The following is a 1,126,758-nucleotide window of genomic DNA, read 5'->3' as shown; positions in this document are numbered from 1 at the left end:
TTTCAGAATAAATATGTAATGCTGTATATTACTAGAAAGTGCAGTTGTACAGATTTTAATACTCCATATTAAAATTTCCAAAGCTTACTCAATTTAATGCCCATAAATGAAATTAATAAAAATTACAGGGATCATTATTGAATGTAATGATACTTAATATATTCCTCAAAATATAAAAGGAAAATAAACAAGACTGGATCAAACATAACACATTTTGCAATAGTTAATGATTTTAATATTAACATATAAATATTTAATTGCCCATCTTTGTTTTTGATGAATGTCTTGCATCAATTTGGCATGCTATGAATTAGCTTCTCAACATCATTAATGGATATACAGTGGGGCCCCAACATACGATGGTAATTCGTTCCACAAAACCCATTGTATGTTGAAAATATTGTAAGTTGAAACCAATAATACATTGAGTCCATGTGATTCGTTCCCCAACAACACACAAAATAGGTATTTATTGTATGTTATACTTCATTTTTACATTAAAAATGAGTTTTATAAAGATTATTTAATAAATAGTTATAAAACATCTTAAAATAAAAAACAAACAAATTATCATTTACATTAGATTTGAAGTGGAGAGCTGATGAAATCAATGGTGGCATAGTGGTGGTGGGACTGTCAGGTGTCTTTTGCTGCTACTGGCGAAAACTGTCCAAAGTGGACTATTTGGGACAACTTTTTTGTAGCTTCCTGAAGTAAGAAATTACTTTGTTTTCCATTTTGCTCATCGTGAGTTCAGTGTTTTCAATGTTGGGGTGTTTTTTTACCACTTCTCTTAAGTGCTCCAAACAAGAAATGACAGTCTTCAGTTGATACTTTTTTGGGTGTCTTTTTCTTCCTCTCCAGTGTTGCTCTCCATAATTTTCTCCAACTCTTGTAGCTTCTCTGTTGTTAGCTCATGCCCATGGGTGTCAGTAAGGTCCTCCACATCCTCTTCGCCAACCTCCAGACCCATTGATTTACCAAGAGTGATAATATCATTTGTCAAGGCACCATCATCTTCAAATCCGTCAATGTTATGGATAATTAAAGGCCAGATGTTTTTCCAGGCTGAATTTAAGCACCTTGTGGAAACATCATTCCAAGAACTTACAATCAGCCTCACACAGTCCAGCATGTTGAACTTCAACTTCCAAAAATCTTTGAGGGCGACAGCATTTTCACTAGAGGTTGCTGCAAAGCAACTTGCGAACATTTTTGTGGTGTAGATTTTCTTGAAGTTTGCAATCACTTGCTGGTCCATTGGTTGAAGAAGAGAAGTGGTGTTGAGTGGCAAAAATTTGACTTGAACAAAATCAAATTGTGCCTCAAGAGATTGAACAAGTTTGGGATCATGGCCTGGCGCATTATCCAGCAGGAGCAGTGCCTTCAAAGGAAGCTTATTTTTCTAAAGATAACTCTTCACGGAAGGACAGAAAACTTCAAGCTCCCATTCATTGAAGACATATCCTGTAACCTAGGCTTGTTACTGTGCCAAAATACTCCCAGCATGCCGTTGTTGACCTTTTGTTGTTTAAATACTCTGGGGGGTGTTCGAGTGAGACACAAGCAAAGGCTTTAGCTTAAAATTTCAAGAGGCATTGGCACCCAACAGGAGAGTGAGCCTATGTTTCATAGGCTTATGCCCCGGTAAACTAGCTTCATCAGTAGTGATGTACGTTCTCTTGGGCATTTGCTTAGAGAAGAGGCCAGTTTCGTCAATGTTAAAAACTTGCTGGGGAAGATAACTCTCCTGATCACTAAACTCAATTTCAATTTTACAGAAATTTCAATAAATTCAATTTTAAAGGTCAGCTGCCTTTTTTTTTTATCAGCACTGGATGCCTCCCCATGCCTTTCAACACTTTTGATGTTTGCCCTTTTTTTGAAGTGCTCAAACCAGCCTCTTCTGGCTTTAAAGTCTTCAAAGCACATAGCACTGCCACTGGTTTATGGAGCTTTAAGTTTCTGATCGTCGTAGATCTGGAACAATCGTACAGTGATGTTCCACGCGCCACGTGTTGAACAATAACAGTGTTGATAACAAAGATTAATTGGTTGAGAACAATTGTATGAGTGATGTTCTGTGTGCTACGCGTCTGAAAATTTCTGGCCCATGTATCGTCCCATCTGTATCGGAAAGTCATCAGTACCTGCAAATATCATCAGTCCTTAAAATAAGAGATCATGTGGAAGGTATATTGGTTCCTGAGAATATTGGATGTCAGTATCATCATAAGTCGAGGCTCCACTGTAAAATATTTCCAAACTTTAACAGTTGATTCAGTAAGCTCAGTTTTAGAATGTTGTTTACATTTTGATAACTCCAATCAATTTTTTTCCAAAGATTTTCAGCAGGTTTTACACTACTTATGAATATGACTATAGATATTGATAAAGCATTTGGTACTGTACCACACATATCATTTTTGTATAAATTTGAAAGATGTGGTGTTAGGAGCAAGTCACTTCTATGGATTTAACTTCCCAGATATTGACTGGAATTTGTGGTTTGGTCACTTGCACCCTAGCAAGACTTTTGTGTTTTTATTGGATTGTTGTTTGGTACAGCAGCATCTATCGAGAGGAGAGGTAACCAGAAAGAGAAATACTCTTGATCTGATTATCAGTAGTGATTATTCATGCATTAAAAATCTGCAGATAAAGGAACCACTAGGCAGCAGTGATCAGAGTGTACTGATGTGGGATTCACTTAAAGATGTAACTACCATCAGGGGAGAAGGGACGGGATTTGCATCCGTAAATGTGACTACAGTGGTCTCAGATAGTTTTTAAATTCTATACAGTGGGACCAACTGATGTTACCAACAGCAAATTCTGAATGGGAAGCACTGGGCTTTTCATACCAACTAAGAAATACAGTTCAAGGATTAGGCCTAAATGGATATCAAGGAAATTGAGACTCTTGGCAGAGAAGAAAAATGCATGAGATGCATATAAATTATTATTGTTGTTATTTGGTTTTTAGGAGCATTAGCAACTAAGGCCATATTGCTCTGGGGATATGCAGTGGTTCCCTGATCGTTCCGCATCCTCCGTATTTGGTGGTCACGGGCTCGAATCCTGGTCTAATCAAGAAGCATGTGCTACGCACTGCTGCTCCTGCCCACCTGGCTACGGAGGCACCAACATATAAATTATCAGGTGACAAAGAAGCCTGTGGTAGATATAAGCTAATCTGTAATCAAGTCACAAAGCAGGTTAGGCAAGAAAAGGCAGATTTTTTTTTTTTTTTATGAAATCCCCAAACGAGAGATATTAGAACCTATAGTACTTAGTACTGTGCTTGGGGTTGAGAAGACGAGAGAAGATATTTGTTGACATAAATACGTATGAAGGAAGGTTGTTCCAGAAAACAGCAGTTGAATGAATAAACAAGGAAGATGAAAAGTTTGTTCTGTGAGTTTGAAGTTGGACAGTAGGGTGTTGGATGGTGGTGGCACATGTTCAGATAGTTTTGAAAGAGAGGGTGGGAATTATAGAAGCCAATTCGGAAGATCAGTGTCCATGGAAGTATCTGTAGAAAACGCATGCAGCAGAAATAGTACGTCTATGAGTCAGTGAGTGGAGAGACTCTATTAGAGATGAGTCATTAATTAACCTAAGGCCCTCTTCTGAATGGAATCTAGAGGCCTGAGAAGCTTTGGGGGAACCGCCCCAGATGTGGGAAAAATATTCCATGATAGGGTGCATTTGTGATTTGTACAGGGTGAACAGCTGTTTGAAAAGAAATGCCTAGAGCGAAAGAGAAAACCAAGTTTCTTAGATGAAGAGGAAGCAATATTTGTAATGGGCTTGTGCCAAGAGAGATTAAAAGTCAGGGTAATCTCAACTTTAAACCCTGCTTACGTTAGTTCACACCTGAGTAGTCACCCACAGTGTGCTTGTGCATGGAGGTTATACCCAAGATTACTAACAGTCCCACAATTGTGAAAGTGCAAGTAGAGGATTTGGTTGTCACATCTGGACATTGCCAAAATTGGGTCCACTTGACTTGAATGCCACCCGAATATCAGTTCCATCAGCGTTTTAGACTCCCAGATAACAAGTACAGCTTGTCTGGCATATCTGAGAGAATGTCTGACAACCTCAAGGACCAAAGATTTTGCATACTTTCCCAAAGATTATAAGAAATCTTTGGGAAAGCATGCAAAGACTTCTTAACTTATGTAAACTCTAGAAGGAAAGGGATAGATCAGATTAGTTTGCTTGACATTCGTGGTTTGACTGTTGATGATCTGCTCAGGTAGCCGACTAACTGAATGAGTATTTTGCATCTACATTCAGACATGAGGAATTCCTTAGGGAAGTGGAGGCCAGAAGCTTATCAAACTCTAATAGGTAACTAAATGATTTTGTAATAACTCAGGAAAGTGGAGGAGAAATTGTTGAAGTTAAACGTAAGGAAGGCACCTGGGGTTTACGGGATCTATCCAGTTATATTAAAGGAGGCAGCAGAGGAAGTGAGCACACCATTAGCCATGGTTATGAGGGCATCCTTGGACTTATGGGAGGTCCCCATGGACTGGAGATGTGCAAATGTATTCCCCATTCACAAAGGGGGATCGAAAGGTGACACAAGTAATTACAGACCTGTTAGTTTAACTTCTGTTCAGGGAAAATAATGGAGTCACTGGTTAAAGAAACATTGCAGGTTCATCTAGACAAGACTGCAGTTATAATTCAGACACAGCATTGGGTTTGTTAAGGGGAATTCTTGTCTGACCAATTTGATTGGATACTATGATGTGTTCACAAAGGAATTGAATGCAAAAAATAATTTTGATATTATATACTTGGATTTCAGGAAAGCTTTTGATACTGTTGCACATGAAAGACTATTGTACAAATTGGAGCAGTATTGATATTAAGAGTAAGTTGCTACATTGGATAAAAGGGTGGTTGAGTGAGAGAAGACAGAGAGTGGTAATCATGGATGCTGCCCTTTGTGGACTAATGTTATTAGTGAAGTCACTTGGGGTTCATTGTTGCTATTTTCTGTATTTATCAATGATATTGATAAGGGTATATCAGGCTTAAGGACCAAGTTTACAGGCAATACAAAGGTTGATAGGGTTGTTAATGACAGTAATGGCATTCTTCTTCTGCAACAGGATCTGGAACATTTGGGCACATGGGCTGAGAAGTGGCAACTGAAGTTTAACATTGACAAATGCAAAGTTATTCCTATGGGTAGCAGTAACTCCAGAGTAACATACCAACTGTGCAGTAATAAATTCAGGGCAGTGGAGAATGAAAAGGAACTGGGGATAATTATGCTATCAGATATGAAGTTTTCTGAGCAATGCAGACAGGCTGACAGAGCAGCTCATGGGGTTTTGTCAGTGATATAAGGAATTTTACTAGCAGGGATAAGGAGGTGATTATCCCTTTGTATAAGGTAATGTTAAAAATTAACATGTGTAAATCATGTGTACAAATTAACACATGACACAGAAGCCTATGATAGATACAAGTTGATCTGAAACCAAGTTGCCAAGGAGGTTAGGCAGGCGAAGGCAGATTACGAGAAATCTTTGGCAAGGGATGCAAAGAAAAACAGCAAAGAGTTCTTTACTTATGTAAACTCTAGAAGCAAGGGGGATGAATCAGATTGGTCCACTTGATATCAATAGGTCAACTGTTGATGATCCTGCTCAGGTAGCTAACAAACTAAATGAATATTTTGCATCGACATTCACACATGAGGAGTTATTTAGCGAGGGGAAAGCCAGTGGTGTATTCAACTCTAGCAGTAAGCTAGAGAATCTTGTAATAACTGAGAGTAAAGTGGAGGAGAAATTATTGAAGATAAACATAAGAAAGGCACCCAGGGTGGATGGGATCTATCCAGTTATATTAAAGGAGGCAGCAGAGGAAGTAAGCAAACCCTTAGCCATAATTATGAGAGCTTCCTTGGACTCAGGAGAGGTACCTACAGACTGGAGATGTGCAAATGTGACCCCAATTCACAAAGGAGGATCAAAGGCTGACACAAGACCTGTGAGTTTAACTTCTGTTCCAGGAAAATTAATGGAGGCACTAGTTAAAGAAGCACTGCAGGATCATTTAGACAAGGCTTCAGTTATAGTTCGGACACAGCATGGTTTTGTTAAGGGGAAGTCTTGCCTGACCAATTTGATTGGATACTATGATGCAGTCACAAAGGAACTGGATGCAGGGAATAACTTTGATATTATATACTTGGATCTTAGAAAGGCTTTTGATACTGTTGCACATGGAAGACTGCTGCACAGGTTGGAGCAGTGTGGCATTGGAGCAAATTGCTGCTGTGGATAAAGGGATGGCTGAGGGGGAGAAGACAGAGAGTGGTAATCAATGGACACTGCTCGTCGTGGACTAATGTTATTAGTGGAGTCCCTCAGGGCTCAGTGTTGGGTCCATTATTGTTTTCTGTATTTATAAATGATATTGATGATGGTATATCAAGCTTAATGTCCAAGCTCAATGCCCAGAGCAACGTATCAACTCTGTGGTACTACACTGACAGTGGTAGAGAATGAAAGGGACCTGCGGGTGGTTGTGCAGGCAGATATGAAGTTCTCTGAGCAGTGCAGACAGGCTGCAAGAGTAGCTCATGGTGTATTGTCAATGATATATAGGAATTTTTCTAGCAGGGATAAGGAGGTGATTATTACCTTGTATAAGGCAATGGTCAGGCCACACCTAGAGTACTGTATACAGGTCTGGAGGCCTCATTTCAAGAAGGATGTAGAGCTGCTGGAACGAGTACAGAGAAGGCCAACAAGATTAGTGAATGGAACAAAAGGGTGCTCTTACGAAGAAAGGCTTAAGTTTTGCAAATTACAGTGTCTGGAGACTAGGCACCAGCGAGGTGATCTGATAGAGGTGTATAAAGCCTTGAATGGTTTGGGCATGCTCAGTGCTGATGGGATTCTTCCTCTCGCTCAGAATAATCACCTGAGAAGGCATAAATTCAAGTTGAGGAAAGACATGTAGGATAGGCGTGCGGAAATTTGCCTTTAGCCAGCGGGTGGTCGGTTGGTGGAACAGACTTCCATCCCTTGTCGTGGAAGTTGATAGCCTAAATAAGTTTAAGGCTCAGCTGGACAGGTATTTTGAACGAACAGAGGGGTGAAGTGGAAGTGGTTTTTTTTTTTTTTTTTTTGGCTGATGCTGCATAAGCTTGCTTTCTTGCATCAAATGCCTCTACTAATGCTAATGCTAATGTTTAGGCCACAGCTTGAGCACTGCATACAGGTCTGGATTCTTCATTTTAGGAAGGATATAGAGCTGCTGGAGAGTACAGAGTAGGGCAATGAGTTTGGTGAGGAGAACAAAGGATTGCTCTTACCAAGAAAGGATTAAGCCTGCAAATTGCAGCATCTCGATACTAAGCACCTACAAGGTTATCTGATTGAGGTGTATAAGGCCTCGAATGGTTTGAGCAGGCTGAATGCTGATGGGGTTCTTTCTCTTGCTCAGATTACACGCCAGAGGGGGCATAAATTCAAATTGAGGAAAGCAAGAAATTTGCTTTTAGCCAGTGGGTGGTTGATTCAAGGAAGAACTGGACAAACTATTGGAGGGAATGAATAGTTGAAATGGGAAGTGTTAGTGTTTTTTTTTTTTTTTGGCTGATTCTGTATAAGCTTGGTTTCTTGCATCATATGCCTCTACTAATTCTAATTCTGAAGGGATGGTAAAGTGGTAGGAGACAAAAAGTTCGTATAAATGGCCATTGCTCTTTATGAAAAATTGTGTTGAGTGCTAGGTACCTTTCTGTTCATAACATTTATTCATGATACTGATGTATTTTGAGTTTGATTTCTTTGGCAGTATCTTTCAGAGTAAAATTAATTGAAGTGGATTGTTATTTGAATTAGGTATTAATCAAAATGCATCTTAATTTATTTGAATTATTCTGCTTTTCATTATCCAGGTAATTGATTGGATTATCTTCATTAATGACAAGCAGAAAAAACTCAGTATTGTTAAGAACTGACAGCATTAGACCAAGTCATATTTAGTCGAACTTTTATGGACTGTATTCAGAGAAAGTGGGTAATTAATAAGTGTAATAAAATAAAATGATAATAACAAATAATTATAATAAATAAGAAATAAAATAATCAGCAGGAAAGCAAGTTAAAAAGTACTCTGAGAGCATTTTTTAACTATTGGGAAGGTGAGTTCAAAGAACTATAATGATATAGAGATTGAAATATATTCAGGAATTTTTAACTACTTGAAATGATGATACACAGGGCTGTCACTAGGGTTCAGGGGCCTTGAGTGATAAAATTAATGTTGCCAGGGAGGTGGGGGGGGAAGAATAATAAGGATGAGTTTGTCTGAATTGAGAATCCTCTTCCCCCCCTCCCCTCTGTTAGAATCTGGGACTCTTCTCAGCTCATAGACTGAATGCACTGCACTTGCTTCTTCCCTTCCCCAACTTCCTGGTTGTACCAAGCTAATAATTTACCTTGTTAATAAACCTTGTTCTGGTTGAGTGGCATTGGTAATACTACATCAGTTCATATGAATATTATGTCTATTCCAATGCACACACTAGAATAGACTCTGAATACTACATCTATGCCAGTGTATGCATTCACAGGCTGATTTTTACGTTGTACAGGCTGAAAACTGCAGAATACATCAGGGAAACACCTACTCCTTCCTATTCAAATCAGCACTAATTATAGGCCCCAGCTGAAGAAGTCTTTAAGAACTCCTCCAGTCTCAGAAGAGATTCAAATTCAAATCTCCCAGGGGCTCACATCTGGTGAGTATGGGCTTGGCACACCCAGGGTCCTGAGCTGGATATCATCATTCTTCTCTTTCTTGGTGATTTCTCTCTCTCTCTGAGTTTTTTTTTTTTTTTTTGTCCTCGCCTTTTCCCATTATTATATGGGGTCAGCGTTTTTATTGTTTTGGCATGCAATTTTTATGGCCAGTTGCCCTTCCTGACGCCAACCCTCACCCTTTATTTGGGCTGAGGATATGCGGTGGTCATTCCCTGACCTTCCGCATTCTCCGTATTTGGTGGTCACAGGCTCGAACCCCGGTCTAATCAAGAAGCGTGTGCTATGCACTACTGCTCCTGCCCACTTGGCTACGGAGGCACCTCTCTCTCTCAGGGTAACTTGGTTATTTTTTTTGGCTGATGCAGCATAAGTCTCAGACTTCCTTGCATCATATTGCTAATAATAATAATAGTAAATGACAAGTGGTGAAATCACTGTAGTATCATGTAAGATGTGGACAAAAATAATGATATTGTTCTCTTATTTTTTCACAAGTAAGATTGATTAATAATTAATAATATTTATTAAGATTGAAAAGTGAATTATATCTAAACAAATGTTAATAGTAATATATTATTTTCAGGTAAAGTTAATAAAGAGTTTGTGATTAGTATGAATGTGTCTGCCCCCTGATTTTAGTTAATCACCACTACTACAGTTGATGCTTAAAAATAATATAAATTTAATTCTTAAGTGTATGCAATTTTTTTCAATCCATGCAATCTTTGTGCAGTTCTCTTCCCCCCCCTCCCTTCTAGAAGTTATGCAATTAGTTTCTGGTCTATACATTTGTAGAAAAGATTTATAAGGATAGATGGTATAAGTTCCTAATAATAAGTGAATGTACAACCATTTTGAGACATTCTTTGGGGAAGGGAAATGGTTTCTTTTCCATTCTAGAATTTTGGTTTGATATAAGTTAATTGAGAACAATGTAGTTACTGCTGATTCAGATAATATTTTTACACTTTGTAAAATTATACGATGTGGTTAAGTCTGTTTTATGCATTGTATATAAAATAGACTTTGACATATTGTATAATTTGATTTTATGGAACAACAATTGTTTCAATGAAGTAACCTTTGTAAGTAAGCATTCAATGCATTTAAATGATTTTAAACAAAAGTACAATATATTTATTAAACTAAGTCCTTGTTTTACAAGTGAATTTTTGTGTTAATACATTTGAAAAATTATTACCACTTTTGGTACATGCAGTGAATTTTCAACAAAAACATGCCAAACAGCTTGTATGTTGCCAGCCTTGTCTACAGTCAATAGCCTGAATCCTTGTGCATGCCAGATATCAGAGAATCAAAGGATAATGAGCTTTCAGATCATTGTCCCTGCTGATGGCAACAAATAAAAGCATTATTACTATTATTTAGGTATGGGCAGCAAAAGTTGTCATGTAGGCTTGGTCCAGCTCAAATAAAGAGACTCCTCAAAACCATTTGAGGAGTTCCTTTATTTGGGTAAAGCCTTTATTATTATTATTATTATTGCTCTTATATTATTTCTCCCTGATTGGGGGTTCCGCCTCGTGACGGGTATTGCTACCAAGTACACAGGGTGGTTGTTAGCATTAGCATTGGCACATGATGCAAGAAAGCAAGCTTATATAGCATCAGCCAAAAAAATAAATAAATAAAAAACACCCTTATTTCACCCATCCACTCGCTCCAATTGTTTGTCAAGTTCTGCCTTGAATTTATTTAAGCTATCAACTTCTACAACGACAGATGTAGAAGTTGTAGATGGACAATCAACCATCTGCTGGCTAAAGGCAAACTTCCACACATCTATCCTACAACTGTCTTTCCTCAATTTGAATTTATGTCCTCTCAGGCGATTATTCTGAGCAAGAGGAAGAATCCCATCAGAATTGAGCATGCTCAAACCATTCAAGGCTTTATACACCTCAATCAGATCACTTCGCAGGTGCCTAGTCTCTAGACACTGTAATTTGCAAAACTTAAGCCTTTCTTTTTAAGAGCAACCCTTTGTTCCATTCACTAATCTTGTTGCCCTTCTCTGTACTCGTTCCAACAGCTCTACATATCTTCTTAAAATTAGGCCTTAAAATGGTCTGATCATTGCCTTATACAAGGGGATAATCACCTCCTTATCCCTGCTAGAAAACTTCCTGTATATCATTGACAAGACACCATCAGCTACTCTTGCAGACTGTCTGCACTGCTCAGAAAACTTCATATCTGCCTGCACAATTACCCCCTGGTCCTTTTCATTCTCTACCACTGTCAGTGTGGTACCACAGAGTTGATACGTTACTCTGGGATTACTGCTTCCCATACGTAGTACTTTACATTTGTCAATTTTAAACTTCATTTGCCACCTCTCAGCCCATCTGCTCAACTTTTCTAGATCCTGTTGCAGCAGTGTACTGTCATTGTTGTCATTAACAACTCTGCCAACCTTTGTATCGTGTGCAAACTTGGACATTAAGCCTGATATACCATCATCAATATCATTTATAAATACAGAAAACAGCAATGAACCCAACACTGAACCCTGAGGGACTCCACTAATAACATTATTCCACAAAGAGCAGCGTCCATTGATTACCACTCTCTGTCTTTTCCCACTCAACCATCCCTTTATCCATAGCAGCAATTTGCCTCCAATGCCACACTGCTCCAATTTGTGCAGCAGTCTTCCATGTGCAACAGTATCAAAGGCTTTTCTAAGATCCAAATATATGATATCAAAGTTATTCTTTGCATCCAGTTCCTTTGTGACTACATCATAGTTTCCAATCAAATTAGTCAGACAAGACTTCCCCTTAACAAACCCATGCTGTGTCCGAGCTATAACTGAAGTCTTGTCTAGATGATCCTGCAGTGCTTCTTTAACCAGTGCCTCCGTTAATTTCCCTGGAACAGAAGTTAAACTAACAGGTCTGTAATTACCTGTGTCTCCCTTTGATCCTACTTTGTGGATTAGGGTCACATTTGCACATCTTCAGTCCATGGGTACCTCCCCTGAGTCCAGGGAAGCTCTCATAATTATGGTTAAGAGTTTGTTTACTTCCTTTGCCGCCACCTTTAATATAAGCGGATAGATTCTATCCACCCCAGGTGCCTTTCTTGTGTTTATCTTCAACAATTTCTCCTCCACTTTACTCTCAGTTATTACAAGATTATCTAGCTTACTGCCAGAGTTGAATACACCTCTGGCATTTCCATCCCTGAATAACTCCTCATGTGTGAATGTCGATGCAAAATATTCATTTAGTTTGTTAGCTACCTGAGCATGATCATCAACAGTTGAACCATCAATATCAAGTGGACCAATCTGATTCAAGCCCTTCCTTCTAGAGTTTACATAAGTAAAGAACTGTTTGCTGTTTTTCTTTCCATCCTTTGCCAAAGATTTCTCGTAATCTGCCTTTGCCTGCCTAACCTCCTTTGTAACTTGGTTACAGACCAGCTTACATCTATCATAGGCTTCTGTGTCACATGTTAATTTATATGTATCCCATGCATTGTTGTTATATCTGATGTTATTATTATTGTTATTAGCCATATGGTGCAAGGAAGCCGAGGCTTATGCTGTGCCAGCTGAAAAAAAAATTTCTGAATTACCCTGGAGAGAGAGAGAGAGTAAAAGTGAATCACCAAGAAAGAGAAGAATGATGATATCCAGCTCATGACCCTGGGTGTGTGAAGCCGATACCCACCAGCTGTGAGCCCTTATCCAAAGCCTTAACAAAATTTTTCATTAATCCAAGCTTTTTATGTAATGCTGAACCCTTTTTGATTCAACTGGTTAAAAAAAATATCAGGCTCAATGGCCATGTTTGCAAATGACACAAAGGTTGGCAGGGTGGTTAATGATAGTATGTTACTACAACAGAATCTAGAAAAGTTAGGCAGATGGGCTTAGAAATGGCAATTGAGGTTTAACATTGACAAATGCAAAGTACTACATATGGCAGGGGTCGGCAACCTTTTTTGATTGAAGAGCCATTTTTGATCTAATTAAAAAAAAAGACAATCTAAAGAGATGCACCTCAGCCAGGAGGAGGGAGGGAGTTTTTAAAAAATGGAATAGAGTGGGAAGGTGTTTTATTAAAAAAAAATATTTTTTGAAATATTATTTATTAATACTAAAAAAACGTAACAAACATCTGATTAGGTACGAATTAATGTGACTTTTGCGGCTGAACTTCTTGAGCAAGTCTCTCAACATCAGGCGAGTGTGCCGTAATTTTAAACATGTTGAGAGAATCAAATTGTTCAGACAGTTTCTTGATTTATTTTTAATATAGGTCATTCGAAAATATTTGCCTGCAGAAATTTGTCGAACAAAAACTGAGGGAAGTCCAAATGCAAATATTTTCAAATTTTTATACGTGTCCGGTAAGCTACGCATCCACGCATTGAACACAATTTGATCTTGCCTTTTCAGCTCATCTATTGTTGTCCATTTGTGTAGAATTGCAAGGGCAGCCTTTTGCCTCTCCAAATCCTCATTTTCAATTTTAAGGCATTTTAGTCTTGCACTCCACATGTCCTTGATTTTTAAGTCCTCTAACTGCATTTCAAATTGTGCTTGATGTGGGCTAAAAGTTAAAGAGCCACAGGTTGCCAACCCCTGACATATGGGTAACAGTAACACCAGAGTAACATACCAACTGTGTGGTACTACAATCAGGGTAGTGAAAAATTAAAATGAACTGGGTGTAATTATGCAGTTAGATATGAAGTTCTTTGGGTAATGCAGACATACTGCCAGAACAGCTGATGGGGTTTTGTCAATGATATACAGAAACTTTGCTAGCAGGGATAAGGAGGTGATTATCCTTTTGCATAATGCCATGGTTATGCTGCATCTTGAGTATCTTATACAGGTCTGGAGGCCTCACTTTAAGAAGGATGTAGATCTCCTGGAATGGGTAACCAGAAGGGCAACCAGACTGCTGAAGAGAACAAAAGGGTGCTCTTACCTAGAAAAGCTTCAGTTCTGCAAATTGCAGAGTCTCAAGACAAGGCACCTGTGGGGTGATCTGATTGAGGTATTTAAAGCCTTGAATCGGAGACTTGCTGAGCCTATACACATTAGGGGGCATAAATTCAAGTTGAGGAAGGATGGTTGCAGAATAAATGTGTTGAAGTCTGCTTTCAGCCAATGGTTGGTTGATTGTTGGAATAGATTTCCATCTGTTGTTGTGGAAATGGATACATATATTGAATAAATTCAAGGAAGAACTAGACAGATTCTTAGAGGGTACAGATGGGAGAACTGTGTAGTTTTTTCTTTTCTTTTTTTTTTTTTTTTTGGCTGCTGCTATATAAGCTTGCTTCCTTGCATCATTTTCCATTAACACTATTACCATTACTATATCCTAATCCCAACAAGCAGCATGCTTAATGGAAAAATAAGAAGAAAGAAAAGTAGAAAAGAGCAGGAAAATCAATTTTCTTTTGCCTCTGTGTCATCATATTTATTTTTGCTTTAACCTGAAAGCCAAATCCCAAAGTGATTTCAGCAATTATTTTAGTATATTGGATGTTAGATCGGCAGTTCCCAAGATTTACTGACCCACTTCAAAAATCAAAACATGTTTGTGGACCCCATTCAAAAAAGAAAACCCAGTATGAACACTGGATTTTCTAAAAAGAAAATTCAAAGTTTAATGTGTGAAACAACTCGACTTTATTTTTATTTTTATACAAATACATAATAACTTTATTTATCATCAGTTTGCTATACATAGAACGAATAATTTGAAATATGTGTACAATTATATACACTAATCGTATCAAAAATAAGTAATATTCTATGATGAAGTTCGTTGTGATTCTGTCAGTATATTTTTTAAGAAAATAAACACATATTACTTGATACCTTCTGAACGTTTCACAGACCCCCCCCCCCCCTCCCTCTGGAACTGGTCTATGGACCCCAGTTTGGGAAATGCTGTTCTAGATGTAAGACAGATTATTATTATTAGTCGTATGGTACAAGGAAGCCTGAGGCTTATGCTGCACCAGCCAAAAAAAAAAAAAAAAAAAAAAAAAAAATTCCTGTGTTACCATGAGACAGAGAGAGAGAGAGAGAGAGAAGTAGAAGGGAATCACCAAGAATGAGAAGAATGGTGATAACCAGCTCAGGACCCTGGGTTTGCCAACCCCATACTCATCTAATGAGTATGGGGTTGGCCCCTGGAGTTATGTAAATTGTTCCTTTTACAAAGTGGATTTAGATGTTTAATTAATTTAATACCATTTTTACTTTCAAAATATGCTTTCCAAGATGTTAAGATAGTATTTGCATTTATAGATTCGAGTATGTTTATAACTAATTCCAGAGCCAATATCTGAGCTCTATGCACTTTGTGGCTATATCTAGAACAGCAGAATTATTTCACTGTGGAAATGCAGTATTGCTTACATTTATTTCTTGTATATTGACTAATAACTGCCCGAAATCAACAGAGCCATATAACGAGAATGGAGCAAGCAGGGAACTTTCCCTGAGCGTAAAACGAGGGACCCAAAAAAGGCAGCCAATTCCTGCCTCGGCAGTGTTCAATCCAGAGTGTTTGCACCGGGGGGGGGGCAAACTTTGGGAAATATGTAGTATGTACAGTGATTAGCCAAAACATTATTACCATCTACCTAATATGATGTTGGTCCTCCACGTTCAGCCAAAACAGCTTGTGTCCAGTGAGCCATGGGCACTACAAGATTTCTAAATGTGTCTTGTGGTATCTGGTACCAACACATAACCAGCAGATCCTTTAACTCCTGTAAGGTCTGTGGTTGTGATGCTGCAGATCGGAGTTGCTATTCCAACAGAAACCACAGATGCTTGGTGGGATTGATGTCTGGGAAATCTGGAGGCCTGGAAATCCTCATGTTCCGTGAACCAGTCTCGAACAATCCAGGCGGTGTGGCATGGCACATTATCCTGCTGAAAGACAGCACCGCCAGAGGGGAAGACCATTGCCATGAAAAGGTATACCTCGTCAACAATGATGTTTAGGTAGGTGGTAGAAGTCACAGTGCCCGGCACATGGATGACTGGACCCAGGGTATCGCAGCAGAACATCGCCCAAAGCATGACACCATCATGGCAATGGCAGTGTTCAATCCAGAGTGTTTGCACCGGGGGGGGGGGGGGGGGGGGGGCAAACTTTGGGAAATATGTAGTATGTACAGTGATTAGCCAAAACATTATTACCATCTACCTAATATGATGTTGGTCCTCCACGTTCAGAATGGAGCAAGCAGGGAACTTTCCCTGAGCGTAAAACGAGGGACCCAAAAAAGGCAGCCAATTCCTGCCTCGGCAGTGTTCAATCCAGAGTGTTTGCACCGGGGGGGGGGGCAAACTTTGGGAAATATGTAGTATGTACAGTGATTAGCCAAAACATTATTACCATCTACCTAATATGATGTTGGTCCTCCACCTTCAGCCAAAACAGCTTGTGTCCAGTGAGCCATGGGCACTACAAGATTTCTAAATGTGTCTTGTGGTATCTGGTACCAACACATAACCAGCAGATCCTTTAACTCCTGTAAGGTCTGTGGTTGTGATGCTGCAGATCGGAGTTGCTATTCCAACAGAAACCACAGATGCTTGGTGGGATTGATGTCTGGGAAATCTGGAGGCCTGGAAATCCTCATGTTCCGTGAACCAGTCTCGAACAATCCAGGCGGTGTGGCATGGCACATTATCCTGCTGAAAGACAGCACCGCCAGAGGGGAAGACCATTGCCATGAAAAGGTATACCTCGTCAACAATGATGTTTAGGTAGGTGGTAGAAGTCACAGTGCCCGGCACATGGATGACTGGACCCAGGGTATCGCAGCAGAACATCGCCCAAAGCATGACACCATCACCACCAGCTTGTTTTCATCCCACGGTGCATCTAGGCTCCATCACTTCACCAGGTAAACAACGCACACATACCCGGCTGTCCACATGATACAACAGGAAACATGATTCATTGGACCAGATGACCTTCCAATCACTCGAGGTCCAGTTTCGATGCTTGAGTGCCCATTGTAGGTGCTGTCACTGGTGAACCGTGGTTAGCATGGGCACTCGGAGCGGCTTGCGGCTACACAGCCTCGTTTTCAGCAGCATTCAATGTACTGTGCGTTGTGACATTACTCCCTGTCACCAGCATTCCAATTACTGGCTAGTTGCGCCACAGTCGCCCTTCTGTTGCCATGTGCCATCAAGGAGAGCCTTCGCTCACCTCGAGCATCGATGAGCTGTGGTTGTCCGACACCTCGCCAGCGGTTCATGGGTTTCCCCTCCTCGAACCACTTTCGGTAGATACTAACCATGTAACTGTGAGCATCCCACCAGCCGTGCCATTTTGGATATGATATGATATGATCCAGTCGTCTGGCCATTACAACTTGGCTTTTGTCAAACTCGCCTAAGTCTGTTGCCTTTCCCACCTGAAGAAAAAGAATAACACTGATTAACGGAGCTCAGTATCGGGTGTTTTTTATACTGTATCCCGACCCGTGCACACGCCGTAGTTCACTTGCAGTTGCTTGGATTTGCATATCGACTCACTGGTCATAATGTTTTGGCTCATCGGTGTATATAAAATTTATTATTTATAGGCTGCGACCAAGTCGTCTCGGTATACAAACGAAGAATTAGTCACAAGTAGACTCTTGCTGTGAAAACAAAAAGGGAACCTGAAAACAATAATATTATGGTCTACTTAGTCTCATGTAGACCATTTGTGTGAAACACTATCAACAGTGGTTTGTGTGAAAATAATGGGAACCTAAAAACCATAAAACGAAAATGCCGACACTTGAAAGTGGCTTTTAGTTACAATTTTTGCAGCCAGAAATATTGCCCATTTTTAATTATTTTAAAATTTTCGTCTTTTGAATTTTACTGATTTATTTTTGCCGCGTACCACACTTTGGGAAACTACTTTAGTTAATGTAATTTTTTGTGTTGTGTTTATTTCACATAAATTATTGAATTCGTGTTTAATAATTGCAAAATGTGCGTACACTGATAATATGGCAACTAAAGAGTGCAGTAAGAAGAAAATTAAAATTAAACAAAACATGTGGCGCAAATTTCAACATCCGAGGTCTTGGAAAGAATATTAAAATATGCCGGGGGAATTAAGCTCACCACGGTTACCCCCCCCCCCCCCCCCGCCGTATTCAACACTGCTGCCTCAGGCGCAGAACATCTAATTACGCCTCTGAGTAATATCTTATTACTCTGTGCTCAGAGCCGTAATTAGATGGTTCTAAGCATGGGCGTCCGCAGAGGTGGGGAAAACGAGGCATTTGCCCCTCCCTGGGATCGAGTAAAAAAATTCCACAAATTATAATCGTAAAAGTGATTGAGATATGTATCTTTACACCCTCGACCATGAGACGCGGGTTGGCCGGTTTTGGCCCTTGGCGGGGTAACCGTAGAACACGTGTTTCATATACTGTATTGCAGCAATAAAACAGAGTTCCTGTTTTTGGTTCATCGACTGATATTCCGCAAACTTTACCAGAAGTTTTGGAACATTGCGACTATCGACAATAACTGTTGGTATGACATTACCTGTTACGACCTGTACCATTGAAAGAAGTTTCAGCATCTTGAGACGTGTGAAAACATGGTTAAGGTGTCCACTATCTCAGAAACTCGCCTATAAGGTTTATGTATAATTAGTGTACACAGGAAGAAACTAGAAGAGGAAGCGGTAAAGAAGAAATTTATTGAAAATGTCATCAATAGGTTTGCAAGCGATTGACGGAGAATTCAATTCTTATACGATACGAGATTATTGAAATTATTATTATCTCTATATATGAAGTTATGTAAAAAAATATAAGAAATAGAAAAGGAGAAAGAGTGACAGAACAGATTAATGCCATCAAATTTATGATTGTACATTACATCTGTCTGTATAAACAATTTTTTTAGTTAATTGTAATACCAACTAGATAAATTGGAGAATTTAGCATAAATGTATTAGGTGTGCAAACTATACTCATTAGTTCAAAGGGCCAAGTTTAGGTAACCTAAGTTGGACTTCTTTGTTATACCCTATAAATAAACATAAAATAAAATAATATAAAATAGTAAAATTAAAATGATAATATAGCTAATTATAGATATATGGATACATTGAATGGAACGTTAAGGCTAACTCCACTCAATATATCCCATCAATAATTAGCTGAAGCTATCTGTTTGCCATGTGGCAAGTGGCAAACAGAAATGAGTACAGTTTGCATCCCTAATACTTTTATGCTAAATTCTCCAGTGTATCTAGTTGGTATTCTAATTAACTAAAAAAACTGTTATATATATTAATTCTTGTTTCCTTTATATTGTAAATTTATGTACATTATGTATGTGTTTTTGTATTGATGCAATACTGTATTCTACAATCTGCTTGTTTATTTAAATAATTATTTAAAAAATTAAATAAAAATTTATTGATGTAATTATTTGTCTCCAAGCTTTGCCCCCCGCTGGAAAATTTTCTGTGGACGCCCATGGTTCTAAGTTCAGGCATGGCCCAGGTGCCAAGAGTGCCCGATTTCAGAGATTTAATTGAAACAGGCGTGATGTTACAATTCTAACTTCGTTTCTAGTTCATAGATGGCACCACCAATCATAAAAAATTATAGAGGTAGCAAATATACAGTACAGTACATGTGTTTACTTCCTCTGTAATCGCATGTACCGAAATCAAATCAATGGCGTAACAAGAGTAAATTGGCGCCATGCAAACACAAATCACGGACCCTTACCTTCCCTTATAGATAATTCTATAAGGGAAGTTATGTAAAAGAAACTCTGTTAACCCAACTCCAAAAAGTGAAGAACAAAAAAAAAAAAAAACCTCAACATATTACCCGTTATTTCTGAAAAACACCGGACATATTTTCTATTTTTTGCTTTGAAAATTTGTGTTTAGAACTTCTTTCGACGAGTTTTCAAATCATCAATTAGCTAAGACATCCATATTTTCTGCTTTGTGTTAAAAGGGCCAAGCTAGACAGTCGTTCTTGACCCATCTTATGTCTTCAATAATTTTTGATCAACTTCAGCTTTGAAAAAGTTCGTTCTGTTGTTGCCACAGTCACCGGAATATTTCAAAAAAATAATTAGTAATGAACACACTTCAGTGTAACTCGTGCTCATATCATAATACTGCACCAACACTAGTTCAACCAATTTTCTTATTTTATTCGTTTTCTCTATTTCCCCTCGAATCGTTTTGACGACAAGTATAGGCAAACTGCAATGCAGCCACCCAGGAACAGGATAAAATCTGTAGACCGGATGTTCCCTTCCAATACTATAGGTATGTTCCTCACCCTGAACATAGAGTGTAACCGATTTTACAAAGATAAGAACTACCAGACCGAAATTGTGCATAGCGTATACACCATCCTGCCAAACAACTACCAGATTGACATTGATAAAAGAAAGGTCCTAACCAATGCAGTTCATAATATGCATTTATGTAATATTGTCATATACTATATCGCTGAACTGAGATTATCCCTTAAATTTCACTCCCCTTGTGTATTAGTCATGTGACTGTTTGACTGTATATGTATTCTTCGACTATTTATCTATATTCGTGTAACATTTATATTAGATAGTATGAATCAGAGCTGTAATGCTCAATACGTTCTACGTTGATATTAATATTTGTAAAATAATAAGAGGAGTCTACCTCAGTATCGTACTTAGAACACTATAGTACGTATAGTTTACTCAATATAGTACGGAAGTGTTCTACGTATTGAGGTAAACTATCATTGATATTATTGAGGTAAACTCCTGTTATCATTTTACAAATGTAACATTTATGTATATTTAATGATTCATTCAAATAATATTCTAAAATACTTGTCTATTTAACTGAGACAATCTCTTAAATGTTACTCTCCTTGTATATTAGCAAGAAACCCCCTGGCTTCGTATGCCGTTTCCACGGTAAGGTGAACACCTCAATCTGATTTAAATAAAAAATAACAGAGGAGATAAAGATTTGGATAAATCATTCGAATATTCATTCTGTACGAAAAGATGCGTTTTGCACGATCTCTTCTTCAGTGAAATGAAAATAAGTCAGCAGTAGTTTTCAAACCCTTGAATCTGTGTTTTAATTGACTGGTTACGATGTCAATTATTCTATAAAATACATTAACTTGTAAAACAGTCCTGTAAATTTTCAAATCGATGGTCTTCTACAAGTTCGTCGTAATTTTTTTTATTATTCGTTTTCTTTCATTTTTAAAATTAGTTTTGAGTACCCTATTTTTTTGCTACAATAGTTGCTTCCTTCAAAATAAATTCGAATTCATTTCGTAGTTTTTTTAATGCGACAAAAGACATTTCTAAATGCGCTGCTTCCTGAGCAATATCTAAATTCTTTCTTTGTAGAAATTTCGACACCAAATCTGTATTCGAAAGAACCTTTTCCATTATTACAGTAATAACAACAAATTCAAAATTTTCTATATTTTTTTATTCTGATTGCTTCTGTTATCTCTCTTTTTTTTTTTTTTTTTTGTAGTATCCAAAATGATTTTGTTTAAAACTTTCAGAATATCCGTATATTGTTGTTTTATGCCTAGTAATAATGAAAGACAACCATCCAAACCGTGTTGTAGGGTTTAGCTTTTTTAAAGTAACGACTGATTCACAATATGAAGATAACAAAACCCAATGATTGATGCTATGTCCAAAAAACACATAAATGCTTTGCACAACTGCAAAATACTTTGATACATCTGAATACCATTAATTGCATCATTCACCACTAAGTTGATATTATGAGCTGCACAATGAACGTATAATGCATTTGGTTCCATTTCTTTTATGCGGACTTGTACTCCGGAATAAACTCCACTCATAGTGTTAGCTCCATCATATCCTTTGCCCCGACATTTAGAAAGATCCAAATCATTTGATTGCAGTGTGTTGAAAATAGTCGTTGTTATACCTGCAGTAGTTTGATTGGTTATGTCAGTGGTTCTCACACTATGGGCCCTTTAAAAATCAAAAAAAGTTTACGGATCCTCTTCAGAAATCAAAAAATTTTATGGACCCCCTTAGGAAATCAAAAAAAAGTTTGCGAACCCCTATATATACACTGCCCTACCATTAATATTCGGACACCCCTCCATGGATAGGGAAACAAGTCCTATGCATGCTACACGTCACAGAACCTGCTATAAATATGCACATTGGGCTTCGAACAGACAATTGCAAAAGTGGGCATGCAAGATGACACGTTCAACAGAATTACTTCAACAGTTCAACAGAATTGATCGCCTCAACAAATGCTAGACGCCGATTAACAGGTGTAAGGAGCGTGAATCCTAGACTGTACAGCAGTGGAAAACAGTCCTATGGACAGACGAGTTGAAGAGTTCGCACTCTACCAGTCTAATGGCCGTTCCTAGGTGTAGAATGTCAGGGGGAACAGTTCCTTCCTGATTGTATCCTCCCAACAATGAGGTTTGGTGAGGCAGTATCATGGTATGGGGCTCTTTCATGGTTTGGCTTTGGCCCATTAGTCGTTATCGACAAAACCATGAATGCTGTGCAATACCAGGACAACCTGGACAATTATGCGCTTCCAACATTATGGCAATACTTCGGGGAAGGCCCATACCTGAATCAGCAAGACAATGCACCATGCCATAATTCTCGGGTCATAACAGAGTAGTTTGAGGACATGGATGTGGAAAAGTTGGATTGGCCAACCAGCCAAGAGTTCTGATCTGAACCTTATCGAGCATCTTTGGGATGTATTGGATCGTCGGGTACGTGCACGTCGAGATCGCCCAAAAAATAAGGCCGAACTGGTGGCCGTGTTAAAGGCCGAGTGGAGGAACATATTAGCTGACATTTATAAAAAGCTGGTTGAGAGTATGCCGCGAAGATTAAAGGCCGTCATAAAAGCAAAAGATTTCAGCACAAAATATTAAATGACAAAGAAAATTCAGAGTTTTATGTTTAAAACAACTCAACCTTTATTCTTATTTTTAGATAAATATATGATACTAACTTTATTTATCATCACCTTGCTATATATAAAACGAATAATTTGAGCAGTTCCAGAGGGTTCGTTTCGTGGACCCCCCTGGAACTAGGATCCACGGACCCCAGTTTGGGAAATATATTATACAATTAATATATACAATTAAGAGTTATTCTTCTTCTTCTTACTAGAAAGCTTCATTCCGTATTAAGTTTTGTTCAGTAAATGTTATTGTGTATTGTGCTTAATAATATTTTCAATTTTAGGTGTATCATTATTTTATTTATTCATCCTTAATATTGAAAAGCAGTGACCCTTTTCAGGTGGTAAGTTTTCTAAAGTGAGCATTTAAAAGCAAAAGTAAGGTATTAAAAAAATAATAATAAAATCAAGTATTTTTTTAAAAAACAAAAGTTACTTTCGTAAACTTTTTTTGTACTGTAATATTTTTATAATTTTAATAAAATCGAAAAAAATAAATTACTGACATAGATTTGCTGCACATAAAAGTGTTTAGAATTTGAATTTTTTATATATAGCCTGAAAATAAAAAGCAGTAACGTGAAAATAGAAACTTCCTTTTACATATAACAGGATATGGAAAATGTAACACACTAATTTTTCTCGAATCCCTCAGTGCGGCCAGCGAAAAAAATCTAACTTTGTATATGGGCCCCTTTACGGAAAAGGCTGAACACTACTGGTCTAAACAACATTCGGGCGGCCAGTCGCGGGATTGATAAGAATGCGTTGCATTTAATTTTAAAAAAATTGCTGGTTTATTAATGAAATCCGTTAATTGTCTTGAGAAATGAATGTCTGCCAAATTTCACAGGCCCCTTTCAAGCTCAGGCCCCAATGCAGCTGCATTGGCATAGTTACGCCACTGACCGAAAGCAACTATGACATGGATTCCTACCATGGGTGTCGCAGAGCGCGACTTTAGTTAGAATGATGAAAATGAAATTTTTAATCTTGAGCTTTATGGTTAAAGTAGCAAATTATCATTGTCACTTTCCGACGCGCGCACATACTCAATGCACACGCACCCACGCAAGCACAATGCATCGATCTATGCGAAAAATGAATTCTTTTGAGATAAATACGTCTTTCATCCTAAACCAGGACGAAAGAAGCATTCATCACAATATCGTTATTTTCTGTCTGCAATTTGCATAAGGTGTTTCCAATAGCTAATTATGAGGGTTCCACTATTTGTGCTATGTCCTCTATGAGTCTGTGTGACAACTTACTGCCACTTCTTGTGAAGGCACTAAGTCTTTTTTTCTTCCATTCTGTTTCGTCTTTCTTTCACTGAATGTGTATAGTCAGCTCACACTATGCATGCTTTCTATATCCTACTTTTAAGTAGCACTGTTATCTATCTCATGTGTCTTCTGGAATTAACTATTATAGTACTTTTCATAGAATGTCCTGCCAGATTTTGGAGGAAGGTCTAAGCAGGTATATTTAGTGAAGACTCATATATCAAAAGTATATCAAAGGAGAGTCATTTCACATGAATACGGGAAAAAAAGTATGGCTTTTGTAAATATATTTCTTGTTTGATTTTAGCTGTTGTTTTTGCAACTTGGCACTTGCTGTACACTTTTGTTCTTCAAATTATGGATTTCATGACTGGAGAGCGGTAGAAAATTGTAACTTATCTTTTTTTCTGTTTTCTAGTTGACCCCACTTGACTTCCCTTTCTGTTGCTTATCAGCAGGCAATATTTAGTTGCAACCGTGGGTTAATTTAGCTGTAACTATTCAATATTTAGTTGTAACTAATTGCAGAGTGAACTGTGCTGTTTGAGAAATGCCGTACTGGTTAAAATTCTGTCCAAGTTATTTTCGGTGGGAAAACGTATAAGGTAGATTTTAAGATAATTCTCACTGGGATGGAGAAGAAACAGAAAGGTGTGGATTTAAAAAAAGTTAAATGATAAATAGTCGCTTTCGCTTTTTGCTATTAACAATTCTTAGAAAAAGTGAAATTGGTAGAAAGGACAACCGTTATGAATAAGAATAAAATTACTGGTACCATTTATTGTGTAACATTCCTAAGGAAGATAATAAATCAGTTGTATTTATTTAGTAATAGTAATCCTAGTGCAGTAAAGATCATTATTATAACGGATTTTAGAAATGAATATACAACTTGGCCTCACTGTGGCCAGCCCTGATGTAAATGGACTCCATTATAGATATTGCTACCACCTTGATCTACGTAATTTAATCTACTAATCAAAACGAAAAAATGCTAAGATTGCAAAAATAGTGTTGCTAGAAGCTTTGTTTGTATATCTACAAATCAGTGGCGTAGCTACCATGTAGGCAGGCAAGGCAATTGCCTCCGGGCCCTTTAGAGTATTTGGCTGTCTCCTCTTTTTGCAGTTTTCATTAATTAAGTAGGGGCCCGAACATGATCTTTGCCTCCGAGCCCGAAAAAGGATAGCTACGCTACTGCTACAAATATTATTTTATTTTAAAAATATTATTTTAAACATTTTATTTAAGTTTTCCTGTAATTATATTGGAGCTAGTTAACATTTGTGACATCTTTTAGTGCTGTTCAAGGACCAAAATAATCGTTCCCACACTTGTCCACGTCGTTCGATTTACAAAGCAAAGTGAAGCACCTTATCGTCATGACAACGATGTGCTCTGATCATAAAGCGTACCATAACCGCTTGGGATCTCTTGTAAGTGTTCTGCAGGCCCAGTTGGTAATGGGAAACTTTATGTCCATAGCCATAAAGAACGCACTAAATTTCTTTAATTGTTTCAGCCGACAACAACGGACCAATCCAATTTTACTTTCGCTCTTCCTTGTACTTCTTTCTCTACAACTTTGCCATCTGATAACACATTTCGGCATCTTATGTCGTTAACAGCTGAGCGAATGTAACCAGCTCCATCTTTAGAGTTCAATTACTGGAAAGCACAGGTCAATAATATTAATTAATTCGCGAAATATATGTAATTAATTAGTATTAATAGTATTAATTAATTTGCTAAATAATTAATAGCTTCTAAACTTATTATTCTTGCAAACCAAATGCTCAGAATAGGTAATTTGTGCTTCAGATTTAATTTGTTCTTCGTTCTTTCGCTGTTCATCTTTTCAGAAAGATCTATACTAGTATAGCATATAAACACGGATATTTCAATATCTAGCTATAATCCTGATTTGATTTATTACTACTTTATGAAAGTACTAAATAATGGGCTCACAACCAGATAGTTTATAACAGACGAAACAAAAAGTTATTAAATCAGTTGATAACTGCACAATATTGGTAAAAAATAAAGAGCGTTTATTTTATTATGCTGTTTTTTCAAATAGTTTTTACCTGTTTCCATTATAGTGATGTCTCTCGTATTTAGGTGAAAATTTTTTCACCTAAATACGAGAGACATCAAAACCTTCTTTCTTAGTTATTTTGCCTAGACTAGTGTTTCTTGCAGTCAGAGAGAAACCCAGTGATCTTTGGTGGGGTAGTGTATATGTATATATGCCTAATCGTTCAACAGCGGAGTTCGAATAGTGAGATCTGTGATATTGGCAGTTCATACCCTCTTTATGAATTTCTTGGGAGGTGGTTTATGGCAGCTGCTGGCAAGGCTAACTGCTGCCAGAACGTGGGTTAGTATAATATTCTCTATAAATAAAGACACAGCCCGTGCTTCTATTCCCTCCTAACCTCCCCATTCGTGTATTCATGGCTTTCAAAAGGTGAACGTTGCCTGAACGCAGCTGACACCAGTGTGTATGTTGTTTCAATGTGCCCGTTCAGTTTCAGTTTCAACATACCATCCATCATTTTCCATTTACGTGTCATTTAATTTTCCTCCTCTTAATTCCTTTGTTTTTAAAGAAATCCTTAAAAACAAAGCTAATACGAGAACGTTTTTTTTTTCTTTTTTCAAATGACATTTTCAGTCAATAACGTTCTTATAATGATCCTAAATTGATCAACTTTATGTTCGCATTATTATTTCTATTAGAAATTTTTTGTTTGTTTATATTCCCAGCTTCGTTGTTCTTTACGTTGGTTATTTTCAATAACTGATTTCTTTTTCGAGTGAAAGAAATTTCTTAAGTTATTTTCTCTTCTATTTAATAGTGGTGTGTAATCTTGACGTCGCTAACAGAATAATATACTGTTTGGCACATAAAGAAATGATCGAGGGAGAGAACAAATTATCATTTGAAGTAAATTCAATCATTCATGGTTTTTCTTGCTATTCAGCTTTAAATTGAAGAACTGTATGAGTGTATTTATTTTATACAGCGTTCTGTAGCGAAACTATAATTTCTGGGTATGGTTGTTAATGATCCCCATATCGTTAACAACTATACCCATCCAGCTGTCGCTTCCCCCCACCCCCCGTAGTTGCTAACTGGGGGATAATAGTTTCGTCACCGATAGCATTCCATGAATATTTTACCTATTTCAGATCCGAATAGTCATTTCTATTTGCATTTCTTTCTTTTTTATTGCCTCTCTCTCTCTCTCTCTCTCTCTCTCTCTCTCTAAACATGAATTTAACTATAAAACAATGCAAACCACAAATAATAATAATAAATTGTTTAAAGGATATTAAATGATTTTCCATCGCGAATTTCTTCTGTAAATTTTACATTTGCAAAATGATTTTTTATTTCATTATCATTTATAGATGATGAAATAAAAAAGACAGATTCAATAGAACAATTTTTAAATCAACTAACCCAGTGGTTCCCAACTTATTTTAATCGCATTTTAATTGCGGACAGCTGATTTCTAATATCAGGAGTGGCATCCAACTTATTTCTGTATTTTGCTTTTGTCGCAGTGTAGAGCGAAAATCCGCTTGAAGGGAGAGAGAAACATCATTCAATTTTGTGAATATACCCTCCAGATAAGCAATTTGATTAAATCACGAAACGTTTCTAAAGCGATCTGCTAATAGAAATTTGTCTTGTGTAAGAATATGGCGAGCTCTTCTCGTAATTAAAACAATCTCACAAGAACTTTGCCACGTGACAGTCATATAATTTCAGTATGTACTAGCAAAGATGTATGTTGGCTGCCAATATATCTTCACATATAATTTGGAATAATCTTGTTTTTAACGGTCGTGTTTTCACTGCTTCATCTAAAATACATTTTAAAGATGAAGGGATATTTCGAGCAACAAGTGCATGTCTATGAAGAATACAGTGACTACTCGTACATGTTTTAGCAACATTTTTAATTCGTGCTACTGCCCCTTTCACAGGTCCTATCATTGACTTCGCACCATCACTACATACATACATCGACACATTTCTCCGAAATTATTCCACGAGTCTTCATAAAATCGTGAATACATTTTAATATAATTTCTCCTGTTGTATTGGTTTGTAAATTTTCACAGAGTAACATGTTTTCTTCAATAGAATTATTGTAGTAATAACGAACGAAAACTAATAAAACTGATAGGTTTGTAACATCCGTTGTCTCGCCTAATTGTAAAGAGTACTCATCACACGACTGAAGTCTTAAAATAACTTCCTGCTCAATATCCTCAGCCATATCATGAATTCTGCATGAAACTGTATTATTTGAGAAAGAAATTTTATCAATTTGTTGACAGGATTTCTCATCGAACATACACTGAACAACATCTTTGATGCATGGTTTTATGAGAGTTTCAGAAATTGTATGCGCTTCACCTGCGAGCGCTATACGGTAGCTTACTTTGCAGGAAGCCACTGTTTTCTTTTTGTTATCCGATAGCATTTTCAACATAAAACGCTTGAGTTTTGTCAACAGACTCAAGTTTTCTTTCAAAAAACTTGACATCTTTATTTTTATATTTTGAATGGTTCGTTTCAAACTGTCTGCGCAATTTAGCTGGTGCTAACGAACTATTTGATAAGATCTTATTGCATAATATAATAACGCATCAGGGGCCTCGGGATTTCCTGTGGTCGTGAATCCGAGTAATAAATAACTCGAGTCGTATTTACGTTTTTTATGACTTAGTGATGTTTTAGTATTGACAAACAACACTTCCCTTTTCCTCGATTCGTCTGCTACACAAGTAATGCTAGTGCCTTGATCTGTATTTTCATCAGTATCCGCTTTACCAGACTTCTTGTCACTAGAAACATGTGAACGATCCACGGTATTTTAATTTAGGGTATACACAATCGTAATATTATAAATTAATATGATGCGCACTTTATTTTTATATGAAAAGTACACCAGACATCACAAAATGCTTGCAGTGCAAAACACCACTGATCTACGACTGATACGCCCGCTCGTATGCTGTATCGCTGCCCCCCAACTCACTACAGATGATTTCGCCAGGGGATATGACCCAACTAATGGTGGGATAATGCAGGTATTCGATTTATTCATCTACCGGATTTTATTTTCCAGATTTTATTACCGGATTTTATTTTCCAGAAATGCGAGCCACGCAGAGTCTGTGCGCAGATCTCCTCTCCCCATGGAATTTTTGAAACTTTATTTAAATAAATTTTTCATACATATTTTAAACTATTAATTAGAGCTCAAAAACTAATTTTATTGCGGAACCCTAGGGTTCCGCTGAACGCCAGTTGGGAACCCGTGAACTAACCTTTGCTGTGTCAACTTGATTTATTTCTTTGCAATTCTAGTAACGAAGGTTGGACCAATTACCGAAGTATAAAATTCATATTATTTAAAAATACTTTTTATTTACCCACGAACATTTCATGGTGTAATCGGCCAACTCCTGGAGATCCGCGAATTATTTTTATGTTGTAAATTATATGGTTTGCGGATTATATTCGCAAGATTTTTCTTTCTAAGTTTTGCTACTTGAATTATTTTGAAGCTTTGGTATTAAAAAATGAAAAACGACTTAATTATTAGTTAACGAAAACAGTTTAATGAGTGACTTTTAAAAAAAATACTGGGTCCATGAAGGAAAAAAATAATAACAGGGATCCTAGTGATGAAAAGGCTGAACCCTGTATAGCCGTAATTTATTTTATTAATTTAAAAGGTTTTTAAATGCTTAGTAATTTATTTCCATTACCATTTACACCGATGAGCCAAAAAATTAATGACCACCTACCTAATATGATGTTGGTCCTCCACGTGCAGCCAAAACAGCTCGTACCCGGCGAGGCATGGACGCTACAAGATGGTACCAACACGTAACCAACAGATCCTTTAACTGCTGCAAGGTCCGTGGTTGCGACGACGCAGATCGGAGTTGCTGTTCCAACACAAACCACAGATGCTCAATGGGATTAATGTCTGAGGAATTTGGAGACCAGGGTAATACCTGGAAGTCTTCCTCATGTTCCAAGAACCATTCTCGAACAATCCGGGTGGTGTGGCATGGCGCATTAGCCTGCTGAAAGACGGCATCGCCAGAGGGGAAGACCGTTGCCATAAAAGAGTGTACCTGATCAGCAGTGATGTTTAATTAAAGTGTAAAGTATAAAGTGTTCGATGTCTACAGCCCCAGGGGGTCCCCCATCTCCGCGTTGTGTACTCTGTTTGTGTATCACAGAACTCTGTGAAGGCCAGAGGTTTAAAAAAATGTAATGTGTGAGTTAGCTTGTTATTGTTGTTCTTCTGACCATTTGGCCGTTGGGTCCCTAGTGAAACCCCCCTTGTCCACACTTAACCCCTAGGAGGCAGATCAGGCAGTAGAGGGATCGCTTAAGTACTCTGGCAGACCTTGCCACTAATTTCCGAAGATTTCAGTGGCAAGGGCTTAAAAAAAAATTAAAATAAATAAATAAATAAATAAATAAAAAAATAATAATAAAAAAATAATAAAAAATAAAGTTAAATAAATAAAACAAATAATAATAAAAAATAAAGATAAATAAATAAAGGGAAAAAAGTGACAAGTTAGAGTAGGGGTGTGGCTGAAGGAGAGGAAGGCAGGTAGAAACATGGGGATGATAGGGAAGACAACTCCAACCTGGTCAGCGGGGACAAGCCCCACCAGGAGAAAATGGTAGACAGCAGAGTGCCCAGCACATGGATGACTAGACCCAGGGTATCCTAGCAGGACATCGCCCAAACAATGACACCTCCGCCACCGGCTTCATTCATCCCATGGTGCATCCAAGCCTATCACTTCCCCAGGTAAACGATGCACAAGTACCCAGCCATCCACATGGTGCAAGAGGAAACGTGATTCATCAGACCAGACGACCTTCTTCCAGTCACTCAAGGTAAAGTTTCGATGGTCGCGTGCCCATTGTAAGCGCCATCGCTGGTGAACCGTGGTTAGCTTGGACACTTGGAGCAGCCTGCGGCTACACAGCCCCATTTTCAGCAAGGTTCGACGTACTGTTGTTGTGAAAAATTACTCCCGTCACTAGCATTGCAATTACCACCGAGTTGCGCCACAGTCGCCCTTCTGTTGCAGATGCCATCTGGGAGAGCCTTCGCTTACCTCGAGTATCGATGAGCCGTGGCCTTCCAACACCTTGCAGGCAGTTCGTGGGTTCCCTCTCCTCGAACTACTTTCGGTAGGTGCTAACTACGGCTGACCGTGAGCATTCCACCAGCAGGGCCGTTTCAGATATTCTCCGACCCAGTCGTCTGGCCATTACAATTTGGCCTTTGTCAAACTCGTTTAAGTCTGAAGAACAATAGTAACGCTGATTAATGGAGCTCAGTATTATGTGTTTTTTATACCGTGTCCCGACCCGCGCACGCGCCGTAGTTCACCTGCAGTTGCTTAGATTTGCATAACGACTCGCTGGTCATAATGTTTTGTCTCTCGGTGTATTTACGTTTTCCCTATTAATAAATTTCAAAACGGCGAAAGGTAACAGCTACAAAGGTAGTCCCAAGGTAATCGTTTCTTCAACTTGCCCTACTCAATTTACAAATTGAAAATGAACCCTGTTTAGTATTAGAATGGTTATATAGATGTAAATGTCCTTTTACACTACAAGAAAAAGGCAACGGATTCAAGTGTCCTCAAGGAGGAGAGCAATTTTTTTGAGCTTTTTTACCACACAGTAGTCGAGTTAGTCGGTCTCCGGTAAGGGTGGTATAGTTATCCTCGAAAATCCTGTTTTACGGGATTTTTTATCCCGTAAAACAGGCACACCGACCTTAAAATATACTGGCACCGTAGTTTCTTTAGCACATAAACAAACAGCAAGTAATAAATGAAAATCTGCTCTAAGCAACTTAGGTTACAGTGCACTGTATATAATGTCTGTAAATTGCATACGTTTTGGCCCTCATGGGTAGCACAGTTGATAGGATTGCCGTTCTCCCCAAAAAGGGTGGAAAAGGCCTGAATTCTAATCTCGTCGATGACGGGAGTAATTTTAATGGGTCTTTTTCACAACGTGGCTGAGGCAGTCGGTTTCAGGCGAGGGTACCATGTTTTTTCTTTCGGAAACTCGGGTTTTCGTCCAGCAAACATAAAATCAACCTCAGAACATACAATTTACAGATAATATACACGAAGCAACATGACAGTTGCAGATGCTCCTAAAATTCAATAAGAACAACAGCATATGTTCTGTGGGCGATTTGCTGTTTGTTAGACCAAAAACTCTGGTATCCTCGCAGCGCCTGAGACCGACTAATTCTGGCACGTTCTGAAAAAGACCCATAAAAATTTCTCGCCTCATTGACGGGATTTGAACTGCGGTCTTTTGAGAGAGAGAGAGAGAGAGAGAGAGAGATGATGATGATGATGATGATGATGACGACGAGTGTCTCCATGTCGTTTCCGATGTCACATGATGCACCCCATTTTGCCCTTCAAGAATGAAATGCAATGCAATTGATAAATAAATCTGACCACATTGCGCGTTCTTACACTTGACCATTTCCAATAATTCTGCCATCTTGCAACTGATGATGCGGTGATATGACAGGGATGCGTTGTAAACTCGTAGTAGTTTGAGACAAATTCAAATTCAAATTATTATATTAGGACCACCGGTAATTTTTTACCTCTACCCATATACTGTATTTATTTGTCTGTAAATTGCTTGTGTTCTCTGGTCGATTTGCCTGTTTGCTGGACGATAAAAACCTCAAATTCTTGGGAGGAAACCTTGCTATCTACGCCTGAGACCGACTAACTCAGCCACAGAGTGCAAAAAGCCCATTAAAGTTCCTCGCGTCATCGACGGGATTCGAACCCGGGCCTTTTCAACCCCGGTGTGGGAAGGAAGTAGTTTGAGACATTTTCAAGATTTATACATTAATTTATATATAAGATTTATATACAATTTTAAATATATATTCTCATGTGGGAACATCTGTGTGTGTGTGTGTGTGTGTGTGTGTGTGTGTGTGTGTGTGTGTGTGTGTGTGTGTGTGTGTGTGTGTGTGTGTGTGTGTGTGTGTGTGTGTTTCCGGGTGGCTCCTAGGCTAAAAGCCCATCTCTACCTTGTCCTCTGTCTTGGTACAGGAACTCTGTATAGCGGGCCTGGAAAAAGTGTAAATGTTTGGGTGTGAGATGTTTGTGTCAGGCCACTTTTCCACCAGGGAGCAGCCAACAGCTGGGCAGCTGCTGCCTGGTGTCCAACTCTGGCACTAGGGTCAGGCCTGGCTCTATTATCACCTGTGATATGCGAATAAGCACTAAATCCCGCACCCACTGGAGGTAGTGCAATACCAGTGGGTGCCCGCAATCCCGCTCCCAGGTAGCCCACACCTGGGAGCCAGCAATCCCTCTCCCAGGTAGCCCACACCTGGGAGCCAGCAAAAAAAAAAAAAAAAATAAATAAATAAAAATAAATAATAAATAAATAAAAATAAATAATAAATAAATAAAAATAAAATAAAATAAATAAAAATAAAATAAAATAAAAATAGTTAAAATAAATGAATAATAAAATCCTTACTGGAAAAAAAAAAGAGGGAGAGAAAAAGGGAGAAAGAAGTTGAGGAGGTCACTTAATTACATCCTCTGAGAGCCAGGGATCTTTAATTACATTCTCTGAGAGCCAGGGTTAACAGAAGAAAACGTCAGTTTTCTTCTGTTAACTCTGGAACAATATCAACTAAAGTGTGTCTAAATTGTTCATATTCCGGGAAAAATAAGAGAACATGTATCCAAGTTTCGAGGTCATTACATGTACAGTATGGATCAGGTTCGAGTCCACGTTCAGAGAGCTTAGCCCGTAAGGAGCCGTGCCCCGTGAGCAGATAGGAAGTGTACATATTTGGCGTGAACCATGAGTTGATAGCTGGGGATGTTAGGTAGTCAGCCTTTTGTATATATTTCCTAGTGATGAGACCAAATCGGCATTTGGCATCTGTGTTGCCCAAATTCCAGTTAATTCACTCCAAATTCTAGACTTTTCTTGCTTTATGTTATTTGCGGGGTCGGTTGTTATTCCATACGCTGTGATCGAAAGTCCCTCTTTGAGATTGTACAACATTCCTCGATAAATTATATAAAGGTCAAGTGGCATTACTCCTCTCAAAACCTGCAAGGCATTGTTAGAAGTAGTTCTTGGAAAGCGGTGAATGGTTAGTAAGACGGATCTTTGCAAGGATATTAGCTTTGTTTTTATCTAGAGCTTGATAACATTTTGATGCCAAATGCTGGCGGCATAAGAAACTACAGGCAAAAAGATCGTCTTATAATGCAATGATAATGTCTTCCTAGTAAGACCCCATTCTTTCCTAGAGATCCTAACCACTGAGGTAGTAAACTTTCGAATTTTGTTCTTCAATTTTGAAACATGTGACTGAAAACTTAATCTGTCATCTAATGTAACTCCTAAATATTTAGTCTCAGAGACATATGGTATCTATATATTATTAAGAAGTATCCTAGGAGGTCAGTTATAGTTGAAGTGATTGCCAAAAGTCGTAAAAGTCGTCCTACTTGGTGAAATTTTTAATTTGTTTGTATTCGCCCATGTTACCAAATTGTCAATAATTGGTTGCACACACTCCTCAAGCACCTTTCTAGATCTCCCCTCGATGGCCATCATTAAGTCATCGGCATATGCAATTTTAAGTACACCTTGATGATCTCTCAAAAGTCATTTATCTAGAACTGCATTCCAGAGGAGAGGCCCCAACACCGATCCTTGAGGCAATCCTCTGGATATATGGGAACTATATGTCAGGTGCATTGCAATTACCTTTACCATACGGTCACTGAAATAAGATGTTAAGACCTTGTAGGTATAATCATCACAATTGGCAGCTCTTAAGGACTCGAGGGCGCTCTCCCACCAAAGGGAGTCGAAAGCACCCTCGAAGTCCACAAACACAGTCAAAACATACTTTGAAGTAGAATTCCAAGCATAAGTAGTTGGAACAGATATGGCCTCATCCGTAGAGTTCCCTTTTTTGAAGCCAAATTGTAGTTTAGAACAAAGTTGTTTTTCACGTGACATCTTATGGAGTCTTGTGGCTAGAAGTCTTTCAGAGTTGTCTGAGATTCGCAAGCAATGAAGTTGGTCTGTAAGCACGGGGATCAGATGTTTGTTTCCTTGACTTGTGAAGAATTTTCAGTAAAGCTACTTTCCATTGCCTTGGAAAAATACCCTCAAGGAGACATTTGTTCATAAGATTTAACAAAATTTGCTGAAACAGGTAAAAAAATTTAACAATAACACCATTCTCAATAAGGTCAATCCCAGGACATTTTTTACTGTTTAGTTTACTAACAGCAGCGCCAAGATCCAAGAGAGTAAAGGGGACGATGTCCGTAGAGGGTAAAGGGGACGATGTCCACTATATATTTCATTACTGAGTCTTATCTCCTGTTGTTCTGGTGTATCAAATTCAGGGGAGTCCAAAGGGAAAATGTTGGAGACAATAGACCTTATTATGGAAATCCAGTCACTTGTTTGCTACCCTTGCTCCATAACAATATTATACACGTCTCCTGCAACCATTTTATTTTTTGTAATGCGGTAAATTAAACTATACGGTTCCGTGTTCCCTATTTCTTTAACTAAGTTTTGCCAACAACTGCTCTTGGAACTGGCAATCTCCCTATGGTGTTTTTTCCTGAGACTGCCATAACTTTCCTGGTAAGTCTGCACATCCACAGTTGACAGATGTCTGTTTCTCTGAGGGTTCCTCCGCGCTTGAAGGATTTGTGTTCGTAAGTGTGACAGTTCAGGCGTCCACCACGGGACAAAAAGTTTCTTGGACTGTTTTCTTTTGCTTTGAGACAGGAGGCACCTTGCGTGGTCAAACTAGCATGCGAAATATGCGTTTTAAATTGTGCATTTGTAGGATTTCGTCCCATATTACTGGTCGCCTGTGTACAACGCTCACACACGCATACACTGCATCCATGGACTAAGCCTAAGCCTGCTCTCTGTACTCATGGTATTAACTGAGGAACAGTTTGAACGATGGGAGGAGCAAAATTGTCGCATCACTCTTCACATCGAGGATGTGAAGAGTGATGCGACATAGAGATTCGAGATAGATTATTATTAGGCAGATTATTAAATTAATACTGTATAAAACCATATCACATTTGATTTGTTAATACGAGAGTTGTTCATTTAAAGCAGATTTAACAAATTTTGAAAAGTTACCATTAGCCACTGCCAAATTTAGTAATCTGGGGTCACAGCGTGCACTTCTTAAAACAAAATAGAGCACAAAAATGAGACATACCTGTATTTTTGGTTTAGCAAATACTCTTCTAGTCTTCTGTAAAATGCACTAATTATTGATTAAAATCTATTTTTAATACTATTTGACGCCTCTCATCCCCCGGTCTTTTTCCGCCCGTGGAGGGGAACTTTGCCTTCATCGTATATGTACTTTGCTTGGTATGTATATCTTCGACAATAAAGATTTATTTGAAGCTTAGAACGAATGGTGCTAATGGCTGGCTACCTTCGCCGACTAGCTTTGCTTTCACCACTTTCTTGATCACTCCACGACAGCCATGTTTGGGTAGCAATCTTTATCATATACAGCCAACATTCTGTTATGAATTTATTGTGATATTTACCTTTCAATAGTCACAAAGTGATTCCTACTACCTTGATCCATTTTGGACTCATCCTTTCTTTGAAATGTGACACGAAAAATTACATATATAATAACCGTAATAAAGAGCAAATAAAATTGGTTCGTTCTCTTTTTTGCCTCGGAAGTCTAGTTCTTAGTCTTATCTTCTCTTCTTTTATTGTGTTTTGTCGTACTCTTCTGTTCCATTTCGTATGTATCTACTGCTAAGATGAGTTGTTGGGTTTTAGGATCATCAGCGACTAAGGCCATGTTGCTCCGTGTATATTGTCTGTAATTGCTTACGTTCTGAGGTCCATTTTCTGTTTGCTGGATGAAAAACCCGAGTTTCAGTTAGAAAAAACCATGCTCCCCTCGCCTGAGACTGACTAACTGAGCCACATTATGAAAAAGGCCCATAACAATCCCTCCCGTCATTTACGAGATTCGAACACAGGTCTTTTACACTCGGTGTGGGGGCAGGACGGCGATCCTCCCAACTGTGCTATTCACGAGGGCGCTAAGATGAGAATTCAAATTAGGTTGGGCTGCCAATAACCCTTTCCGGATTTCTTGGTATACTGTGGAAATGGCCCGGCTCCACGTTTTCGGACGGAAACCAGAAAAACAAAAACCAAATTATGATATTAAGGTCATCCGTAATTGATTACATATTCATATATGTATTTTGTCTGTAAATTGCATGTGTTCTCTGGTCGATTTTCCTGCTTTTCTGGACGAAAAACACCAGTTTTTTCTGGGAAAAAGCGTTGCTATCTACGCCGGAGACCGACTAACTCAGCCACGGAGTTATAAAAAGTCCATAAAAGTTCCTCATGTCATCGACGGGATTCGAACCCTGGCCTTTTCCAGCCGGTGTGGGGAGGACGGTGATGATACCTCAGACTTTATGAAAGGAAAAAGTGGGTTGTTTTTTCCACTTGCATTTCCCCCGCATGAAAATTGAATCGCATGCCATGATTTTATGGTGTTATTCTGAACTTACACTGAGTGATCACTGAATTATGACCACCTACCTAATACTCCGTAGATCCTCCTTTTGCCCTTAATACAGCAGCTATCCGACGTGGTATTGATTCAACAAGATGTCGGAAGCGTTCGAGTGGTATGGCCAACCAAGCTGTGCGTAATGCGGTCAGCAATGCAGGTATGGAGGTGATTGGTGTATCAGACGCCTGATATGCCTTTTCATAGTGTCCCACAAGTGCTCAATGGGATTGATATCGGGAGAAGTTAGGACGCCAATCGATATGCTGTGTCCCTCAAACCATTCCTGCACAACAAGTGCCCAATGGCGCGGCACATTGTCATCTTGGAAGACACCATCTCCATTCGGGAAAAAGTGTAACATAGCGGGGTGTACACAGTTAGCAAGCAGTTGACGTTAGCGGAGACCACTGATACGTTGTTCCACATGCACCAGGAGTTCAAGTTCCTGCCAGGGAAACATATCCCACAACTGCCTCCACCGGTCTGCACTTTTGATACCATGCATATTGGATGAAGAGCCTCATGTTGTTGACGCCAAATCGGTACACAACCATCCATGGTGTGGAGTAAACAACGTGACTCATCCGATCAGCACACCTTCCAGTCTTCTAATGTCCAACTTGCATGCTCTTTGCACCAGGCGAGTCTTTTACGCCGATGAACCTTGGTTAGGAGAGGATGCTGTAGGGGTCGTCTGCTGGTATAGCCTATATGTGGGAGCGTGCAACGCATAGTCATGCCTGATGTTGTTCCAGGTTGGCTCATGTTGTATTGGGTGGTCAACTCTTCAACAGTGCTGCTCCTTTTCGCCTGTATGTGTCGTCGAACCCGGCGCTCACCTATAACGTCAACCTTTCGCTGACCTTTGCAATTTTGCCGTCTGTTCGTTGTTTGACCATTTTGGCGCCAGTTCTGGTACACTTTACTTACGACGGCTCTCGAACACCCGACCAGTTCAGCTGTTTGGGAAATCGAGGCACCAGCTCGTTGAGCACCCACAATCTGTCCTCTATCAGAGTCCAATAAAACCTTCCTTTTACCCATCACGCTCGGAAGTTTACTGCCTACTGAACCACTGACACCTTATCTATGCTACACAGGTCAACTAACTCCGCACTCTCCTACCTCACGTGATCAACGGGTCGCATTCAGTTTTAATTGGAGTGGTCATTATTCAGTGATCACTGAGTGCAGATTTTATGTGCCGATTATTGGTTTTCTTGATTATTTTTCATTTTTCTCTATATGCACTCGAATTGGCTAATATTTGCGATTATATGACAGATTTTTTTAAAATTAATTTTAACTTTATTTCACTTTCATAACCACTAGATAGATAGTCTTACTGCCCTCTTTTTTTAATTTGTTCTGCAGTTAATGGCGGCTTTTGGTGTTTGTGTTTAGTAGTGTGGAATATTTCTCTCTGCTACATGGAAGTTATTGTGTTATAGAAAGAAGTAAGTTGACGTTTTGAGTATTTGATGTTATGGTTTTTATAAATAATATAAATCAATATAATTATAAATATTCGAATTTTGTAGAGGTTATACATAAATTCTAGCGGTAGTTGACAAACTGCAAACGCTTTTGAATTGGTTGTAGGCAAAATAAATATCGCAAGCTACAGTATGCAGTATTGGAATTTATTCTTATTTTGTAAATTGAATCGTTATATGATAATGTTTACGTTATAGATTTAAGTTTGCCAACCAGTCTCCGCGACTTTTTATTTGGAGTTAAAATGGCAAGCGATACTTCAACGTTCGGCGGCAATTTCGCTTATAAATTATTGAATAGTTTGGCGCTTATTTGCACCTTCGGTTCTGGATTTTCTTGAATTGGTGGCTGTTGAGGAAAACGTGCGCAACGATTGAAATGATTTTTAGCTGTATGGTATGAACAAATGAGAACAAAGCAGGTTGACTGCAACATTGACATCACAAATTACACCAAGGGCCAAAAACTTTGTACCTCACATCAACAGTACCAGGCACAATAAGGCCAGTTAACCCTAACATTGCCAAAGCCAAAGGCACATCAAGTGAGCAGAGGTAATGGGGTGAAATTCCCAGGTCACAATAGTATGACATGGACAACAAGCAAAGATTGAGACATGAACAACAACAAAGAAGAAGGGAAGGGGAAGAGAAGGAGAAAAGAGGAAGAAGGGAAGAGAAGGAAGAAGGGGAAAGGAGGGAAAGAACAAGAACAAGAACAAGAGGAAAAGGGAAAGAAAAGACTAATACCAAGGGGCATAAACAACATACCCAGTGCCCATGCTTAAGACTGCATAGGAAAAGGTACACACAAGGACATATCCTGGAGGAAAGAAAAGAGAGGGAAGAAGGAGGGAAGAAGGGAAGAAAGAAGAAGAAGGAAAATGGAAGAGAGGGGAAAAAGAAAGACAATAAGAAATGGACACTACCATGCCAGATTGCGTACCAATATGAACTGATCACATCATTCCCACTCTTGGTCAGGATTGAGCCCTGCAAGAGATGGAATAGTACATCCCTCCCACTCTTGGCCAGGACTGAGCCCTGTGAGAGATGGGGTATAGGGATATCGAAAAGTAAATGATAGTCCTTATATTATTATAGTTTAATTTATTTTATTTTAATATATTTTACTTTATTTTATTTATTTTAATTATCTTATTTTATTTTACTTTACTTTATTGTAATTGTTTTATTTATTTTATTTTACTTTACTTTATTTTAATTGTTTTATTTATTTTATTTTATTTTATTTTATTTCATATCTAAGGGGAAATAAAACCAAAAAAGTGTGCCCTGGTAATTCTGAGGGACCTTCCCTGATGCATTACCCGGCCACACAGGATTAACTTGATGGGACATCAGATGTCCAAAAACTTAACCACAGGACCGGATCAGTCCGTGTCCTCTTAAGATACAGTAGATCCTGGCTGCCTCCATGTGGCTAGGGATGGGAGTGAGGGGCTGTGACACAAACCTGCCACAGCCCCCTACTGCTAAATGCCAGGTGCCGGCTAACACACAACGCAAACACAACACTAATGCACACCTAATTACATATTTCATCTATCAGATGCATTTTTTTTTTTCTTCTCAAAATTCAAAAAACTTAAAAAATTTAAAGAAATTTTTTTTTTTTTTTTTTTTTTGTGTTAAATATATACGTGAAATTTTGATGCTCTTTTAAGTTCTTTTCTAAGCCGGCAACTTGGCAAAAAGCCTAACAAACGGCGGATATAGGGGGAACCCTGGAAGCCGCTAATAACTTACAAATACACTTTTCTGTATGGTATGAACAGTGTTGAAGCTTGGTGTGAAGTAGGGTAATGGCATATGTGGAGTAAATTAGTAGTTTATTTTAATATAGTTACCCCGAAAAAAAAAAAAAAAATTAAAACCTGTAAAGAAAGTTTATTCAAGTGTATCATTTCAAAAGTGCTGGTAAATAGTTTATTGAGATTTTGAAGATTAATTTCATCGAAAAAGTATTTTGAATTTTGATTTTCGAAAATTTATTTCATTGAACGAAGTACACAAGATAACCAAAATTTTTAACCGGGGAACAGGAGGCACTTACGTTGTTAGCTAGCGTAAAAGGTATGAAGTCCTGTAATACAATTATCACAGAACTGTGCATATCGTTGATGAGAGTAAAACTATTGCTTCACATTAAAAGAATATTAAATACACATCTTTGAATATACTGTGTTGAATTTCAAAAGTATATGATTATGAAAGATATGAGTAAATATTATTTATCAGTAAAATGATTGGTTAATTAAATTTTATAATAATAGGAACATTTGGGCCACAAAGCATACATTTAGTTTAATTTGGCTATTGGCAACGCCCTTCTCTATAATATACTACATTTTACAACTTCTGGTATTTTTGAGGATATAGCCTTGATATCCGGATACTCAGCCTTACTCGATGAAAGGCTAGGTAACTTCTCATGTGTTATCTTCATGATACCATTAATTAACTTGCTCTAGAAATTCAGCAACGTTGACGAGCAAACACTTGGTCGGGCAGATATATTCAACTTTATTGAATGACTGATGCTGTGATTTTTCTAATTTAACATTGCAAATGCTATACGAAACTAGCCCACCAAAGCAGCGCAGTGGCTAGCGGGGATGCGCTCTCGCACCGAGCGGATTTTGGCCTTGGCTGTATATACAGAGGTTAAGAGGTTACACTTAAGCTTTTCAGTCTCTATTTAAAGTAATTTCACTTTTACGTTGAGTTTCACTTTTCAGACTCTATTTGAAGTTTTTTTTCATTTGTTCTGTATCGATCAATGGGCTTGGCACACCCAGGGTTTTTTTTTTTTTTTTTTTTTTGTTAGTTGTTGGCGCATCGGCTTCTGTGGCCATAATGCACCCCCCAAAGTTTTTGCATTTTACTCTGATCCAAGCCCGAAGCGGGATTCGAACCCTCAACCTTTGGGTTAATCCCGAAAAATTCGAACAAACCACCTCACCTGCCAAACTCCTATCGGCCAATAGCCCTACTGCCGGTTGCAAGCAAACTGCTAGAAAGATTACTCTACACAAGGATAAACCAGCATTACCAGGCAGCGAAACTCACAGAGACATCGCAATACGGATTCAAGCAGGGTTCCTCTACTGTGTAGGACTTGCGTAGCCTATCGGAATCAGCAACAAACTGTAATAATAAATATCTTCTAGTCATCTCCGTTGACTTCGCCGGGGCGTTCGACACCATTTGGTGGCCGAGTGTCTTGGCAAAACTAAGGCAGGCACACGTGCCGATCAACTTATACTCCATAATTAGGTCATATCTCTCTGAGAGACGCTTAATCGTGGAAGCACCTTATGGTAGAGTGAATCATGGTGTCCGCAGGGGCCACTCCTGTGGAACATGGTTTTGGACGGGTTCTTGGCTTTGGACCTCGGCGATGTGCGCTCCCAGGCCTTTGCCGATGATTTAGTCCTCACCATTGCTGCTGATAGCAGGGGCCCAGCTAGAGAAAAAGGCCAACCACGCAATGCTGATATTGCAAAACTGGACCAGAACCCACTGCCTGACGATATCAACAACAAAGACGTCCTCCATCCTGCTAAAAGGCAAGCTTGATATACGTAGGCCGCCACAAATAAAGGTGGGATATACGTAGGCCGCCACAAATAAAGGTGGGATATACGTAGGCCACCACAATAAAACTAGTGACCCAGTTAAAATATTTAGGGGTTATACTGGATGGTAATCTTTCCTTTAAACACCATCTAACATATCAGAGCCAAAATTAAAAGAGAACCCACTGCCTGACGATATCAACAACAAAGACGTCTTCCATCCTGCTAAAAGGCAAGCTTGATATACGTAGGCCGCCACAAATAAAGGTGGGATATACGTAGGCCACCACAATAAAACTAGTGACCATCTAACACCATCTAACTTATATCAGAGCCAAAATTAAAAGATACTCTGGATTGGTGGTTAGGATCGCCAGGCGGGATTGGGGGTTAGACCAACGCACCCTATCATTGTTTTACAAAACAACATTTCTACTGATCATCACTTAAGCCTCAGCGATATGGTTTCCCAAAACAGCAACTGTAGTAAACCGACGCATCCTTGATGCAACGCAAAGAACCATTCTACTGACAGTTACACGTGTTTGTAGAACAGCCAGTACCCACGCACTGCAGGTCATGGCCGGGGCTCTCCCCCTTGACTTAGAGATCTCGCGCACGGGAATAAACTACCACATAGAGAAAGGAATACCCTGTATATACAATGGCTATACTGTGGACGTTAATGCACCACGCAAAAATGAAAAAATAAGACTGCAAAAACACCTGATGCAAGTTTGGCAGGAGCGCTGGACCAACTCAAATAAAGGAAATATCACCAGGAAATTCATTCCGAACATCGACAGGATGTACCCCAGTCCCCCAACTTGGTTTCAACCTGGCTTCTACACTACCTATTTACTGACTGGACACGGGGCCTTTAAAGCAAAGCTGACAGCGCTGGGAATTGAGGAGGATCCGAGCTGCGCCTCTGGGGAGCTTGAGTGCTGGGAGCACATTATGTACGATTGCACACATTATGAGGACCTCAGGTGCAGACTGATCACCACAATACACTATCTCCCCAAGAACCTGGAATCATATCTATTGGACTCACTAGAGGAATATAGGTCGCTAAAGGAATATGCCCAAAAACTATTTGCTAGGCGTAAAACACTGATAGCCACCAACAGAAGAAACAGATTAAAAAAAAAAAAAAGAGACAGAGCACGTGCGGAGAGGACTCAAGGAGAACCACCCTCAGGGAGCTGCTCACTACTAATAATACCTAGCAAACGGAAGAATAAGCCCACGGAGATGCGGATCTTCTCATGATTAAACAGAACCGCAGCGGACCTGACCAGTTTTCTTAGCTGTGGAGGACAAACCTGGATACTAAAACCGATGACAGAGAAGATCTCCAAGTTTTCCGCCTTGACGGAGCCATATTGGCTCGAGGCTCTGCACTCTCTTGTGCGGTGCAACCCTTTTTATTCCTACACCCGGCAAGGGGGAGGGAGGTGACGGCTCGCTGTCTCCTCTCTCCCTTGCCACACCATTCTTTCTCTCTGGTGGGGCATGGGCATGCCTCACTGAATAATTGGGGGTCACCTACCCTATCGACCCTCTTCTTCCTATTTCATCCCCCAGCCTTCACTTTCCCCTCCCAGCACTTTCTCTTGCACAGCGTATAGCCCTACACGTCCAAATTTAAAATACACCAAAAAAATTTCGCCCGACCTTTTAGGCACTTCAGAAACAGGCCTTCAGCGTCAAACCCCATAGTAGCGCTTTAATGTAACTGAACAAAGTAATGAACTTGAATGTAATTGAACTTTAATGTAACTAAAATTAATGTAATTGAACTTTAATGTAACTAAAATCAACCGCGCTCGTTCCAATTTTATTTTTGGTCCTAGCCACTAAAACCCCAGGAAAGTAAGTGGCAGGACCTGCCAGAGTACAATTGGCTCACTGGTAACACCCGGCTAGCCTCCACGTGGCGAGGTATGGGCAACGTCGGGTCCCATTAGGGGCTGGCGGCCAATAAGCCGGATAAACAATGGGCACAACATATAACACTACTCACTCACACACTTCTAAATCTCTGGCTTTGACAGGGTACTGTCACCGATACGTAGAACATTCGCGGAGATGGGAGAAATCCCAGGAGCCGCTAGACCCTCAATATACCTCATACCTTTGGGTTGCCAGGCAGGCAACACCCAGGGTCCTGAGCTGGAATACGGAGGATGCGGAAAGGTCAGGAAATGACCACCGCATATCCCTGGAGCAATATGGCCTTAGTTGCTAATGCTCCTAAAAACCAAATAACAAACAAACAATCCTGAGCTGGATATCATCATTTTTCTTTCTTGGTGAGCCCCTTCTACTCCTGAATTGTTTTTTGGCTGGTGCAGCAAAAGTCTCAGGCATCCTTGCACCATATGTCTAATTATAATATTAATTAATAAAAAAACTTGTTATTGTTAATCTTCAGTGCCTACTCATGGATCTGTGCGACAAGGTGTGATGGGCACCCGTAGCTCCGCCTATTGTTTCGCAATGATTGGTTGCTATCACTGGGATCTTCTGTTAGAGTGAATGCCGTTTTGCAAAAGGTTTCAACTGGCAGTTTATTTATTCCTTTTTTTGCGGGTTAATTCAATGGTTTTCAACTGGTGTGCCGCAAGAACATTCCAAGGGTTCCACGTAATTTGGGTTTAAGATTTTAATTACTTAAACTTATTATTTTTTAAAATTTAAATATTTATTTCATTATAAAAAGGTACATCGTATAATTGTATTATTATTATAACTATCATGTAACTTTTTTTGTTTATTGTACACACACACACAGACAGAACACAGAGATTCGGATCTAACAGGCAGAAAATTAAGTAGGGTGCCACAAAATAAAATAAATTACTTAAGAGTGTCATTATTAAAAAAAGGTTGAGACCTTTTTCTTAGTTTTTTTTAGGCGTTAATCTTTAGTGTACCCTAGTAAAAATGAAAGGGCAAGGTAAGTTTGTACGATTTTCTGGTGGTAATCAAGCTAAAACAAAAACAAACGATTCATTGCGTTTATTTCTTTGCGTATTAATCGGCTTAATCTATTAGTATCAGGGCTCCCACTCACAAATTTTAAAAAAACTTAGATTGCAACTTAAATAAACCCAAAAAAAACCTAGTTTTCATCATATAGTATAGCAACACAAATAAGATAAAACTTACCATGCAAAAATATCTTTTATTTAATTGTAATCAGAATTTTCATCCCATTCAGTTCCCTCCACATTTATTTTTTGAAGTTCTTTCATTTTTTCAAACGTTCTTCGTATCTTTTATGACAAGTTCCTTGTATGACTTCTTTTACCAATTCTGATTTAGGTTTCCAGGTATAGCAATTTTGATTAGATCTGTTTATTGCCTGTTTTGCCATTAGTCGATTTTTCACAGTTTCTGGTTTAAGTGAGTTTGTGGCTTTTGTTTTTATATGGTTTACTTGGGAGAAGATTCTTTCTATGCTTGCCAAAGAGTGAGGTAAAATAGTTAGACTGGTCATAAAGTTAGATAAAATCTCATATTTAGAATTATTAAAGCCATCTTTTATATTACGTAACAGATACCAAAACTCAGGGATGGTTTTGTAAGAGAAATCTAAATCTTGATTTAAACGAAATGATCTCCATTCATCATCTAGAAGATCTAGTTTGTCTTCAGAAACAAGGCGAGGGAACTGCATTGCTAAATGGAAAATTGAGGATGGCGAATTGGCACGATCATGTATCACTGCTGGGTCAAGAACATTGAGACTGGCAATAATTCCATCATCATTTAGAGGAAATATTTTTCTGATTTCCATACAAAGTTCAACAAGAAATTTTAAACAATCATTTTTAAACCTGCTTTCATTGTCACCAAGTGGTGTTGAATTTAATAAGCCCATAAAATGGCCTCCCAAATATATTTTATTTAGAGGCTTATGATTTATTGCATTGCTTGGATCAATTTCAACCATCTTGCACGAAGTAATGACTTCTTTTATGAAAAAACTAAGAATATTTTTATACTCAATTGAAACCATTGAATGAAGTAAGTGCAATCTGAAATGCTCAGATTGAAATTCAATATTCAGGCAGTTTATTTTCTCAGTACATATCCTAAAAACAACAACATATGCTTAGTTCCTTTGGTGATCATAGTATTGTAAATATTCACTGCACCATCGATTTTGTCAATTTTTGATTGAGACTGAAAATAAAGAACTAACGCATCCCACTGCTCACTAATAATTTTTATTACATTGCCACGGGATAACCAACGTGTTTGTGCTAATTTGGGGATTTCATGCATAACAGTATCTACAACATCTTGAATCATTTTGAACTCGTTTAATCTTTTACTACTACGTGAAAAATAACAAGAGATATCTTTTATAAATATTTCTAGATATGATGGTAGTACCTTGACTGAATGACTAGCACATAATGCAAAAGAATGGCAAACACATCCCATTATAAATACTGATGGTACATCCTTTTTTAGCAATGACTGGAACCCACTCTAAGTACCCATCATAGTGGCACAATTATCACTATCAAAGCCAACAAGATTACTTATTTGAATGTTTTTTTTTCTATGAAAAGATCTTTTACAGCTTGATAAAGCCCTTCTGAAGTACCATTTTCGACGCAAACAGTGTCAAGTAACACATCTACAACATCAAGTTTTTGAATATCAAAATATCTAACAGCTAAAACTTGCGATAAAGATAAATCTGTACTTTCATCTGTTATCATTGAAAACTTGTTGTTTCTGCATATGTTAGAAATGTATATTTTTTCAAGATAGGCTATGCCATCTTGTATAAGATAAGAGACTTTAGTCGCCTTCATCTGAACTTGTTTTGCAATATTGCTATCATGAAATTCTTTCTTACGTGCTTCTATTATGGTGATCACATTGCGCAAATGGAATATTATGCTCAGAAATGAGTGCAGCAATTGTTAACTCTGCTTTTGCTACTTCTTCATTCTCCGTAGGTTTACGTTTTGTGAAGAACGTGTCTAACGTTGAACTTGTCTTAGCAATATTTGCACTTTTTTTATGTTTAACTGTATTTTTATGTGCTAGTAACATCGATTTATGGGCATTCTTTAATTTCATTTCACAACAAATACAGTAAGACGCACCTTTTTCATTACTGTCTTCTTTCAACTGATCCTTTAATTCCGGATCTTTTAAACATTCATTTCTAAAATTTTGAGTATACCACCGTTTACTCATCTTTCTCTGTGGGGAACAAGTTTCAGACATTGTGGGCAATTTGTGGGTATGGCTAATTAGCAGTTATCTTATTTAAAATGTTCTATAAAATAAAAAATAATCACTAATCCATTAACATAAAATAGAAATAGTCACTACAATTTAAATTTATTATATCACTGTATGTAGTACACGCATAAATGTAAAAATCACACCAAATAATGCAATAATACCACGAACGATCACGAAAGACTGTGCAGTAAAGACCACCTTCCGCCTGCTCAATAGGCTGCGCATACATGTTAGTAACACGAACATGTTCATACATGAACATGTAAGCGTAATTTCGTAGTGTAGAACCCTGCGAAAACTTTGAAATCCTTTTACATTTGTAGTATTTTGTACAAGCACTTGAGATATTACAAATTATGATCAGTATTGTTAGAATATAGAATTAAGAAAATTGTAAACTGTTATTAAATGTATTAAATTTTATTGTATTTACAAGAAATAAAAATAAATTTTGACTTAAAAATTACCGAAAAAACCCAGATAATGAGATATTTTTGTGAAAAAAACCTATCAACCCAGATGACAATCAAAAAACCCAGATCTGGGTGGAAAAACCCAGGAGTGGGAGCCCTGATTAGTATACCGTAAAAAAGAAAGGCTATGTTATACGATTTATATGTTTTTTTTTTTTTTTTTTTTTAGTTTGAATCTCTCTCTCATTGAAGTCGTACAACTAACATGACCTTTTTTACTTAGTAGTTGGGTTAATATCAAACACATCCTTACACACAAAAAAAAAAAAAAAAACCGGAAATTATAGCGAATTAAACGCATTGTAAAGCAAATGAGAAATAAAAGCTGTTACCGCGGACGACACTTTGAGTAGCACTGACCAAAACGGTAGGTATTTACAACAGAAAGAATACAGTGAGCAATAGCTGGTGCAGCACAAGCCTCAGGCTTCCTTGCATTATATGGATAATAATAAGTCAGATAGATACGTAGGGATGTGCAATTCAGTACATGAATGGACAAGATAAGGATTTAAGTGACTTTGGACGTATATAAGTATCTCGGAAACTGAAACCCTTTTGGGGTTTCCCTATGAATGTGTATGGGGTGTATTGAGGTTGATTCAGTAATCAAATAACATCCAGACAACGGCGATCCTGTGGTCGGAAACAGTCGTTGATGCGAGAGACCAATGAAGCTTCGAAGACAGGCTTCATTGATCCCCCATTAATTATTACCCTTCTATCTCAGAGACTGTAATAAATTAAATGAACTTAAACTAAAATCTGATTCTCCAAAGTTATTGAATCCAACCATGGTCGTTTACGATGTACCTCAAAATACTCCAGAACAGGACTTTCGTGACGACCTCTTTAATAAAAATTTTCTAATTCCACTGTTTCCCTCGAAGAATTAACTAATGATGTTAAAATCCGTTTCAAAATGGCGGCGAAAAATAAGACTAAGTTACATTGGATCATAGAAGTCTCTCCTAAGATTAGATTACATTTCTTGGGAGCTCGAGGACGTATTTTTCTTGGCTGGGCTGCCCATATGATTAAGGATTTCTTTATAGAAACTCGTTGTTTTAAGTGTCTCCAGTTTGGACATTCGGCTAAATACTGTAGACAAAACACTGTGCCCAATTGGGTCATCATGCGAATGATTGCCCTTCATCTAACTCTCCAATTACCTGCCCGAATTGTAAGGCACGAAAGAAAAATGCCTCTCACTTTTTCAAAGACCCTCTCTGCCCAGAATTTTTACGGGCTCAGGAGCAAACGAAGATGCGTACAAATTATACTTAAGTTTATAGGATACGATTATTACCAGTATTTGTTACGTGTTTATTGTCTTCTGGCTTTATATACTGTAAATTGAATTTTGTATAGTTTTCTGTTTTGGCAGTTATTATAGTAATGTATTGTTCTTTATAACAGTATAAGTTTCACGTTATAAATAAGTACCTTGAGTTTACTTTCGGTTGTTAAGTGTCTCCAGTTTAATATAACAAAAAATTGAAAGGAAATTTCTTTAGCCTCGATTTACTGCTCTGAATTGCATATATATTTTACTGCCAGAAAATGTTCTGATAATCAAATAATAATTATCTAACACAACAAGAATTTTGTTATTTTAATTATTTGCTCTGATGTTCTGTTGTGATTTCCTCTTTAATCACAGCTAATCTTAATTGTATATATTAATGAATGTGACATTATCAATATAATTAATAATATAATAGAATAGAATCTTTAATTGCAGCAATGATAGACATACAGTTAGTCCCGTCACGGCATGGTGGTGCTAGGGGTTTACAAAACATATTTACAAAAGATACATGAGAAAAACATAAGTTACATCAGATTATTAATAAAGCACAGTTTTACATTTTCAGTTCGACGAGGATACCCTTCCTGTATTTTTTATTATTGACCACTTCTTGGAGGTCCCCGTCGATGGCTTGCAGTGAGGGCACCATTTGCTTTGGCAGGAATCTGTCGGTTAGTACTAGCCAGTTACGGTTTGCTAGCAGCTGTGCTGAAGACCGGAGATAAGGGGGAGGAATGCGCCAAGAGCAGTGATCCCAGAAGTTCGGTTCTGTAATTTTACCGGTGGCCATCTTGATGGTGAACAGCAGCCTTCTTTCTCCGATGTAGGACCGGAGCCTGCGTAGTTGAAGAGCTTCTGCTAACTATGTTGATCTGAGAGCTGGGGGAAGGTGGAGTTTGCTGTTGGCCCATTTTAGAAGCCAGAATTCGACAGAGAATATTCTTTTAATGTTGGATTCGGCGGCCGAGGACCATATCTCTGAAGCATACAGTATTGTCGGATAAAGGATTGATACGATGTATCTTTTTACCAGTTGCGGGTCGGTGGTGTGGAGCAGCTGTTGTTTGGCGACCCAGCGTAGTGAATTCAGCCTCGACTGTATGAGGTTTATGTGATCGTTGAAAGATAGTTTGGAGTCGAAAACGACCCCCAGATCTTTGTGTGTTTGAACACTTGGAACTGAGGAGCCGTTAAGCACAGGCTCCAACGTTGTTGGGTTGCCCTTTAGAGAATAAGTTATTTGTGCTGATTTTAGGGGGTTGATTTGGAGGTTGAAGGTATTGAGGTAGTCTGCCATGTCCTGCAGTTTGCTAGTGATTTGCTGAGTGATTTCGGCTGCCGACTTGGATGGCGATATTCTGGTAAGGAGCTTGACATCGTCAGCATATGTGATCCAGTTGCACTTATTGGTCACAAATGGCACCATGATTGCTGAGAAGAGAATGCCAGACAGGACCCCCCTGTCACATAATACTTTAATTATGTGCATTTTTTTTAGCAGTGTATGATTCAGTTGTTTTTAGTTGCTGTTGGAGTATGTTCAATGTTTGAATTTTTAATAATAATATAACACATTATATATTATTTTTACTGCTAAATTATGTATATATTTGATTCTGGTTGGTCGCAAGTTGTGACTAATTAATTCTCATAATGATTATGCTTATCATTGGACTTGGTTACAGCCAAAGAGGACATGGTTAGATCCATTTTACTGGCTGGAATTGTCCTGCTAACATAAATTAATTGTCTATTGAGATTTATGTTTTCAAGTTATATTTCAATAGTATTTTATTGTACAGTATCATGTAAATATGATTATTGTTTATATTTTTGCTGGTGACTACTTACTTAAACCACCTGTTGTGGTAATTAATACATTCTCTATTGTGCCTTTTACTAGCGAACTATTCCTTTGTAGTAGATGCTATTATAGTTTAAATTTTGTTTGGCGGATCGCTCCAGCTGGTGGACTATACCTTCGTTGTAGCGTTGCTGGTTGTTGCGGTCTCCTTATTGAAGTCTTCAGAAGTGTTTTTGAGTGTTTATGTTAATTGTATTGTTCACAATTTTGTATTATACCATTTAAAAATTTTCGCTCCAAATGTGAGTGATCACTTTGTAAGATCTGAAAATCTTACAAAAATAAAATAATTTTTTTGACTTCTGAAGTTAGTTTTCCTTTTTGGATTCTTGCCGTTGGGAGAAATGTTAATAGCGTCAGTTTCTATAAACAAGAATTATCCAGTAAGGATTGTAAAACTTAAAAGGTAGGAAGAACGAAAAACAGAAAATTAGCTTCACATCCGTCAAAACAGAAAACTGACGGAAAATACTATAGCAAGCCCAGCAGGTGGTACGGCGCAACAAGTTTATGAGGGGTCACGCACCGGAAACGCATATGGCAAAACGCACACACAAGCCTCTAAAAATAGACGCGATGGTCTCCAGTGACACATTTGTGGTTTGTCTGTAGTGCTATGGAGACAAGCTGTGATGACACAGAAGGAGTTGTTTTGATGCATTCGGCCTACATGAAAGAACTCAACGGATGTAAACAGGTAGGAAATAAAAAAAGGAGAGGGGTATTGTGAATCACGTGCCACAGGGCTGGCTGACCTGCCAACAAATGAAAGGATAAAAATGAATATAGGAAGGAGGAGATTGGGTAGAACACTGTGGAGAGGCGTGACAGACTGGTAAGAAAAATTTGTGGATGGAGACGGACAGGAAGAGAGTGTCAGTGAGTTGGGCAGGAAGATGAGAGTGGGTCAGTGTCAGTGAGTTGGGCAGGAAGATGAGAGTGGGTCAGTGTCAGTGAGTTGGGCAGTAAGATGAGAGTGGGTCAGTGTCAGTGAGTTGGGCAGGAAGATGAGAGTGGGTCAGTGTCAGTGAGTTGGGCAGTAAGATGAGAGTGGGTCAGTGTCAGTGAGTTGGGCAGTAAGAGGGGAGTGGGAGAGTGTCAATGAGTTGGGCAGTAAGATGAGAGGGGGTCAGTGTCAGTGAGTGGGGCAGTAAGATGAGAGTTGGAGAAGAAAAGAAAGGAATGAGTTCTTTTAGATAGAGTAGCCGGTGGAGAAAAGTGGCTAAGTTCTAATGTGTAGTGAGTATGAGGGGTAGATAAGCTTTAAGTGAACAGTTAAGTCAGTGATCTAATAAGTAGTGAGAGAGGCAGTCGAGTAAGTGGAAAGATGAAGTTGAGGTGCAGAAGTCGGTCAGACAGTCAGTCAAAAGTAGATTGAGTTTCGAAGTGAGAGATGAACACGTGCCATAGAAAAGAGGGAAAAGTTTTCAAGATCCTTAAAGTAGATGAGAAGGAGTCAACTCCATTATGAAGGAACGATATTGCCTGATATTCTGAGAGCAAGTACGCTGGAGCTGATGAAATCCGAAGCTGGACAAAAAGAGTACAGCCATTCTGATCAGATGAAATTAATGCGTCCATAAAGAAATAAAAAGGTACCCAGGAAGGAATCCAGTATCTTATATCGAACTCCCCCAGTGATTGTGAGATGCGATCCAGATAGAAAGAATCCCCTACTCGCTTAGAGAAGGATGTACCGTGAAGTCTGCCAAGTTATGTAAGTAAGTGATTAGTTTGCTTAAGCACCATCACACCGCCTATAGACACTCGATGACCAATTTATCAGAACTTTCGATTGAACACATATGTATAAGTAGTACTTTATTGTAATGAATAAGTTAGTGAATGTTATGAACTGAAGGACATTACCCAAGGCAAGTCAATATATACATATAGATAAATTTTGGAAGGGAATAGATATAAAATTTTTGATGTGATTGATACTTGTTAATATTTGGTTAAATAAGTGAATGACTAGGTATGAATTTTGGAAGGGGATAGACGGATGTCAGTAACCCCCGAATGTGCAAGTAGTTAATTGTAGAAATTTGATAGTAATAATTACCTAGATTAGAGAAGGTTGTAGGCTATAATCTGTTAGAAAACAGAGTAATGATTTATACTGAAATTAAGAGTATCGGAGCTTTATCAATTTGGAGTAGGAATTGTTTTGTAATGAAAGGAGAATGTTAATAGATTCTTTTGAAAGTCAATTGAACTCAGGAGTAAGGAAGTAGAAACATTTTGTTAGTTTAAAAGAGGAGATAGTTGTTTATGATTTATGTAAAGGAAATAGCCCTCCTTGAGTTTGCTCAATAGGCAAATTACTTTGCTCATTTACATTCTGTTATAAGAAGATGAAATGAAATCTATTTGGTCATGAGTTTAATAGATTTCTTTTGTTTGATGTATCTATGTAAAGGTGTCCAATAAACTGTATTTTTATTATACAACATTTGTGTGTCTCTTTGTTATTCTGAGAAAAAGCCTATCCAAAGGGAATTAAACTCATCAAGGAGATTTTCCCCTAGAACTTGGAATTTTCTGTAAAGAAATTGTCAGATTGCGCAAGTGGGGAGTTATTATAAAGGGGAGTTGTTAATAGGGGAAATAATAAATATAACCAAATATATAAAATAACATTATCAAAAATAAAACCCCCCCCCACAACTTTAAGTACACTAAGTTACTTCTTTTGTTGTTGTTTTAGTGCTCATCCTCTCTCTCTTGTTTTAATTTGGTAGAATTATTATTTCACTTCTTGTGGTGATAAATTATGTTTTTGTCGATCTATTTGATTATTACAATTAGTAATATCAGTTAAATTGATCGATTCTTTTATTACCTTTAATAGTATATAGTAGCTATTCTTTTGTTGTTATTTCTTGAGTGGTTGCCTGCTTTCAGAAGCTTTAATTGATTTTTCCAATCACATTTAGTTGACGTATTTTCTTTAATCACGACTATGAGTTCAGTCGTCAAAATTCTCTTTATGACTAAGTTTTAGTCGCCGTAATTCTCTTTTGTGCTTCTGAAATTGGGCTTGTTGGTTGCTTCAAGGTGATGCAATTGTACATATTATGGTTTTGTATATAACTTATTGATTTAATTTATTTACTGTAAGCATCTAATTTCTTCTGTTCTTTTCCCTACTAGCAGGGTTGATTTGGCTATCTTCCTTGCTAGTTAGGGCTCTTATCTATACTCCTCCTGTTTAGGATTTTTTTTTTGTCCCTCTAAGATTGCTCCTCCTTAGAGGGACCAGTGTTGCCAACTCTTAATAATATTTCCCGCTAGCCGCATACTCAAAATCCGCTATTTTTAGCACTTGACCCGCCAAATTTTTTTAAATTTTCATTTGTTTGTACTTTGTAGTGAATAAAAACAAACAAACAAATAGTATATACAAATAGTTATTTATTTTTCTGTTTTTAATATAAAATCAATATCTAAAAATCTAAATTAATTTCGAAATTCAATACCTCCTCATCATATGCTTCTTGTGTACTTATTTTGCGAAGCACTTCTTCAGGTAAAACATAATTTTTACAACACTTTTCAACTCTTTTGAGCCCGTATCGTACTGATAAGATTGCATTAACCATGCCAACGCTTGTGTGTTTTGTGTTTTACTAGATTTAAGTTGCTGAATATTCTTTCTACATCTGCATTGGATAATGGCAAAATTAAAATATCCAATGCAAATTGGCTAATTTCTTTAAACGGATTTTCACCGCTTGCATCTCGATATTTCGAAACTTCTTACCAAAAATTCATTGTATTGTAGATGTTTTCCATTTAACGAGAGTAATGTTTATATACTGTTGCTCAATTTTTTTCAATTTTTACTTCAGACAATTTTAAATTTTGTAATAAATTTATCAGTGGTTCTTTTTGTTGCTTTAATATATTGTTAACTGAGATTAATGATATTTTTTCTAATTCTTTTATGTTGTCCAGAAGGCGTTGGTTTAATTGTAGATACAAATCAATCAAGAAATTACGACCTCTCTCTCTTATTGCCATTTCATCTGATAAGTTTATTCATTATTAACTCATTTATTTTTCTTTCAAATTGGTAACCTAAATATGGCTTGGGTTCTAAATAATTATTAATGTCCTCTTCTATCCTTTCAATATGTGTATTTGGTAAAAACATTTTATTGGCAATCATCGACAATAGCGTGTTTAAATCGTGTAGTAATAATGTAGGATCAGCAGTATTTGTTTACTCTTTGTACTTCAGATAAGATAGGTTTTAAAAATAAAAGATAATTACTTTCATCTTTGAACATTGAATAAAGAAGTTCTGCAGTATAACATTTGTCAGTCAAACGAGTTATTTCAAAATGGGCTTTTAATTCAATATACTGTTCTAAAATTCTTGTTATAGCAACTTCAATGGATAACCACCTTGTTTGACACGAATGAACTAGACTTCTAGGGAATGTTTCGCGTGTTGCATGAGATACTGCTAATTGCAAAGAATGACATACGCATTTAATTAATATCAAGTTCGGTACATCGGACTTCAAATGTGTATAAACGCTGTTATTAACTCCAATCATAACGCTAGCATTATCTGTCCCAATGCCCACAAGATTATTTAAAGAAAGTTTAAATTTTTCCAGCGTTATTTTAATTGAATTTGAAATATTTTCAGCGTTACATTGATCTAATTCTACAAGAGCTAAGAACGTAGAAAGTCTTTTATCGAATTGCTCATCGTAATACCCAATTGCAATACCTAATAGTTTTGTCACACTAATATCGTTTGATTCATGTAGTAACAAACTATAATTTGAAAAATCATCGAGCACTGACTTCAATAAATCTTTCTGAAAGTGGGGGTGTACGATATATTTGATAATGCCGCTGCATTTTGTTCGATGAGTTTTGGCTGTTTGATCTTGGAATGCATTCTTACATAATTCACCAAGGTGGTCTATTGCCAGTATTGAAGAGTGAGCACAAACAAACAAACTTAACTTTGCTTCAGCTTCCACTGTTTGTAAATTCTTGGTGGGAAAATTTAATTTAGATTGGTTGCCTGATCTATTAGGTGAAAATGGTTCTTCTACTGACTTAATATGTTTGAAAGTTTTTAAATGACTTTTAATGTCCGAAATTTTAGCAGTAAAATCAGACTTACATCTTGCTCCAGTTGGATGTTTTGGAATCTCTACTAACCAGTCTTTGAATTGCGGAAAAGCTAACCATTCCTTCCGAAAATTTTGGGTATATTTCGTTTTGTTTTTGTCCGCCATCCCGTAAGGTAAGGCTTATGGCCAGTCCGCCTCTATCGATAGAGAAAAAAATATGAAATCGTGAAACGCTTTGAGCGAAATGAAAGACCGTGTGATATTGCACGTGCTACAGACCTAAATGAGGGAACGCCGAGAATTACAAAGAATGCAGAGAAAATAAAAACAACTTTCATAGCGGGAACAACTCAAAGTGTAATTAAAATCCATTAACACACAAAGAATTGGAAGAGATGGAATGGCTGTTATCTGTTTGGATAGAAAATCAAACAAAAAACAAGTTTGCTTACGATAAAAGCAAAAGCATTAGCAATATTTTATTACGACCTTTACGTAATAAAAAAATACGTAATAATCGTAATAAAATACGTAAGTATTTTTTTACGATTATTTATTGTGTTTGGTAATGTTTTGGTTACAAATGTGTGTTCAGTCTTGGGTGGTCGGCACCTAACCCAATTTTTCCCATAGGGCCTGTTGTTTTTATTGCACGAGGGTTTCTAGGAACACAACTATCGTGCTATACGAGGACTGACTATACTAAGATATTATTACACTGTGGTTATTAGAAATAATTATTACTTATTACTCTGTAGTTATTAGAAACGTTGAAAGAGATGTCGGTAATTCGGATCGCATTTCTTGGAAGCCAAACAAATACGACGAAGAAAAATTATCCAATGCCATTCCTTCGCGGTTTCAAAAAAAAGGCGTCATTAGAATTTTTCCCACATTTTTAGATTTGATCCAACAATTTAAAGCTATGACCCAATGATCAGGTCGTTTGACTGTGAGCGTAACTACGTAAAATTGTTGGGGTTCTCCTCAGGGAAATCCAGAATAATATAAAACCGATTCTTCGCTTTATAAAAAAAAACTATGAAATATGTTATCCCTACTATTTCAATTATGAATTATTTTTATTGTTAATTAAATAATTAATTGAACAATTAATTTAATATTTCTTAAATGAATATTTCTTAATTTAAATGTTACATTGCCAAAATACATAAAATGCTAAACATTTATACTCTTCCCGCTAAAAAATCCGCTATCCGCTATTTCATATTTTTATCCGCTAAACCTGAAGCAATTCCGCTAAATCTAGCGGGAAAACCGCTAAAATGGCAACACTGAGAGGGACTGAAGTTTCTCTACTAGTTTTATTTCTATTTATTATTGTTACTTTTCTTGTCTCTTTTCTTCAACTTTTCTCCTTTCCAAACCTTTCTTTTCTGGTTTCCACATGGTGGAAACCAATAAGTGTAATTATATAGTAGTTCCTGGAGCGCCTCCACATGGCTAGGGACGGGAGTCGGGACGCATGTAGCACTGCTCCCTGCCTCCTGTCTGCTAAGACTCCAGGGCCGGCACACACACACACACACACACACACACACACACACACACACACACACACACACACACACACACACACACACACACTTGCTGGCTATAAATAACCTACAGATGATACAGCGGTATATAGGGGTAACCCTGGAGGCCGCAATCAATACAAGAATACCTTGTCCCTTGTATCTCACTGTTACTCTGCAGAAGGGTAACAATGAGATAACAGCCCGAACCGACTAATAGGGGGACCACGTTTTTTTTTTTTTTTAATTCACACATAACCAGCACACAGCCAGCAAGGATAACCCACTTATAAGTGCGTGAGAAGAATATCATTATAACATTAAAATTATTAACATTAATGATAAAATTTAAATGAAATATCAAATCATAAAATTTCTTAAAAATACAAATGATGTTAAATTCTTCAAGTTAATATATTAAAAATTTTCTCCATGAATTCTTTAATTAGAATGAAAGGAACTGGATTTTTCTAGTATAAATGGGCGAAACTTTTAATGAATTAATTCAGTATTTAAGCAGTAGCTGTTTATAAATTTATGTAAAATGTTTAATCTAATTATGTCTTATTTTTATTAGTTGCGTTAAATTATATTTGATAAATTTAAAACATAGGTTGATCAGTGATAGGCATCTGATTATATAAGTTCATTAAGTATTTTATTTTGCTTGTATATTTTCTAATCTCAAGATATTGGTTAGTATTAGTAGTGGCAAATGATTCAAGAACGCAAGCTTATACAGTATCAGCCGAAGTGAAAAAAAAGCCAACACTTTCCATAACACCTGTTTATCCCTTCTAACAGTTTGTCTAATTCTTTCTTGAATTTATTCAAACTACCCGCCGCCTCAGTATCTGATGTCTGGTCTCCAGACGCCGTAATTTGCAAAACTGAAGCTTTTCTCAGTAAGAGCACCTTTCGCTTCCTTCACCAATCTCGTTTCATCTCTCTGCACCCGTTCCAACAGGCCCACGCCCCTTCCAAAACGGGACTTCCAGACTGTATGCATTACTCAAGATGTGGCACAACCACTGCCCTATATAGTGGGACAATCATTTCCTTATTCCTGCCGACAAAATTCCGGCATATCACTGATGAAACCCCATGAGCTGGTCTGGCCCTCCCGTCTACACTGCTCAGAGAACTTCATATCTGACTGCACAATTTCCATCTGATCTTTTTCATTCTCCACTACCCTGAGTGTGGTACCACACAGTTGGTATATAATATGGGATTACTGCTCCCCATATGAAGTACCTTGCATTTGTGAATATTAAATTTTCAATTGCCATTTCTCAGCCTAATTTGTTTAGATCTTGTTGTAGCATATCCTAATTAAGAAACCATCGTAACATCTGCAAATTTAGACATTAAGCCTGATATGCCTTCATCTAAATATAGAAAACAACAAACAGCCCAGCAAAGACCCTTGTGGGGGGACTCCGCTAGTAAAATTAACCCAAGAAGAGCAGTGCTCCTTGATAATCACTCTGTCTTTTCCCCATTCAGCTATCTCTTTATCCATAAGTCATTATGGATAAAGAGATAGTTGAAATACAGCAGTCTTTTATGTACAACAGTACCAAAAGCTTTTCTGAAATCAAAATAGATTATGTAAAAGTTATTTTTCGTATCCAGTTCATTTGTTACTGTGGTCAGACAAGATTACCCCTTAAATTCATGCTGTGACTGCAGTTCCTGTCTTGCTGGTCCTGCGTTATTTCTTTAATAAAGATTGCTAAAAAATAACTTTTTTATTTATTAGGGTAAAGTCTGTTTGTATAGCAATTAAGTCGAAACAAACAGCTGCATGTTCGCCATGGACCACACTTTAAAACCCCTATTTGAATCTGCACTGTTGCCATTCATACATGCATGACGTGGTAACCTTCATACATATTTGAATAATGCGGCACACAAGGAAATCCTTCTGTCATTCACATATGAATAACGTGGCACTCAATATAATAGTAATAATATTTGCCATATAGTGAAAAGAAGCCACAGGCTTTTTGCTGAATTGGCAAAAAAAAAAAAAAAAAAAAAAACACACAAGTAGATGAGAAAATACAAATTATGTGCTTCCCTCCTCACACAGGACTATCAAGTTGACCTTTGAATTTTGAATTTAAACTGTCAGCCTCAACTACCTGCTAGGGCGACTTGTTACAGCAATGACTCGCTAGCTAAAAGAAAACTTCCTGCTGTCTGGTCTAACCCTCGAGCCCTGTAGTTTGAATTTATGACCACTAGTTCTGGGATTCTTTGTAACAGTAAGAATTCCACCTTCATTCATTTTACTAATTTCTCTCAGAGCCTTATAAACCTCAGTCAGGTCATCTCTGAGGTTTATAAGAGCTTGGTTTCCAAGCTCTGTAGCCCACATAATCGAAGTCTTTCCTCATACGATCGTCCTTCTGCCGATCTCACCATTCGAGATGCCCGTCTTGGACTCTTTCAAGAAACTCAGTGTCAATTTTCATATGAGGAATACGTGAACATAGTGTTACAAATGTGGTCTTATAATTGCCTTATACAGTGGGATTATGACCTCTCTATCTCTACAGGATAACGTTCTATAAATCATCGATAGAACATCATGGGCTTTCCTGGCTGCCTGTTTACACTGTTCAGTAAACTTCTTATCTTCCCGCATTGTAACTTACAGATCCCTTTCCTTCTCCACTGTTTTTAATTGAACCCCACCAAGTGTATAATTTATTTGTGGGTTGCAATTTCCCAAGTGACCTATTTCTTAAGACCTTTTAGCATCATTAAAACATAGCTGCCACTTCTCTGACCACTTTGGAAGTCTGTTCAAGTCATCCTGAAGGAGTGATGCTTGGCACTGATCATTAACGACTCTGCCAATGTTTACTTCATCCTCAAATTTTGACATTATGCATTTCATCCATTCGTCGATCTCATTTATGAAAAATGAGAAACAACAGTGGTCCAAGATCCCATCCTTGAGGGACCCTACTCTTGACGTTACACCAATCAGAAGAATATCCATTAATCACTGCCTTCTGCCCTGCAGCCTCCTGTCAAACCATCTTAGAATCTTACCAGTAATCTGGTAAGATTCATTAAGTTTCAATAATATATGCTGACATAAAGGCCGCCTTCGACAGTGTGAATGTATATGCCATACTATGTCTGCTGCAACACGCCTTCCGAATAAAAGGAAACTTGCTGAAGTTCCTGCAGTCACTTCTAAATTGCCGTTCCATTTACTTCCATACAGGCAGTCTGATCCTCCAACGGCTAATCTGTACAGAAGTTCCACAGAGTGGCGTCTTATCCGGACTCCTCTTTACCACAGTGATGATCCCGTTCGGCGAGAGCAGGGACGATGTATACACGTACGCAGATGATATTAAGATGTTAACGACCATCCAACCATCCTTGTCTAATAGTGCAGCGTGTGACTAGGTCAATCATAACCTTATGGAGCTCTTCATATACTTAGATGAATTTGGCCTGGTTCTAAATCCGCAAAAGACTAATGATGGTGTATTGTATTCTCTCAAGAAATCACCAACTCTCGTACATCCAAAAATAAATGGAATGCCTATCCCAGTTGTCACCACTCATAGAGATCTGTGGGTTATTCTTGACACCAAACTTACGTTCACGTCATATATTGATTTACTTGTAAAGAGTATGAACTATCTACGTTGGACATCCAAGCAATGCCCTTTGCACGTGAGACAAGTTGCGACAACCGCACGATACATAAGAACTACGGTGTATTCGGTCATATGGTACAGTGCTGAATTGTGGGCATCTGCAACCCCTACCCATATTAAGAGAATATATGGGCTGAATTCTGGCTGCTGAAGTGGGCCAACAACAAGCACCATATCTCCCCATCAGTTAAGGACCACGCAGCTTGCAGAACAACTGAAACCACAGTGTTTGCCGGATATCATTGCCTGGAAACGACTCATAACTACAATAAAGATGATAACGGGCGTGATATCCTCAGCGTGCTTCTGGCAGATTTGTGAGTGGCACATCCCGCCATCTGCCTTAAGAGGCACCAAATTCCTGAGGATGAAAGCAAACAGACTGAAGATGGCTGATAGGTTCGTACCAGCCAGAGCGTAGGAATCAGTCTGCTGCTTATCTCAAATTGGAATTAACCTCGAAAGGCTAATAGAAGATCCGAAGTACAGAAAAAAAAACTGCGATGTGATTTGCTGAGGCTACTGTCGCCTAACAGTTGTGCGCGTTTTTGAAGTGTGTGTGTGTGTGTGTGCGCGCGCTGATTGATGTACTTTTGTGAACAAGTGTCTATAGTTTTTTCAGCAGTTGCTATACTGAGCAACTTGAACGTTAACTGTCAGGACAGAAATGCAGTGTAAATTTAATGAATCTGTATTTTCTATTTGTTTGTATAGTTTTGTATGTAAATCTCCTAGCATTTACTGTCGTGAGGGGAATTTGTCACTCACCATTGTAAGAATTTATTTAGTATGGTGGGACAAATAAAGATTATTAAGTATTAGCATTGGAATAACTGATTGTATTTGATTGGATACTATGATTTAGTGACAAAGGAACTGGATGCAAAGAATAATTTTGATATCATATGTTTGGATCTTAGAAAGGCTTTTGATACTGTTGCACATGGAAGACTGCTGCACAAATTGGAGCAGTGTGGCATTGGAGGCAAATTGCTGCTATGGATAAAGGGATGGTCGAGTGGGAGAAGACAGAGAGTGGTAATGGACACTGCTCTTCGTGAGCTAATGTTATTAGTGGAGTCCCCAGGGTTCAGTGTTGGGTCCATTGTTGTTTTCTTTATTCATTAATGATATTGATGATGGTATATCAGGCTTAATGTCCAAGTTTGCAGACGGTACAAATGTCGGCAAGGTTGTTAATGACACTAATGACAGTACGCTGCTGTAACAGGATCTAGAAAAGTTGAGCAGATGTGCTGAGAGGTGGCAACTGACGTTTAACATTGACAAATGTAAAGTACTGCATTTGGGAAGCAGTAACCCCAGAGTAACGTATCAACTGTATGGTACTACACTGACAGTGGTAGAGAGTGAAAAGGATCTGGGGGTAATTGTTCAGGCAGATATGATGAATTTTGCAGACGGTCTGCAAAAGTAGCTCATGGTGTCTTGTCAATGATATACAGGAATTTTTCTAGCAGGTATAAGGAGGTGATTATTCCCTTGTATAAGTCAATGGTCAGGCCACATCTAGAGTACTGTATACAGGCCTGGAGGCCTCATTTCAAGAAGGATATAGAGCTGCTGGAACGAGTACAGAGAAGGGCAACAAGATTAGTGAATGGAACAAAGAGGTGCTCTTACGAAGAAAGACTTAAGTTTTGCAAATTACAGTGTCTGGAGACTAGGCACCTACGAGGTGATCTGATTGAGGTGTATAAAGCCTTGAATCGTTTGAGCATGCTCAATGCTGACGAGATTCGTCCTCTTGCTCAGAATAATCGCCTGAGAGGGCATAAATTCAAATTGATGAAGGACAGTTGCAGGATGGATGTGCGGAAGTTTGCTTTTAGCCAGCGGGCGGTTGATTGCTGGAACAAACTTCCATCGAAGTTGATAGCTTAAATAGATTCAAGGCAGAGCTAGACAAACATTTGGAGCGAGTGGATGGGTGAAATGAGAACGTTTTTTTTTTTTGGCTGATGTTATATAAGCTTGCTTTCTTCCATCATGTGCCTTTGCTAATGTTAATGTTATTAATGTTAAATGTTAATGTATTTCCTTATCTTAATTAGGAAAAGTTTGGTTAATACTCGTAAAAATTAATAAAAATAGAACTTCACCAATTGTGCTTTTTGGCATTCCTTGCAGGAGGTGCAGGGCTTAGTAGGTGAAGTCCCAATCTTTATTTATTGCAATTCATTTCATTTAAAATTCATTTAAACTTCGCAGATATTTAAAGAATTAAGTTTTGGATAAAGATGCTTTTCTGAATCAGATAATTTATATCCAAGTTTACTTAACTAGAAGTTCTGCTCTAATTCCTCTTACTTATATCTTAATCAATAGGTAATTATCAATTAAGTAAACAGACTAAAAAAAAATTCAATAAAATCCTTGGTCTGAATAATCGCATAGAAAATCTTGACATTTTTATAAAAACGCGAGATAGATACAACTAAGATAAGTTGTCATTGACAGATGAGTGACCCTTGACAAACAGAGAGAGTGGATCGATTTTACTCATGTCGTGCAGTGACAATTCGTAGACACAAGGAAACCAGAAGAATCGTATGTCCAATGCTGCGCATCGAAATGCGAAAATTGTTACCCGGAATGCGTCATGAATTAATGTTTCTTGTAAGATTAATGAATGTATTTTATTAATTACATGTTTTCTTTTAATTTAACTTATTTTATCTATTTTATTAATTGACGAAAACAGTACGGTAATTCATAATGAATTGTAGGCCCAGACTGAATAGTGAATGACATATTTGGTAAATTTTAAACCATGCAATTCAAACCTTTGCCAAATTTCACAGTTTCAAGTGCGTGTGTTCTTGTATTGGGGTGGCTCCTACGCATTTTACTACCTCCACCTTTATCCTCTGTGATGGTGCAGAAACTCTGCATAGCGGGCTTGAAAAAGTGTAAGGGTATGGGTGTAAGTATTAATGTGTGTAACGTTGTTTGTCAGGCCACTTTGCCGTCAATACGTGGACAGCTGCTGCCTGGTGCCTATCCCTGGCACAAGGAGCCTGGCCTGGGTCTACTATCATCTTTTACTGGTGTCATTACCACCAGAAATTCACATCTGCCGGAGGTAGTGCAATACCGACGGATGCCAGAAAATTGTACACACAGGCTGCCCAAACCTGGATGCCAGTGTAAAAAAAAAAAAAAAAAACCCATAAAACTAGTAGTTATTCACATTTTATAGTCATAAAACTTCAAGACCAAGTCTCCAACATTTAGGAGTAACGAAGACGTATTAGTTCCCAACATACTCATGTTGAGACCACACTACTATACGTATGTACATAAAAGTTCACTAAATCATTGCAAATTTCCATGCGACGCTGAGTTCACAAGACAAGTTGTCATCTCAGTCCACATACTTAATCACCAAATAAGGTGATTAAAGTCCAAGTCATAGTTGAGGTCAGTTCTGGAAAGTCTTGTAAAGTTTTATTCTGTACTCTTAAGTCTTAATCTTAAATATTTAATCTTACGTTCTTCAAGTTATTCTTAGTAAATTTTGTAATCAAGCTGAGAACAGGAAATAGTCGACATATATACATGGCATTCCACTAAAGCCTAGCTAAGCTTTGTGCAAAATGAGTTCATAAGACAAATTGTCTCTTTAGTCCTTATGGATTCATTCATTAAGACGGTTAAAGTTCATGTCACAGTTGAGGTCTAATCTGGGAAGAATCTGTCATTCCAGTCTTCAGTCGTAAGTCTTGATTTACATTATTGATAATCTATCCATCACGTCATCAGGAACTCACGAGATTCCGGGATTTAACTTCTAAGAGAATGGAGGGATCTCATTTACAGACGTTTCGTGAGGCACTAGTTTCTATGATTTTCCACCAAGGGATTACTCACATCTTCCGAGAAGTCTACAGCTTCAAGTATCAGCTTAAAGAAAAAAAAAAAAAAAAAAAAAAGCGTCTAACAGCAACATCACACAGGATTTTATTTTGAAAGTGCTGGTGTGATTCATTGAAATTCCGCCAGCATCAAATTCTACGTGATATCATATAATTTAAATACATAATAACTGAAATAATGAAGTGAAATAAACTATGATAAAACAGCATGGTGTGTAAATGGAAAAAGAGTGTTTCGACAGCAGCTGGGCAAAAACGACAAAAATATATATATCTTATAACTGTTCGTATTGAACTAACTTTGGATTAGTGGAATATTTTACTCTGTTAATATGGCAATGGTGTGGGTTCAGTGTTCCAACTGCTAAAGGTTTTTTTTTTGGCTCCTCCGTAGCCAGGTGGGCAGGAGCAGCAGTGCGTAGCACACGCTTATTGATTAGACCGGGGTTCAAGCCCATGACCACCAAATACGGAGGATGCGGAAAGGTCAGGAAATGACCACTGCATATCCCCGGAGCAATATGGCCTTAGTTGCTAATGCTCCTAAAAATCAAATAACAACAATAACAACAGCTAAAGGTTTTTGCTACGATGTTGTGAATATATATTACTTTGATAGCTTACTGAACTCTCTTGATAATGTCGACAGTTAGCTTCATTTTGTTCATCACTCCGGTTATGACAGCTAGTCATTTCGATATCATGAAGGTGTACTGCTATGTCAGATGAGTTTGACAGCAATGTCGTTTTGCGGCAATCTATAATCATCATCTCTTTCATTAAAAGCAGCGTGTGACAGCGCCTCCCATATCATTATTACCAGTTCGCAAGTGATGAGGGACATACCTTGGGCACACAAACATAATAAAAATGTTTCCCGTTGTGATCTTGGAAATAGGTGAATTAGAATATATGTAGCATGAAGGTGCTGTATCATTCACATTTAAAGGCTAAACGTCGCTCTGATAGTAATATATCGATGTGAACCAATGTTTCAGAAAGATTGAATTTAAAAAAATAAACATTAAAAGCGCATTTTTTCTTGTTAAATAATAATGGAAAGATGAAAATTTTCATAAATAGTCAAACTAATTCACTTGTTTGTTTTATTGTACATGTAATTTATGTAATGAACCTATTTCATGGAAAACAAATGCCAAAAGACCCCCCCCCCCCGACTATAGGAATTCCTTCATTATGGAATGATAAGGTATGCAGCATGTAGAGAGTAGTCATTGCATTGTATCAAAGCATATCAAAAATATATATATTTTTTTTAATTTGAAAGAGGGGCTGATCGTTTCCTCCGAAAAGGCTCTCGAGGGATACTACAGTAGCTACGATCGCCGTTCGTTTACGTCAGTGGTTCACAATCTTTTTTTTTTTTTTTTTTCCGGCAGCGTTCCATTCCAGTCAAATTGTTTTTCCACAGCTCTTTCGAATAATCTTAACACTCAGTATGAATTCTGATGGAACCCTTAACATAATTAAATTAAAAGTAAATTACAAGGCAATAAAACAAATCATAAAACTAAACTTTTATTACAGCAAAAATTTTATATTTTGTATGTACTCTATTCATTTTTGTGTGCATTCATTTTGTATGAATTTTCATGAGTTACGCCTTTGAACCCGTGGCTCTGTTCTGATTTATTAATATGTGGTTCCGTTTGAGAAATAGATTGTTAAATAACTCCAATCAGGCTTTCAGTCTATTACCTTGCCTAGTTAGCAGCTGTAAAACAGCACCCTGACCTTTCCGCATTCGAATGTTATTATAAACAATAACATTCGAATGTTATTGTTTATAATCTTTCACAACTACCAGGTCAGAGGAGATTACAATAAATCACGAATGCTGTCTTTAACTGTATTTAGCAGTCACGTGAGCTTGAACCACGGTCTACTCAAAGAGCGTGTGCAGCTACACTCTCACTCCTGGCGGGAAAAAAAAAAACTACATCAGGCCGTATTGCAAATCTGTAATAGTACCACAGAGAGAATGTACATCAAAGAGACTTTTGACAAAGCGACATCCTCTTCAAAGAGAATGTACATCAAAATACCTTTTTGGCCTCTTTGTGGACTTAAAAGGGGCCTTTGACACCCTTTGTTGGCAAAGTGCCCTGGTGAGGTTCCGGGAGGCTGAAATCTCTTTACCTCTGTTTAACCTGTTGAAAAGTTATTTTTCTCAACGATCTCTAGTTGTTAAATGTGGAACACTTCAAGTTGTCAGGAATGTTACTAGAGGCTGTCCACAGGGGTCCATCTTGGGGCCCTTGTGTTGGAACTTAGTGTTCGATTCATGGCTGTCTAAAAGGTTTGATGCTACTTCCATGGTAGCGTATGCAGGTGACCTCACAATCCTGATCAATGGTAATTCTAGGAATTCACTAGAAGATGTTGCTAATCATGTCCTCAAAGAACTTTCGGACTGGTCAGAAATTCATATGTTACAGTTGTCTACTAGCAAAACCTCACAGATGTTGCTCACAGGCAGACTGGATAAAGGGCGCCCTCCTGTGATCAGATATAATGAACACCCAATTAAATATACTTTTACTACCAAATATCTGGGAATTATGCTAGATGACTCCTTGAGCTTCATCCCACATGCAAAATTTATCAAAGAAAAATGTAAGTCATTCCTATCCAGACTACGGCAAGTTACCAGAAAAGAGTGGGGCTTGAAGGGCCACACGTTACGTTTATATTACAATTGCATCTTCCTCTCCATCCTTGCTTATGGCGCTGGTGCTTGGGGATATAGAGCCACGAAAACAGCTATCATCAAGCAACTCCTTCAAGCACAACGGTCGGCTCTTCTCACGATGACCAGGAACTGCAGGACTACCTCAACTGTGGCACTTCAAGTTTTAACAGGAAGGTTGCCTATTCATTATGAAGTACAATACAGGTACTTGGAATATAACTTAAAAAAGGGATATTCTACTTCTCTCTTTAATATACAACTCGATTTAAATACTTCAGTTTCTACAGAGCTGAAACGTCTTCGATCCATTTTTTGTTAATAAATGACAAGATGACTGGAACACTTCTGTGCTTGGTAAGGTAACAAGAGAATTCATCCCTGTTGTCATGGAATTGAAGAAATGGGATTTCCTTTGGTTTTCCCCTGGTCTGTATGTATCATATTGACTGACCGGACATGTGAGTTTGAATAGTAAACTCTATAAATTAGGATTGTCTCCCACTCCATTATGTATTTGTGGGCTCGAGGAAGATGTTGATCACATTCTTGTGGATTTCCACCTATATAGCGATTTTAGAAATGAACTGCACTTAACCACAGGCGCCTTTTCTAATGATAATAAGGCATTGTTGATTGTAACCTTAGATGCTTTTAAGGCACTCAACTTATTTGCTTATTTCCAGAGAAGAATGGAATTTAGATAGCCTCTTACGACTGATTGACTAGTGATTGAGATGTTGGATTATGTCACATAAGAATGATTGATGGCTAGATGGAAATTTACTTGATTGTTATGCCATAGATCTCTGTTATGTCGTATCGTCAGGTAAACTTATTTCTTGACGTTTGAAAATTACTAAACTCTAGTCCGTATCATTGCTGGTTTGTTGAAGACCAACTTCGTTCTGTATTTCTTCAAAAGAATGGACCAGGAAGAGGAAATTACCTTGCTAAGTCTGGTCTGATGTGGTACATCAACTCTCTTTTTCATTCCTTCAAGAGGATAGGACCATGGAGATAACTTTAACTTGCTGATCCTGACTGGAAGTGGTTGGGATGATTTTTCCCATGATTGCGGCTTGCTGAATATCTTCGAATGCTGCTGTTTCTATGTCGGGATGGGATTTCTCAAGGAAAATTTCTCCTGAAAGATGTGTAATTTTCCACTCCCTCCCATGTCTTTAATCTACGTTCTTCTATAACTTTTGTTTCATTGGCGGATCCATCTGTTTGATCCTCCGCTTTTCTATACTTTCCTTCCCCTACCATCCCACTGTATCCAATTTTCCTTACATTCACTAAATTTGATCTATGCTGGGGTTTTACCGGTCTGGATCAGAGTAGGTGTTTTATTTTTTATTTTTTTAGAGTGTGTTTAGTGTCAAACGGCACCAGGGGTATCACCCATCTGAAGCAGAACACTGTCAATGCCAAAGGTTTAAAAGTGTATGGATCTTGTATATGTGTAGTGTCGTGTACCGTTTGCTCCTCTGGTGATTTGGCCGCTGGGCCCCTAATGGAACCCAACGTTGCCCACATTCCGCTTTTCTATACTTTCCTTCCCCTACCATCCCATACTATTCCACTGTATCCAATTTTCCTTACATTCACTAAATTTGATCTATGCTGGGGTTTTACCGGTCTGGATCAGAGTAGGTGTTTTATTTTTTATTTTTTTAGAGTGTGTTTAGTGTCAAACGGCACCAGGGGTATCACCCATCTGAAGCAGAACACTGTCAATGCCAAAGGTTTAAAAGTGTATGGATCTTGTATATGTGTAGTGTCGTGTACCGTTTGCTCCTCTGGTGATTTGGCCGCTGGGCCCCTAATGGAACCCAACGTTGCCCACATTCCGCCCTGTGGAGTCAGACCAGGTTCACGAGTATTATAGTTATTTACTCTGGCAGATTCTGCCACCTAATTTCCTGAGATTTCTGTTTACCTTTTAAAAAAAACCGCTATAGATAGGGGCCAGCCAAAAAGGAGTAATAGTTATGCGATTTGATGTCATTAAGTTTTTGGGTGTAAGGCTCAAGCAATTTAACAATGATTCGAACGGTAGTAGTTGGGGGGGGAGACAAGGCTGGGGGAAAGACAGAGATATGGGGTCCTGATATGGATCACAGTGGACATAGTGTTATTGTTATATGGTTCCCGTGGTTTCCCACAAATCCGCGTTAAGTACTTCGTTAACATTGCAAAGCCAGTCAGTGTGGGTTGTGTGTTGTTTGACTGGCCTCTTTGTTACTAGGAGGCGCGATCACCAGGAAGGAGCCTCACAGCTTCCGTCCACTGGCATGCGGAGCCGTACCAGGGAATTAAAAGACATCTGATGGGCCGTCTACACTCCTGCAGGAGCGAGAGTGGGGAGGGCCAAGGAAAGAGCAGAGAAGAGACAGGAAAGTGGAAGATAGGGAAGACAGCGGGGGATGACAGAGCGTAGGCATCTCCCCAAGCGAAAAGGAGCAGGAAGAGTGCTAGGTGCAGTTGTGGGAGGCCTTGAGGACTGTGGGTAGGGAGAAGAGAACAGATAAAGTTCAAATTAAAGGGCCCAGGATCGTAACAATGGAGAATCACGGAGCGGCGTCGGCAGGGCTGGCCGCAATTTTCAGTTTCATGACTGGAAGTTTCCGGTGCTGGGTATCAGTTTGCTGTGTGGAGGAGGTTATCCAGAAGTAGTGTTAGCGAGTTCCAGGTGAAGCCAGCGACGACGAAAGACCTCGTTGGCATAACTGGTCAGTGCACGGAAGGCATCGTTAGATTCCAATAACTTGGTTTCTGGCCGAAGTGATGTAGTTTGGAGGTCTAGGAGTAGTTGGATTCTTAGGTCTAAGTATACATTGCATGAATGCATCACTTGGTCCCAGTCTTCAGGTTCTCCGCAGGTACAGCGGGCAGCCTCGACTAGGCCGAACTCTAGAAGGCGTCTCTTGAAGGACCCGTGGCCAGTTAATAGGAAGGAAGCATAGACGTTAGGGGAGAACCAAGTGGAACGTTGTTGATGTAGGTTACCCCAGGAAGGAAAAGTTTAGTAGTTCCACCAGTTGTGGAGTTATTCCAGCGGGTTTGCCATAGGTTTATCAATTCTAGCCACACACGTTTATGTTCCTGTTTGATATCGGTATCGGTACGGGTTTGAATTGCGAGGAACTCTGCTTCCTTATTCTTCTTAATAGCATGAGAGAATCCGACAAAAGCGACGTGGAGGTTCAAGGGGAGACAGCCTGTTACTACCTGTAGGGCGGCAGTTGATGTCGTTCTACATGTGCGGGTCATTTGTAGTAGCATAAGTCGTTGAATTTGTTGAATGTGACGTTGTTCATCCACTATAGTCATTCGGTGGTACCATACTGCAGCTCCATATGTGACAATTGGTATAAATACTGCTGAATATAGAAGGCATTTAGCTGGTCCTTTAAGACTCCAGTCCTTGCGGATAAAGCGTGCTAACATAGTGATGTAATTTTTTATCTTTTCTTTGATAGCTTGGAAATGGGGGATGAAAGTTCTCCTATCGTCCAAAATTACTCCTAGGTACTTCACCGATCGGTAGTTTTTTAGTGGGCGGCTATTAAAACGTATGGTAGGAGGTCTGGAGAAGTCCAGTTTGCCTTTCAATAGGAGGGTTTTGCTCTTCTCAGTGGAGACTGAGAGTTTATTTTCCGTGGCCCATACAGACAGCGGTGGATCAGCAAAGTGATAGTAGATCCTGGCCGCCTCCACGTGGCGGAGGTGGGACGTTGTGACCAGGTGTTGGCACGTACCATCTGCTAAGCGCCAGGTACCGGCCGAAAACATAACAACGGAACACATCATAAGATTTACACACCGAACTCACTAAGTACAAATGGCCTGTTTTGGCGTAAGCTTCAACACAAGAAGTACAATAGTGGCTAATGGGGGGAAACCCTGGGGTTCGCAACAACAACAACGCATGAATATCCCCCCCCCCTGTAATAGTACCACGGATGAGGTCAGGGAGGCCAAAGCTGCTTAAGGTAAAGTATTGGCTAAGAGAGCTAAGAATGGGGTCAAGGAATTTTTCATCTATGTGAATACAATGAAGAAGAAAGCTAATCATATCGGACCCTTGTGCACTTGGTGTGGGAAAGTCTTAATTAACCCAGCTGGTCTTGCGAATGAATCGAATAGGAACTTTGCGTTGGTCTTTGCTGACGAAAGACCTTTCATGCTGAGAAGAGGCTGTGCGAATGAGGCTGAGCCATATGAAATTAGTGATGTCGTAATTACAGATGATTGTTTATTAGAAACAATCAGGGGAGATTCCTTTGGATTGAAGAAGTGCCAGTGTATTGCCAATACATAAAAGCGATTCTAAGAAAAAAAAAGTTGGTAATTACAGACCGGTTAGTCTGACTTCATTTGGTAGGAAAAATCTTAGAGACCATGATTAAGAGTGCAGTCCAAGGATAGTTAGATAAATATGGCATTCTGAAGGACACACAACATGTCTTTGTTAAGGTAAAATCCTGTTTAACTGATAAGTAGCATATTTTGACAGTTACTCATAAGCTGGATATATGGAACAATTCCGACATAGTTTATTTGGATTTTAGCAAAGCATTTGACTCTGTCCCTCTTGAGAGGTTACAATATAAGCTTGAAGAGGTTGGGATTACTGGTAAGATTCTAAGGTGGATTGCTGGGTCGCTGCAGGACAGAAGGCAGAGAGTTATGCTTAATGGATATTCCTCAGATTGGTGTAACGTCAGGAGTGGGCCCCCCTCAAGGATTGGATCTTGTGCCACTGTTGTTTCTCATTTTCATAAATGAGATCAACGAAGGGATCGAAGGAGTGATGTCAAAATTTTGCAGATGACGAAAATATTGGCAGTCTTGAATGATCAGTGCCAAGCAGCCCTCCTTCAGGATGACTTGAATAGACTTCACAAATGGTCAGAGAAGTGGCAGCTATGTTTTAATGCTGCTAAATGCAATGTCTTACACTTGGCGAACAGTAACCCCCCCCCCCCCCAACTAAATTATACCCTTGGTGGATTTAAATTAAAAAGAGTGGAGGAGGAAAGGGATATGGGAGTTACAATATGGGCCGATATGAAGTTTTCTGAATAGTGTAAACAGGCAGCCAAGAAAGCCCATGGTGTGCTGATGATGATTTATTGAACGTTATCCTGTAGAGATAGGGTGGTCATAATCCCACTGTATAAGGCAATTGTAAGACCACATTTAAAATACTGTGTTCAAGCATGGAGACCTCATCTGAAAAAAGACAGTGAGCTCCTTGAAAGGGTTCAAAAACGGGGTAACTCGAATGGTGAGATCGTCAGAAGGACGGCCGTATGAGGAAAGACTCCAATTATATGGGCTGCAGATCTTGGCAACCAGGCACCTCAGAGGTGACCTGATTGAGGTTTATAAGGCTGTGAGAGTGATTAGTAAAATGAATGAAGCTGGAATTCTCACTGTTATAAAGAATTCCAGAACTACTGGTCATAAATTCAAATTACATGGGTCGAGGTTTATATTAGATTGTAGGAAGTTTTTTTTTTTTAGCCAGCGAGTTGTTGATTGCTGGAACCAGTTGCCCCTCGCAGGTAGTTGAGGCTGGCAGTTTAAATAAATTCAAGGCTCAATTTGAAGTATATAATTTGTATTTTCTTATATACTTGTTTGTTTATTTTTGCCAGTGTATTAAAAGCCTGTTGCTTCCTTTCACTATATGGCGAATACTATTGTAAACATTTCCTAGAGTATATCAACCGTTTATTGCCTGAACTGCCACGATTTTTCAAAAGTTATAAAATATTAAATAAATATCGTCTTTTATAATGAGTCACACTTGACTGTCTCATTACGGGTGACTTGAATTTGCCTCTTATAGAATAGAAATCATGCACTAGCAATAAGCCTTGGGGATATAGATTTTTTTAGCCATATTGATGATTGTTATTTATGCCAACTTGTTAAAGTACAAGGGGCTCTACCTCGACTTGGTTCTCATTAAGGATCTAAACTGTATCCAAAATTTGACAGTGCAGGAATCATTAACGAGTAGTGACCAAAATGTCATGAGCGGGAGGGTTATAGTGGACTGAGGTATATCTTGGCCACTTAACTGGAAATGTAACTATAGGCTGTTAGATACTAGATCATTATGGGAAGTATTCAAGGCAGTTTTTCTGGAAGCTACTAATGCATTTGTTCTAGTGGAGAAGTTCCGTAAACGAAACATGCTGAAGTGGAGGACAAGAGAGGTTAAGGGTTTAATTGAGCAAAAGGAAAAAGAGTAACAGACTATTGAGAGACTGATTTAATTGAGTATTATGTAAAGAAACCACTAATGGGGTAAGATAGGCGAAAGTTGAATACGAGAGATCGCTAGTAAAGGGAGCTAAAATGGAGGCAAATGTTTTTTTCTCAAGTGAATATGAAACAAAAAATAATAATAGAAAGAAGAGAATGAATCAGATAGACCCGCTACTTTATCGACGTCGAGATCTCCTAAAATCCCAGCAGCAGCGACAGACAAGTTAAATATCCACTTTACAACGGTATCTACTTTGTAACGATTTTTCAACCGTTCGAACCACGAGGGATCAGAGATAAGGCGTCTGGATGCTGTAAATAAAGTGACATATCAATCTCGGAGAAGTCTATGGGAAAAACTACTGAAAAGCTGAACGAAGGTAAGTCCCCAGGAATGGACGGTAGACATCATGTTATACTAAAAAAAAGGGCCGCATGTGAATGCATCATCCCTTTATTTTTATATGCTTTTTTAACGAGATCTGTTGTTGCATATTAGGTTTTTCGTGATATGCGGAAGTTCATAAGCGTATAGTTACGGACCGCTGAACCATTTTGATAGCAGTGGTATCATTAATGGATGACAGCTTGGGTTCATAAAGGAGAAGTCGTCTTGCCTGACCAATCTAATTATTATGACGCTCATAAAACACTTAGATGCAAGGAACAACCTTGCTATTATTTACCCTTCTGAAATGCTATTATATAAACTGGAGCAAATTGAAATTACTGGTGAGACCGTTCGTTGGATTAAGGGCTGGCAACAGAGAGTGGTCATAAATGGACATTTTTCAGGGTGGACCAGTGTAACAAGCGGAGGTCTTCAGGGATCAGTATTGGGGCCACTTATGTTTCTCATCTTTAATGGTGGATGATGGAGTAATGGGGAAGTTGTCAATGTTTGCTGATGATTTAAAGAGAGAAAGTGTGGTTAACTACCGAAGTAGGCTATATTTCCTTCAAAATGAATTATACCAGTTTAACAAATGGTCTGAAAAATGCAACTGCATTTTAATGCTTTTAAATGTAAAGTACACCTAAGGAACAGAAATCCAGCCACTCGCGAGTATCACAGTGGATGTAATCGACAGCCTCCCCACACCTGGTGGAAAATGCTCCCTCGTTCAAATCCCATCAATGAGGTGAGGAATTTTTATGTTTTTTTTTCAACAACGTGATTGAGTGAGTCGGTTTCAGACGGTAGTTGCGTGGTTTTTCCTCTGGAAACGTGACATATCGACCACAGAATCCACGTAATTTATAGACACAGTATGCTGTTGCCTCATAGTCTTAGATGTTTTGGCGCTTAAGGCACACAGTCACTCGCTAGCGTTCAAAGAATGTAGAAATTACTTATAAGCAAAGGGGAGTGGAGATAAAAGTTGTTGAGTGAAAAAAAAAAAAAAAAAAAAAAAGATGGAGTACGATTCCGTCAGACATGAAATTTTCCGTGCAGTGCAAAAAAGTGGGTTCCAGTGTCTGTGATTATAAGACATTCACAAGTAGGGGAAGAGATGTAGTTGTCCCATTATATTGAAACGATGGTGAGAATGCATTTAGAATGTTGTGTTCAGTTTAGTAGGCCATAATTCGAAAAAGCCATCGAGATTCTCTAGAAAGGGTTCAAAGAAGGGCAGTCAGAGTGGTAACGGGTGACAGTCGATGTTCACATGGAAGTGTACTGTAACCATTTCCTTGTACAGTGGGATAAGGCAATGGTCAGGCCCAGGGCACATCTTTAGCTGTCCCATTAGCTTTCTGGCACCCTGTCTGCACTGCTCAAAGAATTTCATATCTGAATGCACATTAGCCCCAGGTCTTTTTCATTTTGCACTATCCTCAGTTAGTACAACAGAGTTGGTACCTTTCTCTGGGGTTACTGCTACCCATATGCAGTACTTTGTATTTGTCAATGTTAAACTACAGTTGCCATTTCTCGGCTCATCTGCTTAACTTTTCTAGATCTTGTTGCAGTAGCATATCGTCATTACTATCATTAACCACCCTACCAACTTTTGTATCATCTGCAAACTTGGACATTAAACCTGATATGCCTTCATCAATATCATTGATAAATATAGAGCACAACAGTGGGCCCAACACCGAACCATGCAATCTCGTGTAGATGATCTTGCATTACTTCTTTAACCATTGACTGCATTATTTTCTCTGGAACAGAAGTTAACCTAACTGGTCTGTAATTACTCGTGTCGCCCTTCGATCCCCTTTGTGAATTGAGAATACATTCCAACATCTCCGGTCCCCGGGTACCTCCCCTCAATCCAAAGGTGTTCCCATAATTATGGCTAAGGGTTTGCTTACTTCTTTCACTGCCTCTCTTAATATAATTGGATAGATCTTATCCACCACAGCCTTTCTTATGTTTAACTTTAACAGTTTCTCTTCCACTTTCCATTCAGTTATTACAAAATAATTTAACTCCCTGTTAGATTTTGATAAACCTCCGGCTTTCCCCCTTCCTGAAAGAACTTCTCATGCGTGAATATACACAAAAAAACCTATATAGTTTGTCAGCATCCTGAGCAGGATCATTAACGGTTAAACCAACGACAGCAAGTGGACCAATGTGATTCATCATATTCATTTTACTGTTAATGTAAGTAAAGAAGTCTTTGCTGTTTTCCTGAGCATGGTTTGCCAAAGATTTCTAATAAACTGTCTTCGCTTGCCTAACCTCTTTTATTTGTGGGATGCATAATTTATATTCATTCCACACATTTGTCTTCTCTTCCACAAATCTCATTAGTTCATCTGACATCCATTTAGGCCTAAATCTTGAACATTATTTCTTAGTTGGTACGAAAAGCCTAGTAGCGTCTAGGTTTAATTCCTTGAATGCTTTCCATTTAGAGTTGGCTGATAGTAAGATCATTAGTTGATCCCACTGTATAGAATTTAAAATCTGTCTGAGACCACTGCAGTCACCTTTTTTGGAAGCAATAACCCTTCCTTTTTACCCTTAGTGGCAGTTACATCTTGAAGTAATCCCACATCAATACACTTTGATCACTCCCACGTAGTGGTTCTTTTACCTGCAGTTTTTTAATGCATGAATTATCACTGCTGATAATCAAATCGAGAGTATTACTCCGTTTGGTTGCCTCTCTAAGATGCTGCTGTGAAAACAGTCATCCATTAAATACACAAAAGTCTTGTTAGTCTGTGAGTGACCAACCACAAGGTACACTCAATATCTGCATATTTAAAATTCCCATTATAAGACATTCTGATTTACTGGCCCATTTTATTTCTCTGTAATGTTGTTCATCGTACTCATCAGAGTCATTAGGCCTATAGCACACTCTTACTTTCATTTTACTTTCCCAGTGCTTATGTCATACCAAACTGACTCAACATTGCTCTGCCCACCCATATGAACTGGATGCACTGCCTTAAATGTTATGTGCTTCTTAACTAAGAGCATAAACCCTATCCCTCCTCCTATCTTGTCTGTCCTTTCTGCATAAAAGATACATTCTGCATCTTTTATATCTGAGTGACACTACGTTTCTGTTATCCCAATAGTGTCTGCATTTGATGCCTTTACCATCACTCCAAATTCATGAAATTTATTTATTGTGTTCCTTTCCTACTGCCATTTAATTGATTTTAAGTCTTTCCTAGAGTTTTCTATCACAGGTACAAAAGTTTTAATTTTTTAAATTAGGTTTTAATATATGGTATTCTTTCAGTTACTTTACTCCGTGGATTGTTCCCTCACTCAGCGTGCCCGTGTTCTTTTCGTAAAGGTGTAAATGTACAGCAGTTTTCATAGTGGACGTGTTTAGCATCAGTAAGTAGAAATGTTTAAATTTTAGTATGGCTAAGTAAAACTCTCTTGTTTTTCACCATGATTTTATGTAACAATATAATATTGCATTCATATAATTAAACAATTTTATCAGTTTGTAATTAGCAAAAAAACGATCTTTTAAAGAAAAGAGTGGTTAAATAAGCTAAACAGTGAATATTAATAGAATATGTGTAAAGTGACCAGATGTTCCGGATTATGCGGGACAGTCCAAGATTTCAGTCGTTTGCCCCGTATTGCAAACTGTCCCGGATTAGACTTGTAGCCTCCATACTTAATGGCAAACATAATGCAAATCATTTGCATCATGTTTGCCGGGAACCAGTGGTAAAACGGGAACAGCCTTTTTTCGATAGTAAATAAGCTGTGGACGTCAACAAAAAACACAGCTGACCGTAGAACGCTGAAAGCAATACTACAAGTTAGGTGCAATTTTGCTAATTCTTGTGAAGAATTTTACGAATAAATAGCAAATAAGGAAGAATTATTAAGAAAAATTCACTCAGCAGAAAAATGTATTTAATTTCTCTTGATTTTATTGTTAAAAGAAGTGTGTATTTTGATTATTATTATTATTTCTCAGAAAAAAAACTTTTTTCACTAAACAAAAATGAAAATCGATTAAAAACATGACTCCTCTAATAAGTGTCTGGCCACTTTAAATTATGTGCTAAATTTCCATTCTTTGAGTTGATTTATTATGCATTTATCATAGTTATCAGCCAGTTCATGCATGCGTCCAAGGAACGCATTGAAGCCCAATGACATGTCAAGTCCTAAACTGTGTACATAAAGTTCTATTAATTGTAAATTAACAATAAAGCTCAATTAATAATAAAGCTCTATTAATGAAGTTATTCCTAGTAAGGCCCAATTTTGTCGTCTTAGTGTGAAAGGTTATTTTTACCTGTTAAATGCTGTAGGAATATGGAAGAAAAGTTACTCCGGTAATTGTGGGGCAAAACTTTTTCCTGAGATTATCTTGTGAAGAAACTTGAGATCTAGAATGTTCATCCTGATAGGGTTAAGTTCGTAATAGTGGTAGAGCTAGATGTAATACGTATTTTCAACGATAAAACATCGGACTTCTGTTAGTAAGGTATTCAATGAATCTTTACAGGGCCGCGTTAACGCTACAGCCAAACTGGGGGCTTCACCCGAAGTGGGCATCATTTTCAGTGTAAATATTTTCTAAAGTAGTGATAAAAATTTCTAATAATAATAATAGTTTTTACGGATGCCGAAAAATATGTATGGATGAATAAAACAATACAAAGTAGACTGTCAAAATAACGGGCACCCCAAATGGCAAGTCACGCGATTACTGTATTTGTTTACTTTCGCTATTTTGAAAGTGAATTCTGTACTGATATCACGGATTATACTGCTGTTTTACATTTATTTTAAATTAAAAACCCCTTCCTATGGCTCCTAAAGTTAATAAACCACATACAGAGAAGAACAACATTAAAGCTTAGTAACAAACTTGATATAATCCAACTTATTACATTAGGGTCACCCAGAAAGTTAATTCATATACCCATGTGTATTGTGTCTGTAAATTGCGTGTGTTCTGTGGTCGATTTTCCTGTTTTGCTGGACGAAAACCCCCAATTTCTGGGGGGGGGAGGAAACCTTGCTATGTACGCCTGAGACCGACTAACTCAGCCACGGAGTGAAAAAGCCCATTAAAGTTCCTCGCGTCATCGACGGGATTCGAATCCGGGTCTTTTCCACCCGATATGGGGAGGACTGTGGCGATACCACTGCTACTAGCGCAGACTAAACTTGATATAATAAAGAAAATAGAACGGTGCGTAAGCAGAAGTTTATTAGAAGAAGAACTCTTTATTGCATACAAAACGCACATGCCGTACACAATACCCTTCACGGCTATATAACATTGGATCGTCAAAAGGTTTGTTTTTTGTGTGCAGTTAATAAAATTGCATTATTAATCCCTCCATTTCTTATTTAGCGTCATTATTTCTGAATTAAATATATTAAAAATAAAACTTTCTAATTAACGGAAAAATCGAAATAACGGCACCTTGAATTCCCGAAGGTGCCGTTATTCTGAAAGTCTACTGTAATATAATATAAATAAATATATATATACATTGGTGTTCAAAGAAAGCGCATCACCCCTTAAAATTGCAATTGTCATCCTAATAACGTAGGTATGTGGCAATATTCCTTACAAATTGCATCAGATAATATTGACACGCGTAACTGATTACGCAATATTGCATCAGCTGTTACTTTCAGCTATATAAGCACGCTCAGCAGAGTTACATTTATTCCTTGCTTGTGTCAGGATGGCGAGTTAACGTGCAATTGACGCCACGAAGAAAGAGTGCTATTGTTGCTTTACGTGAGGAAGGATGTTCTTCCCGTCATATTTGCTTATAGAGTGTCCTGTAATCAGTCGACAGTGAGTAAATTTCTTTCCAAACTCAAGAATACTGGTTCTGCTGATAGGAAAAAAGGAACCGGACGCAAACGAGTCTTCACGCCAAAACAGGACCGCGTTTTGAAGCGCTTATTGTATGCCTTAAAAACCGTAAAGCTTCTTCGTCTGAGCTGAAAGGAGAATGGGAAGAACATACAGGAGTGGTAGCAAGTGCAGTAACAGTCAGAAGATGCCTCTTCAAAAATGGACCCGTCGTCCTAAGAAGCCTCTCCTCACACAAAAAATTAAAAAGGCCGATTAATTTGGTGTAAGGAGCATGTCAAATGGACTCCCGAGCAGTGGAAGTCAGTTATTTTTTCGGATGAGAAGAAATTCAACCTGCATGGATCTGATGGGAGACAAGCGATTCGCCGTAAGCGTGGTGAAGTTGAAAAATACCATCCAGACTGTATTGTGTCTACAGTGAAATTCCCTACCAGCCAAATGATATGGGGGTGCATTTCGTATCGCGAAGTAGATCATTGCAGTTTATAAAAGGTTCCGTAAATGCCAATGAATACCTGGCTGTATTGGAAGGCAAATTGCTGCCAACCATTAGAGATCATTTCAACCTGCCAAGTAACTGCATCTTTCAGGGCAACTCTGCTCCTTATCATCGGGCGAAAAGTGTAAGTAGGCACTTCTGTAGTTACTTTAGCTTCATTTCTGCATTAGAAATTCGACAGTAATGTGTTTACATTTGTTACAGCTGCAAAAAATGGTTGGGAGAACGGTCTTGTCAATGCTTCGACGGTGTGCTGCTGTCATCAGGGCCACAGGTGGTTCAACTAAATATTAGTTTGCACCTGATGAACTTTTCATTTTGTTTTCCATTTAAAATGATAATTTGAAGCAAATATGCCCATTTTGGAATATTAATGTAACATACCATCGTGAAAAGGGTCAGAAATGTGAAATTCTTAAGTGATGCACTTAAGAATTTTCTTTTCTTCCCCGTTTCGGATTTAGCAAATTTTTCCCGCCTTTAATTGATGTAGGCTGTCGTAACTTTCTTTTGACATTTTGATGTAATTTTATTTTTCAGCTTTCTGGATGTTTCGAACTGCCATCTTTACTTTTATCTGTCATATTAATTATAATATACATATATTTACTTTTGCATCCATTGCTGCTGCTTTGCGCCCTTTGGTGCATTTGCCATACCAGTTTATTTAACTTTCTGATGTTTTATCTGTTTTTACTCTTTAATATAATCTTTTATATATATATATAATGGCCGGTGGCCTATTTCATCCTTAATCCGACCCTGCTTAGAGGTGTAAGGGTTCCACATTCAGGTCCATGGAAATGAAAGGCATTCTTTTATATAAATTTTGCTTGCTTTGTAAAAGTGCCGTCATATCCTTAGCTTGAGATGTCTTGTTGATATTATGATGTTGAAATATGTATGTTTTGTTTGTTGATGCATGGTTTTTTTTGTTCAGCAAAGAACATTGAAACAGATTTCGAGGGATTGACTTCAAAGCCGTTTTTGGTTCCCCAGGTAACAATACGATTAACTGCATGTTGAAGGATTTTACTGACAATAAGGTGCAGATACATAAAACATAAATATCTACGCCTTATTGTCACTGTCGGTATTTCCAAAGTCTAAGGGAGAAACCTTGTTGGATCCCTACACTGGGGAATAAAAGCAGAGGAGCTGATTCCCTGGAGTACAACATTGTGCCTTCTGTTACTGCTGTGACTTATAACCCAGGAATGTCGTGGATCAAGAATGCCATAATGCATTACCTTAATACTAAGCAAAAGCGAGAGACGATATCAAAAGCATGTGCCAGAGCAGTGACGTTTGCGTCGACTTGTTTCAGATATAAATTGCCAGAATACAGCCAAGTTTGTTGTGACCGATCTGCCTCGTGAAAAACTTGGCAATGAATTGTAAAGAAACGAAATAGTCAAAAGAAATGTTTCTGTACTGTTGTGTCAAATGTTTACAAGTGAGTTAAGTAGACTGATAGCTCTAATTTTCTACCTTTTACTATAGTTGGCTTCTCAACAAGTACAACCACCTGAAATGATCAGGGTAGATTCTTGTGTGCATGAAGAGTTAAAGTGGTACAGCAAAATCTAAGAGAGAGAGAGAGAGAGAGAGAGAGAGAATTAAAACATTTCTTTCCCAGCAGATGATGAAGGGAACAAGATTAGGTCCAGCAGAGAAGTCATTTTTAATTTAGATAACGCGAATTTTAGGTCATCCATGTTGATAATTGTTTTGTGAATGATATGTTTTTCCACGTAGAAGTTAGTGTTTTCCTTTAACGGAGTGTGTGCGCCGGTCATGAGAGGCGCAAAGAATTGAGCGAACCTGTCGGTCTTGTTCTGTGAGTTGATTAACGGAGTTCCCTTTTCATCTAAGAAAGCGGAAATTGGTTGACTACTTCTTGTTGATTGCGTGGCTAGATTCCTGAAAGGGTTTATTGTCTCAATAAGCAACCAGACTACGTTGAACTGGTTCAAGATATCTATTATACTTTCTTGATCAGCGCTTTAACCTCGTGTTCTGAGTTCTTTAAAATTTCCTAGTAAGTTATATTATCCTTTTTTTTTAAATCTCTTGTGATACCTTCCCTTACTCTTGATTTTATTCTGCAGTTGACGATGCATTATTGTTAGTAGTTAATGTTTAAAATATACAACAAAATGGGTGCGGATTCATTTACATGATTGATTCTGTACAGTGGTGACCAAACTATAGAGCTCAGAATCTTGTTGATACATTTCCAGTTAGCTGCCTTGAAGTTCAATCTGTCATTGTTCGCAAGACTTGCATTTCTTAAAATGGGAAGCATAATATCACAGGATGGGCTTCCTCATTAACTTTAATATTTTAAGAAGAGCAGGTCAAGTTGAACCTTGTTCGTAGCATGAATTCAACTTTTTTGACATAGTCCCCGGTCAGACACAAGGCTAAATAGTTTTATAGTCATAGCACAAGGTGCTTCGTTACCGAGATTTGCAATCTCTATATTAAAGTCACTAAAAACATATTTCTTGTTAGAACTTTTCAGTTATAGGTTCGATGTCTGAAAGAGTCGAAGACAATATTTATAAGCTCATTATCAACCGGAGAAAGAAATTACACCAGCACAAACAAGATAGACAGCCCAAGTCTTTAATTTGACATTAGTATCCTTCTGTATTTGAAAACGATCTGTACTTTAAGAAGTAGTTTGTTTGAGTAAATTATGGGTACACCATCTCCACGAGTACCTCTGGCCCTACGATAACTGGAATAATTCTGTTTCACAATTCCAGAGTCTTGAGTTCCTCTAAGGAGCCAAGTTTCGATAAGAAAATAAATGTAAAAGACCTGCATAACAAGTTTGAAAGATGACAAAAAATTGAAAGTTGACCATATTGCAGCATTTTTGGTAATAGGCGCTAAATTTTATTATCTCCGTAGAGGAACTGCGTATGTTCTGTGGTAGATTTGCTGTTTTCTGGACGAAAATCCGAGTTTCCGGGAGGTAAAAAAACGCTACCCTCGCCTGACTAACACAGCCATGCTGTGAAAAATGCCCTTAATTTCGCGCGTCATTGACGGGATTCGAACTGAGATCTTTTCCACCCGCACCCGGTGTACGGAGGAAGCGATTCTACTAATTGTGCTACTCATGAGGGCACCTGAAGAGCGCATCCTGATTGAAGTGTTTAAAGCCTTAAATGGATTGTGTAAACTAAATGTTCATGGCATCTTTATTCTTTCTCGGAAAACTTATTGGGAGAACATAAACTGGAAAAAATGGATGCTCCTGCATCCATTCTTTTACCAGTATATGGAGAGAGTAAGAAAGGGATGTAAGCGTAATTCCTAAAGATTAGTTTTTAAGAAACCCGTATATATTAACGATATTTTTAAAGCATAATATCGTGTTATAAATTTAGTCCTTTCACATAATGTATTAATTTGATCAATATGATGTGAGCGTCGGGCTGAAGAATTTTCCTATCAAAAGGTATGAGTAGATCTTTATATTTTATAAATAGTACTTAAGTAGGAAGGATTGAGCTTCATTGTTCTTATATTTTGAAGTCTTGCTTGCTTGTGTACGTAATGATATGCAGTGAAACCAGTGGATCAGTTGGATTTTCAGTTCGAATTGTTGCACCACAAAAACAGCATAAATGCTGAGGCTGTACAATTGTTAATGCCGAATAATTATTAATTGAACTAATGGTTTTCTCCCCTTGAAAAGTACAGTCTTGTGTGAATACTGGTTCAGAAAGAAATTTATAAAGAAACACTAAATCTAGACGGCTTATCCTGTACACATAGAAAATTATTTATACATAAGAACATGAGGAGTTTTGGAAAATGACTTTTTTAAAAATTTTTTTTATGATTTATTCATACAGCAACTGTGTAATAATAAAAAACAACTGCACATTTATAATCTTATTTTGAAGACAATTTCGGGATATTTAGGCCTATCTGTCAAGCTTAATGTCTTCAACTGATTCCATTGTTCAGCCATTTTTTTCGTTCAAAGTTCTTCACATTCGCGAAGATAAATTGCCTTCATCCCCATGTGCTGCGTGTTTCACTATATGGCAGAAAAGAACCTATTTTCTTTAATCCTTCTGTCTTTAACGACGATATGGATCAATAAAGAGAGACATCATGATGAGCTTTTTAACACTTTAGAAAATAGATGGCATCGTTAAAAATGACGGTTCCCCACAAATTTCGTTTTTCTTTAGATTCACAGCAGCATGTTTATAACGCTGATAACATTGCGTTAGTTGGTAAAGAACAATCGTTTTCCACATAAATGACTTTTTTCAGAAGATGAAAAGGCAACACTGGTATGATACTAAATGGTCGTTGTATTCGAAATACTCAAAAGAAACCCTACGGTATTCTGTTACGAACTTTCTTAAATCTTCGCATCCATTACGTATTCAGTTTGCGAGGCATATCGCACTAAAGTTCTAAAAAACTTAATTTATTTAAGGATAAATCAAATATACATTATTTATCGGCTTATTTTAAATGATAACTATTCTATTCTAAACATTTAAAGTAAAACCATGTTTATGTTTTCCCAATGGATTAGCTCGAAAAACAAAAAAAAATTAGGGGACTTCTTATAATGGAAAGAAGAATTAACGTCTTTCAAGAAACAATTCTGCAAGTATTCGTAGCTCACCTATTTGACAAATTAAACCAGTTTGTAATGAACAGTAAACATAAAATGTACAAACGTTCATCAACAATCTTATGGACTAAAATTCTGTGATTTTTTAGTTATCAGCGTTATAAACATGCTGCAGCGATCCTACCAACTGTCCTACCCACGAGGGCCTTGCAGACATATATGCGACGCAATATGGCCTAAGTTGCTGAAACCTGAAACCCTGCAACAACCCAATCCTCTCCACAGGTTCCTAGTTTCCAGGCGCTGAGATTTTCAGAATTGTGATAAAATTAAACTTTTGTATCCTTGACTAATCTTGTTGCCCTTTTCTACACCCGTTCCAAGAGATCCATATTCTTCCTAAAATGAGGCGTCCAGACTTGTATGCAGTAATCAAGGTGCAGCCTAACAATTGCCTTATACAATAGGATAATCACCTCCTTGGCTTTGATAGCAAAATACCTCTATATCATTGACTGAACCATATTGAGCTCTCATAGCAGCCTGTGTGCACTGTTGACAAATATTTGGGATGGTAAAAATCCTTTCTGCCAACGTGACTATCCAGTAGAGTGCACCTTCAATACCCTTGTTTTCTTGAAACCAGTTTGGTAGGGTTGACTGCCTCATTGTTTACAATAATTGTATTAATTGTGTCTGTAATTTTGTCCAGGCACGATGGGAGGGATTATATGCCTTGTGGATTAACTCAAGACCTGAATGACTCTGCAAGGCTTTTGGACGAAATTTTTATCAGCTTGGCTCCACTCGTAGGTAGGAGGAATCTGTTCTGTAGAGAGGGGATATATTAAAATAAAGGTGGTGCAAGAGTTTTTGCCGGTATTATTGAGGATACATTAAAGGTTCAGGCAAACTGCTAGTTTGGGGGGGACAAGAGTGATATAAATACGCATTTATTTGATAATATTGGTCAAAGTAACGTTTCTGAGGCAGAAACGTTTCAAATGAGCGGTTAACCAATGACAGGGATAAGCAAGCTTAAATAATTTCAGGGGGTGTGTCAGGTTAGTTAACTATACAAGAACACCAAGTCTTAATTGTTTATATAGTAATATCAGATGTGTCGTCAACAAAATGATTAAATTCGAACTGCTGGTTGGGACAAGTAACGCTGATATAACATGGCCTACGGAAACGTGGCTCACCTGTTTGACAAATTAAACCGGAAATAGAGGATGATGAGTTTCAGTACGGTATGTACAATGTACGAAAGAAGACTTCGTCACTAACAGGGTTACTCACCTGAGCCTCTGCCTGGGTGCCTCCTTCCCTTCTCAGACTAGTATTCCTTTCGTTAATACAGCTCCTTTCTCACATATGGAATCATCTCATGGGGTACTACCAGTCAAGATAACCTTGCGAGAATCAATTCAGTTGTCAATCGATGTGTTCGTTCAATTTTAGGCCTTACCTGGAATGCATCGGTGACTTCGAGATGTAAGGAAGCAAGACTCTTAAGCGTCTACCAACTGATACAAAAAGCTGAGACGGTCTTTGTCTACAATGCTTTGAAAACACCAAACTTTCCTCCACTCTTGAGATCCTTTTTTATAACAATATAAGAAGAAGAAATAACATATAATTTAAGAAATGAAGCGAACCTGAAGGTTCCGCTTTTTAGAAAAGCCATAGGTGAGAAAAATATAAAATAGAGAGGCGCAAAAACCTGGAATAATCTTCCTGAAAATATCAAAAATTCCATTTCACTAAACCGGTTCAAGAAGCTCCTAACTGAACACATCACCACTGATGTCTGATCTAAATCACCTTCCGTTCAACTCATAAACTTTGCACTCCACAATGCATACCAGTTTGGAAATTATGTAAACAAGTTGAAGGAATAGCTGTTAAAAAGTTTGTAACACTACGCAATTATTTCATCATATTTTTTTTCTTTCATGCTTATTGGAAAATTACTCACAATGTAATTATAAGTGCTGTTGTTAACCACGTGACATATGTGGTTGGTTTTTGAAGGTCTCTGTAATGAAATGTGGAAACATGTCCGATTTATTTATGATGTATCTGTTAAATACCTGTTAAATAACCTGTGTAATTTCATATCTGTTTTTATTGTTATCTTTTTTAAAGAGAACACTCCCTAAAAAGCCTCTGGCTTATGTGTTCTCCCTCCCTTCTTGCTGCTATCTCCCGACAATTGTAACACAAAATATGGATAAATAAATTATCAAATTTAGGATGCCACCCGGAAATAGGGGATGATGACTTTCAGTATGGTATGTACAATGTAATTAGGATGGATAGGGCAGATAGAAGAGGTGGTGGAGTCATGCGTCTTATCAAAAGCAGCCGGAACGCGACGAAAGTTTTCCCGGATTCAGACATATCTGCGAAACTCGCCTAAAAATCTTTCTTTCGAAGTTTGAGCCAACATACTGTAAGTAACATGCTAAACACAGCAAAAGAGCAATATTAGCAAAAAGCTACCCAACCTCAAAGAATTCAGAGGAACCAAACTTTATATTCCTCTCTGTATTAATACTAGTAGCCAAAAGTACATCCATTTCTGTTTGTGACTTGCAGAGAATGTAGGATGACTACTTTGTGTAGACCGTAGTTTATTCGTAAGACAAGGCAAACTATTCCCATTCATTTTCTCTGCAGTTGTTACTTGTTTTTTATATTCCCTTTAGGAATATACGTTGATAGTACGTAGTTTTCTCCTCCAGTCATTCATTTTTCCTTTTAATTTTATTAGTCAGCTGTACCCAAGCGTGCGGAGGTAGAATTATTACCTTTATGCAATGAACTCCTTTCCCTCTCCTGGAAAATTATATATCTATTACCGACACAACGGATATTCTTCAAATCGAGGCCAAACACTTTCCTCTCGAAAGAGATGAATGCCACGCTACTGGCTCTATTTACGTAATTGTGGAAAATAACTAAATGCACAAGGCATAATACGTTAAGAGTAAGGGTTTAATCTCTATATAATATTGGTGTGGATGCACCATAGATAACTCTTAAGAAACTATGATGGTAGTGTGGGAGGCATCATCTGCCCTGTACAAATCTCATATTGTGCAGTTCACTGGTGCTCACTGAGAATAAGTAACGTGTCATGTCTGCAATACCAGGGTACCTACCCACCCACCGATGACAGGCCAATAGCTTTGAACCGGTGCCGTCTGGGTGGTGGTACTCGCTGAGAATAAGTAATAAGCGTTACTTATTCGAGGTAGTGCAATACCATGGCAACTCGTGAAGAAAGAATATAAGATACAGAGCAAACGATGCCTCCCACACTACCATCGTAGTTTCTTAAGAGTTGTCTATGGTGTATCCACACCGGTATTATATAGTAATTGTGGAAAGTGGAGAAAGTTTAAGTGTTTGGTCTGGGAGTAAAGTGAATGGAGACTTGATTAGACGAGAGCACTGTTAGTAGCAAAAACGTACAAGTTACTGGCTATCCAAACTCAAAGGATTCAGAGGAACCAAACTTTACAGTCCAAGAAATTCCTCTCTGTATTAATACTAATCAAGGAAAGAATTTACATATGCTTTTTACTCAAAGAGAGCTCTTTACTTGTCTGTGCCAACATACTGTATTCTCAGATTTTTTTTCTTAATGCGGAAATTCAAAGAAAGAACTGCACTCAAGTGTTGCAATTTTGGTGTTTTTAATTAAACTCCATGTAGATGTTCATTGAAACTTGGAAAAAGTAGTCTTTAAAATATAGCTAGTTACTTGTCTGTGCCAACATGAAAATTGAATAATAAAAATCTTCTTCAGTGAAACGACTGTACTCTTAAGTTTTTAGGCCCGTACTCTTAAGATTTTTAGTGCAGACGGTGAGTGCCCAGATTCCCACTGCCCACAAGCTTACCTTCGGTAAGCTCCTGAACGCGCAGGCTCGCTCGTGGGGCGCGCTGAAGAGCCTCTCTGGTCCCCAGGCTTACCTTCGGTAAGCTTGTGGGCAGTCGAAGTGTGGGCACTCACCGTCTTGCACTAAAAAGCAAGTAACTAGCTGTATTTTAAAGACTATACTTTTTCCAAGTTTCAGTGAACATCTACACGGAGTTGAAGACAAAATGAATGCAGGAATAGTTTGCCTTGTCTTACGAATAAACTACAGTCTACACAAAGTAGTCATCATACATTCTCTGAAAGTCGCACAGAAATGGATGTACTTTTGACTACTACTATTAATACAGAGAGGAATGTAAACTTTGGTTCTTCTGAATTCTTTGAGGTTGGGTAGGTTTTTGCTACTAACATTGCTATTTTGCTGTGTTTAGCATGACAACGTCTCAAACTTCTAAAGAAAGGTTTTTAGGTGAGTTTCGCAGATACATACCGATGTCAGTAACCAAGTTCTATTGTAATGGTAATTCGGTTGCATGCTTGTTGCTGAAAAGTTTTTTTTTTCACTGATCACTGCTCTTACTGAGACTGATTTAAAACATGAAACGGAAGGGAAACTCGCGGTAGGAGAGTTTCCACTCAATGTTTTTTTAACGTGTTTTACCTAGTTTGAGGGTCATTCTATGAAGCCGAATTGATGATGCTATCCTCTGTGAGTAAATGAACAAATAACAGGAAAAAATATTAGGAAATGACAAGTTCTGGGGTCCGGTCTTCAACGCTTGCTGCCCTAGATTCGATGATGGGATCGTATAACCTTTGCTTGGTCGCTCTATACCTCCAAAAATGTTTTGTATAAAAAGGACACCATATGTTGTTAGCTCGAATATTTGGTTATGGCACGAATTGGCGGACATGTAAGTAGTAACTTCACATATTTATTTTTTTTAAGTGTAACTTTAAACATAATGTGTGTGACGCATGACATCTGTCATAAATACAAAGGAATATATTTCAGCCGATTGTTTTATTTAGATGGCGTTTGGTTAGTATTAATGTAGATAAGAGTTTCTTCTTTTGAATGTTTTAGACTTCCCTACCCCATACATACATTGGAATGTATAATTCTTTGAGGTTAATGTAGCTAAGTAATTGTATGTTTTTCAATAGCACCTTACCTTGGGATAATAGTCTCTATAACGTTACTCTTTTCTAATTTATAGATAACGACTGCACACATCGCGCTATTTTACGACTGGAAAAATTTTTCTAACCGCATACATATTTTGGTTCCTATAACTTGTGTATTTTGGGATAATAATAGCCTCTTAACATTGATTATTTTCGAATCACGATTATTACTATTGAAGGGAAGAATGTGTTACAAGTACACAACTTAATTTTGAAGAGCACCAATAGAACTGAAATTACCAATTACCTTGGGGTTGTAATAGTCTGCTAAAATTGATTTTTCTCTCCACAGATAATGACACGAAGGTGACTGGGTAAAACTGTGTTCTGTTGATATTAATGATAACCGTTAGGAGCAACCTCTTGGAAGATTGTAAGAGAATGTATGTTTCTAGGAGAAAAGAATGTTTCCATAAAGCCGTACCTTTTTTTTTGTTCGTTGAAAGCTGGAATTTTCATTTGGTGTGTGTGTTTTTCCTCGGATTTCAGACAGAATTAAAAGTTTCTTAAGGTCAATCTGGAGTCTATTTACAAGCTTCACTATACTCTCATTAAAAGATGAAAACAGGCAAGTTAACACCAACAAGTTCTACCTGCTGTCTATTTATAGACCTTTCTCTGGTTTCTATTTTATGTCATCTAAGGAAGTTCACGTTAAAAATACTGCATGCCAGATTGCGATTTACACATTCTTAAGATATTCAAGTCAAATTAGACTAGTTCGGCCTGTAAGAGCAAAAATTAAAGCTCCATTGGTATTTGTGATTTTTTTTTCTAAGACACATATGGCACCTCCTCTGTAGAGCTCTGATGGTTTACACAGCGGCTCCTCTGAAGACACGTACAAGTTTAGTCAATAATAAAAATTATTGCACACAAGTTAGTGTTTTAGGGGAAGGCAACGCCTAATTAAAAAGACGGTCTCTGATGCCAGAGAACAGCAATGGGAGCCTTGCTCGGGCTCGTTGGATGTTTATAGTGCATTCATGTTGGAAGAGGCTCGGGATCAATGGACATTAGTAATGCCTGCTTATCTACTGTGGTTAAAAAAACAATAGTGGTCAGTATTGGGACAATCCTGGTCAAAAACAATAATGGTCAGTATTGCGACCACTGTTGTTTTTGATTTCCTTAAATGACATCAATGAAGTGATAGAGGGCGTTATGTAAAATTTTTCAGATGATGCAAAGATTGGTAGAGTAGTTAATGATCAACGTGACTTAGTAGAGTGACTTAGTAGACTTCAGGGACCTTCAGGACCTTCAGAAAAGTGGCGGCTATGCTTTAATCCAGCAAAATTGCAAGGAATTACACCTGGGGAACAGTAATCCCAAAATAACTGATACACTTGGTGGAGTTGAACTAAAGTCAGTAGCGGAAGAAAGGGACTTGGGAGTTACGATACGGTCAGACAACAAGTTCTCCGAGCATTTGTAGACAGATTGCAAGGAAGGCCCATGGTGCCCTATCGAATATTTGCTAGTAGCCGATAAGGACGTCATAATCCCATTATATAAGGCTATTGTTAGACCATACTCTTGGAATACTGTGTTCAAGTGTGTAGACCGCACCAAAAAAAAAAAAAAAAAAAAAAAAAGACATGGAGCCTCTTTAAAGGGTCCAGAGACGGGTAACTCGGCTGGTGAGATCAACAAAAGGACGTCCTTATGAGGAAATACTTCGAATTTTTTTTTTTTTAAATCAGAATTAGATGTGCGCCCTACTCCAGAAACTTCCTACAAGCCAGGAATTTCCTTTCTAATTTCACAAGGGGAGTTACATTTACGAAATTATCTAAGTTCAACAGACAAGTAAATTAACAATATTACATACATGAATATTAGGAACACATAAACAGTCAAACATCCACATGTTTATTTAGGAAGAACTCTTCTTTTGCCCAATGTCAACCTGGTAGTTGTTTGGCAGGAGGTTTGTATACGATGGACGATGTAGGTCCGGTAGGCCTTTTTTCCTTGACCGATTTTCTTCACAAAATAAATCGGTCACAGTCTATGTCCAGGATGAGGAACATTCCTGTAGTGTTGGATGGGGACATCTGGTGTAAGGATTTTATCCTGTTCTGGGTGGCTGGATCGTAGCTTGGCTATGGCGACGGGATCTGCTGGAAGCAATATTTGGGATTTCTATTTTTTGGTGATGAGTTTTGAGAGGGTGGAGATGTTCGTTTTGATTAATCAGTTGCCAGGGGACCCACTCCAAGTTTGCCTGATATTTCTAGAGGTGGTAAACGGCTTTTCCAGGTAACGGTTTAGCCACCTCAAAATCCAGTACACGTATTCCACAGTCAGGAACCTCCTGAGATAATCAGCCGGCGCAAAAGCCCATGCAGGGGAGGCATATATGGCAATGGGGGAACATCTCTTCAGTTCCTGTTTAACACGCCACAGTGCCCTAATGATATTCTTTCTTGCCTCTGCGAGATTAGGGACAAAGGTGAGTTTATCATCCCATATCATGCTTAGGTCTTTGTGTTGCTGCACTCTCTGAAGATGCTTTTACAAGCCAACACGGATGTCAGTCTTGAGCCTTTTCATATTAAAGGACATTTGGGCGATTTTATTCGGGTTCAGGGCTACACCAATGTCTTTTAAATACGAGGCTAAATCTTCAGTTTGCCTGGAAACATCCTTTGAAATTAATTGTGAATTGCAATCATCGCCGGAGGGAATGAATATCTTCAGATTATCTGCATGTGACAGGAAATTGTCATGCAGCGACAGAAAGGGGTTAATGGCAGCGGCAAAAAAGAAATGCAGATAGGACTCCACCCTGAGGGAGTCCTCTGTTTAGGGTGTAAGTTAGGTTTGATTGTCTTGCGAAATTTGTTTGCCGGTTGGTCAGTAGAGCTTCAGTTGTATCGAGCAAAGGGTTCCTGATCAGATGGTAGTCTGCATTATTTTTAGTAGGGTTTTGACAGTCTCTCAAATGCGGAAGAGATATCCATGAAAATTACATTTATTTGATCTCCAGAGTTTAGTGAGCGTTGTATTCTTCCAAAGGTCTCAAGAAGGTTGGTGGTAGTGGTCAATCTCTCCTTAAGTGTTGAATGGAGGTATGCAGGACAATGCCTAAAGCAGTGGGTGCCGAAGTACTTTAAAAGTGCTTTTTCAAAAAATTTTAGGGTGTGACAACTTGTTTAGATGGGCCTATAATCCTTTGCAGCTGGGTATTAGCCTTTTTTTGTATAGGTTTTGTGTGGTTCCGTTTCCACATCAGCGGTGTGTTGGCGGTTTGCAGGATGTTATTATATGCTTTGGAGGAGAAGATCGATTATGTAGGGGCTAAAGATCTTAATAATAAAGAGGGAAACCCCTCGGGCCCGACGGTAGCCTTGTTTGGTAGACTGTTGATGGCCTGAGTGAGGTCAGCCCTATTGAGGGTAATAGAGGACAGTTGTTCTGTATTTTTTTTGGAACATTGCTGGCATTTACTTCAGCGCAATCTTTTCCTAGATCTTTTAAGGTGTTGACAGCTCATTCCGAAAGAGTGTGGTTGTTAACATTGTTTATTTATTTGTTCCGACTCTTATGTTTGAAGCGAGCCTGTAGTGCAGGATTCGCTTCTGAGCTTGCATCTTTGCTCTCACAAAAGCAGCCCTATTTGGTGATTTATCGTCCTATTTTCATCCGAAGGATATTTTCTAAAGGTCCTATAGGACCTCTGCTTTTTTGTGAAAAGGACTTTAAGCTCAGCTGTGAATCAGAGCTTTGTCCAATGACAGATGCTAACTTCTCTGGTTGCTCCTAGTTCATTAATTTTTTAAGGTGCACTGAAATGGAATTAATGATCTCGGTCTACAGAAGGTATGTGGATAGCGTGCCAGTCAACAGATTTCAAATGTTGTAGGATAACATCTTCAATGATAAACTTCCTGGAAAAGATAATCTTACATGTAGATTTGGTGGGGTACCTTCGCACAGATGTAGAGTATATGTTAGCCAGAAGAGATCGATCACAATAGCTGAATGGTCCGAAGAGAATATAGATTTCGAGGGATCGCTTTTAAGATCGATTATGTTGTGAAATACCAGGTCTACTTTGTGAGCTCTTCCTTCTCATAACAAATTTGTGAGGGTTGATCTGTCTGTTTGCTGGCATTTAGACTGCCTGGCGGGTTACTTGAGCTATAAAAAGTGGGGTGAGTTGTATTCTCACTCGTGATTCTGTTTCCAGTGGGGACGTGGAACCCTCTTTTTGCATGCTGAGGTCGAAGGGAAAGTTGGTTCTGAGCATAGGCTTCACTGTCTGGTAGAGGTAGAGGTTCAATTGTAGGGTCAGGTGGACGACAGTCAGAAGGCGCAGTCTGTCTTCGTAACTGAGTGATCAGCTTGGAAACTAGCCACCTTAGAGGCGAATTGATTGAGAGTTTAAGGCTCTGAGGCATTAGTAAGATGAATGAGGATGAAATTTTCACGGTTATAAATGATTCTAGAACTAGGGGCCATAAATTTAAATTATGGGGAGTGATGTTTACACTGGATTGCAGGAAGTTTTATTTTAGCCAGCGACTTATAAATTACTGGAAAACGTTACTTACATGGGTGGCAGAGGCTGACAGTTTGGGGAAATTCAAAGGTCAGCTGGATAGTGACCTACGGGAAGACGGAAATGCATAGGTTGTCTATTCCCTTTTCTGTTATTTTTTAAATTAATTGTTTATTTCTGACTTATATAATAATTTTATATAATATAATCTTGTATAATATAATAAAAATAATAATTTATTATTATTTTTTTTGTGGCCTAAGGCTTCCTTGCACCATATGGCCATTACTACACTGGTGTGCAAAACTTAAGAACCAGTCAGATTTACATCTGTAGCTTCTCATAGGAGTGGCCTAGATATGGGAAAAGCATACCAAAGGAACCTCGTAAGGTACAGAAATTATGAAGGAAACAACACCGACACAACAACGGAAACAAAACGGTACAGAGGGACTGTATTCAAAAATGGCAACATAGCACTGGCTGCCATGATACAGATGCGTCACTGCCAAAAATGGCACAAAGGGAAGAGGTTGGTCCTCAGTAGGAGATATGGTCACCCCTAATGTCGATGCAGGCTTTGCACCGCCTGTCCATGCTTACAACAGTGTTGTTGATAAGTTCTTGCGGTAACATCGTGCATTCCTCTGTCAGCGCCATCTTCAGCTAGTCAACATTTTCTTGTGGGTGTGGACGTGCCGCTAGGCGTCTCCCTAGAGCGTCCCATATGTGTTCGATGGGATTTAGATCGGCTCGGCAGAACGGGCAGGCCAATCCATACGAAAAAAGTCCTCACTTTCCAAAAGCATATCAACAGCTGCAGTGCGATGGGGTGTGGTGTTATCATTCATAAACACGAACTCGGGGCCAATGGCACCTCGGAACAGACGCACATGGGTAAGAATTACCCCAGTACAGTAGCGTGCACCAGTTACAGTACTGCCTTCCAGTATCTGGAGCTGTGTACATTAATCCAAGAGAACGCCTCGACTGCCATATCGATCCCTTTCAGTGATGTTCGCGGAGTGATACCGTGTGCCACCCTCTCGCCAGATTAGCTGACATCCAGAATCGCTGCTGAGATTGAATCTACTCTCATCAGTAAAGAGTACCTTACCCCATTGCGCTGCTGTCCAGTCCTTGCGTTCGATGCACCACTGTAAACGGTGTCTCCAATGGGCAGGTGTTAAGGGGACACAGCGTACTGGCCGCCGGGCAAACAGTCCACCTTTGTGGAGTCGCCTGGCCCAGAAAACCGCGATATCCTGTGCTCCTGTGCAGCTGGTTTGCAATGGATCTTGCTGTCTGTTGTCGGTCCCTCTTGGCCTGTAGGAGCATATAGCGGTCATCATTGGGCGTTGTTTTTCGTGGACGACCACCACTGGTCCTTTTAACAGCTGTACCTGTCATTCTGAAGGCCGAACACGCACGTGAGACGATGCTGTGGGCGATACCGAACTCTGCAGCCACACTCCTCGCACTTCGACCTTCCTCGGGCTTCCCGATTATTCGACCCCTGGTAAAGTCATCCAGATGTTTTCTAGTGGCCATTTGTCTGTAGCAGTATATGAAACCAGTCGAACGTCTGTAACAATCGTGCTCACCATTCGGTAATTTGCGCATAACTGCCGAACTGCTGCTTTTATTTGTTTATGTGAGCCCTCTCATCACGATTCAAATTTTTGCATGTGCACCAGCTTTCTACCGAACGGCCACAGTTATGCAAATCTCCACAGGCTGTTTCGTTTGATTTTGTGGTTAATACCAGTGTACATAAAAGTGGGCAATTCTAAGAGTGAAGTTGGTAACTACACACCAGTTAATTTGACTTCAGTGGTAGGAAAATCGTAGAGACCATGATTAAGAGTGCAGTCCAGAGACATTTAGATAGATATGGAATTCTGAAAGACACCTGGTTTTTTAAGGAAAAATCATGTTTTACTTACTTAGTAGGATATTTTAACGCACTCATGAGCTGAATTTTGGGAACAATTTCGATATAGTTTATTTGGATTTTAGCAAAGCATTTGACTCTGTCCCTCATGAGAGGTTACTGTATGAACTTGAACAGGATTTACTTACTGGTAAGATTCTATGAGAGATTGCTGGATGGCTGCAGGGCAGAAGGTAGGCGGTTGTGATTAATGAATATTCTTCAGATTGGTGTAACGTCAGGAGTAGGGTTCCTCAAGGATCGGTTCTTGGAGCAATGTTGTTTCTCATTTTCATAAATGAGATCGACGAAGGGAGAAGGCGTGTTGTCAAAATTTTTCAGATGACGTAAAGGTTGGCAGAGTCGATAATGATCAGTGCCAAGCAGCACTCCTTTGGGATGACTTGAAATGGCTTCAAAAATGGTCAGAGAGAGAGGCAGCTATGTTTTAATGGTGATAAATGCAAAGTTTACACTTGGAGAATAGCAACCCCCAAATAAATTATACACTTGGTGGATTTGAATTAAAACAGTGGAGGAGGAAAGGGAAACACTCCCATATATGCATATATATGGGAGTGTAGCAGGAGATTTGTTGTTTTTCACCACTACAGTTGTTTTTTTGTTGTATGCAGACAGTAGTATGCTACCAGTGTATATATATATACATAGGTGTTCAAAGAAAGTGCATCACCTAGGAATTTTACATTTCTAACCCTTTTTCGCGGTGGTATGTTACATTAATGAATTAAAAAGTAGACAGCAGTTTTTAATGTAATATATGCCAGTACATGAGATGCCAAAGATGACAGTAAAAATGGAGGGAGGGACTTATACATTTCCCTTTATTTTTGATGTAGGGGAATATATGGTAGGGAGAAATATATGATTAACCACGAATTTTCAAGGTTAAAATGAACAGTGGTAAATTTCTGTAATTCTTTTGAATTATATCAAAAAAAAAAGTATAAGTTAGGAAGAAGGCACTGGTTAGGTCGTATCTTGAGTACCGAATACGGGTCTCGAAACCTCATTTTAGGATGTGAATCTGTTGGAAACCATGCACAGAAGAGTAATAACATTGTTCAGCCACACAAAAGCGGAACCCTTACTAAAAAGACTAATGTCACCTCGCGGGTGTCTAGTTTCCAGACGCTGAATTGTAGCGAACCCAAGCACCTGGTGTTTTGAATGTGTTGAGTAAACTAAATGCTGATAAAGCATCTTTAGTCTTTCCTGGGCGACACACACAAAGGGATTTAAATTGGAAAAGGGTATATGAAGAATATATGCAAAAATTTGCTTTCACCCGCAGAAAAATTGAGAGCGTCCTTCCCTTGTTTTATTACTACTATGTTTTTAATATGTACCTGCAATGTTTTACGACATAGTAGGCTATGTCGACTAATACTAATCTGGCATTGCTGATGATTGCCCAAACCAATACAAATATTTAGTCAGGTAACTTTTTCAGACATTCTTAGCACATGGAAATTCTAATTTGACTGGTTATTTCGTTCGCTGGATGAGGAATAAAGTTCACTATCTTAAGTGCGACTGCTGTATTGTCAATTTTAGTGATTTTTTTGCCCACTTCAGTTGTTTTTCTGTTGTATGCAGACAGCAGTATGCTACCAGTGTATACATTTTACCTTTAAAAACTCTTACCACTATTAACGTAACTCATATTCATATATATATATAAATATATATCCGAAATAATTATAAAATTAAAATCAAATTAACATATGCCAGTAGTGGACGATGTGTATTTTTGTTGCCTCTAATGATAGCTTTATATTTATTTTATTTTATTTTTTTAAAGTTATTATTCAAACATATGTAAATCAGGTGGTAGTAGTGGGTTTGACGCGCTAAATCTGCACCTATACCGCTATCTATATATTTTATATATTTTCTTTTTCTGTCTATCTAGATCGTATGTATAGCTTAGCTTAATTTTCAGCACTCACCTCATAGTAATCCGCTTAGCTGGTGGAGGGTTTTACCACATACATAGTGGTTATAGGATTCTAATACTTTACAGGGATTATGGGTTTAAAATTAAGTTATATGGGCTATAAAAATTTTTTTAAGAAAGGAAAGTGCACCTTCCATGGTTGCCAAATTATATTAAATGAAGAGGAAAAAAAGAAAAGGAAAATATAAGCTAATAATCGCGCACGAGCGACTTTCGAGTTTCCTCGTCTATAGTGGAGGGGGAGGGGGGAAGAGAGCGCGCTTGTGTTATATACGGGTTGGGTTCATTTAATCTATTTAATTTAATCTATTTAATCATTTAATTTATTTAATTTGATTTAATTAGGCAACCACGGAAGGTGCACTTTCCTTTCTTAAAAATTTTTTTATAGCCCATAACTTAATTTTAAACCCATAATCCCTGTAAAGTATTAGAATCCTATAACCACTATGTATGTGGTAAAACCCTCCACCAGCTAAGCGGATTACTATGAGGTGAGTGCTGAAAATTAAGCTAAGCTATACATACGATCTAGTTATTACATTACAGCACACAAGGATTCCCTAAAAAATCAAGAGTTTTTCTGTCTATATAAGCTGGTTAAGCTTACATTATGTCGCTGGTGTGACTCTGCTCGGACCACCGCTGTGCAAATCCTCTGCATTTTTGGTTCGATCGAGGAATGGAGGTGTGGTTTGGTGTTTCGATCGGTTCACCTTTGCGACGATTTGTCTAGCGATTGAAATGCAGCGATTCCATGACCATTATTGGCCTGGTGGTCCTCCGTCGATATGGGGCATAATGGTCAGTCTATTATTTTGTTACTTTGTTTTATTTTATAGTTCGTTTAGCCCCTTTTTGGTAATATTTCACGTCTCTCGGAACTGGTACTTTACTAGGGGGATGCCGCTAAATTTCTATGTAATTGGCCTTATATTTTAAATTTTAATATGGATTTACTATTAATTGGATTTAATTGAATTTCTAAATTACTTGGAGGCTTTCGGCTACAGTTTCTCTATTGTTACTTTTACTTCCCCTCCCTGTTGATTTAATTTTTGTTAAATTTTCGCTCTGCAGCTTTGCCGTACTACTGGCATATGTTTTAATTTGATTTTAATTTTATAATTATATTGTAATTATTATTAAATATATAATTATTAAAGGTTATATCAGAGGTTCCCAACCTTTCTCGGTTCACGGCGCCCTTAGTGTTCCAGTAATTTTTTCACGGCACCCCTAGTCCAAAAGAAACACCTAACACAGTGATTTTCGACCTTTTAATATATACCTATATAATAATTTTATTCTTTATATAGAGGTACTAAATAAAGCATCAATTATAGATCACCACAAAATTAAAAAGATACAGTACAATGGATACCGTACACCTTTTTATAATGAAATAAATGTATAAATTAAAAAGTAACTTAAACCGAAATTACACGGCACCCTAAGAATGTTGTTGCAGCATCCTACTGTGCCGCGGCGACCCGGTTGTAAACCACTGGGTTATATAATGGGCATTATGTGGAGGATGTGTATTTTTGCTGCCTCTAATGATAGCTTTATATTTATTTTCTTATTTGTTTTATTTTATTTTTTTAAAGTCATTATTAAAAAAAAAAAAAAAATATATATATATATATATATATATATATATAAAAGCTAAATTAAAATAGGATATTTGCCAGTAGCATGGCAAACCAGTAGAGTGAAACAGAACTTAGCCAAATAAAATAACATAACAATAACAAAAAATATATAGGGGTGGGATAAAGAAGAAGAGAGTAGTGTTGAAGCAACGTTCCTAATTTCTATCTCTCTGTTTAATTTTTTGATTAATTAGATTATATATACAGGGTGTCTCAAAAATACAAGGCATAACTTCAGGAATGAGTTCCTCATATGTAGACAATAAAAATATTTTATATCAACATAATTCCGGAAATGCTTGGTTTCTAGTTTTGAAGGTCTGTCTGTGACACTTAACTGTTCACATCACCTTATAGTAATTGTTCAAAGTGTCCACCTTCTGCCTGAATACAGGCCTCACATCGACGGCTCATAGACTCGCGAAGACGATGCCAAATTCCTGGCATGTTTCGTGTGGGTTTTCCTCAGCCCATACATGCTGATTGTGAAAGTTTTGGATTCCGTCTCGTGTGAACTGTGCTTCATCTGTGAATATCACTAAGGCAGTAAAGTGAGGAGTTGTACCACACTGCTGCAAGAACCACTGGCAGAACATTACTTGCGCAGGGTAATCTGCTGGTGACAAGGCCTGTACCCGTTGTAGATGGTAAGAATACAGTTGGTGTTCTCGCAACACTCTCAAAATAGTCGAATGTTGAACAGTCAGTTGCATTGCTATTCTGCGTGTGCTGATTCCAGGCGTGGCATGCACAACATCCAAAATCTCCTCCTCTACTTCAGGAGTCGTAGATCTTGGTCGTCCTCTCTCGGCAGCACGAGGTGTAAAGGTTCCATGTTCACAAAGGCGGCAATGGATACCTTCAAACGTTTTCCTGTCTGGACATCTTCGTTCTGGGAACCTTTCGTGGTACAAACGACGAGCCTCCAGAGCATTGCCGTCCGCCAAACTGTACATGAAGTGCATATCCGCTTGGTCCTGATTTTAGTACATGGTCGGAATGGAAAACCACGAGATTCTGTTAATACCTTGTGATGAAGGAAATCACCTGCGGGAGATAAGACATTCCGGTTAATAACTCTTGAACCAAGCATTTCCGGAACCATGTTGATATAAAATATTTTTATTGTCTACATATGAGAAATTCATTCCTAAAGTTATGCCGTGTATTTTTGAGACACCCTGTATGTGTGTGTGTGTATATATATATATATATATATATATATATATATATATATATATATATATATATATATATATATATGTATGTATGTATGTATGTATGTATGTATGTGTGTGGGGGGGGCATGTTTTATAATTAGAAAAAGTGCTGTTTGGTTTAAAGTACTTTTGTTAAAATGATATACAGATACGTTGTTTAAATGACACTTTATTATTGTTATCAGTTCTTAGAAACATTCTTTCTGGAGTTATTTACAAAGTACAAATTTTACTTAATTCATCATTATTTTCAACATAAACAGGTCGATTATAGAGAAAATGATTTACAAATGATTTTCACATTAATACAACAAATTTCAACATGCAAGACGTCCGTTATAAAATGTTTACTGTGTGGGTTATCTTGAACACTGAAAATTGTCACCCTCATCTCATTACACTTACCAACGGTTAAAGAAGATTTACATTAAACAAAATATCCCTACAATAAATATTTTAATATCTTGAAATATCATTATCAGTATTTTTTCCATTATAACTTACTATTAGAATATCAATAACTTTGTATTATTGTGCAATGCTTAGGTAATTGTTTCTGACTAATTTTGTTAGTTTGCTAGTTTTGAAGATTATGTTCAACTTTTATGTATTTAAAGAGAGTCAGAGGGGCAGCATTCTCGACAAGCATGCCTAAGGCAATTGAATAATTGTTGCAACTTTAGTTATACAGGGGGCTCCTACTGGGGCACCCTTGTGGGTAGCACAGTTGGTAGAATCGCCGTCCTCCCCACACCGGGTGGAAAAGACTTGCGTTTGAGTCCCGTCGACGAAGTGAGTAATTTTTATGGGCCTTCTCACAACGTGCTGCGAGCATAGCATGGTTTTTTATCCCGGAAACTCAGGGTTTTCGTCCAGCGAACAGAAAATCGACAACAACACGCAATTTACTGATGCTCCTAAAATTCTACAACAGCAACAACAACCTACTGGTGGCCACCAACTTTATTTTATTGATTATCACAATATTATCCAATTTCGTAGTTCAAACTGATGTGGGACTTATGTTTTATTTAGTAAAGTTTTGAACACCTTTACATTCATTTTTTTTTTTTCTGTTCTTGTTTCGTATAGTAACATGCTGTATTGTTCTTTATAATGATAAAAATGAAATGAAATAAATAACAGAGTAGACATGTATAGTATTTTACGTAGGACGGCACCTGATCGAAAGTTCAACTCCTCCTTTGTACACTGTGATGATTACAGAGCACTGTTAACAGGCCAGAAATGTGTGTAATATTATGTTTGTGCAGTGTGTGTGTTGATGTGTTGTTTAGTTGTTTCTGACTGTTTTATCACCAGGCAGGCGATCACCTGGAAAGCCTGCCCAGTGTCCGTCTACACCACGGAGAGGTAGGCCACAACTACGCATGAACCATGGTCAACCTCAACAGTCACGCACCGAAAGTCCAAAGCGAGTTTGAAGCCATTGAAAAGAACCCCGTGCCAGCAAGCCGGCAACAGCGCGCGGACGCACACACATTCCCGGGAGACAGGACAGTGTAGAAGGCGAAGAAATAAAGAAGAGAAGAGAATAGCATAAAGTGAGGGGGGGGGGAAAGGCTTTATCCATGTCTTTGCCCACCTCTTTATGTAGTGCTGCCCAAAGTAGAACACAAAGAGAAAAGGTGTGCTGTGAAACAAAAGTAATAATGTCATCAAAAACAAGATCAGCAGGAACAAGTTCTAAATATAATTGTGTTAATCTGGAGTGGTATCAGAAGTCACTGGTTGATGACGGTATCACTGCGCAGAGGAAGGATTTAGTTGTGGAGAGTCTTGATAAATAATGAACCGGAAAATGGAGCATCGGTTAAAACCTTTGTGTGTTCTTGAAAACCAGCAAAATTTTGGACATTGCGTCGTCAGGACGACAAACGAGGCAACGGGTTGTATTTCAGTGTTTTCAGTTTGATTGCTTGCATTAACATTGAAAGGCATCCTGCGATTAAAAGCAGCATTGCAGAAGGTTTGAAGGAAATTATTGAGAGATATGAGTGTCTTCTTACATCCAGCAGACAAGTTTGGAACTGTTGCCTTAAGAGCCAGTCTTAGGTCCTCGTAAATGGAGCATACAAAAAAGGACGTGAGGAGAGTCTTCCACATCGACAGGAAACTGTATTAGAAAGTCTGAATTGGTAGAGTTTTGCGTTAAGCAATCTATGTCCAGTTAGTATATAGGTGGTAAACAGTGAGGGGTGAAAACCATTTTCTGGTGGATGATGAAAGTAGTGCAGTTACGTCAGTAACGAATTTTTTGGTAATAGCTTCCTTTTCGGAAGAATTCCATCTATTCTGCCAGGGGTTGACAAACAAATTCTAGCATCGGGTTCGTTCAATTTTGGGATCAGCCTGGGGATTGACAATGAATCCCTGAAATTCTGTAGAAATTCCTCGGGCGATGGAAAAACAAAGACCTCTAAACACAACATGCAGGTCAACTGGTATAGTGCCCGCGAGAATCTGTAGAGCTGGAGTTGATACTGTTCGGCAAACGTGAAGTAGGCCAAGGAGAAAACAATGTTGAATAGTAGATATCTTAGTTTGTACAGTTTTAAGTGCAGTACGTCTAAACCAAAGACTGGCAGCATAGGTTGTAATGGGAATTATGGCAGCATTATAAATACACTGAGTGATCACTGAATTATGACCACCTACCTAAAGGTGGTCATAATTTAGTAGGCAAAAGGGGAACCTACTTCGTAGGTTCTCCTTTTGCAAAGGAGACTTTTACTGAGGGTAAAAGGAGAACCTACTTCGTAGGTTCTCCTTTTACCCTCAGTAAAAGTAGAACCTACTTCCTTTTACCCTCAGTAAAAGTTCTCCTTTTACCCTCAGTAAAAGGAGAACCTACTTCGTAGGTTCTCCTTTTGCCCTCAGTACAGCAACTATCCAACGTGGCATTGATTCAACAAGATGTTGGAAGCGTTCAGGAGGTATGGCCAACCAAGCTGTGAGTAATGCGGTCAGCAATGCAGGTATGGAGGTGATTGGTATATCCAGACGCCTGATATGCCTTTCCATAGTGTTCCACAAGTGTTATATGGGATTGATATCGGAGGAGTTCGGAGGCCATTCGATATGCTGGAAGTCAGAACTGTGTTCCTCAAATCATTCCTGCATAAGAAGTGCCCAATGGCTCGGCACATTGTCATCTTGGAAGACACCATCGCCATTCGGAAAAAAGTACACGGGGTGTACACGGTCACCGGAGACCAGTGATACGTTGTTCCACGTGCACCAGGGGTTCAAGTTCTTGTCAGCGAAACATGCCGCACACCATACAACTGCCTCCACCGGCCTGCACTTTTGATACCATGCATGATGGATCAAGGGCCTCATGTTGTTGACGCCAAATCCGTACACGACCATTCACGGTGTGGAGTAAATAACGAGGCACATCCGACCAGCACACCTTCTTCCAGTCTTCTAACGTCCCAACTTGCATGCCTTTGCACCTGGCGAGTCTTTTATGCTGATGAACCTTGGTTAGGAGAGGATGCCCATGTTGTATTGGGTAGTTAAGTCTTCAACATTTCCCTGCCTGTTCGCCTGTATGAGTCGTCATGCCCGGCGCTCACCTCTAACGTCAAACATTTGCTGACATTTGCAGTTTTGCCGTTGTTTGACCATTTTGACACCAGTCTTGGAACACTTTAACTACGGAGGCTCTCGAACACCCCACCAGTTCAGCCGTTTGGAACATCGAGGCACCAGCTCGTCGAGCACCCACAATCTTTCCTTTATCAAAGTCCGATAAATCCTTCCTTTTACCCATCACGCTCGGAATTTTACTACCTACTGAACCACTGACACCTTATATATGCTACGTAGATCGACTAACTTCTCACTCTCATACCTCACGTGGTCAACGGGTCACTTTCAGTTTTCATAGGGGTGGTCATCATTAAGTGATCACTCAGTGTAGATGTAGGGTTTTAGTTAGTTAGTTATTTGGTTTTTAGGAGCATTATCAACTAAGGCCATATTGCTCCGGGAATATGCGGTGGTCATTCCCTGACCTTTCCGCATCCTCCGTATTTGGTGGTGACGGGCTCGAACACCGGTCTAATCAAGAAACATGTGCTACGCACTGCTGCTCCTTCCCACCTGGCTACGGAGGCGCCAGGGTTTTAGTGTTCAGTCCCCTGTCTTGTCTGGTAATTTGGAGCAGCATTGCGGTAAAATTCTTAACTTTGACGGACAGGTGTTGAATATTTCCAGTAAAGGAAAAGCGGTCGTCGATGATTACACTTAAAAATTTGGTGCTCCGGACAAGTGGAAGTGATTTTTTGTCAAGTGTTACAACTGGTGGTCTGCCATAGTCTAATTTGTGTTTAAAAATCATAATCTTCGATTTGGTTGGGGATAATTTCAGTTTGTTCTTAGAGGACCAATAGTTCAAGGAGTACTTTATTCGCATGGAGTTCTAAATCAGATCTTGAGTTTCCATTCACCAAAATGACAAGGTCATCTGCATATGCAAGTTCTTGCACATTTTGAAATTCAGTTGTTCTAAGCAGCCAATCATCAAGAGCTAGGTTCCAAATCAAGGGACCCAAAATTGATCCTTGGGGGTCAACCACGGGAGACGGACCTCTGAATATTCGTGCTTTTAGTGATGACGGTATAAGACCTAACTAAATCTTACAAAAAAAAATAGAAATATTTGTTTTGCCAAAATAAATCCAGGAATGGCGATAGAAACGGAGTATTAAGTTTAAAAATGACCGTCTGTGCAAAAATTGCTGATAATTTTATTGAGTCTACAAAAAATGTAAAGTGTTTTGAAAGAAATAGTGGACGTGTGAGCATTAAACAAAATTTCGACAACTTTACTAAATGCACCATATCATGTACAGGAAAGTTGCACATTCTTGTAATCGGCAATACAGAAATGGTTTCCTTTGAGTGACTCACTCAAATTTAATAATTTTATTTTCCGATATAAATATGAACAAACATGTTCTGTATATATTATCTACGTAATGCAGCGGTTCCCAAACTGTGCGCCGCATCGCCTTAGGACACCGCAGCAAACTCACAGGGGCGCCGCGGGATATTTTAAATTTTCGAGGGAAACACAGCGATACCCGACATCTGTCGGACACCGCGCGAACTACTACCTCGAGGCAGTACACAGTTTCAACATTACTTTTTAAGTTGTTTGTACCTAACCACTTAATAAACGGAACTGTTAGGTATTTCTTTTGGCCTTGGGGTGCCGTGAAAAAATTACTGAGACACTAGGGGCGTCGTGAACCGCGAAATTTTGAGAACCTCTGACCTAATGTATTCATTGAAGGCTTTTATTGCATTTATAGAAATAGCTAAGTTACAAATGCATGCATTTTAGAATTATTGGAGAGTGTTAACTCTCCAATAATTCTAAAATAAACTTGGCGATATACATGGAAATGGTTCGAGGCCTTCTATATCTCTCAAAGTACTTGTTGGAAAGAGTTGAGATTTTGAAATTTTTTTCTTATATTAGAAAAAATGTAAAATGTAATTATATAAAAAAATTTCTTATACTGTATTAGGAAATTATCCAATTCTAACGTCAGGTATCACGCATGCATCTGTGATAATGCCGTTAGAATTGCATAGTTTGAGTTTGTACCACCAAGTGGCATTTTGTCCTAATATGAATAAGAAAACTGGCTATCAAAAACTTTGTTACCAGTACAAGCCTGGCAGTATTGTTTTGCTGTGACCACTACTAACTCCCATAACACATTTGGCTGTTTTCACACTTGGCACAGTTAACCGGTTTCGGTGAGGGCTCCACGGCATTTTCAGCTAACTAAACAGGTAGGTCTCCCGTAAAATGCAATTCCAATGCAGTGCAGTTATGCAAATCTTATAGCGGATATTATTATTCAGTTTATTATTAAGCTTGATTTCACCCCCTGTACAGCTGGTTGGCTAGAAGGGTGTGCATAGAATTATAAGTAAAAAAAAAAACATAGATACATACTGTACATTAAAAGGACAATAGATAATGTTTGACAACCTGAAGTTGGGATAACATGTGTATATATATATATATACCTGGAATTAATTAAGTTTACAATATAAATTCAGTTTACAGTCTATTAAAAGACAGCTCAAGTCTTGAACTTCAGAGAATTTTATGCGTCTGTGAATGATATGTGATGGACTGGTAGACCGGTGACTTGATCCTGTTTGTCGAGATTCATTGGAGGTCGGTGCTGCTGTGCAATTCTTCCAGGATATCTCAAGCGTATGGCTAATATAGGAATATTACAAAATTCAACCCTTTTTTAGAGAAGTATTTTGAAAGATAAAAAGCCTCAAACTTCGGAAGTTAGCCTGTACTCATTACATTTACGAGCCTGTACCCATTTACCAGGATTTTTGGCTACATGGTCAGAATTTCCAAATTGTATTCAATGCTATATAATTTAAACAAATATATTTCAATGGTAACCAAGACTGCTATGGGACCAGTGCCTTCTGTAATGACAATACCATTATTTTCAGCACCGGACCTGTAGAAATTAGGTTATGAGAAAATCCTAGAAACATTCTGAAATTCAAGGAAATAGTGGGAAACCTTATAAATTTCTCGAATAAATAAAATTGTATAGTTGCAAACAAATATCATGAATTATCATCTATCAGTATTCTTACTAATTAACTTCATTAATTTTAAATCTAATTAGTCCAGAACTGATTTATTTCCTTTTTAATTTAAATAAAAAGACATCTTACTTAATGTCCAATAGGACAATAAAAATGGCGACGAACGCAAGGAAAAGGAGTTTTTTTAAGAAAGATTGTATATCTACGGTACTCGGTTAGTTCATGAATAATCATCTATTTAATTCTTGAATAAGCATAGAAAACTGAGGACACAGTCCAAACCATTCTCTTTAGTAAATGTACTCTAAGTAATATTTACAATATACCTCTTGAATATGGATGTGTACTGATCAGCTTACCATTTCAAAGAAAGTGGACTTCATCTTGCCTACAGATGGTTTTACTTTTCAGAACTCCTTAAGTCAGCTATAGTTCTTGGTGGATAATGCTCTCTTCTTTATCTACCCTTGTCCTGACAGCTGAGCGTTGAACATAACAGAAAGGCATTTTTTCAAATTAAAATCCGAGTTTGTAAATTTGTAGTGGACCACCTATTTTCTTAGCGTTTAAATTAAATAAATAAACTTCACGTGATAAATCATGTTTTCGAAAAGACTTCTCTTAAGTATAATTTGTTATTCGCCAATGATGGTGGCAAGTCATACCAATTTATTAATGCATTCATTATACCGGAAGAAAAACACTTCAGTCACTGTACAAAATTGATTACGGATACTTTTGACGTCTCCCTCTGTGGGTGTTAAATTGTCATTGAGTTTCCAGGTGCTGTATTGATGAGGGACGAAGTTTCCCCCCGATGAAGTGGCAGTAAGTGTTAAAAGAACAGTCTTAAGAAATGACACTACATTACAATAAATAGCTTACTTTTCTCACAAAGAGTGTTATTAACTGTGATGTAGCCACATGCTGTGAGGCAGTTCGTAGCGACGGCCTCACAACATGAAGAATCTATTCTGTGTATGAAAAAAAACTTGTTTCCGACAGATTTTTGTTTTCCAAGATCTTTCTTTATTGCCAATAAAATATAAACGTAAGTCCTGCAAGGTTATGAAATTTTGTTGAGCGACTCCTTCGTTAACAGTGGAATTCTAAGTGACACTTGTTTATAATCTTTTTCATCTCCATTGACTAAAATTGCAATACACCCATTACTGAAGGATTATAATTTTCCATGAGATCTTTCAATCGCATTTAGACCAAAATTAATTCCTTACGATTTTCCAAATAACAGTCCATTTCGGTATTGTACTGGAAATCAAGAGATGTGATGGAAAGCAAGTTTCTCGTCTCGAACGTAAGAAAAAAAAAAAAAAAAAAAACAGGTTGATACAGTGGCCAAATAGATAAACTTTTAGAGGTTTCCGCGTTGTATTTATCAGCTGATAGTTCTTGAGGGCCATTTCGCATGAATCTTATCGTTTTTCAATATTGTCAGGAAACCTTGCTGTTAAAATAAGAGGTAACGTTGCCCTCGTGACTAAAAACGGAGACTCCCAAAGATAGATAAAGACCACGGTAAATGCCTTCAACGTCTGATAAATTTTCATTTTATTGTTTTTGTGAAAGACAAAAAAACGGTTTAGGCGTTAATGAACTTTAACCTGTGAAAAAGTATAGATTTTGTGAAGCCTTTGAATGAAAAAAGCAATTTTTTGTTTTCCTGTTCTAAGACAATGAACGTGTGCCATTTCGACTCTGCAGTCTTCCTTATCACCGAACATGAAATAAAACATGAATGACAAGCCTAAACTGGAAGATAGCAATGAGGCCTAAGTAGTTAGATATTGGCACAAGGGAGAATATTTTACTTGTTATCTTCACACCAAACCTAGAAAATGAAACAGAAAAAAAAAAAAAAAAAAAAACATTACTTGTTAAAAAGAACTAGACTGATATAAAGCATCATTACTGACAAATACATGTGGGTGAATCAAATGAAGAAGAGATTTTTTTTTTTTTTTTTTACTAAGAATTGGTATACTAATAATATTTAAGGCAGAAAGCCTCAAAACTATGCAAAATGCAAACTGTGACATTTGTTAGTATATTTGCATCATTACTACATAGTTGAATTTTTTAGACAAACAAGTTTGTACATTGGCATCATTCTTGTAACATCTCATATTGTCAAATCCTTCACAACGAATTGCTCTCTTTATACTTCAAATAAGTAACGCTTTCCATTAGAGAACACTACTGTTACTTATTTTAGGTTGAGTACCACCACTCAGACAACACTGTTTCGAAGCTGTTTGGCTTCTCATCATTTAGAGGGTAGGTATCCAGAAGTATAAGGTGTGACAATCCAGTTGTGAATTATTTACACAATATGAGAGAATTGAATTGAATTTTATATTGTTTCATGCTTTCTGTCCCAAAATATTATTAGTCTAAGAAGCACACCCTTTGGCATCTCTTATATTATGTAAATAAGTCACAACTGTGTTGTCAAACTTTATACTTCTCCATACTTATTCGCTTACTAATGAGAAGCCAAATAGCTTTGAAACAGGGCTGTCTGCGTGGTGCTACTCAACTGAAAATAAGTAACATTAGTTTTCTCTAATGGGAAGCGTTAGTTATTTGAAGATAAAGGAGGGAAACTCGTTGTGAAGTTTACACAATATAAATATTACAGTAATGATGCCAGTGTACAAACTTCGGTTTGTCTAAAAACTCAACTATGTAGTAATGATACAAATGCACAAACTAATGTAATAACTTGTAATTCATTTTCAAACACTCTCCACCACAGTTTAAGCACGTATTCCATCAGTGTACCAGACTTGTTATATCCTACTCATAAAAAAGTCTTTTGGTTGCTACTTGTACTTTTGTTTGACACTTTCCTTCACTTTATCCTGCGTTTGGAATTCGCTTCGTGCTAGAACATTTTTTTTGTCTTCCAAAAACATGAAAATTGTAAGGCGACGGAACTGGACTGTGCGAAGGGTATTGGTCTCTTTCCACTATAATTTCTTGATGGTCGTTATAGAAGAAGCTTGGGAGTTGGAAAGGTAGGAAAGAATAGGAGAGAGGAGGATCAAACAGAGGAACCCTCCAGTAGTTAGAAGCTAGAAGAAATAAAGCAAGAATAAAGGAAAAAGAAGTGGACCGACTTCTCATGCCATGGGAAATAATCCGATGAAGGATCCCATCCTAGAAGCTAGGATCAGCAAGATTTCTTGATATAATTATGTCTGATCCCTTGTAGATATTTCTCCGGACACTTCCTCGGAGAAACAAGTAATTTTTTTTTTTTACCCGAATCACACTATAAACAGGTCCGCTTCTTCAGAACACCACCAAGAATTTACACTATATACAAGAACACGATCAATGTCCAGCAGGGTATATTTGGTTACAATGAGTATCCAATCATCATCAACTCCAGATAAAATTACCCCAAATTAGCAAGTCTAAGCTCCTCTGTTCTTTTATAAGCACGTGAGGCAAACATGTTCAATGCTATAAATGCTGCTTTAAATCTGATAAGCGCACGTTTATTTCCCATTGTGAGGGTATCAGAAATAAGCTGGAGTTCATGCCTGTAGTCTTGATAATATTGACAATCGAAAATAATGTGGTCAGTACTCTCTTCCTGTCTACAAAGACGAAGTGGGGTAGGAGGCAAATAATTTGCTTTTACTACTCCCGTGACCGATGAATAAAAATGTACCATGAAATCCAGGCGCAAACCACAAAGATTCTCTCTTCCTAAACTCCTTCACCGATGGTAAAAACTCTCTGGTCACGCCGCCAAATTCCGAAACTGACCAGTCTCTTTGCCATTTATCTACATAAATAGAACGAAGCTTCTCTTCTCAGATGTTAAAGAAGCGTCTAGGTCAAGTTGCACATTATCCAAAGTAACAGGTATTGATTTCTTCAGGTGATTTCTTCAGTAGCGTAGCTACCCTTTTTCGGGCCCGAAGGCAAAGAACATGTTCGGGCCCCTACTTAATTAATGAAAATTGCAAAAAGAGGAGACATCCAAAGACGCCGGGCCTCTAACGGGCCTGGGCCCGGAGGCAATTGCCTTGCTTGCCTACACGGTAGCTACGCCACTGCCTGTATTGTATTTCATAGTGCAGAGGTAATTTGCCCAATAAAACCTGCAAGCCATAGTAGAAGTGGTTCTACACCCCCGTGACATCATCAGGAGGCACACTGGGCCTGCAGAAGCTGTTTCATTATTGCAGACTTGTTGACCCTATGTCCCCACGCTCCAGCTGCACAAGCAATGATAGGTTAAAAAAACACAATTATAGTATAACCTGAGAGAATGACCTCTCAGGCCCCATTCCTGCCTGGTTACCTATCTCAATTGGAATAAGAAAAACTTAACACTTCTCTTTCACACACCTTGCAGGTAGCAGAAAACTTAAGACATCATCAAGTTGAATACCTAACTATTTTGTTAGAGCAGTATATTTAATTGTCTCTCATCTATACTTTACAAGTGGTGGACGTTCTCTATCTAATTTATCTTTTAAAAGCATCTGCGATGTTTTAGTTGTTGAAACCTGCAGTTTGTGAATTGCAGACCAAGTTGAAAGTTTTTGTAAGACGGAGTTAGCGATTTCTTCCAGATTCTTCCTTGAATTGCCGCGGACAAGGATGATAAGATCGTCTGCACTATTTCATTTTCCATTTATTTACACACACAATATACAATCTCAAGATTTATGTACATCAATTTATATACACGATTTATTTACATATATTTAAATACTCTCTGTACATATCATTAAATGGGTGTGTGTGTGTTTTTTCCTTGTTAGTTGTTGGCGCATCAGCTTCTATAGCCATAATGCACCTCCCAAAGTTTTTTTGCATTTTACTGTGATCCAAGCCCAAGGCGGGAATCGAACCCGCGACCTTTGGGTTGCCAGGCAGGCACTTTACCTACGTGTGTGTGTGTTCGTTCGTTCTTGAATCGGGATGGCTCCCAGGCATAAGCGTATCCCTACATTGATAACGTGTGATGGTGTAGAAACTCTACATAGCGGACCTGAAAAGTATATTAAAGAAAAGTGGACGTTTAAGTGTGTGTGTTATGTTGTGTGTCAGGCCACTTCACCACCAGGGAGCAGCCAACATCTGGGGAGCTGCCGCCTGGTCCAGGTTCGGGTCGACTATCACTGTATGTGCATATAGCACAAATCCTACACCCACCCGTCTGCAAGTGCAAAGTGTGTTCGTGTGTAACGGCATCTCCCATCTCCGCGTAGTATACGTTGTAATGTGAAACAGTACACTGTTGAGGCCAGATATTTAAAAGTGTGTGGGTTTTGAAAGGTGTAGTGTTGTGTATTGTTGTTCATCTGACCATTTAGCCGTTTGGTCCTTAATGGGACCAGCTGTTGCCCACACTTTGCCCCGTGGAGGCAGACCAGATACCCAGTAGTTCTATATTTTACTCTGGCAGGCCTTGCCACCTAGTTGCCGGAGAGTTCAGTGGCTAAGGCCTTATAAAAAAAAAAAAAAAAAAAAAAAACTATCATGGGGATGAACGCTAGAATTAGAAAGGCCAAAAAAAAATTGAGAACGCGATTTAATTTGGACGTAGTTAGATTTTGCAGTGTGGGGCGTACGCTGGCATATAAGTAGAGTAGAGAAGGCGACCCCAGGTGGTCAGTGAGGCAGGCCCATACCCCACCAGGCTAAAAGAGGGCGGTAGGGAGGGGAGGAGACAGAAAACGTCCCCCCCCAAGTGAATTTCTTCCCCTTTTCCAAGGTGAAAACTGCTTTCAAAGGAAAGAGATTTCAGCATGTTGAGTACATGAAAAATAACCGCCGAACTGAACTTCCTCTCTTTGGACGCCTTCGTTCACTCTTTTCTTGCGGATTGGCCTGCGGTGTAGGTGACCTGTTCATGTGCCCATATTGATCGATATTTCGGCCTGCAGTGGGTATGGAAGCACTGTTCCTAGACAGTGGATTACTGGAAAGTGTAATGCGTAATCTTGAATCAAGGTTCCAGCTGCATCATTCCAATAGACAAGTGCGTATTCGAAAGCTGGAATGTGACCAGCTGCTACTGGACTGCATGGTTAGACGAAAACAAGCCGACTGCGGTGGTATCATGCTTTTGGAGATGTTTTCATGGACCATATTGGGTCCTCTCATCCCCATTGAACATGCCCTCACTGCCCGATCCTACCTCGGCATTGTTTCGTACAAAGTTTTGCCATACATGATCATGTATCCAGATGGCTCTGGACTCTTTCAACAAGATACCCCGCGTCACAAAGCCCGCATTGTGTAGGAATGGTTCGAGGATCATGTCCAAGCATTTCGTGTGCGCCTCTGTCGCCAATTCCCCCCCCCCCCCCATAAATCCCATTGAATATTTGTGGGATTCCAGTGGAACTTAGCACACACACCAGTACCTCATTCTGTTTCTGAACTTTCATATACTGTATTGTTAATTAATATTTAAATATTAATTAATAATATATGGAAATTTTAATACTTGCTTGATTGAAGCCTGTTCTTGGAATTGAGGTTGAGAATTAGTAGTCTGAAGATGAAGGCAAGCTTCCTAATTTTCTGTTTTCAGTCAGTTGTAGATCGGATGAAAAATGTTCGAAATGTTTTCATGATTGTGCAGGATTGTTGAGTTAATTGAACCTTATTTGCAATTATACTTAGAATGAGCGAAGAATTTTGCTCAAATTTATGTAGTGAGAAGTGTTCATTTTATCCCCTTTAGCCACTTTATTTTATATACACAAGAATTTTCATTTTATTTCATTATAGAAAGTTCATTTTATCCACACAAGAAATATAATGTATTCTAACTTTTTCATAACTTGAATACCATATACACAATGTTGTCATTAAAAATCCGTAGTTAATATTATCAACACCCTTAAGGCCATCTGGCCATCTATCTTGGCAGGATAATAGAGTTTTTATTTCTTGTGTGAAAGGCTTAGGTTGATAAATTGAACAGTTATCTACCATTTATAAACACTTATATGAATAAACAAATTTGGTTTAGCATTGGACATATGAGGAAGTTAGCGTTGGAATATCAAATGACAATGTCACATCAGTAAAAAGTATTGTGTCACAGAAAATCTTCCCGTGTGCCACCAGGTGAAACACATGCAAGTGATTGCCGATCCACGGTATAGTGATATTGCTACTTTTCACTCCTTTGGAGAGGTCTTGGTTCGGATCCCGTTGGAGATGAAGAATTCCTAAAAGTTCTCTTGAATTGGGGCTGTAATTATCCTGAGGGAGAAGCATTTTCCTGTGATTTATTCTAGTTTTTTCAACTGCACGGCATAAAATTCAGCCCGTGAACACGTATCTGTACAGACGCAATACACTGCAATATGTCCTTAGTATAAATAATATCATCAAACATTAAAAAGAGTGAAATTATGCTAAATCGTATACTGAAGAATTACGCTCCGCCGAAAGATGCAGAATTCAATGACAGAGTCCAAGGGTTCAGGAGATCAGAAGAAAATTAATATATACTGTATTCTAGTCATTTGAATAGTAGTGCTGACTTGGCTCTTGAATATGGACAGATTGAGTTAATTGAACTTCAAGGTTGCCCTAATTAAAAAAAAAATAGTGAAAAATTTGTGTTGCAAATTAGATTGCATTTGAATTAGATAATCCTGTATTAAAACATTCCAAAACGAGATCCGGTTGTGCCAAAAATAACTTAATAAAACCAACAGGTTTTATTTTCCTATACAGTATTTGAAAATTATGAAAAATTATGCTAAGTTGTATGCTCAAGAATTACACCCTCAGTAATAAAGAATTCAGCAACAGATTCCACGAGTTCAGATCCGAAGAAAAGTTAGGATATATCCTAGTCATTTGGACATAGTGTTAATTTGGCTCCTGAATTGAGATAATTGGTTGTCTTAATTAAAAAACGAGCAGCGGTTCGTTTCTTTCATTCAAAGGTTTGTTACAGCTGAAGTTTGCCAGAAAGATTCCTTCTTTGGTAAAACTTACAAAACAAACACTATTTCAAGAATAAAATTTACAGAGTGGAAAACCAGATTACAGCTGACTGATTCTCACCGTCGAAGCAATTTGAGAACAGCATAATCAAAATTTTTTTACAGAGCTTGATATTCTTGTAAAAGGAACTTGGTATAAAATTCTGCATTTAATCATTGCGTTGGTGGAAAGGATTTCATTGTCAATTTGATATTGTTTTAATAGTAATAGGGGATACTGATTGAAGTTGTTTTTGCAAGTTTGCCAATGCCTGATTGAAGTGCATTTATTATATTAAGGTAAAGTGCAGCCATTATCAACCCACTGCAGGATGGAAGCTCCCTCAACAATTCATGCTGAGGGAAATGGACCATAATCTGCCACGCTGGTCCAGTGCGGGTTGGCAGATCGACCGTATTCAGCAGTCAGAGGCTTGAACCCTGGTCTACTCAAAGAGCGCGTGCTACTGCACTCCCGCTCTTGGAGAGAGAGCGAGAGAGAGAGAGAGAGCGCTTCAGTACTTGTTGAAATGTTTCCTTATGAAATCGTTGAATTAGGTTGAATGTATTAGGTAAAGTAGCTGTATATTTGTGTGACATGTGTAACGTTCCCCGAACATAGTGACTAATGCTATTGATGCCATGCTGATTAACTAGGGATATATATAGGAAGTTTCTCACCTACAATCAAAAACTTTCAAGCGTGCCTGTTTGTAAAGGAGGTGATTCTGATGATACCGGGGTTTCATCTTCCATATTGGTTGACCACACTTTCTGTTTCGGGTATTCTTTCTTCTCTACAGGTACTGTCCATTTCTGGGAAGATTGGTTTTGTTCCTTTCCATTGTTTACCGTAGCACCAAAAGTAGTCGATGGATCGTCTCGAAAGTCGTTGGCAACTGACGGTACGTAGGAACTTGGTTCTTCTGAGATGGAACTGAGGTCAGTCGGCTGGAAGGACTTCGTCGTAGAACTGGATGTTGTTGTCATAGTAACAGACGACACTACACTGTTCGATAAAGAGCCGTTCTCAGTGCATTTATATGGCTGTTTCTGAGCCGATGGAAGAGATCCTGGCATTTGTTGGAAGCGGACTTTTGCAATTGGCTGAAAAGGAAACATAAAGTTCTGTCAGGGATTTAAAATTGAATAATTGAAGCAAGCGTAATAAAGACTTAAAACTGTACATAAAAGACAAACTAATATAATCGAGTTCGTTTTTTCCTGTTCATCGAAATGTCTTTAAGTTGAACTTAATAAAGAGTTCTTCTTAAGGTTGAATTACTATTTCCTTGAAAATGGTGTCATTAAACGGATTTGTATATCCACATGTATTTCAACACGATTATGTTGTAATACGATTTTCAGATCTTGAACATGAAAACAAGACGGGTTATAAAAGTGCACTACAACAGCATTACTCATTTTTAATCTAACGCAGTACAGAAGGAAGCTAATTAGATTTTCTCTTTATGTAGAATACAGTGTAGACGATTTGGAGTGGTGAGTGGTAGAACATTGGCAAGCTGGGGTGTAAAGAGCCTAAAATGCGTTGAGAATGACATGTATAACGACACTAATTCCAGGGTTATGGCAACAATATCAGGAAATGGGAGTGTTCTGAAGGCAATTTCAAGTAGGACAAGAGTAATAACATCCAAAGATGCCCATTACGTGGGCCTGATAGCAAGAAAGCATAAGGAGAAGAGAGCTAGACAACTCGAGTTCTCTTCTCGAGTTCTCAGCGGCCACAGAAACAACAGTTTCTGAGAAAAATGTTAGAAGGTTTCAGAAAGCGAGACGCTATGTGGGACTGTCCGTCCTCCGTGACAGTATACAGTAATGGTTTCGCTACTTCTCATTCGTTCCGAGTTTGAATCCCGTCACTGAGGTTGCTTCAGTCGGGGGGAAGTCAGGAGGAGAGAGTAGGAATTTCTCTCGTGAGTTATTCTGGGTTTTTAAGCGTGCACGACATGCAAACCGGTTCGTGAACACACATTTATACAGACACAATACGCAACGGAACAATATAGTCTAAGTGATTGATGCTCCTAAAAATCAATAACAATACCGGCGAGGCATTCCATACTGTGTTCCTGTGACATCTTTCTGCAAAGACTGTATTGTCTCTTGGTTCAGACAATATAGTCTGGAACCAAGACAGGTAAACCAAAATTCTTCTTTACAGAAATAACTCGAGATTCATTTAGAGATTGACGTATTCTCAGCTGGAGAGATCGTGGAACACGCTCCTGTCCCTCTCACATATTTTTATCCTGGTTTTCAAGAATGGGACCACTGTTATGGTGGTGTCCGAGCATCACGATCTACGCACTGCCACAATTTTTTTAGAGCGGCACCTTGACTTCTCAAAGGAATGAATAGCCAGGTCTCTCTGCCTGGATCTAATTGAGCATGTTTGGACTGCTTTAGGTAGATGAAGTGGGGCACACGTTAGCCACTTTTCAGAATCATTCATGATGCTTTAAGATCTGCTTTACGGCTAGTACAATGATTACGAATCCCGTTGAGTAGGGAAGGATTTTTACGGGCTTTTTTTACATTGTGACGGGTTAGTTAGTCTGGGAAGAGGGTTGCATGGTTTTATTCCCCAGAAACTCCGGTTTTTGTCCAACAAACAAGCAGACAGACAGACCTAAGAACAATTTTCAGAGTTGCGTGCAGGAAATAAGATGTACTGGCACCCCACTGTCTTATCTGTCATGGCGGGAAAAAGACACGAGTTCGAATTCCGTCAATAATGCGAGGAATTTTTATGTGCCTTTTCACAACGTGGCTCAGTTAGTCGGTCTGAAGTGAGGGTAGCATGGTTTTTACCCCCTGAAACTCGGAGTTTTCTACCAGAAAACAGGCATATCGACCACAGAATATACAATTTACAGACATGTATACAGCCAAATATAGTGCGCCAAATAAAACTCTCTAACAACAAAATCCACAACAAATCGTTAAAATCTGCTCTTATTGAGGTGTGTGATTTATTTAATCTCATGGGCTATCATCGGGTTTGTTGGAAGAGTAACGATGATCAGACTTCTTATTAAACGCTTGCATGAATCAGAACTTAAGGGAGAGATTTACTGTGCTGGACAGTCATAATTATGACTACCCATAATTATGATTAATGAAATGGAAGCATATTTGTTTTCAAACTTAATGCAATTCATTCTTTTCTTCCACTAATGATATTTCCGCAAAATATTTTTTAGATTTCCATCGAGTATTTTAATTTCAGTGAAATTTTTACTTTATTGTTATTATTTTTTGTTGGATAAACCTTCTCTTCCACGGATATTCAGATGTGTTGTACCTGTTCAATTTATAAAAATAAGCTAAATTTATATCATATACGATTTGTTATTATGTATGTAAGTTTGATTTTAGCGCAAAAGCAACTAAGGCGGAGGGAGACGTTGGCAAATTGTATGTTTTCTGTGGTTCATTAACCAGTGCGACTGGACAAAATACCTCCAGTTTCCTGGAGAAAAACCATGCTGCCTTCTCCAGAGAACAACTAAATCAGCAAAGTTATGGAAAAGGCCTATAAAAATGACACGTCATTGTCGCGATTCGGACCCATGCCTTTTCCATTAGATGTGGAAGGACGGTAATTATATCAATTATGCTGCTAACGAAGGTATTATATCATGTGTATATGGTTAACTTTTGGACATCGTTATGTAATACTATTAAAATAAAATTGTTTAATTTAAAATTTTTAGAGGAGACAAAAATTTTATCTCATAGGGGAGTTATGTAGTAGTAGTTGTAGGATTTTAGGAGCATCAGTAACTTAGAAAATATTGCGCCGTATATAAGGTCTGTATGCGAGTGTTCCATGGTCGGTTTGCTGGACGAAAAACCTAAGTTTCCTGGAAAAAAATCATGCTACCCTTGCCTGAGACCGACTAACTCAGCCACCTTGTGAAAAAGATCATAAAAATTCCTCACGTCATTGACGGGATTCGTACTCGGGTCTTTTACACGCTGTGTGTGTAGGATAGTGATTATACCAACTGTCCTACCTATGAGAGCTAGGAAGGTGTGAGCTAAAATGCTATTACAATACCCTCATACTGAGTAGCCATTTTATTAGGTATACCGACCTGATAGCGAGTAGCACACCCTTTATCACCGTAGTTAGGTACGTGTGTGTATGTTAAGCTCCAAAGCAACTAAAGCTATTAAGCATCAGAAAATTACGTCTACAATTGAGTAGTACGTTCTTTCATCTGTTTGCTGAACGAAAACACAGTCTCATGTTTTTTTTTAACCGAGTTTCCAGGAGAAAAAGTCATGCGACCCTCGCTTGAGACTGAATGACAGCTGTGTTGTGAATAAAGCCCATACAAAAATCGTTGCTTCATTGACAGGATTCAAACTTGGGCCTTTTCGCCCAGTGTGGGAGGACGGTGGTTATATTTACTGTACTACACACGAGGGCTTTAGCTTTCAGAACAACTTTACGTTGTCGAGACATGGACTACTACAATACGTGCGAAAAAGCTTTCCACTGTAATTCCGCTTCATGTAGATGTGACTGTCCCACAATTATCTCAGATTTGATAACAGCGGATTCCTCCCGTGAACAGCTCGTTCCACTTCATTTCACAGTTGCTCATTTGGGTTGAGATCCCTGACTGAGCAGGCTAGTGAACTATGTTAAAGTCATCCTCCAAATCCTGGAACTATATTTGTGAATTATAATAGAACTAAACTGGAACCGAGCTATACTGGAACTATACCTTTTCATATGGCACATTACCCAGCTATAGTTCCCAGGGATGTCTTTCACTCATATAAATAAAGTGGTGTAGTATTAGTAATAGCCATATGGTAAAAGAGAGCCCAAGCTTTTGTTGCACTAGACAAAAAAAAAGTAACACATTTTTTAATTCAATAATAAATTAATAAAAGTACCTATGTGATTTCCTTCTCACATAGGCACCTATCCAGCTAACCTTTGAATTTTCCAAAGTTGACAGCCCCAGCCATCCTTGGAAGCAGCTTATTCAAGTATTAACAGTTCTCTGTCTAAAAGAAAACTTCCTACAATTCAGTCCTCGCAATTTCAGTTTATCGCCCATAGTTCTGGAACTATTTATAACAGTGAAAATTTCGGCTTTATCCATTTTACTTTCTCCTCTCAGAACAGTATAGATCTCAATTAAGACCTTTCTAAGGTGCCTAGCTCTCAAGCTCTTTATGATATGGACGCCTTTTCACCGATCTCACCAGGCCTCTTGGCCGTCTTTGGACCCTTTATAAAAGCTCCATGTCTCCGTATTTTACGTGCCTTCTTACAATTGCCTTGTACAATGGGACTATGATCTCCCTATCTCTGCAAGCAAATGTTCGATAAATTAACGATAAGATACCATGGCCCCTCTTTGCCGATTGTCTGCACTGCATGGAGAACTTCATGTTCGTCCATATTATAATCCCAAGATCTTTTCCTTCATATATATATAAATATTATTTTTTCCCCAATTCACCCTCACCAAGTATATAAGTTATTTTCGGATTGCTGTTCCCAAGTAAGTTCAAGTTCTTACATTTAGCTGCATTAAAACATAGTTGCCACCTCTCTGATCATCTCTGAAGCTTATCCGTGTCATCCTGAAGAACCTTGCTTGGCACTGAACATTAACTACTCTCCAGATCTTGACGTTATCTGCAAATTTTAATATCACTCCATGTTTCCCTTCGTCGATATCATTTAAGAAAATCAAGAACAACAGTGGTCCCAGTACCAATTCTTGGGTGACTCACCCAATATATTGTCCCATTATGGAGAGTTACCATTAACGAAACTGTGTGTCTCCTGGTCGGCATCATCCTGCGATTCATCTAAGGATCTTCCTGATACCGTCATGTTCTATGTTGTATAGTAATCTCACCTGTGGGACTGAGTCAGATGTTTTGCTAAAATCCAAATAATATCGAAATTATTCCTACATCCAGCTCATAAGTGACTATCAAAATAGTTAACCAGATTGGTTAAACGTGATTTTCCCTTTATAAAATTTTAATAATAATAAGCATGAACATAACACATGTTGTGTTACGTATTAAGAGTTTGAAATTTTTACACACGCTATTGATACACGTGATTCAAAAATTTGGGAATTTTGGTTAAGTAAATTGTATTGCGTTGTTTCACTCTACTTGGGAGAGAGCAGCCATATCATTTTGTTAGCCGTTTGGTATACGGTCAGGTATTAATCCTGTGGTTCCCTCTGAAATATTCTGGGCAATTCACCGTCTTAAATGGATAAACCGTCCTTTGAACTCATGTTTAAACGTCATTAGTTTCCTTGACACTAACTGAAGACAAACTGACTGCTGATTTTGGCAAGTAAGAATGATACAATAACTAAAGTAACATTTCGAATTAATATGTACTGCTTCTCATACCTGTTGGCCAGATCTCTGTCTTGCTCTTCCTTGTCCAGCCTTGTAATCTTGGTACTGAGATACTACACAGAGCACGCAGTAGACCTAAAGAAACACTTGTTTTAAAATCTTGAAATAATGACTTTTTAGAGAGTAAAGAAGAAATGATAAGTATTAAAATATTCTCATATAGCATCTGACCACTTTAATAACAAAACTTGGAACGTTGTATTTAGGTGTGATGAAGTACTAATCATTCAGTTATTCCAGCAGAGAATTAATTGGCTAATGTGGTTACTTTATTCCTCCAGGAGTCGGAGATATTCTGAACTCAAGCCTTTTCTAATTCGAATGCGAGAACGTAGTTGTGACACTACAACCCAACCAATAAATTTATTATTATTATTTTTTTTTTCATTTTATAAAACTAGTAACCGTTACTGTTTCTTACTGTCATCACTGAAGTAGACTTTTTACTTTGTCATTTGTTCTACATTTAATTTTGCTAAACTGTTCCATGCTCCTCTGCGAATGAACACTGACATTGTCTAGCGGGTTCATTCCTTTGAATTGCTCCTTGCATGACCAGAAGAGTATGCTATAAGTGGCCCGCTCATTAAAATCCTCATTTGCAAGAAACTGTTGATAACCTACGCTGACATTTTGATGTACAATGCAGTTCCTTCCTGATATTATTCCGTGCCACATTTTAGAGGTATTAAAGCTTCAGCCCTATTGAAGTTATTTTAGGAAATTTTGCTACCAGTCTTCACCAAATGGATCATTGCAGACAAAGCTCAGATTCATTATGTACTTTCACAGTGATCACTGACTACAAGGCTCCTCGCAAAAAGTCAGCGTTCGAGTGCAAAGAACTCACCATAATTTACTTGGATATAGAGGCGATGCCGCTTTCGATGCATTGAATGTCCCATCACTGTTATGGCTGTAACATTCATAATGTCACATCAAAGGAGACAGCCTGTGCTTTCTCTCTGATCTCCTAGGAAAGAGAATGTTGCAGCTGAATACAAAAGGCGGTCGCTGTGCGAGAGTAGTCACAACTGGAGTTCTCCGAAGTGCCATCCTCTCGAGATTTTTAATCATTACTTTTGTACCACTGCTAGTCCGTAATAACGAACAGATCCTCTTCTATGCAATTCATCTTAAGGTCTCTGTTCCTAATTCAAACCTCATCTTGGGCACAAACCATGTCGAAAGTAGTATATGGGTTGTGAAAAAGGATAGGTGGAACAGGACCAGGGTATGCCTGCAGGAGCAAAACTAGATTACGTTCTATAGCAGATATTTTTTAAGGGCACAAAGGTGATATCGTTGTACACATTGGAACTAATATGAAGAGTAGAAGATCTGAGGACTTATTTTAATAAGTACAGAGCAATATTAGGACAAAGTCGCAAGTTAGGATTAAATTTGAAAGTGTCTGCAATCCTGTCAAGGAGGAGGAGGTGTTGAGCGCTTGTTAATCAGTTCGGCCTTGGAGTGACTGTTCAAAGCTCATGGGGAAGAATTTTTCTGGGCGTGCTCTGTGCTTTTTAACAGGAGAGAGACTTTTTACAGGAATGGAATACACTTAAATAGAAGGGGTGCAAGAATATTCGCCGATGCTATCGGGGCAGTGTTGGGTGGGTCGAAAAATTGATAGCGTGGAAAGGGGATACAACAAGAGTCACAGGCAGAGGTTAAAGCGATTCTTCCACTGGTTATATTGGAACATGCAGCAACCTGGAAAGAAAGGTGTCGGGAATTTCAAGTGCTGTTCTGGGCTATCATGGAACAAGTAAATACATGGGTTGTTTTAGGGTAACTAGAGGTAAGAACAGGTGCAGGGTAACTAGAGTAAGAACAGGTGCATGTACACTAATGCTAAGAACGTAGATGAATTTGAAGTAGTGATTAAGTAATCAAATGCAGACATTGTGGGAGATATCGGTGAGATGGTATCACCCTGATATAAGTGATGCAGAATTTGAGTACAGAAAGTATATACAAGATAGAAGGAGGAGGAGGAGGAGTGGGTTATGCTTCTTAGTTGCCCTCGTGGGTAGCACAGTTTTTAGAATCGCCGTCCTCCCCACACTGGGCTGAAAAGACCCGAGTTTGAGTCCTGTCGATGACGTGAAGAATTTTTATGAGCCATTTACACAACGTGGCTAAGTTATTCGGTCTCAGGGGAGGGTAGCATGGTTTTTTCTCCCAGCAACTCTGGTTTTTCGTCTAGCAAACAGAAAATCGACCTCAGAACACACCCAATTTACAGACAGTATACACGGAGCAATATGGCTTTAGTTGCTAATGCTCTTAAAAAAAAACCCTACTATTGCTTCTTAGTTAAGAAGCATATTAAATCTAAGGCGGTGCATCCAGTCAACATGTGTAGCCAGCGCATTGTTTAGTCAGTTTGTTGTGACATAAGCACTGGGATAACAAAAACGAGAGTTGGAGTGTACCATAGGCCTAATGACTGTGATGACTGATGAGTATTAAAATTAGCTATACAGAGAAATAGAGCGAGACAGTAAATAAGAATGTTTTATAATGAGTAACTTTAACTTTTCAGACATTGATTGGGTCTTGTGGGTTGGTCACTCACAAGTATCAAGACCTTTGGTGGATTTATTGGGTGATTGTTTTCTGCACCAGTATGTTAGAGGGGCAACAAGAGAAAGTAGTATTTTTGATCTGGTGATTGTCAGCAGCCATTCTTGACGTATTAAGAATCTGCACACAAAAGACCCGCTAGCTGGTAGTGATCACAGTGTACTGATATGAGATTTACTTCAAGACGTAACTACTGTCAAGGGTAAAGGGAAAGGGCTTTTACTTTCGTAAATGGTTCTACAATGGCCTGAGACAGTTTTTGAATTCTGTGTAGTGGGACCAACCGATGATGTCACCAACAGAAAATTCTAAACGGGAAGCATTCACGGAAGTAAGGTGTAAGGTATATTGTTGTCATGCGGCACCAGGGATTTCCCCCATCTCCGCGTATCTTTCTTTGTGAGTGTACCAGTTTGCTAGGAATGCCAGAGGTTTAAAAGTGTGTGGGTATTGTACCTGTGTAATGTCGTGTACCGTTGTTCATGACGTGTGCATGCATTCATATGGCAGGAGCAGGGCAGTGCGTGGGATAATTAGGCCGAGACTGGGCGAAGATTATTTTTGGGCTAGATTAAATTTAGTGTGTAAGGCGTTCGCGTCGTGTACAGGTAGAGTGGGGGAGGGGAGGCAGAAGGTTGGGGAGAAAAGGCAGAAATATGGGGGAGACAGAGGAGATTCCCCCAGGTGGTCAGTGAGGCATGCCCATGCCTCACCAGAAGGAAAGGTGGGGTAGCAGGGGGGGCGGCGACTGGTCGTCTCTTCCCCCTGCCAGGGAGAGGTATTAAAGGAGAGCCAGGCTAGTGCTTGGCTCAGGCCGCCAGAACCGCTGCTATTCGTCCTTCATTCAAATTTTTTGTCTGTTTTCATGGTTGCTTGGTAGGTCATCTTTGTTGTTATGCACATTTTGGCTTCTAGCCATTATGTGGCTAATGTGCATTGAGGTTCTGTTTTCTTCTGTACAAGTCTTCAGCGAACTTTGAGAAGGCAATATATTCCTGCCTCCCGTCCAGGAGGTGTTGTTCTCTATCTCTGGGCAAAAAGGTGATCCGGGTGATGAGCTGGCAGCGGAGGAAGTAATCGGAAGCTATTGGACTTTTCATAACAGCTAAGAAATAGATGGAAGATGAAGTGATGAGTCTTGTGGCACAGAAGAAAAATGCGCGGGATGCATATAAATTATCAACTAGTTTGTAATCAAGTCACAAAGCAGGTCAGGCATATTACGAGACGTTTCTGGCAAAGAATGCAAAGAAAAGCAGCTAAGACGTCTTTACTAATATTAACAGTAAAACGAATATGTTGAATCACATTGGTCCACTTGCTGTCGTTAGTTTAACTGTTGATGATCCTGTTCAGCTTGCTGATAAACTGAATAGGTATTTTGCATTTACATTCATGTATGAGGAATTCTTTGTGGATGGGAAAGCCGAAAGGTTATGAAATTAAATGAATAAAATAACTAAATAAATGAATAACTAAATTAAATTAAAACTGAGAGGAAAGTGGAAGAGAAATTGTTGGAGCTTAACATAAAAAACGGTCTGGGTGGTTGGGATCTATCCATTTGTATTAAGAGAGGCAGCAAAGGAGGTAAGAAAACTTTTAGTCATAATAATGAGAGCATCTTTGGATTCAGGAGAGTGCTCTATGGACTGGAGATGTGCGACTGTATCCCCAATTGTCAAAGAAGTAGGATCAAAATGTGACATGAGTAATTACAGACCTGTTAGCTTAACTTCTTTTCCAGGGAAAATAATATGTCACTAGTTAAAGAAATAATGCAGGATCATCTAGACATAAATGCAATTATACTGCAGTCAGACATGGTTTTGGTAACAGACTATCTTGTCTGACCAGTGTGATTGGATACTGTGATGCAGTAATAAAGAAACGGGATGCAAACAATAATTTTGATATCATATATTTGGATTTCAAGAAAGCTTTAGATACTGTTGCATATAAAGGACTGTTGTATTAATTGGAACAGTGTGGTATTAAGAGCAAGTTACTACTCTGGATAAGGGATGGTTGTGTGGGAGAAGTCAGAGCGGTTATTAATAGATACTGCTCTTCATGGATTAACGTTATTAATGGAATCCACCAGGGTTCAGTCCTGGCCCATTTTTTTATATATTAATTAATATTGATGGAAGTATATAAGGCTTAATGTCTAAATTTGCAGATGATACAAAGGTTACTTACAGTAATCACGGTAAGCCACTGCAAAAAGATCTATTAAAAAAAAGCAGATGGGCTGAGAAATGACAGTTGAAGTTTAACATTAATTGTGCAGTAAGATATGGAGTTGTCTGAGCAGTGCAGACAAGCTTCCAGAACAGCTCATAAGGTTTCTCAATGATAACCAGTAAGACTGCTAACAGGGATGCGGAGGTGATTATTCCAATGTACAAGGCAGTGTTAGGTTCCATCTTCAGTATTGCATACTGGTCTGGAGACCTCATATTAGGAAGGATGTAGATCTGTTGGAACGGGTGAAGGGAACGAAAGGGTGGTTTTTCAAAGAAAAGCTTCGTTTCTGCAAATTTCCGCTTCTGGAGACTAGCCACCTGCGAGGTTATCTGATTGAACTTTTTAAGGCTTTGAATGGATTGAGCAAGCTCAATGCTGATGGCATTCTTCCTCTTGCTCAGACTACCCATATGGTAAGGTAAGAAGCAGCCATTATCAGTCCACTGCAGGATGGAAGACTCCTCAACAATTCATGTTGAGGGGAAATTGACAATCTGCCACGCTGGTCCAGCGCGGGTTGGCGGATCGACCATATTGAGCAGTCAGGGGGGCTTGAACCCCAGTCTACTCAAAGAGCATGTGCTACGGCACTCCCACTTGGCTAGAGGCCATTGAGGGGAAGACATAAATTCAACTTGAAGGATGGTTTTTTTTTTTTTTTTTTTTGCTGATACTTTGTTTGTTTTCTTGCATCATATGACACTACAACAAAAACAACAACAACTACTACTACCAATAATAATAATAATGGTATATTTTCTTCACTAATGTAACCAACCCTGAGAAGCTCAAGCTGATGGTGCTTTTCTTAAAGAGAAATCCTTCAATGACCACACCAACGTTAGGTACCAATTATTACATCTCAGCGTGACAGGTGTAGTATTCTATCCCTATCCGAAACTGCGGTTTAGTATTCAGCTAGATCAACTCACTTCATGAGCCATGAGGCTGTTCTGAACAACAAAACAGAATCTCGTACACAGGTATACAATTAGATAGTATGAACCAGAGCTGTAATGCTCAATGCGTTCTACGTTGATATCAATATTTGTAAAATAATAAGAGAAGTTTACCTCAATATAATACGTAGAACACTTCCGTATGATACTCTCCAGAAATTAAAACGAAAAAAAAAATCGAAAAACTTACATTAGGGTAACAAATAATTAAAAATCAATTTAACACAATAAAACTCAATTTAACACAATTAAAAATTAATTTAACGCAATTAAAAAGAAGAAAATTAATTAAAAGAATTTTAACGAAAAATTCTTTAAATTTCGTTAAAATTCTTTTAATTAATTTTCTTATTTTAATTGCGTTAAATTGTGTTAAATTGATTTTTAATTTTTTAATTATTTGTTACTCCAGTGTAAGTTTTTCGATTTTTTCGTTTTAATTTCTGGAGAGTATCATACGGAAGTGTTCTACGTACTATATTGAAGTAAACTTCTCTTATTATTTTACAAACAGGTATATAATGTATTTTGGCGGAACCCTAACGCGAGTTCAACTCCGTCTAGAAAAAATCTTTTTCCTGCTAAAAACCTGGAATCATCAAGAAATACATCAGATACATTGTTTATTGACCATTAATGTATTCTGAAGTATGGAAAGTTGCCGATTCAACGACCGCAAAGTCTGTTGCAGCATCTTAATATTAGCTACTTAAGTAGGCAAATTGGAAATACAGTCTGTCGTCTCAGAACATCACTAGCAAATGCAATAGGACTTCCAAGTCTTTCCGACCTTATTGACTCTCAGAGGCTAGTCATTACTGTGTAAGTGGTTGTGGCGTTAATCTCTGCTCCATCCACAAAGGATACCTGCTGTGGGAGACTTCCTTCCCAGCTTTGAGGGTTGTTCTAAATACACTACATTATACCTGCCTGATCGTTTCCTTCCTTTTCTAATGTTGTCTCAGGTCAGCAGCTTCGATGACGATCTCAATTTTGCGACTGAGATAAACTACAAAAATCAAGTGTTTATCTATGCAGCGTCCAGAACCAAACTAGCCAAGTCGTACTTCCCACACACTTTTAATCGTCTCAGGAACGGAACTTTGGTGTTGGCCAATTTGTAATAATATAATAAAATTCTTTATTCACAAATTTTTTTTTACAAGTATACGATTCCCGTTACAGATATCCTGAGGAATGTAACAATCTAATTGGAGACATTAATTATATTTACATACAAGCTGATAAAACAGAAAATTGCATAGAAAAACTGCAGTCATTGAGTAAAAATAAAATACATATAACATTCAGAGAATACATGAATCATAGCGAATATATCGCTTCTCCAACATAAGATTAGCTTAAATAGCTTAGAAAACTTTCTAGCTTCGTCATAAGGAACTCAAGTCCCACCTCTCGGGGTGTGGGTAGGGGAGGGAGGAAGCAGAGAACTGTTATGCATCGGATTAAAGGTGTCTAATACTTCGTAAAGGTTTAATTCCTACAGAAATTGCACATACAAGATATAATGAATATATATAATTCTCAGTCAGCCATTACAACTTTGTACTGTATTTACATGAACAGAGAGCTCAAGAAACAATGCCCTAAAAGTTCGACTAACTGCATGTTATCGATGATATTCGACACTCCCCAGCAGAAGTGCGCAACCTTTTCTGGTCAAGCAGCATCGATACAGTATTCAGTCGCTCTTTCCTTTCACTTACACTGTTTAGTTTCACCTGAAACTGACTTTAAAATTAATAATTTTTATTTCATCTTTTTATAAGGTGAATTTAGAAATAAAGTATATATTTTATGTATAGAGGAAATTATAATCCACATCATGACAATCACAGCAGGGATTTTAAAAATAGCTGGCATATGGAAGGAAGCACGGCCTAGTTTGGGAGTACTACAAATAAATTCTACATTATAGGTCATCTTGGTATTCTTAATTGTATAGATGAGCTTGCGTTCCACTTGTCATAGTATATCCATCCTCGGTATTAGTTAGCAATGTGACGCTTAAGGTAAGCAGCAGCCGTTATCAATTCACTGCAGGTTGGAAGCCTCCTCAACAATTCATGTTGAGGGAAGTGGACCATAATCTGCCATTCTGGTCCAGTGCAGGTTGGCAGATCGACTATATTTAGCAGTGAGGGTCTATTCAAAGAGTGTGTGCTACTGTACTCCCGTTCCGTTTCTTCCACCACTCGACTATGGACGCTTAGTAATACTGAATTTATTTGACAAGGTCTATATTCCTGATCAATGGCTCCCAATAACCTGGTTGTTATAAATATTTTATTTAAAGTATATGCAATTCCTTATATTTAAAATAAAATGAAAGGCTGGACTTGTACCTCGATGCAAACAAGAAAATGCCATTCCTCCATCCAGGCATGAAAATCATTCATTGACTATTTTAACTTTTGTTTTTGCTTTTCTTTTCTTTTCTTATTTTAACTGCCATGTTTTTTACTAGTAAAAATATCACCACAAAAATGCTTGTAGTGATGGAAAATAATCATGAAATTAAAATAAGAACAGAAAGAAACAGAGAAAAAGAAACTTCAGTATAGCACTATTCTCTAAATAAGGAACCAAATCTGTACTACTTACATGCAGGCCACATATGAGAAAATCCACTGCGAAGAGTATTGCAACAACTGGGTCGATTGTCTGTAAAAAATTTTTAAAAAGGTATTGAATGTATCTTTAGTGCACTCATACTCCTTTAGTTAAAAGATTATGTTGTATATTTCTCAGTAATAATATGAAGTATACTGTAACTATTTTACTACATGAAACATTTCAAATAAGTTAATATCTGTACAACAAAAGGGAAATGTTTGCAGTGCTTTTATTACGACAATTAAATGTAATCTAACTAATGTTGAGATTGTGAACACACACACACACACACACACACACACACACACACACACACACACACACACACACACACACACACACACGAGAGAGAGAGAGAGAGAGAGAGAGAGAGAGAGAGAGAGAGAGAGAGAGAGAGAGAGAGAGAGATGCAAAACAAAGAGGAATCCTGCTTTCAGAAACAAGTCCCAGTATGGGACTTTTGCCCAGATCAGGAGTGGAAAAGTGCCTACAGTCAAACACAATGGTGGTTCCATCATGAAATTGGAGGAATTTTAAGAAATGAAGACTATAAAAAGAGTCTTGAACATAATGCAATGTCATCTGGACTTTTGAGTTTTTGGGAAAAAAATGTATATTCCAACATCCGAAGCTTTAAGCCGTGCAGAGGCTTTTTAGCAACTAAGCACACGAGTATTTCAAATAATGGAGTGGTCACCCCAATCGCCTGACTTAAACCCAATGAGCTTTTATGGAATTATCTAGATGGGGTAAACAACATATGATTCCATAAGACCGTCAAGTCCGTGAAGTCTGCCCATCTTCACAAAATTCATGAGAAACTTTGCAGATCACTTGGAATAATGTTAGTCAAGACACTATTATAAAATTAATCGCTAGAATGTCTGTGTAAGGCAGTGATAAAATCTCGGGCAGGATATTTTGATGAAAACTCAATAGAGTTGTTAATATTAATCATTTAAATATTTTTTGTTGTAATTTTTCAAAGCTTAATAAAAATATCTTAAAATACTTTGTAGTGTGTTGTTTTTTATATTTAACTGTTACATTGTCATACGCTGTGATTTCAGACTTTTAGGCTGTTGTGTATGTATAGCATGTTATTTAGTTTGTATATATAGACCTAATTGTATATTATGCATCACTCCCATACCGACTTGTATATGTACTGTGTATGTAATATAAACTTACGTGGCTAGCATAGTTGGTAGAATCCCGTCCTCCACACACCGGGTGAAAAAGACTTGTTCGAATCCTGTCAATGCTGCTGGGAATTGTTATGGGCCTTTTTAATAAAGGTAGCTGAAATTAGTCGGTCTCAGGCGAGAGTAGCGTGGTTTTTACTTCCGTATACTCGAGTTTTTTGTCCAGCAGAGAATATATATATATATATATATATATATATATATATATATATTAATTTAAGCGCCTCCGTAGCCAGGTGGGAAGGAGCAGCAGTGCGTAGCACACGCTTCTTGATTAGACCGGGGTTCGAGCCCGTCACCACCAAAATACGTAGGATGCGGAAAGGTCAGGGAATGACCACCGCATATCCCGGACAATATGGCCTTAGTTGCTAATGCTCCTAACTAACAAACTATATTAATTTTATAATAGATATATGGATGAATTTTATATTCACACACACATATATATATATACACTGTATATGAATTTTATGATAGATATATGGATGAATTTTATAATAGACACCGGAACTGGAATGAGTATAAAGAATGGCAATGAGATTGGAGAGGGACAATAGGGGCGCTCTTACCAAGAAAAGCTTCAGTTCTATAAATTCACGCGTCTGGAGACTAGGCGGCTGCCTGGTGATCTAATTGAAATGTTTAAGGCTTTGAATGGATTGAGTAAGCTCAATGCTGATGGGATTCTTCTTCTTGCTCAGACTACACACATGAAGAGGCACACATTCAAATTTAGGGAGGTAAGTTGCAGAATAAATGTACAGAAGTTTTCCTTTAGCCAGCAGGTAGTTGTTTGCTGGAAGAAACATCCATCTGTTTTGTTGTGGAAGTTTATAGCTTAAATAAATTCAAGGAAGAACTGGACAAAAGCTATTAGAGGGAATGAAGAGGTGAAATGCGAGGTGTCTTTTTTTTTTTTTTTTTTTTTTGCACTGCTCTATAAGCTTGCTTTCTTTCTTGCATCATTTGCCAGTACTAATGCTAATATACGGTATATGGATAGCCTATGTTGATGTGTATGAAAAAAATAATAATAATTAATAAATAATTATTATTGAATTTCTATTCGCAAATGTGGGTTGAATCAGAATTGCATGTCGTAAATTCTGTAGTGGATTTTGGCAACAAAAGGAAACGAAAATATTTTTCGATATATTTTTTTTTTTTTTTTTTAAAGCGGCGTAGTTTTTAAGAAAAAAAAATCGTTTCATTAGGTCACTTTCGGAATCACAAAATGGATGCATAGCGAGATGATTACAATGGAATATAGTAAATAACCTAAAACGCACTCGTGGGGCAATTGGCTTGAATTCAGAAAAGACGTAAACTTTATTAAAATTTATTAAGATATTTCATGCTGTTTAAATGGATTTTAATTTTTAATTCACGTTGTTTCGTGTGAGCATGCTTTACGTTATTTTCAGTATTTCAGTGTAGTCATTTTGCATCCATTTCTCTACTGGAGATGACGTCACGAAATATCAACATAATTTTTCTTAATAACTACGTCGTTTTAGAAAAAAATTCCAAGAACATATTTTCCGTTCCTTTTTTTTTTTTTTTTTTTTTGTCAGGGATTCACTGTAGAATTTATCACAGTTCATCCCGTATACAACTTTAATCCAGAAATCACACTGAATATGGCTAAACAGAACAAAATTTAAAATAGTTGAATATATTTTGAACATTATAATAATAATGAAGAAATGAAATGCAGTACAAACTTCACCTACAGCTTCCAAGATTAAGTAGACTGCCATCACTACGTCGAGAACTGTTGTTAACGAGACAGCCACAACCCATGGTAGCAACATCAATCGATTGTCCTATCTCAAAGAAACAAATAAGTTAGCCAACACAATAAACTACTTTTGTCTAGCCTTAATTATAGAAACATTGAGGCAATAACTATACCCACTACTTGCGTCAGTCGGCAACGTATTAAACGGAACAAATTACTTTAAGCTGCCATTAAATTTTGGAACTATTTGTTTAAAATTTAAAGGATATTTCAGTAATTGATCTGTTAAGTCTAAATATAGCAAATAGCATGCATAATACCTGCTTTTTTGCTCTCCGTAATTTATAACACTTTAAGGAATATTAATTTGAATATATGGTAAAAAAGGTTACACTAAGACATGCAGTGTGAAGAACTTTGTAAATTAATCTAAGACTTATGAAAGATACCGAAATATCAGGAATTTTAAATGATATTTTTCAAACGTACTTACGTGTATCATAATGTAATTTGTGATAAGTAGTGACGCTGTCTAGGAGTAATAAAAATTTCATCCTCTTAGCTTGTAAAGATTCTATTTTATCCATGTGGGTGACTGAATGTGCATTCCATACTGAACACGTAAACTCTCAATGTGACAATACTAAAGATTTAAAAAGGTAACAGGGTTTGTCATTGGCCAAACTGGTAATTTTTAGCCTGAAACAGAGTTTAAGGACAAACCTTTCCAGAAAATTTATCGCAAGAAATCGACTCGCTTCCACCATAAACCTTTTTCACTTAATCTGTCAGTAACTAGTTCATTAATCTTCAGCGAACTGTGATTTCGTGGACAGATAATCGCCGCCGCCTTTCCCATTATCTTGAACGATTTTTGCAAATATCCGAAATAAAAAAAATCTAATCTGTCAAGTATTCTTCAATTGACTCCCAAACCTTGCAGATTACAATCCGATATACCATTTAGTACTAAGAAAAATTTTATTTAGACTGATATTCTCTCGAATTGTTAGTTACAAGAAATTTCTTCATCTGAAACTATAATCAGCCGCTTACTGTGTACCTTAATGATAGTTTATTTGTTGTCGTGGCGAGCAGCTGACAAACCAATGCTTAAAGTGCTTTCTGAAATGTCTAAGTAATTTTTGCACTAATAATTTGTAATAAACACTGGGTGATCACTGAATTTTGACGACCTACCTAATACGGTGTTGGGCCACCGTGAGCATGGATAACCGCTGCTATTCGCCTAGGCATTGACTCCACTAGATGGAGTTAACCCAAGACAAGGTTAAAGACGTACCTAGGGATCTGCAGCCTACGACTTTCTACAGTGTCGGAATAGATGACGGTTGCGTGTATGTGACGCCTCACTTCCCGTTCCAAAACATCCCACAGGTGTTCAATTGGATTAAGATCAGGCGAATTTGGAGGCTAATCAAGATGGGTGATATCTTCACCGTGTTCCTCGAACAACTCGTGCACAGTGCGGGCCCAATGACACGGCGCGTTATCTGCTTGGAAGATCTCGTTTCTGTCCTTGAAGAATTATTTCTTTTTTCTATAAAATTTGTATGGAAAATAGAAATTCTAAATTTAGTAGTAATGCAGCGTTATTAGCTTTAGATAGTCCGTGCATGCTTCGCGTGTATTGTTATGCAAGACTCGTGATGATGTCGCTTGTGTCACATGTGTGTATATATATATATATTTTTTTTAATATATATTATATTTTTATTATATAATATATATATATATTATATTTTTATTATATAATATATATATATATTATATTTTTATTATATAATATATATATATATATATTATATTTTTATTATATAATATATATATATATTATATTTTTATTATATAATATATATATATATATATTATATTTTTATTATATAATATATATATATAGTATATATATATTATATATTTATATATTATTTATATTTATATATTATATATTATTTATATAGTATGTATATATATATATAAATGAAATTGATTAATAAACAGAAAAGTTATCTCAATAAATTGGAATGTCTAAACTGTTAAAAGTAAATCAGCCAACTTAGATTTCATTAATTAATATAGAATTATCTTGTAAACTTTTTTATGTAAACTGTTTTGCTTAAAGAAAATGAGAATGATCCTTTTTAAATGGTATGTAATTACTATTTTACTGAAGTTTCCTTGAATGTAAAATGACTGTGTGCTATTTCCACCCGGCTAAAAAGATTCGATTCCTGAGACAGGTATCAACTGTTTTAAGCAGGACTGGTATATATAAGAATTTTCTTTCTCTTTTCTTTCTTTTTTTTTCATCCTGAAAGTCTGCTTTAAAATACAAATGTTACAGACACAACATGCTGATGCCTCATGGGCTTAGTTGCCAAAGCAACTAAGCCCACGAGGTGATTCGAAACTACCCGATTGAACTTTCTTTACCGAGGCGCAATGTCATTAATATACACTCAGTTAAAAAAAAATTATTCCAGGCTAAAAGCGTCGATTGATTTACCCGAGAACCAACGTCGGATTTACTCGGGCGCAGTGGTTCCAAGTTTTAAAACATTCATATAAATCCAGTGTTACTGAGGCTTGCGATTTGAAAAGGTACTCTGTCTACTTGTTAGTTAATACTGATTATTACAGCAGTTAACTCTTACGTTTGATAGACCAGGAATTGATATCTGCAGAAATAGTAGTGTAAATAGTTGGCAACAGAAACATTATTATGATTGCATTGTACTTCCCTATTGGCTTTAATATGTTGGTTAACTTTATCGGCGGTATAAATATCTGTAACATAAAATTAAGTTTAATTGTATTGTAAATAACTGATCGCATTAAGAAAAATGTAAGTATTGAATAAATTCCTGTTTATACTCCGGCCCCACCACCAGGTCAGTGGAATTTATAATAAATCATCAATGCAAACATTAATAGTATTTAACAGTCATGGGCTTGAACTGCGGTCCACTCAAAGAGCGCGTGCTATTGCATTCTCGCTCCTGACTACTCGGTTACGTCAGCCCACTAATGGCATTTATATTCCAAATTGCATTTAAAAATAAATATTAAAATAAGCTAATCGCTTCTTGTGCTTTTGAAGCACGGACTTGGCACTAGTAATCGCATCAGTTTACATCAGCTGAATAAAAATGACTTAAAGTTTGCACTTGGTTTCGTCAAATCATATCTTAATTAGTTACTTTGAAAGCTGTGTCATTACATTTGATTACATTAAATTTCATTATAAAGCAAAAAAATAAATAAATAAAAAAAAAAAGAATGCGAAAGTAGAAGAGTAAGAATACAACAACTTGATAAATATTTGTGGTACCTGTACAACGTAATGGAATAAATAATTACTAGTGTAACGCACAAAATTAAAAAGTATTTCTTTAAGCCTAGCCTCTGCTTTTACGTATTAATTAGTTATTTATTTTTCTATTAAATAATATTCACCTTAAGTGGTACTCTCCTCTCCGGAGGTATTCAAAGATGTTTGGCATAGTTATTTATACGGCTGTAAAACATTTACAACAGAGACCTAAAAGGTCACGAATGATTTACGTTAGAAACCTTATTGATCGCACACAACAATTGTTGTTCACCGGGGATTAGATGGTTGCTTTAACTTTCCCTGGTTACATCTCTTCAGTGCTTCTGGGAGTTAATCCTTTTTTCTTTCGTGGATGGGGAGTAGAAATGAGAAAAGAAACGGAATGCTTAATAGGAGTTCTGAAGGAGAAAGAGACTTCTGGTTTACAAAAGTTACTTTCACTTACAAGATCGAAGTAGGAGAAAAGAAACATTTCCAGAATGTCTTAAAACACTCATTACAAGAGATTGGAATTCCTCTTGTATGCTTTAGTTCGATTGAGAGAGGCTCGAAAGAGAAATTACGTATTCATGTTTTGGGCCAGTTGAAGGCCTGTTCACGTTTAAATTTTCCTTATAACATTTAGTTTTGTGGAATTCATAGTGTACTTCGTAACCTCTTTCTCTTCTAAACGGACTTGAATTTTAGTTTGAAAACACGAACCGAATTTTGGTGTGTGATACCTACTTAATTTCTGATGGTAAGCAGAAAATTAAATTCAATATATATATATATACTGTATATATATATTTTTTTTGATTTAACAATCGAGATTTAAAGTACGGTCTAGTGGAAAATAAACAAAGTGGCAAACTTGTTTTCACTTTAATTAGAGTAATTTTCTAATTGAGAAAGTCTCAGAGGTGTATTATACCTGTAAACTGCTTGTATTCTATAGTCAGCTGGCAAGTTTGTTGGATAAAAAAAAAAAGCCTAGTTTTCTGGTGGTGGTGGTGGTAGTAGTAGTACTAGTAATAGAGGCATGTGATGCAAGAAAGCAAGCATACATTACGTAGCATTAGCCAAAAAAAAAACAAAAAAAACAAAAAAAAAAAACCACCCAATTTCACACAACCATTGCCTCTAAAAGTTTGTCCAGTTCCTCTTTGAATTTATTTAAGCTATCAACTTCCACAACGACAGATGGAACTTTGTTCTAGCAATTAATCACCCGCTGGCAAAAGGCAAATTTCCACACATCTATTCCATCTATTCTACAACTGTCTTTCCCCAATTTGAATTTATGCCCCCTCAGGTTCGTAATCTGAGCAAGAGGAAGAATCCTATCAGAATTCAGCGTGCTCAACCCATTCAAGGCCTTATACACCTCAGTCAGATCACCTCGCAGGTGCCTAGTCTCCAGCCGCTGCAATTTGCAGAACTTAAGCCTTTCTTGGTAAGAGAACCCCTTCGTGCCCTTCTCTGTACACGCTCAAGCAACTCTACATTCTTCCTAAAATCATTGAGGCCTTCAGACCTGTACGGAGTACTCAAAGCGTGACCTGACCATTGCCTTATGCAAAGGGATAATCGCATCCTTTTCCCTGCTAGAAAAATTTCTGTATATCATTGACAATACCCCATGACCTGCTCTGGCAGCCTGTCTACATTGCTCAGAAAACTTCATATCTGACTGCACAATCACTCCCAGGTCTTTTTCATTTTCTACCACTCTAAGTGTAGAAAAATTCATCATATCTTGACGGAATTTGAACCCAGGTCTTTTTTCACACGTAGAAGGACACCGATAACTGCCACTTTGCTAACCGTGAGGGTTCTTCCTCAAGGAAACTAAAACCCTTTCTCCCCTGCCAAGGGGAATGGGATGAACACAGAGCCAGGCAAGGGTGTCCAGTTCAGATCGCTTTAAGGCGCTGAAGGTTAGCACAATCGACGAACTAGGTCAAGGCATTTTTTTCTCTCCTGGGTGTCCAGTTCAGATCGCTTTAAGGCGCTGAAGGTTAGCACAATCGACGAACCAGGTCAAGGCATTTTTTTCTCTCTCTTCTTCCTTTTATTCCTTCTTTCTAAAATACTACTTAAATTTAAAAAAAAAAAACCCAGGTTGCCAGTTGGCGTTCTCGTATTCCTGTTCGTAGAATACGAGTTGAGAGTCAGCAGTCAATCCAGTAATGTCAGGTCCATCAGATGTATTTTGTCTTCAGAATCCTGTCCAGGCGGCCAAGTCATGGCCTTGTTTTATGTCCTTAATAGAAGCATCAGGGTTTGTCTTCTTATTTGTTAGGTGGATTGACATCGCAAACTGTTTGTAGATTACAGTGGTGGCTGTATGAGTTTATATCCCACGAAGTATGAGATATCAGCTAGTTTTGTTGTTATCCTGATGTTTTCATTTCTTTCTTAGGTTTACTGGGTCTGCACGTCATAGCCGTGTGTTGGCGCTTTTCTGTGATCAGCACCCAAAGTATTGTTACCCTCTAACAACGAGGCATCTTCACCTAGTGAAGAGGTTCTGCTCAAAGTCAGAGAAGGCCTGGTATTCCTCTGCACTGTCCAAAAGATGACGCTCTTGATCTCTCTGAAGGAAGATAATTTTGGTAATGAGTTGCGAACGCAAGTCATCGTAGAGTGAGAAATCATGTATAATGTGCTGCCAGCTGTCTAGGCCGCCACACTTAGGAACTTCTTCAATGCCTAGAACACAGAGCTTGGCTTTGATTGCTCCATGTCCTGTTAAGAGGCAAGAGGCATATAATCCAGGCGAAAACTATGGGGGAGGTTTGGGGTAAACTTTGCAGATGTCCGGGATGAATCTTCTTATGATTTCACCTTTGGTTGAATAACCAAAGCAGATGGGAGTCAAGTCTTTTCTTCTCTATTTTTAGGTTGTTAGATGAATCTAGCGTGAAGCCGAGACATTCCTTAGTTGCACCCTTAGAAAGGTGTCACAGTAGCCCCAGTCACATCACCTCCAGCTCCAGGGGAAGCGGCCCCTCCAGGACTTGAAGGGCATGGGTGCTCACTGTGCTATATGCTCGAGAAAAGGATAGTAATACAGATCATTAGATGGTGCCCAGAAGTCGTCTATTAACAGTTGTTGTTGCCTTTGCATACCAGACTCTGGCCGCATATGTGATGGCCGGTATGAAGATTGCTTTATACTGTCAAAAGAGTTCGCTTGTTCAGGCCCTAGTCCCTCTGGGAGACCCTGGCAACTAGGGCAGTATAGTTCCTAATCTTGGTTCTAATAAATTTTAAATGTGACTAGAAGGAAAGATTCTTGTCAAGCATCACGCCAAGATACTTTAATTGTTCAGAGAGTTTGACAGTTTTGTTCCCAATCTTGCTCTGGGGCGGTCTGACAAGTTCCTTTAATGAGGATGGGGTTGGTTTTTGTTGTTGAAACACTAAGAAAGTGCGTTTAGTCCCAGTCTTGAAGTTGCTGCAGCGCGTTGTTTGCCAGGATCTCAAGCTGCGCCCTGGAGGTTGCAGCCATCGTCAGGATGAGGTCGTCTGCAAAAGCTTGTGATTTGACCTCTCCCAAGTCAAAGGCCAGGAAGTCATCCATTACAATGTTCCATAACAGCGGCCCAAGGACCGAGCCCTTGGGGGCACCCGCGATGAAATCTTCTGGTAAGTTGCCAAAAGGGCGTTCACTGTGATTTTTCTATTAGATAGATAAGTGTAAAGTGTGTTCGTGTCAAATGGCACCAGGGTTTCCCCACATCTCTGCATTGCTTTCATTGTGGATGTAGTACAGTTCACTGCAAAGGCCAGAGGTTTAAAAGTGTATGGATAAAGTGTTGATTGTATATGTGTAGTGTTGTGTATCGTTGTTCATCTGGCCATTTAGCCGCTGTACCCCTTCTGGGGCCCAACGTTGCCCACACTTGGCCCCGTGGAGGCAGACCAGGTATCCAGCAGTTTAAGTTTTACTCTGGCAGGTCCTGCCACCTAATTTCCTGAGATTTCACTATTATTAGTTAGATAGCTGTTCATGATGCTATATAGGTTGTTTGGTAGCTGACCTTGTCTAAGTCGGCCGAGGACGCTCGGCCACCATAGAGTGTCGAACGCCCCAACGAAGTCGACTGAGATCATCAAAAAGTATTTGTTATCCGTTTGCTGGGCTCTGGAGGTTCAGGAGGGCATCCATGGTAGAACGTCACGATCGGAATCCATATTGGTTTGGCGAGGCCAAATTTGCAGCTGTGTAATGGTTCTGTATTCTAGCGTGCAGGAGTCTCTCCATCAGTTTGCTACAGACAGAGAGGAGAGCGATGGGTCTGCATGAGTCCGGGAGTTCAGGAGACTTGGTCTGGTTTTTTATTGTAAGTTTGACATCTGCAATTTTCCATTCGTCAGGCACCTGTGCGCAGACAGAGGTGAAACAGTTGTAATAACAGATCCGGAGTAAGCTCCGCAACCTTCTTGATGATCTCTGGCTCGAGAAGGTCGGGTCCCGGGCACTTCTTCCCCTGTATTTTGGGCGGCAGCCACTTGTAGTTTTTCTACTGACAACATCCTGGGTGGAAAGCAGTATTCAGGATGTTAGATACAGATTCCTCCCAGGATGTTGTCAGTGTTCCCTGCGAGGTTCTCGTTGTTGTTACTTCTTTCCTGGGGAGGTTGTTTGTGGTGACTTTGAACACCATCCCCCAGGGGTCAGCGTTCCCAGTGACTGACACCAAACGTTCCCAGGATTCCTATTTACTTTTCCTTAATTTGTCTGTATAAGTGTTCCTGGCTTTCTTATATCTTCGTCTGAGTTCTTCAACCTCAGCCCCGGCCAATTTGGTCTTGCTCTTTGGAATTCCTTTCGTTTTGTTTAGATATCCTCATTCTTTGTAACTCCATGTTCCACCAAGGCATAGCCCCGGGTGACGGTTTCTTCCTTGTCATTGTAGTATTGAAAACTTGAGTGATAAGCTGTGTGACTTGTTTTTGGAGGCAGTTAGGATCCTGCTCCTGTCTAAGCTGTGGCAGTTGTTGATCTACGGTTTCAGTTAGTCGTCTTGAACACTTTCCAGTCGACCTTCTCTATTGCATATCTGTATTGCATTATCCTGTTAATTGGCTGTCTGTTCAGATTTCTGTTTACTGTATACGTTATGACCCGGCTGTCCGAAGTTGTCCAAGCATCTTGGATTCTCCAGTCAGTGATGTTTCCAGATATGTTTCTTGTAGCCAGGGAGACGTCAATCGTAGACTCCCAGAGCGTGTTGCAGTACGTGGGAAGGTTATTCGGCTGATTGAATATTGTAAGCGGTGAGTTTCTAAGGTAGTCTTCTAGTCTGTGGCCGTTGGCGGTGCCTCTCCGATCGGGTGTAGTACTATGCCACGCCGGGGAGCTGCAGTTGACGTCTGCACCAACAATTTTTTTTCTCCTGGGAGGGTGTTGAGAACAGATACCAGGTAGCTGCGAGTATGTCCTCCCCTGGTCTTCTATAGACGGAATTACATAAAAGGTTTCTATGGCAGTCAAGACTTGGACCCAGGCAGTGCAGAGCTGAGTACACTAATTCTTGTGGCGTTTTTCTAATGACTAGGGAGGCCCATAGTGTTTCCCCATCCACCTGAATAACTTTGTAGCTCAGGGGGTATCCCCAAACTTGTTTCATGTGAGTATAGGGCTCTTGTAATATTATAATATCTGCGTTGCTCTCATCTGCCTTCAGCCGAATCTGGTCAGCCATTGCTGGGGCCCGTTGCGCATTTATTTGCATGAATTTAAATTCGTTGATATTATACTGTTTAAAGATCTGCGTTGCTCTCATCTGCCTTCAGCCGAATCTGGTCAGCCATTGCTGGGGCCCGTTGCGCATTTATTTGCATGAATTTAAATTCGTTGATATTATACTGTTTAAAGTGCTTCCCCATAGTCCAGGGGTCGGCGACCTGCGGCTCGCGATTCTCATGTGGCTCTTTATCATGTGACTGCGGCTCTTTAACTTTTAGCCCATATGTACGACAGGCGCGGCACGCAGCGGGAGCGAGCGAGCTGCGGCGTGAATATAGCATTAGTTTCAGCGTAAGCAGCAAACACTTCTCAGTTTAGTTTGCCTGTGCATAGCGAGCATTAATAAATAATATTTCGCAATATATATATTTTTTTAATAAAACGCCATCCCACTCTATTCCATTTCTTAAAAAAACTCTCCCAGCTTGAGCTGAGGTGCGGCTCTTCGGATTCTTTTTTTCTTTCTTTTTTAATTAGGTCAAAAATGGCTCTTCACTCAAAGAAGGTTGCCGACCACTGCCATAGTCTATTCGCGACTGGTATTGACTCTTGGCTTTGGCATAGTTTGGGCACTTGCTGTCTCTTATGGAATGAGCTGCAACCATCTTGAAGCTCTTACAGTTTCATTGGCTTTGTTCGGACAATTGTTATAGTTGTGGCCCTTCTCTGAGCAGTAACCACAATTTTGGACGGTTTGACGCAAGTGTTTCGAAGTATAGCCTGCCGTACAAAAATTCAAATTATTATATTAGGGCCACCTGTAATCTCTTACATATCCCCATATATGTATTATGGCTGTAAATTGCGTGTGTTCTCTGGTCGATTTGCCTGTTTTGCTGGTCGAAAAAACCCAAGTCTCGGGCGTAGATAGCAAAGTTTTTCCCCCAGAAACTGGGGGGGGGGGAAACCTTGCTATCTACGCCCGAGACTGACTCAGTCACGGAGTGAAGAGGCTGCCGTACAGTAAGTACGCATGCCCTACAGGTCATAGTGGGAGCCCTTCCCCTGGATCTTGAAGTTATTAAGACTACCTTCATGTATTATTACGCCAGAGGAACCCCCATCACATTTGCTGGGATTGGACTGAGACCACCAAACCGCAGGTCAGCTGCTAAACGCCATTTGGCGATCTCTCTCTCTCTCTCTCTCTCTCTCTCTCTCTCTCTCTCTCTCTCTCTCTCTCTCTGTCAACCCTGAAAACGGCCAGAAAATAGAAAAAAAAAAACCAGACTACAGACTAATGCAACACCTGCAGTATACATGACAGGATAGGTGGGCAAAGTCCACCAAAGCAGAAATTACGAAGAAATTCCTTCCACATATTGACAGGGTGTACCTAAAAGCCCCCCCCCCCCATTCTTCCCAGAACTGAACACGACATTCTTAATTACAGGACACGGCTCATTCCAAGCCAAACTAATGACTTTTGGTCTGGTTGGTCAGCCCACTGTGCATATGTGAGGAGGAAGAGACGTGGAACCACCTAATGCGCCACTCAAAGAAAGAACTGAAAAACGGGGTGGAGGAACCATGATCCTGTATAAAGATGAATATCAGTCTACAAAGGAAAATCTCTCCAAATCAGATAATTTTGAAGCCACCTGTGCTACCTTTTTTAATGGGAAAATAAAATTACAAATCTGTCTTATATACCTGCCTCCTGAGCACACCAGGGATTCAAGAAATGAACTCTTTGCATGGCTTACCATTAACCTCAGTCCAGTTCTAGATATGATCCTGTTAGGAGATGTTAACATGCCAATTCCAAAACATACCGACACAAAAAGAAATATTGACTCTCTTCTTGCACAACTTAATCTGAAACAGCTGGTTACTCCAGCAACTAGAGGGAATTAACAGTTAGAAGTTGTCTATTACAATACACTTAGCATTAGATTAGCAGACAACTTGCTTCGCTTTAAGTCAAACCACAATCCCATAGCTATAGAGACCACACTCAATGTTTCTGGAACCAATCAGAGAGATGGCGGAAATTTTAACGGCATGCACAAAACAAACTATTATATTTAGGCCACCCGAGTAATTAAATTCATCTGCCGTGCTGTTAATTGCGTGTGTTCTATGGTTGATTTGTCTGTTTTGCTGGACGAAAAACCCCAGTTTCTGAGGGGGAAACCTTGCTATCTACGCCTGAGACCGACTAACTCAGCCACGGAGTGAAAAAAAGCCATTAAAGTTCCACGCGTCATCGAAGGGATTCGGACCCGGGCCTTTTCCACCCGGTGTGGGGAGGACGGTGACGATGCCACTGTGCTAACCGCGCAGACTAACGGCATGTACAGAACGACTTTTTCTTTAAAATATATCAAGCGAGACATCATCCTCAAATGACTTCGAGAATACAAATGGCAAGAACTAAACACGAAGCCGGCAGATGAAGCTCTCCAGCTACTGGCCCTAAAGCTCACAAAAATTGCCTATGAAAGAGCATCGAAGGTCATAAGGATAACCGGGAAATCCAAAAGCTGGTTTAATCCACAAATAAAATAAGTCTTTCGTAAAAAGCAAAGACTTTACAGGAAGTAGCTGAAGACAGGACATCCTAATGACTACATTCGGTACAAAAAAAAAGAGTGCTCATTTCATAAAGCTTAAAAGACAAGCACATTACGCAGCTGTATTATCAAACAGGGAAAAAGGATCGTTGGTGATAACAGAAAAAAGGGTCTTATGACTGCCTAGGTCCTTTACCGAATGATCGAAGAAGATAATTGACAACCTCCCGCGCCCAACTAATTAGCAACCGAAGGAAACAGGAAGAGAATAACTGACCTTCACAGAATCGCAGAAAAAGAAGAATATATGTCAAACTTACTAAGAAAGACACCTCTAACAGTCATCACCATTACCAAAGAAAACTTCATGAAAGCCATAAGGGAACTTCCTAATAAAGCAACTGTTGGTCCTGATAACTTCCCTGTTTTCATGGCAAAAATCAGCAGCCCTTACATTATTGAGGCGTTGCATCACGCCTTCAATGAAATCATTTAAAAAGGTACTCTTCCATGTATATCAAACAGTTACATAGTCAGGCCCATTCCCAAAATAAAGAAACCAAAAAGCGATAGACCCATTGCCATAAGTTGCACCATCTTGAAAATTTTTGAGAAGACCCTTCTCTCAGTCCTCACCCAACACTGTTTCGGGCATCGTCCTCTGCACCTATACCCCGTCTTATCTGGAAGATCAACTGTCACAAATCTCCTTGAGACCCTTTTCCGGATGCAGAAAGCTCTCAAGCTCTCAACAATAAGGAGCAGCTCGATATTATCCTCCTAGACATATCCGCAGTTTTTGACAAAATCTCGATAACGGCTCTGGAACAAAATTTATCTTTCACTTTCAAAATCTCCTGAATATTTTATGTAACGTTCTCTGAAGGAAATACTCCTCATAATCTGTAATGACGATTTTATTGCCCATTACTCCATTTCGCATGGAGTGCTACAGGGAGGCGTTCTCTCCACTTTTATTTGATGCAGCTCTGGAACCATTTTTTGCATCCCATAAAGACAACTTTACATATGACGTGAAATTCTTCGTGAAATCTAAAGATCTACAGCAAGTTAAGCAAACAAATCAACAAGCCAATAACACAATAAATGAACTGGAGCATTACTTCGATTGTATTGGACTACATTTAAACCCAAACAAATCTACCCAGGTGACAATTACAAACAAAAAGAGCAGGAACAATATCTCTATGCTGGTAAGCGGATGTGAAGTTCTAAAGGTTGAATCGCACGTAGACCTTGGCCTAAAATGGGATGAGGGACTAACATTCTCCGAGCACTTTGTTTACATCAAAGCAAAACATATGCAGTGCTCTGGGCTGCATATGTTTTTGCATATGCAGGAAGATTAGACGCACCCAGTATTGACGGCTTGTTTCACTCTCGTCGAGAAGCCACCAAGATTGCTGAAACAAGACATCTTCTTCAAAGCAACTTAAAAATCCAGGACAGTTAAATCTCTTTTTCCAGCAAACACAATAGAACTCTTCAATCAACTAAGAACTGAACCGGAAAAGCTCTGTAACGAAAAAGCCTACAGATTGAATGTCTTTGCCGACTCCTATCGTCTTGTGCAACTCTAGTGCACAGCCACTCGGTTCAAAAACTGCATTTAATTTTGATTCCTTTTAACTATATATTTTCAGTATTCTAGATGTCAAGCTAAGATGTAAAAATTTTAAATATTCTATTATGTTCAAAGATGCCAAAAATTTAAATATTCTATTATAAAATCATAATTACTCATGTATTTTCAAAATTCTGTATTCAACCTTTTAGGGTGAACGTCCCATGGACTTTGTAACCTTTTGCTCACGGGATCCGCTTCACACCTTAGAATGTAACTCACACCCTTCTAGCGCCAATGGCTGTCCCCTCAACAGAGAAATAAATTGATAATAATAATAAATTACAAACCCACCGATTTTCACAGCCCTATCTCTAACCGTTTTGACACCAGGGTCTCCTGAATAGGGAAACATATTTTATAACCACTCGGTGTATATATATATAAGTTTTAAATAACGAAGCGCTGCCTTGCAATCCTTATAAAGTCCCTCATTAAATTTTAAGGGCGCTATAAAATATTTAAGGGCAAGGCCTCATGCTACGAGGTAGAATGACTAACATGTAGGTTAGTGCAAAAGCATCATTTTAACGTAGCCATCTACCAAAGTAGTTAGATTAATTAATTAATTAAATTGGCATCGTTTTGGTTATATCTAATATTGTGATTGCCTTCACAACGAGTTGCCATGGTATTGTACTACCTCGAATAAATAACACTTCACCAGTGGAGAAGACTACTGTTATTTATTCTCAGCGGATACCACCACCCAGACGGCACCGTTTGAAATATGGTATGGGATAAAGATCTTTGTTATCCTCATACTATCCCTATTACACTTAGGAAAGCAAAAAAGATGTAGGAAGGTGATAGTAGGAGAGATAGAGGAAAGAAATGCCGTAGAAGGAAGAAAAGGGACAGTTACTCCTTCAACTCACACTACTCAAAAACGCATATATTCCTCGAATTGGCAACACTTCCCCAGTAGAGAAGATTGTTGTTACCTATTCTCGGAAACTCGTTGGCCATCAGCCTCCCCCCCCAGACGGCACCGTTTCAAAGCTTGTTGGCTTCTCTTCGGTGGGTGGGCAGGTACCCTGGTGTTGCAATAGTGACAACCCAGTTATGAAGTATAACTTCACAATATGAGAGATGCCTGATGGTGTGCAGTGATATAGACTATAAAATATTTAGGGGGCAAAGGCCTCATGCTACGAGGTAGAATGACTAACATGTAGGTTAGTGCAAAAGCATCATTTTAACGTAGCCATCTAACCTATATGTTAGTCGTTGTTGTTATTGTGGTTTTTAGGAGCATTAGCAACTAAGGCCATATTGCTCCGGGATATGCGGTGGTCATTCCCTGACCTTTCCGCATCCTCCGTATTTGGTGGTGACGGGCTCGAACCCCGGTCTAATCAAGAAGAGTGTGCTATGCACTGCTGCTCCTGCCCACCTGGCTACGGAGGCGCCTATATATATGTTAGTCATTCTACCTCGTAGCATGAGGCCTTTGCAACCTAAATATTTTATAGTCTATATCACTGCACACCATCAGGCATCTCTCATATTGTGAAGTTATACTTCATAACTGGGTTGTCACTATTGCTGCATACCATCAGGCACCTCTCATATTGTGAAGTTATACTTAATAACTGGGTTGTCACTATTGCAACACCAGGGTACCTGCCCACCCACCGAAGAGAAGCCAACAAGCTTTGAAACGGTGCCGTCTGGGTGGTGGTATCCGCTGAGAATAAATAACAGTAGTCTTCTCCACTGGTGAAGTGTTATTTATTCGAGGTAGTACAATACCATGGCAACTGGTTGTGAAGGCATTCACAATATGAGATATAACCAAAACGATGCCAATTTAATTAATTAATCTAACTACTTTGGTAGATGGCTAGGTTAAAATGATGCTTTTGCAACCTACATGTTAGTCATTTTAAGGGCACATAAATTATTTAATCTAATTTTTCGAACCAACCACTGATTTAATAGTCCTATCTATAGATGTTAACGATACGATCTGAATCCATTTTTACCATGTAATGATTTTTAAAATCAGTGTTCGATGTAAAATGCACTTTTCTTATTGGGTTTAGCCTGTGAGTGTCTAGTTATGCAACAAACAGCAATTATAAATTAATTAAAAACTTCCTTACAAAGATAACTTGCCTCCTTAGATATAAAACGTTCTGACATGTCATAATAAGATTGCTAAGTTTTATTTTTGTAACCATTACTAGGTATATAGTTTGTTGTCTAGAATATGTTAATACCGTATTCCTAAAGTTAATCACTCACCATTTTTTTTCCCTAATGGCAATAGGTACCAGCTATAGTGAGGTATACTTGACGGACATGTGCGTTTCCATTCCACAGTTTCCTCTCGCTCTCTTTTGTTTTTCTTAGTTTCCCTTCTCAGATGGAATTTTAAATAAACAGTATCAAGAGGTAAGTTATCTTTGTAAAGTCCAATTTAAAAGCATTGTTCAATGTCTTTGAAATTAGTGTTATTATTATTTTTAAATTATTTGATATAATTGTGAAGTGTGTATAGTGAAGTTAATTATATAAAATACTTTGTAGGTACGATTATACAGGGTGTCTCAAAAATATTGATACAAACGTTTAGGGGAGGTAGGTAATATCTAAAGGAATGTGAATCGCATAGGAACCCATAACCGGAAACGTCACCGTAAGTCTGTACACGGTGCTGTTCATCAGTTAGCGACAGGGAAAATTTCTGGTTTACTCATTCAAGCAGTAGTCGCCGCACGAAGAGCATGCATCGATATACGAACTGTGAGCTGCAGACATGCACCTAGTGTATGGATTAGCAGAGGGCCCACACGGTGTGCACCCCCATGCGGCACAACATTGCTTCGCAATAAATGTGTGGGCAGGTATGGTCGGTGACTGCTTAGTCGGCCCATACCTGTTACCATCCCGCATGAACTCCACTAAATATCGGATCTTTCTTGAACAAGTTCTACCAGGGTTACTTGACGATGTTCCAGCAAATGTGAGACGCAACATTTGGTTTCAACATGACGGGGCGCCTGCCCATTATGGAAGGTGTGTTCGTGACCATTTGAACAGGCGTTTTGGGCGTCGATGGATTGGCCGTGGTGGACCCGTTGCCTAGCCCCCACGCTCACCTGATTTATCGAGGATTTCTTTCTGTGAGGGAGCCCTCAAATCTAATCTATCGTGTATGAATCGCCTGTAGAGACGGAAATGGATCTCGTGGCGAGACTCGTCTGCGCTGCTGCTACTGTCAAAGAAACTCCAGGTGTGTTCGACCGTGTCCGCCAATCCATGCTGCGTCGGTGTCACGCATGCACCGCGTCTCATAGTGGAACCTTCCAGCATCTGTCGTAACATCATGAAATGCATCCATCTCGTACTCCATTGTTAATATTATGTCAAATAAATGTTTGCCACTAATTACTGTCTTGTGTCATTTCTGCTTCTTGTGCCTCTGCTACTACTTTCCCGTGACGTTTCCGGTTATGGGTTCCTATGCGATTCATATTCCTTTAGATGTTACCTACCTCCCCTAAACGTTTGTACTAATATTTTTGAGACACCCTGTTTTTTAACACAAGCATTGTGTGGTGGCTTACCTTGTTTTGCATAAAACAAAATAAAAATAAGAATAAGAGGATTTAAGAAACTATCCAAAGAAAATCTTTCAAAAATTTATTTCCGAATGAATATGGGCAGCTTCGATAATTTGTTACTGCTTGCTGGTCTGCAGATTTTTTTTCCAGAGAAGGCCAGCGCTGGTCTTCTCTCCACCTCACAGATCAACTTTTAGAAAATAAAGAATTACTTTTACAACAGACGTACCCCCGTGATAAGAACACTATGTAGCGAGCAACTGTTTCATCACCAGTGCGCATGGTTATACTGAAATATAGGATTACCAGAGGTTAAAAGAAGGACGTCAAAAAACTCGAAAATCCTTGAAAAAGAAAAGTACTTAGGGGCGTTACACACATTTCAAAAAAGTTTCTCTTTTCCCTTGCGTTTCACATACGTATATCTCAGTATTTCTCGATGATTGGAAACAGACTACAGTATAACATAGACGTAAGCAATAGCTAAGTGTGAGATTTTTTTGTTACAGTTACTTAGCTTTTAACTGTCTCCTATTAATTGTAAAGTGGTATATAGCATATCTTGACTCTTTCATAATCTTGAGTAATTATGAACGAATTCCTTCACTTTTCCAGGAAAAGCAAAGGGAAGAGGGGAAAAAAAAACTATTAATGATGTAGAAAGAAAGAAAACAAATTCAGTTTATATTAATTTCATTACATAGTTAGAAAAACTGCAATTATTTTTAAAATTTATGGTTAATAGTTTTTAATATTTTTAAAATTGCAGTGTTACTAGTTTTTTGGTGAACTCATATGCGTAAAGCACCTATTGTCTTCACCGTCCGCATCCACAAATCGACTCCAGTGGATGGATTTTCATATTTTGTATTTAACCTGAAATGTTTTATTTCGTGTTTACTTATATATATATATATATATATCACTTCGGCTATCTATGTAACATTTATTGGAACAGCTGAAGCACAAGATATTTTGTTTGTTTGTTTACTTGGGCTGAATGGGAGATGAATGAGCATTGTGGCGGATGTGCAGAAAAGAATCTCGGTTCTTATTTGATGCATATGAAGTGGTTGCTTACTAAATACAGTAGAACCCGAATAGAAATTCCCACATAAGAAGTTTTCCCCTATATTAGGCTGGTTTTTTAAGTCCCAGTTTCAACTCTATATGTAGTAATGTATTATTTTCCCGCGTAAGAAATTTCCCGGGTAAAAGATTTTCCAGCATAAAAACTTCATGATAAAGAATACAGTGTATTATTATTATGTTTTCCCACTTAAAACGTTTTTTTTAAATATACAAATTCTTTATTTTTAATATTAAAAAATATTAAACAATATGAACATTTTGGTAATTGAAGAAGTTATTGCACAGCATAATTTTAGTTCGTAGTAAACCACCGAAGTAGATGAAATGGCATCATTTTTGATATACATGTATCTCATATTGTGAATGCCTTCACGACGAGTTTCCCTGGTATTGCACTACCTCCAATAAGTAACACTTCGTAAGGGAGAAGACTAATAGTACTTATTCCGCGGATATCACTACCCAGGGATGGTGGTATCCGCCGAAAATCCACTGGCAAAGTGTTGCCTATTCGAGAATCCATTGTCGAAGCGTTGCTTATTCGAGGTAGTTCAATATCACAGCCACTCGTGAAGGCATTCACAATATGCAATATCACAAAAACGATACCATTTCACCTACTTCGGCGATTTACTATGAACTAATATGATGCTTGGCACTAACTTGTTCGATTAGTGAATTTTCTGTAGTCTTTTATATTCAGCGCTAAATCCTTTTTAGTAGAAACATTTTGATATAATGGAAGTAACATATTGCAGTCGTTTTCATATTGCCACGTTAAGTTCTGATGTTAAATTTTTCTGTTCTGAATTACTTAGTGGATTGTTACTGTGTCTTATTATCATTGTGACCTTTTAAGGTATGTTGGAACTCCAAAGGAGCTCATCCTTCCAACTTGGTAATGAGTATTTAAGGAGTTTATGAACAGAATGTTAAGCAATTAGAAATCCTGAGTTTAAAAATGTTTCCCATAGACAGAGTGAAATATTATAAATTTTGAAATAAAACTTAAAAATGATCCTTAACTTATGTATGTGTATCATTTCATTATTTGTGTTGTTAATATTTCATATCCTTAGGTCGTTTTCCCGCGTAAGAATTTCTAAACCTTCGGTCCCTTGAAAAATTTCTTATCCGGGTTCTACTGTATATAAATTGTTACTATTTGATTTGAATTAATATTTTTCACAGGAGAAATGGGAAATATGCTTTATATTTCGTTACTAGTAATATGTGATATATTTCATGTTTTATTTGTTAAAATCAAGGAGGAAATAAGTGCAGTGCATTACAAAAATGTTGACTGCTTACTACGACCCGTGTTCCGTGTTGGTATATGTTTATTTTATTAAATCATAGAAAAACCATGAAATACGTGTTGCATTTCAGTTTTTACTACAAATTCACGAAGAAATAAGTTAAGTATTGCGAAACTTTGAGTGAATATTACGTTTGTGAGATAAGTGAAGTGAAAACACTTACTTTTTTATATATTATTAGTTTAAAAAAAATAAGTAAACTGCAGCCATCATCAACTCACTGCAGGATGAAAGCTTCCTCAACAATTCATGCTGAGGGAAATGGACCATAATCTTCTACGCTGGTCCAGTGCGGGTTGGCAGATCGACCGTATTTAGTAGTCAGGGGCTTGAACCCTGGTCTACCCAAAGAGCGTGTGCTACTGCACTGCAATCCCTGACCACTCGGCTACGGAGGCAATTCAGTAATTAATTGTTAACAAGGTGATAAAGTGATTACTTATTTACTTTTTATTTTGTCACAGAAGAATAAAAAATTTAGTTAATTTTAGAAATAAAAATTGACCCCCCTGAAATGTAATGCGATGCATACATTACCTTACTTATTATTATTATTATGTATATTTTTTCCTATAATTTTTGAATAGTTAGAAATACTATCACTGAATATGGCAAATAAAGGCTTTAAGGTATACCAATCTAGATATTTTCTTGACGAACCTGTTTCCTTCATCGTTATATACTAATATGCTAATTTTGTAAACATCCTATGTTCGGTAGATGATTATTATTCTGGATGCACTTCAGTTGATGGCAAGGGATAGCCCGAGTGTCATTTACTTAATAATGGCTTATTTGAGTAAACGTAAAATGGACTGACAGCTAGTATGGAGGCAGCTCTGAGTAGCCTTGCCCACCATCCCATTATAGATAGGCTCACAAAGTTTGGTATATCCTGTATAGAAATTTTGAGTTTAAGGAGATGATCACTGAAAGAACTTTCCTACTTTCGTATCTGCTTTTCAGTCACATTTAAGAAGGCGCACTATACCTATCATTGTGGTCGGCCCTCAATGCCCTTTCTGGAAAGAAAAGCCAGGCGTATTATCGAATTTTAAAATGCCTGCCGGAAAGGAGGATGGAAGCAGAAAAGGCCAGGTGTATGTTTAGCCTGTTGAAACGAGGGTGTATATCCCATTTCATACAGGAAAGTTTTGTTGCCTGAAGAATGGAACACTTTGCACCCTTTTAGTTCCCCCCCCCCCCTCAAAAAAAGCCTTTGTGCGCGCTGTCACATAAAGTAATATGTTTCATCCAAGGAAGAAAACTGTTACTCAACTAAAGTTTCCAGTGCTCGTAGACAAATTCCTCTTCTTATCTTTTATGTACCCCGTACTATCGTTTTTTTTCCTTTACTGAGGTTACTTGTGGTGAAGTACCTCCCCATTGTGAAACTAAATAGCGAACCTAGTTTGCTGTTTTCTGTTTACAAAGTAATGCTTTGTATAGCTTTCGTAGCATGAGGCTTTTTCTTTAAATTTAATTGATTAAAATAATAATTAATATCCCAACTTACGTTGTTGGTCCACTGTTAGCAATTGCAGTAATAATGTGACCCCCTTTAGTGGTTAACTTCACCACTAACGGGCTATCTATTTTCTTATATCGGAATACTTTCCTTTCATGTTATTATTATTATTATTTATTATTATTAAAATCAGTTTATTTCCCAAGAAACCTTGTGTCACCCCGGGACGGCTCTGTGCCAGAAGGGTGCTTAGTGGGAACATAAGTTCAAAACATCCTGTATACTGAGTCAAAATGGATATGATGTCACGTTTGACCTCCAGTTCTGTGTAACAGAATCTTACATTTTTCAATAAGTCGAGTTCATCGTCCATAACACTTACTGTTGTTATTACAATATTATGAACTTTGTGTTATAGAGCTTATACATTTTTAAGTGTCTAGTGACTTCATTCAAATAACTTATATTTGAAACGTTTTATTCTGTCGAGAATTCATGGTAATTCGCATATCTCGGTATTTAAACTGCCTCCACGAGAAACATTTACCGATGAGCCCTTTGCTTTTACACGTTACCCAAAACATGGATACCTTTTTCGACCCTTATTTCACCAGTAGTTCGTTTTTAGCGTTTCAATTTCTGACATAGTTAACTTTCTGTTTTTTTTTTATATGTGAGTGACTTTCTAGTGGAGGTCACCTGGCATCTTCATATGAAACTGTGTAAATTCAGACTCTGACAGTTTCCGAGGATGTCAGCTTGCATTTTCTGAAGAAACGTCAAACACATACATTCCTATGTTGTAATTTTATATATGTACTGGGCTGAATGTTATTTTTTAATTTTAACTCGCATTAAACAAGTTTATAGTAACATACTGTCTATTACGACTTAATTTAGTAGTGAATTAGTGCCCTCTGTAATGTAGATATCTGAATTTTGTTATCCGTGAGTACGTAACTTAAGCCTAGGTTTCCACGGAAGAATATTTTCTTTACTGTGATGTAAAGATTATCAAACAGCACGATTCGCTTGCAGATACATTAAAAAAAATGTTCTCTTTATATTTCGACACGACCACAGAGGTCAGAGGAGTTAACTAAAATAATGAATCCCAATTATCAGAAAAAGCTTTCTCACTACAAAAATAAATTATATGAACAAGAAACTGCAACATTTTGTTCAAATAAGAGTTGCATTATTGATCTAAGTGTGAATTTGGAAGCATCACCAAATTGAGCCAAATCGAGTGTCAGTAGATTTGGGTCAACTTCGATGGAAAGCAATGTAAAGCGTCATAATTCGAAGCATTGGTAATTTAATTAATCGGAAAAGTGACTTCTAATCAATGTAAATTGGGCTTATATTTATATTACAGAGTATGTTTTAATCATAATTAAAAGGTACTACTTAAACACCTAGAGACTCAGAATTTCGACTTCAGCTCTCTAGTCTTAATTCAGTTTTCGATGTAAAACCTCTGACTATTGGCTGTGCAGGGTCGTATTATTGTAATGGAATAAAGGTTTATATATTATAAAATTAACAGTGAAGACAGTAATTAGGGGTTAGCATAGGGATTAGCTGCTATGAAAAATGAATTTTTGGCACAAAAACACGACGATAAGTGTTATTTGCTGTATTTATATGTGCCATTTAAATATTCAGATTTTAACTCCATTATTGAAAAGAAGCAGTGGAGGTACAATAGGATGCTCACGATAACCCTGTGGATCATGCACATTAGGATGTCCATGATATGAGTAGTAATATTTTAGGAAATGAAGTTCCAACACGAAGTCATCAGACACTAAATTATATATATACACGTTATTCACAGATATAAACTCCGAAACTTCGTTTACCGAAACACAAATATAGAGATATTTGTTCCATTAATTCAGTACTGATATAGTAAATCCTAACGATGTTAACTTATGGTTATCCTGGTAAATCCATACAATGAAAAAGTAAAGAAATGACCGTGTCAGCATGCTAAGTGGAAAAGGTCAGAGCTAGTGGCATAACATGTCATAGTGCAAGTGATGCACTAGAGCGCTGAGTTCAGAGCGGGACCCAAAAGAAAAGAGAAAAACGAGAAAGTTGCATAAAAATAAAAATGAATTGCTTTGACCAGAGCCCAAGCTCGTTATGATATGCTACTGGTCAACGCCCCCATTTTAAATTCAACCATGGAAACATTTCTCAAAGTATTGAGATAATCTTAAATTCGTATTCATGTATTAAGATTTGAAAAAAAAAAAAAATAAAAATAAATAAATAAATAAAATAAATAAAAAAAAAATAAAGTGTTTCAGAATGTGCTAAAAATCACTACAAAGACGAGTAGAATGAAATATCACGTACTTACCACACAGAGTCCCACTAACATCAGTACTGACGTGATGACACAAAGAATAGAAAATATAAGCATCACAAGGGTGAAGGCTAGAAGACCTGTAGAGAAATGGTATTTGCAACCAGTCTTAAAATTTTACGCAAGCATTTTTATCAAAATATTCTATAACACCTATTTAAAAACTGTTATTTTTAATTTTGTAAATTTTGTAAAGAAATTTACTATTTTAGTAAATTTCTTTACTATTTTAGAAACATAACTGCAAGCCTTCTTTAAACTTTCCTTATATTATTGAAACATGAGTATATTTTAAAAACCATTTATCAATTTTTGAATCCGATGAAAAATTAATATTCAGCATACCCGTACAGTTTTACAGTGCTTTGTGTTGTAACTGTTTGGGATGAATTATAGCTGCGCGCAATAGAGATTTATGTATTCTAGCTGTTCGCATCTGCATTAATCTAGTTGAATCATAGTGTGCTGCAAAAAGTGGATCAAGCTTTGAATGAAAATACAGTATGTCTTTAACTAAGTCACAATAATAATATACAATTTCATGTACATATGGTATGCAGCTCCTAATACTGAACGTAGAAGTATGGTTGGTTGGTTGTTTTAGGATTTTTTGGCGCGTTAGGTAGAAGTATGGTCATAATATAACTAACAGTAAGTAAATATATAACAATAAAAATAGTGTACAAAGTAATGTCTTAAATAAAGAGATCTTAGGTGTAAGGCCAATATGATGCTTAATTAATATCTGTATAAAGTGGTACTAGATGCTAAATAGGCTTGCGTGAAGAACAAAGAGAAAAATAGAAATGGCGCGTGAAATCACATTGCAGAAGTCCAAAGGAGAAGTGATAACTGTTTTTGGAGGATGGTAATTAATTTATCAATCTTAAAGACAGATGTCGAACTCTAGGCAAGTCCTGGTAACGTAGATGCCTGAGGAAGGACAGAGTTAATATGAAGGCAGGATAAAAGTTGGTGGATAAAATCGTAACCGCTTTTAGTACTTAATAATTGTGGTTCGATGGAAGTTGGAAAGTGATGGTCTGACCATATGATTTATAAAGAAAGTGGCATGATTTTCATGTTTTTATTCAACCAAAATGAAGTTTTGTGCTGTCAGAATAAATCATTAACTTTGAAAAGTTTCAGATCATTGTCGAACAGTTTCCACTCGATGTTGAGACTAGAATAAGGACGGACGACAAATCGTTAAGAATTAATATAAAAAGGAGGTCTAAAGTAGAACATTATGGAATGCGATGTGATACAGTAAAAGGAATCGAAGTCTCACCTTCAATAGCTGATTAATAACGATTCCAAGCACCTGCGTAAACAAATACAGACATATACCAAAGTGGAGGCACACGTGAGAAACAGAATCAAGAGATATATCGGTGGGGGGACGCACAGAGGAAATAGTGAATCAGTTTGTTTGCGTTTATCAGTATTAGTAATTTTAAATTGGGTAAACTCGGCAAGTTACAGAGAATGGTATTTTTAGGGAGAAAATCGCTCTGATGAAGGGTGATAGGGGGATGAAGGTGGCATGGAGATAGTTGAATTAATCTTTCAAAGATTTTAGCGACAATGGTGATGGGGTGTTAACTATGTGAAATTAGTTGTATCACTGTGTTTTGTGACATGTGTCTTTTAAAAGTGGAAAAATAGCAACCAGTAGTTAAAAAAAATACAGCATTTACTACAGTGCTTGGCCTTTTATTTGGACTATGAGCTAATAGTGCGTCGGACCACCGTTGGTTCGGAGGAGTAATTTTTAACAAAGTATTGAAAAGTTCAGGATGAGTATTAGCATTAACCACATAGTGCAAGGGAGCCATCGGTCTTTTCTACACTGGTAAAAAAGTAAAATAAATAACTAAAATAAAAATAAACAACAAAAATAATCAAATAAATACCTTAATAAAAATATACAATAAAAATAATAAAATAAATAACTAAATAAAAATAATAAAATAAATAATTAAATAAAAATAATAATATTAAAAATTACCAGCCAAATAAAAAAATTAATAATCAAAATTAAAATAAAAAAATAAATACATCCGTAACAAATAAAAAGAAAATAAACAACATATATGTTTTTATTTATACATGTTGACCTTTGAATTCCCCGAGTTGTCAGCTCAACTGCTACCCTTCAGGTAACTTATTTCAGTAATTAACAAAATGCTGGAAAAAAGATTACAATCCAGTCTAAAAATATTTCTTTATGGCCTCTAGTTCTGGAGTCATTTATAACAGTGAAAACTTCGTCTTCATTCATTTTAGTAAACTCTCTCAGAGCCTTATAGACCTCAGTTATCTCCTCCCCCTTCCAAGGTGCTTGGTTGCCGCGCTCTGTGGCCTATTCGAAATCTTTCCTCATACGAGTGTCCTTTTGCAGATCTTACTAAACAGGTTGCCTGTCGTCTTAGGACCTTTTTAAGAAGAATGTTGGATCATTCATCTAATAAAACTGCCCTTAATAATTTGAGTGATGTCGGCAAAGGATTGTGTTGGTGAACATGCGTTTTCGGTTCATCCCACAGATGCTCAATGGAATTGGCCAGAGCAGATGCTTGAAGCCTTCCTCGTGTTCCTCAAACCACTCTTTCACACATTTTGCGTAGTGGCGGTTGCATTGTCATCTCGAAAACATCCTATCAATAGGGGATAAATATGCATAAATGCCAGGTGTACCTGGCAGTGTTGCGTATTTGTCCGCATTGATAAGATGTTTTCGAGATGACAGTGTAACAGTACTGATCTACAACGATGTTCAGATATGCTCTGCTACCAGTGGGCAACCAGGAAACCAAAGCTGTGTTACGAAAATATATTCTAAGAGTGATTATTTAAATCTCATTATTAATCGTACTCATCTCAACATATTAACTATCATATTTTCTAAAAATTCACGTACTGGCGATATACAATAAGATGGTTCTAGTGCCTCATATAATTTCCTCCCTGCCCTCGTGGGTAGCACAGTTGATATAATCACCATCCTTCCCACACCCGATGGAAAAGACTAAGTTCGAATCCTGTCAATGACGCGCGGAATTTTTATGGGTCTTTTTTCACAACGTGGCTGAGTTAGTCGGTCTCAGGCGAAGGATAGCATGGTTTTTCTTCCAGAAACTCAGGTTTTTCATCCAGAAAACAGAAAGCCGACCTCAGAATATACGCAATTTACAGACAATATACACGGAGCAACTTGGCCTTGGTCGCCGATGCTCCTAAAACCCAACAACAACCAACAGTCACAATGCGACGAGTTAGTGGGTCTGAGGCGAGGGGCATGTTTTTCTCTCCAGGAAACTCGGGTTTTTCGTCCAGAAAACAACAAATCGACCACAGAACACAAGCAATTTGCAGACATATTATATACGGTATAATATGGTCTTAGTTGCTGATGTCCTCCTGGCTATCCTTTGCGCTCCTGTCACCATTGGCGCTGTACTTCCGGTTGATGTCCAAGATCACTAGCTTCCACGGAGTTCTCGTACTGAAGTAGTGCATTCTTTATCAGTACACTACCATGTGATGAACCCTACTGAAGTAGGGTTCATCACATGGTAGTGTACTGATACCTTGTAATATTCCTATATTAAATGTAGAGATTAATTGTCTCTGTTTGAGAACGATTACAATTGATGATCTGCTCTAGACTCCAGCACCTCTCTATGTCACGTTATGCTTTCGACTGCAGTTGTCTATTCACCGGTGTTTTCTGGGTGTTTTTCCATTCGTCAAAGACTCGAATGATAGTAGGGATTTGAACACTGTACTCGGCACATGCAGCCCTCATTTCTGCTGTAGCACCCGCTTAAACGCACACAGACTTACCGTTTTGGAAGTCCGTGAGCTTCTGCCCGTTCCCATTGCCAGTGAAATCTTCGGCTATAAAGCTTTCCCGCACGCGTCACATATCGTGTGAGCACTTTAATTTACATATTTTTTCATAGATTTTTGCATGTAGCTTCGCGGTCATTCTAATAAAGTGGCCAGGCAGTTTATATTTCTTAAAAGCGGTAGCAGAGAGAATCTGGAACAGGGAAAGTATATTGTTAAAGTGAAAGTACTGACCAGGGAAAGTACATTGAGATGAGAAATGACAGACGATTATCATCATTAATGAGAATTTAAACCAAAACAATTATTGTTAGGAAGTTGAAAATGATATTGGAAAAGGAACCGATTGAGCAGGATTGTAAAGTTTTGAAAACGCGCAAGCGAATAGATTAGCTTTTTCAGGGATGAATTGGTCAAGTACAGTATTAGCCTCATCAACAAGCATGGAAATCCAGCATTGAAATTAATCAAATCAAATCCATAGAAGTTGTTTAATTTTAATGCTAACAGAATGATAATTATTAAGTTGCAGATGACTGATTAATTTGGTTTAGCGATTCAGATAGGCAAAGTATACACCTGGAGTTAGTTCTGGTAGCTAGATACTTTTTATGTAAAATTTTCTTCCTGAATATTAAACACAAACAAACAAACTAGCTTTTAGGGACATCCAGAGGAGTTAATAGCTTTTGCAGAAGGATGAGATTTTTAACGGGATTTTAATGAGATCATTATACTGCATTCCAATATAATGACTAATTGAGGTAAAGTTATGGATTGAAATCCAATAATAACTGGATTGAAATCAATCCAGTTATTATTGGATAGAAGCTTCATAAAAATTTAATCATCATGTTGAAAAAACTGGTTTAGTACATAGCTGAAGGATATCCAAGACAATCAGAAAACAAGTGAGGCTATTACTCTTGGAGACAGCAAGTGGAATAATTTCATAAGTAAAATAGATCGAGGAGGGAAGAATGTCTGGTTGGAAATAAGTACATTTATGAAAAATATTCTGAGAAACAGTCTCGCTAATAAAGTGGGTGTTGAGTTCGGACTAAAGGCTATTGGAATAGTAAAATCACCTGCTTTGAGAGATATTATTTTAGGTTTGGAAAAAAAATATCTTAGTTTGATATACACTGGTGTGCAACATTTAAGGACCAGTCACGTTTTCCTGTAGCTTCTCATAGGAGTGGCCTGGATATAGGAAAAGCAATCCAAAGGAACCTCGTGAGGTACAGAAATGATGAAGGAAACAACACCGACACAACAACGGAAACAAAACGGTACAGGCAACATAGTACTGGCTGCCATGATACAGATGCATCACTGCCAAAGATGGAACAAAGGGAAGAGGTGGTCCTCAGTAGGAGATGTGGCCACCCCTAATGTCGATGCAGGCTTTGCACCGCCTGTCCATACTTAGAACAATGTTGTTGATAAGTTCTTGTGGTAACATCGTCCATTCCTCTGTCAGCGCCATCTTCATTGGTGAACATTTTCTGGTGGATGTGGACGTGCCGCTAGGCGTCTCCCCCCAGAGCATCCCATATGTGTTCGATGGGATTTAGATCGATCGCGGAAAACGGGCAGGCCAATCCATACGAACAATGTCAGCACTTTCCAAAAGCATGTCAACAGCTGCAGTGCGATGGGGTGTGGCGTGATCACCTATAAATACGAATTCGGGGCTAATGGCACCTCGGAACAGACGCACATGGAGAAGGATTACCTCAGTACAGTACCGTGCACCGGTTACAGTACCGCCTTCCAGTATCGAGTTGTGTACGTCCATCCAAGATAACGCTTCCCCAGACGAGAACACATCGACTGCCATATCGATCACGTTCAGTGACGTTTGCGCGGTGACACCGTATGCCAATCTCTCGCCATATTAACTGACTTCTAGAATCGCTGCTGAGACTGAATCTACTCTCATCAGTAAAGAGTACCTTAAGTAAGGATTTTGTGGTTGTAACCTTTAGAAATAGTGTTGGTCCTTAAGTTTTGCACACCAGTATAGTAGCTCAAGGGTAAGTGAGCAAATAGTTTTTTTTTTTTTTTTTTTTTTTTTTAAGGAGCATTAGCAGCTATGGCCATATTGCTCCGGGAATATGCGGTAGCCATTCCCTGACCTTCCCGCATCCTCCGTATTTGGTGGTGACAGGTTCGAACCCCGGTCTAATCAAGAAGCATGTGCTATGCACTGCTGCTCCTTCCCACCTAGCTACGGAGGCGCCGAGCAAAAAGGAAATTATAGATAAAAAACATTAATAAGCAGCTCGACTTCCTTTCAAGTCGCGATCAATACGATAGCTGGAGAATATGAGGGTGGTCGTTTACTGTTCTAAATTCAACTGGGTTCGTGAGAGCCACAATAGTAAAGGATTGCTACTAAAATAATATTATGAAATTCATTGACGGTTAACATGGAAAACAAGTGTACAGTAAAATTGTAGAAAAATTAAAAGACAATAATGAAAGGATAGCAATACAAGTTTTTAAGATAGGTATAAGTTTTAAGAATAACGTTGCACAAGTAAATTGAGAGCAAACGTTTAAGGCAAACGAGAGCAATAAACCATTAATGTGCGTGAATTGCAAAATGATCAGTTACAGCTGATCATTTTGCAAATTCAAGTTTAGTTTGCTACAAAATGCATCAATCTCATGTTGTGAAACGGGCACACATAGATATGGCTAAAGCAAAACTAAAAAAAGGCAAAAGAATTGTCAGCAAAAAAAACCTCGCGCATAAAATGACTGAGGCATCCTTTAAGGAATGGACCGAAGCCACTTTCGGAACACCCCTCAAGGAAAACCAAATTGACAGCGAAGCAAACAATAACAGGATACAAGATGTAATCAAGGGGTTTAAGGAATCTATCAATAGTAATCGGATTGTCACTAATAATGGACATCTAAAGGAAATCAGTATTAGCAGAGACAACTTAAAAAGTGCAATCAACAGCCTCCCAAATAAAGCAACAATTGGGCCAGATAATTTCCCACTATTTATGATCAAAATCTGTAGCTGTTACATCATCGATGTACTACTACACATATTCCAGAGAATTTTGATGGAGGAGAACTTCCCGAAGCTGTGGAAAAGCTATTTTGTAAAACCTATCCCCAAAATAAAAAACCCAAAATCTGCAAAAGACTTCAGACCAATCGCTATCGGATGCTCATTGCAAAAAATCTTTGAAAAAACAATCCTGCACACCATCATCGAGCATTGCTTTAAGCACAGGCCAGAATACCTGCACTCAGTACTTCCGCAGAGATCGACCATCACCAACCTCATGGGGACACTGCTAAGGATCCAGCAAGCACTAAACAGTAAGCAGCAGGTGGACGTAGTCTATTTAGATGTGGCATCCGCGTATGATAACATATCCATCCCAGCTCTCATAGTCATTCTGCGGGACTACTTCCACATTACAGGAAATGCCCTCCATTTATTAAAGAGCACTCTTTGGCGCAGACAAATTGCGGTGACAAACGAAAACATGTGCGCAACGTATGAGGTTGATAAAGGTGTCCCGCAAGGCGGAGTATTGTCTGCCACACTTTTTGCCATAGCCCTCGAACCCTTCTTAGCCCAGAACAAGAAGCACTTCATCACATACGCCGATGATATAAAATTTTTTATTACCTCAGGAGATCAGAAATCAGCTGAATACCACAACCAAGTGGCTAATACTAAAATAAAAGAACTTCAAGAGTATCTAGATTGTATCGGGCTGCAGTTGAACGAAAAAAAGACGGCACAAATGACTTTCACAAATAAAATAAAGCCAAACAAAATGGCAATATTTGTGAACGGCATCCTCGTCCAAAAGGCACAGTCACACATTGATCTTGGTCTCAAGTGGGACGAAGGCCTGACCTTCCGCCCGCACTTCGCATACATCCGTAACAAAACATACGCGGCGCTTTGGGCAACCAGGCAGGAGCTCACCGGTATTAGAGACCCCGGTCTGATGAAGCAATACATCAACAGATGTGTTACTCCTATTCCCCTATACGCGGCACAAATCTGGTCTTCAGCTCCCGAATGCAGTATCAAAGCCTTTCTAGGACTCGAATACTGGCTCTTGAGATGGCTGAACAGAATTTCAGCTAAACCTTTTACCATCTCAAGAGCTATACTATACTCCAATTTAGAGGTCACACCCTGGAGACAAACAATAACGTCAAGGAACATAATGACCCTCGCTCAACTTTTAACGGGACGACTGGACGCACCGAAAGCCCGAGAGTGGATAAAAATACCCGGCGAAAAACCAAGAAGAGTTGCAGAAAAGAAACCACAACTGAAATCGGCATTTACGCAGTTAGATAGCCTCGGAAGATTCTTTCCAGCAAACACCATCCAGCTATTCAACAACCTAAATATCAATCCTGAAAAGCTCTGCAATTGCAAATCCTACAGAAAGGAAGTTCTCAGAAACTCTTACTTGCAAATACAGATGTAATTAAGGATACAGTTCCAGCACCTTGTTCGGCCAGACACAAGCCACTGGGATTTAGGAAACCCGACCTCATCAAGAAATAGATGTCAGGATTGTCCTACCTACACAACTCTAATCCCACAGAAGAAGACGACTGCTGGAAATTTGAACTTTCAATTTTTTTTTTTTTTTTTTTTTTTTTTTTTTACTGTATCGCAGTCATTCCTGTGGTTACAAATGCCGTACGTTGTTTGGCTGTAAATATTTGTGTTTGTGTAAATACGGTGAAACTATCACTTGTGTCTGTTTAAGCAAAAGGTATGCTTCAATTGTCATGGTATTAAGTTCTTACCAGTTTACGGTAGTAAGTAATTAATAACTGAAATATTCTATATTCCAGATAATTATAAATCAGATATTATGTATTTCATGTATTTCATAACTGTAACATAGATGTATGTTTTGTAACATAGTTGTATATGTATGTTCACCCTCTAGCCTGTGGCTGTAACCGGGTGTTCTCATAAGAGAAATAAATTGATGATAATAATAATAATAATAATAACATGCCTGACTTGCCTGAATTTTGCATTTAAAATAAACAGCGCTGTTTTTAAGAAGTATATCAGTATTTATTTTTAATGTGTGCATCACCATACCTGTTTTAGAGACTGTCTCCTCTTGCTTCACAATATGTGATTGATGCATTCTGTAATAAATTTAGTTTTCTGTTAGATACTTATATAACTGAGATTAATGTTACTTATATGACTGTCATGTTACTTAAACGAGTGAGATTTATGATCTGCTACTTCTGCTTTACTGTAGGCCAACATGAATTTCGTCTTTAATTCTGAAATCCTAACATTGATTACTCGGGTTTAATACTGTATTATTTTCTAGAATTTGGCTTTGTACTTGTACATAGCCTTCCTGATTAAAAAATCACCTGATATTAGGGCCACCAAAGACCGAACGTATTAAGCCCATGTGTATTATGTATGTACATAAATTGCGTGTTCTCTGGTTGAGTTGCGTGTTTTGTTGGTAGTTTGGTACTGTAAGTACAGTAATACAGGTTTAATGATGTAAGTACATGCGTGTGTGTATACTGTGTCGGAGTGGACCCTAGGCGTACTCCCATCTCCACCTAGAACTTCTGTTTTAAACAGTAATACTGCTAAATGGGCCTGACTTGAAAGCAGTGAAGAATAGAAATCGAAAGCAAGCGAGAGAGAGAGAGAGAGAGAGAGAAATATATATACACTGTGCTGCCACTTTATTAGGTACACCCCTGCTGTGCACAGAAACGGGTTGTCCCACAACCTTGGAAGTCACATGACCACAGTTGTGGATATAAATGCAGCTCTCTGGTATCAGTTAAGCGTACAAACCGTAGAAAGAATGGGGAAAAGGAGTGATCTAACGGACTTCGAACGTGGCATGGTAGTAGGTGCAAGACGTGCTGGACAAAGCATCTCTGAAACGGCAGTTCTCCTGAACTTTTAACGCACCACAAACGGTGTATCGAGAATGGTGCAACGAACAGAAAACATCCTCTCAACGGCACTCCTGTGGAATAAAATCGCTTGTTGATGAGAGAGGTCAGAGGATTATGGCTAGAATAGTGCAAGCAAACAGACGGGCCACAATGTCGCACATCACGTCAAAATACAACCTTGGTGCGCAGAACAAAATATCGCAACGGACCACTAGACGCACTTTGTCGCGAATGGGCTACAACAGCCGACGGACACATCACGTACCTTTATTATCAATGAAGAACAAGAGACCATGCCTCCTGTGGGCAGAGCAACACCAGCACTGGACTTTCGAGGATTGGAAAACATTTGTTTCATCTGACGAGTCGAAGTTCCTGGTGCATCATGTTGATGGGAACTCAGAATGTGGCGAAAACATGAATCCATGGACCCGTCATGTCTGACGACTACTTTGCAAGGTGGTGGGGGGCAATGTTATGGTGTGGGGAATGTTTTCTTGGCACATTGGGTCCATTGACACCCATAGATTCAGGTCTGCCACATCGTACAGGCGCCTCCGTAGCCAGGTGGGAAGGAGCAGCAGTGCGTAGCACACGCTCCTTGATTGGATCGGGGTTCGAGCCCGTCACCACCAAATACAGAGGATGCGGAAAAGTCAGGGAATGACCACCGCATATCCCGGAGCAATATGGCCTTAGGTGCTAATGACGCACTCCTAAAAAAAAAAAAAACCCAAATAACAGCCACATCGTACCTAAACATTGACCAAGCTGACCAAGTGCATCCGTTCATGTTGACAGTTTATCCTCAGTCAGATGGTTACTTCCAGCAGGACAATGCGGCAGTGCACAAAGCCTGAATCACTATGGAATGGTTCCAGGAACATGACAATGACTTTTCTTTGCTGCAGTGGCCCGCTCAGTCAGCGGATCTCAATATTTTCAGCATCTTGTTCAATCCATGCCTAGACGAATTCAGGCTGTTTTGAAGGCTAAAGGAGGCTCAAGACGCTACTAGGTAGGTATACCTAATAAAGTGACAACACAGTGTGTATATATATATATATATATTTTTTTTTTTTTTTAAATTTAGTTAAATTTATTTAATTTAATTATTGAGCTTAATTTAATTCAATTTAGAAAAGGACAATAAATAAAAGTCAGCATTTCAAGGATTGTTTGCGTGTGTTGGGTGTTGTGCGTGTTAGGCCTCAGCCACCAGGGAGCAACTAACACCTGGACAGCTGCTACCTGGTGCCCTTCCCTGTATGAGGAGCCTGGCCTGGGTCTGCTGTTAAACTGTCGTGAAAGAAGCACAAATCCCGCATCCACCGGAGGTAAAAAGTGTAAAGTGTATTCGTGTCTAGCGGCACAGGAGGTTTACCCCAACTCCGCGTTGCTTTCATTGTAGGTGTAACAGTTCACTGTAAAGGCCAGAGATTTAAAAGTGTATGGATTTTGTAAGTGTAGTGTTGTGTATTGTTGTTTTTCTGGCCATTTAGCCGCTGACCCCTGCTGGGGCCCAACGTTGTTCACACTTAGCCTTGTGGAGGCAGACCAGGTACCCAGTAGTTGATATTTTACTCTGGCAGGCCCTGCCACCTAGTTTCCTGAGATTTCAGTGGCTAGGGTCTTAAAAAAAAAAAAAAAAAATTAAATTAAATAATAAAATAATCGCTGAAAAAGGTTTAAGCCGAAAGAGTTTTGCGTGCGCGGTTTGAATTTGGACATCTTTTAATTTTTAACATTGTGTGGGACATGCGCTGGTGTATAGACAGAGTAGGGGAGGGAGGCTAAAGACTGGGGGGAAAAGCCAGAAGTATGGGGACAATAGATTAGGTGTTCCCAAAGGCAGTGGGGCAGGCCCATGCCCCACCAGAGGTAGAGAAGCGGGGAGTCGCAGGGGGGGGGGACAAGAAACCGTCTCCTCCCTGCCTGGGGATTGGGAATTAAAGGTGAATAGGACTAGAGAGTCCTATTCTGACCGCCATATTGCGTAATACAAGTAGTTCCTGCATTTATGTCCATTCCGGACTTTTTGTCACTTGGTTTGTTTGTATGTACTCATCTTCGTTGGTTAGTTCCTGTGGCTGTGTCTGACCAGGTTCCTTGTCACTTTGCTATTTTCTTGATCTTTGTAGGGTCCTGTTGGGTCCTTTGATCCGTTAGTGGCCTCACTTTGGTCGGGGTTGTCTTCTTCCACGCTCATTTTGATTTCCTCTTACTCTTTGCAGTCTTGTGGGGTGGTCGATTTTCTTCGAGTATTAATTTACTTTCATTCATTGTGGATGGCAATTTCCGTTCTTCTTCGGTCGAAGACTTCTCGTGCAAATTGGCTGAAAGCCGCGTAGTCGTCTTCTGTGTCCAAGAGATGGTGGTCTTTGTTTTTTGGTATGTACTGTATTTTAGTTATTAGCACGCTTCTCTGTTCCTCATAGCACTCACAGTCGTGCATTATATGATGCCATGTTTCAGGCTCACCACAGGTGCAAGTTAGCTCCTCCGTTATACCCAGCATGTTCAATTTTGCCTTGAATGGGCCATGGCCCGTTAGTAAGTACGTTGCATTTAACCCCAGGTTAAACCACTGGGGGGGGGGGGGATTTTGGATACGTCTTGGCAACAGTGGTATGAATCTCTTCGTCACTTCGCCTTTGTTTGATGCTGTCCATCTGTCCTGCCACAGCTGTAGCAGGTGAGCCACGATTCTATGCTTTTCTGCTTTGCGGTTGTTGTTTGGTTCTAGGGTGAGTCCATAGATTGTAGTGGGTGTTCCCTTAGACAGGTGGTACATGAGCCCGCAGCGAGTCACCTCCAGGTCCAGTGGGAGGACTCCTGTCAAGACCTGGAGGGCGTGCGTGCTCACTGTTCTGCATGCACGAGAGATGGTGAGCATAATGCTACGCTGGAGGTAGTGCAATACTGGTGGGTCCAATGATAATGTAAGTACATTGATATTTATTACTTAAAGTGGTCCCAGCCTACCAATAGCAACCCCGCTGATAATGTAAGTACATTTTTTTTCCATTTATCTGTACACACAAATTATTACATTTATATACAAAAGTTACAAATATATATATATATATATATATATATATATATATATACACAATTTTATATACATTAACATTCTCGTTATACATATAAAAAATACTACAGTATATATGACCTCCTGGTGCAGAGCATTCGTGTATCCCAGAATCAAGGGTGGCTCCTAGGCAAAAGCTCATCTCCACTTAGTTCATCTGTACAGCCGTAGAACCTCTTAGAAGTTGGCTTAAAAACATGTGTGCGGTATTACACCACCGCCGATACAAGGCAGCTGCTACCTTGTGCTCTTCTCTAGGCCAGGGTTTATATTGTCTGTTTGTGCCGAATGCACAAGTCCCGCACCCATCGGAGGTAATGCAATACCGGTGGGTGCCTGTCTCGCTTCCTGAACTTGGAGCGAGTGAATAATTAAATAAAATGAAAAGTAAATCACTAGTGGAGAAAATTCCACAAATTATCCTCAGTCCACCAAGAAACAGTAATTATTATATAAAGAGATATACAGGGTGATTCACTACCAGTGCGACAAACTTGCAGGAGGTGTAGGGGGCACAAAGACGAATCGGAATCACATAGCATTGCAGGGTCCGAAATGCCTTCGTCATACGGTAGAGGACGTTGAACGGGAGGTCGCGTGAACAGAGATCCCAGGAAGTCTGCATTTGCGAACCGGTTCCCGTGGCAGTAGGATGGATGAGTATTCAAACGTTGAACTGGCCGACATGCACCTCGCGTATGGAGCTGCTGTAACGGGCGCGTCGCTCTGCGCTTGTACCAGGAACATTTCCCGCACAGGCGTGCTCCTCATCATACGATTTTCGCACGTGTGCACAGAAGGTTACGTGAGACTGGTTGTTTCACGAGAGGTACCATGAATTGAGAGCGAACGACGAGGACGCCAGACAATGAGGAGAATGTCCTACGTCTTGCAGAAGGCAGTACGAGTACTCGAGCGATAGGCTAACGATTGGGTATTTCCCAATCCACTGTATGGAGGATATTGTCAACAAACCAAATGAGTTCATACCATCTGCAATGCGTCCAATCATTGGAGCCTGCGGATTATCCACTCTGGAGGACTTTTGCTACTTGGTTTCTTCAACAGAAACGGTTCGCAAATGCTGACTTCCAGCGGGATCGCTGTTCACGCGACCTCCCGTTCAACGTCCTCTACCGCATGACGAAGGCATTTCGAACCCTGCAATGCTATGTGATTCCGATTCGTCTTTGTGCCCCCTACACCTCCTGCAAGTTTGTCGCACTGGTAGTGAATCACCCTGTATACAACACTTGTTTTAAATGTGCTCAGAGTATCAGAATTCCTGAGAATCCAGAAAACAGTATATAATTAGTTTACACACAGTAGACTATGTTTAACTACAGAAATACTCTTCAAAGAAAGACCACCTCCACATTCAATTAACAGCACTATCTAGTCTTTCCGCTAGAACTTCCAAACCTGCTGCCATTTTGTCAATAACAATTGACCTTTTTTTTTTTTTTTTTTTTTAGTAGTTGTTGGCGCATAGGCTTCTGTGGCCATAATGCACCTCCCTAGGTTTTTGCAGTACTCTGATCCAAGCCCGAGGCGGGAATCGAACCCGCGACCTTTGGGTTGCCAGGCAAGCACTTTACCCACCCGGCTAGCCCGGTCGGCAACAATTGACCTAAATCAACACAATAACAATTGACAAAAATCAACACAATAACAATTCATGTAAATCTTCCGTTCCCACATTAATCATTTGTCTTTTTGCGAAGTCCAGACATTAAATCCACTGTAGGTTGAGAGTACAATGGACAGTTGAAAAGTACATGAATTCGATAGAGACTCAATTGTATTTCCTCAGTTGGCGGACAGTAAACAGACGCAATATAAAAACTTATGAAAGGTGTGGAGATCATTAAACAGATCACAGTGTCCGTACACGGACCTGTAATGTCGGTAACCACCAGATCATTATTTAAAACAACTATTGCACTTTTTGGAGGTTTTTCAAGGGAATGAATAATTCTTGCCGAGGTTGGAACCCATAACTTTATGATAATGTAAGTACAGTAACTCGGGTTTAATACTGTATTAAACCTGAGTTTCTGGGGGGTGGGTGAATCTTACTGTTCATGGCGTGAGATTGACTAACTCAGCCACGGAGTGTAAACAGCCCATAAAAGTTCCTCCTGTCATTGACTTGATTCGAACCAGAGCCTCCTTCTCCACTACACTGGTTATAATCACTGTCTTCCCGGTGTGGAGAGGTTGGTGATTATAACCACTGTGCTACCAGCGCAGACCCCTGCCTGATTTTACTGTTGATGGCTCATCACCATCCATTTCATATTCTGTGAGGTGGTCACTGAAATTATTGTTTCAGTGATAAACTAATAATACTTATTCAACGGAACTCAGTAATATTCTTATTTAATTTTGTATGACTTTTATTGACACTACTGCCCTAAAATTTAATTTACAGCCAGGCCGTTTGAATTTAATTCGCCTATCTTGGTGACGAGATTGCTTTGGATTGGACTTCTATTGACTGAACTCTCTGTCCTTATGGTATTACGTTTCGATTTCTTTGACTGTCGATTTTGCCATTAATTTTCTTACATTTTTATTTTCTGAAAGAAGTACATTAACGTCCGTTTCGAAGTGGGTTTCTATATAGCCAGCTACAATTTTCCTTGTAAGAAGACGCTTACAAAAGGAATAGTGAACAAAGCACTATTGAAATGCACGAGTCAGCATGTCATTTGTAGCAAGCATGATGATAAATGATTTCTGGAGTACTGAAATAACCATTACACTGTTGATGTCTGTTGGATAAATGATCTACATGGCATGAAGCAGTTTTCTTCAAAAGAAACCATATACTTTCATAATGTAAAAAACACGTCTTCAAATCATTAGTGCTTTTCGAATGATATTACAATTTAGACATATAAAACATGGGATTATATTTGCAATAAATTTAACATGAACTGAACATGAAATATATCTAAATATTTAATACAGACAGATTCATTCCTTCCATTGTTTTTCTGTAATCAGAACCCTGCTTTTCTTAAGTAAAACTGTTATGCATTACCGTTCAATAAGAGTTTCTGGATTATCACAAAGCGAGGTTTTCAACTATATTATTAATACTAAAAAAATAAACGCACAAAACTACCCATTTGAATTCACTATGGAACTGCCAGTGTACATACACAATATTTTGTTCGTAGTAGGGAATGAATCACAACAGTAGTGTAAAAGGCATCGATTTAATTGAATTGTATCTCATATTGTGACTACCTTCACAACGAGTTACTATATTGCACTACCTCGAATAAGTAACTCTTCCCCAATGGAGAAGAGTATTGTTACTTATTCTTGGAAGATACCATCAGCACCCAGACGGCACCGTTTGAAAAAAAAAAATGTATGGAATAAAGCACTGTGTTATCCACATATTAGACTTAGGAAAGCAAAAAAGGCGTAGGAAAGTGATAGTAGGAGAGGAAGAAGAAGAAATATCGTCGAAAGAGGAAAGGGACAGTTATTCCTCACTAAACCACTCATAAATCCCCCGAATAGGCAACGCTTCCTCATTAGGAAAGACTGTTGTTACGTTTTGCAGTAACGTGGGCCCAACAAGACTCCCCCAGACGGCACCCTTTTGGAGTTTATTGGCTCCTCATCGTGGGGGAAGGTAACCTGGTACCATTTCAAGGCGTATTGGCTTATCCTCGGTGGGTGAGTAGGTACCCTCGTCTTGCAGTCATGCTAAACCAGTGTAGTATAATTTCACAATATGAGAGATGCCAAATGGTATGCATAGTAATAGTACTAAAAAAATAAACACACAAGGCTTAATAAACTACAAATTTGAAATTCACTTTAAAACTGCCAGCGTAGGGCCGCGTTAATGCTACAGCAAAGTCGGCCATGACTGGGGGCCTCATTTTCAGAGTAAATATTTTCTAAAGTAGTGATAAAATTTTCTAAAATTTCTAATAATAATAATAATCCAATAAAAACTAATATAAAAGCATACTTAATTATTAAGTGTTTAAATTTTATTCTTATACCTTTTTATTGTACAATAAAAAAGTTAAAAATTTCTATTAAAATTGTTTTTATTGTTACTTTATTTTCAAGTCAGAGAACATAAAACACTTTTGACCTCTTATTTTCCATTTTTATATACATGTATATATACATAACCATACAAATAAATTAGAATGAGAATTAAAATAAAAAATAAAATAATGCCAGCAGTATGGCAAGACAAGAGCAAAAATAGTCGAAATTAAACCTAAATTAAATGAAACCAAACATGGAGGGAAGAGAGGGGTAAGAAGAGTAAAAATATTGCAGCAGAAATCTCTAAAATAATTTAGAAAATCGAAATGTAAGAATAATAATTCATTGAATTTTGAAAGCCAATTAAATAGAAATTTAACGGCGCCCGCTCTGACGGGCACCAAGTCCAAATTTATGTGAAATATCACCAGCAGAGATGTAAACAAAAAAAAATTTGTTTGGTTTTATTGTAGTGGTTTACATCTCTGCTGGTGATATTTCAAATAAATTTGGATTTGGTGCCCGTCAGAGGGGTCGCCGTTAAATTTCTATTTAATTGGCTTTCAAAATTCAATGAATTTTGAATTTTTCTTACATTTAGATTTTCTAAATTATTTTAGAGAGTTTCTGCTGCAATATTTTTACTCTTGTTACCCCTCTCTTCTCTCCACGTTTGGTTTGATTTAATTTAAGTTTAATTTCGACTATTTTCGTTCTTGTCTTGCCATACTGCTGGCATTATTTTATTTTAACTCTCATTCTAATTTATTTGTATGGTTTATTTCAAGCATCATGTACAGGAATGTATGCTGTACCTTTTTATTTTTATTATGAAAGATTCCGTTTCCAACTATTTTAAACTTTATTCAAATATATGTATAATTATATATATATATAGAATCAAATTACTAAAGTGTAGAACTGTGATATTATAATTACTAAAGCATTGAACAGAGATTTTATATGATAATATTTACCACTCAGATTAATGCCATCAGCGATAGAACATAACACTCGTCGTTAAATATATGCAGTAATGAAATAATGTTAAAATGTAGAGGCCATCCTGTAGTTTAAAAAACCGATGTAATCCGTGAACCAACCGGACCCTAGGCAACAATGGTTAAACATAAATATAAATTCAATAATATATATACATAATACGCCGTCCATGGGAAATGATACTTTGTCGAGGGCTAAACCCCTACAAAATACAAAACCCATGGCTGGCTGAGCAGCGTATGACACAACTTGGAGATTTGGCATCTTAAAAGATCTGCATAGCCTTGGTCTTAGGGGGGCACTCCCCATTTTTTAGCCAATCGATCTTTCCAAGTTCGTGTGGGATCCTCACTCTCTCGTCCCTTCACCCAAGAGGAGGGAGTACCACAAGGATCAGTATTAAGTGTCACGCTTTTTGCCATCAAAGTAAATTCCATCACAGAACAACTTCCTCCAACTGTAAACAGTGCCCTCTATGTTGATGACTTTAGCATACTTTGTCAGTCCTGCAACATGAGGGTTATTGAAAGACAACTGCAGAAATCCATCGATCGCCTCAACTCCTGGGTACTTGCAAATGACTTCAGGTTCTCGCCGGAGAAGACCGTTTGCGTACACTTTTGTTGTAAGCGTAATCTTCATCCTGAACCTGAATTAAGGCTCGGACAAAATGCTATTCCAGTAGCAGCGGACACAAAATTCTTGGGACTCAGATTTTACAAAAAGCTGACCTTTCTGGATCATATCCGTCAGCTCCGCACAAAGTGCACAAGAGGCCTTAATATTCTCCGCTCGCTCTCCTCTACATCATGGGGTGCAGACCGATGCACCCTTCTATGGCTTTACCGTGCACTTGTGCGATCCAAATTAGATTATGGGTCCCAGGTATATTCTTCAGCCAGAGACAGCGCCCTTCGATGGCTGGACCCTGTCCATCATCAGGCTCTCCGTATCGCTACTGGAGCATATAGAACATCTCCTGTCCAGAGTTTATACGTCGAAGCAAACGAACCACCGTTATCGCTTCGACGTAAGCAGTTGTCTTTAAAGTACGCTTTAAAACTGAAATCCCTGCCAGACCATCCAACGTGGCCATTCGTTTTTGAGCCACGGTGGGAAAATTTGTACAATACCCTTAAGACTGCCAATCGTCCTTTTGGTATTCGTCTCCAAGAGCTACTCAAAGAACTTAATATCAAGGTAGACAAGGTTGCCCAAACACCAAAGCAACCCCTTCCACCCTGGCATGCTCATGTCCCGGCATGCGACTTATCCCTTAGAAATTGGGGAAAGTCGGACACTCTATCATCAGTCTACCTGCAGCTTTATTCAGCATACCGAGTTGAACATTCTGACTTCGCGCCAGTTTACACAGACGGTTCGAAGTCGGAATCATATGTGGGATCTGCTGCTGTCTTTACAGACAGCACTACATCGGAGCAGATTCCCTCTGAATGCAGCATATTCACTGCAGAGCTGCACGCTATAGAGTTAGCCTTGGATCAGTAAATCACATCAGTAAATGCCAATACCAACGGTTCATTTTATATTCTGACTCTCTCAGCGTGTTATAGGCTTTAATAATTGTGAGATATAATTCTCATCCAGTTCTGTCTAGCATTCAGCAGAAGATTCACTTTCTCCATGAACGTGAATATGATATCCTCTTCTGCTGAATTCCCAGCTACATTGGGATTATGGGAAACGATTTGGCTGACACCGCAGCCAAATCAGCAATTCCCAGTAATAATCGCTGCCTATCAGTCCCCTATACAGACTACAGGCAAATAATACACGAGAAAATACACTCCCAATGGCAGGATTCGTGGAATAGACAGACTGCGAATAAATTATATCATATAACGCCTGTAATTGAACCGTGGCAGTCTAGTCTGCGCAGGAATCGTAAGGAGGAAGTTGTTCTTGCCCGGACCCGCATAGGACATAGGCATTTGACACATTCTTTTTTGCTAAGGGCTGATGACCCTCCTGTGTGTGAGTCTTGTGGCACAATTTTATCAATTAGACACATTTTAATTGATTGCTTTACTGCTTTTAATCATCTGACTGAGCCTTATACACTCAGTCAGATAAAAATCTGACAATGACCATGTGTCTGCTATTTTTAGCTTTTTGAAATCAGTAAACCATTTTACTCATATTTAAAATATCTACTTTGTTATTGTTACTTGTTTACTGATATTTGTCTTTTACTGTTTATACTTGTTTTTTTATACTTTGACTTGGTGACCTAATTCTTTAGGCCACTGAAAAAAAATTTTTTTTTTTTATTTTTTAATGACCAGGTTTTGGCGCATTATAGCCTTAGTTGGTAATGCGCCAATAAAACCCAACAACAAACAAGCTGGCTGAGCTATCAGTTTCTGTTGTCATCTGCCTGTATAACTAGGACCAAAAGAAGTCCATAATGACCCGTAAGATAGGTATAAAATATAATAAAAAATAAAAAATAAAATAAAAATTATAATAGAAATAAATATAATAAAAATTAAGTAACTTAACTGTAATTTTGCAGAATACAGGCTGGATGACATCCAGCCTGTATTACGGGTCATTATGGACTTCTTTTGGTCCTAGTTATACAGGCAGATGACAACAGAAACTGATAGCTCAGCCAGCCATGGGTTTGGTATTTTGTAGGGGTTTAGCCCTCGACAAAGTCCCTTGCAAAGTATCTTTTCCCATGGACGGCGTATTATGTATATATTGTATTGAATTTATATTTATGTTTAACCATTGTTGCCTAGGGTCCGGTTGGTTCACGGATTACATCGGTTTTTTGAACTACAGGATGGCCTCTACATTTTAACATTATTTCATTACTGCACACACACACACACACACACACACACACACACACACCGGGTGGTTATAAAATAAGTTTCCCTATTCAGGAGACCCTAGTGTCAAAACGGGTGGAGTTAGCGCTGTGAAAATCGTGGGTATGGGGAAGCGATTTGTAGAAGGGGGAAAAAAGTTCAAGTTTTCGCCACCAAGGGAAAACGGCGCTGCACATATGTAAAAGTTGTCATTTACTTCAAGCCACGCTTATGCAAATGACATCTTGTTAGATAAAAGCAGAAAGGCCAACGCCACCGTCAATAACCATTATGGCTCTTACAAAAAGGGAACGTGCTCTTTTAGTAAAATTGTTCTACCAGAATAATAGCAACGCTAATGCAGCACTACGTGAATATCGGAAACTTACAAAGGTTTGCGTAAAGGACCTTTGACGTCAGTGGGGCTTCGAAAAACTAATAAAGAAATTTGAAGCCACCGACCGGGGAGTTAGGTATAATTTCAGGCAGGGGGCGATCACGTATCGGAACGGAGTTAGTGGATGAAGTGGCGGATGCAATGGTCAGAATGCGAAACGCTACCAGTCAGTAGTGCCTGCCAGATGTGTGTCAAGAGACTTGAACCTTCCTTGGTCTACTGTACGTAAAGTGCTTCGAATAATTTTACGCTGGTTCCCGTGCACAATTCACGTAGTGCAAGAACTCAAGTCTTGTGATCAGCAACAACGAATAGACTGCTCTACTCGTTGTTGCTGATCGCAACAATAATGAATAGACTTTGCTCCACGATTTCTGGAACTTGACGATACATGGGTTCGAATGATCTTGTGGTCTGAATGAGGCACATTTCACTTTTCATGGGGCCGTAAATGCACAAAACTGCCGAATATGAGGAACTTCTCTCGTCCATCTGCTCTGCATGAAAGATCATTACAAAGTCCATACGTTACAGTATGGTGTGGATTCACAGCAGAGTTTATAATCAGACCATTTTTCTTTGAAGAGGCTACACCTCATGGTCCCCTACGGTGTTACGGTAACTAGTGCACGGTACTGCATTCTTCTAAGAAAGTGGTTCCTTTCAAAAATCAAAAAAGTTTACGGATCTCTTAAAAAAAAAAAAAGTTTGCGGAACGTTTGCATAGAACGAATAATTTGACCAGTTCCAGAGGGTGGTTTCGCGATCTCCCTGGAACTGGTCTACGTACCCCCAGGGGTCCGATAACCCCAGTTTGAAAACCCTGTTCTTAGAGATCACATTATTCCCGCTCTGCAAGAAAGGCAGTGCTTGGAGATCGTAGTGTTCATGCAAGATGGTGCCCCTCCCCACGTTGGTCGACAAGTGAGAGAACTGCTCCGTTCAACATTCGGAAATAATCGTATCGTTTCTAGAGACTTTCCGCTGTTCTGGCCAGCCCGATCAGCAGATCTCATTCCTTGTGATTTCTGGCTATGAGGATATCTGAAAGACAGAGTTTACCGTGGCGGCATGCAGACGCTTGTCGATTTGAAATCAAGTATTAAACAGCATGTAGCCAACATTCCCAATGAGATGCTACGCGAAACTGTGTCGCACGCAGCCCTCCGTTTTCAGAATGTCATCTCAAGTGAAGCAAAGCGCATAGAACAATATCTGGAGATTTCTAAGTTCTGATATTAAAATCTAATCCTAAGTTAAGTATTCCATCTCATATTTACAGTGCTAATTTCTCCCCATGGTGGCGGAAATTTGAATTAATTTTTTTTTCTTCTACAAATCGCTTCCCCATATCCTAAATGATATTGCCCACCGATTTCAACATCGCTATCTCTAACCATTTTGACACTAGGGTCTCCTGAATAGGGAAACTTATTTTATAACCACCCGGTACATTTATTGTGTTTAGGTGGTCCCAATCATAGCATTCCAGCCGTATATATTGCAGATTAGCCAATAAGGCAACATAGTGAGCGACCATATAGATCAGCCACTAATGCAGTACAGAGAGTCACTACATGGGGAAAAACTCTGGAAAAAACCCTTGAACTTCCTTTGTTCAAATAAATTCCATCTTTATAAAACAAATTTCTTATTTTAAATAAGGCCACACTTATATTAACTAAGCTCTATAAGCCTTGCTGAGTCTTTCAAATCTAAAAGTTAATTCGCAAAATTTTCATCATATTTCTTTCACTTGTGTTGGTAGATTTGTAGATACAAGAACAGTTGTCCCCCCCCCCCAACATTTTTCCAGTATAATCTTATATTTCTCGACCAAGTTATCAATTTTTTTAAATTTAAAGTCATTAATATCCACCTGGATAATCTTACTTTTTTAGCACCCTTAGAACGTTCTCGTGGATAGCACAGCTGGTAGAATCGTTGACCTACCGCGCAGTCATACGTAGAAATTAAATTGAATCTTGGCTTTTGTGTCACCTCTCTTCTAATATTCTTACCTTTCTCACAGACGATTTAATGCGTAGCACAGTTAATCACCGGCCTCCCCACACCGGGTGTAAAAGACCTGAGTAAGAGTTCCGTAAATGACGCAAGGAACGTTTTAGGGATATTTTTCACAACGTGGCTAAGTTAGTGGGTCTCAGGGAGGGTATTATGGTTTTTCCTCTCGGAAACTTGGGTTTTTCGTCCAGCAAGCAGAAAATCGATCACACAATTTACAGGCAGTATACACGGGGCAATAGGCGTTAGTCGCTGATGCTCCTAAAAAACCCTAAAACTACAACAACAACAACAGCACCCTTTAAAACTGGTAGCTGGTTTAGTCACATCATTAATTTTCTCACCCGGCAGGCACTCTGTTTCTTTTCCATCTGTCTTTATTACAGAATGTATTTACAATTTATCTTACAATTGAATCTCCAACCAAGACTACTTTCGGTGGAACCAGAGCGCCGCTCGGTTTAGAATTACACTTCCATTGTTTTTCTGTAATCAGAACCCTCCTTTTCTTAATTAAATCTGTTGTGCATTACCGTTCAATAAGAGTTACTGATTTATCGCCAAAGCAAGGCTTTCAACTATATTATTAATATTAGAAAAATAAACGCACAAAACTACGCATTTGAATTCACTATGGAACTGCCAGTGTACGTACACAATATTTTGTTCATAGTAGGGAATGAACCACAACATTCCTTTTAAGGCATCAACTCCTGTTTTCTGAGGCTCATTTTCGCCTAACAGATCACCTGATTTAAGGCGATCACACTTCTTACATCTAGCACTTTCTGCGCATAAAGCAATTTTGATAATGGTTTTCTGCGCAGAAAACCATCATCATCAACTAAAGAAAGTTCCACATACATGAGACAGACAAGCGGCATACCGTTTTCGTGTTTTATTTAAACAATTTAAGTTTTAAGAATAATAAATTTGACATACTTAATGTTTCAAATAATAAATAAATTATAAAGCCCAAGATATAAGAGAAAACAGATTTAATTCCTTAAGTGCTAAGTGATACAAATATCTAGGCCTTACCCTAAATACTTTACTGATTTAGCAAATGTAATCTGGCTAAAATTTTCTACAAATTACTCACCGGCGACATTATGAACATGGAAGACACACGCTGTTAGGACGATCGTATAAAGAGTCTGAAAAAGAAATTTTTAATTAGTTTAGTTAACTAAAAGATCTCGAATAATATTATGAAATGTATGAGTAATATGCGCACGCGCACACAGAGAGAGAGAGAGAGAGAGAGAGCGCGAGCGCGATTCTTTCTCATTTATTACAGTACCAACTGAAACAGCTCCAGAATTATTTATTGTAGATGTTTAAAATTCTTCTAGGTTTCTCTCTGAAAATAAAGAGGCCGGACTTCATTTTGCAGTACAAAGTTTAAAATATTGACAAATTTCCGTATACTTGTTCCCGATTACTTATGAAGCATACTATATGACAAAAAAATATTTGTACAACAAATAGGTATTTGCAAAGGGAACTTTTAATTCAGAAGACTAATACACAGAGGGCCACCTTTTGCGCATACGAAAGCTGTACCCTCTCCCCCAACGCCGCAGCTCGGGTAGCTGTTGGTTGATATTCGTCGCCATTCCTCCTGTGAGACAGCTGCCAGAGCCGATTTTGAAGAAGGCTGTTTTGATCGCAACTCATCCGGAGTTCCAATTCGTCTCACAAGTGTTCATTGGGGTTCAGGTCTTAGTTTTAAGCCTACCAATTTAAATTTTCTCATCTTTGTCTACAGACCAGTTCTATATGACCCTCGCTTTATGACTTAAGTGTCATGCTGATAATAACAGTTATGATAGCGCATAATTGCCTGGAGCGCCAAGTTGATCGTGGACTTCATTGTTTCGGGTGCCAGCACTATTAGACCAAGTGCGAAGCAGCTACATACGATTACACTACCTCGATCAGATTTCATGGTTGAGAAGATATATTCCGACAGGAAACGTTATTCAGGCAAACTCCACACCCAAACACGACCATTAAACTAATTATTGTGTAGTGGGATGCTTAATTTCATCGCATCTCCCACTGTTCTAGAGTCTATGAATTTTTTATTTTATTATTAACAACAACAAGAAGCGGCCCCTAGCCTGAAACTGGCAAATCCGCTTATACATAAATATTATATTATATACAATGATATACATAATCAGAGTCATGTTCATTACAATGTCATAAGTAAATGAACATATGTAGCATGTCCACATAGCAAATCACATCACGCAACTAATCAGAAGTATAAATTGTGGCACAAGGTTTGTGGTTTTTTGTCTGTTTCGTCCATCTAAGAAGGACGAAAACCACAACCACTGTAGGTAGTGCTATACCAGTTGGTGCTAGCTAATCCCGTACCCACACCTTCCCAAACTGGGGTACCAGCTAAGAGAAAAAAATAAAAAAAAGGAGATGTTAGGATTTTAGCGATATCGATAGACATTGCAGGTGTTGGTTTGGTTCCTTGTTGTTGAGATGATGATAGACTAGAGAAGAGTTTCTTTCTTTTGGTGAAAACAGCAGAGGAGAATTGTTGTAGAGCTGACAACGATTGAGAATTTTCAGTCAGTGCCACTTCATTTCCTTCAGAAAAGTTGCTGACAGCAGTTCGGAGTGTAGATCTGTCGTCGTGGTACAGGTTACAGCGATGCAGAATGTGCGTCCAGGTTTCCTTAGCACCACACATGCAGAGATTAGTGTCGGACAAGCCAAATTTAAATAGTGTTGAGTTGATGGAGCCGTGCCCAGTAAGTATATATGATGTTGTTAAGCTGGAAGAAAACCATTGGCGAACACAAGAACGTTCTTGTTGAGAGGGAAGGTAACTGCAGGAACAAAAGAGCTGGTGACTTGACCTGTAGTACTGGAATCCCATCGTGATTGCCACACATTGATAAGTTCATTCCAAATTCTCCGTTTCTCGTCTTTGATGTTACCAGTTAGGTTACATGAGAACCACACACGATTTTATTAACTTTAAAAAGAAACGCGCATCTTTTCTGAAGCAAAAACGACAAGCCAACTATAGATATATAGCTAACAATATGCTCGAAGTGGCCGCTTCCAAAGCACTGCGAGAATATTCAAATGTATGAGCGCCTCTTCATAAATGGGCAGACTACTTTTGATGAGGGTTGCTTAAAGGAAGAATCTAATCGTCCCTTTTCCGTCCCCTTACGTGATTTGACTCCCATGTGTGTACACTTAATATTAAAAAGGAAAATCTGTTTAAAGTAATAAACGAGTTACCGAACAAACCTACCGTCGGGCCTGATAGATTTCCTTTGTTTATCATTGAAATAAACCGTTTTCATTGTGGATGTTCTTTTACATATCTTTAATGAAATTTTGCGAACAACTTCGGTGCCTCAAATTTGGACACATTATTGCGTGAAACCTATTCTGAAGAATTCGAGGCCTAAAACTCCGAAAGATTTTCGTCCGATCTCAGTGGGCTCTTCGCTCCTTAAAAGTTTTTGAAAAGACAATCCTAGCGCAACTTATTGAGCACTGTTTTCATCACAGACCATGTCAGCTTCACAACGTTGTCCCTGGAAGCTCTACTATCACCAATCTCCTTCAAACGCTGTTTCACATACAGGAAACTTTGAATTCTCGAACGCAGCTCGACATAATTTTTCTTGACATTAGATCTGCATATGATAGGATTTCCATCACATCTTTACTTCACATCCTGAAGAACTACTTCAGGATCTCCCATAACCTCCTCACTGTACTCAAAAAAACGACTCCTTGTTGAGCCCAAAGGTCTATCACAATCCTCTACAGTCTTCAGAGGGATTCCACAGGGTGGCGTTTTGTCAGCAGCACTATTTACAGCGTCTTTGGAACCTCTGCTAGCAAATTTACAAAACATGATATTGTACGCCGACGATCTGAAGCTCTTCATTCATTCGGATCAGCTGGAGCAAGCGCTCTCTGTCCAAAGAGCTGCAACAAAACAAATCTCTCAGATAAACACATTTCTTCAATACATTGGTCTCCAGCTAAATGACGAAAAATTTGCCCATATGACATTTGCAAAGAGAAGAATAAATCCAATGCACATCTCTATAAATGGACACCAAATTAAACTTGCCAACTCTCACAAGGACCTAGGTTTTGTCTGGAATTCGAACCTGTCTTTTCTGGAGCACTTCAGGGAAGCAAGAAACAAATCCTTCGCAGCACCTTTGGTGTACTCGACAGAAAAATTCCCCCCTTCCAATTCGAAAACACCAAACACGAGAGGTACTGTGATCTGGACTCTGCAACAGCTAAGCCAATTCACAATTGGCTTAGCTGTTTCAGAGTCCAGATTTGATTCCAACAGAATATGTAACAAAACTATCAAGGTGTAACAGAGGTATAAGTATGGATGGATAGCAGTTGTGGCCTATGTGTTTCAAAAGAGACTAGGAGGCTTGTGGTTTGTACAAGAGGTTTGTACTGTTTGAAACTTGCCTCTTGTACAAACTGTGGTTTGTACAAGAGGCAAGTTTCCTCTTTTTGGATTTTTTAAAATTGATTTTGCATTTATTATTAACTTGTTTTCGACTATTCCAAACTTTAAAGTAGGCAGAAGATTAAGCTGAAGATTTTAATTGAAGCCAATTACGATATACTTTATAGTGAACAATTAGAAATCCGAGGTTATATTTCTTCCCCTGTGTGGGACAGAACTGTATGTATAGTTTAACTTTTTAGTTTTATGAAATTCCCCCCTATTCATTCTAATTGTGGTGAGAAGGAGGAGATGTACAAAGCATAATTTTTGCAGGTGTCTTGTCAGTAATGACTTGGTACATTGTTTTTTAAGAATTGTAGTTTGCAGTTTTAATTCATAAATATATTTTTTGTTCAATACCTGGCTTCCTACCAAATCAATGAAGTGACAGTTACTATGGAAAAGGCTGTTAGAACCTACACCGATGAGCCAAAACATTATGACCACCTTCCTAATATGATGTTGGTTCTCCGTGTGCAGCCAAAACAGCTCGTACCCGGCAAGACATGGATGCTACAAGATTTCTGCATGTGTCTTGTGGCATCTGGTACCAACACAACCAGCAGATCCTTTAACTCCTGTAAGGTCCGTGGTTGAGACGCCGCAGATCAGTTGCTGTTCCAACACAAACCACAGATGCTCGATGGGATTGATGTCTGGGGAATTTGGAGGCCAGAGCAATCCTGGAAGTCTTCCCCATGTTCCACGAACCAGTCTTGAACAATCCTGGCGGTGTGGCCTGGCGCATTATCCTACTGAAAGACGGCACCACCAGAGGGGAAGACCGTTGCCATGAAAGGGTGTACCTGGTCAGCAATAATGTTTAGGTATAGGTATGTATAGCTATAGGTACGTTGAAGGTCAGACGTCTTCGGGGATTTCTCCCATCTCTGCGTATGTTCTATGTATCGAGTGACAATACTCTTTATATGCTAGAGGTTTAAATATAATGTATGGGCCATGTGGTATGTAGTTTGTTGTGCCCATTGTTCATCCGCCCTATTGGTCCCCGGGCCCCTAGTGAGACCCGGCGTTACCATACCTAGCGACGAGGATGCCGGCCGGGTGTACCAAAAGACTAATTATACTCTGGCAGGTCCTGCCACTTACTTTCCTGGGATTTCGGTGGCTAGGACCTAAAATAAAGGTTGGAGCGATCGCGGTTGATTTAGGTAAAATTGCATTTAGAAAGCGCTGCGTGGTATTTACCCTGAAAGAACTATTTCTAGAGATCCTAAAATGTCGGGCAAAATTTGATGTGATTTAAATTTGGATGGGCAGTCGCTGTACAAGAGAAAGTGTTGGGAGGGGAGGGTGAAAACTGGGGGATGAAATAGGATGAAGAGGGACCGGATAGGAAGGTAACCCCCTATTTTCAGTGGGACATGCCTATGCCCCACGAGAGTGAAAATATGGGGAAGGTGAGAAAAACTGTCCTCCCCCTCCCCAGGAAAAAAAAGAAAAAAGAAAAAAAAAAAAAAAAAGACCCTTTGACACGGAAGTGCGGTTTTGGGTGGCCAATAGGCCATATCACCTGTTGTACCTCCGCTGTAATTCAAATGGTGATGTCGTCCAGTGGTGTCACCATTGACTCAACGAACAAGGTCTTCTCCTGGCAAGCCGGGGATCTGGGGTTCTGTAATTTTTATTATCGGGCCTTTGTCGTGCAGTGAATTGGAGTTTTCTTCTGTTTACTTTCAGGAGTGGGAATTTTGGATTGGTGTTCAAACTGGGTATCACAGAGTGGGTGCTGTGGAATAGCTTCGTACATTATGATAAATTTTATTTGTGTGTCACGTTCTTCTTTGACCTCCTGCAGCCCTTCTAGTCGGGTTGCCTTTGTTTTCCTTCTGAAAAATAGATCCTGGGCATATTGACTGAGTGCTTTGTAGTCCTCTTGAGTGTCTAACAGTCTGGGTTCTTGGTTGTCTGGTATAAATTGGATTGTCGTTATTAGGCATAGTCGTAGGTCGTCATACAGATCGCAGTCAAACATTGAGTGTCTCCAGGACTCCGGAACACTTACACTTAACCTAAATATTTGATGAAGTTGGTGAATATTATAACGCGGACTGTTTAGGTAAAGTGTAAAGTGTTCATCGTCTAACGGCCCCAGGGGTTCCCCCCATCTCCGTGGTGTGTACTCTGTGAAGGCCAGAGATTTAAAAAGTGTAAGGTATATGTTTATGTTGTGTAGCGTCATGTTGTGTTGTTCCTCTGACCTTGTAGCCGTTGGGCCCCTAGAGTGTAGAGTGTAGAGTGTGTTTAGTGTCAAACGGCACCAGGGGTTTCCCCCATCTCCGCGTGCTATACATTGTGGGTGTGAAACAGAACACTGTCAATGCCAGAGGTTTAAAAGTGTATGGATTTTGTACATGTGTAGTGTCGTGTACCGTTGTTCCTCTGGTCATTTAGCCGCTGGGCCCCTAATGGGACCCAACGTTGTCCACACTCTGCCTCGTGGAGGCAGACCAGGTACACCACTATTATAGTTATTTACTCTGGCAGGTCCTGCCACCTAATTTCCTGAGATTTCAGTGGCTAGGACCTTAAAAAAAAAAAAAAAATTAAAAAAAAAAAAATAAATAAATAATAATAATAAAAAGAAATAATAATAATAAATAAAAAAATAAATAAATAAAATAAATAAAAAAAAAAAAAAAACCGTTATATAACGTTATGGGTCAGCCAAAAAGAAGTACTATTTATGCAAATAAATGTTAAGTTTTTGGGTGTAGGGCTCATGCAATTTAACAATGGTTCAGACACTAGTAATTATAATTAAAAGAGAGAGAGAGAGGGGTGGGGAGACTGAAGGCTGGGGGGAAAGACAGAAATAAGGGGTCCATAGAGAAGATGACCCCCAAATCAGTGGAGCAGGCCCATGCCCCACCAGAGGGAAGAGAGGGGGCGGCGAGGGGAGGAGGAGACCAGAAGTCACCTCCCCCTCTCGCCCGGGGTGTGGAGGCAAAGGGCCACGCAAGGGAGCGTGGCTTAAAAAAAAAAAAAAAAAAAATTTTCTATAGAGTCCCAAAGGAAGGTCTTGTATCTGGGTGAGAGCCAGCTTCGTTGAGTCCAAGGATGGTTAGTTTAGTCGTGGGACTATGGTGCCTGTTCTTGATCCCTGTAGACAGCAATAAGTGTCCTTCTTCGGGTGAACAGTTCCTGGGCGAATTTTGTCAGCTCCTTATACTCCTCTTGCGAGTCCAACAGGTTTAATTCCCTATCGCGAGGGAAGTAAGTGAGCTTTGTCATCAGGAGGCAGCGGAGATCCTCATAGTTTTCGCAGTTGTACATTATGTGAGACCATGTCTCCACTTCCCCACAGACACAGCGGGGATCGTTTACTAATTTGAAACTGTTTAGTTTGGCGTTCAGGGCCCCATGACCTGTTAAAAGGTACGTAGTGTACAGTCCAGGGTGAAACCATGATGGTGCTTTTGGGTATAATCTTCCGACATCAGGCAGAAATTTCCTCGTTATTTCCCCTTTTGTGGATTCTGACCACCTATCCTGCCAGATCTGCTGCAGGTGGGTGGCGAGTTTTGTTTTCTCTCTTTTCAGGTTTCCTGTAGGGTCAATGGAGTGGCCCAGGAAGGTGCAGGGAAGCCCTTTTGCGAGATGCTGCACCATGGCACAACGCACCACCTCGAGGTCAAGGGGGAGTGCTCCCGCCAGAACCTGCAGAGCATGTGTACTCACAGTGCAGCAGGCCCGTGAAATAGAGAGGAGTATTGTCCTCTGGATGGAATCTAGTGTCCGTCTGTTAACTGCAGTAGTTGCTTTCTGGAACCAGATGGGTGACGCGTAAGTTATGGCTGGTATAAATGTCGTTTTGTAATACAGTCCCAAGGTGTGCCTCTTTAGTCCCCAATCCCTTTTAGCTATTCTTGAGACGAGGGCAGAATATCTCCTGATTTTCTCTCGGATATGTTTCAAGTGTGGGTTGAAAGATTGGTTCCTGTCCAGTATGATTCCTAGATATTTCATCTCACTGAGTAGTTTGATAGTTGTATTTTCTACTTTAATTTGCGGTGGTCTACGGAGATTTAATGTTCCTTTCAGTAGCATTGAGTAGGTTTTTCCCGGTGAGATCTTAAGAAAATGGACCTTCATCCAGTCTTGTAGAATTTGAATTGCTTGATTTGCCTGGGTTTCCAATTGAAGTCGGTTGTCTGCGGCAGCAGTCAGTATCAGGTCATCTGCAAATGTTGGGCCCCTAGTGGGATCCCCCCCGTTGTAGGTGGTAGACGTCAGAGTGCCTGGCACATGGATGACTGGACCCTGGGTATCACAGCAGAACATCGCCCAAAGCATGACACCACCGCCACTGGCTTGTTATCGTCCCACGGTGCATCCAGGCGCCATAACTTCCCCAGGTAAACGACGCACACGTACCCGGCCGTCCACATGGTGTAACAGGAAACGTGATTCATCAGACCATATGACATTCTTCCAATCACTCTAGGTCCAGTTTCGATTCTCGCGTGCCTATTGTAGGCGCTGTTGCTGGTGAACCGTAGTTAGCATGGGCACTCGGAGCGGCCTGCGGCTATGCAGCCCCATTTTCAGCAGAGTTCGATGTACCGTGTGAAAACAATGATAGATACACATTACTCCCGTCACCAGCATTCCAATTACCGGAGAGTTGTGCCACAGTCGCCCTTCTGTTCCTACGTACCATCTGGGAGAGTCTTTGCTCACCTCGAGCATCGATGAGCTGTGGTCATCCAACACTTCGCCGGCGGTTGGTGGGTTCCCCCTCCTCGGACCACTTTCAGTAGGTACTAACCAATGCTGACTGTGAGCATCCCACCAGTCGTGCTGTTTCGGATATGCTCTGACCCAGTCGTCTGGCCATTACAATTTGCCCTCTGTCAAACTCGCTTAAGTCCGCTGCCTTTCCCATCTGAATAACAAGAGTAACACTGATTAACGGAGCTCAGTATCAGGTGTTTTTTTATACCGTGTTCCGACCCGCGCACGCGCCGCAGTCATCTGCAGTTGCTTCGAATGACTCGCTGGTCATAATGATTTGGCTCATTGGTGTATAGTGCTTAGTACTGTGCATGGGTTGGAGGTTGAGAAGACGAAAGGAGATATTTGTTGACATGAGGCTGGAACTTCTGCAGACTAATTTTCAGGAAAAACGTATGAAATAAGATTGTTCCAGAAAACAGCAGTTGAATGAATAAACGAGGAAGATGAAAAGTTGGTTTTGTGAGTTTGACGTTGGACAGTAAATGGATGTTGGCTGGTGGCTGCACGGGTTCGGACTGTTTTGAAAGAGAGAGTGGGAATTATAGAAGCCAATTCAGACAGTGCTCATGGAAGTATCTGTAGAAAATGCATGCAGCAGACACAGTACGTCTACGAGACAGAGTGGAAAGACTCTGTTAAAGATGAGTCATTAATTAACTGAATGGAATCTAGAAGCCTGAGAGAGGTTTTGGGCACCGCCCCAGATGTGGGAACAATCTTTCATGGTAGGGCGGATTTGCGATTTGTACAGATTGAACAGCTGTTTGGAAGAAAAGACGCTCAGAGCGAAAGGGAAAACCAAGTTTTTTAGATGCAGAGGAAGAAATATTTGCAATGTGCTTGTGCCAAAAGAAATTAGAAGTCAGGGTAATCCCCAAATGAGATATAAACAGGACTGAGTTTTAGAAGAATTGAAATCAATTAAGATGTCACTGCCCCACTGGAGAATTACCTGGAGATCGGCATTTAAGGAATTGGTAGCGGATATTCGAGAAGTTAAAGCTGATTGAACAGGGCGAGGTTTCTCAAACTGGAAGGTGGAATGCAATGTGCTATCATCAGCAAAACTAAGGATGGGATTTCCGATCATTCAAAGAAGGTTATTAATATACAAGAGGAAAAGAGTGGGGGAAAGAACTGAACCTTGAGAAACACCAGCATTAGTGGAGAAGTTAGAAGACAGAGATCCATCTACCATCACCCTCGTGAGCAGTCAGAGAGAAAACTGGATAACTAATTACAAAAAAACATTTGGCAAACCATAAGATGAAAGCTTGTTTAGAAGACCTTTATGCCAAACACGATCGGAAACCTTTGAGTTGTCAAGAGCAACTGCTTGTGTTTCACCATTTTTTTCATCAGAATTTGTCTATAAACGGATAACATAAACCAGAACATCACCAGTGGATCGACACTGACGAAATCTATACTGGCGATCGTTGATCAGAAAGAAGGTTTGTAGATAGTTTAAGAGTTGGCGGTTAATTGATTTATCCATTAATTTAGAAAGAGTAGATATAATTGCAATGGGACGATAATTGGATGGGAGGGATTTGTCACCGTTTTTAGGAACTGGCTGGATGTGAGTAAATTTCCAAGCAGAAGGAAAAACACCTTAGGAATAAGAAAGTGAAAAAAGGCGGCAAAGAATAGGAATTGGAACTGGCTGGTTACGGCAATAAGAAGCTAATAACTAGGTTTGTCCGAACTTGTGTGGTACCCGTGGCACTTTACGCATCGGAAATCTGGTCCTCTGCTCCTACAGCCAACCTGTGGCAGTTCTTGGGGACTGAGTATTGGCTTCTTCGATCCCTCAATAGGACTTCAGGACATCCCCTTACTATCTCTAGGGGGTATACTACATTCGCTGCATGGAATGACCCCTTGGAAACAAATCATCACCACTCGCAACCTATTTACCCTCTCCAAGCTCATTTCCCTAGCTTCGATAGCCTTGCCATCCTGACCACGAAGAACAGCAGAATGACTAACCGGCAAAGATCTTTGATCAGACCTGCCCTCAACCAAATCAGCCTTATGTTCCCAGCACACACTATTGGACTACTTAACAACCTAAATATCAACCCCGAGACGATTTGCGTTGACAAAGCCTACAGATCAAAAGTTTTTGTTGGTACCTACGCAGTCTTGCAATTTTAGATCTTTTCATTTCACCATCGCTTTACGTGGCTTCTGTGTTAGAGGATGATATGCGCCCCTTCTCCTGTTCCTGACAGGGCCTGCAGCATCTTGCCGGCATCCCCGCACTCTTCTTGTACAGACGCTGAATGTATTTAGAGTATTATGTCGAACCTAATCTGTCTTAACTTCTGTAATTAATTATTGACTTGATCTTTGTATATTTCATTTTTCCCAATATTGATATTGTATTAATTTTTATACTTGCGTTTACGCTCCTAGCATTTGATTGCTGTCAAGAGGTGGATGTAACTTTTCTTTACCTGACTAAATAAATAAATCAATAAGATGCCGAGAATCTCGCCAGGAACTCCATGCCTTAGACGATAGCATAGTCCTTTGAATATGACATGCAGGTCTAGTGGTAAGATTCCAGCAAGTACCTGCAGAGCAAGAGGACGCTGTCCTGCATGCCCGGAGCATAGCAAGCATCATAATCCGTTGAATGTAGATGAGCTTGGAACGGGATTTAACATTAACGGCTCTGTGGAACCAGACTCCGGAAGCATATGTTGTTATTGGTATGAATACTGCTTGTATAATATAGTAAGAGAGTTTTTTCCTATTTAGTCCCGAGTCCGATTTGGAAATGCGGATAATTGCTGCAGCGAACTTCTTAATCTTCGAGGCGAGGTGATTAATATGAGAGGAGAAGGTTAACCTGTCATCTAAAATTACGCCAAGATGTTTTAATTCAGGTACAAAAGTGATTTACTTACGTCTGTCTTTATATTAGGAGGTCGTCTGTAATCTAACTTGCTCTTAAAAACCATCAGTTTTTATTTTTATGGCAGATATTCGTAAGTAGTAATGATGAGAGGTGATACGGGTCCCCTGGAGGATGCGGGTCCTGACAATATGAACCGATTTTGCGGGGACGGAGGCGAGTCCGATTTGGCGGGAAATGGTATTTGGGAATAAAAAGTTTGTTTTTCTCTCAGTAGCTGTTGTTAGTTGTAATTTCATCATCGAATTTATTTTTTTAATTTATTTTTCGGGACGCGATCTGCGATCGTTATGGGTGACGAGCGGAGACGTTGCCTCACGACTCTGCGGGTTCCCCGTTAGATTTGGGTTAGATGTAAGTTTTGAATGTATTGGTTGTGACGTCATAGTGAATTTTTGTGAATAATTTTAACATTAATTTTGTGGCAATGCATTGTGGGTGTTAATTGGGAAAGTCTATTTTGGAGTGTTTATGTTGTGAGGGGCCGCCGTCGCCCAGCCGCAGCCCCTTCTGTGCAGGATGAAAAGCCATGCGGGATGGAAAACTTTTTTTTTCTTTTTTTCTGAAAGATAAATTACTTACTATTCTGTTGTTGAGACCTGAAAATAAAATTTGTATTTTTAGTTTTTCTTGACCAAAGTTTCACCCTTTTCTTGAAAAGCTGAAAATTAAAACTGTGTTTGTTTGAAGTCTTATGAAGTTTATCTTCAGTGATTATTTTTCTAAAACCTCTGTATGTACTTGATATGTAAAATATAGTGAAACTGTCTGTTTGTATCTTTGAAACTTAGTCCAATCTATTAAAAATGTTGGTAGATGACATGTACAAAATCATTTCTTCTGGAGCCCTAGTGGTTCGACGTCCGACGAAAAGCTAACTGACTGCAGTTAGCTTTTCCTTAAGATTGTAATTTTGCCGTTTTAGTTGTTAGCACAAGATGTTAATGTGGAAATTCCCAACGTTAAGTTGGACGTTTTAGCTGTCACAACAACAATAAAAGAGTATATTGGGCGACATCAAGTGTACTTGTTTAATGAAAATTACTAACTTTAACCTTGAACTTTTTCGGTTATTTTCGTTGTTACCTCAAGAATAAAACTGTATATTTTCGTATTATCAAGTGTACTTTTTAACTCCACTTAAATTTCGAAAAAAACACACATGTTACGCTTAACCATTCAGTTTTGTCAAGCTATTAAAGTGTGTATGGAAAATCGGCATGTGTTTCTTATGTGACCAACAAATAACATTGTTTTTCTCAAAAAACTTAAAATTGCCAATATTAACGTTGGCATCTGCTTCTTAACAAGTCATCAAATAACATAAACAGTTTAGCAATTAATAAAAGTATTATTCTCATGTGTGTATGTAACATTTTCAAAAAAAAGTTAAGTTATTATCGTCAACGGTTTATTTTTACACCTACATCTGTATCCTCAGTAATTATGTTTAAGAATCACAATGACTGATAAAATTTTAAAAGCAAAGTTAACTTTACTCTCATTCAGCCCTTTTTACACTTACCTGATGGGGAAATATGCAAAAATACATTCTGTATTCTCCACAATAACCACAATATCACACGAAAAACACATGACGATTTATTCTACTACATGGTCAGATTTTAGTTCTTTTTCAGTTTATTTACATGCTAACACCAGAACGCAAATTCAAAATTCAATCTGCCCGGAGATACACGCTTGGGTTGACACAGAACATACATTCTTTTCTGTTTACGTTCGAAAACATCAGCCACCCTTTTGGATGGTAACACCACAAACGATGAAAATGAACTTATTTCATGTTAACAACAGCACAAGGCTACACATTAAAGAAAACACATTTTTACACTTAGCTGTATGAAATCACAAACCATATACAACTTCAACTGACACACAGAACGCAAGTTTCTTTCGATTCCCCACTTATTCGTTTGAATTTCACAAACAAAAACACACGTGTGCACGTCTATCCTGCATTCCAAAAACAAGCACGGACGTGGCCCGATCTGAGTGTTAGTATTAAAGGCCGTTTCCGCTCTGACATCATCGGAGATTCCCAACCTGAGAACATCACGGTTTAAGAATGAAATTACTAGTTAACTTATTTTTTTGCAAGCATTAAACTCTTTAGCGGTAACCATTAACATAACAGTGTTCTCACTGAAAAAAAAAAAAAAAAGAGATGAGCACGTGCGCTTATTATTATTATTTATTTTTTTTCATTTTTTTTATCTAGGATAATATTATTTTTTCTTCTACTTATTTTGAAAACTTAACATCGAAAACATAAATATTGCGGATGTAATCATCTTCCAAGCGATTATAGTTCTGATCGGAAATTAGCGGCGAATATCAAAGCGTTAATTTCCGTCCTTCCTAATTGGCATAGCATTGACGACCAACATACATGTGAAAACGATAAAATGTCTCTTCTTCTGGAATATGTATATATATTTTCTTTGAAATTAAATAGATATTTTCTCACTGGAAAAACTATAGAGAAACTTTTTTCTTCCCCTCAGTAGTTCTCTCTGTGGAAAATCTAAAAATCCACATCACTGTCTGTATTTTGAAAGCCAGAATTAAAGCCAATGCATTCTGACGGGAAAAAAAGTACAGCGCGTGTGTTTATTTCCAAATTTACATTAACATCTGCTCGCATTTTACACAAACTTCAACTCCAACACGGTACAGGAAAAAATGAATTGGTGAGCCAATCAATAAATCAATCAATCTTCATACTCGAATTTTAAGTGAATAATCTGTTTTGAGACGCAAAAGACAGAAAATAACCACATTGACATCTTAACGACACACAAATCTACCGAAAATATAGAGAGATCCGCTTTTAAAACCCCAAATATGGCTCGATTATTCCTGGAACTAGATCCCCGGAGCTTTGACTTCGGAACTGATTCTGTCGAAATTTGGAACTACTATCAATCTGTAACTATCTCTCTGGGAATTATGAAAAATCTCTAATTTTAAACGGGTGAATTTCAGTGCTGGCGGTTCATTTAGTCTTTGTAACAAATAGACAAAGTACTTATGCCCAGTTAAACTTTAACTTACTGCTTGATCACAAACAACTTGATTTTCATAAACAATTTTCATAACAAACCATATTTCCATCCCGAAAAAAAAAATGAAGTTGTTTATTTGAAAGTTTACTTTTGAAAGAATACTTAAATTAAGCAGGTGAACATTTTCTGTTCCCTTCCCAGTCTAGAGGTTGACAGATGGGCGTATGATGTCCTGGACATTTGTGATTTAATGTACGAATAAACAAAAATGGATTTTTCAAGCATACAATTAATTTGAAAGTTTAGCAGGCACCGGCTCGTTTAGTTTCAAACGAATTGATTATCTTGAAAATGAATAGTAATTACACTGCCAAATGCAGTACGATACATTTTTCTTAGATCTTTTGAATAAAAATTTTTCTCATGTCGTTTGTAACTGAGCCGGATAGGGAAAGTTCTCCCAACCTGAACTTTGAGGGAAAATGCAGTTGAGAACCACAAACTTTGTTTAAAAATTTACGCACAAATTAAAAGAACACAACTATTTCCGTGATAACCCCCCCGTAGAATTATATCTGCATGTTTTCGCCTTGAGTTTCTCTCATAGTAAGATGAAGAAGCAAAATAGGTCAACTCCTTGGAGCTTGTGAAATCGATAATTTACGTACAAATTTTCACGACAAAAGCTATGTTTTTAGAAATCAAACGAAGAAACATCCCAGGTCATTTCAGACATAATTATCATAGGGTGTCTTTGTTGTTTTTAACAACACAGGGGAGGGGGGGGGAATCTGGAGTTTCGTACTTCGGTGTCCTGATTTAAAAGTCACTTCTTATCTGAAGCTTAATTCTAAACGAACAACTCTTACACAGTACATTGAAAATGTACAATCAGCACGATCGTGTTCACACAACGAATTTAATTCCATTTAACGGGTATATAGGTAGTCGATAAAAGTATGTTTTGTAAAGTTTGTGTCTGTGTTTCTTTATTTTTAAGGGTAAGAAGAATTGACAGAATAATACTTTTAAAGAAGAGAAACTTAACTGTTTAAAGAGATTCACAAAGTAAACTTAGACTGATTTGTCAAACTGTGGAAATTTTAAATTTCAGAAAACACTGTGACAATATGAATTTACATTCTGTCGACTGTTCTTTTGTGCAAAGTTTGTTATGGTTCCTGCTCACATGTAATTTCAAACTCAATCCATACCATTGAAATCAGAGAAAAAAGAACAAAATATGGTTCTTCTTACTTACTATGAAAGAAATTCTTTGTAGCATTATGAAATCGCATTACGATTCAAATACATAAGTGGACAGTTTGAGCCACCAGGTTCTCTCTCTCTAATTTTGTGGTCTTTAGTTGTTAGCACAAGATGTGATGTTAAAGCGGAAATTACCAGCATTTACTTAGACATTTTAGAGCTCACCACAAGAATAAAAGTTAGAACTACACATTCGCAGGTTGTTGGAGGTGTCTTAGACTCTTAAACTCTATAGTCGGGAAGGAGTTGGGGATGTTGCGGCGCTTCTTGTAGGCTTGCTTCATAACCGCGGCATCTATGGTTAATTGCTCCTTGCATCCTTTGCTCAGCCGCTTGCATCCTTTCTACTTTTCGGCCATTATGTTCTGGCTCTCCAAGTGGTCTGATATCTTATTGGTTATGCAGCTGGGCAGGATCTTGTACATTGTTGGGAGGCAGGTGACTGGCCTATATTTCGTCGGGTTTCTTGTATCTTCGTCTTTAGGCTTCAGATATGTGATTCCTTGAGTGAGAAACTTCGGGATTGTCTCTCGGCGCCTTATCATTCGGGTGAACTGCTCTGCCAGGTGCTTGTGTGTGTGCAAGTGAGCTTCTTGTACCAGTAGTTGTGGACGTTATCTATTCCTGGGTTCGCCAGTTGCGAGAGTTCTTGATCGTCTGTTTACTTCTTCCCGAATCTCCCACCCTCTCATTTCTTGTATGTCCTTGGTTTTCTTGCGTTCTAGTTCTATCCAGATGGCTCGGCTGTTATGTCTTACTTCCCTGCTCTATACGTTTCCCCAGAACTCCTCAATCGTCTTCTTCTCGGGTGGCCCGTTACGTTCTTTCTCGTCTTCTTCGAGATTCTTGTAGAAGCCTCTTTGGTCCTCATCGAATATTTGGTTGTTTATTTTCCTCTGGACTCCCTTTTTATCGGCGTAGTCTCTTACTGAGTGCAAGGAGGTTCTGCTTCAATTTGTCCAAGTACTCTCTTATTCTCTGATTTTTTGTCTCATGTTTACTGTGGACGTTGTCTCTCTTGAGGATTATTATTATTATTATCATCTGTTTATTCTCTTTCGAGACATCCATTAACAGCGTGTAGCTAGAGGGTGTGGTTACATTATTTCAGTATTTACAAGCATATTTACACGAACTTATTTACAGAATTTGGAGATGAGAAAACACGGAGCATGTGGTTAATAAATTAATTATTAAGTAGTTTTAATTAATTACTAAATAATTGATAAGATAAATATTATTATATAAATTATTAAATTAGTGTTCTTATTATATTTGTACCTGCCGGTACACATTATCAAAGATTTCTGTCCTATACATTTTGTCTGTACATATTTTCTTTGGATCTATGCTTAAATTATTAAAATACTTCACAGTGTTTGCTGGGAAGAATCTCATCTCCCCAGAGAGTCCAACTGAGTCAATTCGCACATGAGATTTGATTCTTCCCTATTTATTCTCGGTCGCATCATCCGAGGGCGAGTGATCACATTTCCAACTTTCGGCGCATCTAGTCTTTCCATTAGTAGCATTACCAGAGTTAATATGCCTCTAGTAATGATGATATACTTCCAGGGTGTGATGCCAAGATTGGCATACAAGACTTATGCAGCCGGTGCCTGGTTTCACCGAGTTGGCTTGGTCAAGATGATAGACAGATTGAGTTCCATCCAACGTACAATGCTATTGGCTATCCTTAGAGTTTGCAGAACAGTTTATACAGCAGCCATCCAGGTCATAGCTGGAACTCTTCCTCTGGATTTGTATGCCGCTTACAGAGACTAGTATTTAGAAATAAAAACAACATCCCCACTAAGTTCCTTGACATCGAGCTTGATCTTGACACCGACCCAAAAGCTGAGAAAGCCAGATGCTACAACGAGTTAGTGAACATCTGGCAGACCCGCTGGGATACATCCCAGGTTGGAGTGGTTACTAGAAGATTCCTTCCTGATGTCACCTTTACATCCTCTAATTCGGTCCAATCCTGGCTTTCCCTCACCGTGGAGACTTCCTTCATAGTTACTGGACATGGCTCTCTTAATTAAAAACTGTACCAAGTAGGCCTCTGTACGACTGACCTGTGCTACTGTGGAGCCAAGGAAAACTGGAGGCACCTTCTTTTTGACTGTATTCTGTACGAAGATCTGAGACAAGGTTTAGTGAACACAATCCCAATATCGGAAAACCAATTAGACCAGTTACTCCAAACCCCTGAACGTTTATTTGCTATTCACAACTTTGCTACGGAAGTCTTTGCTCGAAGGAGGAGATCATATAGAGTGGTCAACACCCCTGCCATTTGGCCTGAAGTGGATTAGACAATGGGTTTTTTCCTCCTTCTTCTCCTCCTTGCGTTCTGTTTGGAGTTTGCGTTCTGTTTTAAAATTATTTTTAATAAATAAAAATAATTTTTATTTATTATATATATATACAGTGAAACTTCCCTTTAACGGACAGCCACGGGGAACGAAAATGTGTCCGTTAGAGAGAAGTGTCCGCTAACAAGAAGTCTGAGGGAGAAAAAAAAAAGAAAGAAAGAAAAATCGTTAAACGTTTAATGTAAAATTAAATTAAAATATATACAGATTTTGAACAATATTTTTGTAAATAATATACAATTACATATACAAGAGATAGAGAAAAATCGTTAAACGTTTAATGTAAAATTAAATTAAATCATATACAGATTTTGCACAATATTTTTGTAAATAATATGTATACAATTGTGCTATGCATATTATGACTTTAACTTAAGAAAAATACATACAGTAATCACTTATTTTCTTCTGCACCTTCTTCCGGCTGATAATTTTGTTTTCAACATTTGTTTGGAGTGAAGAAACCATCGAAAGTCCTTCAGTATCTTCTTCAGCGGCGAAAAACATTTTTAAACGATTGATTTGTACGAGCGCTTCTTCTATTTTCATCGGTGGTTCGTCGTTAATATGTTCTTCGACAGAATGACCTCCTTCCATTTCTTCATCCTCATGAGGAACTTCTTGAAAAATATCGATGATAATGTCGTTGATATCTAGAGCACCATCTTCTGTAGTGAGGTTTGAGTCTATATCTTTGTAGCCAGGGTCACTTGTAGCTGAAGTATCGTACATTATCAATAGATGTTGAAGTTCTTGTTCTTCTTGGTGCTCCACATTGCTGTTCACAACTTCAATTTTTGCGTTTGACAAGCCAGACTTTACAAAACAGTTCACGACAGTTTGTTTTCTAATTGCGTTTACTGAAGAGGAAATCCATTGAATCGCATCTAGGATGCTGAGCTTCTTTGCAAGGTCACTCGCACATGTTACATCGTTCATGTTTGCAATGAGATGTCTTAAAACACGTTTTCTGTAGTGAAGTTTAAAATTTTTTATTATCCCTTGATCCAAGGGCTGACACTCTGCAGATGTGTTTGGTGGCAGAAAAACGATTTGAATGTTGGACAATTCAATGTGCGGGTGAGATGCAGCATTATCCATGAAAAGAATAATTTTTCTGTTTTGACGAATCATGTTTTGGTTAAAGTGACTTATCCATTCGCTCATGATATCTCGTGTAATCCACGCTTTTTTATTAGACTTCCAGTCAACATTCAAAAGATTCAACTTTATGCCCTTGAAACAACGAGGATTTTGTGGTTTTCCTATAACAAGAGGTTGTTCAAAGTATCCCAGCATATTTGTACACAATAGTACAGTCAAGCGTTCCTTAGAAATTTTTCCGCCCTGGCACTTTTCGTTTTTTAGATTCATTGTTTTTTCAGGAAGAGCTTTAAAAAACAACCCTGTGATATCGTCACAGTTGTAAATATCCTTAGCTTCAAAATCACGACATAAATCTTCCAATTTGACGGTCCACTCTGTTACAACCCCAGTATCAACAGATCCACCTTCACCACTTACGGTTTTCCAAGAAATTTTATGCCGAGTTTTGAACTTGTCTAGCCATTCCACAGAAGCTTTGAACTCATTTACTCCCATAGATTTCGCAACCTCCAAAGCCTTTTCCCTAATAATAGGCCCATTAATGGGGATTTTTTTAGCACGTGCGCGACAAAACCACTCATACGTAACATTGTCAATTTGAAGTCCAACAGTTTTCGGGAATGATTTTTGAACGTGATCATTTCCGTGTTGCCAAAATTGTTTGAGCAGTTCATTTTTTTTCTTTAGGATGTCGCTTACCTGCGTCTTCCCGATTTTGAATTTTGCAGCGAGATTGCGAACACTATTTTTTTGCCGATCATACGCATTAATGAGTTCGACTTTATCTTTTAAAGTTAAATGTTTACGAGAAGACATCGTGCACTTCACACGACACTGAACAAAACTGAAAACTGAAACTCAAAAGACGAAAGGCCGACCAAATTCACCCCGCCCCCTGCACACACCGAATTCATCAGAAGTTTTACACGTGCCTTAAAAATTCTTGAAAAAGGGTTTACAGCCGCGACGTAAACCTTGATAAAATTCAGAGAATCGGAAATAGAAAATAGATTGAGGCAATATGTGGAAGAAAAGTTCCTAGAAAAAGGGCCGTGAGCTCTCCCGCAGTTCGTTATGGGGAGATCAAATTAAGTGCTAATCTAAACGAAACAGTGCAGATTGCCTGTCCGCGTCCGTTACAGAGAAAGTCCGCTAGACAGAAGCTGAAAACACGTTAAAACCAATGGAGGTGAGTTGGGGAATTTGAAAATGTCCGTTGTAGAGAGATGTCCGTTAACGAGAGGTGTCCGTTAGGAGAAGTTTCACTGTATATTTTTTTAAAACTTATTATTTTTATTTTATTTTTTCTCAAAAATTATTTTATTTTATTTATGTTTTATTTAATTTTAATTTTTTATTATTATATTTATTTATTTTATTTTTTATTTATATATTTTTAATTAATTAATTAATTTATTTATTATTATTATTTTTAATTTTTTTAAATTTATTATTATTATTATTATTATTTTATTTTATTATTATTTTTTATTTAATTTTTTAAAATTTTATTATATTTTATTTTATTATTTTATTATTTTTTTATTCCCCCCATAATCTACACCATGGGTGTTTTTTTTTTTTTTTTTGTCTGCCCCTCTGGAATGGGCCCCAAAAGAATCCTGACCTACCTGCTGGCAACATCATGTGGGTCAGAGTCTCTTTTGAGACAGTACGCGCATTACTGGGACTGGCCCACCTTCCCGTGGTGTGGACGAGTACCCAGAATCATCTCTCCAGGTGATTGATGCTTCTGGGTAGCCAAGCGGCCAGACACAACAACAGAACACACACATAATACACGCAAATCTCCGTCACACACATATCTGGCCCATTTGTAGTGATACTGTTCTTCACAGAGATACAAGGCGGAGTTGAATAGATGTTCTAGGTGCCGCCCTTTACAAAAACACATGTCCATGGCATACAAGACTGCTGTTGAAATGGTAAACGGTTTCCCGGCGAACCTATTTAGCTATCTCAGTAGCCAGTATTCTACCCCTAAGAAGGCCTTGATGTTGTTCTTGGGGGCCGATGACCAGATAGTCGATGCGTACAACGGAATCGGTGTAACGTATTTAAGGATGTATTGAATCATAAGATGGGAGCTTCGGAGACCGGTGAGTTCTTGTCTAGTGTTCCAGAGTGTTGTGTATGTCTTTTTTCTAATGTGTTCGAAGTGAGGTATGAAGTTTAATCCTTCATCCCACTTAACGCCAAGGTGACTTAATTCTTCATCCCACTTAAGGCCAAGGTGGACAGGTGCGTGGGATTTTTGGACTCTGGTATTGTTCACAAAGATCTTAATTTCGTTTTTATTCTTTTTTTGGTGAAGGTTATTTGGGCAGTTTTCTTTTCCTTAAGTTTCAGTCCAATATAGTGTAAATATTCTTCTAGCTTCCTGATTGTCTTGTTTGCTTCCTGGGATAGATGAAGTGCAGTTTCTTGTTCTTTAGAGGTAACAAAGAATTTCAAATCGTCTGCATATGTAATGAATTGTTCACTTTGAACTAAAAATGGGGCTACTTATTGCGAAGAAGGTGGCGGACAATACGTCCCCTTGGGGTATTCCCCCTGGAGATACAGTAAGTTGCTGTTTATAATATGTTTCTGCTTTTTGGCTTATAATGCATGCAATCACTAAATATGAAACAGCAAGAGATAAACAAACGAAGAAAATAGGTTGAGAGTGTGTATAAGTGGAAGAGAGCTGGCAACACCCGCGGCTAGCACGAGGGTTACATTCCCGGCTTCACACACCGGTTAGTAAGAGCCTGAATTCGAATCCCATCAATGACGCAAGGAATTTTTATGGGCTTTTGTCACAACGTGGCTGAGTTAGTCGGTCTCAGGCAAAGATTGCATAGTTTTATTCCCGGAAATTCAGGTATTTCGTGTAACAAACCGACCGTAGAATGCACGGAATTACAACACACACACACACACACACACACACACACACACACACACACACACACACACACACACACACACACACACACACACACACACACACACACACACCTTTAGTCATTTATGCAGCAAGAATCACGTATTTGGACAATAGTGCATTATCTGTGAAACTAATTTTCTGAGTCAACATAAAATGACAGTAAACAGTGTGCTCCATTAATTGGTGATACGCCTGTTTCCGCACAGAAGTTGACACTAAGCATTCTGAACAGCTGACATTAAGCGAGACAAGGCTACCTCGTTAACAGGGATTGCTATGATACATACGCCATACCCATATTTGCATGATTATCTGTCGGATGACTCGGTAATAACCATGTCAGTGTTACTGCACAGTTAGGAGAAGACACAAGGGGCGGGGACGTCTTCGCATAAACAAACAAAAAAAAAAGTACACTTAAGATTAGCGAACGAAATGTATTATTTTCTAGCTTTTCGATTTCTCGCCATTTATTTCCGTCTTAATGTCATATGCTTATCAGATTTCTGTTTTCTTTTATATTACTTGATCTGCATAAATTTTGGTATTTCCAAAATCTGCGTGCGACTTGTAATTGTTAGATGGTAATATTTTTAAATGGAGAACGAAACTGTATTCATAATTCTTCACTTCTCTTGTTACTGCGAAGGCACAACAAAATGTGACGGGTCTAACAACGTATTCACTAAACTACTAAATGCTGTTCTGGGTGCAGACCTACCTGGTCAACAGCCGCCACTGCTGTAATTAGTGAATCTCTTCTTCACGCGTTGGATGCAACATATTTAGTTAACTGTTCTGTCTTCTACGGTATCTTTGTGGTGTCGTCCTCCCGGGTAGCACAATGTAGGTAGAACGGAATCTCCATTCTCTCCACACGCTGGAAAAAGGTCCTAGTTCTAATCCTGTCAATGTCGCGAGGAACTTCTGTGGGCTTTTCATTCTTCACTCCGTGGCTATGTTAGTCGGTCTCAGGCGAGGACAGTAACGTTTTTTCCCCCCTCCGAGAAACTTGAGTTTTTCGTTCAGAAAAACAGGCAAACAGACCGGGAACACACGCAGTTTATGGATCTTTTTCACGAGTGGATGAGGATTTTCGGGTAACCCCAATATGAGATTTTATATATACAGTATATCTTTGATCTTTCGGAGATTGAACTGATGTTTGGGAAATGAAGCTTACCGGTTATTCTGATGGACGAAGTAACACACACACACACACACACACACACACACACACACACACACACACACACACACACACACACACACACACACACACACACACACACCAGAGTAAGCTAATTCCAGGTTGTATCGGGGCGCACGGTGATAATGTTTAGCAAGAAATTCTGAATGGATAGCGCCAAGCGCACAGGAGTGTCATCATGTTGTAAGCGCTCCTGAAGTCCACTTTTCTGGCCATTTTGCAACACTTTGTTTTGTTAGCATTCCTGATTCCTCTTGGACCACACGGGACAAATTGATAATGAACAATGAGTCAAAAAATACGATAACATGATATTCACATTTGATCGCGGTTGTCTTGATTTTTAATGCCTCGGAGAGGACATAGTCATCAATTGAGAGTACTAACCCTTTGTTTCTGGATGATAGTCGTACATGCACGATTCTTCACCAGTAATTGGAAGAAATAAAGGGTTTGTCAGCAGCAGCACTTTGACGACAGTGCCGGATTAAGGCACGGGCTAGCAGAGTTCTTCCTGGGGCACCATTCTTTAAGGGGCGCCAAAATTTACAAATAATTAAAAAAAAAAAAAAAAAATTATATATATATATATATATATATATCCTTAGTAAAGGGGGGCCGCTGAAAAATCTTTCTGCCCGGGGCGCAAAAATACCTTGGTCCGTCACAGTTTTACGATGATCATGACATGCGAGAAATCGCTGCACACTGTGATCATCAGTTTAGATGCGAAATAGAAACTTGGTGCTGGAACGTATAATTCACAAATCCTGTGTTAAAATTGAACGACACGTACCATAATAAATACCAGTTTCATTAGAAGCTTCACGAATAGATGACCATCGATCTTTTCTGAACAGGTCACGAACAGTACCGTCTGAATCATTGATTTTTGAAGTTTGAAGGGCGGCCAGAGCGAGGATCGTCTTCGACTTTTTTTATTTTTTCTTTTTTTTTTTTAAAGTTTCCTAAGCACTGACAAATCTTCGAATGATACACATATTTTCTGAAAGCTGTTTTTAACATTTCATGGGTTTATGTTTCATGAGCATCTCAGAAGCGCACAGCTTACTTCAGCTATAATCTTGACAATGAGTGAATTTGTAAACAATATTATAAATATACGTACTTGTGTAAATATTGTAAATAATTGTATTCGTGCATTTTTGTATACTCTTCTTATATTGTAAATACTGTAAATAATTGTAATTTTTGCTTTTTGTGCACCCTTCTCATATTGTATATAATTGCAATTCTTGCATTTCGTACACCCTTCTAGCCGGTCGGCTGTGTATAAGGGGTGAAAGCAAACACTTGCTATTTTTAATAAATGGATTTAATAATAATAATAATAATAATAATAATAATAATAATAATAATAATGTTGCACTTTTTGCCAGTTTAAAACAAAATTTATTGCAAATTCGCTGCTCTCTAACGAGCGATTTTAAAATGCGACGAAACATAAAATATCTTCTATTTAACGCGCGCTAATTCAGACTGACTTCAGATGTACGGGTGATTCATGCGTTACTATATCTAGCTGAGCCACCGAATATCTAGCAAAAGTCGCCACTCGCTACGATGCTCTGAAAACTTTGCTTGTATGACGGGCAGGTGTGTAAAAGTGTGCGGAACTGGAATGTATGTTGAGTACTCGTGACCATGACTGCAGGGAGAAACTATCTTTTAGAAGCTCCCTCGTACCTCTGCTGACGCAATGCTGATTCTTTTTCCTAGGCGGCATGGCGTCGGATGCTGACGCTGGTTCCAACTGGTCTGGCCAGCGTGAGAATTTAGCTCATTACGACAAATACGGCGAATCCTTCCACACAGGCCAACTAGACCTATGATATTCATCCCTCCACTTCCAATGGGCCCTGCCCATTCCCTCTCTCCCATACTTTTGGCCCTTGGTACCTACCTTCATAATTCTGTGTCTGCCTCTTAACAGACCGCCCCAGCAGAGGGTCGGTTGCCCTCTATCTTGTTCTTCCCTTGTCCTTCTTATTTCCAGTGGAAATCTTCCTATTATCCACTCCTGAATGTTAAGAAGACATCCATGTCGATTGTGTTACGTCTGAAGGGAATGTGGTGTGTGATGTCAGCCTGTCAAAATATGGGAAAAATGACAGGTTTAATAATCAGAGAATAATGGCACGAGGATTCATTACCAGAAATGGTTGCATTTCCCTTTCTATATTTCCCTCAGTACTTATAGGTGTATTACATCTGTAATATATCTGTTAACCCTTGTGTAATTTGTTATTCATGCTATGAAACATGTATGATTTTCATAACATACGTTCACTTTGTTTGTTTGGGTTTTATAAATAGATGCGGACATTTGTAGATGTATATACACTACCTCCATTATCAATCCAGAGGTGCAAGAGAAATCTTGACTCGCGGGATGAGGTGATGAAATATTTCCTAAAATGTGTAACTCCTTAACTTTTGCACACCAGTGTAATGGTCTGTCATTTGAGGATAAGATAACAGGTAATATTTGACACAGACAGGCAGATGAGAAATAGAAATGACAGAAAGTATTAAATACACATAAGAAAAAGAAACAGAGAATGAGATGGACACAAACCTGTTAAAGAGATAGAAAAAATCTAAGAAAGTTAGAATTAGACAGATGATGTCAGAAGGAGCGGGTGGTTGTTACAAAGCTCCAGCAAGAAAGTCTATTGTTTGAGAACACGGTGACGGACTGGACGTTTGATTAATGTTTCACGTGGAAGTCTGCTTTCTGTTGACAAACGATACTGTCGCCGTTTCAACAGTGCATATAACGTTGACACTTTGCAAAAAAATAAAAGCGCAAGAACCGAAGAGCTCAGTGATGAAGATTAACGGTTAAATGTCTTATTTTCTGGGGTTAATGCCTGTCGACGGAAACTGAGCGTAGAAAAGCGTTTTTTTTTTGTGCTGTCTTCACTGGCTTGACGAGCATTCTTCAAGAATTCGAAGCAAAAACTTTTCCAGTTTGTTCCGCTATCTGTCAATTGATTCCTTATAAACAACGCAGATGCTACCTATATTTCCATCATAACACAGACACGGTAGTATTACAAAAACACACGTTTGGAAAGAATAATCTATTTTATTTCTAATGTGAAGGTAATGATAACGATGAATAATTGAAAAAGCAATGCGTAAAATGTAAGAGATGTTTTCTAATATGTAAGGTAAGTAACAGGAAGCGCATCGCGCACGCAAGCACACACAATAAAAATATCAATAACTAAATGTTAACTTCGCAACCTTTGAAAAGCTTATCGAAACTCCTCTCCAATACAGCTGAGTAATGCACAAATGCATCAGTCTGGGGTAGGAAGATTGTTACTGTACTGTAATATCAATTAATAAATACTCTTTATTTTACAGTTAGATAAATTTAACAATATAGTTGTACAAACCCTTCAAGAAGAAGAAGGCCAGGGATATTAATCCTAGAATTTCTAGTATGCTTCGGTAAAAGTCCGAAATAAAGTGAAATGTGTTGATGTTTTAAGCTTAATTTACAGTACTTCAGACAGGTAATGGAAATGATTCGGACTTTCACCAAAGCGAATTGGTAAAAGTCCGAATCTTTTCCATTATCTAACCGATGTACTTCATATTAAGGTCGAAATATCAACACATTTCATTTTATTTCGGACCTTTACCGCTCTGTTACAGTAAATCCCAGTATTTAAACAGTTAGCGCTGGTAAAAGCCCCATTTGATAATTGCATTTGCGAATTATTTTTCATTTTGGCTGAAGTACTGTATGCGAGTATTAGATGTGCTGAATATAGTGAATATGTTACGCAGGCAAGTTTTCGGGGTTAGGTGATATATACCCCCTTCTGCCCTTTTTAAAAACCGAAAAAGTGAATGAAACAAGCAATTATCATGCACTGTCCGATTATCGCTTTTCCGATTTATAAACAAGGGCATATGGAGGATATATTTCCTGTCCTCGAAAGACTTTTAGTAACAGTGAGAAAATATAGTGGACATAGTGTTATTGTTATGCGGTTCCCGTGGTTTCCCACAAATCCGCGTTAAGTACTCTGTTAACATAGCAAAGCCAGTCAGTGTGGGTTATGTGTGAGTAGTGTGTTGTTTGACTAGCCTCTTCGTTACTGGGAGGCGCGATCACCAGGAAGGAGCCTCCCAGCATACATCCACTGGCACGAGGAGCCGGACCAGGAAGTAAAAGACATCTGGCGGGTCGTCCACACTCCTGCAGGAGCGAGAGTGGGGAGGGCCAAGGAAAGAGCAGAGAAGAGACAGGAAAGTGGAAGACAGGCAAGATAGCGGGGGATGACAGCGTAGGCATCCTCCCAGGCGAAAAGGAGCAAGAAGAGTGCTAGGTGCAGTTGTTGGAGTCCTGGAAAAGGACTGTGAGTAGGAAGAAGAGAACAGGTAAAGTTCAAATTAAAGAGTCCAGGATCGTCACAATGGAGAATCACGGAGCGGCGTCGGCAGGGCTGGCCTAAAATTTTCAATTTCATGACTGGAAGTTTCCGGTGCTGGGTATCAACATTACAGTGAGAAAAGAGAAGAAATGATAATTTCCTGTTTAATTCGCTTTTCCAATTTTTAAATAAAGACATGAGGGGATATATCAAGATTCAAAGATCCGCCAAGGCTGTCTGTGTTACTTATTGACTGTATTAAAATACATTGAATACATTATCCAGAAAACTTTACGGGGATATCAGATATATTCCCACTGTGCCCTTGTTTCAATATCGGAAAAGTAAATGAACCATTAATGTTTAAATTATTTTGATTTTTTCCAAAGCATTATTGATAATGCCTAGAATTTGCCGGATTACTGGCTTTTAGTAACATAACACAAACGCGCTCTCTCTCTCTCTCTCTCTCTCTCTCTCTCTCTCTCTCTCTCTCTCTCTCTGACAGTTTTACGTAGCATTTCTTCTAATATATCGAAATCCTGTTTTTCAGACCTTTAAAGTAATTTGATACTCCGACCCCCAACGTTTGAAATGATGGAAACGTCTAAAAGGCGAACTTTGGCAAATACAACGTATTGTGTCCAACCGTCTGTCATCTTTACTGTGCGGGCCGTAATTCTATTTACTAAGATCCCCTATACGTAAGATAAAGAGAAAATTCCATTGCACAGCGCACACGCGTCCGTTACTGGCTGCAGTTACTTAGCGTTCATCATTACGTTTACATTTCTTCGTCATTTTTAATTAGATTTTTGTTACATTAGGGCAGTGAAGAATGTGCTGCACATTACACAGCTCACACTAATCCTATATTTCACTTTTATCTTTACCAGTAAAAAATATCAACTATCAATCAATCAGTTCTTTAAACTCAGACTTCATATTGCTACCGTTAAGAAAACTCCCTAACGATAAAGTTGGCGAGTAATGACGAAATTAATATCATTGGCAAATTTAATTGCTTTTATCGGCCTTCAAATTTGATGAGAATGCACCAGTTAAAATCAAATGCATCATCACCTCATATACTCTGCAGGTAGATGAACGATACAATATATGCAAAGGTACAGAGGAAAGCAGAACATTACCTTAATGCAGTGTTTCCTAAAATTATCTTCGTGTGCACCCTTGTAAACAAATTTATATGTAACGTACTCCTTGTCACTTATCTACTAGCACCTAAAATGCGAAACTGAAGTTTCTTCAATTTTTGCTATTGATCATATCCTATTCTTACACCTGATCAAAAAAGAATTCCATTCCGTCTGTGAACGCCAATAGTCTCTTCTCCGTGTATTGCAAATGTTTCAAAAATGTATTATTTGTCGTTAGTGAAATATTGTGTATCCTCAGAATTACGTGTAGCATACCGAAGACTACCATCGGAATGATTTTATAGCGCTACTGTTTGTACATTTTTTATCTGTGAGCGTAATCAGTAGATATCTCGAATACTTGCACGCTCAGTTCTCTTTTATCTCTCTCTCTCTCCCCCCCCCCCTTTTTTTTTTCAAACGCGAAAAATGGTCTATCTCATCTTGAAAAACAGACTTGCTCAATTAAGTTCCTTATACTGTATTTATTACCAATAGCTGAGACGCATTTTCATTTGTCGCAGGCTTTCACAAGAGAAGATAGTTTTCCTTGTAGTAATAAAAACCTCCTTAAAGATTTAGCTCAGCTTCTATTCGGTTAATTACCTCCCTATTTCCGTTGAATTTAATGCATTTCAAATGAAAGGAGATAAAATAATAAAACTAAAAATATAATTAAATAATACGTCACCTGCTAAGTCGCGCAGTACTCATAGACCAAACCACCCATAAAAGTTGAAAAAAACAAAAAATAAAAAAATAAAAAATAAAAACATAGAGAATTTAATTCAATTTATCATTATTATAACTTTTTCTCCTTATGGGATTTTTTCCAAACTTTATGACGGGTACTAGTACTAATTTCATGGGGTCGTTGGTTGTTGCCGGTTATTATTATTATTATTGTTGTTGTTCAAAGAACTCTCGGACTATCCTAGAGGTGTTGAGGATCGTGGCTTTCTGAAGTTCCATGTAAGTGTTCTTTGAACCTGAAAAGAGCCTCCATAAGAACCCAGCAATAATAGGAGACTTATTGCTGCTAAGTTCTTATGGGGACTCTTTGGCATCATACTGGTTGTTGACACGGAAATCTGGATATGCATTACTTGTTCCATATGCCGCATTTCTTTTGGCCTCCGTTTCAGATCTGTGTTCTTCCTGATCTTTTCCTCACAGATTTTCTGAAGATTGCTGGTATTGGGCACCTCTGTGCCGATCAGGTAGATAGCCATTTCCTTCTTGTCGCTGAGGGTTATGTCTAGTCTGTTGTAGGGGATTATCTTGTCCATTGTTATGGAGCGGTCTCAGTAGTGTTTGTGAGCAGGGGTCTCTGGTCCAGCCTGCGGTTTGTGATTGTAATACGGTACACTTTCTTTGATCATCTCGTATTTTTGCACTAGCTTGTGATGTGTTATCCCGGCGACCTGTACGTGTCTATGAGTGTATTTCGTCTGGGTGATCACTCTGTATCCTGCGGTGATGTGTTGGATCGTTTCAGCGGCTAGGTGGCATCGTCGACATATGTCATTTGTCACTCCGGGGTCCTTGGCGGGGTATTTCCTGGTGTTGATTACCTGGTCTTAGATGGTAAGCATAAAATCTTGGGTCCTGGAAAAAGTCTTCCGCTCGTGAGCTATGCGTTGGAAGCCACTTATCTATGTAGTCTTGATGGGGGTGGGGGCATTGTAGTATCTACCATGGCGCGCCTTCTGCCTCTGTGAATACGGTCTCCTTGTTGAGGATGCGCGGAGTGTGCCGTTTGTTTGTGTTCCTTGTGGTTTGGTAGATTGGCGCTGTGTTTTCCCGGAAGTAATACCTCAGATTCTTAATTGCCTTCTTCTGTTGTTCAGCGAGGTCTGCCAAACCATTCCCTCATTATTTCTGGGCTATGGTCAGTCTCTCCATGGCCGACTTCGTGGGGTGTTGGCAGCTCTTGGTCATCATTATCCTGGGCGATATCATGATCTCCTCCTGCTCGGTGCTGGTCCAATCTGTGACTCCGAAGAAGTATGCTGGTACTGAGACTGCTTAGGTGTTAATGGAACTGACCATGTTCCCGCCATTCACTTTGTTTTTAGCAGGCCCCATAGTCTCTGATAGTATTTCCAGTCAGGCGGGCCTTGATCTCCTTTTGTGCTAACTGTTGTTGAGCCTACATAATCCCAGTATATTTGAAGGTCTCTTCCTCTCTTATGGCTTCAGTCTCTTCACCCGTCTTCAGCTGGTTGTTTTGGAAGACTGGAGTTCCTGATGAAATCCATGGGCCTTGCAGTTGTGTGGGCCAAATTGCATCCTGATGCAGTGCTGAATTCTTTGTTAATTTGAAGTAGCTGTTGGAGTTTATTCTCAGTTTCTGCATAGAGTTTGAATTCATCCATGTATATCAGGTGACAAAGGGTGGCAGGTTCTTCTTCCTTTCTTTAAGAGCATATCCATAATTTGCTGTTGTTTAGCGTGGTGGACATCGGGTTGAGTGCTAGACAGAACCATAGTAGGCTCAGGGAATGTTCCTCTTCTGATAGCGGTTGGTCTGGTCGTGATGTTTAAGACCTTGATGGTCCCGTCTACTTCACCACGGTTGCTTCTTGTAGGTGTTATTTTTGTAGCTCTTCAGTGTCTCTATCAGCCAGATATTATTAGGTATTAGGTATTAGCTATTAGGTATGTTCGGGGTCTGACGGCACCTGGGATTTCTCCCATCTCCGCGTATGTTCTCTGTATCGGACAAGCCAGAGATTTAAAAGTGTGTGGGATATGTACTGTGTAGTTTGTTGTGCCCATTGTTCGTCCGGCCTGTTAGCCGCCGGGCCCCTAGTGAGACCGGACGTTACCAATACCTGCCACACGGAGGCCGGCCGGGTGTTACCAATATTTGTACTCTGGCTGGTCTTGCCACTTACTTTCCTGGGATTTGAGTGGCTAGGACCAAAAAAAAAAAAAAAAAAAATCGAGGTTGATATTAGTGATACTTTACAAGTTAGTATTAATATTGCGCGACGTGGGGCTGTGCGGTGAAAGTGAGTTTTAAAAACCAAATAGGTTCGGGCAAGAATTTTGATGTTCTCTTTTGATTTTGACATGTAAGGCTAAACGCTGTGCAAGACAAAAGTTTGGGGGGAGGATGAAGACTGGGGGGAAGAAATTGGAAATAAGGGGCCGACAGAGTAGATGGCCCCTGCAGGTAGTGAGGCATGCCCGAGTGCAGAGTCGAAGGCCTTGCGGAAGTCGGTATAGCAGGATACGTACAGGTTGCGGTGCTTCTTGTAGACTTGTTTCATAATCGCCATCAGTGGTTAGTTGCTCCTTGCATTCTTTGCTCATTTACTTACATCTGTACTGCTGCTCGGCCATGAAGTTCTCGCTCTCCAAATTTTGTACATTGTTGGAAGACAGATTATCAATCTGCACTTTGCTGGTTTGTGCTGCCTTTCTCCTTAGCCTTCAGATAGGTGATTTCTTGAGCCATAGACTCCGCGATTGTGCCATGTGCCTTATCATTGTGTGCAGCTGAACTTCTTGTACCGGTACTTATGGATGTTATCTGTCCATGGGGTTTGCCAGTTGGGCAACTTCCTGGGCGATTGTTGTACTTCCTCCTCCTGAATCTCCCATTTTGTCATTTCTTGTATGTCCTTGATTTTCTTCCGTTCTAGATCTATAAGGGAGCACGGCCGTTATGGCTAACTTTGCTGCTCCACAGGTTGCCCCAGAACTCCACGAGTGCTTTCTGGTCGGGGTGGTGGCGTTTTCTTCTTCCTCCTCCTCTTGTCCGATGTTTCTGTAAAATGCTGTCTAGTCTTCATCAAATATCCGGTTGTCTGTTTTCCTCTGGGCAGTCTTCCTGTATCGGTGAAGTCTCACTGAGTGCACGGCGGTTCTGCTTTAGGGCGTCCAGGTATTATTCGATCTTCTGAATATGTTTCGTGTTTGCTGTGGATGTTTTATTCCTTGATGATTGTCTTCACTTTTCTCTGCGCGGTAGCACAGTGGTATCGTCACCATTCTCCCCACACTGGGTGGAAAAGGTCTGGGTTCGAATCCCGTCGATGACACGAGGAACTTTAATGGGCTTTTTTCACTCCGTGGCTGAGTTATTGGTCTCAGGCGTAGATAGCAAGGTTTTTCTCCCCAGTAACTGGGGTTTTTTCGTCCAGCAAAACAGGCAAATCAATCATAGAGTAACCCTAAAATAATAATTTGATTTTTTTTTGTTTTCACTTTTCTGATCAGCTTCTTACTTCACTTTTCTGATCAGCTTCTTACTTCACTTTTCTGATCAGCTTCTTACTTCACTTTTCTGATCAGCTTCTTACTTCACTTACTCCGTTGTTACTGGGTCATTCGGCCTCTTCTCTCTCTTAGCTCTTCTGTAGCCTTCTTTCTGAAGCTGGTAGTTTCTTGTATTTGTGTTTTGTTTTCTGTTGGTTTGTGATTTCTCTTCCGTTCATCCTGGTGGCTGCTACAGCGTCACGTAAATGCTTTTTGGATGGCGTCTAGTGTTACTTCGTTGTAGTTGAGGTAATCCGTCATTATTCGCCGATTGAGGTGGTCTATACCTTTCCACAGGATTGTGTTGGGTCTCTGCTTCAGTATGGTGTGGGTCTTTGTGGGGTCTATTCCCTCGAATTCTGCTATGACCTTCTTCCACTCGTCTTCTATTCTGATTATCGCGAACCCGTCTGTTTCGGCTTCTGATGCTCCGGGTTGTACTGCTTGTATTTTCTGTGCCTCCTCTGGTTTTGGTTCGGTTGTATCGATATTCTTTGTTATTTGTAGTTGATCGTTGACATCCTGTTTGATTATTTCCAAGATTGCAGGAGATGTCAAGTTCTTCATAACACTGCTCCATCTCTGGTCTGCTGTTCGCTGACCTGAACAGTGTAATTAAAAAAAGTAATGATTATACTGGCCTGTCTCAGAAATATAGTTCCTGCGGGAATTCTTTTGTTTCGGGGTGCGCTCTCTCTCTCTCTCTCTCTCTCTCTCTCTCTCTCTCTGCGTTACTATGTTATGTTAAGCAGTTATTCACAACTGTAAAATACTGTACAGTTATCATTGAATTGATCTTTCGAAGTTCATTTTTTAGTTAGGAAATTGTCAATACAGATCCTTCGTCTAAAATGTAATGATTAAGAAGTCTGATTTACAATGTGTGTGTGTATTTTTTATTTTTTTACAGAGTTTTGCAGTGTAAGTATTTTTATTTCCAACGATTTTGGTACATTTTCTGATTAGATGCTTCATTCTGAGTGCATTTATTAGAAATTTTTTATTGCTATTATCACTAAGTAATTGTAATTCTAATTACAGCTGAGTTTCAAGATTTTCTATTGATTATTAGAAGTTCATCGAAGTTGTCTTTGAAGAACTCATCACATGGTCAAATAATGAATATCGCTGTTAAAAAACAGTCAGTATCAACGAAATAAACTGAATCTCAGTGTTTACATTTTGGAGTTTTATATAGGGGGACTTTGTTAATGGGACAATATTTTTGATTACCAGTGTGCATGTTAATACGATATAAAGGCCGATCTTGTGTGTGTGTGTGTGTGTGTTTACTTAACGGTAATGCAACTAAGAGTACAAAATGACTCTTTCCCCTCCTCCTTCGACCAAAAAATGTCATGATTCGTCTTTTGATGGAAGGATAGTGAATGCGAAACATGTTATCCCCCTTTTCTTTCCAGTCATCAGAGCGAAAAAGATTTTTTCTTCCTTTCCTTTCGTTTCTTTTTTCTTTTCTTTCTGTCTGTAACTCACGTTCATCCCAAGCTCCGATAGCATGGAAGTGCAACGGCCGACCTGACGAACTGATAAAGAACAGATCCGCCCACGATTCTTCGCCGAAAGCAGAAATCACCGCTTCGATTCTCAAAAGGAAGGCTTCCCTTGTGAAACCCGAGAGGCACCGGATCATTATAGTGTCTGCTGGCTTTTGCTTATGCATGAAAAATTTCTCATCCATCATCCGAAGGGACAGAATGAAGTTGATAATTTTCTTATGCATCTGCTTCCAGTCAACTTTAGCTATATATAAAGTGTGTGTCCTCATTTTTTTTTTATTTTCCCAAATCATGAGGAAAACACCGCTGTTTTATCCAATTAAATGTCAATGAGGCCTCCAGAATTTTAAAATGACAAAAATAAAATTTTATAACAAATAAAGAGACCATGTTAAAAAAAGGAGAGGCAATGATAATAGAGTTTGAATAGATTAGAAACACTTCAAAGTTTTAAAAACAATTCAACGTCACTGCGAGTTGGTAACAAGAGAGGGTATGTTCAAATACCAGATTCTGACTGTTCTTAGTTTCTGTGAACACTATGTACAAATGAGATTTTAACCATCTCTACTGCAAATATTTGGAGTTTCAGACAAGGTTTACTGGCTGCTTGTTGGGGATTGTTAAATCCCCAACAAGCAGCCAGTAAACTTCTCCAGTAAACCGGAGAAGTCCAGTTTTACTTTGTTAAAGTAAAACCGGATTCTCCGGTTTTACTTTAACAAAGAGAACTTATGCATTGTGAAAACTAGGGAAAATCAGGTGTTTCCACAGCTTATCTGCGTTGGGAAGGATGTTGAACTATGAAACTCGGGTTATGTTCATCGTGTTTCCTTCTCAGCCAAACTCATGACTTTTTATATCGAACCGATAAAATTGGGGCCGAAAATCTAATTTTGCGCTGAACTCCACATACGCAAATGGTTGGGTTTACCGCGGGAGTTAAGAAAATTGGTGAAAATGTTTTTAGGCAAAAAATACTTATTAAATTTTTAATGATCATCTTTTGGAAACCTATTGGTAGATGCGGTGAAATAATCATGTTTCGCAATTATCCGGACCAATTTTTGCTATGATACACGATGACTTAATTTACTTATGTTGATAATTTCATTTATCGCTGGTAGCCTTAATTATCTTAATGCCAATTAAGACTACCGGCAGGTGTGAGAAGTTACTCCTCATAAATAATCCAATCCCCTGGTTATTAATGAATACTAGATATTTTAATTTCGGATGTAATTTGTTCATGCCAAACCATGATCTTTTTCTTGCTCTTTTCTTATCGGAAGATAAGCAATTTGTTTTTCTTGAATCCTTTATGTCCAAGAGAATCCGTTATAAAATACTCAATGTAACTAGAAATTATTAATGTAAGTGGTGGGTAACACAGTACAAATTATTTCCTTCCTCCATCTGTTTTACTTATTCAATTGCTTACCTGCTGAATATGACCAATGGAAAGATAAATAGACATACAAATCTATTAAATTTTTAACTAATCGTTTCGAAAAGTACAGAAATGTAGTGATGTTAGAATAAACTTTCCAGCTAGACAGAGAACCCATAATTATCATTTGAATAATTAATATTGCGAACCACTAAAGTAGAGTTAATTACACAATAGATAGCGGAATGCTTAAATGAGTGCAATGAACTTCTCTGACGTCCCTGATGTAGTAAAACTGCTATTTCATAAACATGGATTAATTAACATTTCTAGAAGTCCTAAAGAACAAAGATAGTTACAAAGTTTAATTATAATGCCAAATAGGACCCAAGTGACCTGTTTCGTCTCTCTAATAAATTAAAACCCTCTTGATCTAAAATCATGTTTGCTTCCACAGTTTCAGATGGTTACATAAAAATAATCTTTTTATACTCCGGTACGTCTGCTAAGTCAGAGGATTTTAACTAATCATTTGGCAACGAATACAATCATTAAGCGTATTTATTAGTCACTTAAGCTTACTAATCTGGCGCCTCGTAGCCAGGTTGGAAGGAGCAGCAGTAGCCAGGTTGGAAGGAGCAGCAGTGCGTAGCACACGCTTCTTGATTAGACCGGGGTTCGAGCCCGTCACCACCAAATACGGAGGATGCGGAAAGGTCAGGGAATGACCAATGCATATCCCGGATCAATATGGCCTTAGTTGCTAATGCTCCAAATAAACAAACAAACAGCTTACTAATCTCAACTGAAACGCGGGCACTTCTATACTTTCGTGCTTTACAATTCGGCTACGAGTTGGGAAATGGGATCACAAGCTTTAAGTAATAACATGACTTTTATAGATATGAAATACTTTTGAATGTAACGGTGGAATAAAAAAGAATAAAAAAGAACACAAGCGCACACTATATAAGGAGTTTTGATTTATTCAAATAGTTTTGTAAAAGCAAAGGTTAAAAATAGGTTATAATAAAATTACATATCTTCAGCTGTAATGAATAAAGCTGAAGGTACAAAAAAAAGCACATTATTACTATCTGTATGATCGTTTTTTCATTTCCCGTTAGGACTTATTTCATCTTTACAGAAAATAGGGGATATAGGTTTTTATTACGGCCCGTAGTATTTTCAATTTCACTGAGTATGCTAGGCACTAGTTAATAAATAAGGCTACTACGTTTATTTTAGAGAGAGAGAGAGAGAGAGAGAGAGAATCTTCAGTATATGAACCAGTCACATCTAGTGTCGCAAAGTAATGTGATTAGACTGGTCGGCATCAATTTCCTCCCTGAAATAATTTCAACAAATTCTAACAGGAAATATGTTCAAAACCTCAGATATGTGCTTAAAAAGTTCTCATCGCCATCAATTTTGAAATATTGTAGATTAATGACTGAAAACCAAGACTGTTGGTTTAATCATCTATTCCATCTATTATTATTTTTTTTTCCCCTAGAACATTCAGGAACTTTTTATAACATTCGAGAATGTTCCTGAACGTTCTAGAATATTGTTACGTGCTGAAGAAAGGCCAGGATGTTTCTGGTAGGCTCAAAATGTTTCTAGAAACATTGTGAGCCTTCTAGAAACGTCTCTACCGGAATATATACGAGTTGGTTCCGCACCGAGCAAGCATTTTCGTTTTTAAAAAACGTGCATGAGTTTCAGAGAGCGAGTGGGGAACAAGTGTTTTAGTGAATTAGTGTTTGTAAACGAGCGTTGTGTGCATAGGTGTAAATCGTGAACTGCGTTTAAATTAGAAATAAAAATCTACAATTTCTTAATTTTGTTGTTATGTGTCACATAAACGATTGTTACTTTTTCATGGCCAATATTTCTGGGAAATCGAAACATAAAGTAGAATATCTCAATATACCTTCTGTTCTAAGGCCAGTTCCTCACGATGATACAATGCCAGTGCCAAAGCCACTAGAAATTTATGGACTTGTCTCTGATTCAGGATCGGAAAAGAAGTCTCCAGAATATGTAGAACCCAGAACGAGTACAGATCTAGACTTTTCAACTCTTGATACTGCAAAGCCGCATCTAATCACTCAGGCAGAATTGAACGATTTGGTCAGAGATTTGGACCCCTCCAAAACCAAGGCTCCATTACTAGGATCACGGCTTTAGCAGTGGAATCTTTTTGAAAAGGCTGTCTTTTTATAGGAACAGGCAATCTAGCATATGGTTTATTGTAACACTGTCCAGGAACGTCCCCGAGCAGTGGAGGATTTCATTGATTCATCCAATATCAGTTTGAAAGCAATTTAACTACATAATGGAAATAAGTATCCATCTATACCATTGCCCCATTCAGTTCACATGAAGGAAACATACGAAAACCTACAGGTTCTTTTGCAAAAAAATATGCTATCAAGAATACAAGTGAAATATCTGTGCCGACCTAAAAGTGGTAGCTTTGCCGACTGGGTTGCAAAGTGGATATACTAAATATTACTGCTTTTTATGCGAGTGTGACAGCCGAGCGAAGGATTGCCACTACAGGGTAAAAAAATGGCCAGACCGTTTAGAAACTACACCAGGACAGAAAATATAGTACATCCTCCTTTAGTGAATAAGTCAAAAATCTATTTACCTCCATACATAAAGCTGGGTTTGACAAAAATATTTGAAAGCGATGGACAAAAAAGGAGAAGGATTTTTCTCCTTTTTTTGAGGCAAACGTTTTCTCCAGTTAGTGAGGCCAAGATAAAAGAGGGAATTTTTGTGGGTCCTTAAATCAAACTGCTATTCGAAGATGAGGAAGTCACTAAAAATTAAATGCTACAGAAATAAGAGTCTGGAAGGCATTCGAAAACGTCTGCTGGAACTTTGTAGGCAGTGAGAAATCACAAAATTACAGTGAAATTGTGGATAAGTTTATTTTAGCGTACAGACAGTTGGGATGCAACATGCTGTTAAAGCTTCATTTCCTATATTCCCATTTAGACTTTTTTCTTGAAAACTTGGGAGCGGTCTCCGATGAACACGGCGAAAGGTTTCACCAAGATATTTCTCAAATGGAAAATAGATACCAAGGGAAAATGGAGTCCAAATATGTTTGTCAACTAATGTTGGAATCTTATACGGGAGACGCCAATTGACGGATTATAAAAGGCAAAAAAAAAAAAAAAAAAAAAAAAAACCGACAAAATAAGTGTTTTGCTATGAAATGAACATTTTTGTAAATATAATAAGGTTAATAGACCCATTGTTCAATATTTAGTACTGTAGGTAACATTTTCTTAAAATATATGAAATCTTTTTTACTAGAAACTTAGTTTCTAGTAAAAAAGAAATATGATTGCCATATTTGAATTCAGCAACGTCAAATCTACAAGAATCACCCTGAATTTTAACAGGGAGCAAAACTTTTTTGCCGACCCGTGTTACGGCAGAATGCATTTCATGATCACATTTTTGATGATACCTGAACGAGTTGTGTAAAGTAGCTGACACATTTATAACAATTAAACAGAGATTATGCCTGATACCCCGATATATTATCGATAAAACATGATCCGAAAACTGTTCGAAGAACAAGATGCTTTTCAAGAAGAAACTTCGGCATATAAGATGGCGTTTAAATGATTCTATTGAGGATGATAAATGCCCCAAAGTCTACTATCTTCACATGAAAAAAAATAATAATAAAAAAACGACTGTACAAAGTGTTTTGTTCAACAGGTATTCTTGTTGCAGATTATTATTATTATTATTATTATTATTATTATTATTAGCTACATGGTTCAAGGAAGCTTCAGGCTTCCTTGCACCATGTAGCTAATAATAATAATTACACCAGCCAAAAAAATTCTCGGAGAGAGAGAGAGAGAGAGAGAGAGAGAGAGAGAGAGAGAGAGAGAGAGAGAGAGTCAAAAGTAGAAGGCGATCACCAAGAAAGAGAAGAATGATGAAATGCAGCTCAGGACCCTGGGTGTGCCAAGTCCATACTCACCAGATGTGAGACCCTGGGAGGGTGATGATAAACCACAGGACACAATTTACAGACATATTATATACAGCACAATATGCCTACAACATACTGAATACCTTTAGAACTCACCTGTTTTGCATATTTCCACATCCTGTACACTTTCTTTCATTCGGAGGGGGGTGTCCCATTACTTTTGATAAGATAGAGTAGACTATGTGTACTGTGTATAATATGTACTGTACGCCGACCGGGCTAGCCGTGTGGGTAAAGTGCCTGCCTGGCAACCCAAAGGTCGCGGGTTCGAATCCCGCCTCGGGCTTGGATCAGAGTAGTGCAAAAACCTTGCGAGGTGCATTATGGCCATAGAAGCCGATGCGCCAACAACTAACAAAAAAAAAAAAAAAAAAAAAAAAAACTGTACTGTACATTACGTTCCTCGGAAACAGACGGATTTCAGGACGTTTCCTCATCTAATACCGGCGCCTCCGTAGCCAGGTGGGCAGGAGCGGCAGTGCGTAGTACACGCTTCTTGATTAGATGGGGTTCGAGCCCGTCACCACCAAATACGGAGGATGCGGAAAGGTCAGAGGAATATCGTCAGGATCGGAGCAACATTTATGGGCTTTATTCACACTATATGAGGTTGTCGCCGTCAGGCAAGGGTTGCATGCTTTTCTCTTTCGGAAACTCGAATTTTTTTTGTCAAAAAAGACAAACCAACGATCTAATTAACGCAAAAAAAAAAAAAAAAAAAAACATAGAAAGCTGTTAGTTGTATGATTTTGAGTCAGATGTATGAACATGTATACCATTTATTTTTATTGTTACAGAGATGCGAGCATCCGTATGCAGAAATTCTAAAAATGTTTGAAGGTCTCTGCACTTGAACATCTCGGTAGGTCACAATACTTTGCAAAGAATAAATAATATAATGAAACGCTCCTATACCACATGAGTAGTTCAAAGATAATTTTAAGTGTTTGTGGTTTAATTACAGTAAATCGGACACAGAGGTTACGAAACCCCTGCGAACCTATCATTAGACCAATACATGAGATGATACGAGCTCTTAATTCCTTAGTTGTCAGACTATCTGCTGCCTGATAGTTTGATAGCCTAAGAGTTAGGATTTGTTATCAGCTCATGTGTTGGCCTAATGATAAGAACTGGTGTTCACAAACGTTATTTGTGCATCAGATTTAGTGTAATTAAATCGCAAGCACATAATAAACTATCTTTGAATCAGTCATGTGGTTTAAGACTGCTTCATTATATTATTTAATGTGGATAATCACCGCGTGTCGTCATTCCCTAATTACATTAATTTTTTTAAGCTGCGTCTTTAGCTGGGCAATACTTAAAATTATTTAATTGTTTTTTATACAAAACTAGACAAACATAGTCAGTTAATTGTTTTCAGCTAATGTAAGCTGGCCGATATGTATGCTGCTTCTCTCCAACCAGCTCTTTTCTGACACTGTATTTATCCATCTAAGTTCAGCGTTATCTTATTTTTTGAATAATCTCATGATCATTTGTTATAAGCAAATCACAGTAATACTGATATAGAAGGGAAATATATATTCTGATGCAAGTACATTTGTATATATGTGATTGTGCGGTTTTTCACGCGTAAGTTGCCCCATGTAAGAACGACTCTATGCTTCACACGAACAGAACAGTGCAAATGTTACTTAAAAACTCTTTTGAAGTACAGTGATCACCTAATTCAATTAATAGTGAGTAATGTTAAATTAAAAAAATGCAGAAACATTTTTAAAATTATTAAAATAATGCATAATTGAAAAGCAATCTTATTACATTGGTGTGCAAAACTTAAGGACCAGTCAGGTTTTCACCTGTAGCTTCTCATATGGGTGGCCTGGATATAGAAAAAGCATGCCAAAGGAACTTCGTGAGGTTCAGAAATGATGAAAGACAAAAAAAAAAAAAAAAAAACACTGACACAACAACGGAAACAAAACGGTCCAGAGGGACTTTATTCAAAAATGGCAACATGGCACTGGCTGCCATGATACAGATGCATCACTGCCAAATATGGAATAAAGGGAAGAGGTGGTCCTCAGTAGAAGATATGGCCACCCCCAATGTCGATACAGGCTTTGAACCGCCTGTCCATACTTAGAACAATGTTGTTGATAAGTTCTTGCGGTAACATCGTTCATTCCTCCGTCAGCGCCATCTTCAGCTGGTGAACATTTTCTGGTGGGTGTGGACGTGCCGCTAGGCGTCTCCCTAGAGCGTCCCATATGTGTTCGATGGGATTTAGATCGGCTCGGCGGAACCGGCAGGCCAATCCATACGAACAATGTCCTCACTTTCCGAAAGCATATTAACAGCTGCAGTGCGTTGGGGTGTGGCGTTATCATCCATAAACACGAACTCGAGGCCAATGGCACCTCGGAACACACGCACATGGGGAAGCATTACCTCAGTACAGTACGTGCACCGGTTACACGTTACTGTACTGAGGTATCTGGAGGTGTGTACGTCCATCCAAGATAACGCTTCCCCAGACGAGAACACCTCGACCACCATATCGATCCCTTTCAGTGAAGTTTGTGGAGTGATACCGTGTGCTAACCTCTCGCCAGATTAGTTGACGTCCAGAATAGCTGCTGAGACTGAATCTATTCTCATCAGTAAAGAGTACCTTACCTCATTGCATTGCTGTCCAGTCCTTGTGTTCGATGCACCACTGTAAACGGTGTCTCCGATGGGCAGGTGTTAAAGGGTCAGCGTACTGGCCGTCGGGCAAACAGTCCACCTTTGTTGAGTCGCCTGGCCAAGTAAATCGCGATATCCTGCGTCCTGTGCAGCTGGTTTGCAAAGGATCCTGCTGTCTGTTGTCGGTCCCTCTTGGCCTGTAGGAGTATATAGCGGTCAACATTGGGCATTGTGTTTCGTGGACGACCACCACTGGTCCTTCGAACAGCTGTACCTGTCATTCTGAAGGCCAGCCACGCACGTGAGACGATGCTCTGGGCGATACCGAACTCTGCAGCCACACTCCTCGCACTTCGACCTTCCTCGAGCTTCCCAATTATTCGACCCCGGGTAAAGTCATCCAGATGTTGTGTACTGGCCATTTGATTGTCTGTAGCACTGTATGAAACCAATCGAACGTCTGTAACAATCCTGCTCACGATTCGGTAATTTGCATATAACTGCTGAACTGCTGCTTTTATCTGTTTATGTGAGTCCTCTCATCACGATTTAAAATTTTTGCATGTGCACCAGCTTTCTACTGAACGGCCACAGTTATATGCAAATCGCCACAGTCTGTTTCGTTTGATTTTAGGAACCTTTAGAAATAGTGTTGTTCCTTAAGTTGCACACCAGTGTATTACTTAAGTAGGGTTTCTAATAAAGAAGAGTAACAAATGTATGAATTTAGAGTATTGGGTCCTAATCCTAAATTCATACAATTAGGCTTTGGATACAATAAATTTCAGACAGTTTTAATCCCTGTTTTGCTAGATTTCGATAGCATTTATGAGGATATCTTCATTTTGTCGGCGCTGTAGTGTTTCGCCCGAGTTAACAGTTCACTTCCCTCCGATCCATAAAAATCATGGTCACGGGAAAACGGCATTAAACTGCAGATAAATACGTGACTCCAATAGTAAAGAAGTTGCAGAGTTTCCAAAAAGATGCAAAAAGAATGTCCAAGGCTCTTCACTGTGATATTGTAAACAACTTTGTGACACCAACATTCTCATGGATGCAGCTTGCTCAATATCTTAGCAACAATAACGACTGGGAAGGGGGAACAGAATAAGAATACACTCAAATGTAAAGAGACAGTGGTTTATGTAGATTGATTTTATTTTCATTTTTTATGCTAATGTCCATGAATTCATTTTACTATTCAAAAGAACGATGCTCCACGAGAACAGTTGTAATGTAATCGCGAATGAAATAATTGCGCATGGAGAAAAGCTATTCTTAAGAAACGTGTTCATGATAAACATCTTATTTGACTTAAAATATTCTCAATTTGTCCGCTTGTTTCTATTTAGGGTGTTCTTTTGTCTCCTCTTATACAAGGGAACTTTTCCTCTAAACAATTACGCAATTTCAATCGAATCACGCAACGGGATAGTAAAATCAATGTGTGCTCAACTGATTGCTCTGAAACATAGTGAAAAAGCACGTTCGATATATTTGTAAGAAATAAACCAGCCTGTACATGTTTGTAATCAGCAGAATGGAGCTGAGTGGTTATCAGGAGAGGAACACAACGGTGTGTTTCTCTTTCTTGAGCCCACTCACAAGACGTCTCATGCATGCACATCGGATCAAACACAGTGATTTGTGAAATAAATCTGCCTTCTTTGTATTTTATTGCAATAGTTGTAGACACGAGCTTTGGAAAGCTGAAAGATTAGAGAGAGAGAGAATGCGCTGCTTCAATCTGGAAAGAGCTGACTATATCCACACACTCGTGTTGTGTTGCGTCGATAAGATTCTGCATAATCAATGACAGTATAAAGAGCTGTTCGTTCGCATCACATTACAGCGCACACTTCAAGAAAGACAGTCGAATTGTATATCTTTTCTCCAAATCTAATCGTCTTGTTTTGTCTGCTAGGCACAACCCATCAGGCAAAACAAGTCTTCTTTTATTACCAAGTTATCATCTCTATTTTGTGGGAAATTCAGTACTAAAGAAACCACGAAACAAAACACGCAAATACCAAATATACTCATATTACAGCTTCTTGATTGATCGGCACAACACAGCAAGGAAGTTTTTTGTATATGCCATCAGTGTAATGCTTTATCTTGAAAAATCTCTGTTTTTTCAGTGTGCCATCAGTGTAATGCTTTATCTTGAAAAATCTCTGTTTTTTTCACGCAAGCTCCAAATGTGTTAATTTTCTCAGTTCACAACAAAATCAAAAATAATATGAGCTAAAATTTCCCTATTTCAAAAAATACAACTTTGTACTGGTATTGTTGATCGCACACGCCCTGGCTCTCTCGTCACATATTTACTGAGAAGAGGAGCAGGAGGAAGGAAATGGGAACAAATATGTGCGGAAAGGACATCTCTGTACCAAATAAAGTAAGAGCAATAATATTGATTTTTCTTAGCAGAGGAACCCAGAACTAGATCAACTTTTCCACGTTATCACCACGATGAAACTTCTTGAGTATTGACATGACTTTCCAAACTTAGGAGAAACCGTATGTTTCCGTTTCACGGCTTCACTGACTTTCAAAATATCTTGTATCAATTTATACTTATATAAATATTTTCCTGAACTTTAACTGAAAGACCCTTCTAATCCTTCCGCAAAAAATTATGCTAAACGAGTCTCTCTTTCTCCATCTCTCTTATTAATGCTTGGTAATTAAATAATTATTTCCTTTTTTATTTTTCTGTTTTCTTTTATTTTGTCTTAATTAACCGATAAATGAAAGGGACAGTCTTTTTCACTTATTTAGCTTCCCCCCCCCCCCGTTTACTTTTTTCAGTTACTTTCTCTCTTGTATCTTACAATCGTTAGAATAGAATTTTAACTTTAAAATACATTTAAATAAAATTTTATATAAAAGTGTTACTTAAATCGATTTTTAAAATTCACTTATTTTCTAATTTGTTCTCAATTTTCACTCAAATCCATTCCCACACTGCTAGGTTTCTGCCTTTTTTTAAAACTTTTCTGCTTGCTACGCGGAGACCTGTCTCCCAGTCAGTTCAGGTATAAAACTGTGCTGCGCTTCTGTCTGTCACTGCGACCCTTTAGGCAGGGGAAAAAATAAAGGAAAGTGAAACTTCATCTCATATCTTTCTATACATTTCTGTGGAGAAATTTCCAACATCGCGTGACAGATTCACTCTTAAAGCTTTTGCCAAATTCTTTGACCGTTGCTATAATAAAAGCCATTTCTATCTGGTAGAGATCTATAACATAGACTATCTAAGTTAAAAAAAACACCTTAAATAGCTTTTACAAAAAATTGAGCTTACAATATCAGAAGAAAATATGAATTATTTTTATGGTAATCGTACATATGGAAGAATGGGATGCTACTACATCACTCAAGTTTTTGGAAAGCATCGAGATTTGGGAAGCTAGCAGAAACTTGTTGACATTGGATTTGGATTTATAATTTTTAGGAAATAGATATGAAAGAAGCTTTTGGAAAGCAGGGTGGCAGATGGGATGGGATGAAATAGTGGATTGATACTGCGTGCTTCAACCGGTTTTCAAAAATCAGTGGAATTACATATGTAATAAACAGCCTAAATGTCCTAACGTAGTCTATAAAATATCTATAGAAAAAGGAAAGTAACAAAAAATGTTTGCACTTCACCCTTTATATAAAGGATGACGGTAGTTTTTAAGCAAAGGGTAATGCAAATCTGACTGCTAAATTTGAAGAGAGTCGAGAATTTTTCGAGGTTTGTGGGCGCCAACCAAGTATGCAGGGGTATTCTAATATAGGGTAGATATGAGATTTGTACAGGATTAATCGTAAATTTGAAAAACAACCCAAGAGTGAAGAGAAAAAACCTACCTTGTTTTAGATACTGTTAAATCGAGTGCCGTAAATCTGTAGCTTTAATAATCGAAGTTATTGCAAGTGGAAAAATCTGCTTGTGTTTAAAAATCTGATCTTATTTAAAATTTTTATGAGTTATTATTATTATTCAATTTATTCTTCGAGAAAAGATTAATCTTATTCAAGATAAGTGAATAAGATGGTTCTTTATTTTGATTTCAGTTCCTTGAGGGACTGAAATTAACGAAGACCCTCCTCCTCCTCCTCGTTGGAGTACAGTATAGACTGAAGATAGGCATTTAAAGAAGTGGTATACTGTACCTAGAAGTTTTTTTTATGTGGGAAATGCGAAAGGAGAGGCAGTTATATACTGTCATTAGCGAACTATAAACGGTTTTTGCAATGGAAGAAGCTCATACAGAAGGAAAAGAACGAGTAAAAGAAAAGATTTAAAGCAGTGATCTGCACTTTAACTTGAAGAATCCATAAAACCAAGTTGATCTGCTTCCGCATGTTTATATACTGCATTTATCCCGATATCATGCTATACCAAATGAAGTGCACACTCCATTTTTTGAAATAAAAATACAGTACTGTATATGAAAAAAGTTAGATAGAATCTTCTTTTTAAAAACGATCCATAGAAAGTTCCTGTTTCAGTGGGTGAATAAATAACATTATGCACTACCGATTTTCCTTTCCTCAATTTCTTATCACCGTAGCTTTTATCTTTTATTTTGTTTTTTAGTTTTTTCAGGTTAGTGGCCACGGAAATCCTAAGGAAACTATTAACTTTCAGCATTAATTTTTCTTCTTCTTCTTCTTCTTCTTCTTCTTCTTCTTCACAGATACAACTTAAATTTTTTACCGGTTAGCTAAAAAGTTCCGAGAACTTTTATAAGTAAATTAAAATTGAATGTACTAATTGTTTGTTTGTTTATTTATTTATTTACTTTTTGTCTTATTTTTATATATCTTCCGCCTGATTTCTGTGAATATTGAAACTGTTTTGGAATGCGTTTACTGATATTGATTTTAGTGCTCTCAACGTGCTGGACTTCTTCCGAAGAGCGAAAATTGTTCCTTTCACCGAAGTTTTGATACTTGGAAATAGAAAGAAGCCAGTTGAAAGCAAGTCGGAGGAGAATGTTTAATCTGAAAGAGCATTTTTTTAAATCAGAAATTGCCTATTGTGAGCTGAGGCATTGTCGTGATGCATCACCTCGTTGTTTGGCTACAATTCGCGCCGTTTCTGCAAGACCCTTTAACTTCAGAACTTGAAGGTTAAATGTCTGATTGACAGTATGTCCTTGGAGAACGAATTCTGCATGAGCAATAACTCTTTATCAAAGAAAACAAATGTTCAGCATATTATTATTATTTTTTATTTCTTTATCCATGCTTATTTCTGCCTTGGAAAGCCCACTGTTTTCTCTGATTTTTCATCTTGGAAGCAACATAAAATATTCTTATTTCATCTATGAAGTTAGGGATGAAACGTTATGTGACGTTATACGGAAAATATTGGCTTTTCTTGAATTTCGTTCAAAAGGTTGATATAAATCTGTGGTCGTCAGAGCCATTTCTCATCAGTTATGTTTTTTGGCATCATCATTGCATTGACCGTCTTCATTTCGAGATTGATAGTTAAAATTTGACGAACACTCTCTTTATCCATCTCCAGTTGTTATAACATTTTTGATATCCTTCTAGTAGTAATTCTTCAATCGGTAATGAACAAGTTCCTGCACTTTTTTTCCATATTTTCATCAGTATTTGCTATCGACAGCTGGGTCGATAATTATCGTGTATCTTTTCTCTTATCTTCAGAAAATCGTTTGCATAATTCGAAAGATCACCCCATCGACATTGCAGACTTTCCATAAAATTTTTATAATAATTTATCTTCTGTACAAGTTTTCCTCAATTTAACCAGAAATTCAGTTTACGCTATTCCGTGCCTTTTTGAGAGATTTTTACGTTCTTGAAGCAGAAACCAGTAATTAATTTAATATCATGAGACGTAAGTTAAGATTGCTGTAACGATAGATGAAGAAACATGATACAACAAAGCAATGGCAGCTCCGTTGTCATTTGCGACATCAGCATGTTTCTGTAGCGTTTCTTGAACCTTTCTGGTGACACATTTTAACTACTGTCTGGTTCCTTTTCAGATAAACTACAGTACTGTTGACTTGGTACAGTGATTTCGCGATACATGTTTGCGCTCCTAAGTGCATCGTAAAAGGCATGCGCCAGGGTGTTTAATATATATATATATAGTATATATAAAAAAAAAGGTAGGCGTAGCAGAAAAATCCTTGAAATAAATACAAGTCTTGATATTCTTATAGTGAGCAAGTAGTCTCTGAAACGTTTTGATCAGATCCCAAATTAACATTTAAAATAAGTTACTGAAAATCAATAAATTCCCAGACTTAAAGAAAAATAATCCATCGTTAATACGCACAATATTAGCTATTGCCTTCTGCAGTCGCAGTCTTTTCCCTTGCTGTAAACGATTTTATTTTTTTAATTTATAGTATATACAAAATTAAAGTAAACAAAGCTTAACTTTTTCCTACATATTTCTGCTTTCCCTTCTGTTTTTAGTGCTGCAGCGAACTGATGCTCTGAGCTATGCTCGAAGTTTTTGGAAATTCGAAAAAAAAAAAAAAAAAAATAATAATAATAATAAATAAATAAATAAATAAAAATAAATGTAAACGTATTTCCGCACAGCGAGTGCTTCTTGTTGCTTCATTGCCATTCTTTATCACAATTAAAAACACTGAACATGAAATCGCTCGACTATCCCCCCCCACTTTGCTCTCAGTTATTACAAAATCATTAAGCACCCTGTTACAATTTGAGAAACTTTTGGCATTTTCCCTTCTTAATAACTCCTCATGTGTGAATGTAGATGCAGAATACTCATTCAGTTTGTTTGCTATCTGAGCAGGATCATCAACAGTCGAACCATCGATATCAATTGGACCAATCTGATTCATACCCTTCCTTTTAGAGTTTATATAAGTAAAGAAATCCTTGCTGTTTTCTTAGCATCCTTTGACAAAGATTTCTCGTAATCTACCTTCGCTTGCCTAATCTCCTTTGTGACTTGATTACGACTAGCTTACATATTATTGAAAACATCAGCAAACACTAATTAACCCTTAGCTTGGTTCCATGAATGGTTTTTAAAATCAGATTACTATATGTATCTTTGTATCTTAGAGTAGAGATTATTTATTTAATTAGACTAATTATATTTTTTGTAAAAAATGGTCATGAGGTTGTAGATTGAAGTGGCAAGCAAGCGTATTCAAGATCTTTTCTTTAAAACAATTCGGGCTAATTAACATCCATCAAAAAGAAGTTACAAGTCGACTTTCCCAATTAAAAGGCGGAATATAATTCTAAATAATTATTGTCTTAATTATCCTAATTATTAAATCATATTAAGTTTTAATTATCCTAATTCAGGATAGAATCAGTTGTTATTGTTATTAATATATGTTTATTTCTACAAATAAACCTGCTGTTCCAAAGGGACCATCCTGGGATGGCTGTGCACCAGGAGGGTGCTATTTACATTCTGGGGTATGAGATACTACAGGCACAATGGGTTACGTATATTGAACACGTAGGTTCATCTCGAAATAATATATGCAGTTGATTAAAGCATCTGTCTCTATTCTTTTATTTTCAGCGTTGAAATTAAGAGGTAGTTAAATGAGGTAATTACGACAGAAGCACACGTGCAGGTAATTATCATTAGTTGAAATATCGATCAAAGATGGGAGCACTAGGAAGTGTCCTTCGTCTGAGAAATGTGTCAGCTTTTAAAACAGAAAAAGAAGTTTGTTCGTCCTCATTATTGAGACTGGAGAGAAGAGGTAAGAAAAGTCGATTTTGAATTCGCTGAAGAAGGTGTCTTTCTTACTTTGTCAGTGGAATGAGTGTAGTCGTTCGTGAGGAAACATTTTAAATCTGTTCCAGCTGCCGAGCACAATTCAAAGTCCTTTTCGGGTGCATTATTTAGTCTTTCCAATAGCAAGACATTATAGGAAATAATTTTGTTACATGCACAATCTCATTAACTTATATTTTAAGGTGCATTAGTAGAGGCATATGATGATGCAAGAAAGCAAGCTTGTACAGCATCATTACAAAAAAAAAAAAAAAAAAAAGCCTTCCCATTTCACCCATCCATTCGCTCCAAAAGTTTGTCCGCTTCTTCCTTAAATTTATTTAAGGTATCAACTTCCACAACGGCAGATGGAAGTTTGTTCCAGCAATCAACCACCCACTGGCTAAAGGAAAATTTCCGCGCACCTATTCTACAACTGCCTTTCCTCAATTTCAGTTTATGCCACCTCAGGTTTGTAATCTGAGCAAGAGGAAGAATCCCATCAGCATTGAGCCTGCTCAATCCATTCAAGGCATTATACACCTCAGTCAGATCTCGTCGGAGGTGCCTAGTCTCGAGACGCTGCAGTTTGTGTGCCCTGACCATTGTTTTATACAAGGGGATAATCACCTCCTTATCCCTGCTAGCAAAATTCCTGTATATCATTGACAAGACACCATGACCTACTCTGGTAGAATGTCTGCATTCCTCAGAAAACTTCATATCTGCCTGCACAATTACCCCCAAATCCCTTTCATTCTCCACTACCCTGAGTGTAACACCACCCAGTTAGTTCATTTCTCTGGGGTTACTGCTACCCATATGCAGTACTTTGCATTTGTGAACGTTAAACTTCAGTTGCCACTCTTGTGCTCAACTTTTCCAAATCCTGTTGCAGCAGCATACTGTCATTACTATTATCAATAACCCTGCCAACCTTTGTATCATCTGCAAATTTTGGCAGTAAGCTTCATATACCTTCATCAATATCATTTATAAATATAGAAAACAAGAATGGGCCCGACACCGAACCCTAGGGGACACCGCTTATAACATTAGTCCACGAAGATCAGTGTCCGTTGATTACTGCTCTCTGTCTTCTCTCACTCAACCATCTTTTTACCCATTGTAGCAATCTGCCCTTAATACCATAATGCTCCAATTTGTACAATAGTCTTACATGTGCAACAGTATCAAAAGCTTTCCTGAAATCCGAGTATATGATATCAAAAGCCATTCAAAATTTCATTAATATTGTACAAACAGAAACCCAGAATTTGTTTCTTTTTTTTTTTCCTTTTTTTTCTTTTCTTTTTTGCGTAGGGGGGGGGGGGAGATATTTTCATAAAGGCCGTTGCTTTTTTCTCTTTCGTCTGCATTACATATCCTACGGCCGCATATGCTACCTCGACTCCCAATGGACAGATTTTCATTAAATTTTATATTTGGCTCTTGTAGAAAGATTTGTCGAGCCGTGCGAGATTTCATTAAATAAAGAAAATAGAAATCCGACAATTATTATTATTATTGCTCTTATGTTATTTCTACCTGATTGGGGTTCCACCTCTTGACGGGTATTGCTACCCAGTACACTGGGTGGTTGTTAAGTCTGGTGTTACTGTTGGTCGAGGAACTCTGTGTCTATCCTACAGGTGTTCAGGATTGCGATTTTCTAGAGTTCCTTGTAGGTGTTCTCTGGGAGGCCTACTCTTGCTAGGCTGTTATGTAAGGTCTTTGGCACTATACCGGTTGCTCAATGGTCGTTACTTGTTGCATATTTCACATCTCTTTGATCTCCTGTCTTAGGTTCGTGTATTTCCTGATTTTTTCCTTATGGGTTTTTTGGAGTTTGCCAGTGTTTGGTACCGTTATGTCAATCAGATAAATAGCCTTTTCTTTCTTGTCCACAAGTGTTACACAGATAAGCCAAAAACATTATGACCACCTACCTAATAGGATGTTGGTCCTCCACGTGCAGCCTAAACAGCTCGTACCCAGCGAGGCAAGGGCACTATATGCTTTGTAAATGTATCTTGTGGTATCTGGTACCAACACGTAACCAGCAGATCCGAGTTGCTGTTCCAATACAAACCACAGATTCTAGATGGGATTGATGTCTGCAGAATTTTGGAGGCCAGGGAATTACCCGGAAGTCTTCCTCATGTTCCGCGAACTAGTCTCAAACAATCCGGGCGGTGTTGCGTGGCGCATTATCCTGCTGAAAGACGGCACCGCCAGAGGGAAAGACCGTTGCCATGAAAGGGTGTACCAGGTCAGCAATGATGTTTAGGTAAGTGTAAAGTGTATTCGTGTCAAACGGCACCAGGGGTTTCCCCCATCTCCGCGCAGTAAACATTGTCATGTGAAACAGAACACTGTTCAGGCCAGTGATTTAAAAGTGTATGGATATTGTTGGGTGTAGTGTCGTGTACTGTTGGATCCCAATTGGGGCCCAACGTTGCCCACACTTGGCCCCGTGGAGGCTAACCAGGTACACCAGTATTATAGTTATTAATTCTGGCAGACTCTGCCACCTAATTTCCTGAAGTGGTAAACGTCAGAGTGCCCAGCACATGGATGACTGACCCCAGGGTATCCCAGCAGAACATCGCCCAAAGCAGGACACCGCCACCACCGCCTTGTTCTGTCACACGGTGTATCCAGGCCCCATCACTTCCCCAGGTAAACGACGCAACGTATCCGGCCGTCCACATGGTGCAACAGGAAACGTGATTCATCTGACCAGACGACCTTTTTCCAATCACTCAAGGTCCAGTTTCGATGCTCGCGTGCCCATTGTTGTAGGCGCTGTCGCTGGTGAACCGTGGTTAGCATGGGCACTCGGAGCGGCCTGCGGCTACGCAGCCCCATTTTAAGCAGGGTTCGATGTACTGTGTGTTGTGACACATTACTCCCATCACGAGCATTCCAATTACTGCCGAGTTGTGCGACAGTCACCTTTCTGTTGCCACGCACCATCCGGGAGAGCCTTGGCTCACCTCGAGCATCGATGAGCCGTGGTCGTCCAACACCTCGCCGGCAGTTGGTGTGTTTTCCCTCCTCGGACCACTTTCGGTAGGTACTAACCACGGCTAGGCGCCTCCGTAACCAGGTGGGAAGGAGCAGCAGTGCGTAGCACACGCTTCTTAATTAGACCGGGGTTCGAGCCCATCACCACCAAATACGGGTAATGCAGAAAGGTCAGGGAATGACCAACACATATCCCGGAGCAATATGGCCTTAGTTGCTAATGCTCCTAAAAAAAAAAAAAAAAAACCAAAAATAACAAATAAATAACCACGGCTGACCTGAGCATCGCACCACCCGTGCAATTTCAGATATGCTCTGACCGCCTGCGTGGGTAGCACAGTGGTATCGTCACCGTCCTCCCCACACCAGGTGGAAAAGGCCCGGGTTCGAACCCTCGATGACGAGAGGAACTTTTAATGGACTTTTTTCACTCCGTGGCTGAGTTAGTCGGTCTCAGGCGTAGATAGCAAGGTTTTTCCCCAGAAACTAGGGTTTTTCGTCCAGAAAAACAGACAAATTGACCATAGAACATACGCAATTAAAGACATCAGATACACAGCAAGGCAGATGAATTTCATTATTCGGGTGGCCTTAAAATAATTTTTTTTTTTTTTTTGTTTTTTTAGTTTTAGGTATGCTCTGACCGTCTGTGCGTGTAGCACAGTGCTATCGTCAACGTCCTCCCCACACCGGGTGGAAAAGGCCACGGTTCGAATCCCGTCGATGACGCTTGAAACTGTAATGGGCTTTTATCACTCCGTGTCTGAGTTAGTCGGTCTCAGGCGTAGATAGCAAAGTTTTTTTTTCTGGAGAAACTGGGGTTTTCCTTCCAGGAAACAGATAAATCGACCCCAGAACACACGCAATTAACGGACATAAGACACAGCACGGCAGATCAATTTAATTATTCATCTGCTGTGCTGTGCGGGTGGCATAAATATAATAGTTAGTAGTAGGTATGCTCTGACCCCGTCGTCTTGCCATTACAATTTGGCCTTTGTCAAACTTGCTTAAGTCCGCTGCCTTTCCCTTCTAAAGAACAAGAGTTACACTGATTAACGTAGCTCAGTATGAGGTGTGTTTTTTACCGTGTCCCGACCCGCGGACGCGCCGTAGTTCACCTGCAGTTGCTTCGATTTGCATGACGACTCCTTCGTCAAAATGTTTTGGCTCATCGGTCTGTTGTGCTGGATTGTCACATCCATTGTTATGGCGCGATTCGAGTACAGCTTGTGGGTTGGGGTCTCTAGTACTGCCTAGGGTACTTACTTGTAGTGTGGTACACTTTCTTTGATCAACTGGTATTTTCTTGCTGGCTTTTGAGGTATAATCCTCGTGTTTACGAGTATACTCAGCGTGGGCGATTACCTTGCATCCCGAAGTGATGTGATGGATCGATTCTCAGGCCAAGTGTCATCGTCGACATGTGTCATCCGACTCTCCATGCTCCTTGGCGATGTATTTTCTATAGATTTTTGTGTTGATTACTTGGTCTTGGGTGGCGAGCATGAATCCCTCAGTCTCTGGGAAGAGCATCCCGCTCGTGAGCAATGCATTGGAAGCAGTTTTATCTATGTGATTTGGATGTAGGTCATTGTGTGTCTGCCATCGAGTTTCTTCTTTGCCCACCTTTCTAGCTTCGTTTGTGCCGTCTGGGTGGGAGGGGACTCCACGCTTAGGTTGAGTGGGGTATATCGCTTATCTTCCTTATGAGCAGGCAGAGTGGTGCTGTGTGTTTCTGAAAGTAATCCTTCAGGTTAGCAATCGCTGTTTTCTGTTGCTCGATGAGGTCTATCAGGCCTCCTCCTTCTTTCCGAGATATTACCAGTATCTCTGTGGCTGACTTCAGGTGGTGTTGGCGGCTCTTAGTCATCATTGTCCTTGTCTTTCTCATGATATCCTTCAGCTCAGTGTTAGTGCAATCTATACATACTCGAATCCCGAAGGAGTATGCTAGCAGTGGGACTGCATAGGTGTTTATGGTTTATATATATAATCTTTATTGTATACAAAAGTGGTATATACAATACACCCTTCACAGCAGCAATGCCAGGGGTTTTACATTGGCTAGTGGACAATAGCCTTGGGGGAAAGGGGCCTACATCGAGGTTCGGGCTCATCCTCCAGAGCCAACAATAGAATCAGTGTCAGATTATTTACAATGTATTAATAAAGATATTCATAAATATATTCATATTTATATCTGTATTTACATACCGGTGTGCAAAATTTAAGGACCAGTCAGGTTTTCACCAGTAGCTTCTCATAGGAGTGGCCTGGATATGGGAAAAGCATACTAAAGGAACCTCCTGAGGTATAGAAATGATGAAGGAAACAACACCGACACAACAACGGAAACAAAACGGTACAGGCAACATAGCACTGACTGCCATGATACAGATGCATCACTGCCAAAGATGGAACAAAGGGAAGAGGTGGTCCTCAGTAGGAGATATGGCCATCCCTAATGTCGATGCAGGCTTTGCATCGCCTGTCCGTATTTAGAACAATGTTGTTGATAAGTTCTTGCGGTAACATCGTACATTTATGATCCTTGAGATTGTCACAGACATTCTCTCAGATATGCCAGTTAAGCTGTACTTGCTACCTGGGAGTCTAAAACGCTGATGGAACTGATATTCGGGTGAATTCAAGTCAAGTGGACCTAACCTCGGCGAAGTCCGGACGGTCTGTGACAGCCAAATCCTCTGCTTGCACCTTCACGATGGTGGGACTGTTAGTAATCCTGGGTATAACCTCCATGCATAAGCACACTGTGGGTGACCACTCAGGTGTGAACCAACGTAAGCAGGGGTCGAGGTGTGTGGCGCCCATACCACATGAAGGAATGCCGCCCCTCTGTGTTACCAGGCAATACTAGGTGGTAGGGACTCTCGTCAACCGGTGCAATACCATCACTTTGCTTATTGGAGGCTTGAAGTGGTGGAACCCTTGTTTAGTCTCCAGAGCTAAGTTCCGGTCAACGCTTCCCCATCTCTTCCATCATGCAGTATGACTGATGAATTTTGAGGTTATGATGGACATCATGACGAGATCCAATCTTCCTTACATTTCTAGGGTACAACTCTAAAACGGTGTTCGCAGGCCGGCCGCTAGTTAGTACACCGGACTGAACCTATTGGTAACTCTTTAGGAGGCTTCCGGATCAGCTAGTGTATAATCTTGCTACCTCTACTCTGCCATCTTCAGTAGAACACCCCATAGTAAAACCATATTGACCTTAAAATATAAAATTCCTATCTAGAAATAGAGTTTCCAATCTTAATAAAATTAGCTTCTCAAACACTTTCCCAAAATTTGCCAGAAAGGAAATCGTTCGAAACCCCCTCGGATCAGTTATAGGCTTGCTCGGCTTCTGAATAAGCTTCAAGAGGGCTGATTTCCAAAACGAAGGAAAAATCCCCTCGAGAAAACATTTATTACACATATTCAGCATCAGGACACAATTTCAACATTCTCATAATACAATTGTTTTCTATTTCATCCAAACCAGGAGTTTTATTAACATTTAACCTGAAACCCACAGTCATTATCTCGTTGGCATTGAATAAAACTGAGGTATTATGGCCGCAGTAAGTCTTATTATCCTCCCTAACCGTTTTTTGATATTCAGTATCCTCAATGTCACAATCCGTCAAAAATACAACCGTTATCCTAATTTTTGAACAACTGAAAGCCCTATCAGAACTCAACTCTTGTCGGCAAAGTTACCTTAACTAATGAGTTATGCTGTAAAATTCTAGTATTTACATAAAGAAATCTTGCTGTTGTTAAAACTAATGGTAGTCTTTTTTTTTTTTTTTTTTTTTCTCTTTGGTAGTTGTTGGCACATCGGCTTCTGTGGCCATAGTGCACCTCCCAAGGTTTTTTGCAGTACTTTGATCCAAGCCCGAGGCGGGATTCGAACCCGCGACCTTTAGGTTGCCAGGCAGGTACTTTACCCACCCGGCTAGCCAGGTCGGCTAATGGTAGTCATGGCAGATATCAAATTCTGCTCTTCTAAAACTAGCATGTCGGTGACCTAGTAATTGTTAGAAGATAATGTATATGTGTGCTGGAAAATTGATTTTGCATTCAATTGGACTGTACGATAATAAACCGGTATATATGTATTTTTTCCAGTGTACAGTTTATGATCCGTTTCATTGATTCAGGGGAAGTGACGGCTATAGAATCGATTCTCATGATCGTTATTTTCGAGTTCTGGTTGCATGAGCTACCAAGTCATAAAAAGGAATTCTCTTTTGCTGAGGAAAGTTAAATATAATGAAGGACGGGCTAGTGACCTCCCTTATGGCATGTATATCTCATGCGGATGAATTGCAGAAATGAGAAATTTAATATTAAAAAAAAAAAGTCCATGCTCTGCTTAAAGAAAGTCTCAAAGCACATGTTCCCTCTATTAGGGGGTGGGGGGAAAGAACCTTATTCAGCATTGAATACTTTGATCTTGCCAGAGAGCTAACCATCTTGGAAATTTGCCAGATCTAAGGAGGGGAAAGCTGCTGTATCGAGATAGTTATCAGCGAAAGCTGACTACGTACCTGATAAGCGATTAATGTGGTCTTGACGGCTGCAACGTCAACAAACCGATCGGGAAAACTAACGATGCCGTATTTTATTTTTTTATCTAATTTTTGATCTGTGCGTTATAGGACAACAGGGAAAATCCGTTCACTTGTTGACTTTTCTTGCTATTGCAAGAAAAGTCTTAAATCTGGTTCATTTTTCAGATAATGATATCTCAGAACGGAATTTTTATTTCCATTCCTAATTTAGCTTAGTTGTGACGTTTTAAATGTCTAGGTACCACTGCAGCAATCTTCATTTAAGAACGTAACTGATCTTCCAAGCTGGACGAAATCAAAGTCATCAATTCCCGGTGTATGTGACAATAAAATGAATTTATCTATAGTCAAAGAAAGGACATCAGAGCACAACAACATAGGACAGTCCAGCAGTCAGCGCATAGCAGTCTACCTCCATCCCCCTCTTTTTTCTCCTATAATGAGAAGTTACACATATGCTGTAAATTTTCATTATCACAAAGCATTATTTGTGGTAGTGTCCAGACCTACAATATCTTTGAGTTTGCACCAACTTCGTCATACAACTAAATATAACTAACTTCGTCATATATTTTCAGTAACAACAGAGAACATAGTACGCAGTTCTCGATACCTAACGATAAAGTGAACTGCTGAAATCGTAAATTCTCCACGAATCACGGAGAAGGGAAGAAGAGGTCTCTAAATCGCTACAGACAAAAGCCAAGAAACACAATGTGCAGTCGTGTGACGTTGGATAGTCTCTCTCTCTCATATAAATAATCCGATTTTGTTTCATGAATTCGATATGAGAGAAACAAGCCGCGTTGTAAATATATGTGTGCTGATCTGAGAAACTGTAGCTGCTGTAAATCATGAAGCGAAACGTAGTCATCACAAGAGCAGTCAAATAAATATCATGCTACTAAGTTTATTGAAAATTATTGCTTCGTTCATAGAATGCAAGTTCTATTTATTTTGGGTCACTCTCCTCTCCCACTTGGCGCTTTCATTTCCTCGCTGACTATTTTCTTGCTTTGCTTGGTGCTTTCCGTTAATCTCTGTTTCCTTCCTTTTGTTTTACTTTTTGCGTTTCGGTGCTTTTTTTTCTATTGGAAGTCGTTCTTCGTTTTATCAAAACCTCCCTTCCCTACTTCCTAGTTTTTCTATTCATTTTGTTCCTAAACTATATTTTTTCTACATATTTAAGGTTTTTTGCTCATTTACAACTATAATTTTAGCAAATTTTCCTCTTGTTTAATACGCATATTAAAAATACTGTACAAGGGGGATTCAGAAATGGAGGTCGGTACGTTACAAAGACATTCTCTACAAAAATTCAAACATCTAGGAAGTCTAGAGACTTTTTTGTTTTTGTTTTGGATTTAAAGCACTATGATCTGTGCTTCAAATGAATCCAAAAAATTTTTAAAAAAGTTTTATTTTGTTATCATTTTTGAGAGCTCTGCATGTTCATCCTAGGAAGTCTATGCATTTCGCAATTATCAATGAAATTTCAGATTTATTATTTTCTCTTTCGACTCAAAATTCTAGGGTATATTTTCTCCATTTTCCAAAGAACCTACCCTAGGTTACTTATGAAGATAACACGCAGCTGCCATTCACTGCTTGAGCTCTGCCTGCGATATTTTCTCCTTTCGTTCAACTATATTACAGATTGTTTATACAGATTTACAGATCGCGCTGGGCAATACCCGTTCAGTGATTACACGAAGAAACCTGAAGCAAAATGGGAGATTATAGTATTCCGGACATGCAGTGTCTGCCTCGTGCCAGCTGAATACATAATTACTTGTGTTTCCTGCAGTGCCCGAATTTGTGAACACTGTATTTAGTATTCTTCAAACAAGAAACTTTTCGAACAAATTAAGAAAGTTTTTAAATGTTATACTACTTGTTTTCGTAACATATCCAAGACTAAAATTCGATCTCAACAGGAAGACCCCTACTCCTCACCATCCCAGAACGCACTCTAGCGACTTCTGAGTCAACTCCGGCATAAATGATAGTGTCCAGACCTATGTCCCGGTGTATGTGACAATTGTTTCGTTTCCTAGTCTGCTGTCCTTAGCTATGGTCGTCCAGTGTGGCTCATGTGTAGTGAATGTGCTCCTTCTTTTTGAGATATTTAATGTGTTCATTGAATATCTCAATCCCCTTATCCCCTTATGTGTAAATATGTGTTCCTAGAAGTTAAAGTTGTGGTGAGTTCATAGGTGATTTTTTTGGTTGTTGGGACCGTGGGGTTGTGGAATTATTTGCATGAGATTATATTACAAACTGACTAATTGATTTCATAGTCGTACATTGCATTGCATAGTGCTTATACATATATCACTGAAATCTCCCATAGAGATACCATTATCCCATAGACTTTGTATGGGTGATAATGGCGACTTGAAATATTCCATTTTTTGAAGTTGGTCATGGAGACGGAAAACATTTACTAGCGCCATCGCAGTATTTTGACTTAATATCATACGTTTATTAGTTTACTTAAGCTTTCTGTTGGATAACATTGTGGGCTTGTTTGGGCTATCATTTTTCAATCTTAAAGTTGGTCCTAGGGACCCCGTTATTGGTAGGTGAGGATCTTAAGAAAATACTTAATTTCAAGAATTTTTCTGGCGCCCTCGGGCTATTAGGGACCGAGATCTAGACACTGCTTTTCGAAGATTTCAGAACTTCCCTTCCACTTTCCATCCAGCTGGAAAAGTGTAAATACACACTAAACATAAACATATTGACATCTCTGTCTTTAGGGTACTAGTGAGTATCCTATTAGGATTGAGAAAACAAGTTTAGAACAAGAGGATAGACAATAGTTGTGTTTTTTTTTTTTTTACCTACACTTATCTGACATGGATATTGACATGGACCATGACCACGTTAGGACACTGACACAAGATATTGACATTGAGAATTCTTCTGGATCAGAGTCTACGGATTCATCTAAGAAAAAAAAAGGGGTGCAGGGGGAAGAAAACTCCCAAAACTCCTAGAATTACTCAAGCTCGAGGAGATAAAAACCTTGTGGTGGAGGAGAGTCCCTCTGTTTCGTTGGCTTCTGAGCCTCCGATGGCCATTGTCGAAAGTAACTCGGTTTCAGCAGAATCATCTGAAGAACTTTCTCGAACAGAGGGATTGGACCTGGGTGGGTCTTTGAATGCTTCAATTGTATATGCCACAGTTGCCAAAATCAGGAAAGCTCTGGGAGAGTTTTTATCAAAGGATTCTAGAAAGATAACTAAGTCTGCCTCTAACCGCATTCATAGTCTATGGGCGGATCTAGAGGCAGTTACCACCGCAATCTTAATTGATAAAGAACGAATTAAGACCAAAGCATCTGAATTGGAAATCAGGACAGGTCTTTTGGACAAGATGATACAGATCCAACCTGATCTACATCCTCATAAGACTTTTGCGGAAGCTGTTCGTGGTAGTTCAAAGCGAAATAGACAGACTCCTGAAATAACAGAGATTCCACTGCTGACTTCTTCAGTGGAGGTGGCGGCTTCTTCGGGCAGATCAATTGCTGGTGAAAATAGGATGGATTACGGAAGTGAGGTCTCTGATTCCGAAAACATACTGATACTTAGGTCCTCAGCCGAATCGTCCCTGGCGTCTAGTCAGGATGTCAGGAAGGCAGTTACTGAAGTGATTAAAAAAGATCACAAGGACATGAAAATCAAGGGTGTACGTCTTTTGAGGAACAAGGGTGTGTTGTTAGAGACAACAAATCCTGATGATGCCAAGAAGATCTCAAGTGCTTCTGCATTAAAAGAAGCAGGATTGTCAATGGAAAAACCCAGATTGTCCGATCCTACAGTTTTGATCTACGGTGTCCCGAAGGACTACTCAGCCGACCGGGCTAGCCGGGTGGGTAAAGTGCCTGCCTGGCAACCCAAAGGTCGCGGGTTCGAATCCCGCCTCGGGCTTGGATCAAAGTACTGCAAAAACCTTGGGAGGTGCATTATGGCCACAGAAGCCGATGCGCCAACAACTACAAAAAAAAAAAAAAAAAAAAAAAGACTACCCAAAGGAGGATTTAATTAATAAAAATTTAAAAGACTTTGGTTTTAGCCAGGAGGAAGTTAAGAGTGAGATTACATTCAGATTTAACTCTGGCACCGGAACCAGAGTGACCAATTGGGTTATTAGTTTCAGCCCACGTCTTATGGGATACGTGATTCAGAGTGACAAAATTTATCTAGGTTCAACGTCACATAGATTTCGTAAGTTTACATTTGTAAGTAAATGCTTCAGATGTCTGGGATATGGTCACTGTGCGCAGTTCTTTTCCCATAAAGCTGTATCTTGTGGCCACTGCGGGGGTGGAGGCCATGTTTTTGCTGACTGTATCCACAAGGAGGAACCACCTTAGTGCGTTAATCGTAAACGTAGAGGTAGAGATTGTAATCACTCGGTTAGGGATAATAAATGCCATGAGTATCTTAAAGCTGTTGAATTGACAGACCGAAGAACCAGACATGAATAATACAATGGTAATTGATTCAATAAGTGTTAACCTGCAATACGGCGAAATAAAAATTCTTCAAATTAATGGGCAGAGATCTCGTGCCGCGGCGGACGAGATTAGGAAAGCTGCTGATGATCTGGAGTTTGATATTGTATGCTTGCAAGAACCGTATTGCTCTTCTCAGGTAGGGGTTCAGCGTATAAAGTTATAGGATATCCAATTCCGGCAAGGATTATTGCCTCAAGTGACGATCGACCCAAGGCCTCCATAATTATCTTTAACAGTGAACTAGTAATAACAACTATCTCAAGTGAATGTTCTGCTACCACAGTTTGTATCCTGGTTTCCTCCAGGGACCAGTCGTTTTATCTGGTTTCCCAGTATTTTCCTTCCTCGGAAGATATTTCAGCCAGCCTTACACAGACTTGACAGGGTATGTAGCAGATTTTCAGCTAACAACTTATTAATTATAGCTGATCTCAACGCTAAGTCTACACTTTGGAACAGGGGCTTTTCTGATGCTGGAGGCGAGCAGTTAGTTGATCTGATCTTGGATCATAATCTCTTTGTAAAGAACTTACCTAATAAACCATATACATTCTCGACGACAAATGGTGAATCTAATATAGATGCTACTTTAACCTCCATTAATCTGGTGGATAGGGTGCAAGATTGGGATGTCAATCCGTATCTAATTAATAGTGACCATCGAGTAATCACCTTCACGGTTTTACCGGAGGATAGACAAGTAAATACAACAATAAGGGATTTAAGACGTTTTCAGATGGATAGGGTGAACTGGACCAAGTTTGGTGAATATCTGAATACATTTTTTAATGGAGATGACAAAGTAATCATTAACACCTCAACAGCAAAAGAATGTTTTTCTGGTTCAATATCATTTATATCAGGCGATGGCCTACTCGACGAAAAGAAAACAGACAAGAAGAACTTCTGTCCCATGGTGGTCTTCAGCACTAGCTGAATTGAGACAACAAACTCAACAACCACGAAAAGCATACCAAAGGAATAGGCATCTATCGGACGCAGACACTCAGGCTTTGAAAAATGATTACAGAGACCGAAAAAACTTTCCGTTGTACCATTGGTTCCTGGCAAACATAATACAAATGATTTGCATTATGTTTGCCATTAAGTATGGGGCTACATGTACAATCCGAGACTTTTTCCGGGACAGTTTGCAATGCGGGTCAAACGACTGAAATCCGCGACTGTCCCGCATAATACGGGACGTCTGGTCGCTTTAGGTATACCGTATATTTATGATTACAGAGACATAAATAAGAGTCGACTGAAAGGAATTCCATCGAAGAGTAAGGCCTCTTGCAGTTATAATTATTTTATTTTATTTATTTTTTTTTCAATTTAAATTGTGAAATCTGCTTATCATTTCCCTTTTCTCCTTCACTGAGGGCGCACGCACGAGGTTCCCCCTTCCAGCCTGTCAGGTCTCTGTACAGCCGTCATGGTTGCAGTTTCGCAATGTGCCATGGACAAAAATTCAGATATGGGCTCCCCCTCCCCAATACTTGCGATTGATATTGGCGATTAAAATTTGCATACAAATATTATTTGACGCGATCTATAAATGAGTCAAATCAAATTTCAAATGAGATTTCGATATGACGGTTGTGGCGTTTTTCTTGTGAGTGATATCTTTTTTTCACTTTTCCCCCACCCACCCTCCGAATAATCTATTCTGAAGTTAAGTGTTTTTCGAGTTACAAAAGTTACAAGTATTCCTTAATACATGTTTGAAATCTTTAATGCCTGTCATTGGTTATTAAAAAAATAATATTAAAAGAGTCGTTTGTGTCAAGAAACCGTTGATTCAAGAAAAATAAACAAAAACTTTAGGCTTTATATCATTACTAGAACCATGCAAAAAATGTTATATGTGACTGCCGCATTTCTAATTACAGAAACTCCTAAGTTGTAATTGTTGGCACAGTTTTTTTGTTTGCCTCTTCCTGTTCTTTTTGCCAAGCTATGCTTATTTTTACAACAGGACATAAAGTAGCAACCGTTTATGCTTTTAACAGCTGTCAACGTTAAGCCACGTTTAATTTCAAACTTTGTTTCAAATAACGATCGTAAATAAATGAACGCGTATGTTTGCATTAGTAAATAGTAATGTCGCCAGTTCAGTTGATTGTCTGGTGACGTCCCGATTGCTGGTCTTAATTCCTATGAAATGTGAATCTTTATGTGACTGTTTGATTTGCTGATTCAAGAAATATGCTTTGGAATATATATCAAGAAATCTCTTAAATAGGTGTTTTTTGAAAATTCGTAACAAAAGTTTTATGAAAGGTTCAGTACTAATGTACTGAACCACCTTTAATAGAAGCTGTCTCGTTAGTAATTGCCAACTCATACACAATAGTGTTTTTGGCTTAAATTTTGTTCGATTATCATTTCACCTGAAACACGAATACAGCGGTTATAGAATTATATGGTTTCATATTCAAGTTTGATAGTTTATCCTTTAGGGTAGTGATGTTTTGATAGATATCACTTTTATTGTTTTCAAAAAGAAAGTGTTATTTTTGAATAATTTTAACGACTTTTCAGTAAACTTGTGCAGTTCACTACAGAGTCGTGGAAAGGTATGCAAGCACACAACGCAAAATGACAAGAGGGAGAAATGAGAGATTTTCCCCCCTTCCCTCTAAGCGAATTTTGTACTATGCGAAAAATCGACAGAAATGTAGTTCTACTATTTCTTCTTTAAGATTGCAAAAATTAATAATAAAATTTATTATTTATTTTTAACTTGTTACTTTTGTGACTGTAAGCATACCAAGCATTCTTTTGAGGGAGTGCTGCACTAATGTTCTCAGTAGCTGCAAAACCATCATTCAGATATCCAAAATAGTGTTGTTAACTTTATATTTCAGGAAAATCAGACAAATATTGGATTCAACTATCAGCAACTTTCGGTTTTGTTTACCCATAATTTCCATTTTCACTTATCTTCGGACAAATACGATGGAAAAGTTTTGAGAAACTCAAACAGTTGCTCTTGATATTTCTAAGGCTTTTGATCTCGTTTGGCATAAATGTTTTATAAACAAGCATCTTATTTCTCGTGAAAAAAGACCCTACTGTTCCTCTACTCGTCTTCGGTGATACTCAGATTTGTAGACAAGATTACATATCTCTACTGGGAATTACCTTATCTTTTAATCTCTCCTGGCATAAGCACATCACAAATACTGTATTGCTTCCTCTGCATCCAAAAAAACTGGGTTTTCTTTTTCGCTCTCGACGCTACTTTTCTTCTAAACATTACCCACTCTGTATAAATGTCAAATCCCCCCCCCATCATCTTGGAATATTGTGATGCACCCAAACCTCTCTCAGGCTTGTCAACTCCATTCAAAAGAGGGCAGTCAGGTTAATCAATGACCCGTTTCTGTCTCATAGACGTTCAGTTTATGCTGCATGCTTTTTCTATAGATTCTTCAACGGGCACTGTTCTTCTGAATTGGTATCTGTAATCCTTCTACTCTTTGCAAACGAGTTCTTAACTACATGCTATAATCAGTTAGCATCCATTCACTATCCAGTTCCAAACTCACAGAACCATCTTTTCCTCTTCCTCGCTTAAGTAATTATTTATTTATTTACTCAATTTGAAGCGTAAAACTTTATCCCGTACAGCACTGCTTAGTAGTGAGGTAGCTAAAACAAGAAATCACATGATAACACCCTGTCTACTTCTGTTTTGTGGAACAGCCTTCTTTTCAAATATTTCCCGAAAATTATGATCTAAAGAGATTTTAGTCTAATGTCAACCAGTATCTTTTACATCCTACTTCATCTTGAGTACTTTAATGACGATGAATGTGTGAATGAATATGGTTTTCTACCTCCAAAGGAGAAACCAAAGGAGAAAATTATTGCGGTTAGTCAACATTCGGCTAGTGGTCAGGTCAGTAGCATGAAATAAATAAATAAATCTTTATTTTGAAGTAGAGTTACAGCACAATATCCCATCATGGCGACGAGCGCCAGGGATTCATATATAGCAGTTAGAGAAAAGATAAGTACGGCGTACAAATACAAAAGGCTACAAAATACAGCGAACACATACAAAATGCTACAAAATACCGATCACAAATGCAAAATAAATACAAATACTGTACCGCATAAAAACACAGAGCTAAACACAAATACAGAAAACAAATACAACTTGGCAATATATCAGGGTTCAAGGGCTTTGATAAAGTTGTGTTTGCCCTTCTTGTTACTTATTATGCTGTTGATATTGGCGTCCACACGGTTGAAGGCAGCGAGTATCTGCTTGGGAAGAAATCTCTCAGTGAGTACAAGCCTGTTGTGGTGAGCCAAGTGCTTGTACCGATCTTAGGCTTGGCTGTGGAATCCAAGAGGAATCTTCTAACGATCTCAACCGAAAAAAGAAACTCAATACTCCTCAGAGGTGCTCTTGACCCTGGTAGACCTCCACTAATCAAAATAAATGGAGTGACCATCAAACTCAAACAGCAACTAAAATATTTAGGAATAATACTAGACCGAAATTTGAACTTCACATCTCATCTCTGTTACCTCAGAACCAAAACAAGGAGGCTCTCGGCCCTGATAACCAAAATCACCAGGAGGGACTGGAGACTAAAGTAGAGGGCCCTCTCCCTTCTATACAAAGCTCTCTTCATTCCTATCCTTGCCTATGGTGCAGGCGCCTGGTATCAGAAAGCAAACACAGCAGTCAACAAGAAAAAGCTGGAGTCAATCCACCGATCCATACTATCGACAACAACTAGAGCCTACTGCATGGTGAGCACCCATGCGCTCCAGGCCCTGACGGGCTTCCTTCCCCTGGACCTAGAGATTGTGCGCTGTGGGCTGCTACACCAACATTCGAAAGGAAGAACCACAACTTATCTAGACTACACAACAGATTCACAGAAAACCAAATCCTCAGAAAATAAGACGTTAACGGAACACCTGCAATCTATCTGGCAAAATAGATGGAATCTTACCACAAAAGGGCAAGTCACCAAAAGATTTATACCCGATGTCAGCAGGGTATATCCTATCTCCCCGTCCTGGTTTTCCCCTAGCTTGCACACCACCTTCCTTCTTACGGGACACGGCTCCTTCAGAGGGAAACTCCACAAGCTGGGAATCTCCGACAACCCGAGCTGTAACTGCGGGCAGGTGGAAACCTGGGAACACCTTATCCACGACTGTGACAACTACGAGGATCTCAGATGTCAGCTATACACACGAATCAACTGCTTGCTAAGGAACCGAGAAGAAATAATATTACAAGAAGAAGATAATTACCGGGCTTTCACCGTCTTGGCCCGCGAACTCTTTGAAAGACAAAGGTCCCTGCCACATCATCACTAACCTATGAAAACACAGACATGACTATCGGAAATCACTGCAAAACTCTGAACTAGTGACTACCTGAAGTAAATACAACACATGAACGTGACGAACTGGACCTGATTTCTGGACTTGGATCTCCACCGGACTAACGCAAAGATGAAGATTTCAACTTGGACTCGGACCTCCACTGGACTGCCCTTCTAGACACTCTGCCTAGCCTGCTTTTTTACTCCTCTTTCCCTAGCAGGGGGAAAGCGACGGCCTGCTGTCTCCTCCCCCTCCTGCCACCCCTCTTTCTCCTCTGGTGGGGCATGGGCATGCCCTACTATTTCAACAGGGGTCATCTTCCCTAACGATCCCTTACTTCCAATTTCCAACCCCCAGGCTTCCGCCTTCCATCCCATCTCTTTCCCCTTACACAGCGCCTGTCCCACACATCCAAATTTAAAACATCAAAATTCATGCCCGACCTATTAGGAAATCTTATCACTTCCAGCGCATATCCCTTATAGCCCCTCTAAATAGTGTTTAATATACCATCTGTGCCCAAAAGAAAATAAGAATATATATATATATATATATATATATATATATATATATATATTTTTTTTTTTAGGTCCTAGCCACTGAAATCTCAGGAAAGTTTGGTTTTTTTAGGAGCATTAGCAACTAAGACCATATTGCTCCGGGGATCATTCCCTGACCTTTCCGCATCCTCCGTATTTGGTGGTCACGGGCTTGAACCCCGGTCTAATTAAGAAGCGTGTGCTACGCACTGCTGCTCCTGCCCACCTGGCTACGGAGGCGCCTCTCATGAAAGTAAGTGGCAGGACCTGCCAGAGCAAACTTTAAGGGAATACCTGGCTGGCCTCCACGTGGCGGAGTACGTAAACGTCATGTCCCATCAGGGGCCTGGCGGCTAACAAGCCAGATGAACAAGGGGCACAACATATTACACAACACACGATCCACACACTTTTAAACCTCTGGCCTTGACAGCGTACTGTCCTCGATACAGCCCCGCTACCATTTTGGCGGTCTGGGTGCACAGTGTTCTTATTGCTTTGATCTAGCGTTTATTATAGTGATCGTAGAGCTTTCCACAAGAGACTTCTTGTTTTACTGTGCAGTGATTACTGCTAACTGGTAGGCCTTACTTCCACGCAGTCCGGGGTGGGCGGCCAGGCGAGTCCTGGTCGGCTAAGTAGGCCTTGATCGGCGGACTTTGTCGGTCAAAAGAGATCAGTGTAGTGTGGGACTCTTGGGTACGAACATTGTGTTACCATAAACAGTTTATTTGTGTTGCAAAATGTCTAAAGAACTGACAGCAGCTCAGCCACGTGTCAAGCTAAGCCTGACTAAGTTATCTTGTGAGGAGATGGACGTTCCGGTGTGCGACGATCCAGTTTTAGACCGTGTATGTTCTATGGAAGAAGAATCTTCCAACGACTCGTCAGTTATCGAGTCGGTGCAGAGAACTACCGCGAAGCGGCTGAGAGAGGACTCCTCCGATGAGGATGGAGATCCACAGGAAAACTTCAAGCAATTGAAGGAAGTTCGCAAACAGCTCCACGATTATATGTTCAACGACTCTAACAAAGTAAATAGAGCGGCGATGTACAAAATCCTTAACATGTGGGACCAACTGGAAGCAAAGGCTATAGATGTATATGCCGAGAACCAGTCGCTCAAGGCGATGTTGAAGATGAGTCAGTCCTCAGTCAACGTAGTGCCTACTTCGTAAGCAGAAATCGTGCGAAACCAGACGAGCTTACCACCCAAGAAGGCCGAAGTGCACGCCGTGTTGATAAAGGCCAACACAGATTCTCTAAAGACCAGTGAAGATGTGAAACAAGTTGTTTTACAGACTGTAAAGCCTGTTCTTAAGAGTGTCAATGTTCGTCGTCTGAGAACCATCAAGGACACTGGAGTTGTGCTGGAAGTAGCCAGTAAAGAAGATGCTCAAAAGATTTTAAACTGTGAAACAATTAAAACAAAGGGAATGAAAACCGAGGTCCCTAAGAAGTTAGGCAAGCGCCTAATTATATACGACGTTGATCCAGATGTTGAAAAAGCTGATTTCCTATCTGAGATGTTTGAACGGAACTTCAGTTCTCTTGGGATTAACAGAGCTCAATTCCAAGCAAGTGTTGTTGTGCGGTCTATTGCAAAGGTTATAAACAAAGATACCAAAAACTGGATTATTGAGGTTCCCACAGAGTTCCGGAACATCCTGATCGAGAACGGCAGGGTGTTCCTTCACTGGTCGTCATACAAGGTTCGTGATATTTTTCTTACAGTTAAATGTTTTAAGTGCTTTGCCTTTGGGCATCAAGCAAGAAGCTGTAAAGCCAAAGCTGTATGTGGCCACTGTGCTGGTGAGGGACACTTTCAGAAGGACTGCCCCAAGAAAGCCGAGAAGCCTACCTGTGCGAACTGTTTGAAGCGCGGAGGTACTACTGACCATTCAGTGCGTAGTAGGGAATGCCCTATCTACAAAAGTTACCTAGAGGTGATAAAAAGCAAAGTTGCTTATGGAACAGCTCCATAGGCACTTACTCTGGTACAGTTCTCTTTTAGTCAGTTCTGCTGCTCAACAGACAGTGTTGGGTTCCTTCTGTCTGTCGGTCTCCCCCGATGTGTGCTGCTTTTGCAGTTCTTGGTCTCAGTTTAAGTTGTGTAAATTGTATTCCCGCATGTTAGCGGAAGTTAGTTGTGTAGCAACTGCTTGTCGTTGCAAATGTACAGTTTTGTGTATATAATAATTGATGTACATATGGTGCAAATAGTCATATAATGTAAATAGTGTCCTTAGCTGTGTATATTGTCATACATAAGTTGTAAATACATATATATGTATACAAATGTAAATATGGTGCAAAATGTTTGAGTTTTGATAATGGTTCTGATCAGAGCAATCAGGTCTTAAATAGAATTGTGTAAATAGTTAAAAAAAAAAAAAAAAATTAAAGGGTAGTAGCGACCTGCCTCCACGGGGCTAGGGATGGTAAACTTCCCTGCTGGATTCAGCAGGGAAGGCTAAATAAGTCGATTAAATAGCTAAATTGCGTTGTTGCGCTTAAGCGCCGGAAACGCTCCAATGTGTGTGTAAATATGATGATGTCCTCGATACAAAGAACATACGCGGAGATGGGGTAAATCCCTGGTGCCGTTAGACCCGAAAATACTCTATGGAATCCTCCAAGAGCAAGCGTTCCAAATATTTGGAGATGATATCTGGCCTGTGATGAGTTTGGCTGTGAACACCAGCCTCTTTTCCACGATCAGGAACTTCATCCTCGGGATGTCGAGTGCTTGTGCCATCATGCTGGTTGTGGTAGCTGGAGGTAGACGAAGTTTGTTATTTGCCCATTTCAGTAACCAGTATTCAGCGGTGTACACCTGCTTGACGTTTGTAGGTGTAGCAGAGGCCCATATTTCTGCACCATACAAAATGGCGGGGTAGACGGTGGAGGTGATGAACCTTTTAGCAGTGAGAGGATGTCGGACGTGTAGCAGCTGCTGCTTTGAGATCCACCGTAGACGAGAAAATTTGGTACTGATTTTGTTGATCTGGTTGACAAAGGACATCTTTTGGTTAAACAGAACGCCAAGGTCTGTGTGCGAGGGTACGTTTGGTATTCGTACCCCTGAGAGTGAAACGTTGAGCACTGTTGGCATGGATTTAAGGGAGAATACAAGCTGAGCAGACTTCAGTGGGTTGATTTTTAGATTGAAGTTTGCCAGGTACAATTCTAGATCCTTAAGTTGGGAATTGATCCTGTTGCTGAGCTGAACGGGGTTGTCGCCAGGGTTAATTTGAGTCAATAGTTTGAGGTCATCGGCATAGCATAGGAGACCATTCATTGAGGCAATCATGGATGGGCACGATGATAGCTGTGAACAGGACACCAGATAGGACACTCCCCTGTGGTACTACAGCAGTAATGTCGCAGGTTAGGGTGTGTTGTTGCCGATGGAGAATAAGTATTCTGTGACAGAGAAGAGATTCCAAAAAGCACAGTATATCACCGCGAATGTGAAATTTCTCCTTAATTAGGAGGAGCAAGGTCGGGATCGACACGGCATCAAAGGCTGGGCTTATGTCGAGATATATGGTTGCTAGCTCACCTCTTTGTTCGAATACTGAGAGGATGCATTCAGTGGTTGCTGCCAAGTTAGTGATTGATGATTTTCCTGCGATGGCATAGTGGATTTCAGGTGGTTTCGTCTGGAGAATTTGGTGAGTAATTGTGGGTAGCAAAGCCTTTTTAAGAGTTTTTAACAGACAAGAGGCAACTGATATGGGTCTGAACTGGCTGACGTTTGTGACAAATTGGTTTTTAGGGATGGGGTACACTCTGTACTTGTTTCATTGTGGTGGGAAATAATGATCATCGAGGCATCTGTTGTAGATCGAGAGAAGAGGATCTATGATGAATGTGCTCAAGCATTTGATCATAAATTGCGGAATTCCATCCTCCCCAAACAGTGGCTGTTGCGGGAAGGGAATTGATGGCACGTATGAGCTCCTGTTTTGTGATCTGGATAGTTCCTAGGACATCTGAAGGGTTTTCATAGTCAGGCTGGACAACTGTAGATGGGACTGTGGTTGTATTTGAAAACCTGGCGATGTATTTGAGCCATTCTTGAGGTCAAGCATATGATTGAATCCACCATGTGGGGCAGCATTAGAATGGCTTTCCTTTCATCAGAGTGAGGTTAAGATTTACTTGGATTTCAGCAGCTTTCTTTCGATTAAAGTGGGCCCTGGCGCGGGAAAAGGCGATTCTATTTTGACTGCCATTCGTAAGCTTCCATTTGTTATGTAGGACTTGTTTCTTTTTGAAGCTGTTGTTGAGGTCAGCAGTCCACCACGATCTGGAACGGGGAGCTACTGTTACTTGTTTGGTGGCAGCATAGTCGGTGATGGATTTGATCCAGTTAGACGAGAGTGTCACTGCTAGGCTGAGGTCGCAGTCAATGAGGACATCCCAAGGAATGCAGGATGCTGCTTCTACAAGAGAAAGATGTTTTTAGTGAAATTATACACACACAAAAAAAAAAATGGCACCGTTTACATTCTTGAATAACGTGTCCACTGGGAAGTTTATTCTTGACGTTCATGCACATTTTAATTATATTTTTTATAAGCTACCGCAATTCGTTCTTTCCTCTGAATACAGGATTACCGTCAACGGTTCTGACACGTTTCCTTTTGAGTTTCGCCCAAGAAATTTTGTTCGTTTACCACTTATTTGCACTGCTTACAGTTTCTCGCTGTTAGATGGCTTGTTCTTTCAGTTATTACTTTCAACCTTTTATTCTTTGTACCTGAATTAGTGCCACTTTTTTGTTTTGATGGTCAGTGAAAGGCGGCTTGGGTAAAACCAATTGGAACTTGAGAACAGTTTGGGTTTCCGAAATACATTTCTCTGAATGGTTTGAATTACTACATCTTTCCAGTCAGCAGATTTGCTGCTCAACTTTACGATAACTTAAACAGATATCTTTGGAAAAATGAACTGTCTCTGAAAAAAAATATTTCCTATTTTAGAAATGAAACTGTATTTCATTAGTCATTCATATTTAATTGAAGGAATGTGAACTTATAAAAAAATCACGTAACGACAGCTGTAGAATACTTCTTTTTGAAAACGAAGTTTACAGAACATTTTGCCAAGTAGAACTTACGGATATGTTAATTTGATGATGTTAGTTTACAACGAAAGTCATACTTGCTGAATGATCGTTAATAACTGTACAAAAATAATGTTATTTAATTTTAAATATTTGCCCTTTTATATTCAGTATAATCCTTTGATTTTATCACCCACAACTTCAGAGTGTTCACCCGACATACAAGAAAACCGAAGAATGCAGGCAAATAGTCACAATACATGTAAAATATACTGTATTTATATTGACGCTTCATGGCTTTAGATGCACTGGCATGAAACGCGCGCGCACACACTGTAGGCCTTGATTAAGAATTCCGTTTGCCCTAACTGTACACTCACAGTATTTTCTTGAAGCACACTTCACGAATCATCCATTTGTAATACAGGTGAATATCCCTGATACAGTTCAACTGAGCAGTAATTATCAGTATGCCATAATCAGACTGAATAGCAAACTGCTGTGTTTTGTGTGTGACGGCGGGGAGGATAAAACTGCATTACTCTCATATTTAGTTTCATATGAATGAATTCATTACAGAAAATATTAATATAAAAGTCATTTAGTGAAGAGACTTGCTTATTTACAAACTTAGTTGGCATAAAATGTTGGAGAATAGCATTATCAACCATTCAAATATCTCCAGAAATGTTTCTTACGCGCTACGATAATTTATTGTATCTTCGGTAAACGTTCCGTTCATTTCAATTATATTGCTAAGTCAGTTGAGTAAAATTCATAAGTTCTTTAATAGTATTTCTGGCTGCTTAGAGATAACTTTGTTTCTAAGAGAGAGTAGTTAAATTCTTCACTTTTCAAGGAAGAAGAGAGGAAGGAAGGACGGACAAGTCAGTCGTTACTTCATTTAGCAGCGGCCTATTAGGGCAAGACATTTATCAGGAGTGAGCCGGCCTATCTCAGTGCTTAGTAGCCGTTTTAATGACAGCTCATCTTTGCCGTCATTCCGCTGTCGGCCCGCTGGTTGGAGACATGATAAATTTCGCAGTCAGTAGGGATGAATGAAAGCACGAGTGAGCGGTGACGTGCCTACTGAGGCTAGTACTCCGAGCGTGAAGTTAAGACAAATGGTTTCATATTGAGGATTCGTAGGGACGAATTAGATAAACGGCACAGTGGTTCTGTGGTGGTAAAGCCAACATACAGTACATTAACTGACGTAGGTGGAAAAGGAAACTCAGGACGGGGTGGGATATCAGCACCAAGTAACTAACCGTTACAGTATGAGACGAACGTTTTAAGAAAGCAAGATAAAACGAGCAAATGGTTCATGACGAAATCCAGTAAATGGACTTAAAGATTATACAAGTATTTCTATTGCTAAAAGATTTTGTGCTTGGTAATTTATAAAATTTTATATATCATTTCCCTAATACGCTGTACTTTCAAAAGTATTAAGACACCCCTTCGAATAGCGAAGTAGTTCCAACCGGCCGTATTAAGCAGTAGCAGTTATAAAAACGTCAAGGGAGCACCATAGATAACAGTAACAAAAAAAAAAAAAAAAAAACAGGCTATACAAGCGACAGATTATACACTCACACATTTCTTGGGAGGAGGCGGGTATGTTAACCCTTTCCCAAGGCTGACTAACTTAGCCCCAATGTGAAAAGCAACCTGTAATAGTTCACGTAATTCACTGAATTAGAAAGCTAGGCTTTTTACACAGAAGAGTGGGAGGATGATGATTATAGCCATTTTACTGCCTGTAAGTAGGCTGCCGTAGCCTAGTGGTCAGGCGCGCGGGTGCATAAGTACACGTGCCTTGAGGGACCGGGGTTCAAGTCCGTGACTGCTGAATACGGTGCTGTTTCTTGTATTCTGTGTATCTTGTGAACTCCTCTGACCGTTTGGTCGTCCCGGAGTATAAACAGAAAATTTATTTTTAAGGTCGCGGGTTCGATTCCCGCCTCGGGCTTGGATCAAAGTACTGCAAAAAAACCTTGGGAGGTGCATTATGGCCACAGAAGCCTATGCGCCAACAACTATCAAAAAAAAAAAAAAAAAAAACCTCCCTGTAAGAGCATCAGTAACAGCCAGTGTAGATCTTAGTGTAATGCTGTGGAATTTCAAATCAATGTGTATGTCAAATAGTTTCGAAACTTCTATAAAGTGTAGCTGAGGTTGTGATAATTTAGAAGAACAGGAATAACACAGCAGCCAAGGAATGAATCAGCACGCTAAGGAGGCTCAAAAAAAAAAAAAAAAAAAAAATATATATATATATATATTTTTATACAATATATATATATATATATAAAGAAGAAGAAGAACTCTTTATTGCATACAAAACGCACATGCCGTACACAATACACTTCACGGCTAAAAGCTAGGGGTTATATATATATATATATATATACTGTATATACATAGTATATATGTATATTGGTATTAACAGCACCCAAGCGTACGATCATAACCGTAAGTGTTTTATATCTGTAGAAGTGTGTGTTCACGGGCCGAAAAACCCACAGTAACTCACTGGGTGAACCATACACCTCGGCCTGAGATTGGCCTAACTGCAACTTCGAATGAAGAGACTTTATAAATTTCTTCAATCATTGACTGGAATCGAACTCAGATCTCTTCATACCTAGTGGCAGACGGCGATGCACCGTGCCGCCTAAGCTGCCAAGGAGGACTACACTTACAGAGTGGGCGGGGGAAATCCACTGTGATATTCGGGCCACCCGAGAATTACCTTATCTACTCGTGTATATTATGTCTGTAAATTGCAATTCTCGGTTGGCTTGCATGTTTTACTGGATGAAAAGCAAAGGCCCAGGAATTTTGGATGAGGAGAGGAGAATCACTGTGTATTTGCTAAGCTGTAGAATGTTAATCTTATATAGCAATGCACTCATGACTGTTACATAATACTGTACCTTAAAACGTCGCGAGTCTGTGCTCTGGATTCCACACTATTTGACGTGAAAGAAAGTGTGCAGTCTTACATTCTGCGTAGGCACTCATACCGCGTCGAGCACAGTTGCGTATAACAAAACGTTGCTTATTCTTCAAATCTATTATGCAGCTCATCATAAAATGGTTTAACTTACAGCATGTAACTTAAAGCCACTTTGCAATTACCAGACAATATGTCAGAACTCGCAACTATGCTAGCATAATCTTGGATATACAATTTCCTGCCAGCTACCAGCACTTCGCCGAAACTTGAGTACTGTAGTTGTATTGTAGCGCTGCTATTGCTTGAATTAAGTGGTCAGCTTGTATTTATAAAACAGTATATTTCAGTGTGTGGGTTAAAGTGTAATGTGCAATTTTTTGTAGGTGAAAAATCTTATTTGCATACAGGAAAGTATGGTATTTGATAGTAAGGTCACATATGAATGGCATGATATTGAGGTAAGGAAGTATGACAATTACGCTAAGTACTAATTGGTGCATTCTTCTTCTGTGCATATGAGGTCTGTTCAAAAGCTGTCGAGACTGAATGAATGAAAATTAAGATATTGTACTCATATAGAGAAATGAAGTTAATCCTCTTAAAAGTAGACTCCTTCTGCACATGCTTATTCTACATTCTTGCTAGTGCTAGAATAACCTCTCGAACTTAGTTTTCGGAAAGTTAGTTAATTGTCTTATTTTTAATTGCATCATATTTTAAAATATTTTGCCTTTCAAAGGTTTTCTAAGTTTCATAACCAGACACCATTTTTTCATTACCTGTTATGATATTTTTTAGAAGTTTTAATAGGTTTTTGCGTATTAAAGCAAGTCCGAACTCCCAGGCAAGCAGTTTTATTTCTGCTCCTCTGTCGGCATTCTTGGAACGAACTTGGCTGCGACGCCTGACACGTACCATAATAAATGCCTATCTCTTCTGCCTTTTCATAGTCAATCTTCCATCATTTCGCAGTAAATTATGTACTTTAGCTAGCGATTCTTCGTTTCTGATCGTGAATAGATGTCCAGAACCTCGTTGTTTCAGACGGACATTTACCTCAGTTAAAATGACAAACCACTCAAAAATCTCCACGGCTCATTTTCATCTTATTTAAATCAGTTTGAAGTACGATTTTTCCATTAAACTGCAGAATATGCCAGTGGGTCAACTCCAAGTGCTAGTGGTGTCAATTGATTACCCTAGTCGTATTGGTATTAATAAGGTCAAATAATGAAGTAAACAGATAATGAAAGGAATTGTAATACCTGGTTGTCTTAACACTATAATAAGTTTCCTCCCAGCGTGGAGTTGGGAGGCAAATTATTGTAGTGATAGACAATCCGCTGCCCATAGGCGACCTAAATGGGATCCAATTTTCTGTTGTTCCCTGAAATATTATATTTGTGCGCCCCATAGTTCTTGTTTTACTTACGAGAGAGAGAGCGAGCGAGCAGACATTCCTCATTAATTTTATTTAATCTCTTCAGCACTTTGTACAGTCAGGTCTCCCCTTAAATATCTAATTGTCGAACTTTGCAGTTCACACCTTCTAAGCCGTCTTTATACAAAAATAAATGCATCGAATTGTACTCATCGCTAATCAGGTCGCCATTTGAACTCTTTCCAAAAGCCAAAAGTTCGTCTTTTTGAGATGTCGTCTCCAGAACAGAATACAATATTCCAAATGCGGTATAACCATTTGGAACATTGCATGGAATCTTTCTCTCTGATAGCAAAGGTTCTATAAATCATGGACAAGACATTGTGTATCATAACATCAGTCTTTTTCGTCTTGAACTACTATAACCTCCTTCCCCCGTCAGCTTATACTTGCTTGAATTATTTCTGTTTCCGGGATGCATAACCTTACATTCAGAAGCATTAAATTTTACGTGCCATTTTTCGGACCAGATATGCAACCGATTCAAGTCTTTTGGCCTGGCTTGAATTGTTAATCACTTTCGCCAACTTCAAATCATCAGAAAACTTTGACAGCTTTCTTTGGATACCCTCGTCAGTATCATTTATGAAGATTAGAAGTGTCTTTATGATTTTCACGCAAAATGACATACGCTTTGTTCTGTTTTCTTTTTTTTTTTTTTTAAGTTAGTTGTTGGCGCATCGGCTTTTGTGGCCATAATGTACCTCCCAAGGGTTTTGCAGTACTTTGATCCAAGCCCGAGACGGGATTCGAACCCGCGACCTTTGGATTGCCAGGCAGGCACTTTACCCACCCGGCCAGCCCGGTCGGCGCTTTGTTCTGTACTCTCGGACATAGTAATGTGATGCATCACAAAAGCACTCCAATTTCACTAGCTGAGAACGATCGACTGAAGCAGTTAACAGTGTAATGTGATATGAACATACACTCTAGATGTGCATTAATATGTAACGTGGCGTTCATCGAATCAGCATTCTGACACGGTGGGATTTATTGGGGATATGCATTTAGTCTTGGTACTTTTTTACCTGCTCGCTTATGAAAAAATTGAGAACACTTTTTTCCATTCATTTCAGTGGAACTTGGCAGAGTTTTTATTTTCTTTCATTCATTTTGTCGATATAACAAGAAAAGGTGTCCTAGTGTTCTGTATGATAGTCCAAAACGAGAAATATATGTGCAGCAATATACGAAATGTTTCCTCTTAAAGTAAGCTATATTGCGATGTTCTTTTAAAGTGTTCCAGAAATGCCCCTTCCCACTAAAACCGTTGGACCGCTTAGATTATATATTAAGACCTCGTTTAAACTGACTAGATTCATCACATTATTAACATTGTAATAATAATAAATCTTTTACTTCCGAAAGACTATCTATAGTATGGTCATTATTTCTCTTCGGCATCATCATCCATGGAGTTGGTCCTGTTTAGCTTCGGCTTGCATTTAGTGGTGGTTAGCGCTTATCAGCGACAACAGATGGCGCCACCATTTGCCTCGGCTATTACTTCAACTATGGGGAGGGTTGGTCCGCTAGAGCGACTTTCGCGATGCTTTTTTTATTATTATAATTTATTACTGTTATTATGCCGCTCTTCCAGCGTGATGGACACGCGTTCCCTCCCAGCAAGGTGAGACTCAAATCCAGGTCCGTCATGCTAGAAGTCCAGTGTTGTAACCACTGAGCCATCATGTCCCTTTATACGAGTAATAATAATAATAATTTTTTTATAATAATAATAAATCTTTTATTTCTGAGAGTATCTATAGTATATTCAAATTTCAAATGACTGACACAAAAACAGGATTTCTAATCGGTTAAAACTGAAATCTTCACAAGGATGCTTGTGCACTTACCTGCATATGTAAAGTAACTAACCGACTTTGTGCTTTGACTGTGAAATGTGTAAATGCTACAAAATTTAAATTTGGTGGCTATAAAGCCACCTGGACTTTCCAGGTGGTTTCCGAACTTTTCTGACATGAGGACCTTTTTAATGTCAAATAATGGTCATTTCTAATGACTTTTTTAATGTAAAAAAAAAAAAATTGCGGCTTCCCCACATGACAGTTAATTTACTTTTTTACTTTTTAATATTCGTTAATAGAAGGAATTTCACAATGACAAAAAAGCAGCTATGAAATCAGCACGGTTTTAAACGAATCTGTATTTTTATTAATTGCAACATCTACGTACACTTTAAAAATAATAATAAGCATATATGCGATATTTATTATTTATTTATGTTGGAACTAAGTAAATATCAAACTGACAAATCTTGATGTGCATATGGATTCGCGAAACTCTTTGCAGTAACTCTGTGGCCTTAAGGAGTCTGCACTCCGACAGGTTGGGAACCACTAACCTAGATTGAATAATATACAGACTGCAACAGCGTTGTCGTCTGTAGATTATTCTAAACGGTGTAAACATAACTAATAACTAAAGTGTTCTGTAGCTGGGTGGACAACATGCCGGTAGGGAGATCGTACGTTGGGTATTGGATTACACGACGCTACTGAATATGTTATTTGATGTTAACTAAAGTGGCGTCAAACTAATTACCACTCCTTCATGTTTTTCTTGAATGATTCTGACTGAATGAGTTGATGCTCTGTCTACATGACATTGAAATTACAATTCCAAGGAGTGAACGGTTCAAGTTGTAGTTTCTTCCAACACGGTATTCTCAGCGGAGCTGCTTCACTTGCTACTGTTTAGATTACTGCAAAACGGTTCCTTGTGTGACGGGCGACAGTTATGCGATGCGGTCCCATGTGCTGCAGGCACGAGCTTCGACAGCTTGTAGACAATCACTAATGGTTTAGGAGGGCTAGTACGAATAGGCCAGTTCATCCCTGGTTTCAGTGAGTGGTCTTTCAAGTCAGAGCACTCGACGAGGCCATTAGAAACGTCAACGTCTAATTAAGCATATTTGAAAAATCATGAAGATAATGCACTTGCAGTGGATCTATGTTTATCTTCTGACTGCAATTTGCTGAATTTAAAAAGAGCTTTTCCCAGGCTGGCATCATATTTAGATTGCATGAATTAACTGCAATGCAATTTTTCGCTAACTGCTCTTAGTGGAAGAGACTTGAAAGTCACATTATACGAATTGCAGATCTTCAGTGTCTTGTAATGGAGTGGGTACTGTAGAGCTTGTGTCTTATAATGGAGCGGATATTAATTAGTGGCTGTAAGTCAATAAATAAATTAAATATATATATCTCCACTATATAGCTGTAATTTGCAAGAGCAGTTTGCGCTAATTTACAAAGTTTTCTGAATAAGAGATAGCACTAAAAGAGAGAACTTTCAAAATTATAATAAACCTAATGTTATATGCTCTCAGAGAAATTATATGTTCTGAGGGCTGTCTTGTACTTTCATTTGTTTTTGGACTATCAGGATTTAAACTGTATATATAGTGCAATGGTTAATTCTCAGAGCAGAATAATTTTTTAAACAACTTGTCCTAATTCACTTGTGTGCAAACCTTAAGGACCAGTCAGGTTTTCACCTGTAGCTTCTCATAGGAGTGGCCTGAATATGGAAAAAGCATACCAAAGGAACCTCGTGAGGTACAGAAATGAAGGAAACAACACCAACACAACAACGGAAACAAAACGGTACAGAGGGACTTCTACCACTGTACTGAGGTAATCCTTCCCCATGTGCATGTGTTTCGAGGACCACCTCTTCCCTTTGTTCCATCTTTGGCTGCCATGATACAGATGCATCACTGCCAAAGACGGAACAAAGGGAAGAGGGGAGGGGGTCCTCAGTAGGAGATATGGCCACCCCTAATGTCGATGCAGGCTTTGCACCGCCTGTCTATACTTAGAAAAATGTTGATAAGTTCTTGCGGTAACATCGTACATTCCTCTGTCAGCGCCATCTTCAGCTGGTGAACATTTTCTGGTAAGTGTGGACGTGCCGCTAGGCGTCTGTCCAGTTCATGTTTATGGATGATAACGCCACACCCCATCTAACTGCAGCTGTTGATATGCTTTTGGAAAGTGAGGACATTGTTCGATGGGATTTAGATCGGCTCGGCGGAACGGCAGGCCAATCCATACGAACAAAGTCCCCACTTTCCAAGAGCATATCAACAGCTGCAGTGCGATGGGGTATGGCGTTATCATCCATTAACACGAACTCGGGGCCAATGGCACCTCGGAACAGACGCACATGGGGAAGGATTACCTCAGTACAGTAGCGTGCACCGGTTACAGTACCGCCTTCCAGTATCTCGAGTTGTGTATGATCATCCAAGATAACGCCTCCCCAGACGAGAATACCTCGACTGCCATATCAATCCCTTTCAGTGGTGTTTGCGGGGTGATACCGTGTGCCAACGTCTCGCCAGATTAGCTGACGTCCAGAATCGCTGCTGAGACTGAATCAACTCTTATCAGTAAAGAGTACTTTACCCCATTGTGCTGCTGTCCAGTCCTTGTGTTCGATGCACCACTGTAAACGGTGTCTCCAATGGGCAGGTGTTAAAGGGACACGGCGTACTGGCCGTCGGGCGAACAGTCCATCTTTGTGGAGTCGCCTGGCCAAGTAAACCGCGATATCCTGCGTCCTGTGCAGATGGTTTGCAATTGGTCCTACTGTCTGATGTCGGTCCCTCTTGGCCTGTAGGAATATATAGCGATCATCATTGGTCATTGTGTTTCGTGGACGACCACCACTTCGAACTGCTGTACCTGTCGTTCTGAAGGCCGACCACGCACGTAAGACGATGCTATGGGCGATACCGAACTCTGCAGCCACACTCCTCGCACTTCGACCTCCCTCGAGCTTCCCAATTATTCGACCCCTGGTAAAGTCAACCAGATATTGTGTACTGGCCATTTCGTTGTCTGTAATACTGTATGAAACCAATAGAACGTCTGTAACAATCGTGCTCGCCATTCTGTAATTTGTACATAACTGCTGATTTGCTGATTTTATCTGTTTATGTGAGCCTTCTCATCACGATTCAGAATTGTGCATGTGCACCAGCTTTCTACTGAACGGCCACAGGCTGTTTCGTTTGATTTTTGTGGTTGTAACCTTTAGAAATAGTGTTGGTCCTCAAGTTTTGCACACAAACAGATGTCCTCGAAAAAAGGTTAATTGGCCATTTGTTCACATGATGAGACACTACTATCACAATCTGTTTCAGGACTATGTTCCCTCATCAGATAGCAGGTGGTTTGTAGTGACATTCAGAATAAAAGATACCTTTAGCTATATTACAACCTTTGAAAACTGTGATTTTGTGTACTTCATGGCAGCTCACATCGAACAAGTTCTTTATAATTATTTTTTCTGCGTGTTGTGACTAGACACGAATTTCCATGTTAGCTGATGAGGCACCAGTTATCTCGAAATAGGCTGTTATAGGAGTCTCATCTTTTAAACAAATAGCTAATTTAACCTTTTGGCGACGTCATTTGTTTGAACGAAATAGTACAGTACTAAGGCAACCCATTACAAAGGCAGTTTATTCTGTTGTATTAAGCCATTACATTAGCTATGCAGTTTAAAGTCTAGACGACCGCAAAATCAGATGAAAGGACAAAGGTAACCCTGGAAACTTATTATAAAGAGGAAAATTCACTTTTTTTGCCCCGATTCTTAGAGAATTAACGTAAAGTAATCCGAGCCGAATTGCTTTCTTAATATTTTTGAATTGCAAAACACTGTTTTTTTTTTTTTTTTTCAATGTACCCAATTTTATAGAATTTTGGTATACAAATAGCCGGATTTAAAGAGTTTATTGTACTTAATATGTAGCAGTAAGGTTTGGATATGAAAATATTGACAGTATATTGAAACTGTTTTTATGACCAAGGTTTTTTTTTTTTTATTCGATTATATAAAAGGGGTTACATCGGAATTCTCAAATAAGCCGTATGAAATAAAAAATTATAATTCTCGCTGGTTTATCCATATAGAAAGGCAGGCAGCGGAAAAAATGAACTATTTCTACAGACGGTGGGGACATTCATCAGAAGCTTAGCTCTTTCCCATGTCTTAACCAAGTCCAACAATGGTTCGAAACTATGGACTAGATCTTCGGAAAGAAGTATGGCATTTATAAAGTAGAGAATTTCTCTCCGCACAAAACAGCAGATGGTTACTAGTCACCGCAACAGTCAATTTTTCATGTCTTATATTGCGAAAGCATTCCGATACGTCATTGACTATTTTTATCGCAGCCATCATTCTTTGACCCCAATTTGTCCTCACTTTCCATCCCACTTCCTTATTTTCTTTTAGCTTTTAGAGAAAGATGTGCAACGTAATCTTGTGTTTATGAGGAACATAAAGTTAGAAACATATAGAAACTTCCTTGACCATGTTATAAAAAGTGAACTGCGAAGTACGCAGCCACATTTCCTTTTTCACAGACAGACATTTCCGAAATTCATGTTTTTGTCATTTATTAACATGAACTTACCTAATAATTGGTATTCATCTGAACGGAACAAGACAGAAAATGAAAACATTATGTGCAGACAGAAAGAAAATGTTGAAGTAGAAATGGACGTAATCGGTTACAGGAAATAACGGAGGAGTCACAATGAAAAAAAACAAAAAAAAAAAACAAACAGAATTTGAGTTGTTGGTTTGGCAATTTCGCTGTTTTTTTTTTTTTTTTTTTTCATTTTTAGCACTTCCTAATCATTAAAGTATAAATACAATATACGGGGTTGCCTGAAGTGATGAATTTTTATTGTAGAATTTATAAAGTTTAACGAAAAACGATGATTAGGCAATGCATTATCTTGTTGCCTCCGTAGCCCAGTGTCAGGAGCGGGAATGCAGTAGCACACGCTCTTTGAGTAGACCGGGGTTCAAGCCCCTGACTGCTGAATACGGTCGATCTGCCAACCCGCACTGGACCAGCGTGGCAGATTATGGTCCATTTTCCTCAGCATGAATTGTTGAGGAGGCTTCCATCCTGCAGTGGGTTGATAATGGCTTCACTTTACTTTACTTATCTTGTTGCAGAATGACTTCTCCTTTTATCCATGAATTCTTCCTTATATCACACAGAATTTTCGTTCTACAGTTTTTCCAAATTTTCTGGATACTGCCCCTAGAATACCGGAGTCTGACGATAACTAATATGAGAAACACTTGATCTCTTCTACATGCAGTTATATTAAGTATTTTAAGCGTCAGAGTTAAGAAAGCTATGAGGCATTAGTATATTGTGTCTGTAATTGCGTGTATTCATTCTTTTTACTGTTTGCAGAACGAAACATCATGAAACCACGTCGGAGACCGACTAAGTAAGCCACGTAGTGGGGGGGGGGGGTCAACAACATACAAAAGCCCCACGCATCATTGATGGGATTCTAACTCTGGCCTTTTCCAACCGGTGTGGGAGTAAGGTGATTGTAACCACTGTGCTATCGGCGAGGGCCTCTCAAATGATGCCATGGATGCTGTCAGTGCCATCATGATCATTTTGAAGAATTGGCTTGCAGAATTCAAGAAAATGATTTGGACTGTTACGCTTGTGAATCATACAAATATATCTATGAATATTACCAATAAAATAACTATACTGTATATTATAACTATACACTATTGGAGCACTGAAATATAACCGCTATCCACAGTGTTAAATAATTAAACGTTCCAGGGCTGACGCTGTTATTATTTTTTTCTTCTTCTCATTTTTTAGGAGGGATGATTGCTGACATCTCTCTCTCTCTCTCTCTCATACAGCGTCTAGTTGGCTGTTCCAAACTTGTTACGAATGAGCTCAAGGCAGCCAACCAACTCAAGCGATGTGGTAGAAGTTTAGTGGGTTCGGCACTTGTCGCTCATTTGAAGCGGTCAAGGGCAGACTGGAGAATTTTTAAAAGCTTCTTTAGTGGGGGTGGGGACTGGATACATGCTGTAGTCACTCTATATCTAACCGAAGGAGTACGGATTTTCCTCATGAGTTGTTCCGTATTTTCCCGCCTGGATAACATGTAAATTGGCCAGTGAATGCATACAGGTGCCTTCGCGGTACCACCGTGGATTTATATCCAGTCTTCTCTACACCGGGTGGTAAATTCTTCAGTTCGAATTCCGTCGGTGATGCGTGGCCTTTTTTTTTTTTTTTTCTCTCTTCTTCACAGTGTGGCTGAGTTAGTCGGTCTAGGCGAGGGTTGGTTGTATGGCCCTTCTCTCCCCCCCCCCAGAAACTTGATTTTCCGTCCAGAAAATCGACCTTAGACTACGCGCCAATTTACAGACGCAGTATACTGAGGCCTGACAGCCTTAGCAACTTTGTTGTTTAACACACACACACACACAGGGTCACTGCGACCCTATGTGTCGCCAGTAAGCGAAATCCAATTTGCCGTTCCAAAATATTTCGATTAAAAAATAAAATAAGACGTAAATAATTATTACTAATTTATTGAAAAAGAAAAGAATTACAACATATCTCTCACATTTAAACAACAAACAAAAACAACAAAATAATTCTGAAATTCGTATGTCGCAGCGGTTAATGCCATATGAAAAGAGTGTAAATTTGAAATACAGGAACGACCATTTTAAAACGTAAGAAATATATTCATTTGAGGTTAAGACTGTTCGAATCAGCATGAAAATATGCTTATGGTAAGGAAACGTTGCATGCTTTATGGTTTGGGGAAAAATTATTTTAAAATATATTCGACATAATTATTGGAAATATTGGACATTAATTAGACATCGAAGAAGGAAGGAGAGGGATAATAGCGTCAGAATATATTCATTGACCGAGATATAATGACTACTTGTGCGAATCTAATGAATAATATATATCCATATATATACATAGACGACCTCTGGAAACCAATTGTAATCAGCATTCTGCACTAAGCGGGGCTCTACCGTAGTCACCTTTATGGAAGACCTGCAACTAGGTGGAAGGATGGGATCAGTGAACTTTTGGGTGTGACATTTTGCGATGCTGCTCGTATAGCACATAATCGATGCAGTTGGGGTGTTGGTGGCCACAACAGCTCCTCAAGGAACTATGTGACTGGAAGAAGATGTTTCCTTGCTTTAAGAGATGCGAATTTATTAATTATTTCATTTGTTTTTTGTTCCAGTTGATCACTTTCCATTGAAATTATTGCCAAATTAGAGTCTTTGTTAACACATTTTTTCATTAATTTTAATTTTGAAAAACTCCGTTCACCTGAGCCAACTGAAACTGGAAAAATTGTCAGAAAAATTGGCATTAGCATTAGTAGTGGCATATGATGCAAGAAAGCAAGCTTATACAGCATCAGCCAAAAAAAGGGAAAAAACCCATTTCCCCATTCACCTCCCCATCCGCTCCAAAAGTTTGTACAGTTCTTGCATGAATTTATTTAAGCTATCAACTTCCACAACAACAACAGATGGAAGTTTGTTCCACATTCAACCACTCGCTGGATAAATGCAAATTTCCGACAACTGTTCTACAATTGTCTTTCTTCAATTTGAATTTATGCTCTCGCAAGTGCGTAATCTGAGCAAGAGGAAGAATCTCATCAGCATTGAGCCTGCTCAATCCATTCAAGGCGTTATACTCCTCAATCAGATCATCTCGCAGGAGCCTAGTCTCCAGATGCTGCAATTTGCAGAACTTAAGCCTTTCTTGGCAAGAGCACTCCTTTGTTCCCCTCATTTGAATAAATTTTTAATACAACTGCTACAAATTGAAAAAGTATCTGAAATTGTTTTTAAAAATATATTGTTACACATCAAATGGAGTAATATTGTCTTTAATATAAATTTTAAGTACTCTTAAGTTCTTCAAATAATGCTAAACCATTAATATCCGACTCGTTATGATCAATGTCTTTCTTGAAAATTACAGTCTGCAGAAGTTCAAGTCTGATGTCAAAAAATATCTTCTTTCGTCTTACAACCTATGCACCATACTAAATACTGTATTACAGGTTCTAATACCTTTCGTGTTTGGGGTTTTCATATAAAAAATGTCACCTAATTTATTACGTAAATCTTTGCAAAGAACGTAAATCTTTGCAAAGATTTAAGAAATCGTTATATTACCATTTTTTTTAAATTCAGAAATATAAAATATTTTAAATATTTCTACATGTTCTTTCATATTTCTAAACCGTTCAGTTAACGAGAAAATTGGTCTCCATCCATAATTTGTTGCGGATCCTGAATAGCTTCCTCTCTACGTTCATAACCGAAATGACGTCTTTTCAATATTTTCCTTACAGTGCTTACTTCTGGAAACGAAGCGGCAATGCCAGTGATAGTAGCCATATTATTAGCGGAATCGAGAATTTTTTGGAATGCTTTCTCTGTTCTATTTTCTTGAAAATATTCCGTGATTTCCCATTGGTAGGGGTGTTAAGGCAAGGATGTTCCATGTCCCCCTTACTATTTGATTTATACGCAGAAACACTGATGAAAGAGTTCAAAGAAGAGCAGAAAGTAGATGTAAAAGTAGGAAAGGGGAAGACAAAGAGAATAAGATTTGCAGATGACTAGTTGGATATTGATTGCTAATAATGAAGAATTACAGAGCTCCTTGAATATCATGAACAGCACAATAAATGAGTAAAATATAAAGATTAACAGCGATAAAACTAAGGTAATGTTAATTTCAAAGTGGTCAGGAAGAAGAATGAATACAACATTAGGTGGAATGATATTGGAACCGGTCGACAGATACAGATATTTGGAAAGCATAATGACAGAAATTGGGAAAAGCCTGGAAGAAATCAAAACAAGAATTACAATGGAAAAGAACTATTGAGAAGAAATTTCAAGGAGGAATTAAGAAAGCAAATGATGAAAACATTAATATGGTCTGTTGTACTGTATGGCTCCGAGACATGGACACTGGAAAGAGGAGATTAGATGCCTAGAAGCTTTCGAGATGTGGGTGTGGAAGAGAATGGAAAAGGGTGAAATGGGTGGACAGAATGAAAATGAGATTTTTCGGAAAGTAGAAGAGAGGACGTTTGTAAAGAATTAAGGAATTCTTTACAAACGTCCAATACATGTCCTATAAATTGTAAAGAATTTATAGGACATGTATTGAGAAGAGAAAGCATGCTGAGGAAAGGGATTGAGGGGTAAATGTGTGGAAAGAGAACTGTCGGAAGAAGGAGAATTGGAATGATGATTGGACGGTAAGAGGAAATTATGCAGGAATTAAAAGTATAGCACAAGATAGAGAAGCATTGCATCAATGAAGCCCTGAACCTGCCTGAGGGCAGAGAACTTTAAGAAAAAGATTTTATAACTGCAATATATAAATATGAAACACAGATCCGGGTAAGCAAATTAATGTGCCTGCAATTTCATGTACTGTATTTATTTCAAACGAATTATTTGCCTGTCGTGTTGAATACCGATAAACGATGGAAGTCGCGCTGATCATATGATTGTATAAAACCAATCAGATGACCAGCGCGACTTCTGGGTATGTGAGACAAGCGGTTGGATAGGTTTTAAGAGTATCACTGTTGCAGAATGGTAATCCCTTTGGCTCTTAATTCGTGCTTAGCAGCAGCACTTAATTGACTCAATAGCCTCAATAAGTGCAAACAATGCGTTCCCAGTAGTCTCTTGTAATCCGTTCGTTATATGGAAATTTTTTTCGTTCTTCTGAAACTATTATAAATGCAATTAATTACCCAGGGGAATATAAAAAAATCGGTAAGCCCTGCACACACACACACACACACACACACACACACACACACACACACACACACACACACACACACAGAGAGAGAGAGAGAGAGAGAGAGATCGCTCTGATAGCGCAGTCTCTGTCCTTCCATAAATGGCCTGAGTTTACATCCTGACTTAACAGGAAACTTTCATACCGAGGCCGAATTATTCGCTCTTGGACGACCGGTGCATGGTTTCTTTCTCCCAGACACTCGCGTGTTTTAGCTATAAAATGAGACAAACTGATCATAGAATACACGTTATTTACAGACATGATTCTCTTGCGTCTCTTTAGATAGCTCTGCATATCAAAAACGTATGGCTCGCTGCAACCAAAACAGTACATGCGAAAAAGGGGGGGGGATAAATAAAATAGAACTCCAAAAACAACTTGTGTTATTTGAATTTTACTGTCTGAAGGAATTAAAAAAAGTGAAATTTACGCCATTTGGTTCTGGCCCACATGACTGATAATTACATACGATGATGTTATTGTACTCTCTCTATAGTGTGAACTCCTCTGACCCGATGTGGCCATCCTGGAATATAAACTGAAAATTTATTTATTTTTGTACAAACGTGTCTAATGAATTTATTCATCAGAGTCGACGAATCAGTTTGCAAGACATTTTTGGTATTTATTATTCTTTTTTTTTTCTCATCTACTTTAAATTATTGATGCAGTGACATTTTATAATTATCATGTATGTCAGTTTGATTGCTGCTTGTGGGTTTGCCTCAAGATTTAGGTGTACTGAAACAATTTCTAATGTGTAGACGCAACTAAAGAATAATTCATCGCTTTCGTGATATTCCAGTGGTGCTTCAGAACAATGAGCTAGTTTTTTCAAGTATCTAAACCAAAAATAAAACATATAAAGAAATGTTTTTTTTTTAAATTAATCTGTACGAACTTATAAATAATTAAATAAGCAAATATTGATGCATTTACATCAACTTGTTTAACATGTAAATGAGCATTTACGTAATTGCAGTGTTAATTAAACACCATGTACCGTTCATATACAAACAACAGTATAATGTGTTCTCAGCTGTTGAGGAGGATGGGAGAATTTTGCCGCGAGTCAGTTTGGTGAAGCAAAAGTGTCCTCCTGAAAGCAAAATATTATCAGTAAATAAATAACGTTTGAGAGTGATTAGTGAACGGGAATTATCGGGATTCATACGTACATTCATTGCTGGGTCTTCACTGCTTGCCTCACTTCAGAATGGATAATTACTAATAGGAAAATGGACTTTCTTACAGGGCCTTTTCTATTTGATTTAATGTGTAATTAATACTTCTTCCGGTAGCGCTTATTCAGTAGTATAGGATAATTTAAACTTTTTTTTATGAATTTAACAGCCACCTGTTAAATTCATAAAAAAAGTATAAGGACCCATTCCTTACTGGATATTTTAACTGCCTCTTGATGAAACCAGTAACCACCTGTAGAATATCAAATTTCTTCGTAAATCAAAATAAATTTCCTGCTTGTATTCTAGGAGTTTACAACTATTACAGCTCGGATATGTTTCGCAATTAAAGTGGACTCCTGTTTTGTGACGTCATAAAGATTTGAATAAGCGATATGTGGAACCTCTTAACCGCACGTTCTACCACGACCAGCCTATGGTTAATAGCTCTAACTTTGGAGAGTTCGCACCATAATAATAATATTTTCTCCAGTAGTCATCTGTCAAGTAAGAGGAAGAATTTCACGTCTAGTAAAGATAACAGAGGATTACTTACCAATGTAAACAGCCCGCTGGCAAAACTCCCTCGCTTCACAGACTTCCAACAGCAACATGAGGTCAGAATGGCCATTTCTGAATTCACATTCCACGCGCGACACGCCAACACAGCAATATGACAATAGTCCTGTCCATACCGGCAGGCTGTCACCCTCAGACTGTTGCTCAACACTGGGATACGCGGGTACAAGAAGGCGAGAGAAGCTTCGTACTCTCGCTCTCAGTGTTGGCACGCTAGTGATGATCAATATTCACCTTCAATAGTTTTCCTGCTTTTCAACCAGAAAAGTTGAATCAATTCTATATAACTCCAGCAGATCGTTTTTTGCGCGTGCGTGCATGTGTTTGTGTTTGTTTTGGTGATTGAGATTGAGAAAGAAACAGATTGACAGTATGAGATACTTCAGCTTACCAAGTTATTTGGGTCATTTGAGGAAGCCTAAGATTAGAAATTTGTATAAACACATTACAGCTGGACGAAACTAGGTCCCGATAAAACTTTAGGAATAAAAGTTCGTGTATTATTTCTTTATAATTACCTGTACGCTGCTTTTGACGATTGGTCTGTTCAATTGTAGTCGCGTCGAGGCAGGCGCGCAAATATTCATTGTTGTTATATATTAAATATTCATTGTTATTCATTATATATATATATGTATTTTTTTTTTTTTTTGCATCGGTGGTGTTAGTTAATATCTACCTTTATTATTCATGCAATTTGTTCTTAATACAGGTGAGAGAAATCTATAAGGTACGTAGAAATAAGGTTACTTATATACTTTCCGCCTATCTCTCACTCTTGGTATCATTGCTCTCTACGTTAGCAGGTAATATGGGGTAACCACCAAATTATTCGGTTTATGACAATCCCGTTATCGAAGTTCAGACATGTGGAACTGGTAGCCTGGAGGCCGTTGTAGTCCTCTCTTTCAGATGAGAACGTTTTGATGCATAGTTTTGCTCGCAATCACATTTAACGGTTTCAACTGTTATATGTGGCTGATAGACCATGAAACATGCGTCTTTAAATAAAAAATACTATTTTATAATATAAATTATTTATGAGTGCCTCTTGCCAATATATTTTCTGTGTATATTACTTGCTGATGCATGTCATTGGTTTGTCATTATAACTTAAAACGAATGTGATTATGTTAGCCAATGCTGATATATACTACTCTCCAAAAAGGATCCGGATAACATTGGACAATTTATGCGAGAAGATCCTTTAGAGCTTCCCGGATAAACAAGTGACTCAGACCAGCATATAAGAACCTCATAAGTTAGTTTTTCTTATCATAGCACTTAGAACCGAGTGAGCTGATTTTGAGATAGGTTTTATTGTCGGATGTCACAATGCTGGCTTGTCGATTCATGCAATTGCTGACAACCTACACCATCCATAGTTGACTGTCGATGTTAATATGAAATTGAAAAGTGACGTTAGCACCACTGTCCAGCGATGCACAGGAAGACCACGGAAGCCCACTCCACTTGACCAGAGGTGTTCAGAAGGGTAATATTAGGATTGAATAATGATGCAAGAAAACAAGCTAAAACAGCATCAGCCAAAAATAAAGCATCATTTCTCACATCACATCACTAACAGTTTATCTAGGGTTTCTCCTTAAATTTATTTAAACTACCCACTTCAAAAGCACCAGATGGAAATTTGTTTCTACAATCAGCTAGCTGCTGGCTGAAGGCAAATTTACATATGTCTGTCCAGCAACCATCCTTCTTCAATTTAAATTTATGCCCTCTCCGCAGCCGAGTGGTCAAATCGGGAGTGCAGTAGCACACGCTCTTTGAGTAGACATATTTAGCAATCGGGGATTCACGTCCCTGACTGCTAAATACGGTTGATCTGCCAACCCGCACTGGACCAGCGTGGCAGATTATGGTATGGTTCATTTCTCTCAACATGAATTGTCGAGGAGGCTTCCATCCTGCAGTGGGTTGATAATGGCTGCAGTTTACTTTTTTTTTATATGTATTGTCAGAGCAAGAGGAAGGATGCCATCTGCATTTAGCTTACTCAATCCATTCAAAGGATTACAGATGTCAATCAGATCTCTTCTTCAGTGCCTAGATTCCAGACGCTGCAGTTTACAAAACTGAAGCCTTTCTTGGTAAGAATATCTGCTTGTTCCCCTCACTAATTTCTTTGCTCTTCTCAGTACTCGTTCCAATAGATCCACATTATTCGTATAATGCGGTTTCCAGATCTGTATGCAGTACTCAAAATGTTGCCTAACCATTGCATTATACAACGGAATCACTTCCTTATCCCTGCTATAAAAATTCCTTATATCATTGACAAAAACCCCATGAGCTTCCCGGACAGGCTGTCTGAATTATTCAGAGAACTATGTCTGACTGCACGCTTAAGTCTTTTTTATTCTCCACTGTCTTCAGTGTTGTACCATACAGTTGGTCGATATTCTGAGCTTACTGCTACCCACATGCAGTACCTTGCATTTTTAAATGTTAAACTTCAATTTCCACGTCTTAGGCCATCTGCCTAATTTTTATAGATCATGCTGTATTATCATATCCTGATTACTGTTATTAACTACCATGCGAACCGTTTGTATTATTGTATCATCTGCAAACTAAAACATTAAGCCTGATATGCGTTCATTAATATCATTAATAAATATTTAATACAACAATGCATCCAGCAGTGAATCCTGGTTGCTCCCACTAATAACAGTAGTCCAAAAAGAGCAGTATTGATTTAAGTTTATTGAAAACCGTCGGTGATGATGTCTCTATCTTCCTCCGCTCAACCATTCCTTTATCCATATCAGTAACTTGCCCCTAATGCCACACTGCTGAAATTTGTACAGCATATGGAAGAGCATCGAATGCTTTTCTGAAATCTAAGTACATGATGTTTAATAATTATTTTCTGCATCCAATTCTATTCTTACTGCATCATGACCAGGACTGTTAAAACTATTTTTTTGAACACAATTTAGTATTTTCATTAAGTAAATAACGGCAAAAATTTCCAAATAAACTTATCCGTTTTCAAGAGCTCTTTTTCCATCTTCACCTCTCATCAGAAAATACTTGCAAAATGTGAACTAGGAGTTTATTTATTTGAAATAATGCATACTTTAAGAACAATAAGAACACTTCAGAATTCCCTTTGAACTATGACTATACAGTAGTAGTTTTTTTTAAATATATTTTTAAAAACGCCATTGATTTATTCAATTCTCATGAGAGAAATATTTTATTTTTCATCCTAAAAACCTCAAACAAGTAAAAAAAAAAAAAGGAAAATTCATAACTTTATTAAATATAAAATCTCTATATTAATTTTAGCGAATGCTGCACTTCTGATGCATTTACATTTAATGATATATATTATTGTAGTGATATATCTTTCTAATGATATATCATTCTAGCTGACGAATTGAGGTACGAGATAGCGTGCGTGTGTTAAGCGCCAAACAACTAAGGCTAATCAGTATAGTTTGCTTGTAATTGTATATTCTTCGGTCCGTTTGTTCTTTACTGCACTAAACCCAGAGCTTAAAGGAGGAAAAGCTATGCAATCCTCGCTTGAGACTGGCTGACTCAGCCATGTTGTGAAAAAAAAAAAAATAAATAAATAAAAAATAATAATAATAATTAATCGCAACCACTGTGCTACTGCATGGGCTGAGACACAGAGGACAAATAAGTAATGAAGAAAAACCAGCGTCTGTACATTAAAGGTAAAGTGCAGCCATTATCAACCCACTGCAGGATGGAAGCCTCCTCAACAATTCCTGCTGAGGGAAATGGACCATAATCTGCCACGCTGGTCGGCAGATCGACGTAGTTAGCAGTCAGGGGCTTGAACCCCGGTCTACCCAAAGAGCGTGTGCTACTGCACTCCCACTCGGCTACGAAGGCCGTTTCTTGTACATTAATGTGATTTAATTATAAGAAAATTCTTCATCACGTTCATCAGTTTACTCAGTTCTTTATATCAATATAATAATAATTATATACTGTGATGTAATCTTTATACTATAGTGAAACAGTATATTTACATATAAAACTTGTTAAGGATCTTACGCTTCTTTTCAAATTATATTCAAATTATTCAATTTTATATTAAAATTATACATAATTTGAATATAAAGTAAGAATATGCCAGCCGTATGGCAAGTCTTATTTTATATTCAGATTACTTTTCGCAACGTGTGATAGGTAATGCTTTGTAGCCACCGATGTTTGCTATATTGATTGTCTTTATTTTCCGATTTTATTTTCATTTATTATTTTCTTTATTACTAATGAGTTAAAGCGCGCGCGCGCGCGCACAAAAAAATAAATAAATAAAAAACAAAAATAAATAAAAAAAAATAACAGCTGAACGAACCGGATATAATCTGATATTCCGATAAATAAATAATTATTCCTGTATGTCACCGTTATTTTCAGGCAATGTTTAAAATAAATGAAGTCTGGCAGTTTGATGCCAGACAAGAAATCTCCTAGAAGTTGTCAAAGAAAACAAATCATCCAAGAAAACAAGCATACATCCGAAGTTGAAGTAAGACTGTTTTGTAATTCTTTGCTTTCACTTCGAATTTTTCACACATTTTATGGTTGTAATAAAAAAACTGCGTTCCCTGCGAAGCAATTTTCTTTTGCCAAAAGAAGAGAAGACTTTACAAAGCTTTGAAAATATTTATTTAAAAATCACTAAAACAGCAATAAAATTAATAAATTAAGATAATTATTTGAATACAAAATATTCGCAATAGCTTATTCGCAATTATAAAGCGTTATAATTGCGAATAGGCTTTGTATATAAAAATCTCCCTTACAAAATTCCGTCTATGACGTTAGCATTTTTTTTTTTCCCTTTTTAAACTTTGGGGTTCCTAACTTTTATTTTTCGTGGCTGACCCATTTTAGTAATAATATTCTTCGTGGTATGAACTCCACGAATATATAACATATTTACAGTGAAATCTGAATCTTTTTTATTGTCATCAGTTTGTAATTAGGTTTGTAATATTACATAGTAATATCAAAATGTTATTACTGAAATATAAATTGGAAGGAAACTAAAATGAAAGTCAGAAAGCCATTACCAAAGTTTTCCAGTTTTTCCAGTTTTCCCCTGGAGTTCGCGAGCCACAGGTGGGGAAACTGCTTTTCCCCAAACTGTATTTATTGAGTGACAATCTCTACCTGAACTGTAGTATTAGCAAGGCCAGAGATGCAAGGAAGCGAACCTTTTCTGCATCAGCATTAAATAAATAAAATAAAATAATATTTATAATTAAAATAATACAGAACAGAACCTTCATACAATTACCATTCCCAGAAGGTAATGATCCAATTCTGCTTTAAACTAGTTGGACTAAGTGGGATCATAATTATTCCAATGTTCGACAACTCTGCTCATATATAAACTTCATGAGATCCAATCTTCTCTTATACCCTGAGATTTACCGACGAACTAGCTGGATACAAATTCTCGTATAAAATCTCAGGGAATAATAGTAGATCTCGCCCACGAGGAAGAACAGACTTCCCTCATTCATTTTACTGAATCCCTTCAACGCCCCATACATTTCAATTAGCTATTCCCTTACATTTCTAGTTGTCAAATTTTGCAATCCACATCTTCCAAGACGTTCTTCATATGTGCATCACTTTCCATTCGTTGCTAATCTGGTTGCTTTTCTCTGAACTTTTCAGAAAAGTTCTATGACTTTGTTTATGTGTGGTTTCTAGACCTTAATACAGTATTCAAAATGCGGTCTAACCGTCGCCTTGTAAAGACGGACAACATCCTTTTCATTACTGTAAAAGGCCCTATAAATCGTAGACAGGGCACCATGTGCCTTCCTGTTTACAATGTATAAAAATTTTAATATCAGATTTGATCATAACACGTTAGTCTTTTTCTCGTCTTAAACCATGTTAACTCCTTTCCCTCTAGCTTATACTTTACTCCACGATTTCTGTTTTCCGAAGTGGATGACCTTATATTTAGAAGCATTAAACTTTAGTTGCCATTTTAACGAACCCATGCTGGGATATATTCAAGATTCATTTTGTCTAGATAGTCCTGAATCGCATCCTTAACTACAGATTCCATGCATTTTTTCCCCCATCAACGTCAAACTCACTGGCCTCTAGTTACCTACATCCTGTTTAGCCCCACCTTTGTCCACTGGGAAGGCATTAGCAGTTATCCAGTACATGGGAACGTTCCCGGAGATTCAATGACGCTCTCATTATCATTCTTAACGCTTTGTTACACTTATATGCAGCCTTTTTAATTACAAATGAATATATACCATCTTACTGAAAGAAAGCTTCTTGTTTCCTCCAAATGCCTCTTGCATTATTATTTCTCTTATTTTATAGCGTTCTGATACCTTAATATTCCTTAGTTTCTAGCTTGCTTTCGACTGTAAATATCGACGAGAAGTATCTGTTCAACTCATCTGGGCTTTCTGTGGACCTTCCTTCCACTGCAACTAATTACGAGATCTACTGGATTTACTGGCTTCTTTCTCGTATTCATGTGTGAGAAGAACTTATCCCTGTTAGCTCTCTCTTTTCTAGTGCTTTTTCATATTCAGCTTTCACGATCTTACCCCATCAATAGCTTTGTTACATATTCTCTCTTATAAATGCTCATACAAATCAGAATCACGAAATTGTCTGTAACTGTCCAATACTTGTTTATTTTGCTTAATCAAACTTTAACCTCACCTGTCATCCATTTTTACCTCTCACATTTATGGAATTTGATCATAGTGTGCATAGTGTTAGGGTCAGGCGCCACCTGTGATTTCTCACATCTGCGCCATATGCACGCTGTGAAGAAATACAGAACTACTGTAAATGCCAGAAAAGTGTTGTCTGTTACACTTTTACTGGCTTCTTTCTCGTTGTATATGACATATTGTGTTAGGTTCTGTTGGGTGTCCTGGCATTTGGCCGCAGGGCCCCTGGTGGGACCTCGCGTTGCCCACACACACACACACACACACACACACACACACACACACACACACACACACACCTCTAGGAGGTAGCCAGGCTGCCCTTTATGGAATTTGATCACTGGTTTGAATACATTTGTGACTTTGAGCATATCCCCTCGAACATTTCCCGTATGAGAAACCGCCTTAGCCTAGTGTTCAGGCGCGCGGGTACATAAGTACACGTGCTTTGAATGACCGGGGTTCAAGCCCGTGACTGCTAAATACGGTGCTGTTTCTTGTATTCTGTCTATCTTGTGAACTCCTCTGACCGTTTGGTCGTCCCGGAGTATAAACAGAAAATTTATTTATCTATAATGTCTTTATATCCAGCCATACAGTATTCACGCTACTTAATCGAGTCCAAGAAACATCCCATTCCGTTATAGTCTCCTTTCTCGAAATTGATTTCTCGCCTTTACCTTTTGCTACATAAGTTTCTTTAGATGCAATCCGTTTTTGGCATTGTTATCTCTCGCTATGTTTGTTCCCCACTGTCAAGTTTGTAATACAGTTGGATTTCTTGGTGAGAGAGGAACCTGAAAGTGAACTGAAATTGTTGGCATATAAGCGCTAAACAGTATCGTAGAAGAAATAATAATAATTAAATGTCGTAATGACAGCTATCCATCCTGCAAGTATGCTAAGAATCAACTTATAAAATAAATCCATTGGACCATTGCGAACACGTACAAATGTCTCCAGAAATTCCTTCATTTATTGCTACCCCTCCTACAATTGGACCTCTTGTTTTCCTATGCTTTTACCTCTCCGCTGTGAAGGCTGGATTTCTCTGTGGTTGAGATGTTTCTGCCCAATCGCTTGTTCAAACCAAACCATATTTGCCTGATATTGCCAGAAAATGGCAGCACTGTAATTTTTTGATTAACGAATAAATGTATAAATAGTTAGGGTACAATGATATTGTACAGCCGTCCGGAATTTTAATATAGTTACTACCACACCGAAGTAATGCCTCTCGAACATCTGACTACAGTGCAAGTCTACTATTTCTTGAAGACAGTTTGAGATGAAGCTGTTTACTTTCTTTAGAGCCGCCTAATATGTATGTAAATGTACACACTATTCTACCAAAAGTCATGGGATATCTGCCCTTGACTTTTGTGAGGACAGTGTAGTTACACACTTTCTTGATGGCAGGAAATTGTGTATGACTACGTAATATGAAAACACTCTTTATTGGCTTACGGAATGATCAGCGGTTAACCGAGAACTCATTTCAAACGTGTACGCCGTAAAATGACCACATTGAAAGACCTTACAGAGTTTCAAAGGGGATTGATAGTTGAATGTCATGTGTTAAAAAATGCTTGTGCGTGAGGCGCCTCCGTAGCCAGGTGGGAAGGAGCAGCGGTGCGTAGCACACGCTTCTTGATTAGACCGGGGTTCGAGCCCGTCACCACCAAATACGGAAGATGCGGAAAGGTCAGGAAATGACCACCGCATCTCCCGGAGCAATATGGCCTTAGTTGCTAATGCTCCTAAAAACCAAATAACAAACAAACAACAAGCTTGTGCGTGCTTTGCCCATGGCCGCGTACTACAATCATATTCTCTAGGATAATAATATCTTTATTGCGATCAGTGAATAGTTACATGGATGCCAGATGCAATACCCATAACAGCGACAACGCTAGGGGTTGTGAACATGTGTTTGAAGAGAATAATATCGGAACAGATCTGTTGGCAAGTTCTCCGGATATAGCTCGTATTTGGATCTGTTGGCAAGAAGATTTGTTTGTTTGTTTGGGGATTTATTAGGTGCATCGGCAACTATGGCCATAGTGCGCCACTTGTCAAGAAGAGGTAATTAGCCATCTCTAGGGTGGTCGACCGCAACCAGTCAGCATTTCGTGTCTGTCTGGTGGTTTCTTGGACTCACTCTCACTCTTGAATTTCCATTTCTTCTCGTTGCCATGTTTTGCCTTCAGAATGATCGATTCCTGAGCAGTAGCAAAGGAATTAATCATCCCCAAGTGTTTCCTTGTAAATGTCTGCCCAACGTAGAGAGCAACATGCCATGAATTTTCACAGAAAAGCTGTAGCCCAAAAAACTGAAATCGCTTGTGGGCTGCAGCTGAACAATGGAAATCATTCATATGGAGTTCAGAGCCATGTTTCGTACTCTTCTAGTTTAGTACGTGTTTGGGTATGTAGTGTACTTGGCGAATGCGTACTGAGGTGTAAGGTGTATTTAGTGTCAGACGGCACCAGGGGTTCCCCCCATCTCCGCGTAGTTTTCATTGTGGGTGTACCCACAATTCTTCTACCACTAGCAATCACTGCTAGTGGTAGAAGAATCCTCGACTCTCTGCAAAGGAACATCCTGCTTGCTACTACCCGTGCCTGCTGCACTGTCAGTACCCATGCTCTGCAAATCCTGGCAGGCGCCATGCCACTGGACCTGGAGGTGGTCCGCTGTGGACTACTCTTCCACCTCTCCAAAACAAATTCCAAGACCATCCTCGAATTCACAACAGACCCCGCAAACGACAGAACAGCAGAAAAGAAGCGTCTCCTCACGCATCTGCAGCAGGCGTGGCAAGCGAGATGGACTACTTCCAACAAAGGCGAAATCACTAGAAAGTTCTTCCCTTACATTAACAGGGTGTTCCCCAGGCTTCCCCCCTGGTTTTCACCTGGTCTTTATGCTACATACCTGTTAACTGGCCATGGATCATTAAAAGGCAAACTGACGGCCCTGGGAATCATCGATGATCCGACTTGCACCTGTGGTGGGACTGAGAGTTGGTCGCACCTTATGTATGACTGCCCCCTGTATGAGGATCTTCGCTGCACCTTCATCACTACCTTGACCTACATACCCAAAGACCAAGAAACACACCTGCTTGATAGTAGGGAGGAATATACAGCTTTTACGCGTTTCGCACAAGAGCTCTTCAGCCGAAGGAAATCCTTTTCTACAGTTCCTGTACCTGCGCCATAGCAGTCCCAAGGAAGACAACAGGCGGTTTGAGACCATGATGGACTTTCATCCAGACTAGACAGTCATGAACTTGACCGCCACACCATCAAACGGACAACTATCTGATGATTGAAGTTTGAAAGCTACCATTGGATCGAATTAAACCCCTGGATTGGACACCACCCGATGTCGATGACAGAGGCGCCAAATGGCGATCCTATCTGTGCTCAATTGTACAGTCACTTTCGACCCCATTCCTTCCCCTTTCTTCGCCTTCACCTGATTGACTGAGTGTACATTGACTGGTTGGGGACGCCTTCGCCTATATCCCCTTACTCTTACTTTCATTCCCCCTCTTCTGTACACCCCTGTACTACCTCACTCTATCTAATCGCTGTGTTTTTTTTTTTTTTTTTATTTATTTATTTATTTATTTATTTTTTTATTTTATTTTTTTATTTTTTTATTTTATTTTTTTTTTTATTTATTTATTTATTTATTTATTTATTTATTTTATTTTTTTTTTTATTTTATTATTTTTTTTTATTTATTTATTTATTTATTTATTTATTTATTTATTTTATTTTTTTTTTTATTTTATTATTTTTTTTTATTTATTTATTTATTTATTTATTATTTTTTTTTTTTAACTTGGTCTCCGCTCAGGAAGCTGAGGCGACCCTGACGGAGACTAGCCAGAGAACTATGGGCAGCCTGGCTACCTCCTAGTGGTGTGTGCGGGCAACGTGGGGTTCCATCAGGGGCCCTGCGGCCAAATGCCAGGACATACAACAGAACCCAACACAAAACCACACATTCAACACACAACACTTTTTCTGGCATTTACAGTGTTCTGTATTTCTTCACAGTGTACATATGGCGCAGATGTGGGAAACCACAGGTGGCGCCCGACCCTAACACTATGCACACTATGCACACTATGTGGGCGTACCCACAAATAAAAAATTAAAGATTAAATCAATAAGAAAAATAAGAGAAAAGGGAGTTCTAATCGAAACTGACAACAGCAAGGATCTAAATAAACTTAAATCCTGCCCTAAGTTCAAGGAGTTAAAATTCTCTGTGGATTCCCCTAAAAAATTAAATCCCACTGTCATAATATATGACATACCTAAAGATGTCAATGACTCTGATTTTCTGGAGGACGTATTCAATAAAAACCTTGTGGATCATGGGATTTCCCAGGAAGATTTCGAGTCTGTTAAGGTTCGCTTTAAAATCAGGTCTCGGAACAAAAACAATCAACATTGGGTTCTTGAGATCCCAAATAAAATTAGGAAAGCGTTTTTGGCTTCAAATTGCAAGGTTTTTGTCGGATGGTCCGTCCATGGTATGAAGGATTTTTTCACAGCATCACGCTGTTTTAAATGTCTTGGCTACGGACACTCGGCTAAAAACTGCCACCAGTCCGAGTTTACCTGCGGACATTGCGGTGACCTGGGTCATCAAATTCAAGACTGTCCTAAAATGGAGGAACCTGTTGTTTGCCCAAATTGTCGGCTTAAGAAGAAGAATGCGGACCATTCCTTCAAGGACGTTAAGTGCCCTGAATTTGTGAAAGCCCAAGAGGTAACAAAAATTCGGACCGACTTTACCTAACTCTGAAATGTCTTGTATATATACTTTACAGTTAAATTGTCAGCGATCTTTATCGGTTTTAAGTGATCTTTCTAAGTTAATGGTCCAACACAAATTTCAACTTTTAGGGTTACAAGAACTGTATTCTTATAAGGGTGTGGTCAAGGGCCTCCCTCTCAGCTGTCGTATTATTACTTCAAACCCTGTTACGGTCGGTGACCGTGGTAACGCCACCAGGGTTTGGGCGTCTCTGGTTGTTGCCGACCCCTTCATTACTGTAACAAAAATTTCTAGTCTTTGCACCACACATGCCGCATGCGCATGCTTGGAAGGCCGTTTTGGAAAAATTTATGTGGTTTCTCTGTATGCTCAATGTAGTCAGGCTGGGCAGGCCATAGAGCCATTTCTAAATTACATGGAAGACGTTTTGATCCGTTTAACTGGTTTTCCCATCATTTTTATGATGGATGCTAATGCTCACTCCCAGCTTTGGAATAGTCCTACTACAGACTCTAAAGGTGAGCTTTTGGAGGAGCTTATTCAGTCTAATAACCTCACTCTGTGGAATACCCCGGGCCATCCGCCTACTTTTGTTTCTTCTCTGGGTCAATCTTATATTGACATTACCCTTTCAAACTCTACTCTTGGTTATAGCATTTCCAACTGGCTTAGCCATACTTCGTGGTGCTCGAGCGACCACAATGTCATCACGTTTATGATCAGTCCAAACAACAATCCTAGGGCTGTTAGGTGCTGTTTTGACTTCCCGCGGTTTAAGACAAAACACATCGATTGGAATATCTTTGATGTAAAGGCTCAAGAGCTTACTTCAGAAGAAATAATCGTCCAACTTGGTTCGCTTCCTGCTGATATGCAGGTTTCTAGAGTTCAAGAGATTCTAACCACCGTCTGTGAGTCCACTCTAAAAAAGAAAAAACGAAAAATGAATAGTGTTTCATGGTGGACCCCAAATCTCACAATTCTCAGAAGAAACTTACAAAATGCTCGTCGTAATTTTCAGAGAGCAAAGAGAGCTAACAGGCCCAGAGATGAGATTGACAGACTTGGCGAGTTGTATAAATCCAATAGAAGGAGTTATTTCAATACCATTTTCCAAGAGAAGAAACTTGCCTGGGCAAGGTTTGTTCAGCATAACATAAATGAAGATCCGTGGGGATTACCCTACAAACTTGTTACTAACAAGGTTCATCCCGGCGATGTTCTTTCTTCTATTATTGTAAATGGTAACGAAACCCTGGACTGGAGTTTGTCCATAAATGCTATCTTGGACGGCTTGCTCCATGAGGACACTGCTTCTTGTGAAAACACCATCCAAACTACAATGAGATTAGATCATTTATCTTACCAAGGGCCCCGAACCGAAGCTCCATTTACGGACACGGAGTTGGAATCTGCTATCTCAACCTTAAGGGATGGTAAATGTCCTGGACAGGATCTCCTTGAGGTTTCTGTACTTAAAAGATTTTGGAAAAATTGTCCATTAATTATATTAAATCTTTTGAATGCTTGTCTGTCTTCAGGATTATTCCCGCTGGCTTGGAAACAGGCTAGACTTAAACTCCTGCTTAAGTCCTTTGACAAACCCTCCAATGATCCGGCCTCTTACAGGCCCATTGCACTACTGCCCATCCTTGGCAAAGTCTTGGAAAAATTAATTGTTTCTCGTCTTCTAAATTATTATTTAGACAGAAACCTAAGTTCCCCACTTCAGTTTGGCTTTACACGTGGAAGGTCTTCTGTTGATGCTATTTGTCAGATCTTGAGTTCTGTTCAAAATTCCAATTCTAAATATGTCCTCGGTCTCTTTGTTGATTTCCAAGGGGCATTTGACACTATTTGGTGGCCAAGTGTCCTGGCGAGGTCCAGAGAGGCTGGGGTATCTGCTCCTATTTACCGTCTCCTTTCGAATTACTTTGATTCTCGTAGCATCACAGTTTCCTCAGGATTCTGCTCTGTCTCCAGATCTGTTTCTAGGGGCTGCCCTCAGGGCTCTGTTCTTGGCCCTGTGTGCTGGAACATGGTCCTTGATGGGTGGCTCGCGGTTGATCGAGACAACATCCTTCAGATAGCTTACGCAGACGACCTTGCTATTCTGATTTTTGGTAATTCCCGCCGGGAGCTAGAGTGCAGAGCAAATGAAGTTCTAGAGGACTTGGATATCTGGTGTCAAACACATAAACTTCAAATCTCGACTAATAAAACAAAACAAATGCTGCTAAAGGGCTCTCTTGATGTGAATAGACCACCTGTTATTAAGTTGAATGGAGTAATGATTAGGAGTACTCGGCAGCATAAATACTTAGGAATTTATCTTGACGACCGTCTTAATTTTAATTACCACGCAAAATATGTACTTCAGAAAATAAAAGCTATGACCTATAAAATTATTAAGATTACCAGGAGTACTTTTGGTGTAAAGAAATCTTCCATTAAATTATACTACTCTTGTATATTTATACCAATTGTGTGTTATGCTGCTGGGGCCTGGGGATACAGAATCGGTAACTCCCTTGTTCAAAAATATCTTACACAAGCACAAAGATTCTTTCTTCTCGCTGTAAGTAGAGCTTGTCGAACTGTCTCTACAGCTGCTCTCCAGGTCCTCAGTCATCGACTGCCAATCCAATATGAAGTAACGTTACACTATCTTTTATATTGTAGAAGAAAAAATGTTCCTGCGATTGTAAATGGTATAACGTATAATACTGACTTGCAAGAAAATTTAGACATTAAAAGAATGAGAAATGAATGTTGTAGAGCATGGCAAAATACCTGGTCTACCTCTACTTTGGGTAGGGAGACCTTTAAGTTTTTTCCCGAGGTTGTTGATTACGACAAGAAAATGGACTGGTTCAATCCTGGTTTATATGTCACGTTTTTATATACCGGTCATGGAAGTCTCAACTTTAAATTGTTCTCACTAGGAATAAGTAACACTCCTCTCTGTAGTTGTGGTGCTCAAGAAACTGTCGAGCACCTCGTGTTTCATTGTCCTCTGTACGATGATTTAAGACTGGACTTTCAAATTCTCACAAATGTATTTGACTGCTCCGAACTGCCAAGATTGGTTAACTGTTCCGAATATTATACTGCCTTCTCCACCTATGCAGAGAAATTGTTTAAACGGAGGAAAAGAATTCTTGCTCCTGAGGTTCAGTAAAATGCTAGACTGTCTCTTTGAATTACTCTTACCTGATGTATTGATCAGTTTGCTGGACTCCGAAGCCCAGTATTTATTTATGTATCATCATTGTATATAGTCTTTTTATGTACCACCATTGTATATAGTCTTTTTATGTACCACCATTGTATATAGAATTTTTATGTACCACCATTGTATATAGTCTTTTTATGTATAATTAACCATTGTACTCTTTATGTATAACTAATAATTGTACTTGTATGTACAATTAATCATTATAAATTGTACCCAATGTATAGATTACTTTCAGCGGTGAATAGGGGAAACCCTGGAGCCCGCCAAAAAAATATAATAAAATACTTTGAATACTTTTGAATACTTTGTGGGTGTACCAGTTCACTGGAAATGCCAGAGATTTAAAAGTGTATGGATATTGTATATGTGTAGTGCCGTGTACCGTTGTTCATCTGGTCGTTTAGCCGCTGGACCCCTGCTGAGGCCCAACGTTGCCCCACCTTAGCCCCGTGGAGGCAGACCAGGAACCCAGTAGACTTAAGTTACTCTGGCAGGTCCTGCCACCTAATTTCCTGAGATTTCAGTGGCTAGGACCTAAAAAAAAAAAAAATAAATAAATAAATAAATAAAATAAAATAAATAAATAAAGAAATAAAATAATAATAAAAAAAAATAAATAAAATGATAATAAAAAAATATTGTATTTATATTGCATGCATATATGCATGTATACAAGCACATATATGCACACACAACGTGCATACATGTGCCAACGTTAATCGTGGGGTTGACGTCACTTGATTTGGGTTAGTTAGTTAGTTATTTGGTTTTTAGGAGCATTAGCAACTAAGGCCATATTGCTCCGGGATATGCGGTGGTCAATCCCTGGCCTTTCCGCATCCTCCGTATTTGGTGGTGACTGGCTCGAACCCCGGTCTAATCAAGAAGCGTGTGCTACGCACTGCTGCTCCTTCCCACTTGGCTACGGAAGCACCCTTGAGTTGGGTGCATATATGTGTGCATACAAGTACATATATACACACATGCACATATGTACACACAACGTGCATACACATACAAACGTCAATCGTGGGGTTGACGTCGCTTGAGTTGGGCCAGAACGTGGGTGAAGATATTTTGGATGTATTTAAATTTAGGTGTGTGGGACTTCGCTAGCGTGAAGATAGAGAGGGGGGAAGGCTGAAGACTGGGGGGAGAAAGACAGAAATATGGAGCCAATAGGGAAGACAGCCCCAAGTTTCAGTGTGGCATGCCCCACCAGAATGGAAATGATGGGGGGGGGGGCAACGAGAGAATCGTCTCCCCGGGGGAGTAGGGTTTAAAGGTGAAGGGGGCTAGGGTGCCCTTCAGGCTGCCGTGAGGCTTTGGGAGCTAGGCTGCAGTTTGTTGTCTCTATTCTTGTCCACTTGATTCAGATTGGGACACTCATGAGGCAATCCCTGTCCCCCCTTTTTTTTTTTTTTTTTTTTTGCCTCCGTTGATTCTCTTTTCTTCTTCTTTTTTCCTTATTTTCTTTATTCCTTTCTTTTCCATTCATTTTCTTTTCTTCCACAGTTTTCTTTTCCAGGAAAGTCTGTCTTATGCGATTTATGTTACTGTACTATCAGTCTCGATGTATAATAATTAACACCCTTCTCCTTGTGAAGAGGTCCTGTGCATACTGGGAGAGCGCTCGGTACTCCTCTTCCGTGTCAATGAAGTGATGTTCAAGTCCTTTGGGGAGGTAATGGATTTTTGTGATGAGGGTGCATCTGAGGTCTTCGTATTGTGGGCAGTCGTAAAGCAGGTGGTCCCAGCTTTCGACCTCCCCGCACGTGCAATTTGGGTCATCGACGAGGCAGAAGCTGAACAGTTTCTGGTTGAAGGGTCCATGTCCTGTGAGTAACGAGGTCAGGTGCAAGCCCGGGAAGAACCAACCCGGTTGCCTTGGGTATATTTTGTTCAGTTCTGAAAAGAATTTACGAGTGATCTCGCCCTTTGTCGTCTCTGTCCATCTTTGCTGCCACTCCTGAAGGAGGTAGGCGAATGCGTACTATGAGTGTTCCCCAATTACGAAGTTGGGAGAAGGAGGTATTATGGTTTGGGGACTTCTTTTCTTTTTTTTTTTTGTTGAAAAGGACTGGCCGCTGTGAATGCTGCGTACTCTATTACTGTTTAGTACAACACTACTACACTGGACAACTCTGTGTACCTGATCTTGTTGCAGTTTGGTGGAAGCAAGCCCTTACGCCTTCCAACATGACAGCGATGCATGTCACAAAGCTAGGATTGTGAACATGTGGTTTGAAGAGAATAACATCGGAAATATCAGTAGCCAGTACAGAGCCTAACCTCAATTTAGTTTAGCATTTTTGGGATTAATCGGAATGCAGAATTAGAGCAAGGCTAAAAAGTCTTCTTCGTTAGCGGAGCTCACAAATACTTCAAAAATGAGGAGCACAATATCACCAGCTTTCAATCAGATATTATTGTATTGGAAAGTCTTCGACGACAATGTGAAGACATCAACGTGTGTGTGTGTGTGGGACACACGCAGAACCACAGTATTGGAGACCACGGTGATGGAGTGTTTTTCAGGAAATTAAGTGCAGATTGTGCAGGGGCGTTGTTATGATTCAATCACAAATTCTCTGAAATCCCCCTTTCCGGCTGTTTTCTCCAAACAGCATAGCCCAATTTCCTTAGAGATATTTTGTTGCATTTTTTGATTCATTATTTGACCACGTGGGACAAATTCTTAATGAACAGTGCTCTGCGAGTCAAAAAATGCGATAAGCATAATCTTCACATTTGATTGAGATTGTCATGGTGTTTTTGAGCGTTGGAGAAGGTGGAGTGTTCTAGTGAGAGCATTGAGCCTTTGTTTCCGGGTCATAGTCCCACTCGCGATTCTTCACCTTTAATGATTAAAAAAAAAGAAAAAAAAAGCGGACATCAGCATCAGCACGTTAATACGAGATCCTGCCATGCGAGAACACGATGTTCTCTATGATCATTAGTGAGAATGCGAGGCACCAACTTTGTTGAAACGCATTGCATTTTCAAATCGTGTATTAAAATTGTTTCGTATGTCCCATAAGAAATAATCAGTTTCACTAGCAACTTCGCGAATATTTAACGTCAAACACTCGTGATTAGCTCACGAGTAAGGATAGGAGCATTGAATTTGGATTTTTGAAGAGCGGCCAGAGCGAAGATCATATTCGACATATTCCAAAGTCTGTCGAATAGATCATATTCGACAGACACTTTGGAAACCACTGGAACGTGGTTTCCAAACATCTTCTCCAGAACGTGGTTTCTGGAGAAGATGTTTTTTTGTGTCTTCGAACGACACATAACATCTTCTCCTAAAGCTGGTTTTAAATTTCATGGGCTTCTCTTCCACTTTTTCCTAATTTGAAACAAAATTTGATTCAAATTTGCTGCTCAATAACAACCCAATTTAAAAAATACCTTCCATTTAACGCGCGCGCTAAAAACATGAACCACATTTCTTTTCAGTCAGATTGACTGCAGAGAAACAAGTAATTCATAAGTTGCTGTTGTCTATAAGCCACAGCACATGTGGCTGTGGGTTGCTGTGCTGTGTAGCAAGTTGCGACAGCAACGCGCTACATCACTGCAACGCAATGAATTAATTAATTCTGTTGCTCCAACTTTCTCAGGCAATTGCAGTTTATAAATAGGAAAATGTTTCTGACATGCCCTTGCTTATTATTAATTTTGCGGGCTGCAGCCGTATCATTCCTTCATCCTTGCCTTGTATTCTTTGCTCTTCAAGTTCAAGTAGTTTTTTTTAGTCAAATCTTCTTCTTCTTCTTCTTCTCTTTCTTTCATGAGCGATTTTTGTCCATTTTTCCTTTAAATATATCCAAAATAGGACTGCTAAAGAGAATTCAATAATGAATCAAGTAATCACAGAACAAGTAAAAATGGCATGTAATATGCCATATACTTATTAAATAACGTTTCGAATTGGCGATAAACGTCGCAATGATAATTTATTTTTACTCAGCTTGTAGCTCTGCTGCTGTTTGGTGGAACGCTTTTTAATATTTCTAAAAATTATTTTCAGGGTGTCGTTATAATGAAGTGAGGGACAGCAGAGACCGAATATTGGTGTTATTTATCAAGTGTCATGATAATGACCGTTAAGTGAGCTGTCGTTAAACGAGGTAAGCTTGTACTTCTATAAGAAGTTTAATTTATTTGAATCAATTATTTTGTGAACTATTGTACTTTTGTAATTTATGCCTTATGTTTTGTTCATCACTCGACAAATACAGAAAGTAATTGTTGATTTTTTTTTCTTTCTTAAAGAAACAAAGTGTTTAACTTACTTGTTTTAGGAAGTTTCATTGACATCAATAAAGTTTTCGACTTTCATTGTGTTACATTTCGAATAAGCATCTATCATATGTAGTAATGCACAGCCACAAATGTAAAACGAATCACTCTCTGCAAGCTGACGTAAAATTAATTATATTCGCTGTAAAATGAGAACTTTTACTGAAAATTTCAGTCTTAACCAATGAAGCATTTGTTTATTAGCTGTTAAAGGCCATTAGCACTATACGAGATCATTAATTACAATCACTTGTTGATGTCAAGTGCACTTTCCTACGGCTGTTATCCAACCCCACTTTTCGCTGCCGGCAATTTAATCGTACTCTGCTTGTTTAAACGTCTTCTGTCAGTGGCAGCATGTAGTTCAGACAGCGCTGCATGAGCTTGTTTCTCACAGTATCCTGCTAATATTCCCAAAGAATACGTTAGTTTAGTTATTAATTTAAAATTACGTGAATAGTGGTAATATCACCGTAAGAATTGGAAAATCTGGATATGGAATTTCCACATTTTTCCGAGTTCAGCAAGTTCCAGTTTGTGGACAAGTAAATTCAACTGAAAAATGAGGAAAAATTATATTCGGTTTTTAAGGTTTAGTTTATTACGAAAAAAATTTATTTATTAATAATATGTGTATGTTACAGACACTAGCATTACGAGAAGGATATTTTAGTGCCACGAAAACGGCTGGTATTTTCTCTGCTATCGCGCCGCTCCTTGCGCGAACAAGCCAACATAGAGGTCGTGCGCACTCTCCAAGCTAAAAAGAACACAGTTCTGATATAAATGCGCGCGCTGGCAGCACAGTTGTTATAATCACCAGTCTTCCCATACTAGGTGGAAACTACTCTGCCAATGGTAGCTAGAAATCAGAAACCACTCTGCCATGGTAGCTAGGGTCACAAGGCGAGACTGGGGTCTCAAAAAGCGTACCCTAGCCTTATACTACAAGACAACCTCCCAATAATTACATACGCTTCAGCAATCTGGTACGACAAAACTGCCTTTGTCGTAAATAAGAGAACCCTGGATGCAATTCAACGCACCATCCTGCTCACTACCACTCGCGCCTGCAGAACGGTGAGTAACCCAGCGCTGCAGGTGATAGCAGCAGTACTTCCACTTGATCTTGAAATCGCAAGAACAGGACTCCTCTACTACTATCTAAAGGAATAACCACCACTTTCCTGGAATTTACAATAGACCCAACAAACAACCATAAGGCAGAAAATATTCGGCTTCAGTCTCACCTGCTGCAGGTGTGGCAGGACAGGTGGGCTGAAACAACCAAAGGAGCAGTCACCCACAAGTTCTTGCCGCAACTTAAAAAAAATCTATCCAAAATCGCCTACTTGGTTCTTTCCGGGGTTGCAAACAACATACTTGCTAACTGGACACGGCCCTTTAACGCAAAGTTAATGGACCTCGCCCTTGTAGAGGACCCATGCTGTACATGTGGAGAGATCGAAACCTGGGAACACCTCTTGTACGACTGTCCGCAATACGAGGATCTCAGGTGCATTCTAATCACCAGTATAAGATACCTCCCCAGAGGGCAAGAGTTTCACCTACTGGATTCAGAGGAGGAATACAGAGCCCTGACCAACTTCGCTCAAGAACTCTTCTCAAGAAGGAGAACGCTAAATGCAATACACCAGGAGTGAAAGACGACCAGCCAGATAACAAATCAAAACATCCTTTCAGGCATACCCCGGAATGATAATTATGTGGAAGATACCAGCTGTCTTGCCTAGGAATAGTGACGGTGGACTCCTACAATGATACAAACGAACACTGGAACCAAGAAACCCTGTGAAACTGACAAAAGTACTAACTGAAGATAGAGAACCAAAAATAAAGACATTCAACTTGGACGGGATACGGTCCCATGAGTGACTCTACTGCCGGACATGATTTTATGACTACACTACGACTGCTGCAGCCTCACTGCCATGTAGCCAAATGGCGATCTGTACCAGCTCACTTTCCTAGTACCTTTTTTCCTCTTCCCGGCAGGGGGAGGAGGAGATGGCCTTCCTGTCTCCTCCCTCCCCTTCCACCCCATATACTTCGCCTTGTGAAGCATGGGCATGCCTTACTGACCACCTGGGTTGCCTTCCCTATCGACCCCATACTTCTGTCTTCCCCCCAGTCTTGATTCTCTTCCCCCTACTCTGAATAATACGCCAGCGTAAACCCCACACAACTAATCAAAATTAACGATTTCTAAATTGAAACCTGAACCACATTAACCTCTCCTGGCTTTTTCTAAACTTAAGTGGCCCCCGTTTTTTTTTTGTTTTTTTCAAGGTCCTAGCCACCGAAATCTCAGGAAATTAGGTGGCAGGATCTGCCAGAGTATATATAAGCTACTGGGTTCCTGGTCTGCCTCCACGGGGCGTAAATGGGACAACGTTGGACCCCAACTGGGTTCAGCGGCTAATCAGAAGAACAACGGTACACGACAGTAAACGATCCAAGACCCATACACTTTTAAATCTCTGGCATTTACAGCGTATTGTAACACACCACAATGTAAACTACGCGGAGATGGGGGAAACCCCTGATGACGCTTGACCCTAAACACACTTACACTAGGTGGAAAAAGCTTGGGTCCGAATTCCGTCAGTGACGCCAGGAACTTTTATGGGTTTGTTTTCACTCCGTGGATGAGTAAGTCGGTCTCAGGCTTGGATGAAAAAACCGGATTGCCCGGAGAGGGACCAGGTCCCTATCCGGACACTCGGGTTTTTTCATTCAGCAAAATAGGCAGATCGACCAAAGAGCAAACGCAATTTACGGACATACATAAGCAGATGAATTAGTGTTCGGATGGCACTAATATGACACTTTTGTTCTGAAAACTCAGGCAGCAGTGGCGGAAAACTCAGGCAGCAGTGGCGGAAACACATTTAGCATATTTCCCAGTTCTAGACATAAAATATTTCTGATAAAGCGATAAGGCAAACTCCAGATGGTTTCAGTCACATTTACCTTGAATTGCCGAGTGGTCAGGAGCGGGAGTGCAGTAGCACACGCTCTTTGAGTAGACCGGGGTTCAAGCCCCTGACTGCTAAATACGGTCGATCTGCCAACCCGCACTGGACCAGCGTTGCAGATTATGGTCCATTTCCCTCAACATGAATCATTGAGGAGGCTTCCGTCTTGCAGTGGGTTGATTAATGGCTGCAGTACACCTTTCCCCCCCCTTTTAATTATTTAATTGCTTACTCTTACCTTTAATTACTTACTATTGTAATATTATTTCTTAATAATTTTTAATTAAGGAACTTCTGGTAGTGCCCTGTAAAGCATAAAGCATTATAATGTAATTCTCATTTTTTATGAAACCTCCGAGCACGAAAAGGTATAAAACCTATAGTACAATATACTTTCAGAATAACAGCACCTTCGGGGATTCAAGGTGCCGTTATTTCAATTTTTCCGTTATCTAGAAAGTTTTCTTTTTAATATATTTAATGCAGAAATAATGAGGCTAAATAAGAAATAGAGAGATTAATATTGCAATTTTATTAACTGCACATAGCAAACATAAACATTGACGATCTAATGTTATTTTCTGCCATTAACTCGATTCGCGTCCGTTGGGGTACATGTGTACGGCATATGCATTTTGTATGCAATAAAGATTTCTTCTTCTTCTTCTTATATCTATGCCCCATTCTATTTTTTTATTATATCAAGTTTAGTCTGCGCAGTAGCACAGTAGTATCGTCACCGTCTTCTCCCCACCGGGTGGAAAAGGAGCAGGTTCGAATCCCGTGGATGACTCCAGGAACTTTTATGGACTTTTTCACTCCGTGGCTGAGTTAGTGGGTCTCGTCCAGTAAAACAGGAAAATCGACCAGAGAACACACGCAGTTCACAGACAGAATACACATGGGTATATGAATTAACTTTTGGTGCCCCTAATGTAATAGTTTGGATTATATCAAGTTTGTCACTAAGCTTTAATATTGTTGGTCTTTTCTTTTTTGTATGAGGTTTATTAATTTTAGGAGCCATAGTGAGGGTGTTTTTAATTTAATTAAAATAAATATAAAACAGCGGTATAATCCGTGATATCTACAGAATTCTTTCAAAATGGCAAACGTAAACAAATACAGTAATTACCTGATTTGCCCTTTTCTTTTTTCGGCACTGCAGGACATCTGCGCCGTATGTAAACATCCAATCTCAATGTTACGTTACCTCGAATGTTCCGTTATTTGGGGTGCCGTTATTTCGACAGTCCACTCTACTTCGTACCGAGTACGAGTTGTAGGTTTAGACATTAGATTTGAATTTATTTAGATGTAATTTTTCACGGATTACAGGTGATGGAAGGTTGTTCCAAAAATAAACTAGCATAAGGGATAAGTGAGGAAAAGTTGATTACCTGAGTTTGGAGTTGGACAGAAACCAGTCCAAAGGACGCGCGCGCCCTTTGGACTGGTTTCTAAGATAGTGGCAGAATTACAGATACCAGTTCAAAACAATAAGTTGAATTTTTTTTTTTTTTTTTTTTTTTCAGAAATAAGACAGCGCCGAGTTTTAGAGGGATTAACTAAGTTTTTTTGTCCCTCTAAAGAACTGGATATTCTCATTTAAGGACTTGATGGAAGATATTCGAGAAGTTGAAGCTGTTTGTGTATGACAACGTTTCTCAAATTGGAAGGTGGAATGTAGTTTGCTATTATCCGAAAAACTATGAATAGGATTTCCAGTCAGTGGAAGAATGTCATTAATATACAAGAGGAAAATAGTGGGAGAAAGAACTAAATTAGTGGAGAAATTAGAAGACCTGCCATCACTTACAGTGAGCAGTCAGAGAAAAAGCTGGTTACCTAGTTTCAAAAAACAATCGGCTATCTGTAAGATGGGAGCTTGTTTAGAAGACCTTTACGCCAAACACGATCAAAAGCCTTGGAAATATCATGAGCATCTACTTGAGTTTCACCAAACTTTTCCATTGAATTTATCCAAAGATGAGTAACTTAAGCCAATATATCAACAGTTGATCGAAACTGACAGAATCTATATGGCGATTATTGATCAGATGGAAGGTTTCGAGATAGTTTTAAGAGTTGGCAGTTGATGAATTTCTTCAGTACTTTGGAAAGGGTACAGGTAAGTGCAGTAGGGTGATAATTGGATGGGATAGAAATAATTGTCACCCTTTTTAGGGACAGGAGAAAGTTTCAGGCAGAATGAAAAACATTACTAGAATAAGAAATTGTAAAAAGGCAATACAGAACAGGAGTACTGGTTTTGAGAAAAGGCTCAGAATACAGGTTTTGAGGAAAAAAGTGGAGAAATGCTATCAGCAACTGGAGCTTTCTTGGCATCAAGATTGCTCAGAAGTGTTCTAACATCATTCTGTCGGAAGACCTCTGGAGGCATTGAGTGGAGTGTACTGAGTATGGTGGGGGGGGGGGGTGTTACCAAAGTCATCAATATAAGAGTTCGGAAGAAAAGTAAGATACTAGTTGGTTGGCTTTAGCTGTGGGTGCAATAGAGCCATCAGGTTTTAACAAGGGTAGGATGGATAGAAGTTGCGGCCAATTGTTTTGGCAAGAGACCAGAATTCTCGACTATCATTTGGGCAAGAAGCAAGTTTTCTATTCTTAACCTCTTCAAAGTCAAGTTTTTTTTTTTAAATTAATAACTGTTTTACAGTTGTTGCTCAGACAGATAATAAAGATGGAGATTTGAGCCTGCGTGTACTGTGACAACGTCGATCAGCGTTCGGAGCAGACGATTCTTTGCAGAGCTCTCATGGTACGTCCGTCAGCTTCGGTGTTTGTGCGGGTCATTTTGTGACGCAGCAGTCCGTTTCCATTTGCAGATCATGTCACCAACCATCGACCTAGAGATCTTTAGTACCGTTAAAATGTAACTTCAGACCCTATTGCTTATGTGACACCCTATTATCATTCCACGCTGGGAGTCTGTTAACTTCGTCCTTCGCGGCACCTTGCATTCACAGTTGTACTGCTCTTTCCTTCAAAGGCTTACGTGAATAATTATAATTGATTGTGACACCTGGTGCTTGGCTAGGACGTGACAAATTATCAACGAGGAGATATCCGGATAGTAATGGTAGTGCAATATAAAATAGCAGTGAAATCACCATAATTTATCCGAAATAAACTACAAAAGTAGTATGAATGGCATAAATTTAATTGTATCTCATATTGTGACTATCATATATGTTGTGGAATTATGCTTCAAAACTGGCTTGGCATGATTGCAACACTGGTTACCTACCCGCTCACCGATGATAGGCCAACTTACTTTGAAATAGTGCCGTCTGGGTGGTGGTATTCCCTGAGAATAAGTAATAATAGTCTTATCCATTGGTGAAACGTTACTTATTCGAAGTATTGCAATACATGGTAACTCGTTGTGAAGGAATAGTTACAATATGAGATACAATTAAATTGATGCCATTCATACTACTTTTGTAGTTTATTTCGGATAAATTATGGTGATTTCACTGCTATTTTTATAATGTATTACCAATCTGAAACATTACGCCTTGCAGCGTTGAGTTTATTAATGGTATTGTAGTGTAGTAGACTAGTAGTATATTTCTACAGCAACTTACGATGAGAAAGTGAGCGTGCCACGTGACCCAACCGATTCTGAATGTGGAATAAGAGCATGAAGTTTCAGGGAGTGAATCTTTTTAATAGTAACCGTGACCCGTTCGCGAATAACAGTAATAACTATGCAGCAGGAATGGCTAAAGATTTGAAACGAATTGTCGAGGTAAAACCAAGGATAGACACATGTGGTACCCTTCCAGGGATCACTCATGTAATTACCGTATACATTCGTGTATAAGCCGACTCCATATATAGTGCAATCCTGATATTTTGGTAAAAAAAAAAGAATAATAATAAATAAATAAAATAATGCATTTTTATATATAGCTCGTGTATAATGCGACACCAGCTTTTGAGAAATACTGATAGGCCAATCGTAGTGGAGCATTTCAGTATTGGGAGTGATCACTCACACACACCTCCCTTTAAATAAGTAAGCAAGAAAATAGAAAAGGGAAAAGAAAGAAAATTAGCATAGCAAGCATCAGTGGTTGCAGTGAGTTATCCACCATATGTTGCTTATCATTATAAGTAAAAGATGGGGTATAGTGCGACCTTATACTTTTTTCATAAAAACTTGGTCATAAAAACTCGCACTATACACAGTATACATGGTATTTAGTACAGCCATTTCACCGTACAGATTACAGGTGATTAAAGAGATAACGTGAAGCCGTGGAGAAAGTGGAGGTCAGTGGGGAGTTGTTCAGGGAGACTGTTTATGTATCAGATTAGTAATTGTGAACTTCATCGAAAGCATCATTTCTATTTTCAGAAACTAAATCCAGCCAAACTTGTTAAGACAGTTTTCTATTGTTTGATCTGTGACATGATTGCTAAACAATGTGACTCACACTCCTATTAGAAGGGGAAGTATTCTTCTTGAAATATGATTTCGGGATTCAGTCATGTCATGTTCATGTGAGATACTCTCAAACCGGAGATCATTCTCCGGTGCTTGATTGGGTTTGACCGGGGACGTCTATATTCTGAGTCGTTGGAGGATGCCATTATGCTCTTGTGCGAACACTGAAGGTAATTGCACTATGTGGTGAAGCCAGAATAGCCAGGATTGGTAACAGATCGAATCGGTGTTTTAATAAGCAAACGAAGATGGCTTTCATCAGGAAGCAGAAGGCCTACCGGAATTGGCAGAAAACCCAACTTCCCTCACTTAAGAAAGAAAGAGCATGCTTCTTGAAAAAGAAAAGGCAAGTCCTTAACCAAGCTGTTCTGGATAGGTTGAAGAGGGGTAGAAGGATCCTTTCGTATCATCGTCATCTAGCTATTTACCAAAAGCTTGTCCAGGAATGGGCACAGTTCAGCTTTCTGCAGGCAGATTTTCGTGATCTTGATTCCTCTCTCTCACAGAAGGACTGATTACCTAGGGCACAGTTCACTGACATCGAAATAACTAGAAAGACCTTAATTGATGTCATTAATAAATTACCCAACAAAGTTACTGTGGGTCCGTATGTAATTCAGTAAGCATTGTTTACTGAATTACATCCTGTGTCCAGCAGTTGCCCAGCATTGCTTTAGACACAAGCCCGATCATACCGTTCTGCACAGGAGATCGACAACTACCAATCTTCTTGATACCCTCCTCAGAATTCAGCAGACCCTTAACAGCAAATCACAGATTGATATGATATTCCCGGACATTAAATCGGCTTATGACAGAATACACCTCCCAGCGCTTTTTACCATTCTGAAACACTACTTTGGCCTGGCAGATACTTTACTTCAAATTTTGAAGTCATTTTTATTTCCTAGACACCTGTCTGTGACCCACAACGACTTTCAGTTAACTATTGTGTCTCAAGAGGCATTCCGCGAGGAAGCGTGCTTTCAGCTATCCTTTTTGCAGCAGAGCCTTTCCTAGCTCAGAATCCTAACTTTGTCTTCTACGCCGATGATCTGAAGTTCTACGTGAGCTCAGATCATAATCATCAGATTCATGATATCAATCAACAAGCTTCTAGGCAGATATTGAGCTTGGAAAATTATCTTGCCACGATTGGGCTGCATCTGAGCCCTTGCAAATCAGCGCAACTGCCGATAACCAAGAAGAGGTTAAAAAAGTGAAATCCAAATCTTTGTTAGTGAGGAGCCGGTGCCAAAAGTGACCTCCCGTACTGACCTTGGCTTCACCTGTGATTTGGGCTCACATTTCAGCCTCACTTTGTCAGGATGAGACAGAAAACGTACTCGGCTCTTTTGGCAGTGCGCCAGGAGCTCGTTGGTGTGCATCAGCCAGCACTGCTTGTTCGGCACATCCTGAGGTGTGTTACTCCGATCCCTCTCTATTCATTAGAAATTTGGTCATCTGCCCCTGCCTCATACCTTAATAAGTATCTCAGTTTAGAGTACTGGTTGCTTAGATGGATGAACAGGGTGGTAGGCCATCCTCTAACTATCTCCCGATCGATCTTACAAGCAAATCTGGGCACCACTCCCTGGAGACATATCATCATGACAAGAAATGTCCTCACGCTTGCACGGCTTATAACGGGGCGAATAAATGCCCCATCAGTATCCACATTAATCTCTGGCCCGAAGAAGGCAAGAGGGGAGCACCCCGACTCTTGTATCCCTCTGCGTCTTACGCTGTCAAGCATTGATTCCCTGAAGGACATGTTTGCAGCCAATTGTCTTCGGATCTTCAATAAATTTAGGATACATCCTGATAGGTTCTGTGAAGACAAGCTCTATAGGAACGAAATCCTTAAGCACTGCTACCAGATAATGAATCTATGATGATGTTCGCCTGCTCCTGGACATGACTGGACTGACTTTTTTTCTTTTTTTTTTTTACTTGCCTATTTGTATATGACAGAGACTCTGTTTTTGTCTCCATGCATTTGTATATTTAATCCTGTACATTTCTCGGTTCGAGCACACACGTACTCTTGTATATTGTACATGTGTTCCTCGCACCTTAGTCTGTAAATATTCACACCCTTCTGGCACAGTGCCGTCCCGGGGTTGACCCAAGGTTTCTTGGGGAAATAAACTGATTTTAATAATAATAATAATAATAATAATAAATATCTGCTCACTTTAGTTTCACCATTTCAAGCCTCCAGTAAGCAAAGCGGTGGTATTGCTCCGGTCTATGAACTTTAATCAGTAATAAGCAGTCTCTTATATCATAAGAGATTGCATTGAGTTATACGGCATATATCCGGATAACAGGGAAGCTGGCCCCGTCCGTTAAAGATTTCTTTCGCAATTCTTGGAAGAGTTTATGTTTCTTTAATTGTTAAATCATGTTCGTTTCTAGGAGCAAAATGATGAGACATAGTTGAGATTTGTTGCCGAAGATCTTAGTAGATTGGGCAAGCATAAATCACGTGTTGCCAATCCTCGATGCCACCGCATAAGCAAGAATCTGTAGACGTGGGATTAAACTGTAAGAGCTTCTCATTCAATGAACCGTGTCCTGTTATTTAGTATTATGTGCAGAGACCAGGGAAGAACCATTTCTGTATAATGTTGGAACAGGTAAATGAAATTTCGTGTATTTAGTAACAGTACCTTTGGTAGACAAGGACCACGTATATTGCCAACAGTTGGTGAGAAGATGCCAGCATTTCTCTTTTTCTTTCTTTGGGTCAGCAGTTGGATCGAAGTACTGTAATATTTTGGAAAGTAATAAGAGAGATATTTATAACATGAAGGTCAGCGAGTAAAGTGCCTGCGATAGCTTATAGCGCAGGTGTGGAGACTGTGGAGACGGCATGTACTGTAGAGAAAAGAAAAGAAATCCGTTAGGATTTTACAGTAAGAAAGCTGGCCCTTTGAAACTAAATACAGGGGCATATGATAGAATTTGGATAAAGACAGTACGATACAATATAGGCATATAGTAATTTCAGGCTCTCCAAATTACATTTGAGATTAAGCGGTTGCTCATCTCACTCCTAATACAGTACTTAATCGATCACCGATAGAACAAACCACTGAGTCTCAAAGATATGGTGGGACGAGAGATGTACCATAATAAATTAAAAAGGCAAATAACTCCGCTTTTAAGCAGAAGTCGGGGGGGGGGGGGGCGGTCGCCAATTTTGGTTTTGCTCATAAAGGTGTTGCCAGAAGTGAGGGGTGATTTACTTTCTACGATGATACTGACAGCAGTAGCAGACCTACATACATTATATATCCACTGACGCTCCATGACCCTAGTTTCCTTGACAGTAATTCTAAACGATCCGAACTGTAGTCCTAAACTACATTAATTAATAAATCGAAGTTCACTTTTTCAAAATCCATCAAAATTTACAGTACATCAAAATTTACAGTAGTTTTTTTTGTTTAAGTGTTGTCTATGTTGTGTTTACACCAATATTATATAGATTATTATACTCTTAAAGATATGATGCCTTGGTGCATTTAATTTTACTTAAATATTATCACGTACACCTTCTTCAGCATAAGCCTCAGGCTTCCTTGCACCATAGGACTAATAATAATAATAATAATAATAATAGTATGATGGTTTTAATATTCGGAAGCCACGATTAAAGAAATTTGTTGAAACTTGAAGTCTGCAGGGGAATCATCGTAACATTTCGGAAAACGCTTTTGGTAATTTTAATACCTGGAACATCTCGAACTTCATTTTAAAAACTTATTAGCGAGAATAGCGTACCATCCCCATTCGAGTACTGTTATTTGAAGAAAAATAGGTGTATCTCATTTAAAAGACTATTCGACTTATATATATATATATATTGGAAAACACATAAATCCCTACCAGATGGCAGCACTATAAGCACATGCTTCAAACCAAATGCCGTCAATCAATATTTCATAGCCACTTATACAGCATAGTTACAGTATGGTGCAGTATAGGCAACTCTCGGTTTACGAACGAGTTCCATTCCAAGACAGACATTGTTCGTTATGTGTATTTTGCATTCCTGAGCTTTAATGATACGTATCGTATACGTTAGCAGCCATTTTAAAGCATTAAAACCAGGTACTAACATCGAGTGGTCTATACAATACGTTTTATTATATTGTACTATGTATATACGTACTGTTAACTTTTACTCATCAGTATCTTCATCAGAGTTCAACATTCTACGCGCGTGGCATGTAAACCAACGTTTTTTTACTGGCTATATTAGTTTATTAACCAAGAACAGCTCAGTATAATTATCATATAATAATTATTGTAATAAATACATTTTTGAAAGTTTATTCATTTAAATGTTACAATTATGTTCACTATACGTTTGGAATTTCGTTTTATAAGGAACTCTATCTATTGGAGACTTAAATTAAGAAATTTTAAATGAATTGTGACCTTCGTTATAGCGAATGTTCGTAAAGCGAGTTGCCTGTACTTTATTATACTTTTCGGGTTTTTTTTATTTCTATTTTTGTCCCTCTGGAGTGGGCCCCAGAGAAAGATTTTTTTTTTTTTTTTTTTTTTGTTGTCTCATACTCTGAGACCATAGGTATCCCATCTACTGGAACTGACCCACCTTCCCGTGGTGTGGACAAGTATCCAGAATCATCTGTCCAGGTGACTGATGCTTCTGGGTAGCCAAGTGGCCAGAACATAACAACAGAACACACACATAATACCCACAAACCTCCGTCACACACATATCTGGCCCATTTGTAGTGATACTGTTCTTCACAGAGATACGAGGCGGAGTTGAACTGACGTTCTAGGAACCGCCTCTTACATAAATACATGTCCACATGTACTTTATGATAATTCGGACAATTTTACTTTTCCAAAATGTTACAGTCCACCGCAAATGGAATGTACACGTAAATTTTTTTATATACAATTTTTTTATATACAAATTTGTACGCTATGGGTTATTGTTTATGTGCGTTAACATTAAACTTCTAAAACTTCTAAGTACAAGTTCATAAACTTCTAAGTACAAGACACGGATAATTATTTATACAATAAATAACCCCACAGGCTCACACTGGTGAGTATGGGCTTGGCACACCCAGGGTCCTGAACTGGATATTATAATTCTTCTCTTTCTTGGTGATTACTTCTACATTTGACTCTCTCTCTCTCTCTTTCTCTTGCACCATTTAGCTAATAATAATAATAATTAAGGGGGCGCGATGGCCCAGTGGTTAAGACACCAGCCTGATTGACCCGGGTTCGAATCCCGCCTTGGTGGAAGCGAACGCGGCTCAATTACGCTGGGAGACCGATATAATAATAAAAATAAAACAATAAAAAAATCGCGAAAGTTGCTCCACTGGACTTACCTTCTTGAAGGCCTAAGTGACGGCTGAGTTAGATTGTGGCGCCATCTGGTGTCACTTGATAGAAGTAAAATATAAAAAAACTGGACATAAGCCGAAGCTAAACAAGTCCACCTCCATAGATGGATGATGTCGCAGAGAAATATTAATCGTACTACATCGAGTGTGGAGCAGGATAAAATCACTCGCGTTCAGGCCTTAGGCAGAGGGGTTTGCTCGAAAAATTGGAGACTGTGTCTCGAGCAAGACAGTGGAGCTGTCCCACATATTGGCTACCACAAGAGAAGGGAAAGACCGTCCAGCCCCACCAACTGGGAGTGCTTCCTGTGCAACTGCGCTAGTGACCACCCAGGAAGGAAGAAGTCGTCAACGCATGAAGTGGAGCATCGAAATGAATACGTACATCATGCGAGCATACTATGAAATAACCAGGCTAGAGACCGATATGACAATGTACAGGTCACGAATACATACGAAGTAGTTGGAACGATTCCCAGATATTCAGGTTACCGAACAGCGATTAGCGGGCCAAAGAAGGACCATCGTCACGAAGAACCTAATAGCTCCTACCATCTTGGGAAAAATCAAGCAGAATGTGAGCGATCAACTACAAAGGACAAAGAAAATAGAACCAGAGGAGGAAGAGCAAGAGGAAATACAACCCAGAGTAGCCGAAGTGGAAAGAGACGAAGTCGTGATATCCAAAATAGAAGACGAGTGGAAGAAGAAGGAAGGCCCTAACAGAATTCGAAGGAATGGACCCCACAAGAACACACGTGATACCTAAGCAGAGGCCAAATAAAATCCTGTAGAGAGTAATAGACCACTTCAATCGGCAAATAACACCACATTACCTTGACAACAATGGTGCAACCCTGGAGACTATCCACACAGCCGTATACTGTGCTGCCATAGCAGCCACTAGGATTAATGGAAAAAAAAAACGAGACCAGCAGCAGAAGAATCGAACAGCTTGGTTCGGTTCTTCTGCTGAAGAAACCGCCAGCTTGGGAAAGAAGACTTCAGCAAAAGATAGAAGAATTAAGAGTCGAGATAGGTCAGTTGACCCAGTACCAGCAGGATAATAGAAGTAAGAAATTAATTGGAAAGGTAAAGAGCATCCTCAAGAGAGACAGCACCCACAGCAAACATGAGCCCAGAAATCAGAGAATAGGAGAATACATGGACACACTGAAGCAGAACTTCTTCGCACTCAGCAAGAGACTACGCCGATACAAAGAGATCTCCCAGAGGAAAATAAACAACCGAATCTTCCATGAGGATCAAAGAGCCGTCTACAGGAAACTGGGAGAAGATGAGAAAACAGGAAACGGACCACCCAAGAAGATGACGATCGAGGGGAAATATCGAGAAGTCAAGTAAAACATAACAGCGGGGTCCCCTAGATAGAAGTAGAATGGAAGAAAAACAAGGACGTACAAGAGATGAGAGAGTGGGAGATTCGAGAAGAAGAAGTAAAACAGTCGATGGGGAACACCACAATTGGCGAACCCTAGGAATTGATAGCATTCACAACTACTGGTACAAGAAACTCATTTCCACACACAAGCACCTAGCAGAGCAATTCACTTGAACGATAAGACAAATCCTGTGGAGAGTAATGACACCCGGAGACAATCCTGAAGTTTCTCACTCAACGAGTCGCATATCTGAAGCCTAAAGATGAAGATACAAGAAACCCGGCGAAATACAGGCCAATCACCTGCCTCCCAACGGTGTGCAAGATCCTGACCAGCTGTATAACCAAGAAAAGGATGCGAGGAGTAATTAACCATAGATGCCGCAGTTATGGAGCAAGCATACAAGAAGCACCGCGACCTATACACGGCCAAATCGATTATCGCAAGGCCTTCGACTCCTTACCTTATAGCTGGTTAATAGATACCATGAAGATCTACAAGGTCAATCCGATAGTGACAGACTTCCTAGGAGCAGCAATGGCGAAATGGAGTACCACCGTTAAGGTCGAGAACATCACAACCAGACCAATCCCCATCGGAAGAGGAATCTTTCAGGGAGATGCTCTGAGCCCACTGTGGTTCTGTCTAGCACTCAACTCGCTGTCCATCATGCTTAACGGCAGCAAGTATGGATATAACCTCAAAGAAGGAAGAAAGAACCTGTACACCCTCACCCACCTGATTTACATGGATGATATCAAGCTCTACGCGGCAACCGAGAAGCAACTCCAGCAACTACTTCGGATCACCGAAGAATTCAGCAAGGACATCAAGATGGAATTTGGTATAGACAAATGCAAGATCCACACACTACACCAGGGAAAATTAGTCTACCGAAACTACCAGCTGCTGACTGGTAAAGAGATCGAAGCTATGACAGAAGGAGAGACCTACAAATACCTAGGCATGATGCAGGCTCAACAGTTAAAAGCCCAAGGAAATCTAGAAGTGCCTGACCGAAAAATATCATCAGAGACTCAGAAGTCTGCTGAAAGAAAAATTGAACGGAGGGAGCACAGTTAAAGCCATAAACTCCTATGCAGCTCCAGTACTAACATACTCCTTTGGGGTCATAGATTGAACTAACACCGAGCTAGAGGATATCATGCGAAAGACAAGGAAAATGAAGACCAATGCAATATTAATGGTGAGACTTAACAAGTGGAGAGACTTAACAATAGCTCGGAAAGAGGGAGGAAAGGGCCTGATAAACCTGATAGAGCAACAGAAAATAGCGATAGTTAACCTGAAGGATTACTTCGAGAACAACACAGCACCACTCTACCAGCCATAATAAGTGGTATACCCCACTCAACCTAAGCGAGGAGCCCCGTCCCGCCCAGATGGCACAAGAAACGAAGCTAGAAAGATGGGCAAAGAAGACACTCCATGGCAGACACTACAATGACCTCCATCAAGATCACATCGATAACATTGCTTCCAATGCATGGCTCACAAGCGGGACGCTCTTCCCCGAGACTGAAGGAGTCATGCTGACCATCCAAGACCAGGTAATCAACACCAGAAACTATAAAAAATACATCGCAAAGGAGCCCAGAATGTCAGATGATATATGTCGACGATGCCACCTGGCGTCAGAAACGATTCAGCACATCACAGGGGATGCAAGGTGATCACCCAGACTGAGTACGCTCGTAGACGCCACTACCTAGCCAGGATAATACATCAGAAGCTAGCGAGGAAATACCAGTTGACCAAAGAAAGTGTACCATATTACAAGTACGAACCTCGGACGGCAGAACTGGAGACCCCAAACCACAAGCTGTACTGGGACCGCGCCATAATAACGGATAAGATCATCCCGCACAACAGACCGGACATAACTCTTGTGTGCGCGCGCTGTTGCCGGCTTGCTGGCACGGGGTTCTTTTGAATGGCTTCAAGCCCTCTTTGGACATTCAGTACGTGACTGTTGAGTTTGGCCATGGTTCCTGCGCAGTTGTGGCCTACCTCCCTGTGGTGTAGACGGACACTGGGCAGACTTTCCTGGTGATCGCCTGCCTGGTGACAAAACTACCAGAAACAACTAAACAACACAACAACACACACACTGCACGAACATAACGTTAAACACATTTCTGGCCTGTTACAGTTCTCTGTAACCATCACAGTGTACCAAGACGGAGTTGAACTTTCGTTCAAGTGCCATCCTACATAAGATACTATACATGTCTACATGTCTACACATAACTCTTGTGGACAAGGTGGAAAAGGCTACCTACCTGATTGACATAGCGGTACCGAACACTAGCAATGTCCAGAAAACCCATGAGGAAAAAATTAGAAAGTACACGAATCTGAGACATGAGGTCGAAGAGATGAGGCATATGCAAGAAGTAACGACCATCCCGATCATCGTGTCAACCACCAGTATGGTGCCAAAGACCCTACATAGCAGCCTAGCAGCAATAGGTCTCACAGAAAACATCTACAAGGAACTCCAGAAAGTCGCAATCCTGAACACCTGTAGGATAGTGAGAGAGTTCCTCGACCAACAGTAACGCCAGACACTACAACCACCCTGTGTACTCGTGACGGAGTGGAATTCCCCAATCAGGGAGAAATAATAATAATAATAATAACTATCCGTGTCTTTATACAGTAGCAGTCACAAAAATTGCATCGCTCGTTTAAAGTTTATTAAATTTATTAATTCGTTAGTATCTTCCTCTTCATCATCCTGTAATATCGCCGACCGGGCTAGCCGGGTGGGTTAAGCGCCTGCCTGGCAACCCAAAGGTCGCTGGTTCGAATCCCGCCTCGGGCTTGGATCAAAGTACTGCAAAAAAAAAAAAAAAAAAGCCGTGGGAGTTGAAAAAAGCTGTGGCCATAGTGTATTGCCACAGAAGTCGATGCGCCAATAATTGCCAAAACAAACCTGTAATATCAGCATGCTGTTGCATCATGTTAATGTTTCTCACTTGCAGACCATCTAACAGTTGCCTGTTTTTGCATAACCCTGCGGATAAACATATGGTTTACAAGCTTGCAAACCATTCTTTTGTATGGTATCAACGTAATTTTTTCTCTTGATAAGGAGGACATTTCTAATTGATGTTTCCATAAAGGTTGGCTAATCGGTCTTCTGTATCAAGAATTATTGAATTCTTAAAAAGATATCCGAAACCAGATACTTGTATACCAAAAGAAAATCTGCAGTAGGACCGAAAAGGATTAGTACTCTAGCAAAAGACAGTAAATTATTGTGGCCTGTGTCAGCATTTAAAACGTTTACGCCTCCATGATCGTCATGGAGGGATGCACATGCCTAAAAGCCATGTGAGAGGAATATTGTAATATAAAGGAAAGTGGGAAAATTGTCCGACTTCTCATGAGTAGTCGGAAAGCATATCGACCTCGAGTAGGTTGATATGCTTTCCATAGTGACCAAATGCATGAGTTAAAATCTCCTAGCCTGAACTAAATAGCATGCTGATTGGACAATTTAGCATGGAAATTTGTGATCTTCTCTAATGAGTCAAAATTTAATCTCCATTGATCGTTTATAGGAACTCTAAAAATCCAGTGAAGCTTATCGCACTGACTGTTTTCAATCAACAGTGAGGTTTACCATTTTGACAGATAATTTTGGTTACATAAGAAACAAAGAAGTGGCCAGAATACATTTAGTAAGTGGTTACTATTAATGATGACTAATAAAAGAATTTTAAAGGAGACACTTCTGTTTATTTAAAGGAGACCCTTCTGTTCCTCCGACCTTTTAGCCACAGGGACCCTGGTGGGAATCTCCGTTGCCCATCCATCACTACGAGGAGGTAGGACAGGTGTAGGGTTTAGATAAATTGGCTGGGGCGAACCCTAGGCATCGCCTGAGCTTGCCGGGGAGGGCCTCTAACAAAAACCCACACTCTGGAAGTTTTTGTTTATTAGAAAAGAAGCGCCGGGATGATAAGTCGAGTGTTGGAGAAAAGGTGAAGATGAAGAAGGTGGATGATAGGAAGGCTTCCATCTGGAAAACGGAAGTTAAAGGAATGGAGGGGCGCCACTGTGGAAGACATCCATCCTGAACATGAGGGGGGGACAGCATGGTCCACAAGGTGAGAGGTTTCGATAGGAGGTGGGGGGACACAGGTATTGGAAAGGAGTAAAGTCATAAAGCCAGTACGTCCTATGTGGCAGGAGGAGGAGATCGCACTGTAGACATACAGTAGTCCTCTCTGTCAAATCCCACACTGGCAAGGGCAGCTGAAACCAGTGTCCACAGATTCCATACCATGCCTTGGAGCAGAGGGTATGACGTCAGCAAGGCCGGAGGGATGATGGGTTTCCTGATAGGTTGCCCCACAGCCGTCTAATGGAGGCCTGTCAGAACAACACACACACACACACACACACACACACACACACACACACACACACACACACTACGTGTACTCAATTCATCTGCACACCTGTCATACTTACAAATACACACTTTTGTTTATGTAAACACATGGAACGGGGAACAATAATGCGTGTTCATTCCTGCACTCATTTGGATATTCACTCACACTCTGGAATGGAGAAATACTTTGGGGCAGGCTAATTAACAGTACATCATACTACATTCGTTCATACATTTGCCATCTTGCATTCATCATCATAAAACTGAACAGGACATAGGAGTCACCGAAATAAGGACACCTACCAAGGCAATCACATTTTTTATATATATACATATATGTATATAATACTGGTCACAAGCATTCATTCGGTCACTGCATAGTTTACACAGCTGACTTGGCATTCACACATATTTATACCACTTAACCTGCAAAAGGGAGATTTATATATATTCAGGATACAGTTAAAACAATTTACACTTACTGGACATTCTTATACACTCACCATTTTCACACAGTTATCCCATCCAGTGTAGTACCCTGAATTGGACGGCACACACTCTTGTATTTTTAATTTTGATATATATGTAATGCTTTTTTTTTGTTGCGAACATACATACATTCATTCATTCACTTACACTCATATCCATATACCCATTCGTATATACATGGAACGGGGAACAATAACGCGTGTTCATTCCTGCACTCATTTGGATATTCACTCACACTCTGGAATGGAGAAACACATCTGGAAGGAAAGTTAATATTATTCAGTACATCAAGCAATTGCTCGTACAACTCTCAACCACGTCCGGCAATGCTGACGCGAGTGAGAGCTCTGCCCAAGCAAAGGCTTCATTATACACTTACTGCCATTCAGGGAAGAGGTTATCATTGTTCATACATCAGAATACATTCCTACAAGTACAACCTATCCATGACGACCAACAAAACTAACATCACCCAGTTAAAATTGCCCTTCTGATTTTTTCTTGGGTACCATAAGGTTGGTTGGGTTACTGGTATATCTATAACTGTTGATTTATATTGCCAGATATAAATGCACAATACCCAATTAACCGATACCCTAATGGCTGTAGCTAGGCGAAGAAAGACAGACTTCTGTGATTATAGTGGCTACTTTTGATGTAATGTAAGCAGTAAACACAGTATTTTCCACCTTTCTAAAAAACTTTTCAGATTAATATTATAATATAAATTATTACATTTATATTTAATTTTTATATATATATATATAAATTAAAGAATTCGTCTTCTTTGCGATCTAGGTGGTGCAACTGCACGTTTTTAATACAGTATATATTTTTAAAATGATTTTTAAAATCCATATGGAAATGCATGAGTTTTCGAGATGGTTGGATGAATGGAGCCGTGTAGCTTGGCTTTTAACTGCATTTTCTGTAAACTGTTTTTCTTTTATCTTTGTGTTTCAATAGTTTTGATAATATAGTATGCATTTAGGGCATTCATGTTTTTTATTTTAGGTGTTCTCGCTAGCTTGTTGCTAACCTTTTTGCTATGAGGTCAGATTATAGTGATGGCACTGTTCTCTTTTGGTGGGGCACTGTTGTTTCTTCTATAACTCACCTTTACGTGTGCTTTTGTGCTTATGAATCGTGTGTCTTCTATGACCTTCTTCGTGACATCTAATTATTTGTGGATGAGGAGGTCGTTATCACAGACTTTTAGTGATAAACACCCAAACCGGTTAAACTATAATCTGGGTCGAGACGTTTCATTTTGTAATTGGGTTGTGTTTATTTTTTCGGATAAGTACTGCGACAGATGCGTTAGTACATCGTATTGCACGCTACAAGTGCTTCCGCTGCGTGGTCTGCTTATGTTAATGATGGGGGGGGGGGGGGATTCGAATTCCAGTTAGAAAAACTACAGTTTTTCCTAATTGCAATTCGTTTTCTCTAAGATTTTCTCCAACAATTCGTTTCTCAACTGTTTTGCTAACTTCCACCAAAGAATTGTTCCACTAATCGAAAAATTCTCCATATTCCTGTTATTCTTCTGCGTTAATAAATTATTATGGCATAGCGATGGGAATCGAACCTAGACTAGAGGATTTACAAACAGAATGTGAATGGCAGGTAGAATCATGCGGTAACTTCAGTTGATTTTAATGATTGTTTTCGCTCTGAGATAGATGAGAACACCGTAAGTTACTTCTGCATTTGTTGTTTTGCACCTTACATGCGGAGGATGAAGTTTTAATGAAGTTTCAACATAATGTAACTGTTAGTTATTTCATTTGATTAGAGCAGCTGTTCATAACCGGTGCATCGCGAAGAGCACTGAGATCTGTCACCGAAAATTTAAGTACCGGTAATCAGGGCCGGATTAAGGATGAAATTTGTCCCCGGCCATATTTAAATTTGAGGCCCCTTTAATATATGTGAGGCAGGATTAATGTCTGTGTTAAAAAGTGCGAAGGTGTGTGTGTGTATATACACATACACACAATATATATATATATATATATATATATATATATATATATATCTGATAATTAAAATAAATATGATATTTAAATAAAATCATCAGCCAGTAGTACGGCAATAATGCAGAGCGAAATGAAACGCAAAATAATATAAAATAAACAAACAGGGAAGGGAAAGTAGAGATAATAGGACATTTCGCTCTGCATTATTGCCGTACTACTGGCTGATGATTTTATTTAAATATCATATTTATTTTAATTATCAGATATAATTAGGCATCATGTGGAGGATGTGCATTTGCTGCCTCTAATGATAGCTACATAGCCATATTTATTTATTTTTATTTTTATTACTTTTACCTAACTTTTACCTCACATAATATATATATATATATATATATATATATAGCACATACATATAAATACAAATACTATATAGGTTTTTATATTTACATTGCGAATAATAATTCCTTGATAAAAATGTAAAATAAGAGGTCAAAAATGTTTTATGTTATTTGACTTGAAAAATGAAGGAACAATAAAAGCAATTTGAATAGAAACTTTTAACTTATTTATTGTACAATAAAAAGGTATGAGAATAAAATTTCAATACTTAACAAGTTAAGTATAAGCATGCTTTTATATTACCCGTTTTCTTGGTTTGTTTTTATTATTAGAAATTTTTAGCACTACTTTAGCAAATATTTTCACTGAAAATGAGGTCTCTCTTCGGGCAAGGCCCTCTGTCATGGTCGGTTTGGCCGTAGCGTTAACGTGGCTCTGCTAGTAATATTTAAATGCGCTATTCTTTTTAAGATATTGTTGTGTGGTGTGCGTGTTTCACGAGAGAGAGAGAGATGTTGTAAGAATATTGTGTTCCAATGCCACTACAACTCTGACGAAAACATATCAGCAACATTGATATGTTTTCATCCCACTCACTAGATGGCAGCATGATCAACTTCAATCATCAGAATTTTCAGCGATATTCCCGTTTCGAAGTCAACTAAAAGCTAACTGATTTTTCCAGTTATCACTTTTAAAATGGGTATCATACACTTCACTGCCCAAAAAAATTATAAACTTTTGCAGTTGGCGTTAACAGATGGTTAAACTTACGTTATACAAATATAAGTTATCACATGATATGATCCCAAATTGTTTTGTTTCGGAAATTACTGTACCGTTTCGAAGCTTCTTATTTGATCCGGTCATGGAAGAGGTGATCTCTCCGATTTTCAGAAAGGCGTTAATTGTTAGAGAAAGATTAGCAGGAGGTACAATTGAGAAAACAAAGGGAATCTCTAGTGTGTCGAAAGCAACCATCTGCAAAGTATACAATGAATGGAAGACGAAAGGAGAATGCGCCAAAAGAAAGAAATGCTCCAGAAAATCATTACTCCAAGAACGACTCTGCAGGAATTTAAAACGAATTGTTCGACGGAATAGAAGGTCCAGAAATGACTGAAAAATTCAATTTAGGCAAAGAAAGACCCACTTCCGACTGAACTATGTAGCGAAAGTTGAATAATCTGGATTTTTTAGCCATGTGCCTGTATGAAAGCTACTTTTTGTAAAAAATCGGATGATTCGATTGGAGCGGACTGTGGAACAGCGAAAAAAGATCATGTGGTCTGACGAGGCTTCATTTATACTTTTTAGAACCAGTGGTTGAGTGAAAGTGTGGCGTGAACTCATGAAGCCAGTCATCTAGACTGTGTCGTGATTACCATTTATGTGGTATCATTGTATGGAGGTATGTTCTGTTGGTACGGATTGGGTCCGTGCATATTATTAGAAGGTCGTGTTATCTCCAGTGAATATCGTTCTCTCTTATCCAACCAAATTCGCCCTGCATTGCTTCACTTTTACACGAATTTTAATTCGTGTAAAAATGAATTGAATTCTTTCAAGGCGACAACTCCGCTGTCCACCATGCAAAAAACTGTATCTGAATGATTCGAGGAACATTGCCTTTCCAACATCTACCCTGGCTGCCAAATTCGTTTTCCTTCGTGGGTAGCACAATTGGTAGGATCGCCGTTCTCCTCACACCGGGTGGAAAAGACCTGAGTTCGAGTCCCATCGATGGCGTTAGGAATTTTTATGGGCCTTTTTCATAACGTGGCTGAGTTAGTTGGTCTCATGGTTTTATCCTGCCGGAAACTCGGGTTTTTCGTCCAGCAAACAGAAAATCGACCTCAGAACACAGCAATTTACAGAAGTATACACGGAGCAATATGACCTTAGTCGCTTATGATCCTAAAGCCCAACAACAACAGCCTAATTCTTCAGATCTGAATCAAAATGAGATTGTCTAGGAGTATATGTTGTAAAAGACAGTTCGGCTTCGCAGTTCTCGAATTTTGACCATTCTTCCAAATATCCTGATGGAAGAATGGTCAAAATCTGGACTTAGGTTTCCTCAGAAACCTTAGTGGAATCCATGTCATGTGCGGGCTGTAATTCGGGCAAAAGGTAATCCTAATAAAGGTTTCTAATTTTTTTTGGCCAGTGAGTGTAAATCTTATTACAAATACGATTAAAAAATATTTAGAAGAGAACAAAATAGCAAAGACAAATATAAGTCCATTGTAACTCTCTTAGCATCATGTAATTCCCCTTCTCACTTGAAAAATGTTGATTTTGTAATAAACATTACGTTTTGTGCAAGTAAACATATTCGGTAATAATAACACTTAAAAAGCAGTTTGCACAATACATTATTTGGGCTTTTTATTTTTTGAATGATTATGAATGTTAATCTTTAATCGTTTCAACGAAATTGTTTCGAGTAGCAGCTGTCAACGTTACTACTTCCCTCTGGATATTTAAGTATCTTTGGGGGTGCTGCTGCAGAATATATGCAGATATAGGTACATGAATGATTTATAGTACAAACTGTCAGTCACTGAAACAATAAACTTTGTTTCAGCTTAAAGTTGACACCATTAAGAAAGGTAGAGGGGTCCTCACTCAACAAATAGCATAATGTGTTAATACCCTTGCTCCCTCCCATTTATAGCATATATCACAGTCTGCTTTTTTTTTTTTTTTTTTTTAAGTTATGGCCAGAACACTGTAGCCATAATTTTTTGTGATGATTTTGGTTGACTGCTGGTTAACTTTTTAGAGAAATGACAGCTGTAAATATGGAAAGATTTTTCTTTTTTTGGGTACTCGCAGAGATATCTTCGTGGAAAACACTTTTTGAGTGATGAGAAACTGAAAAATACAGTGATAGGCTGGTTTCAACAGCAGGGTCTATCCTTTTACCACAGCACATATGTGAGTTGGAAAGAACGATAGCGAAAATGTATTGATAAAAATTAGACGGATACATAGAATAATGTATATATGCTTCCCAGTGTTTAATAAATAATATAAATTTCGAACATATAGAGACAACAGATACAAAGTATCTGTTGTTTCTATACTTTTTATGGCCAAAGAGCTTTATTTATGACCCGATCTTTGTACATTGGTAATATTTTGCTTAACACTACTCTTCAGTGGCTTGTCACGTTTATTTCTGAGAAACAGACTTCTCAGATTCCGATCTTTGTTGAGGGTGAACCTGACACGTTGTCATTCTTGTTCAAACACAATGCATTCTGCCCCAAGTTCAAAGAAAAAGACACTGATTACGGGAGTGACGTCACTTTTACGTATGGATTGATTAAAAAAAAAAAAAAAAAAAAATGTCTGATGTTTATTGTGCCAGTTCTTCCATAAAAAGGCATTCTTGGAATAACGGTGACTTTTAAGTTCCGTCTCCTGTCACACTGACGTTAGTCGTATACGAATGTGATTGCCACTCATTGTATCTGCGCACCTTGTAGTAAGATTTAAAACTCTTGTAATAATACAACCATCCCATTTCATTTAAGATAGATAAACATTTGGAAAAAAATCTCACAGGTAGATTTTGAGGCTTTTTTTTTATTTTATTTTTAAAGTAACTCAGTGTCTGTAGTTCCCTGGTACTTTGAAGCGTGGAACAATGGAAAGACATATATATTGATATGTATAGTATCTTATGTACAGCGGCTTCAGAACGTTAGTTCAATTCCGCCTTGGTACACTGTGATAATACGGAAAGCTGTAAAATCGCCAGAAATATGTTTGTGAAGTGTGTGTTTAGTTGTTTCTGGTCACTTTGCCACCAGGAAGGCGATCAGCTGGAAAGCCTGCCCCAGTGCTTGGCTACACCACGAGGAGGTGGGCCACAATTGTAAAACGTGGTGGACCTCAGGCACTTCAGTCATTGTCTGCCCTAAAGGGCAAAACAATAGACAAAGTGGTGGTATTGCCTCGGTTGATGAGAGTCATCTACCACCCCTAGTATTGCCTGGTAACACAGAGAGATGGCGTTCCTCTGTGTGGTGTGACCGATATACCTTAACCTCTGCTTACGGTCAACTCCAGTATACTAGGTACAGTATTTCAGGACTTGCACACTGGGTTTATACCCAGGATTACTTACAGTCCCATCGTCGTGAATGTGTAAGCAGAGGATTTGGTTATCCCAAAATTACTGGACTCGGTCCACCTGACTCACCAGAATATCAGTTCCATCAGTTTTTCCGCCTCCCACTTAGCAGGCTCTCTAGCTTGTCATACTCAGAGAATGTGTCTGTGACAAGGCTCAAGGACTAAGATATTGCTAATAACCAAACTAAAATAAAATTCAAGCATTGCACATAAAGGAATTACTAATTGTTATTTTTAAATAACTTTTTATTTTCTTTTATTTACTTGATTAAATATTACTTATATCATTAATTTGGTAATTTTGAAAATTTAAAGTTATAAAGGTATTTAAGAGTGTCTGCTGGTAAATGTTTAGAGTTAGTACTATAGTTATAAGTTTAGTATTCTCCTTTTTTTTTCTTCTTTTTAATCCATATGCAGGATAAACTTACCTTTATTTTTAAAACTTACCCGGTGGCATGCCTTGTTAGGTCAACTTGCATTAGTACATTAACACTGTCATAATTACTGAAACCTCCCACTCGTATATCTGTAGGTCTTGAATTGGAAACTCAGCTGGGATCATGTAGTAACAATTTTCCACGCAGATGAAGCACGATGGAATGCGGAACAGTACTTCAGTTTGCAAGTAACAGTCTATGATCCCGCCATGGATTCCACTGTCAGGTTAGATTTAATCTATATGTTTTTAAACTTTTTTTAAATAACTTCTTAGCATCGTATGATTAAGGGATGTAGATTTAGGAACTGTATGTTACGCTGATAATTAGCAAATTGGTTGTGTTCTTTTATAGCAACATTTGTTTTAATTTTTGGATACTTTATGTATATAGCTGTAAGCATTCTAAGACCGATAAAGAACGCGGAGTTATCTCATAACAAAAACTTTACTGTAACAAATAATTAATTTGTTTTCTTCTGCAACGGAATAAAAAAAAAAAACAAAAAAACGACTTTTTTTTTTATTTCTTTTTATTTCTATTTTTATTTTGCCGAAATTTGGTACCTTGACATCTTGATATAATGCCTTGAAGAAATTCGATTTTCGTACACATTGACAATTTGGAGTATAACTCACAGTCACGTGACTTATTTTTACTAATTTGGCATGCGAATTGTAAGATGTAACCCGCCTGTAATTTATTTCAAACTGTACTTATTTTTGACCTGTGTACAATTATATTTGATTATTTAGTTGATTTCGTTACATTTCAGATAAAGCGAGATAGTGAGGATGCCTTACGGTGTAGAAAACATCCAGAGTAACATTGTGTTGCTAAAACACACAAACTACTCACGTTAATCTCTTATTTCGTTTGTGTTGACTCAGAAATCAGTAAAAGCAAAATCATAAAGTGTCACAAGAGAATTTTTACTTCTCACTGACAACGTAACATTGAGCTAGTTGAAGATCTTTTTAAGTACTGTACAAACAAAGTGTTTAAAGAATATGGTATGATAGTCTTAGCACTTATTTTTTGAGAAGATAAATGACCCGGATATGAATAAAATGTGGAATTTCAAATACAAATGATAACGTCTTGGAGAAAGAAGCCTCTATTCATTAGGAAGAAACAAACGCATTTCAAATCGAATTTGTTTTGTCACTGAAAAAGAAGTAGTAATCGGTTTTCAGTGGGAAACAGCTGAATTCTAAATTTCTGTGCTAAGTCAGGAAATGCATAAAATTGACTGGGTGGTATTTAAAGAAATATGTGAAACTTGTTTTTAAAGTGTACCATAAATAAACAAATTACTGCGAGCCTTATCAGCTTAATGTAAAATAAATAAGTAAGGTAGTGAAGTGGGTGTTTCGGGGGTTGTTGAAAAGCATTTATCACAAGGGGGAGTTTTTCTGCCAACACTCTTCGCAGTTATCTTGAAACCGTTTTGGACAACCCATTTGGAATTCACATATTACGCTGACATCTAAAATTCTTTATAGAATCGAATGATCCATAACAGATCCACTTTATAAATTAAAATGTAATACAGAACAATACAACGACATTGTACTGTACTGGTATCTGCCAGCCTCAGTCTAAAATTAGAGAAAACAGCACAGCTAACAACAACGAAGAACAATATACAAGTTTTCATTAACCCGATTTCAAATGCAAGTTAACAAAGGCAGCACACTCCATAAGATAAAAGTTTATTATTTAAAATAACAGAATGAACAGAATCGAAAACATGAGTAATATCTAAAAATACAGAATCGATCTGACGATCAAAGTCTAAATTTACACATAAAATGAGAGAACTGAACTAAATTTGAGCCTACAGATCTACGAGGCATAAACCAAACTGAAATTCCTGAATAAAAGACCTTTTTAAAAATAGATATCGGCCGATAATTACGAGGAAAGGATCAAAATTTGTACCCTTGTTCCTTAAGATGGGACGACATGGTACTCTTAGAAGGAGATGAATAAAAACCATCAGACAAACACTGGTTAAAACAATATACAATAACAGTTTATAATTTTATATTTTAAAATAAGTATATAAATAAATAGAATTAAGCTGTGCGCAGTCTGTCAGTTTTTATATACATAGGTAAGTACAGGGTTGTTAAAATTAAAGTATCCCTATGTAGAGGGCTCTGGAGCGAATTCTAAGGCTTGTACTGAAGAGAAATTTGGACAACATGTACAATAAAGAATGCGCCCGCCATTTATTGTGGGGGGGGGGTTAAAAAATTTGTCACTGTATAGCGCGTAACTACCTTAGTTACGATTATGCAAATAACTTACGTTACTTACATAATCGTAAGTTATTGCTACAGCGCTACTACTCAGCTCTACTGTACTGTATGAAAGCAAAGCAGTCTCCTCAAAATCATACAATAGATGTTTGCCTGCATTACAGCAGCAATGCCAACAACGTTGCAGGAAAAGGCGCTATTAGTGAAGCTGTCGATTTTTAACATGAAATTATTGGTAAGTGCAGTGCATTAAGCATTTCTCTAAATTGATGAATAAAGCTTCACTGCGTTATTCAGGACTAGATATATCTAATACGATCTTGCAACAAAGCTGCAGAGATGAATTAATAATATTATTTGTTGTCTCTTGAATGAATTGTTTAATCCTAAGAATTAAAAAATAATCTTCTAATATAGTCCTTTCTTCCCGTAAACTGTTGCCTCGGTATTGCACCACTCAGAACAATGCTTTTATTTGAAGTAAGTTACCACAGTATCAGAAAATAAAAAAATAAAAACGCTCTTTCCTCTAATGACAAGGAGCATGTTCTTCTTTCACAACGAGTTGATTTTTGTTGCTATGGTTATTTTACTCGTTACAATATGACTTGAAATAAAATGTTTATACTATGTGACTTCATTTGCAGTTTTTCGGGCCATTCGCAAATTATGTAATTCAAGGAGGTAGCCAGATACACGTAACGATGCGTTACGGCTGGGATGGGGTTTGTCTCACGAAGCTTGCTTAAACAAGCTTATTAAAAGTTGTGACTTGATCCAGTATTTTTTTTTTTTTTTTATGTAACAGTGAGGAGGGATTAAAGCTGTTTATACACAGCGTTATGTTATAAACTCCTATTACGTGAATTTAAAATCGCTGACATAATAATGGGAATGAGAAGCTGACCAAAGTTGTTGTTATTAAGTGTTGCAGGAGGGAAATGGGGCTTTTTTTTTTTTTTTTTTTTTTTTTGTAGCAAGGTTCAGTTCAACTGTCATTTTATGATTTGTTATAAGATAATGTAATATTAACAGTCGGTTATCGAAATAAATTGAAAACCTAAGCGATTTAAAGATTTGTAAATTGAATACAATACTGGACAATCAACAGTTCTATTATATTATATATTTAATTAAGGTTTTTATTTAGTATGTTTTATGTTACGTCGTAGCGTGAACCCTCGCGAACTCAAATTTCCTCATTACAGTTAGTGAGTAATGCAAATAATTCGCTAGATTAGGGCACGAGAGGTCAGCAATTTAATGCGCATTTCACTTTTTCCTCTTTCTTTTTCTTCTTCTGCTAGCTACTGATAAACTTTAAGAAAAGAAACGGCAGGGTAGATCACCCGCAGCGATCCAACTATAATTATGTCTCACTGCTTCTCATAATTATATTTCGATGATAATAATTATTGTAAAGTACAGAGGAAAAATATCATCCATCAGTACGTGCACGAATAAAAACATGATGATGTCTTTGAAATGCAAACAGATAGTATACTCATATTATACAAGAAAATACAGCTGAAAGAAGAAATGAATAATTAGAATGTAATGCATTAGGAAAGATTTCTCGAACTTTCTAACTTAATTTTAACTTTATTTGTTGAAGCCGGTCACATCAAAGGCACTTAAAAGTAGAATTCCTTTGATATGAAGGCCTTATACTTTCTTTACGTATTACTGGTGTCAATCTAACATCACCATAAGCCGAAGTCCTTTCGTAAATATTATTCTGAAATTTTGGGGGAAGGGCAAGAAGCGATTGCTTTGATGGAGTGCCGAACATTTCAGAAACGTCCGTCCTTTAAAATTACATCATTTCGATAACTGAAAGACTCTCAGAAACAAGCTTTAAATATGTATGAGACAGGAGAGGAAATATAAAACTCTCTCCCCCATCAGGTAGATGTGGCCATTCTTATAGTAAGATGAGCTAGAAACGAGGGGAGGGAATGAAGACATTGCAGAGAGGAGCGAAAAGCCAGATGTTCCAGCAATTTTTTTCTTCTCACTCTCAAATGCCATTTTCAAAATCAATATCTCGTTCCCGTTCTCTTTAGCGACACACAACCATTGATGTCATACCTCAGCACATACTAGAAGAATGGGATAATTTAAGTCGCAGCCTTTCATAATCACTGTTCGTTAGATATCGAATTTCCTTTTAGAATCGAGCCGGTGCAAACTTCTTGTCATCATGCAGAATTGTGATATGTGTTTTCTCTGTTTGCAGCGTTTTTCAGTGTGTTATAAGAGATTTAATATGAGTTGTAGTAATCACATGTGCACTATCGTATAATAATAATTTATTTGAAAAACAAAGTTTAGATACAAATGCTCCTATTCCAAATTCTGATGATTAGAGGAATTTTAAACATACAAAAGATAACACAATATAGCTTAAACAGTATGATGTTGAATTGCAAACAAGTACCTTGCCAGTGCATACTGACTATAAAAAAAAAAAAAAAAAACAAACAAACACACTTTTGTACTTTTATGTCTTAATTAATCATGTGTGTTGTTTAAAATTAACAACACCTGATCAGTTACATAAAATGATAGTGAATATTGATAAATCATATTTGAACTTCAGCCGATAAACATTGATAATATTGGACAAGTGTTACAAATATCGGATTGTGCGCTTTTCAGTTGTTAATTTTATCTAGGATGTCAACATCTTAATCGTGATCCACAGACCGAGATTGAAGTCTAGCTGATAAGCTTCTACGATGGACAGATTGATTTGGAAAGTACCTCTTCATTTAGCACCTCTTCTGTTAAGACTGGAGCAAAGGGACGGCCTGTTCTTGAGATCTCTAGCTGGTATCTTCCAATCGACAGTGTCTCATATGTCGAGATGACCCACTACAGCCGAGCCGAGATTGATTAGGATTATGACTTTGGGAATTTGTATTCTTTGAATTGTTGGCTTGTAAGGTTTTTGCAAAGGGCAGATTTGGAGGTGGTGTCTGGCAAATACCACCATCGGTTAGCCCGCTTAAGCAGCCGGAATTCTGGTTCCCACATTTTTTTGAGAGAATTATGGGGGTTCGAATCGCGAAATAAGGACAGCAGCACTGTGTGGTGTCGGTATCCATATCTCTGCTGTATATGATAGAACGCGACAAAGTAGGGCTTTACTCGTGATATTATTATTGGTAGCCATGTTAAATCTCTGATGTAGTACTAATTTAGTACTATAACTTATGTTAAACAATATAAAAAATATTTAAAAAAAAAAAAAATAATAAATTTTTTTTTCTGCTAAAATCTAGCCGAATAAATAGCAATGTAGAAAATGAAAGCTAGGGCACTATCTAATAATTACGCGCAAATTTTATGTTAAATATTACTTTGTTCACGCTAAAACAGCCTAAAGAAAATAAGTATTTTACCTATTACAAGATTTATTGTCAGCACACCAGTTTTTAAATTCAATAAGAATTTTCACCAATATTCTATTTCCTACCACTCCACCAATACGATGGTGGAGTGATAGGAAAATTAACTTCCCTAGATATCCGTGACTTCACTGCATAGCAGACGCCACAAACAACAAAAAAAAAAAAAAAAAAATCGAATTTCAACCGTCTGTTAGAGCTGACGTTACATCCAATAATAAATATCTCAGTACGGATATACCAATGTACTCGAAATAGCAAAAGGAATGCCAGTCCTCAGAAGTTGTCCATTCCATTGCAGGATAGGATGAAAAAGTAGCATGGACCTTAAGTAATAACCCATTTCATAATTTATATACTTGTTATACTAATTATTAAAATTCTGTTCTTACATGAAAAGCTGTTCTAAGAATGGATAATTCAACTACACATACGGAAATCTGTAAATGTCAGCAACTTTATAATACTGTTCCAATTATGTGCCTTATATAACAGTGAACTGTTAAATCCTCGCGCAAGCAGACTATTATAATTCTAATTAACGCAAATTAGCGTAATTAGCTCAATTTGTAATACACTAATGCAGTTGGTTAAAGTACAAGCGTCGGTGTTAGAGAATATTATGTGCCTGATACAAAGTACTGTAATTCCTTCTTCCTGCGGGGCTGCATTTATGAGTGTTAGTTTATACTATAAAATTGAGATTCATTGTAAAATGTGATTCGAAGAGAGAGAGATGGGTAGGCGTAATGTGCAATGCATCACATATCATAGAAGATGTACTGAATTGTACATCTTCTATGATATATGAGAATTATATTTTTGAACCAGGTATCAGACTTTTTCTAAAGGGTGACATTGCTTTCCCTCACAGCGCATTTAGTGGAAGGTTCCTTCGAGTGGTTTTGAGATGCGGTTATTTTATCCTATCGGTCACAGGGCGGAGCTTATTTCAGTGTCAATATGATTGACGTAACTCGATGACATCATGCGTCATTCGTTCGCTTATGGTATATGACTAAGTGGTGTCCAACCTACGACCCGCGGGCCGGTATAGCCCGCGAATAATTTTTATACGGCCCGCGCGGCTACTTTGTTCGGTTTGTAAGCAAATATTTTCACGCATGAAATCAAATAAATATTTAAAAAGAAACAGAATAACAGATGAGAATCTTCTCATGTGTTATTCCGTATTGAGAACTGCAAATTTCAACCATTATCTAAAAATATCCAGCCTCAATCATCTCATTAAACGTCGTTTTGTTCAGTAAATGTTGTTGTGTATTTTACTTTAAAAAATTTTGGGATATTTTCAATTTTAGGTGTATCATTATATTTATTTATTCATTTTAATATTGAAAATCAGTGATTTTTTTTAGGTTGTAAATTTTCTAAAGTGAGCATTTAAAAGCAAAAGTAAGATATTAAAAAAAAAAAAAAAAAAAAAATTAAAAAAAAGAAAAAAAAAATTTAAGTCATATTTTTATAAAATCAAAAAAAATAAATCACTAACATAGGTTTGTTGCACTTAAAAATATTGGGAATTTGCATTTTTATATATATATCCGGAAAATAAAAAGCGGTAACATGAAAATAGAAACTTCCTTTCAACAAGTTAATGGAATAATTTTATAATAATTATTTATAATAATTAATAATAATTTTTCTCGAATCACTCAATGCGCCCCGCGAAACAAATCTAATTTTGGATATGGCCCTTGTACGGGAAAAGGTTGGACAGCACTGGACTGTATGTAAACGTCTGATGGGTTATTTTCAGTTTTCCCGGATGCTTTTGTCAGAACCTATGGTATTAGAACCGGGACATAGTTAAGATAGATGAATATTTATGAGTAAAGGTAAATATCATCGCGGCAGGAATTTAGGTAACAAAAAAAAAAAAAAAAAAACACCATGCATTTTATTAATCTATGATGTGGAATCCCAACTAGGTTGTGCAACAAACGAACGGTACCATTGCTACCTAATAATAAGCAATGTAATAGCAGCAATTTTGTTGTATTCGATGAGCGAAAGCTTATGTCAATATGAAGTGTTTACCAGATAAAAATTGTACTCATCGTATTGTTAATCATAGCAAAACCTTTAAAGACCCAATACTGGAGCTCATACAAATCGCATTCAGAGCTATTGGAAAAGAGATGAAGAACGTTATATTGCTTACTCTAACCTCATTCACCACATAAGAGAAAGAAATCCCCGTTAACCCTATGATGGCTGTAATGGTGTGTGATATAATTCTGTAATGGTATGTTAATTCTATTATGTGTTAATTAGAAAAAATAAAGATTTTATGCTGACTCTTTAGGCTAATATTCTGATGTTTATCTTATTTATCCTTCATTCTCTAAAAATGTTTGACCCATTCAATTCACTTTCTGAAATCTCAACTTTCAAAACCAAATACTGTTTTCATTTACATTGTTTTAGTCCGATATTAGTTTAAACACGAATTAGAAATCAAAATGTACACTAGAGCTCCGATATGTAGTTTTTATTATTCTTTTTTATTTATTAACATGTTTTTATATATTAATTTTTTTATATATATATATGAAAAACTGTTTGAACACTGGATGAAGAAATTTTGAAACACTTTATAATTGTCTTTTGATAGAGCTTAAAGTACGAGTAAAGTACTGTATACATTTTTATGTTTGTTTTGCGTATGCTTTTCTTTTAATTACATAATTTTATTATCTTTTCTTTCAACAGTATGATCATTTATTATTAATTTTAATAAATAAAATTACAAAATACATTTTATGTCATTACTTTGTATAATCCGAGTTGGCTCTGATCTCTTTTACTTTTCAATTTTAAGAGACATGTATCTGCTAGAAATACAACTTACACAATTTCAGATTTTTGCGAGCCTTGTATTTATAGCAAATGCTTCAAGTCCTCATAATAAATAACTAATGAATGAATTAAATTTCACATAAATCTCTTTTCAGAAAAGTGTGCAAAAGAATTCTAATAAGTTGTAATACAAGATTTAATATATCAGGTCCTTTTTTCGATGATGTGTTAAACACCGGTGGTATAAACTCTAATACCTTGTGTTTAATTCCAGTTTCTTCTTCACCTTTATCTCATAAAAGCACGCAAATTAAGAGGCGATTGTTCATCTTGAGTAGGTTCATTCAAATAAGAGATAGATAACTAGTTTCCTAACTGCAGTTACACTGCATATACTCGTCCATTGAAAATTAGGCCGACCGGGCTAGCCGGGTGGGTAAAGTGCCTGCCTGGCAACCCAAAGGTCGCAGGTTCGAATCCCGCCTCGGGCTTGGATCAAAGTACTGCAAAAACCTTGGGAGGTGCATTATGGCCACAGAAGCCGATGCGCCAACAACTACAAAAAAAAAAAAAAAAAAGAAAATTAGTGTTCGTTTCAGTGCCAGATTAAGGCACGGGCTAGCAGGGCCTTGCCCGGGGCGCCAAATTTTACAAATAATGAAAAAATAAAATAAAAAAAATAAAATAATAATAAATATATATAGGCAGTTCTCGCTTTACGAGTTTTCTTCCCCCCCCCCCAAGTATCAACAAAATCGAAAATATGAACATTAATTGCAAAAAAATTAATGTTCAATATTCATAAATAACGCATTTGAAACAACGTGCCTAGGGTACACTATATTGTATAGTGTACCCAGCTTTACGATATTAATCCGTTCCAGAGACACCATTGTATCGTTAAAATATCGTAATGTGAACCCAAATTCACGTTACGATATTTTACGATCTTGAAACAAATCACCAAAAAACCAGGGGTTTTTGGCGATTCGTTTCAAGATCTCGGAAGTTGAAATTTTCGCTGTATAACTAAGCCATTTATCTCTCTAAAATGTCATTTTTAAGGTCACGAGCGTGACCCTAAGGCCACATAAAAGGTCGTGAGCATGGTTTGTAAATTGTATTAGTTACCAATTCAAATCATTAAAATGCGTACACTTTCATCGTTATCATATGTACCGTTATAAGAATCAATTTTAAACGCCTTTGTGATATTTTTCTCAAGCACATTTCTGGAGGTCACGACCATAAAACAGTATGCACTTTCCGGTTTATTGGGCTTTTCTGTTACTGCAAGCAATTATAAACGGGTAGTAAACTCGATGTTATTGCATTTGCGAAAATACCGATAGCTGAAATTGTGTGCTTTTTTACGTTATTATGGTGAAATGTGTTTTCCCTTTACTGAAATCTTCAATCGTATAAAAACATAAATTTTCAGAATCTTCTCTTTATTCCTCTTCGTAAACTTGTTACTCCACGCGAATCATGTTAGTTGCAATTTGTGTGTGCTGTTAAAAAATGCTTATGCATGCAGTCGTTAAATTTATAAAGAAAAGAGAAGGTTATCTTGGAAACAAACGCCTCTTGAAACATTTCTGAAGACTCCTCCTTATGCAACAAACCAACGAGTGGCGAGTCAATAATGAGTGATCAACGATGATGTCGATGATGATGAAGCATTTAGTCGATGATGATGAAGAATAAACATTCTTTAACATTTGTAAGTCGTAAATAATTTCTCTATTATAATAATTAGCCTGATTTTACAGGCGACGTTTTCATTTCTTTAGATAAATCAATCATTGTTTAAACATAAACCAATTAGCTTACTAATTTCTTTGTTGAGAACGTAACCCCTATTTTTAACCTTATGTCTTTGTGAAATAAATTCCCATTTTACGAGCGCGCGCTAGGAACGAATTAACTCGTAAAGACGAGACCTACCTGTATATATCCTTAGTAAAGGGACGCCGAAAAATCTTTCTGCCCGGGGCGCAAAAATATCTTGGTCGGGCACTGGTTCGATTTCGGATCGAAAAACATTTAAAAACATGAATTCGTATTATCTTTTCTATTTTAGTATCAATCCGAGTATTAATTGACCAGTAACTTAAAGGTAGTGATATGTACTGTCTCCAAGTTACTGCTCTGCTTTTAGCTGTTTTCTGTTACTATCAGTTGATCCACTTTTAATTACTATTTCTATTTATAATTAAAATTTAAAGACAGTGTATGTAGAAAGCTATAGAGTATTATGGGGCGGGGGGGGGAACTACGCGAGGTAGAGGAGAGTTTGTAAAGTGCACGGCTTAATCTTCCCGATAGTCACTTCTGTTTCATACCACGAGGTATAAATCGACATATCTCCACTTTAACCCTAAGATGACAGGCATTCGGAGATAAGAGAATGAAATGCACTGAAGTGAGGCAGCACTCTGAAGGAGGTGCGGAAGTAACACGATGTAATTAGGTGCTGTAATTTCCGCCATCACACGTGTGTAGCTCATTCTGCACACGTGTGGTGTGGCGGGGGAATAGTATGTATGATGCATACAGTGATCGCTTTAAAACAATCATGATGCAGTAAACGCAGTGCTGATACAGCTTCTCCCCCCCCCCCCCCCACAGATGTGACGATCATGTTTTTTTTTAATTTTAGCACGTTAATTCAGTTTAACTTACCAGTAGGTAATCTGAATAAAACGAACTGAGGTAAAGTGTTTTCGGGTCAAATGGCACCAGGGGTTTCTCCCATCTCTGCGTAGTATGCATTTTCGTGTGATACAGTACACTGTAAAGGGCAGAGATTTAAGTGTATGGATATTTTGATTTATGTTTTGTACCGTTGTTAAAATGAAACTGATGTGATAGAACTTTGCATATCGCTCAACAAGATACATTTTTAAGTCTTTATTCATCAATTTTATAATACTGTATGTGAAACGAAAGAAGCGTCGTTTAATAATACTTGCATATTTGTTATATAAAACAGTATACGAGTATTATTATTCAATACAAATTCCTTCTTATGAAATTATAAAGTAAGGTAAGTTGTAGAAGTTTACCTCGCTAGTAAAAAGAAATAATTTTCGCCATGGGAAATTTCGATGTCTGACACCTCTGTAGAGAATTTAATTCCTATGAGGATTTCCTGTTTCTTCGAAAAAGTAATTGTAAGATTAAGTTCTGCCAAATTTCGTAGCCAGGACCAACTGTATTCAAACGTTTTTACTAGTAGAACGCGAAATGCCATATAAGTTAAAAGTTAGTGGGGACGCCATCTTATTCAGAAATTATTGAGTTAAATTACCCAGGTACGAGGTGAGTTAAAAAAAAAAAAAGTTCAGGAATAAATATTTTGTCTATTATTGAACAATATACGATACGATAAGCATAATATATGACGATATTATTCATCTGTATTCTATTCTCATCTAATAGATTCTCATCTATCGGTTTCGACCACCACTCATACTAATTACTCACTCTACGATTCCTTCCACTTTTATTAGGAAGGTGGGTCAAATGGAAATTTGAATGATTTCTTTTACCAAATTTTATTTGGTAAAAGAAATTTTATTTTTAAGAGGAACACCCACCAAAATTTTGAGCACTTAGTCCATCTGTACACTAGATATTTTATACCATCCGCGTAAATGTCTTCTGATTGCTGTTAGTACCACTTTTTTTTTTTACGACTTTCTGCACTTCATCGTCTGTGCGGAATCGACTCCTTGGCAAATTCACTTTTCATGTCTCATCCACAAGCGACTGTGCGACGCCTGAAGCCATTTCATTCCTTTACATGTCGCGTTACGGACTCTCGATTAAATCCTATTCGCAAAAATTTCTGTTCACCGTTGAGACACTTCGGACCGCCTTCGCTGTGCAGCTTAGTTGGCACGATACATTTACCTTTGTTAATCGCTCGTAGAAGTGTGTAGGCTAAAACGGGACTCACCAGAGAACAGAACTGTACCCTATTTGTCATGGCTTCAAGTCACATGAAACCAGTATTAACAAGCTTTGCCGTGAGGTTAACGGGATACAAACCACTGGCTTCCATGCAACGACTCCACTTGATTTGTGAGCCTTCTTAACACAGTCCGGTTGGAAATGTTTTCACCTGTGGCTGCAGCAACATCAAAGGACAGTAGATGACAGGACATCGCAGGGGCCTATTCAGGGTTGGGAAGAGGGGGAATATGCCTCCCTTAACCAAAAATTTTAAATTAAGAAAAAAAAAAAAAAAAAAAATTCAAAAGCCTGGTCGCGATTCCCCCCCCCCCCCTTACCATGATACCTCGTGCGACCTTGGCCAGCGCTTGTAATGGTTCCCGTCTCCTGAAATTGCTCCATAGTGCGGAGACGACCCTACGTGACGCATTAAGCCATGGTGCCACCTCCGCCTACCCGGCTTCAAGTCGTCCAACGGCTCGCTATCTCAAAGAATCATTTAAACCAGTGGTTTTCAACCTTTTTTTAATAACGGCACCCTTAATAAATTTTCTGCTTGTTTGATCCGATTCTCTCTCTGTATGTGTATATATATATATATAATATTAAAAAAAATATATGTTATATGATATTTATTACAATAATATAATTATAAAAATTACATTTCATAATACAAATTTTATATATACAGTACTATGTATAATTTTATTCTTTATATAGAAGTACTAAGTAAACGTCAATTATATATCACCACAAAATTAAAAAGATACTGTACACCATTTTATAATGATATAAACTTTTTTTGAAAACAAATGCACAAGGCATAATCCTTATGGGTTTTGGTAATTAACTATACAATATCGGTGTAGATACACCATAGTTAACCAATAAATTTGAACTACTTAACTGTGATGGCTTGTTGCATTACCAGGGTACCTGCCCGTCCACTGATGATGAAGCCCAATAGCTTCGAAACGATCGTCTGGGTGGTGGTATCCTCTGAAAATAAATAACAGTAGTCTTCTCTACTAGAGAAGCGTTATTTATTTGAAGTAGTGCAATACCAGCTATCTCGTTGTGAAGGCACCCACAATATGAGATACAATTAAAACGATGCCTTTTACACTGCTTACGTAGTTCAAATTTGTGGGTTAACTATGGTGTATCTACACCGATATTATATATAATGAAATAAACATATAAATTAAAAAATAATAATAAGTTTAAGTAACTTAAACCCAAATTACGTGGCACTCCTGGAATGTTGTTGCGGCACCCCGTTTGAAAACCACTGATTTAAACGATTATGACTTACCATTCCTGAGTACTGGAGATGTGGTTATCCCACTGAGCAAGCAAAAAAAAAAAAAAAAAAACGGGAATGAAGTGATGTGGTCGCAACCCGTGTTTTTATAGTGATGCAAAATTTGCGTGATGTGCGGCTCTGTAAGTACTGTAGATGGATTTCAATTGGATACTTGGAATTTGCATGCCTGGATGCCTATTATATCAAATATTCGCCTTCGGCGACACTGTTCTCAATAGAATATTAATGAAAAACATTTTGTCCTGTTAGTTTTGTCGAGTAGTGTATTAGAAGTTCTGAAATGTTTATCTTTGTTCATTCTGTATGTTTAAAAAGATTAATTCCGTCATACAATCAAGTATGACTGAATTATACAAAACAAGTATGCTGTTCCACAATATATAATTATTGTCCTTCATTTTAACATGAATGTTGGCAATCCTACAGAATGGAGTAGATAGTTCCTAATCACTAGCACTAACTTGGTTTCAATAGACTCGCATGATAAGAATTGCACATTATCTTACCGGAATACTGATATCTTCCATATCAGTGTGGTTTTACTCGCACAATGGAATTACTATCTTTTCCGGTCGCTTTCCCTCAGTACCGCAACGGTACACCTAAATGAAGTTTACAAGTATTTTGTTGCATGAAAGTTTAAAGCTAGCATGTCGCAAAATATCCGTTCTTAGTATTATTCAATTTTTCTCTATTGCTGTCTTAGTGTTTTGCGTACCTTCCACAGTATTTAAAAATATTATAAATATACATTGTACTGAGAATGACATTAGTATTATGTAATAATTGGAGAATTTTCGTCTTTAATTATTAAATGTAAAAATGAATAATATAAATATGAACGCTTATATATATATATATAAAAAAATCCGTTTTGAAAAAAAAAATGAGTAATCAGTAGTAAGGACCTATTCTTGCGACCCGCCATTGGTGTCCCGCAAGAACCTATGCTGCCCGCGACCTTAAATCATTAACATACAGCGCAAAGCGAATGGGAAGACGCATGTCGTCATCAATAGTAAAAAAAAATACCCATTCCTGAATCCAACTGAGTATGTATGATGTGATGAAATTTTTCGAATTGTCATCTCCCCACGAACCTTACATTGATTATAAACTGCTATCCTCGGAGAATAAGCTTTAATACCACCAGTACTCCTAAACACTCATGGGCGCCTGTGATAATTAATCCAGAGGCCAGGTAACACTCATGATGTTACCTGGCCTTTAGATTAATTATCACACCTCATTTTAATCCCTGTCACCTTTCTCTTCAAGAGAGCTAATTTCAAGTACGCTATATGAAGAAATAATAAAGTGTGTATAATAAACTAACTCTGCTTTCTTAGAATTGCGGCGTGGCTCACAGGCAGGGCCACGGAATGGAAGCCGGAAGTCTGTTCCGGTGCGTCATATGCATCAGTAATTTTATGCAAAACCGTTAACCGCCATTTGATTGTATGATCTTGATTAGCGTTCCGTTCCATAAAATTTTCATTTTGAGCCCTGACTAAGAGCACTTCTGAGTTTGACATCGCTCGTCTAATATTGTCTGTTAATAGTACTGGACAAACAAAAATACAGTTTATTTATTAATCTGTTTACTGCTCTGCTGAAGAGCCATCCCCTGGACAGCAGTAAGCTAGGGGGGTGATATTTACATACAGAGGTTGACAGAGACATGTGTCCGGCGGTTACACGGAGCACATATATGCTTAACCCGAAAGGTATAGAACTTAAGAGTGTTTATTATTTTACATACTTGAAAGTTGTGCAATACCGAAGTGTCTGCGGAGATGGGGGGAACCCCTGGTGCCGCATGACATCAATATACCTTACACTTTACCTTACCGAAGTGTCTCGAATTAAAGGATATTATTTTCTCAAAAGTGCTGTAAATTTCAAAACCATGAGAAATATGTACAAATTATAGAGAATTGAGGCAGTCCTTCACCTGTTGTTGTCTGTGGTTTCTCTTCAATCTTGACTGTCCTAGCACACAGCCAGGCATCTTTGGAGTAGTAGATTCTAAGAGAGAGGACCAGTGATGGCTTCACTTTATTTTATTTTTCATTCATCTTTCATGGGATGCATTATCGTGACAATTTTCCTCCTGGTGGCGTTTCGTAAGTGTACGTTTGCATGTGTCCGTTTATCCAGGTCGATGGCTAAATTGTTGGTCAAATCTACCGTGTTTCCTGGGAACATGCGTCTCAAGCCTTTCAGGTTGTTCAAACTGATTGTGAGTGGGAGCCTTGGGTCCACTTGATTCCTTCCGGCAATGCGGGGAGTTTTTATTAGATCAGTAATATCAGGGGCGTCGAGTCGTCTTGTGATTAGTGTGGAAAGTAAGAAGGTTTGCTGCCACAGTCTGTTGTTTCCAAGGGGGTGCCTTCCAGATTTATGTAGAGCTGGGCCCTAGAAATGGTGTATTGGTTGCCAGCCCGCCGGTTGAGCCATTTCAGGAGCCAGTATTCCAGGCTGAGGAACTTATTGAAGTGTGTTGTGGGAGCAGAGGACCAAATGGTTGCTGCATAAAGGTATGGGATAGACACATCGGATAACATATTTCTTTACCAGTTCGGTCATGAATTCCCGTTAGTTCCTGGCGAATCGCCCTCATAGCGGAGTAATTTTGGTTTTTGTGTTCAGGAGGTGAGCCTGGAATGTCAGCCCCTCATCCCATAGTAATCTGAGATCCTTGTGTGTTTTAACTTTCCGAATGGGTGGTCCATTGATGGTAAGATTGATATCATTGCGTGACTTCTTCCAGGTGAAAGACATTTGAGCTGTTTTTGCTTGTTTAATCTGTAATCCGATGGAATCCAGATATTATTGGAGGTTATGTATGGTTTTACTTGCCTGCAAGGTAGTGCTAAGAACCTGAGTTTGGTCAGAAGATGTGATATAAAGTTTCAGGTCATGAGCGTATGATTGTAAGTCAGTTTGAGTTGCCAGGAAGGACTCCAGCGCTGCAGCAAATAGGGTTGATGATAGGACTCCCCCTTGTGGGACACCTCTATTAGTAATGCAAATTGTCCGAAAGCTGCGATGTGAGATGATGAGATGTCTATGCTCCAGGATTGATTTAATGATACTGAGAGTCCTTCCAGTGATGTTGAAGTAATGCTGGTGATTAGAGCTGTTATGTCTATTTTGTCATAGGCCGCTTTTATGTCAAAGAAATTAACATCAAACTGTGTCCTGTTGTTGAGGGCTTTCTGGATTCTGGCAAGGGTGTCCAGGAGGTTGCTGCTAGTCGATCTCCCCTTAATCACGGTATGGAGGTACGGAGGCCTGTGATTGAAACAGTGGTCTGCAGTGGTTTGATTTCGATTTAAGCGGTATACGAGATGCGACTAGAAAGTTCCAGGAATTACTTTATAAGTTAAAAATGAACTTATTAATTATTTGTTTTTCCTCTCTTCACAGTAGTTCCCTTTGCTAGCTATACACTATGCTATTCTGTTCTACAACGATTGCAAGCATTTCTGGAACTCCTTTACTGATATCGATTTAGTGCCCTCGACGTGCTCTGATAGACTTCCTCTTAAAACACAATGTATTCGTACCAATAAGTTTTGATATTTAGAAATACAGTATTTTCTGTCTCCAATCGTGGCAGCAGAGAATGGCCTCATGTAGAACAGGGGCGTGCAACCTTTTTTTTTTTTTTTTTTTTTATGTGAAAACGTCTATAACGGCACCTAACAGTGGAATGTACCGGAAGCTTAGCAATCACGACGTCACACTACCCACGCGACTGATGAGAAAGGTGATGTGAAATGCCGAAATTAAAGCGATAGTATACGGGGCCACGGGAGCCTTCTGGTAGCGTTGCCGGCTTGCTGAATAGCTGGTCGAGGTTCGATCCAAGCTTCTACACTTATGGGAATTTTTGCAGGAGTTTTCTATTCAGCATTGAGTTTAGTCTCAAACCGTGGTCGTAAGGTTTTTCACCGAGATATACTCCGGTTTTCCCCTCACAACAAACAAACTGCCCTTCGCGATGAGGGGTACACGTTAAATGAAAGAGCTAGAGACACGTGTAGACTAAACTCCGCAGCGAAAACGCTGCGGACTTTACTTTTGAGGGAAGGGGGTTAGTGAGGTAGTTGCGCCACCATCGTGGGCTGCCGGCAGTCTACTTAACAGACATGTTCTTCTGTTCGTTGCATGCATTAAGAGGGAATTTCTGCTGCAGCCAAAATCTATCGATTAAAATGCGAATAATATGCTGTTCAGCAAAAATCAATTGTTGGGGTTTGCACCTGCTGCAAAATATAAGCTCATAATAATAATAAAAATAAAAAGGTGGTTAATGTGCGCAGAGCATATTTCATTTCAAGCGCGTTAGCGAACGTTAAAAATTCACGATATACAGCAAAAAGCACTGTTTATGCACGAATAGAGAAAATTTCGTTTCTGTGCACGTCAGCAAGCATAATATCCAGTGCTTCAGCTACAGTATATGGATAGCTCATGTGATATACACTGGGTGATCACTGAATTATGACTATCTCTATGAAAACTGAAGGCGACCCGTTGACCACGTGGAGTACGAGAGTGCGGAGTTAGCCGACCTACGTAGCATATCTAAGGTGTCAGTGGTTCAGTAGGTAATAAAATTCTGAGCGTGATGGGTAAAAGGAAGAATTTATCAGACTTTTATAAAGGACAGATTGTGGGTGCTCGACGAGCTGGTGCCTCGATTTCCCAAACGGCTGAACTGGTGACGTGTTCGAGAGCTGCCGTAGTTAAAGGGTACCAGGACTGGCGTCAAAATGGTCAAACAACGACCCGACGGCAAAACTGCAAAGGTCAGCAAAAGGTTGACGTTAGAGGTGAGCAGGCTCATACAGGCGTAGCACTGTTGGTGAGTGACTACCCAATACAACATGCGCCAACCTGGAACAATATCTGGCATGAACATGCACGCTCGCACGTTACACCTTACCTTACCGAAGTGTCTCGAATTAAAGGATATTATTTTCTCAAAAGTGCTGTAAATTACAAAACCATGAGAAATATGTACAAATTATAGAGAATTGAGGCAGTCCTTCACCTGTTGTTGTCCGTGGTTTCTCTTCAATCTTGACTGTCCTAGCACACAGCCAGCCAACCCTTACGCCATCCTCTCCTAACCAAGGTTCATCGGCGTAAAAGACTCGCCTGGTGCAAAGACATGCAAATTGAACGTTAGAAGACTGGAAGGTGTGCTGGTGGGATGAGTCACGTTATTTACTCCACACTGTGGATGGTCTGTACGGATTTGGCGTCAACAACATGAGGCTCTTGATCCTCATGCATGGTATCAAAAGTGCAGGCCAATGGAGGCGGTTGTATGGTGTGGGGCATGTTTCACTGTCAGGAACTTGGGAACCCTGGTGCATGTGGAACAACGTATCAGTGGGCTCCGCTATTATCAACTGCTTGCTGACTGTGTACACCCTGCTATGTTATACTTTTTCCCGAATGGCGATGGTGTCTTCCAAGATGACAATGTGCCTAGCCATCGCTCTTGATGTGCAGGAATGGTTTGAGGAACACAGTTCTGACTTCCAGCATATTGATTGACCTCCGAACTCCCTCGATATCAATCCCATAGAGCATTTGTGGGACACTATGGAAAGGCATATCAGGCGTGTGGATACACCAAACACCTCCATACCTGCATTGCTGACCGAATTACACACAGCTTGGTTGGCCATACATCCCGAAAGCTTCCGACATCTTGTTGAATTAATGCCACGTCGGATACTGCTGTACTGAAGACCTATAAAAAGAAGGACCTATGAAGTATTAGGTAGGTGGTCATAATTCAGTGATGGAATGTAACGGAAATGCAAATATTGTGGTCAAATATTTGTATTGTTGCAATTATAAGGAAATATGATTGTGACGTCACACTCATACTATTCTAGAATTGGATTTCCGTTGGGCGAAAGACTAATCGAACCATCATCTAGTATCTGGTTCCCTCCGAAGTTTTCCTCAGGATACCTGGCGCTCGGCTCCTCCGTAGCCAGGTGGGAAGCAGCAGTGCGTAGCACACGCTTCTTGATTAGACCGGGGTTCGAGCCCGTCACCACCAAATATGGAGGATGCGGAAAGGTCAGGGAATGACCACCGCATATCCCCGGAGCAATATGGCCTTAGTTGCTGATGCTCCTAAAAACCAAATAACAACAACAACCTGGCTCGAGGGAATCAATCTCATCCGGTAAAGCGAATGATTCGATTAGAGATTAGAAGCGACCTCAACCTATTCTCAAACTTAAAATGGGTGATAAGTCCGACTTGTTTGACTCGAAGCCCGGATGATAGGATGTGAGTGCTCAATGGGCCACTTTTGGTAAGCAGAACTGGCGCTGTGGGATGAACCAAAAGCTTACGGCGCCCGGTGCGAGATTAAAATGTGCGTATAGGGTACACACGCTTTATTTTTATTTTTTATTTAATTATTATTATTATTATTATTTTTTTTTTTTTTTGGCTAGGGAGCCAAAACAGATAAAATGTTTAATTGTTTATGTTCAAAGACCAGATACTTTTGAAAGTTCGGATTTTAGAAAATGACGACAGTGCATTTGTAAAATTAAAAGCCTACTGGAAGAACGTGGTTAAGAGATGTTCTCGATAATTACATTGTAGTCGTTCTGTCTGTTAGGCTTAGAACTAAAGTTCCTCAATCGAATTTCTTAATAAAATATTCTGAATTTCTAAAGACAGTTAAACGATAACAGAATATTATTTTATATTGTTTATGATTCTGACAGGTAATAAGGTATAGAGGCATTATTTATATGAATTGAGATGAGGAACATTCATTTAGCAGTTTTATTTAGATTTATTTGAAAATGCTGGCACAGATAAATAAAAGGTGCTAAAGTTATTAGTGTTATAAACACTAAACTAATTCTATATTGGCTCTGGTTCTGGGCCACCTTATGTGGTTATTGGTATACAGGACTATGTCGAGAATTCAAATACGGCCACTTCCCCCAGCATGAAAAAGGGCTCATAATACTGTACAGTATTCATTTTGTTGTCTCCCTGTGCATGAAAAGGTTCTGTTAATATGTTCATTTTGTGCTGCTGACAAACAATGAGCTGACTTCTGGATATGGTCGGTTCCGGGTTTCCATCTTTTATAATTGGGCATGTTGCACCATGGAGTCCGTACACTGTTACAAAAAAAAAAAAAAAAACAGCGTCCAGTTAATGTTATTAACTGGACGCTGTTTTATCGACTACCATAAGAATACAGACGTTTCATACCCCTTTTTTTACTGAATGGTTGTACCAAAGTAGTGTATAAAAACGATAAGTAAATAAAACAATTATTTTCTCCTAGAGCGGCTCTGTTAATATAAAAAATGCAATGTCATTTATTATTGCTGCTAGTTACCATACAAACAGATGGGGGTGGGGAGCGAAGAAAAGAAAAAAAAAACGCGTTTGGTGTTCCCTAACAAAAGACAATATTTCATTGCCAATGACGCACTAAATGCAAAACTCGAAAGAAGAATTATCGCGCCAGTGGAAAACTTTTAATGAACACTTTCCCAGTTAGACACTTCTTCGTGAATAATGACAACATTATCCCAGTGAGGCACGATTAGCAAAATCGCACACATAGCTGAGAGCGGATTTTTACTGTGTAGAAATCCGCTACTACTGTGTAGGTTTACTTATTTTAAGAGATAACCTAGTGTTAAATTTTTTGAATATTTTAATTGTGCAGATAAATTAAAATAGTGCATGTAATACTAACCAACGAAGCTTTCAGTGTTACTTCTCAAACTGAAACGTATAAATCGTATATAACCTATTTACCGTGTAATTGGAATTATCTGTCGCCTTAAAAGACCCATTTCTCTAATACATCATATAATTTAAAATATAATACAAGAAAAATCAGAACTAAATTAAATTCGGTTTGTGATGAAATATATTATAACAGTATAAGGTTATTGAAATCATTACTATGCATAACGCATAGTGCATTATGCGAAATCATTACTATGCATAGCACATAGTGCATACTTCATAAATTAGCCAAGGACAGAAGGGGGAGGGGAAGGAAGTAAATAGGTTCAGAAGAAAAAAAATGGTATAGGAAGAAGATTATGTAAATAATTATTGGAAAGCATTTTAATATAATAATAGCTCTCTCTGCAGCGTTTATCTGGCCATTTTCCATCGGAAAATCAATTATTAAATTACAATATGTGGTTCAAGTAGTTAAAAAAATATATAAAAACTGTACTATATGCCTATAAACCGAATTCAAAATTTCAGGAGATTGCGCAGTAGAGAAAACGGTTGTCCTTCGAAGAATAACTAGTGGCTAGTCTAGATTTTCCTGTTTCAGTGGGCGACCATGTCAAAATAATGAGAGCATAAATGTTTGCTTTCCTGTAAATACATGTTTAACAAGAATTGTCACTGCATGCATTTCTCGAGGAAAGAAGTTGGTCGGTTGCTGGAGCTATTAATTTTGATAATCATTCTTAGTTATATGTGGCGGCCATATGGAAATTTTATTGCTTGCAACATATACGAAACAATAGTGGGATGCTGTTCATTCTTACTTATGGATTAAACTTATCTTTTGTTGACACAATTAAAATGAAATTCCAAAGGTTAAATTACACGAAACTTTAATAATTTATTTCGCTACATTAAATTCAATTACAATAACATTACTTTAAATATAATCAAAATTACAGTACTTTAAATTTAATAATAATAACTTTCAACGATATTCATTAGAACGAAATTTCGTTAGTGCGAAATGATTCATGCACTCCCAAGAAGATGAATGTAATTTTATTTATTTATTTATTTTTTTTTTTTGGATACTTTACCAAAATTTCATGATATTTAATAATTGTAATGTTAGTGAATTTCAGTGTGTGCATTGATTCTTACTTTTGGAGAAATGAAAAAGGAAGTCATTTCTTGAAACGTAATGATGGATGATAATCTTATTCTTAGTAAAATGCTGTTAGCTAGTTTTAATATTATACTTGTCTTTATGTTTAATAAACGCAAGTATAATAGCTTGAGGAAATTAAAGAAATACAGAAAAAGATCAAAAAATGACCATTCTGCTAAATGTTTTCTGTAAGGGAAAGTAGTGCCATTTTGTTTTTGCTTGTCTCCTTTAATCTAACTCCATCATTCATGAGTTATTCTGTTTATGCCACTCCATGAATTCTTCAAAACTGAAACTTTTATAACTTATTTTTTTGTATACTTTGGGCTATTTCTGTTAGTTTAATTAAACTGTTAACGTTAGTGAACTGTAACTGTAACTGCCATTAGTAAGGTTTCACTTTTGGAGATGTGAAAGGGGAAGTCATTTCTTGAAACGTAACGTAACCTTTGCCAACGCTTATTAATCTATTAAATTATTGACAGAGGTCAAGTTAAATAATCTATTATTATTTAACAGATTACTATTATTTACTTTTTTGTATTTTCTTTTATTTTGTTCATATCATTTTATAATAATTATCAACGTTTGTTCTTGTAATGTACCGTAAAAAGTATGAAACCTCCACTCACAGAAAAAGTATATAGGCCTTATGTGTATAACTCAACATCGAGATATGAGCATATCCAGGAACTTTGTTTTTGGAGGTGTGGGAAAACCTTACAAGATTTCAGACAGCATATCTATAAAATGTATCATTATAAAATTCTAGCTTGAAGCGCAACTCACACGCCCTTTTCATTTTCATTATGGGGAATAATGTTCGTTTAACGATCTCTCTCTCTCTCTCTCTTTAACGGGACTTACTGTATATGAATATGTGATTTATAAGAGCCACGAACAATTTCTTTAAAAAATAGGTTTTGTAAAAAGATTCATAAACTGCTCTAAATAACATCTCGATCGTATATGAATGAATCTCACCACAACGTACGCTCGTTACATGACTTGCAATTACATGCTGTTTTGGTCCATCGGGTTTCTTTCCACATATGATAATTACTTTTCCTCATCCTCTTATGAATACCCTCATTAAATTTATTACTTTTTAAGGCTGACGTGTAAAACATGAATGTCAATGAGCTACGCTGCTTGCTTGTCAGTTGGAAAGATTTCCTGTTTATTTAGCAACGTTCGTTTATATGATTTGTCGTTCTGAAATTCCTGCGATGTTTCACTTATTCATTACACAGCAGGCGTTCTATTTTGTGTATAGCATATGCAGTTGAGCTGTCAATTCATTTTCTTGACTAGTAATTTTATCTGATTTTGCAAATAAAGTGACGACGTACATATCTTTATGTGTTGTTATTGTTCTAAATTATGCTAGTTATGTAGGAACTGTAGCTGCAATACGAATAATGAGATTTTAAGACTACTATGTTGAATTGAGGGCAGAGAGGGAGGAAATAGTCTGGGAATTCCCAAAAGAAACAAATATTGTCTTCTCCCAAGGAATGCCAGTATCTAAGTGTTTTAGTACTGCTTCATATCACTTAGTGGTCTAATACGTGATTTTTGTCTTTTGTCCTTTTTTTTTTTTTTTTTTTTTTGTCATTTGTAACATGTTTAGAATTACACACAGTACTAAATTACAGAAAAACTACACAATTACACACACTATCAGATGTTTAGAATTATACGCAGTTTCTGATGTGTGTCGTCATAACAATAATATAAAACAGCCCAACCCAAGCCTTTGTACCAATTCCGTGGAGAGTGGCAGAATCACATAACTATTATCATGATGAAGTTCCTAGGAATTTCGTGAGTGTCTGCAGTTTCAGAAAAAATCATTTCGGTATTTCTTACTGTTTATGTTAATGTAATAGAATTACACGAGACTATACCGAAAAGTAAATGTCTTACCTTGAAGTAACAATTTTAGTTTCTAATTGTGTGTGTGAGTGAGTGTGTTTACGTGCGAGCGCGCGCGCGAAACTTCTCTCGTACTATATATTTATAAGAATAGAACATAATGTAAGTTCTATTGTTATAAATAATTCTTTTGTATACTCGGCAAGATCAGAGGAGTTTACAATAAATCATGAATGAAATCGTTAATCGTATTTAGCAGTCTCGGGCTTCAACTACGTCCACTCAAACAGCGTGTGTACAAGCGCAGTCGGCTTCTGCCATTTGTAATCATGTAACAAAAAATTTTCCAGTACAACACGTTTGGATACAAGGAAATATTTTTTTTTTCTCCCCCCATTAAAATCTGAACACGTTTGTACAGAGAGAGAGAGAGAGAGAGAGAAATATACTATATGTATGCACACACACACACACACACACACACACACACACACACACACACACACACACACACACACACACTGGTGTTCAAAGAAAGTGCATCACCCCATTAAATTGTAATTGTCGTCCAAATAACATAAGTATATGGCAATATTTCTTACAGATTGCATCAGATAAGATTGACGCGCTTACGTGATGACGTAATATTGCATCAGCTGTTACTTTCAGCAATATAAGCACGCTCTGCAAGAGTTGCAGTCATTCCTTGCTTGTGCCAGGGTGGCGAGTCACGTGCAGTTGACGCCACGAAGAAAGAGTGGTATTGTTGCTTTACGTAAGGAAGAATGTTCTTCCGGCCATATTGCTTATAGAGTAACTTGTAATCAGTCAACAGTGAGTAGATTTTTGTGGGTAGTTAGTGAGTAGTTGGCATCGTGTGGACAGTAAGTAGTTGGCATCGTGTAGAATCTGCAGTTGCCAAACACCCTTCGTGAACTTCAGGAAGCCGTAATTCATGTTTGGAACCAAGAACTATCAGTTGATTATCTTCAGAAATTGATCTTGTCAATGCCTCGACGGTGTGGTGCTGTCACCAGGGATAGAGGCGGTTCAACTAAATATTAGTTTGCACCTGGTGAACTTCTCATTTTGTTTTCCATTTAAAATAATAAACTGAAGAAAATTGGGGGCTTCTGATAACATTTCAGCCATAATTATCGTGTTTACCAAAACTGTTGTATAAAAGATGCAAATGCTGATTTTTTGAATATTTTGAGAGCACCTGTCAAATTTACTTAGCTTTGCCTGAACTATTAATAAATATCTTTTGTTTAATATCTTTTGTATATATATAATAGAATGATGATTAAAAAATTAAAATAATGCCAGCAGCATGGCAAGACAGAAGAGCGAAAATAGTCAAAATTAAACATTAAACATAACGATCAAACCAACAGGGAGGAAAGAGAAAAGGTAACAAGAGTAAAAATATTGCAGCACAAACTATCCAAGATTATTTAGAAAATCTAAATGCAAAGATGATAAAATAATAATCAATTAAATTTTGAATGCCAATTAAATAGAAATTTAACGGCGCCCCCTCGACGGGCATCAAGTCCAAATTTATGTGAAATATCACCAACAGAGATGTAAACCAACTATAATAAAAAAAATAATAAATAAACCAAAAATAGACTGACCATTACGCCCCATCTCAACAGAGGACCACATGGCCAATAATGGTCAGGGAATCGCTGCATTTCGATCGCTAGACAAATCGCCGCAAAGGCCAGTCGATCGAAAGACCTGTCCGCTACCCGATCCCCAGATCGAATCGCCAATGCAGAGGACCTGAATAACGGTGGTCCTGATGTAGCGAAAATTAAAAAATAGGACAGATACAAGCACTCCAGTGCAAAGCCACACCACTGACAAAAAGTAATCTTAACCAGATTATATAGACGAATAATGAACTATGTATAATCATCTGTATCTGTATAATCTGGTTAAGATTACTTTAGGTAGGAGATGCGTCGCCCATGTGCCTTTGTTTAAAAATCGGAAAAGTTGAACCTGTGTGCTGCATATTGTTCTGTCTCCATAAACTTTTGTGCCTGAATGTGTTTTTTGCCACGCACACAGTGTCCAAACGTGTGCGCTTTATGATCCAAATGTAGTCTGGTTTTACTGGAATGTGCCAAACGTGTTACGGAAAAATATGTACTGTATTAACTATATAATATCGGTGTAAATACACCATAGTTAACCCATATATTTGAGCTACGATTGTAGCGTAGACGGCATCGTTTTAAATGTATCTCATAATGTGGTTGCCTTCAAAACAAGATAGCTACTATTGAATTACTTCAAATAAATAACGCTTCTCTAGTAGAGAAGGCTACTGTTATTTATTTTCAGCGGTACCACCACCCAGACGATCGTTTCGAAGCTTTTTGGCTTCGTCATCAGTGAGCGGGTAGGTACCCAGGTAATACAACAAGCCATCTCAGTTGCGAAGTTATATCCACATTATGAGAGATGCCAGAAGGTGGTAATGTGGTGGTAATGTATTAGGAAAATTAAATGCACTAGGCATAATCCTTATGGGTTTTGATAATTAACTATATAATATCGGTGTAAATACACCATAGTTAACCCATATATTTGAGCTACGATTGTAGCGTAGACGGCATCGTTTTAAATGTATCTCATAATGTGGTTGCCTTCACAACAAGATAGCTACTATTGAATTACTTCAAATAAATAACGCTTCTCTAGTAGAGAAGGCTACTGTTATTTATTTTCAGCGGTACCACCACCCAGACGATCGTTTCGAAGCTTTTTGGCTTCGTCATCAGTGAGCGGGTAGGTACCCAGGTAATACAACAAGCCATCTCAGTTGCGAAGTTATATCCACATTATGAGAGATGCCAGAAGGGTGTGGTGGTAATGTATTAGGAAAATTAAATGCACTAGGCATAATCCTTATGGGTTTTGATAATTAACTATATAATATCGGTGTAAATACACCATAGTTAACCCATATATTTGAGCTACGATTGTAGCGTAGACGGCATCGTTTTAAATGTATCTCATAATGTGGTTGCCTTCAAAACAAGATAGCTACTATTGAATTACTTCAAATAAATAACGCTTCTCTAGTAGAGAAGGCTACTGTTATTTATTTTCAGCGGTACCACCACCCAGACGATCGTTTCGAAGCTTTTTGGCTTCGTCATCAGTGAGCGGGTAGGTACCCAGGTAATACAACAAGCCATCTCAGTTGCGAAGTTATATCCACATTATGAGAGATGCCAGAAGGTGGTAATGTGGTGGTAATGTATTAGGAAAATTAAATGCACTAGGCATAATCCTTATGGGTTTTGATAATTAACTATATAATATCGGTGTAAATACACCATAGTTAACCCATATATTTGAGCTACGATTGTAGCGTAGACGGCATCGTTTTAAATGTATCTCATAATGTGGTTGCCTTCACAACAAGATAGCTACTATTGAATTACTTCAAATAAATAACGCTTCTCTAGTAGAGAAGGCTACTGTTATTTATTTTCAGCGGTACCACCACCCAGACGATCGTTTCGAAGCTTTTTGGCTTCGTCATCAGTGAGCGGGTAGGTACCCAGGTAATACAACAAGCCATCTCAGTTGCGAAGTTATATCCACATTATGAGAGATGCCAGAAGGGTGTGGTGGTAATGTATTAGGAAAATTAAATGCACTAGGCATAATCCTTATGGGTTTTGATAATTAACTATATAATATCGGTGTAAATACACCATAGTTAACCCATATATTTGAGCTACGATTGTAGCGTAGACGGCATCGTTTTAAATGTATCTCATAATGTGGTTGCCTTCAAAACAAGATAGCTACTATTGAATTACTTCAAATAAATAACGCTTCTCTAGTAGAGAAGGCTACTGTTATTTATTTTCAGCGGTACCACCACCCAGACGATCGTTTCGAAGCTTTTTGGCTTCGTCATCAGTGAGCGGGTAGGTACCCAGGTAATACAACAAGCCATCTCAGTTGCGAAGTTATATCCACATTATGAGAGATGCCAGAAGGTGGTAATGTGGTGGTAATGTATTAGGAAAATTAAATGCACTAGGCATAATCCTTATGGGTTTTGATAATTAACTATATAATATCGGTGTAAATACACCATAGTTAACCCATATATTTGAGCTACGATTGTAGCGTAGACGGCATCGTTTTAAATGTATCTCATAATGTGGTTGCCTTCACAACAAGATAGCTACTATTGAATTACTTCAAATAAATAACGCTTCTCTAGTAGAGAAGGCTACTGTTATTTATTTTCAGCGGTACCACCACCCAGACGATCGTTTCGAAGCTTTTTGGCTTCGTCATCAGTGAGCGGGTAGGTACCCAGGTAATACAACAAGCCATCTCAGTTGCGAAGTTATATCCACATTATGAGAGATGCCAGAAGGGTGTGGTGGTAATGTATTAGGAAAATTAAATGCACTAGGCATAATCCTTATGGGTTTTGATAATTAACTATATAATATCGGTGTAAATACACCATAGTTAACCCATATATTTGAGCTACGATTGTAGCGTAGACGGCATCGTTTTAAATGTATCTCATAATGTGGTTGCCTTCAAAACAAGATAGCTACTATTGAATTACTTCAAATAAATAACGCTTCTCTAGTAGAGAAGGCTACTGTTATTTATTTTCAGCGGTACCACCACCCAGACGATCGTTTCGAAGCTTTTTGGCTTCGTCATCAGTGAGCGGGTAGGTACCCAGGTAATACAACAAGCCATCTCAGTTGCGAAGTTATATCCACATTATGAGAGATGCCAGAAGGTGGTAATGTGGTGGTAATGTATTAGGAAAATTAAATGCACTAGGCATAATCCTTATGGGTTTTGATAATTAACTATATAATATCGGTGTAAATACACCATAGTTAACCCATATATTTGAGCTACGATTGTAGCGTAGACGGCATCGTTTTAAATGTATCTCATAATGTGGTTGCCTTCACAACAAGATAGCTACTATTGAATTACTTCAAATAAATAACGCTTCTCTAGTAGAGAAGGCTACTGTTATTTATTTTCAGCGGTACCACCACCCAGACGATCGTTTCGAAGCTTTTTGGCTTCGTCATCAGTGAGCGGGTAGGTACCCAGGTAATACAACAAGCCATCTCAGTTGCGAAGTTATATCCACATTATGAGAGATGCCAGAAGGGTGTGGTGGTAATGTATTAGGAAAATTAAATGCACTAGGCATAATCCTTATGGGTTTTGATAATTAACTATATAATATCGGTGTAAATACACCATAGTTAACCCATATATTTGAGCTACGATTGTAGCGTAGACGGCATCGTTTTAAATGTATCTCATAATGTGGTTGCCTTCACAACAAGATAGCCACTATTGAATTACTTCAAATAAATAACGCTTCTCTAGTAGAGAAGGCTACTGTTATTTATTTTCAGCGGTACCACCACCCAGACGATTGTTTCGAAGCTTTTTGGCTTCGTCATCAGTGAGCGGGTAGGTACCCAGGTAATACAACAAGCCATCTCAGTTGCGAAGTTATATCCACATTATGAGAGATGCCAGAAGGGTGTGGTGGTAATGTATTAGGAAAATTAAATGCACTAGGCATAATCCTTATGGGTTTTGATAATTAACTATATAATATCGGTGTAAATACACCATAGTTGTATTACCTGGGTACCTACCCGCTCACTGATGACGAAGCCAAAAAGCTTCGAAACGATCGTCTGGGTGGTGGTACCGCTGAAAATAAATAACAGTAGCCTTCTCTACTAGAGAAGCGTTATTTATTTGAAGTAATTCAATAGTAGCTATCTTGTTGTGAAGGCAACCACATTATGAGATACATTTAAAACGATGCCGTCTACGCTACAATCGTAGCTCAAATATATGGGTTAACTATAGGCATCTCTCATAATGTGGATATAACTTCGCAACTGAGATGGCTTGTTGTATTACCTGGGTACCTACCCGCTCACTGATGACGAAGCCAAAAAGCTTCGAAACGATCGTCTGGGTGGTGGTACCGCTGAAAATAAATAACAGTAGCCTTCTCTAATAGAGAAGCGTTATTTATTTGAAGTAATTCAATAGTAGCTATCTTGTTGTGAAGGCAACCACATTATGAGATACATTTAAAACGATGCCGTCTACGCTACAATCGTAGCTCAAATATATGGGTTAACTATGGTGTATTTACACCGATATTATATAGTTAATTATCAAAACCCATAAGGATTATGCCTAGTGCATTTAATTTTCCTAATACATTACCACCTTCTGGCATCTCTCATAATGTGGATATAACTTCGCAACTGAGATGGCTTGTTGTATTACCTGGGTACCTACCCGCTCACTGATGACGAAGCCAAAAAGCTTCGAAACGATCGTCTGGGTGGTGGTACCGCTGAAAATAAATAACAGTAGCCTTCTCTACTAGAGAAGCGTTATTTATTTGAAGTAATTCAATAGTAGCTATCTTGTTGTGAAGGCAACCACATTATGAGATACATTTAAAACGATGCCGTCTACGCTACAATCGTAGCTCAAATATATGGGTTAACTATGGTGTATTTACACCGATATTATATAGTTAATTATCAAAACCCATAAGGATTATGCCTAGTGCATTTAATTTTCCTAATACATTACCACCACACCCTTCTGGCATCTCTCATAATGTGGATATAACTTCGCAACTGAGATGGCTTGTTGTATTACCTGGGTACCTACCCGCTCACTGATGACGAAGCCAAAAAGCTTCGAAACGATCGTCTGGGTGGTGGTACCGCTGAAAATAAATAACAGTAGCTTTCTCTACTAGAGAAGCGTTATTTATTTGAAGTAATTCAATAGTAGCTATCTTGTTGTGAAGGCAACCACATTATGAGATACATTTAAAACGATGCCGTCTACGCTACAATCGTAGCTCAAATATATGGGTTAACTATGGTGTATTTACACCGATATTATATAGTTAATTATCAAAACCCATAAGGATTATGCCTAGTGCATTTAATTTTCCTAGTACTGTATTAACAAAAACTTTTACATATGGGGCAAGGCTTACTGGTGTACAAGTATTTTGTACATAAGAAATAAAGGTTTTTATACAAGTATAGCTCTGAGTAGTGGTAGTAAGATACTGGCACCATATTGAATTTAGGCGGATTTATTATTTCATAGATTTAACTAATTATGGTGGTGGAAAGGAATTTAGTAATACTGCAGATTAGAAAGCAAGTGCAATTCTGTATCCTTGCCGTTTGTATCTAGCTGTGTTGCCTATTCGATAAAAGAAAGTGATCAGTGTGGACATTTCAGCAACTCAATATTAACAAAGGAATTCACTGTTCAGAAGGAAAAGAACACCATGAATTAAAACAACAGAATTATTGTGTGCTCCCTGCAGTTCCAAATATAGAACTTAAATCTGAATGTAGTATTATTTACATATGCAATAGTCAAATAACATCTTACAAGTTAATGTTTGCGTACTACTAACACAAAGCTCCCTTTGCTCATCTTTCTCTCGTCCTGTGTGTGTGTGTGTGTGAGAGAGAGAGAGAGAGAGAGAGAGAGAGAGAGAGAGAGAGAGAGAGAGATTTCTCAACAATACAAAACTACACAACTCTTATCGGAGGTCGGTTGCCTTCGAAAACTGACTTGGCGTGACCCCTATCTCAATATAAAGGATAGGAGAACAGATCACAAAGCCGATGAATCATATTCTGTTGAATGACCTTGCAAACCTTCCCGTGCGACATCTTAAAGTGAATTGCCTTGTCGCGGACGATCTGTGGTAACCTTGGAGGAACCTGAATTGTTCATATAGCCATTCTGTACAACAACAAGAAAAAAAAAAAAAAAAAGCTGCTGCGCAACCCTTTACTCCTTTTACTTCTTACAACAAGGAAGTGAGACAAGATTTTATGGCGGTTTCACGTAGAGGATGACTCTACAGTTAAGTACTTCTGCAAAAGAAAGGTGCCCGGTAAGGCTTTGGGAAATTGGGACAAAAGAGCCGTAGCGTGGGAAAGGAGGAGGAGGAAGGGGGCGAAGGAGCTTTTTTTTTATTTTTTAAAAAAACAACCTCTCATCGAATGTTAGACACCTCCGTCTAGAAGCACTCCAACTAGGCGAAAAAGGATCTGAGAAGTGCCACTTGCATCAGTGCATGGCATCCTTTGTTTATACTAGTACTTTCAGTCTGGAAATCATTTAAAAATTAATACTTAATAAATTTATTGGATATATTAGCAAATTTAAATTATTTGTTACTGCCTAAAAGTAGCACCAAAGTTATGACTTCCTTAAAGCTAAACGATATGCTTCTATTTAATTTATTTTTTATGAAGCTTGATTGTCATTTTCATTGCATTAATTATTACCTTACATTTTGAAATGCTAGAATGACGATTGTATTGTAAATAACCAACAATAACTTTCTGTTAGAATAGTAACAAGGCCCGATATAGCTAAGCCTGAAAGTACTCTAGCCACTTTGAATGGACCCTCGTTCAAGCTCGTGTGACTGCTAAATACGGTTGATTGTATTCATTGTTGAAATGATTAATTGCAAACGCCTCTCACCTTTTCAGTGTTTTCGCCCTAAGTGAAAACACTGAAAAGGAACAGTGAGCAAAATATTTTTAACATTGTATTTCACATTTATAGTTTTAATTTGCAGTTTCATTAACTTCTTAATTCTTTTTCTATGCTCTTGTGACCAGGTCAATGGTTATAATCGCTGGCCTTTCACACCAAATGAAAAAGGCTTGGGTTTGAATCCTGCTTAGACGAAAGGAAGTTTTTTAAGTGCTTTTTTTCAACATTGTAGTCAAATTAATTCATCTCAGCGGCGCAGTTGCATGGATTCTTTCCCCCCCCTTATTTTTTTCTCCCAGAAAGTCTATTACTTTTTTTTTTTCTCCAGGAAACAGACCACACACAATATACAGGCCTAGTTAAACTGATACCTTAGTTGTTTTGGTGCAAAAGCCAGCAAACAACCAACCAGCCTTATTCTGAATATGACCTATTCGTTTTACTCCACAGACGAGTAATAATCGGTGGTGCTTCTGTTTTGAAATAGGTGTAATCAGAGCCTGATTAACATAGAAACAACTACATCCAGACGCCAGTTCTCGGGGTGGTGAAACGAATACAACATTATCTGTTCCTTTTCATGTTGTGGGGAATTTTCTGTTTTTGAATCCAGTCACGTAAAAGACATGGCCTGGGGTGTAATCCACTCCACATACGAATAACAATATTGTGCATTATCATAATAGAACAATTATAATTGTCCTATGTCTGTTTTTTAAAACATCGATTTTATTGTGAATTGTATATAGTATTCTATTATCAAGTTAATCTGATACCCTTTCTTATTACCTTTGCCTGATGTCACAAAAAAAAACAAAAAAAAAAAAAAAAAAAACCGCTATAAAAAATAAAGTGGCATTGTTTATTTCTAGATTTAACGATGATATTATTTCACAATTCCCGTAATTAATATATAAGCACTGTCACAAGAAAAATGCTGAAATGCAGTCCCGTTACTTGCTTTCACTTAACTAACGATTCTTTATAATTTCAGAAACTTTGGTTTCGTTTGCTGGTTATAGCTTTCACATGGCGTAAGGAAGCGAATATTCTGGAAACTCAAATATTCTGCAATTAGCTTCACACGGAGGACGAAAAGTGAATGATTTCCAGTGCCTTCACAACAACCTGGTTTATCATGTCCAGTAGTTGGGACAATTAACTTTTCTCAAATTTTGTCCCTACCTCAGGGATGTATTTATAAATTTGCGATGCCTTAACAAAATATCCATACATGTATGGTACGGACGTGTCCCGAAAAAAAAAAATAATAAATAATCGAATAATAATAATGATTGAAACACTACTTTTACGAAACTTTTAAAATGTTGTGATGACTCTAGCGTGTATTGTGGTCTGAAGCACCAGCTTAAATGCGCCTGATTCGCCAGATCGATTATACGCCCTAGGTCAGCAGTGGTAAACCTTTTCAGTCCTACATGCCAAAAATTAGCTGACATAAAAAAACTAAACAGTTTTCTTGTAAATAGAAAAAGAATGTCCAAAATTAGTAAATAGTCTTTATCGATAATATAAAAAAGGTAACAACAGTTGAAAGTTTCTAATGAGAATTTTGTTGCTATAAAGATTTTATGATTTTCACTGTTGGTTGTAGCTGATGTACCACAAAAAATTGGCTTTAATTGTGAAAAAGAACTTTTTATAGTATGAACTGTTTATGAATGGCCGCGTGCTGGCATATTTTCCTGTGCGTTTCATTCGCGGCATAGTGCCATTGGCTCGCTATCGCTTCCCTAAACAATTTTCTTTCTAGTTTAGGCGTTAAATCGACGCTGAGTCAGTTATCTGATTGTGTCTGGTGGCCCCGGTTTCTTTGAGTGCTGCCTCTCTTTACTGTCCCGTTTTCCCACACACAAAAACATGATATTGTGTAACTAGGAATTTCCAGGTTCCACATCCAATCCACTCAAGCTGACCTCTTCATTTTCTGAAGAGATCAGCTTGAGTGGACTGCATGTTACTACCTCTTCAGAAAGTGAAAAAAAAAAAAAAAAAAAAAAATGAAAAGGGAAGAAGAGAAAAGGGATCACCCAAGCTGTGATTGCAAATCAAAACTGCACATTATTATGTCAAAAATCGCCTAGAAAAACCTGTAAAATTCAAAGAATTGTGAAGATTTAAATACGATAATATTGATCCACTAATTCCGCATTAGTTCAAGTGCATTTTTTGACCTATCTGCATTTATTATTATTATTTTTTTTATTTACGCGAAGTGGATCAGTGGAGATAATGGGATAAATGTACATATGAAGCATAAATACAACACTTTGTACAACTTGTATATTTAGAATGGTTGATAGTATATAACAGAGCTATGATGCCCAATACGTTCTACAAATATTAGAATGATGGATATGCATCAAATGAAACGTAGCAAACGATTTCAAAATTTTACTTCGCTTCTGCCGCTACTCATCTTTTACAAGTATAGGAGCGTTTCCCAAATTTAATGTTCGGGGAAGCAGATATTGGTTGAAGATACCATTGGATTAATTGAGGCATTTTTTTTTTTTTTTTTTTTTTTTTTTTAGTTGCTGAAAATTTTTTAGCATTTTTTTTTAGTTACTGCTGCACAGTACTGAAACTAGCCAATGATTGCTTATCTCGTTTCTCGAAAACTCATTTTTCATCCCGCAAATGCCGAAACTTGACCACAGAATATTAATAATTTATAGACATGTACTTTGGTGCATCGTAGCTTTTCAGCTTCCTTGGCGCGTATGATCAACTTTCAGTTTCAAACAACTTTCAGGAAGTTAAACACTCCCTTTTCATTGCTGAAATCGTGTCTGCGTTCCTACTAATTTTGGAGTAATGCAACTGTATCGTTTAAGCTATATACTGACTATTTTTAGTAATAAGTTGGACTGTCGAATATGATGAACTATGTTAATAAAATACTTACAATTAGTTATTCCATCTAATAACTTCTCTCTCTCTCTCTCTCTCTCTCTCTCTCTCTCTCTCTCTCTCTCTCTCTCTCTCTCTCTCTCTCTCTCTCTCTTCCTTTAGCGTCATTTGGCTGAATTTAATACATTTTAAGTGGTGAATATTTTAAATTATTCTTCGTCTAATTTCTGTTGTGTGTCTCTTCAAGTGTTTGCTCTCTGTTTGTAACCTTGCTTCACTTCTGTGCTAACGGTGTAACAGTTACGACACCCAAACGGCTACGAATCTTCACGAAACACTTATAGGTTGTTATCGCGTATCCGGCGAGAGAGAGAGAGAGAAAGAGAGATCTCGAAATGAACTTTCACTATACAGTGTAATAAAGATTTAATATAAAATTGAAGTCGCTCATGTTTGTACTCCAGTTTTCTCGAAAAAATGTTTGTAGCCATACATTTAGCAACACATTTCATATCTATTCGGAATATTATTCAATGCCATTTTAGAAACGCATGCATACTCTAAAGATTAGTCCATTGTATAAACAATTTCTTAGACTTTACTCTCTTGATATTTGACGTTGAGTATGCATTCCATGAGCGAGGAGTGATTTACGGGATTTGCAGCACCACGTGTTGCTAATCCACTTTATAACTCAAGGTGCATGCAATTTTAAAAATTTAGTTTTTTGCAATATTGGACAGCACGGAAAAAAGTGCTGTCCAGTACTCCAGCTGAGTTCCGTTCCCTTCCTTCCCACTGTCTTTTTGTCCTGACCTAATAAAGATTATTCTTTCACATTGTCGATGAAATCTTAAAAACATACATGCCAGCCGAGTTCCCATTCCAGATATTCATTCGCTGTACGCCGAAAACCCAGGCTTAACGAGACTTTTGCTAGTCTCACGTCCGCTTCCTGCTGTGCAGTTTTCAGGTACCGAAAGCAGAGCAATTCTACTAATCGATTTTGTTTCCTTTAAATATTTAATGATTTTTCCTTGTCGCGTGCCTAGAAAAATTCAGTCAGGACACTTCGTAATGGAGCGAAGATTACTGAGTTCTAAAAATTTCCAGTGCACAAGCGAGATCTTTACCCGTTACTACCTCAGGCCATTAGACGTCAGATGCAGGTGTTGTTAAATCTGCAAGCTCGCAAAATCAATATCTGCATCTGGCAGTTTCGCTTACGGCAGAATAGTTTAGAGTTTATTAATCCTGCATGCCACGTGAAGTTTTTTCTTTCTTCCTTTTATGTATGTATTGAGCGCTTTTTGTTTTTACTCCCCTGATAGTAAACATAATCATATCACGTGAAAAACCAAGATCATGGGCTAGCAGTAAATTTAACGCAATTTCAATTTTATATTATATTTGCATTTTGATCTTACAACAGGAATTGATAATTTCTGTCTGCTAGAATATGACGCCTAATGACGTCATCAGGCTTCTTTCATATTTCATTATTTTTCATAGTTCCATCGTTGTGTAAGAAGCAGCCTGCGCCGAGACCACACTTAGCATTTGGATTCTATACAATAACAATACAACGCAGTGCGGTACACGGAAACACTGGTAGAGGAGCAATGATTTAGCGTTTTCTCAGCCGTTTTCTTTAACTCTTACTTATTAGAAATTGCAAGACATTCATAGTTATAAAAGGGAAAATAAAAATAAACTAGTTGTACCCGGCGTAACGTACGCCATCTTTCTGATTATGGCGTAAATAGTTTAATCTAGATCCTTCAGTCTTCACCATTCTTGTTTAGCGGTGATGTAATTCTGCAGCAGTCACCTGTGGGATATATGCATATGTCTTTATTTGCAGGTGGTTCCCCGTCTTCTCCGACAAATATTGCAGCAGCCTACGTTTTGGATGTAGGTGCATTATATTGTCTCTTATCTAAGTCTGGGTCTTCTATAAATGCCATGCGCACATTCATTGTTGGATTGGCCTGGGTTATTTGATGCAGTTGTTTATATGACTCACCAAATGGGTTAACTTGTCGCAGAATCTCGTCCAATTGTTGCATTATTTCGGCCATACATCCTTTGTTTGATTGCTTTTCAAGCCGTTTTGTTGTTTCTTTAACAGAATCGAAAATATAAAGCTGTCCATAGCCTGGCTTATTTGCCTCGTTTGGATATAGCGGTGAGACCAAATGGTAAATCTTGGCAGTGTATTCTGAAACAGTATGGACCATTTCCAGGCGGTGATTTAATTTAGGGGCCCATCGATGCGAACGCCATTGCTGAGTTGTACTCTCGTTTATGTTCTCTGTAGTTATTTGCTTCACATGTATCCCCTGTAAGCAGCTCTTGTAATAGAGTAGGTGTCTCAGATAGTGGGTCAAGTCAAACCTTTCCATCATGACAGCATTTAATTTATTTATTCAATGTGTTTAACTCATGTCCCCAATATCTTGCATTGCAGTACTCACAGTTGTAACACATATTTCCTATGTCTGTAAATTTTGTCAATTTACATACTTAATTAAAACTTAATTAATTTAAATTTTGTAAATTTACAAATTAATAAAATTTATTTTGTAAATTTTATCTTATTTTCAATAATTTCAACAAACGAGGATCAAAGGCATTTAGTCGGTCTGATTCAGTCAAAGCGATTGCACATTAACTTTTCTTTTATACCTTTTATTAACAAAGACATTTTTAACACCTTGCACATTTATTAGCAAAGAAATGGTTAACCTGAATTGATTACAGTGATCTAATTTACGAACACACCATGAGTTTTTTTGGAAGTGGCTCGTACAGTAAAGGTACAGAGAGTAAAAGCAAAGTATAGTTTAGTATTATGTACGTCGAAACAAGACGTATTGCCTTTTCTATCAATGTCGATAATCCAGCAGTGATCTGACCCCACTATTTGATGTTTCTATTCCGTGTATTTATTTCTTTTCAAAAATCCAAATACTTCAGATTAACAAGAAAATAAAGAAAATTAAAATACTGTAATAGAAACATTAAATATATTTTAAAAATAAGTGTTTCTGTGAATTATATTGTTTTTTTTTTTTTTATGTAAACCACGAGAAGTATTAGAATCTATAGTATTTTGTACCGTTCTTGGGATGGAGGTCGAGAAGACGAAAGAAGAAATTTTTGACAATGGACTTGAACTTCTGTAGACTGTAATTTTCAGGAAATACGCATGAAGGAAGGTTGTTCCAGAAAACGGCAGTTGATTGAATAAACGAGGAAGATGAAAAGCTGGTTCTGTGAATTTGAAGTTGGACAGTAAACCGATGTTGGCTGGTGTCGGCACGTGTCCGGAGTGTTTTGAAAGAGAGAGCGAGAATTATAGAAGCCAATTCAGAAGAACAGTGCCCATGGAAATATGTGTAGAAGAGGCATGCAGCAGAAACAGTACGTCTTTATCTTATTTTCAATTATTTGAAACTCTATTAGAGACAGCGAGTGGAGAAACTCTATTAGAGATGTATCATTAATTAACCTAACTGCCCTCTTCTGAGAATCAAGAAGCCTGAGCGAGGTTTTGAGGGCACCACCCCAGATGTGGGAACAATATTCTATGGTAGGGCGGATTTGCGATTTGTACAGAGTGAACAGCTGTTTAGAAGACAAGTAACGCTGAAAGCGAAAGAGAAAACCAAGTTTTTTAAATGCAGAGGAAGCAATATTTGTAATGGGCTTGTTCCAAGAGAGATTAGAAGTCAGGGTAATCCCCAAAAGAGATATATCATTTTGCCTAGAAATCAGTGTCACCAAAGAGAAGCATAGGAGCAGAAGAATCCTTTTTGCGAGATATAAGACAAGACTGAGTTTTAGAAGGATTGAAATCAACTAAGTTGTCTTTGCCCCACTGGAGAATTACCTGGAGATCGGCATTTAAGGAATTGGTAGAAGATTTTCGAGAAGTTGAAGCTAATTGAGTAGGGCAAGGTTTCTCAAAATGGAAAGCGGAATGCAATGTGCTATCATCGGTAAAACTATGGATAGGATTTCCAGTCAATGGAAGAAGGTCATTAATATACAAGAGGAAAAGAGTGGGGGAAAGAACTGAATCTTGGGGGACACCGGCATTAGTGGAGAAGTTAGAAGACAGAGAGCCATCTACCATCACCCTCAGTGAGCGATCAGAGAGAAAACTGGATAACCAATTAGAAAAAAACAGTTGGCAAACATAAGATGGAAGCTTGTTTAGAATACCTTTATGCCAAACACGATCGAAAGCCTTTGAGATGTCAAGAGCAACTGCTTGTATTTCACCGAACTTTCCCATTGAATTTGTCCATAAATGGGTAACATAAGCCAGAATATCACCAGTGGACCGACACTGACGGAATCCATACTGGCGATCGTTGATCAGACGCAAGGTTTCTCTGTAGTTTAAGAGTTGGCGGTTAATTGATTTCTCCATTACTTTAGGAAGGGTAGAAGTAATTGCAATGGGATAATAATTGGATGGGAGGGATTTGTCTGGATATGAGTAAATTTCCAAGCAGAAGGAAAAACACCTTTGGAATAAAAAAGGCGGAAAGAACAGGAGTAAGTTCAGGAGCACAGGTTTTGAGAACAAATGGAGAAATACCATCGGGACCTGGAGCTTTCTTAGCATCAAGATTCGTCAAAATCCTTCTGACATCCTTTTGACGGAAGACCACAGGAGGCATTGAATGGAGTGTGTTGGGAATGGTAGGGGGAGGGGGTTTACCAAGATTAATGATCTTGGTAAACCCCCTCCCATATGAGTTGGATATATGAGTTGAAAGTATAGATGAAAAATACATGAGTTGGAAGTAAAATGGGATGCTAGCAGGTCAGCTTTACATTTGGCTGAAGTGACAATAGAACCGTCTGGTTTGGACAGAGATTGGCAAAATGGGCAGACATGGGCAAAAGTTGCGGCCAATAGCTTTGGCAAGAGATCAGAATTCTCGGCTACCATTAGGGCAAGAAGCAACTTTTCTACTCTTAGCCTGTTCAAACTCTAGTTTGGACTGATTGATAACTGTATTACAATTGTTGCGAGCTTTGATGTAGGCAGAAAATGAAACTGAAGAATTAGAAAGAAGCCAATTACGATATGCAACGTTCTTCTCTTGAACAGCCTTAGCACATTTATTAGAAAACCAAGGTTTAGATAAAGGACGAGATTTTAAAGTGGAGTGTGGGATAAAGGATTCCATTCCTGCAAGAATAATTTCACTGACACGATCTGAGCAAGCGTTGACATCAGAAGTTTTGAAACAGTAATCCGTCCAAGGAAAAGAAGAACAGAAATCTCGCAGGTCATCCCATTTTGCATTCTTGTAATTCCAAACAATACGAGGTTGGGAATAGCCGTGAGATAAAGGATCCATTGGAGAATAGACAATCATCAAGTTGTGATCTCATGTGCTTAAAGGACCTCTCACTTCGACCGTGAACTTAGAACGGTTGTTTGTGAGAAAAAGATCAAGCATGTTGGCTGAATGGTTAGGATTCTCTGCCATTCTTGTAGGTAAATGAACAATCTGTGCAAGGTTATTGGTAATTGCAAAGGCCTCAGCATCTCGACCAGCTGGGTCGGTGTGACTAGAAAACGGAAGCTGGCTGGAGTTGTGAACATTAAAATCACCAAAGAAAATTACCTCACTGTTAGGAAAGTTGGACTGGAGAAAGTCAGGTTGCAAAGAGAGGAAGTCTAAGAGCTCGAAGTGATTAGTGGAGTTGGGAGAACGGTAGAGACAACAGATGAATTTGATACAATGAGGTAGAGAGGTTTTAAGCCAGAGAAGATCGAAAAGAGGAGTTTCCAAATTACGAGTCTCTGACAGGTAATATCGAAAACTACATATGCACAAGTACCACCTTTGAGGCGAAAGTAATCATACAGCGAATAATTTGGGCAATTGAGATGAGCAGTAGTTGAATCAACCTATAACTGAGATTCTGTCAGAAGAAGTACATGGGGTTTGGCGGACTGCAAGTGGAAATGAACATTGTTGAGATTAGAATTGAGACCATGTATATTTGTGAAATGAATTAGGAAGTGTTTGGGAGGTTTAAGTCTTTTCGCAGATAAGCTTACCCTATTAGTTTGACAATTCATTGTGTATTCAATAGTAAGAAAAAGTGGGTGGGACATGCTGTATGAAGTAATGAAATTTTTGGTTGTGGCGAACACATGGTAAGAATATACCCAGATCCTTGACATAACGTGGCCTCGACAATGCCCCTCCCGCATACACACTACTCGGACTCCCTCCAGTCACTAGCTGGCAGAGTAGAGGTAGCAAGATTATACATTGGCTGATCCGGAAGCCTCCTAGAGAGTTACCAATAGGTTCGGTGCAGTGTACTAACTAGCAGCCGGCATGCGAACACCGTTTTAGAGCTGTACCCTCGAAATGTAAGGACGATTGGATCTTGCCACGATGTTCATCATAACTTCAAAAGTCATCAATCGTACTGCATGATGGAAGAGATGGGAAAGGGTTGACTGGAACTTAGCTCTGGAGTCTAAACATGGGTTCCACCACTTCAAGCCTCCAATAAGCAAAGTGGTGGAATTGCACCGGTTGATGAGAGCCATCTACCACCTAGTACTGCCTAGTAACACAGAGGGACGGCATTCCTCCGTGTGGCGTGGGTGCCACACCTCGACCCCTGCATACGTTGGTTCACACCTTGGTCACCCACCGTGTGCTTGTGCATGGAGGTTATACCCAGGATTACTAACAGTCCCACCCTCGTGAAGGTGCAAGCAGAGGATTTGGCTGTCACAGACCGTGCGGGCTTCGCCGAAATTGGATCCACTTGACTTGACTTGAGTGTCACCCGAATATCAGTTCCGTGAGCGTTTTAGACTCCCAGGTAGCAAGTACAGCTTGTCTGGCATATTTGAGAGTATTACAGTGATGCAGTGTATTTTAGGTAGAGTATATGTTAAATACTCACATAAATTGTCAGGTGGAGGTTACAATAAATCATCAATAGAAACTTTAATCGTATTTAGTCACGGGCTTGAACTCCGATTCATTGAAAGAGCGCGTACTATTGCACTCTCGCTCCTCTGGAGGCTTCCAGATCGGCTAGTGTATAATCTGGTTGCCTCTACTCTGCCAGATATTGAATATGTGTAACAGTGAAAACTAAATACTGTATATAAATATTGAAAGTGTATCACTGTGTTATAGGTAATGAGAACGCTTATTTTAGTAGGATTTTCTTTATTGGGAAGAACATAGTAATGAATGGCTGGTGTACTGGGGTCCATGGTTTATAATAACATACACGTATAAGTTATAAATCCAGTTTAATATAAGAATACAAATATATACTAACAGTAGCTTTCGAGACGCGTGTCTCTTCATCAACTGACATTTAAATACAAAAATACAACGGATAAGTGCAATGAGCTGAGTGAGGCACGTTAATCATGCGTCATTGTTGTTGCACGGACGTGGGCTGCTTTCTACTCCACTGATAATCTAGCATTAAAACGGTTGTCTCTAGGATGGGATGTAGACGTATGCCTTTCTGGCGATTTAATGCCTTTGGATTGTTTACTATGTTGAGTGACTCTAGCCATAGGCGGTGGCGAAAGTGTCGTGAGTGTTCTACTATTTCAAAGTCGCGTTTGGGGTCAAGATCGTGGTTGGTGACCCAAAAATTCCTCAATTGTTTGTAAGAAATATCCTACAGTTTGTGCACTCATTGTTGTAATGAGTGATCAGCGATATGAGCCTTTCTTATCGCTGGAAACTAATGATATCATCTTGAAAATATCATGGCGATATGCCAGCTCTCTCCAGGTTCGCTCGAGCTTACCTGCCACAATTGTTGCAACAGCAACACCATCAGCATCGTGCTGTAGATCCTGTATTACGCGTACCTTCCTGTGATATGCAGTGTTCTTGATATATCTATCCCTCAGGAAGTAGTCAAGTTATGTCAATAGAGTGGGGAAGCCAATGAATTGGTCCCCCCTCTACTGATTTAGCGACTTGGAAATGTTATATCAAGGAAATATTGAACCTCCTTTCTCCTATGGGGTGGGGGGAACACCATCTGTTTGGAAAATCACTTCATCGAGGTTAGACATTAGACAACTAAGGAACAACCTGATTCTGCAATATCTGTAGGTAATTATTTTTTTTTTGTTGATAGTAGGTTCACCAAAGAAAACTGGTCGCGCCACCACACGGCCCTGCATAATTCCTCAAATTACGTTTTCCTTTGGGCTCTCACGTTTCATTTCTCGAATGACAGGAAGCGTTGATCCTAAGGTTGTGGCGACTGACTCTTCCTGAGAGATGGATAGCAATCTCATCAGTAAATATCACATGTCTTTGGAATCTGTTCTCCTCATCCAGCTGTTTCGCCATGTCCGTGGCGAATAATATACAGCGTTTTAGACGATCACTGGGCTTGAGAGCCTGCACAAGTTTAATTTTGCATGCATGCAGTCTCAAGCGTGCATGTTGCTCACTGTGTACTGTTGAACGTGGAATTCAGTGTTCAACAGTTCATCCTGGCTACACTTGCGATTTTCTGAGGACTACGCATATATGTTTCACATCCTCCGTACCTTTGATTTCCCTGGATCCTGGCTGCTGTGAGATACTTTCAGTCTCTATGAATTTTTTTATATTATTCACGTATCCATGGTCTACTTGGTATTTTGTTTGAAAACAGTTGCTGCACCTGAAACGATATACGTCTCCATTCGGAAGTTATATTATTAAGCGCCTCTCTGTCTCGGCGCCTCCGTAGCCAGGTGGGCAGGAGCAGCAGTGCGTAGCACACGCTTCTTGATTAGACCGGGGTTCGAGCTCGTAACCACCAAATACGGAGGATGCGGAAAGGTCAGATATTCCCAGAGCATATGGCCTTAGTTGCTAACACACACACACACACACACACACACACACACACACACACACACACACACACACACACACACACACACACACACACACACAGTATATATCCATAAGCGCCTGTTGTCTTTACTGTGTCCGCCCGTCATTCAGAAAGTGTTTGATGTAAGTTTTGCGTGTTTCGTGATAAAAATGACAAGAAATAAGGAACTTGAATGTTGAAAAAAGAAGTGTTGTTATAACTCTGTATAAAGTTATTTCATGAGAAATATTGGCAAAAAAAAATGGTGTTTTCAAAGGAGTACTAGGTACCATTCGACGATTGAAGGAGTTTGGCAATTCAAAAATTCAAGGAGTTTAAAGGACAAACCACGACCAGGACTACCACACGTAACAACGGAAGTACAAGATAAGACCATAACATTGATTTCTAAACGCAGTGAAGGACTTACTGCACCTGAAATCCGAGCTGAGATCAATAGGAACAGAAAAAATTGCCATGTCTACAGCCATTGTAAAACTTCGTTATAAACACGCAGGACTATGTATAAGTATAGTGCGAAAGCATCAATAATACATAGCCAAATCTGAATGAACAGAATATTGGCAAAGCGGCATCGTTTTAAGTTATATCTCACATTACACCTTCACAACGAGTTGCCATGATATTGCACTACTTCGAATAAGTAACGCTTCACCTGAGGAGAAGACTAACGTTACTTATTCTCAGATGGATACCACCATCACCCAGACGGCACCGTTTCTGGGCTATTTGGCATTTCTTCGGTGGGTGGTTAGGTACCCCAGTGATGCAATGATGGCAAAACAGTTATGAAAGAAAGTCTAACACCTGAGAAACACGCGTTGCTTCAGCATTCTTACCTTAAGTAAAAACAACTCAGTGTTTGTTAATTTCTTCCTTGCTTGGTCATACCTGTGGCATTGCTTGTCAAAATATCTATCATTGCCGTCGCCATGTTTAGCTTAACATGATTCGCGAACCAATTCAATGGTTTCTCTCTTGCGTGACTCGTTTGTTCAGGAAGAAGGCAGGAACGACATCTGAATGGCGAGGCCTGACTCAGAAAGGATTGTGGCACTGAACTCAAAGGCGCTCCGATTCATTGGAGTGTAATAAATACCCTTTGGTGATAGGATCTTTAAAAAAAAATCAACAACTAGACCTCCACTTCTTGCAGTGGCTTCATCTTATTGGCAATGCTTCTCATATTTTGGGAGAAACACCTACAATGAACCCGGGTCAACCCTGTAAAGTTAACATTCTGTCGTTGCTGTGCTGTACCTCTTACCTGAAATACCTTTTTCCTTTTTATCAACAAACGATCTAACTACCATACCAAGATCTATCAAGGTGATTTGAGACATAATGCTCGATTGATATTGGCCAGGTTATTAGAAAAGATTCATACTCTGGGAATTTGATTTTAATGGGATGCCTCTCCTCTAATATTCCACGTTCAGTCTGAAACGTTCTTAATATTTGCAACTTGAGTCGTTTGTCCTAATCCTGACACGAAAAGTTTTGCTCTTGTGGACACTGCAGTGATATTCACTAGTGCTCAAAGAAAGTGCATCCGCCCCCTTAAAATTGTAATTGTCGTCCGAATAACGTAAGTATATGGCAATATATTTTACAAATTGCTTCAGATAAGTTTAGCAGCTGATGACGTAACATTGCATCAGCTGTTACTTTCAGCTATATAAGCACACTCTGCAAGAGTTGCAGTCATTCCTTGCTTGTGTCAGGATGGCGAATCGCGTGCAATTGACGCCACGAAGAAAGAGTGCTATTGTTGCTTTACGTGAGGAAGGATGTTCTTCCTGTCATATTGCTTATAGAATGTCTTGTAATAAGTCGACATGAATAGATTTCTTTCCAAACTCAAGAATACTGGTTCTGTTGATAGGAAAAAAGGAACCGGACGCAAACGAGTCTCTACGCCAAAATAGAAAATAGGAACGCGATTTGAAGCGCTTGTGCCTTAAAAACCGCAAAGCTTCTTCGCCTGAGCTGAAAATAGAATGGGAAAAACATACGGGAGTGGTAGCAAGTGCAGTAACAGTCAGAAGACGCCTCTTCAAAAATGGACTTGTAGCCCGTAGTCCTAAGAAGAAACCCCTCCTCCTATAAAAAATGAAAAAGCCCGGATTAATTTGGTGCAAGGAGCATGTCAAATGCACTCCCGAGCAGTGGAAGTCAGTTATTTTCTCGGATGAGAAGAAATTCAACCTGCATGGCTCTGATGGGAGGCAAACGATTCGCCGTAGACGTGGTGAAGAATACCATCCAGACTGTATGGTGTCTACATTGAAATCCCTACCAGCCAAATGATATTGGGGCGCGTTTCGTATCGCGGAGTAGGTCACCTGCAGTTTATAAAAGATTCCGTAAATGCCAATGGATACCTGGCTGTATTGGAAGGCAAATTGCTGCCAACCATTAGAGACCATTTCAACCTGCCAAGTAACTGCATCTTTCAGGACGACTCTGATCCTTGTCATCGGGCGAAAAGTGTAAGTAGGCACTTCTGTAGTTACTTTAGCTTCATTTCTGCATTCGAGGTTCGACAGTAATGTGTTTACATTTGTTACAGGTGAAACAATGGTTGGAACAATGGTTGGAAGAATGGTCCATTACAACTCTTAGCTGGCCAGGAACAGCTCGGGTCTGACTCTTAGCTGGCCAGGAACAGCCAGGACCTGAATGCTATAGAGAACTGTTGACATTGTGTGGAATCTGCAGTTGCCAGAGAGAAACCAAAGACTCTTTTTGAACTTTAGGATCCATAATTCGTGTTTGGAACCACGAACTATCAGTTGATTATCATCAGAAATTGATCTTGTCAATGCCTCGACGGTGTGCTGCTGTCATCACGGCCAGAGGCGGTTCAACTAAATATTAATTTGCATCTGGTGAAATTTTCATTTTGTTTTCCATTTAAAATGATAAACTGAAGCAAATCGAGGACTTCTGATAACCTTTCAGCCATAATTGTCGTGTTTACCAAAACTGTTGTATAAAGGTTGCAAATGCTCATTTTGGAATATTTTGAGAGCACCTGTCAAATATTAGTTAGCTTTCCCTTAACTATTAATAAATATCTTTTGTTTATAGTTCTATTTGTGATATTCGTGAAATACTTGATCCCTGGGCAACGCGAGGCTGTCTCCCCTCTCGCTAGTGGACGAACCCACCGCTTTGCAGGTATATAGGTACACTGCATCACTGCATTCACGTAGACGGTAATTCGATGCCAGTATGGATAAACGTCGTGAGTTAGCTGACTTTGAAAAGGGGATGATAGTGGGTGCCCAATGCATGGGTCACTATATCGCGGAAGTGGTATAGAAACTACAGTATCCCCGTTTTACAGTATCAAGAGTGTATCGAGAATACACTATTTCCGGAATAAAATCTCATCGTGAACAGCGCAGTGAGCAGAGAAAGGTGGTGGATGAACTTGGTCGTCGACGTCTGTTTCGCATTGTTTCAACCAACCGGAGAGTCAAGGTGTGTTTGTTTCAATTGCGGTCTCCAGGGTTTCCCCTATATGCTGCTGTAGTAGCTGAAAAGGTGAAGGCCGCAAATGTATGCATGTAGGTGTGTAAGTATGTGTCTTGTTATGTTGAGTGTTGAGTGCAGGCACTGGCGACTTTGCAGCCAAGAGGCAGGGGACACCTGGTCCCCTGCCCCCTGACTCCCAACCTTGGCCACGGGGAGGTGTGCCAGGGTCAACTTTCTAGCTGAGACTCTTATTGGGGCTACCAGGCAAGCCTGGGAGCCAAAAGGTGTTTAGGGAAAGGAAGTGGGGATAAGAATTGAAGTATGGGGATTGGAAAGGTGGGGAGGTTGGATAGAAGATAAGGGGAAGAAATAGACCTCCCATGAAATAGAAGAGAAAAGTTTGCAATCGTGTATAGAGTAAAATTTGTAAAATAATAAGAAGAGGAGTTTACCTCAATATAGTACGTAGAACACTTCCGTATGATAATTTGTAAAATAATAAGAGGAGACGAAAAAATCGACAACTTACCGGTACATTAGAGTAAAATATAAATAATTAAATAATTAAAAAACCAATTTAACACAATTCAAATCAATTAAAAACAATTAACGCAATTAAAAGAATCTAACGAAAATATTCAAAACGATTTTCCTTTTTTTCTGTTTTAATTTCTGGGGGGTATCATACGGAAGTGTTCTACATACTATATTGAGGTAAACTCTTATTATTTTACAAATATTATTATTATTAACGTAGAATGTATTGAGTATTACAGCTCTGATTCATACTATCTAATAGAGTAAAATAAAAAAAAAAAATAAATAAATAAATAAAACACAAAATAAAATAAAAAATAAATAAAATATAAAAAATATAAAAATAAAAATAAATAAATAAAATAAAAAATAAAATAAAATAAAAGAATAATAATAAATAAATAAATAAAACAAACAAAAAAATAAAAACAATTAAAAAATAAAAATAAATAAATAAATAAAACAAAAAAATAAAATAAATAAAATAAAACAAATAATGAAAAATAAAAAATAAAATATAAAGAATAATAAAATATTAAAAAAATAAAAATAAAAATAAATAAATAAATAAAACAAAAAAATAAAATAAATAAAATAAAACAAATAATGAAAAATAAAAAATAAATAAAATATAAAGAATAATAAAATATTAAAAAAATAATAAAAATAAAAATAAATAAATAAAATAAAAATAAATAAATAAATAAAACAAAAAAATAAAATAAATAAAATAAAACAAATAATGAAAAATTAAAAATAAATAAAATATAAAGAATAATAAAATATTAAAAAAATAATAAAAATAAAAAGAAATAAATAAAATAAAAATAAAATAAAAGAATAATAATAATAATAAATAAATAAATGATAATAAAAATTCAATAAAAAAATTCAATAAAAAAATAAATAATAAATGATATCCTGATACAAGTCACATCTTGACAGAAACCACACTCGGTTCAAGAACCACTAACATAACCAACAGACAACCTCTCTGTTAATTCTACTAGATCCAATTTTATATTTATAACAAATAATCTACAAAACAGATCATTACCATCGTGGAATCAACATATTTACTTAAGAAAAGAAAACGAAGGACTTATTTACAGTAAACATATTTAATGGACAAAAAAAAAAGAAAAAAGAAGCATAATAGTTCTTGTTCTTGAACACAAATTCTGGATTACTTAGCATTACTCTTTAGAGATGAACTCCAAATTAGTCTCTTCTTACGTGCAAACAATTTATCTGCGAAATTACAAAAAGCTAGGGAATTTTCTTTATCATTGACAAAACATGGTAGGTCATTTTCATCGTACACTTCTGTAAGAAGCTGTAGATTATTTCTTGTCTATATAGAGATAGCAGTTAAATATTAAATGCTCCATGGTCTCACACTTACATAATGGAGAGGCAGCCAACCCCAGAATGAACAATTTGGAGTTCAAGCTGCCATGCCCTGTTAGAAGAAAAGATACATTCAGACCTAGGCAAAACCAGGCCAACCGTTGCTTGGTAAATTCTGATGTTAGGAAGGTAACTAAAAGTAACTCTACCAACTTCTGCATTGCACCAAGTTAATTGCCAACTATTAACAAACTCTCTTCTAATTCTACAATTATCATCCTTAGTTGGTATGTCTAAATTAATTGAATAGTTGCTCACCCTTGCAGGCAGAGCTTTCCGACGATAATATTGTAAATAGTGGTACATAACTTCATATTGGATAGGAAGTTTTCCACTCAATACTTGGAGTGCCATTGTCGACACTGTTCTGCAATTTCTTGTGATTGCAAGAAGAAAGAAACGTTGTGCTTGAGTCAAATACTTCAAGACTAAACAGTTATTAACACCATAAACCCATGCACCTGCAGCATAACAAATTATTGGTATAAAAATACACTGGTAGTATAAGTTGCGGGTTTAATTCCTCAGACATTTTTAGTTATTTTAATGATTTTACCAGTTAATACTTTTATTTTGTTCAGCACATTTTTTTGCGTGGGCTACAAAACTAAATCTATCGTCCATCGTTATTCCAAGATATTTATACGTTCTTACAATTTTAATGGATTCTGGATTACTTGGCATTGATTATTAATTTTTACATTGGGGGGGGGGGTCTATTCAGGTTCAAATAACCTTTCAAAAGCATTTGTTTAGTTTTTTCAATAGAAATCTGTAGTTTGTGCACACTACACCAACCATCAAGGTCTACCAAGATTTCGTTCGCATGTTCTTCAAGTTCCCTACGAGACTCTCCTAAAACCAATATGGTCAAGTCGTCTGCATATGCCGCCTTCAAAATTTTGTCGCGCTGCACCCCGAGCCACCCATCAAGAACCACATTCCAGCAGACCGGTCCTAGGATTGATCCCTGAGGGCAACCACGAGTAACAATACGAGTAATCGAACAGACACCAGAATACACCACAAGGCCACGACCATGGAAATAATCAGAAACTAGACGATAAAGGGGAGCAGACACCTCGGCCTTCCGGAAACTCGCCAGGACGCTTTGCCATCATGTGTCAAAGCCCCCTTTGAAGTACACAAAGAGGCCGAGGACATACTTCGAATACGCATTTGAGACCGAATCCATTACAAATTTTATAGCATCAACAGTTGAACAGCCTTTTGTAAAGTCAAATTGAGTGTTTGCTTGTAAATTTTTAGCCTTATAATATTTCATAAATCTAGTTACAATAACCTTTTATAAAACCTTGCCTAGCACTGGTAGTAATGCAATAGGACGATAAATGGAAGGAACACTGAGGGGTTTGTTAGGATTTTTAGCCAGAATTTTAAGATTGGCTTGCTTCCAGGGAGTTGGAAAAAGCTCATCAGCCAAACAGGAATTGAGAAGACTAACAATTAATTGTGGTTTGATTGTTCAGATTCTTTTTAATATTGCAACTTCAAGTAAATCTAAGCCTGGACATTTGTTATCTTTCAAAGAATCAATAGCTGTGCCAATTTCAAGATTAGTAAATGTGTCCTCATCAGTTAATCCAGAATACATCAAGTGCTCCATCCTTAAATTTGTTTGTTCCGTACTCTCTGGTACACTTGGCAAATAATGCCATCCAATATTGCATTCATCGACTCTGTCCAGGAAAGAGTCTCTTGCCCATCAGCCAAGATAGACGAAACGATCTCACCAGGGTGCAATTTCTCCGCTACAATTTTGTAAGCAAGTCCCCACGGTTCATCCTTTAGTGTCGATTTAACCAGTTGATCCCAAGCATTCTTCTTTTCTCTATAAATTTGATTAAAGTAGGTCCGCCTGGCGATCTTGTAAAGGTCACCCAGACGGTCCACCTCAACCCTTGCCCTATTATTTCTCTTGGCACGCTGGTAGTTACGCCGAGCAGTTTTCAATTCATTTCTCAGATTTGTGAGATCCTGAGACTACCAGCACATGATTCTGTTTTCTCTTTTTCTTTGTAAGAGAGGTGTCACAAACCAACCGGGCGCCTCCGTAGCCAGGTGGGCAGGAGCAGCAGTGCGTAGCACACGCTTCTTGAGTAGACCGGGGTTCGAGCCCGTGATCACCAAGTACGGAGGATGCGGAAAGGTCAGGGAATGACCACCGCATATCCCCGGAGCAATATGGCCTTAGTTGCTAATGCTCCTAAAAACCAAATAGCAACATAACAACAAACCAACCTTATTAGGTTATTTACGGCTTCCACCTGCTCCATTGCCGGCAGTTGCCCAATTCTCTCGATGTTATCAGCCGTGGCTTCTACACACAGTCTGTTCTCAAAAGTTTCCCAGTTTTCATCCTGAGTCCTGTACCTTGGAAAATCGTATGAGTTCCTTCTTGCCGTACAGCCTGAATCCATAACTTCAAACGTTATAGGGTTATGGTCACTTGTTGACCCTGTAGTTCTAACTTGCCAGTTTCTTATGTTTTGTCCAAATGTAGGGTTGGACACCATGATATCTATGAAGGATTGACCAGATGCTGAAACAAAAGTAGGGGAGTGCCCTACAGTGTTCCAAAGATGGAAGTTCTTAGTTAGGATTAACTCCTCTAATAACTCGCCTTTTTGATCTGTAAAGTGACTGTTCCATAATGTAGATGCAGCATTTGTATGCATACACACAATAACTCTTCTACCCGCCAATCTGTGGAAAATATCCTCTACGTAATTTAGGTAAGGCTAGATCTGTTGATGTTGTTGAGAGCATTGAAAATATAATGAAACAAAATACACCTGCCCAAACGTACCCTCCAGACAGGTACAGGCAGAATGTGTGGAGCACAAGCTTGTTATCTTTGTGACAATTATGCCTGGATCACCTATAACCAGGGCTGCCCAAACCCGGGCCACAGCGTTCCTGCCACTTCCAGTAGTTTCAGTATAGAACTGTACAATTTTTGAGGATAATGGTAATCCCTTTACAACTCCTTTATGTGAATACACTTCCTGAAGGGCTAAGATTTGGATATCATGGTCAGAGATTATTCTAGTTAAGTCATTAGAGACCGCGATCGACCTTTGACAGTTCAATTGCAAAACTTTAATTGGTTCGCTAATGTTATGATTTATATTGCGATTAAATGTAATTAGATGTAACCTCATATATATACTGCGTATTTTACAGTTGGGACAAGTTGCAGGAGAAGCCTTGTCAGGACAAGACACAATCTGGTGTCCCTGATTGCTACAGTGCCGACAAGTATATTCAGGTTGATGGCAATTACGTGCAGAGTGCCTGTAGCCGAGGCATTTAAAGCATCGTGATGCTATAATAAAATCTTTTACTCCATGTGATGCCCATCCATTGTATACATGATTACCAGTATTCAATAGAATTTTCCTAATGTTAGCAGGGGTTTCAATGACCCAGTGAATGTTATTCTTAATTTTAGACTTAATTTTAAATTTAACCTTGACACATTTTCTGAATTCGTCACCAGTTATACTGTAATCGGCAAGGTTCTTATTGTATAAATCCTCAAGAAAATCATTATCAGTGATCTCTTTATTAACGTCATATATTATAAGATTTGGATTCAATTTCTTAGGAAGAATTGTGATCCTTAAACTTACTACACTTTTTTAGTTTCTCAATATCATTATTAGAGGCAGCCTCAATTATAATACCTGTATCTCTAACGTTTCTTATTGATTTCATCTTAATTTTCTTCAATTCTGATTTAAACTCCTTTGTCACCATTTGTTTTATCTCGTCACTTGTTTTGAGTTCACTTTTGTCATCAGCACGCACTAATACTGCGTGTCTGGTTTGTTGTACCCGGAGGAGATCGCACTCACATTAACCTGTTTGCCTACACCATAAACAGCTACACCAGCATAGCTGGCTGCTGAAATTTGAGCAGGTAATGTTTTACATGCAATTTCAGTTTTTAGCTTTCCATTCTCAATGGTTATTTCAAGTAATATGCGTTCCATGGAATTTCATACCTTGCCAACCTCGGCAATCATGGAAGGGATAACCTTAGTCCCATTCTTAAGAAAGTGAAATAAACTATTCTTCAGAGCAAAAACGTAATTAAGAACAGCAGAGTCATCTAAATGGACTGTCTCATTATTCTCACCATTATCAGTTACTTTTGACCTTTCTTGGACCAGTGCAAGTTGGGGGGGGAAATGTTGCCCTAAAATATCAACAATATTGATAGAAGGGTCCTGGAATTCCGCCAGTTTCGGGGCAACGGTAAAATCCCCTGGCATGGAAGATGAGCAGTTTTCGTCAGACATAGTTACAAAAGTTATTGAGATGTACATTAATTATATATAAGTTAGACAACTCTTAAAACATCTTCAATAGGAGAGCGACAGTAGCACAAATCACCGCTGACTTCAACGAGGAGGTGTCAGAAACGTCTCCACCAAGGCCATCAGGCGATCATTAGGTTATGGGAGCCGCCGAACCACCAGAGTCCCATTGTTAACATCACGACACAGGATTGTACGCCTTAAGTGGGCGAAAGAACATCGGCACTGAACCTTGGATGATTGTAGACGGGTCCCTGGTTCTATGAGTTCCGTTTCCAGTTATTTTGAGCGGATGGGAGAGAGTGCGTATCTGACGGAAACCGCACGAAGCTATGTACCTGTCATGTCAACAAGGAACTGTTCAGGCAGGTGGACGGTCGGTAATGGTCTGGGGCATGTCCAATTGGCACACGTTAGGACCTCTGGTATGTCTAGACGCGTATCTGAACGGTACAGGTTACGTGTTCATCCGTGCAGACCATCTGCATCCCTTCATGGCCATCGTGCACCCACAGGGCAATGGACTCTTCCAGCAGGACAATGCGCCTTGCCACAGAGCCGTGGTGACTAGAACATCGCTTGAAGAGCATTCCGCAGATTTTACCACCATGGAATAGACTCCCTATTCACCGGACATGAACCATGTGGACTATCTCTCGGATGCTGTGGAAAGGTCCCTTCGAGCTTTGGATCCTCCATCCATCCAGGAATGCGACGGAATTATGGACAGCCCTGCAGCAAGAGTGGATAAAAATATCTGTGGAACGCTTTTGTGAACTACTGGACTCAATGTCTCGCCGTGTAACTACCCTTATCCAGGGCGAAAGGTGGGCCTACTCGTTACTAGATAGGTATCCGATGATTTCTGTCCAATCACTATACGGTCTGACATGTTTACACTTGGAACTTACAGTTCTTGGACTAATCTTTTTCTCTGAAGCCAGATATCACTATTCTCAGGCGATGGAAGGCCGGTTTTACGCCTCTGAGAAAGTCAGTTAATACAGCCGCTAAAGGCAGCCTTAAAGAGAATCTATTGCACTTATTTGGTTCATAAAATAAGGTAAGCTGGACGATACCATTTTGTTTAGCATGCCATACTTTGAGACCAATGGTGGTTGACCATTGGGTGGTGGTATCAAGCAGTTGCGTTGGCTTTCCACATTATGCCGCCTTGGAGCCTTTTTGTAGATGGAGCTGTTGCTCAAAGTAACAGTGCTCTCCACCTTCAGAAATATTCGCATTCAAAACTTCCCGAACTATTTGACCCTCTACTATTTGAGAAATAGTAGAGGGTTGTTGGTATATAGTAATGCAATTCATCAGTAGCTCCGCTACTGTTGTACCTTTATGCCATAGGATTGTCCGCATCTTGGACGCGCAGCAGCAGCAGCAGCAGCAGCAGCTGGGGAGACGTAGGCTCAATCAGTTCGGTTGTTTTTTTTTATATTAGGAGCTGTTTTAGTGGGAAAATTTTTTATGATGCTTCAGATTGCAGGAGGCTAGTAATTTTGCGCATTCTGATTGTTTGTTTTATCTCAAATGAATTGGAAATATCAGTCAGAATGACTGAGATGGACTTGTCTTTTTATGATTTTGTCTTCTTATGATTTATTAAATCTGTGCTCTTAGCTATTGTAGTTCATATGTAACAATACTGAGTATATCTAAAATGCGATCTGTTTTTTCTTCGAATGTTTTCGTAATTCGGAAAACCGAGATGTGAAGAAGCCAGGTACCTTTGTTATAACCGGATGTAATAAAATTTCCAAGAAACACAAAAATTGTGAACAGTTTTTGTTTTCTTTTTTTATTTTATTTTTAAATCATTTTTTATTAAAATTTATTTCTACATATTTATTTAAAAGTTATAGTAATTTCAAATGAGTAAGGGACTTTTGGATCACCCTGTATGATGAGGTTTGAACGCTATCAAGCCATCTTACCTCATGCTTTAGAATTATGGGGAACCATTCTGCCTCTTACAGTTATTTATGGCCTTATAAGATACTAAGATAAAAAAACTACAGGATCCCTCCTATCGTATTGGAACTGGCCTTTCCCATTATTCGAACTACCAGAGTACAGAAAGAAGCCTATTGCACGAGAGGTGACGTTGCATTAACTGGCTTCGCTGCTTTTGGCCAAAGGTTCAACTTTAAGGACAGGAAAACCTGTCCTTTGGAACCCTTGATATGCTTGTTTATCACATGGTTCCATTGTGATAAGACAACCAAATAGAGTCTGTATGTAATCTACCAGTCATGTTAGGTTTCATAATATTTATTAAAATAAATTAAGTGATTTATTTATAAAAGAAATAAAGAATACTTCATTGATTTACTCTGCTAATGACTGAAAATGAGATAAAACGCAATTTCATGAAGTGAAATCAAAGATGTTTAGTGCGGTATTCATATTAATTTATTCAATATTCATAAGTCATTGAATATAATTGAATGAACTGCATTTTCTTTTATGAATACTGAATCTCCTTTTAAATAGACCGATATCCCAAAAACCCATTGTTTTCCCCCTCTTTGACGATTATCGGAATATAATCTCTAGGAATAGAAAGGAAACTATCATATGGCAGTATTTTGATATGATCCTACTCGGATAGCTGACAAACTGAACGAGTATTTTGCATCTAAATTCACATATGCGGAATTCTGTAGGGAAGTGGAGGATAGAAGCTTATTAAACTCGAACAGGTGATTTTGTAATAACTGAGTGGAGAGCAAAGTGGAGGAGGAATTGTTGAAGTTTAACATAAGAAAGGCACTTGGGTGGAGAGGATCTATCCAGTTATATTAAAGGAGGCGGCAAAGTAAGCAAACACTTAACCATAATTATGAGAGCATCCTTGGACTCAGGGGAAGTCCCCACAGACTGGAGATTGTAAATGTATCCCCAATTCGCAAAGGGGGGGGGGAATCAAAGGTTGACACGAGTAATTACAGACCAGTTAGTTTAACTTCTATTCCGGAGAAAACAATGGAGTTACTGGTTAAAGAAGCATTGCAGGATCATCTAGAGAACACTGCATTAATAATTCAGACATAGCATGAGTTTGTGAAGGGGAAGTGTTGTCTGACCAATTTGATTGGATACTATATTGTGGTCATAAAGGAACTGGATGCAAAATATAATTTTGATATCATATACTTGGATTTCAGGAAAGCTTTTGATACTGTTTCACGTAGAAGATTACTGTACAAATTGGAGCAGTATGGCATTAAGGGCAAGTTGCTACTATGGAAAAAGGGTGGTTGAGTTGAGAAAAGACAGAGAGTGGTAATCAATGGACACTGCTCTTCGTGGGCTAATATTATTAGTGGAGTTCCCCAGGGTTCGGTGCTGAGTCCATTGTTGTTTCGTATATTTATCAATGATATTGATGAAGGTATATCAGGCGTAATGTCGAAGTTCGCAGATGATACAAAGTTTGCAGGGTCGTTAATGACAGTATGTTACTGCAACAGGATCTAGAAATATGGGCAAATGGGCTGAGAAGTGGCAACTGAAGTTTAACTTTGACAAATGCAAAGTACTGCATATGGATAGAAGTAACCCCAGAGAAACGTACTAAATTTGCGGTACTACACTCAGGGTGGTAGAGAATGAAAAAGACCTGGGATAATTGTGGGGTCAGATATGAAGTTTTCTGAACAGTGCAGACAGGCTGCCAGAGCAGGGCATGGTATCTTGTCACTGATATACTACAGGAATTTTGCTAGTATGGATAAGAAGGTGATTATTCCTTTGTAGGCAATGGTCAGGCTGCGCCTTGAGTACTGCGTACAGGCCTGGAGGCCTCATTTAAGAAAGGGTGTAGAGTTGCTAGAACTAGTACAGAGAAGGGCAAAACGATTGGTGACGGAATGGTGTGCTTTTACGAAACGCTTAAATTCTGAAAATTGCAGTGTCTGGAGACTAGGCACCTGGAGGTGATCTGATTGAGGTCTATAAGGCCTTGTTTGGGTTGAGCAGGCTCGATTCTGATGGAATTCTTCCTCACAAACCTGAGGGGCCATAAATTCAAATTGAGGAAAGACAGTTGCAGAATTGATGTGCGGAGATTTTCCTTTAGCCAGCGAGTAGTTGATTTCTGGAACACACTTCCATCTGTCTTTGTGGAAGTTGATAACTTAAATAAATTCAAGGAATAACTGAACAAACGTTTAGATCAAATGGATGTGTGAAACGGGATTATTTTATTTATTTATTTTTTTTTTACCCTGGGCTCCGCCCCAACAACAATGTCCTCTGTTTACGACGGCAACGCGTTCTTAGAAAGTATGACATAAATCCGAACTTCTTTTTCCATCCGAATAATTTTACATTTTCCACAGAGAATGCTTTTCCGTGAAATGCTACCCGTCTGTAGTTTGATTTAGTGAACGTTTGTTTTCACAGTCTGTTTTTTTTTTTTTTTTTTTTATTAGTCGTTGGTGCATTGGTTTCTGTGGCCATATTGCACCTCCCAAGGTTTTTGCATTTTCTACTGTGATCCAAGCCCGAGGTGGGATTCGAATCCGCGACCTTTGGGTTGCCTGGCAGGCACTTTACCCACCTGGCTGGCCCGGTCGACTCATAGTCTGTGCCCAGTGGCATTACAGTAAGGTGGCAAGGGTTACAAAATGCAACATTCTCAAATGCTTTCCTCGTATATGAATTGTATTCGTCTAGAACTGTAGTGTTGCCCATCCGCTGGCAATTCTATTTTTATCTGCTGCCGCTTGCATGTGTGCGTCGCCTCCGTAGCCAGGTGGGCAGGAGCAGCAGTGCGTAGTACACGCTTCTTGATTAGTCCGGGGTTTGAGCCCGTGACCACCAAATACGGAGGATGCGGAAGGTCAGGGAATGACCACCGCATATCCTCGCAGCAATATGGCCGTAGTTGCTAATGCTCCTAAAAACCAAATAACAACAACAGTTTGCATGTGTCAGTGTTTCGCTGGCAGTAAGTCTTTAAAGTGGCAGCTACGTCCCAGTTATTGGTAGTAAAATTTTGACAACAAAAAGGCAACTGACACATTGTTAACTCGCTTCTCCAAGGTAACGGTTGTGCATAACAGTATACAGAATAGCACTGTATATTTGTTATGCATTGTCTAATACAATGGACAGAGCATTTTGAAGTTAATAGGTACGTTATTCAGGATGAGCACGGCTTTGTTGTTTAAATTTTTTTTTTTTTTTTTTTTTTGCAGTGTCTTAAGAACATGGAGTTATAAGAAATCGTCCAATTCTGGATTTTTTTTTTTTTTTAATCTTTAGTCCACACCTTTTAATAGTGCCGCCCTTGCGGTATAACAGGTGGTTATTACAGGTGATTATCAAGTGAAAGGCATCAGTTCGAATCCCCTTAATGACTCAGGGAATTTTTATGAGTTTTTTTTTTTTTTTTTACGACGTCGCTGAGTTAATTGGGATCAGGTGAGGGTTGCATGTTTTGTTGGAACAAGGACCCAATCTCTCGGGTTTTTGGTTCAGCAAATCGGTTATTGCGTCAGCGACACAGACCATATCGCGCCGTATAGGAAGTGTGACAAAAAAAAAAAAAAGCTCCCGGACGGATGCTGTTTCAGTCGTGTTCGATGAGTTTGAAAATAAACGGAAGTAGTAAGTTGTAGTTCAAGCATCCGCCAACAGATGGTGTTACAGAGATTGTCCAGTATGCTGACAGGTTGCAAGTAAAAACCAGCTTTGTTAGTATCGTTAACGTTCCGTGTCACGATTTTACAACGTAGCAACGAACGAATATCAAATTTCGCTTTAAACTGGAAAAATCTGCAACATAAACGTATGAAATGTTAAAATCCGTTTATGGTGATGAAACTAAGTCGAACCGGTGTGTTTGAATGGTGTAAGCGGTTCAAAGAAAGATGAACACGTTGTTCGCGATGATCCAAGAAGTGGGCATCCGTCAGCCTCTCGATTTGAGGATAGAACTGCAAAAGTTCGAGAAATTGTTGTAAGAGATCGTCGTTTAACACCCCCCCCCCCGAATGATGGCTGATGAGTTGGTTATGAATAAGGAGATGATTCGTAAAATTTTGCATAAAGATTTAGGGAAAATGAAGGTCTGTACGAAATTTGTGCCGTACAGACTCACAGATAAGCAGAAGCAACGAAGAGTGTCATTTGCGAAGACTTCATCCAGACTTGTCAAGACATTCCTAATTTCCTCGACTGTATTGTCACTGGAGATGAGTGTTGGGTGTTTCAGTACACGGCCAAGAGACGAAGCGTCAGAGCATGTAGTGAACTTCAAAATAATCACCAAGGTTCAAAAAGTTTCGTTTACAGAAGTGCAGGATCAAGACGATGGTAATTATGTTTTTCGACAAACGGGATGTGATTCACATGGAATTCGCATCTGAAGGGGAGAGAGAGAGAATCAATGGTGCGTTCTACGTACAGGTGCTTCAAAGACTGTTGAAGCGCATTTCCCGGGTAAGGCCAAAAGTTTGCGAGAAAAGCAGCTGGTTCTTGTTGCACGACAATGTCCCCACCCATTGCTTACTTGCTGTAAAGATATTTTTGACAAAAAATAACATTGTACAGATCAACTGCCCACCTTATCTCTCGATCTAGCACCAGCTGATTTCTTTCTCTTTCCTAAGGTGAGAACTTTCCTCAAAGGAAAGAGATTTTAGGATGTTGAGGACATAAATAAAAACGTAACCGCCGAACTGAACATTATCTCTTTGGATGCTTCTCTGACTCTTTTCAGCAACTTCAAGAAGAGTGTAATAAGTGCATTCAGTTAGGTGATCATTGCTTTGAATAAAAATAAAACTATTTTTTGAGCTCCTTCACTTTGTTGTATTTTTTATTGCGCCAGTCCAGCAACTGTATTTCCACACCTTGTATTGTGTCTGTAAGTTGCGTGTGTTCTATGGTTGATTTGCTTGTTTGCTGCCAATCGAGGTTCACATGTAAACCTCGATTGAGGCCAATTAATTCAGCCACATTGTGAAAAACGCTCCTAAAAATTCCTCCTGCCATTGACAGCAGGGCCTTTTTCACCCGTTGTGGGGAGGACGGTTCTTATATGCAGTGTTCTACCGGCGAGGAGCAAAATAGGAAACCGATCGAAGAATGCACGTAGTTATAGACCCGATATACTGATGTCTCATTACCTGAGTTGCTTTGGCGCCAAACAAATTTTAATTAGCAATTTCTCTCTGTTGTTTAAAACCTGGTCTCTTCCATTCGTAATTCTGATAACAGATGATGGGTGCAGTAAATATGCCACATTACGGCACAAAACATTTAATTTCACCACCAAGCGATTGCTTTCTGATTATTTCAATCATGTCCATAACCTTCTCGCAGGATATTCACGTTATCTAGTATAGTAGTTATAATCACTCCCACAACGGATGGTGAGGCCGGAGTTTGATCCTTTTTTATGGGCTCTTGGAAACGGGTTTTTTGTCCAACTTACATCAAACTGACTGAAGATTGCAAGCAGTTACAGACGCAGTATACTGACGTCTCATAGACTCAGTTTCTTTGGTACTTCACACACACACACACACACACACACACACACACACACACACACACTGGGTTAAAGATCTCAGTTCGGATCCCATCAATGACACGAAGAATTCTAATGTCTTTTTCACAACGTGGCTGTGGTTATTTGGTCTCAGGCGAGGGTAGCATGTTTTTTTTTTCTCCTGGAAACTCGGGGTTTCCGTACAGCAAATCAACTAGAGAACATACGCAATTTACAGACATATTATATACGGCGCAATATTGTCTAAGTTGCTGATGCGCCCAAACCCTATAACAAAACCAACACACACACACACACACACACACACACACACACACACACACACACACACACACACACACACACACACACACGAAACCCTTTGGGAACGGACCCAAGTCCTATATAAGCCTTACCACCGGACTCGGGCTCACAAGATCATAAACAACGGCAAAGACAAGCTGCTGCCTGACTGCCAATTCGCCATCTGGCAACCTGAGCCGGGTGCTCTAACCCGACTCACTTTAATCCCTCTCCCCCCTGTAGGGGGGAGGAGAGAGGTTCTCTCCCCTCTGCTACCCCTATCTTCCTCCTGGTGGGGCCAGCCTCACTGATCCTCCTGGGGTCATCTTCCCTATCGTCTCCATACTTCTATCTGTTACCCCCGGTATTGAGTCTCCCCCTCACTCTAATTAAACCAACCGTGTACTTCCCAAACACAGTGATGCTAAATTCTGACGTCCAAATTCAACCTAATCATTGTTTTAATTCCATTCGGCCTTATTCCAATTTTGGCTTTTTCCCCATTTTTTTTTTTTTTTTTTTAAATATATATATATATATACACACACAATAGACCCTTTCCACTGAAATCTGCGGAAACTAGGTGGCAGGGCCTGCCAGAGTACGAAATATAATCTACTGGGTGCCTGACCTGCTTCCTCGTGACAAAGTGTGGGCAACGGTTGGTCCCACTAGGGGTCCAGTGGCTAAAAGGGTCAGAGAGACAACATACCACGACAATACACTTCAGAACAATACCCCTTACACTTTTGTAAAAATCGCTGGCCTTCACAGAGTACTGTGTCACACAAACAGAGTATACAACGCGGAGATGGGGGAAACCCCTGGTGCCGTTAGACATCAAATACTTTACACTTTATACTACCGGCCGTTTACAGTGATTTGGTTACAATTTGTGTAGCGATGCTGTCACAATGTATAAAAAATGAGAGAAAATTGGAGTGATTATTTTGCACATGGCGCTGTGTAGCATCACAACAAACTGACTTGTAAATAAAAAGTCTGGCATATCCTTCAATTTTTATGGTATCGTTATAGTTGGACATTTTCGATTCATAGAAAATTGTTATAAAATATTTGAAATTCTATTTACGTAATTTTATGAAATGACGTGAATAGAGGACTGTATCTTCACTCATATCGTGTCTCATTTTAGTATTGTTAAAATCTAATAGTTTTGTTACTTTTCCACTTCAGCAAAATTTAAGATTTCTGAGTTGCAGTATTTACTGACCCAAATTTCTTCATTCTTGTTTTGCTAGTCATTCTTCCTTTCGGATCTCTCCCATGCTAGTATTTTAATGGTGCTGGGTCGAAAGCCAAGGCTCAATGCCCTCCAAGCCCACATAATCAACTGTTGGTATTGTTATCCGATGAGAACACTCATGCGCACTGAGATGGAATAGTTGTTTCTGTGTCCTTTGTCATTCTCGTGTAAACCACAGGTTATCTCGGATCAACGCATGATTACTGCCACAAGTTTTGATAATTGGTGGCGGGTAAATGACAGAACAATTGATTTATTAAATTACGCCAAGGGATGCCATTTTCAGAGCGTTTATTATTATTATTATTATTATTAATGTTAGCCTGTAGTAATTTTTCTGTCGGTATTCTTGTACGTGCCTTCATGTTAGTTCAAGTTTAACTCGCATACAGCGTGGTAAGAAGCATACTGTCACTCAGCAAGGATGATTAGTACAAAAATAAGTCCGAATAAAATATAATTTCGTTAGAGAAAGTAGGCTTAATGAAAACAATCGATGAGATCGTAATTAGAAAAGATCTGCTATTGTGTTAACTCCCCCTCCCCCTTCACTTCCAGTTGAATACATTCCTCGCCCTTATTTCAATATCATTATTATGCAAAGTATTTCTTTGCTACTGAAATAAAAATCTGCTTTTCTTTGATATTTGTATAAATGTAGTTTATTAACACTCTGGTTAAACTGCTGGAAATTATTAAATATGTTCTAGAAAAATTATAAAATTTTCTCTCTCTACAGTATGTTGAGCGCATTAACAATTAAAATTAGATTAAATTAAAGAAATAACACCGAAATCAATAATTCATTTGACTCCTTAATGTTGGGAAACTAAATACAGAACCATTCAATATAGTGAACTGTTATTACTTATTTGCAGATGATTTCTAAACCCACTTTGGGGCTCTTTTCTCGCATTCAGATTCAGAAAGAAACGTAGCCACCAATCTATGTAGTAATTCCGTGTACTAAAGGGCAGTGGATGCTTTGTCCGGTCTTAAAAAATTCAATTAGATAGTATGAATCAGAGCTGTAATGCTCAATACGTTCTACGTTGGTATCAATATTTGTAAAATAATAAGAGAAGTTTACCTCAATATAGTACGTAGAACACTTCCTACGTACTATATTGAGGTAAACTTCTCTTATTATTTTACAAATAAAAAATTCAATAGAGTAAAATGTTGAAAATTTCACGTGCTTAAATAATGTCCTCCTCCTTTTGTTCATTTAAAACACCACATAATGTCCATATCGTGTTATATTAGAACTAGATACGGAATAATTCTCTCCTTAAATTACGCAGATTATAACTCCTAGCATTAAAGACACTTAATATAGGTCACGTCCGAGATTACGCATATAAAATAATTCCCAATTTTTGCATGCATGCTCAAGTAGTAATATTTAAATTAGGCCTTTAATGACCATTCTAGTTCTGAATTTGCTTTTTTCCACAAATAAATATCTTTTTACGTGTAACCCAGTGACTAATAATAAATTGTTGTTAACCGTGCTGGATGTTATCGACCGTATTCTGAATCTACTAACATTTGATTAGTGATGACATTTACTTGGATATTTATCTAAAAAAAAGTTTCATTTTTACAGTTTTTATTTCTAATTCCTTTGCAGACGCATTTTCCATGACATGCTATGTTGTGTGGTTGTGACCTGATAACATATCTGTATGAGTTCACCAATTCTTACGACAACAAATTGAATAATCACAGTGCTTTCCTCGATATCTCTAGTTAATATAGAATAATACGTGATCCCTGTGTGTGTGTGTGTGAGAGAGAGAGAGAGAGAGAGAGAGAGAAGTCCCCCCCCCCCCCACACACACTTTATTAGATATGGTGCTTTATCTCTTTGATGCGCAATTCATATAATTCAGATTGTACTGTTTTAATCTTGTCTGATTTTCTTTTATTTGCACTTCGACAAATAATACTATATTTTCGGCCCGTTCATAAACATAACCACTGATTCTAACGTTTCATTTTGGATACATATAGTATTTTTTAATAAATAATTCATTTAATAAATAATTCATTGCGTCATCGTTATTTATTTTTAAGTGTTATACGCAAAAATATCGGAATTAAAATATGTATCATGGTATCCCTTTTATCCATTGAAATCAACAGTTTCTATATTTATGGTACCGTTTCAATTTGTGCATTTTATCATACAGTTTCAGTTTACTTCATAAACAAACCGTTTTAGATAAACAGTGGGCGTGGGACCAAATAGTGTTGCAGCGCATGATGGAATAGACTGTATTTTCATGGTTTCATGTTTCAAAATTGCACGGTACAAAGTATAAGCGTATTTTATAGGTTAGAGCAAGAAAAAAAAAAAGATATATCAAAATCCTTTATTTCAGAGATATTTAGGCATTAATCATAAATTACAAAACCGTGTAAAGCGGCAAAACATGTTTATGCTCAAATTTATATCATATTCACTGTAAAATGGAACCTTAAACATTATAAAACATATTTACCAACACCAACATGAATGTTGTTCTACTACATTAATCATACTAATTACTCAATCGTGAGTAACCAGCGTGGCACAGTACATACCGCAGTGTCGACATCTGTTACTTGAGTTTCAGGTTCCAAAACGACTGCTTCGTTGTTTTCAGTACGGAATTTTTATAAACCGATATATGGGAGATACTACAAATCTTGCTGTCCTCTCGACTAACTAAGCCATGAAGTGGGGGGAACCCCATAAAAGTTCCTCGCGTCATTAACGGGATTCGAATACAGGCCTTTTTCATCCAGCGTAGGGACGACGGTGATTATAACGACATGGTGGTGATGCCATCGAGGATATTACCACGTATGGTGATATCCTCGATGAAGGTTGGTGGATAGCGTAAATGCTTCAGTCTTCAAGCTTATAAAGGAAGTCGCAGGAACTGCAATTGTATGCATTTCACAGCGCATTGTATAAGAATTGTTACCACAAAACATGAATAAACACAGAAACTCGGTGGCTTATTTTGTAGTACATATGATCCTCAGTTTCTCAGTCATGTTATGTTTACAGATGAATCTTTAAAACAAATGGGACTCTAAACTCTTGAAGCATTCATATCTGGGTAGAAGATAACCCACATACGATCGTTATTATTTGTTATTAATATACCCTTTCCCGTAATGTTTGGTGTTTTGTTCTTAGGATAATCTTATTAAACCCCCTTTATTATTATTATTATTATTATTATTATTATTATTATTATTAGCAATTTTGGGAATGCAATTCCTACATATCTTCGCAGAACATTTAGTGGGAACTATTGGAAGACATACCCCTTGAAAGTTGACAGAGGATGTGGTTTCTGCACGATGACGCACTAGCCCACTTCTCTGTGACGTTTCTGACTCTAAATATGCAGTACCTTACCTCACAACCTTAAATTACTTTGTATATGGCCACCTGAAGTCCACGGTTTATTCTGCGCATATTACCACGCTAAACGAAAACTAATTATAATTATTATGTTATAAAGGCTCCCAAGCGTAACTTGTCTGTCTCTGTAAGTGTAATATGTTTGTGTGTTCACGGGCGACATTTCCCGTGAACGTGCAATTAGTTGCATGTTGTGCGGGCTGAAAAACCGGAACACCTCACGAGGGAACATCTAACTTCCTCCGCTTGAGATCGAAGCTACAGCCTTGATTGAGGAGGACCTTAGAAATTTCTGCGGTCATGGACGGGAATCAAATCCACACCTCTCCAAACGATTGACAAGTGGTGAATCCACACTATACTGTTACGGAGGGCATTCAAGGTGAACTGAGGAATTGCAGTTTGTATGTTTCAGAAACCATTAAGAACAGTCCTGAAACGATAAACATACCAATGAATCGTGGATTCATTGCACTGAATGCTGCATTAAACAAAACGGAAGTCACTTTCAACAGTTTTAGATGTTTATTTCAGATCCTGTTTATGCTCTATAGTTTATGATTAACGTTATAGAAATCTTTCTTGCAATAATAATATTACTGATAGATACTGTACAAGATATTGCCTTTCGTGGCCATCAGGCCAGGTGTTAATAGTGATAGTACAGCATGTGAAAGAAAAGTTCAAATGTGAATAAATAATAACAAAGAATAAATAAATGAAACATAAGAAAGGAAATGCATATCATCATCTTCAACCATTGTCGATCCACTGCAGGATGAAGGCCTCCTCAACACGTTTACAGCAACTGCGGTCTTGTGCTTTCTGTTGCCATTGTACACCAGGAAATTCCACAATTTCATCGATCCACCTCATCTTTGATTTTTTCTTGGCATTTAGAGCTAGTATAGCGGTATCCATTTCAAAATTCGTTTGGTCCATCTATCGTCAATTCTTGATATGTAACCTTCCCATTTCCATTTTAAGCGCTTTGTTCTCTCGATGATGTCGCAGACCTTGGTTTGTTGGCGAATCTATGCACATGTTTTTTGGTCTCTTTTCGTTATGTTCAGAATTCGGCTCTCCATACTTCTCTGTGTGACTCACAGTCTTTGTAAAGATTTGGCATTCAACGTTCATATTTCACAACCATAGGTTAGGACAGGAAGGATATATTGATCATAGTGAACATAGTGTGTTTGTCGGTTGGTGCCAGAGGCTACAATGATCAGAAACTTGTCGTTTGAGACAGAATGGTAAATTTGTCTTGAAGGCTATATATTAAGCTTACCAAATGCTTGCTATTCAAATTTTATGCGCCGTTCAATTTCCATCTGTTGAAATTTCTTGTCCAAGGCAAACATATGTTTTCCATTTCTAGTTCTTGTCCCTCGTCCACGATTTTCTTTGGTCTGGTAAATTTGTTGAACCTAACCTGTGTTTTCATCTGAACTTCTTGCTTTCATCTGCAGTTCTTTAATGTTTTTTTTGCAACTCTTCCGGATTATTGGCAAAGAGAATAACATCATCTGAAAATCGTAAGTTGTTTAGGCAATCTCCATTTATCTCGAGCCTTTATTATCCTAATTTAGTTTGCAAAACATTTCTTCTAAACAGGCAGAAAGAAGTTTTGGGAGATTGTGTCTTCCTGTCGGACGCCTTTTTCTGCGTTGATCTGAACTTTATCATTGTTGACACATTGGTACAGTCTCCTTTTCATATATTGATTGGAGAATGTTGATGTAAGCTCTGTCTACAGACTCCAACTCTACACCTTGGTTGATTAGGGCATTGATTCTTTGCTTGTTTTTTGACCGGGTCTAATGCTAAAATAAAGTACAGAAAGTTCAAAGTAAAATACAATTACATATAACACAATGTAGGTAAGTACAGTACAAATAAGTTTACATTGCAATACGAAACAGGCACCGATAGAGATGCTCATAAATCATTTCTTTTCGTAGAGAGACTGAGTCGAACCACTTAAAATTGTTAGCAAAACTAAAACGTTTGTCATTACTCATCATCATACTGAATAAATCAGTAAGTTTCCTTCGCGGGAGATAGTTTTATTGACTAGAAATGGCATTAAGGTGATCTTCGAGGAGGATCAGGAACAGATATATGAATCTCGTAAATAAAGAATTTTGTGGCATTTGTTTATAGGAACTCTTTTTTTTTTTTAATCAGGCTCGTTAACATATATTATTATTAGTTTATTCTCATAAGGAAACCACCCCGGGACGGCAAAGTGCCAGGCGGGTGCAAATTACATGCCAGGGTACGAGATACTACGGGCAGTGGGTTACATATACTGAACACGTACTCTCGTCCCGAAATATTATACAGGGTGATACAGGATACCAGTGCAACAAACTTGCAGGAGGTGTAGGGGGCACAAAGACCAATCGGAATCACATAGCATTGCGGGGTCCGAAATGCCTTCGTCTGTTTGTTTGTTTGTTATTTGGTTTTTAGGAGCATTAGCAGTTGCTAATGCTAAGGCCATATTGCTCCGGGAATATGCGGGGGTCATTCCCTTGACCTTTCCGCATCCTCCGTATTTGGTGGTGACGGGCTCGAACCCCGGTCTAATCAAGAAGCGTGTACTACGCACTGCTGCTCCTTCCCACCTGGCTACGGAGGCGCCTGCCTTCGTCATGCGGTAGAGGACGTGGAACGGGAGGTCGCGTGAACAGTGATCCCGCTGGAAGTCAGCATTTGCGACCCGGTTCCCGAGGCAGTAGGATGGACGAGTATTCAAACGTTGAACTGGCCGACATGCACCTCGCGTATGGAGCTGCGGACTGTAACGGGCGCGCCGCTCTGCGCTTGTACCAGGAACGTTTCCCACACAGGCGTGCTCCTCATCATACGATTTTCGCACGTGTGCACAGAAGGTTACGTGAGACTGGTTGTTTCACGAGGGGTACCATGAATCGAGAGCGAACGACGAGGTCGCCAGACAATGAGGAGAATGTCCTACGTCTTGCAGAAGGCAATCCGAGTACTAGTACTCGAGCGATAGGCCAACGATTGGGTATTTCCCAATCCACTGTATGGAGGATACTGTCAACAAACCAAATGAGTTCTTACCATCTGCAACGCGTCCAATCATTGGAGCCTGCGGATTATCCACTCCGGAGGACTTTTGCTACTTGGTTTCTTCAACAGAAACGGTTCGCAAATGCTGACTTCCAGCGGGATCGCTGTTCACGCGACCTCCCGTTCAACGTCCTCTACCGCATGACGAAGGCATTTCGGACCCTGCAATGCTATGTGATTCCGATTCGTCTTTGTACCCCCACACGTCCTGCCAGTTTGTCGCACTTGTAGTGAATCACTCTGTATACACATTTTATAAATATACACTACACATTAATGGTTTTGTACATACATTATACAAATCCGATATTTACAATTCAGTAATTCCATATTTGTATATTTACACAACTGTTAGGGAAGGTGTTTTGCCAGTCAATAGCTTACAAATTATTATTATTCGTAAAGTGGAAAGTTTCACTTTTACTCAATTATTTGAAAGTTATCACTTTGCATCTGATTCATATTTCGGTAAGTCTGTAAGAATTCTGGAAGATCTCTTTTCGGTATGTTGCATCCTCTCAGAGTTTTTAAGCATCTGTGTGCAGAATGTTAAATATTTTTGCTGCATTTGATGGAAAGAATCTTTGCAGGCTACTAGGATTGTTCAGGACTGAACCCAGTGGATTATTTACTTCTCCGCAACGTCTAGCAGTGGCACGCGGTTTGACTAGAATATTATCCAGGACTGGAGCATCCACTCTGCCTGTGAGCATTTGTGCGAGAGTGTGTATGTTCCTGTTAATTGTCCAGGGTGTGATGCTAAGGTTTGAGTAGAGAACGGCCCTTGAGATAGTAAAAGGGTGGCCAGCAACTCTGTTAAGCCATCACAAGAACCAGTACTCGATCCCAAGGATGGGCTTATAATGCGAATCGGGAGCTGAGGACCAGATTTGAGAGGCTTACATCGCAATTGGCAGGACACACATTAAAATGTACTTTGTCGCTAGCTGAGGAGCCCTAATTCCTACCAGTTCTTGTCTAGTAGCCCATAAAGCAGCGAATATTTTTGTCTTCATATGGGCGAAGTATTGAGCAAAGGTGAGTCTGTCATCACACTTAAGCCCCAGGTCCAGGTGAGCGTGTACTTTTTTCACACTAGACCCCGTTCACAGAGATCGAGATATCGTTTTTATCCTGTTTGTGAGTTATGGTCATTTGGGCAGATTTCTGTGCATTAATACGGAGCCCGATGCAATCCAGATAGCTCTCAAATTCTCGGATTGTGTTATTCGTCCTCTGGCAAATATCTTCTGATGATTCGTGGTCTTTGGAAGTGATGAAGAATTTTACATCGTCAGCATATGTTATAAAATTGCAATACCGTGCAAGAAACGGTTCCATGGCGGCCGCGAAGAGAGTAGCCGAAAGGACTCACCCCCTTGTGGCACTCCTTGCAAGATGAAAATTTCTAAAATTGATGATTTCTAAAGAACGATTGTAGCTTTTGGTGCTTAACAGTACGTTTTCTTTGTTCTAGCATGCTGCTTATTACAGTTAACAGATTTCCTCTTATATTAAAATAATTCCTTAAAATCCCAACGAGGGGTGGAATTGAGATGTTGTCTTAGGCTGCAGAGATATCAAAAAAAAAAAAAAAATAAAATAAAATAAATAAATAATATCAATTTGTTTCTTCTCATTTAGTGCTTTTTGCACGCGAAAAAGGGTTTCCAGTAAGTTTGTTGTTGTTGATCTCCCCGAAATGACTGAGTGCAAATGTGGTGGTCTATGGCTGAAGCAGTGTTGGTTGATGGTAGGAAGCAGTGATTTTTCAAATACCTTTTCTAGGGTGCAACTAACAGAAATTGATCTGTAATCCTTAGCCAATTTTGGGTGTTTAATCTTTGGTATTGGAGTTACAATGTAATCTTTCCAAGCTTGCGGGAACGCTCCTGATTTGATGATTTCCTGATAGACGTGTAATAATAGATCTATTATAACTGGGCTACTTATTTTAAGCATGAACACTGTAATTTATCTGGTCCAACAGTGGCCTTATTGGGCAGATCGTTGATTGCTTTCATTACGCTATCTTTTGTGATTTGTATTTCACTCAAGGGAGGTCTCGTTGATTCCTCTCGTGTCGAATAGTTTCGCTTGTTTAAATCTTTCAGGAGGTCCAAAATTTTGTTCCTTGTTATCAGTAGTCTCAATTTGATTCAGTCCAGGAAGGTTACCAAAAGTGTTATTAGCCCATTCCTTGAAAATTCATTCGGTTATATTCTCCGTACTATTTCTGTTAGTAATTCTATTTGCCTGTTTTAATTTGTTATGAACAACATTATAGTGTGCCTGTCTTTTTGATTTAATGAAATGTGCTCTCTCCTTCTTATAACGAATGTGATCGGCTGGATGACTCGTTCTTTGCCATTTTCTATATAGTTTTTGCTTCCTGATGAAACTTGCTTTCAGTTGTGGGTTGAACCATTCTTTTGTTCTCTCAGATATTTTGATTTCTTTTGCTGCTCCTTCCAATGCTGTTTGGTATAGCCTTTTAGTGATAATTTCTAAAGCTTTGTCTACTGGCTTTTCTTGAAGGTCATTCCAGTTGTAACTAGTTAAATGATTGAGAATGACTTTTGCATTAATATACTTCACCAAGAAAAGATATTTACTTTGCTTTGCCCAGTTCGTGTGCTTATGTATCTTCAGTGCTGCTTCTACTTGTGATTGTGGTCCGACTTAAATTTTATGAAGTTTTGCGGTAGCCTTATGTCTAATGAACTATGGTACAACAGGTCAAGTTGCTGCATTCCCCTTATCACTGGTGTCGGAAGCTGCGTTAAGTGCAATGCGCCTAGGGTAGCATCCAGCTCTTTCTTGGCCTCCCTGTGTTTTGGAAGAGGCATATTAAAATATCCCGCTATTATTGTGTCAACTGATGGATTTAGATTTGCAGCAAGCCACGCATAGAGTTCATTTCTTGTCTCCTTTGTGTGTTCAGGTGGGAGGTATATGATGCATAACTGTATTTTCACGTACTTTTTTGAAAAGGTAACTCAAATCCCTTCAAAATTGTTTGAATTGGTTGTTCGTTCTCTTATAGGCTGGTATTTATTTTGATAGCAAATTATAACTCCCCCTCCTCGTCTATCTGTTCTTCCGGTTCCCACACATTTGTAGTTTGCTGCCGCAGTTAGCCGATTTAACTATTTTCCATTTCCCAACCAGGTTTCGATTAAACAAATGAAATCCAGGTCCTCGTACATCATCATCATTTGTAAGGTGTGGAGCTTATTTGAGATGATTCTCACGTTTTTGTGCAAACAAGTGGATGTGATGTTCTGCATCCCCAGCTGGGAGTAGATTTTTTGATTGCTATTGAGCCAGATTCCTTGGTCATTTTTAACCAGTGATCTGGCCCATCTGTCTCTGTAGGGCTTGATTAAGATACTTACTGGCCAGACGCTTATGTCTTGTAGGCGAGTTCTTTATCTGGAGATTATAAAGGAGGAGTAAGTTGGGTGTCGTGTTTTCACTTGCTTTACTTCCACAGTTATCCTATGTTCGCCGTCACACATGGCTTTAATGTGATTTTGGGATGGGCGGGTTTTTCTACCTTGAAAAGTGTTATGCTTTTTAGGTAGCTTGGCGATGTGCGCATAGGTGAGTGGGTTTGCAGAAACATGGTCCGAGGGGGAAGAGATAACTCTGTCTCTCATACTGTCGTCGGAACACATGCATGTCCCAATCGTTTCAGTGGATTCCTGTTGTCCTAATATTTCTGAGACTTTTTTTTTATTTTGGTTTTTACTTTTCCTAGTGGAATGTGTGAAGTCATTTCCTTGTGCTGCCCCTAAAGTTTCACTGGGTTTGGTGCTATTGCTTGCGAGGTCCTGCTGCAAACAGACAGTTCGCGTCTGGGCTGGGCTTGAAATTCACATATTATTTGTAGATTTGCTGTTCTTTCTGATATTTTTCCCCCGAATTCCATTCGTTTCTTGTCTTCTGTTTGTGATTTTTAATGCTCTCTATCCTCGTGTGCAATCCATGCATATCACTTCCTTTCTTTGGATAGCTCTGCCTCTTATAGCACGATTCGTCAGTTACTGGAGCCGCCGAGGCACCTTGTGCAACGAGGACGGATTCAAAGCATCCTAGCTTTTCCTCCAGTCGTTTAAGGGTGTGCAGTATTCTACTACTGTATTTTGTTCCTTGAGAAGAAAATTCTCTTCCTGCAGTTCCTGTAGCATTTTACGCACAGGGATGAAATTGCTTGCAAGATTTTCAGCGTATTCCGCAGCCTGCATCGAAAAGGGATTGATGCAGTCTGAAAGGATGTCCTTTAATTCCGCACGCGATACATATTGTTTACGGTTCTCTTCTTGCCTTTCATTCGGGCTATGATTGCTTCTTTGTCTAGCGAAATACCCTTCAGAGTGCTCGCAGTCTCCGGGCAAATATCGCATCCCAGGGTTTCAAGAATTGATCCTTGAGGATGGCCCAAGATGGCATTTCCTAGGTCGGTCTGCCAGAGGGTTACTCTTGTTGCTTGTTGAAGGTCGTTAATCTGCCCTTCGCAAGAATCTTCACAAATTACTTCATTAGGTAATTCTTCATTATTTTTTTCTGTTTGTTGCCTACAAGCGTCACATTCAAACTTGCGTTTTCTAGTTTTGTTCAATCTCTTAATATCGACATAAGTAGTCAGATTTATTGCAATAGTTTATGTGACAAGTAACGCATTTAATTTATAAGTCATCTTTCGTCAGACATGTGCAGCAAGTAAGCAGCACGGCTGATGCGCTGAAATCTGTCATTCTGCAATGCAAACGGGAGGCGGAATTTCAGTAATTTCGTGGCAGGTAGTCTTTAGCACAAAAAGATAGTGCACTTTTTTCGTTCAATGACTAGCCGATGAAGTATGCAGGTGGGAGGTATAACCCCTTAACCTTGTCACGCGTGAGCTTGTCCAGAACTTAAGTACCGTATTGCCTTAAGCAGAATATTGCTGCGTTCCGCTGCACTGAATCACTATAAATCGACCGTTCATTTCAAGTATTACCCGACGTATGAATGCTTAAAATTAAGATTAAACATATTACCTGTTGAGATTCCATTAATAGACACTATATCCAGATTCCACTTCTCATAAGCTCTCTCTGCCAATATGCAATTCACGTATGATCCTTTCAGGTTAAATTAGATATTTGAATATTTTTAGGAGCACATAATTCAGTAACTCACTGACCTTCGCCACCTAGCGGATCTTTCTATGTGTATCTATATGTAAGCATCTACTGTACTGTGTTCACCAGGTCCGTCCACATGTAATAACTCGACTCTCGGCGGACGGATTTTCATGAACGTTTTTATTTGGTTCTTATAGAATGATTTCGGGCAACCTCAGATTTCATCAAAATTGACTGAATAGAAATTCGGCAATTATTATTTCTTTTTTCCATACACATTTTTATGTAAGGCTCGCGAACGTGGTTCAAGTTGTGAAGAAGTACGTATACGATATTAAATGTTATATATATATATTATGCAGTTGTAATTAAACTGAACGGCTAAGTTTGGAGAACGTTAAAAAAAAAAAAAAAAAAAAAAGGGCGAGTTTTATTAAGTGTCCTACAGAGTTATAATCTTAATAATTAATCATTATTATTAGTAGTAGTAGTGGCAAACGATGCAAGAAAGCAAGCTTATACAGCATCAGCAAAAAAAAAAAAAAAAAAAGCAACACTTCCCATTTAATCTGACATTTTCCTCTCTAACAGTTTATCTAGTTTTCCCTTTAATTTTTTCAAATTACCCATCTCTACAACACCAGATGGGAGTATTTATAGCCGTAGAATATGCTTGTACATATTCTTCATTTGATCTGTACAATTTTGAAACATCCCACATACACTAAGTGGCTACTGTATTAGGTTTACCTAATAGCAACAAGTCCCTCTTTTGACCTAGGAAAGGACTAAACAGCTTGTCGAAAGCGTGTCACAAGGATGCTGGTCCGTGTTGACTAAGTTGCTTCTCACAATTGTTACGAACTCCGAAGAGCCTGCCCACAGGTGACCAATTGTGACTGAGAGATGACGATTAGGGAAGTTATCGCATTAGGCAGATTTCACTCTCATGTTTCTGGAACCCCTGTCCTGTATAATTCTGGTCTTGTGACATAGCGCATTATACTGTTGGAATAAATCCAATCGCAGATGGATGGATACATTACAGCCATGAAGGGATGCGCCTAGTTAGAAATAATTTCCAGATAACCTAGAGGCATACAAACGTTGCTTCACTGACAACAAGGGATTTAATGTGCTCCACGACTAAAACAATCTCCACACCACTCACCGCAACCACCAGCCGGTACGCTTGACACCTGGCAGGAGCGTTTATGATTCATATTTTCGCCATATTCTGGTTCTCCCATAAGTGTGAAACAATAGGAACTGGGATTTATCGTTTTTCAGTCCTCTACTAATCAGTGTTGATGTTCCTGAGCCCACTTTAACAATATCTTATTATTTTTGCTGATACTAGCGGAATCCTGTGTGTTCGTCGGCTGTAATATCCTATCCTTGACAGGGTACGACTTCTGCGTTATGAAATGCCTTTGATTACCGTCGATGTACTTGTTTGTTATTTGACTAACTCTAACTTTTATGTTACCCTGTTAGACTCCGTTGTCTACTCTCAGTGAAATGTTTCAGACTATAGGATCGCCGTTGGTTGGATATTGTGTGGTTATTGAAGCAATCACGATAGACTAGAGACAGTCGTACGTGAACACTCCAGCAGAGTAGTAATAGTAATAGAGGCATGTGATGTAAGAAAGCAAACGTATGAGTTTATGTAGCATCAGCCCCAAAAAAAAAAAAAAAAAAAAAGTCATACAACCATTTCCTCTAAAAGTTTGTCCAGTTCCTCCTCGAATTTATTTAAGCTATTAACTTCCACAACGACAGATGGATGTTTGTTCCAGCAATTAATCACCCGCTGGCTAAAGGCAAATATCCGCACATCTATTCTACAACAATCTTTCCTCAATTTGAATTTATGCCCCCTTTGGTTCGTAATCTGAGCAAGCGGAAGAATCCCATCAGAATTCAGCGTGCTCAACCCATTCAAGGCCTTATACACCTCAGTCAGATCACCCCGCAAGTGCCTAGTCTCCAGCCGCTGTAATTTACAGAACTTTTTTTTTTTTTTTTTTATGAAAGGCATCAAAACCTATAGTACTTAGTACCGTGCATGGGTTGAAGGAGAAGTATGGGGGGAGGGGGGTGCTGGAAACTGCTCTAGAGGCTAAACATGGGTTTCACCACTTCAAGCCTCCAATAAGCAAAGTGGTGGTATTTCACCGATTGATGAAAGTCATCTACCACTTAAGCCTCTCTTGGTAAGAGGACCCCTTCATTCCCAATTACCAATCTTGTTTCCCTTCTCTGTACACGCTCAAGCAAATCTACATTTCTTCCTAAATTGAGGCCTCCGGACCTGTACGCAGTATTCAAGATGTGACCTGACCATTACCTTATACAAAGGGATAATCACCTCCTTTTCCCTGATAGCAAAATTCCTGTACATCATTGACAATACTCGACGACCTGCTCTTGTAGTTTGTCTGCATTACTCAGAAAACTTCATATCTGACTGCACAATTACTCCCAGGTCTTTTTCATTTTCTACCACCCTAAGGGCAGTTCCACACAGTTGGTACGTTCTTCTGGGGTTACTTCTATCCATATGCAGTACTTTGCATTTGTCAATGATTAACTTCAGTTGCAAGTTCTCAACCCATCTGCCCAAATTTTCTAGATCCTGTTGCAGTAGCACACTGCCATTACTGTCATTAACAACCCTCCCAACCTTTGTATCACTGCAAATTTCGACACTAAGCCTGATATACCTTCATCAATATCATTGATAAATATACAAAATGACAGTGGGCCCAATACCGAACCGTGTGGGACTCCACTAATAACATTAGTCCATGAAGAGCAGCGTCCATTGATTACCCACCTTCTGTCTTCTCCCACTCAACCACCCTTTTATCCATTGTAACAACTTACCCTTAATACCATTCTGCTCAAATTTGTACAGTAGTCTTCCATGCGCAACAGTGTCAAAAGTTTTCCTGAAATCCATCCAAGTATATGATATCAAAATAATTTTTTGCATCCAGTTCCTTTGTAACCACATCATAGTATCCAATCAAATTTGTCAGACAAGACTTTCCCTTAACAAACCCATGCCGTATCTGAATTATTGCTGCAGTCTTGTCTAGATGATCTTGCAGTGAAGTTTTAACCAGTGACTCCATTATTTTACCTGGAACAAATTAAACTAACTGGTCTGTAATTACTAGTGTTACCCTTCGATCCCCCTTTGTGAATTGGGGATACATTTTCACATCTCTATTCCGTAGGGACTTCCCCTGAGTCCAAAGATGCTCTCATAATTATGGCTAAGGGTTTACTTAGTTCCTTTGCCGCCTCCTTTAGTATAACTGGATAGATTCCATCCACACCAGGTGCTTTTCTTATGTTTAACTTCAACAATTTCTCCTCCACTTTTCTCTCAGTTATTACAAAAATCATTAAGCGCCCTGTTAAAATTTGATAAACTTCGGGCATTTTCCTTCCTTAATAATTCCTCATGTATGAATGTAGATGCAAAATACTCATTCAATTTGTTTGCTATCTGAGTAGGATCATCAACAGTCGAAACATCGTTATAAAGTGGACCAATCTGATTCCTTTTAGAGTTTATATAAGTAAAGTAATCCTTGCTATTTTTCTTGGTATCAATTTCCGAAATACTCATACTGGCGCCGACTTCCATGCACTTAAATTTTTCTTGTCTTGTTTATTCTAACTCTGAATTGCAAACATACGCATCCTTACGACGTAAACATCCTTACGAATTGTGGATGCACGAAAATTCGCTGTATGTGACAATTTGGTGCATAACGGTTCGGTGTATGCGATAATATGGTGAAAGACAATTTGCTGTTTGCTCAACAATTTGGCATATCACATACATTTGGCATATGAGACTAGAAATTAGCAAAATCAGTGAATTAAAAGGTTTAGGAAAGAAGAGAAATTTTTGCGACTTAGAAAGGAGGAATACAGAAATTTAGAAAAAAGAAAATAATATATTTTTTCTCCATTTATTGTATATAAAAGGATTCACTAATTTCAGTAAACATGCTCTCAGCACACAAAATTACTGGTCCTGACATGTCATTGGAGCAATACTGCTCTGGCAGTTGACAGATCAAATTGTGGGCTCCAAAAATTTCACTGCCGACATCATATTGAAGTAGATTACGCGAACAACTAATTTCATTACCTGGAGTTTTCCTGATACTGTTTAAGCCTGTTTTCTTTTCCTGTGGTAACTATTTTATCACACTTTGTTAAAAAGGGACGAGGGAACGTTTATTTTATTTCACTTTCCCCAAATCACAGTGGAGTTAATCTCTCTCGAGTGAGGGTTGCATGGTTGTTCCTCCTATAAATTCAGGGTTTTTCATCTCTCATGAGATGCTTACCCAAACTTGCACACTCTCCCCACTACTGATGTTCTTTCCAGTGACGTTATCAGAGAAATGATATTTCCTTGCTCCCTCCATATGTGAGGGTATGCCTGGAATCACTTTTTATAACATATCTTGACCCATTGATAAACAGTACACAGCGCCATTGGTGTTGGATGGCTGTAACACGCCATCTACACCAATTCACGAGCTCTCTCTCTCTCTCTCTCCTGTGATGTGAGATGGGAAGGGGGAATAATACAAAGGGTACTGGGAAAGTTTTGCAATACAGCTTTGTTTATTTAATTTTTTCAAAGTAATTTCCTCTACATTCAATACACCTCTCCATCCTCCGAAACCAATCTTTAAACCAGTTCTGCCAAGTTTCACTAGGAAGTAAAGCACACTCGTTGTCCCAAGCCCGTAGAAGGTCCTCATCACTGGAAAACCGCCTCCCTTTTAGCTTCATTTTCACATGCGGGAACAATGCAAAGTCGCAGGGAGCGACTTTGTACACCATCGTCGTCTTTCACAGAGACCATCCTTGTGCAGTATCCTTAATATAGTTAGGCAGGCATGTCTGTAGCCATCATGGCATATGAATGCAGTCGAGATGGTGTTGTCAAGCTTTTTTATCCGAAAAGTCATAGGTTCTCTTCAGGCGGGTCTTTTGGTACCAGTCTAGCGCTCCGTAACTTTCTCCGAAGTTTGAAGCCCATCGCACAATCAACATTGAGGGAAATGGTTGCGTCTGCTTGATACTGAACAGCTTCAAACCTTCCATTGACTCCCAAGTAGAACAGGCAGGTGGTTTCTTTCTTCCATCATTAACACATTAGCAACTTTGGTGTGACTGGTTTTTAGTTCACCGAAAGAGGAAAACAATTGCGTTTTCCCTTATAAAGTGCTGTTGCTAGATTGGCTATGCAGCAGCTACGTAATGTGGAATCAGGGGGCGTTAATTTGCATGCGGTACGTGAAATGAGCACATTTCTTTTGGGTATGTAATTATCCGTTCAATGAATGTTCACGCAATATATTTGAAAACATTCGGTGAAGGAATGGAAACCCGTGTATTTTACTTAACATATATCTTGCCGTACGGGGTGGTTTTTCTCACACTGTGTGGAAAAGGCCTAGGAATTATACAATTCTTAAATCATTACTTATATGAATAATGATTAAAGTAGTTTCAGGATTGGTGTGAACTTAGCTAATAACTACATGCCTGGTATTTCATAATTGATATCAATTAATGGTACCTTCTTAGTGTGATTTTTCTACTGTGTCTTCTGTTTAGCAAATATGATAATTATACATATATCAACCCATGTAACTATTCAATAAATGTTGAAAGAATAAATGAGCAAGTTCTATACGATAATGAAAAGCATAATTTAATATTATTGTTAAATTCGGTATTTTCAAAACAATAATACGTGAAGTCTGTAATAAAAAAAAGAATTTCTTATATATTTTATTGTATTAGTTCGATTACTTTTACTGTAGTCGTCTTGACTTTGTCAGAACAGGTCACATGATTTCAGACGTTATCGTAATTTTGATGATACATCTCTCCTTCTTAGTCTAGACTGCTCTTTTATAATCGCACTGTACCCCTGTGTATTTGTCTGTTTAGTTTCCTGTAATTGTAATGTTCCCCTCGCTAATAAGGCTAAGCGTGCTACCAGGACGATCTTTGGTTTAATGCTCTCACAAGCCCGATTAGGAAGCTTAAGTTATTTTATGCTTTCGTAGAATTCCAGTAATGAACATTTGTCAGCTGTAGAATATATGAGTTAACTAAAATTAACGTTTCCTCTGTTTATAAATGACGTAATTGATCTTAAGTTTCATTAAGTATTTTTTAAGAAAACAGAATTTAATAAACTGCATGCGTGAGGAAATCCAAAAGGTCTTTAAGACGAAGTTTTAAGTTTTTCTCTATGTGGAAAAGCAAAGAAGAAGAGTATCCTTCTAATTGGAAGATGCGATTCGCATCATGCGAATCTCTAAATAGGCCTTATTCTAATCTCTTTAAAATTATTATTTAATCACTTTTTGTGCTCTGATTTTTCTTATTCAAGTTTTGGTAACGGTTGAGTATTTTAGTTTTATTTTATTAAATTAACAAATGAACTTACGAATACCATTTTGTATAATAACATTAATATTAAGACTTAGGAAAGTAGTCCGTCTTATATCTGAAGTCTTTTATGAATACAAAGCAATGTTTTATTTTAATGGAAGCATTAATCGGCATAATTCCAAATGCAGGTCTGACAGAAATGGTCATTCTTTAGTTCATAGGTTGTTGTCTGTGGCAAGTTTCTCAAATCTATATCGATTAAGAACCACGCAGAGTACAGTACAGTACAGTACTCTATTTGTTTCCCTGCGTGAGGCTTTTCAACAAATTGGGAAATCTGTAGAAGTGATGTTTTTGGTTCCTCAGAATTTGGTACACGTGTCTTCTAATAATACCAGCTTCTTTCGCTCTTTTAACTGTTGAGAACATAACTGTTCCTCCACCCTTGTGAATGTTGAATACTCCTGTCACTTGTTAATCTTCAAGTGAAACTGTTAATTTCAGATTTTTCAGAGAACCCCCCCACCCATACTTGATGATAAAGCCTCTGTTGAGTGTAATCAGTGGAATTCTACATATTCATCCTCCCTTCAGTTTCTCAATACATATATTAAGTAATTTAGCTTGAATATGTTTTTTTTTTTTTTTTTTTAAATCTCAAGTGCAAAGTGCTATTTTTATAGTGTTTTAATAAACACTAAAAAAATATTTATTGCAGTCCACTTGGAAAATAAAACTTTGCTTTTGCTTGCAAAAGCAAAGTTTTGCAAGTTTTAAAAGGATAGAATCCCCCAAAGAGACCTTGACGATTTTGTAATGAAGTTGCTTCCTCCCTTTCTTAATTCTTGGGGATTTTAATGGACATAACACCCTGTCGGGTAGTGCTAATATCAGTGGAACAGGACTAATCATAGAGAATATGCTCTTTGACAGTGATCTTTCCCTCCTAAATGTGGGAACTAGCATCTTCTTCCACATGCCTACCCGTACGTTTTCTGCCATTGATCTTTCTATTTGCTTCCCTTCTCTCCTCCCTTCTCCTCCCTTCTCCTCTTCTCCTACCTACAACGGACCATTCACTATACAGGAACTGAAAAGAGCTATCACCATTTCTAAGGGAGGTGGAGGATAAATCCGTATGGAAGTGATTACTTCCCCGCGTAACCACCCTAATTAATGAGAGACCGAGTTTTCCTGTTAGGTTACCACGGTGGAATATTGATTAGGCTGACTGGACTGCCTTTCGACCTCTGGCAAATTCTGACATCATTTCAGTCAGTCAAGAGCCTATCAACGATTCAGTTACGCGCATTACAGAAAATATCGTCCATGCAATTTCAATTCCAGAAACATCCAACCGGTTTCCACATTTTCCTAAGCCATGGTATAATGCAGATTTCACAGCGGCAAAAAGGCTCAAAACAAATCTTGGGGGATAATCCGACGATATCCTACCATGGCCAACCTTTAAACGTGCCTTTAAACGTGCACGAGCCAAAGCACGCCACATCCGCTGTTAGAGTCAAAAGTAATCGTGCTCCGTTTCACATCATAAATTACTCAGTCCATTAGTACTAAGGTGGTATGGGATAAAATCGTGAAAATGTAGAGGAAATATGCATCTCACTCTTCATTGATCCTAGAATATAATGGTTGCACTATTGCAGAGCCAACTGCAGTAGCCAGTGCGGCCTACGTATATCAAGCTTGCCTTTTAGTAGGATGGAGGACTTCTTTGTTGTTGATATTGTCAGGTAGTGGGTTCTGGTACAGTTTTGCAATATCAGCATTGCCTGATTGGCCTTTTTCTCTAGCTGGGCCCTGCTATCTGCAGCAATGGTGAGGACCAAATCATCATCAAAGGCCTGGGAGCGCACATCGCCGAGGTCCAAACCCAAGAACCCGTCCAGAACCATGTTCCACAGGAGTGGCCCAAGAACAGAACCCTGGGGGCAGCCCCTGCGGACAACACGATTCACTGTAAGGTGCTTCCACGGTTATGCGTCTTTCGGAGAGATATGACCTAATTATGTAGTATAAGTTGATCGGCACGTGTGCCTGCCTTTGTCTTGCCAGGACGCTCGGCCACCAAATGGTGTCGAACGCCCCAGCGAAGTCAATGGAGATGACTAGTAGATATTTATTATTGCAGTTTGCTGCTGATTCCGATAGACTACGCAAGGCGTCCACATTAGACGAACCCCCTTGAATCCGTATTGCGATGTCTCTGTGAGTTTAGCTGTCTGGTAACGCTGATTTATCCTTGTGTAGAGTAGTCTTTCTAGCAGTTTGCTTGCAACCGGCAGTAGAGCTATTGGCCGATACGAGTTTGGCAGGTCCCCACCTGGTTTGTTCGAATTTTTGGGGATTAATTTTACCTTTGCTGTCTTCCATTTTTTGGGGAAGATGCCCTTAGCCAAGTAGCTGTTATATAGGTGTAAGAGAAGTTCTGGAACGATCTCCACAGTCTTCTTAATAATTTCGTGTTCAAGTAGTCCAGGCCTGGACATTTATTGTTTTTTATCTGGGTTGCCATTTGTTGTAGTTCATCCTGTGTGAAAGGTGGCTCCTGAGTGTCTGTTGAGTAAGCTTCATTATCTTGACAGATGATAAGTTGGTCCGGCAATGTTGGCTTTATTTGTTCCGGGAAGATGGCATCCGATATATTGCTTATAGATTGTTGCCACGTGGTGGTATAATCACCTTGTGGTGTCTGGGTGGTTGAAATGACTTCCCCCCTGGGGAGTTTATTCCTGACCATCTTGTATACCATTCCCCAGGGTTCGGTGTTCCCTGTTGTGCTAACAAAAGTCTGCCAGGCCCTGCGTTTGCTCTTAACGATCGCATTTGTGTAGCTGTTTCTGGCTTCTCTATATCTTTCCCTTAAAGCTTCAACCTCATGGGCCGACCATGTGCGCCTTGCCCGTTGGAATTGTTTTCCTCTTTTAATTGTTTCCCGTCTGAGCTGTTGAATTTCCAAGGTCCACCAGGGGACAGCTCCCCGGATCGGGCTTCTTCTTTTTGTTGCTGCATTGCTGGCTTCTGTTATTATCTTGGTTACTTTAGTTTGGGTTTTATTAGGTTCCTCGAGCTGTCTCAGTTAGGTGTTGGGCCGTTTCTGGTATTAAGATTTCCTTAAAACGTTCCCAATTTGCTTTGCGAATGGCATAGCGACTTGGTATTTGCTTGGATATTGGGGCTCTGTCAAGTGACCTTGCTATCTGATAGGTAATAACTCTGTGATCGGACGTTGTCCACGAATCCTGAATAAGCCAGTCTTTTATATAGCCTGCGACGTTTCTAGTGGGCAGCGTGACGTCGATCGTGGCCTCCCACAATGTGTTACAGAACGTGGGCAGTTGGTGCGGCCTATTTAGCACAACGATCGGGGAGTTGGAAAGGTATTCGTCTAGTATTTGCCCGTTCCGAGTTCCGCTTCTGTCCGGAGTCAGGCTGTGCCAGTTGGGGGATCGGCAATTGACATCTCCCCCCCTATGCTTTGATTATTTTCTGGTCCGGGAGCATGTCTACCAAAGCTTGAAGGTATTGTGTAGCTGGAGTAATGTCCTCCCCCGGTCTACAGTACAGTGCTACTATGTAGAACTGGCCTAGCAGCATCAATACGTGGGCACAAGCTGCCCATGGCGAGCATAGTTGTTTAACTTTCGTGACTGTGTAGTCTGGGTTGAGTACCACTGCCGCCGCCCAAGGGGTATCTTCCTCTTCGTGTACTATCTTATATGTGGTTGGGTATCCACACACCCGTTTAGAGTGGGTGTATGGCTCCTGGAGTATGAGAATCTCTGCATTGATTTCGTCAGCTTTTATCCTTAGTTGTTCTGCCACTGCTCTGGCTCTTTGCGCCTTTTGTTGGATGATCTCTATTTTGGATGTATTATATTTCTTATTGTTTGTCTCCATAGTTGGTTCTCTTTTGGTATTGACCCTTTGCTTTGATATAGACCGGGCAGTTTGGATCTCTGATCGAATGTGTGTATTCCATTTTGGCTGCTTTACAATTGGCACAGGTTGGATCCTGTTCCCTATTGGGGCACGTTTTGTGCTCATGGCCCTTGCTAGAGCAGTGGCCGCAGGTAGGCGTTGTCTGAGTACAGGTGTGGGTTGTGTGTCCGAACTTACAGCACCGGAAGCAATTCGGCACTGCTGCATGCTCCCGGAACCGGTGGGATCCCCATTCTATATATATTCTGTTGCAGTTTTTCAGCTGTTGCCATGCAGATGGGGCTAGTTCAACTACCCAGTTCCTACTGGTTCCCGATCTGGTACTGGTTGAATACCTTGGTGTTACCGTGCATTTTTCTTGTGCTTCCTGGGCTAAATTCCTTAGATTTCGGGTGACAATTTCAGTTGCTAGTTGTTCAGGCGTTATGTCTTTGTCTACATTAAATGTTATAATTGAAGGCCCACGCTTTTTTGGAGGTTCCGCTGTTAGCCCTAACTTGGCAAGTTTTGGGTTTTCCATTATTGTCTGTATATCTTCCTTATTTTCTGTTTCTATGATTAGTCCTGTGCTTCTCAGTCTGCGCGGTAGCACAGGGGTATCGTCACCGTCCTCCCCACACCGGGTGGAAAAGGCCTGGGTTCGAATCCCGTCGATGACGCGAGGAACTTTATTGAGCTTTTTTCACTCCGTGGCTGAGTTAGTCGGTCTCAGGCGTAGATAGCAAGGTTTTTCTCCCCAGTAACTTGGGTTTTTTCGTCCAGCAAAACAGGCAAATCGACCATAGAACATACGCAATTTACAGACACAAATACGGGTTAATGTATTTAATTACGGGCAACCCTAAAATAATAATTTGATTTTAGTCCTGTGCTTCTTGTTTTTCTTATTGCTTTAATTCTGGTAGTCCTCAAGTCATCTTTCATCTCTTTCATAAATTTAGCCTTTAGTTCTTCGCTGGATTGGATATTTTCAGTGTTTTCCAGGGCTGTCGGTCTGAGAACCACCAAGTTTGGTGTTTTCAAGAGTGGTGTCCTTTTTTCTTGTTGCCCTTCTTGGTTTGGTTGTAACTGGTTTGAGCCATTCCTCAGCGCCTGGGCATATGTGGGGGCACTCTGTTGCATTTGATTTGCCCCACATTGTTCGTTGAGTTGTATCTTAACGTTTGCCTTTTCATTTTCTAGGAAGGTCTCTATCAGCATGGCTTCCATCTTACTTAAAATGTTTCCAATCTGCGATCTAATACCTGTTGTAATTCTGTTTGATGGTTCTTTGAAAATATTCTCTAATGCCGTCTTCAAGGCTAGAGATTTTTCATACACTGTGCCTTCAGGCAAGGTAGGATCCAGGGGAACCTCTGGTGGCTTCTCTTCTCCGGTGTCCTTTGTAGATGGCATTCTCTCTGGTTGTTCCCTTGCTTCAGTTTGGGAACGTGTTCCCCGCTCTATTTTTGTACCAGTCACCTTTTTATTTTTTCCCTCCATTCTCCTTAGGTTTTGGATAAACGGCTTTTACGGTTAATCGGGAGTGTGTTATTTTTGGTCAGCTTGTGGCTGTTAAGAGCAGCAAAAAGATACCCGCTACAAGTCCGTAGCCCTTTTGGTTCTCGTACAGTTCGCGGTTTATGTCACTGGCGGGGGGGGGGGAATAGCTGGATGTGAAGATGCTTCTATACAAACAGGAGTACTGAAACGGTGCAGTTTGGTTCAGTTGGGGTGACGCCGATCGCAAAAATTATAGTTATTTCGATGCTGGAGCAACGGAAGAAAAGTTGCAGCTTGCCCATGCAATGACTATTGGTAGGGAGGTAGGGGGAGAACTTGAAGACACATTTACCTATTTACTTCACTACGTTGTTTACAAGGTCATAGAGTTGAAAGAGCACAATCCTACGTTATAGTAGCACATAGGGGGGAGGCACTAATCCCCAGTGTATAAGTGTGATTGAGGCGTGGTGACCGTATGTTGTCTCGTGGTCACTCTCTCCAATTCTAAGACAATGGCGCTTTTAACGGCAGACCCATTGTCGCTAGCGTTGGATAAATAACGCAAATAGAATCTCACTTCTACCCAAAGAAAGTTCGAACAAAACTCACCAACGTGTTCCAGTTCCTTAATGTCTTTGATCCAACACAAATCAAGAGTTTGGCGCTAACTTTAAACAAGTAAACCAGGTCGCAATTTACGGAGCTGTCACCCACACGTGCACACTTGGAAGCGGCCATTTTAATCCAGTCTATCAATCTGTGGTCCCAATTCCCCCCCCCGAAACCCTAAAATTCCCCGCTGGTTGAGAACCCCCGTTCTAGTGCGTGTGAAAGTGAACTACGCCGCAGCCGACCGGGCTAGTCGGGTGGGTAAAGTGCCTGCCTGGTAACCCAAAGGTCGTTGGTTCGATTCCCGCGTCGGGCTTGGATCAAAGTACTGCAAAAACCTTGGGAGGTGCATTATGGCCACAGAAGCCTATGCGCCAACAACCACCAAAAAAAAAAAAAAAAGGAGTTAGGCCGCATGTCACTTTTCTGTACACACAGGTTCATATTTATTTTCTGTAAGACTTCTAGCATATGACCGTTATGGGCAATATTTTATGAAGCCATAACTCCTTCAAGCAGTATTTCCTAAAGATTTTCTATAATGTTATGCCGGAACAGTGTTGTGTCTGCGATATTCAAATTAAAAAAAAAAAAAAACTGTTTATATTTCGGCACGACGACCAAGTTAGTAGAGTTTACAATAAATCGTCAATACAAATAATTAACGTACTTAGTACGTCAGGCTCTTGAACCCCGCTCTACTCAAGGAACACGTGCTAAGCATTCTCACTCCTAACCACTTGGCTACGTCAGGCCTTTAGCTCATGAGTATCTGGAAAAGGAAGTTATAAATCCTGCTAGTCAACATGATTACTCTTAACAGCCGCTGATAACGGGTTCTCATGAATCCCAAGGAAGACATCAATCATCCAGGACTAAATCCAATTGAACACGCTCAATGGCGGTCTCCGTAGCCGAGTGGTCAGGAACGAGAGTGCAGTAGCACGCGCTCTTTGAGTAGCGGAGTTCAAGCCCCTAAATGCGGTCGATCTGCCAACCCGCCTGGACCAGCGTGACAGATTATGGTCCGTTTCTCTCAACATGTTTTTACGGATCTGGAAATGGAGTAGTTAGACCAGGTAAGGAACTACTGCGAATGAGGTAATCTGGTCTGGTCACAATCCAACGGATATACGATTCACATCTTCGAGAGGCGGTTGTAATATTTGTGTAAAGCCCTCGTGGTAGCACAGTTTTTAGAATCGCCGTCCTCCGCACACCGGTTGATAAAGACCTCAGTTCCAGTCCCGTCGATGACGTGAGGAATTTTTATGGGCCTTTTTCACAACGTGGCTGAGTTAGTCGGTCTCAGACGAGAGTATCATGATTTTTTTCCTCTGGAAACTCGGGTTGTTCGTCCAGCAAACAGAAAATTTACCACAGAACACGCTCAATTTACACAGTATATACGGAGCAATAGGGCCTTTTCGCTGATGCCCCTAATACAAACAAACAATATGTTAAAGACGGAGGGGAGGTCTAACAATTAGGGTAGACATAATATGCAATACATGTACGGAACTGAACATCTTTGAGAGAGGAATCCTGACTCAGCAGTTAGGGTTCCTCTCCGATTCAGAGGAACCCTGATTTAATCCTGACTTAAGGACGAACTCCGCGAATCTCTGCGTGTAACCTTTTACGGATGCAATTGCCACATAGTTTCTCTTAATAGTGGATAATGCTCTCCTCTTAAAACTCAGATAATTAAAGAATTTCATCGGAGTGTGAATATTTCTGGAAATGGAGTGGCCACCATTTCCATTTTTTTCTGGAAATGGAGTAGTTAGACGTAAATCTCATTGAATATGTATCTGGTGTATTGCGAGGAAAACATTTCGCGTTATCAATCCTCTTCCTCAGAACCTTTTAACACGAGTTACAAAGTGCTTTTCTGCAAAATCTGGTTTCAATACTGTCTGGATTCTTGAATACTAATTAACAGAATGAGCGCCCGTTGTCATTGTTACCTGGTTGACAAGGTTTATCACACCCCATGTTAAAATCGCCAGTCTGTTCCACTGCAGAATACTCATTTTTAGTTAAGCCTGAGCTAATTTGTTTATTTCAGGAATGGCGTGCGCCATAATTATACTTATATTATACTTCCGTACGAAATATCATGACTTCCATAATTTGTTTTGAAAACTCTTGTTTTAATTAGTACCTTTACTTTTGTGTGTTATTGTATGACATACATAAATCAATACTCTTAAGCTTAGTAGAAATAAACCAAAACATACATTTAAGAAAATTGTCATCTCTGATATAAACTAACTTTTATTTTCAATTTCTTTTTCACAAGCGAATTTTTTTAGTAAGGAAAGGTATGCAGTTGATCGAAGTTTTGAATAAGTCGATGATAAAGGGAATATATTTTTATCAGAGGGCACATCAAAACTCAGTTGTGTAGTAGGAAGTAGATAAGCAGATATCTTGGGCATTTTTTTGCAGAAAATGAAGTTAAATTTCTTATAACAGGCCTTTGGAAAACTGAAGGGACTCAAGTTTCTGGGTGCTTCACTGGAAACTTGACATTATATTAATTTATTTTTCATCGAAAATATTGAGAGAGAGAGAGAGAGAGCCCGTTCCCTATAACAGTTGTACTTTGGTTACATAATTCGCCTGGAGCAGAAATGCATGTTTCAAAAGGCATATTTCTGCTAACAGTGTATCGAATTTTGATAGCAGGTTCCCTAGGAAGTTTGAAGTGAAAACATCCCCTTGGTCCTTGCGTGTTTCTGCAGCATTACTGTAAATCGATATCTGAGTGTGGGAGTGTATCAGATGATTGAATTACCGGAGGCAACGCGTGGCAGCCAAGGCAAAATTCGTCATGTAGGAAGAAGAAGAAGAAGAAAAAAAAGTAATAAACAATGATAATACCTGATTTAAAATAATACTAAACTAACTACTATTATTTCTTCACTGTACAGTACTTCATTTGACTGTCTACATTGCAAGCTTTCACTACGTAATCAAATCAAAAGCGTTGTCATTGAGCAAATTCATAATAATATTTTTAATTATACTTATAGATTTAAAGTAGGTGGCATTTAAAGCCTAGCTTCAAGTAGGTGGCATTCTTGGAATGCCACCTACTTGAAGATTTTTTTTTTTTCAGTGAAATTAGTGAAATGTCGTAATGTGTAATGTTTTGCTCTTTTAAAGGCAGTAAACCTTCGACTTAAAAAAAAAAAAAAAAAAAAAAACAGATTTGGGATCAAATTAGCACAGACAAAAAATTTAATCAGATCATTGTATAAAATAAAAATGCAGATACATTATTCCTATCACAGATAGTCAAGAGAAGAATTAGTAAACGTTAAAATATCCATAAGGTTTATAAAGAAAAATGAAAGAACTCTTTTGGGATCTGTCGTAGATTATAGTTTATTGTCTACAGTCAAGATTTTATCTTTGGGACTATAAGGATTAACAGCCAAATCTGTAGAAGTAATTATTCTGTGTGCATTTCGATATGTTATAAAGAGATTCTGTACTGTATGACGAAAGCTCGGAGATTATGGTATTTTTGCTCTGAACTCACTGTCTCTAAAATTGAGTTAAGCAAATATCTTTTGGGGAACACACACACACACACACACACACACACACACACACACACACACACACACACACGTAACAAAAAAAAAAAAAAAACAGTATTTGTAGGTTTGAGAAGAGCATGGGATACATGCTGTCTGTCCACAAATCCCCAGTGCTGAAACTGAAGACTATGATAATGACCGGCTTAACAGAACCTTATTCTTGTGTCATCAACAATAACAGAAGCATATTAACATCTATAACACCATATTTTAGTATTAGTATTAGTATTAGTAACGGCCGTATGGTGCAAGAAAGCCTATGGCTTATGCTGCACCAGCCAAAAAAAAAAAAAAAAATCCGAACAAAACAATGATAAAAACAAAAATTAAATAAATAAATAATAATAATTAATAAATAAATAAAAATAATAAAATGAAATAAAAAATAAATAAAAAGGAAATTAATCCTATCATCCTATGCGCTTCCCTTACCCGAAAGTACTATCCAGATGACCTTTGAATTTCCCCAAACTGTCGGCCTCTACCACCCATGAAGGCAACTTATTCCAATAATTTATAACTCGCTGGCTAAAATAAAACTTCCTGCAGTCCAATCTAAACATTTCCCCCCGTAACTTGAATTTATGTCCCCTAGTTCTAGCATCATTTATAATCTTAAAAATTTTGTCCTCATTCATTTTACTGATGCCTCTCAGAGCCTTAAACACCTCAATCAAATCTCCTCTAAGGTGTCTAGTTTCCAAACTCTGCAACCCACATATTCGAAGTCTTTCTTCATAAGGACGCCCTTTTGCCGATCTCACCAGGCGAGTTACCCTTCTTTGCACCCTTTCAAGAAGCTCGATGTCTTTCTTTAGGTGCGGTCTCCATACTTGAACACAGTATTCCAAGTGTGGTCTAACATAAGCCTTATATAATGGGATTATCACGTCCCTATCTCTACTTGCAAAAGTTCGATAGATCATCGATAGGACACCATGGGCCTTCCTTGCAACCTGTTTACAATGCTCAGAGAATTTCATGTCTGACCGTATCGTAACACCCAAGTCCCTTTCCTCCAGTACTGGGTTTAGTTGAACTCCACCAAGTGAATAAGTTATTTTGGGATTACTGTTTCCCAGGTGTAATACCTTACACTTTGTTGGATTAAAGTATAGCTGCCATTTTTCTGACCATTCTTGAAGTCTATCTAGGTCTCTCTGAAGAAGCTTAGCTTGACAGTGATCATTAACTACTCTACCAATTTTAACATCATCTGCAAATTTAGACATCACACCCTCTATCCCTTCATCAATGTCGTTTATGAAAATTAAAAACAACAGTGGTCCTAATACTGATCCTTGGGGAACCCCACTTCTTACATCAACCAAATCTGAGGAATAGCCATTTATCACAACCCTCTGCCTCCTACCCTGAAGCCATCCTTCTATCCATCTAAGGATTTTCCCAGTGATTCCAACCTGTTCCAGCTTATAAAGCAACCGCTCATGTGGGACTGAGTCAAAAGCTTTGCTGAAATCTAAATAAACAATGTCGAAATTATTCCCTAAATCCAGTTCGTGAGTGACCCTTTCGAAATAGCGAACCAGATTTGTTAAACATGATTTTCCCTTTACAAAACCATGCTGAGTATCCTTGAGAATTTCAATTCGATCCAAATGATCCTGAATTCCACCCTTGATCATTGCCTCCATGATTTTCCCTACTACTGAAGTCAGACTGACAGGTCGATAATTTCCCACTTCACTTTTAGAGCCACCCTTATGTATGGGAGATACATTTGCACTTTTCCGATCCAAGGGAATCTCCCCAGAGTCTAGTGATGCTTGCATAACCAGCCTCAGTGGTTCAATGCACTCGCTTGCCGCCTCTCTCAAGATTATAGGGTATATTCCATCAACTCCAGGAGCCTTACTGGTCTGTAGGCTTGAAAGTTTTTTCATTAAATAATCTTGCGAAATTTCAATATCATTAATTACATATTTTTTAACTTCGCTCCCACAATTTCCCATTGCCACAAAAGGCTTTTCATTTGTAAATATCGATGCAAAATATCTGTTGAGTTCATCTGCAACGGCAGCTGGTGTATTTATTACTATCCCCTTTCCCTTACGTAAAGGTCCGATCTGGTTTGTCCTGCTCTTCTTGGCATTTATATATGTAAAGAATTCTTTATCCCCCCTCTTTGCTCTGTTTGCTAGTGATTTCTCATAAACTGCCTTTGCCTGTCGAACCTTTTCTGTGGCTCTATTACACATCACCTTGTAGCTGTTATAGGCTTCAGTACTTTTTATTGCTCTGTAACTTTTCCATGCCACCTTTTTCTGCTCAAGTAATGTGGCAACTTCACTATTCATCCAACTTGGAACCCTTCTCGTGGAGTATTTTTTTAATGGTATATACGCATTCAAGGCATCTGTGATTAATGTTTTAAAAGCGTACCACAGTTCAATTGTATTCATTCTCCGCGCGATATCTACCCAGTTAATAGAGGCCATGTAGTACCTTAAGGCATCGTAATTTCCTTTTCTGAAATTAAAACCCATTCCTTTGCCTTTTACTTCTGCTACCTCTCTCGTTATCATCCACCGTAGAACTCCGTGATCACTTCCTGCTACTGGTTCCTCTACTGTCAGCCTTGTTATGTCATCAGATTCATGTGTGATGATGAGGTCTAGGATATTCTTTTCTCTAGTACTTTCCCTGACATGTTGATACAAATAACAGTCATCTAGTTGATTTAAAAATTTTGTTCCCCATGTCGAGTTTCCTTCCCATTTACTCCAATCAATTAGAGGCAAATTGAAATCACCCATAATAAGGCATTGACGCTTACTTGCCCATTCCATTTGCATGTAGAGGCTTTTGTCATAGTCTTCACAATCACCTGGTCTATAGATTACTCCTACTCGCATTTTACCTTTGTTTCCAACTATCTCACACCATACAGACTCTATACTAGCATGTGAAATGTCTGAATCCGGGAAAGCTATCGTCGCACTCAGGCTGCTTCTGATAAGAAGCATTACCCCACCACCCCTTCTATCTACTCTATCCTTCCTAAATACATTATACAAGCCGTACTGAAACTCATCATCCCCAATTTCCGGGTGGCACCACGTCTCTGTAAGCCCTATTATGTCCGCGTTACTTGTTTTAACCAGCAGTTCGAATTCGCTCATTTTATTGACGACACTTCTAACGTTACTGTATAAACAATTAAGATTTACTGTTCTTGTATATTTAACAACCCTAACACAACCCTTGAAGTTTTTTAGGCTCTCTTCCCTGATATTAGCTACCCGCTCACGTGAAACGTCTTTGGCCCCAGAACATCTAGATAATACGTCCAGTTGGGGTAACAGATAAGAACTCTTAAGGTATGTGCAAGAGTTACATTGACCAATATTATCAGATAAACGCGTGTCAGTATTACCCACATCCCCCCTAACTAGCAGTTTCCCTGAGCCTTTAAGGTATCCTCAATAATACTGGCAAAAACTTTTGCACCACCTTTGTTTAAGTGTATCCCGTCTCTACAAAACAAATTCCTTCTACCTACAAGTGTGGGCCATGCTGATAGAAATTTACCCCCTAAAGCCTTGCAGATTCCTTCAAGTCTTGAGTTAATCCACAAGGCTCTTAACATATAATCCCTCCTATCGTGTCTGGGCAGAATTGCAGACACATAGACATTATGGCCTAGCTCGCGACATTTTTTCAGCATGGTCCTGTATTTTTCCAACAAATCGTCAGATCGTGTACGTTTAATATTATTTGTTCCCACATGAATAATGATATTTTCTTTACCCCCTTTAAAATCTGACAGTCTGTTGGTGACATCATCAATAGTTGCTCCCGGCAGACATACCCTGGTTCTCCTCCACCTATCTTTATTACAAAAAATATTCCCCGTTTCCCTGACAATGGAGTCTCCTAATAAAACAATGTCCTTTTTAACCAGGGTAGTTTGCGCTTGGTTTTTCTGTTTTGAGGGTCGAATCGGGTGTGCATCACTTGGTAGATTGCTGGAGTTTTGAGTCCCTGACAAGCTCCCAGAAGCATTATTTTCGAGGGCAAGCACTTTATTTTCGAGGGATTCAAATTGTTCCATCAGTGCACCAAATTGTAATTTAAGATCGGTGCACTCCTTACACCGATCACAAAGAAAAGAATCCCCCAGGTGAGGTAGGATTAGTCACCAGGTCGACCTTGGAAAACATTCCACAGGTTCCACAACGGATTAAATCATGACTCACCCGTAAATCGCCATCTGCTATTTCCGTGTGAGTCACGATACCCTGTGACGTGTTTAAGGCAGATCTCGTAACTACCATTATAAAATTAAATAAATATCAATGAAAGTAACTTTAAAAAATTATATCTATAATATTATTAAAATCAAACAGTTACAGGAAAACCTATAACAAAATAATCCAACAATATCTAAATAAATCAAATATTTAAAAGCACTATCCAAAAGTAAACCACTTAACTGAGGAGCCCTGTCTAAGCGCGTCCGCTCACCTCGAATGCCAACGTACGAAAAAACATCTATATTAACATCTATAGCACGGTTGGCGGTCAAATTCTAGCGAGGGACCTACGAAGTGAAAAAGCACAGAGTTGTTTAGGAAACTGTACACTGAGTGGTCACTTTATTAGATATACTTACCCTTTTCGTGAATTGGAGCGCTCATAAAAATAAAAAAATAAATAAATTTTCTGTTTATACTCCGGGACGACCAAATGGTCAGAAGAGTTCACAAGATAGACAGCATACAAGAAACAGCACCATATTTAGCAGTCACAGGCTTGAACCCCGGTCACTCAAGGCACGTGTACTTATACACCAGCGCGCCTGACCACATTCGTACCATGCGATATAAAGCAGATGAATAGATACGTAAGGATGCTGTATCTGTGTAATTCAGTCTACATTGAGCAAACGATGAAAAGTTTAAATGACTTTAAACATGGCATGGTGATTGGCGCCATGCCAACCGGTATGAATATCTCGAAAATTACAAACCTGTTTTTTTTTTTTTTTTTTTTTGTTGTCTATTTATGAAGTAAGTACAGATTAAATTTAAATTTCACTTGTTTCACAACTGGAATTTAATGAAGATTTTAAAAACTTCTCAAAATTATAAAATAGTTACTGGCTTATTGAAATTACATGAAGTCTGGAGGCTTCACCTGCCCTGTCATGTGCGTTTGTAACCAGCGGTATTTAACTACCTTGTTAATGCCATGCTCTTATCGCTCACAGCAGAACAACTTCTGTCTTCACAACGAGCTGTTGTTTGTTATTTTGGAGCATTAGCAACTAAGGCCATATTCTCCGGGATATGCGGTGGTCATTCCCTGACCTTTTCGCATCCTCCGTATTTGGTGGTGACGGGCTCGAACCCCGGTCTAATCAAGAAGCGGGTACTATGCACTGCTGCTCCTTCCCACCTGGCTACGGAGGCTCCTCACAACGAGCAGCTCAGGTATTTCATTACTTTCAAATATATTTTTAAGTAAATGGCAGATTTACGTACTGGCGATGCCATTTGCTCTAAAGAAGTGCAGTACCAAAAATGGAATCGCTAAAATAGTAATCTGCCATTTATTTAATATATATTTTTTAAAATTAGTGTTCTCTATCAACACCAGAAACTATAGAAAATATATCACCAATGTACCCGGAGTGACAGATGCCGCCTGACCTCAGAAACGATCCAACACATCACCGCAGGATGCACGGTGATCACCCAGACAGAGTACACTCGTAGTCATGATCAGGTCGCCAGGATAATCATCAGAGGTCATCATCAGAAGGTAGCGAGGAAATACTAGTTGAACAAAGAAAATGTACTACAAGTACGAACTTCATGTCGTATTTGAGACCCCAACCCACAAGCTGTAGGAACCGCGCCATAATAACGGACAAGACAATCTCGCACAATAGGGCGCCTCCGTAGCCAGGTGGGCAGGAGCAGCAGTGCGTAGCACACGCTTCTTGATTAGACTGTGGTTCGAGCCCGTGCCCACCAAATACGGAGGATGCGGAAAGGTCAGGCAATGACCACTGCATATCCCCGGAGCAATATGGCCTTAGTTGCTAATGCTCCTAAAAACCAAATAACAAACAATAACAACAACCGCACAATAGACTGGGCATACCCTTGTTGACAAGGAGGAAAATGCTACCTATTTGATCGACGTAGCGGTACTCAACACTGGAAACTTCCAGAAAACCCACGAGGAAAAGATCAGTTAGTACACAGACCTAAGACAGGAGATCAAAGAGATGTGGCATGTGCAACAAGTAACGACCATCTCAATGGTGTCAACATTGAGATGCAATATGGCCTTAGTTTCTAAGATCTTTAGGATCTAAAGATCTTAGGATCTTTAGATCCTAGCATCAGTAGGTTTCCCAGAGAACGACCAACATTAATAACAGCCTGACATAACAACTACCCTGTGCACTTGGTACCAGTACCTGTCATGGCGTGGAACCCCCAATCCCACAAGGGAAAAACAATGTAATAATAATGTTTGTTTAAGGTAGTGCAGTACTAGGGAAACTCGTTGTGAAGGCAAATGTTGTTTTTTCGTTGTGCGATAAGACTATTATTACATTAATTATGCAGGTTGGAATCGTTACTGGCCGCAAAATACTTAATAGGACATGTTAGCCCTCCTAACTTCTTGTAATTAAATGTACAGTATAATTTTTTCACTGATTATGGTTACAGGCTATTACATTTTTTGTGTGTTTTAAGTATACCGTAAAAATCTGAAAACATGAAATAGTTCCTTATAAGTGAATAAATTAATGTTTTTAACCTCTCATTATTTTCAGTGTATTAAGGAAATTAAAGTGAAAAATCGTCTGTTTTAATTTCGCGCAGTTTGCCCTTCTTTCGCCAGTCCCCAGAAAAATACAGAGAGCTTAAATGCATATATTAAATGATATTATAATATGTTATATGCATAACACATAAAAAAAAACAACTTAAGCAATTGCTAGGCTCTTTTTATGCATTAGTCATAGGTCTTTCAGATCTCTTAGATATTTTTAGTGCTGGTATTAGATGTTCTCCTTATATCTATGCAGGATTCAACTCTACTCGCAAGATTTTGTGGAACCAAAGAATTCTCTGCTCGAAACGGATTTAAATATAAAGGAGAAAGCACTATCTGAATTAGCGTACCATGTTGGGAAGAAAATTACTTAACTGAATTTATTCAGAATGACAGTAAGTTCGAAGAAGTAGGCGTATGGACCGAACATGTCTAGGTATGGAAGTAAAGTGGCCATGTTGCTAGATCTAGAGGTCAAAAAATTCTTCCTAAGCTTGCGAGCATGTTGCAGATTTTGTCGTGAGAATGAATATGAAAAGCAAGGGGCCACGTTTATAACGAGCACAAAGATGTGAAGAGCAGGGCTAAGAGGGATGCATCGCATTAAGCTTGTGAAGTTCGGCATCCTTCAAAGGGATGCCGAACTTCACAAGCTTACTGACGAGAACTTGTACTCTTTGAAAAAAAAAGGGGGGGGGGGCAAATAAAAGCCAGTAATCTCTTTGAAGAGTATTTGTTCCGTTCCAGGCATTCAGGATATTTTGTATTAGTACATGAAGTAGGGTGTGAGACTGATCTTCAGATTACTATATAGCAGATGTGGTCAAATATTTGTTTAGCTACATCGTGAAAAATACATTTTTTAGGAATTTTAATAAATGAGATTGGCCCGAAATAAATAATTAGCCGTTTTCTGATCTCTCTTCTTAGCAATATAAATCACCTGGTAGCTCAGTCAGCTGGAAAGAAATTCAGCCTGTTGGATGACGGCGTTAAAAGGTTTAATGAAGTCTTTGCTAGTGAAGCAGTAGGCAGTTTTGAGGCCGAAGATTGAACTTCCATCTGTGCCCATAAGTAGATTTATTTGATATCGAGTACATTGTTAATATCAGTTGGGAGAGGATCAGAGAAAAACTCTGATCCATCCTCTCCCAACTAAAGTTGACTGTCAAGATGTCCACTTTCTTAAAATGAAGAACTTGTTCGTGCCATTTTTTATAAATTTAAGTTATGGGGGGCACATTCCGATGATATACCGAAAGAATTCGACTGCTCTTAAGTAATTTAAAATTAAACTTATCAATTATTTGCACCCCGCCCCCTCCTTGTTAAAGAACAGTAGTTCCTTCGGGCAGCTCGAGAAATTCAGAAAACTGGTTTGGAATATGAGTGTTAAGGTATACTTCTGCGCTCTCATCTCAACACTATTTCCCAGAAAAGCAGGGGGAAAGATTCAATAAAGATATAAAAGAAATGGACAAAAAAGTACCAAGAAAGAAGGAATGTCAATACGATGGCTGACTACTGCTGGATGCTGAAAAGAGGAACAGCCACCGAAACTACTTGCTTGAAGAAAAGAAAAAGACGCAAGTTAAATCCAATGCAAAATCGTTTGCGTCCATCTGTGCTTGACAAGAGGATGTAGCCTTGTATAAAAATAATCTATCTGGAAAATCAGTAAAAATACAGGATAAATCAGACACACCTCCACATATTTTCGTTTTAATTTTTATTTTAATATTTCTAAAAAAATCCTGACGTGATAATGCAAATTTCAAATAACTTTCGAAATTTCTATTACAAATACAGTTGAGATTTAATAGCAGTAAAACATTAGGGAGCTTTTCTTAAATTCAGGCCGGTATTATTTTTGCAGGATCAGTTATTTTTATATGGGAAAATATTTATAATTGTAATTAATAAATAATCATAATTAATTAATGATTTTTATAATTATTTTCCAATGGGAAAATAATTTCGGAGATAGCATTTTGCCGTATGCGACGATTTCCAGAAACACATTAATCGCATAATTCAAGTGACCCGGGTCTTCTAAAATGGTGATCAAATTCATTTAAGAAGCAAAGGAGCTTAATAAACCATTCTCTGTGAGCTGCATTCCTGTATCATAATGAAGAGTAATTGAGGAGTATCATATCTGAAAAGCATAGTACTTGTCCCCTCAGTGGTAGTCATGATGGGTGACTTATCTTGCACCACTGATAAAAACTAATGTATTGAGAGGATTTTAAACAAAATTCAGAATCTTGAATGACTGTTGGAGACTCGATTTTCTGCGAAGCATCGAGTACTCTTCTATAGGGTGATCGATGTTTTGTTATTCCCCACATTTTTCATTGAAATAGTGCAGTATGTTTATTCTTTTAGATGTCATTAAGGGGAAATGTGGATAATAATTGATTCTTCTTTGTTTCAGATGGTCGGTATTAATTCATAAGCTTCTAGAGTGTAGAAGAATGGTTCGCTCCCAGTTTATTGTGCTCATGAACATCAACAGACTGTGAAAAAGGATTTTTCCGCAAGATTTAATAAAGAAACCCCTCATTATTGCTATGGGAAGTAAGTTATCCACAAGTGAATCAGTTCTGGATTGAAAAGGATGGAAAATCGTTGACAGGTCAGTTCAGATCAACATCAGTGCTCAAATCCCTCAAAAAAGCGAGTATGAAAACGATCGTCCGAACTTGGTATTCCAAAACTGCATAATAACACATGTGACGTGCAACTCTCCATAACAAACATTGTTATGGAGAGTTACAGCACAATCCACTTTGTGCCAACATGATCATGTCATGATGTGAACCGAAATGTCCAGTAAGCATTGGTTAAGTCCCTATTTCTTCGTTGGTTTTGTCCATCAATATCTGGCCATGTTGAGGGGTTTGGCTGAGTTTCTAAAACCCTGTTTGAATTCCGGATTGCTGATTCAAAGAGGTTGGAACTGGCAATCGGACATTCTGACAGGTTGGAACGCCTGCCCACTATGCAATCAGTGTCAAAAATATTTTTGTGTCGTATTTGGGGATAGGGCGGGGATCAGCGCATTGGCCCCCAAGTAATTTATCTCCCAGAAGTTTCGATCCTCTTGCGAAAACGAGCTTTAGAGCATTATTAAAAACTGTACACACGGGGAGTTGTCAGATAACAAAGCAGTTGTATCAGGAGGACCCTATGGAGTTTCATTTATACATATTGACAGGACTATGCTGCAGAAGATTTGGTGGATCATTAAAGAGGTTATTCTTCCTGAGTGGTATGTAATAAAGCACTTGTATACAGGGTGTCTCAAAAATACACGGCATAACTTCAGGAATCAGTTCCTCATATGTAGACAATAAAAATATTTTATATCAACATAGTTCCGGAAATGCTTGGTTCCCGAGTTATTAACCGGAATGTCTTATTTCCCGCAGGTAATTTCCTTCATACAAGGTACTGACAGAATCTGGTGGTTTACTATTCCGACCATGTACTCAAATCAGGAGCAAGCGGATATGCACTTTATGTACTGTTTGGCGGACAAACGACGAGCTTCCAATGCTCTGGAGGCTCGTCGTTTGTACCACGAAAGGTTCCCAGAACGAAGATGCCTAGACAGGAAAACGTTTGAAGGTATCCATCGCCGCCTTTGTGAACATGGAACCTTTACACATCGTGCTGCCGACAGAGGACGACCAAGATCTACGATTCTTGAAGTAGTGGGGGTGGACCAACTGCCTGACCTCCACGCTCAACTGATTTAAACTCATCAGATTTCTTCTTGTGGGGCCATTTAAAGTCATTGGTTTATTCGACTCCGGTAGCTGATGTGGAAACTTTCCGCAATCGAATTGTGCCAGGTTGTGAGACAATATGAAACATGCCAGGAATTTGGCATCGTCTTTGCGAGTCCACGAGACGTCGATCTGAGGCCTGTATTCAGGCAGAAGGTGGACATTTTGAACAATTACTGTAAGGTGATGTGAACAGCAAAGTGTCATAGACAGACCTTCAAAACTCGGAAACCAAGCATTTCCTGAACTATATTGATATAAAATATTTTTATTGTCTACATATGAGGAACTCATTCCTGAAGTTATGCCGTGTATTTTTGAGACGACCTGTATACGTCTTGTCCCCTTTGTACATGATGTACTTACACTGAGTGATCACTGAATTATGACCACCTACCTAATATTTCGTAGGTCCTCCTTTTGTCCTCAGTACAGCAGCTATCCGACTTGGCATTGATTCAACAAGATGTCGGAAGCCTTCGGGAGGTATGGCTAACCAAGCTGTGTGTAATGGTGTCAGCAATGCAGGTATGGAGGTGATTGGTGTATCCAGAGGCCTCATATGCCTTTCCATAGTGTCCCACAAGCGCTCTATGGGATTGATATCGGGGGAGTTCGGACGCCAATCGATATGCTGGAATTCAGAACTGTGTTCCTCAAACCATTCCTGCACTTCAAGTGCTCGATGGCTCGGAGCATTGTCATCTTGGAAGACACCATTGCCATTCGGGAAAAAGTGTAACATAGCGGGGTGTACACAGTCAGCAAGAAGTTGACGATAGTGGAGCCCACTGATACGGTGTTCCACATGCACCAGGGGTCCAAGTTCCTGCCAGTGAAACCCCACGAGTTCCTGCCATACAACCGCCTCCACCGGCCTGCACTTTTGATACCATGCATGTTGGATGAAGAGCCTCATGGTGTTGACGCCAAATCCGTTCACGACCATCCACGGTGGAGTAAATAACGTGACTCATCCGACCATCACACCCTCTTCCAGTCTTCTAACGTCGACCTTGCCTGCTCTTTGCACCAGGCGAGTCTTTTACGCCGATGAACCTTGGTTAGGAGAGGATGCCATAGGGGTCGTCTGCTGGTATAGCCCGTACGTGCGAGCGTGCGACGCATGGGCATGGTCATTCTGTGTTGGCCCATGTTGTATTGGGTAGTCAACTCTTGAACAGTACTGCGCTTGTTCAAGAGTTGACTGTTTGCATAGCACAGTAGGGTGTATACAGGAAGTGTGTTTGCGCAGTTCAAAAATAACTGTACGAGTCGTCGGACCCGGCGCTCACCTCTAACATCAACCTTTTGCTGACCTTTGCACTTTTGCCATCGGGTCGTTGTTTGATCATTTTGACGCTAGTCCTGGTACCCTTTAACAACGGCGGCTTTCGAACAACCCCACTAGTTCAGTCGTTTGGGAAATCGAGGCACCAGCTCGTCGAGCACCCACAATCTGCCCTTTATCAAAGTCTGATAAATCCTTCCTTTTATCCATCACGTTCGGAATTTTACTACCTACTTAACCACTGACACCTTATCTATGCTACGTAGGTCGACTAACTGCGTACTTTCGTACCTAACGTGGTCAGCGGGTCGCATTCAGTTTTCATAGGGGTGGTCATAATCCAGTAATCACTCAGTGTATTTTCTGTCCATTTTACAGTCTTTTTGAAGCGGTGAAGGACTGACACAAGGTCAGTGCGAAAATCTTTTGTTCATTGGAGAACAACTGCGAGCCCACTTGAACTGTTTCAGTTCAACATGTTTTGTTCAAGTGCAGATGTTTGGGTCGTCTTAAAAATAATGAATGCAGAGAATTAACGATTCGAATTTAAAAATTCCTGAAGTGGTTGGAAAAGAATCTGAACTGCACCACGTTTAGCAATAGATTGAGACAGAAGAGTTTTTCAAAAACACTATAACGGTGTGTGTGTGTATATATATAGAACCGTTGTTATTTTAAAAAGCACATTCATCGATTTTTATATATGTCTCTCTCTTTAAATGAAAAAAAAAAAAAGGTCTAAATCCCCCCCCCCTCCCAGGAACGATCGTTTTGGTTTACTCGCAAATATTTTAATGATATTTAGTTCTTTCGTTTATAATTACATTAATTGCAGTAATTTTCCCGTTGTGATAAGTATCAAACTGGAATGTCTTCTATTCTATCTATTTGGCTTCCATTACAGAATACAAAAAGGCCGTGCATAGTACTAATTTGTTTTCCTGATTTCCTAAGAAATACATTGAGGAAGGTCATTAGGAAAGTAATTTTATATGTATTTATTTCTTTGAGAGCACATTTTTCTGTCACTCAAGGAGTTGGGAAATGTGAAATTCAGCAATGAAGGTAAGAACTTAGCACAGTAGGGTGTATACAGGAAGTGTGTTTGCGCAGTTCAAAAATAATTTCCAAGTTATTTGGTCGTAAGAAAGTGATTAAAGTTGTTGACAGGTGCAGCACTTCCCAGACCAAGGAAATTTCATTAATTCCCGATTTATGAACATTAATTGATAAATCGGAATGATATAAATATATATATATACATATCTCGTTCATCGACATGTGGGAGTGTATCACAGAAAAAGCAAAATGCAGACGCTATTTACGTCATGCAGTTATAGTAGGCGTTACAACTTGTCACGCCATTATTAACTCACTGCAGGATGGAAGTCTTCTCAACAATTCATGTTGAGGGAAATGGACCATAATCTGCCACGCTGGTCCAGTGTGGGTTGGCAGATCGACCATATTTAGCAGTAAGGGGCTTGAACCCTGGTCTACTGAAGGAGCGTGTGCTACTGCACTCCTGCTCTGACCACTCGGCTACGGAGGCGTTCCACTTATCAATACAATTTCATTATCCAGTTGTAATAATGATGTACTGTACTAGTAATCATTCTATTATGAAGTAAATGATACGAAAGGCATTCCTCTGCTATCTTAACAAAAAACATAAAAAATAATCTAATAAACAACGATTATTTTTTATATAAATGACCAGTGGCGTATACGAGTATGTAGCCAACCAGTGCAACGCAGCAGGCCTCTCAGTCAAAGGGAGGAGCCTCAAACGCCCCCATATCCTTATATAGCATCACTAAAACCGGCTGAAAGTGTCTCGGTATGGAAATTTTAGCTGGGGGCCCTGCTGAAGTGTGCTACACCACCATGTATAACTGTACATACTCTACTGTCAAATAGCATACGCGTTATTCGTGTGCAGTCTGTGCTCCTTGGCGGTATAGTGGTTCGCTATACGTCATTCGTTTGCAGCAGTCTTGGTTGACATTCCTTCTGTAGCTGGAGGAGTTCAATAGATTGTTATTTATATGACACATTAGGCTACATTACAGCTACAGTAATGACATATTGCGCAGTAGTTGTATTATATCTCTACAAATTCACTGGGCGAAAGTATCAAACTCTGTGCTTACTCTCTCCTTGATATGGCCTAACTAATTCCCATTGAAGAGGCCCTTCGAGAATTCCTCCAGTTTCCGATTGGATTCTAACCTCATATTTTTCCAAAAGAGTGGCAAATAGAGAAATTACTTGTCACACCATTGGGAAGGTCTGGGATGGAATTTATTCGTTAAGCCTCTGTAAGTTTCATTCTTTATTTAAGCCTTTTTAACCAGGACTGTAGACTGCCTATATGAGGTGGAGGAAGTAGGACTTCTTTCCCCTCCTCCCCGTGAATTATTAGGAATTTTTTAGCCCTCCTAACTTGCAGAGCAGCTTGTGAACAGGCATATGTACAAGAAAATACACACTTATCTGTATTTATCCTAGTGGCCTAACATGGTGAGGGGTGAGATAGGGAGTTGACTGTAAAGGAAAGAAAAGTTCTACTTACAATTGCGGCTGTGGTAGAAATTTCAAACAGAAATTTTCTTTCTGTTTGAAAAGTCCTTTTCAAACAGAAAGAAAATGGGCTTCGTATTTCGTTTATCTTACTTTTCGATAGTTGACGTCATACACTTTCTGAGATTGAGTAAAAATTCGCATGTGGTTGTACACAAATCGAATCTGTGGTGTCAAAAATTCTTGTTTGTAAGACCGGAAGTTCGTAAATCGGAAATTTACAGTACAAACATAAGCAGTACAAGGTTATGATGAAAGAATTACAACTAAATACGAAGCCCATTTTCTTTCTGTTTGAAAAGGACTTTTATCTTTGTAATTAGTTCGGAACTAAACCCTAAGAAATACTTGTAGAAGTGAGGATAAATAAGGTTCTGTTTATATCCAAGCACGACCATATAGGTCAGACGAGTTTACAGCTAATCATTTTGACAATAATATAATCATTGACCGGTCACGCAGGCTGTAACTACAGTCAACTAGCGTGTGCTACTCGCTTCCGGATTGACCACTCTGCTACTTCAGGCCACTTTGCAGATCGAAGCCATAGCAAATCATATTTTATTTAGAATTACTCTATAAACACATTGAAAAGCGGAACACAGCGTAGAAGAATACGGTAAACACCCCTGTTGTAATCTGTTCCCTCAGGAAATTTTAAAAAAATTCCTGAAGGAAAGGATAAGATGACGGATACCTTATCAAGCGAAGAAATTCCGCTGAAATCACTTTTTTTTTTGTTGACACACGGAAATACCGGGCAACGAGAAAGCAGACAGAGAAGCTAAATCAGCCACACATCCACAAATTGAGTAATCACATCTGCAACAGGCTGCATAAAATAAAACCTAATCCACAAGATGTGATTCACGCAATAGACGAAATCACAAAGAAGTAATACTTGCTAGATTACGAATTGGCCATGCATATCTTGCACACTATCGCTTATTGGAAAATGAAAATCTCCCTCTGGGTAATTCATGTCATGTTCAGTTTACTGAATATCCTCGTTTTAGAAATTCTAGAATGAGTTATAATATAACTGGGAAAGGACGTTAAGTGGTTTCTATCCGTACGGTGAAATTTTTACTATATATATATATTAATATAATAAAATAACACTATTATACCACATGAAAATTCTTAACAAATAGGTTTTATTAATACAAGTTCAATACTACACTAATTTGTTAGCAGGTGATGTTTCAGAATTCTTGCTGAGCCCCATCTTCAGACCATAAATAACTTTGTAGGAAATAAGAACTCCGGTTCCTCCAAAGTTATTTGTGGTCTGAAGATGGGGCTCGGCAAGAATTCTGAAACATCACCTGCTAACAAATTAGTGTAGTATTGAACTTGTATTAATAAAATATATTTGTTAAGAATTTTCACGTGGTACAGTGTTATTTTATTCTTATATATATATATATATATATATATATATACACACAGTATATCACAACGCATAAATAAACACAATTTCCCTGGATGAAATACATGTACTCGCCTTTTTTTTTCTTGATAGGTTCACAAGTTTTCATTGGCTTTAATATTACGATTGATTACAAACGTACTTAAACTTGTAAGTTTAAGTACGACAGTGCGACTTAAAATTTTGGAAAACTTTTGTAGGTAGGTTAGTTAGGTTTGTTAGTAGGTTTGTAAGTTAAACAACTGGAATTCTTTGAACTTGAATACAGACAACCGGAACCAGATTCTAGTGCGTTTTGGTACAGTTCGAGCACTGCATGTAAGAAGTGTTCTAGAAATAATGAACTACTATTTCTTTGAAATAGTAAAGCAACTTATGCGGTAGCAGAAACACATAGCTGTTTCAACTGTATTTCACCCGTGTTCGAAATTTACACCTTATTTGGCATTTTCCTCCCATTTTGTGTTATGCAGAAAAGACATATCTTCCGCTGTACGAACAAGGAGTAGAAAGTAATAATTTAATCGTCCTTATTTCGCTCGTGTTTTGTTTATTAAATTTTTTAGAGTTCTTTAATTTTATTTCTTTAGTCTGCATCGCTGTTGTGACTTGTTGATATTCCTCTCGCATGACTTTCTTTCTGGTAGTGATTTCTGGGAAACACTTCAAGGTCAGCTGGCTGTTGAATATGTTGCACCGATTCGTTTTAATACTATAATAGACTGCAGCTGGCAACAGAAATGTCATTGCGTCATACAAGGAAACTATTCTGAAAGTTTTTTTTTTTTTTTTTTTTTTAACGCAGATGTGTATAAGTGTGTGTTTGCGCGTGTGTGTGTGAGAGAGAGAGAGACATATAAAAGATAAGACATTCCTGCTACAAAACTTATCGATCTGACTGTATCAGACGTAGCGCAATGGCTGATGTGTTGTCAGAATTATTTTAATTTTGATATTTGGGGTGGATGGATTTGGATCCTTACCGAACGGACCGATGAAGTATAGTAAAGTTATATTTCTCATACTCCTGAACCCCCCTTCCCCATCCAAACGATCTGTGACTTGTGCCATTATGTATTATCCTACCAGGAGAAACCGTTATCAGATCAAGGGGGGAGGTTCACTCTTCGGCAGCAATGTACGCTGCGGCAGTCAGACGTTCGACTAATATCGGGGTCCTACGAAAACCAACGCTCTCCACACAGTCACGCTTCTACCAGCAGCCTGCATTACTGACACCTGTCATGATGGGTCTATTGATTCTTGCCGCTGATGCCATTAGCATGGAGCAACTGGAACCGTGATTCATTTTCATCTTTTGTGAATGAACAAAACTCTCGTTATTGGTCCGCTATGCTAACACGATCATGAAACAAAACTTTTTTTGATTGATAAACTAGCTGCTAGGTTTCCTCAAGTTACTGAGGCTAGTTGGTTTCAATAAGGTCTGTCAATAGACACCATACGACTACTTTTTTCATAACCACATCATCTTCAGGGATGGTGACATTTCTTGGCCTCCAATGTCCCAGACCTGTTGGCATGTGACTTTTCTTTATGGGGCGCTTAAAAAGCAAGGTGTCCTCTCATCGCCCACACAATATTGAAAAGCTGAAAGAAAGAATTCGTGCAGAAATTGACGGAATTCATTTGGAGATGTTACGCCGCATCATGAAAAATATGCATGGACGCGGAAGATTAGAAGTGTGGCTGCACAAAGACGGAGGTTACCTAGAGCAGGGGTTCTTAAACTGTGGGTCACTAATAATTTTGTCTTTTGAAAAGGGGTCGCGGATAAAAAAAAGTTTAAGAACCTGTGACCTAGATGATATCATCTTCAAAACATAAACGGTGCTACGTACTTTAAGACGTCATTTTTGTAATTTTCCAAATTATTTAATTGTCGAGTTTTTAAAATCGTCCGTTTCCCTGCCTAACCATGTACAGTTATATAATATAATTAAATAAATTATCTTTATTGCAGCTAAGTACGGTCCAAGTACTTAGTACCCTTGGACAGTAGGCATTTTTAAGGGATTTCTAAAAATCCCCTAGAAAAGTGTTAGTGGCGAGTCGATTGCAAATTCGCATTAACTCGAAACTTATAGATATTTGGAAAATGTAAATCAAAAACGAAGTTTACAGTGTTGTTTCATTCCCTGAAACACCGCTTTAGCTCCCCCACCTCAGAAAATCCTTAGACTGCCGATGACTGCTTATCCATTTTTTGTGTCTCTAATTATTTTTGAAGAACTCGAAAACATGTGGAATTCTATATGCTTACGTCATACAACACTTTATATCCATAAAACACTTTCACCCCAGCGACATATTCGAGTTTTATTTATTTATTATATATGTTTTTTTTAACACGAAACGTGAAAACATACATAAAGATTCACGGTCCATTGATGCGGCAACTACTTGTGTTGTGGTTGTCTTCAAAAAAATTTATGAATTGTGAAACAAACGGAGCTGTTTCAGTGCCATGGTACAGTGGTTATACAGTATGGAATTGCAAATTTACTTAGAAAAGAAAAGGCGGTACTCTAAACGATGACTTATCATTTTGACTTCTAGTACTGCACCATCAGTACAACTACACTTTCTGTCATGTATAATTCTTAAAGGATTACATTGCTGCGTACAATGATGCTTCTTTCTCTCATTTTGAAGATGTAAATCGTTAGTTTTTACGGCACCTCCCTTTATCTAATTTATGCTTACGAATACTGAGAAATAATACACTGTAGTGAATGATTATCCCCTCTTAAAGCGTTTTTCACAGACAAAAATATCTGTTGATACCTTAATAGGTTTCGTGTCTCACTTCATAATGTTGTTTTTGGAAATTCTTGAATAATCAGCAGAAAAAAAAACTTGTTGAGAATATTTATTTATAACTATTATAAAGAAAGTGAGTAAGCACCATATTTATAGGTAGCTAATAGCCAACGAAGTTTTCACAGAAAAGCATTGTACAGCTGATATTGTGAAGCAAATACAGGAATATTTGCTTCGCAATATGTTGTTTATTTGAGAATTAGAAGTGAACCAACTCATGATTAAGCTACGTAAAAAAATGATGGCATTTCCACTTCTTCGGTGAAAGTTATATGAGCTATAATCCATAGGATGAAGCTTTTTTAGCTGTAGACTTCATACGGATTTATTTATTTAATTTCATACATAACAGAAAAACCAAACTAATTACAATGCAAGCAAAAAATACTGAATATAATGCATTTCATAAAATATAAAATGATAGTAAAATATCAAATGACAAGAGCTAATTTAAAAACAAAATACAGTGAACTCTTTAAAATCCAGCAACCTCGACGATCGAGAGGTGCGGGATTTTAAAATTTTCTGGATTTTCGAAAGGCGTATCTAGCGGTTGGGTACTTTTAGAGGAGCAGATTTCAATGAATATCATCATCATATCAATGTATTGCGTTCCTTGAGCTACAGCTCATCAACGCCATTACACATAAAATTTAAACGAAACAGTACAATACAACAAAATTCGCCCTCCCCACCGACTGAGATATTCAGTCTTTACGCGCTTACCGCCCCTACTGCGAGGAGGTGGGTCTCTACTATCTAACTTATACATAAATTTATATCTTTGTTTTTGCCTTACTCCATTCACTAAAAGAACACTGAATTTAAACATAATACAATAATATATATTTACACTTAAAAATATAACAGTATATGCTAGAAAAACACTAATTACAATATTCACATATTTACATCACGTATCATTTACATATTCAATGAAAGTCACATAAAACTCTCTCGCCTCAAGGAGCCTCGACAGCTCTGAATCTACCAAACTACCAACCTTATTAAGTTTGTTTCCTCTTTACATTTCTGATAAAGAGGACAGTGTAGAATAATATGTTCGGAAGTTTCTGCCTCCCACATCTATATTCCATCTGTTCTTCTAGCTGAAACTGGAACAGCCTAACTTTCAGTCCATGTCCTGTCAATATTTTCATCTGTTGATACCCAAGTGTCAGCCACTTCCTATTCCGCCTCATTGTCAATACTTCAGGAACAAAGAGGTAAGTCACCCTCCCAACAGCAGAACTGTGCCAGAGCTCCTGCCATTTCTGTACTATCTGATTTTTTCAATTCTGTTTTTCTCCCTTTTTATATCTTTCTTATCATATACCTTTTGCAGATCTGGACATGCTCTTATTCCATACAACTCGCATGGATTATTTCTCTTAGTTTGATATAATAAACATTTCATTACTACAGAGCTGTAGAAGGGTTTCTTTTTTGGGATGGCGAGTTTGCAGGCATTGAGGATAATTGTAGTCAGTTTAGATGCATGCTCATCATGGGTGAGTGCAGTGAAAAAATCTGGTGGCTGTGGGTCCAACGAAGAGTGGCTGCAAAAAAGATCCAAGTCAGATTTTTTTTAGGGAGAATCTTGTAATATTATTTACTATTGGAGGGGTCGGACCCAACGAATGGACCAGGGAGAAGGAGATTACCGTATGGTCAGAAGTGGTCCAGGATTCATTTACAAGTTCAGTGAATAGTACGCACAAACAAGGCCACCTTAGCCAAATGGTCAGGAGCGAGGTAAGTACATGTGATAGAGAGAGAGAGATATTGTTTTGCTTCACACACTCCAACATGACTTGGAATTTACAACTAATCATTTGTTAAGAATATTATCATTAACCGTACTTTGCGGTTCCGTGGATTCTAACCACAGCGAACTCAAATGGGTATACTGCCTGTGCAGAAAACGGCTCAGTTCAATTCATAGAAAGAATGGCAAAACAAAATATTTAAGTTTCTCCAAGTCTAATTTTGAACGTGGCGTGGTAGTCGGCGCATCTGGCGCCGACTACTATGAATATGAGTGTCTCTGAAACTGCACCCCTGCTGGGATTTTAATGCACGACTGTGTCCCGGATGTATCGAGATTGGTCCAATAGCTAAATAGCATCCATCCCATGATGAGCCTGTGATCGGAATCGTTCGTCGATGCGAGACACCAGCGGAGGTTGACAAGACTTGTGCAGGTAACAGGAATAGCAACCCAGTACAACGGTGCTTATCACCGTAGCCAAAGAAGAACTTCGAACCACACAGCTCATTTCACCAAATAGGGCGATTCGTACCGGTATAGCAATGTTTGGATGCCAATGACTATCTGGAAATTATTTCCGACTAGGCGCATCCCTTTATGGCTGCAATGTACCTAACTGCAAATAGGTTATTTCAACCGGATAATACGTCATATTACAATGTAAAAATTCTACAAACTAGTTCAGTTAGCAGAGTGAATTAGCCTAATGTGATTGTCTGCCCAATCACCAGATGTCAATCCAATTGAGCACGTGTGGGATGAAATGGAACGTGCTCGTTGGATAGAGATTCCGCTGCCATCATCCACTTTGCAAAAGATTTGGGAAGTGATTTATTCACTATGGATTTTAATTTGTGTGGCACGCTTTTGACGCCTTTTGATTCCATGTCATCTGACATGGCAGTTCTGAAAGTTAAACGGGGGGGGGAGTCTTTTCACTTTTATGTAAGTGTTTGTTATTAATAAAGTGGCTACTCAATGCATAACATTATAATATTTTATTCAGAACATATATAATCTATGAATTTTTTTTCATCCAAAACAAAATAGTTGGTTAGCGCGGTTCATTATTAAAATTTCTGTTGATCTCTGATTACACTATACTCTTACAAAGCATATTACCTGCAAGTTTATATGACCAGATAATTCTTTTGGGATTCCTCTAGATACTGAGAACCTAATAGCTGCTTTCCGAGGACTTAATATGAGAAATAAATACTCCAGTGTATTAGTATTAGTATTGACAGTGGCAATGATGTAAGAAAGAAAGCTTATATATACAGCGTCATCAAAAAAAAAAAAAAAAACCAAGAAAACAGAGCTGCCTATATCACTTGTCCATCCCCTCTAATAGTGAAGTTCCAACAATCAATTACCGGCTGGCTGAAAGCAAATTTCCATATATATCTACCCTGCAACTTTCCTTCCTTAGTTTGAATTTGTTTCCTAAAGTGCACGTGTAACCTGAGCAAGAGGAACGATGCTATCAGCTTTGCGCTTACTCAGTAATTTAGCGTAATTGAGTAGTCAAATAAATAAATAAATTTCATTTATTAGCCAAAAAAGAGAAAAGTTGGCACCTCCCTTGGAAAACAAGGGAATAAAATTTAAAATCAAACCTTAACTTCTCAGATTAGTCGTTTTGCCACTATGGACTCTTTTATTGTTGCAATATTTTCGCTGACTCCCTATGTTTTTTAAAGATTCCTTCTGCGCATTCTGCTGTTTTTATTAAGTGATAATTGACTCGTCTTCCTATTTTTCATATTCAGAGTTCTGAAATTCGTTCAAGTGACGAAAATTAGCAGAAAGCTTATGTACGGATAATTCGCAAACAGTTACCCCAGTATTATCATCGCGGATGACACAAGTCAGGAACAGCGTCATCGAGATAGAGGCTGCAAGTTATATAGACGCACAAATAATAGGGAGACGTGGTGGGATGAAATGTTAGTTACATAAAACTTAAATATTAAATAAATTAATTTACTATTTAGCATTATATTTATTATATTAAAGGACTTGCAAAGAACGACTTCTTTGTGCTTTCTCTAACGGGTTACTACTTAGCGGCAGCCAAAAAGGAGCACGCACACAAAGAAAAATGGAGGTATTAAAATATACGTTTAGTTTGATTTTATAATGCCTGTGCAACTGTTTCCTGCAGAGAAAGTGCAATAAACCTATAGTTTCAATGCATAACAGAAACAATACTCATTCTCGAAGGGGAGGGAAGGAGGGAAAATAGCATATATTTTGAGATCGACAGCTGGCTCTCTGAACTGCAAATCGTTGTGCTAATTCAATATTAAAATTAATGTTGTCCGTGCATTTTACCTGCCGCTAGATGGTAAATAAAGCCTAACACGAGGCTGCTATGCATAAATGAGAAAAAACAAGGACTGCGGAAAAGTGAAATACTGTATTAGGGAAACGAGTGTAAAGAAAACGTATCATGATAATAAAAATGAAGACGGGCGCGCAAACAAGAGAGAGAGAGAGAGAGAGAGAGAGAGAGAGAGGCAATCCCGTTTCACCTTTCCTTGCTGCCGAATTCAGTATTATTGTTACCACAACCGTGCTTAGCTTCACCAGATACGAATTATCAGCTTAGTTTAAGTGAAGATATTTAGATTGAATTAATTTCACTAAATAATTAACACTGATAGGCTTCGTTCGTTCAGCTCAGCATATAGGATATAACATTTTGAGCACAATTTAGTAATAATTCGTTATTTCTGTTGTTCTCTGATCTGTTTGCTGCCTCTTGTCTGTTTCCAATTGACCTCCTTTCGCTGACACGCTATTTCACAAATTGCAATTCTCGAAAGGATTAAGGTCGAACTAACGAATATAGTGATAACATACGTAACGAGCGGTTTGTATACAATCGAAACTCTTTTTAACATCCCAATACGTTATAACGTCTGTGGTTGGTCCTTGCCAATTTCTCATTAACCTAATGCTATTTTACATTCATTATAACGACACTGAAAATAAAAGTTTTCTCTATAACGAGTAAACTAAATTTCTACTTTTTTATTACAATATTCCGTTTAAAAATGACAGAACGCTTCGAATGTAATGAAGTAATTGACGAGTTGTAGCCTGACCATGAGGAATCATTTGTTAAGATTTCCCATGCTCTTTTCTTGCAGTGCGGTAATGAAATGCATATCAACTAGAAGTTCATTTCATTACATAGCGTATATAATATCGGTGTAAGTACACCATAGTTTTTACCCATAAATTTAATTACATAAGTAGTGTAACGGCATCATTTGATTTTATCTCATATTGTGGCTACCTTCACAACGAGATACCAGGTAACTCCGCAACCGTGATGATATGTCTGCATTATCAGGGTACCTGCTCACCCACCGATGAGTGAACCAACAAGCTTCGAAACGCGTCTGGGTGGTGGTGCCCAATGAGAATAAATAACTGTAGTCTCCTCTACTAGAGAAGTGTTATTTATTTATTCGAAGTAGTGCAATACCTGGTATGTCGTTGTTGAAGGTCGCCACAATATGAGATAAAAATCAAACGATGCCGTTACACTACTTATGTAGTTAAACTTATGGGAAAACTATGGTGTATTTACACTGATTTTATATAGTTAATTTCACCCATAACATATTATGCCTTGTGCATTTAGTCTTAAAAAAAATTACATAGAGTGTATGTATATACGTTCTTCGGTGGCCCCTAGACATAAGTCCAAATCCACCTGGTATCACTTTCTATGTTATTCGAACTACATAGGCAATGCTACCTGGTATCCGTCCCTAAGCACACGGAACCGGGTCCGGGTCTACTCATCTGTCTGTGCTATCCGCACCAAAATCTCGCTTCCACCGGTAGAGTGCTAGACCGGTGGGTGCCACAATCCCGCTCCCAGATTGCCCACGCCTGAGAGCCAGCCAAAAAAAAAATAAAATAAATAAAATAAAATAAATAATAATAATAATAATAATAAATAAAATAAAATAAATAAATAAATAAAATAAAAAATAATAACAAATAAAAAATTAAAATAAAAAGAGAAAATTTAAATAATACTAATAAAATAATAAATATATAATAAAAAAAAAAAACTCCATCCCCTCATCCACCGACTCAACCACTTAATCTCGCGCCGGGTAAACTGAGCCACAGCGCCAGCAAAAAAAAAAAAAAAAACACCCCACCTATTCAGCCCTGCCCTGTCGTAAGTACAGGACAGAGTGAACACATAAAAAATAAAAAAAAAAGTATATAACCCTCACCATAATCAATCCGGCTAGAATCCCGCACTGAGTAAGATATATTACAGTTCCTGCAGAGAGAGAGAGAGAGAGAGAGAGAGAGAGAGAGAGAGATGGGAAGCTGGGGGGGGGGGGATTGCAGAGTGAGAATTTATTTAATCAATAAAAGTCCAAACCGAAAGTTGCCTTCTTTTTAAAAATACTAATTTTGCAAATTTTTGTAAGGCAGTAAAATTATTAACATTAATTCTAAGACTAAATTCATTTCCACTGAATAACTCGCCAATTTCATTTTTTAATGAGTTCTGTAATATAAATACAAGTTCTATAATCTAAATACATGGTGTCACAACTATACAGAATGTGACACCATGTCTCTTCTACGCCACACAAACAATTGGGATTAGTTTTCAAACAAAATTAATACAATTTACTATTTAAGGAACCATGCCTTGTTATTAAGTAAGATGTTTTCCATGCTTGGAAAAAACCATTAACCAAATTTTTAACTTACAATTACTAGAAAAAAAAAAAAAAACAAACCCATTTGGAATGAATAATCGAGTAGCTACTTCTGTCACACTTTCAGACCATCTAATTTGCCATAACGCCATCATTTTTTGGAATATTCTTTTCCTCTCAATCTTAGGATAACCATCAATATTATACGTAATATTTATACAAGAAAACTGATTCTTTTTCTTAATATGATAACAAAAAGATATGTAAATAATAAATAAATCTAATGGCATGTGTCCTGCAATTACTTGCAATTCATGGATTAATACAGTTTTGGTTACTTTCTGGATTGCCAACAGATTGTTCTCTGCATGGAGAGAACATACAGTTTAGCCCTAAACTTAATCTTAGTAGCGTATGTAACTAATACAGATGAAAAGTAAGTCGCTATTGGTAAAAAAAAACTACTTTATAATATAAATTCAAAACCGGTCTGCGGAGCCCCCATTCAGCTCTAGAAACTCAAATTATGGCTACTTTATTCATCTCACAATTCAAATATGGAATAAAAGTTATTCTAGAGTACAACAATATTCCAAGGTACTTAGTTTTCATTACTAAAGATACCTGTTTCTCGTTTAATAACACTTCAGGAGGACGATTACAATCCAATTTACCTTTCATTAGTGGCGCATTATAGCCTTATTTGCTAATGCGCCAATAAAACCCAACAACCAACCAACCTTTCATTAGCATCATAACCGTTTTAGTTGATGAGATTGTTAATTTATTTGCATTAGTCCAAGATACCAAGCTCTGAACCACCATTTCAACCCTGTCCTCAACAACTTTCCTAGACTTACCTGGCACACATAATACCAGATCATCTGCAAAAGCAATTTTGACAATTAACTAATCGGTTATGACAATTAACTAATCTTAAATGCAGCCACTGATTCAAAACCAAATTCCGGAACAGAGGGTTCACACGGAATCCTGTGTACACCCTCTGGTCACTATTTTCTTATATGATAAGAAAATAGAAAGATATGTTCATTTCATTACATAGAGCGTATCACTAGCCATTCCAAAAGTACCTTTTCAAGATACAGTACTCATTACATTCAGAATTTCACACATAGTTATACCTTCTGACTATCGTATAGGTTTGTGGTATAGCATCATGTTTATACGTAGCCAACTACTAAGTAGTTACAAATTGGCATCATTTAAAAATATCTCATACTGTGAATGCCTTCACAACGAGTTGCCATGATATTGTACTACCTCGAATAAGTAACGCTTCGCCAATGGAGAAGACTACCGTTACTTATTCTCGGCGGATACCACCACCCAGACGGCACCGGTTCAGAGTTTATTGGCGCTTCATCGGTGGGTGGGCAGATACCCTGATGTTTCACTGGTGACAACCCAGTTGTGAAGTATAACTCCGCAATATGAGAGATGCCTGATGATATGCAGTAATTGAGCATTACATAATTTGTTTAGAGCAATGTCCTCAGGTTATAAAGAAGTTAACTAACGTGTAGGTTTGTGCTATAACATCATGTTTATACGTAACCATCTACTAGGTAGTTACAAATTGGCGTAATTTATATCATTTAGTTAACTTCGTAACCTGAGGGCTATTTCCCTAGACAAATTTTGTAGCGCTTTAACTATGTAATGAAGTTCATTTCATTTTATTACATAGAACGTATGTTTATTGGTATGGTTCTAAGAAAGCGTTTAGCGTTGCCAGCCCCAGATAAAATTGGGATTTTGCAAGTTATAGATAATGTTTTCGCAAAACAGTTCGGCATTCCTAAGAGTACTCTGTTCACTATTCTGAAAGATCGGAAAAAGCTTGAGTGTTTAGAGAAATCTGCTACGCTGGGTAGGATTCGAGCACGAAAGGCGAAGTATCTTAAACTTGTAAAGGTACTTTTGGAATGACTAATGATGATGCGTGTAAAAACGTTCCCGTAGATCAGTGGCACCCCTGGAATGTTCTTGAGGCATCTTAGGGTGCCTCAACAACATTCCAGGGGTGCCATGTAATTTGGGTTTAAGTTACTTAAACTGATTTTTTAAAAATTATATTTATTTCATTATAAAAAGGTTTACGGTATCCATTATACGCTATCTTTTTAATTTTGTGGTGATCTATAATTGATGTTTATTTAGTACCTCTATATAAAGAATAAAAGTTATACATAAGTATACATAATTAGTATTATGAATTTTAATTTTGTTTATAGTTGTATTTATTATAATAACTATCATATAACATATTTTTTTAATACTACACACACAAGATCTAATAGGCAGAAAATTGAGTAGGGGTGCCACAAATATAAAATAAATTACTTAAGGGCGCTCTTAGTTAGATCGTATGCATAGCTTAAAAAAAGATCGAAAACCACTGCCGTAGATGGTAATCTTTTAAAATATAAGGCGGAATCGTTTGCGCATCGAATGGATATTGAAGAATTTAAAAGTTCAGTTGGATGGTGGTTCTAGAGGCGCCTCCGTAGCCAGGTGGGAAGGAGCAGCAGCAGTGTGTAGCACACGCTTCTTGATTAGACCTGGGTTCGAGCCCGTCACCACCAAATATGGAGGATGCGCAAAGGTCAGTGAATGACCACCGCATATTCCCGGAGCAATGTGGCCTTAGTTGCTAATGCTCCTAAAAAAAAAAACCAAAAAACCAAATAACAATGTTTCCAGAAATTTAGGACTCGTCGTGTCTTGTCTTTTAAAGAAGTGTGTGGCTAGAGTGCAGCCGTAGACATTGACGCTACAAAGAAATGGAAAGAAAATCGTTTAAAAATGTTTTGCTGACTTACAACGACCACAATGACTTCAGTGCTGATAAAACTGGACTTTTTTTTCTTTTCTTTTTTTTTTTTTCAAAATTGCTACCGCATAAAACATGTACGAGAAATGTAGTGGCGGTAAAAAGGCCAAACAACGGATTACCATTCTCCTAGCAGCAAACATGTCTGGTACAGAGAAACTTCCTCTTTTAATCATTGGGAAAGCCCAGAAGTCTTGATGCTTTAAAGCATTGGTAGCCAAACTTTGGGCCGCACTTTCATAATGAAAATTTGTTCGCGTCACACCAAATTTTTTTATTGATAAGATATACCTTCAAAAACAAAAAATCAACTCCTAGCAGTGCTTTATTCATAACGTAGAACAGAATGTATGATCATAAGACATCTAGAAAGTATAAAACAATGCAGCTATATAAAAACATGATTCATTCACAAAATATACAAAAATTCAATGTGCGGCGTGAGCTTGTTTTTGTCGAGTAATCTCATTTATATTAGGTATAATTTGAGACAAACAAACTCTCATCACATCAACGCAAATAAGCCTTTCTCTTTTCTGGTCTTTGATATTTGTCAGAGCTGAAAATCCCTGTTTACAACAATGTCTTGAGGAACTGTAGAAGAATGGATAACGCTCTTGAAGAGATCTGTGGATACTGTTTCTGGCTGTATATCCAAAAAGAATTCGGTGGCATACTCCCGTGTTTCAATTTCATGGTGCGATCACTCGAAATGCAGGCCATTTCCTCCTCCTCATCTAATGTCAGATCTAAATAGTTGTAATTCGCAAAGGAATCTCTAACCTAGTCAAATTTTATTGTAGACAACGATGGGAAGTACTGAATAATCTTTTCTACCTGTGTTTTCTACAAGATGTTCCTGTACGAGGCCGTACAATTCATTGTTCGTTTTAAAACTTTTTACTAGTGGGAACATTTCGAGGTTATGTTGCATCGTTCTTCCGAGCCAGAGCTGAAGCTTTTTTTTTTTTTTTTAATTTAAATTCAGTTAGTTTGTCTGTAGTAGTGAGGATATTGTCATCGCGGCCTTGCGTACTGGCGTTTAACACATTCAACCCTGTAAAAATATCGGCCAAATATGCCAGCTTTGCACACTAGTCATTCTCATCCAGATGGTGATACAGTGGGTTCCCTTCTTGTTTCAAAAATGCTCCTTACCTCGTTCTTCAGTACCAAAACCCGATTTAAAACTTTTCCGGGAAACAGCCAGCGAGTCACGGTGTGCAGAATTAGGCATTGGTGTTCTGATTCCATGTCTTTGCAGAGTTGAGCATATAACCGCACCTTTAGTGCTTTTGCTTTGAAGAATGCGCAAAGCATGATCTAGGACTAACTTCAAATCAGCTACAAGAATCTTGCTGACTAATGCCTCCCTGTGTAAAAAACAGCGAGTTGATATTACATCTGGATTTTTCTGTTTAATGAGTGACACCAAGCCTCTCACATTCCCTATCATAGGTGGGGCTCTATCTGTACAAATTCCAATACAAGAATCCCATGAAATCTCAACTTTTTCCAAATACTCAGACAAGGTTTGGAAAATATCTTGTCCTCTCGTTCCTTTTCAAGTTCCTTGAAAACTTAAAAACAGTGTGAATTATTTCGTCATTGTGAATGAATCTGATATAGGCAAGCAACTGTGCATTTGGGGCCCCTACTTAATGAAAATTGCAAAAAGAGAGAGGAGACAGCCAAAGACGCCGGGCCTCTAAAAGGCCCGGGCCCGGAGGTAATTGCCTTGCCTGCCTACATGGTAGCTACGCCACTGCTGACATATAAACTATTCTTCTGCGAATTGAATTATGAGACAAAGGAATTTTCATAATTTCTCACTCAATATCATGACCGAACAAAGTTTTCACAACCAAGCAGCTGGTAGGCAGAATAAATTTTTCAGTTATTGTATGTGGTTTTGTCTGTTGAGAAATCAATTCAGCCACTTGGTAAGATACAATCTGTATCTTATCTGAGACTGACATTAGTTTTTCAAAATATGATCATTGGAATTTCTGCTGTTCCAAATTCTTTCAAAATATTGAACATTCCTGTTTGCCTGATTTTTGTGTTTTGACAACATATGTCTTGGAACCATATTGGCACTGGAAAGCTTCTCACCACAGTTCAAACACATAGGCTGAGGTAAATTTTTATCTCCCGTCCATGTAAAACCGAGACTCAGATAGCTATCCATATATTATCGACAAACTTTCTTTTTTGGAGGTTTGCTTTTTTCAGTTATTGTATGTGGTTTTGTCTGTTGAGAAATCAATTCAGCCACTTGGACCTGCCACTGGTGTCGAATTCGACCAGTCTTCTTCAGCACTCTGTTCAACCTGCTGGTACGGTTTTGAAGACGACGATTCCTGATCACAACGTGAACTCAGATCACACTCATCCTCACATAATGCTCTTGCTCTCACTTTGGAAAAATATCTGTGATCTGCAAATCTATCCATGATCTGCAAATACGTTAATTATAATAAAACTGACTGAAAGCGGTCGCCACTCTCCTCATATATACACTGGTGTTCAAAGAAAGTGCATCACCTAGGAATTTCACATTGCTAACCCTTTTTCGCGATGGTATGTTACATTAATGACTAGCATCACAAATAGAAATATAAACAAAAGATATTTATTAATAGTTAAGGCAAAGCTAAGTAATATTTTACAGGTGCTCTAAAAATATTCCAAAATGAGCATTTGCAACCTTTATACAACAGTTTTGGAACAATTATGGCTGAAATGTTATTAGAAGCCCTCAATTTGCTTCAGTTTATCATTTTAAATGGAAAACAAAATGAAAAGTTCACCAGGTGCAAACTAATCTGTTTGAACCGCCTCAGGCCCTGATGACAGCAGCACACCGTCGAGGTATTGATAAGATCAATTTCCGAAGATAATCAACTGATAGTTCGTGGTTCCAAACAACTAATGTAGAAATGAAGCTAAAGTAACTACAGAAGTGCCTACTTACACTTTTCGCCCGATGACAGTGAGCAGAGTCGTCTTGAAAGATGCAGTTACTTGGCAGGTTGAAATGGTCTTTAATGGTTGGCAGCAATTTGCCTTCCAATATAGCCAGGTATCCATTGGCATTTACGGAACCTTTTATAAACTGCAGTTGACCTACTCCGCGATACGAAATGCGCCCCCATATCATTTGACTGGTAGGGAATTTCACTGTGGACACTATACAGTCTGGATGGTATTCTTCACTTCACCACGTTTACGGCGAATCGTTTGTCTCCCATCAGAGCCATGCAGGTTGAATTTCTTCTCATCCGAGAAAATAACTGATTTCCCCTGCTCAGGGGTCCATTTGTCATGCTGAACTTAGGTGCACTACAGCACTTTGCGGCAGAGGTATTCAAGCGTAGGAGGAGGATCATCCTAGAAGCTTCTGCAATTCAATAACTAGTTATTTATTTTTATTATTTTTTATTTTATTTTTTCTCTCTCTCTCTCTTCTCATAATCTGCTAGCACTAGTAGCCCTAGCACTCTCCTGATAGCCTTTTCCTATCCACTCCGTGTGGGATAATTATTTAAAAAAAAAAAAAAAAAAAATATCCCTCTTTCTTTTCTTTTTTTATTTTCCCCATCATTCTACTTGCTGACATCCTGGCCCACGCTCTATTCCTTTCTTTGACCAGGTTGTGGGATTTAAACTTTTTTTTTTTTTTTTTTTCGCGTTCTGACCTGGGCTGGGGCTCCCCAGACCAGGAAAACTCCTCTCTCACACTATACGTTTATTTTATTTATTTTTTTAAAAATTATTAAATAATTTATTTATTTTTTTATTATTATTTTTTTTGTTTGCGTTGTTGTTCTAGCTATCCATCCTGGATTGGGACTTCCCTGGGCCGGAACAGTCCTTCTCCTCTTTACTCCTTCCCTCTCTTCATCTTATACAAGTTTTTCTTTCTTCCCTGGGGACTCTTTCCCCAGGGAGGAGGGCGTGCAGATAGTAGGGGAGGCCTTGCCCTCCTTCTGCTGGGGACGAGTACCTGGAGGAAGGTCGTCCAGGTGATCACTGCTTCCAAGTAGCCAAAAGGCTAAAACACAACATCACGCTACAGAACACACACATAAGCTCACAAACACAGTTTTTCTTTCCTATCACTTTCTCCCGTGCGGAATGAAAAACTTTCTCTCTCTCTCTCTCTCTCTCTCTCTCTCTCTCTCTCTCTCTCTCTCTCGCATTCCTTTTCATCTATCTTCATCCAACCTGGGATATTTCTGTGTGGATTTGGTTTGAGGGGGGAGGGGATTATTTATTTTTATTTTTACGAGACACACACCGGTCTTACCTTGACAGAGTCTGTAAAAACTGAACAGAGTAACGAGGCGGAGTTGAACTTCTGTTCTAGGAGCCGCCCATACAAAAACACACAAAAAAATATATAAATATATAAAAAATAATTTGACATGATCCTTATACCAAATTAATCGGGTCTTTTTCTTAGGACGACTGGCTACAAGTCCATTTTTGAAGAGGCGTCTTCTGACTGTTACTGCACTTGCTACCACTCCTGTATGTTCTTCCCATTCTCTTTTCAGCTCAGACGAAGAAGCTTTACAGTTTTTTTAAGGCATAAGCACTTCAAAACGCGGTCCTGTTTTGACGAAGAGACTCGTTTGCGTCCGGTTCCTTTTTTCCTATCAGCAGAACCAGTATTCTTGAGTTTGGAAAGAAATCTACTCACTGTCGACCGATTGCAAGACATTCTATAAGCAATATGACGGGAAGAACATCCTTCCTCACGTAAAGCAACAATAGCACTCTTTCTTCGTGGCGTTAACTGCACGTGACTCGCCATCCTGCACAAGCAAGGAATGACTGCAACTCTTGCAGAGCGTGCTTATATAGCTGAAAGTAACAGCTGATGCAATATTACGTCATCACCTGCGCTTGTCAATCTTATCTGATGCAATCTGTAAGAAATATTGCCATATACTTACGTTATACGGACGACAATTACAATTTTAAGAGGTGATGCACTTTCTTTGAACACCAGTGTAATTTTAATATATTCATGAAATGCGTAGAACTTTCTTGAAAAGAAGAGGAAATTCTCTTTTTAAAAAAAAGTTTTAAAAAGAGAATTTCCGCACTTTAAATAGTATATTTATGATTAACATTATTTTTAACTATTTCTTCTTATTATTAAAATATATTTGATATAAATAATTTATATTACCGAATAAAATCTGGAAAATTCTACCGGTTTCTATACATATATTTAACATATTATATCATATGTAACAAAATAAATAAATAAAAAAACTATTATATTAGGCCACCCGATTATTTTAATTCATATGCCGTGCTGTGTCTTATGTCTGTTAATTGCGTGTGCTCTATGGTCGATTTGTCTGTTTTTCTGGACGAAAAACCCCAAATTCTGGGGGAGGGGTGGCCCGTGTTATTTACGGCTGAGACCGACTAACTCACGGAGTGAAAAAAGCCCATCAAAGTTCCTCGCGACGGGATTCGAACCTTTCGCACCCGATGACGATTCCACTGTGCTACACGCGTAGACAATAAATAAGAAAATAACCCTCGTATTTATTTTGAAAATGTCTCTAAATTGATTGTCTTTGAATCTTCCCACCACATCTGCCATCCATTTTCTCGCCCCGCATCGTTTGGGAACTAATGTTTTAAAGGTTTGAAGACATTACCGACTATGTATCGAGCAAACCAAAAGGCATAGATCACATCACAAATCTATGAAGAATGGACAAGGCTTAGTTCGCAGGATGAGTGAGAAGAATTGAAAACTTTTGCTGTTTGTGGATAATTGTGCCCCTCACTGTCAAGTAAACGACCTACGTGCAGTCGCTGTGCACTACCCACCAAATATGACGTCAGTTCTTCAGCCACCTGATCAAGGTGTAATTTTGTGTTTTATGAAAAACTATGGAAGAATGGAATTAAACAAAACTGTGCTATGTCTTGAAAGCAAAATTCAATGCAAAATCGACATCCTACAAGCAGTGTATTTGTTTCAGCATGGGATGAAGTAGATGAAAAAGTGATCGCCAACTGCTTCAAACATGCTGGATTTACCTCCTTGAATGATGCAATGTGTGATGTTTCGCATGCTTTTTCCTCTATTGATTGCGAAGGACAGTCCAATAATAGGGAAAAAATATTTGAGCGTGTGCGTCATCATCTAAACTTACAGGAAAACTTGAGCTTCAAAGATTACGCTGAAGTGGATGCGGACATTGAATGTTTCAGGATATGCACAAATGAAGAGGAACTCATTGCAGACGTAGTGGAATCCTCTGAAATTTGTAGTGATGAAGATGAGGAACCTACTGTGGTTGAAAAAGAAGTTTTTTAGTGAAAGATGCTCATCAAGGATTAGAACTTATACATCGATTTTTTCAAGTCAGCCTAGCTGCAAAAGTGAAATGACTGCTTCGCGCACCTTTATAAATCTCTTAAAACATGCTCTACCATTGAAACAGCGTGTTTTGACAGATTATTTTAAAGTATGAAACAATTCTCTTGTTTGTTCTTGATTTTAGACTGGCCTCCATGTGACCTTTATCATCACCGGCCATGGATCCTTTCAACAAAAACTGACCGCCATGGGAATCGAGAATGATCCACGTTGCCACTGCGGCGAAGAGGAGTCCTGGGGGCACCTCATGTATGAGTGCCCCAGCTACGACAACATTATTCTTAAATTCCTCACCACAATACAGAGAAACCCTCGCAATCAAGAATCCACTCTGTTACTCGAGGAAGATACCTATAAGGCATTAACCACCTACGCGCAAGAAACATTTGCACTTAGGCGAGCTAAGATTGCAGAACTCAGAGCCCAAGAACTAAACCTGACCGGCGTGGGATAACTCTCCATTCCCCCGGAAAAACGCAGACATAATCATGCAAACCCTAATAGGGTAGGATATATTGCAGGCACCATCCAAGGTACGGGATGCTGGCACTCCTCGGAGTGCGGGATTTAAAAGTCATCGCAAACCCGAAATGGGTAGGATATACTGCTGGTACTGACCTCAGTGCGGGATCTACAGGCACTATGCCATGGCAATTACACTGGGGCACCTGTCCCCTATGACTTTTAAACCCACACTCTTTCCTATACTTCACCTAAACTAGGGTGGATTTATTCTCCCCTGTCAACCCACCCAAATTCATTCCCCCTCTAATCCTCTCTTCTTCTATGCCCCTCTCTCTCTCTCTCTCTCTCTCTCTCTCTCTCTCTCTCTCTCTCTTTTAATCTATTACTTTTTTTTAACTTATTTTATTTTATTATTTTTATTTAATTTATTTATTTATTATTATTATTTTTTTTTAATCTGTTACTTTATTTTTATTTTATTTTATTTATTTATTATTATTATTTTTTTTTTTTGGTCTCCGTCAGGAAGCTCAGGCAACCCTGGCGGAGGCCAGCCAGATTATAATGGGCAGCCTGGCTCATCTCCCCAGGTGGTGGCGGGCAACGTGGGGTTCCTTAGGGGCCTTGCGGCTAAGCAGCCAGAGACAGAACAACAGACCGCGGCACAACTCTGTCACAAACCAGACACCACACTTTTTCTGGCTTTTACAGAGATTCTGTAAATTCTTCACAAAGTACCAGATGTGGGAAACCACCGGTGGCGCCTTCCACAAAACACTATGCCACTATGTTTGTTCTTGATATATCAGTCACGTATCATAAAATGATATATCATTTTTGTATTTTTTTTCTTTTTTAGTTCGTTTTTTTTCCCTTCTTTATGCTAAATTTGCCATACTATCAATTTTTATTTTATTTTATTTATTTTTATTTTCCACATATAAATATATTACTTTATTATTATAATATATTACAATGTATTACCTTTATTATAATATATTACCTGCATGCACCACTAGCTTTTATTATTATTTTTTATTCTATTTTTATTTATTTATTTTATTAATTTTTTTATCTTATTGTTATTATTATTTTTAAATTTTAATTATTTTTTTATTTTATTGCTATTATTATTTTTTTTTCAATTTTAATTTAATTTTATTTTTTATTTTATTATTATTATTTTTTATTTAGTATTATTATTTTTTATTTATTATTATTATTTTTTAATTTTTATTTTTATTTATTTATTTATTATTTTTTTCTTATTGCGATTTTTTTTTTTTTTTTTTACAACCTGCACCTGGGTAGTTTTTTTTTTTTTTTTTTTCCTCTTTTCCCTCTGGAATGGGCCCCCAGAGGTTCCTGGCCCACCTGCTGACAACACCAGGTGGGTTAGAGTCTCTTTCGAGACGGTACGTTTTTACTGGGACTGGCTCACCTTCACGTGGTGTGGATCTGTCCAGGTGACTGATGCTTCTGGGTAGCCAAGCGGCCAGACACAACAAATACACACAATACACACAAATCTACGTCACACACATCTGGCCCATTTTAGTGATACTGTTCTTCACAGAGATATGAGGCGGACTTGAACAAACGTTCTAGGTGTTCTAGGACATGGACATATACACATGTCCATGTCCACATGTTTGTTCTTGATAGGTATGTAGCGAAATTTACAAATTAATTTTAATCTTACTGCACTCTACAATCAATTCAAAATTTACAGCCATAATTTTATTAATACTGTAGCACATATTATAAATAAGATTATATTGTATTGTATTAGTAGAATTACATTAAATTTTCAAACTTTTACTTGCTTTGTTTCTGATTTTATGAATGATCGATATAATTCCGATATACCTACAGTTTTTATCATTCCCTTTGGGAGTCGTTATATAGAGCTTCGACTGTATTTATTTATTTAATTTTGCTTAAGGTAGGCCCTATGGGAAGTTGTTGAGTCATCATTCTAGATCAAGCCATTTTAAGAAAATTTATCCTTCATACAAGGAAGAGTCCCTTTCTTAAAAATTCAGAAGATACTCTTCTGAATTTTTTATTCCTTGGATTTTATATGAATGGCCAACAACTTTCGAACTCTTCTATCCTTCTGGAAAAGCTTTGAAAACTGAATTTATTAGATATCCCCTTTGACAACCTGAAGGAGCAATTTGCAGTATGTCTCTACTGTGATAATGACAGTCAAGTCTGAAGCAAACGTTTTAAAGTAATGAGCTACACGGTGTCTGCCGCCGTAGCCTAGTGGTCAGGCGCGCGGGTGCATAAGTACACGTGCCTTGAGTGACCGGGGTACAACTCCGTGACTGCTGAATACGGTGCTGTTTCTTGTATTCTGTGTATCTTGTAAACTCCTCTGATCGTTTGGTCGTCCCGGAGTATAAACAGAAAATTTATTTACATACTTTTAAAGCGGCGATGTTTGTGTTCTCGGTTCTTGATAGGGGAGCAAAGCTCCGGTTATACTATGCTTTTTTAAATATATACACGAACTCCCCAACTTACGTAATACTCGTCTGCGTGGGTAGCACAGTGGTATCATCACCGTCCTCCCCACACCGGGTGGAAAAGGCCCGGGTTCCAATCCTGTCGATGACGCGAGGAACTTTAGTGGGCTTTTTTCATTCCATGGCTGAGTTAGTCGGTCTCAGGCGTAGATAGCAAGGTTTTTTTTCCCTCAGAAACTGAGGTTTTTTTCGTCCAGCAAAAACAGGCAAATCGACCAGAGAACACACGCAATTTACAGACACCAATACGGGTTAATTTAGTCGTTTACGGTTAACCCTAATATAGTAATTTGATTTTCTTATGTAATACTCGTCTGCGTGGGTAGCACAGCGGTATCGTCACCGTCCTCCCCACACCGGGTGGAAAAGGCCCGGGTTGGAATCTCGTCGATGACGCGAGGAACTTTAGTGGGCTTTTTTCACTTCGTGGCTGAGTTAGTCGGTCTCAGGCGTAGATAGCAAGGTTTTTCCCCTCAGAAACTGAGGTTTTTTCGTCCAGCAAAACAGGCAAATCGATCAGAGAACACACGCAATTTACAGACACGAATACGGGTTAATGTAATCATTTACGGGTAACCCTAATATAGTATTTTTTTTTTTTTTTTTTACGTAATACTCGACTTACGGAAATTCGACTTTACGTAAGTTTTTGCTGGCGGGTGCAAACTTAAAAAAAAAATATATGGAAACGTATTTTGCATCCCGTAGGAATAAATGGAGGTATTGTGAAAATATCGTAATGTGAACTTAATAACACATTGTTTTTTTTTTTTTTTTTTTTTTCTTTTTTATAATTCGTTCCAAGTCCTTGAAAGTTGAAAATTTCGCTATATTACTAAGCTATTTATCCAATTAAAAGGTCATATTTATAATGGAAATTAAAAGTACTAAAATTCTGTTCGCCCAATTTTTCGGCCTTATACACCTTTCTGCGTATAACCCCTACAAAGTCGTTATTTTTTTATTTTATTTATTATATATAATTTTTTTAATTAATTTATTTTTTATTTATTATTATTATTATTTTATTTTTTTTTATGCCCTTGCCAGTGAAAGCCCAGGAAATTAGGTGGCCTGCCAGAGTTCAAATTATGTGCTGGTGTACCTGGTGTGCCTCCACAGGGCAAAGTGTGGGCAACGTTGGGTCCCAGGAGCTCAGCACCTAAATGACCAAATGAACAACGGTACACAACACTACACTGTACAATATACATACACTTTTAAATCTCTGGCATTTACAGTGTATTGTATCACACGACAATGTAAACTCGCGGTGTTGGGAGAAATCCCTAGTACCGTTTGACCCTCAACACACTGAACACTGAACTGGCCTACACCAAACTGTAGCCCGAAGGCCGCTCCGAGTGCCCATGCCACGGTTCACCGGCGATAGCGCCTAAAACGGGTACGCGACCATCGAAGCTGGACCTTGAGTGATTGGAAGAAGGTCATCTGGTGGTCCGATGAATCACGTTTCCTGTTGCACCATTTGGACGGCTAAATACATGTGCATCGTTTACCTTGGGCAGTGATGGTGCCTGGATGCACCATGGGACGAAAACAAGCTGGTAGCGGCGGTGTCATGCTTAATTCTGAACTTTATTAACCCATGCTGATTGTAAAGTATTCCTTGAGTTATTGAACCTCATTAACCCATGCTGATTGTAAAGTGGCGACAGAACCTTGATCTTCACGATATTCCATACTAATGACACAAGTGTGACATATAATGACATAAGTGTGACATAGTGATAAGTGCGACATATAGTGACAAGTGCGACATATAGTGACAAGTGAGACATATAGTGACATAAGTGACAACAATGTAACTGAATGAACTGTGACTACCACACCATATGATGCATCACATACCCAGAAAGCGGAAACCCCCAGTTGGACTCACATAGACCACTTGCTCACAAGGCACCAGAGCTGTGAGACAACAACAGGATGCCACCGAAAACTAAAGCAGGGGCAATTCAAACCCGGAAGCAGAACAAAATTCCACCTCAGCTATGAATCTAGCAGAGGCCCTGGAAAGTAAGAATAACCAGAATGCCATTCAAGAAGACTTGACTGAACTGCAGGATCCATTTGATAAACTTGAAGACATAATGGCACAGCAAATATCCCCTATGCAGGAGTATACAGAAGAACCCACAAACGCATGGCAAAGATGTCCTAATACAGCTCAAGAAGACGAACAAACAGACCTGGATACATCAATAATTGTTGTGATCCAATCATTAATTTGGGTCACCTTGCTGGGAACCCTTAAAATGGGCACTTTTATCTTCAATAAAAGGGTCTTCAATGAAGCCCAAAGAACATGGGCCCAAATGGAAAAACTGATCTATGAAGTCACATTAACAAAGGAGAAAATCAACAGCAGCCTTGTAGAAAAGAAAATTACCATCAGGATACTCCAGAGAATAATTAAGAAAAAACAGAAGAGAGAGAAAACACAACCACATTGAACACCCCCTCCTACAACAACTCACGGGAGCTGGAGGCATCACAGATAGGGACATTACATGGGCTGAAAACCAATTTCAAATGAGGGTAAAATATTCAGCTGCCTCACATCCTGACCCTGAGCTGACAGCAATGGACACTGTTCCATGAGCCAAGGTTCCATTGGACAAACCAAACAGGAGACCAAGAATAGTACTAAATAGATGTGAAGAAGACCTGAAACAAAGAGAGAGCAGAAAAGAAACTATAGACCCACAAGATGTCGTAATACTGGACACCATAAACATAAATGAACCCATAGATGGAAACAGGATTCATAGTGTAACCAAAAGCATTAAAATTGCACTGTGCAGATACCTCACAACAGACAACCAGATCTCAAGAGATATAACAGACCATGTGCTCTCATTGTGGGCTGAGCAGGAGACTCAATACGGCACTCCTGGTGGACAATGAAAGATGGAGAGTTAGAGTAACAGAACTTCCGGCAAGGGTGAATACCGTGGCACAAATCAAATTGCCAAGTGAGCGGCCCCGGGTGCCAAGCGTTCCGTGTCTAAGCGATTATAATGCGTCTCTGAAAGCGTTTTCTAAAAAGAGAATTTAAGCAATCAGTTTATATTTTTAGTTTCAAACACCGTTTTCTTAATTTCTATATTAGAGTAGCTCTCTCGCACTACAAGAAGTAGGCAGAAGCCCAGAAAGGAAAACCACCTTTCTGTTTCCTTTCTATTAGTACTAACTTACTAACTCAGCCGATTGGTCACCACTGGGTGGTAAAGCAAACCCCCAGGGCCAAAAGGACAAAACATGGATTTCGACAACTTTCCCCCGATCCAGACAGCAAATCCTAATTAAATGGATTTGCACCATCCCCGATGATGACACAAACACCAGAAAGAGACTGAAAACGGATGCTTGCAGAATAGAACATCCAACTTTCCTGATCTTGCATTCTTTAACAAATCAGGCCATAGGCAATCTATCTCCATTTCTCATACAGAAATGTCTGGAAAGTGTAGCAGGTTCCCCGAAAATGGTGAGACGTCTTAAATCTGGCGACCTACTGTTTGAGACCACCAGCTCCAAACACTCTGAGTCCCTTCTGAAACTCTCCACATTTGGTGGAATTCCAGTCAAGGTGTCATCACATGCTACACTCAATACCTCCAAAGGTGTTATCTCAGAATGGGACCTAATGAATGTCTCAGAGGAGGAAATTGTAAATGAATTGCAAGATCAGAAGGTCACACAGGTGAAAAGAATTATGCTGAAGAAGGATGGTGAACTTATCCCAACTCGAAGCATCATACTGACATTTAGTTCACCAAACCTACCCACATCGGTGAAAGCCGGGTATCTGAACTGCCGCATTCGCCAGTATATTCCAAATCCATTAAGATGTTATAAATGTCAGAAATTCGGATACTCCCAAACGGTCTGTTGAGGTGATGCTGTATGCCCTAACTGTGGCTCGAAGGAGCATGCCCAAGCTGAATGTAAATCACAGTCCTCACTCTGCCTAATTGCAAAGGGAACCACCCAGCCTTCTCTAAAACATGTGATCAATGGAAATATGAAAAGAAAATCCAGAAGTACAAGGTAGAAAAAAAAGTCTCATTTTCAGAAGCAAGGAAACAAATACAGCAACTGATACCGAAACATACATATGCTGATGCTGCCAAAAGATTTCATACAATATCCGTTCAGACTGACGCATCAATACCACCAAGCATTTCTATTTCTGAGTGGGCTCGATCTATACTCTCTTCCGTACCACAGTCCTCAAAGCAACAGACTTCAACCAGATCTAGTAACCCGCCAGTCATGATACTACCTGTTGCTGCTGCAACTTCCGTAAGACCTGCTCAAAGAGAAAATTCTGATCCCATTAATAAGCAGCATGCTGAATCTTCTTCCGCTATGGACACAAATGAGGCTTGCAATCAAGAAGAAAATGAAACCATTCTGGAAATCCACCCAGAAGACGAAATAGAAACCAGACCTGTTTTTTCAAAGAGAGAGAAAATGAAAGCTGACCGCCTGAAACAGATTTCCAAAAAGCAGACAGACGCAGCTACTCCATTTAAATCCAAACAACGAAAAACATCGTACAATGGAACTGCAGAGGGTTTTGCAGCAATATTGACGACATCCACGAAATAATTATGAACCATAATCCAATTGGAATCTGCTTACAAGAGACATTTTTAACACCTCAGTTGTCTCTCTCGATAAAAAATTATACTCTCTTTCGGCAAGACAGACCTACAACCACTAATGCTCATGGAGGGGTAGCCATTATCGTGGACTCACGAGTCCCTTGTAAACACATTCCGCTACAAACTGCCATTGAATCTGTTGCCACGCGAATAGCGACTGGCATTAAACTAACACTGGTCTCTATCTACCTGCCACCCAGTTATCCTTGTACATACCTTTCAAGAACTTCAAGATCTCATTCTACAGTTGCCAACCCCTTTTTGTTTATTAGGGGACTTCAATGGACACAATCCATTGTGGGGATCTCCCAACACAGACGCCCGAGGACAACTCATTGAAATGCTTGTCGACAGACAAAATCTAACCATATTAAATATAGGCTCACCAACTGCTTTCCACCTCCCAACAGGATCAGTCTCTGCAATAGACCTATCCATCTGCTCTCCGATCCTCTTCCCTAGTATTGAGTGGACTGCCCTGGACGATCCGCTCAATAGTGACCACTACACAATAATCTGTAAAATACAAACTGCACTCTGCATAACTTCAGAAATCAACACAAAACGGAAATTTGTTAAGGCAGATTGGACAAAGTACGCTTCCTATGTATCCTTCGACAACCAGACCATCGAATATCATTCAGTTGGCAAAGCTGCCAACCATATTGGTTGGCAAAGCTCCAGAAAACAGACATTTTTTTTGTCCAATTTACAGACATATTATATACGGCGCATATGACCTAAGTTGCATATGGCCTAAGTTGCATCCGTAAAAGCAGAAACTACTGGTGGAATGAGGACTGTAGGAATGCAAAAAAAGAAAAAAACCGTGCGTGGAATTTATTCCGCAAATACCCTACCACTGCTAACCTGATAAACTACAAAAAACTTAGAGGTAAGGCCCGCCATATTAGGAAGAAAGCAAAAAAAAGACTCTTGGATTCGATTCGCAACTGAAATTAATGAAAATACTGACGTAAGAATTATATGGAAAAAAATCAGGCAATTAAATTGAAATTTTCACCCATTGTCCTCCCCACTTATCACCTGGAATGGGCTGGAACTGTCTACTCCTGCAGAGATTGCAGATGCCCTAGGCGCAGTATTTTCACAGTTATCTCAATCAACGGCATACGAACCATCATTTCAAAAGATTAAGACTTCAGCCGAAAAATCCCACCTGAATTTCAGAACCAAATCCTTTTTATAATGTAGAACCAACCACTCACTATGCTAGAACTTCAAAAGGCTCTATCCAATGCAAAAACAGCGCTGCTGGCCCTGATGGAATATACAACATAATGCTACAGCATCTAGATAAAAAATCGCTATCTTCGTTTCTGACATTCTATAATCGCATCTTCATGGAACATTCATTCCCCAGTTCCTGGCGTCACTCTTTTGTACTGGCAATACCGAAACCAGGGAACGATCTCTCTATGCCTAATAATTATAGACCCATTTCTCTCACCAGCTGCTTAGGTAAAACTCTAGAAAAAATAATACACCATAGACTAACATGGTACCTTGATTCCCAAAACATGATATCTGATAATCAATTTGGTTTCAGGAAAAACCGATCATCACTGGACCTTATGATCAAAGCAGAAACAAATATTAGGAATGAATTTATTCAAAATAAGCATCTCGTCATGGCATATCTCGATGTAGAGAAAGCCTTTAACACCACTTGGCGTTTTGGCATCCTGAGAGATCTTCATTCCCTGGATCTGAGAGGTCACTTACCTTACTTCATACAGAATTTCCTACAGCAGAGGACCTTTCAAGTTCGCTATCGGCAAGTCCTTTCCAAAACATATATACAAGAAGGTGTCCCTCAGGGCTCTGTTTTTAGTGCAACTTTGTTTGCAATGAGAATAAACCAGTTGACTAAAATTATTTCCAATACAGTGAATTCATACCTATATGCTGATGACCTGAGTCTCTTGCAGTTCACAAAACATGAGTTATATTGAAAGGCAACTTTAAACATAAATCAATAATATCAAACTATGGATGACACAGAATGGTTACCGACTGTCTTATCAGAAATCTAGTATCATTCATTTTTGTAACAAACGATAGATGCACCTAGATCCTGAAATATACTTAAGAAACCAACCTGTCGCTGTTGTGAACGGCGTTCGTCTTCTTGGTGTGATTTTTCACAATAAATTGGACTTTACAGAACACATTAAACATCTATGGACTGTTTGCCAGAAAAAAATGAACTTAATAAGAGTTATTTCTTCTACATCGTGGGGTGCAGATCATTGCACCTTATTTCACTTATATAGAGCCCTAATCAGATCTCGCCTTGATTATGGTGCCTCGGTGTATGATTCTGTTAGGGAAAGCGTATTATTACGTCATGCCCCTATTCAACATTCTGCCCTCAGGATTGCTGTAGGTGCTTATAGAACATCGCCAGTACAAAGTCTTTATATTGAAACCCATGAACCACCCCTCAGGCTCAGGAGAAAGATGTTACTCCTAAACTACGCGGCCAAAATTCAAAGTATATCTACTCACCGCATTAGGCCAATACTTAATGATCCACAGTTCTCTATGCACTATAGAAACAAACCTAGAGCAGTTCAACCTACTGGCATCAGATTGCAGGAATTATCGCAAACGTGGAATATACATCTTGACATTAAAGTCCTCCAAGATTCAAACAGTGCAGATCCTCCATGGTCTTCTATTAAAACATCCTGTGACAGCTATTTCCTAAACTGGGGAAAACATTCGCTTGCAAATATCAATATACAACTCCATACTGCTCACACACAAAATTATCCACGTTTTACAAAAGTATACACTGATGGATCAAAGTCTGAAGGTGGAGTCGGGGCTGCAGCCGTCTTTCCATATAACACCATCTCTGTTTCCTTGCTCACTGAATGCAGCAGTTACACAGCAGAATTATGTGCCATCAACCTTGCCTTATAAAATATCCTCCATCTGTCCATCCAAAAAACTGTGATATATACAGACTCACAGAGTGCACTTATAGCCTTGCAAAATTCCTCCTCGCCAATATATCCTGTAATAGCAATAATAAAATCTCGGCTGATGCATATCCAAGAACACCAGCAAGTAGTCATCTTTTGTTGGATCCCAGGCCACATGGGGATATCAGGGAATGAAAAAGCGGATTATGCAGCAAAACAATCATCCAACGTAGCATCGACAAATTACTACGTTCCATATATTGACTGTAGATCCTATATAAGACATGTATGTAAGGAACAGTGGACACTTCTATGGCAAGGTCAACTGCAGAACAAGCTCCTGCAAATAAAATCTGAACCGCAGTTATGGGCTTCCAGTTTCCGTGTAAACAGAAGGGAAGAAGTCCTCCTGTCCAGAGCGCGAATCGGTCACAGTCACCTCACCCATCTTTATCTACTCACAGGAGACGATCCTCCGAAGTGTACTCACTGCAACTCTTTTCTCACAATCAAACACACACTTCATCATAATATAGGCAATGATGCAAATCTTCTAGAATTTTTCTGCTTCCTCAAAGAGATACAGCTATATGATCGCATCTGACATGATTTTCAAATCACAATGTCTGAACTCCATATCGTTGATAGGCGCAATATGGCCCTTGTAACCCTTGCACCAGAAATAACAATACCAATACTAATACCAAGTGAGCAAGGAGCAATCGAAGTAGAAAAGGAACCCCTACTGGAAAATCCAACGGAGACTGATGACCCCCAATGACTCAAGCTAAACAGAAGAACCAGACACAACCAAAGCCAAACATCGTTTGCCCAAAATTGGACCAACAATGCAAAGAGCAAGACCTAACTACCTAAGGCCAGCAAACAACATGCCATCATAATTAAAGCTACTGATGGTCATAATATCACCAGTGAAGAAATAAAAGAAAAAGTAAAATCCAAACTAGCCCCGATATTAAAGGACGTAAAAATACCCAATATTAGGAAAATTAGAGCCAATGGCATAATCATAGAAGCGCCAAGCCAAGAAGACCTGAAAAAGATCCAAAACTGTTCTCAGTTACAACAAGCAGGACTTCAAGCTGAAATTCCTAGAAAGTTCGGCCCCACAGTTGCGATATATGACATTCCAAAGGATATTACATATGATCAAATTATAGAAGACCTATATTATAAAAACTTAAAAGACGATGCCTACACGGAAGAGGAGGTCAGAGTGCAAGTTAAGCTCCGATTCCCCATCAAACCCCAAGACAAACGACCCTACTTAATTGGATACTCCAGGTAACGGGATATAAGAAGAAAATTACTGGCCAACGTGAAGAAAGTCTACATAGGCTGGACGGCTCATACGGTCAAAGATTATACAGTGGTGCCTCGCTACTTCATCTGCCTGGGACATGGACACCAGGCGGCACATTGCACCGAACCTGGGGGCACTGCGCCCTGGAAGGACACAACACTCAAGATTGTCCTGAAACACTAAACTGCCCCACCTGTACACGAAAGAAAAGAAACCATTCATTCAAAGATCCCAAATGTCCGAAGTACCTAAAAGCAGTCGAATTTGTAAGACAAAAAACCGATTATGAGTAACACACAAAACAACAGAACCATAGCAAGAAGAAGAAATTCAAGCAACCTATTCCTACAACTAAACTTGCCAAAGAGCCATTGCCGTCACAAATGATATGACCAAAATTCTAATAGACCAATCTATACAAGTAGCGGCACTACAGGAACCCTACTCGTATAAGGGAACAGATAAAGGAATCACACTGATCCACCGAATCATTCAATCAAACCCAATCATAGTGGGGCAAGGTGGAAATGCAAGAAGACTGATCTGGGCTGCCATTGTTATAACGGATCCAACCATCACGGTGACCAAGGTCACATCACTGTGTATAACGCATGCAGCCTGTGCTTGCCTTGAAGGCTACTTCGGCCAGATGTATGTGGTGTCCTTGTACTGCCAGTGTTTGCAATTTGCAGATCCCATCCAACCATTCACAGTCTACCTGTAACTCACACTGAACACCCTGCAAAACAACTCAACTCTATGGAACAGCCCACAGACAAACGACAAAGGGCAGATCACAGAGGAAGTTATTGTTATAGACCAGCGTGAGACGCCATACCAAAAGGAAATAAGGCAAAAAACAAGTTATATACAGGGTGTCTCAAAAATATTGGTACAAACGTTTAGGGGAGGTAGGTAATATCTAAAGGAATGTGAATCGCATAGGAACCCATAACGGGAAACGTCACGGGAAAGTAGTACCAGAGGCACGAGAAGCAGAAATGACACAAGACAGTAATTAGCGGCAAACATTTATTTGACATAATATTAACAATGGAGTACGAGATGGATGCATTTCATGATGTTACAACAGATGCTCGAAGGTTCTACCATGAGACGCGATGCATGCGTGACACCGACGCAGCATGGATTGGCGGACACGGTCGGACACACCTGGAGTTTCTTTGACAGTAGCAGCAGCGCAGACGAGTCTCTCCACGAGATCCATTTTCGTCTCCACAGGCGATTCATACACGATAGATTTGAGGGCCCCCAACAGAAAGAAATCAAGGCTCGATAAATCAGGTGAGTGTGGGGGCCAGGCAACGGGTCCACCATGGCCAATCCATCGACGCCCAAAACGCCTGTTCAAATGGTCACAAACACACCTTCCATAATGGGCAGGCGCCCTGTCATGTTGAAACCAAATGTTGCGTCTCACATTATTGCTGGAACATGTATGGGTATGGGCATGAACAGGTATGGGCCGACTGAGTAGTCACCGACCATGCCTGCCCACACATTTATTGCGAAGCGATGTTGTGCCGCATGGGGGCGCACACCGTGTGGGTTGTCGTGTGCCCTCACATGAGCATTGTGCTGATTGAATAAGCCTTCCCGAGTGAAATAAGCCTCATCCGTGACCAAAACATAGGCTGGAAAATTCAAGTCTTGCGCACTTTCTTGGAGAAACCACTGCGCAAAAGCCACACGTGCAGGATGATCTTGGGGAGGGGGGGGAGTAACTGAACCCTTGGAGATGAAATGGGTATAAGGAATCGTCGTGCCAGATACGCTGTACATTGCAAGGAGACACTCCTAAGGCAGAGGCAACGTCACGTGCGCTGGTAGTAGGATTATTCTGGACGGCATTCAACCCACTTTCTTCCATGGCGGGAGTTCGTTGACCCATAATGACCCATAATCTCACAAATTTTGATGCACACGTGCAAACAAACAGTGATCCGGTACATGTCTGTCTGGGAAGCGTTCTCCACAAATTTGTTGAGCGGCTCGTCCATTGCGCTCTGCTAATCCATACACTAGGTGCATGTCTGCCATCTCACAGTTCGTATACTGATGCATGCTCTTTGCGGCGACTAACGCGCGGTCTACCGACTTCCGGTGACGTTCGCGGTTATGGGTTCCTATGCGATTCACATTCCTTTAGATGTTACCAACCTCCCCTAAACGTTTGTACCAATATTTTTGAGACACCCTGTATAGGGCCCACGACGGAACCGCCCTTCACAAACGATGAAATTGGTCACGCTATCGCCAGCATGAAGAGCAGGAAATGCCCGGGCCATGATGCCATTAAAGTTGAGGTCCTAAAGAGGGTGTGGCATTTGGTCCTGCAAGCCATTCATGGGACCCTTAACTCCTGCCTCCTTGCTGGCAGCTTCCCAAGGACCTGGAAACTAGCCAATCTGAAAATTATTTTGAAAGGGCGAGACAAGCTAGACGCCTATGGACAATAATTAAACGACGACAACACGAAATCTCACCTTTTCTTCTACTCCCCCACCAACCTGAGTGGGGGAATCTTTCTACTCGCTTAACATTTATTCCTTCTAATTAAGTCAGATCTTCACTTAGACATGTCCCCTTTCTATCCTCCTCTTTCCTCTACCTTTAGCACTCCTAAAGTTCTTTAGGAGTGCTCAGCATGACGATAGTAGAACCCCAGCACGGCTTCACGTGGCAGGGTTGGGGGGGTGGAGGCGGCGACTCGGTGTCTTTCTCTCCACCTGTTCGATTGCCCATCCAGTCACTACACACAACAGAACAATGGCCATAGGATCCTATATCCTACCGCCCGATCGTCCTCCTTCCAGTCTTGGGCAAGGTCGTAGAGAAAGTCATCGCAACCAGATTGATGGAGGCATACAAATCAAAAGGCTTTTACTCACCAGAACAATATGGCTTCACCACTGAACGCAGCACTAAGGATGCAATCACTGAATTAATAGCAACCAGAGACAACACCGGCAGCAAATACCTCCTTGCTCTCTTTGTGGACTTCGCCTGGGCCTTTGAAACACTATGGTGGAAAAGCACCCTCGCGAGGTTCAGGGAGGCCGAGATCTCTGTGCCCCTCTACTCCCTGCTGTCTGACTACTCTAAAGACCGTGAAGTTATGGTGAGAAGTGGAGTTCATGAAATCAGGAGGAAAGTCACAAGGGGTTGCCTGCAGGGTTTGATATTGGGCCCCTGATGCTGAAATCTGGTGTTCGACTCCTGGTTGGGAAAAACCTTTCAATCATCTACCTTCATTGCCTATGCAAATGATCTCACCATACTCACCGTTGTAACCCTAGGAGAGAAATTGAGAACAGGACAAACTTAATTCTCAACGAACTTGCTACATAGACAGAAAACAGCACAAAAGGTGTCGACAAAGAAGACAGCACATATGTTCATCAACGGAAAGCTTGACAGGGAGCGAACGCCAGCAATTAAATATATGGATCAAAGGATCAAGTATACCTAACAAACAGATACTTGGGAATAATAGTACATGAGACACTCAGCTTCCTCCCTCACGTCAAATGTATAAAAGAAAAAAACTAAAACCTTGTTTACTATAAACTAGATAACCAGACGAGAGTGGGGTCTTAAAGCTCACACATTAAGGCTCTATTACAACTGCATTTTTCTCACAACTCTTCCTACTGTGCCGGGGCTTGGGGTTTATAGAGCGAAGAAGGTGGCTCTGATTAAGCAGCTGAATCAATACAATGGCTCGCTCTACATTGTCCATAGCCTCCCGGACAACCTCTACTATGGCCCTACAGGCACTGCTTGGCTAGATGCTAGCCCATCTGGAAATACAATATCGGTATCTTAAATACCTTGGATGACATCGCCATCAACCTACAAGCTGAAAAGAAAGAGGAACTAACAAGAATAAGAAATAAACTGAAGGAGAGATGGCAGGAAATCTGGTCCACAGCTGGAGTGGGGGACATGACTAGGCACTACATCCCGGAAGCAAAAGAATTGACCAAGAAAGAAAAGCTTTGGATGGCACCAGGCCTACACGCAACTTTTCTTATAATGGGACACGGTAGCTTAAATGCCAAACTGCACCAACTAGGACTGGCTCAAGCACCGCACTGCCATTGCGGTGAAATATAAACAGCTGCCACATCCTCGAAGAATGTTATTACTATCAAGACCTCAGACAGGAGCTCTCCTCCTTGGTGGATGCCATACCGCCAATGAATAAAGAAAACCTGATTGCAACAGAAAATAACTTCATGGCCTTTAACACATTTTCCACCAAGGGCTTCAAAAGAAAAGAGGCTATTAGAAGAGAGAAGGCCGAAATGGACCCGACAATCGCCAACTCATGTACAATAATTAAGTGAGGACAGCATCAAAACTCACCTTTCCCCTACTCCCCCACCATCCTGAGCGGGGGATTCTTTCTACTTGCTTAATTACATTTTTTCCTTCTATCTAGGGCAGATATTCCCTTAGATATGTTCCATTTCCATCCCCCTCCTTCTCCTTCCTCTGCCTTGAGCCCTCTTAAAGTTCTCTAGAAGTGCTCAGAATGATGACAATAAAACGCGGCACGCCTATGAACAATAATTAAACGACGATAACACGAAATTTCATCTTTTCCTCTACTCCCCTACCAACCTGAGTGGGGGAATCTTTCTACTTGCTTAACACTTATTCCTTCTAATTAAGTCAGATCTTCCCTTAGACCTGCCCCCCCCTTTCTATCCTCCTCCTTCCTCTACCTTTAGCACTCCTAAAGTTCTTTAGGAGTGCTCAGCATGACGATAGTAGAACCTGGCACGCCTTCACGTGGCAGGGTTGGGGGGCCGGGGGTGGGGGTGGTGGTGGGACTCGGTGTCTTTGCCCTCCATCGGCTAGGTTGGCGATCCGGCCACTACACACAACAGAACAATGGCCAGAAGAGAGATGCCATATTACAAGAAGAAATGAAGCGGCTAATGGGGGAAACTCCTGGCTCCTCTCGGGCAACCCAACCCAACACACACACACACACACACACACACACACACACACACACACACACACACACACACACACACACACACACACACACACACACACACACACACACACACACCATATTTTTTCCTGGCAGAAGAAGAGCTTTTCCTACCCTCGCTCCCTTTTTTTGTGGGGTATGCTCATGTGGGGCGATCCCCTACTTCCAACTTCTAACCACGCAGCCTTCTGCCTTCCCCCACGCTTTCTTCTTACACAGCGTCCACATGTCAAAATTCAAAAAGCATCAAAATATATGCCCACTCTATTAGAAAACTTATCATCTTTCAGCGATTGTCTCCTTATAGCCGCTTTAAACAGCAACTAAGTATCCTCTCTGGCATCTACTCTAATTCCATAGTTTTCCTCAATTTATTTAGGTCCTAGCCACTGGAACAGCTACCGGATGTACCATTGTTTCTAAAATACTCTGGCAGGTCTTGCCAGAGTACTTTAGAAACAATGGTACACCCGGTCAGCCTCCCCGAGGAGAGGTGTGATAGCGTTTGGTCCCACTATTGGCCTGGCGGCTAATTGACCAGATGAACAAAGGGTACAACACACCTCAAAATACAAAGCTTACTCGCAGAGATGGGAGAAATCTCAGGAGCCGTTAGACACCAACATACCTTACCTAGACATCATTGCTGACCAGGTACACCCTTTCATGGCAACGGTCTTCCCCTCTTGCGGTTCCGTCTTTCAGCAGGATAAAGCTCCATGCCACACTTCCAGGATTGTTCGAAACTGGCTCGTGGAACACGAGGAAGATTTCCAGGTATTGTCTTGGCCTCCAAATTCCGCAGACATCAATCCCATCGAGTATCTGTGGTTTGTGTTGGAACAGCAACTCCGATCTGCGGCATCTCAACCACGGACCTTACAGGAGTTAAAGGGATGTGCTGGTCACAGATACCACAAGACACATTTAGAAAACACATTTAGCGTCCATGCCTCGCCGGGTACGAGCTGTTTTGGCTGCACGTGGAGAACCAACAACAACAACAACAACAACATATTAGGTGGTCATAATGTTTTGGCTCATTTGGCCCTTATATATATTGTATCAGTGAATTGCGTGTGTTCGCATGTCGATTTGCTTGTTTTTCTGGACGAAATAATCCCACTGTCTGGGGGAAAAAAACCTTGCTGTCCACGCCTCATCGACAGGATTCGAACTCGGGCCTTTTACACCCGGCGTGGGGAGGACGGTGACGATACCACTGTGCTATTGGAATAGACAAACAGCTACATGCAGAAAATATCTATTGTCCGACATGTACAATATGGTATTATGATATTCCCAAATTGAGTAATTCTAACCATTCTGACATACTTGATGCTGTAGTATTTCTCTCACTGTGTAGAAACAAATATGAAAATACTTGTAATCTTCGTATGGGATATAAAGCGGATTGGGTCATAGTTGCTCTTCTTTCTTGCTCTTCGTTCTTGCTCTTCTTTACATTCTGGGTTCTAATGAAATTGTTCCCTTCATTTCCAGTGGTAATGCTTCAATTAAATGTTTTATGAACTGGCTTTATATAACCAGATATCCATCTGAGTACCTTGTAAATTCAGATAAGGGGCTCACATCTGGTGAGTATGGGCCCGACACACCCAGGGTTCTGAGCTGGGTATCACCGCTCTCTCTCGGGAACTTTTTTTTTTTTTTTAACAGAGAAATTTTATTTTATGGCTGGTGCAGCAAAAGCTGCAGGCTTCCTTGTACCATATGGCTAATAATAATAAGTTCCTACACACGTACTAACTAGGACTACTGTTAGCTCCAGTATTTCGTGTTTTTGGTTTTGAAAAAAAAAACAAAACAATATATATATATATTATTAGCTATATGGTGTTAAGGAAGCCTGAGCTTAAAATTCCCGAGTCACCCTCCGAGAGAGAGAGAGAGAGAGAGAGAGAGAGAGAGAGAGAGAGAGAGAGAGAGAGAGAGAGAGGGGGGGGGGGAATCACCAAGAAAGAGAAGAATGATGATATCCAGCTCAGGACCCTGGGTGTGCCAAGCCCATACTCACCGGATGTGAGCCCGTGGGGTTAATATAAAAGTTTAATTGTAGTCTAATCGCTAATGAAAAAAATTACAGTGTTCTCAAGAGAAGACCATGAAAAACTGAAAAGAACTATTTTTATTTTATCTGGTGAGTTTGGCCTTGGCACACCCCGGGTCCTGAGCTGGATATCATCATTCTTCTCTTTCTTGGTGATTCCCTTCTCTCTCTCTCTCTCTCTCTCTCTCTCTCTATCTATCTATCTATCTATCTATCTCTATCTCAGGGTAACTCGGGAATTTTTTTTTTTTTTTGGCTGGTACAGCATAAGCCTCAGGCTTCATTGCACTGTATAGCTAATAATAATAATAATAATAATAATAATAATAATAATAATAATAATAATAATAAATAATGTTTTTATTTTGTTATTATTTTTTTTTCTTGCATCAGTGGGTCGCGATCTGTACTCACAGGAAATATCGTTTTGGAACCGGAAGCATTTTTATACGTCTGCTGTACATGTAATTGCTCTGCTTATAAACGTGACTCGTGAGCGCCTTGAAGCGGTGTTTAAAGGAAACATCGGTTGTAGTGTGGTTATTGACACGCCTCAATTCGAGGTTTTATGTGTTGGGTTTTTTAGTTTTTTTTAAAAAAGTTCAATTGCATTTTTATTGGCATCAGTGACCAGCATTTTTACAGAAAGATTTTAATGTATATATACATATATTATTTGCAGTATGTTATGTATATTTTTTTGTCCCTATAGCACAGCAGTTTGTTATTTCCTGGACCAGTTGAAATCGTGCTGACGTTTGAAGATGGGACTTTTGCCGCTGGAATACACAGACTGTCTTACAGATAGTCCATATTTTAGGAATAATCTTCACGCTCATGAAAAGGAACTAGACAGAATAAGTCAAGCAATTAAAGGTCTCATTAAGGATGTCAAAGATGTGTTGTCTGCAGCTAGAAGTAAGATTAAATATATAAAAGTTAATTTCAATCGTGTATTTTGTTGACATCTCTGAAACTTGTCTACAGCGATGCGCTCTCCAACCGCTGGTCATAGAGATTATCTAACTTGAATATCGCATTTCGCAGTATTTCGGAAAAGCCCTTGTGCTTAATTCAGAGTGCCCTGAAATCATTGATATTTATTTTATTTCCTACAGTGAAATTTTTGTTCACGCACAGTTACCTTGCTTGTGGGATGATGTTTACTTCCTTGTAATCTGCTATACTGTATGTTGTGTCCGATCTTTTTTTTTTTTTTTTTTTTTTTTAATTCCCTACACGTGGTATATACTAGATAGGCTTAATTATTGTGTTGATTCATTTCGATAAAACCAGCAGTGGAATGCGAGGGTTAAATTTTTGATAATTACAAATCCAAATTTATTTGAACTAGTTTGAGGTAACTACTTGCATTATTTTTCACATAATTAACTTTTGTAAGTTTTTATTTTGAATTTGTAAGTTCTTTTACCAAATCATTTCAATAATAAATTGCAGCCATTGAAAACAATCGTTATTAACCCTTAAATGTAAACTTTTGGTGTGAGAGACCATGGGCCTAGCCCAATATTTGAGATTTGTTCACTTACAAGAAAATTAATTGTCATTTGCCCCTGTGTAATTTCCATTGAGGGAAAATAAAGCAGAGAGCAGCAATAATTGTTTGTGTAACTATGTATCCCTTCTGTCAATTTTTGCTTTTTGGTGGTATCACAGACCAAAGGTTAGCATTAACGATATAATATTTACTCTCAGATTGTAAAGGACTGAAGAGTGCATTTACTAATAGAAAATTAGTGTTACACTTTTTCCATTGGGTTCAGTAAACTTTTAATTATTTTATTTTATTACTTATGATCTGAAAAGAGTTACCAGGAAACCAGTTACATTATTTATAATTTATAAATTGATTTAGATTTATGACAAAGCATACATGGCTCAGATAGGAATGTAACCAACCCATGGTCAATTGGTTTGCATATGTGCCCCTTACAGAGGACTTATTGAAACAGCCATACAGACTTACTATTTTGGGAACACTGCAAAAAAAAAAATAAGCAGGTGATCCCTAAAGAATTTCCCTTATTTTGCTACTGAAATGGTATGTTTCCATATAATTACTGCATTTTACGGCACCTCCGTAGCCAGGTGGGAAGGAGCAGCAGTACGTAGCACACACACACGCTTCTTGATTAGACCGGGTTCAAGCCCATCACCACCAAATACGGAGGATGCGGAAAGGTCAGGGAATGACAACCACATATTCCTGGAGCAATATGGCCTTAGTTGCTAATGCTCCTAAAAACCAAAATAACTAACTGCATTTTAGTAGCAGTAATCCCAGGATAACAGACATCCATTGCCTTTTTACATTCCATTCAACAATTTATTTGAATCTTGTTGAAGTAGCATACTCATTGAATGTCTTTTGCCACTCTGTCTGACCCATCAGCAAATTTGAATATTAAACTCGAAATGCTTCCATCATTGTTATTAATTAATGCTATAAACAGTAAAGGGCTCAGCACTAAACTTTGTTTAACATCACTTATAAAATCAGTCTACGGAAAGAATGGCTATTTCATAGTTGCCACCTTCACAGAATTATGGGGGAGCATTTGCTCTTTTTACTTGATTTGATCCATTCTCAGTCTACCTGTCATAATATAATTGGTGCCAAAGACATAGCACTTACCTGGTGAGAAGCTAATTAACAATGTTTTTCAGTAAGATGCCAAACAAATACAACATAAAATTTTAAGAAGACATATGCAACATTTTCTGTGTATTGTAAATAGAAAAAGCTGAGATGTTTGCTTTGTGTAGTGTATATACGGTGGAAGACAAAAAAAACTGCTTCACCTTAAAAAAAGTAACATTTGTATTGAAACATATAAGATATTGTTTGATTACAGTCATTTTGTTTGTTGCGAAGCAAAGGTATTGCATCAAATACCACTTCTATTGCATCAGCCATTTCTATACATACGGCGTTGGAAGGGTATACACGCTCGTTAGTATCCTGCTTTGCGGAGGTGTAAGCATGAATCCGTATGTTCAGTGGACATCAAGGAAAAAAAGTGTAGCTGTTGCTCTGTCCCGGGAAGGGCTTTCTACGTGTGTTGTCACTGATAAAATAGGCTGCCACCAGTCAACAATAACCCAGTGATGTGAAGGGAAGACCTAGATCAGGCCGTAAGAGTGACTACGCCTTCAAGGAGATCGATATTTGAAACGGCTATGCCTTTGTAATCGCCATGCTAGTGCTCCTGATCTAACATCAGATTTCAACACCAGAGGCAACATGCCTCTGGTGTTGAAACAAATGCACACACTAGCTCAAGACGGCTTTCGGAATGTGGTTTGCATGCCTATCAGCCCAAGTAGAAGCCTTTGTTGACCCAACAAATGAGGAAGAAGCGACTTGCATGGGCTAAATCGCATGTTTCATGGACAAAAGTGCATTGGGACACTCAACTTTTCTGATGAATCGAAATTCAACCTGCATGGCTCGAATGGGAAGTGATATGTCAGAAGATGAAAATCGGAGGTATACCATTCTGAATGCATGACATGGATTGTTCAGTTCCCCACTGGTCAGATGGCCTGGGGATGCATAACGAGTAAAGGGGTGGGGCAAATTAAGTTTATTAACAGAACAGTGAATGCAGAAACCTACACTGCTATCTTGGAGGAGTGCCTGAAACCTGTTATTAGGGATCACCACACACGTCCAAAACTGCATTTTTCAACAGGACTTAGCACCTTGATACACAGCAAAATTGGTAAGTTTTATGCTATTTAGATTTAATGATGAGTTTGTCTTCTTGTCTCACAAGGCTTAAAACTTACTTGCACCAATGTTTTCCCTCGTTTTTTTTCTCCCTTAAGGTGCAGTCCAGTCATGCCTCAGAAATGCTGGTTCAGGCCGCGCCTTGAGTGCTGCGTACAGGTCTGGAGGCCTCATTTTGGGAAGAATGTGGATTTGCTTGAGCGTGTGCAGAGAAGGGCAACAGGATTGGTGAGGGGAATGAAGGGATCCTCTTACCAGGAGAGGCTTAAGTTCTGCAAATTGCAGTGGCTGGAGACTAGGCACCTGCGCGGTGATCTGATTGAGGTGTATAAGGCCTTGAATGGGTTGAGCACTGAATTCTGATGGGATCCTTCCACTTGTTCAGATTACGAACCTAAGGGGGCATAAATTCAAATTAAGAAAAGACAGATGTAGAATAGATGTTCGGAAATTTGCCTTTAGCCAGCGGGTGGTTAATTGCTGGAACAAACTTCCATCTGTTGTTGTGGAAGTTGATAGGTTGAATGAATTTAAGGAGGAACTGGACAGGCATTTGGAGGGAATGGTGTGATTTTTTTTGGCTGATGCTGCATAAGCTCATACACTTGCTTTCTTGCATCACATGCCACTACTACTACTACTACTACTATAATGTCGTCTAAAATTGCTTAGAAGAAGCAAACAAGTAAGATTCAGCTGCAGGAGAGCATTGTAATTGTGTGGTACCACAAAATTGGGCAACCGTATATCCAGAAGTTGATTAACTCTATGCCAGATTGTTGCAAGGCTGTAATTGTAGCTTGAGGAGGAACAACAAAATATGAGGACTTATTTTGCTGATTTACAGTGCATAATACTATTATGTTAACTTGTGATTTCAGTTTGTACACGTAAATGATCGCCATTTGCATGATTTCTCATATTTCCATTAATTACACATTTAACCCTTTCAGAAGATATTTATGGCAATTTGGTATATCAGATGGAGTCTTTTTATTGGATTTCATTCACAGAGATTTATATCCCATCTAACAAATGCATTTCAAACCTTTCTGCACCCCATAATGCAGCGCAAAACACATTATTTGGAAAATTCACAAGTGATGCAGTTTTTTTGTCTGCCACTGTATACATGATTTTTCAATTTCAGGTGGCAGGAAATGATGTAATCGGACACCTGCAAACAAATAAACTTAAGGACAGTGTATAGTGCATAAAAAAGAAATACAAAAATATCATTTCATACTGAAGATGATGTCATACATGCTTGTTTATTTGCATCTTTTGTTATAGAATATAATCTTTCTCTGAATTGTGTTGATTGTGCAAGCATTCAGAAATATGTTGAAAGAACAAAAACAAGAGGTATTGTTAGCAAAATTGCATAGATAGGAAAAGAACAGGCGCTGATGGCTCTGAAAAATGGGTAATTTTTTATTGCTGCAGATGACAGTAATGAAAGCACCTTCAAGCATATTAAAAAAAAAAAATGTAAAATTGAAAGCAGCTGTGTTGCAGTACCAGTATGGGAAGGTGAATCTACAGATCACTGAGCATCTTCTGAGTAACTTTGAATGCTTGGTAGACCTAAAAACTGGAATAGCAAGGTTATTAAAAGGTAGATTGAGTACTTGTTGGAAATACAATGCCCTTGTTAAAGGGAGCTACATGCATACCTGTGAAAGTGAATGAATATATTTGGTGGACATTTACTACTATGTAGAAAGAAGTACTAAAAGAAAAGACAGATTTAATCAACTTCAGCTCCACTGTCTTGAAAAAGATTCTGAAGCACATTGTGTGTACACATTGGCTGTCTTTGGCTAAATGTGCAACTAGATTGTTAGAACAATAGCATCCTTTGACAAGTCTATTTAAAGAAATGGTTAGAAGCCAAATGGGCACTTTTCAGAGTTACCAACTTAAAAAGTACAGCAAGCAATCATTAGTGAGTACCACTGACTCGTATCCATTTCATGATCCAAAATAAGTTTTGACTCCTTTACTTATGTAAACTCGAAGGAAGGGAATGAATCAGATTGGTCCACTTGATATCGATGATTCGATTGTTGGTGATCCTGCTGAGGTAGCTGACAAACTGAATGAGTATTTTTCAACTACATTCACACACGAATTATTAAGGGAGGAGAATGCTGGAGTTTATCAAACTGTAGCAGGGAGCTAAACGATTTTGTAATAACTGGGAGCAAAGTGGAGAAGTTGTTGAAGTTAAACATAAGAAATTCTCCTGGGGTGAATGGGATCTATCCAGTTATATTAAAGGAGACAGCAAAGAAAGTAAGCATGCCCTAGCCATGATTATGAAGGCATCCTTGGACTCAGGGTAGGTCCCCACGGATTGGAGATGTGCAAATGTATTCTCAGTTCACAAAGGGGGATCAAAAGGTGACACAAGTAATTACAGACCTGTTAGTTTAACTTCTGTTGTTCTGGGGAAAATAATGGAATCATTGGTTAAAGAAGCACTGCTGGATCATCTAGACAAGACTGCAGTTATAGTTCACATATATAGCATGGGTTTGTTAAGGGGAAGTTTTGTATGACCAATTTGATTGGATACTACAATGTGGTCAGAAAGGAACTGGATGCAAAAAATATTATTTATATCATATACTTGGATTTTAGGAAAGCTTTTGATACTGTTACACATGGAAGATTACTGTACAAGTTGGAGCAGTATGGCATTAATGGCAACTTGCTGCTATGGATAAAGGGATGGTTGAGTTAATTGAAGACAGAGGGTGGCAATCAATGGACTCTGCTCTTCATGGACAGTTATTAGTGATGTCCCTCAGGGGTCCGTATTGGGCCCTTGCTATTTTCTGTATTTATCAATGATATTGATAAAGTTATATCAGGCTTAATGTCTAAGTTTGCTGATGATACAAAGGTTGGTAGGGTTGTGATAGCTAGTATGCCATTGCGGTCGGATCTGGAAATGTTGAGCAGATGGGAATAGAGGTGGAAACTGAAGCTTATCATTGACAAATGAAAGTATTGCATGTGGGTAGTAGGGCTTACAATACCAGTCAAAATCTTAATACCGGTATTTTTAATTTATGATACCGGTATTCCAAAAACAAACGTTTTTTTTCAATAAATTTTGATGACAGTTAGTGCAATAAAGTAAGGAAAAAACAAACAAACAAGTACTGTAGTTACTTGAATTCATGTTTTAAATAAACTTTTATTTCAATAATAAATATTCTGAAAAAATCATTAAAATACAGTTATTCTAAAAACAAAAAATACATATTGTTACTGCAAAGTTTAGTTATGTTTAAGCATTACACTACCTGTCTGAATAAAGTGAGCTCTTAAGAAGCATAAGCAATCACCAATATGATCGTTTTAAAATGGATCTAATTTTGGTACATACAGTATTTGATTAGTGACAGAAAATGCTCTTTCGGATTCTATTCTGGTACTATTGTACTGAGATAATCATAGACGACCTAAGTCCATATTTTGTAGGTTTTTGAACTTTTTTAGCAAAAATAGTTAAAAGTATTTCATTAATTTCCGACTCAAGTTCATCTTTTAAAATCTCATTGGAGTCAGGCAATTTCTTATTTTGGAAAGAATTTGTGGAACACTGATGTTCTGTTCAGTGTTGGTCTTCCATGGTTGAATTATATTCTTCATTTTCTGAAGGAGAAAGACGTTTTATTAAGCAAACTATAATTTTCACTATAGTATCTTTACTGAGTCTGAGAGAGAGAGAGAGAGAGAGAGAGAGAGAGAGAGAGAGAGGATAAGGATTAAAGAAGAGAGCAAAGAGTAGTTAAGGAATTCTTCACATATATAAATGCAAAGAACAGAAGGACAAATGAGATTGGACCCTTATGTAACGGACGTGGGACAGTATTAGATACCACAGCTGAAGTTGCAGATGAACTCAACAGTTACTGTGCATCGATATTTACATTAAAAAAACCCTTTGTGTCAATGAGATATTATGGAAGTGAAGTTGAAAAAAATGTAATTAATGATGTTGAAATTTCAAATGATTATTTAATGAGAATTTTCATGTCTACAGGCAAGTAAGGCTCTTGTGGTTAATGGCATATACCCTATAATCTTAAAGGACGTGGCAAGTGAGTGCATTGAGCCATTAAGGCTAGTTATGAGAGCATCACTGGACTCAGGAGAGATTCTGTTGGATTGTTGTAAATTGGAACATAAAGGCGGTTCTAGGAGTGTAACAGGAAATTACTGATTGGCCAGTCTAACTTCACTAGTAGGGAAAATCATGGAGGCAATGATCAAGGCTGGAATTCAGGATCATTTAGATGGAAATGGAATTCTGTAGGATACACAGCATGGTTTTGTAAAGGGAAAATAATGTTTAACAAATCTGGTTAGCTATTTTGACAGGTCACTCGTGAGCTGGATTTAGGGAGTAATTTCGACATTGTTTATTTGGATTTCAGCAAAGCATTTGACTCATTCCCACATGAGTGGTTACGGCTGCAGGGCTCCTGGGGAACCCCCAATGATGCTTGCCACCACCACCTGGAGGTGAGCCAGTCTGGAATCAGGGAAAATCCTTAGATGGATAGCACGATGGCTTGAGGGCACGAGACAGAGGGTTGTGATAAATGGTTATTCCTCAGATTGGGTTAATTTAAAAAGTGGGGTTCCCCAAGAATCACTGTTTTTGATTATCTTAAATGACATCTATGAAGGGTGGAGGGCGTGTGGTCTAAACTTGCAAATGATGTAAAGATCAGTAGAATAGTTGATGACTGCCGCCAAGCAGAGCTTCTTCAGAGTAGTGACCTAAATAGACTTCCGGGATGGTCAGAAAAGTGGCTTTAATTGAGCAAAATGCAAGGTCTTAGACCTGGGGAACAGCAACCCCAAAATAACTTATACACTTGGTGGAGTTGAACTAAAGTCAGTGGTGGAGGAACTGGACTTGGGAGTTATGATACGGTCAGACATGAAGTTGTCCGAGAATTGTGGACAGGTTGCAGTGTTGCATGGTGTTCTATTGTTGATTTATCGAACATTTGCTAGTAGAGATAATGACGTCATAATCGCATAAAGGTGATTTTATAACCTTTATGTGATTAAATTATAAACAATTATTATTATTATTTTTTTTAAAATTAGTACCGAAAAACCTATATTTTTTGTATCAATACCAGTATTTCAATACCATTAACATTGACCATATAGTTTGAAGGGTTGCTGGTGAGAAAAAGATCAAGAGCGTTGGGTGTATGCTTAGAATTGTCTACTATTGTGGTAGGAAAATGAACAAACTGCAAGGTCTCTCAGCATCTCTACCAGTTGGTTGAGATGGAAACCAAAGCCAGCTGAAGTTGTGAACGCTAAAACAAAAAGATAAACTACCTTGCTGTTAGGAAGTTTCAAACAAATGAAGTCAGAATTCCAGGTGTAATTGGGAGAAATACAGAGATAATGACAGAAGAATGTGACGGAATGGGGTAGAAAGACTTTAAGCTGAAGGAGATCAAATGGAGGATATTCCAAATTAAATTTTGTACAATCCACACTGTACTAGAAATGAAATTTCATTGAAATATTCATTTTGTCAGTGAAATAACATTTTCAGATATAAGATCTTTTTACCAGTGTAGATGCTTTCAAACATTACCTTACCTAGGATTTTTGTCTGTTCTGTTAGACCAGCGTTCCCAAACTGTGTGCTGTGGCACCTTGGGCCACCACAGCGAACTCGCAGGGGTGCGGTGGGATATTTTAAATTTTCGAGGAAAACATAGTGATACTCAACCTCTGCCAGACACTGCGAACTACTAGCTCAAGGTAGTTCACAGTTTCAACATTACTTTATTAAGTTGTTTGGATCTAACAAATTAATAAACGGAACTGTTAGGTACTTCTTTTGGCCTGGGGTGGCGCAAAAAACTTACTGAGACACTAAGGGTGTCACAAACCGAGAAAGTTTGGGAACCTCTGTGTTAGACATTAACTGATTGATTACCTCAAAAAAGTACTGCTGCAAACTTTGCCCTCATCAGATATGATGAGCCAAATTTTTGCTTATTAAAATGGTCTTACTAACTAGACTTGGCTGTCAGAGCATTCCCAAAGTTTCTTTAGTGAGAGAATATCTGAATTCATTTTGTTTTTTATCACCTGACTGAATATTCTCTCACAGTCAGCATTGCTATGAGTAACTGTTAAAATGCTAAACACCACTTGGGGTAATTTGTCATATTTCATGCTTTGTTGTGCACTTGGATGGTTCTCCATCCAAGGACTACTGTATATCAACTCTTTCATAATAGCATCTAGTAGGGTCTCACAGTTAAACTGACAGAAATAACACTGCAAAAAACATTACTTATTCATATATCTCTAAATATAACAAGAAATACTGTACTGGAAACCTGTAAAAAAATTTTTCCAATTTAAAAATGATTTGTGCTCCCTCAGCATTTATAAGAACAGTTTTTCAAAGGGAACTTGTGTACCCTATCATATTCTGCAATAAAGTACTTCTTCACTAAACAAAAGAACAGAATCTTCCCTTGTTTCACACTCTCCACAACTTTGGTAGAAGAAATTCCCAGGACCTATTCAGAATCACCCTTCTGGTTTGGTCTGCTATGATAACCAACTTCCAAAATGGAAGTGGAAGATTAAAAAAAACTGCTAGCATAATAAATTTGCATATAATATTCTTCAACATAACTAGTAGTTACTTCAGTACATGAATCTGAAGACCAATGTTTGGAGTTTCACACACTGACAGAACATTTAAAAGAAATAAGCATATTGCCTAATTCAATCCAAAAAAAGAAACAAAAGAACTATTGCAAGAAAGCAAGCTTATATATAGCATCGGCCAAAAAAACCTTCCCATATCATCTAACATTCACTCAAAAAGTATCTAGTTCAGCACTGAATTTATTTAAGCTGTCAACTCCCACGACAGATGGAAGTTTGTTCTAGCAATCAACCACCCACTGGCTAAAGGCAAATTTCTGCACATTTATTCTTTAACTAGATGTGCAGAAATGAATTGCACTTGGCAATTTGAATTTATGCCACCTCACGTGTAGAATTGTAACAAAAGGAAGAATCCCATTAGTGTTGAGCTTGCTCAAACCATTTAAGGCTTTATACACCTCAATCAGATCACCTTGCAGGTACCTCATCTCCAGACCGCAATTTGCAGAACTTAAAGCCTTCCTAGGTAACACAACCCTTTGTTCCACTCACTAATCTCGATGCCCTTCTCTGTACTCGTTCCAGCAGCTCTACATCCTTCCTAAAATGAGGCATTCAGACCCGTATGCAGTACTCAAGGTGTGGCCTGACACCGGCTTATAAAAGGGGATAATCACCTCCTCACCCCTACTAGCAAACTTCCTATATATCATTGATAAGACCCCATGAGCTACTCTTGCAGCCTTTTTGCACTACTCAGAAAACTTCATATCTAACTGCACAATTATCCCCAGGTCTTTTTCATTGTCCACTATCCTGAGTGTAGTACCACTGCATGTTACTCTGGTGTTACTGCTACCCACCGAGGCTTACAATACCAGGATCCTGGTCATATTTTGGACAATTACCCCTAGGTCCTTTTCATTCTCTACCACTGTCTGTGTAATACCACAGAGTTGATATGTTACTCTGGGATTGCTGCTTCCCATATGTAGTACTTTTACATTTGTCAATGTTAAACTTCATTTGCCACCTCTCAGTCCATCTGCTCAACTTTTCTAAATGCTGTTGCAGCAGTGTACTGTCATTTGTGCAGCAGTCTTCCATTTGCAACAGTATCAAAGGCCTTTCTAAGATCCAAATATATGATATCAAAGTTATTCTTTGCATCCAGTTCCTTTGTGACTACATAGTATCCAATGAAATTGGACAGACAAGACTTCTCCTTAACAAACCCATGTTACTTCCGAGCTATAACTGAAGTCTTGTCTAGATTGTCCTGCAATGCTTCTTTAACCAGTACCTCCATTAATTTCCCTGGAACAGAAGTTAAACTAACAGGTCTATAATGACTTGTGTCACCCTTTCATCCTCTTTTGTGAATCGGGGTCACATTTGCACATCTCCAGTCCATGGGTACCTCCCCTGGGTCCAAGGAAGCTCTCATAATTATGGCTAAGGGTTTGTTTACTTCCTTTGCCGACTCCTTTAATATAACTGGAAAGATTCCATCCACCCCAGATGCCTTTCTTATGTTTATCTTCAATTTCTCCTCCACTTTACTCTCAGTTATTACAAGATTATCTAGCTCACTGCCAGAGTTTAATACACCTCTGGTATTCCCCTCCCTGAATAACTCATGTGTGAATGTAGATGCAAAATATTCATTTGGTTTGTTAACTGCCTGAGGAGGATCATCAACAGTTGAACTATCGATATCAAGTGGACCAATGTGATTCATCCCCTTCCTTCTAGAGTTGACATAAGTAAAGATTGCTTTGCTGTTTTTCTTTGCATTCTTTGCCAAAGATTTCTCGTAATCTGCCTTCGCCTGCTTAGCCTCCTTTGTGATTAGGTGTGTGATTTTCTGGACTTGGTTACAGACCAGCTTATATCTATCATAGGCTGCTGTGTTTCTTGTTATTTTATATGTATCCCATGCATTTTTCTTCTCTGTCATATGTCTAATTAGTTCATCTGACATCCATTTAGGCCTAAATCTTAAACAGTATTTTTTAGTTGGTATGAAAAGCCTAGTAGCTTCCAAGATAAATTCTTTGAATGGTTTCCATTTTGAATTTACTGTTGGTAACATCATCAGTTGGTCTCACCGTATAGAATTTAAATACTGTCTCAGACCACCGTAGTCACCTTTACGAAAGCAAAAACCCTTCCCTTTACCCTTGATGGTAATTACCTCTCTGAGTAAATCCCACTTCAGCACACTGTGATCAATGCCACCTAGTGGTTCCTTTATCTGCAGATTCTTAATGCATGAAGAATCGCTACTGATAATCTGATCAAGAGTATTACTCCCTCTAGTTGCCTCCCGAATATGTTGCTGCAGAAAACAATCATCCAATAAATCCACAAAAGCCTTGCTAGTGTTTGAGTGACCAAAAACCCAAAAATTCCAGTAAATCTCTTGGAAATTAAAATAGTAGTAGTAGTGGCATGTGATGCAAGAAAGCAAATGTAGGAGCTTATGCAGCAATAGCCAAAAAAAAAAAAAAAAAATCACACCATTCCCTCCAAATGCCTGTCCAGTTCCTCCTTAAATTTATTCAACCTATCAACTTCCACAATGACAGATGGAAGTTTGTTCCAGCAATTAACCACCCACTGGCTAAAGGCAAATTTCCACACATTTAATCTACATCTGTCTTTTCTTAATTTGAATTTATGCCACCTTAGGTTCGTAATCTGAACAAGTGGAAGGATCCCATCAGAATTCAGCGTGCTGAACCCATTCAAGGCCTTATACACCTCAATCAGATCACCGCGCAAGCGCCTAGTCTCCAGCCACTGCAATTTGCAGAACTTAAGCCTCTCTTGATAAGAGGATCCCTTCATTCCCCTCACCAATCTTGTTGCCCTTCTCTGTACACGCTCAAGTAAATCTACATCCTTCCTAAAGTGAGGCGTCCAGACCTGTACGCAGTACTCAAGGCGTGGCCTGACCATTGCCTTATACAGAGGGATAATCACCTCCTTTTCCCTGCTAACAAAATTCCTATATATCATTGACAAAACCCCATGACCTGCCCTGGCAGCCTGTCTGCATTGCTCAGAAAACTTCATATCTGCCTGCACAATTACTCCCAGGTCTTTTTCATTTTCTACCACCTTAAGTGTAGTACCACACAGTTGGTACGTTTCTCTGGGGTTACTTCTACCCATATGCAGTACTTTGCATTTGTCAAGGTTAAACTTAAGTTGCCACTTCTTAGCCCATCTGCCCAAATTATCTAGATCCTGTTGCAGTAGCACACTGCCATTACTGTCATTAACAACTCTGCAACCTTTGTATCATCTGCAAACTTCGACACTAAGCCTGATATACCTTCACCAATATCATTCATCACCAATATCATTCATAAATATACAAAACAACAGTGGACCCAACACCGAACCCTGTGGGACTCCACTAATAACATTAGTCCAAGAAGAGCAGCACCCATTGATTACCACCCTCTGTCTTCTCCCACTTAACCATCCTTTTATCCATTGTAGCAACTTACCCTTAATACCATTCTGCTCCAATTTGTACAATAGTCTTCCATGCGCAACGGTGTCAAAAGCTTTCCTGAAATCCAAATATATGATATCAAAATTATTTTTTGCATCCAGTTCCTTTGTAACCACATCATAATATCCTATCAAATTTGTCAGACTAGACTTTCCCTTAACAAACCCATGCTGTGTCTGAATTATTGCTGCAGTCTTGTCTAGATGATCCTGCAATGCATCTTTAACCAGCGACTCCATTATTTTACCCGGAACAGAAGTTAAACTAACTGGTCTGTAATTACCCGTGTCACCCTTCGATCCCCCTTTGTGAATTGGGGATACATTTGCACATCTCCAGTCCGTGGGAACCTCACCTGAGTCCAAGGATGCCCTCATAATTATGCCTAAGGGTTTGCCTAGTTGCTTTGCTGCCTCCTTTAATATAACTGGATAGATCCCATCCACCCCAGGTGCTTTTCTTACATTTAACTTCAACAGTTTCTCTTCTACTTTGCTCTCAGTTATTACAAATCATTAAGTATCCTGCTACAATTTGATAACCTTCTGCCATTTTCAAACCTTAATAATTCCTCACGTGTGAATGTAGATGCAAAATACTCATTCAGTTTGTTTGCTATCTGAGCAGGATCATCAACAGTCGAAACATCGATGTCAAGTGGACCAATCAGATTCATCCCCTTCCTTTTAGAGTTTATATAAGTAAAGAAATCCTTGCTGTTTTTCTTAGCATCTTTTGCCAAGGATTTCTCGTAATCTGCCTTCGCCTGCCTAACCTCCTTTGTAACTTGGTTACGGATCATCTTGTAGCTATCATAGGCTTCTGTGTCACGTGTTAATTTGTATGCATCCCATGCATTTTTCTTCTCTGATACGAGTCCCCGATTATAAGACACTCTGCTTTACTGGCCCACTCTATTTCTCTGCACAATTGCTCATTATACTCATCAAATTCATTAGGCCTATAACACACACCTACTCATTTTTCCTTTCCCAGTGCTTATGTCACATTAAACAGACTCAAGATTGCATTGTCCACCAATATCAATTGGATGCACTTCCTTAGATTTTTTTTTTTTTTTTTTTTACTAACTGCATAAACCCTCCTCCCTTCCTGTCCTGTCTATCCTTTCTGTGCACATTGTACTCCCCAAATTCCAATTCTGCACTGCTTATGTCTGTGTGACACCACGTCTCTGATATCGGAACAATATCTGCTTTTGATGTCTTGACTATCACTTCAAGCTTATTGAATTTATTAGCTATACTCCTAGCATTGGTGTACATGCAAGTATTCTGCACCTGTTTCTACTCTTAGTTACCCTAACACAGTCCATGTATTTACTTGCTCTGCTATGACTCCCAGCAGTTCTGGAAATCCCCATTGCCTTGCTTTCCAGGCTATTACTCAATTGCCGACCGGGCTAGCCAGGTGGGTAAAGTGCCTGCCTGGCAACCCAAAGGTCGCGGGTTCGATTCCCGCCTTGGGCTTGGGTCAAAGTACTGCAAAAACCTTGGGAGGTGCACTATGGCCACAGAAGCCGATGCGCCAACAACTACCAAACCAAAAAAAAAAAAAAAAAAAAATATATTACTCAATTGCATTTCAATAGAAGCAGTGCAAGAATCACTTTCACCTCTGCCAGCGGCTACTGTTAATCTATTAGTCCCCTAAGCTAGCAGTTTTTTGACCCACCGAACTCTGCCTCTATAGCAAATATTCTTGCATCCTTTCTATTTAAGTGCATCCCATCCCTGTAGAAGCAGTCTCTCCTGTTAACAAGCACAGACCAGGCTTAGAAAAATTCTATCCCTTGAGCCTTGCAAAATCTCTACAGGGCTGAATTGATCGAAAAGGCTCTGATCATATACTCCCTCCTATCATGTCTGGGCAGAATTGTAGACACTTTCAAATTCAACCCTAACTCACTGCTTTTTTTTTTTTCAGCATTGACTTGTACTTTTTAAATAATTCCGCCGGTCTCCTACTGTTAATATCTTTAGTGCCAACATGTACCACAATATCGCGGCGCCTCCATAGCCGGGTGGGAAGGAGCAACGGTGCGTAGCACACGCTTCTTGATTAGACCGGGGTTCGAGCCCGTCACCACCAAATAAGGAGGATGTGGAAAGGTCAAGGGAATGACCACTGCATATTCCTGGAGCAATATGGTCTTAGTTGCTAATGCTCCCAAAAACCAAATAACAAACAATATCGCCTTTTGTGCCCTTAAAAGATGATATCTACTCTACAACATCAACCTTTGTCCCTGACAGACATAATCCTGGTCTTGTTCCATCAATCCTTTTTGCACTATATGTTCCCCGTTTCCGTGGCAATAGTCACCTACAACTAGTTCCTTTGGGACCAGTGCATTCTGCCTTGGGGGTTGCTGCTGTGTTGTGTGATGTGCAAGCTCTGGCATTGATGTGGGCACCTGAGAGCTTGATGGGCTCCTCAATTTAAATCCTTCAATGGCATCTACCCTGTTCTTCAAGCTCTCATATAAGCCCATAACAATGCTGAATTGGCACCTGATTACCTCACACTCCTTACATCGCGTGCACACACAAAGACATTCTCTTTGGCAACATTATGTTCTGTTCCTGATTGCTCCACAAACATGAAACAAGTAGTGCATTTCAGTCAACTGTGATTCAGAGGACAACTGCCCCCCCCCATTTCTCCCCTGAGCCACAGCACTTCCATTAGTTTGATTCTTTTGCTTTGCTGCCCCCTCGTCTGAGTCATGATTTCTATTCAAGTTTAATAAAATTCCAGTACAAAATATAACCCTAAACTTATATCCTAATGTAGTTATTACACTATTTTTATGTATTTCGGTATTGAATAATATCTCAGAGTTAAGTTATATTACTTTCTCTCTTATCCCCTTTCAACTTATATGCATTAATTTATGATGTTATGTTTGTAAAAACTAGGTCGCTATATTTATTTAGGATTCAATTGACTATTCAATTGAATTAATTCAATTCAATACATTTTATTAAATAAATTCAATACATTTTATTAAATAAATTCAATTTAATAATTGATACTACTATACTTGCTATCTAGTTTTCCGTTAAACCTGGTGGAAGTCTTTTTTTGAAATGCATTTCAGAATTGCCTTTGATATCTTTACAACTTCTGATGACTGGCAACGTTTTCCCTTAATCCGAAATGGTACACATTTCGCATTAATGCTGATTAAGTACTTGATGATAGTATGAGCAGAGTGAGGTCTCACATTGTCACAATGAAACATCTGGCCACCTGTGTCCAGATGTGGACATTTGTAATGAATGTGATCCTGCAAAGTGTGCAGTACAGGTCCCATAGCAGTTGTATGATGTGGCACAACATGCTAGTAAACCAGTCCTTAAATGTCAAAAAAGAGATGACCATAACTTTTCCTGCAGAAGCCACAACTTTTGCTTTTTTCAGTGTTGGTGGTGACATAGCCTTCTAAACAGAGCTCTCTTGTTTATTCTCTGGGTGGAAATGATGAAGCCGTGTCTTGTCCCCTATTATCACCTTGTGCAGAACCTCACTATCTTCAGTAATCATCTGTTGCAGCTCCTGATAAACTTCCATGCAAACTTGCTGTTGCTTGGATGTGAGTAGTCTTGAACGCAGCATGCTCAAAACATGTCTTCGCAAATATACTATTCATGCTTGCTACTGATATTCTCAACATCTCTGCCATTTCTTATTGTTATACGATGATCTCTTTCATGATTACAGCAGTAGTGTTTATGGTTTCCTTGGGTGATTGGAGCCCAAGAATGCTGATTTTTTGTGATTGAACTACATCCATCTTTAAATATTCTAAACAGTCTGTGAGCTGTGCTATATGGAAGCGTAGATTCACCATAAGTCTCTTAAAATTTTATATGCTTTAGCTGATGATTTTTTTGAGACAGAAACAAAATTTGAGAGCTATATACTGTTCTGCATGTGTCATGTTCACTGCACTAGTTAGCTGTGCAGTTGCTGTGTGATTCAGCTTGGTTTGGTCTTAAATTCTGCAGCTCTGCTACAGATAGCAAACAGTATGGTTGCTCAAAAAATTATGATCATTCTGTTTTGAGCAGCCCTCATATATGGGAAGAATTCAGGGAAGTTATCAAGCTTTTGCTTTTTACCAAGAAAGAGATATTTTATGGTTTGGATCTAAATGTACAGTAATACCCCGACTTACACTACCCCGACTTACGCGAACTCGGAGTTACGTGGTTCTTGATTTTTTCGTTTGGCAACGCTGCCGCCCACTATCTTCAAGGTCGTTTTTCATATGTTATCGATATACGGTGCGACGGCGGAGAATGAGAGCGAAAGATGAACAAAATTCAACTTTGCTGCTTTTATGTTTTTTATATCAGTGAAGGGGAAACACATTTCACCATAATAACGTAAAAACCAACACAATTCCAGCTATCGGTATAATCGCAAATGCAATTAGATCGAGTTTACTACCAGTTTATAACAGATTTCACTAGCAGAAACGCAACTGGATTTTTATTGTTTTATGGTAGTAACCCCTAGAAATGTGAGGTGTTAATAGTGTATCTCTGCCTTTATGGTGTTGTTTATTCAGTTGCTACATGCGCACAGCTTGGTTTATGCGTATCAAGCGTGCCTCCTCGTTTTGTAATTGTGCTTTATTCCCTAAAAATGAGTAAAATACTTAAAAGGTGTGAAAAGGAAGCATCCTGGTGAAGACACTGCAGATTCAGAGAGAAAAAGAAAAGCAATTATCGATAAACAGAGGCGGACTGGATCAAAAATTCTTACCTGGGAAAATTTATAGTGGCCTCATACTATGGTTTATGGCCAAAATTACACCGGCCCACCTGGGTTTCCCCAGCAAGGCTTATGGCCAGTCCGCCTCTGTCGATAGAGAAAAAATATGAAATTGTGAAACGCTTTGAGCGAAATGAAAGACCATGTGATATTGCACGTGCTACAGGCCTAAATGAAGCAACGGCGAAAAGCACATGACAATTGCGAACTTGACAGGTTGAAAATTGAAAAGGGCTCAATTGTAAAGGGCTTAAAAATTTTAGAAAACATAGACTCCAACGAAGAATGCGTTATAGCTACAGAGCAAGGAATAAAAAAATTATTAGCTTGCTACGAAGAAATTCTGCGTGAAAAAAAGAAGGCGCTGTGTCGTCAGACGAATTTGTTAGATTTTATGAAGCCATCGACATCGAAATAACTTTTTTACGTAAGTCATTTGTTTTTTTAATACATATTTTGTATTAATATGTACAGGCATACCTCGGTTAACGTTACCTCTGATAACGAAGCCTCGATATAACGAAGTCCGCAATTTCAAGCCCCATTTAACATAAAAAAATATTCCAATTTAACGCCAACGCCTGACAATCATCCGATTGGTGACTGACGGCGATTCGTTACGTATTCCCGAGTGCTCCCGAGCTGCGGGCGTGTCTGTTATAACAGTTTTGCACGTCAATAGCTTAATTTAGTTGTTGTTTACATGATTGACGTTGTTTCAGTGTGGCGCATTGCAATAATTGACGTAGGTTCTTTGTAGCATTACATAACGTAGATTTTGTAAATTTTATTGGAAATATTTTTGTTTTAGTTAATTAAAATGTCAGAATCAAAGAAAAGAAAAGCAATTTCTTTGGAAACTAAACTAAATATCGTACGACGTGTTGAAAGCGGCGAAAGAAAATCCGATGTGGCACATTCTTTAGGATTAGCGCAATCAACTTTAACAACCATACTAAGTCAATCAGAAAAAATAAAAGTCTGCTCAGAATTGTACAGATGTTACAGCGGCAAAATTAACTCGCTTAAGGAATCCAATTTTAGAAAAAATGGAGAAAACGTTAAGTTTGTGGATAGATGATATGTCACAACGTCATATGCCTTTAAGTCAAATGGTGATTCAAGAAAAAGCATTATTTTTGTCTAATCACCTGAAATCTAAACAAACTGAAGAAATTACGGAAACCTTTGGGGCTTCTCGTGGTTGGTTCGAGAAATTTAAAAAACGGGCCAGGATTCATAGTGTAAAATTAATAGGAGAAGCTGCAAGTGCAGATGTTGAAGCTGCAAATAAGTTTCCAGAAAAACTAAAGGAAATAATTGAACGTGAAAATTTTCCACCAAATTTGGTGTTCAATGTTGACGAAAGCGGTTTGTTCTGGAAACGGCTACCAACAAAAAGCTTCATTTCTATTGAAGAAAAATCAGCTGCTGGGTTCAAAGCAGCAAAAGACCGTTTAACGTTACTCTTTGGATCAAATGCCTCTGGCGATTATAAATTAAAATTGTTATTAGTTTACCATTCAGAAAATCCGAGGGCGTTAAAAGGTAACATAAAAATGAATTTACCTGTAATATGGAAAGCAAATAGAAAAGCATGGGTTACCAAGGAGTTATTTACTGATTGGTTTGTTAACCACTTTTGTCCTGGAGTAAAACGGTATTGTCAAAAAAATGAAGAAAAAGCTCTTTTGTTGTTAGACAATGCTCCGGGACATCCTACTGATCTTAACACGTTGGACACATGCATTCCTGTCAAAGTTGTGTTTCTTCCAGCAAACACAACTTCCCTGATTCAACCATTGGATCAGGGAGTAATAGCATCATTTAAAGCTTATTATCTGCATCGAACTTTAAGCAATTTAACTGAACTAGAGGATAAAGAGGAAATGACAGTTAAAACTTTTTGGAAAAACTACACCATTAAAAACGCAATTGAAAACATTGATAGTTCTTGGAAAGAAGTCACTAAGAAATGCTTAAATGGAGTTTGGCGCAAAATATGGCCAGAAGTTGTACTAGAAGAAGAAAATAACATCCAAGAAATTAGAAATGAAGTTATCCAGATGGCTCAATCAACAGGTTTCGAAAATGTTGATGAAGAGGATGTTAGAAATTTATTGAATGCAGAAGATGATTGTTTTTCAGTGGAAGATTTAGAAAACCTTGTTAGCAACGAAGACAAAGATAATGAAGGCGAAGTTAAAGAAGTTCCTGCCGAAAAAGTGTTAACAACCAAAGATTTAAAAAGGTGCTTAAATGACATTGAAAACGTTTTAAATTTTTTTAATGAAAATGATCCTGATTTAGGAAGAAGTGTTATAGTTAAGCGATTAGTGTTAAATGCAATACAGTAATACCCCGACTTACGCTACCCCGACTTACGCGAACTCGGAGTTACGCGGTTCTTGATTTTTTCGTTTGGCAACGCTGCCGCCCACTATCTTCAAGGTCGTTTTTCATATGTTATCGATATACGGTGCGACGGCGGAGAATGAGAGCGAAAGATGAACAAAATTCAACTTTGCTGCTTTTATGTTTTTTATATCAGTGAAGGGGAAACACATTTCACCATAATAACGTAAAAACCAACACAATTCCAGCTATCAGTATAATTGCAAATGCAATTAGATCGAGTTTACTACCAGTTTATAACAGATTTCACTAGCAGAAACGCAACTGGATTTTTATTGTTTTATGGTAGTAACCCCTAGAAATGTGAGGTGTTAATAGTGTATCTCTGCCTTTATGGTGTTGTATATTCAGTTGCTACATGTGCGCAGCTTTGTTTATGCGTATCAAGCGTGCCTCCTCGTTTTGTAATTGCGCTTTATTCCCTAAAAATGAGTAAAATACTTAATTAAAAGGTGTGAAAAGGAAGCGTCCTGGTGAAGACACTGCAGATTCAGAAAGAAAAAGAAAAGCAATTATCGATGAACAGAGGCGGACTGGGTCAAAAATTCTTACCCGGGAAAATTTATAGTGGCCTCATACTACGGTTTATGGCCAAAATCACACTGGCCCACCTGGGTTACACTGGCCCCGGTAAGGCTTATGGCCAGTCCGCCTCTGTCGATAGAGAAAAAATATGAAATTGTGAAACGCTTTGAGCGAAATGAAAGACCATGTGATATTGCACGTGCTACAGGCCTAAATGAAGCAACGGCAAAAAGCACATGACAATTGCAAACTTGACAGGTTGAAAATTGAAAAGGGCTCAATTGTAAAGGGCTTAAAAATTTTAGAAAACATAGACTCCAACGAAGAACGCGTTATAGCTACAAAGCAAGGAATAAAAAAAATTATTAGCTTGCTACGAAGAAATTCTGCGTGAAAAAAAGAAGGCGCTGTGTCGTCAGACGAATTTGTTAGATTTTATGAAGCCATCGACATCGAAATAACTTTTTAACGTAAGTGATTTGTTTTTTTTAATACATATTTTGTATTAATATGTATAAAGAACTGCAATTTTATTAATATTTTTCTTCTAAACTAGTGTTTTTGTTAGTCTTTGGTCCCAATTAAGCAAAATTTATATGTATTTATATGCAAAGTTGTACCCCGACTTACGCGAATTCGACTTACGCGATTTTCGTCGGACCCACCTATCGCGTAACTTCGGGGTATTACTGTAACTCCGTATAGGCAATTGTTAAATGAAAGAGAAAAAAAGCATAAACAATCAACTTTAACCTCATATTTTAAAATGTGATTTCACTTTGTATGTAAGTTGACTGTTTATTTAATAAAACTTTTCTTTGTTGGAAAAAACGCTTTTCATTTTCTTTACGTAGGAACGTATCCCTATTCTGGCCATAGTATTTTTACCTCTGAAAACGAAGTTTCGCTTAACAAAGTAATTTCGTGGAACGCATCCTATTCGTTAATCGAGGTATGCCTGTATAAAGAACTGCAATTTTATTAATATTTTTCTTCTTAACTAGTGTTTTTGTTAGTCCTTGGTCCCAATTAAGCAAAATTTATATGTATTTATATGCAAAGTTGTACCCCGACTTACGCGAATTCGACTTATGCGATTTTCGTCGGACCCACCTATCGCGTAACTTCGGGGTATTACTGTATGTTGAATGAACTGATGATACTAGTGGCAGAGAGCAAGGGGGAAAGCATGGGATGATTATCACAGGATACAGAAACCAACAGTAAGCAAACATTAGCCTGCAATCAAGTCACTAAGTGTTTTAAACAAGGTAAGGCAGGTTATGAAGTTTTTGTCTAAGAATTTAAAGAAATTTAGCAAAGATTGATTTTCGTATCTTTGCTATTCATATCACTAGAAGGAAAGTGATGAATTGCATTGGCCCACTGGATATGAATGGTGTACTGTTGATGATCCTGTTCCGGTTGCTGACAAACTAAATAAATATTTTGCCTCTACATTCATCTGCAAAGAATGTTTTAAGGATGGGAATACCAGAAGTATAACAAGTTGTAAATGGCGGGTTAAATTATTTTGTGATAACTAAGAAGAAAATGGAAGAGAAATTGTTGAAGATAAAAGTAAAGAAAAGTACCTGGGGCTAAAGGGATCTATCTAATTATATTAAATGAAGCAGCTAAAGAGGTAAGCAGATCTTCTCCATAATTATGAGGGCATCCTTGGATCCAGGGGTAGGCTTTATACATTGGGAATGTACAAATGTCTCCTATTCACAATAAGGGATCAAAGGGAGAGGTGCATAATTACAGACTCATAAGCTTGACCTCTGTTCCAGGAAAAATAATGGAGTCAGTGGTTAAAGAATTATTGCAGGATCACTTTGACAGGAATGGAGTGTACCGAAATAGCAGCATGGATTTGTTAAGGGCAGAACTTGTGACTAATTTGCTTAGCTATTGTGTATTACACAGTAACAAAAGAACTGTATACTTATATAGAAGATGCAAAAATTAATTTTGACATCTTATACCTATTTTTCAGTAAAGCTTTTGACACTGATCTACATGAAAGATTACTGTGCTAAATAAAACAGTGTAGCATCAGGGATAAGTCACTGTTGTGGTTAAGGGATGATCGAGTGCCTGGAGATAGGAGAGGAGATAGTTATAAATGTGTACTGACCTTTTTGGAATAGATGTGATTAATGATCAGGATTCAGTACAGGCTCTCTTGCTTTTTTTCAATGTTTATTAATGACAGCACATCAAGCTTATTGTCTAATTTTGTAGGTGAAACAAAGGTTGGCAGGATGGTTAAAATGATAATTATCAAGGCATACCACTGCAACATGACTGAAAAAGTAGGCAGATTGGCTGAGAAGCAGCAATTTATGTTTAATATTAATTATGCAATTATGTTTAATAAATGCAAAATACTACATATGGGTAGCAGGAATCCCAGAATAACATACCAGTTAGATGGTATCGCACTCAGTGTAGTGGAGAAAGAAGCTGATCTAGGGGTAATTGTACAGCAGTTTTCGGAGCAGTGTAGTAGACAAGCTTCTAGAATAGTCCATGTGGTTTTTGTAAATGATATACAGGAACTCCCCGGCTTACGTAAGAAGTGCATTCCCCTGAACACTGCGCAAGTCAGAATTTCCCCCATGCTTGTGCAGCACTCGCAACTGTGCTCACTGAATTGATCGATTCAGAAAAGAAATGTTTGACGAACATGTAAATAGAATATTTATTGTATTTATTTAATTTTTTTATCTCATGTGCAGGAAAAATTACAAAAGCGTGCCATTTAAAAAAATTTCAAAAATTATAAAAAAAGAGAGGAGACAGGCATAACATCAGTAAGTTTTACCTCTCAAGCATTGTTGACAGAATCGACATCTTTAGCTGGTAAGTATGCCCCTGCAGAGGTTGAGAGCTGTATAGATTTAAATTGGGTTGGCTGCTCAATCTTACGAAAGAGCATATTAATGGATGACTGGATGGTGGCTTTTTTCTTTTCATCGTAGATTTCTTTGTAGCAAGCAAGCATATCATTCACCCCTCTGTTAACTTTTAAGAATCGTTCACTGTCAGGATCCATCTTCTCAAACCATGCCATTGCCAATGCAATTTCGCAAATGCCATTACCATCTCTTTGGTGATGAAGCGTCTCAGTTCCTCATTTGGTTCATCTTGAGCGTAGTCATCATTTTCTTTCACTATTGTTGCCTGCAAGTCAATAAGTTCTTCGTTCCTTCTCTTCTTCCTCTATTAACTCCTCCACGTCTTTGGCATCAACTTCCAACTGAAGTAGCTCTGCAACCTTTACAATCTTATCTGTAACCTCTTCATATGATTCATCTTTTTCAAACCTTTTGAAGCCTTTTACATGCCGCGAGCATATTTTCTTCCCTGTTCCATTTAAACAGCTTTTAATAATTTCCACCCAGGCCTTATTAATATTTAAGATACTGTGGTTAATATTGTAAGATTTCCAAGAGTCTCTTAACGTAAAATTTTTCTTATCTACTGCAGACAATGCAGTAGATAAGAAAAATTCGATAAATTCGAAATAAACCCTGATCCATAGGTTGGGTGAGTGAAGTCATGTTTGGCGGTAGAAATACAACTCTCACGTTTGAATTGAAATCATCTAGATGCGTAGGATGTCCAGGAGCATTATCTAATAGAAGCAAAATATTGAAAGGATGTCGTTGTCTTTAAAATATTTTTCAGTCTTGGGAATGTAGCAGCATTTAAACCAACCCTCAAAGAGATGTTTTTATCCATTCTCTCTGGTTTGATCGGAAATGCATGGGTAGGGTTGCTTTATTGGTGCCGTGAAATGTACGAGGATTTCCAGAATGGTACACAAGCAGTGGTATTTATCTGTAATCTCCCGATGCATTAGCCCCAAGCACGAGCGTGGCCCTATCTTTTTGCGGCTTGAAACCTTGCATTGTATTTTCCTCTTTGGCATTGTATGTTCAATCCGGCATTTTTTTTTTTCAATACAGAGCAGTCCCGTCAACGTTAAAAATTTTCTGTGTTGAATAGCCGCCTTCATCAATAATTTTTTCCAGCACATCAAAAAATTTCTCTGTAGCCACAGAATCAGCACTGGTGACTTCACCACATACTTTAATATTTTAGAAACCAGCGCGATGCTTGACCCTATTAAACCATCCGTTGCTTTCCACGAACTTGGGTTGGGGTTTGCCGTACTTATCCTTAATATCTTTATAAATACTCGTTGCTTTTGATTGAATGGTCATTAGACTCAGAGGCACTTGTTTCTGAATCTGATTTTCCATTCATATTAACAGCTGTTCCATCTTTGATATAGCACCTGAACCCTGTTTTGTGATCACTGTTGATCTTAAATGTGTTGATCCTTTGACATGTTCTTTTATACATGCACTGTCTTTTAAAATAGTATTCGCTGTTGAAGCAGTGAGACCTAATTCCCTTGCAATAGATGACAAACTTTTTCCTACTTTGTACTTCTTAATCATTTTCATCTTCATTTCTAAATCAATTTTATTTCATTTCCTGGCACTACCACCACTTGCACTTTTTGTTGGTTGCTTTCCCTTCATCGTGGTAATACGTAAAGATGAAGAGAAGATTCTAAAAATTTATTTATGTTTTTTATATGATTGAAGATTTCAGTGAAGGGAACTCATTTCACCATAATAGCATAAAAACTGACACGATTGCAGTTATCGGTATTATTGCAAATGCGATAAGGTCGAGTTTACTACCCTCTTATAATTAGATGCACTAACAAAAAAGCCCAATAAACCGGAAAGTGCAAATTGTTTTTATTGTTTTATGGTCATGACCTCCAGAAACGTGCTTTAGAAAACTATCAAAAAGGCGTTCAAACTTGATTCTTATAACAGGAACATATGATAACGATGAAAAGGTAGTGCCATTTCCATTATAAATATGACCTTTTAGAGAGTTAAATACCTTAGTAATATAGCGAAATTTTTAACTTCCAGGGACTTGGAATGATTTACAAAAAAAAAAAAAAAAACACACCCCCAAAACAATGTGTTATTGGGTTCACATTATGATATTTTGACGATACCTCCATTTTCACGTGCATTATGGCCTTAGCGCCAATGCGGCATTAACAACCAAATCAATCAATCAACCTCCATTTTCACAATACCTTGAGTATTACGTACGTTGGAAAGTTCCTGTATAGGAATTTTGCCAACAGGGATAAGGATTTAATTAATATGCTGATAAGGCAGTGGTTAGGCTACATCTTGAATACTGCATACTAATCTTGGAAGGGAAGTATGTTGATCTGTTGGAAGGGATGTGGAGAGGGGAAATGAAATCAGCGAGGGGAACAAAAGGTGTTCTTATCAATAAAGGCACCAGTTTGCAAATTGCAGCAATAAGCACCAACTATCCCAACCTTTTTCGAGTTGCGACCCCCTTTTATAATAGTCAAGAAACCTGCGACCCCCGCCACATTTGCGTAAAAAGGCAATTTTAATAGGTTAAAGGAAACACATTAAAAATAGATTCTTCGGAATATAATTCTAACCTAATATTTAATTTACTTAATATTTAATGTGATGGTTGTACTTGCATCTGGGCAACCAGCTTCAAAATTCACAGCTGAGTGTTTGTTGAAGCCAACCAAAAAGTTATGTCATCGTCAACATTCAGTCTGTTTCTTATGTTGTTGTGATATGAAGAAGCATTAAAAATTCACTCTCGCAGAGATATGTAGAGGCAAATGGAAGTAAAACTCAAAAGGCAGCATGGTGACATTTGATTATGACTGATACCTAGCACACTAGAACTGCATCAGCAATTTTTCATAAAACAAATTACATGCCGAGGAATCTTTCTGGAGATCCAAGAATTCATCCTGTACTTCCTCAAGAATGCTGGCTACATTCAGCGAAGCAGAGAATGGGTTTCGTACCAGTGCAACTTCTCCTGTAAGCTCAGGGAAGTACTGCTGAAATTCGTTTTCAAGGGATTCAAGGTGCCCATTAATCTCCTCCTTCAGATTCTCATCCAGTTTATCTTCAGATTCCTCAACCACACTGCAGAGTTTTTCAAACATGGCAGTGTTTCCAAAGTTTACTTTCCGAATCCAGTTTTGCAGCTTGAATATAAATGCCTGAAGATTGTCTTGAAATTGGATAATGTGTGTTTCCTTTCCCTGAAGTTTCAGGTTCAGCTTATTTAGCTGGATTAAAACGCTGCTAAGTAAGCAACTCTTTTCTTCCAAGCTTCATCATTAAAGTAAGCCACAAGGTTATGTTTCCCTTGCACTTCCAGGAACAACTTGATTTCATCTTTCAACTCAAAGTCACGATTGACAACATTTCCTTTCGACAAACAACGTACAGCAGTGTAGAAAAGAACCTTGTGATCAGAATTCATGTCTTTACAGAGTTCTTTAAATAGACGGGTGTTGTGGGCTCCAGATTTGATTTAATTCACAATTTTGATCAGAGAATCAAGTACCTCTTGCAGAGGAGCTGGAAGAGTCTAACTAGCAAGAGCATATCGGTGAATCATGCAGTGAATTCCCTTTGCTTGGGGAGCAAGTTATTTCACTTTTGTCTGAAAGCCCCGACTTTGATCCCAGCATAGCTGGTGCTCCATCTGTACAAACCCCACAGACGTTTTTTCACTGTAGTCCTCCAGTTTCAAAAAAGGTATTTATCTTCTTCTCCATAATATCTTCACCTTTTGTAGTAGTTTCAAGTGCACTACAAAACAGGAACTCTTCTTTGATGTAATCCGAATGAATATATTTCATGATGACAAGCAACTGAGAACATGAACTTACATCCGTTGATTCATGAACTTGAAAAGAAAACATTGGAGAAACTTTGATTTCATTCAAAACCTGCTCTTTCATGTCTATGGACATTTTTGAAATGCGCCTCTGAATAGTGTTATTGGACAGAGATATTTGTCTCATTTTTATCTCGCTGGCTTCCCCAAGAATTAACTTCACCATCTTCAACATGCAGGGGATGACAGTTTCTCCAATTGTGTAAGTTTTTTTTTTTTTTTTTTTGTTTGGCAATTTTCAATGTGACTTCATATGATGCTTGCGCTGCTGCTGTGCTCTGTTGCTGAAAACTTCCTGTAGGATCAAGTCTCTGACGTCTGAGATCAGTTTCATGGTGTCAAAAGAAGTATGTTCTGAATGCTTCGTCTCTAAGTGACGTTTCGGTTTGAAGGTTTCATCGATTCAGCACTGAGAATGACATTGTACAAAACACATTTTGGCTTCTCTATGCCATTGCTGATCAAGGTGGTAAAGGCAAATTTTACATATTCTTCTGAATATTTGTTATTTTCTCCATGGGTATGGATTTAGCAGACTGATGATGACCTGCTGACACTCTTTAGATTTTAGAAAGTGCAAGCAGTAGCTAACCTGCGCTCGACAGCGAGTGGCTGGTTTCTATCATGGCACCAACTATAGGTGGTTGACTATTGGCGAACTAAGTTTGCGCCAGTTTTCATTAGATGGCCCATCGCGGACATTATTGAATTACATCATTGCAAACATGGCGGCATCAGAAAAACATACGGGGTGATCTTCAACTACATTAAGAGAGCAACTCACCTTTATTCGAAGGTCTGTATTCGACAGTCTGTTATTCACGCATTGAGACTCCAATTAAAAATTAATTTTGATATTGAATTTTGTATCATAGTGAATATTTTTTTTCAGTTTACTATTTGTAACAGATTTTATTCTAATGATTTCTTTTTTTTTTTTTTTTATGTGAACCTCAAACACGAGAGGTATTAGAACCTATAGTACTTAGTACCGTGCTTGGGTTGGAGGTTGAGAAGACGAAAGAAGATATTTGTTGACATTGGACTTGAACTTCTGTAGATTGTAATTTTCAGGAAATACGTATGAAGGAAGGTTGTTCCAGAAAACGGCAGTTGAATGAATAAATGAGGAAGATGAAAAGTTGGTTCTGTGGGTTTGAAGTTGAACAGTAAATGGATGTTGGCTGGTGGCGGCACGTGTTCGGAATGTTTTGAAAGAGAGAGCGGGAATTATAGAAGCCAATTCAGAAGAACAGTGCCCATGGAAATATCTGTAGAAGAGGCATGCAGCAGAAACAGTACGTCTATGAGAAAGCGAGTGGAGAGACTCTGTTAGAGATGAATCATTAATTAACCTAACTGCCCTCTTCTGAATGGAATCAAGAAGCCTGAGAGAGGTTTTGGGGGCACCACCCCAAATGTGGGAACAATATTCCATGGCAGGGCGGATTTGCGATTTATACAGAGTGAGCAGCTGTTTGGAAGAAAAGTAACGCCGAGAGCGAAAGAGAAAACAAAGTTTTTTAGATGCACAGGAAGCAATATTTGTAATGTGCTTGTGCCAAGAGAGATTAGAAGTCAGGGTAATCCCCAAAAGAGATATATCCTTTTGCCTAGAAATTGGAGTGTCACTAAAGATAAGCATAGGAGCAGAAGAATCCTTTTTGCGAGATATAAGACAAGACTGAGTTTTAGAAGGGTTGAAATCAACTAAGTTGTCTTTGCCCCACTGGAGAATTACCTGAAGATCGGCATTTAAGGAATTGGTAGCAGATTTTCGAGAAGTTGAAGCTGATTGAGCAGGGCAAGGTTTCTCAAAATAGAAAGTTGAATGCAATGTGCTATCATCGGCAAAACTATGGATAGGATTTCTAGTCAATGGAAGAAGGTCATTGATATACAAGAGGAAAAGAGTGGGGGAAAGAACTGAACCTTGGGGGACACCAGCATTAGTGGAGAAGTTAGAAGACAGAGAGCCATCTACCATCACCCTCAGTGAGCGATCAGAGAGAAAACTGGATAACCAATTACTAAAAACAGTTGGCAAACCATAAGATGGAAGCTTGTTTAGAAGACCTTTATGCCAAACACGATCGAAAGCCTTTGAGATGTCAAGAGCAACTACTTGTGTTTCACCGAACCTTTCCATTGAAGTAGTCCATAAATGGGTAACATAAGCCAGAATATCACCAGTGGATTGACACTGACGGAATCCATACTGGCGATCGTTGATCAGACGGAAGGTTTCTAGGTAGTTTAAGAGATGGCGGTTAATTGATTTCTCCATTACTTTAGAAAGAGTAGAAGTAATTGCAATGGGACGATAATTGGATGGGAGGGATTTGTCACCCTTTTTAGGAACTGGCTGGATATGAGCAAATTTCCAAGCAGAAGGAAAAACACCTTTGGAATAAGAAAGTGAAAAAAGGAGGCAAAGAATAGGAGTAAGTTCAAGAGCACAGATTTTGAGAACAAGTGGAGAAATACCATCAGGACCTGGAGCTTTCTTAGCATCAAGATTCATCAAAATCCTTCTGATATCCTTTTGACGGAAGACCACAGGAGGCATTGAATGGACCGTGTTGGGAATGGTGGGAGGTGTTTTACCGAGTTCGTTAATACATGAGCTGGAAGAAAAATGGGATGCTAGCAGGTCAGCTTTATCATTGGCTGAAGTGACAACAGAACCATCTGGTTTGGACAGAGGTGGAAGCAGAGATGGGCAAAAGTTGCGGCCAATAGCTTTGGCAAGAGACCAGAATGCTCGGCTACCATTAGGGCAAGAAGCAAGTTTTCTACTCTTAGCCTGTTCAAACTCTAGTTTGGACTGATTAATAACTGCTTTACAATTGTTGCGAGCTTTGGTGTAGGCAGAAAATGAAACTGAAGAATTAGAAACAAGCCAATTACGATATGCAACATTCTTCTCTTGAACAGCCTTAGCACATTTATTGGAAAACCAAGGTTTAGATAAAGGACGAGATTTTAAAGTGGAGTGTGGGATAAAGGATTCCATTCCTGCAAGAATAATTTCACTGACACGATCTGAGCAAACGTTGACATCAGGAGTTTTGAAACAGTAATCCGACCAAGGAAAAGAAGAAAAGAAGTCTCGCAGGTCAACCCCATTTTGCATTCTTGTAATGCCAAACAACACGAGGTTGGGAATAGCCATGAGATAAAGGTTCCATTGGAGAAGAGACAATCACCAAGTTGTGATCTGAAGTGCCTAAAGGACCTCTCACTTCAACCGTGTACTTAGAAGGGTTGTTTGTGAGAAAAAGATCAAGCGTATTGGCTGTATGATTCGGATTGTCCGGTATTCTTGTAGGTAAATGAACAATCTGTGCTAGGTCATTAGTAATTGCAAAAGCCTCAGCATCTCGACCTGCTGGGTCGGTGTGACTAGAAAACGGAAGCCAGCTGGAGTGGTGAACATTAAAATCACCAAGGAAAATTACCTCACTGTTAGGAAAGTTGGACTGGAGAAAGTCAAGTTGCAACGAGAGGAAGTCAAAGAGCTCCAAGTGATTAGTGGAGTTGGGAGAACGGTAGAGACAACAGATGAATTTGACACAATGAGGTAGAGAGATTTTAAGCCAGAGAAGATCAAAGAGAGGAGATTCCAAATTGCCAAGTCTCTGACAGGGAATATCAGAACGGACATATGCACAAGTACCACCTTTGAGGCGAAAGGAATCGTACAGCGAACAATTTGGGCATCTGAGATGAGCAGTAGTTGAATCAACCGATAACTGAGATTCTGTCAGAAAAAGTACATGGGGTTTGGCAGACTGCAAGTGGAAATGGACATCGTTGAGATTAGAATTCAGACCACGTATATTTGTGAAATGAATTAGGAAATCCTTGCGAGGTTTAGATCTTTTCGCAGATAAGCTTTTTCTATTAGTTTGACAATTCATGGTGTATTCAATAGTAAGAAAAAGTGGGTGGGACATGCTGTATGAAGTAATGAAATTTTTGGATATGGCGTACATGTGGTAAGAATATACCCAGATCCTTGACATAACGTGGCCTCGACAATGCTCCCCGCATACACACTACTCGGACTCCCTCCAGTCTCTATCTGGCAGAGTAGAGGTAGCAAGATTATACACTAGCTGATCCAGAAGCCTCCTAGAGAGTTACCAATAGGTTCGGTCCGGTGTACTAACTAGCGGCCGGCCTGCGAAAACCGTTTTAGAGCTGTACCCTCGAAATGTAAGGAATATTGGATCTCGCCACGACGTTCATCATAACCTCAAAAGTCATCAATCATACTGCATGATGGAAGAGATAGGGAAGGGTTGACCGGAACTTAGCTCTAGAGACTAAACGTGGGTTCCACCACTTCAAGCCTCCAATAAGCAAAGTGGTGGTATTTCACCGGTTGATGAGAGTCATCTACCACCTAGTACTGCCTGGTAACATAGAGGGACGGCATTCCTCCATGTGGTGTGGGCACCACACCTTGACCCCTGCTTACGTTGGTTCACACCTGGGTGGTCACCCACCATGTGCTTGTGCATGGAGGTTATACCCAGGATTACTAACAGTCCCACCATCGTGAAGGTGCAAGCAGAGGATTTGGCTGTCACAGACCGTCCGGACTTCGCCGAAATTGGGTCCACTTGACTTGAGTGTCACCCGAATATCAGTTCCATCAGCGTTTTAGACTCCCAGGTAGCAAGTACAGCTTGTCTGGCATATCTGAGAGAATGTCTGTGACAACCTCAAGGACCACTAGTGACCAACCCTAATGATAGCACTGCATTTGTATATTTTATTTTTAGGGAGTGAATTAAGGTCTGCCGTGGCGGAAATTGAAAAAATATTAAAAGCCCGCCATAAGTAAGTAAGGTGCAGCCATTATCAACCCACTGCAGGATGGAAGCCTCCTCAACAATTCATGCTGGGGGAAAATGGACCATAATCTGCCACGCTGGTCCAGTGCGGGTTGGCAGATCGACCGTATTCAGCAGTCAGGGGCTTGAACCCCAGTCTATTCAAAGAGCGTGTGCTACTGCACTCCCGCTCCTGCCCACTTGGCTATGGGCCCCGCCATAGCAAATTAAAATAATATAAAATGTTTAATATGTATGAACATCGCGGGCTTTTAATATTTTTTAAGTATCCGCTGTGGTGGAGCTTAAGTCACTTCCTTTTATTTATCAAAAATCAGTGTTACAACCAGTAGTAGAATATTGCAGTGTAGCCATATGCCATATTGAAATAAATAAGTGTTGAGATTTCCTATAAAAATAACTGTGGGTCGCAACCCCCAGGTTTCCAACCTGGGGACTAGGAGATCTGATGGAGGTGTTTAAAGCTTTGAATGGATTGGGTAAGCTAAATGTTGATGGCATCTTTACTCTTGCTTTGACAATGTGCATATAAGGAGGCATGAACCTAAATTGAAAAAGAATGGTTACAGGATAAATGTGCAAGAGAGAGAGAGAGAGAGAGAGAGAGAGAGAGAGAGAGAGAGCGAGAGAGAGAGAGGTTGTTGGAAGAAATTACCATCTGGTTTTGTGGTAGTGGGTAATTTGAATAAATTTGAAGAATTAGATATATTATTATATGAGTTAGGGAAGTTTGTTTTTTTTTTTGCCAATGCTGTATAAGTTTGCCTCCTTGCATCATTTCTGCTTATGCTAAGCCTAGTTTCGTGTTTTATAGCCTGTACTAATCATTCTGCAATTTTAATGCAGAATGATTAGTATGGTTTTATTTATAGTCTTATTTTTCCTTTAGAAATTGCAACTTTAAAATAGGGTTCTAATTTCAAAGAATAAAAAATCTTTTGTTCCAGATTTAGCTTACATGATATTCAGTTTTATCCTCTGTAATAAACCCTTTCCAGTGTATGTTTTCAGATTTGTTTTTAATGTGTGGGCTCCAGGGAATACTTTTATAGATCTATATTTTGAAGGTTACTTCAGATAGTGCGTTCGTTATCATTAAGTATACAAATTGTCTTACCTTTTCTAGTATGTTGCTGCTCTATTTTATAATAAATAAAATAAATTTTCTGTTTATACTCCAGGATGACCACATAGAGTTTACAAGACAGAGAGAATACAACAGCACCATATTTAGCAGTCCCTGTCACTCAAGGCATGTGTACTTGTGCACCATCGTGCCTGACCACTCAGCTATGGTGGCTTATCTGGGTTTCCAGATAATTGTAGTTTGTAATACATGGCAGCATGAAAAAAGCTTTGAAATTCACTGGAGATTGTACTAGATGACTTCAGTTGCCTGCTTTGTGCTTACAAAAAACTGAAATTGAGTAATTTCAGCGCTTGTGCTTGGATGTTCTGGAAATGCAGAGAATATTATTGCATAAAAAAATAATAAAATAAATAAATAAAATAAAAAAGTGAAAAGTTTTTAAATTCTTATTTGATTTTTGGTAATAATTTCACTCTCATAGGAAATAATCATATTAGGAACAACTTAATATTTTAAAGTGTTTATGTATGAAGTTTTCATTTTTACACAATTCCACAGAACTCACTGCTATTAGAAATTTATTACTGGGACCTGCTCCCATTTGGCAGATTCACTCATGGAAGGGTGAAGGATTGGAAAATCTGAGAGAACTGAAAATAATATGAACAATGAGAAGGAAATATTTGAAATGTTAAGATAGATAATTGTCAGTTTATAAAATTAAGAATGGACTGCTTAGTTTAATTTTTTTTTCATTTATTTATTGAATAAAAAATTTAACTTAATATGTCTGTGTTACAGCCCTTTCAAAAGCACAAAGAACACTTGCCGGTACTCTTTGCAACTTTAATTTCGAGTGCATTGGGAGCAGTCAGACAGATGATGAAATTGTTATTGGTAAGTAATGTTTCATAGAGATGCCCTAAGCGTTTGTAAAGACTAGGTTCTGTGATTTTGAGAATTGATTGTGATTTGGTAAAATAATACGGAATGTTCTCTAAGTCATGTGAATTTATTTTTAATATGTAAGCAACAGCTCAGTTGAATATAGAATGTAATTATGATTGTATGGTAAAAGATTAAAATGTTATAATACTAAGTTTTTATATGATTAATGGACAAAATGAGCCTATTAACATTATTACGTGATTTTTTTTTTGCCATATCTGAATTGAGATGTGCTGGACTTAAATTTTCCTGATTTTGAAGATGTATGCCCAGTGCCTATCAGATCAGTTTTGTAGAAGCCCTTTTGTAATTAGTATTAACCATGTAATAGTGCAAGAAAGCCACAGGATTTTGCTGTACTGGCAAAAAAAAGGGAAAAAAAAAAAAAAACCCCAGCAGATAAGAAAATAAATATCATCAAGTTGACCTTTGAGTTTCTTTAAACTGCCAGCCTCAACTACCTGCGGAGGCAACTTGTTCCAATAATCAACAACTTGCTGGCTAAAAGAAAACTTCCTACTATCTAATCTAAACCTCTTCCCCTCTAATTTGAATTTATGGCCTTTAGTTCTAGAATTCTTTATAATAATGAAAATTCCGCCTTCATTCATTTTACTAATCCCTCTCAGAGCTGTATAAACCTCAGTCAGTTCTCCCTCTAAGGTTTAACTCTGGTTTCCAACTCTGTTTTCACAACCATCTCTCTGGTTGCCAACTCTGTGGCCCACATAAAGTCTTACTTCCTACAGTTGTCCTTTTGTTGATCTTACCATGCAAGTTGCCCATCTTGGGACTTTCAAGAAGCTGCATGTCTTTTTTAAGGTGGTCTCCATTCTTTGTTGTTGTTTTGTTGTGGTGTTTTCTGGCGCAAGGGCTACTTAGGCCATATTGCACCTCCCAAATCAATTTATTTTCTATATAAAAAACTGCTTGAGCAGCAGTTAGAAATGGTCATACATTTTTATTTGTTTTAAATAGAAAAAGAATTTGGAGAGATTTGCTTCTTCACCTATTATGCTATTGAGAGAGAGAGAGAGAGAGAGAGAGAGAGAGAGAGAGAGAGAGAGAGAGAGAGAGAGAGGGGGGGGGGGGGGGGGGTCGTTGTAGATCTTAAATGAAACTAAAAGACGTTTGTCAGGCATTGCTGAACAATTTACATTCAAGGAGTATGTTTTACTGTAAGTGGTTGCGAGCAGTGTGCACGCTGCGGAGGATCCATTCTTGGACACAGTATTCCAAATGTGGTCTTACAATTCCTTATACAGTGGTTATATGACCCCCCCCCCCATCGATGATTTATTGTAATAAGAAACTATAGAGCTGTTCCTTCCGCCCTATTTACACTGTTAAGAAAACTTCATATCTGTCCATATCATAACTCCCAGATCCCTTTCTTCCTCTACTGTTTTTAATACATCTTCACCAAGTGTATGAGTTATTTTGGGGTTGCTATTCTCCAAGTTTAAAACATTGCATTTTGCTGCATTAAAACGTAGTTGCCACTTTTCAGACTTCCTGAAGTCTCCTCAGGATGTCCTGAGGGAGTGCTCCTTGGTACCAATCATTACATACTCTCCTAATCTTTACTTAGCCTGCAAATTTTGACTTCCCTTTATCCCTTTGTTGATATCATTTATAAAAATTGGAAACAAGGGTGGTCGAAGAACCGACCCTTAGAGAACCTCGCTTCTGACTTTGTAAATCTAAACAATGTTCATTCATGACAACTTTCTGCTCTGTAGCCATTTCTGCAATTCATTTTAGAATCTTTTCTGTAATCCCAACCTGTTCTGGCTTATACAGTAACCTCCCATGAGGGACTTGGTCAGATGCCTTGCAAAAATTCAAATGAACTGTTGAAATTGTTCCCAACATCTAGCTTGTGAGTAACCGTGTAAAAATAGCTAATCAGGTTAAATGCCTCCTAGTACAATATCATAGAGAATACCAATCAATGTGCTTTAGGGAAGGGGAAGGAAGAAAAAATCTTTTGCGTTGGAGGATAAAAAAAAAATTAGCTATTCTTACACTATTCTTATAATTATAACAAGGTATGCACAATCTTTATCAATTTACATGACATTTTTGATTTTATTTATGTATTATGGGAACTAATTCAGTCATTTTTTCACACATAATAACAGATTACCAAGTGTCATTTTGAATACCATTATAAATAGTTATATAGCTGAGAAGCAGTATGACTAGTTATAATGGCAGAAATTTTTGTGTAGAATTAATGTTTTGTGAAAGTTAGTTGCTCTTAATAAAAGAGATTAACCATAGATTTGATTAGTCTTTTCTCAAACTGGCCACTGCTTACACAACATGGCCTCGGAAGCCCCCTGCGTGCATACTATTTAGATTCCCTTCAGTTGCAATCTGACAGAGTAGAGGCAGCGAGATTATACACTAGCTGATCTGGAAGCCTCCTAGAGAGTTATCAATTGGTTCGGTCATGTGAACACCATTTTAGAGCTATACCCTCAAAATGTAAGGAAGATTAGATCTGCTATCACGTCTCTCATAACCTCAAAACACATGATGGAAAAGAGAGGGAAGTTGCTGGAGCTTTGCTCTGGAGACTGAACATGGGTTCCACCACTTCAAGCCGCCAATAAGCAAAGTGGTGGTATTGCACTGGTTGACAAGCTATCTATCGCTTAGCATTGTCTGGTAAAACAGAGGGGTGGAAATCTTCCACGTGGTGTGGATGCCGCACCTCGATCCTTGCTTTGGTTTGCACCTGGGTAGTCACCTCCGTTATACTAGGTGCCATGTTTCAGTACTTGCACATTGCGGTTATTGATAGTCTCACCATTATGAAATTGCAAGCAGAAGATTTGGTTGTTACAGAACGACCGGACCTCACTAAAATTCGGTCCATTTGACTCGAGTATCACCTGAATATTAGTTCCATTAGCATATTAAACTCGGGTAGCAACACCAGTTTGACGTACCTGAGAGAATGTCTGTGACAACCTCAAGCAATGTAATGTAAATAGCTGAACTTTTTATGTCAAAAATAAATAAGTGAATTTGTACTGTTTTTAGTTAACAATTCCAAATTGGGATTCGATTTTGCTTAGCACATCAGTCATTTTTAAAAAATGAAAAATGCAGCAGCCATTGCAAAATTATGTATTTTGAATATTCGGCAGAAGTTGAATTTGACACAATCGGGCCCCCACTAGATTTCCAACTCTAGCTTTGAAAAATAAGGAACACCCTACAGAAGAATGTGGGGATGATGTAGGTTGTTGTTGTAATAGTGTTTTAGGAGCATCAGCAACTAAGGCCATATTGCTCCGTATGTACTGTCTATATATTGCATGTGTTCTTTGGTTAATTTTCTGTTTGCTGGATGAAAAACCTGAGTTTCTGTACAAAATAACCATGCTACCCTTGCCTGAGACCATCAAACTCTGCCATGCTGTGAAAAAGACCCATAAAAATTCCCCGTCATTGACGGGACTCGAACTCAGGGCTTTTCTATCCGATGTGTGGAGGACGCTGTGTAGGTGGCACAAAGCAATTAGTTTTCCTTTTTAAAGCATATTACAAAAAGACGAAAAAGAGAATTTTAAAAAGCTAATAAGCTGTAACGTAATGGCGCTTTAGTCAAATCGAATTGTCCCATCGAGTGTTCAACTGCACTGCAGACAAACAACATATTTCGATAGTCATATTCTTGTTGAGGAAATGAAAACTGATGCCAGTTCTTCCTTCTTCATACTATGGAAAACCTTCAAATCCTGAAATTCCTTCCTTGAATGAGAGAGCTAGTGGATTTTCATATTGTTTTATTGCTCTACACATTTTTGACAATTCCATTCACAGTAACTTCAGGGGAAAGCAGCTTTTCCAAATTAAAATCATAAAACCATATCTTGAGGTCAAACATGCTTCAAGATAGAATCAGTAGCTTTGCAATATTAACAATAGAATGTAATAAAGTAAAATTTTAAATTTTGATAACATTTTAGATGTTGCTGAACAAAAAAACAAGAAAAATTTCTTTAATTACAGTTCTGTTGGTTAAAATCCATTACATGAGTGATATTATTTAACAGTGATTTATTTTGTATGCGTCATCATTATTGGGTTAGGTATGAGTTGGGTCTAGGTTTTTAAATGGCATGTCAAGTTAATTATAATATAACTTTCTAATGTGTTTGGTTTGATCAAAACAAAGAAATATAAACTTCTTTTACTTTCCATCTTTGATATTGATATTGCTTTTCATTTTGACAGTTTTTATATTTTATGTCAAAATATAACTAATAAATATAGATTTTATTTTTAATTTGACATAATAGCATATATATTCCTAATACCTAATTATTTTAAGTCCAAGGGGACTGACCAAATTGGGCCTGCATTTCCTAAGGCCGGCTCTGGTATTAAGAAAAGAAGGTAATAACATACAAAAGTACTCAGTTATCTCCATTGCAAAGTGCTATGAGTAATGTCTTTTGAGGTTATTGATATTTATCATGATGAGGTCTAATATCATTTGCATTTCTAGGTACAGTTTTAATGCCATTTTTGCAGGCCAGGTACTAGATAGTCTACTGGACAGAACCACTGGTGATGCACTAAGAGGCATATGGATTAGCTATTACAGGTCGACCGTCACTAATCCTGTTCCACTGCTAATTTGGATATAATTTCCGCGAATGTAATTTCAAATTTCCCGGGTCGGTGCATCGACCTGCGGCTACTGTTTTGGTGGCGTTGGTTGCAGCATCAGCTGTTGGCGTGACGTGAACTCTGGCCAGCCATCCCCACTCGTTTTTCTGCATTTATTATTATAATCTGCTCACATTTAGCCCCAGCCATGGTTCCAATGCATAAAGGAACTGCCTCTCATGGTGTAAAGCGCAAACGTCGTACATTGTCCATAACAGATAAAGTTGAACTTCTGAAAGTTTAACTCTGCTTAATTGTAAATTCCAGCAATTTCTCTCATTTCCTCTTATCTTAGTAATTTTCTTTTAGCCATTCCTTTTTAGATTTTTTTTTTTTTTTTTAATACAGCATGCTAACGAACTTCTTTTCACAAAATCTCTAACAATACTGACAAACTTATGAGATGTTTGAGAGTTTATTTTATCGTAATTAGTTTTATTGCAGCGTTCGCTGTGCATGCAATAAACTAATCACCAACGACCTTCATATGTATGCCGTAATAGCATCACACACATATGTGGCCAACACGGCTTCTCAAGAAATAAAGTAACCAACATATGTGGCCACGTTGGCCACATATATGCAACATAAAAAATTACTCTTTTTTTTTTTTTTTTTTAATATTTTAAGCAAAAAAAACGACAACACTGACATTACAATATTTATTTTAGAATTACTAATCAAATTATTTCCTAAATATTTTTTGGCCCCTGGGGAATTTTTTTTCTTAAACTAGCTTGCCAGTTAATGTGTTAAAGGTAGGAGGAGGTGGTTAGCTGTTGGGTAAAATGTATGTGCTAAAATAACCACCGGCGATCCGGCAAACTCACTAATCTGGCACCCCATAGGTCCCAACGCTGCCGAATTAGTGATGGTCTACCTGTATTATATAATATTGCTGTATAATTGTGACAGGAAAAACAACGAATTAAAATCAAGAGGATGACACTGAACAAAGCTCAGTGTCAAGCTAAAGACATCACATACTCACCCTACCAAGAACTCCCAAACTACTGAATTCTCACTGCATAACAGGCTAGTGTCACAGAGGAATTGCATGATGACTACAGCTATTTCTCCCCAAATACTTTGAGTTCTCAGCACCCATACCCTACAAGCAGATATATGCCAGGCATAATGCATGTTGACTGCAATTGGGATATCTTAGAGCACCATTCTAATGAACATAAACTAATATGAACCAAAAAACAACTGTGCCAGGCACACCAAAACCAGTTAACCCTGTAATTGCCATGCCTAAGCCACAACTAGCAATAGGCTGGGATGAACAACTGTTGCAGATTACAGTGGTCCTACACAAACAAAAGGAATGTTTGTCACATTGAAGACAACAAGAAAGGAAGTCAGAAAAAGAGAAGAGGGGAAAAGGGAAGAAACAGGAAAGAATGAAACAAGGGCCAGGCCATTGAACTAAACTCAGAGTACAATGCTTAAGACGTCTCACCCTACATGCAGATAAGTGCCAATGGAAACAATGCAGACTGACTGCAGCACGGCCATCCCAGATAATCATCAAGATCATAAACATAATATGTACCACAAACTAACAGACCAGGCACATTAATACCAGCTAACCCTAACAAGCCTAAACCAAAAGCACATGAAGCGAGGCAATGGGGAGCAATTTCCAGATCAAAGCAGCTTGACATAAAATAAGAAGTAGATGCTGGGATATGGGAAACAACAAAGTAAAATCAAGGGTATGACACTGAACAATAAACTCAGTGACAAAGACTAAGCCATCACACTCTCACCCCATAAACAGCTAAGAATTCTCAAATCACAGAATTCTCACTTCTCAATAATGTCGCAGAGAAACTGCATGCGGACTACAGCTTTTTCCCCTAAAAATACCAAGATTTCTCAGCACCCTCATCCTACAAGCAGATATGTGCCAGGAATAATACATGCTGACTGCAATAGTGACAACTCATAGACCCATTCCAATAAATATAAACAAGAAGAACCATAAACCCACAGTGCCAAGCACACAAAAATCAGCTAACCCTGTAATTGCCTAAGTTCCAAATTGCCTAAGTTAACCCTGTAATTGCTTAATTCTCTGTGTCCAAGATATAGATATTATAGCACTCAGCCGCATGTAGACTGTGCCACCGGAAACAAAGCTTGGTGACCACTTTCTCGATAGCACAGGCAACCATAGCAATGGCCACAAACTTGTTGGAACCATAAATACTAGTGCCATTCTCACCAAGACCAGTCAAATCTGACTTGCCTAAACCCAAGGAACATCCTGGGAATAAAGAATGGAGAGTAAATACCATGGAACACAACATTACAGAATGAACAAAATGGCATACAAATATCGTGGATTCCAGTATTCTAGCATGAATAAAAGTTTTAATTGTCACACTGAAAGCAACCACACTAGAAACAAAGCAGGATACTGACCTACACTCCAGTGCCATGCTCAAACATTAAAATGCTCTGCAACAAGCAGATAGGAGCAACTGTAATAATACTGTAGTCTAAGTCCTATCAACTAAGAAAACCATAAACTGAGTGAGTAAAACAATTAAAGACATTAAAACTAGGCCTAACATCTAAACCACCAGAAATGAACCATGCAAGCATCACTGTCCATGGCCAGGATTAAGCCCTGCATGAACAGATGCTAGGAACACGCGTGAGGGGTTTCCTGTATTCCACAGGAACCAATTAGAGAACCGGGCTCTACGCTTGGACAGGACTGAGCCCTGCGAGTGTGGGGCACGGACTATCGATAACCATAAAGCGCCTGCTCTAGGTCAGGATTGGGCCCTGCTTGAGTCAGGGCGCTTGAGAAAAGAACATTAGAGAAATCTCACAATGTTTACACTAAATTATTAAGTTAAGTTTTACTGCATGCCCTCTCTAAGCGGGATGGGCCGCTTGGAGGGGACATTGCAAAGAATTAACATCCCCATCCTGGGACAGGATTGAGCCCTGCTAGATGTGGGGCATGTGAATAGTAGAAACTGGCTGCCTCCTCGTGGCTAGGGATGGGAGCGGGGGGTTGGGGCACATCCTGCCCTCAGCCGCCTGCTGCTAAATGCCAGTAGCCAGCCACAAACAACAGAAACAACACACAACTCACACTAAACTACCCATTTAAACTAACTGCTAAATTAAAATTAAACCTAAAACATCAAACATAATCTCATACTTAAACTTGAACCTAAACTTAAACCTAAACTTAAGCTATAACCAAAACATTACCTACACTCGAATTAATCTTAACCCAACTAAAACCTAATGTAACTCTGATTATAACTTAAACTTAACCCGAACACTAACCTTGCCAAATTAAACTTAACTAAAATGGAATCACTAACTCAACATTAACACATCTTAAACCCAAACCTTTAAACTCTAATTTAATCACTGCCTCAACTCTTGAGGAATCCCACCTTTCAGGCGAACAATAACTTACCATAATTGAACTTAACTCAAACAGAAACGTGAACTTAAACATTAACATACTTTAAAACATAAATCTAACTTAAACCTAACTTAAATTTAAACTTAACCTAATCTTAATTTAAACCTTAGAGGAATCTCATCATACTGCTGGCAACTTAAAAAACGCTTAACAAACGGCGGACATAGGGGAAACCCTGGAAACCGCCAATAAATACAAAAATACTTTGCAGACTTTGTATCTACCCTGCTAATTGTGAATGGAGAGTGTTAGAGTAATGTGTATGCTGGGGTATATTGTGCAGAAGCCATGATATGTCAAGGAGTTGGCGAGTACACAATATCTAAAAAATTCTAACTCATATAACATGCTTTCCCCTTCATCAGTGGGGGGGATGTTATATGAGTTATGAATTTTGATTAATTAACTGCTGAGAAACCCTTAACTCTTTCTAAAATGAAAGAAATACATTTATATTTTTTTAATTCTAAAAAAGGAACTTATTATCATTAAATCTCATAACCTTAAAACCACATAAGGGGCAATAAACAAAATCCAGTTCAAAAGGGATTCCTGTTTATTGGGATTATAATTTAATGAAAGCCTTCTTGAAAGTGTACTGATGGCTTTGCTTCAAACTTGAATTAAAGTGACAAGTATATGAGCCATGTGAATTAATTACAGTGAGTGTACAGATTGTTGATTGAAGCAGTTGGTAACTTGCACTAACTGCAGTTGTCTTTTCCTGTGCTTAGAATTTGCTGATTTAAGTTATGAGAAAGTAAATTTTCTGTTTATTATCTAGACAGCCAAGGCTAAAAGAGTTTACACATTAATTGTTGCAGCATGCATACTGAATTATTAAGGGTTAAGGGCAATCTGATTTTCATTGCTGCAGTCTCAGTGGGCCTTGTATTTTTTGTTCAGCCTACTGGCTGGAATCCACATTCTCTTTGCTTGGCTCTCCATTGTCTGTGCTTCTCTTTCCTATTTCCTTAATTGTTTCCTAATTCTTGTATATCAGTGTTAAACCTCAAGTGACCACTACAAAATTTTTATATTTACTTTGTGTAAAGTTTTTTTTTTTTTTTTTTATTATTTCGAATAATAGCAAGGAGTTTAAATTTGCATATCTTAACAACTTTATAATTGATAAAGGTATGATGAATACTTTTAATTGCTATAGTATGCCAGTGGTGATAGCAATCTTGTTATTTCATAAATCTACCCAGAATTGAAGGTTTTGCAGTCTCCTTAAGATTTTACTTATTATAATTAAAATATTCTTATTATTTATTATTAATTTTTATGAGATATTTAGCTCTTGGGGTTCAGAAAAAGATTTGTATTCACCAAGAAGTAGTTGTGATAGAAAGATAAAACTTTTTTTGTTCGGTACCTTGAAATCGCTATAGCAACCACATAAAATTTTGATTTTGATCTGACAGTTCATTGTTTTTTCCCTTTGCAGGGCTGAATAAAGTGAATTGTCACAATGGATAAAGTTGAATACATATCAGTGATCATTTCCTCTTTTTTTCAAGGAAAAACATTCCATACAATCCATGAAGAAATGGCTGCTGTTTATGGAAAAGACTGCACAGGTCAGAGTATTGTTGCACATACATTGGTATAAACAATTCAAATGTGGAAGAACCTCAGTGCATGATTAAGAAATCCCAGGATGATCAGCAACTGTACAACAGAAGAGTATTGAAATAATTGAGGCATTAATCCTGGAAGATAACCATATATTAACCTCAAAGAACTAGCAGCAGATCAAATTAGTAGTAGTAATGGCAAATGAGACAAGAAAGCCAGTTTATATAGCATCATCCAAAAAAAAAAAAAAAAACCCCAATCCTACACAGTCGCCCATCCGTACCCTCTAAGAATTTGTCTAGTTGTTCCTTGAATTTATTGAACCCATCCACTTCCACAACAATAGATGGAAGCCTGTTCCAGCAATCCAGTGACCTGCTGGCTGAAGGCAAACTTCTGCATATCTATCCTGCAACCATCCTTCCTCAACTCGAATTTATGCTCCTTCGTGTGTGTAGTTTCAGCAAGTGGAAGAATGTTCAGGTTACTCAATCCATTTAAGGCTTTAAACACCTCAATCAGATCTCCCTGCAGGTCCCTAGTCTCATGACAGCAATTTGCAGAACTGAAGCATTTTTAGGTAAGAGCATCCTTTTGTTCCCTTCATGAGTATTATTCTGGTTGTCCTTTTCTGTACCCATTGCAGCAGATCTATATCCTTCCTAAAGTGGGACATCCAGATCTGTATAAAGTACTTACGATGCAGTCTAACCATGGCCTTATACAAAGAGATAATTACCTCCTTATACTTGCTTGCAAAGTTTCTGTATATCATTGACAAAAACCTTGTGAGCTGTCCTGGCAGCATGACTACTGCTCAGAGAATTTCATGTCTGACTGCACAATTATCCCTAACTCTTTTTCATTCTCTACTATCCTGAGTGTTGTACCACGTAGTTGCTAGGTTACTCTGGGGTTACTGCTACCCATGTGCAGTACCTTGCATTTGTCAGTGTTAAGCTTGAACTGCCATTTCTCAACTGATTGACCGAATTTTCCCAGATTTTGTTGCAATAGTGCACCCTGATGACTGTTGTTAACCACCCTGCCAAACTTTATATCATCTGCAGACTTAGACATTAAGCCTGATATATCTTCATCAATATCATTGATAAATATTGAAAACAACAATGGACCCAGCACTGAACCCCGGGGAATTCTACTAATAACAGTAGCCGACGAAGAGCGGTGCCCATTGAAAATTACTCTGTCTGTAGTGTAAGGGGAGAACACCTATCAACAGTTGCATATGTGTAAAGTCCCTGCTAAATGTGTTCCCATACTTCCAACCACTTACTAGAAGAAGAAAAAGGCATAATGTGGACATGAAATATTATTGTGCCATTAAAAGCAAGAGGAGTTTTTTCACGGCTGGTCACAATGGATGAAAATTGGATCTGTCAATATGATCTTCAAATGAAACAAATGTTAAAACAATTGAAGCATACAGAATTAACCCCCCCCCCAAAAAAAAAGGCAGTGGTGCAACCATTGCTTCTTGTGCTGGGAAAGTGTTGCTGTCAGTTTTTGGGTGATAATGTTTGGATCATAATGTTTTGGCTCATAGACCGATGAGCCAAAACATTATGATCACCTACTTAATATGATGTTGGTCCTCCACGTGCAGCCAAAACAGCTTGTGCCCAGCGAGGCATGGACGCTACAAGATTTCTAAATCTGTCTTGTGGTATCTGGTACCAACATGTAACCAGCAGATCCTTTAACTCCTGTAAAGTCTATGGTTGAGATTCCGCAGATTGGAGTTTCTGTTCCAACACAAACCACAGATGTTTGATATCTGGGAATGATATCTGGAGAATTTGGAGGACAGGACAATACCTGGAAGTGTTCCTCATGTTCCGCAAACCAGTCTTGAACAATCTGGGTGGTGTGGCATGGCGCATTACCCTGTTGAAAGATGGCACCGCTAGAGGGGAAGGCCGTTGCCATGAAAGGGTGTACCTGGTTAGCAATGATGTTTAGGTAGGTGGTAGCCATCAGAGTGCCCAGCACATGGATGACTGGACCTAGGATATCCCAGCAGATCATCGCCCAAAGCAAGACACCGCCACCACCGGCTTGTTTTCGTTCCATGGTGCATCAAGGCACTGTCACTTCCCTAGGTAAATGACACACACATACCCGGCCATCCATATGGTGTAACAGGAAACATGATTCATTGGACCAGACAACCTTCTTCCAATCAGTCAAGGTCCAGTTTCGATGCTCGTATGCCCATTGTAGGCAGTATTGCCAGTGAACAGTGGTTAGCATGGGCACTCAGAGCGGCCTGCACCTACACAGCCCCATTTTCAGCAGGGTTCAATAATGTACTGTGTGTTGTGACACTACTTCCCTCATCAGCATTCCAATTACTGACGAGTTGTGCCACAGTAGTCCTTCTGTTGCCACATACCATCCGGGAGAGCCTTTGCTCACCTCGAGCACCGATGAGCCATTGTCATCCAACACCTCACTGGCATTTTGTGGGTTTTTCCTCCTCGGACCACTTTCGGTAGGTACTAATCACAGCTGACCATGAGCATCCCACCAGCCGTGCCATTTTGGATGTGCTCTGACCCAGTGGTCCGGCCATTACAATTTGGACTTTGTCAAACTCACTTAAGTCCACTGCCTTTCCCATCTGAAGAACAAGAGTAACACTGGTTAACGGAGCTCAGTATCAGGTGTTTTTTATACAGTGTCCCGACTCGCGCATGTGCTGTAGTTCACCTGCAGTTGCTTCGATTTGCATAATGACTCACTGGTCATAATGTTTTGGCTCATCAGTGTATTACCTTCAGAAGAGATGTACTGTTATGGTGAAGTATTATTCCAATCTCCTCATAAAGCTACATGCGGCTATAAAAGAAAAATGAGGAGGAAAGTTGGCAAAAGTTGTGCATCTTCTTCACAATAATGACCCTGCACATTGCCTGCATGGCACATGAGGTGTGCCCATGAACGTGGGTTTGAAATATTGCAGCCTCCTGCTTATTACAGTAGATAGTAGATATTGCACTTTTGGATTTCTTCCTGTTTCCTGCCCTTTGTGGAAAACAATTTGCTGCTGATGACGAGACTATTTCTGCTGCCAAGTTGTGGTTTGAAGGACTCCCAGAGGACTTCTAAGAAAGTGCCCTGCGGAAATATATTGAGAGGTGGCGAAAATGTTACTTTTGTCTGATGACATATGTTAAAAAATGTTTATTTCAACCTTCTATCACAACTACTTTTGTTTAAATATTTTTTGAAACGCCTTCATATAATGTGAAACAGTCTTTCTCTTGCAGTACCACTAGTTTCTTCTCAAATTAAATGAATGAGGTTTTATTTAGTTTTTAAACCATGTAGGTTCTTTTACAGGTTGGGAGTTGTCTAATCCTTTACATATCAATAATGTATGATAAATCACAATGAATGCTCCAGTCCTGTAGCTGAATCATTTAATTTTGTTGAACAGCGAGTTTAAGAGAGGACTGCAGTTGTCAGGGGTAGTCACAAAAAATCAGGTGTTTAGTCCCCTCAATTTTGATTTGTTGAGATAGCAGTCAGTTACCTCAAAGACTGTGTAGCTGCTCACAACAGCCAGTAGATATTATTTAATCTACATGTGCACCTAGTTTTGAGTAGGAGAATCACTAATCTTTACTGTTTCAAGCTTTAGTACTTTACAAGTGTAAGTTTCCTGTTCCATCTTTTTCTGCTCTGATAGACTAGTAGCCAGCAGTATATTCATCCATCTTGGTATCCTCCTTATGCTGTATTTTTTTTTTTTTTTTTTTTTTTAACCATTCAGCAGTTGCAGAAAAATTAGAATTTTCCCTGTGCACTGAAAAATTTGAAAATAATCAGTAAAAACTAATTCAAAATTCTTAATGCCACCTATATTTTTAATCTTTTCTGAACACAACTGTTTAAAATCCATATTCTGTATTAAAAACCTATTTCGAATAAATATTTGAAAAGTAAAACTCCCTTTTGGCCTGTCAGTGAGTGAATGCAAATTTAAAAATTGCACCCTTCAATGTATGCTTTGATTAGAGGAGAGTGTGTCTGTAACAAAAGTGCTTGCTGTATGAAACGAACAATGTATGTAAACAGTTTGATTCTGGACAAGGCATCAATGTCACAGAGCTAGTGTTACTGATTGGATGAAAACATTCAGCAGTAAAGAGAACTTACTATGAAAACTGTACATGACATATGTCAATCAATATGTGCATCTTATTTGGTTTAACTTAACCATGAATTTTTCCTTATTATGCAATAATTAGCAGACATTTCTGGAATATTCTGTAGAGAATTTAAAGAAAAATTTTCAACAATTGGTATTAGGAGTTTCAGTTTTGTGGATAGAGTAGGTGAAGAGCACAAATTGCTAGAATATTGTTGGGGTTGAATCGACTCTGCACTACTAACACAGGGCTGCCCTGGCAGTGGCGTTGGGTAACTTGACAGGCGATCCCTCGAAAATAATGTCCCATGTTACTTGGTAACTGGTAATTAAAAATCTGAAATTATATTTTTATACCTTCCTAAGTATAGTTGAACTTTTACAAAAATAGTTTCTGAAGATTTTCATGCAGAAATTGCTTGTGAGAACCTGTATGGGGTACCATTAGTTCAGTAAACATCTACAGTCTTACCCTAGTTGTTTTTGAAAGATAATTATTTCCACAGAGTGAAGACTATAATTATTATTTTAATGATCCCTGGGCATCACCCAAATTTGTATGTAGTAGTAAGGGAGGCATTTGATGCAAGAAAGCAAGCGTATGAGCTTATGTAGCATCACACAAAAAACAAAACAATTTCACACATCCATTCCCTCTAAAAGTTTGTCCACTTCCTTTTTGAATTTATTTAAGCTATCAACTTCCACAACGACAGATGCAAGTTTGTTTGTTCCAGCAATTAACAACCGCTGGCTGAAGGAAAATTTCTGCACATCTATTCTACAACTGTCATTCATCAATTTGAAGTTATGCACCCTCAGGTTCATAATCTGAGCAAGCGGAAGAATCCCATCAGAATTCAGTCTGCCCAACCCATTCAAGGCCTTGTACACTTCAATCAGATCACCTCGCAGGTGCCTAGCCTGCAGCCACTGCAATTTTCAGGACTTAAGCCTTTCTTGGTAAAAGGATTCCTTCATTCCCCTCACCAATCTTGTTGCCCTTCTCTGTGCACGCTCAAGCAACTCTACATCCTTCCTAAAATGAGGCCTCCAGACCTGTACGCAGAACTTAAGGCGTGGCCTGACCATTGCCTACTTTTTCCCTACTACCAAAATTCCTGTATATCATTGACAATACCCCATGACCTGCTCTGGCAATCTGTCTGCATTGCTCAAAAAACTCTATATTTGACTGCACAATTACTGCCAAATATTTTTCATTTTCTACCACCCTAAGTGTAGTACCACACAGTTGGTATGTTTCTCTGGAGTTATTTCTACCCATATGCAGTACTTTGCATTTGTCAATGTTAAACTTCAGTTGCCATTTCTCAGCCGATCTGCCCAAATTTTCTAGATCCTGTTGCAGTAGCAAACTGCCATTACTGTCATTACCAACCCTGGCAACCTTTGTATCATCCGCAAAATTTGACATTAAGCTTGATGTACTTTCATCAATATCATTGATAAATATACAAAACAACAGTGGGCCCAACACCAAACCCTTGGGGACTCCACTAATAACATTAGTTCATGAAGAGAAGTGTCCATTGAACACCATTCTGTCTTCTCCCACTCAACCACCCTTTTGTCCATTGTAGCAACTTACCCTTAATACCATACTGCTCCTTTTACAGTAGTCTTCCATGTGGTACAGTATGTGCTCTATACGCGGATTGGACACGTGCTTTTTACCTCCTGCCCTTTTGTCTTTTTTGACATTTGTCTTCGAGAATCCTCAGTCACGACTTATGTGTCGATTCCTCTTCGGAAGAGCTTTCGAGTAATAATAATTTTGTGTGTAGATTTAGCGGAGTTTGAGTTAGGTTAGAATTTAAATTTTTAACTTTAGCCATGGAAAGCTGGACATTCCAGTAATGGCTTATTCCCCCCCCCCCCACCCATCCCATCTATTGCCTCCAGCTATGGCCAGCGAAGGTCAAACAACCACAGCAACGGAACCTACAGCTACTGCTAGCAGTGACCAAGACACCGGAAGTCACACCCTACGACAACAGGTGAATACCTCAAGGTCCAAAAGGTCAGTAACTGTTAATACTTATGCTAATGCTGTATATAATGGATTATGCTTGACGCCAGAAAAAAACCCTCTCTCGCGACCAACAATAGTACACATGCAGTCGAACAACGCTCTTACAAATGAAGCAACCACTATTACTTCCTGGGAGAATGGAATAGTAAGTTTTGCTACCAAGGAAAACACCCCCTTAGAGCAGTACCTTACAGCGATCGCGGAGAAAGTACCACCGAAAAATATTACCCACGCATCCCGTGTGGCGGGAACTGTGCAGGTGTATTTGAGCCACCCTTCATGGGCAGAAACTATCCTGCAAAATGGAATAGACATCGGTCTTCATCACCTAGAAGTGGTGCCAATTGCCTTAGCACCAACGAAAGTTACAATTTCAAACGTCCCACCTGAAATCCCTCATCAATTTCTGAGAGGAATTTTATCCAAATACGGTTCAGTTACTGGGAAAATACGCACACTATCTGCAGCAACCATGAAACCGGAATTTTTGCCTATAAAAAGCTTCCGCAGGCAAGCACTTATGCACTTTGCCAACAATGACGCAGCAAACATCCCAAAACTCATCAATGCCGATCTAAACGGAATAATTTACACTTTATATACCTCCATTTCCTCACAATGTTTCTTCTGCCACGAAGAGGGTCACATCAGGAAAAACTGCCCGCATATCTCTAACTCTTCTGAAAATAAAACCGAAATTCAGGCGGCCAGGTCAGATGCACAAAACGAGCTGACTGTTGGAGATAATGGGGATGCCGAAGAAACTGTCAAACAGTCTGAGTTGCTTACCAAAAACAAACTCTTCAGAAAAAGAAAATTCAAAGACCACAGAAGACCAGGATGCAATCTCTTCAGGAGACCGACCAACCGAAACAAGAGTTTTATCTTGGAATCAACCCCCAAGGCAGACCACGTCCAAAGTCACAAAACAGAAGAAGACAATGCACACGGCGGCAGGAAAAGAGCAAACCGCTAACAAAAACAACAGGGGCGAGGAAAATAAATATGGAACACCACAGAAGACAAATGGTCTGATCTCAAATAAGGCCATCATACCACCAAGTGTGGAAATAAATAAACAGCTACAAACCACTCACGATCCAAATGAAGAAGAACCTGAATTTCTGAGCACTGAAAAAGAGACCAACTGCGATTCTCACGATTCAAGTGCTTCAGAGGACGAGGAAAGCGATTTTCCCTACACTAAAGGTCCTTTAACTGTGGAAAAACTACGCTCCTTTCTACAGGAAGTACGCGGCTCCCCACAGAAGCTGGTGACAGCTCTGAAGTTCACCTCTAACATACCCGAGCCAATCTCACAATTTGCGGATCTGCGTTCCAAACTAAAAGGAAAGAAGGACACGGCAGATGTGAATAGATCCAAGCGCCTGTACTACTTGATTAATGGGCTCGAACAGTAATATCATCAATCAGGATGTTAACCGCCCCAAAACTTGCAAAACCCTTACCTTTATTCCTGCAGATAATGCTGACTCTTAGCATGCTATCACTTAATGCAAGAGGATGTGCCGCTCTGCATTGCGCAATAAGCTTGATCCTTCACCAGGTCCAATGACATCATGCTGACCTACTCTTCCTACAAGAAACAAATATTAAAACAGACACAAGGGCATCCTTGAAATGGACAGATTGGCCATATGTATTCCATCATTCTCCAACACAACAACATCATGGAGCAGGAGTGAGTGTCGGTCTTCATCAAAAGTCCGCCTGCAATTCAATGTGATAGCAGACATCGCTGGCTATGCAATTTACGCCCGCCTGGATACACCCCAGAAGGAAACCCTGCACCTTTTTAACATCTACATGCCACAGCAGGACAGACTTGCTATTCAAATAACCAACTTCATACAAAGCCACCTCTCTACTATAGATCAAGAACACATCATTCTTGTTGGCGACTTCAACTGCACTCTTGACCCAGAAATGGACAGAGCACGATGCACTGAGCACCACACAACATTAATCAACAACCTGCAAGCCTTGATAAACAACAGTGAACTGGTCGACGTATTTAGATACCAGCACCCAGAAGAAAAGTCCTACACCTGGAGATCAGCAAATACAGCATCTGAAAGACTACCTTACCAAGCCCAATTGGACAGATACTACATCCCAAACACACCATCCCCTGGTCAGAAGCATCACACATTTGCCATCTTATATCTCAGATCACTCCTTTATCAAATTACAGCTCTCCTTCTCACCCAATCACTACAAAAGTGGAGGTGCTTATTGGATGTTCAACAATAGCCTTCTTCAAGACAAGGAATACATCTCTAAACTGCAAGAACTGATATCCAACCTTGCCCAATCCAAATACAGATTGGAGCCCATGAACACATGGTGGCCTAGATTTAAAAGTAAACTGAAATCATTCTTGCAAACCTACAGCCATCAGAAACATCAACAAAAGCGTAATAACCTCTATCAACTTGAGCAAAGGCTGAAAAATCTCCCATATGATAGTCAGACCTATCAGTCAACACTACAAGCCATACAAATCCACTTAGAACACTCTGCAAAAGGCACCCTGCTCAGATCGAGATACACCCACATAAATCTATCTGATGTCCCGACCAAATACTTTTTCTCATTAGAAAGCAGACATCAGAAATCAACCACCATTACTGCCATTCAGCTGCAAAACGGAAACATCACTGAAGACCCAGAGGAAATCTTTGAAGTAACAAGATTTTATAGAGAAATTTACAGTTCTCAAGAAACCTCTACAAAGGCAACGGAGGAAATCCTTTCAGGACTTAAAACTTTGGTCACCACCTCTGTCGCTCGACTGATTCCCAAGCAAGGGGATCGCACCAATTTACAAAACTGGCACCAGATTTCTTTAATGAACACTGACTGTAAAATCATTTCCAAAGCCATCGCCAATAGATTAAAAGCCACTCTCCTTGATATCATCGATCACCAACAAACATACTCTGTACCTGGAAGATTGATTCACGACAATCTACATCTGGTCCGAGACCTCCTCTCCACTGCAAACAGGCAAAGAGAATTCCTAGCACTAATTAGCCTTGACCAGAAAAAGGCATTCAACAGCGTTGAACACAGCTACCTATTTCAAACCTTGAAAGCCTTTGGATATGGACCTTACATCATCGGAACAATCCATCTGCTATACAAGGAAGCCAAATTCTGCCCGAAACTCAACAACCAGGTCACCTGCCACTTTCCGTATTCCAGAGGGATAAAACAAGGCTGGCTACTCTCTGGATAACTCTACGCAATTTCCATAGAACCATTCCTTAATAAAATTGCCACCAGTATACAATCCCGACGAACGCTGCTACCAGAACCCATCTTAATATAACCTACTCAGCATACGCAGATGACGTCACAATTGCAATACGCCACGAGAGCGAATTTGAAGTCATTCAAAAGGCTCATGATCTCTATGCTCAAGCATCAGGCGCAAAACTCAACCACTAAGACCAGCAGCCTGTGGGCTGGCAACTGGAAAACGAGAACTGACTCCCCCATCCAATGCACATGGTCCAGCGAGGGACAGAAATGCCTAGGTGTGTACCTCGGCAATATCCTCCTTTTCTCCTAGAAGAACTGGCCCGAATTGCTGAGTACATCAGATTCCTTAAAAGCATTAATTTTATTTATATATGATTCATAGGGGAAAAAATATCGAGACATTTTTAAATATCATTCTGTTTTGTTTAGGTGTCATTTAAAGTACTCGGGAAATGGAGAAGCGTGTGCGCCACATCTTCGCTGAGAGGGAGAGTGCTTGTGGTCAGTCATATGGCGGCAAGCGTTCTCTGGCACACCTTCAAAATTCTCACTCCACCTGTTGACTTCCTCCACCAAATCCAGGCATCTGTCCGAAGCTTCCTTTGGAACAAAACCAACTGGATGTCCTGCTCCAAACTTAGCCAGCCACTTACTCACGGGGATCAAGGGTTGGTCTCTCTCTTGATGACAAAATCACAGCATTCCGGATCACCTTTCTTCTTAAGATGCTGCAAAGCACAGGTGGTAGATGACTTTCATCAACCGGTGAAATACCACCACTTTGCTTATTGGAGGCTTGAAGTGGTGAAACCCATGTTTAGTCTCTAGAGCAAAGTTTTCCGGCATCCCCCCTCCCCCCATACTTCTCCTTCAACCCATGCACGGTACTGAGTACTATAGGTTTTGATACCTTTCGTGTTTGGGGTTTTCATAAAAAAAAAAAAAAAAAAAAAAAACACAAAATACCCACATTCTGACACTACGGATAAACTACTAGCAACAGCCACTAGAGGACTATCTCTTTCAACAATATTGAGAATGGATATGGCACCAGCACCTCTCAAACTACTGCCGTTTTATAAAGACGCACTACACTGCTGGAAAAAGCTAAACCTTCACCATAATCCTGAGAGAACATCCCTCTCCGGAATACTTTCAGAACCGCTCTTCTACAATAAAAGAATAATAGACCCTGCAAATGATGATATTCTCTTCTTCCCTACTTGGAACTGGGCTGGAATAAGAACAATAAGCGACCTTCTGACACCAAGCCTTGAATGGAAAGGATCAGAAGATTTGCCCATTAAAACCATAAATGCAAAGCAGCAACACATACATCTAAAATCAGCGATCACACAAGCTCTTCCAGACATCACTATAACTAAAGGGATTGGAAATGTCACTGGATCCTCGCCTACACCAACCTTCGTCATCACATCACCAGAAGACACGGTAATCTGTCTCCTGCACCCTCCAAAAAAGTCTATCAGCTAATCATGTCTCGCCATACAACCACGATTTTCCCGTTATCCACCTGCCAAGCTGTCCCTACACTCCTCTCCACTCACCACAAGCCACCATCAAACTTTCAGTGGAACCTTCCGTACAGGACGAAATGTTCCAAATCGGATGCAAACATCCAGTGGAGACTGTGGCACAACATCCTTCCCACCCCAGTGAAGCTACAAATCTTCGGGTTACGCTCCTCAAACTACTGCCTGTTCTGTGCCACTCCAGGTACCCTGGAACACATATACCTGGCATGCCCTGTGAACAAGGAACTCGTCAAATACGCTTTGGATGCAGCAAAACTTGCCTGCAACCACTCCCACAGTCCGGAGGACTACTGGTACCTACTTCACTCTGAGCAGACAGCACACACCACCTGCAACTTCTTATTCATTGCAGCCAAGGCCGTCATTTACAACTTCTACTTGAAGCATACAAGAAGCAGTGACGACGTGCCTCCTGTCGACACATCGGCGCAACACCTGAAGTGAAGCCTACGGAGGAAGTTGCAGAGCAGACTTCTACTCGAATTCCACAGCAAAAGACCAGAAACTGTGGATCATCTTAACAGCGAATGGAACAGTGGCGGTCACCTCTTCACCATCACTGAACAGTCCATCACCTTCAACGTGTGACACTTAATATGAGAATGATCCAACGCCAAGAAACTTTTCTGAATTCCTGAAATTGAAATGTTGAAACGTTTGTATTTCATTCTAAAAAGTTTTCTTTATCTTTCCTTTTTTGCTTTGTACATAGAATGTAAATAGTTGTTTAAAACGTATCTACTGTTCATGTTTTAATAAAATTAAAAAAAAAAAACCCAACTAACCAACCAAAACAAAGAATTGGTCAGTTGAGCCAGGATTATGTACCAGACTGATCTTGGATTATGTATCACTTGGAATATAAGCTATACAAAAAGCCTTCACTTATGTGGTAATTGTTTATGGAAAAGAATGTAACTTACAGAAATAGTTTTAGAAATGGTAAGAATTAAATTTTCAAAAATCAGAGAAAATAACTTCACAAAATTACCAAAATTAAATTTATAAGATTACAGAAAGAAAAGAAAATTTCGGTATATTTGAACAAATTATGAAAAAAGAAAAATTTGTCGAACAAACTCTTTAATTCAATTTTCCTTTAATCGACTTGAATATAATAAGAACTAACTGACATACTTCTGCTCTTCAAGACTTCCTGTTTGGAAGTAGATAAAATATAAAATTAGGTAGTCATTAATTTTTTAAAAATCTTTTCTTTTTATTTTGTTCTATTATTTATTAATGGCAGATATTGTATGAGCCTCGTTTCCTGGTATTGTTTTGTCATTTTAATACTAATTTTGTGAAATGGGGGAGGGGGATGCATAAAGAAAAGAGAGTACATCAGATTCCTTAAAAGCATTAATTTTATTTATATATGATTCATAGGGGAAAAAATATCGAGACATTTTTAAATATCATTCTGTTTTGTTTAGGCCAGTCATTTAAAGAATTCGGAAGTCTTCTTTCAGCAATAGAAGACCAAAGAGACAGAATGGTAAGTAATGCTATTTCTCTTTTTTTATTACGTGCACGTGTGCACACACAGTTTTTCAAATTCTTTACTCAGATATAGCAGGGCATCACTTGTCAGCATTTTTGTGCAGTCAGCTCCTTCGATAAGTGTGATTCAGGCATGGCAAACAGTGATCAGTGACATTTTTTTGTTTCATAAAATGTTACTCTGCCAAGCAAGCAGACTGTCTTCTTTTATCTGCGAATCAGAAATAAATTTTATTAACTCATACTCATTTTTCCGTAAAGATTTTAAAAACATTTTGGAATTCGAAAGTACATCACCAAGGGTGTCAAGACTAATACTCAAGATTTCTAAGAGGTACAAGCTAAAGATTATAATGATTTATGCACCAACATCAAGCCATGATGATGAAGAGGTTGAAGAAATGTACACTGAAATTGAGTCTTCTAGATGAGCAGAAAACCCACTACACTATTATTATGGGGGACTTCAATGCTAAGGTTGGAAAAAGGCAAAACAGCGCAGAAAGAGGAACTATAGGAAATTTTGGAATTGGTGAAAGAAATAAAAGAGGTGAAAGACTTGTGGAATTTGCAGAATCTCAAGGACTGTCAGTAACACTTTTTTTTCAAGAAAAGGGTGAACAGAAAGTGGACATGGAAGAGTCCAAATGGATTAACAACTAATGAAATCGACTTCATCCTCACTAACAGATGATATATTGTGAATAATGTTACCGTCCTGAATAAGGTAAATGTTGGAAGTGATCACAGAATGGTAAGATGTACACTTGATATAGATGTAGGAAAGGAAAAAACTGATTCGAGTAAATAATACAAAGGTCTTTGAGATAACAGAAGAGGAGAAAAAGCAGTATGTACTGGAACTTAAGAACAAGTTTGAGCTTCTGCAGATTGCTCAGGACCAAGATATCGACGAGAAATATTACAACTTTCTGAAAGTGATAAAGCCCAAGAAACCTGTAGGGAAACAGAAATCGAAAGAAGAAAAAATTAGTCAAGAAACACTTGTCATGATGAACCGAAGACGACAAATGAAGAGCAAGAAAAACACTGACAGGGAGAAAATTGAGTATACTGAGTTATGCAAAGCCATTAGAAAGAGACTCAGAGAGGACATAACAAGATTTAACACAAGAAAAGTAAACAAACATTAAGGGAAAACAAAGGATTTAAATCAGCAGCTATGAGCAGTAATACAGAAAGACAAATGATACTGAAACTGAAGAATAGCGATGGTGTACTTATAAACAGCAGAGAAGGCATAATTTAAATAGCAGAAGACTACTATAGAGAATTATACAAGGAGCGAGGGAATGATATCAGCAGTGGGGAAGATGGATTGCAAAGTAGCAACACATACGACATACCCGATATTCTTCCTGATGAGGTAGAACATGCATTGAAGAAAATGAAGAATCGGAAAGCCCCGGGGGAAGATGAAGTTATTGTAGACTTGTTAAAATTGGGAGGAAGAGACATAACACAAAAACTGGCAAGGCTCTTCACAAAGTGTATTAGAAAAGATGTGACGCCTAAGCAGTGGAATAATGCAATCATAGTTTTGCTGCATAAGAAAGGAGATAAATCAGAAATTGGAAATTATAGACCAATTAGCTTGTTATCCCACATCTACAAGTTGTTCAAAAGGGTCATTACTAACAGATTAGAAAGAATACTTGATGAGAATCAACCGAAAGAGCAAGCTGACTTTAGGACAGGATTTTCAACTATGGATCATCTTCACGTAATATCACAGATAATGGAGAAAGCAAATAAATATAAAACACCATTATGCCTGGCATTTGTGAATTATGAAAAGGCATTTGACTCCATACAGCATAAGGCAATGTTTCGGGCACTGGAAAGACAACGCATAGATACCCCATATATTATGATTTTGAAGAAAATATATGAGAATGCTACCTCCTTTATTAGACTAGACAAAGACAGTAGCAAATTTAAAATCGAGAAAGGAGTTCGACAAGGAGACACAATATCTCAGAAGCTGTTTACTGCTGCCCTCGAGGAAGCTTTCAGAAGATTAGACTGGTCGCAGAAAGCAGTCAATGTGAACGGAGAGTACCTAAACCATTTACGATTTGCAGATGACTTTGTGGTCATAAGCTACGATCCCAAAGAATTAGGGGAAAATCTTAATCTGTTATGCACAGTTAGTAAGGATTTTGGACTAAAGATGAATATGGCTAAAACAAAAGTAATGATGAACAAGTATGCCACAGAAAGGGAAATAATGATTGAAGGAGCAGTAATTGAAAAGGTGGAGTCATATACTTATCTGGGACAAGTTATTAGCTGTAATAATGATAAATGGCTGGAAGTCAAGAGAAGAAAAATTTCGGATGGATAGCATTCAGGAAATATAGTCACATACTGAAGAGCAATATCCCAGTTTGTCTGAAACGTAAAATAATGAATCAATGTATACTCCCCACTATGACTTATGGAAGTGAAACTTGGGCACTCACCAAAAGAATGGAAGAGAAGCTGAGAACCTACACAGCGAAGAATGGAACAAATCATATTGGGAATCAGACTGTTAGATAAGAAGAGAAACACATGGATTAGGCAGCAAACTCAAGTAAAGGACATTCTTATCAAAACTAAAGAACTAAAATGGTCTTGGGCAGGACACATAGCTCGAAGACATGATGACAGATGGACTAAGAAAATAACTGAATGGTACCCAAGAGGGGCTAGAAGAAAACCTGGAAGACAAAGGCGGAGATGGATAAATGAAATTCATGAGTTTTTGGGTAGTAAATGGATGGCCAGTGCTCAAAACAGAAGGAACTGGAAAGTTGCTGGAGAGGCCTTCATCCTGCAGTGGATTGAAAATGGCTGATGATGATGACTCATTTTTCTAAATTTATCAGTTTTTATTGAAATAAATTAGCATGAGGTTCAAGATCACTAACAGGTTTTTATAAACAGGATTAAATAATGTGGACTGTAAAAAGATCACACTTGTATGCATAGATTTTTGTTTCCAAAATTCATGGTGTTTTTGGGTGTACTTTAGTGCTAATTCAAAAATCCAGTTTTTTTTTTTTTTTTTTAAATATTATTTACAGCTTTTTTTTACAAACACTAAGAATCAGTATAAAAAGACAGGTGGTTACATTCCAAGAGCTAACAAAAATACACCATTTTTTTATAACTACTGGAAACTCAATTTACATTAAAAATAGTAATAACTGAACAAACATCTTACGAACTGTGATGCATATATGTCACATAATGTATGTTCATTTAATTTTCATCACTGCTAAGCACGATTAAACGAGAATGTTTTCTCTGTTGCAAAATACCTTCACCTTCTGAACTTTCTTCTGCAGCATCTAGAATTTGTGTATCTTCTCTCTTTAAAAATCAGTAATCTCGGTTTAGAGCAAATTTGAAGTAACTTTCAAAGTTTTCATTAAAAATGTATGTGGTTCATATTTCTTATCAATAGTAAAACATCAGAATTTTTTTTAAAAATGCAGACAAGGGTTTGTATCTTAAAAATTTCTCAGGGGGTGTTGTGGTAATTCATTCAGTGATGTGTAGCAGTATTGCCACGGGGACTTGGGGAATGATTGTCCTGTTGTGTGGGGCAGTGGTTAAGCCATTTCTTGAGTGCTATATTCCAGATAAAAGCAGGTACCTTGCTTTTATATGGAGGCTGCACACTTGCAAGAAGACCTATTTGTGGTGTTTGAGGCTTTAAATGGATTGAGTAAATGAAATGCTGATGGTCTCCTTACTCTTTCTTGGATAATGCTATGTGTGCACACGGGGATATAAATTTAAATTGAAAAAGAATGGCTGCAGATAGATATGCAAACATTGCCTTTCAGTTGGAGAGTGGTTGGTTGTGATTGTTGTAATGAACTTCCATGTGGTGTTGGAGAAGTGGACAGTTTGAATAAATTTTAGGAAGGTTTAGACAAATTATTAAAGGAAATAGACAAATGATGTTGGTTGTTTTCTTGTCTGTTTGGTGTATGGTTTCTTGTCTACTAATACCAATATAAATATTAAAAAAAATTATAGTTAACTCACACAGGGGGTTTCAAAATTGCATGGTACAAATAAAGTAGCATATATTACAGCTAAATATAGGAAGTTTGTACAAACATGTCTGAAAAATCTTCATTTCCAAGATATTAATCATAAATTACAAAACATAATAAAAACCGAAATAAACTTCTGAAGGGAAGTTTCTTTCAGTTTTTTTTTTTAAAGTGACCTCCATTAATTTTTTTTTTTTTTTTTTTTTGAACAAAATGTTTTATATAAATGTGAAAATTACATTTTCCAGCCTATATTTATCATTCATAAATTGGAATAGTAAACCATGATAGTGGATATTAGCTAGTTAATAACCAACACTTGAATTTAAAAGAACAATAACATCAGTAGAGAAAATTTATTTGTATTAAATAATCTGGAATTAGATAAAATTGAAGGTAGATATAAATGTGTAAAGGTAGTTATTAAACTACCTTTACACATTGATATACACTTTATCTAGTGCTGAGTGATATACACATTGATATACACTCATCAGTGCATAAGTAATTAGTTTAATTACTATTCATTTTCTGTGAGCAATTCTGGAATAAACTTGATGATGAATGCTTCAGATTATATGGTGTGGAAATATACGAAATGTAATTTTCTCTAAATAATTTTTAACATTAGGGAGAGATTAGTTTTGATTTATTCTGGTATAAAGTTACCTAGATGGTAGGCTAATTTAAACAGAGAAGATCATAATGCATATGTTTACTAACTAGAGCTTGCCAATCAAACAAATGCCGATTAAGCATCGAAGGCATTCTATGTAAATACTGTGGATTTCGGTTATTTGGGCCACCGGTTAATTGGGGCAGCCGTTTATTTGGGGAAAATTTTAAAAAACAGAACCCAATCAAGAAAATAGCCAGAGTTTACTTTGCTTAATTGGGTTGAGTAAATGAAATGCTGATTACAACATGCCGTTTAATTGGGCAGGAGACTGCAGCACTGGAGATTACCCTATGATTGTCTCAGACCGTTCAGTTGGATTTCTGGAGGTCACAACCATAAAACAATTAGCAGTCATCTGATTATTGGGCTTTTCTGTTAGTGCAATCTATCATAAACGGATAGTAAATTCGATCTTATTGAATTTGCAATAATACTGACAGCTGGAATTCTGTGGGTTATTATGGTGAAATGTGTTTACACTTCCATGGAATCTTCAGTCATATAAAAAAAATTAATTTTCAGAATATTCTTTTCATTCCTATTTTTAAAGCTTCGTAACTTGTTAGTCAGTTCTCACTTGTGTGTATCGTGTTACTTGCAATTTGTGTTTACCGTGTTCTTTGTTATCGATTTCTTATCTTTTTACTGTTTTAAATTTTAACCCCCACCCACAAATGTCAGTGAACAGAAATGTCAACTAGTTAGTATGTACTTATTAATTATTCTGATTATCACGTATATTAAATGTGACCTTAGGGAAGAATATACGTGATGTATGTTCTTCTGATTTTCACATATCATATCATTTCATTTCAATTTTTTAATTGGTAAGGTAATAAAGGGTAAATTTGTGCTTAATATATCTTTACTTTTATAGCCTGTGTATAATATTCCTCTTATTTTTGCTAATTAGAATCGCTGTTTAATAAAATGAAAATTCAATTCACAAACGTGTTTTTTTTTTTTTTTGTAGTTGTGGGCGCATCGGCTTCTGTGGCCATAATGCACCTCCCAAGGTTTTTGCAGTACCTTGATCCAAGCCCGAGGCGGGATTCGAACCCGCGACCTTTGGGTTACCAGACAGGCACTTTACCCATCCGGCTAGCCCGGTCGGCTTCACAAACGTGATCACAATGATTGACGTTTTCTACCCATCGTATAGTGAACGGCTGTGGTGACTCCACCATAACGTGATTTGATTGTACAGCGAACCAGTTGTAAAATGGGGGTTCATTATATTTTTTCCTTGTTTTACGTGAAAATTTGGATAATTCGGGTAGCCGCTTAATCGGACCAAAATGCACTAGTCCCGATGTGTCCCAAATAACCGGAATAGACTACTTCTGTGGCGCTATATATTTTTTTGGTATTAGCGATTGCTTAGATTTAACTTTAATAATTTTGAATTTAATAAATCATAATAGTAACTTTGCCTTGAAATTAGTATTAATGCTAAATGATTTTAATTTTGGTCAGAACAGTATTAATAATTTGTGCAAAAATTATTTTTACGACAATAATCAGTAATGCACAACTATGGTCATGTAATATTAAGAATTAAGAGATAATAAAGAGAATTAAAGTTAATAGGTAAAACAATAGTTAAAAGGTTAAAATTATAATGGTAAATTATAAAACGGCATGACCAAGGCCATATGGGTACATTTGTATGTAATAGCCAGCAGTATAATCAACTCCACATATGAGGGCTCTTCAGTAAAGAATGATCATAATTTTTCATGAACAGCTACACTGCTTCTATTTCTAGTTGAGCTGCAGAATTTAAGACCAAACCAAGCTGCATCACACATAGAAACTGCACAGTTGACTCTTGCATGGTGTGACCTTGGCAGGCAATCAAGTTTATGCCTGCTCACTTTCACCTATGAACCAATGGAAGTGACATGTGAGGAACAGTATGCTGCTCTAAAATTTTGTTTCTGTCTCAAACAAGCATCATCTGAAGTGTATGAAATGTTAAAAGAGGCTTACGGTGAATCTGCACTTCCATATAGCATAGCTCATGGGTGGTTTTAAACACTGCTTGGTAATTGTGAGAGAAGATTGTCATATAACAGTAAGGCAACTAGCAGAGATGTTGAGAATGTCAGTAGGAAGCACACACACAGTATCTCCATGATAATTTGTGCATGCTGGGTTCCAAGACTACTGCCATCTCAGCAACAGCAAGTTCACATGGTGGTTTGTCAAGAGCTGCAATGGATGGTTACTGAAAGTGGTGAGGTTCTGCACAAGGTGGTAACAACAGATGAGACATATCTTCATTTCTTCCCAGAGAATATGCAGCAAAGCTCTGTTTGGAAGTCTATGTCATCACCATATGTCATGCTTTTGACACTGTTGCGCATGGAAGACTATTGTACAAATTGGAGCAGAATGGTATTAAGGGTAAGTTGCTACAATGGATAAAAGGATGGTGGAGTCCCACAGGGTTCGGTGTTGGGTCCACTGTTTTGTATATTTATCAATGATATTGATGAAGGTATATCAGGCTTAGTGTTGAAGTTTGCAGATGATACAAAGGTTGCAGAGTTGTTAATGACAGTAATGGCAGTGTGCTACTGCAACAGGATCTAGAAAATTTGGGCAGATGGGCTAAGAAGTGGCAACTGAAGTTTAACCGTGACAAATGCAAAATACTGCATATGAGTAGAAGTAACCCCAGAGAAATGTACCAACTGTGTGGTACTACACTTAAGGTGGTAGAAAATGAAAAAACTTGGGAGTAATTGTGCAGTCAGATATGAAGTTTTCTGAGCAGTGCAGACAGGCTGCCAGGGCAGGTCATGGGGTTTTGTCAATGATATATAGGAATTTTGCTAGCAGGGAAAAGGAGGTGATTGTCCCTCTGTATAAGGCAGTGGTCAGGCCACACCTTGAGTACTGCATACAGGTCTGGAGGCCTCATTTTAGGAAGGATGTAGATTTACTTGAGCGTGTACAGAGAAGGGCAACAAGATTGGTGAGGGCAATGAAGGGATCCTCTTACCAAGAGAGGCTTAAATTCTGCAAATTGCAGTGGCTGGAGACTAGGCACCTGCACGGTGATCTGATTGAGGCCTTGAATGGGTTGAGCACGCTGAATTCTGATGGGATCCTTCCACTTGTTCAGATTACGAACCTGAGGGGGCATAAATTAAAATTAAGGAAAGACAGATGTAGAATAGATGTGCGGAAATTTGCCTTTAGCCAGTGGGTGGTTAATTGCAGGAACAAACTTCCATCTGTCGTGGAAGTTGATAGGTTAAATAAATGTAAGGAGGAACTGGACAGGCATTTGGAGGGAATGGTGTGTTTTTTTTTTTTTGGCTGATGCTGCATAAGCCCATACCCTTGCTTTCTTGCATCACATGCCACTACTACTACTACCAACACTGATAAAATCAAGAGTTGTGGCTTCTGTAGGAAAGGTATGGCCATCTCTATTTTTTTACATTCAAGGAATGATTTATACCAGCATGTTGTGCCATATCTTGTGACTGTTACGGGGGGCCCTTACTACAGAACTGTACTATGCGGTTTGTGGATCATGTTTGTCACAAATGACAACTGCATGCAGATGGGTGGATACTGCATCGTGACAGTGCAAAATCTCACATTGCTCATTCTGCCATTGAGTACTTAGCCAGCATTAATAGTCAAATGTGTTCCTCATCCACCATACAGCCCAGACCTTGCACAGTGTGTGTCTCTATTTATTTATATATTTATTTCAAATGTTAAAGGAGCTGTGAAAAAACTTTTCCAGTCGTCAGAAGTTGAAGACATCAGAGGCATTCTCAAATGCATGTCAAAAATTGGCTTTCACTGTCTTTTTGAAGAATGGTAGAAACGTTGGAAGTAAGTGCATTTCATCAAATGGGGACTACTTTGCAAAGAACCATAAAAACATGAATGAATAATAAAGGTATATTGTGAAAAAAAAAAAAAAAAAAATATTCTTTATTTACAAGTCATTCCATTCTGTTAATTCTGATTGAGACATAGTGTGTTTCGTTGGGGTGACTTGTAAATACGTTTAGTTGGTCATAGCATTGGCCATTATATCTTACAGCCATAGAAATGTTGTGTCCATATGGCCATGGCTATACATAGTTTTTTTATTTTATATTTTCATCTAACAATCATTTTATTTTCTTTACCTATTAAAATTATTTTTCATTATTAATCTATAATTATTATTTGATTATGTAGGTAGTTACCGATTATTGATAAAAAATTATTTTCACACATATTAATATTGTTAATGTTATTATTATTATTATTGATCTTAAAAAAATTAAAATTGTTTAGCATTAATGATAATTACAAGGTGGTTTGATAAACACCTTGTAATTAAAAGTTAAAAATTTAGTAAAATTTTTTCCTAAATTTAATAAAGATTAATCAGGTGATTTCTGTTACTGAAAATATATATAGGGGTGCATAACTATTCCAGTATTCATATTGTGAGCAATTTGATTTGTGCATGATGGCATTCATTTGTTTGACAGATTAATCAATAAGGACATTTAATTCCTCTGTACTGTTAAAAATTAGATAAAATTATATGTAGTATTTCCATACCATGTAAAGCTATTACTTTTAAAGCTTTTGTTATCAGGCTTATATTAATACTGATATAAGTTGCCCAGAAATGGATAGTAATTAAGCTTTATGTGTATTATTTATGCATTAATGGGTGTTGGTCCAAATGTGTAAAGGTGATACGAGGGACATTCAATAAATTATCTGCCAACCTTTTGTTATCAGGCTTATATTAATACTGATATAAGTTGCCCAGAAATGGATAGTAATTAAGCTTTATGTGTATTATTTATGCATTAATGGGTGTTGGTCCAAATGTGTAAAGGTGATACGAGGGACATTCAATAAATTATCTGCCAACCTATGAAGGAATTGAGATAGAGGCAAAAATCTCTGCATTATTTAATGTAACTCCCTTGAACTTCAATACACTTGTTACATTTTGTTGGCAATGAGGAAATATCAGACAAATAAAATTCTTTGTCCTGTCCATCAAAGAATGTAGAAACAGCAGACTTCAGTTCATTGTCATTAGCAAAGCAACACCCATGTTCATTTTTCTTGAGGTGTTGAAACAGGAAATAGCAATGGGGCACCAAATCTGGCCTGTAATGGATGGGTAAGTTCTGTAAAGTTAGTCTTTCAAATCAGCAGCAACACCACATGACCTGTGGACTGGTGCGTTGTTGTGAAGAAGCAGCGCACGTCTGGAAAGTTTTCCATGGCGTTTTTCCTTTATGACATTCCTTAGGGTGTACAGTAGGGATGCATATGACACCCCACTGACTGTCTGCTCTTGTTCCAAGTAGTGAATGTACAAACTTTCCTCAGCATCCCAAAAAATAGTGGCCATAATTTTGCCAGTGAAGGTTGTGTCTGAAATTTTTTGGGTGGGAGAGAACTCTTGAGCTTCCATTGCATTGGTTCTTGCTTGGTCTCATGATCCCAATGATGAACCCATGTTTCATCACCCGTAACAATTCTGGAGATGAAAGTTTTTCATGATCTCTTCCATAAAGCTTTAAATTCTCCTCGCAACACTGTACTCTGAATTGCTTCTACACAGGGGTTAGAAATCTGGAAACCCACCTTGAACTGAACTTAGTCATCTCCAAATGTTCATGGAGGATGGTTATAACTGTTCCCTCAGATATATCACATTCCTTAGACATTTGGGACACCTTTTAAACATCTGTCATTCAGCACAAGGGTTTCCACAGCTTGGCACATTGCTGGAGTGGTCTGTGTCACAGGCCTTCCTAGATGTGGATTATCTTCAATGGATTCTCTACCCAACCAAAATTGTTTTGACCAGAATTTCACCTGGTATTCTGAAGGTGCACTGTTGCCATGCACAGCCACCATCCTTTCATGAATGGCCTTTGGCCCCTTTCCTTCTTTGGTGAGAAACTTTGACAATGCTCCAATTTCGTAAAAATCCATAATTTGGTACAGGTGTCTTCCTTTCGTTCTGTTAGAGCAGCACAGCCTAAAAGCATAATGGGATCAAAATTAGTATGATTCAAGTTGAGATATGTAGGAATGTGATAAATCATGACTCATTGAAATATAACTATGGGAAGTTATATCTACCTTAGGTAGATAATTTATTGATGCCCCCTCATAATTAGCATAAATTTTATAATTAGTTTAAAATTTTGATTTTCTTATTTGATTTCATCATTTGGCAGTGTATCATTAACAGATCAAACATTAATAATGATAAACATTAATGATGATAGCAGTAAATGCCCAAAATATGATCCTTTTTGGAGTTCACATGCACTCGATACCCCCCTTTAAAATGTGGTGCTTGTGAGTTTCTATTTCTTTCTATTTGTTTCCATTTATAGAAAGTGGTGCTCATTTTTAGGTGTGGGGGGGGCGTGCATTGGTGCTGCTGGAGGTGGGTTGCTTTGTTTTGTCTTCCTTATTTTATTTCAGTTTATTTCTGAATTAACTTGGTACACAGGCAAAAACTGCACCTTGCTGAGGTGCAGTTTTGCCTTAGAAAAGAGCAGGAATTTGCACTTTCTAAGGTTAACTTTGGTTTGTAACCTGGCTTAGTGTTTCCTTTTTTCATTTAGTCATGGCATTGTACTTGAAACTTATCTCAACTTATCTCAAATATGGAATTTTTTGTGGACTAGTTTTCAGCACTTCTTGGTGTTTTTAAAGATAAAGAAATGGATGAAGCAGTAGATATTTTGCAACATCAGTGCTCTGTTTATTGGAAGTATTACAGTTAGATATACAGTGGTCCCTGGCTGTGCAACTGAAATGCACAATGAACCTCAATATGCAGATTATCCCATGCCATAATTGCATTTTTACAATTCCTTATAATAGTGCTGACTATGAAAGAATATTCAGAGAGCTGAGAAAAACAAAAACTGATTTCAGATATCTTTCTAGTGAAGGTTTGTAAATGCCTTTGACAGTCTAGACCAGGCGTTGGCAAACTTTTGGGCTGAAGGGCCACAATAGGAATTCAAAAAGAAGCCGGGCCGCATGTAAAATACTATTTTTAGATATGTTATTTGTTATCATGAAGAAGAAATATAATATAAAAAAATTATTCTCTAACAACCAAGAATTTAATGAGATGAATGGAACCGTTTACATCTTTTAGCATTTTTTTAATTTCGGGCGTTAAGTTTGTAGTTGAGATTCTTAAAACTGCTTGTAAATGTTCATCGGTGATGCTTGATCGTAAAGAATTTTTATTTAGATTCATGATGGAAAATGTTTGTTCACATATGTAGGTTGATCGAAAAATAACCAACATTTTTCGGGCAAAATCTTTAAGTTCATCGAATTTGTCCGAATTGAGAGTGCTGTAAAATTTACAGATTTCCTCACGACGGTGAAATTCCCTTAAATCGGTATCACACTGCAGATCTATAATTTGAAGCTGTAGTTCACTCGGTGCACTATCAATTTCTATTGTAAGTGGGTCACGCACTATTGCCAAACTTGTCTCAATTTTTCATAAGTTGCCAAATCTTCGAAAAGTCGTCATTCAAAGCGTTGATAATTTCCAGTATTTTTCAAATTTATTTTCTGAAATCTTCAGCAACTTCATGGTTAGAAAGTGGTCTTCTACCTTGTTAATCAATAAATGTCGAAGGAACAACTGAAGTTTTAATTGAAATACATTCAAACTTTTTACCATATCATGGGCGTATAAATTTTTCCTTTGTAACATGGTGTTGAAAGTATTTAAGTGTGTCACGATGTCCAGGGTAAACGCAAAATCACAAATCCAGTTATTATCAGTTAATTCGGTAAAGTCCATAATATTTTTTAGTTTTAAAAATAGAACGATGTCATCTTTAAGATCCCATACTCGCCGAAGAACTTTTCCTAAGTTAAGCCATCGAATTTGGCTATGATAAGGAATATCTGTGTACTCGGATTCAATATCTTGAAGAAAATTAACGAATTGTCTGTGTTTCAGTCCCCCTCGATCGTATTAAATTTACTAGTTTAATAATACAAGATGTGACATGTTCAACTTTTAACACATTTTTACATAATACTTGTCGATGTATATAATACAATGAATTGTAATTAAATTATAATCAGGATAATTTTCACAAATTTTATCCTGAATTTTCTTTTTTTAACACTGAAACATTTTTACCTGTCAAACTTGGTGCTTCGTCAGTTGTTACGCTTACCATTTTGTTCCATTGTAAATTATATCTTGTTAAGCATTTTTCAACTTTTTCAAATATATCAGCTCCCGTTGTTTGGTCTTTAAGAGATTCCATTGAAAGAAGCTCTTCAATAATTTCAAAATTAGAGGTACATCCACGTATGAAAATTAATAACTGCGCAGTATTCTTTCTTTCTCGCTTCCGGAGTTAAATTGGTACCATATTTGGAATGTTTAGTAGTGAAATGTCTTTTAATATTGTACTCTTTCAACACTGAGACACTCTCCCGGCAGATGAGACATAGTCTCGTTATTTATGTTAGCAAAAATATATTTTGTGTTCCACTCTTCATTGAAGACACGATGCTCTCATTGAATTTTTCGTTTTTTATTAATTTTTAAAAGGGCGTAAATATTATTTTTATCGCTACTGGCACCAAGATGATAACCGAAAATAACGCAAAAAAACTAACTGCGGGATGACCGTCAGAGAAAACAGATTGGAACTGCAGCCGGTCAGTAGTCCTATCCTGTTACTCTGCCACCGCAGCAAAGCCGTTGTCGTCATCACCAGTTGTCTGTCACCACAGTTTCGCGTGGTTAGTTTATAATCACAAATTATACTGTTATAAAAGTGCCGTTGGCTCGCTCTGGTTTGCACACAATTTCAAATTCTATCTCAATTTGAATACAGAGATGATAAAACAATTTACAAGTCTACAAATTCTATAATGTATTACATTTTTCAAAAAGACGTCACAAAAGGCATAAAATAAGTAAACTTTTTTCGAAAATACAATTAAAGCTCATGGGCCATAGTTTGCCCAGGCCTGGTCTAGACAGTATGCTCATTGTTATGGACAAAAGTTTTACTGAACAGTTTTGAAGAGGGCAATGGATATGAAATATATTTCTTGAAGTACTCAATCTTCTAATATCTAATAGAAAATCCAAACAGAAATCCACATACAGAAAAATGCTAGGTAAGCTAATTGAAAGCATAATGTACTGGTAAACAGTCTTGTATCTGTATTTTTATATATAATGTGTATGTTTTCAGTGAAATTTAATTTCTAGTGCACTGTGGACTTCAAAAATTCCTCCTACTTTTTCTATGTTTTTTCCAAAAAAAAAAAAAAAAAAAACCTCGTTTTTCCCTCCTGATTGCATATTCATGATCTCCAACTTTCCGAAAGTCAAAAGTTGGCTCTTGTTTATTCTCTAGTCTTTGCATTTTTTGTACTATAATATAAGGCTCTCCCATTTTGCTGTTGATCCTTTTCCATTCCACTCTGTTTCAGTATGACCTATAATTTTTAGGGTTTCTCCTCTCCATATTGTTTATCTATGGTTCCAATCTGGTTTTTGATTATTTTTACTAGATAGAACCCATGGTGACTTTCTGGGCCTATTGCAATTTCCCAAGAGCCATTCAATCAGTCTTTCCACAGTTCTCATTAGGCTCTCACAGCTAGCTTAGTGATTTGTAAATTCTCTGCTGTACTTTACCAATATGAGCAACAGTCTGTTTTATCTACTCCATCTTTTACATCCTGTTGACTTGGAAGTGGAGCTTATTCTTATTACAACTGTCATACAGTTCAATTTCTTAGGCTACATTTTAATTATTTTATTTTCTGTACTTAGACATGACATTGGTATGACTTCATTAAAGTTTTCTTATTATTTTCAGTTGGAGCGATCTCAAGAAACATTCATTAATCCTATTGAAAATTTTAGAAAAGAATATATAGGCGGAGCCAAGGTAAGACCCTTAATAGTATTTTATTTCTTGAAATATACCTTCTCTTGTAGTTTCATTTGCTACTAATTTTGATTAGTGTATAGTTAAACATTAGTGTCCTTCATTGCATTCCTTTAATAAAAAGTAAGAATTAAATTTTACAGTTTGAAACGTGAGGCTTTAGATCATTATTAGTGTGCCATTTTGATCTTTATAGATTTGATGGGAGGTATCCTGTCTAAAATCTTGTACTAAAATTTTTCTTCAGCATTTGATGTTATGGTTTTTTTGCTCCAGGTTTTTCTGTTACATTACTGGTAAGCAGTACCTCCCAATAATATCACCCCTGCACAAACAATAGGTTCTGTTATAACATGTGGTGTTAGAAAATCTCCCTTCCTTTTCAAATTGTATTAATTTTCTGTTATTGCAATGCATCAACTACTAAAGGCGCCTCCGTAGCCAGGTGGGCAGGGGCAGCAGTGCGTCGCACACACTTCTTGATTAGACCGGGGTTCGAACCCGTGCCCACAAAATATGGAGGATGTGGAAAGGTCAGGGAATGACCACCGCATATCCCCGGAGCAATATGGCCTTAGTTGCTAATGCCCAAAAAAAAAAAACAAATAACAAACAAACAATAACAAGCATCAACTACCAAAATCCTAACTGCTAATCATCGCTTTTTACCTGCTATGGAGAGAATAATCCTCAGTTGTTTATTTCTGTGTAGCGTGGTTATAAACATCAGCCAAACGGGTTTTCATATGATATGGTGAAGTTTCTAATTGTGTAATAAGTATTTGTGTTTTTCTTTTAGTTTTAGATTAAATTGCTATTTGTATTCATAAATTCATAAACATAGCCAAATAATGTTGTTTGCCAAGTGACAAACAACATTGTGACAAAATTGGTGACAAGTAATATGTTACTTGTCACGAGAGCGTGACTCATACGAGAGCTTCTTTGGACTCAGGGGAGGTACCCATAGACTGGAGATGTGCAAATGTAACCCCAATTCACAAAGGAGGATCAAAGGCTGACACAAGTAATTATAGACCTGTTAGTTTAACTTCTGTTCCAGGTAAATTAATGGAGGCACTGGTTAAAGAAGCACTGCAGGATCATCTAGACAAGAATTCAGTTATAGCTCAGACGCAGCATGGTTTTGTTAAGGGCAGGTCTTGCCTGACCAATTTGATTGGATACTATCCAATCAAATTGGTCAAGAGAACTAGATGCAGGGAATAACTTTGATATTATATATTTGGATCTTAGAAAGGCTTTTGATACTGTTGCACATGGAAGACTGCTGCACAAATTGGAGCAGTGTGGCATTGGAGGCAAATTGCTGCTATGGATAAGGGGATGGTTGAGTGGCAGAAGACAGAGAGTGGTAATCAACGTGGACTAATGTTATTAGTGGAGTTCCTCAGGGTTCAGTGTTGGGTCCGTTGTTGTTTTCGGTGTTTATGAATGATATTGATAATGGGATATCAAGTTTAATGTCCAAGTTTGCAGATGATACAAAGGTTGGCAGGGTTGTTAAGGACACTACTGATGCTATGCTGCTGCAACAGGTGGAAAGTTTGAGCAGATGGGCTGAGAGGTGGCAAATAAAGTTTAACATCGACAAATATAAAGTACTACATATGGGAAACAGTAACCCCAGAGCAACGTATCAGCTCTGCGGTACTACACTGACAGTGGTGGAGAATGAAAGGGACCTGGGGGTAATTATGCAGGCAGATATGAAGTTCTCTGAGCAGTGCAGACGAGCTGCAAGAGTAGCTCATGGTGTCTTGTCAATGATATACAGGAATTTTTCTAGCAGGGATAAGGAGGTGATTATTCCCTTGTATAAGGCAATGGTTAGGCCACATCTTGAGTACTGTATACAGGTCTGGAGGCCTCATTTCAAGAAGGATGTAGAGCTGCTGGAACGGGTACAGAGAAGGGCAACAAGATTAGTGAATGGAAGCAAGGGTTGCTCTTACGAAGAAAGGCTTAAGTTTTGCAAATTACAGAGTCTGGAGACTAGGCACCGGCGAGGTGATCTGATAGAGGTGTATAAGGCTTTGAATGGTTTGAGCATGCTCAATGCCAATGGGATTCTTCCTCTTGCTCAGAATAATCAGCTCAGAGGGCATAAATTCAAATTGAGGAAGGACGGATGTCGGATAGATGTGCGGAAATTTGCCTTTGGCCAGCGGGCGGTTGGTTGGTGGAACCGACTTCCATCACTTGTTGTTGAAGTTGATAGCCTAAACAAATTTAAGGCTCAACTGGACAGGTATTTCGAGCGAACGGAGGGGTGAAATGGGAGTGGTGTGTTTTTTTTTTTTTTTGGCTGATGCTGAATAAGCTTGCTTTCTTGCATCATATGCCTCTACTAATGCTAATGTTACCAGACCCACGAAATAGACCCTTCATACTCGGGCCATGATCTTTTCAAATGCCCTCATATGTAGTTTCAGTACATAGTTTAAATTTTTGTGTGCTGTGAAGCATGCCACATCTGAACTAAGTTTTGAAATAAACCTGAAAATGGAAGTAACTAATAATATATAAAATTATAATGTTCTTTACCTATTTTAATATTTAAATGCATAATCGAGCATAAAATAAACAGTTTGAAATTTCATTCACTTAGTGAGCTTTTAAATTGGATGAGAATAGGAGATTAGTGTTTCAATTTTATGTGTAAAATGTTTTTTGCAAGTTTCAGCAGAATTTGTTTTTTTTTATTTTTTATTATTTATTTTTTTTAAAATAAAAGTTATAAAACACGTTTTATAACTAAATTTGTGTATTAAAACTTAAAGTACGTGCAATAAGTACTGCAGTCCAATAACAAAATATGAAATATCGGCACTGTTTAAGCAGAATTCAAAGAAGCCAAAAACATTCTCCAAAATTAAAAGCAAAGTTGGGCACTTGTCAGGTGACCTGCCACTGTTTTTGCAATATTTTGGATGCTACCCAAAATGTAGCAAAAACCACCAAGTTAAAGAAGTTGGGAGATTGGACAAGGAAATGAACAATAGAATAAGTAAAGCAAAAAGAAAGCCAATTAATCTAATTTATTTAGAGCAAAAAAAGAAATTATCCAAAAAAAAAAAAAAAATTAGCTGTTTATAATACAGTTTTAAGTCTGTTTAACAAGTGAGCTGAGGGATTTTAAAAAATAAAGGGATTGATTGGAAATGAGAATTTTAAGAAAAAATAAATTGGACTAATAGATGAGAGGTGGTAAGGCAATGTTACAAATGAAGATATAAAAAAAAAACCTTGGTAATAAGTATCCAGTGAAAGGTGAGTGAAGCAAACTTAAAGTGTATGGTCACATAGAAAGGAATGGTCACATTCCTTTAGTATGTATGGTCACATAGAAAGGAATGGGAGATCAACTAAACAGATATTTAAAGTGGATGCAGTACATTGCTTTAAACACCCAGAGGGAAACCAGAAGGAAGATGGATTGATGTTGTCAAGCAAGAAGGATTAGAGGAAAGAGGGCTTGATCTGGATAGAGCAAAAAATATAATAGGAAAAGGATTGTATGGAAGATAATAGTGAATGGAAGGCTTATAGTTCAGGCTGGCTGATTTGTGCTCAGGTGATGTTGTGAATAGCATCGGTGTTATTTATTTAACCTGGTGTTGGGGATTCTGGCAAGCCCATCAACAAAATATATCTGTTGTACATTAATTGCCTGTTCAAGATTAGTCACTATTGCTCTGTCTGTCTTCCTAAATATGTATGGAGTTTTGTTTTGTGTTACTTGAATATTTCTGGAAGTGACTTAGGAGTGAGAATACAGTAGCACATGCTCTTTGAGTGGACTATGGTTCAAGCCTGTGGCTGCTAAATATGTTTAACGATTGTATTAAACTTCTCTGACCTGGTGGTTGTGCCATAGTATAAATAAGAACATATTAGATGACTCTCATCAACCAGTGCAATACCACCACTTTGCTTATTGGAGGCTTGAAGTGGTGGAACCCATGTTTAGTCTCTAGAGCTAAGTTCCGGTCAACCCTTCCCTATCTCTTCCATCATGCAGTATGATTGATGGCTTTTGAGGTTGTGATGAACATCGTGGCGAGATCCAATATTCTTTACATTTCGAGGGTACAGCTCTAAAATGGCGTTCGCAGGCCAGTCGCTAGTTAGTACACCGGACCAAACCTATTGGTAACTCTCTAGGAGGCTTCCGGATCAGCTAGTGTATAATCTTGCTACCTCTACTCTGCTAGATAGTGATTGGAGGGAGTCCGAGTAGTGTGTATGCGGGGAGCATTATGAAGGCCACGTTATGTCAAGGATCTGGGTATATTCTTACCATGTGTATGCCCTATCCAAAAATTTCATTACTTCATACAGCATGTCCCACCCACTTTTTCTTACTATTGAATACACCATGAATTGTCAAACTAATAGAGCAAGCTTATCTGCGAAAAGATCTGAACCTCCCAAACACTTCCTAATTCATTTCACAAATATACATGGTCTCACTTCTAATCTCAATGATGTCCATTTCCACTTGCAGTATGCCAGACCACATGTACTTTTTCTGACAGAACCTCAGTTATCAGTGGATTCAACTATTGCTCATCTCAGTTGCCCAAATTATTCGCTGTATAATTCCTTTTGCCTCAAAGGTGGTACTTGTTCATATGTCCGTTCTGATATTCGCTGTAAGAGACTTGGTAATTTGGAATCTCCTCTTTTGGATCTTCACTAGCTTAAAATCTCTCTACCTCATTGTGTCAAATTCATCTGTTGTCTCTACCGTTCTCCCAACTCTACTAATCACTTGGAACTCTTTGACTTCCTCTCTTTGCAACTTGACTTTCTCCAATCCAACTTTCCTAACAGTGAGATAATTTTCCTTGGTGATTTTAATGTTCACAACTCCAGCTGGCTTCCGTTTTCTAGTCACACCGACCCAGCTGTTCGAGATGCTGAGGCCTTTGCAATTACAAATGACCTTGCACAGATTGTTCATTTACCTACAAGAATACTGGACAATCCTAATCATACAGCCAATACGCTTGATCTTTTTCTCACAAACGACCCTTTTAGGTACACGGTCGAAGTGATAGGTCCTTTAGGTACTTCAGAACACAACTTGGTGATTGTCTTTTCTCCAATGGAACCTTTATCTCATGGCTATTCCCAACTTCCTGTTTGTTTTGCATTACAAGAATGCAAAATGGATGACCCGCGAGACTTCTTTTCCTTGGTCGGGTTACTGTTTCAAAACTTCTGATGTCAATGTTTGCTCAGATCGTGTCAGTGAAATTATTCTTGCAGGAATGGAATCCTTTATCCCGCACTCCACTTTAAAATCTCGTCCTTTATCTAAACCATGGTTTTCCAATAAATGTGCTAAGGCTGTTCAAGAGAAGAATGTTGCATATCGTAATTGGCTTGTTTCTAATTCTTCAGTTTCATTTTCTGCTTACTCCAAAGCTCGCAACAATTGTAAAGCAGTTATTAATCAGTGGAAACTAGAGTTTGAACTGGCTAAGAGTAGAAAACTTGCTTCTTGCCCTAATGGTAGCCGAGCATTCTGATCTCTTGGCTATTGGCCGCAACTTTTGCCCACCTCTGTCCAAACCAGATGGTTCTGTTGTCACTTTAGCCGAGGATAAAGCTGATCTGCTAGCATCCCATTTTCCTTCCAACTCGTGTATTAATGATCTTGGTAAAACACCTCCACCGTTCCCAACCCGCTCCATTCAATGCCCCCTGTGGTTTTCCGTCAAAAGGATGTCAGAAGGATTTTGATGAATCTTGATGCTAAGAAAGCTCCAGGTCCCGATCGTATTTCTCCACTTGTTCTCAAAACCTGTGCTCCTGAACTTACTCCTATTCTTTGCCGTGTTTTTTCACTTTCTTATTCCAAAGGTGTTTTTCCTTCTGCTTGGAAATTTGCTCGTATCCAGCCAGTTCCTAAAAAGTGTGACAAATCTCTCCCATCCAATTATCGTTCCATTGCAATTACTTCTACTCTTTCTAAAGTAATGGAGAAATTGATTAACCGCCAACTCTACTACCTAGAAACCTTGCATCTGATTAACGATTGCCAGTATGGGTCCCGTTAGTGTCGATCCACTGGTGATATTCTGGCTTATGTTACCCATTTATGGACTAATTCAATGGAAAGGTTCGGTGAAACACAAGTAGTTGCTCTTGACATCTCAAAGGCTTTTGATCGTGTTTGGCCTAAAGGTCTTCTAAACAAGCTTCCGTCTTATGGTTTGCCAACTGTAATTGGTTATCTAGTTTTCTGTCTGATCGCTCACTGTGGGTGATGGTAGATTGCTCTCTGTCTTCTAACTTCTCCTCTAATGCCGGTGTCCCCCAAGGTTCAGTTGTTTAACCCACTCATTTCCTCTTGTATATTAATGACCTTCTTGCATTGACTGGAAATCCTATCCATAGTTTTGTCAATGATAGCACATTGCATTCCACTTTCCATTTTGGGAAACCTTGTCCTGCTCAATCAGCTTCAACTTCTCGAAAATCTGCTACCAATTCCTTAAATGCTGATCTTCAGGTAATTCTCCAGTGGGGCGAATACAACTTAGTTGATTTCAACCTTTCTAAAACTCAGTCTTGTCTTATATCTTGCAAAAGGGATTCTTCTGCTCCTATGCTTATCTTTAGTGACACTCTGATTTCTAGGCAAAATGATATATCTCTTTTGGGGATTACCCTGACTTCTAATCTGTCTTGGCACAAGCACATTACAAATATTGCTTTCTCTGCATCTAAAAAACTTGGTTTTCTGTTTCGCTCTCGGCGTTTACTTTTCTTCCAAACAGCTGCTTACTCTGTATAAATCGCAAATCCGCCCTATATTGTACCCACATCTGGGGTGGTGCCCCCAAAACCTCTCTCAGGCTTCTTGATTTCATTCAGAAAAGGGCATTTAGGTTAATTAATGATTCATCTCTAACAGAGTCTCTCCACTTGCTGTCTCATAGACGCACTCTTTCTGCTGCATGCCTCTTCTACAGATACTTCCATGGCCACTGTTCTTCTGAATTGGCTTCTATAATTCCCGCTCTCTCTTTCAAAACAGTCTGAACACGTGCCGCCACCAGCCAACATCCATTCACTGTCCTACTCAAAACTCACGGAACCAACTTTTCATCTTCCTCATTTATTCATTCAACTGCCGTTTTCTGGAACAACCTTCCTTCATACATATTTCCTGAAAATTACAGTCTACAGAAGTTCAAGTCCAGTGTCAACAAATATCTTCTTTCGTCTTCTCAGCCTCCAACCCAAGCACGGTACTAAGTACTGTAGGTTTTAATACCTCTCGTGTTTGGGGTTTACATAAATAAAGAAAGAAAAAAAAAAAATTTTTATACAGAGTTATTACTTGAAGTGTGCTGGTAGATGAGACATTATTACAGCTGCCTTTTGTTTACAGTTTTATGTCAAGTACAGATGTTTATTAACATTGGATGTTAAATGGTATTGTTATGATAAGTTGGATGTGGCTCATATATGTTGGCATTTGAATTATTATATAAAATGAGACCTGGATAATTTAATCGTGTTAGTCATTCTTGCATATGTAACTGTCCTTCGATCCTCTCATTAGGATTATTCAGTATTTTCATTTTGTTTCAGTTGTTATTATAATAGAGGTTACAATAGGATTTAATTGAATTATTATTGTAAACATAATTGTAGTAAAATTTGAAAGTCTTTCCCAAATGTAAGCAGAAACTCTTGTGTGGTCACACTTTTGTGTGTTTGTGTATATTTATTTTATCACCATCATGTTTTCTTTTATGTATTTGGCTGTAGATATTGTATTTCCAATATTCCAATTTTGCACCTCTTATATCTGAGTGACACCATGTGTTTGATGTCATCACAGTGTCTGCATTTGATGACTTGACTAGTACTTAAAATTCCATTTATGTACTGTGTTCCTTGCATTATTGTATGTACAAGTATAGGTTAGAAATTTTTTGACAAGGGGCTTAAGAAGAATTTCAGCTAAGGGCGAAATACTTATACAGAGGTACCGTTTTGCCATGCATGTTGCTTTCTAAAATAGTCAGTAACATTTTATCAGACTAATTCTTTTAATAAGGGGTTCGGATAATCCTAAAAAGGTTGAAAAGGGGTCTTGCAAGACTCCCATTCAGTTTAGATAGGTGAAGTAAATTACCGAAACTTATCAATTACACAATATAGTTATATATATATATACAGGGTGTCTCAAAAATACATGGCATAACTTCAGGAATGAGTTCCTCATATGTAGACAATAAAAATATTTTATATCAACATAGTTCCGGAAATGCTTGGTTTCTGAGTGTTGAAGGTTTGTCTATGACGTTTAACTCTTCACATCATCTTATAGTAATTGTTCAAAATGTCCACCTTCTGGCTAAGCCGACCGGGCTAGCCGAGTGAGTAAAGTACCTGCCCGGCAACCCAAAGGTCGCGGGTTCGATTCCCGCCTCTGGCTTGGATCAAAGTACTGCAAAAACCTTGGGAGGTGCAATATGGCCACAGAAGCCGATGCGCCAACAATTACCAAATCAAAAAAAAAAAAAAAAAAAAACCCACCTTCTGGTTGAATACAGGCCTCTCATAGACTCGCAAAGACTATGCCAAATTCCTGGCATGTTTTGTATTGTCTCACAACCTGCCACAATTCGATTGCGGAGAGTTTCTACATCAGCTACCGGAGTCGAATACACCAATGACTTTAAATGGCCCTACAAGAAGAAATCTAGTGGGTTTAAATCAGATGAGCGTGGAGGCCAGGCTGTTGGTCCACCTCTACCTATCCACCGACCAGGAAACCCTTTGATTCAGGTAATTGTGGGATAGGTGGCTGAAATGTGCAGGAGCACCATCTTGCATGAAGTGTACTTGTTGATGAATGATCATTGGCATGTCGTCCAAGAAATCAGGCATGTTGTTTTCCAGAAAGTTCCTGTATGCCTGCCCTCTGAGTTTGTTTGGAAGTACATGGGGCCCAAATAACTTATCACCAAAAACATCTGCCCAAATGTTGAGGCTGAACCGCTGTTGGTGATGTGATGGAAGAATTGCACGTGGGTTTTTCTCAGCCCATACATGCTGATTGTGAAAGTTTTGGATTCTGTCTCATGCGATCCGTGCTTCATCTGTGAATATCACTAAGGCAGGAAAGTGAGGAGTTGTACCATACTGCTGCAAGAACCACTGGCAGAACATTACCCGTGCAGGGTAATCTGCTTGGTGACAAGGCCTGTACCTGTTGCAGATGGTAAGGGTACAGTTGGTGTTCTCACAACACTCTCCAAATAGTTGAACGTTGAACAGCCAGTTGCATTGCTATTCTGCATGTGCTGATTCCAGGAGTTGGTATGCACAACATCCAAAATCTCCTCCTCTACTTCAGGAGTCGTAGATCTTGGTCATCCTCTGTCGGCAGCGTGAGGTGAGGTGTAAAGATCCCATGTTCACAAAGGCGGTGATGGATACCTTCAAACGTTTTTCTGTCTGGACATTTTTGTTCTGGGAACCTTTTGTGGTACAAACGATGAGCCTCCAGAGCATTGCCATCTGCCAAACCTTATATAAAGTGCATATCCGCTTGCTCCTGATTTGAGTACATGGTTGGAATGGAAAACCACCAGATTCTGTCAGTACCTTGTGATGAAGGAAATCACCTGCAGGAGATAAGACATTCCAGTTAATAACTTGGGAACCAAGCATTTCCGGAACTATATTGATATAAAATATTTTTATTGTCGTCATATGAGTAACTCATTCCTGAAGTTATGCCATCTATTTTTGAGACACCCTGTTTATATTTAAACATTTTTAAATCATAGCTCATATAAAAAAGTTATTCACAATTCACTTAACGTTAGATTAGATAGCAAGTAACTTTATGATTATTATTTAAATAGGTAATTTAGATAGTATTTATTTTGCCATCCTCCTTCAGAACTTTATAAACCACAATCAGATCCTATCCATGGTAACTATGCCATTTCTCAAAAGAGAAAATAGTCATCAGCCATGTCTTGTATAGAAAAAGCTTATCACTTACGATTTGTAATGTTGGAAAATATGCCAATTACTGATAAGGAATAAAAATGATACTGTTGCAGTAGTGTATTTCATATGACATTATAACTCCTACTTATTTTGGTGTGCAAAGAAAACTTTCACAATTTAAAAGCAGAAAATTCAGAAACTGAAATGGAAGTTCCCCAAACTTACAGATGAAGTAACAAACACTTCTCTGTCAATAGTGTAGTGCAAACTAGATGTAGATAGAAATAATGGTAACAACATCTAGCTAAATCAAGATACTTATTTCATTGATATATTACGATTAGTAGAGACATGATGCAAGAAAACAAGCTTATGCAGCATCAGCCAAGGGAGGGGGGGGGGAAAGCTCCCATTTTACCCCTCCGTTCGTTCCAAATGCCTGTCCAGCTCAGCCTTAAATTTATTTAGGCTATCAGTTTCCACAACAAAGGATGGAAGTCTGTTCCACCAACCAACCACCTCACTGACTAAAGGCAAACTTCCACACATCTATCCTACATCTGTCTTTCCTCAGTTTGAATTTATGCCCACTCAGGTGATTATTCTGAGCAAGAGTAAGAATCCCATCAGCATTGAGCATGCTCAAACCATTCAAGGTTTTATACACATCAATCAGACCACCTGAGAGGTGCCTAGTCTCCAGACACTGTAATTTGCAAAACTTAATCCTTTCTTCGTAAGAGCAACCCTTTGTTCCATTCACTAATCTTCTTGCCCTTCTCTGTACTCATTCCAACAGCTCCACATCCTTCTTGAAATGAGGCCTCCAGTCCTGTATACAGTACTCAAAGTGTGGCCTGACCATTGCCTTATACAAGGGGATAATAACCTCCTTATCCCTGCTAGAAAAATTCCTGTATATCGATGAAAAGACACCATGCTACTCTTGCAGACCACCTGCACTGCTCAGAAAACTTCATATCTGGCTGCACAATTACCCCCAAGTCCTTTACGTTCTCTACCACTGTCAGTGTAGTGCCACAGAGTTGATACGTTACTCTGGGATTACTGTTTCCTGTATGTAGAACTTTACATTTGTCAATGTTAAAGTTCATTTTCCACCTCCTAGCCCATATGCTCAACTTTTTTAGATGTTGCAGCAGCGTACTGTCGTTAGTGTCCTTAACAACCCTGCCAACCTTTGTACCGTCTGCAAACTTGGACATTAAGATTGATTTACCATCATCACTATCATTTATAAATATAGAGAACAATAAAGGAACCAATACTGAACCCTGAGGGACTCAACTAATAACATTAGTCCACGATGAGCAGTGTCCATTGATTACCACTCTGTCTTCTCCCCCTCAACCACCCCTTTATCCGTAGCAGCAATTTGCCTCCAATGTCACACTGCTCCAATTTGTGTAGCAGTCTTCCATGTGCAACAGTATCAAAAGCCTTTCTAAGATCCAAGTATATAATATCAAAGCTTTGATCCTCCTTTGTGAATTGGGGTCACATTTGCACATCTCCAGTCCATGGGTACCTCCCCTGAGTCCAAGGAAGCTCTCATAATTATGGCTAATGGTTTGCTTACTTCCTTTGCTGCCTCCTTTAATATAACTGGATAGATCCCATCCACCCCAGGTGCCTTTCTTGTGTTTATCTTCAACAATTTCTCCTCCACTTTACTCTCAGTTATTACAAGATTCTCTAGCTTACTGCTAGAGTTGAATACACCTCTGGCATTCCCCTCGCTGAATAACTCCTCATGTGTGAATGTCGATGCAAAATATTCATTTAGTTTGTTAGCTACCTGAGCAGGGTCATCAACAGTTGACCCATCGATATCAAGTGGACCAATCTGATTCATCCCCTTCCTTCTAGAGTTCACATAAGTAAAGAACTCTTTGCTGTTTTTCTTCGCATCCCTTGCCAAGGATCTCTCGTAATCTGCCTTCGCCTGCCTAACCTCCTTTGTAACTTGATTACAGATCAACTTGTATCTATCATAGGCTTCTGTGTCACGTGTTAATTTGTATGTATCCCATGCATTTTTCTTCTCTGCTTATGCCTCATTAGTTCATCTGACATCCATTTAGGCCTAAACCTTGAACAATATTTCTTACTTGGTATGTAAAGCCTAGTAGCTTCCAAGATAAGTTCTTTGAATGCTTCTCATTTTGAATTTGCTGTTGGTAACATCATCAGTTGATCCCACTGTATAGAATTTAAATACTGTCTCCGTCCATCGTAGTCGCCTTTACGAAAGCAATACCCCTTCCCTTTACCCCTAATGGTAGTTACCTCTTTGAGTAACTCGCACTTCAGAACACTGTGATCACTGCCACCTAGTGGTTCATTTATCTGCAGATTCTTAATGCATGAAGAATCACTGCTGATAATCAAATCAAGAGTATTACTCCCTCTAGTTGCCTCCCGAACATGCTGATGTAGAAACCAATCATGCAATAAATCCACAAAAGCCTTGCTAGTGTGTGAGTGACCAGCCCCCAAATTCCAGTCAATATCTGGGAAATTAAAATTCCCCATTATAAGACTCTCTGATTTACTGGCCCACTCTGTTTCTCTGTACATATTCTTATTATACTCATCAGAGTCATTAGGCCTATAGCACACTCCTACTCTCAATTTTGATCTCCCAATGCTTATGTCACAACAAACTGACTCGACACTGCACTGTCCACTGATGTCGACTGGCTTCACTTCCTTGGATTTTATGTGTTTCTTAACTAATAGCATAATCCTCCTCCCTTCCTATCCTGTCTATCCTTTCTGTAGACATTGTACTCCCCAAATTCCAGTTCTGCATTCCTTATATCTGTGTGACACCACATCTCTGAAATCCCAACAATATCTGCCTTTGATGTTTTGAGCAATAACTCAAATTCATCAAATTTATTTACTAAACTCCTAGCATTGGTGTACACGCAAGTATACATGCACCTGCTCTTCCTCTTAGTCACCCTAACACAACCCATGTGTTTACTTGTACCCCCATGATTCCCAGCAGTCTCTGAAATATCCTGCATCTTATTTTCCAGGCTGCTGCTCATTCCAATAGAAGCAGTTCCAGAATCACTTTCTCCTCTGCCAGTGGCTACTGTTAATCTATTAGTCCTTGTATCCCCCCCAATCTAGCAGTTTTCCGACCCACCTAACACTGCCTCGATAGCATCAGCAAATATTCTTGCACCCTTTCTATTTAAGTGTATCCCATCCTTGTAGAAGCAGTGTCTCCTGTTAACAAGTACAGACCAGGCTGAAAAAAATTCTACCCCTTGAGCCCTGCACAATCTTTCCAGGGCCGAATTGATCGACAGGGCTCTCATCATATACTCCCTCCTATCGTGTCTGAGCAGAATTGCAAGCACTTTCAAATTCAACCCTAATTCACAGCTTTTTTTCATCAGTGACCTGTACTTGTTAAATAATTCCGCCGGTCTCCTACTCTTAATATCATTAGTGCCAACGTGTACAAAAATATCACCTTTACTGCCCTTAAAAGATGATATCCGCTCTACAACGTCATCAGCCTTTGCCCCTGGCAGACATACCCTGATCCTGTTCCACCTATCCTTTTTGCAAAGTATGTTTCCCGTTTCCCTGACAATAGTCACCAACAACTACTAGTTCCTTTGGGACCAGCACATTCTGCCTTGGGGGTTGCCGCTGTGTTGCGCGATGACGAAGTGCAAGCTCTGGCATTGGTGTGGGCAGCTGAGAGCTTGATGGGCCCCTCACTTGTAATCCTTTGAGGGCATCCACCCTGTCCTTCAAGCTCTCATGTAGGCCCATAACAACGCTGAGTTGTCGCCTGATTTCCTTACACTCCTTGCATCGTGCACATACAAAGACATCCCCCATGGCAGTATCATGTCCCATACCTGACTGCTCCGCAAACATCAAGCAAATAGTCCATCTTAGAAGGCTGTGATTCAGAGGGCAACTGCTCCCCTCAGTTCTCCCCTGAGCCACAGCATTTCCATTAGCTTGAGCCTTTTGCTTTGCTGCTCTGGTTTGAGTCATGATTTCGATTTACTTTCAATAAAATTTCAATTTCAGTATAAAATTAAATCCTAAACTTGTATCCCAACACAGTTATAACGCTATATTTATGTTTCAGTAACGAGTGTTATCTACGAAATCTACGAGTGTTATCTACGAAATATTTATATTTCAGTAACGAGTGTTATCTACGAAATATTTATGTTTCAGTAACGAGTGTTATCTACGAAATATTTGTTTCAGTAACGAGTGTTATCTACGAAATCAGTTTATATAACTTCCGTATCGTTATGTATTAATTATTTATTTTTACTAATTATTTATGTTACGTAACCTAAGTGGTTATATGTATAGTTAAAAGTACAATTTAATTGCCAATGAAATTCGACAAGATTAATAGATTTTACTGATTAATTTTCCCGTAACAATGGCAGCTCTTTATGAACGGTAAACACGTGGATTTGATACCCTCTCCGATACTAAGTAATACCTACAAAATCTCTATCTAAGTTACTTTAAACTTAAGTACCGTAAATAGGAATATAAATCTACTCTAGAAAATATTTTTGTTCATCTTTTTCTCTTCTTTTTGTTAGCATTGCATCCATTCACTTCAACAATTGGAGGATACCATCTAGTGCCAGTGCTACCTAGATATACAATGTCCCAATGCTCCTTCCAAGTTTTATAGTGACATTATCTGTAGACCATCAGATAGTGGTTGACTTGGCGCATTAACGCCTTAGCTGCCAATGCACCATTAAAAACTAAACCAAATCAAATGAAAATCAGATAGTGTATTACGCTTGTTGATAGGCTGAGTTTTTCAGCCTGCATGTGTGTAATGGCCCGCAAAGACACAGGATGTGATTAGAGTTCCAGAACTGAACTAATATTTGGGATGATGCTTACCAGCTATTCACACAGATTCTGACACTTTTGCAGCTTCCAGAAGAATTCCCAATAGTTTTCTTTGGAATTATTGATAGTTCCTGTGTCACATCATTCTGAATTTTCTCAGTCATTTGCTTGACCTTTCAAGGAAGTTGGGGATCATCACTGTGATTCCCCCCCCTCCCAGTTTGGTTGCCTTTAAGCTTCTTTTTGTAGAACAAAAAAAAAAAAGTGCAGAGAGATAAATTTGATAAGTATGGGAGATCACCGTGATGGAATGATTTGCAATAAATCCTTGAATGAAAAGTGCTAAATGTACAGGGGTGTTATGAAGAAATGCCAGTTTCCTAAATCCCACTTTTCCAGCTATTTTACTTGAACAGCATTGCACAAACACTGTAGATCTGCTTTGTAGTGTTTCTGTGTCACAGTGTGTGACAAATTCTTAATGAACAATGCCCTGCGAGTCAAAATATACAATAAGCATGATCACATTTTGCCAAGATTCTCCTTTTGGGGGGGGGGGGGTTGAAGAATACAGTCTTCCATTTAAAGTATTAGGCCATTGTTTCCAGGTCATAGTCATACACCCATAAATTTTCATCAGTAAAGATGGAAGAAACAAACTGAGAACCAGTGTGTTAATGAAGATCCTGGCCCTGAGTGCCAAGGGATAGCATCAGCAATTTTTCTTAAGCTACATATAGAGTGATCTCTCTGAGTGATATCATTCTATTTTATTTCTAGTGACTTTCTTATCCTCAGTTCATTATAAGTGTTTCTGTACTTAACAGGTTTTGAGTAAGAACCCAGGAAGGAAAATCACCTTACTTTTCTTAGTATATTTATTGAATTTTTCACTAACAAAGTAACGTCTTCAGCGGCTTGGTCACTAGGCGGCACTGCTCCTGCCTCCTTGTGGTGCAGCCAGAAACCTGAAAGGAAAAGTAATCCTTTCAGGGCAAAAAGGAGCAACAATGGACCTGACAAATAAGGTTTCACCTGGATCCAAGAATCCAACTGAATATCATCAGCAGCAAGATGATTCTAATCCATCTACTGCCAAGAGACAAAAGAAAGATGTGACCCAAACCATCTCTCCACTTTTTCTAATTTTCCATTCCCTAACAGTCCAGCCTGTTAGTAAACTTTCTCCCTTTGTGATACAAAGGTGTCTAGAACATATAGCTGGTCCATCAAAAATTGTTTACTGCTTGAAATCAGGTGATGTACTTATAAAAACAACAAATTGCCAATATTCACAGCTTCTTAAAACTACCGCCTTTGGGGGATTCTCATCAAAGTCACCCCACATGCCACTTGAAATACAGTAAACCCCCGCTATTCGCGGGGGTTAATTTCCTGAGAAATTCGGGAATACCGAAAACGCGAATACTGAGTTATGGCTCCCATAGTAATAAAGGGGTTCCGTTCCAAAGTATGAAATATATAAGAAAAACTAGTCTAAAATTTTGTCTATGTATGTATTATATGTACCTTCATAATATGACATGTACATAGACAGTACATAGTGAAATGCAAGCATATAGCATCGAAATGAAAATAAGAAACAATTTAATATTAAATGTAATATTTATTAGAAATTTCAAACCAGCGCCTTTGCTAGCAAAAAAAAAAACATCCCGCCAGTGCTATCACTAGTTTCGCTAAAGTGTTGATAGAGGAGTTTTGCCTTTTCGCGAATGATGAGTGAACTTAACGGAATTTTATTTCGAGTTCGGTCTCCTATCCACAGATTTAAAGCCTTTTCCATTTTTTCTAATTTAACATCACGAGTTACAGAGCAAATTTTTGAAGCAATTAGCGCGTTTTCACGGACGCTACGGCGGATTTTTTCTTCCGATTTCTTGATTGATCGTACCGTTGACTCATTGATTTTATAATGTTTTGCCACTGAGGAGACACTTTCACCATTAGAAATTTTGTCTAATAACTCAATTTTATTCGCTAATGTTATCACCTTCTTTGATATTTTCACATTTCTCTTTTTATTCGTAGCCATATTTTTGTAGGGGTTAGAAAGAACTTGCCCACAATAGTCACTTTCTTCCGTTAACACACTCGAAAAAGTCTGTTTTACACTGCAAAACGGTAGATTTATCATTTTTGTAAGCATATCAATTTATAAATTGATAAATTTATTCAGTTTATAAGCATATAAATTAAAAGCAAACGACGAAACCTTCCATGACTAACACATACTGAACAAGGATTACCGAGAAACATCCACGCTCGCGATTTTTTCACCCCTCTCCCCCCACCCACTGAGCGCTGTTTTGACCGGGAAAGATAATTTTAGCAACGCCCATGTTTTTTATGGCGGAAAATATTCACGGCGCTTTAAAATTCACATTTTTTCAGATTTCATTTTATATTAAATCGGCGATCGCGAATACGCGAAACCGCGAATACAGATACCGCGAATAGCGGGGGTTTGCTGTACATCAAAAAGGGTTATTGTGGAATGGGACCTCCTAAACAGCTCTGAAGAAATCGTACAAGAATTACAAAACCAAAATTTCATACATGCCAAAAAAAAAAATCCTTATTAAAAAGAATGGAAATCCGATACCAATCTGCACTATAATACTTACTTTCAACACTCCTATTGTACTGACATCAGTGAAAGCACGATATCTGAATTGCCAGTTAAAGCCAACCATACATCCCAGCACCTCCGTAGCCAGGTGGATAGGAGCAGCAGTGCATAGCACACGCTTCTTGATTAGACAGGGGTTCGAGCCTGTGACCACCAAATACAGAGAATGCGGAAAGGTCAGGGAATGACCACTGCATATCCCCGGGGCAATATGGCCTTAGTTGTTAATACTCCTAAAAAAACCAAATAACAATAACCATACACCCCCAATCCAATAAGATGCTTCAGTTGTCAAAAGTTTGGCCATTCCCAAACAGTATGCAGAGGACTAGATATTTGTGCCACTTGTGTCTCAAAAGAGTAACATACCATAAAGAACATAACCCTGCTTATTCTAGAGACTGCAGTATATGGAAAAGAGAGAAGCAAGTTCAGAAATATAAAACAGAAAAGGTCATTTTCTAAGACTCCAAAAAGCAGATACCATTTACTCCCAGCAGTGAGAACATACAGAGCAGCAGCAATGACAATACAGAAAACCAAGTGTATCACAAACTGACATCTCATTCCCCCCTAACATCTTGGTAGTGGACCTGGTACGTACTCTCCTCCTACAAACGAAACCAAAAGTTTACCAGGCAATTAATACCCCCATTATAGATCCAACACCAACAAGCAGGGTAAATCCCACCAAATCTGTAGACAGAGCATAGAAAAATATTGATACCATGGAAATCAATGAAAAGGAGCAAGAAGATGAACCAGTTCTGGAACTTTATGCAACTGATGATATGGTCAGTGGTAGCCAACTAAATTTCCTTAGAAAAGAAAAAATCAAAACAGATTGGTTCAAACATGCAGCCCAGCATAAATCATCTGAATCAATAACTAGGTCCAAATAATGTGTACACTTTTTTCAGAGGAATTGTCATGTGCTTCAAAGTAACCTTAATGATATCAGAGGTCTAATTTCCATCTACAATCCTGCAAGTGTTTACAAGAAGCAAACCTAACTCCACACATAAGCATTTAAAGCAAGCACTACAAAAAAAAAAAAAAAAATATATATATATATATATATAGGCTTAGAGGGGAACAGGTATCCTGTGTGTTATCAGACACTCAGCCTAAAACACTGATGGATCCAATATCTCTCTATTACAGAAGATTTAGGAGAAGTCCGGTTGGCCTGCCTCCCTAAAATCCACTCATGCACACCTTCTCGATGGTAAGCCCTCTTACGTCACTTAGGTGGCAACGAACGTGTAGTGGTTCTCTTCAAGACGCCTGGTCAGCGTGAAGAGGAAAAGACCAAACCCTCCAGCAATGAGAGCACAACAATACAAATGGCCCTCAGTCCTCAGCAGCTTTCCCTCTCCCTCTTACGGCAGCGAGAGGATCAGAGTGGAAGCAGAGGGTGCTAAGAATCTCTAGGTACGACCAGGCTGCCATGCACGGAAATTGAACTTGGCCTGTTATAACGTACGATCACTCATCGGTGAAGACAGGATATTAGAACTGGAAAAGGAATTAGAAAATGTGAATTGGAATATCATCGGTTTGGCTGAAACAAGAAGAAGAAATGAATCACTTATAAGTTTATCAAGTGGATATCTGCTGTACACCAATGGAAACAGTGAAAGGAGTGAAGGTGGAGTTGGGTTTCTGGTCCTTAAGATTTTAAAAACAACATTTTGGAATTCAAAAGTACATCATCAAGGGTGTCAAGACTAATATTCAAGATTTCTAAGAGGTACAAGCTAAAGATTATAATGATTTATGCACAAACATCGAGCCATGATGATGAAGAGGTTGAAAAAATGTACACGGAAATTGAGTCTTCTAGATGAGCAGAAAACCCACTACACTATTATTATGGGGGACTTCAATGCTAAGGTTGGAAAAAGGCAAAACAGTGCAGAAAGAGGAACTATAGGAAATTTTGGAATTGGTGAAAGAAATAAAAGAGGTGAAAGACTTGTGGAATTTGCAGAATCTCAAGGACTGTCAGTAATGAACACTTTTTTTCAAGAAAAGGGTGAACAGAAAGTGGACATGGAAGAGTCCAAATGGATTAACAACTAATGAAATCGACTTCATCCTCACTAACAGATGATATATTGTGAATGATGTTACCGTCCTGAATAAGGTAAATGTTGGAAGTGATCACAGAATGGCAAGATGTACACTCTGTTATTTCAAAGACAAAGGTCTTTGAAATAACAGAGGAGGAGAAAAAGCAGTATGTACTGGAACTTAAGAACAAGTTTGAGCTTCTACAGATTGCTCAGGACCAAGATATCGACGAGGAATATTACAACTTTCTGAAAGTGATAAAGCCCAAGAAACCTATAGGGAAACAGAAATCCAAAGAAGACAAAATTAGTCAAGAAACACTTGTCATGATGAACCAAAGACGACAAATGAAGAGCAAGAAAAACACTGACAGGGAGAAAATTGAGTATACTGAGTTATGCAAAGCCATTAGAAAGAGACTCAGAGAGGACATAAGAAGATTTAACACAAGAAAAGTGGAACAAGCATTAAGGGAAAACAAAGGATTTAAATCAGCAGCCATTAGCAGTAATACAGAAAGACAAATGATACTGAAACTGAAGAATAGCGATGGTGTACATATAAACAGCAGAGAAGGCATAATTCAAATAGCAGAAGACTACTATAGAGAATTATACAAGGAGCGAGGGAATGATACCAGCAGTGGGGAAGATGGATTGCAAAGTAGCAACACATACGACATACCCGATATTCTTCCTGATGAGGTAGAACATGCATTGAAGAAAATGAAGAATCGGAAAGCCCCGGGGGAAGATGAAGTTACTGTAGAGTTGTTACAATTGGGAGGAAGAGACATAACACAAAAACTGGCAAGGCTCTTCACAAAGTGTATTAGAAAAGGTGTGATGCCTAAGCAGTGGAATAATGCAATCATAGTTTTGCTACATAAGAAAGGAGATAAATCAGAAATTGGAAATTATAGACCAATTAGCTTGCTATCCCATATCTACAAGTTGTTCACAAGGGTTGTTACTAACAGATTAGAAAGAATACTTGATGAGAATCAACCGAAAGAGCAAGCTGGCTTTAGGACAGGATTCTCAACTATGGATCACCTTCACGTAATATCACAGATAATGGAGAAAGCAAATGAATATAAAACACCATTATGCCTGGCGTTTGTGGATCATGAAAAGGGGTTTGACTCCATACAGCATAAGGCAATGTTTTGGGCACTGGAAAGACAAGGCATAGATGCTCCATATATTATGATTTTGAAGAAAATATATGAGAGTGCTACCTCCTTTATTAGACTAGACAAAGACAGTAGCAAATTTAAAATTGAGAAAGGAGTTCGACAAGTAGACAATATCTCCGAAGCTGTTTACTGTTGCCCTTGAGGAAGCTTTCAGAAGATTAGACTGGTCGCAGAAAGGAGTCAATGTGAACTGAGAGTACCTAAACCATTTACGATTTGCAGATGACATTGTGGTCATAAGCCACGATCCCAAAGAATTAGAGGAAAATCTTAATCAGTTATGCACAGTTAGTAAGAATTTTGGACTAAAGATGAATATGGCTAAAACAAAAGTAATGATGAACAAGTATGCCACGGAAAGGGAAATAATGATTGAAGGAACAGTAATTGAAAAGGTGGAGTCATATACTTATCTGGGACAAGTTATTAGCTGTAATAATGATAAATGGCTGGAAGTCAAGAGAAGAATAAATTTTGGATGGATAGCATTCAGGAAATATAGTCACATACTGAAGAGCAATATCCCAGTTTGTCTGAAACGTAAAATAATGAATCAATGTATACTCCCCACCATGACTTATGGAAGTGAAACTTGGGCACTCACCAAAAGAATGGAAGAGAAGCTAAGAACTACACAGCGAAGAATGGAACGAATTATATTGGGAATCGGACTGTTAGATAAGAAGAGAAACACATGGATTAGCCAGCAAACTCAAGTAAAGGACATTCTTATCAAAACTAAAGAACTAAAATGGTCTTGGGCAGGACACATAGCTCGAAGACATGATGACAGATGGACTAAGAAAATAACAGAATGGTACCCAAGAGGAGCTAGAAGAAAACCTGGAAGACAAAGGCGGAGATGGATAGATGAAATTCATGAGTTTTTGAGTAGTAAATGGATGGCCAGTGCTCAAAACAGAAGGAACTGGAAAGTTGCTGGAGAGGCCTTCATCCTGCAGTGGATTGAAAATGGCTGATGATGATGATATATAGGCAATACGTAAAACTACAACAACCACACGTGGAGGAGTTTCCATTTTGGTCGACTCTAATATTCTATCCAGGCATATTCAGCTGCAAACATCGCTTGAAGCAGTCACGGTCTGCATTGTGATTAGAATTACTGTTACCATGGTTTCTCTTTATCTTCCAGCAAACCATACATATACATTGCAAGACTTGGAGGATTTTGTTAACTAATTACCATCTCCATTCTGTTTGATGGGGACCTTAATGGGCATCATACCATTTGGTGTTCTTTTCATATAGACAAAAAAGGACAGATGATTGAAAAACTTTTAGCCATCATGAACTTAACACTCTTAAAAACACAGGCACTCACACCCATGCCCATTTATCTACAAGGACTACTTCTGCAATTGATCTCACCATCTGTTCCCCAGCTCTCTTTCCTATTCTTTACTGGTCTGCTTCAAATGATCCCTATAACAGTGATCATTACCCAGTTGTTTGTCACCTGTTAACAAATGGCGTACCACATTCTTTAAGAGGTGAATAATGGAAAATTTTAAAGCAAACTAGGAAAAATACCAATGTGCTGCTTCTTTAAATGAGCGAACCATAAGACATTCTGATATCAATAGTGCTGTTACTTATGTCACAAACCAAATAATCTCTGCAGACCAAAGACAACTAATCAGTACCATAAATATTACAAACAGTGGTAGAATGATGAAAGCTTGGAAGCAAAGAAAGAAAAATGAGGCTTGGAATCAATTCAGAAAGTTCCCCACCACCACTAATCTCATAAAATATAAGAAAGTCAGAGCAAAAGCATGTTATATACATTGTAAATCTCAGAAAGAGCCCTGGATATCTTTTGCTAGCAAAATTGTGTTGGCCTTTCCAAATCCACTGAAGGACTATCAAATCCAAATAATTATCACCCTATGGCCCTCATTAGCTCTCTTGGTAAAACTTGAGAAAAAATTGGCGAATGATGGTTGACATGGTTTCTTGACTTGCACAATCTCCTTAGCTCGAGCCATATGGTTTTTGGAAAACCAGATAAACAATAGATATAATGACAAAAGCTGAAGCAAACAAATGCAACAAACATCTTGTTGTGATGTCGTAACACTGAAAAGTCATTTGATGCTACCTGGAAATATGGTATCCTACATGAATTGTACAAATTAGGACTGTGAGGCCATCTAAGAAAGTTAGCATTAGCATTAGTAGAGGCATTTGATGCAAGAAAGCAAGCTTATTCAGCATCAGCCAAAAAAAAAAAAAACCCACTTCCACTTCACCCCTCTGTTCGTTCAAAATACCTGTCCAGCTGAGCCTTAAACTTATTTAGGCTATCAACCTCCACCACAAGGGATGGAAGTCTGTTCCACCAACCAACCACCCGCTGGCTAAAGGCAAATTTCCGCACGTCTATCCTACATCTGTCTTTCCTCAGTTTGAATTTATGCCCTCTCAGGTGATTTTTCTGAGCTAGAGGAAGAATCCCATCAGCATTGAGTATGCTTAAACCATTCAAGGCTTTATACACCTCTATCAGATCACCTCGCTGGTGCCTAGTCTCCAGACACTGTAATTTGCAAAACTTAAGCCTTTCTTCGTAAGAGCACCCCTTTGTTCCATTCACTAATCTTGTTGCCCTTCTCTGTACTCGTTCCAGCAGCTCTACATCCTTCTTGAAATGAGGTCTCCAGACCTGTATACAGTACTCTAGGTGTGGCCTGACCATCGCCTTATACAATGGAATAATCACCTCCTTATCCCTGCTGGAAAAATTCCTGTATATCATTGACAATACTCCATGAGCTACTCTTGCAGCCCGTCTGCACTGCTCAGAGAACTTCATATCTGCCTGCACAACCACCCCCAAGTCCCTTTCATTCTCTACCACTGTCAGTGTAGTACCACAGAGTTGATACGTTGCTCTGGGGTTGCTGTTTCCCATGTGTAGTACTTTACATTTATCAATGTTAAACTTCATTTGCCACCTCTCAGCCCATCTGCTCAACCTTTCCAGATCCTGTTGCAGCAGCATAGTGTCAGTAGTGTCCTTGACAACCCTGCCAACCTTTGTATCGTCTGCAAACTTGGACATTAAGCCCGATATACCATCATCAATATCATTTATAAATACAGAAAACAATAATGGACCCAACACTGAGCCGTGAGGGACTCCACTAATAACATCAGTCCACGATGAGCAGTGTCCATTGATTACCACTCTCTGTCTTCTCCCCCTCAACCACCCCTTTATCCATAGCAGCAATTTACCTCCAATGTCACACTGCTCCAATTTGTGTAGCAGTCTTCCATGTGCAACAGTATCAAAAGCCTTTCTAAGATCCAAGTATATAATATCAAAGTTATTCCCTGCATCCAGTTCTTTTGTGACTGCATCATAGTATCCAATCAAGTTGGTCAGGCAAGACTTCCCCTTAACAAAACCATGCTGTGTCTGAGCTATAACTGAAGTCTTGTCTAAATGATCCTGCAGTGCTTCTTTAACCAGTGCCTCCATTAATTTTCCTGGAACAGATGTTAAGCTCACAGGTCTATAATTACTTGTGTCAGCCTTTGATCCTCCTTTGTGAATTGGGGTCACATTTGCACATTTCCAGTCTATGGGTACCTCCCCTGAGTCCAAGGAAGCTCTCATAATTATGGCTAAGGGTTTGCTTACTTTCTTTGCTGCCTCCTTTAATATAACTGGATAGATCCCATCCACCCCGGGTGCCTTTCTTGTGTTTATCTTCAACAGATTCTCCTCCACTTTACTCCCAGTTATTTCAAGATTCTGTAACTTACTGCTAGAGTTGAATACACCTCTGGCATTCCCCTCGCTGAATAACTCCTCATGTGTGAATGTCGATGCAAAATATTCATTTAGTTTGTTAGCTACCTGAGCAGGATCATCAACACTTGACCCATCAATATCAAGTGGACCAATCTGATTCATCCCCTTCCTTCTAGAGTTTACATAAGTAAAGAACTCTTTGCTGTTTTTCTTTGCATCCCTTGCCAAGGATTTCTCGTAATCTGCCTTCGCCTGCCTAACCTCCTTTGTAACTTGGTTGCATATCAACTTGTATCTATCATAGGCTTCTGTGTCATGTGTTAATTTGTATGTATCCCATGCATTTTTCTTCTCTGCCATATGCCTCATTAGTTCATCTGACATCCATTTTGGCCTAAACCTTGAACAATATTTCTTAGTTGGTATGTAAAGCCTAGTAGCTTCCAAGATAAGTTCTTTGAATGCTTCCCATCTTGAATTTGCTGTTGGTAACATCATCAGTTGGTCCCACTGTATAGAATTTAAATACTGTCTCAGTCCATCGTAGTCGCCTTTACGGAAGCAATAACCCTTCCCTTTACCCCTAATGGTAGTTACCTCTTTGAGTAAATCCCACTTCAGCACACTGTGATCACTGCCACCTAGTGGTTCATTTATCTGTAGATTCTTAATGCATGAAGAATCACTGCTGATAATCAAATCAAGAGTATTACTCCCTCTAGTTGCCTCCCGAACATGCTGATGTAGAAAACAATCATCCAATAAATCCACAAAAGTCCTGCTAGTGTGTGAGTAACCAGCCCCCAAATTCCAGTCAATATCTGGGAAATTAAAATCTCCCATTATAAGACACTCTGATTTACTGGCCCACTCTATTTCCCTGTACAGTTCCTTATTATACTCATCAGAGTCATTAGGCCTGTAGCACACTCCTACTCTCAATTTTGATCTCCCAATGTTTATGTCACACCAAACTGACTCCACACTGCACTGTCCAGCGATGTCGACTGGCTTCACTTCCTTGGTTTTTATGTGTTTCTTAACTAATAACATAACCCCTCCTCCCTTCCTATCCTGTCTATCCTTTCTGTAAACGTTGTACTCCCCAAATTGCAGTTCTGCATCCCTTATATCTGTGTGACACCACGTCTCTGATATCCCAACAATATCTGCCTTCGATGTTTTGAGCAAAACCTCAAATTCATCAAATTTATTTACTAAACTCCTAGCATTGGTGTACAAGCATTGCTGTACAAGAAGTTTCTCCAGAACTTCTTGTATAAAAGAACTTTCCAAGTCTACTACCCAGAACTAAGAACCATCATATTCTGTCTCAAATATACAATCAAGGAGTACCCCAAGTTCATTCCTTAGTGCAAAGCTTTTCGCAGTCAAAATCAATCCTATCACAGAAGTTATTCCAGAAAGAGTAGAAACATATCTATACTCCAGTGACCTCACTATTTCATGTCACTAACAGAATATGTGGACAATCGAGAGATAGCTCCATTGTGCTATAAACAAAATAGTTCTGGTCCATCTATAATGGATATTGATTCTCATTACAAAAGACAGTGGTAATACGCTTCTGCAGGAAAAAAGATGCATTCTGACCCAGAACTAAGAATATACAATCAACAAATTCCACTTGTGGATCACAGATTAAATTTTCTAGAACACAACGTATCTGCGTACAGCGTGCATAAAGAAATTAAACATTTTCCAAGCATTATTTGCTTGGAAAAGCTGATAGATATTCACTTTTGCTCATTTATCATGCAATAAGATCTAGATTAGATTGATTCTCCCATCTACTCCTCAACTATGAAAAGTGTATTAAATTGGTTAAATCCCATTCATCATAGTGCATTATGTGTTGTTTCTGGAGCGTTTCGTACCTCACCTGTGTTCAGTTTATACACTGAGATCCACGAACTCCCACTCCTCTTTGTGTGGCGGGCGCCTCCGTAGCCAGGTGGGAAGGAGCAGCAGTGCGCAGCACGCGCTTCTTGATTAGACCGGGGCTCGAGCCCGTCACCACCAAATACGGAGGATGCGGAAAGGTCAAGGAATGACCACCGCATATTCCTGGAGCAATATGGCCTTAGTTGCTAATGCTCCTAAAAAAAAACAAAAAAAAAACTCCTCTTTGTAGACAAGTTCTTCTTTCAACTACACTGCAAAAATTCAGACTTCCTGGACTTTCAGCATGGCAATATCTCTGTACTCCTAAATCGGAAACCTTATATGATAACAAACCTGGCACATGCAAACCTGTGGTAGGTATCCGACTAAAAGAATTGCTTCACAATGGAACTTAAGTATGACTAAAATCTACCAAGATACTCCCACATCCCTTCTGCCATGGAAAATCAGTTCAGTCCACTGTGACACGGACCTCACAAAACAGAAACAAAACATCATTCCAAATAAATATATGAAACAGCTGCATTATTATGTAATTCGATTCTCCATCTTCTCTCATCTGTACACTGATGGCTCCAAGGGGGATACACATGTTAGTGCTTCAGTCGTCCTGCCAAACAGCATCATTTTTCAGTTTTTTCCAATAGAATACAGTATATATAGTGTTGAATTGTTTGCAATAAGTTTTGCACTAGATGATATTGACAAAACTTCCCTTGTTAAAAGTATCATTTTTACAGACTTATTAAGTGCAATATATGCATTACAGCTAGGAGATCATCCATACCTAGGAAAAATTCTTTCCTGCATATTGAATCTTAGGACAAAAAAAAAAACAAAGATAGACTCACTTGGATTCCTTGACATCCTGGAATACTGGGCAATGAATGGGCAGATCAAGCTGCAAAACATCTATTAAGTGAATATTCTCACATGCATAAAATTCCACACAATGCCTTTAAAAAGTTTAGTTAAAAGTTAAAAATTTTCTAGAATAGCTTTATATTCCTAGTTACAATACTTAGTTTAAATTTTAACTTAGAGATTTTGTAGGTTATTACTTAGTACCGGTAAGGGTATCCAATCCACTTTACAAGTTTTGCAGCTCCGGCGAACGGTAAGTTTTTTAGCCATATTTAGCTGCTTTATTGACTAATTGTTATATTAAATTATTTTCTCTAAGTAGCTTATAGACCTAGTCAAGATCCTTGGTTTATTCTGAATTGAGACAGTGAGATTTTGGAAGTTAATTAATACTTAAGTGTCCGTGGATTTACTGTTTTTAACTTGCCACCATTGTTATACAATACGTTATATCCCGAACTAGATAGCGTTAGCTTAGTATAGTACAGCATAGTATATAATATTATCAATTAATTGATAAAATTTATTAATCTTGTTAAACTTCAATTGTCAATTAAATTGTACTTTTTAAGTAAATACATATAACGACTTAGATTTTACAAACGTAACATAATTAATTAATACATAACTTGATATGGAAGTTATATAAATGGAACTCGGAGATAATACTCAATACTGAAAAAAAAAATATAGTGTTACTACTGCGTTGGGATACAAGTTTAGGGTTATAATTTTGTACTGAAATTGAAATTTTATTGAAATTGAGTCGAAATCATGACTCAGACCAGAGCAGCAAAGCAAAAGGCTCAAGCTAATGGGAATGCTGTAGCTCAGGAGAGAACTGAGGGGAGAAGTTGTGCCCTCTGAATCACAGCCTTATAAATGCACTGCTTGCTTGATGTTTGTGGAGAAAATGGGTACAGAACATGATATTGCCGAGGGAGGGGTGTCTTTGTGTGTGTGTGCGCAATGTAAGGAATGTGAGGAAATTAGGCGACAACTCATTGTTATGGGACCATAAGAGAGCTTGAAGGACAGGTTGGATGCCCTCGAAGGATCTAAATTGAGGGGGCCAATCAAGCTCTCAGATGCCCACATCAAAGCTAGAGCTTGCACTTGATCATTATGCAACACAGCGGCAACCCCCAAGACAGAATGCGCTGGTCCCACAGGAACTAGTAGTTGTTGATGACTCTATTGTCAGGTAAACTGGGTATGATATTCACTCTACAATGTCAGGGTATGTTAAAAGGATAGGTGGAACAGGACCAGGGTATGTCGGCCAGGGACCAAGGTTTATGACATTGTAGAGCGAATATCACCTTTTAAGTGCACAAAAGGTGATATTGTTGTACACGTTGGCACTAATGATATTAAGAGTAGGAGACCAGTGGAATGACTCAACAACTATAGGTCCCTGTTCAAAAAAAGCCATGAATTAGGGTTGAATTTGAAAGTGTCTGCAATTCTGCCCAGACACGATAAGAGGGAGTATATGATCAGAGCCTTGTCAATCAGTTCGGCCCTGGAAAGATTGTGCAATGCTTAAGGGGTAGAATTTTTTTTTTTCAGCCTGGTCTGCACTTGTTAACAGGAGAGACTGCTTCTCAGGGATGGGATACACTTAAATAGAAAGGGTGCAAGAATATTTGCTGATGCTATTGAGGCAGTGTTAGATGGGTCGGAAAACTACTAGCTTGGGGGGGGGGGTTACAAGGACTAATAGATTACAGTAGCCACTGGCAGAGGTGAAAGTGATTCTTGCACTGCTTCTGTTGGAATGAGCAGCAGTCTGGAAAACAAGATGCAGGATATTTCAGAGAATGCTGGGAGTCATTGCGGTACAAGTAAACACATGTATTGTGTTAGGGTAGCTAAGAATAGGAACAGGTGCATGTATACTTGCGTATACACCAATGCTAGGAGTTTGGTAAATAAATTTGATGAATTTGAGGTATTGCTCAAAACATCAAATGCATATATTGTTGGGATATCAGAGACGTGGTGTCACACAGATATAAAGAATGCAGAACTGGAATTTGGGGAATACAATGTGTATAGGAAGGGAGGAGGTGTTATACTATTAGTTAAGAAACACATAAAATCCAAGGAAGTGAAGCCAGTCGACATTGCTGGACAGTGCAGTGTAGAGTCAGTTTGGTGTGACGTAAGCATTGGGAGATCAAAATTGAGAGTAGGAGTGTGTTATAGGCCTGATGACTCTGATGAGTATAATAAGAAACTGTACAGAGAAACTGAGTGGGCCAGTAAATCAGAAAGTCTTATAATGGGGAATTTTAATTTCCCAGATATTGACTTGAATTTGTGGGTTGGTCACTCACACACCAGCAAGGCTTTTGCAGGTTTATTGGATGATTGTTTTCTACATTAGCATGTTCTAGAGCAGGGGTGGGCAACAGTCGGCCCGCGGGCCGGATGTGGCCTGCGACGATGTTGAATCCGGCCCCCTCGGTAAATGCATAAATATAGAAAATCCATACCTGACTATACTCGCCGTAAACGTTCGGCTTAATTCGGTTCAATCGGGAATCACGGCCAGTACAACAGTAATCAAGTGATTCTATGCAGCGTCAAAGAGTTATTTCCTAATTATTATTGTAGCATCGATCGAAGTTCCTTTGGATTTGACTTCTTATTGAAAAAAATAATATTGGTGCCAGATGTTTTATGCCTTTTCTAATTATTACAATTTTTAATTTAATATAATTTATAGTCCATAAAATGAGCCAATTAAAAAAAAAAGAAAAATTGATGCCGAATGCCATTCCGAAATCCAATTATCATTGAAAGCATTTTCAATGATAATTGGATATTCAGATATTTTTTTTTAAAATACATTAATAATTTGGTAATTCAAGTAATATAGCATTTTTTAGGTTCTGATTTTTTTTTTTTATTAAATCGTTCAATCTATTCCGGCCCGCATCATGATGCGAAAATTTCATTCGGCCCACATCATGATACAAAAATTTCATTCAGCCTGCTGACGAGAAAAGTTGCCCACCCCTGTTCTAGAGGCAACTAGAGGGAGTAATAATCTTGATCTGATTATCAATAGTGATTCTTCATGCATCAAGAATCTGCAGATAAAGGAACCACTAGGTGGCAGTGATCACAGTGTGCTGAAGTGGGATTTATTCAAAGAGGTAACTACCATCATGGGTAAAGGGAAGGGCCTTTGCTTTCGTAAAGGCGACTACGGTGGTCTGAGACAGTATTTAACTTCTATACGGTGGAACCGACTGATGATGTTACCAACAGCAAATTCGAAATGGGAAGCATTCAAAGCATTTATCTTGGAAGCTATTAGGTTTTACCTACCAACTAAGAAATATTGTTCAAGGTTTAGGCTAAATGGATGTCAGATGAACTAATGAGATAAGATATGGCAGAGAAGAAAAATGAATGGAATACATATAAATTAATGGGTGACATGAAGTCTATGATAGATATAAGCTGGTCTGTAACCAAGTCACAAAGGAGATTAGCAGGGAAAGGCAGATTATGAGATAACTTTGGCAAAGGCTGCAAAGAAAAACAGCAAAGAGTTCTTTACCTATGTAAACTCTAGAAGGAAGGGGATGAATCAGATTGATCCACTGGATATTGATGAATCAACTGTTGATGATCCTGCTCAGGTGGCTAACAAATTAAATGAGTATTTTGTATCTACATTCACACATGAATAGTTATTCGGGGAGGGGAATGCCAGAGGTGAAGTAAATTCTGGCAGTGAACTAGATGGTTTTGTAATAACTGAGAGGAAAGTGGAGGGGAAATTGTGTAGCAGTGTGTAGCACACGCTTCTTGATTAGATCGGGGTTCGAGCCCGTCATCCCAAAATACGGAGGATATGGAACGGTCAGGGAATGACTACCGCATATCCCGGAGCAATATGACCTTAGTTGCTAATGCTCCTAAAAACCAAATAACAAACAAAACAAACAACTCAGGATAGGTACCCAATGACTGGAGATGTGCAAATGTGACCCCAGTTCACAAAGGAGGATCTAAGGGGTGACACAAGTAATTATAGACCTGTTAGTTTAACTTCTGTTCCAGAAAAATTAATGGGGGCACTGGTTAAAGAAGCACTGCAGGATAATCTAGACAAGACTTCAGTTATAGCTCAGACACAGCATGGTTTTTTTAAGGGAAAGGCTTGCCTGACCAATTTGATTGGATACTATGATGTGGTCACGAAGGAACTGGATGCAGGGAATAACTTTGATATTATATATTTGGATCTTAGAAAGACTTTTGATACTGTTGCACATGGAAGACTGCTGCACAAATTGGAGCAGTTTGGCAAATTGCTGCTATGGATAAAGGCATGGTTGAGTGGGAGAAGACAGAGAGTGGTAATCAATGGACACTGCTCTTCATGGACTAATGTTATTAGTGGAGTCCCTCAGGGTTCAGTGTTGGTCCATTATTGTTTTCTGTATTTATGAATGATATTGATGATGGTATATTAGCATTAGCATTAGTAGAGGCATATGATGCAAGAAAGCAAGCTTATTCAGCATCAGCCAAAAAAAAAAAAAAAAAAAAAACCCACTCCCATTTCACCCCTCCGTTCGTTCGAAATACCTGTCCAGTTGAGCTTTAAATTTGTTTAGGCTATCAACTTCAACAACAAGTGATCGAAGTCGGTTCCACCAACCAACCACCCGCTGGCCAAAGGCAAATTTCCGCACATCTATCCGACATCCGTCCTTCCTCAATTTGTATTTATGCCCTCTGAGGTGATTATTCTGAGCAAGATGAAGAATCCCATTGGCATTGAGCATGCTCAAACCATTCAAAGCCTTATACACCTCTATCAGACCACCTCGCCGGTGCCTAGTCTCCAGACTCTGCAATTTGCAAAACTTAAGCCTTTCTTCGTAAGAGCAACCCTTTGTTCCATTTACTAATCTTGTTGCCCTTCTCTGTACCTGTTCCAGCAGCTCTACATCCTTCTTGAAATGAGGCCTCCAGACCTGTATACAGTACTCAAGATGTGGCCTAACCATTGCCTTATACAAGGGAATAATCACCTCCTTATCCCTGCTAGAAAAATTCCTGTATATCATTGACAAGACACCATGAGCTACTCTTGCAGCTCGTCTGCACTGCTCAGAGAACTTCATATCTGCCTGCACAATAACCCCCAGGTCCTTTTCATTCTCCACCACTGTCAGTGTAGTACCGCAGAGTTGATACGTTGCTCTGGGGTTACTGTTTCCCATATGTAGTACTTTACATTTGTCAGTGTTAAACTTCATTTGCCACCTCTCAGCCCATCTGTTCAACCTTTCCAGATCCTGTTGCAGCAGCATAGCATCAGTGGTGTCTCCTTAACAACCCTGCCAACCTTTGTATCATCTGCAAACTTGGACATTAAACTTGATATCCCATCATCAATATCATTCATAAACACCGAAAACAACAACGGACCCAACACTGAACCTTGAGGAACTCCACTAATAACATTAGTCCACGTTGAGCAGTGTCCATTGATTACCACTCTCTGTCTTCTGCCACTCAACCATCCCCTTATCCATAGCAGCAATTTGCCTCCAATGCCACACTGCTCCAATTTGTGCAGCAGTCTTCCATGTGCAACAGTATCGAAAGCCTTTCTAAGATCCAAATATATAATATCAAAGTTATTCCCTGCATCCAGTTCTTTTGTGACTACATCATAGTATCCAATCAAATTGGTCAGGCAAGACCTGCCCTTAACAAAACCATGCTGCGTCTGAGCTATAACGGAATTCTTGTCTAGATGATCCTGCAGTGCTTCTTTAACCAGTGCCTCCATTAATTTACCTGGAACAGAAGTTAAACTAACAGGTCTATAATTACTTGTGTCAGCCTTTGATCCTCCTTTGTGAATTGGGGTTACATTTGCACATCTCCAGTCTATGGGTACCTCCCCTGAGTCCAAAGAAGCTCTCATAATTATGGCTAGGGGTTTGCATACTTCCTTTGCTGCCTCCTTTATTATAACTGGATTGATCCCATCCACCCCAGGTGCCTTTTTTATGTTTATCCTCAACAATCTCTCCTCCACTTTCCTCTCAGTTATTACAAAATCATCCAGCTCATTGCCAATGTTTACTTTACCTACATCATTCTCCTTCCTGAATAACTCCTCATGTGTGAATGTAGATGCAAAATACTCGTTTAGATTGTTAGCCACCTGAGCAGGATCCTCAACTGTTGAACCATCAATATCCAGTGGACCAATCTGATTCATCCCTTTCCTTCTCAAGTTCAAGTATGTAAAGAACTCTTTTCTGTTTTTCTTTGCATCCTTTGCCAAGGATTTTTCGTAGTCTGCCTTTGCCTGCCTAATCTCCTTTGTAACTTGGTTACAGATCAACTTATATCTATCATAGGCTTCTGTGTCACGTGTTAATTTATATGTATCCCATGCATTTTTCTTCTCTGCCATATGTCTCATTGGTTCATCTGACATCCATTTAGGCCTAAACCTTGAACAATATTTCTTAGTTGGTATGTAAAGCCTGGTAGCCTCCAAGATTAGTTCCTTGAATGCTTCCCATTTTGAGTTTACTGTTGGTAACATCATCAGTTGGTCCCACTGTACAGAATTTAAATACTGTCTCATACCATCATAGTCTCCTTTACGAAAACAAAAACCCTTCCCTTTACCTCTGATGGTAGTTACCTCCTTGAGTAAATCCCACTTCAACACACTGTGATCACTGCCACCTAGTGGTTCATTTATGTGCAGGTTCTTAATGCATGAAGAATCACTACTGATAATCAGATCAAGAGTATTGCTCCCTCTTGTTGCCTCACGAACATGCTGATGTAGAAAACAATCATCCAATAAATCCACAAAAGCCTTGCTAGTGTGCGAGTGACCAACCCACAAATTCCAGTCAATATCTGGGAAATTAAAATCCCCCATTATAAGACTCTCTGATTTACTGGCCCACTCTATTTCCCTGTACAATATCTTATTATACTCATCAGAGTCATTAGGCCTATAGCACACTCCTACTCTCAATTTTGATTTCCCTATGCTTATGTCACACCAAACTGACTCAACACTGCCCTGTCCATCGATGTCGACTGGCTTCACTTCCTTGGACTTTATGTGTTTCTTAATTAATAGCATAACCCCTCCTCCCCTCCTGTCCTGTCTATCCTTTCTATACACATTGTATTCCCCAAATTCCAGTTCCGCATTACTTATATCTGTGTGACACCACGTCTCTGATATCCCAACAATATCTGCCTTTGATGTTTTGAGCAATACCTCAAATTCATCAAATTTATTTACCAAACTCCTAGCATTGGTGTACACGCAGGTATACATGCACCTGTTTCTATTCTTAGCTACCCTAACACAACCCATGTGTTTACTTGTACCGCAATGACTACCAGCAGTCTCTGAAATATCCTGCATCTTGTTTTTCAGACTTCTGCTCATTTCAATAGAAGCAGTGCAAGAATCACTTCCACCTCTGCCAGTGACTACTGTTAATCTATTAGTCCTTGTATCCCCCCCCAACTAGCAGTTTTCCGACCCACCTAACACTGCCTCGACAGCATCAGCAAAAATTCTTGCACCCTTTCTATTTAAGTGTATCCCATCCCTGTAGAAGCAATCTCTCCTGTTAACAAGTACAGTCCAGGCTGAAAAAAATTCTACCCCTTGAGCCTTGCACAATCCCTCCAGGGCCGAATTGATCGACACGGCTCTCATCATATACTCCCTCCTATCGTGTCTGGGCAGAATTGCAGACACTTTCAAGTTCAACCCTAATTCACGGTTTTTTTTCAACAGTGACCTGTACTTGCTAAGTAATTCCGCCGGTCTCCTACTTTTAATATCATTGGTGCCAACGTGTACAACTATATCACCTTTTGTGCCCTTAAAAGATGATATCCGCTCTACAACGTCATCAACCTTTGCCCCTGGCAGACATACCCTGGTCCTATTCCACCTATCCTTTTTACAAAGCATGTTCCCCGTTTCCCTGACAATAGTCACCAACAACTACTAGTTCCTGTGGGACCAGCGCATTCTGCCTAGGGGGCTGCTTCTGTGTTGCCTGATGACCAAGTGCAAGCTCTGGCGTTGATGTGGGCAGCTGAGAGCTTGATGGGCCCCTCAATTTATTTCCTTCGAGGGCATCTAGCCTGTCCTTCAAGCTCTCATAAAGGCCCATAACAACGCTGAGTTGTCGCCTAATTTCCTTGCACTCCTTACATCGTGCACACACAAAGACATCCCCCTTGGCAGTATCATGTCCTACCCGACTGCTCCGCAAACATCAAGCAAACAGTGCATTTTAATAGACTGTGATTTAGAGGGCAACTGCCCCCCTCAGTTCTCCCCTGAACTACAGCACTCCCATTAGCTTGAGCCTTTTGCTTTGCTGCTCTGGTCAGAGTCATGATTCCGATTTAATTCAATGAAATTCAAAACAAAAATTAAATCCTTAAGTTATATCCCAAAACAGTTATGTTATATATATATATTTTTCGGTATCTAGTGTTTTCTACGAGTTCCCTTTATACAACTTCCGTATCACGTGTTATGTATTAGTTATGTATATTAGTTTTAACACTATAGTTATGTATTAATTATTTGTTACGATTAAGTCGTTATATATATTTATAGAGGTAAAAATACAATTTAATTGACAATAAAGTTTATCAAGATTAATAGATTTACTGATTAATTGACAATATTATATTATGCACTATACTACACTAAGCTTATGCTATCGTGTAAAAATGGCGGGAATTCACGAACGGTATTTCTACGGACTCGTAAGTATTGATTAGCTTCCAAATCTCGCTATCTCAATTTAGAATAAACTAAGTATCGTGATTAGGTCTATAATCTACTTATAGAAGATAATTTGATATAACAATTGGTTAATAAATCGACTAAATTTGGTTAAAAAAAAAAAGACCTCTCGTTCAATTTGTGACACGTGGATTTGATACCGTTACCGATACTAAGTAATATCTACAAAATCTCTGTCTAAGTTAAACTTTAAGCTAAGTATCATAACTAGGAATATAAAGCTACTCTAGAAAATAAGTTAATATGACAATTTAAACTAATAAAGCAGAAAATAAATCAGGAAAAACTTCTCTGTTTAAAGAGCTTTAAGGAGCAACGCTGCACAGGCTAATCTCGCACCCAAATGGTCCCCTCGCACCCATATCAAGCTTAATGTCCAAGTTTGCATACAATACAAAGTTTGGCAGGGTTGTTAAGGACACTAATGACAGTATGCTGCTGCAATAGGATCTAGAAAAGTTGAGCAGATGGGCTGAGAGGTGGAAAATGAAGTTTAACATTGACAAATGTAAAGTACTACATATGGGAAGCAGTAACCCCAGAGTAACATATCAACTCTGTGGTACTATACTGACAGTGGTAGAGAATGAAAAGTACTAGGGGGTAATTCTGCAGGCAGATGTGAAGTTTTCGGAGCAGTGCAGACAGTCTGAAAGAGTAGCTCATGGTCTCTTGTCAATGATATACAGGAATTTTTCTAGCAGGGATAAGGACGTGATTATCCCCTTGTATAATGGTCAATGGTCAGGCCACACCTTGAGTACTGTATACAGGTCCTCATTTCAAGAAGGATGTAGAGCTGTTGGAATGAGTACAGAGGAGGGCAACAAGATTAGTGAATGGAACAAAGGGTCTCTCTTATGAAGAAATGCTTAAGTTTTGCAAATTATAGTGGCTGCAGTCTAGACACCTGCGAGGTGATCTGATTGAGGTGTATAAAGCCTTGAATGGTTTGAGCATGTTCAATACTGATGGGATTCTTCCTCTTGCGCAGAATAATCACCTGAGATGGCATAAATTCAAATTGAGGAAAGACAGATGTAGGATAGATGTGCAGAATTTTGCTTTTATCCAGCGGGTAGTTGGTTGGTGGAACAGACTTCCATCCCTTGTCGTGGAAGTTGATAGCCTAAATAAATTTAAGGCTCAGCTGGACAGGTATTTTTAAAGAACAAAGGGGTGAAACGGGAGTGTTTCTCCCCCCCCCCCTCTTGGCTGATTCTGTCTAAGTTTGCTTTCTTGCATCATATGCCTCTACTAATGTTAATGCTAAAAATGTCATTCGAAATGCCTCTAAAAATATATGGACATAAACCTAGAAATCCCAAAGAAATAACAAATTATACCAAATCAAACTGCAGCCAAAATCCTAGAAATCAAGTTTTTGGTCAAAGAGACATGAAGAGATTATCCTTACCCATTAGATGCTAATGCACCAATAAAATCATAATTAAATCACAATCAAGTTTCACATAGGTTTCCCCTATGCCCTGGTGTTAACACCAACCAGTTGTTCATAGGATTTCGTTCAAATGAATCATTAACCATTCAACTCATTATGGGAGACACATCAGACGTAAATGAACTTTTTACCTGTCTTAGTCTAATAAATCTTATCAACTGCATCTAATATGCCAATATCAATAACAACATAACTGGAAATAAAACTTGATCAAGTGCAATTTTGTGAAAACAGCTTTTACGCCATAAAACAACAATGGGAACGAAGATCGTGACATTTGGAACTCACTACAATCTATGGTGATCATGAAGATGAGGCAGAACTTGGCTGAAATGTATTGCATTTCTAAATCTTCTGTTAAAATTGATATGTCCCATAAGAAATACCAATTTAATTAGCAATTCCTTGGATAGTTAATCAATCAGTCCTATCAGATCACAGACATTAAATTGAATTAATTTTTTTTTTTGAAGTTGGTGGGTGGCTAGGGTGAGAGCATCTTCTGTGAACAAGCAGCCCTCTTTAAACTTTTCAAACCACTGAAAAGTCTTTGAATGACACATGGCATCAGTTTAAAAACTGTTTTTAAGATTTCATGGTTTTGCATGCACTTTTCCCTATTTGAAACAAAATTTAATGCAGATTTGCTGCTCAGTAAAATCACTTATTTTAAAATAACCTTATATTGAATATATACTAATTCAGAACTGGACAAAAGACAAATGGGTGATTCATACCTTAGTAAGTCCAAATGAATAACCAAACAAGTTGCATCTTGAAATTTCAAAACTGCAATTTCACGATACAGTCAGTCTCAGAACTTTTTGATCTCACCTACATACTGCTAGAGACAAATATTTGGAAATATTTCAATGCCATTATAATAATATTACATATATTAATTTATCTCCCAGCCATCCTAGAATTCACTAAGGCAGCAGTTCTCAAACTTTCTGAGACCATGCCTCTCTTGAAGTAAAACATCTGGGGTGGTTGAGTGGGAGAAGACAGAGTGGTAATCAATGGACACTGCTCATTGTGGACTAATGTTATTAGTGGAGTCCCTCAGGATTCAGTATTGGGTCCATTATTGTTTTCTGTATTTATAAATGATATTGATGATGGTGTATCAAGCTTAATGTCCAAGTTTGCAGACAATACGCAGGTTGGCAGGGTTGTCAAGGACACTACTGACACTATGCTACTGCAACAGGATCTGGAAAGGTTGAGCAGATGGGCTGAGAGGTGGCAAATGAAGTTTAACATTGACAAATGTAAAGTACTACATATGGGAAACAGCAACCCCAGAGCAACGTATCAACTCTGTGGTACTACACTGGTAGAGAATTAAAGGGACCTGGGGGTGGTTGTACAGGCAGATATGAAGTTTTCTGAGCAGTGCAGATGGGCTACAAGAGTAGCTCATGGTGTATTGTCGATGATATATAGGAATTTTTCTAGCAGGGATAAGGAGGTGATTATTCACTTGTATAAGGCAATGGTCAGGCCACACCTTGAGTACTGTATACAGGTCTGGAGGCCTCATTTCAAGAAGGATGTAGAGATGCTGGAACGAGTACAGAGAAGAGCAACAAGATTAGTGAATGGAACAAAGGAGTGCTCTTACGAAGAAAGGCTTAAGTTTTGCAAATTACAGTGTCTGGAGACTAGGCACCAGCGAGGTGATCTGATAGAGGTGTATAAAGCCTTGAATGGTTTGAGCATGCTCAATGCTGATGGGATTCTTCCTCTTGTTCAGAATAATCACCTGAGAGGGCAAAAATTCAAATTGAGGAAAGACAGATGTAGGATAGACGTGCAGAAATTTGCCTTTAGCCAGCAGGTGGTTGGTTGGTGGAACAGACTTCCATCCCTTGTCGTGGAAGTTGATAGCCTAAATAAGTTTAAGGCTCAGCTGTACAGGTATTTCGAACGAACTGAGGGGTGAAGTGGAAGTGGTTATTTTTTATTTATTTATTTTTTTTTTTGGCTGATGCTGCATAAGCTTGCTTTCTTGCATCAAATGTCTCTACTAATGCTAATGCTAATCTGTAATTGTGCAATTTCTTATTTTTAATATGTTAATAGAGTAATTCAGACTCATGCAAGGTCAAATAACATGCGAAAATACCTGAAAAATACCCCATATATTTTTTTATAATGATTTACATTAATAATACAGATCAAATGGTAGTAGATATCCAATAGTAAAAAAAAAAATCATCAATCTCAATACATTTTTAATGTTTGCTCTGGAAATCTTACAAACTATTACGTCTGCAATGCCCCTGATAAATTATGGCACCTCCCCAGGGTGTCATGATGCACAGTTTGAGAAATGCTGCAGTAAGGGATTGTACCCATGACATCGATCATTCCTACATATATAATAATGTCTCGTGTGGGTTCAAAGTCAAATGTTTTGCTAAAGTTCAAATAAACTTGACTATTGCATACAGATATGGAGTCCTCATTTTAGGAAGGATGTACAGCTGCTCGAATGGGTGCAGAGAGGAAAACCGAGATTGGTGAGGGGAACAAAGGGGTGCTCTTACCAAGAAAGGCTTCAGTTTTTGCAAATTGCAGTATCTGGAGATTAGACACCCTGAAGGAGATCTGATTGAGGTGTTTAAGGCTTTGAATGGCTCAAGAAAATTCAGTGCTGATGGGATTCTTCTTGATGCACATAAGAGGGCATAAATTCAAATTGAAGAAAGATGGTTGCAGAATAGATGTGCAGAAATTTGCCTTCAGCCAATGGGTGGTTGCTTTCTGCAACAAACTTCCATCCATTGTGGAAGTGGATGGTTTGAATAAATTCCAGGAAGAAGTGGACAAACTATTGGAGAGGATGGATAGGTGAAATGGAATTTTTTTTTTTTTTTTTTTTTTTGCCTTATGCTGTATAAACATGCTCTCTTGCATCATTTGATACTAGTACTATGCGTGCACCTGTTTTTACTCTCACTAACCCTAACACAGTCCATATATTTGCTTTTTCCATGAGGATGCCCCAGAGTGCCTTTAAAACTCTGACACATTGCCTTCCAGGCTGCTGCATGGTTAATAGAAGCAGTGAAAGAATCATGTACACCTCTGCTGCAGACAAAGGTGTAAGCGGCTTTTGCTGTATCATGTACCTTTACAAAGTTTGCTGTATCGGTAACTTTACAAAGAGGGAACAAATAGAGCACATGATATAATTGTAATTTGTAGGAGAATTGAACTTGTCAGTTCTCCCCTAAACTAAAGCATTCCCACTACATTTGAACTTTTTGCTTTGCTTCTCTGTTCTGAGGCATAATTTTAGCCAAAATTTAATTTAAAAATAACACACAGAACTAAGAGATACAAAATTAATATTGCTACACTAATACTATTTATTTGACTGCGATGCAAACTACATTTAGCAAGTTGAATGATTTTAAATTATATTATGTGCTGTGTGAGACAACAGCATTATAAAATCATGTTTGTATTACTATAAGTTTATGTAAATTTTTTTATTTTCCTAGAAAATTACTTACAAAATGTTCATATATCAACATTGTATCAATGGTGGCCATTCAAATGTTCTTATATCAATACGGTACGGTGACTGGAGAAGTCCACTTCGAAGGCTATGTAAAGAACAAATTCAACCACTTAAGCAGTTAAATACAAACAATAACGAACCATCCTACTAATTTTAAACAAAAGCTAACAAAAAAAACCCCCAATAATTTAAGCAATAAAGAAAGTTTTGCTTGGCTTTAAATTCCTGCTTTGGGTTGAGTACCTGTGCGTTACCTGCTATGCAGGTCGGGTATTAGTAATTTTGTGATTTGTGGGTTGATTGCAGGTCCAGTTTTTGAATATAAATAATTTAATACAATAATACATAAAATTAATACATTAACTCATAAAGTAATTGTTTTTATTATTACTCTATTTTCTAGGTAACATTATTTGCCAAGTAATCAGGTTTGTACCATATTTTAATCGTGTAATATGAATTAAACACACTACTCCACTACTGATATCTTTAAAAGGTGCCTAGTCTCCAGAAGCTGCAATTTGCAGAACTTAAGCCTTTCTTTGTAAGGGCAACCCTTTGTTCCATTCACCAATCTCGTTGCCCTTCTCTGTACTTGTTCAGCAGCCCTACATTACTCCTAAAATGAGGTTTCCAGGTCTGTATGCAGTAATCAAGGTTTGGCCTGACCATTGTCTTATGCAAGGGGACAGCCATCTCCTTATCCCTGCTAGCAAAATTCCTGTATATCATTGAGAAGACACCTACTCTTGCAGCTTGCCTGCACTGCTCATAAAACTATATCTGACTGCACAATTACCCCCAGGTCCTTTTCATTCTCCAGTACTCAGAATGTAGTACCACACGGTTGGTACATTACTCTGGGGTTACTACTACCTATATGCAATACTTTACATTTGTCAATGTTAAACGTTAGCTGCCACCTCTCAGCCCATCTGCTCAACTTTTCTAGATCTTGTTGCAGTACTGTCATTAACAACCCTGCCAACCTTTGTATCGTCTGCAAACTTGGACGTAAACGCTGATGTACCTTCATCAATGTCATTGATAAATACAGAAAACAAGGGACCCAACACCGAACCCCGGAGGACTCCACTAATAACATTAGTTCACGAGGAGCGTATCCATTGATTACCACTCTTGTCTTCTCCCATTCAACTATCCCATTATCCATAGCAAGTTGCCTTTAATGGCATACTGCTCCAATTTGTGCAGTAGTCTTTCATGTGCAACAATGTAAAAAACTTAGCTAAAATCCAAGTTAAATGATATCAAAATTATTTTTTTGCATCCAGTATTTTTGTGGCCACATCATAATATCCAATCAAATTTGTTAGACAAGACTAACCCTTAACAAACCCATGCTGTCTCTGAACTATAAGTTCAGTTTTGTCTGGATGATCCTGCAGTGCTTATATAACCAGTGGCTCCATTGTTTTCCCTGGAACAGAAGTTAAACGGATAGTTCTGTAATTACTCATGTCACACTTTGATCTCCTTTTGTGAATTGGACATGTTTGCACATCCAGTCAATGGTAACCTCCCCCGAGTTGAAGGAAGCTTTCATAATTATGGCTAAGGGTTTGCTTACTTCCTTTGCTGCCTCCTTTAATATAACTGTATAGATCCCATCAATCCCAAGTGCCTATGTTCAACTTCAACAATTTCCCTTCCACTTTGTTCTCAGTTATTGCAAAATCATTTAGCTCACTGCCAGAGTTTAATACACCTGGCATTCCGTTTGCTAGCTACCTGAGCAGAATTATCAACAGTTGAACCGTCGATGTCAAGTGGACCAATCTCATTCATCCTTTTCCTTCTAGAGTTTACATAAGTAAAGAACTCTTTGCATTCTTTGCCAAAGATATATTGTAATCTGCCTAACATCCTTTGTGACTTGATTACAGACCAGTTTATATCTACAATAGGCTTCTGTGTCACCTGTTAATTTGTATGTATCCCATGCATTTTCTTCTCTGCCATGAGTCTCATTAGTTCATCTGCCATCCATTTAGTTCTAAACCTTGAACAGTATTTCTTAGTTGGGAGAAAAAAATGTCTAGTAATTTCCAAGATAACTTCCTTGAATGCTTCCCATTTAGAATTTGCCTTTACAAAAGCAAAAACCCTTCCCTTTACCCCCGATGGTAGTTACAAATTTAGTAATTCGCTCATCAGCACACTAATCGCTGCCACCCATTGGTTACTTTATCTTCAGATTCTTAATGCATGAAGAATCACTGCTGATGATCAGATTAGCATTAGTAGAGGCATTTGATGCAAGAAAGCAAGCTTATGCAGCATCAGCCAAAAAAAAAAAAAAATAAATAAATAAAAAATAACCACTTCCACTTCACCCCTCTGTTCGTTTGAAATACCTGTCCAGCTGAGCCTTAAACTTATTCACGCTATCAACCTCCACGACAAGGGATGGAAGTCTGTTCCACCAACCAACCACCGGCTGGCCAAAGGCAAATTTCCTCACGTCTACCCTACATCTGTCTTTCCTCAATTTGAATTTATGCCCTCTCAGGTGATTAGTCTGAGCAAGAGAAAGAATCCCATCAGCATTGAGCATGCTCAAACCATTCAAGGCTTTATACACCTCTATCAGATCACCTCGCTGGTGCCTAGTCTCCAGACACTGTAATTTGCAAAACTTAAGCCTTTCTTCGTAAGAGCACCCCTTTGTTCCATTCACCAGTCTTGTTGCCCTTCTCTGTACTCGTTCCAGCATCTCTACATCCTTCTTCAAATGAGGCCTCCAGACCTGTATACAGTACTCAAGGTGTTGCCTGACCATTGCCTTATACAAGTGAATAATCACCACCTTATCCCTGCTGGAAAAATTCCTATATATCATTGACAATACACCATGAGCTACTCTTGTAGCCCGTCTGCACTTCTCAGAAAACTTCATATCTCCTGCACAACCACCCCCAGGTCCCTTTAATTCTCTACCAGTGTAGTACCACAGAGTTGATACGTTGCTCTGGGGTTGCTGTTTCCCATATGTAGTACTTTACATTTGTCAATGTTAAAACTTCATTTGCCACCTCTTGGCTCATCTGCTCAGCCTTTCCAGATTCTCTTGCAGTAGCATAGTGTGGGCAGTGTCCTTGACAACCCTGCCGACCTTCGTATCGTCAGCAAACTTGGACATTAAGCTTGATATACCATCATCAATATCATTTATAAATACAGAGAACAATAAAGGACCCAATACTGAACCCTGAGGGACTCCACTAGTAACATTAGTCCACGATGAGCAGTGTCCATTGACTACCACTCTGTCTTCTCCCCCTCAACCACCCCTTTATCCATAGCAGCAATTTGCCTCCAATGCCACACTGCTCCAATTTGTGCAGCAGTCTTCCATGTGCAACAGTATCAAAAGCCTTTCTAAGATCCAAGTATATAATATCAAAGTTATTCCCTGCATCCAGTTCTTTTGTGACTGCATCATAGTATCCAATCAAATTGGTCAAACAAGACTTTCCCTTAACAAAACCATGCTGTGTCTGAGCTATAACTGAAGTCTTGTCTAGATGATCCTGCAGTGCTACTTTAACCAGTGCCTCCATTAATTTTCCGGGAACCTAAGTTAAACTAACAGGTCTATAATTACTTGTGTCGCCCATTAGCATTAGTAGAGGCATTTGTTGCAAGAAACAAGCTTATGCAGCATCAGCCAAAAAAAAAAAAAAAAAAAACCCACTTCCACTTCACCCCTCTGTTCGTTCAAAACACCTGTCCAGCTGAGCCTTAAACTTATTTAGGCTATCAACCTCCACGACAAGGGATGGAAGTCTGTTCCACCGACCAACTACCCGCTGGCTAAAGGCAAATTTCCACACGTCTATCCTACATCTGTTTTTCCTCAATTTGAATTTATGCCCTCTCAGGTGATTATTCTGAGCTAGAGGAAGAATCCCATCAGCATTGAGCATGCTCAAACCATTCAAGGCTTTATACACCTCTATCAGATCACCTCGCTAGTGCCTAGTCTCCAGACACTGTAATTTGCAAAACTTAAGCCTTTCTTCGTAAGAGCACCCCTTTGTTCCATTCACTAATCTTGTTGCCCTTCTCTGTACTCGTTCCAGCAGCTCTACATCCTTCTTGAAATGAGGCCTCCAGACCTGTATACAGTACTCAAGGTGTGGCCTGACCATTGCCTTATACAAGGGAATAATCACCTCCTTATCCCTGCTGGAAAAATTCCTGTATATCATTGACAATACTCCATGAGCTACTCTTGCAGCCAATCTGCACTGCTCAGAGAACTTCATATCTGCTTGCACAACCACCGCCAAGTCCCTTTTATTCTCTACCACTGTCAGTGTAGTACCATAGAGTTGATACGTTGCTCTGGGTTTGCTGTTTCCCATATGTAGTACTTTACATTTGTCAATGTTAAACTTCATTTTCCACCTCTCAGCCCATCTGCTCAACCTTTCCAGATCCTGTTGAAGTAGCGTAGTGTCAGCGGTGTCCTTGACAACCCTGCCAATCTTCGTATCGTCTGCAAACTTGGACATTAAGCTTGATATACCATCATCAATATCATTTATAAATACAGAAAACAATAATGGACCCAACACTGAGCCCTGAGGGACTCCACTAATAACATTAGTCCACGATGAGCAGTGTCCATTGATTACCACTCTGTCTTCTCCCCCTCAACCACCCCTTTATCCGTAGCAGCAATTTGCCTCCAATGTTACACTGCTCCAATTTGTGTAGCAGTCTTCATGTGCAACAGTATCAAAAGCCTTTCTAAGATCCAAGTATATAATATCAAAGCTTTGATCCTCCTTTGTGAATTGGAGTCACATTTGCATATCTCCAGTCCATGGTTACGTCCCCAGAGTCCAAGGAAGCTCTCATAATTATAACTAAGGGTTTGCTTACTTCCTTTGCTGCCTCCTTTAATACAACTGGATAGATCCCATCCACCCCAGGTGCCTTTCTTGTATTTATCTCAACAATTTCTTCTCTACTTTACTCTCAGTTATTACAAGATTCTCTAGCTTACTGCCAGAGTTGAATACACCTCTGGCATTCCCCTCGCTGAATAACTCCTCATGTGTGAATGTCGATGCAAAATATTCATTTAGTTTGTTAGCCACCGGAGCAGGATCATCAACAGTTGACCCATCGATATCAGGTGGACCAATCTGATTCATCCCCTTCCTTCTAGAGTTTCCATAAGTAAAGAACTCTTTGCTGTTTTTCTTTGCATTCCTTGTCAAAGATTTCTCGTAGTCTGCCTTTGCCTGCCTAACTTCCTTTGTAACTTGGTTGCATATCAACTTTTATCTATCATAGGCTTCTGTGTCACGTGTTAATTTGTATGTATCTCATGCATTTTTCTTCTCTGCCACATGTCTCATTAGTTCATGTGACATCCACTTAGGCCTAAACCTTGAACAATATTTCTTAGTTGGTATGTAAAGCCTAGTAGCTTCCAAGATAAGTTCTTTGAATGCTTCCCATTTTGAATTTGCTGTTGGTAACATCATCAGTTGGTCCCACTGTATAGAATTTAAATACTATCTCAGTCCATCGTAGTCGCCTTTACGAAAGCAATAACCCTTCCCTTTACCCCTAATGGTAGTCAACTCTTTGAGTAAATCCCACTTCAGCACACTGTGATCACTGCCACCTAGTGGTTCATTTACCTGCAGATTCTTAATGCATGAAGAATCACTACTGATAATCAAATCAAGAGTATTACTCTTTCTACTTGCCTCCCGAACATGCTGATGTAGAAAACAATCATCCAATAAATCCACAGAAGCCTTGCTAGTGTGTGAGTGACTAGTCCCCAAATTCCAGTCAATATCTGGGAAATTAAAATCCCCCATTATAAGACTCTCTGATTTACTGGCCTACTCTATTTCCCTGTACAGTTTCTTATAATACTCATCAGAGTCATTAGGCCTATAGCACACACCTGCTCAATTTTGATCTCCCAATGCTTATGTCACACCAAACTGACTCGACACTGCTCTGTCAAGCAAAGTCGACTGGGGCCCCGGGTGCCAAGCGTATTTCGAGGCCAAGCGATATTCTGGTGATATATAGAGCGCTCTTCTAAAGTGATTGAAGTTATTTCCTTTTAAGTTCCTACGTTTCTAGCAAAAGCCTTTCTTTTATAACTAGTTCTATACTTGAAAACCACAAGTTAGAACACAGAAAGGAAACACACCTTTCTTTTTCCTATATTTCTTGTTTTATTAACCAACTAACACTTCAACCGCTTGGCCTCCGAGCGGCACTGCTCCTGCCTCCCCGTGGCGGGGCCGGTAATCTGGGGGAAAAGTTATCCCCCAGGGCTAAAAGGAGCAACGATGGATAAAAATGAATATCCACCTCTAGAGCCTTCAAACTCAAGGCTAGACAAACCTAATGATGAAGACGTGAACCAAGCAAAAAGGCTCCGAAGAGAAGTTCAGTGCAATGAAATGCCAAACTTTCTGGTGATACACTCTCTCTCCAACCAACCTGTAGGCAAATTATCACCATTCGTCATCCAAAGATTTCTGGAATCGATTGCTGGAACACCAAAAATGGTTAAACGACTGCAATCTGGAGACCTATTAATTGAAACAGCCAACTCCAAACATTCCGAGTGGCTGCTCAAAACAACGACATTCGGTGGCCTGCCAGTATCTATTACTCCGCACAACACCTTAAATTCCTCGAAAGGCGTTATAACCGAATGGGACCTACTTACAATATCAGAAGAGGAATTAGTTAAAGAACTGAGTAATCAAAAAGTAACCAACGCCAAACGCATAATGACCAAAAAAGACGGAAATCTCGTCCCAACTAGGTCAATCATTTTAACCTTCAGTACCCCAGATTTGCCATCCTCAGTAAAAGCTGGCTATTTAAACTGCCGAATTCGGGCTTATATTCCTAACCCGATTCGTTGTTTTAAATGCCAAAAATATGGACATTCCCAACAAGCATGCAGAGGAGAAGCTATTTGTCCTATTTGTGGTTCCAAGGAACATACACAAGCAGACTGTTCAGCATCAAGTCCCATTTGCCCTAACTGCAAAGAAAGTCACCCAGCATTTTCAAAATCCTGTGAAATGTGGAAAACAGGGAAGAAAATTCAAAAATATAAAATTGAACACAAAGTCACATACCCTGAGGCACGCAGACAGGTTATGTTGACCATGCCCAGTCGTTCATATGCGTCTCACACTCGAAGCTTTATTTCAACAGCAGTACAAACAGATGTATCAATACCCCCCAGCACATCTATGGCTAATTGGGTTAAAAATACACTATCTAATTCAGGAAAAGACACACATCAAACTAAAACCAGTGAATCGACCAACACTCCAATCAGCATCCCAACTGATACTCGGACAGTCTCGCATGATAAAGAAAAATTAAAAACTACCAAAGACAACAAGAAACCTGAATCATCCACCAATAGTATGGAAGTAGATGTACACTCAGATCTTGAGGAACCCATACTAGAACTTCATGCAAATGACACTATGGATACTGGGCGCCCCAGCTTCCCAAAAAAAGACCGGAAAAAGTGCTCAAACAAAAAACAGTCTGATGAATCATCCTCAACTAAACCTAAATGAACCACAATATCTTACAATGGAATTGCAGAGGTTTTCGTTGCAACACTGACGATATTCAATACTTAATTAACCGATATTCTCCAGCTGCCTTCTGTCTACAGGAAACTTACCTGACCTCACAAATTTCTCCTTCGATAAAGAACTATTGCCTTTACCGAAGAGATCGAAATACCGCTAATGCTGCCCATGGTGGGGTAGCAATCCTAGTAAACTCGAAGATCCCAACTAGACATATCCCAATCCAAACTGAAATAGAAGCTGTTGCTGTTCGCATAACTCTCCATAGTGCAATAACACTTATCTCAATCTACCTACCACCAAACCGTTCTTACTCTTTAAGAGATCTTGAAGACCTGTTTATACAGATACCTCCACCTCTCTGTATATTAGGGGACTTTAACGGGCACCACCCATTATGGGGTTCTCCCAAATTGGATAGACGTGGCCGACTAATTGAAAGCTTTTTAGAGGCACTAAATTTCAGTATACTCAATACTGGTGCACCGACACACGTACAGCTCCCAGCAGGACACACATCAGCAATAGACCTCACAATTTGTTCACCAGTACTAGTCCCAACCATAGAGTGGAATGTAATAAATGATCCCATGGGCAGTGACCACTTTTCAATAGTATGCAACTTTCTGATAGCAAAGACTCCTTCAATTCAACCGTGCAGAAAGTGGAAATTTGTCCGAGCAGACTGGGCAAAATTTCAATCGTCAATCGACCTTGATGAGGAAAAAATCTGCCTCCAACATATTGATGATGCCACAGATTACATCACGTCGCATCTTCTAAATGTGGCTAAAAATACAATACCACTATCAAATCCCCCGGGCCGAAAACATCATAATTACTGGTGGAATGACAAATGCACCACAGCAAAGAGAGCAAAAAATAAAGCTTGGAATTTGTTTCGGCAATGTCCGAGCACAGTCAATCTTATTAACTATAAGAAATTAAGGGCAAAAGCACGCTTCATACAAAAGCAAGCAAAGAAAGAATCCTGGATCCGTTTTGCCTCTAGTTTTCACAGAAATACTGATTCCAAAATAATATGGAAAAAAATTAGACAGCTGTCTGGTAAGTTTCCTACCATACCTTCTCCAATCCTCTCTTGGAATGGGAAAGATCTCTCTAATCCAGTAGATATAGCTAATGCTTTGGGAAATACTTTTGCCGAAATTTCAGCAGCAACAGCCTATCCTACCTCATTCCAAAGAATTAAAAACACTGAAGAAAAGCATGCTATTCATTTTCAAACTGCCCGTCTTCTCCCATATAACAAACCTCTGCAATATTCTGAACTTTTACATGTCATTAAAACTGCCCGCAATGGTGCTGCCGGGCCAGATGGGATTTATTATGTCATGCTACAACATCTTGATGACAAAGCTTTGCGCTGCCTCCTGGTCTTTTACAATCGCATATTTTTAGAAAATGTTTTTCCAGCTTCTTGGCATCACTGTACAGTTTTGGCATTCCTGAAACCTGGAAAAGATCCATCCAACCCGAATAGCTATAGACCCATATCTCTCTCAAGCTGCCTCAGCAAAATTCTTGAGAAAATTATCCACAGAAGACTCGTCTGGATCATAGAGTCGGAACAGCTAATGAGCCATAGTCAATATGGCTTTCGTCAAAACAGGTCATGCCTAGATCTTATGGTCAAGGCTGAATTTGCCGTCCGTAATGCTTTTGTCAAACGTGAACATCTAGTAATGGTTTCAATAGACATAGAGAAGGCTTTTGATACCACTTGGCGGTATGGTATACTTAGTGATCTTTACCTTCTAGGACTACGAGGCAACCTCCCTATATTTATTGAGAACTTCTTACATACTAGATCATTTCAAGTTCGATACCAACATGCCCTTTCCACAACTTTCATCCAGGAAGAAGGTGTTCCACAGGGATCAGTACTGAGTGCCACTCTTTTTGCTCTGAGAATAGATTCTATCACTAAGCAGCTTCCAAATACAGTTGAGACTTACCTTTATGCAGATGACCTTTCCATCTCCTGTCATTCTCAAAACATGAGGTCTGTTGAAAGACAGCTTCAGATATCACTTAATAAAATTCAACAATGGGCAAGCCTCAACGGCTATCGGCTCTCGCAGCAGAAAACAGTTGCCATCCACTTCTGTAGACAACGCAAACTCCATCCAGATCCTGAACTTCAAATTTCTAACATCGTTGTCCCAGTCACCAGCAACATCAGATTTCTTGGATTAATCCTTGACAACAAGTTAAATTTCCTAGACCATATTAAAAATGTACGGACGTCATGTCTAAAAAAGATAAACATACTCAGAGCTTTATCTGCCCAAACATGGGGTGCAGATCGTACCTCGCTTCTTCGTTTATACAGGGCATTAATCAGATCCCGTCTCGATTATGGTGCTCCTGTCTATGATTGTGCCAGAAAGAGTGTATTACGCTGGCTTGATCCAATTCAGCACAGTGCTTTGAGAATTGCAATTGGTGCATTCAGAACGTCGCCAGCACATAGTCTCTACATTGATGCTCACGAGCCCCCACTAGCTTTACGCAGGAAAACACTGTTACTCAAATATGCTGTAAAGATACAAAGTTGTGCCTCTCATCCCGTTCAGTCATACCTTTTCAACCCACCATTTGAAATCTTATACAGAAACAAACCTAGCATAGTAAAGCCAGCTGGTCTTCGCCTTCTTGAATTGGAGCAAGTTTGGAATATTTCCGTCCATTCCGTACAACAAGTAGCCACATGTACTCAGCCACCATGGACTCCTCCTCCTCTTCCAACCTGTGACACTTACCTCTGTCAATGGAGAAAGAATACTTTGCAAGCATCAAATGTCAAACAAATTCATGCAGTTCACACTCAAAGATATACTGACTTCTCCCCAATCTATACAGATGGCTCTAAATCTAATTCAAATGTTGGAGCAGCTGCAGTGTTTCCGAATACAACTGTATCAGTTTCCCTTCCATCAGAATTTAGTATATTTTCTGCTGAATTATATGCAATCAAACTAGCTTTAGAAAATCTCTGTTCAGACAGTTCCTTCAAATCAGTTATTTACACTGATTCCCTCAGCTCAATCATGTCGTTATGTAATTCCTCAGATGAAGTCCACCCTATTCTTAATGAAATCAGAAGCTTATTACTGAAAATTAAAAAACGCAACCAACTGGTCACTTTTTGCTGGATTCCATCCCATTCTGGTATTTTAGGCAATGAACTGGCCGATAAAGCTGCAAAAAATCCAACTACTTTTGATTTAACCAATATCCCTGTTCCAGCATCAGATTATGCACTAACAGTTCATGCTGCTTGCATATCACAATGGACAGCACTCTGGCACTCTCAGACTAATAATAAACTCTTTCAGTTTAAACATGATCCAAAAATCTGGCACTCCAGTATCCGTACATCGAGACAAGAAGAAGTAGTCCTTTCAAGGGCAAGAATAGGACATACCCATCTGACCCACCTTCATTTACTCACAGGAGATGATCCACCACAATGTACACATTGTTCTAATAATTTGACAGTAAAACATATTCTTATTGGCTGCCCCTATTATAAACAAGCCAGAACTTCATCCTTGATCTCACTGGTTAATCTCCATAAACCAATAACTCTTGAAAATCTCATTGGTGATAAGGCAAATATTTCTGAATTTTTTGACTTTCTCAGGCAAACTGGGCTTTTCAATTATTTCTGATTTCAGATTTTCTTTTGATTTAGGGAAAACTCATGTTTTAATATAATAAGTGAATAGGCACATTATAGCCTTAGCAGCTTATGTGCCATTAAGCCTCCAGAACAACAACAACAACAACAAAGTCGACTGGTCGACTGGCTTCACTTCCTTGGATTTTATGTATTTCTTAACTAATAGCATAATCCCTCCTTCCTTCCTATTCTGTGTATCCCTTCTGTAGACATTGTACTCCCCAAATTCCAGTTCTGCATTCCTTATATCTGTGTGACACCACGTCTCTGAAATCCCCACAATATCTGCCTTTGATGTTTTGAGCAATACCTCATATTACTCCCTCTAGTTGCCTCTCCAACATGTTACTGCTGTAGAAAACCACCATCCAATAAATCCTCAAAAGCCTGGCTGTTGTGCTAGTGACCAACTCACAAGTTTCCGTTAATATCCAGGAAGTGAAAATTCACGATTATAAGACTATCTGATTTACTGGCTCACTGTTTCTCTGTTCAGTTGTTCGTTGTATTCATTAAACTGACTGAACATTGCACTGTCCACCCATTTCAGCTGGATGTATTTTCTTAGATTTTGTGTTTTTTAACTAACAGCATAAGTCCTCCTCCCTTTCTATGCTGTGTATTCTGGTGAGATCTGCAAAAGGGCATCCTTATGAAGAAAGACTTCGAATATGTGGGTTGCAAAGTTTGGAAACTAGACACCTTAGAGGAGATTTGATTGAGGTGTTTAAGGCTCTGTGAGGCATCAGTAAAATGAATGAGGACGAAATTTTCAAGATTATAAATGATGCTAGAACTAGGGGACATAAATTCAAGTTACGGGGGGGAAATGTTTAGATTGGACTGCAGGAAGTTTTATTTTAGCCAGAGAGTTATAAATTACTGGAATAAGTTGCCTTCATGAGTGGTGGAAGCCGACAGTTTGCCGAAATTCAAGGGTCATCTGGATGGTGCCTTCGGGTAGGGGAGGCGCATGGGATGATAGGTTTAATTTCCTTTTTTAATTAATTATTATTATTTATTTATTTTATATATATATATTTTTTTTTGTTTTTATCCTTGTTTTGTTCGGATTTTTTTTTTTTTTTTTTTTTTTGGCTGGTGCAGCATAAGCCATAGGCTTTCTTGCACCATGCGGCCCATTACTAATACTAATACTATCCTTTCTGTACATTGTACTCCCCAAATTACAATTATGTGTTCCTGATATCTGTGTGACACCACATGTCCGATATCCCAACAATATCTGTCTTTGATGTCTTGACCAGTATCTCAAATTTATTTACTATACTCTTAGCATTGGTGTAAATGCAAGTATACATGCATCTATTCTTACTCTTTATTATCCTAACATAGCCTATGTATTTACTTGTTCCATGATGATTCTTAGCAGTCCTGGAAATCCCCAGCACCTTGCTTTCCAGGCTTCATCTATGATCGTAGTGCTTGTTGTTATATTGTGCTTATGGTTATAAAGTTTGCACTCATTGCTACAGAATTAGAAACTGAATTGACACTAAAAATTAAATCTTTCAGTGCCTGACGTAGCCGAGTGGTCAGGAGCGAGAGTGCATAGCACGTTTTCCTTGAGTGACCGGGGTTCAAGCCCGTGACTACTAAATACGATAAATATTCGTATTCACAATTTATTATAAACTCTACTGACTTGGTTGTCGTGCGGAGTATAAACAGAAAAATTAATTAATTAAATTAATTAATCCAAATTGAAAGAACATCATGAAAAGTTTTTAAAAATTTTAGCTAAAAGTATATCTAACATTTTTGGATTGCATTCATTGCAGGAAATTCAGAATTACTGTATAATTTAAGTGGATTATCATTATATGTACAAAGTCTTTTGTATTTTCATTTTATATTGTTTATTAAAATAATTTTTATTAAGTGTATATTCATGTCCAAAGCCTCTGAGGTAACAAAGATTTGAATTTTTGTGGTGCATGATATCTCAAATCTGAGGGAGAGAGAGAGAGAGAGAGTATATAAATAAATATATAGTGTATATAAAAACCTTAACTGGGCAAAAAAATATGTATAATGGGAAAAGAAGCAGTTTTGTTTTCAACTGCAACACTCACGACATTATGCCATTTATATATAAAAATTTTTTTTTTTTTTGGTGAGAGACTATTGATAGGTGGATTAATAAATTTTTTCACTATTGCATTTATTGGTACCACAATTGTTTTGGTATTTTCTGTTGTCATGAAATTATTTCAATATTCTTTTATTGTTTTCATCCTTCTAGGAAGGTAAAAAAAAATTTGAGAAAGAAACTACTAAGTATTGTCAGTCACTTGAAAGGCATCTTAATTTATCTACCAAAAAAAGTGAAAACAGTCTACAAGAGGTATGTACTAAAAAAAAAGTGTATATTTTCTGAAATTTTATTAATTATTTTTATTTCAGTATTTCATTTCAGCTATTCAGTGTTTCTAATTAACTTTTTTTTTTAATCTTTTTATGGTGATCTCAAATGCAAAAAGTTCTGAAGCCAGAGTTCTTGAATTTTTGTAGATAGTAATTGTTAACAAGTGTGACTGCTTATACAGGGATGGGGATACACTTAAATAGAAAGAGCGCAAGAATATTTGCTGATGCTGTCGAGGCAGTGTTAGGTGGGATACAAAACTGATAGCTTGGGGAAATTCACAGAGTAATAGATTAATAGTAGCTGCTGGCACAGGTGAAAGTGATTCTTATACTGCTTCTATTGGAGTGAGCAGCAGCCTGGAAAGCAAGGTGCTGGGGATTTCAAGGATTGCTGGGAGTCATCATGGAACAAGTAAATACATGGGCTGTGTCAGGATAACTAAGAGTAAGAACAGGTGCATTTATACTTGCATGTACACCAATGCTAAGAGTACACTAAATAAAATTGGAGCAGTATTGCATTAAGGCCAACTTGCTGCCGTTGGTAAAGGGATGGTGGAGTGGGAGAAGAGAGAGTGGTAATCAGAATTCTGCCCTTCATGGCCAAATGTTATTATTGGAGTCCTCCAGTGTTTGGTGTTGTGCCCATTATTGTTTTCTATATTTATCAATGATATTGATGAAGGTATATCTGGCTTAATGTCCAGTTTTACAGACAATATGAAGGTTTTCAGAATTGTTAATGACAGTACACTGCTGCAACAGGATCTATAAAAGTTTGGCAGATGGGTTATGAGATGGCAACTGAAGTTTAATATTGACAAATGTTAAATTTCAGTTGCCACCTCATAACCCATAAGTATAGGACAAAGTACTGCATATGGATAGCAGTAACTTCAGAGTAACATACAACTATGAGGTACTACCCTCAGTGCAGTGGAGAATGAAAAAGAACTGGTGGTAATTGTGCAGTCAGATATGAAGTTTTTTTAACAGTGCAGACAGGCTGCCAGAGCAGGTCATGGTTTCTTGTCAATGATATACAGGAATTTTGCTAGCAGGAATAAGGAGTTGATTATCCCTTTGTATAAGGCAGTTGTCAGGCTACACCTTGATTACTGCATACAGGTCTGGAGGCCTCATTTCAAGAAGGATGTAGAGCTGCTGGAACAAGTACAGCGAAGGGGAACAAGATTGGTGAGTGGAATTAAAGGGTTGCTCTTACCAAGAAAGGCTTAATTCTGCAAATTGAAGCATCTGGAGACTAGGCACCTATAGAGGTGATTTGATTGATTACCTCTATAGGTTCTCAATCCATTCAAATCTTTGAATGGATTGATCAAGAGAAAGAATCGCATTAGCATTGAGCAGGCTTGCTGATGCGATTCTTTCTCGTGATCAGACTACGAACCTGAGTGGGCATAAACTGAAATTGAGGAAAGACAGTTGTCTGAAAAAGATGTACAGAAAAATGCCTTTAGCCAGCAGGTAGTTGATTGTTGGAACAAACTTCCCTCTGCTATTGTGGAAGTTGTTAGTTTAAATAAATTCAAGGAAGAACTGGACAAACTATTGGAGCAAATGGGTGGCCAAAATAGGAAGTTTTTTTGTTTATTTTTTTGGCTGATGCTGTATAAGCTTTCTTTGTTGCATCACATGCCTCTATTAATGCTATCTTTAGGGGAACGAGAGTAGCCTTGTGCAGGCAAAGTTTTTACCCCTCCAGAAAATAGTGAAGTTTTTTCTGTTTTATTAACTTAAATTGGCATATTAACTTATTTTATAGAGTAGCTTTATATTCATAGTTATGATACTTAGTTTAATTTTTAAGTTTGATAGAGATTTTGTAGGTTAAGGTATGAAATCCATGTGTTTTACAAGTTTTGCAGCTCCGGCAAACTGTAAGGTTTTAGCCTCTTTATTGACTAATTGTTATATTAAATTATTTTCTATAAGTAGCTTATAGACCTAGTGAAGATCCTTGGTTTATTTTGAATTTAGACAGCAAGATTTTGAAAGTTTATTCATACTTAGTGTCCGTAGATTTACCATTCGTAACTTGCGCCATTGTTAAATGATACCAAGTTATATTCCGTACTAGATAGCATTAGCTTAGTATAGTATATAACATTATCAATTAATCAGTAAAATTTATTAATCTTGTTAACTTTCATTGTCAATTAAGTTGTACTTTTTAACTAAATACATATAACTACTTAGATTTTACAAACGTAACATTATTAATTAATACATAACTTGATACAGCAGTTATATAAGAATCGGAGATAATACTCAATACTGAAAAAATATATAAAATATATATATAGAATATAGTGTTATATCTGTGTTGGGATATATTTAGGGTTAGAATTCTGTACTGAAATTGAAATTTTATTGAAATTGAATCTAAATCGTGGCTCAGACCAGAGCAGCAAAGCAAAAGGCTCAAGCTAATGGGAGCTAATGTGACTCAAGGGAGAACTGAGGGGAGGGGCGGGGCAGTTACCCTCTGAATCACCGCCTTTTAAAATGCTCTGCTTGATTGATGTTTGTGGAACAGTCAGGTATGGAACATGATATTGCCAAGGGGAATATTTTTGTGTGTGTTCGATGTAAGGAGTGTGGGGAAATCAGGCGACAACTCAGCATTGTTATGGGTTTATATGAGAGCTTGAAGGACAGGGTGGATGCCCTCTAAGGATTTAAATTGAGGGCTCATCAAAGTCTCAGCTGCCCACATCAATGCCAGAACTTGCACTTGATCATCACGCAAAACAGCGGCAACCCCCAAGGCAGAATGCGCTGGTCCCACAGGAACTAGTAGTTGTTGGTGACTCTATTGTCAAGGAAACGGGGAAAACGGTATGTTAAAAGTATAGGTGGAACAAGACCAAGGTATGTCTGCCAGGGGCAAAGGTTGATGACATTGTAGAGTGGATATCATCTTTTAAGGGCAGTAAAGGTGATATTTTTGTACACGTTGGCAATAATGATATTAACAGAGGAGACTAGTAGAATTACTTAACAAGTACAGATCACTGTTGAAAAAAAAGCTGTGAATTAGGGTTGAATTTGAAAGTGCCTGTAATTCTTCCCAGACACCATAGGAGGGAATATATGATGAGAGCTTTGTTGATCAATTTGGCCCTGGAAAGATTGTGCAATGCTCAAGGGGTAGAATTTTTTTTTCAGCCTGGTCTGTACTTGTTAACAGGAGAGACTGCTTCTACAGGGATGGGATATACTTAAATAGAAATGGTGTAAGAATATTTGCTGATGCTATCGAGGAAGTGTTAGGCAGGTCGGAATACTGCTACCTTCGGGGGATACAAGGGTTAATAGATTAACAGTAGCCACGGGCAGAGGTGAAGCGATTCTTGCACTGCTTCTATTGGAATGAGCAGCAAAACCCTGAAATACCCTGCATCCTGTTTTCCAGCTCTGCTGGAAAACAGGATGCAGGGTATTTCAGAGAATGCTGGGAGTCATTGTGGTACAAGTAAAAAACACATGGGTTGTGTTAGGGTAGGTAAGAATAGGAACAGGTGCTTGTATACCTGCATATACACCAATGCCAGGAGTTTGGTAAATAAATTTGATAAATTTGAGGTGTTGCTCAAAACGTCAAAGGCAGATATTGTTGGGATATCAGAGACGTGGTGTCACACAGATATAAGGAATGCAGAACTGAAATTTGGGAAGTACAATGTGTACAGGAAGGATAGACAGCATAGGAAGGAAGGAAGGAGAGGTTATGCTATTAGTTAAGAAACATAAAATCCAAGGAAGTGCAGCAAGTCGACTTCGCTGGACAGTGCAGTGTCGGGTCAGTTTGGTGTGATATAGGCATTGGGAGATCAAAACATGAGAGTAGGAGTGTGTTATAGGCCTAATGACTCTGATGAGTATAATAAGAAACTGTACAGGGAAATAGAGTGGGCCAGTAAATCAGTGAGTCTTATAATGGGGGATTCTAATTTCCCAGATATTGACTGGAATTTGTGAGTTTGGCCACTCACGCACTAGCAAGGCTTTTGTGGATTTATTGGATAATTGTTTTCTACATCAGCATGTTCGTGAGAGGCAACTTGAGGGAGTAATACTCCTGATCTGATTATCAGTAGTGATTCTTCATGCATCAAGAATCTGCAGATAAAGGAACCACTAGGTGGCAGTGATCACAGTGTGCTGAAGTGGGATTTACTCAAAGAGGTAACTACCATTAGGGGTAAAGGGAAGGGTTATTGCTTTCGCAAAGGCGACTACGATGGACTGAGACAGTATTTAAATTCTATACAGTGGGACCAACTGATGATGTTAGCAACAGCAAGTTCAAAATGGGAAGCATTCAAAGAAGTTATCTTGGAAGCTACTAGGCGTTACATACCAACTAAGAAATATTGTTCAAGGTTTAGGCCTAAATGGATGTCAGATGAACTAATGAGACGTATGGCAGAGAAGAAAAATGCATGGGATACATATAAATTAATGGGTGACATGGAAGCCTATGATAGATATCAGAGATAACCAAGTCACAAAGGAGATTAGGCAGGTAAAGGCAGATTATGAGAAATCTTTGGCAAAGGATGCAAAGAAAAACAACAAAGAGTTCTTTACCTATGTAAACTCTAGAAGGAAAGGGATAAATCAGATTGGTCCACTGGATATTGATGGTTCAACTTTTGATGATCCTATTCAGGTGGCTAAGAAACTAAATGAGTGTTTTGCATCTACATTCACACATGGAGGGGAATGCCAGAGGTGAATTAAACTCTGGCAGTGAGCTTGATGATTTTGTAATAACTGAGAGGAAAGTGGAGGAGAAATTTTTGAAGATAAACATAAAAAAAGCACCCAGGGTAGATGGGATCTATCCAGTTATATTTAAGGAGGCAGCAAGGGATGTAAGCAAACCCTTAGCAATAATTGAGAGCTTCCTTGGACTCTGGGGAGGTTCTTATGGACCGGAGATGTGCAAATGCAACCCCAATTCACAAAGGAGGATCAAAGGGCGAAACAAGCAATTATAGACCTGTTAGTTTAAATTCTCTTCCATGAAAATTAATGGAGGCACTGGTTAAAGAAGTACTGCATCTAGATAAGACTTCAGTGATAGCTCGGACAGAGCATGGTTTTGTTAAGGGAAAGTCTTGCCCGACCAATTTGATTTGATTCTATGATGAGGTCACAAGGGAACTGGATGTATGGAATAACTTTGACATCATATATGTGGATCCTAGAAAGATCCAAATAATGTTATTAGTGGAGTCACTCAGGGTTGAGTGTTGGGTCCATCGTTGTTTTCTGTATTCATAAATGATATTAATGATGGTATATCAAGCTTAATGTCCAAGTTTGCAGACAATATAAGGTTGGCAGGGTTTTAAGGACAGTAATGACAGTACACTGCAGGAACAGGATCTAGAAAAGTTGAGCAGATGGGGTTGAGAGGTGGCAAATGAAGTTTAACATTGACAAATGGAAAGTAATACATATGGGAAGCAGTAACTAACCTCAGAGTAACGTATCAACTCTGCGGTACTACATTGACAGTGGTAGATAATGAAAAGGACCTGGAGGTATTTTGCAGGCAGATATGAAGATTTCTGAACAGTGCAGACGGTCTGCAAGAGTAGCTCATGCTGTCTTGTCAATGATATACATGAATTTTTCTAGCAGGGATAAGGAGGTGATTATGCCCTTGTATAAGGCAATGGGGAGACTACGCCTTGGGTACTGTATGCAGGTCTGGGGGCCTCATTTTAAGAAGGATGTAGGGCTGTTGGAATGAGTACAGAGAAGAACAACAAGATTAGTGAACGGAACAAAGGTTTGCTCTTGCGAAGAGAGGCTTAAGTTTTGCAGTTTACAGTGTCTGGAGACTAGGCACCTGTGAGATGATCTGATTGAGGTGTATAAAGCCTTGAATGGTTTGAGCATGCTCAAAGCTGATGGGACTCTTCCTCTTGCTCAGAATAATCACCTGAGAAAGCATAAATTCAAATTGACGAAGACAGTTGTAGGATAGATGTGTGGAAGTTTGCCTTTAGCCAGCCGGTAGTTGGTTGGTGGAACAGACTTCCATCTTTTGTTGTGTAAGTTGATAGCCTAGATAAATTTAAGGCTGAGCTGGACAAGTATTTGGAGCGAACGGATGGGTGAAATGCGAGTTTTTTTTTTTTTTTTTGGATGATGCTGCGTAAGCTTGCTTTCTTGCATGATATGCCTATGCTAATGCATAAGGTATAACCTAATTTTCAGGATAAATGTGAAGAAAAGTTGTTCAAAAGGATAGAGTAAAAGAGATATGTGAGGAAGAGAAAAACCCCTGTGAGTATGAAGTGCAGAATAATCATTAATTTTTAGGAAGAAAAGAGGTAGTTCAAGAACTGAACCTTCGGAATCACCAGCATTTGCTGAGACATCAGAAGATAGATAGCCTTCTACCCTCACTTGGAATGAGTTGTTGGAGAGGAAACAATTGTAAAAAGTAAAAGCAAACTGTAAGATAGGGCCTTGTTTAGAAAACATTTTGTGCTAAACACTCAATCTGAAATGTCAAGAGCAGCTGCCTGAGTTTCACACTGTACTTCTTTGAATCTGTTCAAAAATTAGTAACATAGCCCATTATTTGCCACTGTATTAAAACAGAGTCTGTGTGGATATCATCATTCATTATATTGAAGGTTTTGAGATAGTGTGTGGGTTGATGGATTTCTCCATTACTTTGGAAAGAAGTAAGTGCAGTGGAATGAAAATTGAAAGTGACTAATTTGTTGCGTTTCTTTCTTTCTTTCTTTCTTTCTTTCTTTCTTTCCTTTTTTTTTTTTTTCAAAGGAATTTATTTCATTGATTTTTTTTTTGAATTCATTGATTTCCCCCCCCCCCATACAGATGGAAAAACAACAATAAACTAAGAGAGCAGAAAAAGACAAAACAAAAGGGGAGTACCCCATGAAGCACAGGGTTCTAGAATGCGAATGTAAATGCCTTCAAGACCCTGGAGACATTTTGAGATCAAAGTTGTTCATGATTCTACTTATGTTCTTCAATTGGAAGATCACAGAGGTAGTGTTTGGATTATATTCCGTGTCACAGGAAAAAAATTACCATTATCATAGAGTTACAGGAAAAGTTATATGCTACTAATTCAGCTCTAACTTTAGATGAGGTTGCAATAGAACCATCAAATTGTAACTGAAGAATGGAATTTGAAGCCAAAATCATTGTGCAGATTAGTATTAGCATTAGTAGAGGCATATGATGCAAGAAAGCAAGCTTATATAGCATCAGCCAAAAAAAAAAAAAAAAAAAAAAAAACCAAAAAAACCACACACTTTCCATTTCACCCATCCATTCACTCCAAACGTTTGTCGACTTCTTTGAATTTATTTAAGCTGTCAACTTCCACAACAACAGATGTAAGTTTGTTCCAGAAATCAACTACTTGCTGGTTAAAGGCAAATTTCTGCACATTTATTCGACGACTATATTTCCTCAATTTCAGTTTGTTTATGCCCCCTTAGGTTCATAATCTGAGCAAGAGGAAGAATCCCATTAGCATTGAGCCTTCTCAATCCATTCAAGCCCTTATACACCTGAATCAGATCATCTTGCAGTGCCTAGTCTCCAGATGCTGCAATTCGCAGAACTAAAGCCATTCTTTGTAAGAGCACCGTTTGTTCCCCTCACCGAGCTTGATGCCCTTTTCTGTATTCGTTCTAGCAACCCTACATCATTTCCTGAAATGAGGCATGCACACCTTCATGCAGTACTCAAGGTGTGGTCTGACCATTGCCTTATACAAGGGGATAATTACCTTCTCATCCCTGGTAGCAAAATTCTTGTATATCGTTGACAAGATCCCACTACCCTGAGTGTAGTGGCTACACTCCGGCCACTACCCTGAGTGTAGTGACTCTGGGTTACTACTACTCACATGCAGTACTGTACTTTGCATTCGTCAGTGTTAAATTTCAGTTCTCACTTCTCAGCCCATATGCCCAACTTTTCCAGATCCTGTTGTAGCAGCATACTGTCATTACTGTTATTAACAGCTCTGCCAACCTTTGTATCTGCAAACTTTGACATTAAGCTCGATATGCCTTTATCAATATCATTGATAAATATACAAAACAACAGTGGGCCCAACACTGAACACTGGGGGACATCACTAATAATATTAGTCCACGAAGAGTAGTGTCTATTGATTTCCAATCTGTCTTCTGCCAATCAATCATCCTTTTATCCATTGTATCAACTTGCCTCTAATACTGATCCAATTTGTACAGTAGTCTGCTATGTGCAACGGTATGAAAAGCTTTCCTGAAATCCAAATATATGATATCAAAATTATTTTTTGCATACAGTTCCTTTGTGACCACGTCATAGTATCCAATCAAATTGGTTAGACAAGGCTTCCCCTTAACCACCCCTTGGTGTGTCTGAATTATTACTGCAGTATTGTCTAGTTGATCCTTCAATGCTTCTTTAACCAGTGACTCCATATTTTGCCTGGAACAGAAGTCAAACTAACATGTCTGTAATTACTCGTTTCACCCTTTGTGAATTGGCGATACATTTGTACATCTCCAGTCCATGGGAAATTCCCCTGAGTCCAAGGATTCTCTCGGAATTAAGTCTAAGAGTTTGCTTACTTCCTTTGCTGCCTCCTTTAATACAACTGGATAGATCTCATTTACCCCAGGTGCCTTTCTTATGCTTAATTTCAACAATTTCTCCTCCACTTTGCTCTCAACTATTACAAAATCCTTTAGCTCTCCAGTACAGTTTGATAAACTTCTGGCATTCTCCTCCCTTAATAACATCCTCATGTTTGAATGTAGATGCAAAATTCATATTTAGTTTGTCTATCTGAGAATGATCTGTAGTCAACCCATTGATTCATCCCCTTCCTTTTAAAGTTTATATAAGAAGTCTTTGCTGTTTTTATTTGCATCCTTTTCCAAAGATTTCTCATAATCTGCCTTTGCTTACCTAACCTCCTTCGTGACTTGATTACAGACTAGCTTATATCTGCCACAGGCTTCTGTGTCTCCTGATAATTTATATGCATCCCATGCATTTTTCTTCTTTGCCACAAGTCTCATTAGTTCATTGAATCATATATTTGGATATTTCTTCTGAGGAGATGAAGTGGTAAGTATATAAACTTCCATCTCATTGTATAAATTACTCTAGGGTCTGCACGGGTAGCACAATGGTATTGTCACTGTCCTCCCCACACTGGGTGGAAAAGGCCCGGGTTTGAATCTCTGGAATGACGCGAGGAACTTTAGTGGGCATGTTTCACTCCGTGGCTGATTTAGTCGGTCTCAGGCGTAGATTGCAAGGTTTTCTCCCCCAGAAAATGGGATTTTTTTTCGTTAAGCAAATTGTCAGGAACACACAATTTACAGACAGAATAAATATGGGTAGATGTAATCATTTACGGGGACCCTAATATCATAATTTGTATTAATTATTTTGTTGAAAATTAAGTGTCTCCTTTATGCTATATTACTGCAAAAACCATTCATTCCTAATGCTTAAAATATTATTATTCAAGGTCAAGGGAACTTTAAGAGGTTTAAATTCTTAAGTCTTTGGAATAATTTATTTCTGTCAACCTCATTTATCTTTGTTAAGATGCTCCAAAATACTAAATAATTTTAGATGCATCACTTTAGCATTAGCATTAGTAGAGGCATATGATGCAAGAAAGCAAGCTTATGTAGCATCAGCCAGAAAAAAAAAAAAAAAAAAATCCACTTCACCCTCTGTTCTTTCAAAATACCTGTCCAGCTGAGCCCTAAATTTATTTAGCGTATCAACTACCACAACAAGGGATGGAAGTCTGTTCCACCAACCAACTACTCGCTGGCTAAAGGCAAATTTCCGGACATCTATCCTACATCTGTCTTTCCTCAATTTGAATGTGGTCTCTCAGGAGATTATTTTTAGCAAGAGGCAGTATCCCGTCAGCAATGAGCATGCTCAAATCATTCAAGGCTTTATACACCTCTATCAGATCACCTCGCCGGTGCCTAGTTTCCAGACACTGTAATTTGCAAAACTTAAGCCTTTCTTCGTAAGAGCAACCCTTTGTTCCATTCACTAACCTTGTTGCCCTTCTCTGTACTCGTTCCAGCAGCTCTACATACTTCTTGAAATGAAGCCTCCAGACCTGTATACAGTACTCTAGGTGTGGCCTCCATTGCTTATACAAGGGAATAATCACCTCCTTATCCCTGCTAGAAAAATTCCTATATATCATTGACAAGACACCATGAGCTACTCTTGCAGCTCGTCTGCACTGCTCAGAGAACTTCATATCTGCCTGCACAATTACCCCCAGGTCCTTTTCATTCTCCACCACTGTCAGTGTAGTACCGCAGAGTTGATACGTTGCTCTGGGGTTACTCTTTCCCATATGTAGTACTTTACATTTGTCAATGTTAAACTTCATTTGCCACCTCTCAGCCCATCTGTTCAACCTTTCCAGATCCTGTTGCAGCAGCATAGCATCAGTGGTGTCTCCTTAACAACCCTGCCAACCTTTGTATCATCTGCAAACGTGGACATTAAACTTGATATTCCATCATCAATATCATTCATAAACACCGAAAACAACAACGGACCCAACACTGAACCCTGAGGGACTCCACTGATAACATTAGTTCATGATGAGCAGTGTCCAATGACTACTATTCTCTGTCTTCTCCCCCTCAACCATCCCTTTATCCATAGCAGCAATTTGCCCCCAATGCCACACTGCTCCAATTTGTGCAGCAGTCTTCCATGTGCAACAGTATCAAAAGCCTTTCTAAGATCCAAGTTATTCCCTGCATCCAGTTCTTTTGTGACTGCGTCATAGTATCCAATTAAATTGGTCAGGCAAGACTTCCCCTTAATAAAATCGTGCTGTGTCTGAGCTATAACTGAAGTCTTGTCTAGACGAACATGCAGTGCTTCTTTAACCAGTGCCTCCGTTAATTTTCCTGGAACCGAAGTTAAACTCACAGGTCTATAATTACTAGTGTCAATCTTTGATCCTCCTTTGTGAATTGGGGTGACATTTGCACATCTCCAGTCTATGGGTACCTCCCCTGAGTCCAAGGAAGCTCTCATAATCATGGCTACGGGTTTGCTTACTTCCTTTGCTGCCTCTTTTAATATAACTGGGTAGATCCCATCCACCCCAGGTGCCTTTCTTGTGTTTATCTTCAACAATTTCTCCTCCACTTTACTCTCAGTTATTACAAGATTCTCTAGCTTACTGCTAGAGGTGAATACACCTCTGGCATTCCCCTTCCTCATGTGTGAATGTCGATGCAAAATATTCATTTAGTTTATTAGCTACCTGAGCAGGATCATCAACATTTGAACCATCGATATCAAGTTGACCAATCCGATTCATCCCCTTCCTTCTAGAGTTTACATAAGTAAAGAACAAAGAACTCTTTGCTTTTTTCTTTGCATCTCTTGCCAAAGATTTCTTGTAATCTGCCTTCGCCTGCCTAATCTCCTTTGTAACTTGGTTACAAATCAACGTATTTATCATAGGCTTCTGTGTCACATGTTAATTTATATGTATCCCAAGTATTTTTCTTCTCTGCCATATGTCTCATTAGTTCATCTGACATCCATTTAGGCCTAAACCTTGAACAATATTTCTTGGTATGTAATGTCTAGTAGCATTCCAAGATAAGTTCTTTGAATGCTTCCCATTTTGAATTTGCTGTTGGTAGCATCATCAGTTGGTCCTACTATGTAGAAGTTAAATACTGTCTCAGACCATCCTAGTCGTCTTTATGAAAGCAATAAACCTTCCCTTTACCCCTGATGGTAGTTACCTCTTTGAGTAAATCCCACTTCAGCACACTGCGATCACTGCCAACTAGTGGTTCCTCTCTCTGAAGATTCTTAATGCATGAAGAATCATTACTGATAACCACATCAAGAGTATTACTCCCTCTAGTTGCCTCCCGAACATGCTGATGTAGAAAACAATCATCCAATAAATCCACAAAAGCCTTACTAGTGTGTGAGTGACCATCCCATAAATTCCAGTCAATATCTGGGAAATTAAAATCCCCCATTGACTCTCTGATATACTGGCCCACTCTATTTCCGTGTACAGTTTCTTATTATACTCATCAGAGTCATTAGGCCTATAGCACACTCCTACTCTCAATTTTGATCTGCCAATGCTTATGTCACACCAAACTGACTCGACACTGCACTGTCTTGCGATGTTGACTGGCTTCACTTCCTTGGATTTTATGTGTTTCTTAACTAAGAGCATAACTCCTCCTCCCTTCCTGTCTTTCCTTTCTGTACAGATTGTACTCCTCAAATTCCAGTTCTGCATTCTTTATATCTCTGTGACACCACTTCTCTGATATCCCAACAATATCTGCCTTTGATGCTTTGAGCAATGCCTTAAATTCATCAAATTTATTTACCAAACTCGTAGCATTGGTTTACAAGCAAGTATACATGCACCTGTTCTTTTTCTTAGCTACCCTAACACAACCCATGTGTTTATTTGTCACGCAATGACTCCCAGCATTCTCTGAAATATCCTGCATTTTGTTTTCCAGGCTTCTGCTCATTCCAATAGAAGCAGTGCAAGAATCACTTTCAACTCTGCCAGTGGCTACTGTTAATCTGTTAGTCCTTGTATCCCCCCCCCCCCCAAGCTAGCAGTTTTCCGGCCCACCTAATACTGCCTCGATAGCATCAGTAAATATTCTTGCACCCTTTCTATTTAAGTGTATCCCATCCCTGTAGAAGCAGTCTCTTCTGTTAACAAGTACACAGTAGGCTGAAAAAAATTATACCCCCTTGAGCCTTGCACAATCTTTTCAGGGCCGAATTGATTGACAAATCTCTCATCATATACTCCCTCCTATCAGTCCCATTAGCTTTAGCCTTTTGCTTTGCTGGTCTGGTCAGAGTCATGATTTCGATTTAATTTCAGTAAAATTTCAGTTTCAGTACAAAATTATAACTGTAAACTTGTATCCCAACACAGTTATAACACTATACATATTTTTCAGTATCAAATATTATCTACGAGTTCCGCTTTTATAACTTCCATATCACGTTATGTATTAATTAATTATGTTAAATTTGTAATCTAAGCCGTTATATGTATTTAGTTAAAAGTACAATTTAATCGACAACGAAGTTTAACAAAATTAATAGATTTTGCTGATTAATGGACACTACACTACACTAGTCTAGTCTAGTTCGGGATATAACAATGGCGCAAGTTATGAACGGTGAATCTACAGACACTTAAGTATTAATTAACTTCCAAATCTCGCTGTCCTCAATTCAGAATAAACTGATGATCCCGACTAGGTCTATAAGCTACTTATAGAAAATAATTTGATCTATCAATTGGACAATAAAGTGGCTAAATATGGCTAAAAAACGTCTCGTTCAGCAGAGTGCAACTCGTAACACGTCGATATGATACCCTTACCGATACTTTTATGCAATTACAAGGCTGAGTAAGGAATAAATACACCAGATTAATCAGAAAGACACAAAATAATGCTATACTACTAAATTTAAATCAAAAGTTTTAGAAAAACAATAATTTCAAGTCAATAAATAAGAAAATCCGCTTTGCGGCTTTGAACAGGTCTGGCTCCCACTAGCCTCATCAGCAGACTAGGTGCAGGTGCACTTAATCTTGGGTGCACCTGTACCAAGCAACCTGGATACTAAATAATGCTGTGGTAAGTACTCCCCCCCCCCCACCAAGCCGTTTTGCTGTAATTACAGCAAAAATATATATGTAACGTATTAAAGGTCAGTGTTTTAAACATTTAACATTTTTATTTAATTATGACTAAAATTGCTAATTGGTTGAAAATTTAAAAATATGTAGGCAGATGCCAGTCTGGAGTTTGAAAGAAGACATTTCTATCAGGCCTCTTTAGATTATGTTTGTCTTATTCAGGAAGTTCAAGAAAGAAAAAAATTTGAATTTGTGGAAACAGTAAGTGTTTTATTCAGCACTTGTAATTTTGTAGTTACAAGATAGTTAAAATTGCACTGGATAAATGTAATAGTACTGTAAACTTTGCAGAAATTGAAATAAATAAATAAATCTTGCATAAAGAATTTTTGTATAAATCTGTACATAATTAGTTGCATTACTTGCTGTATTTCAATTTCATTAAAATCAGTTTATTATTAATACTCTAAAAATATAAAATAAAAGTCTGGTATTTATATAGTTAAATGTTAATTATTATTTTGTTTTAATTTTTAGCTTCTGAGTTTTATGTATGGCTGGTTAACATTCTATCATGAAGGTAAGGTAATTTGTATTATTTTACTAATTATTATTTTGTTTTCCTTTTGGTATCAATATTTTGTGGGAACTTCGTAACTTTTGTTGGGTAGCTTAAATTTAATTTCACTAGAGGTTAGAAGTTCTATTCTTTGTTAATTTAAATTCCATAGTATATTTTTAAGTTTAAATTTGTAAAGTATTTGAAAACTGCAGCTTAATATTCAGATAGCCTTGGTTATTGATATTTTGGCTGCAATTTTGTGAACAGTTTAATTTCTGGAATATTTTGTTAACATAAATTCCGTAATATTTTGGAAATTTAAATTTCATAATCTTTGTAAATTTTAAATTTTACTTAAATTATGGTTGCTAGAAGATCCACTTCAATATAATATTCAGGGACTCATATGGAAATGTTTGCGGCCATTTCTGGCGTGTGTCACAACTTCTTCGTTATTTTTTTAACCTTTGGCATGTATTTTAAGGCTGGTCTAGTAGACAGACCTAGCTCATCTGGCAATTCTTTTCTTTTCAACTGATGTAAGGAGTGTACTGATCTCAAATTACAACTTGGTGCATTATGAGAAGCATTTGAGTCACCAAAGAAACAAGTGCTTGCCCTAGAAACAAATGTAACTGGGAACTCATCAACAATTTGGACTCAAGTATCTTCTGACGTGCCAAGTGAAGCCCTCCCCTCCCCAATTCGTGTCCCATAAATGAATAGTTTGCATGCAGACTGCTCTCGTCGAAGGTGACATAGTTTTATTGGGAGACTATTGTCAGGGAAACAGGTAACATTTTTTGTAATAAAGATAGGTGGTTGAGAAACAAAGAAAGGGTGTTTTCCAGGAGCAACAATTGATGACGTTACCAACAGATTGTCAGATTTTAAGGAGGTAAAGAGAGAATTATTATTCATGTGGGGATTAACAATATTAAACTTACATGACCTTGATCATCTATTCGATAAATACAAGACTATGCTGAAAAATGCTCTGAGTTAGGTCACAATGTGTACATGTCTGCAATTCTGCTCAGACAAGATAGGAGGGATAATTTTTTTTTTTTTTTTTTTTATGAAAACCCCAAACACGAAAGGTATCAAAACCTATAGTACTTAGTACCGTGCATGGGTTGAAGGAGAAGTATGTGGGGAGGGGATGCCGGAAACTTTGCTCTAGAGACTAAACATGGGTTTAACCACTTCAAGCCTCCAATAAGCAAAGTGGTGGTATTCCACCGGTTGATGAAAGTCATCTACCACCTGCATATGCTGAAAGGCTTGTGGATTAACTTGAGAATTGAGGGAATCTTCGAGGCTCTGGCATACAAGATCAGCGTGGCTGGCATACAAGATAGAAGGAATCTATTTTGTAGAGATAGTATTCATTTGAACAAAGGTGGTGCAAGAATTTTTGTCAGTATTATTGAGGATACCTTAAGGGTTCAGGAAAACTGCTATTTGGGGGGGGGATATTTTACTTGTGCATTTATTTAATGATATGGGTCAAAGTAATGCTTTGTACTCACCTCAACAATTCTTGTTTGTTGCCACAACATCCAATGCTGATAATATGTTCAGAGAGTAGCAAGGTTTCAAATGAGGGAGAAGATAAAGCTTGGGATACAAATGTAAATAACTTCAAGGGGTGTGTTAGGGTAGTAAACTGTAGAAGATTACTTAGCATTAACCGTGTCTACAATAATGTCAGGAGTTAATTGTCAGTAAAATGGCGAATTTGAAGTGGATCTTCTAGCAACCTAGTTAGTGCTAACAGAAACATGGTGCTGCTCAAAAATTAAATTGGGGATGATGAGTTCCACTATGGTACGTATAAGGGATTTAGGGAAGATAAAAGGGGTGGAGGGTTCATGCTTTTTAACAAAAGCAGCCTTAGTGTGAAAAGAGCTTTTGCTGAGTCTGAAGTTACATCTGCCAGCATAGAATATATATGGTGTGAGTTAGGTGGAAGCAAAGGTATAGTGAAGTAAAGTATAAAGTGTGTTAGTTTTCTGACGGCACCAGGAGTTTCCCCCCATCTCTGCATTGTGTACTCTGTTTGTATGACACAGAACTCTGTGAAGGCCAGAGATTTAAAAAGTGTGTGGGGAGTTGTTTGTTGTGTAGTGTTATGTTCTGTTGTTCCTCTGGCCATTTAGCAGTTGGGCCCCCTATTGGGACCCCCCCCCCCCCATTGCCTACATATTGCCATGAGGCGGCAAGTACTCTGGCAGACCCCACCACCTATTATCCGAGGAATTCAGTAGTAAGACCTATATATATGTATGGGGGGGTGAATACTACAATTTGGAAAAGCCAGAAGAGGTTTAATTTTTAGCTGTTGATTTGAATTTGGCAGCATTGTTAGGGGCATACTTGGTCAGTTTAGTTAGTGTGTGTGGGAAACAGGTAGAAGGATGCGAATGATAGAGTAGGCATCCCCAAAGAGGTCAGTGGGGACGAACCCCACCAGGTGAAGTATGGGGGAGGCAGGGATGGGAGAAGACAGAGACCCGTTTCCTCCCTCCCCTGCCTGGGATAGGGTTTTATAGGGAACTGGGTTTGAGTTATCCAGTTCAGATCGCCAAATGGCATGTTGGCAGCAAAGCCACAGTATGTTTTTGTTGTCAGGTTCATTTAGTGATTTGAATCTGGTAAGAAGGTCAAACTGCCCATCCTGCTCTGGGGGGGGGATATGTTAGCTGGCAGTGGGGAACTCACCAAGTTAAGGGGGAGGAAACACATTTACTTCATTTATTAATCTGCATTCTCACTCTACTTGCATTCTGTTTTTATACTTTTTTTCTTATAGTTTATAATAATCCCCCCCATTAGGCTATATATATAAACAATAGGGATGAATATAAAAGTTATTAACCAGATCAGTATATATTCATATATATCAGTACACATATATACAGGGCGATTCGCTACCAGTGCGACAAACTTGCAGGAGGTGTAGGGGGCACAAAGACGAATCGGAATCACATAGCATTGCAGGGTCCGAAATGCTTCGTCATTGGAGGACGTTGAACGGGAGATCGTGTGAACAGTGATCCTGCTGGAAGTCAGCATTTGCGAACCGTTTCTGTTGAAGAAACCAAGTAGCAAAAGTCCTCCGGAGTGGATAATCCGCAGGCTCCAATGATTGGACGCGTTGCAGATGGTATGAACTCATTTGGTTTGTCGACAGTATCCTCCATACAGTGGATTGGGAAATGCCCAATCGTTGGCCTATCACTCGAGTACTTGTACTCGGATTGCCTTCTGCAAGACGTAGGACATTCTCCTCACTGTTTGGTGTCCTTGTCGTTCGCTCTCGATTCATGGTACTTCTCGTGAAACAACCAGTCTCACGTAACCTTCTGTGCACACGTGCGAAAATCGTATGACGAGGAGCACGCCTGTGCTGGAAATGTTCCTGGTACAAGTGGAGAGCAGCGCGCCCGTTACAGTCCGCAACTCCATATGCGAGGTGCATGAGTTCAGTGTTTGAATACTCATCCATCCTACTGCCACGGGAACCGGTTCGCAAATGCTGACTTCCTGGGATCTCTGTTCACGCGACCTCCCGTTCAACGTCCTCTACCGCATGACGAAGGCATTTCGGACCCTGCAATGCTATGTGATTCCGATTCATCTTTGTGCCCCCTACACCTCCTGCAAGTTTGTCGCACTGGTAGTGAATCACCCTGTATATATACAGGTAACCCTTGTGTAACACGGCAGTTTGGTTCCTACAAAATCTCGTGTAATGCGAAACCGTGTTATACGGGACTAAGAACCTGAACAAAAAGGGGGGTTACGTTCTAATAACAAAAATACACCATTTTTTTTTTATAACTATCGGAAACTTAATTTTTATAGTAGTAATGACTTAATATTTTAACTTTATTTTTATAATAGTAGTAACTTAAATAGTAATAACTGAACAAACGTCAAACTGTGATACTTATGTCAGTTAATGTACGTTCACTTACACGACAGAATACAGCTTGCACAAGTTGCAACAAACATGACATGCACAAGTGAGTTACGGATTATGAGTTTCTGAAAATTTATTTATGTTTTTTATATGATTGAATATTTCATTGAAGGAGAAACACATTTCATCATAATAACGTGATGATGATGCTATCGGTTCTATAGCAAATATTACAGCTATTGGTACTATAGCAAATGCAAGATTGAGTTTACTACCTGTTTATAATTGATTACACTAACAGAAAAGGCCAATAAACTGGAAAGTGCAAATTGTTTTTATTGTTTTATGGTGGTAGTGGCCTCCAGAAATGTGCTTTAGGAAAATACCATGAAGATGAAAACGACTAGTGAGTCAACAGCAGGGATTCACAAAAAGGAATTGAAAATTACATCTAACATAATACCAGGGTTTTCCCACACAAAAGCTAAAAATACTGTGTTATGCGAGAATTCCTGCAATTCCCAATCCATATTAGAGCGCTGTTATTTAAGTACCGTGTTGTGTGAGGATTGCCACAGTTTATCAGTTATGTTAGAGCGATACCGTGTTGTAGAAGTACCATGTTATTATGGGGGTTGCCTGTGTGTGTGTGTGTGTGTGTGTGTGTGTGTGTGTATATATGTGTGTGTATATATATATATATATATATATATATATATATATATATTATATTATATATATATATATTATATTATATATATTATATAGAATCACCTACTGAACGATATCTTCAGATACAGACTCAGTAAAAACTACAATGCCACTAAAGAATACATTAACATTAAGTTTAGTTACAACTTGTTAGATCACATAAACCTCAACCATCTCTTGAATATTTATAAACATGAACTGCCCATTAATAATGTGACTATAAGCACTAGATTCAGTTACAATAAACCGATAGGTCTTACTGTATGCAATTATAAACAGGTAGTATGCAACCTAGACAAAAGTGATGCTGAGGCTGAATGTTTCTGCCATTTGCCCCAATATCTCACTTATGTAGACAAAGATTACAAACACGTTATCACTGGTGACCTTAACATCATTACTGATCCTGATTTACGTAACTTGCTTTCCTACGGTTTTAAATTTAGGCCTAACACCACATGCAACACCAAAAAGATGTATAAACTTATATACCAGGACTTCATACACTTTTGTTTAAAATTATCCTATAAGTATAACATACCGTTAGAAGCTTTCCAAAAATGGATATCCCTCACTTATCAAGCGGTGCATAAACAGCTTGCAGCCATACATAGATACTCACCGCCGGCCAAGACCTTTGATTTGGGCAAAGCTAAGCAACAATTAAAAAAATTGCAGGCCTTATTCACCATCACCACCATAGACAAAGCTGCCAACAATTACAGTTTTATATGCAAAAAATTATATACTACCACAGTGCTAAACGAACTGAACCACAGTTCTACCTACATACTTGAAACCACAAACAGCACCACTATCAGGAAAAAATTATTAGCTATGCATAAAAAATTAAAATTTAATAACCCAAACACTAACTTTCCATTTGTCTACTGTATACCTAAATTCCACAAAACACCTATCAGCTTCAGATTTATTACATCGTGCAGGAATAGTTATGCTAAAACCCCACATAAAAAACTGGCCTATCTACTAAGTATCATCTTCAACAGCATTGATAACCCCAGAGTTATCCGAAATAATAACCCTATTCTAGAATTTCTAAAGCACAATAAACATACCACTGAACATATCAGCACCTATGACTTTAAAAATCTCTTTACTAGCATTCCGCATGATAGTTTAAAACATGTACTCGACCACTATTTCACAGAATATAATAGCCTTTTACCATGCAAGCTGCAATATTGGAACGACTTGACAAATATGTGCATATTCAAAAGTTACATCTACAATGGCACCAACTTATATAAACAAAAAACTGGAATTGCCATGGGAGCCTGTAGTTCTAGCCTGGTGGCAAATCTGTACCTTCATCACTTCGAAGTTAATATTAATAAAGATATAACCTTTTACAGATATATCGACGACTTAATCGTCTTCAACCATCCCAACTTTCTCACTGATTCTGGAGATGTCTACCCATCGGAATTAGAAATAGTGGCCACCAACATAGATAGCACCAAAACTGCCAATTACCTGGATATTGATATACATTTCAACAATAATAAGTTAGACACCTTCGTTTACGACAAACGTAACACGTTTGGCTTTAACACCATCAGCCTTACAAACTGGCATTCTAATATCTCTATAAGAATTCAAAAAAATTTAATATTGTCGCAAAGTATGAGATTAGTCAAAATATGCAGTAGCGCTGGCTATATAATTAGCACTCTTACAGACTTTAAACATAAATTATCTGTGAATGGATTCCCAAAACGCTTCATAAATATAAACCTACATACTGCTATGTTGATGGCTCTAAAAAAATACCACAATAATCTTGACCACCACCATATTATAACTACTGTTTTGAGAAAGTAACTCTTCCTCCACTGGATTATATCAGATTGACGGTTTATACAGAGCCTGTATATATGTACATAACTAGGCACTGCCTTAGAAGCATATTTAATACAGCTTACGCTCATTGAAAAAGTTGTACCTGTATTTGCTTCTAAGGTAGTAATCAATTCTTAGCTTCCTTCTTGCCTCACTCTTCTTTCATTTTTCATGAGAACCTTTACTACTAGCCTAACATACTGTTGGCCCACGGGCTATCTTGGTTTAAACTATAATATATAATTTTAGCATCCAACCTTTTGCCAGTAAGAGGGCGCTGGCACCATATACTATACCTATATATTTTAACACGTACGCCACAACGTGGTTTTTTCCCGCATCTCGTCATTGTGGTAAGTTTGCCTTACACGTTATACTATGCCGTAAGTAATCAGGAACTGGCCATTCCTTTCTTCTTCATTCAAGATTATATTTGATTCTTACTTTCCAAATTGGCTGTTTAATTCTATTACAATACCAGGTTCTCTTACTAGAAAGGATGGGAAGTTACGCTCCCGGTATGTTCCGACGTAAATTTGCCTTACTACTATTCCTTCACTTTATCTATATGCTATCTTTTTCTACATTTCATACCTCGAGAACTATTAGAGCAATTCGAGGGGGATTGAGGTACTATTACTTTTCTATCACCTAATCTCCGTTCTCCTTATTTAGCAATAGCTGACTATCTTTTGTCATCCAATAACATGTTATATAGTATTATTGGTTTTTTACTATCACCATTATTTGCTTTTTACTTTGATTTCGTTGTCTGGGCTATCGGTCGGGCTAAAGTCATCTAGCTTGTTAACCACCTTAATTCGTTTACCTCCCTAACTATGTATCTTCTATCCACTACTATATTCTAGTTTAATCTTAACTTAACTTAGTTGTCACCTTACAGATATCCTTATGATATCTATTGACCATTCGTCAGGAATAACAGGCAGATGATGACAGAAACTGATAGCTCGCCAATTGTAGGAGGACACATTGTAAGGGTTAGCCCTCGATAAAGTCCCTTGCAATGTGTCCAACCTATCTTTACTACAATTGGCTTGACATAGTGATTTAGTAATTATCCTTATATATATATGTTTCATTTTTGCATATAACCATTGTTTCCCTACCAGGTTATTACCATGGACCAGAGACAGCTATGACAGCTGTCACAGCACTTAGTTACCACCTGCTCATTCACATTATGTTCATAGATATTAAGACTGATGTAATGTTTTATCTAGACATTGATGGCATTAATCAGCTCTTCTCTCCCTTGTCAGGTTCTTTGTTTAGGTTTTCACTGATTGTATCACCATTATAATTAATTATCTTACGTTTAAAACTGTTAACTATTTGCCATATCCACTATATATATATATATATATATACACACTGGTGTGCAAAACTTAAGGACCAGTCAGGTTTTCACCTGTAGCTTCTCATAGAGGTGGCCTGGATATGGGAAATTCTTACCAAAAGAACCTCGTGAGGTACAGAAATGATGAAGGAAACAACACCACCATCAAAAATGACTACATAGCACTGGCTGCCATGATACAGAAGCATCACTGCCAAAGATAGAACAAAGGGAAGAGGTGGTCCTCAGTAGGAGATATGGCCACCCCTAATGTCGATGCATGCTTTGCATCGCCTGTCCGTACTTAGAACAATGTTGTTGATAAGTTCTTGTGGTAACATCGTCCATTCCTCTGTCAGCGCTATCTTCAGCTGGTGAACATTTTCTGGTGGGTGTGGATGTGCCACTAGGCATCTCCCCAGAGCGTTCTGTATAGGTTCGATCGGATTTAGATTGGTGGAACAGGCAGGCCAATCCATACAAACAATGTTCTCACTTTCCAAAACCATATCAACAGCTGCAGTGCGATGGGGGTGTGGCGTTATCATCCATGAACACGAACTCGGAGCCAATGGCACCTTGAAATAGATGCACATGGAGAAGGATTACCTCAGTACAGTACTGCCTTCCAGTATCTGAAGTTGTGTATGTCCATCCAAGATAACGCCTCCCCTGATGAGAACACCCCAACCACCATATCGATCCCTTTCAGTGATGTTTGCCGGGTGATACCATGTGCCAACCTCTCGCCAGATTAGCTGACGTCCAGAATCGCTGCTGAGACTGAATCTACTCTGTCATCAGTAAAGAGTACCTTAAGTAAAGATTTTGTGGTTGTAACCTTTAGAAAATAGTGTTGGTCTTTAAGTTTTGCACACCAGTGTATATATACATACATACATATATATATATATATTTTCTCTTACTCATTCATCTTTTTTCTCACACATCAAGGGGGGGAAATGCAATGGTGTGTAATGTAAACTTAAATACTAATGCTTAATATTTAAGCTAAATAAGAAAGAATATGAAAGGTTAAAACTAGGGTTAGTGTATACTTAACTATAGCATTTATGGTTTGTGTTCTTTTTCTCACTCACTCGCACTCTCATTCATTCTTCTGGCTTTCATTTCATTTGTTCGACTCTTGCTTTCTGCACGCAATCTCTGGGTACCTCAACTTACTGTTATTCTTCAGTTGTGGTGCAGGCCAGGGGAGAATGCATTGATAGTGTTTGTGTTGTTAGTAAATGTTTGTTAGTATATATAAAGTAATGTAAGTTCTTAATAAGTGGCATTCTTTTAGCCAATTGCATTTGCTCTTCCACTCATTCCCATTCACATAGTACTCATTCACTCTCTTTCCCTCATGCTGGGTCACTCTTTCTTTCACCAGAGCTGACATTTATTCCCTTTTATCATAATTCCTAATTCACTCTTTCACTTAGTGACCAGCCTATTCATTCTATCCTTCATTCTCATTCATTCATTCATTCATTTATTCTACATTGCATCCCCTTGCTACCAGCTTGCTGATATTTTTCAGCTAATCTGCTTCCCTGGCTGCCTGTACATCTCCCTTCCCTACATGGTTACTTATTTGATGTGGGCCCCAGGTGGGCTCCTACACATGGCAGGGTAGTCCTGCGGGGTACCCAGGTCAATCCGGTTTTGTCATGTCAGGTTTCTGTCAGGGCAAAGAACACTGCTGTCCTGACAGTTTTTAAGTCATCGTCTGGGTGTGGTGGGAGATGTGGGCATTTTTAATTATTTTTTTATTATTATTTTTTTTTTTTAAGGAGCATTAGCAACTAAGGCCATATTGCTCCGGGATATGCGGTGGTCATTCCCTGACCTTTCCGCATCCTCCGTATTTGGTGGCGACGGGTCAAACCCCGGTTTAACAAGAAGCGTGTGCTACGCACTGCTGCTCCTTCCCACCTGGCTACAGAGGCGCCTTTTTAATTATTGATTATTGTTTAATTGCTGAGGGGCTGAATTGCCATTCTTTGGATAGTTCTCCACATTTCAGATACTTTCTGTGCAAAGGTTGCAAAGGCTTTATAATTTTCCTCTTCTATAATGAACAGATGTTCTTCTTCCCTGAGAAGGAGGCCAATCTGTGCTATCAGCTGTGTTCTTGCGATGTCATAATTTATACATTCATACAGAATATGTGCCCAGCCTTCACCCTCGCCACAGGTGCAATTTGATCATCAGTCAGCCCTAAGGAGGTTAGTTTTGCCTTTAGGGAGCCGTGACCTGTCAATATGAATGTTTCAAAAAGTCCAGGGGCATACCACTTAGGTGGCTTTGGCTGACCATTGCCACTTGTGGCAGAAACCTTTTTGTAACTAGACCTCTTTTTTCCTGCTCCCACTTTGTTTGCCCTAGCTCACGGAGCTTTGTGGCTATTCTTTTTCTTTCAGCGTTGAAGGTGTTCACTGTATCAAGTTCTATCCTCAGAAATTCTGTGGATATGCCCTTTTTAAGTCTGTAATACAAGCCTCTTTTGGCTACTTCCAGGTTAAGTGGGAGAGCTCCGGTCAGCAACAGTAGTGCAGGTGTGCTTACTGTGCAACATGCTTTGGTAGTGGTGAGAAGTATTGTCCTTTGTATCGATTCTAATTTGTTCCTGTTTCTTACTATGGCCGAGCGGGTGAACCACGCACTGGCTCCATAGGTGATAACAGGTAGGAACATTGCACAGTATATATGAGCAAAGATATAGTGTGTTAATTGTCTGATGGCACCAGGGGGGTTCCCCCATATCCGCTAGAGCAAAGATATAATGATAATGAGAGTGAGAGTTGGAGTAATCTACAGACCAGAAGATTGTGAAGAGTATGACGAGAGTCTCTATGTGCAGATGGAATAGGCATGCAAGCTCGAACGTCTTATTATGGATGACTTTAATCTGACCCAGATTGATTGGAATAAGTGGGAGGGGAAACTCACCATAGGAAAAAATTTGTTTGAATAAATTGGATGATTATTATTTGTACCAGCATGTTAGAGAAGGTACTAGGGATGAGAATATTCTTGACCTCATCATTACTAACAAATCAGATAATATCACAGGGCATAAAGTACAGGAATGATTGTCAAGGTGTGATCACGCAATTGTCAGTAGAAGATGAAGAAAGATTTTGCAGTAGTTGAAAAGTAAAGGTACTGGTTTTAACTTCAGGACACTTTGACAGTTTAAAGTTTAAGCACTATATAGCATCTGTTAATTGTGTGGATTGCTGAGTGAGGGCAAATGCATTTGAATTATAGAATACTTTTAAACAGAGCAGAAAAAGATAGCATGGGATAGTTACGGGGCTATGAAAAGTATCGAGGCCTACGGTAGGTATGAGTTGATTTGCAAGAGTCCCACAAATAAAGTTAGGGAGGTCAAGGCTGCATATGAGGAAAGCATTCGCTAAGAGCGCAAAGAATGGGGGACAATGAATTTTTGATGTATGTGACTACAACAATGAAGAAAGCTGATTATATTGGACCATTGTGCACTGGATGTGGGACAGTCTGAGATAAAACCCAGCTGATATTGCAGATGAATTGAATAGGTACTTTACATCAGTCTTTACTGACGAAAGACCCTTCATGCTGAGGAAAGGCTGTGTGAGTGAGGCTGAGCCATATGAAATTAGTGGTGTCATAATTACAGATGATTGTTTACTATTAAAACTTTTGAGCATAAAGGCAAGTAAGGCTCCCAGTGTTAGTACAGTGGATTCCGGTTAATCGGGGCAGCCGTTTATTTGGGGCAAATCTTAAAAACAGAACCCAATCGAGAAAATAGCCAGGGTTTACTTTGCTTAATTGGGATAACATGCCATTTAAACGGGGCAGGAGACCACAGCACTGGAAATTGCCCTACAGTTGTTTCCAACCATACCACACAGTTCGGTCGGATTTCTGGAGGTCAGAACTATAAAACAAATAGCAGTCACCTGTTTATTGGGCTTTTCTGTTAGTGCAGTCTATCATAAATGGATAGTAAACTGGATCTTATTGAATTTGCGATAATACTGACAACTGGAATTCTGTGAGTTATTATGGTGAAATGTGTTTACACTTCCATGGAATCTTCAATCATATAAAAAAATTAATTTTCAGAATCTTCTCTTCATTCCTATTTTTAAAGTTTCGTAACTTGTTACTCCGTTCTCAGTTGCACATATCGCATTACTTGCAATTTGTGTGTCCCGTGTTCTTTGTTATTGATTTCTTATCTTTTTACTGTTTTAAATTTTAACCCCCACCCACAAATGTCAGTGAGCAAAAATGTCTACTAGTTAGTATGTACATATTACAGTACGTATTAATTATTCCGATTATCAAGTATATTCTTCTGATTATGACATTCTTCCGATTTTCACATATTATTTAATTTTTTAATTGGTAAGGTAATAAAGGATAAATTTGTGCTTAATATATCTTTATGTTTTTAGCCTGTAGATAATATTTCTCCTATTTTTGCTAATTAGAATCGATGTTTAATAGAATTAAAATTTAATTCACAAACGTGATCACAATGACGGGCGCTTACTACACATTGTATAGTGAACGGTACTTTACTATGGTGACTCCATCCTAACATGATTTGATTGTACAGTGAACCAGTTGTAAAGCGGTGGTCCATTGTATTTTTAACTTTTTTTTTTTTTTTTTTTATGTGAAACTTCGGATAATTGGGGCAGCTGCTTAATTGGGCCAAATGCACTAGTCCCGATGTGTCCCAAATAACTTGAATCGACTGTATTAGTATTAGCAATGGCCACATGGCTAATGCTGCACGACCCAAAAAAATAAAAAAGAAATAAAATAATAATAAGAAGAAAATTAAAAAGAAAAATAAATAAATATAATAATTAATAAAAGAAAAGGAAATGACAACCTATGCGTTTCCCTCTTCCCATAGGTAATTATCCAGCTGACCTTTGAATTTCCCCATACTGTGAGCCTCTACTACCCACGTAGGTAATTTATTCCAGAAATTTATAACTTGCTAGCTAAAATAAAACTTCCTGCAATCCATTGCAAACATCTCCCCCCCATAATTTGAAATTATGCCCCCTAGTTATAGAATTATTTATAACTGTGAAAATTTCGTCCTCACTCATTTTACTTATGCCTCTCAGAGCCTTAAACACCTCAGTCAAGTCTCCTCTAAGGTGCCTAGTCTCCCAAGCTCTGCAAACCACATATTCGAAGTCTTTCCTCATATGGACGCCCTTTTGCAAGTCTTACCATGTGAGTTACCCCTCTTTGGAACCTTTCAAGAAGCACAATGTCTTTCTTTAGGTGCGGTCTCCATACATGAGAACATTTTTCCAAGTGTGGTCCAATAGCCTTATATAATAGGATTATGACGTCCTTATCTCTACTAGGAATTGTTCAATAAATCATTGATAGGAAACCATGGGCCTTCCTTGCAACCTGTCTACAATGCCCAGAGAACTTCATGTCTGACTGTATTGTAAACACCCAATTCTCTTTCCTCCGCTACTGGCTTTAGTTCAACTCCATCAAGTGTATAAGTTATTTTGGGAAATAATTGAGCCTGACAATACACGAGTTTGAGTTTTCGGGAAAATCTTAGAGGCATTGATTTGGAGTGCAATCCAGGGATATATTCAGATAGAAATGGGATTTTGAAGGATAGACAACATGGTTTTGTTAAAGGGAAATTGTGTTTAACTAACTTAATAGGCTATTTTGACACAGTTACTTATGAGCTGGATATATTGAAGAATTTAAACACAGTTTATTTGGACTTTAGCAAAGCATTTGACTTTACCTCATTAGAGGTTACTGTATAAGCTGGAACATGTTGGGATTACTGGAAAAATTCTAAGATTGGATTCCTGAGTGGCTACAGGGCAGGAGGCAGAAGGTTGTAATTAATGGATATCCCCCTCCCCCAATGGGGGGATATCACATCGATGAAAGGATGCAAGGCATGATCTCAAAATTTGCAGATAACATAAAGATTGGTAGAATTGTTAATGATCAGTGCCAAGCAACACTCCTTTAGGATGACTTGAACAGGCTGGAAGAATGGTCAGAAAAGAGGCAGGTATGGTTTAATGCAGCTAAATGCAAGGTCTAATACTTGGAGACTAGCAGTCCCAAAATAAATTATGCACTTAGTGGGACTGAATTGAAAGTAGTGGAAAGGGACTTGGGAGTTACGATACAGGCAGGTATGAAGTTTTCCGAACGGTGTAAACAAGCAGTCAGGAAAGCCCATGGGCTCCTATTGATGATTTATCGAATGTTATCCTGTAGAGATAGGGAGGTCCTAATCCCATTGTATGAAACAGTTGGAACACTACATTCGGAATACTGTGTTCAAGTGTGGAAACCTAATCTTGAAAAAGACATTGAACTACTTTTTTAAAGGGTTCAAAGGCTGGTAACTCAAATAGTGAGCTCTGCAAAACGACGACCATATGAGGAAAGACATTGTTTGTGCTACAGGGCAGCTGTACACCAGGTGACTTGATTGATGTTTACAAGGACCTGAGAGGGATTTGTAAAATGAGTGAAGGTGGAATTTTTGCTATTATTAAGAATAGGGCCATGAATTCAAATTACAGTCAGTCCTCGTATAGCACGATAGTTGTGTTCCTAGAAACCCTCGTGCAATGCAAAATCGTGCAATATAAACAACAGGCCCTATGGGAAAAATAGGGGTAGGTGCCGACCACCCAAGATTGAACACACATTTGTAACCAAAACATTACTAAACACAATAAATAATCATAATAAAATACGTAAGTATTTTATTGCAACTATTACGTAATAAAATACTGCTTTTGCTTCTATCATAAGCAAACTTGTTTTTTGTTTGATTTTCTATCCAAACAGATGAAGCCGTTCCATCTCTTCCAATTCTTTGTGTCTTAATCTAATGGATTTTAATTACACTTTGAGTTGTTCCTGCTATGAAAGTTGTTTTTATTTTCTCTGCATTCTTTGTAATTCTCAGCGTTGCCTCATTTAGGTTTGTAGCACGTGCAATATCATATGGTCTTTCATTTCGCTCAAAGCGTTTCACAATTTCATATTTTTTCTCTATCGACAGAGGCGGACTGGCCATAAGCCTTACCGGGGAAACCCCGGTGGGCCGGAAGCCTTGGGAAAATTTTCCCAGGTAAGAATTTTTAACCCAGTCCACCTCTATTTATCAATATTGCTTTTCTTTTTCTCTCTGAATCTGGATGCTTCCCAATAGTGTCTTCACCAGGACGCTTCCTTTTCACACCTTTTAAATATTTTACTCATTTTTTAGGGAATAAAGCACAATTATGATATGAGGAGGCATGCATGATACACATAAACAAAGCTGCATGCATGTAGCAACTGAATAAACAACACCGTAAAGGCAGTGATACACTATTAACACCCCTCACATTTTACTTAAGCACATTTCTAGGGGTTACTACCATAAAACAATAAAAACAATTTCCAGTTGCGTTTCTGCTAGTGGAATCTGTTATAAACTGGTAGTAAACTTGATCTAATTGCATTTGCGATTATATCGATAATTGGAATTGTGTTGGTTTTTACGTTATTATGGTGAAATGTGTTTCCCCTTTGCTGATATAAAACACATAAATACATTACATTTTCAGAATCTTCTCTTCATTCCTATCGTGTTGCGTTCAGTTGGGATGATTTCGAGTTCAACTGCCATTTCTTGTAAACACAAAGGCAAATCGTGCATAAGCGAATTCGGTTCGTTTTATATAAGATATCATTCCCCTATTTATAAATTGTGTATGATCGAATTCGTGTAGTGTAAACATGTGTTACACGAGGACTGACTGTACATGGGTTAGAGTTTTAGATTAGATTGTAGGAAGTTTTCTTGTAACCAGAGAGTTATTGATTGTTCGTACAAGTTGCCCTCACTGGTAGTTGAGCCTGAGAGTTTTGAATTAATTTAAAGGTCAATTGGATAGTTCCCTATATGCGGAGAGAAGTATATAATTTTTGTTTTCTTTATATACTTTTTTTTTGCCAGTGCACCAAAAGCCTGTGGCTTCCTTGCACTGTGTGGCAGATAATATTACCACTCTGCTTTAAAATTTAACCATTTCATTACAATTGTGGCATGTAATGTGGCATACATTGTGCCATGATTATAAAGAAGAGAAGGGTGGGGAAGAGTCCAATCTAGGAAGGTCCGAAGAGAGAACGTTGTGCTCCGCGTAGGTCACAGTTATCTGACCCTCTTATTTCCTGAGGGCGAATGACCTACCTATGTGTGAGAACCATAAAACTATTTGAACCATATTTCATATTTTTACTAAGTACCCAGTAAGAAATTGCCCAGGCTCTTATTGATAATTTTGTCAAGGAGGAGGAAAATGAGGATGAAACCGAATGAATTCCAGTTGCAAAATTGTGGTGCTATAGCTGTCCTGAGGAGAGCATTCGAAGAAACTGGTGCAAGTGATAGACTGTTATATGATATTGAAAAATCTATAGACTTTGCAGTGATAATTTATGTATCTAAAATAAGTGACTACTGTGTTTTAAATTCTAATTATATTACAAAATGTTATGTTTAATATGTATATTAAGCTATGTACATAAGTATAAATTTTATTTTGCTAACCTGTAGATAATATTCATCTGATTTTCACATATCATTTAATTGGTAATAAACTTTTGGTAAGTGTAATTTTGTGCTTTATGACCTTTATTTTTATAGTCTGTGGATAATATTCATCGATATTTGCTTATTAGAATCAACTTTTATTAGAATCAAAATTCAGTTTACAAATGCGATCACTATAAATGCCGCTTACTCTATTTAAATGAATTATTCAACCTGTTTTTGGTAATTTACTTTTTGATAAGTTGCATCTTTTTGAACTGACCTGTAGTCTACCCTGTTGACCAGAGGTTCCCATTCTTTTGTTACTCAAGTCACTTTAAGTTAAAAGATGAATATTAATGGCATATTGAAATAGTGATTGCCATTGAACCAAATGTAATTTTTTCTAATCTCGCGGCATATTTGAAAAGGGTCACTGCACACCATTGGAAACCACTGCCATAGACTGATGCTATGTCCCCCCCCCCAGAAGAAAAAGGTAGCCTAATTTTATTGAATTTATTTCTAAGCTCATATAACTTTGCTATATTAAATACTTCAATTCCCCAGGCAGTCACTTTTTTTTAAAATTTTTCTACCGAGTACTGATTATTTCTATTCGTGCTCTAACCAGTGTCTCTGCAATTGATCATAATTATCTTTACTTTATTTCTCTTTTATCGTATTGTTTCTTAGAACAGAATTGATTACATGATAAAATAATTGGCAACATCTCTGCATGCTCTGCCTTTCTTTTCCTTCTTTTTTTGACTTTTGAATTCTTATTATATTTGTCTTTTTATGATATTTTATTTTTTATTTATCAATGATTTTTCTTATATTTTGATTAGAATGAATTACCTTAATTGGCCTGCATATACAATTGTTATTTTTTGGTTTTTAGGAGCATTAGCAACTAAGGCCATATTAGTAGTAGTAGTAGTAGTAGTAGTGGCACTTGATGCAAGAAAGCAAGTGTAGGAGCTTATGCAGCATCAGCCAAAAAAAAAAAAAAAAAATCACACCATACCCTCCAAATGCCTGTCCAGTTCCTCCTTAAATTTATTTAACCTATCAACTTCCACAACGACAGATGGAAGTTTGTTCCAGCAATTAACCACCCGCTGGCTAAAGGCAAATTTCCGCACATCTATTCTACATCTATCCTTTCTTAATTTGAACTTATGTCCCCGTAGGTTCGTATTCTTAACAAGTGGGAGGATCCCATCAGAATTCAGTGTGCTCAACCCATTCAAGGCCTTATAGACCTCAATCAGATCACCGCGCAGGTGCCTAGTCTCCAGCCACTGCAATTTGCAGAACTTAAGCCTCTCTTGGTAAGAGGATCCCTTCATTCCCCTCACCAATCGTGTTGCTCTTCTCTGTACACGCTCAAGCAAATCTACATCCTTCCTAAAATGAGGCCTCCAGACCTGTACGCAGTACTCAAGGCGTGGCCTGACCATTGCCTTATACAGAGGGACAATCACCTCCTTTTCCCTGCTAGCAAAATTCCTATATATCATTGACAAAACCCCATGACCTGCCCTAGCCGCCTGTCTACATTGCTGAGAAAACTTCATATCTGACTGCACAATTACTCCCAGGTCTTTTTCATTTTCTACCACCTTAAGTGTAGTACCACACAGTTGGTACGTTTCTCTGGGGTTACTTCTACCCATATGCAGTACTTTGCATTTGTCAAGGTTAAACTTCAGTTGCCACTTCTTAGCCCATCTGCCCAAATTATCTAGATCCTGTTGCAGTAGCACACTGCCATTACTGTCATTAACAACCCTGCCAACCTTCGTGTCATCTGCAAACTTCGACATTAAGCCTGATATACCTTCATCAATATCATTGATAAATATACAAAACAACAGTGGACCCAACACCGAACCCTGTGGGACTCCACTAATAACATTAGTCCACGAAGAGCAGCACCCATTGATTACCACCCTCTGTCTTCTCCCACTTAACCATCCTTTTATCCATTGTAGCAACTTACCCTTAATACCATTCTGCTCCAATTTGTACAGTAGTCTTCCATGCGCAACAGTGTCAAAAGCTTTCCTGAAATCCAAGTATATGATATCAAAATTATTTTTTGCATCCAGTTCCTTTGTGACCACATCATAATAACCAATCAAATTTGTCAGACAAGACTTTCCCTTAACAAACCCATGCTGTGTCTGAATTATTGCTGCAGTCTTGTCTAGACCCATATGCAGTACTTTGCATTTGTCAAGGTTAAACTTCAGTTGCCACTTCTTAGCCCATCTGCCCAAATTATCTAGATCCTGTTGCAGTAGCACACTGCCATTACTGTCATTAACAACCCTGCCAACCTTCGTGTCATCTGCAAACTTCGACATTAAGCCTGATATACCTTCATCAATATCATTGATAAATATACAAAACAACAGTGGACCCAACACCGAACCCTGTGGGACTCCACTAATAACATTAGTCCACGAAGAGCAGCACCCATTGATTACCACCCTCTGTCTTCTCCCACTTAACCATCCTTTTATCCATTGTAGCAACTTACCCTTAATACCATTCTGCTCCAATTTGTACAGTAGTCTTCCATGCGCAACAGTGTCAAAAGCTTTCCTGAAATCCAAGTATATGATATCAAAATTATTTTTTGCATCCAGTTCCTTTGTGACCACATCATAATAACCAATCAAATTTGTCAGACAAGACTTTCCCTTAACAAACCCATGCTGTGTCTGAATTATTGCTGCAGTCTTGTCTAGACCCATATGCAGTACTTTGTATTTGTCAAGGTTAAACTTCAGTTGCCACTTCTTAGCCCATCTGCCCAAATTATCTAGATCCTGTTGCAGTAGCACACTGCCATTACTGTCATTAACAACCCTGCCAACCTTCGTGTCATCTGCAAACTTCGACATTAAGCCTGATATACCTTCATCAATATCATTGATAAATATACAAAACAACAGTGGACCCAACACCGAACCCTGTGGGACTCCACTAATAACATTAGTCCACGAAGAGCAGCACCCATTGATTACCACCCTCTGTCTTCTCCCACTTAACCATCCTTTTATCCATTGTAGCAACTTACCCTTAATACCATTCTGCTCCAATTTGTACAGTAGTCTTCCATGCGCAACAGTGTCAAAAGCTTTCCTGAAATCCAAGTATATGATATCAAAATTATTTTTTGCATCCAGTTCCTTTGTGACCACATCATAATAACCAATCAAATTTGTCAGACAAGACTTTCCCTTAACAAACCCATGCTGTGTCTGAATTATTGCTGCAGTCTTGTCTAGATGATCCTGCAATGCATCTTTAACCAGTGACTCCATTATTTTACCCGGAACAGAAGTTAAACTAACTGGTCTGTAATTACTCGTGTCACCCTTCGAACCTCCTTTGTGAATTGGGGATACATTTGCACATCTCCAGTCCGTGGGAACCTCCCCTGAATCCAAGGATGCTCTCATAATTATGGCTAAGGGTTTGCTTAGTTGCTTTGCCGCCTCCTTTAATATAACTGGATAGATCCCATCCACCCCAGGTGCCTTTCTTATGTTTAACTTCAACAATTTCTCCTCCACTTTGCTCTCAGTTATTACAAAATCATTAAGCACACTGCTACAATTTGATAACCTTCTTCCATTTTCAAACTGTAATAATTCCTCACGTGTGAATGTAGATGCAAAATACTCATTCAGTTTGTTTGCTATCTGAGCAGGATCATCAACAGTCGAACCATCGATGTCAAGTGGACCAATCATATTGAGCCCCTTCCTTTTAGAGTTTATATAAGTAAAGAAATCCTTGCTGTTTTTCTTAGCATCTTTTGCCAAAGATTTCTCGTAATCCGCCTTTGCCTGCCGAACCTCCTTTGTGACCTGATTACAGACTAGCTTATATCTGCTACAGGCTTCTGCGTCGCCTGATAATTTATATGCATCCCATGCATTTTTCTTCTCTGACATGAGTCTCATTAGTTCATTTGATAACCATTTAGGCCTAAACCTTGAACAATATTTCTTCATCGGTATGAAAAGTCTAGTAGCTTCCACGATTAATTCCTTGAATGCTTCCCACTTCGAATTTACTGTTTGTAACATCGTCAGTTGATCCCACTGTACAGAATTTAAAAACTGTCTGAGACCACTGTACTCCCCTTTACGGAAGCAAAAACCCTTTCCTTTACCCCTGACGGTAGTTACCTCTTTGAGTAAATCCCACTTCAGCACACTGTGATCACTGCCACCTAGTGGTTCCTTTATCTGCAAATTCTTAATACACGAATGATCACTGCTGATAACCAGATCAAGAGTATTACTTTCTCTGGTTGCCTCTCGAACATGCTGCTGCAGAAAACAATCATCCAATAAATCCACAAAAGTCTGACTAGTGTGTGAGTGACCAACCCACAAGTTCCAGTCAATATCTGGGAAGTTAAAATCCCCCATTATAAGACATTCTGATTTACTGACCCACTCTATTTCTCTGTACAATTGTTCATTGTACTCATTCGAGTCATTAGGCTTATATTGCTCCGGGGATATGCAGTGGCCATTCCCTGACCTTTCCGCATTCTCCATATTTGGTGGTCACGGGTTTGAACCCCGGTCTAATCAAGAAGCGTGTGCTACGCACTGCTGCTCCTGCCCACCTGGCTACGGAGGCGCCATATACATATACAATTGTGTGCTGTTATATATACCATATAATTGGATCTGCTGCATAAATAAAAACTTGTATAAAAAGTAACTGGATTGTGTATACTACAATAACTAAATCAATTGTAATTTTCTCATTATAAATAATATATTTTTATTTTTTTGCAGGTTTTAATTGATATATTGATTTCATTTTTAAATGAGTCCCACTTTGATTTTCTGTTATCTCTTATTTTCTTGGTTACTAAATAATAGCTTTAAAATTAATTCCTCTACAGGTCATGAAGTTGCAAGTGATTTTAAATCATTTATGACAGACATTCAGATTAGGGTGCAAAGGGTAAGTTTGCTGAGTTATTCTTATTTTAATAACTCCCATTTAGATAACCCTTATTGTCATTATTGATTTGATAATTATACTGTCCTTGATAAATTTATTCATTGTCTTGTTCCCATTGCCAAAAGGTAGTTTTCAGGTTGCGAGAAGGGAGTAGTAAAAAAAAGTCTTTTGGAAAAGCCATTATGCGGTAAACTTGAGTCACATAATATGAAAATACTATTGTTTACCTTGCTTGTTAGCATTAAATTCAATCTAGATAATGACTCCCAAATCTAGATAATATGGAAGCCTCATGCTATGACATTGGACACTATTGAAAATTAAACTCTGAAAATTAAAAGTTAAATTTCTTTATTTGTTCAACTTTTATCTATTTATATTGATATATATTAATTATATTGATATATAATTAATATATCAACTATTACCAGTATAACCAAAATGAAAAAGCATATGGAATGAAAAATTACTGTCCCACTCCTCAAACTTATGATTATCCTACACATGAACACAGCTTTATAAGATAAACAGTTTAGTATTAGTATTAATTGTGGCAAATGATGAAAGAAAGCAAGCTCGTACAATCAGCCCAAAAAAAAAAAAAAAAATCCTATTTCATCTATCTATTTCCCCTAGTAATTTGTTTAGTTCTTCCTTGAATTTACTATCCACTTCCGCAATAACGGATGGAAGCTTGTTCCAACAATGAATCAGGTTGTGTTAGTACCTTAAGCTAAACGAATTATTTTATCAGTAGAACCCAGATAAGAAGTTTTCCAAGGGACTGAAGGTTTAGAACTTCTTAGAAGGAAAAATGACCTAAGGGTATGAAATACACTGGTGTGCAAAACTTAAGGACCAGTCAGGTTTTCACCTGTAGCTTCTCGTAGAAGTGGCCTGGATATGGGAAAAGTATACTAAAGGAACCTCGTGAGGTACGGAAATGATGAAGGAAACAACATTGACACAACAACAGAAACAAAATAGTACAGAGGGACTTTATTCAAAAATGGCAAAATAGCACTGGCTACCATGATACAGATGTATCACTGCCAAAGATAGAACAAAGAGAAGAGGTGGTCCTCAGACATGGCCACCCCTAATGTCGATGCAGGCTTTGCACTTTCTGTCCATACTTAGAATAATGTTGTCGATAAGTTTCTGCAGTATCATCATTCCTCTGTCAGCGCCATCATCAGCTGGTGAACATTTTCTGGTGGGTGTGGATGTGCTGCTAGGTATCTCCCCAGAGCGTCCCATATGTGTTCGATGGGATTTAGATCGGTGGAATAGGCAGGCCAATCCATACGAACAATGCCCTCACTTTCCAAAAGCATATCAACAGCTGCAGTTCAATGGGGTGTGGCATCATCTGTAAACACAAACTCGGGGCCAATGGCACCTTGGAATAGATGCACATGGGGGAAGGATTACCTCAGTACAGTAACATGCACTGGTTAAAGTACTGCCTTCCAGTATATGGAATTGTGTATGTCCATCCAAGATAATGCCTCCCCAGACGAGAACACCTTGACCACCATATCGATCCCTTTCAGTGATGTTTGCGGGTTGATTCCGTGTGCTAACCTCTCTCCAGATTAACTGACATCTAGAATCGCCGCTGAGGCTGAATCTACTCTCATCGGTAAAGAGCACCTTACCCCTTTGCACTGCTGTCCGTCCTTGTGTTCGATGCACCACTGTAAACGGTGTTTCCGATGGGCAGGTGTTAAAGGGACACAGCGTACTGGCTGTCGGACAAACAGTCCATCTTTGTGGAATTGCCTGGCTACAGTAAACGTGATAGCCTGCTTCCTGTGCAACAGGTTTGCAATGGATCCTGCAGTCTGGTTGTTGGTCCCTCTTGGCCTGGAGTATATAGCGGTCATCACTGGATGTTGTTTTTCATGGGAGACCACCACTGGTCCTTTGAACAGCTGTACCTGTCATTCTGAAGGCTGACCACACACGTGAGATGATGCTATGGGCGATACCGAACTCTGCAGCCACACTCCTCGCACTTCAACCTTCCTCAAGCTTCCCAATTCTTCAGCCCCGGGTGAAGTCATCCAGATGTTGTCTACCAGCCATTTTGTTGTCTGTAGTACTGTATGAAACCAATCGAATGTCTGTAACAATTGTGCTCACCATTCGGTAATTTGCATATAATTGCTGAACTGCTGCTTTTCTGTTTATGTGAGCTCTTTTCGATTCAAATTTTTGCATGTGCACAGCTTTCTGCTGAACGGCCACAGTTATGCAAATCACCACATGCTATTTCATTTGATTTTGTGGTTGTAACCTTTAGAAATAGTGTTGGTCCTTAAGTTTTGCACGCCAGTGTATTAACTACACAAATGAAAATGAAAAGATACACATAGATAAGTTAAAGATCATTTTTAAGTATTATTTCAGAATTTATAAATATTTTACTCTGCCTATGGGAAACATTTTTAAACTGAGGATTTCTAATTGCTTAACATTCTGTTCATTAAACTGATTACCAAGTTGGAAGACTTGGTAATCAGTTTGGCTCTTTCTTACTTGTCTGCTCTGTCTCCTCTGGCACTCCAATTGTGACCTTTTAAGGTATCAATTCTGATATCCAATTTTAAGGTATCCAATTGTGACCTTTAAAGATATGTTGAAACCCCTTTGGAGTTTCAACATACCTTAAAAGGTCACAATAAGATAGAGCAAAAGTCCACTAAGTGAAGTACTTAGTGGACTTTTCTTCTGAAGTACTTAGTGGGAAGGCATCCCACTAAGTACTTCAGAACTGTTCACAACCAATAGAACTTAATGCTTAACATGGTTTATGTACCTATTATGGATTTCGATGTAAACAATTGCAATATATCACTTCCATAATATCAAAATGTTTATACTAAAATGAGTTTTAGTGCTGAAAAACTCAAACTACAGAAAATTCACTGATTGAATAAGTTAATGCATAGTATCATTTTAGTTCATAGTAAACCACAGGTGAAATGGCATCATTTCTTTTATATCTTATATTGTGAATGCCTTCACAACATCTTGCCTTGATATTGAACTACCTCGAATAAGCAATGCTTCGACAATGGATTCTTGAATGGGCACTGGATTTTTGGTAGCAGAGAAATTCTTGAATAGGCACTGGATAGGATTTTTGCTAGCAGAGAAAAGGAGGTGATTATCTATTTGTATAAGGCAATGGTCAGGCCATGCATTGAGTACTGCGTACTGGTCTGGAGGCCTCATTTTAGGAAGAATGTAGTTGCTTGAGTGAGTACAGAGAACGGCAGCAAGATTGGTGAGGGGAACAAAGGTAGCCTTTTACCAAAAAAGGCTTAAGTTCAGCAAATTGCAGTGGCTGGAGACTAGGCACCTGTGAGGTGATCTGATTGAGATGGGATTCTTCCACTTCTCCGAACCTAAGGGGGCATAAATTCAAATTGAGGAAAGATAGTTATAGAATAGATATGCGGAAATTTGCCTTTAGCCAGTGGGTAGTTGATTGCTGGAACAAACTTCCATCAGTTGTTGTGGAAGTTGATAGCTTAAGCAAATTTATGGAGGAACTGGACAAACTTTTAGAGGGAATGGATGTGTGAAATGGTTTTTTTTTTTTTGGCTGATTATACATAAGCTTAATTTCTTGCATCACATGTCTCCTCTACTACTATTACTATTTCGCCAATGGATTCTCTGCGGATACGATCAACCCACTGCCTCCGAGAATAAGCAACATTACTCTTCTCCATTTACAAAGTGTTGCTTATTGGAGGTAGTGCAATACCAGGGAAACTCGCTGTGAAGGCATCCACAATATGAGATATATGAATATTAAAAACGATGCCATTTCACCTAATTCGGTGGTTTACTATGAACTAACATGATGCTTGTCGCTAACTTGTTCAATTACCAAATGTTTATATTGTTTAATTTTTTTTACTATTAAAAATAAATAATTTCTAAATTTAAAAAAACATTTTAAGTGGGCAAACGTCATTAGCTAATACATATGTGTATTCTTTGTCACAAATTTTTTATGCAGGAAAACTTTTTAACTGGGTAACTTCTTACGTGGGAAAATAAAGCATTACAACATATAAAGTTGAAATTGGGACTTAAGAAATCAAACCTAGTATAGGGAAAAATGTCTTATGTGGGAATTTCTTATCCAGGTTCTACTGTATATGATCTGAGCACCAGCTTTCTATTCTTCAATCATATGCTGTTTACCTTCCTACAACTAAAATTCTTCCACTCTCTGAGCTATTAATCTAATACGAGGGTTTCCATTCCTAATTTCATCTCCCGTTTGTTCAACAGCCAGACAATGATCTTTAAGTATAATACACAACATTTATTTAAAAAGGGAAAAAAATAAAAATAAAAAAAAAATAAAAAAATATATATATATATATATATATGTGTGTTTTGTAAGTAGAGAAAGGCATAGCAGTAATGTTACTGCACTCGTCATTACGGAGGACAAAGGCCTAACGCAACAAAAATTGCAATCACGGAGAACAAAGAAGGGAATGAAGGTAAAAAGAAGTAATAAGAATTACTTAATGTTGTTCATCCTGTGACTTTAGCCTCTTCATCTGGGGCCATCCACCGAAATCAAAGGCGGAAACAGCAATAAGTAAGTAAAGTCTCTGTTTCTTATATTAGGGTTAAAATTTAGTTTTAAATCATAAGGCATGTGTGTATTTCATGGCTGAACCGACAGAGGCTGGAAGTAAATATTAAAAAGAGTAAAAATAAATAGGGTCCTACACCAAGGAGCCAAAACATTATGATTAGTGAGTTGTTATGCAGATTGAAGCAAATACAGCTGAACTATGGTGTGTGTGTGTGTACGGGTCAGGACACTGTATAAAAAACACCTGATACTGAGCTCCGTTAATCAGTGTTACTCTTGTTCTTCAGATGGGAAAGGCAGTGAACTTAAGCCAGTTTGACAAAGGCCAAATTGTATCAGCCAGATAACTGGGTCAGAGCCTATCTGAAACGGCACAGCTGGTGGGATGCTCATGGTTAATGTGGTTAGTACCTACTGAAAGTGGTCCGAGGAGGGTAAACCCACAAACCGCCTGCGAGGTGTTGGACGACCATGGCTCATCGATGCTCGAGGTAAGCGAAGGCTCTCTGGGAAGGTAGGTGGCAACAGAGGGGGGGGGACTTTGGTAATTAGAATGCTGGTGACGGGAGTAATGTATCACAACACACAGTACATCGAACCCTGTTGAAAATAGGGCTGCGTAGTCGTAAACCTCTCGAGTGCCCATACTAACCATGGTTCATCGGCGACAGTGCCTACAGTGGGCATGCGAGCATCAAAACTGGACCTTGCGTGAGTGCAAGAAGGTCATCTGCTCTGACGAATCATATTTCCTGTGGATGGCTGAGTACATGTGCATCGTTTACCTGGGGAAGTGATGGCACCTGGATGCACCATGCGACAAAAACAAGCTGGTTGTGGTGGTGTCATGTTTTGGGCAATGTTTTACTGGGATACCCTGGGTCCAGTCATCCATGTGCCGGCACTCTGACGTCAACCACCTACCTATAGAGTTGAACTAACATTTAGGTACTGCCATACGTAAGACACAACCTAAACATCATTGCTGACCAGGTACACCCTTTCATGGTGATGATCTTCCCTTCTGGTGCCATCTTTCTGGTGGATAATGCACCATGCCACATCACCTGAATTGTTCAAGACTGGTTCTCCATGAGGAAGACTTACTGGTATGGCCCTGGCCTCCAAATTCATTAGACATCAGTCCCATCAAGCATCTGTGGTTTGTGTTGGAAAAGCAACTGCGATCTGCAACGTCTCAACCATGGACCTTACGGGAGTTAAAGATCTGTTGGTTACGTGTTGGTCCTGGATACCACAAGGCACATATAGAAATCTTGTAGTGTCCATGCCTCACAGGGTACAAGCTGTTTTTGCTGCACGTGGAGGACCAACATCATATTAGGTAGGTGGTCATAATGTTTTGGCTCGTCGGTGTATGTTTGGGGTCCTATTAGAGGAATGGGAATAGCAATCCTGAAATGCCCGAGCGCTATCTTTTTGTCTTCTTCAGTATTCTTTATGCTATTCTATCCCCCTATATTTTTAATTCCTGTGACCCATTAGTTTATTGAATGCAATATTTGAGATGCTTCCTTTCCTCTTTAATACACTTTTCTCACCTATATAAAAAAATTTACTACCATTTACCACTACTTTGCTAGCTTGTTATTCCTTTCTATCCAGGGATGCATTACTTCTCGTGTTTAACTCCTATCCCAATTTGCATTCGTTATTTAATTTACTGCTACTTCTTCTTCTTTTTTTTTTTTTTTTTTTTTTTTTTATGTAAACCCCAAACACGAGAGGTATTAGAACCTATAGTACTTAGTACTTGGGTTGGATGTTGAGAAGATGAAAGAAGATACTTGCTGACATTGGACTTGAACTTCTGCAGACTGTAATTTTCAGGAAATATGTATGAAGAAAGGTTGTTCCAGAAAACGGCAGTTGAATGAATAAACGAGGAAATGAAAAGTTGGTTCTGTGAGTTTGAAGTTGGACAGTAAATGGATGTTAGCTGGTGGGGGTACGTGTTCGGACTGTTTTGAAAGAGAGAGCGAGAATTATAGAAGCCAATTCAGAAGAACAGTGCCCATTGAAGTATCTGTAGAAGAAGCATGCAGCAGAAACAGTTTGTCTATGAGACAGCGAGTGGAGAGACTCTGTTAGAGATGAATCATTAATTAACCTAACTGCCCTCTTCTGAATGGAATCAAGAAGCCTGAGAGAGGGTTTGGGGGCACCACCCCAGATGTGGGAATAATATTCCATGGTAGGGCGGATTTGTGATTTATACAGAGGGAGTAGCCGTTTGGAAGAAAAGTAATGCAGAGAGCGAAAGAGAAAACCAAGTTTTTTAGATGCAGAAGAAGCAATATTTGTAATGTGCTTGTGCCAAGAGAGATTAGAAGTCAGGGTAATCCCCAAAAGAGATATATCATTTTGCCTAGAAATCGGAGTGTCACTAAAGATAAGCATAGCAGCAAAAGAATCCTTTTTGTGAGACATAAGACAAGACTGAGTTTTAGAAGGGTTGAAATGAACTAAGTTGTCTTTGTCCCACCGGAGAATTACCTGAAGATCGGCATTTAATTAATTGGTAGCAGATATTCGAGAAGTTGAAGCTGATTGAACAGGACAAGGTTTCTCAAAATGGAAAGTGGAATGCAATGTGCTATCATCAGCAAAAGTATGGATAGGATTTCCAGTCAATGCAAGAAGGTCATTAATATACAAGAGGTTAGTGTGTGAAAGAACTGAACCTTGGGGGCACCAACATTAGTGGAGAAGTTAGAAGACAGAGAGCCATCTACCATCACCCTCAGTGAGCGATCAGAGAGTAAACCGAATAACCAATTACTAAAAACAGTTGACAAACCATAAGATGGAATCTTGTTTAGAAGACCTTTATGCCAAACACGATCGAAAGCCTTTGAGATGTCAAGAGCAACTACTTGTGTTTCACCGAACCTTTCCATTGAATTAGTCCATAAATGGGTAACATAAGCCAGAATATCACCAGTGGATTGACACTGACGGAATCCATGCTGGTGATCGTTGATCAGAAGGAAGGTTTCTAGTTAGTTTAAGAGTTGATGGTTAATTGATTTCTCCATTACTTTAGAAAGAGTAGAAGTTGTTGTTATTTGGTTTTTAGGAGCATTAGCAACTAAGGCCATATTGCTCCGGGATATGCGGTGGTAATTCCCTGACCTTTCCGCATCCTCCGTATTTAGTGGTGACGGGCTCGAACCCCGGTCTAATCAAGAAGCATGTGCTACGCACTGCTGCTCCTTCCCACCTGGCTACGGAGGCGCCCCAGAGTAGAAGTAATTGCAATGGGACAATCATTGGATGGGAGAGATTTGCCACTCTTTTTAGGAACTGGCTGGATATGAGCAAATTTCCAAGCAGAAGGAAAAACACCTTTGGAATAAGAAAGTGAAAAAAGGCAGCAAAGAATAGGAGTAAGTTCAGGAGCACAGTTTTTGAGAACAAGTGGAGAAATACTGTCGGGACCTGGAGCTTTCTTAGCATCAAGATTCGTCAAAATCCTTCTGACATTCTTTTGACGGAAGATCACAGGAGGCATTGAATGGAGCGTGTTGGGAATGGTGGGAGGTGTTTTACCAAGATCATTAATACATGAGTTGGAAGAAAAATGGGATGCTAGCAGGTCAGCTTTATTCTTGGCTAAAGTGACAACAGAACCATCTGGTTTGGACAGAGGTGGGCAAAAGTTGTGGCCAATAGCTTTGGCAAGAGACCAGAATGCTCGGCTACCATTAGGGCAAGAGTCAAGTTTTCTACTCTTAGCCAGTTCAAACTCTAGTTTGGACTGATTAATAACTGCTTTACAATTGTTGCGAGCTTTGGAGTAGGCAGAAAATGAAACTGAAGAATTAGAAATAAGCCAATTACGATAAGCAACATTCTTCTCTTGAACAGCCTTAGCACATTTATTGGAAAACCAAGGTTTAGATAAAGGACAAGATTTTAAAGTGGAGTGTGGGATAAAGGATTCCATTCCTGCAAGAATAATTTCACTGACACGATCTGAGCAAACGTTGACATCAGAAGTTTTGAAACAGTAATCCGACCAAGGAAAAGAAGAAAAGAAGTCTCACAGGTCATCCCATTTTGCATTCTTGTAATGCCAAACAACATGAGATAAAGGTTCCATTGGAGAAGAGGCAATCACCAAGTTGTGATCTGAGGTGCCTAATGGACCTCTCACTTTAACTGCGTACTTAGAAGGGTTGTTTGTGAGAAAAAGATCAAGTGTATTGCTGTATGATTAGGATTGTCCGGTATTCTTGTAGGTAAATGAACAATCTGTGCAAGGTTATTAGTCATTGCAAAGGCCTCAGCATCTTGACCAGCTGGGTCGGTGTGACTAGAAAACAGAAGCCAGCTGGAGTTGTGAACATTAAAATCACCAAGGAAAATTACCTGACTGTCAGGAAAGTTTGACTGGAGAAAGTGAAGTTGCAAAGAGAGGAAGTCAAAGAGCTCCAAGTGATTAGTGGAGTTGGGAGAATGATAGAGACAACAGATGAATTTGACACAATGAGGTAGAGAGATTTGAAGCTAGAGAAGATCAAATAGAGGAGATTCCAAATTTTCAAGTCTCTGACAGGAATATCAGAATGGACATATGCACAAGTACCACCTTTGAGGCGAAAGGAATCTTGCAGGGTATAATTTGGGCATCTGAGATGAGCAGTAGTTGAATCAACTGATAACTGAGATTCTCTCAGAAAAAGTACATGGGGTTTGGCAGACTGCAAGTGGAAATGGTCATCGTTGAGATTAGAATTGAGACCACTTATATATTTGTGAAATGAATTAGGAATCTTTAATTTACCTCTTCCCTAATTTAATTTAATTTGCTACTTCTCTAACTTAATTTTAATTTTATTTTTCTACTTCTCTACTTAGCTTCCAAGTTTTGACGCTTGGTGTAGCTAGCTTAATTTAATTTCATTTAATTTCAATTACTTTATTTTTCCGATTTCTTAGACTTGGGGTCGCCAGCTTAAACCATATATACTTTAGCTCATCTTTTGTTGAAACGTTTTACTACTCCACAGCAGTGCAGGTCGCCATGACCTACACGACCCTAGTAAGTTATCATATTTCTTTTTATGCTTTTTAATCTTTACTTCTAGCCTCTGTCGGGTCAGCCATGAAATATACACATGCCTTATGATTTAAAACTAAATTTTAACCCTAATATACTTTAATGACTTTCCATGTGTGCCACGTGCTGCATATATTTCATATCAGAAACAGAGGCTTTACTTACTTATTGCTGTTTCCTCCTTTGATTTCTGTGGCTGGCCCCAGATGAAGGAACTGAAGTCACAGGATGAACGACATTAAGTAATTCTTATTACTTCTTTTTACCTTCGCTCCCTTCTTTGTTCTCCGCGATTGCAATTTCTGTTCCCTTAGCCCTTTGTCCTCTGTAATGACGAGTGCAGTAACATTAGTGGTTTACCTTTCTAACTCACTTTGAAAGAAATTAGTTAGTACCCTAATATGAGTGAATAATACTTAATAATTAAAAAATTAATTACTGCCCCTAGAAGAAATATAGGCACAACCTTTCTACAATGTAAGCTTTTTGTAATATGCTCCAAGCCTGTTATATACATATAAACAAGCTCTCAGAATGAACCTGGTGAGAACAGTGGGAATAAATATGACTGAATATTTTATTTTATTTTTTTCCCTTTATGCACTTCAGCTGTAACTAATTTAGGGTTAATGTTTTTGTGCCATTTATTAATTGCGATGATTATAGTCCTGTTAAGGACTATAATCATAGCTCTGCTAAGAATACTGAAGAAGACAAAAAGGTGGTGCTCGGGCAGTTCGGAGTTGCTATACCCATTCCTGTAGTAGGACCCGAACATACACCAATGAGCCCAAACAGTGACCACCTACCTAATATGATATTGGTCCTCCACGTGAAGCCCAAACAGCTTGTACCTGGGGCCCCTCCATAGCCAGGTGGGCAGGAGCAGCAGTCCGTATCACACGCTTCTTGATTAGACTGGGTTCGAGCCCGTGACCACCAAATACCGAGGATGTGGAAAGGTCATGGAATGACCACCACCATATCGCAGGAGCAGTATGGCCTTAGCTGCTAATGCTCCTAAAAACCAAATAACAAACAGCTTGTACCTGGTGAGGCATAGATGCTACAAGACTTCTAAATGTGTCTTGTGGTATCTGGTACCAACATGTAACCATCAGATCCTTTAACTCTTGTAAGGTCCACGGTTGAGATGCCGCAGATCAGAGTTGCTGTTCGAACACAAACCACAGATGCTCGATGGATGAATTTGGAGGCCAGGGCAATACCAGGAAGTCTTCCTCATGTCCTGTGAACCAGTCTTGAACAATCCGGGCAGTGTGGCATGGCTCATTATCCTCTGAAAGACAGCACTGCCAGAGGGGAAGTCCATTGCCATGAAAGGGTGTACCTGGTCAGTGGTGATGTTTAGGTTGTGTTGTGTTTTATGTATGGCGGTACCTAAATGTTAGTTCAACCCTATAGGTAGGTGGTAGACGTCAGTGCCGACACATGGATGGCTGGACCCAGGGTATCCCAGCAGAACATCGCCCAAAGTATGACACCACCACCACCGGCTTGTTTTTGTCCCACGGTGCATCCAGGTGCAATCACTTCCCCAGATAAATGATGCACATGTACCCAGACGTCTACATGGTGCAACAGGAAACACGATTCATCGGAGCAGGCGACGTTTTTCCAATCACCCAAGGTCCAGTTTTGATGCCCACTTGCCCATTGTAGGTGCTGTCTCCAGTGAACCCTGGTTAGGATGGGCACTTAGAGTGGCCTGCGGCTACACAGCGCCATTTTCAGCAGGGTTCAATGTACTGTGCTGTGTGTGTTATGAAACATTACTCTCTTCACCAGCATTCCAGTTACCGGCGAATTGTGCCACAGTCGCCCTTCTGTCGCCATGTACCATTCGGGAGAGCCTTCTCTCATCTCAAGCATCGATGAGCCATGGTTGTCCAACACCTCACCGGCGGTTCGTCGGTTTCCCCTCCTTAGACCACTTTCGGTAGGTACTAACCATGGCTGACCGAGAGCATTCCACCAGGTGTTCCATTTCAGATATGCTCTGGCCATTACAATTTGGCCTTTGTCAAACTGGCTTAAGTCTGCTGCCTTTCCCATCTGAAGAACAAGGGTAACACTGATTAATGGCGCTCAGTATCAGGTGTTTTTTGTACCGTGTCTCGACCAGCAGTTGCTTTGATTTGCATAATGACTTACTGGTCATAATGTTTTGGCTCCTCGGTGTAGAACCATATTTCTTTTTATTCTTTTTAATATTTACTTTCAGCCTCTGTCGGTTCAGCCATGAAATACACGCATGCCTTATATATGCTGAGCATGTGCATTTATGCTCACTCCTGCAGTTGCATGAGGGTGGCATTTGATCGTTGCTCTTTAACCACTCTTGTGTTTCCTTTTACAAGGAGGCTCAAATCATCTGCAAAGGCTAAGCTTTCCACTGGGCCCATATCCAAGGCCAGAAATTCATCTAGAACAATTGTCCAGAAGAAAGTTCTGGGGATTTTCCCTGCTGGCAATCTTTGTTCATAGGCCCTGTCAATTCCTGGAACCTTGTGCGAACTGAGACACTTATGTCTTTAAAGCAGTGTCTATTACCTTATAGAAGTTTTGTAGGACATTTGTTTGGTGGAGTCTTCTCCTATGGATGCTGTGCTGCCAGAGTGAATCAGATACCTCAGCAAAGTCTATAGAAATTGCCAACATGTACTTTCCTCTGTATTTTTTACTTTTGTCAGTAGGTGGTGCATGGCATCCTCTATACAGTTGCCCTGCTTAAAAGGTTCCAGGAATTGACAGGGATATTTGAGTGAAATCCTGCTTCTGTTTGATATACAGATATCCTATTGTAAATTAGTCTCATATATTTTTCCTAGTACCAAGAGTAAAGCTATTGGTCTGTATGATTTTGGATCAGTGGGAGGTTTTTCTGGATTCTTTAGGATTAATCTTAGTACTGCCCCTTTCCAGATTTTAGGAAATGTTCCCTCTGTATATAAGGCTATTAATTTATCTGGTGCTATATCAGCTAAATTTTTGATGATTTCAACCTCTAGGAGGTCAGAACCAGGGCTTTTGTTGTTTTTGGTTTGGTAAGAGCTATTTCTAATTCTTCTGTTGTTAAAGGAGGCTTAAGTTGGCATTTTCATATTCAGTATTTTCTTTTATAATGTCAATATGAGTAGGGGAATAATCCCCAGCTTCAGTCTGGATAATAGTATCTAAGATGTTGTTCACAGACTCTGCCCAACATAGGGTTGGGGCTCCATGTGGTTTAACTGTAGTTTCTATTACATCTCATCTTGGTATCTTGTTGTTGTTCACTATTCTGTAGACAACTAGGGTCAATATTTTCAGAAGTTCCCACCAAGTGCCACCAGGATTCTTTTTTCTTTTCTCTAATGAGGGAACCTGTTCATCAAAACTTAATCCTCACGTTGAGTTTTGATGAACAGGTATTGCAGCGTATGTGTGGAGCCCAGTTCTTGTCCTGCTTGCCTACTTTACACCAAAAGTACAAGAAGTAGTCCTTTTTAATGGCTTGAGTTTAGGGATGCTCTCTTAAAGCTAACGTGACTTCTCCACATACGTAACAGAAGTCATCCAGACTATTCACACAGTTACGTGGCATATTAATCTTACACGACATCTTACATGCTGCACGAAAAGTAGGAATCTAACTGAGAACAAATCGCCCAGTACCTAGCCGTATTCAAGGATTAATGCAACAGAGTTGATGACGCATTTGAGGAGTAACAACTTGTGTCACGTGATGCAGAACAAGGTAACAGTTGCCAATCATGTGATAAGTGTGTGGTGATACTGAAATTGCGGTGTTACTCTGCGTTTTGCTTAGAGTCGTAGTTGATAATGTAGAGTAACTTGCTAATGTGAGACTCCAACCGTAATTCGAAAAAAAGAGCCAATCAACAAATTTTAATGTGATTTTCGTGTTCAGCAGCATAAAATTAGTAAAGATTGAGTATTTTCGTTTTCGTAACATTTTACATGTTGACCAGTGTTATGCACCATCAAGCTTGCTCTAGAAAATATTTTGCCTCTGTCCATTCAGAAAAGTGAAATATATACAGACTCACAGAGTGCACTTCTTGCCTGGAGTGCCTCCATAGCCATGTGGGCAGGAGCAGCAGTGCATAGCACATGCTTCTTGATTAGACTGGGGTTCGAGCTGGGGACCACCAAATACGGAGGATGTAGAAAGGTCAGGGAATGACCACCACATATCCCCGGAGCAATATGGTCTTAGTTGCTAATGCTCCTAAAAACCAAATAACAAAACAAACAAACTTCTAGCCTTAGGAAATTCCTCCTCACTAATGCATCCTCTAATAAAAACCATAAACAATTAGCTGATTCAAATCTAGGAACACCAGCAAATTGTCATCTTTTGCTGGATTCCAGGCCACACTGGGATAGCAGGGAATGAAAGAGCGGATTATGCAGTCAAACATTCATGCAGCAGAGCATCCCCACATTATTATGTTCCATATATTGGCTACAGATCCAATATGAGAAGTATATATTAAGGAATAATGGATGCTTCTATGGCAAGCTCAAATGCATAACAAGCTCCTTCAAAAAAAATCTGAACCACAGTTATGGGCTTCCAGTTTCTGTGTAAACAGAAAGGAAGTCATCCTAGCCGGAGCAGGCATTGGTCACAGTCAACTCACCCATCTTTTTCTTCCACAGGATATGATCATCTACAGTGTACACACTGCAATACTCTGCTCGCAATGAAACACATTCTTTTTGAATGTATGTTATATTCTTATACCTGAAAAGCCTCATTCAGTTTTCTATGAAATTTTGAAGAACCTTTGACTCTTCTTCATATCATAAGTAATGATGCAAATCTCCCGGAATTCTTCTGCTTCCTAAAATGGATACATCTATTTGATCTTTTCTGACTGTTCATATAGTCACCATGTGTGAGTCCACCTCATTGATATTGCCTAAGTAGCCCATATACCAGAAATAACAGTATATATAACAGCCCATAATACCAGAAATATCAATCAATCAATTTCAATACATTTATTGTGCTTACCTCTCATTTTTGCAATTAATATCTTTCTTTGCTACAAAGTCAGCAAAATTTTCAGGGAAGGAAAGTCACCTTTGTTTTTTACTGTTTCTTAAATTAACAGAACTGACCCTATTAATTTCTAGTCATTTGGTGACACTGCCCTGGCTTCCATGTGTGTGTGGGACTAGTAAAACCTTGGATGAAAGTCCATATGCCCAAGGGCTAAAAGGAGCAAACATGGATAGCACAAAAGTCTTAACAAGTATCAATACCCTTGGAGTGTGTCACACAAGATTCCACCGCATCAGAAACTATATAACTGTGAAAGCAGTGTGACAAAGGAGCAGGGAACAGTCATCAACATCGGGCAGCATCAGCCTACTTGGTTTTACATTCTGTAGTTAAGGAGTATAGTAAACTTGGGGGACACATAGCACTTGAAGACCTTCAAGTGCTATGTGTTCCCCAAGTTTTAAACAAGCACATCACAAAATATCCATTTTTAATAATATTCAATATTTCTATATTGATTTCTCATGTTTTATGTACCTTCCTCAAAATTTAGCAGTAATATTATAATCACATCATAGAAATGGTATTAGTGTTATGTAATAATTGGTAGATTTTCTTATTTAATTATTAAATGTAAACCATACAAAAAAAAAAAAAAACCTTTAAAATAGAAATGGAGATAATAAAAAATTATATTCTATATTTAAAAAATGCATAATTAGTTGTAAGGAACTGGTCTTGTGGCCTGCAACCTGTGCCACAATAATCCATATGGCATGTGACTCTCCGCATTTTATCTCTTATTCCCTATCCAAAATGATTGGTTGCTCCTGAAGTAGTGGGAAAATTTTCTCCATTCCTGATCCAAAAATGCCTGGAAGAACTAATAGGAACACCAAAAGCAGTATAATTTCTCTAATCAGGATGCATCTTAAGTAGAAACTGCAAATTCGAAACACTGAGAGTAGCTATTACAGATTTAGATAAATACCAGTAGTTGTAACACCCTACAATATGCCAAACAGCTCAAGAGGACTCATATCTGAGTGGAGTTTTCTGCATATATCAGAAGAAAAAATAATTGACCAAGGAGTGACATATGTTAATAGAATTTCAGTATGGAGAGAAGGTAAAATTATACAGTGAACTTAATTTAATATTTCAGTACACCAAGATATTGCCAATTCAGGGTACATATACCTAATTCACTCAAATGTGGAAGAAATATGGTCACTCACAGGTGACATGCAGAGGTGCACCCATTTTCACAAAATGTGCATCCAAAGAATATGACTGTAATGCTCCTACACCAGCTTGTCCAAACTGTAGGTCAGAAAACCCAGTCTGCTCAAGAATGTGTGGTAAATGGTCAACGAGAAAAAGTAAAGGTTGTACCTATATTTGTTTTAGGGGCAGTAATTAATTTTTGAATTATTAAGTCTTATTCACTCATATTAGGGTACCAACTGATTTCTTTCAAAGTGAGTTAAAATAACAGCCATTTTCAGCTGTTTTCTGTAATTGCTACAATTCTGCTTTCAACAATTAGCAATACTATCTTCAACAGTTGTATACTATTTTCTGCTATTAGTTCGGTGCTGTTTATTTACTTATTCTCAGTAATTTTCCAACACTTTCCGTTACTTAATTAGCTTCAATTTTTTTTTTTTTTTTTTTTTACACAATCTATAACTATTATTCAGTTTTTATACAATTTATAACTATTTTCATATTTTACGCAATTTATATCAATTACAGTAATTTTCTATCATTATCTTCCATTGAATCAATTATTTATTTAATTGGTCTTAAAGTAACCAATAATAAGAGGATGCTGCTATCTTTCTTTGTCTTATCTTGCTGCATTTTCTTATATTTGCACAATTTCTAATATTATATGCTATGGTCAATTATTTATTTATTTTGATTTTTCAATTTAAATTTTTACTATTTTCTGCCTTTTTCTAACATCGTAGGTAGTTTAATTAATTATTTCATTTTTCCACATTTTCAGTTATTAAATTAATTAAATATTTAATTGATCGTATAATAACCAAAAGTGAGAGGGTACTACAGTCATTCTTTATCATATATCAGGTGGCAAACTGAGTTTTAAATCCTTTTGGTTATGTTGTTCAAGAAGATTGAACAATGTAACCTACCAGGAAGTGGAAAATGACCCACGCTCTCCCATTAAACAAATTGTCCTATTTTCAAATAGTAACCAAATATAACACAGTAGGGATTAAACTGAGATTTCCATATATTTTTGAATGAATATATTTTTCACCACAAGTGAAGTATCTGCTTAGGATATTGCTACCTCAAAAGTAGGAACAGATGGTAAAAATGCCAATTACAGTTCCATCCAAATAGTTAGCTATGAATCCACATCGAGACAAAAAGCCAGTACAATAATAAGTAAGTCAACATTACTGAACAGATGGATATGGAAAATACAGGCACATCTGATGATTCAGTATTAGAAATTGCATGATCCCCAGCTTTCTGAAAGTCAGAAGTTGTCAGCTAAATGCAATATGTAATTGGCAGCTATATGCATATGTAATATTCTAATGGACATATTTGATATTTGAGTCAGATGAATGGACAATATACAGGCAACCCCTGTATAACACGGTACTTCTACAACACACTTTCGCTCTAACATAGTTGATAAATTGCGGCAATACTTGCACAACACTGTACTTATATAACATGGTTAGAGAAATTCGGTAAACCTTGCATAACAGGGTATTTTTTAAGCTTTTGTGTGGGGAAAACCCTGCTATTATGTTGGATGTAATTTTTCAACGTTTCCACTCTTTTTGAATCCCACTGTTGACTCGCTAGTCGAAAAAAATTATTGAGAAATCCACATATCTTATTTTGTTGGGAAATTCCCATGTTACATTCTGTGCTATTGAACTTGTACTTGTTGAACTTGTGTAAAAAATCTACAAAGTTTTATTACTATTAGATAGCACACCAGGCCATCCAGACGTTGAAGTTATGTTCCTACTGCCACAGTTGTACTGGGTTAATACAACTTCTTTCATTCAGCTGTTCGATCAAGCCATTATATCCACCTTTAAAATTCCTCATTCCATCAGAAAATCATTACAACGGATTTTGGAAAAAAATTGATTCTGAATCTATTGAAGTAATGGAAGCATGGAAACATTTCTCAATTGTGGACTGTATCAGAATCATAGCTTTATTCCTGAAAGAAGTAAAACCGCCAACGTTAAATGTATGTGGAAAAATGTATGGCCAGAGTCAGTTCATTCAAGAAATATGATCAAACGGGCAGAAAACAGAATTGGTGTGATAGTAGAACTTGCTTGCTACGTCAGTAGGAGGGGAAGATTTTGATGATACGACTACTGAAGCCCTCGTGGGTAGCACAGTTCATAGAATCGCCCTCGTCCCCACACCGGTTTGGAAAGACCCGAGTTTGAATCCTGTCAATGAAGGGAGGAATTTTTATTGGTCTTTTTCACAACATGGCTGAGTTGCTCAGGCGAGGGTAGCATGGTTTTTTCTTCTGTAAACTGGGGGTTTTTCGTATGGCAAAACAGAAAATCGACCTCAGGACGCACTCAATTTATAGACAGTATACACAGATTAACATGGCCTTAGTTGCTGATGCTCCTAAAAAATAAAAAAAAAAAAGATATGATTACTGAAGACGTTCAAGAATTACTGGTAGAAAAAGAAGCCGGCTTAGTGGATTTGGTGCAAATGGCATTGGAGGTAAAATCAAATCAATTCAGACGATGATATCACAGATGAATATTCTAAACTTCCAAGTACACTAAAACGTTTTACACTAAAACGCATAGAGGAAGCCATAAAGTTTTCTGAGCAGTTAGAATCTTATTTTTTGAATGCAGATTCTTGAATGAAAGGAGCCCAAAGTTCAAAAGGGAGCTTCAAAAATTAGTTCCATATGATGAAATTCACAAAGATTTATCAAAAAAATCCAGATTACTGATTTTTTAAAGAGAGCAGAAGATACACGAAATCTAGAATGGTGTATTTTTGTTAGGTTTTGGAACATAACCCCCCTTTTTGTACTTTTTCTCCCGTATAACACGGTTTTCGCACAGCATGACATTTTACAGGAATCTAATAACCGTGTTATACAAGGGTTACCTGTATAAACAGCAAATGCTTGGATGACAGTATTAAGATTCATTTATTAAAATTCACCTGATACCACTGTAATTAAACTTCTCCAGTCGAAACAATCAGAATTTATTTTATTAAAACGAAGGGGGGAAGCAGATTACTGTGCAGTACAATATAATACAGAACTCTTTTTTTTTTTTTTTTTTTTTTTTATATATATTTCAAGTGTCATGAGGTAATTATTTTGGTTTTATGTTTTTGCCAGTTATACATTAAATCAATTATACATTATATTGAATGCATCTTTCTTCACATTCTGTAATAAAAGGAATTTTGTACCAAAAGAGATCCAACTAAGACTACTTTTTTTTTTCTACTGTAGATCAGGAAGAAAACTGCAGTAATTAGTGACCACTACTGCCTCTGTTCTAGTATATAACTAAACCAGTTACTAGAACTTTTCACTTATCTAACAAAGCCTTTATTGTTGCATTATAGAAGGATTGCTAGCATTGTTGTGATATGCAACTTTATTGTTGCTATGCCACAACACCATCTATTTAGTAATATGATTTTTTATTTATTATTTTTTAATGGTATGGTAGATCGATTATGTTGAAATTATTTTCTAACTATTCTGAAAATTTAAATTTGGTTGTGTATAATAGAATATTTGGCTGTGTTCATGCAAAATATTGTGTATAATGTTCTACAAATTCATGTGGAAGGTTTCTGAAGTACAAAACTTTTTTTTTTTTTGCTAGACTAGGGAAAATTTTATTGCCACTCAGAATGAAGCTGAGCAGTTGAAACAGAAAATGCTGGAGGTAAAATTTGATTTATTTTTTTATGTATCTCAAAAGTAAGGGAGGTTAGAAAAGAAGCATTTCCATATTTACAAAAAAGATATACATATTTTTCATAACTATATATGTTTAGTCTTGGTCATGTTGTATTATATCTGTTCTTTGTATTATATATGCCCATCAGTATAAACCATACTGAAAACACATTCTGAAGCTATCACGAGTTACATCATTCTTGTATTACAAACAAGTAACATTTCCCTAAAGAGAAGTAGTGTTAATAATTTGTGATGTGGTTCCATCACCTAGGCAGTTATTTTCTGATTTTGGCTTTACTGGTTGGAGGTCACACTCATTTGTACACAGCATTTGATAAGACAGTTTTTGAGTACACACAGATGAGTGTCAGACCATCCACCAATAAAGTGAAGTCTAGTGTGGTATGACCTTACGAGGTAAAAAGGGTAAACATCGTGTGGAATAGAAATGAAAATTAATTTATGTTTATGCTTTTTATCCTTTGGCTTATGGTTTACATCAGAAATGAATATACGTTATTTTGCTTGCAGTCCTGGCCATTGATACCTGATGAGAGGCTGGTTTTGTAAGTTGTGTGGCAACACCCTTAAATTTTGTGAATTTTGTAATTATTTTAATTATTTATCTCTTATTATACTTTTTTTTTTTTTTGTTACCTTCATCACTGTCTAGCTCCCTCACTTTTTTTTTTTTTTTTTTTTCATTTACTCTATTGTCCATGCCTTGCATAGGTTTAGCATTTGCTGCCTTTGACTGCACTAGACTATTTCCTCTTTTTTGCATTTTCTGCCTTCTTGTTGTTCCCTTTCTTACTATTCTATCCAACGTATATATATCAAAGATCAGCCATCAGTAACATTCAACAACATTGTTTGGCTGTTGCTGTTATTTCCATAAATGAATGTTAACAGGGTAACTAATAACAGCAATAGCAGATTCAAATAATTTACAACATTTTTATAGGAAAGAATGGTACAGTGTAATACAGTAGAATGTCAATTATCTGGAAATCAGTTATCCGGTATGTTAGTTATCCAGAATAATTTGAAAGGCTGATTTTTTTTTTTTTTTTTTTTTTATGGTAGTATTTCAGACAAATGTTTATTATGCTATGAGAGTATTTCTGTCTGCTTTTTTATTTTTATTATTATCATTAGCCATATGGTGCAAGGAAGCCTGAGGCTTTTTGCTGCACCAGCCCAAAAAAAAAAAAAAAAAAATCTGAGTTACAGAGAGAGAGAGAGAGAGAGAGAGAGAGAGAGAGAGAGAGAGAGAGAGAGAGAGAGAGAGAGAGAGAGAGAGCAGGGAATCTGCTTCTTACAAGAAAGAGAAGAATGATGATACCCAGCTCAGAACCCTTGGTGTGCCAAGCCCATACTCACCAGATGTGAGCCTCTGGGGTTGTCTTATATCTGGTGAAATGTTGGATTAAGACTGATGGGTTTTCTCGAGAACCATGAGGGATAGTCATTTGCTTCCATGACATATTTTTCTCTTCATTTCATATTATGTTTAGTTTAGCTCTAGGTTCGGTAAGAATAATATCGGCCTGAAACTGTACGATTTTTCTTATTTTTTTTTATGGTAAAGTGTAAATGAAAAGAAACAGCACTGAAATGCATAGAAAATTTGGAAGAATGCAATATAATCAAATTGATGTTATTAAGGAACTTGAGAGATTTTGAAGCAGGGGGGAAAAAAAAAACACCGACAAACGTAACAAAAAACGATCGAACATTATTTTAAAAAATTTCTTTAAATTTTTTTTTCCACATAAAATTTGTGGTAAAATACCTATCCGAATATACGTACATATGCAAATGTGCGAATTTTTATGTATAAGTTATTATTTTTAATTAAATAAAGTCATTTTTTTTTTCATGCTATTTAAAGTCTTTTCCTTTTACCTTAATACATTATAACAGAATTTATTTATTTTTACCTTACGTTTGATTATCTGGAAAATTTTACTATTCCAAAAAGGTCTGACATTAATTATTCCGGATAACTGATGCTCTACTGTAATTTAAATGGTACAGGCAGCATAGTTTTGAAAGCAAGTGTAAATCACAGTACAAAATAAAGAGTCAATGTTGATTTAAGCTTGGGGGGTTGTCAGTTTCAACGTTCCATAAATAGCCATCTTCCCCCCAACCACTGAGAATGACAGTACCTTTCAATACAGAATTTTATGCACATATGGACACAAATTGACCCTTCAGTTGGTGCAGAAAAATCTAGAATATACACTGCTATGTGGTGGAAGCGTGAAATTTCCATATTATAGTGATCGTTGAGTGAAGAGTGCAGAAAAATTAATTAGAACTACAACCTCTTGGTGTTTATTTGCATGCACATTTGTAAAATCATGTGAAAGCATATTTTTCAAAAACAATTTATGCAAGAAGGTATTACTATGTGGAGAATGTGGCCAAAATGCTAGATCAATGCAAGATTATTTTTCAAGAGACATCTTCAGAGGCTATGAATTGCTGTGTAGCATAAAGTATTGTGATTTGCTTTATCCTAGATGGAACTAATGCAAAAAAGATGTGGCATTCCTGTCACATCCAGTTATCAGTGTCTGAGAAGCATGTGGAATTAAGTGCATACAGATTTGGAAGATCCTTAAAAAGAACAAATTGTCCCTGTCATTTGTCATTAAAATAAGGATTGCATGAAGATAAAGACACAAAATGCTATTGGAGTTTTGTAATTTTCTGTCAACCAAAGTGGAAGAAAATCCCAGTTTCCTCAGTCAGCAGTACTGTGGATTGACAAGGCCATCTTCACTTGGAATGGCTTCCCTAACAGGCACAATTCTATTACTGGACTCCCATCCATCACATCCCATACTGTTGCAGAACTACTTGCCATCAGGTGAGATGGTTTGTCAATATGTGGTGTAGCATAAGGAGAGAAGTTGTTCCAGTATTTCTTGATGGCACACTTACTGGCGGAGCAATATGGCTGTAGTTGCTAATGCTCCTAAAAACCAAATAACAAACAACAAACAACTTAATGTTTTTGACTTGGTAAAAAGTTCTGTGAATGTCAGCCCAACAATATGTTTGGTTCCGGCACAATGGTGCCCTACCACACAAAATTACAGGTTATTGTTATTGGATATGGGGATGGCATATCTTGGCCACCATATTCTGCTAAATTCATCTCTTCAGACTTTTTCTTTTTGGGTTTTGTTAAAGCAAAGCTTTGGGAGACATCCATTGACAATTCAGGCTATCTCAGCAGGAGTATATGTAATGCCTGCACTGGAATTAATAGTGTTATTGTAAAGAATATTTTCTCTAATTTATTATGTCTGTTATAAGCTTGTATTCTGGCAGGGGAACCATATCAAGTTTATGAATAACATTTAAAGCACAATTAGCTATCTTTCAAAACTATGCCACCTACACTCCCTCGTAAAACAACTTAGAATGTTGTAAGTTATTTGCATGGTATATATCTGCTGTTTTATTATTAAGATTAAAATTATGTGACCATTGTTGTTATTAATTACATTGTTACTTTTCAGTTGTGGAAATAATAGCCATATGTTCTTCAACATTACCAATAATCGATCTTTGTTAACAAATGGGCAGTATCTGAAATTTTAAGCAACAAAATATTCATTCCTGTTTCTTGTTTCCCCCCTCCCCTTTTTTTCTGATAATGAATATATTATTGTGCACTTGTTTTTGTTTTTACATTGAACTTTTATTTCATGAAATTTCTGATTTCCACCTCAGAATTTTATTATTATTTTTTAAAAAATTCTTTTGTCATTCTTTTCAAGAGGAGATGTGACCATCACGTACATGCATTTGTTTTTTTTTAAATTCAGATGAAATCATATGTTCATTTCAGAGGTACACCGATAATGTTTTTAAACTAAACTGAGGATGGGAAACAACTTTTCCATTGAGAAAAAAAGCAGCTCATTAGGCAAAATTTCAATTTTGAAATTGTAAAATCCAAATGCTACCATTTAGTTTAGTTTAAACATCAAATCCAAAAATATCAACTTGAATATGCCAAAAAAGTTCCAGATGACAAATAGTTTAAATCAAAAAATAAGGGAGATAGATCCTGGTGTATTTTAATTGAAACATCCTGTATAACTGGGCAGTGAGAAGATGTGGATATGTTTCATAAGCGATCTTTTGGAGAGTTTATCCCATATGAAACTTCAAAACAAGCATCACAATTGGGGTTACCCAGTGTTTTCCATCTGTGTTTGGGTGTCATCTTTTGTACGACTTGCAGCCACATATACAAAGGTCCCTTCAAATAATTGTTATTACAGAATTTGGGAACAAGATTAAGAATGGCTTTCACACAACCTTCACAGTGGACTAGTACAGATAGGTAAGAAGTTGAAAGCAACTATCAAAATAATTCTTGTGATTTCTGTGATGTTTTGTGGAAAACACCTGCAGAGTCTTGGTTGTCATCACAGTTTCTGTCTTTTGTGTTCTGATATACTGGGTTTGCCAATTGCTACCTTATTTAAATTCAGACCCCATCAGAAAGTGAAAGAATTCTTACAGGTCTCCTCAGTTAAGGCTGTCATTTTCTAATTTCAGATGAATGTAGTTGTGCCTCTGCAGAATACACTGAGGTTTCTCTCTGCATAGCATGCAGATAAGTCTGTGAACATACTTGTTTGGCATAATATACATTAGACCATATAAACTGCCATATTTTGAAAAAATAGTTGATGCACAAAAACAAAGTAATCGCACTGTTTTCCAACAGCAATGTTGATAGTAATAGAGGCAAGTGATGCAAGTGTATGAGCTTAGGTAGCATCAGCCAAAAAAAAAATAAAAAAAATTCACACAACCAGTCCCTCTAAATGTTTGTCCAGTTCCTCCTTGAATTTATTTAAGCTCTCAACTTCCACAACAACAGATGGAAGTTTGTTCCAGTAATTAACCACCCACTGGCTAAAGGCAAATTTCTGCACATCTGTTCTACAACTGTCTTTCCTCAATTTGAATTTATGTCCCCTTAGTTTGTAATCTGAGCAAGTGGGTGGTTAATTACTGGAACAAATTAACAGATCACCTCAAGCAGATCACTGCGCAGGAGCCTAGTCTCCAGCCACTGCAATTTGCAGAACTTAATCCTCTCTTGATAAGAGGATCCCTTCATTCCCCTCACCAATCTTGTTGCCCTTCTCTGTACACGCTCAAGTAAATCTACATCCTTCCTAAAATGAGGCCTCCAGACCTGTACGCAATACTCAAGTCATTGCCTGACCATTGCCTTATACAAAAGGATAATCACCTCCTTTTTCCTGCTAGCAAAAATCCTGTATATCATTGACAAAAGCCCATGACCTGCTGTTGCAGCCTGTCTGCATTGCTCAGAAAACTTCATATCTGATTGCACAATTACTCCCAGGTCTTTTTCATTTTCTACCATCCTAAGTGTAGTACCACACAGTCGGTACATTCCTCTGGGGTTACTTCTACCCATATGCAGTACTTTGCATTTGTCAATGTTAAACTTCATTTGCCTCTTCTCAGCCCATTTGCCCAACCTATCTAGAACCAGTTGCAGTAGCACACTGCCAATGCTGTCATTAACAACCCTGCCAACCTTTGTATCATCTGCAAACTTTGACACTAAGTCTGATATATACCTTCACCAATATCATTGATAAATATACAAAACAATTGGCCCAACACCGAACCCTGTGGAACTCTACTAATAACATTAGTCCACGAAGAGCAGCACCCATTGATTACCACCCTCTGTTTTCTCCCACTCAACCACCCTTTTATCCATTGTAGCCACTTACCCTTAATACCATTCTGCTCCAATTTGTACAGTAGTCTTCCATGCACAACAGTGTTAAAAGCTTTCCCGAAATCCAAATATATGATATCAAAATTATTTTTTCCATCCAGTTCCTTCATAACCACATCATAGTATCTATTCAAATTTATCAGACAAGAATTTCCCTTAATAAACCCGTGCTGTGTCTGAATTATTGCTGCAGCCTTGTCTAGATGATCCTGCAATGTATCTTTAACCAGTGACTCCATTATTTTACCTGGAACAGAAGTGAAACTAACTGGTCTGTAATGTACAGATGTCTATGTACCAAGGTGCAGAGACATCTGTGTCATATGGTATTCAGTGTCAACTGCAGCATTTTGAGTAATTTTGGTGACAGATAGTGAGAAGACAAGCAACACTGTATACTATAGGAGCAGCGCCCCCGTAGCCAGGTGGGAAGGAGCAGCAGTGCGTAGCACACGCTTCTTGATTAGACCGGGGCTCGAGTCCGTCACCACCAAATACGGAGGATGTGGAAAGGTCAGGGAATGACCACCGCATATTCCAGGAGCAATTTTGCCTTAGTTGCTAATGCTCCCAAAAACAAAATAACAACAACAACTACAGGAGCAGCATATCTTGTTAAGATGACAGCTTGCTATCTGCAAAAATGATCACTTGGATACTGATTTCCGAGTGCAGCATTTCATATACATTGTTTTTGTTATTGCTTGCTCTGAAACCAAATAACTATAAGTATATCAGCAACTCGTGCATTGGCTGAAGCAGCCAGAAAGCATAAAACTAATCGTGTGTGTGTGTGTGTGTGTGTGTGTGTGTGTGTGTTTCCTGAGATACCTCCTGCAATAGAATTCTGATTTTATGATTTCCTTGGCCTCTTTATGCAACTTCTGTATACTAGCGCATAGCTATCAGTTCTAGATTTACAGAAGAGATTTTTTACCCTTATTAATTCTCTTGCTCGCTGTCTTATGCTTTTTCTATAATTTTGCTGGTGGGGGAGAAAAAACCTCTGAAACTGTAATGTCATTATTAAATTCATGAGTTTTTAAGAAATTGCAAATTAGTGCTTGTAATTTTATTTATTTTTCTCTGTCTACATTGCATAATATATGTGTAACACACAAGATGAAGTGCTAGATATACTGTAATATTAAACTATATTTTCTTTCTACATGTTGTGTGAAGCTAAATCTGATTTAATGGTTGTTTTCAATAAGCTGTTAAAGAAATATGATGTATATAAGAAGACATATACACGAGATTCTGTGTATTATAAAATCTGGGAAAAGTGTGACATTTGTTTTGTATACTGAATGTAGGTTTTTTTTTTTTTTTTCAAATGGTGGGAAATTTAGTGTAATCATACATTTTCAAATAAATAAGTATAAATGCAGTGTGCAATGCATGGATAAAATTGTGCAAATTGATTTAGCATTTCAGATTAAAGATGATAGCATGTGTTGAATGCTTATTTTCATTAGTATTGACAATATGATGCAAGAAGCTTATACAGCACCAGCAAAAAAAAAAAAAAAAAAAGTTAAAACCTTCCTTAAATTTATCCAAACTACCCACATTCACAACAGTAGGTAGAAGGTTTTCCAACAATTGATCAAATTTTTGTATATCTATTCTGTAGCTGTTCTTTACAGTTTATTCTCCCTTGTATCTTTCATCTGAATAAGAGTAAATATGCCATCAGCATTTAGTTTCCTTAAACTTTGTAGAGCCATGTATACTTCAGTTAGGTCACCACAAAGATGCTTAGTCTCCAGAGAGTGTAGTTTGCAGAACCCCAGTCTTTCTTGGTAGGAATATCTTTTTCTGTCTCTGTCAACCTTGTTGCTCTTCTCTGCACTGTTTCAAACAGATGCATATTCTTTTTAAAATGACATTTCCAATCCATTTTGTGATTTGCAGGTGCCTAAATGGCCTGCCATGGCACCCGTGCATGTGCTTGATGTGCATAAATGACCACAAAATCGCAGTCTGTTCAGCCTCGAAACCTACATGCCTTAACTCTCAGGGAGAGCACCCTGCATACTGTCTAGCTTTTCAGAGTTGAAAAGAAGAGAAGGAAATACAGACACTTATGGACTAAACATGCAAGAAAAGCAGTGACACCTCCAAATACCAATAAACCATAGTATGTTCAGATGGTAGCAGGTAGGTATTCCATCAGAACTCAAATTGAATGACTATCCTACCAAGAGAGTCATGTGCTGTTATTGCACACTACTTACTAAGTTTGAAAAGACGTGCACAAAAGGACTAAGTAGCTGTCACTCCTATATCTGTACCTCCTAATGCTTCACCAATAACAAAAAAATATTAAAGAAAAGACAAAATCCTGAAGTACCTCTTGTAATACATGAAAACGTAGATATCAAGGTAAAGGAAAGACTAGAGTTCAGTACAAAAATGGACATAGGATAGTAGTAGTAGTAGTAGTGGCATGTGATGCAAGAAAGCAAGTGTATGAGCTTATGCAGCATCAGCCAAAAAAAAAAAAAATAAATAAATAAAATCACACCATTCCCTCCAAATGCTTGTCCAGTTCCTCCTTAAATTTATTTAACCTATCAACTATGTTCCAGCAATTAACCACCTTCTGGTTAAAGGCAAATTTCCGAAAATCTATTCTACATCTGTCTTTTCTTAATTTGAATTTATGCCCCCTGAGGTTCGTAACCTGAACAAGTGGAAGGATCCCATCAGAATTCAGCGTGCTCAACCCATTCAAGGATAGCACCCATACTTCCCCAAAAAAGATAAATCCCAAGTTGAAAAAATTAAGTCCTCAGTACTTTAAAAGCTGTCAACAGATCCACCAAGCTTAAATAATGGCCAACTTCATACAGGAATTGCTGTGGATTCCAATGGAATGTTGAAGACATCAAGGCTTTCCTCTATAGTCACAAGCCAGTGTACTCTTTGTAGGAGACATATCTAAAGGCAAATGAGAACTCTACTTTATATAATATCAGCATGGTATGCAATGATAGAATGGGGGATGGACCTACTCACGATGGAGTCACCATCGTAGCAAGCAACCATGTCCTTTGCTAAGTAATTCCTCTTATAACTACCATAGAGGTGGTTTGCCATTTGCCTCTTTATAGGATTTCACCATTTGTTGAGTATATTTGTCACTTGGGATCAACATCTCTCTCACAGATCTTAATGATCCAATTGCTTGCTCCTCTTTTATTAATGGACTTAATGGACATAATACCTTTTGAGTAGTGCAGACACTAATATAAGGGAACATGAAATAGTGTGCATGCATGACAATAACATTCTCTCCCACACTACATGTGGCAACGAATACTTTTTATCACATGCCTCCCCGTACGTTTGCTGCCATTTATTTCTCCATCTGCTCCCCTCCTCTCCACCCTCTGTTTACATGGGAGATTCAAGAAAATACCTGTGGGAGTGATTACTTCCCTCTGATCCTGAAAAGATCATGTTGGCCATCAGGAATATATCAGTGAAGTTTCATAATGTATGCACTGTCACCCAATGCTCCCAGTAAGGCATAGTCTATTAAAATGTAATCACTTTCAGACTGATAGCACTTTGACCATGAAATCTCTCTCTAACCTTCAGAACCCTTAACTTTATCCCACATCTTAAGAGCAAAGTAAACTTATGAATTATTTCAGTTCCTCAAGTGAATCAAACGAATATTTGATAAATTATAAATAAAATCCTTGAATGTGTAATATGGCAAATTATAATAATATGATGAGGCATAATTTGGCCCTGGCAGTCATTGTGCCATTAACAATTATTACACCACAACCAGCAGTGGAAGTTTCATAATGCTGCTTGGAATGCCTTTGAACATCTCTCACAGTTTGACAACACAAGCTTTAGCCAGGTCAGTGATGCAGTTACGTACGTTATAGAAGATATTGAATTCAGAATGCACAACAACAAGAAAAGTCAAAACAAGGGGAAATTCTGTCAAAATCACACCACAGAAAATTTAACATCCTTTAAACATGCATGTGCCAAAGCCCACTATATTTGATGTCAGCGTCAAAGGGAATCTTGAATCATTTTTACTTCATCTATAACCCCTTCTGCTAACTCACAAGTAGTCTGAGATAAGATCCAGAAAATGAAGGGAAAATATTCAGTGTCCTTCAGTGATCCTAGCGTACAATGGATGTGCAATTGTATATCTGACTGCAGTTGCAAATACTCTAGAACAGTGGTTCTTAACCTTTTTGGCTGAGGTACCCTGGAGGGTCAGCCATGTCCTCAGATATCCTCCTAAGATTATTGTAGGCATAGAATGCTAAGAAAAGAGCATTTTTTTTTTTCTGTTTTTGCATGTATGCACTGTATTATAGTAGAACCAAAAAATAATCACTACTCTTAAAATTTTAAACGAAAAAATTATGCAAAGTATTATTAAGGGGGGGGGGGAAATAGCTGTGCTATTTGCCCTGGTTAGGGGTCACGACATGGATGGAATGCTTGTTGTTCCTCCATGTTGATATGCCCACCTGAATTTTTACAAGCTGGCTGGCCAGACCTTACACTCTTGGTTTTATTTTGGTGTTTCCTTCACCCAACATCAATGCAAATGTTTATCTTATTTAGTAGTCATGGGTTTGAACCCTGGTCCACTCAAAGAGTGAGTACCACTGCACTCGTGCACTGACCACTCGGCTACGCCGTAGCCCCCAGGTATTATTAAGAAAAATAATTATACTTGTTTGACGCAAAATTTAAAAATAAAAAATAACTTACTCAATGAATCTAATGAGAGACTTGCTGTGACATGTATGATTTCAGTGATTTTGCTGAAATTCGGAGCTGATAACTGTCAGCGAATGTCTGCTTAAGCATCAAGTCTGTGTCTCCATTTTGATTTTGTGTCACAATGTTTGGTAAACTCACGTTCCCATAAATACATAATTACAAATGGTAAAAGTTTACAACTGCTTTGTCTGCTATATTAGGGAAAGAGTTTAACAAACTAGCCCAGAATGAAGACAGCCAAAAACTAGCCCATAACACTAAAAAACTTCCCTTGGAATGATACCTCACAAGAGATATCAATCGGTTCTCCTTTTGTGGATAGGACATAGGAGTTTTGGTTTTTCAAGAAAGGGTTAGCTTTCCACCTGTAGTTTTCAGTGTCTGTATTGACAGGAAAATGTTCTTAAAAAGAGATGGATAACTGTGTCAGTTATTAGTTTCTGTAAGGCTGAGTCTGCAGACATATTTTTTATCAACAATTTATAATTTTATCTTTGAATTCAGAGATTTTATCGTTATCAATGAAAAGTGTTGTGTTTTTACCTTGAAGTGATAGATTCAGTGCATTTATTCTGTCAAATATATCGGCAAGGTATGTAACTCCTCATAAAATTGATGAATCTTCTGCAGTTAATCTTGTTGTTTGTGTTTTGGCTTCAGCTTTATGATTAGTAAGAAACACCATTTCAAAGCATAATTCAAAGACTCTCATCAGCACTTTACCTCGACTCAGCCAAGTGCTTCTGTGTAAAAAAAGTAAGCAGTCATAGTCGCTTTCCATTCTGTTTCAAATCTGATAGAAAAACCTTGTATTCAATTTCTATTAGTGTTTTAAAAAAATCTTTTAGTTTTGCAGGAATTTTTTTTTCACAGCTAAACTTTCCCTGTGGAGTAGTGACTACTTGAATAGGAGAGGTGTGCTACTGCCTATGTTCTTGCAACAACACCTGAAATAAGACCCTGTATATAGTCTTGGTACCATCAGTACAGACATTAATATACTTTTTCCAGTCGAGTTCATGAGCACAAAAAAAGCAGTCAATTTTTTCAAAAATATCAGCTCCTGTGGTTGTGATTTTTCAAGTCATCACAGATAAGAATAAGAATGTTTTTGCACAGCTCACCATTATATAGGTATTGAACAAATACTAACAGCACAGCTAGGCTACTGACAGTGCTCTTATCAAGTTGCAAGGTAAAATAAGGTGATAACTTAAGTCTACAGTTGAGAAGATTGACTGAACAAAGTGAAATTCTTCTTTTTTCATTGGAGAGTGGAACCTGTTTTAGTTTGGCTGATTCATTGGGTCTGAATATTGTCTCGGAGAGGTTAATAATGCATGGCTTTATCAAATTTTCACCTATAGTGTGGGCCTCCCCGTGCAAGCAATGTGATAGCTCACTTTCAGTAAGGCTTCTAATAATTCCATTTTACGACTCACAAATATGGATTTTACGAATTATCTTTTTTTTTTTTTATGTAATACTTCTTTTTCTCTTTGAAATTAGCTGTGGACTTACCATTCAAGTCCTAATAATTTCTTTTAAAATGTCTCATCAAGAGAGGTTTCATACAGTTAAGTTTCTGTTCACACATCGAGATTTGAATCTGCTCATCACCACAATAGTAGAAGCTATATTTCAATGTTCATTTTGGTAAGGTCATCATTTTGTTTGTTTCTTATCTGGAGCTGATTTGCTCAGATGGATGTTGTGAATGGTCATGACCACACTTGCCACTTGGTCTGTCATGTTCTTGACTCATCTTTGCATCTTTCCTGAGGATTTTGTTTTTTCTGTAGAATCTTTCTCTTCATTCTTATTACTAAATTTATCCACAATCAATTTATATATATTGGATTTATTGGATTGGATAAATGTAATAAATAAATTTATATTTCTTAGATAAATTTATATTTATTTGAGATTACCATTATATTTATTGATGTTTCTTTTTTCATCTTGACTTGGCTGGCAGTGCATCATGAAACACCAGGTAACCAACCAACCAATACAGCCAAACTCTACTAAACTCAAATGAATATAGATGAATCAGTTCTCAAACTTTTTACAGACAAAGAAATGGTTTACCGGAAGACTTGTCTTCCCAAGAAAAAGAAAGAAAGATAGAGAGAAATTGAAAGCAGAACATAATAACACAGCTCTTCAAAAACAACCTGAAGGAATTAACAAAAAAAAATAATAAATAAAATAATGGATTTCTTTCTGCAATGGAACTGCAAAGGCTTTCACACCAACATTGATCATCTGTGTCCAAGAGAAGATGTTGTATTCTTAAAGATACAGTGCCTATGCACAATTATACTGTACATTGGAAAGATGGAAGCATAAGAGGTTTAGCATATGATGGAGTAGCAGTTTTAACCAGTCTGCACCTTTCATCCCAACAGATTGAGCTTACTGTATTGTTGGAACTATCCAACATGCTCTCTGTATCTATCCCCAAAAGCAAATTATAGAGTTTTAATATAGAGTTATAGAGTTATTAAGCTGTGTAACTAGGTTGTTACACAGCTTCCTCTCTCCTGTACTGTATTTTGGGGATCGAAGTGTACATAACATCATCCTTAAGGGGTGGGGGATCCAGATAAAGATCAAAGAGGAATGCCATACAGTAGAAAAACGTATTGAAAACATGTTTAATCTTACTCAACAGTTGGTTACCTACATAATATATCCACTGCCCCACAGGCACTAGCACTGCAATTGATCCTACCTTATGTCCCCCCCATACTATATGCCATCCTTACATAGAAGAGAACCAATGATCCATTTAATACCGATCATTTTCCAGTAATCATTATCTTAACAAGCAAAATATCTGAAATACCAAGCAGAAGTCAAAAATGAAAATCTAGAGCATAACTGCCAAAAATTTTCAGGGGGGGGACGGAAGCAGAAAAGTGATTTGGGTAAAATACAAAGAATTAGCAAGACTATAGACTTGTAAATGATCCAGCAAGAAACTCCTAGTGGTGCAACAAAGAGCAACTGAAAAATTATTATATGCAATTGAAAATTCCCCAAATGTCCATAAAACTGTTACTCTGCACAGAAATATGGTGTAATATACAGAATATCAATTAGCCAAGGAAGAGCAAAATAAGGCTTGGAATGTATTTTTTAGGCACCCCACTATAAATAATCTTATTCAGTATAAAGCAGCTGAGCTGGACTCTATACATAACAGGGCTATCTGCATTGCTTTAGTGGTATCCAGAACATCACCAACATCCAGCTGGTATGCTGAAGCTCACAAACCATTACTATCAGTTATAAGACAATAATTAATACTATAATATTTATTTTTCCTTTAATATTTATTAAAGGCAAAATAAAATCTATTCCAAAACACCCAAAAAAATGGTTGACAATTTTTACACCACAGTGGTTGAATGACACCAAGCTCGTCCAAATGTCAATTGACCTATAGGTATAAATCTTAGAGATCCTCATAAACATAGACCTTAAATTTAACAGTGTTGCATTCCACCAGAATTTACACCTTCACCACGAGAAGTGGGTATACCCAAATGTAATCTCCTTTGAGAAGGAGATCAATCACGGGATAAAATATCCATTTCCAAAGAGAATTTCGAACAGCTGCCATCATTGTACCCAAATTTCATCTCTGTATAGCATTAGCAGTGGCAAATACTGCAAGAAAGCACACTTATATGGCATCAGCCAAAAAAAAAAAAAAAAAAAAAAAAAGCACAACACCTCCCGTTTCACTTATTCATTCCATTCCAATAGTTTGTCTAGCTCTATCAACTTCCACAACAACAGATGCGAGATTTTTTTGGTGCACCCTCGCCAACTTCCTATTAAGTTTATGCATTATATTTTTACTATTAACTGAAAAATACTTACTACTTTATTTTAAAAAAGAAACAATGTATGAGAACCCCTGAAGGATAGAATCAGATATATTATTTATTCATTCTAATGCACGATAACTGAAATCTGAACTCTTCCGAATTGTTTGAATCAGAACATAAGATTGACTTCATATCACGACTTGAGATTTACAGCAAATCAGTGAATTTGTGGGGCCTTTTGTGCCTCCTAAATTTTGGTGTCCTGTGCGGCTGCACTGCTCAATCACCCCTGAAGCCGGCCCCGACAACAGATGGAGGTTTGTTCTAACAATCAATCACATGTTGGCTAAAGGCAAACTTCTGCACATCTATTCTGTAACCATCCTTCTTCAATTTGAATTTGTGCTCCTCGTGTGTGTGTGTGATCTGAACAAGTGAAAGAATCCCATCAGCACTGAGCTTGCTCAATTCATTCAAAGCCTTAAACACCTCAGTCAGATCACCTTGCAGGTGGTCTCCGTATGCTGCAATTTTCAGAACTGAAATCTTTCTTGGTAAGAGCACCCTTTGTTTCGCTCACCAGTCTTGTTGCTATTCTCTGTACTCATTCTAGCAGCTCCATATCCTTTCTAAAATGAGGCTTCCAGACCTGTATGCAGTACTCATGATGTGGCCTGACCATTGCTTCATACAATTGGATAATCACCTGCTTATCTGCCGACTGGGCTAGCCGGGTGGGTAAAGTGCCTACCTAGCAACCCAAAGGTTGCGGGTTCGATTCCCGCCTCGGGCTTGGATTAAAGTACTGCAAAAACCTTGGGAGGTGCATTATGGCCACAGAAGCCTATGCGCCAACAACTACCAAAAAAAAAAAAAAAAAACCTGTTTATCCCTACTAGAAAAATTTCTGTATATCATTCACAAAATCCCATGACTGCACAATTACCCCCAGTTCTTTCTCATTTTCCACTACCCTGAGTATAGTATCACACAGTTGGTATGCTACTCTGAGGTTACTGCTACCCATATGCAGTATTTTCATTTATCAAGGTTAAACTTCATTTGCCATTTGTCAGCCCAACTTTTCTAGATCCTGTTACAGTAGCATACTGTCATTAACCACCCTGCATATACATAGCTTATACAACCATCCATATACCTAGTTGGTTCCAAACCTGATACCTAGGCAGGAATTTCTGATGTCTTCCTTGATGTCAGGATAACACATCAACTCCCAAGGAAATGTACTATATATGGTGGAACTGAAGGCAACGTAGATTCCCTTGGAACATAAGAGAAACAGATATTGACAAAGTATTATATACAATTACTCACTGAGTGCATTGCAGGCACTCAAAAACTCTGTTGATGCCTCGCACTTCATCTTATGGAACCTTCAAAATACCTTAAAGTTAGTTATTGAAGAAAGGAAAGATATCCAGTTCTTATAGGTACTGGACCCTAGCAAACTCAAGCATAACAAACTACTACAGATTAAATCAATACTCTAATCATGGAGCAGAAGCTTTAGATCAAAAGGACAGGAAACAGTAATCCTAGCAGGATTTAGAATAGAATACACAAACATTATACAGCCACTCCCCAATTAACGTAAGGGTTGCGTTCCGTGGAACGCTACGTAAGTCGAATTTTGTGTGTCAGAATTTCCCTAAATAAGCATTTAGGGAAATTCCACACTCGCAACTATGCACGCTGCATTTGATAAAAGCTAAAAAAGAAATGTTCAACGAACATGTAAATAGAATTGTTCAATTTTTTTTTATTTCGTGCGCAGGATAAATTACAATAAGAGAGAGGAGACAGGCATAATGTCAGCAAGTTTTACCTTTCGAGCATTGTAGCCAAAATTAAATCTCCAGCTGATAAGCACGCTGCTGTGGAGATTTAGAAGGAGTTTTTTTCCAGCACATCACAAAATTTCTCTGCAGCTTCAGAATTGGCACTGGTGACGTCACCGCATACTTTAATGTTTTGGAAACCAGCGCGATGCTTGAACCTATAAAACCTCCCATTTCTTGTCACGAACGTGGCTTGGGGTTTGCTGTACTTATTTATCGTTATCTTCATAAATACTTTTTAATTATTATTATTATTATTATTATTATTAGCCATATGGTGTAAGAAAGCCTGAGGCTTATGCTGCACCAGCCAAAAAAAATTCCTGAGTTACCCTGAGAGAGAGAGAGAGAGAGAGAGAGAGAGAGAGAGAGAGAGAGAGAGAGAGAGAGAGAGAGAGAGAGAGAGAGAGTCAGACGTAGAAAGGAATCACCAAGAAAGAGAAGAATGTGGTGATATTCAGCTGAGGACCCTGGGTTTGCCAAGCCCATACTCACCAGTTGTGACCCCCTACTTCTTGTTTGAATGACTGTTAGATTTAGGGGTACTTGCTTCTGAATGCTGTTTTGTGATTACTGTTGGGGTGGACTGGCCCCTGTGTGAAATACTTGAATCCTTTAACATGTTCTTTTTTACATGCACTGTCCCTTAAAATAGTATTCACTGTTGAAGCAGCAAGACCTAATTCCGTGCAATAGGTGACAAACTTTGTCCTGCTTTATACTTCTGAATTAATCATCTTCATTTTTAAATCAATTTTGTCTCATTTTGTCTCACTTGTCTCATTTTGTCTCACTTGCACTTTCCATTGGTCGCTTTCCTTTCATCATTGTAATAATTAAATAGGAATGAAGAGAAGATTCTGAAAATTTGTTTTTTTTATGATTGAAGATTTCAGTGAAGGGGGGAACACATTTCATCATAATAAGTTAAAACTTACACAATTCCAGTTATCGGGATTATTGTAAATGCAATAAGATTGAGTTTACTACCTGTTTATAATTAGATGCACTAACAGAAAAGCCCAATAAACCAGAAAATGCAAATTGTTTTCATTTTATGGTAGTGACCTCCAGAAATGTGTTTTATAAAAATATCACAAAGGCATTCAAAATTAATTCTTATAATGGAACATATGATAATGATGAAAGTGTAGTGCAATTTCCATTATAAAAATGACATTTTGAGAGATAAATACCTTAGTTATATAGCAAAAAATTCAATTTCTGAGGTCTTGGAATGAAGTACCAAAAAAAAAAAAAAACAATGTGTTGTTGGGTTCAGATTGCGATATTTTCATGATACCTTCGTTTATTCCTATGTGATGCAAAATAAGTTTCCACGTTTTTTTATAAGTTTGCACTGGCTGACAAAAACATGTAAAAATCAAATTTCCTTAAGTCGAGTATTACCTAAGTCGGGGAGTTCCTGTACTTCATTGTCTCATTAGTTCAGAAGATCCCCTGCAGTGCACTAGGTGTAATGGTACCCTAATGATTGAGGACATTCTAATAGAATTAGCATTAGTAGAGGCATTTGATGCAAGAAAGCAAGCTTATGCAGCATCAGCCAAAAAAAAATAAATAAATAATAAATAATAAAAAATAACCACTTCCACTTCACCCCTCTGTTCATTCAAAATACCTGTCCAGCTGAGCCTTAAACTTATTTAGGCTATCAACTTCCATGACAAGGGATGGAAGTCTATTCCACCAACCAACCACCCGCTGGCTAAAGGTAAATTTCCTCACGTCTATCCTACATCTGTCTTTTCTCAATTTGGATTTATGCCCTCTCAGGTGATTATTCTGAGGAAGAGGAAGAATCCCATCAGCATTGAGCATGTTCAAACCAGTCAAGGCTTTATACACCTCTATCAGATCACCTTGCCGGTGCCTAGTCTCTAGACACTGTAATTTGCAAAACTTAAGCCTTTCTTCGTAAGAGCACCCCTTTGTTCCATTCACTAATCTTGTTGCTCTTCTCTGTACTCGCTCCAGCATCTCTCTACATCCTTCTTGAAATGAGGCTTCCAGACCTGTATACAGTACTCTAGGTGTGGTCTGACCATTGCCTTATACAAGGGAATAATCACCTCCTTATCCCTGCTAGAAAAATTCCTATATATCATCGACCATGATATACACCATGAGTTACTCTTGTAGCCCATCTGCACTTCTCAGAAAACTTCATATCTGCCTGCACAACCACCCCCAGGTCGCTTTCATTCTCTACCACTGTCAGTGTAGTACCACAGAGTTGATACGTTGCTCTGGGGTTGCTGTTTCCCATATGTAGTACTTTACATTCAATGTTAAACTTCATTTGTCACCTCTCAGCCCATCTGCTCAACCTTTCCTGATCCTGTTGCAGTAGCATAGTGTCAGTAGTGTCCTTGACAACCCTGCCAATCTTCGTATCATCTGCAAACTTGGACAATAAGCTTGATATACCATCATCAATATCATTTATAAATACAGAAACAATAATGGACCCAAAACTGAACCATGAGGGACTCCACTAATAACATTAGTCCAAGATGAGCAGTGTCCATTGATTACCACTCTGTCTTCTCCCCCTCAACCACCCCTTTATCCATAGCAGCAATTTGCCTCCAATGCCACACTGCTCCAATTTGTGCAGCAGTCTTCCATGTGCAACAGTATCAAAAGCCTTTCTAAGATCCAAGTATATAATATCAAAGTTATTCCCCGCATCCAGTTCTTTTGTGATTGCATCATAGTATCCAATCAAATTGGTCAGGCAAGACTTCCCCTTAACAAAGCCATGCTGTGTCCGAGCTATAACTGAAGTCTTGTCTAAATGATCCTGCAGTGCTTCTTTAACCAGTGCCTCCATTAATTTTCCAGGAACAGAAGTTAAACTAACAGGTCTATAATTATTTGTGTTGCCCTTTGATCCTCCTTTGTGAATTGGCATCACATTTGCACATCTCCAGTCCATGGGTACTTCCCTTGAGTCCAAGGAAGCTCTCATAATTATGGCTAAGGTTTGCTTACTTCCTTTGCTGCCTCCTTTAATATAACTGGATAGGTCCCATCCACCCCAGGTGCCTTTCTTGTATTTATCTTCAACAATTTCTCCTCCACTTTACTCTCAGTTATTACAAGATTCTCTAGCTTACTGCCAGAGTTGAATACACCTCTGGCATTCCCCTCGCTGAATAACTCCTCATGTGTGAATGTCGATGCAAAATATTCATTTAGTTTGTTAGCTACCGGAGCAGGATCATCAACAGTTGACCCATCGATATCAAGTGAACCAATCTGATTCATCCCCTTCCTTCTAGAGTTTACATAAGTAAAAAACTCTTTGCTGTTTTTCTTTGCATCCCTTGCAAAAGATTTTCTCGTAATCTGCCTTCGCCTGTCTAACCTCCTTTGCTCAACTTGTATCTTGGATCAACTTGTGTCTATCATAGGCTTCTGTGTCACATGTTAATTTGTATGTATCCCATGCATTTTTCTTCTCTGCCATATGTCTCATTAGTTCATCTGACATCCACTTAGGCCTAAACCTTGAACAATATTTCTTAGTTGATATGTACAACCTAGTAGCTTCCAAGATAAGTTCTTTGAATGCTTCCCATTTTGAATTTGCTGTTGGTAACATCATCAGCTGGTCCCACTGTATAGAATTTAAATAATGTCTCAGTCCATCATAGTCGCCTTTACGAAAGCAATAACCCTTCCCTTTACCCCTAATGGTAGTTACCTCTTTGAGTAAATCCCACTTCAGCACACTGTGATCACTGCCACCTAGTGGTTCATTTACCTGCAGATTCTTAATGCATGAAGAATCACTACTGATAATCAAATCAAGAGTATTACTCCCTCTAGTTGCCTCCCGAACATGCTGATGTAGAAAACAATCATGCAATAAATCCACAAAAGCCTTGCTAGTGTGTGAGTGACCAGCCCCCAAATTCCAGTCAATATCTGGGAAATTAAAATCCCCCATTATAAGACTCTGATTTACTGGCCCACTCTTATTTCCCCGTACAGTTTCTTATTATACTCATCAGAGTCATTAGGCCTATAGCACACTCTTACTCTCAATTTTGATCTCCCAATGCTTATGTCACACCAAACTGACTCAACACTGCACTGTCCAGCAATGTCGACTGGCTTCACTTCCTTGGATTTTATGTATTTCTTAACTAATAGCATAACCCCTCCTCCCTTCCTACCCTGTCTATCCTTTCTGTAGACATTGTACTCCCCAAATTCCAGTTCTGCATTCTTTATATCTGTGTGACACGACGTCTCTGAAATCCCCACAATATCTGCCTTTGATGTTTTGAGCAATACCTCAAATTTATCAAATTTATTTACTAAACTCCTAGCATTGGTGTACACGGAAGTATACATGCACCTGTTTTTTTCTTATCTACCCTAACACAACCTATGTGTTTATTTGTACCCCAATGATTCCCACCAGTCTCTGAACTATCCTGCATCTTATTTTCCAGGCTGCGGCTCATTCCAATAGAAGCAGTGCAAGAATCACTTTCACCTCTGCCAGTGGCTACTGTTAATCTATTAGTCCTTGTAACCCCCCAATCTAGCAGTTTTCCGACCCACCTAACATTCCCTCGATAGCATCAGCAAACATTCTTGCACCCTTTCTATTTTAGTGTATCCCATCCCTGTAGAAGCAGTCTCTCTTGTTAACAAGTACATACCAGGCTGAAAAAAATTCTACCCCTTGAGCCTTGAACAATCTTTCCAGGGACGAATTGATCGACAAGGCTCTCATCATATACTCCCTCCTATCGTGTCTGGGCAGAATTGCAAACACTTTCAAATTCAACCCTAATTCAAAGCTTTTTTTCAAAGTGACCTGTAGTTGTTAAGAAATTCCGCTGGTCTCCTACTCTTAATATCATTAGTGCCAATCTATGTAAGCAAATGACAGTTCACCTGCATTACATGAACCATTCACAGTTAGCACTATAATGGGAGATAAATATGCCATGGAAGTGTTTCTAATACAGATAAATTTGTACCACCTTATATATTTGAGGCCTCCATTGCCAAGTGGTTGGGAGAGCAATAGCACACACTCTTTGAGTAGGTTCAAGCCCGTGACTGCTAAATCTGCCAACCTGCACTGGACCAGTATGGCAGATTATGGTTCTTTCTGTCAACATGACTGTTGAGGAAGCCTCCATCCTGCAGTGGGTTGATAACAATGGCTGCAGATTTATTTTGTTTATTTATTATATAGTCTAAATTTAAGAAATACAGAAGTCAATTAATTAAAGAAAGAAACTAAATAAAAACAGACTAATGCCAAAAGTAAAGACAGATAAAAAAAAAAGTCACTTAACATGGGAAAAGCAAAATAAATTTATATATATCAAAACAAAACTCAATAACCTTGTGCTCGGCATGCTGTAGCCTTCGCAGATTATGTGATGCTAAACCCAAAAAACAGCAAACAACCTATTTGGAAGTTGATTTCCATAACAGACTGAATTAGAAGGATGAGTTGGTTTGGTTTTAGACAGCTCTACTATCAAGGGTTTGGAAAATGTTAAACAAGAGAATGAAAATAATTTTCTGTTCTTTTCGTTCAGAAAGGAAGTACTTTATTGCTACATCTGACTACACAGTGCTGAGGTAACACAAATTTCAGTGTCATTTTGTATTTGAAAATTTGCATCCAATTTTTTTTTTTGTTTATCTTCAATGATTTTCGTTAACCTAGTATTGAATATCATTGAAGATGAAATAATGTTTTGCATTATCCTTTCTATATGTTTTATTGTGGAAACTTACAGAATCCATTATGAAAGAAAAATATAATGATTTACAGTGATTCTTGGTTGAAGAACTGACAAATGCAGAAGGAAGCTTGAAATATAACATATTCTTTCAAGTCATGCTTAACATTTTAACAGTTCCTCATAGCAGTGCTAAGTGTTGGAAGATATTCAGTCAGGTGAAGGAAAAAAAAAGCAAAGAAAAACTCCATTCAGATCTTCTCTTTTTGTTATTAGAAACTTTGCAAATGCTCTTGATTGCCAAGTCGGCACAGTGCATTCATTGTTATGAACAGAACCTAGACTCAGCATATAGCAATAACTGGTAGCAATCTTCTGGCTTATTTTAATATAAAATGTGTGTACTTTTAGGGAAATATAATTTGAAGGCCAAAGTGGATTTTTTTTTATTTTTTTAAATATGCATATATCTGGTAAAAACCACAAAGTATTTTGCTTTCTTAAAGGCAGAGGTTGACACTTTAGGCATTAGCAGTTGTAATTCTCTATGCTTAAGTAACAAATCTTACAATTTCTGTCTGCAGTTATACATAACTGTATGTTGAAATTGCTTTTATCGATGTTTTTCATATATTTCATGTATTATATTCCTTATCTCATGACTGTCTTTTGTTATTAGAAGGAATGTGCTTAATGTGACCTGAATATCTGGTTGCTTATAAAACACACACCTCATACTTTAAGTGCCAAATTATCCAGTGGGGGAGAAATAAAAAAAAGATTTCAAAGTGTCTCTGAGGAGAAGAGCCTCATTAGAAAAATGGTGTTCTTTAAAATTTGCCCGCATATTCTAAAGATATAAATTCATAAATACCTGAAAATAGGATTCTGAATATTCTGTGGAACTAAATACAGTAATAAAAATCAGTTAATTTATTATAGTTCAAAATAATCAATAAGTAAATAAATTAGAAAAAATGGAATAATTGCCTTTTTTCCTGTGTAATGGAATAATTGTTGTTTTTACTGTAAGGAATAATTATTGCAGAAGGAATAATTATTCTTTACTGCCAGTTGCTGGGCTTTTATGTTAATAAGATAATACTGGTGGCACTTTTACCCCATCTAGATTGTAAATAACGTTACACGAGTTGCTAATCTCAAGTTGTAATGGTTTTGTTATGTCTGCTTTGTGTTGTTAAAAATGTCTTGTTAAAAACATAACATGATGTTACCAATCTGTATCATTAAAATATTGCATTATCAGTAATGCTCACTGATAATGCAATCAGATATCACCACTGATATCAGAGAAACAAACGAAGAGGATACAGATAGAACAACGATCCTTGGATTTACAGATTACATAGATCTAGTTAGCGACAATCCGGAAAATGTAAAAAAATATGTTGGAAAAATATAACTTCAAATTAACCAAGAAAAAACTGAATATTTAAAGGTTGCAAGAAGTGATGATAACCAAGACATAAATTTTAAAAATAATTTGAACTTTAAAAATGTAACTTCATTCATATATCTAGATACAATGATAAATAATGAAAATATTACCAGTATGGAAATTAAGGCTAGAATCCAGGCAGGAAATAGAGCATATTTTTCAATTCAGCATCTTTTGGCCTCTAAAATTTTATCACTTAGACTTAAAATAGAATTATATAAAACCTGCATTAGATCCATAGTGCTATACAGAGCAGAAACCTGGAACACAACCATCCATGATAACAATATTTTACAACGATTTGAAAACAAAATACTTAAAGATATTTGGACCAATTAAAGACAATCTAACGGAAGAATGGAGGAGACATAGTGTAGAACTGTACCAAAATTATAAATCACCTGATTGTTAACAAAATGAAGTCAATGTGACTTAGATGGTTTGGACATATTGAAAGGATGGAAGATCCCAGTACAGCCAAACAGGCTTACCAATATATACCAGCAGGTAAAAGACCAAGAGGACACACCACCAATGATGGAAGGACAAAGTTTGACGTTGTCCTTCCATCATTGGTGGGGGCATCCTTCCATGTCCTTCCAAAGTGCTTCATGAAATTAGTTGTAAGACTAAATATTAATTTTTGAATAAATAGCAAAATATTTTTGTTTTGAAAAATGTTATTTATTTGAAGTTAATTCAGGACAGGAGAAACCCATTAAATTGGTGAAGTTTCAGCGTGAGAAATAAGTCCGATTATATTAAGGGGGCAGCAAAGGAGGTAAGCAAATCATTAGCAATTAATTATGATAGCATCTTTGGATCTAAGGGAGGTCCCTGTGGAGTGTAAATGCGTGAATGTATCCCCAATTCACAAAGAGGAAACACATTCTGTGATGAGTAATTATACACCTGTTAGCTTAGCTTCTGTTCCAGGGAAAATAATGGGAGTCACTGGTTAAAGAAGTAATGTAGGACCATCTAGAGAAGAGTTTTTTTTTACTTCAGTCACTGTATTGGTGTGTTAACTGGAGATCTTGTCTGATCAGTTTGATTGGACGCTATATTGCAGTGACAAAGGAACTGGATGCAAAAAATATTTTTGATAATTATATACTTGAATTCCAGGAAAGCTTTTGATACTGTTGCACATAAAAGACTGCTGTAAAAATTGGAGCAGTGTGGCATTAAGGGGAAGTTACTGCTGTGGATAAAGTGATGGTTGAATGGAAGAAGACAAAGTGGTTATTAATGGACACTGCTCTTTGTGGACTAATGTTATTAGTAGAGTTCCACAGGGTTCAGTGCTGGGCCCATTGCTGTTTTCTGTATTTATTAATGGTATTGAGGGTATATCAGGTTTAATGTATAAGTTTGCAGAATACAAAGGTTGACAGTGTGGTTAATGACAGTAATGAAGATAACAAGATATAGAAAAATTAGGCAAATGGGCTGGGAAATGGCAATTTGTTTAATATTGACAAATGCAAGATACTGCATATGGGTAGTAGTAATCCCAGAGTAACATATCAACTGTGTGGTATTACACTCAGGGTAGTGAAAAAGGACATGGGGAAATTGTGCAGTCTGTTATGAAGTTTTCTGAGCAGTGTGTACAGGCTGTCAGGACAGCACCTGGGGTTTTGTCAGTGATATAGAGGAATTTTGCTAGCAGGGATAAGGAGGTGATTATTCCATTGTACAAGGCAATGGTCAGGCCATGTCTTGAGTACTGCATACAGGTTTGGAGGCCTCATTTTAGTAAGGATTTAGGTTGCTGAACAAGTACAGAAAAGGGCAGTGAAATTGGCGATGGGAACAAATGGGTGCTCTTACCAAGAAAGGCTTAAGTCGCGAAAATTGCAGTGTCTGATTAGGCACCTGTAAGTGAACTAATTGAGTTGTGTAAGGCTTTGAATTGCTTGAGCAAACTCAATGCTGATGGGATTCTTCTCTTGCTCAGACTACACACGTAAGGGGGCATAGATTCAAATTGAGGAAGGGTGTTTGCAGAATAGATGTGTGGAACTTTGCCTTCAGACAGCAGGCAATTGATTACTGGAACAGGCTTCCATCTGTTGTTGCGAAAGTGAATATTTTTTATAAATTGAAGAAAGAACTTGACAAACTATTGGAGGAGATTATTAGGTGAAAGGGTTTTTTTTTTGGCCGATGTTGTATAAGCTTGCTTTCTTGCATCATTTGTCACTACTAATGCCAAGTCTGAAAAAAACTGTCTTTTTGCTGTGAACTTAGGTGTCTTCTAACCAATAGTTATAAAAAAGGATGTGTTGATTGATTATCCTCTAAGCTATCATCATCTTGTGATTTTAAATGTTGCTGTGTTTGGTTGTGCATTCATTTGCTGTATCAAATTGCCCTTTCTCCAAGATGGCAAAAATTGTGCCAAACAGTTATTGTGATGAATAGCTTTGAGTCATTGGTTTGGGCTGAGTATAGTATTACAATCAACGAGATCAGTATCATAGGGTTAAGGGTTTATGCGTAAGTAGTTATTGTATGTAACAATAACTCCACCATTGTATGTAACAATAACCAAAATTAATTGAAATATAACCCCCCAACCTAGTACTGAGTCAATGTTTCCTGGAGTTTGCAGAACTGTTGCACACAACAGGGCATGGATGTTACAGGGCTCTTGAACACATCTGGAGATATGGATTGTCATGTTATATGTATAGCATCCCATAACTGTCCCACATCAAAGACTGGTAGATCTGCATGTCTGGCTGCCTGTTTCACCTCATCCTATAAATGTCCAGTGGGATTTATGTTAAGGGACTATGGGAGACTATTAATTAAGGGTGAGGTTCAGCAAACTATTCCTGCACACATGTGACCTAGTAACATGCTGCATAACCCTTTTAAAGACACCATAAATGCCACGGCATAGCAAGAACTTAGACATGTGCATTTGCTCATCAGTGATGGTGCAATGTTCTCCTCTGTTGAATGTCCATGCTCTTCACTGTTGAATATCTGTGCATGTATCAGAGGACCTAGGTTATTCCAGAAGAATGTTCCCTATACCAGAACACCACTGCCAGTAGCCTGCACTGTCTCCACTATTCACTTCTCTTTTTTTTTGTTGCAGCGAACTGCCCTTCATTATATATCAAAGTCAAACAAGGAAACCATCATTTCTGTTTAACAGTTGTTGGAAAATGAAATGTTATTCTGAATTTGATGAAGAATGAACATTCGTTAGAAGAACAAGTGAATATCACTTACATAGCTCCTGTGATGCCTGGAGACTCTCCTCCCTCTCCAGACCAGGTATAGTCATACCATCATAAGAATGAACTCAAGGTCATTTGCAGATTCAGTCTGTTTTATGAGTAAAGGGGTGATTAGGGTACTCTGAATTTTAGATTAATTTTAATTTTAAGCCAAAGTAATCTTACAAATGTATAATGAAATAATGTATAGAATTTATTCTGATCTCATTTCGAGCTTGGTATATAATATAAGTATAATATCTGTATTCATTCTCTTTTTCTCCTAGTTCACTAATCCCTCCACCTGTTAAATAGACTATGTATGGTGGGGGTTACCTTGAGTTCCTTTTCATGGTGGTTCAACTATATGTGCTCTGTACCTGGTGCTGGAAGAATTTTAGGATAAGCTTATAATCTGATAACAGAAGTTGTTGAGACAGAAATAACCGAAAGACTCCGTGACCAGAACTCGAGCATTCCACAGCACACCCACATATTTGCTGACATGCTAAGAACCCCAACATCAGCACGGCTATTTAAACTGTCACCTACTAAACCCCAACCCTAAGAGGCCAACTTAGTTATCTTAAGGGTGGTGGAAGTGATTGACTTAAACCTGAAAACTGCCAAGGCCAAAAACTTGTGGAAGATTAAAAATGGAGTTATAATTGAGACTGCCTTCCATCCCGTCCACCACTACAGTTACAGAAATGGAACTGAAAGCTGAACCCCCAAGGGTCAAGGTCCTAGTACATAATATTTGATATTGACAGAATATATCAGAACACAATAATAGAGAATTAACACAAAAAACCCATAGTGAATTCATATCTGTTGAAGAATTAACTGGTGAATTCCAATTAATATTCTCCATCAGTCCAGATTAAGCACCAAGGTCAACAGGGTTGCAGAGTTTTTTCAAAACACTCTGTAATATCCTCTTCAAACAAGAAAGGAATTTTTTTTTTTTTTTTTTGTTGCCTGGTCAAGCCATAGATTCAGAGTACATCCTGGTCCTTGAGTGTTTTAGGTGTCATCTTTGGCCACTCCTCTCATGCATGTGCACTCAAAATGAGTCCACTTGTGACTCAGTCTTTTATCAACAACTTGTGGTCATTGCTGAGAGAAAGGCCAAATTTTTGAGGATTGCCCTATCATGGCCCACTGTGTGTCAGTACTGTAAGAGTGCCTGTAAAGGCCATGTTTAGCATACATCATTGTTTAGTGTACGTCAAGGCCTTTAAGTAAACTTAATTAAAAACCCATTATTAGCCAAAACCACCAGTGATTTGTGCATATAATATGAATGGGGTAGAGAGTTAATTTTATGAGTGGTCTAGGTGCTACCATTCACTTGGACCTCTAATAAGAATTAGGTCCCAGGACCATACCGTGAGGGAGTAGGGCTCTTGGACACAGAAGGTTTATGTCCTCATTCATTTTTATTCAGATCTGGTTGACCACGGTCTGGGATTTTTAACTGCATAATGCTCAAAAAAAAAAAAAAAAAAAAAAACTGTATTTAAGTCCATATTATTGTGTGCACAAATCACTGGTGATTTGTGCACACTGTTACTATTGCTGTCTGGGTATGAACATGTTGCCATCCATCCAATATATCTACAAATGGCACTTGATATTTTTCTATCAAGTGCTGTTCTTGATAGTGAAAAATCAAGATATCAATGCTACACTTGGTATTTTACTATCTTAACAATGAGTGGATGCCAGCTACTGTTCTCCATCAGTCACAAAAGACCGGTGACCATCAAAACATCCATCAGTCCATCAAAGGCTGGTGTTAGAGATTTATTCACAGCCTCGTGCCTAATAGTTGTAAACAAACCCAACAGTCTTGCCACATTCAGCAGTACACCAGGAAAAGTAATATAGATGCAACGTCTCTCTCCTGAAAAAAATCAACAAAGAATGGTCTGTTGAGGAAGTGTGGTTAACCAGTAATCGCAGAACCATCTTATTCCTTAACCCATTGCCGGGACCCTGCCCATTTCATGCCTCCAGATCTTATCAGATACACTATACAAAGGGTACTAGGAAAGTTTTGCAATACAGCTTTGTTTATTTAATTTTTTCAAAGTAATTTCCTCTACATTCAATACACCTCTCCATCCTCCGAAACCAGTCTTTAAACCAGTTCTGCCAAGTTTCACTAGGGAGTAAAGCACACTCGTTGTCCCAAGCCCGTAGAAGGTCCTCATCACTGGAAAACTGCCTCCTTTTAGCTTCATTTTCACATGTGGGAACAGTGCAAAGTCGCAGGGAGCAAGGTCTGGACTGTAGGGAGGGTGCTCGAAGTTTCAGTCCTGTCGTGGTCAAATATTCGGTGCAGGCTTTGGCGCGGTGAGCTGCAGCATTATCGTGATGGAGGTACCAGGTGTCCATTCTTGACTTTGGCCGCAGGTTCTTCATAGATCCAATGACTTTAGGCAGGCATTGTTCAGTATACCACTTAGCTGTGACTGTCTTCTGCGCGTCCAAAACGACACGTTCCACAATTCCACTCGATTTGAAAAATACAGCTATCATTTTCTTCTTTACAGATCGGGATTTTCTGACAATTACGGGTGTGTCGTCATCATCAAAGACCCAAACTTTGTTTTGAGCCTTGGTCGGCAGATCGTAATAGTGGAGCCAAGTCTCGTCACCTGTCACGATGTTGTTCACATACCGAGATTGTCCCTTATCAAACTTTTTTAACATCTCCCGGCACCAAGTCACACGTCGTGTCATCTGCTCTTCAGTCAGTTGATGCGGCACCCAGAGAGAACAAAGTTTCTTCACGTGCAAATGATCTTGCAGAATCGAACAAATTGCTGGTGCATTTAGGCTTAAAATATCCTCTATCTGTTGGTAGGTCACTCGCCTGTTTTCGTCAAGCATTTTCCTCACAGCAGTAATGTTTTCCTCCGTAACTGACGTTCGTGGCCTTCCGGCCTCTCAGAATCCTCCAGAGTGAAATTTCCCCTTTGGAATTCTCTATACCACCTGAATATCGTTGTACGATGTGGACAATCATCATCTAGTGCAAGAGTCATTTCTTCTAAGCACTGGTCTATAGTTAAACCACGCACGAAATTATACCGCAAAACTGTCCTTATCTCATTTCGTGACCACGATGCCATCGCAAGCACTTTACACTCTCACTACTAATAAATAACTGAGCCCATCGACTTGGCGCGGCGGCTACTATGCACGTATGAACTTGTCTCAACATGCAGCAACAAGCAGCTTCCTGTGATTCATTGTTGCGTCATATTGCAAAACTTTCGTAGTACCCTTTGCAAAATATTCCAAGAGGGATGTCTTTACTTGGTCACTGCATTTGGAAGTTGCAGATTAAAAACTCCACAAGCTCTCATAGAACATGATAGGTCAGCTAAATACTATTAAACAAGTTCTCTTAAAGGCTTGTTCCAGGTGTATGAAAAAAAGAGAAGACTACCCCAAATCTTCCTGTGATAGTCATGTGAATTCACAATTCTCAGGAACCAAATAAACTTTGAAAGAAAAGAACTTCAGCGAAAAAGATCCAACATCTACAAGATAACAACCATGGAAGCTACAACTGAACATCAATCTCTGTTTGAGGCTTTTGATACCTTCTGGTGGAAAAGCATGCTCAGGCAGTTTTGCCAAATGGATTCTTCTACCAGTCTTTACTGTTTAATCAAGCGTTAATTCTTCGACAGAACCATTACATAGGATATTACCATGGCCTAACCACAAGACTCTGACCTAATGATTTTAGGACCATTTTGTTGGAGTATTGTCCTACATGAGTGGCTTACTTTCTGGAACCCCCCCTTCCCAAGGGGTGGGGGATACTAGAACAGAACGGAGGCAAAGAGTTAGCAACATTTTAGATGCTGATACTCAACGGTCGAAAGGCATCCAAAGTGTTGCTGACTCTTGGATGTTCACTTTCATAAACTGTAGATCTTACTGGCCAAAATGAAGTTGTTTTCTTCACGAGAAATCTGAGCCCCACAGGAACACCCACCATTAGGATAGGCAGGAAATCACTTAAGGCTGTGACTCAGTGAAAGTATCTGGGAGTCTTAGTAGACAGCAAGCTTTCCTTCTTGCCTCATATTACCTACATCAAGGATAAAATTTAGAACTGACTTGGACTTAAAAGAGAAACCCCTTTCTGCCCTGTACACATGTATTTTTACATCAGTTATTACTTATGTTACAGATGTTTGGTTTAAATGATCTGAGAAGATTATTTGTTGAAACTTTACCTCATGTTATCATTAGAGCCTGCAGGATGGTCTCAACTGCTGCCCTTAATCCCAGAGGTTATATTCCATGGGCTTCCTCACTAATTCTGGAAGAGCATCCTTGTAGAATCCTTTGTTATCTCCATTAACTAACTAATGATGCCAGTAAGGGAAAAGAGTGAAGTCAAGGCAATCTTCAGCAGCTGCAGAATGTAAAGACTTTCTGCCCTGTACACATGTATTTTTACACCAGTTATTACTTATGTTACAGATGTTTGGTTTAAATGATCTGAGAAGATTATTTGTTGAAACTTTACCTCATGTTATCATTAGAGCTTGCAGGATGGTCTCAACTGCTGCCCTTAAGCCCAGAGGTTATATTCCATGGGCTTCCTCACTAATTCTGGAAGAGCATCCTTGTAGAATCCTTTGTTATCTCCATTAACTAACTAATGATGCCAGTAAGGGAAAAGAGTGAAGTCAAGGCAATCTTCAGCAGCTGCAGAATGTAAAGAAAAACCCCTAGCACTTTCTTTCCCTCTCCTGGACTCTTGCTGCAATCTTTATAACAAGACGTGGTTCTTTCAGTGCTGAGTTACATTCTGTTGATCTCACTGGTGAGCCATTACCAGCAACCCAGGAGTGTTCTAGTTATGAACATTGGCAGTCTCTTTAGAAATCAGGTGCACCTTTTCGTATTAGATCCAACCAAGCACTTCTTCGATTTCCTTTTCATATTAGATCTACAAGTGCTTTGATTATGTGCAGGTAGTATTCTCTATCCAGCATGCAACCATTCAGCCCAACCAGCAATCCAGGTCAGGCCAGTTACCTCGACTCCCTCTACCAGCCATTTTATTCTCTTGACTGGTTATCTACCACACTCATACTCACACCATGCTTGCATCTTTAATGTGTTTCCTTAAGCACTTCCCACTAGTGTTGATCCCCCCACTAGTGTGGGATGCTGTTGTCACAAACATACTATATTTGTATGGGATAAACTTTTAACATTTTGGGGCTTGCTGCACAAATATGGATCCCTCTCTTTACTGCTAGACTCCCTGGGAGAGGCCTGCTTTCTTGCCTTATTAGGCAAGAAAACCCTGGAGGCTTTCTTGCCTTAGTGCAGAATCCCTCTTCCACTCTTGTAGACTCTTTAATACCAGGAGTAGGATTCATATAGACATTGGAGACTCTTTGCATTCCTTTGTGGAACCTCCCTTAGTACAGCATGTGAAACCTACTTGCTGACTTCTGGACTCTCCAGGAATAGGAGTGGCTGACACTGGAGCCTTTCTACATTGTGGGATTATTGCTTTCCTTTTGAAAGACTTCTGTGGGAGGGGGGATACTCTTCACCTGGCATGGAATCATGCTAACCCCCCTGACCTCAGGGGTGGGATAAATGCCAAGTTATCCTACCTGATTGCAAGGTGCTTGATCATCCTCCAACCTTGTCTTAGCTTCCCCCTTTCCAGGGTGATCCATCTGGAGCTTCCCACAGCCTTCAATCTTCTTTAGATTTCTTCTTGGAGGAAATACTACCACTCCCATCCTCCTGTCTTCTTACTTATACCCCCAACTCTTCAACTTTCACTTTTATTCTTATTTTCACAATTCTTAAGGACTACACCTTTACTCCTCTGAACAAGAGGGAGAACTGCCCTAGGAAGTGCTAAACAGAGGCCGGACTCCACGTGTCCTTTCAAGTGATTGCAGCTCCCTGGCAGCCCAGATATGTCAGTGACATAACATAATATACTAGCATACTAAAATACATCCAAACTACCATACACATTGACTGGTTTTACAGAGTATATATCATTACAAGAGATATCATGTTAAGTAGAAGAAAGCTTCAGGAGCCAATTTTACAAGAACACAGTGAGTACACAAATACACTCCTGGTCAATTTGCACAGTAGGTTATGAACAGCCTATTAGGTGCCTTAGAGATAAAAACACCTCCCCACCTTACAATCATGCCTCATTGGGATAAGCATGAGAAGAAGTCCACCATATGGCTTCTTCTCATGCTTATACCAATTAACATTACCTGGTATCATGCATTGATTATTAACATTTATAAAATAATAAGAGAAGTTTATCTCAATATAATATGTAGAACACTTCCATATGATACTCTCCAGCAATTAAAATGAAAAAAATCAAAAATCTTACATTACAGTAAAAAATAATTAAAAATCAATTGAACACAATTAAAAATAATTAAATCAATCTAACTCAATTATAAATTAAATAAATAAATTAAATTTTATTTGTGTATAGCATTATAAAACCCTTTAGACAGCAATACAATTTGGGATTAAGAACTACGATACGTTATTTAATAATCTTAAGGACTGTAGACTTGGCGATAATGATAATTTATTCTCACTAGATGTTACCTTGTTATATATGAATGTAAACTTTGAATACACATTTGATATTATTTGGGATATGTTAAATAATAATTCTATACTGGTTAATTATATGAAGCTTCCTATTAAAGAAAATTTTCACTTAATTAAACTCTTAGTTTAGGCCAACTATATCACCTTTTGAGACAAAGTATACAAACAAATTTTTGGTTTGCCAATGGGAATGAGCTTGAATGGCTTAATGTCAGAGGTATATCTCTCAATGATTGAACGATACATTTGATGCCTTTTCTACTCATATCACATACTATGGGACGTATTTAGACAATGTTCTAGTTATTACTGATAGTAGTACTATCCAAGACATTTTATATTCATTTAATAATATTCACTCTAGACTCAAATTTACATCGAAAAGGGAGGGTACGGATACAAAGTCATAAAATTTTCTTAATTTCACGCTTACTCAGGACTCGAATAAAATCCAATTTAACATCTATCGTAAACCTACAAACACCAGCGTGCTTCTACATTATAACAGCTATCACCCATTTTCCTAAAAGAGATCTATTATCTTTAATCAATTTCTAAATGCCTATAAATATTGAACAACGGAATCCGCTTTGGGCTCAGAAATACAAATATTAACCAACAGATTCCTAAACAGGGGTTATACCCTTGCTACAATAAACTGAAGTAGGGTACAAGCTAGAGATAAGATACAAAATACTACATCAACCAACAATCGTAATATTAAAAAGAACTTTATTTCTGTCCCATATGTTGAACAGTGGCACAAACAGCTTAACAGATTCTTTAAAGATACCGAATTTAAAATTGTGGCCAGGCCAATACGGAAACTACACACTATACTGAAAAATTGCTCAGTCCTTTCCTCGTTCGCAACACAAATAAATTATCTGGTATACAACATTTCTTGTGGTGATTGCAACTCGTTGTACCAAGGTTCTATGCATTTTCCGCTGAATTTTTGTGTTAATCAACATGTCCTCAGTTCGTGTTTCTCGTTCAGCAGCGTCAGAATTAGTCTTTCATGCCGTTAACGAAAAACATACTTTTTTTAATTAACGAGGCCAAATTACTTAGTGTCCAACGTAATTATACCAGACTATTAATTGCAAAACTGTCGAAATAATCCCTATTTAAGCTTGATGCTCATCTCTATTCGGTAATTTTTGTTCCTGTGATCGCGACATATGGTCAAAGTGTTGTCAGCTTCAGGAAAATCGTTTTGCAATTTTTTCGTTAAATTTCTTTTAATTAATTTATTTAATTTTTAATTGTGTTAGATTGATTTTTAATTGTGTTCATTTGATTTTAATTATTTTTAATTGCGTTCAATTGATTTTTAATTATTTTTTACTGTAATGTAAGATTTTCGATTTTTTCGTTTTAATTGCTGGATAGTATCATACAGAAATGTTCTAGTAAAGAATATAATATGTAGAACAAATGTTATTATTATATTTTACAAATATAATAATATTTGTAAAATAATAAGAAACTTTTCTTTATTATTTTGCAAATGTTGTTATCAATGTATAGCATATTGAGCATTACAGTTCTGGTTCATACTATCAAATTGATTATTAACACGTTAACAGCCGGAATGCAAACTTGTGTCAAAATGCAAATATGCATACATTCAATTATGGTCAATAAATGAATACAGTAAAAGGAAAACACATGAAATGAACAATTGCTCGATATTGGCACACTGATTGATCCATGGGCTATTTGCATTGCAGCTGGGATTTTGCTTAGCATCAATCGTACTGTCCAGAGAGCACTATAAAGGCTGTATACTTGATTCACAGTTTCATATGTTCCTTGCTTATGTTGAAGTTATTTTATATTCCCTGTCAGAGACTTGGTAATTTAGAATCTCCTCTTTTCGATCTTCTCTGGCTTAAAATCTCTCTACCTCAATGTATCAAATTCATCTGTTGTCTCTACCGTTCTCCGAACTCCACTAATCACTTGGAGCTCTTTGACTTCATCTCTGCAACTTAACTTTCTCCAGTCCAACTTTCCTAACAGTGAGGTGATTTTCCTTGGTGATTTTAATGTTCATAACTCCAGCTGGCTTCCGTTTTCTAGTCACACTGACCCAGCTGGTCAAGATGCTGAGGCTTTTGCAATTACCAATGACCTTGCACAGATTATTCATTTACCTACAAGAATACCAGACAATCCTAACCACACAGCCAACATGCTTGATCTTTTTCTTACAACAAACAACCGTTCTAAGTACACGGTCTAAGTGAGAGGTCCTTTAGGCACCTCAGATCACAACTTGGTGATTGTCTCTTCTCCAATGGAGCCTTTATCTCATGGCTATTCCCAATCTCGTATTGTTTGGCATTACAAGAATGCAAAATGGGATGACCTGCAAGATTTCTTTTTCTTCTTTTCCTTGATCGGATTACTGTTTCAAAACTTCTGATGTCAACGTTTGCTCAGATCGTGTCAGTGAAATTATTGTTGTAGGAATGGAATTCTTTATACCACGTTACACTTCTCGTCCTTTATCTAAACCTTGGTTTTCCAATAATTGTGCTAAGGCTGTTCAAGAGAAGAATATTGCATATCGTAATTGGCTTGTTTCTAATTCTTCAGTTTCATTTTGTACCTACACCAAAGCTCACAACAATTGTAAAGCAGTTATTAATCAGTCCAAACTAGATTTCTGAACAAGCTTAGAGTAGAAAACTTGCTTCTTGCCCTAACGTTAGCTGAGCATTCTGGTCTCTTGCCAACGCTATTGGCTGCAACTTTTGCTCATCTCTACTCCCACATCTGTCCAAACCAGTTGGTTCTGTTGTCATTTCAGCCATGGATAAAGCTAACTTGTTAGCATCCCATTTTTCTTCCAACTCCTGTATTAATGATCTTGGTAAAACACCTCCCACCATTCCTAACATGCCACATAAAATGTCTCCTGTGGTCTTCCGTCAAAAGGATGTCAGAAGGATTTTGAGGAAACTTGATGCTAAGAAAGCTTCAGGTCGCAATGGTATTTCTCCACTTGTTCTCCAAACCTGTGCTCCTGAACTAACTCCTGTTCTTTGCCACCTTTTTTCACTTTCTTATTCCAAAGGTGTTTTTCCTTCTGCTTGGAAATTTACTCATATCCAGCCAGTTCCTAAAAAGGGTGACAAATCCCTCCCATTCAATTATTGTCCCATTGCAATTAATTCTACCCTTTCTAAAGTAATTGGGAAATCGATTATCCGCCAACTCTTAAACTTCCTAGAAACCTTCCGTCTGATCAACGATCGCCAGTATGGATTCCGTCATTCCGATCCACTGGTGATATTCTGGCTTATGTTACCCATTTATGGACTAATTCAATGGAAAGGTTCGGTGAAACACAAGTAGTTGCTCTTGACATCTCAAAGGCTTTCGATCACGTTTGGCATAAAGGTCTTCTAAACAAGCTTCCATCTTATGGTTTGCCAACTGTTTTTTGTAATTGGTTATCTGGTTTTCTCTCCGATCACTCACTGAGGGTGATGGTAGATGGCTTTCTGTCTTCTAACTTCTCCACTAATGCTGGTGTATCCCCAAGGTTCAGTTCTTTCCCGCAGACTTTTCCTCTTGTATATTAATGACCTTCTTCCATTGACTGAAAATACTATCCATAGTTTTGCCGATGATAGCACATTGCATTGCACTTTCCATTTTGAGAAACCTTGTCCTGCTCACTCAGTTTCAACTTCTTGTAAATCTGCTACCAATTCCTTAAATGCCGATCTCCAGGTAATTCTCCAGTGGGGCAAAGACAACTTAGTTGATTTCAACCCTTCTAAAACTCAGTCTTGTTTTATATCTCACAAAAAGGATTCTTCTGCTCCTGTGCTTATCTTTGGTGACACTCCGATTTCTAGGCAAAATGATATATTTCTTTTGGGGATTACCCTGACTTCTAATCTCTCTTGGCACAAGCACAGTTCAAATATTGCTTCCTTTGCATCTAAAAAACTTGGTTTTCTGTTTCGCTCTCATCGTCACCTTTCTTCCAAACACCTGTTCACTCTTTACAAATCGCAAATCTGTCCTACCAAGGAATATTGTTCCCACATCTGTGGCAGTGCCACCAAAACCTCTCTCGGGCTTCTTGATTCCATTCAGAAGAGGGCAGTTGGGTTAATTAATGATACATCTCTAACAGCTTCTCTCCATTCACTGTCTCATAGACATACTGTTTTTGCTGCATGCCTCTTCTACAGATATTTCCATGGGCACTGTTCTTCTGAATTGGCTTGTATAATTCCCGCTCTCTCTCTCTCTCTCTTTCAAAACAGTCCAAACACGTGCTGCCACCAGCCAATGCCGATTTACTGAACAACTTCAAACTCACAGAACCAACATTTCATCTTCCCCCATTTATTCATTCAACTGGAATAACCTTCCTTCATACATATTTCCAGAAAATTAGTCTACAGTAGTTCAAGTCTGATGTCAACAAATATCCGCTTTCTTCTTCTCAACCTCCAACCCATGCATGGTACTAAGTGCTATAGGTTCTAATACCTCTTGTGTTTGGGGTTTACATTAAAAAAAAAAAAAAAAAAAAAATCTACTTTAGTATCTTACACAAGAAAAAGGGAAAAAAAATTTGAAGATTATGCTTGTTGAATTTTAATTCTGTAATTTCTGAAGCAGCCGTGGGGTGGTGCTGTTGGATCACTGTCATCATTGTCCTGGTCCTTCTCATGATCTCCAAGGGAGTGCAGTAGCACACGCTCTTTGAGTAAACCGCGGTTTAAGCCCTTGACTGTTGAATACGGTCGATTTGCCAACCCACACCGGACCAGCGTGGCAGATTGTGGTCCATTTTCCTCAGCGTGAATTGTTGAGGAGGCTTCCATCCCGGCAGTGGGTTGATAATGGCTGGAATTTTCCTCTTTTTTTTTTTTTTTTTTTTTTACTTGGTTTACAGTTTCATTTTTTTTTTTTTTTTTTTTTTTTTTGTCTACACTGAAGTTATTTTATCTAGTTTAGTTTATTCCACAAGAAGAAAAGGTGAAAGTTTTTGAAATTATGCTTGCTGAAATTTAATTATTTAGTTTGTGAAAAACAAAAGATCAACCTTAGTGTGTGGCTTGTGATAAAATTTTGTGCAAAAAGTGTTTTCCTATAAAGTTTTACCCTAAAGGGTTGTTATAATGGATACACAGCCTGGGATATCAAGACTGAACAGGAATGGACAGTATGTTGAAGCTGATGACACTGAATCAGCCTTTCATGATAAATCATCTGATACTGAAATAGAATTCTGTTTAAGTGATGTGGATTCTGAATATCGTTCTAAATCATCCATTGATGTTAGAATGCTACAAACAACAGATGCTGGTGTTACTTGGAGTGATGATCTTCACAGATGAAATCTCTTCCATTTGCTAAAAAGCAGTGCCTACTTGTTCCAGCACCCTAGAGAAATAATCCAGTTGCAGAATGATAGTGAATCAAAATTTATAAAAATATATATAAGTTATGCTAAAGGATCATCAAAAGGACCCTTGCAAATATAAGCAGCAGAAAATATGCTAACTAAGTTTATTTGGCTGAGCTTTTATTATTGTGGCACTTGCTCCCACCAGGGTATGTGGTCTTATTTCAATATCCTTTAAGTGTATAATACATGCATGTACCTTTTATTTGAATTGTATTCCTGAATTCATAATTTGAAAAATTATATTATTTAATTTAAAATAACTTTAACAAATAGCTCTTATGTGTTACTCTTTCTGAATTTAATAAATTGTATAATCTCACTTGAATTGAATTAAAGGAAGGCAAAACCTGGAATCTGTATGCTTTTGGCTACATACAAAATAATAAATAAAAAAAAAATGCCTGTCTACTACATAAATACCTATACAGTAGACCCTCAATTTAATGGACTAATTGGGGGAAGGGGCGTCTGCTATTGCCAAAAGTCCATTAAATCGAATGTTGTTTAGAAACATACATTAATAAAGAACTTACAATGTACAGGATGTATTAAAATGTTATTATAATCTATAAGTATAAATAAAATATTATTATAATGTACATTGAGTAATTTATACATGCCACTAAAACATCTGTTAAAAATATAAAAAATTTACGACAGGAACCAAACTTTATTTTAACTAAACACGCCAAAAACTATACAATGTAACTAATGAAGTGTTTCCACTACTTTTTAAAATTTTTTTTCCTTAAAGCTCACACAAAGTTGTTTTCAATGTGAACATTAGTTTTTTCATTTAAATCCATTTTAGAGGGAAAAAAATACTTTAAAATTGTTAAACTCAATTGAATAAAAAACAAAAAAAAAAAAAAAAAATGCATTTAAAAAGATACATAATATTCAATATTAATATTAACTTAATTAAAAGAATCACAATTTTCACAGTCAGAAACAACTGTCATGCAGTGAGAGATGTTAATTCCTTGATGGTAGAGGGTTTTGATGAAACAGGTCCAGTTGATGAAATGGTCTTGAAGAAATCATCAAGCTTCAGTTGCCTTACACCTTAGTGCTGCTTCCTTATTACTGTATCGAAATTCTCTAAAATGTTCATAATAAGGAAGCACATCAGGGTCTGACGATGATTCAATATAATGTATGATGTCATCCATATGTTGTCTCATAACAGACAATTTAAGATGAAGTACAACTGATTCTTCGTCTTTGTCATCATCATTGTCCTGTTGTTCTCCACGAAGAACATTTTCCGCAATCTCTCCCTCAGAAAAAATTTGATAGCCTAGATCACCATCATTTTTCAGCCACTGTTCCACATCATTCTCAGTTGCATTTTGGTTACTGGCTCTCTGAAGAGTGTCCTGAAAATTAGATGCCTCAACCAACACCCTCAAAGTCCATTTCAGGGTCTACGTCGTACAACAACTTCTTCCAAGCATTGGCCAAGGTAGTAATCTTCATATCTTTCCATGCAGCTGCTAAGTTGAAGATAGCAGATCTGATGTTCCATACATGTAAATTTTGCAGTGTCCTGTTGCCTTTTATATCTTCTGTTTCTTCCAAAACAACCATCACCTCTTCCAGAAACTTCTTCTTACACAACCTCTTGCAACAATTGCACCCTGATCCATCGGCTGTATCAGTGAAGTAGTGTTAGGAGGCAGAAAAACACATTTAATTCTCCCATACCTGCTAACTAACCTCTAAGTATTAGGGTGAGCAGGTGCATTATCTAGCAGTAAAACAGCTTTTATTTCATGAGAAGGAATTTTCAGCACATCTGTCTTATAGCGTCACACATCAGGAATAAAATGGTTAAAGAACCAGTCACTGAAAATATCCATTGTAAACCAGGAATTTTTTGAGTGGTAATGTATCACTGGTAACTGGTTCATTAAATCCTTTAAAGCATGAGGTTTTTTTGCATTACCAGCTACCATAGGCTTAAGCTGATGCAGGTCATCAGCATTTACACAAATAAAACTGAAATTCGCTCCTTACTTAGCTTATGGCCGCCAGGGGTGCCTGTTTCATGCTTGTATGCCTGGGTATTTTCAGGAACAGCACGATAAAAAAGCCCAGTCTCGTCGGCATTATAAAGCTGTGATAAAATGAGGCCCTCATTTTTAATGAGGTCATTTAGATATTTTCTGAAAGCCTCAACTTGTTCTGCATCTAAAGATTCACCGAAAAGTACTTTTATTAACAATGCTGTGGCGCCTTCGAAAATGCCACAGCCATTCAAACCCTTCCCTGAAATTTTAGGCCCATGCTATTTGCGAATTTAAAAAAAAAAAAAAAAAATGTTCTAAATTTTTACTTTAGGAAAGAAATTTTTTGTCCATTAAATCGAGAGTTTACTGTATATATATATATATATATATATATTTATTTGAATATGCAATTTTTTTTCTTACATTGTTTAAGAAACAATGTTTTTCTTGCAAATTATTTTGTGCATAATTCATGACATGCCCATTTTATTGTGGCCTGCATGCAGTCTGGAAACATTACAGTGAGTACATTGCTTTAAATACTTGTAGTATTAGTGATCATAGAAGTTTATTAATTTGTATAAATTAGCATATTTTTGGTTTTAATTTTAGTTTTTTGTGGTATTGTGTATTTGATCCATATTTTACTATCATTTTGATTACTGATCTTTTTTGAGATCTCCAACTCAGCATTATGGGCCTTAATTGAGGGCTTGAAGAACAGGGTGGATTCCCTCGAAGGATTTAAATTGGGGGCCCATCAAGTTCTCAGCTGCCCACCATCAATGCCAGAGCTTGCACTTGATTATCAGGCAATGCAGTGGCAAACTCCAAGGCAGGATGCACTGGACCCACAGGAGCTAGTTGTTATCAGTTACTGTATTTGTCAGGAAAATGGGAAATATACTGTACAAAAAGGATTGGTGGAATAGGACCAGTGTATGTCTGCCAGGGGCAAAAGTGATGACATTGTAGAGCAAATATCATCTTTTAAGGGCACATAAGGCGATATTGTTGTATACTTTGGCACTAATGACATTAAGAGTAGAAGATCAGCAGACTTACTTAACAAGTACATGTCAATGTTGAAAACAAGTCACGAGTTAGAGTTAAATTTTAAAATGCCTGCACTTCTGCCCAGACAGCAGTCAATGAAGGAGTATATGATGAAAGTCTTGTCAATCAATTCAACCCTGGAGAGAGATTGTGCAAGACTCGTGGGTAGAATTTTTCTCAGCTTGGTCTGTGCTTGTTAACAGGAGAGGCTGCTTCTACAGGGATGGGATATGCTTAAATACAAAGAGTACAAGAATATTTGCTGATGCTATCAAGGCAGTGTTAAGTGGGTTGGAAAACTGCTAGTTTGGGAGAGGGGAAGGTGCGTACTAATAGATTTAACAATAGCCAGAGGTGAAAGTGGTTCTTGTGCTGTTTCTGTTGGAGTGAGCAGCAGCAGCCTTTAAAGCAATGTGTTGGGGATTTCAAGAATTGCTGGAAGTCATCATAGAGTAAGTAATTTACATGAGTTGTGTCAGGGTAACTTAAGAGTAAGAACAGGTGCATGCATACTTGCATATACACCAATGCTAGGAGCATAGTAAATACATTTGATGAATTTTTGGGGCTGGTCAAGACATATTTGAGATATCAAAGATGTGGTGTCACGCAGATATAAGGCATGCAGAATTTGAATATGAGAAGTACAATGTGTACAGAAAGGATATAGTGTAATTTGCCTAGTGGCACCGGGGTTTTTCCCCAACTCCACGATTGGTATTCTGTGATATGTACAGAACTGTGTAGAGGCCAGATGGTGTGAGTTAATGAATGTTTCTGAAGTGTTAGCATAGGATTGTGTTATGTTGTTCATCCAGCCACTTATCCTAGGAATCTGTGGAGGCAACAAACCCATAGTCACCGTCCTTCGCCACGGTGAGGTGGGCCGGGTCAGTAGGAAGAAATAGACTCTGGCGGGGCAAACATTGAGGTTGCCTGAGCCTCCAAGAGAGGGCCCAGAAGAGGGGAAAGAAGTGTGTGTGTGTGGGGGGGGGGTAAATGGAAATGGAAAAAAGGTGACGGGATCTCTTGAAACTGGATGCCCATCCTGCTCAGGGCTAGGTATTAAAAGAGGGAATAGATTTGTCACCAGGTGGGAAGGGAAAGGACTCCACCTAGGGAGAGGAGGGGAGGAAAAGTTATAGAGAAAGGGATCCCTAGAGTAGTGAAGGGGAGGGCAGGAGGAGGGAATAATAGGAGGTGCTGCAAGTGGAAACATCCACCCAGAGAGAAATAAGGGTAAAGTTAGTAGGGTTGTACTGGGTGAGGCCATCTCCTCCCCCAGGGGAAGAGAAATAAAGGTCATGGGTAAAACCCATGAGGTCGCCACATGGATGCCAAGATCCTGCCTCAAGATGGAAGATGTCTGCAGCATTCCAGACACAGGGAATACTAAACTAATGGGAATGCACTGCCAACAGGGAAGTGAAACTCCTGGCCATGAGTTGCAGAATATACTGCTGGATCCCTATCATCATAGATGTATACCTCAGAATGGTGATGTGCCAGCATAGCTCTGCGGGCTACTATAAGATTCACTCCAGGTTGATGCAAGCAGCTGCTCTCCATTACTCCTTCCCCATATAACCAGTGGTACTCGCTATTTGCACCAGTCAGGTGGGGGCACAGTAACCTGAAATAGATGGCTTTGATTAGTCATTTATTTATACAGGGTTCCTCTAAATCTGAATATCCCTGTAACCCTGTGCTGCTGAGGTGACAGCAGTCAGCAGGGTGCCTGAGAGCCCAGGCAGTTATCCCACATTGTGACAGCATCAGCATTCCACACCTAATGGTGTCAGCAATTGATACGTTTTGAGTTGAAGTCCTTTGTTTAGTCAGGGTTTCTCTGGCAGATGAGTTGCCCTGAATTCATCCCACACTGTGCTTGTTGTCAGCATTGTTGGTGCACTGAGGCACCATCCAGATTATCAATGCTGCAGCAGCATCAGCATACTACACCATTAGGTAGTTTCAGTCAATTCAGGTAGCATCGGATTCGGTGGTCAAATTTGTATGTTCAGACAGGAGTGTTTAAGTTGGGGCTCCCACATAGTCTCAGACTCTTTGGGTCCCATTTATATTCAGTCCACAAGTCATGAACACCTGTGCATACTCAGTCAGTGCTCCTGTGTAACAGAGAGATGCTCTTGACTATTTGGCAAGTTGTGGATTTTAGAAATTAGCCTACACCTGTTATCTTCATAGTCCGGGCAGTGACAAATAACATGCTCTCACGTTTCACTTTCGCCACAGTTACTAATAGGATCATCAGTAATTCCTAGGGAAGTCAGTTTATCCTTGAAGGATCCATACCCCATAAGAAAGAATGTAGTATAAATATCTCAGTAGCATAAACATCAGTCTTGATACCAACAGATATCTCTGTTGGTATCAATCACTTCATGATTCAGTGGCAGGATGCCTGTCAGAACTTTTAAGGCACAAGTACTTACAGCACAGCATGCCCAGGTGGTATTGAATCCAGTTTACTTCTGTTTCTTAGAATTGTGGCTCTTTGGCACCAAACATGCCATAACATATCACTGGGAGAAAGATTGCTTTGTAAATCATTGCTAGCGTTCTCTTTTTCAGTCCTCAGTCTTCTGGTTATTCTGGGCTGTGTGCATAGTTTCTGACCTTTTTTTGCCAGATGCACTAAGTGTAGGTAGAAAGTTAGTTTAGTGTCAAAGATGACACCCAAAATTGTAGTTCAGTAACCAGTGCAATGATTGTACCAGATATCAGAGACGTGGTGTCACACAGATATAAGGGATGCAGAACTGGAATTTGGGGAGTACAACGTCTACAGAAAGGATAGACAGGATAGGAAGAGGGGAGGGGTTATGCTATTAGTTAAGAAACACATAAAAACCAAGGAAGTGAAGCCAGTTGACATCGCTGGACAGTGCAGTGTTGAGTCAGTTTGGTGTGACATAAGCATTGGGAGATCAAAATTGAGAGGAGGAGTGTGCTATAGGCCTAATGACTCTGATGAGTATAATAAGAAACTGTACAGGGAAATAGAGTGGGCCAGTAAATCAGAGAGTCTTATAATGGGAGATTTTAATTTCCCAGATATTGACTGGAATTTGGGGGCTGGTCACTCACACACTAGCAGGGCTTTTGTGGATTTATTGGATGATTGTTTTCTACATCAGCATGTTCGGGAGGCAACTAGAGGGAGTAATACTCTTGATTTGATTAACAGCAGTGATTCTTCATGCATTAAGAATCTGCAGATAAATGAACCACTAGGTGGCAGTGATCACAGTGTGCTGAAGTGGGATTTACTCAAAGAGGTAACTACCATTAGGGGTAAAGGGAAGGGTTATTGCTTCCGTAAAGGCGACCACGATGGACTGAGACAGTATTTAAATTCTATACAGTGGGACCAACTGATGATGTTACCAACAGCAAATTCAAAATGGGAAGCATTCAAAGAACTTATCTTGGAAGCTAGAAATATTGGAAGCTACCAACTAAGAAATATTGTTCAAGGTTTAGGCCAAAATGGATGTCAGATGAACTAATGAGGCATATGGCAGAGAAGAAAAATGCATGGGATACTTACAAATTAACACATGACACAGAAGCCTATAATAGATACAAGTTGATATGCAACCAAGTTACAAAGGAGATTAGACAGGCGAAGGCAGATTACGAGAAATCCTTGGCAAGGGATGCAAAGAAAAACAGCAAAGAGTTCTTTACTTATGTAAACTCTAGAAGGAAGGGGATGAATCAGATTGGTCCACTTGATATTGATGGGTCAAGTGTTGATGATCCTGCTCAGGTAGCTAACAAACTAAATGAATATTTTGCATCGACATTCACACATGAGGAGTTATTCAGCGAGGGGAATGCCAGAGGTGTATTCAGCTCTAGCAGTAAGCTACAGAATCTTGAAATAACTGTGAGTAAAGTGGAGGAGAAACTGTTGAAGATAAACACAAGAAAGGCACCCGGAGTGGATGGGATCTATCCAGTTATATTAAAGGAGGCAGCAAAGGAAGTAAACAAACCCTTAGCCATAATTATGAGAGCTTCCTTGGACTCAGGGGAGGTACCCATAGACTGGAAATGTGCAAATGTGACCCCAGTTCACAAAGGAGGATCAAAGGCTGACACAAGTAATTATAGACCTGTGAGCTTAACTTCTGTTCCAGGAAAATTAATGGAGGCACTGGTTAAAGAAGCACTGCAGGATCATTTAGACAAGACTTCAGTTATAGCTCGGACACAGCATGGCTTTGTTAAGGGGAAGTCTTGCCTGACCAATTCGATTGGATACTATGATGCAGTCACAAAAGAACTGGATGCAGGGAATAACTTTGATATTATATATTTGGATCTTAGAAAGGCTTTTGATACTGTTGCACATGGAAGACTGCTACACAAATTGGAGCTGTGTGACATTGATTGGAGCTGTGTGACATTGGAGGGAAATTGCTGCTATGGATAAAGGGGTGGTTGAGGGGGAGAAGACAGAGAGTGGTAATCAATGGACACTGCTCATCGTGGACTAATGTTATTAGTGGAGTCCCTCAGGGCTCAGTGTTGGGTCCATTATTGTTTTCTGTATTTATAAATGATATTGATGATGGTATATCAAGCTTAATGTCCAAGTTTGCAGACGATACAAAGGTTGGCAGAGTTGTCACGGACACTACTGACACTATGCTTCTGCAACAGGATCTGGAAAGGTTGAGCAGATGGGCTGAGAGATGGCAAATGAAGTTTAACATTGACAAATGTAAAGTACTACACATGGGAAACAGCAACCCCAGAGCAACGTATCAACTCTGTGGTACTACACTGACAGTGGTAGAGAATGAAAGGGACTTGGGGGTGGTTGTGCAGGCAGATATGAAGTTCTCTGAGCAGTGCAGACTGGCTGCAAGAGTAGCTCATGGAGTATTGTCAGTGATGTACAGGAATTTTTCCAGCAGGGATAAGGAGGTGATTATTCCCTTGTATAAGGCAATGGTCAGGCCACACCTAGAGTACTGTATACAGGTCTGGAGGCCTCATTTCAAGAAGGATGTAGAGCTGCTGGAACGAGTACAGAGAAGGGCAACAAGGTTAGTGAATGGAACAAAGGGGTGCTCTTACGAAGAAAGGCTTAAGTTTTGCAAATTACAGTGTCTGGAGACTAGGCACCAGCGAGGTGATCTGATAGAGGTGTATAAAGCCTTGAATGGTTTGAGCATGCTCAATGCTGATGGGATTCTTCCTCTAGCTCAGAATAATCACCCGAGAGGGCATAAATTCAAATTGAGGAAAGACAGATGTAGGATAGACGTGCGGAAATTTGCCTTTAGCCAGCGGGTGGTTTGTTGGTGGAACAGACTTCCATCCCTTGTCGTGGAGGTTGATAGCCTAAATAAGTTTAAGGCTCAGCTGGACAGGTATTTTGAACGAACAGAGGGGTGAAGTGGTTTTTTTTTTTTTTTTTTTGGCTGATGCTGCATAAGCTTGCTTTCTTGCATCAAATGCCTCTACTAATGCTAATCTTTATGCCAGGGTGTCTTTGTAAGGAATCTTTCAAAAGCATTGACTTAGTATTTTTTCTCTAAATACAGAGGTTGTGGGTGCACTTCCAACATTGAAGCTTACCTAGGTCATAGTTTGCTTGTGTTTCAGTCAAGCCCTGCTATCTGGTTTTACAATTAGGACGACATCATCTGCATAGGCCGTACTGTCTACTAGTCGTATTTCCATTGATAGGAATTTGTCAAGCACAATAGACCAGAAGAAGTGTCCAAAAACGAATCATACTTTATGAGGACATACCTTAGCCACATACTGGGAGATTTCTTGCTACCTGGTCCTTACCATAATGACACTATTATTTAGATAGCCTTTGGCACATGTTTTGAGAGAGATTGGTGTGCGCAGGCACCCTATGATGCCTTGGTCACCATGGTGTAGCAAATGCCCCTGTGAAATACATGGATATGACCAGCACGACTTGGCTGAGCAGAATGTACAGCTTTAGTTAGGTATTTCATTGCATCTTCAGTGCAAGACCCTGCTTTAAATCCAAATTGCCCGTCAGATGCTTGACTGTAATAGTTAGCAAATCTTACTAGTAAAAGTCTCTCTAATAGTTTTCCCATGACTGGGAGGAGGGCAATGGGTCTATATGACCTTGGTTCCATTGGGGGGTTTTCAGGACTCTAGTAGCAGTTTTAGGCTTGCTAGCGTCCAGGTATTTGGAAACTGTCCCTTGCTTAAATATTTGTTCAAAAGTGCAAGTATGTAATCAGTGAACTGTCCCTGGACATTGTTTCTGTTCCTTTACAAAGCCATTTGCAGTTCCTCCTGTGTGAAAAGTGGTTCTATCTTGTGTATGCTGTATGAAGTGTTTTCAGTTAGGATCTGTTGTTGAGATTCTCAGACAGGCTGGTTGTTAGTTAGGAATAGTGCATGTGGAGTAATTATGCCAATGTGGTGCATTGGGCCCATGACTAAAAGATGGCCCACTGCCCTCCTGCCCAAAACAGAAAAAAATTTAATTGAGCAAAAATGTAAGTTTTTAGTTATGTTTATGATAAAATTTACTATGTCTATGAACAATAATTTTTTTCATACGAAGCATGTTTATTGTTAGCTAGCTGCACAGCACAAGAAAAACTGCAGTGAATAGAGGCGAAATGGTATTAGCATAGCTGCTGCTTCCAGGTCAGCATTTAAGGATTTGTGACTACAGGGGCCAAAGTCAAATAGGGGCCCACTTATTGGGGGTCATTATTATTGAGTGTAGTATTACTATTGCACCTATAATTTTTTTGACTATTACGTTTTACCGTTGTATTTTTAATTTTACCAAAACAAATATTTTCAGGCGGCCCATACTAAACTTTGCATTGGGACCCACTGATAGTGCATCTAGGATATTATTTATAGATGCTTCCCAAGTTTGATTACGAACAGGGGTAATGGTAGTATGTTTAATGTCTTCTCTGGGAAGTTTATTCAGATCTGCAGTGGATATCAAATTTTCTGCAGTGGATACCAAATTTCTCCATGAAAGAGCTTTCTTTTCTCTTATTAACTTGGTATATTCATTTCTAAGGGCTTTATAAGCCTCTTTGAAGGTATCAGTTTCTGCCCGGGGCCAGGAAGTACAATCACCCTGAAAGGTTTTTTGGGCCCTATAGACCCATTTCCTCAAGTCCTGGCACCAGCAAGGCACATCTTTCCTTTTAAGTATTCTCTTTTTCATTGATGCATTGCATGCGTTTTGGGTGGCTCTTGTTATATATATTTGATATGCTGATTCAGACTTAAGTAGTTCAGGATATCTGGGGTTAGAACAAGGAGTACAGAAAGGACATAGGATAGGAAAGGAGGCAGGGTTATGCTGTTATTTAAGAAACACAAAATCTAAGGCAGTGTATCCTGTTCACATGGGAAGTGCAATGTTGAATTAGTTTGACATAAGCACTGGGAAAGCAGAAATGAAAGTAGGAGTGTATTATAGGCCTAATGACTCTGATGAGTACAATGAACAACTGGGCCAGTAAATCTGACTCTCTTGTAACGAGGGATTGTAACATTCCAGATAGTGACTGGAACTTCTGGGTTGATCGCTTGCACACTAGCAAGACTTTTGTAGATTTGTTGGATGACTGTTTTTTGTACAGAAGCATGTTCAAAGGGCAATCTGAGGGAGTAAATCTCCTAACCTGATTTTCAGCAGTGGTTATTTATGCATTAATAATCTGCAGAGGAACCACTAGGTGGCTGTGATCCCAGTGTATTGATGTGAGATTTACTTAAATATGTAACTACCATCAGGGATCAAGGGAAAAGTTTTTGCTTTTGTAAAGGTGACTACAGTGGTCTCAATTTTTAAATTCTATTCAGTGGGACCAACTGATGATGTTCCAACAGAAAATTCTAAATGGGAAGCATTCAAGGAATTAATCTTGAAAGCTACTAGGCTTTTCATACCAACTTAAGAAATACTGTTCAAGTTTTAGGCCTAAATGGATGTCAGATGAACTAATGAGACTTGTGGCAGAGAAGAAATATGCATGGGATGCATATAAATCATCAGATGACACAGAAATCTATGTAGATATAATTTACCTGGAGGTTAAGCAAGAAGGCAGATTATTAGAAATCTTTGGCTTAGAATGCAAAGAAAAACAGCAAAGATGTCTTTACTTAAGTTGATAGCTAGAAGGAAGAGGATGAATCAGATTGGTCCCATTAATATTGATGAATTGACTGTTGGTGATCCTGATCAGGTAGCTGACAAACTGAGTGAGTATTTTTTGCCTCTATATTCACACATGAGGAATTCTCTAGGAAAGTGGAGGCCAGAAATTTATCAAACTCTAATAGTGATCTAAATTATTGTAATAACTGAGAGGAAAGTGAAAGAAATTGTTGAGGTTAAACATAAGAAAATTATCCCCAGAGGCTCACATCTGGTGAGTATGGGCTTGGCACACCCAGGGCCCTGAGCTGGATATCACCATTCTTCTTTTTCTTGGTGATTTCTCCTCTACCTCCCCCCCCCCCTCTCTCAGGGTAACTTGGAAATTTATTTTAGCTGGTGCAGCATAAGCCTCAGGCTTCCTTGCACTACGTGGCTAGTAATAATAAGAAAAAAAATAATAAGAAGAAGACACCTAGGGTAGATGAAATCTATTCAATTATATTACGGGAGGCAGCAAATGAAGTAATCAAACCCTTAGCCATAATTATGAGAGTGTCCTTGGATTCAGGGGAGGCCTCACAGACTGGAGATATGTGAATATATTTCCAATTCACAAAGTGGGATCAAAGGGTGATGAGTAATTACAGACCTGTTAGTTTAACTTCTGTTCCAGAGAAAATAATGGAGTCATTGGTTGAAGTAATGCAGTATCATATAGACAATGCTGCAGTTATAGTTCAGACAACATGGATTTGTTAAGGGGAAATCTTGTCTGGTCAATTTGATTGGATACTACGATCACAAAAGAACTGGATGCAAAAAATAATTTTGATATCATATACTTGTATTTTAGGAAAGCTTTTGATACTATTGCACATAAAAGACTGCTGTACAAATTGGAGCAACGTGCCATTAAGGGCAAGTTGTTGCTATGGATGAAGGGATGGTTGAGTGGGAGAAGACAGAGAGTGGTGATCAATGGACACTGCTCTTCGTGGACTAATGTTTTTAGTAGAGGCCTCCAGGGTTTTGTGTTGCACCCATTGTTGTTTTCTATATTTATTAATGATATTGATGAAGGTATATCAGGCTTAATATCCTAGTTTGCATATGCTAGAAAGGTTGGTAGGATTGTTAGTGACAGTATGCTACTGCAGTAAGATCTAGAAAAGTTAAGCAGATGGGCTGAGAAATTGCAATTGAAGTTTAACAATAAAGGAAAAATACTGCATGTGGGTAGCAGTGACCCCAGAGTAATGTACTGACTGTATGGTACTATACTCAGGGTAGGGGAGAATGAAAAAGACCTGGGGGTAATTGTGCAGTCAGTTATGAAGTTTATTGAGAGTGCAGACAGTCTGCCAGAGCAGCTCATGGAGGTCTTGTCAATGATATACAAGAATTTTGCTAACAGGGATAAGGTGGTTATTCCTTTATATAAGGCAGACACGGCAACTTGGAGAACTGGATCTCTCTTTTTTTGGTAAGAGTGCCCCCTACATACAGGTCTGAAGGCCTATGTGGTGTTGCTGAAATGAGTACAGTCAGTTCTGCTATAATGTGCATTTTAGCAATGCGAATTTGCTCCAAAGCAACTCATATATTAGGGAATAATGCGATTTTTGCATCGGCTCATTCGCGATTTCGTCTACGACTAACATCAAGTGAATGCAAAACCTGGCACCAAGCCGCACATAGCGACCTGCAAAGAAATGCATACAAGTTTACGAAGCTTAAAAAATGTCAAATGTGTAAGAGCTGTTTCTCATTTACTTCAGTTGTATTGGTTGTAGACATATTGTCATTTGCTATATTCACAAGATATTGTATGCTGACTCATGTTTTCAGTAGTTCACATTTTTCATTTTGAACAGAAATTTCGTGAGGCATGATAGCATGAGCAGAGGTCATTTCTGGAGGTCACTACCACAAAACAATAAAAACAATTTGCAGTTCCCAGTTTATTGGCTTTTCTATTAGTGTAATCTATTATAAACGAGTAGTAAACTTGATCTTATTGCATTTGTGATAATACTGATAGTTGGAATTCTGTGGGTTTTTACTTTTATGGTGAAATGTGTTTCCCTTTCGATGAAATCTTCAATCCTATTTTTTAAGCTTTTTATTTTTAAAATGTGAAATTGTTACTGCATTTCTCACTTGTGCAATTTGTGCATGCCGTATTCATTGTTATTGATTGTTTATCTTTTTTACTGTTTTACAATCCAAAAAGAAAAAAAGAAAAAAGTCAGTAAACAGAAATGTTAATTAGTATATGTATATATATATATATATATTACAGTGCTATATTTACTATAATATTTATTTATTTATTAGGAATTTAAGATGTTTAAACCTGTGTTAGCAATTTTATTGTGTCTAACTTTTTTTTTAATGTTTTACTTACCACACTGAAAATGTTTTTGCATGCTATGCCCCCATTCCTATTTTTCCCATAAGCCCTCTTGTTTTTAATGTGCAAAATGCCATAACGCAGAGATTTTTAGGAACACATGTACCGCATTATAGCAGAACTGACTGTACATAGAAGTGCAGTGAGATTGGTTAGGGTAGCCAAGGGGCGTTCTTACCAAGAAAGGTGTATGAGGCTTTGAATGGTTTGAGCAAGCTCAATGCTGATCAGATTCTTCCTCTTGCTCAGTTTATGCACTTGATTGGGGCATAAGTTCAAATTGAGGAAAGACGGTTGCAGAATAGGTGTGTGGAAATTTCTCTTTCGCCAGTGAGTGGTTGATTGCTGGAACAAACATCCATCTGTCATTGTAAAAGTTTTTAGCTTAAGCTTTTACTTAAGCTAATACAATCTGTCATTGTATTAGCTTAAGTAAATATTCAAGGAAGAACTATAAAAACTTTTTGAGGGAATGGATAGCTGAAAGGGAAGTTTTCTAATTTTTATTTTGGCTTCTGGCGTATAAACTTGCTTTCTTGCATCATATGCCATTATTAATGTTATCTCAAATTAATACCCTATTTTTACGAGAAAGTTTTGCTTTAGTGAAGAATGATGTTTTATGTACATGACAAGAGTGCTGTTTCATGTACTTATAAGAATTATAAAGCAAATAAAAAATTATTGATTTGAGAGAGAGAATATCTCTATTCAGTTGTAAATTTAGACAGATTGAGTGGTGTTGCGGAAGTCCTTCATGGGCAGTAGGTGAGGGATTTACAACAAAAAAAGAAGTCCATTATAATTTATTTTAATGAGATCAAAATAATTTCATCATAATAAATAATGAAAGTTACGAGACATAACAAGTTAGTGCATTTCATCAAGTCTGTACATAGTAAGTTAACTGAAGTTGATTTCATGGCATCGTTTTATTTAAATCTCATACTGTGAATGCCTTCATGAGTTGCCTGTTCTTTATTCTTCGAAGAAGTAACGATTTAGAATGGTGAACTCTATTGTTACTTATTTTCATGGATACCACCACCCAGACAGCTCTTTCAGAGATAGGCGCCTCCGTAGCCAGGTGGGAAGGAGCAGCAGTCAATAGCACACGCTTCTTGATTATACCGGGGTTCGAGCCTGTCACCACCAAATACGGAGGATGCAGAAAGGTCATGGAATGACCACCGCATATTTCCGGAGCAATATGGCCTTATTTACTAATGCTCCTAAAAAACCAAACAACAACAACTTTCAGAGATATTTGGCCCTTCATCGGTGGGTGGGTAAGTACATGGTGTTATACCAGAATAAGTGACAGTGGCTTTCCTATTGGGGAAGCATTACTTATTCTAAGTAATGAACAGGAAACTCATGGAGGCATTCACAATGTGAGATGTAAAGAAAACAATACGATGTAATCAACTTCGGTTTACATAATAGTCCAAACTTGATGCAATGTGCTAACTTGAATGTTTGGTAGGTTTTCCATAGTCTGCGGCTTTCAGTCTTAATTTTTTAATAGAAATTACATGCAGTTTCAATAATGTATTTTTTAATTACAGTAGCTGATGTCAACAAAGTTGTGTAAATGAGGAAAGATGGACAAAATCACTCACTGTGCTGTAATCCATTATTTGGGAAAAAAGGGACTAATGCCAAAGGCAATTTGTGAGGATATGGTTACAGCACTGGGGAAGGATGCTCCTTCCTATTTCATGGTTAAGAAGTTGACAGCAGAATTTAAATGAGGAAGGGAGTACCTGGAAGATGACGTATGCTGTGGAAGACTGCAACGTCCATCACTCCAGAATTTTTGACAGCGTGCACGATCTGGTGATGAGTGATCAAAGTAACAATTTAGTATTTTAGTATTTCCAGCATCCTGGGCATTATTGTATGAATGTATGTACCACATAATAACAGAGTTTCAGAATAAAGCTGAAACTCTCAAGAAGTGCCTCCCTTTACTGCCAGTAGTGGCTGGTTCAATAATTTCAGGAAACGTCACACTTTCCATAATGTGAAATTATCAGGTGAAGCAGCAGCAAAGGTATTTCCACCGAAACTGAAAAACCTAATTGAGGAAGAGGGCTATACACTAGACCAAATTTTCAGCTTTGATGAAATCGAACTGTATTGGAAAAAAATGTCATCACGCATATATATCTCAAGAGAGGAAGCACGAGCTCCAGGCTTCAAGGCTGCCAAGGATAGACTGACCGTTATGTTAGGAGCAAATGTAAGTGGCGACTTGAAACGGAAGCCTGTTGTTGGTTATCATGCAGCCAATCCACGAGCGCTAAACGGGATCGTAAGGACTACCCTGGATGTTTACTTTAGGAAGAGCAGAAGAGGGTGGATGACAGGGCAGATCTTCACTGACCTTCTACTACATGTGTTTGAGGATGTCTTTCTAAGCTACTGGAAAAAAGAAAAATTTGGATTTTAAGATTTTAATTATTTTGGACAATGCACCAAGTCACCCTCCAACCCTTGCTGAACTGTCACCAAACATTAAAATCCTGTTTTTACCACCAAACACAACATCTCTTATCCAGCCACTTGACCAAGGAGTATTGCTTCTTTTAAGCACTATTACACAAGACGCACATTTTAGGTGCTGACAGCAGAAACAGAGGGCGAAAATGCACTAACAGTTAAAGACTTCTGGAAATGATTCAACATAAAGAATGCAATTTACATAATTGTGGAGGCTTTGAATGAAGTGACAAAAGAATGCTTACATGGTGTTTGGCGGCCTCTTTTACCAGATTTTATTCACAGTTTTAAAGTCTTTGATCCTGTAAACGAGCTTCCTAAATTAAAAGCACATTGTGTTGCCCTCACAAAGCGGGTTGGCTTTGAGGAATTGGAGGAGAAGATTTAGAAGAGTTGCTTCAGTCTCATAAAGAACTTTCAACTGAAGAACTGCAACAACTTGTTGCTGGAGAGCAGGTGGAAGATGAGGGAGATGATGAAGTTGAATGCCTGAACACCACCATAAAACAGCTTTCTACTTCAGCATTATCTTCAGTTTTAAATTCATTTGAGAAAAGTATGCAATGGCTAGAAGATAACGATTATAATGCAGAAAGAAGCAGAAGATCAAATCATGCAATTCGATCTGCTTTGGAGCCATATAAGCAGCTGCTTTGTGAAAGAAAGAAGATTGCAAAACAACAAACTAGATGTCTTTTTTATGAAAACTCCCAAGAAAGGGACAGAAAATGAGCCACAATCCTGTAGTTTTGGCGTGACCACATTTTGTCCAAAGTCCTCATCGGCATCTCTCTCCTCCACCTTCCAGTTCCGATAATGATGACAACCTGCCGCCACTTTCCCCATAATTCCATTGCTTCAACCCTTTCTCAAGACCTTTCCCTTAAGCTGTCTTCATTTATTTTTATGGTAAGAATCTAAATTTAAATGATTAAATTGTTAATATTACATTTTTAAACTGTGTAAGTGTTTTATTATGATTATTTATTGTGTTTGGTAATGTTTTGGTTACAAGTGTGTGTCCAATCTTGGGTGGTCGGCACCTAATCCTATTTTTCTCATAGGGCCCGTTGTTTATATTGCACGATTTTGTATTGCACGAGGGTTTCTAGGAACACAACTGTCGTGTTATACGAGGACTGACTATAGTGCTTTTACCCCTCTGGCTTGCAGGACATACAAGGGGCGATTTTAAATTGCAATCAACTTAAAAATAAATAAATAAACTTTCCATAGGCAGGAATTTTATTTGTGCATTCAATGAACTTCAATAAATTCTTCTGATATTGTAACAGCATTACATGAAATTAGTGGCAAACCATGAACTATGTAGCTATTGCTTGTTTTTGTAACGATCCTGGTTATCATCTTTTTACAAGAGGAAGAAATAATGTTACAATTAACTACCAGTCCAATCAACAAATTGAGAATAAAGAGGGACCACCTTGAATGTACACCATGGAAACAGACATTCAGTGAAATGTTTGATGCCCATCAGTTTTCTACTAGGTAAATGAAATTACAAGAATTGAATGAGGACCAGTTTGTGTTTGATGAAAGTAGTAGTAGTATGTGATACAAGAAAGCAAGTGTATGAATTTATGCAGCATCAGCCAAAAAAAAAAAAAAAAAAAAATATCACACCATTCCCTCCAAATGCCTGTCCAGTGCCTTCTTAAATTTATTTAACCTGTCAACTTCCACGACAGATGGAAGTTTGTTCCAGCAATTAACCACCCGCTGGCTAAAGGAAAATTTCCGCACATCTATTCTACATCTGTCTTTTCTTAATTTGAATTTATGCCCCCTTAGGTTTGTAATCTGAACAAGTGGAAGGATCCCATCAGAATTCAGCGTGCTCAACCCATTCAAGGCCTTATATACCTCAATCAGATCACTGCGCAGGTGCCTAGTCTCCAGCCACTGCAATTTGCAGAACTCAAGCCTGTCTTGGTAAGAGGATCCCTTCATTCCCCTCACCAATCTTGTTGCCCTTCTCTGTACACGCCCAAGTAAATCTACATCCTTCCTAAAATGAGGCCTCCAGACCTGTACGCAGTACTCAAGGCGTGGCCTGACCATTGCCTTATACAGAAGGACAATCACCTCCTTCTCCCTGCTAGCAAAATTCCTATATATCATTGACTTCATATCTGACTGCACAATTACTCCCAGGTCTTTTTCATTTTCTACCACCTCAAGTGTAGTACCGCACAGTTGGTACGTTTCTCTGGGGTTCATCATCATCATCATCATCAGCCATTTTCAATCCACTGCAGGATGAAGGCCTCTCCAGCAACTTTCCAGTTGCTTCTGTTTTGAGCACTGGACATCCATTTACTAGGATGTCCAGTGTCTCTGGGGTTACTTCTACCCATATGCAGTACTTTGCATTTGTCGAGGTTAAACTTCAGTTGCCACTTCTTAGCCCATCTGCCCAAATTATCTAGATCCTGTTGCAGTAGCACACTGCCATTACTGTCATTAACAACCCTGTCGACCTTTGTATCATCTGCAAACTTCGACATTAAGCCTGATATACCTTCATCAATATCATTGATAAATATACAAAACAACAGTGGACCTAACACCGAACCCTGTGGGACTCCACTAATAACATTAGTCCATGAAGAGCAGCACCCATTGATTACCACCCTCTGTCTTCTCCCACTTAACCATCCTTTTATCCATTGTAGCAACTTACCCTTAATACCATTCTGCTCCAATTTGTACAATAGTCTTCCATGTGCAGCAGTGTCAAAAGCTTTCCTGAAATCCAAATATATGATATCAAAATTATTTTTTGCATCCAGTTCCTTTGTAACCACATCATAATATCCTATCAAATTTGTCAGACAAGACTTTCCCTTTAACAAACCCATGCTGTGTCTGAATTATTGCTGCAGTCTTGTCTAGATGATCCTGCAATGCATCTTTAACTAGTGACTGCATTATTTTACCCGGAACAGAAGTTAAACTAACTGGTCTGTAATTACTTGTGTCACCCTTCGATCCCCCTTTGTGAATTGGGGATACATTTGCACATCTCCAGTCCGTGGGGACCTCCCCTGAAACCAAGGATGCTCTCATAATTATGGCTAAGGGCTTGCTTAGTTGCTTTGCCACCTCCTTTAATATAACTGGAAAGATCCCATCCACCCCAGGTGGATGGGATCTATCCAGTTTATGCTCTAAAAATTTACTGCATTTTATGCTCTAAAAATTTACTGTATACTCGGTGATTCACTACCAGTGCGACAAACTTTCAGGAGGTGTAGGGGGGCACAAAGACGAATCGGAATCACATAGCATTGCAGGGTCTGAAATGCCTTCATCATGCGATAGAGGATGTTGAATGGGAGGTCGCGTGAACAGCGATCCCGCTGGAAGTGAGCATTTGCGAACCGTTTCTGTTAAAGAAACCAAGTGGCAAAAGTCCTCCGGAGTTGATAATCCCCAAGCTCCAATGATTGGACGCGTTGCAGATGGTATGATGAACTCATTTGGTTTGTTGACAGTATCCTCCATACAGTGGATTGGGAAATGCCCAATCGTTGGCCTATCGCTCGAGTACTCGTACTCGGATTGCCTTCTGCAAGACGTAGGACATTCTCCTCATTGTCTGGCATCCTTGTTGTTCGCTTTCGATTCATGGTACCTCTCGTGAAACAACCAGTCTCACGTAACCTTCTGTGCACATGTGCGAAAATCGTATGATGAGGAGCACGCCTGTGTGGGAAACGTTCCTGGTACAAGCGCAGAGCGGCGTGTCCGTTACAGTCCGCAGCTCCATATGCGAGGTGCACGTCAGCCAGTTCAACGTTTGAATACTCGTCCATCCTACTTCCTCGGGTACCGGTTCGTAAATGCTGACTTCCAGTGGGATTGCTGTTCACGCGACTTCCCGTTCAACGTCCTCTACCGCATGATGAAGGCAATTCAGACCCTGCAATGCTATGTGATTCCGATTCGTCTTTGTGCCCCCTACACCTCCTGCAAGTTTGTCGCACTGGTAGTGAATCACCCTGTATAATTCATAAATAATAAATGCAAATTAATGTACTGTTGTCATTATTATCTTTTCCTGTTTCCGTTTTATTTCTGGATAGGGTACTTATATGATGTGGAATGCGATGCCATCGTATATTCTATAAATTTATCTGGAGGGGGAAAAAAAAAAATCAACTATCTGAAATGAAAGTTGATTTTTTACGATAGACCGGATTCTACTATATTAGACACACTGATGTGCTGACAATGTTGGTTTATTGTTTTATCAAGGCTAATTTCTTTATTTGATTTTAGTCTATTATTTTTTATTATTAAACTTTTTTTCCTTGTTTGGTGTGTGGAACAAAATTTTCAGAATCTGAGTAGTTAACTGATAAAATCTGACTAATAAGACTCCCTGCTGCTCCATAGGAAAAGGAATCCGAACTCATCCAAAGCATGGTGGATGAACTGCAGGTGTGACTTATTATATTGGTAAAATCACAATTTTATGTGGCACGACAGAACTTGACAGGTCAGGCTTGGCTAGCAGATCATAATTTGCATATCTTTACTTGTAGAGAATGGATTTGTCTATTAGAAAAGCTGTGTGAGCTACTTTGTCTTTGGAAAATTGAATTTCATTTTTAGGTATCCTAGGCAGTCACTTAGAGGTTCTCTGGACCCTAAATTTGTCCAGGTGAGGCAAGAATTAGAATTCTGTCCTTCCTGTTGACCCCTTGTGAAGAGTTACCTGATATGTGAAATGCTTCAAAGTCTTCTTTTATGTTGAATATTTTTAATTAGGCAGGTTGTAACAATTGTCATTTATGTGGAATGCTATGTCATATTTCTGTAGATCCCTAGCCTAGCAAGTCTTGGGTTCCTTTCACCACAGGATAAAGGATTAATTCATTAAAAAGATCTATTTCTTTATGTGCCTTTGCATATTAACCACAGGCTCATACTGGCAAGTATGGGCTTAGCACACCCAGGGTCCTGAGCTGGATATCATCATTCTTCCCTTTATTGGTGATTTCCTTCTACTTCAACTCTCTCTCTCTCAGAAGTGTTATTTATAATTTATTTTTTTGGCTGGTGCAGCAAAAGCCTCAGGCTTCCTTGCACTATATGGCTAATAATAATAACTAGGGGGCTTCGCCCCTGTTCACACATTTCTATGTAAAACATTTTACATAGAAAATGTCTTTTCTATATAAAAGACACTCCTGTCGAAGTGCACTGATTGATATCTAACCAGATAATGAGCTATGTAATTATTTACCTGTGTATTTATAGTGACGCAATTGCCCCACCTACTTGTATGTGACCCGCATCCACTTCTTCCATTGGCTATCACACCCCAACCATGCTGCATTCTGAAGGTCAAGTAAATATTACTATGGAATTATTTACCTGCATTTACATAGGTCACTTAAGAAAAGTCCTTTTGCTTTGGGTTGTATAATGCACGAGGAATATTGTTGCATCCAAAAGTGCAGGACTAAAATGTTTAACTAAAATATTTACAAACTATACAAAAATTTAAAATATTTACAAAATACTAAATGCGTTATGGACGTAGTTGTCTTGCAATGCGACAAACGTTGGCATGCATCCCATGTATGCCTCTGCATTGTCAACAGCAAGTGTCCGATTCACCAACCTCATGCACGTGCTTCACTGTCTAATAAATGACCATGGACTGGAATCATTTGATGTTCCATTGTAACTTTTTTTTGTATATTGATGTAAGATAATGAAGGGATCCATTGTCCTGATGTAGTAGAGGTATGATTGTAAATAGTTTAGTATTTTGTACATGCTTCACTGTCTAATAAATGACCCCGGTCTGGCATCATTTGATGTTCCATTGTAACTTTTTTTTGTATATTAATGTCAGATAATGAAGGGATCCATTGTCCTGATGTAGTAGAGGTATGATTGTAAATAGTTTAGTATTTTGTAAATATTTCAGTTTTTTGTAAATATTTGTATAGTTTTATTATTATACAAATAATAATTGTTCCATTTGTTCAAAATATAATAAGTTGACGACCAGTCAGTGAATGGATTTTGATGAAATTTTATATTTGGGTTTTATAGATAAATTTGTCGAGCATTCCCAAATTTCATTAAAATCAGGCAAACAGAAATCTGGGAATTATTATTTATATCTGTGTCATATTTCTGTTAGTTTAACTTATGTTTTTATTTTTATTTATGTATTTATTTATTTATTTTTTTTATTTTGCATATTGCATATTGCTAATACATATTACATTAGCTACCCATATGTTGTTTTTTGTAGCTGAAGCACTGGAAAAATTTTCATGAAATTTTATTTTGCCCTTTTAAGAAAGATTCAAAGTCACCCCAGATTTAATTAAATTCGGACACTTAGAAATATGGTTAATGAATGGGCACTATTTCTGATGCACAGAAACAAAAGCGAAATAAAATATTCTTTGTTTGCAAATAAAATGTTGCTCTTTGAGAAGCTCATTATTTTGTTACCAGTTTATTAAATGCAATGTGTATTCATCATGAATTATTACTGTATGCTTGCTATGTTAATCACTGCAGAAATATGAAATATATATGTTATATTTCAAATGTTATTAAAATCCAGGAAGAAGTAAAGTGCGTTATAAAATCATATAAATATACTATGTCTGAAATACAGTTCCTTTTTGTTTAATTTATTATGCAGAGCATGAAATACATGTTGCATTTTATGTGCTGTGATTACAAAGTATTGAAAACACTGATTGAATATTAGGTTGTCACAACCTAATATAAAGTCAGTGTTTTGTAATTAGCATAAAGCAAGCTTATATAGCATCAGCCAAAACACACACACACACACACACACACACACACACACACACACACACACACACACACACACACACACACACACACACACACACACACACACACACACACTCATTTTACCCATCCACTCGCTCCAAGTGTTTGTCTAGTTCTGTTTAAGTTATCAACTTCTACAACGACAGATGGAAGTTTGTTCCAGCAATCAACCACCCGCTGGCTAAAGGCAAACTTTTGCATATCTATCCTACAACTCTTTCCTCAATTTGAATTTATGCCCTCTCAGGTGATTATTCTGAGCAAGAGGAAGAATCCCATCAGCATTGAGTATGCTCAAACCATTCAAGGCTTTATACACCTCAATCAGATCACCTCGCAGGTACAGCACTACATCGGAGCAGATTCCCTCTGAATGGAGCATATATACTGCAGAGCTGCACGTAATAGAGTTAGCCTTGGATCACATTAGTGAATGCCAATACCAACAGTTCATTTTATATTCCAACTCTCTCAGCGTTTTACAGGCTTTAATAACCGTGAGATGTAATTCTCATCCAGTTCTGTCTAGCATTCAGCAGAAGATTCACTTCCTTCGTGAACGTGAATATGATATCCGCTTCTGCTGGATTCCCAGCCACATTGGGATTAGGGGAAATGATTTGGCTGACACCGCAGCCAAATCAGCAATTCCCAATAATGATCGGTGCCTGTCAGTCCCCTATACAGACTACAGGCAAATAATACACGAGAAAATACACTCCCAATGGCAGAATTCGTGGAATAGACAGACTGCGAATAAATTATATCGTATAAAGCCTGTAATTGAACCGTGGCAGTCTAGTCTGCGCAGGAATCGTAAGGAGGAAGTTGTTCTTGCCCGGACACGCATAGGACATAGTCATTTGACAGATTCTTTTTTGCTGAGGGCTGATGACTCTCCTATGTGTGAGTCCTGTGGCACAATTTTATCAATTAGACACATTTTAATTGATTGTCCAGATTTTAGCAATATCCGTTTTACCACTTTTAACCATCTGACTGAGCCGTATACACTCAGTCAGATTTTATCTGACAGTGACAATGTGTCTGCTGTTTTTAGCTTTTTTGACTTCAGTAAACCTTTTTAGTCACATTTAAAAAATCTTATTATTATAGTTACTCGTTTACTGATATTTATCTTTTAGTATATACTTGTTTCATACTTGACTTAGTGACCTAAATCATTAGGCCACTGAAAATTTTACTTTTTATGACCAGGTTTTGGTGCATTATAGCCTTAGTCGTTAATGCGCCAATAAAACCCAAGCAACAACAACAACCTCGCAGGTGCCTAGTCTTTAGACACTGCAATTTGCAAAAATTTAAGCCTTCCTTCATAAGAGCAATCCTTTGTTCCATTCACTAATCTTGTTGCCTTTCTCTGTACTCATTCCAACAACTCTATATCCTTCTTAAAATGAGGCCTCCAGACCTGTATACAGTACTCAAGGTGTATCCCGACCATAAGGATAAGGCAATATATATTGCCTTATCCCTGTATTATCTGCAAGAGTAGACACCATGAGCTACTCTTGCAGACTGTCTGCAGTGCTCAGAAAACTTCATATCTGCCTGCACAATTACCCCATGTCCTTTTCACTCCCTACCACTGTCAGTGTAGTACCACACAGTTGATACGTTACTCTGGGGTTACTGTAATACTTTGTAATTACAAAGTGGGCAATGAAATAAGAACAATTAATTTTATACAATGAGGCATGGGCAATGAAATAAGAAGTTAATTTTATACATTATTATTAATCAACTAGTAGTTACCAATTTGGTATTTATTTTTAACTTTTATTAATAACAGAAAATAAAAAATTCAATTAATTTAAGAAATCAAATGCACCTGAGATATAATGCACTGTGTTACATTCCAAAGGATTACCCTAACTTGTTTAAATTGTAAACAGTCTTTTCTAGTCTTTTAAGTCCCTTTTATAGCATATGGGCATAAGTCCTGTTATTTGTATATCTGAATGGGTAATGCCATTCTTATTTATCAGAAGTGTGGTAAAAGGGCATAAAGAAATTTCTGATAATTAAAATGATATTTTCTTTCAGTTTATATTTTGTGCAAGATTCTTTAGTTAAGTTCATTTATAATTATAATTTTAATTTTGCAATGATAATTATTATATCTGCTTTTCTAAAACATGTTTTAGAAAACACAAGATCCAGGATCACTGAATAAAATGTATACAAGACAAGGCTATTTATTTTTAATGGAAAAAAGTAAGTTTTTATAATAATATTGTAAGTTTTAAAACTAGCATTAAATGCATAAAGTAAAGGTTTATTTTTTTTAAGTTTATCATGTATTTCCAAAATTTAGCATCATTGTGTTGGAACTTGTATTTGTGATAATGCAACAAGTGGTGACCAAATTAACTGCTACCCTCATCACAAACTGAAATGATGTCCAAAGACATGCCCATATGGAAAAAGGTGTTGTTTGCATTCTTTTGAATTCTTCAGTTGTAAATTTTATGGCATACTCTTCATCCTGTATTATGCCTCAAAAGAATAAATCTAAAGATACAAAGGGTACTAGGAAAGTTTTGCAATATGACACAACAATGAATCACAGGAAGCTGCTTGTTGCTGCATGTTGAGACATGTTCATACGTGCATAGTAGCCGCCGCGCCAAGTCGATGGGCTCAGTTATTCATTAGTAGTGAGAGTGTAAAGTGCTTGCGATGGCATCGTGGTCACGAAATGAGATAAGGACAGTTTTGCGGTATAATTTCGTGCGTGGTTTAACCATAGACCAGTGCTTAGAAGAAATGACTCTTGCACTAGATGATAATTGTCCACATCGTACAACGATATTCAGGTGGCACAGAGAATTCCAAAGGGGAAATTTCACTCTGGAGGATTCTGAGAGGCTGGGAAGGTCAGTTACGAACGTCAGTTACAGAGGAAAACGTTATTGCTGTGAGGAAAATGCTTGACGAAAACAGGCGAGTGACCTACCAACAGATAGAGGATATTTTGGGCCTAAGTGCACCAGCAATTCGTTCGATTCTGCAAGATCATTTGCACGTGAAGAAACTTTGTTCTCTCTGGGTGCCGCATCAACTGACTGAAGAGCAGATGACACGACGTGTGACTTGGTGCCGGGAGATGTTAAAAAAGTTTGATAAGGGACAATCTCGGTATGTGAACAACATCGTGACAGGTGACGAGACTTGGCTGTACTATTACGATCTGCCGACCAAGGCTCAAAACAAAGTTTGGGTCTTTGATGATGACGACACACCCGTAATTGTCAGAAAATCCCGATCTCTAAAGAAGAAAATGATAGCTGTATTTTTCAAATCGAGTGGAATTGTGGAACGTGTCGTTTTGGACGCGCAGAAGACAGTCACAGCTAAGTGGTATACTGAACAATGCCTGCCTAAAGTCATTGGATCTATGAAGAACCTGCGGCTAAAGTCAAGAATGGACACCTGGTACCTCCATCACTAAAATGCTCCAGCTCACCGCGCCAAAGCCTGCACCGAGTATTTGACCACGACAGGACTGAAAATTCTCGAGCACCCTCCCTACAGTCCAGACCTTGCTCCCTGCGACTTTGCACTGTTTCCGCATGTGAAAATGAAGCTAAAAGGAGGCGGTTTTCCAGTGATGTGGCCCTTCTACGGGCTAGGGACAATGAGTGTGCTTTACTCCCTAGTGAAACTTGGCAGAACTGGTTTAAAGATTCGTTTCGGAGGATGGAGAGGTGTATTGAATGTAGAGGAAATTAAGCAGCCTAGTGGTCAGGCGCGCGGGTGCATAAGTACACGTGCCTTGAGTGACCGGGGTTCAAGCCCGTGACTACTGAATACGGTGCTGTTTCTTGTATTCTGTCTATCTTGTGAACTCCTCTGACCGTTTGGTCGTCCCGGAGTATAAACAGAAAATTTATTTATTTATTATTTACTTTGAAAAAATTAAATAAACAAAGCTGTATTGCAAAACTTTCCTAGTACCCTTTGTACTAGACCTTCAGAAATGTGGCGAGGGTGTTACATTAGTCCATGTTGTCCAGTTCATCAATTAAAAAATGGACTTGTTCAAAAATGTCTGCCCATGTTAATGTAGGGGGGGTAGGTGGGTTTCTTTAGGAAAAAAATATTTTTCCATATATTTCCCCATTAGCAGATACATGCATACCTATATTGCCAAATACAGTAAACCCCCGCTATTCGCGTATGTTACGTTCCTGAGAAATGCCGCGAATACCGAAAACGCGAATACTGAGTTATTGCTCCCATAGTAATAAAGGGGTTCCGTTCCAAAGTATGAAATATATAAGAAAAACTAGTCTAAAATTTTGTCTATGTATGTATTGTATGTACCTTCATAATATGACTATGTACATAGACAGTACATAGTGAATTGCAAGCATATGGCATCCAAATGAAAATAAGAAACAATTTAATATTAAATGTAATATTTATTAGGAATTGCAAACAAATCTTTCAAACCAGCGCCTTTGCTAGCTAAAAAAACTTATCCCGCCAGTGCTATCACCAGTTTCGCTCAAGTGTTGATAAAGGCCTTTTCACGAATGATGGGTGAACTTAACGGAATTTTATTTTGAGTTCGGTCTTCTATCCACAGATTTAAAGCTTTTTCCATTTTTTTTAAATTTAACATCACGAGTTACAGAGCAAATTTTTGAAGCAGTTATCATGTTTTCACGGACACTACGGCCGAGTTTTTCTTCCGATTTTTTGATTGATCGTACCGTTGACTCATTGATTTTATAATGTTTTGCCACTTAGGAGACACTTTCACCATTAGAAATTTTATCTAATAACTCAATTTTATTCGCTAATGTCATCACCTTCTTTGATATTTTCACATTTCCCTTGTTATTCTAGCCATATTTTTGTACGCGTTAGAAAGAACTTGTCCACAATAAAGTCACTTTCTTCCGTTAACACACTCGAAAAAGTCTGTTTTACACTGCAAAACGGTACTTTTGTAAGCATATAAACTTATAAATTGATAAATTTTTATTCAATTTATAAGCATATAAATTAAAAGCAAACGACGAAACCTTTCATGAAAAGCGCATAACACATACTGAACAAGGATTAGCGAGAAACATCTATGCTCGCGATTTTGTCACCCCTCTTCCTCCACCCACTGAGCGCTGTTTTGACCGGGAAAGATAATTTTAGCCACTCCCATGTTTTTTTATGGCGAAAAATTTCACGACTCTTTAAAATTCATATATTTTTTAGGTTTCATTTTATATTAAATCGGCGACCGCGAATACGCGAAACCGCAAATACAGATACCGCGAATAGCGGGGGTTTACTGTATAGGTATACAATGCCAATTATTTTGCCAAAAGTATCTGGACTCTGTTGAGACTAGAAAAAAAAAAAATACCCTCCATCCAGTTGTCATGAATATAGGTATAAAAGCAGTTGCCTTCACACAAGAAGTGAACAAGGACAGATGAATGAAATACAGTAGATTAATTGCAGTGTTGAGCTTAGTGACATTCCAGTGAGGAAATCATCATAAGATGCCATTGCAGTACTTTGTAATACATCATAAGATTCCATTGCAACAAAACCATAACATCCTAGGTCACCAATGGGTAACATAATACCTAAATGGAAATTTCATGGTGCTACTACAGCTGGGAAGCATTCAGGTAGATTGCAGGAATTGATAGAGACTGGATGGCATTTGGAAAATTGGTTATATCTCATCAGTTCTTGAATCTAACTTAATAACATGCCATTGTGTATATATTTTCATATGTAAATTTGTAATTTTGTTTCTCCAATTTGTAATCTTTTTCTCCAAATTCTACACTTGTATAATTAGTAATATATTGTTTTTTTTTCTCTTATCTCATCCTTGTTTATTATGTTGTGTTAGCCTTTACTGTAAACCCCTGGCTTGTAGCCATGAAGGGTATTTTGTATGGCATGTGTCTTTCATATGGAATAAAGAGTTCTTCTAATATTGTAAACTAGAATTTCAGGCAGGACATTAGGGACTGATATTAGTAGTAGTAATGGCAAAGGGAAATGATGCAAGAAAGCAAGCTTATATAGCATCAGCAAAAAAAAAAAAAAAAAAAAAAAAAGAGTTCATCCATCCTTACCCACCAGGAATTTGGCTGAAAGCAAACTTTTGCACATATATTCTGCAACCATCCTTCCTCACTTTGAATTTATGCCCGCTCGTGTATATAGTCTCAGCAAGTGAAGTGGAAGAAAACCGTTGACATTCAGCTTACTCAATCCATTCAAGGCTTTAAACACCTCAATCAGATCTCCCAATAGATGCCTGGTCTTCTCAAGGTGCTGCAGTTTCCAGAACTGAAGCCTTTCTAGGTATGAGCACCCTTTTATTCCTTTCACCAGTCTGATCTGGTTGCCCCAATTGCAGTCCTGCACAGCATACCTACCTCCTTCCTAAAGTGAGGCTTGCAGACCTGTATACAGTACTGAAGATGTGGCGTAACCATGGCCTTATACAAAGGGATAATCACCTCCTTAGCTCTTTCAGCAAAGTTTCTATATATCATTGCGAAACCCCCACAAGCTGTTCTAGGTGCCTCCGTAGCCAGGTGGGCAGGAGCGGAAGTGCATAGCACACGCTTCTTGATTAGGCTGGGGTTCGAGCCTGTGACCACCAAATACGGAGGATGTGGAAAGGTCAGAGAATGACCACCGCATATCCTTGGAGCAATATGGCCTTAGTTGCTAATGCTCCTAAAAACCAAACAACAACAACAAGCTGTTCTGGCAGCATGTCTGTACTGCTCAGAGAATTTCATGCCTGACTGCACAATTATCCCAGTTTTTTTCATTCTTCACTACCCTGAGTGCAGTACCAAAAAGTTGATAAGTTACTCTGGGGTTACTGTTACTCATGTGGAGTACCTTGCATTTGTTAATGTTAAACTTCAACTGGCATTTCTCACCCCCTCGACCCAATTTTCCTAGATCTTGTGGCAGTAGCTCACCTTATAACTGTTGTTAATCACTCTGCTAGCTTTGCTTTGTCATCTGCAAACTTAGGCATTTATCCTGATGTACCTTCATCAATATTAGTGATAAATATTAAAGACAACAGTGGATCCAGCACTGAACCCTGGGGAACTCCACTAATAACATTAGTCCACGAAGAGCAGTACCCATTGATAATCACCTTCTGTCTTTTTCCACTTACCCATCCCTTTATCCATAGCAGTAACTTGCACTTAATGCTACATTGTTTCAGTTTGTATAGCAGTCTTTTAAGTGCAACAATATCAAAAGCCTATTTGAAATCCAAGTATATGATGTCAAAATTATTTTTTGCATCGAGTTCCTTGGTCACTGCATCATAGTAACCTAGATTGGTTAGACAAGGCTGCCCCCTTGACAAATCCATGTTATGATTGCAGTATAATTATATGCCTGTGTGCAAAAGGTCCTGCATTACTTCTATAACCAGTGATTCCATTGTTTCCATAGAATAGACGTTAAGCTAACAGGTCTATAATTGCCAATGTCACCTTTTTGATCCCCCTTTATGAATCGGGGATATATTTGCACTTCTCCAGTGCATAGGGACCTCCCCTGAATCCAAGGATGCTCTCATAATTATGGCTAAAGGTTTGCTTACCTCATTTTACTGCCTCCCTTAATATAATTGGATAGATTCAAACCACCTCAGGTACCTTTTTTCAACAATTTATCCTCCACTTTCCTTTCAGTTATCACAAAGTCATTTAGCTCCTCGTTAGAGTTTGATAAACTTCTGGCATTCCCTTCCCTAAAGAATTCCTCACATGTGAATGTAGATGCAAAATATCATTTCAGTTATCCATAACCTGAACAGGTTCATCAATGGTTAACCCACAGACATCAAGTGGCCCAATGTGATTCAACCCCTTCCTTTTACTGTTAATATAATCACAGAAAATGTTTGCTGTTTTTCTTTGTATTCTTTGCCAGAGACTTCTCATAATCTGTTGGAGCTTGTCTGACATCCTTTGTGACTTGATTACAGACTAATTTATATCTACCATAGGCTTCTGTATCACCTAATAATTTGTATGCATCCCATGTACTTTTCTTCTCCCTCACATATCTTAATAGTACAAGTGTGATACATGAGGAACTGCCTATCGTTGGAATTTATGGAGCAGCTGTAGCACACAAAATGAATATCACAGCATGCAGTTCACAACTTTGACTTACATGGTGTTCACTCCCTCATAATCTTTCCCTGGAATGTTGTGGAAGGCCATATTATGGAGTAATGAATCCCAGTATGTAGTTTCGTGATCTGATGGCTATGTTCAGATTTGATGGATTTCTATAGAACATAATTTACCAGAGTGTGATGTCCCTCCTGTGATAATTGGCAGAAGTACTGCTGTCAGGAGTTGGTTTTCATGATTTAGGCTTGGGCCATTAGTCTAAGGTCTTTTCTAGAACATGAATCGCATGTGGTACATTGACATTCTGCTCTGCTGACAAACTAAAGTATATGCAAAAAGCATGACAAAAAATAAATGAATAACTTGTCCTCATAAGTGAAAGCCTTGTTGGCTTAGCAATTAGTTTTTTGAGTAATGGAATTAATTTTATTACTATACTTCATTACTAATAGAATGGTGTGTGCAATAAATATGGAACATATTAGTCTTTAGCTTTCTTGCATCAGTTATCCATCCTGATACTGATCATAAAAAAAATGTTGGCAGGCATAATCCCATTATATGTATGGAAACATTGTTCAAAATTTACAAACTAATTCTCAAGAATGCGTGGTGTTTATGAAGTCACAAGTTACTAAATATTAAATGGACAAACTGATTATTAATATGATTCTGCATGACATGGACAACATTCCATTTCATGGAATGTTGTTCTGTACGTTTTAGTTAATCATTGGTTATTTTATTATTTTGGTTTGTCTGTATTTTGATTTCGAAATCATTATCCTTTCCTGTAATTTTTTTAAAAAAGTTTTCTTTGAATTTTTTTAGAGGCTTTGGGAACAACATGGAGTAAACATTTCTGCCTTTACCAAAAGCATGGGAAAAAAATGATTATGATTCCTTATTCACAAACAGTTGGGAAAATTGTGAGTATTTATAATTTGCTTAGTTTTAAAATTTATGTGAAATATAGTTTTAAGTTGTTTTTTACCATTTCACAAGTGGGTTTTTTGACTTTATGCACACAACCCAGAGGGAATATTTTCAAGGAATTTGGAAGTTTTTAAAAATTGAAATCTATATACATAAATTTCTTAAAAATAAATTTGTTTTCAATTTTAATTTTATAGCTAAAATTAGAGAAGGATTATTGCCCAAAATAAAATCAAAATAAAAATTTCATTAAAAAAAATAAGGGTTGTGTTCCATGGAATTTTATAAGTCTGAATTTCTCCTATGCTTGTGCAGCACTTGCAACTGTGCTCGCCAAATTGATTGAATCAAAAAAGAAATGTTCGACGAACATGTGAATAGAATTATTTATTTTATTTATTCAATTTTTTATCTCATGCGCAGGAAAAATTACAAAAGTGTGCAATTTAAAAAAAATTTCAAAATTATAAAATTACAAAAAAAAAAGAGAGGAGACAGGCATAATGTCAGTAAGTTTTACCTCTCGAGCATTGCTGACAGAATTGACGTCTTCAGCTGATAAGTATGCCATTGCAGAGGTTGAGGGCTGTGGAGATTTAGAAGGGGTCGGCAGCTCAACCTTACGAAAGAACATATTAATGGATGACTGGATAGTGGCTTTTGAAGCCTTGAAACCTGGAATTGTCTTTTCCTCTTTGGCAATGTATGTTCAATTTGGCATTTTTTTCCAATACAGAGCAGTCTCGTCAACATTAAAATTTGCTTCGTTGAATAGCTGCCTTATTCAATATTCTTTTCCAACACATTACAAAATTTCTCTGCAGCTGCGGAATCGGCATTGCCAACTTCACCGAATACTTTAATGTTTTGTAAGCCAGCGTGATGCTTGAACCTATTAAACCCATTGCTTGCGCTGAACTTGGGTTGGGGTTTGCCATACTTATCCTTAATATCTTCATAAACATTTCGTGCTTTTGCTTGAATGGCTATTGGACTCAGTGACACTTGCTTCTGAATCTGATTTTCCATCCATATTATTAATAGCTTTTCCATCTTCGATATAGCACCTGAACGCTGTTGATCTTAAATGCGTTGATCCTTTAACATGTTCTTTTATACGTGCACTGTCCCTTAAAATAGTATTCACTGTTGAAGCAGTGAGACCTAATTCCACGCAATAGATGACAAACTTTTTCTTGCTTCATATCTTCCATCTTCATTTCTAAATCAATTTTGTTTCGTTTCCTGGCACTGCCAGCACTTGCACTTTCTGTTGGTCCCTTTCCGTTCATCATTGTAATACATAAATAGGAATGAAGAGAAGTTTCTGAAAATTTGTTTATTATATGATTAAAGATTTCGGTGAAGGGGAACACATTTCACTGTAATACTGTAACGTAAAAACTCACAGAATTACAGTGATCGGGATTATTACAAATGCAATAAGATCGAGTTTACTACCCGTTTATAATAAATTGCGCTAACAGAAAAACCCAATAAACCGAAAAGTGCAAATTGTTTTTGTTTCATGGTAGTGACCTCCAGAAATGTGTTTTAGAAAAATATCAAAAAGTGTTCAAAATTGATTCTTATAACGGCAACATATGATAACAGTGAAAGGGTAATGCAATTTCCATTATAAATATGACCTTTCAGAGAGATAATAGCTTAGTAATATACGGAAATTTTCAACTTCCAAGGACTTGGAACAAATTACAAAAAAAAAAAAAACCCCCACACTCACAATATATTATTGGGTTAACATTATCTTATTTTCACGATACCTTCAGATGCAAAATGCATTTCCATATTTTTTTCAGTTTGCACCGGCTGGCAAAAACTTATGTAAAGTCGAATTTGCATAAGTTAATTATTACGTAAGTTAGGGAGTTCCTGTAAATCTCCCCCCCCCACACCTACAGTACTATCCAATACAGTTATATATCTATTATTCCATTCATTTTGATCAACTTTTGGATAAATTCCACTGAAATCTTCAATTTCAGCTTGTAAAAAATAAGCTCATATACGTGCCTAACCATGAAGGCGTTAAGCTTGGACAAAAAACTATCACTTTATGATCAAATTGTTATTTTATTTTAATTTTTGTTAATAATAATTTTCTGTTCATATTGTTATTATGGTTTAAATAAAATGAAAGTAGGAATGCTGGTGCATAATAAAATAGTACTTAAACTAGAAAGTTGTAAGTGGGCAGAGAAATAGGTTTCTCCAGCTGATGGTTTCTGCATTGTGGGTTTCTGCATTTTCGGCATACCAGCCACATGCATTATCTTCACTTTTGAGCTGTATGCTACAAAGCATACAGCTCAAACCGCACTTGACCAGATTTTTGAACATGTCATTTCACCTATCCTAATCTTTATTGACTCTCTCAGTGCAGCCTTTGCCATAAGGGAGAATTTCTCTTCATGTCATCCTACACTGAAAACTATTCATTATCAGTTCATTATCGGGACATTGTTGAATTCCTGGAAAAGAGACTGCTGATCTCACATCTAAACAACTTCTTATCACATTCTCACAGCACCTTCAAGTTCGTTATATGGATCACAAGCCTGTAATTTATAAGGCCTGTTTTTAAAACTGGTTACAGATCTGGAAATGTAATATCAACTACAAACTTTACCAGATAAAACAAGATCCAGATTTGTGGCTCTCTGGATTCAGACGAAACAGACAAGAAGTAGTTGTATTGGCAAGACTGAGAATTAGGCATACTCATCTTACACACTTGTTTTTATTATTGGGAGATGGTCCGCCCCAGTGCACATCTTGTCACACGCAATTTAATGGTCCACCACTTTCTTATAGACTGTCCTCTTTACTTATTCATCCATTCTAAAACCTTTTGATTATTCAGCAAATTGAAGAAAGTCCAGATTTTATCCCATATTTTTGGATATCATGCCAACATAGAGGAATTCTTAACATGCTTAAAGCGTACTGGCCTATATGCATGTATATGATTCAGTTGTTATAAGATATATGAAATACATTATGAACTGACAAAATTTGTCCTCGGTAGCCCTTGTGTCATTAAACATAATACCAACAACCACAACTGCATGGATCAGTCAGGGAGCCTCCGTAGCTGGGTGGGCAGGAGCAGCAGTGCATAACACATGCTTCTTGATTAGACCGGGGTTCGAGCCCCTGACCACCAAATACGGAGGATGCGGAAAGATCAGGGAATGACCACCGCATATCCCCGGAGCAATATGCCCTTAGTTGCTAATGCTTCTAAAAATCAAAATAACAATAACAAATAACAATGGATCAGTCATAACTCACAACCCACTCTAACATGAAGAAGCAACAACTCCTGGATATACACAAACCGAGCAAAACTGCTAATGTCGTCATTCAAAAAGCAGATAAGGGAGATACAATTGTCATAGTAGACAAAGATACGCTGAAAAAATATAATCTATCCTAGCAGATCATATATATAAGTGACAACAACCACAACATTACAAAACTTAAAAACAGATTAGACACAATTCTTAGGAAACTCAGACAAAATAAAGAAATTAACCTCTTCACATTACAACAAATAGGAATCCGCAACAATATCCTTCCCCATATGTTTGGGATGATTAAGTTACATAAAACTGATGGCGCCTCAATAGCCAGGTGGGAAGGAGCAGCAGTGCGTAGCACATGCTTCTTGATTAGATCGGGGTTCGAGCCCGTCACCACCAAATACGGAGGATGCGGAAAGGTCAGGGAATGACCACCGCATATCCCGGAGCAATATGGTCTTAGTTGCTAATGCTCCTAAAAACCAAATAACAAACAAACAAACAAACATAAAACTGACCAGTTTTATGTTTGTTTGGTCTTAACATAAATTAAGACCAATAGTTTCATATAGCAAATCAGCTTTCGCTAATTTATCTACCTTCCTAGTCAAAATCATATCCCCTCTTACTAGATTTTCTACTTTTAAAATTAACAACACCAATCAAGCCTTCCAAAAAAATCAACAATATCGTAATATCCGACAGTGACATATTAGCGTCCTTCGACGTCACATCCCTCTATACCAATGTCAGTATACCATTTACCTTACAAGCCCTACGTGAGTTTCTAGCAGCCGATGACACCTTAACAGAATGCACCTATCTCTCTCTCCACAGACCACATCCTTGAAATCACTACACTTTTATTAGATGCCAGATACTTCAGATTTAATAACAAAAATTTTTCAACAAATATTTGGCTTGCCGATGGGCTTAGGTATCTCGGCCCCCTTGTCCGAAATTTACCTGCCAACCATCGAGAACCAAATTCTACAACCCTTTCCCTCTTAATTAAAATTATACATCCGCTATACTGACGACATCCTTGTAATAGGCAATAGACCTAGTATCGACAATCTCTTTTCCAAACTTAATTCTGTACACGACAGGCTTAAATTTACCCTTGGAATTGGACTAAACAACCAGATCAATTTTCTCAACCTCACCATCTGCATAACAGGCACAAAACTAAGTACAAAAATTTTCAGGAAAAACACACATACCGGCAAATACCCCCTTAACACTAAAAAAGCTGTCTTATACAACCAAACCTACAACGCTCTAAAATTTAGCTCTTCACAAAATGACCTATACAACGAAATCCAATATCTCACTGATAAATTCATAGCCAGAGGTTACCCCATCAAGTTATCTTACATACAATTGCCATCACCAAAAATAAAATTAATAACCTGATCACGCATGACAATAATACAAACATCCCATAGTCCTCTCCTATCACAGTGAACTAGTAGGACAGCTCCGGCATATATTCAATGATACTGATATCTGTCTCTCTCTCTTGTCTTTTCTGCTTACAATGAACTCGGATCTTTCTTCAGCTCTTACAAAGACGCACATAAATATCTTATCAATGATCTTAATAATATAATATACCTTATCAATTGCCAGCCAAACTGTGACACCTGTTACATTGGAAGAACTACTACAAAATATGGCTCATCCGAAACCTCTAATACCCGTGCATACTACCACCACTACAGTCTTAAGACTAACCAAACCGTTACTGAAATCACGCTCAAACCCACAACCACATCCTCTCATCGATTCTGCCATTTCTATTATTAAACTCAAATCCAGCTATAGGATTCTTCAATATGAAGCACTAGCCATTGAGTGGTATCGAAACCATTCCAATCTTAAAGTCTTAAACACTAAACTTCCCTTCAACCTTTCACCGATTTGGAACTTCTCGCGGTTGAGGTTACCGCATATCAAAAAGTGCATCACGAGAGTATAAATAATTTCTTAAATATCGCGCACGTTCTCTGCCCACTCAATTGCCAACTGAACACGTTGTAATCCAAAGAAGGTCCCCGTAATGACTATTGGCCCACTACATTATTTATTTAATTTCAACTATTTTTCCCTACTTTAATGACAACCAAGGATTAGATGTGTACACACCTGCTTCCTTGCGCTTATTCTAATTTCCGAAATAACACTTTATTTTTTTTCGTCCCTCCCTTAGTCTTTTTCAACTCAACTATTCATCCTAAATATTAACCAACCCTTTTAAATTAAACCATGCAGATTTATTCAAGGTGAGTACCACTTTTTTAAGCATTTGCTATTTTCTTCTTATTATTATTTATTTTTTAAATTTCCTTCTTATTATTATTCATTTGTTTTTATTATTATTTTATTTTATGCATTTTTTGTTATTTTATTTTATTATTATTATTTAAGGCAAGGGGATAATCACCTCCTTGTCGCTGCTAACAAAATTCCTATATATCATAGACAAAACTCCATGGCAGCCCGTCTACACTACTCAGAGAACTTCATATCTGACTGCACAATTACCCCCAGGTTTTTTTTTTCATTCTCCACTTCCCTGAGTATAGAACCAGAGTTGGTACGTTTCTCTTGGGTTACTGCTACCCATATGCAGTACTTCGCATTTGTCAACGTTAAACTTCAGTTGCCGCTCCTCAGCCCATCTGCCTAACTTTTCTAGATCCTTTTGCAGTAGTATACTGCCTTTAGTATACTGTCTTTAACAACCCTGCCAACCTTCATATCATCTGCAAACTTGGACATTAAGCCTGATATACCTTCATCGATATCACTGATAAATACACAAAACAACATTGGGCCCAGCACCGAACCCTGAGGGACTTCACTAATAACATTAGTCCACATAGAGTAGTGTCCATTTATTATCACTCTCTGCCGTCTCCCACTCAACCATCCCTTTATCCATTGCAACAACTTGCCCTTAATGCCATACTGCTCCAATTTGTACAGCAGTCTTCCATGTGCAACAGTATCAAAAGCTTTCTTGAAATCCAAGTATATGATATCAGAATTATTTTTTTGCATCAAGTTCCTTGTGACCACATCGTAGTATCCAATAAAATTGGTCAGACACGACTTCCCTTAAACAAACCCATGCTGTGTCTGAACTATTAATTCTTGTCTAGGTGATCCTGCATTACATCTTTAACAAGTGACTCCATTATTTTCCCAGGAACAGAAGTTAAACTAACAGGTCTATAATTATTTGTGTCACCCTTTGAACCCTATTTGTGAATTGGGGATACATTTGCACATCTCCAGACACAGCATGGGTTTGTCAAGGGAAAGTCTTGCTCACCAATTCGATTGGATACTATGATGTGGTCACAAAGGAACTGCGGATGTGAAAAATAATTTTGATGTCATATACTTGGATTTCAGATGATACGGAGGTTGGCAGGGTTGTTAACAACACTAAAGACAGTATACTACTGGAACAGGATCTAGAAAAGTTAGGCAGATGGGCTGAGGAGTGGTAACTGAAGTTTAACATTGACAAGTGCAAAGTACTGCATATCGGTAGCAGTAACCCAAGAGAAACATACCAACTCTGGTACTATAATCAGGGAGATGGAGAATGAAAAAGACCTGGGGGTAATTGTGCAGTCAGATATGAAGTTCTCTGAGTAGTGTAGATGTGCTGCCAGAGCAATCATGGAGTTTTGTCCATGAAATATAGGAATTTTGCTAGCAGCGACAAGGAGGTGATTATCCCCTTGTATATGGCAATGGTCGGGCCACAGCTGGAGTACTGCATACTGGTGTGGAGGCCTCATTTTAGGAAAGATTGTAGAGTTGCCTGAACGATCACAGAGAAGGGCAACAAGATTGGTGAGAGGAACAAAGGGGTCCGCTTACAAAGAAAGGCTTCAATTCTGAAAGTTACACCATCTGGAGACTAGGCACTTGCGGGGTGATCTGATTGAGGTGTACAAGGCCTTGAATGGTTTGAGCAGGCTCAATGCTGACAAGACATTTCCACTTGCTCTGACTAAGAACCCGAGGGAACATAGATTCAAATTGAGGAAAGGCAGTTGTAGAATAGATGTACATAAGTTTGCCTTTATAACAGACTTCCATCTGTTGTTGTGGAAGTTGATAGCTTAAATAAATTTAATGCTGAACTAGACAAAATTTGGTGTGACCGGATGGGTGAAATGGAAAGGGTTTTTTTTTTTTTTTTTGGGTTTTTCGATGCTGTATAAGCTTGCTTTTGTGCATCATATGCCAGAAACTGCTGACGAGGCTAGTGGGAGCTAGACGTGTTCAAAGCTGATAAGTGGATTTTCTTATTTATTGATTTAAAAGTATTGTCTTCCTAAACCTTTTGATTTAAATTAGTAGTATAGCATTATTTTGTGATTTTCTGATTAATATGGTGTATTTATTCTTTACTCGACCTTGGAATTGCATAAAAGTGTCAGTAAGGGTATCATATCCATGTGTTGCAAGGGAATCATATCCACGTGTTACAAGTTGCAGCTCTGCTGAACAAGAAGTTTTTTAGCCATATTTAGCCACTTTATTGACCAATTGATACATCAAATTATTTTCTATAATTAGCTTATAGACCTAGTCAGGATCATTAGTTTATTCTGAATTGAGACAGCGAGATTTGGAAGTTAATTAATACTTAAGTGTCCTTAGATTTACCATTTGTAACTTGCGCCATTGTTATACGATACAACGTTATATCCCGAACTAGATAGCAGTAGTGTAGTGTAGTAATCAGCAAAATCTATTAATTTTGTTAAACTTCGTTGTCAATTAAATTGTACTTTTAACTAAATACATATAACGGCTTAGATACATATCACATAATGGCTTAAATACATATTACAAATGTAACATAATTAATTAATACATAACGTGATACGGAAGTTATATAAGCGGAACTCGTAGATAATATTTGATACTGAAAAATATATAGAGCATTATAACTGTGTTGGGATACAAGTTTAGGGTTATAATTTTGTACTGAAATTGAAATTTTATTGAAATTAAATCGAAATCATGACTCAGACCAGAGCAGAAAGCAAAAGGATCAACGTAATGGAAGTGCTGTGGCTCAGAGGAGAACTGAGGGAGGTAGTTGCCCTCTGAATCACATCCTTTTAAAATGCACAGCTTGCATGATGTTTTTGGAGCAATGGGATATGGGACATGATATTGCCATGGGGAATGTCTTTGTGTGTGCCCGATGCAAGGAGTTTAACGAAATCAGGCGACAACTCAGCGTTGTTATGGGCCTATATGAGAGCTTGAAGGACAGGGTGGATGCCCTTGAAGGATCTAAAGTGAGGGCCCATCAAGCTCTGAGCTGCCCACATCAATGCCAGAGCTTGCACTTGGTCATCACGTAACACAGCGGCAACCCCCAAGGCAGAATGCTGTGGTCCAACAGGAACTAGTAGGTGTTGGTGACTCTATTGTCAGGGAAACGGGGAACATGCTTTGTAAAAAGGATAGGTGGAACAGGACCAGGGTATGTCTGCCAGGGGCAAAGGTTGATGACGTTGTACAGCGGATATCATCTTTTATGGGCACAAAAGGTGATATAGTTGAACACGTTGGCACTAATGATATTAAGAGTAGGAGACCAGCAGAATTTCTTAACAACTACAGGTCACTTTGAAAAAAAGCTTTGAATTAGGGTTGAATTTGAAAGTGTCTGCAATTCTGCCCAGACACGATAGGAGGGAGTATATGATGAGAGCCTTGTCGATCAGTTCGTCCCTGGAAAGATTGTTCAAGGCTCAAGGGGTAAAATTTTTCTCAGCCTGGTCTGTGCTTGTTAACAGAAGGGACTGCTTCTACAGGGATGGGATAGACTTAAATAGAAAAGGAGTCATTGCCGTACAAGTAAACACATGGGTTGTGTTAGGGTAGCTAAGAAAAAGAACAGGTGCATGTATACTTGTGTGTACACCAATGCTAGGAGTTTGGTAATAAATTTGATGAATTTGAGGTATTGCTCAAAGCATCAAAGGCGGATATTGTTGTGATATCATAGACATGGTGTCCCACAGATATAAGGAATGCAGAACTGGAATTTGGAGAGTACAATGTGTACAGAAAGGATAGACAGGATAGGAAGGGAGGAGGGGTTATGCTATTAGTTAAGAAACACACGAAATCCAAGGAAGTGAAGCCAGTCGACACCGCTTGACAGTGCAGTGTCAAGTCTGTTTGGTGTGACATAAGCATTGGGAGATCAAAATTGAGAGTAGGAGTGCGCTATAGGCCTAATGACTCTGATGAGTATAATAAGAATCTGCACAGGGAAACAGAGTGGGCCATTAAATCAGAGAGTCTTATAAACAAAAGGTGATATAGTTGTACACGTTGGCACTAATGATATTAAGAGTAGGAGACCAGCGGAATTACTTAACAAGTACAGGTCACTGTTGAAAAAAGCCGTGAAGTAGGGTTGAATTTGAAAGTGTCTGCAATTCTGCCCAGACACGATAGGAGGGAGTATATGATGAGAGCCTTGTCGATCAATTCGGCCCTGGAAAGATTGTGCAAGGCTGAAGGGGTAGAATTTTTTTCAGCCTGGACTGTACTTGTTAACAGGAGAGATTGCTTCTACAGTGATGGGATACACTTAAATAGAAAGGGTGCAAGAATATTTGCTGATGCTATCGAGGCAGTGTTAGGTGGGTCGGAAAACTGCTAGCTTGGGGGGAGACAAAGACTAATGGATTAACAGAAGCCACGGGCAGAGGTGAAAGAGATTCTTGCACTGCTTCTATTGGAATGAGCAGAAGCCTGAAAAACAAGATGCAGGATATTTCAGAGACTGCTGGAAGTCATTGCGGTACAAGTAAACACATGGGTTGTGTTAGGGTAGCTAAGAATAGAAACAGGTGCATGTATACTTGCGTGTACACTAATGCTAGGAGTTTAGTAAATAAATTTGATGAATTTGAGGTATTACTCAAAACATCAAAGGCAGATATTGTTGGGATATATGAGAGACGTGGTGTCACACAGATATAAGGAATGCAGAACTGGAATTTGGGGAGTACAACGTCTACAGAAAGGATAGACAGGATAGGAAGGGAGGAGGGGTTATGCTATTAGTTAAAAAACACATAAAATCCAAGGAAGTGAAGCCAGTTGACATCGCTGGACAGTGCAGTGTTGAGTCAGTTTGGTGTGACATAAGCATAGGTAAATCAAAATTGAGAGTAGGAGTGTGCTATAGGCCTAATGACTCTGATGAGTATAATAAGATACTGTACAGGGAAATAGAGTGGGCCAGTAAATCAGAGAGTCTTATAATGGGGGATTTTAATTTCCCAGATATTGACTGGAATTTGTGGGTTGGTCACTCACACACTAGCAAGGCTTTTGTGGATTTATTGGATGATTGTTTTCTACACCAGCATGTTCGGGAGGCAACTAGAGGGAGTAATACTCTTGATCTGATTATCAGTAGTGATTCTTCATGCATTAGGAATCTGCAGATAAATGAACCACTGGGTGGCAGTGATCACAGTGTGCTGAAGTGGGATTTACTCAAAGAGGTAACTACCATTAGGGGTAAAGGGAAGGGTTATTGCTTCCGTAAAGGCGACTACGATGGACTGAGACAGTATTTAAATTCTATACAGTGGGACCAACTGATGATGTTACCAACAGCAAATTCAAAATGGGAAGCATTCAAGGAACTAATCTTGGAAGCTACCAGGCTTTACATACCAACCAAGAAATATTGTTCAAGGTTCAGGCCTAAATGGTTGTCAGATGAACTAATGAGACATATGGCAGAGAAGAAAAATGCATGGGATACATACAAATTAATGGGTGACGTGGAAGCCTATGATAGATATAAGTTGGTCTGTAACCAAGTCACAAAGGAGATTAGGCAGGCAAAGGCAGATTATGAGAAATCCTTGGCAAAGGATGCAAAGAAAAACAGAAAAGAGTTCTTTACCTATTTAAACTCAAGAAGGAAAGGGATGAATCAGATTGGTCCACTGGATGTTGATGGTTCAACAGTTGAGGATCCAGCTCAGGGGGCTAACAATCTAAACGAGTATTTTGCATCTACATTCACACATGAGGAGTTATTCAGGAAGGGGAATGTCGTTGGTGAAGTAAACATTGGCAGTGAGCTAGATGATTTTCTAATAACTGAGAGGAAAGTGGAGGAGAAATTGTTGAGGATAAACATAAAAAAGGCACCCGGGGTGGATGGGATCTATCCAGTTATATTAAAGGTGGCAGCAAAGGAAGTAAGCAAACCCCTAGCCATAATTATGAGAGCTTCTTTGGACTCAGGGGAGGTACCCATGGACTGGAGATGTGCAAATGTAACCCCAATTCACAAAGGAGGATCAAAGGCTGACACAAGTAATTATAGACCTGTTAGTTTAACTTCGGTTCCAGGAAAATTAATGGAGGCACTGTTTAAAGAAGCACTGCAGGATCATCTGGACAAGAATTCAGTTATAGCTCAGACACAGCATGGGTTTGTTAAGGGCAGGTCTTGTCTGACCAATTTGATTGGATACTATGATGTAGTCACAAAAGAACTGGATGCAGGGAATAACTTTGATATTATATATTTGGATCTTAGAAAGGCTTTTGATACTGTTGCGCATGGAAGACTGCTGCACAAATTGGAGAAGTGTGGCATTCGAGGCAAATTGCTGCTATGGATAAAGGGATGGTTGAGTGGCAGAAGACAGAGAGTGGTAATCAATGGACACTGCTCAACGTGGACTAATGTTATTAGTGGAGTTCCTCAGGGTTCAGTGTTGGGTCCATTGTTGTTTTCTGTATTTATAAATGATATTGATGATGGTGTATCAGGCTTAATGTCCAAGTTTGCAGACGATACAAAGGTTGGCAGGGTTGTTAAGGACACTACTGATACTATGCTGCTGCAACAGGATCTGGAAAGGTTGAGCAGATGGGCTGAGAGGTGGCAAATGAAGTTTAACATTGACAAATGTAAAGTACTACATATGGGAAACAGTAACCCCAGATCAACGTATCAACTCTGTGGTACTACGCTGACAGTGGTAGAGAATGAAAAGGACCTGGGGGTAATTGTGCAGGCAGATATGAAGTTCTCTGAGCAGTGCAGACGGGCTGCAAGAGTAGCTCATGGTGTCTTGTCAATGATATACAGGAATTTTTCTAGCAGGGACAGGGATGTGATTATTCCCTTGTATAAGGCATTGGTCAGGCCACACCTTGAGTACTGTATACAGGTCTGGAGGCCTCATTTCAAGAAGGATGTAGAGCTGCTGGAACGAGTACAGAGAAGGGCAACAAGATTAGTGAATGGAACAAAGGGTTGCTCTTACGAAGAAAGGCTTAAGTTTTGCAAATTACAGAGCCTGGAGACTAGGCATCGCCGAGGTGATCTGATAGAGGTGTACAAGGCTTTGAATGGCTTGAGCATGCTCAATGCCGATGGAATTCTTCCTCTTGCTCAGAATAATCACCTGAGAGGGCATAAATTCAAATTGAGGAAGGACGGATGTCGGATAGATGTGCGGAAATTCGCCTTTAGCCAGCGGGCAGTTGGTTTGTGGAATAGACTTCCATCGCTTGTTGTTGAAGTTGATAGCCTAAACAAATTTAAGGCTCAGCTGGACAGGTATTTCGAACGAATTGAGGGGTGAAATGGGAGTAGTGGTTGTTTTTTTTTTTTTTCTTTTTTTTTTGGCTGATGCTGAATAAGCTTGCTTTCTTGCATCATATGCCTCTACTAATGCTAATGCTAATGGGAGATTTTAATTTCCCAAATATTGACTGGAATTTGTGGGGTGGTCATTCACCCACCAGCAAGGCTTTTGGGGATTTATTGGATGATTGTTTTCTACATCAGCATGTTTGGGAGGTAACTAGAGGGAGTAATACTCTTGATTTGATTATCAGTACTGATTCTTCATGCATTAAGAATCTGCAGATACAGGAACCACTAGGTGGCAGTGATCACAGTGTGCTGAAGTGGGATTTACTCAAAGAGATAACTACCATCAGGGGAAAAGGGAAGGGTTATTGCTTTCGTAAAGGCGACTACGATGGTCTGAGACTGTATTTAAATTCTATACAGTGGGACTAACTGATGATGTTACCAACAGCAAATTCAAAATGGAAAGCATTCAAAGAACTTATCTTGGAAGCTACTAGACTGTACATACCAACTAAGAAATATTGTTCAAGGTTTAGGCCTAAATGGATGTCAGATGAACCAATGAGACATATGGCAGAGAAGAAAAATGCATGGGATACATATAAATTAACACGTGACACAGAAGCCTATGATAGATATAAGTTGATCTGTAACCAAGTTATAAAGGAAGTTAGGTGGGTGAAGGCAGATCACGAGAAATCTTTGGCAACGGATGCAAAGAAAAACAGCAAAGAGTTCTTTACTTATGAAAACTCTAGAAGGAAGGGGATGAATCAGATTGGTCCACTTGATATTGAACCATTGATTCAATATCAAGTCAACTGTTGATGATCCTGCTCAGGTAGCTAACAAACTAAATGAATATTTTGCATCGACATTCACACATGAGGAGTTATTCAGCGATGGGAATGCCAGTTGTGTATTCAACTCTGGCAGTAAGCTAGATATTCTTGTAATAACTGAGAGTAAAGTGGAGGAGAAATTGTTGAAGATAAACACAAGAAAGGCACCTGGGGTGGATGGGATCTATCCAGTTACATTAAACGAGGCAACAAAGGAAGTAAGGAAACCCTTAGCCATAATTATGAGAGCTTCCTTGGACCCAGGAGAGGTACCCATAGCAGGAGGTGTGCAAATGTGACCCCAATTCGCAAAGGAGGATCAAAGGCTGAGACAAGTAATTATAGACCTGTGAGTTTAACTTCTGTTCCAGGAAAATTAATGGAGGCACTGGTTAAAGCAGCACTGCAGGATCATCTAGACAAGACTTCAGTTATAGCTCGCACACAGCATGATTTTGTTAAGGGGAAGTCTTGCCTGACCAATTTGATTGGATACTATGATGCAGTCACAAAAGAACTGGATGCAGGGAATAACTTTGATATTATATACTTGGATCTTAGAAATTCTTTTGATACTGTTGCATATGGAAGACTGCTGCACAAGTTTGAGCAGTGTGGCATTGGAGGCAAATTGCTGCTATGGTTAAAGGGATGGTTGAGAGAGAGAGAGAGAGAGAGAGAGAGTGAGAGAGTGGTAATTAATGGACAGTACTCATCGTGGACTAATGTTGTTAGTGGAGTCCCTCAGGGTTCAATGTTGGGTCCATTATTCTTTTCTGTATTTATAAATAATATTGCTAATGGTATATCAGTTTAATATCCAAGTTTGGAGACAATGCAAAGGTTGGCAGGATTGTTAAGGACACTACTGATGCAATGCTGCTGCAACAGGATCTGGAAAGGTTGAGCAGATGGGCTTAAGAGGTGGCAAATGAAGTTTAATATTGACAAATGTAAAGTACTACATATGGGAAACAGCAACCCCAGAGCAATGTATGAACTCTGTGGTACTGCACTGACATTGGTAGAGAATGAAAAGGACCTGGGGGTAATAGTGCAGGCAGATATGAAGTTCTCTGAGCAGTGCAGACGGGCTGCAAGAGTAGCTCATGGTGTCTTATGGTATACAGGAAATTTTCTATCAGTGTGGCATTGGCAATGGTCAGGCCACACCTTACGGATTGCTCTTACAATGAATTGAGCAAAGGATTGCTCTTACGAAGGAAGGCTTAAGTTTTGCAAATTACAGTGTCTGGAGACTAGGCACCGGCGTGGTGATCTGATAGAGGTGTATAAAGGTTTGAATGGTTTGAGCATGCTCAGTGCTGATGGGATTCTGCCTCTTGCTCAGAATAATCACCTGAGAGGGCATAAATTCAAATCGAGGAAAGACAGATGTAGGATAGATGTGTGGAAATATGCCTTTAGCCAGCGGGTAGTTGGTTGGTGGAACAGACTTCCATCCCTTGTTGTGGAAGTTGATAGCCTAAATAAATTGAAGGCTCAGCTGGACAGGTATTTCGAATGAACAGAGGGGTGAAGTGGAAGTTTTTTGGCTGATGCTGCATAAGCTTGCTTTATTGCATCATATGCCTCTGCTAATGCTAATGTAACGCTAAATATGAAGGTTGCACTGTGTATATATATATTGCAATCAGTAGTAATATTAATAATTTTTGCATTAATAACCGATGCAAAACACTTAAGAAAGTGTTTAGTTTCTGCTGTGCTTGAGAAACTTCACAGTAATTAAAATAAAATCATATTTCCAGGTTTTATTGTTTTACTGAAATATGCGGTGTTGCTATTATTTATATCTTCTAACAATTCATATGCCTAAAATATGCATTTACATGCACAAATGCGAATAATCTGATGTCTAGTTATCTTTTCTATAAAAGAAGCAGTTTACTGTGTGCGTTTTCATAATGTGTATTGTTTTATTGCAGAATTTGAAGTTTAATCACGGTTATCTCTCAGAAGGTTTTTGACTGTTTATACATGAATATTTTGAAGTTTGAATCAACTAATAATAGAAATGTCATGTTTCTTGTGCATTAGTGGTGATGAATGATGGAAGGAAACAAGCATATACAGCATCAGCGAAGAAAAGAAAAATAATAATAATAATAATACCACTTCTCTCATCACAACCCCTTTTAATAATACTGGTCAACGTGATTTTTACCACCACTTGTTTATTATCTGTTTGCAGATAATATAGTCAAATTTTTTGCAGTCAATTTTTGTTTTGTGTAGATTTAGGAAATCATTCTTAAAATTTCACATCACATTATAGTTTCTACGTATACAGGATTTTTTGTTTACTCATGTATGTTTATCTTGCTGCAGTTTAGGGAAGTAGATATCATACTGATCTGTTGTATTACCTACAATAATAATGCTTGCATGTGCTCATAGTTGGCAGTAATGTTGGGGTAGTAACATGCTCAACTGTGTCTATGTATCTATTGCATATTGTTTGTTTCCTCTGTGTTTACTTGGCATTGCCATTTTAAAATTGTTTAAGCAGAGCAAAGGATGCACCCTTCAACTGTTTATGAATGTGTGCGGAAGTTTTACAACAAAAACTCAGTGGAAGAAAATCTGCAGTATTATAAAATGTGCAGAACCTTTGTACTTTGGTTGAAGGATTCCAGACACTTAGTTTGAAACTTAACTCTTCACTCTTTCTCAAGATTTTTCTGTACTTGTTAATTACATCTTCAGATCTCCTACTCTTTCTTAATATCATTAGTGTACAACAAGATCACCTTTCTTACCCTTAAAAGTCGTTAGCTACTCTCTAACGTCATCAACTTTAGTCTCTGGCAGACATACCGCACTCTTCTTCACCCTATTGTTTTTCCGCAATATATTTAATTTTATATATTAGGATTCTGAACAATTTTTATAATTATTCAGCCTTCTCATATAAAATTTTTAATAATTTTTATAATAATTTTCTAATTTTTTGTAATAATTTTTCAATGTTATAATTTTCTAATTTTTATAATTAGAAGTTATATTAGGAGGCTGTTCAATTTTTAGAATGATTTCAGTTCACGTATATTGACAACCTTAGATACTAGCTTGCTCTTCTCAAGAGTACACTTTAATTCTAGGGACAAGAGTGTTTATTTATTAATCATTTTGTTGTTTAAAAACATAATTGGTTTTGGTGGCCTTGCCTGTTGCTGAGCCACTGAACATCTCAATTGTCAAGAAATTATGGGAAGTGTAATCTTTAACAACCTGTGATAAGGGGTCATCCATTACTTTTTCTGCACTGTTTACAATGCATTATTGTTTCTGAAATTACTTGCGATATTAATAATTGTGAAAAAATCCCCAGATGTAAATAAATACTTTTTTTTTTTTTTTAGGTTGTCAATTAATTACATGTTAGAAGCAAAATCTACTTTGTTGGAACATTGGTTTTTATGACACAAACATGTCACGTGTCTTGCTGCAACTGTCTTCCTTAATCTGCCCCTTTCTTTGAAAAGTTGAGTTTTTCTGTGAAGTCTTCTTTTGAATCTTCTGTGGAACTCTTGCTAGATACTCTGAATTTGTTTGTTAGGACTTCTGGCTCAGCTGATAACTGTTAATGCATATAACATTTTATTGTTCCTGGCGCAAATTTCATCATCACTTGAAAGGATGAACAATGTATTTGGCACAGTTTTTTTTTGTTCCGCAGCATCATTCACTAATAATTATAAAGCAGTTTGCTTTAAAGTACTTGCTTTAAATTTATACTGGTATATCGCTTTAATTTACATGCCATTAAGTACTGTACATCTATGACTGCAGTGATGATAGCTTCATGATCTAAATTATTTTTGCACAGTTCCTGTTGGATATACCTACCAAATTCAAATGCTTTCTATTTCTTTTTTTTCTCCTTTCTTTTTTCAATTCTTGTGCATCACGGTAAAACTTTAATTCTAGTCAATTTGTTGCTGAATCAATATTCTGAAACAAAATAATGCATATGTTATTATATAATTTTTATATTTTTATACCTTATCAGAGTAAAATAGCTAAAACATTATGCAAATAATTATGGTACTGACTGATCTTAAATGTTTGAACTTGCAAAGAGATGACCAGATCTCTTCAGATAGCCACATTAATATTATAAAGTAGTTAATTTGGTTTTGGATATGTGTTGTCTGTAAATGAATTTTTCAGTGTTATTGCAGCTGTCTATGAACAAGAGTAATTCATATTATATTATTCATTGATTTTTATTTTATATGTCAAAATATTTTGTGGTAATGTTTTTTTTTTTTTTTTTTATATTTTTTATAGACTACAACCGATACAGTGAAAATAAAAGAATGCACAAGGTAATTTTTTTTTTTTTTTGGTTTGTATGTTGAAGGCAATTTCAAGATTTATTAGTGGTAGTATTATATTATTATAGGTAAAGTAACATAAGCGATCAAAACTCTTAATCTATTGTCAAAAAAAAAAGTACATGAAAAAAATCCCTTTGGATAAAAAAAATTATTTTTTTATTGTTATTTTTTTTATGGTAAGTGAGCCATTATCTTCCTTAACCCTGTGTGGTATGCCCAGAAAAGTTCCATGATTTGCTGTTTCATCTCTGTATATCTCAGAACAATTTTGTGCTTAGTGTACTGCTTAACACAGTGGTTTTCAACCTAGGTGCTGCAACAACATTCTTGGGGTGGAGTGTAATTTCGGTTTAACTTACATAAAGTTATTATTTATTTATTTTGAAATTTATACATTTATTTCATTATAAAAAGGTGTCCAGTATCCATTGTACCGTACCTTTAATTTTGTGGTATCTATAATTGATCTTTATTTAGTACCTCTATATAAAGAATAAAATTTTTGTATAGGTATATATTAAAAGGTCGAAAACCACTGTGCTAGGTATTTCTTTTGGCCTAGGGGTGCCGTGAAAAAATTACTGGGACACTAAGGGCGCCGTGAACTGAGAAAGTTTGGGAACCTCTGGATTAACATATTACATCCTAATGACCTTTTCCAGGCTGTGTTAAAAAATAGTTTTGTAATAATAATAATAATAATAAAAAAATAATTTGATTAATGTACAAAATGGACAACTCTTTGCTTTTTTTTTTTTTTTTCTGTTCTTCTTACAGCATATACACATCATGAAATGTAATTTTCTAACCTCTCTGCAGTTGCCTCTGTAGCCAGGTGGGAAGGAGCAACAGTGCGTAGCACACGCTTCTTGATTAGACCGGGGTTTGATCCCGTCACCACCAAATACGGAGGATGCGAAAGGTCAGGGAATGACCACTGCATATCCCGGAGCAATATGGCCTTAGTTGCTAATGCTCCTAAAAACCTAAATAACAATAACAACCTCTCTGCAGAAGAGATTCGACCTAGCTATTTCTTTGTGCAGTGTATAAAAAATGAATATCATTTATATATTAATAAAATAACGTACATAAAATATGTGCTAATGAGTTCAGTATATCAATATATATTTTAATAAAACAATGTACGTGAAATATGTGCTAATGTGTTCAGTATTATATTCTTTGTTTTCTTTTGTTGTGTGTCTTTAGTTACTATTTATTTGTTTGTCAGTTGATCACATTTTGGGATGTCCATGAATTATAATTGATAATAGTTGCTCACTGCAAAACCTATTTATAATATCAAAAGTATTAGAATTAGTGCCGGTCGGGCTAGCCGGGTGGGTAAAGTGCTTGCCTGGAAACTCAAAAGTCGCAGGTTTGAATCCCGCCTCGGGCTTGGATCAAAGTACTGCAAAAACTTTGGGAGGTGCATTATGGCTACAGAAGCCGATGCGCTAATAACTACAAAAAAAAAATTAGTATTAGTAATGCCACATGATGCAAGGAAGCCTATGGCTTATGCTGCACCAACCAAAAAAATAAAATAAAATAACAAAAAAATACATAAAATAAAGTAATAATAATAATAATAAAATAACAAAAATACATAAAATAAAATAATAAGAAGAAAATTTTAAAAAAAATAATAAAAATTAATAAGAGAAAATGCATTTCCCTATGCATTTCCCTCCTCCCTTAAGTAATTGTCCAGCTGACCTTTGAATTTCCTCGACTGTCGGCCTCTACCACCCATGTAGGTAACTTATTCCAGTAATTTTTAACTCGCTGGCTAAAATAAAACTTCCTGCAATCCAGTCTAAACAACTCCCCCCGTGACTTGAAATTATGGCCCCTTGTTCTAGAATCATTTATAACCTTGAAAATTTCATCGTTATTCATTTTTCTTATTCCTCTCAGAGCCTTAAACACCTCAATCAAGTCACTTCTAAGGTGCTTACTTTCCAAGCTCTGCAACCCACATATTTGAAGTCTTTCCTGATATGGATGCCCTTTTGCTGGTTTCACCAGGCGAGTTACCCATCTTTAGACCCTTTCAAGAAGAACAATGTCTTTCTTTAGGTGTGGTCTCCATACTTGAACACAGTATTCCAAGTGTGATCTAACAATAGCCTTATATAATGGGATTATGACGTCCTTATCTCTACTAATTGGGCGATTGTTCGATAAATCATCAATAGGACGCCATGGGCTCTCCTTGCAACCAGTCTACAATGCTTGGAGAACTTCATATCTGACCATATCATAATACCCAAATCCCTTTCCTCCACTATTGGTTTTAGTTCAACTCTGCCAACTTACACTTTGCTGGATTAAAGCATAGCTGCCATTTTTCTGACCATTTCTGAAGTCTATCTAGGTCATTCTGAAGAAGCTCTGCTTGGTGGCAATCATTAACTACAATACCAATCTTTAAATCATCTGCAAATTTAGACATCACACCCTCTATCTCTTCATCAATGCCATTTATGAAAATCAAAAACAACAATGGTCCTAATACTGATCCTTGGGGAACCCCACTTCTTACATCAACCCAACTGAGGAACAACCATTTATCACAACCCTCTGCCTCCTGCCCTGAAGCCACTCTGCTACCCATCTAAGGATTTTCCCTGTGATTCCAACCTGTTCCAGCTTATAAAGTAACCACTGATGTGGGACTGAGTCAAATGCTTTGATGAAATCCAAATAAATTATTTGGATTTGGATTATCCACAACGTCAAAATTATTCCCTAAGTCCAGCTCTTGAGTGACCCTGTCGAAATAGCTAACCAGATTAGTTAAACATGATTTTCCCTTTACAAAACCATGCTGAGTAATCTTCAGAATTTCATTTCTATCTAAGTGATCCTGAATTCCACCCTTGATTATTGTCACCATGATTTTCCCTACTACTGAAGATTAACAGGCCGGTAATTTCCCACTTCACTCTTAGAACTACCTTTATATATTGGAGATACATTCACACTTTTCCAATCCAACGGAATCACTCCCGAGTCCAGTGATGCTCTCATAATTAGCCTCAATGGTTCTATGCACTCACTTGCTACCTCCTTCAAGATTATAGGGTAAATGCTATCAGCCCCAGGAGCCTTACTGGCCTGTAGGCTTGAAAGTTTTTTTCATTAAATAAATGTGTGAAATTTCACCATCATTAATTGCATTTTTTTCACCTTCACTCCCAGAATTTCTCATTGACGTGAGGGGTTTTCTTCTGTGAAAAAGGAACCACTATGAAAGGTAGTCGTCAAGTGTAAAGACAATTTCACAGGCAGCAGTCTCAAATGAGCAAAAATTAAGTAGCGTGTAGTGCATTTTAAACATGCTTCATGATCTAGTACTCCCAAAGGGTTTCAGTCATAGGTGTATACAATTTTTTTTGGATAGTTGCCAAAATGGATAAAAGGTAAATGTTGCAGGCTTCTTAGATAAAAACAGTTCCTTACCACTAATTATTTATTTTTGAATGTTTATATTTACTGTTTAATTTTTTTTATATTTAATTATTAAATACAAAACTCCAGCATATTTATTATATGATATTAATAACATTCTTATTACGTGGTTGTAATAATGTTAAATATTGGGGAAGTTACATAAAGCATAAAAAAGCAATACAGAAAATCAGATATTGCTAAAAATGAATATTTTTGAAAAATCGTGGGCCAGTGAATTTTTTTTTTTTTTTAATTTTTTTTTATTATTAAAGTAACATATTTTGTGACATATTACTTTTAAACTTAAGGAGAAGGGGGCATATAACACTTACAATTGCCTACATGTTTGCAGGCAATTGTAAGTGTTATATTGTAAGAGGTTTCACGAGGCGCCTCTGTAGCCAGGTGGGGAAGGAGCAGCAGTGCGTAGCACACGCTTCTTGATTAGACCGGTGTTTGAACCCCTTCACCACCAAATACGGAGGATGCGGAAAGGTCAGGGAATGACCACCACATATTCCCGAAGCAATATGGCCTTAGTTGCTAATGCTCCCAAAAAAAAAAAAAAAACACCCAATAACAATCCATAGCCAGGTGGGAAGGAGCAGCAGTGCATAGCACAAGCTTCTTGATTGGACCGGGGGTTTGAGCCTGTCACCACCAAATACGGAAGATGCGGAAAGGTCAGGGAATGACCACTGCATATCCCGGAGCAATATGGCCTTAGTTGCTAATACTCCTAAAAACCAAATAGCAGGTTTCATGCTGTGCAGGAATGGACCATGGATGAACATGACATGCCTGTTTTAGTCAGTAGTTATTTTAAAGGGATAGCAGTTGCACATTTGGAAGTGGTTTTTAAGGGGTATTGTTTGCACAGAATTGTGTTGTAGCTCAAAATATGAATGGCTTTCATTCATATATATCATCATCTTCAACCATTGTGAGCCACCAAGTGAAGGGCCCGCACATCAAGCTTCCATGAAAGGTGGTCTTGTGCTTTCTGTTGCCATTGAACACCACAAATTTCACAATTTTATCAATCCACCGTATCTTTAGTCTTTTTTTGATTTTTTATCTTAGTAACCAATGGTCGTATCCAACATTAAAATGGTTCCAGACTAATCAGTTAGTGAACATTTTATTGTTTGTCAGTATGAAGTTAATTTCACTAATATTTTTGAGAGGGCTCCTCCTTTTCCAGTTTCATTGGGCATTTTTCTTGAAGAATGAATTCAGAATGTACAAATTTTGTTCCTCTGCAAATTCAATTAGTATATTGCTTTTATCATCCCTTTTTCCAGTTCCATATGGGCTGACAGATCTTTCCCCATACTGGATCTTGCCATTTCTTGCATTGAAATCTCCCTTACAATTTTGTAATGATAATTTCCCTGTTTGCAAAAATGCAATATGTCTTCATCAAATCTATGACTACTAGTAAGAGCATAAACTTGAACAATTTGAAGAGAATAGCAATTATTTACCTTAATAGCATAATAAGCAGTTCTTTCGGTAAAACATTCCACCTTTATGATTGAATCTGTTAGATTTTTATTGATCAGGAACCCAGTTCCACTGCACCATCCGTTGTTTATTCCTTTGTAGTACAGACAATGTCCTACTTTTAGTTTGACCAGATCCTCACCTCTCCAGATCTCACATAAAGTGATGATGACCCAATTGATGTTTTTCATTTCTTGCAATAGTTCTAGGCATAAGTCTATGCTCGTAGACTAAATGTTGAGTGTAACATTTAAAGTCCAATGCTTTTATAGATCTGTTGCCTTTTATATCTACAGGACTTCACTCCCTTGCTGTATATAGTAATAGAGGCACATGATGCAAGAAAGCAAGCATATGAGCTTATTTAGCATCAGCCAAAAAAAAAAAAAAAAAAATCACACAACTATTCCCTCTAAATGTTTGTCCAGTTCCTCCTTGAATTTATTTAAGCCATCAACTTCCACAACGACAGATGGAAGTCTGTTCCAGCAAAACCACCCGCTGGCTAAAGGCAAATTTCCACATATCTATTCTACAACTGTCTTTCCTCAATTTGAATTTATGCTGCCTTAGGTTCGTAATCTGGGCAAGCTGAAGAATCCTATCAGAATTTAGCGTGCTCAACACATTCAAGGCCTTATACACCTCATTCAGATCACCTCTCAGGTGCCTAGTCTCCAGCCTCTGAAATTTGCAGAACTTAAGCCTCTCTTGGTAAGTGGACCCCTTCGTTCCCCTCACCAATCTTGTTGCCCTTCTCTGTACATGCTCAAGCAAATCTACATCCTTCTTAAAATGAGGCCTCCAGACCTGTACTCAAGGCATGGCCTGACCATTGCCCTTTTACAAAGGGATAATCACCTCCTTTTCCCTGCTTTCAAAATTCCTGTATATCATTGACAAAACCCCATGACCTGCTCTTGCCACCTGTCTGCATTCTCAGGAAATTTCATATGACTTCACAATTACTCCCAGGTCTTTCATTTTCTACCACCCTAATTGTAGTACCACATGGTTGGTACGTTCCTCTGGGGATAATTCTACCCATATGCAGTACTTTGCATTTGCCAATGTTAAACTTCAGTTGCCATTTCTCAGCCCATCTACCCAAATTTTTTAGTTCCTGTTGCAGTAGCACACTACCATTACTGTCATTAACAACCCTGCCAACCTTTGTATCATCTGCAAACTTCGACACTTAGTCTGATATTCCTTCATCAATATCATTGATAAATATACAAAACAACATTGGGCCCAACACTGAACCCTGTGGGACTCCACTAATAACATTAGTCCACAAAGAGCAGCATCCATTGATTACCACTCTGTCTTTTCCCACTCAGCTACCCTTTTACCCATTGTAGCAACTTACCCTTAATACCATTCTGCTCCAATTTGTACAGTAGTCTTCCATACGCAACCGTGTCAAAAGCTTTCCTGAAATCCAAATATTTGATATCTTGAATTTACTGTGAATTAACCATCCTGACTTGCAGCTATCTTTCATGTAACTATTTGTCAAATTTATTTCAGGTTTAATTTCAGAATTTTTTAATTCTGTTACTTTATGATGTCTTGTGTATGACGACACCTTGAATTCAACTACTGGAATTTTTTACTACAATTTGCTAACTGTATTTAATAGTTTTTCATCTCCAGGACTATAATTTATCTCACTTTCTTAGAATTCTCTATCAGGAACCTTTTTTAAGAAAGCTCTAGTTTCAATCAACTCTCTTTCCAGTCGATTAATCACTTTTTCTTCCTTGGTGCCATAAACTGCACTGTTCTTTTCATTTCCATTCGAATGCTTATCTTGTGAAACTTTATATATATATACTAGACTAAAACTGATAGATGGCACTCATTCTTCCTTCTATTTGCATAATTCTCTTTTACATCTGCATTTTGCTTCATATATATTAATTCCAACTTCTCACTACTTCACAAATATGCCAGCTTTGCTGCTGCTGTTCTTTGTCAAATTTTGCCTACTAGTATTATATAGTTCCACTGTACGTTTTCCCACCCTTAAGGAAACACACCGCAGTTCTCAGGAATTCAGGATATTTACTTTTCTCTGCTGTCTTATTCACAATTGAATATTTCTCTGTATTCTGCCTTTTCTAATTTTAAACGACTTCCGTTTTTATTTTTGGCTTTATATTTTTGATTTTCCAAAAAAAATTATTATTATTTTTTTTTTCTCCAAAACATATTAGATATTACAGGCATTTGGTATTAGCTTTTTCTTCTTCTAACACTCTCTCAGCCAGGGCACTCTCTAAGAGTTTGGGTCTTTACACCCCTATCTTGCCAGAGTATCCTTTAAATTCTTCTCTTTACTTAATATCTTTTCACAGTCTACTCTTCTTTCTTCTGTCCATAGAGGTATTAGTGCAACTTGAAGGCAATATGGACACTCTTACTCTCCTTCTGTGATCTTCATCTCCTTTGTTTCACTACTTTTCACTTTCCTTACCATGACTTATTTCTTGTCCCTATACTTTTATAATTTTATAAAATTTAATAATAATTTATTATTCAATTAATAATTAATTAAATAATATATTATTTAATTACTGAGGTAATCATTAATTAAATAAATTAATAATTTATTGAAATATTTAATTGTTAATAATAAATAATCAATTATTGATAATAATTTAATTAATATTAATTAAATTATATAATTTATCCCTATAATTTTATATTTTTTTTTTACTCAGAAATTATGTCACCCACTCACCATTAACCCAGATTGCACTTTTATTTGTTGATTTTTATTTTATCTTAGCTCTTATTCAATTGCCTTAATTTTAATTATGAGCACTGTGTGATTTTGTGGAAGATTTATTGCTTTAGCAAAAAAAAAAAAAAAAAAAAATCATGCACTTTTTTTTAGTTTCCTTTTGATATTTTAGTTCTATTAGTATAAGTATGCATAGAAACACAATTTATTGATACATAATCGGGTGGTCCCTGATGGAATACAGGTAGTTCTCGACTTTGAGTTAATTTGTTTGTAGCATGTGCTTGTAGTAAAGCGAAAACTCGTAAAACGGGAATTTATTTCCCATAGACATAATGTTAAAAACAGGGATTACATTCTGAACCATGAAATTTGACCATAGTAATTTTAAATAAAGGTCAACAAAACAGTAGTTTATGCTTAAACAATGATTTATTTATCCAAAGTTTATTTATTTAACCAAATTATAATAGAGAAATTAATTATGTCATATAAATGCTAAAGAATGTTTATCCTTCATTATGATCGACTTGATGATGATGAAGAAGAATAATGAGATCATGTTTGCTTATGATCTCATATTTTGTTTCCAGTTCCTCTTTGCTGTTTCTTTTTATTAACATCACTCTCTGTAATATTACTTTGTTTTGGCATACTTATACAGTATTAATAAGAGAAATAAATTTGAAATAAGACAAAAGACAGCAAAAATGAAGAGCAACCCAACCACTCTTTGTAACGTCAGTATGGTTAACAGCTTTATGTTATGTGAGTCAGTGAAATGCTGTTGTCTGTCTGAACAAACATGCACAGTAGCATTTATGGCTGGAAATGCTGTATTTATGTTTTTAGCATTTATTAATGTTTATATATATTCTATTTTGTTGATACTTGGAACAAAAAAAAAAAAAAAAAACCTCTTAAAGTGGGAACTGCCTGTACCTGCATTATGTATCAAACTTTTTAACTTTCATCAAATATTTCTAATATTTTAACCTTTATTTTTCCTTCTTTTATTATTAGGTTTTCATAACATCAAATTATTTTCCCACCTTTAATTTGATGATTGCTATTTCTTTGCAACTTATTAATCATTATTATATTTTTTTCTCCCATATAGCTTCTTTCCTTTTAATTGGCTTATTAATTCAGCCTTTAATTTCGGATAATTCAGTGCATCATTTCAGTTCTTCGTATTCTTTTCCTATCTTCCACCTTAATTTTTCTGTTTCCTACTAGTTTTGGCACCTTGTTTTCTTTACAATTCCACCTGTTGCACTTTGTTTCTATATATATATATATATATATATATATATATATATATATATGTATAAAATATTGAAGATAATAATAGAACAGGTAAATCAAATAATACCATTCAGGAATTTTAAGAAAATGCAAAGGATTTAAAAAACTAAAAAAAAAAAAAAAAAAATGTTATCGTTGTTTACCCACAATCCAAATGACTTCAAATGGGGCCAACTACCCAGACTGAATGCAAAAAAACGACAAGAAGTTCTCTGTTTCTGTAATGATCAATATATGCTAAGTAATTTGAATTTAAACCAAATATAGATAATTAAAAGTAGTTAAGAAAATTTAGCATCAAAAGTAAGAAATTATAAGTAAGCAATTATAAATGTAAGCATATGTTAATCATCGTTGACCCGACAGAGAATGCAATTTAATGATTAAAATAAGATTAAATATATAGTATAATGCGTATCTACCAGGACATAACGTAGTAACAACAGTAATCGTCAAGATCACAATAATATGTGGTGCCCCCTATGTGATGGATATGGTAATAATAAATAAATAAAATAAAAATAATTAATTAATTAACAAATCAAATTTAAGTAATCAGATTTAAGTTAACGCAAAGAGAACCATGCAGATAGTAAGAAGAAAAACTAAAAGAGTAGGAATAATAGAATCTGAACTCCATAAAGGCGAAAAATAGTAGTATAGATAAGAAGTAGTTTCTCCTACATCCTCGGATTACCCTAATAATTTCGGAGAAATAAAAATAGAGTGTAGGACAGTTTAAAGACAATACAAGATATAAGTTGTGGCTTGGGTATGCCCGGGATTGCAAACCCATTCCTATAGTAGGACCCTGAGCTGAATTTGCAAGTTACCTCAGTGTGAACTTAAGTAAACTTAAATGAATTTAACTATGTAGGGGGAAAAAAAATATATATATATATTATACACTATAATTTGCAAGCCGGTGGGTACAAGTTTTCTACGCCGTAAGACACCAAGAAAGCAAAGTGTACCCTATGTACATATATACATGGCCCTAAATCTGTAATTATGGCAATTATATTGAAGAAAACAAATTTTTGAAATTAATTATGTTTATTGCTTTTCTGAAGTGGTATTTCAGGTAAGAAATGGAGAAATTATTATTAATCAACTTATTGTACAATGCTATTATGTTTGCTGAACAGTTTTTATTATTATTGCAAATGTAAACAATCCTCAGACACTGGGATAAAATGATATTAGCATGCACTGATTTTGATATATTAGATCTCCAGTTTGTAAGGCCGACTATATTGAAATTAAATGCATTTCTTTTATTATATACATTTATATTTATATTATTATGAAATATTTCTATATGAAGATCCAGGTAATTTGCTATAGTATCAGAACTATTAGTTTTTTCTAATACAAGTTCTTCTGGATATAATTTACTGTAATCCTGAACGAAATGTGGACAATTAAACACACATAGATCATCTACGTATCTAAATATAAGTAGGTTATCTTGGAATGCTCTTTCTGTATAATATAGATAGAGGTTTGCAATTATGCTTGATGCTGGACTTCCCATAGGGGTGCCATTCACTTGTAAGTATATCGATGTTCCGTCATATACATAATTATTAAAGATACATAAATTTATTAGAGTATCCCAGTAGGTTAAATCAAACTTTATAGCATTTTTATTTTCCAAATATAGTTTCTGGAGAACAACTTTTAAATTGTCAAGATTAATACTAGTGAATAAACTGTTAAAATCGAATGTTTTTATTTGCTGAATATTGTTATTTTTTATTGCATTTATAATTGGAAAGTTGTTATTTATTATAATAGTTTTATTTACGTTATTTAGTATAATTTTAAGTAACTTTTCTAACCTTTTTCCTGGAATTTAAGCATAACTATCTCTACATGATGTTATGAATCTAAATGCAATAGGTGATTTTTGAAATTTGGGTATACCCTATATAAACGGGTATTTTAGGTTATTATACTTTAACTTTAATTTTTTATGTAACGCAATTAATTTTTTCATTATTATATTAGGTGAAGATGCTATGTATTTATATGTACTACTAGACTGCAGTTCATTTTTAATACTAACAGGTGGTAGATGACTTTCATCAACCAGTGAAATACCACCACTTTGGCTTATTGGAGGCTTGAAGTGTTGAAACCCATGTTTAGTCTCTAGAGCAAAGTTTTCGGCATCCCCCCCCCATACTTCTCCTTCAACCCATGCATGGTACTAAGTACTATAGGTTTTGATACTTTTCATGTTTGGGGTTTTCATAAAAAAATAAATAAATAAAAAATAATTTCTATATAATATGACTTACATATAATTGCATAATTGCAAGCAGCTTTGTCAACGGGAGTAATTACAAAATGTTCATGTATTTCTTTGAGCTACCTATTTATTAATTTTGTATTATATAGATTATCCGGTATGAATTTCAATTGATGATATTTGTTAGATGTGATATCAAGCATTGTAAATAACCACATGTGGCATGCCTCAACCTGTATGTTATATTTGTATGCAGATCTTATGCAGTATTTTAATAAATCTAGATATAACAACCTTTTTAAAGGTTAATTTATGCTATGATGCCATGACATTATTGATTGAACATTACATAAATCTGTATATAACCTTAATTTTTTAAATATAATACCAACTGGATAAATTGGAGAATCTAGAATATAAGTATTAGGGGTGAAAACTATATCCATTAGGTCAAAGGGCCAAGTATTTAGGTAACCTAAGTTAACTTCTTTGTTGTACCCTATAAATAAAACATAGAATATAATAAAATAAAATAAAATAGTAAAATTAAAATGATGATATAGCTAATTATAGATATATGTTTACATTGAATGGAACGTTAACTAGGGCTAGCCCAACCAATAATTAGCTGAGGCTATCTGTTTCTGTTTGCCAGGTTTTCTATGTTCAAATATACTGAGAATTTACTGTGAATATATTATTATTATCAATTTAGTTTAATTACTTTAATATACATTAAATTTAGCAGAAAACTGGCAGAATAACCACTAGCCCAACAGATAGCAGTGAAAATTAATAATAAAAATAATGGAAGTGAATCAAGAATAATAAATGTGAGTACCAACTATTTATTTTTGTAGTGAAAAGGAAAGGCTTATGCCTAAAATTAAGGCGAAGAGGAATAACGATAGTAATAGACCTCGAATTTCTCTAATAGGTTTTGATGCATAAAAATTTAGAGTTAGCAAGCAGAAAGCAAAAGCACAGAAAACAGCATATTATGTAGATACTTGGTATTTACCAGGAATGTAACTGCCTCACCTTTTAGTAAGGATCCTGGTATTATAGTATGTAGTGATATTTGATGTAAATTAGAAGAAATTTTAGAATACCCATTGCTTTATAAATCCAATAATGATTAGAAAAATTACCTGATATATTAGAAGTTTTATGAATAAAATAAGAATAGAAGTTTTATGAATAAGATATAAAATAAAATAATGAATAGAAAAATACCTGATATAATGGAAATTATATGGATAAGATAAAAATATAGAAGCTCCTTAGGAAATTATAAGAATAAATCCGCATTTACTTAAATAGAAGTTCAAATAGTTAATCGAAATTAGCAGTTCAAATAGTTAATCAAAATTAATTTTGACCTAATGGGTATAGTTTTCAACCCTAATATTTATATTCTAAATTCTCCAATTTATCTAGTTGGTATTATATTTAAAAAAATAAGGTTATATAAAAACATGTGTATAGTGAAATAGGAGTAGGCAGAATGGAAAAGCAAAGAATCAATTTTTTTTTTTTAACTTCTGGATTCTTTGCTTTTCCATTTTACTCACCTCCTATTTTACTTTGCATACATTATAATCCAGGCTAGGTGCTGTTTTTTATGCTTACACAGCCTCAGATGTTTGCTGATATTGCTTTATTTCTCCAGCCCTTTGTTCTTGAGTGCCTCCGTAGCCAGGTGGGAAGGAGCAGCAGTGCGTAGCACACGCTTCTTGATTAGACCGGGGTTCGAGCCCGTCACCACCAAATACGAAGGATGCGGAAAGGTCAGGGAATGACCACCGCATATCCCGGAGCAATATGGCCTTAGTTGCTAATGCTCGTAAAAACCCAAATAACAAACTAACAAACCCTTTGTTCTTGATCATAAGTCTACTAATTTTAATGTTTATGTTACATGCCTGTAGTGAGTGTTCGTTTCTCTGCACTGCTCATGCTGCCATCTATATTCAGTTTCATATCTATACCTTGCTCTGTTCATTGGCTGTCTGGTTTTACATTTTGTAAGTGCTTATTAAGCTTTCTCGGTTTTATTTCTTTACTGCATTAGGGCCTCCATGGTGTGGGTCTATTGCTTTGGTGGACTGACCTTTGTTTGTCAGTCATTTTCTGTTGCAGTAATTTGCATTGCTTTTTGATATGCATTAGCATTAGCATTAGTAGAGGCATTTGATGCAAGAAAGCAAGCTTATGCAGCATCAGCCAAAAAAAAAAAACCCACTTCCACTTCACCATATGCAGTGACTGGAGACCAGAGACTGGACAATATGCAGTATTGTCCAGTCTCTGGTGAGATTGGACTCAACAGTAGTCTAGTTTTCTATTTTTAGTTGTTTTATTTATTCATCATTCTTCATTTATTTGTTGTACTTTTGTGGTTGGCTTTTTTATTTTGTCATGATATGTCACAATTTTTGGCTGTAGTGCCCTCATGGTGGGCGACAGTCTAAAATTTTTATTTATTGGCTCGTAATCTTGGCTACATTTGCCTTTTATGTAAATTTTAGATATATTTTCCTTCTGTTGTACTTCTCTCTCTCTCTCTCTCTCTCTCTCTCTCTCTCTCTCTCTCTCTCTCTCTCCCCCCTCAGTTTATTCTATTCTACCTACCTCCTATTTTACTTTACATACATTATAATCCAATCTGCATGCTGTTTGTTATGCTTATGCAGCCTCAGTTGTCTGCTTGTATTTCTTTATTGCTTTATTTCTCCAGCCCTTTTGCCACAGTAATTCTGCCAACACCAAGCAACTTGCTCGGTGTTAGCAGCGGTTCTGTCTGTCTATGAAAGAACAGCGAAAGCTTGTTCTTGTTCGGAGTCTCTTAATATTAATGTATATTTATATTTTTAGATATAAAATTATCAAAAATCATATATGTATATTTTTAGATATAAAATTATCAGGCCCCGGGTGCCAAGCGATTGACTGAGCGATTTCTCTTTGTGCTTTCACTGCAACTTTTTCATTGGTGAATTCTGCGTTCTCTTTTATGTTCCTCTCGTTGAGAAATCCTTTTGTTTAGTAGCTCTTTAATCAAAAGTACTGGTAGAGAGCAAGGAAGGAAAATAACCTTTCTTTATTTTTCATATTTAATAGACTAACTCCTACTAATTTCGCTTGGTCACTCCAGGCACTGCTCCTGCCTCCCCGTGGCGGGGCCGGTAACCTTGGCAGAAAAGTTCATCTGCCAGGGGCTAAAAGGAGCCAAAATGGAACAAAATATGTTTCCTTCTTTACAACCGACAAGCAGTCGGCTAGACACAGAACAGGAACATGACTCTTCACAAGCAAAGAGGTTAAAAACCATTTCCTCTGCGACCGAGTTTCCTGCATTTTTAATAATGCATTCATTATCAGAACAGCCTCTTAGTAAGCTATCCCCCTTTCTTATCCAAAAACACTTGGAAAGTATTGCAGGGTCTCCCAAGATGGTTAAGAGATTGCAATCGGGGGACTTACTAGTAGAAACTGTCAACTGCAGGCATTCTGAAAAACTCCTGAAAGTGACAAACTTTGCAAAAATTCCAGTAAAGCCCATGCAACCCTAAATACATCTAAGGGTGTTATATCTAGTTGGGACCTTTTGAATGTGACAGAAGAAGAAATTAAAGAAGAGCTAAATGAACAAAATGTAATTGCTGTCAAAAGAATCATGACTAAAAGGGACAATATACTCACACCCACAAAATATCCACCATGCCCTTCTGTGATCCTCGAGCATAATGGATGTCCAATTGCAGATCGAACTGCAGTAGCAAATACTCTAGGGGAAACATTTGCAAAAATATCTGCAATAACATCTTTTCCCGCAGAGTTTTTGGCCCTGAAAGAGAAAAATGAGAAAAACCCCCTGAACTTCTATTCAAAAGGGCTTGAATCGTATAACAAGCCCTTTTCACAGGAGGAGTTAAATGCTGCACTCTTTCTCACGCACGAAAGTGCTGTAGGGCCCGATGACATCCACTACGAAATGATAAAACACCTCACACCACAATGTAAGGATCACCTTTTAATTCTGTTTAACAGAATTTTTCTTAATAAACAATTTCCGGACTCCTGGCGGAAAGCAATCGTTCTTGCCTTCCCAAAACCAGGAAAGGATCCTAGCAATCCAAGTAATTATTGTCCTATTGCTCTGACAAGCTGTTTGTGCAAAGTCCTGGAAAGAATGGTTAATGCACGCCTCGTATGGTATTTAGAAACAAATGGTCTGCTTTCCAGGACACAGTGCGGCTTCCGAAGAAATAGATCCACTCTGGATCATTTAATCCGATTGGAAACGTCCATTCGTGATGCTTTTATTAAATCCGAGCATTTGGTAGCAGTTTTCTTTGATATTGAAAAAGCGTACGACACAGCCTGGCGATTTGGAATTTTAAAAGACCTCTATAACTTTGGTCTTAGAGGTAACCTTCCTGTTTTTATTAAAAACTTTCTTTCGAATCGCCAGTTTCAAGTCCGTTTAGGATCCACCCTCTCTCGAGTTTTCTCTCAGGAAGAGGGAGTCCCACAAGGATCCGTTCTAAGTGTTACGCTTTTCGCAATCAAAATAAACTCTATCACAGAACAACTTCCACCCACTGTAAACAATGCCCTCTATGTAGACGACTTTGCTATATTTTGCAATTCATGCAATATGAGGGTCATTGAAAGGCAACTGCAGAAAACCATTGATCGTCTCACAGCTTGGTCTTTGGCTAATGGGTTCAGATTTTCATCACAGAAGACCGTTTGTGTACACTTCTGTCGCAAACGTAATCTTCATCCTGACCCAGAATTAAGGCTTGGGCAAAATAACATCCCAGTTGTAGCAGAATTCAAATTCCTTGGACTTATTTTCGACAAAAAGCTGACATTTTTACAACACATTCGTCAGCTGAGGACAAGATGTGTCAAAGGGCTTAACATCCTTCGTGCCCTTTCATCAACTTCATGGGGCGCAGATCGTTCTACCCTTCTTCGCCTTTACCGAGCACTTGTCCGTTCCAAACTCGACTATGGGTCTCAGGTTTATGGTTCTGCTAGAGATAGTGCACTTCGGTGGTTAGATCCAATCCACCATCAAGCCATCCGGACAGCCACTGGAGCATTTCGCACATCTCCTGTACAAAGCCTTTATGTTGAAGCAAATGAACCATCTCTGTCTCTTCGACGTAAGCAGTTGTCCTTACAGTACGCCTTCAAATTAAAATCCCTGCAAGATCATCCCACTTGGCCATCCGTTTTTGAGCCGCGCTGGGAAAACCTCTACAACACCCGTCGGACTGCCAACAAACCTTTTGGTATTCGCATTCAAGGGCTGCTGAATGAGCTCAACTTGTCGGTAGACAACGTTGCCCAGTCACCAAGGCAATTCTTTCCACCCTGGCATGCTTATTTTCCAACCTGCGACTTCTCCCTTAAGATCTGGGAGAAGGCTACGACACCGCCATCTGTCTACCAGCAACTCTTTGCATCACATAGACAGCAGTATTCTGACTTTCTGCCAATCTATACAGATGGCTCAAAGTTAGAATGTCATGTGGGATCTGCTGTTGTGCTCCCTCACAAAACATTATCCTATAAGATCCCACAAGAAACTAGCATCTATACTGCTGAGTTGCATGCAATACAATCAGCCCTAGATCACATTAAAAATCGTGGGCGCCTCCGTAGCCAGGTGGGAAGGAGCAGCGGTGCGTAGCACACGCTTCTTGATTAGACCGGGGTTCGAGCCCGTCACCACCAAATACGGAAGATGCGGAAAGGTCAGGAAATGACCACCGCATCTCCCGGAGCAATATGGCCTTAGTTGCTAATGCTCCTAAAAACCAAATAACAAACAAACAACAAACATTAAAAATCGCGACTACCAGAGGTATGTGATTTATTGTGATTCATCAAGCGCGTTACAGGCTCTGGTATCGGTGAGTTTTAACCCTCATCCGATCCTGTCCAGGATCCGGCAGATTCTTTTTTCTCTCATAGAATTGGATTATGATATTCGCTTTTGTTGGATCCCAAGCCACATTGGGATCCGGGGAAATGAATCAGCTGATGCCGCTGCCAAATCAGCCATTTCACTGGATAATCAGTCCCCTATACACTACAGGCAAATAATACGTTCTAAATTACTCTCCCAATGGCAAGATTCTTGGCACGGACAGGCCACAAATAAATTACATCGTATTAAGCCTGTAATTGCGCAATGGCAGTCCAGTCTACGCAGGGACCGAAGAGAGGAAGTTGTTCTTGCTCGGCTCCGCATAGGTCATAGTCATCTAACGCATTCCTACTTGCTGAGGGCGGATGACCCACCTATGTGCGAGATATGTAACATAATTTTAACCGTCAATCACATTTTTGTAGAATGTCCTGTTTTTATTGAAGCACGACGCTTGTATTTTACTGATTTTAATAATTTGACTGAGCCATTTACACTCAGTCAGATAATATGTGACAGAGACAATATGTCTGACGTTTTTAACTTTTTACAATTTATTAATGTTTATACAAAGATCTAAGTTTTATGCTTTTACTTTTATACCTCTTTAAACATAATAATTAATTGTTTGACGTGGTAGCCTTTGCCACCAAAATGTTTAATAAGATTTTAAATTTGTCTTGGCACATTATGGCCTTAGCTGCCAATGCGCCATTAAAAACCAAACCAAACCAAACTCACACCCACCAGAAGTATCATTCTCACCTTTAGCAGTCCAAATCTACCCTCAACAGTAAAAGCAGGATATCTACTCTGTCGCATTCGTCCTTATATTCCTAATCCGTTGAGATGCTACAAATGGCAAAAGTATGGCCATTCTCAGACGGCATGCAGAGGGAACCCAGCTTGTCCCAACTGTGGATCTTCTGTTCACAGTCAAAACGACTGTTCGGCAAAAGAAATGACTTGTCCTAATTGCAAGGGTAACCATCCTGCTTACTCTAAAACATGTGAGAAGTGGAAAATGGAGAAAAAAATTGTAAAATATAAAGTCGAAAACAAAGTTACTTATCAGGAAGCAAGAAAATTAATTGCACCCAGTATATCTAACCGTAGCTATGCCAGTATTGCAAAAAAATATCAAACAATAGCCACGCAAACTGATGTTACTGTTCCATCCAACATATCAATCTCCGACTGGGCTCGAGCTGTTCTTTCTCAGCAACAGTCCAATATCCAGAAGCACTCAGATCAAGCAAGTAATACGCCTCTTACGATTCCAGCAAAATCTCCTCATTCGCCAATGATTGCTACTACACCAAATAATCCCAGTTCAACTTCAAAACAGAGTATTCAGGAAACATCAATGGATCAAGAATACCCATCTAAACAGGAAGATCCGATTCTTGAAATATTTGCAGAAGAAGAAGAAGAAGATATGTACACAGGTCGCCCCACCTTTCCAAAAAGAAATAAACCAAAGCCAGAACGCCACAAGACAGCCACGTCAGGTACAGCTTCTTCTAAACTCAAATAATGCCTTATATTTTACAGTGGAATTGTAGAGGCTTTAGAGGCCACATTGATGACATTCAGTACTTAATTAGACGCTACTCTCCAGTGGGTTTCTGTCTGCAGGAAACCTATTTAACTGCTAAAATTTCTGTTTCTATAAAAAACTACTCAGTCTACCGAAGAGATCGGAATAAATCTGACTCTGCTCGTGGTGGTGTAGCTATTTTGATTAACTCAAAGATCCCTGCTAGTCAAATCATTCTTCAAATCAAAATTGAAGCCGTTGCTGTGCGTCTGATTGCTGAGATTGCATTTACGCTAGTCTCAGTCTATCTCCCACCAAACAATACCTACTCTTTCAAAGATATTGAAGAACTTTTAGTACAGCTACCCTCACCAGTCTGCTTGCTAGGGGATTTCAATGGCCACCACCCTTTATGTGGATCCTCTAAATTAGATAGACAGGGCCGACTGATTGAAACTCTACTAGATAAACAAAACCTTACCATTCTTAATACTGGTACACACACCCATATACAGTTACCTACTGGACAGACCTCTGCAATTGACCTCTCGATTTGTTCTCCGATACTGTTTCCAGTCATTCAGTGGTCCGCTATGGATGATCCAATGGGAAGTGACCATTTTCCAATTGTCTGTAACCTGCTCACTACACAACTACCATTAGACCAACCCTGCAGAAAATGTAAATTTTCTAAAGCCAAATGGGCCAAATTTCAATCAGCAATCATTCTGGACAAAGAAACTATTCAGCTACAACCTATAGATAAAGTAACCGATTATATCACATCCAGTCTTTTAGTTGCAGCAAAATACTCAATTCCATTATCTAACCCCCCAACCCGACGGCACTTCAACTACTGGTGGAACGAAGAGTGCACGAAAGCAAAGAAGGAAAAAAATAAAGCATTCAATTTATTCCGTCGATTTCCGACAACAGCTAATTTAATTAGCTACAAGAAGCTAAGGGCAAAAGCGTGGTTCATTCACAGGCAAGCCAAGAAAGATTCTTGGACTCGGTTTGCATGTACTATCAACAGAAATACCGACTCCAGATTAATATGGAAGAAAATTAGACAGCTTTCTGGGAAGTTTCCAATCATCCCTTCCCCAATTCTTTCATACAATGGACAAGAACTCTCTGGTCCTCTAGATATAGCGAATGCCTTGGGTAAAACCTTTGCCGAAGTCTCTGCTGTATCAAATTACACTCCGAAATTCCAAAAATTTAAGACCTCCACCGAACAGAGGCCCATTAACTTTAGAACCTCACTATCACTTCCGTATAATCAGCCCCTTGAATATTGTGAACTTTTACAAGCCATAAAAACAACGAGAAACAGTGCAGCTGGGCCAGATGGCATATATTATGTAATGCTGAAGCATCTCGATGAGCAAAACTTACAAATGCTGCTAGTTTTCTTTAACCGGATCTTCCTGGAAAATATTTATCCAACATCTTGGCGCCATGCTACAGTTTTGCCCTTTTTGAAACCTGGAAAAGATCCTTCCAGTCCTAATAGTTACAGGCCAATCTCTCTGTCAAGTTGCCTTGGTAAAATTCTTGAAAAAATGATCCACAGTCGACTCAGCTGGATCATTGAAACTGAACAACTATTGAGTAATTTTCAACATGGCTTTCGAAAAAATAGGTCCTCTCTAGATCTGATGATCAAGGCCGAATCTGAAATTCGCAATGCCTTTGTGAAAAATGAACACCTTGTCATGGTCTCCATTGATATAGAAAAGGCATTCAATACTACCTGGCGGTATGGCATTCTCAGTGACCTACATAATCTTGGTCTACAAGGCAACCTGCCTATATTCATTAGGAACTTCCTCCAGATCCACTCTTTCCAAGTTCGATACCAAAACTCCCTTTCTTCTACATTCTTGCAGGAAGAAGGAGTACCACAGGGGTCGGTTTTGAGCACAACCCTATTTGCCCTTAGAATTGATTCCATTTCCAAAGAACTTCCAAATACTGTAGAAGCCTATCTTTATGCTGACGATCTCTCCATTTTTTGCCACTCTCAGAACATGAGATCTATAGAACGGCAATTGCAAATGTCCCTCAATAAAATTCAAAAATGGGCTGAGTTCAATGGATATCGGCTTTCCCATCAGAAAACAGTTGCTATCCACTTTTGTAACCAACGCAAATCACATATAGACCCTGAACTCCGGATATCAAATTCCAGCATCCCAATTACCAACAATATTAGATTCTTGGGATTAATATTAGACAGCAAGTTAAATTTCCTTGAGCACATTAAAGTAATACGTATTACCTGTCTGAAAAAGCTGAACATACTTAGAGCTCTATCTGCCCAGTCTTGGGGAGCAGATCGTACAACTTTGCTGCTCTTATATAGAGCACTGATTAGATCTCGGTTAGATTACGGTGCCCCAGTTTATGATTCTGCTCGAAAGAGTGTATTATGCTGGCTCGATCCTGTACAACACAATGCACTGAGGATTGCTCTTGGTGCTTATAGGACATCACCAACCTATAGTCTATATATTGAAGCCCATGAGCCCCCTCTTTACCTCCGCAGAAAAATGTTACTACTTAAATATGCAGTCAGAATACGAAACTGTTCTCCGCACCCCATACAACCATATCTCTTTAATCCATCATTTCCCAATCTCTATAGAAATAAACCAAATAAAATACGCCCAGCAGGCCTACGGCTCCTTGAAATAGCACAAAATTGGAATGTTCCTCTCCAGAGTAGGCAGCACAGAAAGAATTATTCTTGCCCACCATGGACCCCATTTCCTCAACCAGCCTGTGATAATTATTTTCTCCAATGGGGAAAGAATCGTCTACCAAATCTGAATGTGCAGCAACTCCATGCTAGCCATATTCAAAACTGTTTTGACTTCTTACCGATATATACTGATGGTTCCAAATCTCATTCAACTGTTGGAGCAGCAGCAGTGTTTCCCTCTGCTATCATATCAGCCTCTCTTCCACCTGAGTGCAGCAGCTTTTCAGCGGAATTATATGCAATTCAATTAGCTCTAGAAAATTTGACTCTTCACCCATCTGCAAAATATTTAATTTACACCGACTCTCTCAGCTCAATTAGAGCAATGCAGAATTTCTCTTATAACCCTATACTAAATCAAATCAAGTATTTGCTGTTGAAAATCGAAGATCGCCAGCAACGAGTGAACTTTTGCTGGATTCCAGCACATTCAGGCATCAAAGGGAACGAGTTGGCTGATATTTCGGCTAAAAATCCATCAACAGTAGACTTAACCTCTGCCTTTATTTCAGTTTTTGATTATAATATTATAATTCAAACAGCATTTCATGCACAATGGACAGAGCTATGGCATAAACAAACAAATAACAAACTGTTCCAGTTAAAACAGGACCCAAAATTTTGGTACTCATGCATTCAGACAGTTCGGCGAGAAGAAGTGGTACTCGCGCGGATTAGAATAGGACATACTCATCTGACTCACCTCCATCTACTCACAGGCGATGATCCTCCTCTTTGTTCACAGTGCTCTGAGCATCTAACAGTCAAACATATTTTGATTGACTGTCCACATTATCAACAACATCGAACTTCAATATTTCATTCTCTGGCTAATTTCCGTGAACGGATAACATTAAATGATATCATTGGTGAAAATGCCAATATTAATGAACTTTTCTGTTATTTGAAACAAATAGGAATGTATAAGCGACTCTGATTAGTTTCTGGCATGAAATGAGATTGAACCGTCTTCACATTAATTATTTATTTTATCTTTTCAACATACCTATGAATAGGTGCAATATAGCCACAGAAGCTTGTGCGCCATTAAACACCCATACCACACACACACACACACACACACACACACATAAAATTATCAAAAATAAAATTATTTTTAATAATTTTATATTTTAATTGAAGAAAAGAAAAAATTGACAAATACTCTTTATTTACTACTTTTTACAGTTTCTAAAAGTGTAATCTAGTTGAGTTGGGGGGGGGGGGGGAACTTTAATTAAAACAAAAATAACATTTTTGTAAAAAGCACTGTTGGCACTGTGGTGATTTCCAAAAGTTACTAGTTTGGTTGAAAAATTAAAAATAAAAATAAATAAATAAAACAATAATAAAAAATAAATAAATAAAATTCATTTATTTATTTTTTTCTATAATAACAGTTTCTATAATAAGATATTCTGTTTTTAAGTACCTTGAGTGAATTTGACTAGGAAAAAGTTTTGATAAAAGCGTTATTTGCTACTGCTTTATTTTTTAAAAATGAAGTGATTACCAAAAAAATAACGTTTAGGTTGAAATAAGTTTTAAAAAATGACCCTCCCCCTTTCCACAGTACATTGAGAAGCCATGACTGGAATGGAATAGAAATTTTCACTGAAAAACTTCTATTTGTTGCTGTGTTTTTTTTTTTTTTTTTTAATGGAGTTCTGTAATTATTAAAATCGCCATTGAGGATATGAGGGGAGAGAGAGAGAGAGAGAGAGAGAGAGAGAGAGCTATTTTCACTATGAATTTAATTTATTTTTACAATGCATATAGTGCTCATAGCCAGAAACAAAAAATATTTATAAGAACATACATAGCTGTTTTTTAAATTACTAGAAACCAGAAATATAGAAAATTTGAATGTTTTGAAACACTTTATTTTTTATTTGAAGTATCTATCAGACTACACAGTTGCCCCCAATTCCTTTTCATTTTCCACTACCCTGAGTGTATTATCACAAAATTTATACATTACTCTGGGATTACTGTTACCCTTACAGTACCATGCATTTGTGAGTGTTAAACTTCGGTTGCCTTTTCTCAGCCCATCTGCATATTTCTAGGTCTCATTGCAGTAGCATACTTTCATTACTGTCACTAGCCACCATGCCAACCTTTGTGTCATTTGAAACTAAGACATTCAGCCTGATATTACAGGGTTAATAAATACAGAAAACAACAATCGTCCCACACCGAACCCTGTGCAATTCTGCTAATAACATTAGTCCACAAAGAGCAGTGTCCATTGATATCCCACTCTCTGCCTTCTCCCACTCAAAAACCATCCCTTTATCCATAACGGTAAATACCATTTATGCCACCATGCTTCAATTTGTACAGCAGTGTTTTATGTGCACCAGTATCAAAAGCTTTCTTAAAATCTAATTACATATCAAAATTATTTTTTTCATCCAGTTCCTTTGTCATTGTATTACATTAGCCAATATAATTGGTCTGACAAGATCACTCCTCAACAAATGCATGCTGTGAATGAAGTATATCTACACTCCTGTCTAGATGGTCCTGCATTACTTCTTTAAATAGTGACTACATTATTTTCCCTGAAAATAATGTAGTCACTATTTCAGTCAGAAGTTAAGCTAACAGATCTGTAAGTACTCATGTCACTGTTTTTATCTCCCATTGTGAATTTGGAATACGTTCGCACACATCTCCAGTCCACAGGGACCATCCCTGAATGTAGAAATGCTCTCATAATTATGACTAACGGCTTGCTTACTTCCTTTGCTGCCTCTGTTAATATAATTAGATAGATCCTATATCCCCCCCCCCCAAGTGCCTTTTTAATGTTTGACTTCAACAATTTCCCTTCCACTTTCCTCTCAGTTATCACAAAATTGTTTATCTTCCTATCAGAGAGTGATAAACTTCTGGGATTCCTCAACTATGAATTGTAGATGGAAAATACCTATTCTGCCTGTCAACAACCTGAGCTGGATCATCAACAGTTAAACCATCAACATCAAGTGGACCAATCTGATTCAGTCCTTTCCTTATACTCTTAATATAAGCAAAGAAATCTTTGCTGCTTTTCTTGGCATTTTTTGCCAGAGACTTGTAGTAATCTGCCTTGGCTTGCCTACCCTCCTTTGTGATTTAATTACAGACTAGTTTATATCTGCCATAGGCTTCTCTATCACATGCATTCTTCTTCTCTGCCACCTTTCTCATTAGTTCATCTGGCATCCATTTAGGTCTTTTCCTTGAACTGTATTTCTTAGTTGTTATGAAAAGCCTAGTAACATCTCTGTGATTATTTTCCTGAATGATTTAGAATTTGTTGGTAACAACTGTATTTTGTCCCACTGTATAAAATTTAAATACAGTCTGAGACCACTATAGTCACCTTTACAAAAGCAAAAATCTTTCCCTTTATCTTTGATGGTAATTATATCTTTAAGAAATCCCACATCAGAAACTGTGATTACTGCCACCTAGTAGTTCTTTTATCTGCAGATTTTAAATTCATGAAGAATCACTGTTGATAATCAGATTAAGAATATTGCTCTCTCTTGTTGCATCTCTAACATTCATTCTGTTTTGGAAAATAGTCATCCAGTAAATCCACAAACGTCTTGCTAGTGTGAGAGTGACCAACCCTTAACTCTCAGTCAATATCTGGACAATTAAAATCATCCATTATAAGACATTCTGATTTAATGACCCTGTCTACTCTCTGTACACATGTTTGCTCTACTCATGACAGTCATTTGGCCTATAACACACTTCTACTCTTATTTTTATTTACTCAGTGTTTATTTCACACCCAACTGACTGAACATTGCACTGGCCACCCATGCAAGTGGATTCACTGCCTTTGATTTTATGTGCTTTTCAACTAAGAGCATAACCCCAGCATGCCTCCTGTCTTATCTTTCCTTTCAATATACATTGTACTCCTTATATTCAAATTTTTCATCCTGTACATCTGAGTGACTTCATGTGTTTGAAATGGGAAAAAAGGCACGGGTTAGGATTGAATTTTAAAGTATCTGCAATTCTGCCCAGACACGATAGGAGGAAGTACATTTTGAGAGCCTTGTCAATAAATTCAGCCATGGAGTGAATGTGCAAGGCTCATGGGGTATAATATTTCTCAGTATGGTCTATGCTTATTAACAGGAGAGACTCTTTTTACATGGATGGGACACACTTAAATAGAAGAGGTGCAAGAATATTTGATGATGCTATCGAGGTAGTGATAGGTGGGTCAGAGAACTGCTGTTTGAGGATATACAGACAAATAGATTAACCACAGCTGCAGCAGAGGTGAAGGCAACTCTTGCACTGGTTTTATTGGAAGATGCAACAGCCTGGAAGGCAAGGTGTGTCTAGGATTTCAGGCCTTGTGGGGGGCAACATGGAACAAGTGAATGTATTGGTTGTGTAGAGGTAACTAACAGTAAGAACATGTGCATGTATATTTGCATGTACACTAATGCCAAGAACATTGTAAATAAACTTGATGAGTAGATTAAGTACGTCTGCATTTGAAGTACAGTCAGTCCTCGTATAGCATGATAGTTGTGTTCCTAGAAACCCTCGTGCAATGCAAAATCGTGCAATATAAACAACAGGCCCTATGGGAAAAATAGGGTTAGGTGCCAATCACCCAAGATTGAACACACATTTGTAACCAAAACATTACCAAACACAATAAATAATCGTAATAAAATACGTAAGTATTTTATTACGATTATTTATTATTATACGTAAGCATTTTAATTACTTAAGTATTTTAAGTAATACGTAAGTATTTTATTACGACTATAATGTAATAAAATATTGCTAATGCTTTTACTTCTATCCTAAGCAAACTTTTTGTTTGATTTTCTATCCAAACAAATGACGGCCGTTCCATCTCTTCCAATTCTTTGTGTCTTAATCTAATGGATTAAAATTACACTTTGAGTTGTTCCTGTTATGAAAGTTGTTTTTATTTTCTCTGCATTCATTTTTTGTAATTCTCGGCGTTGCGTCATTTAGGTCTGTAGCACGTGCAGTATCACACGGTCTTTCATTTCGCTCAAAGCGTTTCACAATTTCATATTTTTTCTCTATCGACAGAAGCGGACTGGCCATAAGCCTTCCCGGGGAAACCCCTGTAGGCTGGAGGCCGGTGTGATTTTGGCCATAAACCATAGTATGAGGCCACTCTAAATTTTCCCAGGTAAGAATTTTTGACCCAGTCCACCTCTGTTTATCGATATTGCTTTTATTTTTCTCTCTGAATCTGCATTGTCTTCACCAGGACACTTCCTTTTCACACCTTTTAAGTATTTTACTCATTTTTAGGGAATAAAGCACAATTACAAAACGAGAAGGCACGCTTGATACACATAAAGATGCGTGTAGCAACTGAATAAACAACACCGTAAAGGCAGAGATACACTATTAACACCTCACAATTTATTAAAGCACATTTCTAGTAAAACAATTTCCAGTTGCGTTTCTGCTAGTGGAATCTGTTATAAACTTGTAGTAAACTCGATCTAATTGCATTTGCGATTATACGGATAACTGGAATTGTGTTGGTTTTTATGTTATTATGGTGAAATGTGTTTCCCCTTCACTGATATAAAAAACAAATACATTTTCAGAATCTCTTCTTCATTCCTATCATGTTGCGTTCAGTTGGGGTGATTCTGCATTCGACTGCCATTTCTTGTAAACACAAAGGCGAATCGTGCATAAGCGACTTCGGTTCGTGTTATATAAGATATCGTTCCCCTATTTAAGAATCGTGTATGATCGAATTCGTGTAGTGTAAACACGTGTTATACGAGGACTGACTATGCTGGTTGGCGCCTCCGTAGCCAGGTGGGAAGGAGCAGCAGTGCGTAGCACACGCTTCTTGATTAGACCGGGGTTCGAGCCTGTCACCACCAAATACGGAGGATGCAGAAAGGTCAAGGGAATGACCACTGCATATTCCTGGAGCAATATGGCCTTAGTTGCTAATGCTCCTAAAAAAAAAAACCAAACTATACTGATTAAGTACTTCAAATGGAGACATTATAGGTACTCATTACCAAACTGACTCAACATTGCACTGGTCGGATTTGATACACTGCTTTAGGTTATGCTCTTAGTTAAGAAGCATATTAAACCTAAAGCAATGTATCAAATTCGACCAGTGCAATGTTGAATCAGTTTGGTGTGATATAAGCACTGGAAAAACAAAATTGAGAGTAGGAGTGTGTTATAGGCCTAATGATTGTGAGGAGTATATCAAGAAGCTATACAGAGAAATACAGTGATCCAGTAAATCAGAATGTCTTATAATGAGGAATTTTAACTTTCCAGATGTTGGTAGGAATTTATGCCTTTTTCACTCATACACTAGCAAGAGTTTCATAGATTTCTTGAATGACTATTTTCTCTACCAGCATGTTAGAGAGGCAAAAAGAGGAATCAGTACTCTTCATTTGAATATCAGCAGTGGTTCTACATGCATTAAAATTCTGCAAATAAAAACCTACTGAGTGGCAGTGATCACAGTGTACTAATGTGGAATTTTATTAAAGACATAAATACTGTAAAGGTAAAGGTTTTTACTTTAATATGGTTGACTACAGTGATCTCAGACAGTATTTAAATTCTTTGATTTGGAATCAACTGACAATGTTACCAGCAGAAAATTCTAAATGGGAATCAGTCAAGGAAGTAATTATAGAAGTTACTAAGCGTTTCATACCAATGAAGAAATACTGTTCGAGGCTTAAACCTAAATGAATGCCATACAAACTATTGAGAAAAGTGACAGAGAAGAAAAGTGCATAGGATGCATATAAATTATCAGGTGATTCAGAAGCCTATAGATATAAATTAGTCTGTAATCAAGTCACAAAGGAGGTTAGGCAAGCTAAGGCAGATTAGCATTAGTAGAGGCATTTGATGCAAGAAAGCAAGCTTATGCAGCATCAGCCAAAATAAATAAAAAATAACCACTTCCACTTCACCCCCCTGTTCGTTCGAAATACCTGTCCAGCTGAGCTTTAAACTTATTCAGGCTATCAACCTCCACGACAAGGAATGGTGGTCTGTTCCACCAACCAACCACCCGCTGGCTAAAGGCAAATTTCCTCATGTCTATCCTACATCTGTCTTTCCTCAATTTGAATTTATGCCCTCTCAGGTGATTATTCTGAGCAAGAGGAAGAATCCCATCAGCATTGAGCATGCTCAAATCATTCAAGGCTTTATATACCTCTATCAGATCACCTCGCTGGTGCCTAGTCTCCAGACACTGTAATTTGCAAAACTTAAGCCTTTCTTCGTAAGAGCACCCCTTTGTTCCATTCACCAATCTTGTTGCCCTTTATTTATTATTATTTTATTATTATTAGCTGTATAGTGCAAGGAAGCCTGAGGCTTATGCTGCACCGGCCAAAAAAAAAAAAAAAAAAATTCTGAATTACCCTGAGAGAGAGAGAGAGAGAGAGAGAGAGAGAGATGTAGAAAGTAGAAGGGAATCACCAAGAAAGAGAAGAATGATGATATCCAGCTCAGGACCCTGAGTGTGCCAAGCCCATACTCACCAGATGTGAGCCCCTGGGGTTTAAGTTCAGAGAATTGGAATAAACTGCAAAATTCATTAAGTTTGCAGACAGTGTAAGACTAGCTGAACTGAACCTGAAAATGTCTCAGTGCATCGACCTGGATGATTTTGAGATGTAATTGATTGACTTTCAGAGCAGCTCAATTTGGAGATAAAAATTTATCGACTTCATAGCTGATTTAGAAAATATTGAAAGGAAATGATTAGTCACAGGATTAGCAAAGAAAACTGCAGAAAATGTGGTATTAAAAGTTTGGAATTCCATTCCTGAAACTTTTGTCTGTTTAAAAAAATCTTGCAACAGCATCACTAACAATTTTCTCATTGACATATTCTTTTGAGTCATTCTCAGTGATGAACTTTGTTAAGTTTAGTCTTACAGATGAAACTAGTGCTGCATGCACAGCTCTAAATTACAAAGTATAAGCCTGATGTAAAGTATCTGTAGTCAATAACGCAGTAACAGAAGTCTCATTAATGTTTAATATACTTATTTTCCTTTCCTTTTGATGTTTTATATTTATAATATAAGAGAAGTTTATCATTTTATATTAAATTTGTTCTGTAAGCTAAAATTACTTTTATAAATTATTTTATTTTAATACCTTTATTAAAGCATCTTTGAAATAATGTCTTTTATTTCTTTTATTTTTTTTTTTGTTGTTATGCTTTTGTCAAGAAAACATTTATGTGAAAAATAATGATATACTGTGCAAAATTCTGAGGGGCATGTAAGGGTAGTTTTTTAAAAGGATTTAGTAAATTTTGGCACGCACCCTTAAAAAGATTTGCCAACCCCTGCTCTAGACCATGGCCAGCAAACCTTTTTGAGAGTGTGCACCAAAATTACTGATAGCTTTTGAAGAAATTTTGTTGTGTGTGCTATTAACGAAATTTCTTTTACTTAACCTTTAAGTAAAAAAAATTGGGATAGCAGTATATGTAGTGCACTATAGAACCATGTATTATCCCTCAGTATCTATTCAGGGTCCACTGATAAATTATCAGTGGACCCTGAATCCTACAATAAATATAAATTAGTCACCTGATTGTATTTATATTTACCAATAAATAGTAAATTTATTATATTTAATATTTATTTAACTATTGTAAATATATAATAACAGGCTTAGCTCTCACAGCAGACAGTTAAGCATGCTAAGGCAAATTATAAGTCTTTAGCTAAGAAAAACAGTAAAAAGGACTTCTTCACTTATATCAGCAGTAAGAGGAAAGGAATCAACCATACTGATCAAACTGATACATATGGAAACAGTATCAACCTGAACTGGTTATCAATAAACTAGATAATATTTTGCATCTGCAAAAATTGAGGGTACCAATGGTCCAGCTAATACCAATTGGGAGTTGAGAAGGAACTAGAAGCCAAGTTATTACAATTAACAGTGAACAAGGCACCAGAAACTGATGGAATCTATCTAGTTATACTAAATAAAGCAGAAAAAGGCTGAAGATATGCAACAGATTGGAGATGCATAAACATCTGTCCTATTCACAAAGGTAGCTCAAGGGTGAAATTAGCAACCATAGACCTGCCTATTCGAATTCAACACACTAGGGAAGATTATGGAGTTCTTAGTTAAGAATGCAATACAAGATCATCTGGATGGGTATGGAATTAAGGAATTCCATAGTATAGCTTTAAGGACAGATCATGCCTGATTAATCTAATTAGCTACTATGAGGGCATCAGTAAAGACATTTCTTAGATTTTAGTAAAGCTTTTAATACAGTCCCACACAATTATATAAATTAGAGCAATGTGTCATTAAGGGAAAGTTGCTACCCTATAACTACTCTTATGGAGTAGTTATAAATGACCACAGCACCTCATGGATTAATATTATGAGTGGGATCCACAGAGTCTGGTTCTTGGCAACTTACTGTTTCTAATATTCATTAATGTTATTGATATATGCATTTAAAGTTTAATTTCTAAGTTTGTTGATGATACAAAGGTAGTTAGGGCAGTTAATGAAGTAATCAGGATATGCCACTTCAAGACTAAGATAAACTATTTGGATAGCTGAAAAATTACAGCTGAGGTTTGATAATGGAAAATGGTCTTGCATCTGGTAAAAGGTCTTTCATCTGAGTAGCACCAATCCAAGGGTAATGTACCATTTGAGTACAATATACCTTAAGATTGTAGCAGCACAGATAGGCTGGACAGCTCATGGGGTTTTCTCAATGACATATAGGAACTTCGTCAGTAAAGTTCCCAAATATCATTTGTTCTTACATATTAGTAGAGATAAAGGTGTCCACTGGTCCTGCACTCCACCAGTGGATACCAGGATGTATTTATTTTATTATTATTTTTTAATGATCCAAAAGTCACTTTGGGCATTCAGTATGAGGCAAGTGGGATCTACAACAATCCAAGCTTAGTTTTAGCTGCCCACCTCCTCATGGTGTAGGCAAGCACTGGACAGGCTTTCCAGGTGATTGATTACCTTCCCAGTGGCAAAGTGGCCAGAAACAACAGAACATACACACACTGCACAAACATAATATTCTCTGTACTCGTTCCAGCATCTCCACATCCTTCTTGAAATGAGGCCTTCAGACCTGTACACAGTACTCTAGATGTGGCCTGACCATTGCCTTATACAAGGGAATAATCACCTCCTTATCCCTGCTAGAAAAATTCCTATATATCATCGACAATACATCATGAGCTACTCTTGCAGCCCGTCTGCACTGCTCAGAAAACTTCATATCTGCCTGCACAACCACCCCCAGGTCCCTTTCATTCTCTACCACTGTCAGTGTAGTACCGCAGAGTTGATACGTTGCTCTGGGGTTGCTGTTTCCCATATGTAGTACTTTACATTTGTCAACGTTAAACTTCATTTGCCACCTCTCAGCCCATCTGCTCAGCCTTTCCAGATCCTGTTGCAGTAGCATAGTGTCAGTAGTGTCCTTGACAACCCTGCCAACCTTCGTATCGTCTGCAAACTTGGACATTAAGCTTGATATACCATCATCAATATCATTTATAAATACAGAAAACAATAATGGACCCAATACTAAACCCTGAGGGACTTCACTAATAACATTAGTCCACGATGAGTAGTGTCCATTGATTACCACTCTGTCTTCTCCCCCTCACCACCCCTTTATCCATAGCAGCAATTTGCCTCCAATGCCATACTGCTCCAATTTGTGCAGCAGTCTTCCATGTGCAACAGTATCAAAAGCCTTTCTAAGATCCAAGTATATAATATCAAAGTTATTCCTTGTCCAGTTCTTTTGTGACTGCATCATAGTATCCAATCAAATTGGTCAGGCAAGACTTCCCCTTAACAAAACCATGCTGTGTCTGAGCTATGACTGAAGTGTTGTCTAGATGATCCTGCAGTGCTTCTTTAACCTGTGCCTCCATTAATTTTCCGGGAACAGAAGTTAAACTAACAGGTCTATAATTACTTGTGTCGCCCTTTGATCCTCCTTTGTGAATTGGGGTCACATTTGCACATTTCCAGTCTATGGGTACCTCCCCTGAGTCCAAGGAAGCTCTCATAATTATGGCTAAGGGTTTGCTTACTTCCTTTGCTGCCTCCTTTAATATAACTGGATAGATCCCATCCACCCCGGGTGCCTTTCTTGTATTTATCTTCAACAATTTCTTGTCCACTTTACTCTCAGTTATTACAAGATTCTCTAGCTTACTGCCAGAGTTGAATACACCTCTGGCATTCCCCTCGCTGGATAACTCCTCGTGTGTGAATGTCGATGCAAAATATTCATTTAGTTTGTTAGCTACCGGAGCAGGATCATCAACAGTTGACCCATTGATATCAAGTGGACCAATCTGATTCATCCCCTTCCTTCTAGAGTTTACATATGTAAAGAACTCTTTGCTGTTTTTCTTTGCATTCCTTGCCAAAGATTTCTCGTAGTCTGCCTTCACCTGCCTAACCTTCTTTGTAACTTGGTTACAGATCAACTTGTATCTATCATAGGCTTCTGTGTCACTTGTTAATTTGTATGTATCCCATGCATTTTTCTTCTCTGCCATATGTCTCATTAGTTCATCTGACATCCACTTAGGCCTAAACCTGGAACAATATTTCTTAGTTGGTATGTAAAGCCTAGTAGCTTCCAAGATAAGTTCTTTGATTGCTTCCCATTTTGAATTTGCTGTTGATACCATCATCAGTTGGTCCCACTGTATAGAATTTAAATACTGTCTCAGTCCATCATAGTTGCTTTTACGAAAGCGATAACCCTTCCCTTTACCCCTAATGGTAGTTATCTCTTTGAGTAAATCCCACTTCAGCACACTGTGATCACTGCCACCTAGTGGTTCATTTAACTGCAGATTCTTAATGCATGAAGAATCACTACTGATAATCAAATCAAGAGTATTACTCCCTCTAGTTGTCTCCCGAACATGCTGATGTAGAAAACAATCATCCAATAAATCCACAAAAGCCTTGCTAAGTGTGTGAGTGACCAGCCCCCAAATTCTAGTCAATATCTGGGAAATTAAAATCCCCCATTATAAGACTCTCTGATTTACTGGCCCTCTCTATTTCTCTGTACAGTTTCTTATTATACTCATTAGGCCTATAGCACACTCCTACTCTCAATTTTGATCTCCCAATGCTTATGTAACACCAAACTGACTCGACACTGCTCTGTCCAGCAATGTCGACTGGCTTCACTTCCTTGGATTTTATGTATTTCTTAACTAATAGCATAACCCCTCCTCCCTTCCTATCCTGTCTATCCCTTCTGTAGACATTGTACTCCCCAAATTCCAGTTCTGCATTACTTATATCTGTGTGACACCATGTCTCTGAAATCCCTACAATATCTGCCTTTGATGTTTTGAGCAATACCTCAAATTCATCAAATTTATTTACTAAACTCCTAGCATTGGTGTACATGCAAGTATACATGCACCTATTCTTTTTCTTAGCTACCCTAACACAACCCATGTTTTTACTTGTACCCCAATGATTCTCAGCAGTCTCTGAAATATCCTGCATCTTATTTTCCAGGCTGTGGCTCATTCCAATAGAAGCAGTGCAAAAATCACTTTCACCACTGCCAGTGGCTACTGTTAATCTATTAGTCCTTGTATCCCCCCAATCTAGCAGTTTTCCGACCCACCTAACACTGCCTCAATAGCATCAGTAAATATTCTTGTACCCTTTCTATTTAAGTGTATCCCATCCCTGTAGAAGCAGTCTCTCCTGTTAACAAGTACAGACCAGGCTGAAAAAAATTCTACCCCTTGAGCCTTGCACAATCTTTCCAGGGCTGAATTGATCGACAGGGCTCTCATCATATACTCCCTCCTATCGTGTCTGGGCAGAATTGCAGACACTTTCAAATTCAACCCTAGTTCACGGCTTTTTTTCAATAGTGACCTGTACTTGTTAAGGAATTCCGCCGGTCTCCTACTCTTAATATCATTTGTGCCAACGTGTACAACTATATCACCTTTTGTGCCCTTAAAAGATGATATCCGCTCTACAACATCATCAACCTTTGCCCCTGGCAGACATACCCTGGTCCTGTTCCACCTATGCTTTTTACAAAGCATGTTTCCCATTTCCCTGACAATAGAGTCACCAACAACTACTAGTTCCTTTGGGACCAGCGCATTCTGCCTTTTGGGCTGCTGCTGTGTTGTGTGTTGACCAAGTTCCAGCTCTGGCATTGGTGTGGCCAGTTGAGAGCTTGATGGACCCTTCACTTTTAATCCTTCGAGGGCATCCACCCTGTCCTTCAAGCTCTCATATAGGCCCATAACAACGCTGAGTTGTTGCCTGATTTCCTTACACTCCTTGCATCGCGCACACACAAAGACATCCCCCATCGCAGTATCATGTTCCGTACTCGACTGCTCCACAAACATCAAGCAAGTAGTGCATTTTAATAGGCTGTGATTCAGAGGGCAACTGCCCTCCCCTCTCAGTTCTCCCCTGAGCCACAGCACTCCCATTAGCTTGAGCCTTTTGCTTTGCTGCTCTGGTCAGAGTCATGATTTCGATTTAATTTCAATAAAATTTCAATTTCAGTACAAAATTAAAACCCTAAACTTATATCTCAACACAGTTATAAAGCTATATTTATGTTTCAGTATCGAGTGTTATCTACGAAATTCCTTTATATAACTTCCGTATCAAGTTAAGTTTTTAATTAATTATTTATTTTGTACTAATTATTTATGTTACGTAATCCAAGTCGTTATATGTATAGTTAAAAGTACAATTTAATTGACAATGAAGTTCAACAAGATTAATTATCTGATTAATTGACAATATTATGTACTATACTATACTATATTAAGCTTATGCTATCTATTGTCGCGTAATAATGGCGGCAATTTACGAACGGGAAACACGTGGATTTGATACCCTTTCCGATACTAAGTAATACCTACATAATCTCTATCTAAGTTACTTTAAACTAAGTATCGTAAATAGGAATATAAAGCTAGTCTAGAAAATAAGTTAATATGCCAATTTAAGTTAATAAAACAGAAAATAAATCAGAAAAAACTTCTCTGTTCCAGGACCGGCAAAAATGTACATCCGTACAGGCTATTCTCGTTCTCGTTTTGCAATATGAGAAGTCTCTGGTAAAGAATCCAAAGAAAAGCAGCAAAGACTTCTTTACTTAAGTAAAGACTAGACGGCAGGGATTGAATCACATTGTGCTACTTCATGTCAATGAGTTAACTGTTAATGATCCTGCTTGGGTTGCTGACAAACTGAATAGATATTTTGCATCTACATTTGCACATGAGGAATTTTAAATGTGTGGGGGTGGGGGGGGGTGTCAGACGTTTATCAAAACTCCAATGCTGAGCTAAATCATTTTTTGATAACTGATAGTAAGTGAAAGAGAAATTGTTGAAACTGAACTTAAAAAAAAAATCCCCCTTAAGTGAATGGGATCTATCCAGTCATATTTAAAAAACACAGCAAGGAGGTAAGTAAGCTTTTAACCCTAATTACAAGAGCATCTTTGGATTTAGGGGAGGTCCCTATGACTGGAGATGTGTGAATTTATTCCCAGTTCTTAAAGGGGAATTCAAAAGTGATATGAGTAATTACAGTCTGGTTAGCTATTCCAGGGGAAAACAATGGTGTCACTGGTTAAAGAAGTGCTGCGGGACCATTTTGGTTAGCATTCAATTATACTGCAATCATAGCATGGAGTTTTCAAGGGGTGGTCTTGTCTAACCGATCTGATAGGTTACTACAATGCAGTGAACTACCGCAACAAAATTAGGAAAATTGGGACGACTTCAACCGCCATTGAGAAATGGCAGTTGAAGTTTAATATTAACAAATGCAAGGTACTGCACTTGGATAGCAGTAACTCCAGAGTAACTTATCAACTGTGTGGTACTATATTCAGGATAGTGGAGAATGAAAAAGACTTTGATGTAATTGTGCAGTCAGACATAATTTTCTGAGCAGTGCAGATATGCTGCCAGGACAGCTCATGGGGTTTTGTTAATGATATACAGAAACTTTGCTAGTAGGAATAAGGAGGTGATTATCCCTTTGTATTAGTTCACAGTTAGGCTGCATCTTGAGTACTGCATACAGGTCAGGTCTGGATTTTAGTTGAGGAAGGTTGTTTGAAGGATGTGTGAAAGTTTGCTTTGAGACAGCGGGTGGTCAATTGTTGGAACAGGCTTCCATCTGTTGTTGTGGAAGGGGATGAATTGAGTAAATTTAAGGAAGAACTAGACAAATTCTAGGAGGGTATGGACGGAGAATGTGTAGTGGTCCCATTTCCCCGGGCTGATGCTTTACAAGCTACCTTTCTTGCATCATTTGCCACTGTTGCTGCTATCCCCACAATTTCTGTATTTGATAACCTTTATTTACTATGCTCCTGGTCTTGCTGTATGTGCAAGTATACACAGAGTGCACAGAACTTGTAGGCCTACCCATTACCTAGTAACGGGTAGGCCCACCTTTCGCCTGGACAAGGGCAGTCACATGGTGAGGCATTGAGTCCACTAGTTCATGAAGGCGTTCCACAGGTATTTTCACCTATGCTTGCTGCACCACTGTCCATAATTGTGTTGCATTCCTGGATGGAGGATTCAAAGCTCAAACGGACCTTTCCACGTCATCCCAAAGATGCTCCACAGGTTTCATGTCTGGTGAATGGGGAAGGCTATTCCATGGTGATAAAATCTGCAGAATGCTCTTAGAACCATGTTCTAGTCACCACGGCTGTGTGGGGAGTTATATTGTCTTGCTGGAAGAGTTCATTGCCCTATTGGTGCATGATGACCATAAAGGGATGCAGATGGTCTGCAAGGATGGACATGAAACCTGGACCATTCAGAGATGCATCTAGACATACCAGAGGTCCCAACGTGTGGCAGGTGAACATGCCCCAGTCCATTACTGACGGTCTACCTGCCTGAACAGTTCCTTGTTGACATGATGGGTGCATAGCTTCGCAGTTTCAGCCAGATATGCGCCTTTCAGTCTGCTCAAAATAACTGGAAACAGGCCTCATTGGACCAGTAGACCCATCTCCAGTCGTCCAAGGTCCAGTGCCGATGTTCTTTTGCCCAGTTGAGGCATGGAGTCCTATGTCTTGATGTTAGCAATGGGACTCTGGTGGGTTGGTGGCTCCCACCCTAGTATGGCTAACGATCGCCTGATGGTCTTGGTGAAGATGTTTCTGGCACCTCCCTCATTGAAATCTGCGGTGATTTGTGCCACTGTTGCTTTTCAGTTGGCTGAAACAATGTGAGACGTCAATGGCCATGTTCATCCACCAACTTCCTCTGCCCACAGTGCTGCCCATGACGAGATATTATTCTCGAAATGGCGTATTCCTGATACATCCTTGATACTGTTGATCGATCGTGGTTAGTGCAAGTTCTGTACCACATCAGTGATAGAGTGACCCATGCGTCGGGCACCCACTATCATCCCTTTCAAAGTTCGTTAACCCACAATGTTTATCCATACTGATATCGAATTACCATATATGTGAATGCAGTGTATCTATATACCTGCCAAGCAATGGGTTGTTCCACTAGCGAGAGGGGTGACAGTGTCGCATTGTCCAGGAACCAGGTATTCCATGAATTCTGTTCCAGTGTATATGCACTTGTTCTTGCTCTTAGTTACAGAAATAGCTGATGTATTTCCTTGTTTCATTGTGATCCACAGACAGCCATGAAATCATAGGTACCATACTTTTGGAGATGCTATATGTATTTCAGTAGATGCAGCACAAGAATCACTTTCACTTCTGCCTGCGGCTATTTTTAATCTATTAGTCTGTGTCTGCCCCTCAAGTTAGCAGTTTTTCGACCCACCTTGCCTCGATAGCATCAACAAATATTCTTAGCCTTTCTGTTTAAGTGTACCCTCATTCCTGTAGAAGCACTCTCTCCTGTTAACAAGCACAGACCATAATGGGAAAAATTCTTCCTCGTGAACCTTTCAGTGTCTTCTCCAGGGCTGAATTGATTACCACTCTCCACTCTCTCATCACATACTCCCTTGTATCTTGTGTGGGCAGAATTGCAGACACTTTGAAATTTAACCGTAACTTGCAACCTTTTCTCAACATCGCCCTGTGCTTGTCAAGTAAGTCATGAGATCTTCTATTCATTAGTGTGAATGTGTACAGCAATATCACCTTTTTTTGCTCTTAAAACATAATATCTTTTCTACGTGTTCACCTTTTACCCTTGGCTGACATACTGTGGTCCTATTCCACCTATTCTTTTTACACTATATATTTTCTGTTTCACAATATTCCCTTTTCAAAATGTATATATTCTACTTGGCATAATATATATTTACCCCAATATATGAAACTGAACTTCTTTTTTTGATGCTTTGTTATGGTTAACAGTTAAAAATTAGATTGATCATGAAGTTTATTTTTTGTGTTTCTCATAATTCTGCTTTTTGAGCATTGGGGTGGGATACATAATATAGACCTGATTTAAATTATTGTGATATATATTGTTTGTTCTGTTCTGCTTTAGGCGGTCATCAGATAATATTGAAAGGAGATTTTGTTTTGATATCATTATGGAAGATCGACCAGGTGTATACACATTCCAGGCACTCTCCGATGCAGACAGAAAATTGTGGGTAGATGCAATGGATGGAAAAGAATTAGTGAGTAATTGAAGGCATTCTAATATTGAAACTGTATTTTCTATAATAATTTTTTTATTTAATATGAAAAAAAAAAAAAAAAAAATCCAAATAGACAAATCTGTTAATTGATATGATAGTATGCCATTAATAATTATCTGAATACTTATTGTGTGTAAGAATGTATTTCTAATTTATAATACTTCTGTTTCCCCATTTAACTTTTCCAGAGAAAACTGTGTGATCATCTGTATGTTAAGCACTCCACTTGAATTTCTCGATTGTATACATTGTTTAACATTTTAACAATGTACTCTACCTTATTAAAAGCTTCTGCTTTTAACATGGTAGATTTAGCCCCTATTCAAAATTGTGCAAGAAGGATTAAAACATAAGTAAACGGGATTTTAATCTGAGACAGTCATTTAAAATATATACACCTTATTTTCTTTGCTTAATCTTTGTACATTTTCAGTATTGTAGTTCATAGTTTTATTTTTCTCCTCTGATAAATTTTGTTTGTGATTAGTATTGGCAAATGATTCAAGGAAGCAAGCTTATACAACATCTGCCAAAAAATAATAACAATAAAAAAAAAAAAAAAAAAAATCACTTCTCGCATCACATGTCTGTCCCCTTTAATAATTTATCTATTTTCTCCTTAAACTTGTTTAAAATAGCAACTTACAAATCACAAGTTCGAAGTTCCAATAATCAACTACCCTCAGGCTGAAAGCAAATTAAAGTACATCTATCCTGCAGTTGTCTTTCCTGATTTTAAATTTTTGTCCCTTATATATGCGTTGTCTGAGCTCAGAGTAAGGAACCCACAGCATTTATCCTCAATCCATTCAAAGCATTAAACAACTGCATTAGATCTCCTTGAAAGTGTCTAGTTTCTTTGTAAGAATACCCTTTTAATTCACCTCACTAATTTTGCTTCTTTCTAAAATGAGGCTTCCAGACCTTTATAGAGTGCTTGTTCAAGATGTGGTCTTACCATTGCCTTATTCAGCATATAATTACCTTCTTATCCCTGTTGGCGAAATTCCTGTACATATCATTGAAAAGAACCCTCTGAGGTGTCCTGGGGCTGCCTCAGAAAATATTGTCTCCAAGTCTTTTTGTTCTCAAGTCTTTTGAGTGTGGTGCTTCACAGTTGGTATGTTATCCTGGGATCACTGTTACCCATATGCAGTAACTTGCATTTCTCAATTTTAAGCTTTAATTGCCACTTCATAGTCCAGCTGCATACTTTTTCTATATCTTGTTGCAGTAACATACCCTCATTACAGACATTAACCACCCTATCAATCTTTTTATCATATGCAAACCTAGACATTAAATCTGATATCATTAATAAATATTGAAAACAATGGGCAGTACTTGAATAGTGGAGGAAGGTTTCACTAATAATATTAGTGTAAAAAAAAAAAGCAGTGCAATTGATAACCACCCTGTGTTGTTTCTTACCCAACCATCCCTTTATCCAAAGCAGTTTCTTGCCTCTAATGCTGCACCAATTATGTAGTCTTTCATGTGGAGTGTAAGTGTAAAGTGTATTGATGTCTAACGGCACCAGGGATTTCTCCCATCTCCGCGTTGCTTTAATTGTAGGTGTACCAGTTCACTGGGAAGGCCAGAGATTTAAAAGTGTGTGGATTTTGTATATGTGTAGTGTTGTGTATCGTTGTTCATCTGGCCGTTTAGCCGCTGGACCCCTACTGAGGCCCAACGTTGTCCACACTTGGCCTCGTGGATGCAGACCAGGTACACAGAATGAAATTTTACTCTGGCAGGCCCTGCCACCTAGTTTCCTGAGATTTCAGTGGCTAGGGCCCAAAAAAAAAAAAAAAAAAAAAAACTCGGTAGGGGTGAGCGCTGGAATTAGAAAAGCCAATTGAGGTGTATGTGATTTAATTTGGACGAAGTTAAGTTTTTGCAGTTTGTGTGGGGTTATACGCTGGCGTATTAGGTAGAGTAGGGTGGGAGACTGAAGGCTGGGGGGAAAAGACAGAAGTATGGGGACGATAGAGAAGACAACCCCGGGATTTTCAGTGAGGCAGGCCCAAGCCCCACCAGGAAAGAATCAGGGTTGGCAGAGGTGGGAGGAGACAAGACTGTCTCCTCCTCCCCACCAGGGGAAAGGGAGTAAAGGTACCAGGCAAGGGAGCCCGGTACTGATCGCCATCAGGCATTGACAGTTGTGAGCACGTGCTGGTCCAAGCAATCTGAACCGGATCTTCTTTGGTGTTCTTTTTCAATGTGGGAGTCAGATCCCAGTCGCAGGGTCATACATGAATGAAGTCCTGTGTCAGGTTGTCTCTGGTTCAGACGTAGGTCTTCCTGGTTGTCAGTTCCCTCGTGAACAAGGCTAAATGATGGTCATGTTCGTGGGTTATTTGGTACAGTTTTCTTGTGTATTCTGGTTTTCTCTAGTCCTGGTTTTGGGATTCATCATCAGCTTCTGGGTGCTGTGCATGGTGGTTTGCTATAAGTGCTCGCCTTCTAGCAAAGAGTTTCTGTGCAAAAATGGTAAGGGCTTTGTATTCTTGTTCCGAGTCAAGAAGATGGTGTTCCATGTTCTGCGGGAAGTAGGTGATAGCAGTGGTGAGCCTGCATCGCAGGTCCTCATACTGGTCGCAGTCATACATGAGATGTTGCCATGTCTCCTCGTGGCCACAGAGGCAACGGGGATCCTCAGTGATTCGGAAGCTAGATAGTTTTGCATTAAATGGCCCGAGCCCTGGTTGAAACCAACTCGGGGGTTTTGGAAAGACTCTGTTAACGCTAGGGAGGAACTTCTTGGTGATTTCACCTTTAGTGGATTCTGTCCACCGATCCTGCCATTCCTGTCGGAGGTGGTCGAGAAGTCTGGTTTTTTCAAGTTTCCTGTTGTTGGCGAAATCCAACGTGAAGTTCAGGATAGTGCATGGTATTTCTTTTGCCATATTATATGTCAGGGCGCATCTGATGATTTCCAAGTCCAGTGGGAGGACTCCGGCCAGAATCTGGAGTGCGTGCGTGCTGACTGTGGAGACAGCTCGTGTGATTGTCAGAATTATTGACCGCTGGATGCTGTCCAAGGTTCTTCTATTTACCATGTGGAATGGTATCAGAAGTTTTTAAACCTAAGCATATGTTAATAAATGCCTTTTTGAGATTGGGAATATGATACATATAATTTTCTAGCAGCCAACGACTGAACAGAGAGAGGGGTTTGGAAATGTGAAATTAATAATGAAATTTTAAGAAAATAAATGTCTGCTGTTATATAAAATGAATGAAGTGGTTGAAGAAATAAGGAAAGCTTTAAAATAAAATTTTATATATATATATATATGTGTGTGAGAAAATGTAGAAGATTTGGCTGCCAACATCTCATCTCTTCAGGGAAAGTTACATGGCACTTTAGAAACTGAAGGAAGAACGTAGTTTTTGAATAAACCCTCAACCCAGGAATGTCTGACTATGAGCAGCTTTAGCCCCTATGCTATGACACACAGGCGCCTCCGTAGCCAGGTGGGAAGGAGCAGCAATGCATAGCACACACTTCTTGATTAGACCGGGGTTCGAGCCCGTCACCACCAAATACGGAGGATGCGGAAAGGTCAGAGAATGACCACCGCATATCCCAGAGGAATATGGCCTTAGTTGCTAATGCTCCTAAAAACCAAATAACAAACAAACATGCTATGACACACTATGAGTAAACACTTTCCTGACCAGCAGAAATGTAAAATAAAAATGAACTAAAACATGAGTATGGATGTAAATAGCCATGGAGAGCACCGCTGGCAGGTTCTCTTAATTTTATTTTAAATCTTAAATATAAAAAATTATCTTCGACAACCAAAATATAAACTGAAATATTATGATATTGAAAGAATGAACAAATGGTGAAAATTTTGAATGTAATGAAAAATAACAGTTAAAAGGGGTACCATGCAAATATGCTACAAACAGGGAACTTTTCACATTTTCATCCCACTATTCTCCTTTTAGTCAGTGACTGCTTGAATATTATATATATATATATATATATATATATATATATATATTATTTCTGGCCTCATAAAAGCTTTTATTATTTATTTATTTTAATTGTTTTCTAAACCCTTTTTTTCTCTATCAGTTGCATGTATAGATTGTGTTCATTATTATTTGAAGTCCTCCTTTCTATAACTTATCCTTGGTCATTTGTTGCTAACACTTTCTCCTCCAAATTAAATAATTAAATAATAAAAAAAAAACACCTTAGAAGGGAATAGTGGGTAGATAAGAAGTGGGACGGGTTTAAAGTGGTAGAGAGAAGGGGGGGTCAGTAGTGAAAGTGCCCACTTGATTGAATGGGGGACATCCTGCAGTGGAAGTGGAAGGTGATAGTTGGCAGAGGGGTAGCCCACCAGATGAAGGGGGGGAGGGCCCCACCTAGGAAGGGGTGTGAGAACAACCAACCCAGGTTGTAGGAGTGAAAGTTCGTAGGGAAAGGGATCACTATATTGGAGTACCTGTTTGGTGCTCTGTCCTACACAATGGCTAAGTAGCCATGGCACGTTGTCTGCTTGAATAGGCAGGGGGGGCATAAATGGCTCCCTGCCCATCAGCCAACCCAGGGAGGGAGGTAGGAGAGACACTGTCCACTCCAAATTTACTGATGGTGCAAAAGTCATGGTTGTGACTGGTTTTATTGGACTTTTAAGGGAAAGTACCTTCCCTTACATTGTATTATTCATCAAGAGGCCCTGTATGCAAAATCTATAAACTATACGATTCTATGACTACTGTGACAAAAAATCACAAATTTGATTACAGTATGGAACAGCTCCCTTACTCACAATAAGTGCTGTCTGTTCTATAATTTATTTTTCGCTGCATAAGGACCACCACTGTGCAAATCCTCTGCATTGGGGGATCGATCGGAGGAGGAAGGGTGATTTGGTACTTCGATCTTTTCACCATTGCGACGATTTGTATAGCGATTGAAATGCAGCGATTCCATGACCATTATTGGCCTCGTGGTCCTCTGTCGATATGGGGCATGATGGTCAGTCTATTTTATTTTAATTTATTCTGATTTTGTTATCTTTTAGTAGTTCCTTCAACCCCCTTTTTTGGTGATATTTCACATCTTTTGGAACTGGTACCTCTGGGGGGGGGTACCGCTAAATTAATATGTAATTGGCATTATTCTAAATTTTATATACGTCATGTTAATTGGATTTAAAGTTCGAAATTATATAGGGGTTTCTGGGCTATTATTTATGTCTAACTTTTATTCTTCTTTTCCGTTCGTTCGTTTATTTGGTTATTTTTATGTTAATTTTCGCTGTACAGTTTTTGCCATACTACTGGCTTATGTTTTATTTTATTTAATTAAAAAAAAAATATATATATATATATATATATCTGATAATTAAAATAAATATGATATTTATTTTTTGCTGCATAAGGACCACCGCCATGCAAATCCTCTGCATTGGTTTATCTATCGGAGAATGGAGGAGTGGTTTGGTTCTTCGATATTTCTGCCTTTGCGATGATTTGTATGACGATTGAAATGCAGCGATTCCATGACCATTATTGGCCTCGTGGTCCTCTGTCGATATTGGGGCATGATGGGCAGTCTATCATTTTGATATTTTAATTTTTTGGTAGTTTCTTTAACCCTTTTTTGGTGATATTTCACGTCTTTTGGAACTGGTACCTTCGAGGGGGGTACCGCTAAATTATTTATAATTGGCATTATTTTAAATTTACATTTTTTATTAATTGGGTTTAATGACTTAATTGACTAAATTATACAGGGGATTATCGACTACCTTTTTGTCCTATTATCTCTATTTTCCCTTCCCTGTTTGTTTATTTTATTATTTTGCGTTTCGTTTCGCTCTGCATTATTGCCGTGCTACTGGCTGATGTTTTTATTTTAAATATCATATTTATTTTAATTATCAGATATAATTAGGCATCATGTGGAGGATGTGCATTTGCTGCCTCTAATGATAGCTACATAGCCATATTTATTTATTTTTATTACTTTTGCCTAACTTTTACCTCACATAATATATATATATATATATATGATAGTAAAATGTACCTCGAAGGTGAGGTATATATGTAGGTCGGTATAGTGTAGAACCATTGTAGCTCGTGATACACCATATATACAGACAGACATATATATATATATATATATATATAGACAGATATTAATGTTTAAATATATATGTCACTATTTTTATTTATTATTACCCTAAGTAATCAAATTTGTCAACTTCTTTCATATCTTTCCCATTAACTTCACTTTACTGGAACCGAGATTATCACCAATCACCATAATTTTAGTTTTGCACACATTCAGAAACAATCCTTTTTTTCTTACTTGCTTCACATACTCTCCTCAGAATTTCTTTAAGATGATCCTTAGAATTACACATTAGCACAGTAACATCTCCATAACGAAGGTTGTTTATCTTCAGTCCTTCAATTTTGATGCCAGTCCCTAAATCTTCCAAAGCTTCGCACATGATAGCTTCGGTATAAAGATTAAAAAGATGAGGTGACAAAATATAGCCCTGCCTGACATCATTATCTATTGTGAAAAAGTCCGAGTTTCCCATATTCATTCTCACAGTTCCTTCCTGTTCCTGGAGGTGCCTCTGTAGCCAGGTGGGAAGGAGCAGCAGTGCGTAGCACACGCTTCTTGATTAGACTGGGGTTCAAGCCTGTCACCACCAAATACAGAGGATGCGGAAAGGTCAGGGAATGACCACCGCATATATAGTAGTGGCATGTGATGCAAGAAAGCATGTGTATGAGCTTATGCAGCATCAGCCAAAAAAAAAATCCCACCATTCCCTCCAAATGCCTGTCCAGTTCCTCCTTAAATTTATTCAACCTATCAACTTCCACAACAACAGATGGAAGTTTGTTCCATCTGTCGTTGCAATATCCTGGAGCAATATGGCCTTAGTTGCTAATGCTCCTAAAAACCAATTAACAAACAAACAAACATCCTGTTCTTGGTACAGTAGCTTAATCAGCTGAACTATGTGGATTGGGAAACCCATAATAGTCATCGTTTCCCAAAGTTCCTCATGTTGAACACAATCAGATGCTTTTGCGGCCGACCGGGCTAGCCGAGTGGGTAAAGTACCTGCCCGGCAACCCAAAGGTTGCGGGTTCGATTCCCGCCTCGGGCTTGGATCAAAGTGCTGCATAAAACCTTGGGAGGTGCAATATGGCCACAGAAGCCGATGCGCCAACAACTACCAAAAAAAAAAAAAAAAAAAAGATGCTTTTGCATAATCTATAAAACATAAAACAACTGGAATATTGAATTCTTTTCACTTTTTCATTAATCAGTCGTAGACTTAAGATCTGATCTCTGGTTTCTCTACCCCTTCTGAAACCTGCTTGCTCTTCTGGCATTTCTCCAAGTTTTCTTGAGATTTTGTTTAATATCAGAGTCTGCTGACGAGGCTACTAGTGACGGTCGTGTTCCAAGCCGCTAAGTGGATTTTTCTTATTTATTGATTTGAAATTATTGTTTTTCTAAAACTTTTGATTTAAATTTAGTAGTATAACATTATTTTGTGATTTTTTGATTAATTTGGTGTATTTATTCTTTACTCGGCCTTGTTAAAGTATCGGTAAGGGTTTCCACGTATTCGTAACTACCGCTACCGTTAGTAACTTTCCCGCCATTGTGATACCGTAGGTTATATACCGTACTAGATAGCGTTAGTTGAACTTCGTTAGCAGTTAAATTGTACGTTTAAATAAATACATATAACGACTTAGATTACAAACGTAATATAATTAATAACATAACATAATTAATTAATAAATTAATAGAATCATGACTCAGACCAGAGCAGCAAAGCAAAAGGCTCAAGCTAATGGAAGTGCTGTGGCTCAGAGCAGAACTGAGGGGGGGGGCAGTTGTCCTCTGACTCACAGCCTTATAAAATGCACTGTTTGCTTGATGTTTGCAGAGCAATCGGGTACGGGACATGATACTGCCAAGGGAGATGTCTTTGTGTGTGCGCGATGCAAGGAGTGTATCGATATCAGGCAACAACTCGGCGTTCTTATGGGCCTATATGAGAGCTTGAAGGAGAGGGTGGATGCCCTCGAAGAAACTAAATTGAGGGGCCCATCAAGCTCTCAGCTGCCCACATCAACGCCAGAGCTTGCACTTGGGCATCGCGTGACACAGAGACAACCCCCAAGGCAGAATGCGCTGGTCCCGAAGGAACTAGTAGTTGTTGGTGACTATTGTCAGGGAAACGGGAAACATGCTTTGTAAAAAAGATAGGTGGAACAGGACCAGGGTATGTCTGCCAGGGGCAAAGGTTGATGACGTTGTAGAGCGAATATCATCTTTTAAGGGCACAAAAGGTGATATAGTTGTACACGTTGGCACTAATAATATTAAGAGTAGGAGACCGGCAGAATTACTTAACAAGTACAGGTCACTGTTGAACAAAAGCCGAGAATTAGGGTTGAATTTGAAAGTGTCTGCAATTCTGCCCAGACACGATAGGAGGGAGTATATGATGAGAGCCTTGTCGATCAATTCGGCCCTGGAAAGATTGTGCAAGGCTCAAGGGGTAGAAATTTTTTCAGCCTGGACTGTACTTGTTAACAGGAGAGATTGCTTCTACAGGGATGGGATACACTTAAATAGAAAGGGTGCAAGAATATTTGCTGATGCTATCGAGGCAGTGTTAGGTGGGTCGGAAAACTGCTAGCTTGGGGGGAGACAAAGACCAATAGATTGACAGTAGCCACTGGCAGAGGTGAAAGAGATTCTTGCACTGCTTCTATTAGAATGAGCAGAAGCCTGAAAAACAAGATGCATGGTATTTCAGAGACTGCTGGGAGCCATTGCGGTACAAGTAAACACATGGGTTGTGTTAGGGTAGCTAAGAATAGAAACAGGTGCAGGTATACTTGCGTGTACACCAATGCTAGGAGTTTAGTAAATAAATTTGATGAATTTGAGGTATTGCTCAAAACATCGAAGGCAGATATTGTTGGGATATCAGAGACGTGGTGTCACACAGATATAAGGGATGCGGAACTGCAATTTGGGGAGTACAACGTCTACAGAAAGGATAGACGGGATAGGAAGGGGGGAGGTGTTATGCTATTAGTTAAGAAACACATAAAAACCAAGGAAGTGAAGCCAGTCGACATCGCTGGACAGTGCAGTGTGGAGTCAGTTTGGTGTGACATAAACATTGGGAGATCAAAATTGAGAGTAGGAGTGTGCTATAGGCCTAATGACTCTGATGAGTATAATAAGGAACTGTACAGGGAAATAGAGTGGGCCAGTAAATCAGAGTGTCTTATAATGGGAGATTTTAATTTCCCAGATATTGACTGGATTTTGGGGGCTGGTTACTCACACACTAGCAGGGCTTTTGCGGATTTATTGGATGATTGTTTTCTACATCAGCATGTTCGGGAGGCAACTAGAGGGAGTAATACTCTTGATTTGATTATCAGCAGTGATTCTTCATGCATTAAGAATCTGCAGATAAATGAACCACTAGGTGGCAGTGATCACAGTGTGTTGAAGTGGGATTTACTCAAAGAGGTAACTACCATTAGGGGTAAAGGGAAGGGTTATTGCTTCCGTAAAGGCGACTACGATGGACTGAGACAGTATTTAAATTCTATACAGTGGGACCAACTGATGATGTTACCAACAGCAAATTCAAAATGGGAAGCATTCAAAGAACTTATCTTGGAATCTACTAGGCTTTACATACCAACTAAGAAATATTGTTCAAGGTTTAGGCCAAAATGGATGTCAGATGAACTAATGAGGCATATGGCAGAGAAGAAAAATGCATGGGATACATACAAATTAACACATGACACAGAAGCCTATGATAGATACAAGTTGATATGCAACCAAGTTACAAAGGAGGTTAGGCAGGCGAAGGCAGATTACGAGAAATCCATGGCAAGGGATGCAAAGAAAAACAGCAAAGAGTTCTTTACTTATGTAAACTCTAGAAGGAAGGGGATGAATCAGATTGGTCCACTTGATATTGATGGGTCAAGTGTTGATGATCCTGCTCAGGTAGCTAACAAACTAAATGAATATTTTGCATCGACATTCACACATGAGGAGGTATTCAGCAAGGGGAATGCCAGAGGTGTATTCAACTCTAGCAGTAAGCTACAGAATCTTGAAATAACTGGGAGTAAAGTGGAGGAGAAACTGTTGAAGATAAACACAAGAAAGGCACCCGGGGTGGATGGGATCTATCCAGTTATATTAAAGGAGGCAGCAAAGGAAGTAAGCAAACCCTTAGCCATAATTATGAGAGCTTCCTTGGACTCAGGGGACGTACCCATAGACTGGAAATGTGCAAATGTGACCCCAATTCACAAAGGAGGATCAAAGGCTGACACAAGTAATTATAGACCTGTTAGTTTAACTTCTGTTCCAGGAAAATTAATGGAGGCACTGGTTAAAGAAACACTGCAGGATCATTTAGACAAGACTTCAGTTATAGCTCAGACACAGCATGGTTTTGTTAAGGGGAAGTCTTGCCTGACCAACTTGATTGGATACTATGATGCAGTCACAAAAGAACTGGATGCAGGGAATAACTTAGCATTAGCATTAGTAGAGGCATTTGATGCAAGAAAGCAAGCTTATGCAGCATCAGCCAAAAAAAAAAAAAAAAAAAAAACCACTTCCACTTCACCCCTCTGTTCGTTCAAAATACCTGTCCAGCTGAGCCTTAAACTTATTTAGGCTATCAACCTCCACCACAAGGGATGGAAGTCTGTTCCACCAACCAACCATGCGCTGGCTAAAGGCAAATTTCCGCACGTCTATCCTACATCTGTCTTTCTTCAATTTGAATTTATGCCCTCTCAGGTGATTTTTCTGAGCTAGAGGAAGAATCCCATCAGCATTGAGCATGCTTAAACCATTCAAGGCTTTATACACCTCTATCAGATCACCTCGCTGGTGCCTAGTCTCCAGACACTGTAATTTGCAAAACTTAAGCCTTTCTTCGTAAGAGCACCCCTTTGTTCCATTCACTAATCTTGTTGCCCTTCTCTGTACTCGTTCCAGCAGCTCTACATCCTTCTTGAAATGAGGCCTCCAGACCTGTATACAGTACTCTAGGTGTGGCCTGACCATCGCCTTATACAATGGAATAATCACCTCCTTATCCCTGCTGGAAAAATTCCTGTATATCATTGACAATACTCCATGAGCTACTCTTGCAGCCCGTCTGCACTGCTCAGAGAACTTCATATCTGCCTGCACAACCACCCCCAAGTCTCTTTCATTCTCTACCACTGTCAGTGTTGTACCACAGAGTTGATACGTTGCTCTGGGGTTGCTGTTTCCCATGTGTAGTACTTTACATTTGTCAATGTTAAACTTCATTTGCCACCTCTCAGCCCATCTGCTCAACCTTTCCAGATCCTGTTGCAGCAGCAGCATAGTGTCAGTAGTGTCCTTGACAACCCTGCCAACCTTTGTATCGTCTGCAAACTTGGACATTAAGCCCGATATACCATCATCAATATCATTTATAAATACAGAAAACAATAATGGACCCAACACTGAACCCTGAGGGACTCCACTAATAACATCAGTCCACGATGAGCAGTGTCCATTGATTACCACTCTCTGTCTTCTCCCCCTCAACCACCCCTTTATCCATAGCAGCAATTTGCCTCCAATGTCACACTGCTCCAATTTGTGTAGCAGTCTTCCATGTGCAACAGTATCAAAAGCCTTTCTAAGATCCAAGTATATAATATCAAAGTTATTCCCTGCATCCAGTTCTTTTGTGACTGCATCATAGTATCCAATCAAGTTGGTCAGGCAAGACTTCCCCTTAACAAAACCATGCTGTGTCTGAGCTATAACTGAAGTCTTGTCTAAATGATCCTGCAGTGCTTCTTTAACCAGTGCCTCCATTAATTTTCCTGGAACAGAAGTTAAGCTCACAGGTCTATAATTACTTGTGTCAGCCTTTGATCCTCCTTTGTGAATTGGGGTCACATTTGCACATTTCCAGTCTATGGGTACCTCCCCTGAGTCCAAGGAAGCTCTCATAATTATGGCTAAGGGTTTGCTTACTTCCTTTGCTGCCTCCTTTAATATAACTGGATAGATCCCATCCACCCCGGGTGCCTTTCTTGTGTCTATCTTCAACAGTTTCTCCTCCACTTTACTCCCAGTTATTTCAAGATTCTGTAGCTTACTGCTAGAGTTGAATACACCTCTGGCATTCCCCTCGCTGAATAACTCCTCATGTGTGAATGTCGATGCAAAATATTCATTTAGTTTGTTAGCTACCTGAGCAGGATCATCAACACTTGACCCATCAATATCAAGTGGACCAATCTGATTCATCCCCTTCCTTCTAGAGTTTACATAAGTAAAGAACTCTTTGCTGTTTTTCTTTGCATCCCTTGCCAAGGATTTCTCGTAATCTGCCTTCGCCTGCCTAACCTCCTTTGTAACTTGTTTGCATATCAACTTGTATCTATCATAGGCTTCTGTGTCATGTGTTAATTTGTATGTATCCCATGCATTTTTCTTCTCTGCCATATGCCTCATTAGTTCATCTGACATCCATTTTGGCCTAAACCTTGAACAATATTTCTTAGTTGGTATGTAAAGCCTAGTAGCTTCCAAGATAAGTTCTTTGAATGCTTCCCATTTTGAATTTGCTGTTGGTAACATCATCAGTTGGTCCCACTGTATAGAATTTAAATACTGTCTCAGTCCATCGTAGTCGCCTTTACGGAAGCAATAACCCTTCCCTTTCCCCCTAATGGTAGTTACCTCTTTGAGTAAATCCCACTTCAGCACACTGTGATCACTGCCACCTAGTGGTTCATTTATCTGCAGATTCTTAATGCATGAAGAATCACTGCTGATAATCAAATCAAGAGTATTACTCCCTCTAGTTGCCTCCCGAACATGCTGATGTAGAAAACAATCATCCAATAAATCCACAAAAGCCCTGCTAGTGTGTGAGTAACCAGCCCCCAAAATCCAGTCAATATCTGGGAAATTAAAATCTCCCATTATAAGACACTCTGATTTACTGGCCCACTCTATTTCCCTGTACAGTTCCTTATTATACTCATCAGAGTCATTAGGCCTATAGCACACTCCTACTCTCAATTTTGATCTCCCAATGTTTATGTCACACCAAACTGACTCCACACTGCACTGTCCAGTGATGTCGACTGGCTTCACTTCCTTGGTTTTTATGTGTTTCTTAACTAATAGCATAACACATCCCCCCCTTCCTATCCTGTCTATCCTTTCTGTAGACGTTGTACTCCCCAAATTGCAGTTCCGCATCCCTTATATCTGTGTGACACCACGTCTCTGATATCCCAACAATATCTGCCTTCGATGTTTTGAGCAATACCTCAAATTCATCAAATTTATTTACTAAACTCCTAGCATTGGTGTGCACGCAAGTATACCTGCACCTGTTTCTATTCTTAGCTACCCTAATACAACCCATGTGTTTACTTGTGCCGCAATGGCTCCCAGCAGTCTCTGAAATACCATGCATCTTGTTTTTCAGGCTTCTGCTCATTCTAATAGAACTTTGATATTATATACTTGGATCTTAGAAAGGCTTTTGATACTGTTGCACATGGAAGACTGCTACACAAATTGGAGCAGTGTGACATTGGAGGCAAATTGCTGCTATGGATAAAGGGGTGGTTGAGGGGGAGAAGACAGAGTGGTAATCAATGGACACTGCTCATCGTGGACTGATGTTATTAGTGGAGTCCCTCAGGGCTCAGTGTTGGGTCCATTATTGTTTTCTGTATTTATAAAAGATATTGATGATCGTATATCGGGCTTAATGTCCAAGTTTGCAGACGATACAAAGGTTGGCAGGGTTGTCAAGCACACTACTGACACTATGCTGCTGCAACAGGATCTGGAAAGGTTGAGCAGATGGGCTGAGAGGTGGCAAATGAAGTTTAACATTGACAAATGTAAAGTACTACACATGGGAAACAGCAACCCCAGAGCAACGTATCAACTCTGTGGTACAACACTGACAGTGGTAGAGAATGAAAGGGACTTGGGGGTGGTTGTGCAGGCAGATATGAAGTTCTCTGAGCAGTGCAGACGGGCTGCAAGAGTAGCTCATGGAGTATTGTCAATGATATACAGGAATTTTTCCAGCAGGGATAAGGAGGTGATTATTCCATTGTATAAGGCGATGGTCAGGCCACACCTAGAGTACTGTATACAGGTCTGGAGGCCTCATTTCAAGAAGGATGTAGAGCTGCTGGAACGAGTACAGAGAAGGGCAACAAGATTAGTGAATGGAACAAAGGGGTGCTCTTACGAAGAAAGGCTTAAGTTTTGCAAATTAGTGTCTGGAGACTAGGCACCAGCGAGGTGATCTGATAGAGGTGTATAAAGCCTTGAATGGTTTAAGCATGCTCAATGCTGATGGGATTCTTCCTCTAGCTCAGAAAAATCACCTGAGAGGGCACAAATTCAAATTGAGGAAAGACAGATGTAGGATAGACGTGCGGAAATTTGCCTTTAGCCAGCGGGTGGTTGGTTGGTGGAACAGACTTCCATCCCTTGTGGTGGAGGTTGATAGCCTAAATAAGTTTAAGGCTCAGCTGGACAGGTATTTTGAACGAACAGAGGGGTGAAGTGGAAGTGGTTCTTTTTTTTTTTTTTTTTTTTGGCTGATGCTACATAAGCTTGCTTTCTTGCATCAAATGCCTCTACTAATGCTAATGCTAAAATGATTTTAAGAAGAATCTTGCTAGCTTGAGAAATTAGGCTAATAGTCCTGTAATTTGAGCAAATTTTCAGATCTCCTTTTTTGGTAAAGGGATGGAAATTGATTTCTTCCAATCTGATGGCCACCATCCTGTTTCCCAAATTTTTACAATCATTTTGTGAAAAAACTCGCCACCCTGTAGCTTTAATCAATTCCAGGTGACTTGCCACATGCTAGTTCTTTGATGGCTTTTTCAACTTTTTCCTTCAGTGCAACTGGTTCATGATCACACTCTTGAAAAGGAGGTGGCACATCATTAGTACAAACAGGTGCTTGGAAGAGCTGCTCACAGTATTCTTTCCACCTTCCTTTGATTGTGTTCTCCTCTGTTAAAATTTCCCCTTTGGAGTCCTTAATTACATTAAGTTTTGGTCGGAACTTTTGTCTTAAGGATTAATTATGTCATACATCTTTTTAATGTCGTTTCATTTGTTGTGGTATTCGATTTCTTTACACTTTCGATTGATATAATCCTGTTTGTCCTGGCTTAAACAGTGCTTGATGATTTTGCTTAGTTCCTGATACTCTTCATTTCCTTCTACACCCTGGGCTTTTGCAGTTCTCTAAGTTTAAAAGTGGTTTCTGTAATCCAAGGCTTCTTGATCTTTGACCTTTCTCTAATGTGTTTATTTGCCGAATCCTTAATAATGCTTTTATGTATTTTCCCACATTTCCTCAGGCAGCATATCATCATCTAGTTCTAATGGAGTTTGAAAATGATTGCCTGTTTCAAGCATATAATCGTTTGGAATATTTTCTACATCTAATCGTCTAGGGAAACCTTATTCATGAATTTTTTTCAGCTTTTGCTTGTGAACGATGTGGAGTAGCTGATGTTCACTGCCACAATCTTCTCCAGGAAGTGTTTTTGCTGCGATTACATTGGAACACCATCTTTTAAACTTTTTACATTCCACATGGCCACGTTTACCCTCTTCTTTCTTAAATTTAATTTTGAAGGGCACACTCTGGCATCCAGGATCTGGTTAACAGCAGTTTTTGCAGTTGTGTTTGTGGTCTCTGTGGCCTCAGATAATGTCGTGGTATGCCTACGACATTATCTGAGGAATGAAAAATTTTTTTAGATAAAAAAAATATATATATATTTTTTTTAGATAAAAATAGTGACTGCTCGAATGATGTAAAGAGACGACAGGCAATTGCTAAAACGTTGGTCGCTGATCTGATAAAATTATGGAGAGATCATGATCTGCCCCTAAAGACGAAACTGAGAACCATTGATTCATTAATTTTTCCAATTTCCACTTATGGATGTGAAGGATGGAATCTGAAAAGAGTTGACAGGAAGAAAATTGAGGCATTTGAAATGTGGTGTTACAGGAGAATACTGTGTATATATAACTTACTTGGATCGAAGAGCATATGAGTGGGTATTGAATAAAATTGGCAGTCCTAAAATTCTTCTTCATAGCATCAACAAAAGAAAACTCAAGTTTTTTGGTCATATAGTAAGAAGTAGGGCTTACAATACCGGGATCTCAAATACTGAGATCCCGGTCATTTTTTTCCGGTATTGATAAAAAAATACTAGTTTTTCGGTATTAATTTAAAAAAAAATAATTGTTTATAATTTTATCACATGAAGATTATAAAATCACCTTTATGTGATTATGAAATCGTTATCTCTACTAGCAAATGTTTGATAAATCATCGATAGCATACCATGCAACATTGCAACCTGTCCACAATTCTCGGACAACTTCGTGTCTGACCGTATCATAACTCACAAGTCCCATTCCTCCACTACTGACTTTATTTCAGTTCCAGAAAATGTATAAGTTATTTTGGGGTTGCTTTTCCCCAGGTGTAAGACCTTGCATTTTGCTGAATTAAAGCATAGCTGTCACTTTTCTGACCATTCCAGAAGTCTATCTAGGTCACTCTGAAGAAGCTCTGCTTGGCGTCGATCATTAACTATTCTACTGATCTTTCATCATCTGGAAGTTTAGACCTCACACCCTAGATCCCTTCATAGATGTCATTTAAGATAATCAAAACCAACAGTGGTCCCAGTACTGATCCTTGAGGAACCCCACTACTTACATTACCCCAATCTGAGGAATAACCATTTATCAACCCTCTGCCTGGTGCCTTCAGGCTATCGTGCTGTCCATCTATGGATTTTCCCTATGATTCCAGCCTGCTCCACCTTATAAAGTAACCACTCATGTGGGACTGAGTCAAATGCTTTGCTGAAATCCAAATAAACAATGTTGAAATTATTCCCTAAATCCAGCTCACGAGTGATGTGTCAAAATGGCTAACCAGATTTGTTAAACATGATTTTTCCCTTTACAAAACCATGCTGGGTATTCTACAGAATTCCATTTGCATCTAAATGATCCTGAATTCCACCCTTGATCTTTTCCTACTACTGAAGTTAGACTGGCCAGTCAGTAATTTCCCATTACATTCCTAGAACCGTTTTTATGTTCCAATTTTCACCAATCCAACGGAATCTCTCCTGAGTCCAGTGATGTTCTCATAACTAGCTTTAACGGTGTAATGCACTTACTTGCTGCCTCCTTTAAAGATTATAGGGTATATTCCATCAACCACAGGAGCCTTACTCGCCTGTAGGCGTGAAAGTTCTCATTAAATAATCATTTGAAATTTCAAGATCATTAATTACATTTTTTTTCAACTTCACTTCCATGATATCTCATTGACACAAAGGGTTTTTTTTATGTAAATATCGATGGAAAGTAACTGTTGAGTTCATCGCCAACTTCAGCTATGTTATTTAATACTATCCCACGTACATTACATAAGGGTTCAATCTGATTTATCCTTCTGTTCTTTACATTTATATATGTGAAGAATTCCTTAACTGCATTCTTTGCTCTCTTCTTTATTCCTTATCCCTACTCTTTGCTCTCCCAGACTCAGTAAAGATACTATAGTTAAAATTATACTGCACTTAATAAAATGTCTTTCTCCTTCAGAAAGTGATGAACATAATCCAACCATGGAAGACCAACATGGAACAGAACATCAGTGTTCTGCAAATTCTTTCCAAAATAAGAAATTGAGTCGGAAATTAATGAAATACTTTAAACTATTTTTGCTAAAAAAGTTCAAAGCCTAGAAAATATGGACTGAGATCGTCTATGATCTCAGTACAATAGTACCAGAATAGAATCCGAAAGGGTGTTTCCTGCCGCTAATCAAATATGTACCAAAATTAGATCCATTTTAAATGATCATACCATTGATTGCTTATGTTTTGTAAGAGCTCGCTTTATTCGGACAGGTAGTGTGGATGCTTAAACATAACTAAACTTTGCAGTAACAATATGTATTTTTTTATTTTTAGAATAACTGTATTTAAATGATTTTTTTTCTCAGAATAACTGTATTTTAATGATTTTTTTCAGAATATTATTGCAATAAAGGTTTATTTAAAACATTAATTCAAGTAATTACAGTACTTGGTTTTTACTTTAATTTATCGCACCTAATTGTTATCAGAATTTATTGAGAAAAACGTTTGTTTTTGGAATATCTGTATTGCGGTTTCATTAATTAAAAATACCGAAATATCGGTATTACGATTTTGACCAGTACTGTAAGCCCCAGTAAGAAGGGAAAACTTTCCATTGAAGAATATAAGGGAAAGAAAAACCAAAAGAAGAGGTGTAGAGGTCTTCCTCTACACCTCTTCCCTTGGTGGAAGGGTTGATCAGTGGACTTCTGGGCATGACACTTTGCGATGCTGCTCGTATAGCACACGATCGATGCCATTGGTGGCCACAACAGCTCCTCAGGGAGCTAGTGACTGGAAGAAGATATGTATATGTGTATATATATATGTGTGTGTGTGTGTGTGTATCCAATATTTCAAAATAAAATAAAATAAAACATAATTATTATTATTATTATTAGCCGTATGGTGCAAGGAAGCCTGAGGCTTATGCTGCATCTGGCAAAAAAAAAAAAAAATTTCTGAATTACCCAGAGAGAGAGAGGGAGCTATGTGACTGGAAGAAGAAGATATGTATATATATGTATGTATGCATGTATATATATATATATCCCAGAATTACCAAGAGAGAGAAGTAGAAGGGAATCACCAAGAAAGAGAAGAATGATGATATCCATAATTATACATATATTTGAATAACATTTGAAATAGTTGGAAACTGAATCTTTCTTAATAAAAATAAAATAAAAAGGTAAAGCAAACATCAGAGGTGGCAAAAAGCTATTCCTCTACATGATGCTTGAAATATAAAAATAAAAAATAATATTTATATATATATATATATATATGTGTGTGTGTGTGTGTGTGTGTGTGTGTGTGTGTATATATATATATATATATACAGGGTGTTTCAGTTAAACGTTTCAGAACTTCTAAGAGGGGTAGGGTACATCCTGACAACTCGAAATCATATAGCAATGTGGGGTCGGAAATGCTTTCCTGAAGCGGTGTTGTACACAGAAGCACCAAAGAAAGAAAAGAGACCGTAAGTGAGAAATCGTTTTAATAATACACGAAAAGAAGCAAAAGGTACATGGATTAAAGTAAGTGTTCGAAGTTTCTTCAACCTCGTATTGCTTTCGCACAGTGGTACCTTGGAAAATGTGCTACAAATCCCCTTTTTCCTGCTGAAGTGTTGTTTTCCGATGAGGCATCCTTCACAAGGGAAGGAATTTTCAACACGCATAACGACCATATCTGGGCTGTCGAGAACCCGCATGCAATACGACGTCGTGCAGCACAGATTCGATTTTCGGTCAATGTATGGGCCGGTATTATGGGAGATCACCTCATCGGACCTTACCTGTTACCGTGTCGTCCAACCGGACCTATCTACTTGATCTTTCTGCAGCAAGTATTGCCACAACTTTTGAGAGATGAACAGATTTCTGCATCGACGCAACAGACAATGTGGTTCCAACACGATGGAGCCCCTGCCCATTATAGCGGAGATGTTCATAACTACCTGGATGTCACATTTGGTCAACAGTGGATCGGACGTGGTGGTCCCGTGTGTTGGCCTGCTCGGTCACCCGACCTATCATGTCTTGATTTTTATTTCTGGGGTCATATGAAATCGCTAGTTTATGACACCCCTGTTGACAATGCTGAGGAGCTGGTTGCAAGAATCGCAGTAGCTGCCGAAGAAATTCGAAATTCGCCTGGAGTATTTCAGAATGTTCGGATGTCCATGCGTCGGAGATGTGAGGCGTGCATTGTATGTAGCCCGTGGAAGAAACTTCGAACACTTACTTTAATCCATGTACCTTTTGCTTCTTTTCATGTATTATTAAAACGATTTCTCACTTACGGTCTCTTTTCTTTTTATGGTGCTTCTGTGTACAACACCGCTTCAGGAAAGCATTTCCGACCCCACATTGCTATATGATTTCGAGTTGTCAGGATGTACCCTACCCCTCTTAGAAGTTCTGAAACGTTTAACTGAAACACCCTGTATATATATATATATATATATACATGGTGTTTCAAAAATGCTAAAATTTAAAGGTTAAAAGTACAAACTAAAATAAGCAAAAAAGTCCCATTGAACATCGGGTCGCAAATGAATTGTTTTCGAGATAATGCACATTTTTCTGTTAAGATCAATCACTGACTATGGGAGCACTCTGGGAAAGTAGTCTGTATTGCTGAGACCTCATACACACTGGATATGGTAGCGGTACAGTAATTGATAATGTAAAATTTGCCACACACTGCTATGAATCAGTACACGGTCTTGCAGTGCAACCCTCCTTGTTGAAATTCCTGAATATTGTTCTATTCTTTCTAACACCCCCTTTCTTCAACATCAGGTGTTATGCTTCTGGACCTATCTGGTCGTACTCCATGAGCAAAGCGCCCATGTTTTCTAAGGCGTCTGTTGGGCTGCCTTCGGCAGGGAAATTCTTTTTGGTACAAACGTGCAGCCTCGAGTGCATTGCCATTGGCTTTACCATACATGAAATGCATATTCGCATACTCTTCATTGCTGTAACCTCTTTCCATGTTGACTATCCTTTGACAAATACTCAATGCCCTGAGACCTAGTATGCCTGTTAGCATTAGCATTAGTAGAGGCATTTGATGCAAGAAAGCAAGCTTATGTAGCATCAGCCAAAAAAAAAAAGAACCACTTCCACTTCACCCCTCTGTTCGTTCAAAATACCTGTCCAGCTGAGCCTTAAACTTATTTAGGCTTTTAAGTCTCAGGGCATTGAGAAAGGGGAAAGGGAAAGAATGAGCATAACCTAACCTAAATAAACAAGTCAGTGGTGAATCCCAGCTAGAAATGTGCAATATCTCGAAAATGATTTACTTAAGGACCCATGTTTTCTAGGCTTTTTTTTTTTGCATATTGTAGTCTGTACAGTTCACCTTTAAATTATTGACCATCACTTTTGATACACCCAGTATATTATATATATATATATATATATATATATGTATTTTTTTATATATGTATATATATATAGCAGAATTCCAAAATGAACAATTGCAATATTTCTTTCTGACATATATATATCAGAAAGAAACATTGCAGTTTATTGGAATAGCAAATAACATTTCATAATATGATGACAAATACTGATTATAAATCATTCTTGCTTTAGCGATTATTTGTTTTATTTGCAGATTAATAATCTATTAGGAAAAGCAACAAAACAAGAGGAATGTAAGTATAATCATTAGTTTTAAATATTCAAATGGTTTTAATTTAAAATATTTCTTTCCTTTTTTTTTTTTTTTTCCCTTCCAGTTCTTTTTATTACTATTTCACTAGGCCTGTATTATTATTAAACTATAAAACAAATAGAGAAGTTTTAAGTGTACTACAATTACATATGTAGTCTTAAGAATTATAATATCATTAATCTGAGCATTAATATCCAACTGGCAGAAGTTACATCAGTGAGTTTGCACAAATTAAGATTTATTTAGAATATTCCCAAATTAGTATTACCTATTACTAAATAGGTCTTCGATGTTGATGAAACAGCTGTTGCAGAAAAATTTGCCTACTAGAAGGGAATAGCTAGGATTTCATATTGAAACTGATTTCATATGAAATACCACTTTCATATTGAAACTGATAAGAGTTTCAATATGTTGAAAGTTTCAACATATTGAAACTCTTATTGATAAACAAGTTTATTGATAAACTTGATTATCAATAAGAGACCTAAGAGCTTCCAAAATCTTTGTGAAAGTTAAGCTACACCCAATTGGGAAATCCAACAAGGAAGCATGAATTATCAGTACCTTATTCAGTAAATAGGCTGCAGTCATTTTTACTTTACAGTCAAGATTTACTTTAGTGAAAACAGCTTGTCTGAGAAAGCATTGCTGATCATCAACAATGCCCCCGGTCACTCAGACAATAGCCCCAGATGTTACTCTATCCCAGTGCAATTTATATAGTGCTGTAGAAAGGTGATTAATGTTTTTCTTAAGTTTATGCTGTGCTTTTCTTGAAGAGTTTTATTTAAAGCAGTTCTATACTTGAAATGTCACAAGTTAGAACACAGAAAGGAAATTCACCTTTCCTTTCTTATTGCATATTATTTATCTTACTAAATAAATTACTCTTTAAATTGCTTGGCCCCCTCCTACACTTGGCACTTTTTTGTAGCACAACCAGAAACTTGAAGGGTAAAGTTAATTCCATCCCATCCCACTCCCAGTGCTAAAAAGAGCAAAACCATGGAACATGACAGCCCTGCTCTATTTGAGCAGCCCTGGTACTGCATTGTTAACAGAACTGACGATGTCATATCATAGTCATGTCATGTCATAGACTGCATACAGACACAGCAACAGGAATGCCCCTCATTTCTTATCCTATATTAACTATCAGACAAACCTATGAGCTCTCCATCTCCATTTCTTACACAGAATGCTTAGAAAATGTAGTGAGTTCACCCAAAATGGTGAAAATACTCAGATCTAGTGATTTACTGGTCGAAACTGTAAATCTTGAACATTCTGAGACCGCTCAATTTATCAACCTTAGCTATTCTGAACTTCTCTGGAAGGTTAATTGGGAATTGACAGGTGTTCATTGTGAGCATCACAGCAGTAGAGATTGGTATGTTGGGATAACATTACAGCTTTTCATTTTTCAGACTTTATAAACTTATTCGCCATAAAAAAAGCTATTATGATTGCTTGTTGTTTTCTCTGTATTTGAGGACAGCAGAGGGCATGCACTTACAACTACAATAAAACCATCTCTCTAGTGATTAGTGGAGTTAGAATTTTCTCATTTCGCTGTTATAGTTGACCTACAACTACCATAGCAGAAAGGAGGTGCCTTCGGGTTTTCAGGATTGCCCATAGGCATTTAAAAATAGGCTTCAAACAGTGTTATGCTTTGCCTGCTTCAGACCTACATAATATCCACAAACACAGCAGAATGAGTCTAGAGATAATTTACACCCTTGTTTAGTAGCCATAGCAAATTCCAAAAAAAATATACATATACAGTAAACCTTCGACGTACCCCGAGTAAACGGACCCCGATATAACAGATTTCGGATTTAATGGACCGGACAAATAATAATACAGTAATGTACATATTAATCTCGACCATATTATTTTAGGTTATACAGAACTTGTGTTATTATTAATTAAAATTAATAATAATTACCTATTTCCATTATTGTTTTGATAATTAGCTACTTTTATTTTTATAATCAAATTCAGGAAATTGTTTTTTATTCTTTCTGAAAAAGTGTTCAAATAGCTGTTTTCCCAGATTCCAGATAACCGCTGGCAGTGACTTGCAAGCTGACAGTGACTCGGGACACTAAACTGCAGGTCTATTGACTTGCTTTGTTTCGATCTCAGTCTGCCCCAAGCTATCATGTGGTCAGGTTGTATAGAGTGTTTCTGTGATTTCAGAATTGTGACTTTATTTATTAAATAATTTTGCAATCCTTACAATTTAAAATGGCATCAAGTGATAGAGGAGTTAAAAGAAAGTGTGTGAACTTAAAGGTGGCACAGAAATTAGAGCTATTTGAGAAATTAGAACAAGGTGTCTGAGTAGCAAGTGTTTGTGAAATTTACACCATAAAAAAAAAAAAAAAAAAAACTTTCTGATATCCATAAATCAAAGGCCAAATTGCAACATAATTTTATATTGTGCAGTACTGTATATTGTATTAAAGCATTTTTTTTTTTTTTTAACACATTAAGAATAATAAAAAATGCCCTTCCCCCGCGTTACATTCGATTTAACGTACTTTCAGCATTAATGAACACCCTTCTCCTCTCTAGTCCATTACTGTATAAATAAAAAATAGGAGAATAAGGAAGGAAACTCGTTTTTTAAAATTTATTTTTAATTGTGTTCAATTGATGTGTTAATGTTTTATTCGTGTTAATTTGTGGAGAGTCATATGGAAGTGTTCCTCAATGTGATAAGTAAAGAACTCAATATTTAAGAGGTAAATTTCTCTTATTCTTTTACAAATATGAATATTACGAAAACATAAAATTTCTAATTTTAATTTTAGCCAAAATATTGACACTAGAGAAAATTCTCTGAATTTTGATTCGGCATACAAAATACACATAAACAGTTAAATATAAATATACACATTTTTTGCTATATGTCTGGTTTGCCTTTTTTTTTTTTAAGTTCTTCTGGATGAGGTTGGATTTGCTTTTGTGATGTGGTGTATTAGTCAAGTAGAATCCATGGGAATAGATGATGTAGGACTATACAGAATTGTAGGAGTAAATTCCAAAGTAGCAAGACTAACACAGATGGCATTAGGTTTGTTATGTAATGATCTCTCTCTCTCTCTCTCTCTCTCTCTCTCTCTCTCTCTCTCTCTCTCTCTTATGTTTTAAGACATATTTAAAACAGACAGAAATCTGTGATTCTTTATTAAAAGTGAATACTGCATTATTCAGAATAATAAATACATGTGTAAATCAATAATTTATTGTATTAATTAATTAAATAATTTGATATTGCACCAGATAATGATGGTACCATTGTGACAGTGTTTCTTCCTCCTAATTGCCTCTCTCTAATGCAGCCAGTATAAAAAATTTAATTCAGATTTTAATTCATAATTTTTTTCCCTACAGACAGTGAAAAATCTTGTGCACTTAATAGCACAAATGAAAATGTCACAACAGCATTAAAAAAAAAAAAAAAAACTCCAAATGGTCTGTCATTTCTGTCTTGATTCTGTATTCCCTAAACTTATTGAGACCTTAGGGAAAAAAAATTATGGCTTAAATCAGATGATTTAAAAAATGTAGAAACTGTTGGATTGTAACATAAAATGTTTTCCTGTTATAATTCTGCTATTCTAAACATTACAGTAATTTAAATACTCTCTTGCATTAATAGTTTGTATTACTACAATTGCACTCTATTTTGTTGACATTTGCAAGCATTATTAATTACACCTTACAAACTAATATTGAAAAATTTCAATTCTTAATTAGTCTTTCTGTTACATAGCTGTAGTGGTATAAAGTATTTATTTTGCTACAGCATTGGACTTTTATTGCTGATTCCCCTAAGAGACAGAAATGTTGCTAAAAACAAAAGTTAGAACACACCATTTAAATATGTATTTTAATAGTCCAATAGGGCTGACTGGTGAAGAGTTATATGGGCTTTTGGAATATTCCGATGCATGATGCTCTGAAATTTAAGTGCAGGAGATATATTATATAGTCATTGATTGTAAGTAAACTCCATTCCCTTTGTTCCTGAGTAACATGAGGCTTCCAAAGTTTTGAGAGACTCTAAGCACATGTAAGTGTAAATGAAAGCATGAAACGAATTTCATGTACACACAAATGGTGGAATGAAACTGAGATTGGAGTAGGTTTCAAACATAGTTCAGTAGAAGCATTTTCCTGATCAGTGACATTGGTGTTTGGCTACAAAGTCTGTTAGATTTAAGTCTGTGTTTAGAATATTTGTGCATTATTAACAGCTATAATTTTATTGAGGTTATAACATTTTTAAATAATGTTCCTTTAAATGTGAATTTAGTTATTTCACAATTTCTAGACCTATATCAATTTAAAGAAAACCATGTTGGAATAAAAAAAAAAAAAAAAAAAGCTTGAAACACTTTAAGGGCCTAAGCCTCAGGCTGCAAGAGAATTAGACAATGTATAAGTAGTGTAAATGCATCATATTAGTATGCAGCAAACTCTGAATTAGCATAAACTGCATCGTTTTAGTTAAATCTCATATTGCGAATACCTTCACAACGAGTTGCCATGATATTGCACTACTTTGAATAAGTAACACTTCACAAAAGGAGAAGACTATTGTTACTTATTCTCAGCGGATACCACCACCACCCAGACAGAACTGTTTCAGGACTATTTGACCCTTCTTCAGTGGGTGGATAGGTACCCTGGCAATGCAATTGTGAAGTATAACTCCACAATATGAGAGATGCCTGATGATATATAAAGTTGTCTAATTCTCTTGCAGCCTGAGACTTAAGCCCTTAAAGTGTTTCAGTCTAAATTCACTTTATTCACCATCAGGCATCTCTCATATTGTGGAGTTATATTTCACAATTGTTTTGTCATCACTGCATTGCCAGGGTACCTACTGAACTAGGGCCAAATAGCCCCGAAAAGGTGCCATCTGGGTGGTGGTATCCGCTGAGAATAAGTAACAGTAGTCTTCTCCTTTGGTGAAGCATTACTTATTCAAAGTAGTGCAATATCATGGCAACTCATTGTCAAAGTATTCACAATATCAGATTTAACTAAAACGATGCCATTTTTGCTAATCCAGAGTTTGCTGCATACTAATATTAAAAAAAAAAAAAAAAAAAAAAAAAAGCTTTTAATATATTGTGAAGTACACACTTAAGCAACTACCACCATCTAAGGTAAAGGGAAGGGTTTTTGCTTCCATAAAGGAGACTACATTAGTCTCAAAGAGTTCTTTAAACAGTGGGATGAACTATTGTCATTACCAACAACAAATTCTAAATAGGAAGCATTTAGAGAAATAATCATAGAAGCTACTAGGCTTTTCATACCAACTAAGAAATAATGTTCAAGGCCTAAATAGATTAATTAGGCCTTGAACATTAATGAAAATAATGTTTAGACCTAAATATATTTCAGATGAACTGTTAATACACGTGGCAGAGTAAAAATGCATCGGATGCATATAAATTGTCAGGGTACACATGGTACGCCAGTACAGCTCATGGGGTTTTGTGAGCTTCATTACAGACTAGTTATGGTAGATATAAACTAGTATGTAATCAAGTCTGCCAAGGCAGATTACTAGAAGTCTCTGGCAAAGAATAGCAAGAAAAGCAGCAAAGATTTTTTTGCTTATATTAACAGTAGAAGGAAAGGGCTGAATCACATTGGTCCACTTGATGTTGATGGTTTACTGTTGATGATCCTGCTCAGGTTGCTGACAGGCTGAATATGTATTTTGCATCTACATTCACACATGAGGAATTCTTTAGGTAGGGGATCCCAGAAGTTTATCAAACTCTAACAGAGCTGAATGATTTTGTGATGAGATAAATTGTTGAAGTTAAAGATAAAAAACACCTGGAGTGGATGAGATCTATCCAATCATATTAAGGGAGGCAGTAGAGAAGGTAAGCAAAGAGTTAGCCATAATTATGATAGCATCTTGGGATTCAACAGAGGTCCCTATGGACTGGAGATTTTTGGCAAATGTATCCCAAATTCAGAAAGGAGAATCAAAGGGTCACATGGGTAATTACATACCTGTTAGCTTAACTAACAGGTATGTAATTTGTTCCAGGGAAAATAATAGAGTCACTGGTTAAAGAAGTAATGCAGGACCATCTAGACAGGAGTGCAGTTATACCTCATTCACAGCATGGGTTTGTTAAGGAGAGATCTTGTCTGACTAATTTCATTGGATACTATGATGCAGTGACAAAGCAACTGGATGCAAAAAAAATTATTTTGATATCATATCAAAATAATAGGAGTGTCAAAATAATAATAATAATAAATAAAATAATATCGAAATAATAAGAGTAGGAGACTGGCAGAATTACTTAACAAGTACAGGTCACTGTTGAAAAAAAAGCCATGAATTAGGGTTGAATTTGAAAGTGTCTACAATTCTTCCCAGACACAATAGGAGGGAGTATATGATGAGAGCTTTGTCTATCAATTCGGCCCCGGAAAGATTGTGCAAGGCTCAAGGGATAAAATTTTTTTCAGCCTGGACTGTACTTGTTAACAGGAGAGACTACTTCACAGAGATGGGATACACTTAAATAGAAAGGGTGCAAGAATATTTGCTGATGCTATCGAGGCAGTTTTAGGTGGGTCGGAAAACTGCTAGCTTTGGGTGGAGGGATACAAGGACTAATAGATTAACAGCAACCACTGGCAGAGGAGAAAGTGATTCTTGCACTTCTTCTATTGGAATGAGCAACAGCCTGGAAAACAAGATGCAGGATATTTCAGAAACTGCTGGCAGTCATTACGGTACAAGTAAACACATGGGTTGTGTTAGGGTAGGTAAGAATAGGAACAGGTGCATGTATACTTGCGTGTACACCAATGCTAGGAGTTTAGTAAATAAATTTGATGAATTTGAGGTATCGCTCAAGGGGTAGAATTTTTTTCAGCCTGGACTGTACTTGTTAACAGGAGAGATTGCTTCTACAGGGATGGGATACACTTAAATAGAAAGGGTGCAAGAATATTTGCTGATGCTATCGAGGCAGTGTTAGGTGGGTCGGAAAACTGCTAACTTGGGGGGAGACAAAGACCAATAGATTGGCAGTAGCCACTGGCAGAGGTGAAAAAGATCCTTGCACTGCTTCTATTAGAATGAGCAGAAGCCTGAAAAACAAGATGCATGATATTTCAGAGACTGCTGGGAGCCATTGCGGTACAAGTAAACACATGGGTTGTCTTAGGGTAGCTAAGAATAGAAACAGGTGCAGGTATACTTGCGTGTACACCAATGCTAGGAGTTTAGTAAACAAATTTGATGAATTTGAGGTATTGCTCAAAACATCAAAGGCAGATATTGTTGGGATATCAGAGACGTGGTGTCACACAGATATAAGGGATGCAGAACTGAAATTTGGGGAGTACAACGTCTACAGAAAGGATAGACAGGATAGGAAAGGGGGAGGGGTTATGCTATTAGTTAAGAAACACATAAAAACCAAGGAAGTGAAGCCAGTCGACATCGCTGGACAGTGCAGTGTTGAGTCAGTTTGGTGTGACATAAGCATTGGGAGATCAAAATTGAGAGTAGGAGTGTGCTATAGGCCTAATGACTCTGATTACTCTAGAATTACACACATGAGGAGTTATTACTCCCTCAAGAGTATTACTCTAGAGGGAGTAATACTCTTGATTTGATTATCAGCAGTGATTCTTCATGCATTAAGAATCTGCAGATAAATGAACCACTAGGTGGTAGTGATCACAGTGTGCTGAAGTGCGATTTACTCAAAGAGGTAACTACCATTAGGGGTAAAGGGAAGAGTTATTGCTTCCGTAAAGGCGACTATGATGGACTGAGACAGTATTTAAATTCTATACAGTGGGACCAACTGATAATGTTACCAACAGCAAATTCAAAATTGGAAGCATTCAAAGAACTTATCTTGGAAGCTACTAGGCTTTACATACCAACTAAGAAATATTGTTCAAGGTTTAGGCCAAAATGGATGTCAGATGAACAAATGAGGCATATGGCAGAGAAGAAAAATGCATGGGATACTTACAAATTAACACATGACACAGAAGCCTATGATAGATACAAGTTGATATGCAACCAAGTTACAAAGGAGGCCAGGCAGGCGAAGGCAGATTACGAGAAATCCTTGGCAAGGGATGCAAAGAAAAACAGCAAAGAGTTCTTTACTTATGTAAACTCTAGAAGGAAGGGGATGAATCAGATTGGTCCACTTGATATTGATGGGTCAACTGTTGATGATCCTGCTCAGGTAGCTAACAAACTAAATGAATATTTTGCATCGACATTCACACATGAGGAGGTATTCAGCAAGGGGAATGCCAGAGGTGTATTCAACTCTAGCAGTAAGCTACAGAATCTTGAAATAACTGGGAGTAAAGTGGAGGAGAAACTGTTGAAGATAAACACAAGAAAGGCACCCGGGGTGGATGGGATCTATCCAGTTATATTAAAGGAGGCAGCAAAGGAAGTAAGCAAACCCTTAGCCATAATTATGAGAGCTTCCTTGGACTCAGGGGAGGTACCCATAGACTGGAAATGTGCAAATGTGACCCCAATTCACAAAGGAGGATCAAAGGCTGACACAAGTAATTATAGACCTGTGAACTTAACTTCTGTTCCAGGAAAATTAATGGAGGCACTGGTTAAAGAAGCACTGCAGGATCATTTAGACAAGACTTCAGTTATAGCTCGGACACAGCATAGTTTTGTTAAGGGGAAGTCTTGCCTGACCAGTTTGATTGGATACTATGATGCAGTCACAAAAGAACTGGATGCAGGGAATAGCTTTGATATTATATACTTGGATCTTAGAAAGGCTTTTGATACTGTTGCACATGGAAGACTGCTACACAAATTGGAGCAGTGTGACATTGGAGGCAAATTGCTGCTATGGATAAAGGGGTGGTTGAGGGGGAGAAGACAGAGAGTGGTAATCAATGGACACTGCTCATCGTGGACTAATGTTATTAGTGGAGTCCCTCAGGGCTCAGTGTTGGGTCCATTATTGTTTTCTGTATTTATAAATGATATTGATGATGGTATATCAAGCTTAATGTCCAAGTTTGTAGACGATACAAAGGTTGGCAGGGTTGTCAAGGACACTACTGACACTATGCTGCTGCAACAGGATCTGGAAAGGTTGAGCAAATGGGCTGAGAGGTGGCAAATGAAGTTTAACATTGACAAATGAAAAGTACTACATATGGGAAACAGCAACCCCAGAGCAACGTATCAACTCCGTGGTACTACACTGACAGTGGTAGAGAATGAAAGGGATTTGGGGGGTGGTTGTGCAGGCAGATATGAAGTTCTCTGAGCAGTGCAGATGGGATGCAAGAGTAGCTCATGGTGTATTGTCAATGATTTATAGGAATTTTTCTAGCAGGGTTAAGGAGGTGAATATTCCCTTGTATAAGGCAATGGTCAGGCCACACCTAGAGTACTGTATACAGGTCTGGAGGCCTCATTTCAAGAGGGATGTAGAGCTGCTGGAATGAGTACAGAGAAGGGCAACAAGATTAGTGAACAAAGAGGTGCTCTTAGGAAGAAAGGCTTGAGTTTTGCAAATTACAGTGTCTGGAGACTAGGCACCAGCGAGGTGATCTGATAGAGGTGTATGAAGCCTTGAATGGTTTGAGCATGCTCAATGCTGATGGGATTCTTCCTTTTGCCAGAATAATTACCTGAGAGGGCATAAATTCAAATTGAGGAAAGATAGATGTAGGATAACATGCGGAAATTTGCCTTTAGCCAGCGGGTGGTTGATTGGTGGAACAGACTTCCATCCCTTGTCATGGAAGTTGATAGCCTAAATAAGTTTAAGGCTCAGCTGGACAGCTATTTCGAACAAACAGAGGGGTGAAGTGGAAGTGGTTTTTTTTTTTTTTTTTTGGCTGATTCTGCATAAGCTTGGTTTCTTGCATCAAATGCCTCTACTAATGCTAATGCTGTTGCACATGGAAGACTGCTGCACAAATTGGAGCAGTTTGGCAAATTGCTGCTATGGATAAAGGTATAGTTGAGTGGGAGAAGACAGAGAGCGGTAATCAATGGACACTGCTGTTCGTGGACTAATGTTATTAGTGGAGTCCCACAGGGTTCAGCGTTGGGTCCATTGTTGTTTGCTGTATTTATAAATGATATTGATGATGGTATATCAGGCTTAATGTCCAAGTTTACAGACGATACAAAGTTTGGCAGGGTTGTTAAGGACATTAATTACAGTCCACTACTGCAACAGCATCTAGCAAAGTTGAACAGATGCGTTGAGAGGCTCAAATGAAGTTTAACATTGGCAAGTGTAAAGTAAATATGGGAAGCAGTAACCCCAGAGTAATGTGTCAACTCTATGGTACTACCTTGACAGTGGTAGAGAATGAAAAGGACTTGGGGGTAATTGTGCAGACAGATATGAAGTTTTCTGAGCAGTGCAGATGGACGGTCTGCAAGAGTAGCTCATCCTGTCTTGTCAATGATATACAGGAATTTTTCTAGCAGGGATAAGGAGGTGATTATGCCCTTGTATAAGGCAATGGTGAAACCAAGCCTTGGGTACTGTATAGGTCTGGAGGCCTCGTTTTAAGAAGGATGTAGAGCTGTTGGAACGAGTACAAAGAAGGACAGCAAGATTACAGAATGGAACGAAGGGTTGCTCTTACAAAGAAAGGCTTAAGTTTTGCAGATTACTGTGTCTGGAGACTAGGCACCTGCGAGGTGATCTGAGTGAGGTGTATAAAGCCTTGAATGGTTTGAGAATGCTCAATGCAGAATAATCACCTGAGAAGCATAAATTCAAATTGAGAATAGACAGTTGTAGGATAGATGGGCGGAAATTTTCCTTTAGCCAGCAGGTAGTTGATGGATGGAAGAGACTTCCATCTTTTGTTGTGGAAGTTGATAGCCTAAATAAATTTAAGGCTGAGCTGGACAGGTATTTGGAACGAACAGAGGGTGAAATGGGAGCATTTTTTTTTTTTTTTGGCTGATGTTGCATAAGCTTGCTTTCTTGCATCATATGCCTCTACTATTGCTAATGCTAACTAACAAAGCTGCTTAGTGGAAAGACTCCTTCAGTGGAATTGTAGAGCCTTTCACAATACAAAAGACAATTTACACAATCTCATTGACCACTATGAACCAGCAGGCATATACTTTCAGGAAACTTATTTATATTCATAAGTGTGTCCTGCCAATAAAAATTACAATTTCTTCAGATATGAAAGGAGTATTGACTCGCCAGCCTGTGGAGGGGTTGCAGTTTTTGTTAGAAAAAATGTTCCATCCAAACATGTTGCCCTTCAGACTCCTTTTGAAGTAGTTGCAGTTTGTGCTGTAATTGGTGTCACTCTTACAATAGTATCTATATATATATCCTTCCTGATTTCTCATTCTCTTCAGATTACCTAGAAAATATAACAGACCAGCTACCATCTCTGTTCTGCTTGCTCGGAGACTTCAATGCACATCATTTGACGTGGGGATTTCTAAAAATCTTTAAAAGACCGAAAGCGAAGTTCCACCAAATAAGATGAAAAGCAAAGAAAGATGCCTGGATTAGCTTTTCCTCAAGTATAAACAGGGACACGGATACCAGGCTCATCTCGAGGAAAATACAAATGCTTAATGGCAAATATGTGCATTCCTTGGCTTCAGTATTAAACTGGGAAGGACAGGAATTGTCCTCTCTGGGAGAAATAGCAAATGCCTTAGTTGAATCATTTGCTAGTATATCAGCCCTATACACTTACAACCTAATCTTTTAGCAAATTAAAGAATCTTCAGAACAGCATAAGATAAATTTTTGTACGATTGTTTCACACCAATACAACTGGCTATTCACATTAACAGAACTTTTAAAGTCTCTCAATAAAACATCCATTAGTTTTGGATGTTTTATGGGATCTACTACATAATGTTAAAACAACTAAACAACAGATCAAAAATAACTGTTAAAATATTACAATATTTTATATTTTTAGAAATATAAAATATAAGAATATTTTTAGAAAATACTTATCCAAACTCCTGGCATCACTCATTTGTACTAGCCTTCCCGAAACCAGGAAAGGAACGGTTCACTGGCAGCTAACGTTTTTACGGCAAACTAACAACTTGATAAATAGTAATCAGTACAGGTTTGAAAGGAATTGGTTCAGGTTAGATGTGGTGATAAAAGGAGAAGCAAACATACATAATATCTTCATAAGGGGACAATATGTGGTCATGATTAATCTTGATGTCGAGAGAGCTTTTGATGCCTGGCGATATGGTGTACTTCGAGGTCTTCATGCTTTTGGCTTTGGAAGTCAGTTACCTCAATTTATGCAAAATTTCTTATGTTACCGAATTTTTCAGGTTAGATACATGAAAAACTTATCCAAATCATTTGAACAAGAAGAGGGGATACTGCAGGGTTCCATTCTCAGTGCAACATTATTTGCAATAAGAATTACAAACACGACACGGGATGTACCAAATACAGTAGAATTAGTCTTGTTTGCTGATGACCTCATTATCTGTTGTCAGTCCCAAACTGTGAATGCAGTTGAAGGGCAACTTGAAATTCCCATAGCTAAATTAGAATCATGAGCATTATGGAATGGTTATTCCCTAGAAGAAAAGAAATCCATTGCAATTCATTTCTGTAAAAAATGCAAACTATATCTGGATCCAGAAATATATTTAAAAAACAGCCTGATTCCTGTTACCAACAATTTGTCTATTGGGGTTATACTTAGACAATAAACTTAATTTTGCTACTCATGTAGCTTATCCTCAGACTACGTGCATTAAAAAACTGAACATCCTAAGAGCTGTCTCAGCGATCTCCTGGGGTGCTGATAGAAGCTATTTCTCCTACATCTCAATAGAGCTTTAATAAGATCATGCTTGGATTATTGATCACCTGTCAATGGCTCCACTAGGAAACGTTTACTACATCTGAACACCATTCAGCATCGTACCCTTAGGATAACTGTGGCCTTCAGAACATCTGTGGTCCACAGCCTGTATATTGAGGAAAATTAACCGCTATATATCAGGAGAAAACCTTATTGTTGAACTATGCAGCGAAGATTAAGAGTATGCCATCCCACCCCAACTGGCAGTATCTGTTTGACCTTTAATATGCCATGCTATACCACAGTAAATTTAATGAAAACTACTCCACAGGGCTTCAATTGCAAGAGCTCGTGCTCAGTTGGGACATTAACTTTCAGAATATCTTCCAAGATGGTGCTACTTCTGAACATCCTTGGACTCATTTCTCATCTCTTTGTGACAATTTCTTTATAAGATGGGAAAAATCTTCCATAGCAAACACCAGCTTTCAGCAGCTACTTAAAGTACTTAAAGTCCTTGGCAAACTCAGAGATAGTACATATCTATACTTATGGCTCCAAAACAGATTCAGCTGCAAGTGCTGCAGCAGCTTCTTCCATCTTCTCAGTAGCTGTGACTCTTCCTGATGAATGCAGTATCTGTACTGCAGAATGGTTGCAGTAAAACCATCTCTAGATAACATAAACAACCACAAAGCAATCTCTGATATATACACTCTAATTGCAATTACTGCCATCCAATCTACCTTTCCCCCCCTCCCATCATATTCTTAAAGAGATCTGATCTAAATTATGTTACCATCAAATAGCCAACCAGAAGGTTACCTTCTGTGGGATCCCTGATCATGTCGGCATTTCGAGTAATGAACGTGTGGATGATGCTGCTAAACATCCCGACACTGGATCTTCCTCTCAACCGAAAGTGCCCTGTAGCATCCATCTTACTCTAATCAGAGTAAGCAAATTTTAGCTAGTCCCAAAATTGAAACAGGACATGAAAGGAAAACAATTTGAGTCAATCCAAGAAATCCAATAAAACATGATGGACCACCAAAAGCCATCCACAATTGAAGACTTCAGAAGTGTTTTCCATCGTGCCTAAAGAAAAAAAAAGGTTTTCTTTAGACACTGTGGAGCAAGGGTGTGGTTGCAGGAGAATATATATATGAATATTAACAATGTGAACGTTTATCATTTAATAAAATTAATTTTTTTCAACTTTCATAGAACCTTTTGAACAAACCTTGTATATCCTTGTTTCACCATCCACTGCAATATTTATATAGCTAGTAGCTTGCATAAAATTTACTTGTTACTATACACTGTTATAAGAATACTTTTGATATCATAGTGTAAATATTATGCACTGAGAATATAGGAATTTCAATGATTTCTTCTCTGTCTCTCTCTCTCTCTCTCCCTCCACGCACACACACACACACACCCACACACCCACACCCCTACACGAGGTAAAAGTAATAAATTTATTGAAAAGTGCGAAGATGGAGGCGTAAATTACACAAAAGCCAGAACTAATAAGAGAAGGACAGCAGAAATTAGAGATATCGAAGGCATGAGAAAGAATAGGATATTCACATTCTTTCTCTCTTTCTCATGCCTTCAATATCTCTAATTTCTGCTATCCTTCTCTTATTAGTTTTGGCATTCTGTCTAATTTACACCTACATCTTCGGACTCCTCAGTAGATTTATTACTTTTACCTCATATTTATATATAAATAAATAAATAAATTTTCTGTTTATACTCAGAGACGACCAAATGATCAGAGGAGTTTATATATCTAAACTTTTGTATCCTTTGCTACTGCTCTGCATGCTCAGGTGCAGCTGTCATATTTATATCTCTCTGTTATCACACAACTTTTTACCTCATTTTTATCCTTATTACACACACACACACACGCACACACACACACATATATATTAATTATAGATTTTTTGATGCAATAAAACCATTCTTATTATCTCCTTCTTGAGATAATGAGTACTTTTCCTAGTACTTCTGACCCATCTAACAGTTCCCAAACCCAGCATTTCATATTAACTCATATGTTCATTTCAGATAGGAGAAAACCAAGTCAGATTGATATGAATGAAGAAGAGTGGGAGCTTAAAACCGTAACTAGTGCTTTAAAGAGTTATTTCAGGTACAGAATCTAAGCAAATATTCATTTTAAAGATACTAAAGGACAATTTTGATTTCAGAGGATTAAATGATTAAGCAAGTTGTATTAAAATAGTCTTTGATAATAGTACTTCATTTCAAATTATCTTCTCTTTACTCTTCAGTAATCTTAAACACTATTTTATTAATAAGTTGGATTGTGATTTTTGTAATAGCTTCTTTTGGAGATGAACACTTATGTAATATTTGGTAATACAACTTATTTTTGTGTCTTTCACATCTTAGAACACTGATACCCACCAGTTAATCACATTTTGTGTCGTTGTGCTATTTTAGATATGTATGTGTTATTTTTTAATTTTTCTATCTGACCATCGTTATCATCCTACTATGGTTGGTTTGTTTCACTATGTTAGTAAAAATCTTTTTCTCAATATTTAAATCCTTATCCAACTTAATTTTGCTAATTATCATATTGTTTTTTAAATAAGTCTCAGAATTTCTGGCTTTACCCCCATTCTGCCCTATATCTTGTTTAACTTGTTTGCTGCTGCTTTTATTTGTGAAGGACCTTTCTAGATGTATTGGGGCACTGGAACAAGTAGGCACGTCTGCATTTTAGTAAATGGATTTCAGCTGTTAAGAATTATTATTCCAAGTAACATTGGCATCTGTTGATTGTAGCATTATAACATGGACAGATGCATTTGAATGAGATTCAGAATCCGCTTCACTTGAATAGAATTATATTTTGGTATCAGATGACATATTATAAAGAGCTGATGCCGTCCATTCCTGTTCCTTTTCAGGCAATGTCCCAGGCTGTAAATCCGTGATAACAATCCTTTAGATTAAAAAAAAATTATAGGAAAACACTTTTTATACAAAATTTTATCAGTGAACACACACTAAGGATGATGTTTGGTTTTTTGCAAAGCAAGTTAATCTTCAAAAATTTTTACCTTTTCTTCATTTTGACATTACTAAACTAGATAAAATAATCCCAACACAAGCAAAGAACATATGAAACTGTGAACTTTCACAGTTTCATATGTTCTAACTATATGTTATAACTATAAAAGTTATACGACTTTTATAGCACTCTCTAGCTGTGATTGACACATAAGCAAAATCCCAGCCATTATGCTACTACTGGGTTCAATCAGTGTGCCGCTGTCACCCAGTTTTTCATTTCATATGCTTTTCCATTTACAGCACTCATTTATTGACTGCAATCAGATGGATGCATATCAGCGGCATTAAGGCACAAAAATTGCAGTTCATTTTAATGCAAATTTGCATTCCAGGAACAAACATGTTAACATCTTGTGCTATTTCTGTTTTTACTTCTGCCCAATGCCAAATTTACCAGCTGCTGCTGTCAGTGGAACTTCTTTCATTATTATATCTTTATATTTATTGGTATTTCAACTTAAATTTTTTTTATTATTATTTTTTTTATTATACACAGTGGATTCTGGTTATTTGGACCACTGGTTAATCAGGGCCGCCGTTTATCTGGGGCAAATCTTAAAAAAACAGAACCCAATCGAGAAAATAGCCAGGGTTTACTTCGCTTAATTGGGACAACATGCTTTAACGCAGGAGACCACAGCACTGGAGATTACCCTACGATTGTCTCTGACCGTACCACGTGGTTCGGTCGGATTTCTGGAGGTCACAACCATAAAACAATAAAACCAATTAGCATTCACCTGTTTATTGGGCTTTTCTGTTAGTGCAATCTATCATAAATGGATAGTAAACTCGATTTTATTGAATTTGTGAAAATACTGACAGCTGGAATTCTGTGGGTTATTATGGTGAAATCTGTTTACACTTCCATGAAATCTTCAATCATATAAAAAAATTAATTTTCAGAATCTTTTCATTCCTATTTTTAAAGCTTCGTAACTTGTTACTCTGTTCTCACTTGCGCATATCATGTTACTTGCAATTTGTGTGCGCCGTGTTCTTTGTTCTTGATTGCTTATCTTTTTTACTGTTTTAAATTTTAACTTCCACCCACAAATGTCAGTGCACAGAAATGTCAACTAGTTAGTATGTACATATTACAGTACGTATTAATTATTCTGATTACCCATATATTCTTCCGATTTTCACATATAATTTATTTTGCTTAATATACTTACTTTTATAGCCTGTGGATAATATTCCTCCTATTTTCGCTAATTAGAATCACTGTTTAATTGAATTAAAATTCAATTCACAAACGTGATCGCAATGACTGCCACTTACTACACATCGTATAGTGAACGGTACTTTACTATGGTGAGTCCATCGTAATGTGATTTGATTGTACAGTGAACCAATAGTAAAGACTGCTATTCATTGTATTTTTAACTATTTACGTGAAACTTCGGGTAATTGGGGCATCTGCTAGTCCCGATGTGTCCCAAATAACTGGAATCAACTGTATTTTAATTCTTTCACCTTCAATCAGATCAACAGTATCTCTATATAATATATTTTATTTTCAACTCTAAATTCTTTTTTCATTAAGTTTTGGGTTAACCTTTTAGGCTTGTTCATAATCTTTTGTTATGTTGAAAATTATTTTTACTTTCTAAATTATAACTTTAAATTTAATTTATCTTATTATGTAGGGATATTAAAGAAACCAATGATTCTACCTTATAGCTTTTTAGATCACTTTTCCTGGTTGATCCAATGTAAATTAGCCTTCCTTATATCATGAATATTGATTTGCAGTGGCTATATATATCAAATTAGTAATAAATTTATAATTTTATTGCTACCTGTATAACGTAAATGGAATTCCATTTAGCTTTAGTAATAGTATTGTTAATGGCCATATGGTGAAAGGAAGCCTAAGACTTATGCTGCACCAGCCAAAAAAAAAGAAAGAAAAGGAAATAGACAACATTTCCCTCCTCCTATAGGCAACTATCCACTGACTTTTGAATTTCCTCAAACTGTCAGCCTCAACCACCCATGTAGGAAATTTATTCCAGTAATTTTTAACTCGCTGGCTAAAATAAAACTTCCTGCCATCCAGTCTAAACTTCTCCCCCATAACTTGAATATATGGCCCCTAGTTCTAGAATCATTTATAACTGTGAAAATTTCCTCCTCGTTCATTTTACTTTTGCCTCACGTCTCAGAGCCTTAAACAGCTCAATAAGTCTTCTCTAAAGTGCCTAGTTTCCAAGCTGTGCAACCAACAGATTCGAATTCTTTCTTCATATGGAAGCTCTTTTGCCATTCTCACCAAGTTACCATCTTTGGACCGTTTCAAGAAGCTCAATGTCTTTTTTTAAGTGTAGTTTCCATACTTGAACACAGTATTCCAAGATTAGTCTTATATAATGAGATTATGACATCCTTATCTCTACTAGCAAATGTTTGATAAATTTATCAAACATTTATCAAATGTCGATGATTTATTGTAGACCCATCGACATGGGTCTACGATACTTGGACAACTTTGTGTCTGACCGTATCTTTAACTCCCAAGTCCCTTTCTTCCACTACTGACTTCAGTTCAACTCCAGTAATTGTATAAGTTATTTGGGGTTACTGTTCCCCAGGTGTAAGACTTTCTGAATGAAAGTGCCACCTTTCTGACCATCCCTGAAGTCTATCTAGGTTACTCTGAAGAAGCTCTGCTTGGCAGTGATCATTAGCTACTCTACTGATCTTTACATCATCTGCAAATTTAGACATCATACCCTCTATCCCTTCATCAATCTCATTTAAGAAAATCAAAAACAACAGTTGTCTTTGGTGAACCCCAAGAACCACTGATCCTTGGGGAACCCCACTTCTTATATTAACATAATCTGAGAAATAACCATTTATCACAACCTTCTGTCTCCTTCCTTGAAGCCATCCTGCTATCCATCTAAGCATTTTCCCTGTGATTCCAACGTGTTCCAGCTTATAAAGTAACCGTTAATGTGGGATAAGTCAAATGCTTTGAGAAATCTAAATAAACAATGTCGAAATTATTCCCTGAATCCAGTTCATGAGTGACCCTGTGAAAATAGCTAACCAGATTTGTTAAACACGATTTTCCCCTTTACAAAACCATGCTGTGTATCTTTCAGAATTCCATTTCTATCTAAATGATCCTGAATTCCACCCTTGATCATTGCTTCCCTGATTTTCTATACTCTTGAAATTAGACTGACCGGTCGGTAATTTCCCACTACACCCTTAGAACCTCTTATGTACTGGCGATACATTGGCACTTTTCCAATCTAACAGAATCTCTTCTAAGTCTGGTGATGCTCTCATAATTAGCTTTAATGGTTCAATGCACTCACTTGCCCTCTCCCTTAAAATTATAGGGTATATGCCATCATCCCTATGAACCTTACTCACCCGTAGGCTCGAAACTTTTTTGATTATATAACATGAAATTTCAATATCATTAATTACATTTTTTTTTACTTCACTCCCATAATTTCTCATTGACATAAATGGTTTTTCATCTTTAAATATCGATGAAAGTAACTGTTGAATTCATATGCAACATCAGCTGGGGCATCTAATACTATCCCATTTCCATTGCATAAGGATCCGATCTGGTTTGTCCTTCTCTTCTTTGCATTTATATATGGGAAGAATTCCTTATTCCCACTCTTTGCCAGTGATTTCTCATAATCTGCCTTTGCCAGCCTAACCTTTTCTGTGGCACTTCATCATTCATTCAACTTTGAATGAATAATGAAGTTTTTTTTAAAGATAAGACTTCTGTGATTAATGTTTTAAAGGTATATCATAATTCAGTTGTATTCCTTCTCTGTGAGATGTCTACCCAGTTAATAAAGGCCATATAGCACCTTAATCTATCTTAATTTCCTTTCCTGAAATTATAACCCATTCCTTTGCCTTTAACTACTGCTACCTCTCTATTTTCATGGCACCTCCGTAGCCAGGTGGGAAGGAGCAGCAGTGCATAGCACACACTTCTTGATTAGACCAGGGTTCGATCCCATCACCACCAAATACGGAGGATGCGGAAAGGTCATGGAATGACCACCACATATCCCGGAGCAATATGGCCTTAGTTGCTAATGCTCCTAAAAACCAAATAACAAAACAAAACAAACAAAACTCTATTTTCATCGTCCACCATAGAACTCCATGATCACTTTCTCTTACTGGTTCCTGTACTGTCAGCCCTATTATGTCATCTGGTTCATGGGTGAACAATCAGGTCTAGAATATTCTTTTCCCTGGTATTTTGTCTGACAGGTTGACACGAATAACAATTGTCCAGTTGATTTAAAAATTTTGTACACTATGTCGGGTTTCCTTCCCATTTGCTCCAATCAATTAGAGGCAAATTAAAATCACCCATAATAAGACATTGATGCTTACTTGCCTATCCATTTGCATGTAGAGGCTCTCATCATTATCTTCACAATCACCTGTCCTGTATTGCTCTTACTATCTGGGTCACATCTGGTAAGTATGGGCTTGGAATACCCAGGGGCCTGAGCTGGATGTCATCATCCTTCTCTTTCTTGGTGATTCCCTTCTACTTCTGACTTTCGTTCTCTCTCTCTCTCTCACACAGGGTAACGCAGAATTTTTTTTTTTTTTTTTTTTTTGACTGGTGCAGCAAAAGCATCAGACTTCCTTACACCACATGGCTAATAATAATCTCACACCATACATTTTCTATGCTAGCATGGAAAACTTCTGAATCTGGGAAAACTCTCATTGCGCTCAAGTTGCTTTTGATAAGAAGCATAACCCCATCACTCCTATCTGCCTTAACCTTCCTAAATACATTGTCCATACCGTATCAAAACTCATCATCCCCTATTTCCAGGTGGCACTGCATTTCCATAAGTCCTATTGTGTCAGCATTATTTGACCTAACCAGCAGTTCAAATTCACTCATTTTATTGACATCACTTCTGACCTTACTGTATAAAAAATTAAGATTTAGTGTTCTTGTGTAGTTAACTACTCTGACACACCCCTTGAAGTTATATAAGCATGCTTCCCTGGTATTAGCTGTCCACTCATTTGAAACGTTTCTGCCCTCAGAACATCATGCTAATGTGATCTGTGGAGGTAACAAACAAGAACTCGTGAGGTATATGCAAGCGTTACTTTGACCAATATTATCAGATGAACACGTATCTATATTACCCTTGCCTCCCACCCCAAACTAGCAGTTTCCCTGAACCTTTAAGGCTATCCTCAGTGATACTGACAATAAATCTTGCAACACATTTGTTTAAATGTATCCTGTTTCTAGAAAACAGATTCCTTCTCCCTACAAGTGTGGACCAAGCTGATAAAAATCTGACCTCCCCCCCCCCAAAAAAAAAAGCCTTGCTGAGTCCAAGTCTTGAGTTAATCCACAAGGCTTTCAGCATATAATCCCTTCTATTGTGCCTGAGAAGAATTGCAAACACATAGACATTCTTATCTAATTCGTGGTATTTCTTCAGCATGGTCCTATATTTGTCTAAGAAATCATCAGATTGTGTGTGCGTAATATCTAGTCCCCACATGAATAATATTCTTTTTATCCCCCTTAAAATCTGACAATCTGTTGGTGACATCATTAATTGTTGCTCTCGGCAGATATACTCTGGTTCTAGTCCACCTATTCTTTTTACAACAAAATATTTTTTGTTTACCCGACAATGGAGTCTCCTAATAGAACTAAGGCCTTTTGAACCAGAGCAGTTTTCACTTGGTTATTCAGTTCTGGGGGGCCTGAATCGGAAGTGCATCACTTGCTAGGTTATTAGTCTTGAGGCCCTGATGAGCTCCCAGTTACATTCCCTAGGGCAAGTGCCCATTTTTTCAGTGACTCAAATTTGATGCATGCTTTCTAGTTTTACTTTTGTATATATATCCACCTCTCCAGTTTTCATTTTGTATAACATTTTGAATACAGTCAACTAGGTGTGCATATATATGAATTTTTTGCTTCTATGGATGTTATTGGTGTTAAAATTCTGTGACCAGAAAATAATCATAAAACTGATATTATGAAGTCAAGTAAAATGTAACAATTGTGTCTGTGCAATGTAACCTTGCATTTTTTTTTTTTTTTTTTTTTGTGTCTATAAGTCATGTATCCTATCTTATGAAGGTGGAATTTGATTGTGGCTTGCTAGTGCCAGATGGTTGCCAACTGCTGGTTTAAATAAAGTATGATAGTTTAGGGTGGAATGAGAAATAAAGAATGAGAAAAAAAGAATAAGAAAACTTTTACCTCAATATGATATGTAGAACACTTCCGTATGATCTCCAGAAATTAAAACAAAAACAATTAAAAAAATCGAAAATCTTACATTGCAGTAACAAATAATTAACAAAAATTAAAAATCAAATGAACACAATTAAAAATCAATTTGACGCAATTCAAAATTAAGTAAAAAATTAATTTAACAAAAAAAAAAAAAAAAATTCCTTCCTGAAGCTGACAGTGCTTTTCGACCATATGTCAAAAAGTATTTTCATTCCTGTGATCATGACATATGGTTGAAAAGCATTGTCAGCTTCAAGAAGGAAAATCGTTTTGCTTCTTTTTTTTTTTTCGTAAAATTAATTTTTTACCTAATTTTTAATTGGGTTAAATTGATTTTTAATTGTTGTTCATTTGATTTTTAATTATTTCTTACTGTAATGTAAGATTTTTGATTTTTTTTAAATTGATTTCATTTTAATTTCTGGAGAGTATCATACAGAAGAGTTCTACGTATCATATTGAGGTAAACTTCTCTTATTCTTTTACATATATTTATCAAATATTTTATCAACATAGAACGTATTGAGCATTATAGCTCTGGTTCATATTACCATAATTATAATTATGATCATAATTCTGTCTGTCTCCAGTACGAATGAAAAATGTATATCACTCTTAATGTCCAAGTTTGCAGATGATACATAGATCAGCAGGGTTGTTAATCACAGTAGCGACGGTATACTGCTGCAACAGAAACTTTTTTTAAAATACCGACATGAACTGTGTGGTGGTACTACATTCAGGATTGTGCAGAATGAAAAAGACCTGTGGATAATTGTGCAGTCAGATACGAAGTTTTCGGTGCAGTGCAGATAGGCTGCCAGAGACTCATTGGGTCTTGTCAATGATATACAGGTCTTTATCAGCAGGGATAAGGAGATGATTATAATTTTTTACAAGGCAGTTGTCATGCCACACCTTGATTACTGCATACAGGTCTGGAGGCCTCATTTTAGGAGGAAGTACAGAGAAGGGCAATGACTTTGGTGAGGGGAACAAAGAAGTATGGCTTAAATTCTGTGAATTACAGCATCTGGAGACTAGGCACCTGCAAAGTGATCTGATCAAGGTGTATAAGGCTTTGAATGATTTCAGCAACCTCAGTGCTGATGGGATTCTTCCTCTTGCTAAGATTACACACTTGAGGGGACATAAATTTAAATTGAGGAAAGACAGTTGCAGAATAGATGTGTCGAAATTTGCCTTTAGCCAGCTTGATTACTGGAAGAAACTTAGTTCATTTCACAAATATACATGGTCTCAATTCTAATCTCAACGATGTCCATTTCTACTTGCAATCTGCCAAACCCCATGTACTTTTTATGACAGAATCTCAGTTATTGGTTGATTCAACCACTGCTCATTTCAGTTTCTGAAATTGTTCGCTGTATGATTCCTTTCGCCTCAAAGGTGGTACTTGTGCATATGTCATTTCCGATATTCCCTGTCACAGACTTGGTAATTTGGAATCTCCTCTTTTCGATGTTCTCTGGCTTAAAATCTCTCTACCTCAATCTGTCAAATTCATCTGTTGTCTCTACCGTTCTCCCAACTCCACTAATCACTTGGAGCTCTTTGACTTTCTCTCTTTGCAACTTGACTTTCTCCAGTCCAATGAGGTTGGACTGGAGTTCAGTGAGGTAATTTTCCTTTGTGATTTTAATTTTCACAACTCCAGCTGGCTTCCATTTTCTACTCACACCTACCCAGCTGGTTGAGATGCTGAGGCTTTCACAATTACTAATGACCTACAATACCGGACAATCTTAACCATTTACAAGATGTACCCTTAAAGTGTAAGGAATATTGAATCTTTCATATCATGATCTGAAAATATGTGAGTGATACTGCATAATATATGAGATGGGGAAGGTGAAGTTTTAGAGATCAACCATGATTTTCACTACTACAAGTCTCTATTACGAAGTAGTGGTATTGCACTTTTTAATGAGGTCATCTACCACCTGGTGTTGCCTATTGTCATATAGGCTTTGTTCATTCCTTTGTATAATGGGATTGCTGCACACCTTTGTGGTGGGCATCCCTGTATTTTTTTATATGGTGCAAGGGATATACCCAGAGTTGCTAACAGTTTCATCAGGCTGAAGGTACACACAGTGGATTTGGCTGTTGTTGAACAACTAACCTTGATTTTCTGATAGCTACTCCCAGAACAACCAGCAAAATTTGATGGTCCCAGGAGTCAAGTACATCAAATTTTGCTGTACTTGACTCTGGACCTGAATATCAGCTCCATCAATGTTTTAGACTTCCAATTGGCTCCCTTAGCTATCATTGATGGAAGAAAATAACTATAGCAAATCTTCATGGACTAAATGTCTGCTCCAACTAAACAAGAACCTTCGATTCATGAAGACCTTATTGTTGTAGAAGACCAGCATGACTCATACCCTCTGCAGATGACTGTTGCCCAGAGGCTACAACTTGAAGAAGTCCTAGTTCTCCAAATAAACAGACTCATGGAAACTGGTACATAAAGCCAAACATAATTCTACTTAGACCAACAGAGGGATCTTTCCAAACCATTACAAAGCACATCAAATGAAAAATGAGAAACCTTGAGGTGAATTATATAAGAAAACCCAGAAATGGTATTGTTGTTGAGATAGCCACAAAATCTGACACAGGCCTTACTCCAAAACTCTGCTTTCATGAAACTTGGCCTTGGAACTGAAATCCTCAAAGCCAAAGGCCTGTCCATACTTACCTTTACCTTCCTAAGGAAACCACTAGAGAGGAGCTGATTGAAGAAGTCTATGACTGGAACTTCAGTGAACATATTGTCATTGAAGGCAAGTATACAGGATTTCTGCCTAAGTATATCATGAGAACTGCATCCAATCAAAACATAAACTGGATTGTTGAACTCCCCCCCCCCCACAATCTGGAATCATATCACAACCCAAACCAGGCTCTGTATAGGATCGTCATCCCACAGATAAAGGGGAACATTTCTTGGTTCCCAAGTGCTTTTGCTGTCTCAAGTTTGGGCACACAACACATGCTTGCTTGCAAATTTCCTCCACCTGTGGCCGCTGTGCTGAATGCAACATGGCCACTTCTGAAACAGGTACCAAAAGAAACAGGAGTCTCCTATTTTTGCAAACTCCTACTCCATATGCCACTCAGAATGCCTCATCTACCTGAAGGCAAAGAATTATTACTGACAGAAGACAGCATGAACTAACTGCAGGCTTACCAAGGAAATCGAGTTTGTGAAACTCAATGATCAGCTAGCCCAACTTGTGGCTGATCGATGCAAGAAAAAACTAAAAGATGAAAACATTGGCATGTGTCTGTCAAGAGCCTTATACATGACTTCACCTCCAACAAGGGGAAAAGCCATGGCAGAAGTAGTTATCAGAAACCAGCACATTACAATGACAAAAATAAATTCCCTTTGTTCTATGCTTACAGCTTGTGTCCACATCATCTGCAGGTTGGGCACCTTCTATTTGATATCTATCTACACCAGACCCGGAGGTGACATTATGCCCGTCTCCAAAATGTCTGAAATATCCTAACTAGCCAGAAGATTCTGATATCAACCAACTCCAACTGCCACTCTCAACTTTGGCGCAGCACCATCACTGGTGCTGATGGTATACACTCAGAAGACCACATCACCTCATTGATGTTTGTTGTCCTGAATTGATCTGACGACTTGATAGCCTTCTCCGGTACACAGCACAAAACCAATATTGACATAACTATGGTCACTAGATCAATTGCTAAAAAAATTTGCCTACTGGAAGTCAACGAGGCCTCAACCACCTTGGACCAAAGGGCCATCTCCTTCATGGTTTGCCTATTGGATTCAGCACCTCCCATTGTGAACAACATCAACAGGTATGCTTTAAAGTGAGCGGATTGGGATCTCTTTGCGGCTCACTCCACAACTTCTGGATGGTCACCTCCAATATTTTCAACAGAATAGCTAATATTGTTTTGTGTTTAAAAATTAAAGCTGTGGTCTCTTTGCCATTCTTGCAATTGTTTTGGACTTAGAAAATTTGTGGATCTCAAAAATATATAATACATTGAGCAATCATTGAATTATGACCATCTACTTAATACTTGGTAGGTCCTCCTTTTGCCGTCAGTATAGCAGCTATTTGACATGGCATTGATTCAACAAGGTGTCAGAATCGTTTGGGAGGTATGGCCAACCAAGCTGTGTGTAATGGTATCATCAATGCAGGTATGGAGATGATTGGTGTATCCAGACACCTGATATGACTTTCCATAGTGTCCCACATTGATACCGGGGAAGTTCAGAGACCAATCGATATGCTGGAAGTCAGAACTGTGTTTTTCAAACCATTGCTGCACAACAAATGCCCGATGGCTCGATGCAGTGTCATCTTCGAAGACACCATTGCTATTTTGGAAAAAATGTAACATATCAGGGTCCAAGTTCCTGCCAGTGAAAACATGCCCCACACCATACAACCGCCTCCACCGGTCTGCACTTTTGATACCATGCATGATGATCTCAACTAATCTTCTAATCTCAACTTCTTCAACTTCTAATCTCAACGATGTCCATTTCCACTTGCAGTCTGCCAAACCCCATGTACTTTTTATGACAGAATCTCAGTTATCAGTTGATTCAACTACTGCTCATCTCAGATGCCCAAATTGTTCGCTGTACAATTCCTTTCGCCTCAAAGGTGGTACTTGTGCATATGTCCATTCTGATATTCCATGTCAGAGACTTGGTAATTTGTAATCTCTTCTTTTCAATCTTCCCTGGTTTAAAATCTCTCTACCTCATTGTGTCAAATTCATCTGTTGTCTCTACCATTCAACCAACTCCACTAATCACTTTGAGCTCTTTGACTTCCTCTCTTTGCAACTTGACTTTCTCCAGTCCAACTTTCCTAACAGTGAGGTAATTTTCCTTGGTGATTTTAATGTTCACAACTCCAGCTGGCTTCCGTTTTCTAGTCACGCCGATCCAGCAGGTCGAGATGCTGAGGCTTTTGCAATTACTAATGACATAGCACAGATTGTTCATTTACCTACAGGAATACCGGACAATCCTAATCATACAGCCAATACTCTTGATCTTTTTCTCACAAACAACCATTCTAAGTACACAGTCGAAGTAAGAGGTCCTTTAGGCACTTCAGATCACAACTTGGTGATTGTCTCTTCTCCAATGGAACCTTTATCTCATGGCTATTCCCAACCTCGTGTTGTTTGGCATTACAAGAATGAAAAATGGGATGACCTGCGAGACTTCTTTTCCTTGGTCAGATTACTGTTTCAAAACTTCTGATGTCAACGTTTGATCAGATCGTGTCAGTGAAATTATTCTTGCAGGAATGGATTCCTTTATCCCACACTCCACTTTAAAATCTCGTCCTTTATCTAAATCTTGGTTTTCCAATAAATGTGCTAAGGCTCTTCAAGAGAAGAATGTTGCATATCGTAATTGGCTTGTTTCTAATTCTTCAGTTTCATTTTCTGCCTACACGAAACCTCACAACAATTGTAAAGCAGTTATTAATCAGCCCAAACTAGAGTTTGAACAGGCTAAGAGTAGAAAACTTGCTTCTTGCCCTAATGGTAGCCGAGCATTCTGGTCTCTTGCCAAAGCTATTGGCTGCAACTTTTGCCCATCTCTGCTCCCACCTCTGTCCAAACCAGATGGTTCTGTTGTCACTTCAGCCAAGGATAAAGCTGACCCGCTAGCATCCCATTTTTCTTCCAACTCATGTATTAATGATCTTGGTAAAACACCTCCCACCATTCCCAGCACTCTCCATTCAGTGCCTCCTGTGGTCTTCCGTCAAAAGGATGTCAGAAGGATTTTAATGAATCTTGATGCTAAGAAAGCGCCAGGTTCTGATGGTATTTCTCCACTTATTCTCAAAACCTATGCTCCTGAACTTACTCTTTGCCAGCTTTTTTCACTTTCTTATTCCAAAGGTGTTTTTCCTTCTGCTTGGAAATTTGCTCATATCCAGCCATTTCCTAAAAAAAGGGTGAGAAATCCCTCCCATCGTGCCATTGCAATTACTTCTACTTTTTCTAAAGTAATGGAGAAATCAATTAACCGCCAACTCTTAAACTACCTAGAAACCTTCCGTTTGATCAATGATTGCCAGTATGGATAAGGTCAGTGTCGATCCACTGGTGTTATTCTGGCTTATGTTACCAATTTATGGACTAATTCAATGGAAAGGTTCGGTGAAACACAAGTAGTTGCTCTTGACATCTCAAAGGCTTTTGATCGTGTTTGGCATAAAGGTCTTCTAAACAAGCTTCCATCTTATGGTTTGCCAACTGTTTTTAGTAATTGGTTATCCAGTTTTCTCTCTGATCGCTCACTGAGGGTGATGGTAGATGGCTCTCTGTCTTCTAACTTCTCCACTAATGCCGGTGTCCCTCAAGGTTCAGTTCTTCCCCCCACTCTTTTCCTCTTGTATATTAACGACCTTCTTCCATTGACTGGAAATCCTATCCATAGTTTTGCCAATAATAGCACATTGCATTCCACTTTCCATTTTGAGAAACCTTGTCCTCCTCAATCAACTTCAACTTCTCAAATCTCGAAAAATTATCTTCAGGTAATTCTCCAGTGGGGCAAAGACAACTTAGTTGATTTCAACCCTTCTAAAACTCAGTCTTGTCTTATATCTCGCAAAAAGGATTCTTCTGCTCCTATGCTTATCTTTAGTGACACTCCGATTTCTATGCAAAATGATATATCTCTTTTGGGGAATACCCTGACTTCTAAAGATTCTAATCTCTCTTGGCACAAGCACATTACAATATTGCTTCCTCTGCATCTAAAAAAGTTGGTTTTGTCTTTCGCTCTTGGCATTACTTTTCTTCCAAACAGCTACTCACTCTGTATAAATCGCAAATCCGCCCAGGCAAGTAATATTGTTCCCCCATCTGGGGTGGTGCCCCCAAAACCTCTCTCAGGCTTCTTGATTCTATTCAGAAGAGGGTAGTTAGGTTAATTAATGATTCATCTCTAACAGAGTCTCTCCACTCGCTTTCTCATAGAGGTACTGTTCTTCTCAATTGGCTTCTGTAATTCCCGTTTTCTCTCTTTCAAAACAGTCTGAACACATGCCGCCACCAGCCAACATCCATTTACTGTTCAACTTCAAACCCACAGAACCAACTTTTCATCTTCCTCATTTATTCATTCAACTGCCGTTTTCTGGAACAACCTTCCTTCATACATATTTCCTGAAAATCACAATCTACAGAAGTTCAAGTCCAATGTCAACAAATATCTTCTTTCATCTTCTCAACCTCCAACCCAAGCACAGTACTAAGTACTATAGGTTCTAATACCTCTTGTGTTTGGCGTTCACATTTAAAAAAAAAAAAAAGATGAATCAGGAGCCTCAAGTTGTTGATGCCAAATTCTTACACAACAATCCACGGTGTGGAGTAAATAATGTGACTCATTCTACCAGCACACCTTCTTCCAGTCTTCTAACGTCCAACTTGCACACTCTTTGCACCAGGTGAGTCTTTAACTTCGATGAACCTTGGTTAGGAGAGGATGCTGTAGGGGTCGTCTGCTGGTATAGCCCATATGTGCAAGTGTGTGACGCATGGTCATGTCAGATATTGTTCTGGGTTGTCCCATGTTGTATTGGGTACGCGCCTGTTCGCCTGTATGAGACGTCGGACCCGGCACTCACCTCAAACTTCAACCTTTTGCTGGCCTTTGCAGTTTTACCATTGGGTCGTTGTTTGACCATTTTGATGCCAGTCCTGGTACTCTTTAACTACGGCGGCTCTTGAACATCCCACCAGTTCAACCATTTGGGAAATCGAGGCACCAGCTCGTCGAGTACCCACAATCTGTCCTTTATCAAAGTCTGATAAATCCTTCCTTTTACCCATCACGCTCAGAATTTCACTACTTACTGAACTGCTGACTAGCTCGACTTACTGCGCACTCTCATATCTCACGTGGTCAACAGGTCACATTCAGTTTTCATAGGGGATGTCATAATTTAGTGATCACTCAGCGTATATGGTCTTTGAAAATTGCTGATCTGCTAGATGCTCTGTTAGTTGCTACATTTTAATTTCTTTTATTATTCACATCACTTTGTAATGGATCTGAAAAGGATTGGACCAAACTGAATGGGCATTTTCTTTATGATTTTAATGTTTTAAACTGAATAATGACATGCTTTAATAATCTGTTATTAGCAAGCCTTAATTTAACTGCAGTTCCTCAGTTGTATGCGTTTTGGTATTCATTTTCTGTTTTGGGTTTGCTTTGGGCCCTTTAGTCAAACTCTTGGCCGTCAAGGGCATTGGCTTATGCTCACGGTAGACAAAGCAAACCCAAAACAGAAAATGAATACCAAAACGCATACAACTGAGAAACTGCAAATAATGTTTTTTACAAATAGCATTAGGCGCCTCCGTAGCCAGGTGGGAAGGAGCACACGCTTCTTGATTAGACCGGGGTTCGAGCCCGTCACTACCAAATACGGAGGATGCGCAAAGGTCAAGGGAATGACAGCATATTCCCGGAGCAATATGGCCTTAGTTGCTAATTCTCGTAAAAACCAAAAAAATAACAAAGAGCATTACCAAAGCAGTGACTCCGTTATTTGTCTGAAACCTAGAGCAATGTCATAATAGTCGTTTAGATAATTTAGTAATAGTATTTGCCATATAGTGCAAGGAAGCCACAGGCTTTTGCTGCATTGGTTTAGAAACACACACTTAGATAAGAAAATACAAATTATGTGCTCCCTTTGTCACACAGGTAACTATCCATTGACCTTTAACTGTCAGCCTCAAATACTTGCGAGGGCAACTTGTTCCAACAATGAACGACTTGCTGGCCGGGGGGGGGGACCCTTCATATAATCTAATCTAAATTTCAAGCCCTGTAATTTGAATTTATGACCCCTAGTTCTAGAATTCTTTATAACAGTGAAAATTCCACCTTTATTCATTTTACCAATCTCTCTCAGAGCCTTGTAAACCTCAGTCAGGTCACCTCTGAAGTGTCTGGTTGCCAAACTCTGTTGCCCATATAATCAAAGTCTTTCCTCATACTGTCATCCTTCTGCCAATCTCACCATTTAAGTTAGCCTTCTTTGGTGGACCCACTTAAGAAGCTCAATATATTTTTTCAGATGAAGTGCCCATACCTGAACACAGTATTCCAAGTGCAGTCTTACAATTGCCTTATACAGTGGGATTTTGACCTCCTATCTCTACAGGATAATGTTCGATAAATCATCAATAGGCTCTCCTGGCTGCCTCTTTACACTGTTCAGAAAACTTCTTATCTGCCCATACTGTCACTCCCAGATCCCTCTTCTCCTCCCCTGTTTTTAACTCAACCCCACCAAGTGTGATTTATTTGTGGGTTGCTATTCCCCAAGTGTAAGATTTTGCATTTAGCAGCATTAAAACATAGCTGCCACTCCTCTGACCACATTTTTAGTCTGTTCAAATCATCCTGATAAGTGGTCTTCTGTCAGGCAACATGTAGTTTCTGCTCAAACTTATGCTGACATGTGAATAATGCATTAAACCTAAATGCATTACTTTGCATTTAATTTAGCTGCAGTATTAAGTTATTTTAACTAATGAAAACCCTTTCTGCTTATACTGTTAGGCTTAAAGATTTTTCTACTTGCGGTGATAAGATTGAAGTACTATTTGTTTCATGTATTGAAACAAATCTGCAATTATAACAGTAAGTCCTATTGGGAAAATTATATCTGAAAAATACTGAACATCATATTTTAAGAAATATTGTTTTAGACACACAAGTTTAGTGCAAATTATCATTTTAGTTTGTAATATATCACCAAAAAAAAGTATGGGAAATGGTGTTGTTTTTGTTATATCTCATATTAAGAATGCCTTCACCAACTTGCACATCTAGTAAATTTTACATGAGGCTTTCAGACCTAAACCCTTTTTAGAAATATTGTTTTATTAATTGTTTTTAGTACTTTGTGTTAATTTTCATTAAAGACAGTCATTGAAGTATAAATATAGTGTACCAAAATAATATTATTTCAGTATATTGTGTGTATGTGATTCATATTTTCTCTTTCCCTTCCAGAAATTTACCCGAACCATTACTTACATTCAGGTTACACGGAGCATTTATAGCTTCTGCAAGTATGTCTATTAAATATCTTTTTTATGTAATAATACCTTTTTTTTATGTAATATTATATTCTTTTGTCCTCCATTTTAATTAATAAACATGGCATCCCATTATTTTCTTTCTATAAAACTTAATTCTGTCATTCTTAGTTCATTAAGTAGTCTATGCCAAAAGTTCCAAAAAAGCATTTAGCATAGCAGCAGCATTTAGTTAGAATGAAAAGATACAAAATAAATATAAACAGGAAGGCAGTACAGATGGAAGTTAGATATTTAATCACATTGAAAAAAAAAATATATGAATGGATGGTGCTAGCCATTCAGTTATATTGTAGCTGGAAATAAGGTGGTTTTAAAACGCACCTTTTTACAAAGGCACTATCATTTAGGAAACTGCTGTGAATAGCATCATAAAACTAACATACTGTTACGCTTAAAGATTTTTCTACTTGCAATGGTAAGATTGAAGAACTATAATATTTCTTAATATAGGTTAGATTGCTTTCTATGTTTACTATTAGTTACAGTGGTGGACAAAAAAACTGCATCACCTTAAAAAAAGTAATGTTTGTAGTGAAATGTATAAGATATTGTTTGATGACAGTCATTATCTTTGTCGCAAAGCAAAGGTATTGCATCAGATAACCCTTCTATTGCATCAAACAGTAATTGCAAGGCATTGCATCAGCCACTTCTATAAATACGGTGTTGGAAGGGTATACATGCCTCATTAGTATCCTGTTTTGCAGAGGTGTAAGCATGGCTCCATATATTCAGTTGACACCAAGAAAAAAAAGTGTAGATGTTGCTCTGTCCCAGGAAGGGCTTTCTATACATGCTATCGCTGATAAAATAGGCTGCCACCAGTCAACAATATCCTGGATGTTGAAATTAAAGCGTGAAACTGGGGATGTGAAGAGAAGATCTGGATCAGGCCATAAGAGAGTGACTACGCCTTCAAGGAGATCAATATTTGAAATGGCTATGCTTTCATAATCGCCATGCTAATGCTCCTGATCTAAAACTGGACTTTGAGATGGCCTCTAGTGTTGAAACAAGTGCATGAACTATCCAAAGACAACTTTCGTTATGTGGTCTGCATGCCTATTGCCCAAGAAGAAGCCTTTGTTCACACAACAAACAAGGAAGAAGCGACTTGCTTGGTCAGGCCACGCCTTGAGTATTGCGTACAGGTCTGGAGGCCTCTTTTTAGGAAGGATGTAGATTTGCTTGAGCGTGTACAGAGAAGGGCAACAACATTGGTGAGGGGAATGAAGGGATCCTCTTACCAAGAGAGGCCCCTCGACGTGGGCACCTGTACGTGGTGAGGGGACCTCCCAGTGATGCTGCTGGACTTCCAGACTAGCATCACTGGGATCCAACGCCCACAGCCCAGGTTCCAGGCTGACATCAGTGGAATCCGGCGCGTTTGCCGTGCGCTGCGACCCGTGGAAATTTGGAAAGGGTGATCCTGGTGGTTGAGGGGCCCAGCTTCAATACACCACTTTGGCCCCTGCTTCGACAAGACGGGTGGTCCTGGAAGGCCCGGCTAGGATCATTCGGCTAGTAGGCTCGCCTGCGAGGTCAACTGTGTCAATGCCATGCCCCTACCCGCATGGTCCGAGGGACAGGATTCAGGCTGGCAGCGGTGCAGGTATGGTGTCTGGGTAGCCCTGGCGTCCCACTCCCGAGCGCATTTATTGCACGCCTGGTAGTGGGCGTCCCTTTGGGCTCCGTGGTGGGTGGGGAGCCCAGGGGCACTGAACCACTTAAAATTTACATGAATCCTGATAAACTTACTTCTTCAGGGCCCCCAACCCGGTCCCTATCTGCAAACAGAGACGAAGACACAAGTAGTATTATTAGTACAAAGAGGCAGCGAACTGAAATACCATCAGGGCCTCCCAAGGTTCCTAATTATACACTCCACCAGTGAAAAACCGATTGGTAAAATGTCACCCTTTTTTATACGTTAGATGGGTTAGCATGTTCACCCAAATCAGTTAAGAGACTCCGTTCTGGAGACCTTTTAATTGAAACTAAAACTGACAGGCAGTCTGAGCAGCTACTCCGAGCAACATCAATTGGAGGAGTACACATAAAAGTGACACCACATAGAACACACAATTCATCAAGAGGTGTCATTTCAGAATGGGACCTTCTCAACGTAACCGAGGAGGAAATCTGCTTGGAATTGAAACCACAGGGAGTTATTGCCGTCAAGAGAATTAGTGCACATAGGGATGGGAAACTTGTTAAAACCAGGAGCATTATCCTGACTCGCCCAAACCTCCTGATGAGATTAAAGCTGGCTACATCAACTGTTCAGTGCGTCCATATGTTCCGAACCCTTTACGGTGTTTTAAATGCCAGAAGTATGGACATTCTAAAATGGCCTGCCGTGGAGTCCTTGCATGTGCTTGATGTGCTGCAAAGGACCACAAAACAACAGCATGTTCAGCAACAAAACCCACCTACATTAACTGTGAGGGAGAACATCCAGCCTATTCACGAGCATGCCAGAGGTGGAAAGAAGAAAAAGAAATTCGTTGATATGTTTAGTTTCTTCTAAAGAAACTAAACATATCATACCAGGAGGCAAGGAAAGCGGTGAAACCTCTCAACATCAACAAACCTACCTACGCCCAGAAGGTAGCAGGGAGATGTTCCATTGGAACTCAGACGGACATGACCATCCCTCCAAATGAATCATTTACTCCCATCGCACGTTATCTCTTAAGTTCTCAAAAACCTGCACAGAAGGACCAATCAGCTGCCACTCCTATATCGGTACCTCCTAATGCTCCACAAGTAAAAAAAAGCAATTTTGAAAGAAAAGAATAAGAAAGGTGAAGCATCCCTTAATACCCAAGAAAACATGGATGTCGAGCAGAAGGAGGTACAAGAAGACTCAGTTTTGGAGCTCTTTGCTGAGGAGGAAATGGACACTGGACAGTGTCCATACTTCCCCAGGAAGGATAAAGCCAAGACTGAAAAAGGTAAGCCCTCAGCACCTCGGAAGCCGCCTGATGGACCCACCAAGCCAAAATAATGGCTAAATTCCTACAGTGGAACTGTCGTGGATTCCGGCAAAATACTGATGACATCAAGGCACTCCTGCAAAAGCACAAACCAGCTTGCTTTTGCATACAGGAGACTTATTTAAAGGCAAATGATGACCCCACCATGCATAACATTACCATCATTTGTAAGGATAGAATTGTAGATGGTCCTCTTCACGGAGGAGTCGCAATCCTCATCGGCAATCAGGTCCCATTTCAGCCTTTGCAGCTTACAACTAGCATTGAGGCTGTAGCAATTCGCCTTACAGTGGGGTTCTTATTAACTGTCTGCTCTGTTTATTTGCCACCTGGGATTGACATCCCCTAGAAAGACCTTGATGATCTTATCATGCAATTGCCTTCCCCTTGTTTAATTCTTGGGAATTTCAATGGACATAATACTCTGTGGGGTGGTGCTAACATCAATCGAAGGGGATGAGTCATAGAGCATATGCTCACTGACAATGACCTCTCCCTCTTAAATGTGGGAACAAAAACCTTCTTCCATATGCCTACCCATACATTCTCTGCCATTGATCTTTCTATCTGCTCCCCTTCTCTCCTTCCTTCACTTACTTGGGAGGTAGAAGAAAATCCATATGGAAGCGATCACTTCCCCGTGATAACCATCCTAACTAGTGGTAGACCATGTTTGCCATTTAGTTTACCGCAGTGGAAGATTGATCAGGCTGACTGGAATGCCTTTCAATATCTGGCAAACCTTGACATTGCTACAGTCAGTCAGGAGCCAAACAATGAAGCAGCCATGTATGTCACAGAAACGATTGTCCAAGCATCTGCAATTGCAATCCCAAAATCATCCAGCCGGTTCCCACTATTTCCTAAACCTTGGTGGAATTCAGAATGTACGGCAGCAAAAAAAAGCACAAAACAAAGCCTGGGGGATATTCCGCCGATATCCCACGACTGAAAATTTAATATCATTCAAACATGCACGTGCGAAAGCGCGTTATGTACGACGTCAGAGCCAAAGGAAATCTTGGATTCGTTTTACATCTTCCATAACTCAGGCTGCTAGCTCGAAAGTAGTCTGGGATAAGATCCGGAAAATGAAGGGAAAATATTCACCATGCCCTTCAGTGATCCTCAAGAACAACGGATGTCCAATTGCAGATCGAACTGCAGTTGTAAATAGCCTAGGGGAAACATTTGCAAAATCTCTGTAATAACATCTGTTCCCGCAGAGCTTTTGGCCCTGAAAAAGAAAATTGAGAAAAACCCACAGAACTTCTCTTCAAAAGGGCTTGAATCGTATAACAAGCCCTTTTTACAGGAAGAGTTAAATGCAGCACTCTTTCTCACGCATGCAAGTGCTGTGGGGCCCGATGACATCCACTACGAAATGTTAAAACACCTCTTACCACAATCTAAGGATCACCTTTTAGTTTTGTTTAACAGAATTTTTATTCACAAACAATTTCCGGATTCCTGGCAAAGGGCTATCGTCCTTGCTTTCCCAAAACCAGGAAAAGATCCTAGCAATCCAAGTAACTATCGTCCTATTGCTCTGACAAGCTGTTTGTGCAAAGTCCTGGAAAGAATGGTTAATGCACGCCTCGTATCGTATTTAGAAACAAATGGTCTGCTTTCCAGGACATAGTGCTCCTTCCGAAGAAATAGATCCACTCTGGATCATTTAATCCGATTGGAAACGTCCATTCGTGATGCTTTTATTAAATCCGAGCATTTGGTAGCAGTTTTCTTTGATATTGAAAAAGCGTACGACACAGCCTGGCGATTTGGAATTTTAAAAGACCTCTATAACTTTGGTCTTAGAGGTAACCTTCCTGTTTTTATTAAAAACTTTCTTTTGAATCGCCAATTTCAAGTCCGTTTAGGATCCACCCTCTCTCGAGTTTTCTCTCAGGAAGAGGGAGTCCCACAAGGATCCGTTCTAAGGGTCACACTTTTCGCAAATCAAAATAAACTCTATCACAGAACAACTTCCACCCACTGTAAACAATGCCCTCTATGTTGACGACTTTGCTATATTTTGTCATTCATGCAATATGAGGGTCATTGAAAGGCAACTGCAGAAAACCGTTGATCATCTTACAGCTTGGTCTTTGGCTAATGGGTTCAGATTTTCATCACAGAAGACTGTTTGTGTACACTTCTGTGGCAAACGTAATCCTCATCCTGACCCAGAATTAAGGCTTAACCAAAATAACATTCCAGTTGTAGCAGAATTCAAATTCCTTGGACTTATTTTCGACAAAAAGCTGACATTTTTACAACATATTCGTCAGCTGAGGACAAGAGGTGTCAAAGGGCTTAACATCCTTCATGCCCTTTCTTCAACTTCATGGGGCGCAGATCGTTCTACCCTTCTTCATCTCTACCAAGCACTTGTCCGTTCCAAACTTGACTATGGGTTTCAGGTTTACGGTTCTGCTAGAGATAGTTCACTTCGGTGGTTAGATCCAATTCACCATCAAGCCATTCGGACAGCCACTGGAGCATTTCGCACATCTCCTGTCCAGAGCCTTTACGTTGAAGCAAATGAACCATCTCTGTCTCTTCGACATAAGCAGTTGTCCTTACAGTATGCCTTCAAATTAAAATCCCTGCCCGATCATCCCACGTGGCCATCCGTTTTTGAGCCGCGCTGGGAAAACCTCTACAACACCCGTCGGACTGCCAACAAACCTTTTGGTATTTGCATTCAAGGGCTGCTGAATGAGCTAAACTTGACGGTATACAACGTTGCCCAGTCACCAAGGCAATTCTTTCCACCCTGGCATGCTTATTTTCCAACTTGCGACTTCTCCCTTAAGATCTGGGAGAAGGCTACTACACCGCCATCTGTCTACCAGCAACTCTTTCCATCACATAGACAGCAGTATTCTGACTTTCTGCCAGACTACACACAGATGGCTCAAAGTTAGAATGTTATGTGGGATCTGCTGTTGTGTTCCCTCAAAAAATATTATCCTCTAAGATCCCACAAGAAACTAGAATTTATACTGCAGAGTTGCATGCAATACAAACAGCCCTAGATCACATTAAAAATCGCAACTACTAGAGGTATATGATTTATTGCGATTCATCTGCAATCAAGAAGAGCAGGACAAACCAGATCGGACCTTTATGTAAGGGAAAGGGGATAGTAATAAATACACCAGCTGCCGTTGCAGATGAACTCAACAGTTATTTTGCATCGATATTTACAAATGAAAAGCCTTTTGTGGCAAAGGGAAATTGTGGGAGCGAAGTTAAAAAATATGTAATTAATGATATTGAAATTTCGCAAGATTATTTAATGAAAAAACTTTCGAGCCTACAGACCAGTAAGGCTCCTGGAGTTGATGGAATATACCCTATAATCTTAAGAGAGGCGGCAAGCGAGTGCATTGAACCATTGAGGCTAATTATGCGAGCATCATTAGACTCTGGGGAGATTCCCTTGGATTGGAAAAGTGCAAATGTATCTCCCATACATAAGGGTGGCTCTAAAAGTGAAGTTGGAAATTATCGACCTGTCAGTCTGACTTCAGTAGTAGGGAAAATCATGGAGGCAATGATCAAGGGTGGAATTCAGGATCATTTGGATCGAATTGAAATTCTCAAGGATACTCAGCATGGTTTCATAAAGGGAAAATCATGTTTAACAAATCTGGTTCGCTATTTCGAAAGGGTCACTCACGAGCTGGATTTAGGGAATAATTTCGACATTGTTTATTTAGATTTCAGCAAAGCTTTTGACTCAGTCCCACATGAGCGGTTGCTTTATAAGCTGGAACAGGTTGGAATCACTGGGAAAATCCTTAGATGGATAGAAGGATGGCTTCAGGGCAGGAGGCAGAGGGTTGTGATAAATGGCTATTCCTCAGATTGGGTTGATGTAAGAAGTGGGGTTCTGAAAGGATCAGTATTAGGACCACTGTTGTTTTTAATTTTCATAAACGACATTGATGAAGGGATAGAGGGCGTGATGTCTAAATTTGCAGATGATGTTAAAATTGGGAGAGTAGTTAATGATCACTGTCAAGCTGAGCTTCTTCAGAGAGACCTAGATAGACTTCAGGAATGGTCAGAAAAATGGCAGCTGTGCTTTAATCCAACAAAGTGTAAGGTATTACACCTGGGAAACAGTAATCCCAAAAAAACTTATTCACTTGGTGGAGTTCAACTAAACCCAGTACTGGAGGAAAGGGACTTGGGTGTTACGATACGGTCAGACATGAAATTCTCTGAGCATTGTAAACAGGTTGCAAGGAAGGCCCATGGTGTCCTATCGATGATCTATCGAACTTTTGCAAGTAGAGATATGGACGTGATAATCCCATTATATAAGGCTTATGTTAGACCACACTTTGAATACTGTGTTCAAGTATGGAGACCGCACCTGAAGAAAGACATCGAGCTTCTTGAAAGGGTGCAAAGAAGGGTAACTCGCCTGGTGAGATCGGCAAAAAGGCGTCCTTATGAAGAAAGACTTCGAATATGTGGGTTGCAGAGTTTGGAAACTAGACACCTTAGAGGAGATTTGATTGAGGTATTTAAGGCTCTGAGAGGCATCAGTAAAATGAATGAGGACAAAATTTTCAAGATTATAAATGATGCTAGAACTAGGGGACATAAATTCAAGTTACGGGGGGAAATGTTTAGATTGGATTGCAGGAAGTTCTATTTTAGCCAGCGAGTTATAAATTACTGGAATAAGTTGCCTTCATGGGTGGTAGAGGCCGACAGTTTGGGGAAATTCAAAGGTCATCTGGATAGTACTTTCGGGTAAGGGAAGCACATAGGTTGATAGGTTTAATTTCCTTTTTATTTTATTTTTTTTTATTTATTAATTATTATTATTTAGTTATTTATTTATTTATTTATTTTTTTTTTGTTTTTATCATTGTTTTGTTCGGATTTTTTTTTTTTTTTTTTTGTTTTGGCTGGTGCAGCATAAGCCATAGGCTTTCTTGCACCATGCGGCCGTTACTAATACTAATACTAAATCTAGCGTGTTACAGGCTCTGGTATCGGTGAGTTTTAACCCTCATCCGATCCTGTCCAGGATCCGGCAGATTCTTTTTTCTCTCGTGAAATTAGAATTCAATATTCGCTTTTGCTGGATCCCAAGCCACATTGGGATCCGGGGAAATGAATCAGCTACTGCCGCTGCCAAATCAGCCATTTCACTGGATAATCAGTCCCCTATACAGACTACAGGCAAATAATACGTTCTAAATTACTTTCCCAGTGGCAAGATTCTTGGCACAGACAGGCCACAAATAAACTACATCACATTAAGCCTGTAATTACGCAATGGCAGTCCAGTCTATGCAGGATCCGAAGAGAGGAAGTTGTTCTTGCTCGGCTCTGCATAGGTCATAGCCATCTAACCCTTTCCTACTTGCTGAGAGCGGATGACCCACCTATGTGTGAGATGTGTAACATTATTTTAACCATCCGTCATATTTTAATAGAATGTCCTGTTTTTATAGAAGCACGATGCTTGTGTTTTACCGCTTTTAATAATTTGACTGAGCCATTTACACTCAGTCAGATAATAGGTGACAGAGACAATATGTCCAACGTCTTTAACTTTTTACAATCTTTTAATTTTTATACAAAGATCTAAGTTTTATACTTTTTATGCTTTTAATTTGTACCTTTTTTACATAAAAATTAATTGTTTGACGTGGTAGCCTTGGCTACCAAAATGTTTAGTAGCATTTTAAATTTGACTTGGCGCATTATGGCCTTAGCTGGCAATGCACCATAAAAAAATCAAATTAAATAAATAAATAAACCAAGAGAGGCCTAAGTTCCTCAGATTGCAGTGGCTGGAGACTAGGCACCTGCGCAGTGATCTGATTGAGGTGTTTAAGGCCTTGAATGGGTTGAGCATGCCGAAATCTGATGGGATTCTTCCACTTGTTCAGATTACGAACCTAAGGGGGCATAAATTCAAATTAAGGAAAGAGATGTAGAATAGATGTGTGGAAATTTGCATTTAGCCAGCGGGTGGTTAATTGCTCGAACAAACTTTCCATCTGTCGCGGAAGTTGATAGGTTAAATAAATTTAAGGAGGAACTGGAGAAACATTTAGAGGGAATGGTTGTGTGAAATTTTTTTTTTTGGCTGGTGCTGCATAAGCTCATACACTTGCTTTCTTGCATCACACGCCACTACTACTACTACAACTACTAAATGCATGTTTCATGGACAAAAGAGCAATGGGACACCGTCACCTTTTCTGACGAATCGAAATTCAACCTACATGGCTCAGATGGGAAGCGATATGTCAGAAGATAAAAATCGGTGGCATACTATCCTGACTGCATAACATTGACTGTAAAGTTCCTTGCCGGTCAGATGGACTGGGGATGGATAACAAGTTCTGTGACACCACACAGAACTCTAAATTCATTAAGGAATGTGATCTCAGAGCGGGACCTGCTTGAGTTACCAAGGAAGAAATCCTCTCTGAATTGAAGCCACAGGAGTGATAGTTGTATAAAAGAATTTCCATGCATAAGGATGGGAAGTCAGTATCAACTAGAAACTCCTTACATTTAATTCTACAATGTCTCCAAATTCAATAAAAGCAGCATACACAAATGGCAATGTAAGGCCATATATTCCAAACCCAAAGTTGAAAAAGGCGGCAAAGGACAGTATCAAGTTCAGGAACGCAGGTTTTGAGAACAAGTGGAGAAATACCATCAGGAACTGGGGCTTCCTTAGCATCAAGATTCATCAAAATCCTTTTGACAAAAGACCACAGGAGGCATTGAATGGAGTGTGCGGGAATGGTGGGAGGTGTTACCGAGATCATTAATACATGATTTGGAAGAAAAATGGGATTTCAGAAGGTCAGCTTTATCTTTGGCTGAAGTGACAATAGACCATCTGGTTTTGACAGAGGTGGAAGCAGAGATGGGCTAAAGTTGCAGCCAATAGCTATGGCAGGAGACCAGAATGCTTGGCTACCATTAGGGCAAGAAGCAAGTTTTCTACTCTTAGCCTGTTCAGAAATCTAGTTTGGACTGATTAATAACTGCTTTACAATTGTTGCAAGTTGTGGTGTAAGCAGAAAATAAAACTGAAGAATTGGAAACAAGCCAATTACGAAATGTAACATTCTTCTCTTGAACAGCCTTAGCACGTTTATTGCAAAATCAAGGTTTAGATAAAGGACGAGATTTTAAAGTGGAGTGCGTGGAATAAAGGATTCCATTCCTACAAGAATAATTTCACTGACACGATCTGAGGAGAGGTTGACATCAGAAGTTTTGAAACAGTAATCCGACCAAGGAAAAGAAGAAAAGAAATCTAACAGGTCATCCAATTTTGCGTTCTTGTAATGCTAAACAACATGAGGTTGGGAATAGCCATGAGATAAGGTCTCCATTGGAGGACAGTCACCAAGTTGTCATCTGAAGTGCCTAAAGGACCACTCAGTACAACTGTATACTTAGTGGGGTTGTTTGTGAGAAAAAGATCAAGCATATTGGCTGTGTGGTTAGGATTGTCCGGTATTCTTGTAGGTACATGAACAATCTGTGCAAGGTCATTAGTAATTGCAAAAGCCTCGGCATCTCGATCAGCTGGGTTGGTGTGACTGCAAAAAAGGGAAGCCATTGGAGTTGACATTGAAATCACCAAGGAAAATTTCCTCACTGTTAGGAAAGTTAGACTGGAGAAAGTCAAGTTGCAAAGAGAGGAAGTCAAAGAGCTCCAAGTGATTAGTGGAGTTTGGAGAACGGTAGAGACAACAGATGAATTTGACACAATGAGGTAGAGAGATTTTAAGCTAGAGAAGATCGAAAAGAGGAGAATCCAAATTACCAAGTCTCTGACAGAGAATATCGGCAAGGACACATGCACAAGTACCACCTTGAGGTGAAAGGAATCATACAGCGAATAATATGGGCAACTGAGATGAGCAGTGGTTAAATCAAGCGATAACTGAGATTCTGTCACAAAAAGTACATGGTGTTTGGAAGACTGTAAGTGGAAATGGGCATCAATGAGATTATAACTGAGACCACGTATATTTGTGAAATGAACTAGGAAGTGTTTGGGAGGTTTGGATCTTTTCGCAGATGGGAGGTTACTGAGGAGAAAATCCTCTCTGATTAAAGAAACCCCTTATGGTAGCGATCACTTCCCCGTGATATCCACCCTTTGCAATGGGAGACTGTGCTACCCATCTAGGCTACCACAGTGGAAGATCAATTATGCTGACTGGAATGCCCTCAAAGATTCCTGGCAATTAGCATTAGCATTAGTAGATGCATATGATGCAAGAAAGCAAGCTTATTCAGCATCAGCCAAAAAAAAAAAAAAAAAACACACCACTCCAATTTCTCCCCTCCGTTTGCTCGAAATACCTGTCCAGTTGAGCCTTAAATTTGTTTAGGCTATCAACTTCAACAACAAGTGATGGAAGTCGGTTCCACCAACCAATCACCCGCTGGCCAAAGGCCAATTTCCGCACATCTATCCGACATCCGTCCTTCCTCAATTTGAATTTATGCCCTCTGAGCTGATTATTCTGAGCAAGATGAAGAATCCCATTGGCATTAAGCATGCTCAAACCATTCAAAGCCTTATACACCTCTATCAGATCACCTCGCCGGTGCCTAGTCTCCAGACTCTGTAATTTGCAAAACTTAAGCCTTTCTTCGTAAGAGCAACCCTTTGTTCCATTCACTAATCTTGTTGCCCTTCTCTGTACCCGTTCCAGCAGCTCTACATCCTTCTTGAAATGAGGCCTCCAGACCTGTACACAGTACTCAAGATGTGGCCTAACCATTGCTTTATACAAGGGAATAATCACCTCCTTATCCCTACTAGAAAAATTCCTGTATATCATTGACAGTACTCCATGAGCTACTCTTGCAGCTCGTCTGCACTGCTCAGAGAACTTCATATCTGCCTGCACAATAACCCCCAGGTCCTTTTCATTCTCCACCACTGTCAATGTAGTACCGCAGAGTTGATACGTTGCTCTGGGGTTACTGTTTCCCATATGTAGTACTTTACATTTGTCAATGTTAAACTTCATTTGCCAGCTCTCAGCCCATCTGTTCAACCTTTTCAGATCCTGTTGCAGCAGCATAGCATCAGTGGTGTCTCCTTAACAACCCTGCCAACCTTTGTATCATCTGCAAACTTGGACATTAAACTTGATATCCCATCATCAATATCATTCATAAACACTGAAAACAACAATGGACCCAACACTGAACCCTGAGGAACTCCACTAATAACATTAGTCCACGTTGAGCAGTGACCATTGATTACCACTCTCTGTCTTCTCCCCCTCAACCACCCCTTTATCCATAGCAGCAATTTGCCTCCAATGTCACACTGCTCCAATTTGTGCAGCAGTCTTCCATGTGCAACAGTATCAAAAGCCTTTCTAAGATCCAAATATATAATATCAAAGTTATTCCCTGCATCCAGTTCTTTTGTGACTACATCATAGTATCCAATCAAATTGGTCAGGCAAGACCTGCCCTTTACAAAACCATGCTGTGTCTGAGCTATAACTGAATTCTTGTCTAGATGATCCTGCAGTGCTTCTTTAACCAGTGCCTCCATTAATTTACCTGGAACAGAAGTTAAACTAACAGGTCTATAATTACTTGTGTCAGCCTTTGATCCTCCTTTGTGAATTGGGGTCACATTTGCACATTTCCAGTCTATGGGTACCTCCCCTGAGTCCAAAGAAGCTCTCATAATTATGGGTAGGGGTTTGCTTACTTCCTTTGCTGCCTCCTTTAATATAACTGGATAGATCCCATCCACCCCAGGTGCCTTTTTTATGTTTATCCTCAACAATCTCTCCACTTTATTCTCAGTTATTACAAAATCATCCAGCTCACTGCCAATGTTTAGTTTACCTACATCATTCTCCTTCCTGAATAACTCCTCATGCGTGAATGTAGATGCAAAATACTCGTTTAAATTGTTAGCCACCTGAGCAGGATCCTCAACTGTTGAACCATCAATATCCAGTGGACCAATCTGATTCATCCCCTTCCTTCTAGAGTTTACATAGGTAAAGAACTCTTTGTTGTTTTTCTTTGCATTCCTTGCCAAGGATTTCTCGTAGTCTGCCTTCGCCTGCCTAACCTTCTTTGTAACTTGGTTACAGATCAACTTGTATCTATCATAGGCTTCTGTGTCACTTGTTAATTTGTATATATCCCATGCATTTTTCTTCTCTGCCATATGTCTCATTAGTTCATCTGACAACCATTTAGGCCTAAACCTTGAACAATATTTCTTAGTTGGTATGTAATGCCTGGTAGCCTCCAAGATTAGTTCCTTGAATGCTTCCCATTTTGAGTTTGCTGTTGGTAACATCATCAGTTCGTCCCACTGTATAGAATTTAAATACTGTTTCAGACCATCATAGTCGCCTTTACGAAAACAAAAACCCTTCCCTTTACCTCTGATGGTAGTTACCTCCTTGAGTAAATCCCACTTCAACACACTGTGATCACTGCCACCTAGTGGTTCATTTATCTGCAGATTCTTAATGCATGAAGAATCACTACTGATAATCAGATCAAGAGTATTGCTCCCTCTTGTTGCCTGACGAACATGCTGATGTAGAAAACAATCATCCAATAAATCCACAAAAGCCTTGCTAGTGTGCGAGTGACCAACCCACAAATTCCAGTCAATATCTGGGAAATTAAAATCCCCCATTATAAGACTCTCTGATTTACTGGCCCACTCTATTTCCCTGTACAATATCTTATTATACTCATCAGAGTCATTAGGCCTATAGCACATTCCTACTCAATTTTTATTTCCCTATGCTTATGTCACACCAAACTGACTCGACACTGCCCTGTCCATCGATGTCGACTGGCTTCACTGCCTTGGACTTTGTGTTTCTTAACTAATAGCATAACCCCTCCTCCCCTCCTGTCCTGTCTATCCTTTCTATACACATTGTATTCCCCAAATTCCAGTTCCGCATTCTCTGATATCCCAACAATATCTGCCTTTGATGTTTTGAGCAATACCTCAAATTCATCAAATTTATTTACCAAACTCCTAGCATTGGTGTACACGCAGGTATACATGCACCTGTTTCTATTCTTGGCTACCCTAACACAACCCACATGTTTACTTGTACCGTAATGACTCCCAGCAGTCTCTGAAATATCCTGCATCTTGTTTTTCAGGCTTCTGCTCATTTCAATAGAAGCAGTGCAAGAATCACTTCCACCTCTGCCAGTGGCTACTGTTAATCTCTTAGTCCTTGTATCTCCCCCCAACTAGCAGTTTTCCGACCCACCTAACTCTGCCTCGTTTTTTTTTTTTTTTTTTTTATTTATTTGGTAGTTGTTGGCGCATCAGCTTCTGTGGCCATATTGCACCTCCCAAGGTTTTTGCAGTACTTTGATCCAAGCCCGAGGCGGGAATCGAACCCGCGACCTTTGGGTTGCCGGGTAGGTGCTTTACCCACTCGGCTAGCCCGGTCGGCACTCTGCCTCGACAGCATCAGCAAAAATTCTTGCACCCTTCCTATTTAAGTTTATCCCATCCCTGTAGAAGCAATCTCTCCTGTTAACAAGTACAGTCCAGGCTGAAAAAAATTCTACCCCTTGAGCTTTGCACAATCTTTCCAGGGCCGAATTGATCGACAAGGCTCTCATCATATACTTCCTCCTATCGTGTCTGGGCAGAATTGCAGACACTTTCAAATTCAACCCTAATTCACGGCTTTTTTTCAACAGTGACCTTTTTTTCAACTGCGGAATTACTTAGCAAGTACCAACTGTACTTGCTAAGTAATTCCGCTGGTCTCCTACTCTTAATATCTTTAGTGCCAACGTGTAAAACTATATCACCTTTTGTGCCCTTAAAAGATGATATCCGCTCTACAACGTCATCAACCTTTGCCCCTGGCAGACATACCCTGGTCCTATTCCACCTATCCTTTTTACAAAGCATGTTCCCCGCTTCCCTGACAATAGAGTCACCAACAACTACTAGTTCCTGTGGGACCAGCGCATTCTGCCTAGGGGGCCGCCTCTGTGTTGCCTGATGACCAAGTGCAAGCTCTGGCGTTGATGTGGGCGGCTGAGAGCTTGATGGGCCCCCTCAATTTATTTCCTTCGAGGGCATCCACCCTGTCCTTAAAGCTCTCATAAAGGCCCATAACAACGCTGAGTTGTTGCCTGATTTCCTTGTACTCCTTACATCGTGCACACACAAAGACATCCTCCTTGGCAGTATCATATCCCGTACCCAACTGCTCCGCAAACATCAAGCAAACAGTGCATTTTAAAAGACTGTGATTCAGAGGGCAACTGCCCCCCTCAGTTCTCCCCTGAACCCCAGCACTCCCATTAGCTTGAGCCTTTTGCTTTGCTGCTCTGGTCTGAGTCATGATTCCAATTTAATTCAATAAAATTTCAAAACAAAATTAAATCCTTAAGTTATATCCCAAAACAGTTATAACGCTATATTTATTTTTTCGGTATCTAGTGTTTTCTACGAGTTCCCTTTATATAACTTCCATATCACGTGTACCACTATAGTTATGTATTAATTATTTGTTACGATTAAGTCGTTATATATATATATAGAGTTAAAAGTACAATTTAATTGACAATAAAGTTTATCAAGATTAATAGATTTACTGATTAATGGACAATATTATATTATGCACTATACTACACTAAGCTTATGCTATCGTGTAAAAATGGCGGGCATTCACGAATGGTACTTCTACGGACTTGTAAGTATTGATTAGCTTCCAAATCTCACTATCTCAATTTAGAATAAACTAAGGATCCTGACTAGGTCTATAATCTACTTATAGAAGATAATTTAATATAACGATTGGTTAATAAATCGACTAAATTTGGTTAAAAAAAAAAAAGACCTCTCGTTCAATTTGTAACACGTGGATTTGATCTGTTACCGATACTAAGTAATACCTACAAAATCACTGTCTAAGTTAAACTTTAAACTAAGTATCGTAACTAGGAATATAAAGCTACTCTAGAAATAAGTTAATATGACAATTTAAGCTAATAAATCAGAAAATAAATCAGGAAAAACTTCTCTGTTCCAAGAGCGTCAAAGAGCTTCGTCCGCACAGGCTACTCTCCAAATCAATGTTTGATACAACCACAGTTAGGCAGGAGCCAATTAATGATGCAGTAAAGTACATCACAGAAAGTATTGTCCAAGCAGTGGCAAATGCAATTCTGAAGACATCAACTTGGTTTCTATAATTTCTGAAACCATGGTGGAATGAAAAATGCACAGCAGCAAAAAAGATGCAAAACAAGCTTTGGGGGTGTGGGATACCCCACCACAGATAATCTAATAACCTTTAAATGTGCCTGAGAAAAATCACATTACATTAGACATCATAGTCATAATCTTGGACATTTCACATGTTCCATCAACCAAAGAGGTTCATCTAAGTTTGTCTGGGACAAAGGCCAGAAAATGAAGGGTAAATACACATTATCTGCTACATCGTCTATTCAACAGAATCTACCTTGAAGATCAGTTTCCAGACACCTGGTATAAGGCAATCATGCTTGCCTTTCCCAATCCAGAAAGAGATCCAAAATTTCCAAACAATTATCGCCCAGTTGCTCTGACAAGCTGCTTTTGCAAGATCCTGAAAGGATGGTCAATGAGTGAGCGCCTCTCCATGGTATTTAGAAGCAAATGACCTTTCCAAAGTACAATGTGGCTTTCGAAAGAACAGGTCAACACTTGACCATTTAATAAGATTAAAAACATCTATTCAAGATAATTTCTTCAAACACAAGCACCTTGTCTCGATTTTCTTTGATATGGAAAAAGTGTATGACATGGCTTGGAGATTTGGAATTTTAAGAGATATCTATAATCTTGGTGTTAGGAGCCATCTAGCCCTTTTTATTAAAAATTTCTTATTGAACTGCTCATTCCAAGTTCGTGTGGGATCTGCTCTCTCTCTCTCTCTCTCTGTCTCTCTCTCTCTCTCTCTCTCTCTCTCTCTCTCTCTCTCTCTCTCTCTCTCTCTCAACCCAGCCTTTTTGCCAAGAGGAGGGGGGTGCCCCCATAGATCATTTCTAAGTGTTAACGATTTTTTTCAATCAAAGTGAATTGTATTACTAAACAACTTTCTCTAACTGTAAACAGTGCCCTCTTTGTCTATAACTTTAGCATCTTTTTACAGTCATACAACATGAGGGTTGTCAAAAGACAATTGCAGTATGCCATTGACCAAAAGTGTGAAAATATAAAGCATGTTTGTGTCTATAACATGGACACTTGATTAAAATATGCTGAATGCTTAAAACATTTTCACAATTCTCACACATAGGAGAGTCATCTGCCCTCTGCAGGAGTGAGTATGTAAGATGACTGGGTCCTATGTGGAGGCGAGTGAGAACAACTTCCTCTCTGGTTCCTGCACAGACTAGACTCTCATAGTTTAATTACAGGCTTTATCTGGTAGAGTTTTTTTGTGGTCTGCCCACGACAAGATTTTTACCACTGGGATAATAATTGGGAATGTATCATATTCCTATAGTCTGTATAAGGGACTAACAGGCTACGAATGTTCTGAGATTGTGATGATCTGACTGCAGCATCTGCTAGATTGTTACCTCTGATCCCAATGTGTCTTGAGATCCAGCAGAACCATATGTCGAACCTAGATTTATAAAGAGAGTATAGCTTCTGCTGAATCCTGAATAGGACTGTATGAGGATTGTATCTCGTACTATGATGGTGTACTGATAAAGCCTGTAATGTACTTAAGGAATCTATATATACCATACACATTTGATATTTATTAGTTTTAATATAGTCCAAGGGTAGCTTTATAGAATACAAACTCTGCAGTATATATATTGTACTCATGGGAAATCTTCTCAGATAGTGTACAGTCTGGGAAGACTGAAGCAGATCCAACGGATGATTCTGATTTCGAGCCATCAGTGAAGACAGGCAGGAAATCAGAGTAAGCAGATCGATGGAAAGCAGAGTTGTAAGTACACAGATAGTGAAGTTCTGGCTTTTTCCCCCATTATAAATGGAGAAGTTGATGGACTCTGAGCATTCCAGGGTGGAACGTGGATAGCCTTGGCAACATTGTCTACTGTAATATTCAGCAGCCCTTGGACACGAATACCAAAGGAACGATTGGCAGTCTGACAAATGTTATATAGGGTCAAAAATAGATGTCCACGTAGAAGGTGTGGAAGGGATTTCCTTTTAAAGGTATATCTTAGTGACAGTCGCATTCATCGAAGCGAGAGAGGTAGTTCAGTTGCTTGACAGCTTTCGTTACCTGACAGCCACATACGCTCAATCAGATTTTATCTGACAATGAACATCTCTCAGCCTTTTTTAATTATTTAAAGGCCTTAAACCTTTTTAACCTTATTTAAATTTATCTTTTATACCACTGATATACTTTTATCATTATCTGTTTTGATGAAGTCATCTTATTTTTTAGGTCCCTGAAATATTTTAACCATAATCTTTATCACTATATTTTGGCGCATTATAGCTGCTAATGTGCCAGTAAAACCTAAACTAACCCTAAACCTAAATTCTGTATAATTAGTTTGATACCTCTGTGGTATTTTCCCTGAACAGAAAATGCCCTTAAAAAATTCTTATAATGACTATAGGATTCACATGTTTATTATTTTTTTATTTTTATTTATTTTTTTCTGTTTAAAGCAACAGAGAAAGCGGTTTTATAGCAGGTACTACTGAGAATAATAATAACCATAAAATTTAGATATAAATTTATACTTGGCTTTACTTATTTAATGATTATTTTACCTTTCAGAACATGAAAACAAAGTTTTGAGGATAAACAGTGTCCATTCACTTGTACATACACTTCCAAAATCCAATTTTCGTATGCTGGAAGTTTTAATAAGACATCTATGCAAGTAAGTACTTTTTTATAGTGCTGTTTGATAGCATTATGATGTTAAATTATCAGAATTATGTTTATAAAAGTTAAGAATTAAATTTACAAAATATTGCAGAAAACAACATTACAAAATTACAGAAAATTAATATACTCATACAGTAAACCCTCGATTTAACAAACTAATAGGGGAGAACGGGTGTCCGCTAATGCCAAAAGTCCATAAATCGAATGTAACTTGGGGGGACATTTTTTTATTGTTCTTAATGTAAAAAAAAAAAAAAAGCTTTAATACAATATATAGTACTGTACTATATAAAATTATTTTGCAATTTGGCCTTTGATTTACAGATATCAGAAACTGTTTTTTTACACCGTAAATTTCACAAACACATGCTACTGAGACGCCTTGTTCTAATTTCTCAATTAGCTCTAATTTCTGGGCCACATTTAAGTTCACATGCTTTCTTTTAACTCCTCTATCACTTATTGCCATTTTAAATTGTAAGGATTGCAAAATTATTTAATAAATAAAGTCACAATTCAGAAATCACAGAAAAGAGTGTACAACCTGGTCACATGATTGGTTGAGGCTGACTGAGACCGAAATAAAGCGAGTCTGAAGACCTGCAGTTTAGTGTCCCGAATCACGTTCAGCTCGCAAGTCACCGCCTGCTCTTATCTAAAAACAATAATTTGGTTGAGATTAATATATACATTACTGTATTATTATTTGTCTGGTCCGTTAAATCTGAAATCCGTTATATCGGGGTATGTTAAATTGAGGGTTTACTGTATCTCAATTCAACCCATGAGAATCTTTCTTAAAGCTAATTTGCTCTCTGTGACTTAGTACCAAATGTCGACTGACCTCTAGCCATTCATTGACTGGCTCATACAAAGACAGAGGAGCTGTAGTTTGCTAGCCAGTTTATAGGAAGGAGGATACTTTGTTTTTAAATTATTTCTGGTAGACGAGCAACCCCTGCATTCATAAGGTAGCACCTTCATAGGCAGAACCTCATTTGACATAAAATTGATAAAAAAAATTAGAAGAATATTTAATGTCATCTGTGAAGTTGTTGCTGTATACAAAGAAAAGTGGAGATATTCTTAAAATATTTAAATTTTTGCCAACTTCCCACTTGTAAGGGACTCCAGCTATATTTAAGAAAGCAGTACTGTTAGGTGTTCTGATTTCTTTTCGCTTTTGCAAGGTTCTATGTTGATGTTGAATATATTCTCTGACATTAAAGAGTAGAAAAGTTCTGTGTCATCTGCATTAAAAATTGCCTTTGTGCATTGAGAATAAGAATATCAAAATTAATCTTGTCACAACCAATGAAATTGAAGTAGCTTTATTAAAACTTTTACTAATAAAATAAAACGGTGGCCAGATAAATGCACACATGAGAAAAGCCCACATGAAAATTCCACACAGAAAAAACCCCAGTCATAAATGTTCACACGAAAAATACCCACACGGAAAATTGCTTACACGGATAAATGTTCACATAGAAAAATGCTCACACAGAGGAATGCTCACATTATTTTTAGTTTACAAAAAACAAATTATTTCATATTTCAAAATGCAACAAAATGTTGAATTTATATATTTTATTTTTCTTCTTCTATATGATGCATTTTAATATAACTTTTGATATAAAACTTTTGATTTTAATATAAAATACAATATTTGGATGTAAATGTTTGTAAGGGAAATTACAGAAAATAAAATGCTCTGGTTTTATTGCAACTAAAGCCTTTTATTTTATTTATAAAAATAAATTATTTTTTCTCTGTCTTCCAAAGTGAACAGTAAATCCTTTTTGGTTTTTTATCAACAAACCACTAATTCAGGCATATTTCAGTGATTTATTTATTTGTCAAAGATTTGAATAGAATTTTCATTACTGTAAGTTAGCAATCTCTGCAATTATTTCAGTTTGTCTTCTACCTGCTCATATTCCTGAACAAAAGTGGCAACAAGTCATGCAGTGCATCATATTTTCTCTTTTTCACCTCTCTACAACCTGCCTGTGCATTGGCCAGCGTCAATCTGTGGCAAGCCAGGTCCCTCTTCAGTCCATCAAACAAAATACACAAGCTGCGATCACTGCAGTGGAATAGGGAATTAAGTGCATTGTGAAATCCACCAGGGGGTTTCAGGGACTGATGGCAATCATCATGAAACAAATAAATACATTAGCATTAGTAGAGGCATATGATGCAAGAAAGCAAGCTTATGCAGCATCAGCCAAAAAAAAAAAAACACTCCATTTCACCCCTCCGTTCGTTCCAAATACCTGTCCAGCTCAGCCTTAAATTTATTTAGGCTATCAACTTCCACAACAAAGGATGGAAGTCTTCCACAAACCAACTACCCGCTGGCTAAAGGCAAACTTCCACACTTCTATCCTACATCTGTCTTTCCTCAATTTGAATTTATGCTCTCTCAGGTGATTATTCTGAGCAAGAGGAAGAATCCCAACAGCATTGAGCATGTTCAAACCGTTCAAGGCTTTATACACCACAGTCAGATCACCTTGCAGGTGCCTAGTCTCCAGACACTGTAATTTGTAAAACTTAAGTCTTTCTACATGAAAGACATCATCAGAGATGTGGTATCACACAGATATTAGGAATGCAAAATTGCAATTTGGAGAGTACAATGTGTACAGAAAGAATAGACAGCATAGGGAAGGAGGAGAGGTTATGCTTTTTAATTAAGAACAACATAAAATCAAAGGAAATGTATCAAGTTGACATACACTGGTGAGCCAAAACATTGACTAGTGAGATATTATGCAAATTGTATGAACAGCAGGTGAACTATGGTGCAGGTTGGGACACTGTATAAAAAACACAGGGGCTTAGAGGGGAACAGGTATCCTGTGTGTTACCAGACACTCAGCCTAAAACACTGATGGATCCAATATCTCTCTATTACAGAAGATTTAGGAGAAGTCCGGTTGGCCTGCCTCCCTAAAATCCACTCATGCACACCTTCTCGATGGTAAGCCCTGTTACGTCACTTAGGTGGCAACGAACGTGTAGAGTGGTTCTCTTCAAGACGCCTGGTTAGCGTGAAGAGGAAAAGACCAAACCCTCCAGCATATGAGAACACAACAATACAAATGGCCCTCAGTCCCCAGCAGCTTTCACTCTCCCTCTTACGGCAGCGAGAGGATCAGAGTGGAAGCAGAGGGTGCTAAGAATCTCTGGGTATGACCAGGCTGCCATGCACGGAAACTGAACTTGGCCTGTTATAACGTACGATCACTCATCGGTAAAGACAGGATATTAGAGCTGGAAAAGGAATTAGAAAATGTGAATTGGAATATCATCGGTTTGGCTGAAACAAGAAGAAGAAATGAATCACTTATAAGTTTATCAAGTGGAAATCTGCTGTACACCAATGGAAACAGTGAAAGGAGCGAAGGTGGAGTTGGGTTTCTGGTCCATAAAGATTTTAAAAACAACATTTTGGAATTCAAAAGTACATCACCAAGGGTGTCAAGACTAATACTCAAGATTTCTAAAAGGTACAAGCTAAAGATTATAATGATTTATGCACCAACATCAAACCACGATGATGAAGAGGTTGAAGAAATGTACACCGAAATTGAGAGTCTTCTAGATGAGCAGAAAACCCACTACACTATTATTATGGGGGACTTCAATGCTAAGGTTGGAAAAAGGCAAAACAGCGCAGAAAGAGGAACTATAGGAAATTTTGGAATTGGTAAAAGAAATAAAAGAGGTGAAAGACTTGTGGAATTTGCAGAATCTCAAGGACTGTCATTAATGAACACTTTTTTTCAAGAAAAGGGTGAACAGAAAGTGAACATGGAAGAGTCCAAATGGATTAACAACTAATGAAATCGACTTCATCCTCACTAACAGAAGATATATTGTGAATGATGTTACCATCCTGAATAAAGTAAATGTTGGAAGTGATCACAGAATGGTAAGATCTACACTTGATATAGATGTAGGAAAGGAAAGGAAAAAACTGACTCGAGTAAATAACACAAAGGTCTTTGAGATAACAGAGGAGGAGAAAAAGCAGTATGTACTGGAACTTAAGAACAAGTTTGAGCTTCTGCAGACTGCTGAGGACCACGATATCGACGAGGAATATTACAAGTTTCTGAAAGTGATAAAGCCCAAGAAACCTATAGGGAAACAGAAATCGAAAGAAGAAAAAATTAGTCAAGAAACACTTGTCATGATGAACCGAAGACGACAAATGAAGAGCAAGAAAAACACTGACAGGGAGAAAATTGAGTATACTGAGTTATGCAAAGCCATTAGAAAGAGACTCAGAGAGGACATAAGAAGATTTAACACAAGAAATGTAGAACAAGCATTAAGGGAAAACAAAGGATTTAAATCAGCAGCCATGAGCAGTAATACAGAAAGACAAATGATACTGAAACTGAAGAATAGCGATGGTGTACTTATAAACAGCAGAGAAGGCATAATTCAAATAGCAGAAGACTACTATAGAGAATTATACAAGGAGCGAGGGAATGATACCAGCAGTGGGGAAGTTGGCTTGCAAAGTAGCAACACATACGACATATCCGATATTCTTCCTGATGAGGTAGAACATGCATTGAAGACAATGAAGAATCGGAAAGCCCCGGGGGAAGATGAAGTTACTGTAGAGTTGTTAAAATTGGGAGGAAGAGACATAACACAAACTGGCAAGGCTCTTCACAAAGTGCATTAGAAAAGGTGTGACGCCTAAGCAGTGGAATAATGCAATCATAGTTTTGCTGCATAAGAAAGGAGATAAATCAGAAATTGGAAATTATAGACCAATTAGCTTGTTATCCCACATCTAAAAGTTGTTCACAAGGGTCATTACTAACAGATTAGAAAGAATACTTGATGAGAATCAACCGAAAGAGCAAGCTGGGTTTAGGACAGGATTATCAACTATGGATCACCTTCACATAATATCACAGCTAATGGAGAAAGCAAATGAATATAGAACACTATTATGCCTGGCATTTGTGGATTATGAAAAGGCATTTGACTCCATACAGCATAAGGCAATGTTTCGGGCACTGGAAAGACAAGGCATAGATAACCCATATATTATGATTTTGAAGAAAATATATGAGAGTGCTACCTCCTTTATTAGACTAGACAAAGACAGTAGCAAATTTAAAGTCGAGAAAGGAGTTCAGCAAGGAGACACAATATCTCCGAAGCTGTTTACTGCTTCCCTTGAGAAGATTAGACTGGTCGTAGAAAGGAATCAATGTGAACGGAGAGTACCTAAACCATTTACGATTTGCAGATGACATTGTGGTCATAAGCCACAATCCCAAAGAATTAGAGGAAAATCTTAATCAGTTATGCACAATTAGTAAGGATTTTGGACTAAAGATGAATACGGCTAAAAAAAAGTAATGATGAACAAGTATGCTATGGAAAGGGAAATAATGATTGAAGGAGCAGTAATTGAAAAGGTGGAGTCATATACTTATCTGGGTCAAGTTATTAGCTCTAATAATGATAAATGGCTGGAAGTCAAGAGAAGAATAAATTTTGGATGGATAGCATTCAGGAAATATAGTCACATACTGAAGAGCAATATCCCAGTTTGTCTGAAACGTAAAATAATGAATCAATGTATACTCCCCACCATGACTTATGGAAGTGAAACTTGGGCACTCCCCAAAAGAATGGTAGAGAAGCTGAGAACTACACAGCGAAGAATGGAACGAATTATATTGGGAATCAGACCGTTAGATAAGAAGAGAAACACATGGATTAGGCAGCAAACTCAAGTAAAGGACATTCTTATCAAAACTAAAGAACTAAAATGGTCTTGGGCAGGACACATAACTCGAAGACATGATGACAGATGGACAAAGAAAATAACAGAATGGTATCCAAGAGGAGAAAACCTGAAAGACAAAGGCGGAGATGGACAGATGAAATTCATGAGTTTTTGGGTAGTAAATGGATGGCCAGTGCTCAAAACAGAAGGAACTGGAAAGTTGCTGGAGAGGCCTTCATCCTGCAGTGGATTGAAAATGGCTGATGATGATGATGATAAAAAACACCTGTTACTTAGCTCCGTTAATCAGTATTACTCTTGTTCTTCAGACAGGAAAGGCAGCAAACTTAAGTAAGTTTGACAAAGGCCAAATTGTAATGGCCAAATGACTGGGTCAGAGCAAATCCGAAATGGCATGGCTGTTGGGGTGCTCACAGTCAGCCATGGTTAGTACCTATTGAAAGTGGTCTGAGGAGGGAAAGCCCACGAATCACCGGCGAAGTTTTGATGACCATGACTCATCGATGCTCGAGGTGAGTAAAGGCTCTCCCAGATGGTATGTGGTAACAGAAGAGTGACTGTAGTGCAACTCATCGCTAATTGGAATGCTGGTGATGGGAGGAGGAGGAGTAGTAGTAGTAGTAGTGGCATGTGATGCAAGAAAGCAAGTGTATGAGCTTATGCAACATCAGCCAAAAAAAAAAAAAAAAAAAAAAACCATACCATTCCCTCCAAATGCCTGTCCAGTTCCTTCTTAAATTTATTTAACCTATCAACTTCCACAGCGACAGATGGAAGTTTGTTCCAGCAATTAACCACCCGCTGGCCATATGCCCCCTTAGGTTCGTAATCTGAACAAGTGGAAGGATCCCATCAAAATTCAGCGTGCTCAAACCATTCAAGGCCTTATACATCTCAATCAGATCACCGCGCAGGTGGCTAGTCTCCAGCCACTCTAATTTTCAGAACTTAAGCCTCTTGGTAAGAGGATCCCATCATTCCCCTCACCAATCTTGTTGCCCTTCTCTGTACACTCTCAAGCAAATCTACATCCTTCCTAAAATGAAGCCTCCAGACGTGTATGCAGTACTCAAGGCATGGCGTGACCATTGCCTTATACAGAGGGACAATCACCTCTTTTTGAGTAATGTCACAACACACAGCACATCGAAACCTGCTGAAAATGGGTCTACGTAGCTGCAGGCCACTCCGGGTGCCCATGCTAAGCACAGTTCACTGGCTACAATGGACATGCGAGCATCGAAACTGGACCTTGAGTAATGGGAAGAAGGTCGTCTGGTCCGATGAATCATGTTTCCTGTTTCACCATGTTGACGGCCAGTTACATGTGCACCGTTTATCTGGGAAAGTGATGGCACCTGGATGTACCATGGGATGAAAACAAGCCGGTGGCGGCGATGGCTTTGGGTGATGTTCTGCTGGGATACCTTGGGTCCAGGCAGCCATGTGCCGGGCACTCTGATGATTTCCACCTACCTAAACATCATTGCTGACCAGGTACACCCTTTCGTATCAGTGGTCTTTCCCTCTAGTGGTGCCATCTTTCAGCAGGATAATGCTCCATGCCACACCAGCCCAGGTTGTTCAGACTGGTTCGTGGAACATGAGGAAGACTTCCAGGCCATGGTCTCCAAATTCCCCCAGACATCAATCTCATCGAGCATCTGTGGTTTGTGTTAGAACAGCAACTCTGATCTGTGGCTTCTGAACCACGGGCCTTACAGTACTTAAAGGATCTGCTGGTTATGGGTTGGTAACAGATACCACAAGACACATTTAGAAATCTAGCAGCGTCCATGCCTCGCTGGGTACAAGCAGGTTTGGCTTCACGCGGAGGATCAACATCATAGTAGGTAGGTGGTCATAATGTTTTGGCTCATCAGTGTATTACCTAAAATAAAATTTTGTTCTTTTAACCTCAATATATTATACATATATATTGGGGTTGAAGATCCTGATGAGTCCATTGTATGCATAAGGTTTTTTGTTGTCCTTACCATTGATCTGCATGTACTAATGTGGCTCCTAATGAATGGATTTTCATAAAATATAATATTTAGCTCTTTTAGAAACATTTGTCAAGTTGGTTCGAATTTCATTAAAATCCAACCAATGGAAACCCGGAAATTTATTATTTTTTCCTCCATTTGTTCATGTATAATAATTTGACTCCCAATGAATATTTGTGAAATTTTATGTTTGACTCCACTGGGGAGACTTGTTGGGTTATCCCAAATTTATTTAAAACCAAACCAGTAGCAATCTTCTTTCTTCTTTTCCTTGGTCGAATTACTGTTTCAAAACTTCTGATGTCAACGTTTACTCAGATCGTGTCAGTGAAATTATTCTTGAAGCAATGGAATCCTTTATCCCACACTCCACTTTAAAATCACGTCCTTTATCTAAACCTTGGTTTTCCAATAAATGTGCTAAGGCTGTTCAAGAAAAGAATGTTGCATATCGTAATTGGCTTGTTTATAATTCTTCAGTTTCAATTTCTGCCTACATGAAACCTCGCAACAATTGTAAAGCAGTTATTAATCAGCCCAAACTAGAGTTTCAACAGGCTAAGAGTAGAAAACTTGCTCCTTGCCCTAATGTTAGCCGAGCATTCTGGTCTCTTGCCAAAGCTATTGGCCGCAACTTTTGCCCATCTCTGCTCCCACCCCTGTCCAAAATTAAGATATTATATAAACTTTACGAAGATGAAATGTTTGCAGATTTTGAGACTTTGTTGAGCCTTTCACTGTAGAAAATGTTCTAAAATATAATGGCATACAGGCAATAATTAAAAAAAAAAAAAAAAACTGTATTATCAATCTCCAGAAAACTAGTGCGAATTAAGGATGATTGCTAAAGAACTTGATGTGGAAACTCTAAAGATCGGTCGTATGTTCAGGCCGCTATGTAGCTCACGGATGGTGATTGCGGGTTGTAGGAATTATCCGCTTTGTGCAAACGTTTTGAATCAGAAGTTAAATGTTCTGGATTATTAATCTGACTTTTGATCTGGAATTTCTTAACCATTTAGCACTAATGATCGATATCCTGTAGGAGCTCTCTTACCTTTCAGAAGCTTTACAGAATCACTATGGTAAAAACAGATAAATTAATCATTTGAACTGTGAATGCAATTGCTAATTTGAAAAATTCTGAAGGAAATTATGAAGCTAAAGTTGAGAGCATGTTGAAGTTGAAAGAATTTGAAGGAATCAAAATTGAAAGTAAAAAAAATTACCTCGTGCCAAGTTATTAAATGCATTATTTTATCCTTAAAGGATAAGTTAATGCAACAGGGTGATTTTAAATTAAAAAATAAAGAAAATACGATAACATTTAAAGAAATTTTAAATATATGCTACCCGAAATCGTGGAATGTGAAAAAAACTTTCATCTCGGTTACAAGACGTTGAAAACTGAATAAGAAATTTAAGTATTCTGATAAAATATGAAATAAAAATTAATGATTTTAGAGATTTTGTTGAAGACAGTTTATCTTTTAAATCAAGTGAAGTTCCATTTTCAATTAAGAAAGCCAGAAATCCCTTTGAAACCATTGCGATTAGCAGTGCTGAAGCTGAGTGAGCTTTCAGTGTAATGAATGATATTGTGACAAATGAACGCATTGCAGATTATGATTGACCATACATCTAAATGGAAAACCATCGCTTCAATTTGATCCAGATCGTTACATCAAATCATTCCTCTGTAATCATCCCTCAGCTATTGAACAAAGCAGAAGATCGACAACAGATATTAATAAAGAAGTAAATTGGTAATTTTTAGAATAAATTTTTCTTGAATATTTGTGAAATAATTTTTTTTCATGAAATCTGATTTTTTGTTTATTTTTTCTAGAAAGTTTGTTTTTTATGTAATATTTGTTTTTATATTGTGCAATGTTTTGTGACAGTTTTTATTTTATTTGTGATGTGGGAAATATTTCATGTTAATTTTTATTTGCATTATTAAAAATTTAACACGAAAAAAATGTATCCATTATATTTCCCTAGTTGTTAAAAAAAAAAGACCAATAAAAAAGTTGGGCATGTGCTGAGCACGTGCGGTAGATGGTTTATGCGAAACATCCTTTGCATTTCTTTTAGGAATTTTGATTTGTATATATTGATTACAAAATAGAAAAGAGCTTTTTTTTATTGTAATTATTTTATTGATCATTCACAGATTTTCATAATTTCTGGAAGACAAGATACAATGAATTTATGATAACTATAGTAAGAGATGTATACTTGCAAGTGCAACGTATCTAAATATTTCTGTAAAACAGCACCAATTGATGTACCCGATCGTGTATTAGCATTAGCATTAGTACAGGCATTTGATGCAAGAAACCAAGCTTATGCAGCATCAGCCAAAAAAATTAAAGTAAAATAAATAAATAAAAAATAACCACTTCCACTTCACCCCTCTGTTCGTTCGAAATACCTGTCCAGCCGAGCCTTAAACTTATTTAGGCTATCGACTTCCACGACAAGGGATGGAAGTCTGTTCCACCTACCAACCACCCGCTGGCTAAAGGCAAATTTCCGCACGGCTATCCTACATCTGGCTTTCCTCAATTTGAATTTATGCCCTGTCAGGTGATTATTCTGAGCTAGAGGAAGAATCCCATCAGCATTGAGCATGCTCAACCCATTCAAGGCTTTATACACCTCTATCAGATCACATCGCTGGTGCCTAGTCTCCAGACACTGTAATTTGCAAAACTTAAGCCTTTCTTCGTAAGAGCACCCCTTTGTTCCGTTCACTAATCTTGTTGCCCTTCTCTGTACTCGTTCCAGCAGCTCTACATCCTTCTTGAAATGAGGCCTCCAGACCTGTATACAGTACTCTAGGTGTGGCCTGACCATTGCCTTATACAAGGGAATAATCACCTCCTTATCCCTGCCGGAAAAATTCCTGTATATCATTGACAATACTCCATGAGCTACTCTTGCAGCCCGTCTGCACTGCTCAGAGAACTTCATATCCGCCTGCACAACCACCCCCAAGTCCCTTTCATTCTCTACCACTGTCAGTGTAGTACCACAGAGTTGATACGTTGCTCTGGGGTTGCTGTTTCCCATGTGTAGTACTTTACATTTGTCAATGTTAAACTTCATTTGCCACCTCTCAGCCCATCTGCTCAACCTTTCCAGATCCTGTTGCAGCAGCATAGTGTCAGTAGTGTCCTTGACAACCCTGCCAACCTTTGTATCGTCTGCAAACTTGGACATTAAGCTTGATATACCATCATCAATATCATTTATAAATACAGAAAACAATAATGGACCCAACACTGAACCCTGAGGGACTCCACTAATAACATTAGTCCACGATGAGCAGTGTCCATTGATTACCACTCTGTCTTCTCCCCCTCAACCACCCCTTTATCCATAGCAGCAATTTGCCTCCAATGTCACACTGCTCCAATTTGTGTAGCAGGCTTCCATGTGCAACAGTATCAAAAGCCTTTCTAAGATCCAAGTATATAATATCAATGCTATTCCCCGCATCCAGTTCTTTTGTGACTGCATCATAGTATCCAATCAAATTGGTCAGGCAAGACTTCCCCTTAACAAAACCATGCTGTGTCCGAGCTATAACTGAAGTCTTGTCTAAATGATCCTGCAGTGCTTATTTAACCAGTGCCTCCATTAATTTTCCTGGAACAGAAGTTAAGCTCACAGGTCTATAATTACTTGTGTCAGCCTTTGATCCTCCTTTGTGAATTGGGGTCACATTTGCACATTTCCAGTCTATGGGTACCTCCCCTGAGTCCAAGGAAGCTCTCATAATTATGGCTAAGGGTTTGCTTACTTCCTTTGCTGCCTCCTTTAATATAACTGGATAGATCCCATCCACCCCGGGTGCCTTTCTTGTGTTTATCTTCAACAATTTCTCCTCCACTTTACTCCCAGTTATTTCAAGATTCTGTAGCTTACTGCTAGAGTTGAATACACCTCTGGCATTCTCCTCGCTGAATAACTCCTCATGTGTGAATGTCGATGCAAAATATTCATTTAGTTTGTTAGCTACCTGAGCAGGATCATCAACAGTTGACCCATCAATATCAAGTGGACCAATCTGATTCATCCCCTTCGTTCTAGAGTTTACATAAGTAAAGAACTCTTTGCTGTTTTTCTTTGCATCCCTTGCCAAGGATTTCTCGTAATCTGCCTTCGCCTGCCTAACCTCCTTTGTAACTTGGTTGCATATCAACTTGTATCTATCATAGGCTTCTGTGTCATGTGTTAATTTGTAAGTATCCCATGCGTTTTTCTTCTCTGCCATATGCCTCATTAGTTCATCTGACATCCATTTTGGCCTAAACCTTGAACAATATTTTTTAGTTGGTATGTAAAGCCTAGTAGCTTCCAAGATAAGTTCTTTAAATGCTTCCCATTTTGAATTTGCTGTTGGTAACATCATCAGTTGGTCCCACTGTATAGAATTTAAATACTGTCTCAGTCCATCGTAGTCGCCTTTACGGAAGCAATAACCCTTCCCTTTACCCCTAATGGTAGTTACCTCTTTGAGTAAATCCCACTTCAGCACACTGTGATCACTGCCACCTAGTGGTTCATTTATCTGCAGATTCTTAATGCATGAAGAATCACTGCTGATAATCAAATCAAGAGTATACTCCCTCTAGTTGCCTCCCGAACATGCTGATGTAGAAAACAATCATCCAATAAATCCACAAAAGCCCTGCTAGTGTGTGAGTGACCAGCCCCCAAATTCCAGTCAGTATCTGGGAAATTAAAATCTCCCATTATAAGACCCTCTGGTTTACTGGCCCACTCTATTTCCCTGTACAGTTTCTTATTATACTCATCAGAGTCATTAGGCCTATAGCACTTTCCTACTCTCAATTTTGATCTCCCAATGCTTATGCCACACCAAACTGACTCAACACTGCACTGTCCAGCGATGTCGACTGGCTTCACTTCCTTGGTTTTTATGTGTTTCTTAACTAATAGCATAACCCCTCCCCCCCTTTCTGTAGAGGTTGTACTCCCCAAATTCCAGTTCTGCATCCCTTATATCTGTGTGACACCACGTCTCTGATATCCCAACAATATCTGCCTTTGATGTTTTGAGCAATACCTCAAATTCATCAAATTTGTTTACTAAACTCCTAGCATTGGTGTACCCGCAAGTATACCTGCACCTGTTTCTATTCTTAGCTAGTATTTGAAGCGATGTACGCAGCTGTTAGGGGAACCTAACAATGGAATGTAACGAAAATGCGAGACAAAAAAAAAAAAAAAAATTGATTACAAATATTTGTATTATTGTAATCATATTTACTGCAGTAAGTATGATTACTTCAGGAAGCATGATTGTGATGTCATACTATTCAAAAAAGTAAGAACTCCAGACACTGTCGTATTCAGTTATCATCGTAAGGCGAGGCATGACAACCAGGTTTTTAAGGTTTTTTTTTTTTTTTATAGACCTAGTAACATTTTGCCCGTTTGCTTATACGCATAGTTGGGGGGGGAGGTAATAAGCCGCATCTGTCCACCCCCTAAATCAACCCCTGACTCTAGATATCATACCAGTCACAAAAAATGCGTCAAGCACTCAAATCTCACTACTAGTAGTGCGAGCTTGGGAAGCACCTCTAGTGGAAGCCGCTGATAACGTCACTTCCGTGACCGATCAGAATTACTCGGTAGAAAGTCGGAAAAACTGCGAGCTCATTGTTAAAATATTCACAGCTCACCACTGGTTAACCTCGCGTACCAAGCTATAGAAAAACATATAGGCTTTATGCATAAAAAAAACACAAGCCACAAAGATTTTTGATATGTCCAAAATTAAACAGCAATTAAAGAAGATACAAACTAAGTTCATAATAACAACAATAGACAAAGCTGCCAACGACTATAGCATTATATGCATAAAATTCTATACTTTAACATTATTAAAAGAGCCAAATAATAGCACTACTTACAAAATGGTAACAAATAACCATAACACCATCATAGAGAAATTATTGGCCATGTACAAAAAGTTAAAAATAATAAATCCAAACACTAAATTTCTTTATGAACATTGTATGCCTAAGTTCCACAAAAAATCTCCTATAAGGTTCATGTTTATTGCATCATGTAGAAATAGTTATGCCAAGCTCCCACATCAAAAATTTGAAGCCCTACTAAATATCATATTAAGCAATATAGGTATGTCTAGAATAATTCTTAATAACAGTCCAATATTAGAATATTTAAATAATAATGCCAATATTATAGAATATATATATATAAATACTTTTGACTTCATAAACTTATTTACTAGTATTTTTCATAATTATTATAAGGAATATAAAAACATTACTATGCCAACAGAAATATTGGGATGACTCATGTTTGTTCAACTTATGTTTATTAACTTATGTTTGTTCAACAGTTAATTTTTAATAGAAATAGTATATATAAACAACATACAGGTATAGCAGTGGGGGCTTGTAGCTCATGTCTAGTTGCTAACCTCTATTTGCATCATTTTGAAAGAAACTTAAATAAAAACCTAGTACTTTACAGATACATAGATGATCTAATAGTGATAAATGAACCCAACTTTCTTATAGATGTAGTTAACCAAAAAAAGCCACCTATCTAGATATAGAAATCTACATAGAAGATAAAACATTATACACTAAAGTATATGATAAGTGCAAAGAATTCAGATTTAAATCAAATCTTACACACCGGCACTAATATTTCAAAGAGAATACACAAAAATATCATAGTTTCTCAAAGCATTAGACTGATTAAAATATGCAATAATGACAATAATATTATAGAAACACTTATAGAATTTAAGTCTAAGCTGATAATGGATTTCCAGCTAATTTTATCGCTATAAACCTTTAAAGCCATTTTTATTGTTATAAATAAATGGCACAATAATATAAACCCAAATTACATTGTAACAAAAGTATTTTCTGTATAAGTAACCTAAGTAACTCAATTTTAATATAAGCCTCCACTGGTTCATATATTTTTCTATTACATTTAAGAACATTCCTTTTCACATTAGTCATTTTGAGGACTTGTACATATGTATATAGTAGGCACTACCTTTAGAGCATGTAACATGTTGCTTACACTCATTGAAAAAGTTGTACCTGTATTTGTTCTTAAGGTAGTAATCAATTTCATTTTTAAAGGGTATTTTCATTTCTACATCGTAAAATATTTTAAAGGTTTTTTTTTTTTCATTCCAATTGTTTTTGTTAATTTGCATACTAAAAAAATTGAGAGCCATCTATTTATTTTCTTAGGATTTTCTTTGAACAAATTTCAAATTCTGTGGTATACAATTCAACTATAATTTCAGTTTATTAGTTAGTCCAAAAACGTTTCCGAAATTCAGAGGGTACTGCTGTTTTTTGGTTAAAATTATTTATTTAATTTATTTAGTTTGTCCTTTAGTATTCAGAACTGAGAGGGTGCTGTTGTCACTAATTGTTTGGTATAAAGTAACATGTGCTCAACATTTTCATTCTTTTACTTTCAACGTGGTAAGCAGTTTTTTCCTATTTATTTATTAAAATTGGTTATTTAACTATTCTTAATTTTCTGTTCAGCATAGAACATATGCTATGTGGTAGTAGTAAGTTAATTTAACTGATCTATAAAGATTGTCTATAATTAGACAATACAGGCCTGGAGACCTCATTTCAAGAAGGATGTAGAGCTGCTGGAATGAGTACAGAGAAGGGCAATAAGATTAGTGAATGGAACAAAGGGGTGCTCTTACAAAGAAAGGCTTACGTTTTGCGAATTACAGTGTCTGGAGACTAGGCAGCAGCGAGGTGATCTGATAGAGGTGTACAAAGCCTTGAATGGTTTGAGCATGCTCAATGCTGATGGGATTCTTCCTCTTGCTCAGAATAATCACCTGAGAGGGCATAAATCCAAATTGAGGAAAGACAGATGTAGGATAGATGTGCGGAAATTTGCCTTTAGCCAGCGCGTGGTTGGTAGGTGGAACAGACTTCCATCCCTTGTCGTGGAAGTCGATAGCCTAAATAAGTTTAAGGCTCGGCTGGACAGGTATTTCGAACGAACAGAGGGGTGAAGTGGAAGTGGTTATTTTTTATTTATTTATTTTACTTTAATTTTTTTGGCTGATGCTGCATAAGCTTGCTTTCTTGCATCAAATGCCTCTACTAATGCTAATGCTAATTTATTATAAAATCAGCTATTATTTAGGCATTTGGAATGAGCCATTCCTTTATTTCCTTATTATTCTATATTTCATCATTATCTTTATCTATTAAACACCATCTAGTGTCCTCTTGTAGTCATATCAGGATCCCTTACTAAAGGGTTGGGCAGTTATGCTCCCAGTATATATCCTAAGTACAATTATATAAAGCTGTTTTCTTTACTTTTCTCTTTTCACTATCTAATCCTAATTTTTCATACCTCAAGTTCTATTAGAGCAATTCAAAGGAAATTCAGGTACTATTACTATACTTATCCCTACTTCCTTTATCCTTATGTTAGCAGAATTTTTTTTTTTTTTTTTGCATAAACCACAACTGAAATTGAAAATTATGGTTGGCCCTCTATTTTCTATATTCTATATATTCATTTCAAAGTTATCTGTCGGGCTAACTGTTATCTTGCCTGTTTGCTGCTAAAGTTAAATTATAACCAAATTAGCTTTTATGTTTGTGTTTATTAATTCGACTTAGTTAAACAAGCAGATAGCAATCAGAAACAGATAGCTCTGTTAATTATTGGTGAGATATTTTGAAAGGGGTTAGCCCTAGAAAAAAGTCCCTTTCAATATCATTGATCTATATTTCAATAATTAGATACATAATCATTATTGTATTATAGATTATTACTAATTATATGTTTGTTTCCAGGGTATGGCATTGTAGACCTACATGGGCTATCTTAGTCTTTATAAGTTATTGGCCTTATGGCCCATTGCATACTGTTATGTTTATATACATATTCAGTATCTGTATAGTACATATTAATCTTTTACCATAATAACTATATATATATATATATATATATATATATATATATTATTCTTTTGTAATATGATAGTTCATGCCGTATTTTATTTATAATTATAGTAGTTTTATTTAATTTAATTTCTTACTAGCTTTTTCTGTTGTCCCAGTAGCTGTTTTAGCAATGCATGGGTACAAACAGAGTACATATTATTATTCTTTTGTCTTATCTTTGTGGTTTGTTATTCTTTTGTATTAATTTTGTTAATTACAGGTGTTTTTAACACATAGGTATTTTAGTAAATACATAACTGTTCTTTACGATAGCCTAATCTCGGTTATCTTAATTTACCATGGCCTATACATTTAGGATTTTTCAACTTGTTACGTATTGCTAAAGAAATTGTCAAACAATTATTAATGAAAAACTATAGCAATAAGCAAATTATCAATACTACTTTATAATATTATATTAAACATTCTTATACATTTCAGTATTACATCACATGTACGTCAATCCCCTACTTCATCGGGGGCTTTGAGAGGATTGACAGTCCATTCGATGTAATGCATTTCTTACTTACCCGTTTCTGTTTGTATCTATCACAGCTTTGCTATTTTTTCAGTACTAAATTCTAATTTTTGAACCCTTGTTTATATTATTCCTAATTGTTATTAGTTAAATTCGTTTTTTATAATTAACCAAATTAATTTCCCATCATCTACCCAGCAACTGTGATAGAATACACAAAGCCCAACGGGTAAGTTTTTTAATAAAAATATTGCAATAACTTTACTCACTTGATGTGTTTAAGTGGAGGTCGTAGTGTCGAAATAAGGAAAATTTCTCACTTTTAACTGGTTTTATGGATGGCCATCCCTATGGCGCTGTTTTTATGGCCCTGTCGCGTTAACGTTTCACATATGTGCAGATGGTGTGTTGGCCGAAGTCCCCGATATTAAGGCCAAGGTCTATTATTGTGTTTTGGTGGTTGGTTCAATGAATTTACTTTACTTAACTTAGTTGTGTATTTACATTATTTTTACATTTATTTTATGCCTTATTTTATGAAGTAGGGGATTGACGTACATGTGATGTAATACTGAAATGTATAAGAATGTTTAATATAATATTATAAAGTAGTATTGATAATTTGCTTATTGCTATAGTTTTTCATTAATAATTGTTTGACAATTTCTTTAGCAATACGTAACAAGTTGAAAAATCCTAAATGTATAGGCCATGGTAAATTAAGATAACCGAGATTAGGCTATCGTAAAGAACAGTTATGTATTTACTAAAATACCTATGTGTTAAAAACACCTGTAATTAACAAAATTAATACAAAAGAATAACAAACCACAAAGATAAGACAAAAGAATAATAATATGTACTCTGTTTGTACCCATGCATTGCTAAAACAGCTACTGGGACAACAGAAAAAGCTAGTAAGAAATTAAATTAAATAAAACTACTATAATTATAAATAAAATACGGCATGAACTATCATATTACAAAAGAATAATATTAAGTACTCTGTTCGTACCCATGCACTGCTAAAACAGCTACTGGGACAACAGAAAAATTTAAATAAAAAATTTAAATAAACTATTATAATGGTAAAATAAAAATAAAGTACGAAAATAAATTATATAAAAAATTACTACCCATGGGTATTACGGGACATACATAAGAGGCCTTAAATTAATAACAAAATGCGCATTTAAACAACATGGAAGATAATACAAATAAGAATAACATGCTGTACGGGTATCACAGCATAAATTGCACCCCGGGACCGAAATTGACCACGCGGGACCCGTCTCTTCATAACAATGGTCACTTAGCATACAATGCCGTCACACCACATGGGAGCAAAGGAAGCAAAGAAACAAATACCCAAAAACGACTAAAAGATGAAAATATCGGGCTACACATAAAACAACTCAAATTCAAAAAATGTAACAGCAAACTCTGTAAAACCTGTCCCTACATGCATGGACACCATCTAAACTCTAAAGAAGCACCAACATTCTGTCACACCAAAAATGTAATCTACCTAATTACATGCGGGATATGTGGGATACAGTACATCGGACAAACAAGTACGGAGCTCCACCTTCGTATGAACCTTCACAGATCACAAATAAATAAATTTGATGAAAACGCTGCAACAGACGCTCAAAGCAGGACAGACAAATACAATAACGAAATCGAATACAGACATTTCAAAATGCATGACTTCGCCAACGTATCCATTGCCATTCTAACTATTATAGATAACAACACACAAAGAGGAATCATAGAAGATATGTTCATTCTTTTATATAAATCCCTATATCCCTATGGATTAAACAATAGATTCAACGGAAGGAACTTCGCTTTCACCAGCCCAGAAACATGTACTTACAGCATCTTCCAGATCAGCAAAAAGTGGCAATATAACGGGATTAAAAACGTAAAATTACAGGAATACAACAAAAACAACAGCAAAATACCAGTAAATATCAATGATTTCGAAAAACTATTAACAGAATGGGACACAAACCCCATAAACATCAAAAATATACACAACATACTTTTCTCTATTAAATTAAGCAAACTTAAAGCACTTAGCAAAATATACCAAAAGCAAAAGACACAGAACATACACCTCAACAATATACTTGAAGATATATTTAAATTCAGAATAGGCATAAATTTCAACGAACACACTAAAAAAGAGTACTGCATAATCAAATACCAAAACCGTTTATACGACACTGTTAGTATAAGTAATATCATAAATAACAACAAATGTTACCTGCCCATCAAAAACACACAAATAAACATCAGATACAGATACACCAAGCCAATAGGACTAACTATCTGCAATTACAAAAACACCATTAATAATATGAATGAAGGAGAACAACCTTGTCACTGCCAGGAAAGTAGATATAAAAAATTCATCAATACACATTACAATCATATAGTAACAGGAGACCTCAATATCATCGAAGACAAAACACTAAGAGAAACAATGAAAAAGGGTACAAAATTCAGACCCAACACCCCAATTAGGTTGGAAAATATTAAAAAATCAATATACACAGATTTGTTACAATTTGCATTCAAAGCCGCATACAAAAACAATGAACCCATAGAATCATTCCAATGTTGGATAAACGCCAATACTGAAAACATACTAGACCATTTCAAGGAAAACATAACAAAACAAAAACATCATATAAAAAACAATCACTTAAATTTAAAAAATATCAACAATAAAATCAAAGAAATACAAAACAAATTTGTTATAACTAGAACCGACAAAGAAAACAATAATTTCAGTATCATTTGCAAAAGATTCTACATAGAAGCCATCAAAGAGGAATTACATGACAATGAAACTTACAAGTACATAGACTCCAACCCAAACAGCATCAGCAAAAAAGTATTGGCTATGCATAAAAAGCTTAAAATTAAAATAGACAGAATGCAATACCCCTACATATATTGGATTCCAAAATATCACAAGATTCCTACGGGAAAAAGATTCATTACTTCAGGCAAAAGCAGCTATATCAAATATACCAGTAAAATCATGGAAGACAAATTAAAAAACATCACCAAAGAAATTAAAAACACCAGAATTATCAACAACAACAAAGAATATTTGGATTTTTTAAAAGAACAAAACAACAATATTAGAAGTATAAACACATACGACTTCAAAAACCTCTTTACAAGCATATCGCACGACAACCTAATAGAAGTACTACAGAAATATTACCAAAAATATCACAGCATACTACAATGCAAAAAACAATACTGGAATGACCTCACAAAAATCGGCGTCAAAGGAAACTACATTCTAATGGGAGGCAAAGTGTATATACAATGCAGGGGGATAGCTATGGGATCCAGCAGTTCTTGTGCCATGGCTAACCTCTACCTGCACTATTATGAAAGTAAAATTACGGACAGTTTAAAATTCTACAGATACATTGATGACGTAATCGTGTTCAACCATGACAACTTTATAAACGTAGCAAAGAACAATTACCCAGCAGACCTTAAAATTGAATGTACAAATCCGGATAACAACCAAAAAGCTGTCTTCTTAGACAGCGAAATAGCCATCCACCCAGACAAAATATATACACATCACCATGATAAAAGAGATCATTTTAATTTCGAAACAATAAAACTCACACACTGGGAAAGTAACATAGCAAAGCATATACATGGTAATACTATAAGAAATCAGACAAACAGACTATTGCAAATATGCAACAATATGAATAGTGGAAAAATAGCTATTAAAAAACTCATTATAACGCTGGATAGAAACAAAATTCCCAAAAAATACAGTAGATATCACGTAAGAACTGCCATATATGCAAATGTTAGAAAACACCATCCCAATGTAGACCCATATACTTTTATCAAAAGCCAACTAAAAATATAATAGTAATTACTCAGAAGAGTAACCCCTTATTTACTAGGTTTATTGCACCCAGGCGAGGCTCGTCGCCTGACTGCACTACGACCTATTGCCAAAATTAACCCCCCCCTCCCATAGTAAGAGGCTGTATATATGTATATAGTTTTACCTCAGGACAAACAAGTGCTTTACGCCTTGGAAAAGCGGTACCGGCACTGTCCGAGGTAAGGCATAAAATAAATGTAAAAATAATGTAAATACACAACTAAGTTAAGTAAAGTAAATTCATTGAACCAACCACCAAAACACAATAATAGACCTTGGCCTTAATATCGGGGACTTCGGCCAACACACCATCTGCACATATGTGAAACGTTAACGCGACAGGGCCATAAAAACAGCGCCATAGGGATGGCCATCCATAAAACCAGTTAAAAGTGGGAAATTTTCCTTATTTCGACTCTACGACCTCCACAGAAACACATCAAGTAGGATGGGAAACTTTCCTTTTTCGACACTACGACCTCCACTTAAACACATCAAGTGAGTAAAGTTATTGCAATATTTTTATTAAAAAACTTACCCGTTGGGCTTTGTGTATTCTATCACAGTTGCTGGGTAGATGATGGGAAATTAATTTGGTTAATTATAAAAAACGAATTTAACTAATAACAATTAGGAATAATATAAACAAGGGTTCAAAAATTAGAATTTAGTACTGAAAAAATAGCAAAGCTGTGATAGATACAAACAGAAACGGGTAAGTAAGAAATGCATTACATCGAATGGACTGTCAATCCTCTCAAAGCCCCCGATGAAGTAGGGGATTGACGTACATGTGATGTAATACTGAAATGTATAAGAATGTTTAATATAATATTATAAAGTAGTATTGATAATTTGCTTATTGCTATAGTTTTTCATTAATAATTGTTTGACAATTTCTTTAGCAATACGTAACAAGTTGAAAAATCCTAAATGTATAGGCCATGGTAAATTAAGATAACCGAGATTAGGCTATCGTAAAGAACAGTTATGTATTTACTAAAATACCTATGTGTTAAAAACACCTGTAATTAACAAAATTAATACAAAAGAATAACAAACCACAAAGATAAGACAAAAGAATAATTATATATATATATATATATATATATATTTATTTTTGTTGTGAAAAGGAAAGGCTTACACTTAAAATTAAGGCAAAGAGGAATAAGGATAGTAATAGACCTCAGTCTCTCTCGAATTGCTTAATAGATTTTGAGGTATAAAAATTTAGAGTTAGTAAGCAGAAGCAAAAGCATAGAGACAGCATATTATATAGATACTTGGGATTTACCGGTAGCATAACTGCTCAACCTTTTAGTAAGGATCCTGGTATTATAGTATGTAGTGATATTTGATCTAAATTAGAAGAAATTTTAGAGTACCCATTGTTTAAAAAAATTACCTGCTATATTAGATCGTAACAGAAGAATAGAAGTATTATAGTATTATTATAAGAATAGAAGTATTATAGATAAGATATAAAATAATGAATAGAAAATACCTAATATAATGGAAATTATACAGATAAGATAAAAATATAGAAGCTCCTTAGGAAATTATAAGAATAAATCTGCATTTACTTAAATTGCGATTCAAATAGTTAATCAAAATTAATTTTCTGTAAAAACAGAAATTAGGTGAATAGAAAATGAACTATACCTTCTTGTTGTGTACAACATAGCTAAAAGGAATTTATATATCAAGTTGCTGCCTTATATATGATTCACACACACACACACACACACAGACTGACTGGTGTGCAAAATTTAAGGACCGGTCAGGTTTTCACCTGTAGCTTCGCATAGGAGTGGCCTGGATATGGGAAAAGCATACCAAAGGAACCTCATGAGGTACAGAAATAATGAAGGAAACAACACCAACACAACAACGAAAACAAAACTGAACACAGGGACTTTATTCAAAAATGGCAACTTAGCACTAACTGCCATGATACAGATGCATCACTACCAAAGATGAAACAAAACAAAGAGGTGATCCTCAGTAGGAGATATGGCCACCCCTAATGTCGATGCAGAATTTGCACCACATGTCCATACTTAGAACAATGTTGTTGATAAGTTCTTGCGGTAACATTGTCCATTCCTCTTCAGTTGGTGAACATTTCCTGGTGGGTGTGGACGTGCCGCTGGGCATTTCCCCAGAGCGTCGCCGCCTCCGTAGCCAGGTGGGAAGGAGCAGCAGTGCGTAGCACACGCTTCTTGATTAGACCGGGGTTCGAACCCGTTACCACCAAATACGGAGGATGCGGAAAGGTCAGGGAATGACCACCGCATATTCCCGGAGCAATATGGCTTTAGTTGCTAATGCTCCAAAAAAAAAAAAAACCAAACCCCAGACGTCCCATATTTGTTCGATGGGATTTAGATCGCAGAATGGGTAGGCCAATCCATATGAATAATGTCCTCACAAAAGCATATCACAGCTCCAGTGCGATGGGGATATCATCCATAAACACGAAGTGGGGGCCAATGGCACCTTGGAATAGATGCACATGGGGGAAGGATTACCTCAGTACAGTGGCCCCGAGTGTGAAGCGATAGTGACAAGCGATTTCCTCTGAGATATATAGTGTGCTATTTCTAAGCGACAAAGTTCAATTTTATTGCTAGTGTTGTTTATTCTTTTGTTTAGCTAAAGTGATTCTGTGCTTCAAGCGTTAAAGTAAGAACCAAGAAAGGAAAACTACCTTCCTTTTTTCAGAGTATATATATTAATTACTAACAAGCTACTAAACTTTACAACCGCTTGGTCACTGGTGGCACCGCTCCTGCCTACACTTGGCGGGGCCGGTAACCTGGGAGAAGAAAGCCACTCTCCCGGGGCAAAAAGGAGCAAACATGGAATTTGACAATTTCCCTCCAATTGAGCCTCGGCGCTCATGTCCTAAATCAAATGATAATGACCATGACACATCACAGTCGAAAAGACTGAGGACTGACACAGAGCAAAAGGAATGTCCATCTTTCCTTATATTCCACTCCTTGTCAAACAAATGCATGTGTACACTCTCCCCGTTTCTGATACAGAAATGTTTGGAAAATACAGCAGGTTCACCTAAAATGGTGAAAAGACTTAGATCAGGTGATTTACTAATTGAAAGTGTGAGCCGTCAGCAATCGGAGACTCTGCTGAACCTCTCAGCCTTTGGTGGTATTCCCGTGCAAGTTACCCCACATGCGACACTAAATGCTTCCAAAGGGGTCATCACTGAGTGGGATTTGATTAACGTCACAGAAGACAAATTAGTCGAAGAATTAAAAGAACAAAAAGTCACACATGCTAAGCGCATCATGATCAAAAAAGATGGCCAGCTGGTTCCAACGCGGAACATCATCCTTACGTTTGGCACACCAAATTTACCATCTAGTGTTAAAGCCGGCTATCTCAATTGCCGTATAAGACCCTACATTCCTAATCCCATCAGATGTTATAAGTGCCAAAAGTTTGGACACTCTCAAACTGTCTGTCGAGGGGATGCTGTGTGTCCAAACTGTGGTTCAAAATCCCACGCACAAACGGAATGTGATGCGGAAACACCACATTGTTCAAACTGTCAAGGCCAACACCCTGCCTACTCAAAGTCCTGTGAACTGTGGAAAACAGGAAAAAAGATCCAACAATATAAAATAGAGCGGAAAGTCGTATACCAAGAAGCAAAGAAGCAGATTATGCTTACTACAACTAAACACACCTACGCAGCAGCAACAAAGAAATATCAGTCAGCAGCCACTCAAACTGACGTGTCAGTTCCCCCATCCATGTCTATTGCAGACTGGGCTAGAGAAATACTCTCAAAATCACAGCAAACTACTATGGAACAGTATGTGAATGACAGTGCCAATAACACACCAATTACAGTACCGCCAACTGCTTTGCAGTCTTCCTCAGAAACTATAATAACTAAAACAGCAGTCCCAAGGAAGAAAAGTCAGCAAAATACAACAAATATGGATACTAATGAAAACATCAGTCCGGATGAGCCAATCTTAGATCTGTACGCAGATGATGACATGGACACAGCGCGTCCTATCTTTTCGAAAAAAGAAAGAATAAAATTTGAGAGACAAAAACAGACTGGACCTAAAAAACAGACTGAATCAAACACAACCGCCAAAATCAAATAATGGATCACATAATACAGTGGAACTGTAGAGGTCTACGTAGTAATATCGATGATATCCATGACCTAATCCAACAGTGTAGTCCGGTAAGCATATGTTTGCAAGAAACTAATTTACCTCCGCAAGTAATTCCAAAAATCAAGAACTATACTATATATCAACATAACAGAAATAATAATACCACCGTGTGTGGAGGTGTGGCCATTCTAGTAAACTCAAGAGTCCCTACTAAACACATTCCACGGCAAACTTTCTTAGAAGCAATAGCAGTGCGTGTCTCCTTAGGAATCATGTTAACAGTAGTTTCAATCTACCTATCACCAAACAAAGAATATACTTATAATGACCTAGAAGTACTTCTACTACAGATCCCTCCTCCATTTTGTTTATTTGGAGATTTTAATGCACACCACCCGATCTGGGGCTCCCCACATACAGACAGATGAGGTAAAGTTCTGGAGTCGCTGCTTGACAAACACAATCTAACACTGTTGAATACTGGTGCTGATACTTACATCCATTTCTCTACTAGAACAACTACAGCTATAGACTTGACAATCTGCTCTCCAACATTTTATCCACTCATCCGCTGGACAATTCTGGACAATCCGCTAAACAGTGACCATTTTCCAATAATTTGCGAATTCCAAATAACTAGAATCCCTCAGGTAAATAATTCCCGCTTAAAATGGAAATTTTCCAAGGCCAATTGGAAGTTATTTGCTCTCAGTATCTCATTCAATGATGAAATTATTAATTTCCAATCCATTGATGATGCCACACAGCACATCACATCTCAGATTCTGAATGCCGCTACCAAGGCCATACCAAAAATGCATACTGGTTCGTTTAAACATGCCAATATTTGGTGGAGTGAAGCATGCCAACTTGCAAAAAAAGAGAAAAACAGGGCATGGAACCTGTTTCGTAAAAACCCAACTACTGAGAACCTTATAAATTTCAAAAAACTGAAAGCAAAAGCGCGATTCGTAAGGAAAAAGGCAAAAAGAGATTCTTGGATCCAGTTTGCCTCTACTATAATGAAGAACACAAACAGCAGAATAATCTGGAATAAAATAAAAAAACTAAATGGTAGATTTCTCCCAGCATCCTCTCCAATACTGAGATGGAATGGACAAGATTTATCATCTCCAGTTGAAATAGCTAATGCTCTAGCAGAAAACTTTGCCAATATCTCAGATACAGCTGCATATGAACCGTCTTTTCAGCAACTTAAAAGAAGGACTGAGCAAAGCAAATTAAATTTCAGTACAAGAATAGCGCTCCCATATAATCAACCCTTTACAATGTTGGAGCTGCAGGTTGCTCTAAACAAATCAAGAAATGGGGCATCAGGACCTGATGGTCTTTATTACGTCATGTTACAACACCTAGACAAAAAGGTTCTAAATTCCCTATTGCTTTTTCTGAATCGGGTCTTCTCCGAAAGCTATTATCCTCGCTCATGGTGTCATTCAACAGTGCTAGCTTTTCCCAAACCTGGGAAAGATCAGACGAATCCATGCAACTATAGACCGATATCCCTTACCAGCTGCTTGGGCAAGACATTGGAAAAGATGGTACACGATAGACTTGTATGGTACATAGAATCCCACTCAGTCATCAGTAGTAATCAATACGGCTTTCGCAAAAACCGATCCACATTAGACCTTATGGTGAAAGCTGAGTGTAACATACAGAACGCCTTTATTCGGAAAGAACATCTTGTCATGGTGTGCCTGGATATTGAAAAAGCCTTTGACACCACCTGGCGTTATGGTATTCTGCAAGACCTATATGCTATAGGACTCAGAGGTCGACTCCCAATGATCATAGAGAGTTACCTTAAAATTAGAACTTTTCAAGTGAGTTATCGTAATGCTGTTTCGCAAGCTCTTATCCAAAGAGAAGGTGTACCACAGGGATCGGTACTCAGCGCTACCCTCTTTGCTCTTAGGGTAAACAATCTAGCGCAGAACATCTTGAGTAACGTAGAAATCTATCTTTATGCTGATGATCTTGCGATATATTGCCATTCACAGAATATGCGTTCCATTGAACGACATTTGCAGCTTGCAATAAACAAAATAGTGTCATGGACTTCACGTAATGGTTACCGTCTATCAGCAACCAAAACTGCAGCCATTCACTTTTGTAAAAAACGCCAACTACATCCAGAACCTGAATTATCACTGGAAAAACAACCGATACCAATTACCAGCAATATCCGATTCTTGGGCATAACTCTTGACACTAAACTGACATTCCAGAAACACATACAAAGGGTACTAGGAAAGTTTTGCAATACAGCTTTGTTTATTTAATTTTTTCAAAGTAATTTCCTCTACATTCAATACACCTCTCCATCCTCCGAAACCAATCTTTAAACCAGTTCTGCCAAGTTTCACTAGGGAGTAAAGCACACTCATTGTCCCAAGCCCGTAGAAGGTCCTCATCACTGGAAAACCACCTCCCTTTTAGCTTCATTTTCACATGCGGGAACAGTGCAAAGTCGCAGGGAGCAAGGTCTGGGCTGTAGGGAGGGTGCTCGAGAAGTTTCAGTCCTGTCGTGGTCAAATATTCGGTGCAGGCTTTGGCGCGGTGAGCTGGAGCATTTTCATGATGGAGGTACCAGGTGTCCATTCTTGACTTTGGCCGCAGGTTCTTCATAGATCCAATGGCTTTAGGCAGGCATTGTTCAGTATACCACTTAGCTGTGACTGTCTTCTGCGTGTCCAAAACGACACGTTCCACAATTCCACTCGATTTGAAAAATACAGCTATCATTTTCTTCTTTACAGATCGGGATTTTCTGACTATTACGGGTGTGTCGTCATCATCAAAGACCCAAACTTTGTTTTGAGCCTTGGTCGGCAGATCGTAATAGTACAGCCAAGTCTCGTCACCTGTCACGATGTTGTTCACATATCGAGATTGTCCCTTATCAAACTTTTTTAACATCTCCCGGCACCAAGTCACACGTCGTGTCATCTGCTCTTCAGTCAGTTGATGCGGCACCCAGAGAGAACAAAGTTTCTTCACGTGCAAATGATCTTGCAGAATCGAACGAATTGCTGGTGCATTTAGGCCCAAAGTATCCTCTATCTGTTGGTAGGTCACTCGCCTGTTTTCGTCAAGCATTTTCCTCACAGCAGTAACGTTTTCCTCCGTAACTGACGTTCGTGGCCTTCCCGGCCTCTCAGAATCCTCCAGAGTGAAATTTCCCCTTTGGAATTCTTTATACCACTTGAATATCGTTGTACGATGTGGACAATCATCATCTAGTGCAAGAATCATTTCTTCTAAGCACTGGTCTATGGTTAAACCACGCACGAAATTATACCGCAAAACTGTCCTTATCTCATTTCGTGACCACGATGCCATCGCAAGCACTTTACACTCTCACTACTAATGAATAACTGAGCCCACCGACTTGGCGCGGCGGCTACTATGCACGTATGAACATGTCTCAACATGCAGCAACAAGCAGCTTCCTGTGATTCATTGTTGCGTCATATTGCAAAACTTTCCTAGTACCCTTTGTACTACAAACGCGAACTGTCTGTATGAAAAAGCTGAATATACTTAAAGTCATCTCATCTATGACATGGGGAGCTGATCGCTATACTCTACTCCACCTATACCGGGCCTTAATCAGATCTCGATTAGATTATGGTGCTCCTGTTTATGACTCTGCCCGAAAGACTCTGTTAGCCTGTCTCAACACAATACAACATAGTGCGCTCAGGATTGCTCTTGGGGCGTTCAGGACTTCGCCGGTGCAAAGCTTATATACAGAGGCCAATGAACCTCCACTCCACCTTCGGAGAAAGATGCTGCTCCTCAATTATGCAGTTAAAATATATAGCCTTCCATCTCATCCTATCTGGTCATACCTCTATGATCCACAATGGGTAAACCTTTTCAGAAATAAGCCTCTTGAAAACAAACCTACAGGAATCCGTCTACGAGAACTGATTCAGCAGTGGAATATGCAGTTGGACAATTTACATCAAGACAGAGAAATTGTACAGTCTCCATGGAAAGTGTGTATACCTTCGTGTGATGACTATTTCCGACGTTGGGGGAAACACTCCCTGAACAATCCAACCATTCAGAAACTACATGCAGCTCACTCTTTGGCAAATGCAGACACTTTGCAAATTTATACTGATGGCTCTAAAAGTGACACAGCTGTGGGAGCTGCTGTGGTGCTACCAACATCAACAGTGTCTGTTTCATTACCACAAGAATGCAGCGTTTTCACTGCAGAACTCTATGCAATTAAGATGGGTTTGGCCTTACTTGCTCATGTTTTCACTCCGAAGACTATTATCTATACAGACTCCTTGAGTGCAGTGACAGCCCTCCAAGGCAATTCTCGCTCTCCACATCCACTAATAAATCAAATAAGAACTCAAATATCCGAATTTCATAACAATAGGCAGACTGTCACATTCTGTTGGATTCCAGGGCACACTGGAATACCAGGAAATGAGAGTGCAGATAAAGCAGCAAGAAACCCCACTGATAATAACCACATCCGGATTCCTTACACAGACTACAAATCAATCATACGCCGCATTTGCAATGAAAAATGGCGAGAAATTTGGCATAATCAGGTAAATAACAAGTTACGAAATATAAAACAGAATCCACAGCTATGGAAATCTAGTTTCCGTTCAAACAGACATGAAGAGGTTGTGCTTGCCAGAGCACGTATTGGTCAGACCCAACTTACACATCACTATTTATTGTGAGGAAATAATCCGCCATTGTGCTTCCACTGTAATTTAACGCTAACCGTAAAACATATTCTTATAGAGTGCACTCACCATCAGTATGCCAGAAACACATCATTCCGATCCCTATCAAATTTAAATGAACCTCTTCAAATTAGACATATGATTGGAGACAACTCCAATTTACCTGAGGTTTTCCACTATCTAAAACAGATTAATATATTTATGCTCCTATAAACCCTTTTTATTAATCATTACTGTGTCTCTCGACAAGAACAGGCGCAATATGGCCAAAGTAGCTCTTGCGCCAAAAAAACCCAACGACAACAACAACCTCAGTACAGTAGCATGCACCGGTTACAGTACTGCCTTCCAGTATCTGAAGTTGTGTACATCCATCCAATATAGTACCTCTCCAGACAAGAACACCTCGACCACCGTATCGATCCCTTTCAGTGATGTTTGCGGGGTGATACTGTGTGCCAACCTCTCACCAGATTAGCTGACTTCCAGAATCGCTGCTGAGACTGAATCTACTCTCATCAGTAAAGAGTACCTTATGTAAAGATTTTGTGGTTATAACCTTTAGAAATAGTTTTGCACACCAGAATATATATACAGTTAAATCCCTGCTATTCGCGGTCGCTGATTTAATATAAAATGAAACCTAAAAAAATGTGAATTTTAAAGTGCCGTGAACATTTTCCGCCATAAAAAAAACATGGGCGTGGCTAAAATTATCTTTCTTGGTAAAAACAGCACTTAGTGGGTGGGGGAAGAGGGGTGACAAAATCGTGATCGTAGATGTTTCTCGCTAATCCTTGTTCAGTATGTGTTATGTGCTTGTCGTGGAAGGTTTCGTCGTTTGCTTTTAATTTATATGCTTAAAAATTGAATAAATTTATAAATTGATATGCTTAGAAAAGTGATAAATCTACTGTTTTGCAGTGTAAAACAGACTTTTTCGAGTGTGTTAATGGAAGAAAGTGACTTTATTGTGGACAAGTTCTTTCTAACCCGTACAAAAATATGGTTACGAATAACAAGAGAAATGTGAAAATATGAAAGAAGGTGATGACGTTAGTGAATAAAATTGAATTATTAGACAAAATTTCTAATGGTGAAAGTGTCTCGTCAGTAGCAAAACATTATAAAATCAATGAGTCAACGGTACGATCAATCAAGAAATCGGAAGGAAAAATCCGCCGTAGTGTCCATGAAAACGCGCTAATTGCTTCAAAAATTTGCTCTGTAACTCGTGATGTTAAATTAGAAAAAATGGAAAAAACTTTAAATCTGTGGATAGAAGACCGAACTCAAAATAAAATTCTGTTAAGTTCACTCATCATTCGTGAAAAGGCAAAACTCCTTTATCAACACTTTAGCGAAACTGGTGATATCACTGGCGGGATAAGTTTTTTTGCTAGAAAAGGCACTGGTTTAAAAGATTTGTTTGAAATTTCTAATAAATATTACATTTAATATTAAATTGTCTCTTATTTTCATTTCGATGCCATATGCTTGCATTTCACTATGTATTGTCTATGTACATAGTCATATTATGAAGGTACATATAATACATAAATAGACAAAACTTTAGACTAGTTTTTCTTATATATTTCATACTTTGGAACGGAACCCGTTTATTACTATGGGAGCCATAACTCAGTATTCGCGTTTTCGGTATTCGCGACATTTCTCAGGAAGGTAATCCCTGCGAATAGCAGGGGTTTACTGTATATGTATGTATTGAATGGAATAATAAGAAAGTGGAAACAAAAAGGCCGTTGGCACCTGACGAGAGGCTTGTTTTGCATTTGTGTGGCAACATCCTTATTTTGTCAATTTTGTAATTATTTTCTCTTGTATGTATGTATGTGTATATATAAAAATATGTATTAAATATTGAAGATAATAATAGAACAGGTAAATCAAATAGTACCATTCAGGAATTTTAAGAAAACACAAAGGATTTTAAAAAAAAAAAAAATTATCGTTGTTTACTCACAATCCAGATGACTTCAACTGTGGCAAACCACCCAGACTGAAGCCCAAAAATGACAGGAAGTTCTCTGTTTCTGTAATGATCAATATATGCTAAGTAATTTGAATTTAAACCAAATATAGGTAATTAAAAATAGTTAAGAAAATTTAGCATCAAAAGTAAGAAATTATAAGTAAGCAATTATAAATGTAAGCATATATTAATCATCGTTGACCCGACAGAGAACATAATTTAATGATTAACATAAGCTTAAATATATAGTATAATTCATATCTGCCGTATCCAGGACACAATGTAGTAACAACAATAGTCGTCAAGATCACAATAATATGTGATGCCCCCTATGTGATGGATATGGTAATAATAAATAAATAAAATAAAAATAATTAATTAATTAACCAATCAAATTTAAGTAATCAGATTTAAGTTAACGCAAAGAGAACCATGCAGATAGTAAGAAGAAAAACTAAAAGAGTAGGAATAATAGAACCTGAATTCCATAAAGGCGAAAAATAGTAGTATAGATAAAAAGTAGTTTCTCCTACATCCTTGGATTACCCTAATAATTTCGGTGAAATAAAAATAGAGTGTAGGACAGTTTAAAGACAATACAAGATATAAACAACGATAACAGATTTTTTTTTTTTTTTTTTTAAATCCATTGTGTTTTCTTAAAATTCCTGAATGGTATTATTTGATTTAACTGTTCTACTATTATTTTCAATATTTTATACATATTTCATACACATTATGGTTGTAATGCATAATTGCTCTGCAACTGCATTGACCCATAAATATTAGTTATATCGGTGCCAAAAATAATGTGAAAAATCACAAATAGGAGGTGATAAACCAACCACAAAAGAATATAAAATAAAACAAACAATAACAGATAAAATATGACCATTGTGTCTAATCTAGTCAATGCCTCCATGGTGTGGGTTTATTACTTCAGCGGGCTGGCATTTTATTGGTTGACTTGCAATGATTTGCAGTAATTTCCACTCTGCTCTCAGTTATTTCAAAATTATTTAACTTCTGTTAGATTTTGATAAACATCTGGCCTTCTCCTAATTGAATAACTCCTCATCTGTGGAAGTAGATCCAAAATAATCATTTAGTTTGGCAGCTATCTGAGAACGATCATCGACAGTCACACCATTTATATCAAGTGGACCAATCCGATTCATCCTCTTCCTGTTAGTTTATACAGGGAGTTCCCGTTTTATGAGTTAATTTGTTCCAAGCGTGCACTCGTAAAGCAGGAATTTATTTTAACATTATGTCTATTTCCCCTAGACATAATGTTAAAAATAGGGGTTAAGTTGTCAACAATGAAATTAGTTAGCTAATTAGTTTGTTTAAACAATGATTGATTTATCCAAAGAAATGAAAATGCAGCCTGTAAAATCAAGCAAATTATAATAATAAAGAAATTATTTATGACTTTCAAATGCTAAAGAATGTTTATTCTTCATCATCATTGACTAAAACTCGTTGATCACTCATTATTGGCTCAGCACTTGGTTTGTTGCACAAGTTGTCGTCTTCTTCAGAAATGCTTTGAGGCGTTTGTTTTCAAGGTAATCCTCTCTTTTCTTATAAATTTCAATAGCATGCATGAGCATTTTTTAACCGAACGCACAAATTGCAACTAACACGATTTGTGCGGAGTAACGAGTTTATGAAACTTAAAAAAAAAAAAAAAAAAGGGGAACGAAGAGAAGATTCTGAAAATTTATTTGTTTTTTTATACACTTAAAGATTTCAGTAAAGGGGAAGCACATTTCACCACAATGTAAAAATCCAGACAATTCCAGCTATTGGCATTTTCACAAATGCAATAACATGGAGTTTACTACCCGTTTATAATTACTTGCAGTAATAGAAAAGCCCAATAAATCGGAAAGTGCATATTGTTTTATGGTTGTGACCTCCAGAAATGTGCTTTTGAAAAATATCACAAAGCCGTTCAAAATTGATTCTTATAACGGAAAATATGATAACAATGAAAGTGTAGTGCATTGACGATGAATTGGTAACTAATACAATTTACTCTATAAAAATGACTTTTTAGTGAGTTATATAGCGAAAATTTCAACTTCAGAGGTCGTGGAACGAGTTACCAAAAAACAATGTGTTAATGGGTTCACATTACGATATTTTAATGATATGATGGTGTCTCTGGAATGGATTAATATCGAAAAGCGGGGTGCCCTGTATTGTATAGCTACATGCATGGTTTGAAATGCAGTATTTATGAATGTTTAACATTCATTTTTTGCAATTAATGTTCATATTTTCGATTTTGTTGACACTTGAAGAAAAATAATAATAAAAAAAAAAAACTCATAAAACCTGGAACTCGTAAAGCAGGAACTGTCTGTTTAAGTAAAGATGTTTTTGCTGTTTTTCTTTGAACCTTTTGCAAAATATTTCTCATAATCTGCCTTTGTTTGCCTAACCTCCTTTTTGAGTTGATTACAGACTAGCTTATATCTACCATCGGCTTCTGTGTTGCCTAATAATTTATATGCAACCCATGTATTTTTCTTCTCTGCCACGAGTCTCATTCATTCATCTGACATCCATTCCCAAACCTAGAATAGTATTTCTTAATTTGGAACAAAAAGCCTAGTAGCTTCCAAGATTACTTCTTTGATTCCCATTTAGAATTTGCTGTTGGTAACATCATCAGTTGGTTCCACTGTATAGAATTTAAAAAATCTCTGAGAACACCGTAGTCATCTTAAAAAATTTTAAAAATCTCTGAGAGCACCTTTACTAAAGCAAAAACCCTTCCCTTTAATCTTTATGGTAGTTACATCTTTAAGTAAATCCCATATCAGTACACTGTGATCACTGCCACCTAGTAGTTCCTTTATCTGTAAATTCTAAATGCATGAATAATCACTGCTGATAATCAGATCAAGAGTGTTTCTCCCTCTGGTTTCCTCTCAAATGTGCTGCTGTTGTAGAAAACAGTCATCCAATAAATCCCCAAAAGCTTTACTAGTGTGCAAGTGACCAACAGACGAGTTCCAGTCAATATCTGGGAAGTTAAATTCCTACATTATAAGACACTCCGGTTTACTGGCCCATTCTATTTCTCTGGGTAATGTTCATTGTACTCATTAGAGTCATTACGCCTATAAGAAATTCCTACCCTCATTTTTGCTTTCCCAGTGCTTATGACACACCGAACTGATTAACATTGCACTCTCCATCTATGTCAACTGGATGCAGCTTCTTAACTAACAGCATAACCCCCTCCTCTCTTCTTACCCTGTATGTCCATTCTGTACACATTATACCCCTCAAATTCTAATTCTGCACTGCTTATATCTGTGTGACACCACATCTCTGATATCCCAACAATATCTGCCTTTGATGTCTTGACCAGCACTTCAAATTTATTTACTGTACTCCTAGCATTGGTGTATATCCACCTGTTCATACTCTTAGTTACTCTAACACCGCCAATGTATTTACTTGTTTCATGACTCCCAGCAGTTCTCATTTCTTGTATTATAAATGAATAGGTGCATTATAGCCATAATAGCTTATGCGCCATCAAACCCCCATAACAACAGTGACTCCCAGCAACTTACTTTCTGGGCTGCTGCTCATTGTAATAGAAGCAGTGGAAGAATCACTTCCACATCTACCTGCAGCTGCTGCTAAACTATTAGTCTGTGAATCTCCCCAAGCTAGCAGTTTTTCAAGCTGCCTAACATTGCTTCGATATCATCAGGAAATATGCTTGCACCATATCTATTTTTAAGTGTATCCCATCCCTGTAGAAGCAATCTCTCCTGTTAACAAGCACCGACCACGCTAGAAAAATTCTACCACATGGGCCTTGCACAATCTCTCCAGGGTCGAATTGATTGACAAGGCTCTCATCATATACTCCGTTATATCATGTCTGGACAGGATTGCAGACACTTTCAAATTTAATCCTAACTGACTATCTGTTTTTTCAACGCTGACCTGTACTTGTTAAGTAAATCCACAGATCTCCTACACTTAATGTCATTAGTGCCAATATGTACAATGATATCACCTTTTGTGCCCTTAAAGGATGATATCTGCTCTACAACGTCATCAACTTTTGTCCTTGGCAGACATTCCCTGGTCTTATTCTGCCTATCCTTTTTGCACAATATATTTCCTGTTTCCCTGCAATTGAGTCACCAACAATAACTACCTACTGGGACCAGCGCGTGCTGCCCTGAAGATTGCTGCTGTATCATCTGGTGCACAAGAGTGAGCTCTGGCGTTGAGTTGGGAAGCTGAGAACTTGATGCCCCCCCACATTTTAATTCCTTCAAGGGCATCTACACGACTCTTCAAACTCTCATAGATACCCATCAGAATGCTGAGTTGGCGCCTAATTTCTTCACATTCTCTGCACCTAGCACACACACAAAGATATCCTCCATGGCTAGATCATGTCCTGTTCCAGAAAGATCTGCAAACATGTCACATTTTGCACATTTTTTTAGACTGTGATGCATTGGAGAACCGCCCCCTTCGGTTCTCACCCGAACCACAGCACTTCCGCTACTTTGTGCACGTTGCTTTGCTGTTCTAGTCTGGGGTATGATTTCTGTTTAAATACAATTTAATTAACAATAAAAATTAATAAGATTTAAAAATTTAATTGACAATACTATACTAAGCTAACAGATTCCTAATACAGTGTGTGTATTACACTGTCTAGTTTTCCGTTATACCTTATGTTATCAAATTCGAGATATTTTTGTAAAACGCTGTGCCTATTCTTGCAATATATAAATTTATTTAAGGAGAGATCTTTGTTGCAGTTTTTATCATATAGAGAATATCTAAAGATATGGTATTTACCTTTCCTTTTTTTTTTTTTTTTTTTTTTTTTTTTGACACTTACCGGAGTAAACTGTGGGTGGGACTGTTTCAATGATGTATTCTTCAGTTCATATTAATCTTAAGGAAAGAAAAGGCCAACTTAAATTGATTTAAATAAAAACACCCCAAAAGGTGAGGTGCACCTTATGTGCTGGTTCATTTCCACAATTTACAAGAAATTAAAGTTCTTTGTGAATTTTAGAAACAAACCATGACACGAAAGGAGTGCTTTGGTTTTTAGGGATGTTTTTATTTATTTTAATTGATATCAGTTTTGTATTTTCTTGAAGGTTCATAATATGTATTGAAGAATACATTATTGAAGCAGTCCCCTGTAGTTTACTTGAGTGAATGTTGCCAAAGGGAAGATAAATACCATATATTTAGATATTGATTAACCATTATTGACATTTTAGGTTACTTACCATTATTCACCTTCTAATTTTCATACAAAAAAAAAAAAGCCCAACCATTTTTCCACAGATCCTTTATTTTTTGTAGACCTTAGGCAAAGCGCCTAACTGTACCGTATTGGATAATATGGCCTTGGATCTAGAAATTTAACAAATTATTGTTTTGGAGGGGGAAGGTATTGTATATTTTGACACCTATAAAAAAAATAAACTTCTTTCACATGGAAAATAATGTTCTTCTCGGTTTTGTCATGTTTGGATTTTTAGAATATGTAGTGTTTTATGTCTTCCATTAACAATGTAAGATATTCTTTATACTAACCTTTTTCTTTAAATAATTGGCTTGTTTTTCAATAAAAATTTTACAGAGTTGCCAAACATTCCAATAAAAACATGATGACAGTTTCTAATTTGGGTGTTTGTTTTGGACCTACATTATTAAGGCCAGAAGAAGAAACAGTAGCTGCTATCATGGACATTAAGTTTGGAAATGTGGTGGTAGAGATCCTTATTGAAAATTGTGATAAAGTAAGAAGCATTTTTACATTGATTTAGTGAATTGTTATCCAAGGGTAATCTACATTTTGCAGGGGGGGGGGGCAATAAATACCATTGTGAAAGAAGCAAAGATTAAAATTATAGAACAATAGATTCATGTTTGTAGAATAACTGGGAAGAGATGGAATGATATTAATTTAGAAGTGTCTGGAAAAGAATGGTGTGCTAAACAGGTATTTAATAGGTTTGTTGATGATTAGGCTGCCCTAATTCATAAAAGGGGAGAAAATATTTTATAATCACATACAAAACTATATATTTTAAGAGACATTCTTCTATTTCCTTGGAGTATGGGGATGGAAAGGAGACTTACATAAAACATGTGACTGATCTAATTCCCTAATAACATATTAGGAAGTTAGATGGCTGGATAACTGTTAGCTTTTAAAATTAATTTGAATAATAATATTTTAGGGCAGAAAGTCTCAAATTATGTAAAATTCAAATTATGACACGAGTTAGTAAATTTGCACCAATACTACATAGTTGAATTTTTTAGACCAACCGAAATTTGTACATTCCCATCGTTATGGTAACATCTCATATTGTGAAATCCTTCACAAAGAGTTTCCCTCCTTATACTTCAAATAAGTAATTCTTCCTCCATTAGAGAAGATTACTGTTACTTATTTTCAATTGAGTACCACCATGCAGCACTGTTTCAAAGCTACTTGACTTCTCATCAGTGAGCAGATAGGTACACAGAGGTATAAGATTTGACAACCCAGTTGTGGCTTATTAACACAACATGAGAGACACTGACGGGTACGCTTCTTAGACCAATAATGGCAGAAAGCCTCAAACTGATATTAGTTAATGAATTTGCATCATTACTAGTTGAATTTTTTTAGACAAACTGAAATTTATACATTGACATCATCATTGTAACATCTCATGTTGTGGAATTCCTCATGAGTTGCCCTCTTTATACTTCAAATAAGTAACGCTTCCACATTAGAGAAGACCACTGATACTTATTTTCAGTTGAGTACTACCAGACAGACAGACCACTGTTTTGATGCTACTTGAGCATACCCAGAGGTATAAGGATTGAAAACCCAACTGTGACTTACTCGCACAATATGACTTAATATGACAGATGCTAAAAGATGTGTTTCTTAGATTAATAATATTTTAGAACAGAAAGCCTTGTAAAATTTAAATGATGACATTAGTTATCACATTTGCATCATTACCACATATTTGAATTTTTTAGACAAAAAGTTTTTACATTGGCATCATTATTGTAACATCTGAAAGTGAGTTGCCCTACTTATACTTCAAATAAGTAATGGTTCTCCATTAGAGAAACTACTTATTTTCAGTTACCACCACCAAATTTGAACTATGTAGTAATGATGCAAATTCACTAACTAATGTCATAGTTTGAGGCTTTCTGCCCTAAAATGCTATTAGTCTAAGAAGCCTACCTTACAGTGTCTTTCATGTTGTGTTAATAAGCCACAACTGGGTTGTCAATCCTTATACCTCTGGGCACCTCCCCGCTCACTGATGAGAAGCCAAGTAGCTTCGAAACAGTGCTGCATGGTGGCACTCAGCTGAAAATGAGTAACAGTAGTCTTCTCTAATGGGGGAAGCATTATTTATTTTTAGTATAAAGAGGGCAATTCTTTGTGAAGGATTTCACAATGTTGAGATATGTTTCAATCATAGTGCCAATATAAACTTCAGTTTGTCTAAAAAATTCAACTATGTTGTAATGATTTAAATGCACTAACTAATGTCATGATTATTTTGAATGTAAAAATACTAATCCTAGTTTAGGCTGTAGAGCAGGGGTCCTCACCCTTTTGTTTGCTGCAGGAGTGGCCAACAAGTTGATTGCGATCTACCAGTCGATCGTGGCTTTAATTTCGGTTGTTCACGACGAATTTTAAATATATATATAAAAAAAAAGATCCCCAGGGGCTCACATCTAGTGAGCCTCTGGGGATCCTGAGCTGGATATCATCATTCTTCACTTTCTTGGTGATTCCCTTCTACTTCTGACTCTTGTTTTCTCTCTCAGGGTAATTCAGAAAGTTTTTTTTTTTTCTTTTTTGCCCGGTGCAGCAGAAGCCTCAGACTTCCTTGCACCATATGGCTAATAATAATAAATAGATTAGTCAAAATCTAAATGTTTTATTATTATTAAAGGCCCCACTGCATACGATTATTACCAATCCGTTGAACCACATGACTAGTCTTGTCGCCGCACACCCGCTAGGCTTGTCTAGTGAAAATTCAAGCAGTTCGTTGTGGAGAGCATAGTGTATGTGTGGAATTCTTATTTAGCTTACTTAATATTAATAACTCAACAATACTTATACATTAATTTGATTTAAAATGAATACTACGAAAAAGAGTAAAACGTATCATTTTCATCAAGAGTGGGAACTAGAATATTTTTTTGTAATGATAAAAGAAAAATGTTGTTTGATTTGCAATGCTTCCGTAGCTATACCCAAAAAAAGGAAATTTAGAAAGGCATTCAATGCACTCCATGGTAAATGGCAATTGGATTTTCTGCCTAATAGTGTCCTTAGAAGACATAAATTAAAACAATTTAAATCCAAATTATTTGCACAACAAAATTTCTTCATTACACCTAATTTACAATCTAAAGCAGTAACTGTACCATTATTTAAAGTGAATCATCTTCTTGCAAAAAATACAAACCATTTTCTGATGACAATGCGTCATCAAAGACATTTTTAGAAATAACAGATTCTCTTTTTGAAAATTAAGAACAAAAATGAAATTAAAAGTGATCTTCAAGATCTGAAATTATATCGAAATACTGTGACATGACGCGTGGGCGAACAATTGCATTCTCATATTGCTAATGGTGTGTCCCTTTCTTTACAACTGGATGAATCTACAGACATCAGTGATACAGCTCAATTGCTCGATTTTATAAATATGGATTTCATTAAAAGAAAGAACTAGAGGTCTTGATGTTTTTATCGCATTCAAAAAATTAAATTACCGCTATTTAAGTTCGTGTCAATAACAGATGGAGCTAAAACAATGACGGGTCATCTTAATGGATTCATTGCATTTTGCCGAAAGGATGATGAATTCCCAGATATTTTGAGTTAACACTGTATCATCCACCAACAAGTGTTAGCCAGCAAAAGATTAAATTCTAAAAGTGTTATGGACATCACTTTCAAAATTGCGAATTCCATCAGAGCACAATCTCTTCAAAGAAGACTTTTCAAAATGCAACTCAATGAAAATGAACCAGATCTGATATTACACACAGGTGTGATCTTATCCATTTAATGTCGACTTAGATACAAAACAAATTGCAGTAAGGTGGCTGAGTTGGAGTAAGTTTCTACTGAGATTTTGAAATTAGTTGAATGAAATTAAAAAATTTGTTTAACAAAGGGGAGATTATTATCAGCAGCTGCAAGATTATGGAGTGGTTGTGTAATCTGGGTTTTTTTTTTTTGCCAGATTTTACCAGTATATTAAGTAATCTGAATTTCGAATTATGAGGAAAAAAATAAAAATGTGGATGACACGATTAGTAGCATTTATGCATATAAATATCAATTTTTGGCAATGGCTAAGGATCTCAAAGAAAAAGAATTCGATAATTTTGCAAATATGCAAGATCATTTGCAAAAATATCCTGTTTTTTGAATGTAATAGTGAGAAATATGTTTCTGAAATTGAGAAAGTTGTGGATGATTTTAAAACCAGATTTGGTGATTTTAAAACAATTGTAGACATTGTTCAATATATTTCTTATCCATTTATTGTCGACTTAATTACGAAACAAATTGCAGAAAATCGCTGAGATTTTTCACACAGAGAAAATATTACTTGAAAATGAAATTATTACATTGCGAAACGATATATTCCTAAAAGTCAGCTCATCAGAAAAAGACTTTTGGAAATACTTTTCCCGAGAAAAGTAACCAAATATTGAAAAGAAAAAAATGCAGTGAACTTTTAAATTCCTGTTTTGGTTCCACATATCTATGTGAATCGGCCTTTTTGTATTTGAAACAAACAAAGACTCACTCAACTCTTATGGACTTGCATACAAAAGATTCTTTACGGTTGGCCTTATCACAGTATATCCCCGATTTTGAAAGCTTGGCTGATGACATGAAGACACAAACTTCACATAAATTAAAAATTCAAATATGTATGAATTTATAATAAGAATTCTGAATTGTTTTAAAATTTATAAACAACATTTTTCAACATGTGTTGATTTAACTTTTTTAGCTATGTTCAATGAAATTCTTGAGATGATAGATTGTGGCACATTTTGATGAAAAAAAGTAGATCACATCACAAATGAAGTTGGCCACCCCTGGTTTACTGTATTTGTTTAAAATTCAAAATGTCTATTTTGCTACCATAGATTGATTATGAAAATAAAAATTGCTATTTAAATTTCATTATCACCTATCTTATTGCCTCTTATTTAAACTTTAATTCAATTAACTATTACACTCAAGAATTTTTACAAAGCTCTCTCTCATCTCTGAGTATTGCTACCGGTATTGCTCAACAGTGCTGAATATTGCTTATATTGTATTAAACAAAATTGCGGACTTTCCTGAATTTTAACCTTTATTGCATTCTACTGAAAGCTGCAACAAATATTTTCCCCTGCCAGAAATATAACTTTAGAGCAGGATTTCTTAACCAGGGGTCCACGGACCCCTTGGGGGTCCATGGAAGGATTTCAGGGGGTCCGTGAGCTTGGATGGGAAAAAAATCAACTCATTAATTTCCTTCACTTATGAATGTATATAATAAATTACAGTTGTATTAGCTGTATCTGTAGTCACCAATAGAAATAACAGATATTTTCATATCATATTATAGTTATTGCATATCTCGAAAAATCACTTACGCTCATTGTTACTTTGAAATTACGGCAGTTATTAGACCTGCCACTAGATCGCAGTCCTGCTGTGGACAGACTATCGTGCGATGTAGTTGGCAAACTATCCGGCAAATCAGGGCCTAGTAGGCCACTTTTAACACGAATAGACACGCTGGCTACGAGTGTAAACCAGGTATGTTCAAACACATCCTACAGTTTAGATAACAGTTGAAGTGTGTAATTTAACCTTTTCGCTGCTATGTGCATGTATACCTGTCCAACAGTGGAGGCCCCTACAGTGCTACAAGCATGTATGCACGCCCACCGTGTGTCTGTCAATGCATACAGCGTTCGTATATGTCTTTCTTAGTTCTAATATTGCATTAATTATGTTTACATTAATTATTTAACATTTGTTACAGACCAAATTTAAGTTTGCATGCATGAAATGACGAAGAAAAGGAAGTATGATGAAAACTATGTATTATTAGGTTTCACTTGTATTAATGAACTTGACGGGACTCAAATACCGCAGTGTTTTTTGTGCGGAAAAATTCTTGCAAGCGGAAGTATGAAGCCAGCAAAACTGAAAGACCATCTCAAGTCTGTCCATGCTGAAAATGCATCTAAAGATGCTGGTTTTTTTCGTGTGAAAAAATCTCAATTCGAAAAAGCAGGGACACTTCCAAAACTTGGATTTGCCATTTCACGAAAACCTTTTCTTGAAGCATCCTATAAAGTTGCTTACTGGATTGCCAAGCAAAAGAAGCCTCACACTATTGGAGAGACTTTAGTAAAGCCATGTGCACTGGAAATGGTCAAACTGGTCTGTGGACTGGAACAGAGAAAAAAACAGGAAGCTGTTTCCTTGTAAAATGATGTAATACATTCTAGAATAATTGATATGTCTTTTAATATTTTGAAGCAGGTCATCGAGGAAATGGCAGCCTCGCCATTTCCCTTCAGTATGCAATTGGATGAAACTACAGACATTTCTCAATGTGGCCAGCTCCTTGTTTTTGTTCGCTATGTACATGCTGACGCCATCAAAGATCTTATTTTGTGAGTCTCTTTTGGAAACTACAAAGGCCATCGACGTTTTCGAAATGGTAAAAAGGTTTTTTTACAAACGAAACTTTGAATGGGAAAGAAAACTTCATTCTCTTTGCATCGATGGAGCTCCTGCGATGCTTGGTAATACTTCTGGTTTTGCTACTTTAGTGAGAAAAGAAGCTCCTCAACTCGTTGTCACTCATTGCTTTTTACACAGCATGCACTGGCAACAAAGACTCTTCCAACAACCCTGAAAGAAGTATTGTCAACAGCGATAAAAGTTATCAACTTTATCAAAAGAAGTTCTCTGAATCATCGTACTTTTAAAAGATTTTGTCAGAAATGGGAGCAGAATATGAAGTGCTTCTCTACCACACAGAAGTGTGCTGGCTTTCAAGAGGACAAGTCTTGAAGCGCTTGTTCGAACTAAGGGCAGAAGTTTCACTTTTTCTGGAAGAAAGAGAAAACCCACTCTTGGAACATTTTGAAAGGAAGGATTTTATACATGGGTTGGCTTACCTGGCAGATATTTTTCACCATATGAATGAGATAAATCTTTCCATTCAAGGTCATGAAGTCACCATTATGGATGCAACTGAAATATTACAAGCTTTCTTGGCTAAGTTACCAATATGGAAGAAGAGAGTAGAGACCGACATTCTTGCAAACTTTCCACTGTTGTAGGAAGTGCTTTACCAAGATGTAGTTGAAATGCAAAAAGAGATATCTGCGAACACTTGGAAACATTACAGAACTCTTTTAAAAGTTATTTCTATCTTGATGGCATGAAAATTGAACCACGGATCCGAAATCCTTTTCTTTCTGATATAAACTGTATCGAAGACGTTGACTTAACCAAAGATGAACTCATTGAACTTAGGTCAAAAAACTTACTACGATTGGAGTTTACCTCAAAAAGCCTTGGAGAATTCTGGTGTTCCCTGAGAGAAGCCTATCCTCGTCTTCTAAAGGCGAGCTATGGAAGCTTTGATACCATTTGCAACAATATATCTGTGCGAATCAGGATTTTCAGCACTTGTAACAATGAAAACAAAAAAATCGGAATCAATTAGATGTCCAACATGACATGCGTGTTGCCTTGTCAAATACCACACCACAGTTTAATGTTCTTATTCAAGATAAACAACAACAGTCTTCACACTGATACTCCTTAAAAAATAAAATTTAACTTCAACTTTCCTATATTTTAAATGTATTGTATTATTATTCAATGTGTTAAGAAAGAAACACATATATTACTGTATAATGTTTTTTTTTAATTTTGGTAACTATTTCATTAAACTGTTTTTTTTGTAATTTTATTTTTTGCATTTAAAAACATTATTTTGAGAAGGGGTCCGTGGCATTCACCTGACTCGCAAAGGGGTCCATGGAACTAAGATGGTTAAGAACCCCTGCTTTAGAGCAATCAAGAAATGCTTGAGACAAGCTACTCAGAATAATTCTGTGCATCAAATTGTAAGCTCACAAATTGTGTTGGGGGACCCCTGCTATAAAAGTATAGAAATATCAAGAGATTGCTATACTTTTATAGGAGCAAATCCTCAATGTCTAGAGACTTGGTAAAAGTCTCTAGAATTGAAGTAAAAGGCTTAGGAGAAAGACATAAAATAGTTGGAATGCCTTGTCCTTTTTACTATTCTTGCCTGCAAACTTGAGTTTACATTGAAAAGATATGGTCATACCTGCTAACTTCTCTGGTTCTCTTGAACGTTTCTGTAAATAATCCATATCTTACTGTTTTTTTGTTTTTTTTTTTTTTAATATAACTTAATGCATCAGGCATGCAGGTTGATAGAACTGGAATAAAAACTCCTTTACATGAAAACCAAAAATAATTTAACTACTTGGATATTCTAATATAAATTAACCAGAATTTAGACTTCAAAATGAACTAAGAAATTTAATGCATTTATTGTAACATTGAACAGAAATGCCATTTTGGTTACACCTCTCATGCACAAGTATATAGCCACTGCTTTCATTGGACTGTATGTGCATTCCACCACTTTGCTTATTGGAGGCTTGAAGTGGTGGAACCCATTTTTAGTCTCTAGAGCTAAGTTCCGGCCAACCCTTCCCTATCTCTTCCATCATGCAGTATGATTGATGATTTTTGAGGTTATGATGAATGTCGTGGCGAGATCCAATATTCCTTACATTTCGAGGGTACAGCTCTACAACGGTGTTCGCAGGCCGGCCGCTAGTTAGTACACCGGACTGAACCTATTGGTAACTCTCTAGGAAGCTTCCGGATCAGCTAGTGTATAATCTTGCTACCTCTACTCTGCCAGATAGTGACTGGGGTTGGCGCATCATAGCCAAAGCTGCTAATGCGCCAATAAAATCTAAACCAAACCAATCCGGAGTGACTGGGGGGGAGTCCGAGTAGTGTGTATGCGGGGAGCATTGTCGAGGCTACGTTATGTCAAGGATCTGGGTATATTCTTACTACATGTACGCCATATCCAAAAATTTCATTACTTCATACAGCATGTCCCACCCACTTTTTCTTACTATTGAATACACCATGAATTGTCAAAATAATAGAGCAAGCTTATCTGCGAAAAGATCTAAACCTCCCAAGGACTTCCTAATTCATTTCACAAATATACGTGGTCTCAATTCTAATCTCAACGATGTCCATTTCCACTTGCAGTCTTCCAAACCCCATGTACTTTTTCTGACTGAATCTCAGTTATCAGTTGATTCAACTACTGCTCATCTCAGATGTCCAAATTATTTGCTGTATGATTCCTTTCGCCTCAAAGGTGGTACTTGTGCATATGTCCGTTCTGATATCCCCTGTCAGAGACTTGGAAATTTGGAATCTCCTCTCTTTGATCTTATTTGGCTTAAAATCTCTCTACCTCATTGTGTAAAATTCATCTGTTGTCTCTACCGTTCTCCCAACTCCACTAATCACTTGGAGCTCTTTGACTTCCTCTCTTTGCAACTTGACTTTCTCCAGTCCAACTTTCCTAACAGTGAGGTAATTTTCCTTGGTGATTTTAACGTTCACAACTCCAGCTGGCTTCCGTTTTCTAGTCACACCGACCCAGCAGGTCGAGATGCTGAGGCTTTTGCAATTACTAATGACCTAGCACAGATTGTTCATTTACCTACAAGAATACCGGACAATCCTAATCATACAGCCAATACGCTTGATCTTTTTCTCACAAACAACCTTTCTAAGTACAAGGTTGAAGGGCGCCTCCGTAGCCAGGTGGGAAGGAGCAGCAGTGCATAGCACACGCTTCTTGATTAGACCGGGGTTCGAGCCCGTCGCCACCAAATATGAAGGATGCGGAAAGGTCAGGGAATGACCACCGCATATCCCGGAGCAATATGGCCTTAGTTGCTAATGCTCCTAAAAACCAAACAACAAACAAACAAACAAACAAGGTTGAAGTGAGAGGTCCTTTAGGCACTTCAGATCACAACTTGGTGATTGTCTCTTCTCCAATGGAACCTTTATCTCATGCCTATTCCCAACCTCGTATTGTTTGGCATTACAAGAATGAAAAATGGGATGACCTGCGAGACTTCTTTTCTTCTTTTCCTTGGTCTGATTACTGTTTCAAAACTTCTGATGTCAACGTTTGCTCAGATCGTGTCAGTGAAATTATTCTTGCAGGAATGGAATCCTTTATCCCACACTCCACTTTAAAATCTCGCCCTTTATCTAAACCTTGGTTTTCCAATAAATGTGCTAAGGCTGTCCAAGAGAAGAACGTTGCATATCGTAATTGGCTTGTTTCTAATTCTTCAGTTTCATTTTCTGCCTACACCAAAGAACTAGAGTTTGAACAGGCTAAGAGTAGAAAACTTAATTATTTCAATTATGCATGAGACAACGATTTAAAAACCATTCCTGTGTCCAGAGACAGTCTCACGGCATATTACAGTTATCAGTAGAAAACTTGACTCTTGCTCTAATGGTAGCCGAGCATTCTGGTCTCTTGCCAAAGCTATTGGCCGCAACTTTTGCCCATCTCTGCTCCCACCTCTGTCCAAACCAGATGGTTCTGTTGTCACTTCAGCCAAGGATAAAGCTGACCTGCTAGCATCCCATTTTTCTTCGAGCTCATGTATTAGTGATCTTGGTAAAACACCTCCCACCATTCCTAACACGCTCCAATGCCTCCTGTGGTCTTCCATCAAAAGGATATCAGAAGTATTTTGAAGAATCTTGATGCTAAGAAAGCTCCAGGTCCTGATGGTATTTCTCCACTTGTTCTCAAAACCTGTGCTCCTGAACTTACTCCTATTCTTTGCCGCCTTTTTTCACTTTTTTATTCCAAAGGTGTTTTTCCTTCTGCTTGGAAATTTGCTCATATCCAGCCAGTTCCTAAAAAGGGTGACAAATCCCTCCCATCCAATTATCGTCCCATTGCAATTACTTCTACTCTTTCTAAAGTAATGGAGAAATCAATTAACCGCCAACTCTTAAACTACCTAGAAACCTTCCGTCTGATCAACGATCGCCAGTATGGATTCCGTCAGTGTCGATCCACTGGTGATATTCTGGCTTATGTTACCCATTTATGGACTAATTCAATGGAAAGGTTCGGTGAAACACAAGTAGTTGCTCTTGACATCTCAAAGGCTTTTGATCGTGTTTGGCATAAAGGTCTTCTAAACAAGCTTCCATCTTATGGTTTGCCAACCGTTTTTAGTAATTGGTTATCCAGTTTTCTCTCTGATCGCTCACTGAGGGCGATGGTAGATGGCTCTCTGTCTTCTAACTTCTCCACTAATGCCGGTGTCCCCCAAGGTTCAGTTCTTTTCCCCACTCTTTTCCTCTTGTATATCAATGACCTTCTTCCATTGACTGGAAATCATATCCATAGTTTTGCCGATGATAGCACATTGCATTCAACTTTCCATTTTGAGAAACCTTGTCCAGCTCAATCAGCTTCAAGTTCTCGAAAATCTGCTGCCAATTCCTTAAATGTCGATCTTCAGGTAATTCTCCAGTGGGGCAAAGACAACTTAGTTGATTTCAACCCTTCTAAAACTCAATCTTGTCTTATATCTCGCAAAAAGGATTCTTCTGCTCCTATGCTTATCTTTAGTGACACTCCGATTTCTAGGCAAAATGATATATCTCTTTTGGGGATTACCCTGGCTTCTAATCTCTCTTGGCACAAGCACATTACAAATATTGCTTCCTCTGCATCTAAAAAACTTGGTTTTCTCTTTCGCTCTCGGCGTTACTTTTCTCCCAAACAGCTGCTCAGTCTGTATAAATCGCAAATCCGCCCTGCCATGGAATATTGTTCCCACATCTGGGGTGGTGCCCCCAAAACCTCTCTCAGGCTTCTTGATTCCATTCAGAAGAGGGCAGTTAGGTGAATCAATGATTCATCTCTAACAGAGTCTCTCCACTCGCTTTCTCATAGACGCACTGTTTCTGCTGCATGCCTCTTCTACAGATACTTCCATGGGCACTGTTCTTCTGAATTGGCTTCTATAATTCCCGCTCTCTCTTTCAAAACAGTCCGAACACGTGCCGCCACCAGCCAACATCCATTTACTGTCCAACTTCAAACCCACAGAACCAACTTTTCATCTTCCTCATTTATTCATTCAACTGCCGTTTTCGGGAACAACCTTCCTTCATACGTATTTCCTGAAAATTACAATCTACAGAAGTTCAAGTCCAATATCAACAAATATCTTCTTTCGTCTTCTCAACCTCCAACCCAAGCACGGTACTAAGTACTATAGGTTATAATACCTCTCGTGTTTGGGGTTCTCATAAAAAAAAAAAAAAAAAAAAAATTCATATGGGAAACATTAGCTAAGTTCTTTGGGTCCGTGCTACTCTATAGAGTTTCCATATTCATGTATCAGAATTTCTTAGTTATTAAAATTACAGTTAATATAAGTTCCTCTGCACACCTCAGTTATCAAATTATTTTTGATTTTCATGAGTAAGCTGTTTATTGTTCCATTTCAGGTTTGTTTTCTTCTAGATGTCAGTCAGGTTTGTGTTTTGTTTTTTGTTTTTTTTTTTTACCACAAAACCATCATTAGACTAACGATGACTGTGCTCACATCTTTAGCATAGAATACAGCATATGCTGAATATGTCGCCCCCCCCCCCCACAGGAAAAGTTTCACAACTCAAAAAGTACACATTTTTAGATTAAGTGCACCTTGCATAATAAATGCGATATTATTTTAATCAGGAAAAGTGTCATTCCAATATTAGCCACTGGAAGTTACAGTTGCATTCAGGCAGACAATGAGGAAGGTAGTGCAAAAGTTGAAGAAAAGTATCACATTTCGTGTTGTGCAATTTTATTGATTTAAGCTGTAGTATTTCACCTTTCATTTCTTGTAGAAAGAAGACATTTTGTGTTGTGCCAGTTTTCTAGTGTTTTGCAGGTAAATTTTATTTGCTTATTTTGTGATTTGTCACTTGTTATTTTACTGATCTTTAGTTTGCTTTTTGTGTGTGTGTGTGTGTGTGTGTGTGTGTGTGTGTGTGTGTGTGTGACACTATTCCTGTGAGGTTTGTTTTCTTTTGTTTCAGTTTAAGGTGCTTTGTTGCTGAATATGAAAGATGAAACCTAGCATGATGATGCTCCTTGTGAAAAATATATTGAGTTTGGCTCAGTGACAGTCAAAAAATATGGATTAGTGGAGAACCAGGTATGTTGGGATCAATGCAAAAAAACGGTATATCTTTGGTGGAAATTCAAGCATGGAATGGGAAATTGCATGGAAGATGAAAAAAGTGAGTGAACATATAAGTATATTGTTAATGAAGAAATTCAAGAGGATACAGTAGATTTTGAAGATTTTGAGGAACCATCCATTTCTGAGAATAATATTCCATTATGACCAATTGAGACTCGCCTAAAAAGGGTGGTCAAAAAAAAGAGAAAAATTAAAATAACAGAAAGGAAAAAAGAAACTGCAAAAAATCTCAGACATTTAGGAGAATATATTTCTGTGTTCAAATTGGGAAAAGTATTTAAAGAAAGAGAAATGCTACAGCCTTGCACCAGCAAATGCAAACTGAGCTGTTAGAGCAAATTCACAGATCACAGAAAAGAAATTTTCAATAAATACTGGAATTTAGGTAATTTGAAAAAACAATGTACATTCATTACTGGATGTCTAGAATCTATAAATCCAAAATACAGATATACATGCACTGAGTCTCAAAGAAAGTTGAACAATGTGTTTTACTTTCATAAAACGAAACAAAAATTGCATGTATGCAAACTATTTTTTAATACCCTGGTAATAAATGACAGACCAATTGAAATAGTTTTAGAAAAGAAATGGGGTTTCAAGAACATCAAAGAGATAAACAAAATCATGTGAGAGTTTATCCACAAGTAAAAGATTCAGAGTTTAACAACATTTTAAATGTTGTTAAACATTTAACAACATTCAGTTTAACAACATGAGGTATAGATAAATTTTATCTATACCTCACATGGAAAGCCATTATCTCTGTGCAAATACTTCTAGAGTATACATTGATGGTCATAAAGGTTTAGCAGACTTCACAGAGATTACCAAAAATTACAAACTGAAAAGGGAAAACCTCCTGCCAGTCTCATGATGTATTCACATATTTTCAATGAGGAATTTTTTTAATCTTTCATTCTTTTCTCTAAAAAAATTTATGAAATCTGTGTGAATTTTACAGAAATGTCCTGGATGATGATGATGATGAGTTAAAGAAAAAAATACGAAAAACATCAAGAGGAAAAGCTGTTAAATCATAGCAATAAAGATGATAAAAAATGTATTGCTGAAAATTTCAAGGTATTCTGTTTTGGTCTCCAGCCATTATGCCTTGCCCTAGGAAAGAGGTCTCTATTTTTTATTACAAATTGTAAATAAATTTATACAATTTCACAATTTGTGAATTGGGAACTGAAAATGTTGAATGCTGCTTTTGGCAGGAAGGGAAGGGGCCACAGTGGTGTCGATGAAATTGGAAATTGTTTATTGAAGTACATAGAGAAAAAAGCTGCAAAGATTGACAGTCAAGGTTTGGAGTTTATATTTACTCTGACAATTGCTGTAGGCAATTGTTAGAGTAAATTGGATAATTGGGTCTTTGAGGATGTCACAGACATGGAACTGATATTTGAGTGACATTCAAGTCAAGTAGACCCAATTTCGGTGAAGTCCGGACGGTCTGTGCTTTGCTTGCACCTTCACGATGGTGGGACTGTTAGTAATCCTGAGGCACCTCCGTAGCCAGGTGGGCAGAAGCAGCAATGCGTAGCACACGCTTCTTGATTAGACCGGGGTTCAAGCCTGTGCCCACCAAATACGGAGGATGCGGAAAGGTCAGGAAATGACCAACGCATATCCCCGGAGCAATATGGCCTTAGTTGCTAATGCTCCTAAAAAAAAAAAACTAAATAATAATGATAATAATAGTAATCCTGAGAATAACCTCCATGCACAAGCACACTATGGGTGACCACCCAGGTATGAACCAACATAAGCAGGGGTTGAGGTGTGGTGCCCACACCACATTGAGGAATGTCGCCCCCGCTGTGTTACAAGGCAATACTAGGTGGTAGATGACTCTCATCAATCGGTGAAATACCACCACTTTGCTTATTGGAGGCTTGAAGTGGTGGAACCCATGTTTAGTCTCCAGAGCTAAGTTCCGGTCAACCCTTCCCCCATCTCTTCCATCATTCAGTATGACTGATGACTTTTGAGGTTATGATGAACATCATGGCGAGATCCAATCTTCCTTACATTTCGAGGGTACAGCTCCAAAACGGTGTTTGCAGGCCGCCCGCTAGTTAGTACACCGAACCAAACTTATTGGTAACGCTTCAGGAGGCTTCCGGATCAGCTAGTGTATAATCTTCCTTCCTCTACTCTGCCAGACATTGACTGGAGGGAGTCCGAGTAGTGTGTATGCGGGTGCATTGTCGAGGCCACATTATGTAAAGGATCTGGGTATATTCTTACCATGTGTACGCCATATACAAAAATTTCATTACTTCATACAACAAGTCCCCCACCACTTTTTCTTACTATTGAATACACCATGAATTGTGAAATTAAAAGAGTAAGCTTATCTGCTAAAAGATCTAAACCTCCCAAACACATCCCAGTTCATTTCACAAATATACATGGTCTCAGTCCTAATCTCAACGATGTCCATTTCCACTTGCAGGCTGCCAGACCACAAGTACTTTTTCTGACAGAATCTCAGTTATCAGTGGATTCAACTATTGCTCATCTCAGTTGCCCAAATTATTCTCTGTATAATTCCTTTCGCCTCAAAGGTGGTACTTCTTCATATGTCCGTTCCGATATTCGCTGTCAGAGACTTGGTAATTTGGAATCTTCTCTTTTGGATATTCACTAGCTTAAAATCTCTCTACCTCATTGTGTCAAATTCATCTGTTGTCCCTACCATTCACCCAACTCCACTAATCACTTGGAGCTCTTTGACTTCCTCTCTTTGCAACTTGACTTTCTCCAGTCCAACTTTCCTAACAGTGAGGTAATTTTCCTTGGCGATTTTAATGTTGACAACTCCAGTTGTCTTCCGTGTTCTAGCCACACCGACCCAGCTGGTCGAGATGCTGAGACTTTTGCAATTACTAATGACCTTGCACAGTTTGTTCATTTACCTACAAGAATACCTGACAATCCTAACCATACAGCCAACATGCTTGATCTTTTTCTCACAAATAACCCTTCTAAGTACACGGCCGAAGTGAGTGGTCCTTTAGGCACCACAGATCACAACTTGGTGATTGTCTCTTCTCCAATGGAGCCATTATATCATGGCTATTCCCAACCTCGTATTGTTTGGCATTACAAGAATGCAAAATGGGATTACCTGCGCGATTTCTTTTTCCTTGGTCGATTACCGTTTCAAAACTTCTGATGTCACCGTTTGTTCAGATCGTGTCATTATTCTTGTGGGAATGGAATTCTTTATTCCACACTCCAATTTAAAATCTCGTCCTTTATCTAAACCTTGATTTTCCAATAAATGTGCGAAGGCTGTTCAAGAGAAGAATGTTGCATGTCGTAGTTGACTTGTTTCCAATTCTTCAGTTTTATTTTCTGCCTACACTAAAGCTCGCAACAATTGAAAAGCAGTTATTAATCACCCCAAACTAGATTTTGAACAGGATAAGGGTAGAAAACTTGCTTCTTGCCCCAGTGGTAGCTGATCATTCTAGTCTCTTGCCAAAGCTATTGGCCGCAACTTTTGTCCATCTCTCCTCCCACCTCTGTCAAAACAAGATGGTTCTGTTGTCACTTCAGCCAAGGATAAAGCTGACCCGCTAGCATCCCATTTTCCTTCCAACTCGTATTAATGATGTTGGTAAAACACCTCCTACTATTCCCAACACAATCCACTCAATGCCTCCTGTAGTCATCTGTCAAAAGGATTTGACCAATCTTGATGCTAAGAAAGCTCCAGGTGCTGATGGTATTTCTCCACATGTTCTCAAAATATGTGCTCCTGAACTTACTCCTCTTCTTTGCCGCCTTTTTTCACTTTCTTATTCCAAAGGTGTTTTTCCTTCTGCTTGGAAATTTGCTCATATCCAGCCTGTTCCTAAAAAGGGTGACAAATCCCTCCCATTGCAATTACTTCTACTCTTTCTTAAGTAATGGAGAAATCAATTAACTGCCAACTCTTAAACTACCTAGAAACCTTCCGTCTGATCAACGATTGCCACTACGGATTCTGTCAGTGTCGATCCATCAGTGATTTTCTGGCTTATGTTACCGATTTATGGACAAATTCAGTTGAAAGGTTCGGTGACACACAAGCAGTTGCTCTTGACATCTCAAAGGCTTTCGATCGTGTTTGGCATAAAGGTCTTCTAAATAAGCTTCCATCTTATGGTTTACCAACTGTGTTTTGTTATTGGTTATCCAGTTTTGTCTCTGATCGCTCACTGAGGGTGATGGTAGGTGGCTCTGTCTTCTAACTTCTCCACTAATGCTGTTTCCCCCCCAAGGTTCAGTTCTTTTCCCCACTCTTTTCCTCTTATTTATTAATTACCTTCCATTGACTGGAAATCCTTACTATAGTTTTGCTGATGATAGCACATTGCATTCCACTTTCCATTTTTAGAAACTTTGCCCTGTTCAGTCAGCTTCAATTTCTCGAATATCTGCTGCTACCAATTCCTTAAATGCTGATCTCCAGGTAGTTCTGTAGTGGGGCAAAGATAACTTAGTTGATTTCAATCCTTCTAAAACTCAGTCTAGTCTTATATCTTGCAAAAAGGATTCTTCTGCTCCTATACTTATCTTTGGTTACACTCCGATTTCTAGGGAATTGGATATATCTCTTTTGGGGATTACCCTGACTTCTAATCTCGCTTGGCACAAGCACATTGCACATATTGCTTCCTCTGCCTCTAAAAAACTTGGTTTTCTCTTTCGCTCTCTGCATTACTTTTCTTCCAAACAGCTGTTCACTCTGTACAAATCGCAAATCAGCTGTAGCGTGGAATATTGTTCCCACATCTGGGGTGGTGCCCCCAAAACCTCTCTCAGGCTTCTAGATTCCATTCAGAAGAGGGCAGTTAGGTTAATTAATGATTCATCTCTAACAGAGTCTCTCCACTCGCTGTCTCATAGACAAACTGTTTCTGCTGCATGCTTCTTCTACAGATACTTCAATAGGCACTGTTCTTCTGAATTGGCTTCTATAATTCTCGCTCTCTCTTTCAAAACAGTCCGAACATGTAATGCCACCAGCCAACATCCATTTAGTGTCCAACTTCAAACTCACAGTACCAACTTTTCATCTTCTTCGTTTATTCATTCAGCTGCTCTTTTCTGGAACAGCCTTCCTTCATATGTATTTTCTGAAAATTACAGTCTACAGAAGTTCAAGTCCAATGTCAACAAATATCTTCTTTCATCTTCTCAACCTCCAACCCAAGCACGGTACCAAGTACTATAGGTTCTAATACCTCTCGTGTTTAGGGTTTTCATAAAAAAAAAAAAAAAAAAAAATTAGTAAATGCATATTAATTACTAAATCTATTAATTAATACATAATTACTGAATTATGTATTAATTGTCAGAGAGGACATAAGAAGATTTAACACAAGAAAAGTAGAACAAGCATTAAGGGAAAACAAAGGATTTAAATCAGCAGCCATGAGCAGTAATACAGAAAGACAAATGATACTGAAACTAAAGAATAGCGATGGTGTACTTATAAACAGCAGAGAAGGCATAATTCAAATAGCAGAAGACTACTATAGAGAATTATACAAGGAGCGAGGGAATGATACCAGCAGTGGGGAAGATGGATTGCAAAGTAGCAACACATACGATATACCCGATATTCTTCCTGATGAGGTAGAACATGCATTGAAGAAAATGAAGAATCGGAAAGCCCCGGGGAAGATGAAGTTACTGTAGAGTTGTTAAAATTGGGAGGAAGAGACATAACACAAAAACTGGCAAGGCTCTTCACAAAGTGCATTAGAAAAGGTGTGATGCCTAAGCAGTGGAATAATGCAATCATAGTTTTGCTGCATAAGAAAGGAGATAAATCAGAAATTGGAAATTATAGACCAATTAGCTTGTTATTCCACATCTACAAGTTGTTCACAAGAGTCATTACTAACAGATTATAAAGAATACTCGATGAGAATCAACCGAAAGAACAAGCTGGCTTTAGAACAGGATTTTCAACTATGGATCACCTTCATGTAATATCACAGCTAATGGAGAAAATAAATGAATATAAAACACCATTATGCCTGGCATTTGTGGATTATGAAAAGGCATTTGACTCCCTAAGCATAGGAAATGTTTCGGGCACTGGAAAGACAAGGCATAGATACCCCATATATTATGATTTTGAAGAAAATATATGGGAGTGCTACCTCGTTTATTAGACTAGACAAAGGCAGTAGCAAATTTAAAATCGAGAAAGGAGTTCGACAAGGAGACACAATATTTCCGAAGCTGTTTACTGCTGCCCATGAGGAAGCTTTCAGAAGATTAGACTGGTCGCAGAAAGGAGTCAATGTGAATGGAGAGTACCTAAACCATTTACGATTTGCAGATGACATTGTGGTCATAAGCCACAATCCCAAAGAATTAGAGGAAAATCTTAATCAGTTATGCACAGTTAGTAAGGATTTTGGACTAAAGATGAATATGGCTAAAACAAAAGTAATGATGAACAAGTATGCCACGGAAAGGGAAATAATGATTGAAGGAACAGTAATTGAAAAGGTGGAGTCATATACTTATCTGGGACAAGTTATTAGCTGTAATAATGATAAATGGCTGGAAGTCAAGAGAAGAATAAATTTTGGATGGATAGCATTCAGGAAATATAGTCACATACTGAAGAGCAATATCCCAGTTTGTCTGAAACGTAAAATAATGAATCAATGTATACTCCCCACCATGACTTATGGAAGTGAAACTTTGGCACTCACCAAAAGAATGGAAGAGAAGCTGAGAACTACACAGCGAAGAATGGAACGAATTATATTGGGAATCAGACTGTTAGATAAGAAGAGAAACACATGGATTAGGCAGCAAACTCAAGTAAAGGACATTCTTATCAAAACTAAAGAACTACAATGGTCTTGGGCAGGACACATAGCTCGAAGACATGATGACAGATGGACTAAGAAAATAACAGAATGGTACCCAAGAGGAGCTAGAAGAAAACCTGGAAGACAAAGGTGGAGATGTATAGATGAAATTCATGAGTTTTTGGGTAGTAAATGGATGGCCAGTGCTCAAAACAGAAGGAACTGGAAAGTTGCTGGAGAGGCCTTCATCCTGCAGTGGATTGAAAATGGCTGATGATGATGATGATGTATTAATTGTCTTGTGAGACTGATTTCTCTAAATACTTTTTTTTTAATATGCTTATTCGGTTTGATTTTAATGGATATAGAACTTATTTCGTATTCTTTTCTTTGATTTTGGTAAAATTAAAACGAGCTTAAAATATGGCATATTTTGAAGTTGACATACATTACAAACACAAAAAGTGACACAAGTCAATGGAGGGGCAGTTTTTCTTACATCATTAGGAGTAGAATTTGAAATGACCAAGAAAGTGACAATTAACACATTGAAAAAGGATGCAAGAAGTATTTTTTTTATATTTTAACTTTATTTCTAGAGACCCGTGATTTTCACACTTTGCAATGAATCCAAAATTTTTAATAAATGCAGCATTAATGCAAAAATTAAGAATTCCTTTGAAAAATATGAAGTCATTAATATACAGCTGGACCTCCCTTTAACGAACTTCCATATAGCAATTTTTTCTTTGATTTCCCCTTGGTTGTTACATTGAAAATAGTTTCCATATAACAAAGAAAATTTCCATATGACGAACTGATTACAAGAGACCTGGGCACACATTGTTTGCAATTCTGGCCTTTAAGTAATAAAGCTGATGCCATAGAAAGCATGAATTTAGAGCTAAAAGGATAAGAATTAAGATCTAAAACTTTCCACAATTTAGTGGTGCCAGTAAAACACTGAAGGAGAAAACTGGCCAACCAAAAAAATGGTCATTTCTATGGCCAGCCATAGAAAAAGATGGAAGGTTTTGGGAGAGGCCTTTGCCGAGCAGTGGCTAAAAAGAACTGAAACCTATACAGTACTGTACTGAGAAGCTGGCTATGGACATGATCACTGGTCAACGGTCATGTCCATAGCCATTAGCAAAGATTAAGGCATGTTCCTGACTAGGACAATGGCTCTTAAACTACCTAGAAACCTTCCGTCTGATCAACGATCGCCAGTATGGATTCCGTCAGTGTCGATCCACTGGTGATATTTTGGCTTATGTTACCCATTTATGGAGGAAATCCTTGAGTGTAGTGTGAAAAAGTGAAAGTGCTTAATAGTGTAGATCGGGGCATTAAAAAAAAAAAAAGAAAGAAAGAAATTGTTTTAAAATTTAGTATTCCTGCCAGGAATGTGTTAACCATTCTGAAAAACTGTTTCGATTTCAAAACGGTTTGAGGAAATGGAACCCATTCGGAAGCATGCAAAATTATGCTTTTGTGAAGATGTAGTTGAAGCAGATTTTAAGTGGATGAAGTTGGTTTGAGACCAAAACATTCCGATATCAGGGCCATTAATAAAAGAAAAGGCTATGGAGTACGCATCTTTTCTGAGGTATAAAACATTCCAAGCCAGTTCTAATTGACTGTACAAATTTAAAGACTGCTGTGGCTTACTCAAAAAAGTTATTTCTTTGTGAAAGTGGAGTTGCAACCAAAGAAGACTATACCCGTTGGAAAGAAGTAGCTTAAAACAATATGGAGGACTACGAGCCCAAAGACATATTCAGCGTTTGATGAAACATGTCTATGTTTTAAATGTTTGCAGAACAAAACACTGACTTTTAAAGGTTATAAATGTTTAGGTGGTAAAAATACTAAGGAGAGAATTACTCTAATAGTAAGGAGAGAATTTGATTACCAGCCATATTGATGCAAATATGGCTGGTAATGAAAAACAAGCTTTTTGGTAATAGGCAAAAGTAAATAACCCCGGTGTTTCAAAAGAGTAGTCGTTTGAGTTGGACTATAACAAAAATTCTTGGGTGGCAAGTGAAATTTTTGAGCAGTGAATTTTAAATTTTGATAGAAAGATGATGAAAGAAAACAGAAAAATTGCGTTGATTGTCGATAGCTGCCCTTCCCACCTTCACTTCGAAATTTTGAAACTTACAAGTGTGAAGCTTCTTTTCTTCCCTCCGAATACCTCATATAAGCTGCAGCCAATTAACCAAGGATTTGAAAATGCACGATCAAAGGCGGATACTGAAAAAAATTCTACTGAGAATAGAAACCAACCAACCAACCTATAGATTCTGTTTTAGATTTGTGGATGTGCATATCAGAGTTGGCAAAAGTGTGTAGTCAAGATTTGACAGAAACAACAATTAAGAATTGTTTCATAAAAACGGGTTTTGCTAAAATGCTAATTAACAGCGATGAGAGGGATGAGCTACTACAGGACATTTCTCTTTCAGGGTAACTCGGGAATTTTTTTTTTTTTTTTTGGCTGGTGCAGCATAAGCCTCAGGCTTCCTTGCACCCTATAGCTAATAATAATAATAATTGTGCAATCTTGGGAAGAGTTCTATTTGATCAGTGGAGAAATTGTTCTTGACGGATTTTTAGGAGTTGATAATGATGTCATAGTAGCTGAATATCTGAGTGACTCTAACATTTTGGAGGCATATTTAAAGAACTAGTGACAATATTGATGATGAGTTGGATGAAAATGAGAACAATATTTAAACCTTCCAAACAAGAAATGTTGGCAGCATTTGAAACTTAACCTCGAGGACTTCAGTGGGAGGAAAATATATTTGAGTGTATAATCAAATGCGAACATTTTTATGACTCCAGTGTACAACATAAAATAACCAAATGTTTTGCAACATGATTCTTAAGGGTGTACACATTGAGCACATTATATAAATAGTCATTTCTTAATATTATTATTATTATTATTAGCTATATGGTGCAAGGAAGCCTGAGGCTTATGCTGCACCAGCCAAAAAAAAAATTACCAAGTTACCCTAAGAGAGAGACAGAGAGAGAGAGACAGACAGACATAAGGGAATCACGAAAGAAGAGAAGAATGATAATATCTAGCTCAGGACCCTGGGTGTGCCAAGCCCCTAATCACCAGATGTGAACCTCTGGGGTTGTATTAATAAATTAATTGTTTTAAAATGTAAGAAAAATTGATTGAAAATCGTTGAAAAGGTCATATTTCTCTATAACGAAATTTCTGTTTAATGAATTTTTTCAAGGAATGATCTATTTTGTTATATAGAATCCGACCGTAATTCCTCTTTTATCAAAGCAAATACAGTTGGTTATAACGAGCACGGAAATAATGATATTACTGCTGCAGTAAGCAAAAACCCGTAATGATTTTAATTTACGCATATTCCCATACAGTTGCTCACTGTTATAACGAGTGTGCTGCACGGATATACCAAAACCGAACAAATTTTGGTTACTCTGCAAACATTCTTAATTGCTTGGATAGTCGAAAAAACCCAATTTTTGGAATAGACGAAAATGAAAGGGCCGACTTATCTTTATGACCACCTGCATTGGATTAGCAGCCAGTTTATGACCTCGTCTTTTCGGGTCGGGGGGAGGGGGTGTACACAGTAGTGCATTGGAATTCTGCTTGTCGCATTACCCTATTTACAAATTGTCTTGTATTCACTGAACCATAAGGGGGCGGGGGGGCTATACAGTAGTGCATTGGCATTCCGCTTGTCGCATTACCCTATTTACAAATTGTCTTGTATTCACTGAACCATAAGGTGCCTCCATAGCCAGGTGTGCAGGAGCAGCAGTGCATAGCACACACTTCTTGATTAGACCAGGGTTCGAGCCCATGACCACCAAATATGGAGGATGCAGAAAGGTCAGGGAATGACCACTGCATATCCCCAGAGCAATATGGCCTTAATTGCTAATGCTCCTAAAAAAAAAAAACCAAAATAACAAATAACTGAACCATAAATTTATTTTGGGACTGCTAAGAATTTTGAAAACGGGTCCTCTAAGAACTTTGTATGTATTTCAGGACTTCTAAGAACATTGTATGCAGATCGCTTTATCATTTTAAAGTAAAATCAGTTAGAAATGAACCCATCCTTTGGAAACATCTCCTAACAAAAGAAAGTCTCTCTCAATTTGCAACAAGGTCTAAATTATTTGTGAATTAGAACATGGTGCAAAAAAATGTTGAAGTGTGTAAAAAGTTTCTTTGTCTTCTTCAACAGTAATGACATCGTGGGGCGCCTCCGTAGCCAGGTGGGCAGGAGCAGCAGTGAGTAGCACACTCTTCTTGATTAGACCGGGGTTTGAGCCCATGACCACCAAATACGAAGGATGCGGACAGGTCAGGGAATGACCACCTCATATCCCTGGAGCAATATGGCCTTAGTTGCTAATGCTCCTAAAAACCAAACAACAACAACGAAATCATGGAAGAATAAACATGTTTACATATCGACACTGAAAAAAATATATATATAAATTTTAGAAAGTGCGAGGTTACAAATGTTGATGAAGCATTGCTTGAATGGTTCACCACACAAAGAAGTACTGGATTTTCAATAGATGGTCTGATCTTGAAGGCTCACCGGAAAAATTTGCTAAACAATTTGGGCACAATGATTTTGTATGTAACAACGGTTGACTGGATTGATTTAAAAACTGACATAACATCGTTTATACAAAAATTAGTGGAGAACAATGTTACTTTGGTAACCATATCGAATTGCTTCAAGAAATAAAAATTAAATTCTAATGAAACTTCAATGATAGATGAAAATGATGGAAACGAAGAAAGCAACTTACCATTATCCAAATGTTTGCTACGTAACAATGTTGTAAGTTTTAATACAGATAACATTGTTCAATTTGTACAAGTCAATGACAGCTTATTAATTAGTGGTCTTCCTACACAGAGTGACATTGTTAGATGCTGTGCTCGACAGTGACGATGATAAAGACTGATATAGCGATGACAAGTGAATCAAAATCAGTGCTGACAATCTCACAAGCTCAAGGTGCAATGGACACATTAATAAATTTTTTTGAAGGAACTGAGGCAAGTAATGAGACTTTTAACACATTGAGTGTTTTAAGGGGAAACTTAAGAAATATCAAAGTGAAATCTTTAAATAAAACATCATTAAATAAACATCTTTAAATAAACATCTTTAAATAAACATCAGTTTTAAGATTAAAATAAAGACTATTTATTATTAAATGGTATTGTTTTTAATTACAAAGAAATAAATTGTGTTTAGTATTAAGAGTATTGTAGTTTATACAAGCATATTAATACAAATAATATGTAGGTATATACTTATATTATTTTTTTCTCTCTAGTATTTTTTTTTTTTTTTAATCTATCTTTTTACCAAGTTATTGAGAATTTTAAAAAATAGGAAATAGACTTAACTCAACGCTGATATTAAGTGTTCATGCTCTAACGGTCCAGAGGTTCCCCATCTCCGCTATCACTGATATAGCGAGTAATCATTATAACAAGGAAATTTTGTCGGTCCCTTGATGCTCGTTATAACCAAGTTTGACTGTACTTGATTTGGCATAAACCATAAATTAATTTTTTATTTTATTTTATTTTTTAACTATTTTTATTTATTTTTTATTTTTTTAAAAATAAATTTATTTTTTAACCATTAACATATTGAGCACCCTGACTGGCTCCTGACTGGCACCCTGACATTAACATATTGAGCCCCCTGACTGGCCCCTTCCATTCTAAATTCACCTTCCTTAGAGTAAGTAGGTCTGTAAGGCATATGTGGATGGCAGAAAAACTCAAAACAGAAGTCCCTATGTCAGTTCACTTAGTGTGCTTCTCGTGCCATTAGTGGTTGTTGTTGTTATTTAGGAGCATTAGCAACTAAGGCCATATTGATCTGGGGATATGCGGTGGTCATTTCCTGACCTTTCCGCATCCTCCGTATTTGGTGGCTCACGGGCTCGAACCCTGGTCTAATCAAGAAGCATGCGCTAAGCACTGCTGCTGCTCCTGGCTACGGAGGCGCCCCATTAGTGGTTAAAATGTTTTGTACAAACAATCTTATTTTGTAAGTTTTTCAGAATAATAACCACGCTTGTAATTTAATTGTGTAAATAAAGACTTAAATAATTGCTGATTAAAATTTTATTCAGTAAAAATAATATGAAAATATTTATTTTTCTAGTATTCATAACATCATGTGGGGCTAATGCAAATTGATATTCGTGAGCAAGCAGCAAAATTCAAAGCAGAACGCTTTTACATAAATGATGAAAACATTTTGATGTGTAAACATTGCAGTTGTTGACTAGACTGGAAATAGAAAGATAATTGGGACACACAACAAATGTTAATCTTAAGCAGTTATCGAAACCTTCCATCAGCCCATCTCACAATTAGTATACTTTCACAGGGATTTTAGATACCAGGAAACATGTGAAGAAGAACAAGTAAGTTTTTATTCAAGACACATTAATGTGTCTCAAAGCAAACATTCCTCTGGAAAAGTTGAATGATCCTGCAGTACGACAATATTTCAACAAATATGTACAGCGCTTTGGGGATCTAACATGTGTGAACCATTTAAGTTGGGAATATGAGGGTATGAGGGGAATTCAAAAAAGATTTGTATTCATCCAGAAGTAGCTGTGATAGAAGTTTGAAGCAAGCGCCATGTATTACACTTTTTTCAGCATAGTCCCCAGATAAAATGACACATTTTTGCCATTTCTCAATATACTTCCACAGACCAGTTTTCTAGAAGTCCTCTGACTGTCCTTCAAACCAGGACTTGGCAGCAGAAATCAGCTCATCATCAGCAGAAAACTGTTTTCCATGAATAAAGTCTGGAAAGCAAACACTTTACTCATATGCAGCTGTTGATGGATGATGCTTTGCACTGACCATACACTAAATTTGAGCTCTGCAGCTAGTTCTTTGATGCTAATATGGTAATCTTCCAGGATTAATGCTTCAATTTTTGCAACATTCTCTTCTGTTACAGTAGTTACTGGACATCCTGGGATTTCTTCATGTACTGAGGTTCTTCCACATTTGAACTGTTTATACCAATATGCAACAACACTATAACCTGTGCAGTCTACTCCATAAACAGCAACCATTTCTTCATGGATTGTTTTGGGTGTCTGCAGAAATAAGAACTGAATCACTGATCTGTATCCCACTTTATCCATTGTGACACTTCCATTCATTCAGCGTTGCAAAGAAAAACAACATTGTCAGATTGAAACCAAATTTTGTATGGTTGCTACATTTCCAAAATCATGGTTTTGTTTTGTGAAATATTTATCCTGTTAGATAAATATTTCAATCCATTGTTTGATTTCTTCAAAAATTCTAATAGCATACATGGTACAACAGAAGTATATTATGAATATATGAGTTGGATCCATTAATAAGGATTGAATATAAATATGTAAGTGAAATCTGTGATAAATTCATTTCTTTATTGCACTCATTAGGTGAATTTAATTATCCATATGCTCACTTAATCTGGGAAGAAATCAGTTGTTTTAAAAATGGTCTGTAAAATAATGTAGATGGTATTTTTCCATAAGAAACTTCAGAATTTCTAAGTAATGTGCAAGAGAAAAAAATATATATATACTGTATTTACATAGCATTCTGAAGTCAACTGCTGAGAAAAAATTTACAAAATTTGATGCTCATTTAAAGAAGCATCCAACAAACATTCTATTAGGCTTTAAGTGAGCTATTTAACCTTTCATCTGGGAGCAAATTTTTGTTTAATGTAGAGAAAACAATGACATTATTTAGAAAAATACTTTTTCTCTCCCCAACATGATGGATATTGAATGTATTGAAGGGTACAAACATTTTTTGATCAAATGATTTCCAACATTAAATGTACCTCAAAACCTGATATTCTTCAGTTATTGTTTGCCACTAAAATAAAGTATGAAGAATTTGCAAATGTAGCAGTTAAATCAGTATGGTGCCCAGTCAGTAGTGTTGATGTAGAAAAGATACTTTAGCACATACAGTTTAGTTGTAACTGATTGACATAGAAATTTAAAGGAAAGTTTTATTGAAACTTGTACAATACTTTTGTTTAATTCATGTCATAATAAAAACGTTAAACAGGTACTAACATTGAAATTTTTTTGTTCCATAAAGCTAAATAAAAAAAAAAAAAAAAAAAGTTGCTAAAAACACAGGTCTCTATTTATAGCTTTCAGTAGGTGTTTAAAAAATTTTAATAAGAGCTTCATATCAAAATTTCTTTAGATCTTTGTTACAGTCCCTGAAGAAAATGAAAGCCCACGCAGGCACAACTATCCACCACCTTACATTTCACCCCCATATCCTGCATCCCAACCTTTGTCTAGAAGGGAAACATTACCATCAAATGATAACAAATTTCCATCTCCACCAAACTCTACAGTTCATCATCCAGCACTTAGAGTCTTTCCCTCTGAAAACTTTACAGTTCCTCAACGAAGCATGATTACCCATCCAGCTTTTTCTCACCCTCCAGGACAGCACTTTCCATCATCATCATCTCCACCTCAAGGATCAACAGAACAACAAGCAAAGCCTGTAGTAATCTATAACCCATCATGGAATGGTAAGGTTTTATTTCAGTAGAGTAATTATGGAAGCATATTACTTGTGTTTTTGTACACAGTTTGAAATAATACTTTTAAGTTAAAATGTTCAAAATACTGCGTTGAGTCACATTGTATTCCCTCACATGGAGGAGTAGCTAATGTGGAAAAATGTTTGTAGCATGCCATATTTCTAAGTCAAACAAACTTATTTTTTGTTCATTTTTTAATGATCATAAAAAAAAGTTTTGTTAACTTAAGTGTGCTTGCTGACCATCAACATAATTTCAACCCTTTGATCCCAGTTGCAATCATGTACAACCAACATAATTCTTTTGAAACAGGAAAAACAGCACCTGGTGGACTCTGCTAGGAAAAGTATAATTAAATTAACTTAAAAAAAAAAGTTTTTTAAATACTGTAAAATTAGTGATCAAGATCCAAATAATTATCTAAAATAAAAGGTTTATCAGTCTCATGCACACTTCCCTCTTGTATGTGAGAGTGCAACATTTAAGTTCTAACTTGACTTTTATTAATACAAAGTTGGAAAGAAAACTTAACAAACTGAATTAAAACTACTCTAAAGCATATTAAGGACTTTCAAGCAAACAATTACTGTAGAAACGATATTTGCAGTTGAGCCACTTAAATAAACCATCAAATATCAGCAGTTTACACAATAGTGTTCTCTCTCTCTCTCTCTCTCTCTCTCTCTCTCTCTCTCTCTCTCTCTCTCTCTCTCTCTCTCTCTCTCTCTCTCTCTCTCTCTCTCTCTGTGTGCATGCGAACTCCACATACATCTAATTATATGGTAATACAGTGCAAATGCTCTAAAAATTTCAACAATACATATTTCTGAAGATATCCTGATACAATGTTCAAGACAAATAACTGTACTTATAAATTCACAACTAAAAGTAACCTTTAAGTTGTGAATTTATAAGCCATAATTTTCTTACTTCTAATGTTCCCAGTATTGTGAGTGTGAGAGAGAGAGCTGTGAATAGTGCTTAACTGCTGAAAACACAATTAAAGTTCAGGAGCAATTCCATGTTTTTGCACAATTTAGTAAGATCCAGATCATTTCAGTGAGATCAAGAAAGCACAGTGTTTCTGGTATCTCTGCTATGTCATACATTCATTGATTTAATCAATACTTCAAGTTCATTAAATTTGTTAACTGTACTTCTTTAGTTATTATACAAACATGCAAGAGACTTTTTATTTATGTTGTTTGTATCCCTAACACATCCCATATTTACGGCAGTGTTTTTTCTATAAATTTTCAAATGGATATGTGATTAGTTGTAGAATTTTCTTAACAACTGTTTAGTAATTACCCATTGTTTTTCCATAGTCTCATAATGTTATAGCAGTTCCTGCTCTTGCTGTATTAGTATTATAAAAATTTGCAGTGGACTGTGTTACTACCTGTACTGATTTCCAAATTAATATAATGAAATGACTGTTTGAATTCACTGACCTTTGCATGTATCTGATATTGTTATTTCCAGTGATTGCCCTATCTTCATCCTGTTAGCAGTTTCTCTGAACACTTGTGGCTTCCTCCATGATGTTAGGAAAACCTCTTACACCACTTCTGAATTATAGATTATTTTAAACATAATTTATTATCAATTTAGCTGGGAAGAACATGGAGGAACTGAAGTTCCATCTTGTTCTTCCTGGTGTTCATATGGTAGTTATCTTTTCTTTATTCATGTCTGAAAACAGGATTACACAAGGAATCTGAAAGTGTTGCCAGACTGAACTAGGGTTTGTGTTGGATTAAGGGTTTACATGGTCCACACCCTTGGCTTTTTTATAACCTTTTCTTTTTTAGCACAATAAATTCTACTTAAAAGTAATTCTAATTATAGTGTGCCATCTTACCTTTAACAATAATTCTCTAAAAAGTACCATGTAATGTGGTCACAGTTTACTAACTCTAGCTTTCCTTAAAGTATTTTAGGAAAAGCCACACTAAAAAAATTCACAAATTACAAGTAAATAAACAAACATTTGGCAGTACAGTAACTTAACAGAAAAATTTTTATATGCAGAAAATCAGACGATGTCTAAAACCTCATTGCACTTTTCTTCAAAACATCCAAAGTCCTGGTGGAATGAGAAATGTACTATAGTGAAGAAAGAAAAATGAAAGTCTGGAATAAGTTTTGTAGATTCCCCACTACTCAAAACCTCATACAATATAAGAAGGCTAGAGCATAAGCAAAAAGGATTCAATGCATATTCAAAAATGAATCCTGGAACTGCTACACTTCAACAATTAATAAAGATTCATATATTCAAGTAGCATGGAATGAGATCTGAAAAATGAGCAGCACATACCAAAACAATACAATCCTGCAATAATACATTGGAAAGTACAGGAAATAGCTGACCCATCCAAAATAGCTGATCCAAAGTAGGTTGTTATTGTTTGTATCATCTGGTTTCTTTTGGAAACCAGATGATACAAATCATCTAACTGTTTTCTGTGAACCAATCCTACATTGGTATATGCCCAGTTCTTCCGTTTTTCTCCATACTTGAAATGAGTCATCAAAAATTTTACCACTAAATTCAGTTAACAGGAAATATTTATGAAAGTCCTGCTCATTTTGTATTAACTAGTTTCCACCATAGTTAGTACACAAGTCTAATGATTCTATAAAATTTAAACAGAGGTTTTCGTCACATTTATACATAACTTCATAAAAATGGCCATGGGCTGCATACCAAAAGCTTGTGGGCCACACTTTTGTGAACTCCCTTCCCTATTGCATTAAACAGCTGCCTATGCAAGATACTGGAAAAAAATGGTCAGTAATAAATTAATCTGTTTCCTAAAAAAAAAAAAAAAAAAAAAAAAAAGTTTTTAAGCAACAAACGGTGTTGTTTTCGGAAACACGGGTCCATTGTGTTTTTAAGAAATGCAGGTTCACAATGGGCCATTTAATGACTTCCCATTGCTGGTAGAGTGTAGTTTGTATCCTTTTCCTTTCTTGTTTGAGGTCACTCTCCAAGTTCAACCCCTTGACGTGGGCACCTGTACGTGGTGAGGGGACCTCCCAGTGACGCTGCTGGACTTCCAGACTAGCATCACTGGGATCCAACGCCCACAGCCCAGGTTCCAGGCTTACATCAATGGAATCCGGCATGTTTGCCGTGCGCTGCGACCCGTGGAAATTCGGAAAGGGGGATCCTGGTGGTTGAGAGGCCCAGCTTCAATACACCACTTTGGCCCCTGCTTCGACAAGATGGGTGGTCCTGGAAGGCCCGGCTAGGATCAATCGGCTAGTAGGCTCGCCTGCGAGGGTCAACCATGTCAATGCCACGCCCCTACCCTCATGGTCTGAGGGACAGGATTCAGGCTGGCGGCGGTGCGGGTATAGTGTCTGGGTAGCCCTGGCGTCCCACTCCCGAGCGCATTTATTGCATGCCGGGTAGTGGGCGTCCCTTTGGGCTCCGTGGTGGGTGGAGAGCCCGGGCACTGAACCATATAAAAATCTCTATGAATCCTGATAAATATATTCCTTCAGGGGCCTCAACCCCGTCCCTATCTGAAAACAGAGACGGAGAGACAGATAGCATTATTGCTACAAAGAGGCAGCGAACCAAATTACCATCAGGACCAGACCCAAGGTTCTTAATCATGCATTCTACCAATGAGACACCGATTGGTAAAATGTCGCCCTTTTTTATTCAAAAAGGGTTAGATGGGTTAGCAGGTTCACGCAAATCAGTTAAAAGGCTTCGCTCTGGAGACCTTTTAATTGAAACTAAAAATGACAGGCAATCAGAACATCTACTCCGAACAACATCAATCGGAGGAATCCCTATAACTGTGACACCACACAGAACACTAAATTCATCGAGAGGTGTCATTTCGGAGTGGAACCTTCTCGACGTCACCGAGGAGGAAATCTGCTCCGAATTAAAACCACAGGGAGTTATTGCCGTCAAGAGAATCACTGCGCGAAGGGATGGAAAAATTGTTAAAACCAGGAGTGTTATCCTGACTTTTAACTCTCCCACACCTCCTGATGAGATTAAAGCTGGCTACATCAACTGTCCAGTGCGTCCATAAGTTCCAAACCCTTTACGATGTTTTAAATTCCAGAAATATGGACATTCTCAAATGGCCTGCCGTGGAGTCCTTGCATGCGCTCGATGCGGTGCAAAGGACCATGAAACAACAGCATGTTCAGTCGCGAAACCCACCTGTATTAACTGTGAGGGAGAACACCCGGCCTACTCACGAGCATGTCAGAGGTGGAAAGAAGAAAAAGAGATTCAACGGCTGAAGGCAGAGCTAAATATATCATACCAGGAGGCAAGGAAATCGGTCAAACCCCTGAATATTAACAAACCTACCTACGCCCAGAAGGTAGCAGGGAGATGTTCCGTCGGAACTCAGACGGACATGACCATTCCTCCAAAGGAGTCTTTCACTCCCATCGCGCGGTATCTCTAAGTTCTCAAAAACCTACACAGAAGGACCAATCAGCTGCCACTCCTATATCGGTACCTCCTAATGCTCCACAAGTAACAAAGGTAATTATGAAAGAAAAGAATAAGAAAGGGGAAGTCCCCCCTAGTACCCAAGAAAACATGGATGTCGAGCAGGAGGTACCCGAAGATTCAGTCTTTGAACTCTTTGCGGAGGAAGAAATGGACACGGGACAGCGTCCATTCTTCCCCAAAAAAGATAAATCCAAGACTGATAAAAGTAAGCCCTCAGCACCTTGGAAGCCGCCTGATGGACCCACCAAGCCAAAATAATGGCTAAATTCCTACAATGGAATTGTCGTGGATTCCGGCGAAATATTGATGACATCAAGGCCCTCCTGCAAAAGCACGAGCCAGTTTGCTTTTGCTTGCAGGAGACATATCTAAAGGCAAATGATGATCCCACCATGCACAACATCACAGTTTTTCGAAAGGACAGAATTGCGGATGGCTCTGTACATGGGGGAGTGGCTATCCTTGTGGGTAACCAGACCCCAGTTCAGCCCTTGCTAATTACAACTAGCATGGAAGCTGTAGCAATTCGCCTTTCGGTGGGATTTTTATTAACTGTGTGCTCCATTTATTTGCCACCTGGGACTGACATTCCCCAGGAAGACCTTGATGATCTTGTAACGCAGCTGCCTCCCCTCTCTCTCGGGGATTTTAACGGACATAACACCCTGTAGGGTAGTGCTAACATCAACGGAAGGGGACGAGTCATAGAGCGTATGCTCAATGACAATGACCTTTCCCTTCTAAATACTGGAACAAACACCTTCTTCCACATGCCTACCCGTACTTTTTCTGCCATTGATCTCTCTATCTGCTCCCCTTCTCTACTCCCTTCATCACCTGGGAAGTGGAGGAGAATCCATACGGAAGTGATCACTTCCCCGTGATAACCTTGTTACACAGTGGGAGACCATGTCTTCCTTTTAGGTTACCACGGTGGAAGTTTGATCATGGTGACTGGAATGCCTTCCATCAGGCAAATTTCGACCTCAGTACAGTCAGTCGGGAGCCGATCAATGACGCAGTAAAGTACATCACAGAAATCATCGTCCAAGCAGCTGCTAATGCTGTCCCAAAAACATCTGCCCGGTTTCCACCATTTCCCAAACCTTGGTAGGCGCCTCCGTAGCCAGGTGGGAAGGAGCAACAGTGCGTAGCACACGCTTCTTGATTAGACCGGGGTTCGAGCCCGTCACCACCAAATATGGAGGATGCGGAAAGGTCAGAGAATGACCACCGGATATCCCTGAGCAATATGGCCTTAGTTGCTAATGCTCCTAAAAACCAAATAACAACAACCCAAACCTTGGTGGAATTCACAATGCACAGCAGCAAAAAAGGCTCAAAACAAAGCGTGGGGGATATTTCGCCGATATCCTACCACGAACAACCTTATAGCCTTCAAATGTGCACGAGCCAAAGCACGCTACATCCGTCGTCAGAGTCAAAAGGAATCGTGGATCCGTTTTACATCATCTAATAACCAGTCTACCAACTCTAAGGTAGTCTGGGATAAAATCCGGAAAATGAAGGGGAAATATACATCCCACCCTTCTTCAATCCTAGATTATAATGGATGCGCTATTGCAGATCCAACTGCAATAGCCAATGCTCTTGGGGAAACATTCTCTAACATCTCTGCAACATCTTCGTATTCCCCAGAGTTCCTGGTCCTGAAATATAACATCGAAAAACAGGCACTTAATTTTAAGTCCCAGGGCCTCTATCCCTACAACGGGGATTTCACTATAGTGGAACTGAAAAGAGCCCTCACTCTTTCCAAAGCAAGTGCTGTTGGACCAGATGGCATCCATTATGAAATGATTAAACATCTTTCACCAAAATCTATGGATTGTCTGCTCCTTCTGTATAACAGAATCTTTACTGAAGGGCAGTTTCCGGACTCCTGGCGAAAGGCAATCGTTCTTGCCTTTCCTAAGCCAGGAAAGGATCCAAAAGTCACCACCAATTATTATCCTATTGCTCTGACTAGCTGTCTGTGCAAAATCCTGGAGAGAATGGTTAACTGTCGTTTAATCTGGTACTTAGAAACAAATGACCTTCTCTCCAACATCCAGTGCGGCTTCCGAAGGAACAGGTCCACTTTGGACCATCTTATTAGATTGGAAGCATCCATCCGGGATGCTTTCCTAAAACGCGAACGCTTGGTGTCGGTGTTCTTTGACATGGAGAAAGCGTATGACACAACTTGGAGATTTGGCATCTTAAAAGATCTGTATAGCCTTGGCCTTAGGGGGCAACTCCCCATTTTTATTAAAAACTTTTTAGCCGATCGATCTTTCCAAGTCCGTGTGGGATCCTCACTCTCTCGTCCCTTCAGCCAAGAGGAGGGAGTACCACAAGCATCAGTATTAAGTGTCATGCTTTTTGCCATCAAAGTCAATTCCATCACAGAACAACTTCCTCCAACGGTAAACAGTGCCCTCTATGTTGATGACTTTAGCATATTTTGTCAGTCATGCAACATGAGGGTTATTGAAAGACAACTGCAGAAAGCCATTGATCGCCTTAATTCCTGGGCTCTTGCTAATGGCTTCAGGTTCTCGCCGGAGAAGACCGTTTGTGTACACTTTTGTCGCAAGTGTAATCTTCATCCTGAACCTGAATTAAAGCTCGGACAAAATGTTATTCCAGTAGTGTCAGACACAAAATTCTTGGGGCTTGTGTTTGATAAAAAGTTGACCTTTCTCGAACACATTCGTCAACTTCGTACAAAATGCACGAGGGGACTCAATATTCTCCGCTCTCTCTCCTCAACGCGTTGGGGAGCAGATCGATGCACCCTACTACGGCTTTACCGGTCACTTGTATGACCCCAAATTAGACTACGGGGCCCAGGTATACTCCTCAGCCAGAGACAGTGCCCTTCGATGGCTTGACCCTGTCCATCATCAGGCCATCCGTATCGCTATTGGAACATATCGCACATCTCCTGTCCAGAGCTTATACGTCGAAGCAAACGAACCATCATTATCCCTTCGACGTAAGCAGCTGTCTTTAAACTATGCTTTAAAGTTGAAATCCCTGCCAGACCATCCTACGTGGACATCCGTTTTTGAGCCACGTTGGGAAAACTTGTACAATACCCGTAAGACTGCCAACCGACCTTTTGGCATTCGTGTCCAAGAGCTATTCAGAGAGTTTAACATCATGGTAGACAAGGTTGCACAAACACGAAAAGAAATTCTTCCACCCTGGCATGCTCATCCCCCACCGTGCGACTTTTCCCTTAAGAAATGGGTAAAGTCTGAGACCTCATCATCTGTCTACCAGAAGCTCTACTCTGCACACCAAGCTGAGTACTCAGACTTCCTGCCCGTTTACACAGACGGCTCGAAGTCTGAATCGTGCGTAGGATCTGCTGCTGTCTTTCCGGACACTATAATATCTCAGCAGATTCCTCCTGAATCCAGCATACACACTGCAGAGCTGTATGCTATAGAGCTAGCCTTGGATCACATTCAAACTTGTCAATTCCGAAGGTCAATAATATATTCTGACTCTTTGAGTTTATTACAGTCTTTATTATCTCTGAGACACAATTCTCATCCAGTTCTTTGTCGGGTTCAGCAGAAGATACATTCTCTTCATGAATACAAGTTTGATATCCGCTTCTGCTAGATTCCTAGCCACATTGGGATAAAGGGAAATGATTTGGCTGACGCTGCAGCCAAATCAGCAACACCCACTCATAATTGTTGCCTGCCAGTCCCCTATACAGACTACAGGCAAATAATACGCAACAAGATATATTCCCAATGGCAAGAACTATGGCACAGACAGAGAACAAATAAATTATACCAAATAAAGCCTGTAATAGAAATATGGCAGTCTAGTCTGCGCAGGAATTGGAGCGAGGAAGTTGTTCTTGCCCGACTCCGCATAGGACACAGTCATTTGACACATTCTTTTCTGCTGAGGGCGGATGACCCTCCTATGTGCGAGTCTTGCGACACCGTTTTAACTCTAAAGCATATTTTAATAGATTGCGTTCATTTTACCCATGCTCGCAATATACATTTTACTGCTTTTACTCATCCGACTGAGCCTTATACACTCAGTCAGATTTTATCAGACAACGACCACGTGTCAGCAGTTTTTAAGTTTTTAAAAGCTATTAATATATACCCACATATATAAATAACAATTTGACGAGGTAACCTTTTTAAAGGTTACCAGAATTTATCTTTATTGTTATTTTAATCGTTTCTTGGCGCAGTATAACCTAAGTTGTTTTTGCGCCAACCGCAAAAACAACTCAATCAAACTCCAAGTTCAAAGTGATCCCTACGATGTTTGTTGGGATCTGCCTCTTTAGTCTATAATTGATGCCCTTTCGTATAACCTCTAAGTCAAGGGGATACCCCTGCCAGGACCCATAAAGCAGGTGTATTGACAGTGCAGCATGCCCTCATGATGGTTAGTATAATTCACTGTATTGAGTCTAGTTTTCTTTTATTTTGTTTAGGATAACTCTGTATATATGCTTGATAACTCTACCATATGCTTGCCCTGTAGGTTATGACTGAGAGGAAGATCGTCTTGCAGATAAGAACAAGTGTTCTCTTCAGTTCCCAGTCAGTGCGGTTATATCTCACTGTCATTCCTGTGTAGTTTCTCACCTTCATAGCAAGGCGCCTCCGTAGCCAGGTGGGCAGGAGCAGCAGTGCGTAGCACATGCTTCTTGATTAGACCGGGGTTCGATCCCGTGACCACCAAATACGGAGGATGCGGAAAGGTTAGACAATGACCACCGCATATCCCCGGAGCAATATGGCCTTAGTTGCTAATGCTCCTAAAAACCAAATACAGTAATACCCAGACTTACGCTACCCCGACTTACGCGAACTCTGAGTTACGCGGTTCCTGATTTTTTCGTTTGGCAACTCTGCCGCCCACTATCTTCAAGGTCGTTTTTCATATGTTATCGATATACGGTGCGACGGCGGAGAATGAGAGCGAAAGATGAACAAAATTCAACTTTGCTGCTTTTATGTTTTTTATATCAGTGAAGGGGAAACACACTTTCACCATAATAACGTAAAAACCAACACAATTCCAGCTATCGGTATAATCGCAAATGCAATTAGATCGAGTTTACTACCAGTTTATAACAGGCGCCTCCGTAGCCAGGTGGGAAGGAGCAGCAGTGCGTAGCCCACGCTTCTTGATTAGACCGGGGTTCGAGCCCGTCACCACCAAAGACGGAGGATGCGGAAAGGTCAGGGAATGACCACTGCATATCCCCGAGCAATATGGCCTTAGTTGCTAATGCTCCTAAAAACCAAATAACCAGTTTATAACAGATTCCACTAGCAGAAACGCAACTGGATTTTTATTGTTTTATGGTAGTAACCCCTAGAAATGTGAGGTGTTAATAGTGTATCTCTGCCTTTATGGTGTTGTTTATTCAGTTGCTACATGCGCGCAGCTTTGTTTATGCGCATGAAGTGTGCCTCCTCGTTTTGTAATTGTGCTTTATTCCCTAAAAATGAAAAGGAAGCGTCCTGGTGAAGACACTGCAGATTCAGAGAGAAAAAGAAAAGCAATTATCGATAAACAGAGGCGGACTGGGTCAAAAATTCTTACCCGGGAAAATTTATAGTGGCCTCATACTATGGTTTATGGCCAAAATCACACTGGCCCACCGGGGTTTCCCCGGTAAGGCTTATTGCCAGTCCGCCTCTGTCGATAGAGAAAAAAATATGAAATTGTGAAACGCTTTGAGCGAAATGAAAGACCATGTGATATTGCACGTGCTACAGGCCTAAATGAAGCAACGGCGAAAAGCACATGACAATTGCAAACTTGACAGGTTGAAAATAGAAAAGGGCTCAATTGTAAAGGGCTTAAAAATTTTAGAAACATAGACTCCAACGAAGAACGCGTTATAGCTACAAAGCAAGGAATAAAAAAATTATTAGCTTGCTACGAAGAAATTCTGAGTGAAAAAAAGAACGCGCTGTGTCGTCAGACGAATTTGTTAGATTTTATGAAGCCATCGACATCGAAATAACTTTTTAACGTAAGTCATTTGTTTTTTTAATACATATTTTGTATTAATATGTATAAAGAACTGCAATTTTATTAATATTTTTCTTCTAAACTAGTGTTTTTGTTAGTCCTTGGTCCCAATTAAGCAAAATTTATATGTATTTATATGCAAAGTTGTACCCCGACTTACGCGAATTCGACTTACGCGATTTTCGTCGGACCCACCTATCGCGTAACTTCGGGGTATTACTGTAACAACAACAACCTTCATAGCAATTTGCACGAGATGTGGATAAAATGTTAGTTTTGATTCCCCAATATTTAAGTTCTGTCACTAGGGCTATTGTTTTACCAGAAATTTTTATGTGGTTTTCTGTGGAGCTATCCTTTAATTAACATAGACTTAGTTTTAGTTTCAGAAATTATTAGGCTATGGGTTTTTCCCTAGTCCTGCAAGATGTTAAGAGCATAGTCTGCCTAATGTTCTTGGCTGTCTCTCTGTTTTCCTTTGACAAACAAGACAAGGTCATCTGCAAAGGTGACCCTCTCTATCTGACCAATATCCATTCCCATGAATTCATCCAGGACTAGGTTCCAAAAGGGAGACCTAGAAGTGAACCCTAGGGGGTATCCTTGGGTAACAGTATGGATGATACTCTGGTAATGTGTCTTTACTGTGACGTAACTACAGGTAGGACCCGTTTTATGACATGGTTAGGGTTCCAGCAAAACAAGGTCGTAAAATGAAAAGTCGTAAAACAAGACCAAATTATAATGTAATTGAATGAGATAGGTTCCAAAATTCCCAAAGTTTTTCCAAGTATGCACTAATATTTCTGTTCTTTATAAATAATTAAATATTTTAAACATTTAATGTACATGTTTTATTTATACTTATATATAAAATAATTAATAAAATAAAATTTTACTTTGGTCCTGTGGAGTCATCACTTGCGTATGTATTTACTCAAGTGATGACTCCACTACCTGTTTCATTCACATTAAAAACTAAATAAGGGTGGTGGTAGTTGCCTTCATCTATTAAGCGTTTAAATTCGGAAGGATACTGTTCCACCACTGCAACGTCAGCACTAGCAGCCTCACCAGACTCTTTCACATTGTGAATTTTACAATAGTTTTTAAACTGATGAAACTACCCTTTGCTGGCCGTAAATGTTTCAGTGCTACAAAACTCCTCGCATATTTCATCAAATAACAATTTTTCCTTGTCCAGAATTACCATGTGTGTAACAGGAATGTTATTTTGGTTCATATCATCAACCCACAACACTAACAATTTCTCCATTTTTTTTCCATTGTCTCACTGCATGAATAAGTTCTGGAGGATGACACACTTGTTATCCCTGTGTGTGTGCTTTATTTTATCAACATTGTTCATAATCGTTGATACAGTAGAAGGTGCTAAACTCAACACCTTACACACATCCGACCAATCTCACCAGACTCCATGTGATGATCACATCCATTTTCTTCTTAATTGTTAGTGTTTTACACTTTTTTTGGGTGTGCCAAGCTCATACATCTGGTGAGTATGATCTTGGCACACCCAGAGTCCTGAGCTGGATATCATCATTCTTCTCTTTCTGGCCCCGAGTGCCAAGCGATATTAGTGACCACAGCGCCTTTTCATAGTGATTATCTGATACGCTTTACTGTATATACGTTTCTCCTGAGTTTCGCAAGTCCGTTAACTCTTGAGCATTATAATTGAATAGATCTTTCAAATTATATAACCCAGAAAGGAAAGTACCTTTCTTTAATCCCCTTTTTATTTTTCGTTAATACTAACCTTCACTTCGCTTGGGTCACTAGGTGGCACCGCTCTTGCCTCCACGTGGCGGGGCTGGTAACCTGGGAGAAAAAGATAATCTCCTGGGGCCAAAAAGAGCACGTCATGAGTAAATCAAACTCAGACTTATCTGGGCTGCCAGATGCACCCCAGACATCAAAAAAGAAAGATAGTTCTATTGCAGGAACTTCAAAACGGCAGAAAACTGACTCTGACATCTATCCTTCTCCAGCTTTTCTCATCATGCACTCAACTGGTGAAAATGCAATTGGCAAAATCTCGCCATTTAGAATACAAAAGGAATTAGAAAGCAGAGCCGGAGCTCCTAAGTCTGTAAAAAGACTTAGGTCAGGAGATATTTCTGAACATTTCAGAACATTTCTGACCCTACCCAAATTGCCAATATACTAGGAGAATCTTTTGCCAAAACATCTGTAACACAAAGTTACATACCAGCCTTCAGAAGATTCAAAGCAAATTCAGAAAAACAAAAGTAAAACTTTTCTTCAAAAGCAGAAGAACAATGTAACTTACCATTCACTATCCACGAACTACATAGAGCCTTGTCAACATCTAGGCGTAGCGCTGTAGGACCAGATAATATCCATTATTCGATGATACAGGAACTAAGTGCTGAATCACTGCAATCACTTCTTGATCTGTTCAATAGGCTCTACCGGGAAGACACATTCCCTGAACAATGGCACCACGCTACATTCCTTGCATTCCTTAAACCAGGAAAAGACCCGACAAGCCCTACTAGCTATAGCCCCATTGCCTTGACCAGTTGCCTTTGCAAAATTCTGGAAAAGATGGTGAACCATCGACTGATATGGTACCTGGAAAATTTCAATCTCTTACGTTCTGCACAATTCGGCATTCGACAGAACAGATCAACACTAGATATACTAGTAAAACTAGAGAATTCCATTCGGAATGCATTCCTTAGCTTGGAACACCATGTAATGGTTTGCTTTGACATCAGCAAGGCCTATGATTCCACATGGAAGTATGGAATACTCGGCGAATTACACCGCCATGGACTTCGGGGCCAACTCCCGATTTTCATACGCAACTTCCTAGACAAGTGAACTTTCCAGGTTCGATTTAAAACTTCACTGTCGGAACTATTTTTTCAAGAAGAAGGAGTTCCCCAGGGCTCTGTACTTAGTGCTACACTCTTTATAATTGCAATAAACACCATTGCTGAACAACTTCCAAACACTATCGATAAGGCACTGTTCGTAGATGACCTTAGTATTTCTTGCCATGCGAAAAACATGAATACGATCGAGAGACAGTTACAAGGGGCAATAAATAAGATCAGTACATGGGCACAAACCAATGGTTTTCAGCTTTGTTCTCAAAAAACGTTGTGCATCCATTTTTGCCGACAACGTAAATTGCACCCACACCCGGAACTACAACTGAAGGGACAACCAATAGCAGTTCAACCCAGCATATGATTCTTAGGAATTACCTTAGATCATAAGCTTACATTCCTGGAACATATTAAAAGACTAAGAACATCCTGCCAACAAAAATTAAATATTATCCGGGTTCTCTCAGCAACAAAGTGGGGAGCTGATCGCCTTACCTTATTACGGCTATACAGATCTTTAATAAGATCAAAACTTGACTATGGGGCACCAGTGTATAGCTCAGCAAGGCCTAGTGTCCTTCGTTGGCTTGATCCTCTCCATCATAGTGCAATATGCATTGCTCTAGGAGCATATCGCACGTCTCCAATACATAGTCTATATGCCGAAGCTCACGAACCCCCTCTCTCTATCAGAAGGCAACAACTTATATTACGCTATGCATATAAAATAAGATCTATGCCTGAACACCCAAATTGGGAATTACTTTTCACCCCTCAACACAGCAGGTTATACCATAACCGCCCTACTGCTAACCGACCGTTAGGTATAAGAATAAGACATCTTCTAGAAGAACTTAATCTGAGTTTTGATAATATCTCAAATACCCCTCCACTATTTCTTGCTCCGTGGAGCATTGCTCCACCTTTATGTGATAAATACCTTAATAAATGGGATAAATCTGCACTACATAAAGAAAATTTCTTGCAATTGTACCTTGCAGTGGTGGAGCAGTTTCCATACTTTGTTGTAGTTCATACAGATGGGTCAAAGAATGACACCCACGTTGGAATCGCTGCAGTTTTCCCGAACATAACATTAGCCTACCAACTGCCACATGAGTTCAGTATATTTTCTGCCGAACTATTGGCAATTCAGGTTGCACTGAAGCATATCGAGACCTCCAATATTGAAAACAGTATAATTTTCTCTGATTCTCTAAGTGCACTTCAAGCCCTGGAAAACACCATGAATATCACCCACCCAGTCGTAAAAGAAATAACAAACTCTTTATATACCTTATCTGAGCTTGGAAGAACCATACATTTCTGTTGGGTCCCAGGACATATGGGAATTCCAGGAAATGAATTAGCGGACAATGCCGCAAAAGCGACCGACTTACCACCTGATGTACAGTGGAGAGTTCCACATCAAGATTATAGACGAATAATACAGGAAAAATGCATGTACCAGTGGCAATCAACGTGGCAAAACCAACTTGAAAATAAGCTTCGAAGTATCAAGCCAAATCTTGAGCAATGGCCTTCAAGTCTCAGTGCAATTTGACAACAGGAGGTAATACTAGCTCATCTCCGTATAGGTCACACTAATATTACTCATGGTTACCTTTTAAGAGGGGAGATTCACCCCCAGTGTGATCACTGTAAAACAGTGCTTTCAGTGAAACATATCCTTGTGGAATGCACAAAATTTGCAATAGAACGCCAGAACCACTTCAATCCAGCCTCAACTGAAGAACCACTAACGCTTAGTTCACTTTTGGGCAATAAAACAGATATCTCAAAGATTTTTAACTTTCTCAAAGCAATCAATGTATACCACCTCCTTTAGCTAGTCAACAATCAGTTTCCTGACTCTCGATCCATAAAGAAATAGCATAAATACTAACCTATGTATGGCGCATTATGGCCATAGATGCCCATGCGCCAAAAAAATCCCCAAACAAACAAACAAACTTCTCTTTCTTGGTGATTCCCTTCCACTTTTGACTCTCTCTCTCCCTCTCTCTCTCAACATAGGCCTCAGGCTTCTCTGCACCATATGGCTATTAATAATAATAATAACTCTTGGCATAGCTATCATTCCACCCGCAATGCACCACGAAAAACAAAAGAAATGCCTAGCGTGTGTTTGGACTTGCATGTGTTGCTGCAACGTGTTACTGAGTTGTGATTTTTTTGTTATTTTCAATTTTTTTCAGGTAATATTTTGTAACAGTTGTTAATGTGAAAAGTCGTAAAATGGACCATCATAAAACGGGACCTACCTGTATTAATAAAGTAGGTTTGGATATTATTGTTACAGATTGTGTATTCTGGCATAGTGTAATTTCCAGGGTATGCTGAGCCACCAAGGGGTGCCAAAGGCCCCAGTAAAGTCAATTGATATAGCCAGCAAATACTTTTCCTGTGTATTCTGTGCTGCATTTATAAGATGATTCTTGGTATCTTCAGTTGAACATCCAGGTTTGAAGCTGAATTGTTTGTGTGACTAAAGGTTTGCATTTATATAGTGGGTCTCTAGGTGGAGGTGAATTAACCATTCCCAATACCTTGCCCAGTAACAAGGCTATTAGCCTGTATGATTTTGAATTATTTGGAGATTTCCTCTGGATTTTTTTAATATAAGACTGAGGTTTGTCGGTTTCCATGTTGTGGGGAATGTTCACTTATCCAGGCAGTTATATATTTGTAACAGATATTGGGGAAAGTATTTCACTAGTTCTTTTATTAATTTTATGAGATCATGGCTTGGGCATTTTTTATCTCTGGTTCTTTTAATTGCTGCAAGCATTTCCTCTGAAGTAAATGGTGGTTTGGTATTAGTGCTAGGATATTTTTCATTCCCAGTACAAGAACTCCCTAACTTGTGTAATACTCGACTTGTGGAAATTTGACTTTACATAAGTTTTTGCTGGCCGGTGCAAACTTTGAGGAAATGTATTTTGCCTCCCATAGGAATAAATGGAGGTATCGTGAAAATATCTTAATATGAACCCAATAACACATTGTTTTTTGGTTTTTTTTGTAATTCGTTCCAGGTTCTTGGAAGTTGAAAATTTTGCTATATTACTAAGCTATTTATCTCTCTAAAAGGTCATATTTATAATGGAAATTGTGCTACACTTTCATCGTTATCATATGTTCCCATTATAAGAATCAGTTTTGAATGCCTTTGTGATATTTATCTAAATCATGTTTCTGGAGGTCAGGACCATAAAACAATAAAAACAATTTGCACTTTCCGGTTTATTTCGCTTTTCTGTTAGTGCATCTAATTATAAATGGGTAGCAAACTCGATCTTATTGCATTTGCAATAATACCGATAACTGCAGTTGTGTGGGTTTTAATGCTATTATGGTGAAATGTGTTTCCCTTCGTTGAAATCTTCAATCATATAAAAAACTAATTTTCAGAAACTTCTCTTCATTCTTATTTACGTATTACAATGATGAAGGGAAAGCAACCAACGAAAAGTGCAAGTGGTGGTAGTGCCAGGAAACTAAACAAAATTGATTTAGAAATGAAGATAAATGATTAAGAAGTACAAAGCAGGACAAAGTTTGTCATCTATTGCAAGAGAATTAGGTCTCACTGCTTCAACATTGAATACTATTTTAAAGGACGGTGCACATATAAAAGAACACGTCAAAGGATCAACACAGTTTAAATTAATAGTGATCACAAAACAGCATTCAAGTGCTATGTCGAAGATGGAACAGCTGTTAATAATATGGATGGAAAATCAGATTCAGAAGCGAGTGCCCCTGAGTCTAATGACCATTCAAGCAAAAGCAACAAGTATTTATAAAGATATTAAGGATAAGTACAGCGAACCCCAACCCAACCCAAGTTCATGGCAAGCAATGGGTGATTTAATAGGTTCAAGCATCGCACTGGTTTCTACAACGCTAAAGTATGCGGTGAAGTCGCCAGTGTCGATTGTGCAACTGCAGAGAAATTTTGTGATGTGTTGGAAAAAATTATTGATGAAGGTGGCATCACAATGCAGCAAGTTTTTAACGTTGACGAGACTGCTCTGTATTGGAAAAAAAATGCTGGATCGAACGTACATTGTCTAAGAGGAAAATACAATGCCAGGTTTCAAGGCATCAAAAGCTAGGGTGACGCTCTTGCTTGGGGCTAATGCAATAGGTGATTACAGATTAAAACCACCGATTGTGTACCATTCTGGAAATCCTCGTGCATTAAGGGCATTAATAAAGCCACCCTACCTGTGCATTTCCAGTCGAACCAGAGAGCATAGATAACAATATCTCTCTTTGATGATTGGTTTAAATGCTGTTTCATTCCCAAGGTTGAAAAATATTGTAAAGACAACGACGTTCCTTTCAAGATTTTGCTTCTATTGGATAATGCTTCTGACATTCTATGCATCTAGATGATTTCAATTCAAATGTGAGAGTTATATTTCTACCACCAAACACGACTTCACTCATCCAACCTATGGATCAGGGTGTTATTTCGAATTTAAAAGCATACTATTTACGCTCAACATTTGCTCAGGCATTATCTGCAGGAGACGATGAGAAAAATTTTACATTAAGAGACTTTTGGAAATCTCGCCGTGTTTACCACACCATCTTAAACATTAATAAGGCCTGGGCGTAAATTACTGAAAGTTGTTTAAATGGTGCATGGAAGAAAATATGCCCACGGCACGTAAAAGACCCGAAGAATTTGAAAAAGACAAATCATATGAAGTGGTTACAGATAAGATTGTAAAAGTTGCAGAGCTGCTTCAGTTGGAGGTTGATGACAAAGATGTGGAGGAGTTAATAGAGGAAGAAGAGAAGGAATTATTTGACGAAAACCTATTGACTTGCAGGCAGTGATAGTGAAAGAAGAAAATGCTGATGAAGCTCAAGATGAACCAAATGAGGAGCCGAGACGCTTCATCACCAGAGAGATGGCATTTCATGAAATTGCATCGGCAGTGGCAAGGTTTGAGAAGATGGATCTTGACAGCGAACGATTCTTAAAAGTTAACAGAGGGGTGAATGATATGCTTGCTTGCTACAAAGAAATGTATGATGAAAAGGAAAAAGCCACCTTCCAGTCATCCATTAATATGTTCTTTTGTAAGGTTAAGCGGCTGACCCCTTCTAAATCTCGACAGCCCTCAACCTCCACATCAGCTTACTTTTCAGCTGAAGATATCGATTCTGGCAACGATGCTCGAGAGTTAAACTTACTGACATTATGCCTGTCTCCTCTCTTTTTTTTGTAATTTTATAATTTTGACATTTTTTTAAGTTGCACGATTTTGTAATTTTTCCTATGCTTGAAATAAAAAATTGAATAAATACAATAAATAATTTTATTCACATGTTTGTCGAACATTTCTTTTTTGATTCAATCAATTCAGTGAGCACAGTTATGAGTGCTGCACAAGCATGGGGGAAATTCCAACTTACGTAGAGTTCCACGGAACAGTGGAACTCTACGTAACTCTTATGTTAACACAACTCTTATGTTATTCGGGGAGTGGCTGTAGTCTAAAAAAGCTGAATAGTCAAAATTTGACTATTCAGTTATTGTAAAATTTAAATTAACTTGTGCTTAACTGTAATTATTACTAACTTTTTTTTTATCGAGGCGTTTAAAAATATAATTAAAAAATTGCTATGTTATATTTAATATAATGATCTTTTTTAATAGATAGTCATGTTTCTAACAACAGTAGTGGTAGTACAGAATCCCTCAATTCACGTAGTTCAGTTCCTCCACAAAGACCACCACCCCCTCACCAAAGTTATCCTAATTTGTGGAAAGGTGAAACAAGACATGGGTCGGATACTTCTGAATCAGGTGTGTAATGGATATCTTCTTTATAATATGAACATAACTATTCATAATTAAATGCAGCAGTTTTGAAGCTTATGCAGTGCAGCATAACTTTAATAAATAATTGTTACTTATGTCTTTTGGGTCTCTGAATTCTTCAGAAATTTTAAGTCTGGTCAGATATGGTAATTTAACATTGAATAATTAATGGAACTGTTTTAATCATTTTGAATTTATTACTGTTTACTCATGTTATAATAATAATAATAATAATACCATTCTGTATTATTTGTAGCCTATTATATGTTGCTCTGCACACTAGAGCCAGAGAATGGTAGATGCATAATCTTAATCGCATTGTAAAGAAACTAGTTAAACTTTTCAGTCTATATGTTATTATTATGTACCTCCTACTGTCACACATCTAGCCAGGCCAATTTAACATGTAATAGTTGGTTAAGCAATCAGTTAGGCATAATCCATCACATTCTGTTCTATGTACATTGGAGCTACTCTTTATTCACACAGTAGAATTCCAATTATTCAAAAATGTTTTCCTTTTTAATTTTTCCCATTATTTTACACAAACAAATTGGCACATTTAATAGTTAACTCTTAAGAAGTAAATTATCACATGAATGTAATAAAATCAATTGCATTTATATAATACATTATGAATTTTGCAGTAATGAAACAAAGAAAAATAAATTTCATCTGTGTCACATCTGTGTGATACCAACCACACTGATATAGTGCATAAAAAGTTCACTATACAGTCGAACTTGGTTATAAGAGTATCAAGGGACCGACGAAATTTCCTTGTTATATCCCTTATTCATTATATCAGTGATGAGTTAAATTTACCTCCTATTTTTTTAATTCTCAATAACTTGATAAAAAGATAAATTCAAAAAACAAAAGAAATATTAGAGAGAAAAAAATAATATTAGTATATACCTACATATTATTTGTATTAATATGCTTGAATTTGGGTTTTAAATCGGTCCAGCCAGTTGTTGTTACTTACAAAATCATTCAAATGATTTTGTAAGTAACTTACAAATTTTTCAGCTTGAGCCTTCAAGATCGGACTGTCTGTTGAAAATTCAGCACTTCTTTGTGTAGTTAACCATTGAAGCAATGCTTCATTGACATTTGTAACTTCACACTTTCTAATTATATTTTTTTTTTTTTTTTTATGTCATCGGGAGAAAAGTGTAAGTAGGCACTTCTGTAGTTACTTTAGCTTCATATCTGCATTATAGGTTTGACAGTAATGTGTTTACATTTGTTACAGGTGAAAAAATGATTGGAAGAATGGTCCATTGCAACTGTTAGCTGGCCAGGAAACAGTCCAGACCTGAATCCTATAGAGAACTATTGGCAATATGATGTAATTTGCAGTTTTCAGAAAGAAATCAAAGATTCTTCTTGAACTTCAGGAAGCCATAATTCGTGTTTGGAACTACGAACTATCAGTTGATTATCTTCAGAAATTGATCTTGTCGATGCCTTAACGTTGTGCTGCTGTCATCAGGGCCAGAGGCGGTTCAACTAAATATTTTATTAGTTTGCACCTGGTGAATGTTTAATTTTGTTTCCATTTAAAATGATAAACGGAAGCAAATTGTGAGGGCTTCTGATAACATTTCAGCCATAATTGTCTTGTTTACCAAAATTGTTGTATGAAGGTTGCAAATGCTCATTTTGGAATATTTTGAGAGCACCTGTCAAATATTACTTAGCTTTGCCTTAACTATTAATAAATATCTTTTGTTTATATTTATATTTGTGATGCTAGAAAAGTCCTAACCCATTGCAAAAAAAAAAGGGTTAGAAATGTTAACTTCCTGGGTGATGCATTTTCTTTGAACACCAGTGTATATATATATAAACACAAAATACAAATAGATGTCTTTGAAAAAAAGCCGAGTAGGACAGTTTTATTATCCATGCCACTTCTATACCACCAGTCTATCACAAGCTAAAATTAAAAGATTTTAAGCAAAGTAGATTTTATTAAAAATTTTTAAATTATAGAAGTTCTAAAATTGTATGCAATACGAGAAAATAAATTTACAAGATTTACATCTATTTATTAGAGCGAGTTTACAAATCAAATTTGACTTAAGAATGCATACCACATTTACAAATTTATGCTAAATTTTAAAAAAATAGCTTATTTTTTATCTGAGTCATTATCTGAGTAATACATCACTTTTTGAGTCATCTGAGTAATACATCATTACTCAGATAATGACTGCAGATATAGATATGAACGTATTTTTGCTTATCATTTGAACCAATTATCCACTGAACATTGGACAGTTAGTTAGGATGACAAATACTCTTTCCCAAGGAAACACATCTATGCACATAGGCCAAAAGAAGGGTTTTCTGGCATTCCTTTTAGTAAATTTGTGGTCCCTATTACAAATGGATTGATGGCACAGCCCATATGATTTTGAACATTGAAAAGGGTTTGAAAAGTAACTTTTTTTTTTTGCTTATAAAATGAAAAATTGTTAGAGGTGAGACAGTTTTCAGAATATGCTTTTTACGCCATTTTAGACTCATTCTCCGTATGTACACCTGCATTTTAACTTAATTGAAGAGAAGTTATTTACTTATAAATTTCATTAGTCAATATACTGTATTTCACATTTCCTATAAACAACATTCAGTTTTATATGAGCATTACTTAATTATAATCTCCCTAAGACAAGCACCTGATGTTCTGACAAACATCGGTCATTTGTGGGGGGGTGCTGTATTATTTTTTTTTAAATAATTGATTTTACTATGGAAATTACAAAAATTTGGGTTAAATAATGCACAGAAGCTTTTTTAATACAATAAGGAGTATGTAAGAAGTCAAATGTTTTCAACAATTATTGTTTATTTATGCAACTGCACTTACAACATTAAAAGGTGATTGGTATTTATAACATTAAAAAGAAATTGAAGGACAGTGATCAAAATCATCTGTTTGGTTTGAGTTTTTTGTTTTAATTTCTTTTCTCAAATTATCTTCTACTTGAAATAATAAATTTAACAATGTTTCATTTCCTCATTGCATTGATAAAGCTTTTAATCCATTAGTAGTTGTTAAACTGTTACTGTCACGGTGGTATTACTGTTTCACTCCTTGCCTCATTATCACTACTCTTGTCCACTGTCTTTTGGTTCCATATCCTGGCAGTCAAAAAGCTTTTTTTTCCCTAACTTTCATTCCATTAGCATTAGCAAAGGCACATGATGCAAGAAAGTAAGCTCAACCCCAGGGGCTCACATCTGATGAGTATGGGCCTGGCACAACCAGGGTCCTGAGCTGGATATCATCATTCTTCTTTTTCCTTGGTGATTCCCTTCTACTTCTTACTCTTGTTTGTTCTCTCTCTCTCTCTCTCTCTCTCTCTCTCTCTCTCTCTCTCTCAATAACTTAGAAATTTTTTTCTCTTTTTTGGCTGGTACGGCAAAAGCTTTAGGCTTCCTTGCACCCATATGGCTAATAATAATAATAGCATCAGCCAAAAAAAAAACCCTTATTTCACCCATCCACTCACTCCAAATGGTTGTCAAGTTCTGCCTTGAATCTGTTTAAGCTATCAACTTCTACAACGACAAATGGAAGTTTTGTTCCAGCAATCAAACACCCGCTAGTTAAAACCAAACTACTGCACATCTATCCTACAACCGACTTTCCTAAATTTGAATTTATGCCCTCTCAGGCAATTATTCTGAGCAAGAGGAAGTATCCCATCAGCAATGACCATGCTCAAACCATTCAAGGCTTTATACACCTCAATCAGATCACCTCGCAGGTGCCTAGTTTCCAGACACTGTAATTTGCAAAACTTAAGCCTTTCTTCGTAAGAGCAATCCTTTGTTCCATTCACTAATCTAGTTGCCCTTCTCTGTACTCGTTCCAACAGCTCTACATCCTTCTTAAAATGAGGCCTCCAGACCTGTATACAGTATTCAAGATGTGGTCTGACCATTGCCTTACACAAGGAGATAATCACCTCCTTATCCCTGCTAGAAAAATTCCTGTATATCATTGATGAGACACCATGAACTACTCTTGCAGACCATCTGCATTGCTCGGAAAACTTCATATCTGCCTGCACAATTACCCTCAGGTCCTTTTCATTCTCTACCACTGTCAGTGTAAAGTGTATTGATGTCTAACGGCAACAGGGATTTCCCCCATCAACGCGTTGCTTTCATTGTAGGTGTACCAGTTCACTGGGAAGGCCAGAGATTTAAAAGTGTGTGGGTTTTGTATATGTGTAGTGTTGTGTATCGTTCATCTGGCCGTTTAGCCGCTGGACCCCTACTGAGCCCCAACGTTGTCCACACTTGGCCTCGTGGAGGCAGACCAGGTGCACAGAATGGAGTTTTACTCTGGCATGCCCTGCCACCTATTTTCCTGAGATTTCAGTGACTAGCCGACCGGGCTAGCCGAGTGGGTAAAGTACCTGCCCGGCAACCCAAAGGTCGCGGGTTCGATTCCCGCCTCGGGCTTGGATCAAAGTACTGCAAAAACCTTGGGAGGTGCAATATGGCCACAGAAGCCGATGCGCCAACAACTACCAAATAAAAATAAAAAAATAAAAAAAAAAATTTCAGTGACTAGGGCCTATTTAAAAAAAAAAAAAAAAAAAAAAAGAGAGACTCGGTAGGGGTGAACGCTGGAATTAGAAAAGCCAATTGAGGTGTATACGGTTTAATTTGGACAAGTTAAGTTTTTGCAGTTTGTATGGGGTTATACGCTGGCCTGGCTTATTAGGCAGAATAGGGGGGGAGACTGAAGGCTGGGGGGAAAAGACAGAAGTATGAGCACGATAGAGAAGGTGACCCCAGGATTTTCAGTGAGGCAGGCCCAAGCAACACCAGGAGAAGAATCAGGGTTGGCAGGGGTGGAGAGGAGACAAGACTGTCTCCTCCTCTCCACCAGGGGAAAGGGAGTAAAGGTACAAGGCAAGGGAGCCCGCTACAGATCACCATCAGGCATTGACAGTTGTGAGCACGTGGGGGTCCAAGCGATCTGAACTCTATCTTCTTTGGTGTTCTTTTTCTATGTAGGAGTCAGATCCCAGTCGCAGGGTCATACATGAATCACGTTCTGTGTCAGGTTGTCTCCTGTTTCAGACGTAGGTCTTCCTGGCTGTCAGTTCCCTCATGAACAAGGCTAAATGATGGTCATGTTCGTAGTTGTGGGTACAGTTTTCTTGTGTATTCCGGTTTTCTCTAGTCCTGGTTTTGGGATTCATCATCAGCTTCTGGGTGCTGTGCATGGTGGTTTGCTATAAGTGCACGCCTTCTAGCAAAGAATTTCTGTGCAAAAATGGTAAGGGCTTTGTATTCTTGTTCCGAGTCAAAGATGCTGTTCATTGTTCTGTGGGAAGTGGGTGATAGCAGTGGTGAGCCTGCATCGCAGGTCCTCATACTGGTCGCAGTCATACATGAGATGTTGCCATGTTTCCTCGTGGCCACAGAGGCAACAGGGATCCTCAGTGATTCGGAAGCTAGATAGTTTTGCATTAAATGGCCTGTGCCCTGTGAGCAGAAAGGTGACGTGGAGCCCTGGTATGGTACCACAGAGTTGATACTTGACTCTGGGATTACTGCTTCCCATATGTAGTACTTTATATTTGTCAATGTTAAACTTCATTTGCCACCTCTCAGCCCACCTGCTCAACTTTTCTAGATCCTGTTGCAGCAGTGTACTGTCATTAGTGTCATTAACAACCCTGCCAACCTTGATATTGTCTGCAAACTTGAACATTAAGCCTGATATACCATCATCAATATCATTTATAAATGCAGAAAACAACAATGGACCCACCACTGAACCCTGAGGGACTCCACTAATATCATTAGTCCACGAAGAGGAGTGTCCATTGATTACCACTCTCTGTCTTCTCCCACTCAACCATCCCTTTATCCATAGCAGCAATTTGCCTCTAATGCCACATTGCTCCAATTGGTACAGCAGTCTTCCATGTGCAACAGTATTAAAGGCTTTTCTACGATCTAAATATATGATACCAAAGTTATTCTTTGCAGCCAGTTCCTTTGTTACTACATCATAGTATCCAATCAAATTAGTCAGACAAGACTTCACCTTAACAAACCCATGCTGTGTCCGAGCTATAACTGAAGTCTTGTCTAGATGATCCTGCAATGCTTCTTTAACCAGTGCCTCCATTAATTTCCGTGGAACAGAAGTTAAACTAATAGGTCTGTAATTACATGTGTCTCCCTTTGATCCTCCTTTGTGGATTGGCGTCACATTTCCACATCTCCAGTCCATGGGTACCTCCCTCGAGTCCAGGGAAGCTCTCATAATTATGGCTAAGGGTTTGCTTACTTCCTTTGCTGCCTCCTTTAATATAACTGGATAGATTCCATCCACCCCAGTTGCCTTTCTTGTGTTTATCTTCAACAATTTCTCCTCCACTTTACTCTCAGTTATTACAAGATTATCTAGCTTACTGCCAGAATTGAATACACTTCTGGCATTTCCCTCCCTGAATAACTCCTCATGTGTGAATGTCGATGCAAAATATTAATTTAGTTTGTTAACTACCTGAGTAGGATCATCAACAGTTGAACCATCGATATCAAGTGGACCAATCTGATTCATCTCCTTCCTTCTAGAGTTTACATAAGTAAAGAACTGTTTGCTGTTTTTCTTTGCATCCTTTGTCAAAGATCTCTCGTAATCTGCCTTTGCCTGCCCAACCTCCTTTGTGACTTGGTTACAGACCAGCTTATATCTATCATAGCTTTCATGTCACCTCTTAATTTATATGTATCCCATGCATTTTTTTTTCTCTGCCATATGTCTCATTAATTCATCTGAAATCCCTTTAGGTGTAAACCTTGAACAATATTTCTTAGTTGCTATGAAAAGCCTAGTAACTTCCAAGATTAATTCTATGAATGCTTCCCATTTTGAATTTGCTGTTGACATCATCATCAGTTGGTTCCACTATATAGAATTTAAATACTGTCTTAGATCACCGTAGTCACCTTTCCGAAAGCAAAAACCCTTCCCTTTACCGCTGTTGGTATTTACCTCTTTGAGTAAATCCCACTTCAGCACACTGTGATCACTGCCACCTAGTGGTTCCTTTATCTGCAGATTGTTAATGCATGGAGGATCACTACTGATAATCAAATCAAGAGTATTACTCCCTATAGTTGTCTCCCAAACATGCTGCTGCTGTAGAAAACAATCATCCAATAAATCCACAAAAGCCTTACTAGTGTGTGAGTGACCAACCCACAAATTCCAGTCAATACCTGGGAAATTAAAATCCTCCATTATAAGACACTCTAATTTACTGGCCCACTCGATTTCTCTCCAGAATTGCTCATTATACTCATCGGATTCATTAAGCCTATAATATACACCTACTCTCATTTTTCCTTTCCCAGTGCTTATATCACACCAGACTCAACATTGCATGTCCACCAACATCAATTGGATACACTTCCTTAGATTTTGTGTTTCTTAACTAACAGCATAACCCCATCCTCCCTTCCTGTCCTGTCTATCCTTTCTGTACAAATTGTACTCCCCAAATTCCAGTTCCGCACTGCTTATGTCTGCATGACACCATGTCTCTGATATCCCAACAATATCTGCCTTTGATGTCTTGACTAGCACTTCAAGCTCATCAAATTAACTAACTATGCTCCTAGCTTTGGTGTATATGCAAGTATATATGCACCTGTTTCTACTCTTAGTTACCCTAATACAGCCCATATATTTTCTTGGTCCACTATCAATCCCAGCAGTCCTGGAAATTCCCATTGCCTTGCTTTCCAGGCTGCTGCTCAAATGCATTTCAATAGAAATAGTGCAAGAATCACTTTTACCTCAGCCAGCAGCTACTGTTATCCGTGTATCCCCCCAAGCTAGCAGCTTTCCGACCCACCTAACTCTGCCTTGATAGCATCAGGAAATATTCCTGCACCCTTTCTATTTAATTGTATCCCATCCCTGTAGAAGCAGTCTCTCCTGTTAACAAGCACATACCAGGCTGAGAAAAATTCTATCCCTTGAGTCTTGCACAATCTCTCCAGGGCCGAAGATCAACAAGGTTCTCATCATATACTCGCTTCTATCGTGTCTGGGAAGAATTGCAGACACTTTCAAATTCAACCCTAACTCGGGGATTTTTTCACCATTGTCTTGTACTTGTTAAGTAATTCTGCCGGTCTCCTACTGTTAATATCATTAGTGCCAACGTGTTCAACAATATCGCCCATTGTGCCCTTAAAGTATATCTGTCCTATAACATCATCAACCTTTGCCCCTGGCAGACATACCTGGGTCCTGTTCCATCTATCCTTTTTGCACAATATGTTCCCCCTTTCCCTGACAATAGAGTCACCTACAACAACTAGTTCCTTGGGACCAGTGCATTTTGCCTTGGGAGTTTGCCTCTGTGTTGCGTGATGTTCAAGTGCAAGCTCTGGCATTGATGTGGCCAGCAGAGAGCTTGATGGGCCCCTCAATTTAAATCCTTTGAGGGCATCCACCCTGTCCTTCAAGCTTTCATATAAGCCCATAACAATGCCGAGTTGGCACCTGATTTCTTCTTACTCCTTACATCCCGCGCACACAAAGACATTCCCCCTGGCAATATCATGTCCCATTCCTGATTGCTCCGCAAACATCAAACAAGCAGTGCATTTCAATAGACTGTGATTCAGAGGAGAACTGCCCCCTCAGTTCTTCCCTGAGCCACAGCACTTCCACTAGTTTGGGTCTTTTGCTTTGCTGCTCTGGTCTGAGTCATGATTTCTATTCAGGTTCAATAAAATTCCAATACAAAATATAATCCTAAATCTATATCCCAATGCAGTTATAACACTATATATATGTATTGGCCCCGGGTGCCAAGCGTATTTCGAGGCCAGGCGATATTTGTGAGATTATAAAGTGCTCTTCAAAGGCGATTAAAGTTATTTTTAAGTTTATATATTCATCAAAAGCCTTGTTTTTTTAAAATCGTTCTACACTTGAAAAGCCACAAGTTAGAACAGAGAAAGAAAAACCACCTTTCTTTTTATTCATTTTTCTAGGTCACTAATCAACTAACACTTTAACCGCTTGGCCTCCTAGCGGCACTGCTCCTGCCTCCCCGTGGCGGGGCCAGAAATCTTGGCAAGTAAGTCCACTTGCCAAGGGCTAAAAGGAGCAATCATGGATAACACAGACCGTCAGGATATTGAGAACGATAATCCAAAGAGACAAAAGACTGATCGGATGGAGCAACCTTGCCCGTCGTTCTTAATCATCCACTCCCTTACTAGTCAGCCCATGAATAAATTGTCTCCGTTTGTCATACAAAAACATCTGGAGGGTATTGCAGGATCTCCCAAGACGGTGAAGAGACTGCAATCAGGAGACTTACTAGTAGAAACCACCAACCACAGACATTCCGAGAAGCTGTTATAACTTACAAGCTTTGCTGGCATTCCATTTAAAATATCTCCACACACAACCCTAAATTCATCTAAGGGTGTGATATCCAGTTGGGACTTACTGAACATCACTGAGGAAGAAAGAACCCAAGAACTGCAGTGACAGAATGTAATTGAAGCAAAAAGAATAACTAAAAAAGATAATCAACTGACACCTACAAGAAATGTTATTCTCACCTTCAATACACCTAACTTACCCTGCTCTGTAAAAGCAGGTTATTTACTTTGCCGCATCCGACCTTACATTCCAAACCCTTTAAGGTGTTACAAATGCCAAAAGTATGGCCACTCACAAACTGTATGCAGAGGAGTTCCTGTCTGCCCTAATTGTGGATCCTCAGATCACATACAAAGTAACTGTACAGCTACAAAAATGACCTGCCCAAATTGTAAAGGTGACCATCCGGAATATTCGAAGACATGTGAAAAGTGGAAAACCGAGAAAAAAATAGTAAAATACAAGGTTGAGAACAAAGTAAGTTACCCAGAAGCGAGAAAATTAGTCGCTCCTACTATAACCAAAAATATGACCTATGCCAATGCTGTAAAAAAATTTCAGACAGTCTCCACTCAAACTGATGTAACAGTTCCCACTAACAAATCAATTTCTGACTGGGCTAGAAATGTTCTTTCTAAGCAACAATCCAAGTTCTCTGACCAGGCAAATAATACTCCTCTGACAATACCAGTGGCATCTCCTGCTCCAGTCATAGATACCATATCTCATAGTTCAAACACAAATGTAGTGAAAAATTTTCAAGATACAACCATGGACACAGATGGCACATCCATACAGGAAGATCCCCTTCTAGAAATCCATGCAGAAGAAGAAATGGACACAGGTCGGCCAGTTTTCTCCAAAAAAGATAAATCTAAATTAGAACATCATAAGCCAGTAACCTTCAAAAAGCAGTCAGATACATCTCCATCAATCAAACACAAATAATGCCTTGTATTTTACAATGGAATTGCAGAGGCTTTCATTGCAACACAGATGATATCTGTGATCTAATTAACCGATATTCTCCAGTTGCCCTTTGTCTTTAGGATACTTACCTAACCTCGCAAATTTCTCTTTCAATAAAGAACTATTGTCTTTATCGAAGAGATCGTAATACAGCAAATGCTGCCCGTGGTGGTGTAGCAATCCTAATAAATTCAAAGATCCCAACTAAACATATTCCACTTCAAACTGAAATAGAAGCTGTTGCCGTTCATATAACTCTCCATATTTCAATAACACTTGTCTCAATATACCTACCACCAAACCATACTTACTGTTTAAAGATCTTGAAGAAATCCTCATACAAATACCTCCACCTCTCTGTATTTTAGGGGATTTTAATGGGCACCACCCCTTATGGGACGATCCTAAACTAGACACACATGGTCTACTCATTGAAAGCTTTCTAGAGTCACAAAACCTCACCTTACTCAATACTGGTGCGCACACTCACATACAACTCCCAACTGGACACACCTCAGCAATAGATCTCTCAATTTGTTCTCCAATACTCCTCCCAATCATAGAGTGGTATGTTTTAAATGATCCTATGAGCAGTGACCACCTTCCAATCATATGCAATTTTTTAATATCAAAGTCTCCTTTAAACAAACTCCGCAGGAAATGGAAATTTGTTCGTGCAAACTGGGCAAAATTTCGATCATCAATCTCTCTTGACGAGGAAAAAATCCAGCTCCAGAATATTGATAATGTAACAGATTACATCACATCAGATCTCCTAAAAGTGGCCAAGGACACAATTCCATTATCAAATCCCCCTCGTCGCAAGCATTATAATTACTGGTGGAATGACGAATGCACAAAAGCAAAGAAAGCAAAAATCAAAGCCTGGAATTTATTTTGGCAATGTCCAATCACAAACAATCTCATTAATTATAAGAAGCTAAGAGCAAAAGCACGATTTGTACAAAGGCAAGCCAAGAAAGAATCCTGGACCCGTTTTGCATCGACCTTTAACAGAAACACTGATCCGAAAACTATATGGAAAAAAATTAGACAATTATCTGGTAAGTTTCCTACTATACCTTCTCCAATCCTCTCCTGGAAAGGGCAAGATCTGTCCAGTTCCTTAGATATTGCTAATGCTTTGGGCAATACTTTTGCTGAAATATCAGCGGCATCAGCATATTCTATATCATTCCAACGAATTAAAAACACTAGAGAAAAGCATGCCATAAAATTTCAAACTGCACTTACTCTTCCATATAACAAACCTCTGCAACACTCTGAACTTCTGCATGCCATTAGAACAGCCCACAATGGTGCTGCCGGGCCAGATGGGATCTATTATGTCATGCTTCAACATCTCGATGACAAAGCTTTAAGCCTGCTTCTGGTTTTTTACAATCGTATATTTTTAGAAAACGTTTTTCCAACTTCTTGGCATCACTCTACTGTTTTGGCATTCCTAAAACCTGGGAAAGATCCAACTAACCCCTATACTATAGACCGATCTCTCTATAAAGCTGCCTGAGCAAAACCCTTGAAAAAATTGTCCACAGAAGACTCGTATGGATCATTGAGTCACAACATCTAATGATCCATAGCCAATATGGCTTTCGTAAAAATAGGTCGTGCTTAGATCTTATGGTCAAGGCTGAATTTGCCATTCGAAATGCCTTTGTTAAATGTGAACATCTTGTAATGGTTTCAATAGATATCGAGAAGGCTTTTGACACTACCTGGCGGCATGGCATACTTAGTGATCTTTACTCTCTTGGTCTGCGAGACAACCTTCCTATATTTGTACAGAACTTCCTACGTACTAGATCTTTTCAAGTTCAGTACCCATATGCCGTCTCCAAAACGTTTATACAGGAAGGAGTACCACAAGGATCAGTACTGAGTGCCACTCTGTTTGCTCTTAGAATAGATTCCATCACCAATCAGCTTCCAAATACAGTTGAGACCTACCTTTATGCAGATGATCTTTCCCTCTCTTGCCATTCCCAAAACATGAGGTCTATTGAACGGCAGCTCCAGATATCACTTAATAAAATACAACAGTGGGCCAGCCTCAATGGCTATCGATCTCGCAGCAGAAAACAGTTGCCATCCATTTTTGTAGACAGCGCAAACTTCATCCGGATCCTGAACTTCAAATTTATAATGTCTCCATCCCGGTCACTAATAGCATCAGATTTCTAGGATTAACACTTGATAATAAGTTACATTTTATAGACCACATAAAAAATGTACGTACTTCCTGTCTAAAAAAGTTAAATATACTCAGAGCTTTATCCTCCTAAACATGGGGCGCAGATCGTACATCTCTGCTTCGGCTATATCGGGCATTAATCAGATCCCGTCTTGATTATGGAGCTCCCATCTATGATTCAGCCAGACTGAGTGCATTGTGCTGGCTTGATCCAATTCAACACACAGTGCCTTGAGACTTTCACTCGGTGCTTTCAGAACATCACCAGCACATAGTCTCTACATTGATGCCCATGAACCCCCACTAACTTTACTTAGGAAAAGACTGTTATTGAACTATGCTGTCAAGATACAAAGCTGTGCCATGCATCCGACTCAGTCATACCTGTTCAATCCACCATTAGAAAACCTTTTCAGAAATAAACCAAGCATAGTAAAGCCTCTTCACCTTCTTGAACTGATGCAAATTTGGAATGTTTCCATCCTTTCCGTACAACAGGTAACAACTTGTACTCAACCAGCATGGGTTCCACCTCCTATACCGACCTGTGACACTTACCTCTCTCAATGGGGAAAGAACACTTTACAAACATCAAATATCAAACAACTTCACGAAGCTCACACTCAAAGATATCTTGACTTTTCTCCAATTTATACAGACGGCTCTAAATCTAATTCAAACGTTGGAGCAGCTGCAGTGTTTCCAAATACCGTTATTTCGGCATCCTTGCCATCTGAATTCAGTATCTTCTCAGCTGAATTATATGCTATCAAACTAGCTTTACAGAATCTCTCTTCTGACTGTGCTTTAAAATATGTTATTTACACTGATTCCCTCAGCTCAATCTTGGCTTTATGTAACTCCTTAAATAAAGTACACCCTGTTCTAGATGAAATAAAAAGCATATTACTAAAAATTGAAGAACGCCATCAACTGGTCACCTTCTGCTGGATTCCAGCTCATTCTGGCATTTTGGGCAATGAACTGGCTGATAAAACTGCAAAAAATACAACTAGCTTTGACTTAACTGATATCCCTGTTCCGCCATCAGACTATGCATTAACCGTTCAGGCTACATGCCTGTCAAAATGGACAGCAATATGGCACTCTCAAATTAATAATAAACTATTTCAATTTAAACATGATCCAAAAATTTGGCGCTCCAGTGTCTGCACATCAAGACGAGAAGAGGTAGTCCTTTCAAGGGTAAGAATAGGACATACTTACCTGACCCACCTTTATTTACTCACAGGGAATGACCCGCCACAGTGTCCACTTTGTAATATAAATCTGAGTATTAAACACATTCTCATTGACTGCCCTTCAACCTTCAGAACTTCAACCCTGCTATCACTGGTTAATCTTCGTAGACCAATAACTTTAGAGAATCTCATTGGAGATGATACAGATATTTCCGAATTTTTCAACTTCTTAAAGCAAACTGGACTTTTTAATCAATTCTGAATTTATGAAACTTTATCATTTCTTTTTATTATAAATGAATAGGCGCATTATAGCTAATGTAGCTTATGCGCCATCAAACCTCCATATCAACAACAACAACTATATGTATTTCGGTATCGAATATTATCTCTGAGTTACGTTATATGACTTTCTTATCCCCTGTCAACTTATATTGGGGATGATGAGTTCCGGAATTTGGGGATGATGAGTTCCAGTATGGCTTGTATAATGTATTTAGGAAGGATAGGTTAGATAGAAGGGGTGGTGGGGTAATGCTTCTTATCAGAAGCAGCCTTAGTGTGACCATAGCTTTCCCGGATTCAGACATTTCACATGCTAGTATAGAGTCTGTATGGTGTAAGATAGTTGGAAACAATGGTATAATGCGAGTAGGAGTAATCTACAGACCAGGTGATTGTGAAGATTATGACAAAAGCCTCTACATGCAAATGGAATGGTCAAGTAAGCGTCAATGCCTTATTATGGGTGATTTCAATTTGCCTCTAATTGATTGGAGTAAATGGGAAGGAAACTCGACATGGGGAACAAAATTTTTAAATCAACTAGATGACTGTTATTTGTATCAACATGTCAGGGAAAGTACTAGAGAAAAGAATATCCTAGACCTCATCATCACACATGAATCAGATGACATAACAAGGCTGACAGTAGAGGAACCAGTAGCAGGAAGTGATCACGGAGTTCTACGGTGGATGATAACGAGAGAGGTAGCAGAAGTAAAAGGCAAAGGAATGGGTTTTAATTTCAGAAAAGGAAATTACGATGCCTTAAGGTACTAAATGGCCTCTATTAACTGGGTAGATATCGTGCAGAGAATGAATACAATTGAACTGTGGTACACTTTTAAAACATTAATCACAGATGCCTTGAATGCATATATACCATTAAAAAAATACTCCACGAGAAGGGTTCCAAGTTTTTTTTATGCATTGGATGAATAGTGAAGTTGCCACATTACTTGAGCAGAAAAAGGTGGCATGGAAAGGTTACAGAGCAATAAAAAGTACTGAAGCCTATAACAGCTACAAGGTGATGTGTAATAGAGCCACAGAAAAGGTTCGACAGGCAAAGGCAGTTTATGAGAAATCACTAGCAAACAGAGCAAAGAGGGATGATAAAGAATTCTTCACATATATAAATGCCAAGAAGAGCAGGACAAACCAGATCGGACCTTTACGTAAGGGAAAGGGGATAGTAATAAATACACCAGCTGCCATTGCAGATGAACTCAACAGTTATTTTGCATCGATATTTACAAATGAAAAGCCTTTTGTGGCAATAGGAAATTGTGGGAGCGATGTTAAAAAATATGTAATTAATGATATTGAAATTTCGCAAGATTATTTAATTAAAAAAACTTTCGAGCCTACAGACCAGTAAGGCTCCTGGAGTTGATGGAATATACCCTATAATCTTAAGAGAGGCGGCAAGTGAGTGCATTGAACCATTGAGGCTAATTATGCGAGCATCACTAGACTCTGGGGAGATTCCCTTGGATTGGAAAAGTGCAAGTGTATCTCCCATTCATAAGGGTGGCTCTAAAAGTGAAGTTGGAAATTATCGACCTGTCAGTCTGACTTCAGTAGTAGAAAATCATGGAGGCAATGATCAAGGGTGGAATTCAGGATCATTTGGATCGAATTGAAATTCTCAAGGATACTCAGAATGGTTTTGTAAAGGGAAAATCATGTTTAACAAATCTGGTTCACTATTTCGAAATGGTCACTCACAAACTGGATTTAGGAAATAATTTCGACATTGTTTATTTAGATTTCAGCAAAGCTTTTGACTCAGTCCCACATGAGCGGTTGCTTTATAAGCTGGAACAGGTTGGAATCACTGGGAAAATCCTTAGATGGATAGAAGGATGGCTTCAGGGCAGGAGGCAGAGGGTTGTGATAAATGGCTATTCCTCAGATTGGGTTGATGTAAGAAGTGGGGTTCTGAAAGGATCTGTATTAGGATCACTGTTGTTTTTAATTTTCATAAACGACATTGATGAAGGAATAGAGGGCGTGATGTCTAAATTTGCAGATGATGATGATGTTAAAATTGGTAGAGTAGTTAATGATCATTGTCAAGCTGAGCGTCTTCAGAGAGACCTAGATAGACTTCAGGAATGGTCAGAAAAATGGCAGCTATGCTTTAATCCAACAAAGTGTAAGGTATTACACCTGGGAAACAGTAATCCCAAAAAAAACTTATTCACTTGGTGGAGTTCAACTAAACCCAGTACTGGAGGAAAGGGACTTGGGTGTTACGATACGGTCAGACATGAAATTCTCTGAGCATTGTAAACAGGTTGCAAGGAAGGCCCATGGTGTCCTATCGATGATCTATCGAACTTTTGCAAATAGAGATTAATTCCATTATATAAGACTTTTGCTAGACCACACTTGGAATACTGTGTTCAAGTATGGAGACCGCACCTAAAGAAAGACATCGAGCTTCTTGAAAGGGTGCAAAGAAGGGTAACTCGCCTGGTGAGATCGGCAAAAGGGCGTCCTTATGAAGAAAGACTTCGAATATGTGGGTTGCAGAGTTTGGAAACTGGACACCTTAGAGGAGATTTGATTGAGGTGTTTAAGGCTCTGAGAGGCATCAGTAAAATGAATGAGGACAAAATTTTCAAGATTATAAATTATGCTAGAACTAGGGAACATAAATTCAAGTTATTGTGGGAAATGTTTAGATTGGACTGCAGGAAGTTTTATTTTAGCCAGCGAGTTATAAATTACTGGAATAAGTTGCCTTCATGGGTGGTAGAGGCCGATAGTTTGGGGAAATTCAAAGGTCAACTGGATAATACCTTCGGGTAAGGGAAGCAGTGCATAGGATGATAGGTTTAATTTCCTTTTTTTTTCTTTTTTTTTTTTATTAATTATTATTTTTTAGTTATTTATTTTATTTTATTTTTTGTTTTTATCATTGTTTTGTTCGGATTTTTTTTTTTTTTGGCTGGTGCAGCATAAGCCATAGGCTTTCTTGCACCATGCGGCCGTTATATGTATTCATTTATGATGTCACATTTATAATAACTAGGTATTACAAATATATTTGATATATTCAACATCTTCACAAAGATAGGCCTAATGACTCTGAGTATAATAAGAAACTGTACAGCGAAATAATGGGCCAGTAAATCAGAAAGTCTGATAATGGTGGGTTTTAATTTCCCAGATATTGACTGGAATTTGTGGGTTGGTCACTCACACACTAACAAGGCTTTTGTGGATTTATTGGATGATTGTTTTCTACATCAGCATGTTCGGGAGGCAACTAGAGGGAGTAATACTCTTGATCTGATTGTCAGTAGTGATTCTTTATGCATTAACAATCTGCAGATAAAGGAACCACTAGGTGGCAGTGATTACAGTGTGCTGAAGTGGGATTTATTCAAAGAGGTAACTACCATCAAGGGTAAAGGGAAGGGTTTTTGCTTTTGTAAAGGTGACTATGATGCTCTGAGACAGTATTTAAATTCTATATAGTGGGACCAACTGATGATTTTACCAACAGCAAATTCAAAATGGGAAGCTTTCAAAGAATTTATCTTGGAAGCTTCTAGGCTTTACATACCAACTAAGAAATATTGTTCAATGTATAGGCCTAAATGGATGTCAGATGACCAGATGAAAATAATACCAAATGCAGAATTCAGTTAAGTTAAATATTATAAAAGAGAGAGAGATTAGCCAATATGATGATCTGAAAAAACTCACCTAAAAAAAAAACAGAAATGTGGAACCATTTAAAACTGGTAAGGGTTGGTTGAATAGATATAATTGCCAGGTTTCAAAGTGCAGAAGGATCGGTTGACTTTATTGTTGGGTGGTAACGATGCTGGGGATTTAAAATTAATACCCCTTTTAGTTTATTTGGAAGAGGGCCCAAGTTCAAACCAAAATCTACACATTTTTTATGATTAAATTCATGATTTTAATTGGAATTTTAAGTTTAATTTTGATACGTAAGTAGTTACCATAATTATATACATATGTAATGCAGAATATTTGAATATTAAATATTTTGACTGATATTTGTGCCGACCGCAACTAACAAATACATATGTTACCTTATGGGAATGCAGCGCTCACTTAACACAGATTCACTTAGCGCTCTGTTTTTCTGGAACAAATTATCAGCTTTAAGCGGGGGTTACCCGTGTGTGTGTGTATATATATATATATATATATATATATCTTTTGAGGTTATGATGAACATTATGGCGTGATACAGTCTTCCTTACATTTCGAGGGTGCAGCTCTAAAATGGTGTTCGCAGGCCGGCCGCTAGTTAGTACACCGAACAGAACCTATTTGTAACTCTTTAGGAAGCTTCCGGATCACTACTTGTACTGCTTCTATTAGAATAAGCAGCGGCCTGGAGTGAGGGGTGTTGAGGGTTTCAGGGACTGATGGCAGTCATCGTGAAACAGGTGGGTATATGAGATGTGTTATGATAACTAAGAATAAGAATAGGTGCATGTATACCAGTCCTAGAAGTATAGTAAATAAATTAGATGAATTTGTAGTGTTGGCCAAGACGTCAAAGGCGGATATTGTTGGGATATCAGAGATGTTGTGTCACACAGATATTAGGAATGCAGAATTGGAATTTGGGGAGTACAATGTGTACAGAAAGGATAAACAGGATAGGAAGGGAGGAGGGGTTATGCTATTAATTAAGAAAAACATAAAATCAAAAGAAGTGCATCCAGTTGACATAGATGGACAGGGCACTCTTGAGTCAGTTTGGTCTGACATAAGCACTGCGAAAGCAAAATTAAGAGTAGGAGTGTGTTATAGGCCTAATGACTCGAATGAGTACAACAAACAATTGTTGTTTAAGAAATAGAGTGAGTTAGTAAATCAGAATATCTTATAATTGGGGATTTTAACTTCCCAGATATTGACTGGAAATTGTGGGTTGGTCACATGCACACTAGTAAGACTTTTGTGGATTTATTGGATGATTGTTTTCTGCAGCAGTATTTTTGAGAGGCAACCAGAGAGAGTAATACTCTTGATCTAGTTATCAGCAGTGATCATTCGTGTATTAAGAATTTGCAGATAAAGGAACCACTAGGTGGCAGTGATCATAATGTATTGATGTGGGATTTACTTAAAGATATAATTACCATCAGGGGTAAAGGAAAGGGATTTTGCTTCCATAAAGGTGAGTACAGTGGTCTTACATAGTTTATATAATCTGTACAGTGGGACCAACTGGTGATGTTACCAACATCAAATTCTAAGTAGGAAGCATTCAAGGAATTAATCATGGAAGCTACGAAACATTTCATACCTATTAAGAAATATTGTTCAAGGTTTAGGCCTAAATGGTTGTCAAATGAACTAATGAGACTCGTGGCAGAGAAGAAAAATACACGGGATGTATATAAATTATTAGGCGACACAGAAGCCTATGGCAGATATAAGCTAGTCTGTGATCAAGTCACAAAGCAGGTTAGGCAGGCGAAGGCAGATTATTAGAAATCTTTGGCAAATAATGCTAAGAAAAACAGCGAGGACTTCTTTATTTATGCAGAACTCTAAAAGGAGGGCAATGAATCAGATTGGTTCATGGTTCAACTGTTGATGATCCTGCTCAGATAGCAAACAAACTGAATGAGTATTTTGCATCTACATTCACACATGAGGAGTTATTAAGGATTGAAAATGCCAGAAGGTTATCAAATTATAGCGGGGTGCTTAATGATTTTGTAATAACTGAGAGCAAAGTGGAGGAGAAATTGTTGAAGTTAAACCTAAGAAAGGCACCTCTGATGGATGTAATCTATACAGTTATATTAAAGGAAGCGGCAAAGGAACTATGCAAACCCTTAGCCATAATTATTTGAGCATCCTTGGACCCAAGGGAGTCAATGTATGTCCATTTCACAAAGGGGTTTCAAAGAGTGACGCGAGTAATTACAAACCAGTTAGTGTAACTCCTGTTCCGGATTAAATAATGGAGTCACTGGTTAAAGATGCACTGAAGGATCATCTAGACAAGACTGCAGGAATAATTCAGACACAGCATGGGTTTGTTAAGGGAAAGTCTTGTCTGACAAATTTGATTGGATATTATGATGTGGTTACAGAGGGAACTGGATGCAAAAAATAATTTTCATATTATATACTTCGATTTCAGTAAAGCTTTTGACACTGTTGTGCATGGAGCAAATTTGAGCAGAATGGTATTAAGGGTAAGTTGCTACAAAGAATAAAAGGATGGTTGAGTGGGAGAACACAGTGGTAATCAATGGGTGCTGCTCTTCGTGGACTAATGTTATTAGTGGAGTCCCACAGTGTTCAGTGTTGGGTCCACTATTGTTTTGTATATTTATCAATGATATTGATGAAGGTTTATCAGGCTTAGTGTTGAAGTTTGCAGATGATACAAAGGTTGAAAGGGTTGCTACTGACAGTAATGGCAGTGTGCTACTGCAACTGGATCTAGAAAATTTGAGAAGATTGGCTGAGAAGTGACAACTGAAGTTTAACATTGACAAATGCAAAGTACTGCATATGGGTAGAAGTACACCCAGAGGAATGTACCAACTGTGTGGTACTACACTTAGGGTGGTAGAAAATGAAAAAGACTTGGAGTAATTGTGCAGTCACATATGAAGTTTTCTGATCAATTCAGACAGGCTGCAAGAGCAGTTCATGGGATTTTGTCCATGATATACAGGAGTTTTGCTAGCAGGGAAAGGAGTTGATCATCCCTTTGTATAAGACAATGGTCAGGCCATGCCTTGAGTACTGTGTATAGGTCTGGAGGTCTCATTTTAGGAAGGTTGTAGATTTGCTTGAACGTGTACAGAGAAGGGTAACAAGATTGGTGAGGGGAATGAAGGGGATCCTCTTACCAAGTGAGGTTTACATTCTGAAATTTGCATAGGCTGGAGACTAGGCACCTGCGAGGTGTTCTCATTGAGCTGTATAAAGCCTTGAATGGATTGAGCTGTCAAATTCTGATGGGATTCTTCCAGTTGTTTAGGTTACGAAACTAAGGGGGCATAAATTCAAATTGAGGAGAGACAGCTGTGGAATAGATTTGCGGAAATTTTCCTTTAGCCAGCGGGTGGTGGATAATTGCTGGAACAAACTTCCATCTGTTGTTGTGGAAGTTGATAGGTTAAATAAATTTAAGGAGGAACTGGACAAACATTTAGAGGGAATGGTTGTGTGAATTTTTTTTTTTTTTTTTGCCTGAGGCTACATAAGCTCATACACTTGATTTTTGGCATCACATGCCACTATTTCTATCAGGTAGTGCTATGTCTACTCTACCAGTTTATGACTGGAGGGAGTCCGAGTAGTGTGTGCGGGTGGCATTGTCGAGGCCACATTATGTCAAGCATCTGGGTATACTTCATTACTTAATACAGCATTTTCCTCCCACTTTTTCTTACTATTGAATACACCATGAATTGTCAAACTAATAGAGTAAGCTTACCTGTGTAAGATCTAAACCTTCCAACCTTCCTAGTTCATTTTACAAATATACGTGATCTCAGTTCTAATCTCAACGATGTCCATTGCCACTTGCAGTCTGCCAAACCCCATGTACTTTTTCTGACAGAATATCAGTTATCGGTTGATTCAACTACGGCTCATCTCAGGGTGACCAAATTATTCGCTGTTTGATTCCTTTCACCTCAAAGTTGGTACTTGTGCATATTGGCTGTTCCATATTCTCTTCGAAGACTTGGTAATTTGGATTCTCCTCTTTTTGATCTTCTATGGCTTAAAATCTCCCTACCTCATTCTGTCAAATTCATCTGTTGTCTCTACCGTTCTCTCCATTCCACTAATCACTTGGAGCTCTTTGACTTTCTCTTGTCCAACTTTCCTAAAAGTGAGAAAATTTGGCTTGGTGATTTTGATGTTTACAACTCTAACGGGCTTCCCTTTTTTTGTAGTTACACAGACCCAGCTGGTCAAGATGCTGATGCTTTTGCAATTACTAATGACCTTGCACAGATTGTACCTACAAGAATACTGGACAATCCTAACCATACAGCCAGTAAGCTTGATCTTTTTCTCACAAACAACCCTTCTAATTACATGGTCGAAGTGAGTGATCCTTTAGGCACTTCAGATCACAACTTGGTATTTTCTCCGATGGAGGCTTTATCTCATGGCTATTCCCAACTTCGTGTTGTTTGGCATTACATGGTTGCAAAATGGGATGACCTGTGAGTGTTTTTTTCTTCCTTTCCTTGGTCGGATTACTGTTTCAAAACTTCTGATGTCAACATTTGCTCAAATCGTGTGTCAGTGAAATTATTCTTGTAGGAATGGAATCCTTTATTCCTCACTCCACTTTAAAATCTCATCCTTTATCTCTACCTTGGTTTCCCAATAAATGTGATAAGGCTGTTCAAGGGATGAATTTTGCATATCATAATTGGCTTGTTTCCAATTCTTCAGTTTCATTTTCTGCCTACACCAAAGCTCGCAACAATTGTAAAGCAGTTATTAATCAGTCCAAACTAGATTTTGAACAGGCTAATGAATAGAAAACTTGCTTCTTGCCCTGATGGTAGCGAAGCATTCTGGTCTCTTGCTAAAGCTATTGGTCGCAACTTTTGCCCATCTCTGCTCCCACCGCTGTCAAAACCAGATGGTTCTGTTGTCACTTCAGTCTATGATAAAGCTGAACTGCTAGCATCTAATTTTTCTTCTAACTCACGTATTAATGATCTTGGTAAAACATCTCCCACCATTCCCAGCGTGCTCCATTCAATGCCTCTTGTGATCTTCCTTCAAAAGTTTTTTACTTTCTTATTCTAAAGGTGTTTTTTCTTCTGCTTGGAAATTTGCTCATATCCAGCCAGTTTCTAAAAAAGATGACAAATCCCTCCCATCCAATTATCGTCCCATTGCAATTACTTCTACTCTTTCTAAACTAATGGAGAAATCAATTAACCGCAAACTCTTAAACTACATAGAAACCTTCCATCTGATCAATGATCGCCAGTATGGATTCCGTCAGTGTCGATCCACTGGTGATATTCTGGCTTATGTTATCCATTTATGGACGAATTCAATGGAAAAGTTCAGGGAAACACAAGCAGTTGCTCTTGACATCTGAAAGGTTTTCGATCGTGTTTGGCATAAAGGTCTTCTAAACAAGCTTTCATCTTATGGTTTGCCAATTGTTTTTTATAATTGGTTATCCAGTTTTCTCTATGATCGCTAACTGATGGTGATGGTAGATGGCTCTCTGTCTTCTCCACTAATGCTGGTGTCCCCAAGTTTCAGTTCTTTCCCCCATTCCTTTCCTCTTGTATATTAATGATTTTCTTCCATTGACTGGAAATCCTATCCATAGTTTTGGATAGGATTTCGATTGTATAATCAAATGTGCTATGATCGTTTTCAATCTTATCATATTGCATTATACTTTCCATTTTGAGAAATCCTGCCCTGCTCAATCAGCTTCAAATTCTCAAACATCTGCTACCAATTCCTTAAATGCCAATCCCCACTAATTCTTCAGTGGAGCAAAGACAACTTAGTTGATTTCAATCCTTCTAAAACTCAGTCTTGTTTTATATCTCGCAAAAAAGGATTCTTCTGCTCCTGTGCTTATCTTTGATGACACTCCGATTTCTATGCAAAATGATATATCTCTTTTGGGGATTACCCTGACTTCTAATCTCACTTTGCACAAGCACATTACAAATATTGCTTCCTCTGCATCTAAAAAACTTGGTTTTCTCTTTCGCTTTCTGCATTACTTTTTTTCTTAACAACTGTTCACACTGTATAAATCGCAAATCCGCCCTATCACGGAATATTGTTCCTACCACTGGGGCGGTTTCCCCAAAACCTCTCTTAGGCTTCTAGATTCCATTCAGAATTCAGGACAGTTAGGTTAATTAATGACTCCTCTCTTACAGTCTCTGCACTTGCTGTCTTATAGACATACTGTTTTTGCTGCATGCCTTTTCTACAGATACTTCCATGGTCACTGTTCTTCTATAATTCCCGCTCTCTCTCTCTCTCTCTCTCTCTCTCTCTCTCTCTCTCTCTTTGAAAAGAGTCCGACCATGTGCCCCCATCATCCATTTGCTGTCCAACTTCAAATTCACAGAACGAACTCTTCATATTTCTCATTTATTCATTGAACTGCTGTTTTCTGGAACAACTTTCCTTCGAATTTTCAGGAATTTCGAATATGTAATTCCTGAAAATTACAGTCTACAGATGTGCAAGTCGAATGTCAACAAATATCTTCTTTCGTTTTCTCAACCTCCAACACATGCACTGTACTAAGTACTATAGGTTCTAATACCTCTCGTGTTTGGGGTTTTCATAAAAAAAATAAAAATAAAAACATATATAGGTACTTAAAGTGTATTTAAGCATGGACATAAGAGTATACAGCTGGTCATAAGGCGAAAAGAAGCTATAAAGACTAAGATGCTTGTGTTGGTCTACATTGTCTTACCCTAGAAATAAATATATAATTAACAATAATATAATATGTAGCTAATTATTGATATATGGATACATTGAATCGAACTTTTTCAAGGGCTAACCCCATTCAATATATTCCACCAATAATTAGCAAGGCTATCTGTTTCTGATTGCTATCTGCCTGTTTAACTAGGTCAAATTAATAAACATTAAGGCAATTTATGCTAAACTTTAAATTCAGCAGCAAGCAGGCAGGATAACCGTTAGCTCGACAGATAGCATTGAAATGAATATATAGAATATAATACAGAAAATAGAGGGCCAACCATAATTTTTGTTTCAGTTGGGTGATATTTTATTTAATTTATACTTGTGCAAAAGAAAGCTGGTGCTGACATAAGGAGAAAGGAAGTAAGAATAAGTATAGTATTAGTACCTCGAATTGCTCTTATAGAGCTTGAGGTATAAAAATTTATGGTTAGATAGCAAAAAGTGAAAAGTAAAGAAAATAGCTTTATATAATGCTACTTCGGATATGCTGCGAGTGTAACTTCCCGACCCTTTAGTAAGGGATCCTGGTATGACTGCAAAGGATTAAATGACAAAAACAGGTTTAGACTAATGGTGAAATATAGAATAAAAATAAGGAAATAAAGGGATGACTAATTCCAAATACCAGAATGTTGAATATTTAAATAAAAATTGAAATTTCTAATAATTTTATAATTGATATAATTCGTCCTAACTGCTATAGTATTAAATTGCAGACAATCTTTACAGAACTGTTAAATTAACCAGTTACTACCAAATAGCAGACAATCTTTATAGAACAGTTAATTAAGAATAACCAATTTCAAAAATAAATAAATAGGAAAATACAGCTTACCACTTTAAACTGTACTAAGTGAAAGAATGTTTTGAGCATATGTTACGTATTCTTAAACAAATAGCAACAACAGCGCCCTCTCAGTTAACTAAAGGACAAACCAAAAAAAAAAAATGCCCTCTGAATTTCGAAAAACTTTAGGACTAACTAATAAACCGAAATTGTAGTTTAATTGTACACTATAGAATTTGAACTTTATTCAGAGAATGTCCTATGAAAATGAATAGTTGGTTCTCAGTTTTTTAGAATGAAAGGTAACAAGAAGAAGAAGAATTAGAATGAAATACCTTTAAAGTATTTTAAAAAGTTGAAATGAAAAATAAATATATAAATAACAAATCTTTATTGTGAAGTAAAGTTACAGCACAATATCCCATCACAGCGACGAGTGCCAGGGGTTCACATATAGCAGTTAGAGAAAAACAGAATAAATACAGCCTACAAATACAAAAGGCTACAAAATTCAAAAGAAATACAAATACAGCATAAAAACACAGAGCTGAAAACAAATACAACTTGGCAATATATCAGGGTTCGAGGGCTTTGATAAAGTTGTGTCTGTCCTTCTTGTTACTTATTATCCTGTTGATGTCGGCATTCACACGGTTGAGGGCAGTGGGCATCTGCCTGGGGAGAAATCTCTCGGTGAGCACAAGCCTGTTGTGGTGAGCCACAAGTGCTGGTACCGACCTGAGGCTTGGCTGTGGGATCCTTGAAGAGCAAGCATTCCAAATATTTGGTGATGATATCTGGCCTGTGATGAGTTTGGCTGTGAAGACCAACCTCTTTTCCACGATCAGGAACTTCATCCTCAGGATGTCGAGTGCTTGTGCCATCATGGCGGTAGCAGGAGGTAGACGAAGCTTGTTATTGGCCCATTTCAGTAACCAGTATTCAGCAGTGTACACCCGCTTGAGGTTTGTAGGTGCAGCAGACGCCCATATTTCTGCACCATAGAGAATGGCGGTCTGGATCATGGAGGTGATGAACTTTTTAACAGTCGGACGTGTAGCAGCTGCTGCTACATGTCCACCTTAGTCGAGAAAATTCGGTACTGGTTTTGTCGATCTGGTTGATGAAGGACATCTTTTGATCAAACAGAACACCAAGGTCTATGTGCGAGGGTACATTTTGGTATTCGTACCCCTGCAAGTGACACATTGAGTACTGTTGACATGGATTTAAGGGAGAATATAACCTGAGCAGACTTCTGTGGGTTGATTTTTAGATTAAAGTTTGCCAGGTACAATTCAAGATCCTTAAGTTGGGAATTGATCCTGTTGCTGAGCTGAACTGGGTTAATTTGAGTCAGCAGTTTGAGGTCATCGGCATAGCATAGGAGACCATTCATTGAGGCAATAATGGGCATGATGATAGCCGTGAACAGCTCCACCCTCCCCACCCCCTGCAGTACTCCAGAAGTAATGTTGAAGGATAGGGTATGTTGTTGCCAATGGAGAATAAGTATTCTGTGACAGAGAAGATTTTCCAAAAAGCATAGCAGATCATCTCGAATATATAATTTCTCCTTAAGTAGGAGGAGCAAGGCCAGGATTGACACTGCATCAAAGTCTTCGCTTATGTCGAGATATGTGGTTGCCAGCTCAGCTCTTTGTTCGTATGCTGAGAGGATGCGTTCTGTGGTGGCTGCCAAGTTAGTGATTGACAATTTTCCTGCGATGGCATAGTGGATTTCAGGTGGTTTCATCTGGAGGATTTGGTGAGTAATTGTGGGTAGCAAAGACTTTTCGAGAGTTTTTAACAGACAAGAGGCAACTGATATGGGTCTGAACTGGCTGACGTTTGTGGCAAATTGGTTTTTAGGGATGGGGTACACTCTGTACTTATTCCATTGGGGTGGGAAATAATGCTCAGTGAGCCATCTGTTGTAGATCGAGAGAGGAAGATCTATTATGAATGTACTCAAGCATTTGATCATAAATTGCTGAATTCCATCCACCCCAACAGTGGCATACCCTTTAAAAAAGATAAAATTTATTACTGCCTTAGGAACAAATATAGGTACAATTTTTTTCAATGAGCGTAAGCTATATGTAACATGCTCTAAAGGTAGTGCCTGCTATATACATATGTACAAGTCCTCAAAATTACCAATGTGATTTTAGAATAGCTACTATAGCATTATAGCAAACTTTGTGAAAAAGAAGCAGAGGATTATTGTGAATGCTGAGAAATGTAATAGCAAACTATGTGAACAAGAAGAGGATTATATTAAAGGTTAAGAGCTAGCAGAATTGAAATACTTATTTAGAAAATACTTTACCAATGATGTAATTTGGGTTTATATTATTGTGCCATTTATTAATAGCAATAAAAATGGCTTTGTGAATTTTATGTTTAGCGATAAAATTAGCTGGAAATCCATTATTAATAAGCTTAGACCTCAATTCTATATGCGATTCTATGATATTATTGCCATTATTACATATTTTTATCAGTCTAATGCTTTGTGACACAATAATATGCAAGAATATTTGCTGATGCTATCGAGGCAGTGTTAGGTGGGTCGGAAAACTGCTAGCTTGGGGGGAGACAAAGACCAATAGATTGACAGTAGCCACTGGCAGAGGTGAAAGAGATTCTTGCACTGCTTCTATTATAATGAGCAGAAGCCTGAAAAACGAGATGCATGGTATTTCAGAGACTGCTGGGAGCCATTGCGGTACAAGTAAACACATGGGTTGTGTTAGGGTAGCTAAGAATAGAAACAGGTGCAGGTATACTTGCATGTACACCAATGCTAGGAGTTTAGTAAATAAATTTGATGAATTTGAGGTATTGCTCAAAACATCAAAGGCAGATATTGTTGGGATATCAGAGACGTGGTGTCACACAGATATAAGGGATGCAGAACTGCAATTTGGGGAGTACAACGTCTACAGAAAGGATAGACAGGATAGGAAGGGGGGAGGAGTTATGCTATTAATTAAGAAACACATAAAAACCAAGGAAGTGAAGCCAGTCGACATCGCTGGACAGTGCAGTGTTGAGTCAGTTTGGTGTGACATAAGCATTGGGAGATCAAAATTGAGAGTAGGAGTGTGCTATAGGCCTAATGACTCTGATGAGTATAATAAGGAACTGTACAGGGAATTAGAGTGGGCCAGTAAATCGGAGAGTCTTATAATGGGAGATTTTAATTTCCCAGATATTGACTGGAATTTGGGGGCTGGTCACTCACACACTAGCAGGGCTTTTGTGGATTTATTGGATGATTGTTTTCTACATCAGCATGTTCGGGAGGCAACTAGAGGGAGTAATACTCTTGATTTGATTATCAGCAGTGATTCTTCATGCATTAAGAATCTGCAGATAAATGAACCACTAGTTGGCAGTGATCACAGTGTGCTGAAGTGGGATTTACTCAAAGAGGTAACTACCATTAGGGGTAAAGGGAAGGGTTATTGCTTCCATAAAGGCGACTACGATGGACAGAGACAGTATTTAAATTCTATACAGTGGGACCAACTGACGATGTTACCAACAGCAAATTCAAAATGGGAAGCATTCAAAGAACTTATCTTGGAAGCTACTAGGCTTTACATACCAACTAAGAAATATTGTTCAAGGTTTAGGCCAAAATGGATGTCAGATGAACTAACGAGGCATATGGCAGAGAAGAAAAATGCATGGGATACTTACAAATTAACACGTGACACAGAAGCCTATGATAGATACCAGTTGATATGCAACCAAGTTACAAAGGAGGTTAGGCAGACGAAGGCAGATTACGAGAAATCCTTGGCAAGGGATGCAAAGAAAAACAGCAAAGAGTTCTTTACTTATGTAAACTCTAGAAGAAAGGGGATGAATCAGATTGGTCCACTTGATATTGATCAGTCAACTGTTGATGATCCTGCTCAGGTAGCTAACAAACTAAGTGAATATTTTGCATCGACATTCACATATGAGGAGTTATTCAGCAAGGGGAATGCCAGAGGTGTATTCAACTCTAGCAGTAAGCTACAGAATCTTGAAATAACTGGGAGTAAAGTGGAGGAGAAACTGTTGAAGATAAACACAAGAAAGGCACCCGGGGTGGATGGGATCTATCCAGTTATATTAAAGGAGGCAGCAAAGGAAGTAAGCAAACCCTTAGCCATAATTATGAGAGCTTCCTTGGACTCAGGGGAGGAACCCATAGACTGGAAATGTGCAAATGTGACCCCAATTCACAAAGGAGGATCAAAGGCTGACGTAAGTAATTATAGACCTGTGAGCTTAACTTCTGTTCCAGGAAAATTAATGGAGGCACTGGTTAAAAAAAGCACTGCAGGATCATTTAGACAAGACTTCAGTTATAGCTCAGACACAGCATGGTTTTGTTAAGGGGAAGTCTTGCCTGATCAACTTGATTGGATACTATGATGCAGTCACAAAAGAACTGGATGCAGGGAATAACTTTGATATTATATACTTGGATCTTAGAAAGGCTTTTGATACTGTTGCACATGGAAGACTGCTACACAAATTGGAGTAGTGTGACATTGGAGGCAAATTGCTGCTATGGATAAAGGGGTGGTTGAGGGGGAGAAGACAGAGTGGTAATCAATGGACACTGCTCATCGTGGACTAATGTTATTAGTGGAGTCCCTCAGGGCTCAGTGTTGGGTCCATTATTGTTTTCTGTATTTATAAATGATATTGATGATGGTATATCAAGCTTAATGTCCAAGTTTGCAGACGATACAAAGGTTGGCAGGGTTGTCAAGGACACTACTGACACTATGCTGCTGCAACAGGATCTGGAAAGGTTGAGCAGATGGGCTGAGAGGTGGCAAATGAAGTTTAACATTGACAAATGTAAAGTACTACACATGGGAAACAGCAACCCCAGAGCAACGTATCAACTCAGTGGTAGAGAATGAAAGGGACTTGGGGGTGGTTGTGCAGGCAGATATGAAGTTCTCTGATCAGTGCAGACGGGCTGCAAGAGTAGCTCATGGAGTATTGTCAATGATATACAGGAATTTTTCCAGCAGGGATAAGGAGGTGATTATTCCATTGTATAAGGCAATGGTCAGGCCACACCTAGAGTACTGTATACAGGTCTGGAGGCCTCATTTCAAGAAGGATGTAGAGCTGCTGGAACGAGTACAGAGAAGGGCAACAAGATTAGTGAATGGAACAAAGGGTTGCTCTTACGAAGAAAGGCTTACGTTTTGCAAATTACAGTGTCTGGAGACTAGGCACCAGCGAGGTGATCTGATAGAGGTGTATAAAGCCTTGAATGGTTTAAGCATGCTCAATGCTGATGGGATACTTCCTCTAGCTCAGAAAAATCACCTGAGAGGGCATAAATTCAAATTGAGGAAAGACAGATGTACGATAGACATGCGGAAATTTGCCTTTAGCCAGTGGGTGGTTGGTTGGTGGAACAGACTTCCATCCCTTGTGGTGGAGGTTGATAGCCTAAATAAGTTTAAGGCTCAGCTGGACAGGTATTTTTAACGAACTGAGGGGTGAAGTGGAAGTGGGTTTTTTTTTTTTTTTTTGGCTGATGCTGCATAAGCTTGCTTTCTTGCATCAAATGCCTCTACTAATGCTAATGCTAATATTCCTGTGTATTCTCTTTGAAATAATAGAATGCCAGTGTGTTTGGCTTATTGATTTAAATCTGAATTTTTTGTGCTTGTCATATACTTTAGTGTATAATGTTTTATCTTCTATCTAAATTTCTGTATCTAGATAGGTAGCTGTATTATACTTATTTGTATATTCTATCTGTAATTTGGGTGAGTACTACATCTTTAAGAAAATTGGGTTCATTTATTATTATTAGATCATCTATGTATCAGTAAAGTATTAGGTTTTTATTTAAGTTTCATTCAAAATGATGCAAATAGATGTCAGCAGCTAGGCATAAGCTAAGGCCCCCATTGCTATACCTGTATGTTGTTTATACAGGGTGTCTCAAAAATATTGGTATAAGCATTTAGGGGAGGTAAGTAACATCTAAAGGAATGTGAATCGCATAGGAACCCATAACCGGAAACGTCACGGGAAAGTAGTAGCAGAGGAACAAGAAGCAGAAATGACACAAGACAGTAATTAGTGGCAAACATTTATTTGACATAATATTAACAATGGAGTACCTGATGGATGCATTTCATGATGTTACAACAGATGCTTGAAGGTTCCACCATGAGATGCGATGCATGCGTGACACCGACGCAGCATGGATTGGTGGACACGGTCGAACACATCTGGAGTTTCTTTGACAGTAGCAGCAGCAGTGCAGACAAGTCTCTCCATGAGATCCATTTCCGTCTCCACAGGCGATTCATACACGATAGATTTGAGGGCTCCCCCACAGAAAGAAATCAGGTGAGCATGGGGGCCAGGCAACAGGTCCACCACAGCCAATCCATCGACACCCAAAACACCTATTCAAATGGTCATGAACACACCTTCATAATGGGCAGGCACCCTGTCATGTTGAAACCAAATGTTGCATCTCACATTTGCTGGAACATCGTCAAGTAACCCTGGTAGAACTTGTTCAAGAAAGATCCGATATTTAGTGGAGTTCATGTGGGATGGTAACAGATATGGGCCGACTAAGCAGTCACCGACCATACCTGCCCACACATTTATTGCAAAGCGATGTTATGTCACATGGGGACGCACACCGTGTGGGCCCTCTGCTAATGCATACACTAGGTACATGTTTGCCAGCTCACAGTTCGTATATCAATGCATGCTCATCGTGCGGAGACTACTGTTTGAATGAGTAAACTAGAAATTTTCCCTCTCACGAACTGATGAACCATGCCATGTACCGACTTACGGCGACATTTCTGGTTATGGGTTCCTATGCGATTCACATTCCTTTAGATGTTACCTACCTCCCCTAAATGTTTGTGCCAATATTTTTGAGACACCCTGTATATACTGTTTCCATTAAATATATAGCTATTGAATAAACATAAGTTAATTAAGCCATCTCAGTAGTTCTGTTGCCATGGTAATGTTTTTATACTCCTTATAATAATTACTAAATACAGGTTTTTAAAGTTGAAAGTATTTGTATGTTCTGTTGTATTGGAGTTGTTATTTAAACATTCTAATATTGGGCTAGTATTACGAATTATTCTAGAAGTAACTATATTGCTTAATATGATTTTTAGTAGAGATTCCAGTCCAGTTTTTTTTTGAACTGGCCGCTTCGCATAACTGTTCCTACATGATGTGATAAACCTGAATCCTGTAGGGGATTTGTGGAACTCAGGTATACAATGTACATAAGGAAATTTGGTATTTGGATTTATTAATTTTAACCTTTTGTGCATGATCAGTTGTTTCTTAATGATGAAATTATAGTTAGATGTAGATAATTTAGGCAGATGGGCTAAGAAGTGGCAACTGAAGTCTAACTTTGACAAATGCAAAGTTCTGCATATGGGTAGAAGTAACCCCAGAGAAACGTACCAACTGTGTGGTACTACACTTAAGGTGGTAGAAAATGAAAAAGACCTGGGAATAATTGTGCAGTCAGATATGAAGTTTTCTGAGCAATGCAGACAGGCTGCCAGGGCAGTTCATGGGGTTTTGTCAATAATATATACTAATTTTGCTAGCAGGGAGAAGGAGGTGATTGTCCCTCTGTATAAGGCAATGGTCAGGCCATGCCTTGAGTACTGCGTACAGGTCTAGAGGCCTCATTTTAGGAAGGATGTAAATTTGCTTGAGCGTGTACAGAGAAGGGCAACAAGATTGGTGAGGGGAATGAAGGGATCCTCTTACCAAGAGAGGCTTAAGTTCTGCAAATTGCAATGGCTGGAGACTAGGCACCTTCGCAGTGATCTGATTGAGGCATATAAGGCCTTGAATGGGTTGAGCACGCTGAATTCTGATGGGATCCTTCCACTTGTTCAGATTACGAACCTAAGGGGGCATAACTTCAAATTAAGAAAAGACAGATGTAGAATAGATGTGTGGAAATTTGCCTTTAGCCAGTGGGTGGTTAATTGCTGGAACAAACTTCCGTCTGTCGTTGTGGAAGTTGATAGGGTAAATAAATATAAGGAGGAACTGGACAGGCATTTGGAGGGAATGGTGTGAATTTTTTTTTTTTTTTTTTGGGCTGATGTTGCATAAGCTCATACACTTGCTTTCTTGCATCACATGCCACTACTACTATGTTACCATTTTGTAAGTTGTGCTATTTTTGAGCTCACATAATAATGTGGAAGTATAGAATTTTTTAGATATAATGCTATAGTTGTTGGCTGCTTTGTCTATTGTTCTTATTATGAACTTAGTTTGTATCTTCTTTAATTGCTGTTTAATTATGGACATATCAAATATCTTTGTAGATTGTGTTTTATTTAGCATAAAACCTATTATGTTTTTCTATAGCTTTGTAGGTGAGAGCATTCCACATGTGGAAAGCTTGCAAAGGTGTATTATGTTTGTATGCCAGTTTTAAGTAAACTTGTACTAGGTCAATGTGTATTTGTTTATTAATTATATTTAATCTATTTTTTGTACTAGGCCTAAATTTGAATCCATAAGATAACAGGTTTTGCAATTCTGTGTGAGAAGTGATATCAAATCCCTGGTAATGATGTGTTTATGGTATTTATCCACATATATATTATTTATTGTTGAAATTGGTTATTCTTATTTAACTGTTCTGTAAAGATTGTCTGCAATTTATTACTATATCAGTTAGGATGAATTGTATTAATTATAAAATTATTAGAAATTTCAATTTTTATTTAAATATTCAACATTCTGGTATTTGGAATCAGTTATCCCTTTATTTCCTTATTGTTATTCTATATTTCATCATTATTGTAAACCTGTTTTTGTCCTTTAACCCCCTTGTAGTCATACCAGGATCCCTTACTAAAGGGTGTGGCAGTTAAACTCTCAGTATATCCCAAGTAGCATTATATAAAGCTATTTTCTTTACTTTTCACTTTTTGCTATCTAATCCTAAATTTTTATACCGCATGATCTATTAGAGCAATTCGAGGGAAATTGAGGTGCTATTACTATACTTATTCTTACTTCCTTTCTGCTTATGTCAGCACTAGCTTTCTTTTGCACAAGTATAAATTAAATAAAATATCACCACAACTGAAATGAAAATTATGGTTAGGATGAATTTTCTGTATTATATTCTGTATATTTGTTTCCAAGCTATCTGTTGGGCTAGCTGTTGTCTTGCCTGTTCTGTTAAATTTAAAGTTTAACATAAATTGCCTATATGTTTATTAATTGGACCTACTTAAACAGGCAGATAGCAATCAGAAACAGATAGCCTTGCTAATTAATGGTGGGATATTGAATGGGGTTAGCCCTTGAAAAAGTTCCTTTCAATGTATCCGTATATCAACAATTAGCTACATAACCATTATTGTATTTATTATATATTTATATTATATTATTGCTAATTATATGTTTATTTCTAGGGTATGGCAATGTAGACCAACACAGGCTGACTTAGTCTTTTTAGGTTCTTTTGGCCTTACGGCCCAGCTGTATACTTTTATGCCTATGTTTAAATACACTTTGAGTAACTATGTAGTACCTATTATACTTTTACTATAGTAATTATATATATAGACCCTAGCCACTGAAATCTTAGGAAACTAGATGGCAGGGCCTGCCAGAGCACTAATAAAAATTTACTGGGTGCCTGACATGCCTGCCTCCGGTGCAAAGTGGGTCCCATTGGGGGCCCAATGACTAAATGCTCAGAGATACAACATGGAGATGGGAGAAACCCCTGGTGCTGTCAGACAACTAATATACTTTACTTTACACACTGGTAACAGTAGTAGTTACTTATATATGTAATGTGCTGTAGTTACAAGATTATTAGCTTCTGATGGTTCAAGTAATTAATTGAACTGTTTACTTATAAATCTGATTGCCTTCAAAAGCAATAGACACAAAGGAGACATCTCAATATACTTTCATAAGTGCTTTCATAAATTGTTCACTCTCAACAACTCTTAGTGTAAATAAAGTGGATGCATTTTATTGTATTTAGGCTGGTTTTAAAAGGGAATTTATGAGCAGTTACAGTATTGTGATAAATCTGCCTGTGGTTCTGGGGTAACAATACACTGGCATGCACATTGCAAGATTGAACCCCATATGCAATAAAAAGTGTATAGCCTCTTATATCTGTTACACTTGTATATTGGCTGCATTTAATCTGTTACAGTGAAGTTATCTTTGAATTTTTCTAAATGTTATGTGGATCAGTACATAGACGTTGCTCTTCTGTTTTCCAGGACTTCAAGGATATTTTGGCTCGGGTGATATAAAAACAGCTGATTCTCAGTGAGTCAATTTCTTTTTTTATTATGAAATTAACAAAAATATGTTGAAGTATCTCTTACTATTGCAAGAATCTTTGTATTTTATTTTTTAAATTTACAGGTATTTGATACTATGTGTACACATACACACATGTATATACAGACAGTATGGAACTTATCAAAATGAATATTCTCTCTGCACCATAGACTATCCTATACTTAATAGTCTATTAGAGAAAGAAGCAAAGAAACAATGTTTGTGGGTTTCATGTCTTTTGGAATGCACTATATAAACAGCCATCACACACTACACTGACCAATCAGAGAGTAAACTGAATATCTAGTTTTAAAAATGAATACAATAGGTTGGCAGCTTCCAATCTTCTCTAAATTTAAAAAATATATGCTGGAAAAAGTATAATTTTCTTGTTCTACCATAACAAAGTACATATCATCAGTGGCATATTTACAATAGGTTGCAACTGCTGTAGTTGATGGTAACGTACTTATGCAAGTGATAGTGCATTTTGAAATGTAGAGGGTAATTTTATCACACCTTTCCTGTGGAATTTGCACCTGATTTGATGAAGAAAATCAGAACATTGCTGAGTCAATATAGGTATATACAGGCAAGAAAAACACCAGGGGATGTATACTTCAGAAAAAGAGAAAAGAAAAAAAGTGCAAAACAGGAGACACAGCATAGGTTTTTTCAAGGGAAATCTTGTCTGACCAATTTAATTGGATACTGAAATGTGATCAGAAAGTATGTGGTATCAAAAATAATTTTGATACCACATACTTGGATTTCAGAAAGCTTCTGATACTGTTGCACATAAAAGACTTCTGTACAAATTGGAACAGGGTGGCATTAAGAGCAGGTAGCTGCTATGGATAAAAGTATGGTTGAGTGGAAGAAGACAGAGGATAGTAAGTAATGGACACTGCTCTTCATGGACTAACATTATTAGTGGAGTTCCCCAGGGGTGTTGCCCATTGTTGTTTTTTTTTATTTATCAATGATAGTGATGAAGGCATATCAGGCATAATTTCCAAGTTTGCAGTTGATGCAAAGGTTGGCAGGGCAGTTAACGACAAGAATGATGGCATGCTTCTAGAAAAGTTAGATAGATGGGCTGAGAAATGACAATTGAAGTTTAACGTTGACAAATGCAAATACTGCATATGGTTAGTAGTAACCCCAGAGTATTGTACCAACTGTGGTACTACACTCAGGGTAGTGGAAAATGAAAAAGACCTGGGGTAATTGTGCAGCCGGATGTGAAGTTATCCAAGTAATGGAAACATGATGCCAGGACAGCTCTCGGGATTTTGTCTTTGATATACATGAATTTTGCTAGCAGGGATGAGGAGTCAATTATACCATTGTATAAGTCAGTAGTGAGGCCATATCTTGAGTACTGCATACAGGTTTGGAGGCCTCATTTTAGGAAGGATGTAGACCTATTGGAACGAGTGCAGAAAGGGGCAATGAGATTGGTGAAGGAAACAGATGGGTACCTTTCCAAGAAATGCTTCAGTTCTGCAAATTGCAGAATCTCAAGACTTAGGCTCCTGCAGGGAGATCTGATTGAGGTGTTTAAGGCTTTGAATGGATTGAACAAGCTCGGCGCTGATGGGATTCTTCCTCTTGTTCAGACCACACACACATGAGGGGGCCACAAATTAAAATTGAGGAAGGATGGTTGCAGAATATGTGGAAGTTTGCCTTTAGTGGATTGTTGTGAAAGTTGATAGCTTAAATAAATTCAAAGAGGAACTAGACAAACTGTTAGCGGTAACGAATAGGGGAAATGGGAAGTGTTTCTCTCTTTTTTTTTTTTTTTTTTTTTTTTTTTTTGGCTGATGCTGTATAAGCTTGCTTTCTTGTCTCATTTGCCACTGCTAATACTAATACTATGGAACACACAGACCTTATCTTAAACCTATGTTGCATAGGTTTAAGAACAAAGGAAGGAATCTTGTCTAGATTAGATAACTTTTCCATATCAAGATCTCTCCACATAGATGGCTTTGAGGGCTGTCTTTGACTAATGTTGGAGAGTCTGGAAGATCATCTGCCTTAGCTAGAGGAAAATAAGAATGCCAGTGGGTTAGCTTTATGTTTAGATAACTAAGATATGTGTGGAAGAAATTAATGATGGCATAATTCTTATTTGTATGTGAATAAAAAACCAGCATCATAAGGATGATTCCCCTTCCAATCCTATCATCATTGGAAAACAGATTTCCACAGAAACTATTTTGGACTACAGAGGTGAGTAAAACAATATGTGATTACTCACTTCCATAGTTCTCAGAACCATCAAAAACCCCAATGATCTTAGTAAAGGTGTATGATATTATTCAACATTGGTAATATGCCCATCACAAGATTTGTGGCTCAATTAGCCCAAGTGTTATCAACTTTCACAGCTTAACAGTATTAAACCTGTACTTAAACGGTGATAGTTCAAGGAGATGCACTGATGTAATATTTAAATAACATTCATAACTTATGCAAACCATCATAAATGTTAATGGGTGTGAGATTGCTTAATTTTTGTTCAGGGGAAAATACATGAAAATGTTTAATATATTTCCCTTGGTAAATCTATTAGTGTTGCATGTTTGCCATAGTATAACTTATGAGCCCTGTGTAAATATTTGTGCAGTTCACAATTGCTTCTGACTTCAATAGGACTGCTTTACAGGAATCATGGTTTAATTTAAGAATGTGTTTAATCTTTTTAATCTTTTTGGTAGTTTACTTGATGCATCCATTCTGTTAATTTTAAATTATTGTATGTTTTTACGATTTTTAATATTTTTACTTAGGCTTTATTGGGAGAAAACTAGCAGACTTTATATCCTTATTCCTTCACTTTACCTTCTCTTATTAATCATAATATAATTTCTCAATATTACCTGCCATCTTCCACTAGCATTACACATCTCTATTCCCACCAGATTAGCCTCAGAGTTTATATATTATGCCAGTAGTCATCTGTCTACCCATCTCTTGACATCAACCAAGTTAATTAGAATCCCCTTACAATTTACTCTCCTACATTCTGTTCTTTACCTCCACAGTATTAGCCTTAGGTTTTACTTCTTGTGGAACAGATAGAATTAGTACATATACTTGGTTCAATGTTAAATTTGATCCCTCCATAGACTATTAAAACTCCTCTTACAAACTCAGTCTGTAATGAAATTGGGACCTGTTATTGTTACCTGCTGATAGAAACTGTTACTTGGTTAAGTGAGCATATTGTTATGCGAATATAGTGAGTATGTATTATGTGTTATGTTTTTACCATTATGTATAGTTCTCTTATGTATTTGTTGAGCTAGTTATCCTTTGGCTTCCAGTTTAGTTATCCAGTTAAATAATTTTAGCAGGTTTCTAGTTCCTTTATTAATTTCTGTGTTTTATTTCATTTTAAACAGTACATGAACTGAAAGTATTGCAAATCCATGGACATAACTGAGGAATTATTTAACCACAGGAGGCATTATCTTGTATTTTTCTTAATTTAGTTATTTTATCACTTTTTCTTTCTTTTAGCTTTTCTTGATAATGAATATTCATTGGATCTTGAAAGTAACAAGAATGAAATACTACAAGATGTAGTATTTTTGGTATTCTTTGATAGGAAATAAGTTTTAACTATTTAGTCTGATTTCTGCTTTGGAGAATCAGTAAAACATTTAAAATTGCATAAATAATGTGGAGTCAAGTGTTTAATTTTTAATAAATGTTGATTATTCATCCCATGCAATACCTTTCACATAGTATAATCTTTAACTTTATCTTAATCATTTTGAAAGAAGTCATTGCTTATGTCTCCATGACTTTCACATTATGCTTTCTTTTGTTATTTCAGAAAAGTAAGAACACTTTATGCATGTACTGGAGAAAATGATTCAGAGCTATCTTTTGAACCGAACCAAATAATATATAATGGTAAGGTTTTACAAAGAATGTATTTATAATTGCACATTACACCAGTGTAATTTGATACTATCAGTTTAATGATCTAATGTCTTAGCTTAGTATATTAATATACTAATGTTTCACCTGGACCTCTTCATCACCCTGTCTTCCTTCCTCTTTGTTTTTCTTAACATTTGCATTATGCTTTAATAAAAATTATGAAATAATAAATTTCTTATAATCATTTGTAATCAGTATACCACCATCTTATTTAACAATGAGCTGCACAATTTTTTTTGTGGCAGATATGGATTCAAACTTGCAGTCTGTGTACAACCAGTTACATTAGCATTAGTAGAGGCATATGATGCAAGAAAGCAAGCTTATACAACATCAGCCAAAACAACAACAACAAAAAAAATCTCTCTCCATTTCACCATCCATATGCTCCAAATGTTTGTCTAGTTCTGCCTTGAATTTATTTAAGCTGTCAACTTCTATGACAGATGGTAGGCCCTGAGTGACAAGCGATTTCCTCTGAGATATACAGTGTGCTCTTTTGTTTATCTAAAGTGGTTCTGTGCTTCAAGAGTTAAAAGTAAGAACCAAGAAAGGAAAACTACCTTTCTTTTTTTAGAGTTTGTATATATATTACTAACAAGCTACTAAACTTTACAACTGCTTGGTCACTGGTGGCACCACTCCTGTCTCCACGTGATGGGCCAGGTAACCTGGGAGAAGAAAGCCACTCTCCCGGGGCTAAAAGGAACGAACATGGAATTTGAAAATTTCCCTCCAATTGAGCCTCGGCACTCATGTCAAAATCAAATGATAATGACCATGACACATCACAGTCGAAAAGACTGCCAACTGACACAGAGCAAAATGAATGTCCATCTTTCCTTATCTTCCACTCCTTGTCAAACAAATGCATCAGTACACTCTCCCCATTTCTGATACAGAAATGTTTGGAAAGCTCAGCAGGTTCACCTAAAATGGTGAAAAGACTTAGGTCAGGTGATTTACTAATTGAAAGTGTGAGTCGTAAACAATCAGAAACTCTGCTGAACCTCTCAACCTTTGGTGGTATTCCCGTTCAAGTTACCCCACATGCAACACTAAATGCCTCCAAAGGGGTCATCACTGAGTGGGATTTGATCAATGTCACAGAAGAGGAATTAGTCTAAGAATTCAAAGAACAAAAAATCACACGTGCTAAGCAGATTATGATCAGAAAAGATGGTCAGCTTGTTCACACGCAGAACATCATCCTTACGTTTGGCACACCAAATTTACCATTTAGTGTTAAAGCCAGCTATCTCAATTGCCATATAAGATCATACATTCCTAATCCCATCAGGTGTTATAAGGGTCAAAACTTTGGGCACTCGCAGACCGTCTGTCGAGGGGATGCAGTATGCCCAAACTGTGGTTCAAAATCCCATGCACAAACAGAATGTGATGCTGAAACACCACATTGTCCAAACTGTCAAGGCCAACACCCCGCTTATTCAAAGTCCTGTGACCTGTGGAAAACAGGAAAAAAAGATCCAAAAATACAAAGTAGAGTGGAAAGTGACTTACCAAGAGGCAAAGAAGCAAATTATGCTTACTGCACATAAACACACCTATGCAGCAGCAACAAAGAAATATCAGTCAGCAGCCACTCAAACTGACGTGTCAGTTCCCCCATCCATGTCTATTGCAGAATGGGCCCGAGAAATACTCTCAACCTCACAGCAAACTACTAAGGAACAGCATGCGATGGATAGTGCTAACAACACACCAATTACAGTACCGCCAACTGCTTTGCAGTCTTCCTCAGAAACTATAAAAACTAAAACAGCAGTCCCAATGCAGAAAAGTCGGCAAAATGTAACAAATACAGATACAGATGTAAATATCAACCCGGATGAGGCAATCTTAGATTTGTACGCAGAAGGTGTCATGGACACAGTGCGTCCTATCTTCTCGAAAAAAGAAAGAATAAAATTTGGAGAGACAAAAACAGACTGGACCTAAAAAGCAGACTGAATCAAACACAACTGTTAAAAACAAATAATGGATCACATCATACAATGGACCTGTAGAGGTCTACGTAGCAACATCGATAATATCCCTGACCTAATCCAACAATATAGTCCGGTAAGTATATGTTTACAAGAAACTAATCTACCCCCACAAGTAATTCCGAAAATCAAGAACTATACTGTATATCAGCATAACAGAAATAACAATACCACTGTGCATGGAGGTGCCACTAGTAAACCCAAGAGTCCTTACAAAACACATTCCACTGCAAACTTCTAAGGAAGTTTGCAGTGGAACACAAACAGCAGTACGCATCTCCTTAGGAATCATGTTAGCAGTAGTTTCACTCTACCTATCACCAAACAAAGAATATACTTATAATGACCTAGAAGTACTTCTGCTACAGATCCCTCCTCCATTTTGTTTATTTGGAGATTTCACTGTACACCACCCAATCTGGGGCTCCCCAAGTACAGACTACAGACATGAGGAAAAATTCTGGAATCGCTGCTTGACAAACATAATCTAACACTGTTGAATACTGGTGCCGATACTTACATTCATTTCTCTACTAGAACAACTACAGCTTGACAATTCTGGACAATCCCCTAAACAGTGACCATTATCCGATAATTTGTGAAATCCAAACAACTAGAATCCCTCAGGCAAATAATTCCCGCTTAAAATGGAAATTTTCCAAGTCCAATTGGAACTTATTTGCTTCGAGTATCTCATTCAATGATGAAATTATCAAATTCCAATCCATCGATGATGCCACACAGCACATCACATCTCAGATTCTAAATGCCACAACCAAGGCCATACTGGTTTGTTTAAACATGCTAATCTTTGGTGGAGTGATGCGTGCCAACTTGCCAAAAAAAGAGAAAAACAGGGCATGGAACCTGTTTCGTAAACACCCAACTACTGAGAACCTTATAAATTTCAAAAAACTGAAAGCAAAAGCGCAATTTGTAAAGAAAAAGGCAAAAAAGATTCTTGGATCCAGTTTGCCTCTACTATAACGAAGAACACACACACAGCAGAATAATCTGGAATAAAATTAAAAAAAAAACTAAATAGTAGATTTCTCCCAGCATCCTCTCCAATACTGAGATGGAATGGACAAGATTTATCATCTCCAATTGAAATAGCTAATGCTCTGGCAGAAAACTTTGCCAAAATCTCAGATATAGCTGCATATGAACCGTCTTTTCAGCAACGTAAAAGAATGACTGAGCAAAGCAAATTAAATTTCAGCACAAGAATAGCACTCCCATATAATCAACCCTTTACAATGTTGGAGCTACAGGATGCTCTAAACAAATCAAGAAATGGGGCATCAGGACCTGATGGTCTTTATTACTTCATGTTGCAACACCTAGACAAAAAGGCATTAAATTCATTATTGCTTTTTTTTAATCGGGTCTTCTCTGAAAGCTACTATCCTCGCTCATGGTGTCATTCAACAGTGCTATCTTTTCCAAAACCTGGAAAAGATCAGATGAATCCATACAGCTGTAGACCGACATCCCTTACCAGCTGCTTGGGCAAGACATTGCAAAAGATGGTACACAATAGACTTGTATGGTACATAGAATCCCACTCAGTCATCAGTTCTAATCAATATGGCTTCCGCAAAAGCTGATCCACATTAGACCTTATGGTGAAAGCTGAGTGTAACATACGGAACGCCTTTATTCAAAAAGAACTTCTTGTCATGTTGTGCCTGGATATTGAAAAAGCCTTTGATACCACCTGGCACTATGGTATTTTGCAAGACCTGTATGCCATAGGACTCAGAGGGCAACATGCAATGATCATAGAAAAATAGAACTTTTCAAGTGAGTTATTGTAATGCTGTTTCGCAAGCTCTTATCCAAAGAGAATGTGTACCACAGGGATCGGTACTCAGTGCTACACTCTTTGCTCTTAGGATAAACAATTTAGCACAGAACATTTTGGGTAATGCAGAAATCTATCTTTATGCTGATGATCTTGCAATATCTTGCCATTCACAGAATATGCGTTCCATTTAATGACATCTGCAGCTTGCAATAAACAAAATAGTGTCATGGACTTCACGTAATGGTTATTGTCTGTTGGCAACCAAAACTGCAGCCATTCACTTTTGTAAAAAATGCCAACTACATCCAGAACCTGAATTATCACTAGGAAATCAACCAATACCAATTACCAGCAATATCCGATTCTTGGGCATGACCCTCGATACTAAACTGACATTCCAGAAACACATACTACAATTGCAAACTGTCTGTATGAAAAAGCTGAATATACTCAAAAGTTATTTCATCTATGACATGGGGAGCTGATCGCTATACTCTACTCCACCTATACCCAGCCTTAATCAGATCTTGATTAGATTATGGTGCCCCTGTTTATGATTCTGCCCGAAAGACTATTAGCCTGTCTCAACACAATACAACACTGTGCTCAGGATTTCTCTTGGAGCATTCAGGACTTCGCCAGTCCAAAGCTTATATATAGAGGCCAATGAACCTCCACTCCACCTATGGAGAAAGATGCTGTTCCTCAATTATGCAGTTAAAATATATAGCCTTCCATCTCATCCTATCTGGTCATACCTCTATGATCCACAATGGGTAAACCTTTTCAGAAATAAGCCTCTTGAAAACAAACCTACAAGAATCCGTCTACGAGAACTGCTTCAGCAATGGAATATGCAATTGACCGATTTACATTAAGACAGAGAAATTGTACCAACCTCCATGGAAAGTGTGTGTTCCTTCATGTGATGACTACTTTCGACATTGGGGGAAACACTCCCTGAACAATCAAACCATTCGGAAACTACATGCAGCTCATTCTTTGGCAAATGCAGACACCCTGCAGATTTATACTGACAGCTCCAAAAGTGACACAGCTGTGGTGCTGCCAACATCAACAGTCTCTGTTTCATTACCAGAAGAATGCAGCATTTTCACTGCAGAACTCTATTTCATTAAGATGGGTTTGACCATACTTGCTCATGATTTCACTCCGAAGTCTATAATCTATACAGACTCTTTGAGTGCAGTTACAGCCCTCCAAGGTAATTTTCACTCTCCACATCCATTTATAAATCAAATAAAAACTCAAATATCCAAATTTCATAACAATAGGCAGACTGTCACATTTTGTTGGATTCCAGGGCACACTGGAATACCAGGAAATGAGAGTGCAGATAAAGCAGCAAGAAATCCCACTGATAATAACCACATCCAGATTCCTTACACAGACTATAAATCAGTCATACACCAAATTTGCAATGAAAAATGGAGAGAAATTTGCCATAATCAGGTAATAACAAGTTACGAAATATAAAACAGAATGCACAGCTATGGAAATCTAGTTTCCGCTCAAACAGACATGAAGACGTTGTGCTTGCCAGAGCACGTATAGGTCATACCCACTTTACACATCTATATTTATTGCGAGGCAATAATCCGCCACTGCGCTTCCACTGTAATTCACCACTAACCGTAAAGCATATTCTTCTAGAGTGCACTCACTTTCAGTATGGCAGCATCATTCTGATACCTATCTAATTTAAATGAACCTCTTCAAATTAGACATCTTATTGGGGAAAACTCCAATTTACCCGAGTTTTTCCACTATCTAAAACAGATTAATATATTTATGCTCATATAAACCCTTTTATTAACCCGTACAGGAACAGGCAGAGGCACAACATGGCCAAAGTAGCTCTTGCGCCAAAAAATCCAACAACAATGACAGATGGTAGTTTGTTCCAGCAATCAACCACCACTGGCTAAAGACAAACCTCCATACATCTATTCTACACCTGTCTTTCCTCAATTTGAATTTATGTCCCCTCGGGTGATCAATCTGGGCTAGAGGAAGAATCCCATCAGCATTGAGCTTGCTTAAACCATTCAGGGCCTTATACACCTCAGTCAGATCACTTGCAGGTGCCTAGTCTCCAGACACTATAACTTTCAGAACTTAAGCCTTTCTTCATAAGAGCGACCCTCTGTTGTTGCCCTTCTCTGTACTCGTTTCAGCAGCTCTACTTCCTTCCTAAAATGAGGTTTCCAGACCTGTATGTAGTACTGAAGGTGTTAATAATAAGGGGATAATCACCTCCTTATCCCTGCTAGAAAAATTCTTGTATATCATTGACAATACACCATGAGCTACTCTTGCAGACCGTCTGCACTGCTTGGAAAACTTCATATCTGACTGCACAATTACCCCCACGTCCTTTTCATTCTCTACCTCCCTGGGTGTAGTACCACAGTTGATGTGTTACTCTGGGGTTACTGCTACCCATATGCAGTACTTTACATTTGTCAATGTTAAACTTCAGTTACCACATCTCAGCCCATCTGCTTAATTTATCTAGATCCTGTTGCAGTAGCGTACTGCCATTATTGTCATTAACAACCCTGCCAACCTTTTTATTGTCCGCAAACTTAGATATTAATCCTGATAAACTTTCATCGATATCATTAATAAATACAGAAAGCAACAGTGGACTCAACACTAAACCCTGGGGGGAGGAGTCCTCTAATAACATTAGTCCACAAAGAGCAGTGTCCATTGATTACCACTCTCTGTTTTCTCCCAATCAACCATCCCTTTATCCATAGCAGCAATTTGCCTTTAATGCCATACTGCTCCAATTTGTACCGTAGTCTTCCATATGCAACAGTATCAAAAGCTTTCCTAAGATCCAAGTACAGGAACTCCCCAACTTACGCAATAATAAATTTTTTGTTTATACTCTGGGACGACCAAACGGTCAGCGGAGTTCACAAGATAGACAGAATACAAGAAACAGCACCGTATTTAGCAGTCATGGGCTTGAATCTCTGTCACTCAAGACACATGTACTTGTGCATCGCCATGGCCACTGGGCTATGGCGGCCTTACTCGACTTACGGAAATTTTACTTTACATAAGTTTTTGCTGGCCAGTGCAAACTTAAAAAAATTTGTGGAAATGTATTTTGCATCCCATAGGAATAAATGGAAGTATTGTGAAAATATCGTAATGGAAACCCAATAACACTGGGTGTTTTTTTTTTTTTTTTTTTGTAATTCATTCCACGTCCTTGGAAGTTGAAAATTTCACTATATTACTAAGCGATTTATCTCTCTAAAAAGTCATATTTATAATGGAAATTACACTATCCTTTCATCGTTATCATATGTTCCCATTATAAGAATCAATTTTGAATGCCTTGTGATATTTTTCTAAAGCATGTTTCTGATGGGCACGACCAGAAAACAATAAAAACAATTTGCACTTTCCAGTTTATTGTGCTTTTGCAAGAAATTATAAACGGGTAGTATACTCAATCTTATTGCATTTGTGATAATACTGATAACTGCAATTGTGTGGGTTTTTACGCTGTTATGGTGAAATGTGTTCCCTTGTCTGAAATCTTCAATCATATAAAAATCAAATTTTCAGAAACTTCTCTTCATTCCTATTTATGTATTACATTGGTGAAGAGAAAGCGACCAACAAAAAGTGCAAGTAGTTGTAGTGCCAGGAAATGAAAAAAATTGATTTAGAAATGAAGATGAAAATGATTAAAAAGTAGGAAGCAGGACAAAGTTTGTCATCTCTTGCAAGAGAATTAGGTCTCGCTGCCTCAACAGTGAATACTATTTTAAAGGACAGTGTGCTTATAAAAGAACATGTCAAAGGATCAACGCAGTTAAGATAAACAGTGATCACAAAACAGCATTCAGGTGCTATACTGAAGTTGGAAAAGCTATTAATAATATGGATGGAAAATCAGATTCAGAAGCAAGTGTCCCTGAGTCTAATGATCAAGCAAAAGCAAGAAGTATTTGTGAAGATATTAAGTATAAGTACGGTGAACCCCAACCCAAGTTCATGACAAGCAACGGGCGGATTAATAGGTTCAAGTATCAAGCTGGTTTCCACTACGTTAAAGTATGCAGTGAAGTCGCCAGTGCCGGTTCTGCAGCTGCAGAGAAATTTTGTGATGTGTTGGAAAAAATTATTGACGAAGGCGGCTATTCAATGAAGCAAATTTTTAACGTTGACGAGACTGCTCTGTACTGGAAAAAAATGCTGGATCGAATGTACATTGCCAAAGAAGAAAATACAATGCCAAATTTCAAGGTCTCAAAAGATGGTGCCATGCTCTTGCTTGGGGGCTAATGCAGCGGGAGATTACAGATTAAAAGCACTGTTTTTGTACCATTCTGGAAATCCTCGTGCATTTAACAGCATCAGTAAAGCCACCCTACTTGTGCATTTCCGATCGAACCAGAGAGCATGGATAACAGTATCTCCCTTTGAGGATTTGTTTAAATGCTGCTTAATTCCCGAGGTTGAAAAATATTGTAAAGACAATGACGTTCCTTTCAAGACTTTGCTTCTATTAGATAATGCTCCTGGACATCCTACACATCTAGATGATTTCAATTCGAACGTGAGAGTCATATTTCTACCGCCAAACATGACTTCACTCATCCTACCTATGAATCAGGGTGTTATTTCAAATTTAAAATCTTGCTATTTACGCACATTTGCTCAGGCATTGTCTGCAGTAGACGATGAGAAAAATTTTATGTTAAGAAACTTTTGGAAATCTTACAGTAGTTACCACTCCATCTTACACATTAATAAGGCCTGGGTGGAAATTACTAAAAGTTGTTTAAATGGCGAATGGAAGAAAATATGCCCACAGCACGTAAAAGGCTTCAAATGATTTGAAAAAGACAAATCATACGAAAGGTTACAGATAAGATTGTAAGGGTTGCAGAGCTACTTCAGTTGGAGGTTGATGCCAAAGATGTGGAGGAGTTAATAGAGGAAGAAGAGAAGGAATTATTTAACAAAACTTATTGACTTGTCGGCAGGGATAATGAAAGAAGAAAACGCTGACTGAGTTCAAGATGAACCAAAATTGAGCTGAGATGCTTCATCATCAGAGAGATGGCATTTTGTGAAATTGCATCACCGATGGCAAGGTCTGAGAAGATGGATCCTGACAGCGAACGATTCTTAAAAGTTAACAGAGGGGTGAATGAAAGCAAGGGGTGCTTGCTTGCTACAAAGAAATTGACGATGAAAATAAAAAAAGCCACCATCCGGTCATCCATTAATATGTTCTTTTGTAAGATTGAGCAGCTGAACCCTTCTAAATCTTCACTGCCCTCAACCTCTGCAACGGCGTACTTATGAGCTGAAGACATCGATCATGGCAACGATGCTCGAGAGATAAAACTTACTGATGTTATGCCTGTCTCCTCTCTTATTTTCTAATTTTATAATTTTTTTAAATTGCACGCTTTTGAATTTTTCCTGTGTATCAGATAAAAAATTGAATAAATACAATAATAATTCTATTTACATGTTTGTCAAAAATTCCTTTTTTAATTCAATCAATTCAGCAAGTGCTGCCCAAGCATGGGGGAAATTCCAACTTACGCAGCGTTCCACTTATCCTTACGTAAGTCAGGGAGTTCCTGTATATGATATCAAAATTATTTTTTGCATCCAGTTCCTTTGTGACAACATCATAGTATCCAATCAAATTAGTCAGATAAGACTTCCCCATTAACAAACCTATGCTGTGTCCAAACTATAGCTGAACAGTTCTACTACAAAATCTTCTCTAAACAATCCTGCAGTGGTTCTTTAACCAGTGCCTTCATTAGTTTTCCCGGAAGAGAAGTTAAACTAACAGGTCTGTAATTACTTGTCACCCTTCGATAGTCCTTTGTGAATTTTGGTCACATTTGCACATCTCCAGTCCATGGGGATCTGCCCTTAGTCCAAGGAAGCTCTCGTAATTATGGCTAAGGGTTTACTTACTTCCTTTGCTGCCTCCTTTAATATAACTGGATAGATCCCATTCACCCCAGATGCCTTTCTTGTGTTTATCTTCAACAATTTCTCCTGCACTTTACTCTTAGTTATTACAAAATCATTTAACTCACTGCCAGAGTTTAATAAATCTCTGGCATACCCCTCCCTGAATCACTCCTAATGTGAAATGAACATCTTAAAGGTGCTATCCGCTATATCATGGGGAGCAAATAGAACAGTTCTACTACGATTATATTGATTACTCATCCAGTCTAAGTTAGACTATGGTGTCCCAGTCTATGACTCAGCAAGACCTAGCACCCTGAGATGGCTCGATCCAGTACATCACTGTGTGCTCTGGATATTCCTTTGGGCTTTCCGAACTTCATCTGTGCAGAGCCTCTATGCTGAGGCCCAAGAACCTCCTTTACAAATCAGAAGACATAATCAATTACTTTTTTACGCAGCTAAAATAAAATCCCTACCCTATAGAAAATTCTTTTTACATCAGAATGGGAGCAACAGTATCACAACAACAAAGAACCAATAAACCTGCAAACATGAGATTAAAAATCCTTCTCCTCAACAGAGATCTTAACCTGGATAATATCGCTCCATTGAAGAAGCAGTCTGCACCACCACCATGGATAATCGAGCTGTCTACATGCGACTTTTCATTCCACTTTTGGAGCAAGCAAACACTTCCTCATATAAACTATCAACAGCTGCCTGCTGCTTACAAATCACAATTTTCAGATCACTGCTTTTTATATACAGATGGCTCAAAAACTGAATCTCATGTGGGAGCGGCAGTCTACTTTACAGACACCACGTCAGCCCAAAAACTCCCGAAAAACTGCAGCATTTATACTGCTGACCTGCAAGCCATTATGTTAGTGCTAAACCAAATCGAACATACAAGTTCCAGAGACAGCATTATTTTCACTGGTTCCCTTAGTTCCATGATGGCAACACAAAATATCAATTCCAAAAGACATCCATTACAACAACAAATTCAATACCGAGTATCAACTCCTAGAACAAGGCCATAATATTAGATTTTGCTGGATCCCAAGTCATGTCGGAATATATGGTAACGAATAAGCAGACAAAGCTGCTAAAGAAGCCGACAGCATTATTTCTGTATCAGAATATATTCCTTTCCCCAACTACAAATAAGTTATTCATCACAGTGGGATATGTCACTGGCAATAGAAATGGAATAGCAATAGCAAGTCTTAATCAATAACAAACTGCATCAAATTAAAAAAACTGCTCCAACCATGGAAATCCAGCATACAACAAAACAGACATGACGAAATGATACTCGCAAGGTTAAGAATAGGACACTCTCATTTCAGCCACTGTTATATCTTGCGAGGAGAGGATCCCCCCCCCCCCATGTCCTACCTACCATACACAACAAACGGTGGAACATGTACTAATTACTTGTCCAGTATCTGTAACAGAGTGCCGAAATTACTTTAAAGATCTAATAACCAAGCATCACTCCCTCACTCTTAGAACTATGTTGGAAGACAGGAAAAATATAACAGATGTTTTTCAGTTCCTCAAGGAAATAAATTTCTATAACCAAATATGAAATCAAATGTTACCCTGTATTAAGCTATACACACTTCTTGATCCTTGGAAAATATTTCCACAAGCACGAAGAGAAATGCCATGTAAAACCTTCAAGGCGCATTTTAGCCACAGTAGCTCTTGCATGTGTAAATATAAATGGATAATACTCATTCAGTTTATCAGCTACCTGAGCAGGATTATCAGCAGTAAAACCATCTATATCAAATGGACCAATCTGATTTGTCCCCTTTAATAGCACTTTAACTTGCATTGAGTGTAATCTGCCTTTAATTTCTTAAAGAATTACAAATTATTCTCAGACATTTTGTGGTACTTCTTGTACCACTTCTTCAGTGACTGTAAAGACCACAGAACTGGTGACTTCACATACAGAAAGTTATTTTGATTACAAATTTATTTGTTAAGGTCTTGAATTAATTAACAAAGGGCTATTAACAAACATCAGGTGAAAATGAAATTAACAGTATTAAATAATTTCACAATTGTTATTAATTTAGTTAATAAGATTATTAATTAAAATTAAATAAATTATCATTAAATGGATCTTGTAATGCTGTCCCTATGACACCATCAGCCTCATATACCAAGACAGTGGTTTACAATTCATTATATTTATATACTTTATACTGTACTATACTGTACTATCAAACTAAGAATATTTTGAATTAAAACTGGTTAAGGTTTTCTGGGCTAACCATAGGATAGTTTGTTGCTGAGGGCAAGGGTATTTAGAATGAGAATTGGGATTTGGACTGTAGGATTAGATATCTGTTTGACGGTTAATCTTTGTGAGCATCTTGTGTGGGTTGGTTCTAGATTACGTTAGAAGGGGATATTCTTTTTTTTTGAGATATACTTATAATTGTTCTTATTTTTGTTTTTGATGTGAAACATTCTCGGGGGCACCTACAACTGAGTAAATCTGATCAGTCATGAAAAATGCATCACAGAAATGACGTATTAGTAGTAGTAGTAGTGGCATGTGATGCAAGAAAGCAAGTGTATGAGCTTATGCAGCATCAGCAAAGAAAAAATCACACCATTCCCTCCAATGCCTATCCAGTTGCTCCTTAAATTTATTTAACCTATCAACTTCCACAACAACAGACAGAAGTTTGTTCCAGCAATTAACCACACGCTGGCTAAAGACAAATTTCCGCACATCTATTCTACATGTCTTTTCTTAATTTGAATTTATGTCCCCTTCGGTTCGTAATCTGAACAAGTGGAAGCATCCCATCAGAATTCAGCGTGCTCAACCCATTCAAGGCCTTAAACACCTCAATCAGATAACTGCGCAGGTGTCTAGTCTCCAGACACTGCAATTTACAGAAGTTAAGCCTCTCTTGGTAAGAGGATCCCTTCATTCCCCTTACCAATCTTGTTGCCCTTCTCTTTACACACTCAAGCAAATTTACATCCTTCCAAAAATGAGGACTCCAGACCTGTACGCAGTACTCAAGGCGTGGCCAGACCATTGCCTTATACAGAGGGACAATCACCTCCTTTTCCCTGCTAGCAAAATTCCTATATATCATTGACAAAACCCATGACCTGCTCTGGCAGCCTGTCTGCATTGCTCAGAAAACTTCATATCTGACTGCACAATTACTCCCACATCTTTTTCATTTTCTACCACCTTAAGTGTAGTACCACACAGTTGGTACGTTTCTGTGGGTTTACTTCTACCCATATGCAGTACTTTGCATTTGTCAAGGTTAAACTTCAGTTGCCACTTCTTAGCCCATCTGCCCAAATTATCTAGATCCTGTTGCAGTAGCACACTGCCATTACTGTCATTAACAACCCTGGCAACCTTTGTATCATCTGCAAACTTCGACACTAAGCCTGATATATCTTCATCAAAATCATTGATAACTATACAAAACAACAGAGGAGGCACCTCCGTAGCCAGGTGGGCAGGAGCAGCAGTGTGTAGCACACACTTCTTGATTAGACAGGGGTTCGAACCCATGACCACCAAATACGGAAAGGTCAGGGAATGACCACCCCGGAGCAATATGGCCTTAGTTGCTAATGCTCCTAAAAACCAAATAACAACAACAGAGGACCCAACACCAAACGCTGTGGGACTCTGCTGATAACATTAGTCCACGAAGAGCAGCACTCATTAATTACCACCCTCTGTCTTCTCCCACTCAACCATCCTTTTATCCATTGTAGCAACTTACCCTTAATACCATTCTGCTCCAATTTATACAGTAGTCTTCCATGCGCAACAGTGTCAAAGGCTTTCCTGAAATCGAAATATATGATATCAAAATTATTTTTTGCATCCAGTTCCTTTGTAACCACATCATAATATCCTATCAAAGTTGTCAGACAAGACTTTCCCCTAACAAACCCATGCTGTGTCTGAATTATTGCTGCAGTCTTTGTCTAGATGATCCTGCAATGCATCTTTAATCAGTGACTCCATCATTTTACCCAGAACAGAAGTTAAACTAAATGGTCTGTAATTACTCGTGTCACCCTTCGATCCCCCTTTGTGAATTGGGGATACATTTGCACATCTCCAGTCCGTGGGAAAACTCTCCTGGGTCCAAGGATGCTCTCATAATTAGGGCTAAGGGTTTACTTAGTTGCTTTGCTGCCTCCTTTAATATAACTGGATAGATCCCATCCACCCCAGGTGCTTTTCTTATGTTTAACTTCAACAATTTCTCCTCCACTTTGTGCTCTCAGTTATTACAAAATGATTTAAGTATCCTTCTACAATTTGATAACCTTCTGCCATTTTCAAACCTTAATAATTCCTCATGTGTGAATGTAGATGCAAAATACTCATTCAGTTTGTTTGCTATCTGAGCAGGATCATTAACAGTCGAACCATCAATATCAAGTGTACCAATCAGATTCATCCCCTTCCTTTTAGAGTTTATATAAGTAAAGAAATCCTTGCTGTTTTTCTTAGCATCGTTTGCCAAAGATTTCTGGTAATCTGCCTTCGCCTGCCTAACCTCCTTTGTGACCTGATTACAGACTAGCTTATATCTGCCATAGGCTTTTGAGTTGCTTGATAATTTATATGCATTCCATGCATTTTACTTCTCTGTCATGAGTCTCATTAGTTCATTTGATAACCATTTAGGCCTAAACCCTGAACAGTATTTCTTAATAGGTATGAAACGTTTAGCAGCATCCACGATTAATTCCTTGAATGCTTCCCACTTAGAATTTACTGTTGGTAACATCGTCAGTTGATTCCACTGTACAGAACTTAAAACTGTCTGAGACCACTGTATTCACCTTTACGGAAGCAAAAACCCTTTCCTTTACCCCTGATGGTAATTATATCTTTAAGTAAATCCCACATCAGTACACTGTGATCACTGCCACCTAGTGGTTCCTTTATCTGCAAATTCTTAATACACGAATGATCACTGCTGATACCAGATCAAGAGTATTACCCTCTCTGGTTGCCTCTCGAACATCCTGCTGCAGAAAACAATTATCCAATAAATCCAAAAAAGTCTTACTAGTGTGTGAGTGACCAACCCACAAGTTCCAGTCAATATTTGGGAAGTTAAAATCCCCCATTATAAAACATTCTGATTTACTAGCCCACTCTATTTCTCTGTACACTTGTTCATTGTACTCATTCGAGTCATTGCGTCTATAACACACTCCTACTCTTATTTTTGCTTTCGCAGTGCTTATGTCACACCAAACTGACTCAACATGCACTGTTCATCTATATCAACTGGATGCACTTCTTTTGATTTTATGTTTTTCTTAATTAACAGCACAACACCACCTCCCTTCCTATCCTGTCTATCCTTTCTGTACACATTGTACTCCCCAAATTCCAGTTGTGCATTCCTTATATCTCTGTGACACCACGTCTCTGCTATCCAAACAATATCTGCCTTTGATGTCTTGACTAACACTTCAAATTCATCAAATTTATTTACTATATTTCTGGCATTGGTATACATGCAAGTATACATGTACCTATCCTTATTATTAGTTACCCTAACACATCCCATATACCCACCTGTTTCACGATGAGTGCCATCAGTCCCTGAAACCCCCATCACCCCTCGCTCCAGGTCGCTACTTATTCTAATAGAAGTTGTGCAAGAATCACCTTCACCTCTGCCTGCGGCTACTTTTAACCTTTTAGTCTGTAAATCTCTTGAAGCTAGCAGTTTTCCGACCCACCTAACACTCCCTCCATAGTATTAGCAAATATTCTTGCACCCTTTCTATTTAAGTGTATCCCATCCCTGTAGAAGCAGTCTCTCCTGTTAACAAGCACAGACCACTCTGAAAAAAATTCTACCCTTTGAGCCTTGCACATTCCCTCCAAGGCCCAATTGATTGACAAGGCTCTCATCATATATTCCCTCCTATCGTGTCTGGGCAGAATTGCAGTCACTTTCAAATTTAACGTCATCTGTAGCTTCTGCCAGAGCTACTTCCCACCACTAGTCTATGCTGAGCACTCACTGGTATACTGTGATTTGAGCATGTGATACATTTTTTGTGATCAGCACAATACTCGTTCTAGTGAACGGATTAATAAAATTTAAACGTAATTCGTTTGAATTTCATCGAACTGCACTACAAAAAAAACCATGTGTGTACCTTGTACTCATGAAAGAGGTTTTATTTTATATGAAAGCATTCTTGGTTTGGAAGCGGTTAGTGAAATCTAAGCCAATGGCCTAATTACCCATTTGAATGTAGCCATTTGTTGAATAGTATGATTGCAACAATACAAATATTTTCATTTTGTCTCGCATTTTCATTACATTCCATTGTTAGGTGCTGCAAAAGAAGTTTTCACATCAATAATTTTGGTAAAGGTGTTCAAGTGCAGAGTGTTCTCGAGAGTATCAAGCAAGAATGAAAGCGACGAGACATGAGAAAATAAGGACGAAGGTAGCAAAAAAGAACTATCAAGATTGATTAAAAGACAAACAGAAAATAAAGCACTGGATTTAGCAGATTAATACTCAGAAACTGATTCGGGTACATCACTGTACCCGAAGTAAGTATTAATTATGTACTATGGAACCTTTCTCCAATTGCAGAGCACACGAGTTTAAATGATCAAGCTCCTTTTCTTTATGCAGACTACTATTTACATAAGACTGCGCATTGAGAGTTTGAAAGAAGATTTATGAAAAATGTTCTGTATTTGTTTTGTATACTACATTTGCGCTAGTCTAAAGTTTGAAAATGATACAAAGAAACCAGCTGCTAAAGATACACCATTGATACGCATTGCATTTCCCTATGTTGATATTGACAGGATTCTTGTGTGCCATAGAGGACAACTTAAGTCGAACAGCTTTCTCTTCCCAGAAATTCCATCACATTTACCAAAGTTGGATTTAGTAACAGAGAGGCTCATTTCTCCTCACTTACCATTCATGCAGAAAGGAATACAGCATTCTGGCCCAAGTGATCAATGTGCCTGTTTCTTTCAGCACGATGGTCCATCACTTGCCAAGGAAGATACAATCATTGTATAAACATGCATATAAAATGCAGGAAAATACACAAGTCCAACTATTAGATCTGATTAGTAAGACAGCGAATAGTTAAGGCATGACTTTAGTAAACTTGACTACTATAGTAGTGTGCCCATGCCTAAGTTGAATGAAAAGTAAAATATGCTGTTCACTACAATATGTGGCAAAATCTAGAGGTTAACGATTATGCTGCCATTGATGCCTTCTTCAGGGCAAACGATGTAAACTCCTATGACTTACTTGGATGTGCTTATAGCTAGCATAAATCGGCCCAAGGTATTTCTCAAATGCCCACCCGGTTGACAAGTTGCACAATCCATCCAACCCATTCATTAGTAACATTTTGAATCCAATTCATTATGGTGGAATACAGGCAGCCCTCGATTTATGTTGGGGTTAGGCTCCTGGGAGGACAGGTGCAAATGGAACCCTTTATATAATGGAGTCAATCGAACAGAGTTAGGTTCCGGGCACCAAAAATTTTACCTACCACTTTGCATCGATTGTTTTATTTTATTAGCATTCTTCATAGTTGTAGTAATAGTTGATGGAGGCATATTCATAGCCCTACACACATTTGGGCGGCTTTCATCAGATTCTATACTCTGAATATTGCACTAGGATTCAGTTAACTACTTTTACCAGATATGGCGTGTCTTTATTCAATTAAATTAAAAACTTTATAACACGATTTATTAATAGAACAATTAATAAAAAAAAATGTTAGCATAATAAATTTTCAACTCTTGTAAATAGTGTAAACAATAACCAACTGAATGGGGTGTTTTTACATGGACCTTTACTACCTGCATCCACGAGTGATTACTTTGAGGGCGGGAATCTTTCTCATCTCTGATACAAATGCGCTAATTGCTGATTGGCTCAGATTGTCCTGAATAATGTGAACACTGCACGGTACATAGCACAGTATGATGCCGATAAATTTTGTCTGAAGATTTTAAACTTTCAATTTATAAAAAAATTGCAAATAAAAAAAAAAAAAAATTGCAGAAATAAATAAATAAAAATGCCGTTATGGTTAGTGATCGGCGCTATTGCAAATTGGCACAAATTGGACCAGCGCAAAACAAGGACTACCTGTACTGTTGCACTGCTTGTGTTGTTGTTGAGAACATGAACAAGTGAACCGAGGAATCAGCAATTCACAGCAACTAACATTACGATCATGAATGAACACCCAGAGTTCTATATTGTCAAAATCATAAGAAAACTATCCATCGACATGCTCAACAGTGTCAAGATCTGGAGTCAAGAAACCGCCTGTTACCTACATCAGCCTGTGTCGAAGAGCTCCACGGTGGTAATTTACATTCTCACTGTTTGGCTGATTGAGTGAGTCCAACAAAGATGAACAAGGAGAACTTGCGAAGGATTTGTGTGACATATGGAACGAGAACTGGTTTGACAAATGCAAGAAGAGTCTATGCCATGTGGTTCATGTTAATCTGTTATGCTTTGTTGCAAATTACACATGCAGTGCTGATGGGATCTGCAAGTAACAACAGTATCCACGCATAATACGCTATCAAAACTATGATGGCTCAGGATCTCAACAAGTACAAGTGTGAGATGGTATAGCTGCACATATCATTTCACATTGAGAAAACAGATACTGTCAGAGATGGCATATATCAAGTTCTACGATAACAGTGAAGAGCTCATACTAGAACAGTGGACATTCACAAAACGGGGTTTAGAGGGGAACAGGCATTCTGTGTTATCAGACACTCAGTCTAAAACACTGATGGATCCAATATCTTTCTATTTTAGATTTAGGAGAAGTCCGGTTGGCCTGCCTCCTGTTACGCCACCAAAGTGGCGTAACAGGGCTTACCATCAAAAGACCAAACCCTCAAGCAGATGACAACACAACGAAACAAATGGCCCTCAGTTCCCAGAGGCTTTCACTCTCCCTCTTACAGCAGCGAGAGTATCAGAGTGGACGCAGAGGGTGCCAAGAATCTCTAGGTGCGACCAGGGTGCCATGCACAGGAACTGAATTTGACCTGTTACAACGTAAGATCACTCACCGATGGCTGAAACAAGGAGATGAAATGAATCACTTATAAGTTTATCAAGTGGAAATGCGCTGTACACCAGTGGAAACAGTGAAAAGAGTGAAGGTGGAGTTGGCTTTCTAGTCCATAAAGATATAAAAAACAACATTTTGGAATTCAAAAGTACATCACCAGTGGTATCAATAGTACTTCTCAGGATTTCTAAGAGGTACAAACTAAAAGGTTATAATGATTTATGCACCAACATCGAGCCATGGTGATGAAGAGGCTGAAGAAATGTACACTGAAATTGAAAGACTTCTAGATGAACAGAAAACTCACTACACCATTATTATGGGGGACTTCAATGCTAAGGTTAGAAAGAGACAAAACAGCACAGAAAGGGAAACTATAGAAAATTTTGGAATTGGTGAAAGAAATGAAAGCCTTGTGGAATTTTCAGAATCTCAATGAATGTCAGTAATAAGCACTTTTTTTCAAGAAATGGTTGAACAGAACGTGGACATATGAGCCCAAATGGATTAACGACTAATGAAGTCAGGGAGACATTAAGATTCTTCATCCTCACTAACAGAAGATATATTGTGAATGATGTTACCAACCTGAATAAGGTAAATGTTGGAAGTGATCACAGAATGGTAAGGTGCACACTTGATATAGATGTAAAAAAACAGAAAGAAAAAAACTGACTCGATTAAATAATATGAAGGTCTTTGAGATAACAGAAGATGAGAAATAGCAGTATGTATTGGAACTTAAGAACAAGTTTGAACTACTGCAGACCTTTGAAAACCAAGATATCAACGAGGAATACAACTTTCTGAAAGTGATAAAGCCCGAGAAACCTATAGGTAAAAAGAAATCCAAAGAATTAAAAAATGAGTCAAGAAACAATAATGATGAACCGAAGGCGACAAATGAAGATCAAGATAAACACTGACAAGGAGAAAATTGAGTATACTGAGTTATGCAAAGCCATTAGAAAGAGACTCAGAGAGGACATAAGAAGATTTAACACAAGAAAAGTAGAACAAGTGTTAAGGAAAAGCAAAGGACTTAAATCAGCAGTCATGAGCAGAGCAGTAATACAGAAAGAGAAATGATACTGAAACTGAAGAATAGTGATGGTGTACTTATAAATAGCAGAGAAGGCATAATTCAAATAGCAGAAGACTACTATAATTATATAAGTAGTGAGGAAATGATGCAAGCAGTCGGGAAGATGGATCGCAAATTACCAACACATACAACATACCTGATGAGGTAGAACATGCATTGAAGAAAATGAAGAATCAGAAAGCCCAGGGTGAAGATGAAGTTACCATAGAGATGTTAATATTGGGAGGAAGAGACACAACACAGAAACTGGCAAGACTCTTCACAAAATAGATTAGGAAAGGCGTTGATACTTAAGGAGTAGAATAATGCAATCGTAATTTTGCTGCATAAGAAAGGAGATAAATCAGAAATTGGAAATTATGGACCATATAGCTTGTAGTCCTACATCTACAGGTTGTTTACAAGGGTCTTTACTAACAGATTAGAAAGAATACTTGATGAGAATCATCAAGATGATGAGATATGCTTAATGAGATGTACTTGGGTACAGTGCAGGGGAGCAGATAGACAAATCTATGTCAGAAGTATTTCCTGTGGGAGAATGCACATGAGTATGTGCACCGGTGTTCAGCAGCGCTAGATTGTGTGTGTCCAGTAAGTTTTCTATTAGTTTCCCTCTTTTATCCATACGTAGACTTCCCCATAATGGATGGTGTCCATTAAAGTTACCCATCAAAGAAATAGGAGGTGGTATCTGGGCAAGGAGCTCATCAAAGTCTCTGAGTACATACGCTTGGTTTAGTGGAGGATAAATAGATACAAGAGAAAAAAATTATTCTAAGTTCTATTCTTACAACAACAACTTCTAAATTAGTTTTTAAGGGGATTTGCCTAGATGGATTTGTAACGGATACTAAAACTTCTAACCTCTATGGGCTGCAGTTGCTGCATTTCTGTCACGTATGTACAAAGTATATTTCTTTATTGAGGGGTCACTTGTAGAGTTATATATGTTTCCTGTAAACAAATGCCTGCTGGACTGAAATGTTAAATTAAGTCATATAGCTCATCTGTATTAGTACGTAGTCCTTGACAATTCCATTGTAAAATACACTGCATTATTTAGTTTTAGTGGAAGGATGATCCGGTTGTTTTTTTAGAGGTAGTAGGCTTATTGCAATCTATTTTAATTTTATCCTTTTTTTAGGAAAGGTAGGCTGTCCAGTATCCATTTCTGAAGTATTAATTTGGCTCTTAGTAGATGATTCTGCTTTTGCCATCCTGGTTTCACTTTGGGACTTTATGCGACTAGTAGAGGGGATGGAAATTGGGTTATTACAAGTTTGGTCTTTGTTGTTTTGCCTCAAAGATGGCTGAGGAATTGAAAGCTGAGCCCTATCCCATTCAGCAAGCGATATGTTAGGTGGAACTGAGTCATTGGTTTGTGTAGCAACAGAACGATATTTCTTTGTAACATTTGCATGTGTGTGTGTGTGTAGGAGTATTTGTCGTCTCGCTTCCTGATGGCGCCTCCATAGCCAGGTGGGCAGTGCGTAGCACACGCTTCTTGATTAGACCGGGGTTCAACCCCGTGACCACCAAATACGGAGGATCCAGAAAGGTCAGGGAATGACCACTTCATATCCTCGGAGCAATATGGCCTTAGTTGCTAATGCTCCTAAAAAAACCAAATACAAGAACAACAACAGCTTCCTGATAGGTCATTTTGTGTTCAACTTTAAATTTCTGTATTTTTTCCCCCCAAGTTTCCATAACTCTCAATTTTTAGAATATGCAGGATGATCTTCCTTGCAATTAGGGCAAACTGGAGATATTGCAGTACAGTCTGTTTGAGTGTGATCCTGGGATCCACATTTTGGGCATATTGTGTTTCCTCGACATGTTGTCTGAGAGTGTCCGAACTTCTGACATTTATAACATCTTAGTGGATTTGGTATATAGGGGCGAATATGGCAATTTAGATAACCAGCTTTAACAGTATTTGATAAGTTTGGAGTGCTGAACATGAGTATTACACTACGGATTGGAATGAGATTGCCATCCCTATGAGTCAAAATTTTCTTAGCTGGTATGACCTTTTGATCTTTCAGTTCCTGCACAAGGTGTGGGGAGAGATTTTTAACAGGAATTTCTCCAAATGTTGTGAGCTTTAACAACAGTTCTGAATGTTTTGACTGTGTTGTCTCAACGAGTAAATTGCCTGAATGTAATCTTTTGACCATTATAGGTGATCCAGCAGCATTTTATAGAAATCTCTATATGATAAATGGAGAGAGTTTACTCGCTGGCTGACTACTTAGAGAATGGATAATGAGGAAAGTTGGATACTCTGGTTGGTTATTATCTTTTTTTAAGTGCTTATTTTGTGCATTTCCTTGATCCAAGTTATACCAATCTGTGGTATTTGAGCTTGGCGGCTCTAATGCCGAATAATTTTCTTTATCCATGTCAGCTCCTTTTTGCCCTGGGGGATTGGCTTTTCCACCCAGGTTACCGGCCCTGCCACGGGGAGGCAGGAGCAGTGCCGCTTGTAGGAGTTAGTAGGGTTAGTATATAATAAAGAAAAAACTACTTTCCTTTTTCTGGCTCTCTTTTTATACTTTTAAAAAGTAGAGCTAATTAACAGAAAGACTTTTAAACCGAAATAAACCAGGAAAACGTCAGTCACTCTATGAATCGCAATAGATATAGCACAGAAGATCGCTTGGCACCTGGGTCTTTTTTTTTTTTTTTTTATTTATTTATTTATTTATTTATTTATTTATTTTTTGAGCTGCAGGTGTGAAGACAGCGAGAGTTGTGGGATAATAGGTACCTTCATCTCACAATCATGACTTATAATGCCACTTTTGTCGCTTATTTACGACTTTCAAAACATTTGTTTATACCTATTCTATGATTTCCGCTGGATATATATATATATATATACAGGCATACCTCGATTAACGAATAGGATGCGTTCCACGAAATTACTTCGTTAAGCGAAACTTCGTTTTCAGAGGTAAAAATAATATGGCCAGAATAGGGATACGTTCCTACGTAAAGAAAATGAAAAGCTTTTTTTCGAACAAAGAAAAGTTTTATTAAATAAACAGTCAACTTACATACAAAGTGAAATCACATTTTAAAATATGAGGTTAAAGTTGATTGTTTATGCTTTTTTTCTCTTTCATTTAACAATTGCCTATACGGAGTTATTGCATTTAACACTGATTGCTTAACTATAACACTTCTTCCTAAATCGGGATCATTTTCACTAAAAAAATTTAAAACGTTTTCAATGTCATTTAAGCACCTTTTTAAATCTTTGGTTGTTAACACTTTTTCGGCAGGAACTTCTTTAACTTCGCCTTCATTATCTTTGTCTTCGTTGCTAACAAGGTTTTCTAAATCTTCCACTGAAAAACCATCATCTTCTGCATTCAATAAATTTCTAACATCCTCTTCATCGACATTTTCGAAACCTATTGATTGAGCCATCTGGATAACTTCATTTCTAATTTCTTGGATGTTATTTTCTTCTTCTAGTACAACTTCTGGCCATATTTTGCGCCAAACTCCATTTAAGCATTTCTTAGTGACTTCTTTCCAAGAACTATCAATGTTTTCAATTGCGTTTTTAATGGTGTAGTTTTTCCAAAAAGTTTTAACTGTCATTTCCACTTTATCCTCTAGTTCAGTTAAATTGCTTAAAGTTCGACGCAGATAATAAGCTTTAAATGATGCTATTACTCCCTGATCCAATGGTTGAATCAGGGAAGTTGTGTTTGCTGGAAGAAACACAACTTTTACAGGAATGCATGTGTCCAACGTGTTAAGATCAGTAGGATGTCCCGGAGCATTGTCTAACAACAAAAGAGCTTTTTCTTCAAAGTTGTTTTTTTGACAATACCGTTTTACTCCAGGACAAAAGTGGTTAACAAACCAATCAGTAAATAACTCCTTGGTAACCCACCCTTTTCTATTTGCTTTCCATATTACAGGTAAATTCATTTTTATGTTACCTTTTAACGCCCTCGGATTTTCTGAATGGTAAACTAATAACAATTTTAATTTATAATCACCAGAGGCATTTGATCCAAAGAATAACGTTAAACGGTCTTTGGCTGCTTTAAATCCAGCAGCTGATTTTTCTTCAATAGAAATGAAGCTTTTTGTTGGTAGCCGTTTCCAGAACAAACCGCTTTCGTCAACATTGAACACCAAATTTGGTGGAAAATTTTCACGTTCAATTATTTCCTTTAGTTTTTCTGGAAACTTATTTGCAGCTTCAACATCTGCACTTGCAGCTTCTCCTGTTAATTTTACACTATGAATCCTGGCCCGTTTTTTAAATTTCTCGAACCAACCACGAGAAGCCCCAAAGGTTTCCGTAATTTCTTCAGTTTGTTTAGATTTCAGGTGATTAAACAAAAATAATGCTTTTTCTTGAATCACCATTTGACTTAAAGGCATATGACGTTGTGACATATCATCTATCCACAAACTTAACATTTTCTCCATTTTTTCTAAAATTGGATTCCTTAAGCGAGTTAATTTTGCCGCTGTAACATCTGTACAATTCTGAGCAGACTGTTTTATTTTTTCTGATTGACTTAGTATGGTTGTTAAAGTTGATTGCGCTAATCCTAAAGAATGTGCCACATCGGATTTTCTTTCACCGCTTTCAACACGTCGTACGATATTTAGTTTAGTTTCCAAAGAAATTGCTTTTCTTTTCTTTGATTCTGACATTTTAATTAACTAAAACAAAAATATTTCTATTAAAATTTACAAAATCTACGTTATGTAATGCTATAAAGAACCTACGTCGATTATTGCAATGCGCCACACTGAAACAACGTCAATCATGTAAACAACAACTAAATTACGCGATTGACATGCAAAACTGTTATAACAGACATGCCCGCAGCTCGGGAGCACTCGGGAATACGTAACGAGTCGCCGTCAGTCACCAATCGGATGATTGTCGGGCGTTGGCCTTAAATTGGAATATTTTTTTTATGTTAAATGGGGCTTGAAATTGCGGACTTCGTTATATCGAGGCTTCGTTATCAGAGGTAACGTTAACCGAGGTATGCCTGTATATATATTTATAATTTACATTATGGGTGTAATGCAGTTGCAAGCAATCATGCAATACACCCATAATGTCTATAATATTAAGGATAATATAAAGAACCATTAGAATAAGCAAATCAATCCAATAATAATACCATCAGGGACCTAAGAAAACGCAAAAAAAAAAAAAAAAAAAAAATTATCGCTTTTTACCACAATCTAGATGACTTCAACTGGGGCCAACCACCCAGAATGAAGGCAAAAAACGACAAGAGGTTCTCTGTTTTTTTAGAAATATTAGAATCAAAGGTAAGAAATATAAGTAAAATATAAATGTAAGCATATATTAATCATCGTTGACCAAACAGAGAACGTAATTTAATGATTAAACTAAGATTAAATATATAATACATACTACATATTGACCGTATCTAGGACATAATATAATAGTCGTCAAAATAATATGTGGTGCCCCCTATGTGATGGATACGGTAAAAATAAATAATTAAAATAAATAAATACGGTAAAAATAAATAATTAAATAATTAACGCATAGAGAAACATGCAGATAGTAAGAAGAAAAACTAAAGGAGTAGGAATAATAGAACCTGAACTCCACAAAGGCGAAAAATAGCGGTATAGATAAGAAATAGTTTCTCCTACGTCCTCGGATTGCCCTAATAATTTCAGAGAAATAAAAATAAAGAGTGTAGGATAGTTTAAAGACATTACAAGATATAAGTTGTGGCTCGAGCCACAACTTATATCTTGTAATGTTAATTTAATTATTTATTTTTACCGTATCCATCACATAGGGGACACCACATATTATTTTGACGACTATTACATTATGTCCTAGATACGGTCAATATGTAGTATGTATTATGTATTTAATCTTATTTTAATCATTAAATTACGTTCTCTGTCGGGTCAATGATGATTAATATATGCTTACATTTATATTTTACTTATATTTCTTACCTTTGATTCTAATATTTCTAAATTTTCTTAACTTTTATTATCATCTTTCGATTTATTTATATTCGATTTACATTCGGCCTATACTGGTTTATATTTGGTTTAGATTTAAATTACTTAGCATATATTGATCATCACAGAAACAGAGAATCATCACAGAAACAGAGAATCTCTTGTCATTTTTTGCTTTCATTCTGAGTGGTTGGCCCCAGTCGAAGTCATCTAGATTGTCGGTAAAAAGCGATAATTTTTTTTTTTTTTTTTTTGTTTTGCGTTTTCTTAGGTCCTTGATGGTATTATTATTGGATTGATTTGCTTATTCTAATGGTTCTTTATATTATCCTTAATATTATATATATATACACACACACACAGGGTGATGATTCACTACCAGTGTGACAAACTTGCAGGAAGTGTAGGGGGCACAAAGACGAATCGGAATCACATAGCATTGCAGGGTCCGAAATGCCTTCGTCATGCGGTAGAGGATGTTGAATGGGAGGTCGCATGAACAGTGATCCCACTGGAAGTCAGCATTTGCGAACCGGTTCCCGAGGCAGTAGGATGGACGAGTATTCAAACGTTGAACTGGTCGACATGCACCTCGCGTATGAGCTGCGGACTGTAACGGGCGTGCCGCTCTGCACTTGTACCAGGAACGTTTCCCGCACAGGCGTGCTCCTCATCATGCGATTTTCGCACATGTGCACAGAAGGTTATGTGAGACTGGTTGTTTCACGAGAGGTACCATTAATCAAGAGCGAACGACGAGGACGCCAGACAATGAGGAGAATGTCCTACGTCTTGCAGAAGGCAATCCGAGTACTCGAGCGATAGGCCAACGATTGTGTATTTCCCAATCCACTGTATGGAGGATACTGTCAAGAAACGAAATGAGTTCATACCATCTGCAACGCGTCCAATCATTGGAGCCTGCGGATTATCCACTTCGGAGGACTTTTGCTACTTGGTTTCTTCAACAGAAATGGTTTGCAAATGCTGACTTCCAGCAGGATCGCTGTTCATGCGACCTCCCGTTCAATCTCCTCTACCACATGACAAAGGCATTTCGGACCCTGCAATGCTATATGATTCCGATTCGTCTTTGTGCCCCCTACACCTCCTGCAAGTTTGTCACACTGGTAGTGAATCACCCTGTATATATATGTATATATATTGAAGTGTCTTGGTAAATCGAGAGTCTGCTGTACAACTTCTGAGTCTTTTATCGATGGATAAATGTATTCTCTTTTTATAGTTTTAAATAAAGGCTGTACAGTAATATTTTTTTATTTATTTTCTTCACCCTTACCATCACCTATATCATTAAATTTTCCATTTATTTTTGTTCTAAGATTTCACTAATTTGGATTATCACTTAATCTGGAATAACTTCCCTCCCCCAATTAATCTGGATTGGCAAGAGTTTACTGTATTTATTTTTCCTCAAGTATCGAACCGACTATGGAAAATACGGCATAATTTTCAGTTTATAGAATATTTTAAATATAAACAGTTACCATCATTTTGTTTTATTTATTTAATCCATCTCCAATTTTTAGCACCACAGTGAGAATAATCTCACTTCTTTTATATTAATTTTATTGATTTGTAATATTTTAAATACAAACAATTACTTTTGTTTTATAATCATAAAGATAAGTAATTTTTAAACCAATTTTTGATTTTAAATTTCAGTTTTCATTACTGAGTTTCACACATATAATTTTATGTATCTCATATAGTTATTTGTAAAATATTATCACACTTCTTAACCAGTTTGTAGTTCTATATATGACAGTTTTCTCACATATTGTTAGAGGTTAAAACTGTAACATGCGACGATAAATAAATATAATTTTTATTATTATTTCTTTTTTTTTTTTTTTTTTTTTTTTTCAAATAGTTCAACCATCTGCTGAACCTGGCTGGCTAAAAGGTTGCTTGAATGGCAAATCTGGTCTGATACCTCAGAACTATGTTGAATATCTACCTTGACAATATGTCAGAAGAGTACCTCTCAACTCATTTGTGGTCACAATCGCTAACTCTATGGAATTTTATATTCCCGATAGCAGATTTCATCATGTGTTCATTTCCATTCCATCTTCTAAGTCGGCATTCCCCTTGTGAAAGTTGTATTAAGATGATAAATATAGTTACTGTTGTAACTTGGTGTTAGTCACAGTGGAATGAAGCTTGAAATTTATAGTGATATATATATATATATAAAGAAAGAAATAAAAGTATTGAGTGAAGTTACAAGCAAGTGCCTTGAAACTAGATACTGTTTACACCATTTTTAGCAAAATGAAACAAAAAATGCAGTCATTGGGCTACATTTATTTCATGTTGACTGTTTATAAAATCTGGTCATGGACAAGTGGTAAAGAGCCGAGCTCTGCATCATGGTAGGAGCAGTGATGGCTGCCAAATTGTTTATCTATATATAAATATATATTGTGTGTGCATGTGTGTAAATACAATGTATGCATTCATACAAACAATCATCAAGTATATATATATATATATTTTTTTTTTTTTAATCCCCTCTGCAGCAGGTTTGCAGGCATTAATCTTGTTTACAATATCAGTCACAGTAATTCTAAGTTCCTGTATACTTATTTTATTATAGCATTATTACTTCGTTAAATTTGTAAATGAAACTTGAGTTTAAGAAGTTTCAGTTTAAGAAGGACCAAATATCTTTTTAAATTCTAAGTAATTCATGAGAAGAGTCTTACACTCTGCATTTTTATGACAGGGCACATCTTAAATTGTATGATTTTCTGTGCTCATTGGATTAACTTGCGGGTATGCAAAATGCAATATACCTTTGCAAGTTTTCTACTGGAGTATACTTTAATGTGTGTGTGTGTGTGTGTGTGTGTGTGTGTGTGTGTGTGTGTGTGTGTGTGTGTGTGTGTGTGTGTGTGTGTGTACAAAGATAATATATATTATATGTATAAGTCATTGAGGTTATATATACACACACATATATAGCTTCATTAAAAATATTCAGTTTTTAAATTTCTAGAAAAGATTTTTTAAAAATAACTATAATAAATGTGCAATTAAAAATAAGGTTACAAATTATTTATTTCAGCTCACTGGAGGACACTTCTTTTTTTATATTCCAACTGTATATATCAGGTGTCATTTGAAACTTATAAAAATATTTGTGTGGCAGACAATCAGAGTACTGCTGTATATGCAGTTGCTTGTGATAGCTGTCTGTCTATTCTGACATTTGTTTTTGCTGCACGTTAACATATTTATTTCTATTTGTACTAAAATTAAAAAAAAAAAAAAAAAAAGTTGAGATAATGATAAAATTGTTATATATTTGTTCTTGTTTAAATTATGTATAAAATACATCACAGTAACTAGAAAAAAAAAATAAATAAAAAATAAAAATAAAAAAAAACCCTCATTTGCAAATGTTTTATTTAAAATTTGCTACATTATTAATGCCATGTGAAATTTTTACTACTGAAACAACTATGCTTATCAGAATATTTTTAGTTTATGATATTTATTTGTTACAGTTTAACATTGTAGTCAACTCTCAGTTATCTGGCTGGTAGAGGAACCACAAATAATCAACAAAACATATAAATTTAATTTTATCTGATACACATGTTTTGTTATTTTTAACAAAACATGTCTAATATATAATTACAGCTTTCTAACAGAATAGTCTAATGGCATATAGTTTATTTAAATAAAGATTACAATATCTCTTTATTGGAAAGAGTTACCTTAGTATTGAACCAGATGAACAATACTTCTCATAAGAGAAGTATAATGCTATTCATTTGTAAAGCATTACCAACCTACTCCTTTCTCAGATTGTCATTATTGATAACAGTTGGTGTGCAGCTGTGCATCACTTTTCATTGAAGAAACCAAACCATGAGAGATTGGTGCTGTTTGAAAAGACTTGTCTTTTCTTATGGAAACTATACCTAGCTGTCGTCCTGTTCTGTAAAAAACAGATATCAATGGCTTTCATGAATTTAACAACACATCGACAAATTACTGTTTTTCGGTGATTTTTTTTTTTTCTTATATATTTTGGCATTTCTTTTTCTTGTGAGAAATAATTGCATTGCCAGACCCCCCCCCCCAACTTAAGCAAAAGTAACCACTTAAGTGGCCACTACCTTTGGATGGAAGACTGCATTACGAATTATTCTCATTGTATATCATGCGAGTTCAGTGTCATTTCAAAAGACTTTAGCCTGTTATAAATGAATGAAAACCCTGTGTATTTAATAAATTAAATGCACAATGTCTATAAACTTTAAATGCAGGACTGCTGTTAGACTCCCCATTATCCAACTGTAAAATATAATTGAATTTCCTACACAGTGTGTCACAAACACTGCATAATTAATCCTTAAAGTGGAATAAATGTGGGGGGGGGGGTTAAACCCATTGACATCCTTGCATATCTCTCAGGCCTCCACTAAAGGAGATGGAAGAACTTGTTGCCGTTCACGTTTGTAACTTGTATTTTATTTGATTTTTCTATTAAAAGTGAAGATTAAGTGATAATTTAATGAAAAATAGTTGAACTGTAGGCCAATGCTTCTAAACCTAACTCCTTAGAAATGGTTAAAAATTAATTTATGGCATGGGAAACAGCCAAGCTTCAAAGCTCGCTATTTTTATTGTTTGCTCTCTACAAGAACTATTTACTTTACTGTTTTAATTATTTGCAGATGTACTGAGTATGCAAATCACCATTATGTATGACTAACTTCCATGTATATGTGTCCATAGTCATAAAGTGCAGTGGGAATCCAACATGACAGGTGTTAAATACCAGAGCATAAAATGCCACATCAGTTATCATTTATTTTCACCTCAGGTTTTTGAAAATGTTTTCAAATGATACTGTTCAGTGTCATTACAGTATTTCTCTCCAGTGTGTACTTAACCAAGGAGAAATATTTCAAACAAATATCTATATCAAGAACCACACTGTAATCTAATTTTGACCAATTATATATGAAAGTTTAAAAATAATTATTGCAGCTATAAATATATTATGGAGGGGGGGGGGGACCCTGGAAACACAAATGCCCATTACTATAAGTTTCTGATTTTGGTGTTCCATACTGCTACATTAGTGGTGCTAATAATTTTTTGTGTTAATGCGTGTGAAGAATATAACAATATTATATGAAAGTTTGAAACACAAATGCCCATTGCTATAAACTTGATTTCAGTGACTCACCATGCCGTAGTACAGTCAGTAAGTTGCAAAATTATCACCACCACTAACATAATAGCAAGATTCTCAAATAAAAAAAATCTATTTGCTAGACATAATATAAACACACAAATATTTTGTGTGAAAACCAATTATTTACTGTGCAAAATCAATTTACTCTTAGGTAACAACAGTAATTATGTATGCGTGTAATTATTGTCATTGCAAATATAATATTTTTCTATCTACAGAGTTGATTAAAATTATTGGAAGAATTTAGTTATGTTGCAGCTTAGCTTAACAATAGTTTATAAACTAATTTACTCCAGTAATAAGACAGCGAAAGTAAGTTGTAGCAGTAGCTTTTAGAACTACTTCGGAAGAAAGATTGGTTGGATGGGAGGTATAATCCAGTAGAATTATGCGTGCAAAATTTAAGATGTAAAGTTGGGCAATGAAATTTGTCTGTGTATACAGTCCAGTTGCAGGTTCAATAAAAGAGGAAAGAGATGAGTTCTGTAATAAGTTAGAAAGAGTAGTAGAAACTAGAGGCAAAGAAAGAATAGTAATAATACTTGGAGATTTAAAGAGAAAATAGGAAATGTCAGTTGCATATATTTTGAGATAGAGAGGTAAATCCAGCAATAATGGTAAAAAGGGCTACTAGAATTTTGTGCTAACTGTGAACTCTTATTGTAAAGCACAGTATTTTAATATAAAGCTAGCCACAAGTTTATGTATGTTGACTGTAAAATAAATGGTAGAAGATAGTCCGTGGGGATAAATTATAATTTAAGCCTTTTTCCAACAGCACAATTTGGTGCTCAGTTAATTTGTATGAAGAAAGATTCTTAATATTTTTGTGAACCTTTGTTTCATCAGTATTATGAGTAGGAGAAGTTGATAATCGAATCCTACTCGGTATTCATCAGTATTATGAGTAGGAGGAGTTGACAACTCCTCCTACTTATAATACTGATGAAACAAAGCTTTACAAAAATATTACTAATCTTACTTCATACAAATTAACTGATCACCAAGTTGCGCTGTTAGATAAAGGTTTAAATTATAATTTACCCCCACAGACTCTACTAAAGAAACAGTTAGTAGTAGACCTTGAATTTAGTCTTAGAGACATCCCCCCAAAAGATGTTTTAATCCAACAGGTCAATCAGATCAAACAATACCAGAAAGTCAGGTACACCGAGATTACATAGAAATGAAGTTATTACTCTATGGGAATTAAGGGAAAATAAGGACATTGTAATTCACAAAGCTGATAAGGGGGATATCGTAGTCATTTTAAATAAAGTGGATTATAATAAAAAATTACAGGCAATGTATCAGATAATAGACAGGCAATTATATCAGATACACGAAGAGTCTACCAAGAGGTAGCCTCTTCCGTGTTTAATAATGAGGTTAAGCAATACAACAAATTACTTACTTACTTCCGTAAAAAGGATTACATTTCAATGGTGCAACTAAAAGCCAGAACAATTAATGCGCCTATTCTCTTTGGACAAAAAATTACACAAACTCCGACGCCCTATTAGGCCTATAGTATCATACAAAAATTCTTCCTTTTCCACCTTGGTGACATATTTATACAGGATTATAAAACCTTTTCGGGAAGTATTAAAATATAGTATAAAGAATTGCGACACCTTACATATACAATTTAAAAGACTATAAAATTGGGGGGGGGGGGGTGTTAAATTATTTTCTCTTGATGTAGTTTCTTTATACACTAATGTTAATGTAACATATGCGCCGGATGTAATTTGGGATTTATTAAATAATAACTCTATTAGTATTATAATACGAAGTTGTCTAAAAAAGAGATATTTGAGTTAATTAAGTTACTGGTTGAGGCTAATTATATTTTATTTGAAAGTAAGATTTTACAGATAGGTTTGCCCACGGGTTTAAACTTGAATGGCCTAATATCGGAGAATATATATCTAATACAGTTTTTACCAAAAATCACGTTTTATGGTAGATACTTCGACGACATCCTCATTATAATAGATAATGACACTATTAATGAAGTTTTACAAACTTTTAATAATATGCACATTAGGTTAAAACTTACTCTGGAAACAGAACAAGAAGAAACAAAGTCTATAAATTTTCTAAACTTTACACTTTCAGTATTTATCATAAGCCCACAAATACGGGGATGTTCCTACACTATAGTAGCTATCACCCATACTCATATAAAAGGTCAATCTTTCTAAACCAGTTCTTAAATGCATTCAGATATTCTTCCACGCAACGTGCCCTACAGATAGAAATAGAAGTTTCTTTATACACTAATGTTAATGTAACATATGCGCCGGATGTAGAGGATACCCGATTACCTCTATCAACAGCATTAAATTCAGGGGAGGTACCCATAGACTGGAAATGTGCAAATGTGACCCCAATTCACAAAGGAGGATCAAAGGCTGACACAAATAATTATAGACCTGTGAGCTTAACTTCTGTTCCAGGAAAATTAATGGAGGCACTGGTTAAAGAAGCACTGCAGGATCATTTAGACAAGACTTCAGTTATAGCTCGAACACAGCAGGGTTTTGTTAAGGGGAAGTCTTGCCTGACCAATTTGATTGGATACTATGATGCAGTCACAGAAGAACTGGATATAGGGAATATTACTTGGATCTTAGAAAGGCTTTTGATACTGTTGCACATGGAAGACTGCTGCACAAATTGGAGCAGTGTGGCATTGGAGGCAAATTGCTGCTATGGATAAAGGGATGGTTGAGGGGGAGAAGACAGAGTGTGGTAATAAATGGACACTGCTCATCGTGGACTAATGTTATTAGTGGAGTACCTCAGGGCTCAGTGTTGGGTCCATTATTGTTTTCTGTATTTATAAACGATATTGATGATGGTATATCAAGCTTAATGTCCAAGTTTGCAGACGATACAAAGGTTGGCAGGGTTGTCAATGACACTACTGACACTATGCTGCTGCAACAGGATCTGGAAAGGTTGAGCAGATGGGCTGAGAGGTGGCAAATGAAGTTTAACATTGACAAATGTAAAGTACTACACATGGGAAACAGCAACCCCAGAGCAACGTATCAACTCTGTGGTACTACACTGACAGTGGTAGAGAATGAAAGGGACTTGGGGGTGGTTGTGCAGGCAGATATGAAGTTCTCTGAGCAGTGCAGATGGGCTGCAAGAGTAGCTCATGGAGTATTGTCAATGATATACAGGAATTTTTCCAGCAGGGATAAGGAGGTGATTATTCCCTTGTATAAGGCAATGGTCAGGCCACACCTAGAGTACTATATTCAAGTCTGGAGGCCTCATTTCAAGAAGGATGTAGAGCTGCTGGAACGAGTACCGAGAAGGGCAACAAGATTAGTGAATGGAACAAAGGGGTGCTTTTACGAAGAAAGGCTTAAGTTTTTCAAATTACAGTGTCTGGGGACTAGGCACCAGCGAGGTGATCTGATAGAGGTGTATAAAGCCTTGAATGGTTTGAGCATGCTCAATGCTGATGGGATTCTTCCTCTAGCTCAGAATAATCACCTGAGAGGGCATAAATTCAAATTGAGGAAAGACAGATGTAGGATAGGCGTGCGGAAATTTGCCTTTAGCCAGCGGGTGGTTGGTTGGTGGAACAGACTTCCGTCCCTTGTCGTGGAGGTTGATTGCCTAAATAAGTTTAAGGCTCAGCTGGACAGGTATTTTGAACGAACAGAGGGGTGAAGTGGAAGTGGGGTTTTTTTTTTTTTTTTTTTTTGGCTGATGCTGCATAAGCTTGCTTTCTTGCATCAAATGCCTCTACTAATGCTAATGCTAAATTAGAAGCAGAAGACAAAATAATCAATAACAGACATAATGACAGGATTAGTAAAAAAATATTTTATTTCAATGCCGTATGTTGGACACTGGTACAGACATATTATCAACCTCTATAGAGGTACTGAAATGCAAATAGTAGCAAAACCGGTCAGTAAATTATATGCCACATTTAAAAATCACATGATATTATCAACTTCTGGACTAACACATGACCTTGTCTACCACATTTCTTGCAAGGACTGTGATTCGTCTTACATTGGATCCACCAGATGTATTTTAAACTCGAGGGTTAGGCAACATGAAACATCAGTTCATGCATCACCTGCTAATGCATCGGAACTAGCATTCCATGCGATAAATGAAAACCATACATTCCTGTTTAATGAAGCCAAAATTTTAAGTATCCAACATAATTATACAAAGTTATTGATTGCCGAGACTTTAGAAATGAAAATACAAAAAAACTCTATCAATGTTCATCGACCATTTCTCATATCTGATTCGTGGACTTTCAAGCACATGCGTACCAAAGACTAATCTCCTATTTATAAGATTCCCAACATACCCATGTTTCATTAGTTTCATTCTACTCTGTGAACATGACAATAGTCAAAGTCCACTTAAGGGTGGAATCTTTTAAATTATTTTGTGTCATCGTATTTTAAATAGTAATTTATTGATATTCCAGTGAGGAATTTTAATTGCATGGTTTTATTGAACCATGCAATTAAAACATCTTATTTTAATAGCATTTTATTCGTATTGTAATTTTGCATTTATGACAAAATGTCTTCCTTCACTAAAGGTTGCATGGGGGGGGTTTAATATTTCTGGGGTGTTGGACTGTCCGTGTGTCAATAGTGAGGAACATGAGTTTTTAATTATGTAAATTTGTTATAACTATCATTTCTTATTTTATTCGTATCAGGAGATTTGGGAATGAAGAAATCCTATGCACTGAGTAAAAGGTAATTCCTTGTTTATTTCCAAAATATTAATAGTTGTTGTTGTTGTTATGGGTGTTTAATGGCGCATAAGCTACTATGGCTATAATGCGCCTATTCATTTTTTTTTTATAGGGAAATCAAAAAATTTTTATAAAATCAGAAAAGATTAAAAAGTCCAATCTGCTTCAGAAAGTTGAAAAATTCAAAAATATTTGCCTTGTCACCAATGAGATTCTCTAAAATTATTGGTTTATTAAGATTTACCAGTGATAGCAGGGTTGATGCTCTGTCTTGTCTATAGTAGGGGCAGTCAATGAGTATGTGTTTAACAGTCAGATTTATATAGCAATGTGGACACTGTGGTGGATCGTCTCCTCTAAGTAAATAAAGATGGGTTAGATGGGTATGACCTATTCTTGCCCTTGATAGGACTACTTCTTCTCGTCTTGATGTACGGATACTGGAGCGCCAATTTTTTGGATCGTGTTTAAATAGAAAGAATTTATTATTTGTTTGAGAGTGCCAGATTTTTGTCCAGCATGCAGCTTGAATAGCTAATGCAAAGTCTGATGGCGGAACAGGGATATTAGTTAAGTCTAAGCTAGTTGGATTTTTTGCGGCTTTATCAGCCAGTTCATTGCCAAAAATGAACTGGTTGATGGCATTCTTCAATTTTTAGTAATATGCTTCGTATTTCTTCTATAACAGGGTGAACTTTATCTGAGAAATTACATAAAGCCATGATTGAACTAAGCGAATCGGTGTAAATAACTGATTTTAAAGATCGATCAGCACAGAGATTTTGTAAGGCCAGTTTAATTGCATATATTTCAGCTGAAAAGATACTGAATTCAGATGGAAGGGATACTGAAATAACGGTATTAGGAAACACTGCAGCTGCTCCAACGTTTGAATTTGATTTAGAGCCATCTGTATAAATTGGGGAAAAATCACTATATCTTTGAGTGTGAACTGCAAGAAGTTGTTATGATATTAGATGCTTGTAAAATGTCTTTTCCCCATTGGCAGAGATAAGTGTCATAAGTCACTAGGGGAAGAGAAGCCCATGGTGGTTGACAGCAGATTGCTACCTGTTGTACGGAATGAACGGAAAGATTCCAAACTTCCATCAGTTCAAGGAGACGAAGACCAGCTGGCTTTACTATGCTAGGTTTATTTCTGAAGAGGTTTTCTAGTGGTAGATTGAACAAGTATGACTGAATCGGATGCGAGGCACAGCTTTGTATCTTAACGGCATACTTTAGTAACAGTGTTTTTCTACGTAACGATAATGGGGGCTCATGAGCATCAATATAGAGACTATGTTTGGGCGACGTTCTAAAAGCACCAAGTGCAATCCTCAAAGCACTGTGTTGAATGGGATCAAGCCAGCGTAATGCGCTCATTCTGGCAGAATCATAGATGGGAGCTCCATAATCCAGGCAGGATCTGATTAATGACCTGTATAGCCGAAGCAGAGAAGTACGATCTGCACCCCATGTTTGGGTGGATAAAGCTTTGAGAATGTTTAACTTTTTTAGAGAGCAAGTACATACATTTTTAATATGGTCTATAAAATTTAACTTGTTGTCAAGGATTAATCCTAGAAATCTGATATTACTAGTGACCGGGATAGAGACATTAGAAATTTGAAGTTCGGGATCTGGATGAAGTTTGCGCTGCCTACAAAAATGAATTGCAACTGTTTTCTGCTGCGAGAGCCGATAGCCATTGATGCTAGCCCACTGTTGTATTTTATTTAGTGATATCTGAAGCTGCCGTTCAATAGACCTCATATTTTGGGAGGGCCAGCCACATTTTCAAGACATTTCTGTATCAAAAATGGGGAAAGCTTACTCAATGGTTGGTCTGTGGAGGAGGGAGGAGTGTAGAATTAAAAAGAGAGGTACGGTATTATCCGTTCCTTCTTTTTTTTTGTCGTTTAGCATGGGATGTTGTGTCATCATGATCTCGATCATGTCTGTCTAGGTCTGGATCAAAAGATCCATAAGTGGACTGTTTAATTTTGTCCATCTTTGCTCCTTTTTGCCCTGGGAGGGTGGCTTTCTTCTCCCAGATTTCCAGCCCCGCCACGTGGAGGCAGGAGCGGTGCCACCAGTGACCAAGCGATAAAGGAAGGTTAGTAGTTAGTGCATTAATAAATAATCCTATGTACAAGAAGAAAGGTGTCTTTCCTTTCTGTTAGGTATGCTAAATTCTTTACTTTAGAACAGCAAAATTAAATAACTGTGAGAAACGAAGGATACTACTATAATTATCAGCCACTCTTTGAGAAAATCACTTAGAATATCACTTAGAAATCACTATAGTCACTCACTTGGCACTCGGGGCCAAATATTAATAGAACGTAGGAAAAATTGAGCATATGTAAGCTCTCATTTATGTAGCGGTCTTTTATATACAACAGTAGCAAAAGCCTTCCTGAAATTTAGGTATATCATATTTTTATTTGCATCCAGTTCCTTTGTAACTGCATCGTGGTATCCAATCAGATTTGTCACACAAAATTGCCCTTAACAAAACCAAGCTGTGACTGCAGTATAACTCTATTCCTCTCTAAATAGTCTTGAATTACTTTAACTAGTCACTTCATTATCTTTCATGAAACAGAAGTTTAGCTGAGAGGTCTGTAATTACTCATGTCACCTTTTGATTCTGCTAATGCGCCAGTAAAATCGTATAACAAACCAAACTTGAAGTTCTTAAAACAGTCAATCAGTTGATGTCTAAAAAACAATCTAAATAGAAATCCACAAAAAAATGTTAGGTAAGCTAATCTTTAAGAGCATGCTATATTCTAATATAAAATTTGCATTTTGCAAAAAAAACTCACACTTTTCCTTTTGCCTACAATCTCCAGCTTTTTTTTTTTTAGAAGTTGGCAGTATAACTGCCAACTACCCATGACTAAATCAGAAAATCATCCTTCTGGTTTAGTCTGCTATGGTAATCATCTTCTGAAAATGAAGAGCATTACCATAGCGATTAACAACTGTTGGTTGAAGGAATTTACACATTGCACTCTTCAACATGTGAAGGAATAATAGCATCAGTAAGTGGTTTAGAGATACGTCATTGAAGAGTTTTGGATTTTCCAAAATTGCATATCATTTAAGAGAAACAAGAAAAATCCTTTATTTAAGCAATAAGACAGAAACATAAACAGACATATTAATTTTTATTTTTTTCTGGTTAACAATTCTACACTCACCTTAATTTAAGTTATTGTATCCATAGTTCAGCAGTTAAGTTATAAAATATTAATTCATAATTCTTAATATAATATGGTGATGTAATCATTCTTAATGTAACTGATCATATAATTTTTTTTACATTTGAGTATTTAGCATTTTATAATGCAGATGCTTATGAATGCTTTGTGTTAACTTTTGTTTTCTTGACTGACAACACTATACCCATTATAAAATATTTTTATGTTGGAAATAGTAATTTTTAAAAATTTTATTTTTTAACCTCACTGATTATGCAGACTGATTTTTTCACACTGAGATATAAAGTCTCTAACATTATGTATAAATAATTATAACTGCATTTAGTTAAAAAATAAATAAATAATAACATCATCTACAATTTAGTATTTTAAATGTGATATCAATGGCGATTTAGTTTTTAAATTTTTCCCCCTGACTCAGTACAAGGTGATTCAGAATTAATGCAATCCAAATTGTAAGTGTTAATTTATTGATGACAGCTTGATGAAAATTTATTCTTAATGCAACTGCCTGCTAGTCATTGTTAGAAGTTTGACTATTTTATTTTTTTTTTTAATATTAAGGCCTTGTGTCACATCCCCTTTTGTTTATACCAGAAGTGTTGTCTGTCTTTTTCCAGCCACAATCCCTAGATTTAGTTATTAAAATTTTTATCTTTGAAACTACATAAAAGGAATGCTATAAACCAACAAACCTCAGATGTTCAAAGAATTAAAAGCCAATATCAAAGCAGAAATTTCAAAATTAACTGTTAACATGTTTGAGTGTCAGGAAACAGGATTAATGTTTTCATTTTTCATCTAGGCCATAAATTATTAATGTATTATGTCGATTGGCCCATAAGAAAGACTTTCAATATTTATTGTAACCCTATTGAAATTAAGCTCAAAATGTATTATAGATTGCATCACTTTTGAAATACTGTACTACCATATGGATTATAAAAGTAAAATATCTTAATCTTAAAACTTTTTTATTTTTATTTTAACCTAAGTTTTTCTAAATACTCGAAATGAAAGCACTTCACCTGTGTAAAGTTCGGAATCTATTTATTACTAATAGTCTAAATGTCATGTGCATTGTGGTTTCTCTTGTTCACTGATTTTAATCCTGCTGGTGCACGTTTGAAAACAGGCCAACCTGACAAACAGTTTGTCATTTCAGTCTTTTTTTGTGATAGCAAAACTTAGCTTATATATTGTGAAAAGAGGTTACACTACATGGACTTTGCATTTCCTCACACGAAGTTTAACTCAGGTTTCCATTATGTCACTTATATGTCGTTTGCATATCTGTCCTGACAATATTCTGAATGTGCAGTTAGATATTATAGGGGAAAAAAATTGACTGTCTAAGATGGTATAACCTTGCTTTTCTAAACTTCAGATATAACTATCAGGTGCAATCATTTTTCCCAAGGCATATATTTAAAAAAAGGAGTTTATTTACTGATTAATTTCACAATAGAAATTGGCAAAATCTGTATTTCTCAGAATTTAAGGTACCGCTGCAGGATTCCTAAAGTATAGAAACCCAGTCTGTTCATTTCCTCCCTTCTCCCCAGGAGAAGGGAGGAAATGAAAAGACTGTTTTTGTTAACAAATTCAGTTATTCAGAGTGCAAAGGAGAGGGACAAATGGGAATTGTTGCCAAGCTAATCTGTTATGTGAAATTCCTAAACCACTATGTTACTTTATTTTAATCTCTTATGCTGTAAATTCACAAGTTAGGCCACTAAACTAGCTGAGTGGCTATGAGAAAAAGTATAGTAATACACACTGTTTGAGTGGACCATGATTCAAGTTCATGTGACTGCTAAATAAGATTAACAATTGTATTAATGTTTTATTATAAACCCTCTAACCTAGTTATTGTTCTGGAGTATAAACAAGAACTCCCAATCCCCCTACTACCTTGCTTTATTTAAACATGCAGTAAAAATATATTAATGAAAATCTAATTATATATAGTGAAACTTGCAAAAATACATATTTACCTCTGAGAACAAACCAGCTGCTATAAATTTTTGTCAACAGTGGCATGCCAAATCCTTTTCTAGACTGAAATTACATTTATAATAAACTGATGAATGAATTGTATAATATATTTGTTACTGGCTGCAATTTATATTTTCTAAAAATTTCTTGCATCATTAATGCAAGATGTTAACTATCATAAAGGTGAGTACATTGGTCTCAGACAGTTTTAAATTCTATATGGTGAAACCAACTGATGATGTTACCAATAGCAAATTCTGAATGAGAAACATTCAGGGAAGTAATAGTAGATGCTACTAAACTATTTATGCTAACTAAAAATACTGTCGAAGGCTTACACCTAAATGGATGTCAGAAGAACTGATGAGATTTGCAGCAGGAAAAAAAAATACATGAAATGCATATATAAATTATTAAATGGCCTGGTGTGTTCTTTATACGCTTGTGTATATTTGTTATTCTAAGTGTTTTTCTTTTTTATTAACTATGTTAATTAGCTATGCTGTACCTGATTCTAGATCACCATTCTTGTTGCTTCCTTATATCAAATCTTGCTCCTAAAGTAAGTTATTTTTAATCTTAAATTCCGCATTGCTACTGCTGCTGATCATTGTTCTTTCACCATTCTGAACTTTGACCTTGATGAAAGAGTGCTTAGGGTGGTGACCTACTTTCTTCTTGGAGTGTGAAACGGTGACAGTGCTTGCCACAGAAAAACCTTAAAAGGTTTAATTTTCTAAAAGCAACAAGAAGACTAGTACAATAGGGTAGGAATTTACTTCCTTCTGCTGTAGTGAATTTCCCCCTCCTCTTTTCTGGTTGGCTGCTGAAACCCAATATATTTTCCAACATTATTAACAGTATTAAATTTAATATTGAACTTTTAAAGAACAATATGGCTATATAAATATCTTGTCATAGAGCAACTGTGAGCAGTTTTGTTAAAGGCATTACACTTGTTTGAAGAACTATTAGGTTTTTCTTGTTAAAAGGCTTTTCTTGCTTCTAAGTTACTGAATAAATAGACTAACTAATAAATAAATAAACAAATATCATATTACATATTACTTATATTCTACCAAGAAATACTACTTGTTACTTCTGTTAATTTACTTCACTGACTCTGTGAACTATATTTATCAACAAAACTGTTGGGAGTCCCCTTCAACTCAAGAACAGCTAATTCTGCCATTAGCAACTGACCCTGATGATAATGATACTTCTAGTGATGTTTCTTCTGACAACACTACTGCTTCTCCTAATGCACAACCTTGCAGTCTTCTGAAGAAGTTAGGATCTTCAGAAATTGAGTCATTAAATTCTCAATGGGACACTTGTACCTCGCTCGCACTGTGAGCCTGCTTCTGATTCCATGGGTGATACTTCAATGCCTGATAATCGTGCTTCTACTACACAGCCTCAACTTATGACACTCCTATGTGGTAATCTACTACGTCTTCACGAAGTGCTGATCCCACCATTTCGTCTGAAAGTAGAATTTCCAAAAAGGTCCCGCCTATACCTTTTATTCATTTTCCACCTAAGCAAGCTGCAGAACTGTTACGTAAGGATATTGAGGATTATTTGTTTAAAAAATCCAACAAAGTGACTAAACAAGTCCAAAAATGTTCTTCAGTACTGGGTTGTCCTTGAACATGCTTTAAATAAACTTCTCTTAGAGAACACAAAGCTTCTGACTAAACTGGATGAAAATGAAAAACATGTCTCTCTTCCTCCACCTGGACTTATGCTCAAGTAATACTTGGTTCGCCTAGTTCTCCAGCATCTGAACTAAAGATCATCTCTTCCTCAGCAACCACTATTGCATCTAAGCCCACTAAGCCCACTTTTTAATCTGGGGTACAAGCCAAGCTTGTACCCCAGATTAAAAACAGAAGTGACCAAGACATTGAAGGAAAATGAGGTCATTAAAATAAAAACTATGGGGCTTACTCGTAATAAGGGCGTTATTATAGAAACTGACTCTGAGGATGATGCAGCAAAGATTGCATCCTTACCAGCTTTGTCTAAAGTGGGGATCTCCTCATCACTGCCTAAAAAATCTGACCCGGCCATACATATTTTTGATGTGGAGAAGGACTTATCCAGAGAAGAGTTTCCTTGAAGATCTTTACTTCAAAAATCTACAAGACCTCGATATTACACTTGAGGATCTTACCAAGGAATTGTCTTTTCGATTTACCACTAAGTCTACATCCAAAAAGTAATGTACATTGGGTCATTAGCATTTCTCCTCAGCTATATAAATTAATTTTCAAGTTACAGCATCTCTACATTGGATTTACTGCTCACAAATTTAGATCTTTTGTGGTGGTGACGAAATGTTACACTTGCCTAGGCTTCGGCCATACGACTACCATGTGTCGACAGGAGGTCTCCCACTTGTTACTGCTCCAAGTGAGGGCGTGTTTAACAAATTCCCAAGTAAATCTAAACCTCCAGTATGTGCAAATTGCAAATCTACAAAGAAAGCCTCCAGGCACTCTGTTCAAGATTCACAATGCCCAGAGTTTTTAAGAGCTAAAGAACTGATAAGATTAAGAACCAACTATGAGTAAGTAATGCATCTTATAACCATTCTGCTACTGCAGACAGCTCTATCACTTCCGACTTGCATATCCTTCAACTTAATGCACACGTCTCGTCTAGTTGCAGATCATGCTTGGCAATATCTGGATGTATACCAATTTGATATACTGGCCCTTCAAGAACCATATTATCATCAAGGCAAAGTTTCTGGCTACCCTCTGTCCATGTGTGTCGTTCAGCCCAATCATGCTGAGCCGTGCTGTGTGTTTGTTATCACAAACGCTAATCTGAACGTTGTCAAAATCAATAGCCTTACCACACAACATGCTGTTTGCATTCATGTTTCGACCTCTAGCACTTCTTATTTCCTAGTTTCTTTATACTGTCCACCTTCTGATATCACTGTTTATTTTCAATACCTTGATAATGTTATTGCTGCTGTTGGTTCCACACAACATTTCATCATGTCAAATGCCAATGTAAAGGCAGATTTATTGAAGAATTCTTACTCTCTCATCACCTTTTTACTCTCAACCAGCCTGACATGCCTTGTACCTTCATCTCTACATCTGGAGAGAGTAATAGTGACATAACTGTGACTGCATATGCCAACACTTCCACTGTTTCTGATTGGTCTGTTAACTATGGCATTTGCTCTAGTGATCACAGAGCTGTTACCTTTGTGGTTAACTCTTCCTCTCAGGACATTCTTTTCCTTTGCAGGATCTTCACTGCTTTTCCCTTAAATGTATATTGTGGCCTTGTTTTGATGATGCTCTTCAGTTCTCATTCATGGACTCTATGATGAATACTGTTGCTAATTATTCTGCATCTGACTATGCAATGTATGTCCAGAATGCTTTGTTTAAGGCCTGCTCTTGTGCTGCTAAGAGGAAAGTGCTGCCTAAACATCCAACACTGTGGTGGGATCACAACTTGACCATCTTACGCCGTCGTATGTTTTGTGCTCCTCGGTCCTTCCAATGATATTGTATCAGCTGTCCAACCACAGATATTGAGCAGCTTAAAAATGAATATTGCAACCTCAAAAGGCAATATGCCAAGGCCATAAAGGACATTAAAAGATCCACTTAGAGAACATTTGTTTTAACTTCAGATAATTCTGACCCTTGGGGTCTGGTTCATCATCTTTTAAGAAACAAGGTTCACCCTCCAGAGAGGCGTCTCTGTAGCCAGGTGGGAAGGAGTAGCAGTGCGGAGCACACACTTCTTGATTAGACCGGGGTTCGAGGCCGTCACCACCAAACACGGAGGGTGCGGAAAGGTCAGGGAATGACCACCGCATATTCCCGGAGCAATATGGCCTTAGTTGCTAATGCTCCTAATAACAAACAACAAACAAACAAACAAACCCTCCAGATATTTATCAGTCTGTTGACTCTCTCTTCAAGACACCTGGTCAGCGTGAAGAGGAAACGACCAAACCCTCCAGCACATGACCACGACGAAACAAATGGCCCTCAGTCCCCAGCGGCTTTCACTTCCCCCTCTTATGGCAGCAAGAGGATCAGAGTGGAAGCAGAGGGTGCTAAGAATCACTGGGTATGATCAGGCTGTCATGCACGGACATTGAACTTGGCCTGTTACAACGTAAGATCACTCATTGGTGAAGACAGGATATTACAGCTGGAAAAGGAATTAGAAAATGTGAATTTGAATATAATCAGTTTGGCTGAAACAAGAAGAAATGAATCACTTATAAGTTTATCAAGTGGAAATCTGCTGTACACCAATGGAAACAGTGAAAGGAGTGAAGGTGGAATTGGCTTTCTGCTCCATAAAGATTTAAAAAACAACATTTTAGAATTCAAAAGTACATCACCAAGGGTGTCAAGACAGTGATGGAAACAGTGAAAGGAGTGAAGGTGGAATTGGCTTTCTGCTCCATAAAGATTTAAAAAACAACATTTTAGAATTCAAAAGTACATCACCAAGGGTGTCAAGACTAAAGGTTATAATGATTTATGCACCAACATCGAGCCATGATGATGAAGAGGTTGAAGAAATGTATACCGAAATTGAGTCTTCTAGATGAGCAGAGAACCCACTACACTATCATTATGGGGGACTTCAATGCTAAGGTTGGAAAAAGACAAAACAGCACAGAAAGGGGAACTATAGGAAATTTTGGAATTGGTGAAATAAGTGAAAGACTTGTGGAATATGCAGAATCTCGAGGCTTGTCATTAATCAACACTTTTTTCAAGAAAAGGGTGAAACAGAAAGTGGACATGGAAGAGTCCAATTGGATTAGCAACTAATGAAATTGACTTCATCCTTACTAATAGAAGATATATCGTGAATGATATTACCGTCCTGAATAAGGTAAATGTTGGAAGTGATCACAGAATGGTAAGATGCACACTTGATATAGATGTAAGAAAAGAAAGGAGAAAACTGACTTGAGTAAATAATATGAAGGTCTTTGAGATAACAGAAGACGAGAAAAAAGCAGTATGTACTGCAACTTAAGAACAAGTTTGAACTTCTGCAGACTGCTCAGGATGAAGATATTGATAAGGAATATTACAACTTTCTGAAAGTGATCAAGCCCAAGAAACCTATAGGTAAAAAGAAATCCAAACAAGAAAAAATTAGTCAAGAAACATTTGTCGTGATGAATCAAAGGCAACAAATGAAGAGCAAGATAAACACTGACAAGATGAACCAAAGGTAACAAATGAAGAGTATACTGAGTTATGAATAGCCATTAAAAAGAGACTCGTAGAAGACATAAGAAGATTTAACACAAGAAAAGTAGAACAAGCATTAAGGGAAAACAAAGGACTTAAATCAGCAGCCATGAGCAGTAATACAGAAAGACAAATGATACTGAAACTGAAGAATAGCAATGGTGTACTTATAAATAGCAGAGGAGGCATAATTCAAATAATAGAAGACTACTATAGAGAATTATACAAGGAGCAAGGGAATGATGCCAGCAGTGGGAAGATGAATTGCAAATTAGTAACGCATATGACATACCTGATATTCTTCCTGATGAGGTAGAACATGCGTTGAAGAAAATGAAGAATCAGAAAGCTCCAGGGGAAGATGAAGTTACTGTAGAGTTGTTAAAATTGGGAGGAAGAGACACGGCACAAAAACTGGTAAGACTCTTCACAAAATGCATTAGAAAAGGTGTGTGATGCCTAAGGAGTGGAATAATGCAATCATAGTTTTGTTGCATAAGCAAGGAGATAAATCAGAAATTGTAAATTATAGACCAATTAGCTCGTTATACCACATCTACAGGTTGTTCACAAGGGTCGTTACTAACAGATTAGAAAGAATACTTATGGGAATCAACGGAAAGAGCAAGCTGGCCTAGGACAGGATTCTCAACTATGGATCACTTTCATGAAATATCACAGCTAATGGAAAAAACAAATGAATATAAAACACTATTATGCCTGGTATTTGTGGATTATGAAAATGCATTTGACTTCATACAGGATAAGGCAATGTTTCAGGCAGTGGAAAGACAAGGCATAGATACCCCATATATTATGACTTTGAAGAAAATATATGAGAATGCTACCTCCTTTATTAGCACTGACAAAGACAGTAGCAAGTATAAAATTGAGAAAGGAGTTCGAAAAGGAGATACAATATCTCCGAGGTTGTTTACTGCTGCCCTTGAGGAAGCTTTCAGAAGATTAGACTAGTTGCAGAAAGGAGTCAATGTGAATGGAGAGTACCTGAACCATTTACGATTTGCAGATGACATTGTGATCATATGCTACAATCCCTAAGAATTATAGGAAAGTCTTAATCAGTTATGCACAGTTAGTAAGGATTTTGGACTAAAGATGAATATGGCTAAAACAAAAGCAATGATGAACAAGTATGCCAAAGAAAGGAACATAATGATTGAAGGAGCAGTAATTGAAAAGTTGGAGTCATATACTTATCTGGGACAAGTTATTAGCTGTAATAAAGATAAATGGCTAGAAGTCAAGAAGAGAAGAATAAATTAAAATGGATAGCATTCAGGAAATATAGTCACATACTGAAGAGCAATATCCCAGTTTGTCTGAAACGTAAAATAATGAACCAATGTATACTCTGACTTATGGAAGTGAAACTTGGGCACTTACCCAAAGAATGGAAGAGAAGCCGAGAACTACACAGCGAAGAATGGAATGAATTATATTGGGAATCAGGCTGTTAGATAAGAGAAACACAAGGATTAGGCAGCAAACTCAAGTAAAGGACATTCTTATCAAAACTAAAGAACTACAATGGTCTTGGGCAGGACACATAGCTCGAAGACATGATGATAGATGGACTCAGAAAATAACAGAATGGTACCCAAGAGGAGATAGAAGAAAACCTGGAAGACAATGATGGAGATGGACAGATGGAATTCATGAGTTTTTGGGTAGTAAATGGATGGCCATTGCACAAAACAGAGGGAACTGGAAAGTTGCTGGAGAGGCCTTCATCCTGCAGTGGATTGAAAATGGCTGATGACGACGACTTTCACAATACTGAAACTCTGACTTGGGCTAGCACTATCAATGTCATACTTATTGCACTTTTTCCCCTCAGATGACCCCTGCTGTGATCTTCCTATTCACCAACAAATTAATTTCTAAACTATACCTATCTTACTTCTGAATCCACTCCTTGCTTCATCAAGGCAAAAGTTGATTTGGCAATCTCCAAAATCAATAATAATAGTTGTCCTGGACGTGATAACCTCGAGGGCATTTTTATTAACCGACTACACAAACTCTACCCACCTGTCTTTGTTACACTGTATAGTAAATGTTTGAATAAGGCAATTTTTCTTGTCCTTTGGAAGATGGCATTGTTAAAATTAATTCCCAAACTTGATTCTCCTATTTTTGCTAAGGCCTATTGCATTATTGTCCAACTTGGGTAAAACTCTTGAGTGACTTATTGCTGCCCCTCTAGATTGTCTATTTACTGAATGCTCATTAAAGTCCTCTGACTGGTTCGGTTTTCGTCCAGGACGTGGAACTGAAGGAGGCCTTGGTTGAACTTCTCTCCAAAGTAAACAACTGCACGTTTAAATATGCTATGATTATTTTCAAAGATTTCTCTGGAGCCTTTGACTCCCTTTGGTGAGACAGCTTCTTTGATCGCCTCAAGGGCTGCTCATTGCTCCTCACAACTCTACAACTACTTTCTCCACGGCGCCTCCGTAGCCAGGTGGGAAGGAGCAGCAGTGCGTAGCACACGCTTCTTCATTAGACCGGCGTTCGAGCCCGTCACCACCAAATACGGAGGGTGCGGAAAGGTCAGGGAATGACCACCGCATATCCCGGAGCAATATGGTCTTAGTTGATAATGCTCCTAAAAACCAAATAACAAATAAACACTTTCTCCACTGTTCTGTACAAGTAATTTCTGGAACTCGGCAACTTAGTCGCTCTGTCTCTCGAGGATGCCCACAAGGTTCACTCGTCTGGGATTTGGTTCTAGATGAGTGGCTTCTCCGTCCAACTCCCATGATTCTAAAATAGCATATGCCGATGATCTAACTCTTCTTGTCATTGGTAATTCTCGTGCTTCTTTGGAAAGTACTGCCAATTTTTTGTATCATCTGCAAACTTTGACATTAAGCTTGATGCCCCTTCATCAATATCATGGATAAATATACAAAACATACAAATTGGCCCAACACCAAACCCTGAGGGACACAACTAATAACATTAGTTCATGTAAAGCAGTACCCATTGATCACCACTCTCTGTCTTCTCTTACTTAACCATCCTTTTATCCATTGTAGCAACTTTCCGTTAATGCCATACTGCTCCAATTTGTACAGTAGTCTTCCAGGTGCAACAGTATCAAATGTTTTCCTGAAATCCAAGTATATTATATCAAAATTATTTTTAGCATCCAGTTCCTTTGTGACCACATCATAGTATCCAATCAAATTGGTCAGACAAGACTTCCCCTTGACAAACCTATGCTGTGTCTGAATTATTGCTGCTGTCTTGTCTTATTTTATTTAAAAACGTTTTTCCCCATCATGAGTTTCCCTCCCACTTATTCCAATCAATCTGGGGCAGATTAAAGTCACCCATAACAAGACATTCATGATTGCTTGCCCTGCATGTAAAGACTCTTGTTACCCCAAGGGGCTCACATCGGGTGAGTATGGGCTTGGCACACCTAGGATCCAGAGCTTCACACAATTTGTCATGATTGTCTTTTTTGTTTGCATCTTCTTGATGAGTAAAGGATGCCATTTTAAATGTTATAAACATAGTATACAGTTTAGGGTGCTGCAATCAATGTGACAAATTGCACTATGCAGCCATCTTCTGAAAGCATTCAGAACTAATGGGCAGTTTGACAATCACTTCTGCATGTATACCTCAATTATTTTATGAGAAATAAACTTGGAGACCTTATAACTTGAACACACATTGTATTAACCACACAACAAATTGAGTGTTAAAAAAATAAATTTTTTTTAAGTACATGTAGTACTTTTTAGCATTAGTAGAGGCATATGATGCAAGAAAGCAAGCTTATGCAGCATCAGCCAGAAAAAAAAAAAAAAAAAAAAAAACCCTTCCACTTCACCCCTCCGTTCTTTTGAAATACCTGTCCAGCTGAGCCTTAAATTTATTTAGGCTATCAACTTCCACAACAAGTGATGGAAGTCTGTTCCACCAACCAAAGGCAAATTTCCGCACATCTATCCTACATCTGTCTTTCCTCAATTTGAATTTATGCCCTCTCAGGTGATTATTCTGAGAAGAGGCAGCATGCCATCAGCATTGAGCATGCTCAAACCATTTAAGGCTTTGTACACCTCTATCAGATCACCTCGCTGGTGCCTAGTCTCCAGACACTTTAATTTGCAAAACTTAAGCCTTTCTTCGTAAGAGCAACCTTTCATTCCGTTCACTAACCTTGTTGCCCTTCTATGTACTCGTTCCAGCAGCTCTACATCCTTCTTGAAATGATGCCTCCATACCTGTATAAAGTACTCAAGGTGTGGCCTGACCATTGCCTTATACAAGAGAATAATCACCTCCCTATCCCTGCTAGAAAAATTCCTGTATATCATTGACAATACACCATGAGCTACTCTTGTAGCCCGTCTGCACTTGTCAGAAAACTTCATATCTGCTGCACAACCACCCCCAGATCCCTTTAATTCTCTACCAGTGTAGTACCACAGAGTTGATACGTTGCTCTGGGGTTGCTGTTTCCCATATGTAGTACTTTACATTTGTCAAAGTTAAACTTCATTTGCCACCTCTCAGCCCATCTGCTAAACCTTTCCAGATCCTGTTGCAGCAGCATAGTGTCCTTAACAACCCTGCCAACCTTTGTATCATCTGCAAACTTGGACATTAAGCTTGATATACCATCATCAATATTATTTATAAATACAGAAAACAACAATGGACCCATCACTGAATCCTGAGGGACTCCACTAATAACATTAGTCCACGATGAGCAGTGTCCATTAATTACCACTCTCTGTCTTCTGCACCTCAACCATCCCTTTATCCATAGCAACAATTTGCCACCAATGCCACACTGCTCCAATTTTTGCAGCAGTCTTCCATGTGCAACAGTATCAAAAGCCTTTCTAAGATCCAAATATATAATATCAATGTTTATTCCCTGCATCCAATTCTTTTGTGACTACATCATAGTATCCAACCAAATTGGTCAGGCAAGACCTTCCCTTAACAAAACCATGCTGTGTCTGAGCTATAACTGAATTCTTGTCAAGATGATCCCGCAGTGCTTCCATTACGTTTCCTGGAACAGAAGTTAAACTCACAGGTCTATAATTACTTGTGTCAGCCTTTGATCCTCCTTTGTGAATTGGAGTTACATCTCCAGTCTGTGGGTACCTCACCTGAGTCCAAGGAAGCTCTCATAACTATGGCTAACGGATTGCTTACTTCCTTTGCTGCCTCTTTAATATAACTGGATAGATCCCATCCACCCCAGGTGCCTTTCTTGTATTTATCTTTACTCTCAATTTCTCCACTTTACTCTCAATTAGTACAAGATCATCTAGCTCACTGCCAGTGTTTACTTCATCTATGGCATTCCCCTTCCTCAATAATAACTCATGTATGAATGTAGATGCAAAATATTGATTTAGTTTGTTAGCTACCTGAGCAGGATCATCAACAGTTGAACTATCGATATCAAGTTGACCAATCTGATTCGTCCCCTTCCTTCTAGAGTTTACATAAGTAAAGAACTCTTTGGTGTTTTTCTTTGCATCCCTTCCCAAAGATTTCTCGTAATCTGCTTTCGCCTGCCTAACCTCCTTTGTAATTTGGTTACAGATCAACTTATATCTGTCGTAGGCTTCTGTGTCACATATTAATTTATATGTATCCCATGCATTTTTCTTCTCTGCCATATGTCTCATTAGTTCATCTGACATCTATTTAGGCCTGAACCTTGAACAATATTTCTTAGTTGGTATGTAAAGCCTAGTAGCTTCCAAGATAAGTTCTTTGAATGCTTCCCATTTTGAGTTTGCTGTTGGTAACATTATCAGTTGGTCCCACAGTATAGAATTTAAATACTGTCTCAGACCATCGTAGTCGCCTTTACGAAAGCAATAACCGTTCCCTTTACCCCCGATGGTAGTTACCTCCTTGAGTAAATCCCACTTCAGCACACTCTGATCACTGCCACCTAGTGGTTCATTTAATTGTAGATTCTTAATGCATGAAGAATCACTACTGATAATCAAATCAAGAGTATTACTCCCTCTAATTGCCTCCCGAACATGCTAATTTAGCAAACAATCATCCAATAAATCCACAAAAGCCTTGCTAGTGTGTGAGTGACCAACCCACAAATTCCAGTCAATATCTGGGAAATTAAAATCCCCCATTATAAGACTCTGATTTACTGGCCCACTATTTCCCTGTACAGTTTCTTATTATACTCATCAGAGTCATTAGGCCTATAGCACACTCCTACTCTCAATTTTGATCTCCCAATGCTTAAGTCACACCAAACCGACTCGACACTGCACTGTCCAGCAATGTTGACTGGCTTCACTTCCTTGGATTTTATGTGTTTCTTAACTAATAGCAGAAATTTTCCAGGTTCTGAAATGACCAGAACCGGGAAACCAGGCAAGAAACCGCATGAAATTCGGAACAAGCTCTTACAACAATGTTACCGCATCCGGGGTAGCTGATGCGCCAGCACTAGGGACCCAGGGTACTGGTGTGAAGTGGACCACTGGCCACAGAACAAGCTCTTATAACAATGTTACCGCATCCGGGGGTAGCCGATGTGCCAGCACTGGGGACCCAGGGTGCTGGTGTGAAGTGGATCACTGGCCACAGCAATAAGCTTACTACACCGAAAAGGACAATTAACATTGGCGAATGGAATGTTTGAACGGGGCACCACGTTGGACAAAAGGAAATCATTGCCCAAGAACTACTTAGGTGAAAGATATCAATCGCGGCATTATCCGAATTAAGGCTCACCGGGTCTGGAACGATGATCATCCAACCACCAGCACCTAACGAAGCGGTTATGCTATTCTACTCTGGTGGTGAGAAACGAGAAGCAGGAGTGGGCTTTATGGTCGACGCTCAGGCCACCAGTAGTGTGATCGCTTTCCAACCAATATCGGACCGCCTGGCAGTCCTTACTGTCAAGGGCACCATCAAGACTCATATCATCTCCGCCTGTGCGCCAACTGAGACTAGCCTGGACCCGACCAAGAATGACTTCTACAACCAGCTCCAACATACGCTGGATTCAATTCCGCAGACAGAAGTGATCATCCTCGCAGGAGACTTTAATGCCCACATTGGCGTGGACAGATCTGGTTGGGAAACAACAATGGGCAAGTTTGGCCATGGGAAGATCAATGACAACGGACTACGTTTGTTGTCCTTTGCTGCATCTAACAACCTGATCGTTGGAAACAGCCATTTCCAGCACCCTCAAAAACATCAACTTACATGGCGAAATCCATCTGGCAAGGACTCAGCAATCCTGGACTACATTTTGATCAATGCCAAATTTCGCTCATCACTCATGGACGTTCGTGCCATGAGGGGACCTGATTGCGGATCTGATCACTGCCTCATCCGGGCTAAGGTGCAGCTCAAATTACGGCATGCAAAAAGATCATCTCGGTCAGCCAAGCTGGACTGGAGGCAGCTAATGAATGCTGCCAACAAACAGGCATATTAGATCGCCCTATCCAACCGCTTCGAGATGCTGGCCGTGCCCGAGGATATAAATGAAGAAGAAAAGCAGATCTCTGATGCCATCCTTTAATGTGCCAAGCCCCTATGTCCACCTGCCCGACTTCGAACGCAACCATGGATATCAGACGAGTGCCTCGACCTCGTGGACAAACGGAAACAGGCAAAGTTGGTCGACTTTGAACGGTACCGGCAGCTAAACCGAGAAGTCCGACAAAGAATGACAGCAGAAAGAGAAGCGTACTGGAACCGAGTGGCAGACGATCTTGAAGTGGCGGCATCCAAGAACGAGTACCGCACCCTCAGATATCTGAGTGGAAAGACCAAATTGACTAGTGACAACATCAAGAATGCTGATGGGACCTTTGTGCGATCACCATCCGAACGCCTGCAACGGTAGAGTGAATTCTTCAAAGCATTGTATAATCACGACCCACCTCAGGGACTGCCAGCAACAGCACTCTCGATCGACCCCCCCTGAGGTCTCCATGGTCGATGTTGAGCCTACAGTAGAAGAAGTGAAAGCAGCCATACAATCCCTGAAGAATGGCAGGGCACCAGGAGTGGACCAAGTCACCACAGAAGCGATAAAAGCCGGGGGAGATGTACTGCTTCGCCGACTACACTCGCTCCTCAAAACCATCTGGTGCACTGAACAAATTCCGCTAACATGGAGGAAAGCCATTATCGTACCGATCCACAAGAAAGGTGATAACCGGGACTGCAAGAACTACCGTGGCATCAGCCTCCTTTCCATCATCAGAAAGGTCTTTATAAAGATCATCCAGTCAAGACTGCAAAATCATCGCGAGCAAACCAGTCAAGATTTAGACCCGGGCGAGGATGCTGTGATCAAATCTTTGCCATTCGTCAGCTGATGGAGGAGAGGATCCGGTGTGGACAGCGAACCGTCATTGTTTTCATTGACTTTAAGTCTGCTTTCGACTGTGTCCACCGGCCTGCCTTATGGAAACTACTAGAGGTTGAACATGTACCTCGAAAAGTCATCACACTCCTCCAAACTGCATACAACGGTTTAACCAGCCAGGTGCGCATCCAGAACGATTTATCTGAGGAATTTACCATCCAAACTGGAGTCCGCCAAGGGGATGTAGCCTCCCCATTGCTTTTCAACATCGTGGTTGACTCCATTATGAGGCAAGCATTCAGAAACAGACAGGGCATACAATATGACAAGGATCACTATGTGACTGACCTGATGTTTGCTGATGATAGTGCTATCCTTGCCAGTAACGATGCTGAAGCCACGGACATCCTCTACGACGTTACCCGGCCATACGGTTTGAAGATCAATGCTGGTAAGACAAAGGCCCTGACAACAGATGGGTCGCAAGCCACCATCTATCTCGAAGGCGTCCAGATCGAGCAAGTGCAGGACTTTAAATACCTTGGGTCGCTGGTCCAGGAGAAGAAAGTTGCATCCACCATGGAAATCCACAGCAGAATTGGACAGGCGGCCACTGCGTTCGCCTCGCTCAAATGGTGTCTGTGGAAGAGGACCAATATTTCCACAAAGACTAAAATCCGACTCTTCCGGACTTTGATCTTGCCCATTCTTTACGGATCGGAAACATGGATTTGTCTCAAGTTAGATTTGAACAAACTTGAGGTATTCCAAATGCGATGCCTGCGGCAGATCTTGGGCATCTCTCTTCGCGACCGCATCACTAATGATACCATCCGCGCCAGATGCCAACAGCAACCAACCATTGCCGACCAAATCCAGAAGCGAAGGCTTAGATGATTTGGCCACGTATGTAGAATGGGCACGAACAATATACCATCCACACTCCTTTGGAGACAACGACCCACCCAATGGAGCATCCAACGGACCGCGCCTAGGAAAACGTGGGCCAAGCAAGTGGAAAATGACTTGAAGAGCCGACGTCTCGACCTTAACCAGGCCAGGACTGACGCCATGGATCGTAAGGTATGGAAGAACATCACAGAGCAAGTCCGAAACCCTGCGGCACCTACAGCAGCATACTGGTTGCGTGGCCAACCGCCTCCCCCAGCTGCCAGCTAAGGACCAAAGAAGAAGAAGAATAGCATAACCCCTCCTCCCTTCCTATCCTGTCTATCCTTTCTAGACGTTGTACTCCCCAAATTCCAGTTCTGCATTACTTATATCTGTGTGACACTACGTCTCTGATATCCCAACAATATCCGCCTTTGATGCTTTGATCTATACCTCAAATTCATCAAATTTATTTACCAAACTCCTAGCATTGGTGTACACGCAAGTATACATGCACGTGTTCTTTTTCTTAGCTACCCTAACACAACCCATATGTTTACTTGTACCCCAATGACTCTCAGCAGTCTCTGAAATATCCTGCATCTTATTTTCCAAGCTGCTGCTTATTCCAATAGAAGCAGTGCAAGAATCACTTTCACCTCTGCCAGTGGCTACTGTCAATCTATTGGTCTTTGTCTCTCCCCAAGCTAGCAGTTTTCCGACCCGCCTAACACTGCCTCGATAGCATCAGCAAATATTCTTGCACCCTTTCTATTTAAGTGTATCCCATCCCTGTAGAAGCAATCTCTCCTGTTAACAAGTACAGTCCAGGCTGAAAAAAATTCTACCCCTTGAGCTTTGCACAATCTTTCCAGGGCCGAATTGATCGACAAGGCTCTCATCATATACTCCCTCCTATCATGTCTGGGCAGAATTGCAGACACTTTCAAATTCAACCCTAATTCAAGACTTTTTTTCAACAGTGACCTGTACTTGTTACGTAATTCCGCGGTCTCCTACTCTTAATATCATTAGTGCCAACATGTACAACTATATCATCTTTTGTACCCTTAAAAGATGATATCCGCTCTACAACGTCATCAACCTTTGCCCCTGGCAGACATACCCTGGTCCTGTTCCACCTATCCTTTTTACAAAGCATGTTTCCCATTTCCCTGACAATAGAGTCACCAACAACTACTAGTTACTTTGGGACTAGCGCATTCTGCCTTGGGGGTTGCCGCTGTGTTGCGTGATGCCCAAGTGCAAGCTCTGGCATTGGTGTGGGCAGCTGAGAGCTTGATGGGCCCATCACTTTTAATCCTTCAAGGGCATCCACCCTGTCCTTCAAGCTCTCATATAGGCCCATAACAACGCTGAGTTGTTGCCTAAATTCCTTACACTCCTTGCATCCCGCACGGCAGTATCATGTCCCGTACCTGACTGCTCCACAAACATCAAGCAAATAGTGCATTTTAAAAGGCTGTGATTCAGAGGGCAACTGCCGCCCTCAGTTCTCCCCTGAGCCACAGCACTCCCATTAGCTTGAGCCTTTTGCTTTGCTGCTCTGGTCTGAGTCATGATTTCTATAAAATTTCAATTTCAGTACAAAATTAAAACCCTAAACTTGTATCCCAACACAGTTATAATGCTATACAGGCATACCTCGCTTAACGTAACCTCTGATAACGAAGCTTCGATATAACGAAGTCGGCAATTTCAAGCCCCATTTAACATAAAAAATATATATTCCAGTTTAATCACCTGAAATCTAAACAAACTGAAGAAATTACGGAAACCTTTGGGGCTTCTCGTGGTTGGTTCGAGAAATTTAAAAAACGGGCCAGGATTCATAGTGTAAAATTAACAGGAGAAGCTGCAAATAAGTTTCCAAAAAAACTAAAGGAAACAATTGAACGTGAAAATTTTCCAAATTTGGTGTTCAGTGTTGATGAAAGCGGTTTGTTCTGGAAACGGCTACCAACAAAAAGCTTCATTTCTATTGAAGAAAAATCAGCTGCTGGGTTCAAAGCAGCCAGAGACCGTTTAACGTTACTCTTTGGATCAAATGCCTCTGGCGATTATAAGTTAAAATTGTTATTAGTTTACCATTCAGAAAATCCAAGGGCATTAATAGGTAACATAAAAATGAATTTACCTGTAATATGGAAAGCAAATAGAAAAGCGTGGGTTACCAAGGGGTTATTTATTGATTGGTTTGTTAACCACTTTTGTCCTGAAGTAAAACGGTATTGTAAAAAAAACAACTTTGAAGAAAAAGCTCTTTTGTTGTTGCTCCGGGACATCCTACTGATCTTAACACGTTGGACACATGCATTCCTGTCAAAGTTGTGTTTCTTCCAGCAAACACAACTCCCTGATTAAATTGGATCAGGGAGTAATAGCATCATTTAAAGCTTATTATCTGCGTCGAACATTAAGCAATTTAACTGAACTAGAGGATAAAGAGGAAATGACAGTTAAAACGTTTTGGAAAAACTACACCATTAAAAACGCAATTGAAAACATTGATAGTTCTTGGAAGAAGTCACTAAGAAATGCTTAAATCGAGTTTGGCGCAAAATATGGCCAGACGTTGTACTAGAAGAAGAAAATAACATCATCCAAGAAATTAGAAATGAAGTTATCCAGATGGCTCAATCAATAGGTTTCGAAAATGTCGATGAAGAGGATGTTAGAAATTTATTGAATGCAGAAGATGATGGTTTTTCAGTGGAGATTTAGAAAACCTTGTTAGCAACGAATACAAAGATAATGATGACGAAGTTAAAGAAGTTCCTGCCAAAAAAGTGTAACAACCAAAGATTTAAAAAGGTGCTTAAATGACATTGAAAACGTTTTAAATTTTTTTTAGTGAAAATGATCCCGATTTAGGAAGAAGTGTTATTGTTAAGCGATCTGTGTTAAATGCAATAACTCCGTATAGGCAATTGTTAAATGAAAGAGAAAAAGAGCATAAACAATCAACTTTAGACTCGTATTTTAAAATGTGGTTTCACTTTGTATGTAAGTTGACTGTTTATTTAATAAAACGTTTCTTTGTTCGAAAAAAAAGCTTTTCATTTTCTTTACGTAGGAACGTATCCCTATTCTGGCCATAGTATTTTTACCTCTGAAAACGAAGTTTCGCTTAACGAAGTAATTTCGTGGAACGCATCCTATTCGTTATTCGAGGTATGCCTGTATTTATGTTTCAGTATCGAGTGTTATCTACGAAATCCCTTTATATAACTTCCGTATCAAGTTAAATTTATTTTTGCTAATTATTTATGTTACGTAATCTAAGTCGTTATATGTATATAGTTAAAAGTACAATTTAATTGACAATGAAGTTCAACAAGATTAATAGATTTACTGATTAATTGACAATATTATATTATGTACTATACTATGCTAAGCTTATGCTATCTAGTTCGAGATATTTTGTATCACGTGACAATGGTGGCAAGTTGCGAACGGTAAATCTACGGACACTTAAGTATCGATTAACTTCCAAATCTCGCTGGCTCAATTCAGAATAAACTAAGGATCCTGACTAGCTACTTACAGAAAATAATTTGAAAGAACAATTGGTTAATAAATTGGCTAAATATGGTTAAAAAAAAACCTCTCGTTCAACGGAGCTGCAACTTGTAACACGTGGATTTCTTACCCTTACCGATACTAAGTAATACCTACAAAATCTCTATCTAACTTAAACTTTAAACTAAGTATCGTAACTAGGAATATAAAGCTATTCTAGAAAATAAGGTAATATGCCAATTTAAGCTAATAAAACAGAAAATAAATCAGAAAAAACTTTTCTGTTCCAGGAGCGGCAATAAGCTACGTCCGCACAGGCTACTAAATAAGTAGCACAGGCTACTTATTTAGGTTTGTAAAAGATATGAATTATTTTAATGTTAAATGCAGCACTATCTCTTTTAAAACGTTGTATTTGGTATTTAAAATAATAAAATATTAGTCCAATACCAAAAAGCTTAAACACACAGATTGAAATATTCTTAAAATAAAAATGCTTGTTTAATAGTTCATATCTTTTAGTCATTGCATATTCATATAAAAAAAAAATAATAAGTAAAGTTTATTTAGCATTAGTAGAGGCATATGATGCAAGAAAGCAAGCTTATTCAGCATCAGCCAAAAAAAAAAAAAAAAAACCCTCTCCCATTTCACCCCTCCGTTCGTTCGAAATACCTGTCCAGTTGAGCTTTAAATTTGTTTAGGCTATCAACTGCAACAACAAGTGATGGAAGTCGGTTCCACCAACCAACCACCCGCTGGCCAAAGGCAAATTTCCGCACATCTATCCGACATCCGTCCTTCCTCAATTTGAATTTATGCCCTCTGAGGTGATTATTCTGAGAAAGATGAAGAATCCCATTGGCATTGAGCATGCTCAAACCATTCAAAGCCTTATACACCTCTGTCAGATCACCTCGCCGGTGCCTAGTCTCCAGACTCTGTAATTTGCAAAACTTAAGCCTTTCTTCGTAAGAGCAACCCTTTGTTCCATTTACTAATCTTGTTGCCCTTCTCTGTACCCGTTCCAGCAGCTCTACATCCTTCTTGAAATGAGGCCTCCAGACCTGTATACAGTACTCAAGATGTGGCCTAACCATTACCTTATACTAGGGAATAATCACCTCCTTATCCCTGCTAGAAAAATTCCTGTATATCATTGACAAGACACCATGAGCTACTCTTGCAGCTCGTCTGCACTGCTCAGAGAACTTCATATCTGCCTGCACAATTACCCCCAGGTCCTTTTCATTCTCCACTACTGTCAGTGTAGTACCGCAGAGTTGATACATTGCTCTGGGGTTACTGTTACCCATATGTAGTACTTTACATTTGTCAATGTTAAACTTCATTTGCCACCTCTCAGCCCTTCTGTTCAACCTTTCCAGATCCTGTTGCAGCAGCATAGCGTCAGTAGTGTCCTTAACGACCCTGCCAACCTTTGTATCATCTGCAAACTTAGACATTAAACTTGATATCCCATCATCAATATCATTCATAAACACCGAAAACAACAATGGACCCAACACTGAACCATGAGGAACTCCACTAATAACATTAGTCCACGTTGAGCAGTGTCCATTGATTACCACTCTCTGTCTTCTGCCACTCAACCATCCCCTTATCCATAGCAGCAATTTGCCTCCAATGCCACACTGCTCCAATTTGTGCAGCAGTCTTCCATGTGCAACAGTATCAAAAGCCTTTCTAAGATCCAAATATATAATATCAAAGTTATTCCCTGCATCCAGTTCTTTTGTGACTACATCATAGTATCCAATCAAATTGGTCAGGCAAGACCTGCCCTTAACAAAACCATGCTGCGTCTGAGCTATAACGGAATTCTTGTCTAGATGATCCTGCAGTGCTTCTTTAACCAGTGCCTCCATTAATTTACCTGGAACAGAAGTTAAACTAACAGGTCTATAATTACTTGTGTCAGCCTTTGATCCTCCTTTGTGAATTGGGGTTACATTTGCACATCTCCAGTCTATGGGTACCTCCCCTGAGTCCAAAGAAGCTCTCATAATTATGGCTAGGGGTTTGCATACTTCCTTTGCTGCCTCCTTTAATATAACTGGATAGATCCCATCCACCCCAGGTGCCTTTTTTATGTTTATCCTCAACAATCTCTCCTCCACTTTCCTCTCAGTTATTACAAAATCATCCAGCTCACTGCCAATGTTTACTTTACCTACATCATTCTCCTTCCTGAATAACTCCTCATGCGTGAATGTAGATGCAAAATACTCGTTTAGATTGTTAGCCACCTGAGCAGGATCCTCAACTGTTGAACCATCAATATCCAGTGGACCAATCTGATTCATCCCTTTCCTTCTCGAGTTCAAGTATGTAAAGAACTCCTTTCTGTTTTTCTTTGCATCCTTTGCCAAGGATTTTTCGTAGTCTGCCTTTGCCTGCCTAATCTCCTTTGTGACTTGGTTACAGACCAACTTATATCTATCATAGGCTTCCATGTCACCCATTAATTTGTATGTATCCCATGCATTTTTGGCCATAACACTTTGCTTATAATGAGGATCTGAAAGAATTTTGAATAAATAAGTTTTTATTAAAAAAAATTTTAGATTGGGCCATCCAGTACTATTAAATTTTTTTTATAGTTTATTGTAGTTTATAATGTATTAACATTAAGATCAATTATGATGCTTGTGATTCTGGAAGAAAGAGTAGTCAAATCCCCCCCCCCCTCAAAGTGAATAAATTTAAAAACAATTATCAAAATGGTTAAAAATATGGCACTTTTTTTGCTTAGGAAATGTGGCATTAAAACTAACAAGATTTGGTATATGGTTAGTACAGGTGATTGCATGAAAATTATATTTACTTCTATGGCACGATGGTTATGTCCATTCATCTCGATGCATCCAGAGTCTGTATAACCCTGAAAGAAAAAGCCACCTGCATTAAAATGTGTGAATGTGGGACTTTTTCCACTAAACCTGCTCCACCTATCTAAGAATTAAAATATTGTGCTGAGTAAGGATAAAAATATATGGCACATATGTTGTTAAACTAAAACATCCTATTCATCAAACACATATTACTTTTAACAAACAGGTACCATTCTCAATGTCACTATAAGAACCACCTACGGCAAACAAAAATTATATAAATTATAATAGGTTTGCAGGACTATCTTGTTGTTCTTTCATGTTTTTGCACTAGAAGACTTTAAACTGCTTAGGTAGTGTAGTGCTTTAATGCTCACAGGCTGAACAAACTTTGCTTTTGCAACAAGTTACCCTGGTAATGCATTTTCAAATACATGGCCTTGCCAAAAGGTTAAATTGGCATTTAAAAGAAAAGACATTGCCATTATAGACTGTATCAGAGATAATTTGCCCTCATCAGACAGCAGATAGTTTCTAGTGACAAGACACAAACCAGTTGCAAATAAATTGTTCAATGTGAGCTGCCGTGGGGTATATATCTTTCTGAAACAGCCTGTCATAGCCTTGTCTCATCTTTTAAACAAATGGCATAACTGCCAACTTCCCGGATTTACAATGGAGAATCTGTTTTTTTGTAGACTCAGTTTTTTCTTTTCGCAAAAAAAGAATAAAACTAAGTTAAAATTGGAATTTTATAAAAATTTTGCAAATTTCTGCTTATTTTCTTTAACGATAATAAGTTGTGCTGTGATGGTGTGCATTGCAAAATAGAAACATAATTATTCTATGTATGAATTATGTTTGTTTTTTTTTTACTGTTTTAAATTTTACTGCCAAAAAAAAAAATGTCAGTGAACACAAAGAGAGTGAATTTTAGTGTAAAAGATAAGTTACGAATTATAGAAACGTACGATAAATTAAACTTAGGCAATATGTCTCAAAGGGAAGCAGCAGTAGAATTAGCAGTAGCTCAGTCATCTTTATCAAAATTGTTAAAATCACATCACACATTAAACACTAATGTGAAATCGGATAAGAAAAACAAAAAAAATTTCATTGGTTTTGGACAGCTGCCCAGCTCATCCAAATTTGACTTTTAAAAACATTGAATTAGTTTTTCTACCTTCAAATACCACATCACTGATTCAACCTCTCAACAAGAAAATAATAAAAACCTTTAAGACCTTTTATAGTTTGGATATGAGATGAAGAATCATCCAGTCTATAGATGAAGATTTGGGAACATCATCCGATATCGCAAAGCAGATAGTTGTTCTAGATACACTTCATATGACAATAAGTGCCTGAATGAAGTTTCTGAAACCTGCATTAGCAACTGTTTCAAAAAATGTGGATTAATTATTCATGATGGACAATTAAGTCAATGCTGATCACGTTGAAAAGCCCGAAGATATTGGTGAACAGGAATTTAATGACTGGGTGGACATAATGGTGATCTACAAGTTACTACAGCATTAACAGATGAAGAAATTGCCCAGAAAGAAATTACTACTGATAATTTTGCTGAAGAGGAGGAGGAAAATGAAGATGAACCCGAACAAATTCCAGTTACAAAACAGCAAACTCGTGAAGCTATAGCTGTCCTGAGGAGAGCGTTGGAAGAAACTAGTGCAAATGATTGTGAATATAGACTTTTATACAATATTGAAAAATCTATAAATAGACTTTGTAGTGATAATTTGAATCAATCTAAAATAAGTAACTATTTTAAATTATAATCATATTACAAATTGTTATGTTTAATTAATATGTATATTAATTAAGCTATGTACATAAGTATAAATTTATTTTTATTTTGTTCGGAATGTAAAAATCGGAATATTCTTCCGATTTTTACATATCATTTAATTGGTAATAAACCTTTAGTAATAAAGTGTAAATTTGTGCTTTATATCTTTACTTTTATAGCCTCTGAATAATATTTGTCGATTTTCGCTTATTAGAATCAAAATTCAATTTGCAAACGTGATCACTATAACCGGCGCTTACTGTATGTTGATTGTCTTTGGTTTAATGTGTAACTAGACTAGAATAAATATCTTTATAGTCACTTTATAGTACTTGTGGGGCATGAAACTAATTAATAATGTCCATCAGTAAGATGACAGAGAAATACAGCATAAAATTTCAAAGATGTATATGCAAGATTTTTCATATTGTAAAATACAAAAAAAAGGTAACTTGTTTGCCTTGTGTACTGTTTATAAATGTGACTTTTCAATTTCAAATGTAATGTAATCAGACATTTGCAAGCCAGTTTGAAACTAAAATTCTGAAACAAAAACAGATGTTTCAAAATACAAATGAAAATTGACAAGAACTTGTCAATTTTCATTTGTATTCTGTAAGCTGAAAATTTGTGTACTGTATACACCAGGGGTTGTTAATCTGGTCCTTGCGAGCACCACTGTGCGCGTGAGCAAAATTTATTTTACTCGTGATCTTTGCTTAAGCTAAAAAATTTATATATAAATCTTTATACTTAAAAAAGGTGCTTTCTATTTCTCAACTTTCTGCGATAATCTACAAAAATCCTTCCTTTTGTTAGTGATTGGAGGAAAATTATATATTTTGCGATGTTTTAATCTCAAAAATGGTCAAAGTTTGAACTTGGACAGTATTCCTAAAATTTTTTTCTTATTAATTATTGTTAATTTGACATTTATTTAATAAGAAAATTTTTTACAAAACACTTTGTTGAGATTATGATCATTTTTGCTGTAGTGTCACTACAGACCGAGGATACTGCCTCGTGTGATTCTCAGTTTCTAGTTTTAACAGGTTAGAACATGTGTGTTCCGGATTTCACTCAGTTGTGCTGCTGCAATAGGTACCATATATGTATAGTGTTAGTTGTTGACGTATCGTGGCTTCTGTGGCCATAATGCACCTCCGAAGGTTTCTTGTATTTTCTACTCTGATCCAAGCCCGAGGCAGGATTCGAACCTGCAACCTTTGGGTTGCAGGCAGGCACTTTACCCACCTGGCTAGCCCAGTCGGCTATATATAGTGCTGACTTTAAAGGTGATGAAAGTGTTATAGTAAGAAATCTTTTGAATTTGTGTGCAAATGCTTAAATGTATTTTCTTTTAACAGATTTAACTAAAGTTACTAAACCCTTTCAAACTGGATAAGTTTTTAAAAAGAAACCAAAACGACCATGATGAGATAAAAAATGATGCATTAACACTACCTTCACAGTCGCCTGATTTAGATCTACACGTTTCAAATGCAAAGAAACAAAAAATAAAAAAATATGCAATTTAGTCCTCTTGGGAATATGATTATTTGGTAATAGATAATAGTAGTGGAACTGGTAATTTGCTTATTATGTCAGGTGTGTTTGGCTGACTATCGGAAGTCGAGTGAAAGACATTACAAGACGTGCCATAGGAATTTTCACGAAGCTTTTCCCAAATTTATTAGTGATATTAGAAAAGCTAAACTTCAAGAAGAAAAAAAGAAACTTGAAAGACAGAAAAATATTTTAAATTCAGGTCAAGTTAATAGTAGTAAAGGGTTAGCGAAAGAAGCTTCATTTATCTTATCAGTATAACTGCAAAGAATTCATTGCCTTACACTAGTTGAGAAATAATAAAAAAATGTGTAGTGTGTCATGATTACAAGTGCTGGCTAGTGTCTTACCAGAAAAACAAAAAACTACCTTGATTAACTGCGCCAAAAATATTCCTTTGAGTAATGATACAGTTTCAAATCGAGTTCATAAAATGGCAGACGTAATATTCAATGAATTATTAAGTAGAATCAAAAGTTGTGTGTTTTTTTCACTGGCACTTGATGAGTCAACTGATATTTCGGGCATATCACAACTCGTGCTGTTTGTTTGATTCAACATGATGGCAGCTGCGAAGACTTTTTGGCTATTTTGCTACTTACTGGTTATACAACTGGGAAAGATGTATATGACACACTAATGAAATTCCTCACAGTGCACAAAATTGATCTGAGTAAACTTGTATCAATTGTTACCATTGTCCAAGTGCACCTTCCATGATAGGTAAAAACAAAGGACATGCCATCACAGTTGCAAAGTCATTCCACAATATGAGAGATGCCAAATGGTGTACAGAATGATACAGTATTTGAAGATGTACGCCATTTGGCATCTCTCATATTGTGGAATGACTTCGCAACTGTGATGGCATGTTTGCATTATCAGGGTACCTGCCTTCCCACTGATGATGAAGCCAACGAGCTTTGAAACGGCTGTCTGGGTGGTGGTACCCACAGAGAATAAATAATATAGTCTCCTCTACTAGAGGAGCTTTATTTATTCAAAGTATGGCAATATCATCATTCTTCTCTTTCTTGGTGATTCCCCCTTCTTCTGACTCTCTCTCTCACACACACAGGGTAATTCAGAATTTTTTTTTTTGGCTGGTGCAGCATAAGCCTCAGGCTTCCTTGCACCATATAGCTAATAATAATAATAATAATAATACCTGGTATCTCATGAAGGCAGCTATAATATGAGATAAAATTTAACAATGCCTTTACAGTATGTAGTTAAATTTATGGGTAAACTATGGTGTAACTACACTGATATTATATAGTTAATTTAAACCCATATCATATTATGCCTTGTGCATATAATCTTCATAAAATTTATGTCAATTCAAGCAATCAATTTTCAGCCATTATCAACCCACTGCACGATGGAAACCTCCTCAACAATTCATGCTGGAGATATGGACCATGAACTGCCACGCTGGTCCAGTGCGGGTTGGCAGATCAACTGTATTTAGCAGTCAGGGGCTTGAACCCCAGTCTACTCAAAGAGCATGTGTTACTGCACTCCCACTCCTGCCCACTCGGCTACGGAGGCCGTTGTGCTCAACACAGGTATTAGGCCTAAAATACACCCCTACTCTCATGATTGTTTTCCCAGTGCTTATGTCACACAAAAAAAGATATTAGATATTCTTTGAGTTGCATGGTGCATAGGTAAACTGTGCTATTTGTACACAGAATTTGTGTACTATGTATAAATATTACTTTTCAATTTAAAGTTGCAAGGAACATAATGTAATCAGACATTTTGGAACTGGTAAGAATAACTTACTGATTTGCAACTAAAATTCTGAAACCAAAACAGATGTTTCAGAACACAAATGAAAATGGACAAGAACTTGTCACCTAAGAAACAAGTTCTTGTGACCTAGGTGACCTTTTTGTAACAGTGATATTGCAAATATAGCTCTTCACTGAAGAGGTAGTAAAAAAATACAATGAAACATGTGACTGTAATGTATGTATATCCAATTCTGAAATGAACATAATTAAACCAATGTAGGTTTGAGTGCTCTATTATCTTCAAATAATGCAGTTTACCTACACACCATGCCACTCAAGGAATATTTGTGTGACATAAGCTGGGAAAACAACAATGAGAATAGGGACATGTTATAGGCCTAATCTGTGTTGAGCACAACAAACTACTATACAGAGAAATAGAATGGACTAGTAATTCAGAATATCTTACAATGGGGGATTTTAACTTTCCAGATATTGACTAGAACTTGAGTTTGACCACACTCACACACTAGCAGGAATTTTGTGGATTTATTGGATGACTGCTTTCTTCAACAGCATGTTAGAGAAGCAACAAGAGGGAAGCATACTATAGCTCTGATTATCAGCAGTGATCCTTCCTGCATTAATAATCTTCAAGTAAAAGACCCGCTGGGTGGCAGTGATCACAGTGTGCTGAGGTGGGATTTACTTAAAGACATAATTACTGTCAAGGGTAAAGGGAAGGGCTTTTGCATTCATAAGGGTGACTACAGTGGTCTCAGACAGTTCTTAAATTCTATATAGTGGGACCATCTCATATTACTAATAGAAAATTCTAAATGGAAGTAATTGGGGAAATAATCATATAAGCTACTAGGATTTTTCATATAAACTAAGAAATACCACTCCAGGTTTAGATCTCAGTTGACATCTGATGAACTGAAGAGACTTGTGGCAGAAAAGAAAAATGCATGGCATGCATATCAGGTGGTACAGAAGCCTATGGTAGATATAAACTAGTCTGTAATCAAGTCACAAAGGAAGTAAGGTAGATTATGAGAAGTCTCTAGCAAAGAATACTAAGAAAAAGCTGCAAAGACTTCTTTATATATATTAACAGTAGAAAGAATAGGTTGAGTCACATTGGTCCAATTGATGTCAATCTTTTAACTGTTGATTATCCTACTCAGGTTGCTGACAAACTGAATGTGTATTTTGCATCCACATTCATGCGTGAGGAGTCCATCAAAATCTAACAGGGAGCTAAATGATTTTTTAATAATTGAGAGGAAAGTGGAAGAGAAATTGTTGAAGCTTAACATAAAAGTCACCTTGGAGGATGGGATCTCTCTCCAGTTAAGGGTTTCTCCAATTATGGGAGGCTGCAAAGAAGGTAAGTAAACGATTATGAGAGTATCTTTGTCTTCCAGGCATTGCTTAGCCATTTTAATACCAATTGCAAACCTTTCAGTTTATGCTAAGAGCACCCTTTTTTGTTCCCATCAAGAATCTTGTTGTTCTTCTTTGCACATGTTCCAACAGATCCATGTCCTTTCTAAAATTAGGCTTTAGAATTGTATGTAGTACCATGGATTTGGGCTGACCATTGCCTTGTATAATGAGGTAACCATCTTATCTCTGCATGGAAAATTCCTGATTATTACTGACAAAAGGTGTATTCTTATCAAGAGACGAGTTTTTAAAGAGACAGTATTTGGAAACACCTATCAGTGGGATGATCTGATCAAGGTCTTGAAAAGATCAAAGACTTGAAGGACCTGAGTAAATTAAATGCAAAGTATTATTTATTATTTTTTTTTATGAAAACCCCATGAACAAATGGTATTAGAACCTATAGTACTTAGTAACACGTGTGGGTTGAAGGTTGGGGAAACGGTAGAAGATACCTGTTGACGTTACACTGGAATTTATATAATATCGGTGTTTTGATACACCATAGACACTCTTAAAAAAAAACTACAAAGTAGTTGTTGTGGGCATCATTTGCTCTTTCTCATATTGTGCTCTGCCTTCACGACGAGTTGCCATGATGCTGCACTACCTCGAATAAGTAACGCTTCACTAATAGAGAAGGCTATTGTTACTTATTCTCAGTGAGTACCACCACCCAGACATGTTTCAAGGCTATTGGCCTATCATCAGTGGGTGGGCAGGTACCCTAGTATTGCAGACATGACGACCCAGTTGTGAAGTTAATCGCTCAATATGAGAGATGCCAAAAGGTGTATAAGATAATATTTAAAATAAATAAATGCACATGGCATAATACTTTAAGAGTTTAGTATTATATAATATCGGTGTTTTGATACACCATAGACACTCTTAAAAAAAACTACAAAGTAGTTGTTGTGGGCATCATTTGCTCTTTCTCATATTGTGCTCTGCCTTCACGACGAGTTGCCATGATGCTGCACTACCTCGAATAAGTAACGCTTCACTAATAGAGAAGGCTATTGTTACTTATTCTCAGTGAGTACCACCACCCAGACATGTTTCAAGGCTATTGGCCTATCATCAGTGGGTGGGCAGGTACCCTAGTATTGCAGACATGACGACCCAGTTGTGAAGTTAATCGCACAATATGAGAGATGCCAAAAGGTGTATAAGATAATATTTAAAATAAATAAATGCACATGGCATAATACTTTAAGAGTTTAGTATCTATATAATATCGGTGTTTTGATACACCATAGACACTCTTAAAAAAAAAAAACTACAAAGTAGTTGTTGTGGGCATCATTTGCTCTTTCTCATATTGTGCTCTGCCTTCACGACGAGTTGCCATGATGCTGCACTACCTCGAATAAGTAACGCTTCACTAATAGAGAAGGCTATTGTTACTTATTCTCAGTGAGTACCACCACCCAGACATGTTTCAAGGCTATTGGCCTATCATCAGTGGGTGGGCAGGTACCCTAGTATTGCAGACATGACGACCCAGTTGTGAAGTTAATCGCACAATATGAGAGATGCCAAAAGGTGTATAAGATAATATTTAAAATAAATAAATGCACATGGCATAATACTTTAAGAGTTTAGTATCTATATAATATCGGTGTTTTGATACACCATAGACACTCTTAAAAAAAACTACAAAGTAGTTGTTGTGGGCATCATTTGCTCTTTCTCATATTGTGCTCTGCCTTCACGACGAGAAAAAAAAAAAAAAACTGGAATTTATGTAGATTTTTTTTACATATATTACAGGAAATACAAGTGAAAAAAGCTTGTTCCGAAAAACAGAAGTTGAAGAGATAAATGAGAAAGAAGAAAGGTTAGTTCTGTGAGTGTGAAGTTGGACAGTAAATGAATGTTGACTGGTTGTACCACGTGTTTAGCTTTGTTTGGAAGAGAAGGAAAGAGCTGCAGCAAAAACAGAAGGTGGAGAGACAGTAAGAGATGGGGCATTAATTAACCCAACTGTCCTCTTTTGAATGGAGTCTATAAGCCTGAGAGAGGTTATGGAGGCACTGCCCCAGATGTGGCAGCAATATTCCATGGTAGGGCAAATTTCAAATTTGTACAGAGTGAGTAGCTGTTCATAAGAAAAGTAACGTTGACAGCAAAAGAGAGAACCCATTTTTTTATATACAGAGGAAGAAGTATTTGTGATGTGCTTATGCAAAGATAATCCCTAATAGAGACATCTGATCTTGTCTAGAAATCTGAGTTTAATTGAAGATAAGCATAGGAACAGAAGGATCCTTTATGTGAGATGTAAGACAGGACTGAATTTTTTAAAGTATTCAATTATCTAAGTTATCTTTGCCCCATTAAAGAATTACCTGGAGATCAGAATTTAGAGAATTAATTGGTAGTGGATATTCCAAAGTTGAAGCTGCTTTGCAGTGCAAGGTTTCTCAAACCAGAAGGTGGAATGCAATGTGCTAGCATCAACAAAACTGTGGATAGGATTTCCAGTCAGTGGAAGAAGGTCAGTAATATACAGGTGGAAAAGAGTGGGAGAAAGAACTGACAACTGACCGAGACGGTCGTGTTCAAAGCCGCTAAGTGGATTTTTCTTATTTATTGATTTGAAATTATTGTTTTTTTTCTAAAACTTTTGATTTAAATTTAGTAGTATAACATTATTTTTTGATTTTCTGATTAATTTGGTGTATTTATTCTTTACTCGGCCTTGTAATTGCATAAAAGTATCAGTAAGGGTATCCACGTGTTTGCAACTCCACTGAACGAGAAGTTCTTTAGCCATATTTAGCCACTTGATTGAATATTTTTTACATTGAATTATTTCTGTAAGTAGCTTATAGACCTAGTAAGGATCGTTAGTTTATTCTGAATTGAGACAGCGAGATTGAAAGTTAATTAATACTTAAGTGTCCGTAGATTTACCGTTCGTAACTTCCCGCCTTTGTGATACGATAGCTATATACCGTACTAGATAGCGTTAGTTGAACTTCGTTAGCAGTTAAATTGTACTTTTAAATAAATACATATAATGACTTAGATTACAAACGTAACATAATTAATTATATTTAACATAATTAATAACATAACATATTAATTATAATTAATTAATAAATTAATAGAATCATGACTCAGACCAGAGCAGCAAAGCAAAAGGCTCAAGCTAATGGAAGTGCTGTGGCTCAGAGCAGAACTGAGGGGGGGGGGGGGCAGTTGTCCTCTGACTCACAGCCTTATAAAATGCACTGTTTGCTTGATGTTTGCAGAGCAATCGGGTACGGGACATGATACTGCCATGGGGGATATCTTTGTGTGTGCGCGATGCAAGGAGTGTATCGATATCAGGCAAAAACTCAGCGTTCTTGTGGGCCTATATGAGAGCTTAAAGGACAGGGTGGAGGCCCTCGACGAAACTAAATTGAGGGGCCGATCAAGCTCTCAGCTGCCCACATCAAGCCAGAGCTTGCACTTGGGCATCATGTGACACAGAGGCAACCCCCAAGGCAGAATACGCTGGTCCCGAAGGAACTAGTAGTTGTTGGTGACTCTATTGTCAGGGAAACGGGGAACATGCTTTGTAAAAAGGATAGGTGGAACAGGACCAGGGTATGTCTGCCAGGGGCAAAGGTTGATGATGTTGTAGAGCGAATATCATCTTTTAAGGGCACAAAAGGTGATATAGTTGTACACGCTGGCACTAATGATATTAAGAGTAGGAGACCGGCAGAATTACTTAACAAGTACAGGTCACTGTTGAACAAAAGCCGAGAATTAGGGTTGAATTTGAAAGTGTCTGCAATTCTGCCCAGACACGATAGGAGGGAGTATATGATGAGAGCCTTGTCGATCAATTCGGCCCTGGAAAGATTGTGCAAAGCTCAAGGGGTAGAATTTTTTTCAGCCTGGACTGTACTTGTAAACAGGAGAGATTGCTTCTACAGGGATGGGATACACTTAAATAGAAAGGGTGCAAGAATATTTGCTGATGCTATCGAGGCAGTGTTAGGTGGGTCGGAAAACTGCTAGCTTGGGGGGAGACAAAGACCAATAGATTGACAGTAGCCACTGGCAGAGGTGAAAGAGATTCTTGCACTGCTTCTATTAGAATAAGCAGAAGCCTGAAAAACAAGATGCATGATATTTCAGAGACTGCCGGGAGCCATTGCGGTACAAGTAAACACATGGGTTGTGTTAGGGTAGCTAAGAATAGAAACAGGTGCAGGTATACTTGTGTGTACACCAATGCTAGGAGTTTAGTAAATAAATTTGACGAATTTGAGGTATTGCTCAAAACATCAAAGGCAGATATTGTTGGGATATCAGAGACGTGGTGTCACACAGATATAAGGGATGCAGAACTGGAATTTGGGGAGTACAACGTCTACAGAAAGGATAGACAGGATAGGAAGCGGGGAGGGTTATGCTATTAGTTAAGAAACACACCAAGGAAGTGAAGCCAGTCGACATCGCTGGACAGTGCAGTGTTGAGTCAGTTTGGTGTGACATAAGCATTGGGAGATCAAAATTGAGAGTAGGAGTGTGCTATAGGCCTAATGACTCTGATGAGTATAATAAGAAACTGTACAGGGAATTAGAGTGGGCCAGTAAATCGGAGAGTCTTATAATGGGAGATTTTAATTTCCCAGATATTGACTGGAATTTGGGGGCTGGTCACTCACACACTAGGAGGGCTTTTGTGGATTTATTGGATGATTGTTTTCTATATCAGCATGTTCGGGAGGCAACTAGAGGGAGTAATACTCTTGATTTGATTATCAGCAGTGATTCTTCATGCATTAAGAATCTGCAGATAAATGAACCACTAGGTGGCAGTGATCACAGTGTGCTGAAGTGGGATTTACTCAAAGAGGTAACTACCATTAGGGGTAAAGGGAAGGTTATTGCTTCCGTAAAGGCGACTACGATGGACTGAGACAGTATTTAAATTCTATACAGTGGGACCAACTGATGATGTTACCAACAGCAAATTCAAAATGGGAAGCATTCAAAGAACTTATCTTGGAAACTACTAGGCTTTACATACCAACTAAGAAATATTGTTCAAGGTTTAGGCCAAAATGGATGTCAGATGAACTAATGAGGCATATGGCAGAGAAGAAAAATGCATGGGATACTTACAAATTAACACATGACACAGAAGCCTATGATAGATACAAGTTGATATGCAACCAAGTTACAAAGGAGGTTAGGCAGGCGAAGGCAGATTACGAGAAATCCTTGGCAAGGGATGCAAAGAAAAACAGCAAAGAGTTCTATACTTATGTAAACTCTAGAAGGAAGGGGATGAATCAGATTGGTCCACTTGATATTGATGGGTCAACTGTTGATGATCCTGCTCAGGTAGCTAACAAACTAAATGAATATTTTGCATCGACATTCACACATGAGGAGTTATTCAGCAAGGGGAATGCCAGAGGTGTATTCAACTCTAGCAGTAAGCTACAGAATCTTGAAATAACTGGGAGTAAAGTGGAGGAGAAATTGTTGAAGATAAACACAAGAAAGGCACCCGGGGTGGATGGGATCTATCCAGTTATATTAAAGGAGGCAGCAAAGGAAGTAAGCAAACCCTTAGCCATAATTATGAGACTTCCTTGGACTCAGGGGAGGTACCCATAGACTGGAAATGTGCAAATGTGACCCCAATTCACAAAGAAGGATCAAAGGTTGACACAAGTAATTATAGACCTGTGAGCTTAACTTCTGTTCCAGGAAAATTAATGGAGGCACTGGTTAAAGAAGCACTGCAGGATCATTTAGACAAGACTTCAGTTATAGCTCGGATACAGCATGGTTTTGTTAAGGGGAAGTCATGCCTGACCAATTTGATTGGATACTATGATGCAGTCACAAAAGAACTGGATGCAGGGAATGTCTTTGATATTATATACTTGGATCTTAGAAAGGCTTTTGATACTGTTGCACATGGAAGACTGCTGCACAGGTTGGAGCAGTGTGGCATTGGAGGCAAGTTGCTGCTATGGATAGAGGGGTGGTTGAGGGGGAGAAGACAGAGAGTGGTAATCAATGGACACTGCTCATCGTGGACTAATGTTATTAGTGGAGTCCCTCAGGGCTCAGTGTTGGGTCCATTATTGTTTTCTGTATTTATAAATGATATTGATGATGGTATATCAAGCTTAATGTCCAAGTTTGCAGACGATACAAAGGTTGGCAGGGTTGTCAAGGACACTACTGACACTATGCTGCTGCAACAGGATCTGGTAAGGTTGAGCAGATGGGCTGAGAGGTGGCAAATGAAATTTAACATTGACAAATGTAAAGTATTACACATGGGAAACAGCAACTCCCAGAGCAATGTATCAACTCTGTGGTACTACACTGACAGTGGTAGAGAATGAAAGGGACTTGGGGGTGGTTGTGCAGGCAGATATGAAGTTCTCTGAGCAGTGCAGACGGGCTGCAAGAGTAGCTCATGGAGTATTGTCAATGATATACATGAATTTTTCCAGCACGGATAAGGAGGTGATTATTCCCTTGTATAAGGCAATGGTCAGGCCACACCTTGAGTACTGTATACAGGTCTGGAGGCCTCATTTCAAGAAGGATGTAGAGCTGCTGGAACGAGTACAGAGAAGGGCAACAAGATTAGTGAATGGAACAAAGGGGTGCTTTTACGAAGAAAGGCTTAAGTTTTGCAAATTACAGTGTCTGGAGACTAGGCACCAGCGAAGTAATCTGATAGAGGTGTATAAAGCCTTGAATGGTTTGAGCATGCTCAATTCTGATGGGATTCTTCCTCTAGCTCAGAATAATCACCTCGGAGGGCATAAATTCAAATTGAGGAAAGACAGATATAGGATAGACGTGCGGAAATTTGCCTTTAGCCAGCGGGTGGTTGGTTGGTGGAACAGACTTCCATCCCTTGTCGTGGAGGTTGATAGCCTAAATAAGTTTAAGGCTCAGCTGGCCAGGAGTGGGTTTTTTTTTTTTTTTTTTTTTTTTTTTTTGGCTCATGCTGGATAAGCTTGCTTTCTTGCATCAAATGCCTCTATTAATGCTAATGCTAATTCTAAAATAGGGAATGCCAGCATTAATGAAGACGTTACAAGACAGAGATCTATCATCACCCATAGTGAGTGGTCAGGGAGAAAACTGGATACCAAATTACAAAAAACTGTTGGAAATCCACTAGATGACAGCTTATTAGAAGGCTTTGTGCCAAACACAATCAAAATCCTTAGAAATGTCAAGAGCAACTGCTTGAGTTTAACCAAACGTTTCCATTTAATTTGTCCATATATGGGTAATATAAGCCTAAACATCACCAGTAGATTGACACTGACCAAATTCATATTGGTAATCACTGATCAGATCAAAGGTTGAGATAGGTAATGGATTTCTGCATTACTTTAGAAAGAATAGAAGAAAATGCAATGAGATAATAACTGGATGATGTCACCCTTTTAGGAACTGATTGGGTATGAGAAAATTCCCAAAAAGAAGAAAAACATGACTGAAATAAAAAGGTTTGAAAATTTGACACAGAACAGAATTAAGCTCAGGAACACAGATTGTGTTCCTGATCTTAATTCTATTTTGATAACAAGTGGAGCAATATCATCAGTACCTAGTGCTTTTTTGGCATCAAGTTCAAAATTCTTTTGACATCCTTTTAATGGAAGACCACAGGAAGAATTGAGTGGAGTGTACTGAGAATGGTAGGATGTGGTCACCAATATAAAAGTTAGACGAAAAGTAGGATGCTAATAAGCTGGCTTCATCTTTGGCTGAAGTGGCAATAGAACCATCAGATTTTAAAAGAAGTGAGAGTACAGATGGTCAGAAGCTCAACTACCGCTTGGACAAGAAACAAATATTCTATTCTTAGCCTGTTCAAAATCTAGTTTATACTGATTAATAGCTACTTTAAAATGTGTAACATTCTTGCCTTGAACAGCCTTAGCACATTTATTGGAAAAACAACATTTAGATAAAGGAAGAGATTTAAAGGTGGGGTACAGAATAAAGGATTTCATCCCTACAAAAGTAATTTCACTGATATGATCTGAGCAAACACTGACATCATGACTGACTGAAGATTTAAAACAATAATCCAACCAAGGAAAAGAAGAATATAAATCTCGAAGATCATCCCATTTTGCATTCTTGTAATGCCAAACAACACATAGCTGAAAATGACCGCAAGAGAAAGGCTCCATTGGATGTGTGGTTAAAATTATCTGTGCAAGGTCATAATTGCAAAAGCCTCAGCATCTCAAGCAGCTGGGGTTGTGTACATTAGAATCATCTCACTGTTAGGAAAGTTGAACTGGAGAAAGCAGAGTTTCAAAGAAAGGAAGCCAGAGAAGATCAAAAAGAGTGTGTTGTTTGGTTTTTAGGAGCATTAGTGGTGACAAGCTCGAACCCCGGTCTAATCAAGAAGCGTGTGCTATGCACACGCTTCTTGTGTGCTATGCACTGCTGCTCCTTCCCACCTGGCTACCGAGTCGCCAGATCAAAAAGAAGAGATTCCAAATTACTAAGTCTCTGACAGGGAACATCAGAGTAGACATAGTATTACCTTTGAAGTAAAAGACCAACACTTCCGCTACTATATCACCCATATTGAGTAACAGAACTTTAATGAATTACTTTTTTCTACAGAAACATATTAGAGAGGCTACCAATAGACTCAATACTCTATGTGATTACTGGTCAAAAAAAAAAAAAAAAAGTTAACTATTAATATCAAAATTAAACTATTAAATCATTATAAAATCAAAGCAAATCATACAGCAAATAATCAGGATACGTGAGATGAGTGGTTGAATCACCTAATAATTGGAATTGTGTCAGTAAAAGTAAGTAGAGCTTTGTAAACTGCAAATGAAATTAGACACCATTGAGATTGGAACTGAGACTATGTATGTTTTTGAGATGAACAAGCAAGTGTTTGGTGATTTAAATCTTTTTGCAGATATGTTTTTTTCTATTAATTTGACTATTTGTGTCATCTTCAATAGTAAAGAAAAGGGACATATTGTATGAAGTGATGAAATTTTTCGATGTGCTGTACACTCAACAAGAATATATCCAGCTTCTGCACTACTTGGACTTCTAGCTGATCCAGGTGCTTCCTAGAGAGTTACTAATAGGTTCTATCCATTGGGCTATCTAGGCCAGCCCTGAATAACTCCTCATGTGCATTGAAAAACAACATTTAGATAAAGGAAAAGATTTGAAGGTGGAGTACAACATAAAGGATTTCATCCCTACAAGAGTAATTTCATTGATATGATCTGAGCAGATGCTAACATCATGACTGACTGAACATTTAAAACGTTGATACAAAATACTCATTCAGTTTGTCAGCTACCTGACAAGGATCATCAACAGTTGAACCATCGATATCAAGTGGACCAATCTGATTCATCACCTTGCTTCTAGAATTTACATAAGTAAAGAACTCTTTGCTGTTTTTCTTTGCATCCTTTACCAAAGATTTCTTGTAATCTGCCTTTGCTTGCCTAACCTCCTTTGTGACTTGAGTATTAGCAAGGGCACATGATGCAAGAAAGCAAGCTTATATAGAATCAGCCAAAAAAAAAAAAAAAAAAAAAACACACACACACACCCTTCTCATTTTACCCATTCACTTGCTCCAAATGTTTGTCTAGTTCTGCCTTGAATCTGTTTAAGCTATCAACTTTTACGACAGATGGAAGTTCATTCCAGCAATCAACCACACACTGGCTAAAGGAAAACTTCCGCACATCTATTCTACAACGGTCTTTCCTCAAATTGAATTTATGCCCTCTCAGGCAATTATTCTGAGCAAGACGAAGAATCCCATCAGCATTGAGCATGCTCAAACCATTCAAAGCTTTATACACCTCAATCAGTTCACCTTGCAGGTGCGCATTATAGCCTTAGTTGCTGATGCGCCAATAAAACTCAACCAACCAACCTTGCAACCTAGTCTCCAGGCACTGTAATTTGCAAACTTAAGCCTTTCTTCATAAGAGCAACCCTTTGTTCCATTCACTAATTTTGTTGCCCTTCTCTGTACTCGTTCCAACAGCTCTACATCCTTCTTAAAATGAGGCCTCGAGACCTGTATACAGTACTCAAGGTGTGGCCTGACTTGTCTTATACAAGGGAATAATCACCTTATCCCTGCTAGAAAAATTCCTCTATATCATTGACAAGACACCATGAGCTACTCTTGCAGACTGTCTGCACTGCTCAAAAAACTTCATATCTGCTGCACAATTTCCGCCAGGTCCTTTTCACTCTCTACCACTGTCGTCAGTGTATTACCACACAGTTTATACGTTACTCTGGGGTTACTGCTTCCCATATGTAGTACTTTACATTTGTCAATGTTAAACTTCATTTGCCATCTCTCAGCCCATCTGCTCAACCTTTCCAGATCCTGTTGCAGCAGCGTACTGTCATTAACAAACCTGCTGGGCTCCGTATCATCTGCAAACTTGGACATTAAGCCTAATATACCTTCATCAATATCATTAATGAATACAGAAAACAACAATGGACCAAACACTGAACCCTGGTTATTGTTATTTGGTTTTTAGGAGCATTAGCAACTAAGGCCATATTGCTCCGGGAATATGCGGTGGTCATTCCCTTGACCTTTCTGCATCCTCCGTATTTGGCGATGATGGGCTCAAACCCCGGTCTAATCAAGAAGTGTGTGCTATGCACTGCTGCTCCTTCCCACCTGGCTACGGAGGCACCCACTGAACCCTGGTGAACTCAACTAATAACATTAGTCCACGAAGAGCAGTGTCCATTGATTACCACTCTCTGTCTTCTCCCACTCAACCATCCCTTTATCCATAGCAGCAATTTGCTTCCAATGCCACACCGCTCCAATTTGTGCAGTAATCTTCCATGTGCAACAGTATCAAAACCCTTTCTAAGATCCAAATATATGGTATCAAAATTATTCTTTGCATCCAGTTCCTTTGTGACTACATCATAGTATCCAATCAAATTGGTCAGACAAGACTTCCCCTTAACAAACCCATGCTGTGTCCGAGCTACAACTGAAGTTGGCAGCTTGCACCTAATTCCCTAAACCACTGAATTAGCAATTTCACCAAACCTTTAATGCATCCTCAATGACATTAGCAAATAACTCCTGCAGCCTCCCCTTTTTTTAAGTGAATACCATGTTTACAAAATAAATTCTGATTTTTAAATTGTACATGCTTTAGGTCACTTAGATTCCTGAGCTTAGAGCAGTATCAATTCGTCTCACAACCGGTTACAATCACACAATGCGTAACACGTTCAGGTTCAACACTGACCTGTACTCTAACAAGTACAGGTCAATGTTGAAAAAAAAGTACCGAGTTACAGTTAAATTTGACAGTGTCTGCAATTCTGCCCAGACACAATAGGAGTACGTGATGAGAGCGTTGTCAATCAATTCGACCCTGAAGAGATTATGCAAGGCTCATGAGGTAGAATTTTTCTTAGAGTGGTCTGTGTTGTTAACAGGAGAGATTGTTTCCACGGGGATGGAATACGCAAATAGAAGGGGTGCAAGAATGATTGCTGATTCTATTGAGGCAGCGTTAGGTGGGTCAGAAAACTGCTAGCTTGCTGGGAGTCACAGACTAAAAGGTTAAAAGTAGCCACATGCATAGGTGAAAGGTAATCTTGCACTGCTTCTATTAGAATGAGAAGTGGGCTGGAGGGCAGGGTGCTGAATAGGTGCATATATATTTGCATGTCACCAATGCTTGGTCAAGACAAAGGCAGATATTGTTGGGATATCAGAGACGTATAAAGTGTATTTAGTGTCAAACGGCACCAGGGGTTTCCCCCATCTCTGCGTTGCTTTCATTGTAGGCGTACCAGTTCACTGGGAAGGCCAGAGATTTAAAAGTGTATGGATATTGTATGAGTGTAGTATTGTGTATCGTTGTTCTTCTGGCCATTTAGCCGCTAGACCCCTGCTGGAGTCCAATGTTGCCCACACTTGGCCCCATAGAGGCAGACCAGGTACACCGGTATTGACAAATTATTTACTCTGGCAGGCCCTGCCACCTAGTTTCCTGAGATTTCAGTGGCTAGGGCTATGGAAAAAAAAAAAAAAAAATATGGGGATGATGGACGCTAGAATCTAGTTAAGCTTATAGGGGTTCACGTATGCAGTGAAAATTTGGACACTTTTAAAAATTTTTCATTGTGTGGGGCGTTCGCTGGCAATATAGGCAGAGTAGGGGGGAAGACAGAAGTATGGGGACGACTGAGAAGGCAACCACAAGGCAGAACAGGTGGGGAATGCCCCACCAGGAGAAGAAATAGGGGGAGGTGGGGGACAGGAGCACTGTTGCCTCCCCCGCCAGGGCGCCTCCGTAGCCAGGTGGGAAGGAGCAGCAGTGCGTAGCACACGCTTCTTGATTAGACCGGGGTTTGAGCCCATCACCACCAAATATGGAGGATACAGAAAGGTCAGGGAATGACCACCGCATATCCCGGAGTAATATGGCCTTAGTTGCTAATGCTCCTAAAAACCAAATAACAAAACCAACAAACAAACCCCCCGCCAGCAAAGGGAATGAAAGTGTGTTGGGTTAGAGCCCAGCACAAGTTGCCAATAGGGCATGTAGCAGTAATTGCTGCTGTTCAGTTCGGTTGTGATGTTTGGATTTCCAGTCCACTTGGTTGGCTTATGTTTTGTCTTCTCAAAGGTTATTTCAGTCAGTTTCAGGACCAAGTCTGGTTATCTCAGTTCTAGGTATGAGTACGAATCGAACCCTGTGTTCCAGGGTGCAATCGGAGGGTTGAAGTTTGCACTCCATCCAACATCATTTGGGGGATGTCCTCCGTTCACTCTTGTCCTAGTGGGTTTTCACTCTCGCTCGTTCTTGGTCCATTTAAATGGGTGTGTTTTCCTCATCGATTTGCATTTTCTCCTGTTCCTTTCAGTTTTGGTCAGGTAAAGTCAATGTGCTGGTTTGTCAGTCATTGTGGAAGGCATGTTCAATTCTTCTTCAGCTGTAGGCATTTTCGCATATCAGCTGAATGGTGCGTGCTCATCTTCTGTGTACAGGAGATGATGTTCTTGATTCTTTGGTGGTGGTGGCAGCAGAGCTGCAGTCTTAGTCAAGTCATGGGAGGTCTAAGGATGAAGTCATCCTAGCATCCAAGTTATAAGGTGTTCATTATCTTGTTTTAATTAGTCTGGTCCATGAATCCCAAGTAGTGTTCTTCTTCTGGAGAACAAGGCTTGGGCAAATCGCAAATGTGCCCTGTATTCCTCCTCTGTGTCATACACTGCAGGACCAGGAGATATATCTCCTGGTCCTGCAGCGTATGTCTAATCCTGGTAATTAGGTGGCATTGTAGATCCTCATAGTATTCGCATCTATGCATCAAATGATGCCAGGTCTCTGCCTCTCCACGGAAGCAGAGAGGGCTATTGAACACCCCAAAAGCTGTCAATTTGGCATTAAAAGGGCCATGTCCTGTTATCAGATAGGTTGTGCTTTAGTGTGTGTTTAGTCCTGGGAGGAGACTGGAGGTACACCCTGTCAATGTCTAGGATGAATTTTCTTTTGACCTCTCCCTTGGTGGAGTAGGCCCATCTACTCTGCCATGCCTGCCGCAGGTGTTTAATCAGCTTGGTTTTTTCCATCTTACGGTTGTTTGCTGGGTTGGTGATGTGTCCCACGTGGGTAATTTGTATTCCTTTGGTAATGTAATATAGCATCGCTGTTCTAGCAGCTTCAAGATCCAGTGGGAGAGCACCCGCCAGCACCCAGAGGGCGTGCGTACTCACTGTGTGGCGGCAGGCACGAGTAAGCAAAAGGAGGACAGATCTGTAGTTGGTATCAAGCGTTCTTCTGTTGATTGCAGTTGTGGCTCTCTGGTACCAGATTGGTGAAGCATACACGATTATAGGAAGAAAAGTGGTTTCATAGTATAGGTTAGGGTGCATTTGTTGAGTCCCCAGTCTCTCCCGGTAACTGTGGCGACGAGGGCTGAGTAATTCCTTATTTTGCTTCTTATATGTTTCAAGTGGGATTGAAATGAAAGGTTGGGGTCCAGGATGATGCCCAGATCAACACAACTCTCAGACTGTTAAATTTGGGAGTTGTATTGCAAATCTTGATCGGTGGCGGTCTTTGGGTTGGTAGTTTTCCTTTTAGGAGCATTGTGCAGGTCTTTGCCGGAGAGATCTGCAAGCAGTGGGTTAAGGCCCATTCCTATAGTATTGTCAAAGGTGTATTTGCAATGACTTCTAGTTGGGCCCTGGAGTCTGCAGTTATTGTCAAAATAAGGTCATCTGCAAAGGCCTGGGTGTGAGCTTCTCCCAAGTCTATGGCCAGGAACTCATCGAGAACCATGTTCCACAGGAGCAGCCCAGGACAGATCCTTGGGGGCAACCCCTGCATTCAGGTCTAGCCAGACTCCTGTATGGTGCATTTATTTGTATTCTTCTTCCAGACAGGTACATTTTTATTATGTTGTATGGATTCATTGGTATGGACTTTCCTGAGTCTGGCGGGAATGCTGGGCCACCATATTGTGTCAAACGCCTGTCACACACCACAGCAGCAGCATCCAGAAGGGTCTTTAGTGCATCAATGGTCAAGGTTCCAGGCTTGAGAGTCCGTCCACATTGTAGTGGTGGTGTTGAATTCTTTTATGTAGCAACCTCTCTAGAAGCTTGCTGGCCATGGTAAGCAGGCAATTGGCTGGTATGACTCTGGTTTCTGTGGTGGTTTCTTGATGAACAACTTTACGTTTGCTGTCTTCCAGGAAGGTGTCTGTAGAGAGACATGTATTAAACAGTTGTAGCAGTAATTGTGGTGAGGTTTCGACTGTTTTCTTCACAATATCTGGTTCCAGAAGATTGAGTCTGGACACATTGTTTCTGATCTGTGCGGCTACTGTTTGGAGTTCCTCAACAGTGAAGGGCGCCTCCAGTTGCTCTGTGTGGTATTCGTCCATTGGCTTGGCAGATATGATGCTGCTTCAGTGTGTAAGGCTGAACCAGTTCATGAAAGATTGTGTTCAATATATTTCCTATTGACTTGTCCCACGTTGTGGCCAATGTACCCTGCAGCGTTATTGTTGTTGACTTCACCTCTGGGGAGTTTGTTAGTGGTAATTTTGTACACCACTCCCCAGGGATCGTTGTTTCCAGTGATTATCAGAGACATAGTGTCACATAAACATAAGCAGTCCAGAGTTGGAATTTGGGGAGTACAATGTGTACAGAAAGGGAGGAGGGATCATGCTGTTAGTTAAAAAACACATAAAATCTAAGGAAGTGCATCCAGTTAACATGGGTGGACAATGCAGTGTTGGGTCAGTTTGGTGTGACATAAGCACTGGGAAAGAATAATTGAGAGTAGGAGTGTTATGACTGAGTACAACAAGTAACTGTACAGAGTAATAGAGTGGGCCAATAAATCAGATTGTTTTGGGGGATTTTAACTTCCCAGATATAGACTAGAACTTGTGGGTTGGTCACTCGCACACTAGCAAGACTTGTAGATTTATTGGATGATTGTTTTCTTCAGCAGCATGTTTGAGGCAAGCGGACAGAATAATACTCTTGATCTGATTATCAGCAGTGATTATTCATGCATTAAGAATCTGCAGATAAAAGAACCACTAGGTGGCAGTGATTACACTGTACTGTTTCACTTTGAATGAATACAAAGTGAATGATTTATCAGACGTTTGCTTGTAGAGATAGGGAGGTAATCTAAGACTCTCTTGTAATACTATGTTCAAGTATGGAGACTGCACTTAAAAAAAAAGTGAGCTTCTTGAAAGTGTTCAGTCTTATATACCTGACGGAAGAATAAGGCTCTGAGATAAGAAATTTTTGCTTTTATAAAAGATTCCAGAACTAGTGGCCATAAATTCAAATTACAGAGGTGGATTTCAAGAAGTTTTCTTTTAGTCAGCTGGTTGATTACCAGAATAAGTTGCCTAAATGAGTGCTTGAAGTTGACAGCTTGAGGGTTCAGCTGGATAGGTGGAAGAAGTTAAATATGTGGTATATTATATTTTATATTACTTATTTTATTATTATTAATTTTTTATTTATTTATTTTTTGTAGTTCAATAAAAGCCTCAAATGGCTAATACTAAAAGCATTGTACCAAATCAAGTAAATAGGTGGGTGCATCATGGCTGGAATTGCCAGATGGTAAGGTGCATTATTGTAGTAAAGAAGCCACCCCTTTTTCCATATTTTAGATCATTTATGGTGCATTGCATCTCTCAATGATTTTAAAACCTCTTAGTAAGCTGCATTAATGCTGATACCATACAGAGTGAATTTTGGTAACACCATCCTCTAATCAAGGCTTTGAGCCTTGTTTGCTAGATTATATTCATACATCCAAGACTCATTGCTAGTTATAATTTTTCTAAAAATGCAGGATGTTTAAACAACATAAATGGTGTACTTAAATGTTATCTTTGATGTTGAGTGAGAATGCATCAAACAAACTTCATGGTCACTTGCCTAATGTCAGATCCTTAGTCAAGATGGCTTGAACAAATTGTTGTTTCGACCATTTCAGGATATTAGTAGACAACTGCTTCTTTCTTCATCTTCAAGCATAAACAATGCTTTCGTATTTTGTAAATTGTGAGTTACAACTGGGTGAGCATTAAGGTTGGAAAGTGCAAATAGGGGGGGGGGGAAGCAGAAAAGTCCTACTTTACTGCCCTATAAGTAACAGAAAAGTAATAGATGCTGAGATGCACACCATTATTACAGGATAATTATGTGCATCTCTTAACCCTGGAAAAGTTAATACCTTAAGTATTAATAAAGTTTGTCAAATTAACATTATTCTAAGAATTGATTTATGGTGCTATTTAGCTACATAAAAATTTATTAGTAATCATGCATTGGTTGCAGTTTTGCTATTTTGAATTTATTCTGATGACCTGCAATTACCTATAGTTGCTTAATGTAAATAACTAGTTTTAAAAGTGCAATATAAATATGAGAGATGATGAAAAAGAAAAAAAAGAAAAAAAAAAGGATTATTGGTCATTAAATTTGTTGAAGGACTTTAAGTAAATCCCACATCAGCGTACTGATGTGGGATTTACTTAAAGATGTAACTAAAATCAAGGGAAGGGTTCTTGGGAGTCCCCTGGTGCATTGAACACTTTGGTCATGATATGCCAATTCATATGATAATGTGACTTTACCACATGAAAATACTGTGTATTTATACAATGTATTTGTAAGCTGATTTACATTATGTAAACCGGGGGATCCAGAATGGCTCACACGCAATTGCTCTGACCTCAGAAATTCCCAAAGGCTCACCAGATGGAAACCTGGATTTGGAAGCCTTTTGGAGTTATTATTATTAGCCATATGGTTCAAGGAAGCCTGAGGCTTATGCTGCACCAGCCAAAAAAAAAAAAAAAAAAAAATTCTGAATTACCCTGAGAGAGAGAAGGCAAGAGTCAAAAACTGATATCCAGCTTTGGATCCCGGGTGTGCCAAGCCCATACTCACCAGATGTGAGCCCTTGGAGTTCCTCTGGTCTCCAACACAGTTCAAACCCAGACCTCTTCAAAGAAGTAATATGAATAATCATGAACATCAAGAAGTAAGACAGATGAGGAGAAACTTTGAAAGTAAATCAAATGATATAGAAAAAGATATTGTATATTATGGTGCTTGTAACCTGGATATAGATGAGGCAGACTGCTGAGATGGTAAATCAGAAGCAGAAATAAAACAAAATAGCTTCATACTGTTTTTGTAAAAAAAAAAAATTGGTTCTAGAACGTTTCAACCAGTCTCACTCCATTTATCTTATAATTCAAGCTGATCAAGACAATAAAGGCAGATATTGTCGGGATATCAGACACATGGTATCACACAGATATAAGCAGTGCAGAATTGGAATTTGGGGAATAAAATGATTACAGAAAGGATAGATAGGGAAGGAAAGGAGGAGGGGGGGTTATGCTGTTAGTTAAGAAACACAAAACTAAGGAAGTGCATCCAGTTGATATGGGTGGACAGTGCAACGTTAAGTCAGTTTGGTGTGACATAAGCACTGGGAAAGGGAAAATGAGAGTAGGAGTGTGTTATAGGCCTACTGACTCTGATGAGTACAATGAACAATTGTGTAGAGAAATACAGTGGGCCAGTAAATCAGAATGTTTTGTAAAGGGGGATTTTAAACGTTCCAGATATTGACTAGAACTTGTGGGTTGATCATTTGCACACTAGCAAGACTTTTGTTGATTTATTGGAGGATTGTTTTCTATAGCATCAAGCTTGAGGGGCAACCAGCTGGAGTAATACTCTTGATCTGATATCAGCAGTGATTATTCATGCATTAAGAATTTGCAGATAAAGGAACCACTAGGTGACACTGATCACAGCGTACTGATGTGGGATTTACTTAAAGATGTAACTAAAATCAAGAGAAGGGTTTTTGTTTTTGTAAAGGTGACTACAGTTGTCATGGAACGTATTTAAATTCTGTACAGTGGGATCAACTGATGATGTTATAAACAGTGAATTCTAAATGGGAAGCCTTCGAGGAATTAATTTTGGAAGCCACTAGGTTTTTCATACCAACTGAGAAATACTGTTCAAGATCATTAGACCTAAATGGATGTGAGATGAACTAATGAGGCCTGTGGCAGAGAAGAAAAATGTGTGGGATACATATAAATTATCAGGTGAGACAGAAGCCTATTCCAGATATAAGCTAGTCTGTAATCAAGTCACAAAAGAGGTTAGGAAAACAAAGGCTAATTACGAGAAATCCTTGACAAAGGATGCAAAGAAAAACAATAAAGACTTATTTACTCTAGAAGGAAGGGGATGAATCAGAGTGGTTCACTTGATGTTGGTAGTTCGACTGTTGATGATCCTGCTCAGATGGCTGACAAACTGAATGAGTATTTTACATCTACATTCACACGTGAGGAATTCTGTAAGGAAGGGGAAGACAGAAGTTTACTAAACTCTAACAGAGAGCTAAATGATTTTGTAATACTGGACAGCAAAGTGGAGGAGAAATTATTGAAGTTAAAACATAAAAAAGGCACCTGGGGCAGATGGAATCAGTTATATTAAAAGAAGCAGCGAGAGAAGTAAACAAATGTAAACAAACCCTTAGCCATAATTATGAGAGCATCCTTAGATTCAGGCAAGGTCCTCATGGACTAGAGATGTGCAAACATATCCCCAATTCATAAAGGGGGTTCATTCAAAGGATGACAAATAATTATAGACCTGTTAGTTTAACTTCTGTTCTAGGGAAAATAATGGAGTCACTGGTTAAAAAAATGATGCAGGATCACCTAGACAAGACTGCAGTAATAGTTCAGACACAGCATAGGGTTGTTAAGGGAAATTCTTGTCTGACTGATTTGAGTGGGTACTAGGATGTGGTCACAAAGGAACAAAAAATAACTTTGATGGTAGTTTCTGTTTTCATCTCGACATACTATGAATTTAAAGGAATTAATTTTTTTTGGTGTTTAACAGACACCAGATGAGCAAAAGCATTTTTCTTGTAAAGAACTCCCATTACCACACGGTATCTCACAGGTACTAGTAAGAGTTGTCTAATTTTGTTGTAGAGCTTTGATTTCACTAGCTAAACAGAAACAGCTAACAAAAATTCAGACATTGTTTTTTTTTTTTTTTTTTTTTATTTTATGAAAACCCCAAACATGAGAGGTATTAGAAGCTATAGTACTTAGTATTGTCATTGCGTTTGAAGTTGAGAAGATGAAAGGAGATACTTACTGACATTAGACTTGAACTTCTGTAGACTGTAATTTTCAGGATATACGTACGAAGGAAGGTTGTTCCAGAAAACAGCAGTTGAATGAATAAACGAGGAAGATGAAAAGTTGGTTCTGTGAGTTTGAAGATGGACAGTCAATGGATGCTGGCTGGTGGCAGCACTGGTGGCACATGTTTGAATTGTTTTGAAAGAGAGAGCGGGAATTATATAATCCAATTCAGAAGAACAGTGCCCATGGAAGTATCTGTAGAAGAGGCATGCAGCAGAAACAGTACATCTATGAGACAGCGAGTGGAGAGACTCTGTTAGAGATGAATCATTCATTAACCTAACTGTCCTCTTCTCAATGGAATCGAGAAGCCTGAGAGAGGTTTTGGGGGCACCACCCCAGATGTGGGAACAATATTCCATGGCAGGGCGGATTTGCAATTTATACAGAGTGAGCAGCTGTTTGGAAGAAAAGTAACGCCGAGAGCGAAAGAGAAAACCAAGTTTTTTAGATGTAGAAGAAGCAATATTTGTAATGCCAAGAGAGATTAGAAGTCAGGGTAATCCCCAAAAGAGATATATCATTTTGCCTAGAAATTGGAGTGTCACCAAAGATAAGGAGCAGAAGAATCCTTTTTGCGAGATATAAGACAAGACTGAGTTTTAAAAGGATTGACATTAACTAAGTTCTTTTTCCCCCACTGGAGAATTACCTGGAGATCGGCATTTAAGGAATTGGTAGCACATATTCGAGAAGTTGAAGCTGATTGAGCAGGGCAAGGTTTTTCAAAATGGAAAGTGGAATGCAATGTGCTATCAGCAGCAAAACTATGGATGGGATTTCCAGTCAATGGAAGTTCATTAATATACAAGAGGAAATTACTAAACCTTAGGGGACACCAGGATTAGTGGAAAAGTTAGAAGAGAGAGTCATCTACCATCACCCTCAGTGAGCGATCAGAGAGAAAACTGTATAACCAATTACAAAAATAAAAGTAAAAAAAGAGGAAACCATAAGATGGAAGCTTGTTTAGAAGACCTTTATGCCAAACATGATTGAAAGCCTTTGAGATGTCAAGAGCAACTGCTGGTGTTACACCGAATTCATTGAATTTGTCCATAAATGGGTAAATAAGCCAGAATATCACCAGTGGATTGACAGAATTCATACTGGCGATCGTTGATGAGACGGAAGGTTTCAAGGTAGTTTAAGAGTTGGCGGTTAATGGATTTCTCCATTACTTTAGAAAGAGTAGAAGTAATTGGATGGGACGGATTTGTCACCCTTTTTAGGAACTGGCTGGATATGAGCAAATATCCAGAAGGAAAAACACCTTTGGAATAAGAAGGTGAAAAAAAAGGCAGCAAAGAACAGGAGTAAGTTCAGGAGCACAGGTTTAGAGAACAAGTGGAGAAATACCATCAGGACCTGGAGCTTTCTTAGCATCAAGATCCGTCAAAATCCTTCTGACATCCTTTTGATGCAAGACCACAGGAAGCATTAAATGGAGTGTGTTGGGAATGGTCGGAGGTGTTTTACCAAGATCATTAATACATGAGTTGAAAGAAAAATGGGATGCTAGCAGGTCATCCTTATCCTTGGCTGAAGTGACAACAGAACCAACTGGTTTTGACAGAGGTGAGAGCACAGATGAGCAAAAGTTGCAGCTAATAGCTTTGGCAAGAGACCAGAATGCTCGGCTACCATTAGGGAAGGAAGGAAAGTTTTCTACTCTTAGCCTGTTTAAAATCTAGTTTGGACTGATTAATAAATGCTTTACAATTGTTGCGAGCTTTGGTGTAGGCAGAACATGAAACTGAAGATTTGGAAACAAGCCAATTACGATATGCAACTTTCTTCTCTTGAACAGCCTTAGCACATTTATTGGAAAACCAAGGAACAAGGTTTTAAAGTGGAGTGTGGAATAAAGGATTCCATTCCTACAAGAATAATTTCACTGACACGATCTGAGAAAATGTTGACATCAGAAGTTTTGAAACAGTAACCCGACCAAGGAAAAGAAGAAAAGAAATCTCGCAGGTAATACCATTTTGCATTCTTGTAATGCCAAACAATACGAAGTTTGGAAAAGCCATGAGATTAAGGCTCCACTGGAGAAGAGACAATCACCAAGTTGTGATCTGAAGTACTTAAAGGACCACTCACTTCGACCATGAACTTAGGACTGTTTGTGAGAAAAAGATCAAGTGTGTTAGCTGCATGGTTAGGATTGTCCGGTATTCTTGTAGGTAAATGAACAATTTGTGCAAGGTCATCATTAGTAATTGCAAAATCCTCTGCATCTCGGCCATCTGGGTCGGTGTGACTAGAAAACGGAAGCCAGCTGGAGTTGTGAACATTAAAATCACTAAGGAAAGTTACCTCACTGTTAGGAAAGTTGGACTGGAGAAAGTCAAGTTGCAAAGAGAGGAAGTCAAAGAGCTCCAAGTGATTAGTGGAGTTGGGAGAATTGTAGAGACAACAGATAAATTTGACACAATGAGGTAGAGAGATTTTAAACCAGAGAAGATCGAAAAGAAGAGATTAAAAATTACCAAGTGTTTGACAGGGAATATCGGAATGGACATATGCACAAGTACCACCTTTGTGGCGAAAGGAATCATGCAGTGAATAATTTGGGCAACTGAGATAAGTAGTAGTTGAATTAACTGATAACTGGGATTCTGTCAGAAAAAGTACATGGGGTTTGGCAGACTGCAAGTGGAAATGGACATCGTTGAGATTATAATTGAGACCACATATATTTGTGAAATGAACTAGGAAGTGTTTGGGAGGTTTAGATCTTTTCGCAGATAAGCTTACTCTATTAGTTTGACAATTCATGGTGTATTCGATAGTAATAAAAAGTGGAGGGACATGCTGTATGAAGTAATGAAATGTTTGGATATGGCATACACATGGTAAGAATATACCCAGATCCTTGACATGACGTGGCCTCGACAATGCTCCCCGCATACACACTACTCAGACTCCCTCCAGTATCTGGCAGAGTAGAGGTAGCAAGATTATACACTAGCTGATCCGGAAGCCTCCTAAAGAGTTACCAGTAGGTTCAGTTCGGTGTACTAACTAGCGGCCAGCCTGCAAATACCGTTTTAGAGCTGTACCCTCGAAACGTAAGGAAGATTGGATTTCAACCATGATGTTCATCATAACCTCAAAAGTCATCAGTCATACTGCATGATGGAAGACTAAACATGGGTTCCACCACTTCAAGCCTCCAATAAGGAAAGTGGTGGTATTGTACCATTTGATGAGAGTCATCTACCACCTAGTATTGCCTGGTAACACAGAGGAGTGGTATTCCTCCATGTGGTGTGGGTGCCACACCTCAACCCTTGTTTACGTTGGTTCACACCTGGTCGGTCCCTCACAGTATTGTATGTGCATGGAGGTTATACCTAGGGTTACTAACAGTCCCACCATCGTGAAGGTGCAAGCAGAGGATTTGGCTGTCACAGATCATCCGGACCTCACTGAAATTGGATTCATCTGACCTGAATGTCACCCGAATATCAGTTCCATCAGCATTTTAGACTCCCAGGTAGTGAGTACAGCTTGTCTGGCATATCAGAGAATGTCTGTGATAACCTCAAGGATGTTACATCATTGACAAATGCCATACAAGCATCTTTGTTCCCATTTGGGGCATTTGGGAGATTAAATTCTTAGAAATAGAATAAACATTTTATTATTATTGGTTTTCTTTCATTTATTTTTGTTCAATATTTTCTGATTCTTGCAAATCATAATTAATGGACACCATTTTCAATTCAGTAAAAAAAAAAAAAAATTGAAAATGAATTTTTTATAATTAAAACAAAAGATATCTTACAGATGTCATGCAAGTTTACTCCATTTAGGATACAAATAACAGATTGTTACAGCGTGTGCTACAATCCTGACTGATGATTTTGACCCCATTTTCAGCTTTCTAGTTAGTATTAGCCACATGGTGCAAGGAAGACTAAGGGTAGATACAGTTTAATTTGTATAATAATGTTTTACAACTCTTTTTGCATGAGGCTTTTTTCCTAAATTTACTTGAGTTTATCCTACCTGCTGCACAAACACATATCTCTCATACTGTGGATATAAAACTCTATTCATTGATGTTTTCACAGTGTCTACCTACACTCCAGTGAGACTCCAGACAGGATCAAAACTGATGCTGCTCTAGGTAGTGGAATAGTTTAAATAAATAACAACATACTCTTTTTCATAGGGATAGTGCTTTTTATTTAGAATTGTGTAATATCAGAGCAACTCATGTCAAAGTGCTTCCATAATATTAGATGAATGCACTAAGTGGCAAGCCTAGTTAGTATTAGCCATATGGTGCAAGGAAGACTAAGGCTTATGCTGTACCACCCAAAATGTAAATAAATAAAAATAAATAATAATAAGAGAAGCGGAACTAAATAGGGAAATAGCATTTCCCTCCTTACGTAGGTAATTATCCAGCTGACCTTTGGATTTCCCCAAACTGTCAGCCTCTACCACCCATGTAGGTAACTTATTACAGTAATTTATCACTCGCAGGCTAAAATAAAACTTCCTGGATTCCAGTCTAAATATCTCTCTGTAACTTGAATTTATGGCTCCTCCTCATTCTAGAATCATTTATAATCTCTGAAATTTATAAACTGTGAAAATATCATCTTTATTCATTTTACTATTGCCTCTCAAAGCCTTAAACACCTTAATCAAGTCGCCTCTAAGGTGCCTAGTTTCCAAGCTGTGCAACTCACATATTCAAAGTCTTTCCTTATAAGGATGTCCTTTTGCCAATCTCACCTGTGTCTGGGCCTTTTCAAGAAGCTCAATGTCTTTTTTCAGGTTCAGTTTCCACACTTGAACATAGTATTCCAAGTGTGGTCTAACAGTAGCCTTATATAATGGATTATGATGTCCTTATCTCTACTAGCAAATGTTCGGTAAATCATCAATAGGACACCACGGGCCTTCCTAGCAACCTGTCTACAATGCTCGGAGAACTTCAAGTCTGCCCGCATTGTAACTCCCAAGTCCCTTTCTTCCACTACTGAATTTAGTTCAACTCCACCAAGTGTATAAGTTATTTTGGGGTTACTTGTCCCCAGGTGCACAGCTGCCACTTTTCTAACCATCCCTGAAGTCTGTCTAGGTCACTCTGAAGAAGCTCTGCTTGGCAGTGATCATTAACTACTCTAACCATCTTTACATCAATACTGATCCTTGGGTAACCCCGCTTCTTACATTAACCCAATCTGAGGAATAACCATTTATCATAACCCTCTGCCTTCTGCCCTGAACCCATCCTGCTATCTAAGGATTTTCCCTGTGGTTCTAACCTGTTCCAGCTTATAAAGTAACTGCTCATGTGGGACTGAGTCAAATGCTTTGTTGAAAACTAAATAAACAATGTTGAAATTATTCCCTAAATCCAGCTCACGAGTGATCCTGTCAAAATAGCTAACCGGATTTGTTAAACCTGATTTTCCCTTTACAAAACCATGCTGTGTATCCTTCAGAATTCCATTTCTATCCAAATGATCCTGAATTCCACCCTTGATCATTGCCCCCATGCAGGGGCCAGTTCTGGTGGGTGGGTGTGCAGTGCAGTGCATGCATGCACGCACGCAGGAGGCCAATAGTGCACTTTAAAGAATAAAATTAAAATGTAATTTAATATTATTTTAATATAGTGGTCTGTGATGAAATAGCGAATGTGGCATTGTTAATAAATAATATTGTATTCTCTAAAGGCCCATTCAAAATGAAAATTAAACATAAAAATAACATAACAAACGTTACCATAAAATTAAGAAGTCACACCAACATTCACAATGGGAACATAAAAATGACTGTAAACATATTTGGTAACCATGGAAACACAACATGCTCTTCTTTCATACTTCAAAAAATTGATGTTTGCATGATGACGGATGATATAGCTGTGCAGTTTATGGTTATAAATAATGCCGAAGCATACATGATAGGTGTTTTGCATCAAAAAACTTAGAAATGCAAGCACACGCGATGGTGGGTTCATCCGTTGAATCAGAGAAGGATTCAACAATGGGACTTCCACAACCTCTACGATTGTGTGTCTTGTTTTAAACCACACAAACAAAAGCATAAAAGCTTGGAGTTTGCAAACTTTCATGTTAACATCTTATGATTAAGTTTAAGGTTACACTTACGTAATTCATTGTGAATAGTTTCATTAAATAACATAGGTACAAGGTTTTATGCTTATGTTATGTTTAATTTTCATTGTGAATGGACCTTTATTCCTGTACTTTTAATCTTTACATCATTTTTTTTTAATTGTTGACGGAACCGAAATAAAATTTAAATAAAGAGAGAAATGCGCATGAATGTTATTAATTTAAATATTTACCCAACAATCAATTCTCTTGTCAACTGTTTTCAACATTTTCGCAACAAAAAATTCATTACTACCGAGTGAGCAGTGAGGTAAGAAGTATGTGGATGGACAACGAGTGCATAAATCATAAATGCTACCTAAGAAACTGTTCTGGTTAGATTAGAGCTTTTGCTGATAAAGAATAAACATAACAGGGTAGTTGTTTTATTTTGTGCTTATTTATTTTAATTTAGTGTAAGTAAACCTTTGGTACCTGCACAGAAAGGTTTTGGTCATTACAATGTTTTTATACATTCGAAAAGAGAAAAAATAGTTTGTGCCCTGTAAGCAAAGAATTTTTATTATAAGTTTGGATATGTTAGATAGGAAAACAAAATGTCAGTCTGGTGCTTTTTATCGCAAGTGGAAGAATGAAAGTGATAAGGAAAAGGAAAAATTACGTGGATCCATGCTGAAATTCGTAAAGTTGGACGAGGGTGACCTGACAGAATCAACATATGTTGCTTCGGAATTCATTTCAGACAGTAAGGACGAAATGGAAGGTGAAAAATCAAATGCCAAGTTTGAAGTTTGGTTGAAATTGTGCCAAGAAATATCAGAGCCTGAATCAAGCTGTGATGAGGATAATTTAGAAAATAATAATTGTGTTAAATTGGTGGCTGAATATGATATTAGGGGATCCTTTTAGTTGGCTGGTTATTAGAACTCATTAATTATCAGTTATTAGAACTCATAATTCAGAAGGGACCTGTAACGCCTCAAAATATGAAATTTTCTAAAGATAACAATGGAAGATCATTTTCTGCATCACAATATATGAGACTTTTACCTAAAGGTGAAAAGTTCAAAGAACTTGGTTAATCTATTCTACAAAATCGAATAGTGTGTTTTTCTTTTGTTGCAAGTTGTTTGCTTTAAAGCAAAACAAAGTAACAGATAGTCAGGGTTTTTCAGATTGGTGACATTTAGCCACTCATTTATCGCGGCATGAAACAAGCTTAAAACACATGCAAAATTGTAAAAGGTGGTATGAATTAAAAACACGCCTTGACAACAACTGTACAATTGACCAAGAACAACAACGGTACTTTAAATCTGAAAAAAAGATGATAGTGAGCCATTATTGAAAGAATCATTCCAGTTTTTAGCAGGGCAGTGTTTATCTTTAAGAGATAAATGACACATTTTATGAAACAAATAATGGATATTTTTTAAAGACTATAGAAATGTTGGTGAAATTTGACCCCATTATCTCACAGCATGTCAATAACATAACACAATCTCAACCTGCTAAATGTCATATACCTCATTACTTAGGCCATGCTTTTCAAAATGAAATCATATCTGTTTTAGCAAGTGGCATAAAATCAAAAATCAAGGAATTTGTAAAGAAAGCAAAATATTTTTCAGTAATTCTCGACTGCACGACAGATGCCAGTCACACTGAACAGATAGTATTTCTAGTAAGAATTGTAAATATTGACACTTCTGATGTTGCAGTTCGAGAATTATTTCTTGGATTTTATCCAGTATCAGACATTACAGGGGAAGGTTTATGTAATTATCTTTTAAGTGAACTCTTAACAGATTATGAATTTGATATTCAAGGTATGTGTGGACAAGGGTATGATAACAGACAAATATGCGTAGTAAGCATAGTGGCTTGCAGAACAAAATTAGGAATATAAATCCTACAGCCTTTTTTGTACCTTGTGCATCTCATTCATTGAATTTAGTTGTAAATGATGCTGCCAAAGTAAGAATCATCTGGTAATAGCGAGACAGATCCAAGAAACACAAGAAGGCAGCCAAGTATTATTATACAGGATAACTAGTGTTGAAAAACGTTCCATCCATGAATTCTGTCCTAAAAATGATTATAAAACACACATTTTGTGTTGTAAATTTGTAAGTCACATGTACTTTACCACTGCTTTAATTGCAAAAAAGAGTTCTCTTTTACATTTTATTTATGATGTTAGAAAAAATTTTAAACAGAATTTTAAAATTTTGACAGCTGCCTCTAAAACAAAGTTAAATTTTTTTTTTTATGTGAACCCCAAACACGAGAGGTATTAGAACCTATAGTACTTAGTACTGTGCTTGGGTTGGAGGTTGAGAAGACGAAAGATGATATTTTTTGACATTGGACTTGAACTTCTGTAGATTGTAATTTTCAGGAAATGCGTATGAAGGAAGGTTGTTCCAGAAAACGGCAGTTGAATGAATAAATGAGGAAGATGAAAAGTTGGTTCTGTGGGTGTGAAGTTGGACAGCAAATGGATTTTGGCTGGTGGCGGCACATGTTCGGACTGTTTTGAAAGAGAGAGCAGGAATTATAGAAGCCAATTCAGAAGAACAGTGCCCATGGAAGTATCTGTAGAAGAGGCATGCAGCAGAAACAGTGCGTCTATGACAAAGCGAGTGGAGAGACTCTGTTAGAGATGAATCATTAATTAACCTAACTGCCCTCTTCTGAATGGAATCAAGAAGCCTGAGAGAGGTTTTGGGGGCACCACCCCAGATGTGGGAACAATATTCCATGGCAGGGCGGATTTGCAATTTATACAGAGTGAGCAGCTGTTTGGAAGAAAAGTAACGCCGAGAGAGAAAGAGAAAACCAAGTTTTTTAGATGCAGATGAAGCAATATTTGTAATGTGCTTGTGCCAAGAGAGATTAGAAGTCAGGGTAATCCCCAAAAGAGATATATCATTTTGCCTAGAAACCGGAGTGTCACTAAAGATAAGCATAGGAGCAGAAGAATCCTTTTTGCGAGATAAAGACAAGACTGAGTTTTAGAAGGGTTGAAATCAACTAAGTTGTCTTTGCCCCACTGGAGAATTACCTGAAGATCGGCATTTAAGGAATTGGCAGCAGATTTTCGAGAAGTTGAAGCTGATTGAGCAGGACAAGATTTCTCAAAATGGAAAGTTGAATGCAATGTGCTATAATCGGCAAAACTATGGATAGGATTTCCAGTCAATGGAAGAAGGTCATTGATATACAAGATGAAAAGAGTGGGGAAAAGATCTGAACCTTGGGGGGACACCGGCATTAGTGGAGAAGTTAGAAGACAGAGAGCCATCTACCATCACCCTCAGTGAGCGATCAGAGAGAAAACTGGATACCCAATTACTAAAAACAGTTGGCAAACCATAAGACGGAAGCTTGTTTAGAAGACCTTTATGCCAAACACGATCAAAAGCCTTTGAGATGTCAAGAGCAACTACTTGTGTTTCACCGAACCTTTCCATTGAATTAGTCCATAAATGGGTAACATAAGCCAGAATATCACCAGTGGATCGACACTGACGGAATCCATACTGGCGATCGTTGATCAGACAAAAGGTTTCTAGGTAGTTTAAGAGTTGGCAGTTAATTGATTTCTCCATTACTTTAGAAAGAGTAGAAGTAATTGCAATGGGACGATAATTGGATGGGAGGGATTTGTCACCCTTTTTAGGAACTGGCTGGATATGAGCAAATTTCCAAGTAGAAGGAAAAACACCTTTGGAATAAGAAAGTGAAAAAAGGCGGCAAAGAATAGGAGTAAGTCCAGGAGCACAGGTTTTGGGAACAAGTGGAGAAATACCATCAGGACCTGGAGCTTTCTTAGCTTCAAGATTCATCAAAATCTTTCTGATATCCTTTTGACGGAAGACCACAGAAGGCATTGAATGGAGCATGTTAGGAATGGTGGGAGGTGTTTTACCAAGATCATTAATACATGAGCTGGAAGAAAAATGGGATGCTAGCAGGTGAGCTTTATCCTTGGCTGAAGTGACAACCGAACCATCTGGTTTGGACAGAGGTGGGAGCAGAGATGGGCAAAAGTTGCGGCCAATAGCTTTGGCAAGAGACCAGAATGCTCGGCTACCATTAGGGCAAGAAGCAAGTTTTCTACTCTTAGCCTGTTCAAACTCTAGTTTCGACTGATTAACAACTGCTTTACAATTGCTGCGAGCTTTGGTGTAGGCAGAAAATGAAACTGAAGAATTAGAAACAAGCCAATTACAATATGCAACATTCTTCTCTTGGATAGCCTTAGCACATTTATTGGAAAACCAAGGTTTAGATAAAGGACGAGATTTTAAAGTGGAGTGTGGGATAAAGGATTCCATTCCTGCAAGAATAATTTCACTGACACTATCTGAGTACTTTGACATCAGAAGTTTTGAAACAGTAATCCGACTAAGGAAAAGAAGTCTCGCAGGTCATCCCATTTTGCATTCTTGTAATGCCAAACAACACGAGGTTGGGAATAGCCAGGAGATAAAGGTTCCATTGGAGAAGAGACAATCACCAAGTTGTGATCTGAAGTGCCTAAAGGACCTCTCACTTTTACCGTGTACTTAGAAGGGTTGTTTGTGCGAAAAAGATCAAGCGTATTGGCTGTATGATTAGGATTGTCCGGTATTCTTGTAGGTAAATGAACAATCTGTGCTAGGTCATTAGTAATTGCAAAAGCCTCAGCATCTCAACCTGCTGAGTCAGTGTGACTAGAAAACAGAAGCCAGCTGGAGTTGTGAACATTAAAATCACCAAGGAAAATTATCTCACTATTAGGAAAGTTGGACTGGAGAAGGTCAAGTTGCAAAGAGAGGAAGTCAAAGAGCTCCAAGTGATTAGTGGAGTTGGGAGAACGGTAGAGACAACAGATAAATTTGACACAATGAGGTAGAGAGATTTTAAGCCAGAGAAGATCAAAGAGAGGAGATTCCAAATTGCCAAGTCTCTGACAGGGAATATCAGAACGGACATATGCACAAGTACCACCTTTGAGGCGAAAGGAATCATACACTGATTAATTTGAACATCTGAGATGAGAAGTAGTTGAATCAACCGATAACTGAGATTCTGTCAGAAAAAGTACATGGGGTTTTGAAGACTGCAAGTATAAATGGACATCGTTGAGATTAGAATTGAGACCACGTATATTTGTGAAATGGATTAGGAAGTCCTTGGGAGGTTCAGATCTTTTTGCAGATAAGCTTGTTCTATTAGTTTGACAATTCATGGTGTATTCAATAGTAAGAAAGAGTGGGTGGGACATGCTGTATGAAGTAATGAAATTTTTGGATATGGCGTACATGTGGTAAGAATATACCCAGATCCTTGACATAACGTGGCCTCGACAATGCTCCCCGCATACACACTTCTCGGACTCCCTCCAGTCACTATCTGGCAAAGTAGAGGTAGCAAGATTATACACTAGCTGATCCGGAAGCCTCCTAGAGAGTTACCAATAGGTTTGGTCCGGTGTACTAACTAGTGGCCGGCCTGCGAACACCGTTTTAGAGCTGTACCCTCAAAATGTAAGGAATTAGCATTAGTAGAGGCATTTGATGCAAGAAAGCAAGCTTATGCAGCATCAGCCAAAAAAAAAAAAAACCCACTTCCACTTCACCCCTCTGTTCGTTCAAAATACCTGTCCAGCTGAGCCTTAAACTTATTTAGGCTATCAACCTCCATGACAAGGGATGGAATTCTGTTCCACCAACCAGCCACCCGCTGGCTAAAGGCAAATGTTCGCATGTCTATCCTACATCTGTCTTTCCTCAATTTTAATTTATACCCTCTCAGGTGATTATTCTGAGCTAGAGGAAGAATCCCATCAGCATTGAGCATGCTCAAACCTTTCAAGACTTTATACACCTCTATCAGATCACCTCGCTGGTGCCTAGTCTCTAGACACTGTAATTTGCAAAACTTAAGCCTTTCTTCGTAAGAGCACCCCTTTGTTCCATTCACTAATCTTGTTGCCCTTCTCTGTACTCGTTCCAGCAGCTCTACATCCTTCTTGAAATGAGGCCTCCAGACCTGTATACAGTACTCTAGGTGTGGCCTGACCATTGCCTTATACAAGGGAATAATCACCTCCTTATCCCTGCTGGAAAAATTCCTGTATATCATTGACAATACTCCATGAGCTACTCTTGCAGCCCATCTGCACTGCTCAGAGAACTTCATATCTGCCTGCACAACCACCCCCAAGTCCCTTTCATTCTCTACCACTGTCAGTGTAGTACCACAGACTTGATACGTTGCTCTGGGGTTGCTGTTTCCCATGTGTAGTACTTTACATTTGTCAATGTTAAACTGCATTTGCCACCTCTCAGCCCATCTGCTCAACCTGTCCAGATCCTGTTGCAGCAGCATAGTGTCAGTAGTGTCCTTGACAACCCTGCCAACCTTTGTATCATCTACAAACTTGGACATTAAGCTTGATATACGATCATCAATATCATTTATAAATACAGAAAACAATAATGGACCCAACACTGAGCCCTGAGGGACTCCACTAATAACATTAGTCCACGATGAGCAGTGTCCATTGATTACTGGATCTTGGATCACTGAATATTGGATCTCGCCACGACATTCATCATAACCTCAAAAGTCATCAATCATACTGCATGATGGAAGAGATAGGGAAGGGTTGGCCGGAACTTAGCTCTAGAGACTAAACATAGGTTCCACCACTTGAAGCCTCCAATAAGCAAAGTGGTGGTATTTCACCGGTTCATGAGAGTCATCTACCACCTAGTACTGCCTGGTAACATAGAGGGGGCAGCGTTCCTCCATGTGGTGTGGGCGCCACACCTTGACCCCTGCTTACGTTGGTTCACACCTGGGTGGTCACCCACCATGTACTTGTGCATGGAGGTTATACCCAGGATTACTAACAGTCCCACCATCGTGAAGGTGCAAGCAGAGGATTTGGCTGTCACAGACTGTCCGGACTTCGCCGAAATTGGGTCCACTTGACTTGAGTGTCACCCGAATATCAGTTCCATCAGCGTTTTAGACTCCCAGTTAGCATGTACAGCTTGTCTGGCATATCAGAGAGAATGTCTGTGACAACCTCAAGGACAAATAACATCTATCCTGATTACAAAAAATGTTACCCATTTCCCTAACAACAGTCCCCCCCCCCCCGAAAAAAAAAAAAATTAATACTTCTGCACCAAAGTGCACACTTCAGCATTCATTCCTGAGACCTCAATTGGAAATACAGCACCTGAGGAGTTGCTATATACTTAGATCCCCGACCAGTCCTCAGTGTTATATTTCACTCTCTCTCTCTCTTGCTAGGGACTTATTTCTTCAACAAATGGCCTATAATGTATATACTTATACATTATATAAGCATATACATTATAGTGCTAAAAGCATCTGAACACCTCTCTGATTTGTGGGGGAATAAAAAAATAACATGCCTGCCATTCACATGTGTTAGAAGCAAAATTAACAAAATACAGTAGATGGTCTGAGTTGCTGAGCTTAGCAACTTCCAATGGGAAGTCATTATAGGACAACACAATGGTTTAGCAATCAAACTGTTCTTTCAATTTAGGTAAAACTGTAACATTCCAAATTGATGGGTGGCTGATGTAATTACTAAATGGAAACCTTGCTATGCTACTACAACAGTCATTCCAGCAGACTGCAGAAGTTGATGGAAAGAGACCAAAAGGCACTTAAAACATTTATAGTAGACCTTGTAAGTCCTCATCAAATACTGTCAACAGAAAGTCAGGGGAAATGATACTAATGCAAGGATAATATGCAGAGAATTGCACAGCATTAGACTTTATAGGTGCTGCAACACTAAAACAAAAAAAAAAAAAATGACATACAATGTGCAATGGTGACTTGCCTGGTGCACAACTCATAATTAGTCCCATGACAAAAGTTGTGTTATTGAGTAACAAATCATAGTACATGGTTTTCCAATCTTATAAGCATATTGGGATCTGGTGGATGCCCAGGGAGAACCTGTGTGTCATTTGAACTGTGAAGTTTAGTAGAGGTGCTGTTAGCAGCTGTGGTTGTTTCTTGTGATTTTGGCTAAGATCACTGGTCATCATTCCTGGAACAACAAATGCCAGGTAGTATATTAACAATATGGAAAATTGTGGTCCTCTTAAACTTTTTCAGCAATATAGGATGGGTTTTTCTTTCTTTTTTTCCTTCCTATTTCATATTACACTGCAACATATTGCACTGTAGCGATGGTTGGATGATATGGGCATGCAAAGCTTCACTGACCTGCCTAGAGCTATAACCCCAGAATACATTGAAATCTTATGAATTCATTTGAGTATAATAAGAAGTGATTCTTGCATTCTGCTTCTATTGAAATGAGCAGAAGCCTGAAAAACAAAATGCAGGATATTTCAGAGAGTGCTGGGAGTCATTGCGGTACAAGTAAACACATGGGTTGTGTTAGGGTAGCCAAGAATAGAAACAGGTGCATGTATACCTGCGTGTACACCAATTATAGGAGTTTGGTAAATAAATTTGATGAATTTGAGGTATTGCTCAAAACATCAAAGGCAGATATTGTTGGGATATCAGAGACGTGGTGTCACACAGATATAAGGAATGCGGAACTAGAATTTGGGGAATATAATGTGTATAGAAAGGATAGACAGGACGGGAGGGGAGGAGGGGTTATGCTATTAGTTAAGAAACACAAAGTCCAAGGAAGTGAAGCCAGTCGACATCGATGGACAGGGCAGTGTCGAGTCAGTTTGGTGTGACATAAGCATAGGGAAATCAAAATTGAGAGTAGGAGTGTGCTATAGGCCTAATGACTCTGATGAGTATAATAAGATATTGTACAGGGAAATAGAGTGGGCCAGTAAATCAGAGAGTCTTATAATGGGGGGGTTTTAATTTCCCAGATATTGACTGGAATTTGTGGGTTGGTCACTCGCACACTAGCAAGGCTTTTGTGGATTTATTGGATGATTGTTTTCTACATCAGCATGTTCGTGAGGCAACAAGAGGGAGCAATACTCTTGATCTGATTATCAGTAGTGATTCTTCATGCATTAAGAATGTAAATCCCACTTCAACACACTAATCACAGTGTATTGAAGTGGGATTTACTCAAGGAGGTAACTACCATCAGAGGTAAAGGGAAGGGTTTTTGTTTTCGTAAAGGAGACTATGATGGTATGAGACAGTATTTAAATTCTGTACAGTGGGACCAACTGATGATGTTACCAACAGCAAACTCAAAATGGGAAGCATTCAAGGAACTAATCTTGGAGGCTACCAGGCTTTACATACCAACTAAGAAATATTGTTCAAGGTTTAGGCCTAAATGGTTGTCAGATGAACTAATGAGACATGTGGCAGAGAAGAAAAATGCATGGGATACATACAAATTAATGGATGACATGGAAACCTATGATAGATATAAGTTGGTCTGTAACCAAGTCACAAAGGAGATTAGGCAGGCAAAGGCAGGCTACGAAAAATCCTTGGCAAAGGATGCAAAGAAAAACAGAAAAGAGCTCTTTACATATTTAAACTCAAGAAGGAAAGGGATGAATCAGATTGGTCCACTGGATATTGATGGTTCAACAGTTGAGGATCCTGCTCAGGTGGCTAACAATCTAAATGAGTATTTTGCATCTACATTCACGCATGAGGAGTTATTCAGGATGGAGAATGATGTAGATAAAGTAAACATTGGCAGTGAGCTGGATGATTTTGTAATAACTGAGAGGAAAGTGGAGGAGAGATTGTTGAGGATAAACATAAAAAAGGCACCTGGGGTGGATGGGATCTATCCAGTTATATTAAAGGAGGAAGTAAGCAAACCCCTAGCCATAATTATGAGAGCTTCTTTGGACTCAGGGGAGGTACCCATAGACTGGAGATATGCAAATGTAACCCCAATTCACAAAGGAGGATCAAAGGCTGACACAAGTAATTATAGACCTGTTAGTTTAATTTCTGTTCCAGGTAAATTAATGGAGGCACTGGTTAAAGAAGCACTGCAGGATCATTTAGACAAGACTTCAGTTATAGCTCGGACACAGCATGGTTTTGTTAAGGGCAGGTCTTGCCTGACCAACTTGATTGGATACTATGTAGTCACAAAAGAACTGGATGCAGGGAATAACTTTGATATTATATATTTGGATCTTAGAAAGGCTTTTGATACTGTTGCACATGGAAGACTGCTGCACAAATTGGAGCAGTGTGGCATTGGAGGCAAATTGCTGCTATGGATAAGGGGATGGTTGAGTGGCAGAAGACAGAGAGTGGTAATCAACGTGGACTAATGTTATTAGTGGAGTTCCTCAGGGTTCAGTGTTGGGTCCGTTGTTGTTTTCGGTGTTTATGAATGATATTGATGATGGTATATCAAGCTTAATGTCCAAGTTTGCAGACGATACAAAGGTTGGCAGGGTTGTTAAGGACACCACTGACCCTATGCTGCTGCAACAGGATCTGGAAAGGTTGAACAGATGGGCTGAGAGGTGGCAAATGAAGTTTAACATTGACAAATGTAAAGTACTACATATGGGAAACAGTAACCCCAGAGCAACGTATCAACTCTGCGGTACTACACTGACAGTGGTGGAGAATGAAAAGGACCTGGGGATAATTGTGCAGGCAGATATGAAGTTCTCTGAGCAGTGCAGACGAGCTGCAAGAGTAGCTCATGGTGTCTTGTCAATGATATACAGGAATTTTTCTAGCAGGGATAAGGAGGTGATTATTCCCTTGTATAAGGCAATGGTTAGGCCACATCTTGAGTACTGTATACAGGTCTGGAGGCCTCATTTCAAGAAGGATGTAGAGCTGCTGGAACGGATACAGAGAAGGGCAACAAGATTAGTGAATGGAACAAAGGGTTGCTCTTACGAAGAAAGGCTTAAGTTTTGCAAATTACCAAGTCTGGAGACTAGGCACCGGCGAGGTGATCTGATAGAGGTGTATAAGGCTTTGAATGGTTTGAACATGCTCAATGCCAATGGGATTCTTCATCTTGCTCAGAATAATCAGCTCAGAGGGCATAAATTCAAATTGAGGAAGGACGAATGTCGGATAGATGTGCGGAAATTTGCCTTTGGCCAGCGGGTGGTTGGTTGGTGGAACCGACTTCCATCACTTGTTGTTGAAGTTGATAGCCTAAACAAATTTAAGGCTCAACTGGACAGGTATTTCGAGCGAACGGAGGGGTGAAATGGGAGTGGTGTTTTTTTTTTTTTTTTTTTGGCTGATGCTGAATAAGCTTGCTTTCTTGCATCATATGCCTCTACTAATGCTAATGCTAATTACTGTGCTGAAGGGAAAATGGACAAAATACTGCCTTCTTCTGTTTCCAAACATTGTTCAGAGTCTACTGGCAAGGGCACAGTGTAATTAAGATCAAAGATGGACCTTAATTACACAACATTAAACATTGTATTAATAAAAGGGCATTTGCAATGTGTAAGCATCCAGATACCTTTAGCAGTATAGTGTCGAATTCCAGAATACATTTATGGAATAATCTTTAAGGATTCATTACCACAGATCCTTGCTAAGATATAGGCACTGCATTCTGAGATTCAACTAAAATAAAAAGTAAAAAATTCAGTTGTGAAACTACCATACCATCAGGTCTGCCTCCACAGGTAAATGAGTTGGGGGCCCAATGGCTGCTTTGTTAAAGGTCACATGGAAACAATCGGATATCTGGTGGGGGAGGAACAGAATTTATAGTTTCACCACTCAAAAAAACAAATTAATAATTACATAAAATCGAATTGTATAAATAAGCAAGTATCTGCTTTAAAAACGTAAATTCAATCAAAAAATAAATATATCATCCTAAATGGTCTTGTACTAAACCAAAATTCTAGAATGGAAGCAGGCTGTCCAGGATATATCTCAAATGATTATAAATTTACTTAATATTGTTAAACCATCTATTGCCCCATAAATGTATAGTCCATAACATAACTAACTTCATAAGGAAGAATTACAGAAAGTATTAATTGCATAAACGTATACATTTACTGGATGTTATTTTATGCATCACTTGTAGAAATTAACTTGATAAAATCACTTTAAACTAAACAAAAATCAGATAATCAAATTGCCCAAGAGCTGTACATTAATGTTGACATTATTTATATACATAAGTTAAAAATTTTATTTTTTTATGAAACCCCCAAATACAAAGAATATTAGAAGATACTTGTTGAAGTTAGGCTTCAATTTCGGTAGATAGAATTTTTGGGAAATTAACACTAGTAGAGGCACATGATGGAAAAAAGAAAGCTTATACAGCATCAGCCACACAAAAAAAAAAAAAAAAAAAACTTCCCATTTCATTAATCCACTCGGTCCAAATGTTTGTCTAGTTCTGCCTTGAATTTATTTAAGCTATTAACTTCCACAACAACAACAGATGGAAGTTTGTTCCAGCAATCAACTACTCGCTGGCTAAAGGCAAACTTCCGCACATCTATGCTACTACACTCTTTCCTCATTTTGAATCTATGCCCCCTCAGGTTTGTAATCTGAGCAAGAATTCCATCATCATTGAGCCTGCTCAATTCATTCGAGGCCTTATACTCCTCAATCAGATCGCCTCAGTTGCCTAGTCTCCGGAAGCTGCAATTTCAGAACTTAAGCCTTTCAACATAAAAGCAACCCTTTGTTCCCTTCAGCAGTCTTGTCATCATTCTCTGTACTTGTTCTAGCAACTCTACATCCTTCCTAAAATGAGGCTTCCAGATCTGTATGCAGCACTCAAGGTGTGGCCTTACTATTGCCTTAAACAAGGGGATAATCACCTCCTTATCACTGCTTGCAAAATTTCCTGTATATCATTGACAAGACCCCATGATCTACTCTGGCAGCCTACACTGCTCAGAAAACTTCATATCTAACTGCACAGATATGAAGATCAGCATATTAACCCCAGGTCTCTTTCATTCTCCACTACCCGAGCGTAACACCGGCCAGTTGGTACATTTCTTTGGGGTTACTGCTACACAAAAGCAGTACTTTGTATTTGTGAATGTTAAATTTCAGTTCCACTTCTCAGACCATCTGCCCAACTTTTCCAGATGCTGTTGCAGTAGCATACTGTCGTTACTGTTATTAACAACCTTGCAAACTTTGACATTAAGCTTGATATACCTTCATCAATTTCATTGATAACTATACAAAACAACAATGGACCGAACACTGAGGGATACCACTAATAATATTAGTCCACGTAGAGTAGTAGGCATTGATTACCATTCTCTGCCTTCTCCCACTCAACCATCCTTTTATCCATTGTAGCAACTTGCCCTTAATACCATACTGCTCCAATTTGTACAGTAGTCTTCCATGTGCAACAGTATCAAAATCTTTCCTGAAATCTAAGTATATGATATCAAAATTATTTTTTGCATCCAGTTCCTTTGTGATCACACCATAGTATCCAATCAAATTGGTCAGACAAGACTACCCCTTGACAAACCCATGCTGTGTCTGAATTATCACTATTGTCTTGTCTAGACAATCCTGCAATGCTTCGTTAACCAGTGACTCCATTATTTTCCCTGGAACAGAAGTCAGACTAACATAGTATAGTGTCAAAACAGGTCTGTAATTACCCGTGTCAACCTTTGATCCCCCTTTGTGAATTATACATTTGCACATCTCCAGTCCGTGGGGACTTCCCCTGAGTCCAAGGATGCCCTCATAATTATGGCTATGGGTTTTACTTCCTTTGCCACCTCTTTAATATAACTGGATAGATCCCATATACCCCAGGTGCCTTTCTTATGTTTAACTTAAACAATTTCTTCTCCACTTTGCTCTGCTATTATAAAATCATTTAACTCCTTATTAGAGTTTGATAAACATCTGGCCTTCTTCTCCATCACTCCCCGACTTATACAATACTCGACTTCCGTAAATTCGGCTTTATGTAAGTTTTTGCCAGCCGGTGTAAACTTAAAAAAATCGTGGAAATGCTTTTGCATCCCATAAGAATAAATGGAGGTATTTTGAAAACTTCGCAATGTGAAATCAATAACACATTCTTTTTGTGGTAATTCGTTCCAAGACCTTGGAAGTTCAAATTTTTGCTATATAACTAAGCTGTTTGTCACTCTAAAAGGTCATTTTAAAACAATACCCCTAAAACAACATGCTTATACATGCACCAATTTCCACTTTCTGGTTTATTGGGCTTTTCTGTTAGTGCATAATAATTATGTATAAACAGGTAGTAAACTCGATCTATTGCATTTGCGATAATCCCAATAACTGGAAATGTGTGTGTGTTTACGTTATTATGATGATGTGTTTCCCTTCAATCGTGTAAGAAACATAAATAAATTTTCAGAATCTTCTCTTCATTCCTAATTATTGTTGCAATGATGAAGGGAAAGCGACCAATGGAAAGTGCAAGGAAACCAAACAAAACTGATTTAGAAACAAAGATGAAATTGATTAAGGAAGCAGGACAAAGTTTGTCATCCATTGCATGGTAATTAGGTCTCGCTGCTTCAATAGTGAATACTATTTTAAAGGGCAGTGCGCATATAAAAAAACATGTTAAAGGAACAACGCATTTAAGATCAACAGCGATCGGAAAACAGCATTCAGTTGCCATAGCAAAGATGGAACAGCTATTAATAATATGGATGGAAAATCAGATTCAGAAGCAAGTGCCCCCGAGTCTAATGGCCATTCAAGCAAAAGCAACAAGTATTTATGAAGATATTAAGGATAAGTATGGCGAACGTCAAGCCAAGTTTGTGGCAAACAACAGGTAGTTTAAAAGGTTCAAGCATTGCGCTGTTTTCCACAACGTTAAAGTATGCAGTGAAGTCGCCAGTGCAGTTTCTGCAGCAGCAGAGAAATTTTGTGATGTGTTCAAAAAAAAACCTTCTAAATTTCCACAGCCCTCAACCTCTGCAACCTCTGGCAACAATGTTCGAAAGGTAAAACTTGCTGATGTTATGCCTGTCCCCTCTCCTTTTTTTTTGTAATGTTATAATTTTGAAATTTTTGTAATTGCACACTTTTGTCATTTTTCCTACGCATGAGATAAAAAAATTGAATAAATAATTCTGTTTACATGTTTGTCAAACATTTATTTTTTGCTTCAATCAAATTCAGCAAGCATAGTTGCGAGTGCTGTGTAAGCATTTAGTGAAATTCCGACTTACGTAAAATTCTACTTACGCAAAGTTCCATGGAACACAACCCTTTTTGTAAGTCGGGGAGTGCCTGTATTCATTTAGTTCAGCAGCTATCTGAGAATGATCATCTACAGTCAAACCACTGATATCAAGTGGACTAATCTGATTCATCCCCTTCCTTTTAGAGTTTATATAAGTAAAGAAGTCATTGCTGTTTTTCTTTGCATCCTTTGCCAAAGATTTTTCATGATCTGCATTCGCTTGCCTAACCTCCTTTGTGACTTCATTGCAGACTAGGATGTATCTACCATAGGCTTCTGTGTCGCCTAACAATTTATGTGCATCCTATGCATTTTTCTTCTCAGCCACAAGTCTCATTAGTTCATCCGACATCCATTTGGCCTAAACCTAGAACAGTATTTCTTAGTTGGTACAAAAAGCCTAGTAGCTTCCAAAATTACTTCCTTGAATACTTCCCATTTAGAATTTTCTGTTGGTAACATCATCAGTCAGTCCCACAGTATAAAGAACCTAAAAAATTTCTGAGACCACTGTAGTCGCCTTTACAAAAGCAAAAACCCTTCCCTTAAAGATGTAACTATCTGATGGTAGTTACATCTTTAAGTAAACCTCACATTAGTACACTGTGATCACTGCCTCCTAGTGGTTCCTTTATCTGTAAATTCTTAATGCATGAATAATCATTGCTTATAATCAGATCAAGAGTGTTACTCCCTCTTGTTGCCACTCTAATGTGCTGCTGTAGAAAACAATCATTCAATAAATCCACAAAAGCCTTGCTAGTGTGCAAGTGACCAACTCACAAGTTCCAGTTTATATCTGAGAAGTTAAAATCCCCCATTAAAATCCCCCATATTTTTGCTTTCCCTGTGCTTATACATGCACCAAACTGACTTAACATTGCACTGTCCATCTATTGACATAGATGGACAGTACAATGTCCACAAATCTAAGGAAGTGCATCCAGTGTCAACTGGATGCACTTCCTTAGATTTGTTTCTTAACTAACAGCATAACTCCTCCTCCCTTCCTATCCTGTCTATCCTTTCTGTACACATTGCACTCCCCAAATTACAATTCTATATCCCTTATATCTGAGTGGCACCACATCTCTGAAATTCCCAACAATATCCGCCTTGGATGTCTTAACCAACACTTCAAATTCATCAAATTTATTTACTATACTCCTAGCATTGGTGTACATGCAAGTATATATGCACCTGTTGCTACTCTTAGTTACCCTAACACAGCCCATGTATTTACTTATTTCATGACTCCCTGCAGTTCCTGAAATCCTCAGCAACTGGCTTTCCGGGCTGCTACTCATTCCAATAGATGCAGGGCAAGAATCATTTCCCTCTCTACCTGCAGCTACTGTTAATCTTTTAGTCTGTGAATCTCCCCAAGCTAGCAGTTTTCCAACCCACCTAACATTGTCTCGACGGCATCAGCAAATATTCTTGCACCCCTTCTATTTAAGTGTATCCCATCCCTGTAGAAGTGGTTTCTCCTGTTAACAAGCACAGACCACGCTGAGAAATCTACCCCATGAGCTCTGCACAATCTCTCCAGGGCTGAGAAACATAAGAGGAGAACAACCTTATCCCCACTCTTAGCTAGTGCTTTCTCATGATCTATTTTTCTCCCATCTTACTACATACATGTTCTTTTATAATGCTTGTACAAATCATAATTACACAATATTCTGTAAATGTATCATACTTGTTTTTTTAATGAACTGAACTGTTAACATCATTTGTCATCCATTTTGGGTTCCTATGTTTACAAAACTTACTACTATAACAAATATCAATAAAAAAATATTACTTTGAAACAGTCAACTGAACTTTTAAAATAAATATACAAAATAAGTAAAAATAAATTAAAAGTAAGTCAGGAATGACAAAAAATAAAGTAAAAGTAATAAAAACATAAAAAGACAGTGTAAAATAAGTTAAAATCACAGAACATAAGCAAGGATAAGATAAGCCAAAATCATCAACATAAATGAGAAGTTTAAGGCAGGATGCTTCGTTGTCAATTAAGCATGGCAGGTTTGTAATGCGATAGGGGGCAACCAGGACAAATGATGTTATATATATAAAAAAGAAAGTGATCAGGATTTGGCAGCACTAAAAGATGTGCATTAGCAATAATATTCTGAGTGCATCAGCACCTTGTCATATTGTAGGACAGCAGCACCCATAATGAGGTGGAGATGGATATCTTTAATTACACTTAAAATTGAGTCCACTGCAAAAATATAGTGCCACAAGCAGAAATGGAAATTGTGTGAGCGACAGTTAATCTCAACATTAATGTGGGTTCAAGCTTATCACATTTTTCAATCCAGTTATGCTCACTGGTGGTGTTTTTCCAGATGTTACAGAACTACCATATTAGATGTGTACAGCTGCTCAAGAAGGAAGTTTGCAGTATCTCTCTCTCTCTCTCTCTCTCTCTCTCTCTCTCTATTAACATAAAATCTCCCATTCATTTGCTCATGCAAAGTCAGTTTGTTTACATCATACGGTGCCTAGATTGCGAAATATGTTACACTGGTGAATCTGGTAGGAGGTTTGAAGATTGCATACATGAACATAATGTGGCTATCATCCCTATCAATTTTGTTTGATCCACTGCTGTTGCTGAGTATTACTAGACTGAACAATATGAAAAACTTCTCTGATGAAAAAAAGACTGATCAAATACTTGCTAATTTGAAAAATTAGAAAAGTATCACACCCAAACAATGTGGATCCCATGATAATACAGCAAGAGTGATGTTATATAATTACATACAAAACTGCCAAGAACAGTAAACAAATTTATTAAGGAAGTATGGCTGACTATCTATTTTATGCCCCAGTAAGAAGAATCTTCAAAAAATTTGCCTGTGAAGACAAATTGTGAGACCTTTGGATTTGGAAATGTTGTGGATATAACTGAGAATTAAATTAAAAAATAAAAAAAAGTTGCAATATCAAAGATGTAGCCCAATTTACAATTTTTATTTGAGGTACTAACAAAAGTTTTAAGTTCACCAAAGAACTAGGATCAGTGGGATCAATAAAAGATAGAACAATGGGAAAAAAAACATATTTGAGTCATTAATAAATGAATAACAAAGTTAGGATTGCATTCAAATAAAATGGTGAGCATGACTTGACTGCAGATGGGAGCCCAAATCTAATGAGTACAAAGACTGGATGAAGTCAAAACAGAACACACAAATTTACCATACCATACAAATGTAAGATGGTGCAGTATGGGAAAGGCCTTGAGGAGATAGTATGGGAACCAAGAGCTAAGATTTGCTCTCTGATTTTGCATTTTTCATGTATATGGTGAAGCTTGTGAATGATAAAGCTGCAATACAAATCAATAAAATATATAAATTATTGACTTGTAATGCAATATAAATTATTACGTTAATCATGTAAAACAGAAAACAGGGAAATGACTCATTTTCCAGTTTTGCAGCAAATTACTGTTAGTAAAAAAATCTTAGAAAGTACTGTATTTTGTTAATATCTGATTTACTGATAAATTTACTAGCACATTCCAAGATTTCAAATTCATAGAAAATGATATGTTTATTGCTCCATTTACTTCAGATGTGGATGCTCTTCACCTTAATGACTTCCAGTGTGTTTTATCTATAACACAGCATTTCAAGTTAGTACCACTAACAACCATCTATGCATCTCTCAATGACTGTACGTTTTCAAAATTAAAGACTCATACAGTTGCTCTTAACCTTTCTAAGGCTTTTTGTTCATTTTTGACATAAAGGTCTTCTAAACATGCGATTCATCTTTTGGATTTCCAACTGTTTATCCAGTTTTTCTCAGAATGCTTACTGAAAATGACATTAGACAGTGTTCTGTCCTAAATTCTCTACTAATTCTGGTGTTCCTCAAGGTTCAGTTCTTTCTCCGACTGGACGGTACATTCCACTTTCAGAAACCTTGCCCTGCACGAACAGCTTCAACTTCTTAAATATCTTAAATATCTACCACCCACCAACTGCTTAAATGCCAGGTAATTCTTCAATTAAAAAATAAAATTTATTTAACTTCAATCCTTCTAAAACTTGGTCCTCCTCTCTCTCTCTACCTTGCTGATTCCATTCAAAAGAGGGAATTTATGTTAATTAATGACCCATCTCTAACAAAGTCACTCTGCCCTCTGTCTTACAGATGTTCAGTTCCTGCTACATGCCTTTTATATTGATACTTCCATGGGTACTGCTCTTCTGAATTGGCATCTGTAATTCCACTCTTCCAAACCAGTTCAAACATATGACACAAGCAGTCAGCATCAAACTCCAAACTCAGAGAACCAACTTTTCCTCTTCCTCATTTATTCCTTCTTGTTTTTGTTTTCTTGAACAACCTTCCTCCACACGTTGTTCCTGAAAATTACAATGTACAGAAATTCAAATGTAATGTCAATTACATTTTGTCTTAGTGTTCAAATCATGCAAGGTACTAAGTAGTACAGGTAGTAACACCTTTCATGCTTGGAATTCTCATTAAAAAAAAAAAAAAAAAAAAAAAAAGTGTGTGGAAGATGGTTGCATTGTTTACATCTGAATACATATTTGGGAAAACATTTTCTGTAATGAAAGTTAACAAATCACTACTTAGGTCTAAATTGACCTAAAATGAGGAACATAAACCAGTAGTCAGAATTGTAAGAATGGCAACGACCCCCAGATTGCAGTCAACCTAATGGTGGTGACAGGTTACCTAATTTCCACATTCATTATTAATTAATGAAAAAAATTAAAACTTTTTTTGTACCCTCCCATATAAGACTTTTACTGCCATAGTTTCTGATGAGATTTTGTACTGTTTTCATATACATTGAATGATCACTGAATTGTTACCACCTACCTAATACTTCGTAGGTCCTCCCTTTTGCCCTCAGAACAGCAGCTATCCAATGCCATGTCGGATAGCTGCTCAGTACAGCAGCTATCCAACGTGGCATTGATTCAACAAGATGTCGGAAGCATTTGGGAGGTATGGCCAACTAAGCTGTGTGTAATGAGGCCAGCAATGCAGGTATGGAGGTGATTGGTGTATCCAGATGCCAGATATGCCTTTCCATAGTGTCCCACATGGGATTGATATTGGGGGAGTTCGGAGGCCAATCGATATGCTGGATGTCAGAACTCTGTTCCTCAAACCATTCCTGCACAACAAGTGCCCGATGACCCGGTGCATTGTCATCTTGGAAGACACCATTGCCATTCGGGAAAAAGTGTAAATAGCGGGGTGTATACAGTCATCAAGCAGTTGATGATAGCAAAGACCAGTGATATGTTGTTCCAAATGCACCAGGTATCCAAGTTCCTGCCAGTGAAACATGCCCCACCAGCCTGCACTTTTGATACCATGCATGATGGATCAAGAGCCTCATATTGTTGATGCCAAATCTGTACACGACCATCCATGGTGTGGAGTAAATAACGTGACTCATCCAACCAGCACACCTTCCAGTCTTCTAATGTCCAACTTGCATGCTCTTTGCACCAGGTGAGTCTTTTAAGCTGAATAACTTTGATTAGGAGAAGATGTTGTAGGCGTCGTCTGCTGGTATAGCCCATATGTGCAACACATGGTCATGGCAAATATTGTTCTGGGTTGGCCTGTGTTGTATTGGGTAGTCAACTCTTGAACAGTGCTGTCTGTTTGCGTCATCAGACCCGGCACTCGCCTCTAACTTCAACCTTTCGCTGACATTGTTTGACCATTTTGACGCTAGTCTTGGTAAACCTCAATTACGGCGGCTCTCGAACACCCCAACAGTTCAGCCATTTGGGAAATTGAGGCACCAGCTCATCTAGCTCTTACATTCTGCCCTTTTACCCATCACGCTCAGAATTTTACTACCTACTGAACCACTGACACCTTATCTATGCTACGTAGGTCAACTAACTGTGCACTCTCGTACCTCACGTGGTCAATGGGTCGCATTCACTTTTCGAAAGGGTGGTCATAATTCAGTGATCACTCAGTGTATAAATTGCATGCAAGAACCTGTCGTGTGACTGCCATTGTCTTTGCAACTATTTATTATTATTTTCACATAGTACAGAAGAGAACACAAAACTCAATATTCCCTCGAGATGGATGCCCCTCTGTCTTAAACAACATACATAAATTTCATATGTGTTGTGAAGTGCACCAAATTTGAAAAAAATCTGAAAACGGAAGTAATAGTACTGAATATGATGAATTTAGGCATTCATTATGTTGAAGACAGTTTAAAATAGCAAAAAACTTAATTTACAGTACTCACCTCGTATAATGAGTTTTGGTGTAATGAAAATTAAGGAAGAAGCATGGTTGTGTGAATTAGAAACTTAAATGATATAAATTGAACATAACTATTGTGTGGTTGTAATTATGATATTATTATATGTGGTTGTAGTTATAATTACATTTAATGTAATTATGATATGTGGTTGTATGATTATAATTACAACCACATATCATGTGATTGTAATTATAATTACAACCACACAATATTTATGTTCCATTTATATCATTTAAGTTTCTAATTCACACAACCATGCTTCTTCCTTAATTTTCATTACACCAAAACGGATTATACGAGGTGAGTACTGTAAATTAAGTTTTTTGCTATTTTAAACTAGTACTGAATATATAATTATAGTTTTTTAATAATATTTATACACATAATAAGCTGAAATATATGCATGTTTGAAATTTCATGCATTAATCATCTTTTAAACTGAAAAATGGAAGGATCTTAGGGCTATGTTTCTATTTTACCCAGACCATTTTTTGTAATTTTCTGCAGAATTAGTTGTTTTTTTTATTTTGAAGATAAGTGTAAAACACATAGAATGTTATAAAATTTTAAATGTCTTATTAAAACTTGAAAAGCACTGCAATCCATTAAGAAAAAAATGAAATATTGGTCACTGTTCAAGCAAAATTACAAAAAAAAAAAAAAAAAAAACATTTTCCAGAAATTAAAAAGGTGTGCAACTTTGACATTTTTGTTACATTATGAGGCACCACCATCACTGGGTTAAAACAACAATGCTGTCATTTTTCCTATTGATTTAGTTAAATGGCATGGCAGAATGACTAAAAATTGGAAAGTTTTTTTTTTTTTTTTTTGCGAATGAAATTATTACATTTATCTCTTCAGTAGAAAACAGGGGGTCAAGTCATCGTTAAACTTTGCAGCAAATTACTGTTAGTATTTGTTAGTTTTGTTTCTTCTCTTTTTATGTCATGAGCTTCCATTAGCATTCTTGTCTTACCAAAATTAATATATTTTTATATTTGCAAAGTTCTTTTAAATGTTTATTCTTGTAATCTTCCTGTGTGTTGCTTTATTTTACATTGTAAATCATTTTTGTTGTGCAGTTTTATTGTTTTTTTGCATTTCTCATTCCAATAAAATACATTTCTGCCTAAATTAATTTTTTATGTTACTCTATTTGTATATGCCAAATATGTTGTCTATTTACAGAAGACCATTATTAAATATTTTATTATTATATTTTTTTTTGGAAAACACTATATGGCCAGTGACTGAAATAAATGCCTACTTCTGTGTAGAGTAATCACAATGCACTGGTTATAGGCGTTAAAATTGGTCGTTACTACTTTTAATAAATAGGAATGACTTTGTCCTCTTTTTTTTAAATTTTATATACAAGTCATGGGAATTCCAAGCTCTGGAATTGTCTTTTTTAGAATTCTCTCTATTTTTTTTTTTAAGTTATTTTGAATATGGGAATATCAATTGAATCATACCTAATAGAAAATAAAATGATATATTCACAAAATATATAACATTTCTCAATTTGTTTATTTTGTACAACGAGAGTCATAAATTACAAAGAACTGCATCCTTGCCAATAAAGCCACATCACGACTACATTATTGGCTAGGATGCCACATAGAATACACATCTGCCGTAACAAGAAAAGGACAGTGTCACAACCATTGCCATGATCTAGTCGATGTGTGTACAGAATGGTTAAAGGGGAAGAATCACTTCTAATTTATACAACAGCTTGGCTTGAGGGATATTTACAGACAATCCAACCAATCCCACAGGGATCACTTGCAACAGATCAAGGCACATGCAAACTAACATATGCCTGAGACTTACACTATATCACACTAATACCAAAACCACTGGCTCAAGGAAATGTTCAACAACAACACACCAGAATTGCTAACTTTCACTGCTATTAAACAGTTCAGAAAAACAAGGATCAAAGCAATTCATATTTATGTCTTTCACTTCACTAAACGACATGCACTCAACCTGAATTAATGTTCAGTTAATTTCCTTTTCTGTTTTCTTCATTTTAAATGCAATGTAAAGAATATCACATGCCAAAATTTCACTTCTCTAAATGTACACATGCAAAAAAAAAAATCAATAGCTTCCAGTTACATATTATAATCTCCTAACCTATTGAACAATTCAATTAAGATATACAAATTAAACTGATCCTCGCCTTCTGTATCACATCTGTATGAAAGATTTCAGAAATTGCTCATTTCCAAAGTACATCATTAGACGCTCAGTACTTGTGAAAGATTTTTTTTTTTTTTTTTTGTGAATTACATTTTAAAATATTCCTCAGTATATTACACTGTGATAAGTGGAATATTTTACTGTAAAATTATTTTTACAAGACTATAAATTGAAAAAAAAAAAAAAAAAAATGTACATGAAAATAAAATAATGACTTGATAATAAAATCAACCAAATTCTCATTATATGACAATTCATTGAAACAGTAACTAATAAACAGTCCATTACAATTTAACTATTTTATCACTTCTGACAAAAGTGTTAGTTTATGATGAGAGACATATAACATAACTTTACATTTAACAGATTTAATTCACTTTTTCAAAATTTATTTGAAATTAATCTTATTTGGAACTATGTTCTAAAATTCATAACCTTTTCTAGTGGCCTTTGTAAATTGTATTGCAAGTGAAGAAGTTTAAATAAAAGAATAACGATTTTTTTTTTTTTTTGTCATAATGCAAAACAAAAATACATAATCAAAAAAGGAAAAGTTGCTAATTTCAAACCATCCAAAAGGCTTAATCATTATGGATTAGTTTAGAAGCAAGAGAAAATTTGTTAGCATCATTAGTTAATATCTATTCCCTGATAACTGTTTCTGTAAAATTCAATATTTAAGAAAGAAACAAGAAAGACTGTTTTGGAAATTATGGAGTTAGACGATGAATAGACTGAAGCCGGTGGCTGCAAGCTGTTCCAAGAAGTTTAGAAGAAAGTGGCTGAATTACAGATGCCAACTCAAAATGAATATATATATGTGTGTGTGTGTGTGTGTGTGTGTGTGTATGTGCTTTTCTTTTAATGGTGTTTTGACATAAGTATTATTGTGCATACAAATCTGGCAATGAAGTTAGCCCAACAAGGTTATCTTAATTCAGCATGGCCTATAATTAAGATAACCTTGTTGGGCTAACTTGATTACCAGATTTGTATGCACAATAATACTTATATGTCAAAACACCATTAAAAGAAAAGCACATACACACATATTTATACAGGCACGTATAATGTCTAATTGGCATACTTACAATGGCATTAACGTTGCACAAAAGTATTCATTAAACTATATGCTGAAATCTAACCGATTATGCATACTAATAATATATATATATATATATTGGTAGAAAAGGCAAAGAATTTATATGTGATAAGAATGGATATAAATCTAGTCATATACTTTTGAACAGAATTATAAATTTTTAAAAGTTTAAGGAATGCCACCTCCAATTTTTGAACATTATTCAATAGCAATGCAGATCTGAGATTCGTACAAGTTATTAAAAGTTGGAATGACATGAAAAGAAAGCTTAAAAGATAAATTTGTGATGAGAAATGCTGCAGTTTAATAACAGAAAACAAGATATAAGAATTTCACATAATATATTTAGCTCATGTGCATTAAGCTTGTATATTTTTAATCTACAATAACTTCTCATTAATGTGAAATGTAAGGAAGTGCAAACGTATAAATTTAAAGTACAAGATTTCAGACAGAATAGATATCACCTGCTTGGTAGTGCTAAATTTTGTGCTAAATATATAGAGAGAAAATATAAGTCTGCACAGCATGGCAAACTGTTTGCCATAATCTTGAAACACATCAGGACTAAAGCATTTCAAGATTATGAAATGCCTGATAATGGGAAAACAAAAAAAAAAATCACCATGATATGAGTTTTTGTAGGTGAGCTATATTTGCATTTTTACTCTTAGGAATAGTGCATATTAGTTAACAGCACAGCTGCAGAAGACAAGGCTGATATTTCTTGTCTGATTTTAAATGATTTTCAATTATATATATATATATATATATATATATTGACAAATTTGTGACTATGATAAACTTTGGAAATGTAAGATCATTCTTATTGAAATTGCCATATATGGTTATAATTAGGATTTTTTTGGTCTATATGGTTTCAATACAAAATATTTTGTTTAGCAGTTTGTTCATTACTTATTGAGAGAGAGCTCTGAATACTACCTACTCAGCTATTAGGTGGTGATTTATTACTGCATTTTGTATTTCAGCTGCCTTGATGATTTTTTTTTTTTTATTTTTATTACTGGCATAATAGTGGTCTTTCTTTGAAATAAAGAAATACTAGTAACATTCTTTTAAATTATAGGAAGCTAATACAAGATAAACAGAATGGTGATTTTATAATTGCAATAGGGGGGAGCTTTTGATTGTCAACTTCTTTTCTATGAAACTTCTCAATACTGCACTAAGTCAAACAAGAATTAATTAATAAATAGAGGTGACTTAGAAAAAATGTTTCAAAAATATTTTAAGCCAACAGCATTATACTAGTGAAAATATATTTACATTGTCATGCCAAATTTTTAACCAATAAAGGGTTAAAGAGGAAGTGAACCAATTATTAGAAGGAATGGTAAAATGAATTATTAGAAGGAAGGTAAAATGAATAAATTTTACCCACTATATATATAGAACATTGCTTCTAATATTTTTTTTTTGTTCCCAAAAACCCTCCTCACATCTCAGACTCCATGCGAGTGTCCTAAGGTTAAACAAAAAGTCTACTTTAATTTCCATAAATTAATACTCTACATATATGTATCACTAACTACTGTAAAAGGAACTGTTATGCAACTTATGTGAGTTACTCATGAATAAAACTAGTTCAAAATACATTACAAGTAAATCTTGACACTAGTCTCTAGCTATGGCAGGGTAAAAACTGCTGGTATTAACCAGCAGTTTTTACCCTGCAATATAACTTTATACACAGATGTGAGCATATACACTGAATTTAAGAGTTATTAAAAGATTTAACTCACTGCTTTAGAAACTTCAAGAAAAATCTCATTGCTAAACATTATCAAAATTATCTATACTAACAATAAAGACAAATCATGATAATAACAATTTTCGTTACTTGCTTTCTTTAAACCTTTTAATTAATTCCAATGCAAGATGCTAAGAATGCCAATGAAAGACCACCCAAATTTCATACAGCATTTAGTTTTGAATATTCCTACAACTAAAGGATTAAGACAAGACTACAAATTATAAATGAAAAATTATCCATAGTATAAAGCATACAAAACTGTATCTTCCCTTAAGTATTTATAAAAATAACACTCCCCCAGATGAGAAATGTTACTTTTCTAAATACTTGAAATGAAAGCACTTCATCTATGGAAAGTTTAGAATTGTATTTATTACTAACAGATTCTAAGAATTATACCATGTGAATGTGTTCTACTCCACTTCTTCAGTGATTGTATTCCTAACTGTAATGTTACACAATCATAGCTGCCAAGTTTTGTCTTTCAAAAATCTGGAGATCAAGCATTTGGAAACAGGAGGAAAACAGGACATTTTGAAGCCAAAACAGATTGAAAAAAAAAAAAAAAAAGAGGTAAACATGTTTCAGAAAAAGCAAGAGATTTTTTGAAGCACAATACTGCACTAAAAGAAATTAAATTTCACTGGCAAAATACACATTTTATATTAAAATATGGCCATAGGATTGTTTAGTAGTACAGTATGCTTTTAAACATTAACTTATCTAACATTTTTCTGTTTGGACACTTAAATAAACATTAACTGAATTTGATTGCTTTAAGAAAAATACCGTTGCAGAACCTTGCCTTCTTCAGAAATGTTGAATCAAAGTTTTGTTTATAATTAGCATTAGCATTAGTAGAGGCATTTGATGCAAGAAAGCAAGCTTATGCAGCATCAGCCAAAAAAAAAACCCACTTCCACTTCTCCCCTCTGTTCGTTCAAAATACCTGTCCAGCTGAGCCTTAAACTTATTTAGGCTATCAACCTCCACCACAAGGGATGGAAGTCTGTTCCACCAACCAACCAACCACCCGCTGGCTAAAGGCAAATTTCCGCACGTCTATCCTACATCTGTCTTTCCTAAATTTGAATTTATGCCCTCTCAGGTGATTTTTCTGAGCTAGAGGAAGAATCCCATCAGCATTGAGCATGCTTAAACCATTCAAGGCTTTATACACCTCTATCAGATCACCTCACTGGTGCCTAGTCTCCAGACACTGTAATTTGCAAAACTTAAGCCTTTCTTCGTAAGAGCACCCCTTTGTTCCATTCACTAATCTTGTTGCCCTTCTCTGTACTCGTTCCAGCAGCTCTACATCCTTCTTGAAATGAGGCCTCCAGACCTGTATACAGTACTCTAGGTGTGGCCTGACCATTGCCTTATACAATGGAATAATCACCTCCTTATCCCTGCTGGAAAAATTCCTGTATATCATTGACAGTACTCCATGAGCTACTCTTGCAGCCCGTCTGCACTGCTCAGAGAACTTCATATCTGCCTGCACAACCACCCCCAAGTCCCTTTCATTCTCTACCACTGTCAGTGTAGTACCACAGAGTTGATACGTTGCTCTGGGGGTTGCTGTTTCCCATGTGTAGTACTTTACATTTGTCAATGTTAAACTTCATTTGCCACCTCTCAGCCCATCTGCTCAACCTTTCCAGATAATAACAATAATGATTTCCAGATAATAATAATGGTCCTGTTGTCAGGAGCATTTTAAAGCTTCACCAGAAAGAGCAGATCTGAACCGTTTTTGTTTTTCTGAGCTGGCTGAATATTTTCAGCCAGTCAGAAAAACAAACCTGAGAGAAGTGAATGGCCCAAGCCCAGGGAATGGGCTTGGGCCATTCATAAGTGATGGACCCTCCCACTCCAAATGCCTTTCTTTAAACCCTTCTTTAAAGAGAAATATATAATGAATAAAATAAATAAATAAAAAAACAGATTTTTCACCACTTATGAAAAGAAATTTTAATTTATATAACAGAATTTATTTATCATACTGATTACAATGCTTCACAATTTCCACATAATTTACATTTATTTGAGACAATTTGATTCATCGATTTTTAAATGTCTCATATTGCATGGAAGAGTTTCCATGCAATAATTCCAAGACATGGAAACTAGAAATATTTTTAAAATCACTTCGGGATTCAGAGAAAATTAGGCAGGGAATACATTCTCATTCCTTGCCTTCCATCATCAATCTTCTCCCATTCCTTTGGGCAGTAGCCGATAAGCAATCATAAAATATTATTGTATCATTACTTCACAAACAGAATGACATTTATATAATAAATAATTTTTATTTAAATTAATTTGAAACTTTAATCACTTTTTTTATACAAAAGATTAAATTTGGGTGGGGGACCTTTGGGTCTGGGGCCCAGGCCAAATGGGGGTGCCACCCACCCCTCCGGGTCTGCTCAACACTGTTATGAGGAATTGTTAAAATGCCTTGATTTGGGAAATTTGGTATATTTCATACTTCCATATGCACTTGTCAGTTCTCAGACCACGGACATCAATTCTTTCTTCTTTCATAATAGTGTCTGGTAGATTCTTACAAAAACTTATCTTAAAAAATCTTAAAATTTGAAAATTATGCACTGCCAAATTGATGAAAATTGTACTATTTCAGCATTAAGCCTTATGCAGCCAATAAAGGACTTCCTTACTGGATCATAATGACAAGAATCTTCTCTTGTTTCAGCTCTCCATTACATTATCAGTAGAAATGCTTATGATTAAGTCAGAAACATCCATTTGATTTAGTCTACTATGGTAATCAATTTCTAAAATTGGAAACTGTTGGTAAAATAAATTTGCATATAACATTCTAAAAACATATCTATAAGTAATGACCTCAGTACATGGATGTGAGGTAAACTGGATTGAAGAGCTATACTATAATTTTTAGTGTTTTCCACCAACCATGGAATAAAACGAAAGACGAAAAACCCAAATTTTTAAAATATTTAATATTTACAATAAATGATTTACAAACAAAATATTACTGATAGTAATTTTAAAATAAAATAAAATAAAACAACTGTGATATACAGGATAATAATAAAATGCCGAATTTAAAATGCAATAAAATATACTGGGTTAAAAGCGCTAAAATACTAACTGAAGCTTTCAAAGGCTTCTGCCTTCTTTCTCAACAGTGTAATTTCTGTTCTGCGGTGCATCATTAAATACCAGCAGGTTCACGGTGCATCTCACGTGAACGTGTACTGTTCCCGTCAGAACCGGAAGTGGCTCGGGAGCATTTCAGGCAAAAACGTTCATCCCCTCCAAGGATTACCGCCTCAAAGAGGGGATGAATGCGTGTGCCCCTATCTCTATTTATATTTTTCTCAGTAGAACTAATTCGCAAGCTCTCGAGCCACTTGCGGTCCCAAAATCGTGGCTCGAGAGCTTGCGAATTAGTTCTACTGAGAAAAATATAAATAGAGATAGGGGCACACGCATTCATCCCCTCTTTGAGGCGGTAATCCTTGGAGGGGATGAACGTTTTTGCCTGAAATGCTCCCGAGCCACTTCCGGTTCTGACGGGAACAGTACACGTTCACGTGAGATGCACCGTGAACCTGCTGGTATTTAATGATGCACCGCAGAACAGAAATTACACTGTTGAGAAAGAAGGCAGAAGCCTTTGAAAGCTTCAGTTAGTATTTTAGCGCTTTTAACCCAGTATATTTTATTGCATTTTAAATTCGGCATTTTATTATTATCCTGTATATCACAGTTGTTTTATTTTATTTTATTTTAAAATTACTATCAGTAATATTTTGTTTGTAAATCATTTATTGTAAATATTAAATATTTTAAAAATTTGGGTTTTTCGTCTTTCGTTTTATTCCATGGTTGGTGGAAAACACTAAAAATTATAGTATGAGTATACCCAACCCCAGAGGCCTATTTGAAGAATTGAAGAGCTATGTTTGGATTTTCACACATTGCATAACATTTAACAAAAACAAGCGAACTGCTTTATTCAAACCAGAAAAGAGAAAGATGAAGAGACTTTCTGCATGAGCAAGAACATTCATGCTTTCAGCCTACTTTGGAATGCTTTTTTTTTTTTTTATTATGAAAACCCCAAACATGACAGGTAATAGAACCTGCAGTACTTAGTATCGTGCATGGGTTGGAGGGTGAGAAGATGAAAGAAGATATTTATTGACATTAGACTTGAACTTCTGTAGACTGTAATTTTCAGAAAATACATATTAAGGAAGGTTGTTCCAGAAAACAGCAAATGAATGAATAAAGGAAGAAGATAAAAAGTTGGTTCTGTGAGTTTGAAGATGGGGAGTAAAAATATGTTTGCTGGTGGTGGTGGTACATGTTTGAACTGTTTTGAAAGAGAGAGCATGAATTATAGAAGCCAATTCAGAAAAACAGTCCCCATGGAAGTATCTGTAGAAAAGGCATGCAACAGAAACAGTAAGTCTATGAGACAGAGCGGAGAGACTGTTAGAGATGAGTCATTAATTAACCTAACTGCCCTCTTCTGAATTGAATCTAGAAGCCAGAGAGAGTTTTGGAAGCACCGCCCCAGATGTGGGAACAATATTCCATAGTAGGGCAGATTTGCGATTTGTACAGAGTGAACAGCTGTTTGGAAGAAAAGTAATGCCAAGAGCAAAAGAGAAAACCAAGTTTTTTATATGCAGAGGGAGCCACATCTGTAATGTGTTTGTGCCAAGAGAGATTAGAAGTCAGGGTGTCACCACGAAAGACCTAGAAAGTTTCCTAGAAGTCACCTAGAAAGAGTGTCACCAAAGTTAAGCATAGGAGCAGAAGAATCCTTTTTGCAAGAGATAAGGCAGGAATGAGTTTTAGAAAGATTGAAATCAACTAAGTTGTCTTTGCCCCACTGGAGAATTATCTGGAGATCGGCATTTAAAGAATTGGTAGTAGATATCCGAGAAGTTGAAACTGATTGAGCATGGCAAAGTTTCTTAAACTAGAAGGTGGATTGCAATGTGCTATCATCAGCAAAACTATGCATAGGTTGTTGTGTTGTTATTTGGTTTTTAGGAGCATTAGCAACTAAGGCCATATTGCTCCGGGATATGCGGTGGTCATTCCCTGAATGACCTTTCTGCATCCTCCGTATTTGGTGGTGACGGGCTCGAACCCCGGTCTAATCAAGAAGCGTGTGCTATGGATAGGATTTCCAGTCAATGGAAGAAGGTCATTAATATACAAGAGGGAAAGAACTGAACCTTGAGGAACACAAACATTAGTGGAGAAGTTAGAAGACAGAGAGTCATTTCCCATCACCGTCAGTGAGCAATCAGAGAGAAAACTGGATAACCAATTATAAAAAGCAGTTGGCAAACCAGATGGAAGCTTGTTTAGAATACCTTTATACCAAACACGATCGAAAGCCTTTGAGATATCAAGAGCAACTGCTTGAGTTTCACTGAACTTTTCCATTTAATTTGTCCATTAATGGGTAACACAAGCCAGAATATCACCAGTGGATCGACACTGATGTAATCCATACTGGCGATCGTTGATCAGATGGAAGGTTTCTAGGTAGTTTAAGAGTTGGCGGTTAATTGATTTCTTCATTACTTTAGAAAAAGTAGAAGTAATTGCAATGGGACAATAATTGGATGGGCGGGATTTGTCATCATTTTTTGGAACTGGCTGGATATGAGCAAATTTCCAAGCAGAATGAAAAACACTTTTGGAATAAGAAAGTGAAAAAAGGTGGCAAAGAACAGGAGTAAATTCAGGAGTGCAGGTTTTGAGAACAAGTGGCAAAATACCATCAGGACCTAGAGCTTTCTTAGCATCAAGATTCGTCAAAATCCTTCTGATGGAAGACCACTGGAGGCATTGAATGGGGCATGGTGGGAGGTGTTTTACCAAGGTTATTAATACAGGAGTTGGAAGAAAAAGTGGGATGCTAGCAGATCAGCTTTATCCTTGACTGAATGTGACAACATAACCATCTCGTTTTGACAGAGGTGAGAGCACAGATGGGCAAAAGTTGTGGCCAGTAGCTCTGGCAAGAGACCAGAATACTTTGCTACCATTAGGGAAAGGAGCAAGTTTTCTACTCTTAGCCTGTTCAAAATCTAGTTTGGACTGATTAATAACTGCTTTACAATTGTTGCAAGCTTGGATGTAGGCAGAAAATGAAACTGAAGAATTGGAAACAAGCCAATTACAATATGCAACATTCTTCTCTTGAACAGCCTTGGCACATTTACTGGAAAACCAATGTTTAGATAAAGGACAAGATTTTAAAATGGAATGTGGAATAAAGAAGAATAATTTCACTAGAAGAATAATTTCACTGACACGATCTGAGCAAATGTTGACATCAGAAGTTTTGAAACAGTAATCTAACCAAGGAAAAGAAGAAAAGAAATCTTGCAGGTCATCCCATTTTGCATTCTTGTAATACCAAACAACACGAGGTTGAGAATAGCCATGAGATAAAGGCTCCATTGGAGAAGAGACAATCACCAAGTTGTGATCTGAGGTACCCTAAAGGATCACTCACTCACTTTGACTATGTATTTAGAAAGGTTGTTTGTGAGAAAATGATCAAGCATGTTTGCTGTATGGGTAGGGTTGTCTGATATTCTGGTAGGTAAATGAACAATCTGTGCGAGGTCATTAGTAATTGCAAAAGCCTCAGCATCACAACCAGCTGGGTCTGTATTACTAGAAAATGGAAGCCAGTAGGAGTTGTGAACACTAAAATCACCAAGGAAAATTACCTCACTGTTAGGAAAGTTGGACTGGAGAATGTCAAGTTGCAAAGAGAGGAAGTCAAAAGAGTTCCAAGTGATTGGTGAAGTTGGGAGAATGGTAGAGACAACAGATGAATTTGACACAATGAGGTAGAGAGATTTTAAGCCAGAGAAAATCTAAAAGAGGAGATTCCAAATTATCAAGTCTCTGACAGGGAAAATCGGAATGGACATATGCACAAGTACCAACTTTGAGGTGAAAGGAATCATACAGCAAATAATCTGAGCAACTGTGATTCTGTCAGAAAAAGTACATGGGGTTTAGCAGACTGTAAGTGGAAATGGACATCAATGAGAGTAGAACTGAGATCATAGTATATTTGTGAAATGAACTAGGAAATGTTAGGAGGTTTAGATCTTTTTGCAGATAAGTTTGCTCTATTAGTTTGATAATTCATGGTGTATTCAACAGTAGGAAAAAGTGTCGCGGGGGGGGACATGCTGTATGAAGTCATGAAATTTTTGGATATGGCGTATACGTGGTAAGAATATACCCAGACCTTTCACATAACGTAGCCTTGCCAATGTCCCCACATACACACTACTCGGACTCCCTTTAGTCACTATCTGGCAGAACAGAGGTAGCAAGATTATACATTAGCTGATCCGAAAGCCTCCTAGAGAGTTACCAATAGGTTTGGTCCAGTGTACTGACTAGAGGCTGGCCTGCTAACATCATTTTAGAGCTGTACTCTCAAAATGTAAGGAAGTTTGGATTTCGCCATGGTGTTCATCGTAACCTCAAAAGACATCAGTCATACTGCATGAAGGAAGAAATGGGGGAGGGTTGATTTGAACTTAGCTCTGTTGAATAAACATGGGTTCCACCACTTCAAGCCTCCAATAAGCAAAGTGGTGGTATTGCACTGGTTGATGAGAGTCATCTGCCACCTAGTAAAGTATTGCTTTACTTTACTTAAAAAATTCTTTTTCTCGAGTTCATCAATTTGTCTTCTTTCATGACTTTTGGATCACGAACTGGATTTGAACAGGAGTCAGTGCACTTACTAGTGATATCTTACTGCACTTATCAATTTGGTAACTCTGAAAAGGGCTTATATTGCTTTTCTGACCACTTCTAACCTCTTGTTCTTTAAACAGACTTGTCAAAGGTTGCTGCTCTTCTACCAATGTAGTAATACATTTAACACACACTTCAAAATCTTTTTTTACTTCAGTGGCATGCACCATTTTATCTTTTTAACACTTCTTTCTAGATAGCAGTTAAACTTTCACCAAGTATTCATCCACTATCACAGGAAGGCATCCAGCTGCCTTTTTCAGTACACAAATCAATAAGATGACAATGGCTAATTACCAAGTGCTCAACCCTCTTTTAATACCCTTGTTACTCCAGCTTTTAGACCTACTATAACAGGTGCATTGTCAACACTAAGTGCCAGACAGTTTTTTGAAGGAAACCCACTTTGCTTTTGTTCAGAAGATGCTTAATGTTATACCCTATAAAATCACCTTCCAGTGCTGGCACTGAAAGTAAGCTGCTTTTAACTTGACAATTTTTAATAACAAAAGTTATATCACAATGAGATATAACTTGGAATCACTCTGATTAGTGCCATCTGTAGCAAATGAAAATGGTCCATTTTTCAGAGCCATTACTACCTTTTTTCACTAACAATGCCTCTTGCTTTTGTTCCTTCCAGAACCATATTTATTTGATATTTTGCTATTGGGAAACATATTTCTGAATAGCCTCTCCGAATGCCTGCATAATCAGCATGATCAAGAGGAAAATTATGTTCTATGAGACAATAGATGCAAATAATCATTTGGCATGTATGGCAATTGTCACCATGAAATGCAACCTCAATTTTTGAATTTCTTTGTATATTGTACATTATCATTCTTATCATTATTATTCCTCTGCTTGAAATATCACATCTACAAACAGTACACAAGGCAAACGTTACCATGTTTAGATTTTAGAGTGTCTACATGTAGAATATAGGGGGTCTGCTTTCCAGTCACTAGCACCTTCAAGATGCTTAATGTAACAGCATGTCAGGATTGGTCATCATTGGTTGTGTTTATACACTTGCTTACTGTAATGAATTTTAGTTTAAGCTTGCTGGCTGTCAACAGTAAAGGATACAGTGTTGCTGCTGTACACTGATGGAGGAATGAATTAGCAAGATGGTGAATGTACAGAAATGAAATGTTCTTAGTTTGTGAAAGGCTTTTCCCGTAGTCTTTGCTGTACTAGTCTGTTTATATTAATCAATGATCAGCCTTTTTTAAAGTATAATTAAAAGTTTTTCAAAGTTGGCACCCTACTTGTATGTGTACTTACCACTCAATTCAGACACACATGCTAGTATGTGTGATGACTTTGAGTAACATGAGTTCCTAGAACTAACAACAGATACTGGTTAACTGCTTTCTGTGTCCATAGCCAATGAGCAGATTAATATTGTTGTCCATGTCCCGGATATGGACAACAGACCATGGTTAACTTACGTTCTATGTGTAACCCTTATAATACATGGAAAATTTTGCATATACGTCTTCTGAAATTTTATGTTATGTTTCTTTGGCATCTTACTAAAATACATTGTTAATTATCTTCACACCACAAAGTCTGATGAAATATCACACATTACAGCAACAAATACTATTACTGCACATTTTCATTTTGCAACATAGACTATCGTGGCACACCTGATGGCCAATTCATTAATGAAAATAAAAAAATTTTGGAAAATTAGTAGTCAATTTAACATAGGCTTAATTGTTTTTTATTATTTTTGTGAAAAGGGAAAAACTGAGTTTTTGAAAAAAAAAAAAAAAAAAAAACAAGAAACTGTGCTGTGATGGTGAGACGAAAAGTCAAATCGATTAAAAAAAAAATTGATCCATTGTAAATCCAGAGCCAGAGAGTTGGCAACTGTGTACCATAAAAAGAAATCAAAATACCAAATTGACCCTTACATAGGTGAAGTAGTTTCATTTCAAGTATTTAGGTAAGGATAATCCATGCAACCTGTTGTTCAAATATTGTTTCTTTGGATTAGACAATAACTGGAATTATCCAAATTTGAGTTATTCTTTCACTTCTTTTTGTTTTCTTTTCTATCGTTGCACTCATTAATAAAAGATGCATGTTATTACAAAATCTTGCATAGTTTATTAATTTTATGAAACCACCAAACTCCCACATAAATGTTTGGAACCATGTTTCCTTTTTTTAATTTTCAAAGTTTTTATTAAAATTGGACCAACTTGTTTACCAATTTCTATTATATATAAAAATCAAAAAACTGAAATAATATTTAAGAAATTTCTAGAATATTCAAGAAGATTCCTGAATGTGGTAGAACATCATAGATGAATCCTGAATGTGGTAGAACATCATAGACAAATCCTGAATGTGGTAGAACATTGTAGGTTATTCTGGAGCATTTTGTAATAATATAAATTGAGGAATAAGAGCTGTACCTTATAAAATCAAACGCTCATCATTCAGAAAGAGTGTTTGGTGTAAGTTTTTTTTGTTTCATGATAAACATGGCAAGAAATAAGGAAATGAGTATTGAAAAAAAGAAGTTGTTATTGTTGTTTTGGTTTTTAAGAGCATTAGCAACTAAGGCCATATTGCTCCGGGAATATGCGGTGGTCATTCCCTGACCTTTCCACATCCTCTTATTTGGTGGTCATGGGCTCGAACCCTGGTATAATCAAGATGCGTGTGCTACGCACTGCTGCTCCTGCCCACCTGGCTAAGGAGGCACCCGAAAAAAAGAAGTACTATTATAACTCTGTATGAAAAAAGTTATTCCAAGAGACATACTGGCAAAAAACTAAGTGTTTAATTTAAAGGAGTACACTATTCATCAAATCACAATCAGGATGACTGCACGTAATAACAGAAGCACAAGATAAGACCATATTTCTAAATGCAATTGAGTATTTTTGACCATATTTCTAAATACTGCACCTGAAATCTGAACTAAGATTGACAGGAACAGAGAAACTCCAAGCCTACACCTCACTGTAAAACTTCATCTTAGAGGACTTCATAGTCGTGCAGTGATCCAAAACCCTTATTAAAACCAGAAAATTGAAAGAAACTGTTGTCTTGGACTGAGAGACATGAACATTCAACAACTGAAGAATGCAAAAATATACAGTGAACAGATGAATACAAATTTGAAATTTTTGGATCCAAGCATAAAGTTTGTGAGACAATCACAACTGAAGAAAAAAATGGTGGCACAATGTCTAGTGCCTACAGGCCAAGCATGATGGTGGTTCTATCATGGTCTGGGGTTGCTTCTGTTTTTCTGAGTAGGTGATATCATTGGAAATTAAGAAATTTTAAGAACAGAGGGCTAAAATTTTAAAAAAGAGAGAAGTAAAATTTGAATATAACATGAATATCTATTTTATTCTGCAAAACATAAGGCGATGTCCTCTAGACTTCAACTTTGTGGAACAAATTTTATATTACGACAAGACATGACGTGATACACAGCTCTAAGCTGTTCAAGGATTTTCTAGGAACTAAACAACAGGAAGGGGTATTAAAAATTATGGTGTGGTTGCCCCAATCACCAGACCTAAACCCAAATGGCTTTCATGGGATCATCATGTCCATGAAATCTGCCCATATTTATGAGAAATCTTGCAAACTGCTTAGTATAATCATAGTCAAGAACTATCATAAAATTAATCACCAGAATGCCAGGTCTGTGTAAGGCAGTGATAAAATCTCATGGAGGGTATTTTGATGAAAAATCAGTATAGTTGTTAATATTAATCATTTCAATATTTTTTGCTGTAAATTTTTCAATGCTTGTTAAAAAATCTTAAAATACTTTGTAGTGTGTTTAATTTGTTATATTAAATCTTACACTGTCATGTGTAATTTCAAAAAAAATTAATGAAAACTGTTGTCATACACAAATTCCAAACTTTTAGGTGGGAGTGTATGTATGTATTCCAGTTATACATATATTCTATGCATGCGTATACATATATATGGATAACAGTAAACTCTCATTATAATTCTTTTGAGGGAACTGGACTGATCCCAGAGAGCAACAGGTAAATATATTGATTTTTCATTGTCATTTCTCCTTGCAGTGTTTATGAAGCAATGGTTCACACATAAGTTTAAAACCTGCATGCATACTTAAAAATACTATGCTTGCTTTTTTTTTTTTTTTTTTTTTTTGTAAGCTTCAATCATTTCTGCATGCTATTAAAAAATAAAGTATTCTATAGCCGTAAAATACACATTTTTCGATAGTCCTGTTGATCTGGCATTTTTTAGTTATTAGCAGGTCTTATATATGAAGCATAATGCCCAAGATAAACTTGCACTATAAAAAAAAAAAAAAAATGAAAATTTATAAAAAGATTTTATTAAATTAACCTAAACATATTTTGAGTGTTATAAGCATGATAAATGTGGTTGTTATTGGTGTTTAATAGCGCAAGAGCAGCTTCGGCTATATTTCGCCTGTTCAAGTTTTGTTATTTCCTGTTATGCTGTTACTGATTTGACATATAAGATATGGTTGGTAAGGTTTAAATAAATGTGGTATTAACATAAGAATAACAATGCTGTCAGTAATGAAATTTACTAATGGCATGTTCAACACACATACACACACACCACAGAAAAAAAGATATTGTACCAGTAAGGAAAGCAGATGAATAATATTGAAAAAAAAAAAAAAAAAAAAAAGCTGTGATTCAGTCCATTCAAGATATAACTCAAGTGCATATATCCCACAAATGACTATACAGTATTTAAATTTCAACTGATAACATACAATAAAAACAGCAACTGAAACATTAAAAAAAGGTCTTAGGTGTCAAGAAGCACACCTTCAAAAGTTTTTGAACTATGACAAACATCTTTAATATATAAAAATAAAGTAAAATTTGAATATAACATGAATATCTGTATTTTTTTCCTGCATTTATATACGTACAAGGTCAGAGGGAAACAAGCTGATTGGCATTAAAAAAAAAAAAAGCACCACACATGTCAAATTTATGCATTATATTCTATTAATAATTTCCATGCAACAATTTATTTCTGTTGTATGTATTCCTAGACTGTATATTATTGTTACAATGTATTTGTAATATATAAAATCATTCATTTTATGAGATGAATTTTGTAATATACTATGAACATGTTCATGGTATAGTATGGTACATGGACAGTACAGGTGACCCCCGCTTAACGCTGATCATTCGTTCCGGAAAAACAGAGCGCTAAGTGAATCCGCGCTAAGCGAGCGCCGCTTTCCCATAAGGTAACATATGTATTTGTGAGCTGCGGTCGGTGCCATAGGATATTTCCTAATCAATAATAAACGGTAATGAAAAGATGCACAAATGTCGGTCAAAATATTTAATATTCAAATATTCTGCATTACATACGTATAATTATGTGGTAACTACTTGCGTCTCAAAAGTAAACAAACTTCCAATTAAAATAATGAATTTAATTGATTTAATTTAATGGATGAATTTAATCATGAAAAATGTGTGGATTTTGAGTTGAACTTTGGCCCTCTTCCAAATAAACTAAAAGGGGTATTAATTTTAAATGGCCCGCAGCGTTACCACCCAACAATAAAGTCAACCGATCCTTCGCCGCTTTGAAACTTGGCATGTTTTTTGTTCTTTCAATATGAAACTTCTTTTAGGCATTCGTTTCCACAAAAGTCCTGCTTCATCTATGTTAAAAACTTGTTGACATAATACCCCTCTTCAATAATTTTAACAAGTTCTTTTTTGAAAGTTTCGGCTCCTTTATCTGCCCTAGCGGCTTCTCCCGGGATTTTAAATCTATTCTACCAGTTTTAAATGGTTCCACATTTTTTTTTTTTAGGCGAGTTTTCTTTAGATCATCGTATTGGCTAATCTCTTTCTCTCTCTCTCTTTTTAATATTTAACTTTACTGAATTCTGCATTGGAATATTATCTTCAAAAAAATTAGTCTTTCCATTTCAATCCTAATAGCCGGTCTAGTCCTAGTTGCTTGCAGTGGAACAGCTATCTTTCCCGCTGCTAAAATTAATTCTTTATTTTTTCATAATTGTTCTTACAGTTAAATTTGCGAGTCCTAAATTATGGCACACATCCGCTTGTCGTTGACCGGAATCGATTCGCTTCAAAACGTCTAATTTAATTTTCAAATTCAGTCTTTTTCTTACATTTATAGTCTTCGTACTGCGCCCAGACGTTGTTGCATTTTCATTCCTGTCGGTCATTATTAGCTCTTCGAAAATATAACTGCGTTGGTTGAATTATGATACAATGTTCAAGTAAACTGTCCATTACGCACGATGTCTAATACTGTACTGAGTGATGACCAACTAGACTTCGGATAAATGCATATAACGCAAATATTACAAGCAATATATTTGATCATTTTTTAAAATGTTGATCTCGGAACTACGTAACAAATGACTGTACTTAAATTAGCGTGAGAGAAAATTTCACTGAGCGTGGGAAAATTGCTCAAGTCGGAGTGGGAAACGTTTTATAATGCTGTTTTGCTATTCATTTTCAAGCTATCGACTCCATCAAATGAAACGATTTCGTTAAATATGTCAAAAATGTAATCTGTAAAAGAGCGTTATAGTGATCTGTGACAGCGTTATAGTCAGATACGGGTTATAATATAAGAACAGCGTTATAGCGAATCAGTGTAAAGCGAACCGTGTTATAACGGGGGCCTGCTGTACTTAGTTTTTACGGAAATTTCAATTTCTGAAATCATATATAAGCATTATTTATCCCTCACATTAAAAAATATTGGGCAATTACAACACATACTGGGGTAGCAGTCAAATCTGCAACCTTTATTCCTTAAGTAAGTAAATTAACAACTAGACTAATCACAGTAGGTTAACATTTTGACTATTCACTCTGTGAAGATTATAGGGATCAGAGCTACTGTTTATGTAATAAAAATAAACTAGTACTGAACACTCAGGCTATATGCCAGTGTTTTCCAAACTGGGTGCTGCAAAATCTAAAAATAAAAAAAAGTTGGTAAATAATAAAATAGGATGGAGAGGGTGTACATGGACAAAATTCCATCAACATTTAGTACTTTACAGTAATAACACTGAATGGAACAAACAAATCTACAGTGACAGCTAACTTCTATTCACTGTTAATAGTGTAGTTTGCTGGTTCTAACACATGCAGCACCGCTCATTGAGCAATTGTGCATGCCAGGGTAGTTGTTTTGCTTTTCAGTATTAGGTTATTTGTACGCTATTGTGCAATACTTTTATATTTTCTAGGCTTGATTTAAAAGTTTTAATGTTTACAGTATTTTTTTTTTTTTTTTTTTTACATTTTTGAAAGTGACTTTTTAATATATTACCCTAGTTATGGATATATCTATTATGAGAAACAGAAATATAGCCAATGCTGAAGAAGATGATACAACAGACTCAAAAGCAATTAGTGCTACAGAAATGGATAACAACATTCATTTCAGTAGCACTAACCTGCTTACTTGTTGAAGCTTGACAACCGAAATGGATGTAAAGCTTCAAAATTGTGGGACTTAACATTGTAACTATTGCCCGTCTTAAAATATTTACAATATTTTATATGAACTGACAATGATTTTTTTTATAATTTTTTTTTTTAAATTTTTAGGTTTTAGGTTGTGAACTAACTGATATGCAGTTATTACATTTTAGGTTACAAAAACCTAAAATTACTTTTGTAATAAAAACAAAGTTATTATTACAAAAATAATAACTTCTAGCTTAACTGTCATCTTTGTAACTTGTTACTAATGTCTGCTTATTAACTGCTACAAGAGGATACAAAAGTTAAAATTTTTAACTTATTTCAAAAACATAAGTTTAAACAAAGAATAAATTTAGGAAAATAAAATTGGCATGAATTGCTAACTTCCCTTTTAAGGCTTACAGTAACAATAAAACTATAGACTTAAAAATACTAAACTAACTTCATAGTTTTTGAAGTAAGTTTAATTCTCATTTTGTTTTCCAAAACTTATTCATTGTTTGTTTAATTCAGCTTTCAAAATAAGTTAATTTTAAGTTTTGTAGGTTTCTACAACAGATCTTTTATTAGAAATCATATTGCAGTGTTTGATTACAGCCAGCTAAGATTTGCCTGTACGATTCAAAAATGCTCCTTAATGCGCATAGCATATATTACAATATTATTTTATTTAAACCAGTAAGACTAAATAAAAGCAAAATTAATACTGTAATTTGGAATAATTTTAACATAACAATTTCACTAAATATAAATCCATAATTTCACACACTATTCAGAATAAAATTTAAATACAACAATGCAAAAAAAAAAAAAAGAATCATTTTGGAATGCAAACTTTATGCATTTAAACAGCTTTAAATTATCTAAATACTAACATGCAATACTTTCAACAGTTTATTTTATGATAAAAGTAGTTATATGAAATATTTCACTGGGAGAATTCTTACTGTCTCTTATTTGATCATCCCCATCTATAAGAGTTCTGTAATGAGAATTTTAATACATAAAGCTTCATGGTAAATTTTCAGAAATTCCCTTTTTTTTTTTATACTATTGTTAAAAAACATTAATGAACTTAATTTTCTAAGAAATTTATATACTTTGCTAAATGCAAGTTAAAATGTGTAAATTTTACTTTTGCCTGAAAGTTTACTATTAAGAGATATATCCACAACTTCATGATAATCTGCATTTCTGAGACCTTTATCTATAACAAAATTTTAAGGACGATGATCAATAATTAGCAGTCTACTTCAAAATGTTAAATGAGAATAAAATCAGTTCAGATAATGAGACATTCAATAAACTAATGAAATTGTTTCAAAATTAATATTACTGAATCACAATTTAACCATATATCTATTCTGACTGTACAAATGGAAGAAGGAAATAAAATAAAATAGCTGATGTTTTATGGTCACAGTGTTCACATGGCCACTCACGTGGCCATTGATTCTATGCAATTTGAAATTGCTATTAAAGCGTGCAATAACAGAACTCTGAAAGCATACTAAAACCATTTTATGAAAACTTAGTTGCCATAACCCTCTTCTGTTTATGCACCAGTCAAATGAAATATTAAGATACTCTACAATTAGTAATTCAAATACAGATAAAACTATAATTGTATAAATATATTCCCTTTAACTTTCCTTCACACAAACCATATTTAAAAACCTGTGATATACCTGCATATGAAATTTTTCTCATTCATTTTTTTTTCCATAGTGAATAGATCCATATGAAATCTAAAATAAAATATAATTTTCATAATGTAAATACTTCATTTTTATAAAAACAATTAGCTAACTGAACTAGTTATTTCTCATTCTTTTTTTTTTTCCCTTGAATGATAAGCACTATAAAGCTAAAGTATATTTACAAAGACAGTCTTTAACAAGAAGAAACCAATGATTATTTCCTAAGCTTGATGGTGATTAAGATATATTAATACATCAATGTAGTAATATTGTTAGATGGAGCTCCCCTTTATAAATATCAACAATCAATATAAAAGTTACAGTAAATTTATATTAACATTGAATTATTGTGCAATTCCTGGAATAATAAAATCCCGAATTTTAACTTGCAGAAACAGTTGTGGCATAATAAAATTAAACTGCAAACATGCATCCTTAAAAATAAAACACAGCTAAAATGTAAGGATGTAATCATGTATATACAGGGTAACAGTCAGCCACTTTGATTTTTAGCTAAAATTTCAAGAACATTATTTTTCAGGAATCAGTGAACATGAAAGGTAGAGAAGATTACATTTCTGCTGGGTTATACACACTCAAGGTGTGACAATAAAGTTCCCAGGTACTGTTCCAGTCATGTTCGATGAGTTTGAAAATAAATAGAAGTGGTATGCAGTAGGCTGACAGTAACAACCAGTTCATTATTAGCACTAAGGTTCTGTATCACAATTTTTCAATGGAGCAACAAATGAATATCAAATTTTGTTTTAAACTTGGCAAATCTGCAACAGAAATGAAATATTAAACACAGTTTATGGTGATGAAATGTTAAGTCATACTAGTGTGCTTGAATGGTATAAACTGATCAAAGACAGACATGAGGATGTTTGCGGTGACCCAAGAAATGGGCTTCCACAAACCTCTGGAAATGAGGACAGAGATACGAAAGTTTGGGAAATTGTGACAAGTGATGGTCGTTTGACCTTCAGATTGATGGCTGATTAGTTAGATATGAATAAGTAGATGATTCATCAAATTCCACATGAAGATTTAAGGGAAACGAAAGTCTGTGCAAAATTTGTGCTCACAGATGAGCAGAAGCTTGAAATAAAGATACAGCTAGAAATAAAGGACTGCCAAAATATAAAAATACTAGGCTATAACAGATACATTTTTTTTTTTACGATATGCAGTAGAATTAATTAAAAGCAAAACAATGAAAAATAAAAATAAAAGCAAAATAAGCTAATCACGCAAGAAAGGTAAATAAAAACAAAACAAATTAACAGTACACACACACACACATATATATACAGGGTGTATCGTAAATAGTGGTCCAGAGTAAAGGAGTCGGTACACTGTGTTCTTAGGTATCACGTACAGGAATTTCAGTTACTTTTAGTCAAGATTCTCGGAAAAAAATAAATTTCATTTTTTTTTTAAATTCCTGTGTCTTGCATCACTAATTTGCCTATAATTTCAACAAATATCAATATTTTTTAATTCTGTTTTTTTATTATTACTCCTGAATAGGTGCACTATCGTAAACAAATACATTCGACTAATTTAAAGTCAAAGGTTTTTAAAGAAATTCATTTTTTTCCTATTTCGATACTCATCTCCAAAAAGTCATGTGACTTTAGGTGCATATTGTCTAAAAAAAATGTACTACACTGTCAGTGCCCATTAATTTAAAAAAATCATTATTAAATCAAGATTCTAAAATGGTACAACATTAATTGCTAACAGTTCAGAAAAAAAAGTTATTGGCTTTTTCGTTTTAAATGCCAATAACTTTTTTTTCTGAACTGTTAGCAATTAATGTTGTACCATTTTAGAATCTTGATTTAATAATGATTTTTTTAAATTAATGGGCACTGACAGTGTAGTACATTTTTTTTTAGACAATATGCACCTAAAGTCACATGACTTTTTGGAGATGAGTATCGAAATAGGAAAAAAATGAATTTCTTTAAAAACCTTTGACTTTAAATTAGTCGAATGTATTTGTTTACGATAGTGCACCTATTCAGGAGTAATAATAAAAAAACAGAATTAAAAAATATTGATATTTGTTGAAATTATAGGCAAATTAGTGATGCAAGACACAGAAATTTTAAAAAAAAATGAAATTTATTTTTTTCCGAGAATCTTGACTAAAAGTAACTGAAATTCCTGTACGTGATACCTAAGAACACAGTGTACCGACTCCTTTACTCTGGACCACTATTTACGATACACCCTGTATATAAATGGAAAATAAGCTAGTTAATAAGGGGGGGGGGGAAGTATGCGTGTCCTAATCCTAAGCTATAAACAAAAATGAAACCTCAAATTATAATAATAAAATAACAAATATAACTAAAATTATTTTTATTATGAAGGAAAAAAAATCCTTTTCTCCTTTATACAGGATTTTTTTTCACCCCACGGCTGGTACTGTTACCAAGTGCATGGGGTGGTTTGTTGTGTTTACTATTATTATTATTATCATAATAGCTAGCACCATTCAATACATTCAAATAATAATCAGCAAAAGCTATCTATTTCTGATCACTACCAGACAGTAATAGGTGAACTTAATAATATACCAACAGAATTGAGTAAGAAAGATGCAATAAAAAAATAATTATTTATCAAAATTTAGAAGCATACTAGCAGAGTATCCAACAGATAGCAGAATGAACAAATATATACACAAATTATATACATGAGATGAGGGGAGGGGGGGGCTAACAGAGGTTAAGAAATAAGCCAAGTCTAAAAAAGCAAATACAGAAGATAATGTCAAAATTTGAAAAGGAAGAAAAATAACTGCATAGATAAAATCTAATAAGTAAGAAAAGAATATACAAAATCAACAGCAGAATATCCAACAAGACAATAGCTACATGTTATCTGTAGCAACAACAGTGGTGTATTCAGACCGGAACAACGTTCCGGTTGTATTGTTTGTTATTTTGTTTTTAGGAGCATATCCCCAGAGCATATGGCCTTAGTTGCATTAGCAACTAAGGCCATATGCTCTGGGGATATATGGTGGTCATTTCCTGACCTTCCGCATCCTCCAAGATAAAGCTAGGTGAAAATTTATTTTTTTATCAATTTAGTATTAATAGTGGCAAAAGATGCAAGAAAGCAAGCTTATAAAGCATCAGCCAAAAAAAAAAAAAAAAAAACAGCACACTTCACCCATCTGCACCCTATAAGAATTTGTCTAGCAATTCCTTCCTTGAATTTATTCAAACCACCCACTTCCACAATAACAGTGGAAGTTTGTTCCAACAATCAACCATCTGTCTGGCTAAAGCAAACTTTCACATATCTATCCTACAACCATCCTTCCTCAACTTGAATTTTTGACCCCTCATATGTGTAGTCTGAGTAAGAGAAACAATGCCAACAACATTTAGTTTACTCAATCCATTTAAGGCCTTAAACACCTCAATCAGACTTCCCAACGGGTGCCTAGTCTCCAGATGCTGCAATTTGAAGAACTGAGGCCTTCCTTGGTAAAAGCACTCTTGTTCCCTTCCCCAATCTGGTTGCCCTTCTGCGCACGATTACCCCATGTTCTTTTTCATCTTCTACTAACCTGAGTGGAATACCACACATCTGGTATTACACCTACCCATATGCAGTACCTTACATTTGTCAATATTAAACTTCAACTGACATTTCGGCCCATCAACCTAATTTTCCTAGCTCTTGTTACAGTAGCTCACCCAATTACTGTCATTAACCACCCTGCGGAAGCTACTTATCCAATCTTTGTATCATCTGCTAGAAATTAAACCAGATATATCTTCATCGACATCATTAATAAATACTGAAAATAATAATGGTCCCAGAATTGAACCTTGGGAGACTCCACTAATAACAGTAGTCCATGAAGAGCAGTGCCCATACTATTCTCTCTCTCCTTTTGATTCCCCTTTGTGTTTGCGAATACATTTGTACATATCCAGTTCATAGGAACCTCCCCTGAATCCAAGGGGCTCTCATAATTATATCTAAGGGTTTACTTACCTCTTTTGCTGCCTCCCTTAATATAAATGGACAGATTCCATCCACCCCATGTACCTTTTTTATGTTTAGCTTCAGAAATTTCTCTTCCACTTTATTTTCAGTTATCATAAAATCATTAACTTCCCATTAGAGTTTTTGATACACTTCTGGCATCCCCTTCTCTAAAGAATTCCCCATATGTGAATGTAGATGCAAAATACCTATTCAATTTGTCAGTAACTTGAACAGTTAACCCAATGATGAAGTGGCTAAATGATATTTAACCATTTCCTTCTAAAGTTACTATAAGCATAGAAGTCTCTGCTGCTGTTCTTTGCATTCTTTGCCAGAGACTTTTCACTTTGCCTTATCTCCTTTGTGACTTGATTACAGACTATTTATATATACACCATAGGCTTCTGTATCAGATGATACAGAAGCCTATATTATGTGCATCACCCGCATTTTTCTTCTCTGCCACAAGTCTCATCAGTTAGCTCTCAGATATCTAAGAGATTCAATTATATTATTGGTACTATTACAAATTTTAATTAGCCTGAAGCCTTGGAAAATAATAATACTATTATGTATTATTTTAGATATATCTGAATATCAGTGAGATAAACTAACAGTTTCAAATTGAAATCCTTTTTTTTTGTCATATACTTTAGTGCTGATTGTACTATTACCTTTATTTATTTTTATATATATATCCAGATGGTAGCTACAGAAGAACCTTTATCATTAATGGGTACCAAGTCAGAGGATAATATGTGATTATGTCCTTCAAAAAGTTAGGCTCATTAAATACTATAAGATAATCAATAAAATGATAAAGAATAAATCAGCTACTTAATTTTCTTTCAAAATAATGTAAAGATTTGCAATTATACAGGAGCTACCAGCCCCATGGCAATGCCAATAGAACCATTAAATACAAAGCTATTCAATAAATATGTATTTATCAAATACATATTTATTGAATTTGGTTGCATTTTAATACATCCTAGTATTATTTATAATAATCAATTAAAATATTTCTAAGACTAACAGGGGAAATACTAGAAAAAAAGTTTTTAAAATCAAAAGTGTTGTGTTCAATGGTAAGTTCGTCATTATTAATCATGTTTAATACAGTAGTGTTATTAAAAATAATTCTTGCAAAGCCAAATGGTAAGTAAAAACTCCAATTTCTTGTGGGGTATTATTGCATAACTGTTTCTACAAGGAGTAGTGAACCTAAAAACTTACAGTTGATTTATGAAACTTGGGAATCCAATGCACATAAGGGAATTTTGTATTGTAGTCTTTTAAATTTAACATTTTGTGCAGTGCTAGTCATTTTTTAGTAATAATGGCAGTGGTAGCAAATATCCTTTTATAGGTTGATCTGCCATCTAGCGTCATTTAATAAGTTATATGTGTAAAATTTGTTGCTATAATTATTAGAAGCTTTATTAGTGGTGGTAATAATAAATTAATCTTGAAAATCATGTAGTTCTCTAATTTGTTTCAAGTTTGGCTTGGCAGGCTATTTTGGCAAATAGCTTGGCTGGTTGTTGCATGTTATACAATCCATTGAAATGCTTTGGATGAAACAGCATCATAAGTGAGAGTTTTCCATATATTGAAGGCCTCAAGTGGAGTGCTATATTCACTAGCCTAGCCACACACACAAGTGTGTGCATATATATATATATATTTTTTTAATGGCACATTGACAGGTGGGGAAAGGAGAGAGAGGAAGTAGATGAAAAGATAACAGGTTCAGTCAAATGAAATTTATTACGGTGAATTATAATTATCACAAATTTTGGTAACATTCCTACACTATCCATGCATCAGAAGTGATATATGGATGGTTTCAGTTTAGACCAGTAATTTGGGCCTTACTGCTTCTGAGATATGAAGTTTAGTAACAGAGAGTACAATTTATAATTATAACATAAAAGTTGTAACGAGTGGGAGTCAAAATGGCAGTCTACTTTTGCCAGTATGTTTTGAGAAAAGATGCCAGGACTCTTACTTATGTTTACCATCCTTTTCCAACAAAGAATCAGGTTTGTTCAAACTTCTACATGCCTTAAAGGTTTTGTTTGCACAAATGAAGATACTTACTGACACTAAGTTATCATCACTTACCAACTATCTTTTAAATAAAGGTTACTATGTCAGTTAATTAATTCCATTATTAGGCAAGTATGCACATAGGTTTCCAGTTCCATCCTTTCTCACATGAAACAGACATTCAAACAATCTATTTGTCATCTGTCTACAATCATAGTCTTTTCAATCAACCATCTGTCTGTCTACAATCATATTCTCTTCAATCAACCATCTGTCTGTCTACAATCATATTCTCTTCAATAAACATCTGTCTACAATCATATTCTCTTCAATCAAACAATCTATCTGTCATCTATCTACAATCATATTCTCTTCAGTATTTAAATTACTTTATATCTTGCAGTCTAATAAGGAACACCCCATTACATTACATCTTTAAAAAAAAACAGAATGTTAATTTAGTTCCATATCTTCTTTGTAGCTGTTTATCCAGGTTCCTCAGTTAATTCTTTCCTTTTTTCCTCTTTTTTTTAATAAAAATGCTAGCAAATACTAACTTTCAGTCAATGCCATTTCTGAATACACCCACTAAATCTGCCAATTTTATATTACTGTATGTGTTACATCACAGAAGTAAGTATCAGAATCCAAATCACAAAACAATAAACTCTCCATATATGTCATTTCTGATGCACAGCCATTTAATAACATAACTAATTATAATATAAAATTTTCTGACAATTTTGATAATGATAATTCATAAGAAATTAAACAAAATGCATGATTCACTATTGTAGATTTTAATTTATTAATGCTGTTATCTTTTTGACTGATTCTTCCTTTCCCTCTGCCCTCCTTTCTGCTTCCCTGCTGCTGCTTTAATTTTTTTTAATAAATCAGCAGCAATACTGAGAAAAGTACTTTTGAAAAGCCCTGTAAGCATTAAAGTATCTGACTTTTGTCACATATACATGATTTTGCATCCAATGTTTTTAAGCATTTATTATTTTAATATACTAAATGCTTAAAGGTTATTGTTTGTTTTTGCATTTACAAGTTCAAGTTCTGGATTTTAAATAACAGAGGAAACACAGCGATGCAAAAATACTATAAACTTCCTGTAACTTTTATATCACTTTCCAATATTTATAAAGGGGACCTACATCAATATATATGATGTATTAAAATACTATAGTGACAATAGTGCTTTTTTATAAAAATATTTAAAAAGAAACAACAATCATAATGTTTAATAGTGCAACCATACTAGTTTTTTTTTATTTCATTGTCACTTCCTTAAGAAAGTGACAATGAAAGAATTTTCTTCACATCAACAACTTGATAACATAACTCATGTTATTCATAATGTTATTTTTTTTCTTTTGCCATATGAGACAAAAAAAAAAAAAAAAAAAAAGCAAGGTATCAATAACACAACTTCCTCTAAACACTGATGTGCTGGTATCACAAAAAGAAGTATTCCTATTTAAAGACAGACATGGGATTTATAGGATACAATCAAATGAAAAACTTTCTCCAAGTACTTTCTTGCACCATTGACTTCCTGTTAGTAATAGTATTTTCCATAGTGCAAAGAAGTCACAAGAATTTGCTGCACTCACAAAAAAAAAAAAAAAAACCCCACCAAGTAGATAAGAATATACAAATTATATGCTTCCCTCCCTCATACAGGTAACTTTCCAGTTGACCTTTGAATTTATTCAAACTGTCAGCCTCAACTAGCTGCAAGGACTTGTTCCAGCAATCATTGACTAAAAGAAAACTTCCTACAATCTAATCCTCAGCAACTATAATTTGTATATATGGCCCCTAGTTCTGTAATTCTCTATAACAGTGAAAATTCCAGATTCATTCAGTTTACTAATCCCTATCAGAGCCTTATAAACCTCAATCAGGTCACCTCTGAAGTGCCTAGTTGCCAAACTCTGTAGTCCACATAATTGGAATCGTTCCTTGCACGGTCGTCATTTTCCTGATCTCACCATACCAGTTGCCCATCTTTGGACCCTTTCAAGAAGCTCAATTGTCTTTTTTTCAGATGAGGGGTCCACTCTTGAACACATTATTCCAAATGTGTCTTACAATTGCCACTTAACAGCAGTAGATCTATTTCCAGTAAATGATAGCTTGAAGTCATCAAGATGCCTTCCCAAGAAGCAAATATTGGCCAGAAAAATTTACACAAAGAACAAGAATGGAAGCCAGTCTTCCAAAACTTTGCTCTTCTTTCTTGGCTAGTTAACTCTGTGGCTGGATCTCAAACCAACGGAACATTCATGGGACAAAGCTGAAAGGGTTATCAGATATATGGATCTGCCACCATTCACAGTACCACAACTGATGATGTTCATTAAGTAGAATGGAAAGCCATTCTTCAAGAGACATTTTATCATTGCATGGAGTCAATACCAAGATAGATGAAGGCTGTTTATGTGAAACAGGCAGGCCAGACATACATTAGATAGATAGGTATTCCAGTAATGGATAGAGGAAATATTAAGAAACCTGTGATCCATATGGGTTTATCTAACCATTTTTCTTCCATGCTACCTACTAACATCATAGGTGTGATGTCAGTAGGTATAAGGGGAGAAAACATAATTCTTAGTGTTTGTTAGTCCTGTATTCATTGATTATCCAATAAATCTTATACTTACACAAACAATGTATTTTGAGAAATACCATGTTACTTTGTGAATCATAGTACAGTTACCATTGTGCCAGAAGACCATTCCACTGCATTCTAACAAGTCTAGCATTTTTCTGAAATGCAACAGAATAGAATGTTCTGCAAGACAAAAAAATCGTAAAATTTCTTGTGAGAATTTTGACCACTTCATGTGTTCCTATGGACCCAAGCAACCATCATGGCAAATCTGGTGGAGACTGGTCAAATATGGGAATCAATAAACACAACTTGCTCTTATATATATATACAAGTGCAGCATAATAACTAGAATTAAAATTAGTCTACAGTTGTTCCTATAATACATGAATGATATTCATAATGCAGATTAACATGGGGGGGGGTGACAGTTCGGCATGTCAACATTAAAATAAATAAATAAATAAATTTTCTGTTTATACTCTGGGACGACTACATGGTCAGAATGGTTCACAAGATAGAGAGAATACAAAGAACAGAATCATATTTAGCAGTCATGGGCTTGAACTATGGTAACTCAAAGCACAGAAACACTTAATAATTTATAACACCAGGAATATCATGCAATGCAATTTCCTTAAAAAAAAAGTCATATTACTGCTTAACTACTATGGAGACAAAATTGATCATAATTTAAAAGAATAAGCATCACTGGTCTCCATAATGACCACTCTTATACCACGTAAATACATTACTGATTATGTTACTTATGAGAAGATTGATGCATGTGCTGCATTACAAAAGTTTTGATAAATCAGTTCTCTTCCTTCAAATCTACATCCTTTCTCATTTAAAGAAGGATGTAGATTTGCTTGAGTGTGTACAGAGAAGGGCAACAAGATTGGTGAGGGGAATGAAGGGATCCTCTTACCAAGAGAGGCTTAAGTTCTGCAAATTGCAGCAGCTGGATACTAGGCACCTGCGATCTGATTGAGGTGCATAAGGCCTTGAATGGGTTGGCATGCTGAATTCTGATGGGATTTTTCCACTTGTTCCAAATGGACATAAATTCAAACTGGGGAAAGACAGCTGTAGATGTGCGGAAATTTGCCTTTAGCCAGCGGGTGGTTAACTGCTGGAACAAACTGGAACAATCTGTCATTGTGGAAGTTGATAGGTTAAATAAATTTAAGGAGGAACTGGACAAACGTTTAGAGGGAATGGTTGTGTGATTTTTTTTTTTTTTTTTTTTTTTTTGGCTGATGCAACATAAGCTCATACGCTTGCTTTCTTGCATCACATGCCACAATTACTATTACTATAAACTTATTCCAATGACACTGCCATTGTGCAAAACATTTTTGGAACTCCTCTTTTCAAAATCTTGTTTATATAATCTGGCACAACCATTCACCTAGGTCAGAGGAATTTACAATTAAACATTTTGACAATGAATACAATCATTAACCATATTTAGCAGTCACATGAGCTCAAACCACCTAAATATATAATCAGCATAATTTACCACTCAACTATTAGAACTGTTAAGATAATAAAAAAAAAAAAAGAAGTTTATACTCCATCGTGACCACTATGTCAGAAGTGTTTGTTTGCAATTATTTTGATAATGAATATGATCAGCTTTTAGCAGTTATGCAGGATTGAACCACAGTCCATTCAAACTCATGTGCATTATTACATTCTTGTTCACCACTCAGCTATGTCAGGCTATAGATCTTAATCTTCTTCTTCTTAAACTAAAAGTTATTTGAAGTTACGTCTAGTGAATAAGCCAATCATGGGCCACAGGTCACTCCTTTTGTGTTACACAATCTCTCAAATTTTCAGTATTTATACATAAAAAGCCATGTTAAATGTTTTATCCTGTGGAATGAACTGTGCAGAAACAATGCTACTGATGTCAAAAAGATAAAGCAAACAATACTGCTCTCACTTGTGATGTGGCATGTATAACTGAGTTTTATGGCCCTTCGCTGTACAAACCAAATCTATCCTTGATAACATTTTAATCATCCTTTGGTATTAGACAATAACTGAGGAAATGAGGAAACATTTCCTCAATAACTGAGGAAACATGAGTATTTTTCCTACCTTCTTCAAGCCCTTTGTCTCACTGAAAAACTGTAGTTTGCCTATGGCATTATCTCATCTCCTTAAGCTGCTTTCTTGTGGATTCATTTAGCTTTACAGATTAATTCAGCATTCTAAATAATGGTCAAGCCATTTTTATGTCAACAGCAAACAATGCAATTCTATTTACCATGACTGTTAGCAGTGTAACTGACCAACTAACCTCAAAAGAAATCCAAAATCATATCATGAACTTAAAACATGTTCTGTAAATGCTGAATAATGCCATGTACAGTGTTGGCCTGATTTTGAATCTACAATATAGAAGAAATTCTGAGTAGATGATTTTTATGTAAGTTGAAATACTATTTAATGAATGCAGCACATTTAATTTTTTTTTTTAAACTACTACTGTTATGAACATATGTAAGTATAAGGAACTAGATAAAAATTATATAAGTTAAAAATTGAATGAGAAATACTATCAATGCTGGTGCTATTATTGTTTAAAAATGGTCAAAATAATCTCCATGTGGCCACCCAAGTGACAATTTTGTAAGCACCTGAATAGATTTTACAATAAAAGGATGTCTGCCATCACCCTGTATTTAGCTTTACCTATCTTTACCTATTCTTCATTTGTACACATTTTGTTTCCAGTCATTTTTATAAAAATGCAATCCCAATTTAAAATAGGGACAAGCATACCTCTTATTTCTATAAACTCTTTTTGTGATTTAAGTGACTTATATAATGCAAAAATTGGGAATTCCTATAGTATCATATCAAAATTTAGTTTCAATGGAAACTAAATTTTGATATGGTTGAGCAATATTCTGGTATTTGAGACTTCCTAGATAGCAAGGAACTTTATATTATATTATTTTATATTATTGCCAGACTTTATAAGAATATGACGAGTGAGCCCTTACTATTTACAAAACAATTTCAAAGACCTTTAGAGGGTGCTTTTATTCAAATGCATTGCAAGTTAGTTTTCCAAATCACATAAACTAATAAACAAACTATAGAACAAGAAAAGAGAAAGCCTATGTACTTTATGCTATTCTATGAGAAGAATGATGTAAAAATGTTTACAGAAACAACACAATCTTCCCTGCACCAAAGACTAATCAAACAGAAGAGTAATTTAAAATACAGTATAAAAGAACTCACCAAATTAGTTGTGCATAAGTTCAAACAAACATTACCCAAGATTTAATAAAATTTATGTTGTTGACCGGTAACCAAGAAAGTTCAGTTCTGCTTATAATGATGTGAAGTTAGAGATACATAAACTAATAGGTATTTTGTGAACAAATACCTATTAGTTTATGCAAATCACTGTCAGATCCCAATGAAATGATGGAATCTTAAAAATCCTTTTCTCCAGGACTGCCTCTCTAACTAGTGGGTTTAGGTCTTACAAACCCATCTATGTATTCTGTCTTCCTTTCCACTCTCTTTTCTAATAGTCTAATACTCCAATTTTTTAATACTTTAATATTCTTAAATTTTTTAATTCTCTAATTCCTTCATTTCTATTTCCAGAGTATCCAAGGGCAATGCACGTATTCATCTATTACACCCCCCCCCCCTTTTTCTTCCTTGAAATACTTTGCATATTCCCTGATAACATAAGGAACCATCTTGGAGAATTCTTGGAGAACACCCACCTCTGGCTGTTTTGTGAAAGTGGCATAAACTGAAAAGGCCTATATATTCACTCTTAAGTGTTGTTTCTTCCCATCAAGGAGGTCCATATTCAACGGATGATCAAGATTAGAGCTTTCTCTTATAGTTAATTTCATCATTTGTATTTAAATGTTGGCTTTAGACCAAAACCAGGGAAATGTTTACAGGGTATTTGTCATGTCCATTGGGATTTAATGTATGTCTTACCTTTATTAATGGTGATGTCCACAAAACCTGCTTTACAAAATTGAAATATTACTCTGTGAATAGGGTACATGATGCAATCCTGAAACCAATTCCTGGTAGGAGAGGATATCTTCAAGTTTTTATTCATCATTCAGAAAATGTGTGTACATGGCAGCACAATTCCAAAATTAATCATGGCAGAATTTACCAACAAAATTCCATCCTCTTAGTTTTGTTGATCAACAACTGTGCAAGCTGTTAACTTGTAAGATTTCACCCTCAGATTGACCTTGGCATGTTAAGCTCACAATGGCATGTCACTAGTTCAAGGAAGGTTTACGTGAGCTTCATGTAACCTTCCTTGAACTAGTTCGTTCCACTGCGCCTTCACTGACTTTTGTTTGGCCACCACCACCTAGGTGAGGATAACTGCACATGTATCCTTTATGAATTTTCTGTACAACTGCAGAACTATAAGCCTACTTGGCAAAATGCTTTATAAACTGTACCCAAAATTTATGCATACCAGTGGTGGCTAACTGCAGCTTGTTGAACCAAAGTATGCATTGCACCCTCTTGGGTTAGTTGTTGTTGTTATTTGGTTTTTAGGAGCATTGGCAACTAAGGCCATATTGCTCTGGGGATATGCGGTGGTCATTCCCTGACCTTTCTGCATCCTCCGTATTTGGTGGTCACGGGCTCGAACCCCGGTCTAATCAAGAAGCGTGTGTTACGCGCTGCTGCTCCTGCCCACCTGGCTACAGAGGCGCCTCTTGGGTTAGTAAATTCTGCCATGATTACAGTTTTATGATTATGCTACCATCTACTACACTATACACATTTTCTGCTTAGTGAATAAAAACATGATGATATCTTTTATCATCTATGAATTCTCTATGGAGTGGTTTCAGATTTGTGTTATGTACCCTATTCAACCATGTTTTAGTCACATAAACAAGATTGCAAACAACCTGTATTTTTATAAATAATAAATGGTCTGGATTTCAAATGTTCTTTGGTTCAATATTTTAGATATATATATATATATATATATCTTCTTTTTTTTTTCCCCTCTACAATTCTTATTTACATATTTTTCACTCCCCATTACATTCTTATAATCAGTAATGTAGCCGCAGTATAACATGATAAACGTTTTTATATCTAAACAGCCTCGAATACTGAGGCACTGCTCAGGTCTGCAGTTCACTGTTTATGAGACAGCATAATTTTAATAAAAGCATTTTATGAATAAACTGAAAAGAAACCACACCTTCCCTCTCTCCCCAACTGATGTCCTAGGAAGATCAAATTCAGTCTTACTGAGTTATTAGTTATAGAAGCCAAACAAACAAATTTTTTCCCTTAAGAAAGAACAACTAAAACTGCAGTTTGTTATAGATACAACCTAACTGTCCATAGGTGAAGTCCAAAAATAATGTACAGCAAAACAAAATTTATTTAATTTTATAAATA

General features: G+C 38.1%; 2 protein-coding genes across 4 annotated transcripts; one reads left to right on the top strand and one right to left on the bottom strand.

Moving 5' to 3' along the window:
• Positions 1 to 118,191: 118,191 nt before the first annotated feature.
• LOC150082036 (uncharacterized) lies at positions 118,192 to 212,656 on the bottom strand. The gene is made up of 7 exons (XM_090380404.1): positions 212,474 to 212,656; positions 182,728 to 182,782; positions 158,417 to 158,502; positions 135,331 to 135,423; positions 132,378 to 132,437; positions 123,943 to 124,026; positions 118,192 to 118,611 (listed from the first exon to the last, which is right to left on the bottom strand). Exons 1-7 carry the CDS (start codon positions 212,654 to 212,656, stop codon positions 118,192 to 118,194), a joined length of 981 nt encoding a protein of 326 aa, XP_090236530.1.
• Positions 212,657 to 465,007: 252,351 nt separating this feature from the next.
• On the top strand, positions 465,008 to 1,002,799 carry Graf (GTPase regulator associated with FAK). Of its 3 annotated transcripts, XM_090379073.1 has the most exons (26): positions 465,008 to 465,051; positions 465,201 to 465,406; positions 499,765 to 499,860; positions 522,161 to 522,222; positions 536,885 to 536,956; positions 591,843 to 591,944; positions 605,874 to 605,984; positions 606,261 to 606,303; positions 627,716 to 627,777; positions 647,436 to 647,498; positions 688,886 to 688,900; positions 711,562 to 711,631; positions 718,402 to 718,499; positions 736,692 to 736,729; positions 775,902 to 776,037; positions 797,497 to 797,536; positions 800,507 to 800,644; positions 812,512 to 812,596; positions 829,950 to 830,008; positions 848,874 to 848,979; positions 886,810 to 886,969; positions 914,787 to 915,126; positions 934,265 to 934,414; positions 970,164 to 970,212; positions 974,081 to 974,160; positions 1,002,174 to 1,002,799. In XM_090379073.1, exons 2-26 carry the CDS (start codon positions 465,253 to 465,255, stop codon positions 1,002,263 to 1,002,265), a joined length of 2,421 nt encoding a protein of 806 aa, XP_090235199.1. In that variant the 5' UTR covers positions 465,008 to 465,051; positions 465,201 to 465,252; the 3' UTR covers positions 1,002,266 to 1,002,799. The 3 variants fall into 3 exon arrangements, with proteins under 3 accessions (XP_090235199.1, XP_090235201.1, XP_090235202.1); XM_090379075.1 differs by lacking the exons at positions 465,008 to 465,051; positions 688,886 to 688,900 and having other exon boundaries at positions 465,083 to 465,406; XM_090379076.1 differs by lacking the exons at positions 465,008 to 465,051; positions 522,161 to 522,222 and having other exon boundaries at positions 465,254 to 465,406.
• Positions 1,002,800 to 1,126,758: the final 123,959 nt, after the last annotated feature.

This window comes from Mastigoproctus giganteus, chromosome 8, assembly GCF_048544385.1.
Source record: "Mastigoproctus giganteus isolate SK-2022 chromosome 8, ASM4854438v1, whole genome shotgun sequence".
In the NCBI taxonomy this organism is placed as follows: Eukaryota; Metazoa; Arthropoda; class Arachnida; order Uropygi; family Thelyphonidae; genus Mastigoproctus; species Mastigoproctus giganteus.
Note: the sequence above shows the minus strand (reverse complement) of the source record. Positions and strands in the feature narration are given on the sequence as shown.

Excerpts from the sequence above, each read along its gene's own strand:
- Graf (XM_090379073.1), top strand. The coding sequence starts at position 465,253 with ATGGGACTTTTGCCGCTGGAATACACAGACTGTCTTACAGATAGTCCA. Across the intron at positions 718,500-736,691 it reads CACAAACAGTTGGGAAAATT|ACTACAACCGATACAGTGAA; the intron begins GTGAGTATTTAT and ends TATTTTTTATAG. Across the intron at positions 776,038-797,496 it reads CAATGGATGGAAAAGAATTA|ATTAATAATCTATTAGGAAA; the intron begins GTGAGTAATTGA and ends TTTTATTTGCAG.
- LOC150082036 (XM_090380404.1), bottom strand. The coding sequence starts at position 212,656 with ATGGACAAGATAATCCCCTACAACAGACTAGACATAACCCTCAGCGAC. Across the intron at positions 158,503-182,727 it reads CCATGTTCATAATGTCGCCG|GTCTTCTAGCCTTCACCCTT; the intron begins GTGAGTAATTTG and ends ATTTCTCTACAG. Across the intron at positions 118,612-123,942 it reads GACAGAGATCTGGCCAACAG|CCAATTGCAAAAGTCCGCTT; the intron begins GTATGAGAAGCA and ends TTTCCTTTTCAG.